Source organism: Crinia signifera, chromosome 4 (assembly GCF_055691185.1).
Source record: "Crinia signifera chromosome 4, ASM5569118v1, whole genome shotgun sequence".
Classification (NCBI taxonomy): Eukaryota; Metazoa; Chordata; class Amphibia; order Anura; family Myobatrachidae; genus Crinia; species Crinia signifera.
This window is the reverse complement of record NC_139220.1, coordinates 139,585,518-140,620,601: the sequence shown is the minus strand read 5'-3', so window position 1 is coordinate 140,620,601 and position 1,035,084 is coordinate 139,585,518. Positions and strand designations below refer to the sequence as shown.

The following is a 1,035,084-nucleotide window of genomic DNA, read 5'->3' as shown; positions in this document are numbered from 1 at the left end:
TACAATAATACAATACATGGGGGGGGGGGGGGGGACTTGTGGTTCTACAAATAAAGAAATAAATATACTCAATATTGAGTACTTGAGTACACCTGAAGATTAGGACTTCTTCACCATGGAGCAGCACACTGCCCGTCTGATCTGAACGGTTCAAACAGTTTGGTCCCTGGTATGAAAAACCTACAAATTTATACAATTTGCTAGTTTTAGGGATGTCTGGCACATGGCTCCCCTTAGGTTGGCACACCATAACACTTGTTTAGCTCTATTTTCTTCTAATATTATACTTTTTTGTAAATTATTTTTCACTTATGTAGCACTTTTTAACCCCTAGCTTTTGCTTCTTTCTTATTTACTCAATAATACTTTGTTTTCACTAGTGTGCTGTCCTGGTGTTACTGACTTTCACCGGCCTTTTTGGTGCCCTACGGCCCAGATACAAGCTTAGTATTAGGGACCCACCAGGTATACAAGGTCACCTAGATGCTGGTTGGTTGGCTAGTATTATTGAGCAATAAATATACCAACAACCTTGAATATTGCTCAATATTAGATAGCAGAGATTAACATTGTAGAATGTGCATTAGCACTCTAACAATAAAATACATGTCAATGGTCCTTTTCAATTTTATTGTACATAATTGTATATCATATTAACATAACTTTGCAATGCGTCGGTATACACTAAAGATGCTTTACTTTACATTTTCAAAAGTGAGAGGATTGTTTGAAGTCTGTAACCATGTGCTTCATTCATGGCTGCACAAACCTCAGAATACCGGAATGAAGGAAACAAGAAGGCACATTATTGCATCTTTCCAGTAGGTTGTATCATGAGGCTTTAGTAATGCATCCTTCACATGAGGCCATGGTAGTAGTCTTTGGAATGGTAATAGCAGTGGTGAAATAGTCTTTAATACATGATGAATTTGTAGAACTTGTTGTGACTGCATTAATCTGTCATTTTATTTACTTAAAACATTGGCTATACAGAAAAATTTTCCTTATACTGTACACATTTTAGAAGTTCCCTTAATGTACTGTGACTTATATAAAAAGTGATTTTTCTCCATTGGTATACATTTGTGTCCAGTTTTTATGCAGTGTAATAATGCATGTTTTTTTATATTTCTTTTTAATCCTTTTTAATGTGAGAGCTCACAGAGGTGATTGATCGGTACTTATGTAGTATCTGGACGCCCGATAAAAAAATCGGGTCCATCGCATCGATCGTATGCGATGCGATGGACCCAATTTTTTCATCGGATTTAATGTTAAAATGGAGTCCATTTTAACATAGGATTCTATGGGAAAATGGGCCCATTTCATTTCCCCACTATCCAAGTGGGCATGGAGTTGGATATAAACCTGTGGCGAGCGTAGCGAGCCACCGAGCCCGAAGCGTGGCGAGCAGACGCAGGATACTGTTTAAGAAATCTGCGTCCCCTCGCGGGGCTCACTTCGCTCACCACGCTTCGGGCTCAGTGGCTCGCTGCGCTCGCCACAGGTTTATATCCAACTCCATGCCCACTTGGATAGTGGGGAAATGAAATGGGCCCATTTTCCCATAGAATCCTATGTTAAAATGGACTCCATTTTAACATTGAATCCGATGAAAAAATCGGGTCCATCGCATCGCATACGATCGATGCGATGCGATGGACCCGATTTTTTGATCGGGCGTCCAGATACTACATAAGTACCGATTGATCAAATTGCGTATACATGGATCAGCTATTTTTATTAAAAATTGATTAAAAAAATATTAATAAACATATGTATCACATCAGGGATAGCCAACTCCAGCCTCGAGAGCTACCAACAGTTAACGGTTTTCAGGTCTCCTCACAGAATCATAAGTGAAGTAATTAGCTCCACATGTGGATAATTTATAATGTGTCAGTCAGTAATGAGTGCAACTTTGCTCCAGCTAGGTGATCTAGAAAACGTGAACGGTTGGTAGCTCTCGAGGACTGGAGTTGGCTACCACTGTATCACATCTACAGTACATCTAACATTTATTCTTCATTTTTTAAGGTGACCGATTACTCTGCAGTACAAAGATGCAGTTAGGAAATCTGAATATTGGGGATTTGCACATGCAGTGTCTTTGGATTTGCCCATTAGAGAAAGATTTTGCTATTGAGATCTTTATTGAGTAACCCCCATAAATAAGGGCATACAAGCAGACACTAAAAAGGGTGGTGAGGGTCCTGCTCATGAGACCTTACATTTTAACTTGAAGAGGGCACTGCCAATATATTAATTGTGGTTCAGAATTGGAGATTGAGACCGTTGTTAAGGATGTATTAGTATGTGGAGTAGTATAACTATAATATAACAAAGCATTTAAAAAAAATGCTTTCAAAATGTATGCTCAGACATGGTTAGGAAGTCTATAAGTGGGTGGCATAACCATAGAAGTAGGAGGGACTGAGAGGCGGCATCTGTCAGATTAGATCTAGTAGGCCAAGAGATGAGATTATTTTAAGATCATTGAAGTGGGTTTGTATAGGGCATTGTTTTGTGAATAATTTTGAAATTGTTTTTTGGGAACATAGGTATCCAAATACATAATTGTGAGGTTTACACTATGTAAAATTACAATCCAATTAGCAGAGATTCTGCTGCCTTTGAATTCTCCTTCAGTCTCTGAAGCTATGGGTAAAAACTCCATGTGAATTGGGATCATGTGAAGAAAATTCATTCATTTCACAGTTTATGCACTGTAATCCCCAGTTTTTTATTTAATAGCCTTTAACTGCTCTGCACGGTAGTTAGCCGGCAAATAGCTGCTAAATAAATATGTCCAATGGGAGCATCTAGAGATGGGCAGTCATATTAGATTGCTTAAAGCAGGCATACAAATTTGTTTGGAAAATGGGCAAAACCATGTGCACTGCAGGGGGGCAGATGTAACATGTGCAGAGAGTGTTAGATTTGTGTGAGTTATTTTGTTTCTGTGCAGGGTAAATACTTGCTGCATTATTTTTACCCTGCAATTTAGATTTCAGTTTCAACACACCCCACCCAAATTTAACTCTCTCTGCACATGTTACATCTGCCCCACCTGCAGTGCACATGGTTTTGCCCATTTTCCAAACAAATTTGTACTGCGATCAGATCTGAATAAAGGCCAATATGAGTAATTACAAAAGTGGGCCAAGTTAACCTGCAAATGCAGTGGGCTTGGAAAACTCAGGATATTTTTATGCTGTTGTGATTGAGATTGGAAAAGATTAGAGCTTGGTGACTTGTAAAGGTGCCCACACACTAGATTAATCGTCCGATTTCATTGTTTTTGATCATTTGGACGATTAATCGTTCGATTTTTGTGTGAACATCGTTAAGTATTTTTAATACTTACCATCCGATGCGCGTCCCTGTGTGTCTTCTGCGGCGTCGGCTCATCTTCCCTGCTGCAGGGAAGATATGCAAATATTCTGACCAATTTCTGGTCATGTGTTGGGGGCGTGGCTTTGACGCGGCATGTAAAGCAGGAAGCTGTGTTGCCCCGGCAGCTGACAGCCGGACACCTACCAGAGCCGGGGACCCAGCTGGAGAAGCGGCAGGAGAAGCGGCGTGTGCCCTGGCAAGAGAGGTAGCAGGGAAGTCAGTTGGGGGACCCGACAGGAGATGCAGCGGGGACTGAGTGCACGGAGCACAGGAGCACGGAGCACAGTGAGGAGGTGGAGGCTATCATTTGTAATAATTTGTATAATTATATACAGAGCAAAATGTGCACTGAGCTGCCACTACTTTTATACCTTCTACATAGCCCAGCCCATTACCTTCTACATAGCCCAGCCCATTATTATAATTTTTCTGAAATCTTAAGATAAATCTTTTGTCAAAATGTACTCTTTTGAACAAAATCTTTTGTGTTGGGCAGATGCGGAGTTCAATGGAAATCTTAAGATAAATCTTAAGATCACAGATCTTTCTAGTGTGTGGGCACCTTAAGAGTAAAGCTGGGTACACATATATACAATTGTCGGGCTGTTCTTTCGTTCTGGGTCGGACAGCCGTTCAATTGTATATGTGTGTACGCTGTCCCGTACGCGCAATAAATGGCAAAAAACTGTCTTAACCGTCCATACTCGGTCGGTCGACGGTTCTTTGCTGTTTAATTATCATCCGACAGGACGGCCTCATATCGGTACAAAAGTGCAGTGTGTACGCACGTTCGACCGATATGCTGCCGTCCTTGCGACTATACTGCCAAAGCTGGAACGCCCATGTGGGCGTTCCAGCTTTGACTAAAAAAAAAAAACGGTGTGGGGTCCCCCCCACAGCCGTAACCAGCACCAGGCTGAAAGAGCCGGGGCTGGTATTAAAAAAATCAGGAAACCCGACAAATAGGGCTTCGCTGATTTTTTAAAACCAGCTCCAGGTCCGGGGCTGGTTCCCAAAATACGGGGGACAAAATGACCAGGGGTCCCCCGTATTTTAAGAACCAGCCCCAGGCCAAACCAGCCAGCAGGGTAATTCCACAGCCGGGGGATACTTATTATATAAGGTCCCGCGGCCAAAGCATTCAGCCCTCTGACCGGTCAGCCTGGCCAGGGGTCCTGGGGGAGTGGGGACCCCCCAATAAAGGGGTCCCCCCCCCTCCAGGACTTACCTGACCAGGCTGAAGCCTGGTGCTGTCCTCGATGCCCCTGGGCAGTGGGCATCGAACTGATCTTTGTGTAAAAAAATAGATGAAAAAAACTATTGTTTTTTTCCTGTGGAACTATGAGTCCCAGCAAGCCTTCCCCGCAAGCTGGGACTTGGAGAACCACAAGTCCCAGCCTGCGGGGCATTAAAGGGCCCGCTGGGTCTTGTAGTTCCACAGTAAAAAAATAGTTAAATAAATACACACTGACACTTTAGAAAAATAAAAGTTTAATACATACATACATTACACAAACACACTGATACTTACCTATCTTGATCCCGTAGGTAGGTCCCAGGGTCCGGTCCGGTGGCTTGGTTCCGGGGCTCCAGGGCTGAAGAGTCCGGGGTCCTGGATCCGTAGTAATCCAAAGGGGTACCTGGGGAAGCAAATCCTACTCACCTGTCCTCTGGCGTCCACCCCGGCATCTTCACTTCAAGACACGCTGCTCCCGGCTGCTTGTACCCGCTCTGCTCCGCTGTATACTAGAGACGCAGAGATCCTTCTTCCTCTGCATCTCTGCTCAAAATGATTTCTGGCCAATCAGGAGCCGAGACTAACTATTTTTTTTTCTGTGGAACTGCAAGTGCCAGCGGGCCCTTTAATGCCCTGCATGCTGGGACTTGTGGTTCTCCAAGTCCCAGCATGCGGGGGAGGCTTGCTGGGACTCATAGTCTATTTTTTTTACACAATGATCAGCCCGGTGGCCACCGCACAGGGCCACCGGGGACAGCACCAGGCTTCAGCCTGGTCAGGTAAGTCCTGGAGGAGGGGGGGCCCCTTTATTGGGGGGGGTTCCCCACTCCCCCAGGACCCCTGGCCAGGCTGACCGGTCAGAGGGCTGAATGCTTTGGCCGCGGGACCTTATATAATAAGTGTCCCCCGCCTGTGGCATTACTCTGCTGGCTGGTTTGGCCTGGGGCTGGTTCTTAAAATACGGGGGACCCCATGTCATTTTGTCCCCCGTATTTTGGGAACCAGCCCCGGACCTGGAGCCTGGGGCTGGTTTTAAAAAATCAGTGAAGCCCTATTTGTCGGGTTTCCTGATTTTTTAATACCAGCCCCGGCTCTTTCAGCCTGGTGCTGGTTACGGCTGTGGTGGGGACCCCATGCCGATTTTTTTTTTAATTGGTAAAAGGGTGACAGCTATAATTATGCCCTAACCCAGCCCATTATGATAATTTTGGTCACATGTGACGTGTCAATAGCCCAAATCGAGACCGTGTGTACGGTGGTACAATCTTTTTCTTGTGACGTCTTTCTTCAGACGTCACAAGTAAAATTGTACAGGTGTGTACGCGGCTGTTGTTTGTGGACGGTCCGACGGGAGTACGGTCGGCCGAACGGTTGCCAGAAATAGGGATTGTATAGATGTGTACCCAGCTTAAGATGCTTGGTTTCATGGGATATTTAAGGGCAGGTGTCATCATTGACTCCTCCCTCTCTTTCACCCCCCACATTCGTGCTCTCTCACAGTCTTGCCGCTTTCACCTACGCAACATCTCACGCATCAGACCATTCCTCTCCACTGACGCGACCAAAATTCTCATTCACTTTCTTGTCATCTCCCGCCTTGACTACTGCAACATCCTTCTCTCTGGGCTACCTCTCACCCGCCTCGCACCTCTCCAATCCATTCTTAATGCTGCTGCTAGGCTCATCTTCCTCTCCCGCCGCTCTACCTCCGCCTCCCCCCTCTGTCTATCTCTTCACTGGCTCCCCATTCCTTTCCGAGTTCTCTTTAAACTCCTCACCACCACCTACAAGGCTCTCTCCTCCTCCACAGCTCCCTACCTCTCTTCACTGATCTCTATCCACACTCCCTCCCGTCCTCTTCGCTCCATCGCTGACCGCCGACTGACCTCTCACCTAATCACCTCCTCCCACTCCCGTGTCCAAGATTTCTCTCGCGCTGCCCCCCTGCACTGGAACAACCTCCCGCCACCCATCAGGCTATCTGATTCCCTTACCTCCTTCAAGCGCTCCCTCAAAACCCACTTTTTTCGACTAGCCTATCCCTCCTCCTAACCTCTTTTGATCCTCCTATCCTGCCTCCGTTCCCCTCCGTTCCTACTTATCCTATTGTATTTCGTTCGTCCACCCACCTATTTTTAGTATGTTAACTCTTATGAGCAGGGCCCTCCTTCCTCACGTACTCACCCTACCTCATTACCTCACCTGTGCTCCTGTCCTGTTCTTCCCTTCCTCTACTTCATCTTCAGTCTCCTTGACAATTTTGACACCTACTTCTGAACTTATGCTGATTTTAGTTCCACCAGCTATACCCCTATTTATACTGTATCTTTCAACACACCCTTTACGTTACCTTGTAATTTGTTTTTTTTGTTTGCTATGTACGGCGCTGCGGACACTTTGCGGGGCCTTATAAATAAACGTACTACTACTACTACTAGGTATGGAAGTGTAGAAGGGGATCTGTTTATCAGCATTTGTTGACACTGTAGGCTGACTGTACAAATCTTCTTTCAAAACTAGTTTGCATAATCAGAAGGCCGAAACGTCTGTAATCTCTAAAGATAGTGGTAGGGAGGGATGTTTTCTAGATAGAGACATTAGTGGAATGGTTGTTGGGTAGGAATAGATCCAGGGGTGGATTGTAACATGATATTTGGGATTGCACAGGACCCAGGGTTGGATATGATTTTGCCAAGTGACCGGAAAAGAAGCAGGATGAGAAATAGCTAGTATAGTATAACGCAAATGATAAAACTCAACAAAAATATAGGATTGTAAAAAAAATCCATTATTGCGCCAGTATTGGTATAATAAGCATACCTATACTAATAAAATAAATACTTTTTTTTGTGTCTTAAATAATATGAGCAACTTTTGTATAGTACTTGTGTGCCAAATTTTATGTAGTTTAATTCCTAGTCCTTTATTTTTTTTCTTTCTAAATTTGTCCCCGTGTATGAGACAAATTTACGACTGCATATTCTTTTTCCTGAAAGGCATATAAATTTCAGCACTAAAGCTTGTACTGGAGGACAAAGTTAGAGCCCTCATTACACAGACATTATGGCAACTGAAGTAATGGTGGTGGTATTTTAGTGGCAATGAGTATGCTGAAAACAGTAGTATTACAAAGCATCTTTGTCATGTGACATGCTGCCATGGTAGCACCTAAAAAAGCTGTAAATCATTAATAAGACTGAACAAAATGCAGCACAAAGTCCATTACAGTACACTAGAGTGATTTATTTAAAATAAATAAATGTGTGAGCAGGGTTGCTACTTCAATATCATCAATTAATGTATAGAATTATTATTTAGTAAATTTATACTTAACAGTACAAGATACTTTTTTGAAAAAAGGTTACCAAGAAAAGTGACCTTAAAAATATGTACAATCCACATCAAAACATCTAAAAAATAATAGGAATAGTATAAGTATGATAAAATATTAACTTGTATTATTGAATATATATATTTATATATATATATTGTGTGTGAACCAGGGTTCGCAATTACTCGCTATAGCGAGTATTTTACCCACTTTGGAGCACCAGGGACTCCTTTTTTATGAATGGCTGGGTCCCCTGGGACCCAGCCATTTCGGCGTGCACGCCGTGTTAATATGTGTGACAAGGGCGGAGGGATCTGTTTCGCCCTTAGTTGTGATGCGACTGTGGAGAAGACACAGCGTGACTTACGGCCGCTTCATACATCTGCTGGGCGCGAAAATGAAAGGGTCCCTGTTACCGCAGAGTCATAAGCAGCATTGCACCGAAGCCGCGTAAGCTGGCTCCTGCACTGTGCCTCAACAACAGACGGCTGGAGCCAACACCAGAAGCAGCTGCTCAGCAGGGGAACAGAGCTGCGGCTGGAGTGAGGACGGAGCACAACGAACTGAAACCAGCATTGGGGGCCAGAACCAGGGAGGTGTGACAGTGAGGACGGAGCAGACTCGGGCAGGAAGTAGAGGTAAGAGGGGTGCGTGGTCCATTTAGCAGGCTGCTTGGCTGTTTCATGTAAGGGGATTTATTGCTAGCAGGACTCGGGCTGCAGACTTCCCTCCTCCTCTCCTACCTCACGGTGCTGCTCTCTTGTGTGTCACTGTCACCTCCTCCAGGCTCTGAGTGCTTGCTGTTAATGGCCCACTTGTCCCCTCCTCCCCTCACTGCACGGCTGGCAGAGAGGCTGCAGCTCACCAATTAACTCTTATCAGGCAGAGCTGCCTGTAGGAGAGGAGCCTATAGACTCTGCTGGGAATCACTAACCCGACCCCTCCTGTTCCTGCTGCCATTACTTTTACAATCCTGATTGGTGCAGCACAGGTGTCTCTATTCCAACATTATGCCTTTTTCTAGTATATGTGTATCTTGCTTAATGTGAGTGGGCAAATTGCCAATTGATTACACCCCCCCCCCCCCAACCCACAATAGCCCAAATCTATGTTTGCTTACCAAAAAAAATAATAGGCTCAGGCTGGCCCTAGGATCAGGGTATATGCCATATGGATTTGGGTGGTTTTGAGATCACTGTGAACTGTCCGAGCTTGCCACAGGAGCAATTTTTAATTTACATGAACTACAACCTATACTTGCTTTGTGTCTCTGCATAACGATAATACAATAAATGCATTTTAATTTTAAAAAAACTCCTCAAAAAGAGTCATTTTGACGCTGCGTCAGAAGCATTTTTGTTAAAGTGCTTAAAGTGCAACAATTGAAACCCCTATGAATACAAACTTCTCCCACATACACAGTGGAGAAGAGAATAAGGGCATTAAGGAATACAAGGCTTTATACAGTGTCAAATGCTTATGGAATTATAAGTGAATTTGGAAGAAAAGTAGCATTTCTGTGTTCTATTCAGAGTCTTTTGCAAATGCAGGCCTGGAGCCAGGGTCTCCATCAGGAGGACTGTTGTCTAAGGCACAGGTAGAGAAGGGGGTCCACCTCTGAGGATGAGGGTGTGAGTTGGTTGGTATGTGTGTGAGTGAGGTGCAACTGGCATGAATGTATCATCTATATGTCTAGTGTCCATGCGTCCCCGAAACACTGACATTTGTTGGCAGCAAGTGAAACTACATGTAGCTTTCAAAGCATTTGCTTTGAGCGGGCTTACTAGTTTGTATATTATCCTGAAGTGGCAGGGCTATGGAATCCCATAGTCTATGACATATTGACATGCCATAACAACGTCCACCCGCACAACCCAAACTTTAATTGATGCCCCATACCCTCTGTAACTCCACATATATCAATAGCTCTGATCCCTCATGGTTTAATCCTACCTAATACCATGGGTCTGGCAATTTATCCCAGATCCCATGTGTTATCACCCAAAAATGGGAATTTTTCAGCTGATAAGACATTAGGAATTAACTAAATTAATAGGATACCAACCTTGATGTATGAGTCATTTCATTTAGTGTCCTGAAAAACATTAGGAAATGGTTTTGTGAGGTTGTAAGGAACTATGTGCTATATCAGCTAGTCACAACCTCGGTCCTCAAGGCACACAGTCCAGGTTGTAGAGATATCCATGCTTGAGCACAGGTGACTTAATTAGTACCACAGGTATTTTGATTTAACCATCTGTGCTAAAGCCTGGATATCACTAAAACCTGCACTGCTAGTGTGCCTTGAGGACTGAGGTTGGGAATGCCTACGGTTGACTTATAACGCAGTGAAGTGTGCCAGTGGAGAAGTTGGCCAGGACATTGAGGCAACGATATAAGCATTCTAGAAAATTATAAGTGGCAACTGATTGGTCGCCATGGGCAATTATTTCACTGGCTCACTTCTCCCCTTTTTAATTGCTTTATCCATCTCCCCCAGTGTGCGCTATTCCCTTCCCTGTTTACATGCTAAAAGTAACTTACTGATTTACTAGTTGTACTATATACATTTCATGCATGATATATGATGTCGATCTCTATTGATTAAAATGAAATGATCTGAGAGATATTTTGAGATGTTTCAGGAAAAAAGTGCAAGCCTCTAATTATCCAATGTAATTTCATCAATTATCACCACTGTATTGGTCATTGTCTAAATGACAGTAAAACTTTGTAGTAACTTAAATTAATTACAAAAGTTTCCACTTATGTAATATATGTGATTTCTTTTAACAATCTGGTGTGTTGAATACATTCATAAACAGAAAAAGTTCTTAAAGTAAGTATTGTAGAAATAGGATTTTCTGTGTGTGGCAGCCTCACCTCACACTGTATAGAAAATAAAACCGACATTATCTTATCTCCACTACTTAGCTAGTAAGGATGCTTGGTAACCTTGTAGTTATATAAGACAGTGAAGATTGTCACGCAGAAATAAACTATTATTTACACATCGTATCTAATGATTCATGTTGCTACAAGGCAGAATTGTCTTTCAATCTCTTTTCTGCCAACGCCCATAGAGTGCTAAGCCTGCACAAACAAGACCTACTCATTCTGCTTGTTGGCTATCGGAACTATAAATCTATAACAGTGTACAAAGTGAAAAAGTGCTGCATTAAGGATTGTATTCAATGTTCTTGTTAGAATGATTACAATCAAAACATGCATTGTGTGTTCTAAGGCATATCCTAATTACTGAGGAAATGTACAGCAGGTCAAGTAATGAGAGAATAGGAGACTGAAATGCTCCATAGGAGAATGAATATGCCAAATGACAGAACCCCCCCTCATTCTCACCACACCATACACACCGCACCATCACCACATCCCCCCCCCCCCACACCCACACTCTCTCACATTACGCACCTAAAAACCATAACATACATGTTTTCTATGCTTTGTTAGAACTTGAGTATAACATTGTACTTAAATTTGATCTGCTGTAGATTTAATGCGAACTCTTGTTCTATTTTACTGTATCAGTCATTTTTTATAAAATTAGGTTTTAAAAAGACTGACCCTGTCATTGATGATGATGACTAGATAGGTTTAAGAAAAACCTCTTAAATTTCTCTTAAAATTTAGTATTTTAAATGTCGTTTTGTTGTTGTGACCTTACTAAGCCCATGGACCAAATTCAGACAATTGACAATCCAATTCTGCTGCCCCATGCCGCTACTGAAATAGTGTACTTTCATCCTTGTGCCAACAAGAGGAACACTTTATGAGATTTATTGGGGGCAATGCCCCAATACCCGACAGCCAAGTCAAGGGAACTATCATTAAACATTCTTAAAAATACTCATTACACTTCTATGTGTGAGCATCTGAAATTACAGCTGCACAAACACAATCAGGATGCATGCAAAGTGCAACTTCTTTACATACGAAAGACCAAATCCCTGCACTGTGCTAGCGCACGTGACTCACAATCAGGACCTATTTGTATTGCTGTGGTTTTTTGTCTTTGTATTTTTTGCTAATTATGGCAACTATTCAGTGGTCCAATTAGAGTTTTGTTAAGAGTACTCTGTGCATGCTTGAAAAATGAATGTGTCCATACGTCATGGGGTATATCTGTGTCACACCTCGTTTTTCTCATTATGGCAGTATGCCCAGCACTCTGGGAGTTGCTGGGCTGCCCCTGTCACTCATGGGCAGCTCAAAGGTAGGAGTCCTGCCGCCTCTGGAGCTGCGTGGCCATCAGCTCGGCTCCCCTTTGCACCAGGGAGTATGATGTTAAGATGTTGGCATTGAGCTCCCAGGAACCTTGACATGCTGGTAATAGTGGTGATACGGTGGCAGTGCAGTATGGCCTTCTTAATAGTAAAAATAAATAGTTTAGGCCAGTGGTTCCAAAACTTTTTCCTCAAGGATCACTAACTGTCAATACAGTATTTTAAGTATATTCATACTTGAGCACAAGTTACTGAATTAGTGCCTCAGTCAATATGCTTTAACCATCTGTGCTGAGTCATGGGTAGCTCTAAATCCAGGCCTGTAAGTGCTCCATGGGGACTGAGTTTGGTCACCACTGGTTTAAGCAAATTTAGACAAATACAAATGCAACTATTATTGGGCTCAACAAATCTGCATATACCTGGGGAGGCCAAAATTCAGCTTGTGGGGCACCTGTAGCCTGACAGGAGTTCCGATCGGTCCCACCAGCTCCAACCCCACCACAACCAACATGTGACTCTCCAAGAGGACTTGATGAACCACCCAAAATGAATGAGACTGAGGGCTGCAATGGCTTGTACAGAATGTGTTAAACAGTTTGCGTTTCCAGATATACTAGGACAATTACTGGTGTGGCATCGGTGGGGGTTTTAGTAAAGAAGTGATTGTCCTATAACAATCGCTGGAAAGAAATATAAACACAGACAGTTTGCATAGCTCCTAACATGACCCTCTCCAGGAGGGACAGAATGCCCTGCTCCTGGACTTCCCTGGTAATGTATGATGTGTGGTGAAACACCTTCCTTATCAATTAACTAGCTCCCCACAGGTGATGGCAATCATACATTACCAGGGAAGTCCAGAAACAGAGCATTTTCTCCCTCCTTTAGAGGGTCATTTTGAGAGGTATGCAGTTTGGTCTTGATTTGAAGAGATTTGTGCTAATTACATGGTGCTTCAAATAGGTATGGCAAAATACCATTTGTGACCACATGCAACCACCAGACAATCAGGTGCTGCCCTTGACATTTCACCAAAACCTGCTTTTGTTGCTACATATTTGCTATCTAATATAATCTGTATATTTCCTACCTATCATTACATTAAACTATATAGCATCTATAAAAGACCCTACCTGGTTACTATGGGCCTTATTCTAGTTCACTCTTTCTGACAAAATCCTTCTTAGATGGACAAAACCATGTGCACTCCAGGGGGGCAGATGTAACATGTGCAGAGAGAATTAGATTTGGGTGAGTTATTTTGTTTCTGTGCAGGGTAAATACTGGCTGCTTTATTTTTACACTGCAATATAGATCTCACTTTGAAGTAAAACCCCACCCAAATCTAATTCTCTCTGCACAAGTAACATCTGCCCCACCTGCAGTGCACATGGTTTTCATCTAAGAAGGATTTTGTCAGAAAGAGTGAACTTTATTAAGGCCCTATGTGTATATAACACTGCTATTGTCCATGATATTGCTCTCCCAACCAGTGGTGTAACTATAGCCCCGCAGCCCCCAAGGTGTTGGCACCAGGGGTCTTCAGGGCTATGGTTAGCCGCTGCCGTCTGCCCCTGCCACCGGCGCTTCTGTCTGCTGGGCCATGCTGCTAATAAAAAACAATCCCCTGCCCGTAGGCTTAACAAATCCCCCAGGTACCGGCCGCACGGGGGTTTGTTAACCCTACGGGGGGGGGGGGGGGGTTATTAGCAGCTGGGTACCGGCTGCACGGGGGTTTGCTAACCCTATGGGGGATTGTTAACCTCTACGGGGGGGGGGGGGGGGGTGTGTGTTATTTCTCCTACAATCAGACTGCAGAGCGATCACTTGAGGGTGAGTGTAGTAAGTAAAGACAGTATGGAAGGTTATGTTTCCCCACAACTGGTATACTGGACATCTCTAATCATGAACACATTGCAATAAATCCACTTAAAAGCTTAATTGCTACAGAATAGTTAATATTACAAACATTTTCTTCCACATACAGTATTTGTGATCTGTTCTCACAGAACAATTATACTTTCCATTGGTTAGATCTGCATTCTCCTAATCCTAATCACACACATAAATTGGATACCTGCCCATGTTAATTGCTGTAATTCCTCCATGCCATCTTTTGTTGATAACAGGGTGGATACATTTGGTTTTGATACAGCGTTCCCAATTGGTAGATTTTTGTTTTTCAGAGATCTTGGAAATGTAACATCCTGTTATTGTCATATTGTTTAATATTCAGTTTAGAAAAAGTAAAATGTAAATTTATAGAACAGATTTGTGGAAATTATATTTCATAGTATTTACCATATTCACATGGGGTTTTGCTTTGGGCAACCAATCAGATCCTGTCTATTATCTTCTAGAGGGTGTTAAATAAGACGTAGATTCTGATTGGTTGTCCGTAGCAACAAACCATGTGAAACAGGACTCCCATCTTAGTAAATTGAGTCTTATCCAATGATTTGATTTACTGGAAATGGTGGCACAGAAAGCATACTATGCTATTAGCTGAGAAATTACTAGTTACCCTTTTTTATTAATTTATTTTTGCTATTGACTGTAGAAATATGACAATATGCAACACTTCAATCTATGATTAAAATAAGCATTTCGGATCACTATTTAAGTATTCTGGAAACTACAAAATGCATACTGTATTGTTAACACGTGATCTGAGAATAGAAATATAAAATGTAAGGCTGTACTGCAAATAATGTGGTGTCCATGATGTGTCTGGCAGCATGAATACAAACGTATTCGGTGTCTGTGACATGTTTGGGCATTACCTCTGTATTTGCTGGAGGGACATACTTTTTTTTTTTTTTACAAGATAGTGTGACTGCCAAGGAATGACAATGCAATTCTTCCATATAAGATTAATTTGTGGTCGACTTCTGCCACCTAATGGCAAAAAGATTTAGTGCACACCACGCTGTAAAACGGTACAGTCTCACACAATGGGCAGTACATACACATGAAAGAATGTTGTCTGGTTAAGCCTGCAATTCATAAAATTAGTTTTGATGGGTACTTTCAATGAATGAACAGGGCATTCAGTGATACATTTGTAGGAATATTTATTAAAATGCAATTGCAATGGGCTGTATTGTGAGAGTTACTAAGCCTGCCCCTAGTATCTAACACCATGTTTTAATGGATTTCGCTATTTTAGACTATAGGGTAGATATTTTAGAATAAGGATCAGAGGCGTAACTCTGGGAGTCAACGGAGTCATCTGCTGCCGGGTTCCTGCTCCCAAGAGGGCACCTCTCATCCCCTGCCAGTTTGAATCAGTTCATTGAAAGCTGTTGATATCGCTTCGGTGGCTGACTCCCCCTCCTAGCATCATTTTTGCAAGTGGCACACCAGTGGCGTAACTATCGTCCCGCAGCCCCCGCGGTGGCGGGGAGGCGCTGAGGGTATGTGGGCGCCGGGGGGGGGGGGGGGGGCTGCGGGACAATAGTTACTCACTGGTTGCCTTCTGCCGCCGGTGGTTTTATTTGCACCGGGTCCCAGCTCTCCCGAGTCCCGGCAGCCGCAGCGCTTCTAATACAAAAAGGTGACACTTGGAAAATGGCTGCCCCCCCCCCACGCCGGCCAGAGGTAACACACACACACACACAACACGTCACACATACATACAAAAACACACACACACAAACACAACCCCCCCTCCCCCCCCCCCCCCGCCGTACCCCGGCTCCCCTCCGCTCCGTATTTTTTTACCGGGGGGCGCCTCCTGCATTGTCAGCAGGGGGGCGCAGAAAATCTAGTTACGCCGCTGTGGCACACCCTGTATTAGAACCCATGACCTGTCTTACTGGAGACAGACACCTTACTAATATGTATCTTGCCTCCAGGCAACTGGGATGAACTTACACCACTGATAAGGCTGTCCATTGACACTTGTGCTGTCTGATGACCACACATAAGCAGTTGGGCGCTGATTATTTTACACATGGCAGGGTTGGGCTATGGAGCCCATGTCCCTGCATGTGTAACTTCATACATCCTGGCAGAAATCATTTCTTCTTGCTGCAAATAATGACAATGAGAAAATGAGTCTAAAATTGTTATTAAATAGACCCCAAAGTGAGAGTCATTTCACTAAAATGAGTATACAGTAAGACTCAGAAATTAAAAAAATACACAAATTCTTCTCTGTACAATGGACCAGGCACAAACATACCCAGAAGGGAACCTAGCTCTGAATAATCCTGTATGGTACAGAAATCTTCAGTATACACTCTGTATACAAACTCATGTCTAGGAAAATGAAATGATCAAACTGTAGTCTTTTTTATTTAACTTATCGACCATTTATAATAACATGCTGCTAACCCACTCGTCCTGGAAGATTATTACATTTACTGACGTAAATGCTATATGACATACAGTAACTGAATGGAAGCTGTAAAGCAAAGCGTTAGAGATCAGTAATTTATAGATTGAACTGAGCGGTCGATAATTTGAACATGTGAGACTGCACAAGCGCTATGGCAATGTTTTCTCGCTTAATGGGTGACCCACAGAGGAGGTCAGAGGGAAAAAAATGATGCAGCTCTCTGGTATGCAGGTCAGGTGCGAGTCTGGAATTGTTAGCAATCACTTTTCTATACAAGGTTACAGTAGTGCGCTCTGCTGATTCTTAGCGAATCTTATTCACTCTGGCTTTTTTATGTTTAGTTATTGAACATTTATATTTTCTAAATAAGGTTCAAACATGAGCCTTGTAACGTGATATTGGATAGGACCGAAGCTCGTTCCCCTTCCCTAATGACCGACAGTCACCATGTATATTAATTTTGGAGAAAGTTTAAAAACAGGGTGAAACTTCAAAGTGATTCTGATCATAAACCTGCCCTGTTATCTGAATGCATTAGCCTGATTCAATTAGGTGACCTAGGCTCTGTACATCTTCTATAGATCTTACAAATGAGAATGTGTATTTATTACTTAGTCTGTCTGATTGAGATAAACTCCAAAACTACTGAACCAAATGTAAGGTGGTTTTCACCACTTTTTTAGATATTTTTCCCAGGCAGGTTTTAGGCTAACATAAAAACAAAAGAAGCCTACCTCAACGCTGGACTCATGTAATATGTCAATCACAATAAAATCTGATTATGATTACATTTGAAAAGCTTGGTACTTTCACATAAAGCTATCTTTACATTCCTCCTCAGTTTTCTTGCATCATAAATCTAGCAACACATCCTGATTATCACATTCAATGATGGCCCTCCTATGTTGCTTTGAAAGGAGAACCAGTTGAAAATCCATCTGTTGTATTGGATGTCACGTGTCAAACATCAGAGTCTGTGTTACTTACAAGATCTGGCAGTCACACTTCTCTGTGCTCCATACATCAGTGAAACTTCCCATGTAAAAAAAAACCCAGCATGGGCGTGGTCATTTTGCACTTTGTCAGGTGATTAACCTGAGCATTCCAGTTATGATAACCTGATCATCTGCACCATTGAGCCTGAACTATTTAAACCTGCACCTGGATCCAGTATTTTGCCAGAACAACACATGCCTTCCAAGGATCTTTTTTTGGCTCCAGGCTTTACTATCTCCACTGGGCCTAATTACAACTGTGACCTCTGTGTTCTTCATGGATTCCTATACCTGTACCTGTGTGTTCCAACTGCTGTATCCAAGTGCTCTTTATACTTGTCATCTTCCACTGATATTCCATGTGGCCTCTTTTATACCAAAGTGCCTGCAAATACCATCTGTCTCTGGGAGCAACTTCAGCCACTGTTATCACTTAGGGCTTGGTTAAGAACGGTTAGCAAGGTTGCAATAAAAAAAAAAAAAACACTGTTGCCAATGGGCAACAGTTCCACCCTCCCTGTAAGCCCAAGGGATACAAGACATGTCTCCATAAAACCCACACTGTGACAATACAGTTCTTTTTATTCTTAGTATTTCCTCAACCTGTCACAGAATTGCGGAGTCTGCGGAACACACCAAAAGCTTATCAACAGGAACCTCTGCAAGGAAATTTGTGGAAGTGGAATTTTTTTTATGAGGAAAGCACGTTTGAACAGCTGTCTACACTCCCCATTAGTAGTCAGAAGATTGATGTACGATTACAGCCACACCCAGCCCTATAGGTTTTGGAGGAGAGTGTGCTACCTCTTCTTCCATAGTTGCTAGTACCTTGTAGTGCCACAACACAAAGGGACCACCGATCCAATATGTTAGTGTATGTATACACATCATGTCCGCTCACCTACTAGCTCTGTCCTCCATATACTGTAGGAAGAATGGGACCTGATTGTCTGAGACTCTGTGTGACCCTGAAAAATACCATTGTGTTACATTGCATATTCCACTGTTACCAGTATATACAGTATGCATGCTCAAAGGTGTGTGTCTCTCCTTACCTACATTAGCCCTCATATTTTCCTGACTGGATCTGCAGAATCTGTATTATGTATCTACTGCTTTAACCATGTGTTACTCTACAACCGATTCTAACTGGTTAATACATTGATCTTGGTTTAGTGTGTAGACCGACCTTAGATAAACACCTCTGACACCTATAGCAACACCTGTAAGATCTGCTATTAATAGTAAAGTGAAATGTTGGCCACAACAGTCAGCTTTGAGTATATCTTAGCCTCAGGTAGATCAGCTGTGGACAGATCTAGTAGGCACTTTTCATATACTGGGGGAAGTTTACTAAAATACGAATGGCAATGATTATGCCTAGATTTGTATTTCTAAATTTACCACGGCCAGTATACAGGTATTCTTATTCTTGGCGTATTCGTATTCTGGAATACGAATGCATATGCCACCGAAAGAATACGAATCACCATTCATTCAAATGGTGATTCCGAATTTACTAACTGGTCTTATGTAAAATACGGCCAGAATTTGACCTGGAAATACTCCTCATTTTCCATGTGTATTTGGCTGAAGCCTGGACGGGTGGAAAAATAGATTAAATAAATAAAAATTTGACCAGCCCCGGGCTTAAAGAGCTGGTCCTGGTTTTTTAAATTCAGGGGACAAAAAATAGGGTTCCCCTTTTATTTCTAAAACCAGCACCAAGCTGAAAGGTTTTGAGAACCAGCACTGGGCCCAAACAGCCAGCAGGGTAATGCCACATGAAACTATTTACACTAGTTCCCCCGGCCAAAACCTTGCACAGATGGAGCCCCTCTGATTGTTGTGCAGGCTGGTGATTGAATTGCCAGGCCCCGCCATCTGTCAGAAGAGTGCGTGTGTGCATGAGACGCTCACACACCCCATTCATACGGAGATCCGCTGCCTCCTGCCCCCACCACCTCCCTGCACCCCCCCCTAACCCTGCCCGTCTCCCTGAAGTGGAGACGGGCAGGGTTTTCACCGCCAAGCTGCCGAGTGACTGGAACGTGCATGCGTGTGAGACGCTCCCGCGTCCCAGTCTGATGGAGTCCCTCTCAGCCAGCGCTCACCATCGAGGACATATTGGAGGGCACTGGGGATGAATGAGAGGGGCTCCATCTGTACCCCCTATCTATTCAGCCCAGGATACCCCTGCCCGGGCTGCCCATAACGAACATCAGACTTTTTAATCGTCATATTTTACCTGGAATACAGTCGATGCCTGTCATATCCATTCGTATGAGGCTTCGGTTGATATTACTTACATTTCCTTTACATTGAAGTGGATTCTGTACATCTCAGAAAAAGCTTTTGGTGGAGATTCTCATGAAAAAAAATCATAGAAATCATATAACATGAATTTCAGACGCTTTCTGTATACTTGAAATTGTAGAGAACCCTTGAAGATCTTGGACTCTAACTGTTGTTTCATCTTCAACTTCTCATGCTGATCAATTGAATGTGGACTCACAGTGGAGGAAAAATGAATGACTTAACATGAATGTAACTTCTCAAAGAAATCCGTATGGTGACAAGTGACTTAACATGAATATAACTTCTCAAAGAAATCCATATGGGACACAATGGATCCACCTCCAATTGTAGTAGCATCAACCTTAATAAAGAACAGCAATGATCGATCTGATTGTCTCAAAAACATTGAGGTGATTAAATGCCTATTTCTCTTCTCGGGACCAAAATTTTGAGTTGGGAATATTTTCATGCCATGAAAGTGGCAGGAGCCACTACTATAGAGTACCTTTTGATGAACTGTTTGTAGTAGTAAGTAAATTTGAGAAATCATTGTGTGCCCTTAAGCCCATTTGGATGAGGCTGATTGCCAATAACTTAAAAAAAAAAAAAACAACAAAAAAAGGATCTCTAAAGGAATGTAATATAAAGCTCAGGAAGTGTTAATATTGCTGCTGATCTTTATTTACTACTCTTATCTTACTAGCTTGTTTTGTGACTTACTTCTTCCACCTGTCCTACAAGACAGGATATCCTGCTTTGCCAAATTTCTTGCCTGGGAAGTCTCAGTACATAAGCTGTGGCACCATCAGTATGAGCATGAGTCTGTGGTTAAAACTGCAACATCTCCCTCCAGGCTATTTACTTCAGTGAAGTCTGCAGTGTTTGCACTGATTGTGTCACAAAGTGGTCTTGTTGTGTTTCTGGTAATGACCTGGGTGAGCCAGTGGAGGGTGCAGGGAACCGGAAGCTTATGTGGTTTCAGGTATCGGTAACTCATGCGCAGGGATGGTATGGGAAACACCACAGGAGACACACTCGGCATGACCCAAGGCAGAGGCACCAAGTCTAATTCACCAGTGGTTTTCACCAGAGACAAGATGCAGAGTGATGATGATGATAACGGTATACTTAAATCATCTATGGTGGATTGATGGTATTAAATGCTGTATAGCAACACGGGATAACTAGGGAACATGTACGGAATACTGAAGTTGGAGGTACTGCTAGATGCCAGCAGTACCTGGTTTGAGAAGCGATTATGCAGCCTGGGAGCCGGTCACTAGTATTAAGTGATGCGGCCTGGGAACCGGTGACTAAGTGTGGGAACCGATAGTGCTACTTAGTAGCTGGGAGTAGCATTCGGTCTGGGAACTGAATAGTATCTGGAACTTGTGAGGTAACTCTGGACTGGACACAGAGGACTAGATCACACTGGAGATGATAAGTAGTGACAGAGTAGTCTCTGGCACCAGTGGAATAGCTAGGTAAGCAGGTAATGCAGGAAACAGGAATCCGGATCTCTGGAACCTTGGTAGCTGACACTGGAGAACTTGCAGGGGAACTGATAAGTTGTTCAAGGCAAGGAGGACTCTGGAAAGCTGGATTATATCCCCCCCCCCCCCGGTGGCTGCTGTTTGGATGCAGCTTGCTGCAGCAGCAGCACACACACAACCAGGAAATATATCCCGGAGGTTTACTGGAGACACTATGCTTGGTGGGATTATCTTTGTGGAAGGCTGCAATCAATCGAACATAAGTGGCATCGATCCAGCTTCTTTCTTCTGGGCCATAGCCCTTCCAATCGATAAGGTATTAGGAATGCCCATATATCTTTATTGTTATTATATTTTTATTTATAGGGCGCCACAAGTTTTTTGCAGCGCCGTACAAAGGAAAAGTACAAGGAGACAAAACTTAACATTACATTAAGTTTAAAACAAAAATAGAGTACAGGTAAAAAAAGTGCCACAATTCAATATACAGTACAGCTTAGATGTAAGTAGTGAGGATGTGGTCAACATAATACTAGGGGCTGGTGGCCAAAGACGGAGATGGGTATGTGGACGAAGATGGTCGCTGAGTGTTTGAGTATGGGAGAGCTGTAAGTGAATGTGGAGAGAAGAGGACCCTGCTCTGAGGAACTTACAATCTATTAGGAAGGGGAGACAGGCAGATTACATGATGTACAAGTAAGTGGAAGGTGGCTTGATAGCAAGATGTAAGCAGGCAGAGATGGTCAAGGAATGAGGCAGGCGGGGGGGGGTTATGCAGTGGAAGGGTACGCTTTAATGAATAGGTGAGTTTTCAGTGCTTGTTTGAAGCTTTGCAAGGTTGGGGAGAGGCTAATGAAGTGGGGGAGTGTGTTCCACTGAAGGGGTGCAGAACGGGCAGAGTCCTAAATGCTAGCATGGGAAGCAGTGATCAGGGTGGAGGAGAGGTGATGGTCATCGGTCGACCATAGAGGGCAGGAGGGAGTATGAATGAAGATGAGGTTGTAGATATATGGAGCAATGGCGTTAGAGGTGGCCCTGTAAGTGAGGGTGAGGAGTTTGAAGAGGATTCTGATAAAGGGTCCAGGTTGGTATTTTAAGAATAGGTGAGACCAGAGCATGTTTGATCGGTGAGGGAAAGATGCCAGTAGAAAGGGATAGGTTAAAGAGGTGAGCAAGGTTGGAGCAACCAGTGGGGGAGAGGGAACAGAGTAGATGGGAGGGAAGGACAGGCAGAGGTGGGAGAGGATGAGATAAGGGAATGGACTTCCTCATCTGTACTGTGGTAGGAGGAGGACAGAGTTGGGTAGTTGGAGGAGGATTGGGGTGGGTAAGCAGTGAAGGGGGATGGGAGGATATATGTTGGATTATCTCAATTTTAGAGAGAAAGAAGAAGGCAAAGTCAATGGCAGTGAGAGATGATGGGAGGAGGGGTGGAGGAGGGCGAAGGAGAAAAGTGAAAGTTTCAAAGAGACAGCAGGTATTGGAGGACTGAGAAGAGATCAGTGATTTGAAAAAAAGATTGTTTGGCAAGGGAGAGGGCAGCGCTGTAGGAGAGAATAAACTTGAAATGGAGGAAGTCTGCCAGAAAGTGAGATTTCCTCCACGGGCGTTCAGCAGAGCGTGACATTTTTGTGAAAATTGTGCAAGTTTGTTGTGCCAGGGTTGGGGTTCAGTGTGTCGGAGGGGGACAGTATAGAGGGGAGCCACAGTCTAGAGCAAAGGGAAGAGAAGAGTTATAGAAAGAGGCAGCCTTGTTAGGGCAGGTTATGGTGGAAAGAGGAGAGAGGAAAGTCTCCATGGAGGAGAGGATAGCAGGATCAAGAGACCCAAGATTACATCTGGTGATGGTGGGACTAGGCAATGAGGGGGGAGGGGAAGATGAGAGGGTGAAAGAAAGCAGATGGTGGTCAGAGAGTGGGAAAGAATAGAGAAATCAGAGAGATTACAATGGTGGGTGAAGACTAGGTCAGGGGAGTGTTCGCGATTATGAGTGGATGTGGAAAGTACAAGAAAATTAGAGGAGGCAGCATTATTGATATCAATAGGAATGTTAAAGACACCGAGGATGACAGAGGGGAGGTCAAAGGCAAGAAAGTGTGGAAGTCATGCAGCAAAGTTGTCAAGGAAAGGGGAGCAGTGGCCATGGATTGAGAGAATCCACAATTCTATCGACCTTAAACTCAAACCATCATTGGGATAGACTCTGGGGAGCTTGGGAGCAGATTTTTGAAAGCAGTTGAGGACAAGAGGCTGCAATAAGGTTACATGGAAGATATTGGGAATTTTCAAGTAAGCTTGTAGCTTTAAGTTGTAAGCTACTGGGTTGATCATCTGGTCCAATAAATCGAGGAGCAGATTTCATGGAGGGAACTTTTAAAGATTCAGAGTAAGAGCCAAACTTTGTCGCCAGGTTTTAACAGGGAACAGCTCTCAATTTCCGTCAGCGAAGAATTTGTACCTCTTCAAAGCCTTCTTGAGAGAGACATGGACATTTCTCCAAACCTGAGAAAAGTGTTTAAGTGTGGAGGATGTATCCGGCACTTCCAATGCAGGTAACACCTTACAATTAGGTGGACATGGATGTTGATCATAGACAATATATAACTGGGAAAAGCCATTAGCCGTGTGATATCAGAAATTAGGGGCAAACTCTGCCCAAGGTAACCGACTAACACAGTTGTCCTGTGAAGAATAAACATATTAGCGGAGGAATGCTTCTAGATCATGGATGATCCTCTCTGTTTGCCCATTGGACTGGGGATGGTATGCTGTACAGAAATTCAACTTCAGTTGTAGGGCAGAACACAGGGTTTTCCAACAGCAGGCTACGAATTGTACCCCATGGTCAGAGATAATTTCTGCAGGGAGTCAATGATTGCTGTATAAATATTTGGGAAAGCTTGGGAGCAGGGTGCAGACCAGTGAGCAGTATGAAGTGCGCCATCTTAGAGAACTGATCTATAACTCCCCAGATAGTATTACAATCCTGAGACTTTGGGAGCTCTGAGACCATGTTCATGGATATATGTTTCCATGGGACACATAGGAATAGATAATGGGAGGAGTGTACCCACAGGAGCTTAATGTTGGGCACAGGTAGGACAAGAGGCCACAATATCCTGGACACCTTTCTTCATCTGGGGCCACCAGTATGTCCGATGAATATGTTCAAGAGTCTGGAGTACCCCATGGGTGACCAGAGAAAGTTGAGGCATGAGACTAGGACAGTAATTTCAGCCGAAACTCAGGTGACACGAACATCTTTCCCAGTGGTGGCACAGGGGACACATGAGTGACAGCAAAGGCAGTGGTGCTGATAATGGGATGCTGTTCATGAGGCAAGGTGTGGACAAGGGCAATGCGTCTGCCTTTAAATTTTAGGAGCCAGGAAGGTAGATAATCTTGAAATCAATATGTAAAAAGAATAATGACCAATGAGCTTGGTGCAGATTTAAGCAGAGGTAGAGTAAGTTCTTATGATCTGTGAAGATGTTCACTGGGAATTTGGCCCCCTCTAACATATCTCTACTCTTTTAATCCTAGTTTGATTGCCAATTGCTCTTGATCAACAATTAAATAATTCTTCTCACCAGGGAGAATTTTTTATGAGAAGAAACAGCAAGAATGCTGTTTCCCATCATGGAGGTTTTGGACAGTACAGCACAGACACCCACATTAGAGGCATCAACCTCAAGAAGAAAGGGTCTATCATTGTCAGGCTTGCTTTAGCAGGTGGAATGAAGACAAGGCTTCTTCAGACTGAACTGTGGGGTTTGCACCCTTCTGGGTGAGGGCTGTAATCATTGACCAAGCCAATAAAATGCTGGACTGCTTTGAGAGTAGTTGGTGGGGTGGATTGATGGCACTGAATGCTGTATAGCAACACTGGGGATAACTGGGGAACACAGAGGGAATACTGAAGTGCGAGGTACGGCTAGGCGCAAGCAGTGAAGTTGGTTTGAGAACTGATGATGCAGCCTGGGAGCCGGTCAATGGTATTTGCTGATATGGCCTGGGAGCCGGTGACTATATTCAGTGTGCAATTTAGGAGCTGGGAGTAGCCGTTGGCAATTAAATCGAATATATCCAGAGCTTGTGGAGCTAACACTGGACTGGACCCAGAGGACTGGATCACACTGAAGATGATAAGTAGTGGAGTCTCTGGCAGAAGTGGAATAGCCAGGTAAGCAGGCACCGCAGGAAACAGAAATCTCTGGATTAAGTCTGGAGCCTTGGGAATGTATGCTGGAGAATTTGCAGGGGAACTGACAAGTTGTTCAAAGCGATGAGTACTCTGGGAGGCTTATTTATATCCCCAGGTGGCTACAGTTTGCAGCAGCACACATAAAACCAGGAAATATACCTGGAATTTACCTGGATCATATGACTTGCTGCAGCAGCACACACAGAACCATGGAATACCCCTGGAGTTTACCTGGATCATGTGACTAGGCTGGATACAGCGGAGAGGTGTTCAGAGGTCAGGTGATCCTGGGTGTCATGATGGAACTCATGTACCTTGGGCTTTTTCGAGGGGCACAGGGTGACAGACAGCCGAACAGGACTTGTGACACAAAGACATCGTGGGAGTAACCACAGAGCATGCCACTGACTGATCTGCTGCGCAGAATACACCAACGCTCTGGTAAGTGGCACTCGCGAGCAGAGTGAGAACTGGGGTTCCTGACAGACTGCAGCAGTGTTATCAGTCCAATAAATAGTGTTGGATGTGAAATGCAGAGATCTTGAAGGTATATTTACTTATAATAGAGTCTGCTGCTGCGCCAAATGCACCTTAGTTTCCTCCATGAGTAACTTATGAGTTTACCCTCTATCTCCAGTTACTGGGCGCTGCCATGTGGTTATTTATCAGCTAACTGCTATTCCTCCAACCATGGACTGTAGCTCCGGTTTTCAATTCCTGTGCTGTGGAACTTTTAATATCAGCTTGTGCAGGTCTGTAGCTAAAGTCAGTGTTGTGCTTAGGTTTCCTTGAGTTTATATGATCTGGTCCACTAGCACACTACTCCCACATTTTGCACCACAAGTGCATCCTGCTTGCTGGTTTTTGCCCAGCTCACCAATTTCAAAACTATCCTTCTTATTGAGTGTAGCCAAGTTTGCCAGTTCCAAGTGTATCCTACTCACTAGATTAGAGCAGTTCCAAGTGTTTCCTGTTAATGGGTTTACCCCAGCTCATCAGTTGCAAGTGGGTCCTGCTTGCTGGGTTTAGCCCAGCTTGCCAGTTCCAAGTGTATCCTACTCTCTAGATTTAGAGAAGTTCCAAGTGTATCCTGATCATTACGTTAAGACCAGTTCCAAGTGTATTCTGCTCATGGGTTTAGCCCATCTCAACAGTTCCAAGTGTGTCCTGCTTGCTGGGTTTAGCCCAGCTTGCCAGTTCCAAGCATATTCTGCTCACTGGGTTCAGCCAAGCTTGCCAATTCCAAGTCCATCTCTCCCAGAGACTCCTTTATAGCCTGTCACTCTTCTGTCCAGATCTCTAGTACCCAACGTGCAAGTCCCACAAAAAAACCCTCAACTTTCTAGAGCCACATGCTGTACCACCAACACAGTCCTTAAAAATTTCCTGATGTGACATTGATATTATCAGGCATCTCAGTATCAATTCCAATCACGGACATCATTTTAGGACCAACCAACAAGAACTTCTTAAGGAACAGATTACTATACGGCTTGTATCCTGGCCTTGCAGCTTCTCCTCTGCATCCTACCCAGAGATACTAAGAGATCCAAGTAACTTTTGTCAGAAGGGCAAACTGAAAGTAATACCAAATGTAACTAAATAGATAAAAACAGATCTTACGTTTTTGGGAGGTTCTATCTCTTTTTCTAGAACACTCGTTGAAAGCTTTTAAGCATACCGAATGGCTTACATTGTTGTTGTTATTATTATTATTATTATTATGTAAAATATATGCTAAATAAAGAGCATGGAAGGAAGCTGATGTGTAACTAAACAAGTCTGCAGAAATATGGATTGATACTACAGAATAGAATTTTAATTTCATACCATGCAAATTTCCCAAGGAGAAGGCGTCAGCATATGAAATAGTACTTTAGTAAAAGATAAAACAGTAAGTATGATTTAAGCTGTAAGAGAAACAATAAACATACTTAATTAACGCTTATGTAATGGAAATAAATAGCTATTATACATACTGGTGGAACAGATCTTTTATGTAGTATATTGACTAAAGCTATAAAAAGCAAAGTTGCACAACATGATAAGGCAAATATACTAGAACATTTCTACATAAAAGAAGAGTTAATGTGAAGAAAAGCCAAGTAACAATTCATTAGCAATCAATTAAACCACACTGAATGTTCCTGAGGTAGCAACTGTTAGAAAAATGTGTATACATGGCTTGTGAATAAAGCAGAGTTAGGGCCCCATTCAACTACTCTCGGAAGAGGCTGAATTTTTGCTTTCCCTTACAGTAAATGTGACTTATTTTTAGAACAATTGTAGATTTATTTTTTTCATTTTTCACTTTTTGCAAGTACTCTTAGCAGTCAACTCCCAGGGTATGCATTCTTGGAACTATATAAAAGGAAAGTTTGCTTTGTTCCAAAAATGCTTGATTTTAAAACAGTCCCAAAAGCAATGGCATCTATGTATGTACGAACATAAGGAGGTAGGATTGTACTGTAAGGTTTAGAGGTAAGATTCACCACAAGACCATACATTTTCTTTGTTTTATATGGGGAGCTTTTCCAACATTTTAAGACTTTTGCAAGGGGAGAGGAAAATATAGAAATATATGAGGCCAGTTGCAAGATGCTTACATGGTTGCGAGTTTAAAGATGCATGAAAAAGGGCATGATGTAACACATGAAAACTGCAGTAAAAACCACATACTCTGGGTTTTTTACTGCATTTTCATATGTATCAATCAGTGACCGGCGAGTTTACGATGGAGGGTAACGCATTACCCTATAGAAACCTATGGTCTTCTTACCGCATCACTTCACATAGAGCCGCCGCCCCCTCCCCTTTTGTGGGTGTGCTCTCTGGATGCAGTGATCTCCTTTGCAAAACTGACTTCACCTATCTGGTGCAGGGAGGAGGAGCCCGAGAGTCACTGCAGACAGCATCAGCAGGAGGCTCCCAGGCGTAGGACGTGAGAGAGACCCATGAGGACTTTCTCACCCAGTACCAGTGGCTTCACAAAGGGTAGTTCTTTTTGTAAGATAATACAAATGCAATTAGTTTCATTGCAAAGTCTTGTACAACAAACAGCTTGTATTAAGTATAGTATAGTATTAAGTATAGTATAAATACTAAGATACTTATATACTGATATACATATGTGTGTATGTTAAATTGTGTGTGTGTGTGGAATAGGTGTCACTCCAGGACTAGTGATGAAAAAATATTTGCAATGGTCTACAATGGTCTTCACAGCCTCCTCATCATTGTTCATTAGGTAATCTTACCCCTCTGCCACTCTCCATATCCCCCTGTCACTCTATGTCCCTCTTATTCCCTGTGTCTCTATGTTCGTGCTGTCACTCTCTCTGTCCCTTTGTCCATGCTGTCAACTCTCTGTTCCCATGTTCCTCTGTCACTCGCTCTGTCCCTGCTGTAACTCTCTATGTCCCTCTGTCACTCTTTCCCTATGTTCATGCTGTCACTCTCTGTTCCCATGTTTCTCTGTCACTCTCTCTGTCACCACTGTCACTCTCTTTAATTGCTTCCCATGCATTCACATGGGAGACAATGTTTTGCGTCTGCACATGCACATTTATGCCCATGTGCAGACGCTTGGTGTGAGCAGGTACGGGGAACTGCTTGTTCACCAACCCATTCACACATAGCAGTGCGGGGAAGGGGCGTGGGGTGGCGGCGATGGGCCCATGGTAACGTCCAGCGTTTCTGCCCAGTGTTTCCATGGAAATGAGCCAATGATGTGGGTTCGGGGGGGGGGGGCGGTAGCTGACGTCAGCGGATGTCATCTGCCCACCCGCTTTCCTGCACAGGGCACTTGTAAATGTGAGACACCAGAGAGGTATCTCACATCTGCATGCGCTGTAGAAATCATTCAATGGTCATCGAACGATTTCCTCCACCTGCATGCAAGTTGCAAATGGATGTTTGTGCAAAACATCCATTCGCAGGCGTGCGGGGGAAATTCGGGTGGGGGTTGTTTAGTGGACTCGTAAAGCTGCAAAATGTGCAACTTTGTGAGTCAACCAGAATAAGGTCTCTCTCTCTATTCTTATGTCCCTCTGTCACTCTCCCTGTCCCAATGCAGTGGCACTGAGAGGGGGTGGGGTGGGTACTTTTTACTGGGGTCTGTTGGAGGGGCTCAAGTCCTGCTCCCACTCCTCCCATTGCAGGTAGGGAATGAGGACTAACTGCCACTACATAGCCTCTCTCTCTCTCTCTCCATGCTTACATGCTTGTTGCCAAGGGGGGATTGCATGCTCGTTGTCATTGGAAGTTCCATGCTCATTACCAGGGAGATTACAGGTTTATTGCCAAGGGGGATTACATGCTCATTACCAGGGTTTTCATGCTTGTTGCCAGTGGGGAATACATGCTTGCTGCCATATGAGGCTAAATGCTCATTGCCAGAGGGAATACATGCTGGCTTCCATATGGGATTAAATGCTCATTGCAAGGGGGCAATACATGCTTGCTGCCATAGGGGGATAAATGCTCTTTGCCCAGGGGGAGAGAAATCTTAATTGTAAGTGGGGAAGCTGCAGCATCGGGGATCAGGGCCTCCATGGCATCGATGCTCACCAGTCAGTCGTAGCAGTGGGGAGCTATATCTTCCCACCAGTGGCAGCAGTGCTAGGCATTCAGCGTCAGCAGAAGGAACCAGTGCCTCGCCACTAGCGTGCATGGTGGGGAGGTTAATTAAAAATTAACACCAATGAACCCAAAGAAATACAATTTGGGAATGGTCAATGCAGCTTTCCTGTATGTATGTGTGTGTATGTATATATGTGTATATATATATATATATATATATATATATATATATATATATATATACACAACATAGATAAGATCAGCACTACCGTCATAAAAAAGAAACCTTTTCAAAGGGTGCCTTCCAGGGGTCAACAGCTGACCGCAATACAGTAGCAGTTTACGATGGCACTCCCAATAAATAAATAATGACACACTATGCAGTGTCATTATTTATTGGGAGTGCCACCGTATACTGCTACTTTATATATATATATATATATATATATATATATATATATATATATATAGAGAGAGAGAGAGAGAGAGAGAGTAAAGTGTGTCTACTGCAGACAAAGACCACCTCCCTTCTCTCATGAGAGTGTTGACTCCTCCAGGGCAGCAGACACCAACCAATAGACCTGCCAATGACGGGTACTATGACAGTCGGCCCAGTGTGGTGACAAACTGAAGCCGCAGGTATAGCTCCACCCTTAACTCCCTTTCTGCCTTTCGAAATTGTGGGTGGAACATGCGGCCAGCAACTATAGTATATTGGGCTCTAAGTGACCCTCCTTTTCACCCACTCCCTCCCACTCACATCTGTCCATCCGCCGGACAACCACAACTACATTGTGGCTAGATTAGTACAGGTTAGAAATGGGGATGGAGCGAGGTACAGGGTGAAAACTCAGGAGGGAATTAGGTGCCAAGTGAGAGGTTAAGTGTGGGAGTGAGTCAGGTGCAGGAGTGAGAGGTGGAGGGGTTGCAGTGAGGTGAGGTACTGGCGGGAGAGCACATGAACATACAGTACAGCAAAATCAGAGTAAATGATTCAGTTGCACATATCACTTATAAAGACTTACAACATACTGTAAGATGACGTAGAGTAAAAATTACTTCTGAGCAAAAAGTATTCTGACAGTTGTAGATGCAAAACTAGTAATATAATGGACATTGTAGTACTTGGGCAGATATTGCACATTCATTTATATCATTTTTTCTACTGGTAGATATTTTGTAAAATGTAATCTTCTGTACTAGGAAAAATGCAATTTTATTGTGAAGCAAATTTACCAAATATGTTTTGACAAATCTTTAGTATTGCAGCATCTAAGCTTTCCAGTTGCTTCTCTCATGGGATGATTAATCTAATCAGTCTGGGAACAGCAAATCCCAATTTCATTGATGGACATTTGCCAAACCCAGACTGTAAGTATTTTCAATTATTATTATTGTTCTATTTTCCATGACAAGAACCAGGAAATATGTTTTATTTTTATGCAGTTTTAAAAACAAATAAGAAATTAAAAAGTAAGTTCTCTACTTTTTATAAAAAAGAAAATGATAAGTATTTGCTATTTTTAAAGGCCCCCTTACACTTTTAAAAGTTGGACCTGATTGACTTGAGATTTGTCCTATGTGCAGGAGGATCAATCAATCTCTTGGCTAGACCCAATGCGCACGGTATTGTGCATTGGGTCCTACACATCAGGCACATCAGAAATCTCACAAGTGTAAGGGGCCCACTTGGAAAAGAATAAAGACTCATTGTGAGATGCACTCATGGATTTAACTCAGAAATCATAACCAAATTCGGACCAATATATAACAGGCACATATTGTAGATTTTTTGTCAACCAATGAATATCGCTAGTGGATCCTGTGTTGGAAGAATCCAGTAATGTTAATGTATCCACTGATTTAAAATCCACTGATTTTATCCACTGAATAAAAGTTGTTAGCCATCTCTTGTGGCCAGAGCATGGAACGTATTGGGCATTTCTGCACAGTGACTAGGAAGAGACCATACAGTTGAGACCTAACTGTTCTGTCTTATGGGCATCATGAGAGTGTTATGGGCACGTATTTAAGTGCGACTAAGAAACCATATGTAAAAGATGTTGCAGCATCAGCCCCCAGTGTTCACTAGGATTCAGATTTGACTGTCATTTTGATTTTGCCACCAATGCCCATTAGTTTTTAAGCACATATCCCATTGCAAACCTGCCAACAAATAATAAATCTGCATTAGTTTCCAAGCATTGCCCGCATCAATAGGATCTATGTAGTCCGGGATGCAGTTTAAATCCCGGCGTCGGGATCCCGGCATTCAAAATCCCGACGCCGGAATCCCGAACACCGAAATCCTGACACTTTCTCCACGACACCCTCGGAGGGAGAATAAATTAGCGTGCCGAGCGTAGTGAGGCACCGGGCCTGCTGCGTGGATCCACATCCCCCCCTTGTCGGGATTTCGGGATTCCGGCGTCGAGATTTTGAACGCCGGGATCCCGACCGTCGGCTTTTCATGCCGAATCCATGTAGTCCATTATGCCACAATGTACTAAAACATTGGTAAAATGTAAATAAAATCATTTTATGGCCCCTACATTGATAACCTGGTCTAGGCTAATAGTGAAAAGGAGAGAGGGGTGCCATGGGTTACCCCCTTTTTTCACTAAGGCCAGTATTCAATGCCTCTGATTTGCCATTTTTTCAGCGAATCTGGCAATTCGCCTGTTTTCTGGCGAATTTTCTCACAGAAAAAACAATTTGCCCTATTCAATGGACACAATTCGCTGCAAATGAAGAGCGAATGGCTGGCGATTCGCCGTTTGTGATTCACCGCGATTCGCCGGTGGTTTTCAATGGGGTTTTCAGTGGAATTCGCCAAGAGTGTATTCAATGCTGAAGTGGAGAACTGCTTTCTACAGTGATTTTCGCCAGGATTCTCCATTTTACATTCGTCACCTTTTTTAGGTGAACTGGAATGTGATCTTTGAAAATTCATGCAGCACATGAATATATATATATTTTTTTGGGCAATATTTTTTTATTTTTTTTTACACATTCACCAGCAGGGGGCCGAGCCGGGAGTCGCTCATTAATATTCATATATTCACTGCACACTAATCCCGATCATTACATATGCACGATCGGGACCAGTGTGTAGCGGCTCCCTAACACAGCCCCCTGCCAGCTCTGGGGGGCTCTCCCTGTGTCCACGACAGCCCTACTTCACCTCCACAGTGTCCGGCGCAGGCAGGGAGGCTTCCATCTCCCTGCCTGCAGCCATCCTCCGGCTCCCTGTGGCATTCGCCAGGGGGGTTAAAATTCGCCGCCAGGGGCAGCAAGCCCCTGAGGCGTTGAATAGGGGGTGAGGGAGGGCTGGCAGCGTATGCTGCAGCCCTCCAGAACCCGGCGATTGTGCAGCGAATCCAAAACAGGATTCGCTGCACAAGGGGAATTAAAGTATTGAATACCTGCCTAACTGGTACCCAATATTAGACTCAATCATTGAAGGCTTGGGACACTATTACATTGAGGTACTGAGCGTTCTTGTGCTAATGAGGCCATGACGTGGCTGCCGCGAGCGGCCAGCTGACATCACCGGATATCAGCTGCCCACCCACTTCCTTCTGAACATGCAAGCATATGTAAGAGTACCCTTACATATGTGTGCACGTTCCACATCATTCGGTGGTCACCAACCATCAAATGATGTGGGTGTTCCCCTGCATGCTGTGAATGGATGTTTATGTATGCAGCCAGTGCAAAGGGTATACACCTTGCAAATGGTGGGCCTGCGTACCACCATTTGCAAGACAGGGTTATGTTGACTCGCAAGGATGCGAATCAACCAGAATTACCCCATAGTATCAACCATCCCAAGACTGCTCAGCCCAGCATTTTTGGAGGTTTGACCTCATTTTAGTCATAGACGGATCCTGCGTAACACCTTTTTCATTACATTCGCTCCATAGAAAAGAAACGATACTTGTGTAAAAACATAGTGCTTTTTACAGGAGGTCTGTTTGTGTTTTGGGCTGAGACGGACTGGGCTGCCGAATCGGCTCTGGCATTTATACACGTGCGCAATGTGAAGTTGCGCGCACACCGAGCATGTGCACGCATGCGCTAGGCATGCGTGCGCTGTTGATCCTGGCTTGCAGGAGAGAGGGGAATAGCCTCATGTGATGCCCACCTCTCTCCTGAAACCGATAGGCGCACTGAGAGTGCCACCGGGACCTGCCGCGAGTCCAATGACTCTCTCTGTACGTCGATCGGGAGGAGGTGCTTCCACCTTATAGGGACAAATCTGCTCTCCTGGCCATCGGCCCCTCTGGCATTTGCCGGAAGTGCCAGATGGCCAGTCTGGCCTTGCTTTTGAGGAAGTGTTGTTTCTTGCAGACTTGTCCAACAATGCACTAGCCCTGCACTAGCCATTCTGTGGATGGTGTGCGCTATGACTGGGGGATTCTATTTTTAAGTAGAAAACAGTGGGACAGCTTGAGAAATTAACTTCATTTTAATACTGAAGCAATCATGGATAATATGCAGCACTGGTTTAGGGTTAGGGTTAGGGTTCCACTTAACTATGTTGCTGCATTTAGCCTGAAGACCTGAATACAGATGAAATACAAACTAAAATTCTCAATCAGGAATGCAGAGGGATGTTTTTTTTTATTATTATTATTACATAGCATTCTTATCCAGACTCTCGGAAGTTTAACTGAAAGCAGCTACTGGAATCCCAGATCAAGGCATGCGGGAACACAGAAAAGGTTAGCATTTAAACTTTACTTAAGGAAATTAAGATTATGAAATTTCACAGTCTTGTGTCGTGGGGCTCGTATGTCAAGAAGATGCTCGGAAGAGGCGAGGGAGCTATAGTGCTGCTTAATTTACCAAATAATTCCCTACCTTATCTTCAGATCATAACTCAGGCATGCAAATAATGACTAAAGTAGAAAATAGACTCTTATTTACAAATTGCATTTCTCCTCTATAAAATGATGTAGTTAATCTGAAGTGTTCAAGCAAAAGGAGAAATGCATAATATAAAGGGGATGCAGTCAAAATCCTGATGGTCAAAATCCCGACAGGGTCAAAATCCCAAATGGGTCATAATACCGACAAGGATAAAATCCCGACAAGGTCAAAATCCCGACATTTAAAGTCCCAACAAGGACAAAATCCCGACATATGGAATGTACAGATGAAACAGTCAATATGACTTTCGGTCAATAGGTCGCATGGTCTACATGGATTGTGCCGACAGGTGGTATTTCATGCCCTACCATCCACTAGGGTGTGGTGGGAGAATAAAATAGTGTGCCCGAAGCATTGCGAGCAAAGCGAGCGGCTGCGGTTCACTTCCAACTGTGTCCATGTCGACTGTGTCAACATTCGGGTCAAAAAACAGTGAAAAAACCCATGTCGACCACGCGACCTGCACATTCTATATGTCGGTATTTTGACCATGTCGGGATTTTAAATGTCGGGATTTTGTCCTTGTCGGGATTTTAAATGTCTGGATTTTGACCTTGTCGGTATTAGGACCCATTCGGGATTTTGACCCTGTTGGGATTTTCACCGTCGGGATTTCATACCGAATCCATATAAAGAACTTTATTCAAATATTGACAATAGAAGGAAATATCAAGATATAGTAGTTAGAAATATATATATATTTTAAAAGTCATTCATTCTAGAAAATTTTACTTTACCAAAAAAAGAAAGAACCATGTTGACTGTAACTGCTCAAAAAAAAGGTTTTCTTCTAATACCAATTTTGTACGCGTATTGAACTTTTTAAGACATGGTTTTCTTTTAGTTACAGAGCTAAACGCAGTACTGTTTGTTCATAGGAAAAAAATTACCAGCACTCAGAAATTGTATTGGCCCTCAGCTAAAAGAACAAGCCAATACAAAATGTATACTAGCTTCCATAAGTTTTCAGATGCTTATTTTATTATTTATAAATTATTTGAATTATTTCTCCCTTTTTATGAAATTAGGGCTGAATTTGGAGATGTAAACCTGATGTTTCCAGACATATCTGATGATTTTTGATCTGCACGCATGCAAGATTTGCACTGTGAATACGCAGATCTGTAAATGCCCTTTAGGATTTTGTTTGGGGGGTATATTGGAAAACAGAATACATACTTGCTGGCCTTGGCAGTAGAAATGAAGCAGCCATTCTCAGGAGCCTTGGGCTCACTTGGGGCTTTGTTGTGACCAATGGCTGCAATGTTACGCAGGGTTGCCGACCCTCCCGGAATTTGCGGGAGTCTCCCGAAAATCGGGTCCTTCCTCCCGGCCCCCGGAAGGGTGGGCAACCCTCCCGGAATCAGGGGGACCCCCACTGAGCCCCCCGATCGCGGCATTTATATGCCGAAATCCGCGGGTCTCACGGGAGGGGGCGGAGCTAAAACGGCACAATCGTGACGTTTTAGCCCCGCCCCCTCCACGGATAACAGTAAATTCGACTATTTGTTGTAATGGGGGCGGGGCTTAATGACGTCACAGTTAAGCCCCGCCCCCAAATCGCGTAATGCAAGATTCCTCTCCGGGCTTCTCCCGGAGAGGATTTTTTGAAAGTCGGCAACCCTGATGTTACGTGCACTATATACCACTGAGTACCATCACAAAAGAACATTGACCTAAAGATTCTTTCCGTGATAAAATACTATATAAAGACATGTATCATAAGAATAAATTAAAGCCAGTGCAGTTTTTAATAAGCAACAGTTTAGCATACAGTTTGAAAAGCTGCCATACTTCAGATTCCCTTGGGCCACGAGACTCCCCGGAGTGGAGTGCTCTGCCCGGTGTCACAGGTGTGTCACATCTGGATCATTTTTTCCATAATTTCACAATTTTATTTTTACCACCCATGGATCTCTTTTTGGGACTAAATAGCACCAGGACTCTCCAGACACTCTGCTGTCGTCAACCATCGGAAATAAAAGTCAGTCTGAACTGACTTTTATTTACTTCAGTTTTCGCCAAAGAGGGAGCAGGTGCTGATGTCATATGACTTCAGCTGCCTGCCCCCGGCAGGCATCGACCCTCCCACGTTCCCAGGGGTACGCCCAGCATTTTCATGGGGACGCCCCATTTCCACCCTGTCTGCTTCCTCCCCACCAAGAACGGCCTGGTGAGTGTGTAACTTGCCAAAGTCGTTCAGTGCTGGGGTTTGCACATGCAAGATTTAATTTGTGAAGGGGATGTTATCCGTTTGAGTGCCAAGTGAATTTGTCGAAATAGGTGTGAAAATTGTCCCAGCAAACATTTTTATTCATCATAATCACCTGTAATGTTTACCTTATACAGGTTGAGTATCCCCTATCCGAAATGCTCGGGACCACGAGCATTCCGGATAGGGGAATTTTGCGGTTTTTGGAATATTTTTTTTTAAAGCATACTTACCTGTCCCCTGATGGTGTCCGGTGGTCCCTCGGCGTCCACGCAGTCCCTGGGCGTCCACAGCAGGCCTCCGGCATCTTCTCCGGGTCTCCAGCGGTCCCAGGAATGCATTGCGCGAGTGTGCGTGCGCACCGGTGACGTCACCGGCGCGCGCGCACACTCGCGCAATGCATTCCTGGGACCGCTGGAGACCCTGGAGAAGATGCCGGAGGCCTGCTGTGAAAGCCCGGGGACTTGGTAAGTATGAAAAGAGGGTTAGGGGGGGTTAAAAACCCATGCAGTTCCTGTTCCCTGCCTGGGGTGTCGCTGTCTGCTGTTGTGTTTCTAGCACAGGTCTGGTTTGCATATCAGTGCTAATATACAGACCACACTGTGCTAGAAGCACTCCAGCAGACAGTGACACCCCAGGCAGGGAACTGTATGTGTTTTCAAAGATAGCGGGTACTAGAATGAACACTAATGGAGATTCTGGGATGCCCCTGCACTGTTAGTTCGTCTCCTATGACAGGAGTGCTACAGGAGAATGTCACGCTGCAGTACTCATCTCCCGGTTACTGTGGAGAATCTGGCATTTTGGTGTCTCCCCTTTTGGACAAGACACCTGAGTACAGCCCACACAACTGTCTGACACCACTGCTCAGTGATAATTAAAACTACCATGATCCATGTAGCACGCTGATACGCAATTTATTAATATGCCTTCCCAAACACTTACTGATATAAAAAGCCTTGTAATAGTGGTCTCAATAACCAGCAATAGCATTGCCCCAAATCTCAGAATTACTTATTCTGTTATCTGGGTAATACCTCTGCAAAAAGGTTTGAATGAGACTCCTATTCATTTTTGGCCATTGGCTACCCGATACTCTCCTGTGATACTACTCCTCTTTATCCTTACAAAGGGGGTTATTTTAGTTCACTCCTTCTGACAAATTCCTTCTTAGATGGACAAAACCATGTGCACTGCAGTAGGGCAGATGTAACTTGTGCAGATAATTAGATTTGGGTGGGGTTTTACAGTACTTCAAAGTGAGATCTATATTGCAGTGTAAAACTAAAGCAGTCAGTATTTTCCCTGCACAGAAAAAAATTAAGTTGCCCAAATCTAATTCTCTCTGCACATGTTACATCTGCCCCACCTGTAGTGCACACGGTTTTGTCCATCTTAGAAGGAATTTGTTAGGGGGAGTGAACCAAAATAACCCCCAAATAGAGGAAGGACAGCTACTGCCACCAACTGCCATTTCAAATTGACTCATTGGCAGTTGGTGCGGCTCCCCAATTTGAATTTTGGACTGTGCTGCAGCCGTATCTCTGGAGCAGCCACCGGTCAAAAATAGTTATAAAATATTGCCTCTATGGAGCTTATAATCAGATATGGACTGCCTGGATGAGATCAGTATGTACATTGTAAATTTTGGGGCCATCATGCCAGTTACTGAAAACAAACTTACATTTTTGATTCTGGACACCATGTTCCTGGAGACCTGTCCATGCATAGTGGTCTCTGGCACACTGCCAGGCAGAGACTACTGTACCGCTGGAGAGGAGCGGGACCAATCCGAGCCTGCACCCAAGCCCCCTACTTCCTTAAAGCACCTCTGCTCATTATGGCATGCAAATATTCCAAAATACGTAAAAATCTGAAATCCAAAATACTGCTGCTCCCAAACATTTTGGATATGGGAGACTCTACCTGTACAATTATATGTTACGCTTTCTTATTACAGGTGGACTTTTGTCCATAACATCTTTACAAATAAAACAACATACTTACCTTAATGGTGTAAGCCACACTTTCTGTAATGACACAACAAAGGGACAGGAATGTCTGGATCTTTGGGACCTACTTACTGTAATAGTGCTTTGTATTGTATTAAAGGGCTGTGTTTGAACTAGTGATGACAACTGCTGTCAGTGCTAATAAACTATAAAAAGCACCCTGGAACGTGAAGAAGATTATCTCCAACAGCTGCTTGCTTTCAGATCTGAATCTTCAAAGAGAAGAATGTTGTCTTTTTTTTTTTTTTTTTGGAGAAGGCAAAAGGAAAAAAAAACCTGTAGAGAAATTTTGAAACTGTAATGTAATCAGAACACATAATAGCTGCATACTTATTTTGCATAAATGATAAGCAATTAGTCTGCTTTCTTTGGATCACAATCTGCAAAAACTGGAATTCAGAAATACATTCACATCCCATTCCCTAACTGTCGCTGTCAGTGGCAACAGCCTCATTTTGACACTTGATTCAGGGTTAAATGTACTGAATAAAATAGCTAATTTCTTTTCTTCTCTGTACTAGAGGTAATCATGCATGAGTTTTAAATTAGCATGGAAGGATTTTCAGTTCTCCACAATAACTTCAAATGGCAATTTGAGCAAATATACAGTAGATCTTTTTCTACACACTTCCTTAAGAGCACAGTCTAGCACTGTAGCTCATATAAATTAGGCAAGAAAGATAGAAGGGCTGGCATCTTGTCTTGCATGAATTGATCAGAATTTTATGGATACTTTCAGTAACGAAATGTAACCAGCAAAAATACTTTTATATAGGACTTTGAAAAATCATACCTAATTATTTTTAAGCCTTCACCATTGCCTATTATATGCAGATTGTTAAGAATATGTGCTCCCACCTGAGAACAGTTCCTAAGCACCCCATACGCTACTGCAACTTCTCCCCTGGAGAAGTCGCAGCCAACCCCCCCCCCCCCCCCTCGCCTCCACCTGGAGCAGTCCAGTAGCTTCCAGGGTGGCCGGATCATTTTGTATGTAATATATATTGCATGCGATCCAATTCCCCTCTGCGAGGAGGCTGTCCAATTTGGAGGTCGGACATGCAAGCAGGACCAATCTGTGATCTGATCTGATGTGCACACGACCACACATTGGATTGGATCAGATGTCACACACCTACGATTTGGACACTTTTCACCTGATTTCTCAGCCTGATCTGTCGGAATGAAACTTTAGGGCATACCTTTAGTGGCCACATAACAGTACCAAATCCCATTACAATACACAGTAGTGTCCGTTATTCACACCACACAGTACTGCCACTTATACACATTGCGACAACTAGACCTCCTTATGCACACGGTGCAAGGTAGAGCCCCTAAGAGGCACACTGCACAAGGTAGAGCCAATTGGACACACTGCACCAGGGTTATGCACACTATTACACAATGTCACACATTACATATTATGCTGCACACTTTAATGCTTATTACACACTGTGCCCCACACCTTAATGCCTATTACACATTATAACACACATTGTAATACCCATTACACATTATACCGCACACCATAATACCCATTACACATTATGCCACACCTTAATGCCTATTACACATTATAACACACATTGTAATACCCATTACACCGCACACCATAATACCCATTACACATTATGCCACACCGTAATGCTTATTACACATTATACCACACACCCTAATGCCCATTACAAATTATGCCACACATCGTAAAGGCCCATCACACATCATATCACACTTTAATGCCCTTTACACATACCACACACCAAATTGTCCATTACATTTTATATCACTGTTAGCAAAGTAACCTGAGCGCAGCTGAGACTCTGGTTCGAGTTTTTGCTGTTGCAGTGGTGACAGTCAGTCTGTTCACAGCAGGGAATCCAGCACTGGTTTTGTGCTCACAGTCTGTGATGTCTTAGTGGGGCGTTGCAGCACCTGCTATATAAACCTTCCTCTCAGGCTAGACAGGTGCTGCAGAATCCTAGTCAGATAGCCAGTCAGCCTTGTACTGTGCCTAGTTAGTTTCTAGCAATTGTATTGTTTGTTGATTACAGTAATATAGGTCTTAGAGTTTGTGTCTTTGCGCCTTGATCCAGACCTAGCCGTAATCAGGAGTTGTGGCTGTAACTGTTGGGTCCCTGTACCACCTTGTGGATCCAGCTAGGTTCCTGTTACACTCCCTCATTTCCTGTGTTACCTCTCTCACTGTGCAGAGCCCACGGGTGTCATCTTGGTGGCAGCTAGCTGAACCCATGTACAGCAAGCGAGGGATACGGGTTTAGGATACTTTCCTATGGTATTCTTCATCTCTGACCTAGGAATCTATAGGCCTCCCTCTGTAGTACCCTGTTGGGACTGGGGTTGCCTGTAGCAACAAGTACATTCACGTGTCGAAGCATTACACCAAGCTCCACTATAGGTATCTCTCCTGTTACCGGAGAGATACTGATTCTCTGATACTGGGAGACGCTCTATCCGTTGTGCCTGTGAGTTGCCCCATTATCCTCTCTTGTGTGTATGCTCGCAGTCTGTTTTAGTGTTATTACTTGTTCACTACTGATGTTTGCACTGTTCCTATGTCTCTGTGAGTCTGTCTAGCACTGCCCCTGTGTCTCCGTCCGTGGTCCTCTCCATGGTATCTAGTTTGTGCGCTCCCAGGTGCATTCATACTGCCAAGTGGCATAACTGTAATGCCAATTATATATTATACCACATACCGTAATATCTATTACACATTATACCACATAAGTGCCGCTTACCTACTGTATATGCTTGATGCCAGGGGTTACATGCTCAATGCCAGGTGTTACATGATTGTTGCAAGGGTCTTCATGCTCATTGCCATGGGGCATTACATGCTATTTATCATGGGGATTACAATACATGCTCATTGCCTGGGGGGGGTTTACATGCTTGTTGCCATGGGGGATAGCATGCTATTTGCCAGGGGTAGTTACAGGCTCGATGTCGTGGAGAACTTTTCAAAAGGGTCATGGCATTGCAGAATCTGTTTGGCCTCATGGTGCTATGCTCCTGTTCCCCTATTGTGTTGTGCTCCCCATCCCAGACAGCCTTATCCCCCTTTGTGTCCCTTTAACCCACACATTTGTCTCTCCAGCCCTATTTCCAAAACATTGTTAAAATAGTGTACATTAATACATATAATATCTAAAAAAAACATGAAAGAATGCCGCAGTGTCTCCCCAGCCAGAACACATACCTGATTTGCTGTATTATGGTGGATGTAGCTCCTCTGCTTTGCCTTTCCAAGCAGCGCTGCGCAATATCATGACATCAAACATAAACAAAAAAGCTTTATTGAACTGGCTAATGCCGGTGCAGTAAAGTCACAGTGGCTACAGTGGATTCAATAAAGCTACAGCTCAAAAAGTGCTAATTAGAGTTTAGATGTCCAGGCAGGCTGCCCACATAACTTAAGGTGTTTTCAGTAGACTTTTTATTATACCACTTATGCATATGGCTGGATTTGCATTCAGGTGTGTGTACTGTGTAGTTCTTAGGATGCCCTTGTTGACACTAACATTAAACCATAATGTACTGGATCCCTAGGTACTAACTCCTTAATGTGGAAGATCTACAGTCCAAACTTCCACATGCATTACTCTGAGATTGTCTCTTGCCTCATTAGCAATATCTCAGCCTGATAGGATGGACCTGGATGCCACCTGACATTTTTGTATAGAGTAAGAAAACAATCAGTAACAGACTTAAACAATATATCAAATAGACATAATATGTTACATAATAGGTTACATATATTTGTGCAAATGTATTTAGATGCCCCCAAGCTGTGATCAAGGCTTATCTGTATAATGGGGGTCCATATTGCTACAATATATAAGCCAGAAAGTCTAGAGTACGACACCAGTGAAAAAAACTAAATTGTTAACAAATACTAGTGTTAGGTGTGCTGATATGGACTTTCTGGCTTTTCCCTTTTTTTGGGGGGTGCCACACCCTGCTCCTAAATATAGTAACAACGACCCCCAATATATAGAGAAGCCTTGAGGATGGCTTGGGGGCTTATTCATGCATTTGTGCAAATACAGTGGGGCAAAAAACAGCCACCGATTGTGTAAGTTGACCCACTTAATATGATGCGAGAGGTCTGTAATTTCAAACATAGTATGGAAGTCGAGTTACACACACGCCATTTTAGGATAGTATGGCCGCCATTTTGGTTCGCAGAGTTGCGCAAATAAAGTTTCCATACCCGAGTATGCGTGACAAAGTGGACCAGAAGAGTAGCCATACTATCACACATAAATTCATAAATACATACTGACACTAAGTAAAATATAGTTAAAGGTTTAGAACGCCACACATAGCTTAGTTAGCCCTGCATACATCTGTCTGTATCATGTTTAGTACCGTTCCGTTCCGTTCATTGTGCGAAGTATTCCGGTCATTGCGAATATTCCGCAATATACACGGCTCGACAGTTATGGACATAATCCATATTCCAGGGACAGTTTCTGTTGAAAGTATGTAACAAAGGAATCTAGATGAAACCGGTTCTTATCACTGCTGACGCCGAAACCACCAAACAAAGGACTCTTAAAGTTCACTCCCCTGGACCTAGCCAAACCAGGTGTATCATCTTACCTCCCAATCACAGCTGACCTGACATTCGACCTCTGACCAATGAGAACGGCCTTTGACCTCCCCTTTCTGACCCTATAAGATAGGCGACCCAGAGCAGCCAAAGTCTCTTCGGCACATCTACCTTTCCCTGACTGTCCACCGGGCTATAGTTCATTCCTGAACGATAGCGAGCTCTGACCGGACTACACTTCGCATATTTGATGAGAACGGTAACGGTTGCATTAACGGTATTTATTCTTATTGTATTGATTGGCTGATTGTGTCTTGTATCTGTTTTCTTTCCCCTTAGCAGAGTCTGTTTAGTATTCATTGTTAGTATATTGTATTACTTGTTATACCTGTTTATTCTTATTTCTGTAACCCCCTTTTGTCCATTAGGGACTTAAATACAACCTTTTTACGGAGTTCTTATCTCCTTATTTCTATACAGTGGTCGTGTCTGTTTATTCGCATAATAGCGACAAGGTATATTACGGACACTGTCCGATAAGGTATATTCGCAGATTGGAGACAAAGTACTGCGAAGGAATCTCTGATTAAGGTATTGGTTCTTGGTGTACATAATACAATAAAAGGTACGCTACGCTGCGCTACGCTTTGTTCGCACGTAGTTAGGTATAAAGGGTACGTTGGTTGCGGACTTATTACGTAACCAGCGCTTTTCACTTATTGTCTCTCTGGTCATATTTAATCGTCATTAACAATTGAGGGCTCGTCCGTCCGCTCCACAGTCCAGAACTCAGTACCAGGCGTGCGACTCGACCTATACCAGCAAAAGGGTGGAAGTATTTATTTGTTTCCATTGCTGGATAGGCCGAGTCCGCGGCGGTGCGGGGTTCGGGAAGTGCTAGCGCTGAACCCGGAGTACAATAAGTGAAAGCCACGTGTTTTAAAGCATATCATACCTAAGTGTTTAGTAAACTGTACTTCTGCCTGCCACAAGTAGTTTAACGGGGTATAGTGTCTTGGGCTGCTTGTTTATTATAGTATATGTACCACGTGCGATAAGGTTCGCATACGTGGAGTCTGTGTTTATTATAGTACATAGAGGATCCCCTCTGTGCAAAACTATAACTTTTATTGTTAGTTACTGCAAAACCAGAGACTCCGCCACGTGGCGACAAGCCCTGGGCCTTTTTGCAGTAACGTAAAGCGTCTATTGTGTATCACGCAAGGTGCGCGCGCACGTGCCCATATCGGGAAATTTTCGCATCTTTGTACGTGATTTACGGATTAAGTGCGGGATTTATTTCGCATCTTGATACGTAACTTTCGGACGGAGTTAAGGGATTTATTCCACATTTAGGCGCAATTACTGCGTATAGCGAAACCCGAGTGCAACCTTGCAAATACACTATAGAACACGTGGGTGGCCAATTCATCGGCGGCCTGTGAACAGCGCATGTACACACGTGGCTGTTCATTGGTACTGCACATGCAGCACACATAGGAACTCAAAGGTGAACAGTATTGAACCACTAGCTTTATTTAAACAGTATAGCAATATACTGTGGATAAGGTGGTGATTAAATAAAGAGAAAATAAGTTTTTTTTCTTTTTGTTCATTTTCTCATTAAGCAAGCAACTCAAGCATTATTTTAATAGATTCCTATAGCGTATTATAAGGGATTTATACCTGCATAAGTATCTAGTGAAAAGCTACCAGCCTGGGAAGATTTTCTGTACAGAAATATTTCAAATATATGCATAAGACCAAGGTGTAACCAGCGCCCAGTGTGAAAAATAACTGAGGCGAACGGGTGTGTGACGACACGACTCAAGCGCAGTGTAGTCCAGTGTAGGACAGTCCAGGTAGGACAGGGTTCACGTGACGACGTGCCCATAGGAACTGCCCCTTCAGTGGAATTGATTCCGCTAGGAGGGTACAAGAAGATACATCGGAACGCACTTGTTTCCGATTAGCTACTTTAGAAATCCAATTTTTGGGGGTATAGGAAAACAAGTTTGTTATACCCTGGAAAAATTGTGCTGCACCAAGCAAGTTGGCTAGAAGTTCGCTGCTAGTTGAAAGACTTGGTGATTGAGTATCGTACCTCGTATCCTTCGCACCTGCTTGACTGTGGGATGTTCTAGGAAGCTGTAGAAGTGAGTGTTTGGGGAGCTCTCAGATAAGTAATAACCCACCGATATCTATTAAGCTGTGAACGTTTATTCCTGTAATTATGGGTAATAACGGGTCACGCTGTGATAACGTGCATGTTAGGGAGGAAGCAAGCCGGCCAAAAGGATCGGCTGCTTTTATTATGTGCAGGAAGCACGGTGAACTCGCAGTAGTTTACCAAAATAAATGGAGAAAAATGACACAAGGCAGCAAGTTAGAATTTCCCAGTGTTGGTAGCTTCGATCCGGAAATCTTATCGGCAGTAAAAGATGAAATATGCCTACTCTCCAGTCGTAAGGAGAGAGTGAAGCATATAGATATTCTTAAATTGTGGCAGAAGGAAGGACAGGAACAATGGGGAAGCAGAGGTCTGGCAATACCTGACACAATCAGCCAAAATATAAATGCAACCGCTGCCACAATAGAATCAGCTCCCCCACCCCCATATGTGCCGAAGGGGATAATGACTCATAAGAAAGGTATAAGTAATAATGTATCCGTTGCTAACCTGTACCCTGTCTTATCCCCTTACAAGGAAACCCGAGAGGAAAACGAGCAGCTGTTGGCACTGGCCGTCTCTCATGCAATTAATATGATTGAGGGAAAAGCTCAACCCGCTGTTGAGGCCCCAGCACAGGAGGAGGAGACGGCTGATGCCAACAGCATAGTATTGGACTCAGGTAATGATGCACCACACAGCACAGACACAAATGACTCCCAAGCAGGTCCCAGTAATGCGAATGTGGTACAAACATATCCTATGCGCACACTGGAGGTTCCCTATGGTAAGGCAGACAGAGAGGGTGTGATACCTACCAGAAAGATGACCATGCTAAACCCATGGACACGGTTAGAGATGCGGTCCATCATTACAGATTTCCCTGACCCAAGGAAAGATCTGGCATTGTGCCGGAAATTTGTAAGGGATCTAGGAAACTCTGATGAGCCCACCAACAAGGATTGGAGAATCATGTTGAGGGCCTGTCTCCCCACTCACATTGACATCCCGAAATTCATTCAGGATAGTGGATTGAAAGTGGACAAGGAGATAAATGATGAGATCAACCAGGAGAATATACGCCTGATTAACTTACAGTTGGGAGTGTATTTTCCTGCAGCAGTAGAATATAGCAAGATTTTCACCATCAAACAGAAAGATGGCGAAACTGCTGCTGATTATTTTACAAAAGCCTTACTGGAGGTATCAAAGTACACTAGTGTCTCCAAACCTAAGGACGACCCCCACCTGAGGGAGATGATTGCCTCTGTGCTGGTGGAAGGGCTTAGGGAAAACCTGAGAGCCAGAGTCCAAACTTCTTTTCCAAATTGGCGTGGAATGACAGTGGATGCCCTACGGGAATCTGCTGTGGACCACGACCGCAACATTAAGAAGCACAGGGAACTGCAAACTGACAAACTGATGATGGTTAGCATCCAAGCCCTTACTAATGCCCCAAACAAAGCTGCATACCAACGAAACACCAGGGACACAGGTAGAAAGCCAATTATCTGTTACAACTGCAATAAGGAGGGACACATTGCAGCTCATTGTAGGTTAGGAAACCACAGGAGTTATCAGACACATAAGCGAGAATGGGAATCTCACAAAGGTGAGACACGGAGATACCCAGCCCCTAGACAATGGGAGGAGACAGACAGGTCACGCAACATGCCTCCTCCCCATCTGATGGCTGACACTGTGCTAAGGGCAACCCAGGTCAGACAATAGGAAACAGGTCATACCTGTATCCTACAGCCAGTTAGATTAACTCAACACCTTAGAGAGGAACCTCAGGTGAAGGTTGATATAGCTGGAGTAAGGCAAACCTTTTTGGTTGATACAGGGGCGGCCAGATCTGTTCTCAACACTCCTCTTCACTTGGGTTTCACTAACCAATCAGTAGCGGCAATTGGGGTAACAGGAAAAATACAACATTACCCACTGACGAAACCAGCGGAGGTTACAATCGGGCCTCTGCATACCAAACACTCTTTTCTGTTGGCTGCAGCGGCCCCGACTAACCTCCTAGGTAGAGACTACTATGTAAAATGGGATGTGTCATCTATTGCACTCCCGATGGGGTATTCCTAGACACTCCTAAAAATCTTACACAAGAAGTGCAAGATATGCTGGACAGTCCTCAGAGGCTAATGTTGTATTCCACTGTTGTAGAATCAAATCCATCTAGGGTAGCTGAAATTACAGCACAAATACCGGGTTCCCTTTGGACTAAAGATGGACAAGACGCTGGGCTAATGGCAAATGTAGCTCCAGTAGAAATCCGCTTAAAAGAAGGCAGGATAGCCCCAAAAATACCGCAGTACCCTTTAAAACCTGAAGTTGAGCTAGGAGTATTCCCAGTGATCCAACGATTGCTCCAACAGGAAATCCTAGTTAGAACTTCCAGCACGGCCAGTAGTCCCATCTTTCCTGTGAAAAAGAGCGGGGGGAGGGGCTACAGACTAGTGCAGGATTTAAGAGGGGTAAACAAAGTAGTTGAGAGCCAATTCCCCGTAGTGCCAAACCCAGCTGTCATCCTAATGCAAATCCCACCTCACTGTACTCATTTCACAGTCATTGATTTGTGTTCAGCGTTCTTCTCCGTCCCTTTGCACCCTGACAGCCAGTATCTGTTCGCCTTTACTTACAGAGGAGTACAGTATACCTGGACACGACTCCCCCAAGGATTCATAGACAGCCCCAGCATCTTCTCCCAGGCCTTGCATGATTGTTTACAATCCTTTCAACCCATGAGTGGTTCGATACTGATACAATATGTCGATGACTTATTGTTGTGTTCTGGGTCACTGGAGTCATCAGTGGATGACACTAGACAACTACTGATGCATCTCTCAGAGACAGGACATAAAGTATCGAAGGATAAGCTGCAATTATGCCAGACCAGGGTTAAGTATCTGGGCCACTGCCTTACCCAAGGGCTGAGACACCTCACCGACGACAGAATCCAAGCGATTCAGAACATGGTACTGCCACAGACCCAGCATCAGATCCGTACGTTCCTAGGCATGTGTGGATACTGTCGCAATTGGATCCCAGGATTCTCTATTCTGGCATTACCACTACAAGAGATGGTTTCCTCAACTAAGCCAGATCGGGTCTCTCATACTGAGGAATCTGAGCTGGCTTTCGAGGAACTAAGGGTGAGCCTAACAAAGGCCCCAGCACTGGGAATGCCAGATTATGGGAAACCCTTTGAACTGTACGGAACTGAATCAAGTGGGTGTGCGGCAGGAGTACTTGTACAAAAACATGGTGATGCCAACCGACCAATAGCGTACTACAGTGGCCAGCTGGACACAGTAGCACGCTCACTCCCAACTTGCTTACGAAGTGTGGCTGCAATAGCACAACTAGTAAGTAAGAGTGAGGACGTAGTGTTGGGACACGATTTAACTGTTCATGCTCCCCATGCTGTCTCTGCCCTCCTAAATTCTGCCCAAACACGTCATGTGTCCTCAGCACGGTTCACTAAGTGGGAACTGGCGCTGATGGCCCCAGTAAATATTACCATCAAAAGATGCAATACACTAAACCCAGCCACATTCCTTCCTCATGTGCCCTCCAAGGCACAAAGGGTGGAGGGTGATGGGAATGTTGCTGAATATGGTAAAGCAGAGTTTAGTGAGGGTGAGGACAAACATGATTGCATGACCTACCTGAATCAGACCTTCACAGCACGTCCTGACATAAGCGACAGCCCATTAAGTGAGGTAGACATAACCTTATTCACAGATGGTAGCTGTCATAGACAGACGGACACGGGAGAGCTGTGCACAGGCTACGCAGTAGTAGATGGAGAAGGTATTGTGGAAGCTGAACCCTTGGGACCACCTCACTCAGCACAAGTAGCGGAACTGGTGGCACTGACCAGAGCATGTGAACTGGCCCAAGGAAAATCAGTCAACATATATACCGACTCCAGATATGCTTTCGGAGTAGTCCATGATTTTGGAGCCCTATGGCGCCTCCGAAATTTCATGACGGCGGCTGGCACACCAGTGGCGCATGCGACATATATTAGGAGACTTCTGGGAGCTATTCAGCTTCCAGACAGAGTGGCTGTTATCAAGTGCAAAGCTCACACATCAGAGAAGGACCCGGTGTCACTTGGTAACAGCCGCGCTGATGAGGCAGCGAAAAGGGCCGCATGCCCTGTAAATATTTTCACCCATCCTACCAACCTTTGTACACTGAACATGGTATCCACATCCAAACTGATAGACATGCAGAATTTGTGTTCCCCACAGGAAAGAGCAGTATGGAAGTCGAAGGGATGTGGCCAAGAGTCTACCGGACTTTGGAGAGATGGACACGGGAAACCAGTGGCCCCCAGAGCATACCTTCCTAGTCTAGCCGAGGCGGCCCATGGGCTGACACATCTTGGGAAGGAAGGTATGTGCAAGCTGGTAAAAGCCTACTGGTGTGCACCAGGGTTCGCTTCTCAAGCAGGTAGAGTGGCAATGTCATGCCTCACCTGTTTGAGGAAGAACGTTGGAAAAGCCATCCCAACAGAGCCATCCCACATCCCTCCTACAGAAGGCCCTTTCCAGGTAATACAAATCGACTTCATACAGTTACCACCCTGTAGAAATTTGAAATATGTATTAGTTTGTGTTGACATGTTTTCCAGCTGGGTGGAGGCTTTCCCCGCTGCCTCCAACACTGCTACCTTTACAGCAAAGAAAATATGTCAGGAGTTTGTCTGTAGGTATGGTATCCCAAAGGTCATTGAGAGTGACAGAGGCACTCATTTCACAGGAGAGGTCTTCCAAATCATGTGTAAACTCCTGGGGATTAATAGTAAACTTCATACTCCATATCGTCCCCAGGCGAGCGCCAAAGTTGAGAGAATGAATGGTACTATTAAGAACAAATTGGGTAAAGTTATGGCTGAAACAGGGTTGTTATGGCCAGAGGCATTGCCTATTGTGCTGTATAGCATTAGGACCACTCCCAGGACTCCGCTCAACTTGTCCCCCTTCGAGATATTGTTTGGTCGGCAGCCACACATCATGATAGACCCACAGGATGATCTCAAATGTAACAATGAGCTAACTGTACAGTATATCCTAAAGCTAAACAAACAGCTAAGGGAGCAACAAAAGCAGCTGAATTTATTGAACCCTGATATGCCTACCGAGAATTGTCATAATCTTAAACCAGGAGACTTTGTTATGATCCGAAATTTTTTACGCTCAGGTTGTTTGATAGACCGTTGGGAAGGACCGTACCAAGTTTTGTTGACCAGCACTACATCAATTAAAGTCGCAGAGAGAGAGACTTGGATACATTCGTCCCACTGCAAGAAAGCCAGTAACCCAGAATCCCAGTGTGCAGAGAGCGAAAGAGAAGAAGTGTCGCTAGAAGCATTGTTTCGGGAACACTGAGAAGCAGCCAAGGTCGAGCAACCTGAGCGAACAAAGGTCCCAGAGCAGAGCAAAATAAAAGTCTCCTGGGTAGAGATGATGGAAGGACTCCAAGCAACAGGTTCACAGTTATGCATATATTTCTTTGTTTTCTTTCTGTGTTCTTTTCTTCATCCCAAGATACTCGGTGGCTGCCACAGTCTAGAGCGATCGGAGCGGAGTTCTGACAGTGTAATAATGGACCCAGATATGGGTGAGGTAGAATCCCTAAACCAGCTTGACACTTTGCCCATGACAGGAGAAGGTAAAAGGTATGAGGAAAACGTAGTTCAAGGGCTATGTGATGAGTTATTGTCTGGTGAGTACTGTGTCTGTAGATATTGTCAACCTAAAATGGAAGAAGAATGCATCCAGCGATGTCAGTCGACAAGTAAGGCAACTACAGGCCGACATCCTTTGAGTGATTACCACTCACTAGTGGGTAAGGTCTTAAACCAAACAGAATGCTGGGTGTGTTCACAAGTGTTACATAAAAGGAGTAGTGTAGGCCTAGTCCCATACCCGCTTAATATTTCAGAGATAAGCGTATTAAACAAGGGGAGGCCATTGGATAAGAGATACCTGTATACCAGGTCCCCTAGTCTTAGATTACACCCATACCAAGTGGATAAATCCCTGGTATGTATGAACTTCTCGAGTTCCAGAGCGATTGGTACTTGGGAAGTGACATGGCATAACCAGACAATAACTTACTCCCAGCGTCCAGATGGAGAGCCTATTGATAAAGAATTGTTGTTAAAAATCCGAACCAGTGGGAGACACTATAAATATGTCTACACGGTGAAGAGAAGTAAAATGATGGCCGGCAGAGTATCAGCCGGCTACTGTAATGTAACCCTACAACCAGAAATCTGTGAGGAACAAGTCAGGGAACAGGGGACGGGGATGTTCTTATGGATAATGTGTGACAAGATCATAAAATACTCTGTCCCTTATTTTCTCCCTGACGATGTTTATTATATTTGTGGTAGGAGGGCGTACAAATGGCTCTCCATGAACTACGTTGGTATTTGTTATCTAGGCAGAGTGTTACCTGAAGTGATGACCCTCACACATGATGAGATGGTGGGCATACACAGAGGTATCTCTCCTCCTTACACTCATACCCATTATGACCAAATCCATAAAAGGGATTTAACAATCAAGAAAGAACCCCTAGCTTCTGAAATGATACACGAGTCGTTCGGTATCCAACTCCTCATTGCTTTAGATATCACCCATACCGCCAGAGGAGTCATAAATTTTAAATATATACAAGCATTAGCTAGCTTGGTAGATAACATCACAGAGATTTATGATGACACCTTTAGATACACTGGGAAGGAGTTGCAAGCATATAAAAGAGAGCTAGTCCAACATCGGATGGTGCTGAACTATCTGACAGCTATGACAGGAGGATATTGTGTCACCCTCTCTACACAGTTTGGGGTGAAGTGTTGTACATATATCACCAACAATACTGAAGACCCAGAAGAAATCATCGATCATCGGATGGATGAGATTCTTCAGCTTAAATGGGAATTTAGAAGGGAACATAATATCAGCCTGGCAGAAATAGGTAACAAAGTTAGTGAATGGACCTCCTGGTTGAATCCAATGCACTGGTTCTCTGGTTTAGGAGAATGGGCGCAAGGGATCATAGCTAGCATAGGAAAACTCCTTCTCTGTATCGGTGGTGCCATCATAGTCTTTGTGCTATTGTTCAAATGTTTAAAGGTGGTGACCCGGGGAAAGAAAAAACGTACCGAAATCATGAGTGTAAGAACGAGAGATACAGAGGAAGACCAGGGTTTGGTATATGACCCTAGAATCGAAACCACCTCCCTTTAAAGGAAACCATATTTGTGAACGTGTATATGTTGTAACCACCCTTGTTTTTATTTTTATCCCAAAATTGTACATTATCCTTCGTGACCCTGAGTAGATTGTTCGATAAATGCGGCCCATCGTTTATCCGTGATCCCGGATCGGCCAAGAGCAGATGGTTTACTCCCCTTATATGTTTAATTCATGGATCCCAATTTCTTTGTTAGGATTATGAATTTCTGTATTATCGTGTGAAATGTTTTGTATTATAACAGTTTTATAATTACTGTTAAAGGGTGGACTATGGAAGTCGAGTTACACACACGCCATTTTAGGATAGTATGGCCGCCATTTTGGTTCGCAGAGTTGCGCAAATAAAGTTTCCATACCCGAGTATGCGTGACAAAGTGGACCAGAAGAGTAGCCATACTATCACACATAAATTCATAAATACATACTGACACTAAGTAAAATATAGTTAAAGGTTTAGAACGCCACACATAGCTTAGTTAGCCCTGCATACATCTGTCTGTATCATGTTTAGTACCGTTCCGTTCCGTTCATTGTGCGAAGTATTCCGGTCATTGCGAATATTCCGCAATATACACGGCTCGACAGTTATGGACATAATCCATATTCCAGGGACAGTTTCTGTTGAAAGTATGTAACAAAGGAATCTAGATGAAACCGGTTCTTATCACTGCTGATGCCGAAACCACCAAACAAAGGACTCTTAAAGTTCACTCCCCTGGACCTAGCCAAACCAGGTGTATCATCTTACCTCCCAATCACAGCTGACCTGACATTCGACCTCTGACCAATGAGAACGGCCTTTGACCTCCCCTTTCTGACCCTATAAGATAGGCGACCCAGAGCAGCCAAAGTCTCTTCGGCACATCTACCTTTCCCTGACTGTCCACCGGGCTATAGTTCATTCCTGAACGATAGCGAGCTCTGACCGGACTACACTTCGCATATTTGATGAGAACGGTAACGGTTGCATTAACGGTATTTATTCTTATTGTATTGATTGGCTGATTGTGTCTTGTATCTGTTTTCTTTCCCCTTAGCAGAGTCTGTTTAGTATTCATTGTTAGTATATTGTATTACTTGTTATACCTGTTTATTCTTATTTCTGTAACCCCCTTTTGTCCATTAGGGACTTAAATACAACCTTTTTACGGAGTTCTTATCTCCTTATTTCTATACAGTGGTCGTGTCTGTTTATTCGCATAATAGCGACAAGGTATATTACGGACACTGTCCGATAAGGTATATTCGCAGATTAGAGACAAAGTACTGCGAAGGAATCTCTGATTAAGGTATTGGTTCTTGGTGTACATAATACAATAAAAGGTACGCTACGCTGCGCTACGCTTTGTTCGCACGTAGTTAGGTATAAAGGGTACGTTGGTTGCGGACTTATTACGTAACCAGCGCTTTTCACTTATTGTCTCTCTGGTCATATTTAATCGTCATTAACAATAGGTACACTTGAACTTTCAGAGACAGAATGTGTGGGCAAAAAAACAGAAATCGCATTGTATGATTTTGAAACAATTTATTTGTATATTCTTGCAGAAAATAAATATTTGGACACCTACAACCAGTTAGGGACCTGCTCGACAAGAGGTGACCTGGACGATTGGTGGGCAGGCCAATATCACTGGCCAATGATATACCAACAACCTTTTATTATATATTATATTATAATGTAATGATTGCATAGTGCATTTGCACCCTCTCTCTCTGTGGACACCTGCAACCAGCAAGATTTCTGGCTCTCACAGACCTGTTATTTCTCTTTAAGAAGCTCTTCTATCCTCCACTCTTGAATGGCACCTGTTTGAACTGGTTATCTGTTTAAAAGAAACCTGTCCACACCCTCAAACACACCCTCAAACACTTAAGGTGCCCATACACTGCCTGCTACGTCTCGCAGCAGTGTACAGACACCCGATGGACTGCAAGCCGCCGGGACCTCCCGGTGGCAGGGACGCATGCGATCCGTTGTGATGGATCGCATGCGTCCCTGCTTAGCGCCCGTCCCAAAACGGGTGGTCGGACGGCCAGCCGGTCCGACCACCTAGTCGGGTCCGATGCGCATGGGACCGCGCATCGGACCCGACTACATGTCAGGGAGAGGCGATTAGGTCCGATTTAACGGGCCGATTGGTCGCAATTGGCCAAAATCGGACCAAATCGCCTTGTGTATGCCCAGCTTTAGACTCTCCACCATGGCCAAGACCAGAGAGCTGTCTAAGGACAAAATTGTAGAGCTGCACAAGGCTGGGATGAGCTACTCGACAATATACAAAAAATTCAATAATTAACCTAAGTTAATTGTAAGAGCACCTTTATATGAGTAATTTCCTAATGAACAGCTGCTTCCGGGGGTGGTCAGTTCCCCAATATTAAACAAACAGGAAAAAAACAGAAATGGAGCAGCGCTTAAAACACAATCACGAGTGTATGCCTCACTTAAAAAGATAACAATTTAATAACATATTAAAAATACATAGACAACATATGTTAAGATAGGGGGACCTGTTGGAGTGATAAAGAGTCACCAATGGGGGGTTGATATAACCTGCATCGATCAAAGTTTGCGTCCAAATATAGAGTGAGTCCGTTAGATGATATTCCTGAATGTCCTAGTGGTCTCCTGGTTCCAAACCCGTTGGCAGAAGAAGTTTTTAGCCAGCCCGGGGGACCTTTGTAATGGAAGTCCGATAGGCCAGGTTGTTGTAAACGGTACAGTAACTCTGATGACAGATTGAAGGACAAGATCCAGGGTAAGCAGGTGGTCAAACTCCTCTCCAATTGGTAATGGATATTTTTCTCCAATATCAGGTCCAGACAGCACCAACGCATTTCGCTGTGTTTACTCACAGCTTTAACAAGGTGTAATGGATGGTGGGAAGATCCGCTTTTTATACTTGACTTCCAGAGGAGGTACATTGACCCAGGGCTGTTCCTTTCTGCATTTGTCTTACTGTTCCAGAACAAGATCACCGGCCTGACCCCAATTACAGAATTTGGATACCGAGGCTTGCTTGATATATTTAAGACCTGTGAAGGTGCGGAGATTCAGGGTTGCAATGTGCATTATAGCTCGAAGGCCTTCGAGCTTTTTTTGTTTAAAAATCATACAATGTGATTTCCTGTTTTTTGTCTCTACATTCTGTCTCTCGCAGTTGAAGTGTACCTATGATGGAAATTACAGACTTCTCTTTTAGGTGGGGCAATTTGCACAATTAGTGACTGTCCAAATACTTTTTTGTCCCACTGTATATGTAACCAAGATTTCTGAATTAGAGCAGAGCAAGGCTCAGGTGTGGATATTGACCCTAAAAACATGAAAAACTAATGTTGACATGTTAATATAGTGACCTTTTCTGTGTTTTTAACTTTTACTTGTGTTGTCCTTTTTCCAGTGTTGACATTGTGCATATTGACCTAGACATTGTTGACCTGCTATAGCACGACCCACACCATTGGTGATATTCTATACCTAAATACAGTATCTAAATCTCTGTTCATTTAACTAAAGCGGAGTGCTCTAGCAGAATGACTGCAGACTTCAGCACATTCTTTATTGTTAACCAGACAGAAAATAACATCTCTTTGAGTCATGTGTATGCCTCATCCACCATCTGCTCGTGACCTCCAACTTGTGAAATGGTAATGTGTTCCTAATCTGAACTATATGTAACATGTTTCAGGCTGTACAGGATTCATTCTAGAAAGACCAAACTCTGCTTGTTAGCAGCAAAATGCTTTGCAGGTCATAGGCATTACAGTATATGCTGGGGAACAGTAAAGAATGTCTGGCAGCCATGAGGATAATGATTGTAAAGAACTAACTAGCCTTAACCATTATTATCATCCGTCCCCACTTAGTAATTAGGAAATACAATATTGTATTAGCGTATTAGTATTAGTCAGGGGTTAAAGTGGGCCAGAACGGGGCAGAACTGAATTCCGGCAGTTCAAATTGAAGCCGGAACTCAGTTCTGCCTCCTTCAGACTCACCATGCCTGACCACAGTTTAATTAAGATTATCCCCAGCAAGTCCAATGGACCAGCAGGAGGGCTGGCATTAAGCCATATTAAGGCGTAGCTTTCTTTGGGGCGCCCCCCCCTGCCGTTAATGGGGGGGCGCCCTCCCCGCACGTCTGGCCGGCCCCCCGTGCCCCCTCCCCCCATTGCCGCATGCTTACCTGTCCGCGCATCCCGGCTCCCCTCCTGGCTTCAATAAATTCTATGCTGACGAACCACAATAAAATGGCCGCCCCCATACCGCAGACAGTTTCAGAGAACAGTCTGCTTTATGGGGCGGCCATTTTATCGTGGTCCGTCTCCATAGCATTGATTGAAGCCAGGAGGGGTGTCAGGACGCGCGGACAGGTAAGCATGCGGGGGATGGGGGGGCGGGGGGATTACTATAGCACCGCAGCCCCCCCGGCGCCCCCATATGCACAGCGCCCCCCCGCGACCGCGGGGGCTGCGGTGCTATAGTTACGCCACTGCCCGCCCGCCCATGTCTCTACAATGATATCAGTGCAGCCGCAGTGCTGCCTGCTTGCCATTGAGAGTTGCCACATATGAGAAGAAGGAGGACGCTGAGAGGCAGACAGCGTGACTCACTGTCTGCCTCTCAGCATTGATTCATCCTCTCATCAGCGGCATAGCGGCGCCCAGCAGACCAGCATACTGTGTACAGCTACCCCCGCCAGCCATACACAGTGTAGTCAGTGAATCACCGCTGTCCAACACTGCCACACATGGAAGCTGCGCTGCCTGACACATAGGCTCTGCTCAGTCAGCATGCATCTGTGTGTGCTGATAACAGGTGAGGAGCTGCAGACAGCCAACCTTTTACCCACGTGAATGCTGAGGTAAAGGACAGGAAGGAGCTAGCATTACCAAGTAATCAATTTACCTGGTGCTTCTTCTGGTTATATATTGCAGAAGTTTTTTCAGTCAGGAAAGTGCATTATAAAAAGGTTTTCTGATAATGGCTACACACTCTCTCTCTCTGTCTCTAGCAGGGGTGAAAGTGAGCCAGAATGGGGCAGAACTGCGTTCCATCAGTTCCATTTTGGAGACAGAAATGTTCCACCTCCATCCACTCACCTTGCCCCCTTTGCCTGTCCCTGCCTGCATCGCTAAATGAGACAGCCGGGCACTGTGGTGGAAAACCCGGCTGTCTCAAAGCACGTAGATGCGGCTATTTGAAATGATGCGCCAGCTCGTGGCACGGCAGCCAATCAGGAGCCACCACTGTGTCATTTTAAATAGCCGCGCCGCCTGTGGACAGATGGACGACGTGTTTTGAGACAGCTAGGTTTTCCACCACAGTGCCCGGCTGTCTCGTTTACCCAGTGTTGCAGGCAAGGGCATTGGAATGACAGATGCGCACAAACAGAAGAGCCGCAAGCAACCCCCTGTACCATTTCCTTTTTTTGTTGTTATCAGCAGGATTCCCAGGCAGCAGGGGATGGCTGGTATGTGTCACCGGGACTGTGTGGCCTGGTAATGCACAGCTGGCTCACAGCTCTGCCCACAGTGTCCAGATCAGTGCAGGCCATAGCAGCGGAGAGAGCAGGAAAGATCAAGGTGAGGGGCTCTGTGCTGGCCATGACATCATTGGTTTTATAATTCCATCACTTTAACACATGTGCCAATGTTGTATATGGTGTTCTGATTCTGCAAATTATGTCATGTTGGGGTGTGATGCAAGGTATGTAACATGCGGCATGATGTGGGGTTGTGCAGTGTCATTTAGGGGATGGAGATGTATTGCGTGATGTATGGGGTTGGAGATATGTGGCGTGATGTACTGTAGTGGACAGGGACATGCAGTGTTATGTAGGCGGTGAGATGTAGAGTACATAGACGTGCAGCGTGATGTAGGGAATGGTGATGGGCAGTGTGATGTGGGAGACTGGGACGTGCGGTGTTATGTAGGCGGTGAAATGTAGATGTGCAGTATGTAATGGGCATTACGGTGTGCATAATCCCCATTTTCCACAAAGCCATGCCCTAAATTTTTTCAGCACGCCTACAGCACACATTGGCCTTTATTCTGATCGGTGCGGATATTCCTGAATTCTTACGTTGCGGTCCGCACGCCAGTCAGTGCGGCCGCGTGCGGCCATCGTCCGTAGAAACGCCCACGTGTCCTCCGCATACGGACGGTCTCACTCTTTAAGAACAGGGCGTGTTTACGGACGACATACAAACCATGCGTGTGCGGGGGAAACACTCAGATTCTGCACGGTATTACAGAGTATGCACGGTGATACCGCATCCGAATGGATGGCAAGCGGTGCATCCGCACGGAAGCGGTGTATTTACGCAAAAATACCCACTATTATGTCTATTCTGCAATACATCACATGACCCACTTATTCAATTACCTATCCTCATAAAAACATGTTTATTTGGAATTGGAATCAATTACATGCCAATATATCCTTACAACCATGCCTAACACATGCATTGCACACATTAACCCTTACAGCAATTTAAGTGCAATGGTTTGTATTTGTCCCTGTGTAAAATATTATAAACAATCTACACATATACTGTTTAATGTGCAAAGAAAACCAACAACTTCGAACTTGCATAAAATATTTATTTTTTTAACAATTAAACATTTAAATATAAAGGACCAAAAAAATAAAATTAAAGGAGCAAGTCCCGGAGGTCCTGCAGGTCAGCAATTAGGAGCCGCAAATGGTGGCCCATCCGCATGAGGGCCCCACGGACACCCTCATCTGCTGGTGTTGTGGCATCTGTGGGCATGTCAAAGGGGCAAAAATTAGTCATGATATTCATGCATACATTTCACATACTGCTACATAAATCGCAGAAATGCTAGGTGACATGTATATATATATATATATATCTCCTATATATTTGGCTACATCTGTCACTCAAAGTGGGTGTCTGTGTCTATAACGCTCTGTTCCTGGACTTTCCTCTTAATGGCCCTTATTCTGATTGACGCGGACTTTACCGCATACTTTCGGATCGCGTGTTTACGGCGTCTGCGCATGCGTGGAGAACGCAACGCGCATGTGCCACGCCTTGACTCGGTACCAGTTCGGCCAGATCCCGTCCAGAACTGTTCACCGCTATCATTCGGGAAATAGGGGCGTATTATGGGCGTCATGCGGAATGACACATGGGCGTAGTTTCAAAGTGGGCAAAACGGGGCGGAAACATGGGCGGACACGGGGGAGTACACTTATGTTGGGGGGCGTACATTCGGAAACCACTCCGAATGCACGCGATCAAAAAGGCCAGAAATGTGCGGTGTCCACAAGTGTACTATTGCTTTGCGGACACCACTCGTTCATGCGGTAGGCGAACGTACGCCTAATGACTACAACCATTAACACCTGAACCCAATAGAATCTACTCCTTTACTCATTACTCACTAATAGGACGCTTGTCAGTGCTTTAATTGAAACCATTGCTGCTTCAAGGAACCCGTACTAAACACCCACATATGCTGTACTTGTCAGACACTTTCAAACTGCTAACAATGGACATGACAGAATATTAATACTAGCAATACACATGTGTATTTGACATGTATAATAAGTGGGTCATGTGATGTATTGCAGAAGTTACTTCATAGTGGGTTGTTTGGCGTAAATACTCCGCTTACGTGCGGTAGCACTGCTTGGCTCCCGTTCGGATGCGGTATTCCCGAGCATACTCTGTAATACTCTGTAATACCGTGCCGAATCGGAGTGTTTCTCCCGCACACGCATGCTTTGTATGTCGTCCGTAAACACGCCCTGTTCTTAATGAGTGAGTCCGTCCGAATGCGGAGGACACGTGGGCGTTTCTACGGACGATGGCCGCACGCGGCAAAACACCGTGGCGTGCGGACCGCACCGTAAGAATGCGGGAATATCCGCACCGATCAGAATAAGGGCCAATGTGTGATTGCCTTCATCTGTGCTGAACACCTTTCTGAGAAATTAACCTGTTTAAAACAGGTGATGGCAATCATACATTAAGGGGAAGTCTAGAAACAGAGCATTGTGTCCCTCCTGGAGAGGGTCATGTTGGGAGGTATGTGACAGAGAACCAGCCCAGTGAGCCCACAGACAGTGCCAGACACCCACTGCCTTCCCATGTTGCCCAGCACTGCTACTCCACAGCCACCAGGTGAGCGCCCCCTCCCGCGATTTGCGGCAAAACCTCCCCCCCCGCGCGTCCCCCCCTCCCGCGATTCGCGGCAAAAACACCCGCTCCCCCGCGACCCCCCCTACCGCGATTCGCAGCAAAAACACCCCCGCGACCCCCCTCCCGCGATTCGCTGCAAAAAGAACCCCCCCACGACCCCTCCCGCAATTCGCGGCATAACCACCACCCCGCGACCCCCCCCTCCCGCGAATCGCGGCAAACCCTCCCCCGTGACCCCCCCCCCCCGATTCGCGGAACCCCCCCCCCCGCGACCTCCCTCCCGCGATTCGCGGCAAAAAGAACACCCCCGCGACCCCCCCATGGCTATGGTCGACAATGAAAAAGGTTGACATGAGTTTTTGAAGATTTATTTTTAATTTTTTTAATTTTTTCATATTCATTGTCATGTGTCGACATGGACACCAATGAAGTGGCACACTTATGTCAACATTTACTGTACATGTGTTGACCTTTCTGTGTTGATTTTTTTCTTGTGGCGATTCGCGTCACACCCCCGCAACCCCCCTCCGGCGATTCGCGGCACCCCCCCGCGACCCCCTTCCTCCCGCAATTCGCGGCAACCCCCCACCGGAACCCCCATGAACCCCGCTCTCCCGCGATTCGCGGCACCCACCCCCCGCAACCCCCCCCCCTCCCGCAAATCGCGGCACCCCCCGCGATTCGCGGCAGCCCCAGGATTAAATGGCACATGCAAAACACTGGCACGGCTATGGTCGACAATGAAAAAGGTTGACATGAGTTTTTGAAGATTTATTTCATTTTTTGAATGTTTTCATATTCATTGTCATGTGTCAACATGGACACCAATGAAGTGGCACACTTATGTCAACATTTACATGTGTTGACCTTTATGTGTTGATTTTTTCTTGTGGCGATTCGCGTCACACCCCCCCGCAACCCCCCCTCCCGCGATTCGCGGCACCACCCGTGACCCCCCACCTCCCGCAATTCGCGGCAACCCCCTACCGGAACCCCTGTGAACCCCGCCCTCCCGCGATTCGCGGCACCCAACCCCGCGACCCCCCCCTCCCGCAATTTGCGGCACCCCCCCGTGATTTGCGGCAGCTCCAGAATTAAATTGCACATGGAAAACACTGACATGGCTATGGTCGACAATGAAAAAGGTTGACATGAGTTTTTGAAGTTTTTTTTTTCATTTTTTGAATATTTTCATATTCATTCTCATGTTTCGACATGGACACCAATGAAGTGCCACACTTATTTCAACATTTACATGTGTTGACCTTTCTGTGTTGATTTTTTCTTGTGGCGATTTGCGTCACCCCCCCCCCACAACCCCCACTCCCGCGATTCACGGCACACACACACACACCTCCCCCGCGATTCTCGGCACCCCACCCCGTGACCCCCCCTCCCGTGATTCATGGCACACCCCCGCGACCCCCCCTCCCATGATTCGCAGCAACCCCCGCCCCGTAACCCCCCCTCCCGCGATTCGCGGCACCCACCCCCGCGACCCCCCCTCCTGCAATTCGCGGCACCCCCCCACGATTCGCGGCAGCTCCAGAATTGAATTGCACATGGAAAACACTGACATGGCTATGGTCGACAATGAAAAAGGTTGACATGAGTTTTTGAAGTTTTTTTTTTCATTTTTTGAATGTTTTCATATTCATTCTCATGTGTCGACATGGACACCAATGAAGTGCCACACTTATGTCAACATTTACATGTGTTGACCTTTCTGTGTTGATTTTTTCTTGTGGCGATTCGCGTCACACCCCCCCCACCCCCCCCCGCAACCCCCACTCCCGCGATTCACGGCACACACACACCCCCCCGCGATTCTCGGCACCCCACCCCGTGACCCCCCCTCCCGTGATTCACGGCACACCCCCCGCGACCCCCCCTACCATGATTCGCCGCAACCCCCGCCCCCGTAACCCCCCTCCCGCGATTTGCGGCATCCCACCCCGCGACCCCCCTCCCGCGATTCTCTGCAATCCCTCCCCTCCCGCGATTCGCAGCATCCACCCCCCCACAACCCCCCCTCCTGCAATTCGCGGCACCCCCCGCGACCCCCCCTCCTGCAATTCGCGGCACCCTCCGCGACCCCCCCTCCCGCGATTCGCGGACACCTAAGTTGCAATACAGGGCATCTTTCATACAATTCTAACCATATTTCTCATATACAAACGTTCACAAATTAAGGGGACGCAGCCCCTTACGACGGTGTGAAGAGCGCCCGTAGGGCGCGATGAATCACCTAGTATATATATATGTAGAGAGAGATAGAGACACACATAGATAAATAGATATGACACATACATATCTACATACATGCAAACTTATTTAATAAATACTGTGTTTTTGTCCCTCTACCCTTTACTCTGCACAAGACATAACAGTCATAGTGTTTCTTCTGATTCACAACCCACCCATGACTAACCAATGACAAGCATGTCATGTCCTCCGTCAATAACAACTTGTCACAATCTCCTCAGTATAAGTTCAGTGATGGTTCGTGGCATGGGAGTTATGCAAATGTCAGGAATGCACAGTACACATCCTCAAAATCATAATTCAGTCTAAACCAACCTACAATTCTGTGAGGGGAAAAAAACAATCTGAACTACAGTGGGTGTTTAGGTAGAGGAGGCTCCAGGGACACTGTCAACTTGTGACTCCATTCCAAGGTAGGCCGGCCCATACTCCATTTATAGCATACATCATATAGTTTATAAATAACATTCACCTAAAACATATATTCCGCTATATGATGGGACAGAATCTACGCTTGCAGCAGGTGAATTTAATCCACAAATGATACACTCATCCATTTACTCCAGGATCCTGTTTAACTACAACGGTTATGTGGCAGTCAAAATGGAGCTCCAAGCCATCCCACAAACCTGTGTAATTAAGAGTTGTCCTGGATGAAAGGGATGCCTTGGACACCCCATCTAACCCGTACCTGTATCTGTAGCTACCCACTTTGGGTTATGTATTAATAGTATTGTAACAAAATTTATCCTCACCAGTGCTACATAACAAATACCAGTACAAATAATTCATGAATGATGCATTTTGTATACATACCGATCTGTTCGGCCTCCACCGCCTCACACGCCTCCTCCCCCTCTGATTCGGCCGACTCTGGGACAATCCTGGGCTCCTCAGCCACCTCCTCCGCCACCAACACCTCCACATCCTCCTCCGCCACCAACACCTCCTCCACATCCTCCTCCGCCACCAACACCTCCTCCACATCCTCCACCACCACCTCCTCAGGCACCTCCTCCTCCTCCACCACCTCCTCCACCACATACTCCTCCTCCACCACTTGCTCCTCCTCCTCCACCATCTCCTCCACCACTTGCTCCTCCTCCACCATCTCCTCCACCACTTGCTCCTCCTCCTCCACCTCCTCCACCACTTGCTCCTCCTCCTCCACTTGCTGCTCCTCCTCCTCCACAAGCACATCCTCCTCCTCGACCACCGCCGTCACCTCCTCATCAGGCTGTTCCCTCTCCTCAGTCACCTCCTCCTCGTCCTGGGCTGCCTCGGCCTCTTCCCGTGCCTGTCGTGCTTGGGCTCGTGCTGTGTGGTAGAAAACAAACATCATTGTCAATGTAGGGTCATTGGGGCACATGTATTAATCCATAACAAGAGATACATGGAAGGGTGATAATGATCGAAAACGATGCTTGAAAGTTGCTCCTTACTGTTAATGGACTCCAAAATGTGACATATAAGTTATTATGTGATTGTTAGTAATTTGTTCAATCATGACAACCCTTGCATTTATCAATGTTTAACACATATTAGATTTGGCACATTGTATGCATCAGAATCAAGAATGCTATGTAATTACATATAAAAGCCACATGACTGCATGTTAACCAGGAAGAAGCACACATAACAGTCTATGGACTTGTAAAGCCATGGACACCCAGTTATCATTAGACAATTTTTATTGTTTATATATGCTATGATGTAAGTGCGAAATTTCATAGCTAAAATACTCACAAACAGCTATCTCCCTCCTAATCTCTTGGAGTAGCTGGGGCTGGCGCCTGCGGAGGTCTGACCAGCGCCTCTCTAACTGGCCGATGCTCCTCCGCACCCGGGTGCGGGCGTAAATACGGCGCCCTGCCGCAGCATAGGCCCGCCGCTTCTGGCCATTTGTAATAAAGGGCCCTGCACGGCCCAGCCTTGTCTCCATGACGGAGACCAGAGCCCTAAGTTCCGCAGGTGAAAATGGCTGTGCTCTGCGTGTCTCCGCCATGTTAGCACTGGCATCAATCAACCAATCATGTGCTGTCATTGGTTTATCACAGTTATTTGTGTTAATAACTTTATTGTTCATCTTTACATGAACAGCGTCTCTGCGCCAACACAACTGGCGAAAAATTCGCATGCCTTAAAAACGTGTATGTAAACATGTATGGCAATGAACAAATCTGATATATATAAAACACAGTGTGTATGCAGTTTGCAAATCGAATAACGCATCGCACCGCCAAGCAACGCGTGCTATAGCTTGGCAACGCATAGCTTGACTTCGCATTACTTACTCTATGCATCTATGTGTATGTGTACATTTATGTTTAAAAGACACATACACATACTTGCAGGTATCCTGAGTCCACCATTATACACCAGCGCTGCCTACCTGCCTGCCTGCCTGCCTGGCTGCTCCTTGAAATTGCTAAACATGTTAATAAATTCAAATATCATATATATATATATATATGCAAACAAATCATACATCAACACAGAAAAAAGTCACCACCACATTAGAGAATAAATCAATGTACTCACCAGACATCAGTGATAGTATCAACTACAATAATGAAGATATAACAAACACATAAGATCCCTTGCACAAGGTATAATAATGGCCACCTATATTGTACTTCCACCAAAACTAAGCACATATGATAAATATCTCCTATTTCTTTGCCATTAGGAGGGCAGGCTGGCTAATTGTCGTTTTGTAAGACTGACAACTAACACACTGTACTTATTTGAAGGGGTGATTTTTCAAACAATTGGTGTGTTCTGGTCAACTATATAAAATGTACCTGAAGAATCTTTGCACCACAGAGTCCCGCAGCTGGTATCCCCTCCGGCATTCAGGGGCGCGGGATGGGCGCATGGGCGGATCTTGCGGCTCAGATGGAAGCTCCCACTCATCAAAGGGTATCTCACGCCGCACAGCAATGTTATGGAAAAATACACACAGGCCCACGATCCTCGACACCATTTCAGGCGCATACTGTAAGTCACCACCAGTGCGGTGGAGCACTCTAAATCGACCCTTTAAAAGGCCAATTGAGCGCTCCACCACTTGCCTGGTGGCAACATGCGCCCGATTGAATGCCTCCTGTGGGCCCGGTGCTGGGTAGCTGTACGGCGTAAGTAGCCAGGGCGTACATGGGTAACCGGAGTCACCCAGAACCCACGCATCACGGCCTTCCAGCTCTTGTAGTCTTTGCCAAATCCCGGTTTGTCGGATAACATGAGAGTCATGGGCACTTCCGGGAAACTTCGAGTTGAAGGAGAGAATTTCCATGGATGGGCCACATACCACCATCACGTTCAGTGAGTGGAACAATTTGCGGTTCCTATATATCTTCTCACTTCGAGATGGAGGCACAAATGGTACATGGGTGCCATCCACAGCCCCTATCACATTAGGGAAGCCAGCAATTTGATGGAAGGCCTGCTGGCTTCTGCGCAGGGTCTCGGTGGCAAATGTCATGGCCATGAAGTGCCCCTTGCGCCTAAACATGGCCGACATCACACGCCTCAGGATTCGGCAGAAGGCCGGCTGAGATATTCCAGCAAGTACTGCCACTACTTGTTGGAATGATCCTGAGGCGCAGAAATGCAACACCGCCAGCAGCTGTGTGTGAGGCGGAATTGCTGTCGTGATCCCGTGAAGAGGTTCCAGATCACTCTCAATTAACGAGAGCAGATCCAGAATGACATGTGGCGGTAACCGGTACCTAGTAAGTACCTCATCATCGGGCATACCAAACAGAGTCACCCGTGTGCGATAGATTCTAGCACGTCCTGGCCTCCTTGGGCGACGAGTGGGGAGAGCCGCAAGTGCCCTTAGCCTCCTTGCCATGAATGCCATCATTGCTTCAGCAACCTATAAATAAATGAACATAAATAATGATGCACCTATGCACATAATGGCCATATCCGACAACAAATAGATTTGTAGGCTTCAATACGTACAATAGATGGCCGCCCCGTGAAATCACGAATATCCATTTGACTCTATAATGATGTAACAATAATATGAACTCAATACACACCGTCCTAAACACACAGATGCTTACAACATCTAACTACTAAACACTACTTGAGTATCAAAGGTGTCTGCATTTGTTGGCGACATCATGTACTATATGAGACATTTCACCTATTGATGGGACATGTTGTCCTGCAATAGAGGGACACACACAGGTTTAAGACCTGTGAGTGAAATAGTGAACATGTGACATGTTGCAATAATGCTACAAAGCCTTTGCTGGCCCAACAATCTGTAGTCAGTGAGGCAATGGTGCATACATTCATACACTTAAATTGTTAATGTATATCATATCTACAAGGACCATGGAAGAGCTTACCTTAGACCCTGACAACTACAGATCTGGAGACAAATGATTCTAGCAGCAATTCACTATTTATAGGCCTCTCACATGTGTTGTCTATAACAGTAGTGATGAGTATTGCATGACTTGTGGCCTGGATTTTCTAAGGGATTGGGCTACTTTTAGATTGCAATCAAACTCAACAATACCACAGTAGTCATGAACCAAATGTCATGTCATGCTACCAAATAGCATGTATATTGTGCGATAGTCACAGGTGTATCAGAAGATCCTATGCAATGTTAGAATTGGTGACCAATATTTCATGTAGAAGTTTCGCCAGGTTTTACACAATGGCATTTCCGCAACTATGGCCGTGGCGTATGTACGTAGGCGGCCGTTACGCTCGCGCACGGAACGCAGCTGCCGCTGATGGACGCCAAACAGGATACACAAACAGTATATAAAGGTGTATTAGAATGTGACAAAGTTGCTGCTAACATGTCTGGATCGCAATCAGAGGTGGACCAGGAGTTGCAGCTACTGTTTGACAGGATGGACTCCAGCACCTCCTATGTGCCACTGCACAGGCAGCCAGTGGGAAATGATGAGGCTGCTGCCCCTTCTACAGCAGGTCAACCTGCACCTGGCCCTTCTACAGCAGGTCAACCTGCACCTGGCCCTTCTACAGCAGGGCAACCTGCACCTGGCCCTTCTACAGCAGGGCAACCTGCAGCTGCCTCATATGCAGCCTCAGCAGAATCATTTGGAACACAACCGGGGACTTCACAAGATACTACCATGGCCAGCACTTCAAGTACAGCGACACGTGCCAGTGGGCGTGGGCATGGACGTGGCAAGGGGAAAAAGAGGACAACAGAGGAACCAAGTTCCAGAAATAAGGCATATGAAGCACAGGAGCTTGCCATCCTGGTTCCGCGAGCACGTGATTGGATTGAGTGTCCACCGGAGAGGCTGACACACACACGCAGATGGAAGATTTGGGAAGACATAACGGCAGAGATTAATGAAGTGGCGCCACAAGTTCGTGAGACGGAGCACGTCAAGAAGAGGCAAGTTGTTTTGTGATACATGTGCCCAGTAATAGACAAGTAATGTTTGAATTCATGCTTAGATGGATTTGGCAAATGTCCGGTGAGGTTGGTACGATACACAGACATTATTGCCATGTTATTTAGTTGAGAGTTAGAGTAGGGTGAGTGTGAATGTGTATTGTAACGGTTGATATCATAGTTGAATGTAATGTTATCTTTTTGACATTAAGCACATGTCGTAATATGTAGCACAGAGCAATGGCTGCAACAGCAAACATCTGGAGTGACTTGTATTAATATGTCAACTTACATTGCAGGTGGCACGACTTCAAAACCAACCTGAAGAGGAAGATGACCAAGCGGTGGGAACACAGCCAGAGATCTGGGGCCGGGCCCATGCCATCAGGGCTAGAGTTCACCCCCCTGGAGTTGATGGCCGAGTGCTGTGTAGCAGTTGAGGAGGTCAGGGGGGTGAGCACGATGGATAGCGAGGCCCCAGCTGAAGTGTTTGCGTCTTTTCTGGAAGGTAAATATTTGTCATGCCATAAGCTTGTGCAAGTAATTATCTTAGAATGTGTCCTAATTGTGTTTATCATTTTCAACAGACACCCCACTGCTTGGTGAAGAGTCTTCTCAGGAGGTGGAGGAGTCCGTGCCACCTGGCCCCAGTGGTAGGCGTGTGCAGCAGCAGGCATCGGTCCAAGCCGATTATGGCAACTTGGCCCAGATGCTTGGGGACATTAACCAGCAGGGAGAGTTGGCATCAGAACGGATGCGTAGGACCGAGGAGGTCATGGCGAGCTTGGTCAGCACCCAGCAGTCCATCGCTGGGAGCATGCAGGCCATGGCTGAGGCGCATCAGGCCATGGCTGCAAGTGTTCAGGTGCTGGCCGAGCAAGCCACGCGTCAAAATGATCTCCTCCTCCACCATAATGAGCTTATGGTGGAGCTAGTTAACAGCAATAGGGTCCTAATGTCATCCGTTTCTGGTGCATTACCACCAGCAACACTCCCTGCTGGCAGGAGGGGTAGACCATCCACCCCCTCACCAGCATCTGCTCCACCTGCCCCAGCATCTGGCCGTGGCCGAAGAGCTGCTGCACAGGCCAAGGAGCCTACCAAGGGCAAACGTGCTCGCAAATGAACTTGTGGCTGCATTAATCTCCACCGTTATGTGATCCCAACTCTTTCATTGTGCTGTGTGTGTCAGCTTCTTGTGTCCAATCACGTGCTGAGGGTAACCAGATGAGCCCTTGCTTCATATGTCATTTTTGGTTCCCCTGTTGCCCTCTTTTGCCTGCCATTACTGTCAGCTGTACTTGAAGTGATGTTGCTAAGTCCCTTTGTGTTCCAAATGATTCTGCTGTGGCTCTGAATGTGTGCAATAATATTTATTTTGTATTATAATTTATTTCGGTACATTCCTGCCATGGTTTTTGGTATTTTGTATTTTTTTTTTTTTTTTAGTGCTTCACAGTGTCATTGTCTGTGAAATGTATTTAAATAAATTTCTGTAGTTAACCAAAATTGTGTGGTTTAATTAGTACATGTAGAATACACATGTGTATTGATAGTATTAATATTCAGTGATGTCCATTCTTAGCAGTTTAAAAGTGTGTGACAAGTACAGCATATGTGTGTGTTTAGTAAAGGTTCCTTGAAGCAGCAATGGTTTCAATTAAAGCACTGACAAGCGTGCCATTAGTGAGTAATGAGTAAAGGAGTCGATTGTATTGGGTTCAGGTGTTAATGCTTGTAGTCATTAGGCGTTCCGTTCGCCTACCGCAGGACCGAGTGGTTTCCGCAAAGCAATACTAGCCTTTTGGACACCGCACATTTCTATCGGTTTTGTTCGCGTGCATTCGGAGTGCTATCCGAATGCACGCCCCCCAACATAAGTGTACTCCCCCGTGTCCGCCCATGTTTCCTCCCAGTTTTGCCCACTTTGAAACTACGCCCATGTGTCATTCCGCATGACGCCCATAATACGCCCATATTTCCAGACTGATTGCGGTGCACAGTTTTGTACGGGATTTGCACGAACAGGTACGGAGTCAATGCGTGGCACATGCGCGTTGCGTTCTCCACGCATGCGCAGACGACGTAAAGACGCTATCCGAAAGTATGCGGAAAAGTACGCATCAATCAGAATAAGGGCCCTTGTTATGATTTTTGCTTATTTTTTGGGTTGTTTCACACTTTTCGGCATAATTTCAATTAGGGATGATATTATGTGCCCCACATTATTCTATTCATGGGTGTGTGTGATAGACCAGAAATGTAAAGCTTGTAGGGAGGCGCTGAACACCCTAGCACCCACCCTGGCTGTGACATATATTGTTGGGGGGGGGGGGGGGGGGCGCAAATGGCAGTAAAAGTGAGTTCCACCACATCCCCAGGACCACTTTAAGCACTGGTATTAGTGTATTAGAGTATACAATAGTGTATGTTGCAAAGTGTGCTGTAACGTTCACATATCAAAATGTGAGGATATGGGTTCAATCATCAAAACACCAAGCAGATGACACTAATATAACAGTTTATTTTCTACAGCACACAACAATAAATATTATGCAGGAACAATAGGCCAATGTAGCGTTGAAATAATAACCCAGTAGCAGTCCAAACAGGCAGATCTTGTAAAAGTTAGGGCTATTTCACCCACTCCGGCTGCTGCCGGGCGGCGAAATTCTGCACGGCCAAAAGCCGTGCACAGTAGTTGTTAATGGACACTATTGTGTCCATTCACACGGGAAGGCCATGGCCCGGCCGCCCGGTTGCAGCCGGATCCCACCACTGGAAGGGACGGCTGCCAGGCTGTGGCCATCCCCTCCATTATAAACTGCTGTGTGCTGCACGGCTTCCTGGCTGTGCGGGTTTTAGCTGCCCGGCAGGAGCCAGAGTGTGTGAAATAGCCCTCACAGCAGCTCCACACTGCAAAACTATCACTTATTCACTTGGCGGTGATAGCAGATTAGTCCTCCCAATTCCACAGGGATCCCCACCGCAATCCTATCACGTATTCCACAAAGCCATGATAGTGCATCACAGATGGTCTAATGGTTAGCATTACTGCCTCACAGCACTGAGGTCATGGGTTTAAGTCTCACCATGGACCTAACTGTGTGGAGTTTGTATATTCTCAATGTGCTTGCGTGGGTTTCCTCCGGGTACTCCAGGTTTCCTCCCACAACCCAAAAATATACTGGTAGGTTAATTGGCTCCAACAAAATTAATCCTAGAATGAATATGTGTGCATGTGGTAGGGAATATAGATTGTAAGCTCCACTGGGGTAGGGACTGATGTGATATTTTCTGTACAGCGCTGCAGAAGGGATGCAGTTAAAATCCCGGCGGTCGGGATCCCGGGGGTTCAGAATCCCGACGCCGGAATCCCGACCACCGAAATCCCGACACTTTCTCCCTCCGTGGGTGTCCACGACACCCCTGGAGGGGGAATAAATTAGCGTGGCGAGCGCAGTGAGCCCGCAAGGGGGGGCGATCCACGTCCCCCCCTTGTCGGGATTTTGGCGGTCGGGATTCCGGCGTTGGGATTTTGAACGCCGGGATCCCGACCGCCGGGATTTCATACTGAATCCCTGTAGAATGTTTGCTCTATATAAGAAACTGTTAATAGTAATAATAATAATAATAATATGAGTAATGCATGATCAATTATAGTTACTGTACAGAAAAAGTGAAAGTATACCCATATTATAAATAAAGGTGTACCAAAATTTAAACTAACATTTAACACAGCACATATTTATTCATATAACGACACTGACTTTTTATAGACACAAATAGTGCCAAGCGTGTTTCCAACTGTATATTTATCAATATTATTTTTAGTAAAGTAATGTCAAAGTGGTATTTTCACACCCTTTTTACATTATTTTAGTTTCAAAGAAATGTAATAAAGGGCTTTTTGAGCAGTTTTTGTTAAAATCACTCCAAATACTTGCATTTTTGTAGTGAGCAGATCTAATTTCCTTTAGTTGTAATGGGAAATGTGATCTTCTCAGATTTACTAAAAATAGTGAACAAACACCAGATGGGACCCTGTGATAATAATGCTATCTTGAGACAGTGTTGCCCATAGTGAGCTCCTCCATGACTCTCTTCATCTGATCTACAGCATCTCAGTTTACAGCAGATGGCAGTGAATTCACAGCATGCTCTCAACAGTATTTTTGTAAAAAAAAACTATCACAAAGAAGTGTGTGGAGGGGATTCACAGGGACACAACTTTCTAACAAGGTCTGTCCCCTGCATGTCATAATACATATTTATGAAGTATTCCATTATTACAGTGTGAGTTTTGGCAATTTTATCACATCCCATATGCATCAGAGATGCGTATTTTGATAAATATTCCAGCAAAAATGTTCTATTTGTATATAGAACAACCTTATTAACAGATTGAAGAGAATCAATGATATATTCACAAAACATATATTTGTGGTACAGTAATTACAGTTATGATGAAAACAAGCTCAGATGATTCCATTGATGCTTATGAACAAGGCTGCCCACTTTTTAATGTGTCATTGAACATACAGTATCCAATTTTTCTTTTAGTTCAGAAGTACTCTATATTTTGTGAAATACAGTCATTCTTTCTGGAGTAATTGGTAGGCTGCTAACTGGTACTAGACAATGTTCATCATCATCCAGTTGAAATGATGCCACTTTGCAGCGTCCGAATATGATAATAAAAATTAGGTGACACAAATAAGGATAGGCAATGGGTCAGATACAATAGATTAGCAGACACATCTGGGAAATTGACAGGGGTAATTGTAGGTGGAACTAGTTCCATTTTCAGGCAGGCCCTGCAGTGTAATTCCAACAGAAAAGCATGCCACCCATGACAATAGATGATGCATGTGGCGCTAGTACCATTGACGAGCTGCAGCCTCCTACTCCCTCCTCAGGTCCTGGCTGCTCCACGGTTCTCCTTCACCTGCAGCCCACCTCTCCTAGTACACAGACGGCATTAGTTTCACTACCTCTCCAGGACCACTTTAAGCCCTGGAATTTGGTATGCAATTATATCAATTGGAAGCCCTGCCAGCATGCCATCTGCCTACCATGGCCGGAGTATTGCTGTTCGGGGCTGTGCGCATGCATGCATATATATATATATATATATATATATATATTATGGCTAGGCGACATGCAGAGAATGGCTCATGGCTGCTCTCATGAGACACACAATGTAGTCATTGGTGAGGGGGGGGGGCTTTCAGACATCTTGGTTATAGGCACAAGAAGTCTCTATCTGCAAAGAGCTGTCTTCCAGGATTATGACAGTCAGTATTTGTTAACCAGTTGTGTGCAGAGACTGACCCCCTCTCCTCCACCTCCACTATCTACGAGTTAGTGGATTTCCTACCGAGGCTGGCTCCAGAGACCAGAAACAGTAAGTTGGTTTAGGGGGTGTGGTAAGGGACTCCGACAGTCGGGATCCCGACAGTCATTATCCCGACGTCGGGATCCCGACTGGCCAGAGTCAGACAGCATGGCGAGTGCAAAAAAGCCCCTTGCGGGCTCGCTGCGCTCGCCACGCTGCGGGCACGGTGGCTCGCTACGCGAGCCACCTATTCTATTCTCCCTCTATGGGGGTCGTGGACCCCCACGAGGGAAAATAGCGGGTGGCCGTGGGGCACCCGGCTGTCAGCGTTTTGACAGTCGGGATCCCGACGTCGGGTAAATGATTGTCGGGATGTGAGATCAAAGTTGTATGAAAAAATGTATCTGTTAATGTCTAATGCAATTAGTGTGTACTTATATGTGCTTAAGTCAGTATACAATATTACAGTAGTAGTATATTGAACTTGATCTCCCCAGGCTCCCCCAACCCTGGGGAGCTTTGTCTAGATGTACTATTACTGAATGGCACTGGGGCAGTTTCTCTAGGGATAGCCTTGAGTGTCGGTCTATGCCTCATTGTGTGTATGTACATATATACACAGAGGTTAAAGTGCGAAAGCCTCTCTGAGTGTGATACTCACTGAAGGTATTTGCACAGGGGGTTTGAACATGCGCAAGCACAGAACCCCACCATCAAAAACAGGGGTCGGAATCAGTCCCTTTATGCATTTCCCACCATGTGAATAGTCGGTTGCATTTTGTACTTACTTTAGGGGTATGAGGGTCGATGCTATGTTTCAAGAATGGGACACAGATGTACAAGTAGATACCAGCCTTTTAGTCTTGACACCTAGTTATTAAATGATGATGATGACGGTAGTATACGCTACCCTGGAGGAGCTTGTCCACATCTTTTGATTCTGCAAACTCATCATTTCTTGGAGATTATGGGCCAGATGCACTAAGCTTGAAAAGTGATAAATGGAAAGTGATAAACAGCCAGCCAATCAGCTCCTGCCTGACATTTTTCGAACACAGTCTGTGACATGGCAGGTAGGAGCTGATTGGCTGGCTGTTTATCACTTTCCATTTGATCACTTTTGAAGCTTAGTGCATCTGGCCCTGTATCTTTTTATCAAAGATCCAGAGGTTAGCTTTTCAATCTTCTAAAGTCACTGATGTAAGTCAGGTTGTTCCACATAGCTGGTGAGGTTAATTTCAGCATGACTATTTTCTCATTTCTTCATTTACCTCATCATGGCTGGATGTATTTGTTATAAGAAGCAGCACAGCATTGGCATCATTTTGAGTTTAAATGCTTAAATATAATTGATGACTTTATTTAACAGCCCTTTTGTGGTTCTTTTTTAAACCAGATCAGGGGCGAAATGTAATAGGGTGCGTTTTTTTAGACTAAAAAAAAATCGCACCAAATCGCACCTTTAAAAATCGCGTTTTTTGCCGCGAATTCGCATATGTAATGAGATGCGAATTAGCTGCAAAAAATGCGATTTGCCGCGATTTGCCGCGATTTTTAGTCATGAAAATGTGCGCATTTTCAGTCATGAAAATGTGCGCATTTTCATAAATGCGATTTTGTGCTAAAAAAAAAAAGTAAAAAAAAAAATGGCGTGGGGTCCCCCCTCCTAAGCATAACCAGCCCCGGGCTCATTGAGCCGGACCTGGTTCCAAAAATACGGGGGAACAAAAAGCATAGGGGTCCCCCGTATTTCTGAAACCAGCCCCGGACTCTTGGACCGGTCCTGGTTCCAAAAATACGGGGGACAAAAAATCTGGGGGTCCCCCGTATTTTGAAACCAGCACCGGGCTCCAACAGCCCGCGGTGTCATGCCACAGCCGGGGGACACTTTTTATACAAGGTCCCCCGGCCAAAACATGAGCACCGTGGCTGGTCAGCCTTGGACGGGGTACCTGGAGGAGTGGGGACCCCCCCAATAAAGGGGTCCCCCCAGGCTTCACCCGTCCAGGGCTGAAGCCCGGGGCTGTCACCGGCGTCCGTGGCCAGTGGACGCCGGCCTGATAGGGTTAAATCCATCATACATATCATTACATTGCTTTTTACCGGCGAACTACAAGTGCCAGCAGACCTCCCCCGCATGCTGGGACTTGGAGAACCACAAGTCCCAGCATGCAGGGCATTAATGGGCCCGCTGGGACTTGTAGTCCACCTGTAAAAAGAATGTTTATAAAAAACACACACACAGAGAAGTACAAGTTTATTACACACACACACCTCAATTTTACACCAGCGTTACTTACCATTCCTGGATCCAGCGCTGGTCTGGCTGCTTTACAGCCGGCTCCCCCCGCACTGACAGGCAGCGGGGAGAACCGCTTTCTCCGTTGCCTGTCACCGGCTTTCTCCGTAGCTTCTGTAGCTCTGTCCCAGTGCTACAGAGGCTGAGAGCGTGATTGGCTGAGCTATGCGTCTCCATGGAGACGCATACTGTAGCTCAGCCAATCACGCTCTCAGCCTCTGTAGCACTGGGACAGAGCTACAGAAGCTACGGAGAAAGCCGGTGACAGGCAACGGAGAAAGCGGTTCTCCCCGCTGCCTGTCAGTGCGGGGGGAGCCGGCTGTAAAGCAGCCAGACCAGCGCTGGATCCAGGAATGGTAAGTAACGCTGGTGTAAAATTGAGGTGTGTGTGTGTAATAAACTTGTACTTCTCTGTGTGTGTGTTTTTTATAAACATTCTTTTTACAGGTGGACTACAAGTCCCAGCGGGCCCATTAATGCCCTGCATGCTGGGACTTGTGGTTCTCCAAGTCCCAGCATGCGGGGGAGGTCTGCTGGCACTTGTAGTTCGCCGGTAAAAAGCAATGTAATGATATGTATGATGGATTTAACCCTATCAGGCCGGCGTCCACTGGCCACGGACGCCGGTGACAGCCCCGGGCTTCAGCCCTGGACGGGTGAAGCCTGGGGGGGGGGACCCCTTTATTGGGGGGGTCCCCACTCCTCCAGGTACCCCGTCCAAGGCTGACCAGCCACGGGGCTCATGTTTTGGCCGGGGGACCTTGTATAAAAAGTGTCCCCCGGCTGTGGCATGACACCGCGGGCTGTTGGAGCCCGGTGCTGGTTTCAAAATACGGGGGACCCCCAGATTTTTTGTCCCCCGTATTTTTGGAACCAGGACCGGTCCAAGAGTCCGGGGCTGGTTTCAGAAATACGGGGGACCCCTATGCTTTTTGTTCCCCCGTATTTTTGGAACCAGGTCCGGCTCAATGAGCCCGGGGCTGGTTATGCTTAGGAGGGGGGACCCCACGCCGTTTTTTTTTTTATAAAAACACTTTTACACATTTTTATTAACAGAACCATGCACAGATCTCAATGATCTGTGCATGGTTCTGTCAAATTCGCCTGTCAGAACCTGGTCTATTTTTTTTGCGATTTTTGGTAACATTGACCAAAAATCGCACCCTATTACATTTGCGAGTTGTATACTTTATAATGGGAAAACATCTGGATGCGAATTGAAATGTGACTAAAAATCGCACTTCTAAAAGTGCGATTTCGCGGTAAAAAATGCGATTTTTTACCGCGATTTTCAACCTATTAAATGTGCGATTTTCGGAAAATGTGCGATTTCGGCCGTTTTTGACCAAAAATCGCACATGTCTAAAAAATCGCACTCTATTACATTTCGCCCTCTATCTCTGCATAGTTAAACAATATGATGCTGAAAGAGAGAGCAATTACTATCCAACAAGGCACAAATAATAATTACAAAAAAGTGATATGCTGGTGTGAAAAGCTGGCTATATAGTCGGTAGCATATCGTCGACTAGAGCAAGCAGGTCAGTGGGAGTGTACATCCAGTATGTCTGTGAACAATATTGTTTACATACATATCACATCTGCCAGCTGATGCCCGGTATATCTACAGGCCACAGGCCATACACTGACTGCAGAGACTGACCTCAAAATTGTGTGCACATCCAAATGTACCAGTTAGGAGTCCTCAGCTGGTCCCAGGGGTTCCAAGACACCACCACCTACTGCACCTTCAGTTGTCCAGTCCCACAATAGAGGACTAACTTTCCTGAACTTCTTTCTCTACCTGTTTCAATACCCAGATAGTGTAAACAAGGAACTGTCCAGCACTGTCATTGTACAAGTCATGGTAAGAGAGAGGAGTTGTATATAAGAGATCTGCAGTGGTCATGTGTTCCAAGCATCCTTCTATACTTCTTTGGGAACTGTAAACCTATAGAGACCACTGAAACGCTAGGCTTGAATTCTGGCAATTGGCTGACTTGATGATGATGACAATGGATAGACTGGTGTGGGCTTCTTTCTGGAGATCCGACAGTAACCCTCATGTTTAAAGATCTACTCTGCTTCTATTGAGAATTTTCTTCATTTATAAACATGACCGTACAACACACTACATAACATAACCCCGTATACACAGGACGAAGGCTGCCCCGTGCTGAGCGAGCTGGATAAGCACAGATCAATCAGCACACATCAGTGCACAATGCAGTGAACCAACGATGTGCTGAGTGATCTGTGCAAAGCAGTGTCTTTCCTATGCTTATATGCAAAGCACTGAGATCTAGGTAGGATAGACTGTGCATACACTGTCTATCTCTACAGGCGATGGTGGCGCGTTAGACTGGGCATTGCCATAACTTGGGGTTGTACTGTACATACAGAGCGATCCAATCACAATACTTAGAAATGGGGCTTAAATCGCCCTGTGTGTATGCCCCATTATTCACATCACCACAAGGTAAACTCTGTAAAATAAATTATATTTTATTCATAACAGTAGTTATTATAGCGCTTCCCTTTGATAACTACTATAGAGCATTGTTATACTTTATATAAAGTTTAATTAATGATTATTTGCATCACTATATTTTATTAAGGAGCGAGAATTTTTTTTGTGCAGCATATAGTAAAATCCCTTGGTTCGATTGTACATTATTATGGAGGCTCCCACACATTATTTTCTTAGTGCACCTGAAATCATCATAGCATTGTATATATAATAACAGAAAAGTAACACTGACTTAAATTACATCCATGTTCAATGTAGGATGTACCATGCGCATATCCAGCAGGTCAGCGCATCATTTTATAGCTTCCACCAAAGCAGACCTACCAAAGCGGTAACACTATCAATCCAGTGCCTCACCTGGGCTTGCAATGTTGCTAATTGGATCCTGGAGGACTGACAAATGTGTCATGGTCTGAAGGGTCTCTGTTTTAGATGTTTCGAGCTAATGGTATGGTTTCGGTGTGACACTGAGACCATGAATCTCAATTTTTAACAAGTCAATGTCTTTACTGGTGGGGTGGTTGTTTCATAATGGTGAGGATGGTTTCCACGTGGCATGGGTTGGGCCCGCTGGTCCACCTTAACACTTAAATGACTGGTAACCGCCACACTGCAGTACTTGGTAAACATTTGCAGCTCTTCATTTTTTCTTTTTTTTTCTTCACAATAATGTAATATTCCATCAGGAAAAGGAGCTGGGTCATCTGTCCCAAGGTTGTCACAATTTGTTTACAAGGAACATAGTAAAGAGTTTCTATGAATGGTATGGCCACCATGTTTGACCCAAATGAACCCAAACATTTATGGGATATGGTGGAGAGATCCATTAGCACCCAAGATTTTGCACCTACAAATATCAGGGAGCTGTGGGAAACTAGCTATGCAGACTAGCTATCCAGAGTAAACATCTCTCAGTAATGTAGGGTACACACCACGACGACCCGCTCACGATGCACATTGTGAGCGGGTCGTCAGTGTTTCTTCAGACCCGCTTACGATGATGCGGGGGGGCACGACCCGCTCACGATGTGCACCGTGAGCGGGTCCGATCCAATGGCGACCCGCACACGGCAGTATGGTCGTTATTCAGATCCTACCTGCAGCAGGTAGGATCTGAATAACGACCGACCGACCCGCGGGACCGCGCATCAGATCGGTATCGGTCCACACCAGGACAGAAAAGGGCCCAATCACCACACAATCTACATCCAATTGGTCGGAATTGGATCTAGATTGAGGGGATTGGGCCCTAGTCGTCCTGGTGTGTACCAAGCATAAGTCTTTTGTTCACTTGTGGTATCGAAGCCACATTGAATTGCCGCACTTTGCCGAGCTAGAGAGAGTCCCACATTATACTAGGCAACTCTCCCATTTCTATCCATCTATATATATAAACCCTACAGGATTTCTGACGAATTATAGAATAAATGAAATGTGTGAAGGTTTTTGGTCTGTGCAATATTGTGTTAATTTTGGGGGATTCTTTAAAATATTGCTCAGCATTTATTACTACAAATGGAATTATAAATTCTACACTTGTATCACCCTCAGTGGCTGTCATATCCTATAAATGTGAGAGAGGCCAATAAGCACATTATAATAATAATAATAATAATAATAATAATGATATTTATATAGCACTTTTCTCCCAATAGGACTCAAAGTGCTTTACACATTGGGCGGTATTCAATGAGCCAGAATCGTTGGTCACAGTGATCCAGATTTAACATTCGCCTGCCAATCGCCGGTTTTTAGCTGTGAATCGCCATGCATGGGGATTCATGGGGAGTCGCCAAGTCACCCTATTCAACGTGGCTGAGAATCGCCGGCCCTAACGACGATTCTCAGCCATACCGGCGTTTCCCTATACAGCCGCATTAATGTAGTCAGTTGTTTAAAAAAATGCAGAGAAATGCAAGAAAAAAGCAAATTACCCTGGACAAACGCTTCCCATACAGCATACGGCAAACGCTGGGTAATCTGCTCAAAGGGCAAACGAAGGAGTGAGGTGGGGAGGAGAATCATGGGTAAGTGAGGTGCACCATGGGTAAGAACAGTGCTTTGTGGGAGAAAAAAAAAATACCTGAAAAAATTAAATATATATTTGTATAGCACTTCTACGACCATGACATCACACAAGGGCAGCAAATAATAATACATTAGACTTGCATAGTTAAATAGAACACTTAAAACCAATTATTTCACATGTTCCTATAAAAGTTCACCAGAAAAAGATGACGAGGGACACTCGGTGAGGAACGGCGATATGAAAGAAGAAAAAGGAATCGCCAACTTCTCATTGAATACACTTTTGGCGATTCCCCTCAACTACCGTCGATTCCCCATGTAAAATCCTATAGACAAAAAACGGCGATTTGTAGAGAATAACATTTGGCGATTGCTGCTTCATTCACCGGTCGTCATCGGCGATTTCAGCTCATTGAATAGGGTGATTCGCATTTGGGGCTCCAAAAATCACCGTCAGACACGATAAAAACACAGAATCGCCATAAAACTTGGCGATTCCGGCTCATTGAATACCGCCCATTGTCTTTACAGCTCGAAATACAAAACAAGCTTAACAGTAGATGTCAGTGAAATGCTTGAGTAAATAAGTATGTCTTTAGTCTATTTTTAAAGGATTCTATAGTGGGCGCTTCTCGCACTGTGCGAGGAAGAGAGTTCCACAGAGTTGGAGCAGCAAAGTTGAAAGCTCGACCCCCAGATGAATTCAGGGAGATTCTGGGTACTGTTAGTAGTCCTTCTTCAGTGGATCGTAGTAATCGAGTAGGACAGTAAGGGATCAGCAGCTGTTGCAGGTACCTTGGGCCCTGGTCATGTAGGGCCTTGAAAGTGAGTAAGCCAATCTTGAAAACGATTCGCCATTTTACAGGTAGCCAGTGAAGGGCGTAGAGAATGGGAGTTATGTGGCAGGAGCGGGGCTGGTTAGTTAATAGTCTGGCGGCTGCATTTTGTACCAGCTGCAAGCGGTGCAATTCTTTTGCTGGAAGACCCAGGTAGAGAGCATTGCAGTAGTCTAGTCGTGATGATATAAATACATGTATGACTTTAGGCTGGTCTTCTGAGGGATTTAAGTGCTTGATTCTGGCTATGTTTCTCAAATGAAAGAATGAGGATTTGATTGTGGCTGACACCTGATGTTTAAGTGTCAGGCCATTATCCAGGACAACACCAAGATTCCGCACATGATCAGAGTTTTTAGTGCTGTGCCCCCCAGCTTAAGACCTGTCAGTTGGCTATGCTGCCGTCTTGTCCTGTGATTTATCATCAGGACTTCTGTTTTATCTGGGTTCAGTCTCAGCCAACTGGCACTCATCCACTCCTGGAGCTCAGCTAGGCAGCCATTTAAGGTTGTTATTGTGTTATCGGTGCCTGGAGCAAAGGACAGGTACAGTTGGGTATCATCTGCATAGCAGTGGTAGACCAGGCCGTGACGTCTGATTATGTCACCAAGTGGAAGCATGTATACTGCAAAAAGCATGGGAGATAGTATAGAGCCCTGTGGGACACCACAAGACAACGGCACTGGTGGTGAAGAGTATACTCCCGATGCAACTCTCTGTGACCTGCCAGCGAGAAATGATTTGAACCAGCTAAGGACTGTGCCACCCAGGCCACAGAAATTCTTCAGGCGCTCAATTAGAATCCCATGGTCAATGGTGTCAAATGCTGCAGAGAGGTCCAGAAGGATTAGGATTGAACAGTCTCCTCTATCCCTTGCATTTAGAAGATCATTGAGCACACATACCAGAGCTGTTTCTGTGCTATGTCTACATTACACATTGTCTGTGATTTACTGCACATTTCTGGTTACACTTTTCTGCACAGATGTAATGGGGGTGTAAGTTAGTCTTAGCCTTAGGACTCCTACATGTGAGTAATGTCAGTTGGGGCATAATCTATTTTCAGAATTCACCTAATTAACATCTTGTATTTTCCTGCAGAAAAAAAAAACAATGCATTTTGACCCTGAAGCTAACTTTAAAATATCAATGGGGGGAAGGGAATGCTGGAAACAAGTATCTTCATGTTGATTTTACTTCAAGAGAAATGTATTTCCTGATATTACTGCCAGTAAATAACATTATGTAAATACCCATCTTAATCTATTACCATTTCTGCAGCCTCCTGATATACAGTAACACTGACATAAGATGAATATGGTCACCACACAGGCTCCTCTGATATCACAGCTCATGAAATTAGAACTTCAAAGGAACATTACTTGAGCTTAATTTAGCTCTGTGAAGATATACTTATGTTTTATACACTATCCCTCTCCAGGCATCAAGCACTGATAACATATCAGATTTGTGGGATGTCTTTGATTAATGACCATCCTTCTGACAATAATGTTTACTACACAGTTGAGACATTTTAGGAATCGTATTGAAAAATGTCTAGCTGCTTCTATCCTGCCTTGACAAATGTATTGCAATAAAATAATCTTTTAGCTATATATACTCTGGGTAAGTTTCAATTAAGCAAGAAGTGCAGCTGCAGGTATTTATGAATAGAAAACCCCACACGTTTTTTGGTCACACTACTATGAGGTACAGGTACAAGCAGAGCAGTGTTTATCATTAAGTCAACAATGGCTAGGCTAACAGTCAATAGGTTTTGGTCCAGTTCCGATGGGTCAATAGGTTGATATACGAAAAATGTCGACACACACTAGGTCAACATGGATAAAAGGTTGACACATGAAAAGGTCAACATGAGTTTTTCACTTTTTTGTCTGTTTGTGTCAACATATGTTGATATGGATACTCAATTAGTGTAACACACTCGCTACACTATTATATTCTCCCCTTATGCCGACATGGATGGAGACAGTGGCGTAACTATGAATTGGGCGCCCCCCGCCATTAATGGGGGGGCGCCCCCCCCCCCGCCGCACCCCCTCCCCCGTTGCACCCCCCTCCCCCGTCCGCAGCCTTACCTGTCTTGCTGGTCCCGGCTCCCTTGCTGGCTTTATTCTTCTGCTATGGAGACGGAACAACACAAAATGTCCGCCCCCGTACAGCAGACAATTTCAGAGAACAGTCTGTTATATGGCACGGACATTTTATTGTGGTCCGTCTCACTAGCAGAAGAGTGACCGTCCACCACTGAAGACAGGTAAGGCGGCGGATGGGCGGGCGATGGACGAGCGGCGGGCAGGCAAGCGGTGGATGGGAGGGGGCTAACTATAGCACCGCAGCCCCCCCAGCGCCCCCACATGCACAGCGCCCCCCGCAACCGCTCAAAAAAAACTCAAGTGAACTTTTTCAAGTGTGGACCTTTTGACCAATGGTGATCGACCTAGACACTGTTGTCCTTTCAACCAGAACCACAAGCAGATATGAGAAATGTTTCCTTCCTGTATAATCTATAATATTTTAAGGTGCCCATACACGGTACAATTATTGTATACAATATAGCATCTCATCGCATCTCATCGCATCCCATAGGTTTTGCAATGCAATGAGATCTAGTACAAAAAGTATGTGCAGCACATACTTTTTGAGCTATGCACGGAAACTCGCATCTCATCGCACCCAGCAATTGTACCATGTATGGGCACCTTTAGTGTCCAAGGTGATATTCCTGGATGTCCCAGGAAGTACAAGACTGGCAATTTATTTAAGAAAAAAAACACAGACAACCAATCTTGCTGGGTGTTTCTACCAAATAATTCTGGTGCATATTGGGCCTTATTCTGGTTCATTCTCAGAGGCACATTCCTTCTCAAATGGACAAATCCATGTGCACTGCAGAGGGGGGCAGATGTAACATGTGCAGAGAGAATTAGATTTGGGTGAGTTATTTTGTTTCTGTGCAGGGCAAATACTGGCTGCTTTTTTTGTACACTGCAATATACTGTAGATCTCACTTTGAAGAAAACCCCACCCAAATCTAATTCTCTCTGCACATGTTATATCTGCCCCCCTGCAGTGCACACGGCTTTGTCCATTTGAGAAGGAATTTGCCTCTGAAAGTGAACCAGAATAAGGCCCATTGTGACTTGTGGGCTGAACTGTAGATGGGATGCAGTCATAAGGCAGCATCCCCAATGTCTTCAGTGATAATGTTAACAACACAAGTTATTATGTCGACATTGTTGAAATGCTGGCAGGCAACTTGTTGACAAACTCAAAATGTCTACATCTGTAAAGTCGATATGTGAAAATCTTGACATTAGAATTAGGCTCCAGAACAGGAAAGTTAGGGTCAGTGCCAGCAACAGACATATTGGGGCCAAGGACACTGACCTCTTTGTAGATATATTTTTAGGTACTTGTTTTGCGTCAATCACATTGCATGCAACCAAATTGCATGCGATGCAATCGACGCGGCTTTTACATTGGAACCAATGTAAAATGGTCCCTGAGACCCGATTTTACATTGGCCCCAATGTTAAATGCCCCCCAGACCCCAATTTTCATTGTATCCCCACCCTGATGGGTCAAATGCCCCCCATTGTTAACGCCACCCCACGATGAACGGCAACCCGAAGCGTGGCGAGTGCAGCAACCCCGCGAGGGGCGGCGGTACGCGTCCTCCGACCTTTTCATACCCCCACTATCCATGTCGGCGTGGAGTTGTTTTTATATAGTGTGGCGAGCCACCGAGCTCGAAGTGTGGCGAGCGGACGCACATTACTTCACAGGTATTACGCGTCCCCTCACGGGACTTTCTGCGCTTGCCACGCTTCGGGCTCGGTGGCTCGCTGCGCTCGCCACACTATAAAATCAACTCCACGCCGAAGTGGATAGTGGGGGTATGAAAAGGTTGGAGGATGCGTACCGCTGCCCCCCGCGGGCTCGCTACGCTCGCCACGGTTCGGGTTGGCGTTCATCGTGGGGTAGCGTTAACAATGGGGGGACATTTCACATACAAATTACCCATCAGGGTGGGTATACAGTCAATAATTGGGTCCATTGTGCCATTTAACATTGTTCCCTATGTAAAATCAGGTCCATCGCATCGGTCGCATTGTATGCCATTATAATGGCATACAATGCACCCGATTTTACATAGGAATTTAACATTGAATACAATGCATTCAATGTTAAATCGCGTCGGTCGCATCGCATACCTTAAGTTAAGGCATGCGATGGACGTAATTTTTTAATTGTCAGGAAAAAGGCTAAAAATAGCCCAAAAAACGCGTCGGTCACGTCCATCGTATACCTTAACTTAAGGTATGCGATGACCCACGACGGGCGCCGTGCTAGGAAACAAGTACCATATTTTATTATTTGGATATTACTGGAGAAACCGGTGCATAACAGGAAAGCAGATCCAATATTTTTATAAAAATCGTCATTAAATGAGTGAACTTAGATAAGATAAATAACACTTACTCTTAAGGAAAAAAGTAGCATTCGGAACAGTTATTTGTTTTATTTTTCAGATCACTGCTGGAGTATAATCATATTAAGTGACAGCATGCAAAGCATCCAATTGCTTCTTGTAATTATATTTAACATTCTTTACACACAGATCACAGCTCTTATAATAAAATGTTTGAACCCCTGAGCTATATACTAAAACAGCTGTGGATGATTTGTACATAACCTTCTGTGTAACACAAGCATTGCCTCATTCAGTGCTTTATCTGTTGCTTTTCTAAGAACATGTACATCTCTATTAGAACATCAATTTAAACTGATGCCAAATAAAAATGTGACATGTAATGTGTTTCTAGAAATATGTTTACTCAATGCATTTTCTACTACCGATTCAGCACATTCATTTGTCTTTGCATCAAAGCTACGGATTACTGTATATCTCAGTACTGAAGTACCAGCAAAAACACTGTATGAATATCGATTAGGCAAGAAGCAACATTAAAGTTATAATGTACCAAGAAAATAATTGTTTAAGTAATGTTGGTTCATACGCTTTTTGCAATAACTACTGTACTGTATGGAACCGATGCATAGCAAGTATTAAGCTCCGTACACACTTGGCGAACTCTGCCAATGACGATATTTTTTTAGGAGTGGCGGAGTGCAAGGATCGCCAATTGCATACACACTTGCGATGCTGACAGGGGGAGGGAGCGATGGCGGGGAGAGCAGGGGCCATGTTGCAGCTGCAGATTGTCATCAAAGAGGACCACCTTCATCAGAACATGCAGGACGAGAGAGGGGATTGTTAATGATGCATGGGAGCAAGAATCATTAACAAAATTCAGTCCTTTCTGAGCGATATCTTTTACTATGTCCTCTAGCGTGTAGAGGGCTTTACATACAGCTTGCATACAGATATTTGCATGATTTTTCTCTGTACATGACCAGAAAAGTGGGTGCAATTATATGCTTACACCAGACAGATACATGTAATTATCAGGCAGTTATGAACACATATACAGGACCAGCGGCGGCTGCAGAGCTGACTACATAGTGTAAAGGAAACCTCTTAGCACATATAAACATATTATGATGCATGTAATTTATGTGCTGGATGGTTCCACAGGGATCAGCAGCACCTGGGACTCAGCATAAGGCTTCACCTCTCCTCCTAAACTTGCCCCCCAGACTGCCATATTAGGCAATGCTGTGCAGGGCAAATTGATCAGTCCCATAAAGCTTATAAAATAATCCTGTCTTATATCGACAGTTTCCACATGTTTAAGGGTATTGTTAGGTTTCAGTGAATGTAAAGAAGAATTGCAGCCCTCGTACTAGTCCTTATAGTTTTCTAGCATAGCTTGTTGGAGCTTGCTTGTGTTGGCTAGCACAGTGGTTCCCAAACTTTTTTGAATCACGGCACCCTAGAGCATCAAAATATTTTCAAGGCGCCCCCAGGCCAAATGCTTCTTATCGATAAATTCAGAAAAAAATATTAAATTAAGTGCATTGTGTTTATATATCACAGTTATCTGGTGAGAGACAGGATTTACTTCTGTTTGTCCACATATATTATGATTGGCAGACACAAGCACTGGTTTTGCCTGTGACATTGACCATAAATAATCTGAATTGATCCTGGTCCACCAGCCCAAGGCACCCCTGCAAGTGTCCAGAGGCACCCCAGGGTGCCTAGGCACACAGTTTGGGAACCACTGGGCTAGCACAATAATCTTAGGATATTAGCCAATTCGCCTCAATGGAGCAGCCCTGCTGGAAAGAGGGATTGCAAAATGGGCTGGAACATGACACTCATTGCCAGTTTTTCAGAGTGGTCATGCACATCAGTTACGTCTTACTGGTTGCCGGTAGGGGTGTGCACCGGGCAATTTTTGTGTTTTGTGTTTTGGGTCTGCATTAAAAAAACATAAAAAAAAACTAAAATCGCTGAATTTTCTTTTGCTCCAACGCTATTATTAACCTCAATAACATTATTTCCACTCATTTCCAGTGTATCCTGAACACCTCATACACATTGTTTTTTTAGGCCAAAAGGTTGCACCGAGGTAGCTGGATGATTATGCTAAGCAACACAAGTGGGTAGCACAAACACGTGTCCCGTTAGGACTGGCACTGCATCGGCAGACAGGATGACAGTTTGAAAAACCGTGCCAAGGGAAAATGCTGGCTGCTTTATTTTTACACTGCAATATAGATCTCAATTTGAAGTAAAACCCCACCCAAATCTAATTATCTGCACAAGTAACATCTGCCCCAGTGGCGGAACTACCGTGGGTGCAGGGGGTGCAGTTGCTATGGGGCCCGGCGGCTGGGGGGGCCCGGCCGGGCCCCATAGACAGCAAGCAAGCACTCCCCTGCACACACCGTCTGTGACCGCCAATATGAATGCCGAGCTGTCCCGACATTAGAGCACCATTGTAAAGTGTGCTGCCGGGCTGGCCGGGGCAGGAGTCAGACGGGGAGTGGAGGACGCCGCCGATGCGCACTTTGACCCGCGAGATGTAGCGTCATCATCTCGCGGGTCTGCAGCAGCAGCAGCTGCTGCTGCTGTTGGTAATAGCCCCGGGCCCGGCCGGCTGCTTGTCCTGCTTGTGACTCGCGAGATGATGACGTAATCTCGCGAGTCCGTGCACGCTGTGATGCTGCTGCAGCATACTCTATTAGAGCAGAGACTCGCGAGATGATGATGTCATCATCTCGCGAGTCTCTGCTCTAATACCAGAGTATGCAGCAGTAGCAGCAGCACAGCGCCATCTGGGAAGGGGGACAGTGACGCTGCCTGCTGCTACCTGGAGTGGACGGACGCACGTGCGGGAAGGATGCTGCCTCAGGAATACAGATCCATCATCCAGTTCTGGCTGCCACTCAAAGTGAAAAAGCAGCATTTAATATTTCTGGTGAGCTGGGCCATAATTTCATTTACTTTACTGTATTTTTCTGCATACATGCGTTGCATAATGTATAATGCGGGCACAGAGGTGCGTCACGCACCTCTGTGCCCGCATTATACATTATGCGACGCACCGTGGGTCCCATAATGTATGCAGTCGCATTATGCGACTGCATACGTGGGTCGCATAATGTATAATGCGGGCACAGAGGTGCGTGACGCACCTCTGTGCCCGCATTATACATTATGCGACGCACTGTGCGTCGTATAATAAGGGCACAGAGGTACGTCGCATAATGCATAATGGGGGTGGGGGAGGACGACGACGACGACTTGGGCGGGACGGGGGGGGGGGGGGGCATTATAAATTTTGCTATGGGGCCCACAAAGTTCTAGTTACGCCTCTGATCTGCCCCACTTGCAGTGCACATGGTTTTGTCCATTTGGGAAGGAATTTGCCTTTGCAAGTGAACAAGAATAACCCCTATACTCATAACTGGTGGTTCAGTTTCTCATGGAGATGGAAGCCATCCTCCTGCTCTAAAAATGAAAAAATAAAAAATAAAGCACAGGAACTAACTTTGCATTCAGATATCACAAATCCCCAAGCAGAGTACAAGTGTGTCCACGTTTAGGCCTGACACCAATACTGTTTGTTAACTACACTTGGCTGGTGGGAAAATAATTCTGTTTTGGAATACTATTTAGGTTTACCAGGAACAAGTTGTATGAAGTATGACAGCAGTCACCCAGTCTCAAAGCAGATTACTGAGGCCATAGCAACTATACTGGTGTTAGACGTGCATGCAATATCCGCCATTAGTGCAGTGGGATTTACACAGTTGATTGACATACTGTGTGCCCACTCTGGATTCAACTTCACTACACTAGCAATTCCCAGACTGTACAAAGGACATTTTAAAATAGTGTTGTTAGTGTCCTCACTCAGAAATGCCTTTGTACCCACTGTCCACTTAACCACCTACATGTGGACAGGACAAAGTGGAGTTTATTATCCATATTCCCTTACCGCATGTATTATTGTGCTCAATCACATTCATTTTAGGGATAATTTATGTTGTGAGACAAACAACTGCAAATTCCAAAAACTCCCATGTTTTTCGGACACAAATTATTTGATAGCGGAGGCTAATTTTATTCCATAAAAGGACTAGGGCATGTAGGAGATGCTGTCCGTGGCCAAAAAGGGTGAGCAAGCTATTGAAATCAGATAACTGTATTTTGGCCACTGCACTTAATCACAGGTATTATAAACCTGTATCTTTGTTACTGATGAACACAAATCTGCAGAGGCACAAAGAGCTGTTGGTGAGAAAATTCTTACCTCAAGTTGAACGTGACATGGCAACATCTCCTTTCATTTCTCTGGCAACTGCCGTAGAAAACGACATTTTCAAAACACATCTGCTACAATGACGGACATGTCTACTATCACTGCATTATGGGCCTCATTCAGCATGAATCACAAAAGCAAAATCTCTCTCTAATGCATACCTCCTAACTTTGGAGAGAGGCAAGGAGGGACATTTAGGTGTGCCTTTGCTGCGTGCCTGAAATTTGGGGGCATGGCCCTGTGACCATGGGCAGAGGCATAACTTTCCTAGTGGAAAATCCTCCTCTGACCAAGGGGCATGGCCAAAGGTCTCTTCACTCCTGTTACACCATGCCCCATCAAATGGATGTTGTAAAGAGCCTAGGAAAGCTACCATCCATATTGACTAGTGTCATTTCTAGAAGAGACCTGCTATCCCATGGTAGCACTCCTTATTTAAACCTTATGAGATTTTGGGACATTTTTAGGGTAAAACGTTGTCATATTCAGGGGATTATGATCATGATTTGTTTGTCTGCTTGACAAAGGGGGAGTGAGGTATTAGGTGAAATGTAGAGGTTTAAGGCTTGTCACAGCAGCGTAACAGTCTGTTAGTCACTAGACTGTCAAGTTCATTGAAACTAATGGTTTCTACTCAGGTATAGTGTTTTATTAATGCCACCTATTTTGGTGTTGGCTACATTTGATTTGGTGCCGCTCATGTGAGTCCACTTCTAAAAAAAATTCCAGGGCCACTTTTATTTTCCAATCCGAAATTGAGGCTGGCAAAAGTGACATACAGAACCCTGTCTGTTTTGTCAATCCCAGGTATCACAACATCTGATTACAACCCTGCTGCTAGGGACATAGCTAATGTTAAGAAACACAGAGGGCTGATTAAGCCTGAAGGGGCATAAACCACTGAGGGTTCTTCACAGGTTACACAGTGCTGTTGGTCACATGTATGTTAATGAGGATGGGCACAAGGCCTATCAGAGCAGGGGGAGGGTTCTAGACAGGGTAGGAAGGGATCACGAGTTATAGTGATAGACTCTCTGTCTGATGAAGCCCCACCCACCCTGCCCTCTTTCTCTTCTTCTCCGGTGGCTGTAAAGAACGGTCATTCTTTAAGAACTCTGTGTGTGTGTAGGTAGTGGGGTGCACTCTCCCTCGACATCGATTGTCATGGGCCATGCTTTTGTCCAGGGGGTGGCCGTCACCACCAGGCCGGGTGGCTGACCAGGGAGAGTGATCACCAGCGATGTATGTATGCATAGTGATCTTTAACCCCACCTTTCCTATAGTGACCTTTCTTTAGTGCCGCCACCATTTTATAGTCATAGTTTTAGTTGTCAAAATAAATTTGACATTCTTTTGAAACGCCAGCACTTTGTGTCCGTGTCTTATTTTAGGTTAAGTTATTTAAGTTTAGAGTTAAGGTTGTGTTTAGGTTTGTCAACAGACAAGGTGTAAACCGGGAGGATACCCGATGGTGAGTTTATGATAACACTTGGAGAGTCATCATTAGTAATCTGGAAAATGAAGGATATGTGGATCATATCTGAACAAATGAAATAGGCTTTTAATAATGTCTAGGGAGAGCTTGAGAATTCCTGCATAAGAGAGGGATATGGCTAAAATTTAGCCACTTGTAAAGTTTGTACTGCCAATAAAATCTTAATGATTTCCTGTGGTTCAGATGAAGGAAAAACATCCCAGATATCGACTTTTAAACAGAAGCACTATGGTCTAATCTTTTTCATTTTACGAAGCTGTTTAATGCTTTGATGTTTAAAGGTTGTTTGTAAGAACTGTTTTTTTTTTTATTATTGGAACACTGACTGGTGTTGTCCTTTTAGCTTCTGTACTCCCCTGATCTCCACATGCACTGCTTGACAGAATGGATTGTGGTGAAAAAAAACAAATCCTACTTTCTCTTCCTGCCTCCATTAAAGCCACATAGACTTCCACTTATGACGATTAGGTGCGGTGGCAATCCTCCCAACAAAACAATCTTTAGCATTATAAGTGGCTGTCATCATTAGTTTAATATTACCTAAGTGACATTGGTTATATTGTTTCTTTTTTTAATAAAGTATATAAAAAGATACATACTGTAACATGGAAATGTTGAAACTGAAGATTGACTAAGATGTATGTTGCTGCACTGTAATAAGCATGTTGTCTTTATTGCTTTGTGTGTTTGCTTTTTGTGTGATACAATCCTGCCACATACATCACTGAGAATATGTCAAATGTTCTCCAGTAAGATTTTGTCTCTGACTAGTTCCACAATTATACCACTAATCTCCTCAGCACAACATGCAGCCATTTGTGTATTCTTGCATATATTGTGAGTCATTTAAGGGATTTGCAAAAGCAGTATCCCTGCTGTCAACTTTAAACCACAGCAGCTATCGAAAGCAATGTTCTGTGTGGGCTTCATTATATCCTTCATCTTAGTGCCCACACATAGGAATATTCTGTCTGCCAAGAAGCAGAATAAATTCTACCTCAGACTGTTCTCTTAGACCTGCTGTGACCAATGGAAACTAATCCTGTTCATAATGTTTCTCACTGCTGCAAAAAAAGGCATATAGAAAGTATTTATCTGCTTGTACAAAATCCCCTTGGTAGTACTGCAGTGAATGGATACATACAGCAGGTCGACATCTTTGCCTTAAACTTTGCAAAAACAGTCAAGGATTTCTAGGAAGGTTCTGCAACGGGACAAGAATGGGGGACAGCCATTCTTGTAACAAAGTGGTTCCAATATTTGCTGTAACAAATTGCCACTTAACTCCAAGGAATTGATTACTTGAGATTTAAAATTCTTCTTTTCCATTTCTTATGATGAGTTAAAAATGAAAGCCTGAATCCCGTGGTTATTATTAGCTTGTTTAAACATATCACTATAAAGAATGGAGTTAATACAATTTGCTATGAATTTCTCTGCATGCTGTTACTAAGGTGAACAACTCTACCAGCTTTATTTAATGGACAAACATTCCTCAGGAGTCTTCACACTAGGATGTTTCATCTCGCTGAAGTCTTCATCCTGTACCCTTTTATTATTTTTTTATGAACAAGCCAAGGTTGATTGACTGCATTTAATTTCTTTCCTCAACATCATATTCACAGTAGAGATACATTATTAAATTATTAGGACTGACTTGGGGACACAAACAAACTTATCTGTAAAGGCAGATGTGTCTGAAAAGACAGAAGCGTTTTGACGAATGCATCTCTGGGCGAGCGGATGGACTCACATCAAATACATGAAAGTTCATTTCTGAAATTTCTTCTTGTAATTCTAAAGAACTTCTTTTAGCTTGTGTTAGCCCTAGCCTGTAAATTCTGCAGATACAACTAAGCAGTGCACTCCGAGAATTGGAAGAAGTATGTGAATAATTTGTGTTTGTTAAGTGAGGATTAGATGCATCTGCACGCTTTCTTGTGCATTGGAGTACAAAAAGAACATTTCATTTGCAAGACATGATTATTTAAAGGACTGAAGAATGTGTGTTTACAGGGACCCTCTTTGTGAAACAATGCAATTGAGATTTGGTCCCTCTGTCAACCCACTCCGTATGCGTCACTGGTATCCGTATGATGTATTTAAACACACAGCTCCCGGACACAAAAGAGGGGGCTAGCAGGAGAACCAAAAAATTGTGTGCACGCCACACATATTATATTTTTAACTATATAGCATAAAAGTCTTTGTGCTGTCCTGGGAACAGGGACATGTAGGGTATGTAGCTTCTTAGCAGATACTACTGTCACATTAGCACAGAAGTTCCCAAATACGGTCCTCAAGGCACCCTAATTATCCAGATTTTAAGTATGTCCTTGCTTGGCCACAGAGAACATACGGGCAGATGTATTATACCTGGTAAAGTGATAAAATGGTGATAAATTGGATGGTGATAATGCACCAGTCAATCAGCTGTGTTTGAAAAACTACAATAGTTAATTTAGCTGGTGCGATATCAACTTCCACTTTATCACCACTTTATTACTTTACCAGGCTTAATACATCTGCCTCATAATTAGTGTTTCAGTCAAATTGAGATAACCATCTGTGCTGATCCATGGATAGCTTAAAACCCCTACTGCTAGGGTGCCTTGGGGACTGTGTTTGGAAACCTCTGCACTAGTACATAAATCCTTATGAATGCTTATCAACCCAGGATTTCTGCTTGTTTGAAAGAAAACAACCCAGGACTAAACTTTGGATCCACAACCCTGGTTCTGGCCAGTGTCATGAGGATGAGACTTGGGAATTTGGTAAAGTGTGCCGTGTGCAACCCAAAGTATGGTGGAGGAAGTGAGTAATGCAAGGGGACGTGGGACACTTCTTTGAGATAGTGATTTGCTTCAAATCATATAAAGTATAATACTGCACAGCGCATATACAATGCCAGATGAAGATAGATTTGGTAAGGTCATTTCATTCAGATCAAAGGGTTTCTTTTGGATGCATATTTTCACTGAGATTATTGATGTCAAATGCTATATATTATTGTTTGAAAAAGTAAAACTCTCTGTAAAATCATACATTAGATGTGACCAACATGTCTAGTACAGCTTGACCATGCATGTACTGTATATTTGGTTATACTGTACAAAATGACTAAACTAACAATCACGTTAAACATGGAAACCACAACAGGAAATAAAATATTTTTATTGAATATTTGCTGAAGATGTCAAGGTTTTTTAACAACAATCTGAAAACTGTACTGTGGGAATCACTACACAAAGTGAAACTAAATTGGAACCACTTCATCAAAAATGAAGGTATACACAGCAAACTTTGTTAGCCCGCGGGTAACGAGCAATATGGCAAGAGAAAACACCCGAACATTATTACAAGATACAGGAGAGAAACTCACACATAGAAACACTCAAGCAGGCAGTAAGTATAGACAAAGGCAACTAGGATTTCTACAGCATCAGATTCTAAGACTTTACACAGCTTTGTCCAAAAGGTAGATGTGGCTTTTTATGGGTTAAACCAGTGGTCGAAGTGGGGCGGTATACGGGGGTATGGCATACCCCCACTTTAATCTGAAGATAAAAAAAAAAAGTTTTTTTTCCCCCTCAGGATGCTCTCTGATCACTCAGCAGCACATATTGTGCTTTTGTAATACCCCTGTACAACGGGGCAGTCTGGCAGGGGACGTTGATGGACAGGGGGGTGTCCGAAGGTGCGCACTATATTCACTCTTTACTTTTCCATACCCCCACTTCAAAATGTCCATACCCCCACTTCAAAATTTCCACTTCGACCACTGGGTTAAACCATAATTTGATCAAATAGCAGGTTCAGTAATACCCCTTTCACATCGAACGGATAACTGGGGTTATTGCCAAGGCAAGCTGGTGGAGCCTGGATCTTGGCTCAGTGTGAAAGCCTCGGCTCGTGTTGTGTGTGCCTCGAGTCTGGTACCCAGGTCATGGCCAGGGTTAATCTGGTGTGTGTACCTTGGAGGCTTCAGTGTGAATGTTGCAAACCAAGTTATTTAACTGGGGGTCACGCTAAAAGAAGCTGATTGTCTGGTCAGTGGTGCTTGCAGATGGTCGAATCATTGCAGACCAGATATCATGTCAGACATTGGTTCAGTGTGAATGGGGTCTACCCAGAAATAATCCAAGGTGCAGTGTGAATGGAGGAAGAAGTGCTGTAACATGGTTCGAAGCCATGTTCAGTATTCAGGGATGGACCTGTGATTTTGATGTGAAAGGGGTAGTGCTGATCCAAATCGCTGTCTCACATTAAGTTTCTGCAGTACAGTAAAATGCATCAATATTTGTTAATGCAGTATTTTGAGCATATCCATTCAGGTTCCCATACACTAGTGTGATTTCACTGCAAGTTGATCACTTTTCACCCGATTGTGGCTGGGGAGAATTCGAATAAAAACTGACCAAATCTCAGGTGTTTGATATCAGGCTCGATTTGGATCGCATTGGAGCCTGAAGATTGCACCTGCTGCACAATAGATTTATTGTGTCAACAAGCCTTTCGGAAGGCTTGGCTGGGATTTCATATGATACACCATATGCATATAAGTGTATCGTATGCAGTCCATCTGCTACGGTTTAAGGAGGGGTGGTCACAGATGACCGCCCCTCAGAGAAGTCATCCTAGTGTATGAGTACCTTTATACGTATACACAAAGATTGGGGGGGGGGGGCAGCTGAAATAGTATGGTACATTTTGGTCAGCTTCATTATTTCATATATTTATTACTATTTCAGATTATGCAGCAAACTAGTCTAATCATCATTTTACTTTCCTTGTGCCTTTACATCCAAGGTAACTGTGCATCTGTTACTATTGTACTTGAGACGATTTCGGACTAGATAGATACAAGATTTCTGTCAGCTTGTACCGGTCAATAATATGACATTTAAAAAAAAATTACAATAAACTCCCAAGTCTGTTCAGTTTCAGACACCTCTTGTCCGTACAGCTTGTTTAAACTACACATAGGGTAGGCTATCTGAAGGGTGCAATGCCCTGTTTTTGTACGTTTCGAACTTCCTATCATTAAAAACATAGTAGAATGAAAAAAAAGGAGATATATATATATATATATATATATATATATATTGTATCCACTTTTTGTGCATTGAAAGTTAAATACATTTTTATATTGTTGCACAAAGTGTGTCCTCCAAATGATATGCTTATAGGATCAATAGTCTACATTGTTTATTTATATTTCTTTATAGATAATTCATGGACTATATTGCACAGTGCTCAATACATTGCTGTGTGATCTACCTATTGTATAACCAAAAACCAGCATAGCTCCCACCTTGAAATTGGTCCATAGTAACCTCTTTGTGCTATGCTCTTCTGCGGCAGTGCAGTAGAAAGAGATGGCAGTATCAGTACAATATCACTATAGAATTAATTGATTGCTATTCACTGAGAAAACTACGTTTCATCTAAGCACACACGGCAGTCACAGTGATACACAGAGCAGTCGTTTAAGACTCTTATGGAATGACTAATAGCTTCATAATAGTGCCATTTACTACATAATAACATTGAAAACATTTAAAAACGCCTCCTGAAATGAGCATCTAGTATACACAAGAGGGTGCTCCAGTTTGCTAGCACTTATTCCTTGTTTTATACCATTTTTAAAGGACAAATTAAAACTCATTATACAAATAGTATATATATATATAAAAAAGGTCACTAGCTGTTTTGGCTTACTTGAAGTGCATTCAGAATTATGGCTAAATTAGTTTAGTCTTTATATATATATATATATTGGGTCACAATACTGTTTATTAACTATGAAAACATAGGCGAGAGTGTACTCTTAGCACAATGCTATTCAGCAATGTTCAGTATGCCACACAATCTTTCAGTGTAACCAGATATGAGAGTACGACAAACACATATATATGAAGTATGTCATGTGACACAACACATATAAACCACAAGATGTACATTATATCGAAAGCTACAATTTACAAAAAATAGTGTCAGCTGAACAGTAGTTGCTTTGTGCAGAAACAAATCTTATGGGATATTAAAATATGTATGTATATATATGAGTATATGTGTGTGTGTGTGTGTACACTACTCAGATTGAAAACTGCAACATTTTTTAGCCTTGATAAATTTTAACACGAAAGTATATACAAGCCAATAGTTTGGCATCTAGTGGCCCGATATCTGAAGGACAATCACTTATCTCCTCTGATTGTACTGTACCTGTTGCCTCTGACCGAAATTTACACGAACTGGAATGTATGCTTATCTATTAATTGAATGTACCCGGTCAAGCTCAGATTTAAGTTGTCCTTTAAGATGTCCGTGCAACTCTACTAGTGCCTTATAAGTTGGAAATTCTCCTGGAATGCGGACGATACAATAGTTAACCTGTAATATATTATCAGTTCTTCTATATTTAGTAAATTTACATTTTTAAAATAGAACATCTTATTAAAAACATCAAAATATACACATAATAAGAAACGCTTACAACATACAAATACACATACTAGAAATAAATGTTGGCATACTGTTATATACAAGAGTGTGATAATAACAAATTGATTCATGCTCTATCTACACATCATATTGCTTAAAAGAAGAGTAAGAGGGCAGTTTTGTGTGCACAATATGTTTCCTTTTAGAGGGAAGTAAGGACATTTAAATTTGTGCATAAAATGGATAAGTAAGAATGCCCTGGCTTAGGAATGCATGGAAAACATGAAAGGACCCATACTACTGAGGTATTTACATATACTGGCTAAAGAGCACTATGTGGGCAACTGCAGATAGGGTTGTTTTTTATTTCTTGACTCCAAGCATTGCATCTACTTCTTCCTCAGGTGTTAAAGTGTGCCACTGTGCGATGGGTCGTCGTGGGTTGGCCAACATGTCTGACCAATGCCGAAGCTCCGCACCGGTGCAGTTGTAGCCCACAAACACCTTCCCAATAGCGTCATTTTTTCCAATCTTGTCATAGTCCAAAACAGTTACAACAACTTGCACTTTCTATAAAAGAAAGAAATATAACAGGAAGAACATTAGTTTATATATCTTAGGCCAGGAAACAAGAAGTTAAGAACATTGTATAATGGTATAATTATTTAGGTAGTATATTGTGCCTATTAAGCATGGATCTCTAAGTTGAGAAAATGCAATCTATTATTGAACTAATGCGCATGCACAGTTTTTGCATTGTGCATGCGTGGCCGCAAATTATTCTGCATACGCATTTTGCTTCAGTGCAATCAAATTTTGATTGACAGGAAGCTAAAGTTTAAGGGGCAGAAATATGGTGTATTGTGGGTGTATTTATCAAAATGCAGGCATGCCAAGGCATTTCTTGGGTGGGTCTCTGACATCATTGACATCATTGATGACCACTTCCAGCCTGTAACTTTAGCAGAACTGTGGAAGCCTTTGACTACTGAAAATGGAAAGTACTCTTCAATGCTACCTTGTTTTGCGAGTGGATCAGAGTACGCATTGCATTTTCCAATGCATTCGCAAATTTCTGAAATGGGAATTTTTAATTTTATATCCGTGGGTGGCAACTATTTGATAGCAGTAGCTGCTTTTTCTCAACTCCATTCTGAATTAGGTTATTTAAAATGTTATTTAGATCTACTGTTGTGGGTGACTTGCGCCAGAAGTGTATGAAATTCTTGAAGACCAGGGATATGCAGCCTGGATCATTAGAACTGTTCAACCCCAAAAGGTTGACATGAGCAAAAGGTAAACACAAGCAAAAGACCAATACAGACCTAGGGAGCCATGTGCACCATACACCCAACGCATATTAGTGAAACGCATTCCATTGTACTGTGCATGCAGTGTTGAACCGTGTTGAACTTCTATATAAGCCCCATAGCATGTAATTAAGCCAACACTTATATCTCTATCTGTGTTTGCACATGAAGGTGCTGTTTATTGAGTATAATATCATTTATATATAAAATGAAATATAAAATGAAACAATATCCTGACGTCTTGAGCCATGAAGAATAATTTAATGCCAGATTGGCATAAACATATAGCTGTATACTCTACCCATCTTTGAAGAGCCCCTGTGATACATATATACATGTATTTCCTTGAAACTAGTTCACTTAACCATAAAATATGAAAACTAGCACAATATCATTTGCTCCATATAACATTGACCAGGACACTTATTTCAATGAAAGTGGCAAAGAGCTGGTACACAATTCAAAAACACCTTTCATGGATGGTGATTAGTCTCTCGTCGTGGGTCACAATATAGAAGAAAAAAACCACACAAAACAATGCGTACTCTGTTTTTTACAGCAAAAAAACACAGGAAGGGAAATGGGAGTACCAAGATGCGTAACCAATGGTAAAACAGGTGAGAGATGCGTGTACTGCTCAGTACCATGGTGTTTATACACCACTGCAGTACTCCTGCTGTGGGTGACATGACCCGGCACCACAGTGGTTATACAAGGGTTGCTGCTAGAACCACTTCTGTATCCTTACATTTTCCATCATGCTCTGGGTTCATGTATACGTGGAGGGATAATATAATAGTGTGACGAGCGAAGCCAGCCACCGTGCACGAAGTGTAGCGAGTGTACAATCCAGCTGCTATAAAATAAAATAGCCTACACCTATGGAAGTTATAGCTAACATAAAAAACGCTGTGAGGGCATATACAACTTCCGCCCTCACATAACGCCACATCTTTGTCAAAGTATAGAAGTGGATCTAGACACAACGGAGGATGTGGAAAAAGGAGGATCCCGCTAATTACAGACCTGTTAGTTTAACAATTTAATCAATCAATAGTGGGTAAACTATTTGAAGGATTTTTAAGAGATGGGATCCAGGAATATTAAGACCTTCATAGTTTACTCAGTTATAACCAGCATGGGTTCGTGAAAAATCGTTCATGCCAAACTAATCTACTTGGTTTCTATGAAGAGGTTAGCAAAAACCTTGATAATGGAAATGCTGTAGATGTGATTTTCCTAGATTTTGCTAAAGCCTTTGACACCGTACCACACAAGAGGTTGATAAATAAAATGGAGGACCTGGGATTAGGGGCAAATATCTGCAGATGGGTAGGGAACTGGCTGTGTAATAGAGAACAAAGAGTGGTTGTGAACAGTGCAGTTTCAAATATGATACCAGTACTAAGTGGAGTGCCACAGGGTTCGGTTCTAGGGCCCAATTTGTTTAACATTTTTATTAACAATATTGGTATAGGGTTACTCAGCAATGTATCCATCTTTGCGGACGATACAAAACTGAGCAGAGTTATTAAATCATCAGAAGATGTCACCACGCTTCAAAATGATCTTGACAATCTAGACGAGTGAGCAAAAAAGTGGAAGATGAGGTTCAATGTGGACAAATACAAGGTCATGCACCTTGGGAGACATAACCAGTGTGCTAGTTAGAACCTAAACGGGGATGAATTGGGTAATTCAGTACTCAAAAAGGATCTAGGAGTCCAAATAGACAACAAATTAGGGTGTAGTGCTCAATGTAATATAGCAACTAAAAAGGCCAATAAAACTCTAGCATGTATTAAAAGGGGCATGGAAACTAGGGATTCAAAAGTAATTATGCCTCTGTACAAATCATTGGTTAGACCGCACCTCGAATATGGAGTACAATTCTGGGCCCCACACTTTAAAAAGGACATCATAGAATTAGAAAAAATCCAAAGAAGAGCAACTAAGCTTATTAGGGGAATGGAGACTTTAAGCTACGAGGAGAGATTAAGCAAGCTAGGACTATTTACACTAGAGAAGAGACGTTTAAGGGGGGACATGCTCAACATTTCTTTACAGTCAGAACAGTCAAACTTTGGAACTCTCTTCCTAAAGGAGTGGTGTCGGCAGACACTATAAATACGTTTAAAATAAGGTTGGATAAACATTTATTGGTTAAAAACATCCACAGGTATGAATAAGTAACAATCTGCCTTTAAAATATCAGAACATACTATACAACAAGGGATTAGGTACTATAAACATAGGTTGAACTAGATGGACGCAAGTCTTTATTCAGCCTCACCTACTATGTAACAACCGTTATACAAGTGGCTAGACTGTCTGACTCATACGGGGACGGGAATATATACCATTAACGGCAAGTGATAAACTTTGTTTTTCATGCTATTTAACTAGCCATTTATTTGGAAAATAACAAATATATTTCTACAAATATAAAGCTGGATAAAGGACTCACTATAACATTATATACTTTAGACTAACTAAAAGTTACTATTAGAGGCTCATAGCATAAACCATATTTGATACATGTTTTGTTTTATGTGAAGATTTTTATTATTTACAGGTGGTCACCTAAAGAAATTACATTTATTGTTTAATAAATGTACACTATATATATATATATGTATATATATATATATATATATATATATATATATATATATATATATATATATATATATAAACTTTTGTTTCTACGTGTGTTCAGCTCATGGGGCTTATAATATTAGTGCAGTGTTTTTCATATCCTTGATACTTAAAGATCCCACGTTCAAGCCCAAATACTGTATCCTTGATCATAGTGGTAGATAAAAAGGCAGCCTTATCTGTTGTATGTAATTGAAAAGCACAAAAAGGATAGCACCGTCTAACACACATATTTTATGTTCTTCAGTTTTCATGCACATTAAAGTACAGTTACAGGTTTAAGTAGGGAAATAAAAGACTCCGCTGAATCATTTATAAGGTGATACAGCCCTGAATAGCACTGTTCTGAACTGGAATAAGAAAAAACCCTGTTTGGATGCTCCAAGGTGATGTTCTGGATTACCTGAATTTGCTCAAATGGTACTTCAAAGCTGAAAGACTCATTGTAGTAGGGATTAAGTGTATTCTTCTTAATAGTTGTCTTCTTTTTCTTCAGTCTCTTGCCATTCTGCATCAGATGAATTTTCACGTAGGGGTCTGAAAAGATTAAAATTTAATTAGATTTAAGTACACAGAATGCAAAGGTCTATGAAAAGGTATTTAACATTTCTCTCCAGACATCTGGTGTAGTTTGCAGTTTGTAATAAAGCCGCTGATTACTCTTACTTTTTACCACTGGAAAAAAACCATTGTGCTGCTGCATGAAAATGCACTGTCCCTTTGCATCTATGGCAATTTTTAACCCCAGTTTTTTTAACTTTTTGGACTTCAATATCAGTATTTTTTCTATGCAGTATTCACACATTAGCCAAGAACTATAATGTAGAGTTGTTTCTTGACACTGGCAGAATAGTAGAATTTTTTTTCCACGTATTTACAAAAACTTTTTGCGAATTGGGATGAGGAATTGAGAATGGAATAATAGAACAAAAACAGTAAAACATAGAGTATTACAAATGGGGGTGGGGGATTCCAGGGGAACCTTCGGTACTTGTTTTCTAGAAAGGTGGCCACGATTTCCATCGTATGGGCTCCTAAAAATCTCATTGCATTGCATCCCCCTGGAATATTGCGGCATGCGATGCGATGCAATTTGATTTTTAATTGTACAAGCACCCATGCCATGAGATGTGATGGGTGCTTACAATGAGATGTAATCCCCAGTATCCACCCCATCCCAACGCGTGGCGAGCGGCGGCGGTGCGCGTCCTCCGACCTTTTCCTACCCCCACTATCCACGCCGGCATGGAGTTGATTTTAGATAGTGTTGCGGACGCAGCGAGCCACCGAGTCTGAAGCGTGGTGAGCGGACGCGGAATACGAGCCTGAAGCGTGGCGAGCGGCCACGGATTACTTTACATGTATTCCGCGTCCGCTCGCCGCGCTTCGGGCTCTTATTCCGCGGCCCCTCGTGGGGCTCGTTCCGCTTGCCACGCTTCGCTTCACACTGTCTAAAATCAACTCCACGCCGATGTGGATAGTGGGGGTATGAAAAGGTCGGCACGCTTTGGGATGGTGTGGATACTGGAGTTTACATCTCATTGTAAGCACCCATCACATCTCATGGCATGGGTGCTTGTACAATTAAAAATCGCATCGCATCCCATTTGCTGGCATGCGATGTTATGTGATATTTAATTGTACAAGCATCGCATCGCACACCACTAAATAAGGCACACGATGCCATGCGATGGGCGCCGTGCTAGAAAACAAGTACTGAACCTCCCATATCTGCAAATAGATATGAGTAAGCATGAAAATATTTAGCCTATGAAGAGAGTGCATTGATCAATAGCCTGCATGCTACAGGCAGGCAGACATAACAATGGAAAGGCAGATTAGTAGTTATGAAGGTCTTATTAAGGCTGCCAACAGGATAGAGGGGGACCGACTGATGGTGTTGGTGTGTTAGGTGGTAGAGTGTCATGTTGGTATGGGTGTGTTTAGGGGTAGAAGGCAGCAGGTGATGATGTGGGCATGAAAGGAGGCCACTTTTTGGAAATATTTCTAGTGCCACTTTAAATTCTCCTTCTGCCCATGACACCAAGAAAAAGCATTGTAGTGAAATTTAGATAAAGTCACAGTAAAAAAACACCAGGAATGCTGCATCTGTGTCCAAATCCAAATCAGGCCTTATGAGAAGGTATCCTGACCCTTCAGCGGACCCCACCCCTTCAACAGACCCTGCCTCCAGTAAGGGTGCTTCCAGAAATTTACAGGGCTTGTTTTCCGTCCCAATCTGCCCCTGTAATAATGATTTTTTTAATAGGTTTGTATTGATGACCGGAACCAAATGTGACCAAGAAGATAAGGTATTTTTGAAAATAAGAACATCAACATAGATAACCAATATACTGAGCAGCGGCGTAACTATAGCACCGCAGCCCCCGCCACCGCAGGGGGGCGCTGTGCATGTGGGGGCGCCGGGGGCTGCGGTGCTATAGTTAAACCCCCCCTCAATCCCCCGCAGACTTACCTATCGCGCTGGTCCCGGCGGCTCCGTTCTTCTGCTGAGGACCACCACAAAATGGCCGCCCCCATATAGCACACAGTTCTCTGAAACTGTCTGCTGTATGGGGGCGGCCATTTTGTGGTGGTCCTCAGCAGAAGAACTGAGCCGGCCGGGACTAGCGCGATAGGTAAGGCTGTGGGGGATTGAGGGGGGGTTTGCGTGGGTGGCGGGGTAGGGGTGCTCGGCGGGGCGGCGGGGTAGGGGTGCTCGGCGGGGCGGCGACGGGGGGGCTCCCCCCCCTAACGGCGGGGGGGGGCGCCCAAAACGTAGCTACGCCACTGATACTGAGGTTCCTTATTGTATTTTTTTTTATAAAGCAGCCACATTAATAACCTTCCCACTAGCATCTTTATGAGGCACTGTAGTGAATGCTATGCTACTTTTGAGGACACAATACCAGCAACAGAAAATATGATAAGTATCTGCTTTTGTTTTTATTCAAATAGTGCTCAGTACAAACAAAGATATTCAAATTAGGTCAGTAGTCTGCTGTGAGGAATAAACTTGGCTGCTCAATAAAAATGTGTTTGAGCTGAAAGACTTGACAAAAGTTTTTTTACTGACAAAATGTTTTTCTTTATTTTTGGCGCTTTGCAAATTGGGCAAATGCTGGACAAGTATATGTAATGTAAATATTAAGACCATGCCAGCCAAGGGCCAAAAAAATGAACTGGTGTAAGATTGGGGGCACTACAGAGTGGAATAATTGGCAATTGAAAAGGAGATAACGGAGGAACTCCAGGGAGTGTATTCCCAGACTGATAGACTAAACTAGATCCAAAACTTTGGTTTAACTAATGGAGGTTGGTGATTTCTTGCATCCCAAAAGAGAGAGAGAAGAGATAGGATTTTTTAAGTCTCTTCCTCTATAATTGTCCACCTAATTTTCCATGTCTGCGTAATAATAATAAAAAGTAAAGCTGTAATATATTAGGGTTACACATATATCATCAAAACATTTTTGTTTTAGGAATTATCAGCATAGGGGTTAAACTAAAAGAAGTAAAGTTGACAAAATAAAGGAAAAGTCGTACAACAGATATATTTTTTAGATGCTTTTTATATAGTACATTGTTTTATGACTGGTATACAGTACTTGTTCTTTAATTAGATAAAATATAGATGTAATGCTGTTGGATTAATGGCAACATTCCTCCTTCATGTTTCTTAACAGAAATAAAGGACAAATGTAATAGGGTCTAAAGACTTTGCCCATGTTTAAAGCGGCAATCATTTACACTAAAAAACAAAAACTCTCCCAAAATCTCTAACTTTTGGATTCTCACACCCTATTACATTTGACCCAATGAGTGATGTTGGTTAAAGTACAATGATGTTGTTTGGGGGAAACCATGTAATGCTAAATTCAGCCATAAAACCATTTTTTGTACTAAGTATCTGCAAGTCCAATGTCAACATTGTTGCATTAGATTAATTATAAAGCATTGGACATAAGTTGGGATTCTGGCTCTATACAGCAATATTTTGTATGGCGTGGGGGGTAAAGGATCTATTTCTGTTTTTTAATTGTGGACAAAAAATATAATCAAAGATAGTCTTTAAATAGTGTGTTGACTGTAGAGACACTTGGACGCGAACAGTTTAAGCTACAAAAACATATAGCTTGCTAGCTCTGTGGAATATGCTGCCCATCTTGATAACCAATGTAGCATGAGGTAGTCTATCAAATGCATGACATAAAACATCCCAGCAGACACTGCTCTCCTGAGACTATGCAAGCACAAATATGCAGAGGAACAGATGGCTTACAATCTTCACAGAAGCCAAGAGAAGGGAAAATGGATGGCTCAGTGGATTTTGAACCATGTGAAAAAGCTTTTCACAGCACAGTCTGATAGATTACTGTCCTATCTTCTCTAAGAAAAACCTGTCAGAAATGCATCAAATCATAATCTTATTACAAAAAAATTGGGAGTGTTACATACAGGTTAGCCAATTCTATATCACTAAATATAGTTGTGGACATTCCTATTCAAAGACATATGTTAATTAGCTTAAAGGATACCTGCCACTTTTAGGGAAAACTTACTTCCATGAAAGAATGATCAATTTGGCATTAATATTAAATTACACTACAGGGTAATACACAAGGGTCTAGTGTAGAATTTGGAAGCGTTTGCATCCAGTAAAATGTTTGCCAGATACAGTATGTCACACTTCCATGTACAGTAAGTGCACTGTGCCCTATGCTGACTACAAGAAAGACACATATGGACATGCCTGAAGTCAGATGATTTGTCAGTGCCTGGTGCAAAACATAAACTGATGATGATGATTGGCTGCCACTGCTGATTGGCTGAGAACATTTTGATCCCTCCCACTGACACTATTACTATTATTAGTGTCGCTGTTTGCATTATTATATTGATCTTTCCACTCAGTCCGCTGCAAAAGAGGTTCCCATTTGATGTTTGAAAGTGGAATACAATAGATGTTTATATTTATTTGTACTTATTTACTGCTTTAGTTTTGTATTATCCCCTGTTTTATTGTTTTAATTTGCATTTCATATGGTAAATGCAAATATATTATTCATTAATAACACTGTCCACACATAGACTATTGGGTATATTTAATTAGTCGGATCCATTCTGACATTTCTTTGTCGGAATGGGTCCGACAAGCCCTATTCAATTGAGTGGCCAAATCCAACTGTCGGATTTGGCCATTCCTGTGTCCTTTGTGCTGCGGCTATCAGCAACTCCCTGTGTGTAAAATCACAGGGAGCTGCTGGAGGGAGATGCACTGACAGCCTGCGGGCCGGGTGGAGGTGGCAGGAGGACGGTGCTGGGTGAGCTGCTGCTGCTCATCTGGCGCCATCCTCCCTGCCCCAATCTGACTTTTTTTAAAGTCAGATTGAGATTGTTGGAAAGGGGGCTAAAACCTGTCGATTTTGACCATGTATCCAACAAAAGCATGTGGATCCGCTAGACTCCAATTGAACATACCCCTATATTGCTTTAATGTGCTGTGTGCATCCTGTGATAGGCTCAGATCTAAAAGCAAAGCATTTTAGTGGAATAACAATGCATTATAATACCATTCATACCCTCATTCACTGTATAGCACTTTGTATGTGGTCTCTAAGAACAGATGTTTGGAAATATTTGGTATGAGATGGAGAAGTAACTTAAAGGAAGGACAAGAAAGAAAGGCAATTTCCAGGAGTTAATTCTAGCACCCTGCACCTTTTAAAACCTTTGCAGATCCTTTTTCCTGCCTGGGGTATCACTTGCTGCTTATAGCACACTCTGGTCTGTATTTTAGCGCTAAAATACAGACCAGTCTGTGCTTTAAGCACCACACCAGAGAGTGACACCCCAGGCATGAAAGAGGAACTGCAGAGGTTTTGAAAGGTGCATATTGGTAGAATGAATCAGTGCAATATCATTTCATTTTTAAGTACTCACATCTATCAGCGTTTACTTTACACATTTTAGTTTTTAAATAGTATTAAAATAATTTTCTCTAGTTTTCGAATATTTAGAACTTTTGAGATACACTAAAACTTACCTGAAACGTTCCTATTACACAGAGCTTTACAGAAAATATATTTTTTTTTTTTCACAGACTGTAAGTCACTCTCCCAGTAAAATGTATAATCTATATTCCGTACATGGACACATACACAAGTACAAATGAGCAGCAGCACTGCACATACCGCCCTCTTTATAGATGTGAAAAACAACATTATGTATTATTAAGCAAATCAGTTTCTTCTGGTAGAACATTAAGCTATGTTATGGGCTTTTAATAACTGAATAAGATGATTTGCTTGCTATCTAGTATCTAGCATGCATTGTTGCTAACTTCTCAAATGTCTTTATGGCCCTTATTCTGGTTGGTGCGGTAATATCCGCGTGCGTTCGGGCCGCCGATGTTTTGTGTCTGCGCATGTGCAGAGGCGTCTCTGCGCATGTGCGAGCGGGACGTACGGCCAAATCCCGCATGAAATGTGAACACTCCGAACAGGGGGTGGAGAGGGGCGTGAAAGGCTATTTGGGCTCATTACCATATGCATACGCCCCGCGTTTCATGGGCGTTCCCATGCAAACGCTGGGCGTACGCATGGTAATGCGGCCGTGACGCACGTGTAGGGGGCGGACATATGACATCGCCGGATGTCAGCTGCCCGCCCAGATCCCTGCTTTTGCACGGAAAAATGTCCGTGTGGTCTGAGGTTGCGGGAGCTGGTGGACCATTCGGTCCTGCAGTCGATGAACTGCGACCATCGAATGATGGGGGAGGTTCCCTTAGATGGAGGAGGCGTATTCCATGAAAAATACACGTGCGGTCCGTTCGGCTAGCTTCTTACCGCATTCGGACGGAGTGAGCGATCCGTACGGAAGGCGGGGTTTCGCACGCACGGTCCTGGCCGCATATTCGGATCCGGCCGCACAGACCAGAATAAGGGCCTATGTTATGTAGTCTTTCACTTGAACTCATCACTTGCTTATGGAAATGTCAAGCATGTCTGTAAAATAACAGGAGCTGATTGGCTGGTACTTGGGACCAGATGTATCAAGCTTCAAAAAGTGATAAAATGGAGAGTCAAAGGGGTTTTCCAGCACCAGCTGTATATAGTATGAAGTAAAGGTGAACGGTTTCTTCTATGATATAAAATATTTAATTGACTAAAAAAAATAATAATAATAAAACAATAGAAATGAATATGGAAATCCATAACTTATAATTAATTTATATAAATGAATTGATAAAGCACATAACCAATGGATATATATGAAGAATAAGGTTGTTTAGGACTTTCTCCAATACCAGATAAGCGACATGATCATTTACCAGGTAGCCGACATAGTCCCATTAGAGGTGGTGAAATATAGTTGTATGTCCCACAGCTTCACATTGGGTGGGTGGAAGATAAACCTAGATGAACCTGCAGTTCTGTGGTCACCTCGGCACAGCCTCCGGAAGGTGATGGTACAGATTTGGGAGATGGCAAAGTCCAAATAGGTCTGTTATGATGTAAATTTCTCTAGTGGTAGATGTGTGGATCTAAGCTCAATGCGTTTCCCTGGGGTCAGTCCCATAGCCTCATCAGGAGCAGAAAATGGAGAGTGATAAACAACCAGCCAATCAGCTCCAAACTGTCATGTTACAGGTTTGAAAAATGACAGGTAGGAGCTGGTTGGTTGGTTGTTTATCATTCTCTATTTGATCACTTTTTGAAGATTGATGCAATAATAAAATGAAAGGAATATACAGATCTGTCCACATACATCTATCGTTTGTGCCAAAGGCAGAACTACCATTGGTGCAGCAGGTACATTGCATCTGGGCCTCTGAGGACTAAGGGGCCCATTGCTGCCATCCACTGCTGTGTGGCATATTGTGAACTTGGGTATGGAGTGGAGGGGGGGGGGGGGATTTATATTTTTGCACTTGGGCCAACCACTCACAAGTTCTGCCATTGCTTTGTGCACTACAAGTTGTGTTACACATAAGTTTGAGCTCTGTGTGACTCGCTAGCACCGGGCATCATTGTTTGTGACTTTTTCATTATAGTGCATCTTATTCACAAGACGAATAGTACACATACGCAGCTTCTGCTGATTAAAATGACCTGGCTGGTTGGAACAAAAACCTGGTAATATCAGTTTGGCAGTTTTCCAACATTTGCTGTAGTTTGCTCTCATACATTATCAGGTTTTTGTTCCAAGCAGCCAGATCTGACAATAAATCTGTAGATGTATGGCCAGCTTAACTAAAGAAATGTCTTCATTTAAGAGTTTGTCTAACATTTTAGGTGACTCTGTTGAGTTGATGATGTTCCATATAAAATAATAAACAAAAATAATGCATAGGGGAAAACCATAAATATCAGAAGAAAATCATTTCATAAACAGAATCATTTCTATGCCAGGTAGCAGGCCAAATACTACACCCTGTTGGACTCTTTGGACTACAAATAAGTGTTGTACAACTTGGACCAACTCTCCACTCCCTCATTGTTTACTGCTGCTTCCACATCAACTGGACTCTAAAAGGGACACCACCACCTGCCAATCACTGGAGCCCTTCCATCTACTGAGGATTAAAACACCATATCCCTCACAACGGAAAAAAGACATCAGGCTGCCAGTCAGGTTTATGAACACCCGCCATTCCAGTCGTTACATTTCGATGTGGGAGACTGTGACTGCAATCAGGAGAGTAAACATTGGGAACAAGTGAGATACCATACATCAAATAGTTTTCTTTAGTCCATGTGTAAATCCATTTACAGGGTGTACACCATCTTTTATACAATACTGTAAGCAATTGCCTATTATTATATATTTTTAATGTACACTTGGTAGAATAAATATATCCTTTTATTTGTAATACCCAATTGGTCATATCTATATTTTACTTAGCGCTCCACCACCTTTTGCTTCTTTCTCTAAGTATAAAGCTGGCCATACATCTACAAATTTATTGTCAGATCTGACTGGTTGGAACAAAAACCTGGTAATATCTGAAGGACAGTTTGTCAGTTTTCCAACATTTGCTGTCGTTTGCTCTCATGCGTTATCAGGTTTTTGTTCCAAGCAGCCAGATCTGACAATAAATCTGTAGATGTATGGCCAGCTTAACTAAAGAAATGTCTTCATTTAAGAGTTTGTCTAAAATTTTAGGTTACTCTGTTGAGTTGATGATGTTCCATATAATATAATAATCAAAATGATTTGTGTGAGTGCACAAAAATAATGCATAGGGGAAAACCATGAATATCAGAAGAAAATCATTTCATAAACAGAATCATTTCTATGCCAGGTAGCAGCTTGCAAGTCATTACAGCGCATTGTGAACAAAGTCATATTATATGAAGTGTGCCATGTACTAATATGTGTTTGAGTGGATTTGGCTTATCATTTTGTCACATGTGCATAAGTAAGTATGGTGGAAAATATAATAAATTATATGGTATGCGGCTTAAAATGCTCCTCAGAATAATAAATACAGTATATCAATGTTGTCTATTAAAGCCATTGCCAGCACACAAAAGTGACACTTATTCTGCATACTGTATTTCTCCTAGCATTCTGCTATAGAAAGCATGGACCCTCGCCTGGAATTACACTTAGACAGTGGGTGACAAGAAAATAACTGACTTCTACAAATTATTCAGGTGGAATGAAGAAATCTCATACAAAGATAAACTGCAATATGAACAGCAGAGAGCTTAGAAATCTCTCAATACCTTAATGCACTAGTTAGCTTATCTGAATGGATTTCAGTATATTTTCTCATTGCTGTCAATTTGATATGTGAAATGTTTTATACATAATAAATAAATACTAAATAAAGCAATTTAAGTTTTGAACAAAACTTAAAGTTTGTTAATAGTCAACCATGTTTGTGTATATATATGGCAAGATTTTGAACCGGCACTCTGTATCAATGGACAAATGCCCCGGGTGCCTGCAGTGGAGTGGGCTCCCACAGCACCCGGACATTGGTGACATCAGGAGCCCTTATGAGTGAACCCCTTTAAAGTCGTGTCTCTGAGCATTTATAGCCTTATTGCATTTCCTATTTGTGGTTCCACATCGTGTATACCAGGCTCGCTCTGTTCGTCACTGCGGCCGGGGACGGCATCCCGCATAGTTGCTTGGCAACACAGGTGGGACGGACGTCAGCAGTAAGCGCCACCCCATCCCGGAGTGGACGCGTGCAGCACCTGGCTGTGGATGTGATCAGGAGCTGGTAAGTATCATATACATGTCTGTACGCCGCCGAGCGGGGTATTATGTGTTTGCATATGCTGTCTTGAAAAAAATTCCTAATGTGAAATGAAACGTCGACTTGTATGCATATGCCAGATTGACTTGATTAAAACAGCTATTCTCCTAACAAGACCCCAGGAGTGACTCAGATCATTTCTACAATATATATATATATATATATGTCAAAAAGAAGGACAAGAGGGGCGCTCCATAGTGCATAAATGACAATTTAATAACAACATATAAAAACACGGTCCAGGAAAAGCAACACTGTACTCGTACCGAACCATGCAGCGCTGTGGGCTGGGTACCACAAGATATTAAAATTTTGAATGCCAGGCAAAGCTCCTACCACCAAACACGGGGCACCGCTGGAAACCACGAACCACCACTGGGGATCACCATCAACAGGTGTCAGTGTATCGGGAACCACACGGGAACAGCTACGGAGGAGGGAGCCGGGCAGCAGTTGGAGCAGACGTCACAGGCCCCGCCCTAATGCGTTTCGTAGTACAACTTCGTCAGAGGGCGCCCTACGAATTTGAATTTGGATGCTGTTGCTGTTGTAATTTTTGGTCATATTAGTGTTTGTATGCCAGTATTAGATAGACTAATGCGGAGAGAAAGGGGGAAGTTTACTAAGATGGGAGATCTATTTCGCATGAGATGTTGCTATAGGCAACCAATCAGATACTATTTATTATCTTTTAGAAGGTGGTAAATAAATAAGTAGTAGATTCTGATTGGTTGCCCATAGCAACATCCCAGGTGAAATAGAACTCCCATCTTAGTAATTCTTGAAATGGCGTACTCTATGTAATAATTTTTTAAAATGTAACTTTTAATAGTCATCAATAAAACAATACTACATTACTAAATGTATTATATTATCTAGATAATATAATATTGTTATTGCTATCCGATCCAATTATCTGTGACTAGGTGAAAGGAAATAAAGTAAGGACACACACACATGAATCGTCAGTCTCACAGATTTTGTTTTAATCACATTTCAATCTTTTTTGCACATTCTACCATCACAGTTTTGTTTTATTGAAGACTATTAAAAGTTACCTTTTAAAAATTATTACATAGAGTGTAGAGCCATTTTAGGGGGTCAATCCTATTAGTCATTAGTCCCAAAGGGTGCATGTTGCCATTCAGGAGCCCTTTTTAATGCTGAAAACGCTAGCCGAATGAAGCCTAGCTTGCACCTTTCGCAGGGCGGAATTTGCTTAAAAATTCCTCACACCCCTATGAAGGTGTGAGCACTTTTAAGCTAATACGGCCTGCCATAAAGTGCGCCCGGTGTCGTGATCATTCGCACTTGCGGATCATCCGCAACCTTCGGGACTATTAGGATCGACCCCCAAGACTCTTTCTCTCCCCTATAGTCTATCTAGTATAACAGTCTGAGGCTACACCCCCTTAGAGTAATAGATTCATTACATGAACTATATATAGGTTTTTTTTCAAAAAACAATACAAATATGTCCTTCTGTGATAGTTCTTCTCTTTACTCACGTGTATCAGGCTTGCAAAGCAGGAGACCATATATGTTGTATTTTCTTTATAAAAGTTTATATATCATATATTTATCAGGTGATTCATTTATAATATGATAAGCTATTTATGATTCTTAATCTATAAACTTTTTTATACTTTTTGAGCTACTATATATAGCTTTGGTTATGAACTGGGTTTGTAGTTTATATTGTCCTTGCAGCAATCACAGGCTACAATATCTGCAGTCAACCTTTTAAGGTAATCACACAGGGATAGATATCAAGTACAATGTCTATCCAATTTCCCTTGAAATCCACATGAGTAAACGAGGGTTAGATGGTAATCTTTAATGACTGCAAACCATATACCACATCATTGGCACATTGTACATCATGCCTACACACTGAACGATGTTGCCAAATTGTGCGCGATGTGTCGTTCATCTTTCCGCCTGATGAAGGGATCAGCTGCCTCGATGAACGACCTGTGGGTATTGGATCGTAATCATGCCCACACACAGAAAGTTTTTAAGCGATTGGTCAGTCGGAAATGGCCATATCGTCTAACAAAAATCTTACTGTGTGTGGGCACCTTAAGACTCTCAATCCTCTAGGCAGCTGCCTGATGGCAGGACCGGCCCTGACAGCAAAATATATGTAGGTGATTCCCAATTGCACAAATACTATATCAAGCATCATATGAACATCTTAACTCAGTTAAATCTAACAATAAAATGCAATAACTGACTATTAAAAAATGTCTGTCTTGCGCAGGTAACAACTTACTGTAATTTTATTTTATTCATCCAATCTGATATGCATCTTTAAAATACTTATGAAGATTTGTCTTGTCATAAAAAGGTAAATGGTTAAAATTGAAAATACTGCGTGTACACTTTCCTCCATGGAGGCAGTTTAATGAACAGAAATTGTTTTAAGCGAAGTATTTTGAGCAATTAGTGCTAGTCTCTTTTTTGAGAATCGGTGTTGCTTTTTTCCTGAGCACTAACAGTAAGAACAACTAGCATTTTCCTGGATAAATACGACAGCAATTCAGACATTTGCAAAATATAAATTCTAATTAACATTCAAACCATGATCACTGAATAGGTCCATAATTATGTGAAGGTACTAATTTGAAAGCCTCTTTTACACTTAGAATTAGAGCAAGATATAAGCCAATTATCTGAAGCTGAGCAATTGTCCTGCTTATCATGAGAATAAAAATAGAAATAGTATTATATAAACAGCAAATTGTCTTATTTTAGTTGGCTTCTTCATTTGTAGACAAATAAAATAGCTCATAAGATGTACTTAGAATTCTATGAATGTAACTACTGGAACACAATTGTTGGGTATTTCAAACACTTCTATCACCATTTCTTCAAAGTTATTTCCACTGGGCTTTTATTGCAGCTACAGCGACCGAGAGAAAATTGCCCAGGGTATTTTGCCAAGTGAATAGAAAAGATTGGATATTTAGACGATTCAGTAAAAAAGAAGACAAAATATCTTTACATTTCCGATTTCAACTGGGATATTGCCATACTTGCTGACTCTCCCTGAGTGTCATGGCGATTCCCTGATGTAGTGCTAATCTCACTGACTCCCTGTAGAGTTTAGCAATCTCCCTGAGGCCAAGCTGCGTGGGTGATGACATTGTCACTGTTTTCCCATCATGGAGGAAACACTGTAGAGAAGAATAAGGAATATGTGTGCTGCAAGGAAACGAGAGCCGCTCTCCAGCACAATGGCAGCTACATGAGTGGCAGTGTGCCCAGGGATGTGTGATGAGTTACAATTGATTTATGCCTAAGGAAGTGTGCTAATTAACCAAAGCTTTGTGCTCCATTACATGGCATGCATGTTGCATTAAGGGATCTTGCCCAAGGATCTGTACCGCAATACAGCATGTGTGATAAATTGCATGACCTTGCTGAATGTTGGATAGGGTGATTTAGAAGCCTGTAGATTGTAGCATAGTTTTAATGCACAGTCATGTCCAGGGTACATGCTCTTAATCTACTGGGATAAAGGTATACAGGCCATGCCTTTGGCCATCTGTGCAGGCTTATGGTTTACCATCACAATGCTTGGTTAAAAGTATAGTCGCCTCCTATCACATTTGCACCATATCACCGCTGTCTTCATGGAATACTTTTTCAAAAGCAGAAAAGTATGGATGTCGGTAATAAATTAATATAATTTGAGAATATTTTAAAACTTGAACTGAATTCTTTCTACTATAACGGGGTTTATGCAGAGTTCTCAGTATATCTCATTAAAGTGGCAGTAACACTCCCATATATATATATATATATATATATATATATATATATATATATATATATATATATATGCATTCTGACAGTAATAATAGTTCAAGCTTATAGCAGTGTCCTTTATCCCTCTCCTCTGCTTGTCTCTCTTAACGCCCATTACTCTGTAGGCCACATGGATCATAAGCAGGTAGAGAAAGGAATACAATTGACAATTGTTTCTTGCTAAATAATTATAAAGTGACAATTGCTCACTTGCCAATGAAAGTGATGGCGTTTAAAGATCTACAGCTCAATAAGGCACCCAGTGTATAACAGCAGTACAATCAGTGTGCCATAACTCCAGAACAGCCCTGTTCCCTCTGAAGAACAGTAGGTATGATCCACTTAATGACATCCCACTGAATTAAGGGTGTCGCAGCAGATGTAAAATGCGCAGAGATTTAAATTTGAGAGGGGCATGTCCAAATATGTCCTCCATGGCCATCTGCCCCCGCTGCACCCAGTCGCGCAGCACTGTTTACAAGTCTGTCATACTCTGAAATAGATACTAGCTGTTCCTGTGCTGCCTGGCAATGTTGTGGGAGGATATGTGAATGTCGCAACAGGGAAGGCATCATTGCAACAGAGTCATTTTAAGGGGCAGTTCTGAGCTCCCCTCTACTAGTATACATGGCAGAGCAAGTGGAGACGGGTCAAGCTGGATGAGGAAAGGGGGAGGAAGATGAGTAGAGAGAGGGGGTGGGTCAGATGAGATGGGCAAGCTGCACAAGATGGGTAGGCCATTTGAGGTGAAAGAGAGGGTGGGGTCTGGTTACAGGAGAAGAGAGAGGGTTTGCTATGGAGTACTTAGTAAGGACAGCAACAGGAATTCAGGGGGCTTACAGGAGTACAGAAAAAGTTGGGGAGCAGAGATTTTTAACATTAAGACAGTTCATCCTGACAGTGCTGGGACCTGTGCAGCCAATGTTCTCAAGGTTAGTAATGGGGACTCATTAAAACGTAACTGTACGAAAAGCCCTTGTTCAAATCTATATAGCAGTTACAAAACAAAGATGTCCAGCAAAGGAGTTACTGTAGTATTTTCCCTCTATTCAAAAAAAAATGTTGCCCGTTTGCATTGTAACATAGTTTGTCTAGGTATAAAGATACTTGATTTTTTATTTCATCCAAATTCCAAATCAGTCCCACTGTCTGGAACAATTAAATCACATCAAAAAAGTGTATCCAATTTTATATTGTAGTACAAATGGAATTGTTCAGGTGCAGCTTACTTGACTTATTAACATCAATCTAATGTTTGGTGTCTACACCACAGGGAGACAAATTTAGCTTAACAATAGAGATACTTCTTAAAGTGTTTATCTACTGTGTTGCCAAGAAAACTTTCCTGGCTCCAAATATGTCATCACCATGTGGAGTGTACAGATTATTTTGCTCACTGAAGTGCAGTGAAGTGAAATGCAGATCTGCTACAAGGCATTCGTGCCTATTATACTAGTGATTGAAAATCCAATAAACACATTTGGACTGTACTGTTCGGAATGCTAATGATAGCTACTGTGAGGATGGCATTGCCTATAGATCACACTTGCATTGACTAATAGGCAAGCTCTTCTTTTTTCTATCTTCCTTCATTGTCACTGTCCAAATTTGTTACTATATATTATCTTTTATCATCTGAGTATGTGGACAGGCGGGGCAGAGATTTTAGCAACATAAAGACCACAGTGTTGAAAAACCATAACATTTTCCAAGACTGCTATGGGAAAAATGAAGACAATTCATACTTGCCTCCTCCCCTGGATCCAACTAGGTGGCTCCTGAAAACTGGATGACCCCCCCCCCCCCAGGCTCCCCGGTGGGGTAGGCAAGTCTACCAACATTCATGTATGCTCAATCAGTTTAGTGATATCACGCAGGTGCATGAAAGGGGTAGTGGTATTACTGCGTAAGAAAAAACACACATTGTTTTCCCCAGCACACTGAATGATACCGGTAACCAGATTTAATTCTTGGGGTCTTACCCATATACTTGCAAATATATGCAACCAAGATATCTGAATTCTGATAACATGTGGTCTTTAATTCTGGCTACTGGTATCATTCAGTGTGCTGGGGGAAACAAGGGGCCAAATGTAATAGGGTGAGAGTTTCAGAAAGTGAGAGATTTTGGGAGAGTTTTCCCATGTTTTTTAAAGCAGCAATCAATTACACTGCAAAACTAGGTTGATTTTGCCATGTAATTGATTGCTGCTTTAAAAAAACATGGGAAAACTCTCCCAAAATCTCTCACTTTCTGAAATTCTCACTCTATTACATTTGGCCCACTGTGTTTTTCTTAAGTCTCCAGATGTCCCTGCACATCCTGTCCTAACTGTACACTCAAGTAGGCAGTCCTGGCAGCTGATGAAGTGAGTCCTATTCACAACCCCGCTGTATAATGCCAGTAATCTTGGAATGATATAATGGAAGGGAAGGTTACCATGACGTATCTTGATCACCATGCCCCTGTAGTACCCCCCACTTCCACCACCCCCCTGTGACATGTTGCCTCCCGCATCGACCCCCATCAGCTGAGTTGACCTTGGAATAAGAAAAGTATGAGAAAAGGGGTTGGGGAATTTGAAATAAAGTTCATGTAACAATGCTGATAAATATAAAGAAATGGCATTATTATATTTCAGCACATTTTTTTTTAATGAAACTAAGCCAGAATTAAAATTCCCATTACATATGGATATAAATTCAGACACTCACGGCTTGAGTCTTCTCTATTCCTAAGATTTTAAATGAGTGCATGTACAGCTATTAAAGGCAAAATAAGAAATTAGCAATCAAAAAGTTATCAGAAGTGGTATACAGAAAGAATGAATAGCCGAGGAAGTTCTGATTTGATGAAATAATTTTTGCGCTAAGCACTTCAATCAAACAAGTCACATCTTACACAGTTAAAGAAGCAAGACTCAAACTAAAGCAATCTTTTCCTTTGATTACAGTGTCACCTGTGCAATCCTAAAGCTTGATCACCAAGTAAAGCAAGCAAGTAGAAAGGGATAGAAACATTTGCAGTGATATATATATATATATATATGCTATTTGGTAAAAAACAAATTGTCCCTGCAGTCCTACATGTTTATGTAGCATGGCATTAGGGACATCATATGTCATAACAGAAATGGCTAAGTATTGTCCAAGTTATCATCCGTTTGCACATTTATGTTATGATTCCCATGCTTGAATTACATGTTCAATTAAAATGATACAATTCACTAAGTAGAGCCATAAGCCTAAATTTTACTTCATCAGTTTATTATTAGCGTATATGATGTAGCTGCTGTCTGTTTCAATAAATGTTAATCAAGGCGCACAGAGTACTTTGGAGATTTGCCAGATGCTAGTATCATGATGTAAAAATCCCAGATGAACCTGTTATTCATTATAATCTCCATCAGATGGAAAGTGTAGGTTGCTACAGGGGAGGCATTTAGCCTCAGTATGTGCTAAACATCACAATATTGTGAAATTGATAAATAATAAAGTACATACTGTAGAAGCAAATACAATATCAACAGAATTTTAACAGTGACCTTCAAGATCAGTATAAAGTAAAACCCTAGCTATTATAAGGGTCTTCATTTAGCATATTAAAAAATAAATAAAACACGTACTGTAAAATTGAAGTGTTAAGTTAATTGGTCCTATAAATTGCAATTAAAAAGAGAAACTTTAGAGTATGACATTAAGGAAAGTACTTTTTTCAACTCTCATTCTAATTTGGTGTAATATTGTATTAAACCATGAATTAAAAAGTTATGCACCATCAAATTATTTAACATTTATAGGTACAATACTATAAATGGTTTGGCATCAAATTAAATCTCAAACACATTTTCTTTAAATTTAGAAATGATTTTACAGGACATTTTCGCAATTGCCTTCAGTGAATGTGATGGAAATTCTTTAAATGTTAGAATACATTTTATCTGCCAAAATTTGTATGAAACAATATTCTAAAGCACCAACTGAGTACTTTGTACTTGGTGCTCTGTGCATCATCCCATGAGAGAAACTGTTTATCTAAACATTGTGTCAATCAAACATTTATTTTCACGGAAAATAAAGATATGATATTTATAACTATAATAACCTAAATGACTACATTACTGATCCTTTTCAAGGCATTCCAGATACAGTCTTATACAAACAAGGAAAGCTACAGTCCTACACTAGCAGGCATTATTAATGAAGTCCCACTAGGGGTTGCATATTTACTGTAGCCCCAATCCCAGTGCTTTCCAGCATTAAAACTCATTATAAATTTATTTGGGCCAGACCCCATTTACAGCTGCTGTATTCTTATTTACATAGTAATGTTCAAATAAATGTTTTGTCTCCAACATGCTTGTGGAGTTTAAGCCAGGGCACTCGTAGCCTGCCCAATGGCGTCCACTGCAATGGTGACAGGAGAGATCTAGGAGAGGAGCACAATGTAATGGTACAGTATGTGGCAATGGTACAGTATGTGGCATGCCAGAATAGAGCTACAGAGGGTGCGGGGGAATGGTACACAGTGGGGGAGTGAAGCAGAGGAGCAAATTGTGGTTGCCTGGCACATGTTGGTTCCATTTACTAGTTCTTATGCTAAATAAATAGGTTTTTGCATGGTAACAACCCCGCCCCCCCCCCCAGAATTTACTGTCGTTCTCAATGAAATCAAGACTTATGCTATGCCAATATAATCTTTTCTCTAACTACCTTCACATGATCCATAGAATTTATGCTATACCGCCTCAGCCTCTAATTGGTATTCTCTCAGGAGGCAAGACTAGAGGCTTCACTCTGTTAAGGGCCACAGGCAGAGATGGATCTTATTACTGTAAATACCTAGACGAGTGATTCACAGGACTACACACAAGAGTGACATTAACCTTCCCTTCTTAGCTAAAATAAAGGAAAAGGCATTAGAAGCCAAGCTTTCAGGCAATTGCTTATTTGATTCATTCCCAGCAGGATTCAAAGGAAAACATACGGAAAAGGCACTAGTACTGTATATGAACTGAATTATTGTACCTGCTGGTAGCAGATAAGGGCAAGAAAACATTCTAATCCACCAGGACCTTTCGGCAACATTCTATATTTATTATGGTTAATGCCACAGTACTCCATAATGACTCACAGTGTGGAAAACAGAATATACAAAAAAGGACATGCAAGGCACATAGATAAAATAAATTGGTGTGGCATGATATGTTGACAGTAATAATGTTGATATTTCCCATGTTTGCATGAGAATGTCTACATAGTTATAATGTTGATATTGACCATGTCAAAAATTATCATGTAAACAGTGATGAAATTATAACATGTTAGATTGTTAACATATCCCTGGTGGCCCAGCGATTACTGACATTACAGTACCTGCTCTTGATATTTCCAGATTGGCTTTTGGGTCACGGCAACCATGTGACTGTGACTTCTGGATCCGTGCTACGATCCTTTGGCATACCAGTATTTCTTCCCTATGCCAAATCGTCCCTTTACTGCATAACCCTAAGCTCCCTTTGTATATAATAACCCTAAATCCCCCCTGCAGCCTATTCCTAACCCACCAGAAGTCTAACCCTAATGTTATTATTCTGGCATAGTCAACTTTTCACATTTTGACATTGTGAAAATGTTGACATGCTACCTGTTGATGTCTTAACAATGACAATATCATAACTATTGACATTGTAGTGCCAACATTGGTGAGGGGAAAGCAAAGATTAGGCTCTGCAGATAAGGGGGCGTCACATTAAGTGGAGAAAAAGGCAAAGTTATGAAAGTGGAGTGAAAGGGACTTGGGGCTGAAATAGATGATAGTAAGTATCATTATGGGTAATATTGATGGGAGTACGAAATATTCTAATAATAAAAAGTGGGTTTTCATGGAGCAGATACACATTTGAAGGCTTGACGGAAATCTAAGAAATAGTAGGGGTTTCATAGGGGTATAGAGGTACAAAGCATGCTTTGGGAGAAATTGTAAGAGGCTGTTGTTAGAGAGCATGAAAAGCAAAGTTCAGAGGCAGATATAGTATAAAAGGGGTTGAATATCTTCAAGATGCAGTTCGAGATGTATGAAGAGATTTGGGGCGGTACAGTTGGGGCAATAGTTAGCATTACTGCCTTAAAGCACTAAAGTCATGTTTACGATTTCCACTAAGTTCCAACTGATGAGGGGCTTGAGTATCCAGTGGGCACTCTGGTTTCCTTCTATCATCCAAATACGTACTGGTTGTTTACTTGGATTCTGCCAAATATATTAAATCTTATGTATACTGTATGTGCATAGGCGAATCTAGGGGGTGGTCCGGGGTGCACCGGACCACCCATTAGCCCATTTTGTAGCTGAGGGATGGGACTTTCCAACAAGCCCAGCCGTGTGTCTCTAGCCCCCTGGTAACCGGAAATACTGCCAGGCAAAGTTGGAACGTTTTCCCTATAGGATAACATGGGACCCACTAATTCCGACCCCCACCCAGTTCAAAGGCTGCCAGTTACCCCTTCGGCATCACTGTAGCTCAAGGTTGATCTCAGTCGAACCCAAATTGCTGGACCTTCAATCTGATACCAGGCTGGATCCATATGGGTTAATTGGTTCCAGGGATATTGAGGTTAAACTGTTTTTTTTTATTTCTTAAATGTAATTTCATGACTGTTTATGTTCTTTGAGGGCAGATTTCTCTGGAACCAAACAGCCACATTTCACGGGACCAAAATCATTCGAAGCCAACTCAAAAGTTCTTCAATATGATACTGGTCTCATGTAAATGGGTCAGTTGGTTCCGAAGATATAGCTGGTTGGTTAAAGGGGGGTAGGGAGAGGGGAGTGGTTGTCTCACCCCCTCACACCAGAAAATGCAGGGACTAGGCTGGTGTATAAGGGGTCAGCCTGGGAATATCCCTGCATGATCCTGGGACCATATTCCTGGGTAAATCCCTGCATTTTCTGTTGTGAAAGGGGTATTATTTCAAACAGCCGTGACCTGCAGTGCTCTGAATACAGCCGGGCAGCCCCCTGCTCTCTGCCCAGCTGTCAATGACTGTCAACCCTGCAGCTTCCGCTCCAAATTTTTCTCCCCGCTTTCACCTCAGCCCGCCACCCCTTTAATCATGTGGTGCCGGCGCCCGGCGTGCTCCCCTAACTTCACGCATATCAACAGCGCGCACAATATTTCAAATGTCCACTCGGCTAGAGGGGACACCAGGAGGGGAGTGGGAGCGTGCTCTGTGCTGCGCTCTGCTCCTCTCCCCATAGAAGCAGCTGCACCACTCTTCATCTCTCCCTGCAGCAGCAGCGAAGGCTCATATAAAAATTTACAGTAAGTGGCACTTTTGGGGGCATTGCTTAAGGGACGCTACAAGTGGTGGTATGTGGGGGCATTATTCATAATGTGTGGCTTAATGTGTAAGGGGTATTACGGTGTGCAGCATCATGTGTAAGGGGCATTATGTGTGCAGCATTATGTGTAAGGGGCATTATGTGTGCAGCATCATGTGTAAGGGACATTATGTGTGCAGCATCATGTGTAAACGGTACTATGGTGCGTGGCATCATGTGTAATGGTTAGCATTACTGCCTCACAATGTTGAGGTCGTGGGTTTGATTCCCACCATGGCCATAACTGTGCAGAGTTTGCATATTCTCTCCATGCATGGGTTTACTCCGGGTACTCCGGTTTCCTCCCACAATCCAAATAGATTTACTGGTAGGTCAATTGACTTCCAACAAAATAAACCCTAGAATGTCTGTGTGTGCACGTACATGTGGTAGGGAATATAGATTGTAAGCTCCACTGGGGCAGGGACTGAATGTTCAACTACAGTATACGCTGTAAAGTTCTGCGGAATATGTATGCACTATATAAAAAACTGTTAATAAATAAAGAAATAATACTCCGTTTTAATCATGTGACACAGTTGAAGATTTATAAATGCACTGAGAAAAATAAAGTAGCGCAAGATAAATTACTAACCAATCCACTTCTGTCATTTTACAGGCTGTGTTTGACAGGTAGGAGCTAAATGGTTAGTACAGTAATTCATCTCTCTCTTTCTCTACTTTATCCCTCCAATCTTTGATATATCTTCTGCTAAAAATGTTGTATTCTGTATGTACAATACTCTACCGATGCTAATCCGTCTTAAATGATTGGTCACCGAGAGTACCAAAGTAAATGCATACTTCTAACTTGGACTGTCTATGACCTGGAGCACAATGATCTGTTACAGATCAGAGGTGCAACATTGTATAATGATACCTGGATAAATAACAGCTCATTTAAAATAGAAGCACTTGTGGCGAAAATGTGATAACATATTTAGCCACATAGTCCTGTTTGTCAGTGGTGTTTTTGTGCACATGATAAACAATTTGAGTAATGGTGACAGTAGTTTTTCGCTTTACAGATCAATTGTCAGCTATTGTCAAAACTTCATTCTTCCACAAGAGAAAGATGCCAAGAATCCAACATCTTATTCTTCCAGAAGGTTTACCAACACTAATCCATACTTTGGCATCATCAGCTGGATTTCTGTAATGGCCTATATTCAGGTCTAAGGACGGAGCAGAAAGCTGCATTTATACTACTAGATGAACAGTATTTTCTTATGCTCATTACACACATCTTTGTTTCCTGCACTGGCTATAATAAAATGGTACATTTATTACAGGTTATCTTGCTGAATTTTGAAGCTTCGAATTGTTCCAACTGTACAAAAGAATTATTAAAGTTCCATACTTCCAAATGCTCCCTCTCTTTCTCACATACAATATGCTTACCTGTATCCTGATTATCGATGTGGGGAAAAAGCGATATCAGCCCACATGACGGCTCTGATACCCCTTCTTCCCCACATTAACGCTTCATACATTACTTCCTGATCCTCAAGGACCCCTTACAGTTTATGTATTCCAGGTCACCTGTGGTTTTTTAAAATGTGAGAGTTGCTTCAGCTGGGTGACCTGGAAACTGTGAACTGTAGGGGTCCTTGAAGACCGAGTTTGGAACCACTGCATTCGTTGATGAAAAGGCTTGAGTATAATAAGCCATACTTTTATTTTGACATAACATACAGTAACTACAGCCAATGTGATATGTAATTAAAATATCAACATAATTAATTTTTCAGGGCAATCGTTAATCATGCAGAGACTCACTGACCTGAATTCAAAACACTAGTACACAGCCAAGACTGCATGCATAACTAAGCTGTTATCAGAAAGCAGAAATAGTGCTTCTGTGCTCCATGCACATAAATTATATATACTGTAGCCAAATCTGATTCCTGACTATCACCAATATCTTTTAGAGCTCAGGCCTCCAGAACTGTAACAAAGTAATTAGGATGGGATCTTCACAGTGAAATAGAAAATAATAACATTAACCTTCCTTTCTCTGTAAATCATACTCCTTACCTCGCAACTGCCCACCCATGTGCAGCAGTGTCCCACGGAGTAGGGAAGGGCAGTTAGGAGGCCCCCTGTCACCCATCTCTCTGCTCAGGGCAGCAGTGAATAGATACTGTGTGCATGCGTACTGTGTCTATCCACGGGAGCCAGAGACTGGGCATGCCCCCATAATGATGAAAATGGGGCATGGCATTCCCACAAGGCATGCCCCCCCCCCCCCCGTTTTTGGGAGCATGCAGTTTTGCTAGGCTTTCTTTTTATTTTCTCTCTATACAACCTACAACCATATATTTACGTGTTCATCATACATCAGTAATGCGCTGCTTGCTTGCTTTCATATTATCTAAAACTGTAAAGCCAAGGTTTCTTTCCTCTCTTGTTGTTGACATTACATGAACATTACGCTTGTATTCTTATTGTGTCTGTGTCTCAGATGTATTACTTTACATTTGGTGTATTAATCTATTTTTTTTCCAAATTTAGTCTATTAAAAATATTTTTTTGCTATCTGCTTAAAGACATAAATTCACTTGCAGAAGTCCCAGCATACTCTGGGACTTGTAGATCCACAGAGAGGATTTATCCCTTTTATATATTTTATATATTTTTTGTCACCAGATTACCAGAAAAGTCTTATTTACATTATTCTAATTTTGTGGCTAGTTGCAAGAAGATGGAACCATTACCAATATTAGATTGGCTCCCAAGAATTGCAAAGAGTTTAGGTGAGCTACAGCATTTATTTCTATATGATTGTCAGCTGTCACCCCACTTGCTTGTTGGATTGTATAAGACCATATAATTATCTGTCTGTTGTATCATGTGCGAGATCTCACCTTTAGCCATTGACCTGCCATGCATGCACAACAGCTTAGAATGCAACCTAATTGGAGATTTAATCACAGAGACTTAAACAAGTGCCTCGGAAAAAAATGATTTGGTCTGGCCCTTGGAGGTTTTGGGTTCTCAGAAACCCACCCTACAGTACTTTGCCACTGATATGATTGGAAAGTCAGATTAAGGTGTTCATATACAAGTGCAGAATACTATTTCGGTGCATATGCAATTTACAGAGGCCTTTTTAAACTGTGTCTAATTTTAGGTGCATACAGTGTATGAGAAAAACATTCCAAGTGCATGTTGATGCCACATATTTGGTCAGGGCATATATTTGCAGGAGATTAAATTTTGAATGGATATTAATATGTATACAACTCAAATTACAGAAATGGAAACATGATTGTTTAGACTTATATTTGGGCATATATAAATTGGTACCTTTTGTATACAACTCTACATCACTCCCACTAAAATGAACATAGTGTTTCTTACAGTGTTGAAAATACCTACATGACACTTCATAACTACAGCCCCAGAACCTTATGCTATGTATTATTTTAATGCTTTAATAAATCCATATACATTCTGCAAATCTTTTTAAGCCTTGCTACTGTTTTTGCTTGAATGGGTGCAGATTGTTTCGTACATTGAGCAGCTTCTGCAAATCTCTTATCTCCTGGTGTGCCAGCAGTGGTTTAATTGTTTGCTCGTAAAAGGAACAAAACACAAGTTTCAAGCTTTCACTTTTTTGTAATAATACTAGAGAGTGTTGTATTCTTAAACTTGTGTCTAGAAATTAACTCCTAAACTACAATAGAAAAAATTATCTGCAATAGAAATTATTTTTAGAGATGAGGAAAGTCTAAAGGAGCCTACACATGTAGCAATTTACGGGAATTTTCTAAATGATTCCACTAGATCACTTAGAAAATGCCCCCACAGTACATTGCTAAGTGTGTAGGGGCCATACTGGCCCTGACAGATCATTCTGCGCACAGCGCTGACACATTGCTGTGTACTGAATGATCTTGCTGAGCGTTCTGAGTGATCTAGTGGCATTGCAGTCTGAATATATGCACAAAGTGGATGTCTCCTTACACAGTCAGATGAAGGCTTCTACATCAGGAAAACGGCTGATACTAGCATTAGCATAGAGTCACAGAAGCGACTATAGCAAAATAAAAACAAACCTAAATGCTAAAGTGTTTGCAGCAGCAGGTGACTCTTAGGGGGATATTCAATCTCCCGCAGCCATTCCCGACGGCGGAGATGGCTGCAGGGCCCTATTCAATGCTGTCTTCCCCGACAGCATTGAACAGGGGATCTCGGCAGAATGAGCCCAACTTCACAAGCAGTCAGGCTCGTTCTACCGGGAATTGACGAGCTCCCGGCCGCTTCTCACGGCCATGCCCTCTTCTCGACCCACGGCAGGCGGGACATTGAATCCCACCTGAAAATTCTCGCTGTCAGGCCAGCCAGACAGACATGACCAAACATTGAATACCCCCCTTAATCAGGCCATACATATGCTGTTTGAGGGTTTTTTTCCTTGGTGGGGGGTTGGGGTGGGGGTGCAGTCAGCATCCCAGTGTTTGGGATGCCTGTATTCAATATATTGATGCCGGGATCCAGACTTGTGGTCAGAAGACTGTCGCTGGAATACCAGTGCCGGAATCCTAATTGCTGGTGTGCCAATGATAAGTATGCCTGGGTGGGCTAGGATTAGGCTACATAGTGGAGGGTTAGGGTTAGTGTGCAGCGTAGGAAGATTAGGGTTAGTCACTTATGGGGAGAGTTAGGCTGTGGGGGGGGGAGGGGTTTCGTGTTAGAATTCAAGAAGGGAGGGTTAGATCCAGGAGCAGCATGTCCGCCGGTCATCTGTTTGTATTCCATCCTTTAATATGATTAGAGTTTCAAAGTGAAAAGAAAAATCTCCGCTTTTCATTTTCATAAACTGAATTATTTATTTTTGTTTAATAAATTGTTCCATTACACTTAAGGGGAGATGTATAAAAATGTCAGCCTTTTTTATCATTTATCTAGCACAGTTTATAAAAAAATACAATTTAAAGCCTATTGGTTGCTGTGGGCAATCTTTCATCTTTATCTCGCATGAAGATTTGATGTTTCTCCCCAATTTTTTATTTTCAAATGAAGAAAAATGTTAGGTGCATCTAATTAAAAGTCAAGTTGAATTCCCCATCCATCCAGGTAAGAAAGCAAATACTGAATATGTTAATGTAAAAAGAATAAAGATCTGTTCAATAAAAGCTAGACCTGACATCCGTGTATCCCACAGGTGGATCACTCAGTTAGGAGCCTATGATACAGAGCATTGGTATCTGGCTGCTGTAGTCCTTTAGAACCTAGACCAGCAATATGTAAAGTGTAATCATCAGTTTCAAATTAAATCACAAAATTACTTATTATGTTATACAACTATAATTGTCAACATTTCATACACGTGTTATACACATGCCCTAACTCATACTGTCAATAAGGCCCCGTCTGTTGGGAGCATTGGGCACATAAGAACATTCAGATTAAGTATTGTACTGTATCTACTTTACTCATTGGTTAATTTAGGGGTCAGCTTCCCCTCGACACAATGGGGGAAATTTACTAAAGGAAATTTGTAAAAAAAATAGGTGTATTTGTATCCAGAAATACACTTATTTTTTACATTTACTATCCCGAAAATACGGCAATTCATAGTCGTATTGATGTGCTGTCAATACAAATACGAATTGCCGTATTTTCGGGATAGTAAATGTCAAAAATAAGTGTATTTCTGGATACAAATACACCTATTTTTTACAAATTTCCTTTAGTAAATTTCCCCCAATATGTTCTGACCTCCCGACTGTTAAAACAGCACCAACCTCGCCCCCCTCTACCACTACATTTTACTGACCATTGTCTCCATGGTTAGACTGACCTAGAGGGTTACAGGAAAAACCCTGTTGGGCCCCACTTCCTGGGGCCCCTGCTTCTTTATGGAAATATGAAAATATGAAATATATTATACATACTGTATACAGATGAAGCCACTCTTATCTTTCCTGAAAGTGTCCCTTCTCGGCATGCCATTCACCAAGGCTCACAGAGAATGAGATGCGCGTGTGACGCTTGTGCACCTCAATCATGGCAATGGGACAGGCAAGTGTGTGAGATGATTGCGCGACCCTGTCTTTGTAAACAGCTCTGAGAGGGGTCGTTCTGGAGCACCGGCCAGCTAGATAGGCTCCATCTGTACTATATATATATATATATATATATCTTCTTCAAATCTGACTATGCACCCAACATCATACTGTATTTACGTTACATCGACGACGTGTTGCTGTTTTGGACGGTATCAGAAAACAACTTCATTGCAATGATCGATGATATCAAACGTAGAGACTGCCCCATTAAATTCACTTACACTCTGAGCCAATCCTCCATACACTACCTCAACGTAAATATCTCAATTGTGGACAACAAAATTACACCAGCGATCTTCTCAAAATCCACAGACCGCAACACTCTCCTAAGTGCCCAGAGCCATCACCCTCCTGCCCTCAAAAAAGGCTTGAGTTTCTCCCAGCTCATTCGAGTAAAACGAAAAACCAGTGAAGAGAACAAAAATTTGATGGTCTTGACAAAATGGTGGACCGCTTTATAGAGAGAAGTTACTCCCCAGAAACTCTGAATGTAGCTAGATCAAAAGTGAATGCGTTATTAAGGACAGAGCTCCTTCAGAAAAAATCTTCTAATAAGGATCAACCAGATCGAATTGGTTGGGTGAGGGATTACAACCACGCAGACTTAGTCATCTCTAAATTCTCCAAGTCCTTATGGCCTGTGATACAGAGAGACAAAAATTTGAAGAAACTCAAGAATTCTTCACTAATGGCCTGCTATAAAAGAGGTCGCAACTTGAGAGACTGGGTAGTCCGTATGGATATTTCCAAGATACTCCCTTCTAATACACAAAGAAAACCTGGAGGCTGCTACAGATGTATGGGTTGCACTACGTGCAGTGGAGTGGCATGTCGAATACCAAAACCTTTTCTCCTCCCCAATTGAGATATCCCATCCCTATCAGACACCCTGTCACTTTTACCAGCACTCATGTTGTCTATCTTATAAAATGCCCATGTGGGCTATGTTACGTTGGCAAGATAGTCAGAACATTTCGAGAACAAATTGCTTTACATAGGTCAGCCATCAAGGCGGCTCTCAACAAGAAAGACAATGACTAACCAGTGTCCAGACATTTTGTGTTGGCCAAACACTCCTTGGTCAACTTGAAATATACGATCATTGATTATGTGCCACTTGATCCAAGAGGAGGCGACCGTGCCAACAAGCTCCTCAAACTGGAGACTTATTGGATACATAAATTGGACACTGAGTCCCAAAGGACTCAATGAGCAACTGTCCATTAACTTATTCCTCTAATACACATGTTACAATGTTGCTTACATGCTTATTGCTTATTGTATATACATGGCTGTGTACTGCTGTCCCTCTGATACTCTCCACTCTTTTTATTGTTTGCACATTGGTTTGTCACTATTGTTATATCTATGTCTTTCCACCTCTGTAGCTCTCCAGCAACCTGATGTCACTTCAAGGATGCTTTGGACGTATGGCATCCGGCTACCTTTCCACACTCCACGCTACCCTGGCTAAGGAGCAACCCATGCCCCCTGTAAGGTAGGCAAAAGGCGGGACGGGACTGATCACTTTGCGGACCAGTTCCCTGTACCAGACAGCCGCCAGCAACATCGGAGCATCCTGGGTTGTCATGGATATGCCCCAGCTGGTGAGAAACGGGAGGATGATGTCAGCACGCCGGTGGGAGCCGCGCCAGGACCCGGAAGTGGCAGGGCGACTGCGAGACACCCGCTCTGAGCTTCACAGGAGGAGGCACATCATGCACGGTATATAGGTATGTGTTGTATTTCATGCACTTGTTGATTGTTTGGTCGTGAGGACGGAGTAAAATCCAAAACGTTACCTGTATACACTGTTGTAGTGTCTATTTGTTGGGAATCTGTGTGAGTGCTGCTCTTTCTCCCCCCTCTGCATTTGTCTGTATGGACATCACCCCAGTCGTGGATCTACATTTGATGTTGGAGTGCCAGGTTCTACCCCACTGTATATATATACTTGAAATATACAGTGTACAGATGGAGCTGCTCTCATCCAATTGACAGCTTGCGACGGCGAATGGGGCGTCCCATTCTTGTCAATGGACGCATGTGAGACGCTCAAGCATCCACGTTCGCTGGTGCACAAGCCACCAGATACCAGTGGCTGGTGAGTACAAAAGGAATGGCTCCATCTGTATACTGCATAAAACACTGCTGTTTGTTTTAAAGTGCATTGCAGTTAATCTGGTTCATTATCAAGCATGCACCAGCAGTATATATTATCAGTGGCCTCTTTATAATGGGTGCAGTGTGCACAGTGCACATGGGCCCCTGAGTGCACATGTGGTGTTTGATACTTATCCTCCAGAGTCCAGCGGCAATAACGCTGAAAAAATAGTGTGGTGGCAATTTTTCTGGCATTCCGAACATGCGCAGTGCAGTCTGAGTGCCCTAGACTCCAAACAAGGCCGGCAGCAGCAGCAATGCGAAAATTGCTGGAAAAATGCCCCTACAGTATATCGCTCAGTGTCACCGCATTATTTTGCCAGAGATTCGCACATGTACAGTAGGTTCTGAGTGCTCTAGTGCTACATACTGCGCTGCTCCTGGCAGAGTATAATCAATCACTTGGCCTTATCTGGCTATCAGCCTAGCAGTGCTCTCATGCAGTGCAAAATTCTGTGCCTCTCCCCAGCAAGTGTCACCCCTAGGCAAGCGCCTCATGTGCCTAGTGAGAAATCCAGAACTGACTGTAATGTTCTGTACTGATTTATTCTGAAGTGTAGACTCTCGGATCTCTCAAACCACTTTAAATTATGCATGATAGATTCTGTCTTAACAAGAACTTACTGGTTTTGGTAAGCATGTGCTCAGATAGTTTTCTTCACATACACCTGTTTGGTAAACTGCAAAGCGGATATGCATCACAATATTTCATTATTTTTAGTGTAGTCCTGTCATCTTCCTATCCCAGACGGTACTGTTTATTTAATATCATGCTGCAGTGTGCAGTAATCCACTGATACCAGAGATTATAGTCAAATCTTTCTTCTAGACAGGAAATGAAAACTAACATCAGATCGTTGCTATGGGCTCAGGAACATTTATACACATTGTTATTAAATAAGCCCTGTGTGGAATGGCAGCTTGTGGCAATTTCATTATACACTTTCTTGGTAATATTTCAGAAACTTCTGAAATCTATAACGTTCTGAATGTAGTAATACTTTAATCCAGGGGTGGGGAACCTTTTTTGTGCCAAGGCCCATTTGTAATGGGAAAAAAATCCTTCGGGGGCCATATATAAAACGGCCACTGACAAATTTCCCTGCTGCACCCGTCCCACGCTCCAGCGGCTGCCGCTAAATAAGACTCCCAGTCTCCCACACTCTGGCTTCTGCTACATAATAGGCAACTCACGAGAACCCCCCCTTACTTGACTCCCGACTAAGCCGTGGGGCAGGTGAACGGGCCAGTCAAACTGGCTACGGGGGTCTTTTATGGCTCGCGGGCCGGATGTTCCCCACTCCTGCTTTAATCCATTCAGAAATAATTATTTAGTAAATAACCCCCGGCCATTAACTAGAGGGTAGGGGGCGGGATAGGGTGGTATCACCACTATCAGTGCTCTTCTGATCCTATCCTGATCTTGAGAACAGGCAAAGAGACATACAGTAGTGTATAACATGGTATTCATTTATATGGCGCTTATGCCACTAAGCCGATGGCTTCCTCATTACATACAGCAGTGGTTCCCAAACTTTTTTGAATCATGGCGCAACAGAGTTTCAGAATCTTTTTTGAGGCACCCTAATCATCATCATCATCTCCAAAACTTGCACCCAGTTTATATGGGTGTGTGATAGGAGCTTAACAATGTCGAGATCATTACCACAAAGTTGACATGTACAAGGTCGATACTGATAAAAGGTCAACAACACAAGAAACAAATTATCAACATGCGTTTTTCACTTTCGTTGTGTCACGGTCGACACCTGAGCACATGGACCTTCAATCAGTGTACCCCGTCCCCCGCAGAGTCCATGCAGAGGGTGAAGTATGAAAAAGGTAAAAAAACTCACCTGAACCTTTTCCTGTGTCAGCCATAGCCATGTTGACCTTTTGCTTGTTTTAACCTTTGGACCATGTCAACCATATATATATCTATTGATTGTCGACATAAATATTGTCTGTCAGCCATCCGGATACTGTTTATATAGGTGCAAAATGTATCGCTTGTCAACCTTATTGCACTGCAGTTGCATAATTATGTCACTGATCTGCATACAGTGCATCCTGCTCTAATCACAGATCGCAGGGGTTTTGATTACTAAAGGCCGCTTTTCATTCAATTTTTTTTTTCAATTTAAAAACTAAGGAAATCGATCTCAATCAATGTTGAGTTTCCAGAGCTAAAATGCACATTTAATAACAGATTATTTTTATTATATAGTTTTAATGTTGTTAATAGTTAATGTTGTAGACCCGGAAATCCAACATCGATTTAGATCGATTTCCTTTGTTTTCAAATTGATAAATATTTAAGGAAATTGACCTTTGTAGGAAAAAACTGTTGTAGAAGCTCTGGCACCCCAGCAGCACCCCTCACACCATAAGACTAATTAAGCAATTGAAAGTTTTCATTTAGCTTAATTAGTCAGTAATTACTCGCCATCTAGAGAGGTGTGTTCTCCAGCATTTGGATCCGGACTCCTACAGCAGCAGTGAATATGTCTGCATGAGTGTTCAAGTGATGCTCCCCTATACCCCAAGTAGTGTCTCCCCCTAGAGGTAGCAGCTGGGAGAACTGAATCTCTCAGCAGCCTTTAACCATCATAGCAGCCCCCATGGCTACTAGTAGCCTCCTCTACAATGTAAAGATGGAGGGGAGGCCACCAAGAGCCATGGAGACTACCAGACGGAGACTATAATTTTTTTCTTTCATGCATGACATAACACGAATAACTGACAATGTTGTGTGATGTCATGTGGATATGTTTGCACTACTGTTTGGTATAATTGAATTGATGCTATTGGTGCGGCTACCTCCCTTTGTTTTTTGCTGTTCCTATTTACCATGTGGGGGTATGCTCTTTCTGACACAGGGCACCAACATGTCTGGTTACGGATCTGAGCTGGATTACTGGGGAAAGTATCACATACAGTATGCTGTCGGCGGTGATGTTATCAGTACTACAGTAGGTAGCTGCTAGTAATTGACGTCTCCTGCTGATAGAATTGATGACATTAGCATTGTGGCTATTTTATATCTATTCTCATTGCTTGTCATTTCCATAAGAACTGTAGATGTATTTAAAAAAATGTAATATAGTAAATGCAACTTTAAAGTTCATTTATGTTAGTCTGTTTTTTGTATCTAACCTTATTCTACTACATTTACACAAGATTGAGTAATAATAATAATAACAATAATAATTTATAGAACATGTTTTAATCCATTATTACGTTGTGTACAAAATGGGCAATGACACTTCTGCACTGTACTCCTATACATACAGTCAGTGGCGTAACTATTAATTGTCCGCCCCCCTGCCGCAAAATCGGGCAGCGCCCCCTTTTAAGTTAACAACCCCCCTTCCAACCCCTAGGGTTAACAACCCCCCTCCTCGTGCACAGTACCTCCTGCCCCGGCCGGCGCTTCTGTCAGGTCACGGCTCCTGCAGCATATAAAAAGTGACTCTCAGAAAATGGCTGCCCCCATAATGCAGGGGGCGGCGGCCTCCTCCAGCAACCTTAAAAACGGTCTGCTGTATGGGGGCAGCCATTTTCTGAGAGTCACTTTTTATATGCTGCAGGAGCCGGGACCTGACAGAAGCGCCGGCCGTGGCAGGAGGTTCTGTGCACTGGGAGGGCACGGGGTACCGGCCGGCGGCAGGGGCAGATGGCAGTGGGTAACTCTAGCCCCACAGACCCCTGACACCCACACCTTCTCAGCGCCTTCCCGGCCCCCGCGGGGACTGCGGGGCTATAGTTACGCCGCTGTATACAGTATTTCTTTCACTTGTATATCCTACACTTCAGGCACTGACATTGGTACCCCAGGAGTATGCCTGGTAGTGTTTGCATTACTCTTTTTTAGTTTTTCAAATCTCAAGATGCATCTGACTGCGCAAATGGATACAAGTACACTTTTTGGTGCACGTGTCGTATGACAAAGGCGCACATTAATTTTTAAAAGAGTCACTACAAGTATATAGTAGATAAATGTAGTACATAAATGAGTATGACTGTCTGGCTAGTTTTTGCTTTGTGTTTTATTGGTAACCTTAAAAGGTTTCTAACTTGCATTTATACTATGTCCAAAATTCATAAGAGACCTTGTTCCTTTGATACTACACTGCAGTGCCTGAGAATTATGATCGTTCCTTACAGTATAGTATCTCATGTCTAGTGAGTTTTGTCTTAAATAATATGATACAATGTTACCTGTACTAGTATGCAGTGTACGGAAATTATATTGCTATTTATGTAGCATAATAACAAATAAATGAACACATATTTACATTGATGTCATGGGAGAACATCACAATATTGTAACACTGCACAGAAAGCTACAAACTTGCAGTTACATAATAGAAAACATAATACAAATGAACCACAATCTAATCACTGTTGCCACAGTACAAAATGCTGTTCATTTACACCTTGCACATTATTTAGACAATACAATGGAACTAAATTAAAATTTACCCGAATCTGCCTCAAGTCTTATCGTTTTCAACAGCGTCTTTTAAATCCCCAGTGCTGAGTTGAAATCTATTGTCTTGATGACTTTGGAGGAAATAAAGACTGTGGTGATTTCTTTCTTTCATGCTGAATGCTAACCGTTGCTCTGAACAAAGGTTTCTAATAAGCTGAAGACTTTACATACATTATTCAAAGCTAGAAAATGAAGCATTCATATTGTAACTGCAGGATCCGGATTCATCTCTCCTATTATTCAACAACTATTTTTTTTTTAAAGTATTTTTGACTTTTTTGTTTTTATTTTAACCGTATACGTTCCAATAAAAAGGTATACTATATGCTATAATGATCAGATTAAACCTGGTTAATCATCCCCAAAATCATTTGATTGAAAGTAGCGTACTGGCTAAGGTTGGTCTTTAACTAAAATGTTATTTTACAGACAGTTAAAATTGCTATCAACTTGAAAAATTGCATGTGGCTCAGGTTCTATAGGCTCAGAGTTATGCAGAATTTTACCCAAGCTGGATTAACCCCTTCAGTGGTGTTTTTTCTTTTGAGGGAGCGTTCCCCACTGGGCGAGTTTTGGTACTTCTGTAGTTTCACGGCTTCGCTCGCCCACGCTGCGGGCTCGGTGGCTCGCTACGCTCGCCACGCTATTTAAAATCAACTCCATGCCAACATGGATAGTGGGGGTATGAACTATCCATGTTGGCATGGAGTTAAGTTACTTTTTTGACATATTTAGTGGCGAGCGTAGAACCCGAAAATAGCATGAAACTACAGAAGTACCTGAGTTTTTTATGGGGAGTGCTCCCTAAAAAAAAAACCCCACCACTGTCTCCCCGGGTCCGGGCAGGGCTGATGAACTGTCAATCAGCCGCTACCTGGCCTTGCGCCCCGTGCCTGCCCCGGCAACCGGCTTATAATAAGCTGGAGCCGTAGGCTGTAATAGAACAGACGGGGGGGGGGGAGAGGGAGCCGCGCTGAAGCTGCCTGATTTTAGAAATTCACTCAGCAGCGCTGCCCGGCTCTAAACAGTGGCAATCCCGATAATTTTCCGGGCTTGCCAGACTGGGCACTGAGGCACAGCCCGGAAAATTCTCAGGATTGCCACTGAAGGGGTTCAGGGCCTAATTCAGACATGATCGCAGGGCTTCTCTTGTTAGCAAATGGACTAAACCATGTGCACTGCAGGTGGGGCAGATTAACATGTGCACACAGAGTTAGATTTGTGTTGGTTATTTATTTGGGTAAATACTGGCTGCTTTATTTTTCAGCCCACTAGTATGTTTTTGATCTTACTTTTCATGGTATTAATTAATTTCCAACTTAAAGCTTCTGCTAGGAGAGAAACAGAATGGTTCTGGGAAATCCAGGGCACATGGGAACAATGTGAATACTTAATAGGCTTTAATAATCAAAATATTTTTTTTTGTCATATTCAACTTCAATCCTAATATCCAAATCTAACAACATTTTTCAATTTCAGCATTTTATTTTAGAATCCGGATTGAGATGCGAGGAAAAAGCATTCCAAGAATAAACACAATAAAAACGGCACAAACCCACAGCTCTTTCTGTGCAATAAAAGAAATGAGATGTTCCGTAGGGTGCCTGCATTCCTTATTGGACACTGAACTTCAATCTCTGTCTATATTAAAACCTGAAATACACTTCACAAAGCTCAACTCTAATTATAACGTAATCTTCAAACACTGATTGTTCATAAGACAGCGCATAGCTATAGACACCAAGCAACTGGTTGAATGACAAAACATGATTTTCAGATCCAATGGCCCACAGGGGCAGATTCAATTCAACACAAGCCGCTGTCAGCAACCCACATTGTGTTTTATCTGCCAGTTAGGGTGGGAAGATTCTGTTTCCAACTCCATAGGCCGTGAGCATAATTTGCCTTCTATTATAAACTTGAGGAAACCAATGGGACCTGTTCTGGCAGCTTATGCTTCTAATTGAACCTGCCCCAAAGTGTTTTCACCTCCCTCACAGAGTTAATTTGTGGAAGTAGAGCTTGTTATAATAAAGCAATAATCTTAAATTGTATCCACACTTGTTTTGTTATTATTTCCCCAATCCAACTACACTGTTACAGAGACATATGCTATTACAATAGAATATAGCCATAATTGTAACCAAAGCCCAGTGCTGACTGTTATTAGACAGTAGAACACAGTTAGCAAGCACAATCGCTGCTGAATGCTCTGCAGTTTTCCATGTATTATTCTTACAGAATCTGGGAATAAATTAAATGTAGCCTTTACCACAATTCCCTCCATGATACCTATTTGATTTTAATGTGCACTGTATCTATCAAACAAATGATATATTCTATACTGTATATTACACATCAGTAGCAGCCACTGATTGGCTGGTGGATGTACAAGTGATAGAAACCTTAAGGGTTCAGTCAATTGAAGAGAAAAGATACAGTTGTGTCCTTTTATGTCGTTGCCGCAAAGCATACACATCATGTTCACATCACGGAATACATCACCCAGCATATGGTATGCTTAATCTCCCGCTCTGCACCCCATTGATCCCTATGGGAGCCAGCAGCAGTGCAATGGCATTCTGTCTCACTACAGATATCTGATATACACAGCAAAGCTGTAGCAGGACACATGTGTAATACTGTATGTGTATACAGATAAAGCTTTTCTATGTCCAAATTGATCAGGAATATTATATATTTTTTAATGGCCTGGGGATGCTACATGGATAAGACTGCCCAAGAGGAGTATGCAAATTTATAAAAAAAATGTCTGTGTGTAGTCGGATTTTCCTGGAGAAGGGGGTCAACCTTGCGTATGTCAGCATCAATCCACCTGTCTATGTGGGGATGCAGTGTAAATCCCGGCGGTCAGGATCCCGGCATTCAAAATCCCGACGCCGGAATCCCGACCGCCGAAATCCCGACACTTTCTCCCTCCGGGGGTGTCGAGAATAAATTAGTGTGCCGAGCGTAGCGAGGCACCGAGCCCACTGCGTGGCGAGCGCAGCGAGCCCGCAAGGGGGGGGGGGGCATCCACGTCCCCCCCTTGTCGGGATTTCGGCGGTCGGGATTCCGGCGTCAGGATTTTGAACACCGGGATCCTGACCGCCGGGATTTAATACTGAATCCGTCTATGTGTCCAGCTTTAACCATCTGTCTGTGTGTCAGCCTCCTTGTATCTGTGCATCAGCATCTACCAGTGTGTCAGCATCCGTCTGTCTGTGTGTCAGCCTCCTAGTATCAATGTGTCAGCATCTGTCCATGTGGCGGTGTCTCAGTGTCAGCTTTTGTGTGCCAGAATCTGTCTGTCAGCATGTCAGTGTTTCTGTTCATCTGTCAGTATCTCCGTCCCAGTGTCCATGTGTCAGTGTACCAAAGTCTGTGCCATTATCTGTCTGCATGTCAGTATCTATATGTCAGCTTCCATGTGTCATTGTGTTATTGTGTCATCTGTGTAAGTGTATCACTGTCCCTGTCATCTTAAGGACAATTCCCCCTTTTAAGTGACCATGCCCCCTTTTACAGCGAGTGCTATGCTGTGTCCTAAAATGGACACTAAATCCCTTTCATATCTCCCATACTGTTATGCTCATCGTAAGGGAGACAAGGACCCTAGCAGAGTCCCACAAAGAGATGGTCAGCAGGAGGTTGAGGGAAGATCCGACAGATGCCCACGGATGACACGGGTTGTACAGAGTGCCAGGTGATGATCTACACAAAGTCTTCGGGGCAGTCACCCGGGAAACCCCAGCCTAAGCCTACAGAGCACACCAGCGAGCCTTCTTGCCTATAACAGTCCTGTTCCCATAAGACTCAACACGTCTACCAGAACTAGTATGCCGATAGGACTTACGTTGGCAGGAGGCAGTGCAGTCTTAACCATGAGAGACCCAGGCGAGCTACCGGTAAGAGTTAATAGTGGAGAGAGCTAAACTATGACTACAGTTCTATAGACAAGGATACTAGAAATGGTGCTAGGGAAACATGGTGGCTGATACACAAACAAGGATGGACTGGGACTAACACATGTAGTCTCACATTCTAAAGCAAAGAACACAAATTAACAGGTGCTGATCGAGTGATGAAGTAACACACACACAAGGACTGGGATGTAAAGTAAACACACAGTAAACAAGGTATTTACATGTAGGGACCCCGAGCTGGATTGCGGTCCCATCGTGGACAGCTGAGAGTAACTATTATATAAAGCTAAAAAATCTATCATGCAGAAATAATGGGTGATAGATAGAAAAAATGGTACTAGTGTTAGGAAGGTATAAGCCAGCAGGTGGTGGTAATAAAGGGCAACCTTCCAGAGCTTGACAGCAATGGGTTTAAACAGCAGGGCCAGGCACAATGACAGAGCAGCCAAGGAAAACTCCAGACAGGACTCTATATCCGGCATCTGTTTAGCCCAAATGCACAAACTATAAAGGAGCATGAACCAAACCCCACCAGGTCCAGCCCAAAAACTAATCAAGCAAGAGCTAAATACTGCAGGTAATTTGAAATCTCCCGCTACTCAGCAGCTGTCTGGCTTCCCCATCGCCTAGGCAGCCACTGCGGGAGAAGACGCCACAGAGGAACCATGTGCACTGCTGGTGGGGCAGATGTAACATGTGCAGAGAGAGTTACAGTACATTTGGGTGGGATGGGTTGGAACTGAAATCAATTGCAGTGTAAAAATAATGCAGGAACAAGAAAGGAAAAGGATTGTCTTTGTTGCTGGCGCACTGAAGAGGAGAGTTTAAAATGTAACTTTTAATAATATCGGTAAAAAAAGAACCGTTTAAGGTGAAATATATGCTACATACATGACTTACATAAACATTGAACAATTATTAAAAAGATGCACGCGCTGCGTGTGTGTCACTTCAAATGTGAATCGTATCATGAGGTTTCCGTTGTCCTGTTATTTTATTGTTACAGTGGGTAGTACAATAAACGAAGTCACCCTCAGTGTGTACCACTATTTCTATCTGAGTACTGTCAGGGAGGTCGTGTGGGTAGTCTGGCAATCAATGGATTAATCAGGTTCCTCTATTGTGTCATGACTGTCGTGACACAATAGAGGAACCTGACATACAGTAACACACTGTCAGACTACCCACACATTTTAAACTCTCCTCTTCAGTGCGCCAGCAACAAAGACAATCCTTTTTCTTTCTTGTTCCATTGATAACCATTATTGTCTTTGGCAGCACTAATTGTAGTGTCAACACGGCAATTAGAAACTGGGGACATCAGTGAAAACAATTGAGCAATACTATCTTGTGCAGAAGTACTTCCCTCATCCCCCTTTCCTTGTTCAAGTACTAAAAATAATGCAGCCAGTATTTACCCTGCACAGAAACAAAATAACACACAAATCTAACTCTCTCTATTTATGTTACATCTGCCCCACCTGCAGTGCACATGGTTTTGCCCATTTTGAGAACAAAATTGTACTGCAATCAAATCTGAATAAGGGCCATAGTATGATATCTACAAAACACTATTGTTGTGATGATACCTGTGAGGATACCTGGGATAATTATTGCTGTATATATAATGTGAGGATACCTGTGAGGATACCTGGGATAACTATCGTTGTATATATAATGTGAGGATACCTGGGATAACTATTGCTGTATATATAATGTGAGGATACCTGTGAGGATACCTGTAATAACTATTGTTGTATATATAATGTGAGGATACCTGGGATAACTATTGTTGTATATATAATGTGAGGATACCTGGGTAGTATTTAACTGTTTTCACCTGCCAAGCTGATGGATCTACTCATTTGCCAGGCCTATTGCATTTACAGTATATACCCTAGACAAATATGGGTGCAGGACACATTCTTTCCCTTTACACTACAGTACATGGCCAAACATATGAGGACCTAAAATGTGTGGTTATTATCTCATTGCAAAACTCTAGGCATTAATGAAGTTTACCCCTATTTGCTGTTATAGACTCTTCACGGAAGAATATGGCTGCAAAGATTTGTCTGATTCATCTGCCATGCTAACAGATAAAGAAATGTAATGAATTCCCATTGATCCTGACTCCTCTCCAGCCAAAGTTTGGCTTTGCATGTGGTGTTTTGAAGCTTGATGGGCCAATGTTTAACCATATAAACCAATCCATAAAGCTCCCAATGAACACTTCTTGTTCCAGAGGCAATGTGGAACTTGGTAGTGAGTATGCCAAATGGAGACAGGAGATGGTTATGCACTGTGGCAGTCCTGTTATGGTTCAAGCTTTGTGTCTGATCTGTTATTGATCATAGACATTTCCACACTTATAGATGAATGTGGCAGTTCTAGCATGACAGAAATTTGCCAAATTTACTTTTTGTTAAAGTCCTATCCTATGACAGTAGTCACCTAGCTCTTCAGTACAAATCAGTCTATTGCTATTGATCATCTATGAAAATGGCACGGCTTTATGCAAAGGGTGTTGCTAAACTGGCCAAACAGAAGGGGTGTGCGCCTACATATTTTCAGCCATGTACTGAATATAAGCACACACAGCACACAATAATAGCAGTAATGCTGTAGTGCTGTAACAGGGAGTTCACTATCTGAATCTTGTTTCAGTCCCATCTACAGTATACGCAATCCTGGAAGAGGAGACAGGTTCTTTATTCATCCACCCATGTGGTAGGGGCATAGCTGAATGTCTTTCCATTTTTATCAGCTATGCAAAGTGTAAAAGGTTGTGGAGGTTTCACAATCCATTTGTGACTCCAACTCTGCACCCACAACCACATGCCAGCATTGTATAGCAGAGAGAGAAAACTTCAGGACTGCACCAGCAGATGTTACCCCCAGTCACTCCACATATCCGGACAAGTTTATTCTAAAAGGAGGACTGCAACTCTCAGCGCTTTATACAGCCACAAAGCAAGGTACCAGCTTACCATCGGTGACTGCTCCAATTCATGCGTATCAGCTCTGAGTAAATCCATTACTCCACTGGGCAATTATGCGGGATATTCACCCAGCACGTTCAGATGGAGCTACGCTTATCTTTGCTCCCCTTTGCACTGTAGCGTCCTGCCTCGGCACGCCAATCGCCAAGAATAGGAAACGCATGCATGTGAGACGCTTGCTCCCCATTCACAGCAATGGAGCGCATGAGAGCCTCACTCAGGGGCATCCCATTCTCATCAATCGCTGTGCCGAGGCAAGAAGCTACAGGGCAAAGGGGAGCAAAGATAAGCGTAGCTCTATCTGTATTTACTATACCCTAAGGGGGATCACCTCTATCAGCATCTAGGAGGTGTCTAATATCTGATGGACATTATTTGCCAAATTGAGGTGTATCAAGCATCTACCTTACACCTACAGTTACTCTTGTGCTCCATAGTCACAAGGAACTTATTTTTGACATTTACTATCCCGAAAATATGGCAATTCGTAGTCGTATTGATGTGCTATCAATACGACTACGAATTGCCGTATTTTCGGGATAGTAAATGTCAAAAATAAGTGTATTTCTGGATACAAATACACCTATTTTTTACAAATTTCCTTTAGTAAATTTCCCCCTTAATCTCAAAACAGTAGTGAGAATTCTCATGTTTTTATTGTATCTTTGGTTATTATTTAATTCTTGATTGACATATGTTATTTTAATAAATATTGTACTTTTTTCAGACATACAGTTATCAATATTTATTTCTATTATTTGCGCCATTGGACTATATATTTCTGCTCTCATATTCTGTCTTACTAGGGGTTTTCAATAGATCTCCGCCATAAAGAGCTTGTTGGCATGTGTGCTAACACTGTATGCCACCCAGTGCTACTTCTGCATCTTCTCCTGGCAGCATATACAATTGTGCAATGGAATACATACATACATGGGATGCAGTTTAAATCCCGGCAGTCGGGATCCCGGCATTCAGAATCCCGACGCCGGAATCCCAACCGCCGAAATCCCAACCGCCGAAATCCCGACACTCTCTCCCTCCGTGGGTGTCCACGACACCCCTGGAGGGAGAATAAATTAGCGTGCCGAGCGTAGCGAGGCACCGGGCCTGCTGCGTGGCGAGCGCAGCGAGCCCGCAAGGGGGGGCGATCCACGTCTCCCCCTTGTCGGGATTTCGGCGGTCGGGATGTTGAACGCCGCCGGGATTTCATACTAAATCCACATACATATGTACCTAGATACATGGTTAACACAATACAATACAAGCATTATTAAACACAGTTTGGACAAGAATAGTTATCTATCAAGATAAACCCCTTCTTTTTTACACCCTGACAGCCAAATCACACCATAATCATAATATAGAAAGTGGATTTTTAAAAATTTTTAAATCGTTATTACATTGAAACAACCTAACAGATTTGCATATAATGAGGCCATTATGTTATTATTGTCAAAATAATAATTGAGTTCATTCTGCTGCTGTATAGGGAAGCCTACACACACTGCTACATACTTCCTAAATAACATTTATAGGTACTCTTTACTTAGTTGGGCGCCCGTCGCGGTCATCGCGGGTACATTTATGTGTGGCCGCGACGCGACCGACGCGATGCCCGCGATTTCCCATTGAAACCCATGTTAAACATGGAAATCGTGTCGGTCGCGTCGCGGCCGGCCATAAATGTACCCGCGATGCCCGCGACGCGATGCTCCCGATTTACCATAGGAATCAATGTTAAAAGGCGCGATGGACCAGATTTTAATGTTAAATGGCTCAATGGACCCGATTTGGCCATAGGAATCAATGTTAAATGGGCCACAGAGCCCATTAACCCTTAAATGTCCCCCCAAATTTTTAACGCCACCCCACGATCCACCCCAACCCGAAGCGTGGCGAGCGCAGCGAGCCCGCGAGGGGCGGCGGTACGCGTCCTCCGACCTTTTCATGCCCTACTATCCACTAGGGCGTGGAGTGAGAATATAATAGTGTGGCGAGCGCAGCGAGCCACCGAGCCCGAAGCGTGGCGAGCGCAGCGTGCCCCGCGAGGGGACGCGGATACCTTCACAGTTATACGCGTCCCCTCGCGGGCTTCACAGGTGTCCGTGGCAACGCCGACACCTGTGAAGCCCGCGAGGGGACGCGTCTACCTGTGAAGGTATCCGCGTCCCCTCGCGGGGCACGCTGCGCTCGCCACGCTTCGGGCTCGGTGGCTCGCTGCGCTCGCCACACTATTATATTCTCACTCCACGCCCTAGTGGATAGTAGGGCATGAAAAGGTCGGAGGACGCGTACCGCCGCCCCTCGCGGGCTCGCTGCGCTCGCCACGCTTCGGGTTGGCGTGGATCGTGGGGTGGCGTTAAAAATTTGGGGGGACATTTAAGGGTTAATTGTGGCTATTTGGGCTCTGTGGCCCATTTAACATTGATTCCTATGGCCAAATCGGGTCCATTGAGGCATTTAACAGTAAAATCGCGGTCAATCAGCCTTTTTAACATTGTTCCCTATGGAAAAATCGCGGGCATCGCGGGCATCCCGATTTACCCGCGATGCCCGCGATTTTTACCCCCGACGCCCGCGATTTCAATCGCTGGCGCCCATCTAGGTAAAGAGTACACATTTATATAATGGTAAAAAAGGAAATACCATTAGTGTTCTCTGTATTGACTGGTTAATAAATAAAACAGAAGCATACTAAGTGTTCTGATTTCTGGCAAAATTATCAGAGCAATTCTAATATAATCAAACCATAAGTAGTTGTTAGATACGCCAGCAGTGAATGTTATGCTTGAGTTCATCTAAAGCGTGGCACTACTAATTGTCAGAAATCATTAAAGTTGTAATCATTTATTAGGATTTTTTTCTGATCTGAAATAAATACATTAGAGTGTATTATTATGCCACACACACACACACACACACACACACACACACACTCACACACACACACACACACACGCACACACCATTGCATTGCTTGCGGGCAGTTTACTGCAAAGTAAAACTAGATAAACTATGGGGTCAAATCAGACCTGAACACATGGCCACAAATTTGCAGCGGCCAGTGTTCAGTTAAACCGCCACTTAGCTAGAGTGAAATTTCGCCTTAAGAATTAATGTGATCGCTGTGCGAATGGGTGTGTACGGCTGCAAAAATATTCGCAGCCGTGTGAATATGTCCAATACCCGTCATAGCAATCCAACCATCTAATGATTTCTACACTGGGACCAAGTCATCGCAGGCTCAGAGTAGCCAGAGGCATACTCGGCAATGCGATGGAAAAAGGCATATCCAGCCTAGAGCTGATGTCACATACACTCCCCTAAAACTCTCAGGTACGCGGTTTTCCCCGATTCTCAGCATTTTCCTAGGCACACCTGTGTTTTTCTTAGCACTCCCACTAAACGTCTAGTTTCTTTCACCAGACGCCTACTTCCTGTCAATCACCTTGCGAATGGCTGGAGAATGGAAAAAGTATCAGGATTTCATTGCAGAACGGTCTCTTGCAAGCATACTACAGGCAGTACACATACGCAGTGTATTGAGAATTGGCTGTGATCAGATCTGAATTACCCCCCCCCTCCCCTATGTGAGCAAACCACCCACTTTGTCCTCTTTGTGAGTACGTGATAATAGCACTCCATTAAAGCTGCTCAGGGAACGCTCCTGAAACATTCATCTGCTAAAAAGTATTCTTTAGATTACTAGCACTGCAATATGTAAAATCTATTACTATGCCAAAATGCTTCTATTCCAGGAAAATACAGAACATTCCATGTATAATAATATCTACAATACTTATCTTTTTATGTTATACATTTTAACAGTTAATTTATCAAGACTTCTTTTATGAGATATCTTTTATGTTAGGTCTTTGATCACTTAGCATTAATACGGGCTTCCTAGTCCAAACGTTTGTACATGTCAACGGCTAGAGACAGACGACACAGCATTACACATCCAGTCAGGGCTGGCAGCAAACATATCATGGTTATAAGAATTGGTCATAATATAGGAAACAGCAAAACAATATATGGAACTGGGTCAGCAATAAATAGATCTCAGCAGCATCCTGTAGTTCCCTTCACCAATGAAGGAACTATCAGTGGCATGGGTGAAGTATCAGGAAATCTAGCTAAATGTGGCTAAACGTTAGGTACTGTAGATCAGCCCATCACCACAGCCTGGATAACAGAACGATACTAATGATTTTTTCATGACAACTGGCACCTAGGCTGGAACAGAATTTATATCAGTGGACAATACTGTAGCATCTGCCAAGCTTCACCACTATAGGAGAGAGACCTGATGCATCTTCTAACACCAGGAGGGTATAAAACCAGCTTTTTATATGTATGTCATTAAAAGGAAAGTTAACACAGGTGATTTTATATGACGATTCCCAGGGCAGAGATTTTTAATTCCATGCATACATGGAAAAAAAATGCGTGTAGTCACCTAAACAGATTTATATGTAACTTTGTGGTTTGACCATCATTATTGTTATGCTTTGATTCACAGAAATCATTATAATCATCAGTGCACATTTGCATCAATTCTATTCATTGTACAGAGGATCCATCTGAGAACAGGCCGAATTGCACATACACAACTCTGCATGAACTGAAATATATACACACTCCTTGGACTTTGGAGCTTATTCTGGTTGACTCGCAAAGCTGCAAATTTTGCAGCTTTGTGAGTCTACCAAACACTGCTCGCCGCCCGCACGGGGAGGAAATGATTTGATGGTTGCCGACCATCGAATGATTTCTGCAGTGCTTCCATATGTGACACCTCTCTGGTGTCTCATACCTACGAGCGCCCTGTGGGGAAAGCGGGCGGGCAGCTGACATCTGCTGAAATCAGCTGCCCGCACTCGTGTCACGGGTGCATTTACATGGAAACGCCCAGCGTTTTCATGGAAACACCCATGACACACAGGGCTTCCCATGGGCGTGATCCCTCCCCACCATCCCCGCGCCCACACTGCTAGGTGCGAATGGGGCAGCAAACAAGCAGTTCGCCATGCCCACTCGCAACAAGCGTGTACACATGCGCATAAATGCGCATGCACAGATGCTCGCCATCGCTCCTCTGCGTGAACACGCAGGAGAGCGAGGCAATTAGAATAAGGGCCTTTGTCTACTACTTGGGTAGGTTCCTTTAACCATAGGGGAGATGCAAGTTGTGTATGACTCTGCATTGGCTGAACACTCAACTCTAACATATGCACAATGCAAAAACACACAAGATATAGCCACAAAGCTGATCAACATGTATTTTAGACATACATATGGTAGATGCTCAATTAGTTCAGTAATACCACTCAGGCGCATGTAAGGGAGGGGTTAATATGGAGTAAGTAAACCAAGACATTGTTTCCCCCAGCTCACTGAATGGTATTAGTAACCAATCTTGAACACTACATGATAATAGAATTCAGAGATATTGGTTACTAATACCATTCAGGGGCAGATTTATTAAGCTCGGTGAAGTGATAAACTGTCTATTTTTTATCACCGGCCAATCAGCTCCTACCTGTAAAGTTACAGGCCTGGTTTGAAAAATGACAGGTAGGAACTGATTGGCCAGTGATAAAAACCAGACACTTTATCACTTCACCTAGCTTAATCAGAGCCGGCCTTAGGCATAGGCAAACTAGGCAATTGCCTAGGGCATTTGGAATGCCTAGGGGCATCAGCAGCTTCTGCTGATTAAAATGATATGCAGCATGCCTATATTCTGTGTGTGAGTGAGGCTGTATCTACATATGAAATAGTGTATTCATGGAAATCACTGTAACATAGCATTCCGTATGCAGTTACAGCCACAGTCGCTCACAGAATATAGGCATGCCGCATATCATTTTAATCATTGGAAGCTCCTTGTGTGTGCTGGTCATAACAATGCAAATAAGACAAATTGATACAATGTGAATAATGTTGCACTACTGTGTGGCATAATTTGAATTGGGGGTACTATTGTGTGGCCATGCCCCTACCCAGCAAGAACACTTTCCTGTTTGGGCTGCTCACCGAATGTGTGCACTGTTTCTATTTAAAATATTGCGGGTAGGGGCACCAAAATGATGACTGCTATGATGAAGGTTGATGGTGCTGGGAAAGGGGAGCAGGATCAGAGGTGGAACTAGTGGCGGTGCTAGGGGGCATAAGCCAAAATCTTGCCTAGGGCGTCATTTAGGCTAGGGCCGGCTCTGAGCTTAATAAATCTACCCCTCAGTGAGCTGGGGGAAACAATGTCTTGGTTTACTTATCCATGTATTTTAACCTGTGTACAAAGCAAATAATAAAATATACACATGCAGTATCATATTGTACTGTAAGTCAATAACTATTTTTATATACTGTTCCTTGTCCAGTAAAATACTACTCCGTGACCACTAACATGCAATGCTCACTGTCTGTAATACATGCATAGCAATACATTATGCCCTAAGACTTTGATGGCGAACCTTGACACTCCAGATGTTTTTAAACTACATATTCCAGCATGCTCTGCTTCAGTTTTGCTACTTTGGCCATGCTAAATCTGATGCAGAGCATGCTGGGATGTGTAGTTCAACAACAGCTGGAGTGTCAAGGTTAGCCTTTAAGGCCCTAAGATTATAATAGACAGTTGTTACTGCTCAAAAATGCAGATGATCCTAATGGCCCAATTGCTTATTTATTTGTTTTGATAAAGTTTTATTTTTCATAGTGGCTGAAAATGAACAGGCAGATGGCAGTTTAAAACAGAACAACACATAGGAGTGTGTTCAATGCTTTTTGTGAGCTGGCAGTCGCTGTCACAGCTCGCAGGGTCAGTATTCAACTGAACCAATGTCCACACCATTTCCGCCTTGCTAGGTTTTTGGAGCGAGGGGAAATGGTGTATGCGGCCTCTAAAACAGCGAGGCTCATAGCTAAATGCAGCGGGCTCCCTGCATTTGCTGCGAGCCTCGCTGTTTGGGGGATTCCTTGCCGTCTTCTGACAGTGAGGATTTCCCCAGCGCATTGAATAGGGTGAGCGGCCGGCAAGGATTGCTTCTTTTCGGCGATCCCCTCCACTTAACCCCCTCACCGGACGCATTGAATAGGCCCATAGTTGAGGGCCCCACAAGATGGTTGTGACTGTCTTCAATTACTAGATCTTCAATCCAACCAACCAGATATGGAAGATGATCTGCCAGATATTTGTCTAGTATATGTCCAACTTGAAATGTATTTATAAACTTGATTATCCAATTTACGTAATCCGTGGAATAATAAATACTGTAGAACAGTTTGAATGTATTTTACAGTACCATATTCATTTGCTAAGACTTCAATATGTGCAGTAAAGGCTATTTCATATTAATACATACATTGTAATCTTGTTCAGTTTATAAACTGCATGGAAATGAACCATTCATGCTATGATTACTTCTGCAGTCAGTTTTTGCAGGCTTTTAGGATAATGACTATTGTCTGTGCTGTGCTTTGCAAAATTACTTTCCTTTATTGCAACAGAACATTTCAAACTGTGTCACTGTATTACAGAATCCGCAAGATCTATATATTCTGTTCTTGGCAAAGAACCTTAAATTATTTGTCCTCTCTCTATTTTCTGAGTCATTGGCTTCTATTCCTTGGTTTACAGTTGAAATGTTCTATACACTTGAGTTCCAATCTTAAGCCCTATCAATTTGGTTTTTATCTGTGATTTTCCTCAGATAACCTATTATTGTGCAAAGCAATATTTGCTTTTTTTTCAAAGCAGTTTTAAAATGACTTGCAAGTTTATGCAGGCACAAAATGATTCATGCACATGTTCTATTTGTAATTACTCAACAATTAAAAACAAAGCCAATTAAAGCTGTACCTACAGATGGTGCCATCCTCATCTAGCCCTTCAATAGGATTTGGGGCCAGATGACTAAGCTTCAAAAGTGATTATATGGAGACTGATGAACAACCAACCAATCAGCTCCTGTCTGACATTTTTCAAACACAGTCTGTAACATGGCAGGTAGGAGCTGATTGGCTGGGTGTTTATCACTCTCCATTTTATTAGTTTTGAAGCTTAGTGCATCTGGCCCTAAGTGAGTAATATGATTACTTTGCTAACCCCCTACTGTATTGTTCAATGTATTGTATTTCAGCCGAGAACAATAGGACTTGGATAGCCATGGCTCACCGTGGCTATCCAGAGATGGCTAGATGAGGATGGCTCCATCTGTATTCCTTAAACAGGTGGGACCTACAGTACATACAATGTTTACACAATAGTAAATAGAACTTCTCAACTAGGGTAATAACAATATGTCAAGCAACAGATGAAAACAATTTCTATTGATAAAGTCCTTTCTTTGGATCCTTTCATTGGTTCTCCAATACATTAAAGGTAAAGATAATGCAATTTACACAGTCCTCTCCCTCACCATTTCAATATGTACTTCAACTTTGTACCTCAAATGAAAGCACATTCAGAATGCTTCTCATTATATAAAACTATAACACATTTATATAAACAATTACTGTATAATACAGGAAGGTTCAAAGTTAAAGAGTGTTGGTGGACAATGAAGGTAATATTGCATCCCGGAATCTGAAGAGGAACTGCATTCTTTCATCTTGAAGCTGTTATTCCTGGGAGTAAACATCTTTACCCTGCATTTGTGAAAGGCTGCCTTCTGCTAGGCAAACTCTAATACGCAGTAACCTTTATTCTGTGGTAATATACACTGAATTGTGTTTTATTTGTTCACATAAATGATCTACAGTTTTGAACTGAAGTACATATTGGAATGATGAGTGAGAGGACTGTGTAAATTGGATTATCTCTACCTTTGATGTATTGGAAACCTGTGAAGGATCTGAATAATTTACTTTATCAACAGAAATTGTTTTCATCTGCTGCTTGGTATTTGTTACTCTAACCGAGAAGGATGGTTTACTATTGTGTACACATTTTGAAGCCATTGAGGAGGTGACCCCTGTATTGTGAACAAGCAGCATCTCACTAGTAGAGCGCAGGTAATAGTCATTTATAACTTGTGCTAGCTATCACCCTATTCTCTTTTATGAGTCAACATATTGACAAATGCTGGAGGAAATCCTGCTGCGATCTGTAAAATAAACCTTCGGACTAGGTACAAGATTTATATTGGGGAAATGTACAGGAAGATAATAAAGAAAGAAAATCAAAGTCCTGGAGTTGAAAACACTGTTTACCATTTACCAATGTGTCCAAACCAACCTCAGTGACACCGTTTCCAGGTGTGCATTGTTTTTTCCAGGTGTGCATTGTTTTTTCCAGGTGTGTATTGTTGCTAGAGACTTTTTAAATGGAATTACAGATCTAAATGTAGTTAGAGACAATTTTTACCAAGGACATGAATGCTTATCTCGTCAATGATCATATTTATTTTATTTATAATCCATGAAAATAAAATGAATTTTATTTCGCATATTATAGATATGTTGTTTGGTAAGAGGAATGCATGGCAATATCTTTCACACTAAAGCCATTTACATTACAAATTATAGCAATTGTAGTTTGGGGAAGAGAGATACTTTGTAATGCCCTCACATAAAAAAAAAAAAAAAAAACATTTCAATAATTCACAAACTAAATACATTTTAGTAACTACATGCTACATTCACAGACATAATTTTGAAGCGCCAAAACTATTTATTTTTATGTTTTCTAAATATTTTGTAAAAAAGATAAGCACATGGTATACAAACCCTACAGTCTTACAATATTTGAGCTTAGTTAAACTTTTAATTCCATGATTATGTAAAACTTTCAGATATTGCTATGTTAACCTTGGATCTTGAATTGTAATCCAGATAATAAGTACCAATGGGTGATTGCAGTGTACTATCTATGTTTTGCTCATAATTAACATCACACTATGTGGTTCAGATTTGGCTGACAATTTGTATAGGTCTTTCACAGAGTCTTATCAGCTACCTGGTAATTTGCATATCATTACCCTCTATAATCCTTCATTTGAGCTATGCTTGGATTAAAAACTCTAATTAACTTTTTTTTTATAATTGTTATAGTCTGGTTAAAACATATTTGATGGATCCTGAATTTTAATAAAATAAGTTTACACCTACACTTTGGGGAAATCATTTTCACAAACTTTTTGATTTGTAAACATTTACAACTAAATATATTATATACATGGTAATTTATCTTCTAGTAAAGCACATGTTATAAACAAATGTGAGGCAGTTCAATAATAACTGATCAGTTCTATCGAATTTTGTATTAATTGTCTAGTCCACAGAGAGCATATTACTATTATAGTACTTTAACAAAAGACTCATATGCTTTATGTGGCTGCAGCTAGAACGTAGAATCAAAACACGCTACGTAGAATCAAAACACACAAACTTTAGGTAAACCAAATGCATGGCCTTTTAAAGTTGTAATCCTTAGTTTGTTTTTGTGTAGGCATTTTTATTTAATTACATTTCATATTGAAATGTTGACCACACATCAGACCAAGGGGGTTATTCTGGTTGATTCGCAAGGCTGCAAAATTGCAGCCTTGCAAATCCACCAGACCCTGCCTGGCGAATGAACGCCCACCCGTCCCCCCCTCGCAGGCTGCGAATGGATGTTTAGCATAAACATCCATTCGTATGCCTGCGGGTAACCTCCCACATCGTTCAATGGTCGGCGACCATCGAAAGATGTGGAAGGTACACGCATATAAAAGTGACTTTTAAGTCACTTACATATGCGTGCGCGCTGGCACGGATATGGGAGGGCAGTTGACATCCGGTGATATCATCTGCCCGCCTCCCGCTCCTGCATCACGGCCTCGTTACCATGAGAAGGGCCAGCGTTCTCATGGGAATGCCCATGGAATGCTGTGGTAATGAGGCAGCCCGGCAACCCCAGCCCTTCTCCCCCCACATGCCGACATGAGTGTTTGCACCCGTGAACTGAAAGTTCGCTGTGGGTGCACACACCATACGTCTGCACGTGCACAGAAACCCACATGCGCAGATGCGCAACATCGGTACTGTGTGCGAGTGTACGCAGGACTGAACAAACTTGAATAACCCCACAACTTTCATCCAACTAGTTAGGTGGATGGAATAAAAATCTGGGACTGGATCGGAGCAAATGACAAAGAGCAATTTGCTCACAATTCCAGGAAAATGGACAATAACATACCGTGAAATTATTTAAATCAAACAAATACAACTACAGTATCGTGTCTGAGTGACAAGTTTTGTCCGTTTCCAGATTTTTCAGTGCAAATTACGGAATTACAAATTACATTTGCTCCCATCCAGTACCAGATTTTTATTCCATCCAACTAGTTGGATGGTTGGATGAATGTTGGTCTAGTGTATGGCCAGCATAACTCTGACTTTTTGTATAAATTAATAACTGAGAAGACAATATTATTCTTCGTGTATACACCACTTTTATAGGTTAATGCAATTTTACTATTTGCTACTAAAAGGATGTCAAATGACATTATACAGAGATCCACTTTTTCCTTGTTGATGTTTATTCCAAAGCTATGTAGTGCATGTAAAATCTGCTTAAAAACTAGTGGCCTTATGTGTGTAACCTTCCACACTTCTCTGTATATGACTTTGGTGTTGGCCTTATGAGGTTTTCATTTTTACCACACTGAGCTTCGCTTCAACAGCAACAGCAGTACACATCACAGTCATCAAAATTCTATTTGAATGTAAATGAAATAGAATCTACGCCAGGTATTGGCAGCACATGCATTCTGTGAAAAGCAGAATTAAACCACTCTAAACCATAAATTATTGAAAACATGTTTTGCTTCAATTCACAAAGGAAGGTCAGAGAAGGTGACTAATATTAAACTATAACTTACTCGGACTTTGGAGTATGAAAGCCTTTTATCATCTTTATCAAAAACAGACGTATTTGCCACAGTATCTCAGGTGTCCTAGAGCACAGTGCCAATCATCTGGCCTTCAGTATTTGCAACATTCCATTTACTTTGCTACCAAGCAGTACAGATAAGTAATAGTTGATGCCCACACAGGCTGTATCTTATTTGCATCAAATTCCTTCTGCATATGTCCGTTTAGACTTCCACAAAGCAAAATATGTATACTTGCTAATAGCACTTTGTATGTTAAGTCGGCAGTGAAAGCTAGTTTTGGAATTTTTCTTATATTAGCTATATTAAATATGGAGAAAACAAAATAGACTAAAATGGACCCAATGGTATTCTGGTAAAATGCTAGAAAAACCAATTTGTACCATGAAGCCAAGCACAGACGTTTCGAGTATTATATCCTTGCATAAACTATTGCCATTCGGATATGCCAGTACTGTAAATAAAGCAAACAGATGACTGCAAATAAAAAAAGCTTTACACGAATGCCCAAAGGGCAAGCAAACACTTTTGTAAATAGCAAGCATACTGGCATGCTGTTGGATGTACTATTTTCTCTTCAAAGCTAATATAATCTACTGAAACATTTTCTAAAAGCTTGGATAATTTGTAAGATACAGCCCATACAGTCTCTTATGTGTCTCTCTCCAGGATACCAGCATCACATTAAGAGACTTCTCAGTGTCTGCATTATGAATCTTGAAGACAGATTTAGTAGAACTTCGGAGAGTTCCTTTTATGAACTACAGACATACCTTATTACGTGTGCGCTCTCAGTCAGCATGGGAAAGCTTAGAAATACAACAGTGCACAGCAGTTCAAATTGCTATATTTTATTTGGGCTGGTGGAGTTTCCTCAGAAGACATCCCTTTGTGGGATTAGAAATGTAAAACACTTTTAGAAACCTAAGTTATACTCATTTATATATATTTTTTATACTATAATATATTATATTGTGCATTACTCATCAAGCTGATGGTAAATTAAATATTGTGCATTCAAACATTTTTGCTGGATAACGGGGACCAAAATGGAATTCTGGGAATCCTACACTTTATCCACATACTGTTTGAGACCTGATGTAGACAAATAGTTTATTGGATGATTCTGATCGTGTTTATGGATGACATTTAAAATTCAGAAGGGATGAGTTTTATAATCCGATGATTTCCTAATAAACCCCTTAGAGTGAGCAGCAACTTGAGATATTTGGGGATTTTATTAATTCTTTTTATCTAAACATCTAACAGTGCAGCCTGTTGTTAAGGGACCCCAAATCTATGCAAGTTCCTTCACTAGCATATACTCTTGACAGACAATTAGATTGCACTTAAGTGCACTCACCTCCCAAATACAGAACAATACACTGATTTGCCAAATACTATTACCACAAGGTTAATACTCTATAAGGACATCTTTTGCCATTAATACAACTTGAATCCTTCTAAGCTTGAATTCTACCAACAGAATATAGAATATTGGCCCAAATATGTTCATTATGTTGCCATCACCAGTGTGCAGAGTTGTGACTAAGCAACAACAAAAAACATGCATTTGCACTATTGTCCCCAAATCCTTACCTGACATCTGCATACTGTACATGAATATGTGATTAGTTAGACCACATGACCCATTGCCAGTCATATCATTTCCAATTCCTGTGTTCCTGGGCAAACTGGAGGCATTTCACAATTTGCAGCAGAGAGCAATGGCGTATGGGCAGGGCTTCCCACAGGTCTCCAACATTTCATTCTTAAGGTGAGTAAACACAATGTAATATGGTCGCTGATTTTCTCTGGCTTATTTTTGCTGGGCAATTTTAATTTATCTCCGCTCAGCGATATATTGCTCCGTGCACCATTTTTCCCTGCGACCGTCTAGTTTTAGCACACAAAACAACACAGAGAAGTCTCAATCTCAGGAGCCGGCTCCTACAACCAGTACAAGGCTGGTTGCTGGAGTGCTCTCCTAGCGCTATCACCCTGAAAACATAGAGGCTCAGCGACACATCCCTGTGCTCTCCATGGCTGGGAAGCAAAAGTCATGGGCGCCTCCTTCTCCCCCTGCAGTCGGAAGAACCTCTGGCTGTGTTGCTAGGGGGAGGAGTTTAATGGAGGTATGCCGGGGAGTGGGGTAGGCATCTGCGGCGGCTGTCGTTAAGAAGCCCATAGACATCTATAGGGTAAAACGCGGCGGTGGGTCTTAGTACATTTGAAAATGTGGTAGAACCCTTGAAAACGGGGGTTTTACCACATTTTTCCTTTAGTACATTCCGCCCAATGTATAGATTCCCAGTGCTTTTCTTTGTCTTTGCAAAGAAAACCAAATCAACTACTGTGCAAACCTACTTACTATTCCTACACTGGATGCGTCAATTTAATCTACAGTAATTTGTATTTGGATGTAGAACATAACTAGCAGCTCACATCTATCAACACACAAATGTGTTTTCTTTTTTTTTTTAACCGCCTTGACATTTTTTTAAACTGCATTGAGCAAGTTCATTAAAACATTCACAAAACCAAGGCTTTAGGATCAGAAAACTCATGCTGAACTCTAAACATAAAAACAATAACAACCAAATTGTAACCAACATATTCTTTTTAGCTCATTTGAAATGCAAATTATTTTATGATCTTCCATGAATGCTAGCCATTCATCTTTTGTTAAGGCATAATATAAAAGTGTATGAATACTAACTGATTAGATGTTGTTTGCTTGGCTACATTTCTTAAAGGCCAATAAAGGCAGAAGATATGTATGCCAATTTGCATGGTAATATTAAGCATTTTAAAGTATTCTCTGGAGCAGAAATTATTTTAACAGCAGATGGGAAAACATATTTCTGCAGTTGTTATTTCCAAAGTAGTTTGTTAAAATATTTAATTAAATGCATACAGATATGTTATTAATACAATATATGGGCTTATAAAGAATGAAAACATAGTTAACAAATGAACTCAAGTTCAAAGTTCAACCCAATGTTTAAAATGCTGTCTAATACAATTGATTATGGGGCACAGAGGCAGAACTCTGGGAGGTAATGGAGTCACCTGCCGCCAGGCTCCTGCTCCCAAGGGGGCACCTCTCCCCTCCCTGGAAGTTTAAACCAGATATTTAAAAGTCAACGATATTGCTTCTGTGGAGTTCTGAAATATATATGTGTTCTCTATCTATCTATCTATCTATCTATCTATCTATCTATCTATCTATCTATCTATCTCAACAGAAGTATATATTTTATATAAGGTTATATAGGGTTGTATGTGGGGGGGAAGGGGCACCAATATATATCTTGCCTCTGGGCAACTGGAACGAACTTACGCCACTGATGGGGCAGATGTATTAAGCTTTAACAAGAGATAAATCCAAGTGTGATAAGGAGAGATAATCGTACAGCCAATCACCTGCTAACTGCCATGTTACAGGCTTTGTTTGAAAAAAGTCAGTAAGGAGCTGATTGGCTGGACGTTTATCTCTCCTTATCACCCTTGCATTTATCTCTTGTTAAGGCTTAATACATCTGCCACTATGTTACATAAGATAAATTAAATTCTCAGGAGTAAATTTACTAATACCCCTTTCACATCGCACCTAATTACCGGGTTCATGCCAGTTTCTTGCAGGTTCGACCCAGTAAATGGTGCGATGTGAAAGGGGTTACCGGTTACAGTTAAGCTGTAGCCACACTGTAATACGAGCCGGGTTAAAAGAAGGTTTCTTACAGGTTTGTTGCTGTGTTGCTGTGCAGTGTGAATGGGATTAATTGGGTGGAGCGACCCGTTTCCCGTTCACACTATGGAGGAGGCAGTGCTTGGAGCAGTGCCAGCTCTAAGCGCTGCTTCCTCCCCCGTTGATGACGCCACATGACGTCAGTGAACTGGCAATATTGCTGGTTCGCTGCTGCAATCTGAACAGACCGCACATGAAGTATCGCACCGGGACTGAACCATTTCCTATAGGGGGACATTTACTAAGATGTGTATTCTACTTCACATGTGATGTTGCTATGGGCAACTAATTGGAATCTACTTCTTATTTATTTATCACACTCCATAAGATAGTAGCCAGATCTGATTGATTGCCCATAGCAACATCACACGTGAAGTAGAATACACATCTTAGTAAATTTCCCCCATAGTGTGTTAAAAAAAAAAAAAAATTTCAATTGTGAAAGTGAGCTTAAACTGCAAGGGTTCATTCAAGTAACTGGGGGAAATGTATGTACAGTATTAAGCTAAAATAGAAGTGATCAAATTTGGTCCTTAGGACCCAATACAGATCAGGTTTTCCAAATCTCTCACATGTACACCTGCTGGTTGACCAGGAAAGCATAATCCATATGTCATGAGGACTGACTGACAAAGATACATGGGCCCTGACTCAGATTTGCTCAGTAAGCTGCCAACATTGCAGCTTACCGAGCACCTGAGATGCCACTCGCCGGATACCGCCCACACAGCTGAATCCCCACGGAAACTTGCGAGGGGATGTGTAACAAGAATATTTTTACGGAGATGCCCATAAAATGCTGGGCATTCCAATGGCCCAGCACTGCCACCGCCCCATCTGCCCCCGGCCTCCTTCCCTGCTGCAAACTTCCCAGCGAGTATGTAACTTCGCTGGTGGGGTTTGTACATGTGCAGAAATGAGCATGTGCAAACCCTGACCATCAGGGCAGCGGACATATTTGGATCACCGCAAGTGATCCAGAATCATCCCCATAATGTGCTATAGTTAGGTTAGAATCCCATGCTGGAGAGAGAATACTTAATTGTGTGCTCGGTCAATGGTCATCCTGCACACAGGAGCTGTGAAACATTCTAATTACTGTCAAGTTAGTTATTGTTGCCTTTGGCATATTGTTCCGGTATCTGGACTTTATTTTACATTATCCAGTCTCTAAATCACAAATATACTTGTGTCATATGAGTCATGAAAATAAATACTTGTCCCCTGAAAAAATAGAAAGTGATAATTATCTGAAGTCATGTTCTGAGTATATATGCCTACAGCTCCTTTGCTACTGTGACTTTTCCAACACAATTGTTTCATATCTTAACATGATGTATATTTGACATTTGCAGAGGGTAAAACAAAGACTGAAGGACTTAACTACACCAATAAAGAATTCATTTTTTAGGTTTGTGCAATGGAGATTACATTTGTGTCATATTATCTATTATTTGTTGGAGTTAAAAGTACAGCATTAGCTAAGAATGGACTTTTTAGTTAAATATACTGCTTTAAAGAGTTTTACAAATACTGATGGCAGATGTGTGTAGGTGTCGATCATTTTTGTAATGTATACTTTACTAATAAAACTTTATCCACTTTTTATCATCCACATCTACTGCTTGGGTTTGTACTCCTCGATATTTCTTTACATGTGCATTTTAACTGCATATGGGATTCTTATTTCTGAACTGGATGCACTGAGGGTATGATAGCAATCAATTATGGATATTAACATAAATGAGCCCCACTTTGCTGGATTGTTGTTTTCTAAATAGATAATCTATCTTTTTATCTAGTGATACAAATTCCATAACATGAATTATGAAAAATAGGGTGAGATATTCAGAAAGTGAGAGATTTGGGAAGAAATGTCCAGGTTTTTTTAAAGCGGCAATCATGTACACTGCAAAAGCCGTTTGAATTTGCAGTGTAAATGATTGCCGCTTTAAAAAAACTGGAGATTTCTTCCCAAATCTCTCACTTTCTGAATCTCTCATCCTATTAAATCTCACCTATAATGTCAATTATTTAATGCTTGTATTATAGGAAACATGATAAATGTCGTATTCCAATATATTATGGTTGTTAATACAATTTTTGTTTTTAAATATATATATTATATACAGTAGTAGAATGAAGCAATTTACTAGAATATAATAGATTCAGCACCATAATAACTGACAATTCACCATTTGGTTAGTTTAAAAAAAAAATTCAAGAAGAAATCATAGCACATTAGACATAATGAGTTTTAATGGCATTAGTATTCACTTTAAAATGTAAGTGCAACTATGTTTCACCTACCTGATAAACCACCAACATCCATCTTCTTGAGGTTCTTTGCTTCAAGAATAACAACTGTAAGTTTGCCAGCCGTGGGTACATAGCGGAGGGAGAAACAGATGTCACCAAGTTTCTCTTGCTGTAAAAACAATTCAAAAAGTAAATCAGCCAAACATGTTTGTATGTATTCAGCTTCAATGATAATATATAATGTATAATTATATCAATAATACACATGATTTAGTAGTTAGAAAGCATTATCACTATTACTATTATCACTATTACATTGAATTATTTCAAAGAAGGGAAAGTCAATCCTGGGCAAGTTTTTCAGTCCCGGGATTGAAACACTTTAAATCCCGGGATTTCTAGGATAACAGGATTGAGCTCCAGAGGTCACACCATGCTGGGTACTGCTGTGCAGCAGTCCTTAAGCATGCAGGCTTGGAGGAAGGGGGGCATGCACTGCTTAAGGGGTGGGCACATCATGACCTGGTTGCAGGGCAGCGTCTGAGCCGAGTGCTGCTGGTGCCTAGTGATACTCAGCATAAATTAATCAAATGTGCATGTGCAAATTGACCCCAAAATCCAGGGATAGGATGCTCCAATCCTGGTATTGTAACCACAATTTTGGGCCTAAATCCTGGGATCCCGCCACTCCCGGGATTAGCCTCTCTATTTCAAAGGTATTAAATTGTAATATAGGTGTAGATTTATTAAGCTCGGTGAACTGATAAAGTGTCTGTTTTATCACCGGCCAATCAGCTCCTACCTGTCATTTTTCAAACCAAGCCTGTAACTTCACAGTTATGAGCTGATTGGCCGGTGATAAAAACCAGACACTTTATCACTTTACCAAGCTTAATAAATCTTGCCTCTTAGTTATCACCTCATTTTTTTGGAGCATTTGTTTAACATTTTCCTTCCTGTTACCAACTGTGCCATAACAAAATAGAACAAAATGTGGACAAGTGACTTATTTTACTGATGCTAATTTGTATAATGTCCAAAAGTCTAACAAAAAATGGCGATATCTTCAGCTTTTATATTGTTTTACATATTGAGAGAAGCAATCAGTGAGTGGTTTAATAGGTTCATCAATAACAAAACACTTTCCTATAGGTATATGACAACTAAACACTAGTTTATAACATTTACAGTACATACAAATTATGATATGTCCAGGGGTGAATTGGCCATAGGTCTATTCTGGAAGATTCCCAATGGGCTGCCTTGCATGTGGGCCATGTGTTGAGCAGGTGCTATTTTTATACCACATTTTATTTCCATAAAACATATAGGAAGACGCAGTATGTTAGGGACAAAGCATTATTTTTACACTGCAATTTAGATTTCAGTTTCAACACACCCCACCCATATTGAACTCTCTCTGCATGTTTTACATCTGCCCCACCTGCAGGGCACATGGTTTTGCAAATTCTGAGAAAGAATTTGTACTGCGAGATCAGATCTGAATAAGGGCCCATGTCCCAGTGGAGCTTACGATCTATATTTCCTACCACATGTACACGGACACACAGACATTCTATGGTACATTTTTTGGGAGCCAATTAACTTACCAGTATGTTTTTGGTTTGTGGGAGGACGCTGAAATACCTAGAGGAAACCCATGCAAGCATGGGGAAAATATACATACTCCGCACAGTTAGGGTCATGGTGGGATTAAAACCCATGACCTCAGTGCTGTGAGGCAGAAATGCTAACCATTACACCATCTGTACTGCCTACTCATAGGATACAGTGCAGATAACACACAGCATGGAGGGGGCAGTTAACACATACTCTATAAACATACCTGTATTGTTTTTAAAAGGTATGTGTTCCAGGGATCAGCAATGCTGTGTTTTGACTGCACTCTATATGCAGCACTTAGCTCAAAAAGTATGAGCTGAGTGTTGTGTCTTATGTGCAGCAGGAAGGTAAAAAGACATGGGACAGGATGCTGAAAAGACAGGAGCCAGGACTGACACAGCACGAAGCTGGAGTAACATGGGAAAGGAGGCTGCAGAGATATGGGGAAGGAAGCTAGAAAGATAGGGCAAGAGGCTGGAGGGGACTTAAGAGACAGGAGGTAACACAGAGAGAACAAGTCTAGCTGTATGATGATGACATTGGTTATATTTCTACACAAACAGGAATCTGATGGACCATGTTATATCTACATCAATAGTGAATACAGACTAAAGATACTGTCTGACCTGGGATTCAGAGATTCCCCATTGCACTGAAATCACTATATAGATAGGTGTGGTGTAGTTTCAATTAGTAGGCAGGGCGCCAAAGCGACTTTTCACTCAGGGCTCTACTTGATTTAGAACTTGCACTGCCAGTATTAATTCAGTTGCATGACGTACAGCCTTCTAGCACCTGTTGTAGCAAGCAGAGCAACCCCATGATGAATGCAGGAGAGGGGGGTTTAAATACCTAGAAACCCCACCTGTGAGCCAGATATGCCCCCACAGTGCCACACATATGCCCCCACAGTGCCACAAGCAGCACAACTCACTGTCTCTGGCCCTGGGTCTCCCCCTCCAGTCCCCCACCGCTGCCATATGCCCATACAGTGCCAGATATGCCCCCACAGTGCCACATATATGCCCCCACAGTGCCAAACATATGCCCCCACAGTGCCAGAAGCAGCACAACTCACTGTGGCCCTGGGTCTCCCCCTCCAGTCCCCCGCCGCTGCCATTGATGCTGGTGCTTTCCTGGGGAGGGGCGCGCATCATGTGTCTCTCCTTCCCCTTCACTGTGCACCTGACGCCATCAGCCATTCATACCTTGCGGGCTGGCTCCTGATTGGATGCCGGCCCACAAGCTCCTCTGATTGGCTGACAGCCCAGTGAGCGAGGGGAAGGAGAGATGCGCAATGCGCTCCCCTCCCCAGTGAAATCAACTGCGGCTGGGGAGAAAGGGAGGCAGCGGCATTGGGGGAAGCTGCCGGGCGGCTGTTAACAGAGGCGGACAAGCCGTGCGGTGCCCCGGGCTGCTGCACGGCTTGTCCGCCTCTAGAAATGGCCCTGTGCGAATGTGCACAGCACTGACAGGGTTGACTCCAGACTGACCCCTCCCACAAAATCAGGACAGTTGTGAGGTACAGTATGGCTTACTATTTGTTACTCATGTATCACTTCTAAAAGTACAGTATGAACAGATACAGATACTTTCAATGCAGTGTTATATTCCTTGGTCTCACCTCTGGTTAAGGGGAAGATTAACTAAAGCTTTTTTTATGCAGACGAACAGAGGCATTGCCCATAGCAACCAGATTATGCTTATTTTCTAGAATGCAATGGAGAAATAATAGGTAGAAACTGATCGGTTGCTATGGGAAACACTTCCACTTAGAATTTTGGGAAGCTTTAGTAAATCTACCACTTAGTGTAAATTTACATCATTTTCTCAAACTTTTACAAGGATCAGAATAGATTTCTTATAATTTGGCAGTATTTCTACATCTTTCATAACATCTACCAAGAACGTAGAGATGAGAGCTTCAGCCCCCCTGGACTATAATGTGTTATGATGTACAAAAAGGCTCTCATGTGGCCTAATTATCTCATACAGTAGGTACTGTGTGGATCCAGTAGTATGAACTTTTTCTCTGCCCTGAAAATAAATAATTTATGTAAGTAAATGACTTTGATCATTACATGAAATCTGTAAGGTACTGATAGAAGGTTCCCAGTGTAGTTTGCAGATACAGAATTAATCTTCTCCCTTAGAAGACTAAATTGACAGCAAGTTTTTCCCATAGAGCTGCTTGCCATGCATTTCTTATCACTCTTTCAAAGTTGAAGGCATTGTAACATATTAACATTTTCATGTAAAACTTTGTGTCAACTAAAAAGGTCCATTTCCAAATCAGTCAATGAAATAATCTAAATTGATAAATATAAGGCATTTATTAGATTATGTGCAAAGTATTACATACAGTATCATGCCATCAAATTATACTGTAACTGGAATATTTTCATCTTTCCACTTACTATATATTTAAGGATGCACAGGGCCTAGTTAACCAATAACTGATTTGGCTGCAGTCTGGGGGGTGCAGCAGTGGCACGATAGATTGCACTGGAATGGGAACGATTCCTGTTGCAGCTGGAGTTGGGGCCAAGCAAGGTATCATGAGATCTGACCTAGAAACTGTGGGAGAAGCTGTGAAATGAGATACGGTATCTCCTGGGAACTGTGGGAACAGCAGTGCCTGCTGGGATTGCCAGCTTCAATGAGGCAGGAATACTGGAAAGAGATCCTGCGAGAGCCGAGACTGGCTCAACGGCCAAGGCTTTGTTTGATGCCACTGCTGCCATTGCCAGCACTCCTACGATGGTAAGTGGCAATATGAATGGAGCTGAGGTCCAAGCAGATTTTCCAGACTTTTAGCTGAATATGAGTGGAAAATTTGGTGGCAGGGAAGAGTGTGTGTGTGTGTGGGGGGGACTTCTAAATTAGCCTAGGGTGTTTGGAACCCATAATCAGGCATGGCATGACATGATCCCTCTGTTAAACTTTCTTTGGGATTATACAATTATTGTTTTGAGGGAAAACTAAACAGCTAGGGTAAAGGCTACTTCTCAGTGACACTCATTATGAAATGTCAGTCCAGGATGCGATAGGCAGAGAGCTGGCTTCTTGTAGGAAGCCACTCAGTGCCTTAACATGCAGTCATAGCCAGCTTCTATGGGCTGCAATCAATGTAGGCCATAGAAGCCAGGCATTTGCACATGTGCAACACCACCACTGGTTGGGCTTGCACCATGCCTGGCACCTGACAACTGTAAAGAACAGGCACTGTGACCTTGGCAGCGGGGACTGACAGAGACACTGATGAGGGGTGTAGTGTGATTAGATTTCTGTGTCTAAAGGACACATCAACAACTCAAATTCATCACCAACTTTTCAAGGTGTACTGTGATAAACTCATGGCATGGAAGCAGGTTTGAGTTTGGTGCAGCCCTGCCATCCTACAAGCTTCACTATCTTACAGCTGATGCTGGGACAGCATTACTGATATTAGGTGCAGTCTAATGGCTGAGAGGAAGCAGCAGTCTATCTGTTCTGGCTTAACAGGAAATTAGAATGAAATAGAGAACAATACACATACAGTATGAGAGGTATTGTTATCTTATTTATTGAACAACTCGTGAACCTTTCATATCTGTACGAATAAGTTTAAATTAAACTAAATTCATTACAAACAGATCTAAATTGGTAATATGAGAGAGCTTTGTATTATTGAACCATGCAGGGCCATCTTAACAGCAGTGTGGGCCCCTGGGCAAAGCAATGCACTGGGGCCCTTACCAATTCTCCCCTCCTAGGGGTGGGGGGTGATATCAGCAGCAGCTTTGATGTCCCACGGGTGGCAGGGGGTGCTCTATCTTCCACTCAACATGTAGGACCTGGAGCAGTTGCTTCTGCTAATTACTCCTTTACTGCACAGGTGGTGGGATTGAGAACACTAACGTGTGGAAGCGGGCACTGACCTGAATGAAGGGTCCCTTGTAAATGACTTCCAGGGAGGTAGGGGGTGTTATATACGCAGGGGAGGGTTGGATAATGGAGTGGGCTCACTATTCATTATTTTCCGGTGGAAGTGCAGCTTGTTTGACTGCAGATATCTCCATTATCTGGAAATAGATTTCTTAGCCTTCAATAGTATAAAAACCTAGAGTCCCAACGTTCAGGAGGTGCTGGGAACTTGGGGATCAGAGATCAGGAGCCAGAACAATCCATTGACAAAAATATAAAATTGTACACCAGACGTTTGGAGCTGGAGCAGGGACCGGCTGCTGGAAGGCTGATATCTCTGATTCTGGGCATGATAGTGACACGGTGCTAGTGTCAACAGAAAGGGGAGAGTCACAGTTTTTTGGATATACTCTCAGAAAAACTCTAAGTCAGAGAGAACCTGAGAAATATGACTGGGAATTGCAATTAACAGGTCGAATGTGGACTGCTGCTTTGAAGTTGGATATCTCCAGTTCCCCAGGGCCGATTTTCTAAATTCTGGTATCCCTGGAAAAAGGAGATCCTCAGCTATCAGCATAGGGCCCTTTCACACCTGGGGCCCCTGGGCAAGTGCCTATTAAGCCCATACGAATAGACGGCCCTGGAACCATGTAAGGCTAAGCTACTGTATACAAATTTTCCAAACTTTACGCTAGTGAAAGGACTGTCCTGCTTTCCTTCAATTAGCAAATACGTGTAACAGATAACTGCTTTCCTATTTATCATGTAGGATGTTAATGATCTATTGCTGGCCCACTGTAGTTTGCTTGGGGATTTGTTTTCTTATCTAGATTAACTCCTCAGTTGCATGCACCTGTAATGCGCCATTATATTGATTGGGCAACTTCCATTCTGGGTTTCTCTCTTATAGTAAACAGATGTAACCCTGATCCTCATGGCTGCTGCTGCTAGGCACAGGTGTGGTTTGCTGTGATGCGCTTGCATGCCACCATGCACATGCATCTTATTTGCACCAGCAACCATTAAGATTGTATTTCATAGGAAATATTTACACTGTATGTATAATCAAACAAGAAGGCTCAGGAGACCACCTTGTCTATTGAGAGAATATAACTTGTGCACATCTCTCAGTTCATATTAACTTTGAAAATGATTCCAGCACTTTGTTCTTATTTTAACAAGAAGTTACTAGTAACTGGTTCTGTAATTATTGGGAATAGTATTACACTGCAGAATTCATTTTAATGCTTAAGTATTTGAAACAGATAATAATTCTTAAATGTATTTTACAGAACTCCTCAACAATTATGTATTAGGGCTAACCAAACGAAATACAGGGCTGCATGGATAGCGTTATTACACTTTGGAAAAATTGCTTAGGGAAACCTATGCACACCCTCAGAGAAAGGTTAAGCACCCAGTATACAGTATGTACTTAACCTTTATGATAGAAGGATAAATGCCCTAAGAAATGCTTGTGTTCTGTTTGTATTTATTGGTTTATTTATTTTCTCCTGGTTCCTATTTAACTTGTAAATGTGTGTGGAATAATAAGTATTTTGTCTGCACTTGTTCTTTGCTCCTGTTTGTTCTGATGTGACATTTTACACCTGCCTTCATGGTGTCAATGCCATTCTATAGATATTGCAGGATGTATATCATAATATACTACTGTATACTATATTACGATTTATTATTGTATATACTGTATAATGTTCTATTTTTCTATACTATATTTTACAGTATATGAACTCTTTGATGTTTTATATCGTATGAATCCTGTACTAAACATATTACTATGACAACTCAATGATATAGCAAAAGGTTTATACACGAAGAGTGATCAAGAAACCAACAAAGTTTAGACTTCTGAACAAACACATGATCTAAGTCAAAAATGGGGAGAGGGGGCTTACGAAATGGATATGTGAAAAGTTAAGATCAAACTTTATTTTGAATAATACATATACCCCATGTCCGATCCCAACAAATTTTAGTTGTTGAACTAATGATATTTCTTAGATCATTAGGTATGTTGCAGACGAAAAAAATAAAAGAGACAGACTAAGGGCCTTATTTTGGTTCACTCTTTCTGACAAAATACTTCTTAGATGGACAAAACCATGTGCACTGCAGGGGGGCAGATGTAACATGTGCAGAGAGAATTAGATTTGGGTGAGTAATTTTGTTTCTGTGCAGGGAAAATACTGGCTGCTTTATTTTTACACTTCAATACAGATCTCACTTTGAAATAAAACCCCACCCAAATCTAACTCTCTCTGCACATTTTGCATATGCTCCCCTGCAGTGCACATGGTTTTGTCCATCTAAGAAGGATTTTGTCAGAAAGAGTGAACCAAAATAAGGCCCTAAATGCTTTTTTTTCAGATGACGAAGATCAATCAGGTTTATTAGCAATGTGGTATGCATGCTGATATCATGTTCTAATAGAAGATGTTGACATGGATAAACCTAGGGTCTTAAATATACTTATCTTTCAAGATCTAACCAGGATTGAACGATTTTTTTTTTATTAATTTAGGCATTTAAATAAATGAGAAGAATCTGTTTAAGGTCTTAGACTATTAGTACAAACTTACAAGTAGTCCTTTTTGGTTATTGGAATATAAAAATCTTTTGATTGTTATATACTGTAGATTAATATGCAGGAAGAAAAAGACTCCTGAACAAACCATTTCCTACAGTATGACAGCTTTTTATTTTCCACAAAACACTAATCCTTCCTGCTAAGCGTACGATTATATTTGGTTTGGTGTCACTTATTTCTATAGTAATCTGCAGTATTATGTTAATTTTTTTCTTACACTACTGTGTACATTTAATGAAATCTAATTCTACATATTTATAACATTTATGTTTTTATTATAACGGAGATATGTATTTATTTTAATTCTAGATCTATTCTACACTATACCGTCACCCCTAACTGATTTGTTTGAGATAGGGATTTTTTTTAAGACAAGCACCTGTGAGTTATTTTTGATTTGACCTAGGGGCCCATATATAAGGCAGCTATTGTCGAAATTCCCTATTCTGCTGATTTCTGTGTCAAGTGATCAGCATGTTGGACAATCTTGACTCACTTATTCCATTCAATTCCACAATTTCTTGGAATCAGTGAGTCTTGTATTTTTAACATGCTACTGTAGGTTTTGAAATTACAGATCACTAGAATCCACCAATCAGTTGACATTGGGGAAGTGCCCCTTAGATGTATAAACTGCATTACTCCTACCCAAACTTATTTTTTATTTCATTGCATTTATTATTTACAAATGGTTGGTATGGACATGCGCACTGTTTGCTCTTAGTTATTCCCACCACTCTTGGGATGAGACTGTGTTGTTAATCCAGTGTTCTATGGCCATTTTAAAGTATTGATATATTTTGTTATTTGTATCAAAGATTATGACGTTTATAATTTCTTTCCTTATATGCGTTAATACTTGTATTTAAAATTCATTCCTTGTTACATTCTTCAATTACTTCACGAGAATATTGCTTCTTTACTTCTTTTGCGCATGTTTATCTATCTAAACATATATATATATATATATATGTATATGTATATATATATGTATATATATATATATATATATACATAATGGCTGATATTATAAATATTGATATTTACAGTTGACATAAATTCCATTATTTAAGGAATACATGATAATTATTGGTGTTTCAAATGGTCTCATTGGATACTGTGTTTAAAAAACTACATTTTTCTACAGCTTTTTTAATTGAATTATAATGATTTGATATGTAATGATTTATTGTAGAATTATGCTCTGCAGTAGATCCTAATTAAGTAATTATGTTCTATTAGAGATTTAATTCTGTTTCATACCATTAAAAATTATTATCAAGGTCGTAAGAGTGTTTTTGCCAGTCCACAAATGATATGTTTGATTATTACATCTCAACAAAGACTAGGTATTCATTCGGTTTCCTTATGAATGAATTAACAATAGCACTACAGTAGAACATACTGTTACATTGTATAATTAATCTCCTCATAAAATATGTATTTGTATATTAGTTATGAATGTATTGTACATCTGGTTTAATTTAGAGTTAAAATACATTTCTTATTGATATTAAACGTTTTCATAAGTGATTTGTATGGAGACTATATTGAATTAGTTTATATACAGATCTACATAAGATTATTAAGTATTCAACTATTGGTTCTAGAAACATCATACGTAAATTTCATTCTATGAGAAAAGATTATTCTGAAATGTTTCTATCCTGTTGACATGATGAAAACACTGCCAATTATATGCAGCTTATGAAATGAGAGTTGGTTATTTTTTGTTACTTATATATAATGATATTTTAAAACACTATATTGTGGTGATTAGTTATGTGAATCATTAGTGCCAGTGTTGTGCGAAGCCAAATTTGGCAGTAAGTTTGTATAGCTGGAGCCACTCTAACCTAAGCTGCTCCCATCGCGCTGTCTGCCAACCTGTGCTATCGCCACCCAGTGGAAGAGATGCATTCTTGGCAATGGACGCGTGAGCGTGTGAGACACCCATGCATCTATGTCGGCTGGCCTGCCCTCCGCCAGAAACCGCCAGATACTGGAATCTGGTGCGCTGGTGGCAATGGAGTTAACGGTCCCATCAGGTGCACTCATTATTCAGACACATTTTAAAAGATCCACAGATGGAGCTAATTGTCACTTGTGATTCTGTGTGGAGACCTGGAAAATGTGATCTTAAGGCACATCTGACCGTGTGTACACACCATTAATATTACACTATGGGTGACATTTAATAGAATGCGATTTTTAGAAACATTTTGAAATTGCACCTTATTGCACCATATTGCACTTTTTCAATTCGCATTTTTCCTCCAAAACCAATTATATAATGGGATGCAAGAATGTGCCCAAAAAAGTGGTGAAGTGCGAAGAGATGCGAAGTGCGAAGAGATGCAATTTTATGACACAGTAATGTGCGATTTCCGGTGCTGGTCATGTGCGATTATCTGACCAACCGGAATGCGAATTACAACACTGCCTCCGCATGCCCAAAAAACCCCTAACCTATTGGCCCACCTAAGTCCCCTACAATATGCATCACACCCCCTATATAAAGGAGCATAGGTGCCATTTTGACCTTTGAAAGGTAGTAAGGAGCATGGAGAGGAGAGGAGTGGCAGTGAGTGCAGGTGGCAGAGGCAGCAGTGGGCCAGTTACAGGCAGCAGCAGTGCCAGAGGAGCCATGGGGAGAGGCAGCAGAGGCACACTAAGAGCCAGCAGTGTGAGAGGGAGAGGCAGCAGTGTGTCAGGCAGCATAGCCACATCAAGGCCTGGTCCAGGCTGGACCCCGGAGGAGCCGGCACAGCAGGAGGAGGTGGAAGAACCTTTTGCCTCCCCATCTCATCTACTCACACAGGAGGACTTGTTCACCACACAGGCCGAGGAGGAGCTGCAGGAGGTCCACATGTCTGACGTCGACTGGCCTGAGGTGGAGGATGATGGAGGTGAGGAGGAGGGTGAGCCTGCCCTGGAGGAGGAGGGGGACATGGCCGCAGAGGAGGTGGAGGAGGAGGCAGAAAGTGGCCGCACCGAAAGTGAGGAAAATGCGGCCCTTGTCCACGCCATACTCCCTGTATTTGTACACCTGTACTAATGGATGGTAGGGCATGAAATTCCACCTGTCGGCACATGTCGGCTAAAAAAAAAGTGAAAAACCACGTCGACCTTTTGACTGTCGACTAATGCTGTGTACACACAGTCCGATTTCCTTTCCGATGTTGACGATATAGTCAACATTGGATCGGCATCGGATGCAGATCGCAAGGGTTTTAACCCTTGCAATCCCGATCCGATCCCGATACGCACGTATCGGAAGCCAGAAAGTCTTGGCTGCCTTGTCTATATAGTGCAGATCTGCACTATATAGTCAAGATAGGATGCAAATCGGATGTGCCTTAAGATCCTATCCACGATCCTATCTGATCAGATCGTGGATAGGATCTTAAGGTACATCTAACGTGTGTACACACCATTAGACATTGTCAAACTAATGACCTGTCGAACTAATGACCTGTCGAACTAATGAACTTTCAACCTAGAACCATGTCGACTTTTTCCTATGTCGACCTTTTCCCATGTTGACCTAATGGTGTCAACCTAATGACTGTCGACCATCATGCTGTAGACCAAATGACCGCATCCCAATTCGCCCTTCAGGACCTGGTCTGCATCATTGGCGATTTTTAGACACTTTTGAAATGCGAATTCCATTTACGCATTCCATTAAATAAGCGATTTGTATACTTTTCCATGTGAAAACATCTGGATGCGATAAAAATGCAAATTGAAAACTGCAAGTGAGAAAGCAAGTTATCACACAAAATGTGTGACTTAGCGCACCATATTAAGTAAACGATTTCGGAAAAAAGTGCGAAAAAGCGCATCCTATTAAATGTCACCCCTATGTGTTATGGCATCCTATTAGTGAATTACTGTAATAGCTCAGTGGGCACCCAACTAACATATAAGTACCTTAATTACTGTACGCTTAAAAACGGACCCGGGTGGAGTGTCACGCGCCACCGCGGCGGTACACGGCGGGTCCTGTACTCACCTGTCCGTGTCCGCAGTCGGCTGGCGTGTGTCGGCCTCCATGTCAGGTGAGGCGGCAGGCAGAGGTCCGGCAGTGTTGAAGGGCAGCATGGAAGTCTGCGGCGTGGTCTCGTTCTAGGCTATGGGTGCTGTGAGACCAGCGCCGCCATCTTGCTTAAGGGCAAACAGGGGATTGGGGCAGGTCAGAGCTGCACACCTGTTTCACTGTGATAGCCAATGGCAGCCGCCTTCTATGCATATAGAGGATCTGCCCAGGTAACTCAGTGTCAGTGCAAAGAGTCTTCTGTGCCGTGCACTTCCTGGAAGGCTCCTGACTCATTGTGTCCTTGTTATCCCAGCTGTGTCCGTCAGCTCGCTTTGGCTTCAGATCCAGTGCTCCTTTCCAGTCACGCTGGTCGCCAGCTTCTCTCTGGTACCCTTGGGTGCTTCCTCCTGGATTTCCCAAAGACCTCCTCTTCAGATACCTACAGCCGCAGTCACCTCCCATCTTCTTCCGGTTCCGGATCCTCTATTTGCCACCATCTTTTCATCTCTTCATCAGGATTTTCTTCATCATTGTTACCTGGATTAATCCTCATCGTTGTCTTCTGGACATTCATCCTCATTGTCTTCTGGACATTCATCCTCATTGTTTTCTGGACATTTATCCCCATTGTCTTCTGGACATTTATCCCCATTGTCTTCTGGACATTTATCGTTTGCCATTTACTTTGATTCCTCTTACAGTTGTTCTCAAAGAAGTATTTGAGTCCTGTATGACATCCTTTATTAAACCTGCTCGTTTTAACCCTACTACTGCCTCCTCCTCAGTCCCTGAGCACCACACAACCTCATCAGAATCTTCGGCCGTGACAGTTTGCACTGACCCGATGGAGTCGGGTGAAAATCAGGGATCTCTGGCAAACATATTGCAAGGCATTATGGGCCGCCTGGAAAAAGTGGAGTCTTCACAGCGGCAAGTGGCGCAATTTTTACAATCACTGACTTCCTCACAAACCGCCCCTCCAGCGGCTACAGCAACATCTTCAGTATCCTCGGGAGGAGTTTCCGCCACGCCACCAGTCGGGTCCATTATTCCCCCTCAGTTACATTTGCCGACCCCCAGCAAGTACGATGGGTCTCCTAAAGGATGTCGCGGGTTTTTGAATCAGTGCGATGTGCACTTCACTCTCCAAGCCTCCAACTTTCCAACTGACAAGGCGCGTGTAGCCTACATTGTCTCCCTCCTCTCGGGATCTGCCCTAGAGTGGGTTTCGCCTCTGTGGGAGAGAGCAGATCCTCTACTAAACAACTACGATGATTTCATTGCCTCCTTCCGACGAATCTTTGACGAACCAGGTCGAGTGTCATCAGCCGCTGCAGAGATTCTGAGAATTCGACAAGGTAGCAGATCGGTGGGCCAATATGTGGTGCAGTTCCAGACACTAGCATCGGAGTTGGAGTGGAATGAAGAGGCTCTCGTCGCCGCGTTCTGGAATGGTCTTTCCAGCCGTCTCAAGGACGAACTAGCAACCCGTGACACCCCTTCCACTCTGACAGCGCTAATCTCCTTGTGCAATAAAGTTGATCTGCGGCTTCACGAACGACAACTGGAAAGGACTCGTTCTGAAAGTTTTCGACCTTGTTCTTCTTCTGTGGTTACTTCTCCTGTAAAGATTGGATCATCTACTCCTTCTGCCACAGAAGAACCAATGCAAATAAATCGGTCCCGTCTCTCTCCCGAAGAAAAGAACCGACGTCGCAGAGATAATCTCTGTATGTACTCCGCTTCATCTTCTCATCTTCTGATCTCTTGTCCTCTTCGTCCGGGAAATGACCGCTCCTAATCTCCATGAGGGAGGCTAGATTAGGAGTGTTATCGCCTGCTCCCTCCACCATAGACTCTACCATCTCAGTCACCCTGAGTACTCCTCGGGGACAAACGTCCATGCAAGCTCTACTGGACTCAGGTGCGGCTGGGAACTTCATCTCGGCCGACATGGCCGCACAACTCTCCATACCTCTCCAACCACTGGAACAACCTCTGGTCCTGACAGCCGTCGATGGCAGCCACATCTCCAGTGGCCATGTCACCTCACAGACGGTACCGATCCATCTTCAAGTTGGAGCCCTGCACCAAGAGAAGTTAGAGTTTTTGGTCCTCCCTCAGTCCTCTCACCCTGTAGTCCTAGGGATGCCGTGGCTTACCAAGCATAACCCCCATGTCGACTGGCTAACTATGGAGATTAAGGCCTGGAGTAAGGACTGCTTTTCTTCTTGCTTATCTCCTGTTATTCCTATTCTTCTGAGCAAACCTCAAGCATTTTCTCCCCAGCTTCCTGCCTCCACCATACCCGCACCATACTCGTCTTTTTCAGATGTCTTTAGTAAAGGAGGTGCTGATACATTGCCGCCCCACCGGCCATGGGATTGTCCCATTGATCTCATTCCAGGCAAGACACCACCACGGGGAAGAACGTACCCTTTATCGTTGCCTGAGACAGAGGCCATGTCGGCATACATCCAGTAGAATCTGGAGAAGGGATTTATCCGGCCGTCCACCTCTCCGGCAGGAGCGGGCTTCTTCTTCGTCAAGAAGAAAGATGGCAGCCTGAGACCGTGTATCGATTATCGGGGGTTAATTGACATCACCGTTAAAAATCGCTATCCGCTGCCCCTCATCACTGAATTGTTTGACCGAGTTAAGGGGGCCACGGTCTTCACCAAACTAGACTTGAGGGGAGCATACAACCTGATCCGTATCCGCCAGGGGGACGAATGGAAAACGGCCTTCAATACCCGAGATGGACATTATGAATACCTCGTTATGCCGTTTGGTCTGTGTAATGCTCCAGCCGTTTTCCAGCAATTCGTGAATGACATCTTTCGGGACTTGTTATATATTTCCATTGTTGTCTATTTAGATGACATCCTCATCTTCTCGTCAAATCTCAGCACTCACCGGCACACCGTTCGGGAGGTGTTAAGCCGTCTTCGCAGAACCAGCTTTTCTGTAAGCTCGAAAAGTGTGTCTTCGAAGTCTCTTCAATTCCCTTCCTGGGTCATATTCTTTCAAGTACTGGGCTGGAGATGGATCCTGAAAAAGTCAGCGCTATTCAAGATTGGACACCCCCAACCACTCTCAAAGGATTGCAAAGATTCCTCGGCTTTTCCAACTACTACCGCCGCTTCATCCGCAATTTCTCCACCATAGCAGCACCTCTGACGGCTCTTACCCAAAAAGGGGCCAATCCTGCCCAATGGCCGTCCGCAGCTACCAAGGCTTTCCAACTACTGAAACAGGCGTTTATCACTGCTCCAAATCTTCTTCAACCTGATGTGAATCGACCCTTCATCCTGGAGGTTGATGCCTCTTCTGACGGAGTAGGAGCAGTTCTTTCGCAAAAAGGATAGGATGCAGAGCTTCACCCTTGCGCATACTTTTCCAAGAAATTTCTCCCGGCAGATCACAGTTTTTTCCGACCACAAAAATCTTTCTTTCTTAAGACAAGCACAATGTCTCACTTCACGCCAGGCTCGCTGGGCTATGTTCTTCGAACGCTTCAATTTCCAAATCAAGTATCGTCCAGGTGTTTTAAACAATAAAGCTGATGCCTTGTCTCGGTCCTTCAATCCCAGCTCGGATTCTGAACCACTTAAACAGTCCATCCTGAACCCTGTCGTCTTTGCTCATGTCTCTCCTCACCCTACACCACCTGCAGGCAAGTCCTTTGTGCCGCCCAATTTACGCAAGAAGCTGTTGACGTGGGGCCACGCCTCCCGCTTTGCTGGACATTCCGGGGTACAAAAAACTTTACAATTCCTCCTACGATCATATTGGTGGCCAACCATTCGACAGGATGTAAAACACTTTGTATCTTCATATGTCAAGTGCGCCCAACACAAGACGTCTCGGACTCCCCCAGCTGGGGCTTTGCTACCACTGTCCATCCCAACGGAACCATGGACTCATCTGTCGATGGACTTAATTTCTGAATTACCCTCTTCTAGCGGTTACACTGTTATCTGGGTGATAGTCGACCGATTTTCCAAGATGGCCCACTTCGTGCCCCTAAAATCATTACCTTCGGCTCCAGTACTAGCCCAACTCTTCATATCCACCATCTTCAGGCTTCATGGGTTGCCCAAAGAGATCATATCCGATAGGGGTGTGCAGTTCGTCGCCAAGTTCTGGAGAGCTCTGTGTACTGCCGTTCAGGTGAAATTAAAATTCTCCACCGCCTTCCATCCTCAGACTAACGGGCAAACCGAACGTGTCAACCAAGACCTAGAGACATTTATTCGACTTTTTGTGTCCTCCTCTCAAGATGAATGGAAGGATCTATTGCCCTGGGCGGAGTATGCACACAACAACTCTTACCACTCCTCTTCAGGTACTACACCCTTCTTCACAGTCTACGGCAAACATCCACGGTCCCCTGATTTCTCAAGTTTGCCTTCTCCGGAGGTTCCGGCAGCTTCCATGTCTCTTCATCGTTTCAAAAAGATATGGGCTGAAGTTCACAAAGCTCTTCTTCAAGCTTCTGCCAGATATAAGAAAGCAGCTGATAAGCGAAGAAAGGCGGTTCCACCATTTAAAGTAGGGGATCGAGTGTGGCTGTCTACCCGCAATCTTCGTCTTTGTGTACCCTCGATGAAGCTTGCCCCTCGTTTTATTGGTCCATTCCCCATCACCCAAGTCATCAACCTGGTGTCCTACAGATTGCAGCTTCCATCTTCTATGAAGGTATCTAATTCTTTTCATATATCTCTTCTCAAACCATTGAAATCAAGCATCTTCCAAAAGAAAGTACCCCGACCCTCAAAGGTCAATACCGAGAAGGATGCTGAGTTTGAGGTCAGACGAATCATAGACTCTCGTTATCGCAACTCTCGACATCAATTTCTGGTGGAGTGGGCTGGTTTTGGACTGGAGGAGAACTCCTGGGTGGATCAAGCTGATTTACATGCCCCAAGTCTCGTTAAGCGCTTCTTTCAGAAGAATCCTCACAAGAAGCGCAAATGTCCTGAGGTTACCCGAAAAGGGGGGGGTACTGTCACGCGCCACCGCGGCGGTACACGGCGGGTCCTGTACTCACCCGTCCGTGTCCGCAGTCGGCTGGCGTGTGTCGGCCTCCATGTCAGGTGAGGCGGCAGGCAGAGGTCCGGCAGTGTTGGAGGGCAGCATGGAAGTCTGCGGCGTGGTCTCGCTTTAGGCTATGGGTGCCGTGAGACCAGCGCCGCCATCTTGCTTAAGGGCAAACAGGGGATTGGGCCAGGTCAGAGCTGCACACCTGTTTCACTGTGATAGCCAATGGCAGCCGCCTTCTATGCATATAGAGGATCTGCCCAGGTAACTCAGTGTCAGTGCAAAGAGTCTTCTGTGCCGTGCACTTCCTGGAAGGCTCCTGACTCATTGTGTCCTTGTTATCCCAGCTGTGTCCGTCAGCTCGCTTTGGCTTCAGATCCAGTGCTCCTTTCCAGTCACGCTGGTCGCCAGCTTCTCTCTGGTACCCTTGGGTGCTTCCTCCTGGATTTCCCAAAGACCTCCTCTTCAGATACCTACAGCCGCAGTCACCTCCCATCTTCTTCCGGTTCCGGATCCTCTATTTGCCGCCATCTTTTCATCTCTTCATCAGGATTTTCTTCATCATTGTTACCTGGATAAATCCTCATCGTTGTCTTCTGGACATTCATCCTCATTGTCTTCTGGACATTCATCCTCATTGTCTTCTGGACATTTATCCCCATTGTCTTCTGGACATTTATCCCCATTGTCTTCTGGACATTTATCGTTTGCCATTTACTTTGATTCCTCTTACAGTTGTTCTCAAAGAAGTATTTGAGTCCTGTATGACATCCTTTATTAAACCTGCTCGTTTTAACCCTACTACTGCCTCCTCCTCAGTCCCTGAGCACCACACGACCTCATCAGAATCTTCGGCCGTGACATGGAGTTTTGATCATTATGTTTCTTATTAATAATAATAATAATAATAATAATGGCATTTATTTTTATGTTATCTTATGTTTAATATTAAGTAGAGATGTGCAGATTCAGATTCCAGAGATCCAAGCCCCCACGAATGTCATCATTCCGAGCCCGGTTCCGAGCAGCGCTCGGAGATTCCCGCCTGACTCGGGTCCGTCTGCGTGGTCAGAACGTCATCTCCCAGCGCCGGATTTCGCGAGGCTTTAAATAGCGGCTGCTGCACCCGCCATCTTCACTCGTCTAGTAGTGGGTTGGGAGAGGGTGTGTTGGTGCTGCTGCTGGGGCTTAAACTTGAGCTTGACTACCTCTGGTGTGCTGTACTGTCATTATTTTATTCGCTGGGGCTGTCTCCCTCAGTGCTGCTGTGTACTCTGTTCTCCTCTCTGCTTAGGGTGGGCTCTCCCTAGCAAGGAGGACAGTCTAACTGTGTACTTGCAGTACTACTGTCTCCTCTGTGCTGGGGCCTACCTCTGGTGCAGTGCTGTAATATATATTATATGAATAATTATTTATATTATATATATAGTCCACTGGTGCTGCCTGCACTGAATCTGACAGTACTATTTAGTTACTCAGTCCACTGTTGCCACTGGCAGTGCTACTGCCTACCTAGTGTACCTACCTAGTACATACTAGGCTGCTATATATAATAACTTAATTAAAAAATAATACTTGTGCTGCTTGGAACTTTAAAAAATAATTCCATGCTGCTGGTGCACTGACGTGTGCCACTGAGTGCCAAGCAGTACCTAATAATTATTATAAATTCAGCTGGTGCACATATACTAGTATTGCTGACGTATCTACCTGTCTTGTGCCTAGTATTGCCTTATCTACCTGTCTGGTACCTAGTACTGCCATATCTACCTGTCTGGTGCCTAGTACTGCCGTATCTACCACTGCAGTGCCACTCTTACATGAGCCACGTGTTTGTGCCGCACACTTGTGTGGTTTAGCATAGTTATCCAGCTACCTCGGTGCAAACTTTTGCCCTAAAAACAATATTGTGAGATGTGAGGTGTTCAGAATAGACTGGAAATGAGTGGAAATGAATGTTATTGAGGTTAATATAGCATAGGAGCAAAAAAAAAAAAAAAAAAAAAAATTCTGCGATTTTAGCAGTTTTTATGCTTTTTTAACAAAAAAATCAGAACCCGAAACCCAAAAAATCCAAACACAAAACACTTAGGAGGTGTTTTGCCAAAACCCATTAGAATTCAAAACCTCAAGGTAATCAGAACCCAAAACCCAAAAAGTGGCCGGTGCACATCCCTAATATTAAGTCAACATTTTTGTTTTAGGCCTTTGTAGTGATGTATTTAATAAGTTATGTTATCAGAAGCTTAAGTGATGTTCCATTTTATCCTATAGTTAACAGTTTATATTACCTTTAAAGATCTGTCTACTTGCCTAAATATCTGAATTCACATATTCAGATCACATACACATAAGCAGTTCACAATTTGTTTTCTAGGTATTTTGATTGCTGCACTATAATACACATGGAATATGCATAAAATGCAACTGGATATAATAATAGTAATACTATTTAGCAGGCCACAAATGAAATACTAATTGAGTTAATCATGCAAATGCTTTAATCATGCAAATTAAAATGAGAATTTAGCAATGTTACTATAAAAACTTTTCAGAAGTAAATGTCACTCATGTAGTGATAAATTTTACTGTATATATTTGTGGCACCCCTTTGCAGAGGTGCCCCCCTTTAAATTACAGCCAGCTTTGTCTAAGTAGACCCTTTTGCCTATTGACTGGGGCAGAAAGAATTAACCAAAGGAGCACGGCACTAGGACCCAGTAGCAGCACTCACCGGGGCTGTGCAGGAAGGGGTGAGAGGTCAGCCCAGCAGCAGCAGGGTGACAGGAAGCGTGCGGAGGAGGTGAGCTGAGCTTCAGGAAGAGGAGACGGAGTCTGAGAGCCTCATGTGCGCAGCAGAGTGCAGTGCCCGGCGCAGTGAGGGAGAGGAGAGCCTGCTCTATCTTGTGTAGAGCAGCGTTGAGCGGGGAGCCGCAACAGAAAGCCAGTGATTGACAGCCGGCACACAACGCTGGTAGGAGCCAGAGGAGAAGTCCCGTCCGGCGGTGATTGACAGCAGTGCCGGGGAAGGTGCTGCGGAGGCAGGAGGAGGCGGCATTGCTGTAGCTGCTGGACACACAGAGCGGCGGTAACCCCCGCCAACCTCGGAGACAAGAGTCTGCGCAGGAGAATGCCAGACACCCACAGCACAGAGCCAGGCGGAGGGGGATACCCAGCAGGCCAGAGGGCCGCTCAGCAGCCGAAGACAGAGCAATGGAGAACGGGGACCAGGATTCGTGACTGGCTGGAGTTGGTAACTGCAGCCGACACTAAGGTACTCCACAGCCCCAGGTACAGGATTTGTTTAGCCCCTTGCAGTATTTGTTTAGCGACTAAATAGGAAGGGATTTGTTTGCTGGAGGCAAATGAAAATGACAAATGTGTTTAACCCCTCACAGACCCCATCCCTGGGAATAAAGCGACCCTCCTGTAGTGCATCTTATACACAGTAACAGCTGACCCCATTGTATGGATATATAGGGTAAGACTGAGATACATTTATTAGATGCACCCTGTCAAGGCCTGTTCATTATTGCGGCTACCCCTGTAGCCTGTGTTACATTTACAACAGGAGGTTGCCCTAAGGATGGGGACCTGCCTGTCCCTCAGCTTGAGGACTGTTTGCTATTAACCTTTTTTCTATGGATCATAACTTAGTGTGCACACTATAATAGGACTTAACTTTTGTCCAGTTGAAGATCTTCCTTTGCGGAACCATTCCTTTGAGTCAGTGACTTTTTGCTTAAGGTAGAGACTACAGTTTAGCGTATATAGGATGCGTAGTGCCATCTGGCGGACCTTTCAAGTTACTGTCATTTTGCATTTACTAGTATAGTGTCTTAGTGACATAATATTCTTCTTCTTTGCAAATGTCTTTTCTCTTTCCTATTATTCTTCTGATGTCATTATATTTGCAACCATCCTCTCTTTTAGTGTCTTTTTAGTGAAGTTTGTTATGACTGCTGCAGCTTGACCGTAGACTCATACTGAAGTGGTTTTTAATTATTGAAAGTTTGACGGTAATCGTTTATATGTGGAGTTTTCTTGTTCTCTTTCACATGCGTGTTAAAGTATTGCAGTGACACGTCCGAGTGTTTTTCTTAAATAAATCTTTGTTGCTGCTAAAAGTTGTTACTCCTTTGTGGGCCTTTCCCGGGGTATCTCATTCCCTGCCATAGGCTCTCTCCAACTGAAAGGGCCATGAAGAAATCAGACGCTGCTGCCGTCATCTGATCCAGACCCAGGTACATATTATTTATTTTTAAAAGGGCAATTAGAAGCTGGTGGGTTTATATATATTTTTCAGTTATGCCCATTCTTTTCAGTTATGCCCATTCTTAAACCTGAAAACACACATTTATTATATACAGCTTGCTAGGACCTTCTTATTATTTAAGTACATAATGTATAGAAAATGAGTAATATTAGGTGATTATAATGATACTTATGTTGGTAAAACCCATGTAAATCAGTTTGTAATTAAATGCAGTCTTCACAAGGGGACTAAAATAAAATTATATAACTAATTTAGTTTTTTTCTGAAAAACATTTGCAAAGTACACCTATTTTACCATTTCATAAAAATAAAAAAAAATGTTTTTTAAGTATAAGTCATATCAAGTGTTCACATGGCATTAGCCTTGCAGTGAAATATGAAATGTTGTCTTTTTTTTTTCTTTTTACGGAAATGTTTGCCTTTTCTGTGACTGTAAACAACACAGAAACGTCAGTGAAGATTTACACAAGTCCTTTCCTAAGACCGTAGCACTTCAATTCATTTTCTTAACTATATACGAGAACTGTGTCGCTTTTTGACAGAAAGTTGACGTGCTTCACGAATAAACACTATAATTTGGGTTTTATGAACATGCTACTTCATCGTCATTACCAGCTGAAAAGCCTATGCAATCATCTGTTCTTCACACAACTCTAAAAGGCTATGGTTGAAAACACTTCAGAGCTTAGACACTGCAAAATGCTCTTTCATTTTAAAATGGAGGTCATGATGTCAAATATCACGTGACTTGGTTCAAGGGAAATGTTAGAACTAAAAAGGGAAACAAAACAAGAAAAAGGTAGGGAGAATTTCTTTGAAACGAAACCAAAAAGGAAACTCTCTCAGGAATGACATTTTAGTGCACTTTGCCTCTTACCACTAATGCCTACAGCTGGCTGCTATGCTCTAATGATTGCATCTCATTCCATTTCGAAATTTGGCTTCCTTTTAGCTTCTGCCTGATCATATTTCTAAATGTCACTCACGTTTATGTGGGCCATTGCACAAAACAAAATTAATTTAACTCGGAACAGAATCTTAATATTATTACTTTTGACAGCATGGAAAACTTATTAAGTATAGCTTGTCAAAAAGCTTTTCCGTGAATGAATTAAACATTTAGCGGAAGCATAATATATGCTGAAGCTGTTTTCCCTTTATAGATTACGAGATGTTGCAGGACGTTAAACTGCACAGCTCTTCTATAATTACAGTGACATAATGTGGCTATTGTGTGGAGTGGAGAGGTAATCTTTGTTCTATTATAATGAGAAAATCGGAATTCACAGTGAGATTGCCTGCATGGAAAATAAGCTGGCTTGAATAGAGTGGCAATAGCATTTATAAGAGAAATCAAGATCAGAATGTGTTTTCATTGTTCTACCATGTGTACGCTAGGAATCTAGAAGTCCTCATATCCCACACTGCATATTTCACTATTTTCAATCCATGTAAATAAATGCTATGTGCAAGTTACTTCCAGTAAATACAATGATATGGAAATCACCTGCCTAAGGGTCAGTTCTACTTCCTAGGGAAAATGCAATTACTTTGCCTTGCTGCAGAGCTGTTTAGAAATGCATGCAATTTTATTTTGTGGACAATCAAGTTTTAAACATGTATCAACAATTCCCTTGCTCTCACAATATTCACATGACTATTTCTATCACTGTGTAGGCATCAGTGATATATAAATAAATGTTAATAATTAAATGTCAATACAGAACAACCCCTTGCTATCCTGGATAAAACAATTATGAATTTTAAAATAAGTACATTTTGGGGGGAATGTAATAGGATGAGAGATTAAGAAAGTGAGAGATTTGGTAAGAAATCTCCAGTTTTTTTTTAAAGCGGCAATCATTTACACTGCAAAACCAGTTTGATTTTGCAGTGTAAATGAATGCCGCTTTAAAAAAACTAGAGATTTCTTACTAAATCTCTCACATTATGAATCTCTCATCCTATTAAATGTCACCCTTTGGGGTGATGAAGAAGTGAATAAAACTTCGAAAACGTTTGATCCAACCAGCGTCTGTTTTACCTGATTTACCAGTCTCCGGGTGCCGCTTACTTGGCAAGTATATATATATATATATATATATATATATATATATATATATATATATATATATATATATATATATACAAAAACAAATGACAGTGCGCAAATAGTTCAGATAGCCAGTGTCCAATTCAGACAGTGTACCCTTTAGAGGATCTCCTCCACAAGTGTCTTTTTAAATTGCACTCAGGTTTTGTCCCCGGCAGCACGAACTCTCTACCTCAACAGAGGCAATCCTGAATCCACAGTTCCAGCAGCGGATGGCGGTGATCAGTTCTCCAGAAGTTCAACTCCGGTCAGAGATGACGCTAGGCCAGCGTCATCTCTGACCGGAGTTGAACTTCTGGAGAACTGATCACCGCCATCAGCTGCTGGAACTGGCCGCTGTCTGCCGAATAGTGTGCGCCGCCCGTTGGTAATCCAATTGAGTGTAACCTCTCCAACTTATGTGCTGCGGTGTCAGCTACTCTATGTGCATTTACAGCGGTGTTTGTACCGCCAGATCTGGTACGTGATCTCTGCTCTCTGTATCACTAGCTTTTTACCCTGTCTATAATAAAACTTTTAAAACAGATTCATGCACTATGAGCGCTTGCTCTCATCATTTTTGTTATAGATATATATATTCTACTTGTTTATTTAAAATACAAAATGTTTGTACATGTAGCAATTATAACCATCTAATAGATTTATATTTTAACTTTTATGAAATGTTAACGTTTTAAAGATATGCCTTTTATTTACTATCTCTTGCCACATTACTAGAAAATAAAAAGATGGCCCCTGTGCAACATGTTTATGTGTCTCAATTTATAAGTGACATATAGTTGAACAAACTGTAGTAGGTGCATGATAAATGTATAGTCTCTAAAATTAAACATAACAGTTATAGTATGTACAGTAAAGTGTGAGGTGGAAACTGTGCTAAAATTCAGGTGTTGCAACAAAGTTTTGGTAAAATTAACCAACACAATTTTTAATTAATTATAAAAAGGTTAATAAAAAACACAGATATTAATAATATGATAACAATAATTATGATATTGGTGACATAAAAACTACAGTCCAGTAGATAGACTGGAGGGGACATGAGCATGTTTTTGTTGATGGAACCTGAGCATATCTTTGAGGTAGGATTGTGCAGGTTACAGAAAGTTGGGTTTTGCACAACCCAAGTTATGTTGGGGTCCTAAATGGTTATCTCAATCAATTTTTATTTTAAAACAACAGAAAACAAATATATTAAAAATATTGTAAGTTAGAATTCTGCCCAACCAAGTAGTAGTAGTAGTAGTATGTTTATTTATAAGGCGCCGCAAAGTGTCCGCAGTGCCGTACATAGCAAACAAAAAAAAAAGGTAGCATCTGGGACCAGTCACTTTAAGATGGCAATGAACTAATAAAATTGCACTGCAAATAATATCCTTCCTTGAGATTTAATGTTCTTCAAATTACAAAACCATTTTAAAATACAACAGTTCTTTTGATATGACCCCCAATTGTTTTTTGAAACTTTTTTAGTTGCAACAAATAAATCATTTTTTTATTGCAATAATGGAATTATGATCACAGAGTCTATGTATCTTTGTACAGTAGTTAAAGGCTCCAATGTTAGTCAAATTGGGTTACCATCATAATGAGCATATGAATTAGAATTGCAGATGGTCAGTGACCATCAAATGATTTCTCCAGGGTTTGCAAATATAAATCAGTGGAGACTGACATATTTGCGGGCTTCCAGACGAAGACAGGTTGGGTGGCTGAAGTCATGTGACGCTGCCACCTGCCCCCGGCACGTCACTTCTGCAATCCCATGGAAACGCCCTGCCTTTTCCCATGGGCGACATCTGACTCGCCTGCGGCCTGCATCGCTCTGTGTGAATGGCTTGGTGACTATGCAAGTCACCCAGTCCGTTCGCCCAGGGACCCTGCACATGCGCATAAATCATTATGCACATGCACAGTAGAAAAACATTGGTCCCCTTGCGAACGCGTGAGGGACCAAATGAATCGGATTGCTCCTTATAGATTTGCTTCCAAACAGGATTCCATCTGTATGCAGTTTCCAGATTTTTCTTTTGTGTGTCTGTGCTAGGGAACATAGATCCAAAAGTGCGGCATGTTCTGTGGATGTTACATGGAGAACAATTTATCAATGATAAATAAATAGCATAATCCATTAGACTTAGAAAGAAAGGGACTTAAGAAGGAATGTTCTTGGACCAAGATTTCTGATTGTTGCATCTCTGGCAATAAGTAAACCATGTTTAAGAAAATGGAGAAGTTGTGAGTTCCTGTATAACCCTTTTAAAGTAAAAGCTTGCTAAGTACTCTCTGTATGGCTTTCTGAAAGTACTGTATTAAATAAAATAAAAATATCTTCATGAGTTTATAGACTTTTGTTTTGCTCTCAAAGTAATTGTACTCCTGGTGACTAGACATAACATTAATGGTTTGCTTTTAGCTAGAAATGACAATCTCTTGGCTACATACAAATACAATTTTTATGGCTTTAAACATTTAGTTACTTTGCTCTTTTCGAAGGAAAACACACTGTACATTTTTAGATATACTGGAAAACAAACTGACCAAATCTGTGCAAAATACTGTAAAAGTTTTAATATATTCTTAAATCTCTTAAATATATATGCATAAAAGGTTTTGCTGATATGTAGACACAAAGGGCCAAGGGAGTAATTCTGGTAGCTTTGCATAGCCACCGGTCCATTCGCACGGAGCAGGGCGGTTGGGGGCAGGGGCGCCGATTAACGTTTTTTCCGGTGGGTGCTCCCACAGACCCCCCCCCACATACTAATACCCCCTAAATCCACCACCAGGCGTCCCCCTGGGACTCACCCGCTGCTCGCTGTCGGGGATCCTGGCAGCGGCAGCGCCGCAGCGGGGTCCCAGCAGTGGATATGCCGTCAGCAGCAGGGTCCCTGCGGAAGATGGGAACTAGCAGTGGTATTAATACCACTCCTAGTTGCCATCAGCCGCAGGGACCCCCGCTGCTGACGGCATATCTGCTGCTGGGACCCCGCTGCCATGGCCCTTGGGTGCTTCTCACTTTCTGTGGGTGCTCTGGCCCCAGAGCACCCACGGTTTCGGCGCCTATGGGTGGGGGGCGTGGGGCAGCAGCCACAGATGTCACCCATGGGAACGCCCAGTGTTTCATGGGCGTCCCCATGGAAATGCTAGGCATTCCCATGGGGATGCGGGAGGGTGGAGGTGTACCGGGGCAGACAGCTGACCTCACATGACGTCAGCCACCCGCCTTGTCTTCGGAGGAATGGCCACAGATATAAGTCAGTCTCCACATGGGACTTGTGAGGGGAAGTGTCTTTGTGACATATCCCCTCGCATGGTTGCAGGGGATATGACAGGGGGGGGGGGATTCGGCAGGATGAGCACTCTGGGCAGGGCCAGATTAGCAATGGGGCAGATGGAGCTACAGCTCCAGGCCTACACATAAAAATAGGCCCAACTTCATGACAGCATGATGATCACCAGCTGGCCACATATCGTAAGGATTAAAATTACATTTCTATTTTACACATTTATGTACTTTTTGTACTTTTATATATTTAGGAAGACATATTTGAAGCACCCCGGTCTGCTTCAAATGTGCGGGCTGCACAATGTGCAATTCATTGATACCGGGCACAGGCTTCCCCCACCCACACAGCGGTTGTTCCATCAAAAGAAAATTCAAACTTCATTGTCTGATGGACTTTATAATTTATTTGTTACACTGCCCATGTGGGCTGACTTACGTGGGCCTGACAACCTGCAGTTTTAGAGAAAGGATGGCCAACCATTGAAGTGCCATTAACAAAGCCCTCACCAAAGGGAGCTCAGACAAGCCAGTAGCACAACATTGTGCAGTACACAAACAGGTTGCCTCCATCAAATGTCGCATCATAGACTGGGTACCACCCCCACCCAGGGGAGGTGACAGAGCACTCATCCTCAGGAAACTGGAGGCCAAGTGGATCCACCAGCTCAATACGGAGGCACCCTTTGGCCTGAACAAGCACAATCCACTCAATATATTTCTGCAATGATACCGTTCAGAGAGGATTACAACATGACACCATAACCAATGCATGGATGGCTATTCCTTGATATATTCAGTCCTCTACAAATGCCCTTAGGTTTCCAGCATTTTGCCTAAAAAATTTATTTCTATTTTTCTTCTTTTTTCAGTGGTGGCTAGGGTTGCGCAACTCTGATCATGATTTAAAAGTTTTGTTCTTTTTCCTTTTCTTTCACATGTTCAGTACATGTTCATTCATGAACATGGTATTTTATAGGTACAATTATGTAGTGTATATTTAGTCTTTTCTATATGAATAGCTGTTGTTCTATTTATGTACCTTGGAATATTAGTCACAGGTGCCGTTTGTGCCAGTGCAGACACTCCTGAGCTTCTACCACCTTACAGCAGTAACTCACTTCCATATAGCAATCTGCTATCACTTCCAGCCGATTCCTACACTATAGATGCATTATGCCTGCACTACATAGTTTTGACCAGCGGGACACCTGGAGGGAATTATTATGTGCGAGTTATTGTTTCCGTACTTCCGTTTTACCAGCTGCACACACTGAGGTGTCACAGCTATAGCGGACACTTCCGCTTCCGGTTTTCGGAGCTGACGCAGATGTATACATTTCCACTGTAAGTACAGATCTCCACATTTATAGGTCCTGCATATTAACGAGTTACAGCTTCCTAACATTAATAACACTGGGCCGGAAGTGACGTCACGTGCGTGTCAGGGTGACACGCAGAAGTGTCTCTAGGTGTTTTGTTTGGCTCCCTTTGTGTCTTGCACTGAGCATAAATAGCACCAGACCCACAGTGGTTTCCTTGCTGTAGGAACCTGCTGTGTGGTCTGAGCTGTGCCCTCTGTTGGATTGCTGTATCTGTTGCTTACCTCCTGACGAAGGTCCCAAGTGGACGGAAACGTTGAGTACCCTGATATTTATCCTCTTTGTACATTTTTTCTTGAATACACAGCTATTTTAAATTGCATTTAAAATACTGGAGAGTGCGTCCTTTTTTCTATATACGTGGACTTTGGTTCTGGATGACACCCTAGGAGATGTTCTGTGTTGGATGGAGTGCGATCTTATCTCTACATATATATGTAGAAGACTGGTCGAAACGGCTGTTGGGTCAGCCACTGTACTTGTATGAACATGCTGTAACTTTTTCAATACACTTTTTTTTGCTTCTAACTATGAGTGCTGGTCTGTTCCTGTCCTACACACCTAGGCTGGGTAAGTGCTTTTTAAAAATACTGTCTGGACCCTGCTCCAACCGTTCTGTCTGCTTGCATTGAGTGCTGTTTTTCTAAAAGACTTTGTATATATATATATATATATATATATAAAGAAAAGATGTAGAGGGCGCTGTGGAAATTCCCACCACCTTGTTTTGTGCTCAGGTTTCAAGCAGATTAACAGAATAAAAATTCAATAGCATTTATTTAAAATACATGTATGACATTTACAAATTTGGATTCTTGTAAACCGCATGGAAACAACCCGACGCGTTTCGTCTCCGAAGAGACTTCCTCAGGGGTACACGGGAGTGTGCGGTATGTTGAGTTAAAAAAACAATCTTTAAAATTCTTTGTAAATATCAGAAACAATTCGGAAAGATTCCGATGTTGATAGGCCTTCAATAAGGGCCCTAGAGCAAGACAGGGCGCTGGAAAAAGGGAGGAATGTACCAGAATTTGGTGAACGCAAGTGAACTCTCCTGCACCTTTTCCAGAATCTAGGAGATGTTCTGTGTTGGATGGAGTGCGATCTTATCTCTACATATATATGTAGAAGACTGGTTGGAATCCGGTCGAAACGGCTGTTGGGTCAGCCACTGTACTTGTATGAACATGCTGTAACTTTTTCAATACACTTTTTTTTGCTTCTAACTATGAGTGCTGGTCTGTTCCTGTCCTACACACCTAGGCTGGGTAAGTGCTATTTAAAAATACTGTCTGGACCCTGCACCAACCGTTCTGTCTGCTTGCATTGAGTGCTGTTTTTCTAAAAGACTTTGTATATATATATATATATATATATATATATAAAGAAAAGATGTAGAGGGCGCTGTGGAAATTCCCACCACCTTGTTTTGTGCTCAGGTTTCAAGCAGATTAACAGAATAAAAATTCAATAGCATTTATTTAAAATACATGTATGACATTTACAAATTTGGATTCTTGTGAACCGCATGGAAACAACCCGACGCGTTTCGTCTCCGAAGAGACTTCCTCAGGGGTACACGGGAGTGTGCGGTATGTTGAGTTAAAAACCAATCTTTAAAATTCTTTGTAAATATCAGAAACAATTTGGAAAGATTCCGATGTTGATAGGCCTTCAATTAGGGCCCTAGAGCAAGACAGGGCGCTGGAAAAAGGGAGGAATGTACCAGAATTTGGTGAACGCAAGTGAACTCTCCTGCACCTTTTCCAGAATCTAGGAGATGTTCTATGTTGGATGGAGTGCGATCTTATCTCTACATATATATTTGTACCGGTTGGAATCCGGTCGAAACGGCTGTTGGGTCAGCCACTGTACTTGTATGAACATGCTGTAACTTTTTCAATACACTTTTTTTTGCTTCTAACTATGAGTGCTGGTCTGTTCCTGTCCTACACACCTAGGCTGGGTAAGTGCTATTTAAAAATACTGTCTGGACCCTGCACCAACCGTTCTGTCTGCTTGCATTGAGTGCTGTTTTTCTAAAAGACTTTGTATATATACAAATATATACATTGTTTATGTGTAAACATTACACCCTAAGAGGTGCTTTTTATGACAATTTTTACTGAGGTTGTAATAAATACCATTTTTATCAAAATTGTTGTGATATATTAGCGCCCTCTGAAACCCCACTTTCTTTTTCATATATATATATATATATATATATATATATATATATATATATATATATACATGTATGTCCTGTATATATGTACATATGTATGCATGCTCTGTTTGTATGTATGCCCTACAGATGGAGCGAGTGCCAGGGGCGCGTGTGCACGAGACGCTCGCGCGCCCCTTTGCAAATGGAGCCTGCCGTCGGTCCCTTCCATCCCAGTCTCTATCGCCGGCACCCGCCAGTGCAAGGGATCTGGCGAGCGCTGGCCAAGGATGATGCCAGCTCCATCTGTATGTGTGTGTGGTGTATGTATTTGGTGTGTGTGTATGCATCTGTGTATGTATGTGCGCATGCCGAGTCAGGGATAAGCTGCTGCGGTGGCCGCTCCTTTGAGAAGCGATAAGTATTTTTCAATTCTCACTGCTGCAATTTTTTTTAAGCAATTTTTTTTAAGCAATTGCTTGATGTAACTACGTGCTATATGTATGAAGCAGTGATAAAGGAGAAGTGATAAAGTATCTGGTACGTTATCATTAGCCAATCAGCTCCTAACTGTGCCTTTTTAAACCCACCCTGTAACTTAAACGTAAGGAGCTGAATGGCCGGTGATAAAGTACCAGACACTTTATCACTTCTCCTCCCTTATCACTGCTTCATACATCTACCCCTACAGTTTTACAATTACACTTATTGAAATCTACTGAAATGTTGACCACATAGGAGTAAAGAAATATGTGTATATAATTATTTTGGGGCCAAGCACCTAGGCTGCATGAATATCTAAAGAGTGCAGATCTTATTCTGGTTGGATATATATAATTTATATATATAACAGATATCTGGGGTCCAGCACAGCCTCTTTCCACAGACTTTCGCTGGGTGCCCAGAGACAGGGAATAAGATGCAGCAGACAGAATGGTGCAGCACTCCAGGGTAATTAATGAAACCTAATTTTTTTGCAACGTTTCAATGCTCATTCAGCATTGTCATCAGGCTAAAAGAACATACAACAAGACATACCTTATGTACAAGACAACGTGGACGCCCATCACCGGCCGCCAGCCGCTTCCGGGATTATTATTACATTTTTATGCATGAGGTGTGGCCAGTCTTCAGTTGAGTTGTGGCCAGTCTCCACAGTGGCTTGGCTAAACATTAAACAGTGCATGGTCTGGGCCCCTTGATAAATATAAACCCGCATAGTATATACTGCTAGTGCATGCATGATGATGTAGCAGATTAATAACAGCAATGCACTGTAGAAAATACACCATAATACTCCTGTGCAGTATAATGTAACTTATGTACATACAGTAGGATTATTACACAGTCTGGGATCCCTAGAGAAGGTGGTAAGTCCACATGCAGTAGGGCCCACCGGGTAGTTTCTCCTGTGCCCCTGTGAGCCAGTCCAACCCTTCCTGTGTTTGATAACAGTAGTATTAAAACAGCAAAACAAACTACTTTACAACTCTAAATATATTAAGGCAGAAAGTCGATCAACCAAGTTACTGTAGCAGCCAGTCTCTGTATTTTGCATATACAGAAGGGTTTTATGAATATTTTGCGAGGAATTTGCAAAGTTATTGTGCTGCCAACAGCCCTTATAATTGGTTATTTTAGTGTTAATGCCTGGAGAGGATACTGACTGAATATGAAAGATTGTATCTTTCAGGCATTCACAAAATAGCTTCCTACTGCTAGTTTCCAAGCTTTGAAGTAGAAACCTGGCAGTGAACACTGAACACCAGCTTAGAAGTATTTCTGTTTCATTTTCTTAAACTAGCCTCAACCCCCACCAAAAAGTGCACAGGCTGCAGCACATTATCTGTAGTGTCTGCTTTCCTTTTTAAACCTAATAAAAGCAATGTTAGTTGCAGGATGAAAATATGCAGTATTTTGTGAAAGCAATTCAAAGGGCCGAGAATCACTGTGCAAAATGTCAAGTGTGTAAATGTTATACATCAGAAAAGTAATTATTTCTCTGTTCCAATAACAATATGCAGTAGACATATTTATTCATACTGTAGAATATCACTCCTGGATTATTTAAGCATAAACCTTTTAAAAGAAAAATAACAGTTGCAGCACATAAATCCATTGCTTTAATTTGTAACAGTAACAACATTTCAAATTTAAAACTTCACTCCTGGTCACATGGTCAGGTTTAACCAAGCTGCTCCAACCCCTTTCACACCACATTTATAACCTGGGTGGTTGCTGGGACATCCCTGGTCCATATTTGGTGTGAAAGGGTCTAGCTGAGTTGTGGTACCCGGGAGTCAAACCTGTCACCTACCTGGATAGTGGACCTTCACATGAGGGTCCAATTTTTGCGACTGCGCATAGTTATTTATGTGCATATGCAGGGCTGGGGGTCTCCATGATAATTATCCGGTGACGTGGGTGCGGGGGCGGCAGCTGACATCACCGGATTTTCAATAGAACTCCCATCTTAGTAAATTTAAACCACAGTGTCACAGTATATAGTTGAAAATTACATCAATAACTGACAAGCTGCTGACAGTTATATATATATATATATATATATATATATATATATATATATATATATATATACAGGTTGAGTATCCCTTATCCAAAATGCTCGGGACCACGAAGTTTGGATAATGGATTATTCCGTATTTCGGAATATTTTAATATTTCAATGATGTATCTTGAGGTATCTTGCATTTATGTTGTACATATACATCAAACACTTGAAATAAACACAAATATATTTTATTTGTGCATAAAACAAGGTTTCAAAACATGAAACAAAGTTTGTGTACAATCTCAGGCATTGAATTAAAATGCCAAGCAATCATTGTCTTGTACATATATAGAGCCAGTTACATATCATGTCCTCAGTGATGCTGTTACAGATGTCCCCAGTAAGTTTTTAGCAAAAAAAAAAATTTTGTTCACTTTCTGGAATGTATGGTTTTCGGAATAATTCGGATAACGGATATTCGGATACGGGATACTCAACCTGTATGTATATATATATATATATATATATATATATATATATATATATATATATAGTCCTGCATGTGGACCACACTCACACTCAATTTTTGTATACTACGGGGTGCCAGACAAGGGATCCATGTGGTGTGCGTGTATCCAATAATAGTCCAGGGTGTATCCACACCTGTTGTGGTGTGGAATGTCAGGGACTCGCCTAATAACAAGTCCAGATTATTTAGTAAAATCCAAACATGGTGAAGTTTTATTCAATTATCCAATCATTCAGATAGGCAATAGATAGTGTCACAGGTTGTCATAGGATATGCCTGACGTTTCGGTCCTACATAAACGGACCTTTTTCAAGTAGCCTATAACATACAGTGTAAAGTAACTTTTTCAGCAAAGAGACTTTCTATCAACGGAGATGGGGATGGAAAACCCCGTGGTGCCTGGAGCCGCTGCAGCCTTGAAAAAGGTCCGTTTATGTAGGACCGAAACGTCAGGCATATCCTCTGACAACCTGTGACACTATCTATTGCCTATCTGAATGATTGGATAATTGAATAAAACTTCACCATGTTTGGATTTTACTAAATAATCTGGACTTGTTATTAGGCGAGTGCCTGACATTCCACACCAAACAGGTGTGGATAAACCCTGGACTAATATAAATATATATATATATATATATATATATATATATATATATATATATATATATATATATATAAGTCCCACAGTATCCGGCACTCTAAATACAGCTGCAACTGGCTCCAGTGCCCATCCGCATAAAACAATATATAAACCAACAATACAGTATCACTAGGTATTTGCGCTAGATAAGGGGCGGTCGATATTAACACTAGATCCCCTACTAGAGCGATCCACACAACCCAATAGTGCTATTAAGCCCCCATGTACAATTCAACAATACAATGTGTTCAGTCTTTCCACTCTATGTAGAATTATTATCAACCAAGACTTCTTTCAAATATAAAACATTTATTAAAAAATATATAAAAAAACTAATACACTTGGAATAGAAGTACTTTCTTGGAATAGGGATCATACCAAGTACCCGACGTGCTTTTGTCTCTTTATGAGACTTCATCAGGGGTTTGAAATTTAAGCAATTAGAGATGTTTTTAACTTGTAAGGAAGTTTGAATGATTTATTCACGCTGGATGTTCCAAATGTAACGAAAATTAATACTGTAATTATTATTCCTTAATTAGAGAATGTTTTATTAGTCTTTATTTCAATAGTAAAGCTGGACTGTTTGTGTGTAAAATGTGATCCCAATCACTAATTGACTTTAATAGGAGAATAACACTCCGGATAGGTAAATCATACTTCTATAGATCAGGGTGGCCAATTTTGGCAAGGTCTCTTATTTCCTAACCTCCAACAAAAGATCACTTACTGTAAGTTACTTTTGGGTTTGATACAATGATGTAAACTGGTATCGGGGCTTTAGTTTTCAAACCTCAAAATAAATGGTGTAGACACTTTTTAGTTTTTTTTTGGGGTGAAGTAAAAAAAATCCCCTCAGTATCGCCTGTGTATGTGTACTCTCCAATAACCAAAGGGCAATTTATATATATATATATAAACCTGTACTGAGCTCCTGTACAGCACGGGGGCATGGCTTAAATAAGGAGTTTGTATATTCTCTCTGTTTGCATGGGGTTACTCTGATTTCCTCCCACATTCCAAAAATATACTCGCAGGAAAACTGGCTCCTGACAGAAAAAGTGTGTGCATGTGTTTAGACTAAATAGGCCAAGTGGTTTTTATCAGCCATCAAATTATGTTTCACATCATCTAGAAATTAATATATATATATATATATATATATATATATATATATATAATTACAGGGCAGCAAAATGTCCCCCATGCACTCGACATGAGGGTGCTGTTAAGTTCAGGGAGGGGGGAACATGGGGGATGGGAGTCATCATATCTTGCTTAAACTGAGAAGCAGGTAATACTTCTTGACAGCGCCATCTTCCCAGTAATAGTCAGGAAGATAGCACATACATATGCCAGATAGCAAAGACTGGCACAGAATTTGCCACTGGGAACATGGTGCCTCAAAGGTAGAGGGACCCGCTTCTCAGATCAAGGTAAGTATACTCAGGAGAATGGGGGAAGCAGGTCAAGGTAATTAATTCCCACCCCATCCCCACTCAGCACCAATGCATACTGTACATGCAATATCGGAATAAAACTTAAAAATATCCAGCATTTATTCCAGCTGCAGTATGTAGCATTTAATACGAAAAGTAAGTGGTTAACCAGCAAAAACATGTACTTTCAATATTCAGTCTATTCTATGTAATGCTCTATCATATTTTACTTCTCTTCACAGTCTGTAAAACATAGACATTGTAGCTGTGTTAATAAAATAAAGTGACTTCACTTTGTGTAATATATAACCAATGCTAGTCTGTTGCAATGACTACACTTCTAGTTCAGTCAGAACACATAAATGTCTCAATTGTATATAAGTGTCAATGTCAGTTCTCTGGAATAGTCAAGATTTTTAGACTTGTTTGACCCATCAGTAGTGGCATCAGGGCCAAACATGCTATTTTTACAGTAGATTTTTTATTTCAAACGGAAATGTTTTATGTCCTTATTGATTGTGTCTAGACGATACAACTTTCTTTTTATTTGCCTCAGGAGACTCTTGATCATGTAGCTGGCTCCAGCACACCACTTCTTAAAATAACACTTCAAAATGGAGTATTTTAAATTCTTATAAAAATTACTCTTATAAAAATGATGACTAGTGCATAACTTTTATCACCTCTCTCCGTGTTGAAGTGTGGGGATAGGGAATTCTACTAGCAATGCACTTCTAGGTCAAGACAACGTTAAAGATTCTGTTTCATGCCAAAGTAGTTTCATGTCATTGTAGGTATGTAGTTTATTTTTATTATGGAACCTTAGCAGATAGCGCTGGTAGTATTTCAGAACTTACAAATAAAATGTAATAATTGTTAAAGCCTATCAAATGTGTATGTCCAATTAATAAAGTAAAGCGCAACGGAATCTGCTGCGCTATATAAGAAACTGCAAATAATAAATAAATAAATAAATAATAAAGAAAAATAATGTACATTTACTGTACATTATAATGCCAAAGGCAGTTTTTAAACACTCTGGGAATATACATTGATAGAAACTATTGTTCCAAAATGATTATTACAAATATAATTTTAAATGCTATGGGATAAATGTAATAGGGATCGATGTGCCGGACTCCGGACGAGAATGCTCATATTTTTAAATAATTGACAAGATGAAATACAGGTTTTTCCTTATAACTACTTGTGCTTTAAAAATATGGAGATTCTCACCAGAATTCCTGCACGTCCTTCAACTTCGACCCTATTACAGTAAACAAGGTGAGACACTTATGCACTGACTACATGTTTTACTATTATAATGTATCGGCCTACTGGAACAAGTTTATTCCATGTCTTTAAAGTTTATGAGAAGAATTTTATCCTGATTCATGCTTAATTTGTCTACCTGTACAGGAGACAAACCATAATGGTACGGGTCTTGTGATCATTATTTATAATTAGTTACCTGTGCCAAGAGAGTTGATGATATTACACTATTGTAGAATTTTTTTTCCTTCTGGGTTAGAGTGACCAGCATTTATGAGGAATGCCTTTGAAGTCCAAACGGTGACGTGACCGCTACCATCATACATGCCAGGAGTCTACCCATTAAGTAGACAAAATTATATGGTAGGGGACTAACTGGAGCTCTCAAAAGCATTCAATAGAATTACTTATATAAAAACAATATTACACTATTGTTTCTTTCACTTTCTTCATTTTTTCGATTCTATTACACTTAACCACATATATATATATATATATATGAAAACAGCACAATTATCTAAGCGAGTTTAAATTACTGCAGATATAAATCCTAGATGAGAAGAAATCTATATACTCTGTATACAATATATACACAAATGGGAACACAGATTTCGTAAGTCGATCCCTTTTTTTGTTAAAAGTCTCCACTGTAGTTTGCTCTACAATGGATAATTTTGCCATAGTTTTTAAGGTGTAGACTGGGAATTTAAAATAATCTGGGAAAAAAAGTGTTCTTATGTAGGTGGGACCAAATCAACTGCTGGCAGAAAAAACACAAATGCAGGTGGAATTACATTTGATATAGTAATGTAAAAGAAAGAAATTAATTATATTCCTTCTGCCTACCTATATATAAACACTATTGCATTCTAGAGACTGACTGATAAACAATACAGAGAGCATTCAAGTATAAAGTATACAGACTGAATCATAGTTCGTCACAAAATACAGGGAACATTCCAGAGATTGTCATACAAGATATACATAGGTGTGCGCAGCACATTTTATTAGGGGGTGCACCATCTATTGTTCATGTCTGACAACACCCATTGGGTGCGTCTAACACCACCAATCAGGCGTGTCTACCATCAGCAATTCGCACTCGCTACATTATAAAACGCCTCTCAGCCACACCATAATCTCCTGCCTATTTCAGTTTTAATCTTCTAATTACTCTGTGTAACAGTGCATGCAGATAAATTCAGAAGCATATGGATGACACAGATATGTAGTGATATGACAATGGTCTAGTACAGGGGTTCCCAATCTTTTTTGAATCATGGAATCCTACAGTATCAGAATTTTTTCACGGCACCCCTAGGCCATAAAAAACAACAACAATACATATAGATTGAGTTTATTTGCGATTCTTATGTTCAGTTATGTGGTAAAGGGCAGTATTTGCTTCTGTTTGTACACATTTTAAGATGGGAAGCCACCAGAACTGGTTTTGCCTATAAATAATTAACCATAAATAATTTGAATTGGTCCTGCACCACCAACCCGGGGCACCCCTGCAAGTGTCCTGAGGCACCCCAGGGAGCCACGGCACACAGTTTGGGAACCACTGGTCTAGTACAATTAACAATGCAAAACACACATAATTGAATGATGGGCTCTTCTTTTAAAAGAATATCGTTCTAAAAAGCAAAAGTCTTTGGTAAAAGGTATTGCTGGTTGCTAGCAGCAGGGAGGTGTTTATAAGGGTGGGCACAACATGAGGGGGTGCCTGTGCACCCCTAACACTCTATGTGCGCACGCCTATGAAGATATACAGAGACTATTTTTTACTCCATACTTCTTTCATTTATGTATTGTGATACTCCACTAACCTACTGTAGGCTACACATGTTGAATCCATAAACTGTGTATACGTGTATATTATATATATTTCACTGTAGGCTCATCGCATCACAGTAATCCACTAAGGGTGACATTTAATAGGATGCGAACATGTGATTTTTGCGATTTTTAGGCAAAAAACGTCCGAAATCGCTTGGTTTTCCGAAATCGCATAATTAATGCGATGCCGAAAACGGAAAAAAAGAAAAAATGTATTTTGCAGCGAAATCGCACATTCTGAAGGTGAGATTTTTAGTATCGCTGGAACTCGCATCCAGATGTTTTCACATTGTAAAGTATACAAATTGCATATTTAATGAGATGTGAAAATGGGAAAATGTTGCTAAAAATCAGCACACATGCAGGCCAGGTTCTGACAGGCGAATTTGCCAGAACCATGCACAAATCATTGAGACCTGTGCATGGTCCTGTCTTAAAAAATGTGTAAAATACATTTTTTTTTTAAACCAGCCCCGGACTCTTGGACTGGTCCTGCTTCCAAAAATAATGGGGACAAAATATTTTGAAACCAGCACTGGGCTCCAACAGCCCATGGTGTCATTCCACAGCCGGGGGACACTTTTTACATAAGGTCCCCCGGCCGTACCATAGGGTTAAAACTATCATACACCACATTGCTTTATACAGGTGAACTACAAGTACCAGCAGGCCTCCCTCGCATGCTGGGACTGGGACAGCCATGGTGCTCATGGTATGGCCGGGGGACCTTATGTAAAAAGTGGCCCCCAGCTGTGGCATGACACCGTGGGCTGTTGGAGCCCATTGCTGGTTCAAAATATGGGGGACCCCCAGATTTTTTGTCCCCCGTATTTTTGGAACCAGAGCCGGTCCAAGAGTCCGGGGCTGGTTTCCGAAATACAGGGGACCCCTTCGCTTTTTGTCCCCCATATTTTTGGAACCAGGTCCGGCTCAATGAGCCCAGGGCTGGTTATGCTCGGGAGGGGGGACCTCACAACATTTTTTTTTATTTTAACACAAATTCGCACATTTTTACACATTTTTTGCACATTTTCATGACTAAAAATAGCACATTTTCATGACTAAAAATCACCCATTATCGCACTTTATAGCAGTTTTTTGCCTGGAACATGCAGCTCATCAAATATGCGATTTCGCAGCAAAAAAAGCGATTTTAAAAAGTGCGATAAGGTGCGATTTTGGAAAGTGACTAAAACTCTCATCCTATTAAATGTCACCCAAAGTATATTGTATCACTCGAGCAAACTGATGCACATGAGGCAGCAAAAAAATTAATTCTGCTCAGCCTCATCTGTGCTTTCATTGGCCTACAGATAATAAAAAAGCTAAATATTGTTAACACTATAGCTTTAAAAAAAGAATTAGGGTTATCTTTACTAAAATAAGAGTTCTAATGAAGATAGGATGTTCGCCATAGCAACCAGTCAGATTATATCTAAATAAATAAAATGTAGAATCTGATTGATTTGCAACATCCCATCTTCAATAGAACTCCTATTTTATTAAATAAGTGTATTGTGCCTCCTCTTACAGTATTTCTAATTAATATTAGTATTATTACTACTACTATTATTATTATTAACAGTTTCTTATACCATACATGAACTTTTCAGTACCTGAGGGACATTACTATTTTCTTTCAGTTTGTTGTATTTGAGAAAAGCATTGATGGGATATGCATTTGGAAATCATTCTGTTCCTTGTAGTGCCACAAGGTGGATCTAGGGGTGACCCTGATAAGCTGGCTCTCAACTTAGAAATATGTTTATGTGCTATTATCATGTAGCCTTGTAGTAGACAATTGTATGGCCCAGAGTGGGTACTGTTACCGTGCAGTGTAGGGACCTCCAGTATCAGAGAAGCTGTGAAGTGGCCTGGAGGCTTACCATGTTTTTGTAAATACATATGGATAATTAAGATCTTTGAATTACCTACTACCCTGTGGTTTTTCAAATCTTATTGATAATGTCCCTTGGTGTGCTGGGGGATATAAATTGTGTGTGTCTTTCTAGTCTAGAACAACCCCTATTCGATTGGGCAGCTTTCCATTTTTTTCTTAGTGTTTCTAAATGACCATATAGAACAAGAACCATACACATTCAGCTATCTTATCTGCCATAATCATCTATTTTTATTGAAGTTTCTGTCAGTTTTATAATTTGTCAATAGATTGAAGACTACCATACACACCACTGGACAGTACAATCAAAATAGAATAACCTTCAAACTATTGGCAATATGTGGCAGTTTCAACCCACCATTTTAAATGATTCTTAGTGTATTAACCCCTAAAACATCATTCATGATCTTGAAGTTGATGAAGAGGAACGGAACATTAAAGATGCCACCACAAACCGGGAACTTAAGAAATATGTATTTGCATTTACAGAATGTGTTTATTTTGAGTTGCACATATCATAAGATATATACTGAACTGTACAACATAAAATAAACTCCTACATACAAAGGCATTTCAATTTACAGTATATTATTTTTGTATGGGTTGGGATTTAATTAATGCAGTGGCCATTACAGGTGCATAATGTTATACAAGATGCCTAGAGGATAAATAAACTGTGGTTATAGCCATTTTCATTCCCAGCCAGCCTTCTTCTGTCTCTTCAGCCACCCAGTTTCTGCCAAGCCAACCTTTCTTTCTCTCTAGCTACTCAGTGTTTCCACAGCCAGCCTTCTTGTCTTTCCAGCCACCCAATTTCTTCCCAACCAACCCCCCTTCTGTCTCTCTTGCCACCAAGTAACTCCTCAACCAGCCCCTTCAGCCTCCCCAGCCACATAATGCCACATCAGCCAGCTCATATGTCTCTCCAGTCATCCCCTTTGTCTCTCCAGCTCCACAGTGTCTATCCATGAAGCAACTAGATCCACTTTCAGCGGTGAAGCGTGTGTGATGTCATGCCATCACGTGCATCTTGTCTCTAAGTGAAAAAATCAGTAATTTTATTGTACCAGGTAGTGCTTGGCAAACAAAAGCAGCAGTCCAGAAGCCACAGGTAGATCCATCTATAGCCACATGCTTGCTCCATTGCAGTGATCAGCATTGGTTATAGATAAATCTGTGCCCCCCAGAGAGCTGGCTCCCAGAAGCTTATGTTTCCATTGCCTATGGAAGATCCACTATTGGGCCACTAGTAGCCAGGGGTTGGCTGAATTTTATTGTTAGCTAACATTTTTGTAAAATTACACATCAATGGAATCATTGGCCTAACAAATCAGTTTCAAATAAAGTCAACTTTTTGTTTAAACTATTATGTGAATTTTGGCTTCTGCATATGCAAAACAGTTATTTGCTGCTATAGCCATAAATGTCCATGGAGTGGTGCTGCCCAGTATGCAAGGGTAAGCAGGTGGCACTATTTCTGATCCAGTGCCATCTGCATTTGGCTTGCAGGGTGTATAGAATGACACAGCTCTTTCGTGAGAGCCACCCTGCACATCCTTCAGATGCATAGAGCACTCGGGGGTAGATTTATTAAGCTCGGTGTAGTGTTAAACTGTCTGGTTTTTATCACCCGGCAAATCAGCTCCTACCTGTCATTTTTCAAACCAAGCCTGTAACTTCACAGGTAGGAGTTGATTGGCCGGTGATAAAAACCAGACAGTTTATCACTTTACCGAGCTTAATAAATCTGCCCCTCAGTTACTGTACCTGGTCTCGGCCCTCTGTTTTGTGATGTCATGGCTTTACAAGTACAGAAGGGAACAGCCCCAAGCATATTCTGTGGCCGGCTATAGCACTGCACATTGTCCTTTTAATTATCTGAAAATGAAATATCACCTTATTATCATTTACAGACATCACAGCAACTGCACTGAGTTTAGGAAATGATTATGAAGCAAGTTTTAGAACTTACTCTACCTTTAATAATAAAAAAAAGTTTGCTTATCTAAAAGAAAATATTCCTGGTGTCAGTCATTGCTCAGATTTACAGACTTGATAAATGCATTCATACATTGCAGCTCCAATGTAATAAAAGGAATACGAAAAGCGATTTTTAAGATAATAGCATGTATGTGAGTGTAGAAAAAAATGACCTTTCCAAAGAATAATCAAACATATTCTAAAGCATGGTAAAGGCTTAACGGTATAATGAAAAAAGGTGTATTGGCATATAATAAAGCTTCATATAGTGAAGCACTATATGCATGAGGTCTGATAAAAATACAATGCATTTGTTAAAGATAAAACATAACTACAGTATATATTTAAAAAAATGGCTGTAATTTTGTCATCCAAATAGGTAAACAGAAACATAAAAGTGTGAATATGTTTCTTCTATTGCCCTAACTAAGCATTTAGCTTTCTTTCAGCATTCTCTTCTACATTTCATCCAGGGGTGTTATTAGGCTCACAGTCGGAGGAGACGTGTGAGATGGGTTTCATACATACAGTAGAAGCATCTGCAGGCACAATGTAGCAATTGTTGGACCTCTATGTTTGTGACTACCCACACATTCTGGCTTATTTAATAAGAAAACAATAAATACTGAGGAATTCAGCAACAGCAGGTGTATGAGATGTGCAAGGTCAACATTAGCACATACTGTACATACTGATGAAGAACGCCTACTACTCTTTTTTGAATTTACTATAATGCTAATCACATTTGAAACCTTTTGAGAACAATTCACAGTAATGACTACATTAAATGCAATATATTTAATTGCAATTTATTTAATTGAAATTTACGGTATTGTGTATTATAGAGGCGCCCCCGATGTACATCGCGCAATGTTTTATCGCATTGCATGCCATGCACCCGATGGCATGCAATGTGATGCGACTCGATTTTGTCCCCCTATGCAATGAAACATTGTATAAGCACCCTAAAGGGTGCTTTTAAGTACCCAAATGGGTGCTTACAATGTTAAATGCACCCCCACGCCACCCCCCCACACTATAAACGTGAACCCGAAGCGTGGCGACCTTTTCATACCCCCACTATCCACGTCGGCGTGGAGTTGAGAATAGAAAGTGTGGCGAGAGCAGAGAGCCACCTAGCCCGAAGCGTGGCGAGGGGACGCGGATACCTGTGAAGCCCGCGAGGGGACGCCGATACCTGTGAAGGTATCCGCGTCCGCTCGCCACGCTTCGGGCTCGCTGCGCTCGCCTCACTTTCTATTCTCAACTCCACGCCGACGTGGATAGTGGGGGTATGAAAAGGTCGGAGGACGCGTACCGCCGCCCCTCGCGGGCTCGCAGCGCTCGCCACAGTTCGGGCTCACGTTTATAGTGGGGGGGGTGGCATGGGGGTGCATTTAACATTGTAAGCACCCATTAGGGTGCTTATACAATTTTTAATCGCATTGTATGGCATTGTATGCCATACACAATGTCATACAATTTTAAAATTGTATGACATTGTACAATATCGTGCGATATCGCGTCGCATTGCATACCATCACATGCCTTATGGTATGCGATGCGATGGGCGCCGCTATAATACACAAGTACCAAATTTACTGAGATGGGAGTTCTATTTCACATGGGATGTTGCTATGGAGAACCAATCAGAATCTACTTATTTATTTAGCACATTCTAGAAGATAACAGATAGGATGTTGCTATGAGTAACCAATCAGATACTATCTGAAATAGTAAATTTCCACCCAAAGTGTCCAATTCAGTTGTGATCTAAATAATTTTATGTTTTGCATTTCAATATTTACATTAAATTTCCTTTATTTTTTATAATTAATATAGGACATACTAAATTTCTCTTTGTCACCATACCCCCTCTTCATCGCTCTCCTCAAAATCTCTCTCTCCATTTCTCTCACCCTAATCTCCACATTTCTCCCTCGCATACTGCCTCTCTCTATCACTGCCCCCTCACTCTCTCCGGTGCATCTATGAAGCAGGTGGGAGGGAGCAGGGGTCATGCCAACTGATATTTCAACAGAATACCTTAATTATTATCAGCAGTTGATTTCATTACGGTAAATAGATATGTTTACTTATAGTTTCTAATTGTAGTATATATTGGAATAGTAAATAGTAATGGGCTTTATCTAGAGAGTGCACTTGCTTTTGGAATGTATGTATTATTCATTCATAGTTTATTACATAGCTTAGCATATTCATTGTGCTTAACAATTGGAACACAGTAATAGAAAACAAAGCTGGGTAAAAACAGACGTACATAGAAGTAGGAAAGTCCTGCTCGCAAAATTACACTCTATGGGGAAATAGACAATGATATCCATGGTACAGATGCATAAAAGTTCTGAACGATTGCAAAGGTACTTTATGGGCTGTATGATATACTCACAAAGCAATGCTGACTTGGAGTCAGGAGGATGTGAAAGTAAGTAAAGACAAAATGTGTGAGGTTATGTCTAGACTGTATTGATGGGTTGTAAATGGGTAGAATAGTTTACGAAGGTTATGTGGGCAGTTCTGGACTGTGATAAGCTTGTCTAAGATGGTGAATTTTCAGGGAATGCTTAAATGTTTGTAGATAAGTGGAAAGTCTTATTGGTGGTGGGAGGGCATCCCTCAGAATGAATACAGCCCTGCAGCCAATAGGTAAAAAAAAGCAACTGCCTGTAATCATAAGGAGTGGGTGATATGTGTGGAGAGATGCAGATATTGTGCAGAGCAGAGAGGTCAGGTAAGGAGAAATTCTGAGATAAGGGAAGCAATGTATGTTGATGCAGTTTTTTTAAAAGCCTTATGTGTACATAAAAATATTTTATTTTGAATATGGTAGAATTCAGATAACCAATGGAGGGACCAATAGAGAGGATAAGCGGAAGATATATGTTTGACGAGGATGATTAGCCTCGTAGCTACATTCAAAATGGATTGTAGTGGTGAGCAGTGGCGGTTTTTACCTAAAAACCCCCAGGTAAAATCCGCCACTGTCTCTGTCTAAATTGAAGCCAGATGCAGTCTGTGAGACTGCACTGGCTTCAATGTGACTGGCAGTGACTTCCTATTGGAAGTCTGACCTGCCAGTCACTGAAGGAAGTGCCATTAGGAGGTGTTCTCTCCCTCCAGGATGCCTCGATGTGCGCAAATGCGCAGCAGCACCCAAAATGGGTTCTGCGCATGCGCAGTAACGCAGACCATACTGCGCATGCGCCGGACCAGGGAATCTAATTAAGTCTCTGGGGGCTGCTGCAAAGGCAGCCCATGGAGGCTTTGGCTAGTGCACGCGCAGTATGTATAAATTTACTGTGCATGCGCTGGCTCCGTGCAGGGGACCAGCGGCCTGGACCAGGACGGAACTCAGAGCATGGCAGTCTCAGCGGAGGGGGCGCATTGTGGCAGCCCCCCTCCTCGGGGTATGAACCGCCACTGGTGGTGAGAGTCTATTTTTGGGAACACCAGTAAGGAGATTTTTGCAAAAATCAATGCAAGAAATAATGAGTGTGTGGATTACAGTTTTTGCATTGTCGTGTGTAAGGTATAATCATATTTTGGACATGTTGTTTAGATGTATGTAACGTGATTTTGAGACAGACTGAATGTGTGAAACACAGGACAATTCAGTCAAAATGCATGTGTTCTTTGACATGGTTTATTTTTAATAGCCATTGTTAATGAAGATGAGACTAGGGCTGAGTTTATGGAGTAGACTATTATCTCTTAATTCTGAGTCAATCTAGGGTACTAAGCAATAATTATAATTCCACCCTGATTCTTCCTCTGCTTTTTGAAAGTTATTAAGATACAAATATCCTGAGGTCCACCCAGCATCTGTTTTAGTGCCGGAATCACCCCATTGGCCCTTGGGTATAAGTGCTAGATAGCCAGCCATAACCTTCTGTATCAATATATGAGTTTATGTTACACTTGTGCCCACTTTTGATTGAGAAAATTGGACAAGACTTAGGGGGAAATTTACTAAAGGAAATTTGTAAAAAATAGGTGTAAAAATAGGTGTATTTGTATCCAGAAATACACTTATTTTTGACATTTACTATCCCGAAAATACGGCAATTCGTATTCGTATTGATGTGCTATCAATACGAATATGAATTGCCATATTTTCGGGATAGAAAATGTCAAAAAAGTGTATTTCTGGATACAAATACACCTATTTTTAGACCTATTTTTTTTACAAATTTAGTAAATTCCCCCTTAGTGTCTACAGTAATCAGTATGCCCCATCCTCCAGATAAGTGACCAAATATGGTATGGAATAATATCCTGATACTTTATTTACACTTTTTTTTTCAATCTTTTACAGGTACTAGAGGTCTAGATCATACATGGTGATGATTATTATGATGATTTATAAGCATAGCAGTTAAAATTGGCCAAGTCGAAGCTTTCCATTCAATTTTCTATTCACGCTTCTTAAAATAATAATAATAATAATAATAATAATAATAATAATAATGATATTTATATAGCGTTTTCTCCCAATAGGACTCAAAGTGCTGTACCATCGTCTTTACAGCTCGAAATACAAAACAAGCTTAAGAGTGGATGTCAGTGAAATGCTTGAGTAAATAAGTATGTCTTTAGTCTCTTTTTAAAGGATTCTACAGTGGGGGCTTCTCGCACTGTGCGAGGAAGAGAGTTCCATAGAGTTGGAGCAACAAAGTTGAAAGCTTGACCCCCAGATGAATTCAGGGAAATTCTGGGTACTGTTAGTAGTCCTTCTTCAACGGATCATAGTAATCGAGTAGAACAGTAAGTAATCAGAAGCTGCTGCAGGTACCTTGGGCTCTGGTCATGTAGGGCCTTGAAAGTGAGTAAGCCAATCTTGAAAATGATTCGCCATTTTAGAGGTAGCCAATGAAGGGCGTAGAGAATGGGCGTTATGTGGCTGGAGCGGGGCTGGTTAGTTAATAGTCTGGCAGCTGCATTTTGTACCAGCTGCAAGCGGTTCAATTATTTTACTCGATGACCCAGGTAGAGAGCATTGCAGTAGTCTAGTCATGATTATATAAATGCATGTATGACTTTAGGCAGGTCTTCTGAGGGAATAAAGTGCTTGATTCTGGCTATGTTTCTCAGATGAAAGAATGAGGATTTGATTGTGGCTGACACCTGATGTTTAAGTGTCAGGCCATTATCCAGGACAACACCAAGATTCCGCATATGATCAGAGTTTTTTAGTGCTGTGCCCCCCAACTTAAGACCTGTCAGTTGGCTATGCTGCCGTCTTGTCCTTATTTTATCATCAGGACTTCTGTTTTATCTGGATTCAGTCTCCACGTTCTGGGTTCTTAACCACGTAATTATTAAATATGTTTTTCGAATGTTCCCAAAAGCTTATAGAAAATGTATTTCTGTTATAATACTTCCACATATCAGTTATCATTTCCAATATGGATAAACCAGAGTGTGGGCATATTTTTTTCTGTTTTAGTTCAAAATATTTTGACTTGTGTTGTTATGGCAGTATACAATTAAGGCTATAAAATGCCTGGTTATGTGTGGCTCATAAGCCAGACCTTTGTAAATGTCCCCCCTCTTTAGCTAAGAGGTAAGTACATTTTACTGCAATGTAATGATGTGCTGAGCATATATGCTATGTTAGTGATTTGCAGAATATTGACCACTTGACATTGGAGAGCAAGCTCAAAAGTTTTGTTCAAGATGGCCACTGTGAGCCAATCATGGCTCACCACATCATCACCCTTCTCCCACTGACTGGTTTATATGAGGCAGCGGCTGGCAGCCTGCCAGCAGGAAAGTATAGAGCATGCAAGACAGCCACAAGTCTTGGTGGGCAGTGGCCATTCAAAAGAGCCTAAAGGCCAATGCTCCCCCTAGATGAAGGCGTGATGGTACCTGTAGGCTGCCTGTAAACAACAATATTATTATACCATGAACCCTAAACCTACTGCCACTAGGGGAGTGGAAAATAGCACTGGGCTTTTAGAACTTTGCTGGTTGTTGCTTAGAAGGGAGGACCCCATTTTATTTAATGGGTTTCTTGCTTTCTGAGGAATTCAAGCTTTTGGATGACCAGTTTGGGGGTGGTTTTATGATGGCAGGGAGAAACTTCACTGAGTGTCCTCCTTGCATGGCATTATTCCTGTGACTGGCTGGGCTTGGTGCTAGTTATTGTTAGATTAGGGAACATTTTTTTTGGGGTGGGGGGGGGTGTTAATTAGCCAGTGCCTCCCCAGGCATTAACCACTTTGGTGGCATGTCTGGAAATTATACAGGCTGACTTGCACTAACGGTGCAAGCTCTCCTAAAAAATTTGTGGGCAAGCGACTGATATGTAGGAGTGCGCCAGTGGTGCAAACTTCTATGTCTAGCAACGGGGAGCAATTGGCAGCAGCAGCCCCAGGCGAGCAGGGGCTGCTGCAGAACCGCTGGCACTCCCTTGACTGGTGAGTATTTCTGAGGCAGAACAAAACTGCCCTGGTAGGTTTGTCCTAAACCAAGAAAACCCACAACTCAAGGGGTTAAGCTTACCACACGTCACTGGATTTAGAAGGTATCCAGATGATTAGTTCACTCTTATTATGTTTCATATAGAATGCTGAGCCCCGATGATATTGTAATACTGCTGTATTTTGAAATTAGATGTAATTTGAGGTTCGCACAATTCAACATACATTCACTTTGTATTTGACACAATTTATTATGTATTATGCAAAATCCAAAAAACTCTAAATGAGGGCCTAAGTAGATTATATTAGTAAACATAATGAGAATATTTGCTCTGACCTACAGCATGTATTTCTGTATTTATATATTTATCTACAGTATATTACCTCATATTAGCTAATGTTTCAGATCCAGAGACTCAATCTCTTGATTTGTATTTTTAAGTATCATTTCTTTGTGCAAAATGATATCTTGCGTGTATTGATCACCTCTGAAGATGTGAAGTAGGCCAAGACACGATGGGGATAATGAAACCAATGGGGACATTCTTTACAGGAGAAATATATAATCTAAAACATTATTCTAAGAGGCCACTTAGTCAAATGGTGGCATATCTGGACACTTTGATGAAGCAAATCCATAGAATAAAACAGCATGAAATCAGTATTTCAAACTGGAAAAATATCACCTTTTGATTAATTTGCAGCAAAGATCTTCTGTGTTGAAATAAAAATCAGAACAAAGCAAAAAGCTATTAGAGGATAAATACAGTAATAGTACTCAATGGAAAATCAGCCAAACTATGAAAATGTTTAGTTTAAGCCTCCGATGTATTTTTTTGTCCATCAATAAACACTAAAGACAGCAGCTAGAAGTATAAAACTACATTTCTACATTACCCATTTCTATAGTATATTGAACAAAAGTTTTTAATGATTTTTGGGATGGAATTCTCTTAAATCATCATGTAATTTTAATAAATGAAATAACTGAACATCCATTGTTCCTAGAATGTAACTTATGCCTGAATTGCTTTTTATCCCATTCACCAGTCTTCTGTCTCCCAGGACTGACAGGATTGGTTTTTCGCTGTTATGAATGTTATGAACTTTTCAGTAATTCGATATAATCTTAGCCGTAATGTGCACAGTTTTAATTAATTTTTTTTTTCTTACATAATGTACAGGTTTTTTTAGACCTAATAAAACTAGTTGAGAGCAATGAATAAAAAACTAGACAATAACAGCATGCATCTGTAAAAACACAGTGCAGTATTAGGACAATGGGTCTGAGCCATTGTTGAGCACTAGTGCTGCCGCAGATGCAGTTTTTGACAAAGATGCTGAAAAATAGGCCAACGTAATAGCTGATGGGATTTTTACAGAGATAAACAACAGAGCCTTTCCAGCTGCCCTCAATGTTAACGCAGTCACAACATAAAACTCCTGAGTGAGTCTATGATCAATCAGAATGGCAGCCACAACTGAGATACTGGAGGCCTGTTTCCAGTGATCAGCATCACAGTAAGCTGATGATACATGCTCCAAAAATGGTCCCAACATTCCAACATGTATCTCACATTGGCCCTTATTCTACTCGGCTCGGTACGGCCCGCGTGCGGCCGTACCGCCGATGTTTTTGTTCTGCACATGCGCAGAGGTCATTCTGCGCATGTGCAGCCCCCTTCGCCGCAGACGGATTTCGTCCGCCGCAAAGGGGGCGTATAGGGGCGTGAGGGGCTTCAGCCCCTCATTACCCTATGTGTACGCCCCGCGTTTCATGGGCGTTCCCATGCAAACGCGGGGCGTATGCATGGTAATGAGGGCATGACGCCCTCATTACCATGACATGGGGGCGGAAAGCTGACGTCGCCGGATGTCAGCTTTCAGCCCCCTTTCAAGCTCCCACACGGACGATTGTCCGTGTGGTCTGAGCTTGCGGGAGCTGCCGCGGCGTGCGGGCCTGCCTTCGATGGTCGTCGACCATCGAAGGCAGGGGGCAGCTCCCACCATGGTGGAGGCGTAGCCTCCACCATTTTTGTGCGGATCGCCAGCCGTCCGTGTACGGACGGCCGTGGCGATCCGTCGGGTGGGCGGCCCTTGGTTTGTGCGGTCGGAGCCCCGTGTGCGGCTCTGACCGCACCAACCAGAATAAGGGCCATTGTCTCTCTGCTAGACTCAGACTGTCTCCCTTTTTGGATGCACGACGCCTCTCCTGCCGACTGATTTCTTCCTTCCACTCCTGCCTCCTACATTTTTCATGTGCTGTTCCGTATCTCTGGAATTCTCTGCCTCTCACTATTCGACTCTCAACCTCTACATATAAAACTTTAAACAGACTCTCAAGACCCACTTCTTCAACAAACCCTGCAGGCTCTCAACCTAACCCACTGTTACATGCTCACTTCTACCACTCATGTCACCCCCGTCTGTCTGCCCCCCCACTTTAGAATGTAAGCTCTCATGAGCAGAACCCTCTTCTCTCATGTGCTCTTCCTTCTTTTACCTAAACCATATCCTTACCTTCCCTCAATTGCAACTAATCTCTCAGTTTTTATTCCACCCTAATACTTATTTAAGTATCATCTGCTAATGCAGAAAGGATAATATGCCCTGTATTTGTCCTATACTATTTTAATCTGTAAGTCACAGTGTCTTGCTTTGTTTATTTGTTTATGAACTTGTTTATGCGCTGTATAAATAAATTATAATAATAAGAACCTCCTATAGGTTTTTTCAAGACACAATAAAAGTAAACATATGTTGGCAAAAGAATGTGATATAGTAAAACTTGTTTTCTTACCTCTTCTTTTTCAGCGCTAAGTAGGTCACGCCATTCTTCCGTCACATGACCAAAATCTATTTTGTTCATAAAAACCTTTACCTCCCCAATGATGTCATGCTTAGAGAAGCGATCGAAATCATAAACAGTCATCACCAGCGTCTTCCCACCTAATTCTGCGTAGGGCACCTGTAATAACACGAAAAGTTCATTATATAAGGCCATTTTTTATTCAAATCCAAACACACTTTATCACATTTACTGTATTGTATTCACAGTACATACAAATATTTTAATTCATAGGATAGGGAATTCAATTTTTTTTTGGGTGGTATTAACATATGGGCACACACAAAACAAGGACAAGTTATTCAATTGTTCAACTGTTCTGGCATGGCATTTATGCTCATAGCCATCTGAGGTGGCTAGCAGAAATCAGTGAAAAAGTTGGCAGATTGGTAGCCTGCCAACTTGTATGAACACACTAAACAGGACTTTGCAAGGGTTTTGTGTATTTAGGTGCAACAAGCGTCATAATTTATGTATGCCCCCCAAAAAATTAAATTCTCCCCACAAAATGAAAAATACAGCCCCAATCAATAAAGACCATACCATCCTATCTACTTGGTGCAGTGTACCTAAGAGACTCTACCTGGCGCAGTGTGTCTAAGGAACTCTATCTGGCACAATGTGTATAAGTGGCACTACTGTGTGATGTAATTTGAATATAGGTGTAATGCAAATTGGTACTATTATGTGGCCTCGCCCCTTCCCCATGCTATGCACTATCCCTGTTTTTACGGTGTGTGTGTGTGTGTGGAGGGGGTGGGGCACCAAAATGTCTAACTACGGCACTATTGGCATTATACACCCTTTTTCAGCATGCATCAAAGCATGCCTTCCCGACCGCTGCTCTTGCTGGAGGCTGCACTGGCCACATTCCCAGATGCCGGCCTCCATTCCTGCCCCTTGCAGTGAGGCTGCTCCCCTTCCATTATGCATGAGCCTATGGTGCGCACAATTTGTTTCTTTAAAAATTATTACATTTGGAACTGGGTCCAACATTTCCAACTTTCCAGTTTCGCCTATACTGTTGTTCGAGAGTCTAGAATTTTTTAATTGGGTATCTAGAAGTGTGGAAAGTGGCTATATTAATAGAGTATTTTAGCCATGGAAAGTCACACCGACTTCAAAATTAAGCTACACAAACTCAGAGCTATTCAATGTACATACTTTGTATAAACAATTTTAATGTAAAATGTATCAGTTTGTGCAAATCCTTTTTACCTCTAATTTCTACTTATAACTTTTCAAAACTATGATGATTGGACAAGCTGTGCAGCTATCTAGTAAGCTGTGTTTAGAGCCGTATGGGGCCCGGTGCATACAGTGGCATCACAGGGGCTGGGTGAGCATGCAGAGGGCCATGCTCATCTGTAACTGCAATCCGTATTGCTGGGCACCTGGGAGTGATTTACGTTGTGTTGAAGAATAACACAATACAAGAACTAAGTATTATAAACAATATTAATTACCTGAGCTTATTCATTCTGGCATTAAAAGAAAACACATTTTATTTAGATAAAGCCTGCATAATGTTTTGAAACAAAATTTCACACATTTACCAGAAAATAGAATTGGCTACATTCATATGTGTGTCCAATACCTTATTATCTTGTCAATGTCAAACCCCATACAAGTCTAACATAATTTAAAAGGACCAATGCTTGCCAGTTTTTATTAATGCATGCAAGAAATTATTTACCCATGAAAATTACAATCTTATGCCTTTTATTTCAGTAACCATTGTATTTCTAGAATACTGGTACATAAATAATAGGCATAATTACCCTTTAAACAGCTGTCACATTAACATATACATAAAAGCAAACAATCATTGCCTTTTTATTAATCAATTGTAGAATTGTTAATATTTTCTTTTTGGTTGATAATAGCTTTTCATATTTGGGTTCAGTCAACCTTCTTAAACATTTGCAAAACATCAAGTGCTGCTAAACCACTCTATTAAAACACAATTAAATCTACATTTAAAAGGTAATCTAAAATATATCAAAAGTCATTTATTGCTAAGCCAAATAATTCACCTTTAAGTGTTTTTTACTTAACTATTTCTGTTCATTAATATGTTTTCTTATATATGACTTTTTCCAATGCCGCAATAACCTGAGTTACTGTTGGGTTCTCTGGAAAAGTGGGATTAGAGAAAGCAGACATTGCCTGCTATGTGCCTGAACAGAGTCAATTTAAGCGTTTGGTATTAGCTTGCCTGCCATGTTGGTAACAATAATTCCACTTTCTCGTCCACGGGGGTATTGTTATGTCAGAGGAATCATGGGCCTGATTCTAGTTTGATCAATCCCCCGGGTATTCGCACCGGGGACTGATGTTTTGCCTCTGTGCATATATTTGCATGTGTAGGACAGCTGTGCAGATGATGAGGTGTTCGTACAGGAAGGGGGCGGATGGAGGCGGGACGGGGTGCTGTCATGTGGGGCCAGTATTTCCTTGGTGTGCCCACAAAAATAGTGGGTGAGCCCAGGAAAGCACTGGGTGTCCCAATGTGAATGCAGGTGGGCAGCTGCCTGCCAGGGGCGGGTGGCTGATTTCACAGGACATTAGACGCCCACCCCATTCTCGGACCCAGACACCGCAAATATAGGTGATGTATGTGAACAGGGGAAACATTATTGTATGGTTGGTGACCATCCAATGATTTTTTCCCCATAGGCTCCCCTGTGAATGGATGTTTATGCTAAACATCTATTCACACGGCGGCGGTTAGCGGGCAGCATTTCATGGTTTGCTAAGTAGTGAATTTATGCTTTTTAGTGAGTCAAACAGAATCAGGCCCCATATGTGAAATAAAACCCTACATCTTAACCACATTTTGTTATATATACACCCTATTTTTGGTCTTACGAGAATCTAGTACTATATTAAAGATTTGTTACCAACATAGGTTAATAAATAATGCTGTTGATATTATTATTATTATTATTATACATTTTAAAGCAAAGTAGTAGTGCAAATTTAGGCAGGGACAGATTCACAATGGGGTGGAAGGGGTTTTAGTTTTGAGCATCCATATAAAAATAGGCCCACCATGATGACAGCATAATGATCACCAGCCACCAGCGGGCCACACAGTCGGCCATACAGTATGTTATAAGCACTAAAATTATATCTCTATTATTCTCACAAAATGATGCAATTTTTACTCATTTAGGGTTATTAGTGCTGGCAGTAAAAGGGGGTATATGGCCAAATGTTCTTGGTCAAACCTGCACAGTACTGGCCACACCTCCTCTGCCTTGATCATTTTCAGACCAAGCCTATTTGACTATTGAAAGTTCCTGCCCAGCATTTAGGGTATGAATAAACAGTGCATTTTATGGTCAAGCATTATATGATGTGACACTGATGCAATGTTACGTGATGGGACATCGCGACCCAATAATTCTACAAATTAAATTGCCTCTTTTGTGCATAGCTACTGTATCTCTTCAATTTGCCATGGCAATGCCTAATAATGGTACTCACTATAGGAAGCAATATCATAAGCCAGAAAATTGCACCTATTAGTCTAAAATGTTTCAATTAATCACTTACTTATACAGTTGCTAACCAGATCAGGGTACTGGGAGCTAGCGAGTCACAGACATAACGATCCAAATGTCAGTTGGAGGCACCAGTGTGATTTAGACAAATCTACCGCTAATTTTAACACGGCAACAATGTAAAACCAACCTATTTTTGCCTTGCAAATTATTGCCGCTTTAAATCTTGCAGATAAATCACTGTAATTTCACCTGTGCCTGCAACTTGTAGGCTATACCATTTTGACCACATTGTTCTTTATGTGTTCTAATAGCATATTTCCAATTATAGATATTCTGAAATTATGTGAATCCTCTTTATTTCATTAACACACACTTTATGCATTTGTTAAAAAGGGATTCTGTTCATCTCACACTGCTTTATGTTTTGAAGTATGCATTTAAGTTTGAAAATGTTGTTGTGCCATATGTTATGATATTATTGCAGCTAATGGAATGACTCATCTGGGATGACTCAACTCTGAGTTGTGCATCTAATAATAATCTAGTATTATTTGTATTTCTTATTTGTTGGCCATTATCTATACCTCTAGAATAACAATCTGTGTGTTTGAATGAACAATTAATGAATGAACAGTTCAACTATACATCAGATGTATAAACAAATACTTTTCAAGCAAGATGCAGCTACATCGTATTACTGTAATGGTTACCTGTTCATTCCAGTAAATTCAATCCTTTATATTAAAAAATGTTGTTGTACTAATAATAATCTTTAAAAAAATTTTTAATATATATATATATATATATATATATATATATATATATATATATATACAGTCACAGTATTGGCCAGCACACCTCAGCGATATTCAACTTGAGTGGTGCCTTCCCTGGTTTCCCAATCAGGATTCCAAATGTAAACGACTTCTATGGGCGGCACTCACTGCATCAAAAAGACTCGAACACAAGGAGTAGTTGAAGAATCTACGTTTCGGAGCTTTATTACCGCCCCGTCATCAGGATACCTGGATATCCTGATGACGGGGCGGTAATAAAGCTCCGAAACGTAGATTCTTCAACTACTCCTTGTGTTCGAGTCTTTTTGATGCAGTGAGTGCCGCCCATAGAAGTCGTTTATATATATATATATATATATATATATATATAGCCAAGGAAGAAATCCGGCACTCCACCAATGTATAAACTGTACTTGCTCCGGTGCCTTCCCAGGTTCAAAGACCCAATGTAGTAGAATGGCAATAAGGCGTCACTCGGAGACTGCGTGAAGGTTCAAAGCTTTATTGTGGTGACCGACACCAGTGTTTCAAGCCCTTAGCTCGTTCTCAGGGTATATATATATATAACTCGAGGACAGAGGCTGGAGATGATGTCACAGACCCTCCTTGAAACCATCTGGACACATCTGCGTTTTTCCTGACACCCCCAGAAAACAGCTGGATATACCCATATTTGCTTCCTGTCAATCACCTCGTGAATGGCCACCAATGAAAAAAATAAGGATTTTACTGTAGGATGGTCTTGTGCATGCGATCTATGAACCTTATTCATATCTTTGATAATAGCTTGTGCTGTGAATTCACTGCTGTGTAATCAGGTCTGAATAACCCCCTAAATCCAGTCCATAATGCTCTTTTTTTCTCTTTCATTTTATTGGTTCTGCTCCATGACTTATAAATTAAGCAAAATAATACGTCATCTCCTACTTCAGGCAAAATGACATGAATAAGTAACATGTTACTGAATGCCGAACATGCAAAGTAAACCATTACAAAAGGACTAGTACCAAATTACCGTTTGGTTGCTACAATACAATGTTCCTTAATAAGGTTATTGATATTCTGGTCTCTTGCTGACATTTTAAAAACTCTGTATTGCAGGTCATTCCATTCCAAGGGAGAAAGCTAAATGCCAGTGTCAATACTGTGTATGTTAAATAATGATCACCTACATTTCTAAAGCAGTTGGTGGAAAAAAGATTTTTCAAATCAGTAAATATTTGGCTAGGAAACACAGAATATGCACGCAGGATAATACTGACCAACAAGTATGTTGTCTTTCTTAATAACACAAGTCACTGTATGTTACATGAGATCTTATAATAGAAGTTTCCAAATTCCATCAATTCAGTCTAATATTCATATTGTTAGGTTGAATACACACCAGATAGAAATGTTGGCAGACAGAGCATCTTGTGTATACACTTACTGATCGGCCGCTCTATGTGTTGGTTGGACTTAACACACATAGGTGGCTAGGCATTTTAATTTGATAGCCCAACTGTGACATCATCCATTACAGCAAATCGACCATCCACTGACTGCCGTACACACAGCTATATCTTGCGATATCACAGGTTACTAGCTGTGCTGTACAGCTGACATAATACAGTATGTCTGTGAACAAAATCTTTTACAAATATATTGGATATACAGTACACACCTGCTGACCACCTCACCATATGCTGGGCGGGATGTTGTAACATCCGCAGCCCTGTTCGCCCCCCCTTCGCCGGCCACCGCAGTATTAATAACAGCATATGTTCTAACATATGCCGTTATTAATGCAAGGGACAGCTCTTGCTGTCCCCTGGGATGCGGCACCGGCACTAAACTTCCAGGTGTGTGACCCGGGAGTCCATCTGCGCACTCGCAGAGTGACGCGCCGGCCGCAGGGCATGCTTGGAGGGATCCGTGATGGATCCCTCAAACAGCGCTGCGGTAAGAAGCCCATTGGCTTCTGCAGGGAATTGCAAGCTTTTGCTGGCGATTCCCTCCGCAGCGCTGCGGAGGGGGGTTAGAGCATACAGAAATGCGGTAAAAACCCAGATAACGGGGTTTTTACCACATTTCTGTCTTAGAGAATCGCCCCCATTGGCTGCTTGAATGGCCAATATATCACCAAGTGTGTAGCCTGTTTTAGGGCAGTATTCAGTGCTCCCGATTCACCATTTTTTTTTCGTTGAATCGGGCTGTTTTCACTCCTTGCGGTGAATCTCTTTCACTGAAAATCTGATTCACCCAATTCAATGTTCACTGTTCACCAAAAGCGAACAGTGAATGCCGGCCAGTTCTCCGTTTCATGCTCGCTGCAATTCGCTGGTGTATTTCAATGGGGTTTTCACTGGGATTCACAGAGAGTGTATTCAGCATGATTTTTGCCGATTCACCGTTTTGCATTCAACATCTTTTTAAGGTGAACTGGAAAGTGATCTTTTAAAATAAAGGTTTTTTTTTTCTTTTGTTGTAAAAAAATATGAAATCCGTAAGCTGCTCATTAAATATTCACTTCACACTGGTTCCGCTCATTACATATGCATGAGTAGGACCAGTGCAGCGGCTCCCTACCACCGTCCCCTGCCAGCTCTCCCGGGGGGCAGCTTCTGCTGCCTGTGTCCCTGGGAACCCTCCCCCCCTCCACACATTCGGGAACAGGCAGGGAGGCTTCTATCTCCCTGCCTGTCGCCATCTCCCAGCTCCCTGTGGCTAATAAAAATTGCCGTCAGGGGCAGCGAGCACCTGCGGAATTAAATAGGGTGAGAGGGAGGGCTGGCAGCGAATGCTCCAGCCCTCCGGAACCCTGTGAATGTGCAGCGAATCCTAATCAGGATTCGCTGCACATAGCCTAATTTAGCATTGAATACTGGCCTTAGAGTTTTGCATGAACTTAGAGGGTTATTGAATCCTAATTGCTCCCCCCCGCCAGAGCAAAGGCTACGAAAGGCCTGCAAACATATTGCAGATCAGCTGCTAGCTGCAAATCCATTCGCAACTCACTCACCTTCTAATGATTTTTTCCAGCAAGTGTTGTCTCCGCAATATAAACAGGCTGATTGGGGCCAATGCTGACGTCACACGCACTCCCCGAAAATGCCTGCACACACCAGCATTTCCTGACACTCCCAGTAAACGGCCAGTTGCCACCCACAAACTCTGGTTTCCTGTCAATCAACTTGCGAATGGCTCGCGATTAAAAAAAGATGCTGGATTTTATCGCTGGATGCATCCGTATGCATGTGAAATCATTCTATAGTCGTCCGACTCGCAAATTCGCAGCCAAGAGATCAGGTCTGAATAACCTACTTAGCCACAATTATTGTACATATCTGAGTAACATGAAATTGTGTAGTCTATAAAAGCCATCTGAAAGTACATTTTGTACAATTGTAGAACAGTTAAGTAATTAGAATTAAATTTATTAATATGCATGTAGGAATAGTGTAGAATCTTAAAAAGTAAGTGATCTGCAACTTCCAATGTTGAAAAGTGGTATTGTATTAGGAACAAATGCCATCCATTATGCCACATTATTATTCATTACTTCTTGTGTTAAAAGGAAATATACTGGAGTAGGCAGCTCTGAACTTATTGAAACAACTACATAACCTAGTACTGTATGTATCTGTAGTAGTACTGCCCCTATAAAGATTTTGGGGTACTTGTTTCCTAGAACGGCGCCCATCACATACCGTACTTAGGCCCTTATTCTGATGTGTGCGGCCGGAGCCGCATACGTTGCTCCGGCCGCACAAACCAATCCCCGCCTACATGACGGATCGCCACGGCCGTCCGTACGCGGACGGCTGGCGATCCGCATGAAAATGGTGGGGCGTACGCCTCCACCATGGTGGGAGCTGCCCCCTGCATTCGATGGTCGACGACCATCGAAGGCAGGGCCGCACGCTCCCCCCGCTCACGCAAGCTTAGACCACACGGACAATCGTCCGTGTGAAAGCTTGTATTTGGGCGGAGAGCTGACATCCGGCGATGTCAGCTTTCCGCCCCCATCACTGGCGTCATAGCCTCATTACCATGCATACGCCCCGCGTTTGCATGGGAACGCCCATGAAACGCGGGGCGTATACATAGGTAAATGAGGCTATCAAGCCCCTCACGCCCCTATACGCCCCCTTTGCGGCGTATAATTTTTGTGTGCGGCGAATTCGCCTGCACATGCGCAGAGTGACCTCTGCGCATGTGCAGAGTGAAAACATCGGCGGTACGGCCGCACGCGGGCCGTACCGCACAGATTAGAATAAGGGCCTTAGTGGTGTGCGATGCGTGCGATGCGATATTCCCGTTAAATGAACAGGAGTGCTTGTACAATGAAATATCGCATAGATTGCATGCCAGCAAATGGCATGCGATGCGATTTTTAGTTGTACAAGCTCCCTGATGGGTGCTTACAATGTTAATGTACCCCCATTGTAAACGCCACCCCCACTATCAATGCCAACCCAAAGCATGGCGAGCGGCGGCGGTACGCGTCCTCCGACCTTTTCATAACCCCACTATCCATGTCGGCGTGGAGTTGATTGTAGATAGTGTGGCGAGCGCAGCGAGCCACCGAGCCCGAAGCATGGCGAGAGGACTCGGAATACTAGCCGGAAGCGTGGCATGCGCAACGAGCCCCACATGTAAAGTAATCCGTTTCCCATCGCCACGCTTCAGGCTCGGTGGTTCGCTGCGCTCGCCACACTATCTAAAATCAACTCCACGCTGACATGTATAGTGGGGTTATGAAAAGGTTGGAGGATGCGTACTGCCGCCCCTCGCGGGCGCATCGCATGCCGCTATATTGCATGCGATGCGATTGTATAAGATGTACTACGATCAAAATTGGGGGTGCCGTGCTAGGAAACAAGTACCGATTTTGGCATATAGTACATCTGCATAGAGACATACATACCGTATAAGTCTATGCATATAACTTTATACACAGTAAGACCGTTGTGTAAGGTACTGTACTTACACAACGCCATGCATTACAATACGGAGTGCCATGCATTAGAATACAGGCATGTCAGGGGCAGTACGGATGGTGTAATGGTTAGCATTACTGCTTCACAGCGCTGAGGTCATGGGTTCGATTCCCACCATGGCCCTAACTGTACGCTGTTTATATATTCTCCCTGTACTTGCGTGGGTTTCCTCCAGGTACTCTGGTTTCCTCCCACAATCCTAAAAAAAATCCTGGTAGGTTATTTGGTCCTAACAAATTAACCCTAGAATGTCTGTGTGTGCATGCGGTAGGGAATATAGATTGTAAGGTCCACTCGGGCAGGGACTGAGGAGGTGAATGTTCAAATATTCTCTGTAAAGTGCTGCGGAATATGCGTGCGCTATATAAGAAACTGTTAATAAGTAAATAAATAATAAATGACAGGCATTTGGGAAACACATCTGGTTTAGGTAGCAGTAAGGATGCCATTATTATAATGCTTACTTATAATTCCATAACCATTCTACAGTACACATTTAATTTAATAATAAATATTATTAAATCATCTTATTCTCACTTAATTATTAATAAAAACTATAGAGGGATGTACAGTACTAAGCCTTAAAAACTGATAAAGTGGAGAGAGATAAAGAAAGAACCAGCCAATCATCTCCTAAATGGCATGTTACAGGCTTAGTACATCTGGCCCATTGTGAGCAGAACATTTTGTTCTTTGAATAGGAATGTGATTTATTTAATTTTTAGATTTAGATTTCAGCAACTATATAATTCTAGAGTGAAAATGACCTACCTATCTGTATCTCTGCCTTTGTAACAGCTGGTGCCCAGTCCTCGTAGCGGCTGCCTCCTATTATCCTGTTGTGAATGTTTGGCAGCAACAAATGCAGACAGCACTGGGCAGTGTGAAGGCATCATATTGCTAATTGACAATCTCAGTCAGATAACAGCATTAGCACTCAGAATGTGAAGTGGTCTATAATGCTGAAGAATATGCATTCAGACTGCCAGAACTGTCTTTGGCCATTACTGGCGGCTGCCAACTGGAGTCAGCTCGAAGGAGAATTTAGCAACGGCTGTATCTATGGTATATAGTGTATCTCTTTAATATTTCGATTATGGTAAACTGAATGTATAAATTCTGTTACAAATTTTTAGGACTTTTTTCTCTGCTTTATTCAGAAAAAAATGTGTAAGCTAAAAATATAAAACTATAAATCATAAAACCATAAACCACAACCTGAATGTCTAACTCATTGTCCTGTGTCCGACAAACTTTCTTTGGTTGACAGTAACTTTCCTAAATTATTAGTTTATGGATGACAGGAGCAGAGATAGCTACATATAGAGTAGTAAGTACCAGTAAGTGCACTTTCTGCCTTTCAGTTCCACCTGCATAATGGGCAGGGGCGGGCTGGGCCGGGGGGCAGAGTGCCATATGCCCCCCGGGCCGCTTACCCACCCACTGGCCGAGGGCCGTGCTGCGGCTGGATCAGCTTCTCCAGCCCTCCTGCACTGGCCGCGGCTTACAGAACACGGCCGCGGCTACAGGAAAATGGCCGCCGGCCCCCTGCACTGAGGACATGTTCTCAGTGCAGGAGGCCGGCGGCCATTTTCCTGTAGCCGCGGCCGTGTTCTGGAAGCCGCGGCCAGCGCAGGAGGGCTGGAGAAGCTGATCCAGCCGCAGCACGGCCCGCAGCTAGCGAGTGGGTAAGCGCTCTCCCCCCCCCCCCTCCCTCACCCCAGCATATGTGTTTCTGTCACTGTGGGGGCATATCTGGCACTGTGTGGGGGCATATCTGGCACTGTGTGGGGGCATATCTGGCACTGTGTGGGGGCATATCTGGCACTGTGTGGGGGCATATCTGGCACTGTGTGGGGGCATATCTGGCACTGTGTGGGGGCATATCTGGCACTGTGTGGGGGCATATCTGGCACTGTGTGGGGGCATATGTGTATCTGGCACTGTGGGGGGCATATCTGGCACTGTGGGGGCATATATGTATTTGGCACTGTGGGGGCATATGTGTATCTGGCACAGTGGGGCATATGTGTATTTGGCACTGTGGGGGCATATGTGTATCTGACACTGTGGGGGCATATGTGTATTTGGCACTGTGGGGGCATATGTGTATCTGGCACTGTGGGGCATATGTGTATTTGGCACTGTGGGGGCATATCTGGCACTGTGGGGGCATATGTGTATCTGGCACTGTGGGGGCATATGTGTATCTGGCACTGTGGGGACATATGTGTATCTGGCACTGTGGGGGCATATGTGTCTGGCACTGTGGGGGCATATGTGTATTTGGCACTGTGGGGGCATATGTGTCTCTGGCACTGTGGGGGCATATGTGTCTCTGGCACTGTGGGGGCATATCTGGCACTGTGGGGGCATATGTGTCTTTGGCACTGTGGGGGAATATGTGTCTCTGGCACTGAGGGGGCATATGTGTCTCTGGCACTGTGGGGGCATATGTGTCTCTGGCACTGTGGGGGCATATCTGGCACTGTGGGGGCATATGTGTCTTTGGCACTGTGGGGGAATATGTGTCTCTGGCACTGTGGGGGCATATGTGTCTCTGGCACTGTGGGGGCATATGTGTCTCTGGCACTCTGGGGGCATATCTGGCACTGTGGAGGAATATGCGTATTTGGCACTGTGGCAGAATATCTGGCACTGTGGCGGCATTTGTGTCTGGCACTGTGGGGGCATATGTGTATTTGGTACTGTGGCGGAATATCTTGCACTGTGGGGGCATATCTGGCACTGTGGACATCACATTGTGCGGTGTAATGGGCATCATGGTATGGGGCGTAATGGACATTACGGTGTGGGGAGCATTGGGTAATTGCCATCACAGTATGGGGTGTAATGGGCATCAAGGTGTGCAGCATAATGTGTAATTAGCATCACAGTGTGCGGTGTATTGAGTAATTAGCATCGCAGTGTTGGGCGTAATGTGTAACTGGCATCATGGTGTTCAGCATAATGTGTAATTGGCATTACGGCATGTGGCTTTATGTGTAATGGGTATTACAAGGTTCGCTAAAATGTGCAATCTGCAGGTACACAATACAATCATGGTACAGGCAACGCCCCTTATGATAGGCCACGCCCCTAATTTTTCGGCGCGCCTACGGCGCGCAAAAGCATTCCTTCCGACGGTGACTTGGCTGATTATGGGCCAGTGCTCTGGACTTGCCCCCTAGGCTAAAAGTTGCCAGCCAGCCCCTGATAATGGGGACACTGAACATTCACTGCACTGTCATTTCATTACATTTCAGGCTTACTCTAGTGTGCAATTATGTAGCTAGTAAATGTCAACATGGCTACATCTGGTGTTCTGTGTCCGTAAGGCAGATAACTGCACTTATCTAAAAACTTATTTACTGCCTTGTTATCCTACTGTACCATAGGGTTTTTCATTATACCAAGAGATAAATGAAGATAAAGTATGGCCATGGGTTATTAAATTATCTCATAGTGTAAGTTTATTATCGGTTTAATCACAAATATATTGGAAGAAACACAGTAAAAATGTAGATGTGCTGCTATTGACAATCTACACAACGCCATTGGGCACAAAATCTGCTTCTATGGGACAACAACTGACATTGTAGATTGCAAGGAGGCATAAAATGTTTATAGCAGAAGAGAAAAGAAAGCTGCCAGGGCAAAGTTTTTACGGACAGCAAAAAGGTTATGAACACCATTGTTATGCCTATAGGCGGTAAGCACTGTATCCCCAATATGTCAGCAGAGAGGCTTTGTAGAAGCTTCTTTTTACTCTGTCTCCTATGAGAAACAATAGCTCAATCAAGAGAAGGAATCCCATGCAGCGAAGGCTGATCTACTATACAGTATGTTTACAATGCACAGGTCCAGGTTATCAACGTACAGCATGGACAGTGTTAACAGTTCCTATTCTTTAATCTGCTATGACATGTTGGTGACCAAAGTCTCCAAGTAGAGAGCAAGGGCCCTCCAAGCAGGTATAGTATATGCTACTGTGCTGTGCACTGGCCATAGGAAGGGAGGGAAGGTGAAGGTAGGCAGCCATAATTAAAGTAAAATAAATAAATAAAGTAATTCAGGCAACTTTTTGGGTTATGAAAAGATTACTATTTGGAGAACACATTTAGTTTTACTTTTGTTTATGAATAAACTGTAATGTGTATTCTGCTATAGGATTGGCTTCCTTTATAAAACTGAGAGGCTAAAGCAGTGATGGTAGAAGTATATTATAGGATAGCTTGTACCAGGTACTACTGGACGGTCGCTGGTACAAGAGTTATCGTTTGGCTTGCCAGAGAGGCCCAGGTTGACTGTCCCCCTCTCACTTCCCCCCTCCCCGGAGGAGGAAATATACCTTGACTCAGGAAGTGGGTTCCTTCTCCTCTGTAGTGCCATCTTCCCAGTAATAACTGCAAGGAGATGGAACCACACAGTGAAAGCAAAGAGTTTTTTTTCTCTCTAGTGCACCTAATATTATTGGAAGATGGCACCACCCAAGGAGGAGGGATCTGCTTCCTGGATGAAAATAAGATTCTGTTATATGATCTTCTGTCCCTCGCCCCAACCACCACCCCATCTGAATGGCACCCCCTTTTGGTTAGTACCTGTATGTATTTTTTTTTTAATTGGGGCTGTGGACATGCCCATTGTTGAGCCTCCCCCAATGCAATATCTGGGCCCGGAGCTACCTTGGCAATGAGTAATACTGTACATATGTATAAATAATATGGATTCGATGTCTGTCCTCTTATACTAGATTTAATACTGTAACATAGAAGTCACAATGATTTTGGCAGAACAAAACCTTTTAAAAGACTGTTTGCATGCTCTACATATTTATATATAATCTCAGTTTGTGTTCTATAGTGTAATGGGGAATGGGGATGAAAATGTATAAGACCTGAAGTACTGTAACATATAATTATACTCTGTACGAACATCTTGGTGATTCAATAGTAACATGTTTATTTGAAATGGTGTAATCTTTTTGGAAACTGCAATCCAGAGACACATCTGTTATTTTCCTTACAAAGCAGAACCAGAATAAAAGAACATTGCGCCCAAGAACTCAAGCCTTATTGATATGTTAAGAAAAACATATCCTTAAATGCGACTACTGGAATGAATGTTTATTTACAGTATGTCGAAGATATATATATTTACTTCTTGGATTAACCCCTTTTAGGTTTATGTAATTTAGATTGCTTTTTCTGCTGGGTTTTTTCTGCTGTTTGTTCTCACGCATGCAATGTTCGAAATCGCTGCCCAGCAATCAGATCTGAATTACCTCCATTGTCAGCTACTAGTTGTAAACTTCATTAGAACTTCGGATTGGTCGGCATATCAAAAAAACATCAAAATTGCATCTCAAAAGTTAAGAAATGGCATCTCTAGAGAATCAGTCCTAGAAACCTTTACTGAAGCTGAATAGGGACAACACAAGGAGCAAATAAAGCACTGCATTTTTGGTCAAAAAGTGATTCTTACAACTACCACTAGAATACTTTTAATTAAAATCATGGCTGCCGAATGCGATTGAGTGTTAGAGAGGCTGAATATCTTAAACAATATCATTGACGTCACCGGGTCCCTTCTCTGAGTGTGCAGTTTTTGATAACATGTCATATTGAGATACATACACAGATGGGCACAGGGACGGGAGGGGGACGGTAGTTGAGAATTTGACAACGTGAGGGTTCATAGCATACACACTGGATGATATTTTAAATCAGTGGTGTCAAACTCATGGCCCTCCAGCTGTTGTGGAACTACACGTCCCAGCATGCTCTGCCACAGATTTTATATAATGGATTGCTAAAACTGTAGCATGCTGGGATGTGTAGTTGCACAACAGCTGGAGGGCCATGGGTTTGACTCCACACTGCTTTAAACAATATACTGTAGCTCAGAAGGGCAAAAATTAGCTGTAAAAACTAGCAGTGTGTACACATCTTAACAGTACAGATAATTGTCCCCTCTCAATATTTCGAGATCGCATTGGTATCATGCAAATACTATGCTAAACAACAAAGCACTCAAATAACTAGGGAAGCTCCCTGCTTGCGCAGCCTAGGCATAATGGCAGGCGCCAGGCCTGGGTTGCAGCTGCTGTCAATGAAGCGGGGGTGTGCTGCTGTATTGAGGAAGTGATGTGCCACTATCAGTGAGACGGGCATGTGTTGGTGTCAGTGAGGTGGGGATGTTTCAGTGAGATGGGGATGTTTTAGTCAGGCAGGTATGTGCTGCTTTTCTGTGAGCAATGTCTTTGAGTGATGCATTTGTTTATACTTTAGTTACATTTGCTTACAGGTGGTGCTGTGACAGTTGGAAGTAGTGCAGGTGTATAGTCAGCAGGTGGTGCTGCGACAGTTGGAAGTAGTGAAGGTGTATGGTCTCTTTGCATGTGTTACATTTGCACCACCTGTGGTTTTGGCCTTTAGAGAAAGATTTTGTTTTTGTGATCCATGCTGAATCAGGCCCGTACACCACATTATAGGCCTGAGTCAGAAGCAGGGGTGATATTGGACACAGTAGAGTGGAGTTATATAGCAAGCACTACTATGGCATAATATACAACACTTTGAGCCTGATTCTGAGTTTTACCAGTGGCGAATATGGGCACAGCGGAGAGGTGTACAAGCACCACTGTAGGTCAGTATATAGCACTATGGGCCTGATTTGACCAGGGGCGATGTTGTATGCAGTTGAGTTGATACAGCAGAACCACTATAGCATAGTATACGCCTTATAAGCCTGATTCTGAGTCTGACCACTGTTGATGTTGGACGCAGTGGAGTGATGTTTTTCATCTGAGTTGTAGACACATCCTGACGGTGTTTGTACAGGTACAGGTATATATAATAAGATGCACGCACGCAGTAGTGTATTAGAAATTACTCAGCACATGCATATGGTGGGCTAATCTGATGTAGATGTAATGAAGTATGGGTGTGTTGCTTATAGAGCTGCTGAATCATTCACATTGGAGGCTATACTCATATGGATGATCTGCACCTACAGTAGCATAGAAATGGTGAAAGTTGCTAGGGTGCAACTGACGGTGGCATCTAAAGAGGAACAAAGAATGATTACAGCGTCTGTATACACTGACAGGGGAGAATCAGTCCTTGATGCACAGATATACACCAGCAGGGCCACTGACAGGGGGGTGCTGTGGGTACAGCTGTCCTGGGCCCCAGCCTCTGGAAGGGCCCGGGCAGCTCATTTTTCCCACAGCAAACCTGCTATGTAGCAGATTAGACTAAAGTTGCAGACACACAACTGCAGCAAATGAAGCAAGGAAGGCAACAACTGTATATAATCAGGCTCTATGAGGATGGCTCGTGCTCCCATTGATACCCCTCACAGACCCCACCCCCTTTAGTGCTGCTTCAACAAATTTCCCGGACTAGTTTTCAAACCCGATCCTTCCCTGCTTACAAGACATGGTTTTACTGCCTCTTTAAAAAATCTCATGGCTGCTGCACACCCACATTACATCCAGCCCCATATGGTTAAACTGGTACAGCCATGCAACTTGACTGGTACAGTAGCACAGCATAATTTTCCTCCTTTTATGCCCCCGCTCCCCCTAAACCCCTGCAGGCATGCAAATGGTGATTTGCATAATCAGCCATTGGCAAAGCCTTGGGTGTGGGGGAAAAATCATTTGATGGTCAGCGACCATCAAATGATTTCTTCAGCGCTCGCAGATCTTGGGTGTCTCAGACCTGAAGGTGCCCTGTGCGAGGACAGGGCAGACAGCCAACACCTGCCTCCCAAACCTGTGCCACTGGGCAATTTGCATGGGAACGCCCAGCGTTCTCAAGGGAATACCCAGCGTTCTCATGGGAATGCCGATGAAATGCTGGCCGTTTTCATATACATATTGCCTGCCCGCCGCTCTACACCCCCCGCCCGGACTTCTGTAGCTGCACATGCACATAAAACCTATGCATATGTGCAGTCGCAAACAATCGGTCCCCCGGTTTAAACACACGGGGGCCCGATTGAATCAGAATACACCCCCCCCCCCCAGTGCAAATCTCAGCATAATAAAAAAAATACTGTAAAAGATTTTCAACATTTGTTTTGTTATTAGAAAATGTGCCATAAAGGATTAAAAGGATAAAAATAAACCAGCTTCTACAATGGAAAGTAAGATAAAAGAATGATTGTGAGGGGAAGCACCTGAGGGTTTAAAAAGAGTTTAGAACACAGTAAAGACTAAAGCCAGTAGGAAAATCTATCTTACTGAGTGATTATGTAGCCTGGATCTTTTATTGTCTCTGTTTGGGAACTAGAGCTGTCACCGTATGACTAAGCATGCTCTTGAAATAAAAATGGCCTACAGAAAAACAAATGGAATGTGCGTTAAAAAGATATTTAGAGGATGACAAAACATAATGAAGAATTACTGGGTGAGAGATGACATTTTTGTGGCAGAAACAGACTTGGGAATGACAATTTGTGCTTCTAAAAGCTTATTACCTATGTGCAGGCAATCTGTGAGGTGTTCAAGCAGCAGAGGTGTGGTATCATTTCTAAGTGCTATCGGATGTAAGTGCAATCTAATACAAATTTAGTCATTCATAGCAAGGAGCCATGAAAGCAAACTATGCAGCTAGAGTATTTTCTGTTGATTGTAGTGTTTCCTAGGAGTCAAGCAGTTACACTTGTGATCTGATAGTAACATCATTTTCATTTATGTTTATATATTAAAGTGTATAAGTTATGTACTGGATCTCAAGACGAATGCAGTAACATCATCAATTTATGGCCACCGCCAGAGGCGTAACTAGTATTGTGGCGCCCCCCCGCCAAAAAATTACCTTACCCCTCCGCATGCCGCCGCCGGCCCCGCATTCAGTCCGGCACCGCAGATAGCCTCCGGGCTCCGTCTCCTGCAGTAATGAAAAATGACACGACAAAATGGCTGCCCCCGTACAGCAGACAGTTTTTTTTAGGGATGTTAGAGGAGGCGGCGGCCTCCTCTAGCATCCGTAAAAACTGTCTGCTATTAGGGGGCAGCCATTTTGTCGTGACATTTTTCATTACTGCAGGAGACGGAGCCCGGAGGCTATCTGCGGTGCCGGACTGAATGCGGTGGCGGCGGCATGCGGAGGAGTAAGGGGGGGTCTGACCAGAGTGCCCGGGCACCGGGGGCGCCCCGCTGGCGCTTGCTCCCCCAAGCAGCCGCGGTGGCTGCCTTATGGTAGCTACGCCTCTGGCCACCGCAGATATCGGCTGCATCCCCCCCCCTTTGCAATTACTCCTAGCTTCGCAAATGAAAGTCAGTGGACCCGGGACACATTGTACTACCTGCATTCCCATGGGAACGGGCAGTGTTTTCATGAGGATGCCCATAAAATGCTGATTGTTACCATGGGTGACCCCCGTCCCCACAGCCGACCACCTCCAGCCTGCCCTGATCCCTGCAAATGGCTCAGAATGGGAACTGCACATGTGCATAAAAGACCATGTGCATGTGCAGTCCCACAACCATCAGGATTGGGCCGATCTTGCTGTTTAGAGAGTAGATTACAATCTACACAATCTATGTGTATTTGGAAAACAACTACTACTGTGTCTATTGTGTATAAAGGGCACTATCGTATGATATTATGTGTATAAGAGGTACTACTGTGGTCATTGAGTAAAAAGAGGCACTATTGTGTAGCATAATGTGAATAAAAGGCACTACTATGTGCTGCAATATGAATCAGCAGCATTATAGGCAGTATCATGTAAAAAGGATAGTACTGATGTGTAGTGTAAATGAAAAATGGGGAACTATTGTATGGCCACCTCCATTTCTTATGAGACTCCACCCCTTTGTGTGGTTATATACTGTCCCTCTGTAAAGTATGAGAGGAAGGGTGCATGAATAGTTTGCAGGAGGTATGCCAAACACTCTAGCTCTGGCCTTTACTATACTATTCCTACACTGTTACTATACTATTCTTACACTATAACCAGTGCTATTTTTCAGCAGGAACCAGCAGGAACTCAGTTCCTGAACCTCTAATTAAATATGACGTCATCAGGAACTGAAAATCTAATTTCCATAAGATAAGTTTTATTTATGGAATTTATTTTAAAGTACCCTGTGAGTTCCTTCGTTTCTAAATACAATAAATACATCTATCTCTCTCTCCCCCTCTCTACTATATATCACCCTGACGAAAAATGTGAAAATAATACATTTGAAATGTTGGTAACCTGTGCGTCCAGCCTTGTCGTTTTTAATGGGAGTGCCGCCGTCTATCTATTGATCTATCTATGGGGAAGCAACTACTTGTCTCCTCTGGGAGGTCACCCAGATTCATGATTGTAAGTGGAGTGCCGACCATCACACACATATATATATATATATATATATATATATATATATACACATAGATTTCATTGATCCACCCCCAGACCTGGAGTTCCTGGACCTATTTTTCCAGAAAAATAGTACTGACTATAACTATGTTATCTTTATGTCTAGATAAAGGGGTTCACACCCCAACATATTGATATCTACAGTGTGACCTTGTTTATGAGCTGCTAAGTCCCCTTGTCCCAGACATTTTACCGTGACAGTCTATAATAGAGATTTGTGACATTGAATAAAAACACATCAGGAGAACACTGGAATACAGTAATTGTCAATAAATATGTGCTACCCACTATTTTCCCCAATAGCTAGATCTTTATTAAAAGACACGCAGGGCTCCTCCCTGTACAAATCATGTGCTTCTACCCAAAACCCAATTTGTTTGCACCCCTTCTTAATCTGTGTGTTCCCCCTCTTTGTCTGTATGTGTGCATCTATGCCTTTCTTTCTGTCTGTGTGTCTCTCTCTAGGTCTGTGCACACTCCTATATATCTGAATGTGTCTGTGTGGTCTGGTCCTCCTATGTTTCTATGAGTCTTTCAATGTGTGTGCCACTCTTTGTATGCATGAAATTATGCCTATGGACCTTATTCTGGATGACTCGCAAAGATGCAAATTTCACAGCCTTGCAAGTCCACCAAATGTGTGTGCCCCCCTTGCACGCCGTGATCCCCGCAGGCATATGAACGGATGTTTAGTTTAGCATATACATTAATTTGCAGCTTGTGTGCAGGGAGGAAATCATTCGATGGTCGCTGACAATTGAATTATTGCTACAGTACTCGCAGACCTAAGACACCTCTGTGGTGTCTTAGGTCAGCGAGTGCTTTGTGTGTAAAGTGGGAGGGCAGCTAATATCCGCTTATGTCAGATTCCCCCAACCCGCACCCAAATCATTGCTGAATGTCCATTGGAACACCCAGCGTTTCATGGGAAGGCCCATAAAACGCTGGGCGGTCTCATTGCTGCGACAGCTCGCCAATGCCCCATGCCCTCGCCCGCAGTGCTATGTGCAATCAGCCAAGTGGCTGCACATGTGTATAATGGGTTATGTGCCCATGTAGTTGCACACATCGCACCCCTGCGGGAACACACAGGGGAGAGAATAGACTAGAATAAGGTCCTATGTGTCCCCATCTATATGTTCAGCTTGTGCTTCTTCAGCAAACATATATTTTGTTATTTGCCCTCCCCAGTATGCTGTGCTCCACACACAGATACTACACATTTTTTAAAACAACCCCATTCCTGCAAGACACGCCCCCTGCAGTGATTCCATATTTTTGCAGTGAGGCCATGCCTCTTTTTTTAGGCATGTGTGCATTGTTTTACTGGTTCTCACTGGAAGCCAAATTGTCTAGAAATGGCTCACTATGGATTGATTGAGAAAGGAGGCCCAAAATCAATGTCTTGTTTAGATCTCCAATAAGCCTAATTCAGCCTTAGGTCCCGTCTCCAAAATGCACAGTGAGGGAGACGGGACATAGGACTGCTGAGCCTGCACTGGAGGTAAGTATAGTAGGGCCCAGCACATGCCAGGGCCATATTGCTAATAATCTTATATTAATTGGCTGAGACTCATGACTGGTTAGTGAATATCTAATTCTATAGCATGTTCACCATAGACAAAAAATGAGCAGAGGATTGTTTTATAATCTTTACCTTAGAGATCAGTACTAAAGCTGGTTCATATTTATTGCTTTATTAAAGACTTGCAATAGATTTACAGAATATAGTATATTGCTACAAAAGTACATGGCCCAAAGGACATGTCATTGAAATGGTAGATGAGGTTCAGTGTAAAAAGAACTGTAAGGTACAGGATCTAGTTCCTGATAATAATTGTGCCACCTCTACAGCAAATGAGTATAATTGGGGACATCGAGTGATGATGAATGATGTAGTCATAGTAGTAGGTAAGAACACCAAGAGTCAGGCAGCTGCTGAAAGAGCTAATAAATCCTGGAGCACATATTGTGATAAGTAAATGTCATTTTCCATTGTAGAAATTATATCCATGATTAATGTAGAGCATCTGTGTATAACAAAGACATATGTGTGGGCTCTTGAAAGTGTTTACTTTTTTAATAAATGCAAACATGGGGTTAAATTATAATGAAAGACTTTACAAACCGAGGTTGGAAAAAAGATACTTTAGGGATTATCTAATTAATATCTACAAGCACATTCAAGGAAAAAAGTATTTGCTGACAAGCGTTTTACACACAAGATTGTAAAGGTGCCCATATGCGGTGCTACAGTATGTACGGGTGTGATGAGATGCACACTCCAACGCACATCCCATCTTACAGCACATAAAGTATGTGCTGTATGGATTCTGCATCACATCTAGTTCAAAAAGCACAGTGCTTTAGCACATTGCATGCATTTTGAACTACAGCAGATGCAATGCAATCTATTTTAAAATGCATGGTGCGCATCGCACTGTGTATGGGCACCAAGAGTAATGAGAGGCATTCACTATGACTGGAAAAAGACTGTTAGGGGAAACAGTCATTGGACAGATTCAAAAACTGTTACAATAAACAATAAACAAATGAAGCAGCCTTAACAATGGATTCAGAGAATTAATTATATTTCCATGTATGGCAAAAGGAAGGTTTTTCTCCCTGTAGCGTTAAGCCTTTCTCAGGATCAAATCATTCAGAAGTTTAATGTAAAACTTGAATCAATAAATATAATTTAAAAAATTGAGTTTGTGAATAAAATCCAACCCTCAGTCTATTTTTCTAATTAACAAAATAAAAAAGTCGAAATAAAAATACAATTTTACAGCAAACTTCTCCTTACATTATCTATAGCAGATTTCATTGTATCGTGTGCATCTGCCTTAATATAGCCAGCATCCACTTACAAATTGGATAGAACGATAATTGGCATTCATTTGTGCAGAAACATAAGAGGACAGATTGAGATTAAAAGGCACTTGCACAACTTGCACTGGCAGATGGGATGTGATTTCATTGTACAGTATATTCTAAGATGCCGAACAGCTCATCCAATCAGATGGTGAGCTCTAGGGCATTGCTTGGTTAGGAAATTGCCATTTAATTAACTTAACTTTACAATGTATACACTATCTAATTTTATTTATAAACTACCTGTCAAACATACTGGAACTAATATCATTGCTTAGAATGTTTATTCAATTATTACCCAGCTGTAGGACACAATGTTTAACATATATAACTTAAATGGAGACTTGGGATCAATACATGTTCATATGATATGATGCTGTTTTACTGTATGTTTTCTAGTTCGGTATGATGTCTTCATTTGCTTTGTTTGGTGGGCACATGCAGATTTATCTATCTATCTATCTATCTATCTATCTATCTATCTATCTATCTATCTATCTATCTATCGAGAGAGCAGAATCTGTATGTACTATTCAAATTGTGCAGGAACATATTTTTTGTGAAACAAATATGTCTGACACTAGAAGCTAACCTTGTGTGAAATATGTCTATACAGCAAGAATGTGTGAATGAATTATTTGCATAGATAAAAAAATTAAACCGCACACATGGAAACGTTTCGCTGCTGCCCTGTGCAGTAGTAATGAATTGTGCATGTCCCTATACGGTTCTCTATATGAAATGAGTGTTTCATAGAAGTACTGCAGCAGTCCAAAAATAATAACAGTGAATAATAGTCAAAAGATGTTACTGTATATTCAATATGTACTGTACTTTTAAAATTATATTATATTCACAAATTCTTGAAAATTCTAATAAGGGCCTTTTACTAGACTATAGGTCAGGAACCCTCAATGGATTTTACATTTATTCGGGACTTAATTTAAGGATGTGCACCTTTTCCATACAGTACTGCATAACTAAATGTTTTCTAAGGTTTTTAATTTTATTTATACACTGCTCAGGAACAGAGCCGACCCTAGCCTAAATGATGCCCTAGGCAAGATTTTGTCTGGTCCCCTTTCCCAGCACCATCAACCCTCATCATAGAAGTCATCATTTTGGTGCTCCTACCCGCAATATTTTAAATAGAAACAGTGCACACATTCGGTGCGTGGCCCAAACAGGGGTGTGTTCTTGCTGGGAAGGGGCATGGCCACACAATAGTACCCCCAATTCAAATTATGCCACACATTAGTGCAACTTTATTCACATTATATCTTGCGATGGTGTCCCTTATTCACATTACATCACACAGTAGTTCCACTTTACCTTATCTACATTACTCCTCACATTATTCACATTATACCCTTAGAAAAAAATCCTGAGAAAATATTGTATTTTAAGCACCTCCATGGCCACACTGCAACCCAGCACAAAGCAGTGTGTGCTGCTGCTGTAACTTAAGGGGAGGGGGCCCAGGGCCCCACACTGGGCCCTTCCATCAGACTTTGGCCTGGGTAATTTGTACCCCCTACCCCTTTCTCTCTGTACCCCTGATAATACCACACAGTAATGCCCCTTACACATGACACACATTATTAATGTCCTTATAACCATAATGCCCCTTACACATTATACCAACCTTTATTCACATTATGACACACATAATGCCCCTTACACATATGTTGCACATTATTAATGCCCTTATACACATAATGCCTGTTACACATATGTCGCACATTATTATACATGACACACATAATTCCCCTTAACATATGCCGAACACTATTGCACAAGCAATCCACCCGCAGATAGCACTCGCACAGCCGCTAACACTGTGACCTATGCCTCTGCTTGGATACAGATGTTTCCTCATATATCTTGACTCAATAAGCCATGCAGCTCCTGGCCAGTTCTGCTAACGTTGGGTGCCTTTTTTGCTGAAAATTCATCTTATTTGCATTGTTATGACCAGCACACACATGGAGCTTCCAATGATTAAAATGATATGCGGCATGCCTATATTCTGTGTGCGACAGTGGCTGTACCTGCATACGGAATGCTATGTTACAGTGATTTCCATGAATGCACTATTTCATATGCAGATACAGCCTCACTCACACACAGAATATAGGCATGTTGCATATCATTTTAATCAGCAGAAGCTGCTGATGTCCCTAGGCATTCCAAATGCCCTAGGCAATTGCCTAGTTTGCCTATGCCTAAGGCCGGCTCTGCTCTGGAAGACTGTTCATTATGCACCTTTCCTAAGCTTTACATATATTCTAAATTGAGTATAAAGTTGCACTAATGGCATAGGGTTCATTAGGTCAACACTATTAAAGTCGGCATGCATTGGGTCGACCAGTGATGGTCGACAGGCCTTAGGTCAACACCTGAAATAGGTCAAAAGGGTGTGAAAGTCAACACAAGCAGTAGGTTGACAATGGGAAGGTCAACATGAGTTTTTCACCTGTATTTGAGCCGTCATGTTCCGACAGGCGGTATTTTATGCCCTACCATTCACTACAGTGTGGTGGTAGAATAAAATAGTGTGCTGATTTTAGCGAGGTACTGTGCCCAAAGCTTAGCGAGCGCAACAAGCCATGCGAGGGGATGCGGGACATTTAGGAGGTGTCCATATCAACTGTGTCGACCTACAGGGGAGAAAAAAATACGAGAAAAACTATTTTTGACCTTTTGACTGTAGACCTTCCCATTGTCGACTTAATGCTTGTGTTGACTCTCAGACCCTGTCGACCTATTTCAGGTGTTGACCTAAGGCCTGTCGACCTTTAGTGGTTGAACCTATGCATGTCAAAGTTGGTTGACCCAATGACCCATAAACACACTAATACCCATGTGGGTTTATGTGTATTATTTAGAAACAAAAACTGGGGACATATTATACAATTATTTCAACCTTTATTGTTTCACTAAATTAATTAATAAATGTATATGGTCATATATAGTATCATACCTCCCAACTGTCCCGATTAAAGGGATAAGGAATGCTGCACACTCAAAGGGTTAAGGAACGCTACACACACCCCCAAAATGACAATGATGAGGGCTGTGCAGCAAGATCCCACCCCTTCCCTCAAGACCCCGCCTCATCCACTGAAGGCCCCACTGCCTTTTGGGCCCAGTGCTCCATTTCCTGCAGTTATACTATACCTTCTAAAGTTGTTAGGTATATAGTATACAAATAACAACATTAATATGTACAGCCAAGGTAGTCAAATCAATGTTATTGAGCATAATATTTTATATTGTCCTGTGTAAATACTGTGTGATGAAATACTGAGTTTCATTATCTGGCCATGATGTTTATTGATCTACAGACTCAATCAAATATAAATTTCCCACTGGTTTAAAGTTAGCTGCCCATCTTAAAGTTTTTATGTGCCATATGATATAGAACAAACAAGTGAAAAAAAAAGCAACCAATCACTTAACATTTATGTATTTGTTTTTGCAGTATAGGAACAACTGTGGTTGTTTGAGACTCCAGTCTTGCACAAGGACCGATGCTTGGCAGTAGCGCACGCAGGGGGGGTTTCTGAGTACACAGGAGTCTAGCAGTAATCCCCATCCAAGCCTGTTAATTGCTCTTCCCAGTCAGATATTTCAGGTTCTGTCTGACTTAGAGTTTTTCTGGAGGTATATTCCAAAAGCTGGGACTCTCCCCCTTTGATGGACACTAGTAGCTTGTCACTACTGTTCCCAGAACCAGGGATATCAACCTTCCGTGTGGAGCTGGAGCAGCTGGTTACTGCTCCAGCTCCACACACCTGCTATGTAGTTTTATATACTCGTTGGCAGATTGCTCTGCCTCCTGAACTCTGATCCCCTAGTTCCCAGTACCATTTGGTAGGTGGGATTCTCTAGTTTTTAATTCCATTAAAATCTAAGAAATGTAATTCCGGGAACTGGAGATATCTGCAGTCAAGCAAGCTGTCCTCCCACCAGAAAATTATGAAATAATAAGCCCACTCCACTATACACCCCTCCTCTGCATATTAAACTTCCTCTACCACCCTCGAAGTTATGTATCAGGGCTCCTTCATTCAGGCAAATGCCCCCTTCTCCCACCATCTGTGCAGTAAAGGGGTAATTAATGGAAATTACTGATCCAGGCCCTACAAGCTGAGTGGTTGATATAATACCCCCTACCACCTGTGGGACATCAAAGCTTCCCCCACCCCTACTGCTGGAGGATCGGTAGGGCCCCCAATACATTGCTATGCCCAGGGGTCTACACTGCTGTTGGCGCCCATGTATGTATGTATGTACAGTATGTATGTATGTGCATATATATATATTTTTTATTATTATTTATATACATTTGGTCTATCTATAATACTTTAACTGACCCGGCATATACTGGGTCACCTAATTGTCCATCTCCGTGCTTTGCTCCCCACCTTTGGAAACCCCCTTCTGAAAATCCTGCGTTTCCCCCTGCTTGGCGCATGCGCAGCCGAATTTCAGCGGCAGATAGTTGCACCCATGGGGACACCCAGCATTTTATGGGTGTTCCCATGTAAATGCTGAGCGTTCCCATGGTAATCGGGCCGTGACTTCGGTGCTGGAGGCGGACAGCTGACATCACCAGATGTCAGCTGCCCACCCACTTTCTCCCGTCAGCGACCATGGAATGATGTGGGTATTCACCCACAGCCTGCGAATAGATGTTTATATTAAACATCCATTCGCAGGCCCTGCCTGCAAACATGCGCTGCGAGGGGGGTGGGCGTACCACCATTTGCAAAGCGTGTTCCTGTTGACTCGCAATGGTGCGAATTTGCATCTGAGCGAATCAACCAAAATAAACCCCAGAATTTATTAACTGTGCAGAAAAAATAAATGTGGCTTCACAGAAATATTTTATATATACACACACACATATATATATATATATATATATATATATATATATATATATATATATATATACACAGTACATACCTTACAGTTTTTTTGTATAATAACATGCTATTACAGTATATTTTGCCTGTTTCATAGAAGCAATGTCGATTTTGCATGCATTGGATCAATTATGTTGCCGCCACACATGCGTGTGAGTAGCACTATGCATGTGCCAGGATGATCTTGTGGCAGCAGTCTCAGGTGAGTGGCAGGGAGCGTTTGTGGGAGGTAAAGGGGGAGTTGTGACTCAAAAGCATTCACAATGTGATCATTTTGGAAACCTATGGCAGCCTGGACATACAGTATATTGGCTCTGGAGCCTTATTACTAGTGGCCTTGCTGTGCAATCATACTGTAACTCAGATGGTCAACCACGTGCATTCCATGGTTACGTCTCAATACAAATCATGGCAGCTGCAACATTTGCATGTTTGTGCAGAGCTCCTGTATTTGAATTAGCAACTGCAATGGCATTGCGCCTATGTCTGGATCAAGTCCATTGTTTGATGCTATTTTGTGCTAAAATCTAAACAGCTTAAAGTGCCATTACCACAGTTAACTAGAAACCACTGTAACATAATAAAAACTAAAAACAAAATATTGTTAAGTTTTAAGTACAAGATATTTGATTAATACCTTAAAAGTGAACTGCTCGTTGAATACAGGGTTAAGAGTTTTTCTGTGGACCTTCGTTTCAAATTTCTTCTTTTTATCAGGCAGCAAAAATAGCTTCACATACGGATCAGATGTACCTCCCATATCTAAAGCGGGAAGCTCAGCAGCTTGAATAATCCCTACCATCAGCTAAAAACAGAACAAAAGAAATATATGATTCAACTGTCAAATATAACAATACATGTCATATCTTTGTTACTCCCTTACAGATTTGAAATACCATGCCCAGATTATATATATGATATGCAGAAATTCTAAACACCAGTATAATTTTTCACTCTGCAATGAATATTTCATGGAAAAAAAATCTTAATTTAGAAGTTGAGCAATTATACAGTCACTGCACATTGTTATACCCACAAATAATAAAAATCTCACACTCGAGCATAAACATCACAGTAAAGAAGAGAATATTTGCAACAAATCCCCCCCCCCCTCCCAAAAAAAATCAAAACATAATAAACTGAATTTCTGGTGAGGGCTTGTAGTGTACTGTAGGTCAGACAGATCAACTTAATCTCTGTAGGATTGTGCTCTTCCGAAGGGGGTCATACCCCAAAAGCTTATCTTTTCAAATACACATCTTTTTTGTTGCATTGTTCCTGCCTCCTGAGTGCCATCATTTCCTTGGATTTGATATATATATGTATATGTATATATATATATATATATATATATATATATATATATATATATATATATATATATATATATATATACAAAGTTTATACTGCCTTTACTCTGTGTTTTGACTGTGTAATATTCTCCCCCGCAGTTTGCGGCCAGTAATGACAAGTGCAAGGGGGCCCCCCTGTCTAAAGTGCCCGAAGGCTTAATCTGGCACTGTGCAGTGCACATGGTTTTGTCCATTTGAGAAGGAATTTGCCTGTAAAACTATGTACACATGCTTCGATTTGCTTTTGATTCTATGTTAGATTCGATTTTCTATAAGATCTGGCATTAGATCTTCCCATTCAATTTGGCATTAGATCTGTACTTTTGAATTAGATAGCGAATTCAATATCAAATCCGATTTACATTCATGGTACATTGTACACATTCAATTTACTGGATCGATATTTCCTTGGCTGCACAGTAGATTTTTCTTTTTGATTTTGAGAAAACGGGAGCGAGCATCAAATTGAATGCAGATCGAAAGTGTTCTAAAAACCATTCGATGTGGATTCGATTTTGCTTCTATAAGCCAAATCAAATCGAAAATAGCCAAAAATGTGTACACAGCTTAAGAGTGAACTAGAATAAGGCCCAATGTTCTTTGATAACACAGAAAAGTGCAAATCCTCCTAAAAAGCATGGCATAAAAATAAAGCTACCATACAATTATAAAGCTAAACCTGCATTTAAAAAAAAAAAAGTTGCATTGTGAAATATTTTATTCAGATACTATTCAAGAGATGGACTCAAACAACACCTATAACTTTACATGAAAGACAGAGAATTGAGTCTATGATTTTTAGCCACTGGAGTGGAAAAATAATTCACATCCTCTTCTGAAATGTTTGCTTGAAATAAGCTATCATGCTCCTACAGAGTTCTTTGGTCGTGCCTCCCTTTGAAGCCAAGTGCAACACGTGGTGCGATGTGAATGACAATTAGGCTTTCAACAACCTGAATCACTGAATAACTGTAAATTCCAGCAGATTTGTATAATATTTAAGTTTTTTCTTTTATGGTTTGTAATGTAGTTTAATATTATCAGTCTGACCACAACAAAACATGGACTTGTGTACTTTATTACACTTCTGATATCAAAATAAGTTCCTTTTATAGGATTTTGCAAGGGGCCTACAGTATACCAACTGCTCTGTGTATTGTGTGCTAAAGCCCTAATAATAATAATAATAATAATAATATACTTTTCTTTTTATGTAGATACCACTGCAGTGTATTTCACTAAGGATATTGGTGCATTATACCTTATTTAAAACCCTCTATAATGGTTAATAGCTTCAGATCAGTCTTTTTGCAACTAATATTAGGATAACTCCCAACATAGGCCCTTATTCTGCTTGGAACGGCCGGAGCCGCATATGCGGCTCCGACCGTGCAGGCGAATCCCCGCCTTCCATACGGATCGCCACGGCCGTCCGTACGCGGACATGTGGCGGTCCGCATGAAAATGGCGGGGGATACGCCTCCACCATCTTGGAGCAGCCCCCTGCATTCGATGGTCACCGACCATCGAAGGCAGGGCCGCACGCTCCACCAGCTCCCGCACCCATAGACCTCACGGACACTTGTCCGTGTGAAAGCATGTATGGGGGCGTGCAGCTGACATCCGGCGATGTCAGATGCCCGCCCCCAACACATGCGTCACAGCCTCATTACCATGCGTACGCCCCGCGTTTGCATGGGAACGCCCATGAAACGTGGGGCGTATGCATAGGGAAATGAGGCTAAGTAGCCCCTCACGCCCCTATCCACCCCCTTTGCGGCGTTAAAAAAAATTGTGCGGCGATTTCGCCTGCACATGCGCAGAGTGCCCTCTGCACATGCGCAGAGCGAAAACATCGGCGGAACGGCCGCATGCGGCCGTTACCGCTTAGATCAGAATAAGGGCCATAATGTTGATTGTCCCATAACCACACACCTCACTTGAAATTAATGAGTTAAGTGAATTATCTTATTTTTATAAAAATCTGGTTAAAAATGTTATACCCCAGTCAGAAATTTGCTAATATCCTAATTACATTTTAGGAAATATCCCAAAAAACGTAGTAGGATATTCTGACAATATGCACATTGCTCTGATTCAACCTCCGCAAAAATCATGGAATGCTCATGTGTACTAAGATTTTTTTTGTGGTCATGAGATCACCTTCCAGCCAGGTCTCTAATTTCATATATTTAGAGCCTTGTTTTTCTAACACTAAAGATAAGATCATCTTGAGATGCAAAGTTTCCATGATCAACTGGCTCTAGTTATATATCTGTTTATGATTCCCAGCTCTGTCTTGGAACCTGCATGGAAGAGTTGACACTTTGGGCCTTATTTTGGTTCACTCTTAGAGGCAAATTCCTTCTTAGATGGGTAAAACCATGTGCGCTGCAGGGGGGCAAATGTAACATGTGCAGAGATAATTAGATTTGGGTGAGTATTTTGTTTCTGTGCAGGGAAAATACTGGCTGCTTTATTTCTACACTGCAATATATATCTCACTTTGAAGAAAAACCCCACCCAAATCTAATTCTATCTGCACATGTTATATCTGCCCCACCTGCAGTGCACATGGTTTTACCCATCTAAGAAGGATTTTGCCTCTAAGAGTGAACCAAAATAAGGCCCTTTGTCTCATGTCTGGTGGGAATTACCTAAAATTAGAGCTACAGCAGTCTATGGGCATAGTCAATCCCAACAATTCGACTCACCCTATTCAATCATCTCAGTGCTGATTTTTCGCCTGGGCGAAAAATCCAGCATTGTCCAAAAAACACATTTATTTTAGTGAATTAGCGTCCATTTTCACCCATTTTTGCGGCCGTTTTTGCCCATCCCGATTCGCACTCCCCCCCCCAAAAAAAGTGACATGGCATCAGAGATAGAAACAGGAACAGGAAAAATGTCCGTGATTGAATACTTATTGGTGAATTATTGCAGTGGTTCTCAAACTGTGGGTTCTGACCTGCTCAGCATGGGGTCGCGACTCCATGTTGCTGACTATCAGGCTGATGACTTTTCTGGAAAATCTGTTGAATTGTCTGTTATTTTAGACTCCTCCAATTGTTTTGAGCCTCTACAATGCTGGTGCACCATGCATGTCCTGTCTGCTGCCTACACATGTGATGTGATAACCTTCTGCAGTAACTTGCTGGGGTCCTGTAATTATTTTCATTGTCTGATGGGGTCCCAGAGAAAAATAGTTTGAGGTTCCCTGAATTATTGCCTATTTTTCACCTAGCCAGGAAATTCGGCCGAGATTGAATATACCTTTATCCCTTTGAGAAAGGGGCACAGGGCACTGAAACGGCCTGTCAGGGACCTGCTGACATACGGCTGTGGATATCTTCCCACAGTAATGTATACAATGTGTTATGCCTGAGGGTGGGGACCAATTAGTCCCGTAAAACTGCTACCTTTTGAACTGTGCTGGTAGCTGGATTGATGTTTTTGGAGCTTTCATTGCTACATTTATCTGCGATGCCACAATCCTGTATGGCTTTATAAAAAAGATGTTTCACTAAGTCTGTTGGTCCACGGACATTTATCAAATTGAAAGTGTTGTGCGAGCTATCATCTCGCTCTATATATATATATATATATATATATATATATATATATACAGTATATGAGATGCGCGCGCGTCCCCTTCCAACGGCGCTTCCCCCGGGTCCCCGCCAGCTTGTCGGCGGTCACCCGGGGTCGCCACCGCCTCCCCGCACCCCCCCAACCCTGTCCATCTCCCTGAAGCGGAGACGGACAGGTTCCCGTTGCCCCGCTGCACGGAAACTGAGACACGCGTGCGCGTGAGACGCACACGCGTCTCAGTCAGATGAAGAGCCAGGCTGCTGGTGGATCGCCAGTGGTGACAATCTGGCGATTCGCCAGCAAGAGGGAGCCTGGCTCCATCTGTATATATATATATATATTTATATATATATATATATATATATACACACACATACTGTATATGATAGCAGTTTTGTACATTTTCAGAAAGTGTGCTGTTTATTTACTTTTGCATGTGTATCCTTATCTGTCATATCGTTGCAACTTATTTTCTATCTTTAAAGTTTTAGGTCACTGAGAAAATGTTTCAATATATTATTGCCAGTGTATTTACAATAGAGCTCTTAAAAACAGTACAATTGTTCTGCACACACTTTACACAGTAGGGGAGTTCAATGACTTTTCATTTGACTTTGTTGCAACAAGAGCCTGAACAACTGCTTTCTTTCAATAAAGTTCACAAGTTTGTTTTCATCTGCAGTGAAAGTGAAATGCGTTTGTAAGGGCCAATTTCTTCCACTTATTATTCTTTGGCAGGATTTAGCTGTTAGAGGTTTATATGGTCCCCCATTGATTTAATGATATTCTCTGAGTATTGAGTGGTCAGCCACAATGGAAGGAAACAGAAGAATTGTGCTCCTGCATTGGTAGAAAACATTACGATGAGGTTTCTTTGATCTGCAGGTTTCTGGATTTACTCTATATGTAATGTACTCAGTTTAGACCTAAATTAGAGGTTGTTTCTTTCTCTATTTCAGATACTGTCCTAAATATATTGCAAAACAGACACACTAAAGCAGACAAAGGCCTATCAATGTTTTGCTAAATGTGCATATGTATATGTGTGTATATTTATATATATATATATATATATATATATATATATATATATATACAAATAAACTGTATTTTCCTCAGTTTATTTGTATTGAAATGTTGCTGAATAAATATTTTGCACATTGAAGGCTGGAGTGCTGCAGTTTCCGCTATATATAATGCCGATATGAGCCGTCTGCGGGCACCCGCCAAAGTTTCTTGTTTAAATGGCCATGCCGGACCAACCCGTTGTCTATATATATATATATATGTCCTAAAAAACTGAATTTTTATAATTAATGCTTAATAATCTACCTGAGTACCAAAGCCTGGGAGAACACATTACAACTGGGACACTATCCTTTTTTCCGCATAATCGTTGAGGTGGCTCCAAGTGGGGGTAACCCTTACCCTAATTTCCAAAAGGACTCTCAAACCTCCAGCGGTGTCCAAATAAGGAATCCCAACTCGTTCACCCAAGGACTTTACCCCAAAGGACTCACGCCAAATCCATAGCAGGTCATATATATATATATATATATATATATATATATACGTTGTTGATATTCCACCACACCTTGATCTTAACATAATTTTTTAATTGTCTTCCATTCCCAATTGGAGTGACTGTTTATTTTATTTTATATACTTTATATGTGTCATTAAATTTTGCTATATATTCCTAGCCAAATTGGATTCACTTGTTATTAACTGACATAATTGTACAGCGCTGCTTATCTGTTTTTTCTTGCTTAATAATCTAACCTTTTTGTAGCGGATTTTTTTTTCATATACTGTAGTAGTCATCATCTACATTTTTAACCCGTGGAGTGCCAAGGGAAGTTGTCAAAATAGGTGTGAAAATTGCCAAGCAAACATTTTTATTCATCATCATGACCTGTAATGCTTACCTTTTATATAAAATAATCTTTTTTTTTTACAAAACATTTTTTTTATTTGATTTAATATAACAAATGTGAGTGACGCTGGGATTTTCAGCAGATATTTTGCACATCTCTCATAGAGATGTTGGCACTCAAAGGGTTAATATTCACTTAAGATCTTTGCATATTTGGTTTGCAGAATATGCTGTACAATGTTAAATAGTTTAATGTATAGACTAACCTGATTATTTTGGAAATCATAGTCCAGTGAGTACTGAAGTTTTCCAAGCTTCTCTTCTTCTTTTGGTTGCTCCTTGTCTTCTCCATCAGTTAAGCCAGTCTCTGCATCATCATCATCATCATCGTCATCCTTTAAGGCCTGAGAAAACAATACATGGCATGCTTAAGTTTTACATTTGGCAGTGCTAGAAAAAATGGAGAGTGGATTATAGCGGAATGGCATGACAACTGCTGGTAATCTAAGAAATGTTATTTTAGACAAAATGGGCAGATGAATATCACGTTTTCTGCAAACTATATTAAGTGAATCATGTTTACACATTTAACTGTATTTTTTTTTATAAAGCAAACTCATATACATGCTCATAACAGTATACCAAAAAAAAGTATCAGATCAAAAAACAAGGCAAGTCAGTCCTGCATGCAATACATCAAGGCTCATTAGGAAAATATAGTTGCCCAGTCCTTGTGTCTCATACAAAATTGTGTATGCAAACATGTCAAAGGTGCTATTTACAGTTACATATGCAATTACAGAATTAAACATGCTACCATTGAATGGATGCTCATGAAATAAAGTTGTGTTTAGTCTGATTCATTCAGTTTTTTTGTTCATATAAAGCTAGGCTGATCTAAATGAATTTCAAAATGATCTTATTTTAGAAATAATTCAAACTTTGTTTGTTAGTAATTAAGTAGTAGCTTTGCATTTTCATTAACAGGAGATTTAGCTTTACATTTAAACCAGTATTGGAAAGCTTATGTGTTCTTGCTGCATTATAATAACATTTACACATTTTACATTCCTACATTATTGTAGGTCATTTTAGTTTTCCCTACTGTAATTTACCTACATAATATTTAGAATTTTTTGAAATACTGCAACTAATTCAAAAGACATAAAAAAATAAAGCAATGTTCCCATCCTTTCATCTGTACAACAGGCTCTCCTGCTTGGGGGATTCCTACTTGGAGATCTCTGCAAAGCTCTTCATTATCTGTGTCATGCCAACACTTGAGGGGTTATTGAGATTTGATTGAACGGCTTCGGGTTCACAGGCCGGATGATAATCAATAAGACTGTGCATGCATATGCACTTTGAGTCCTATTTGGAGTAAAGTGCTATATAACTATCATTATTATTCAGGTAAAATCCGCCACTATAGTGAAGCCAGATGCTGTCTGTGAGACTGCACTGGATTCACTGTGACCGGCAGTGCCTTCGCCAGTCACCAAGGCAGTCCCATTGGGAGGTGATCCCTCCCTCCGGGAAGCCTATATTGGTACTGCACATGCGCTGGTCCTTGTGCCTATCATTTGTATTGTACAGGTGCCGGGACCATGATTACTTCTATGGGCTGTTTCTGAAGCAGCCCATAGAAGCTGGCTGCATGCGCAGTACAGTGGATTGTATTGCGCATGCGCCAGTCCCGGTGCCTGTCATCAGAGCACAGGCGCCGGGCACTCTGTCAGCAGGGACCAGCGGCAGCAGGGACCAGCGGCAGCAGTGGCGGCGCAAGGGAGGGGTGCCTTCCTGTATCCCGGTCAGAGGCTTCCCCCCACCCCAGACAAGGTATGGGCCACCACTGTTGTTATTATTATTATTATTATATGGCTTATAGTATGCATGCATATGGCTTATATTATGTATATGTGAGCCCTTCCTGTGATGAAACCAAGGAATGATTTAATCACAGGCCTATGCAAGTTGACTTACAGAAATCCAGCGTTTGGGTGGGAACTGGCTGGCATGCCCAAGCATTTCAGGGGAAGATGTGTGACTTCAACTGTGGCCCTAAAAAGCTTGTTTCTCTCACAGCGGCTTAGTAAGTCCTGGGCTACGCACAGACTACACACACTGGAAAAATGATTCGCTGATGAGAGTCTTGCATATGGATTAATGGATTAATTTAAATTAATTTGCAGGATTACACAGGGTGGGTTTTCACTCTGGCTGGGCAGCAATTACCTGATTGCAAGGCTCTGCAAATTAGCAGAGAACCAATCAGGTCTGAAAACCCCCTTAATGTTAGCAATATATTTAGATTTTGAAGTCACCAGAGGCTTAGTATGTCATCCCAACATCATATGTTAGATGTTTCGGCACATGTTTATCTGGGTAAAAGTAAATAAACCAGAAGAAAAAATGTATGAGATTCTGCATTTTCTAGTTAGGAAGTGCAGAATTTCACACACTTTTTCTTCTGGTTTGTTTAAACCAGCTGGGGACCCCACGTCCTGCCCAGTTTGGATTTCATTTGTGTACAGATCTATCGGAGAACTGCAGCTGATATAACAGAGATAACAAATATCTGATTGTTTGTACAAAAATACCAGTTATCCAGTAGTAATATTGGCACCAGACCTTCGATTGTTCTCTTTTTTTGAAAAGTAAATAAAAAAGTTATGAGGGATGCCAGAGTTTATAACTGCAGCCTCAAAATAAAACAGATTTCCCCATGCCCTAAAGGATAGATACATATATTAAACAAAAGATTCTTAGGCACTGTAAAAGACACAACTGTTTTACTTTAGATGAATCGGTAAACTAACTTCAGTCTCATTCACTTCTGACTGCTTGAAGAAACATCAGGTGTTGGGAAAGCTATCCAGAAAATGTTATGCTTTATTTTGATTTATGCCTGATATTTTAATGATGTTGTATATAATATTAATTTCTTATATATTATCAATTTATAGTCTGTAAATATAAAAAAATGTTTTATATGCTACGTTTGTCCATAGTTTTGGACTTTTAATGCCATTTATATATGTAAACATATATATTATATTTTAACCTAAAGTAATATCCCCAATTATTAAATTAAATCATTTTTTAATGTTTCTTATGTGTTACCCAATGGTACAATAGCTGTGATGATGACCTATCCCATTTAGACATTCGCTCTCTCTCTATGGTTGAATAAGGGTGTATGTGTCTATTCACAGTATAGTGTTATAGGCACGATACTTCTAAAGTAAAATATTTGTGTCTTACCCACTTTCAGCACTGGAGAATCCTTCATTTTATATGGGGATACAGTCTTAATGTTTATGGAAATGATATGCTGAAGAATTACTAACACTTTGAAACCATTTCCACTTATTGCATTGGCCTGGAGTCGTAACCGTTATTGCTGTTTCCAAAAAACTGATTCCACCCGATCCCAAACATTATTAGTTGATCTGAATATAGGCCCAGGAACCTTCTGCCAGACTCTGATCTGAATATGGGGAAAAAAAATGATTGTACTTTCATAGGATCTTGTGTGTTTTGAATTGTTTAAAGTCCCTTTATTGTAAATCGGGAATTATTACACAAAAGACAATGGAGGGAGAGGGTGTGGGATTGTAGTCTCTGAGGCAGTAAAAAAAAGCAAATACAGGACATACACCAGTTGCAGTGACCATAGGGAGAGTGTGTGGAACTGTGTGCTCTGAGGCACTAAAAAAGAAAAACACACAAACAGGACACCTGAAAGCTAAAGAACAAACTGTTCACATTTTTCTTAGTAGAATCTAGGGGTTAGCTGTTTGTGATGTTATACTTGTACAGAAGCCTCTTTTAACCCCTCTGCAAATGTGGGGTTGAGCATTACAAGTACACATGGTGACAGAAATTAAGACTGCTACTGTGGACAGATTACATTTCAAATACTCTCTGAAGTGTTCAGTAAATGAAAAGCAAACTGGAAATCAAAGTCAAAACACTGAGACTGGTTTTGGCAAAGCCAAGACACAAGGGTCCGTGTACATCTCCAGTAAGAAGTGAAATGTCATGAGAATACCACACACCACTCTATGGCACACTCTGATCCTGCATAACATGAAAAGGGCCTCATTGCCAATTTTATAAAAGGTTGTAATTAAACCGTTGCTTGTGGACAATGGTGTTGTGAATATAATAAGTACTACTATATATACACCATTGTTGAAAACACAGCTTTTTATCTAGTCCATAGATTGACTTCTTTGGAAAGAACATTTCTGTATAATATTTTTGCAGGAATACAAAACATAAGTTGGCTCTGGAACTGGAGATATCTGCCAAAAAGCTATTCAGCAAATGAAACTACAATGAAAAAAGTTCATGATAAATGTTTATTTGGCAGAACATTATGTAGCTATTGCCAGTATGCTAAATGTTTGTTTTTTTATCATTGTATTTAGTCTGTGGCAAAGCAGTAGTTTGATGGTACAGAACATTTCCTCACACAGAAGGGACTTGGCCACCAGTGAAGCCAACATTGGGCAGTAAACTAACTTTGTTTTCTGTCTTCCTTGATTCTAAGGACAGATGACATTTTAAAGACCTCTCTGAAGTGTTAAAATAAATGTAAAGCCAACTAAAATATGTGAAACAACTGGATAAAGCCCCCCAGTCGGGCGAAACGCGTTAGAAAGTGGACCCAGCCAGCTCTATTGGAGTGCCGACACAGCCCGAATCAATCTGACACTCTGTGGACGCCATTTACCTACAGCGTGTCACACACGGACTGCACTACCTGTGCCCATACAGCCACAGCTCAGGAGAACGCCGGGAGGAGGAGGTACGGCAAAACGTGAGAGGTTATCTGCCGTCAGCGTCAGTCCACAAGCCAGCAGCAGCAGGAGTGAGAGACCCGCGAGCTGCCTCCAATGCTCGGACCGGTACGCTGACCCCCCTCCCAGCGGGACACTCTGTCACTGCCACCACTGGACTAAGGGTGAGATCCACGTGCTAAATGCACGCAATTACAGTTAAAACCCAGCTACTAACTGTCCTATGGTGAGAGATTACGTTCCCCCAAAAAATCTTTGCATGTGGCTAACTTGACTTTTTCACAATTTACGGGCCAAAGCCGGTGCCTCCAATCATATTCAGTGTGGAACATTTGTTTGAAAGTCTTGTGGCTTTCTCCACTTTACAAAGTATTATATTTCATCAAACCATTTATTTATATATATTTTTTATGTTTATCATTTTTCTGATACTTTTTCTTTTTTCTTTTTATGTATATAATGTACTAGTACATGAAATGTTATAGGTGGCCGCCTATGTTTTTTAACATTAATGTTTATATAAAATAAATTGCAAATTATTGCTTTTATATTGCAAACAGTCTTCATTGTTCTTGATCATTTGAACTCATCCATGGTAGAAAAAGGGAAACCCAGCATATAAACGCATTCTCCTGTTCCTATAGGAATTTAACAACTAAAATATGTACTGAATGCTTAAAAATAGGTGAATATGAAGCAATTATTGACTATTTTGAACTGGAAAATATATAAGCAATTTGTGTTTATACACACAGAGCTGTAAAGATCTGGCATAAATCCAGGTACTTTTTTGGGTATAGCTATTCATGAGGCATGCCCCTTAGATAAAAATAGAAATGGGGAATGCCATGAGCCTCTCAACAAGAGGCAATTCCAGCACATACAGAGGCAACTACTGCCGATGCCACAGTAGTCCCGCACACAGCAGTGTGTGCTAGAGAACAGGGAGAAAGGCTACTGCTGTTAAAATGTAAGAGGGGTATGGGACTGGATTGGTTCCCTTCAACAAGCCTGGACCTCGGTAATTAAAACCCACTTCCCCCATTCTAGGTAGTCTTGAATACATACATTATTCGTTGTTTAGTACATAAAAATAAGGTTTAAGAATACTTTTTTTAGCAATCTCTTCATATAAAACACTTATTCAAGTGAATTGTAACATATAAAAAGAAAAGATTTAATTAAGTTTTATTTAAATAATAAAATTCCCCTAAAAGAAACCAAATAATAAGAAGCTCCACATTTTAGGATAAGAAACTGGGAGTTTCTTCACCATTATAAAATAAGCCTTATATCAAATGCAGTTATAAACCCAGGGGTCGCTATGCTGACTGATGGAATCTGGAACGGATTCCGACTGCCATCAGAATACTAGTGCTGCAATTTTGACGTTGGATGGGTTAAAGGGTAGGGGGAGAGGGTTAGGTCACTTACAAGCCAGTGTCAGGATTCTACTTATCGGAATGCCTGGATTGGTCCTTTGACCACTGGCAAGCTGGTGGGATATCATATGGATCCCCTTGTAACTTTGAACCTATATACAGGGATTTTATTGTTTAAATGAAACCTTTGATCTGTAAAATACTACACTGTGGTATTTTTATATTATTTTTGAGGTAAAATGGAAGTTTTCTTCAAAGAAATATGCCCAGAGAAATGAATACTGGCTGCCCACTTTATGACTTCTTGAAGATTTCTAAACATGAATTGACCACTAAAGTGCTGTTAAATGAAGAGTATATGCATGCTAATTTTTAACCTATCATTTGTTTGTGACCTACTGAGATTATCATCTACATACATTCTACATTAACAAAGTGGAAGGGTTCTGCCACAATAAACACTATGAATATAGATAATATAAATAAGTACAGTAAGTAAGTTTTATTTATATAGCGCAATTTCTACAAATGAGTTATTATTGCAGTTACCTGGTTTTATATTATTAATAAAATAAGCATTGGAACATTGATCCTACTGGAAAGCTATTGTACTGTATATGAACAGAGGTCTTGATTAATATAATGTAGAGAAATACACATTTTTATTACAATGTTATACACTTAATAAAATTACTGAAGGCGCTATAATTGTTACAAACTTTTCTAATGATGTAAATACAGAAGAAACTCATTTTACTTGAAATATTAAATATTAATGAGAAATATCTAGATCAACAGTATATGATTGATCTAGAATTTTTGTTTAATAAATGTTGATGATTTTTTTGCAGCAATTACACAATTTCAGCCTTCGAATACAATTCTGTTTTTATCTTTGTGGATAACTTTATTCACGTTTGAATGAAATCAATTTAGTTCAGCCTCTTGATGTATTAAGCAGTGTTAAGCAGTGGATTAATCTCAATTGAGAAGCCCCAGCTGTCAAGATAACTAATCATAAAATGTTTTCACTGTCTATGGTTTATCCAAATAGGAAAAAAAAACCTACCGCAAGTGACAATCCAGAACAGTCATGAGATACAACACAGAGAGGGAGGACACAGAAGGAAGAAATCAAATTAAGACAGCCACACATAACCATTAGTAAAAACCATGGAAAAATGACCATTAGATATGCATTTTATAAACAGTTCATCTTATTTACAAGAAACATTGCAGTGTACTGTAGATCAATGCTGGTGTGCTGAAACACTTTATATGTCCTCTAAAACAGTTGGCGTGGTAACACCTGCACATTTAAAGCTATATAGCTTATTATACATTGGATATTTATTATATTTTATTGAATTTTGTTGATATTCATCTAAAATTAAAATTAAAAGGCTAAACCATGCAGTTATGTTTGCACAGATTTTGCACAAATTTGGCCACCACGCACATAGATAGGTGAGTGCCCCCATTCTGCTTTATAGAAAATGCAGTCCATCAATTGTCTGATTTGGGAGTACATTATATTGTAATACTTTTGCAGGCAGACTCAAACCAAACCAAGAAGTCGTCTTGTTTTCTATGTCACATTTTGTATTGTATTTTAAAAATACTTCCACATGTGCAAGGTCATTACAGTACAGTATATGTCACTAATTTGAAAGAAACTTAAATTTGTTAACGGCCCATACTATAAATCCTAGGCTCATTCGTGTTCCACCAATCCACCGATCAGAAACACAGATTGGCAGCCATTGATGATTGTCAATACATCAGGAAATCAGGGAATTTATGTATGTTAAAGACAGTATCACTAATTTGCCAATCTTGATCTTGATTTTAAGATTGGAGGCGGCAAATCTGGGAAATGTAAAATGTTTAATTATCCCAATTCCTGGTCCCAGGCCTCTGGGGATCAGTAATTGGGACACTCTGTTGCATATGCATAGGGGCCTTTACCCTAAGCTACTGTTAATACATAGATAATTTAATTACTTATCTTCACATGGGCACACAGACTAAACTGTGCTGCAGAACTGTAATTATCTGCACCCCTTATACTTCTGTACAGTCATGCATCCTCAGTTTTGTAGATTGAACGGCGTTTTTCAAATAAGGGCTACGCTAGATTGTACAGAGCAGCTTTTTTAATTTATAGACACTCTTTCTTTACTAATAACTTTGACCTGCTATGTATTAAATACAAATGACTACATCAAACATTAATAGCTCACTAAGGTTTTTCGGTGTAATCCTTCTGTATCACTGCAAAACTATTAGGAAACAACCAACAACCTTTAACCTGACAGTTTAAATCCCATTGCACAGCAGCAACAACACTGAAATGTGCCTGTAAATAAGATGATTTTCTAATTATATTGTCACTTGTAAGATAGAAGTTCATATTGTGCTAGTACATCAGCTCATTCCTTTATAAATATTTTAGTTGCCTTCAAAGCATTTTCTCTTGATTTGGGTCATTTTCCAGTTAGTAATAAATGTAATACATAATACATTATACAAAACTGAATAACAGAAAAATCCATAAAGGAAAATAAAAATAAAAACAGTAACAATTCATATTGTTAGTAACACAATGGGGATCATTTACGGTGAGAAATGTGGATCTCAATTTAGCACATAGAATTTGGAGCTATTTGCATAATTTTATTTTCCAGCACACAGATTCATGCCTTAATGTGCACATCTACTGTTCTAGGGCACTTTTGTTCATATACAACAATTTGGTCTACCACTCATAGCACCGCCACTGTAATTTTGGTAATGCTGCTATTAGGCGTTTTGTGTAAATAAATGCCTCCTAACAGCTTTCGTGATCCATTGTGGCATCCAAGGATGAATCATTGGATCATCTAAATGAACGGTGGTCATCTAAGTAATCGTTAGATAAGTTAGGATAATGTGTTATCACACAGGACACAGCCACTGGCCTTGGCACACCGAAATGCCCATGTTTTCTGGAATCCTAGTCATTGCTACGCCTTCTCCACCCCCAAATGACTATGGAATGTCAATCATGCTGCGGTTTAGGAGTCAACGCAATCACAGAGATCTGCACATGTACAGGTCCCCATCACCACAGTTGTATGCAAATTATCGGGTTTGTGTACACTTTTGTCTACATAGTATGCAGAATACAGTACACATTGTTACAGAATAAAGCTAGGAACAAACGCATATAGTACTTGCTCTCCCAGACTCACATATTTTGGGGGTGTACTACTGAATCCTGGACACCCCTCCTGTATGCTGCCACTTTTTCAATAAAGTGGGCTGGTGCAGTCATGATGTAATTTGCTATGAAATCCATCATTGCAGTCCAACCCTGTGACATAATCCCACATCTCTTGCCATTTTTTACATGCGTTAGGTCCAAAGTAAGACATTCATAATGATATAGAAGTGTGTATGAGTGGTGTGCAGGGTCCCGGGGGCAGCACCATCACTGCCCCATTGCACTTTCGTGTGTTTTTATTGGAAGCATCTTGTGGAGCTGCTCAAAGCATTCTAAGGACAGTCTGGTTCGGACCTTCACCTCCCATAGACGGTAGCACCGATCTCTAGTTGATGTCATTGGTTTAGGAGGCATAATTACACAATCAATGAAGAAAGCACTTAACAGCTTCAGAAGTGAATGTGCAATCAGTCAATCAAAACCAGCTACAGTAGCTAGTGTCTAAGACTAATACCACCAGCGTATTCTTGCATCAGCTCTAAGGCATCTGTGTTACCATGCAGGCTTGCCCCAGTTCGCTATTACACAAAAACGTCTTTACTGTACTGCATCTGCCTAGGTTTCTTTCCTCGTTCTACATACTGTATCTAATCATAGGGAAACACAATACTAAATGTGTATACAGACATAGGCAAACACCTTTTTGAGTGAGCAGGTACACATTTGTGTTGTTTAAATGAAACAAATAGGCATATGCCTTAGCCATACTGAGCAAAAGCACACCTGAGATAAAACAGCATTTTTAGTTTTTCATGCTGTGCTCTCCAGACGTAAATGAACCCCAATGTAAATACAAAACATGTTGTACAGTAAATTCATTTAATAAACAGAGAGTAGTATGGGAAATTTCAGAGAAATGGGAGACATAATCAGATACATTTATTATTAGTATAGCATCTGCTGAAAAAAAAAGTGTGCTTACTGTATATAAATCAACTCATTATTTGCTCTGAGAGTTAAGTGAAATTAGTTAAGGAAACATAAAAGTAAATGTAACAATGCATTCAAAAAATATAACACAAATGGGAGTATAAAAGAAAGAGACAGTTATCAGTGTAATATACCTTCTTCTACATAGAAGAACTGTGGAGAAAATTTACGTAAAGTAAGGCTAGACATATAAATTACGTTCTCAGACTTTTTACTGCGAAGCATGGAGACTTTCTACACCCCAAAACTTAACATTAACATTAGTAAAGTTTGATGAAAGGATAAAAAGTATTATTATATTTAAATATTTAACCACAAATTTGAATTGTAATATCAAACTATGTAGATTCACATTTTGAAATAACTTTAAATGTTTGGATTGTACATTGCCTTTTGCAATATCTACTGAATGCATTTTTTTTTATCAATTTTGGCTTCCTAATGTTTCCTTAGACCTTTATATCTGTAAATTTGTTGTTAGTTGCTCATGACTAGGGAATTGTCAATGTCTGCTCTATTGGATTGTGTAAGTTTTTAGATAAATCTACATTTAAATGAAGGAAGAATTACTTTTATTGTAAACAATTTATGGGGAACAGGGCCGGCGCCACCACTAGGCAGGATTAGGCATTTGCCTAGGGCGCCGGCCACTGGAGGGCGGTAGTCGGGAGCAGGGACCCCCCTTCCCCCCCAGTGGAATGACTTGACGGCATCCCGGCCGCCCACCCACCACCCCACCACCGCCGTTGTGCACAGGGGCCCCCACGGATTAAGGTGAGTGGCTGCTGTCACTCCCCCCCCAGCAACTTCGGCGGCCGCTACCGCATTGCCCCCCTCCCCCCGGTGTAATGACTTGGCGGCATCCTGCCCGCCCACCTGCCGCCTCAACCCTGCAGTGGAGCGATGCAGCAACAGCGGCCGCATCGCACCCGGCAACCCAAGCCACCACTCCCCCAGTGAAGTGACCGCATCACCCCCACCCCTGTAGCGGCGCGGCATCGCAAAGCCCCCCCCTCCGGTGGAGCGGGTGGGTCCCGGGGCGCCCCCGCCTGGGGCGCTCCGGTGCCTAGCACCGGCCCTGATGGGGAAACATATAGAATGATGCACGGAACTTAAAGGAATATATTTTACTAAAAACTGTTTTACGGTGGAGACGCATTTAACTTGTTTGAAAGTATTTGAAGTTCACATTTATAATAAGTGTTTAAGTAGGTTCTGTTCAGCTTTATTCATTGGGTTTATACAGTATAAAGGCAATAATCTATAGATTTTTTTAGGTAATTTTTATCACAAATTCCTATAACTTCTAAATTTATATTTGTACTTTATACTAATAGTTTTCTCATAACATATTTGACCTTCAATAGATTAATTAAGTTTAAAATAACAATTACCTTTTTTTCATACTTTCTTTCATATAGTGTACAGTATGTGCAGCTCAGTGTCTTCATATTGTAGAGTGAGATTCTTTACCCATAAATGATCATGAACTGTATGTCTCATGAATCTAACTGGCCAAATATAAATGTGGACACTGAGCGGTAATTTTACTAAGATGCAAGTTCTGTTGAAGATTCTACTGTATATATTATTTTCTACTGTATATATTTTTTTTCTATCACACCTTTAACCCCTTCAGTGATGTTTTTTTTTAGGGAGTGCTCCCCACTGGGCGAGTTTTTTCAGGATGAGCACTATGTCAGCCGCTGCGCGGGGGGGGGGGGGGGGAGAGAGAGGAGGAGGTGCGGCCGAGCAGAGTGACCCGGGCAGTGCTGAAGCTAGGTGATTTCAGTGATCAGCTCAGCAGCGCTGCCCGGTGCTAAGCAGTGGCAGCCCCAAGAATTTTCTCGGCTTGCCAGTCTGGGCACTGAGGCATAGCCCGGCAAATTCTTGGGATTACCACTGGAGGTTAATAGAACTCCCATTTTAGGAAATTTTGCCCCTGACTAGTTGTCAAATTATTTAAATGTACATAATTTGTCACTTGAGAGAACAAGAAACCATAATGGTACATTATTGGCAGTAAAACTACAAATCACATTGATTACTATTTTCGGTACTTATGAAATATTTGGGCTCCCGTTTTTCTTATGAGACCGCGTCCGCTCGCCACGCTTCGGGCACGGTGGCTCGCTGCGCTCGCCACACTATATAAAATCAACTCCATGCGTAGTTGGATAGTAGGGGTATGAAAAAATGGGGTGCATTTAACATGGGAGCCCAGATAATACATAAGTACCCTATTTTCAAACAAACTAATTAAAAGTTAGTGTGAATATTTGATCTACCGAGACTGCAGAAAATACTTCCATATCTGCATACGAATATTATTTTATGAAAAACAAAATATATGTATTATTTGTTTACATTATTTTTAGCCCTACTTTTATATAGTGAAGCAATAGTAAGACTTTGAAACGTTCAGTTATAATTTATAAACATAAAAATGCACTTAGAATGTGTCCCTGTACATTTTCTGTTTTTAATATATTTATTATAAAAAGAGATAATCAACACTAAGTGATTACAACTAGAATTAAATAAAAAAGAACATTGGGGGTTATTCTAGTCCATTCTTTCTGACAAAATCCTTCTTAGATGGACAAAACCATGTGCACTGCGGGTGGGGCAGATGTAACTTGTGCAGAGAGAATTAGATTTGGGTGGGGTTTTTCTTCAAAGTGAGATCTATATTGAAGTGTAAAATCATGCAGTCAGTATTTTCCCTGCACAGAAACAAAATAACTCACCCAAATCTAATTCTCTCTGCACATGTTACATCTGCCCCCCTGCAGTGCACATGGTTTTGTCCATCTAAGAAGGATTTTGTCAGAAAGAATGAACTAGAATAAACCCCATTGTTTCTGTGCAGTATTTTTACCAATAAAGTGAATATATTTGAAGACTTAGTAAATGGCCATCAGCACAGTGGATTAATGTTTTCAAAATCACACCACTCTAAAATCAATATGCAATTTGGTTTGGCTCAATTATATATGCATTAGATATTAAATGTTCAAGACTTGGTTTTGATTTAATTGCAAGATTTGTGTATCATCTGTTTATATAGGTTGAGTATCCGGTATCCGGACATCCCTTATCCGAATTATTCCAAAAACCGTGGTTTTTGGAATCATTCAAAATTTTATTTTTTTAACCCCCTAACCCTCTTTTCATACTTACCAAGTCCCCGGGCGTCCACAGCAGGCCTCCGGCATCTTCTCCAGGGTCTCCAGCGGTCCCAGGAATGCATTGCGCAAGTGACGTCACCGGTGCGCGCGCACACTCGCGCAATGCATTCCTGGGACCGCTGGAGACCAGGAGAAGATGCCGGAGGCCTGCTGTGGACGCCCAGGGGCTGCGCGGACGCCGAGGGACGCCCGGGGACCATCAGGGGACAGGTAAGTATGGCTGCAAAAAAATATTCCAAAAACCGGAAAATTCCCCTATCCGAAATGCTGGCGGTCCCGAGCATTTCGGATAGGGGATACTCAACCTGTATATATATATATGCACAACAAGTCGCGCCACAGAGATAGCTGCTACTCTAAAAGACCCCCATGTTAGCAGGAGACAAGTGGGTATGGATATAGAGATAGATAGAGAGTGCTAAAGGATTCCACCACCCTATGTGTAATAAACAAATAGTTCAAGTATAACAGAACATATACAAGTTTCTGAAGTTTAACAGTTTTTTATTAAAAAGTTATAATTTTAAAATTGTATGATATCTTAATTAATTTCTTTGAAGATGATGACAACCCAATTGTTAAACTTCAGAAACTTGTATATGTTCTGTTATACTTGAACTATTTGTTTATTACATATAGGGTGGTGGAATCCTTTAGCGCTCTCTCTCTCTCTCTCTCTCTCTCTCTCTCTCTATATATATATATGTATAATCAAGTGTAGAAAAATTCTGCACAGTAAACAAACTTTCAAAATCACAAGTGTTAATATTTTTAGCAACAAAATGCAAAGTGAATGAACAGCAGAGAAGTCTAAAAAAAAATCAATATTTGTCGTGACTACCCCTTGCTTCAAAAACAGCATCTATTTTTCTAGGTACTTTACACTTGAGCTCAGTTTTTGAAGGTAGTTGACAGGGAAGTTGTTCCAAACATCTTGGAGGACTAATCACAGATATTCTGTGGAGGTAGGCTTTCTTAAATCCTTCTAAGGCTGTGAACACACAGGGGCGATTTTGTCTAATATCGCGGGCAATATGGTAGCTGAGTGACCATATTGCCCGCAATGGGAGTGTGCACTGGCGATATATCGCTGGGTGCGTGCTCCCGTTTTCTCCCCCATAGTGATCACTGGTCGCAGGAACATGCTCCTGCGACCAGCTGATTTCCACTGCCGGGCTCTCCCGGCAATTTATTTTTCATCAGCGACCATCTCTGGTCACTGATGCAAACGGGACACTGAGCGATATATCGCTCGGGGATATATCCCCCTGTGTGTACGGGGCTTAAATCTCTTTATGTGATCCCAGACAAACTTGATGAACTTGAGATCAGTACTCCATGGGTGTCATTTTATCACTCACAGCACTCTTTGTTCATAATTACAATGTAGATTGTTCTTAATGACATTAGCTGTATTTTTAGGGTCCTTGTCCTGCTCCAAAATAAATTTGGAGCCAATAAGAAACCTCCCTGATGGTATTGCATGATGGTAAATCATTGGTCAACAAAATGCCTTCTATTAAAGCCAAACACAGCAAATTTTGACTCATCAGTCCTGAGCACCTGCAGCCATGATAATATGTTTTTGTTCATAGTTGAGTTGTTTGGCCTTGTCTCCATGTCAAAGGTATAGCTTTTTAGCTTCAATGCTTTAATGAAGACAACTTCTAGCACCAGAAGTAGATGGATGTTCCTGGCTCCCACTAGTTTCTACCAATCCTGAGATGATGGCACTGCTGGAAATCTTCTGATTTTAAAGGAAAGAAAGAATGATGAAGCCTCTTTGTACATTCCTCATTTGTATATAGCACCCAATTGTCAAGAATTATTTTACTCCTCAAGTCTTTTAAAAGGTCTGGTTGGACCTTTCCACTTGAATAAGAAATACAGGCAGCTCTCTCTGCGCAGATTGGCTTAGACCCCATTCTCCTTTTCTCTCTAATGTGATGATATAATGATTGTCACACTATTATGATCTAATACATGTCCACTTTGATGGTAAAGTATGAAAAAAACCTTTTTTGAAAAACTCAACTTTTCCATGTCAAACTATTGCTTGTGTCGACATTTTGACCATGTCAACCTAAGGCGTGTCAACATTTTACATGTGCCGATTTATGGCCTGTCCACCAACAGTGGTCGACCTATTGACTGTCGTACTTTTTCATCTACTGTCCTCAATGTTGCCTGTTTCTTTGGGCTTCTTCAAAAGAGCTTGAACAGAACATCTTGAAACCTCAGTATACTTTGAAATCTTTTCCTGGGAAACACCTTGCTGATGCAGTGTACCTACCTTGTATTACATGTGACATGAAATTTTTTTCTACAACCTCTCCTTTGTAGCAGCGTTTTGATCCTCCTTACCCAATTTTAAGCCTTCTACACAGCTTTTTCTGTTAATAACAGTGGTTTCAACCTACATACTATATTAAAATGATGCTCATCATTTCCTGTTTGGTATGATTGGGTAATTGTACACCTGACAGAAATCCAACAAAATCCATGACTTTGAGCACGTGTACCTAAAATAATTGATACTGTTTTGCAGGCAAAGGGTGGTCACACCAAATATTGGTTTGAATTTGATGTTTCTTTGTTCATTCACTTTGCATTTTATTAATTGATCAAAACAAATAAATTGAACATATTAATACAATGGCCTATTTTGTTTTAAATATGATATACTATCAAATAAAGAAATTAGAATCCTAAGTTACTGTACCTGATCTTTCATGGTATTGCCTAAATCTTTAACATCTTTCATGTTAATAGCATTCTTCCCACCCTTTTCCTTCCCCTTCTTCTTGTTCTTCTTTTTGAATAAACATTTCTTGCAGACACAGAAACAGCAGGTAAGTATCAACAGGACAGCAACTATGGCTATTGCAATTAAGGCCCAAGGTGGCACTGAAAATAGATAGAGCATCAGTGTAAAACAAGAGATCATACTAAAAGACATTAAAATACATTAATACCAATGTTTACACATAATATATGTACATAGAACAGAGAAAATATACATACAGTAACACTGAAATGGTACACGTCAATTTGGTACAGAGGAGATATTAATTAAAATACAAACTTGTGGTTGTTCCAGATATGTAAATAATGTTAACTTTATCCAAAACCACAGGAAGGTGGAGGGGATACTCAAATGTACTGAATGTGTTTTACGTGCAGTTATCTTTATGTATGAAGCAATATGAGAATGAATCCTGCAGGACTTAAGGCCCCCATACACTAGTCCAGGGATGGGGAACCTTTGGCCCTCCAGCTGTTGAACTAGACATCCCAGGATGCCCTGCTCCAGTTTTGCTATTTTGCCATGCTCACACTGTTGCAGGGCATGCTGGCATATGTAGTTCAACAACAGCTAGTTGGTCAAAGGCTCCCCATCTCTGCACTAGTCCAACTTGTCATAAGGACAAGTCGAACCAATTTGCCCTTGAGAGACCCCTGGCAGCTCCCCGGAAGGGCGCTTACGATTTGGCACTTGATGTGCCAAATTATACATGCAATAAATCACATGCAATTTATTGCATGTATATCCCTGGGGAGCTGACAGCGGTGGGCACCGGGCAGGGGGGTCTGTGTGGCTGGGGGCTGACAGAGGGGTCCGTGCGGGGTGGGTAGGGGGTCTGTGTGGCGTGTTGTGGGCACAAAGTCAGCGGGGTCCGTGTACGGCGGATGGGAACTGAGTAAAACTATTTGGCGGGCGGCAACATGGGAAACGTTGCTGAATTTGAAAACATTGGCCGGATGCCTCTTCCCAGCTGCTGCTGCCCAGACCCCACTGCTGCACATAGGTGTGTGACAGTGGTGCTTCACTGCTGTCACACACCTACAGATTGGACCAACACATCGTGGGTGCTAAAAAGCACCTGCAATGTGCCGCTGATGGGTCCGATCCGACAGATTAAACCTGCAGCAGGTTCACTCTTTAGGGTTCAATCCGATGCTCATGGGACCATGCATTTGGTCGGTGGGGATGTAAAACACATCTGACTTGGGCCAATTTCTCTTTCCAATCCGTCTGGATCGGGCTAAATCGGCCCAAATCGGACAAGTGTATGGGCACTTTTAGTAGGTATGGGGGATGTTTGAGACTTTCCAGGGGGTCGGGGAGGCCTCCCAATTGTTGGCAGCCTCCTAGCCATTCTAGGAGGATTGGCAAATACGCTGGAAGTGCATATACAATTGATAAGACTCAATTTAAAGGAAAGGTGCATGTGGAATTCAATATCTGAATATTATGACGTTAAATATACTATGAACTCTGGGGTAAAGTTACTGAGATAGGAGTTCTTTGCAGATGGGATGTTGCACATAGAAACCAATCCGAATATTTTTCTTATTTAGCTATGGTCAACATCCCATCTTCAATAAAACTCCTATCTTAGTAAATGAACCCTCTGTGTGCTTTTGTAGACACATTTAATCCATCTAGTTATGTGACTGATTGTGCCATTTACTTAAACAAAGAATACTACATCTGAATTGACAGTAAAAAATAATTTTATCTTAAATGTTATTGGTTTAAAAGATTCATTTAAAGTGTAGTCATTGTGACAAGTGCCCAAAACACACACACACACACACACACACACACACACACACACACACCGGCAATCCAACTCTAGTCTTCTTAATGAGTTCTAGTTTTATAGTATTTGGTAGTAGAAAGCCTCTCTGTATAACACAGTCATGCAAATAATATTATTAGATACATCTCTGCATGCATTGTTACTCAAGGTCATTTGTGTGCTCTACTGCATATAAACGGTTATGTATCTGTGTTTCATACTGTTAATAAGAGCCTATTGTGTGAGTGCACTCTATACAGAGTTTACTCTAGCAGTAACAAATACTTATTAGAACAATTATTCCAATTCATGACACTGGTTACCATGGTTACTGGAAATGTGCAGCTTGCCGTTAATGATGGAAGAAAATTAAGAACATTATGTAATTGAGAGATGAGGATAAAGATAAAGTCATACTGCAGAACTGTTATCTGCATGTAATACAAAAGCATGGAATTGTTGTACAGATGTATATGGTAAAGCAGATGAATTATTGTTAAGTTGCAGCAATGCTGTTTTTGCTACACACAAAGATTAGCTCAAGTTGTTATAACTCATGTTCTACAGACATCCACAAGAATGTCATAGCTGCACAATAATGTGAAGACAATCATAGACCTTTTGATATTTGATGAACAATAAAGCACTTTGAAACAGTTTCTTAAAAAAATAAAAACAAAACGTCTGCAAAAGAATATTTTGCCACATAAAGTCCTTTGTCGTGTGTCCCATTAATGCTAAGCAAACCGCTACGGCCTCCTACCTGTATGATTATATGCTGCAATAATGATGAAAGGCAGAATTTAAAAACAGCTTCTGACAGAGACATTAATAACAAGGTCTGTCATCACCTGACTAATCATTTTCAATGTCCATCACACCTTTTTGTATCAGTCGAGATACGTGTGTGAGGACAGTAGCAGTAATTCATACATACAAATAAATAAAACCCTAAAAATCTTAAAAGCTTGGGCAAAAGCAGCACGCTAAAGTGGGAATTATTGCTGCAAAAAGGGGAATATTTTCTGAAATGATAATGCCTGGTGGGATGATAATCACCTTCTATAGCTGTGTAACAATGGCTCTCCTTCCTAGAGCAGCATATTTCCTGCCATTAGGACAGAACAGGTTTCCTTTCAGCTATCCAACAGCTGTCTTTGCATACAGTAATTCTTATTATTCCAATATATTCATATAGTCATTTTCTTCAATCAAGACCACTTCAAGCTAACTATTGGCCTGCTAAACAATATAACTATGACATTTAAAAACATCTCACAGCATAAAAGAGGGATCATACGATATAATGTGGATATTTAAAAAAAAGACATATAATTCCATAGATTCATTTTACTGAATGTATCTAAAGCTGTGTACACACGGGGGCGGAATCGGTACATCTGTCAGAATGAACTTAGGTCTACAGTCATTAGGTCGACCCCACTAGGTCGACTGGCAGGAAGGTCGACCTGATTTAAGGTCGACATGGGCCAATGTCGACATGACTTAAGGTCGAATTTGCATAAAGGTCGACATGAGGAAGGTCGACTGGTCATAATGTCGACATGGGTTTTTCACTGTTTTTCGATCCGAATGTCGACACAGTTGACATGGATACAGTTGGCAATGAGAATCGGACCCTCGCATCGCTCGCGATGCTTCGGGCACGGTTGCTCGCTTCGCTCGCCACAGCTTCAATAACCTCCTCCATGCCCTAGTGGATGGTAGGGCATGAAATACCGCCTGTCGGCACATGTCGGCTCAAAGAACAGTGAAAAACCCATGTCAACATTATGACCAGTCGACCTTCCTCATGTCGACCTTTATGCAAATTCGACCTTAAGTCATGTCAACCTTGGCCCATGTCGACCTTAAGTCAGGTCGACCTTCCTGCCAGTCGACCTAGTGGGGTCGACCTAATGACTGTAGACCTAAGTTCATTCTAATAGATGACCGCTTCCCATGGGGGCGATAGGGGCTGAAATTGTTGGAAATATGGTCACAGGCAACCATATTGCCAGTGATTGGGAGTGTGCCCCCGACGATAAATCGGCGGGTGCGCGCTCCCGTTTTCAGCCCCATTCTAATCGCTGGTCGCAGGAGCTTGCTACTGCGACCAGCTAATTACCTCTGCGGCACCCCCGGCAGAGGTTCCTTTTCATCAGCGACCATCTCTGGTCGCTGATGAAAAGGAGACACTGGGCAATATATTGCTCAGCAATATATTGCTAGCAATATATTGCTGAGCAATATATCTCCCCCCTGTGTACGGGGCTTAAGAGATCAATAGACAATAAGCAGTGGCGGCTCTAGAGGTGTGGCTGAAGCGAAGTCCAAAATTCAAGTAGGGCAGTCACACCGAATGCCAATGAGTCTCAGGTGATAGTGTATGGGGTAGCAGTTGGTGTGTCTTCCATGTTTGAATTTTGGAATTCACTACAGCCCCAAATCTGGAGCCACCACTGAAAATAACTGTTAATATAACACACTTATATTCTATATAATTAAAGGCTAACGCTGCTCGTTACCTCTGTGGGGGGAATTCAAGTGCGGTGTGCTGGAAGCCACTAGATGGTGCCTAACAGAGCAATTCAAGTGTTACTACACTTAAGCCTGCACAGCTGCTGGCGAAGACAGTACTGCTATGTTGTTCCGTCATTTTGACAAGAGGGTAACTAGTATTTACATATTAGAGCATACTGTTCAAACTATACATATTTTATAGATCTAAAATCAGTGGAGGATTGGCCCATGGAACACCAGGCAAGTTTGCGAGTTTGCTAGTCTAATTGCCCCTTCGGCAGGGCGGTCAGATAGTCCTGTGGTCAGCTGTCAATCAGGGCTGCTGTTCTGCAGCCACACGCAGGAACCGGAAACTGTAAGCTGCTTTGGCTATCGGGCTATTCCTGGTGCTGCTACCCTGCTAGCTGGGAGCATCACTGCAGCAGCCACAGTTCAAAGACTCCAGCTGACGGGAATGAGCGGGTGGATGGAGGGACCAGTGGATGTGGTGGACCGACGGCCAGGCAAGAAGGGAGCCGCAATGTGTGTTCCTGGCCTATCCAGGGAGGAGGGAGCTGCTGTGTGTGTGTGTGGGGGAGGGGGGGGGGGGGGTGCTGTCTGCTGCAGGAAAACAGAACAAGGGAACATGCTGGTTATGGCTGGGAGTCTAAAGTCCAGCGGCTGCTGCATATTTGAGGGTATATATATATATATATATATATATATATATATGTTTGCATGTATCAGCATCTTAGTGCGGTATTCAATGCTGGTTTTTTAAATGTGCAGCGAATCCTGTTAAGGATTCGCCGCACATTTGCAGGGTTCCGGAGGGCTGGAGCTGCCAGCCCTCCGTGTCACCCTATTCAACGGGACAGGGGCAGCGAGCCCCTGGCGGCGTATTTTAAGGGAGCTGGGGGATGGTGGCAGACAGGGAGATGGAAGCCTCCCTGCCTGCGCCAGACACTGAGGGGGTTAAGGAGGGCTTGCAGGGACACAGGGAGAGCCCCCCAAGAGCTGGCAGGGGGCTGGGATAAGGAGCCGCTGCACTCACTGGTCCCGATCCTGCATATTTAACGATCGGGACCAGAGTGCAGTGAATATATGAATATTAATGAGCGCCTCCTGGCCCCCTGCTGGTGAAAGTGTAAAAAATAAAATAAAAAAATGTTAAAAAAATAAAATAAAAATTTTATATATATTAATGTGCTTCAAGCACATAAATAAAAATAGCATGCCCTGCACAGAAAAATAAAATCAGATATTTTGACACCAAAAAAAACCCTTTATTTTAAAAGATCACTTTCCAGTTCACCTTAAAAAGATGTTGAATGCAAAATCGTGAATCATGGCAAAAATCAGGGAGAAAGCAATTCGCCATCCTAGCATTGAATACACTCTCGGCGAATCCCAGTGAAAACCCCATTGAAATACACCAGCGAATTGCAGCGAGCATGAAACGGAGAACTGGCCGGCATTCACTGTTCGCTTTAGGCGAACAGTGAACATTGAATAGGGTGAATCATATTTTCAGTGAAAAAAAATTGGTACTTGTTTCCTAGCACGGCGCCACCGATTTATATTGTATGTCATTGGGTTTGAAAAATCTGTTCGATCGCATCGCATGCGATGCGATGCGATGTGACCAAATCGACCCGATTTTTAATTGTACAGCCACCCTGATGGCTGATTACAATGTTAAAATCCCCCCCCAGACCCGAATTTAATTGTATACCCACCCTGATGGGTAATTACTATGTCAAATGCCCTCCCCATTGTTAATGCTATGCCACGATCAACGACAACCCGAAGCGTGGCGAGCGGCGGCGGTATGCGTCCTCCGACCTTTTCATACCCCCACTTTCCACGTCGGCGTGGAGTTGAATGTATATAGTGTGGCGAGCGCAGCGAGCCACCGAGCCCAAAGCGTGGCGAGCTCCGCGAGGGGACGCGGAATACATGTGAACAGCCCGATTCGCCGAAAAAAAACGGTGACTCGTGAACATTGAATACTGGCCTTTGTGTTTGCATTTTTTTTATTTAGGCATCTTTTTGTCAGTGTCTGTGTGCCAGCATTTGTCTGCAAGTGATCTACACTGGCTGGCGAATGGCGAGTCTATCACCAGGAGCAGCTCCAATGGGAGCTGCTCCCTCTGTATAATATATCTAAATATAATTGAGGCTTTAGAGAACTTATTTAATCATATTGTTTATATTGTGGATTAGTTATAGTGGGGGATATCATTCATACTTGCCTCATCTGATTCAGTCCCATTGTCTATAAATCTATAGCTCTTTCAACAACCATTCACTGCCTTTGGTGGAAAGCAGTAACAAAGACTTATGTCCATATGGCCCTTGGAGCTGATTCAGCAAGGGTCCTCCGCTGCAGGAGGAGAGTGATTGCAAAGTAAAGATGCAATAACCTGTGCCTGATTTCCAGGCAGAGGCATTCACACCTCCTCCTGCATTTGCATTGCTAAGGATCACATATGCTAAGCTGCTGTGAGCATCTTATTATATGTAGTCCTTACTGAATAAGGCCCCTTTTTGGAACGTATTGAAACCATCATGTGAATTGAGATGACATTTCTTTAAGTAACCCTATCTTTAGTTTCAAAATATTCCCCAACACTACTAACTAATTTAGTTATTTTACCAAATTATAATTCTGAGAAGATTATGTGAGTGGTTTAGCACAAACAAGATCCAACGGTCAGCCATCACTGCTGCCATCCATATGAGAATGTAAAACAGGCTAGCAAAAGGCATATATTTATATATTTTTAAAACTTTCATGATAGGGATGCCATAATTGCTGGTAAATGGTAGAGAGAAGGTCAAATTGTATTTTACTAAATTAAGGAACTTCTTTGAAGCAAGTACTAATAGAATGCAGATATTAATGTCTGGTGGGGTCTACACTCACAGCGATAATAGCCATATTCTAAGCGATTTCACTTAATTTCTCTAGATCACCTAGAAATTCAGCATACATCGCTGCATGTGTAGAGCCCATTGCGTACGCAATGCGCGGCTCGGTGCATCACTATCGCATGTAGATGAAGAGTAAGCATGTAGACTGCGTATTGCCAGCGACAGAGATCAGCAATCTGCATTGACTTGCTTACAACTGAAATCTCCCATGCTAAGTTCCTAAACTGAATCGCGAGCGCACATCGCTGACACTTTCTGAGCGATCTACATGCCAGGAAGCTGAAGGGGAATCGCCCATGCAAATTGCTGGCACAAATCACTATGGGCCTTATTCTGGTCTGTGCGGCCGGAGCCGAATATGCGGCCAGGACCGTGCGTCCTAAACCCCGCCTTCCGTACGGATCGCTCACTCCGTCCGAATGAGGTAAGCCGCTGACCGCACGGAGCACGAGTGGATTTCTCATGTATACACCTCCTCCATCTCTGGGAACCTCCCCCATCATTCGATAGTCGCAGACCATCGAATGCAGGACCGAGTGGTCAGGCAGCTCCCGCGAGCTCAGACCACTCGGGCATTTCTCTGTGCAAAAGCAGGGATCTGGGCGGGCAGCTGACATCCGGCAATGTCACATGTCCACCCCCTACACGTGCGTCACGGCCGCATTACCATATGTACGCCCAGCGTTTTCATGGGAACACCCATGAAACGTGGGGCGTATGCATATGTTAATGAGGCCAAACAGCCCTTCACGCCCCTCTCCTCCCCCTGTTTGTAGTGTAAACAATTCATGCGGAATTTGGACGTATGTCCCTTTCGCACATGCGCAGATATGCCTCTGCACATGCGCAAACACAAAACATCGGCGGAACGAACGCACGCGGACATATCCGCACCAGCCAGAATAAGGGCCTATGTGTGTAGTCCCTATTATTGTACTGTGCATTTATGTCTATTACATTATGAAGAACAAGACAATAAAATAATGCAAAGTACACAGAAGTAAGCATCTAGTGAGCAGGCTTCACAATACCGTACCATACCGACTCATTTCCATTCTGAAGGGGTTCTTTCTATTTGGAGTTTGTGATTGAGTTAATGTACTGAATTTTATAATCACTAAAGACTTTGATTTAAAATTTTAAATTAAAAATGTCAGATGAAGCATGACTACCAATTCAAAGCTGTCAACGAAAGTGTGTAATCTGAAAAAGTACATAGTTATTTCATAGCGGGAACAATACATTAGAAGATTTAGTATTGCAATTTGGACATGTCAGATTTTGTGATTTCATTAAAATGAGTAACAAATTAAATTTGCTCTGGGCAAAAAAATCTTTAACCTCTCATGTGCCATATATATATATATATATATATATATATATATATATATATATATATATATATATATATATATATATATATATATATATATATATATATATATATATGGGGTATCTCCTAGGTAGAGAGTGGTCTGCACACCAGATTTTAGACAAAACATTTTATGTCACATAAAAAAAAGTAGCACATGGCAATGCATTGGAATCTTAAAGCAAAAAGGTGCAGGTTACTTATCCAAGCCTACACTGTTGTGATGGGCTTGGATAAGTAACCTGCACCTTTTTGCTTTATGATTCCAATGCATTGCCATGTGCTACTTTTTTTATGTGACATAAAATGTTTTGTCTAAAATCTGGTGTGCAGACCACTCTCTACCTAGGAGATAACCCATATATGCAATTCTATATGTGATCTGGCACCCTACTATTTTCCTGACGGTGTGCGGTTTCTCAACTGTACATATATATATATATATATATATATATATATATATCTCAAGAGAAAAAAATACCAGGCGCAATGTCCTCTGATTGTGTGTAATCAGGATCCCAATATTAGTCCCAAGATGCGTGCAGCTTTAGACTCCAAACCCTCACCACGGGTTACCGATAATTTTGCAAAAGAAGAAGGAGAGAGCGCACAGTGAGTATATCAAAGGTATCAAATTTACTCAAAATATAAGCTCACATACATCATAGTTTAAAATCATCAGCTTGCCAGCAATTCAGTATCACATCAGAAACAGCGTGGTAGATTTGTAGAACCTCACAGGAATGGACACCGCTGGAAACGGCGCCCTTGCCGGGAAATCCACTCCCCACACTGATGTCGGATGTTTGACGCTGGAGGATCAGCAGCAGCAATGGTGTGTTTGAACCTCTGGCACACCCAACTAGTTTCGTCACAGGTGGACTTCGTCCCCCTGACGAAGTCCACCTGTGACGAAACTAGTTGGGTGTGCCAGAGGTTCAAACACACCATTGCTGCTGCTGATCCTCCAGCGTCTAACATCTGACATCAGTGTGGGGAGTGGATTTCCCGGCAAGGGCGCCGTTTCCAGCGGTGTCCATTCCTGTGAGGTTCTACAAATCTACCACGCTGTTTCTGATGTGATACTGAATTGCTGGCAAGCTGATGATTTTAAACTATGATGTATGTGAGCTTATATTTTGAGTAAATTTGATACCTTTGATATACTCACTGTGCGCTCTCTCCTTCTTCTTTTGCATATATATATATATATATATATATATATGACATTTAAATAATAAGAGTATTGACTACATAAGCAACAATAAAATCCGTCATTGCAAATGTTTGTTCACATTTGCATTTGTAATGCATACTCCTATGAACAGAAAATAATACAAATACTTTTTTTCCCCGCGAGAACTGAATGCAGATTTTATCAAATCATTTTTTAAGCAGATCACATATGATTTGCATGTTTTTACACACAAGTGATGGCAGACCAGTTGAAATATTTGTTTTAGTCTTAATCAGTTATTTACTAGGTTTTAATGTAAGGAAAATGAACAGAGTGTAGGCTGCAGTATCCATATGAACATACTCTAAACAAAAGTTGTCTAAATTATTTAAATGAAGTAGGTGGTGCCTGCCAGTCTGTCTGCATAGTAATTTAAACCACACTCACTTATACTCACAAACCTGTGTAAACAGCGTGCAGCCACGCCGTCCATTACATCCGGGTGGACATCCATCAGCTGTCCAACCCGGCATGGGGTTCATAAAACCGAAAGAGCATCATTATGCGCTTCACCCAGGCCATTTCCGCTATTGCGACCTGTGTGTTCCACCTCGCGGCTGTCGGGGAACGCACGGCCATCTTGAAAAACACATCGCTTCTACTTATTTAGTGTGCTATGCAGGGCTGCCGAGTGGGGATAACAGGGGATACCTATGCATTTAAAAAAACACTTCATATCAACACAAATAATAAGACATATATAAAAAAAAAAAAAAAACATGGTGCATGCGCCACCACCGGTAAGTACCGATATAGGAGCAAACACCAAAAAAAACAATAACAAAACTTACAATAACAAAATATTATAATAATGATCACAATAGTAATGGGCCTCCGATAACCTAAGTGTATTTACAAAATCTTAAAAAATGCAAAAAATTCTAAATTGAAATTGTAATGTTGCTGTCACTCAAAAAGTAGTTCACAAAAATATGCTTAGATGGTTGTATTCATTAAGCCCCTTTGGGGCCACAGTCTCAAGGGTATGGATCCAGCTTAACTTTAACTCCTTCTTTAACAACTGTAAGTCTCTATCACCTCATCTTTGCAGTGGAGGGACACAATCAATAACCATGTATTTGAGCATGGTGACCTGATGTCCATTTGAGACAAAATGTACCACCACCGGTTTATCAGTTGAACCTCTTTCATAGGCTAACCGTATATCCAAACGGTGTTGAGCCATTCTTTCACAAAACAATCTCTTTGTCTTCCCCACATGGAGGAGCACTGTAAAATATAAACAACAAAGTCCAACTGACAATGCAGTTTAAACTGTAGTTGTATCCTCTTGCCTGTTTGTGGTTGTGGAAAAGAACTCCCAACCATCATCGACCTGCAAGTGGTGCAGCCGAGACACCGATAGCACCCATTTTTACGGGTTACCCAATCCTTGTTGGTATGCTCTTTGATGTAACCTGAATTAGCATTGGTACGGTAAAGCAGATCCTTAAGATTAGACCCTCTCCTTATTCCAAGGAGTGGCAGACCTTTCTTGGCCCTGGTGAGATCAGACTCGGTCTCAAGGATCTCCCACTTCCTTTTTATCGACCTTTGTACTGTATGTAGTCTGGTGTCACATTTGATGCTAAAGAGCATCCTGTCAGGATCCACTTTTTTGATTTTCATGTTTTCATTGCGAAAAAGAGTTTGTGCCCTGGTGAGGCATTTATCAATCGAACGCCCTTTATATCCTCGCTCGAGGAACCTCTGTTTTACTTTTCATCGATCTGATGGTCGCAAGTTCAGTCTCCGAGTTGTTCCTTACGATGCGCATAAATTGCGACACTGGCAAACTGCTTTTAGGAGCCTCAGGGTGATGGCTCGTGGTTGATAGCAACGTATTTCTATCAGTTGGCTTTTGATAGAGTGTATGTGCTAACCTGTTATCTTTCAAAAAATTAATTTCATAAAAATCGATGGATGGCGTGAATCTCCCTGAAAAGAGCCTCAACATTGACAAAAATTACTCTTTGCTGCTTTGCCATACAATAAAAACATCATCAATGAACCTGCGATAATATTAAATGTGGGTCCCAAAAGTAGGCAAAATGTAGCTCTGTTCATAGTCGTCCATATAAATAATGGCACGGGTAGCTTTTAATCCTGCTCACACACTCTTGCAGATAAAAGTCAACCAGCTGTGCAAGTGGCTCAGCACTGACCCAGGTTAATTGGTGGCTCAACAAGTAAAAAATTAACTCTCGGGTGCGGCCTGTTTTCTCTGTATCTAATTTTTGGGCTCTGGTCTCTACCCCTAAAAAAGCCCCAGAGGATGGTCTGGAGCCAGCTGCTTTGGAATCCAAAGCTGAGTTAGAGGTAGTGGTGTCAAAATTGAACTCACGTTGCGGCCTCCTCTGCTGGAATTTCTTTGATTACCGTCACCGGACAACCACTTGTAAATAGTGTGGTTTTTATAGTCCTGCTCGACATTGTCAACAAAATTAGTTCACCCTGATATTTTTCAATTTGAATCCAAAGCTTAGTCAGCTAGGGCTCAGTTTTATCTGAAGCAAGCACCGGTGTGCTCCAAATCAAAAATCTTAATATCCTCCCTTACTTAAGTGAACTCAGCGCCTCTGAATTGAAAAATTGAAAAAGCCGCCCTGAGCGCGGCGAAACACGTTTTTGAGGACTCTGTTATTCCCCAATACTGAGGACTGAGGACTGGAGAGACGTACCAACATCCAGCAATTGCTAACGTCCCATTCCCACCTTGGCCACATTGGCAGAGCGGCCATACAGCCCGGCCATCATCCCGGATACCGGAGAGGAGGCAGCCGCTGTGATCAGCGCAATCTACAATCTGCTTCCCTTCCGCAATACAGAAATTCGGCGTGCAGTGAGCGGGTGCCGTGAGGTGTCATCGGACCCCGCACAACACACAGGAGGCACCCCGCTGAACACTGCTACACAGCCACTGACCAAAATCAACTGCGGCAAGCAGTAAGTACCGCTTCTGTGACTGTCATTTTTTCCCCCAGATTCGGGACGCTATAAAACAGCTGAGCACTTCAGTTACCCCACTAGGGGTTTAAACGTGGAATACAAATTATCCCAACGTGATGCTATACCATCTGATTGCTCACTGATGGGACATTTTCCCTATACTAGGGATTAGCAGCAAGTTGCTGTGTCTGCTGCAAAACCAACTAATTTGTTGCATTTCTGGGATTTGGATCGGTAATTATGAAATCATAACAGAAAAGGAATAACCGATATATGTATCCCTTATTTTTAGGCTTAACTTGCATGCATGCAATTAATTGTTTTTATTGTGATTCATTGTGAATTATTAAATTGTTATTAAATGTTTTTTTGAGTGTACATAAGGCGCCTAGTGGTATCTTTTCCCTGTCTTGGTTGTATTGAGGGCGGCACCCCTCAACCACAGGGCAGCCTCTGTACACGGCACACCACAACGAGCCCCTAGCGCTCATACCCTGCTTTGATATCTGCATTTATATAAGTGAGTGCTAACCTGTTCCAGGATATTTACAAGGAGGATGTTGAGCCATCAATTTACCCCTGCTGAATTGTCCCCCTTCATTGGATAGACAGAGTGTTGGCTGTTTTTTTAACTGTTGAGCACCACGTTTGTCAAATATTGTATAAACTGCCCAAAGTCCATAAGAGCCTTGAGTAGGCTGATTATTTTGGCGCAAGGGTAGGTGCTGCAGCCACTTGCACAGCTGGTTGACTTATCTGCAGGAGCGTGTGAGCAGGATTAAAAGCTACCTGCAAGATACTGGACATTTCTTGGAGGGCCTAAAGAGTCTTGGTGAAATACCAGATAATTGTTTCTTGGCCACCATGGATGTCAGCTCCCTCTACACCGTCATGGCGGTGTAGAGGCGGTTAGAAAATGTCTGTGTAAGGGTCCTTATTCAGGGCCGCCAATAGAGTTTGTCCTGTCCTTTATTGAGGATTATATTAGAACGCAACCACTTTCTTTATGATAAAGAGTTTTTCTTTCAGCGCTCCGGCACAGCCATGGGCTCTAATTTAGCACATGGCTATGAAAATATTTATATGGATCACTACGAAGAGCCACATTTTGCCTACTTTTGGGACCCACAGATTACTGCACATTAACCTTGACAAAGGGGTGTTACATACCCCGAAACGTTGGAAGCTATTTTTTGCTGAAATATACCTGTTTCAAAAATTCCCAGAGTGCCGCTGTTGTCTCTTCACCTACCTATATATATATATATATATATATATATATATAGGTACTCTTTACCTAGAACGGCGCCCGCGATTAGCATCGCGGGCGTCGGGGGGAAAAAATCGCGGGCATCGCGGGTACATAAAAAAACAGGTGCGACGCGATGCCCGCGATGCCAGCGATTTTCCCATAGGGATCAATGTTAAATGGGCCACAGAGCCCTAATAGTCCCCCTGAAGTCTTAAATGGCCCCCACAATTTTTAACGCCACCCCACGATCAACGTGAACCCGAAGCGTGGCGAGCGCAGCGAGCCCGCGAGGGGCGGCGGTATGCGTCCTCCGACCTTTTCATTCCCCTACTATCCACGTCGGCGTGGAGCTGAGAATAGAATAGTGTGGTGAGCGCAGCGAGCCACCGAGCCCGAAGCGTGGCGAGCGCAGCGAGCCCCGCGAGGGGACGCGGATACCTTCACAGTTATACGCGTCCCCTCGCGGGCTTCACAGGTGTCCGTGGCGACGCGGACACCTGTGAAGCCCGCGAGGGGACGCGTTTACCTGTGAAGGTATCCGCGTTCGCTCGCCACGCTTCGGGCTCGGTGGCTCGCTGCGCTCGCCACACTATTCTATTCTCAACTCCACGCCGACGTGGATAGTGGGGGTATGAAAAGGTCGGAGGACGCGTACCGCCGCCCCTCGCGGGCTCGCTGCGCTCGCCACGCTTCGGGTTGACGTTGATCGTGGGGTGCCGTTAAAAATTGTGGGGGCCATTTCAGACTTCAGGGGGACTATTAGGGCTCTGTGGCCCATTTAACATTGTTTCCTATGGAAAAATCGCGGCCATTGAGGCATTGAACACTAAAATCGCGTCCAATCTCACTTTTAACATTGGTCCCTATGGGAAATCGCGGCCATCGCGGGCATCGCATCGCACCCATTTTTTAGTGCATTCGATGGTCGCGATGGGCGCGATGGGCGCCTTTCTAGGTAAAGAGTACCTATATATATACTCCCCAAATGGTGGTATAGCGCCTGACATTCTTTTCTCAATTCACCAATCCACATGTTCCATAAAAGTTCATGAAATAAATGAGGATAATTTTTCAAAAGTGTTCTTTATTCATTCCCTCAAAGGCAATATAAACAAAGTCCCAATGCGTTTTGTCTTACAAAGACTTCATCAGGGGAAACAGTTTATAATCTTTCTACAACTTCATGATTCTAGTGAAGTAGCTTCTGAAAGGCTATCATGAGTATATGAATTCCTAGAATTTTAGGAACACAGATAACTACTGCTTATGGTAGTTAGAGGTGGATACCTCATTCATAAAAGTATTTTTATATAAGTCAACCAGATTGGTTAAAAAATAGGAATAATTCAAGACTATCCTGTGTATCTGATATTGGACCAGTTCTTATAAATAAAAATCAAAGAACGTCCTGAATTGATGTCAGGGGGTGAAAGCTCATATTAGAGCTTCTATCTTCTGCAGGGTTAGCCACTGGAATGCGTGAAAGGCACAGTGAAAATGAGTCACTTGGGAAAGTTGAGGAGTTTTAGTTGGAGGTCATTTAAGATAAGTGAAGAGGCATATGTTGGTGCAATTTTGTTATTTAAATGCATGTTAGTAGATATCATGAATATTAGATTCTGCAAAGTAACCAATGTAGGGAATTTCAGAATGAAGAACATATTGGACCATATGCCCAAACAGTCATTTTACAGTCAAATCTCAAATAAATGCAATTTTCTGAGGTTTGACCACATTTCACATACATACCAAGCTCCAGAAGGTGATACAATCTGGAGCTTATACCCTCCAGTAAAACCATCTATAGATGGCAATAACTAACAGAAGCCTATGGGCAGTACAGACAGTGTAATGGTTACCATTACTTCCTCACAGCACTGAGGTCATGGGTTTGATTCCCTGTGTGAAGTTTGCATATTCTCCCCATGCTTACGTGGGTTTCTTCTGGGTACTCCGGTTTCCTCCCACAATCCAAAAATATACTTGTAAGTTAATTGGCTCCCAAAAAAATTAACCCAGTGAAGTGAATGTGTGTGCATGTACATGTGGTAGGGAATACAGATTGTAAGCTCCACTGGGGCAGGGACTGAAGTCAATGTTCAAATATTCTCTGTAAAGCGCCGTGGAATATGTGTTAATTGGACAGTTGGCAGAGCGGGAAATAAACAACAGAGTAGAGATTTTAGACATAAAGAAAAGGTATATATCCAAGTGCCAGAGAGCACAGGATAGGCACTGAGCAGATGTTTTTGCTCATGGAAGAGGATGCCATATCAAGTAATATCTTGCCAATTAGTAAAAGCTGAGGAGAAATAAACTAATCTATTTGTAGTGCAATTGTGTAAAATCTCTTATATTAACTGAAACATAGCTGGTTGACATCCATTAATACAGTGGTGTAACTATTGTCCCGCAGCCCCGCGGTAGTGGGGAGGCGCTGAGATGGTGTGGGCACCGGGGGGTCTGCAGGGCTATAGTTATCCGCTGCTGTCTGCCCCTGCCGCCGGCCAGTACCTCCTGCCAACGGCGCTTCTGTCGGGTCCCGGCTCCTGCAGCTAATAAAAAGTGACAATTAGAAAATGGCTGCCCCTATACAGCAGACCATTATTAAGCCTGCTAGAGGAGGCCACCGCCTACTCTAGCATCCTCAAAAACTGTCTGCATTATGGGGGCAGCCATTTTCTGAGTGTCACTTTTTATATGCTGCAGGAGCCGGGAGACTGAGAGCCAGGACCTGACAGAAGCACCGGCAGCAGGAGATACCGACTGCAAGGGAGGGGGGGTTGTTAACCCTAGGGGTTGGATGGGGTTTGGTAACCCTAAAGAGGAGGGGGGCGCTGCCTGAATTTGCGACAGTGGGGCACAAATTGAATAGTTACACACTGCATTAATATTGTACAATAGGAAAGGTTTTGGATTGACAGACACTGAAATACAATTCCACCATATCCTCAGCTAACCCCTAGAAAAGTTGAACTGACTGTTTTGTTTGCATGGTTAAATGGGATCATACTGTGTCAGTATGCATTAAAAAATCATATAAAAGACTGTGCACATACTGTATACTGTATGCAAAAGAGTGAAGACCTCAGACACTAAACTGTCAGGATAAAGAAAAGTAAAGCCATTTTTACCCACTGAGAGGTCTACCATTTGGAAGAGGCCCAGAGAAGAGGTTATTTCCATTAATTAAATATGTAGGTCAATAAACAATCATGTTATATGAGTTAAAAGTTAAAATAAAAGCTAGGCTACCCAGAGAGATTAAAACAAAAACATTACTGGTACTGTATACTGTAACTGCAATTGAATATTTCAAATGCTTTTTATGCAAATGAACAGTGCCCTTCCTTTCACAGACAATGTAGCATAGAGTCTTTCAATAAATTATTGTTCATCACTCATTCACATCATGCGTGCCAGTACATCACAAGCAAATTGTATAGCTATAATTATGTAATTCACACAATACGTGCATGATGATTAAATAGCATATATCTTTCTGCAGCTTTTATGGCATTTATAGATGCCAAGGACCAGAAATATAGAGACAAATCAAAGATATTTCAATGCCTACATTCCTGCTGAATAGAGATGACACTCTGTGTCAGCTCTTTATTAAAACTGTTACCTTGCATTTCATAGTCCTTGAAAAAGTTGTTTCAAACCCATGAAATAGGTGGAAAAAAAAAACAATAAATATGTGAAGCATAGAAAATAACTGACCCTGAGTTTATTTAAAAAGAAAGGTTCTAAAACATGACAAAAAAGTCTTATATGAGCCTGCTAACAAAAATCAGAATTTAATATATGCTTTCTTTCACGGAATGGCACTCCCAGCCACTTGGAGAAGTAGGCAAGTCTCCTAGAGCCAACTTACATGCGCCCCTTCCCTCACAGCCACATACACTGTCCCTTAGCAACTCATCCACACAAAATCTACGGTACTTGTTTCCTAGCACGGCCACACCGATTTGCATCGGGGTGGTCGTGTCGGAAAAATCGCGTCGGTCGCATCGCATGCGACCAAATCGTATGCGATGCGACCGACGCGATCGACCCGATTTTTACATTCAATGGATTTTTGGATTCAATGTAAAATATTCCCCAGACCCCCAATTTTACCCCCTCAACGCCGCCACCCCACGATTGATGCCAACCCGAAGCGTGGCGAGCGCAGCGAGCCCGCAAGGGGCGGCGGTGCGCGTCCTCCGACCTTTTCATACCCCTACTATCCACGTCGGCGTGGAGTTGAGAATATAAAGTGTGGCGAGCGCAGCGAGCCCCGCGAGGGGACGCGTATAACTTCACAGGTATACGCGTCCCCTCGCGGGGCTCGCTGCGCTCGCCACACTTTATATTCTCAACTCCACGCCGACGTGGATAGTAGTGGTATGAAAAGGTCGGAGGACGCGCACCGCCGCCCCTCGCCGGCTCGCCACGCTTCGGGTTGGCGTCAATCGTGGGTTGACGACGGGGCCATATACAATGTGAAATGGGTCATATTGGCCCATTTCACATTGTTTCCTATGTGAGATGGACTTAATCAAGTCCATCTCATGTTGTGCCAATATAATGGCACAAGACCGACGCGATGCTCCCAATTTCAATGTTAAAAAATAGTTTAACATTGAAGCCTATGGCAAAATCGCGGGCATCGCGTCGGTCGCGTCGGGGGGCCATGTTAATGGCCGTGACTGACGCGATGCCCCCGATTTTGCCTTTGACGGTAAAATGGACCTGATTTCAAAGGAAATCGGGTCCATCGCGGGCATCGTGTACCTTAACTTTAAGGTACACGATGCCCGCGATTGTGGCCGTTCTAGGAAACAAGTACCAAATCTACATATACAGGAAAATTGGTCAGGACAGCGAGATCTTTGTGTTATCATAGCCCCACCCCCACTTTACAATCCCGTTAATGTGGCCACTGTAAGTCGGCATGTATGGTTTATGAGCAAAATAGGCCTGATTCTGAGTTAGGAGTAAAGTAAAAAACAGAGCAAGTAAATGTGCTTCTGGATACAGCCATGCTGCACTGCAGGGGAGCAGATATAAATGGTGCAGAGAGGTTTAGATTCGGGATGGGTATGTCCAGACTTAAATCACATCTTAATTGTGGCTGGGAAATGGATGTTGATGCTTATGTGCCAGTATTCAGCTTAATAATCATCTGCAGTAGGCAACGGCACCAATACATTTGCCACCCGCACAGGGCTGCATTAAGAAAGGACCCATGTGAAGCCAATGTCTGAGCCTCTCCTCTCTAGTCACATCAGCTCAGTAGACTGAGCACTTGGGTCACTAGGAGACCCTAGTGCTGAACCAGAGTATATAGAGGATAAGCAGGTACTGTACCTAGGAAAATATTACAGCAGTAATTTTCCCACTGTGCATGCTGGATTATTTTTGCATTGAGTTGTGCAGTGATGTGGGACCCCCAGAGGACTAATTTTTCATGAGATGGGTGCAGGGGCTCATGAGCACCACACACTTGCACCCATTATATATACTGTACACCACTGCAACATCACTATAATTTGTACCAATTTTATTTCTGGTGCAGATGTACTTCTGAAACATACGTATAACTGTATACACGCAACTCAGCATAGCCCACATTTCTGGCTACACATACTTAGTAACTGCATGTGTATACTCTATTGCCACCCAATGAAGCCTATTGACTGCAAGTTGGTTTGCAGCTGAGATGCATATGATTCAGTAATACCCAAACATGCATATGCTTAGCTACAGAGTATGTAACATGCAAAATTCAAACCTTGCATGCAAATCTGCATCATTACCAATAATAGTAGGTTCACATGAGTCATGACGTCATCATGTATGCCATACAGTAACTTGCATTATTGAATGGGTTGTTGACTAACAATGGAGCAGATGTTAGGAGACTGGTGAAGTGATAAAGTGGCAGTGATAACACAGCAGCCAGTTAGCTCCTAACTATCAAGTTACATGATGGGTTTGAAAAATGTCAGGTGGGAGCTGGTCGGCTGGTGTGTTAGGACTGGCCACTTTATCACTTCATCAGGTTTAAAACATCTGCTTCACTGTGCCTTAGTATGTGGTGATACCTGGGTGGTATTTCCATGTCATGGCCCCTGTGAGCTATAGCTATAAAACAATATTTCACATGTGTTACCCTTTTCTCTGCTGGCCATCTCCATACTATTAGCCAGTTCAGAGCAGAAGTATAAGTTCCTCCCAGTCGCCCTGAGGCAAGTTGGAGTTTTGTGTCCCCCCCTTTAAAAAAAAGATAAACATATATGGTGTGTACACAAGCTTGTGAGTGTGTATAAAACACATGACTCGGCGTCTATTGCAGGCTTTATCAGGACTCCTGGGACTGAGTGTATGCCACAGAGCTCCATTGCAAGAGCAGCAGCCACACTTGATAACGCTGTGAATCACACAGGTTCTGCTGTACATGCATGTACCCCTCCAGTTCTTGGAGCCCAAAGACAGGCAACTTCATTGCCTCTGGGAGTTACGCCCCTGGTTCAGAGTAAGATAGTAGATATTCTGAGACTGACAAATACTGAGAATACAGAACGTCACCACTTTAACTTAAATTGGTCTTCATGAATTATAGCACTTCCTTAGAAAGTACCCTTTGTATTTATAGCAACAGTCACAAGATCCCCGAAAGACACAAAGTTAAGGTGCATGCACACTATACAATGTATGCACTGCGAGATATTGATGAACAATTTTCCTGGAGCTTCTTCAGTGTTCAGGACAAACGATACTGTGCATACACACTAAATGATATGATGAACAAAGAAGGATGAATGACGAATGATCTAGCTAGAGTCTAAAGCTTTTGTGAAAGACATCCTAAATTGACCTGCTGCACAACAACCTCAACGAGCAACCTTGATGAATGAGCCACAGGACCGGTCATCATCTTTTGTCGTTCATAGCATACACTCTAAACCAGGATTGGGTAACACCGACCCTCCAGATGTTGATGAACTACACATCCCAGGATGCTTTGCATTAGTTTTGCTATGTTGCCATGCTGAAACTGATGCAAGGCATGCTGGGATGTGTAGTTCATCAACATCTGGAGGGCCGGTGTTGCCCAGCCCTGCTCTAAACTATATTTTTGACCAATATCGTTCAGAAGGGCCAAAATGAACAATGTTGGTCAAAAAAAATCAACCAGTGAGTATGCACCTTAATCTGATGGTTATATACTAAAACTAAACAGAGTGATGAAAAACAACATCCAACATACATCTAAACAGTTCATCATCAGTTAAATAGTGCACAAACATATCACACATGCTGTAATGCTGTGTCATTTAAATATCTTAGAAAATGAGCTCTGTGCAATTAGTTTGGCTTTTGTTTAACACAACAAAATTTATCTCAACCTAATTAATTGTTAGGGGAGCTAATGAAACGGTAAACAGTAGACACCGACAGTTTGTTAACTTTAATGATCTAAAGTAGGCCGGTGAGAAATAAGAACGTAGATGGAAAAGTTCCACACAATAACTTTGTTTATATTCAAGTTTCAGTAGGCCAGCAGTATTCTGATATTATGGTAATAAAATGCCAGTGGTGTTTTGTTCTAACTGGTCGCTGCACACATCCACATTAATGACATGTGGCTATAGCTATCATAACACCTCTCTCACAGCAGAGGGGAATATTTTGTGACACTGAAAATCTGCTTGCTATCAATTTTGAAAACACGGCATCTGCCAGATTGCCAAGATCTATCTCAGGGATGAAAATCAATTAATATTCTAATTTATCTGTCGTTATTGGTCACAGTGCATTATTCATCCCAATTTATAGTGTCCTACATGATCATTCTTGAAAGACATATGCTATATTTTTCATCAGTCCTTATTCCCCAAGTGCTTGTTTAATTTAACATTTTGCAAAGCCCAAAAAAATCTAAAGTTTACTAGAAGCATTAAAATGGTAAAGATGTAAATTAGGCAATATTATGCAGAAAATAGCACCTGTCTATCCAGAGTACCTAATATCAGATTCAGCACTATACCTTCACATGTGATTAGATAATTTGACACATTTGCATTATATTTTTATTATTAGATGTAACATGTATAGAGAGAGTTAGATTTGGGGGAGTTATTTTGTTTCTGTGCAGGGTAAATACTGGAAGATCATAACTCTCAACTGTCCCAATCTTCACTAGACAGTCACAAAATTTTTCATGTTTCAGACACACACCTTTGCCCTATAAAGGGGACTAAAGAGACCTGCACAAACCGGGTTAACAAACTGTAAAAAAGTGAATGTAGGCACCCCCTGTATGTAAGGTGTCAGCTATCCCACAAATAAGTAATGGTAAGATACTTGAATTGGGTATGTGAAAGTGAATAGAGGTTCAGCGATCTCTGGTGTCAAGCATTTCACAGTATATAAATACTGAAGACAGACCAAAGTTTGTATACACCTGGAAATTATAGCTCTATGCTTAAGACTAAATGTAGAGATAATAAAGCAGTATTTTTTTATAAAAAAAAAAAAATTAACAAGTGTATTTCCTAAATATAAAATAAAAACATCTAATTGTCATTCCTTATTAACATGCCCTTACTGTACTAGACCTACAAATGTGGACTCTTACAGCCTTGCTGTGTTGCATAAGAATAATTGGGTCATCGACAAGGGTGTGACATGCAGATAATCTGCATGTGCTTTGTGGTGCCGCTACTATAAGCACAGTAACAACACAAATGGCCTCATCTGCATGCTAGGACACTACGACTCCTGGTGCAGGGGTGCATAGGTACCAGAATCGGATGTTTGCAGCATACAGCTGAACATCACTGTCACTAAATGAACCGAACTTTCCGATATATCAGACACCAATTTTTCAATATTAGTCTAACATTTGAATGACTTTTATGTCACTATGTAGAAATAGAATAAAACAAACTACCTACTTCCGCACAGCATATTAATAAAAAGCTACCTACTCTTTTTTGCTTTATTCTGCAAAAATTAAAACCTTTTGCCTTTGTATATTTATATGTGTGCTTCTAATAACTTTGTTTCACTGCATTTCAGAAGACTTTTATTGCACTAGGAGGCACTGTTTTGTCATTATTATTTCCAGATCCATGACCGATGGGAACCATTGGATTGAATACAAAGTTTGCCATTTTTTTATACATGGGGAGTGCACTTATACTTTATCATCTGAGAATGACAATAATGTTACTTACCAGCCTATACACAATCACTGGACCATTCTTACACATTTGCAATCGGTTCTGAATGAGATCTTATGGTTATTGTGTGCAGAATATCTGGCAGGAGTCCTTCCATCTCTTAGCATGGATAAGAGGGGTATGGGGGTTATTCAGACCTGATTGCTGCACTGCTAATTTGCAGAGCCATGCAATCAGGTATACACTGCCCAATCAAAAGGAAATCCCACATCATACAAGCCTGCAAATTGTTAAGCACGGCTTGCGAAAAGTAGCTGGAGCAGTGACTAGCTGCAAATCTATTTGCAAACCGCTCACCAGTGAATGATTTTCACATTGTGTGCAGTCTGTGCGTAGTCCAGGACTGTGGCTGCGATAGAAGCAGTCAGATTGGGCACGGAGCTGACATCACACATCCCCACCTCAAATGAACTGGCACACCTGCGGTTTCCATGATACTCCCAAAAAATGGCAGGGTGACTCCCACAAATGCCAGTTTTCTGTCAATCGATTTGTGTTCGGCCAGCAATAAAAAAAAATCAGCTACGATCCTTATGCATGTGCAGTCTATGTACAGTCTATTGATACTCACCCGGCCTGCGAATTCGCAGCCGTACAATCAGGTCTGAATAACAAAACCATTGTTACTACAATGAGCCAAAGACTGGTGGAGGAATTCCTACTTATTTTGATTAACATATTGTGGACTCTTTCAACTGTGCCTACAAGTGGATATAGGGGTATTTTCATGTAAAGGTGCCCATACATCTATGATATATTGGGGCAATCCCCCAATCCCCTGACAGTCACATCAGGGATCTAGGATCTTAAACATGTTTAAAAACCCTGATCCACCCATCCTGGTTGGAGATCAGGGAATTGGACATTTTTAACATGCTTCATTGCCCCAATTCTCTGAGGGATCGCTGATGATTGATACCTGGCTATCAACACATCCTGTCGGCAGATCGGCACTTCCAGTCTATCAGAAGCTTGCGGCCACTGTTGTATGGGAATCTTAACATAATATTTTTTAGCGCTGCTGATTGCAATTAGGAGAGACAGCCAGGAAGTTGGCCACAAAGGTTCCTGCAAGAAACTGGCAGCCAGCAAAGCTGGTAGGTACTTTAATTGTGTTGTGTGAGATGCAGGCAAATCAGGTGAAACTCGATTGCCTGCAGTTACGTCTCATGCAACCCAAATCAGGCAAGTAGTTTTCCTGAGGTTTATCATGGTTGCCTACCTGACCCTCTCCTTAAGGGAGAAAATGCTCTGCTTCTGGACTTCCCTGGTAATGTATGATTGCCATAACCTGTGGTGAGCTAGGTAATTGATAAGAAAGGTGTTTCACCACAGGTGATGGCAATCATACATTACCAGGGAAGTCCAGGAATAGAGCATTTTCTCCCTGAAGGGGGTTCACGTTTTACTAAAATGCTAATTGTTTCATTGATGCATCTACTGTATGTATATTTATTTTGCACTAATGAGTATAAACTAGTCTGGAGCTGTCTATAGAACGAAAAAGAAAAGTAGGAACAGTGCTGTACTGAATATATGAAGTATTTAATAAAATTTTCCACAATAAAATACAATATTACAGTTAATAAGACACACAAGACATACAGACATTAAACATGAAATCCCCCTTATACTGTATGTTAGAACTGGTTAGTATTGTTAAGCCTGCAATTGCATAAATTCTTTACTCCAATTCAGAGCCCATTAGTAGGTTTAGATAGGTGAGAGTTCAAGTCCCCACAAAATGTGCACATTCAATCTGTGGTAATACTTATTTGTAATCCAGGGGTATTGATGGCTTGTGGCTTCAGCGACAAATTTCTCCGACCGCCCACACTACGGTCATATCCGAGATGGATTCGATCTGCTGGGTATAATATCAGCCTGGTAGTCCCCTCAACGTGTTTCTCCGCCTAAATCCTTCAGCGGCTTCCTCAGGAGAAGTGTACACTTCTCCTGAGAAAGCCGCTGAAGGATTTAGGCGGAGAAACGCGTTGAGGGGACTACCAGGCTGATATTATACCCAGCAGATCGAATCCATCTCGGATATGACCGTAGTGTGGGCGGTCGGAGTAATTCGTCGCTGAAGCCACAAGCCATCAATACCCCTGGATTACAAATAAGTATTACCATAGATTGAATGTGCACATTTTGTGGGGACTTGAACTCTCACCTATCTAAACCTACTAATTGGCTCTGAATTGGAGTAAAGAATGTATGCAATTGCAGGCTTAACAATACTAACCAGTTCTAACATATAAGGGGGATTTCATGTTTAATGTCTGTATGTCTTGTGTGTCTTATTAACTGTAATATTGTATTTTATTGTGGAAAATTTTATTAAATACTTCATATATTCAGTACAGCGCTGTTCCTACTTTTCTTTTTGGTTCTCTACTTTATATAGGGATTTATGGTAATCCCCCTACTGGCGCAGCAGCAGCACTGAATATACAATCAGCGCTCAGTATCATTGTGTGGAGTCTATAGAACGAGACTAGCTCAAAACGCATAACAGGGAGAACTTTGAAAATGCTTATCCTATTTTGGGGATTTTAAACTAGAGATTTGCAGGCTCTGATTTACTCTGATTTACTCTGATTTCAAAGCAGGATCTCATTGGCTATCAACTGTCAAAAATTGTCATGTGATTTGGGATAGCCAATAAGATCCTGCTTTGAAATCAGAGTAAATCAGAGTAAATCAGAGCCTGCACATCTCTATTTTAAACACTTTGCTGAGTGCATTTTTTTTACACTATATTATATTTGCTTTCAGCCCTTGATCTCTGATGTGTTTCTTTCAGCAAACTGCCTGTTCACTCAAAGGAGATGGAAATTGATAATGTGCTCGAAACCTAATGAAACACACCTTAAAACAATTAACTTGGAAAGGTTCTGCAAAATTGACACCTCTATGGCTAGCTCACAGATCAGTTACTTGCTATACAGGACATCTGCGCTTACAGTTTTCTCCTTACTGACACTCAAAATAACTGCATGTGTCCTATATACCGTACACAGTATTCATCAATACCAACACTGCCAATTATACATTTCCCAGGCTAATACAAAAAGTTTGAAAACAATTGCAGTCACTGAATAGTTATCGTTAGTGCTGATTGCAAAAGTTATATTTCAGCAGTTGTGTTGACATCCTCTAGATGCTCTGAGCTTTCACGCTTCTCCTCCTTGTTAGTGTTGGGTGAAGTGTCAGCATAGCTGAACATCTGCCATGCAGTAGTTTTGCTAGTTAGGTTGTGGGGATTATTGGTGAAAATGATTTAGAGTGCATAATGTTATTGCATATCTAAGCCATTCTTTATACCATAAACAGTTTAATGTAGCAAATACATTATAAGACTTTTCTGTACTGTAAATAATTTCATATATCATCATAATTTAAACTGACAACAACAAAAGTAAAAGGTAGCCTCCAATAAACCAGAAAACAATATTTTATAAATGTTAGTGACAAAGAACATAAGAAGTGAAAAATAATACAGTACACGTAGTATAAGCCAGTCATAACCATTTTGAATCAGGATGGCCCTAAAGAATCAGCATTTTTTTTCACGGCACCCCTGGGACAACTGTTTTGTGAAATTATGGAAAAAAAGACTATATTTAACTAAATTGTGATATATGTCATCCTTGGGTTCAGTTATGGGGTAATGGACAGGATTTGCCTTACAGTCTTACAATTTTTCTTTAAACACTATTCAACAGTTTAGCGCCACTTTTTTCACATTCCTTTTTGTCTGGAGATTGATATACCCAATCTCCTATACTGCACACTCCCCTTATTTCCCTGGAGTACACTGGTGAACTTGCACTGTAGAGTCCCAAAGTGAGGAAAGGCAGAATGAAAAGCAGGGTCAGTGCTGACAAGATGTGGAGGACCAGAGGAGGATGTGGAGGACCAGAGGAGTGGGGGCAAAACCCTCTGTCTTATGTGTCCTGGGCCCACCCAGGGCTTAACACTAGCTATGAAGCAATGGCGATTGGTGGCACCGTGCATTGCAACCACCCAAGGATATACACATGGAGCGATCAGTGCTTCATTTTTAAGCAATCTAGTCAGATCGCGGAGAAATGGGGTGAAATTTGCCCCGTGTGTATGCCCCTTTAAACTACGGGTCTAGATTTACTAAAACTTAAAAATGTAAAAGTTGTTTCAGATTTGTTTTATCATTTCCTGGATCTGACTGGTTGCTATAATTGTATAATTGTAAGAAGTATTAATAAATATACCCCTGTGTCCTATCTACAGTATTACAGGTGCAATGTTCTTGTTTAAAACTCTCACATCTTAAAACAGCAAAATAAGACAGCACCTTTTGATGCAGTTGGGTACTGAACTCATATTAAAACCATTTGGCACTGAACTCATATTAAAACCATTTTTTTATTTTATTGATTTTGATCTCCATTTGGATCTGTAAAACAAATAGATAAATCTGAACTTCAATATATAAATAAACTTTTCAAAGTTCTGTGTCTCGGATGAACTGTCACAGAGATACAATAGCTTATATAAAGCAATTTAAGTATCTTTCTAAAGTCTATATTTTAGGATTTAGTGTTTGAAAGCAAAACATTACAAATGTTCAAAGATAAAATAAAGATAATATGTATTCCTAAAACCAATAAGAAAACTTTGAAGTATTCCCAGACTCAGAAAGATATGGGTTCAGACTGTAAAACAATAAGCCAGTCTTTCAAAGCAGTAGTTAATTCAATGTTCTGTCTTCTCAAAAAGATAAACAAATGCATAATGGAGCTGTGCAGATATGCTCACGTACATTGGGCATTATTTCCACTTGAGTTTGTTTTGTGTTCAAAGTAGAAATGGAAGTGAAACAGCATGCGTTAGGAAATTGTGTTTTTATTTACATTTGGGGATCATACAAGGCCATAAAGGCTGAATGGAGCAGGCAGTGTTCGGAAAATTGTGAGCACCCAGCGAGGCTGTGCGCGCCAGGACCGGTAGGTGCAGGCATCGGTAAATTCATACACAATTGCTGATGCCGGCCTCGACGAGTGACAGGGGGGGCATTATACATGCTAAATGCAGCATGGTTCTCGCTACCGAGAGTGGCTCTCGCTACCGAGTGAATTTTATACTAAAATGCACTGGCCAGCGATAGATTTACACAATGCTCAATAAAATATGGAGTTATTATGGACAGACGTTTTCTGATACAATAAAATCCACGTAGGATGGGTATGAGTACTCTATTTGTCACACTTGGGGGTGGGAGAGTTAATGTCCACCTACGTGAGAGATAAAGGTACTGTAAGTGCTCTCTAAAACTTGTCTGGCCAGGCACAGTAAAAAAAAAAAGGTAGTATTTTACCCCTTGTTTTTAAAAAGAAAAAAAGGGGGGAGAGGGAGAGACCTCCCTGTACCTGCAGTATAGATACCGGATTGTATATTTGTAGCTGTATTTCAGCAATAGTCCAGTATGGTGATTCCAAATACTGTATATGTAAAATATGGCCGGCATTTGACCCAAAAATACACCTGGAAAATACTACTAATTTTCCAGACATATTTGTTTATCGGTAAGATCCATGCAGGCATCACTGTGTAAAAAATAATAAATAATTTAAGAAAACTATGTGCCCCCCCCCCCGACTTTAGGCCGGGGTTCAAAGAGTTGGTCCTGGTTGTAGAAATACAGTACAAGGGGCAAACAAGTTGGGATCCCCCTCATATTTCTGTAACCAGCACCAGGCTCATGGGAAAATGAGTAGGGGTCCCCTGTATTTTGACAACCAGAACTGGGCCCAATCAGCCAGCAGGGTAATGCCACAGCCAGAGAAGACTTTTATATACAAGCTCCCCATGGCCAAACCATGAACCCCCTGACTGGTCGGCCTGGGACCCTGGGGGTCCCCCCCTCCAGGTTAACCCTAGCCTGGGATGAAGCCCGGGGCTTTCCCCAGTGCCCCTGCGCAGTGGGTGCTGGGCTGATTTTTTGTAAAATGAGTCATAAAATATTGGGTTAATCTGTGGAACTACACGTCCCATCAAGCCTCTCCCACATGCAGAGACTTGGAGAAGTACAAGTCTGAGTATGCAGGGCATTAAAGTGACCACTGGTACTTGTAGTTCCATAGCTTAACCTTCAGTGAAATAAATCACACAAATACATACTATCATACTATCTTCACTCGTCCATACTTACCTATGGCTTCCCCCATAGTCCTGTCCTCTTGTCCAATAGAATCCAATAGGGTGCCTGTGGAAGTATACTCACCATCCAATCCAGAGTAGATCGCATCCTCTTCTTTCTGTGTAGAATCCAAGGGGTTAAAATAACAAACAGCAAGCATCCCCTGAACTGGGGAATTGGCTGGTGATGTCACACACCAGGTCCTCCCCAAGCCAATCAGCAGTGGGCTCCAGGGCTGGGGGGGGGGGGGGTTGGTTCAGTGCCTTATTGGCTAGTCACGGCTCCAAGAATCCTATGTTAAAATTTAACATGGGTGTCTACGGGTGGTTCCCATCATTGACGCCCATGTTAAATACAACCACATCTAGAATACTGTGTCCAGTTCTGGAGGCCATACAGTATCTCCAGAAAGATAGAAAGAAAGACTAAAAAAATCTCCATATGTATTGTTTAGAGCAGAGAAGGGAAAGTGGGAACATGGTAGAAACCTTCAAATATATCAAGGGTTTTAACAAGGTACAGGTGGGAGACATTCTTCAAATGAAGGGAAGTATTGGAACACAAGGACATGCACTGGAGGGAGGTTCAGGGAAAGTCTGTGGAAAATCTATTTTACAGAAAGGGTAGTTGCCAAAAGGAATAGCCTCCAATCAGAGGTGGTAGAGGCTAATGGGCCCCATACATCAGCAATCACCATTAATGGTTTTCCAGATCCAGTGATTTTTTGGCCAGATAAATAGTTTCTACAATCTATTTGACTTGCCCACACATTACAGATTTATTTCAGTGATCGGCAGATTTTTCCCATCTAAAGATTGCATCTTCATATCTGGAAAGTGCCCATATATCACCTCAATCGATTGTCATTTAAGATGTTACTACTTTTCATAATGTAAATAGAAGAAGAAGACGAAACGGGAATGCCCACACATATAAAAAACAACCGCAGATAATACTAGATTATTAAACATGTTTAAAAATCTGATTCAGCAATCGATTGGCGATCCCTATTAATTGTTGATTGGGATTGCCATAAGGGGGAGCCCACACATTAAACATTAATTGTGACAATCCTCTCCAGATCTGAGGATTGTCACAATTAATTGCTGATGTATGGGGCCCATAAGACAGAAGAGCAATTTATACATGCATGGAATAGAAATAAGGATATCCTAACAAAGAAATACTGTAAGGATCAAATAGGGTTTGAGGTAACAATATGGTTAAAAAAGGGGCAGACGAGATTCGCCAAATGGTTCTTATCTGCTGTCAAATTGTTTCCATGCAATAATAAATGTGAGGCCCTGAGGAGAGGGCACTGTATTTTTAATTTAACATTATTCACATTCTATTAGTAAAAATAATGTTAATAAATGGTCCCCTCGGTGAGAACAGTAAAACTGTTACTTCAAGTCACTGGCGCGCGCGCACACTCGCGCAATGCATTCCTGGGACTGCTGGAGACCCTGGAGAAGATGCCGGAGGCCTGCTGTGGACGCCCTGGGACTTGGTAAGTATAAAAAGAGGGTTAGGGAGGGTAAAAAAAACAAAAAAAATTCGAATGATTCCAAAAACCACGGTTTTTGGAATAATTCGGATAATAGATATACGGATACGGGATACTCAACCTGTATATATACACGCTGAAGTCGTCTGAGCAGCGTGGTGACGTCATCGTCTTTGCGCCAACCCAGAAGTGAGCGGGACTCCGGGCGGGACGCCAGCACGGGTGAGGTATTTAAATTGTTTTGATTGTCATGTTTGTGTCATCGCCTGAGGACAAAGCGGAGGCTTTGAAACGTCGCGAATTAAAAGTAATTTTTGCATTGAAAGTGGAGTGCTGTGATTTTGAAAGTCTACATTCACCCTGTGACACGGGCACCCACGCAAGTATTTCTGCAAGCGGCTGTGCTGGACATTACGATATTTGTATATATATATATATATATATATATATATATATATATATATATATATATATATATGTAAGATAGCTTACAATGGTGTTGGTTCAGATTTTGACAGTAAGAACAGCAATGACGTTTACTTAGAAACAGCAATGATGATTAGATGTGGTAGTGCAGCAGGAGTCTGATTTAGACAGATGCAAGTGATCACCTGAGCCACCATTGGCCGGCTGAGTAACCTATAAGGTTATGCAGACAGACAGTCACAGAGGAACAGAGGTCATTGCCACCTCCTTCCTATACCCAAACAGCTGCAGACCATCAATTAACTGGCATCTGCAGCTGCACTACTTCCATCAATGCAGGGCCCGTAATGTACATGAGCAGTATGGGTGCTGATCCTGCACAATGTACCAAACATCAGTACTGGACCTGAATCACCTCCAATAATAGCATAAAATGACATCATAATCATACATTAATGATTTCTGTGAAAACAAAACATTGCGAACCCTGCAGCAAACAAGAAATGTCCCCTAAATAACCCTTTCCCAGGCTCTATCTTGTTGCAATAATCACGTCATGGAAAGCCAGATCTAATTTCTGTATATCATTGAAACGGTAGGAACATTAATGTTCCTAATTTAAACTCATTGCAGAATGCATTTTATCAGTCCAAATGCTTTTATCAGCCAGACAGCCATTGCACTTCTGAAGACATGTGAGGCAAATGAATGTACAAGCCTAGAGAAATGGGTACATGTACCACAAAGAAGCCTCTGCTGTTTTGTATGCATGTAAATGAGTATTTAAGAGCCCCAACATCTCCGGACATTTCTAATTAAAAGAGGGCAATCACAATCCAATTTTATATTTTTAATTTAGGAATAAATCACATTAAAGGAAACAAATCAGTTTGGCTGAGAACATTCTCTAGGGAAACCTATAGTTTATTAGTACGATAAGGAGTTCAGTCAATCTAGTGAGAGCTTTATCTTTATAACAAGATGCAATTAGGATTTCCCTTCAGTTTAGGTCTTTCTTGAATATGAAAGTTAAGCATTGCTTTTTTTTTTGCTTACTTTTCTAAAGAGTCAAAAGTAAGATTAGAGCATGTAATATACTTAGCTGGTTGCCTTCACTGGGGGAGAGGTAGCGAGGGAGAAGGTGAAGTAAACAAAGAAAGTACTACAATCCATGAAGCATCTCAGTGATCAATATACTGTAAAGAGTATATGTTATAATACCTTCTAGTGACCGCTATACAATACAAAGAACATTCACTTAACCACAGTACAATATTGGCCACTGGGGAGCATTCTAGTGGTCAATATAAAATACTGTATGGACAGCATCTAAGTGACTGTTATATAATAACTAGAACTATACCGTAAGTGTGCTGGGGGAGGTGGAACTGACAGGATATCTGCAACAATAGGTGCTGGAGTAATCAAACTGCATACCCCACATAGACCAGAGGTTTCATTTTCAGTGGATATTTTATTGGGATTTGACACAATTTTGGAGGCGGTCCTGTAAGATCTGGTGGTAGGGTAGGTAATTGAGGAAATAGGTGGAATTGTAAATGAGGGAGGAAGGAGGATTTGAGGTACTGTTTTTGGTTTGTTTATAATTGAAGAAGGATTGGAAGAGATTGACAGGTCTGGAGTATAATTGTAATTGTAATCAAGGGAGAAGGGGTGAGGTGGCATATTAGGATAGACGAGGGGGCAGTTCTGGAATCTAATTGTTAAAATAAAAAAACTTATAGTAATGACATTTTATAATACACTTTACCAGCAGGTGGTCAACATTTATTCAAAATGTTAGTGTACATGTCCGTTAGAAAATAGTTTCTATGTCAAGTCAGTACTACCTGTATTCTTTATTTTTATGTATGGAGTAGTCATGCCAAACTACATTTTACATTTTTTATAATAAAATATTTTATGATTTATCTTAGGTTGTGGTCAGTGCCAGTGCTTATGTTTGTATGTTGATTTTTTATTTGTAAGTGAGGTAGAGAATGATGTATGTTGGGCACATGTCCTCCAGCTTTGCCTGTTATGTGAAGATTGTTTAACATTGGGCGGTATTCAATGAGAATACCTGCGAGGTGCAGCGAATCCTTTTTTGGATTCGCTGCACATTCGCCACGTTCCGGAGCCTCGCCGGCTCCGGTATTCAACGAGTCAGGGGCAGCGAGCCCCTGACCAGCGAATATGAGCTCCTGCGGCGAATGCCGCAGGGAGCTTGAGGACGGTAGCAGGCAGAGAGATGGAAGTCTCTCTGCCTGCCCCAGAACGTTTGTGGGGGGGAGGTGGGCTCCCCGGGTGCCAGGCAGCACAGGCTGCCCCCCGGGGGTGCCAGCAGGGGACCTATATTCACTACACCCGATCGTAACGATCGGGTGCAGTGAATATATGAATATGTAATGCGCGGCTCGGCTCCGGCGCCCCCTGCTGGCTGCTGTGTAAAAAAAAAAATATATATATATATTTTTTTTTAAATTAAATATATATTCATGTGCTTACAGCACATGAATAAAAGTAGCATGCCCCTCCTCAGAATAAAATTCCTGATTTTTTGACACCAAATGTAAAAAACAAAACACTTTATTTTAAAAGTTCATATTCCACTTCTCCATCAAAAGATAGCGATTGCTACTCGGTGAATCATGGTGAAAAAAACCTTCAAATGTATTCGCCATGTGGTCATTGAATAGGGTGATTCACCGTTTTAGTCCAAAATTCGCCAAACAGCACAAATTCGCCATAAAAACATGGCGAATCAGGCTCATTGAATACCGCCCATTGTCTGTTAGGTACAGTAGAGCTGGAGACATCTTGAGGTGTGTCTGTCCTTTACCCACAGCACATCACAACATGGGAGAGCAGTGGCCATGCCACAACCTCCGCCAGGGCTTTGCACCCTGGGCAATGACACCATCCACACCATTTACCCCAGGGCTATTATACAGCTGTTTTGTCTCTAATTGTCTTACACACAAAGTACTGTAAGAGCAACCAGGAAACAACCTCTGACAGCCATCAGACATGTACATGCAATGCACACCTGTGGCCCACCTACAACAAAATTGTGATAGACCAAGGGGGAGATGGGCACTTGGTTCACACCCACATTTATGTGCAATGGTAGAAAACTCATGGCCATCTACTTTTAGGTTAACCTATATGTATATATGACAAAGAAAGACGGCGACACTCCCATGGAAGTAGAATCACGCTACAAGCTTCTGATTACCTTGGTAATTACCTTGGTAATCAGAAGCTTGTAGAGTGATTCTTTACTTCCATGGGAGTGTCGCAGTCTTTCTTTGTCATGTATCCGGAGGCCATCAGCGTTTCCTAGGAGGGCACCCTTTTTCGGTACTTGTGTAGTTTCACTTGCTACTTCCGGGTTCTACGCTCGCCACAAACTATGTTTAAAAAAGTAACTTAACTTCATGCTAACATGGATAGTTCATACCTCCACTATCCATGTTGGCATGGAGTTGATTTTAAATAGCGTGGCGAGCGTAGTGAGCCCCGCAAGGGGATTCAGACGCATGGCGCCATACTGGCGCCGTGAAACTACACAAGTACCCCTTTATATATATATATATATATATATATATATATATATATATATATACAGGACGGGTGGGGATCCGGCTCTCCCTGTGGATTTTCAGCTGCGCTGGGTGCCCGCTCCTTGTATTAACAATATAAACAGTGGTGGGTGGGAGTAGCACTCCATGCGACTTGAATAAATACACTCTTAAACGACTGCGTGCAGACAACGTTTCATCGATCTTTAATGATCAATTTCCTCAGGTCTCTGAGGAAATTGATCATTAAAGATCGATGAAACATTGTCTGCACGCAGTCGTTTAAGAGTGTATTTATTCAAGTCGCATGGAGTGCTACTCCCACCCACCACTGTTTATATATATATATGTATGTATATATATATATATATATATATATATATATATATATATACATATATAAAATATAGTGTCAGTCCGGTACTCCTCTGACTGGATTCAGTTGCTACGGTGCCCTCATCAAATTTTAAATTTGTAGTACCAAAAGAAGGAGGCAGCACTGATAGTCTGGTGACAGCAACAATCTGTATTCATAACATCACAGTTGACTGACGTTTTGGGGGTAAACATGCCCCTTTTTTAGAAGGTACACCTTAAAAAAGGGCTATGTTTTCCCCAAAACGTCGGACACCTGTGATGTTATGAATACAGATTGTTGCTGTCACCAGATGGCCGCCTCCTTCTTTTGTTAAAATGTATATTTTGGCAGAGTCAGCATTCCCCCACATAAAAGTAATGTTTTGGTAGCAGTAGTAGAATCTCAGGTGTGTAATCAGCAGCACTTAGGATTTCCTGATATAAGGGTTTCCAGGGAAGAGTCACCTTGCTCTTGATGATGGAATAGCTATCCAAGTGATAGGCTGATGGTGTTTTATGGTAGGGACCATTGGAGCCTTTCAAGAGTCTGCTATGCCGTTATACTACTGCCTGACACACTGATTGCAATTTTTTTGATGGATTTAACCTGCTTTTAAAATACTTGGGATTAAAATGCTTTCTATAATAGTCATGTCAAGCTCTAGTAGTATTGTAATTTTTTCCTCCTTCGTCATGCTATTTTCCAGTCTTTTTTCTATGTAATTTTTTGTATTTTTTTTCTATTCTATTTTTCAGGCTATATCAGACATGTAGGGTTTTGTAAAGCCTATGATGTCTGCAATGTTTTTTAATGTCTATTTTAATCATGTTTTATCTTTCACTAATAAAGTTGTTTATGTTTTGTGTTCCCGTAGTAACGGGTGCCGCCGTGACGCACACACATCCATGCATAGTGATGACATGCGTAGTGACATAGTACGGCGCACATGGATGACGTATGCGGAAGTCGCCGGTGGCGGATCCCACACCGGGAACGAGTGCACCAATTGGTATGTATGTATAAACAGTATACTCTGTTTGTTTGTATGTCAAATTGACCTGATGACTAGGCAATAAAGATCCTCGAAACTTTGTTGTTAACCTGTGCCTTGTAGCCAGTTATTTGGAGTGCCACCAGAACGTCCGTTTTTTATATATATATATATATATATGGGAAAGAAAGGGGGGTTTCAGGGTGCGCTTAACCTTTCCTGATTGAACAGAATCTTTCAGGTAAGTAAAACAATTTAATATAAAACTGCCCTAAGGGCATAGCAGTGTACAATAAAGGTTTGGTACAATTACAGTGAATCACAATAAAAATTATATCTTTTTATACAAATGATGTACAATCACAACAAGTGTTTCAATACGCCCATAAGCCCAACACGTTTCATCATTTGCATGACTTCATCAGGGGCACGATGCGATAGTTGAGCAAGATGATCACACAATTGTAAACTGAGACAAAATTCTCCCAGGCGGTAAAAAAGCGAAGGTGATTCTTAGGTAATGTTAATACAAACGACCATAAATCCACTGGTTGCTGTATATAATATATGGAATGATAGCACCTCAGGCTCTTTTAAGCGAAAGAAACGGCCTTCAAATATTATACGTATAGTTTTTTGCTTGACAAGTCCACAGTTGGTATTTGTGATCCAAAAGATGGGTGTACACTGCTCAGCTCCAAACATGAGAATGCATTCTCATGTTTGGAGCTGAGCAGTGTACACCCATCTTTTACGTCTATACGTCAAGCAAAAAACTATACGTATAATATTTGAAGGCCGTTTCTTTCGCTTAAAAGAGCCTGAGGTGCTATCATTCCATATATTATATACAGCAACCAGTGGATTTATGGTCGTTTGTATTAACATTACCTAAGAATCACCTTCGCTTTTTTACTGCCTGGGAGAATTTTGTCTCAGTTTACAATTGTGTGATCATCTTGCTCAACTATCGCATCGTGCCCCTGATGAAGTCATGCAAATGACGAAACGCGTTGGGCTTATGGGCGTATTGAAACACTTGTTGTGATTGTACATCATTTGTATAAAAAGATATCATTTTTATTGTGATTCACTGTAATTGTACCAAACCTTTATTGTACACTGCTATGCCCTTAGGGCAGTTTTATATTAAATTGTTTTACTTACCTGAAAGATTCTGTTCAATCAGGAAAGGTTAAGCGCACCCTGAAACCCCCCTTTCTTTCCCATTTCTGTACCGGGTCCCATCTAACAGGGGACCCTATCAGGGTAGCAGCTCCCTCAAGTATCATTGTGCGCATAGTGTGGTCCTTTTCGATATATATATATATATATATATATATATATATATATATATATATATAGCCAGAGGTCTGTACAATATATACAAATATATATATATATATATATTTTACAAAAAAGTGGAAAAAATATTTAAAAATATCTCAGGCAGCCCCACAATGTTGTACAGACTACCGGTCTAGCGGGGAAACTCAGAGTAAGATTTATGACCAATCTGATACTTGCCTAGATTCATTCCAGTTAATGATTAAATTATAACAAAGATCCTGGCAGTAAGAAATAAGGCCAATTAATTTCTCTATCTTTCAGACCCCAAAAACGGTACTCCTTTATATCACTTTTTCAAACAGAAACAATATTGATGATAATATGATAATGAAATGATAATACCATGCATACATGTGCCAACTTTTTGGCTGCTCTCTCCGGGAAAGAGCAGCCAGGATGGCACAGCAGGGATGAGCGGTGCTAGGGAGAGTGAAGCCCTCAAAGTGGAGACGATGGGATGGAAACTGTACATGGCAGCAGAGACATGTGAAAGTAGCCACACTAACCACTATATAATGCCAAGATAACCAGCATTATAAAGCCAGAGGCATGACTTGAGTGGCACAGTTCAGCAATATTTACGCAAAGTGTTGTACAGGTTCCAGGGGTGCACAAGTCTGGAGACCTGACTACCGTTCCGTGGAGCTAGGAGAGTCACCTGATTTTTGGGAGCCTTTCGTCCAATCCAGGACAGTGTGGACAGTTTAATTTTATACTATTGCTGATTATTCCTTCTGTGTATGGCAATATATGCAAGTAATAACATTTATATAAACATTAACATTATTTTACCTTCTAAAAGTGCCTCTTAAGTGCTACTACTGCTGGATTGCTTATAAACATAAACAGAAATAACAGCCCTTTTTTCAACAGATAGCTTTAACCTCTATGAAAAACGACTTAAAATTACATAAAATAGCCTTTAGTAAAGAAATGTTAAAAGCATTATAGTTTGCAGGGCGGTGCCAAAAGACCTTACCACTGGCCCTGGCTCTGCCTAATGGGGGGGGAGGGGGTGTAATGAGGTGGCAGAGAAATGAGTTCCACCACCGCTCCAAGACCACTTTAGGCTCTGGAGTATCTCATAGTATAGTAAGGTTCATTCTGATAGAAATATAATAAAAAGTGGAGGTCGCACAGGTATGCTAAACCCAGGACTGAACCATCAATTTGCTAAATAAACCTGTTAATCATAAAATGTACAGTATTACACATCATACAAGTCTCTGACTATGCATAAAGCTCTTTTTGAATATGTTATTATAATAAAAATGTCTGTTATAATGGTATAATATTTCCATAAGTAATAAAAGCAGAAATTTCCTATGTGCTTTATACTTACATGGAATCTTATTTAGCTCGTTCATGAACTTCTCTTTGATCTTTGAAAAATGATTATCTACTCCATCGCTTGGAGCTCCAGCTTCTGTGGCATTTTCTCGTAACGCAGGTGTGACAATTGTTGTTTGGGGTGCTGTCATCGCCTCACGACGGCTCTCGCTTAACTTCATTTTGGCCCCAAGGAACTGTTGCAGATGAAAGATAACGGGAGAAATATTATTTCAAATGATCCAAGATGAATTCTATCTCACAGCTCCAAAAAGCCATCAAAAGCTGCATCTGCAGTGCACCTGCTCACTAAATAAATATTACTGTACTTCATTTGTGCAGCTTCATACAATATTTAACAACAAGCAAAGAAAACATTTCTCCCATTTCACGTGTGTCACTACTGAGTATCTAGCACCTAAAATAAATAAAGTAAAAATCTTAGAGAACTATTTTTTTACTGTTTATAGTACACTTTCAATGAAAATAGTTGTATTATTTTTTTCTCACCAATTTTTTCTATTGAGTCATCAAATGATGATGTAAAAATGTAACAATTGCATAGAATTTACAGATAAATTAAAGAATTTTGCAATCATTGTGTATAAAAATAAAAAAAGATTACATACATCTCCATAGACAGTATGCCTCAACGTGCAATCTTTTAACACTAAACTCTTATAATAATTACTAAAGCAGAGCTCACAAAAAATATGTACCTGTATAAAGAAAAATATGATACAAATGAAACTGTAGAAGAACTTTCAAACATTATGGAGGGGGATGGGGAAAGTAGAGGTAGAATTTTTTTTTGTTTTAGTAAGCCAGGGTGTGTAGATCATATGTATACACAAACTAGTCTCATGAAAAACTTAATCATTTCAAGCCAGGAAGAGGGGTGCTGTGGTAAGGGTACCATGGGTGCCAAGTAGAGTGGAATTTTGTAACCATATTATTTTGGAAACTAGTAATATATTCCATTCTTGCTAGAAACCATATCCTATTTAAAAATTCTTGGTGACTTGGAGCAGAAGGGACTTTACATTCACAGTAATTTAAATCTTGGCTGAAAATGAGACGTGGAGAAGGAACTTGTTGGTGTTCTTAAAAGTGTGGTCTAAAGGGATGCAAAAGAGATTTGCAGGTGTAAAGGTGCGTACACACTGGGGGGAGATATATTGCTAGCAATATATTGCTTGCAATGTATTGCTGAGCAATATATTGCTCAGTGTCCCCTTTTCATCAAGCGACCAGAGATGGTCGCTGATGAAAAGGAACCTCTGCTGGGGGAGCCGCAGAGGTAATTAGCTGGTCGCAGGAGCAAGCTCCTGCGACCAGCGATTACAATGGGGCAGAAAACGGGAGCGCGCATCCGGCGACTTATCGCCGGGGCACACTCCCAATCAATGGCAATATGGTCGTCTGCGACCATATTCCCATCGATTATAGCCCCTATTGCCGACGTGTGTACACAGCATTAGGGGTTTAGGGAAGAGTGACGATTTGTGAAATCAGTGAGCACATCATGTCCCAAAAAGATTGAAGTCCACCATATATTGTAAAATGTAGCTCTCTGTATGCAGTGTAGGTATGAATATGGTGTAGGTGGTCTGGGACTAGGTACCCTCAGGTTTATATTTTGTATTAGTTTTCTCATATAGCTATGCGTATAGAGCATTTGCTATTGCAGATTGAAGGACATCCCATTCCTCATAATCAAAATGTAGAACCCATATCTTGCTCCCATGCTTGTTCATGTGGTTCAAGGTTTGGGGAAGTCTGTATCAGAGTTATATAATTGAGAAAAAGTGGCTGTGTTGGTGGGCCAGTACATGCAGTATCTATCTATTGGAGATGGAGAGGGAATTTGGGGTGAGCTAGGATTTCGAAGAGAGGAAGTGAAATGATACAGTGTAAAGAGTTAGGTATATCATATTTTCTTGGAAAGTCAGTGAATGATTTTGCTGCAAATCTACCCAAAATATGGTGGAGGATATCCAGGGGGATGCCATCATGGGGGAGAAACCTGGTGCAAATGCCTGGTTTTTCCAAAAACAGGTAAGCGGAGATTGGCATGTAGATAGCTTTAGTGTTCTTTCAAGAGTCTCTGAAAATCCAAGAGTTAAAGCAACAGTGGGTGAGGAATGAGAGAATTGGGGATGGGACTTAGGAGGAAGCCAGGGTAATTGGGAGACTGAGGGGATACCAATCAAGTGCGGTGATGATGTTTGGAGGGATTGATCTCAGAAGGGTTTGAAAGATATATAATAATTTGGGAAGGGTATTTATTTTCATGGCATAAACAACCAATCCAGGATATGTAGTAGGATCACCATTGCTGAATATCCCCATTGATGGACCTAAAGAGGTGGGGGAGGGGGGGGGGGGTAATTGGATTATTTGTATCATTTTTTTATTTAACAAAATAATTCTTATAATTTACATTTTCTCATCATAAAGGAATATGTGATTGGATCTCTCATTCTATTTGGAGGTCAGTTGTAAAAAAGAATGATTCTGTGTTAATTGATACTGCATATATTGGACCTCAGTATGAGCTGCACACTGTTCGGTATATGGATGAATTTATAGTTATTTATTAAACTGTGCATGTGATGTAGCGAATATCAGTGCTGTAGCAAGGCAGCACTGCACCTTGGGATGTCATAACATCATGTCCAGGAAGCGGAAAGACTGGCACTGCTGGCCGCTCTGGTAATTAGAGCTTTGTCCACATTGCCCTGAGGACAGTGCTGGTGACTCTGCAGAAATGCTTTTGTCCCTAATGCTCTGTGTGGAAGCACCGATCGCACACACTTAGTTACAGCCCTTACAAATACATGTATCTTTTCACATCTCCTGATGATTCGAAGTAGGACGATCTTGTCTATTTTACCCCATTCACATTGCACTTATAACCTGGGTTATTGCTGGGTTGTTGCCTGGTCGACCCAAGTCGAGGTGCACTGTGAAAGCATCAAACCTAGAAACCTGGGTCATCCAAACTAGCAATTTGACCCGGGTTATAAGACGGGTTAAACCCTGGTCACCCATTATACACAGGTTTAGTGTGAAAGTGCTGGACCTGGGTTAGAGCCGGGTAGGAGTTTTGTCTTTAAAATTATATTCTTAGTTGTGTTTAACTAATTTTATGAAACTGTACCTACAGTAGTAGTAGTACGTTTATTTATAAGGCGCCGCAAAGTGTCTGCAGCGCCGTACATAGCAAACAAAAAACAAATTACAAGGTAACGTACAGGGTGTGTTGAAAAATACAGTATAAATAGGGGTATAGCTGGTAGAACTGAAATCAGCATCAGTTCAGAAGTAGGTGTCAAAATTGTCGAGGAGACTGAAGATGAAGTAGAGGAAGGGAAGAACAGGACAGGAGCACAGGTGAGGTAAAGAGGTAGGGTGAGTACGTGAGGAAGGGGGACCCTACTCATAACAGTTAACATACTAAAAATAGGTGGGTGGACGAACGAAAAACAATAGGATAAGTAGGAACGGATAGGAGTGTGTGCTTTCTCCAAAACTGAAGCATACATATAAACAAAGAAATATAGAATTTAATGGCAGACAAGAACCCATCTAGTCTGCGTCTTTTTTAAACATGTTACCTCAAACCATATGTTGATCCTTATTTCTTTGTAAGGATATCAATATGCCTATCCCAAACATGTTTAAATTGCACTGCTGTATTTGACTCTAGATAGGCTGAACTTGATGGACTAACATCTTTTTTCCGCCTTAATTGCTATGTTATGTTACTATGTTAGTTACCACCTCTGATTGGAGGCTATTCCACTTATACACTACCCTTTCTGTCAAGTAATTTTTCCTCAATTTCCCCTTAATCTTCCTCCCTCCAGTTTCAGTGCATGTCCTCGTGTTCTGTTGCTCCTCTTCCTGTAAAGAATGTGTCCCATCTGTACCTTGTTAAAACCCTTGATATACAGTATTTAAAAGTTTATATCATGTCCCCTCTTTCCCTTCTCTGCTCTAAACTATACATATTAACATATTTTAGTCTTTCCTGGTAAGTTTTGTGATGTAGGCCACACACCATTTTAGTTGCCCTTCTTTGTACAGTCTCTAATGTATTTATATCCTTCTGGAGATATGGCCTCCAGAACTGAACACAGTACTCTAGATGAGGTCGTACCAATGACCTATACAGTGGCATTTACATAGTTACATAGGCCCTTATTCTGGTCGGTGCGGATATATCCGCGTGCGTTCGGCCCGCCGATGTTTTGTGTCTGCGCATGTGCAGAGGCGTCTCTGCGCATGTGCGAGCGGGGCGTACGGCCAAATCCCGCATGATATGTGAACACTCCGAACAGGGGGTGGAGAGGGGCGTGAAGGGCTATTTGGGCTCATTACCATATGCATACGCCCCGCGTTTCATGGGCGTTCCCATGCAAACGCTGGGCGTACGTATGGTAATGCGGCCGTGACGCACGTGTAGGGGGCGGACATATGACATCGCCGGATGTCAGCTGCCCGCCCAGATCCCTGCTTTTGCACGGAAAAATGTCCGTGTGGTCTGAGGTTGCGGGAGCTGGTGGAGCACTCGGTCCTGCATTCGAAGGTCTGCGACCATCGAATGATGGGGGAGGTTCCCTTAGATGGAGGAGGCGTATTCCGTGAAAAATACACGTGCGGTCTGTTCGGCCAGCTTCTTACCGCGTACGGACGGAGTTGGCGATCCGTATGGAAGGCGGGGTTTCGCACGCACGGTCCTGGCCGCATATTCGGATCCGGCCGCACCGATCAGAATAAGGGCCATAGTTACATAGTAGATGTGGCTGAATAAAGACTTGTGTCCATCTAGTTCAACCTACGTTTTAATAGCTTATCCCTTGTAAAAGACAGAATATGGTTCTTGTTAGTACCCCTGGATATTTTTATCCAATAAGTGCTTGTCCAACCTTATTTTGAACGTATTTATTGTATCTGCCAACACCACCTCTCCAGGAAGAGAGTTCCAAAGTTTGACTGCTCTGACCGTAAAGAAATTTTTTCTTTTGAGGGAAAGAAATTTTCTTTCCTCTAATCTAAATTTGTGCCCTTGTGTCCTAGATTCCTTTCTTGCAGTAAAAAGGGTGCTTGAGAGTTCCTTATATTTGCCCCTGATATATTTGTACATGTTGAGCATGTCCCCCCTTAAACGTCTCTTCTCTAGTGTAAATAGTCCTAGCTTGCTTAATCTCTCCTCATAGCTTAAATTCTCCATTCCCCTAATAAGCTTTGTTGCTCTTCTTTGGGTTTTTTCCAATTCCATGATGTCCTTTTTATAGTGTGGGGCCCAGAACTGTACTCCATATTCAAGGTGTGGTCTAACCAATGCCTTGTACAGTGGCATAATTACTTTTGAGTCCCTAGTTTCCATGCCCCTTTTAATACATGCTAGAATTCTGTTGGCCTTTTTTGTTGCAATGTGACATTGAACACTGCACCCCAGCTTATTATCTATATGGACTCCTAGATCCTTTTCAAGTGCTGAAGTACCTAATGCCTCCCCGCTTAGGTTGTAACTTGCACACTGGTTACGTCTCCCGAGATGCATAACCTTGCATTTATCCACATTGAACCTCATCTTCCACTTTTTAGCCCACTCATCTAGCTTGTTAAGATCATTACTTCTTTCTTTGTACCTGCCTTTAAGTCACCTGAAATAGTGAAACCTAGATTCCTCTCTTCCTCAGTAGTTTCCATTATAGTACCATTTATACAGTAGTATATTTAGTCATCAGATTTTTGAGACCCAGGTGCATGATTTTGCATTTTGGGGCATTAAACTGTAGTTGCCATGCTCTTGTCCAGTTCTCTAATCCACCGTCCTAGATCATCAATCATTTCTTTTAACCTCTCCTGGTGTGTTTAAACTGTTGCATACCTTTATGTCATCTGCAAAAAGGCACATTTTACCCTCAATTCCATTTGCAATATCATCAATAAAGATATTACAAATCACTGGTCCAAGTACAGATCCCTGAGGCACTCCACTGGTAACCTTTCCCTCCTGTGACTGCACTCTATTTTCTACAACTCTATGTTTTCTGTCCTGCAACCATGATCTTATCCATTCAATCATCTTAGAATCCAATTCCAAGCTTTCAAGTTTATTTAACAGTCTTTGATGTGGGACAGTGTCAAAAGCCTTACTAAAGTCTAGATAAGCTACATCTACAGCCCGACCTTGCTCTATTACTTTAGTCATCCAGTTATAAAAGGCAATAAGATTTGTTTGACATGATCTCCCTCAAAGAAACCCATGCTGATTAGGAACCTGTAAGTTGCTGTTTTTGAGAAATTCTACAACTCTTTGGCCCTTATTCTGGTTGGTGCGGCCAGAGCCGCACACGGGGCTCCAGCCGCACAAACCAATCCCCGCCCACCCTACGGATCGCCACGGCCGTCCGTACACGGACGGCTGGCGATCCGCATAAAAATGGTGGAGGCGTACGCCTCCACCATGGTGGGAGCTGCCCCCTGCATTCGATGGTCGTCGACCATCGAAGGCAGGTCCGCACGCCGCGGCAGCTCCCGCAAGCTGAGACCACACGGACAATCGTCCGTGTGGTAGCTTGTATGGGGGCTGAAAGCTGACATCCGGCGACGTCAGCTTTCCGCCCCCATGAGTTGCGTCATGGCCTCATTACCATGCATACGCCCCGCGTTTGCATGGGAACGCCCATGAAACGCGGGGCGTACACATAGGGAAATGAGGGCATGATGCCTCTCACGCCCCTATACGCCCCCTTTGCGGCGGACGAAATACGTCTGCGGCGAAGGGGGCTGCACATGCGCAGATTGACCTCTGCGCATGTGCAGTGTAAAAACATCGGCGGTACGGCCGCACGCGGGCCGTACCGCACGAACAAGAATAAGGGCCTTTGTTTTAAGAGCGTTTCCGTCAATTTCCCTACTACTGATGTAAGGTTCACTGGTCGGTAATTGCTTACCTCTTCCTTGATTCCAATTTTGTGCAGTGGGACTACATTTGCTATTTTCCAGTCCTCTGGGATTACTCCAGTAGCTAGTGACTGGTTGAATAACTGGTTACACACTTTGGGCCCAATTCAGACCTGATCGCTGCTGAGCGAATTTGCAGCAACCAGTAAACAGGTACATGTTGCCCCGCTATAATGAAATCTCACCTTGCGAATTAAGTTCAGGCAGTGCAAATTGATGTATATGGCTAGTGAATAATTTGCAGTTGAGTGAAAATGTCCAAAACCATTTGTAAGAGATTCACAATCAAATGATTTTTCCACTTGTTACCACTCATCGCAGGCTTACAGTAGCCATGAACTTACTCTGGGGCTGCAATGAAATCAGCCTGATTGAGGCCAGTGCTACAATTACACACACTCCCCTCAAATGCTTGGGCACAACTGTGTTTTCCATAGCTACGCATGTGTTTATTCAGTAACACCTGCATTTTTCTTTGCACTCCCATTAAACGGATGGTTCACAACCCCAAATGGCAGCTATTAGGATTTAATATCTGCTCCACATTGCACATGCACATTGTGGAATAAACACATGCTCAGCGTATCGATTATCGGCTGATGTGCATATCGGGCCCATAGTGCATGAATTAAAGAGGCATCCTGTAGCGAATCAGGGCATTAGAATGCTAGCCATCACAGAGGTGAAATTGTGAAATTAAATGTACCTTTTTCAAATGGGTATTTACTTGTTTCAATGTTTTCTGAACTTCTGATGCTTGCATCATACAGACATCTCAGCCATATGAAATCAATTATGGTCACCGATATACACTGCATACAGCATATTTCTGTTTTTATTGCACAGTTACAAAGGTTTTATTTGTATAAAGACTGTCATTCCTTTATGAGCTACATGTTTTGCTAAGGAAAACATGAGAATGACGAGATTCCTATTATAATCTTTCAGTATCTCAGAGAAAGGCAGATTTGATTCTGGCATGGACATATTGTGTGATGATTGCTAGAGGGATACAGTGTTATTGAAAGGTTGCAGATAAGGTCAGAGTGCACCGTACAATATAGACTTGCCTTGAGGAAGCAAAAAGAAAGGTAAACTAAAGAGAACATCGGGTTACATGAAATGATGTCAGACATGGGCTGTTCAAGTTCAGAACATGTTAAGAATAAAAATGTTAGCTGAAGGTTAACTAGTGTATGTTTGCAGCTTCCAGAAATTTCCCAATGCTACACTGTTAAAGCTCTGCAAATGGCAGACGAAACAACATTTTACACATGTTTTTCTTAATCAAAGTCATTATTATAGCATACTGTACATTTGACAGAAGGAAGTTTTTTTGTGCAGCATATCTTTGTAAAACCAAAAGAACTGACAATTCAACAAGAACCAGATAATAAGAAAAACTTTGAAAGGGATGTAGTCAGATTTCTTGGGGCTCACCATCCCAATGGTCACATATCGGCTTAGGGTTAGACTGTGGGACAGGTGTGATCGGGTTAGAATATCTACCAAAATGTTTCACTGTTTGGATTTTGTACCCAACTCCTTTGAAAATGTTATATTATTATCAGTGTGGACGCTGCCCCTGGGCTGCAGCACCAACCACATATTGGAGGGAAGGGTCTGAGACAGCACATATACATACTGTATACATGTAAAGTTGTATTTAATATTTGTGCCGGCTGTCTTACAACAGGATCAGCAGTTCTGCTGGGTTTCACTGACCTGCTGCTGCATGTGACACAGCACTCAGCCTGTCTATCTTCTATAGGCCTACCCACAGACTACCATCTCTAGATTCACAGAAGTCTAGACTTCTGGGTTCAGTCACGGATCTTACACCAAAGATAGGGCATGTGCAAATGAGGAGCTGCGTTTATCAGCAGATTTTATGGGAGAGGTGCAGCCACATACAATGGCGCCAAGAGGAGGGGAAGTGGTACTTTTTATCCGGGCCCAGGTCTGATGGAGGGGGTCAGGGTCCTGCTCCGCTCTCCGTTGTTGCAAGCAGCCGGGCAGTGGGAGAGAGAAGACAGGTTGCATTGCAGCACAGCCTCTCTCCCTAGCTCAGTGCTGAGAGAGAGAGAGAGAGAGGTGGCTGCAGCGGAAGACTGTCCTCTCTTCCTGTGGTGGTAATGCCTGCCCACCCAAACAAAGTTGTATTTTCCCAAATGGGTGTGGCCATGACTCCCTGGTGACCATGTCGCTTCATTTTCCCAGAGCCCGGAGTCTTGTCGGCGCCTGTGTCGCCGCATAGTACATAAGTTGTCAGCTCTAAATGCAAGTCAGAATTGTAACTTATTTTTGAATGTGTAAAATGTCTGGGATGACAATTTAAGAATAACTCTGAATCAGGACTAAAATGCACAGAAGACCTTGCATCCCATCAACAAATCCTTAGCCTCTTGTTACAAGGGGCCTGTTTGATATCCTGAAGTATATCCTGAAGTATCTGCGGCACATGTAAATAAGGACCGAATACTATACATGTCAGTGATTGACAGTATCCTGCTATTTAATAGTGAGGAGGGGGCAGTGATGGACTCGTTTTCTCAAAACAAATGCAAAATTGACGCCTTTGGAAAATGAGTATCCGGTTGATAGATCTAGTGTCTGATAGAAAGTCAATAGGTTGATACCAAAAGGATGACATGCACAAAGTAGACATTGACAAAAGGTTGAGATGCACAAGGTCAACACTGACAAAAGGTTGACAGAAGCAACACATCGACATGCAACTGGTTAACACTTGACAAGGTTGACAGGAGTTTTTCATAATTCTTTCTCATTTTTTGGGACTTTTTCATGCTTTACAATCCATGTAGATTCAGAATGAGAACAATAATGCCCAACGCAGGGTGAGTGAAGCGAGCTATGCGAGGGTACGTGTTACAGTAATTGGGGGTCAACATGCTCAGTTGTCGATATTTAACAAAAAAACTGAAAAACTCATATCCACTTTTTCCATGTGACACCATTTTGCTTCTGTCAAGGTGTTGTCAATGTTGTCATTTTGCATGTTGACATCAGGGCTTAAAGTGGACATGCAGAGATGGGGGAACTAATTTCTCTATGCCAACTACAGATGGAGCGCTTCTCTTCTTTGGCCGGGGATCGCCAGTATGTCAGAGGCACTAACTCTGACTGGGACGCGAGTGTGTCTGCCCCCAGCTGCGGGACACTGCCGGCCCCGGGAGGGACGCGGGACCGTCACATAAACCGGGATGGTCCCATGAAAATTGGGACTGTTGGAAGGTATGGAACATGCTTCTGTGAAATGTAGCATATCTGTGCTGTACTGTGAAAAGGATATTTAATTTTAAATGAATGTGCATAAATGTAAGTTTATATAATATATATAGATTGGATTTTGTTTAAAAATAACCTGATAAGAGTACAATATTTACATAGAGCAGACACTGTATTAATCCCAAAATGAACAGAAAATCTCTCAAATTCAATTAGTAAATGAATATATGGCACTGCTACTCTGTCAAAGACAAAGACACAAACAACAGCTGTAGAATGTCTCTGACTCGCAGCATCAAAGCCGAAATCCTCAAAGTCAGCTTCAAACTGAGAAAAACAGTCAAAGAACATAGGAAATGAACAGATGCGCTGTATACAGAGATTCACAACTTCTACACAATTGGCAATAGCAGGATATCTTTTCAATGTTTCTTACATTTTATATATAGCACAGCCAGGTTCAGACAGTACTGAAAGCCGAATGCTTCCACAAACACTAGTACGTACTGTCCATTGTAACAAATTAATTTAAAAATGAATAAAGGAACACTATAAGAAACAGATGTATTGGTACTATTACTTGACTAATTTTTCTGTGATGTATGGTGTGTTACAGTTTAAAAATGACCAAATAATCTAACCTGTTCTGTCTGTACATAATCAGCAATACATTTGGATTCATCTTGATAAGAAAAAGAAATGACGAATAAAAAAATAATTATTTCTGCTAAAGGAACTTCCGATTAAAAGAATGAGTCACAAAGTGTTCAGTTGGTGTTTTCTTGTGCAATTCTGTCCAATTAATAGCACCTCACTGACAACAAATAAAATAGGCCAGCATGGTGTGTTTGTTTGACTTTTCTATCTTCATTGTGCTTTTCTAATGTATAAAGGTTTTATTTCATACAATACATTTAGTATTTCCACGAGCTGCTTAATAACTAATACATTTATAGGTACTTGTGTATTATCACGGCGCCCAAGATTTCCATCGTACGACATCGTATTGGTCGCATCGCATCGCATGCGACCAAATCGCATGCGATCGCATGTGATCGCATGCGATGTGATTTGACCCGATTTTTAATTGTACAGGCATGCTGATGGGTTTTTGCTATGTTAAATGAACCCCCATTGTTAACGCCACCCTCACTATCAACACCAACCCGAAGCGTGGCAAACGCAGCGAGCCCGAGAGGGGTGGCGGTACGCATCCTCCAACCTTTTCACACCCCCACTATCCACGTCAGTGTGAAATTGATATTAGATAGTGTGGTGAGTGCAGCGAGCCACCGAGCCCGAAGCGTGGCGAGCGCAGCGCGCCCCGCGTTTCGACGCGGATTACTTCACATGTAATCCGCATCCGCTCACCACGCTTTGGCTCGGTGGCTCGCTGCGCTCCCCATACTATCTAAAATCAGCTCCACGCCGACGTGGATAATAGGGGTATTAAAAAAGGTCAGAGGACGCGTACCGCCGCCCCTCTCGGGCTCGCTGCGCTCGCCACACTTCGGGTTGGCATTGATAGTGGGGGTGGCGTTAACAATGGGGGTGCATTTAACATAGTAATCCCCCATCAGGGTGCTTGTACAATTTAAAATCGCATCGCATTGCATGCCATTTTAATGGCATGCGATGCAATATTTTATTGTACAGTGCGGGTCTTTGGACCCGAAAATCGGGTCCCATCGCATACCTTAATTAGTGGTATGTGATGCGATGTGATGGGCGCCGTGATATTACACAAGTACCCATTTATATATAAGAAGGAAAATGCAGTGAAATTATTAATATGTATTAATTACATTATCATTTATTAATTACGTTGCTCAATAAGTAACAAACAAATGGGCAACATCTCATCTTCAATAGAACTCCCATGTTATTACATGTACCCTTTAATGCCCTCCATTAAAATGAATACCATAGCATTAACAACATAGAAAACATTGATGTTATTTGGTGTGTGTCAAGATTTGCCATTCATGAAAAATGTATAGATACACAGAGCAGTTCAAAAAACACCTTTTGAAGCCTAGATATGCTTTCAGGATTGAAGTTAAATGAGCTTGTCACACCGCATTCAGCATTTTTCAATGCATGACAAAAAGCAGTGAAACTAATTAGTTAAGAAAATATTCTCTCCACAAGAAGACCATTTTTCATTCTGTTTAATTGTGTTTTGCAAGTATCATCCCTTACAAACTTAATGAACCTATCAATGGAACAAAAAAGATAAAGACATTTTATTCCAAACAAACCATGTGAAGGCATTACAATTGAATGCTTTAAATTGATACGTGCTACATTAATTTTGGTATGGGTATATAAATCATCATGTTGATCATATCTGGGCTCGGATATATTGACAATTGGGCTTATTTATTGTTTGTATGCAGTGCTGATGTTCATACAACTGAGAGATTATTTTTAGACTGCCAGGTGACCATGCGAAGGTACCTTTGAAATGCTGCACACATTGATATTCAAATAGCAGAGTGCTTGACAGAACATTTCAGAAAGGGGGGGGGGGGGGTAGTAATGGGGAGTGGTGGCAAAAATGTAGGTTTGGTGTTGTTCAGACTAAACATCATCAGACTGGGAAGTAAATGGGGATCCAAGGGGCTTTGTTTGTGGAATTTTTTATTGGTGACAGATATGGTGGTTTCAGAATCTCATAAACTGCTCATTTTCTGGCATTTTGCTACAGAAAAGTTTGTAAAGTTTATAGATAATTGTACACTACACAATAAAAATCTGATTTGGGATTTCTTTGGGTGAAAAAAGACAATTGTCTATCTAGTTAAACCTGTGTTGTCAGGCTGCAATGGTCACTGAATGGACATTAACAGTAGCTGAAATAAACATGCATTATAAAAGCGGTATGCAAAAGAGCAATGCTGAAAAAGGATGCATTTAGCACTCACAGTACAGTGCCAGAATTCCAATATCAATGTGGATACCGGCACTGGAATCCCAACTGCCGGGATGCCGAATGTAAGTATGCAGACAGGTTAGGGTTGCCCCCGGGGTAGCGGGGGTTAGGTTTAGTTACTACAGGAGGACTTAAAGATAGGCTGCGCAATGGGGGTTAGGCTGTGGGGAGGGGGGGATGGTGCTTAAGGGAGCCTGAACACTGTTGATTGATGTGATTGAAGTGGATCAGACAGCCTCCAAAAAACCGTTGAGACTATCGGAAGAATTCAGCTAAGGTCAAGGCCCAATCTGCGGCTGGTGCTGTAGACACATTGAAAAACATTTTGCTATCTTTTCTTAACATCATATTTTTATCATATTGTGACAGTAAGGAAAGTGAGTTGCCACATTGTACACACACTATAGGAAGAATGAGGATTTAACTGTATGTATGAGTTCTGTAATAATGTACCTGAACTTTCCTTTTCACAATGAACATTACCTATCTATATATTGAGAGGCTAGATTATTATTATTATTATTATTAATAATATTATTATTATTATTAATAATAATAATAATAATCTGCATGCTCTATTATAGTAAAAATAGGGTAAAAATATATAAAGTCTTCACTAAATATATCTTTCTAAAATGATTTAAAAAAAACCCTGTAAGGGTGAAATGTATCAAAGTTTCCAAAGAGTTGATAAATGGGCAAGTGGAGAAGTTGCCATGTAATCAGCTTCCAACTGGCATTTATCAAGTACATTGCACAAAATTAAAACAATTGACTGGTTGCTATAGGCAACTTCTCCTCTTGCCCACTTCGCCACTCTTTAGTAGGCTTGATACATTTTACCCTTATTTATTTTTCCATTTTAGAGAGATATATTTAATGAGATACAGTATATGGTGGGTGAAATTACATTATTATACTGCCTAAGATGTGTAGATGGTACAACAATAAATAAAAAGTCTGCAGCTCTATATTGGCAGATATAGAATGTTATATGAGCAGAGATGTGAATCTTATGTAACTGCTAGTATGAAATGTATGTAAAAATAGAACAATAAAATAATTAATTCATGTATATTTGTAGTCTATACAATACAGCATCATAGTAAGTCAATTAATATAGTCGCTACCATTTATTTGGGTCATATCTGTGGAATTAAATTCTTACTTTGAATAATATGCAGTCTTTATTTATTCTCATATACTCACTCATAACCAGGGGATTAGTAAAATTAATTAGAACATGCAAGATGGTTCATGCACTGATGTACGAAACATGAGGATCTGAGAAGCACAGATTAGTTTCAACTCACAATGTTGTTAATTGTCAAAAATATGTCTTGAGATTAGCATTTTAAATACAGTTCTTGAGATTTTAAAGTTGAACTAATCATTTTGGCAACTGGGATTTGAGCAGACATAATGCTGGCATCTAGTGCTACAGGAATATATTCTGCATCACTTGTGCTGACCTAATGCAAAAACAGCATTCCAAGACCCTCATGTCGTTCAGGGACCATCGTACTATTATACTCTATTAGGGTGATGTTCCAATAACTGTACACTACAATCCTCTTCTATTTGTGAAACATTATTGCCTTTTTAAAACCTAAATAGTTTATCATCTAACACAATAGTATTCTGCTTAATATAATATCATTATTATATTTTCATTTTACATGGATGTGATTAATTAGATGTTAGTAATGTGTTTCCCTGCAGGGCTATGAGGGACCTGTCACATTTGTGTATGTCGAGGTCTGGGATAGACTTCAAATTGTATAGGAAACCACAATCGAGATAAGTATTTTCCAAATGATAATCCCAATCTTGTGCTGTTGATAAAGAGTATAAACATCTTCAGCAAAGGACTACAATATGAATCACTTTTAAGATACTTTACTTTATCAGCAGGCAAGTTATAGAGTTCACATAGTAATAACGTTCGAGAAACTCAACTGGAACTGCAAGAGCAATGAACTCTGTTCAAGTTCTCTTCGGATTAAAACCACTCAAATCTGTATAACCTGAAGTTCCTTACCCATAGCATTCCCATAAACTGTTCAGTAAACAACCCCACATATTTCAATGGGAAACTGAATGTAGAAATAGAGATATATTTGTTAAGCCATAACTTTGCTTGGCACGTTGTACTGCTATTTAGTTTGCTGCTGCTGATGGAAAGTATACAGATCACTGATACAAACGGACAACTACATAAATATGTGGGATCATTTTTATTGCTTGGAAATGTTAAGTAGCCAAATTCCTCTTTTTGTCTAGTACAGTGTTTCTCAAACTTTTTAGAATCACGGAGTATCAGAATATTTTTTACGGCACCCATAGGCCAAAAGTTTCTTGTTGAAAAATGTATATTAAATTATTAAATGCTGTAAATTGTGTTTTTATGTCATCCTTAGGTTCAATTATGCAGTGCTCCTGCACCACTAATCCAAGGCATCTTTGCAAATGACAAGGCACCCCATGGTGCCACCGCACACAGTTTGGGAACCACTGGTCTAGTATATACTTTGCTTGTTGTAAAGAGGAAAAACCATATTTCCTCCTTATGTTGCTTGCACATGAAATACTATATCATCAAATTTAGACTTACTTTTGAGATTTCTTATTCCCTGAAGGAAAGGATTCTTTACAGCCAGGGCAGTTACAATTTGGAATTCTCTGCCAGAAGAAGTAGTCTTGGCAGACTCAATGAATGTAAGAGCGGAATAGACAAATTTCTAGTGGAGAAAAACATACAGGGTAATATACATTGAGGAGACCGGTCAGTGATATAGTGATATAGCCACTAAATAAGGGGTCATATAGCATACAAATTACTCAGCTAAATTACTTATATATTTAATATAGGTTGAACAATTGTCTTTTTTCAACCTCACAATTACAGTATGTAACCATTGTAATAGTGAACGATGGCAACACAGCTTTGGAAGGGCACAGTCCTGACAATGCAAGCATATCTGGACCATTTTTGAAGTGGTTAGACTGACTGCATGACTGAGAGCCAAAACATGGCAGCCTGTCTTTGCAGTCATGCTGTGGACGCAGGGGGCTACCCTAGAAATGCAGTTGCATTGCATTTCTTAGATGCAATCGCATTTCTGACTTGTGATTCCAATTACATTGTGATCACATCTCAGGAGGGAGTTTGCATGCTGCACGGCATTGCCCTGTGCTTGGGCACCAGTTGCAGTTTTGCCTTTTTTGTCTGTGAAAATAGTTTTTGTACATTTGGATGCATGCATGTATAACAGTGAAGGGCTTAGTAGCGTCATTAGCGTTAAAGTAACAAATGCAATTGTAGCAAAAGTGGGAAGGAAGGCTGCAACTGTGTCCCACTCAGAATCAGGCAATATGACGAGGAAGTATCCCAACCCTCTTGACAAACTCCACCCCTTCACCTACCCAACCTTCATTATGGCTGCTCCCAGAAATTTTCAGAGCAGGTTTTTTATCCCAATCTGACCCTGTGCTGCTGTCTGGCTGCTGCACCTGTCATACAGTCTACTACACCTTTGCCATTGCATGTGTAAGTGGTGACATTCCTGTGGACATTGTTTGCATAAGCAGCACTACTCCTGTGGGTATTGTGTGTGTATACAGCACTAGTAGTGTGGTAATTGTGTGCATAAGGGGCACTTCTCATGTAGGCATTACATGCATAAGGGGTGCTACTCCTGGTGTAGTGGATCTACCTATACCATGCGCCATGTGTCTAAGAGGCTCTACCTGGCACAGTGTATACAAGGGGCTGTACCTGGCGCAATGTGTACAAGTAGCACCACTATTAGGTGTAATGTGAATAACGGATACTACTGTTATGGTAGTTTCATGTGACCACTCCCCTTCCTCATGAAGCCACTTTTTTGTCAAGTGTCTGGAGTGTGCACTGTCCCTAATTTAAGTATGGTGGGGGGCTTAATTCCTTTTCTGAACCAGGGCACCAAAATGTCTAATTATGGCACTGCTCTGCACTATGGTATTTGTGTGTTTAGATTATCAATTGCATTAATAGTACGTAGAGGACAAGATGTTACAAATACAACAGATGAGAGAGCATGCAATGTATTGCCTGGATATTTTATCAGTTACTGTATGCTGCACAGAAATACAGTAGTACAGTTCTGAATTAGATATAAATAGAGCTAGTGGGTAAAGATACAGTATTTGCAGTTTGTGTAGATGAACCAAAAAAGCATACAAAAATCTATGGGACTTCAATAGATTGTGAGTCACTCCAGGGCTTCAAAAAAAGATTGAAATAGAAAATAGTCAATGAGGCAAGTCTGCTATGTGACAAGGGCATAAAAAAAGAAAGAAGTGACAAAGAAGATTACAATAATCAGAGGTCAGGCTACTAATACGTCAACGCTCACATGAAATGTGACAGTCAGAAATTATAGCATCAATAGACACTTTACCCAGAACAGTCCATGAAGAGGGGATGCTTTTTTTTAGGTTATAAACACATGATAGTATGTGTTTGTTGCTGTTTGGCTTCTGTATATTCAATTTGAATGGCCTGATTCCACAAAGTTGTAAATATGTTCGCACATATTGGAGAGTCTGGGTAACTCAGAGATGGTTGCAATTAGCATTATGATTCATGAAAATGCACAGCATCCTATCACTATCATGACCATCCATTGTGATGGTCACAGTTATTGGACCCCTTAATAAGCTTAAACTTATGCAGAATGACAGCAACTACTCTGGCAGGGAAAGGAAATCTGCACCGGAAGATGTAGCCTCAGCGTACCCACAAAATGGAGGCAACAACTCCCATCGAAACCTGTGGGTTTGCATACTACCTTGAATCAGGTCCTCTGTATTGATTTACTAACAATTTGTAAATAATTACTTAATCTACTCAATTCGATCATTTCTACATTGCTTTAAGGCCATGCAGACTAGGAATAAGAGCATTAGTTTGCATGCTCTATAATAGTGCTTCCACAATACTGGATTGAGCAAAAATATATCCACTCTCGAAATGGAGTATATTACTAATATACATCTCAGCAGCCAGTGCCCAGCTCCTGTGTGCATTGCACCATCCACCCCCTGGCTGAGCTGAGTCAGTGCCCTTGCTCCCATAGTCTAAAGCAGTGATTTTCAACCTTTTTACCTTGCGGCACACTAAATAAGACTTTAAAAATGCCAAGGCACACCCTAAGATCCCCACAGGGCAAAACACATTGGCCACCACAGGAAAAAAAAAACATATTGGCCCCCACATTAAAAACAATCACACTGGTCCCCACAGGTAAAAAAAATTAAATACATTGGCCCTTCACATGAAAAGAAGAGACCAGTAAATAACATTTGAACTGGTGGTGGCTGTAAATGGGTTTTGGCATCTCTAGATGTGAGGGCACACTTGAGAACAGCTCAAGGCACACTAGTGTGCCATGGCACAGTGGTTGAAAAACACTGGTCTAAAGGGAGAGATATCATGATGTGAAGATGTCTCTCCGGTGTGACTGCCACCAGGCTGAGTGTGACAATGTGTGGGATAGGGGAGAATGAATAATGAAGACAAGGTTGATGAATGATGAGTATATTAAAGAGGAGCAGAAGGTTGAGGAATGGGGGGGGAGTGATAAGAAGGAGGAATAATAATTAATTAGGAAGTAGTATAATGTGTATAAAACATTCTACTGTGGTATTACTTGTATAAGGGACCCTACTGTGTTGCATCATTTGTATAAGGTGTACTACTGTGCAGTATAATGTGACTAACAGACACTACTGTGCAGGTAATTATCATAATGGGAACAACTTTGCAGTTTAATGTAAATAAGGGACAGAACTGTGTGTGGTATTGGGATTTGGCACTATACAGTGGCCCACCCCGTCCCTTACAAATCTATGCCCCTTTGCACTATCCCGTTTTCAAATGTGAGGCAGCAATTCTCTAACTCGCACAATAGACCAAAAGTTCTAGTTTTGGTTTTATCTGTTTATATTAGATATTATTACTATAACTGTTATTTTTATTACTATTATTTATATTTTTAATTTAAGGAAATGTTCTGAAATGTTGCATTTTGGCAATTAATCATTAGATCCTGGGTGATTATGTAATTTTTTAAAGAGTCATACATTTTCTAGATGAGCTCAAACCATTAATACTTTCTTAATTATAAAGCACTGTGGCATATGCTGGTATCTTACGCACAAGTGTTAATATATTACTACTGCTGTTACTACTATGTAACATTACATTTCATTTGGCATCTAATAAGCTCTGTTAAAAGATTTCTATCCACTTTTCCAAGGAAGTGTAGGGGACTTTGGTCATTAAAATTGGTATCTGGATGGCTGATAAACAATGACCTTTTTCGAGTGTCGATTTTGTGCATGTCCACCTGTTGGTGTCAAGATAGACATTGTTGATCTAAAGACATTGTAGACCAAATGAACCACTCCCCTTTAAATTATGGGTAATGTACATAGAGGGATACAGTATGCATATATTTTTTTATTCATAATGTTTTCCTTCTTCATTCATAATGGAAAAACTTTATAGAACAGTTAAACCAGAATTGTGATAAAATCAGATACGTTTTTATGTGCATAACCCCCAATATTTGTAAATCATGACACAGAACTCCTATGAGATCTATCACAGCAAAATAGAAGTGTCCTAAGTGCTAGAGTGGGTGATGATCTAATAAGTATGTTTTATCAGCAGTCACTATGGGAAAGGTATGCCAGCTTCCAAACAAAAACAAATATACAACACAGATCATGTGGTGCTTAATAATATATGGAACACAAAATAATATATTAATAATATTTATTATCACAATATAAATTCTAAAAAAAAACTCCCGGGGGTAATACAATTAGCAATCAATGCATACATGTATATTCAGTAAATGTCACAATAAATGCAATCAGTACTCTTCCAAAAATGTAACTAGCTGATGGTTAATATGCAATTTATCATAAGCAATAATAATCAAAATAATCTAACGTTGCTATATCGATGGCCTGTTTTTTTGTTGGGCATGGCGATGCCACTTCAGTCACTCATTTCAGTTAATTATTTGAACATCAACACTTATGGTTTATTCTTCACGAGCGCTCACCATCCCTCACAGATACATTTTTCAGATACGGTGGAGGTGGTAGAGGGGATTGTTACAGTAGCAAGCTATAAAAAGCCTGTGGATGTTTGTAGCTTTATCCCATATTTCAGCAATCACAAAAAAAAAGCTGGCTGAAAAATGTCTCGACAAGCCAGCTGCATAGGATAAAGTGAAATTGTACTTTTGATCAGAAGTTCCAAGAACAAGCCCTGGCTCTTGTTAATTAATTTTGGGGATGGAATTACCCCCAAACTGTCCTAGATGAAGCATTTGATTACTCCAACAATCTAAAACGATCTGAGATGTTAACTAAGGAAATAAACAAGAGTAAGAAGAACCACAATAAAAACAACAATTATATGGTTTCTTTTACATTTAAAAACAATGAACAGTAGCAGCCAATAAAAATACCAGAATGAAAAGAACTATAAACTCATCAGTACTGATCCCATCCTCTTTTCAAGTGTAGATAAAGAACCTTCGGTAGTATTTAAATAGGCAAAGAATTTTTAAGAATATACTAGAACCAAGCTTTTTTTAAAGGGCCCCAGAATTACACTGGGTTCAGGGCCGGCGCTACCCACTCAGCAGCTCCTGCAAAGCAGGGAGGCGCTATTCTGAAAAGGCGCTGTCTCCCTCCCTGCTCTGCTAAAGCTGCCTCAGCCCTCACTGTCACTGCCTCCTGCATGCCGCTTGCATGCCGCCCGCAGTGCCTGTCTGACAGCGGGCGTCAGTATGGAGAAGCTGAGCAGCTCCCTGCACCGTGCACGTACTGTCCTCCTCCTGCGACCTGCCCCCTCTTCTTACGGACACTTGCGCTGAGGCATGTAGTGCTGTCTGTGAATGCGTGGATGACATGTCATGTCCGGATCCGCCTCCTACCCATTGCTCCCTACGCCTGTCAGCTGTCATTAAAATGACGAACAGGCAGCAGCGCCGTCTCCCCTTCCTTCCCTCTTCTCAGTGTGCTGTGTCAGTGCCACTGAAAGTCCTCAACACTCTGGCCCCTCTATCTCCTCCCCTCTTCTTCCATCTCCTCCTCCTCTCCCCTCCTTTCCCCCCAGTCACGAGAGGGGTGTAATGGCTTTCTCCTCAGTGTCCTGCCTACGCAGATAGAAGAGGAGGGACTACACAAGAGTTAAACAGCAAAAGAACAGTGAGTCTTTTATTACACATGTTTATAACAAATTTTTTAATAATTGTAGATTTTTTAATATTAATTTAGACACTTAAATAAATAATGGGCTGGGTTATGTGCCTAAAGGTGGCCATACACGCTACAATAGCAGCGTGCGATGTGATGTGCCCTCCCGCGGACCTCGCATCGCACAGTACAAAAAGTACTTTTTTTACTGCTTTCGGATCGCATCGCACACACATTGCTTGCATGCCGTGTGATCTAGCCCATAACGTATGCGATTCTTGCTGCGTGTATGGGCACCTTTAGTGCCTGCAACATTTTGTACCCGAGATCCTCCATAGGATCACATGTTGCATACGCTCCCACAATCGGGCTGCAGCTTGTTGCAAAGGCAATGTGAAAGGGTGCAAAATGTATGGTTTGCAGGAGGGCGCCGGACACCCTAGCACCGGCCCTGACTGGGTTATTGGACCAAAGAACACTACTGGGTCCTAAAGTAGTCGGTGTTATAAATGTACATTAATACACAATGTGCTACTTGTAATGATCTGAATAACAAAACAAAGACAGTTATATCAACTGTATTTAAGAAACAGTACAGAATCAAATAATTTATAAATTGCACCACAAATTATCTGGTATACCTGCTAACAGGTCCATCTGTTAATATTACTATGTAGGACGTACCTTGCGCTCCCACAAGGTGAGATTCATAGAACATAGGAGGAACATTATGAGCAAATGCACAAACCACAGTAACACTTTTTGGAGTTTCATGTAAGTGACCCTGGGGGTGGGGGGCTGATGCTAGTAGGTTTAGAACATGTTCTGATTAGCCATGGGTGGGACCATTTCAGAAACCTTTGCAGGGAAGAAGCTATTTCGATTCTAAAACTACAGTCCCTCAAATCCCAGGGCCTTAATTTGACCACTGATTTGGTGTTTATTTGATTTATCTGGTCTGGCCCATTATCCCCTTGCTTTCCTTTCTACAGTGTATTCCACAATCCCTCTAATGTGTTGCCTCCTTTTTGCCTCTTTCTTCTATAGTTAACTAGGCCCTTTTACCACCATTGGATATAAATTAAGTCAATGTCTTTGTAACATTCGTCTGACAACCATTGGTCATTTAGGATTGTAATAGTCGCTTCAATCCCATATCTATTAGATTGCAAACATGACCATGGACTAAGTATAGTTGTGAGTATATAGATAACAGAAAGTAAGTGTGCGCAGGTAGAGCAGCCAAATTGATTTACAACTCCTAGAGAAAGGCTCTCCTTGAGACCTACACCAAAGTATCAAACACAAACAGAATGGAGTTACATACTTATCGGGTGCTCTGTAGTATATCCCTTCTGCTGAAAACTTTCGTTCAGCAAGTAATCCACATGTGGGGAATATAAACAAAATATCTCATGGTGTAGTACAACATGCAATATTTAATAAACAACAAACATCAGATTAAAAACGATCCACAAAAAACGCGTTTCTTCCCCGTCCGGGGACTTTATGAAGACACCTTGATAAAGTCCCCGGACGGGGAAGGAACGCGTCGGTGGTGAAGCCCGCACCTGTGTCCGTTCCAACGAGGAGAGAAGGGGATCCCAGACATTCGGGAGAGCAGTACGATGTGCAAGAGGAGCAAGGAGTACCAGTATCCAAACTCCCCACAAACGATTAAACACGCTTGTTTGAACTGTTTGTCTGCAGTTCCCCCGCATCTGGTAATTACCCCACTTCTCATGCTGATATAGGAAGGATCACTTTTTTGTGGATCGTTTTTAATCTGATGTTTTGTTGTTTATTAAATATTGCATGTTGTACTACACCATGAGATATTTTGTTTATATTCCCCACATGTGGAGTATTTGCTGAACGAAAGTTTTCAGCAGAAGGGATATACTACAGAGCGCTGGATAAGTTTGTAACTCCATTCTGTGTAAGTATAGGTGTGGTATCACTTTAAGAAATGAATAGCATCCACAAATTGCGAAAAAATACATAATTTCAGCAGTGAATTTACAGTACCACAGCTTGTAGATAACATACTTAATGCATATGGGAATACTTTATTATAATATTTATGCATATTGGGAATTACTGAGATTGTGGATTCCTTTATATGCATAAAAATATATGAAGTATTTTATAAGGTTTGAAAGTCCACTGTGTATTATAACGGCATCTTTTAATCTGCTACTCATTTTTTGGGTTCATTGTATGTCCATCTGCCACAATTTACTGAAATACTGTACTGTATGTGTCTTACCTGCTGAGAGTAAAGGGACTGTAATTGGTCTAATTAACTAGCACCTGAACTGATTTAACAAGCAGGTATAAAACCCCTGCTCCAGGATTACCCAACATCCCTGCCTATTGAAAAGCCGCCCAGTTGTGCAGTGAAACGCGTTGAAGAGACTCATTTCTCTAACTCCACATGCTCACCAGTTGGATCGGCTATTACTGAGCAGCAACTGTACCAGACTACTGCAAGCAGCAACTGAGTGAACCTGCACACTACAGTACAGAATACCAGGCACAATTTACTACATCTAAATACCAGCAAGAATTGTCCTGTACGCTACCCATACACTGTTGCTTGCAAGCACAGGACTTGCTCAGTCTGTGCGGCCTTTTAGGAGGGTGTGTGTATTGAACTGTTATTACCATCGACCTCTATTGCCGCTAAAGACTGGAACAAAATGCACACTGCATCCTTACCCTTGTATCCAAAGGGATGTCAGGCTGATGCAGTATAGACAGTCAGCGACTAATACCTTCATCAATAAGTAGCATTCGTACCACTGGGACTCTGGATTCACCCCATCCAACACCTCTAGAACATATTGTCCTCTTTGCACTGAGTATCTAATGGAATATAGAGGACTCTCAACCATTCATATGATATTTGTGAGTCATATTACCCAAGCATTCGCTACCTACCTTTATATCTATGTGCAGGTGCTCTGAACTTTTTTTTTTACATCCTTGTTGTTAAATTATTATTATTGCTTATGATAAATTGCCTACTAACCATCAGCTAGTTAATATTTGGAAATGTATTGATTGCATTTATTATGGCATTTACTGAATATATGCATTGATTGCTAAATGTATTACTCCGGGAGGTTTTTTATCATTTATATTGTGATAATATATTATTTGGTGTCCCATGTATTATTAAGCACCACATGGTCTGTGTTATATAGTTGTACTACTTCCCGGAAAGGGACCTTAGCAAAAGGGACAATACAGTAAATGCGATCCATGCCTCCTTTGTTCATCCTTATGGGGTCATGGCCAGCGCTCTGGGAACTGACCATGCCCCTGTCCCTCTGTCTCAGTGAGTAGACTCTGTGCACATGCACATAGCATCTAATCACTGCAGTCAGTGACATAAGGGTCTCCCAACTGCCTCCCCCCACCCTTCACCATGGTACACTGCTGCCCATGGGTGGGATGTGGCACAGTCCCAAAGAAACGGGACTGTCAAGAAAAAAACCGGGACAGTTGGGTTTTATGTATGTGCTAATTGTAAAGACATGATCTGCAAAACTGTGTTGTTTGTTTTGGAAATACAAGTTAGTTACTCAATAATTGTAGAAGTGTGACACAATGCATAACAGACACTGCAGATGCTGCATGACTTTTCTGTGAGTTTGTCAGTAGCAACTGGAGTGCCAGCAATACAAACCCCAGTCACATTGTTTCTGAAATGATTTGTAAGCAATTCATACAGTAACACTGATGGGGCAGCACTAGAAGAAATAATTAGCTGTGATTACATTACCTTATGGTCATTCAAGTGCTTTAATCAATTCTAGTAATCCTAAAATGTTAATTTGGAGGTGTTTATGATTACTAGATCTTACTTGATAAGCAGAGGATTTAAGTTGTTGCTCTATCTGCAGACCAATTGCCACTTATTTCTACAGCATAATTATGTTTCCTCTTCACCTAAAGAGTAGCCTTTCCCCAATAAATTAACAAATTAAAGAGGTTGGTACGGCGGCCCCTAATTATTTTATGCCCATTCAGACTTGGGGACCCCTACGAACTGCAGCAGCAGGACAGGTGTATCCTTTGTACCCCCCCCCCCCCTTTGTTGCCTGGCCTGTGTATGCAGGCACCAAAACATACATAGACATATAATAGTAGTGGCAGATATTGAAATGCCACAGACAGTGTAACCATTTTAAATATCGCCATAAAACAAACATAACAATATTCAATAAAATGTTTTTGTGCGATGCGTATATAAATGTTCCAGGTAGCAACAAAAAAGAAATGTGCTCTAAAGGTCAGCTAAATATAAATAGTATTACACTAAAATAAAATAAATCAATGGTCTCCATCTCTAGGATGTCTACAATTCTTGAATAAAAAGCACTAAAAGCTTGCTGTGCAATTTAGTAAAACTAAAGCTAATTCATTTCATAGAGGCAAATGGACATATTTTGTAGGCATACAGTATGTTATAAACTTGTATAAAAAAGCAGGGATCCATTAACTTTTACAGAACAATATTAGAAAATTAATTACCTAACATTTATGTTTTAAAAAACTCCAATAAAGTTTCAGGCACAATAAAAAGGGATTTTCCCCATTTTTTTGGTTTGTGGAATTTAGTTAAAGCCCAATTTTTTGGTTCCAGTAAAATTATCTGTTTTGCAAAAATACAAAATAATCTGTTATACAAGGCTGGGTTGAAAAGTAATGCTCAGACGGCTTCCTGTTCAAGGAAGATATGACACTTTAGGTAGATTTTTTTCTTTGTGAGCATTTCAAATTATATTTATTTAAGCCTCTTAATGCCAACACCGTTGTGAGAGATGTGCAAAATATCCGCTAAATATACCGGCAATGCTCACATTTGTTACATACATTCAAAGAAATAAAATGTTGTGTAAAAAAGATAATATTTCCTATACAAGGTGCACATTACAGGTCATTTTGATGGAAAAAATATTTTGCTTGGCAATTTTCACACCTGTTTTGACAAATTCACTTGGCACTTAAAAGGTTCTACAAATTGTTGCATTACAGTACTTCTCAAATCAACCTGCACTACACCGTGAACAAATGCTATATTTGTAATGGCTTTATGTATTCATACACATACAGTACAGTAAATACAGTAGGTGAAAAATATTTAGCCAATGTCAGGTTCATAGGATAAATGCTTCCTGCAGAAGTAACAGTAACAAGTTCAGAAAGTGTAAACAAAAAATTCTGCCCCCCCCCCTCTTCCATCCTTCATCGTGAGACTATTATTCTGTGTTGAAATGGTTGAGGATTTTTGTGCTCTTTCCTTCACCAAACCTCCTGATTCCTAATTCTCAGATATGAAAACAAGCTAAGATTAAGCTGAGAGGTCTGGAAAGATTAGATAGCTATTACTGAATGGAATCTAAAGTCTATTTCCCAGCACAGGCACAATTGCAATAGATGTGTATAGGAATAGAAAACATTTGTATGAAATGTGAAAACTGTGAAAAAAATATATATATATATGCTTAGTTTTCTGCGTCCCCTCGCAGGGCTCGCCACGCTGACATGGGTGAGGAAAGTTTACTTACCCTCCCTTGCCCTCCTAACCCTCCCTTTCCACAGCCTAACCCTAACCCCCCACCCCGCAGCCTAAAGTTAAGCTCCCCTTCTAAGTGCCCAACAAAAATCATACCCCCCTGCAGCCTAACCCTAAGTACATCCCTTCCCTGGGCCTTACACTTGCAATCCCTGCTTACTTTCCTTTTGGCATCCATGCAGTTGGGATTCTACCGCTGGAATTCCCATTGAAGTCAGGATTTCTGGCACCAATCCCCTGGCGATAGTCATGCATAGTTATTATGGACACCACCATCCATTTACACACACACACACACACACACACACACACACACACACACACACACACACACACACACACACACAGTATATGCAGTGAGGACTCAATAGGAAAATTATGAAGGTGGGCATTTAGGGAGATATACAGTATTCAGGAAAGGCTTGGTGAGACAGTCAGAGAGTTATGAAGGGGGGATAGAATGGAATATCAGAAAGTATCAGAAAGTTCTGCAAGGGCAAATGACATTGCTTTTTGCCATATCCATTTTGCCATTGTCATGTGCTGGTAGAAAAGCTGGGGCCACCTGATTTCTTTTGCACTCCAGGCTAAATGTTGTCAACCATCCCCTGCTAATGCTACAGGATGAGTCTTGTGTAAAATAACACCTCATAGTGGCTCCTGTGATCCACAATTGCACCCAAAGATCCAGTATGAGATCCTCCGGATGAGCAGCAACACTGAGATTACTCAGGATAGATGGGATATTTGTGCAGCTGAAGCCAGTGAAGTTTCATTCAAGGAAACAGTCACTGACTTTAGCATGCCCAGAATACAGTGGCAACACATTCCTGTATTCTCTGAATTTACCTACCCCCAAATGGCAGCGACATGTGAATAACTCTATGAATTGGCATGCAATCTCAGAAAAGGAGATCTCCACATGAGCAATGCTGGCATCTGTGCATGCAAAGATCTCTCAAGTTGTATGAAAACACTTCTATAATTAGTGCTCTCACCTTGGAATAGTTTTCTACTGTACAGTTAAAGCTAATGAGGTCATGCTCCTTCCTCACCTGTAGAGTAAAATTTAACAGAAATATGGTTCATGGCCACAGTTCTAGTCACTTCATCTAAAGCTGCCTTGCTTTATTTCTTTATTAGTAAATATAGGGTAGAAAAATAAATGTGATTTCATAAAGGAGTGGAGTCATGATTGTAGGGTAGGAGTATTAAAGAGGCACGATAACACTTCCTTCTTCACCACATTAACGGCAAGAGAATTCCACCAGCCGGAACAGTTACTCAGGATGATGATATATACACAACCCCCATAGCACCCCTGTCATTTAACAAACAGGGACTCCTTTATACATGGAGGAGAAGCTGCATCAGTGCACATAATGTGCACTGATACCCCTTTTCCTCCATAACAAAATTTAATACATCTGCCCCTGTGTTCTTTAATGAAAGTGCTACCACAATGTAAAAAATATCTATTATACAGTACAAGTACAAACATGTTGGCCTTTTACCTAATAGCTACTGTACTTATTTCATTGTATGGACTGAGTGATGAATATCAATGACCTATACAGTATAAAGTAATGATTACATGGTATTCATGACACCACTGACTGTGACCCAAAGGTTATTGCCCCACTGCAGGGGAAAAGTAGGATTCACAACAGTGCCCCTTTCTGGCTAAGCCTATTGGGAAAATTTTTTTTTTATTGTCTCTTCTGGTAACTTGATTGACCCTACCCATATCCAACTATAGTTGGTACAGTATATCATCCTCATCTGTGAACCACAGTTCAAACATCTACTGTACAGATCTTTTCAAGGGCTCCACATTTGTTTCATGTTTAGATAATTGTATGCTTTTAAATATATCACTCTCCGTTACTTTATACCTGAAACACATCCCTTTCCAGCTGAAAAGCCTGGATTGTGAAATGCAAACTACAAATAATGAGCTCCTTGCATCTTCAGAAAACTCATTATTTTACCTAACAACTCTGTATATTTTGTATGCTATAACAGATAAGGTGCTATTAAAGCTGAGGCTAATGTACCAGTCTAGGTTGAAATAAAACAATTGTGACTAGCATATTTGTGTTTTCTGCTTCACCTTCTACATTGTAATCACATTAGCTTTACAGCAGAAATAACTAATATATTCTAAGCAATATAAAGTATTTTCAGAGCATTTACTATTTGATGAGGAAAACTGCACATCTTATGGACTGTATTTTAATGGGATATTTTTAACAATTTTTTTTTTACAAATCTCCATTTTCAGTTCAGAACTGGATTAGGCGGACTCAAGCTTAATGTCAAATTTAGCTTTTCTGCTGCTAAAAGTAGATCTTAAAATGTCAAGTGAATAAAATTTCCCATGTTCTTCCCTAACCATGAATTTTATTTGTCTCGCTTCACTTGGTAGCAAAATGCAGAATAGAAAATAAACACCCTATGATCATTGTTATTATGCATTATTATTGTGCTGTACCACAAATTTCTCTTCATGGAACATTTAAAAAATATGGGACATTAATTGTAGTGTTCCAATACATTCAGTTGAGCAATACAGTTAATAATAAACCTTAAATACCACATGGATATGATTATATTTAATGTCCCAGTGTTTTTGCGAAAATATTTGAGAAATTGTCAAGGTTTTTTAATGATGGAATTAAGAACATCTATTTAAAACGTAAACAACAAAATATTATATATATATAACAAAAATGAATAAACTCCTCAGCCACTGGGAGGGGGGTGCACAGGTGCTGCCTAATCACCCTGCACTGGGAAAGAGAACAGAAGCAGAGGGGCTGGGAGTTTCTGACTAGTCATGCCAATTCTTTTGTGGTTGATTCTGATCAGGGCCTTCTTAAGGTTTATACACAATAGTAAGTTGCACAGGGTTCCATGATTCTATGGGCATTCCAGAAGCAATGAGCTTTTGTCTCTGGAGCTTCTTGGGAGGCAGTTAAAAGAATGCTGCCTGGTTGCTCTGTTTGTGAATTACACACAATCACATTGGCCAGGCAGGATTCTATACCTGTCATACACCATGCAATCAGATTGTAGGGCAATGTACTAAGCCTCTCATGCAGCCCACACACGCACCGATTATAGAATGCGTTTTGTACTTTTAAAATACAAAACGCATCGTGCGTACAATTATCGGGGTGTTTTCGGGTGGCGTGTGCGACGCGATGCTTTGCTATGCGCGTTCCCGGGGACCGATTTTGGATGTCCAAAAAAGTATGTGCAGCAGGTACTTTTTTGGACATTATCGCATAGCATCGGGCTCAGCATTATACAGGCATACGAGCCGATGCTATATGATGGTTTTTTTTTTTGGGAAATAAAGTACCTCAGACTACTTTTTTTTAACATACAAATTGTTATCAACAACTTTATTGCAGGTTTCAAACATGTGAACTCGAACAAAATAAAGGTCAGAAAAAGCCAGTGAAAAAATGTGCTTAAATTGCACAGCATCGCATCGCAGACAGCAAAATAACCATCACATCGGGTCATGCTTAATTCTGGCAGAAAAATTGTAAAGAACCATTGTACAGCCAAAAACACATAGCACTGAAATCGGTGCGTGTGTGGGCACCATTAGAGCAGGGGTGGGCAATAAGTGATCATACAGCTATTGATGAACTACACATCGCATCATGCCTTGCATCAGTTGCAGCAGGGACAGTTAGCAAAACTAAGGCAAGGCATGCTGGGATTTGTAGGTCATCAAAAGCCGGATGACCTTAGATAGTGATAAATTGATGAGAGATAAACTACCAACCAATCAGGTCATAACAATCAGCATGTGCCACTGGCAAGAGCCTGCCACTGGTGGGGGCTGCTGCTGGAATCACCAGCCCCTGCAAGAACTAGGCCGGCTCCATCTGTATGTTTAAGGATGTATTATGACATGGTCATGGTTTCTTATCTTTCTGCACTGCTTTTGTTGTCAGTGCTATTATGCTGATTGTCAATAGCACAACTGCATACCATGTGTTCCTGTAACAATTATTAAGAACAATATTTGAATGTTCCAGATTCATTCTGTACTGTATATAAAATAATTCTGAAAAATGTTATTGTCAGATAATGTAATTGTACATGCTTGTGGTACATTTATGACAGGCCAAAACCTAATTTTCAGCTACAATCATATAAATGCCGAAATCTGACATTGATGTGCTACCAAAATTGCTATTGGGTGTTATGCAAATGTTCTTGTAAATATGAAAGTAAAATCTGAAGGTGTTTTTGACATGTCTTTAGCAGCTTATGCAATCTGGAGTTTGTGATTGTTGAATGTGGGATGTCAAGCTGTGTGAATCATCCACAGTGATTAGTTTTAAACTCATAATAGTTTCCCTTAAAAATAATTTTCTGCATTTTTTCTGACATGATAGCGAAATGTCAAAAACTATTCAGCCAATTGGACAGATAGCAGCTGCTTTCTGAAGTAAATTATTTAATTTGTTATTTGGCACACTTTTTAATTTTATTTTTGTGAAAAATCAAATCCAATAAATGTTTCTGGATCATTCAGACACATTTTGCAGTGCTAATTTCAAGATGAAAAATACCTTAAACATTGATAGTGATGATATTTATAGATAAGCAAAATAAATATTTTACCTCTCCCATGAATTAAAAATGACAAATTAACTAAATAGAAAACAAATTCAAAAAATCCTGGTGATAATAGACATTTCTCTTGATTTTCTGTGTAGATGAGTGCAAACTACTATATTGCTATTTCTTGTAGCCTCCAAATTCCAATTGAGAGAGGCCCATTGTTTGTGTCCTTCAGTAGACTTTAAAGTAATTATATCTAGGTAAGTGAGATTTAGCACTGATATCAATTCATGCTAATTAAATTGCATTGTGTTAAAAATATTCACAGCTGATAACAGTAAGGTATGCGTAAATTCACCAATCTATATTATCAAGGGACTGCAACAAATCTTTATGCACTGCAGCTGAATGTTCTCACATGGAAATAGCAGTCTTAATTATATAGACTTCCTGTACAATGTTTTATGGTTATCATATGGTGGGAAAATATATCATCTCTGTGGACCATAATCACATTTACTGTATTCATATTTGTTTATGACAACACTTCTATAAATGAATATAGTTGATACCAATGTGCCTAGAGCATGAGGACCTGCCATTGCAAGATGAATGGTAGATTAATCCCAACAAACTGTAAATGACCCAATGTCATGTCTGTACGGGTGTATAGGTATATATATAGACTACTTGCGCACTGAGCCTATGTGGTCCGACTAGCTGCAGTACTACCTCGAAGGGAGACCACCCCCAGATAATAGTATATGGTAAAGAGGATGAAGTACTGCGCTCTGTCTTGATTTGGCAACAATGTGTAAGTATATGCTAGAAATAAGGGAGTATGAGGTCAGTGATATGAAAACAAGGTGTCTTTATTAAACTATAAAAGTTACAATTTTGTAAGCAAACCCCAAAGTATCCATGTCTATTTAGAGCCGGGATTTCATCCCTGTTCTAAATATACAGTGAGCTCTGCTTCACTAACAGTGCAGTGGAGCATAGCCAATCAGGGGAGCACTGCTTAGTTGGTGCTCCCTGATTACCTTCTGGTTCCTGCAAGTCACCCAGGGACCCGGCATTTTGGGAAGGAGCACATGTGAGTTCATGGGTTCCCTTCTGTTCATTTGTATCAGGATTTTTTTTAACCCTTTGGATGCCTACAGGGAAAGAAGAGGACCAGTGTACTCTGGATTTAGGTAAGTTTTTCCCCCACAGGTACTAATTAAATTTGGCATCATGTTTAATAAAGTTCTACTTTTACGGTGGGTATGTCTTCTGCAATGTACTTTCACTTTGAGACAAAGGAGTAATTTGGTCTGAGTGGCCTCTACTGGTCATAAGCGGTACTTCACCTAAGAGTTAGGCTGTAGAATTACAAACGCCAGTGTACCCTTTAATACCCCGCATGCTGGTACTTCTGTATGCGGAGGAGGCTTGCTGAGACTTTTAGATCTACAGATGAACCCAATATTAATTCAAGGAATGCTCACATGCGAATGCCCTGGGTTTCCTGGGCGTACCCATAAAACCGCTGGGTGTGCCCAGGAAAACGGAAAATGCTGGGCATCCCCATGTGAGCAAAGGCGGGCACCTGCCTGACGGGCGTGGGCAGCTGATGTGACAGTATATCAGCTGCCCACCCAGTTCTCGACCCGGACACCGCAAGTCTAAGTGAGCCCAGACTGACTTACATTTGTGAGCAGGGTTGAAATTATGTGATGCATAATTTCGGACCCGTACCCTACCCTGCGGATGGATGTTTATGCAAAACATCCATTCGCAAAGCAGCAGGGATATTTGCACGGCAGCGGGAGGTGTACATTCACATGCCTGGTAGGCGGCGATAGAAGGCTCGCTAAGCAGTGAACTTTTGCTGCTTAGCAAGCCAACTAGTGTGACCCCCTCTTTCCACTCTTTTAAGGATAATAAAGCCCTTATCTGTGGAGCCATCAATAATGTTCTAGAATTAACATATGGATGTGCCCTCCAGTGGCACTAATAATATACCGGTAAATGACAAAAACGTCCCTTAGAAAGGAGGTACGTTCCTCTTCTCCGAGTATATAAATGGTAGATATATACAAGCACAATACCATACGTTCCTCTGATAGAGTGAACGGTCCTCTTCTCCTCTTGTCATAAGATGGCAATTCCGTCAATATAGATTTAAGAGAGATCCCCCACAGTCATGAGATAGATCATATCAAGGCGTGTGTCCCCAAAAACAGAATGAAATGGATATATATATATATATATATATATATATATATATATATATATATATATATATATATATATAGTGTAAAACCTTTTATTTTAAAAAGATAGTACAAGCAGACTGGAAGGTGAAATAAACCAATTGGCATATTACCGTAGATGGTGGAGAACTGTGACAATGTCTAAGTTCTCAAACAGGCATATATGTGCAGCGGTGGTGCCCGGGGTAGTAGCCGCTTCTTTATAGATGCACATAGTAAGTCCAAAAAGGTCTAGTACACCTCCAGAAAAGAATCCAAGACAGTAACTCCAAATGCGTTTTCAACTGCTACATGCAGTCTTTCTCAAGGAGAAAGACACACGTCTTGATATGATCTGTCTCATGACTGTGGAGGATCTCTCTTAAATCTATATTGAACGGAATTGCCATCTTATGAGGATTACATAGAGCTGACCACATGGAGAAGAGGACCATTCACTCTATCAGCGGAACGTTTGGTATTGTGATTGTATATATCTACCATTTATATACTCGGAGAAGAGGAACATACCTCCTTTCTAAGGGACGTTTTTGTCATTTATATTATTAGCGCCACTGGAGGGCACATCCATCTATTTTTGTTTCTATATGTATTTCTGAGTGGTTCAGGGTTACCACTTTTTTGGGATGCACCCTCCGCAGGGCAGCTTATAGCGCACAGGACCTCCTAGACTATTGTTCTGTTATACTAGAATTAACATATGTTTACTGGGAAAAAGGCGTTAAGAAATCCTGTGTGAATCACAACAAAATAATATATATCACAAAGTTTTTAAACAGACAAATTTAAAGAAATCCATTTTTGTTTTTTACTTTTTAGTGATTTTCTCTGTGAAAGGTCTGCTATCCATGGATGTTAAGTTTAATCCCTCCGTTAGTAGCTGTAAAGAAGATTTGTAGTTCTCAAGAAAGAAAAAACAATCAAATTACTTTTGTTGAACATGTGCTACATGACCTCGAGTTATTGGGGATTACAAAATTAAATAGCTTGTTTTCTCATTTTTAAAGCACTTATATGTCCAAAGTGTAACAACATTTAGACTGGCTCAATACCCACCGTGCTAAATTGCCATCAGCTGCTTTTCAGCGAAGAAAGCAATTCTACCTTGATTTCCAGATGGGAAGTTACATATTTCTCTGTAGAATACAGAGTACACTGAATACAATTTAGCCTAGTCATTGTATGACATAGTTAATATCAGAAACACCAATGTGCAGTATAAGTTGATTAAAACTAGCTAGGGTAGACATTCATCATTATAACTATTTATTTTGTTTGTGTTTTGATCTATTTAAATAGATTTATTTTATGTAATCATATAAATGTTTATTTCAAATTCCCTTTTATATATACTGTAAACTAATATTTACTTATAAGATATATGTGAAGTTATGTCCGTCTTAGGCCTACGGAACAAAGAGAATCAACATAGCGCTCAACGTAATATAGAAGTAAAGCGAACCATACTGTAGGTTGTATTTTTTTTTATTAAAGGATGTCTTGTACTGCAGAACACCATCAGCCAAATGTAATAGCCTCTAAGTTCGGCAGCAGTGCGGGATGCCGGCTGAACTCTGAGAGTTTTTCTTTAAAGGGGCAATCACTTACAAGGCATGATTTTGCCTTGTAAGTGATTACCCCTTTGAAAAAACATCTGAGATCGGCCGGCATTCCACACTGTTGACAAACTTGGCTATTAAATCGTCCATTGTTATCACAAATTGTAAATGCTAACAATGCAAGACTAACTAATCTTCCTTTAAATTATTAGTTTTGTAAACAATAAAGTTTCCAAAACAGTAACATAATATCAAGCAACATGAGATACATAAAATGATATCTAAATGGCACCAAGATTAATGAAATACAACCTAAATTTAAATTTTCGCTAATAAATAATTCTCCAATATTTCAGCTTGGCAGCAGTTAAAGTTACTGCTGGAGTTTAAAACAAGTGTTTACATTAACAAGTAAACATATGAGAAGGACATGTGGGGGTACTGAACTTTATCACAGATAATTCCAATGAAAATATCTAAATGAAAATATAATAGTGATTGTAAATAAAAGTCAGACACCTTATCCATTTGAACTAATAAAATGTTATGTTTTTAAGATGTTCTTCTAACTACAGATTACATTAATTACAAAATAATGTGAAGTTACAATATTACATTTATGTTTACATGGCATTTTAAACGTTGAACTGGTTTGATTGGCATGCAATCACAAGACATATGTGAGGGATACTGCAGCCATAATAACCTAATTTCATAAGTAAAAATGCAAAAATTATAGGAGGGGGAGGTGTTAGGTAATGGTGATATCGATCTGATTTTTTTAAATACTGTAGAAATGATTTAAAAGATACAGTAAAACCAGGTTGTGACTTGATAACATTATGCAGACTCTTCATCGTGAACTAAACCAATAAATATACCAATTGTAGACTAGAAATGATGTAATTTACTATAAAACTTTTGACGCATTTTTTCGACAAGAACGTATGTTTCTTGTCTCCACTTTCTGACAAAGGGTCTGTTTATTATAAACTCTGATTTACAAAGTATTTATTGTATGTAATTTACCCTTGCAGTCCAAATGTTTAAATTAATTGTAATTTTTATGAATGTTGAACGATATTAATGTTCTTGAATGTATAACAATGTTAATGTTTTTATTTTAAAGTGCTCACCATTGGATCTGCTACTAGTGCTAGGACTGTTGACCCTGACTAGACGTTAGATGTTGGACCTGAAAGCGTTAATAGCCTTAAGTTAATATCAATTTTATGGTGTCAGAACTAGTGTTCCTTTTTCTAAACAATACATTGAGAAAAGTAGAGAAAAGAGAAGGGCAAGAAAAAGACAGAAAAAAAGGAAAAACAAAGAATGACAGTGTCCTACTGAGCCTGCAGAGAACAGACCTACCTGGTCTGAAAGAGATCATATAATGCATCCATTGATTACTGTAGATCAACTATATGTTGTTAGTACTCATGAGTGACTTGATTTGTAAAGTAAAATATATCCTCTACTACATAGCTATGTGTATTTCATTGCAACATCCTTGGAAATAAAGCGAAGAGGAGCAGAAAAGTTTGAAAATTAGTTTGTATATATAAGTAAATATATGAAGAGGGTGTTTTCTGCCCCACCCCTGTGCAAATGTTGCCCCAATTTAGCCTCACCCCTCTGCATGTGTTGGTGTTGGGCATGTTAACATGCTAAAACACGTTAACGCAGCAGCACTATAACAGAGATTGATTTTTTTAATGCTGCTAACAAGGGGGGTGCGCGGCAATGTGGGGGAGTAACACAGTAGAGGTGCAGAGTCTCTGACAGCATAACAAAGACCCTTTGCCCCTCTAAAATGGCCACTGCCACAGAGACGACATGCTAGAAGTACTTCTGCACCTCTATCGACTGTCTCCTTTACGGTGGCCATCTTTGGAGGGGTGCAGTGTCTCTAATGCTGTCAGAGACTCTGCACCTATGTGGCACCGATCCCTCCCACAATTAAAAGATTTATCTCCCCCTGGGCAACATTTAACCCCCTAACACAACAAGCATGTAATCCCCCCTGGCAATGAGCATGGAACCCCGGGCAATGAGCATGTATTTCCCCTTGGCAACAAAATTTTTATCCCCCTGGCAATGAACATGGAACCCCTGGCAATGAGCATGGAACCCTTATGGCAATAAGCATGTAATTAACCTTGGCAACAAGCATGTAATCCCCTGGCAATGAGATTGTAGGTAACTGGCAAAATGTATATATATATATATACACCGCTCAATACCCCTCCTTCGCTATGGAATTTTAAGTATTCTTGTGTGTGTAACTTTAATTTTGAAGAACTTCCTGGTAAACAACATTTTTATTCTTTCCTTTAGGCTAAACCCCTAATGATCTAATCAAATAAAAAAAAATGCCAGATTGTGGGTAAAATAATTGTTAAAAAAAACGTTTTTAAAGGTTTTAAAGCTAGATTAACATGTTGCTTAAGAATATCCACAGCTATTTAAAAATAAAAAATATATCGCTTACCCCTTTTGCTTCAGTCTAGATAGGTGTAATAGTGAAAAAAGGGCTGATTAACTGTCGGTAAGTACAGAAAATAAGTATGTAAAACAAATGTTACCCCTTTGGGAGGCTATACACTTCTTCCAACAGCATGAACTCCTTCCGCTGATGCAGAATTGCGCGAATGGGGAGTGAAGGAGTGTATGTGGCGGTGCCATGTGAAAGCATGCCGGCTCAAGGTGAGCCTCAGAGCAGCCCACTGGTTTCCAGGGTGCCGCTTATCCTTTGTCATCTTGGTGCGCTTCATCTATTCCTGGGCCCAGGAGCTCACCTCCATTGAATATTGTGGGCAGCAGCTTGACATATCAAAGAAAACTGCGGTCTTGTATAACCGCTGTATGCATGAGGCTTGCGCCATGGACATAATGGCGCAGCCCCAGCGGCGGATCGGAGGACCTGGCCACATTGTGGAGGTGGATGAAACCTTGTTTGTGAAGCGCAAAAGTAAGGTTGGGTGGACTTTACCACAGCAGTGGATTTTTTTGGGAATTTGTCGGGAAACCGGACATTGTTTCCTTAAAATGGTGCCCAGACGTGATGCCCCCACTTTGATGGAATGTATAATTGAAAATATTGAGCCATGCACCACTATTTATACAGACTGCTGGAGGGCGTACAGCCCTGAACAGCTGGAACTGGCTGGTTATTAACATTTTCCATAGGTTCAATTTCATTGACCCGGCCACAGGGGTTCATACCCAGAATGTGGAGAGACTTTGGGGCGTATGTAAATGGCACAATAAGCACCAAAGAGACACAGCACAACACAAGCTGCAATCCTATTTAGAGGAATTTATGTGGAAAAAGACATTGGGAGCTGCACATTATAAAATCAACTCCACGCCGACGCGGCTAGTGGCTGTATGAAAAGGTCGGAGGACGCACTCTGCCGCCACTCGACACGCTTCGGGGTGGCATGGATAGTGGTGGTGACGCAAAAGAATGGAATGGCATAGCTGAGTAAAATAGTATGCACCCATGACATGTCATAGCATGGGTGCTTGTACAATGAAATATCGGATTGCATCCACTGTATGATGGCATGCGATGCGATATTTCATTGTATAAGTACTCCTGTGCACTAAATGTGCACATTTGATCATATCTCATAGCATGGGTGCTTATATAAGGAAATATCGCATCGGATCGCACCCTGTCTATTGTGCCGTCCTATCCCATGCAATATTTAATTGTATAAGCACTCCTGTGCACTTAATATGGACATCACATTGCATCGCATCGCAGGGCACAATACACGCTGTCCGTTCCGATGCGATCCGATTTAACTACGGAGAATAGCCCTGTACGCTTACAGCGCCGTGCTAGGAAACAAGTACCAAAAAATCCCTTCTTTCCAGGTGCCTATGTAGTACCCACATAGAGGTTGGTACTCCCTATGCTGATAAATTGTAATACTGTGTAAGTCTCTTATACTGAACTGTGGGCTTTCAGCAGGGACTCTCCCATCTCTGTTCTGTCTGCACTATGTGTAGAGAGGTGCAGCTGACATTACAGCAGCATGCAGTCATTGGGTCATGTGACTGAAGTCTATAAATAGAAGCCCCACACTGACAGTTGGGCTCAGAGGGAACCGTTGGAGCAGTGCTGTGGTGGCCATCTTGAGGGAACAGATCTGCATGGTGTGCCACCCTGTGGGTCTCCTGTACAATGGAGCAGATAAGCAACCATTGGTGATGAGAAGTGCTGAAAGTGTGTCCCGGCTGCCTGTCATCTTCAGGAGCCCTCCCCAGATTGCTGTAAGCAGTGTGTGACAGAAAGTGGGGTCGAAGCCAAGTCCGGTTCCCCCTTTGCTACCTAGTGATAGGTAGTCCTGTATTTCCATCTACACATGTCCCAAGAGACATCACAGACATTTTGCTGAGCAAAGTATAACCTAGACTAATTGCCAGGACAGTTCTGCAAATAGCAACATTTGGAGTGTCTTACTACAATGTAACATGCAGCGGTACTTGTTTCCTAGCACGGCCACAATCGCGGCCATCGGGTGTCATTTTTAGTGGTATACGACGCGACCGACGTGATGCCCCCGATTTTCCCATTGAAATGCATTGAAAAAAGTCAAAATCGCGTCGGTCGCGTCGTATGCGGCTAAAAAAGGCTTAAATGGTCCAGACGCGATGCCCACGATTTCCCCATAGGAAACAATGTTAAATGGCTCACTGTACCCGCGATGCCCCCGATTTCTCATAGGGAACAATGTTAAATACCTCAATTTCACCAAATCATCATAGGGAACAATGGTAAATGGGCCAGAAAGCCCCAAAAACACCCCAGAACAGTGAAATGTCCCCCCAAAAGTAGTTTACGCCACCCCACGATCAACGCTAACCCGAAGCGTGGCGAGCGCAGCGAGTCCGCGAGGGGCGGCGGTACGCGTCCTCGGACCTTTTCATACCCCCACTATCCACGTCGGTGTGGAGTTGAGAATAGAATAGTGTGGCGAGCGCAGCGAGCCACCGAGCCCGAAGCGTGGCGAGCGCACGCGGATACCTTCACAGGTAAACGCGTCCCTTCGCGGGCTTCACAGGTATCCGCGTCCCCTAGCGGGGCTCGCTGCGCTCGCCACGCTTCGGGCTCGGTGGCTCGCTGCGCTCGCCACACTATTCTATTCTCAACTCCACGCCGACGTGGATAGTGGGGGTATGAAAAGGTCGTAGGACGCGTACCGCCGCCCCTCGCGGGCTCGCTGCGCTCGCCACGCTTCGGGTTCGCGTTGATCGTGGGGTGGCGTAAAATACTTTTGGGGGGACATTTCACTGTTCAGGGGTGTTTTGGGGGGTTTATGGCCCATTTAACATTGTTCCCTATGATGATTTGGGTAAATTGACCCATTTAACATTGTTTCCTATGGGAAATCGGGGGCATCGCGGCTAAATTGAGCCATTTAACATTGTTCCCTATGGGGAAATGCCCACGATCATGATCGTTGTGGCCGTGCTAGGAAACAAGTACCCATGCAGCCCCTCTAAAGATGTTAGGAGAAGCCAGCACTGAGCAATATAACAGAGAAAGTGTTATATGTGACTTCCAGCAGTGAGACAGTGACAGGAACTTATTGAAAACTTGAGTCAGCAATCTCCAAGACTAATACTCAATTTAGAGATCTTCTGGAGTGCCATAATAATAAACTTTGCTGCTAGTTAATTGAGAAACAATAAAATGTCAACTGAGAGCAATTCGCAAGCTACAAGCTATACAAAATCGGAAACAGGAACCATGCCTTCAGTATTGAAAGTATAGGATCAATTTTCCAACTTTACTAACTAAAATAAATCCTTGATTCAGTAAATTTGTTTATAGTACAAGGATCCTGAAAGCTCCATATAAGTGCACCAACGAGGCCATTTCAATTGAACTGCTTTAAGACTTTACGGGGGCCCCAATGGATAAGGTTATTTATATATTGTATGGTTAGTCAAAATTGCCTGTGGTAACAAACCCGAAAGTTCTTTCAGTGGTAACGATAAACACAGATGAGTTCCAGCTTAATAAGTCCTAATTTATAGTACTGTTGTGTATATAATTGAGTACCTGTCGATCGGATAATTGGAAATATTACCTGAGATTATATACCAAATATTGCTAAGTGTTACACCTACGTCACATAACAAAGATACCTTCCATGATAAGTCAGTGGTATTTGGCTTTAGTTTCTGTAAATAAACCTTTATTTTCTGTTCCAATTTATAACCTATAGTGTAATGTACCTTTAGCTCCCCATTGAGCAGTATTGAAGAATATGATGTTATAACACAATTCTTAATTTTTGCAATTTCATCAATCAATATTAAGGATAAAAAATAAGTTTTATATACAAAACAATATTTGTTGAATTATTAGAAATATATACAATAATATGTACTATTTTTTTTAAAAATAATACTGAGAGGAAATTATGTTATTTATATTTTTCAAAAACATCTCCTTTACATAATAGTATAATTTATATGCAAAATGTATAATATGCTTGATTTAAAATGCTTGTCAATTCTTGTACTAATTAACGTGAAATTATCTTCCATGAGCAGTTCAACTTAATTATAGTCATTTTAAAAGAAATGAACTTTGTGTCAAACTAATCTCAAAGCCATCATCCCAGGAAAACAAACTTCTAAATACATTTTTAATTTCACATATTAACAGCAACATTTAGCACAGAGTATTTATACCAATGGTTTTCTTCTCCAGTTATTAGTCAATAAAAGATAGGACAAATTTAGATATGGGAGATGCTTTTTTAATTAACTGTTACTATTTATAAATTTATATACAACATTATGTCTATGTTATGCCAGTATTTTCCCCCACATTGCTTGTCTAGTTCACTAATTGGTAATCAATTGTAACAAATATATTTTACAATATGCATCAGTGTATTTTGGTTTCCTGGGAAATAGCTGACACTTTGCGTGTAAGGTAAAAGTTAATTTACTTGAATAATGTTCTGGCAAAACTTTAGTTAGAAACTTTTCCCTAGACCAATTAGAAAATCTGGATATGTGTCACATGCAGGTACTGTACTTTAGTTATGAGCCCAGACTCCAGCATGCTGGATGTTATTCATTGTCTGTGTGTCCCATATGTATGTTTGTCAGTGTGTCCCATATGTGTATCAGACATGGGAGAGGTTAGAGACATTGTCAAATACAGCTTTGATATAGCAATTAATGGATAAAGAAATATGATTGCTGTCTTTTATTTAGTAAGGTGATAAGGACTGAAGCAGGCAAGACTTATGTATAAGAGAGTCAAAAATGTGTAGGTAGCTAATGGCACTATCTAGGATTGGTGTACTGAGGTAAAAATGACATCTTTAATATGTGAAAGTCTTCTTTTCCAATACTAGGCAATGGTCTTATCTGAAATGGTAAAAAAAAAAAAACCTCTTGAAGAAGCTTTTGGACAATTAATGCTAAAATACTAATACTAAAATGTAAATATTGATAAACATCAGTACCTGAATTAATGTGAGCCCACTGAGGAGCTACTTGGTGTGGGTTAACTAAAGGTTATTGTGTACAAATGGAAAACTTGTTTAAATGAATTATAAAATATGGTAGAAAATATATAAATCTAAATCAAACCCTGAATGATTTCATCATACAGAAACCTTGTGAAGGGGAGACAGTCCCAACATTACCAAGTTTGAGATCCCTGGTCACCCACAGTGGAAGTAATACCTATACCACTTTGACTCAGGATTACCAGCCACAACTGGGACTACTCATATCCAATTAAGGAGCATCAGTTAATTAAAGACAGTCTGGACCCATATTCATTGATTGTATTATTCAAGGGAGCAAAGGTGCCCTTTTTCAGTATACAAATTATACCCCCTGGGAAGTGATTATATATGTGTCATATTGGTCTGTCTACTATATGTAATTTTATTCACTCATTTTATTATCTGTTAGTGTATGTGTTTATTTGTAATAGATTGTCTTTCTTAAAACAACTTAAAAAAAACATTGGTTTATTGTCATTGTTAAGTGTATCACCAAGCGCACCATGTCTTCCTTTCTACATATTGCACTTTGGAAGCTGACATTCCTCCCTCATGGTGGCAGCTGGGATACCTTACACACACCAGCATTCCCTAGCACCTAAGACTTTTTGGTACTTGTGTAGTTTCACGGCGCCACCGCGCGCACAGTGAAACTTTGAAACTTGGCAGCCTGCCAGACTCTGTGTTTACTGTGCGCGTGCCACTCTAGCAGTTCTCAGCGCAGCTCGTGGCTGCTTTCCTTATGTAAGCTACGTTATCAGCATAGTGCTGGGCAGCAGCAGTGCACCCAGCACTGACAGGTCACTGTGGTACTTGTAGTTCCACAGTGAAATAGGCAGTCCTGCGCACCGCTGACAACCCGGCAATTTAGACTCCTCCGGCAATTTAGAAGTCTAGATTTAGACGTCTAAATCCAGACTCCCTGCAGTCCTGCGCAATGCTGACAACCCGGCAATTTAGACTCCTCCGGCAATTTAGAAGTCTAGATTTAGACGTCTAAATCCAGACTCCCTGCAAACCGCTAAGATGGGGGCATCTAAATTTAGACGGTAAAGCATCTAAATTTAGTAGGGTCTAGGGTACACTATTAAACCTGTTCACAATGACACTAGTCGACGTAACAGCTGTGGACCTTGTTAATTCCACTATCCACGCCAACCCGAAGCGTGGCGAGCGCAGCGAGCCCGCGAGGGGCGGCGGTACGCGTCCTACGACCTTTTCATACCCCCGCTATCCACGTCGGCGTGGAGTTGATTTTATAAAGTGTGGCGAGGGGACGCGGATACCTTCACAGGTATCCGCGTCCCCTCGCGGGCTTCACGGGTATCCGCGTCCCCTCGCGGGCTTCACAGGTATCCGCATCCCCTCGCCACGCTTCGGGCTCGGTGGCTCGCTGCGCATCCATTAAAGCAGACAGTCTTCATTCCAGCATTCTAACTCCAGGTAAGCCACTTTCTGGTAGTCAGGAGACTAAGGCTGGGTTCACAGAATGGATTTTGATGCAAAATTGGCAGTGGAATTCTGCATCAAAATCTAATTGCATTCCACTTCCCATTAATTTTAAAGGGAAATCTTCAGCATAATGCACATAGTAATCACATTGATTATTAAACCAAGCTTTCTAAAAGTCCTTTTTTTTACATTCCAGCATGGTTTCTGAAATGTCAAAAAATAAAAACAAAAAAATAAAAATTATAGATGAAGGAAGAGTGTTCCAAGAAAAGTGGACAGGTGAATACTTTTTTGTTGAGTCCAATAGTAAGGCAATCTGCTTAATTTGCTAAGAATTAGTGCCAGTTTTCAAAGACTACAATTTGAAAAGGCATTACATGACAAGACATGCTGAGAAATTTTCTGTGTATGAAGGAATGTGTCGTAAAGACAAAATCGCAGAACTGAAAAAAAAAACTATCATCTCAACAAAATTATTTAAAAAAAGTGTTGATTCAATCAGATTCTATTGTCAAAGCCAGTTATGTGGTTGCAAACCTGATAGCCAAAAAATCAAAATCGTATAGCGATGGTGAGTTTCTTAAGGAATGCATGGAAACCGTGGCTGATATAATTTGCCCGGATAAAAAAGGGGACTTTTCAAAAATCAGTTTGTCTCACCAGACTTTAGCCAGGCGAATTGAAGATATAGGAAAATCCATCGAAAAAGTTGTGAAGAGTAGAGCTGCCCATTTTAAATGTTATGCTATGGCGATAGACGAAAGTACAGATGCTACAGATACAGCTCAATTGGCAATTTTTATTAGAGGCATTGATGACAAATATAATATAATTGAAGAAATGGCTGCTTTAGTTCCACTAAAAGACACAACTAAAGCAAGAGATTTATATGAAGCTGTGAAAAATACATTACAGCGATTTTCTTTGTCATTTGCTAACATATCAGGCATAGCTACTGATGGTGCCCCTGCAATGATAGGTAACAGAGATGGACTTGTAAAATTGATAGAAGATGATGCAATTGCCTCCCAAAATTTCAGTATGATGAAATATCACTGCATAGTACACCAAGAAAACTTATGGGCAAAAGCTTTAAAGATGGCTAACGTCATGCAGACTGTCATCAAGGCTGTAAATTTCATAAGGTCCAAGGGATTGAACCATCGCCAATTCCAGGAATTCCTTAAATTTATGGATGCTGAGTATGGGGACATCATTTACTTTTCTGAAGTAAGATGGTTAAGTCGAGGGAAAATGCTGGCAAGATTTTATGATCTGAGAAATAAAATCAAGTCATTTATGGAATCTAAAACAAAATTTGTGCCAGAACTTGACGATGAAAACTGGCTCACAGATTTGGCATTTTTAGTCGACTTGACAACTTATTTAAATGAGTTAAACATGCGTCTTCAAGGTGAAAACCAATTGATCAGCACAATGTTTCAAACTATAACAGCGTTCGAAGTGAAATTGAAACTTTGGCATTCTCAAATAAAGGAAAAAAATTTGATGCATTTTAGCACATTGGCTAAACACGCCTCTGTGAACACAGAAAAATATGCAGCCTTGCTTTTCAATTTGGTACAGGAATTTGAGAACAGGTTTCAAGATTTTAGAAAAAAACAGCCATCTTTTCTGATATTTGCAACTCCATTTTCAGTGGACATTAATATTTTACCTGCCAATTTGCAAATGGAATGCATAGAGCTCCAATCTGACATTCAGCTAAAAGAAAAAATTGAACATGTCTCTTTAATGGACTTCTATAAGTTATATGTTCCCAGAGAAAAATATCCTGCACTTCACAATCATGCCTTATTCATGTCATCGCTATTTGGAAGCACCTACATTTGTGAACAGCTATTTTCAAGGATGAAGCACACAAAGAATAAAACTAGAACCAAAATATCTGATGAGCACCTTGAGCACTCGCTGAGAATTGCAACAAGTTCCATCGAAGCAAATCTGGATGCATTGGTGGCGGAGAAACAATGTCAAACATCTCACTAACTTCATTCCAAGTAAGTTTAATATGTTAACTATGTTTTCTCTGTTTTTTTGGATGATCAGGTATCGTTACTGTTATTTTATTTTATGTGTGGCCCAAACCAAATTTTCAACTTCTAATGTGGCCCAGGGAAGATGAAAGGTTGGACACCCCTGCATTAAATGTATCTGGTGAGTTTGGTTGCTGGTGGGCTGGTGTTCTAGTTGGTATGGGGGTGCCCTTGGGACAATCTCATTACCCTTATCTTTCAGAAGAGTTGCTATAGCATCCAAACCTGGACTACTGCCTTTATCATGGACAGAAGCCTGCAGACCGAAGACACAAGCTGAAGCTAGACATTTTCACTGACATTCAGGGGGAGTAATGGTCCCTTCAGAATAATAATAATCGCTTTATGCTTTACCTCTCCCTAATCTATCACTCCTCTCCCCCGGTCTTCCATCCCAATATGTTAACATCTGTTAACCCCTTCGCTGGCACTCCTAAGTATTTTCCGGGCTATGCGCCAGTGCCCAGACTGGCAAATCTGGAAAATCCTTGGGAGTGCCACTGTCGGCGCTTTCTTCTTACGGGCAGCGTCGCTGAGCTGAGCGCTGCGCTCAGCTTCAGCCGCTGCCCGGCTCCGCCTCCTTCCCCCCGGCTGTGTGCGGCGTGACCTTGCTAAAGTCATGCCCCACACAGCCGGGTTGCCAGAGGCAGGGCCGGGCAGTGGCTGATCTAGTGTGTGGCATGGTGTGATAAGTGCTGTGCTTGGAAGAGAGGCTGCTGCAGCAGCCAGTTCCCTCTCTCCCTGCCCAAAGTACATATGCTATGGGGAGCAAGGGGGGTGGTGGGTGGGGGGCTGCTGGACCCAGGCCTTCCCCAGGCCAGGATGAAGAGTATCTTCCTTCCCTTTTGGCACCACTCCTTTCTACCCACTAATCTTTTCACTAATACTATTTCTTTAATTTAATGACATTCATTATTTTTGTATCACTTTTCAATATAGTTCTGGCTTCCTATCACTTCCACTTATTTACACTTTATTTTTTTTAACTAGTGTGCTGCTCTGCGCTTTCTGGCTTATGCTTATTTTTGGGGGTTGCGTCATCCAGCACCTAGAGATAGCAATAGGGACCTCCAATTCACAGAGAAGCCAATATCTGAATTCTACTATTATGTAGTGTTCAAGACTGGTTACTAACACCATTCAGTGTGCTGGAGGGAAATAATGTGTTTTTCTATTACCCAGTATTACCCCTCCCTTTCATGCACCTGATTGATATCACTTAACTAAATGAACATCTGGCACTATATATAGATCTGCTTTCTACTGTGCTTCAGCTGAAAAAACCCAACACATTTCATTATTTTGATTTCAGTGTTAGTTTAAGATGATGATTAGTGCATTAAACTGCTCTTCTGTTTCAAACATGGTCAAATCAACTGTATGGTGGCAGATGGTTTACTTAAAATTTGCCAAAGTTTTTAAGTCTACCTCCAAAAGACCTAGAGCAGATGTGCCCACCCTTCTGGGGCTACAGGGGACTACCTAAAATACTATGGGCAAGATTTAATGCCATCCGAGTTCAGTGTTAGTGTGAACTGTCTGCAGAACTCAGATTTTTTTTTAAAGGGGAATTAACTTACAAGGCAAAACCATGCCAAGTTCGGCGGACAGCTCGCACTGCAGCTGAACTCGGGCGGCATTAAATCTGTGTCTCCAGCAAGATCCAGGAGACCAGGCAAGCATGATCTAGAGCTATATAATTATTTCTGTATATGAAACAAAAATGATTGAGGTAAATAAAAAATATTTAGTTTGAACCAAAGATATGTATTACCATATAATTGTTAAAGACTGTTATAAAGATGGATTTATGAGTTATTGTTAACTCAAATGAGGAGTATTCTAATGTACAGTACTTGGTGAAAATCTCTGCAAGCTCATTAATGCCTGAATTATAACTGTGCTTGCTGTTTACATTTTATAATTAACAGGAGTTTATTAATAATTATGGATTTTATCTGAAATAAAGGCTCACTTTGCTTATAATTGTTTATTAAAAATCAGCATAATCATCTATTTTGCATTCATCAGACAAATTATGAAAATCATTATATGTATCCAGCATTCAAATAACAGTGTGTTGTATAATGCTCAGAATAATTCATTTCATTTTGTAATATTTTGTAATTTTGTGTACATGTTGTTGTTGCTACTGTACATGGAAAATTCATTAAATGTTTCATAAGGATTTGTTTCCTTACTTTTAGACTAGATTTTATTTGTTTTACTTAAATAAAAGAGTGTGAATCTATGATCTGATCACTTTTTCATTCTATTTTGGTGTATTAAGCATGTGAATACATACTGTCTATTATTGTTTTATTTTTTCAAAGCTTTTGATTTACACTTTTGCAGGATTAACTTGCTTTCTGCTTACTCATTCTAGGTTACATGTGTATTAGCCCTAGGCTATACGCGGAATAAAAGTAAAGTAATGCTTCGGGCTTGGCACTCGCCATACTATATAGAATCATGCTTCGGGCTCGGTGGCTCGTTGCGCTCGACCACACTATATAGAATCATCGTGGCGTTCGCCACTCTCCGGGGTGGCGTGGATAGCGGGGGGGGGGGGGTACGTTAAATCTATTCTTGGGACATACAATCATATTATTATATGCCTAATGTCATGTCATCGACCACCCTATAAAATCGCATTTGATTTTGTGGGACATGCGATGCAATGCGGTGCGATAAAGTGGTGTTAAAAAAAACCATGAAAAATAGCATCGCATGCCGCTATAATGGCCCATGCGATGCGATTTCAATACGGTGCCGTACGCAGAAAATCTGGGCGCCGTGCTAGGAAACAAGTACCAAAAAAACTTCATACATATGGTTATGCAAGCTTCCCAGATCCTGCTTTGTGACACTAACTTGCAGTTGCAATATGGGAAAGTATTAACTGTTAGGAAGGTAGGAGTTACAGTGAAATATATATTTCACTGTATATATAATAAACCATGTGATTATACTGTATAATAACATGGTGTTGTCACTACATTTCTTATATAGCTGATTTCCAGGAGACAGATATACAGAGGGCCAAGGGCATAGCTACCATAGGTACAGAAAGTGCAGCTGCTTTGGGGTCCAGAGCTTAAAGGGGCCCACCTTCCCTGTCATATTTACATTTGTCACCATTTAGTGGTACATAGGGGCCCATATAAAATTCTGCCTTGGAGTCCCTAAGTGTGATACAGTAATGCTGGCTGCATGAGTGACAGGTGGTATCACTATCTAGCCAGAGGGAGAGGAGAGGCCTCTCCGTCCCTTCTCCTCCACCCTCACGGAGAACTGTGTAAATACAGTATTATATACTGTTCTATATACTGTATATACAGTACAGTATACAGTATATAATACCAGCTCCCATACCATACAACAGCTTTTAGTTGCATCCTATACATTCTTTCTATTGATGATTTCCCTGTGTCCAGATCGCCCATGGAGACCAGATACACATGCAGTGATATGTGCTGAGCGATTTGCTAACCAATTTTGCTTAAGCAAAAAAAAAAAGCCGGGTTGTGGCTCAGAATAAGATATCTCAATCAGTATCTCTCATTCTGTACACACAGAGAGATTTGCAGTCACCTGCTAAGCAATTTGACTAGATTTTGACTGCATGCACTGACTTAGTTAGCAGGTGATAGCGATGTGCGGGATCGCGCATCGTAATCGCTCGGGGTATACACACTGAGAGATCTGTGCTTACTTTCTAAGCAATCTGACTAGAGTTCAAAATCACTCCGTGTGCATGCCCCTTAACATTTCCTGTTTGGATGATGATATTGTTATTAATAAAAATAATAATAATAATAGTAATAATGATAGTAAGAAGAAAAAGAAGATGAACCTTTGAGCACACCAGCATTGATAAAAGCGTAGCAGCCGTACTTCTCTTGTCTGCACATTAGAAGTACAACATTCAGTATGTTTATTAAACATTAATGTTGTTGCTTTAAATGAAGCTAATGTGAGTTTTAGCACTATAAAGCTTACTGTACCAATCACATTATTTATGTAAATAATTCCCATTTCCTGTCTATTCAAGCAATAAATGTACACATTTTCTTTATGTTTTATGAGGTATTATCAAGTGTAATGGGATGTAAATATGACCCCAAATGTCCATAATGGCTAATACGCTTCAGTAAGAGTTAGCTATTTAACCTGATGTTCAATTTGAGCTTTGTGGAATAAGCAGCCTGTGATGAGTGAGTCATGTACACAAGCCTTTTATGTTCCAGAGGCCATTCCAGCTAGAGCGTCAAATATATTTAGCATAAAAAAAATAAAAATGTTATTCTCTGCCTCTCTGTAACTGTATGAAAATATCGGCAAATGTAACAATGTTTTTTGCATTTTTGTTGAAATTCTTTTAGAAGGTACTGTAGCTTTAGCTATTACCTAACATAGTTTAACAATTTAGCTAGAACACAACTGAACATTAATAGTAAGGAAGTAAGTTCTGTAATTAATAATGCTATAAAATGCTTAATTATGATAGGAATTTATTTATTTATGTATTCCAAAATTTAACTGTATACCGAAAATGTTACTGTATGCTAAATGTTTACTGTTTACTATTAGAATAAATGTAACTAGATTTGGGGTAGAAAAAAATTAGCAATGGATTCACTGCAATTTACAAGCCAAAGGGAAAATGTATCCATCTCCCATATTGGAAAAAGCCATCATGAATGTAATGCATTATTCCTCTACACCCTGGCCCTTATTCAGATCTGATCGCAGTACAAATTTGTTCTCAAAATGAGCAAAACCTTGTGCACTGCAGGTGGGGCAGATGTAACATGTGCAGAGAGAGTTAGATTTGTGTGAGTTATTTTGTTTCTGTGCAGGGTAAATACTGGCGGCATTATTTTTACACCGCAATTTAGATTTCAGTTTCAACACACCCCACCCAAATCTAACTCTCTCTGCACATGTTACATCTGCCCCACCTGCAGTGCATATGTTTTTGCCCATTTTGGGAACAAATTTGTACTGTGATCAGATCTGAATAAGGGTCCATTATCAAAGTGACCACTGTCAAAAATCCTTATACAGTATCCCATCTACATTATACACGCTATCGAATGACACCCAAACCATCAAATCAGTGTTGTCACCGCAGAGTACTTGCTCTTATAAAACATATTGGTTAGCCGATTAAACATATAACTATATAAAAAAATATTTTATTTAAAGATATATCATTACATCATGCTTAATCATTTGAAATAATAATATATTGTGGTCATTTTTACTTTTTTATTCATTCATGTCTTCACACAATTAAATACATATACTGAATACTGAAACTATTCATGAGCACTACTGAATGTTATTTGAGGCAACTTGATCTAGAACCACACACTAAGGGGGTTATTCAGACCCGCTACCAGAAGGACATATTCGGTCCCCTTGCCGATGGTGGGAGTCTGCACATGTGCGAATATGCACATGTGCAAACCCTCAGAATGAACGCCCTCAGCGAGTTTCACACTTGCCGGGGTGTTCGATCCACAGTGAGCGGAATGGGGCTGGAAATGCCGGGAGTACACCTGTACACGTAGGAGTGTCGATGCCTGCTTGGGGAAGGCTGTTGAAGTCACGTGACATCAGCACCTGCTCCGAAGTCGGCCATCTGCGGCCATAATAAAAGTCAGTCTAGACTGACTTTATTAGCGAATGGTAAATAAATCATTCTATGGTGAGTGACCATTCAGATGATTTATCACCCATGCGTCCGCATACGAGTGGATGTGTAAGCAAATGTGGGGAATCACTCAGCGGTGGTGGTGGTGGGGGCATTAGCCATGGTGGCATTCATCTCAACTTTTTTGTGTTCTTTTTTAAACCTTTCAACTGGATATTTTACTCTACGTACTGTACACTTCAATGTGTCTGTCATTTTTCATTTGAATTAAAGTTAGAATGTACTGTATGCTATCATAGTGTGATGCCATAATATATTATATGATAAAAAAATAGGATAATACTATGAAGAAGAAGAAGACAAATAAAGTAGGATAAGCAATATATAATATGTATGGTAGATATGTAAGACTTGATAATAATAGGTAATTGCTCTAACTGGCGCTTATTTGATTCTGTTTGATTGCCTGTATACTCAATTTCAGAATTTTTATGCTAAAATCTGTCAATAAAATGATTTAAATATTGATCAAGAACTGTTATTGCCCTGCTCTTTCCATACAATTTCCTCCTCTATTTTTACTTCACATTTTAAATTACTGTGATCACAATCCTGTTACCCATAGAAATGTCAAAATGCCTTAGTTTACTATATGCTTTCCATTCGAGCAGTTCTGATTTTTATATCTTTAGAAATCCATTTCATTAACGTTTACCTCTCATTCTGCATTACAATTACTTTCAGTAATTACTACCTGTGGTGGATTACATTAGCCTGCATTGAGATGCAACTACAAAAATTCCAATTACACATTCACATAAGTGTGCAATTATCTTTTTTTATTATTTCTTTAAGTTTTACCATGTACATTGTGCTCAACAAAGTTCTTTATTTTTTGTTGCAAAGCAGAAAAGTTCAAGTCATTATAGGCAATGTTTTCTGCCATATAAAACAAATATAACCATACATAATATAGAATTGCTTGTGCTCTTCATTATTGATTTGTATGCTTTAAATCAGTGGTCAGGGAACTCGGTCCTCATTACCCCACACAGTGCATGTTTTTCTGGTAACCCAGCAGGTGCACAGGTGTACTAATTACTCACAGACACATATTATAAGGTCCGCAGGTGGAGTTAATTATTTCACTTGTGATTCTGTGAGGAGACCTGCAAAACATGCACTGCATGGGGTAATGAGGACCGAGTTCCCTGACCACTGCTTTAAATAGTAAAATTGCATTAGAAGTTTACTGTACAGTATGCATCACTTACATATCTATGTTTTCGGGCTATATGCATATGTACTAAGTATTTGGTATGGGCCCCTTTCTTTTGCATAAATTACTGACGCAAGACAGCGTGGCATGGATTATATTAGTCTGTGGCACTGCTGAGGTGTTATGGAAGACCAGGATGCTTCAAAAGTTGCCTTCAGCTCTTCTGCATTGTTTAGTCTCATGTCTCTCATCTTTCTCTTGGCAATGCCTCAGATTCTCTATGGAGTTCAGGTCAGGCAAGTTTGCTGGCCAATCCAGCACTGTAATCCCCCGTTCAATGAACCAGGCTTTGGTACTTTTGGCAGTGTGGGCAGGTGTGAGCAAGTGCTGCTGAAAAATAAACTCAGTATCTCCATAAATTAATTGGTACTTGTTTCCTAGCACGGCCACAATCGTGGCCATCGTGTGCCTTTAAGTTAAGGTACACGATGGACGCGATGGACCCAAATTCCTTTGAAATCAGGTCCATTTTGCCGGCAAAGGCAAAATCGGGGGCATCGCGTCGGTCGCGTGCGTTAACATGGCCCCCAGCGCGACCGACGCGATGCCCCCGATTTTGCCATAGGCTTCAATGTTAAAATATTTTTAACATTGAAATCGGGAGCATCGCGTTGGTCTTGTGCCATTATAATGGCACAAGATGAGATGGACTTGATTAAGTCCATTTTACATAGGAAAGAATGTGAAATGGGCCAATCTGACCCATTTCACATTGTATATGGCCCCGTCATGGGTTACGCAACCCCATTGTGAGCGTCACCCCACGATTGACGCCAACCCGAAGCGAGGCGAGCGTAGCGTGCCCGCGAGGGGCGGCGGTGCGCGTCCTCCGACCTTTTTATACCCTACTATCCACGTCGGCGTGGAGTTGAGAATATAAAGTGTGGCGAGCGCAGCGAGCCACCAAGCCCGAAGCGTGGCGAGCATACCTGTAAAGTTATATGCGTCCCCTCGCTGGGCGCGCTGCGCTCGCCACGCTTTGGGCTCGGTGGCTCGCTGCGCTCGCCACACTTTATATTCTCCACTCCACGCCAACATGGATAGTAGGGGTATGAAAAGGTCGGAGGACGCGCACCGCTGCCCCTCGCGGGCTCGCTGCGCTCGCCACGCTTCGGGTTCGCATCAATCGTGGGGTGGCTTTGAGGGGGTAAAATTGGGGGTCTGGGGAATACTTTACATTGAATCCAATGTAAAATAGGGTCCCAGGGGCCCTATTCACATTTGATTCAATGTAAAAATCGGGTCGGTCGCGTCGGTCGCATCGACGCGATTTTTCCGACACGATCACCCCGATGCAAATTGGTGTGGCCGTGCTAGGAAACAAGTACCAATTAATTTTCATCATTTTCAAGATTGGCTTACTCACTTTCAAGGCCCTACATGTCCAGGGCCCAAGGTACCTGCATCAGCTTCTGATTCCCTACTGTCCTACTCGATTACTACGATCCATTGAAGAAGAACTACTAACAGTACCCAGAATCTCCCTGAATTCATCTGGGGGTCAGGCTTTCAACTTCGTTGCTCCAACCTTATGGAACTCTCTTCCTGACACAGTGCGAGAAGCCCCCTCTGTAGAATCCTTTAGAAATAGACTAAAGACGTACTTATTTACTAAAGCATTTCACTTACAGATGGGGCCGGGCTCTTCTTTGCTGGTGAATCGCCAGAACGTGCCAGCAGCCCGGCTCGCCATCTGACTGAGACTCGCGCGCGTCTCAGTTTCCATCGGCAGGGCGACGGGAAGCCTGTCCATCTTTGCTTCAGTAAGACGAACAGGGTTAAGGGGGGGGTGCGGGGAGGCGGTGGGGACCCCGGGTGACCGCCGATAAGCCAGCGGTGACCCGGGGGAAGCGTTGTCGGAAGGGGACGCACGCGCATCTCGTGCGCGCGCGTCCCCTTTTGCTGTACAGATGGCGGGTGGCGGGGGATGGCGGCTGGCGTCGCCATCGCCATCCCCTGCAATGATGAGACCTGCCCCATCTGTACATCCACTGTTAAGCTTATTTTGTATTTCGAGCTGTGAAGACAATGGTAAAGCACTTTGAGTCCTATTGGGAGAAAAGTGCTATATAAATATCATTATTATTATTATTATTATAAAGGAAGCATGACATGCTCTTAAATGTCTTGGTAGATGGCTGCATTGACTCTGGACTTAATAAACCACTGGGGGACCAACACCAGCAGATGACATGCCTCCCCAAATCAACAGACTGTGGAAACTTCACACTGGACTTCAAGCATTTTGCATTGGGTGCCCCTCCATTCTTCTTCCAGACTTTGGGACCTTGGTTTCCAAATGAGTTGCCATGTTTCCATGTGGAGGGTGTCAACTGTGGTTTTATGCACAACTGTCAGATCTGCCCATGATTGTGAATTCTACTGAACCAGACCTATAGATCATTTAAAGGCTCATGAACCCTTTGCAGGTGTTTTGAATTAATTAGCTGATTAGAGTGTGACACTTTGAGCCTACAATATTGAACTTTTTTGCAATATTCTTATTTCATAAGATGTAAACCATAATCATCAACATTCTAACAAATAAATACTTGAAATATCTCACTTGGCATGTAATGAGTCTATATAATATATGTTTCACCTTTTAAATAGAATAACTAAAATAATTAAACTTTTGCAAGGTTGCCAGTAAGTCCTTGAAAGTGATATGTTGAAAGCTGGTAAAATGTCAAGAATAAAGATCTGGGCAACTTTAACAAAGACCTATATGTAATGGTAAGAGGTTGGTGCATGTTTTGTTGGGTGTTCCCAGTTTGTCCTTTCTTGTCCTTCCAAGGAAGGACAACAGGTGAACCAGAAACAGGGTCATGGGTGCCAAATGCTCTTTCTTCACACAGGGAGCAAGGTTAGACTGTCTGGACCAATTCTACAGGTGACCTGAAAATTGCTGAATAATTTAATTCAGATTATGATAGAAAGGTGTCAGAACTCACAGTGAATCACAACTTGATGAAGACTAGGCTGTCCAATTAGAGTGTCCATGCTAACCCCTGTTCACTTCTGAAAGCAAATAAAATGGGCATGTGAGCATCAAAACTGGATGATGGAGCAATGTAAGCAGAGGTGGGCTGGGGCAGGGTGCCATGTGCCCCCCGGGCCAATTGGGTTACCTAGTGCTTTGGGCCAATGCAAGAAGGGCCCTGGTGGTACAGTGTGTCCTGCGGCTACAGCCATGGCTGCGACCTGGCAGTCACGCGGCTGGGAGAGAGTTACCAAGAAACGGCATTGAGAGAGTGCCGAGGATCAAGGCACAAGCAGCGGCCGGGGAGTGGGTGCCGAACAGCTGCTGACTTGGGGAGTCAGCGTGGCAGTGTCTGCGGGGATCGCTGGGATTCTGCTGAGGGGTCAGGAGCAGCCTGGCTGCTTAAGCAGGCAGCACAGTCAGCCATCATCAGCTGGGTCTGCAGGAAGCGCCGACAATAAACACGGCGCTGCTGCAGGGAAGGAGACCTGTGCCGCTCTTCAATCTCCTGATCGTCCTGTGCCCACGATGTCAGTGTGACAGGGTGATATCATGAAGGTGCTTTGGGCTGTACCAATTCAGGAGGCTGGGGTCGAGCCCATCCCCTCTTCTCCCCCTCCTGTTGATGCTGCTGCCGGGTGCGACGTCACAAAATAGTGACTGCCCGGGCGCATAGAAGAGGACTTTGACGCTGCTTCCAATAGCCACCTGCCGCTTACCCGCTGCTCCAGAAGGTGATGAGGGGCCCTTCTCCTGCCAAAGCACTCAGCACGGGAATTGGCTCCTTCCAGGAGCTGAAAGGAAATGCTGCTTAGCTTAGAGGACCCACGGCTGCTTTAGGTACTTCACATAGCACAGCTATAATGTGAAAGGTGCAGGGGAGGAACAGTCATATCTGCTCTCCTTTTTTTCTCTCTTCTCCCTTGCACTGCTCTCCTTTTCTTTTATTCTCTCTCTCCCTCATCCCTCTCTTTATATCCCCATTTCTCTGTATGGGAGGAATTTATCAATACTCGCATTTCTGTAGTGAAGTGGAGTCCTTTTTTTCGTGGAGTTTTCGCTGGCTTTTTACGGAGTTTTCCGCGTTATGTATGAATTTTTCCCCCTGTTCCTAGGTCTGCGGTAATGCAGACCTCCGTCGGAAGGTTTTCGTTGTTTTTATTTTTGTGCGCATGCGCAATGACGTTTTTTGTTGTCATGCGCAGATGCGTCTTGCTGCTGGGCGGGTTTCCCGAGTGTCTTTCCCCGGCTCGCAGCGCTCAGCTTTTGTTTGACTTATCCCTTGTATTGCTGGCGAACTACAGTTGTGACAGTTCAATTATTAAAGTATAATGTAATTCCAGTGTTGTATTTGGGTAGTTTACCTTATGAAAACAGGTTGTGCTGTGGGATGTATTTTACTTGTTGTATGGGAGGCAAGATTGGTTCTTTTTGGAAGGCACAGATCATCAGGGCACAGATCATCAGGGCTAGGCAAGAGGCAGTGAGGTGGGAGGCACACTGCCTCTTGCCTAGCCCTGGTAATATATTTATAAAATAGGACCGGAGCATGCCCCCCCAACACTTAATCCGGCCCAGGGTACCTGTCCTGTCAGTGAGGATCCGACATTACCCATGTCAACTGTTCTGCTCTCTCTGTCATTGTGCCCCTCACCACCAGACACCCGGATGTGGGCGTGGGACCAGTGCCCAGTCCACAGACCACCCCTGGTCCCTAGAGGCCTCCTCAGCACCTTCCAATTGCAAATCCTTGGCAGAATTCATGGCTGCATTTCCATACATAAATATATTTGTGTATATACACCACACACACACACACACACACACACACACACACACACACACACACACACACACACACACACATATATATATATATGGGCATTATGGTGTGTGGCATAATGGGTAATGAGTGATAAGGTGTGTGGAATATTGCATAAGGGACATTACAGTGTGTTGGGTAATGTGTAAGTGGCATTACAATGTGTGACATATTGTGTAAATGGCATTACAGTGTGCGGCGTATTGTGTAAGGGGCATAAAGGTGTGGCATATTGTGCAAGGAACATGGATCAGGCATTTTTTTCCTGCGTTGGCCAATTTCTGGCAATGCAGGGGTACTGGGTTATAAGGTAGTCTTTTCTTGCAACACACCCTTTTTGAATGCCATGGGGTGGAGCAGAATTTTTTTGGGCAGAGCAAAATGAATAGTTACGACACTGGGCCAGGGAGCAGGTGCCCAACAGCGGCTGTGGAGCAAGAGCCGAGCAGCAGCTGCCACTGGGGCCATGGGGACCCGCTGATGCTGGTGAGAAGAATTGTCCCACCTCCCCACCCCTTCGATCCCCCCAGCACCTCACCCTCTAACCCTTAGTAACCTCACCCCTGGTCACCTAACCCCCTCTCACCTCTCTGTCACCTAACCCCCTAGTCAGCTTAAGGACACGCCCCCTTTTGAGAGACCACACCCATTTTTTGGGCCAGTGTGCTGTACTTGCCCCCTAGGCTAAAAGTTGCCAGCCAGCCCCTGAATGCAAGAAGGTGGAATTTTCTGATACTGTAACTCATGTTTTGTTTTACCTCATCTGTATGACTGGGTTACTTCATTTACCTGTGGAAGCATAAGAATGCACTGTGGGAACAAAGGCAGTCAGGATGAGGCAGCTTGATGTTGTGAGCAATGTTTTGCTGGAAAATTGCTGTGGATGTTTATATGTACAACTCACCTAAACATGTTGCAGACCAAGTACACCCTTTTATGACAATTGTGTTCCCTTATGGCAGGATAAATAATGCTCCCTGCCATGCTGCAAACATTGTTAATGAAAAGTTTGGGGAACATGACAAAGGGATCAAGGTGTTGACCTAGCCTCCAAATTCCCCAGATCTCAATAAAGAATCACTGGGAAACAAGTATGAGCCATGGAGGTACCATCTTGCAAATTACACGTTTTGATGCCAGAGACACAGGTCACCAACAGAGGTCTTGTGTAGTCCATACCTCGATGGGTCAGAGCTGTTTTGTGGGCCTGAGGGATACCTAAAAAGTGTTAGGTAGGGGGTTTAAATGTTATCGCTGATTGGGCAGATACATGCACATTGTATTAATGTTATTCCGTAGGAGTTTATATTTTAGCTGTCTTGTTCTTAAATGGAACACAAATATACTGTAGGAAAGGTTTTGCTATTAGCATGTAATTGCAGTTTCCTTTTGATGTGGATTACATTCTGACTGAAATACAGTCGCTGAATTTCAAATGAAGAAATACAATTGTGAAGTCATTGCTCCCAGGCATATTATCATGCTGACATGTGTATACGAACTGAATGCAGCACAGAATGTTGTACATACAGAAGAACATGCTGAAACCACTTACTGGTGGCAGTCTGACCTGCCAGACAAAAATTGAGACATTTAGCCATTGTAATTATGTGTCTTCTTTTCCTATTTATTGTATCATTAATATAAATTAGCTTGTAACCTTTATGAACACCTTTATGTTTTTGTGTTGGGATTCATGCATGTTCATGCAATATCCTTCTTTCCACACCTTATTCTCTTTTCTGTACCTTTAATGTACCTTTTACTTTTTCCATTCCCCTTTGTCATTATGCCTGTCCAAGGCATGCTGCTCCTCCTCCCTGCTGCTTAGTCAAGGTGGCCAGGCTGTTATTAGCGGTGGCGGCTTCCTTGGCGGTGTGGGGAGCTAGGCGTGGCCTCTCCCCTCACTGCCCATACCTCTGTCTTCACAAGCTCCCCCCTGGGCAGTGCAGTGGCTCCATCCCCCTCAAACCTCCAGCCTTGGTGGGGACAGGGGCCATCCCATGCTGCATCTTCTTTGGTGCTGGCAGCTGAAGCCGCAATTAGTGATAATGAAGTCCCCACAAGCCACCATCCCTCCTGGTTTGGCAGCTCATTATTCAGGTAGTTTAACCCCTCCAACACCTTTACTAAGCCCATTCAGGCAGGTTTTGGCAACCACCAGTGCTGGTTTGCCGATGCCTGCCCCAGCTACCCAAACACTGGTACCTGCGACCCCCATGCAGTCTGCAGTTAGCTGGTAGTTGGCATCTGCTCAGGCTGCTGATAATGTTTCTATTCCCAGTTTACAGGTTCAGGTTTCTAATGCAAGGGCAAGGCAAGAACCATTCAAAACATGGTCGATGCACCGTGCAGCATTGAACAGCCATCAACAGCAGACTTGCCAGTGATTCCTTCGACTTCAAGTGTTGGTAAGAATTTGTTAGATGTACCTTCAAATGTAATAAAATGTGATTCTGAGTCGTCTTCCAATTCTTCTAATTCGGCAAGAAGTGTGTGGGGATAATGAATATCACCACCAGGTGGCGCTGCTCCACTCAATAATTTATACCAATGAGGCAAAGTTTTATAGAAGGTAAAGATAAATCTTTCTTTTAATAAAAAGATCATGTATCACACAATAAAAATGTGCATTTACATAACAATATACACTCAAAATGGACATACAAGACACACAACATACAACATAAAAGGCATGGGCTGGCTATGAGGCTTTTATGGCTGCACTATTGTTAATATGAAACAATATCAGGCTTTAAATGAGCAATAATTACCAGTCCCGTATGGATCTATTGATCTTGCTGTGATGGAATATGGGTAACCAAGTTCTTTCTCTGAGCTCTGTAGTGTTGCTGTTATGCAGTACGTTGGTCACTCCCTAAGATAGGGAACAGGCTCCAGGTTATGGTTTCCACCCCCAAAAAATGTCCAAGTCCACAGTGGGGTATTTGTAATCCAATGTGGCGGTGACTGGCAACAGTAGGGCTAGAACGGGCTCCAAAACGCGTTTCTCTGCCTCCTTCTGATCGGCGGCTTCCTCAGCTGGATCCAGCAGCGCCACCTGGTGGTGATATTCATTATCCCCACACACTTCTTGCTTTTTGTTCACAGAGATCCACATTCTCTCTGTCTATGTGACAGCAGCTCTACCCAATTGTTTTATTTAATTAATTAAAGGGCCTGCTCTCCCCAACAAACAACCAGCGCTACTGAGTGATTTATTCACTCCCCTTTCTCTTCTAATTCTGGTGGCAAGCTACTCAAGTTAATGCATTATGTTGCATGGCAAGTTGAGGGTAAGAAAAGAAGCAAAAGGAGATCCAGCAGCACAGTTAGCTCTTTGCCGGATGTGTCGGGCGATTTGATGCATTGCACGAACACAGCTATTTTAAAAAGGGTTAGGTTAAGGATTAGAGAGAATTAGTAAAGGGCATTTTATGGATATTTTCACAATTACACATGAGGCGAAGAAGGCACTAGATGTGGTGAAAGCATCGGGGTCACTTGCTGAGGAAGCTAGGAGAAATGATCAGAATATGCTTTCAGGTATGTATGATTTCGTGGCTTGCTATTTGGAGACCCATCCAGCAGAGTATTATTTAAATATTTTAAGTGTTTCGTAAGAAGCAAGACAACAAAAAAGTTTTTAATTTTGGTTTCAAATCGATCAATCAAGACGTGGAAGTGTGGTGAAGGTTGCACATCAATCCAAGGCTTCCACAGAAATACAAACACATAGGAGGCAGTCAAGAGCATGTGATGGGGCAACAAGTAGAGGAAAGTGCTATGCTTTCAACAACAGACAGTGTTAGGCGAGGGATTAATTGCAAATACAGGCATGTCTGCATTGTGTTTGATGGGGGGCACCCAGGAAAGGACTAAAATATACCCAACGGTCAAACTGCGGGCAGAGGAGAATCTCGGACAAGTGTTAAGCCAGATGCAGTCCTTAGTTGGTTTGCTTATTTTTTGTTATAGGGTTATCCCAATGGGTAACATTTTTTGCCGTAAACTTGAAGTGCCCATGGCAGGTGTACAAAGGCACATCATATAGTTAGAATTACAGTGGAATCGAGGGAGGACTTGAAGATGTGGGTTGAATTTTTGCATGATTTTAATGGGGTTAGGATTTGGTTAGCCAAATCGGTTATTAATTCAGAGCTTCAGCTTTTTACAGATGCTTCAGGGGTTTATGGTTTTGGGGCACACTTTGGGGGTGAATGGTGTGCCGGATTATTGGAGATTGTCAGGATTGACAAAAAATATGCTGCTGTTGGAGCTTTTTCCAATAGTGGTATCGTTGAACTGTAGTCAGAGATGCTTCTTGAGTGTAGGATCATTTTTTGCTGTGATAATCTTGGTGTTGTACAGGCTATCATCATGTGCTAATTCAATGAAGCTTCTCTGTCATTTAGTTTTGTTGTGCTTGAAGAAAAACATATTTTTTTCTGCTAACCATGTTGCAGGGGGTTGAGAATAATTTAGCGGATGCCCTTTTTTTTGTTTTCAGTGGGACATGTTTAAGAGATTAGCGCCCTTGGGGATGAACAGGGTCTGAATTGTGTGGTTCAATTATGGCAGATTATAGAACCGGCATTGAATGACTTGCATTAAAGGCATTGGCACCAAGTACTTAGAAGTCTTACTCAGTGGCCTGGAATGAATGGTTGGTATTTAATTCGGTCATGGAGGATTTTAAGAAGTTGGGTCGCTGGAAATCAGAAGCTTATAGATCATACAATAGAGGGGATAAGAAGTAGCTAGTTGTGCTTCCTGCATGTTTGTTGTTTGGTAAACATAGAACACTAAGCTACAGTACTTACCTTTTATTGAGGGGTTTGGAGGTCTTTCCACCTTTATATATATATAACTTCGGCTTCCTATCACTAATTTTTATTAACACTATAGTATCTCACTGGTGTGCCGCACTGGGCTTCCTAGCTTATGATAGTTTCTGGGGTGCCACACCCTGCACCTAGATAAAGCGCTAGGGACCCCCAATATACAGAGAAGCCTTGATGTGGCTTGGGGGCATATCATACAATATCTCTGAATTCTATTATCATGTAGTGTTCAAGATTGGTTACTAATACCATTCAGTGTGCTGGGGGGAACCAATGTCTGTCTTTCCACCTTTGTCCACAAAAAATGAGGTTTGGTGGTTTTGAACTCCATATAGGTATACCAAACAACTATTGTTTCCTTCCTTGGCTAGGTTTTTTTTTTCTTTTCATGTTTTTAATATAAGTTAGTAATGTTCAATTATTATTTGATTCTACAGGTCTGCGCCATAATTGGGGCAGTACAGATGGTGTAATGGATAGCATTACTGCCTCAAAGCACTGTCATGGGTTTGATTCCCACCATGACCCTAACTGTGCAGAGTTTTTATATTCTCGTCGTGCTTACGTGGGTTTCCTCTGGGTACTCTGGTTTGCTCCCACGTTCTAAAAAATATACTGGTAGGTTATTTGGCTACTAACAAAATTTAGCCCTAGAGTGTGTGTGTACATGTGTTAGGGAATATAGATTTTAAGCTCCACTGGGGCAGGGACTGATGTGAATGTTCAAATATTCTCTGTAAAGCGCTGCAGAATATGTGTGCGCTATATAAGAAACTATTAATAAATACAAAAAATAATAATGTGGTTCGGGTGTAGATCATAGGTCATTTGTTTGTTTACTGGGCAAGTAGACAACGGAATAGTCTAATTGGCCAATTTGACATTAGGTATATAGGCATTAGAGGCCTCAATTCTTAGATGTTTTGTGGGAAAAGGAGAGTAATTGGGGTACACCAGATGTGTAAATTATTCATGCTGGTGGTAATGACCTGGGTACCTGTAAATGTGTAGAAAGCATTGGCCTGATACTCATCTTTACTAGTCTGAGATAATTCCTCTTTGTTTTTGTAAGGAATTGCAAGGTGGAGCTGCACTTGATAGGGTGAGGCCTAAGCTAAATGCAGCAGTTTTCAGTTCCTAGTTTAGGTGGTAAAGTTATAAAACACCCTAAATTCCGCTACAAGATGTCGGTGCTCAATAGGGAAGATGGTGTGCATCTTTTCCCCTTGGGTTTAGATTTATTCATCACAGCCCTTTTGGATGCACTAAAGTGAAGGAATATTGACATACTGTACATTTATTATTGTTTAGGTAAAAACTTTAAACTTAACAATAACATAGGTAGCTAGGTTAGGTGGCGTGCTGCGGTTGTCAATCTTGCTTTGGTGGAGAACAGAGCAACTTGGCAGCTCAATTTATGCAGAGCAAGTTTTGACTAGCATTTCCCCTTTGAGAAAGGTGAGTCATGCACTACCTTAGGGGAGGATGAGGTTGCCATCTTATGGATGGGCTTGCACTCTACCAGTTAAGGGGAAGTAGTTCTACCCAACACGGCTTATGTAGGGGGTGGTTACGCCACCCCCATTAATTAATTAATTATGGGCCATAGCCGAGGTGCCCTGCTCTTGATGCCACCTTAATGTAATTTAAAATTTTATAAACGATTTAATAACTTTGGGCTGTGACCTTTGTTTCCAAATCTACTCAGTTGTTCTAGTCTTTATTTATTACAGTCGTGTTAAGATATGGAGATAATTAAAACATATGGGTGACTTAATGTCCCAAATGTCTTTTGAAATTCCTACTTTTCCCCATATTATTTTTTGCATTTAATCTAAAAAACATGAGAAGCAAATGAGAAACTAAAAGGCCTAAATGAGCCCTTCACAAACCTGCTATTTTATAAAAGATAATATGACAAAAGTAATATAACCATAAGATGCATGGTTATAGATAATAGTAGCATAGATGCAGTACAAATGCACAATACACAAAATGAATAGGTAAATTAATACTTTTTTTAAATAGTTTTTAGCTACTATACTAAGGCATCATCTACTACATGCCATTCTTACAGTCAGTGGCGTAACTCCCAGAGGCAATGGAGACATTGGCCACCGGGCTTCAGCCATCATGAGGGCACAGAGTAGCCGGCACTGTGCCCACAAGGTTATAGATAAAATACATTTATACCACAGAGCCAGCCCTAGGCGGGTACTGACCCAAGCCCAGGGGCCGGCTCAGCTAACTGTGGTGGTTTGCGGTGCACCTGAAGTCTGGGCCGGTGGCTCTGTTCCTGTACATCTGAGCTCAGCCGACGGTGATCAGTAGAGCTGGATGGGTGCACTGAAAGCAGCGTGCCTGCAGTGCTGCCAGGTAGTGGGGTGGTCTCGCAACTGGCCCAAACAAATATGGCTGCTGCACCTGGAGGAGGGCTGCTGCACATGCCCAGCCACAGCAGCTTCCTCCTCCAACACTGACTCCAGGCAGCCAGCAAACCACCATGTTCTGCCGCCGCCACCAAAGTAACAGTACTTCAGGGGCGGACCTCAACATCTATGTCGCCTCTGGGCACCTGGTAGGAACTTACGCCCCTGCATACAATATATAGACTAAGCAGAGTGTAAAATCTCCTCTACTATCACACTTTCTTGCCTCCTAGCCTCTTCCAATAATTTGACGTTTAAATATGATGCTATCATCATAAGGTTAATAATGCTTCACACATTTTAAATCTGTATTGTCCAAAATAAATGAACATTGCAAACATATAATTATAAAAATATTATGGTGATATAACAATTTGAATTCATCATATTTATTTAAATAGTAAAATATATGTAAATTACTTCCAGATTGTTATGCTCCAGTTAGCTTTATTTAATTTATTTTCCCCATATACAGGTAATTAATTGTATTCTATTAGTTTGTTTATTTTCTGCCAGTCCTTGTGTAATTCTAGAGTACCACCTTTCTTTTCTTTAAAACACTCATACATTTGTGTACTGTACATTATCCAGTTATTTTTGTTCTATCACTAAACATGTTTTGGTCTGTTTTTCAGTAAAAAAAAATGTTGGGGTCAGATTGCTAAAATATAAAGTTGATTGCGTCTAAGTGTTTTACAAGCAAAGATGGAGAAATGACTTTTACTTATAGTAGGACACAAAATCTACCTGATAATTTGGGTCCTAATTTATACAAAATATGGAGCTTTGTTTCACTTCATACTTCTCCCAGAAGAAGACCTAGAAATTGGATACGCCCAGAAAGAAGACACTGCAAGCCACTCCATAGGGCTGGGTTGAACATCTCATTATTATGCCCTGTCCCCATGATTTGCCAGTCCAAGGTGCAGGGGTGGGCTAAATGACATAAACCAGTCTAACCCCTCCTTTCCCCATGGATCCTGCAATTGCCAGTGATTATTACACAGTCCTGCCTGCTTTACTAGAAAGCCTGCAGCATGTAGGAGAGCTGCCTACTCTTCAAGCACTGCAGAGGACTATTCCAAAACTCGTGAGCCTCCTACAGCTTCTGGGAGGATATCAAAGTATGTTTCACTTTAATTGCATTTTTAAAGTGCATTGATTACTGTGATTTGAGTAAACGAGAATTTTATTTAGAGTTTGGGTAGAAAACTGGGACATTTCTGTAATACTCGATGAAAGGTTACTGTGTTAAGATGGACAGGATGAATTATTAGCGAAGAGTAACAATTCACAATGAATTAGAAGTCAAAGGTAAAAGGTACATGTGATACTGGAAGAAGTTTTTCTAAATGGTTACAAATTAGTCCAAATGAAGAGATTATAGTGAAGACATGATTCAGAGGTCCTGAAGTGACCATAGGTGACCGTAAAGTGTTCACAATACTTGCGGAGTTGAGCAATTGTTGTACTGCGCTTGTATCTGAGTCACATTGTGCATGTGCTCTGAGGGTCTTGTGATGCAGGTCACAGTGCAAATATTGATGCAGTTTGTTTGACAGCCACTGAGCACTTATAGAAGGGAATGGGGAGATGGTGAGTCAAATGCAGGTATGTCATGACCATTTTAAAGGATGTGCGGGTATCACAGCCTGCAACTGCATCAGTGCAAAGACTCTGGTGGCTCAGCAGCAGTGGCTCAGTAGCACATGGTTCAACACCACATACCCTGTCCTCATTATTAATACTTCTACAGTACCTCCATATTCACACTCTTGGGGGCATTACCGTTGATGGCTGTTGCATCTGTCTGAACTTATAAAGAGAATCCCTAACTCAGGTGTGAACAGATCTTCTCACTTTGATAAATACGACCCATAAAGAAAATCACACTAGGTTTCATTTTTTGTTTCAAAACTTTAGAAACTATTTTAAGCTTCATTTACTAAGCATTCGGCATACATTTTTTAGATGGTAACTACATCCATGCTTTTTGTAATTTAATACTTTTCTTCCATAGTCAATGTTATAAGGGCAAGTGTATCATCATATTAGCATGCTGACACTTCCCCAGCCTTCTATGACTGACTCGATTACCATAAATAGATACACTAATGCAAATACATTGAAGAGATGCACACACAATCTCAGGCTTAAATCAAGAGATGTAAGAGGACAAGCATTTCCAAAAGCATCAGATTTATTTTACTGACTATTTAAAATGATCATTTTTATGCATAGGTCCTGTTTTATTGTTTTGCTTGCCATGCCTTAAGCCTTTACCTATGCAAAGTGCTTAAACCACTATATTTAAAATGTAAATATTTAAAAATGTTCTATAGTGTATACTGCTCTGTTTCCTGATCTAAGTGTCAATCAATTCAGTATGTAGTCAAACATACCCATAGTTTAATTCATATTTTATGATATAAAACACTGCGTTTTATTTTGCACTGTATAGTATTGAGAGCTAGCCTATATTCATGCAATTATAGATATGTAAATGCATATCTTAATCAGGAGAAATCAAACCAAAACAACAAAATATGTCTTCATACAATTACAATGTAAGATTAAGTCCTTACCTGTTGCTGTAGTCAAGAGCAGAGCTGTGTAAATATGTAGCAAAGTGAGCTAGTCTGATCCCAAGGTGCAAACCTCAGTCCACTACTTGATGTTCGTTAATCACTGAACAATGATCCTGACATTTCTTTAGAGCTTTTCTGAGCTTTAAAAGTAGACACATTCACCCACGATTTATGCACAGCGCCTGAAACACATTATCTTCCCAACTCCTTAACAATGCTGCTCACGTCTAGTACAAGACAGCTACTAAAGCACATTCAAGGGCATTCCCCGAGAAACAGTATGCTAATTTCACATCTCAAGCTGCTGCTAGCTAAACTGGGCCCAGATGTATATAGGGATCATCTTGCTACACCATTTAGTAGATAATGCAATTATATGTATTGGATGTACACATATATATATATATATATATATATATATATATATATATATACACAAATATATATATATATATATATATATATAATCTAAACTTCATTGATCACTATATACTGTATATATATATATATATATATGTGTGTGTGTGTCTTCTGTATATATATATATATATATATATATATATATATACTGCATATATATATAATGCACGTATATGTATTTTTTGATGTACAGTATGTGTACTGTATATCCTCTCTCTCTCTCCCTCTATGTATATATATATATATATATATATATATATATATATATATATATATATATATCAGGACCATTTTAAGACCCATAGAGGCCCAAGCACTTAAACAATTTTGGTGCCCAAATACAGTATATATGTAATTCATACTATAGAACACGATAAATCAGGAAATATTTATTTTCAAAAGGAAACAACTCTTAGCTTATGATGGAAGATACTGTGGTTTATTTATATTAGAAAAGTTTTCTTCTACTTTTTAAATTACAAAGTATTAAAACTGATGTTACATAACACATCAGTTTGTATACATATTATTAGTATTTTATTTTGTTGTATTAACAAGATTAATGTATATTATCAACCTCCATCATTACTATTTATTTATATTATTATTATTATTATTATTATTATATGTCTTTTTTATTTCATTTATTGAGGGAGCCCCTTTAAGCAAAATATGGTTTGTACCATAGGGTCCACTGTAAATGTAACAATGCTCTAAGCACATACTATGTATGTACAGTATATCCGCATAGGGGTGCCCCATATACAGGGCTAAATGTTAATAGGGTGCACGTTCTCAAGTAACTCACACTTTTTAAAACTTGTGCATGTAATAGGCTGCGAGAACATGAAAACTCATGTTACTTGCAAAAACACTACTCACATAGCTGAAACTTCCATCCAAATATTTCCCTGTGGAGCGCATACAACGCACTCAAGAGTTAATGAGTTGTAAACTTGTACAGAAATAGTAAAACAAACTCGTGCAAAATCTGCTTCAGTTAAGGCAGTTGTATGGAAGCATGCACAGATCAGCATGATCCATGCTTGCTTCTGTGAGTAAAAGTAAAAAAAAAAAAGATTTAAAAATCTGAAAAAAATAGATGTAGGATCCACCTACAAAAGCATAACCAACCCTGAGCTCCTTGATCTGGCTCTAGTACCAAAAATATATGGAAAAAATGTGTAGGGTTCCCCTATAATTTATGAAGCAGCATTGGGCTCTTGGAAATGACCTTGGTTATAAAAACAGGGGACCCCCATATTTTAAGAGACATTACATAACTACATGAGCAGACGGGTAATGCCACTGCCAGGGAACGCACTTGACAGGGTCCCATGGTTGAAGCATTCTAAAACCTTAATTAGTCAGCACAGGCCACGAATTCCTGAGGTTTGGAAGTCTCCCCAAAAAAGGAGTCCCTTTCCTCCAGGGTCCCCAAGGCCAGGGCTGACCACTGCAAAAACACCAGCAGAGAGTGACTCTGAGTTTCAGAGACAATATTGCTGGCCACACATCAGACCAACTTTCCTCCAACTACCCAACTAGTTGGTTGGATGGAATAAAAACATGGTACTGGATAGGAGCAAATGTAAGTTGTAATTAAGTCATTTGTTTCCCAAATCAGAAAATGGACAACAACTGTCACTCAGACAATGTACTGTAGTTGAACCTATTTGATTAAAAAAAATTCACCAAATGTTTTTGTCCATTCTCCTGAGTTTGTGAGCAAATTACTTATTGACATTTGCCCCCATACAGTGCCAGATGGTTGGAGGAAAGTTGGCCTGATGTGTGGCCAGCATTAGTCAGCACTGGCATCCACACCTGAAATCAATTAAGAGAGTAACAGAGCTATAAAGGGGAGACATTCCTGTGAAGCTATTGATATTTGTTTTAAAGCTACTGAGAGCTATTAAAGTAACTTTGAGAAAGTGCATATGAAAGATAATGAGAACTACTGATGGATCCTGAAAATTCTTGAGGGATACTGACAGCTGCTGGGAGATATTAAGACGTACTGTATATTAAGATTAGTTTGGACAGCCAGCGCTATAGCATCTATGAAGATAGATTGGACAAATTGGGATTATTTACGCTGGAAAAGAGACGTTTAAAGGGGAGACATGCTTAGCATGTACAAATATCTCAGGGGCCAATATAAAGAACTGTCAGGCACCCTTTTTTCTTTGAGGAAGGAGTCTAGGACATGTGGGCATGAGTTTAGACCAGAGGAGAGAAGATTTCATACCCTTAGAAGGAGAAACTTTTTTATGGTCAGGGCAGTTAAATTGTGGAACTCTCTTCCTCGGTGGTCGGCAGACATAATAAATACATTTAAAATAAGGTTGGCAAAATCTATTGGATAAAAACATCCATGGGTTCAACCATCAATTGTAAATTGTCCAAATTAAACCAGAATACTCAATTTATATATAGGGATTTAACAAATAGACCATACCCTATAACCAAAGGTTGAACTTGATGGATGCATGTCTTCATTCAGCCTTAACTACTATGCAACTATGCAACTATGTATGTAAAATTAAACAATGGAGACTTTCAGCTTTAAGTCAAGGTGTTGAACACAAATATAATATGAAACATTTAGGATTTGCAATAATTTTTGTATACAATCCCCTGTTTTCAGAGTCTCAAACGTAATTGAACAAATTAGCATACTTATAAATAAAATGTGCATTTTAATAGACACTTAAGAATCCTTTGCAGAAAAAGATTGCCTGAAGGCCTATCAGGTCTTCCTGCTGATTTCTTCAGTAGTTGTTTGTTCAAGGGACTTTCTCCATTCAGTATTGTTCTAAGCAATTTAAATGCATTCTCAATTGGTTTGAGATCTGGTGATTGACTCAGTTATTGCAGAATATTTTCCTTCTTTACCAAAAAATTAAATAAAATCCTGGGTTGCTCTTGCTGTGTGTTTTGGCTCATTGTCCATCTGTACTGTGAAGCCCCATGGAATCAACTTTGCAGGATTCTACTGAATCCATGCATTCAGTATAACTTTATACACTTTAGAATTCATAATCAATAATCACTAGTTACCCAGTGCTTATGAATGGTTTGCACCTTGCGATGAACTCTCTGTATTAGCTTTTGTGAAGGCTTTTCTTTCTTGTAGTCTTAATAATACTACATCGCGGATAATGGGTTTTTTTTTGACTGGATTTTGTGAAAATTTATTTTTACACCGTTGTCTTCCATTAATGTTTAGGCCTTTCTGTTGCCAAGCTAACCAGTATGCTCTTTTTTTCTCTCCAAATGTACCAAACTGTTGACTTTGGCAACTCTTAATGTTCCCACTATCTGTCTGATGTTTGTTGCAGCCTAAGCATAGCCAATTTCACTTGCATTAAAAGCTTCTTTGACCCCAAGTAGTGAGTTACCAGCAGCAGCTTCTGAATACAAACACCACACTTCAAATCAACTCCAGACCATTTGCCTACTTATGTTTATGAAGGAACAACAAAGGATATGCGAAGATCTGTCCATGAAACTGCTTCTGAGTCAATTATCCTATTACTTTTGGTCCCTTGACAAAGTGGAGGTCACAGCTGTCATTTCGAAACCCTTCTTTTAAAATAAAGTAGATTTTCTGCACTACAAAAGCAAATTCATTATATAACTGTATTTGGTAAACAGCTGACAAAAATTGTGTAAGTGTCCTAATATATTGACCTATACTGTGCTTTGCTAAGGGTATTATTGAATGTATGAATAAAAGTATAGTATACAGTACTTAGACAATTGAGAAACTGCATTTTCCCAGTTATACTTAAGCATCAGCTGTCTTTTTAACTATTAGCATTATCGCTCATTGTGTACCCACTATTGTACTGAAACTACTTTGTCAAATTTGCTTATTTTTTTTGTGCTGCAATTTCCTGTCATATGTACTGTATGGTGATCATTATTTTCATTATACCAATGTCTTCTAACCTTTTTTATTAAATTTACTTGATTATTTAATTTTTTAAAACTTTCCCATTATGGCATATTTTCTTGTTTACAGGATTAGCATTTCTGCTACAGTCTGAGGAAGATAAAGATTGTACAGGGAAGAAGGACTATGTACTGGAGCTGTCATTACAGCTGTAAGGTAACTTTTATACCTAACCCATTTGTGCCCACAGTGAAATCCCTGGTACCACATTAACATTGTTGTTTCTGTGTCTAGTCATATATTGGGTGGTAAAGTTAGTGGCGATAATTCAGAGTTGGGATCAGTAACTGATCCTGAGCCTACAGCATTGTATTTTCTCTTTCTCTGGACTGAATCTGCACAATTAATATGACCTACAACAAAGAGAGGTGTCACTTATCAGCAAGGCATCAGTGTGCCTGGGCAGATCAGGGTCACAAAACAGCCTGAGATCTAATTATCTCCTGGCAATGTTTTAAAGGACACATCCTGACATGATTTTAATGAAGTAATTACATATCCTGGTGCACGATGAGGCTTCTTCTACTGTACAGTACATAGCATTATCAGTAGGAAAGTAGAGAACCTAGCTTTTCATCTGGAGAAGCCACCATTTTTTAAAAATAAGGGCATATTTATTATACTATGAGCATATTTATGCATTGTGTCCTTGAAAATTAAGACTTCTGACCACTGCTTATTGTGTTTAAACATACCAGTTTAAATAGGAATCCATGTTCTGGCGATCAATAAGAAGTAATCTTATCACACACTATATGGACAAAAGTATTCAGACGGATGACTATTACACCAACCGGGACTGTAATGACATAGATAATGTACGTAATGACATATATTCAAATACATATAATTTAATATGGAGTTAGTCCCCTTTGAGCTGCAAAACCAGCTTCTACTCTTCTTGGAAGGTTTTCCATAAGATTTTGGAGTGTTTATTTTTAAATCTGTGCCCATTCATGCTGTAAAGCATTTATAAGGTCAAGCACTGTTGGACAAGAAGGCCTGGCTCGCAACCGCAATTCCCATTGATCCCAGAGGTGCCTTGATTGGGTTGAGGTTAGGACTGCAAGCCAGTAAGTTCACCAAACTCATCAAACCATGTCCTTAAAGTCTTTGCTTTGTGCAATGAGGCACAGTCATGTTGCAATAATAAATGATCTTCCACAAACAGTTTCCACAAATTTGTAAGCACAAATTTTTTCAAAATGTCTTTGTATGCTGAAGCATTAAAGTTATCCTTTACTAGAGTGAATGGGCCAAATAGCCTTACACCATTATCCCTCCTCCACCAAACTTTACTGTTGGCATAATGCAGTTTGGCAGATAACATTCTCCTGGCATGTGCCAAACCCAGACTTGTCCATCTGACTGCCAAACAGAGAGGCATTATTCATAACTCTACAGAACACAGTTCCACTGCTCCACACTCCATCCAACGTTTGGCATTAGACTTGGTGATGTGAGGCAGTGGTTTGGCCATGGAAACCCATTCCATTAAGTTCCCGGAACACCATGTTTGTGCTTACATTAATTCCAGTGGAATTTCAGAATACTTCAGCTATGGAATCAGCAGAGCGTTGGTGACTTTTATGTACCATGCGCCTTAGCAGTTGTTGACCCTGGTCAATGATTTTACATGGTCTGCTTTGTGGCTGTTCTACTTATACTCTTCCATTTTTTAATAATGTCACTTACAATTGATCACATGAGAAACAGGGAAATCCCCAAGAACGTGGAGCTGGAGCCATTTTCACAGAGACCTGGAATAATACTAGAGTCTACCGCACTGCTGGAGTGGAAGGGGCCTGATTAGAGCCCTCATCTCTTGAAGCGCTTCTGTCCTGAAGTCTATACAAGCATTTGAGATCATTTATTATCTGCATCTCAAATATCCTTGCCTTCCCTCCTGACCCGGATGTCACTGGAGGACTTTTTAGGATTTGATGAGTGACCACAGGACTGGTGATAAGTTTTTAATAGAAAATATTGGCTGGGATTGTGGTTTGATTTTCATCATCATCATATTATAATGATGGACAAATCCTTACTTTCTTTAAAATAATATATTCATTACCATAATCTGAGTGTGCTAGTTTTCATTACTTTCCCATAACATCCAGTTGGTAGAATTAGCATTCTGTCATTGCATTTGCATTTTTGTCTGCATTTGTTATTACAGTATGTCACTGATTATTTTTGCATTTTAGTTTAGTTAAACTATCAATCAAAAACACATCGATGCTGCACTACATTTCCAAGTAGAATTGCTACTGATTGCCAACACCTCATGATACAAAGTTTTTCTATGTAGGTCATATACTGTACCTGCTACCACTCAAAAAGCTACAGAGTTTATAGCCTATGAATCATGTAAAATATAAATGTAAAAATCCTGTGTACTGGCCAAACAATAGCGGAACTTGAAAATTTGAATGAAGAAACATCACACCCTTTCAAAACAGACTATTCCTCGGTATAAATGTGCTCATCTGAACAAATGATACCCCTTTCAGACATGCGACCCAGCAATTACTGGCATTTTGAGTACCGGGTCATTTTGTCAGGTGCAGTCTGACCCCCTTTCACACATAGCAGCAAATTACCTGGTTAAAAATTGTCAACTCAGTAATTTTCTGAATTACAGTACACAAGTTATTTGTGTAGTGCAAAAGGGTCAACCCGGGTCACAAGTCTCGAGTCGACGACCCTGGTAAAAAGCAGGTTTGGTGAACTGCTTCACCCAGTAATTTGTTGTTATGTCTGAAAGGGGTATGAGTAATAACATTTGTTTTTCTTAAGTGCATTTAGGACTTATAAGACTTTTTTTGTGACAACTACAGTATATTCTCACACATGTTGAGTATTTTTGTATATTTTTTTGTTAAAAAAATAGTATTTACCAAAATTATGTACATTTTTCAATGTTTTAATTATATTAAAATGAATCAAGGTGAAATAAATAATTATTCTACTCAACTGATCAGTCTTTTGAATTTGGTAGATGGAAAAACAAAGGGCATGAACTTATAGCCTTTGTCCACTTTGGCAATTACATGTCACTTGTGCACCACTTATTTCATCTTATGTAAATAATCTCTGAACTAGTGACCCAGGCTATGGTTGGAAACAGAATAAGCTTAATACCAGATTATTGGTGCTAAGAAATAAATGCAATTATTTCTGTGTAGTTACATGTAATAGTACCAGCTAAAGCACACTTGGTGCATTATGTCCTGAAAAGCTAAAGAAATAAAATGGCTAAATGTGGATTTAATGGGAAAGTAACATTACATATCACTGAGTGTCCAATGAAAATGCTTTAAACAAAACATTTTACTCTACTATCTATCTACTGTATCTAGTCGCTTTATTATAACTTCAATATTGACAGAGTTATTCTGAACACCTGCAATAATTAAAAAAATACACTTGTCTACTTCACATTCATTTACAAAATGTAAATATATATATAAGCTTTGAATACCTCTATTTGTTCACCTCGTTGTGTGTGTATACCTCTTTTTTGGCACTTTTTTGGAATATGTGTGCGCTATATGAGAAACTCTTCATAAATAAATAAATATGGTGAGGGATGCAGATAGAAACAATATAAGGTCTCTACTGTGATTGGTCAGTCATCATTTGACTGCCCTGCTCTACAGTAAACTTGAATATGTGCTATTAATGCCTATTAGCAGCTTCTTAAATGCAAGTAAATAATGCATACTCCAGAACTGCTTATGCAATAATAGCCAGCTAGAAGCAAAACTGAAGAAAGTCATAGGCTAGACAAATTTGCATGTGGATCTGCTGCTTTTGAAAACATCTTCAATATACCGGAATTCGGGATTGAAAATGGCTTTCCTAATGCAAAAACCTGCCCCGTCCGCCTGCATATTTACTTACAGGTGCGGTGCGGCCAGAAGCAGCCTGGGCATGTAGGCTGGAAGATGCAGCCTGGGCAGGTGGATGTCGGGTGATGGTACAGGGGTCCGAGAAGAGGCGAATCATGCAGGCAGCCTAGGTGGGTGGGCGGTCTCATGGAGGCGGCGGGAGGTCAGTACGGTGCGCACAGGACAAGGCGACTGTTGTGTGGCCTGTGCAGCGCGACCTCTGACATCAGCACGCTGCGCAGAGCCGCACTGCCCAGTACGGGAATAGCCAGGCAGCATCTGAGCACCAGCTCAGATGCTGCCCGGCATTAGACTGCGCACCCTGAGAACACTGAGAACTGTGGGGCCCCCCCAACACCAAATGCAGATTGTTATTACATTGTATATTGAATGTATTTTTATCATTATTAGAAATAAACAGATAATTAATATTTACAATGCAATATAATAGGGAAGGGCAGATGGGAGCGCACAGCACTGTGCGTTGTATGGTTTGGTGTGTTGCGTGATGTCACTAAACTCATTAGTACGGGTAGCCAGACAGGTGATTGGGCAGCCATGCTTACAGACCCTGAGTCCTTCAAAGCCTTGGGGCCCCTCAACTGGTCGGGACCTGGTACGAGTGTCCCCTTTGACCTCCCCTATCACCTGCCCTGGTGGCAAATAAAATTAACAAAAACTTCAGATAAGGATAAACCGTATTATTATCTTGTATTTTCTTACATATATGATTAGCTATCAGTGATCAGAAGTTACTTAGGGCCTTATTATGCTTGGTGTGGTCCGTTCGGAATTCTTTTGGAGGGCGCATTTTAGCCGTCTGTGCATGCGTAGGCAACACCATGCACATGTGCAACGTAGTGTCTTCGCACTCGTTCTCGCCAAGACCGTCCAGAAATGTGCATCAAATTGCCTCTGAAAATATGGGCGTAATATGGGCGTCATGTGGGCGTACACAAGGGCGCAGTTTCAAAGTGGGCAAAACTGGGCGTAAATCGGGGCGTACACATGGGAGTGCACGAACTGTGGTAGGAGTGCATTTGTACAGGACACCGACTGCAAGCGAACCAACACGCATGAAATATGCGGTGTCCATAAGCAAGTTTCAGTTTGCGGAGACCACTTGTTCATGCGCTAGGCATTCGGTTCTTCCAATTAGTATGCCCGCACCTGAAGCACTCTCCGCTGACCACAATACAATCCACTCCTCTACTCATTAGTGATTAATTACACTCTTTTCACAGGTTCAATTGGAACCACTAAGACAGGTAAAGGGGCAACAATGAAGTAATACCACTTAACATAGCAAACACAATGGGTGATCTTAGGCGCTGTATCTTCCTTTTCTTTTCTTTTTGCAGTATATTCAATCCCTGCGTCTTGATGTTCAAAATAGGACACTGTCAACTGACCTGTAATCAGTGCCCTATGTGCACATCAAGGTTTCTTTTGGACCCTATCCCTAAAAGAAACCTTTTGATGAACATAGGGCTCTGACCCTTGGTGAGTTCCATCCTATTAGTAATTAGAAGTGTGGGAGTGTGAATTGATGGCCAGCTGATACCGTGCGAAAGCAAAAGAAACCTTGATGTGCACATAGGGCACTGATTACAGGTCAGTTGACAGTGTCCTATTTTGAACATCAAGACGCAGGGATTGAATATACTGCAAAAAGAAAAGAAAAGGAAGATACAGCGCCTAAGATCACCCATTGTGTTTGCTATATTTGTTCAGGATTTTAGGAGTCTTGGGGTGTATCTAGGGCTGCAGTGTCTGGAGCGCGGTCATTGTTCTATAAATTTTGTTATTGTGCATCTCTTCCTGTGTATAGAATAGATCTGCTGCCCAATAATATGTTCGCCCATAGAGGACGAAGAAGTACCTATGCCAAAGATGTCTTTAATCAGACTGAAGACATCGAGGTTATTGATCATGATGTGGAAAGTGTCATGTTCAAACTAGAAAAATCCCTAATTCAGGAGGGAAAAATCTGGTGGGAAATGGTCTCTTTGGAGAAATATTGTAATGAAAAAATAGTTCCACGTGGTTTAAGATTAGATAAAGTACCATCATTTGAATGTGAATCCACTGGTTTTAAGAAAAAATGGTTTAGAATATTAGATGATTGCTCAATTAAATTAATGGAGCTAATTATCAACCAGAAAAAAGAGGAGTTGGTTAAAGTTGAAGAAGAAATTGCCACATATAAATCTCTGGTAGAACCATACGTAAAAACTAAAGAATATGAACAATTAGAGGACACCATTACCAATAGAATTGAAAAAAATGAGAAGGAGCTCATGAGTAAGAAAAATAAAAAAATCATGAGAGACACTAATGATTATAAAGAGGGTACTCAACACCTAATTACTAAAAAAGAAATAAGGTATAACAAACCCAGGAATGAAAATCATAGGCCCCAATTAGAGGTTAACAATTACAGGAGGTATAGAAAGGAATGGAGAGTTGACCCATTGGTCAATGATCGAGAACAACCCAATCCACAAATAGACAGATATAATCACAAAAAAGGACATTATGAGAATAATGGTGATACCCGAAAAGAACATTACAGACAGGGAATCCGTAATAAAAATAGGACCAATACGGGAGATAACTGGAGAAATAGAACCCATGAAACTAATAGAAACCCTTCAGTAAATAGAAATAGAGAAGAGGAAGAGCAGAATTTCAGGGAGTACTCTACCCCTAAAGTCGACCGCACAAGAGGTGTCGATCATTCAGATCGACATTTTTTAGGACGACGCATGGGACACAGGGTACCCCGGTAATATCCATAAATAGAAGGACACTTAGGGGCAAACGGGGTAAACGGAAAAGGAAGCCCTACAAAAAGCAACCCAGTATTATCCCCGACCCTAACTGTACTATGGGAACCAATCCCGTGGGAGATCCAGTAATTGGAACCATGGGAGCAGAGAGTCACAAAACTAAAATAGTTAACCTTAGTGGCTATGTATTAACGGAAGATGAAACACAGGTTTTGGAGAAGGGCCTAAAATTCGCCCCCTCGAATACAGTTGATAAGTTTGAAGTATTTCTTGATCTCCAGAAATTCATTCGTAAACTCACCCTAAAAAGGTTCTTTGAGGAAGGTGGCACGGGGTATAACGGAGTCAGTACAAACGAATACTCCGTCTTCAAAAAACAATCAACCTTCTACCCAGCCCACAAGAAGGGCTGCTTCATAGAATCTTTCGAGAAATTAGTCCGAGAGGATTTGGATAGGGTAAAATTAAAACCTGTCAGAAATGTTAATCTCAGTAAGGGTCAGCGGGCAGCTATAAAATCCCTGCAAAGTAATAAAGAGATAATTATAAAGCCCTCCGATAAGGGGGGCAGTATAGTTATCATGACCACAGAGGACTATAATACTGAAATTTTCAGACAGCTTGCCGGCAATCCTACGGATAAAATCCAAGAAAAATTGAGAGTTTTCTTGGCCCTGTATGTATCTAAAAATACTATTACTGAGACAGTGAAAGAGTACATTTATATTGAGAATCCGTCTATCCCGATGGTATATGTGTTGCCTAAAATACATAAATCAGCAACTAAGCCACCGGGTAGACCTATAGTGGCGGGAATAAATTCATCTCTGTCCAATTTGTCCCACTATATAGATTCATTATTACAGCCCATGGTAGTCCGAACGAGGTCATACCTTAAAGATACAGTACTATAAATACTATTGGTGTACTAAAGGAAGTGGGGTGGCAATCTGATTACTGTTTAGTTACAGCAGATGTCACCTCACTGTACACTATTATCGACCATGAGATGGGCCTGCAAGCTGTTGAATTCTTTCTCGACAGGGAAAATACCCCTCAGGAATTGAAAAGTTTTATCCTTGAGGGGATTGCCCTTATACTGAAAAATAATTATTTTTGGTTTGCTGATGATTTTTATCTGCAGCTGAGGGGTACGGCGATGGGGACCAGGCTGGCGCCAAGTTATGCCAATTTGTTTATGGCGTGGTGGTAGGAGAACAAGATCTGGAGCCAACCCCACCTTGACGCCAGCCTGGTCTCCTATCGTCGGTATATAGACGATATTTTGTTTATATGGAATGGAGACAGAGTCACTTGACAAATTTTGCACTTTTCTTTATGAGAATACTGCCAACATACATCTCACATTCCAGGTGAGTTGCACTGATGTTAATTTCCTGGACCTCCTCATTTATGTGGAGGAAGGAAGGTTAAAAACAAGGAACTATGAGAAACCTACGGACTGCAACTCATTTATTGATTTTAAAAGTAATCATCACTCTAATTGGCTGCGTAGCATACCAAATGGGCAGTTCAATTGAATCAGCCGCAATTGTACGGATTTGAATGTGTATGAAATGCATGCAGACAAACTAAGCCAACAGTTTATCCATAAAGGTTATGGGACAGAGATGGTCGCTAGGGCAAGAGAAAGAGGTTCCCAACTTATAGAGCAAAGGGAACAAGGGGTCAGTAGAACTCAGACAACACAGAAAGATCTTGGGGTGTGTTTTGTCACCAAATTTACAAGCCAGTCTAAAGAAATAGAAAGGATCTTTAAGAGACACTGGCCAGTATTGAGAAATGACCCAATAGTCAGTAAACACGTCAGAGAAAGACCTACATTCATATACCGCAAGGCACAGAACCTAAAAAACAAACTGGTGAAAAGTGCTATCAATACACCTAATCCCTCCAATTATATAAAATCCAAGGGATTCTTTCGTTGCGGCACATGTAGTATGTGCCGGGCATGTAAAAGCACAATAAAGGTGGTATTACAATATAAATCCACGCAGAATAATGTCATGTATGATATAGAAAACTTTATCACATGTAACACAAAGTTTTGTATTTATCTTCTGGAGTGTTCATGCGGTAAACAATATATTGGGAAAACCATTAGACAACTAAAGGTTAGACTAGCTGAACACTGCCGGAATATTGGTAAGGGAGTTGAATCCCATAATGTGTCAATGCACTTTAAAAAGAAACATGAATGTAATATAAAACATCTAGTCAGTTTTTGCGGAATTAAAACAGTGCCTGACAACTGGCGTGTAAATGACAGAGAAAAGCGTCTATCACAATTGGAGATGCGTACCATCTACACTATGAGAACAATTGAGCCACTGGGTCTTAATGTGAGCTTTGAGCTCAAATGTTTTTTGTGATATGCTGCTATTTTTGCCACCCTGTATGGAAGACTACAGGTCTGCATGATATGCTACTATGTCAAATGAAGTGCTGCTATTTTTATAAAAAAAATTTTATACAAATATTTTCTATAAGATTGTAGGAATAATGTTTTTATACAATATCTTTTTATATATATTTATGATAGTTGTAGTATGCAGCCGTTATTAATTTATCGTGAGCTGTCATACTGTCTTAAATTTATGGCACCTACTTATTTATAATTAGCATTATATATATGAGAATATATTCCTGTAGTCTTAATTATATTTTTCTCGTTTTATGGCAAAAACGTATTAACGGAGAAAAACTACACTGCATGCTAACAGCAGTTGAAGGCATGGAACCAAGATTCTATGAGCGTCTTTCCTATGAAGGGTGAAATAAAACGTAATACAAGTTGCGGGTCAAACATCAGGAAGTGTGCGTTCCAGCGGGCGAAAAGACGCACTTCTGCCTAGCGTCAAGCACCAGACCGGAAGTACATCCAAATACATCCGGGACGCAGCTACAGAAACGTAAACGATGCTGATGTAATCAAGTTTCACCTGGGGACGGACGGCTCTAATGAAAATAAGGAAAACGGAACTGCCTACCCGCATTGATTATAAATGTATAGTATGCATTTAGATAGGCTGAAACAGTATGTATTAGAATTAGCGGTGTACATATATGAAATGCGAATGTTCTATACTTAAACACTATGTATAATTATTTTAAATGTATTTGGAACCAGTGGACCTATTTGCCATGTTTTATGTATAGCCTGGTAGTGGACAGGTATAAAAACCTGTCACTGACCAGCTACCTCCACACCTTGAAAAAGGGCTAGTAATAGCCTGAAACGCGTTGGTGGGAGGAGGTGGATCACCTGGAGCACTCTTGCACAGTTTTTTGCTGTTTGTCATCTTCGGCTGTGGGAAAACTTTCTATCCGGATTGGAGAGCTACCCATCTAAACTTGCAAAGAGCCAGGTGTATCCCTCTGTGTGGACTTTTAATCGTATTTTATTTGGAGTGTTGGTGTATGGAATAAAGTGCATTACCTTACCAACTGGAGTGGATATCGGTGATTCCTGTGGTATATGGACCCTATCCCTAAAAGAAACCTTTTGATGAACATAGGGCTCTGACCCTTGGTGAGTTCCATCCTATTAGTAATTAGAAGTGTGGGAGTGTGAATTGATGCCCAGCTGATACCGTGCGAAAGCAAAAGAAACCTTGATGTGCACATAGGGCACTGATTACAGGTCAGTTGACAGTGTCCTATTTTGAACATCAAGATGCAGGGATTGAATATACTGCAAAAAGAAAAGAAAAGGAAGATACAGCGCCTAAGATCACCCATTGTGTTTGCTATATTTGTTCAGGATTTTAGGAGTCTTGGGGTGTATCTAGGGCTGCAGTGTCTGGAGCGCGGTCATTGTTCTATAAATTTTGTTATTATACCACTTAACATGATGTAAGGGTTAATCTAAAGTGCTAGTAATGTGTTTAAGTATCAATTAGGAATTAATTACTTAAATTTAAAAATAAACAATTTGTAATGAGGTTGGGTAATTGCATAAGTGTGTCATGTTGCAGATGCATGAGTTCCAAATAGAGTTGTGAGGTTTGCGGAAATACACCAAATCGGTGCGTACGGCCAGCTTCCCGTCCGTTCGGACGTGGTAAGACCGTGCAGAATCTTTGTGTTCCCACCGCACACGCACGTTTGGATGAAGTCCGAAGACACTCCCTCTTCTTAGTGAGTCCGTCCGAAGGGATTCGGACGAACTGTGGGCGTGTGTTCTTAGAATGTCCGCACGGCGTGGCGTTCGGTCAGTTCCGAAAGAATTCGGAAAGGACCGTACCAAGCAGAATAAGGCCCTTAGTGCTGACTGTTAAGCTGGCCACACATGGCTGATGCTACCATTATCACTGGTGTCCAGTTTTATAATACATGTAGTTGGCCAGATGTCAGGTCTGGTCAGGCATAGTAGGTACAACAGCTCAATCTTTAAGCATCTTTTAGAAGGTGACTGCATACACAGGCTAATAGTGGTCATTTTCTAGTCATTTAATTTGCCTGGTGATGCTGCAAGCTATTCTGTTTACATATTTATTTTTAACTGACACATGCTGTGACCTATACTGGTCCAAATGGGCAGTATTGGTTGGGATATAAAGGGTAACACAGACATGTTGGTAGGAGTGTATGCTTCCCCCTTCATACTAAATATTTATATTATTACAGTTTTGTGGTCAGCTGAAATGTTATAGGAGGGTCTAATATTAATTTTGGACTTGTATAATTCCTCGCTACATTGCATAAAGATACTTGCATGTAACATGAGGAAATAGATGCATGGGTTTTATTCTATTTAAAATATTCTATGAAACCGAAATCTGCTGATATTTGTTTGCAGTATCTAAGATTTAATGTATTCTGTCAAAAAGTGTGACTTCCTCAGCAGAAGCATTACACCCTCCTTCCTCAGCAGAAGCATTACACCCTCCTTGTGCGCACACACACACACACACACACACACACACACACACACACACACACACACACTGATAAGATGTCACCAAAGGTCCCCATACACTATGTTTTTTGTCCCGATTTCACCTGATTCTAGCAGATCGGACTGAGAAATCAGGTGAAATCGGACCAAATAGCATGTATGGATGTCCGATCTGATGCGGGGTCACATGCGCATCAGTTTGGATTCGGAAATCATACACGTAAGATCTCCGTGTTGGACTCCCTCCCGGCAGTAGGGAGCGGAGATCACATGCGATACATTGCATGCAGAAGGGCTGCATGCGATCCTGCTGCCCAGGAGACTCCTGGGTGGCTCAAGGAGAAGTTGCATAGTGTATGGGGGCCTTTACCCAAATAGGAATTGATTTCTAAATCATACTTTGTGTTGATAACCATAAATATATTGGGATGACAATTTTTAGCAATGCATTGTAGATATTTCGTTTTTTCCCTATTTTTATTTAGAATTTGTTAAACTGTATGCAGTATGCATTGATTGCAGCGTGGGACACTTTGGGCATTGCTAATACAATAGGCATTATTGGGATTCTGGCAAATTATACATGAGAGAAATGGAAAAAATACTGAAGGTGCCACACTTTTTCAAAATTCAGATATTTGCATAAAAACATAATTATTTACCCATTACATTAACATCCCAAACACACACACACACCAACACACACACACACACACACACACACACACACACACACACACACACACACACACACACACACACACACACATACCTCTGCAATTTTAATTTGTATTCCTATATTATTTTCATATGGAAAATAATTAAACTTTTTGACTGCTTTGATTCCATTTCACAATTTTTCTTGCAGAGGTCTGAAACAATATCTCGACTGACTGATTCACTTATCCATATGACAAACAGATCTGATCCTACTGATAACACAATAGCACTTGAGTGAAAGCTTACTTTTACAGACTGCTAGGCAAGGCTATTATTTTGAATTAAATGGTATTTATGTTTCAGTTGAAAGTATTTTATTTTCAATTCATGCAAATTATTTCATTTTGTCCTTTTGTCATTTATGACAGTTCTCCAGCTGTTTTCAAGGGTTCAAATGCAAGAGATCCTTCACTTTTTATAGATGTACTGTAGGAAACATGCTTTTTACATAGTACATTAAGAATTGACTATTACAACATTTGTTCATTTTGATGCAGATGTTCTAAAATCAATAATTTGTGACCGTCTCAGTATCATATATATTTTTTTTTATTACTCTTAAGAAAACAGTTTATAGGACTATAGTATAAGTGATTCCTAAATACCGTATATATCACATATATATCTACTTTTCTTAAGATAACCTCCATTATACAGTATCTGGGTTGGTGAAGGCCCAGGTAGGAGATGTGGGGGGTGTAGCATCATGAAAAAAGTCATCATAGTCCCGTGGCTGTCATCCCTACTACCGTATATGCCATTATTTTTGGCATTACAGGTGCCATAATGACCATTGTGAATAACGTAACCACAGTAGAGTCTCTTTTACTGCACAGGTGATGTCACCAGATTAAATCAGAGTTAAGTTTGCTTACATCCCCTGTGTCCTAAGTATTTTATTAACTTTTTTACATATTAACAGTTTCTTATATAGAACAGAAAAAAAAATACATTGCACTTTACAATTAGAAGCAACAGTGATAACTATCCTGACCTATAGAGAAATAGGTATTGATACACAATGATAGGTGCATTCTAATGCATACTGGTCCACCATATCACATACAGTAGCTACTAGTGGGCTGTATGTTGGCCTGGGGTCAGAAGGATATGAAAGTGAAGAGAGAAAATACTTAGAACCTTGATCCGTTCATTTTCTTTCCTGTTGGTACTAAGCAATTTAGTCGAGAATGTTGAGTTATTATTTTATTGTTTCCATCTTTCTGTCATATTGTTTCTAGCAGGTACACTGATTTATGGCTAACAATATCTTTGTGAAAGAAGAAAGCAGTAGTGCAAGTTATCCACCAGAGGTTACATCGACTGACTAAATGACTCTGCATTTAATGGTTTCTAAATGACAAAAATATTGACAGAACTTCTATAAAAATATATATTTATCACTTATTTATTTCTGTATTTATTTGTCACCATTCCGCAAACAGTATTTTAAATAGACCTCTTCAAACCCTCCATAATTGTCAGACCAGATTGTTATTTACAGAACTATAATGAGGAGGTAGCAAAGATTTTATAGTGAGGCGATGCAATGCTGAAGAGGTGCGACCAGCCTATTTAATGGTTGTGTTACAGTGACCACCATATAATACAAAAACAATACAGTGACCATCATATAACACACGTAGCACTGGAATGCCTACTATATAATGCAGGCAGCATCGCAGTGACCACCATATAATACATTGAACAATGCAGTTACCACCATATAATACAAAAACAATGCAGTGACCACGTAGCACTGGAATGCCTACTATATAATGCAGGGAGCATCGCAGTGACCACCATATAATACATTGAACAATGCAGTTACCACCGTATAATACAAAAACAATGCAGTGACCACGTAACACTGTAATGCCTACCATATAATGCATGGAGCATCGCAGTGACCACCATATAATACATTGAACAATGCAGCAACCACCGTATAATACAAAAACAATGCAAGTGACTACAAGATAATACAGGGAGAAACACAGTGACCAATACATAATACAGAAACAATGCAATGACCACAATATAATACAAAGAGCATTTTATTAAACACCATATTATACAGAGAGCATTGCCCTAACATGCAAAACACTGCCCCCATAGCCTCTCTCTCTCTCTCGCTCTCTCTCTCTCTCACTCACACACACACACACACACACACACACTACCCCCATACAGTGGTGTAACTATAAATTTTGCTCCCCCCTGCCAAAAAGTGTGTGGCGCCCACCCCCCTCCAAGCTCCTCTCCAGAGAGTTTACCCAGCGTGTGACGTGATGACGTCACATGCATAACGGAGAAACTGAAGCAGGAGAGAGGAAGAGAGACCAGCATACACTGCTGCATCCCTTGGCTCCGACGCATCCCAGGCTGCCCTAGCACGCCCATCCACCTGTCCATCCTGTACACAGTAGCCAATAGCCGGCTCTGTGTAAAGTCAATAGAATCAGTGGGGGAATTTGTCATCTCTGCCATGGCCTCACACGCGCTGCAGCTGACTCGCCTCCAGTGCTCAGTCAGTGGGCAGCGGCAGGCAGCAGCATGTCAGTGCGTCAAGCGGGTGCCGGTGCCCACACAGACCCTGCTGCTTGCTCCCCCAAGCGGCTGCTGGGGCTGCCTTACAGTAGTTACGCCACTGCCCCCATAGCATCTTTCTCTCACACATATACACACACACACAAAAAACCCATAACCACACACACAGAAACACTATCATAAACTCACACATACACACACTACCACCATAACCTGACATAACCTCACACATACTACTTGACAGCCTCACACACACCCTGTTCTTATAGCCTCACCAGTGGTGTAGCTTGGTTCCACGGTGCCCGGAGTAAGGGCATGTTTCGCGCCGCCACCACCCCCCAGCAGTTTTATGTACGATAAATAAATAATGTAGGGTACACTGCTACCAGCACCTACGCTCCTGTTGTGGGACCATAAGTCTCAGCATGCAGAGGGAGGGAGACGGTGTGTGTACAGTGTAAGACATACCATGATGTGACACAGGGAGCAACAGCAGTGTTACAGTGCCGCACATGGAGTGTCACAGAGCCATAGCAGAGGATGCCACTTACACCACTGCAGTAGACACAGAACCAGCAGCATGGGAAATCAAATGCGGGACACCACAGCACTGCATTGCTGGACTATAAGTACGGGTCCCCACACAGGACACACTTGTACTGCTGCTGCTGCGTTGGTATTCTGCTGTATTCCCAAGCACACAGCTAAAGCAGCGAGCAATCCTGCCTGCGTAGCACACTCGCAGCCCAAGGATTGAGGGGGGAGAAACAGTGGGAATGGATCCGTCAGCAGAGGGGTGTTGCGGGGGGCTGGCATCCTGACCCGCCCGCAGTGCACCTCCCGCCGAGAGTACCTGATCGGATGAGGGGCAGTCACTCCTGGCCGCGCAGCGTGGGGGGTCCTCTGTGTCCGGGTCAGTCCATTCGGTCACTTCCTCCGATGTTCTTCTGCCGGGACCTGCGTGCACCGCAGACTCTCTGGCTTCCCACGGAGCTTTTACGTTGCCTGGTGATGCTTCCTGGAAGGTGCTCTCGCGGTATTATACCTCCAGGGGTGTCAATGGCAGACGGAGCTTCGTGAGCTCAACTCTGCAATAGAGGAGACTTGGGTGCGGGGGAGTGGGTGAGCAGGGCGGTGGAGCCGGCGGCAGAGCTCCGGCGCCAGGCGACATGTCGGCGCCCGGAGCTGGTGCTCCGCCGGCTCCACCCTAGCTACGCCTCTGAGCCTCACACGCATACACTAACCCAAAAACCTCACACACATACACACTACTCCCTTAGCCTCACACACACACTACTGCCATAACATAACACACTACCCTTAAGTCTGACACACATGCCCTCATAGCTTCACACACACATGAAAAGACACACACACACACACACAAAACATCACACACATACACTACCCTCATAGCCACACACACACACACACACACACACACACACACACACACACACACACACCATAACCTCACACACAATACACCCATAGCTTTATACACATACATTACCCCAAAAACCTCTCTCTCACACACATACTCATTATCCCATAGTCTCACAAACACACACACACTAACCACATAACATCTCTCTTACACACACACACACACACACACACACACACACACACACACACAGCCATTAATCTTCATGATGCGCACTGTGGCAGGCTCCTGTTGCTGCTCTGTGCTCCATCCAGATACACAGAATTAGGAATAACATCTACTGAACTGTACATTTTCCTCACCATACATATGCTATGAAAGCAGGGACAAGATTATACTAGGGATTAACAGGGGTTCCAAAAACATGATGGCCTTAGAGCCATAGTTTCTGCAATGTCCACTGCCTTGAGTCAAGCAAGGATGCTGAAGATCTACTGTACTACTACTTAGATGGGTAACATATGCATCAGATGGTCACCTCCCACACTGGTACAGACAGTGTAGTCAAAGCATAGGTTACTTCCTTGGTTACTCAGCCAGCTGGTGGTTTTGCTGGTGATCCAATACAGCACTGAATCACACATACATGCAGGAGGTGTTTCCTTATACCAGATGCCTCCTGCTGTTTTTACATTTTAGAGCATCGCTGCTGTTTTCAAGTAAGCAGCAGCAATGAAGTTTCTATCCACATCTGAATAACCCCAGAGTTTGTTACTGCATCTTGATACAATGTATTTGCTAAATATTTGAAGTAAAGATTTTGCACACAATTCTTTTGTAGTGTACTGTATTTGTATTGCTATCCCATAAGCTAACAATACAATTGCATCCTGAAAAGTTGACTGTTTACTAATCCTTTACTGCTTTGATTGTAACTACTACACAACACTGAGCATTGTAAAGTTAATAACACAATGCACTCTTGCTTTAAAATGTTGGAAGATATACTGTTGTAAGTGTAAACTGTAATAAATTATAAAATTGTTAAAAATTTCATGCAAAATGATTAAATATTAAATTGTGAATACTATTTGGTGACTAGCAGTTACTACTCTATACCACTAATTTTCTGGATATTAAAAAAAATACATTCTATTACATGTTATGTTCTGTACAAGACCAATAAAACACATAATTATTACTGTATTATATCAGAAGCAAAATTTTAACATTTCTTAAAGATCACAATAGCCAACGTAAGCAAAACTGACTGGTGGACTGGTACAATAGGACAGGCAATAAGGTTACAGAAAAGTTCCACTTTGCTCATATGTTTTTAACTCACATTTCGTTGGACAACCTACATTGCAGGATAATTATGCCCTATATCCAGATACATTAATTCAATTTACTTTACAAACTTTGGTACTTGTGAGTTATCCGGGCGCCCGATGTGGTCATCGCATGCCATTATAATAATGCCATTATATTTGCCATCGCGTCGTATCTCGTCGCATCGTACGCTTATTATATGGTATACGATGGGATGCGATGCGACGCGATGTTAACACTTCCCGCCCATTTTTAAACCCGCCCTCTGGCACATCTGGCAGAAAATCAGTGTGAGGTAGTTTCCAGAGGAGAGAGCAAGTGATTTACAGAGAGAGCAAGTGATTTACAGTCTTGGTGTATTAGTGAGGTGAATTTTTGGACATTTGCCCCAATATTGCCCCATTTGGCCCCTTACACCTGCCCCATTTTGGCCCTTACACCATTATTCCCAAAATGGCTTTGGTTGATGGCATCTTCAGCCTCCCAAAAACTGAGGAAGAGACAGTCGTATTCCTGCAGGAGAAAGGGCTGCTCCCATTGACTGCCACATGCCCAAATGGCCACCCTATGCGCCTGTCCCTGAAAGAGCGCAAATGGCGCTGCTATATTAAAAGTTGCAGCAAAAAACAGAGTCTGCGGGCCTCCCTATTCTATCCTGGGTGCAGGCTCCCATTCATGACTATCCTGCGCTTCATCTGGTGCTGGTGCGATGAACTGACGTCAATAGAGTTCTGTGCTAAGAATTTAAAGCTATGCAACAAAAGCACCATTTTTTATAACGCCTTAATGCGGGAGGCATGCCAATGTGACTTGATGGCACAGCCTCAACGGCAGATTGGAGGCCCAGGGCAAATGGTGGAGGTTGACGAAACACTGTTTGTGAAGCGCAAAGCCAATGTTGGCAGAATACTCCCACAGCAGTGGGTGTTCGGAGGAGTGTGCCGGGAGACAGGGGACTGTTTCATGGTCGCAGTTGCCAAGCGAGATGCACCCACTCTCCTCGGTGCAATTGTGGAACACGTGGCACCTGGCAGCACCATCGTCAGTGATTGCTGGCGCGCCTACCAAACTACTGAACTGGAGCGGGCTGGTTACAGCCACTTGCGGGTCAATCATCGGTTTAATTTTGTAGACCCAGAGACTGGTGCACACACCCAGAACATTGAGAGACTGTGGGGTTGTGCAAAATGGCGCAACAAACGCCAGCGGGGCACAGCCCGCCATCATCTTGATTCCTACATGCAGGAGTTTGTGTGGCGAAAGTGCCTGGCGGGAGACAGCGCATTTGAGCGCATTCTGCATGCGCTCACGTTACTTGATAAATAATGATGTTAATTGATTATTGTGTGCTTTGTGATTGTTTGTTATTCTAATTTATTTCATTAATATGTTAATTACACAGTTATTCCCTTTAATTCAGTTGTCCTTAATGTGTCAGATATGCATGATATTGATGAATGATATTGGATGCTCACAGCCACTCCACTATCAACGTGAACCCGAAGCGTGGCGAGCGCAGCGAGCCCGCGAGGGGCGGCGGTACGCGTCCTCCGACCTTTTCATGCCCTACTATCCACTAGGGCGTGGAGTGAGAATATAATAGTGTGGCGAGCGCAGCGAGCCACCGAGCCCGAAGCGTGGCGAGCGCAGCGAGCCCCGCGAGGGGACACGGATACCTTCACAGGTAAGCGCGTCCCTTCGCGGGCTTCCCAGGTGTCCACGTCGCCATGGACACCTGGGAAGCCCGCGAAGGGACGCGCTTACCTGTGAAGGTATCCGTGTCCCCTCGCGGGGCTCGCTGCGCTCGCCACGCTTCGGGCTCGGTGGCTCGCTGCGCTCGCCACACTATTATATTCTCACTCCACGCCCTAGTGGATAGTAGGGCATGAAAAGGTCGGAGGACGCGTACCGCCGCCCCTCGCGGGCTCGCTGCGCTCGCCACGCTTCGGGTTCACGTTGATAGTGGAGTGGCGTTAACAATGGGGATGGGACTGACATTGTGTCACTTTTTGGGACACTTTCTTGGGGGTTTTACACTGCTAAAATCGGGTGGTATCGCATCCCATCGCATCGCATGCCATGTGGTTAACATGCGATGCGACGTGATCACTTTACATGGTACCCGATGTAAAATCGGGTTCGGGTGGTCATCTCGTCGCGTCGCATCGCATGCCATTTGGTTAACATACGATGCGACGCGATGCGAAATCGGGTTCGGGTGGTCATCTCGTCGCGTCGCATCGCATGCCATTTGGTTAACATACGATACCATGCGATGCGACGCGATGCGTATACGACCAAAAATCGGGCGCCCGGATAACTCACAAGTACCCAAACTTTTAATATAGAAAATTACTTTGCTAGGAAGCCGCAGGATCTAGAAAGCCCTAATGCTAGTATCACCCTACTCAGTAACTGTTACCAACATATGTTAGTTTTTCAGCAGTTGGTATATAAATTTCAGATTGAACACTGGACCCTAGAAAAAGTCAGGTAAACCTGGGTCATATTTTGTTTTGAAAGGGTTGTTCTGAGTTATGTGTATTGGGTGCAAAATCCTGGACATGAGTTATGTTTAAAAGGTCCTCCTTGAAGATAACCCCAGTACACCCTTTCAGATGCAAAGTTGTGGACCCAGGTCACATAACCTGGGACAACCCGTTAAAACCAACACATGTCCTTGGATTCCCGATTCCAGACCTCAGTATGAAATTGGTATCAACAAAAGTTAAAACCACATTAATTATCCTGAGTGGGACCTACAGTATTCTCACATCTGGTGCACTTCTGAATAACTCACATGATATAAGGGAACTTCTGTTTGCGTGTCATCAAACTAGATTCCGAATGTTTGAATTTCCCGACCAGGAAAAATATATATATTGTAGAAAAAGGACCAATGTGTAGTATTATCTTGAAGACAGAGGCCACAATAATAAGTGTCAGGCTTAAAAAAAAACCTGTATAATAAATGGGGTACATACTTCAAACTCAATTTAGACTAGGTGTTGGTAAAAATGTTCAAAGTATCATTAACATAGACTGTTTAAATAAAATAACAATTATTCATGCGACCCCAACTCACAAGGTGTCAGACATACATAACAATGGTATCTTTAAAACTCCTGATGTCTAAAAGTACTCACGTGGAAATGCAACAAATGATGTATATAAAGATATATTGGTACTTGTTTCCTAGCACGGCGCCCATCGCATCGTATACCATAAGCTTTACAATGGTATGCGATGCTATGCGATGTGACGCGATGGCACCCGATGTTATACAATTTAAAATTGTATACCATTGTATATGGCATACAATGGTATACGATTTTAAATTGTATAAGCACCCTAATGGGTGTTTTCAATGTTAAATGGCCCCCCTATAAGATTATTAATTGTATAAGCACCGTAATGGGTGCTTACAATGTTAAAAGCACCCCCACGCCACCCCCAGTATCAACGCCAACCCGAAGCATGGCGAGCGCAGCGAGCCCGCGAGGGGCGGCGGTACGCGTCCGCCGACCTTTTCATACCCCCACTATCCACGACGGCCTGGAGTTGATCTTAGATAGTGTGGCGCGGAATACATGTAAAGTAATACGCCTGCGCTCGCCATGCTTTGGGATCGTTGGCTCGCTGCGCTCACCACAGTATCTAAAATTGACTCCACGCCGATGTGGATAGTGGGGGTATGAAAAGGTCGGGGGACACGTACCACCGCCCCTCGCGGGCTGGCTGCGCTCGCCATGCTGCGGGTTGGCGGGGGGTGCATTTAACATTGTAAGCACCCATTAGGGTGCTTATACAATTAAAAATCGTACAGGGGGGCCATTTAACATTTAAAAAACACCCATTAGGGTGCTTATACAATTTAAAATCGCATCGCATGCGGCTATATGGCATGCGATGCGATACAATGCATAAGATGTCATACGATTGAAAATCGTGGGGGCTGTGCTAGGAAACAAGTACCAATATATTTTCCTCAAATGGAAAAATGGTGTTTACTCCACAATTAAAGATTTGGTATGACAAAACGCATATAAACCTAGATACAATATACAAGTAAAGATATATGAATCCAGGTGGCTTCATTACACTTTATAGAAGAAGAACCCAGATCTGGATAAATAAATGCAAAATAAAGTGCGTGGAAACTCATCTTTCTCCGACCTGTATGTAGTACTGTACAGTGTATCCAGATGCTCTGCTAACTTAGCCCAACATGTTTTGAGATACTTGTGTCTTTATTAAGGCTAACGTGCAGCATATATGGTGGGACTTTTAAAATGATAATTTCAGTGATTCAATTCAGGTTCTGAACCGGACCAGCAGTTAAAACCAAATAAGTCTGATTAGTTTACATAAAATATAAACTAAAGTCTCAATATAAGTCCATTTAATAACAAATGTTATAAATCAAATTATTAATCACTAGAGACAGGATTATATGCAACATAAAAAGCTTGAAATATGCATGAAAAATACTTAAAATATGCATGAAAATCGTTAAAATTAAATAATAATAAAAATTGTTTTGTTTTTTATTTAAATCAGCATAAAATTAGTAAGCAGTAGAATAACATATTGATAACAATTATTAATTAATTATTACCAATTATTTAACATTTTGTTACTCAATCAATGCCCCCAGTAGTGCCCTGATGCCAGCAGTAAAACACATATAATGCCTCCCAGCAGTAAAATACATATAACGCCCCCCAGCAGTAAAATACATATAACGCCCCCAGCAGTAAAATATATATAATGCCCCCCAGCAGTGACACAGATACTGTAGTTTGTCAGTAATACTCACTGCTGGCCTCTTCTGTTGCTTATTGAGAAGAGAAGCACTAACCCTAGCTTCCGGCACCTGTGCTCCGATTGTCCGCGTGTCAGCGGAGGTGAGCAGCCTGTCAGCACATCGGGTGGTGGGCTGTAGCTAGAAGAGCTTACAGTTACACGCTGCACTGAGTCTAGCAGCGTGTCAGCTCTTCCAGCCACATCCCGCCCTCCACCATGCTGACAGGCCGCTCAATCCTGACCTCTGTCAGCCTATCAGCGGCGGGCAGGCAGCACAAGGGCGATTTAGAATGCTTTGAAAAGGGGCAGGCCACTGCAAAAAAAGTAAAACAAAGGGCAGGAAGCTAGCGGGAATGCTAGGATACTGTACTGGCCACACTCAGCCGCCGACCTCTCTCCATCCACCAGTCAAAATTTGCACCATTACTAGATTTAGGTGAAATATGAAATAACCAGTGTAATGGGCCAAATATGCAAATGCATATTAATCACAGTCTCCTTGTGCATCCTATCCATATTAAATTTATGGCAAAAAACTAAAACCTGATGCGATCAGTCTCTTAGCAAAACTAATGTGCTAAAATGTGCTGGTTTTTTTGCAACTGCTAAAATAATGTATGAGGACAAGTCTCATAAACTACAGCGATCAATGATAATTTAGTACAATTACTTTCCTAAATTGTAATCATTGTAAAAATAATTTTTTAAATTACATTTCTACAACACATTTGTTGATGATATGTCATGAAATATGAGATGAGAAGCCAATTATTCATTCAGAGAGAGGTGGATAGATAGATAGATAGATAGATAGATAGATAGATAGATAGTAGAGACATATTTTAGACTTAGCATACAATATGCTTTCATGGACTTATTGGTTATGGACTTATCCTATATTATCCTATATTGGTTACACCATTTTGTATAGTTAGAATACTGTATATCATTTCTTCTGTACTTCTCATTCATTCTGCCTTTGAACATGGTTTCTTGCAGATAATACAAACTTAACAAACAAAAATGCAGACAAGATAAATCTATGCCCTGAAGAACTTACAATTTTACTTAGTGTCTGAAATTCAGGAAGATAAAGTGGTATGCCTTGGGTCAGCATAATGCAGCCAAACAAATCCCGCCAAGCTCTCTCCTGTGGTGACAATGAAGTCTGCTGCACTGGATAGAGAAAGAGCTCCAGGACCAGACAGAAATTCCCACTGGCTTCAACATTTTAAAAATGTCAGTATTCTAATATGCAGTGCACACTGATTATACATTGTGCCAAACAAATTAAGTAATATATATATATATATATATATATATATATATATATATATATATATATATATAGGTAGTGTATCTCTTATCCGAAATGCTCGGGACCGCGACCATTCTGGATAAGGGATTTTTACGGATTTTGGAATATTTTTTTTTAAACATACTTACCTGTCCCCTGGTGGTGCCCCGACGGTCCCTAGGCATTCATGGAGTCCTCCGGCATCCATGGCAGGTCTTCAGCTTTATCTCTGGCGTCTCCAGCGGCCCCAGGAGTGCATTGCGACGTCACCGGCGCGGGCACACACTCGTGCAATGCACTCCTGGGACTGCTGGAGATGACGGAGAGGATGCTGAAAGCCTGCCGTGGATGCCGGGGGATGTGGCAAGTATAAAAAAAAGAGTTATGGGGTAAAAAAAAATTGAATTATGCAAAAAAAACACGGTTTTTGGAATAATTCGGATACGGGATGCCTGGATACGGGATATTCAACCTGTATATATATATATATATATATATATATATATATATATATATATATATATATATATATATATATATATATATGTATATATATATATATATAGTGTTCCCAAATGCCCGGCACTCCTGCAGATGTCACTTTACAATGACCCGGTGCCCTCCTAGTGGACTTGGTAAGTCCTTGTAGAGTCTGGGATGGAGGTAGGCGTCACTCATGGAATTTCAGTGAAGTAAAGCAAATTTTATTGTGACTCCAACATGTTTGTTCCCTGAGGACGTGCTCTGCCCGAAACATGTTGGAGTCACAATAAAATTTGCTTTGCTTCACTGAAATTCCGTGAGTGCCGCCTACCTCCATCCCAGACTATATATATATATATATATATATATATATATATATATATATATATATATATATATATACATACATACACACACACACACACACTTAGTTGCTGAAATATTGAAATATGTTTTTCAAATCTTCATACAAAATACTGTATTCTATAAATGTAATAGAAGAAAAAAAACAAGAATACATATGTACAGTGGCCTCACTTACCCTCCCAACAATGGCCGCTAAAATGGGGCAGGGGTTACATGGGAAGGGAGTGACTAAGCATCCCAACCCCCAATTCCATCACTCCTGTGTGTAGTGGTTAGACTATAGAGACAGACCTAAGTCTGGCAGACAATGTGCAAACATTTTAAGCCAAATGTTGAAAGAGGCAAATTTTTCTCAGAATGGTTTCGAAAACTCTGCTTAAATTTAATAACATGATGTTGTACTGCAGTGGTAGTACTGATTCATTTAGCTGCTACATTATTCTAGTCATCATTCAAGAAAAAACATGTAAAATTTGATTAAAGAAGAGCTAATTTCATCTCTGCAGTTGGCATACTTTAATAGATTGGGCTTTACACTGACACATTTACAAACTGCTACCTCTTTGATCATCATTCTTTACTAAGAAGATTACAGACAGTTTCTGATGAACTGCTGATAATGGAGTGAAAGGGTTTAAACTTAGTTTAACCAGACTATTTTCCCAGCATTTATCAAATTACTGGTCAATCCTTCAAAACTCTATCTGTAATTAAATCTCATCATCATAAATTGAAAGCAATCTAATATCCAGTGTGATTTCCTACAAATATTTAACAATCTAAACATTAACATTGAGAGGTTTAATATTCCAGTATTATATAAAGGGCTGAAATTTATTTAACCAAAAAAGACCTGAAAAGGGCTTTTGCTATTTATCAAGTTCTACTACAGTGCTCTCCTTTGAGAACTTTCCCATAGCAAACATGCAGATGTTATATGTGGCCAAATTAATGAAGACCATGGCAGTATAAAATTATTACTAACATAAAGAATGTTTTTCTTCATTAGTAATAATTATTTTTATTATTTATTACCATCTATTTTTCTTAATCAGTGCAAATATGCAGCCTGCCAATTCTGGGTCATGCATGTGCAAAAAGGTTTCGATTGGTTAATGATGTTGTATGTCTATGCTTATTGCTGGCTGACATTTTTGGTGTGGAGCTGATTGTGTCAAATGGCCAACTATTGATATGGTATTTGAAATTCCAATCATGTCAAGTGAAGATCCTTTAAATCTCTGGTTAACATACTCAGTGCAACTTGCTCGCTGAACAGTATGCCCTTTAGAGATGTAAAATATTAATATCTAAAACATATATTTTATGAAGCGGTGAAAAAAACGGAAAGGAGATTTACAATGCTTTTGGGCCATTTATCAAAGGGCTAAGGGGCAGATTTATTAAGCTTGGAGAAGAGATAAACTGGAGATAAAGCGGAGAAAAGGTAAAAGGAGATAAAGCACCAGCCAATCAGCTCCCAACTGTCTTTTTCAAACACAGCTGATTGGCTGGTGCTTTATCTCCTTTTACCTTTTCTCCGCTTTATCTCCAGTTTATCTCTTCTCCAAGCTTAATAAATCTGCCCCTATAGCCACAGGTATCAAACATTTATCTGGCTTTACCACACTTCAGGGGAAATTACTAAGATGGGAGTTCTATTCCACATTGGATGTTGCTATGGGCAATTAATAAGAATCTACTTCTTATTTATTTAGTACCTTCTGATAATAGATAGTATTTGATTGGTTTCCCATAGCAACATCAAATGTGAAATAGAACTCCCATCTCAGTAAATGTACCCCTTACCATCAATAATAAAGGTGTTTGGTCTAGCTTTCTGGTGGTAGGTAACAACATCAATACTTATCATTACCCAGTATAGTCTTCTAATTTTAACAAAGCCATTTCAGCTTTGCTGAATTCCTGTCAATTTTATTTGTGAACAGTCAGCAAAGATTGTAACAGATCCAGATGAATATGCATATAAGTGCCTAGACACTAATAACTGATTTGGAGGTGCACCCCTGAGAGTAATTGCGGGTGAGATAGAGGAAAGAAAAGCACTCTCTTTGTTTTGGGGCACGCTTAATAAAACTTAACATTTAATAGGGGATTATATGGAGATAGTGATTTAGATACAAAATAATCACTATCTCAATATAATCCCCATAGATCCCCGCATACATAACAGGCCTAATTATCATTTTAAAGATTATTCATTAGAGATAGAGTCTCAAAAGGGAATTGGCCCAATATATTTCTGACATTTACCACACGTACACAAGTGTGGCTCACTACAGTGTGGAATTACTGTCAGATAGACAGTTCCCGTTCATTTGTAATTCGTGACTAGTTCATAAGAAACAGAACTTTCGAGTGATCAAACAGAAATACAAATCACTCACAGTTTATGTTTTGTATGTGTCTTTTGTGTCATGTATGTGTCTTTTGTGTCATGTATGTGTTTTTGATGATAAACAAATACCAAAAAAAATCTTTTTAATATATGAATTCTATTAAACATTAAGTTTTATTAAAGCGTGCCCCAAAACCAAGAGAGAGCTCTTCTTTCCTCTATCTCACAATTTATTTAGGGGGTAGCTTAATCACAGGAGGCATAGCCATGTCCCATTATACAATTTGTTTTATTAATTTATTTTCTGCTCCTCAAAGTTGAGCACAGTGCCATCATAGGACAATATAGCACCAACCATATGGGGGTGCTATCTTGCCCCTCAGCCAGTGGCAAATCCAGATGGAGGCAAGATCAGTGTGTGCTGTCTAAAACATAAATCTGCTTCTGCTGACAAGTAAGATACTGATAGAGATACTGATAGAGCGCTCATGAAAGATTTTATTAGCAATTCTTCCAATACGCTGCCTATGTGACAGGTTACAGCTTGTGATTCTCATAGAGGATTATTGTCGTGCAGTCTCACAAGGATAATATTTAAAAATAAACTCTCCAGATAAAGTCCAGCCTAATTTAAAGTCTTAGGAAATGAACTGCATTGGGACACTTTCCACTCCACAGCACCTTATATGCATATTAATGTAAGCTTCATTTAGCCCTTTTCTTTTTTTTTATGTCACTTAACAAACTCCTGATTTCATATGGGAGCACTTGCCTTTTTATACTACAGTACATGGCATATCAGCTCACTGAGTAAATGGTCACTGGTATCTGAAAGAAAACAGAAGGGCCCTGCTTGATGCATGTGGAGACAACCTGGTTACTATCCGACGACATAACTACCTTGAGTGATGTTCCTTAAAGACCACTATTGATGAGCAATGGATATGCACATTACAATTCCTAATTATCACATGTTTATCATGCCTTAACCCTTACAGGTGTGATCTCACAGACAGCAGCTTATGGATACAAACATCCAAAACTTTCTATGCATTTCAGTCCTTGTGGACTTCATTGGGGGTAACACTATCTTAAAAAATGAGTGATATGGTGAACAATTAAGTTGAGGATAAATACTATATGCAAAAGAAGAAGCAGTATTAATCTCTCTCTTAGGCCCTTATTCTGATCGGTGCGGCCGGATCCGAATATGCGGCCAGGACCGTGCGTCCGAAACCCCGCCTTCCATACGGATCGCCAACTCCGTCCGTATGCGGTAAGAAGCTGTCCGCACGGACTGCAAGTGTATTTCTCATGAATACACCTCCTCCATCTCAGGGAACCTCCCCCATCATTCGATGGTCGCAGACCATCGAATGCAGGACCGAGTGGTCCACCAGCTCCCGCAACCTCAGACCACACGGGCATTTCTCCGTGCAAAAGCAGGGATCTGGGCGGGCAGCTGACATCCGGCAATGTCATATGTCCGCCCCCTACACGTGCGTCACGACTGCATTACCATACGTACACCCAGCGTTTGCATGGGAACGCCCATGAAACGCGGGGCGTATGCATATGGTAATGAGCCCAAATAGCCCTTCACGCCCCTCTCCACCCCCTGTTAGTAGTGTACACATTTCATGCGGAATTTGGCCGTGCATTCCGCTCGCACATGCGCAGTGCCGCCTCTGCACATGCGCAGACACAAAACATCGGTGGCACGAACGCACGCGGATATTACCGCACCAACCAGAATAAGGGCCAAAATTGTTCACCATATCACTATTTACGCCTGGGTTCACACCCATAAGAATGAAGGGGGTATAACTCTGTCATCTACTTACCGGACAATGGTTATGCATACACTTTTTATGTAAGCAATTTTATGTATTATTATTATTGTTGTTAATGTATGTCATTACAGTATCTCAAAATAATGATATCATTTTTGGGAGATACATTCCTGGTGTGTGGGTATATTTGTAGGTCATCCATGGTGGGAATCAAACCTATAACCTCAGTACTGTGATGCAGTAATGCTAATTATTACACATTCTATGCTGCAGCGCTACCATTGTTTTATATATTTTGATCCAAAATATAGGAGCTTTGTTATTAATCCATCCAGGAAACACATTTCTCTGTCTTTTTTATGCAGAAGAACATATTAGGTGAATAGATGAAGCTATTTGTCAGCTATCCATGCATTATTACGGTTTATTTGCTCCACGCGTTTGTTGGTTCTTTTGAAACAGTCGAGAAACTCTTTCATTTGTCTAATTTATAAGCTTCCCTAGGCCTGCATTCCAGTAGTTTAGAAGTGTCACCAGCAATAACTATGAAAAATTGCAGCTTGCATCTTGCTCTACTTTTCTTTTTCCAGCTATATAGTGTATCCCGACTTCCAGAGGGACTTCAGTTTGAAGATGTAACAAATACAATTTAACCCTACTGAATTGCAATCTCTGTGACTAATGGTCATTTTGAAGAGCTTGAAGTCATTTGAACTTGCACTAAATCATTTATTGTATTAGATGCAGCCAAGCTAAATATTTCAATTAATGCTTTTAAAAGGTACAATTCAAAATACAGTCACAATGCAGTCACGATGGTAGTTTTTTATTATAATTATTACAAACACACCTAAGCCTTTTGTTATTACATACATACTGAACAACTCTGGGTGCGGCCAATATAGTTAACGATATAGGGCACAGGTGGCCGAATTGAGTGTACACATTGAATGATATGGTATCATTCAATAGCCAAAATCTACCCACATGTTCAGTAGACGGGAGGGGTCGTTAATGATGTGCGCGAGTATAACACTGTAGGACAAAGCAAAGAACTAAGAAGACAAATACAGTACTTGTAAAGCCCAATATACTGTAGGAGCTGGTAAGGATGAATGAAACAGACTTCCCCTCTTCACAGAGAACATAAATAATATATTGGTGATCACTACTATATGTCTACTATAGACATTGGCATATATTCAATGCCGTGGGCGAGCGGTGACTGCGAGCAGGACTTTTTGCTCGCAGTCACCGCTCACCCTGTCAGTATTCAACTGACCCCCCTCATTCGCAAATTCCCCCTCGCTCCGTTTTTTGAGCGAGGGGGAATTTGCGAATGTGCCTCCAAAAGCTGCGAGAGCCGAGGCTAATTACAGCGAGTTTGCTGCACTAGCCGCGGCTCTCGCAGTTTAGGGGAATCCTCGCCGTTCTGTGACTGCGAGGATTCCCCCGGAACGTTGCATAGTGCGAGCGGCCGGTGCGGGGGTTAAACTGCGAGGATCACTGGTTTTCTGTGATCCTCGCAGTTTAACCCCCTCGCCGGCCGCTCGCACCGGCATTGAATACTGCACATTGACTCTGTTTGATAACTTAACTTTGGTGGAGATGCTAAAGTATTATAAAAATAAATTTAGAAAAATCTAAAGCACATTCACTAAACAATGAAAGAAGAAACCTTAAGGTAATGTATTTATTTAGTATCCAAGGAACAAGCAGCCTACCAAAAGTGCAGTCAGAGCAGCTGTGTTGGGCCTTAGCTGCTGAGAGGACTCATTTCTAGACATGATTTTATTAATTATTCACACTCTGTCGGTTGTTAGGGCTAAGTGAATTCGCAGTAGTGTGTTTTCCACATAACAGCATTTTTTAGTGATTCAGCACTTGCCATGCATGGACTGCAATTAATGTCAATGGGGGGAATTTACTAAGAAAGAACATTAGAAATGTATACCTAGGACCATGGCTCATGCATGTTATTGTTTTCCCAGCAAATTATGATTTATTTTTCTAATAATCTTCAGTTTATTTCCCTAGAATTCAGACTATTAAATACCTGGATTATCGAGACTATGGAAATAGGAACATAAAAACTATTTACTTCATTTCACACATGAAAGGAAGCCAGAATGGATTTTTAAAACTCCATTGTACATTGGCGTCCCTGTCTTTTCTTTACCAATAAGATGAAGCCCATCAGTGACTATGGATGGTCTACTGTAGGTTATGACTTCTTGCACTAACACTGGCCTGCATGTTTTTTCATTCAATTTGACACATGTGTATGTATTGTTTGTAAAATGATCTATGTTCCAATATACCTGTATTCACTGGTCACAATGTTTGTAGTTGGCTGTGCCCTCAGAAAATGATAACAATGTAATATATTGTAAAGAGCTGCATTACACAGCCGTCACAGTACAACTATTGTGTATGGAGTTTCCATTAATTTAATGTTTTCACTCAATATGTAAAAATAAGGGTAACTTATTTATAAATAACTAGAGTGTTGATTCTCTGAGCAATGCCTTGATTGGCATATCTAACTCATGCGACGTGTGCCCATCTACTGAATAACCATCCTAGTGCCTTCTCTTGTTCTAGTTATTTGACAACAGAATGCCCTCTAGGGCTTCTATCCCCCCATTTCCTATGGTTTGCAGAATAAGACATGGGAGGTCTGACACTGGTTGTGAATCATAGGGTTGACAATTATTAGGTCAATATGCACAAGGTCAACATGGGATAAAGGTGCTCACAAGGAAAAGGTTGACATGAGTTTTTCAAGTTTTTTTTTGTAGATTTCAGCACATGGGCCCCCATTTAGAGCACCACATACACGCACATGACTCACCATGGTTCGGACCCAGTGTGTTGCTGCACATTTTTGCCATTCAGAATCATAGACCATAAGGAGGGTAAAGTATAGAAAAATTAAAATATTGTCCAAAATTTTGTCAGACCTTTACATGTCAACCTTATGCTTGTGTAAAAATGTTGTCTATGTTAACCGTGTCAATATGGTATCGACCTATTGATGGTCAATCTAGGCACTATCATCCGGATCCCCTGACGCTGGACAGGTTACTCTCGCTGGGACTACCCAAGGACATGGGGCAGTGAACGAAAATATACTTTAGTTGTATTTTACAGATTCTTAAGTCATCAAAAAATTGCGTAGACTGCCAAACCATATGTTTCTATACAACAATTAAATGTGTATTGTAATTATAACATAATACTAAAAATTTTAACATAATGTAATGTTATATAATATATAATTGTATTAAACACAAAAATAACTATTTACTTGCAGTATATAAACCCCCCCCCCCCCCAAAAAAAAGAAAAAGTTTCAATAGTCATTGATTAAGTAAGCTGTCAATTATACAAAGACAAAACCTAATATTTGTGTTTAAACTGATGTTCAGTGCGAAGTAGAATGCATCATTTTACATTCAGATATTGCCCTTTAATAAAGACAACATATTTTTTTTTGGGAATAACTAGAACTGTGCTTCATTAAACTACAAACACATTCCCCCATTTAAATGTGCTCTCTATAATTGCAATTACAAATAAACAGTTGTTGGGAATAGCTAATACAGTATGCTGTAGTTGCAAAAAATATTTACGTATGACATACCTATAAGTGATTAAAAACATTATATTTTGTGGCCACAGCTGGCAAGCATACAGATACCATCTGTCTTGTGCAACTGCTTCAAGCCACCAATATTTTGTTGTGCTGTAATATGTAACAATATGGGCAACATAAAATAGCCTTACAGTTTATATGCAACTGCAACATTAAAAAAACATGATGTAAACAGATGATAAAATATTACATTTGGGCGTCATTTAGTAAATAATAAACTGCTGTATACTAATGAAAAATAAAATTATCTGGCCACATTCAAATTAGCACCTAGACAAACTATGTTGCAAAGACACCTGCATACACGCTACTGGGTTTTTTTTCCATGAAAGAAAAATACTGTATCCATTTACACATATATCCTTGCCACATATATACTGCAATTCTGTTGACTTTGGATGCGCAATCCTTCCAAATATGTGCTTTAATTTCAAATGTGCTTCCCCTGCAGTGCATCATGTCTCTGCTAAACGGCAAATTGCCACCTTCTGGCTGGATTTACTCCTAACTATAAACGAGTGCTTGTAGCAATAGAAACATAGATAGGAAATGAATGATTAATTCTTGGCTAATCAATCAACTATTCATATTAAGATAAAATTATGTTTGCAGTTATAAAAATGCACTGTAATATAATTAGGGCAGGCACCAGTTAGAGCAGGCCAAGCTACTTTGTAATAGGATTACAGTCCATTATAAAGGCTATAAATAGTTCTAACATCAGGAGACATTCTGGCAAAAAACAATAATTTCCAATTAGCAAGAAATGCTGTTTAATTCTATATAATAAAATGTGTGTGTGTGTGTGTGTATATTACAGGTCAAATGAAGCGAAATAACCATTATGTTCATTAATTATTTTCTAATGTACCTTTGAAAAAGATTCTGTTGGAATTATTTTTGTTTTCCCGTCCTTCCGAGTCACAGCTCAAACTGCTCCCTGCACAAACAAAATTAAATGTATGTTAAATAATACATATAAAAATACATAAACTTCAAACCAACAGGATGAAACACTGTAAGCATATAATACAGTAGAATTACATTGAATGCACTCAAGATTGATATGTAAAATAATAAATCAGCAATTTTCATAAGGGTTTTAAATATTCTTTCATTTTTGCACTATGAGTTCCAGTAGTATATTTAGTAAATAACTATTAACATTTAAAGAATAGTTTTTGAGCAAAGATGTTGCTATAAATAAATGTCACCACATTTACTAAAGGATGAATAAGTCATAATGTGGAAGCTACGTCTAATGTAGTGAGACCCAAATTCCCAGATTCCAATGATCTGCGATTTCTTAGGGGATCAACAAAATACATCATGTTAAAAAATCTTATATTTACTGATTTTTTATAAATTTTGGGTTGAAATAAGGATACCAGGATTACCCAACATGCTGATCCTTCAACCCAGGTGCCAACAGAATGGGGAATTGGGAATTGCCCCAGTTACACTAGATGTTGATATACAGTATGGACCCCATAATGCTACTATTAATACTTGTTAGTATTTTAGACGATCATAGCTAAAGTCATTTATAAAACTCCACTGGATTGGGTTGCAATGAACAGCATATTACCAATGCAGTCATTTGTAATACAGTATAGATGCACATTCATATACTGTATAAGTGCTAGAGACTGTATAGATAGGTGTATACACTACAGCAGGCATGTCCAAACTGCGTGCCTCCAGCTGTTGTGAAACTATACATCCTAGCATGCCTTGCAATCGTTTTAGCATTCCCTAATAGCAAACTGTGGCAAGGCATGATGGGACTTGTAGTTTCACAACATCTGGAGTGCCATAGTTTAGACATGCCTGCACTACAGTATACCTTCTATCTTCTCTGAGGTTCTGCTACAGTGCGGTACAGTACTTTCAAACTAATTAGATCCTCTGCTCTTTCTTATTTCTTATACAATTTGGGGAGATTATTTAAAATGTTTAAAATGGAGATCAACTTGGTGAAAAGTGGCAAAAAGAAAAAAACTTAGTAAAAAAGTTAGTTCTTTATTCTTCCACACACAGAAATACTGCGGAAAATGTAATAGGGTGAGAGAATCAGAAAAGTGAACGATTTGGTAAGAAATCTCCAGGTTTCCCATTCATTTTGTTATTTCATGGTTAAAGATTTTATATAATAAAATGTCCTAAAAAGCCTATGTGACAAGAAATCTTTGGGGGCAAATAATTAGAATCTGTAAGAAGAGTAGAGTAGACAATATTATATTACAATATCAGAGATATCCCACTAACTACCTTTGTGTTCTATGTTATGTAATCTGAACATTCACAGTATTCCTTTAACGTATTGACAGTTGATATTTGGCCTGTCTGTTCATTTCTGCATGCAATGATGGCATGATTTTCTATTTGTGAGAAAGCCACTCCAATGTATATCCTCTTCCCACTGTTTTTCTGCTGTTCCTTTAGAGATAAGGCGTTTTAACTAGCATCTATAGCCCCTGAGCACTGAATAAGGAAAAGATACTTAGCATGAATTGGTAAAACGAACACGTATTTTAAGGGTTATCGTTTAAAGAGCTTAGATTTCTGTACTACATTTTCCCTTTTATACTGCTGTACTTGTGCTTTGGGCGATATACTTTATATTTTTTTATTTTTTTTATATGTGTGACAGCATATCCTTTGGTCCTTGCCTATTTGAGGTATTGCTTTATATAGTCTATAGTCTATAGTCTTGGCAATATCTGAACATAAAACAAAGTACTATATATAGATTTGATGAAATTATCCATTGACACCATCCAGTTTATTTCAATGTTGAAATTGATACTTTTGTAATTTTACGTGAGATTGTAAGCAGAGAAAATAATATACGTACTGTATATAATTTTATGTAAAAAACAAACTAGTAAGTAATGTAATTATTTCCATATCCAGTTTATTAAGGCTAAGGGCTAAATGTAATAGGGTGCAATTTTGGAAGAAGTAAACAAATGGCAAAATTCACACATTTTCCAAACATTGCACATGTAATATGGTACAATTCTTTAAATCAAACACCTCACATGACTAAAACATCGCCCAAAAATAGACCTGTTTCTGGCAGGCGAGTATGACACCACTCACACTGAGGGGAAGATGTATGAAGCAATGATAAGAGTGGAGAAGTGTGCCATGGCAACCAATCAGCTGCTTTATATCATTTTATAGACAGCACTTGATAAATGGTTTCTTCAAAGATGATTGGTTGCCATGGCACAGCTCTCCACTTATCACTGCTTCTTACATCTACACTGAGTACTTCACTATCTTGTAGCTGACATCACTCCAACTGATGGCTGCTACCTATCTAACAACACTCACACTGCGCACCGCTTCTTTTGTACCTGCCACCACAAGTATTGAGCAATGATTGCTCAATGGACACTATCAAAATGAGCACTATTTTCTCTTGCACCTAACATCATTCAAACTGATGCGTTGGTACCACTGAAACCTCTCCTTGTATGCACTGCTGATTACACAGTGGGCAGGGGGGCAGAGCAGAATAAACAGTGTGGCACAGCAAGTCATAGCTGCCAGTTAACACTGAGGTGACTAGCCATATGCCAGGACACTTTACTAGTCTATATAATAACCGTACATGGTCTGTCGTGTTCTGAGTAAGACTCACACAGTGGGAACAGTTGATGCAGCGAATTCTTTCCCCCTGCTAACCACAGTTGTGGCTAGGGTAAGTGTAGAAGAAAGAAGAGATCCCCTCAATCCAGTGAATGCCAATACAGTATGCTAGTATAATGCTTTACAATATTTTATAGTGCTGCTAAGTATTTAATAATATACAACCCAGTTCACCCAATGTTTCATAAACATGTTTCTGTAGTATATGAGTGTGTTATATTCTCCAGTACACCAATATCAAACAATTGATTTTGGTTCCTAAGTAAATTAGCCAGGCATTTAACCTAAATAATAAAATAATTATTATATTATTATATTTTATGTCTAGAGCTTTTTAAAGATTTCGTTATAATCCATTAATATAGTCAATATCTTGCCATCTCTATTTTGTCCATCATTTGTTTGTGTGTCTGTGATTCTGTCAGCACTGCACAATGATGCATTTTATTAGTGACACATCACAAATGTTATATTTCACTGCGAAAACTTTGTATCCAAAATCATAATGAGGTAAATGTTTCAGGGGGCTGTTTTGAAAACGTTGCTCATCTTTAAACCAAAATGACTATTTATTTTGAATCTATATGTATGCTTACAATATACAATAGTGCAGCTGGGCTTATCTTCTTATCTTCTTGCTAATATTTCCCATCTATCAAAACACAGTAATTATGAATCGCCAAAGGACAAAATCAATTCTCATATAGCGTTAAGACCTGTCTTCAAAGGCTGCTTTCTCTGTGAAGAGCCCTTAAACATTTTGCTAAAGCCTTGGCTTGGTGTAATAAAAGCCATGTATTTCTTGAAAAGGATTTGTCTCAGGAACTGACTGTCAGCACAAAAACATATATATCAACATATTCCAGCAGACAATCTGCAGATCTTTTTCAAGGCCGCCATTACTTAAGGTACAGAATTGCATATCTTGATCCTCAGCTTTGACAGAATGCAATAGTAAAAGATCTACAGCTAGTGTAAATAGAGCACATGCTGTGTTATAAATCATTGTCTATATTTATTATAAATGTATTTTACAGCACTTTTCATGCTTGAAGAACACGTTAACTTGCAAAACCATTGAAATGCCTCTCGTCAGAGATACCACACAAAACTAAATCAAGGGTCTCAAATCTATCTCATATAATCCATTGTGGTTGAAAATCACTGCTTTTGTCCCAAGTTGGCACTTTGAAGTCAGTTCATCTAAATACTGATTAAATTGGTCATATACCATGGATTATTGCACAGACATCTGAGCCTGAGATATCTAATATTGCTCTATGTTGATAATGTCTCCTAACAGTTTATTGCAAATGTTTACTTTTCTCGTTTGGTTCTCGTGAAAGTTTGCTTTCATTCATAAAAGCATCTAAGAAACCACTTGTTAGTTCTTAATATATCAGGTTTTGAAAAATCCAATTATAGTGTATACTTCACAGGTGTGTGTTTAGCCAGGTAAGCTCAGTTTCTTTACATCCATGAGGCCACGGGTCATACAGTGGAGCCCATTTGCATATCTGCAAGCCAAGTTTGATGTTGGATACTACAGGTGTTAATTATCAAAGGTGTAAGCTACACATTTCATATCACAGTGTTTCAAATAAATAGGTGTCAGGGGGTTCAGTATGAATTACCGGCAGCTGTGATCCTGGCATTCACAATCCCGACTGCGATATCCTGGCCGCCGGAATGCCAACAGGGGAGCGCAACCAGGCCCCTTGCTGGATCGCCGCGATCGCCATGCTGCAGGCATGTTGGCTCACAAGTTTCTACTTCCCCTCTACAGGAGAATAAACCCTGTGCTCTGGATATCCATCTGGCGGCAATGTCAGCAGTCAGGATTTCATTGCCGGGATTGTGACCGCCAGAATCCTGACTGTCTGTAAATTAACTACATACCATTTCAGACATCTTTTGATAAAAAAATAAAAATACTCTTAAAAAAAAAATAAAAACATTGCAGCCCATACTTAGTTGAGGGAAATACATTTGGGCTTTTGAATCTGAGTTGGGAGGAAAAAAAAATGCAAGTACTATAACTTTGTATCTGGAGCAAACCAGCTGCCACACAAGTTGTGCAAAAAATATTTTCTTTGTTTTGCAGGTAGGGTAAATACTGCTTGCTTTTAGATGTAGTCCGCAAAATACTTAGCAGCTTTTTTTTACATTTTAACTTTCATATACCTCTCAAATCCAAATTTTTCAAATACAAATCAAAATTGACTGTGATTTTGTGTGACTCTTTGTTCCAATTCTCTGAACTACTACTGTTGTGTTTATTTACTTGTAGTTGCAATAAAGCCCACCAGATGTCCTCTGAAATTATATAGAATGAATAGAATACATTCATATAACATAAGAGTACATGTTCTGCCATGACTAAATGTTCTGCTATATTTCTGTTGCAGATGTTGCATATTAGACATTGCCAAAGAATTTGAGAGTCACCTTTGTAACCTTTGCTTTGTCACAGTAAATCTCAAAATTCAGTTTTGGAATCGCTGTGTATTTTATGTAGCAAAAGAAAAAAAATCTAGCAAAGCCCTCACATGTAAACAAAATGTTCTCATACCAAGTTCCCAAGTCTTATACGCCACAGATATCTATTTATTTTAGTGCCAAATATTGTATGCTCTGGGCCTGTTCCAGATTCAAACTATGTTCATTACAACTCAATGAGGAAAAAGTAAAGGTTGTAACTGTGCATTACAAATGTCTCCAGAGAGCAGCCAGCGCTGTCTATTTTCAATGCTTAAAAATTGTGTTTCTGCCAATCTGAAATTGTCATTTACCACTGCATAATTCATGACAGTCATTCTAGCATGACTGAAAATAGGAGTCCAAAGCATTCTAATTCAACCTAAAAAACAGAGCACTTGTTGGAGAGCCAAGGAGTGTATTTATATGTATCTGTGTGATATATTTAGCCAAATGATGCAGATCAATGCTCATATTATTTTTGAGAGTCGGTGTTAGGGACTCACCAGAAAAGAAGACTGTTACATGGTTTGGGAGCTTCATTGATTATTGCAATATTTTGGAAACTAACATTCCTGATTTTAGATGAAATACAGGGTGACATTTAATAGGATGCAATTTTTTGTAAGGTTCTGAATTTGCACATAATCGCATTTTCCGAAACCGTGAAAAAATCCGCGAAAAAATCTATAATGGAATGCAAATTAGCGAATTTGCAAGTCATGAAATATGAGAATTTTAATCATGAAAATGTGCGAAAGTGTGGAAATGTGCAATTTTGGGCACATGGTCAAAAAAAAAAACACAGGGCAAAGCAAACAGGGTTCCCCTTGATATTTTACAACCAGCACCAGGCTCAAGGTCCGGTCCTGGTTCCCAAGATATGGGGAACAAAACGAGTAGGGGGTCCCCTTATTTCAAGAACCAGCACCAGGCCCAACCAGCCAGCAGGGAAAGGCCACAACCAGGGGGAGACTTTTTATACAAGTCACCCCCTGACCGGTCAGCCTGGGCAGGGATACTGAGGAAATGGGGACCCCCTAATGAAGGGGTCCCTCCTCCAGAATTTACCTGCCCAGGCTGAAAACCCAGGATGTCCCCTGGGCTCCTGTGTGGTGGGCACCAGGCTGATGATTGTGTAAAAAATACAACAAACTATTGTGTATTGTTGTGGAACTACAAGTCCCAGCAAGCGAGCACCGCATGCAGGGACTTGGAGAACCACAAGTCTTAGCATGCAGGGCATTAAAGGGCCCACTGAGATTTGTAGTTCCACAACAGTACAAATAGTTAAAAAAAACAGACACATATGCCCTTATTCAAATCTGATTACAGTACAAATTTGTTCTCAAAATGGCAAAACCATGTTCACTGTAGGTGGGGCAGATGTAACATGTGCAGAGAGAGTTCAATTTTGGTGGGGCGTGATGATACTGAAATCTAAATTGCAGTGTAAAAATAATGCAGCCAGTATTTACTACGCACAGAAACAAAATAACTCACACAAATCTAACTCTCTCTATACATGTTACATCTGCCCCACCTGCAGTGCACATGGTTTTGCCTATTTTGAGAACAAAGTTGTACTGCGATCAGATCTGAATAAGGGCCATACTGTAAGACCAGTAATACTTTATTACATACTAAAATAATCCACTCATACATTACCTATGAGTTCACTGATGGCATGTCCTCTTCTCCATGTGGAATCCATTTGGGGTTACAATGGAAAGAAATCATACTCACGTGCTATCTTATGTGCTTCCCCGGCTCCACAGAAATGCTGTACACACACTGCAATTTTCTGTTTACATCTGTGGCTCCACCCACAGACCAGGAGTTAGGCCCACCCATCAGTCAATCATGATCAGGCATTGAAATTTCTCCTATCATGATTGGCTGGTGGGCGGGCCTAACTCATGGTCTGTGGATGGAGCCACAGATGTAAACAGAAGATCGCAGTGCATGTACAGCGTGAGCATAATTTTTTTCCACAGGAACCCCAAATGGATTCCATCGGTGGACCCATAGTGGACCCATAGTATGAGTAGATGATTTTAGTATGGAATAAAGTTTTACTGGTCGTATGTGTCTGTGTTTTATTTCACTATTTGTACCCCCTTTAATGACCCGCATGCTTGGACTTGTGGTTCTCTAAGTTCCTGCATGTGGTGCAGGCTTGCTGGGACTTTTAGTTGGGAGGGAATCAAAAAGGAGGTGAATTAAACCAATCATAAACAAAAAGGGAAGTGAAAGTTTGTAACAGAAGAGTGAGGGTCAGAAGGGAGACAATCTGGGTAGCTAGAGGGAGCCTGGTATGGTAGAAAAGGCTTTAATTATTTAGAATATATATCAGTGAGCTAAAACTAAAAGGTGGCTGCCATACAGCACAGAGCCCCTTTAATGTCTCAGGAAATGAGGAAATCAATAATTTCCTAAACCTTGGCCATTACACTTGACCTCCATGAGAAACAATCAAAATAATGATACATTATTTGCATTGCTGAAGAACCATAATGAGGAAAATTATGTCAACAAATTGATACAGACTTATTTTATTTCTGGAACACTTATATAATGCATATTTTGTCACATGATCGGTTTGTGGTATTTAGCTGCATGGGTACAGATTGTTATTTGACTTAGTGCAGGAGTTGCAACACCAAAGTGCCATTAGGCCATGCCTCCCTTTTGGGCAGCCATGCGCCTGGTGCAGAAGGTGATGTGTGTGTCTATGCAGAGTGCATACTGGGTGATACCTCTGCTTCTAAGCCGATTATAATAATTATTTCAAAATGTATTGTAACTGAAAAATTGAGATTTAGACTTTTACAGTATTTGTATTAAGCCACAAATTGTACAATACCAGGAAATCAATACACTGTACAAATACTTGAGAACAAATTAGTCATAATAACAAGGTTTGTGATACATATAAAAGAGTTATACTGGTACAATGATAAGCAGCACAAAAGGTGTGTGTGATGTTTTATCCATATACACGTTCCATCCAGGTCCCTGATACTGTGGGAATTATGTGCACTGCTAACACCTGTCTGAAAAATCCTATTATTTTCCTTGATTTGTTTCTGACAGTGCTTCTTTCTCTAGCACTTGACACAATGCAATGCATGTCACATACTACTCAGCTATTGTTGTCTCCAACAGAAAAACAAGAATGCAAATGATTTGCCGGTAGCTAGGTATCCGGTAAATACAAAATATAAAAATATCTATACTAAAAAAGGACATTTAACATGATCACTTTTATAACTTATTGGAGGTTTTACCTTACTTGTCAATTATGAAATGATTTGAAGCTGTCACCAGCTACTACTATAACGCTCTATTTGCTTTACTTTATAGATAATTGCATAAGCATAGTACAATATGACAGCTCTGCTAGAAATCAAGCTATCTTCTTGGATGGCTTCAACTAGATGTCACTGTTATATAACTATTTGTCTCTGTTCTATTACTAAGTAGTAAAGAAAACACATAACACCAAAGGTAGCGACCATCTCTTCTTACCGTGCCTTCTATCTGGTCTATGGACCTAATTCTGGTCCACGCGTCAATTTTGCAGCGTTGCGTGTGGACTAAATGCCACCCAAAGGGATGGCTGCCCCCTATCGCATGCCGCCAATCCCTGCATGGCTGCGAATGGATGATTTGCATAATCATCCATTTGCAACCATCGAATGATTTCTCCAATGCTCGCAGATCTAAGACACCTCTGTGGTGTCTGAGATCTGCAAGCGCACTGTGCAGGAAGTGGGCGGGCAGCTGACATGCGCTTACATCAGCTACCCGTGCCCCGCACCCCTGTCAACGGCCAATTTGAATGGGAGTGCTGGGCATTTTAATGGGAACGCCCATGAAACGCTGGGCTTTTCCATGGGCTGTGCCCCCGCCGCAGCCCCATGCCCATCACCTGCACTGCCAGATGTGAGTGGAACGGCAAACATGTTGTACGCACCGGGGACCGATTAAACTAGAATAAGCTCCTACTGTATGTGTAGTTCAGCCTTGTGCTGTGTCCCTAGCTTTCTTAGGTAAATAAATATCTAGACATATAGTGAAAGATACTAAATAAATAAACACACAATAAAGACAGTAGAGATCAACAAAAATTGCAAATTACTATATTTCACCAGTGTCTCTGTCCCCGTAACGTTTATATACACTGACAGCTGCTAAATCACACCATTGACTCCACTACCCGCAAAGTAGGGACTTAGCTCAATGTCTTCATATTTTTGGCATGCTCACACAAAAAAAGTCTGTAGGGACTTGGTGTTCCACTTGCAGCCAAACACTCACTTACCTAACCCAGAATAAGCACTCTCTAGGAGAGAGACTTGAGGTCCATACACATACAACGATGTCAGGCAGACGACAATGAATGATTCCATTATAATTCACCACCCTGAACGACCCTGAACGAGTCGTTCAGGTTGTGAATAATTTGACATCATCTAATATTTATGTTTTCAACGAGGGACAACGACTGCTGCGCGTACCCACGGATCGTTAACAACCATAGCCATCGTCCATGCATGCAGGTCAATTTGGCTATGGTAGTTAACAATTGTACAGTGTGAAGTAAGTATCGTCCATTGTCCATAGTCCAGCATCGTTTGCCACCATTCTTCTAAATTAGAGTGGTCGTTCACTTCCCCTTGAAAGGAGAAAGTGAACGACGATCGTTAACGACGTTGTATGTGTATGGGCCTTTACCCTGCACCTTTGTTTTATAACAAATTATACATTTTCAGTTACTAGATCGGCCCATTGAACTCCCCCAGTCCTCAGCTCATTTGCAAGTACCCTAAAAGTGTAGCTCCAGCCTGTCTATAAAAGCAGGACCTGACACAATAGGAAAGCAACTGCCTGCACATGGATGCTACTGCCAGGAGGCATATTACAGCACAGAAACACAACAACAAAAATGTTTATATACTGTACTGGTAGTCGCTGTGTGTAGCCTTGCCTAGAAACATGTAAGAATTATATTACTCATAAAATGAATGGTTAACCCAAATAAATAAAAGCAATATTAAACTCAGTATGGATAAAAAGTGGTTTGCACTCCTATTTATTTTTCAGATTTTGACATTTCCATCTAATCCTGAACTTCAATATTGGAACGAAGAATTGTATCACATTCCAACAATTTGCATTTTTTTTTATGTTCAGTAAAATGTTATAGCTACTGTACATGTTGCTTGCAAAACTCTACTGATGTACAGAATGCAGCAAAAATACAAGATATGCTATGGGATATACCTAACAAATCTGTTAAAAACAAAACTATATAAGAACATATTCAAAATATGAATGATGTATATTTAAAAAAATGTATAAAAACATAATCTTTATAGATTTGATTTGCGTAAAATATTGCACTCAGTAAAATATAATGTCTGTGTGACCACATCCTAAGCTTATGAAAAGAAACATAGACCTGATCACACAGCTGCAAATTTGCAGGCAAATGTCTATATCGATTGGCTGAAAGCCGGCATTTGGGGGTGGTAACTGGCTGTTTTCAGAGAGTGTCAGGGAAAACACAGGCATCCCCTGGCATTTGAGGGGAAGTTGTGTGACAACGGCTCTGGCCCCAATCAGACTATTTCTATCGCAGCCGCCAAGTAAGTCCTGGACAAAGTGGAAAATGATTCGATGGTGAGCAGTTTGGGAATTGATTTGCAGGTCCTCTGTCCATATTGTACCTGATTGCAGGGCTCTGCAAATTAGCAGAGCAGAGATCAAGTCTGAATAAACCCCATAGTTATTAGCACCCACAAACCATTAAAAGCATAATTATTCTGATTGCTTGAAGTGTCTTTATTGGTGCTCATTGTTACTGATTGGTATACCAAACTGTTTAGGACATGAACTGCTTCTACCAGGGGTACTGCTCTCTTTGATGGAATCCGTTGCAGTACCGCTGTTTGCCAGGAGTGCTGCTTTCCTTGTTTCATTTCTGTCTTCAGTACCGCTGTTTGCCAGGAGTGCTGCTTTCCTTGTTTCATTTCTGTCTTCAGTACCGCTGTTTGCCAGGAGTGCTGCTTTCCTTGTTTAAATCCTGCCTGCAGTGTCAGCTATACCTACTGCACTAAACTTCACTAAAGGCCACTGATCCCTTTGTTTGTGCTATCATCTGGTATATTAATCTACTCCTCATTCCAACCTGTACCATATTGCTAAATTATCTTCTTATCTGAAGACCTGTGCTATCGTCCCATTACCCTGCTATTCTAACTGAGTAATGTATTTGGCCTTTTTCTTTATCTTAGATTCCCTTTGTTTCCTGCTTGGAATATGTGTATCTGACACAGGACCTTATTCTGATCCACATACAATGCTGCAAAGTTCGCAGTGTTTGCGTGTGGATTAAATGCCCCCCTCCTTCTCTGAATTCGCCTGCACAGCTGCAAATGGATGTTTTGCATAAATATTCATTCGCAGCCTTAGGTGCGGGTACCAATCATTTGATGGTGTCTTAATTTTTGTGTTTTCCCTGTGCGGGAATCACGTGGGCGTCTGATATCCAGTGTTTTCATCGGAACATTCATGAAACGCTGGGCGTTCCCATGGGTGCGTCCCCTTGCCAGTGCTCCATGCCCCCCACTCGCACTGGTGGGTGTGAACAGGACAGTGAACTAGCAGTTTGTCATGATGATTGAACTAGAATCAGGCCCACAGTTATGGGTTTTATGAATAAAGGATCACTTATCCTAATAGGAGTCTCCATCTTATTTGGAAAACGGATTAAAAAAACTTTTGAAATTTTGATAAGAATACCAGTGAAATGGACTAATTGTGAACTAGCTAGGTGGAACCCATTATAGCACACTCCGATAACCCCCTTCTGTATCTCTGTACACCCCTGGTTCTCACTAACAGGAGATATTGGAGGAGCTGCTGTCTCTTTAGAATTAGCGCACTACGAAGGTTAACCCATTGTCCACAGTTATGTGTACTAACTTTCTGGCAGGATTTATACCATTATCCCAATTTACCTGTTCTGTATACAAATACTGTTACTTTTTATCAAATATGACGTGGTGATCATCTACATTTCTCTGTCTTCTGCTGTAGGTTGCTTCAATACCTCTGTGCTATTACACAACTTTATAGCAGTTACAATTGTTTATAATATTACTTATCCATAGGGAAGTCACTCCCACCTAATTTTTTCAATTTCAGGATTCAGTATTGAAAAAAAATTATGTCAATCCTGGAATTCCCAGGATACTCAGGTTTGAGCCAAGCAATAGAAATACAGAAAATTGTAAGTATAGGTAAAAGTACCACTAAGGGTTCCCAGGGGTGATAAAGAGACATATACCCCTCTATGTCACTAGGAAAATGCAACATCAGCCACAATATCTATGTGTATTGTGTATGTGTGTAAACCCCTCCCTGCTTATTACAATGGGATGAAAATAGGGACCATGTACATTTAGAAAGAACAACACAGTTAGCAACTTGTAAGTAATGACCTGATGATGACAGCAGTCCCAAAAAAGAGATGTAGGACAGAACCTTGGTAGAGCAGCTATGCTTCTGCTCCCTGTGCAGTGAGGGGAATGCAGGGACTGCTGCCACATGTATTGTACTGCCATGCACACACGAAAAACTGACCTATGCAGGATGAGAGGGTTGGATGATTATATACTGCAAGGCAGAGACCTGACTGCTTTCTCATCTCAGGTCAGAGTGAACTGTGCACATCATGGGGAGCTGCACAACCAGCTCTCTCTCACTGCAGCCTAATTGAGCGGAAAGAGGCAGAAGCGTTGCTGGAGGAGCAGTGAGCAAATACCAGCCTCCGTGCTACCTGTGCAGCACAGAGACGACACAGGCATATGCTCTTGTGCACCCTTAATCCCAGAAATCTAAGTATTGATCGCACCAATCCTGGTATTCAGATGCTAGGGTTTTGGGGCCAAAATATTGGGATCTCTACAATCCCAGGATTGGCCTCGCTAATTATTAATTATTACAGTATTTACTATAGTGTATAGTGTTTGTGTGTCATCAGTCTGCGTTGTTACCTGTTTACCTGTCTCTGACTGCTAGATGGCCGCATTATTTCTCAGTGTGTAATAAAGCTGTTTGGGTTCCCCATTTACAACTGCTGTCATTATATCATAATAACAAGTATACACAGAGAAAGTATATAGGACTTATGATTGTTTCCAATTTTCTTTCCATACTTTATTTCCCTGTCTTTGGTACCTATGTATAACTAAAAATAATATAAAATCCAAAGTAGAGACACATTCACATTGTTGCAAACTATCTGTAATTTCCAATGATAACAGGGATTGTGATGATCTATTCTCAATGTTGAGGTGATGTATCAAACAGTGGAATGAATGGAGAAGTAGAGAAAATGCAAAAATACCCATAGCAACTAAGCAGCGTCTAGCTATCCTTTTATATAATATGCTTGATAAATGCAACCTGTACCGCATCATTATCATCATCGTCGTCACCAGGGCTTACTTTAACTTTCAGAGCCCCAAAGTCACTTCCTGCAATTCTATCCACACATCTTTCTGTACTTTGACTGAATCACATACAATTCTATATTACATGTAGTTGTATTTCTTGGCCCCGGAACCTGCATGCAGTGAAAACTTGCAAGATGCAATATGTAATTGGCAAACCCTGCATCAGCCCCAATGTGATCAGTTGGAACAGTTCAGAAGCAACAAATTGTCCCTGGAAATTATTTGGCACTGTCGGCAGCTCTATGTTAGGTAGACTGTCTCTATTTAAAGAGAATTACTAATAAACTTGAGTATAAATGCAAGGACTAATTACTATATGATTCATAACTACACATTTTATATATAATTAAAGATAATTGAAAAAAAATATTAATTATCTAATAAAGATCATTTAAATTGTGGTGATTGGTTTCATGTATAAATAATTAGCTCATTTATAAATGTATTTTTGGTTCTAGTAATTTAATAACATCCTTCTATCACCGTAAGGGTGTCTTTTTTTAAATAACTCAACTCAGGAAGATGAAAAGATACAGCTGCTTTTAGCAAAACATAATATATTGAACTTTTTTTATTTATATTTCCTCTCTCGTTCGGAATGGTAAACAGGCAATGTTTATTTGTATGCACAAAACGGTATGTGTGCTCAGCAACACTAAAGTGACAAAACACAATGCCTTGCAAATCAGCAGTGCAGCTGTAGACATTTGTCCTTCACACTGGGGAGTTATCTCATGCAAGAGTAGCCATGGAGATCATTTTACCCCAAAACTTGTTTCACAGTCAGTATTGGTATAATCCCTGCAGGCAGAAATCAATAAAACGCAAACCATTTGGTATGGATCATGGTTTTCATGATGTTTTTGGATATAAGAGCACTGAAATAAACCCAGACTCAGCTAGCACAAATCCCTTTGTTGCTCAGTAAGCACACTTTAACATTTCCTCTTTGGACATTTCTATGACAGATAAATGACCTGGAACCATTGTAGTGAGTAGTCTTTATTGAAAGATAACAAGAGCTGTATGTATTACTTTATCATTTCTGCTAATAGTTTTAAGGAGTCAAATTTTTAATTAGCTGCAGTTGTGTAATGAGGAATTCAATTCCAATGGCAATAGTTATAATTAAGGGGCAGATTTAACAATGAGTGATATTCTTTTTAGCACTCATTATGAATGTTACATAGTTCTCCAACCAATCAGCTCTTACAGTAAGTGTCATGAGTTTGAAAAATAACTGTTATCAGCTGAATGTGATAACAAATGTAAAATGTTAAAAGTGATAACAAGAATATTGTTAAATCTGGTTAAAACTGCCCATTAGTAATTATTGAATATGACTACAGAATTCCTGGAATACATTCTCTTACTAGTACCCCAGGTTGGGAACCACTGTCTTATACTAAATCCTGCCCTAAGAGAAATGTTCCTGTTTGTATCCAGCACAATAGTTACATTTCTTAACTATATTAAGGACCTTATTCTGGTCCGTTCGATACCCCAGTGCATTTGCACAAGGGAGGGATGTTTGGATTCTGCGCATGTGCAGACGCCGGGTGAGACAGGCACAGCAAACTCACTTTCCCATTCGCACCCAACAGTGTGGCCAGAGTGCGTGGGGTGGTGACGGATGAACGTACCCATGTAAACGGGCAGTGTTCCCATGAAAACGCTGGGCGTTCCCATGGAGATGAGGCAGTGACGCTGCCAGGGCAGGCAGGGCGCACAGGGCACACGTAAAGCTAAGACACCTGAGAGTGTCTTAATTTTGTGTACTCATTCCATATCATTCAATGGTCGGTAACCATCGAATGATGTGGTCCTCGTCCACAAGACTGCGTATGGATGTTTATGCAAAACGGCTATTTGCAGATATGCAGGCAAATTTGGCGAGTGGGGGGGGGGGGGGGGGAGCGCTGCGTGAGAACCAGAATAACCTCCTAAGTGGTGTAAAAAAAACCCATAGGGCCTGATTTACACCTGTTCACTAGGCTGGTTATCTTTGCAGCCTGGCGAACAAGTAAACACTGCCCGACCGAACGTCCACCAATCCCCCTGCCTGCATTTGCATGTGAGAGGATGTGTACACTCACACATTCCTTCGCATTCAGCAGCCGCATGAGTAAAAAATTATTCGATGGTCGCCGTCTATGGAATGACTTTCAGTCATTGACAGGGCCGGCGCTACCCACTCAGCAGAGGATGCAAAGCAGGTAGGCGCCGTGCAGGAGAGGCGCTGTCCCTGCTGTGCATCCTCTGCTGTCTTCCGTGCCTGCCGGCTGCTGCTGCGCCTGTCACACTTCATCACAGGCAGCAGCGCCGGAGGCACAGAGATCCCTCCCTCCATGATCAGCTGGTCATCGGCAGGGTCCGAAAGGGGGCGGAGCTACACTGGCGGAGGGAGCTTGGCTACACGGGGCAGAAGGGGCGGAGCTACAAGGGAGCAAGGCTGACTGAAGACACCAGGAAAAAGGAGAGAATGAGCTGCCAGTGCCACCATTGTAAAGTGTGAGTGTACTAATGTCAGTAAATGATGTGGGCACGTGTGTAGGCAGCACTACTAATGTCAGCAACTGGTGTGGGCACATGTGTAGGCAGCACTACTAATGTCAGCAACTGGTGTGGGCACATGTGTAGGCCGCGCTACTAATGTCGGCAACTGGTGTGGACACGTATATAGGCAGCTCTGCTAATGTCGGCAACTGGTGTGGGCACATGTGTATGCAGCACTACTAATTTCAGCAACTGGTGTGGGCACGTTTGTAGGCAGCACTACTAATGTCGGCAACTGGTGTGGGCACATGTGTAGGCAGCGCTACTAATGTCGGCGACTGGTGTGGGCACGTATATAGGCATATTAAGGAGTAGCGGACAGGAATCGTGCCCTTCTGTGTCTGGCCGATGGTTGTGTATTGTCTCCAGGGTTCCCACTTACACCTGTAGGATTAATGCCGCTGCCTCTTCCACCCGTGTCAGTGCAGGGCAGATGATCGCTGATGTCTGAGGGCAGTGCGGGTAGCTACCAGTGGATTGCTGGTCAGGCAAAAGCACAATGCGATGCTGATGATGCTGAAGACAGAACCATAAGTGACACATGGTTCTTCTCCATAGCAATTAATTTTTTCTTATGCCATCAAAATACTTTTCCGCCATTACCAATATTATTTTCAAGTACCCCCAACTGGTCTGCAGAGTACCCCCAGGGGTACTAGTACCCCAGGTTGGGAACCACTGCATTAGATGATTATAAAATATTAAATTAAAAAATGATAGTACAACATTTCTGGTACAGTAGTCTCATTGCATGTGGTAGCATTGCATCAGTCTTTTTCCTATTCTTGTTATATCATATAATATTGCCACGGAAGTTCTATATATTGTCACCATGCCTACATGTACTATACATATAGTATAATACAGTTGTTAGGTATTACAGGAAAACAGATAAAAAGGTGATTTAAAAATGATTGCATACTTTTAATCAATTTATTAAACATTATAACTGGCAATTATTTATCATTGCATTGAACCAAATGGTGTCTTCTACAGTCAAGAAGACCACTGAAAGTAAATCCTAGACCTTAATCAGATACGGCCACAAAAAGGATATTGTATGAAAATTGGTCATTGTTTTCTTATGTGTCCGAGCCGCAGTGCGCACCTGCAGCGATTGAATGTGATGGCAGTTGAACTAAGGAATTATTTGCAAAATGAGTCACAGATATATAGCATTTGGGGCTGGTAGCAGGGTGTGGTCAGATAAACATGGGTGTGTCAATACTGTTTAGATGAATTGGCAGTTATGATCTTATTTGCTACTGGAGAGCTCTTTGTGTCCCAGGAGAGCAGCTCAGCCTGTGCGTCTTCAGAGGCACTCAGATTTGCGACATGACCCAATTTGTGATGATGGTACCAATGTGTCAGCAGTGTACGCTGTCAGTGGATGTCCCTATGCTAAGGTAAGCTTCTGCCCATATTAGCAGATAATTGTGATTACGTACTGTACAACAAAATATAGCAACAACACTTGTAAGAACAATCAAATCTGATGTGAGCCCGCTATGGAATTTCTCTGCTTTGCACAGCAGTAGCGCATGCAGGGGGGTTTCTGAGTACCCAGAAACCCCTCCAGGAGTCTAAGGGCCCTAGACTGAAAGCTGAGGGCCCCCTCTTTCCATATGTACAAAAATTTAACAATTCGGCCCTTGGGAACCGGAGATATCTGACTTCAAAACAGTGGTCCCCATCCAAGCCTGTTAATTGCTCTTCCCAGTCAGATATTTCAGGTTTTGTCTGACTTAGAGGTTTTCTGAGGATAAATGCCAAAAGCTGGGACTCTCCCCCTTTGAGGGACACTAGTAGCTTGTCTCTACTGTTCCCAGATACAGAGATATCAGCCTTCCAGCAGCTGGTTACTGCTCCAGCTCCACACACCTGGTATGTAGTTTTATATACTCATTGGCAGATTGCTCTGCCTCCTGAACTCTGATCCCCTAGTCCCCAGTGGTATTCTCTAGTTTTTAATTCCATTAAAATCTAAAAATTATTTCCGGGAACTGGAAATATCTGCAGTCAAGCAAGCTGTCCTACCACCAGAAAATTATGAAAAATAATCCCACTCCACTATACACCCCTCCTCTACATCCTCTACCACCCTGGAAGTTATGTATCAGGACCCCTTCATTCAGCCCAATGTCCCCTTCTACCACCCCATCTCCCACCATCTGTGCAGTAAAGGGATAATTAGTGGAAATTACTGATCCAGGCCCTACATGCTGAGCGGTTGATATAATACCCCCTGCCACCCGCGTGACATCAAAGCAAAGAATCCGCTGAAGGATCGGTAGGGGCCCAATACATTGCTATGCCCAGGGGTCTACACTGCTGTTGACATCCCTGTATGTATATATATGTATATATATATATATATATATATATATATACACGTGTGCGGGCGGCACTCTCGGTCCTTGATACGGCGATGGCTATTAAAGAATTGAGCCAACTGCCAGGCGGTGATACAACGTTTCGATTTATTATCGTCTTCAGGTACCTCCTGGCAGTTGGCTCATTTCTTTAATAGCCATCGCCGTATCAAGGACCGAGAGTGCCGCCCGCACAGCCACACGTATCCAAATTGACATTGGAGAGGGCACCCGGCACACTATTGATCTACAACCCCAGTACCAAGAGTGGCGAGCACCCAAAAGCTATATATATATATATATATATATATATATATATATATATATATATATATATATATTTATTATTATTATTATTTATATACATTTGGTCTATCTATAATACGTTAACTGACCCGGCATATACTGAGTCACCTAAGTGTCCATCTCCGTGCTTTGCTCCGCCCCTCTGGAAACCCCCTTCTGAAAATCCTGTGTTTGCCCCTGCACAGTCATTAAAATCAATTGAGTACACACTCTGCAGTTCTTCCACTTTCTGGTAGAGACTCAGTCAATGAAATCACTTGAAGTGCACACCCTGCAGTGCTTCTGCTATATTGGCATATGCCACAGTAATGAAATCACTGGAAGTGCATACTATGCAGTGCCTCTACTATGCTGGTGTATACCACAGTGATGAAATCACTGGAAATGTACACTATGCAGTGCCTCTGCTATGCTGGAGTATAACACAGTAATGAAATCATTGGAAGTGGACACTCTGCAGCACCTCTGCTATGCTGGAGTATACCACAGTGATGAAATCATTGGAAGTGGACACTCTGTAGTGCCTCTGCTATGCTGGAGTATACCACAGTGATGAAATCATTGGAAGTGGACACTCTGTAGTGCCTCTGCTATGCTGGAGTATACCACAGTGATGAAATCATTGGAAGTGGACACTCTGCAGTGCCTCTGCTATGCTGGAGTATACCACAGTGATTAAATCATTGGAAGTGGACACTCTGCAGTGCCTCTGCTATGCTGGAGTATACCACAGTGATGAAATCATTGGAAGTGGACACTCTGCAGTGCCTCTGCTATGCTGGAGTATACCATAGTGATGAAATCATTGGAAGTGGACACTCTGTAGTCCCTCTGCTATGCTGGAGTATACCATAGTGATGAAATCATTGGAAGTGCACAATCTGCAGTGCCTCTGCTATGCTGGAGTATACCATAGTAATGAAATCATTGGAAGTGGACACACTGCAGTGCCTCTGCTATGCTGGAGTATACCATAGTAATGAAATCATTGGAAGTGGACACTCTGCAGTGCCTCTGCTATGCTGGGGAATACAACAGTAATGACAACCCCAGAGTTTCACATTTTAGTTCCTGTTCTATGCTGGTTTTAGAAAATGCATCTTTAGCTCAGATTTTCAATCCTTTCACGTAGTATCAGCAATCATTTTTGTTTAGTCGTTTAAAACAAAGAGCTATGCGTGTAAATAGAATATTATCTCACTGCAACATGTTTCAAACAATATCCTATGACAAAGAAGTCTCATGGTAGTTTATTAAATATTCTGTCCAGATTACTATGATTTTTAATAATAGATGAATGTCAACATCAATGGTAAAAGCCATTATATCCCAGAGACTCCTTGCGGCATTGCCTTTGTAGTGACATTGCTTTCACACCTACGTAAGTTTTGGAGAATTCAGATACTCTAAATAAACAGTATATTTAATAAGTACACCGTATATGCATTAACCTTCTGTAGATTGCTGAATTTCCAGTTCAGTTATCAGTTTAGTCCTTCAGTTTTAACTGATACAAACAGATTGTAATGTTGGTTATAAAAGAAAGTTATTTAAAATTTTACAAATGAGTCTGTCATATTCAAAATTAAAAAAAAATAGGAACATCACGAAATACTGATTTATTTTAGCGCGACCATTGAGCTTTCTGGTGTTTCAATGTAGAAAACTGTTTATTGCACAAAATTATTCAAATATTTGTAGAAAAATATCTTCAGGTATTTAATATATTGCGCTTAATTTGGTTTTTAGATTTAATGGGATGTAATACATTCAATGGTGGGTTTGCCATCGCCTAGAATAGAAAAGAGTCCTGGTAGGCAAGGCCGGATTTCCCACTAGGCCCGTGAGGCACAGGCCTATGGGCGGCAGCTGCTGGGGGCGGCAAACAGTGGCGTGATTTATTTTCTTTTAAAAATATAATTACCTTGCGGAAAGTGCCCCTAAAGCTGTACCTGCGGCACTTGAAAACTGGCACTGGGGATCGAGTGCTGCTGACTTGACAGATGAGCAGCGGTGGCAGGCGCAGGGGAGGAGAGAAAGGAGCAGTTTCAGGTGCTGGGGACCACAAGATGAGCAGCGGCGGCAGGGGACAAGGAGAGAGAGAGGTGCAGCAGCAGGCAGCCCTGTGACATGGGGATCAACTGCTGCGCTGCTGAAGACCTGGTGTAAGGGGGATGCCACCCTGCTATGCTGGGGAGAGGGAGCTTTGTGCTGCCAGGAATCTGGTGCTGAAGACCCAGGATAAGCATCCCTGCAGTACTGTTGAAGGTACATGCACTGCTTTCGAGTGGACAGAGCCCTCTCTCTCTCTCTCTCTCTTCCCCTCCTCTCTCTCTCTCTCCCACTCCCTCTATCTCTCCCCCTCTTGCTCTCCCCCCCTTCTCTCTCCCTTTCCCCCCTCTCTCTCTCCCTTTCATCTCCCTCCCTATATTGGGGGGTGGGGGGGGGGCAAAGAAAGCGGTGCCTAGGGGTGGTCTAACACTTAAATCCGGCCCTGCTGGCAGGGCCGTCTTAACATTAGGAAGGGCCCCTGGGCAACCTAGTTCACTGGACCCCCCCCCAATTAGTTTGCCCAGGAGCCCACAGTCACCTCCCCAACCCTCACCTCTCTGGCTCCGTGCGGCAGCCAGTCAGCTTCCGGCGGCCGGGGATCCGATCATCTTCGCTGGGGGATCCGGGCAGCGGGATCAGGGCAGCGGCGGTAGCTAGGAGCCTGCCCTGAAGTGGCAAAGCGCTATTAACTGGCGGGGCGGGAAGCGCTGTTGCATTTGAAAAGACTGGCCAGATGCTGATTGGCTGAATTCAGCCAATCAGCGTTCGGCCAGTCTTTTCAAATGCAACAGCGCTTCCCGCCCCACCGGCAAATAGCGCTAATGGGAAAGATGGTGGCCGGGTGGCGGGGATCCGACCATCCTCGCTGGGGAAGGGGATCAGGGCGGCGGTGGCGGTAGCTAGGAGCCCGAAGCGGCGAAGCACTATTTGTCGGCGGGGGCGGGAAGCGCTGTTGAATTTGAAAAGACTGGCCGGATGCTGATTGGCTGAATTCAGCCAATCAGCATTCAGCCAGTCATTTTAAATGCAGCAGCGCTTCTCGCCCCCCCCTGCCGGCAAATAGCGCTTCGCCGCTTCGGGCTCCTAGCTACCGCCACCGATGCCCTGATCCCCCTGCCGGATCACCCAGTGAGGGTGATCAGAACCCCGGCACACGGACCCCCGAAATTAAATTCACTGCTAGCTAGGAGGTGAAGCGCTATTTGCCGGCGGGGTGGGAAGCGCTGTTGCCTTTTCAAAGACTGGCCAGATGCTGATTTTCTGAATTCAGCCAATCAGCGTCCGGCCAGTCTATTCAAATGCAACAGCGCTTCCCGCCCCGCCGACAAATAGAGCTTCGCCGAATCAGGCTTCTAGCTACCGCCACCGCCCTGATCCCCCTGCCCGGATCCCCCAGCGAGGGTGAGCGGATTCCCGGACCCCGGCCACCATCTTTCCCATTGGGCTGGGCCGGGGGCCCCTAGGTCCTAGGGCCCCCGGGCAACTGCCCATCGTGCCCAATGGGAAAGACGGCCCTGCCTGCTGGTAGGCTGATGCAGCTGTCAGTCCACCTGTCAGGTAGTGAGTATTATGGCCTTACCCAAAGTAGTGGACTTGTCTCCCTCCTGTCTACCACACAAACAATATTTGCTGGTTCATAGAGCAGTGTACCTGACGCTGCAAATACTCATCTAAGGAGGGCTTCCATCTGCATCCATTGTGACATCTGCTAGAGGGACAGGAGTGGGTGCTATTTAGGGGTGCAAAATATGTGGGGTTTTCTTGGCTCCACTGGAGGAGGGGTGGAAATGTTTGTGATATTCATGGGGTAATGTAATGAGTTAATAGTCTGCATGTTGTATGTTTTGGTTCTGTGTTCAGTCTCAGTGTGTGTGTGTGTGTGTGTGTGTGTGGGGGGGGGTCACAGCATCTTAAGGGTATGGGGGCCACTAGACTTCCAAGCATACTGAAACCAACGTCTTCCATACAGCTGTAGTGATGTGTAAAGCATGCCTATTTTGGTGTTGGTTCTGCCTACATTTGATTTGTTACCGCCCACATGAGGCCACTTTTTTTCAGGGCTACTTTTAGGCGCAGATTTATTAAGCTCGGTAAAGTGATAAAATGTCTGGTTTTTATCACAGGCCAATCAGCTCCTAACTGTGAAGTTACAGGCTTGGTTTGAAAAATGACAATCAAATATTACATTTATAATACCGTACATACAAATTAATCTTCTACCCAAAATGCATTTTACAGTGAATTGTAAAGCATTATTATTGAAACAATTTGTAAATTAATACATTCTACACACACACACACACACACACAAACACACACACATATATACTGTATGCTAGTTATTCAAATATAATTGTATCTTCCAAGAAGTATATAGGTACTACAGTATATATATAACAATGTTAATTATAGTAATTATTATTATTATTACCCCTTACCTCACAGCAGTGAGGTAATGGGTAGCTGTGTGGAAACACATTGTTTGTATGTGCTTACATGTTGTAGGGAATATGGGCAAAACCATCTTTGTAAGTTGCTGAATAATATGTGCACATTATATAACTAGCTCAAAAAGCCAAGAAAACATTCAAACAAAAGTAGAAACCTGTCAGTGAAGAGGCTCTAAGCAAAACATATACATTGTTGACTGAATCCTCTTTTGCTCCATATAAATGGCTATTTGTAAGGATTACTATATGCTTCTCACTTTTACTACAGTCATAGCAAAGTTTGTCTAAGATAATTGAATTGGTACTTGTTTCCTAGAATGGTGCCCAGATTTTCTACGTACGCAAACGTAGGGAAATCGCATCGCATCCCATGGGCCATTTTAGTGCCGTGCGATGCGATTTTTTAATGTAATTTATTCACTGCTCTGTGTTCCCCAGGGGATCTCATCGCATCGCATCACACCTCCCGCAAAATCGCATGCGATCGCATGCGATTTAAAAGGGTGTGCAATGCCATTACATTAGCTATACAATGATATCATTGTATGACATACAATGATGTGTTACGCACCCCCCACTATCCACACCACCCCGAAGCGTGGGGAGCGGTGGCGGAACGCGTCCTCCGATGTTTTCATACCCCCTCTATCCACGTCGGCGTGGAGTTGATTATATATAGTGTGGGGAGCGCAGCGAGCCACCGAGCCCAAAGCGTGGCGAGCGCACACGGATAACTTTACATGTATTCCGCATCCCCCCGCGGGGCTTGATGCGCTCGCCACGCTTCGGGCTCAGTGGCTCGCTGCGCTTGCCACACTGTATAAAATCAACTGCATGCCGACGTGGATAGTGGGGGTATGAAAAAGTCGTAGGACGGGTACCGCTGCACTCGCCACGCTTCGGAGTGGCGTGGATAGTGGGGGGGATGTAAAGCCTCATTTTATGACATACAATCATATTATTGTATATCTAATATTACATGAAAAAATTGCATTGCATCACACGGCACTAAAATGGCCCATGCAATGCGATGCGATTTCCCTACGCAGAATACCCCACTGAGCAAATAGTTTTGTGGGCGCCGTTCTAAGAAACAAGTACCATTGAATTTGAGTGTTGTGTATTTTATTGCATATAATCAATTTATTCTTTAAATTTTCAGCCATATTTCAAAGGGTCATAGTGTTAGTACTGTAAATCTCTCCACCCTTAGTAAAAAAAAGTAGCTGCATATTTGAGATACCTGTATGCTTCTATAGGAACACCGATGGCTGATTAAGCTGGGGGTGACATAAATCACCGAAGGGGGATCAGGCTGAATCAAGTTAACAGTTTTTGTTAGATAGACAGTATGCTGCATCTGGCAGCCAATGGGTGCAAGGGGAGGAGTTTTGAAGGGGAGAAGGGTCTTGTGATAAGGAAGTGGCTTCCGCTCTGGAAGTTTTTCAGGACTGGTAAGACGTTTTTCCTTGCTGGCTCCTGTGTGCTCCTAGATTAGCTTTTTCTAACATTAATTTCTTCCTTTTTCTCTACCTACTCTGTCCCTCTTTCTCTCTAGTCTATCCCTGTCTCTCACCTGTGCGTTTAGAAGCAATCACTGAGGTCCCGGCAGCATGCCCCGTCCATCCCGCGCGACGCGTCCCCCCCGCCCGACTGGCTGATGCTGCGGCTCCTAATGCGGCCTCACCTGCCGCCGGAGCTTCTCCATGCTCCCGGCGTGGTGGCCGGAGGGGTCCGGTGAGCGCTGGAAGGGCGGCCGCGAGTGTGGCACGTGGGCGCGCATCCCCCGCTGATGACGCGGCCGGGGGTTCTGACGCGAGAAGCACTGTCGGACACCCGGCGGCGGCGGCGAGGCGGCAGGGGGGCTCGCAGCGGTGCTGGGCTGGGCAGAATAACAGCTACTAGAGCTGGAAGAGGCGCTGCTGTGGGCGCTAGGCCCGCGGCCGTGCAGGTGCAGCACAGTATACAGCCTATAGCTGGTGCTGCTGATGAGACGGTCAGCAGTAGGGGGCGGGCTCTCAGGGACAGCACATATGGTGGGGGCCCTGGGAGGTATGCAGGGCGCCCCTCTGGCATCCCCCTGCTTTCTTGCCGCTTAGCTGGGGACAGTTCAGGGACAGGGGGCACTGCTCCACCTTCTGGACCTCCTTCAAATATTCCCGGGCTGGCTGGCCGGTTGACTAGGGGCGGGCCTAGGATTAGGCAGGCCACGGGGGTTACTGGGGTTAGTGGGGAGGTGGTGAACCCCCCCACCCCCTACTATGTTGGGTATGTCCCCTTTGCAGGCAGCCAGAAGGCAGCGCTCTCCATCAAGGGGCCCGCCAGCGATTAGTTCCCCGGCGCTGCTCCCGGTGTGTCATTTCAACAAGGTGTGGTTCCTGCTCCGTCGACGGCTGTTCCAGTGGCTCCACCGGCCGAGGAGTCATCGACGTCCGGTCTACAGGTCGGTTCCAGGGGCACGTCCAGTCCGATGACCCAGACGATGGCGGTCGCTGTGGCAGGAACATCAGGTGGGTCTGCGCGTAAGGCTAAGCGTCGCAGGCGTAGGTCGCGCACATCCTCTTCATCTTCCGGGTCCAATTCAGTGACGTCGGGGGAAGAAGGGGGTTGTAGGTCGCGGCGTAGGCAAAGGCATTCTAGGCGGTGATGCCGCTACTCGCGATCTACCAGCGGGAGCTCTGGCTCGCCGCTTTTCCCGAAAGGTAATGTGGTGCGCTGTGATTATACAGCCGTGTGCAGGGGTTTGTGTCAGAGCGTGTGGGAGCGAATCAATGAGGGTAAATACGTGAGTTTCTTCACACTGACGGCTCAGGCGGAGAAGGATTATAGGGGAGGCGGCTTATTGTACTTATTAGCGTTGGCAGTCAGGGCTGTTCATGTTTGCCACCTGCTGCCTTGAAACCAGACCAGCACAGTCGGGTGAGGTGCAGGAGATAAATCATCAGGGCTCATCCTCTATCCCCGTGCTGCGGCTGCTGTCGCGCTTAGTTTTGCGTTGCTTGCTGCTAAACATCCAGTTTGTTGCTAAACATGTGCCGGGGTGGAAAATTCTATTGCTGATGCGCTCTCTATGGGGGATTGGGCCCAGTTTCGTACCTTGGCCCTTACTGCTAGTTTGGTTGGTGACCCCTGTCCCCCTTATGTTTGGCAGATGATCAGGCCGGCTTGGAGGGCTTAGCCATGGACTTTGTGATGCTACAAAGCGGGGTGGCATGAGTGGGAGCAATTCAGGCTATCCTCCGAGCAGGCAGGTAAGCCGCCAAGGGCTATGGTGGCCTTTGTTTGGCACCTGTATTCTTTGAATTTTTCTGTTGCCGCGGTTAGGCGGGTGTTGTCTGGGGTCTCTTTTTTCTCTTCTTTGTATGGTCGTGCTGACCCATCTAGGTCGTTTTTGGTTTCTAGGGCATTGAGGGGCTGGCAGCGGGCCACTCCAGCAGTCTCCGACCGAAGGCGTCCTATTGATATTGCACTGCTCCCACCGCTGCTGGGTGCCCTCCGGGACGTATGCTACCCTCGTTATGAGGTGCTGCTGTTCCGGTTGGCATACGCAATGGCATATCACGGGGCCTTTAGGATCGGGGAGCTGGTGGCACCGTCCAGGAATGCCCCGTCGCCTTTGGATGTGGCCGATGTGGTGGTCCAAAGGGATTCTGTGTTGTGTCACATGCGACGATCCAAGACTGATCAGGCTGGGAGGGGGCGGTGGCTGTCTCTGCTCCCATGTGCAGTGGGAGGGGTATGCCCGGTGGAGATGGCCTTGGCCTTTCAGCCGGTACGCCCTGACCGCCCGGGCGCATGGTTGATGCATGAAGACGAATCCCCGCTTACTAGATACCAGTTCTGTCATGTCCTGGGCCGGGCGCTGGGGGCCTTGGGCCTCGATCCAAAGGAGTTTGGGTCTCATTCCTTTAGGATCGGGGCTGCGGGGGGCGCTCCGACGCAGAGATTCAGTCTCTGGGCCGATTGCGCTCCGCAGTCTTTCACAAGTACATTCGGCCAACTCTCTCTGTCACTTTGCCGGATCATGGTTCACTGGATGCCTAAGCACTCGCCAACCTCCTGTGGGGGTCTTGAGGTGTGTTCACATTTCCCCCGGGGGCACAATTCGGCTAATCTCTAATTTGTCATGGCGTACCTGATAGATTACTCCGGGGGTTTTTGTGTTTTGTGCCTCAATATCTGGTGCCATGGTCCACAAAACTTTTTCTCTTTTCCCTTGTATGCTTGTTTGAGTTGTTTTGTTGGCATTGGGTTTAATTATTGTACCCTGTTGCAGGTCGGCAGGATGTCAGGAGCGTATGGGTCTTGGGGCATTCATTCCTACATTGGGCCTCAAAGTCCCCTTTGGCCTCTGATGTGTGCATGTATCCAGAAGCAAGCATGGTGCGGTGGCTAGGTGTGAGAGGCATGCGTTGGTGTGCCTTGCTGGATCAACTGTCGGGGGCAATGCAGAGATACGGCACCCCCAGAGTGCTGATAGTACATTTAGGAGGCAATGATGTCGGACAGTGTTCGACACTGGAGCTGCGGTCCCTTATCATCTGCGATTTGCATATTGTGGCGCAGGCTTGGCCATCTTGTAAACTGGTCTGGTCCGATATGATTCCCAGGCATGTATGGAAGTCGGCACGATCTTGCCCACGAGTAGATAGCTCCCGTAAAAAGGTGAATACAGCCGTGGAGCGATATATGTTGGCAAATGGAGGGGGTGTCATACGTCATGATGGCATCATTTTTCAAAGGGAAGAGCTGTATAGGGAGGAGGCGTTCATTTGAGCCCGGAAGGCGTGGCAATGTTTTTGGCTGATGTGTTTTTATGGTTAAGGTGCTGGTGCTGAGCTTTTCTTGTTGGTGGCGGTGCTGCGGTTTAGGGCCAGGCTTGGCGGTAAAGAACGGTCAATTGTGTAGATGGAATGTGTGTAGATTAGTGGGTGCACTCTCCAGGCATCGATTGTCACGAGCCATACTTCTGTGCACAGAAGATGGCTGCCACCACCGACCCGGGTGGTTGGCTGGGAGAGTTGGTCACCAGCGGTGTGTGAATGCTATGGTGATCCTACCCACCCCTTTTCTTTAATATGACCGTTCTTTAGTGCCGCCACCAATATTATAGTCATTAGTCTGTTGTCAAAATAAATTTGACATTCGTTATTTTGAAACGCCAGCACTTGTGTTCGTGACGTTATTTTTAGATAAGTTTGGTAAGTTAAGTGTTAAGGGTGTAAGCATGAGAGTACCGATGGTGAATTTAAGGAACACCGATGGCTGATTAAGCTGGAGGTGACATAAATCACCGAAGGGGGATCAGGCTGAATCAAGTTAACAGTTTTTGTTAGATAAACAGTATGCTGCGTCTGGTAGCCAATGGGTGCAAGGGGAGGAGTTTTGAAGGGGAGAAGGGTCTTGTGATAAGGAAGTGGCTTCCTCTCTGGAAATTTTTCCCCACCCTCCCATCCCTATTTTTCTGTCTCTATTTTCTTCATTTAGGCGGCGGTAAAGAACGGTCAATTGTGTAGATGGAATGTGTGTAGATTAGTGGGTGCGCTCTCCAGGCATCGATTGTCACGAGCCATACTTCTGTGCACGGAAGATGGCTGCCACCACCGACCCGGGTGGTTGGCTGGGAGAGTTGGTCACCAGCGGTGTGTGAATGCTATGGTGATCCTACCCACCACTTTTCTTTAATATGACCGTTCTTTAGTGCCGCCACCAATATTATAGTCATTAGTCTGTTGTCAAAATAAATTTGACATTCGTTATTTTGAAACCCCAGCACTTGTGTCCGTGTCGTTATTTTTAGATAAGTGTAGTAAGTTAAGTGTTAAGGGTGTAAGCATGAGAGTACCGATGGTGAATTTATTGTCAGCTATTACATGGAAAATAAAGTTCAATGTGTTACCATTTAGTTAGATTTTGGTCAATGGGGGCACTGCTCCCTCACAGTACATGTCTAATGTTTCATGTTATCTCTGATGCTGAAGTGATATAGCAGTGCCATTAATGTTAAGTAACATAAATATGTAGTTTTTTTTTTTTAAATTATGTTCTGCCTATAAATAAGCTAAGTGTATATGTCCAATGTGTTTATACATCCAAAATATGAAATTCTCAAAAATGCCCATACTTAATGATTAATTATAAACATAACTAATGATTAAAGACACAAAATAAAATTATTTATCGAATGTGACACTGCAGCATTCTGAGCTCCATAGAGAACACCTTTTGTTTGTATATACTCATTGCCTCACCTCGTGGAATGAACAGTTTTTAGCTAACAACTGTATGTGGCCTGAGGAAACAAACATGCCAAATGTCAACTGAGCTGTTCAGTCAAGCACGCCAAACAGCACAAGGCTGCAATGATATTTCACTGTCTGCTTTCCTGCTTATATAGCTATTGCTCGTCAGAATGCTGAGCTACAGTAACACATAACACCAGAACCCTGCACATGCATTTTTATAAACACAATTGTTATAATTTGTGATATATATATATATATATATATATATATATATATATATATATATATATATATATATATATATACAGTACATATATATATGTTTGCACACACATATATACATTGGGGGTTATTCTAGTTCACTCGGAAAGGCACAATCACTCTCTAATGGACAAAACCATGTGCACTGCAGGTGAGGTTGATGTCACATGTGCAGAGAGAGTTAGATTTGTGTAGGGGGTGTACTTGAAACTGATATCTATAGTGCAGTATAAAAATAAAGCAGCCAGTATTTACCCTGCACAGAAACAATAAAACACCCAAATCTAACTCTCTCTGCACATGTTACATCTGCCCCACCTGGAGTGTGCATGGTTTTGTCCATTAGAGTGTGATTGTGCCTTTCCGAGTGAACTAGAATAACCCCCTTTATACAGAGTAAGTAACATTTATGTAAGCAAATGCAAGGATATTTTACTTAAGTGTATTGTAACACAACACAATTAGTAGACATATGTAGGGGTGTAATTTGTGGTTAATGTTGTTTCTATTTGTTCAAATTAGTGAGTGAGATAGATGATGGGCGAGATGTGAATGATAGGATGACAGTGACAAGGACAACACTCTATAAGTTGACAATATACTGTATGAATGAAAAGGTTAACATGGTCAAAATAGTCGGCACAAGATTTTCTAATTTTTTCATACATTAACCCCTTCCCGACATTTGACGTACATTTACGTCATGGTCGGGAAGTACTTCCCGACACATGGCATAAATGTACGTCATGCCATTTAACTGCCACCGCGTCTATAGACGCGGTGACAGTTTAAACATGTCTGCTGTCCCTGACAGCAGACATGTCCCTGCATGCCATGGGGGGGCTGCGATGCCGCCCCCCCGTCGGCGATCGCTGTGATTGGCTGTTCAGTGTGAACAGCAATTCACAGCGTTTTCTGTGTCACCGGCGAATAACGTTCGCCGGTGACACAGGGATCGGAGGTGATTGGTGCTGTAAAGTACAGCACCAATCACCGCGGGGTGTAAGGGTGACACTGGTGTCACCCCACCTCACCCAACCCGCCCCCAAAGGCCGTGATTGGTTCGTCGGACCGACGGACCAATCACAGCCATGGAGGGGGGTTTAAACTAACGGTGACTGCACTGCAGACGCCATTCCGGTCTGGAATTGCGTGCAGTGCGGTCACCGTGCCTAGCTGCCGCAGTATACTGACCTGAACCTTGCAAAATACTTACCTGATCACTGCCTGGATCTTGCTACTTCTTGTGACTTCCTGTGCTGTGTTGTGCTGTGTTGTGCTGCTGCAGTGTCATCGAGTTATAGATAGATAGAGAGAGAGAGATAGAGAGAGATAGAGAGGGCTAGTGACAGAGAGTGCTATATTTTGTGCTGCTGCAGTGTGATAGAGTTATAGATAGAGAGATAGAGAGAGATAGAGAGAGATAGAGAGAGATAGGCCCTTATTCTGATTGACGCGTACTTTACCGCATACTTTCGGATCGCGTCTTTACGGCGTCTGCGCATGCGTGGAGAACGCAACGCGCATGTGCCACGCCTTGACTCCGTACCTGTTCGGCCAAATCCCGTACAAAACTGTTCCCCGCAATCAGTCGGGAAATATGGGCGTATTATGGGCGTCATGCGGAATGACACATGGGCGTAGTTTCAAAGTGGGCAAAACGGGGCGGAAACATGGGCGGACACGGGGGAGTACACTTATGTTGGGGGGCGTACATTCGGATACCACTCCGAATGCACGCGATCAAAAAGGGAAGAAATGTGCGGTGTCCACAAGTGTACTATTGCTTTGCGGACACCACTCGTTCATGCGGTAGGCGAACGTACGCCTAATGACTACAAGCATTAACACCTGAACCCAATAGAATCGACTCCTTTACTCATTACTCACTAATAGGACGCTTGTCAGTGCTTTAATTGAAACCATTGCTGCTTCAATTGCTGTAAGGGTTAATGTGTGCAATGCATGTGTTAGGCATGCTTGTAAGGATATATTGGCATCTAATTGATTCCAATTCCAAATAAGAAGTTTTTTATGAGGATAGGTAATTGAATAAGTGGGTCATGTGATGTATTGCAGAAGATACATAATAGTGGGTTGTTTGGCGTAAATACTCCGCTTACGTGTGGTAGCACCGCTTGGCTCCCGTTCGGATGCGGTATTCCCGAGCATACTCTGTAATACTCTGTAATACCGTGCAGAATCTGAGTGTTTCTCCCGCACACGCATGGTTTGTATGTCGTCCGTAAACACGCCCTGTTCTTAAAGAGTGAGTCCGTCCGAATGCGGAGGACCCGTGGGCGTTTCTACGGACGATGGCCGCACGCGGCAGAACACCGTGGCGTGCGGACCGCTCCGTAAGAATGCGGGAATATCCGCACCGATCAGAATAAGGGCCATAGAGAGATAGTGACAGATTGTGCTATATATTTTTTATATAACTGACTGCTGCCCCCCCTTTTGTGCTGATCAGTATAAATTAACTGATCAGCAACTTTTTGGGGGCGCAGGTTTTTTTTTTATATATATATATACCTGTCAGTGCTGCTGCTGCAGTGTCATAGAGTGATAGATAGTGAGAGATAGAGAGATAGAGAGATAGAGAGAGATAGTGACAGAGAGTGATAGAGACTGCTATATTTTGTGTCTGCTGCCCCCCTTTTGTGCACCCCCAGCAAATTTTTGGGGGTGCAGGGGTTATTTTTCATATATATAACTGTCAGTGCTGCTGCTGCAGTGTCATAGAGTGATAGATAGTGAGAGATAGAGAGATAGAGAGAGATAGTGACAGAGAGTGATAGAGAGTGCTCTATTTTGTGTCTGCTGCCCCCGCCTTTTGTGCTGATCACTATATCTGAGGTGATCAGCAACTTTTTGGGGGTGCAGAGGTTTTTTTTTTTATATATACCTGTTAGTTGCTGCCAGTTGCACTGTCAGTTGCACCAAAGGTTGTGCACCTGCTGCCCCTCACTGGTAATCAGTGTCGCATCACCTTTTTTTTTTTTGAGGGTGCTGTGGGGTCTTTTTTTAATTTTTTTTTTACACACACTGTGATTTTGTGGGTGTCCTGTGGCCACTGTGCGCTGATCAGTGACGTACATCACTGATCAGCTTTTTCGGCACAGGGTTGATCTATTTTTTATTTTTTTTTGGATCAAATTCCTGTTGCCTTTGAGCGACCAACATCTGTGCTCAATTTTTGGCGCAGGACCTTTTTTTTTTTTTTTTTTAACCACTTCAATTTTTTTTTTTTTTTAACCCCTTCAATTTTTTTTTTTTTTTATTGGGATCAAATTCCTGTATAAAGTATTTTTTTTTTTCTGCACTACATACACACTACACACTACATACCCCCCGTGTTGAAATAAAGTTTGTACCCCCCCTACACTATACACGTGTTGAAACATTACACTTACAGAAACACAAAAATAAAAATGGCATCCCAAATGTCATCCCAAATGTCATCCCAGTCATCCAGAAGAATGTATTCAGCGGAGGAGGCATATGCCATGCTTGCCTCTGACTCTGACACAGCCAGTGAGGCAAGCGGGGAATTTGAAGGATTCGTCTTAAGCTCCTCTTCCTCCTCTGGTGATGAGAGACCCCCTCAAAGACGCCCCCGTAGAGCAGCTGAGACCCCCCCCCCCAATAATTGATCTCGTATGGACCCCACCACCAGACAATTTTGAGCCCCAGGTTCCTGAGTTTTTGGCCATGCCAGGAATCCAATTTGATTCCACAGGTCTCAGAGAAATTGACTTTTTCAAATTATTTTTCTCTGATGATTTTATAAATTTAATGGTGGACCAAACTAATTTATATGCCCAGCAGTTTATTGCTCAAAACCCCACGTCATCATTTGCTAGGTGGACCCCTGTAGATGCAGTAGAGATGATGACGTTTTGGGGTCTGGTGTTTCATATGGGCATAGTAAAAAAGCCAGAAATTAGGCAATATTGGAGTACAGATGTTCTGTACAGCACCCCATTTTACCGTATGGCCATGACTCGGGCTCGTTTTGAGATGATCCTTAAATTTTTGCATTACAACGATAATGCACAGTGCCCACCCAGAGATGATCCCACCTTTGACCGGCTATTCAAAGTCAGGCCGGTCATTGATCATTTCAGTGCCAAATTTGCAGAGATGTACATCCCTGAAAAATTTATTTGTATTGACGAGTCCCTTATACATTTTAAAGGAAGGGTTAAATTCCGCCAGTACCTTCCCAGTAAGAGGGCAAGGTATGGCATAAAAATGTATAAGCTGTGTGAAAGCACCTCAGGGTACACCCACATGTTTAGGGTATATGAAGGGAAGGATTCAAAAATTGAACCGCCAGAATGCCCCCCCTCCCTCGTAGGTGTTAGTGGAAAAATTGTCTGGGATTTAGTGCACCCCTTCCTGGATAAAGGTTATCACCTCTATGTGGATAACTTTTACACTAGCATCCCCCTGTTTAAGGCCCTTGGTTCAAGAGGTACAGCAGCTTGCGGTACTGTGCGCAAGAACCAAAGAGGCCTTCCAAAAACGCACATTGCCCAAGTAATGAGAAGGGGTGAAAGCAGGGGAATATGCACCGAAAATATGTTGTTGGTCAAATATAAGGACAAGAGGGATGTCCTTATACTGACAACAATTCACGGAGACAGTACCACCTCCGTCCCTGTACGAGGTACCAGTACCCACACCTCAAAACCTAATTGTATCCTGGATTACAATAGGTACATGGGCGGAGTGGATCTTTCAGATCAGGTACTGAAGCCGTACAGTGCCCTGCGGAAAACAAAAATCTGGTACAAGAAACTGGCCGTGTAAATCATCCAGATGGCACTGTATAACGCTTACGTGCTATTCCGTTCTACCGGCCAGAGGGGGACATTTATGCACTTTCAAGAGGAAGTCATAAAGGGCCTAATATTTGGGAACCAGCAGGCAGAGGGCCCCAGTACTTCTAGTACTGGCCCCCGTATTGTACCAGGGCAGCATTTTCCTGATGAAATCCCCTCCACTGGAAAAAAGGGCAGGACACAAAAAAGGTGCAAAGTTTGCTATAAAAAGGGAATAAGAAAGCAAACTATTTTCCAGTGTGACACTTGCCCCGACAAACCCGGCCTATGTATAAAGGAGTGTTTTAAAATATACCACACATCTATGGATTATTAGGTTCATAATTTCACCGTGCTTCGGGGGTCTTGCTAATGCCACATAGCACCCACCATTCATTCCACCAGAATCTGAGCCGCAAAATCCAAAAATCACTCCTTCCCTTCTGAGTCCTGCCATGCACCCAACTGGTATTTTTTGGTCACATGTGAGGCATTGCCGTACTCGGGAGAAATTGGGGCACAGATTTTGGGGTGCTTTTTCTCCTTCATACCTTCTGAAAATGAAAAATTTTGAGCCAGAACTGCATTTTTGTGTAAAAAATGTAATTTTTCATTTTCACTGCCCAGTTGTATCAAAATTGGTGAAACCCCTGGGGGTATGAAATGTACACTATACCCCTAGATGAATTCCCTGAGGGGTGTAGTTTGCAAAATGGGGTCACTTGTGGGGGGGTTCCACTGTATTGGTGCTTGGGGGGTCTTGCTAATGCGACATAGCACCCACCAGCATTCCACCAGAATCTGAGCTGCAAAATCCAAAAATCACTCCTTCCTTTCTGAGTCCTGCCATGCACCCAAATGGTATTTTTTGGTCACATGTGAGGCATTGCCGTACTCGGGAGAAATTGGGGCACAGATTTTGAGGTGCTTTGTCTCCTTCATTCCTTGTGAAAATGAAAAATTTTGAGCCAGAACTGCATTTTTGTGTAAAAAATGTAATTTTTCATTTGCACAGCCCAGTTGTATCAAAATTGGTGAAACCCCTGGGGGTATGAAATGTACACTATACCCCTAGATGAATTCCCTGAGGGGTGTAGTTTGCAAAATGGGGTCACTTGTGGGGGGGTTCCACTGTATTGGTGCTTGGGGGGTCTTGCTAATGCGACATAGCACCCACCAACATTCCACCAGAATCTGAGCTGCAAAATCCCAAAATCACTCCTTCCCTTCTGAGTCCTGCCATGCACCCAAATGGTATTTTTTGGTCACATGTGAGGCATTGCCGTACTCGGGAGAAATTGGGGCACAGATTTTGAGGTGCTTTGTCTCCTTCATTCCTTGTGAAAATGGAAAATGTTGAGCCAGAACTGCATTTTTGTGTAAAAAATGTAATTTTTCATTTGCACAGCCCAGTTGTATCAAAATTGGTGAAACCCCTGGGGGTATGAAATGTACACTATACCCCTAGATGAATTCCCTGAGGGGTGTAGTTTGCAAAATGGGGTCACTTGTGGGGGGGTTCCACTGTATTGGTGCTTGGGGGGTCTTGCTAATGCGACATAGCACCCACCAACATTCCACCAGAATCTGAGCTGCAAAATCCCAAAATCACTCCTTCCCTTCTGAGTCCTGCCATGCACCCAAATGGTATTTTTTGGTCACATGTGAGGCATTGCCGTACTCGGGAGAAATTGGGGCACAGATTTTGCGGTGCTTTGTCTCCTTCATTCCTTGTGAAAATGAAAAATTTTGAGCCAGAACTGCATTTTTGTGTAAAAAATTTAATTTTTCATTTTCACTGCCCAGTTGTACCACAATTGGTGAAACCCCTGGGGGTTTGAAATGTACACTATACCCCTAGATGAATTCCCTGAGGGGTGTAGTTTGCAAAATGGGGTCACTTGTGGGGGGGTTCCTAAATTTTAGCATCTTATGGTGCCTAGAAACCTACATGGTGCCTAAAAAATAATCTCATAAAAAGGAGGCTCCAAAATCAAGTAGGTGCTCCTTCTATTATGAAGCCTGTAGTTTGGTCAACGTGCACACTAGGGCCACATATAGGATATTTATGAAAACAAAAGAATTGGGGGAATCAATTTTTAGTCACATTTCTCTAGTAAAATCTACGGTGTTCCTTAGAAAAATGTATTAAAATTGCAAATCTGCAAAAAAAAAAGAAATTTTGAAATTTCACCTACACTTTGTTTTAATTCCTGTGAAATACCTAAAGGGTTAACAAACTTCCAAAATGCTGTTTTGAATACTGTGAGGGGTGCAGTTTTTGAAATGGCATCATTTATGGGGGTGTCTCACATACAAGTCCCTCAAAGTCACATCAGAACTGAACTGGTCCCTAAAAAAATCAGTGTTTGAAATTTTCTTGAAAATTTGAGAATTTGCTATTCATATTGTAAGCCTCCTAGTGTCCAAAAAAATTAAAAGGAAGTTGAAATAATGATGGAAACATAAAGTAGACATATGGTCTATGTTAGTTATTAACTATTTTGAGTGGTATGATTATTTGTCTCACAAGCAGAAAATTTAACATTTTGCAAATTGCTAAATTTTCCATTTTTTTACGACATTTTGGTATTTTTCACAAAAAAACACAGACTGTATCGACCCAAATTTACCACTTATTTGAAGTACAATGTGTCACGAGAAAACAATCTCAAAATCACTGGGATAAGTAAAAGCAAAAAAAAGTTATCCCCACTTAAGTGATACATGTCAGATTTGAAAAAAAGGGCTCTGTCAGGAAGGCAAAAACATGCTGTGTCAGGAAGGGGTTAATGGTAAAGTGTGCCAAGTGCAGTTATAGTAGAGCAAGACCCCTTTCAAAAGAATAGCAAGCGAATGGAGTCATGTAAGGGGACACTGTACATTAATTTCAGATCCATGTGATGAAATTTGCAAATTGAGACAAAATTAAATGAAAACTCAAGTTGATCCTTTCAACCTAATATACCACACATTCACACATAATAATAATAATAATAATAATAATAATAATAATAATAATAATAATAATAATAATAATAACAAACTGGAGTGAAGAAATGGTCAGTATTCTGCAAGACAATGGAGAGAGAGAGATGAGGCTCCATTGCTTTCACCATGGCTGGAAATGTCAACATCAGTCTCTCATACACATGGGGCCTTATTTTGGTTCATTCTTTCTGACAAAATCCTTCTTAGATGGACAAAACCATGTGCACTGCAGGGGGGACAGATGTAACATGTGCAGAGAGAATTAGATTTGGGTGAGTAATTTTGTTTCTGTGCAGGGAAAATACTGACTGCTTTATTTTTACACTGCAATATAGATCTCACTTTGAAGTAAAACCCCACCCAAATCTAATTCTCTCTGCACAAGTAACACCTGCCCCACCTGCAGTGCACATGGTTTTGCCCATCTAAGAAGGATTTTGTCAGAAAGAATGAACCAAAATAAGGCCCATGGTGACAGGTGGTTTTAGTGGTCCAAAAATAAAACATTGATTTTAAAAGCAGTGACAGTTGAGTTCAGTGGATTCAGCAGTCGAATAGAAATGTGACAATTCTTAACAAGATTACTGGCATTTACTGCTATTATTCACACATTATAAATATTTTTAATTTCATAAGAGTATAATTATGTGGAAGTTAATATGAAAAGATAAATTAATATGTAGCTATCTGCAGCAACTGTCTACAGTCCACACAATTATATTACTAAAAATAACAATATAACATGTTGTATATTCCTGTAAAGTCAATGTTATGATGATAAAATGTGGTGATTTCAAAGTCGTTCCAAGAATGTAATTAACTTGACATATTTTTACATTCTGTTTATATTTCCTTTTTCAATTATGAAGTTAGGTATCAAAGTTGTCATTTCTGCTTTTTTTCTATATCAATATTTAGCTTTTAAGGTTTAAAACTTGCTGAAGTTCAGCACTAAGGCCCTTATTCAGATCTGATTGCAGTACAAATTTGTTTGGAAAATGGGCAAAACCATGTGCATTGCAGGTGGGGCAGATGTAACCTGTGCAGAGAGAGTTCAATTTGGGTGGGGTGTGTTGAAACTGAAATCTAAATAGCAGTGTAAAAATAATGCAGCCAGTATTTACCCTGCACAGAAACAAAATAACTCACCCAAATCTAACTCTCTCTGCACGTTACATGTGCCACACCTGCAGTGCACATGGTCTTGCCCATTTTCTGAACACATATGTACTGCGATCAGATCTAAATAAAGGCCTAAGGGTTCACTGAACATTTTTGGTTAGGGCACAACTAGTCTCCACAAGACATTATTATTATTATTATTATTATTATTATTATTATTATTATTATTATTATTATCATTTATATATGGCTCCACAAGAGTTCCTCAGTGCCTGACAAAACATAGATGAGCGAAAAACAAGAAAATTAATGCAGTACAATGCAATTTAGGAAAAGTACATGGTAAATAAAGATAGTTCCATCAGGGGACAGGACACTGATGCAATTATCTCGGTGGCAGATATATATTCTAAGAAAAGCACATGAGGAGAGAGGGCCCTGCTTGGGACTGCTTAAATTCTAAAGGGAAGAGGCAGCCGGAAGGGTATGGATAATTGGATAGACACCAACTTGGTTGACAAGCATTAGGTCAACACCACTAGGTGCATGAAGGTCAACTTGACTGAAGGTCAACATGCAGGAAGTCGACATGGGTTAGGTCGACAGGGTCATTAGGTCGGCACAAACATTAGGTGGATGTAGGGAAGGTCGACATGGGGTTTTTCACTTTTTTGACCAGAATGTCGACACAGTCAACATGGACACTGAAACTTAGCATCGCTGCGCTCGCCATGCTTCAGGCACAGTGCCACTCTATGCTCGACACACTATTTTATTTTAATCTCCCACCATGCCCTAGTGCAGGGCTGGGCAACACCGGCCCTCCATATTTTGATGAACTACACAACTCAGCATGCCTTGCATCAGTTTCAGCATGGCCACATAGCAAAACTAATGCAAAGCATCCTGGGATGTGTAGTTCATTAACATCTGGAGGGCCGGTGTTGCCCAGCCCTGCCCTAGTGGATTGTAGGGCATGAAATACCACCTGTCGGCACATGTGAAATAAGAAAAGTGAAAAACCCAATGTTGACCTTTTGACTATTGACCTTCCTCATTTTGAGAAGATACAGGTATATAGAAAGTTAGGATGAGAAATGGATAGTTATAATGAAGAGAGCCTGTTTAAAGCTTTGTAGGGAAGTGGAGAGTTTAATATGGAGGGGTAGAGAATTCCAGAGATACGGAGCACAATGGACAAAATCTTGGAGGTGCAAAGGGGAGGAAGTAACCCGTAGGCAGGACAGGCTTCATGCATTTGTGGAGTGAAGAGTGCGGGTGGAAGTGTAAAGAGAGATAATGTCAGATGTTTAGGTGGTAGAGCACTGGGTGATGGCTTTGTAAGTGAGTGTGAGGAACTTGTGAAAAAGAAAAAGAGAAGGATGAGACTTTGTGGTGCACTCTTTGAATACCTTAATTTGTATTCCAATAAAAAAGGGGTGGGGGGGGGGTTATTTGGTTAATTAAGATTGAACTTTTATTATTACTCCCTAAAAAGTAATTTCTTGAAGGATATATTACTTTTTATTTTTTAGATATTTTTATTTATTATTTACTCACTTTTATTAAAAAATCTAGAGTAAGATTAAATGTTATGTGAAAAGGTTTGAAAAAGAAAAAGAAATTAATTTATTTTTTCAAACCTTTTCACAAATCATTTAATATTACTCTAGTTTTTTTTATAAAAGTGAATAAATAATAAATAAAAAGATATAAAAAATAAAAAGTAATATATCCTTCAAGAAAGGACTTTTTAGGGAGTACTAATAAAAGTTAAATCTTAATTAACCAAATAACCCCCCCCCCTTTTTTTTTCATTGGAATCCAATTAAGGTATTCAAAGAGTGCACCACAAAGTCTCATCCTTCGTCTTTTTTTTCTTTTTCACGAGACAGGGAGCACCACCCCCAATATAGGAGGAAGAACCATATGAAACACCAATGTGGTAGGTGCATATACAGGAAAAGAAATGCAGATATTGGTGCGGATGTAAAATATTACACACGTCCCCCCTCCCCTTTTTCTCAGTGTGAGGAACTAGAATTGTATTCTGAAGGGAAGCCAGTGCAGGGTTTGTAAGAGATGGGAGGTGGACATAGTACATTTTGAGAGGAAGATGAGCCGGGCAGCAGCATTGAGGATAGATTGGAGTGGAGAGAGGTGTTTGACAGGGAGGCCAGAGAGTAGGGAATTACAGTATTTTTTGTAGCATCCTGGGTGAGATGGGGCCTGATCCAGGAAATCTTTTCCTTGTTTCCATTAATAGAACAAGAGAATTGGGTTTTGCACTTGTGCTGCCAAAACTGGGTTAATCACCTGCGAACCACACTGGACAGAAGGACACCTGGGTGTCCTTCTGTCCAGTGTGGTTCGCAGGTGATTAACCCAGTTTTGGCAGCGCAAGTGCAAAACCCAATTCTCTTGTTTAACCTCAGTGAGTTACTAGCAGACTCACTTGCCCCTGCTGCAGCCAAACCTAGAGAACTTTTTATAAATTTTTACTGAATATTTACTTGATTTACTCAAGCGCCGGGCTCTGTGGATTGTGGAGATCTCCTAGGAGCTCCCTCCACACCCACAGATCTTTTTTCCTTCCATTAATAGAATACCCTACACATACTGTACAGTATGTCTTTTTCCAAACTTTCTGTAGTGCACTGTTACAGCGCTCAGATTAGCTAAGATCATTAAGAATATCCTCGTTTAAAACTCTGTAAGAAGAAACAATTTAGGTAAAATATTGTGTGTTTTTTTTCTAGTCTTTAACCAAGATTTTTTTTTTGTAAATCTCTGGTGAATGTCACTGTCATCTGTTTAGCACTTATTTCTCAGGGCAAGCTCATTGACAACGCTTCAGAAAACAGGAAAGTCAGAGGTTAGAGAATAAATGCCCGTGAGAGCTAAAGCAATATGATGACAAGCCATTATCAAACATTCATTAACAAGCCATTATCAAATGATGCTTCCACATGATAGGGTACTAATTCATTGCTAAGAGCATGTTAATGGCCATACAAGTTGTGCACGAGTCTCAGAGTGCTATAGTTCAAAAGTCTGTTTCTGGGAATGCATGATTTTATGTTACCCTAGATGTGAAAGTTACAGTATATTTCTGTTCAACAGTTTGGTATAGGCACATTAAAGGGACAAGTACTTATTAATCTTCTTTATTAAAAATACTATCTTAGCTAAAACGACATTCGTGTTTTGCAACATTGGTCTATTTAAATAACATGAAAGAAAACAGCTGATGTAAATTATCTTTTGAAAATATATAAATATCTAACATCACAACAATGGCTGAAGCCATCTATGTTTAAATTAATTAAATGTTTGTTAAATTTGTTTTCAAGCAAACTTTCATCTTAGTTTATAAACTGTCAATGAACAGGATCCTCCTCACCTTACCCATTTTTGGTACCCCTGCTGAAGGTGCACCCCCTTTCGAGCCCCAAAGGGGCTAAACAATTGCAACCAATGCTGCCTCAACCGGTACCCTCCCTTTCTGACCAGGGCGGAGAGGTTAATCTGAACAATAGGGCGCTAGAACCCAGCGGCTGCCCCCTGCTCACCTTAGAGTGAGGAGAGCCCAGCACCCTGGGGATTGGCTGTTCCAGTGGTGCCAAAGGAGAGGTCAGAGGTGACCATACAGCAGAGCAGAAGAGTGGGTCAGGAAGCAGGTGGAGATGAGAAAGTGCCCCAGGTGTGAGGAAGGGGAAGCGTGAGCCGTGTGGTCAGAGAGCAGCACTGGAAATGGGTCGCAGGAGGAAGCTGCTGACCATGCATGGACCAAGGCTGCAGCAGCAGTGATTGACAGCGGGAGCAAGCGCTAGAGGATGGCACTGAAGAGACAGTCCTGCCCGGAAGAGTCGCCTGGCTCGGAAGAGAGGTAGCACATGGGCGGAGAAGCAAATGACGGCTCAAGAACAGCCCCGGGACCCCGGACAACACATCATTCCAGCATCCAGCGCAGCTGACAGGAGACGCCTGGCAGAGGTCCTGACCAGCCGGAGCCCGCAGCATTGCTCAACCTGCACCCTGCCACCCTGACTTAGGCTACCCGTGAGGCCTCAGTGGCAGAGACAATGCCTCGCTGGCTGCCCCGTACGCTGGCCGCCCCAGTCACCAATGCTCTTCAGCATACCTGATAGCTAAGAGGTACTCTCAACACTCCTGGCTACCCTGTATCCCGGGCACTCAGGCCAAAGCCACCCATCCAGTGGCAGCCTGTAGTCTTGTTGTCTAGCCACCTTAAGGGTAACCAATGCAGCGGACGGCTGCTTCCCCACTCCCAGTGCCAGCTGCTCACGCAGTCCACAGAAACCCTTCAAGGCTTAGAGAGAGGAAAGCCCCTGCGAGACCCCCTGCCAAGGCCGGCAGTATTTAAAGGCTACCCCCTGCAGCCTGTTTTGTAGTCCTAACAGGAGGTTGCCCATAAGTTGGGAACCTGCCTGTCCCTCTTATTTGAGGACGGTTAACTGTTAACCCTTTTATGGTTAATACAAATTAGTGTGCACACTAGAGTAGGGTTCTAATCTCATACTTGTTAGGATCTCCCTTCGCGGGACTGTTTCTTCAAGTTCAGTAACTGTTTGCTTGCACCAGGAACTATAGTTCAGGGTATACATGGTGCGTAGCGCCACCAGGCGGACATTTTGCGGTACAGCCGTGTTATATGTGCAGTATAGTGTTTTAGTTACGTAATATTATTCTTTGCCAGTGTCTTTCTCTTTCATAATGTTATTGCTATGATGTCATTCTATTGGCAATCGTTCTCTCTTTAATGTCTTTTGGTGAAGTCTGCGATGACCGCTGCAGCTTGACCATTGATCCATACTGAAGTGGTCATTGAGAATTTAATGCTTTAAAGTGAATGTTTACACGTTGCACCTTTTCTTGATGTTCGCATATGTGTGTGAATGTATTGCAGCGACAGGTCCAAGTTTTTTCTTTAAATAAATATTTGTTGCTGCTAACTGTGGTTACTCCTTTGTGGGCCTCTCCCGGGGTGTCGCATTCCCTGTCATAGGTTATCCTTAACTGAAAGGGCCGTAAAGAACTCAGCTGCTGCCGTCATCTGGTTCAGACTCAGGTACTCCCTTGCAGCTGTCCCTGGGGCATTGTCACACATTCATGTGCTTTAGTACAGTATATTTTGTCTCTATACCACTTACAAGTTACACATCATTTTATAAATTATTGGTTGGCTATTATTACTGAAAAATAACATTCGTAACAATAGCAATAATAACAATGACCAACAATGAAAATGTTTCTGATTCAAAATTAGCGTATTATGTATTTCCACCTGCTGAATTCAAAAATCACCATAAAAAGGACAGATTAGCTCTTGCATTGGTGATACAGTGACATTATTGGCTTGATGCAATGTTTGAATTTGAACCATGATCCAACTGAATGGAGGCTATTCATACACTCCTCTAAGCTTAGTTTGAAAGCTGCATTACAGCAACCATCTTCTTTTAATTCCTTTTGGTCATGCAGTTCGCATATAGAAGACTTATGCAAACATGACAGCCCTCCTTGACTCAATTAAATATGCTGAACACAAGTGGAAATTCTGTGGTGATCTAAAAGTCATTGCTGTACTCTTAGGAATGCAACTGGGGTACACTAAATACTGCTGATTTTTATGTAGGGATATGAAATCACATTCCATTCAAGCAGACTGGTCTGCAAGAAATCTTGGCCTAGGGAAAAAATTTAATTGCCGAGTTGTTCATGGACCCAAAAGATGTTCCCCTTCCACCCCTTCATATGCAACAAAAGAGATGATAACTAAACTCATTTGGTGACAGTACTTCTGGAAAAATGCCATCAACTCGGTTGCAACATTTCCCTTAAAATCCATTTTCTTCACTCCCACCTGGACTTTTTCCCTCCTAGTTGTGGACATGTCAGTGATGAACAGGGAGAAAGATTCCATCAGGATTATTTCTGTAATGAATAAAGATATACAGTAAGGGCCATTGGAATGAAGCAATTCTTGCAGATTGCTGCTGGTCTATGTGTGGGGATACTCCGGAATTCACCTGCAAGGTATTCTTCCATCAATTTCAAAACTCTTACAATTAAACTGTCATTATAAAAATTTAAACTGCAAATCGCACCTTATCACATTTTTTCAAATCGTACATCTTTAAAAAAAACAAAAAACAACTATTTAATGGGAAGCAAATTTGCGGCAATGTGGTGTGATTTTTAAGTCATGAAAATGTGCACATTTTTAGTCATGAAAATGTGCGAATTAATACACATGTACGATTTCTGTAAAAAAATAAAGAAAAATTGGTGTGGGGTCCCCCAGGCTCAAAGAACCGATCCTGGTTTTAGAAATTCAGGGGTGAAAAATCATGAGGGAACCCCAGTATTTCTAAAACCTGCACCAGTCTCAAGGGTCAGTCCTGGTTCCTAAAATACGGGGGACAAGATGAGTAGGGGTTCCCTGTATTTTGACAACCAGCACCGGGCCCGAACAGCCAATAGGGTAATGTCACAGCCAGGGGAAACTTTTTATGCAAGTAACCCCACCCAAAGCATTCACCACCCCAATTTTTTTTTACTTTTACACATTTTTGGGGACAGAACTATGCACAGATTGCATGGTTCTGTCAAACTTGGCAAGTTGAACTTGTTCTATTTGTTTTGCGATTTTTGGTAACGTTTTACAAAAATCTCATCCTATTAAATTTGCGAGTTACTTTATAATGGGAAAACATCTGGATGTGAATTGAAGTGTGAGAAAAAAAAATCGACAGGTCAGAATGTGCGATTTTCTTAGCAAAGTGTGATTTTTACTACAACCCTATTAAATCTCTCATCCTATTAGATGTCACCCCATATTTGCATTTTAGCTGCTCCCTTGTGCAGTTGTGTAATAAAGGTGATCACCTTTCTTTCATTTATGATAAAATATCTGTTTTATCTTTAATTTACTGGCGAGTCTTACATCTGTCATGTACAGTACCTTCTATATTAGAGTCTACTTTCCAAGCTATCATACAGCCTTTAACATACTGCACAGCATATTCTTAACTGATACTGCAAGATTGTTCCCATTTGTACTGTATTAGAGCACATGAGTATGCTAGGCCCAATTCCATCAGTGGTGATACTATTTCCATTTGAAAAACACAAAGCTCTTTACGCAATGAAATAATGTATGTTGTAATATGGGAATTGTGGTTTCCACATTTATGAACCAGAAATGTGACTGGTGACTTGCTGTCCTGTTAAAAATCTCCACTGCAATGACTTCTCCATGCTTCATTGAGTATGGCTTTAAGGACCCTTGGATCCTATTTGAAATGTTCTCTATAGATCTGCTTTCCATTTATTTATTATTTATTAACAGTTTTTTATATAGCGCATACATATCCCGCAGCGCTTTACAGAGTATAGTTGAACATTCACATCAGTCCCTGCCCCAATGGAGCTTACAATCTGTATTCCCTACCACATGTACGTGCACACACAGACATTCTAGGGTTAATTTTGTTGGAAGCCAATTGACCTACCAGTATATTTTTGGATTGTGGGAGGAAACCGGAGTACCCGGAGTAAACCCACGCAAACACGGGGAGAATATACAATCTCCGCTCAGTAAGGGCCATGTTGGGCATTGAACTCATGACCTCAGTGCTGCGAGGCAGTAATGCTAACCATTACACCATCTGTGATGCCCATTTAGAGCAATTATCTTTCTGAAAGTACTGTATCCTTGTTTAAGAACCATGCCAGTTTCATTTCCAAAGTTGTCGTGTACAGTATGAGTTCCTTTCTTAGCTACCGGTCATCTATAAGCCTGGGTTTACTAATGTTACTTCTGCTTATATGTATCTTGTTGTTAATCAGTGCAATGTGCATGTAAAGAACTGATGTGAATGTTCATATATTCTCTGTAAAGTGCTGCGGAATATGTATGCGTTATATAAGAATCTGTTAATAAATAAAAAACACAGCACAAAAGTATAGCTATCACATGGCCATGCTTTATGTCCTCCCACATTGACAAGAGATGCACTACTGTTTTTAGTGCTCCATTTACAAACTTTTTGCTTACATTCAATCCTTCATGCACTTCATAGCATTAAACTCACCATCGGGTATCCCCTTGATCCCACCTGCTGTTGATACCATTAATTATCTAACTTATATATAACCTTATCTTAACAACTTATCCTAAAATAAAGACACGACACAAGTGCTGGCGTTTCAAAAACAGAATGTCAAATTTATTTGACAAATTAAACTAAACTAAGACTATGAATGGTGGCGGCACCAAAGAACGGTCATTATAGGAAGGAGGGGGTTAAAGATCACTAAGTCATACATACAACGCTGGATGACCACTCTCCCTGGTCAACCACCAGGTCTGGTGGTGACGGCCATCCCCCGGGCAGAAGCGTGGCCCATGACAATCGTTGTCGAGGGAGAGTGTACCCCACTACCTACACACATACAGAGTTCTTAAAGCATGACCGTTCTTTACCGCCGCCGAAGAGGAAAAGAAAAACAGGGAAGGGTGGGTGGGGCTTCTTGGACAGGGGCAGATCACTCTAAAAGCGTGATCCTTCCTACCCTGCTTGGACCCTCCCCCCTGTCCTGATAGGCCTTGTGCCCATCCTCATCAACATAGTCATGTGACCAACAGCATAGTGTACCTTATGAGAACCCTTAGTGGTTTATGTCCCTTCAGGCTTAATCAGCCCTCTGTGTTTCTTAAACTCACCATCGGGTATCCCCTTGATCCCACCTGCTGTTGATACCATTAATTATCTAACTTATATATAACCTTATCTTAACAACTTATCCTAAAATAAAGACACGACACAAGTGCTGGCGTTTCAAAAACAGAATGTCAAATTTATTTGACAAATTAAACTAAACTAAGACTATGAATGGTGGCGGCACCAAAAAACGGTCATTATAGGAAGGAGGGGGTTAAAGATCACTAAGTCATACATACAACGCTGGATGACCACTCTCCCTGGTCAACCACCAGGCCTGGTGGTGACGGCCATCCCCCGGGCAGAAGCGTGGCCCATGACAATCGTTGTCGAGGGAGAGTGTACCCCACTACCTACACACATACAGAGTTCTTAAAGCATGACCGTTCTTTACCGCCACAGCCAGGCCCTAGGCCGCAGCCACCGCCACCACCAACAAAACGCTCAGCACCGTGTCGCTAACCAGGCAAAAATATTGCCTAAAAACAAAGCCATACCTTCTGGGCTCAAATGTACACCGTCGCTCCTGTAGAGCTCAGTGCGCTGGAAGCTGATGGCGTTGTGCCAAATGACACCCCCGCCATTAGCTAACAGGTATCTCGCCACCATAGAGTTCACCTTCTTGCGTGAACGCTCTATGCTGGTGCATGATCTCGCTGCCCTCCATACTATCCTGGATATCATGGAGGACCACACCAACTTGCATGACGGCAACACCTGGGCTATGATGTGGAGGTCCCGGACAATCATGGAGCGCAGCTCCAGGACGGATCCCCGTCCGAGGTCATTCCCGCCAAGGTGGAATATGATGACCTCCGGGACCCCAAACTGCTTAACGGCACTGATCATTTTGGCCTGCAGTGAACACCATTTCATGCCCCTCACACCCAACCACCTAACCTCCCCAGCTTGTGGAAACATACATACACCAGAGGCGTTTATCGCCTGCGAGGCCCAATACACAAATGAATGGCCCAACATCCACACGGACTTAACGTCCCGTCGATCTGAAATATGCACACAAAAGGTTAGTTAGTTGGATGAAAGTACTCGTCATCGCACTCACACGCTGCACAGGTTATGAAGAAGGGAGGAGGAAAAAACCGTGGCCGACCAGCTCTTGAGGCACAAAACACACCGCCCGGAGTAAACTACCAAGTACGCCATGCCAGATTGTAATTATAGCCAAATTGTGCCCCCGGGCGGATGCGAAAACACACCTCAAGGCCCCACTGGAAGTTGGCGAGCGCTTATGCGTCCAGTCGACCATGGTGATCAGTGATAGATAGAGACGGCCGAATGTACCTTCGAAATGCTGCAGAGCGCCATCGACCCAGAGATTGAATCTCTGCGTCGGAGCGGCCCTCCGCAGCCGCCGAGGTAGCAGCCCCGATCCGGAAGGAATGCGACCCAAATTCCTTCGGATCAAGGCCTATGGCCTCCAGCGCCCGTCCCAAGACGTGCCCAAATTGGTATTTGGTGAGAGGCGACCCGTCCTCATGCATCAACCAAGCACCAGGCAGATCCGGGCGTGCCTGTGTCAAGGCCGTGGCCAGCGCCACAGGGCACGCCCCCTCCGCCGTACATGGGAGCAGGGACAGCCATCTCCCCCTACCAGCCTGGTCTGTCTTGGATCGTCGCAGGTGACAAAGCACCGAATCCTCCTGGACCACTAAATCATCCACGGACAAAGGTGAAGGAGCCCGTTTCGACGGAGCCACCAGCTCTCCAACCCTGAAGGCCCCGTGATATGCCATTGCAAACGCCGTTCGGAACAAAAGGACCTCGTAGGCAGGCCAACAAATGTCCCCTAGGGCGTCCAGCAAAGCTGGTAGCAATGCCATATCAATCGGGCGTCTCCGGTCTGGGGATGCCGGCGAGGCTCTCCGCCAGCCACGTAATGCTCTCGACACCAAAAACGACCGGGACGGGTCCGCCCTACCCTGCAAGGCAGAAAAGAAAGACACCCCTGCCAGTATCCTGCGCACGGATGCGACAGAACGACCTAAGGAGTATAAACTCCATACGAAGGCCACCATGGCCGCATTAGGTGTCTTACCTGCTTGAGGGGCAGACAGTCGAAACTGTTCCCACTCCTGCCAACCTGCCCGATAGCATTGCAGCGTCGTGGGCGCAATAGCCCGCATGGCTAGCCCCTCCATTCCGGCCTGATCATCTGCCAAACATAAGAGGGACAACATTCACCAACGGTAGCAGCATGAGGTGCCAGGGCCCGGAACTTTGCCCAGTCAGCCCTGGACAAGGCGTCCGCCACGGAGTTATCCACCCCGGGAATATGTCTTGCCACGAAGTGAATGTTTAGCAGCAAACATTTTAGCACCAGCCGCGCTAAGAGGCGAACTACTGGAAGGGAGGAGGAACCCTGGCGGTTGATAGCGTGCACTACCCCCAGGTTATCGCACCAGAATACAATGCTAGCATTGCGCAGCCTGTCGCCCCATATCTCCAAAGCCACCACTATGGGGAGCAGCTCGAGGAGCAACAAGTTTTTTTGTGAGGCCCTCGGTGAACCACTCCGGAGGCCATGGTGCTGCGCACCATGACCCGTCCAGGAATGCTTCAAAACCCACCCCTCCCGCGGCATCAGTAAACAACTGCAGTTGGTGATTGTCGCAGGTGGGGGAAGGCCATATGAGGACCCCATTGAAATGCTCTAAGAAGGATAGCCACACTCGCAGGTCCCTCTTCAGCTCGGCTGAGAGCCGTATGAAGTGTAAGGGATGTCTGACCCCAGAGACGGATCTCTCGAGTTTTCTACAGAAAACCCGCCCCATGGGAATCACCCTGCACGCAAAATGTAGCAGACCCAACAAAGACTGCATTTGGCGCAGCTGTAGCTTACCTGTGGAGAGCGCGAGGGATATTGCCGCCCTCAGACGGGCCAGTTTGTCCAGGGGCAGCCTGCAGCATCCGGCAATGGTGTCGATCTCGATGCCCAAGAAGGAAAGGCAGGAAACCGGCCCCTCCGTCTTGTCAGCTGCCACCGGTACCCCTAGATACTGGAACAGGCCCTGCATGTATGCTAGCAAAGTTCCACAGCGCGATGATTCCGCGGGGCCCACACACAGGAAGTCATCCAGATAGTGGGCCACCCCGGACTCCCCCGATCCCGTGACGACGCACCAGTGCAAAAAGCTACTGAAACGTTCGAAGAAGGCACAGGAGATCGAACAGCCCATGGGCAAGCACCTGTCCACGTAAAAACCTGTGGGGAGGCGAAAGCCCATGAACCGAAAAGACTCCGGGTGCAGGGGGAGAAGGCGAAAGGCCGACTCGATGTCAATCTTTGCCAGCAGTGCCCCTAGGCCAAAACCCCGAACCATTGTTAAAGCCTGTTCGAAAGACTGGTATCGAACTCGGCACAACTCTTCGGGGATGGCGTCATTCACCGAACTGCCCACAGGATGCGACAGGTGTTGAATGAGCCGATACTTGCCCGGGGCCTTCTTGGGAACCACTCCCACTGGTGATAAGACTAAATTGGCCACTGGGGGGAACTGGAAGGGACCTATCATCCTACCCAGTGAAACCTCCTTAGCCACCTTATCCAAAACCACCCCGGGCATCTGTATGGCCGATTTTAAATTTCGGGGTGACGAGGTCGACACCTCCCCGTCAATGGGAAGGCGGAAACCTACGTCAAATCCTGACCGCAAGAAGGAAGCCTCCTCCTTATGGGGGTATGCCGCCAGCCAACTGGCCATGCGGTCGAGTCTAACTGGGGAATCGGCCTTAATGAGGGTGTCCACCTGCTGCTTGCGCAGCTGGCGGGCCTCCCTGCTTCCCTTTTTTGCATTCCTTGGCCGTGTGGGGGCCCCAACACTTAGTGCAACAGTGCTTGTATTTGCATCGCGCCCCCAGGGAACAGCCTGCCCCGTTGTACCCATAGCAGCGACCAACGGAAGGTCCCCCAGCCCCCCCTCCTGCACGAAAGGGCGTCGCGGCTTTCTTTGGGGGAGGGGTGGGGGCCGCGGTCGGTGGAGCCGCGGGTTTTGGGCCCATCCAGATCTCCACATCCTTGCAGCCTAGGTTCATGATTGCTAGCCCTGACTGTTTCCTTCTGAAACTCTCGTCATAGGATCGCCATGTCGAGTCCCCATCAGTAAGGAACATAGAGTGCATCATGTGCATGTAACGCACTACATTCATGTGTTCCTGGGGCCTAGTTTCCAGGTAACAGGCTGCAAACATGAAGAGGCCCGCTTGCCACCGGTGGTAGGTGCAAAAGGCCTCCTCCCCAATCCCCCCTTTTCGCATAGCTGCGCGATAATCTTTTTCATCCTGTGCAGTCATCTTAAAGAAATTCACGTATTTTCCGTCTCTAATACGCTCTTGCACACTGCGTCTCAGGCCTCTAAGCACAGCGGTATTTTCGCACTGCACCACCTGACCTCTAGGGTATAAAGGGGACCCTGAGCTACCACTGGAGCTGGAATGGCGGCGACGTCGCCCATGGCGACGCCGACGGCTCCTTGACTTTCGTCCTCCCTCCTCCCCGGACGTCTCTGAGCCTGAACGTCCCGAGGATGAGGAGGAGGTGCGGGAGTCCCTACGCCTGCGCCGTTTGCTCTTCCTTTTTGACCCACCTGAAGTGCCGTCCCGAGGCACGAGGCTCAATTCCGAAGGTCCACCGTGGGCAGGGGCATCCGTGGAGGCTGGCCGGACAGCTGCAGCCGTGGATGTGGAAGCTTCTGGAGCTTGAGTGACACCTGCTCCCAACGATGCTTGGGCCGACGTGGTGGGCAACACGGGAAGGGAAGGCGGGGATGCCACAGGAGAAGACGCCACATTTTGAGCTTGCCCCAAGAAAGATGACAGCAGCGCCAGGAACTGTCGCGCATCCTCCCCCTCCATAGGGGCACGGGGGCCCGGGGTTGCCTGAGCTACTGCTGGGGCCCCGCTAGCGGGAGCCATTGAGAGCCCTCCCTCTGTATGCTGTTGAGGGATTCTCCTAGCCGCCTGCAATAGGCGCCATTTGGCCAGACGCAAAGGGGCTAAAGCTGCCATCCTCCTGGTGGGGGTGGCAGTGGGGGCACTCAATGCATTAACTGCCCGCGTAGGACGCGTGACTGAGGGCTGTCTATATCCCCCCCCAGGCTGCGTTGGTCTAATCGCCCGCCTGGGGACGCTGGGAGCGTCCCTAGCCCTTATGCTGGGCCTACCCCTTGTCTGTTGTAGTGAGGGAACGCTGGAGGCAGCAGGCGCGACCAGGCCTGAATCAGGCCCCGCCTGGCGGGTGCCTGACCTGGTCGCCACCCGGCGAATTGATGTCCCACGCGGGCAGCGGGTCTCCTGCCCGCGCCCGCGACTACCAGCACCACGTGCGCTACCCCTGCCCGACCCCCCTGTAACTGGAGAGGCCGCGGCGCTGCGGCCGCGGCCTCTCCTCGCGTGTGACGCGGTCGGGTGCCCGGCCGCGTCATTCACCTGCGCCGCAGCCGCGTGCGCTACACTCCCCCGGGCATTAGCGCTGCCCGATCCCCTTGCTGCCGGAGAGGCAGCGGCGCCACGGCCGCGGCCTCCCCTCGCGTGTGACGCGGCCGGCCGCCCGGCCGCGTCATCCACTCGCGCCCCAGCCGGCTCATCGCGCCCACGTGCGCTAGTCAACGCCGGTCCCCGTCGTGACCCTCCCCGGGTTACCGGACCCGGAGAGACCTCAGAGCCGGACCCAGCGCGACCCCTGCACGTGAGCGCCGACTCAGCCAAACGGGCAGGCAGCCTGGAGACCCTGGAAGGACGGGGCATAGTAGCAGCGATCAAGGCCTATGGCAAGGTAGGAAATAGAGACAGAAGGGGGACAGAGTATGTCTATAAGGAGATAAAAGGAGAGGATTAAACAGCTAGTAATTTAGAGAAAACCTGACTCAGAGGGGAAGCTGCACTGGAGGTCTTGCCTGGTCAGCAGCTTCTTGGACAGGGGCAGATCACTCTAAAAGCGTGATCCTTCCTACCCTGCTTGGACCCTCCCCCCTGTCCTGATAGGCCTTGTGCCCATCCTCATCAACATAGTCATGTGACCAACAGCATAGTGTACCTTATGAGAACCCTTAGTGGTTTATGTCCCTTCAGGCTTAATCAGCCCTCTGTGTTTCTGTAAATTAGCTGGTCATCTTCAGATAATAAAATTATGGTAGTTCATTCTTGTTCATCTGCAATAATCTCCTACAAGTACTCTCTGGGTATTAGCATTTCAACTTTACTTTTGATTGTTTTTATCATTTATTTCATTTACTGTTTCGCTTTCAAGCAGCTGTCCATTTTTTGCTTCTTTTGAAATACTGCGCTTATTTGCTCATATGCTCTCTGTAGATTTCACTTTAAGACTGCCCTGTAAGATTGCTGTGATTGAGCACAGAACCGCTTATTGAATATGCCACTGTACTTTGTTTTATTATATACATATAGTGAAAAATTGCAAGATAAAGATATTGTGTACAGATAAAATTCATAACATGATTTAGAGGATTAACAAAAAGAAGGTAAGAGAGAGAACACTATCTCAATAAAGTGGAAACTAAAGACAGTGACATTTACTCTCTCCAGTAAAACTTTTAAGCAACATTAAGGAGTTTTTTTTTTTTTCAAAGCACCCTGGTTGCAAAAGAATTACCCTATTAAATATCAGGCATAAACGTAATGAGAAGCACCAGGTTTTACAACCCAACACTTTGTAAAAAAAAACTTAAGCTTTTAGCTGTTGCAATATTTCAACACAACAGGGTTGCTGTGTCTAGAGACTTTATAGTAAGCACATGCGACTAGGCAGGCAAACTCTTTTCCTTTATCTTCCCTTCCTCTTGAAACTAGAAATGCATGTCAGTACTCAGTTTCCCCTAGGCCTTTTAGAAAATATACAGATATTTACTAACATGAAGATTAGATTATACAGAACTAACAGTATAGTAAATAGAATCATAGACAAAAAGTAGGAACATGGCAAGAAATAATGTTATATGAAGTCAGATTGCAATCCCACTAATAGTAAAAATCAGGATCATAATCCAAAAGTGAAGTCAAAACCTATGGCATAGTTTAGAGCAGACATCAATCGGTTAAAGTTATGGATAATATAAGGAAAAACAAGGCTTCAAGGAAACAGAACAAAGGTGTTATAAAATAAAGAAATAACAAAAAATAATATACATAGATGGAGCCTGTCTCAATCATCCGGGGGCTGGCGATGGAATCCTCCAGCCTCTGCTGGAAGGGGACGCGCGTGCCCCATTTTGACGGAGCTCTCTGGCGCCTCTCCATCAATCCCCGTTGGTCCCCGCCACCCCCCCTAATCCTGCCCGTCTCCCTGAAGTGGAGACGGGCAGGGATTCCGCCGACCAGGGCAGGCGACAGGGGGGGTCAAGGGGGACAAGTGTGATGGGCCCCAGAGATCTGAAGGGCCCCAGAGTTTTCATACCCCGGCACGGCCACTGTCTGTACTAGCTGGCCTGTCAGTGACCTTTGGGGCCCGGCCGTCTACTGTACACCATCTGTGTGTGGCTGAGTCTGACTGACTCACTGTGTGCCACTGCCGTCTACTGTGTGTGCGCCCTGCCACTCGGCGCGCAGAGCCATCTACTCTGTGTGTGTGCACGGCCTGGGGCCACAGGCGTACAGCCGTACCCCCCGCAGGTGCTGTGGCCTCAGTCTCTGGCTCCTGTACTTTTACTGCGCATGCGCGGGTCATCTGTTCCGCACTCTGTGAAAGACCTGCACTGCCTGCTCGTAGTGCTCAGCGTTCTTTTGTGAAAGTGACAGGCCAGCAGCAGCAAGGAGCCAGCAGGAAGCAGCAGCCAGGAGCCAAGCCATCAGGACTGAGAATGAGAGAAGTCCGCACCTGAAAGCAGGATCTGGAGCAGCGAAAGGTTAAATGAGGCTCAGGCAGAAGAGCGTTGTGTGGATTTGGGATTAGGTGGGGCCCCAGAAATATCATTGTACAGGGCCCCGAGATTTCTGTTGCCAGCCCTGCCGCCGACCACTGCCAAGCGACGGGGATAAGCGTGCGTGTGAGACACTCGCACTGCCCTGTTAGATGGAGCGTCTCTCCACCAGCTCTCTCCCGCGAAGGGGATCTGGCGTGGGCTGGGGATGTATGAGAGGTGCTCCATCTCTAGTCATGAACAGTATTTTCATAAACAATATAAAGAAGTTGTATATCAGAATACTACTACTACTACTAATAATAATAATGATCAATCAAAAACAGAACATTTTAAGGTATGCACATAGTGCATAAACAGTGTTTTTTTTAAAGTTTGGAGACTGTATAAATAAACCAGAGAACATGGATATGTATGATAATAGCACATAATTGACTCACTGTGTTGAAAATGATGTTCGATCACTAAATATACTTGTCAATAGGAGACTAGATAGACCAGTTATCTCACCATGAATTCTGGGCTCCTGCTGCCAGAAGCTCAAAAGAATATTTTGCATTCAGTGGTTAGCATGCTGCAATGCTTGAGCTCTTTGAACCTTATGTCCTGCAGTAAGCATACAGCAGTGTCGTGGACATTCAAGTAATACTTTATGCAGTACAGATTAAAGAGAGCACACTGCCATACTGAAATATGATTGAAATATCAAAGTTATTCTATTCTCAAGAAAGCACACCATGGTGCTTCAAAACAATCTGCAAGCAAATACAGCGGATGCCGGTCTGTCTGTGTTTAAATAGAAATGCCTGTTGTTATTAATACAGTGTTTTCTGTTCATATACTACCCTAGTCTCAGAACCTTGTGGTTTTGGGACTAAGCCATTTTAAATGCCTCAATTCAAGTCTTTGGAAATCAGTCATATGGTTTCTATAATAAATTGTTAGCGGGATAAGTAGATCTCCATATGTTTTTAGATTAGTATTTTAAAATCTGTACGTTTCTAGGGATTGGTGTATATATTTGATTTCAATTTTTGAATATTCATTCCATGGAAGGGAGAAATAAATCATGAGGTTTAAGAATCTATGTGCTCAAATTAAAATAGATTCCAGTTATATCAATTGTTTAGAATTAGTTGGCTGTAACTAAATGTGCTGAATGAACTTCTGGACTTGTTTCCCTGCTTATTTGCCTCTCTTAATGACTCCCTTCTTTTTCATTGGCATCTGTTTTACATTTTTGTTCTTTAAAGTTTAGGGTTGGATATGTTGCCATGTATAGTATTCACTAGTTATTGACATTGTCATCATATGTTAGAAACTGATGTTAGTACTGTATGTATAAAAATAAAGAAATTGAATCTTAAAAAAAAAAAAAAAGAAAAGAAACTGTATATGCACAGTCGGAAAACAGTCCATTTTCTTGATTTGAATTTTGAAGCTATTGTGTCATTGCTGTTGCTTGCATCATTTATTTGTTATCAATGACATTTAGAATTCATTTGTATCTCTATTCAGTACATGGATATACATCTCCAGTGATAAAATTGCTCTTTTAGCTTGATTTAGAAGCAATACCACTTTGTAAACATTGTTGTTGCTTAATGTTGGTATGTAGCTCATTTTTAATGTGTACGTGAAGTCCTGAGAGTTCATTCGGTGTCTTCATTTTCATTATGCTCCAAGTATGTGTATATAATCACTGAACCGCTAACCCTATTGTATGATTGGTTAAATGGATAATTAATCATCATCATCCTACTACTTTAAATATCTAAAACCTGTTACTCCACAGCCAGTACAACTACTGTACATAAATAAGTGAATTGATAGCCATTATTGTTCTAATTGACAGGATTACAACTAGATATTGAACATCTAATATAGCAACTTCACTTGATAATTGGATACCTCTTACCCTACTCATAGCTTAAAAACTAGTTGTATAATGATGTTACAGCATTAACAGAATACACGCATAATAAGTACATTGATTTGCAACTATGTTATGACATGAATTGGACACATTGGTAAATATTACATTGCTAAGGAACAGAACTGATATGGAAATTCGTTTTATAGCCAAATGTCAAGACTTTAAAAAATAATAATAATTGAGAAATGGAATCCCAATCACCTTTCTGTAAAGTATTGTAATATCAGTTGTAAATAACTGAGCTATACTCTATTATTAGCATCAACAGGAGCTTCTTTTGAAACATGCAAACTAACTTGAGCTGTATTTGCATGCAGTGTGTATTGCAGCACTGCAGTGTACGGTCTTCAGAATGGACCCACTGCAATTTCCTATCATCGCTCCCCCCCAAATCTCTTGAACTGTAAACTCTTTAGAATGATCTATGTATTACTATTAATATCTGAACATTCTTTGGAAATGCTGCACAATACAACATATAAGATATCTAGAGCTCTAAAGCATCACTACTGGATACAAGTTATTCAATTAAGTTTCTACCAATGGATGTCCACACATAATGGGGTGATAGAAGGTACCATTGAGTTTGATTTTACCATTACAGCTATAACTCATTTCTATATTCATTATGGGGCAGATGTACTAACACTTGGAGTGTGATCAAGGAGGCTCCAAGGTTGCCACTTTATCTCTCTACACTTTTTATTTTAAAGTAGTTTATTGATTGCAATGCATAACACAATATGAACAGACAACATTTGTTTTTTACATGTCGGAATCATATACACAGAGTACATGACAAAAACTTATTGACATCAGACAACATTTATATAAAAAGGCATCGGCACGGTGAAAAAGGCATATTTGAAATCATTAAACATGTGGGGAATGAAATTGCAGTCAGTATCTCAAAAAGGTAGTGCGCCATTTGCAACATCCTCCAGGTCGTACCAGGTTGTTGCTTTAAGACTATTTCTTAATGCCTCTTTCATGGATTGACTTCACGTCAGGATATAAGGCAGCCACATATCTACAAGTGTACTAACTAACTTTTATATGTCCGTCGATGTTTCCATCCAGTTTACCACAAACATCTCTCTCCACTTTATCACTCCCCAAGTCTTAGTACATCTCTCAGTAGGACATCTAGTTTATAATTTGTGTCCCCTCTATGCTGTACCTGTATCATATTATCCATTTATCAGCATTATGGTATCTACATGAGGCTAGCTGCAGCACTTTATACAATTTTGCAAGTGAACATTCACATATTATATAGCACTATTGTTCTAAATATACCCCAAAATGTACACTCCTACACAAATATTTTATGTTGTGTAAGTCACCTAGCACGAGAAATACTTAACAAAAGAAGCACAAAGGACCTTGGTATGGAAAAAAATGCTTCATTTGCTGCATTGTAGCACTTTGAATATAGATTCGGACTCAATTGCACACAGATATACAAGAGTTGCAGATTAAATTAATTAGTTCAGTCTTGCAAAGCCATTTTTCTAACATCACATTGCAAAAATACATTTGGGGCAAGTCAGGTAACACAGATCTGTAGCCCCAAGAACAGATTGTTGGCACAACTGCAGCAATAGTGTTTGAGGACACATTTGTACATACAAAAATAAAAACTCATTATTGCATGTGAACGATATAAACTTTGTGTCTAATAACCATGCTGCCTGGAATCCCCCTGATCCAACCGGTTTCGGATATCTCCTTTCATCAGAAGATAGAACCATTTTACATCCTTAGATGATCCATTTTTAGATGATGCCATCTGCAAACACTTATAACTGTAAATAAAAATGGTCAAGAAATTATCAATAATAATTTACAGCTTCCTAAATGTCCTTTATTGTTATACATTATTATTCTTTATTGGCTTTTTACCTTTTGATCATAGAACAAAGCTGGGAACTGGCAAAGTACCACTAGCAAAAATGGGCTAAAAATAGAAAGTATCCAGGAATGTGTATAGCCAACACTGTGTCAGGTCTGGGTTTAGTGATGTTCCTGGTGTCGGTGCTTGTGGGCCAGTGGTGGAAGGAAGGATTAGTCGTGGAGGCGAGAGGACGTTTCTGCGCATGTGCGCTGGTATTTATTATTGAAGGTGCAGACAGGCAATATGGTAATTGAAACAATGCAATGAATATAGTAGGAGCAATGGGAATAATCAGCGTGGAAGCTGAAAGTCCGAGCAGTAAGGTGAGTAATATAAGTCCGGTAAACAACACAGGGAATGCAAGTAGTGCTGTAAAATATAAAGCAACCAGGTTTGCTTGACAGGAAACTTACACTGAATCTTCAGCACCAGATGGGTTAACAGGCTGGATTGCTCAGATGCTTGCTGGTGATTACACCTGCTGGAAGTCTCTGCTGCACTTGGAAGTGGTAGCTTGTACTGCATCTTGGAAACTGGAGTCTGGTCGCTGGGAGCAGTAGTTCCACAGAGGATAACTGGAGTAGAGACTCTGGGACTTGGAAAGCAACACTAGGAATAGCCAGCAGGAGATTACGGACTGGAGGAATCACACTGGGAGACGAGCAGGAACAGGTAACTGTGTCAGAACTAGAGAACTGAACTGAGACAGAGCCAGGATACTTGTAGCTGGTAGCGACTTGTAGTCCAAGGCAAGGCTAGCTGGGAATAGCTGATCCTTATACCAGAGGGTTTGCAGTCATTGGTGGAGCGTACCAAGGGAGGCGTGGCCATGCTCGGCACCTAAGCAGCAGGGACACTAGGAAGCCGGCGAACTGGAGTGCTCCAGCGTGAGAGAGGTAAGGCTGGTTTCACACACTCCGGTTTTGACCGGACGGAAAAAAGCCGGACACATTTTGTCCGGCTTTTTGCCTGACAGTTGTCTCTTTCACATGCACCAGCTCCGTGAGCCAGTGCTATGTAAATTTGAGGGTAAAAACGGAAGTGACGTCAGTTTGGGGGCGGTAGAGAGCTAAAACCGGACACCAAATGACCGGTGTGTGTGAAAGGCCCCCATCGCCCTCAGCACACACTGACCTGTGAGGACGGGACGGCCACGGCACGGCAGCCGGACACTGCAGTGGAAAGATCCGGCTGCTACCCAGTAACCGTGCCGTGGCCGTCCTGTGTGAATGGACACATAGCTGTCCATTACACACTGTAGGGGCGGCACGGCTTTTAAGCCGTGCGGTAATTTCCCGTCCAGGAGCCGGACAGTGTGAAACCAGCCTTCCAGTGCTGTATGCCGGTTCATGACACACTGGCTACAATTGTTTACCTCTTTCCGCATGTATCAGTTATAACCCCACACTGCTTAGGTTTTCACGCTCATTTGGCAGGTCAACATTTTCCTTTAGTATCATATCTTTTTTTTATAACCAATTTATATCATAATTTCTCAATGTACAAAGCTATGTAATATGTTGGCACTTTATAAATAAAAATTAAATACTACTGATTTCAATAAAATAAATTCTGAATTGGATGCAATAATCGCTGATTTATAAAATAAATATAATTGTACTATGTAGCACACAATTAAAGACAGCTTTTAACATAGACAGAGCATAGATATTTATTATAATTTTCTTTATAGTAAAAACATTTGTAAAACATGTTAATCCTTCTCTATAGGCCCCACTCTTGGCCAAGTAGAAAACAATCATAAGATAGCATTTAGTTTAAATGCTTGCTCACACTAGGATTTATTGTCCACTTTACAAGCAGTTAGAGATGAATGAAATTGTTGCTGACATTTTCACAAATCAAGTCAGTGGAACAGCGAAGGTGGAAGATAGAGTCTTTGAATGCATTCAGCACTGTGTTTGCAACTTTGCTGAATTGCTAGGAAAAAAATGTGGAATAGCGGCCATGTCAATTATTTTTTTTTCTATGGTGTGATTTGACAATAAAACTGTACATCAAGAACACTGGAGGCCACCTACTGTATTCAGCAAACTCCCCTCCAGTCCTCCTCTCTGGGTGTGCGGACCAACAGCAGATGGTTGAATTCTGGGGCCATTTAACTGTAAGGGACACACGGTGTGTGCAAATGAATGAATATGCTTTGCTCAGCTTGCGAAGGAACAGTGTGGAAAGTAACACTGGTTTAATTATACAGCTGTATAGAAGAACCAGTGACTAAAAAGTCCCACGACCTGTTATACAGGGAGCCGTTGATTCCTTTCCTGGGGTGGGGGTGGTGGTTGGGGGGGTCCCAACCATGGCACTATACAAGGGAGGATAATAATCATTGCAAGTGTGTCCTAGGAGAGCTTCCTGCACCTTTCCATACAGGCATCGATAGCTCACGGAACCCTCACACGGTTATCTCTAACCTGCTCCGCGGCACAGTGGTAATGTAGAGAGACTTTGGCTTACCACGTAATAAAGGAGTCTGCGTCTGCTGTGTCATACTGTCCTCTCAAAGGAGGAGTTCAATAAGGTTCTGCACCTCTTCTGCTTTTAGGGGGTAGACTACCGGTATACTGTTACCAACAGGAACCCCAGCGATAGTGGTCAGAGAGTCCTCAAGTACAGTAACAGGGGCTCACTCTCACGCCATTTTTCACACCAGAAGTCCTTTCGGCCATGCAGGCCACCCTCTTATGTGGCCGGACTCCAGTGGAAATACACTCTCCTGAGGTCTTTATGGTATCAATCAAATCCACAGTTAGTAATCTTTCCAATGGTGTTACTTGTAAGACCAAAATAAGTTTGGAAGATGCGGATGACTATAGATTCTTCAGGTCTCCTCAGGAGCTCAACTAAAAAGCAGCCATACTTGATGCCCCTCCCACCGGAAGTCAATTATTTGGAATTTTAATGTAGAAACTAAGCATGTACGCATCACATTTCCACAAAAAGATGCTGTGTTAATAAAACAGTTTAAATGTTTCATATTAGCTGCGTGCAGGTGGTTTAAGCTGAAGTACCAATATTTCTAATCTTAATGACTAGTCACATGGTACTAAAGCCTTGACATTTATACAGTTGTAAGCACTTAATAAGACAAGTATAAAGAAGCAATAGTAAGCTAGCATATGAGAATTTACACATTAGAGGCCACATTCTCGTCAACAATACTAATTTGTTTTAACTAATGTATTTTCAAACCTTTTCATTCTATTTCATTTTTCGAAAAATAAATAACAACAAAAAATGTTAAATTAACTTGCATAATGTTCTCAGGGTTAATGAATTTCATCATCAATGTTGTACAAAAGCATAAACTGTACTAGTACAACTTCTTAAGTATTAAAACAGCTTTTATTGCTCATGAAATTGATCACATCAAGCTACTGTATTACTGTAAAAGTTTGTATTACAAAATAAATCAATAATATAGATTATTATGTGAACTGCTTAATTAATGGCATATGTATCAATTACTGGGTTTTAAACAAAATGATTGTTATTTCTAATAGCCGCTATAACAGTATCTGCATTAAGAAAAGATCATTTTCCTAGATGTATTATTATACACAAAATTGTTGTAGAATGTAATTGTTGTAGAATGTAATCTAAACGCTACAGTTAACGAAAAAAAAACTGCTTCAGAGTCTATTAAACAGCTTCTGTAAAACTTCTTGAACACTACTGTATAAAGAACTTTTCAAGCACTCAGATAGCCAAAACAGTCTACCTTTATTCACTGCAATGACAAAAACATAAAAATTATGGCTTATCAGAAGCATGTATTGCATCCTAACCAGGAGCACTTATCACATCTCATTTTGAAACACTTAGCAAGTTTTACCCTTATGCTAAGCATCCATAGCGTCTCTCCATAAATATCCATCATGTCTCACTCAGATCTGTCAATCATATCTTACCTAAATGTATCTATCATGCCTCACCCAGAAACACCCATCACATCTCACCAACAATAACTCATTATGTCTCCCGTATGAGGACCCATCATCTCTCCCCCGGAAGCATTTCCCAAGTCTGACAAGTCCAAAAAATGCCCAACATGTTCAATCAAACAATGTCAAACCAGAAGAGTCAGATAAATATCATTCCTAAATCTGAGCTTTCCTCCAATATATGAACATATTAAAGACACTTAATATGTCCCTTGTTACTACCGTAAGATATTTTTCCATGAATTCTTTTCTCCTCCGTGCTGTCTTTTCTTTCTAGTGCTCTCTCTTTCATATGTCCACAATCTTTTCCTGCCTGAAGCACTCATTTTACTTCAATGTTTCTTTTCTCTCTCTTCTAATAGTTTTGATTCTATTCCCTCTGATTATATTTTCCCATCTTTATCTCTTTTCTTCCCTGTAGTAGATTCCTATTTTCTTCCCAAATTTCTTCTGGGGTACTGCCTAAATGTTTTCTCCACTCTCCCACAGAAGCAGACAGAATATTTGCCCTCTCCTATTGTGCCTTAATGGTTATATACATTAGAGAATACAGTAGCTAATATCCTCAACTTACCTCTGTAACGTCACAAATACAGCTCCTACAGATGTGGGCCTGACAAATTTGACCAGTTTGTATCTTCATGCTGCTAATGATTGGTCTTCTGTAACAGCAATACTCTGGTTCTATGACCTAAACAGCCATCTGAACACTACACATTTGAAAATTTCATATTGGAAGCTGTGTACTATTTCATGACAGCTCCTGTTAAGATTTTACCCATACAAAGAACAGTATGGACCTAAGAGGTGGTGCTCCTCTCTTCAACTGCTGAAATGCCTTGCATTTGTACTCCTTGCCACCCTAACTTTGTTAGTGTGTGTATATTAGGAGTGAGCCTAGCCATTAACAGCCCATGGTGGCTATTGAGGTGATGCTGATTACATTCATTTTGTTAATCTAACTACCTAAAATCCTGCTTCCTGACAAAGTGGCCTCCCTGTGTCTTTTTTACAGAGGGGTAGGAAATTTGAGCCATCCATGGAGTATTTAGGAGGATGAGCAGGACACTCTGAAAAAGAGGACCCTCTGAGCTGACCAAGGACTGTTCATGGTGCCCTCCAACAGGCCCAGGTCCAGGTAACTGTGCTACTTCAATAATGTAACCTGAAGCAAGGATCTTACATTGCTTTCGGAAAGGTTTCACTGTTTGATTGAGCTTTACCTTTTTGAAGCATTTTCAGAGATCTGACATGTGTGAAGAAGTTCAAGCAACTCCAGCTTAAGCAAAGTGAGGCCAAACACAGAGTATAAATGTAATGAAGGCAATTAGCATCTACAAAAGTTACATGTCTATAGTTTTATACAGTATAAGCAGCTTACAGATCCTCCGAAAATCATTGTTCCTGGATTGTATAATGTATAAGTTCATAAACAGATTTATTTTTTACATATAGGAAACTTTAACTACACACACCGCCATTGAAAACCTTTATTTTTTTATTTTTATTTTTTTATTAATTGTACTTATTGGCAGAAATACATAGACAATTAATGTGAAATGTATTCTTATTTATTAACAGTTTCTTATATAGCGCACCAATTTACAATTGTAAATGTGCTATCAACTAGTGTGTTTGTTAAATCATGTAGACCAGGAATGGGGAAACTTCAGCCCTCCAGCTGTTGTTGAACTACACATCCCAGCATGCCCTGCTACATTTTTGCTATTTGGCCATGCTAAAACTGTTGCAGGGCATGCTGGGATGTGTAGTTCAACAACAGCTGGAGGGTCGATGGTTCCCCATCCATGATGTAGACTTTAAAGAAACACAAAAACTGACTTGCCATTAGCTCTATTGACATACAAATGAAAAAAAATCTATTGGCAATCAATTGCGATATAATTTTGTGTACTTGCTTAGATTCTACAGGAGGAAAACAGAAAAATGTTTTACCAAAAACTATAGGGGAGTCAACACTTGCCCTTGCCAAGAACGCTTCCTCAGAACTGTTTAGTTGTTAGTATAGCAAGAAAAGAAAATTTGTGAAAATAAAATGTGCTAATATATTCACAACAAGCTCATGCCAGTGATAATGAATGTAATGAAATTCATCAAACTGTCACCAAAACTTCCTGCCAGGTAAACAGTGAATCTATTAACAATTTCAAAAATATATTTGGATGAGAAAGATGCAGATGTTTAAAAAAAAAGTGGAAAAAGACACCAAATTCTTAAATTTATGGTTGTAAACCAGTTTTTGTTAAACTGGACTGCAGCGTTGACCTTGTTGTGCAAAGGGGACCGCTTAGCCCATATAAACATACATGCCATCATGAATGTACGGTAATTTATGTACTGGATGGTTCCAACGGTAATTGGCAGCACTGAATACCCTGATTTCCATGCAGCACCTGGTAAACACCATGCTTCAAAGTCCCCAATACCTTACATTGCACATGGAAAGTTCTACCAACTGTTTCATCTCTCACATTTCTGCCTCTTTGAAGTATTGTGCGTACCATTTGGATATTAAAATGCTTCTTTCTGTGTTTTGCTGTGATCTATAGCTCTGTTGTACAGCCCCAAGAAGATCTTTAACATTCTCTGCCTGACTACCTCGTTTCATATCCACTGAATCGTCTTAGGTGATTTCAAAATCACAATTTATGACCTACATTCTCTTTATTCTTGCAAATTACTTTGTACCTCTTCTCCTCTCCCACAAGACCAACTCTTTTACTCAAAGTGATGCTGCATACATCTTTTTTTGGACAGACATTGTTCCATTTCTAATTTTTTATATATACCTTCCCTCTTTCAGCCATAACCCGATAATGGGGGTTATTCCGACCTGATCCATTCTCTGCAAAATTGCGAAACCCTGCTATCAGGTATAAGCCACCCACCCAGAGTGAAATTCCACCCTGCGAATTGCTTAGCACATCTTGATCAAATTAGCTAGATCGTCAATTCACATTCACTGATCACCATGGAAGGATTTGGGTGCAGTCTGTGTGTAGCCCTGGACTTACTCGCCAGTTGTGTTAGAAGCAGTTGGATCAGGGCCAGAGCTGACGTCACGTGACATCCCCTCAAACGGCTAGGCATGCCTGTGTTTTCCCCGACACTGACAGAAAATGGCCATTTACCACCTCCAAATACCGGTTTTCTATCAATCAACTTGCTTACAGCCAGCAATGAAAAAATGAGCATGATTTTATTGAAGGATGGCCTTGCGCATGCATACTATGAGCCACACGCATGTGCAGTCTAGTGATAATTACCTGGCCAGCAAATTTTCGGCCATGCGATCAGGTCTGTAATCCTATGTACTTTATTAAAAAAACTATACATAGATATCAGTAATAGAAATATATTCTGTCTGATCTAGCATGACCCCATCTCACTCATATACCAGTAATAAGTCTTGAAAAAAGTTGCTGGAACAACTACAGTATTTCTTCTCATCCATGATCAGAAATCAGATATAGATATAGCAAATGAATGTAATGTTGCTGGCATAAAGTCTCAATCAATAAGGACTGCATTGGCAAAAGTCTTGCACATGTCATTGCTATACTTGCTGTCCTCATAGTGCAATGGTCTAGATACTGTTAAACAGTTATATGTCCAATTTCACATGTCAGTTTCTCAATATGAGTGTTCCTCATAGCTTTCTCAGAGGTTATCTCACACAACTGATTGAAACCTTTTCTAGTTCTCGTCCCACTCATCAAATCACAACTCATGGTAATAAAGTGTTTGGATTTCCTTTTGACAAAAGGAGTGGCCTCACAGATCAATGTGTGCAATGGCACAATGCTATTGGAACTTGGCATACCGCTGCTAGAAAATATCAGACAAGGGGTCGCTTCTGAAAATGTTCATCCCAGTGCCTATGTCCACTGCACTTTGTCCCAGACTGGCCTCTATTCTAGTCTTAAGAAAGCAGAGTGTCTTCTTAAGCTGGCTAATAGAGGCCTTAGAGCACATGCCCACTGTCATATTAACAAAGGGGTGGATGGAGCTGCAGCGCCAGGACTACATATAAAAATAGGCCCAGCATCATAACAGCATGATGATCACTAGTCACCAGCTGGCCACATGGCTGGCCATAAATCATAAGTATCAAAATTACATTTCTATTTTACACATGTATGCAATTGTTGCACTGGGACTTACAGTGTATGGGTTCTACATGCCTACAAGGCATTGGCCTTACCTGCTCTACTTTTCATAATACGCCATTGAGCAGTTTCAGCTCCAGGCCCATTAGGCACTTAATCTGACCCTGCACAAGAAAAACCAACATTATCCCCCCATACTTTATATGGGTCACGTAGTGGCCTCAATTCCTCTACTTTACTTATATTGTATTTTCTACAATTATAGTATTAATTCCTTCAAATGTGTCTCAAATATAATTATATTGAAACTGTAATTTTAGAATATTTCTAACTCTATGAAGCCTTGTTAACTTCTATTTAAGGAATTCCAGTTGCGAGCCTAATGGTGCCCACACACGCACCGATCCCGGCGTGCGTTGTGGGCTTAACTAGCACACATAGCATCGCATCGTATGCCTTGTGCATACGATGTGCAGGCGATACGATGCTATGCTAGAAAAAGCTAGTACAAAAAGTATGTGCAGCACATACTTTTTGTACTGTACGATGAGGTGCCGCGGGAGCGCGCACCCCATCGTACAGCATCGCACCGCCGGGATCGGTGCGTGTGTGGGCACCATGAATGTTATACTATTCTACTTAAAGTATTCAACAGATTTTAACTGCCACAAGAAAAATGAGCTGTCTGAATCTTATAAAAACAAAAAAATCCTAACTGTCTCTTCCCTAAGAACAATGACAGAATGCAGAGTTTAACTACTGCACTAGGAAGCATGTCTGTTGAATGTGAATAAAATCCTCACTAATGCAAGAGAACTCGTGTTGAAATATTTATTACTGTATATATAATACTTTTCGAACAGCTGCTAAAAATAAAAAGCAAACCTGTCATTTCATGGAAGCTGTGAGATTATTTTACAATCAATACAGCAGGAAATAAGACCACAAATCCACATTCATTAAGATGGATGCGAACATCCCAGGTGCCCTTGTGTGACTAACATCAAAGCCTAGTAAATACTATAACCTCAAGGGAGAATACTATATTGAAGAAGGACTCAGAGCAACAGACTGCTAATTTATAGGTGAAATCGGTTTGCTTTGCCTACCCAAAAGTGATTATGCAGACTTTTGCCAATTTGGCCTCATTTGTGCTTAGATTCTGTAGAATATGCGTGGGATTTATTTGGAGGATCATACGTTTTCACTTGTCAGATGACTGCCATGGTTAGCATTGACACTTGGTTTAGGGATTCTTTTTTTTTTAACATCAATATTTTTATTGAAAATATATCAAAACAAATAGGTGGTGGTGGTGGTGGTGGTGGGGAGGGGGGGAATAGGGGGGGCATAACATAGATTGTATGGATATGCAAACAAACAGAAATGTCACATCATTAATATTATAGATATTGCAAGTGTAGGTTAAATATATCAAGAAAAATATAACAAGGAAAATATGGCAGGTACAGGTTTACACACACACCATGGTACTGAATCGTGTCCTATGGACCAGCAGACAACCAACAACCGAATATGGGTGATATGGTAAATATACGGAAGATCAAACTTGCCATAAAATGGTAAAATGGAGCATGTTATAAGATCCATCAATAAAATCTGATTATTTCTCATTCAAACTAAACTGGAGTGGGTCACATTGGAATGGGCTAGGGAAGTGTGCCGAACCCTCTCCATCAGTAACATATTTATGCCAGTACGACCAGCGTACTAGTAGCGAGGAAGCTGAATATACTGTAATTATTATGAGTGTTCTGTTTCCATACTAAAATGAAAATTTATTTTTTGGATAACTTTTGGGAGCAGAGGGGGAGTAGTTTGTTTCCGGTCCTGGGCCAAGGCCACCCGGACTGCAATGAAAATAGGGCCTAGAACATAGTGTTTATGAGATGGGAAGGAATCTGTGAACATATTGAATAGTGCCATATTGAATAGAGGGTAGTGAAATATCTAGGACCTGTTTGGCCAGACCAAATACTTCTATCCAATAAGCAGTAATAAAAGGACAAGACCAGAAGATATGTATATGTGACCAACATCTCCACATAGTCTTCAGCAATACTTAGAGCATGTGGGCCAAAATGAGCTTAATCTGTCTGGGGTTAGGTATAACCTATAGTGGATCAGGGATTCTGACCAGAGGCCTATCAGTGTCTACATTGCAAGGTATTCTCCCCATGTGTGTCTCATTTTCCTGAAGGTGTTTAATTTTCCTCTCAATGCGCAAAACAAAAAGGTAATGAATGTGAAACTGATCAAAAGCCATGAAGAGTATTTAAGGAGAACAAATGAAACATTTAGCCTAAACAAAACTATGGTACTAAAGTGTTAGGAGGTTAGACTTTAATGTAACTACAGTATATGATTGATATATCAGATACTTTACCTACACAGTACACAGAAATCAGCATATGAAGGATTTTTATATATTTTCTGACATGCTTGTGTAAAGTGGATGTGTAGCACATTGGTTACTGATTGTGGAATTGTAGGTTGACACTCACAATGTCAACATATCATCTCTGGTGACTCACCTGCCACAGGTGGCTTTTTGAGACGTCTTCCAGGTCCCGGTGGTCATTTGAGCATCAATTTCAGATCAGACATTTACTCTGGTGTTCCAGTAAGTATTTCTCTCCTATCCCTAACCTTAATACCTAATCCTAATTCTAACCCTTCTTCTTGTTTATATTCCTAATCCTCCCCCCCCACACACACACACACACCCTCCTGGCCTCAGCTTAAAAGCCCCCATCCACTATGCAGATTTATGCGAAGCTACAAATCTCTACAGATTTCCCTTGTACTCTCACAGGTATCTGATCTCACCCTGGGCTAATTTTCACTCTGTTCACCTTAGATAGATATTATCAGATCTATCTAATGCATACATATTGCATCAGATTGTATCTCATGCAATATTTAAATATAATAGTCTGGGCTACTATGGGTGATGTAAAGCAGGGGCCACTGTAAAAATGTCGGTAAAGAGTTAAGGTGGCCATACACTGCTCTCGGAGCAGTGTATGGGCATCTGTTCCCTCTTGAGCCCCCCCCCCCCCAGGAGCTTCCCAGGTGGCAGGATCATATGCGATACATTGCATGCACTCCTTTGTGATGTATCGCATATGATCCTGGGGTAATGCTACAGCCTGGAGACACATTTATAGTGGTCCCGAGGGGACACAGCATCACCCCGACAACTAGTCACCCCTAGTCAAGGACCCTGGGGGAGTGGGAACTTCCCAATAAAGGAGCCCCCCTTCAGGGCATCCAAGGGCTATGGGTGAATCCCTGGGTTTACACCAGTGCCCCTGGGCTGCGGGTACCGGGCTGAATTCATTGTTAAAAAATATTGTCATGAAGGTGGTAGGCAGTGGTTGGTCCCCTGATGTTGGCACCAGTGTGCTATGGAATGCGATGGCGGTCCCTTGAAGGAAGGGGAGGCGAGTCCCCTGATGTTGGCTAAGAACAACTTTCTTCAGATTGATCACACAGAATCTGAGGAAAACAGGCCAAATCGCAGTAGTGGATGGGGGCCTTAACCCTCATGAAAAAAATGGCAGCTTTTAATTGATCCCCATATACACCATTTGACATAAACTTAGAGCTTGATTCAGAGGTTGACACTATTGCAGTAACATCTGTGAATTTATACAAATTCTGCACCCAAGTGAATGTCCACATAGATGCCCACCTGCTTCAGCTCTAAACTGCTGCTATAAGCAAATAGTCGAGCCAACCATTATAAATTTGGTCAACTATTATGGTTGCTCAGAATGACCTCCAGTGCTAGGGGAACTGCATCTTCTAATGCAGTCTGTGACACCTGCACATCCCTGACATATCAAAATGCCTGCCAATGAAAGCCCTCTCCTAGTCTTCACCCAGGAATACCTTTTTGGATTGCATGATCTCCATAAAATTCCGATATTCTCCTGGTGCTGGGTATCAGCATGCAAATGAACGCATGTGCAGATACAGTATAAAACATAGGGCACATACACTCAATGTTATAAATACAGTCCACCTCTAAATGACGCCCAATACTTACAGTAGATAAACTAAGTGTATTTGTTGCATTTGTATAACATTACTGACAGAACACTTGGAAGACGTTGTTTGTGTGTGTGTTGTCTGAATATTAAAGTATTATAGAAAATGTCATGATTTTTAAATATTTGTTAGTATTACATTTCCCAGCATTAGTTCTTTATTGAATTCTAGTTTAAATATTTAACTCCCATGTCTGTATTACAGTAGCTAAGTGCTATTAGTTTGGGTTGTGGCTACAACCATAATATAATAGGTTTGAATCAAACGTCACCATCAGGTATAGATATTATTTTAAAAATGTGTTCAAGATTACAAAAAAATCGTATACTAAACACACCATAATATTGTCCTGCTATTGAGCACATATAACTTATGTTATGGCAAAATCAAATTGATTAATATTAAATGTGAGGCTGTTTAATTATTCAGTACAACTGTAAAGAACTATGGGGTAGATTTATGAAGTAGTGAACACAGATGCAACCAGCTGTAACATTTCATTTATAGAATGCACTTGATAAATGTTACCTCAAAGCTGACTGGTTGCCATGTGCAACTTCTTCACTGGCTCACTTTTCCACTTGTTTCACTGCTTCATACATCTTCCCCTATAATCTGACATTTAAATGTCTACAGTACAGTGTATTGCACTACATCAGATCTATATATATAAAATATATGCATTTTTCATTTACAATCCATGCATTTTCAATTTGCAAGAACTCTACTTAAGACACAACTAGCCACTCAGCTGCAAGAGTAAAGGTGGCCATACACACGCAGATTTATCTGCAGATCTGTCTGGTTGGAACAAAAACATGGTTATAGATGAGATCAAATGACAGTTGACCATTTGCTTGGAAATGCTGGAAAACTGACAAACTGTCACTCATCCATAACCATGTTTTTGTTCCAACCAGCCAGATCTGAAGATAAATCTTACTAGTGTATGGGCACCATAACTGTCACCACCAGTAATAATACTTACAGTTACAGTACCCCATGCTAGGTGCAGAAGATGTCATTGAAAACAAGGAACACAATCATGGTTGCCCCTTTGCCACACTGTAACATCTATTCTGCAGATGGTAAGGAATGACTGAGATGTGTACAATTCAGGATTACGCAATGCTGCTCTAGGATGTGTATTTTGGTTGCATACAGTATGTGCCGTTTTAGAAAAAATGCTAAATGTAACAGTATTTATATTTTGTGTGATTTAGAATAAGCAGTAATGCAGGGCTGTGAAAAAAGGAGGACTGTGGACTAAAAAAATATTTTGGTTCCCTCCTTACCCTTAAGCCCCATACAAAAAAGATGACCTGCAATATAGTTAATGATATCGGTGGTCCCTTGGGTGGGTGATATTGTGCATACACACTAAACAATATCATTAACGATTCAGTGATGCCACCGGGACCCCACTGAACTTGTAGGTTGCTGACTACATAGCCAAAATTGACCTGCATGTTTTGCGAACAGAGGAAGCATCCTTAATGGTGTTGAACAATCTACACTTTTTAAAAAAAAGATATCACGCAGAAGGGCCCTTCTGATTGATATGTTTTTTTAAAAAACTGGGTAGTGTGTATGGGGCTTTACACTCCTCATAGACTTGATTGGCACCATTTAATAGTTTTAGGAGGACCACAATTATATAGTTGTATAGTTGTACTCTAAAGACATAACTAGTCATATAGCTACTTATCATACTAAAATGTGTATGTAAATGTTCACTCACCCCCCTGCCTGTTCACGCAGGGGAGCGATGTTTTGCGACTGTGCATGTTTTGCGTCAGTTATGCTCATGTGCAACCGCTGTGATAAATCATTCCGCTACGATAAATGATTTTGGTGCCCACACGCAAGGCTGTAAATGGATGATTATGCAAATCATCCATTTACATGCCTGCGGGAAATTGCGCCATGCGAGGGGGGTGGCGGTGACAGGTGGACCAGCAAGGCTGTGAAATTTGCAGCCTTGCAAGTCAACCAGAATAAGGGCCTATATTCCTAACTTTTTTCTATATATTGCAAAACCGGCAAAACAAAGTAGAAAGAAATTATTCAATTCAAGGTCAAGGAGGTAAATACATTCAACAAATGCAATGTAAGTTTTTATCTCTGTGTGAACAGAATAGTCCCTTTTTCCAATGTCAAAACAGTGTCTTCCTACATTGCTATTTGTATATAGTTTTGCTGTGTGCTGTCACAGCGTGATTGATTGCAGCAGATTGTGTATGCTACCGTTAAACACTGATGCTAATGAGAGGTTACATCTCAAAGGGTTATTACCCTTCATAATACATAATAAAACTGACTGAAGTCTGAGGGGTTTTTTTTAAAACAAAAATCAGGAACATATTTATTTTCCGTCTAAAGAAGAACTAAACAAAAAAAGGAAAAAGCACTTGGAAAACAAAATTCCTGTTGTCAAATATCATAAAATGATAATTACTGTGAATCAATTGTATTATAAATGCCCCTCCCTCTGAACTTTAAACTCACATGAGAAGAGAACTCTTCTTATTACAATGCCTCATGTATTTATCCTTTCTTTGTACTCCTCATACTGTATGTTCCATTTTTTTCTAGGTTTTTTTTGTATATTTAACTTTGGGTTCTCTGAGCTTCAATGTCATGTTTAACTTGAAAATAGAGATTTTGTACTTGTATATATTAGATTTGAATATAGTTAGCGACAAAACTCAAGGGTAAAGGAGATCTATGCGCTCTAATTGCCAGATGTGGGGGAGAAGGGCAGAAGGGTCGTGGATGGGCCTGGTTCAGAATACAGGTCCCTGGTGTATGCCAGGAGACTTTAGTAGAGCCCAACATATGCTCCACTGCATGCATACTCATTATAGTAAGGGATCATTGTACATCTGCAGCACCCATTCATGTAAACAGTCAAACAGATCTTAAGCCAATTGTGTGCCTATCTTCTTGGTCCAACACCTAGCAATTACAGAGCCAACACCTATGGCCTGATCCTAGCAGGTCTTTTATTTTTTACCTGGGTCTCTTGTCCTAACCTTTTCTCCACCTGCCCCTGACATCCTTTACAGTATCTCCATACTACATCACCACGTGTTCCTCTGCGTGTCCTATGCATCTGTTGTTTTCTGTGCATTGCTCCAGATCATTAATATGGAGCAGGTGTGATACTAACTTCATTTTTTCACTCAAACTATTTTATTTTCACAACTATTTCATATAATTCTTTTATTTTAAGTGCAGTTGTGTTGTTATTAAATATGTATTACTATGTATTTTCTTATATCAACTGCTTTCACTATTTTGCACCACATTTCAATTAATGTTCTCTGTTTATTGATATAAGACAACATTTTTTGGTACTTGTTTCCTAGCACGGCGCCACGTGGCCACGCTTCAGGCTCGGTGGCTCGCTGCACTCGCCACACTATATAAAATCAACTCCATGCCGACGTGGATAGTGGGGGTATGAAAAGGTCGGAGGACGCGTTCATCGTGGGGTGGCATTAACAATGGTTCCCTATGTAAAATCGGGTCCATCGCATCGGTCTCATTGCATGCCTTAACTTAAGGCATGCGATGGACGCGATTTTTTCATTGTCGGGGAAAAGGTTAAAAATAGCCCTAAAAACGCGTCGGTCGCGTCCATCGCATACCTTAAGTTAAGGTATGCGATCACCTACGACGGGCGCCATGCTACGAAACAAGTACCCATTTTTTATATATATCTCACTATCCTCTGCCCCTTCACACTGGGTCTCATCTTCCTCATACTCTACTCCCATCCCACTTGGAATACACTTACTACTACTCATACCCAGAATGCTCTTATCCCTATCACTCTAATACTTCTTCCCCATCAAACCCTTCTACCTCACTATCTTCTCCACCTCTTTCGGCCAACCTGCCTCCTGTATCATGGCTATCTTAGAACACCAATACTCTCCTGTTTAGCCTCCTCATATTCAGTTTTGTATGTACGTGTACTGATAGGTTTAATTTTCCACTTGCCATATTTTACCTCCTTTTAGATTGTAATGCCCCTCATGGGCATGGTCATCTACAGTACCAACATTTTCATTTGTATGACCTCCAGACTTATGTGTCATAGATAGGGGTGGACATATAGTTATCTAGCAAATAGAAATTTGCAGAAAACTAAAACCCTGCCTATTGCTGACAGTGAGTACCAGCCAGCAATGGTTGGCAGCATTTGGGGGGGAAGGGGGGGGGGGGTTCAGATGGTGTGGCCTCTCATCTGCATTTTGAACAGTGCAGTCCCACAAATGAAACTGCCACTGACACTGATCCTGGTACAGCTTAATTTTTCAAGGAACAAGTGTAATTCTGCCACAAGACAAAAGCATAGGCACTTCTGTTATCCTTCCTCATGTGACTTTCTTTCTTCAGCACTTTATTTTTACGTATCTGTAGATACCATAACCCATTCCTATCCTTTGCATATTCTGTATATATTTCTATGAGATTGATAATGATTAGTCTTTCTTATTACAGTGCTACTTGTATTTGTATTGCAGTTTTGTTTATCTATGTAATTATTTTACATACTATTCCCCAAGCTTTGTAAATAGAATCAGTGAGGAGCCTAGACATTTAGGGGGCATGACTTCAGTTAATATGGGTGTTGCTTATGTGAATTTCTGCCAAATTCTGTCCTGTTGGAAAGTATGCTATCTAACAATTCATCTGCTCAACATAACAATAATCATATCAAAGAAACATTATATTTTTGTAGGGTTAATCACTTCCAGTACTTACAGGCTTTTGTGTCTTTCAGCTGGTTAATAGGTGATGAGGAATTTAATTCCATCACTGTGTTATAGTAATTTGTTATGTAATTATATAACGTTTAATTTATTATTTATTGGTGACAGTATTGCACAAATCATGTCAGTGTGGTTTGTACTCACCTCTACAAATTGTTTGGTATTAAGGGACTGATTCAGACCTGTAAGCAAAACTGCAATTTATGGAGATGGATAAAACCATGCTGCACTTCAGGGGGGCAGATGTAACATGTGCAGTGAGTTAGATTTGGGCGGAGGTCTGTTTAAACCGAAATCTAAATTGCAGAATAAAGCAGCCAGTATTTACATGGCACAGAAACAAAATAACTCCCCTAAATCTACCTCTCTCTACACGTTACAGCTGCCCCACCTGCAGTGCAGCATAGTTTTGTCTATCTTCAAAAATTGCAGCCTTGGTAACTGGTGTGAACCAGGCCCTAAATCTTAAACAAAGCTATTATTTTATAGTGTCACCCCTTTGTGGACCATATAATGCTATTTAAATTATCTGGTTTTCTGCACAACTTGCTAAGAGGTGAAAGGATATTTGATAGAATTCTCAGTCACTTCAGTTATTGAAGTTACACCTCCTCTGCTCTTATCGCTAGATAATGCCTGCCGACTGTCGTACAGTCCTTACATCAGTAATCAGTCATGTCTGTTAAAATTATTTAAGTTTTTACGACTGCGTCAGTATAAGTGGTTTAAACTCGATTGATTTTTTTTTTTTTTTAAAGAAAAGTGGTATATGAAGAGTCACATTGCTTCTGACAATAATGTGCAATTTTTTTCAATTGTTCTTGACTGGAACATATAATTTTGAAAAGCAATCTTGATTTGAAAGAAATGATTGCTTAGGCGGACCTTTCATTTTATGCAGCTATTTGCTTATACATTTTTTTTTCTGCAAAACTACTGTACATAACATAACAAAAATAGCAAATCCCAATAATTAACTTTTACTCTTTTATCATTTTTTAAAAGTTGTAATGCCTTGCTTTGTTAATGTAATCTGCATGTAATTAGTCTTTGTTATTTCTCCTTGTTTCCATATGCTTTGATTTTATAATTGGTTTGTTGGGAAACAAGTTATTGTAAAAGAAGAACAAAATGATAAAAGTTATTAAAAAAAAAAAAAAAAAACATATTTACTGCTGCCAGAGCACAAAATATATTTTGCTTGCTTAAAACAGGGCAGAACTTAATGGGATGCAAAATGAAAGGTAAATTGATAAAACCATAGTTATAGACTGTACACATAAGTATCGTCCGGGATTACGGCCGGGATACATAAAACAAATGGATTGAATCCTGTACCTTTTCAGCTACAGTAAAAGACCAGGGCAGATTTATCAAAGCTTGGAGAATAAAGCGGAGAGAGATAAAGTACTAATCAATCAGCTCATAACTGTCATGTTACATGCTGTGGGGCAGATGAAAAATGTGATTATGCACTATCCAATCAACTCCTAACTGTCATTTTTCAAACGATTGTTTGGCTGGAGCATTATCACTCTCCACTTTACTACTGCTTTATCACCACTTTATCACTTTAATAGGCTTAATACATCTGCCCCAATGTTTGAAAAATGGCAATTGGGAGCTGATTGGTTGTCCCTTTATCTCTCTGTATGCTTTGATGACTCTAATCACTACTGTGTTGAGTGCACCATTCTAGAGTTAATAAATGGTATCGTTTATCATATACATGAGGGGTCATTTTTGATTTGCATTCACAGGTCAATTAAACTATCTTGTAATTGTTTTCTATTATTTTTTTCAATTTACCATAAGTGCTACTCTTTACCTATATAGGACACGGTGCATGGTCACCTGGACTCACTTTTTCCTATGATGGATGCACACATTGCCAACTTTATAGTGATCAATGGCACTTTGTTCAGACTCACATGTAAGCTTTGTTTGTTCTGTTGTCCATGTCTGATTTCATCTTGCCTACAAGATTAGCCAAGGCAGAACCTGATATTATGCTACACTACGTGTTTTGTTGGTCTTTGTTCATCAACTGGCATTTATAAACATATTTGATTACAGTTCCCTAAGAGACAGAAAAAAACAAGCATTTAAATGTACACACCTTTTTCAGAATAGTCATTTGGGCTCTTGAACATGTAAAACACATGCAGAAATTGCCTGAAGCCTAGCACCCAGATAAAAATGTTATAGAAAAATGTCTAAGCACAGAAAGATAAAGAAAGGAAAGTGTTATCGTCCGTATAAGAAAAAAAAGCATATATATAAATATCCAGTTCAGAAAAAGATAATAGAAACTGAATTTGGCAGATGGAAAAGATAGTTAATACCATCTCTAACCATAATTTCTTAGAAAAAATGTCTGCTTATCTGAATCACCTCTTGCCCAAAATGTTACAAACTTTGGACACTATGGTGTAAATTTGTGTTTCAAAAGAGAAATTTCTTAATTACCTCACTTTAAAAATTATTTATTATTTATTAGAGATGTATGTGGACCCCAATGTTTTGGTTTTGGTTCTAATTTATAAGCATGTTTTAGTTTTGGCAAAACCACCCTTAAGTGTATTGCTTCAGATTTCAGTTTAAAATCACTTTAAAAAAATTGGTAGTCATTGGAGGAGTCGATAAAAAAAATAATAAAACAGCTAAATCCAAAACCCAAAATTAGCATTTTAAGGGGGGTATTCAATGTGGGGTCACAGCTGTCGAGCTGGCTCGACAGCTGTGACCCTGTCCCGTTCTCAGTCAGCTCGACCAAGAAATCGCAGGCGGGTTTCAGTGTCCCACCTGCCACGGGGCGAGAAAGGGACGTGGCTGCGAGAAGTGACTGGGAATCGGTGAGCTGCGGCCGGGAGCTGGGCAATTCCCGGCCATTCTTGGCAGAATGAACCCGACTGCTTGTAAAGTCGGGCTTGTTCTGCGAGATCCCCTGCTCAATGCTACCGAGGAAGACAGCATTGAATAGGGAACGGCGGCCATTTCACCCGTCGGGAGATGGTCGCCGGTGATTGAATATCCCCCTAAATCTGAATTACGAACCATGAGAGGATTCTAACTGGGGCTCATTTTGGATCATAATTCATCAGAGGATCTGGATCGGGCTTTGGTTTGGTTTTACGTTAGGATAAATTCAGATTTCTGGAGAACTAAACTGCACATTTCAAATTCAAATTGAGAGATACAGGTAATAGATTTATTACTTAATTTCTTCTGATCAATAAGCAGTTCCAAACTTTAGTTGCCAAAGTAATTTTATTTGTTTTGTATTGTTTGAGTGATGGTGTTTTTTTTTTATAAATTCTTGAACATTAGTCTCTTAAGACTGCAAATTCTTATACACTGTGACTCATTCCTTTGTTTTTACCTTACTTACAGAAGGTACAATCAACAATTATTGAACATAGACAGTTAAGAACAAGGTTTTAAGAGAGAGAGAGAGAGAGAGAGAGAGATTATTTAATACCTAAGAAGTAAAATGTGAAATTGTGGAATTATTTCCATCTCCGTCAGCTAACAAAAGTATTTGCACTGTACATGCAAGATTTATGATGCGTAAAGCTACACATTCCAGTAGCATCTAGAAAGTACAGTTGTTCTCTGTAAATATATTTCATTTATCTATAAATTACTTACTGGAGGGCCTAGTCAGCTTGGATTACTAAATAGGGAATTTTCAAATTGAGCGATTACATGCGCGAGGGGAATTAGCAACATAAAATGCATATGGATTGTAAATGTAATTTCCTTGCAGATTGACAGGAACCCGAGATCTAGGGGTGGTAACCTGCCATTTACAGGGTCATTTTTGAGGAGAGTCTGTGATGTCAGCGATGGACACTTCCATCCTGTCTCAGTCGCAGATTATTCGAAAGCTTAGACAGCAAACACCCTTTGATGGTTCCAAAATTGTGTATGGATTTATGAGTGGATAGCGACTAGCGATCCATATGCAATTCAGTCACAATTTAGCAAGGGGCATCTTCTCTTTTTGTCTGGAAGGAGGATTACTCCTTAAGGTGCATACACACTGTACAATTTTTTTGACCAATTTGGTTGAAAGACATTTCCATTGAACCCAGTGTCCTGGACGGAAGATGTTGACAAAAGATATTGTCAACAAACAAACGATGAATGATGATGCGCATACCCGCCAGTTGTTCATCAAGATTGTTCGTCAACTGTGCATGCAGCTCAATTTGAATATCTTTCAAAAAGAGACTATAAACTGTTTCTTCTTTCGTCTGTCGTCAATATCTTTCGTCAACATCTTTAGTCCAGGACACTGGGTTCAATGGAAATGTCTTTCAACCAAATTGGTCAAAAAAATTGTACAGTGTGTATGTACTCTTACAGTCCACTGCAAATTCTCACATTAGCAATCCATGCTGAATTAGCCCCTTAGTTTGTATAACCACTCATGACTGAATGTTCTCGTTATATAAAATTTTGCAATTCATTAGTCATTGGACCAAGTGTCTTATTGTAAGTGGGAATATTACTATACTGTATTTTATAATATATTGTATAACATTAACCTTGAATAAAGCTATGTCTACATTATTCATAGACACAGAACATTTGCTGCAAGAGTCCTGTTTTAATTCCACATGCTTCATGCAATTTTAACCTGTGCGATTAAACAAGCAAATGGTAAAATATCTTGCATTTTAGTGCTGTATATGCTACAGTTAGCATTTTACTGGATGGCAATGCTGCATCATGTGCAAAGAAGCTTACTCATCCTCTTTCAGACATGTTTGCCGTTACATATATGCATTGGACAAATATGACACGAAAAGATGTCTCCCTATTCCCAGGCATTGTGTAAGACCAGAAGTGAGGAATTGCACTGATGTAAATATATGTAAAATAGCTTGTTTATACAATAGCAAAAATATCATGCTTCATCATGACCATAAGCTCCTATCCATTGTAATAGTGTGCCCAGCACTGGAATGACGTCAAGCAGAAAATTAATGTAACAATGCATTTCAATGCAAGCATGCTGCATTAGTAGCGCATGTACAATGAAGTAAAAAACTTATGGAGATACTTATCCCTGAGGAGTGTATGGTGGGGTTCCCTGCCATCGTTGCCACCTTACTGCCACTGCCTGTAGCTGGTAAGGCATATAAAGAAAGAGAAAACATTAATATGATATATTTGATTTGCTACCAGTTCATGTAAAGCAGCTTGCCGCATCCAGTGAACGCTTGCAGCTCATGCATCAGACCACCTGAATAAAGGCTACCTGTCATCCAGACAATGGCGGTACTGGGAGACTACCTCTTTCTACCCACTGTGTAATCTACACACAATTGTACTGTAGGCATGAGATGCTGGTCACCATATTGTAACTGCTGCAAGGACTCTTGATTGAAAAAAAAAAAAACAAAAAAAAACAGCTAATCATCATCCAATGAAGTGAATTCCGGAAATATGTTTTTAGTTGTTTTGGGGAAAAACAAACATTGTTTTATAAAATAACAATCCTAGACAGCCTTCCAAATTATTTTTAAGCCACAGCACACTATTACTCCAGGACTTACACCAAGACCAGGAGAAAGGGCTTTCTAATTCTAATTCACACTTCTGCATCAGCTGGATATCCCCAAGAGGCTTGCTGCCAACACTTGACCTCTGCAAACTTTCTTCCTCCATGACATATGTGATTTTTTTCAGAAATTGAATGACCCCTATTTGGTCTGCGCTTCTCAAATATACTTTTACTTTCCAGTTTCCGTACTTTCTCTTGTTGACAGGTCCCTGATGCAGTGAGGAATTTTCCCAAGTATATATTTCTGAAACCACCACATAAATTGTATCCATGGATATGTTTTGAGTTTGAAGATGCCAAAATAATAACTGAGATAATGAAATAGCGGTTATCAGCTTCCAAAAATATAATTAAATCCCCTGTTTCTAAAAGATATAAATGAATTTATAGTAAATAATCATACGTTGTACCTGTCAATTATGAATTCATGCTGAGCATGTCCACAATGAAAGGCTACAGATATCCCGCTCCTTACTCCTGGAGACGTGGAACTGCTGTGAGTGATGGTGAGTACAAATGCAGTCCGAGTACTGTAAGGACATATTTGCCATATTACTACAAAAGCAGACCCAGATATGTCTGTCAGTTCTATTACCGGAGAGTGACTGAGTACTGGCAGAAATACACACTGGCGATGGTGCTGAGGATTATGATGTTCATCCGCACTAACTAGCCGCTTTTGATTGTGGCATTGCCTTGGAAGGTAATTGTGCTTTCTTTACTGCTTATTTCTGAAGTATATGGAGTATTATTTGTATATGAGGAGTAAGATGATACATTCTGTAGTATATAGTTGCACATGTCCAGGCACTTGGTGTGCCTGAAGATACAGTTTAAGTAGAGTGATTTAGAAAACATGCATAGGGCGTAATTCTGAGGAGGATGCAATGCTGCACATACTCAATATATCCTGAAAACCCCTATGATGCATGCATTCCCCTGAGTGTACATACAGATCTGCTGCAGGGTATGGAGTCACTGGCATTAGATCTGGATGTACCTTGGTGGTGACTGGGAGGTGACTTTAAATGAACACAAAGGAAGACTTCTTATGGGAATGTTATGGGACTGTCATAGTTGTGTCAGGGAAAGTGGCTATGTTCTCAGTGCACTGCCGCAGACACAAATGGCATGTTCAGAGGAATTCCAGAAGCAGACACTGCACCTGCTATAGGCTGGTACAAAGGTCTCTGTCACACATGATGGGGGAGTGTCCATAACCACTGTGTCTATGGGGCTAGAAAGTGGGAGTCTCATTGCTTTCACAGTGTAGCACATACAACTACACATAGGTAAATGGTGGCAATCCAAACATACACACCAGGGGGGTAATTGTAGTTCATTCAGTCCTCCGTGCTGCAAATCATCCATTCACAGCCGTGCGGGGTATCACGGGGGAATGCATAGAGCAAGAGGGGGCGGGTGGGCGGTCTTTGGTGGACTCACAAGACTTCAAAATTTACAGCCTTGCGAGTCAACCAGAATAAGGTCCCAGATGCTGTAACTGAATCCTTAACAATATAAACTGAAAAAAGAATACACACATTTTGTAACCGATATCATTGGACCATTTTGGAGAACTGGTGCACAAGAACCAGGAAACAGGTAAACATGTAACCTCAAAGCTCAATACAAAGAATTGGTTGCTTAAAACAAAATTACTTTTTTATTTTTCTTTATAAAGTGTTCTGTTTGCTTTGAATAAAACCTTCCTCTTCTACAATAATTCTGTCATTTTCCTAAAATATTTCTTAAAATACTGTAAGAATTGTTGGATTGAAAGTCCACTTTAAAACTTATAATAACTCTGTTACACAGATACTTACATAATGCATTAATGTGACGGGGGATTAGCTCTAATACTTTATTATTTATTAAAGAACATTTCCTTTTAAGTCCAAAATGATACAAGGGTCCTATCACACTCAGCCGCAGCGGAGCGCGGCGGGTCCATTACTCACCCGTCCGCGCCCGCCGCCGGCTAGCGTGTGTCAGTCTCCGGTCCGGGCGGCAGCGGGCGGCAGCGGGCTGGCGGTCAGCGAGCACAGCGAGCGGCAGGGAGTCTGGTGAGAGCGGCGCACTCTTTCATTATTGGTGACGCCGGGAGGCCGGCGCCGCCATCTTGTTTAAGGGCAGCACAGGGATTGGTGCCAGGTCTGAGGCTCCACCCATGTTCCCTGTCAGCCTATGGCAGCTAACCCCTGGGGATATAGGGGATCTGCCTAGGGCTGATCAGGGTCAGTACAAAGAGGTCTCTAGAGTCAGTCACAGCTCTTAGCTGTCTCCTGCCTCATGACTCATTCCTGACTCCTGGTGCTTGGTTCTATGTGTTGCTTGGTATACTGCTGCCACTGATTCCTTGCTGCTTCCTCCGCCAAGGTCCAAGTGCCTGTCTGCATCCCTGAGTCCTTCCGGGCACTTCCTCCACCATCTCGTCTTCCAGCTATCCGGTGTCCAGGTTCCCCCGTATTTAAAGGAACAGTACCACCAATCATCAGTGTGATCTTCTTCCGGATCTCCTCCTTCTTCAACCTCCCGATTCAGACTTTTGTTTATCACGGACGTGGTTTATCTTCTTTCTGGACTTACTTCTTTAATTTATTTGCTTACCACTAACTGCCACTTAAAGACGTATTTAAGTGCTATAAGTTGCCTGCCATTTATGAAATCATTTATTAAACCAGCACGGTTCAATCCTTCCCCTTCTGGTCCGTCTCCGGTTCCTGAGCACCACACGACTTCATCCTAACCCCCATCCGTGACAGTTTGTACTGACCCGATGGAGTCGGGTGAAGCACAGGCCTCCATGACGGAGGTACTACAAGGCATCGTGGCTCGTTTGGAACAAGTGGAGGCTACACAGCGTCAAGTAGCCCAATTCCTACAGACTCTGTCACCTCCTCCTGCGGCCTCCCCTGGTCCACCAGCCCCGGTGCAGGGAGTTCCGGCCCCAGCACCCATCCCAGGCCCAAGTATTCCCAATCACCTGCATTTGCCAACTCCTAACAAATACGATGGCTCACCCAAGGGATGTCGTGGGTTTTTGAACCAATGTGATGTTCATTTTACCCTTCAGTCTTCGAACTTTCCTTCACCCAAGACTCGAGTGGCATACATAGTGTCCCTTCTGACAGGGGCCGCCCTGGATTGGGTGTCACCTCTCTGGGAGCGCTCTGATCCCCTGCTCGACGACTATGACGCCTTCATTACCTCCTTCCGTCACATCTTCGACGAACCTGGCAGGGTCTCCTCAGCTGCCACCGAGATCCTAAGGGTTCGCCAGGGAAGCCGTCCGGTGGGACAATACGTCATACAATTCCAAACCCTGGCTTCCGAATTGAGATGGAATGAGGAGGCTCTCGTCTCAGCTTTCTGGAATGGGCTCTCCGGTCGAATCAAGGACGAATTAGCTACACGAGATACTCCTCTCACTCTGGCCGAACTTATTTCACTATGCAATAAGGTGGATCTACGACTACAGGAGCGTCAACTCGAGAGAAATCGTTCAGATCGCCTTCGCCCTCGTTTCCCCCCTAATCCTTTACCTGCACCCAAGTCGAGTTCTTCGATGGCTGCTCCCTCGGAAGAACCCATGCAGATCAACCGCTCCCGGCTCTCGTTGGAGGAAAAATCCCGTAGACGACGAGAGAACTATTGCATGTATTGTGGCTCCTCTGCTCATCTACTATCCTCCTGCCCACTGCGTCCGGGAAACGATCGTTCCTAATCACCCCGAGGGAGGTCCGATTAGGAGTCTTGCTTCCATCTCCCTCCTCTGCCGATTCCACCATCCCGGTTACCCTCGTATCCCCTCAAGGAAGAATCAAAGTTCAGGCCTTGCTAGATTCAGGAGCAGCGGGGAACTTCCTCTCCGCGCCTTTCATCACCCAACACTCCCTGTCCGTACGACCCTTGGAGCATCCATTGTTCCTTACTGCGGTAGATGGGAGTCGCATCTGTAGCGGGCAGATTACCCTTCAAACCTCTCCAACGACTGTCATTGTGGGGGCTCTTCATCAAGAGACGGTAGAGTTCATGGTTCTACCCCAGTCCTCGCATGAAATGGTTCTGGGATTGCCATGGCTCACCCAGCACAATCCTCATATCGACTGGTCCAACATGGAGATCAAGGCGTGGGGCACCAATTGTTCATCCACTTGTCTATCCCGGGTTATCCCACTCAACCAGGCAAATCAGCAAGTTGAACCCACCAGCCCTTCTTCGTCTTCTTTATCTCCAGCTTCGTCCATACCTACCCCATACCTTCCCTTCTCAGACGTCTTCAGCAAAGGAGGTGCCGACACCCTTCCTCCACACAGGCCTTGGGACTGCCCTATAGAGTTGATGCCCGGGAAGTACCCGCCTCGTGGACGTATCTACCCGTTGTCTCTTCCCGAGACTGAGGCTATGTCCACCTATATTCAAGAGAATTTAAATAAAGGGTTCATTCGACCATCCACCTCTCCAGCAGGGGCGGGGTTCTTTTTTGTAAAAAAGAAAGATGGATCCCTCCGGCCTTGCATCGACTACAGGGGGTTGAACGATATCACAATCAAGAATCGTTACCCCCTACCTCTCATCACAGAATTATTTGACAAGATCAAGGGGGCTTCTATCTTCACAAAATTAGATCTCAGAGGGGCCTACAACTTGATCCGGATCCGTCCCGGAGATGAATGGAAGACGGCCTTCAACACCCGTGACGGGCACTACGAATACCTAGTGATGCCGTTTGGTCTTTGTAACGCCCCTGCCGTCTTCCAGCAATTTGTGAATGATATATTCCGGGACTTGTTATATAATTCCATCGTGGTCTATCTGGATGACATCCTCATCTTCTCCCCTAACCTCCACCTTCATAGACAGACGGTGTCAGAAGTCCTGCGTCGTCTGCGCAAAAACCAGTTGTTCTGCAAATTGGAGAAATGCGTGTTCGAGGTCACCTCCATTCCGTTCCTTGGTCATATCCTCTCCTGCACCGGTATAGAGATGGACCCTGAAAAGGTGAAAGCCATTCAAGATTGGACGATCCCTACCACTCTCAAAGGGATTCAGAGGTTCCTGGGCTTTTCAAACTACTATCGCCGGTTTATCCGGAGTTTCTCCTCCATTGCTGCTCCTCTCACCGCCCTCACTCGCAAGGGAGCCGATCCTAGCCAATGGTCTCCCGAGGCCTTCCATGCCTTCCAACAACTGAAGGATGCTTTCATGACGGCCCCAATCCTGCTCCAACCAGATCTGGATAAACCTTTCATCCTGGAGGTGGACGCATCCTCTGAGGGGGTAGGAGCAATTCTATCTCAGAAAGGAGATGATCAAGAACTACATCCGTGTGCCTACTTCTCAAAAAAATTTCTGCCTGCGGAGAAGAACTACTCCATAGGAGAACAGGAGTTGTTGGCAGTCAAGTCAGCGTTTGAAGAGTGGCGCTATCTCTTGGAGGGAGCGCGACATAGGATCACTGTCTACTCCGACCACAAGAATCTTTCTTTCCTCAAACAGGTCCAATGTCTCACTGCCCGTCAAGCCCGTTGGGCTATGTTCTTCGAACGCTTCCACTTTCAGATCCAGTTTCGACCCGGGACCATGAATGCCAAGGCCGATGCCCTTTCTCGTTCTTTTCAGACGTCTACAGATCTCGAAGCAACTCCCCAGCCAATCTTGAGTCCAATCGTCTTCGCTCAAGTGACAACCCACCCTACACCCCCTCCTGGCAAGACCTTCGTTCCTCTCAACCTTCGCAAGAAAGTGTTATCCTGGGCCCACTCTTCCCGCTTCGTAGGGCACTCTGGGGGACAAAAGACTCTCAAGTTCCTACTCCGCTCATACTGGTGGCCCACCATTCGTAGCGATGTAGCCAGTTTTGTCGCATCCTGTGTGAAGTGTGCTCAGCATAAGTGTGCTCAGCATAAGATTCCCAGAACCTAAGGTGGATCTACGACTACAGGAGCGTCAACTCGAGAGAAATCGTTCAGATCGCCTTCGCCCTCGTTTCCCCCCTAATCCTTTACCTGCACCCAAGTCGAGTTCTTCGATGGCTGCTCCCTCGGAAGAACCCATGCAGATCAACCGCTCCCGGCTCTCGTTGGAGGAAAAATCCTGTAGACGACGAGAGAACTATTGCATGTATTGTGGCTCCTCTGCTCATCTACTATCCTCCTGCCCACTGCGTCCGGGAAACGATCGTTCCTAATCACCCCGAGGGAGGTCCGATTAGGAGTCTTGCTTCCATCTCCCTCCTCTGCTGATTCCACCATCCCGGTTACCCTCGTATCCCCTCAAGGAAGAATCAAAGTTCAGGCCTTGCTAGATTCAGGAGCAGCGGGGAACTTCCTCTCCGCGCCTTTCATCACCCAACACTCCCTGTCCGTACGACCCTTGGAGCATCCATTGTTCCTTACTGCGGTAGATGGGAGTCGCATCTGTAGCGGGCAGATTACCCTTCAAACCTCTCCAACGACTGTCATTGTGGGGGCTCTTCATCAAGAGACGGTAGAGTTCATGGTTCTACCCCAGTCCTCGCATGAAATGGTTCTGGGATTGCCATGGCTCACCCAGCACAATCCTCATATCGACTGGTCCAACATGGAGATCAAGGCGTGGGGCACCAATTGTTCATCCACTTGTCTATCCCGGGTTATCCCACTCAACCAGGCAAATCAGCAAGTTGAACCCACCAGCCCTTCTTCGTCTTCTTTATCTCCAGCTTCGTCCATACCTACCCCATACCTTCCCTTCTCAGACGTCTTCAGCAAAGGAGGTGCCGACACCCTTCCTCCACACAGGCCTTGGGACTGCCCTATAGAGTTGATGCCCGGGAAGTACCCGCCTCGTGGACGTATCTACCCGTTGTCTCTTCCCGAGACTGAGGCTATGTCCACCTATATTCAAGAGAATTTAAATAAAGGGTTCATTCGACCATCCACCTCTCCAGCAGGGGCGGGGTTCTTTTTTGTAAAAAAGAAAGATGGATCCCTCCGGCCTTGCATCGACTACAGGGGGTTGAACGATATCACAATCAAGAATCGTTACCCCCTACCTCTCATCACAGAATTATTTGACAAGATCAAGGGGGCTTCTATCTTCACAAAATTAGATCTCAGAGGGGCCTACAACTTGATCCGGATCCGTCCCGGAGATGAATGGAAGACGGCCTTCAACACCCGTGACGGGCACTACGAATACCTAGTGATGCCGTTTGGTCTTTGTAACGCCCCTGCCGTCTTCCAGCAATTTGTGAATGATATATTCCGGGACTTGTTATATAATTCCATCGTGGTCTATCTGGATGACATCCTCATCTTCTCCCCTAACCTCCACCTTCATAGACAGACGGTGTCAGAAGTCCTGCGTCGTCTGCGCAAAAACCAGTTGTTCTGCAAATTGGAGAAATGCGTGTTCGAGGTCACCTCCATTCCGTTCCTTGGTCATATCCTCTCCTGCACCGGTATAGAGATGGACCCTGAAAAGGTGAAAGCCATTCAAGATTGGACGATCCCTACCACTCTCAAAGGGATTCAGAGGTTCCTGGGCTTTTCAAACTACTATCGCCGGTTTATCCGGAGTTTCTCCTCCATTGCTGCTCCTCTCACCGCCCTCACTCGCAAGGGAGCCGATCCTAGCCAATGGTCTCCCGAGGCCTTCCATGCCTTCCAACAACTGAAGGATGCTTTCATGACGGCCCCAATCCTGCTCCAACCAGATCTGGATAAACCTTTCATCCTGGAGGTGGACGCATCCTCTGAGGGGGTAGGAGCAATTCTATCTCAGAAAGGAGATGATCAAGAACTACATCCGTGTGCCTACTTCTCAAAAAAATTTCTGCCTGCGGAGAAGAACTACTCCATAGGAGAACAGGAGTTGTTGGCAGTCAAGTCAGCGTTTGAAGAGTGGCGCTATCTCTTGGAGGGAGCGCGACATAGGATCACTGTCTACTCCGACCACAAGAATCTTTCTTTCCTCAAACAGGTCCAATGTCTCACTGCCCGTCAAGCCCGTTGGGCTATGTTCTTCGAACGCTTCCACTTTCAGATCCAGTTTCGACCCGGGACCATGAATGCCAAGGCCGATGCCCTTTCTCGTTCTTTTCAGACGTCTACAGATCTCGAAGCAACTCCCCAGCCAATCTTGAGTCCAATCGTCTTCGCTCAAGTGACAACCCACCCTACACCCCCTCCTGGCAAGACCTTCGTTCCTCTCAACCTTCGCAAGAAAGTGTTATCCTGGGCCCACTCTTCCCGCTTCGTAGGGCACTCTGGGGGACAAAAGACTCTCAAGTTCCTACTCCGCTCATACTGGTGGCCCACCATTCGTAGCGATGTAGCCAGTTTTGTCGCATCCTGTGTGAAGTGTGCTCAGCATAAGATTCCCAGAACCTCTCCTGCTGGTACTCTTCTCCCGCTCTCCATTCCAACTGAACCGTGGACCCATTTGTCGATGGACTTTATATCCGAGCTTCCCCCCTCAAAGGGGCATACAGTGATCTGGGTGGTGGTTGACCGCTTCTCCAAGATGGTTCATTTCTTCCCATTAAAGAGTCTTCCATCGGCCTCAGTATTAGCTCAACTTTTTATTTCCACCATCTTCAAATTGCATGGTCTACCCAAGGAAATTGTTTCCGACCGCGGAGCACAGTTTGTGGCAAGGTTCTGGAGAGCACTTTGCTCCGCCGTGCAAGTTAAACTCAAATTCTCCACCGCCTTTCACCCACAGACCAACGGCCAGACTGAGCGGGTCAACCAGGACCTAGAGGCATTCATCCGGCTTTTCGTCTCCTCTTCCCAAGATGACTGGGTAGACCTTCTGCCATGGGCAGAATACGCCCACAATAACTCCTATCATTCATCTTCAGAAACCACTCCTTTCTTTACCGTATATGGCAAGCACCCACGATCACCGGACTTCACCGAGTTACCTTCTTCCGAAGTACCCGCAGCAACCTCCTCGTTGCAACGATTCGGTAAAATCTGGTCGGACGTCCACAACGCCCTCCTCAAATCATCGGCTCGATACAAGAGGATGGCTGACAGAAAGAGAAAGGCAGTTCCTCGTTTGAAAGTCGGAGATCAGGTATGGCTGTCTACCCGCCATCTACGCCTTCGTTTACCATCTATGAAGCTAGCCCCTCGGTTTATTGGACAATTTCCGATTACTCAAGTTATTAATCCAGTCGCTTACAGGTTACAACTACCGTCATCTCTGAAGGTTTCCAACTCCTTCCACATCTCCCTTCTCAAACCACTGAGATTAAACATGTATCAAAGAAAGGTGCCCAAACCGCCCAAGATTTGCTCCGAGAGGGAGACAGAATTCGAAGTAAAACGGATCATAGACTCCCGTTGTCGTAATTCCCGTCTTCAGTTCCTGGTGGAATGGGCTGGATTTGGCCCCGAGGAGAATTCCTGGGTAAATTCTGCTGATCTACACGCTCCCAGTCTGGTGAGACAGTTCTTCCAAAGAAACCCACACAAGGTGCGTAGGTGCCCTGGGGTCACCCAGAAAAGGGGGGGTACTATCACACTCAGCCGCAGCGGAGCGCGGCGGGTCCATTACTCACCCGTCCGCGCCCGCCGCCGGCTAGCGTGTGTCAGTCTCCGGTCCGGGCGGCAGCGGGCGGCAGCGGGCTGGCGGTCAGCGAGCACAGCGAGCGGCAGGGAGTCTGGTGAGAGCGGCGCACTCTTTCATTATTGGTGACGCCGGGAGGCCGGCGCCGCCATCTTGTTTAAGGGCAGCACAGGGATTGGTGCCAGGTCTGAGGCTCCACCCATGTTCCCTGTCAGCCTATGGCAGCTAACCCCTGGGGATATAGGGGATCTGCCTAGGGCTGATCAGGGTCAGTACAAAGAGGTCTCTAGAGTCAGTCACAGCTCTTAGCTGTCTCCTGCCTCATGACTCATTCCTGACTCCTGGTGCTTGGTTCTATGTGTTGCTTGGTATACTGCTGCCACTGATTCCTTGCTGCTTCCTCCGCCAAGGTCCAAGTGCCTGTCCGCATCCCTGAGTCCTTCCGGGCACTTCCTCCACCATCTCGTCTTCCAGCTATCCGGTGTCCAGGTTCCCCCGTATTTAAAGGAACAGTACCACCAATCATCAGTGTGATCTTCTTCCGGATCTCCTCCTTCTTCAACCTCCCGATTCAGACTTTTGTTTATCACGGACGTGGTTTATCTTCTTTCTGGACTTACTTCTTTAATTTATTTGCTTACCACTAACTGCCACTTAAAGACGTATTTAAGTGCTATAAGTTGCCTGCCATTTATGAAATCATTTATTAAACCAGCACGGTTCAATCCTTCCCCTTCTGGTCCGTCTCCGGTTCCTGAGCACCACACGACTTCATCCAAACCCCCATCCGTGACAGGTCCATTTAAGCTAGCTCATATGTAGGACAAATATGAAAGTAAGCTTTTGTTTCTGTGGGGGTCTACGTTCTTACACTCCACTTATTGTGGAAATAAAGCCACTCCTGTTTCACCTAGTACTGCTGTGAATTAATAAAAATAGCCCTGCCATTAAGTTACCCCCTTGGCAGTAACAACTGAGACTCATTATGCCCTGACTAGGGGCATAATTATAATGGCTGCACATGGGCCCCCGAGTCCCTGGGTCAGCTACACCACACATGCTACACCCATTTTTTTTTTAATTATCCTCCGGAGTGCAGCGACAGTGGCAGCAGAGCTGAGCTGTGGAAATCACTGGAAAAATTGCCACTGTATCACTGATCTGCTTCTGTGCAGTAGGGTTTGAGCGCTCTAGTGCTCAGACTCTACTGTGATCTGCTACTTCTGGCAGAAAGGATGGGGCCCATATGGAGGAAACTGCATGGGCCTCCTACTCTCTTAAGCACACACCTGGCCCTGAAAGTACTGTGAGCTTGTTTGTGATGCTCAGCTCTCTCCCAGTGTGGAGCTGCAGTCATATTTTATTTATAAAAACTTTTTTCATAAGTGGGCATAAGGAAAGGCCGATAACACCAGCAAGTTGAAGGAATATGACTGCTGCAGAAGACCCCCAAATGTTAAGTGAACCTCTCCCCTTAGTAATAGCTGGGACACCTATGGGAGCACTAGTGACCCAGGTGCAGCAGTATATTGTAACCTGCTGTTAGTATTTGCAGACTGCAGATGTAGAAAATCCTCTTAATTCAGTACATTCTAAGAAGAGGTATGTAAAAGGATGTTCTCTTTTGTGTATTTCACCCTTTTCTCCACTTAGTACATAGGGCATCTTTGTTTTTTTAACGGAGTACGTATATAGGGGCTTTTGTAGAACTCAACATACACCTGTTTACAAACTGTACATGTGTCAAAACTTGGCCTATGCAAGAATGGGTGATGCAAGTCCAATGCATTTTGAGTGTGAGTGCTGTAACTGTGCTGAACTGTGCAATGTGCATGCCACACACCTAACTACACTGTGCACACTAAAGATGATAATGATGACTATGAATACAGATCTTTGACAGGGAAATTACAAACTTCATAATTCTGCAAACATACCCATTTTTTTACTGTGCATGTGGTTCTTAAGCAAAGAATTTATTCAAAGTTGTACACAAATCTGATGGTGAGAGATCTACATGCCCAAGTGTCCAAAAGCCGAGGAATGATTGACCTGCTGCAGTCAAGGATTCAGTATTGAATCCCGGCGGTCGGGATCCCGGCGTTCAGAATCCCGACCCGGAATCCCGACAGCCGAAATGCCGACAAGGGGGGGACGTGGATCGCCCCCCCTTGCGGGCTCGCTGCGCTCGACACGCAGCGGGCCCGGTGCCTCGCTACGCTCGTCACACTAATTTATTCTCCCTCCAGGGGTGTCGTGGACACCCACGGAGGGAGAAAGTGTTGGCATTTTGGCGGTCGGGATTCCGGCGTCGGGATTCTGAACGCCGGGATCCCGACCGCCGGGATGGTAACTGCATCCCGCAGTCAATTAGGGCACAGCAGGAGTGGCAACAAGCAGCAATAAAGAAAATGGGGGCCTGCTGAAGTTTTCTGGGCATACAATACTGAAGTCAAAGGGTGCATCAGTGGCATAGGCCATAACCATTTAGAATATTCAAACATTTGTGCTCTAACAAAAACAAGTAAAAGCAAAAATGTCCTGTCTGAAATGATTCATTTAATTTGCCCACATTATGGTCTGTATTCAATCCCAGACTAAGGGCCTTATTCTGGTCTGTGCGGCCGGAGCCGAATATGCGGCCAGGACCGTGCGTCCTAAACCCCGCCTTCCGTACGGATCGCTCACCCCGTCCGAATGCGGTAAGCCGCTGACCGCACAGAGCACGAGTGGATTTCTCATGTATACACCTCCTCCATCTCTGGGATCCTCCCCCATCTTGGATGGTCGCATACCATTTTGCAGATAAACACGGTATGCACCAATGCTGGATTTTTGGGCCAGGCAAAAAATAAGCAACGGGATTAAACAGGCGAAATTAATTCACCAAAAAAAGAAAAAACGGGTGAAAACTTCAGACGGGATTGAATGTGGATATGTGCATTACTTATTGTTAGTTTAAATGGTTTGATATTTAAAAGAGTAAAATCCTAAATTAAAAATGTCAAGCCGAAAGTAGACCAAATATAAAAAGTTTGCAATAAAACCCCCTAATTTATTCAGTCCTCAAAAACAGACTGCAAATAATAGTGTCCATGCAGCGAAAAACTGCCAGTTACTGTTATATAAAAGCAAGGAAGATAAATTCTTCATTTTGTGTGTCATTGTCTTTTTCAATAAACTGCCACACACCAAGCAGCCACAGCTGTTTTATTGTAACACTTGATTGCATTGGGCAAATAATATTATAAGATACAGTTCCTTATGTGTAGTACTTGCCTGTTAAAATTAATGTACCACATAGAGCTCTTCCCATTTTGCTATGGCATATTGAATTTGATAGTGTTCCATCTCACTGTACTCGAAAGAAAAGAACTGGAGTGTACTCGTTTCCATTATGGTGTCATTAATTCTATGCAAAATTATATCATTATTGCAATAGAATCTAACAAGACCTGAAAAATATTTTCCATGCTTTATGTCTTTATGTGTTTTATTGGAAATGTAATGTGAAAATAAAAGCAGGCTCTTGAGGAGCCGTAAAAGTATTTTTAGCAGAGCTCGTCTGTCAACAGTTTAGTGTGGTTGATATTTTATTTGATCCCACAAATCAATAGTTCAGCCTATCTTAGGACTTGGCAAATCAATTAAAGAAGGAAACAGACAACATAATATATCTTAATTAATTAAACTGTCAACATTATTTGGACAGGCACATCTGGGCTTGGCAGCATATTTAAAAGGAGTTCTGGTAGAAGAAATTAGTTTACCACTAACTTCCATTTGTTTTCATTCTCAAGTACTTTCACTTTGTTTATTCAAACAATTTCATATGAAGTAGCATAAAGACAATAAAGAAGAATGAGATTAATGGAGAAAAAATGTGCAGATCGAGCTTTTGTAATGGTACTAGTCATTTTACAGATGTAAAAAAATGACAGCCATATAATCTTTCAATTTCATTTGTAATGTATAAATAAATGTTTTCCATAAGGAGTAAAGAAGGGGCAGCCATGTTCACTTCATTCTGCTGCGTGGTTGCAGTAGGTTGGAGTGTTCTTCAGACCAAGGTAGGGATTTATCAAAGCTTTGTACAGAGATAATGCTTGTGTTGCTTTATCTCCCACCTATAGTTTAAGGACATGTCTCAAGCCATAGGAATCATTTAAATTGCAGCACCCTTGTCCCAGCCATGGGTGCAGCTATCTTGTCCAGAGTGAGCTGATCATGATCTCCTCCAATTCAGGCTCTTATCTTCAGGACATGACTCCTGTGTCCAATCTGCAGCCAGGGCATCCTATTTAAGTCTCTCGGTGCTCATTTCTTATTGCTAGTGCAACTTCTACTGATGCAATACAGTTCCTGCCTATTGTTCCTGACTACAGAGTCCAGAGTTTGGCTTTAACAGTGCAGCTTCCATCTGCTGCTATATTTACATTCAGGTTCTGACTTAGGAATGTTCTGCCTCTACAGATACCTAGATGCAGCTGTAGTTTGCAGAGGCGTATATCGAGATATGAAATGTGCTTTAAAAGACAAATTTTGATGCATTGATAAAAAATGTGAGTGATTTATGATATGCAGGCTGTGAGATGCAATGGTTAGGGTTAGGCTGCAGGAGGTGATGGTTTGGGTTAGGCTGCAAAAAGGTGACAGTTAGGGTTAGGCTGCAGGATGTGTTGGCTAGGGTTAGAATACTCACCAGGATCCATCAGCATTGTGACCATTGGGACCCTGACCACTTACATATTGTACCCAACCCCCCAAAACACATTCATAAATGTTTCCCTAAGAACTTTCTGTTGGCCCATTCAATGTCTACAATTGGTAGATCTTAAGCATATGATCAGAAAATTCCTATTTGGAAGCCAAAATGTAGCGTTCTTTACCCGTGACCAGTGGTCTATTTACTGCTAGGGCGGGATGTATTAAAACACATCGTCACCCCTTGCCGCCCCACTGCAGCGATGCTACTAACATATGCTACTAGCATTGCAATGCTGTGACGGAGGCCCCCCGCGAATACCTGTGATGTGGTGTGCAGAGGGTCTCCGTCTCATCCCTGGGTACCTCCTCCTCCACCCCCCGGCCGGAAGCCTAAACAGGCTGTCCCCAGTGCCTCCTCCTTCCCCCTGCAGCTGGAAGGACCTCTGGCTGTGTTGCTAGGGGGAGGAGGATTTTACCTTCCTGGTCCAGGGCCAGGCTTCCTGGAGCCTAGGAACGTAAGCTAGGGGTAGGGGGGGTCAGCATCTGCGGCGGGTTGCGGCGGGTGGAAATAGAAGCCCATATGCTTCTATAGGGTATCGCCACCCAAAATTTGCTATACCCTGCCCAGCGAAGACGCTGTGGTCGGGTCTTTCTACATTTGAAAATGCGGTAAAACCCCTGAAAACGGGGGTTTTACTGCATTTTTACCTTAGTACATCCCGCCCCTATTCTTTAAGAGAACAGACCAAAGTTACAGATGTAGCTGCACTCATCACTGCCGGATTGCCACCGTTTTGCCCGTTTGTTGAGCCAAGTTATAACCCACAGTGTGGAATCTGGAATGCTGCAATCCCCTGACTGAATGCATTTCTATGAGCCAAGGAAGCAAATTAGATGCATGCACATGGCGACAGGATCCCGCTCATCACAACAGGAGTCACATGTGTCAATCACCATGGCAATGATAAGCATGGCTACAGCTGTACAACTGTATTGGTGTGTACACACAGTCGATTAGGCTTGCTATTTGATCCCAATGCGATCGGATCGCATCGGTATCGAATCGCACGGCAAGCCACCCGACATGCATGCAATATTCTTATATCACTAAAATAGTGATATAAGAATACCCTAAAGATACCCAGATTTGAGGGTCATCAAACATGTTGAAGTAAGCAACAGTGTGAGCATTCTGTTCGATTGGCCCCTGAGAGGACTTTGTGAATATACAACATCCATCATCTCTAAACCAGATGTGAATTGGTTAGACAAACTGCACAAGTTAAACTGTACACCTATTTTCTGTCCACAATGGATTTCATATACAGTAATTCATTGCTTACATTTTACTTTCAATGTTCACTATACTACAGTAGTATTAGATTATTCTTATTTATGTAACAAGGGGGTAGCAAAGCAGCTTAAAACTTCACAAAACTGACAAAAATAAAGTATTGATTTTATAATTGAAATAATTATTTTGTTACATGTTTAGTTGTAATTAGATATTCTCAAAAATATGTACGGTAATTTCTCTTCTAAGGTGTACAATATATTACAGAGTCATATCAGATATATCAAGCATCTTTAAAAAAAAATGACATAGAGTACACAGTACATGTATCTATTACCAACAATTTATCAAATTAATAAAACTGAATGTAATTACAAATTAAAAATATGAGGTGCGTCATAAAATAACACAATAGTACAGGAGGTCATAATTAAATATTTATCTAGCCAACCATACTAATTAATCATTTTATAATTCTGAACACTATCTGGGGAATGCTGTAGGAATATCTGAAGAGCTTTACAATGCAATGTAGATATTACAGTATATCATACTCATTTCTTATCAAAATACAACAAATTTCTAATGTGCACACATATATTTAACTTACAGAGACAGAACACAGAGCATTTACAGTGTAAAATAGCAATACATACAACATTGTTTAAATGAGGTCTGCAACGAACTGCTTGAAGGCAGAATACAGGGAAAAAAAGAGGTCACAGCTTTGCTGAGCTGATTATGATGTAGATGCAGTGAATTGCATGATTAAGCAACTGAGGTAAGATTAGGATAATTTAAATCTGTTTTAATATTATAGCAATGTTTTTATTGGCAATAACTTGCAAAATAAGGAAAGATTTAATGGTACATCCAATTGATCTATCCAATGTTTAAGTATAATATTAAAACAGTATTAAACAAGATTCACGTCATTTCAATTGAGATGACAAAATCATCAATTTTATTAACATTTACATTAAGTTAAAATACAAATACAAAATAACAAATATGAAATATTAAATTAATGTCTGTGATTATGGAAATATTAATAAGTGTGCCAACAGACAGTATTTAAAGCCCTACCATCGTCTAAGGCATGGTAGGAGAATAAAATAGTGTGACAAGCACTGTGCCCAAAGCATGGTGACCGCATCGAGCCATGCGAGGGGACACGGTGCACTTTTTTAGTGTACATGTCGACTGTGTCGAAATTCGGGTAAAAAAGTGAAAAACCCCATGTTGACCTTTTAACTATCAACCTTCCCCATGTGGACCTAATGTTGTGTTGACTTAATGACCCTGTTGACCTAACCCCACGTCGACCTTCGGTCATGTCGACCTATTTGCTGTCTATCCAATGAGCCATACCCCTTACACTTACAGAGACAGAACAGACCATGCAGGAGGTGTGAATCCATTACAGTATGAGTATGTTCACTGAATAAAACCCAAATATTGCACAAGAAAAAAGCTTATGTGCCCTTCAGAAGGCACATCACATAGGTGCTCGATGTCTGCTGCAAAATAACATTGATATAATGTATACTCTTCCTGCAAGTTTCTGCACTGACACAGATGAGAGAAAGGGACATTGCCTAGTACAGGCTAGGTCATGCCCCCATTCCTCTTCATGCTAGGGGAAAGCCCAATACTCCAACAGCTGTTGGGCTGCCCCATCCTCTCAAAGCACTATGTGCACCCTGCATCCTTTCACCACTGCCTACTGAGATATAAAAAAGTAATAATCAATTTTTAATTCTCCTCTCCTTTGCACTCCACATCCAAGCCCTGAACCAATCTCTCTGGTTCCAGTTCCGCAACATTGCTTGCATCAGGCCTTTTCTCTCACAGAGTGCAACTAAGCTTATCATCCACTCACTGGTCATCTCACGGCTCGACTACTGCAATGCTTTCCTCACTGGCCACGCTCGATCCTAACTGGCTCCTCTTCAATCTGTCCTCAACACTGCAGCCAGGCTTATCTTCCTCTCCCGCCGCTCTAATTCTGTCACTTCTCTTCAACAATATCTGCACTGGCTCCCATTCCCCTACAGAATCCTCTTCAAACACCTCACAATCACATACAGGGCCATCTCTAATTCCATTGCTCCATATATATCTAACCTCCTCTCCATTCATACACCCTCCCGCCCTCTATGGTCGGCTAATGACTGTCATCTCTCCTCCACCCTGATCACTGCTTCCCATGCTAGAGTACAGGACTTTGCCCGTGCTGCACCCCTTCAGTGGAACGCACTCCCTCGCTCCATTAGACTCTCCCTGACCTTGCAATGCTTCAAACGGGCACTGAAAACTCACCTATTCATCAAAGCATACCCTTCCACTGCATAAACTAGTCCTGCATAAACTAGCTGGTTCTCCGACCCCTTGCCTGTTTACATCCTACTATCTAGCCACCACCCACTTGCTTGCACCTCTTGTAATCTGTCTGTCTCCCCTTCCTACTAGATTGTAAGATCCTCCGATCAGGGCCCTCTTCCCTCCTGTTGTCAAAGCCCTCTTCACATTTCACTCACAGCTCTCCTATACTCAAACACTCAGTGACCATCTTCGTCCGCATACTCATCTCCATCATTGGCCTCAAGCCTCTTATAGTATGTTGATTGAGTCCTCACTACTTATATTTAAGCTGAAATGTGTATTGAACTGTGGCGCTCTTTATTTGTACTCTATTTTTGTTATTTATTCAATGTTATGCCAAGTTTTGTCTCCCTGTACTGTCCCTTTGTATGGCGCTGCAAAATAATAATATATTATATTATTATTATAATATATTATATAATAATAATAATAATAATAATAATAATTTGGAGTGTAATGTAATATTCAGTTGGCGACTGGTACCTTTTTGCAGGAGGGGGGCTGTCGCTGGTCACGATGCCAGCACCCCCCTGCCCTGCCACCGCTCCTACTGGTGCTCTCGTGTTCCTGGCACCTGTTATATGATGACAGGAGCCGGGATTGGCGCATGCGCAGTACCAACCTCTGTACTGTGCATGCGGCCAGCTTCTACAGGCTGTTTCGGCAGATTTTATGGGATGCCACACGGCAGCCCATAGAGAGGTGTCCCTGAGGGAGGAAACACCTCCCAATAGGACTGCCTTGGTGACTTGCAGGTTGAACTTCCAATAGGAAGTCTCTGCCAGTCATAGTGAAGCCAGAGCAGTCTCAAAGGCTGCATCTGACTTCACTACAGTGGTGGATTTTACCTGGGGGAGGGCAGCAGCCCTGCAGCCCATAGGTAAAAACCGCCACTGGTAATGTTAAATAAAATGTTTAGAAACAATTATATTTTTACATTGCTGTGTGCTCTAAAGTTGCTTCTTTCTAGTATTTGATTAGACAGTTTTCTGCTTGTATAATACTAGTCACAGTTGCAGTCCCTCTAACATGATCATTCATGCACTTTAAAATGCACCACTCCTGAATATCCCTTTGCTTTCTCACTGCCGTAACAAGGGTATATTATATCATTTAAGAAATTGATATTTGTAAGAGTTCATTCATGGCTGTCCACCTGCCTTTCCATTTATTTGTTCTGACCTCCACAACCTACAGAGACTCAATGGTACATCAGTTTTATAACAGTATTTGACCTGGAAACATATACTTGTAACATATATGCTGTTCTCTTCAAGTGGGATAATTAATTTAGTGATGTACTAGTCTACTGCAGTAGAAATATAAGACCAGAGAAGTGCGGAGAACTTTTTGTTTTTGTCTTGTAAATATTGCAGCTTTAAAAATATGGGTACAATTGCATAAATTCCCGAACTGCCAGTACCTCACACTCTACTACAGTACAATATACGGGGTAATTCTGATTGATTCGCTAGGGTGCACAGTAGCATCCATTTGCAGACCAGGGGAATCCAGCCACATCTTTTGATGGTCGCCGACCATCGAAAGATGTGAAAGGTGTACGCACGCATATGTATGGTTGCTCTAAACAACCTTACATATGCGCACACTGGGAAGGAAATGGATGGGCAGCTGGCACACCCATGTCATGGCCTCATTAGCATGAGAACGCCCAGTGTTCTCATGGGAATGGCCATGAAATGCTGGGCTTTCCCATATGCTAAGGGGGCCACCTCACACCCCTCTCCGACCCCCTCCCCCCCCGCCCGCTGGCCTTGGTGCATGCACCGGCTATCAGTCTGTTTGCCTTGGGTTCACGCACACTACATATGCACATGCGCAGAAATGCGCAGTCCAAAAACATCTGTCTCCGTGAGAATGGACTAGAATAAGGGCCATTGGCCCTTGTCTATAATAACCGCAACTGTCATCTGTCCTGTTCTCACTAATATACAGAAACTACACAAGCTCAGAACACTAAACACATTCTGTGAAAATGACAATGATCTGATTGGCTACATGTTACACTACTTCTGCCTACTTAGGAACTGGGGACATACCGTGAAGTATAATTGCAATAAGGTTAGCTGACTATAGTAACAAAAATATTACAAGTTGTGGATAAAAGATTGTTACGTTCAGAAGAGTGAATACAACTCTTCCATTGTGGTATGTCCTTTTTCAGGACATTACATAAAATAACAAATAGCCAGTGTATTTTAGTTGATACATTGTTCCTACTAAAATGGAGCACAATGTCTTATATTTACTGTATAAAGCTTCTAATTAACTGAAGGATTCTGTAAACTGCTTCTGCAGATATATTGTGCCTGAGGGACAAATGCTGTTATATGATAAAGTGCCTGTGGATGCTGATTAACTCATGGCATATAAATAAGCTACGCATTTATTGGGAAATACTTACTGTCTGTATTATGTTATTATGGAAAACAGCAGATCCAGTTTTAACACTATTGCACAGTGATTAGTAACCCTGTAACTTAGTGGATCTCCCAAACCAATGTTTAAAAATTGTTTCAATATATGCAAAATGTCATAAAACTATAATAGAAAACCCACATGGAAAACATATTTCCATGCATGATAACTCTTACACATAATACATATAGTTCCCTAGAGAAATTGGATGTCAGCTAACCAAACTGTTTCCCTCGATATGAAACTAGGTCAAATGAAAGGTAGAAGAGGTGACTTATAAAAGGTTTAAGCACAATGTAGGTTGGAAATAGAATAAGAACACAGAACTATTGAATATATATTAATGATATTCAGGGAGGATTCAACCCCTGAGGCTATGAACAATTATAGTTGGAGACACACACACAAAGATTTAGGGAAAAGTTAGTCCTTTAGAATGTAAGCTTTCACGAGCAGGGTCCTCTTGCTTCATGTGCTTTTCCTCCTGTTACTTAAACCACCTTCAAATGAAACCTAATTTCATGGGATTTCTTCCACCATGATACTTATTTCAGCGCTGTTTGTTGATGCAGCTATGATTATGTACCTTGTACTTGCCCTTTATTGTCTTCAACTGTAAAGGGGCATACACACTTGGCGATTTCACCCAATTTCTAAGCAATCTGACTAGATATGGAATATGGAATAAAATTCAGAGGAGTGAGAAACAGCAAGACTGCCATCACCAGAACTACAGCTAGCTACCACTGGAGCAGCATGGGGAAGATACTACAGATAGTAGAACCCATTGTACAGGGACAGTCTATTAGTAAGAGTAGCAATCCCCACCACAGTGTCATTTTAATACTGATTCCCACAGTATGGATGATTGGTATCACTGCTGACTCATATTCATGAAAAGAAAAGGTAATACCTAAGTCCTTGCCAGATGAAGTAGATAGAAACAGGCAATAACAGCATATATTCAACTTGAACTTAAAACTTGCTACTAAGTTCCAGTTTCAAGATTCTTGAGATACAAAAAGTAATTCAATAAAAAACATTTTTTACAGTACACAAATTTTAGACTGAACCATGTGTTTGTCCGAATAGAAGTCTCACTGTGCTATATACACAGAGATAGTATACTGATAGTATACTGCTATTGGAATTGATTGCCTGTAATGGTCCCTACATTTATGGCATCAATATTCTTTTTCTTAACCTCAATAATAATATTTCTTACGAAGTTACCAATTATATTGGTCGTCTTGTGGTTGAGGGTCTCACCTCCTCATCTGTGTCATCTGGTCTTAAAAGACAGAAGCAGTAAACTCACATCTGACCACTAACCACCAAAAACTATGGTTAAGTTTAGAACTTGGTTTAGATCCGTTTAGTACATTTTTTCCATAACATTCATCCTTTGTCCATTATCAGCAGAAAATATATGTAAAATGTATGTCTATTGGAAAAAGCTGCAGAAGTGCAGGATTTGGCAGCCTCTCCTATAGCAGTAAGAGATGACATGCATTTTTAAATCCTGGCTTGAATTTTCTTTTCTCAGTCAGGTGGTGTGCTTCCAGCTGGGACTCTGCCATAATGCTGGTCAGGACAGATAACGCCATGAAAAAACCCAGTGTGTGTATCTATTACTGCACATAGATGTACTGAAGAGTTTAATGCAGTCATTATAGCACAGTTTATATCCTGCATTACAAATTTAGTAACTACTGCTTGTTGGACCAGATTAGCACATGGCAGCATATAGTAAACTTGACGTAGTGAGACGAATTTAAAGGGCAGTTGTTCATAATCTTTCACAGTGAAAACCCCCCCACTAATAACACATTAAAGTTCAAATTCAAATTGCAGATTTCTTTCTTTCAAAAAGAAATACTGTACATCTTAAAACCAGAGAGACCACTCAGCCATGCACACATGTGTTACTATCTAATCTACTGCTTACAAACCTATGCAGTTTATAGGGCAAGTCAAATGACCTTCATTTTGGGACAAGTGTCTTCCATTTTTGAACAATGCAATTAGTAAGAGGGTTTTAAAAGGGGGGGGGGGGGGCAGCGTGACTCTAACTCGTATTATAAATGACAGACTTATGTTGGTAAATACCCTAAATACATTTTTAAAATAGATGTTCAAATGATCTTCTAATTTAAAGATGAACCCATTGATACACAACAAAAATATAATTGTTACAAAGTTGTTATGAAGTAGTAGCTATGCAAATACCTGTGTATCTATTTAAATCTCAGGTTCAGAATTTTAAAGGCAAAACAAACCACAAAACCATAGGAGCTGTCATTATACTGTAATTAGCATCATCACAATACAGAGTCCAATGGTTAGAACACTAGTGCTGGAGTCCAGACACCAGTCAACATACTAACAGTCAGTATCCCACACATAAGTAGAGGGAGGGTTAGGGTAAGCAGGGCCGTAACTAGGGGGGGGGCTGGGGGGGCACGCGCACCGGGCGCTGGAGGCAGGGGGCGCTGGAGGCAGGGGGACGCTGGTGTGACCAGCGGCAGCAGCGGGGAGCTAGCGCCGCAGCCGCTGCCACATCAAAGATGGCCGCCCGCCGCCGCCCCCTAGTCTCCCCGCTCCCCCGCTGGCTGCCCTGCTCCCGTCCCCTCACGTCTCCCCCGCTGTGTATACGGGAGAGACGTGCTGCTGCGGTGCTGCATATGCTGCTGGACCGCTAGCCAATGGCCGCTCGCGGTCCAGCAGCCACCAGTTGATTGGCTGCTGGACCGCGAACGGCCATTGGCTAGCGGTCCAGCAGCGGGAGTTAGAAATGTTAAAATCATACAGCACAGCAGCAGCACGTCTCTCCCGCGAATACAGCGGGGGAGACGTGAGGGGACGGGCAGGCAGGCACAGGCACACTGACAAGCCTGCCTGCCTGTCTGCCTCCCGCAGGCGGGGGAGGGGGGGGGGTTCTATCCCCCTTGGCAACGAGCACACTGGCATTCTATCCCCCTTGGCAACGAGCACACTGGCACAGATCAATCCCCCTCGGCAACGAGCACACTGGCACAGATCAATCCCCCTCGGCAACGAGCACAGAGGCACAGATCTATCCCCCTCGGCAACGAGCACAGAGGCACAGATCAATCCCCCTCGGCAACGAGCACAGAGGCACAGATCAATCCCCCTCGGCAACGAGCACAGAGGCACAGATCAATCCCCCTCGGCAACGAGCACACTGGCACAGATCAATCCCCCTCGGCAACGAGCACACTGGCACATATCTATCCCCCTTGGCAACGAGCAGAGGCACAGATCTATCCCCCTTGGCAACGAGCAGAGGCACAGATCTATCCCCCTCGGCAACGAGCACAGAGGCACAGATCTATCCCCCTCGGCAACAAGCAAATTCAGTCCACCTTGGCATCGGCATGAAGCCCCTGGCATTGAGCATATAGGTAAGTGGCACTTATGTGTCAAATGTGTATGGTGTGTTATACAGTATGTCATGGGCATTGCGTCGTGTTATATAGTATTACATGGGCATTGCTTAGTGTTATAAAGTATGACATGGGCATTACGGAGTATTTATTTGTAATGGGCATTGCGGTGTTATATAGTATGTCATGGGCATTGCGTAGTGTTATATAGTATGTAATGGGCATTGCAGTGTTGTATAGTATGTAATGGGCATTACGGTGTGGCTGGGGGCATGGGGGCTGGGGGCATGGCTAGAGGCTCACAGAGCCTCTGGGTCATGCCCCCATAGCGGCAAAATGGGGGCGTGGCCTCGCGGGGGGAGCAGCGATTATAGGCCACGCCCCCAAATTAGGCCACGCCCCCCGAAAATTTCGGCGCGCCTCCGGCGCGCAGCATCACTAGGGTGGGGGGGGGGGGCGGGGGGGCACCAAAAGACTGCCTTGCCCCGGGCGCCGGAAACCCTAGTTTCGGCCCTGGGGTAAGGCTGGTACAATGGGAGATTAAGGTTAGACACTAAGGGAAGGGTTAGGATTAGGCTGTGGGACCTAAGGACTAGTGTTATGCTGCTGTTAGGGAAGGTTGTGTTAGGGGAAGAATAAGGACACGGATTAGTAGATTTACTAACATGTGTCAGGATTCTGACCAGCAGGATGCCATTGTTGGTATTTTGACTGCCAGCATCTTAAATGTATTGAAATGTTGTACTATATTATTAATCATCACTGATGTTCTTCCTAAATATCTTTGGGTTATTTGTGATTAGTAGTTACAAGATCAGGGAAAACCAATATATTACACCCTGTTGCTCACCTCTTATCTATCACAAAAAAAAAAAAAGCAATAGAGGCTCCTGCTTAGGGCTGGGTGAGTGGACAAGCAGTGGTAGGTGGCTCAGAGGGATATGAATTAACAAGAAGGGCCAGGAAGGTGGAAGTTAGGCTACTGCTGAGGAGGGGTGAGGAGTGAGGTTGGCTGCTGCCGGAGTGGGTGTGAAGAGAGTAGTGGTGCCGGGTGAGGGAGGGGGACTTGGAAAAGGAAGGCAGAAGGGCTAGGAGGCACAAGTTAGGAGGCTGCTGCTGAGGAGGTGTCTGGAGTGGGTGAGCTCTGGCAGAGAGGTAGAGCTGCAGGAAGGATAAGGAGAGACACTGATCAGGGATACATTGTATGAGGGGAAAAGCCATGTAACGGATAAGTTGTGGGGGGGGGGGGGACTGCAAAGCTGTAGACACTAGCAATGTAACACTTTAGTTGGTAATATTATTCCATAGCATATGATAATAAATTCTGCAACAAATTTTTGATTAGGGCTAAAACTTTTACCTGAAAGACAACTCATTTAAATTCCTCACAGTACATGATTAAAAATATGAGGCATTTTTCCAGTAAATACATATTGTTAAAAGAAACACCAGCACGCACTGCTGTGTTTTTATTTACATTCCCTGGGAATGTATAGGTTCAAGACAAGCGCTTGGAATTATTAAAGAGGATTATGGAGATAGCAAAAAAATCAAAAGCTCCCGGAATGAAATGAAAATATATAAAGCTGCTGAATTTTCACTACTTGTTTTACATTGGAACAGAAAAGAATAGAAAAAGAAAAATAATCTTCAATGGACGTAATATGTGATATGAAAGGGATTCAATTATTTCCTTTGGTGATAAAATATTGGTTTAGTATTGTGTTTTAGAACCAAAATGTACTTACTGTGTTCTGGATTTTTTTTTTACTTTTGCGAGATTCTAAATCTTTATGTCTGTGAAAATATAAAAAAAATGATCTTAAGTTATTAAAACAGACAATAAAATCTATGTAACCAATAATACAAGTCAGGTGTTTGAGAATAGGTCACAATTACAGTATAGCCATTTCATACCAATATCCTGGAACCAACCTGGGTCACTGAACATGGGTTTCTAGCAGTGTCACAGCAGCTTGGAACCCATTCATTCCACAGACTGGACCTGCAATTATTGCTGGCTCTTCTCCTCTGCTTGCACTTCGGAGAGTACATCAAAGCTCTCGACATAGTGTTAACGGGACCCAGGTTGGATGACCCTGGTTGCACATTCACACTGCCCCTTAACGTGGGTCCTTCTGAGGAACTACCCTGCTCATTGCCTCGTTGGAATCCTGGGTCACTGGACCTGGGTTATTTTTTTGGGACCCTTTCAAACTGAGCTGCGATCCAGGTTAACCGGGCAATAATCCAGGTTTTTTTTAGTTGGTATTAATGTTAACCAGAGCTGGCCCTAGCTTAAATGATGCCCTAGGCAAGATTTTGGCTGGTGCCCCCTAGCACCGCCACTAGTTCCGCTTCTGACCATGCTCCCCTTTCCCAGCACCATCAACCCTCATCATAGCAGTAATCATTTTGGTGCTCCTACCCACAATATTTTATATAGAAACAGTGCAGACATTCGGTGCGCAGCCCAAACAGTGGTGTGTTCTTGCTGGGAAGGGGCATGGCCACCAAATAGTACCCCCAATACAAATTATACCACACAGTAGTGCAACTTTATTCACATTATATCATGCAATGGTGTCCCTTATTCACGTTACATCACACAGTAGTACCACTTTACATTATGTACATTACTCCTCACATTATTCACATTGTACCCTTAGAAAAAAATCCGGTACTTGTGAGTTATCTGGGCGTCCGATTTGGGTACTTACGATTTGCATGCGATTTGCATGCGATATCGCATGCGATATCGCATGCGATATCGCATGCGATTTACGATTTGCATGCGATTTAGCATGCGATTTGCATAAGATTTGCTATTCATTTCATTACCCCACTATCCCCAAAGTGTGTCTATCAACGTGAACCCGAAGCGTGGCGAGCGGCGGCGGTACGCGTCCTCCGACCTTTTCATGCCCTACTATCCACTAGGGCGTGGAGTGAGAATAGAATAGTGTGGCGAGCGCAGCGAGCCACCGAGCCCGAAGCGTGGCGAGCGCAGCGAGCCCCGCGAGGGGACGCGGACACCTGTGAAGCCCGCAAGGGCACGCGGATACCTGTGAAGGTGTCCGCGTCCCCTCGCGGGGCTCGCTGCGCTCGCCACGCTTCGGGCTCGGTGGCTCGCTGCGCTCGCCACACTATTCTATTCTCACTCCACGCCCTAGTGGATAGTAGGGCATGAAAAGGTCGGAGGACACGTACCGCCGCCCCTCGCGGGCTCGCTGCGCTCGCCACGCTTCGGGTTCACGTTGATAGACACACTTTGGGGATAGTGGGGTAATGAAATGAATAGCAAATCTTATGCAAATCGCATGCTAAATCGCATGCAAATCGCAAATCGCATGCGATATCGCATGCGATATCGCATGCGATCTAGTACCAAAATCGGACGCCCAGATAACTCACAAGTACCAAAAATCCTAAAAAATACTGTATTTTAAGCACCTCCATGGCCACACTGCAACCCAGCACAAAGCAGTGTTTGCTGGGCAGAGGAGAAGAGCTGCAGCTGCTGCTGTCACTACTGGGCCCTTCCATCAGACTTTGGCCTGGGTAATTTGTACCCCCTACCCCTTTCTCTCAGCACCCCTGATAATACCACACAGTAATGCCCCTTACACATGACACACATTATTAATGTCCTTATAACCATAATGCCCCTTACACATTATGCCAACCTTTATTAATGCCCTTCATACAAATAATGACACACATAATGCCTCTTACACATATGTTGCACATTATTAATGCCCTTATACACATGACACAAAAAATGCCCATTACACATATGTTGCACATTATTAATGCACTTATACACATGACACACATAATGCCTGTTTCACATATGTCGCACATTATTAATGCTTTTTTATATGACACACATAATGCCCCTTACACATATGCCAAACTCTATTGCACAACCAACCCACTCGCACAGCCGCTAACACTGTGACTTCTGCCTCTGCTTGGATACAGCTGTTTCCTCATACATCTTGCCTCAATAGGCCATGCAGCTCCTGCCAGTTCTGCTAACGTTGGGTGCATTTTTTGCTGAAAATTCATCTTATTTACATTGTTATGTGACCAGGACAAACAAGGAGCTTCCGATGATTAAAATGATATGTGGCATGCCTATATTCTGTGTGTGACTGTGGCTGTACCTGCATACGGAATGCTACATTACAGTGATGTCCATGAATACACTATTTCATATGCAGATACAGCCTCACTCACACACAGAATATAGGCATGCTGCATATCATGTTAATCAGCAGAAGATGCTGATGCCCCTAGGCATTCCAAATGCCCTAGGCAATTGCCTAGTTTGCCTATGCCTAAGGCCGGCTCTGATGTTAACCCATTATAAATGAGTAAGACAACCCTTATATGTACATCGAGTACCCACATGCAAACAATCCTCCACTGTTACAGCATATTTTACAGGATTAGTTAGCTAGAATAAAAATATATAAACACCAGTATACCCATACAGCTTGCTCTGCAGCTATTTAGATCCTACAGCTTTTATTTATATACCACAATATCCATATATCCCCCTTGTTATAATTTGTATTCTCTGTAATCACTTCTTGTAGCATTATACACCTTTCAATAATTTATGCCCAACTGTTGTCCTTAAACAATTATACTATATGTATCCTTCCTGTAGCAATTTACCTCCTCCTAATCCCATTACAATATCCCTCTCTAGCCTTTGACCACCATATATAACTATTCCCTGTAGCCATTTGTCATTTATCTCCCTTGAAGCATTATCCCACCAATGCATGAGATACTGCTCACGGAAATCTGATCAGCCCCTCTGACCACAATATATTAATTACAGTGTACAGATGAACTCTGCACTCCTAGGAGAAGATAATCAAATGTACTAAAACATTAACCAAGTGTGTTGAAAATTACATTAAAACAACTTTATATTGTTTAATTTCTATGTAACAAGGGCCATCTGCCAAACTGAAAACCGCAAGAGATCAATTATTCTGAATTATTATTGCATACATTTTTCACATTCATATCCACAGAGTAGGAACCCTTTAAGGAAACAGTGGGTCCAGGACAAAGACACCATATTACTGTAGTTTACAAAATAAGAGGTGGCATGTCTTAAAAGAAAAGGGTACAGATGGAGAGCCTCTCAGACAGTACCGGGGCTCGCCAGATAGCCCCTGCTGGCGAGATGGCGCTCCTTCTGATTTGGACGCACGAGCGTCCCACGCGCATGTGCATCCCAGTTTCAGGGCGGTGGGGGACGCAAACCCTGCCGTCTCTGCTTCAGGGAGACATACAGGTGGTGCAGGGTGGTGGGATCGGGCAGCGGGGACCGGCAGGGAGCTCCGTAGTAAGGGGACAAACGTGTTTCCCCATCTGGCGGTTGGCGATCATGATAGATCTATCTTTCATGAAAACAGCAGTAGCCAATTTGTTCTTCAGCAGCCATATTGGTCTTCTGTAGTTAAAATCAAATGTACTAGAGTAGTAGAGTTTACAGAAAAGAGGTTCACGTGCTCAGTATCCTGTGTAGAGAAAATACTGAGACCTCGCTTTTTATTGGTTGACAACTGCCAATTTATTGGGGGGGGGGGGGGGGCTTGCGATGCCTGCTAGAAGGCTTTTAATGTGTGAATAACCGTAATAAAAGTAGAACAATTGTGAAGCTTTACCAGCACATTTATCTATCTTCTCCATGAATTGCACCAAATACAGAATGTATCATTTGCTGGTTTCCTTTTTCTGAAATTCATTAGGAGACATACATTGAATGAGTTTAATAAAGTTTCCAAACTGTATTGAGTGTTTTATAATGACCATTCCCTATACAAAGACCGTGAGAACATACCCCTTGCATGCTCTTTATTAATGAAAGAGCAAGCAGAGAGGCCTAAAGTATCTCTCTGTTATATCAGGAACAATCCTAGTTCTTGTGCTAAAATATCTACTCTCTTTGAAGCAATTAGTTTGCTGAATAACATAATATTGTATGTTGTATTCTTGATTGCTACTACTAGTTCTAATAGTTTAAGACACCCCATTGACATTGGAACACCATTGGTCCAGACATTTTCTATTATCATTATAGGCACCCACGCCATTATAATCAGTGTTTAACACAAGACATTAGTAATTACCCACAGCTGTTTCATTATAACAATGTTGTGAAATAAACATTATTGTTATAATCAAGGGGAGGTTTATTTGGGATTGCAGGAAAATAATAGAAAAAATACTGTACAGCTATACTAATTAAATAGAATTGCCCAAAAAACTAAAATTTCTTAAACAAAAAAGGCTTTTTTTACAGTTTGATTATTTAATAAGAGACGCAGCAAGTTACTCTAACACTTGTTCATACAGACAAATTATTTTGGCACAAATCTCCCTAATTTCTCAGTGTTTTTACCCTGTCTTGTAAAGTGAGAACGAAATTAAACCTCTGGCGATAGTGGCCTAGTAAAAAAAAAAAAAAAAAAAATATATATATATATATATATATAAAAAAAAAAAAAAGAAGATACAAAATGTTACCGGTGTTCACCATTATTGATAGTAAAATATATACTTGCATGTATATACTTTGCAGTTTTGAACTTATATACAACATACTGTAGAAATGATTCTAGTGTTGCTTTTAATGGCATTCATACTGTATATGTTCGGTCTTCAGCCAGCCAACTAGTTATACTGAGATGTTAATGTTACCAACCCAAAAAATGCAACTCACTAAAAAAGTTTACGCAAAATATAATATGAAAAGGTTTTCGATGTTTTCGGGAGAGTTCCTTTGGACAGATAGTCAATATTGGTCTTCAACAAGACAATTGTTTAAACCAGGGGTTTCCAATCTTTTTTGATTCACGGCACCCTAGAGAATCAGACTTTTTTTCACGGCACCCCAAGGTCAATTTTTTTTTAATTTAGATTGGGTTTATTTGCGATTCTTAGTGGCAGTTATGTGGTAAAGGGCAGGATTTGCTTCTGTTGGTACACATTCTATGATTGCCAGCTACCAGCACTGGTTTTGCTCATAAATAATTAACCATTAATAATTTGAGTTGGTCCTAGACCACCAAGCTGCGGCACCCCTGCATGTGTCCCTAGGCACCCCAGGGAGCCACGGCACCCAGTTTGGGAACCACTGGTTTAAACTAAGCTATGTACAGGACAGGGGCCCGTGGTAAAAGTTAAAAATATATTTTCAACTTTTAAGTGCTATGAAGTAGATTCATCATCTACATGAAATGCATTTAAGTGGTTAAAAAAAAAACATATAGTAGATTATTTTCCACCATGGTCTGTGGGTATCCTTTTAGGGAACCACTAGAGTATTATAGAAAAATGGGTATTTATCAAAAATTCTAAAGACACTATGGGCCTTAGTTCACTCTTTCTGACAAAATCCTTCTTAACACACGTGGGAGATATATTGCTCAGCAATATGTTACTCAGCTTCTCCTTTTCATCAGCGACCAGAGATGGTCGTTGATGAAAGGGAGCCTCTGCCGGCGGTGCCGCAGAGGTAATCAGCTGGTCGCAGAAGCAAGCTCCTGCGACCAGCGATTAGAATGGGGCTGAAAACGGGAGCGCGCACCCGGCAATTTATCGCCAGGGCACACTCCCTTCACTGGCAATATGGTAGCCAGCGACCATATTTCCAGCGATTATAGCCCATATCGCTGCCGTGTGTACACAGCTTTAGATGGACAAAACCATGTGCACTGCAGGTGGGGCAGATGTTACTTGTGCAGAGAGAATTATATTTGGGTGGGGTTTGACTTCAAAGTGAGATCTATATTACAGTGTAAAAATAAAGCAGCCAGATCAGATCTGAGGAAGCCGCTGATGCACCAGAGGCAGAGAAACGCATATGTAAGCCTCAAAAAGGTTACCAAATACCGCTGCTAATCGCAATCCATCTTGCATTGGGCTAACTGAAGAGAGACTATGTATATACTGTGGACCATAAAATACATCTATATGGCCACAGGAGACATCTATTCTCTAATGCGGGACTGGTAACTCTTTTCCATTGCCTCATATAAATTGAAAAGCCTTAATTACCAAAGCCTCATTATACTAAATATAGCCTCATAATGGTTTCTATATTGATTTTATGTTATATGTAGTCTGTCTTGTGTGTCTATTTTTATTGTGTTAGAAGTGCACTTCGATTTTATGACATTTATGGAAAATAAATAATATTGTGTTTTGAATATACAAAAATTGTGATTATTGTCCTGGGTGTAGCTGCGCCTCCTATAAACGGAAGTTGGTGATATTCACTGATTTCTACCCCCACAAACCTTATATAGTGCAGCAGATTCCATTACAGCACCTTATATAGCGCAGCAGATTCCGTTACAACGTCTTATATAGCGCAGCAGATTCCGTTACAGCACCTTATATAGTGCAAGAGAAAGGGGATGGTAGGATGCGCTAAATAGATGATATAACAATAATTATGTATAAAAAGAATTCTGGTCAGGTGTGAGAAAAGGGGATACACAATTTATTAAGCAACACAATAAAAGAAACACAATAAAAAAACCACAGTGTGGTATATAATATTAAAAATGGTTTAGGACAGAAGGTTAATAGTCACCCATTCGGATATCCTTGTGCCAGTCCTTGCGAGGAAAAACCCCAGAGGGTATCACTTGTATATTTATCTTCGGAAACGAAATTTGTAATCCAATTGATAGATACTCCTGGGAGTAAAGAGGATATTTGGGAGATTCCACACCAGGATGCCGGGCCTTTTAGGAGGTGGAGTGCCTCCAGAAGATTTTCGTATGCCTCGGATGGTGATGGTATGACAAGTGGGAATATTCCGGTGTCTTCCACAGCAAAGTTCCGGGTCTTAAGGAGGTGGCGTGCCTCCAGGAGATTCTATGTGCCACGGATAGAGGTGGTGTGACCAGTCCACTTTGTTATCCAAATAATTTAGTGATGAGCCACTTACAAGTGGGGTTCTATGGATTTTTGTAGATATAAACGCTGGCAAGGGTAGTAGCTGGCAAGGGTGAAGATAGCCAAGGGTCCTATTTAGGGTAATCACCAACGCGTTTCGCTGGCTACAGCAGCTTTTTCAAGAATCTCCTGGAGGCACGCCACCTCCTTAAGACCCGGAACTTTGCTGTGGAAGACACCGGAATATTCCCACTTGTCATACCATCACCATCCGAGGCATACGAAAATCTTCTGGAGGCACTCCACCTCCTAAAAGGCCCGGCATCCTGGTGTGGAATCTCCCAAATATCCTCTTTACTCCCAGGAGTATCTATCAATTGGATTACAAATTTCGTTTCCGAAGATAAATATACAAGTGATACCCTCTGGGGTTTTTCCTCGCAAGGACTGGCACAAGGATATCCGAATGGGTGACTATTAACCTTCTGTCCTAAACCATTTTTAATATTATATACCACACTGTGGTTTTTTTATTGTGTTTCTTTTATTGTGTTGCTTAATAAATTGTGTATCCCCTTTTCTCACACCTGACCAGAATTCTTTTTATACATAATTATTGTTATATCATCTATTTAGCGCATCCTACCATCCCCTTTCTCTTGTGCTACTGTATCGGAGGTGACTCCTCCTTTTTCTGGATTGCTGCTTCTGGCTAAGCACACCCATATCAAGCGCCTTTTTTAATATAGTCTATCTATATTTACTTTTTTTTGGTTTACCTTATATAGTGCAGCAGATTTCGTTAAAGCGTCTTATATAGTGTAGCAGATTCCATTACAGTGTCTTATATAGCGCAGCAGATTCCATTACAGTGTCTTATACAGCGCAGCAGATTCCGTTACAGCGTCTTATATAGCGCAGCAGATTCCATTACAGTGTCTTATATAGCGCAGCAGATTCCGTTACAGCACCTTATATAGAGCAGCAGATTTCATTACAGCACATTATATAGCGCAGCAGATTCCGTTACAGCGTCTTATATAGCGCAGCAGATTCCATTACAGTGTCTTATACAGCGCAGCAGATTCCGTTACAGCGTCTTATATAGCGCAGCAGATTCCATTACAGTGTCTTATATAGCGCAGCAGATTCCGTTACAGCACCTTATATAGAGCAGCAGATTTCATTACAGCACCTTATATAGCGCAGAAGGTTCCGTTACAGTGTCTTATATAGCGCAGCAGATTCCGTGGGGGGGCGCGCAAAATATGCCCTTGCTCCAGGCACCATGGCACCTAGCTACACCGCTGGCCCTAGGCCTCTTATGCTCTAGGATTCAGTGACTCAATATAGTTTGAGAATCACTGCTACTGTATATAATTTACTAAATATAATGCCTCTTCATTATATTTTGTTCCCCTTAAATAAAAGAACATAAAGTAGTGATTAGATCATTGTAGCACTGTCAAACCCTATGCTAATCCTCCATACAAATAGGGTAGAATTATGTTTGTGAAACTAGCTGCTATTGAGAAATATATGGCCCTGTATAGTGCATAACTAAAAATGACATTGAGATTGGTGTGCAGTCTAATCTTGTATAGCATGATAAATGACCCATCATTTGATGCAGTAGATAGTCTAGTTTTCCAATGTATGCATTTTTCGGATTATCATATTATCCCCTTACATTATATGAATTGTATTCAAAACTAACAAAACAGAAAAACAAAAACAACAAAAAAGGAGTGATTTTTCATGTTCTAATAATATTATGGAAGCCTGAAAACCTTCATGTGGAAAGGTGGATAGATATTCTAGATTTAATAAAACTTCTACAAATTTAAGTGAGGGTATTACCTATAACAACCAATTAGATTTCCGCGATATTTTACACAGTGTAGTAGACAAAAATATAGTTAAAATAGGATTCCATATTAAAGGCAGCATCTTTATTTTGGAATATTCCCTACACTTATTTCATTGTGTTTCATTATTTCAAAAAGACATAAAAATAAAATTTCTTGCAAGTTGATTTTTGGCAACTTCAATAAAAATATTGAATGTTTTTTCTGCCAAGTTGGGCAGATTTTCTTCTGCAGCCACTGATGTCAGCTGCCCGTCCACTTCCCGTACAGGGTGCCCGCAGATCTGAGACACCACATAAGTATCTCAGATCTGCGAGCGCTGGAGCAATCATTCGATGGTCGCCGACCATCAAATTATTTCTCCCCTGCACCCAAGGCTGAAAATAGATGTTTATGCTAAACATCCAGTCACAGCTGTGCAGGGGATCACGGCATACGAGGGGGAGCCTGCGGCTGTGCAGGCAGTGGGCGGAGTCTGAGGGACTCGCAAGGCTGTGAAATTCGCAGCCTTGCGAGTCAACCAGAATAATCTCCATGGTCTCCACCAGGGAATTCTATTGATCTATTTAAGTATATACAAGGTTTAACAGTATAACATCAACATGAATGAGTGAAAACAGAACATATTTGTGTAAAAAGACAAATATGTTATACAACCTTTTACATTTGTACTGCAGTGTTATTCTTTTATGTGCACATAAAATACTTGTGTAATTATAATTTACATACAGTATGTAAAACAAATTGCAATTGACAACTGCAGTACATGTAGATTACCTACATTATAATGTTTACGTTACAACAGTATATAATAGTTCATACATCCATGTCTGACATTCAAGAAAACAGCATACAGTATATAGAATATTCGGTACTTATATGTTAGTTGGGCGCACACTACGCTCGCCACGCTTCGGGCTCGATGGCTCGCTGCGCTCGCCACACTATATAAAATCAACTCCATGCCGACATGGATAATGGGGGTATGAGCGTACAAACTATAGTGGGCGCCCAACTAACATATAAGTAATGAATATTCTTTATAATTGTATCACACATTGATTACTGATCTGAGCTTCTGAAACACACCTGCTCTACTTTTAAAAATAATTTCACGTTCATGCATTGTTCAACTTTATTTCACAGGCCCGACATATGGCCTACATCATCCATTACATAACTGTAATTGTAGTTTGCTAAATATGCTCTTGTACAATCTACATAATGGCCCTTATTCTGATCTCGGCGGTACGGCCCGCGTGCGGCCGTACCGCCGATGTTTTCACTCTGCACATGCGCAGAGGTCACTCTGCGCATGTGCAGGCGAAATCGCCGCACAAAAATTTTATACGCCGCAAAGGGGGCGTATAGGGGCGTGAGGGGCTTAATACCCTCATTTCCCTATGCATACGCCCCGCGTTTCATGGGCGTTCCCATGCAAACGCGGGGCGTATGCATGGTAATGAGGCTATGACGCCAGTGATGGGGGCGGAAAGCTGACATCGCCGGATGTCAGCTCTCCACCCCCATACAAGCTTTCACACGGACGATTGTCCGTGTGGTCTAAGCTTGCGTGAGCGGGTGGAGCGTGCGGCCCTGCCTTCGATGGTCGTCGACCATCGAATGCAGGGGGCAGCTCCCACCATGGTGGAGGCGTACGCCCCACCATTTTCATGCGGATCGCCAGCCGTCCGCGTACGGACGGCCGTGGCGATCCGTCTTGTAGGCGGGGATTGGTTTGTGCGGCCGGAGCAACGTATGCGGCTCCGGCCGCATAGATCAGAATAAGGGCCAAAGTACTGTAACTCTAGGTATAGATATTTCTTCTTTTGAATAATGACACCATTATGAAGTGATTATGTCAACTGTAGCCATTTTATTTTATGTGTGGATTTTCAAGAACATCTCAAAAAAGTACTATTTGAGGTAACATAGGAATATAGTTTCGAAAATTATGGTTCATCTTTTTAGTAGACTAGCAGACACTGATGGCTAATGATAGAATATGTTATGACTCAAGCATTTGAAATGTGAATAATATTTGGCCTTGGCTAAGACTGCCACAACTGAATAACATGTTCTGCAAAAAACACCCAGTGCATTTAAATAATATGAATGACTGGTGTTTGTTACATATCTGCAAAGCCCTCACCACATGTAAAAAGAAAACCTATTTGTGTGTATATATACACTTATGCACATATACATATTTCCATGTGGGTGTGTTTGTGTTTATTTATCATGAGGAATGCTCAGCTTCAGCACTTTGAAACTATCGTACTACATGTTACCATGTTTGCATAGTAACACCAGTGTTGCAAATAGTCTATTATTCGCAATGGGGTGGAGCTCTTCATGTAGAAACCTTTTTAGCAGGATATTGACAAGAATGGTGCTTCATAGCAATATTTTCTATTTTCTCCTTCCCAGCAACAAATACTCACTTAGAACCTAATGATGTGTGATGAAAACTGGTGGTCCCAGTGACTTCCCTCAATGACAGCAGTGCGATCAATGCTTAAAGCTGTGTACACACGGGGCAATATGATCGCTGGCAATATATTTCTCAGCAATCATATTGCTCAGCGTCCCATTTACCATCTCTGGTCGCAGATGAAAATGTCACCCTGCCGGGAGAAGAGGCAGTGGAAGTCGCTGGTCGGAGGAGCATGCTCCTCTGACCAGCGACCATTCAGGGGCTGAAAACGGGAGCGCGCACTTGGCGATTTATCGCTGGTGCACACTCCATTCGCTGTCAATATGGTTGCTCAGCGACCATACTGCCAGCGAAAAGTGTACAGTGTGTACACAGCTTTAGACTGGCTAAGGGCCTTATTCTAGTTCACTCTTAGAGGCAAATTCCTTCTCAGATGGACAAAACCATGTGCACTGCAGGGGGGCAGATGTAACAGGTGCAGATAGAATTAGATTTGGGTGAGTTATTTTGTTTCAGTGCAGAGAAAATACTGACTGCTTTATTTTTACACTGCAATATAGATATCACTTTGAAGAAAAACCCCACCCAAATCTAATTCTATCTGCACATGTTATATCTGCCCCACCTGCAGTGCACATGGTTTTGTCCATTTGAGACACACGGGGGCGATAGGGGCTGAAATCGCTGGAAATATGGTCGCAGGTGACCATATTGCCAGTGATGGGAGTGTGCCCCGGTGATAAATCGCCGGGTGCGCGCTCCCGTTTTCCGCCCCGTTCTGGTCGCAGGAGCTTGCTCCTGCGACCAGCTGATCACCTCTGCGGCACTGCCGGCAGAGGTTCCTTTTCATCAGCGACCATCTCTGGTCGCTGATGAAAAGGAGAAACTGAGCAATATATTGCTCAGCCATATATTGTTAGCAATATATGGCTGAGCAATATATCACCCCTGTGTGTATGGGGCTTAAGAGTGAGCTAGAATAAGGCCCTAAGTGTCTAATAACACTACTGGCCAGACTACATTGGGCAAGTAGTTTCAGCCTCTTAGCATTTTATTTTTCAATTCACAATTCAGGAAGATTTTCCCTGAATTACAAATACAGAAGAGTTACTGAAAATTGCATTGCCAATGAATTATAATGTAAGATTTCTAGTTTTTATGTATGTGATTTCATGTGGAAAATAATATTGTGTGAATCCAAATGCAAATAAAGTTCCCACTGGATTCCACTTGAGTGCAGACTCTCTCATTGGCACCACAACCCATATCCTGATATATGGATTGATTTTCCTACCTTGCACATTCCAATTATATATATATATATATATATATATATATATATATATATATACTAGCTAAACCAGCTCGAAGCAAAAGCTTTGAAAGCTAATCTGCTATCTTGTGATTGCCACTGTGTTTCTGTATGTGCGAAACAGATAGAGATGTCTCACTCGCTGCCAGCAGATGGCAGTGTTTCGGTTGCACACAGACAGGTTTGGTTTAAATAAAAGTTAATATGAGAATCCTGTTAGTTTTAATGATTTTTTTGTAGTTTTTTTTTTGACAATGGAAGCTTTAGCACTATTGTAGGTATTCACAATGGTAGGAGTTATACATGCAGTTCGTCCTCCTGTTTAATAATTTGAGAACAAGCCCAGGTTGTTTAATGGAATGTAATAGTGGTAAAATACTTGATTTTTTCAATATTTTTTTTATATACTAAGCTCTTGACCTTAGTAGGTATTCTGTGTATAGTTATAATGTAAATACAATTGACATGAATAGCATATTAAAAGGAAGTTTAGCACCACTTGCGTTATTAAAGCATTTAAAATCACATGTCATCCACCGATGAGCTGCATAATGAATAAGCTGAATGCATGTGAAGAACATATGGGCTCAAGATTATTGTCAGCACAATTATGGGGGGGGGGGGGGGAGTGGGGATAAACTGTCACCAAGAAAACACAAATGTGTGCATTTAAAAAGTTCTGGTCTGCGTCAGTTGCATATGCACCAGGTTTGCATATCACAAGGACTACAATCCATTTTGTTGTGATAACAAAATACAGATTTGCTACATGTTTAAATAAAATGAAACAAACTCATCACAAATGCGACAGGAATAAAAGCATAAAACATAGTTGCCTACCCTCCTGCATTCTGCAGTAGACTCCCTAAAATAACATTAATCTCCCTCTCTCCCTCATTAGTCTAGCAATCTCCCTCATTTCACCTAGCCCACATTACACTGTTACATTTTGAGGTGAAACAAGGAATGACCGATAGATAGTTACATTGAATTATCAGCACCATTTCCCAGCACTTTACCAAGTACAGTAGCTCTTACTAACTGCTTTGGGGATCATCTACATTTGGATATAAGTCATTTTATAAGATTACTCTCAGATGTAGCAGTACACACCCACAATTCTAGATGCCTCTTTGACAATCTCTTTTCACAATCTCTCCATATATGAAACTAGACACTCCCTTTGGGTGGAGCATGACACACCCCTCAATGGGGTGCTGTGCAAAATTATATTACCAACTATAATCTCCCTGAAACTCATTTTTAAAAGTAGGCAAGTATGGCATAAAATCAACATCAGTGGTAAATCTTGATCAGACAATAAGAAGTGGTGAACTACAGTAGCAACCACAATAGTCCATGTGCAACTATCCTCAGACATGCTGTACATATACATATAAGCCATTGTTACAGTATTTGATGTGTGTGTGTATACAGTATACTGTACTGTACTGTATATCACAAAGCATATAGTGATACAGCAATCTTTATATACACCTACATAATTAAACATCGAAGTAGTTACTTTGTACAAGAGTAACCTATTGAAGATATGTAGACATATTGCAATAGAAAATTTGTAACACGCACACAATGTATGTTCATTTAATGTTTTTTTTTATATTTGTTTGTTTTGTTATTTCCCTTTTTGACAGTCTGACAGTCCAACTAGCTGAGGTGTCAGATGTTCTGTAATGTGTCCAATAGAGTGACAATGTAGACAATATCTCCATTCTGCTATACTCTATGTGCTCATAAAGTTCATAAAAAACCAAGCATATTACTTTCCCTTTAACACTGTAAATAAACATGTAAATAATGACATATGCATGTACCATTTAATAAAGATATATATCCCTTTGAATTAATTAGTATTCATTTTAGTTTAATTGTAGGACAATTTGTTTTGAATTGTTTTATGATCTTTAAAGAAAAATGATGAAGGGATCCGAATACCTTTGTGTATTTTACCTTCACTTGACCCCATTTATAAAAAAATATGTAACACAGAACAACTTCTTTTTTCACTGGCATGCCTGGATGAACTACCCACACATCAACTACAGTACATCAAGGTGACCTCTGCTCTCTCAGTATTCTTTTACTAAAACTAGAGTACTCCTTGGTATGTAGCGAGGCAGATAAATAGCATGTCATATACACTATGATGTCAATTCCACACTTTGATTAAATAACTTTTTTTTGGTTCTCTTAATGTAGTGGTTATACTGTGATAGTGACGTGAAATTGTACTTTTTTATATGGTCCTTTTGCATGTGAAGCTGTTTAATCACATTACTTTTGGAGTGTATCATTAAGTATGAAACTTACATTAGTATAAGAAGGTAAGATGCAGTAAGTAACTTAAACAGAGAAGCAGGTACAATCCAACTCCATTTGAGACTGACAAACTGGCATGAGTTACTGTAAAGTGCTGTATTTGAAACATTGTGCGTATCACACCATTTACACTGTTTCCTAGCGATGTGTCATTAAGAAAAAACAAAAACAAAAAAATAGTACTGAATATAATAATGGAGATGAATAAAGCTTAGACTGACATCTCTTTTTTATATAAAGTAATTATGTTTTTTTTTGTATTGAAATTATTCAGCAGAAAATACATTTTGAAAGCTATACAGTTTGTGCATGTATTTCCTTACCATTGTTGGTATTTATAATTGTTGATTAACATAACTTAAAGTTGCAGGAGAAAGACATTAATTAAACATGCACAGAATTTTGCTGTAGAATAGATCGGAGGGGTCCATACGCATTGCTGCTTTTGGCTATTGATGTTGGCACAATACAAATCCAAAAAGATGAATTATGTTTGAATAAGTAACATCATGTTCACATTCCTGGACAAAGTTACACACATTCCTTTCAAGTAGGAGTAGTCTAAAGAAGAATTACCACCATTGCAGCACTTGGTGGTCAGTAAGTCCTATGTCCACCACACCACTGTCAGGGTAGTTCTTTTAGGACTATCTGCACCCACTAGAATCTCCTGATCAGAGCGAACAGGCCAGGCACTGCAGGATGATGGACCTGTATCACCAGTTCCACCACTGACTTTATTATGGGGCATGGCTCTCAATCATGTAGGATGTGTGTCTCTTCTACTGGTCCTTTATGGTGTTATTCTAGTCTAGAATATCGTATCCTTTACATGATCTTGTGATGAACCACTAATATGATTTGAGCAACTGTCATCACTGAAAGGCATGGATGTGATCAGAAGTTGAAGGATTTTCTGATTCTTGTAGTGCCATATTGAAGAATCTTGGGTGCTTTCAGTTGGCTCATAATTTAGAAATACTGTACATAAATGTTTGACCCAAAATAGGTGCTATTATCATGCACTATAGCACAGAACATATTTGTATTATTATTATTATTATTATTACATAGGATGCATATCAATTTTGATGGTCCACTGCACTGTGCTAGGGAAATTTATATTATAAATATACTTTAACAATCTCAGATTATCCATGCCATAAAAATTAAGGAATCATCATGCAGAATTCTCCAATTTATGCTCTTTTTCTATATGGTGCCTATATATTACTAACATATTATAAGAGTAAACCCTTCCAGTCCTCTGCTGGACTATCCACTATTTGCAGAAGTTAGTTTTGCAGTGGTTTCATTACCAGTTGAATGGAAAAGCCGAAGTACAATTCCCAGTATAGGGACTGACTAGCACTGTACTGTACAAGTATGGGAGAACATCTCTAAATGCAGGTAAATTCACGTTTTAATTTCCGTATTTTTGCTTTCAATTAAATAAACCTTTTTGCTGTGCTAAAGTCATCGTTCAAAGTATGTTGATACAGTATAAGGATGAATATTTTGATACATATTTTTCAATATCAATATTATGAGTTCATTGTCGCATGTATAAGATGTAAGTAATTTTGATCAAGTTGGAAGTCAAGCAACACACAAGGCAGATCTAAGAATTAACTTAGCATAAGATTTACAACACACGCTGTGAATCACTCTACAACCACCACTTAAAATGTTTTCATTCACGCCCAGATGGTTTGCCATGGCAACTACATCCTAAACACCAGGTTCATAAGAAACAAAAGTGAAGTAATTGATGAACTACAAGGTGTTTTTTTGAAACACCATCCTGTTGACTGCGAACCTGACGGTATATTAAAATAATTGAAAAGTGCATATAAATTTCTTTCGTCACTGTCACTGCATAAGAAATGATATTTATTATTTTGGCTAAATTCTAGGTTAACTCCTCTACTGAAAAGATCATACTGTATGCAGTCAAAACTACATGAAACAATTATAATTTTAATTAGTGTAAATGAAGGTAAATAGACAAAATCCTTCAGCTACACAAAAGCTCTGATGCCAAATGTGCACAATTCCGGGTTTAAAATATATAACTGATTGGCAATGGGCAGTTTACACATTAGCTAAGTTTATTGAGGGTGTATCGATGGCATGCATGAAGAGTTGTGTGGGCACAGGGATCTATTTGTTTTTGCCAAGGGAATCCATTTACTATTAGATTTTCTTAGTGAAAAAGTTCTTAAAACCTAGCTTCTGCTACTCTAATTAAAACAAACAAACAAACAAACAAACAAACAAACAAGTGGACTGGACAGTACCTTCAAGTATATAATGTAAAGTCAGAAGTTTATGAATAATATTAGATTGAATAAGACATTTTGGATAACAGAATACATTCTAAAATAGTAAAACTTGCTGAAAGATATGTTGGATATGAGAAGCAATATTGCTTTGTAATTAACTGTACACCAGATAATGAGTCAGCTTCGTGGGTTGATCTGACAGACTACCAAGGTTTATTTGGTAGAAATTTGCAGGTAATACAGTATACCTGTTTTCTTGCAAACGCTCCTGATTGGGGGGACAACACTTTGTATCTTCTATTGGCAGGAGGTGCTGATTGGGCCTACCTTGTGGAGTGTGGGCTATAAATATTAATGCACCTATTTATACTTTAGGCATAACAAATATCATTGTGAGGGCACAGGATTATTTAAGAGTGAATTAAGACATAAAGAGAATACAATTTTACTATGGTAGGTGCAAGACGGCGAGTGGCAAGGGCCCCACAAATCTTCCCCCTTGTACTTGATCTCACCTCAGACTCACAAATTTTTGTATGTAACCCTATTGGGCTGTGAAAGAAACCATTGAGTCCAGAGGTAGCATAAGTGAGGTTACATTTAGCTGCACTTAATAGGAGTGACTTCTTAAAGTAGTGGTGCACAAGGGTACAGTGTAGGCAGAGCAGGTGAGGCTGAAACCAAACCTGCAGGGGTGCCAGCCAGGGTGAAGTAGTTTTATTTTAATAGCTCCCTGCTTTACACAGCAGAGTCTTTCCTTCAGCTGACAAGTCCTCGCTCCTGCTAATGTCTTCATGCCATGTGACTGGTACACTACACACTTAACAGGAGGATATGCTGGCCCTGTATGTGTGCTGAGGGAAGGGTTTTTATTGTTCTGCTTAGCTGTAGGCAAAAAGTATAACTAGTCAGGGGTGCAGGGGGACATGTTTGAGGAATGTATTGTAGATTTACAGGATTGAGAAATGTTGGGAACATGACTGAAACAAGTAGGTGTGCAAAAGGGCAATTGTATGATGAGCTGGGAGATTTATATGCTAAACTGGTCATAAGTGGGGGTGCATGTTTACTAAAAGCTGGTGAGGAGGAAGTCATGTGTGATAAAGCTTATTAACATATGGATGTTCTGAAACTAATTTACATGTCCAATATTTCTGAGCACCCTCACCATCATGCAGTTTCTGGGTTTTTTGTACCCCACTCAGTTATAAAATGTGTGGAAAATACCACACAGTATTACTTTTTACGAGGATGTACATTATAACATTTTTCGGTACTCTTTACCTAGAACGGCGCCAGCGATTGAAATCGCGGGCGTCGTGGGTAAAAATCGCGGTGATCGCGGTCATCGCGGGTAAATCGGGATGGCCGCGATGACCGCGATCACCGCGATTTTCCCATAGGGAACAATGTTAAAACGGCTGATTGACCGCGATTTTACTGTTAAATGCCTCAATGGACCCGATTTGGGTCCAAATAGGCCAAATTAACCCTTAAATGTCCCCCCAAATGTCCCCCCAAATGTTTAACGCCACCCCACGATCCACGCGAACCCGAAGCGTGGCGAGCGCAGCGAGCCCGCGAGGGGCGGCGGTACGCGTCCTCCGACCTTTTCATGCCCTACTATCCACTAGGGCGTGGTGTGAGAATATAATAGTATGGCGAGCGCAGCGAGCCACCGAGCCCGAAGCGTGGCGAGCGCAGCGAGCCCCGCGAGGGGACGCGGATACCTTCACAGGTAGACGCGTCCCCTCGCGGGCTTCACAGGTGTCCACCTCGCCACGGACACCTGTGAAGCCCGCGAGGGGACGCGTCTACCTGTGAAGGTATCCGCGTCCCCTCGCGGGGCTCGCTGCGCTCGCCACGCTTCGGGCTCGGTGGCTCGCTGCGCTCGCCACACTATTATATTCTCACACCACGCCCTAGTGGATAGTAGGGCATGAAAAGGTCGGAGGACGCGTACCGCCGCCCCTCGCGGGCTCGCTGCGCTCGCCACGCTTCGGGTTCGCGTGGATCGTGGGGTGGCGTTAAAAATTTGGGGGGACATTTAAGGGTTAATGGGCTCTGTGGCCCATTTAACATTGATTCCTATGGCCAAATCGGGTGGATTGAGGCATTTAACAGTAAAATCGGGTCCATCGCGCCTTTTAACATTGATTCCTATGGGAAATCGGGAGCATCGCGTCGCGGGCATCGCGGGTACATTTATGGACGGCCGCGACGCGACCGACACGATTTCAAAGTTTAACATTGGTTTCAATGGGAAATCGCGGGCATCGCGTCGGTCGCGTCGCGGCCATACATAAATGTACCCGCGATGCCCGCGACGGGCGCCCTTCTAGGTAAAGAGTACCCATTTTTCACCTCACAATAGGAATTTATTCTTCCACATGCTTGGAGATTGCAAAAGAAATTGGAACACGCAATATTTTTAAAATACTGAGTTTTACAGTTTTAGCATCTTCTTGATGCACTATATATGAAACATAAATAAAAATTACATATATTGGTTTCTGTAAACTATTTCTATCATGAGACTGTCCTTTATATTAATCAATGCTATCTTTGCAATATTGCACCTGTGGGACAAGAAATAAATAATCTGAGAAATGTGCTCGCACAAATATACAGAAGTCATTCTAATTCACATTTACTTGCAAGTAATGCATTTATCTACTATCCAGAGAACACATATTTATTAAATTTGGACTACAAGAATGAACATGGAAGGCTATTACAATGCAAATTGATGATGTTCTTTAAATTATGTGAGATAATTTAAGTGACTCGTTTTCTGTTTTCCACTATTATTAATAATATGGCAGGTCAATCACATTACATGCTGAACATTCACAAATAAAAACGAAACCAGCTATGGTTTTTAAAAATATGGATACTATAATAGTGCAGCAACATTTACATTGTATGTTATATAGAATCTCAAATGTGTTTTTCAATACCTGTAACTTGATTTCAGGTCTTGCTCATGTGTAACCTCTTATCTTATGAGAGCACTCAGGTCTAGAGAGAGTGACACACAGAGGGGTAAATGTGCTAAGATAGACGTTCTATTGAAGATGGGATGTTGCTATGGGCAACCAAACAGATTGCAGCTCTTCTTGAAGGTGCAAAATACATAAAAGTAGAATCTGACTGGTTTCTCAAAGCAACATCTCATCTTATTCAATTTTCCCCAGAGAGACCTCCAGGAGTCCTATTCCAGTGTGTATTCTGATATTCTTGTACGTGACAAGATATACAGATGGAGCCACATCCTGCTCAGCTCTCGCCAGAAGGTCCCCGCTGGTGAGAGCTGGCGGAGAGGGACTCCATCAGACTGGGATGCACGTGCGTCTCACTCGCACGCGTGTCCCAGTCTCTGCTTCAGGGAAACGGGCAGAGTTAGGGTGGGAGGGGTCGGGCAGCTTTGGGGACCATCGGTGTCGGCGGGGGAGGTGGTGGACGGTGGTGTGGAGCTCCATCGCCACTGGGCACGCGAACATCTCATGCGCACGCACCCCCTGCAAAAACGAGCGGTGCGACATCTGTATTATAGATTTTATTCTTGAACTTGTTTAAGCTGTATTTGTTCCAATACAAGAAAACTTTATAAATAGTTGTCTCTCAGTTAGGCAGACTTTCTTATCAATGAAATAGTCTAACACTGGTGATGCCAATCATATTTCAAGAGGGAAGTCAAGGTAGGTCTCTTGGAATGGGTCATGTTGGGAGGTATGTACAATTTAGTATAAGCACCCTTCACCCAGAGCCCCTGTTTTATGTACCCCCCTCCACCCAAGCTTAATCCAGCCCTATGTGGGCATTCAAGCAGCGGTGGGTGGTGGTCACACAATCAGAGCAGTGAGGCAGCATTCTCTGTTTCCCAGCATGCAGTCACACAGTGAATGGCTATCTGCATGCTGATTGGTGAATAGCTGGAGCTACTGGATCCACTACTCGGAGTGATGAAAGCAATTAACTGTATGTAAGCACGTGGAGAGAAGGGGCACAACTGTAAGAGGGACATGGTTTTTTTGCTTACCAAGAATGGATGTGTAGGCGCCCCATTGCATTGTTTTTGTCCAGGGCCTACAATGCTGCCTTGCCCTAGGTATTACCATTATGATCTATGACTCAGTTATAGCATTCTATTTGAGCTACATACTGTTCTGTTTGGGTCAAACAATATAATGTAGCTGAAGCAGAGAGACAAAGCAGGCTAAATGCTCAAATGCAAAACTGTTTTATCAGGAATATAAATACAGTTATCCAAATTAAAATGATATTTAAAAAGCACTAGTCTGAGTTTTTACATTACACACTCACTACATAAGAACTTGGGGGTTTATTCTGCTTGGTACGGTGGGACCGTATACGGGCGGATTGGGTTTTTTTTCATCTGTGCATGCGTAGCTTTTGCAATGCCGCACACCGCTCACGGACGGGTCTCTCCGTGCGAAAAAACCTGTACGCAAGAGTACGGTCATTGTGGGCAGCATGTGGGCGTTTTTATGGGAGCTGCCGGAATAATGAGGAAAACTGGGCGTAAACATGGGCGTACACGGGGGTGTGCATAAAAAATGTATGGTGCCACAACCGCCGAGATCGGCGAACGCACCGTGCATTTTGGATCAAAAACAGGCGGACACCAAAGATAGCTCCAGACCACCCCTAGAGTTACCATATGAGAGCGGACGCCTGGGTCTGCTAATTAACGCTGATTACTACACCTGAATGTAATAAGCAATGCTGCAGCCTATTAAGTGAAAACCATGATTTCACTACCTGCAAGCCACACACAGCCCTCAAACAGATTGGAAGCATAGATTTCTACACTACTCTACATGTAAAGGTTGGTTTAATTTTAGGTAAGATTAATTCTAAGACCTGCTTATATATGGCAAAGTAGTTATTTTATAACCATCTACACCCATTCAGAAAGTGTTTTTGTATACTTTAAAAAGCAGGACACTGAATTCACAGAAGTCGACATGTGTCAACTTTTTCACTGTACACAAACATAACAGTTTTTTATATGGAAAAAGACACATAAACCACATCTAAGAGCAACAAGGATGTTTTTGGACTCAATTTCTACTTGCACTGTGACGTACGCTCAGATATACGGAAGGTGTCGGTGTAAAAACGGACAACATCCGTCCGTACACGGTGGCGTACGCTCTGATGTACGCCAGGTATCGGTGGCTAAGAGGGAGATCCGTCCATACACGGTGGCGTACGCTCAAGTGCCACCGACCTAACCAGAATAAGGCCCTAGATCAGCAGCAAACTTATCTTTAAATTCATTTTCTAAAATAGTTACTTCTCAGTATTACTGATAATATTCAATGTTAGTTTTCCATCATGCATTATCAGAAACAATATTGAAAATTATGGTACTTGTGAGTTATCTGGGCTGCCGATTTTTTGATTGTATGCCTTAAGTTAAGGCATACAATCAGATGCGATGCGATGCGATATCGCATCGCATCGCATCGCATGCGATCATCGGATGCGATGACCCGATTTTTCCATAGGAATCAATGTTAAAATGGACTGAGTCCATTTTAACATGGAATTCAATGGGAAAAAGGGGTCCTTTTCATACCCCTACTATCCAAGTGGGTATGGAGTTGGATATAAACCTGTGGCGAGCGTAGCGAGCCACCGAGCCCGAAGCGTGGCGAGCGAAGCGAGCCCCGCGAGGGGCCGGTATTCTGTGTCCCCTCGCGGGGCTCGCTACGCTTCGGGCTCGGTGGCTCGCTACGCTCGCCACAGGTTTATATCCAACTCCATGCCCACTTGGATAGTAGGGGTATGAAAAGGACCCCTTTTTCCCATTGAATTCCATGTTAAAATGGACTCAGTCCATTTTAACATTGATTCCTATGGAAAAATCGGGTCATCGCATCGCATCCGATGGTCGCATGCGATGCGATGCGATGTGCCCGATCCGACCCGATTTAGAAATCGGCAGCCCGGATAACTCACAAGTACCAAAATTATTTTCAATTGATGTCATTGGGAGATCTGAGTAATTTAGCGAATAAAAATAGAGATGTGCAGGTTCTGATTTACTCTGATTTACTCTGATTTCAAAGCAGGATCTTATTGGCTATCCCAAATCACATGACCGTTGTTGACAGTTAATAGCCAATAAGATCCTGCTTTGACATCAGAATAAATAAGAGCCTGCACATCTCTCATAAAAATATTAAAAATAATTTAAAGGTGACACTTTTAATGGAGGATTGTGTCCAAGACATTTGCCAGCCTGCAAAGCTTTAAGGCCTATCCATCAGAGAGAAAGAAATAATGGACATTACAGTATGTATTTAGTTATAGATACCATAAGATCAGTTACTTTATTTCTCAGCTTTTTGCTGTGTATGAAAAACAACTGTTAACAAATCAGTGTTTTGTCACATACTGTATACAGACCTAAAAAATAAATAGCCGTTTGCAGGGATACAAAAAAATGGGGAAAAACATAAATGTTTCAAATAAAATAAAACATATTTCAGGTTACAGATGTAAATGCACAATTCCCCAGTTTGAGGACCAGCTGATGCCATACATTTGCAGAAGGTACAAAAAATGATGGTTATGTCTTCCTTTGTGTGCCTTATTTCCTATATATAGTAACTACAGTACTGTATAAAAAGCTGCAGTTCTAGAGATCAAACTAACCATTAACCTACTATTTACTGTAGATATAGAAAATTATGATGATCATATATACAATTTTGAGATTATCCATGACATAATATAAATATAAATTGTAATGCAAGTCATCATCATCCTGAAGATCTTCTTTTTTGTATATGGAAATATATTATCTCTACCACAGCAAGCTAGAGTAAATAATAGGCACCATTAATCTATGGATAGTATCAGCAATTCTTTGCAGACTCCTAATGCAAATAAGAAAACATATATCATTTATCTTTGATGACAATGATTTGTTGTTATATTATAGTCTGACACGAGTACTATATGTTCTGCATGTTAATCCAACACTTGTTAAAGGGAAAGCAATCTGTTATTTGCACATGATAATCGGTGACATAAGTAGTCTGAATAATAAAACACGCCAATAAAATTAGAAGCACACCTACCATTACCAAAAACTGGAAAATATTCAATGTAGCTATAGGTTTAGGCTTATTCTGAATATACAGCAAAATGAAGAGGCATATAAAATGATAACTTATGGATATGAATTCTAAAATTCCTGCTCAATCAATTTAGTATTATTATTTATGTGTATGAAATGCAGGGATAATTCTAAACAAGAAACAGAAAAGAGGTATCCTCCAGCAGGGATGCAGTTACAATCCCGGCGGTCAGGATCCCGGCATTCAGAATCCCGGCCGCCGAAATGCCGACACATTCTCCCTCCGTGGGTGTCCACGACACCCCTGGAGGGAGAATAAATTAGTGTGCCGAGCGTAGCGAGGCACCCGGGCCGCTGCGTGGCGAGCGCAGCGAGCCCGCAAGGGGGGGCGATCCACGTCCCCCCCCTGTCGGCATTTCGGCGGTCGGGATTCCGGCATCAGGATTCTGAACGCTGGGATCCCGACCGCCGGGATTCAATACTGAATCCCTCCAGCACACCAAATAATATCAGCAATAAGACCTGAACACTATTAGCAGCGGTAATTTAACCCTTTGAGTGCCAAAGAAATTTGTCAAAATAGGTGTGAAAATTGCCAAGCAAACATTTTATTCATCATAATGACCTGTAATGCCTACCTTATATAGGAAATATCTTTTTTTACACAACATGTATTATTTCAATTTATATAACACATTTGAGCGACACTGGCATTTTTAGTGGACATTTTGCACATCTCTCACAGAGATGTTGGCACTCATGCTTCTAGTAAGTATGTTGGGGGCCATCCAATCAATGCTGATAACCGGCACTCCAGATAATAACCATCGGTCTACGATTGGGCTAATTGTTTTCAGCCAAAAAATTATTGTATCTAATAGGATATCGGCCTATATGGTAATAAAATATTCTGAGATTTTAATTACATATATTTGCAAAAATATGGTTAAGCCATCAGGCCTTTGAACATCTGCTCTGATACTGGTGGTCCCTTATTCTAAAACCACACCCACTCTGGGGCATATATTTATCTACTTTTAGGCCACATGATAATAATAATAATAATAATAATACATACAAATATATCTAAATTGAGAGCCAATTCACCTGGAGTATCTGCTAGGTCCTCAACATAAACCTATAAAAAACAGCTAGCCCTCCAAATGCTGCTCCCAAATGCAGCAATATAATATGGTAGAGAAACAGAAAATAGGTATGATAGTCATCACCTAAGGTGATTACAAAAATGTGAAGACTTTTTGCCACACTGTATAACCTAAAATCTGGAGTACTATCAATGATACAATTAAATAATAAGGAAGGTCAATCTACTCCATGGGGTCTATATTCTAAGTCTTGTGTAAGATGAAGTGGATGGAGATAAAGTACCAGCCAATCAGCTCCAAACTGCCATGTTAAGGCATGTGTTTGAAAAATGGCAGTAACAGCTGAAGCTGGATAGTTGATAGTGGAGAAGATGTATTAAGGCTGGTGAAGAGATAAACTGGAGATAAAGTGGAGATAAGGTAAAAGGAGATAAAGCAACAGCCAATCAACTCCCAACTGCAATTTTCAAACACAGTTCATTGACTGGTGCTTTATCTCCTTTCACTTTATCTCCACTTTATCTCCAGTTTATCTCTTCTCCAGGCTTAATACATCTGCCCCAATGTATCTTAATCCACTATATCTTTTTCTAAGGTTTAGTACAAAGCTACTACCTAATGCAATTTCAATCCTGTTGTATCATTTGTAGTATAAGTAAACAATTTAGGATGTTCCTTCATGAGCAGTGTCACATTATCTAGAGGGAGAGACGATGGTTCTGGTCAGCTTTATTTTTTAGATTAAAGTACCATTTTGTGTTTTTTATTAGAGATGTGCAGGTCCGGATTTACCCAGATCTCAAAATGGGATCTTATTGGCTATCCAGCTGTCACATGTTTTGGAGCAAAAATATGTGACAGCATATAGCCAATAAGATCCCGTTTTCAGATCCGGGAAAATCTGGGTATATCCGGACCTGCACATCTCTAGTTTTTATATGGAATTACCTCCCACAAATTGGGAATAACATTCAGGTTGCAGAATTGGAGGACCGTCATCTGAAATGGGGAATGCCTTGCTAAAATCATTATGATGAGGAGGTATAATCTAGTATTGAATATGTCTTTTAATCAATTTTTCAGCTCTTGCAGGGTGTGATAAATTGTCCAACAGCACTGAGGACTAGTGCACAATAGAAAGGTGGCATTACTCATAGTGATCAATCACATGTTATTTCATATTTTTTTAGAATTAATTTACTTAATCTTAATATTTGGTCCAAAAAGGAATGTGTCATCCAACTTGTTGTGTAGTTAACCTCCAAACAAGCATTGTGTGGGTACCAGAGGGTAGATGTACTAAAATTTACAGACACGAAAACAGGAGGTACAGATGTAGCCACACTCAACATGGCTACATCGCGGGTGTGCGTTTAGCATGCCTAGTCGCACCCATAACTTAGGCCTCCAGGCTGAGACAGGCTGACGGCAAATGCATTTTCAATGAGTCACGGCCTGTGCACGTTGTGCCGCGCATGTCATACCCATGACAAAATGGAGCCACGAGGAGTGTGGCTATATCTGTATTGCCTATTGCAATCCATTATATTCTAGCTACTGGAACATGTATGTAACATCCTACTGTCATTTGTGAAAATATTAGTAGTGAGGGAGGTAACATAGGTATGCCTGAGGTGATTTGAAGGAGGTTTTCATGCAATATACTGTAGATGGCATTATAAATAGCTGTGAGGCCAACAGAAAGACAGTTAATCTGAAGTAACAGCTGGAAAAGGTAGGAGTTAGTGCTGAGAAGCCCACCCAGGAAAAGGTCAACCATCAGTTCCCCCTACAGTAATGGGAATGAGAGAAATAGAGAGAGAGATAAAGGAAGAAGTGTAATGTGTATGCAATGTTAGCTTTCTGTGAGTACAGGTAGGTCCTTTGTAGATGTCTTTACTGTATCTGGTGAGGGGGAGCCAGATAATGTATATGACAATTTTTCTAAGGTGATTGACATAGAAAGAAGCACACATTCATTATGGTGCTGAAAGACAGCAATGTAGAGGAATGTTTTAAAGATATATCATTGGTATACATAAATGAAACAGTACGGTCAGTGAGATTTAAGCTATGGCATGGTGCAAGGGAACTAAACCTGCAGCATAAAGAAGCAAATTGTCTGCCAGGACTGTAACAGAGAGGAGTGAGAACATGAACAGGGTGTTACATGAATCTAAGAAGACTGCTTTTATACAAAAGTGAGTGATTTTTCTACCTCAGTACTTAAACATGACTCACTTGCTTATTATTGGTTCACCAGGGCTGCTATAGTTTGTGTCTTCTCTTTTCTGGTACAGTGTATTCCTTGTAGGGACTGACTATCCCCACTCTTTAAAAGCTGCTTATTTTGGAATCCAGACCATATCATAGGCGCCTGAGTTTATTCTTAATTGAATATCTTTTTTCCTGCTTTTATACAAAGACCATCCACACAATACATGTCTGTTCATACATTTTGGAAATATTACTGTCCCATTACTAAGGGGGAGAGTAATTGATCTGAACAGCATAATGATTTAGAATTCCGCAAATAATACAGCGTAGCAAGATTATCCACTACCACTAGGTCAACATCTTTCATCATATTCTGTCATACCATTATCTTTAGACTCCATCCATATAACTCTGACTATCTATTACTCACCTAGACTGCTACAAAAGCAAAGAGGATGGTTCATAAGGTTGAAAGAAAACTTTATTAGAGCATCTGAATGATGAACCCGACCCAAAATCTTGGATCTGTTTCAATAAAGAATCTTAAATTACAAATATAGGAGATAACTGATGTCAAGTGAAGGAGAAAGAAACCCTGGTCTCCAGTGATCGTCCTAAGTGCAACAACATGCAGCTGGAAAGTAGTTACAATTACATGTACAGCACCAATTTTCCAGCATTGTTGGTTCCAATGCTGTGCTGGATTATCAATTTTGCTGGATTAAAAGGACGATCTGTTGATATGTACATTTTTTTACTAATTTTGCACGTTCAGTACATTTCTCAAGCAATAAATAGTACAATACATGCTACAATATAATATTACTTAATGAATAAACACAGAAGTGTATGCAAACTTTATTCCAGCTGTACACGGTGACACTTGTTTATGCTGTGTGTTCCGGCCATGTTCGGTACTTGCTGTGACCTTGGACAGGGCCGTAACTAGGGGTGGGGGCTGGGGGTCACGCGCACCGGGCGCTGGAGGGGGGGGGGCAAGTCACAGAGTTTTGTTTACAAACTGTGAGTGGCTGTCACTCACTTGTCATCGCCGCCGGGTTCCTTCCCCTTGTGCCACTGTGTGGGTGATGTCATGACGCAGGCGCTGCCCACGCGTCATAGCAGGGGGAGGAGCCGCGTGACTCGGTGCCGGAAAGACAGTCAGCGCACGGGATGTTCTGTTCTTTCCTGAGCGCGCAGGACAAGGCAGCACTGTCTACAGCAGCTGTCAGCGCACCATCAGGCCGCCCCATCGCCGCATTCAAGGAGCCGGGGGGCACAGGACTTCTGTAGCAGCGGCAGCAGGAGTGACAGCGGGCAACGCCGACAGCCGCGGCTGCCACATCACACGCCCTGCTCTGCTGGTCAGCAGTTTTGTCTTCTTAGTCTGACCTCTCATGACTCGCTGTAAGTTATTAACTACACCACCGTACATATTGGGGAGAAAGTGGGGGGTTAGCCAGCGACTGTAGTCTGAAATGAAATATATATTTATCCCTCAGTCATTGACTCTTTGAAGGTAAATTATTATTAACCAGCTGCTGCCTGAGTCACTCAGTCAGCAACTGGTTATTTACCTTCAGAGAGTCAGTGACTGAGGGATAAATATATATTTAATTAACAGAATACAGTGTGTGTGTGTATATATATATATATATAACACACACACGTGTATTTATTTATTTATTTGGGGGGGGGGGGCGCACTAAATGAATGCCTTGCCCCGGGCACCAGAAACCCTAGTTTCGGCCCTGCCTTGGATGCCATAACAGCCACATCGATACCTGCTGTGACCTGCAATGTCCTTGGAAACTGTACCCAGTGACACTTGTTTATGCTGTGTGTTCCGCCCATGTGCGGTAATTGCTGTGACCTTGGATGCCATAACAGCCCCACCGATGCTTCCTGTGTCACCTGCATTGTCCGCGGAAGCTGTACCCACTGACATGTGCACCTATTGCCTGTTACGCCCATGCACAGAAAATGTTCCGGATTAAAAGAGGTCCTGTTGGAGAAAGTGTGCTATATAAATTAAACTTACTTACTTACTTAACCTCTTTTAATCCGGACAAAGCTAAATTGCCCTGATTAAAAGAGGTTCTGGACCAACGGTCTATATACAACCAACCAGATGATTAGTGATGGTCTGAGTAGTGCCCTACTTTTATGTGCTGGCAGCTTGGCCACCCCATGATAGCACAAGCTCATGGAACATACTGTAGCTAACCCAGGACAGAATACATTTTTTATTTAATAAATCATAAATGAATCAAATGGATTACTATAAAAAACAACAACTTAATATCTCCTTTTTCAGAAACTCTATACTTGGGTAACTCCTTAAGAAAATCATTAACTACAAAACAACCATGTTTATGTACAGTATCTACTTTAATGTTCTATAAATGCCTGACAAATATGTAAAACTTGTTTATCTTCTGTATGTAAAGAGATGCAAGAAAATTAGCAATACATATTATAAAGAATAGACTTTCCAACTAATAAGGGCAAATAAACAAGCATGTACAAGGATTGCAATGCTAATGCACAAATGAATGGATAACAAAGCTCATCCAGCCATGTGAAATCCTTCTCCAGAAGCTTTAATTAGACTGTAACCTATGACTATAAATACCAAATGTGGAGAGTGACACAAGAAGACAAATATATAATGGTGAGTAAGATAAGTTGGCCGAGATGCACAACTCCTTAAATGGGATAAACTGTAGTTTAAAATACAATGTGAAAACACTCCATTAAATCAGTTTTTATGTCATTACTTGTTACGTCAAAACATGATTAGTACATGTAGATTTTGGAAGGTGCTATTAACTATAAACTAAAACTACAAAGCAGCGTTTTGCACAATAACAATATAACTGCACTAATATTAAGATGCACATCCTATTTATTCTATGTGCTACAGAGGGAGATCCACCTTCTCCCATCTATCCTCCACCTACACATCTCCTGATTTGTGTCTTTCCTCTATCCACAGAAATTACTATCTATTAAACATGCAGTACAGAATATTGTTTTATTTTGGGATAGTTTGAGGGGAATGTGACTGAAATACTAAAGGTAAGTGCTATTCATTTACTATTGTTATGCTTGGAGAAGGTTTAGAATATTTACTCATTGTTCACCTTTCAAGTAGGTGAATAGTATCTAAAGTGAGCAGCACCGAGCGCTGTAACATAGCAACTTTTACTTAGCATTTTTCATCAAAACACAACTCACAGTGTATAAAAGACACTGGGCTGCAAATTTAACGGCAATAAATGAAACATATACAAAGTTACAAATTCACTTCAGTCAAGCACAAATATACTGTACTGTTGCACATTACCCCAGTGTGTGTCTGGGTAGGCCCTGCTAGTGTTACCAGTGAAGGTGGAATGGAGTGTATATGGCTGCTGTTGGAGTGTTGGTAGTGAATGTGGGTTAAGGGAAATGGGGGTTATTCTGATTCACTCGGAAAGGCACAATCACTCTATAATGGGCAAAACCATATGCACAGCAGGTGGGGCTGATGTAACATGTGTAGAGTAGAGTTAGATTTGGATGGGGGTGTACTTCAAACTGATATCTATAATGCAGTGTAAAAATAAAGCCGCCAGCATTTACCCTGCACAGAAACAATAAAACACCCAAATCTAACTCTCTCTGCAGCCCCACCTGCAATGCACATGGTTTTGTCCACTAGAGAGTGATTGTGCCTTTCCGAGTGAATCGGAATAACCCCCTCATGTGTGAGTCTCAGTGATGTTCGGATTTGGTTTTTGGTAGTAAATGCAAGTGGGGCGCCAATAAGTATTTCAACTCTGGGAGCCTAGTATGAACTTACACCCCTGGCTAGCTATCTGAAAATAGATTATGTGAATATGTTTTGCAAACAAAGAAAATGCTATGAATAAAATCAACATTATTTGTCTTTTACTGAAAAGACTTGATAATAGAGTGTACCTGTTACATATAACTGACATATATGCCAAAGGTTGCAATAGTACAGGTGCAGAGAGTTGTGTCAGGCCTAATTAATCATGGAAGGGGTGGTCATGCCCCCTTATGCAAATTGATGTTTATTATATTCAGGGAATTACAGGGAAGTGACCAGAAATAATCAGAAAAATTGACATAAACAGGTATTGTGCCTTTATGTTATAATAGTATAGAAACATAGAAACATAGAATTTGACGGCAGATAAGAACCACTTGGCCCATCTAGTCTGCCCCTTTTTTTAAACATGTTACCTCAAACCATATTTGATCCTTATTTTTTTGTAAGGATATCAATATGCTTATCCCAAGCATGTTTAAATTGTACTACTGTATTTGCGTCTACCACCTCTGTTGGGAGGCTATTCCACTTATCTACTACTCTTTCTGTGAAGTAATTCTTCCTCACATTTCCCCTGAATCTTCCTCCCTCTAGTTTCAGTGCATGTCCTCGTGTTCTGTTGCTCCTCTTCCTGTGAAGAATGTCTCCCACCTGTACCTTGTTAAAGCCCTTGATATATTTGAAAGTTTCTATCATGTCCCCCCTTTCCCTTCTCTGCTCTAAAGTATACATATTAAGATCTTTTAGTCTTTCCTGGTACGTTTTGTGATGTAGGCCATGCACCATTTTAGTTGCTCTTCTTTGTACAGTCTCTAATGTATTTATATCCTTCTGGAGATATGGCCTCCAGAACTGAACACAATACTCTAGGTGAGGTCGTACCAATGACCTATACAGTGGCATTATTACTTCTTTCTTTCTACTGCTGATACCTCTCCCTATGCAACCAAGCATCTGACTTGCCTTCTTCATTTCTTTGTTACATTGCCTACCTGCTTTTAAGTCCCCTGAAATAGTGACACCTAGATCCCTCTCTTCCTCAGTAGTTTCCATTATAGTGCCATTTATACTATATTCAGTCTTTGGATTTCTGAGACCCAAGTGCATGATTTTGCATTTTTTGGCATTATACTGTAGTTGCCATTCTCTTGACCATTTCTCTAATCTGCCTAGATCCTCAATCATTTGTTTTACCCCTCCTGGTGTGTCTACCCTGTTGCATACCTTTGTGTCATCTGCAAAAAGGCACATTTTACCCTCAATTCCATTTGCAATATCACCAATAAAGATATTAAAAAGCACCGGTCCAAGTACAGATCCCTGGGGTACTCCACTTGTAACCTTTCCCTCCTTTGACTGTACTCCGTTTACTACAACTCTCTGTTTTCTGTCCGGCAACCACGCTCTTATCCATTCAACTATCTTAGAATCCAATCCCAAGCTTTCAAGTTTATTTAACAGTCTGCGATGTGGGACAGTGTCAAAAGCTTTACTAAAGTCTAGATAAGCTACATCTACAGCCCCACCTTGATCTATTACTTCAGTCTCCCAGTCAAAAAAGTCAATAAGATTCGTTTGACATGATCATGACTGCTACATTTATATGACTGCTACATTTATAGTTAAATAATTGTATTGCTGAATCACTTATGATGATAACTGTGACATGGAAGAAGAAGAAGACGACATAAGTAGATATATTATTGTAGCCAGTGCTATTTTTGTAGGAAAATAGGTTCAGGAACTGTGGGCGGGGACAGAAAGTGGGCGGTGACGTGGGAGGAGCTACACAAGGGGCGGGGCATCAATTGGTGCATTACTTTTTTTTCTTTAAACATACAATACCTCCAAACAGTGCCATTTACATAACAATGCCCAGAAGCAAAGTGGAGAATTCCCCAAAAACAGGGGTGCAGCCTCACTGCAAGGGGCGCAGGATTGCAGGAAAAGACTACCTTATTTTGCAACCTGCACGCCGAGAATTGGCCACCACAAAAAAAAACCTTGATTCATGCCCATTACATTATGTAATTTTTCCTCCTCATAGTAGTGCCCATTATACATGATGCCACACACCGTCATGTGCAGATACACAAATGCCCCCCACAGTGCAGATACACAAATGCCCCCCACAGTGCAGATACACAAATGCCCCCCACAGTGCGGATACACAAATGCCCCCCACAGTGTGGATACACAAATGCCCCCCACAGTGCGGATACACAAATGCCCCCCACAGTGCGGATACACAAATGCCCCCCACAGTGCGGATACACAAATGCCCCCCACAGTGCAGATACACAAATGCCCCCCACAGTGCAGATACACAAATTCCCCCCATAGTGCGGATACACAAATGCCCGCCACAGTGCAGATACACAAATTCCCCCCATAGTGCGGATACACAAATGCCCCCCACGGTGCGGATACACAAATGCCCCCCACGGTGCGGATACACAAATGCCCCCCACGGTGCAGAAACACAAATGACCCTTACTTACAAATTCAATCAGCCTGCCCTGCCCTGCCTCCGCCTCCTGAGTCCGTCCTGTGAGCCGCCGCCTCCCCTCCCAATACTTTCTCCTCAGCACGGCATCCTCATCCCCCTTCCCACCAGCGCCAACTCAGTGATGAGACTGAGCGCGCCAACGCGCCACGGTGATGAGCGTCATCGTGCATGCGCAGTGGATGCGCTCCGGTTTTTCTTATGGCGGTACGCCGTACCGCTGCGGAGGCTGCGAGGGCTAGGCCAGGAGGTTCCGGAACGCCGTTCCTGGTGACCTAATTTTTCAGGTCAGCTTCAGGAACGGTGTTCCGGACCGTTCCGGCACAAAAATAGCCCTGATTGTAGCAAACCCTACCTTCTCCAATAGACCCATGCTACTCAGCATCAGGTCCAATGCCCCTACCCTCCCCCATTTCCTAAAACCTAAACACACACATAGATAACACACATTTTGGCCAATTTATTAATAGTACATTGGTATTTGGGTAAGGCCAAAGCTTGACAGGAATAGTAATCCATTTTACCAATGATGCAAACATCTCTAACAAGACTGACATTCTAGAAAGTACACAAAACAGAAATAATGCTACACAGTGATGCCAACCAAGAAACAGTATGCTCAAAATAAAGTATCATAATAGGTGCAGTTGAGGACAAAAGTAACAACCAGATAAAATTGAAACAATGAAGGGCATGAAGAGAAGAGCCATTTAAACAATAATTTTAACTTTATAATTAGATCACAAAATAATAAGGTACGGGAGAAGGTCAGCAGTTACGCCTTTATGTCACAGTCTATGTTTCCATTAGGTTTGAAGTTGCCAAACGGATAAATGAAAAATGGCAGATTGGATGGGTTCATATCTGCAATCAAATTATATGTTCTAATGTTAGAAAATATTATTTGACCTATGACTTGGAAGTTTTGAAAAGATGTCCAGCCAATGTGAAAAAAATGAAGAAATAAAACACACACACACACACATATATATAGATTATTTTGACAAGCACAGTGTTCTTTATGCTGTCAGCATTCAATGTTTTTTAGTCTTTTTTAATCTATTAGTCAAAATAAATATAAATAATAGTGCGGTAGGCTGAGCTTTGTTGGGTATTTATAGGCCTACTGTCAGTGGCAATTTCTCAAACAAACAGACAGCATTCATTTTCTGCATGCATTGTATAGTATATGCCAATCACCATTAGGTGACTTGGAGAAGCTATCCTAGTGCAATTAAATGGATTTCTGTCAAATGTACATATAAAAGATTTGCAACAAATGTAACTGGACATATCGCATGGTCAAGATAGTCCATTCTGTTTCTAATTTAGCAAAAGATACATTTCTATGACAACAGTTGCCGTTAATACTTTGGTATGTTTGTAAGCCTCTGTATTTTTAGATGTTTCAGCTTTTAAAAACATAACATAGAAACATAGAATTTGACCGCAGATAATAACCACTTGGCCCATTTAGTTTGCCCTAAACACATGTACATGCACACACTAATGGTGTGTACACATGGTCGATAAGACTTGCTATTTGATCCTGATGCGATCGGATCAGCGGGCTGGGGACTAGCCCATGGGAATTCCCAGCGTTTCATGGGGGTTCCCATGAAAACGCTGGGCGTTCCCATAGAAATCACCTGGAGACGTGGGCGCCCGGTGCAGGCAGCTGAAATCACCAGATTTCAGCTGCCTGCCCACTTCCTTCAGAATGCCCACACACATCTAAGGTTACCTCAGAGCAACTTTTTATGTGCGTGTGCCTTCAACATAATTCAATGGTCGGCGACTATCGAATGATGTGGGTTTTCCCTCGCAGCCTGCAAATGGATGTTTATCGTGGCTCAGCATTCACCAGGTGGGGTTTGGTGGACTCGTAAGGCTGCAAATTTGCAGTTTTGCAAATCAACCAGAATAACCCCCAAAAAGTGTCTTGACATTTTTGGCCTATCCTAGTAATTCTGTTATTTAGTTAGTTCCATAGATTTTTAGTTGAATTCAAGTCATATGAGTCAGGCTGTGCCATTATAGCAGCTTTATTTTCTTTCTCTGAAACCAATTGAGAGTGTCATTGGCAGAAAGTTTGGGATCATGGACCTGCTGAAATATCCACCATTGTCTTATCTTTTGCATCCTGGTAGATATCAGCAAGAATGTCCAGGTACATTACTGTATACAAATAAACAGTCCCACACCACCTCCAAACTTCATTGTTGGTATGGGGTTTTTAGGGGGATATGTAGGGCCTGTTCTCTTCCAAATACGGTATGTATTATTGTATCCAAAGAGTTACATTTTGATCTCATCCGACTAGACTATATTCTCCCAGTATTTCACAGACTTGTCCACATGTTATGCAGCAAACTTTAAATGAGCTTCAAAATGCTGTTTCTTCAGCAATAGAGTCTTGCATAGTGAGTGTGCATACAAGCCATGGTAGTTGAGAGCATTGCTAATTGTTTTCTCTGAAATAATTGTACTTGCTAATGCCAGGTTTAGTGAAGCTCTCACCAAGGGGTCCTTGGCTCTTGGACAACTCTTCTGAAAATTATTTTCACTCCTCTGTGAGAAATCTTGCGAGTTGCACCTGGTTGTGGCTGGTTTAATGGTGAAAGTATGTTCTTTCCACTTCTGAATTATGGTTACAGCAGTGCTCACTGGAACATTCAGAAATGAAGACATTTTTTCTGTAACCAATGCCATCAGTTTGTTTTGCAACAATAAGGGAGCAATGGTCCTCAGAGCACTCTTTGCTTTGGTCCATCATGAGATGTTTCTTCTGACACTTTGGCAATTAGACTCCTTTTTATCAGCCATCGATTGGGAATGAACCAGCTTATATTAATTTGCAATGACAAGGGGCAAGATTGCTTTCAAATTACTGATGGATTCCAGATGGTGTCTTTGCTTTCCATCACTTTGTTCATCTCCCTTTCTTTATGTGATCCTGTGTCATTTCACATTATTACACATAAATTAATTAATGGATATCTATGGTTTGATTTAATTGCATTTGTGGATTGCATTGGTCGTTGTTGACATTTGGTGAAAAGTTAATTCCAATGTTAATGTGTTTAATACTTATTTTACCTGCTGTATGTGTGTATATGTATACGTTCTCACCACACTTAAATTCTTGGGAGGTCTGCTCAACAAAATTTCCCTACCACTTGTCACTTCAACGTGGCACTAACCATAACCTAGACAGACTTTAGTTTGGGTGGGGGCTAAATATTTTACTATGGGGTCTACAAAGTTATAGTTACACCTCTATTATTTTATTATTATGTATTATTTGTATTAGCAAAGTAGAGTTAAGCTGCATCGTGAGATTTATCGATCGATTATCATGATACAGTCAGTAAGTCATCTCTGCAAAAGCTAGCACTAATTAAATAGCCCTATCACTTTATCTTAATAGATCTTTTTATATTCTATATTCTCTTTTCCTGTCTTCTATTTCCTTTTCTCCATTTTCCACTTATTTCATCCAGTCCTTACTCTATTGCTTTGTTTTTCCACCCCATATTTTCTTACTACACCCTCTCTTTTTTCTGGATACAAATGCTGTGTCCATGGAGTGGGGATATAAGGGATGATTCTGTATTGATTGGATGGGACAGAATTTGGCCCCATTCCAATGGTGGAGGGTCTGCCCACGCATGTATTTGCGCATGTGCAAACCCTGGCACTGAACGGCACACTTGCTGGGCCGTTTGCTGTGGGGAGGGAGGGCTGCGGAACACCCAGCTATTTATGGGTGTCCCCATAAAAACACTGGGCGTTCCACTGGGTACGTAGGCATGGTGTACCCTGCTTGGGGTGGCCTGCTGATGTCACATGACGTCAGGGCCCGGCCAGTCTTCAGTGGATAGCTGACGTCATGTCAGTTCAGACATTGGTGACCATCGAATGATTTTTCTCCCCTTTGGCTGCATGTGAGGGGATGTGTTCGCATACATCACCTCGCATGGTACAGAGGGGATTCGGCGGTGCACAGAGGGTGGACATTAGGCTAGCGTTTATGGGCTTACTTAGTAGCGAACAACCACTGCTTAGCAAGCCTTGCTGAATCAGGCCCATAGTGCAAACAGCAGAAGAGTAAGGCAGAAGCATGAAATGTACTGTGTGTGTATTTGGGAGGGGGTCATCAGTCTGCAGTGTGTGTGTTTTGGGGGTGGGTATCCTTTGTTCTGACAAACTAGCCTGAGGAAACATTTTCTTCTCTTACATAAAATCTCAGGCATTATTCTTGCACAATATTTATTTTAACATTTTTACAATTCAAACTTGAGTCACAGACTTAAATATTACATTCAATAAAGAAGTCATGAATTTCATAAATATATTTTTACTAAAAATGCATTAATCTGCCAAAAGCTTCTGCTCTTCACATTTTTGCTTCTAGTTAATATTTAAATTCATTCTGATTGCACAAAGCCAGTTTATATTAACTTTAATATTTAGTCCTATATGTCAACAACTTGTTTATAAAAAGCAAAAGTTATTTTAGAGTCAAAGTAGATTTTATAGAGAAACTGACAAATAAATATTTGCTGCATTAGGCTTATCCCTTGCCTTATCCATTCATGTGAATTAGTAGCAGCATCTGAAAAATGAAACAATTTAGACTTGGTTTGTTCTACAGTAAATGGCTATTGTTTTACATATTTACAAAATAGTTACTTTTTACAACATTGCTGTAATTGGTTCTTTCACAAAAACCTTCAGGCCTAATGCAAATTTGGACGTAGGCCTGTTTGCTTGGCATACAATAAGCAATGTGTTTTGTGCATTATCATAAAAAGAGCCACATGTATGTGTGCAAATTTTCTTCTACTTTGCTTCTTGTTGAAACTTGTCCCATCTCATTATTAAAAAGTGGGATCAGATGTGAGAGGCAAGGGAATATATAATGTAGGCTGTCCGGGCCTCAACCTGACCAGGGTGATCCCAGACATCCGCTCATCACCCAGTCACGTCACCGCAATAGCATCTTAGGTTGTCCGGGTCACCATATGATCAGGCAGACCAATGATGGAATGCTGAACAACTGGTCACTTGGCCGTGCCCATGCTCACATGACTGAATTACTGGTGATATTCAGCATTTCCCACTTAGATTCTCTGAATTTGGTCACCTGACCATTGTTGTTTTTTTCTTTGCTGAGATCATGTGATATCTGGCTTGGACTAATGGGGCAGGATGCCGGAATCGAACAGGAGGGAGGGAGGACGGAGCACAGGGGGAGGGAGGGGAGATGCTGCATAGAGCAGCATGGAACTGCATTTGATATTGCAGATTGAATCAAAAAAAGTCTTGCCAGGCAAGTCTATTTCTGCTTTCGATCCCGGTCCCGTGGGGCCGCACATCGGGATTCCAATCTCTGCAATGTATTTACACGCCAATATGGAAACAAAGCAGAAAGTATGATAGTCCTCCTCTTTTTTCTGTGCGGCAACTTCACCATATAAATTGATTTTATGTTTGTTTGTTATGCAATAAATAAAATATTTTGCAGAGGCTAATTTAATTTTTTACATATAAAAAATTCTCAAAGACTTTTCTTTATCAAAATCATTTTAATGCATATCTAATAAACATTAAATAGTTTTATACGGCTATGTTATAGCCTCTATCTCCTGGTAAGTGTGCCCCCACACAAGAGTTTTTTTTTCTTCTTATGTACTAATATATGTCCACCTTTTTCTCTTGGGAACACCACTGACTGTTGCCGATATATGCACCAGTGATGCTTTGAGGGTTGCTAGGCGATATATTCCAGTATTGTATTAAGTAATTCATTTATACTTTTTGAGAGTCAGTAAATACCAGGATACTATAATTTCTATATTCTTTATATATATAAAGTACTGGTGTACTTGGTATCTGCTATTTGGACTACATAAGATTTGAACTACATAACATTGGTATATGGTTGTTATGTCAATATATATTAGGGCAACTAGTAAAATAGGTCCACATGGCTAAGGTCGACAGAGTTGGAAGGTTTAAACAAGCATTAGGTCGGCAATGGCTAGGTTGACAGTCAAAGGGCCAATGTGAGGTTTATTTATTGAAGGGACATTGTAAACAACTTTGTACGTTTCTAATACCAAGTCAGTGACTACCCAAAGCCATCTCTCTGTCTAAATGTTTGCATTTGATTTCTCATTGGTTGTTATAAGCATGTAAAATCAGTATTGGTGCACTGCATTCTAAAGTGTCACTGAACTACTGTAGAACCTTTGGTTGTTACTTGTTCAATTCTGCTAGGAATATTTTTAAGCAAAATATTGTAGGCTATTTTCACCCATCTGCTATGCAGAGAAGTGGTGAGAGAGCTTTCCCCCAACTTTTTTACCTGAAGGACACTAGAATGTGTGGGTGGGATGGTGGAACAGTCCCCGAAATGTTGGTGGTATGCTCATTACCCAGATGATTATATACTTCAGTGCTCTGTGTTACCAGAATGTTTAGTCTATGGTCATTACCATTACTTTTTTTACATCAATTAAGTACAGGTACAGTATGCATACCTCCCAACTGTCCCAATTCCAGAGGGACAGTCCCATATTTGAATTTGTATACACAGTGTCCAGTTAATGAATAGGGGTGGGGGATGTAGGGAACACAGTGACACCGCTGCTGTGCATGCAGGGTACCTGTGTCCATCTTTCACAGACGCTGCTGGCTCCAGTAGAGGCTGGGGGCTGTCCAGAAGCTCCGGGAGTACTAGATTTAGCCCCCAGCATAATGAAAAGGGGTGTGGTTCTCCTGCTCAGCATTGCAATGACATGTCACTTGCTACAAAGCCATGATCTAAAAAGTTTGGAGGTATAGGTATGTACATTACCATCTACAGTGGGTTGGAAAATCAAACCTAATGCTTTTTATTGGCAATTATCAGATTTATTTGTTGTTTACATAACTACTAGATTTTTTTGTTGCTTTGAACAATTTAAGAAACTTTATCATAATGGGTTTGAGTGCTGATGAGATTTGGCTGGTTTGGATCACGTAAAATGTGTTCAGATATTTCTTCTTTGGCTGCAAAGGGCATCTTGCAGTGACTGAATATAACTGTCAGAGCTGTGCTATTTTCCCTAGCGCTCAAGCTGGGGACCATTTTATCACAATGCACTAGTATGTCTGAAAGTGGTGTGAGCTATCTCACAGTTCAATGCACAAGTCATTAGGTGAAAACATATTTCATATCTTTATTTCATTTTCTGCCTGTCTATATAACATGGCTTGCAGGAAATCCTTGGGGTAACAGCAGAGGACTTATCTGTTATCTTATGCCTGACATCACGGTGTACCTTACAATAAACAGAGGAGGAAATAGGATATGCCATTGCAATATTAGAATTGGAAATTATACATTAGATACATATACGTTTGAAAACTCAGATTGTAATGATTGATGTACTGGCTTATTATATATGGTCTGCATTGCCATACTATAATGTCCCAAAAAAATAACAATTCAAAAAAGCAATGCCAGCTCCATAAATCCATCATCAATTTGTAATGTACATTTGCCTTTTGTTCATTTTCTTCTTAAAATATCAAAGGGGGTATGTATCAAAGATCGTAGAGAGATACAATTGTGAGAGATAAAGAACTACCTAATCTACTAGTTAGAAGCTGATTCTTTGAGGTAAAATGGGCGATCTATTGAAGATTAGATGTTGACAATAGCAACCAATCAAATGCTACTTCTTATTTATTAAGTATCTTTGCAAGATAACATACTGTATATAATCTTATTGGTTGCTATGGGCAACATCCCATCATCAATAGTAATTCCATCTTAGTAAATTTACCCCCTTATGTCTATATATCCAAACTGTGATAAATACTCCCATAAATATCTGTATACTCTTCCACTAATCCAGCTCTATGATGCATATTTTATTTGTACTGCATCAAAATATATTTTATCAAGTCTCAGCACATTACATATTAATATTGTTTATCATAACTTTGTATTCACAATGTTCTAATCTAGATGGTAAATATGTCCATAATAAAGAACTATAGAAAATCCTATATTATAATTATTTCTATCAGGTTACCACCACAAAGAGAATTAAGGGGGTGATTCTGGTTGGTTTGCAAAAGCAAACTCCTTCTTTAATAGCCAAAATCATGTGCAGATCAGGTGGGGCAGATGTCATATGTGCAAAGAGAGTTACATTTGGGTGCGGTGTGTTCAAACTGATATCTAAATTTCAGGTAAAAGCAGCCAGTATGAACTCTGCACAGAAACAAAATAACTCACCCAAATGTAACTCTCTCTGCACATGTTACATCTGCCCCACCTGCAGTGCAAATGGTTTTGTCCATTAAAGAAGGAGTTTGCTTTTGCAAACCAACCAGAATCACCCCCTAAATTATCGATTCAGAGATTAAGAAACCAGAATGTTTTGGCGAGACCTCGAATTAGTGTGTCAGTAATTAGCAATACAGTAAGGCTGGCTTTGCCTTAAAACTAATTGCCACATCAAAGTTACCTATTATATAACCCCCAATAGTCTGCTTTTAAATTGTCAGTCATCACAAAGCATCCACTGCATAAAGTATTTTTATTTTCCATCTAACATTTTTGTAAGTGATTTGTAACAACTTTCTCTACCTTTTTGCATATACACTCACTGTGTTCAAATGCCACCTTCATTTAAAGTTACTTGTTTAGCAAGAACCCAGTTAACCTATAAGTACTGACAATTATCTATGAAGTGCTGTATTGACTTGATTTGAGGATTGAGGTAAAAATGTCAAGTCAGTTGGCCAAATACTAGAAAATTGTGTGTTCTTTCTGTTAGAATATATTAACATTTAATAAAGGAACAAAAAGTTCACTTTTATAAATGTGCTGCTTATATAATTGGTAATTTTAAAATTAGACCATAGGTTTGCAAAGTTCATCTATCCAACCCAAAATGGTTAAAGTTTTCCTGATCTCATCACAGATTCCCAAGTAAAATAATTAGCTCCACCTGTGGAACTTTTAAATGTGCATTCAAATTGTAGGGGATGGATTAGCACTGATATTAATAGTCATAATTAAAATCAGTATGATAGACCAACATCAGTACTTTGCTATTATTGGTGTAGAGCATGGTTGGCGGTGCTCCTGAAATTAATTGTAAAGATAAATTTGCATAGAAGCAAAACAAATGGAGCCCATACACTAGGCGATATATATGCTATATGGACACTTTTTATGCGATTGCAGGTCTGATGGGATGTGTGGTACCGTGTGAATAGCACCAGAGCCTGCAAGTCACTCCGGATGCAGAAATCTTTTTCGAATCACAGCCAAGCCAGGCAGGCAATCACTTGCAATATATTGTATGCAAAAGGACTGTGTACTATACATAGCATGAATTTCTGACACTCAGAAGTTTCCTAAAGGGGGGATCACGGGCAACTTCTGCCCTTGGAATAAGTCACACTAAAATATGCCCAGATAAAGGGCACACTTTTTCAATATAGAAACAAAATCTATAGATAATTAAGACCAGGTGCAGAACTCTGGGAGGCAATGGAGTCATCTGCCACTGGGCTTCTGCTCCCAAGGGGGCACCTCTCCTCAACTGCTAGTTTAAATCAGTTAATTGAAAGCCATTGATATCCCTTTTGTAGCTGAGTTCTGCATTATACATGTGTTCTCTCTCTATCTCTCTCTTTATATATATATATATATATAATATATATAGTATACAGTATATATATATATATATATATATATATGTGTGTGTGTGTATAAAACTCATATATTTCAGAACAGACACATATTATATAAGGTTGTGTGTGTGTGTGTGTGTGTGGGGGGGGGGACCAATATATATCTTGCCTCCGGGCAACTGTGATGAACTTACGCCACTGAATAAGACATAACTTTTAAAAATAATCATTTAAAAAAATTGGCAACATAAAGACAATTTTTTTTAGTAATTGTAAATCCATTATTCCACGAAAAGTGCAATCAAATGGACCCTACAGGTAATCAGTACATCCTTATGGAGCAGTATTCAATGCCCTGACAGTGAATTATCGATGGTGAGAAGTGCCAATAATTTGCCGTCAGAGTATTCAACTCACTCCCCTGAGGTGAGGTTCACTCGCCGTTTACACCTCGTTGGTTCCCTGAGGCAAGGTGGAAATGGCATATGTGACCATTAAAATGGCAAGGCTCGCCACAAAATGTGGAGGACTCTTTGCACTTGCGGCGAACCTCAACATTTAATCCTCATGGCGAGGATTTTGACCAAACATTGAATATGGTGAGGGGGTTTGATGGCAAGGAGGGCTTATTTTTGGAGAGGAAAAGCCATCCTGGCTGTACAAACAGGGGCATAGGGAGGACGGTGCCGGCAGAGCACAAGCTCCAGACACCGAGAGATCAAAGGGCGCCGGAGTCGTGCACCTTTGGCTCCCCCAACCTGCTCTCCCACTCCCTGCTCTGCCCGGTTGAGCTGCCCTGTCCGCCACTATTTTCAATTAAGTCTCCCGCTGGACCACTACCCAATAGGCGCTTGCGGTCCAGCAGCCAATCAGAAGCATCATTAATGGCTACTGAACTGTGAGAGCCTATTGGCTAGCGGTCCAATTGAAAATAGTGTCGGACAAGGCAGCTCAGCTGGGCACAGTGGGGAGCGGGCAAGGGGAGTGGGCGGGGGGGCGGGCTGCAGTCTCCCTTGTCAACAAACTATTTAGTCCCCCTTGGCAACAAGCTATTTAGTCCCTCTTAACAACTAGCTATTTTAGTCCCCCTTGTAAATGAGAAATGTTAGTCCCCCATGGCAACGAGCAATTTTAGACCCCCTTGGCAATGAGCAATTTTAGTTGAATTCTGTAGATATATGCTGATATGTACACTTAACATCAGTAGACCTACAGTATGGCCACAAACACTATTAAAATAGACAGAGGGTCTGGCAATTTAGATGTAGAAACAGCAAGTGCACAAACTGAAGGTGTCTGTATTACAGTACATCTGCTGTTTATTAAAATAAATCTTAGAATTGACTGCACATGGAATCCTTGATATTCTCATGTCCAAATACTGAAATGGCCACTCAATATTTGACTTCCAAGATCAGGCGAGATTGGGCATTCCAATTAGGTATGGCAGTAATTGTGCAATCAATAGAAATGAGGGTGTATGGTTATCAGTTTAAAATGAGCAGAAACTGAGGTAAGCACTTCTATGTTCCAGTGCATTAGAGATAGAATCTCTAACGCATGGCAAGTATAGCAGTGATTCGCTCTGAATAGGCTGAATGAGAGTGTGCAGGAGAATAGTAAATAGGACAGATAGACCAGATTAGACAGTATGCCCTAACTTCTTATGTCAACCATTCAACAAATTGCATTGCATGGTGGATGAGAGAGCCATCGACATAAATCTTACTGGCAGAAACAATAGAGATAGGAAGTAATGAATACACCTGTGCACATGCTGGGTGACCTGGAAAAAAGTGAGCTGTCTGGGGTCCTGAGAACCAAGTTTTAGAACCAAGGAATTAAACCATAGAAACTGTCTTTGCAATGCAACCATTTTTGTATCAAGGCTGCACAAGTCTGCCTGGAATGAAAGGTCATAAATTATCAGAATACACAGACAAGCAATTTCATAGCATAAGACTTCCTGCTGAGAAGAGTCTGTAAATGAGAAAAAATAGACAACAAAATGCTTACTTTGTTAGTTTCCAGAAAAAGGACATTATGTATGAGTCAGTTACTTGGTTTATATATATTTTTAAATGTGCCTACATTAGATGTTTGCTGAGCAGTGAGCCATTTGTTATCCTCTTAACATTACTGCTTATCAAAGTAACTGGTGTTCGTTATAACTTATCTCCAGGTCTCTTTTGCATAACATCCTGACAATACCACTTTTAGTTCTAATTGCTGGGTCACACATGGGATTTTGTAGAAAGCTCCAATCTGGATGTAACCCAGCCAAGACACCTTGGCAGTAGAACCCGGCATAATGGTGGGTCATTGACAACGCAGCACATGTGCAGTGCCAACCAGAGATTGGATTATCTCCTAGCACTAGATATGTCAATGCTGTAAACCAGTCCAAAATCAGATTTTTTCAGTTTCCTATTGACACTGAACTTTATCCAAGGTCTCCGCAGAAAAAAACCCTGGTCACTAGCAGGGTTGAATTCCTGGGTCTCTGATTTTCTTGCCAATGGAAAAGGGGTATTATTAAACATACCCTGCTGGTAAATTAGTCAGCTAGTTTAAAATGGCAATCGTCTCACACGCAAGCGCGTTCAAGTTTTTCGGCGGTGGGGGATGGAATTCCCTTCAGGGAATCTCTGCTTCAGGGGCAGGGTTAGGGGGTGTGTGGGGGGCTTAGGTCACTAATGGGGAGCAACATGTAGGCGGCGGAGGGCGACGGTGGGCTCCGTCAGAAGGGGACACACGAGCGTCTCATATGCATGCGCCCCCCCTTCCGGCAGCCCCCAGCTAGATGTTGCCAGCTACATCTGTACATAACACCACACACAGAAAAACACACACCCACATACACTCAGAACATACAAAAAATAAATGCATCATACAGTAGGTACTAAATCTCCAGAGTGGATGTGGAATTCATAAACACACACAAGCTATCAAATCAGGAGCAGTGTGTTTCAATCAACAACACCACACCTGATTTCATTGCTGTCATTATCAATGCAAACACATTCTAATGCTGGGTACACACCAGGACGACTAGGGCCCGATCCCCACAATCTGGATCCAATTCCGATCAATTGGATGTAGATTGTGTGCTGATTGGGCCCTTTTCTGACCTGGTGTGGACCGATACCGATCCGATGCGCGGTCCCGCGGGTCGGTCGTTATTGAGATCCTACCTGCTGCAGGTAGGATCTCAATGACGACCATACAGCCGGGTGCGGGTCGCCATCGGATCGGACCCGCTCACGGTGCACATCGTGAGCGGTTCGTGCCCCCCCGCGTCACCGTGAGCGGGTCGGACGAGACACTGACAACCCGCTCACGATGTGCATCGTGAGCGGGTTGTCCTGGTGTGTACCCTACATAACATTATGATGGACGTTTTAACAAATTACAATCTTGTGCCTTTGGCACAGTACAAGATAAAATTTTACAGCAATCATGTGCGCGGGGATGACCAAATCAGACAAAACAGAATAAACAGAATAACCCCCCAAAACAGAATAACCCCCCATATGTACTTGAAAATGGGAGAAATGTAATCGGGTGAGAGATTCAGAAAGTGAGAGATTTAGTAAGAAATCTCCAGTCTTTTTAAAGCGGCAATCATTTACCCTGCAAAATCAAACTGGGTTTGCAGTGTAAATGATTGCCGCTTTAAAAAGACTGGAGATTTCTTACCAAATCTCTAACTTTCTGATTCTCTCATCCTATTAAATATCACCAGAATGTCTATTTGTCATAATTCATAAAAATAATAGTGATGTTACTGGAATATATCAATTTTCAGTGTCTTGGAGTTATTTATACTCCTCTTTGTAGAAACATAATTATTTTTAATCTACAGAATAATAGCAACAAATCACTTTACAGCATTTTGGCAATACATGCAGTACGGATGGTGTAATGGTTAGCATTACTGCCTCACAGCACTGAGGTCATGGGTTCAATTCCCACCATGGCCCTAACTGTGCGGAGTTTGTATATTCTCCCTGTACTTGCGTGGGTTTCCTCCGGGTACTCCGGTTTCCTCCCACAATCCAAAAATATACTGGTAGGCTAATTGGATCCCAACAAAATGAACCCTACAATGTCTGTGTGTGTGTGTGTGTGTGTGTGTGTAAAGAAGGATATCTAATAGTCTTTATATCATCTGTGCAAACAACAGAAAACATTCATCATTCAGTTTATATAGAGGTGATCAAGTGTGTATAACACCTGATTAAATAATTACAAATAATCTGTATGCAGGCTGTCGCTATACTGGGTATAATTAGTTGAAATAATGGATGAATAAATAGTCATGAAAATAAAACATGGGCATTGCACAATCCAGCAACACTGATGGTTTGTCCCTAGATAGTACCTATCATTGTATGAAGTTCTTAGACTTAGTATAATTATACTTCTGCGTGAAAATAAAATCCCTAAATGCAGCTTTACCTCGAGTCACAAATAAGGATCTACAGGAATAGAAGATACTAATTCAATTTGCAAGTAGCAATCAAAGCTGTGCCCTATTTCAGTGCAACCTCATTTATTTCACTTGAAAGCGCGCACTTCTTGGTTTCATAAGGAACTGTGGCAAAGGAGTAATGGTGATTTACTGTTCAATAAACCCATAAAACGAAGGTTTTACAACGTCTGGAAAAAGGAAATCTATAGAGGTACTGATTTAATATTTTCCTAAAAGAGAAAAGCAATTGAATTTGTCTGACCGTACATAATGCTAATTCATTGCTTGTCATAATCCTGGCTGTTTCTATTTGATGAAACCTGGAGATTCTACAAAATGTAGCAGAACGATGAAAGTTAAGATACACATTTCAAAGCTACACTTTCAATAATGATACAAACATCACTGTGCCTATGTCCAGTTATACCAGCATTTCCTGTCTCATATTGCAAACATTTGTTGATTTTATAATGAAGTCAGTTATATCCTGCGATTCCCATTTGTATATTATCTTATTGTAGATCAGTCGAAGATGTGGCACATGCATAAATTGCAACAAATCAATACACATGTATATAATACAGATTAAAAAAAATAGTCAGTACTCATTTAACAATACTGTATATACTGTAGACATACTAATTTAAAAAACAAGTATAGTATGACTTAAAGTATCATGTACTCAGGGATATAATTAGAATCTGCAATCCCCACTGCTAGGTTGTGATGTGGCCACAATATTTTTAGGAACAAACTCCCCCAGAGGTGTTTTAAGAGAAGAGAGGGCCTGTGACCCACCACGATCTGAGGAAGGCACTGATAATGGAGAGGAGGCGGGGAAACGCATCATCATATTTATCCTACCCTTTTTGGAATAGAAGGACTCTCACTGGTACCCCCATCTGCACAAAGGGCGGCAAAGGGAAAAATCCCCCCAGCCTGTACACTGTCACTCTCTGTGATATCTGCCCTAAATCCAAAATGTGGGGAACACCATCTAAATACAGTAGGTCAAAGTGAGCTAATTTATCTGTCTGGCCAGACAAGACAAAAAGTAAGAGACTGGTTTCCAATTCTTTGTATTTTTTCTCTTTTGTAGATTCTTAATTTTGTTTTGTTTTTTTAAAGCAAACTGACTGTCACAAACACTGCCTGCTTTTCCACCTAATTGGAATATAAATTTTCGGTACTTGTTTCCTAGAACGGCCACAATCGTGAGTGATCGTGGCTCTTAATTAAGGGACACGATCCTCACGATGTGGCCGATTTTTTACAATTTTTTCACTTTGATTGACAGAAATCGGGTCAATCGGTCGGTCGCGACCAATTAAAATCGGCCGCGATGCGACCGACCGATTGACCCGATTTTTCCATAGACTTCAATGTTAAAAAATCTTTTAACATTGAAATCGGTCGGTCTTGTGCCATTATAATGGCACAAGATGAGATGGACTTGATTAAGTCCATCTCACATAGGGAAAAATGATAAAAAAGGTGAAATGGGCCAATATGACCCATTTCACATTTTTTATGTGCCCACCATGACCCCACGATAGACGTGAACCCGAAGCGTGGCGAGCGCAGCGAGCCCGCGAGGGGCGGCGGTGCGCGTCCTCCGACCTTTTCATTCCCCTACTATCCACTAGGGCGTGGAGTGAGAATATAATAGTGTGGCGAGCGCAGCGAGCCACCGAGCCCGAAGCGTGGCGAGCGCAGCGAGCCCCGCGAGGGGACGCGTATACCTGTGAAGTTAGACGCGTCCCCTCGCGGGGCTCGCTGCGCTCGCCACGCTTCGGGCTCGGTGGCTCGCTGCGCTCGCCACACTATTATATTCTCACTCCACGCCCTAGTGGATAGTAGGGGAATGAAAAGGTCGGAGGACGCGCACCGCCGCCCCTCGCGGGCTCGCTGCGCTCGCCACGCTTCGGGTTCACGTCTATCGTGGGGTCTAGCACACTTATTAACATTTGGGGGGGCAATTTAAACAAATCTGGTGGAAAAAAAAAAAAAATCGGGTGAAAAATCGGTCGATCGGATCGGTCGCATCGTATGCGACCAAATCGCATGCGATGCGATCGATCCGATTTTTTATCTTACGACCACAACGATCTAAATCGTTGTGGCCGTTCTAGGAAACAAGTACCAAATTTTCTTTAAAAGAAGGAAAAAAGGATTACCTACTAACATCTTCCTACAGGCACTTTAAAAGTACTAAAGCTGCAAACCAAACTAACCATTATGGTTTTGTCTGTCAATATGTTTGTTATCTGATTTATTTATGTTTATTGTTGCTTTTTAATATCATTGGCCAGTGGTTTTAAACGTAATAATAAATACTAGTTATAATAAAGTTATACCCCTTTCACATTGCACTTGTAAGCCGGTATATTGCTGTTTTTTAGCATTTTGAAACGGTATCAGCTGCAATGTGAAAGGTCCCTAGTCATTTTACCGGTTACAGTATACCGGCATTTGAAAATGTTTTAAAAGCAGGATCCTACATGGTTCTGAGCCGTTTTCCCTGCAGTCTGAACGGCCCAGAACCGGTTTGAACTACACATGATAATCTGCACAAGGGTCATTGGTTGTCTCCCTGCATGTTGTCACTGCCCACAAGCAGGAATTGCACAATACAGTTTTATTGCAAAGAAGCCGTTTTTTTTTATGGGTGAAACGGGTTGAATGTAAAAGTTACAAAAACGGTATATAAACAGTAATATACTGGTAACAACATGCAATGTGAAGGGGTTAACTGGCTGTTGACCTGTTTTATGAAACATTTACAAAAATGGGTTGAAAGCAGGGTTGCAATGTGAAAGCAGTATTATTCTCCAGCTCAGTTTTTCTATGTCTGTTTATTTTTATAATTTAAGGACTGAGCAAATCTTTTTTTTTTAAATGGTGAAGGATTCTACAAGTAATTACTGTTTATAGGGTTCTGCATAGCGCAAGTATACTGTTTCTCCTTTGCATCAGCCCTGAGCAGCCATTCTCTCACCTCTGTCAACCTATGCACCCTGCTTTCTATGTGAACTGCAATCACGGAGACATTTATTATGAGATGGTTTAATTCATGTACAGTATATGGCCCTTATTCAGGTTGATTCGCTCCCCTGTATGTTTGCGCAGGGGAGCGCTGTTTTGCAACTGCACATGCGCATAGTCAGTTATGCGCATATGCAGCTGCTGTGAGCATAGATTATTCACAGGTGCTCGCACACATCAGTGCAGGTGGCGGTGAGGGTTTGTGGGTCAGGGGATTCGCTGATGGGAACGCCCAGCATTTCATGGGCATTCCCATGAAAATGTTGGGAATTCTCATGTTAATTCCCTGATGATGAAGGTGTGGGGGGCAGGCAGCTGACACCAGCAGATGTAAAACACCAAAGAGGTGTCTTAGCTTTGTGAACGCTTGAAAAATCATTTGATGCACACTCCCGCTGCATCACATCGCACAGTACAAAGAGTATGTGCTGCACATACTTATTGTTCTGCCCGCAGATCGCATCGCATGCAAAACGCATGCAAAACATATGCATTACGATGCAATGTGATGCGATCCAGCCCATAACGGGTGCGATCATCGCACTGTGTATGGGCACCTTAATACAAGTTATTTATGGTCAATTTCATAGGCAAATTTTACAGATCATGGTGGGCAAATCTTGGCCCTCATTACATAGCTGAGTGAAAGGTTGACATATGAATCAAAAAGTTTGAGTGATAACTAAAAGTTTTCTGATATTATCTACAAACTGATAGCCCGTCTAGTTTTCTATATATGTGTAACTAGGATTCAAATTAGCAAAACGGAGAGTGAATTTTTACTCAATACTAATTGACTAATAAATCAGAATTTAGTTTTCCTTGTATTGAGCTGGGGACTAATGTCTTGAAAGTTATTACTTGAACACTTTAAACATAAAACATAAACATAAAAGACAAATAAACTGCTATCAAATTGTAGACAATTAATCCCAAAACAAAAGCTATTATTGATACATGGGTGTAAATAGTTGTTTGCAAGTGATAACTTACAATTGCTATATTACTTTCATAATTCCTGAATATTATTCTTATGAGTCCAATATCCTGACTCCATTGGGCACATAAAGGTAACAAATTGCTGCTAATATATGATTGGTCCATGTCATTTGACACAAACATATACAATTTACTGCCATTTGTGATTGGAAAAACCTATATATCTGCCAACACTTTAAATTCAATTATCTACGTATTGCTGGGAATTTTCAAATAGTGTGGCACTTAATGATATACATGAGAAACAATTGATAATAATAAAAAAAATACAGTTTATTAAATTACACTTGCCCTTTTGAAAAAGCCACCCTGCGCGCGGCAAAAACAGGTTCGAGGATTACAAGGATCACAATGCTGCCCAGGACCACTCGCCCATCACGCTTTTGTGCCCTGACACTCCTGCACGGAGGCTGTCCATCAGCGGTACAGCTTGAAAAGCAGGACTCACAAGCAACACCAGCAGCGGGATCCTCTGCGGACATTAAAGCCCTCCTGAAGCACGGAGTGACATACTGTGGTCAGCAGCTCCCCGCCAGCTGTGCCAGCTTTCACTAGCATGGGGAACAGCAAACCACCGCCATAGACAGTTTGGACCGGGACCCAATCGGTAGTATCAGCACACTTGCAAATTTGTAGCCATACTCGGGTATAGACTATGATACACCAAAACTAGCATTTATGCATGCACTTTTAGATTCAACAAATGGCCTGCTAATCATCTCTCTGGACTCAATCCTCAGAACAATAATGATATGAGAACCTTTATAAGCTGCTACTATTTTTATAATATCCCATTAAAGTGGTATTGTGTATATGAGAATTTATATTTATTTTATTTTATTCTATACCCCCGGGAGGTTGTTTCATCATTTATTTTATTCACGGTATATAATTTACTGGGGGATATTTAATAAGATGAGAGTTCTATTTCACATGGGATGTTGCAATGGGCAACCAATCAGAATCTACTTCTTATTTATTTAGCGCCATCTAGAAGATGATAGATAGTATATAATTGGTTGCCCATAGCAACATCCCATGTGAAATACTGTAGAACTCCCATCTTAGTAAATTTCACCCAATTTGTTTAATAAATTGTATTTTTATTATTATTACCAATTGTTGAAAGGAACTACTTTCTTTGATTTGAATCTTCAGTCAGACACATACTGAATACTTAATAGGCCTTTGTGATTCAGTTTTTGCTACTTAATGCCATACCTATACAATCTGCTTCTTCAATGTGTCTTTTTGGGCACATTCTACTTTTTTTTGCCAGACTGAGCTGAACACTACAGTATATATCTACATTGTATATCATTTACCACATTTGACCATTTTCAGTCAATACCATACTGTAGTTATGCCAAAACTTTTAGTACTCCAAACATCTACTGTTAAGTTTTATACAATTGGGAGTAAAATATGTTTATCTATCTTCAAAATATGCAGAAAATATGTATACCATATAGTAGATTTAACAAGGTAATGGAGAAGGTGTTCTATAAAAATGACAAAAAAAGGCTACAATATTTCCTGAAAAAGATAGTAATTGATTTAATTTAAAGCAATATAAAACACCCACATAATATAATATCTCATTTAGAAATTTGCTAGAAGGGTGAAAGAACTATTACTATCTGAAAAACTGCACCAAGTCAACTGCATATAAATGCTGAGGGAAAAATAATTTACCAATGCCTTTAACACTACTGAAAATGACAGACCTAGTACATCTAAAATTCCTTTTACAGAAACAGCACTTAAAGAAACTAATGATCTACTTACTGATAAATCTAAAGGTCATTACTCCCTACTGATTCTACTGATCTATCAGACATTTGTGAGAGTGTTTATTACATTCTGCTGCTTCATAATCTCTCATCACCTAGAATCTAGGAGGAACTTGGATTTTGCAATCTGTCAGATCTGATGTGTATAACAAGATAAGATACAGTATTATCATTGCATGTACACTTCACATTTTTTGCATGCTGGTCCAGTCCAGAAGGAAGCACCAGGCCCTTTATTCCCTGGGCATAGGCAAAGGAATGGACATTACCATGACTATAGGTAAAGGAAAGGGTGAAGCCGGAGGGGGTTGCCCACAAACCCCAAGGCCAGTAGCACAAATCATAACAACTGCAGTAGTATATAATACACTTTTACTAAAGCTGCTGCCACAACATGCAATATAAGGGACTTGCGTGGATCTGAACACCCATCAATGCACCAGACTGAAGAGCAGCTGCTAGCAAGAGGAAACTGGAACTTTAAAATAGCTCAGGAGGGTTGGTCCAACTGCCCAATTTAACAGCTTATCACTGACCCTGTATATTGTATGTTCGTTATATAGTATTACTTATATTTTATTTTGAGTGAGACAAACACATTTATACCCTCAGCATGAGCATGTCACAAACACCTGAAATTCACCATTTGTATCCCCCCCCCCCCCTCAGAAATCCTGCATTTGCCCCTGACTATGGTAAACAATCTTGCAGGGTTATTTTTAAGGCAAACAGTTCATAGGTGTCGGGCCGGTTTAAGAGTAACATGGGACTGGGCTGAAAATGTTCAGAGAACCTAGACTGAGAAGCAGAGGAGCTGTGACAAGTGCTCTATAAAGTGGCCTCCCTAGCGGGCTGCATCCCACACCTAGCTTCAATGGAGTGACACCATGCCAGCACCCCCTGCAGCTACTGAGCTTCTATGCCCCTCAGTGGCCAACAGCAGAGTCCAGACCAGGGTGAATCCTACAGGGGCCATAACAAAATGGTACTACAGAAGATAATTTGAAGAAGCACCACGGGAGGCATTATGAAGCAGCATTACAGGGTGCATTATGTGTAAGTGGCAATAATTGGGGAATTATGTGTGTAAACTGCACTACAAGGGGCATTATGTGTAAGCGGCATTAGAAGGGACATTATGTGTAGGCAGCACTACAGGGTGCATTATGTGTAAGTGTCACTAATGGGGGCATTATGCACTTAAATGGCACTACAGGGGGGAATGATGAGTTTGAGTGGCACTACAGGAGGCATAATATATAGGCATTATTAGAGGAGACATTATGTATAAGCAGCATTACAGGGGGCACTATGTGTGTAAGCGGCATTAGTGGAGGCATTATGTGTGTAAGCAGCAGTAGTGGGGGCATTAGGTGTGTAATAAGCACTACAGGGAGCATTATGCATGTCAGCGGAACTGCAAGGGGTATTATGTGTGTAAGGGGCACTAGTGGGGGCATTATGTGTGTGACACTAGTGGGGGCATTAGGTGTGCAAGTGGCACTAGTGGGGGTATTAGTAATGTAAGCAGCAATACAGGGGGAATTGTGCATGTAAGTGGCACTAGTGGGGGTATCATGGATGTTAGCAGCACTAGTGGGGGCATTATGCATGTCAGCAGCTCTATATGGGGGAATTACAAGTGTTAGCGGCATGTCAGGCAGCAATATACGTGTAAGTGGCACTATATGGAGCATTATGTGTGTATGCAGGACTACAGGGATAATAGTCTTGCCCAGTGCTATCATAATGGCCCAGATAAGTCAGAATGAGTTGCACCTCATCAGGGATTTGCTCCACCTGCCCCAGAGAAAATGGGACTGCGGCTTTCCAAAATACACAGAGGTTTCACTGAATCTCTAGGTTTTCAGTCAAAGGGGGTCTTTTAAATCTGGTGATCCAATAGGATATCCTGATTTAAAAAAAAAAAAAAACAGAAAGATTGTGGAAAAAAGTGAAGAATGGACGTTTTCACTCCCAATGTTTTAAGTCCATGTTTAGCTCCATGGGGTGTGGATGTGACACCATGAGTTACCACACCGGTAACACCAACCCTAGTGATGCCTCTGGCTCTATACACCCAACACACTAGCAGCTCCAATGTCTTCCTTAAATACATACGAATAGAATCATTGCATAATGTGATAAAATTATAGACACACTATCATTACTTATGAGGGTAGGCCATACTTGCCTACTTTTGAAAACTAGTTTCAGAGAAATTACCCAAAGGGCGTGTCTAGTTTCAAATATGGAGACATTGTGAAAAGAGATTGTGAACTAGAAAAGTGGGTGTGTACTGCTACATCTGAGGAATCTTTTAACCCCTTCCTGACAGAGCCAGTTTTTGCGTTCCTGACAGAGCCCTTTTTTTCAAATCTGACATGTCTCACTTAAGTGGGTATAACTTTTTTTTGCTTTTACTTATCCCAGTGATTTTGAGATTGTTTTCTCGTGACACATTGTACTTCAAATTAGTGGTAAATTTGGGTCGATACAGTCTGTGTTTTTTTGTGAAAAATACCAAAATATCGTGAAAAAATGGAAAATTTAGCGATTTGAAAAATGTTAAATTTTCTGCTTGTGAGACAAATAATCTTACCACTCAAAATAGTGAATAACTAACATAGGCCATATGTCTACTTTATGTTGACATCATTATTTCAACTTCCTTTTAATTTTTTGGGACACTAGGAGGCTTACAATATGAATAGCAAATTCTCAAATTTTCAAGAAAATTTCAAACACTGATTTTTTTAGGGACCAGTTCAGTTCTGATGTGACTTTGAGGGACTTGTATGTGAGACACCCCCATAAATGATGCCATTTCAAAAACTGCACCCCTCACAGTATTCAAAACAGCATTTTGGAAGTTTGTTAACCCTTTAGGTGTTTCACAGGAATTAAAACAAAGTGCAGGTGAAATTTCAAAATTTCTTTTTTTTTGCAGATTTGCAATTTTAATACATTTTTATAAGGAACACAGTACATTTTACTAGAGAAATGTGACTAAAAATTGATTCCCCCAATTCTTTTGTTTTCATAAATATCCTATATGTGGCCCTAGTGTGCACGGTGACCAAACCACAGGCTTCATAATAGAAGGAGCACCTACTTGATTTTGGAGCCTCCTTTTTATGAGATTATTTTTTAGGCACCATGTAGGTTTCAAGGCACCATAAGATGCTAAAAGTTAGGAACCCCCCCACAAGTGACCCCATTTTGCAAACTACACCCCTCAGGGAATTCATCTAGGGGTATAGTGTACATTTCAAACCCCCAGGGGTTTCACCAATTGTGGTACAACTGGGCAGTGAAAATGAAAAATTATTTTTTTTACACAAAAATGCAGTTCTGGCTCCAAATTTGTCATTTTCAGAAGGTATGAAGGAGACAAAGCACCCCAAAATCTGTGCCCCAATTTCTCCCGAGTACGGCAATGCCTCACATGTGACCAAAAAATACCAGTTGGGTGCATGGCAGGACTCAGAAGGGAAGGAGTGATTTTTGGATTTTGCAGCTCAGATTCTGGTGGAATTTTGGTGGGTGCTATGTCGCATTAGCAAGACCCCCCAAGCACCAATACAGTGGAACCCCCCCACAAGTCACCCCATTTTGAAAACTACACCCCTCAGGGAATTCATCTAGGGGTATAGTGTACATTTCAAACCCCCAGGGGTTTCACCAATTTTGATACAATGGGCAGTGAAAATGAAAAATTACATTTTTTTACACAAAAATGCAGTTCTGGCTCAAAATTTTTCATTTTCAGAAGGTATGAAGGAGAAAAAGCACCCCAAAATCTGTGCCCCAATTTCTCCCGAGTACGGCAATGCCTCACATGTGACCAAAAAATACCAGTTGGGTGCATGGCAGGACTCAGAAGGGAAGGAGTGATTTTTGGATTTTGCAGCACAGATTCTGGTGGAATGAATGGTGGGTGCTATGTTGCACCAATACAGTGGAACCCCCCCACAAGTCACCCCATTTTGCAAAGTACACCCCTCAGGGAATTCATCTAGGGGTATAGTGTACATTTCAAACCCCCAGGGGTTTCACCAATTTTGATACAAGTGGGCAGTGAAAATGAAAAATTACATTTTTTTACACAAAAATGCAGTTCTGGCTCAAAATTTTTCATTTTCAGAAGGTATGAAGGAGAAAAAGCACCCCAAAATATGTGCCCCAATTTCTCCCGAGTACGGCAATGCCTCACATGTGACCAAAAAATACCAGTTGGGTGCATGGCAGGACTCAGAACGGAAGGAGTGATTTTTGGATTTTGCGGCTCAGATTCTGGTGGAATTTTGGTGGGTGCTATGTCGCATTAGCAAGACCCCCCAAGCACCAATACAGTGGAACCCCCCCACAAGTCACCCCATTTTGAAAACTACACCCCTCAGGGAATTCATCTAGGGGTATAGTGTACATTTCAAACCCCCAGGGGTTTCACCAATTTTGATACAAGTGGGCAGTGAACATGAAAAATTACATTTTTTACACAAAAATGCAGTTCTGGCTCAAAATTTTTCATTTTCAGAAGGTATGAAGGAGAAAAAGCACCCCAAAATCTGTGCCCCAATTTCTCCCGAGTACGGCAATGCCTCACATGTGACCAAAAAATACCAGTTGGGTGCATGGCAGGACTCAAAAGGGAAGGAGTGATTTTTGGATTTTGCAGCTCAGATTCTGGTGGAATTTTGGTGGGTGCTATGTCGCATTAGCAAGACCCCCCAAGCACCAATACAGTGGAACCCCCCCACAAGTCACCCCATTTTGAAAACTACACCCCTCAGGGAATTCATCTAGGGGTATAGTGTACATTTCAAACCCCCAGGGGTTTCACCAATTTTGATACAAGTGGGCAGTGAAAATGAAAAATTACATTTTTTTACACAAAAATGCAGTTCTGGCTCAAAATTTTTCATTTTCAGAAGGTATGAAGGAGAAAAAGCACCCCAAAATATGTGCCCCAATTTCTCCCGAGTACGGCAATGCCTCACATGTGACCAAAAAATACCAGTTGGGTGCATGGCAGGACTCAGAACGGAAGGAGTGATTTTTGGATTTTGCGGCTCAGATTCTGGTGGAATTTTGGTGGGTGCTATGTCGCATTAGCAAGACCCCCCAAGCACCAATACAGTGGAACCCCCCACAAGTCACCCCATTTTGAAAACTACACCCCTCAGGGAATTTATCTAGGGGTATAGTGTACATTTCAAACCCCCAGGGGTTTCACCAATTTTGATACAAGTGGGCAGTGAACATGAAAAATTACATTTTTTTACACAAAAATGCAGTTCTGGCTCAAAATTTTTCATTTTCAGAAGGTATGAAGGAGAAAAAGCACCCCAAAATATGTGCCCCAATTTCTCCCGAGTACGGCAATGCCTCACATGTGACCAAAAAATACCAGTTGGGTGCATGGCAGGACTCAAAAGGGAAGGAGTGATTTTTGGATTTTGCAGCTCAGATTCTGGTGGAATTTTGGTGGGTGCTATGTCGCATTAGCAAGACCCCCCAAGCACCAATACAGTGGAACCCCCCCACAAGTGACCCCATTTTGCAAACTACACCCCTCAGGGAATTCATCTAGGGGTATAGTGTACATTTCAAACCCCCAGGGGTTTCACCAATTTTGATACAAGTGGGCAGTGAAAATGAAAAATTACATTTTTTTACACAAAAATGCAGTTCTGGCTCAAAATTTTTCATTTTCAGAAGGTATGAAGGAGAAAAAGCACCCCAAAATCTGTGCCCCAATTTCTCCCAAGTACGGCAATGCCTCACATGTGACCAAAAAATACCAGTTGGGTGCATGGCAGGACTCAGAAGGGAAGGAGTGATTTTTGGATTTTGCAGCACATATTCTGGTGGAATGAATGGTGGGTGCTATGTTGCACCAATACAGTGGAACCCCCCCACAAGTCACCCCATTTTGCAAACTACACCCCTCAGGGAATTCATCTAGGGGTATAGTGTACATTTAAAACCCCCAGGGGTTTCACCAATTTTGATACAAGTGGGCAGTGAAAATGAAAAATTACATTTTTTTACACAAAAATGCAGTTCTGGCTCAAAATTTTTCATTTTCAGAAGGAATGAAGGAGACAAAGCACCCCAAAATCTGTGCCCCAATTTCTCCCGAGTACGGCAATGCCTCATGTGTGACCAAAAAGTGGCAGGACTCAGAAGGGAAGGAGTGATATTTGGATTTTGCAGCACAAATTCTGGTGGAATGATGGTGGGTGCTATGTCGCATTAGCAAGACCCCCAAAGCACCAATACAGTGGAACCCCCCCACAAGTGACCCCATTTTGCAAACTACACCCCTCAGGGAATTCATCTAGGGGTATAGTGTACATTTCAAACCCCCAGGGGTTTCACCAATTTTGATACAAGTGGGCAGTGAACATGAAAAATTACATTTTTTTACACAAAAATGCAGTTCTGGCTCAAAATTTTTCATTTTCACAAGGAATGAAGGAGACAAAGCACCCCAAAATATGTGCCCCAATTTCTCCCGAGTACGGCAATGCCTCACATGTGACCAAAAAATACCAGTTGGGTGCATGGCAGGACTCAGAAGGGAAGGAGTGATTTTTGGATTTTGCGGCTCAGATTCTGGTGGAATGAATGGTGGGTGCTATGTGGCATTAGCAAGACCCCCGAAGCACGGTGAAATTATGAACCTAATATTCCATAGATGTGTGGTATATTTTAAAACACTCCTTTATACATAGGCCGGGTTTGTCGGGGCAAGTGTCACACTGGAAAATAGTTTGCTTTCTTATTCCCTTTTTATAGCAAACTTTGCACCTTTTTTGTGTCCTGCCCTTTTTTCCAGTGGAGGGGATTTCATCAGGAAAATGCTGCCCTGGTACAATACGGGGGCCAGTACTAGAAGTACTGGGGCCCTCTGCCTGCTGGTTCCCAAATATTAGGCCCTTTATGACTTCCTCTTGAAAGTGCATAAATGTCCCCCTCTGGCCGGTAGAACGGAATAGCACGTAAGCGTTATACAGTGCCATCTGGATGATATACACGGCCACCTTCTTGTACCAGATTTTTGTTTTCCGCAGGGCACTGTACGGCTTCAGTACCTGATCTGAAAGATCCACTCCGCCCATGTACCTATTGTAATCCAGGATACAATTAGGTTTGGAGGTGTGGGTACTGGTACCTCGTACAGGGACGGAGGTGGTACTGTCTCCGTGAATTGTTGTCAGTATAAGGACATCCCTCTTGTCCTTATATTTGACCAACAACATATTTTCGGTGCATATTCCCCTGCTTTCACCCCTTCTCATTACTTGGGCAATGTGCGTTTTTGGGAGGCCTCTTTGGTTCTTGCGCACAGTACCGCAAGCTGCTGTACCTCTTGAACCAAGGGCCTTAAACAGGGGGATGCTGGTGTAAAAGTTATCCACATAGAGGTGATAACCTTTATCCAGGAAGGGGTGCACTAAATCCCAGACAATTTTCCCACTAACACCTATGAGGGAGGGGGGGCATTCTGGCGGTTCAATTCTTGAATCCTTCCCTTCATAAACCCTAAACCTGTGGGTGTACCCTGAGGTGCTTTCACACAGTTTGTACATTTTTATGCCATACCTTGCCCTCTTACTGGGAAGGTACTGGCGGAATTTAACCCTTCCTTTAAAATGTATAAGGGACTCGTCGATACAAATAAATTTTTCAGGGATGTACACCTCTTCAAATTTGGCACTGAAATGATCAATGACCGGCCTGACTTTGAATAGCCGGTCAAAGGTGGGATCATCTCTGGGTGGGCACTGTGCATTATCGGTGTAATGTATAAATTTAAGAATTGTCTCAAATCGAGTCCGGGGCATGGCCATACGGTAAAATGGAGTACTGTACAGAACATCTGTACTCCAATATTGCCTAATTTCTGGCTTTTTTACTATGCCCATATGAAACACCAGACCCCAAAACGTCATCATCTCTACTGCATCTACAGGGGTCCACCTAGCAAATGATGACGTGGGGTTTTGAGCAATAAACTGCTGGGCATATAAATAAGTTTGGTCCACCATTAAATTTATAAAATCATCAGAGAAAAATAATTTGAAAAAGTCAATTTCTCTGAGACCTGTGGAATCAAATTGGATTCCTGGCATGGCCAAAAACTCAGGAACCTGGGGCTCAAAATTGTCTGGTGGTGGGGTCCATACGAGATCAATTATTGGGGGGGGGGTCTCAGCTGCTCTACGGGGGCGTCTTTGAGGGGGTCCCTCATCACCAGAGGAGGAAGAGGAGCTTAAGGCGAATCCTTCAAATTCCCCGCTTGCATCACTGGCTGTGTCAGAGTCAGAAGCAAGCAGGGCATATGCCTCCTCCGCTGAATACATTCTCCTGGATGACTGGGAGGACATTTGGGAGGACATTTGGGAGGACATTTGGGATGCCATTTTTATTTTTGTGTTACTGGTAGTGAAATGTTTCAACACGTGTATAGTGTAGGGGGGGGTACAAACTTTATTTCAATCCGGGGGGTATGTAGTGTGTAGTGTGTATGTGGTGCAGAAAAAAAAAAATACTTTATACCAATAAAAAAAAAAAAATGAAGGGGTTAAAAATAAAAAATTTAAGGGGTTAAAAAAAAAAAAAGGTCCTGCGCCAAAAATTGAGCACAGATGTTGGTCAGTAACGTCTGTCACTGAACAGCGCTCAAAGGCAACAGGAATTTGATCAAAAAAAAAAAAATATAGATCAACCCTGTACCGAAAAAGATGATCAGTGATGTACGTCACTGATCAGCGCACAGCGGCCACAGGACACCCACAAAATCACAGTGTGTGTAAAAAAAAAATTAAAAAAAGACCCCACAGCACACACACAAAAAAAAAAAAGGTGATCAGTGATGCGACACTGATTACCAGTGAGGTGCAGCAGGTGCACAACCTTTGGTGCAACTGACAGGTATATATAAAAAAAAAAAAACCTCTGTACCCCCAAAAAAGTTGCTGATCACCTCAGATATAGTGATCAGCACAAAAGGCGGGGGCAGCAGACAAAAAATTTAGCACTCTCTATCACTCTCTGTCACTATCTCTCTCTATCTCTCTATCTCTCACTATCTATCACTCTATGACACTGCAGCAGCAGCACTGACAGGTATATCTATATATAAAAAAAAACCTGCGCCCCCAAAAAGTTGCTGATCAGTTAATTTATACTGATCAGCACAAAAGGAGGGGGCAGCAGTCAGTTATATCAAAAATATATAGCACAATCTGTCACTATCTCTCTCTATCTCTCTCTCTCTATCTCTCTATAACTATCACACTGCAGCAGCACAAAATATAGCACTCTGTCACTAGGCCTCTCTATCTATCTCTCTCTCTCTATCTCTCTCTATCTATAACTATATCACACTGCAGCAGCACAAAATATAGCACTCTCTGACACTATCTCTCTCTATCTCTCTCTATCTCTCTATAACTATCACACTGCAGCAGCACAAAATATAGCACTCTGTCACTAGGCCTCTCTATCTATCTCTCTCTCTCTATCTCTCTCTATCTCTCTATCTATCTCTCTATCTAGCTAGTACACTGCAGCAGCACAATTTCACAGGAAGGCACAAGTAGCAACAGGATCCAGGAAGCAGTGATGAAGCAGCGATCAGCACTCTCTGACACTATCTCTCTCTCTATCTCTCTCTATCTCTCTCTATCTCTCTCTATCTCTCTCTATCTCTCTATCTCTCTATCTCTCTATCTATCTCTCTATCTCTCTATCTATCTAGCTAGTACACTGCAGCAGCACAATTTCACAGGAAGGCACAAGTAGTAACAGGATCCAGGAAGCAGTGATGAAGCAGCGATCAGGTAAGTATGGAGCAAGCTATGGAGCAAGGTTCTGGTCAGTATGGCGGCAGGGAGGTACGGTGACCGCACTGCACGCTATTCCAGACCGGAATGGCGTCTGCAGTGCAGTCACCGTTAGTTTAAATCCCCCTCCTTGGCTGTGATTGGTCCGTCGGTCCGACGAACCAATCACGGCCTTTGGGGGCGGGCGGGGTGCGGTGGGGTGACACCAGTGTCACCCTCACACCCCGCGGTGATTGGTGCTGTACTTTACAGCACCAATCACCTCTGATCCCGTGTCACCGGCGAACGTTATTCGCCGGTGACGCAGGAAAACGCTGTAATTGGCTGTTCACACTGAACAGCCAATCACAGCGATCGCCGACGGGGGGGCGGCATCGCAGCCCCCCCTGGGCATGCACGGACATGTCTGCTGTCAGGGACAGCAGACATGTTGAAACTGTCACCGCGTCTATAGACGCGGTGACAGTTAAATGCCATGACGTACATTTACGCCATGTGTCGGGAAGTACTTCCCGACCATGACGTAAATGTACGTCAAATGTCGGGAAGGGGTTAAAATGACTTATATCCAAATGTAGATGAGCCCCAAAGCAGTTAGCAAGAGCTACTGTACTTGGTGAAGAAAAATCACTGATACATGTCAGGGATTGTTCATCTATTGTGTTTACCTGGGGTTCTATATACATGGCCACAAGACATGAATGTAGCCATAGGGATCTAGGGGCAAACGCAGGATTTTCAGAAGGGGGTTTCCAGAGAGGGGCGGAGCAAAGCACGGAGATGGACACTTAGGTGACCCAGTATATGCCAGGTCAGTTAAAGTATTATAGATAGACCAAATGTATATAAATAATAATATATAAATAATAATAATTATATATATATATACACACACACACACACACACACACACACACACACACACACACATAACAGCAGTGTAGACCCCTGGGCATAGCAATGTATTGGGGCCCCTACCGATCCTCCAGTGGTAGGGGTGGGGGGGGGGTGCTATGAGAGGAAGCTTTGATATCCCACGGGTGGTAGGGGGTATTATATCAACCGCTCAGCATGTAGGGCCTGGATCAGTAATTTCAACTAATTACCCCTTTACTACACAGATGGTGGGAGGTGAGGTGGGAGAAGGGGGCATTGGGCTGAATTAAGGGGTCCTGATACATAACTTCCAGGATGGTAGAGGATGTTTAATGCACGAGGGGTGTATAGTGGAGTGGGCTTATTATGCATAATTTTCTGGTGGGAGGACAGCTTGCTTGACTGCAGATATCTCCAGTTCCCGGAATTAGATTTCTTAGCTTTTAATGGAATTAAAAACTAGAGAATCCCACCTACTAAATGGTACTGGGGACTAGCAAGCTACTATTGTCCCTCAAAGGGGGAGAGTCCATGCTTTTGGAATATACCCTCAGAAAAACTCTAAGTCAAATAGAACCTGAAATATCTGACTGGGAAGAGCAATTAACAGGCTTGGATGGGGACCACTGCTTTGAAGTCAGATATCTCCGGTTCCCCTGGGCTGATTTTTAAAATTCTTATACCCATGGAAAAAAGGGGCCCTCAGCTTTCAGTCTAGGTCCCTTAGATTCCTGGGGGGGGGTTCTGGGTACTCAGAACCCCCCTGCGTGCGCCACTTGTTGTGTTTTATCCCCAATGCTGGGAAATAGCGCTGATGATTCAATGTAAATGTATCTCTGTACAGTATCATTATTTTTTTGGGCTAGGTGACATGAGGGAGATTGCTAGACTAATGAGGGAGAGAGGGAGATTGCAGTTATTTCAGGGAGTCTCCTGCAGAATGCAGGAGGGTAGGCAACTATGGGGTAGGCCTAATATGAGGTCAGGAGCACCCCATTGTTAATCTGGCTATGTATAGGTGCACAAATACCACTGTAATTAAAATATTGAAGTGTACAATTCAGTTGTGATATTACAGCAACAAAGAGACTTCAAACAAAGACTGTCCTGATGAGTTTTAGTATGGTTAAGAGACATAATATGATATATAAATGCTATAGCTGGACTTACCGTATAGCGCAATTTAGCACAAAAGTATATATTTGTTAATGTGTCTGCAATATGTACATAAGTTACTGAGATACAGTGACATCTTAACTTTTGTTCAATTTTCATCTACAAAACTACTTCTCTCTCTCTCATTTAAGAACTCCAGTGCTCTACACGCCAATTAATATTTTTGGTGCCTGGGGCCCGGGATGCTTTTTCCATGGTCACAACAGCCAGCACTTAATCAGCTTGTCCAGCTTTAGCTGGCTCTGTATGCTCACATTCATTTTGCTTGCTGAGTCATCTGGCAGGAGTCTTATATGGACAGACTTATTAGGCCAGAACTCATCAATCATGCAATGAAGCACATTGCATAGAGCGGGCAATTTATGTTAAATGTGGTCCTCTGCACTTCTTATACAATGTCACTATCTTGCTTTTAATGGATGCAGTGAATAAATGTGATATTTATTACCTTTTTTGCTCAACATATAAAATTATATTATGAATGTCATAAACTTTATATATGCTCCTCTGCTAACTGATCATGTCCTTGCTCTAGAGTTACATACAAACTACATTGCAGCCTCTTCACACAAACTACAGAACAAAGGGAAACTACTTCAAAGTCATTGCGATCTTTCTACAAGAGCAAAGTGAGCTCTCTGTTGGTTGATTTACAAACATTTTCTCTATATCTGCCAAAATACTTTTAAAGTGATGACAAAAATTAACTCTACTGGAATGTTAAAAAGGCTGGCCCAAGATGCATGCTCCTTTTATAAATAATGTTTATATTAAGGGTATTGTGCATCGTTAATGACGGTTGGAGGGGTGAAATATGTTAGATTAAACAAGACCTGGGGCCAAATGTAATAGGGTGAGAATTTCAGAAAGTGAGAGATTTTGGGAGAGTTTTCTCCTTTTTTTTAAAGCAGCAATTACATGGCAAAAATAGGTTGATTTTGCCATGTAATTGATTGCTGCTGAAATTGAAATTTTTTTTCCTTAAAAACCAAGTAATAATACTATTAACCCTTTCAAGTCCAATATCTAGTCAGGCTCAACAGCCCTAGCGCTAGTAGAAGATCCAATGGTGAGCCACTTTAAAATATGAACATTAACATTGTTCAACATTCAATGTAGACCATTTCTAATTAATATTAAATAAAATTACAATTCATTTAAACATTTAAATTAGACTGCACAAAAAAATGTGGACTGCAAAAGGTTAAAAACCAATATAAATCAAAGCTTGAATTAAAAAAATATATTTAAATAAATGATATTTTTAACTCATTCAAACATATTCAATTTTAACTAATTCAGAGAAATAATACATTGCTTACCAAGGTTGTAATCCTAAATGACATCACTTTAAAGCAGTTCAGAAGCTAAACCTAGTGACTCTTTCCCAGTCCAACTGGGGGTGATTGCATGTAGATATGGTTAAACTATTCTTAGTTCATATGAAAGTTTTTCAGCTTAGTATTATTTCTTCTACTAGTATTTAGTAATATTTCTTCTAATATTTAGCATTATTGCAATTCTGACAAACAGATAAGTAAATATACAGTTAAATATACATTAATATTCCTAATAGTCATTAGGTTTTATGGAATACTCAAATGAAACATGAGAAATATTTTGGTGCTGGGGGAATGAATTTTCTAATGGCAATTCATTGTCTTGAAAGAAAATAATAATGCATTTGTGATGGGCAAATGTTATAGCTATCAAACCATCTAGTGGTATTAATCATTAAATATGCTACAATTGTAATGATATATAAAAAGTTTTTTAATATTAATGTAATTCTTGAAAAGATGATTTATGTTTGTATTGGACAACTTAAAAACAAATACTGCTTGGGAGATTGTAATACCCTATTAAACACTTGACTGAGACTAAGTATAGGGTGTTGAAACTTAGTAGGATGTATTTACTTAAGAAACAAAATAAAAAAAAGCTGTGGTATAGTTCCATGGGTAGCCCGTTACAATGTGTCCTCTGTGATATTGGTAATATTGTTAGAATTAATTGGACAATTGTAGTTTCTGAAGATTCTTACAATTTTCCAATAGCCCCGTGATGCCCTGCTTCTCTAGAGGTAAGAAAACTACATGACTACTTAGTGAAGTCTGATATTACCTGTTCATCAAAGCAAACCTTTTCATAACCTAGTACCAAGGCCGCTCTCTCTACCTGCCCTATCCTTGTCCTGGCCATCCCTGCCATGTTCACTTCTTGCTTTCAGGTTTCCTTGCCTGCTCCTCATGTCACCTGTCTATCTCCCCCTCCCTCTAGACTGAGCAGGGCTTTCTTCCCTCCTGTTCTCACAGCCCTTTTCTCTCACACTTCAATTAAAGCACTCTTACTCAGCTACCATCTATCCCTGCATCTTTCTCATATGTTTATTCATCTTTACCAATGACAACCTGCCCCTGCATAGTTCTGCTTCTCTACATCTCATCTGTATTGTACATTAAGAATTGTGCTGCTAATTGTTGACTGTGATCTGTTTTGGTTTTCAACTACTGTTATGTTTAGTTTGTTGTAACCTATATTTTTCTAATGTGTGCCAAATATACAGCACTTCGAACCACTTGTGGCGCATTATAAAAAGAATGTAATAATAAGGCTGAAATTTATTCAGAAATTGGATTGTGTTAGACACACCTGTATGATATACCCCTTCGATGATCCCATTGGAGGAATTCTATCACCCTTGATCAATAGTTTCATTGATAGTAGTTACATTATATATCCGATTCTTTGTTCTTGTGGTCTATCTCATGTTGGGAAAACCCAGCAAAAATGTAAATAAAGAATGTCAGGTCACAGATCTTGCATTTCATGGAGGCAAAACATAATCTCGCTATCATTCGCTACCGCATGATAGATTATGTTCCGCGACTCATAAGAGGGGGAGACAGTTATCTCTTGCTACTCAAATGCAAAGCCAGATGGATACATAGATTGGGGGTGATTTCCCCCAATTGGCTGAGTTTATCTCTTATACTCTCCTATTTTTAATTCAGTACTGTAGTTTATATCTATTTTGATATTAGGCTTTATGTCCTTAGGCTTAATGATATGCCATTAGTACACATGAAAAATCACAGGATGATCTATGTAAAATCGGTACTTATGTATTATCTGGGCTCCCATGTTAAATGCACCCAATTTTTTCATAACCCTACTATCCAACTACGCATGGAGTTGATTTTATATAGTGTGGCGAGCGCAGCGAGCCACCGTGTCCGAAGCATGGCGAGCGCAGCGTGCCCCGCGAGGGGACGCGGTCTCATAAGAAAAACGGGAGCCCAGCTATTACATAAGTACCGTAAAATCTTTGGGCTTGTATATCGGTTTTTCTGTACAGAAATTGTATTGCTTCTCAGTAACCATGGTGATGGGTGCTTTGTGTCAGTTATACGATGATGAGTGTGATGATGTCATCAGCCTTGGACCCCGGGCAGACATGTGATTCTGTTTCCAGAGTGGTTGGACACAGGGTGATTTATGGCATGTAAGCTAAGACAACAATGGAGGGATGGTGCCCACTGAAACAGACTCTTAAATATTAAGCAAATTTAGGTACTTGTGTAGTTTCATGGCAACAGTTACGTCGTCAGCATAGCGTCCCTGTCAGAATCAGCGTAGTGTTCCCGCGGCCAGTGTAGTTAGCGTAGTCAGTCATAAGTAGCGTAGTGTTCCCGCAAGCGTCCCTGTCAGAATCAGCGTAGTGTTCCCACGGCTGCTTAGCGTAGTGGCCTGTACTTTGTTCTTCTTTATTATTAACTAAAATCCAGTTACCAGTTAACAAATGTCATTATTACTGTCTCAGATGTATGATATGGCAGGTGTGAATGTGTTCCTGAAACACCCCCACTATCCACGCCAGCCCGAAGTGTGGCGAGCGGACGCGTTACGCATCCTCCTGACCTTTTCATACCCCACCCAATATCCACGTCAGCGCGGAGTTGAGTTTATAAAGTGTGGCGAGCGCAGCGTCACCAAGCCCGAAGCGCGGCGAGCGCAGCAATCCCTGAGAGGGGACGCGGATTACATGTAAAGTAATCCTTGTCCCTTTGCGGGGCTCACTGCACTCGTCATGCTTCGGGCTCGGTGGCTCGCTCTGCTCACCACATTTTATAAAATTAACTCCACGCTGACATGGATAGTGGGGGTATGAAAAGGTCATGAGGACTGGCGTGGATAGTGGGGGTTTGAAAAGGAGGCATTTGCCAGTATGTAACATGGAGCACTGGCAAATGTGTCCTTTATTGTGCATGAGACACATTTGCGCACTGCACCCCCCCCCCTTTGTGCAGGAGACGCACACGCTACCGAACCCCTAACCCTGTAGCCAGGGTTGCCGTACCCTGCCACAATACTAACTGAGACGCACAAGAACTGATACGCACAGGTGGAGCACCTCTCCGCCGATGCCCGCATGATCCCCTCTCCCCTCTGGCGGTTACCGGTGCTGTGTGAGAGGCGCTCACTACGCTTGCCAGGGACGACAGGGACAGAGCTGCAGCTCCCGGGGACAGTATAGTGACTGCACTAACTATGCATGGTTGCCGTGGAGACAGTACGCTTACTGCGCTAGGCAGCCATTGGGCTACGCTGACAATGTAGCTTAGGCTGCTGCTGTGAAACTACACAAGTAAGGCAGCCGTTAGGCTACGCTGTTCTAAGCTGACAACGTAGATTCAAACGTAGCTCAGGCTGCCGCTGTGAAACTACACAAGTACCGGAATGTATTTTCATAAAAAAATTCATAAAATTCGGTAAAATTTCACTTTGTGATAGATGTTTTGTTAAAGTTCTTCAACATTCTCACAGTAGCAAGTATCTCAATGCGTTTCATCAACCGAATTTTATGAACATTTTATGAAAATACATTTCTTCAAGGACTTTGGGACTGTTCACTGTTGATGACCCTATAAGGGCTTAATATTTAAGGGTCTGTTTCAGTGGGCACCATCCCTCCATTGTTGTCTGTCCTTACAGTCTTGTATTTTTGGTGCATATATCATCATATATTTTTGCACATGTGCTAAATATATTCATCTGCTTGGCATGAGGCTCTATAAAGATGAATTTCCTCACTCTCACTCTTGGAGTGACAGAAAGGGATTAGGTGACACATTAAAAACAGAGAAACAAAAATGTGCCTAATGGGATCCATACACCTGTAATGGATTGACCCAATTGGCCATTCTGCCAACAAGGGGGTTGTGAAATTGGGGAAATCCAACATGTTGATTTACTGAATTTCCCAGATTTTGCAGTGGATCACCAATCATTGATGTTCAATGATCAGAGGTTTTGATTGTCAATCGGTGGACCAGATCTGCTTCAGGGAATCGGGGTATCACAGAACTACTGTATGACCACCATCTTGTAAAGTGTAATTAAATCCACACTCGAGTGAAAATTCACAACTCTGTGTCAATAAACAGCACTTGTATCATGTAACAAGATCAACTTATCTTAATACCACCCATACAAAAAATACATTGCAATAGCATTTATCCGCATACTTTCTAAAATGAATAAGTGTGAATACTTACAGAAATTGTTTGTATGGGCTATTCTTCTTTGTTTTGAATTCAGAGCGTGAGTCTGCACTTTTTCCTCAGTCCTAAAAAAAAACATTTATATTTTATTAATATAATTTTCTGCTGTAATTTAGCATCATTCAAATTGTTTTCACTACTGAAGTTAGCTTCAAACATCTTCACTAACAAATGATCTTGAAATGTATTTGTACTGTCCCTTGTCAATACACCACATAAATGTCAACATTATAAAGATTACACAGAGATCTCTAATGAATTTTAAGCTTCCGTTTTGAGACTTTGTGTTTAGAGAGGCAATCTCTGTGATGAATAAATTCAGCAAGAGATCAAGGACAACAGGACCTTACTTTGAAAGAAACGATTACGTGCCGACTGTCACAGACTACTTGTTACCTTGGCTGGCGACACTGATTAGTGTCTAATACAATATGTTAAAAATTGATAATAGATTCTCATTTTCATCTTTGACGTGTTTGGAGAGTAGCCTAGTCGTAAATTACATGGCTGAGAAAAGCATCAAACAGTGCCTGAGAGAGTAATGAAGAAAATCATGGATGGCACATTTTGGAACAGATCAAAAAGCTGCAATAAGGTTTCCCATTAGAGTATAGAGAACAAATTGGTTCTAAAGTGTGAATGAGCCTAATCCTACCATCTTGCGATACAGAAACAAAGCTATTTGCAGGCAGCTTTACGGAACATTACTAGCACAACTACTTACTGATTGCTTACACATCCTGCTCTATCTAACAGGAATCTAAAAGGATTAAAAAAAAAAGCTCTAATAAAAAAAAGGATATTGCCACATTTTCGGTGCTTGCTTGTCATTTAGCTTCTTTGCTGCTTGTGTTATTTTAACCTAAGCTCTAATAAAGACTTTTGTGTTACACAGAATTGTATCCTTTTCCCAACATGATACCATAACTATTACCAGTAATTGATTGATGCGCTAGACTTTTAGAAGATTGGAGATTAATTCCATATGACCTGGTTTAATTGATGGCGGATTGTACTCTTGTTTACCTCATAGTGCTAGGTTATGTGAATCTTACATATTCATTGACATATTTTTTTTAACTACCAGTGTTAAAGCATATTAAGCATGATACAAGTACTTTCCAATATTCCATGGTTTAGGGCAGGCATGTCCAAACTATGGCCCTCCAGCTGTTGTGAAACTACAAGTCCCATCATGGCTTGCCACAGTTTTGCTATTAGGGAATGCTAAAACTGTGGTAAGGCATGCTGGAACATGTAGTTTAACAACACCTGGAGGGCCACAGTTTGGACATGCCTGGTTTAGGGAAACACTAAGGGGGTACAGTATTTATCAAAGCTCAGAGAGAGAGAGAGAAAATTATGTGAGACAAAGGGGGGTATTCAATGCCGCAGCGAGCGGCCGGCGAGGGGGTTAAACAGCGAGGATTGCTGAAAACCAGCGATCCTCGCTGTTCAACCCCCGCGCCGGCCGCTCGCTCTATTCAACGTACTGGGGAAATCCTCGCCGTCACAGGACGGAGAGAATTCCCGAAAACAGCGAGACCCGCGGCTGCTGCAGAAAACTCGCAGTTTTTAGCCGCGGGTCTCGCTGCTTCTGGAGCCGCGTCCGCCAATTCCCCCTCGCTCAAAAAACGGAGCGAGGGGGAATTGGCGGATGCGGAGGCTGTGTTGAATGCTGTCAGGGTGAGTGGTGACAGCGAGCAGGAAGCCCTGCTCGCTGTCACCACTCGCAAACAGCATTGAATACCTGCCTTAGTAACAACCAATCAGATTCTGCCTTACATTTTACATTGTGTTTGAAAAATTAAAGCAGTGTGCTGATTGATTGGTACTTTATCTCTCACAATTTAACCTTTTTCCAAGCTTTGATAAATATCCCCTTAACACATGGTTTTAAGTATGGCTTCCTTGAACAGTTCAGCTTATTTCATACATAGAAATTGTCATTTTTATTTAAATGCTTTATCGCTTAAATTATACAAAGAAATATAATAATATAGAAAATCATAGGGATCTATACAGTACATTATTTACGATGCTGTAAATTATGTACTGTATAAATCCACTTGTCGCGTTCAGTCAATCAGATATTTTGGCTTACAGTAGTATGCTTTGCTATGACGGCTTTGACAGATGGTACTTTAACAGTTTCATTCCAGTGTGACACATAATTTGATGGCCATAAATAAATTCACTCCAGTCCTAAACCCTACATGAGACAATATGTATGTCGTTTTTTAATCATATTGCATGGACTAAAGCAAGAAATATTACATTTAGTATCCAACACCAACGGGACCCAGACTGGTACTGTACATGTACATTATCTTCTTGCTGAGGAGCATATTATTATTTACTGTTATTTTTCAAACCTAGCCTGTAACTTGACCACTGACTGGCCAGTGATAAAGTACAAGCCACTTTATTACTTCACGAAGCCCAATAAATCTGCCCCTAAGACCCCCAGACCCATATACAGTGTTAATTCTGATTCCAATTTAGATGCAGCATTCTTTCCTCTATCTGACCACCACAAGCAGACAGTATAACTGTTGTGCCAAATGTAAGCAGTTCAGCATGCTAGAGTATAATGATGCTCAGAAAGAACATGTGTATATTTTCAATGTCTATAATCATATGATCTGTGAATGAGCAGCAAAGGCAGGATGGGCTAGATTATTACTGGATCATGTTCTAAAACAGTAGACTGTTTATTTCTAAAACTTGAAAGAGACTGATCATATGCCCATAAAAGGCCACTATCAATCATTAGGGGGAATATAGGATCCAGGTATGATCCTATGATAAAGGGTTCCCTAAAGGATTTCCTTTCTCCTCTCCTAGGTCCCTCAAGAGTGACACTGTGGTGGTCCTCCTGTGGGACAAAAAGGCCCAGCCCCAGGAACCCATACTCCTATTCCAATTTGACACCCCCATATAATTTGCAATTAATAAATATTTTTAATTTAACCGCAACAATGCATACAGTGTCATAATTACACATACTGTATCAGGGTTTCACCCTATTCACACCTCTATTGCCTCCCCATTCCTCAACACTTTCCAATATCACCTGACCCCAAATAGAGTGCGCAACCCCCCTCCCCCCCAGGCATTGTATGACCAAGCAAGATGGGAAGTGAATTGTATGGGAATTTACATGGAGCTGGTCATAAAAAAAATCATTAATTGGTTACGGAGAAACACAAAGAGGCTGGCAATGAGAGTTTGACATGTTAATAGGACATGAGCACTTATGGGTGTAGATAGGAAGAGGGTATTGTGTATGTATTGTATGGGGAGCAAATGTTATTAGAATGATGGAATAAAAGGCATGTACTGTACTCAGTATTTCAAACATAAATGTAGGGGATTTGAGGCAGACAGAACTGATTATATAGTATGATTATATCCTCTCCAGGGGTCCTACACTATCTGCAAAGAGTATCATTAGAAGAGCACCTTAAAGTGACCAAGATGTGATAATGAGCTCATTTGAAGCCTGTTAGTAAGGGCATTCTGACAGCACCCTATTGTAAATGTCTCATAAAAGGAGCTACATACTGTATATCACATTTAATGTCATTGTTACAGAAGCTCTCTCCTTCAAATGTATATTCAGGGATTCCTGGCAGCCATCTAACTCCAAGTATCCAAGCAAAGCTTGTGACATTGTACTGGTTCCAGAACTTGATGTGCAGAGAAGAATTCTCTCACCATTCTATTTTTATTTTCCAAAATAAATACTTCTACATTTTGGATGCCCTAACACATCATGGGGTTACAAAGTATATATGGAACTTTGAATTCCTAATGTACACAATTCTCTCACTATTTGCCCGGTAGTTGTCCATTGGACATAATAACATTGGTGAAGTAATCATTATGAATCCATTTTGTCAACATTCATTGCCTTGCTGGCATGCAACAGAGTGGGTAAAATGCAATATAGCTGGGTACACACACAAAGATTTATCTGTCCAATCTGCCTGGTGGGAACACAAGTCTGTCAATGTATGGGAGCAAATTACAATTGGCCGTTTGCTCCCAAACACTACAAAACAGGCAATGGTCATTCAGACAAATACATTAAAACCATTACATTTAACAAATTTATCCAAACAATTATTTTTGTTGATTTTTCAGCATTTGGAAGCAAATATCTGCTTGTCATTTGCTCCCATTCCAGATTTTTGTTCCCACCAGACAGATTGGACAGGTACTTTTTTAAGTGTGTACTCAGCTTTAAAGTGTAAGGGCCAGATATATCGTGCTTCAAAAAGTGATAAAGTGGACAGTGACAAAAAAACTACCAGTAAATCAGTTCCTACCTGTCATTTTTCATGCCCAGCCTGTTACATGACAGTTAGGAGCTGGCCAGTTAGGACAGTATGTTATGCTCAGACTACAATTCTTAAAAGTTTGCATTAACAATAATAATCTTCCCAGTTAGAACTGACAATCTGGAGTTTGAGCTAAAGTGGGAAATTTACTAAGATGTGTATTCTACTTTACATGTGATGTTGCTATGGGCAACCAATCAGATCCTATATGCTATCTTCTAGAGCAGGCATTCCCAACCACGGTCCTCAAGGCACACCAACAGTGCAGGTTTTAGTGATATCCAGGCTTCAGCACAGATGGTTTAATCAGAATCACTGGTACTTGTTTCCTAGCATGGCCACAATGATCATGATCGTGGGCATCGCGATTTCCCATAAGGAACAATGTTAAATGCCTCAATTTACCCGCGATGCCCCCGATTTCCCATAGGAAACAATGTTAAAAGGCTCAATTTACCCAAATCATCATAGGGAACAATGGTAAATGGGCCAGAAACCCCCCAAAACACCCCTGAACAGTGAAATGTCCCCCCCAAAAGTAGTTTACGCCACCCCACGATCAATGCGAACCCGAAGCGTGGCGAGCGCAGCGAGCCCGCGAGGGGCGGCGGTACGCGTCCTCCGACCTTTTCATACCCCCACTATCCACGTCGGTGTGGAGTTGAGAATAGAATAGTGTGGCGAGCGCAGCGAGCCACCGAGCCCGAAGCGTGGCGAGCGCAGCGTGCCCCGCGAGGGGACGCGGATACCTGTGAAGCCCGCAAAGGGACGCGTTTACCTGTGAAGGTATCCGCGTCCCCTCGCGGGGCTCGCTGCGCTCGGCACGCTTCGGGCTCGGTGGCTCGCTGTGCTCGCCACACTATTCTATTCTCAACTCCACGCCGACGTGGATAGTGGGGGTATGAAAAGGTCGGAGGACGCGTACCACCGCCCCTCGCGGGCTCGCTGCGCTCGCCACGCTTCGGGTTCGCGTTGATCGTGGGGTGGCGTAAACTACTTTTGGGGGGACATTTCACTGTTCAGGGGTGTTTTGGGGGGTTTCTGGCCCATTTACCATTGTTCCCTATGATGATTTGGTGAAATTGAGGCATTTAACATTGTTTCCTATGGGAAATCGGGGGCATCGCGGGTAAATTGAGGCATTTAACATTGTTTCCTATGGGAAATCGGGGGCATCGCGTCTGGACCATTTAAGCCTTTTTTAGCCGCATACGACGCGACCGACGCGATTTTGACTTTTTTCAATGCATTTCAATGGGGAAATCGGGGGCATCGCGTCGGTCGCGTCGCAGACCACTAAAAATTACACCCGATGCCCGCGATTGTGGCCGTGCTAGGAAACAAGTACCGAATCACTCAGGTACTAATTAAGTCACCTGTGATCAAGCCTGGATATAACTAAAACCTGCACTGTTGGTGTGCCTTGAGGACCGTGATTGGGAATGCCTGTTCTAGAGGGTGCTAAATAAATAAGAAGTAGATACTGATTGGTTGCCCATAACAACATCACATGTGAAGTAGAATATACATCTTAGTTTCCCCCCAAAGTGTCTGCCAGGGACTTTCTTTAACCCCTTCAGTGGTGTTTTTTTTTTTTGGGAGCGCTCCCCACTGGGCGAGTTTTTTATGGGGAGCGCTCCCTTTAAAAAACCCACCACCGCCTACCTGGGTCCGGGCAGCGCCGCTGAACTGTCACTCAGCGGCTGCCCGAACCTGCGACCCCCCAGCACTGCGTCCCTTTCCCCGGCAGCCGGCTTGTCATAAGCCGGCGCCGGGGACTTCATACAAAACCCGGAGGGGAGGGGGGAGGAGGAGGGAGCCAGAGGCGCCGCAGAGGGGAGGGAGCCGGGAAGCACTGAAGCTGCCTGAGTTCAGTGAGTGAACTCAGCAGCGCTGCCCGGCTGTAAACAGTGGCAATCCCGAGAATTTTCCGGGCTTGCCAGACTGGGCACTGAGGCACAGCCCTGAAAATTCTCGGGATTGCCACTGAAGAGGTTAATGTACTGTAGTAGAAAAGTCAGAATCATGCAGAAAGATGTTTCTACTTTTTCCTTATTAAATTTTGCGAATTAAACTGATAAAAATTCTAACATAAGCCATAGTTATCAATATTAAAGAGACAGACACCTGCAAAGTGATATTTGAATTAAATGAAATGCTGTATCCATTGAAGACCTCAGTTACAAGGATAATTAAATATATGCAAATTAGTCAAAGACTGGTTCTAGCCTGGATAAGAAATATGTCAAATTGATCACTAACTGATAAGGTGTTGCAGTCATAAATATAATAATGAAGCAATATTCAGATGTTCTCTAATTAAGCTGTAAAATTGTGAATCCTGTAATTACTTATCATTAAACAAGTCACTGAATGTCTAAAAATGATAACCTCATCATTGTATTTGTAGTGCAGGCAAGCTTGCAAGACTTCTGCAAACTATTATTTCTGTCTGAACTAAATAAGACATAGCATACAGATGGATTAACAAGATAAGTGACTGAATCCACCACGTCTTCCATTAATAAATGCACCGGGTGTTCAGTATATTAGCCCCTATCAGTGGTACCGTGGTTCCAAAACATGGTCCTCAAGAAAGATGTTGCCCATTGCAACCAATCAGAATCTAGCTCTTATTCTCTAAAAAGGATAAATGCTTGATAAAGTATAAGTAGAATCTAATTGGCCTGTTTAGCAAAATCACTCAATACAAAAAACTCCTTAGAGTGCCTTGAGGACCAAGGTTAGGAATCCCTGTACTGACATACCGGTACATATATATGCATCACTGCTAATGTTAAGTAAGGCAAAACTTTTATTACTAATTAGATTTATTTAATGTTTGTTTAATGCTGGCTTTTTTTACTTTGCCGAATCACAAAATCTAGTATTTTATGCATTTTGTCTACAGCAGTGGTTCACAACTCCATTTCTCAAGTATTCCCAACAGGTCATGTTAGCTCATCTATTATTGGGTCAGTAATTATCCCAACTGATAGTTTTAGTTGTACATTTCTTTTTCCTAAAATGTTTTACATATAAATAGTATATCTGTTTACAGTAAAAAAGTATTACATGGCTTTAAATGGTTTTAATACCTATTTAGGCACTCAACAAAACAAAATAGCTTGCATTGTGGTGTACATATATTTGTAAATTAGGCATCTGTGTACTCTGTGCAATCTGGTCAGTATGCTACTTCAGCACATTCATGTCAACTTTATGTGGCCAGCAGGGAGAAGGATTGACTGGGAGCGTGCCGGCATGATCACCTTATTGGGGCTCCACCCAGGGCCGAATTTAGGGGTCAGGCTGCCCCTAGGCACAACAATCCCCCCTCCCCCCACCATCACAGCAGGTGGAAGTGCTGATGGGAAAAAAAAGATGGAGCAGACCTGCAATTTCTGCTGCACCTGTGGCTGCGTAATGGTGCTCCCTGCAGGGTCTATGTATAAGGACAGGCCAGGTCCTTCCTAAGTCATAAACTTTAAATCTGCTTTCCAAACATATACTGTACTGTGATGTTTCTTTCTGCTGATACAGAATGTAGCTGCTTGTACCTATGAGCTTGCTGCACTTTTGACTCGCAGCATCTACACCAATCCCAACATGTACAGTGCCTGCTCAGCTGACACACACCCATGCACTCAACCGGAAGGAAGGTGTCTGCTCTGGGCTCTTACAGGCACAGATACCCCCCTGATCACCAGTGCTGTAGGTGTAACACAGGCTGCCAGGTTTCTGCTGGCACAGCAGTGGCACACACAGTGCTGCTCACACTACCTGCTGCCCGGGAGGATCCCACCTTCTATTAGGGAGACAGCACCACATGCCTGATTGGCTCTGCTCATCACTCGCCACTACCCACTCGGCTATAGTCACAGGCAGCCTGCCGCCTGTTATAGGTGCTGCCCCTAGGCCCGGCCCCTGCTTCACCCCCGCTTTACAGTGCCATAAAAACAGGCCCAGTATAGTGGGGGCAGGGCTATGGTGGAGCAATTCAGGCCCCCTTGTTCTGCCTACTTGTATTTAATATAATATATATAATATTATTATTAAAGTGCTTAGCCAAGATACATATTTCTCTGTTCACTGCACTTGTACATATGAAATGTCTGAGTGGTCTTATTAACAACATTTCTCACAGCAAACTATTAAAGTTTACTTTGCTTACAAGTATTAACTCCAATTGTATCTGTGAGCTGTGTCAGATAGGATGTGCTTGCTGCTGTGCTCAGCAGAGACAGATATTTTTAGGACAAAATTTGGACTTCCTTGTGTTCTATTACTATGAGCTTATGCTTCATCAGCTCCAGACTTGTCATGGCTCATTATCTACAGATCATCATCACGAGCAGCTTTGCGTTTTAAAAATATGCTGTGGCATCTGCCTCTGTGCTTTCCTACACCGCAGCACATACCAAGCCTTATTTTCTTCAATTTTGAGCATTTACAATTTTTTTTATTTACTTAGGTGTATTAGCAAGCAGTAACTCTAAATATGGACTTACAGTGTACATAATAACATTTTCAAATGGGTGCAATTTGTTGTTTACCACAAGAACATGTTAACCTATAGTATAAGTCATTTATAATGGACCTCCATGACTATCACGCAGTCAGGAAACACCTGGAAATCACACACCGAAATATACTCATTTAATTACACTGTTTTAGTTAAAATTCACATTTATGATTTCAGATTTGTTACCAATTGGGCCTAGAGGTGTTTTTTTTTTTATAGCTGTTTAAAGCTACCGTGCCTGGTATATGTTTCCTGAGGCTTACACTATAATAAATGCAGGTTCTTTACCCTTTCAGTGCCAACATCTCTGTGAGAGATGTGCAAACTATCTGCTAAAAATGTCAGCGTCAAATAAAAAAATGTTGTGTAAAAAAAAATTTATATTTGCTATACAGGTAAATATGATGAACAAAATGTTTGATTGGCAAGTTTCACACCAATGTTGACAAATTCACTTGGCACTCAAAGTGATAATAATTACTGTGTCCCCAATGAGACTCATATGCATCACTCGACAGGGTTGTATATCACCTTTAGCCATTTTGCAGTAGAGATGGGTCAATAAAATAAAAAAATAGCACCCCACAAACAAACAAAAAGTGTTTTGAGTCCCGGCTCAGGTCTTTCCACCACACTTGGATTTCAGAAAAAGGCAAAATACTATTTTTCTAGAGTCAGCTCTTGCGTGTTTTGGGGAAAAGCAACAAGCCATTGAAGCATATACAGTATATACCAGATAGATGGACCCGTCTTAGCGTCAGTCCGTTGGACTAAGGGATACTGTGCTCCAGTGCCCACTTGTAGAGAGGATATTGCCGTCCTCCCAAATATATATGTGGAAGAAGTGGCACCCAGAGTCAAATAAAGTGGTAAAGGTGTGGACTCTTTAATCCTTAGAGACCCATATCGAGGTTTTGGGGTACGGGGACTCCTTCATCCTGATGAAGGGGTCCCCGTACCCTGAAACATTGATATGGATCTCTGAGGAGTCCACACCTTTACCACTTTATTTGACTCTGTTTGCCACTTCTTTCACACACACATTATATATATATATAAATATTTTTATATATATATAAATATATATATATATTTATATATATATATATATATATATATATATATATATATATATATATATATAAATTTATATAAATCCTGTGATGGCACTCCCTGTGGTTGTATATTATTGGAAGGATAAAATCGTTACCATCCGAGTATCACAGCACTGTGGTGCTGCTACTACATGCAGTAGAGGGGGCGGCGGCATTCGAACAAAAGACACAGCAGTCCGGTTTAGTACAGACGTTTCAAAGCCGGGTGGCTTTTTTATCAAGATGCACAAAAGACACAGCAATCCGGTTTAGTACCGACGTTTCAAAGCTGGGTGGCTTTTTTTTATCAAGGTGCTCTCAAGCACCTTGATAAAAAGCCACCTGGCTTTGAAACATCGGTACTAAACCGGACTGCTGTGTCTTTTGTTCGAGTGCGGCCGCCCCCACTACTGTATAAAGTAGTGGGGGCGGCGTGTTTTTGATTCAATATAAAAGTATGGAAATAGAGCACTGAAAAAACAAAAATGTGAAAAACTCTATAAGGAGTAGACAAAGGAAAAGTAACTTTATTTTTATAATACTTGGTTGGTGTATTTTTAGCAATTTATTAAGCAAAAATCTTGATATGATCATTATTAGCAAAACAGTAATTTTTTTGAAAAGAGCAGGCATAATGATCATGTACAATGTTACGCAAAGCAGCGTATATTGGCATAAAATGATAGAATACAATGTAGCAATAATGTTTTATTGCTTCTAAGTGAAGTTGAGAGACTCCTGCTAAGACGCATTCTTTACTGCCGTTTATCAACGCCCACAGACCCATTTGCTTCACCTTGGTTACCGTTTTCATGTTTTTTGTTATTTATATCACCTTGGTAACCATTCTTTTCCCGTCCACTGCTATGACGCAATCTGTTTGCGCCTGAGGGGCGGGCTCTTTTTTGCACGAGCGTCTCAGCTTCACTTCTCTTGGTGTCCTCGTCTATAAAGGTACTGTCTGCACTGTTATCTGTATAACCTGATGAAAATTTACATAAATTGAAACGTGGTTATCAACTGGCCTTCTTCGTGATTTATTGACCATTGGCTACGAGTGCCACACCACCGTGCTTCTATATATATATATATATATATATATATATATATATATATATATATATATATATATATATATAAAAATATATATTTATTTATTACTTCACATGTATTCCGCGTCCGCTCGCCACGCTTCGGGCTCGGTGGCTCGCTGCGCTTGCCACACTATGTAAAATCAACTCCACTCCGACGTGTATAGTGGAGTAAGGAAAAGGTCAGTTGGACGCGTACCGCTTCCCCTCTCGGTGCTCGCTGCGCTCGCCACGCTTCAGGGTGGAAAAGCATGAAACCGAGGTTCTCAGCATCCCGAGAGAAGAACTGCTGGTATTCCGCAAGAAGGAAGAGTCCTCCATCATACCCTGGGTCTCTAAATTTAACACCAGTAGTCCAGTGATTCCCCGAGCGACCAGAGCACTGGCCCATTGTGACCACTGACCGTGAGCTTCCTTGCTTTAAGAAAACTAGACCGATGGTGTGCTACAGTAGAGGCAAGAACCTTAAAGACCACTTGGTCCACTCTGACATTTCCAATTACAGCAAAACAGCCATGCCTAGGAGTTTCCTGTCCCGACAACTGGGCTGTTATCGGTGAGTAAAATGCACTACCTGTGAGCATTTAATTGTAGGACAAACCTTTCAAAACACAGAAGGCAATAAATCCTATGCAATCAGGCACGTACTACACTGTCGATCAACGTTCATTGTATATTACATCACATGCCCCTGTCACCTTCTCTACGTGGGCAAAACGGTGAGGACCTTTCATGAGAGAATGGCATTACACCGCTCTGCCATCAAAAATGCCTTACAGAGCAAGATCTCGGAACAACCTGTAGCACGCCACTTCCTCGAGCAGAGCCATACGCTACACGACCTCAAATATATGGCAATAGACCATATTCCTATTTCCAACAGAGGAGGTGACAGAGAAGGCAGATTGCTACAGAGAGAAGCAAAATGGATTTTTTTACTGGACACTTGCAAGCCCAAGGGGCTTAACGACAGACTATCCTTTGGAGTCTACCACTGAATCCATACCATCGGCCCCTAAAGTAACACTTGCACCCACGGGACTGCCATATTTACATCCCCCTATCCATGAGAGAGGAAGGGACTTTAATACCCCCAGGTCCAGTGGCGGATTCAGGGGGGGGGCACCCAGGCACGTGCCCCCCTGTCATTTATTTTGTAGCTGAGGACCAGGGTTTTCCAGCGAGCCCAGCCCCGTGTCTCTAGCCCCCCGGGAACCGGAGATATCGCCTGGCAAACCTGTAACGTTTTTTTTCCCATAGGATAATATGGGACCCGTCAATTCTGACACCCACCCGGTTCCGACGGCTGCCAGTTCCCGCCCTGGCATCACAGAAGCTTGTGGTTGATTTCATTCAATTCCAATCGCTGGGCCTTCAATATGATATCAGGCTGGTCCAAATCGGTTAATCGGTTCCAGAGATATTGCGTGTAAACCGATTTCTTTATTTTTGAAATGTAATTTCATGGCTGTTCATGTTTTTGAGGGCAGATTACTCTGGAACCAAACGTTCCAGTTTCACTGGACCAAAATTATTCAAAGCCCACTCAAAAGTTCTTCAATATAATACTTGTCTCATGTATATGTGTCAGTTGGTTCTGAAGATATAGCCGGTTAAATGAGATAACTGGTTAAAGGGGGGAGGGGTGGTTTTCTTTCCCCCTCACACCAGAAAATGCAGGGACTAGGCTGGTGTAAAAGGGGCCAACCTGGGAATACATTTTCTGGTGTGAAAGGGGTATTATTTCAAATAGCCGGGACCTGCAGTGCTCTGAATACAGCCAGGCTCTGACACTGTCAGTGGCTATCACTTCTGCGTGGCGGTGGCTGTCCCCCATTTACCATGAGCATGTATTCCCCCTTGGCAATGAGCATGTAATCCCACATGGCAACGAGCATGGAACCTCTGGCAATGATCATGGAACCCTTGGCAATGAGCATGTAGAGAAGCAGCACTTATGTAGCATCATTTTTAATAGGCATTATGGTGTTTGGCATAATACATAATGGACATAATGGCATGTAACTTAACGTGTAATGGACATTATGGTGTAAATGTTTAATGCGCGCCTTGGTGGACAATGTCCCTGTTTATGAAGTGTATTGTGAATTTTGGCTTAATCTGTGTGGCATTATGTGAATTCTGGCTCAATCCATGTGGCATTATGTGAATTTTGTCTCAATCCGTGTGGCATTATGTGAATTTTGGCTCAATCCATGTGGCATTATGGGAATTTTGGCTCAATCCGTGTGGCATTATGTGAATTTTTTCCCAATCCATGTGGCATTATGTGAATTTTGGCTCAATCCGTGTGGCATTATGTGAATTTTGGTTCAATCCGTGTGGCATTTTATGCATTTGTTTAAATCAGTGTGGCATTATGTGAATTTTGGCTCAATCAGTATGGCATTTTATGCATTTGTTTCAATCCGTGTGGCATTATGTGAATTTTGACACAATCCATTTGGCATTATGTGAATTTTGGCTCAATCCGTGTGTGTTATTATGTAAATTTTGGCTCATTTCATGTGGCATTATGTGAATTTTGACACAATCCATGTTTCATTATTTGAAGTTTGTCTCAATCCATGTGGCATTATGTCAATTTTGGCTCATTCCATTTGGCATCATGTGTAAGGAGCAAGTATAATGGGGTCTAGTATTTTGTTGCATAATGTGTAGAAGTTGTATATGGTGTTGACACGCCCCCTAGCGAGTGGCCACACACCCTTTTCCTGGAGCGCGCCTTTGGCGCGCGCAAAACTACATCCTTCACTTTTGTCGCCATGGTGGGACTGCATACTTTAAATGCCAGGGCCTATTTTTAATTCCATTCCCACCCTCTCCTGTCGCTCTCTTAGCATGTACACTGGCACCACTAACACCGCCCCCCCCCCCACCCAAACCCTTTTTATCATGGTGCCCCCCCTGTCATTTTATCCTGGATCCGCCCCTGCCCAGGTCCACCATGCCCTCCCCCCCTTGTGCCTTTACCTTGTATAGTTTAGTTAGGTAACTTAGCAACCGACCATGTCCGACTCAGCCCCTATACTTTATACTTTGTATGTAGCAGCATCCGGACAGGCTCCTGGTGGGTGACCCGGGGATACGTAATACAAATATCCAAAAGTTACCGCCACCTGGCTTTTTAACATGTCTAATCTAATTACTTTCACTATGTCATAGCCCCTGGGCTTCTTAAATATGCATTTTTCATAAATCACGTATTTATATTATACTGTGTTCACTTTACAGATTTTCCCCGTCCACGGGGGCGAATGGAACGCTGACAGCGCCATGGTATCTAAGCAACATGACGCTTAGACGTCTTCTGCACCTGGCGGCTTGAGTCTCCCAGCAACAGTGAAGCGGTGACGCATACACATACAGCACGCGCACCCGGAAGTTACGTCAGACGCTTCCACCTGCCCCGTATACGAGGTCCTTGCGCACCGTGTCGGGTATTTAAGGTAAGAGTTCACATGTTGTTTTTTGTACACCTTGAAAAAGGAGCTTAGTTGCTCCGAAACATTGGACACCCCACCATAAAGATTTTCTGCACCAAGACCGCTGAGTGCCGCTCTCTGTTTGTACTGATATATATATATATATATATATATATATATAACTTCACATGTATTCCGCGTCCGCTCGCCACGCTTCGGGCTCGGTGTCTCGCTGCTCTTGCCACACTATGTAAAATCAACTCCACTCTGATGTGTATAGTGGGGGTATGAAAAGGTCAGTTGGACGCGTACCGTGTCCCCTCTCGGTGCTCGCTGCGCTCGCCACGCTTCAGGTACGGCGTGGATAGTGGAATAAACAAGGTCGACAGCTGTTACGTCGACAGGTGTCATTATTAACAGATTGACACCCCCTTTGTTAATAGTACCACAATGAACTGTGAGTGCAGTTCATGCTGGAGCCATGAAACTACACAAGTAATGTAGCAACCTGTCAGCACTTACACTACACAACTCTGTTTCTGACTGAGGTCAACTAGATGCTATTTCTGACTACAGACGCTGTTTGTGACTGGGACGCAACTGCGACTGGGACGCAACTTCTGACTGTGGCCAACTAGACGCTGTTTGTGACTACAGACGCTGTTTGTGACTGGGACACTAGTCCAGCGCAAAAAAATAGACACAGAGTAAGCACAGGGTGAGCACACGCTAGCTTAGTACAGTAAAGGAGTCTGGAAAGCTGCCAAGTTTCAAACTAAAAGTAAACACAGACTGAGCCCGTGCAGTCTGGCAAGCTGCCAAGTTTCAAAGAAAGAGTAAAAACAGACTGTGCTCGCGGTGGCGCCGTGAAACTACAAAAGTACCAAAATTATTGTAATGTGGGTACCGTTCAGAAGTACATTTGTGCTCATCAAAAATAAGTGATGTTTGGGTATCCTATCCTTGTGGATTTACCAGGGTGATTACCTGGACGTATCAATTTGGCCCATCAGGGCAGGGTTCCCAAAGGTTTAGGTCAGGTCCCAATATTGGTGCCATGCAGTGATAAGGAAAGAAAACTCCAATTAAAAGTGGAGTTTAATAAAGTGCACAAAGTGAAAAAATAAAAGAAATATAGCTTACAAAAAAAAAACCTTTAGTAAGAAACAGGTAGCTCTCAACGTTTCGTCACTCATGACTTGTTGCATAGGCTGGACTTCATCAGGAGTATTTTTTTCTTTGCTGTAGACAATTCTGAGACAATTGTCCTATTATAAATTAAAATCTTGCTGATATATGTAGAAACTTGCCATTGTAACACATAGAAGTTGCTTAAGATATATTTTGTATTTTTATATCTATATAGACCCGATAGAGTGTCTAGTTAATTGATACAGGTGTGTGATGATCTCACCATCATGATTGGTCAATGGACTTTTAAAAATGACCTCCAAAGTAACAGAAGCCAAACCTCCTGAGGAAACTGTCATATACAAGGGCAGAGAAACGCGTCAAAGGTATCTTCTGTGACAGGTCCTGATACCTGCGGGACTCTGGATAAGTTTATCTACAAATTGGTGCCCCAGGTGTCTCTTCTAACAGACTACCTAAGGAAGCAAGCTACGCTATCCCATTCATCCTTATTACAGCCAATCAACACGGAGCCGGCACGAAGGGGAATAATTCCTAAACAACCAAACAGACGTAACCCCATCATCAGGAGGTGTCTGCCCCCGGCTGTGAGCGTGTGAGCAGCCGGAGGATAAGCGAAGCCGGCTAACATCTGAGAGCTGTCATCTGAACGGCTATCTCCATACGCCGCAGCTCCCAACTGAGGACTGGTAAGGAGTGTAGCAGCCGGTTTTCCACTTTATGTGAACTGTCTAACTGGGTGCATTCACCATATAAAATATTAACAGCGAGTGTCACTATTTTGCGGAGGGTAATTCTGGACTGTACTAACAAAGTGCTTGTGGACTTATAAAACTGGTCAATTAAGGCAAGCAGATATATGATCAACAGCCTCCACTAAAAATTACCGCTCCTGATTGACCCCTGAGAGGTCTGGGACAGACACCTTTGCATTATAATTCTTTACACCTGAGGCAAAAACACTTAACCAAATAATATTATTGAGCCGGGATACAATCATTATTCCATAGATGCAAATATATGAAAAGGCTCTCGTGATTTTGGTTAAAATACCATTGTCCCTGGAAGGGTATCATTGACCTCTCTATTAATTAGTTTTGTAAGGAAAATGTTTTAAATTGTTTATTATGATGACCATTATCTTGTGAATAAATTGATTATTAATTAATAGGTGCCATAGCATCACTAGTGCGCTCTCTTGTTATCTTTTTGGTAATTTGTACTTTAGCACAGAGAATGCTACATATATTGTATATATGAATATATATACTACTTCACATGTATTCCGCGTCCCCTCGCCACACTATATAAAATCAACTCCACGCCGACGTGGATAGTGGGGATATGAAAAGGTCGGAGGACGCGTACCGCCGCCGCTCACCACGCTTCGGGTTGGCGTCAATAGTGGGGTGGCGTTAACAATGGGGGGGCATTTCTCCCATGGGGGGGGGGGGGGGTTAGCAATTAAAATTGGGGTTTGGGGGGCTTTTTACATTGGAATCAATGTAAAATTGGGTCTCAGGGACCATTTCACATTGATTCCAATGTAAAAATCTCGTCGATCGCGTCGATCGCATCGCATGCATCTTATGCCGCACAAACACATAAGATGCATGCAATGCTTGTGATATCGGCCCGACACATACAATCTAGATCGTGGGCGCCGTGCTAGGAAACAAGTATCTTTTCAAGAAATTCTAAACTAAAACCAAATCTGAATCCAAACACTTGAGGGTAGTTTTGCAAAAAAAACTTACTAATACTTACCTAACCCCTGTTGGGATTCCCTCAATGGGGATGCTAACATCGGCATTCTGACTGCCATTCATCCTTATGTATCCCCTATTAATCAGGGCCTGATCAATATATAGACTGATTATGCTGGAGCTTCTGAGGGTACCAGGACTTGTTGGGGGTGGTAGGGGGGGGCAGTGGGTAGTGTGGCTTATGGGGTTCACTAGCACTGCCAGTTATGGTTCAATTTAAAGAACTAAAGTACTAATACTTTTTAACATTTATATTAGGGATCTACTGCTAAACAGAGATAGCCCTAGGCAATTATTGACAAGCACCTTATACTGATATACTGCAGTGCTCAGATTGCTCAGATGCTCTCATTTTCTAGCTTCCAAATTTTTGTAGCCTTGGCTCTCAGCCACTGATGAGTACTGTAATGTGCCTTGGTTTCGCCAAATGCAGACAAATGTATCAGGTTCCCGGTGCCCCATACAGGCTATTGGGTGGGCCATGCTTCATGCTATCTGCCACATAACTCCAAAATGAAGAAGCACCAGCTGCAGCAGTCTGTATCTTGGCATCCGATCAACATGTCTCATGCTGATCAGACTCATAAGCAGATACAAAAAGCTGACACATTCTTTTTCTCAATAAATAATATATGCTTTATAGGCAATTGCAGGGGGGTTTATATGAAAATAATTTCTGCAGAACAAAATACTTTTTTTGGCAGTTCTATTTCAAATATTAGTTTTACAAGGAGTTGTTTGTACATCTTACAAAAAAGTCAACTTGATAAGTACTTCAAGATGTAAATCAATATATAAATACTGTTCTAACTCCTTTGTAAATGTCAAACCAGAAGCCGTGTAGGCTGTCACAATTACTATGCTAATATTTCATATTTGCTATATTATTTCTCTATAGTTGCCAAAAAAATTAAACTCATCCTTAAAATTAGACTTGTTGACAATTGCTGCAGAATTACATTTCAAACATATTTTAATTAAAAAGCACTTCTTTTTATTAAGTTGTATTTATATTTGTCATGTTTTACTGTAAATGTATAAAATGATAAATCATATAGGCTATGGACCTATTGCTTATGTTTTCTGCAATTTTCTTTTAATAGTATACAGTCTAACTGCTGTTTTTCTAGTATATTGCTTGATAATATAGTAATATAATCTCTCTATGTAAACCTAGTTTTCATTGTTGTCATTTACTTCTAAATTCTGGCACACATATACAGATGAAGCCTTTTTCAACTAGCCTTCTCTGGTCAGCCATGGCTCACCAAGGATCATTATCATCCATTGTTCTAAGCTGCAATACGATACACAGAACAAAACAGCAGGGGATTTTCATGGGAGTAAGTCCAAAAGCCCTTACTTAACCCAAAGGGATAGATAAGCATGACTCTATCATTAGGTAAGTGGTTGTAGTTGCAAAGTGTTAGGAACAAAGCAATTGAAGACCAGTTTCAGTGGTCTGCTACAGCAATGCTATAAATAAAAAGTTAGGTAGAAGCAATTTCAATGGGCAATGCAGAGGTCTGGTACACATAGTAAGTAAATGTTATAGGAAACAACCAGAGACAGTCACCAGAAACACGAGCAAGGAATCAACACTCAAGAAGAATTTCCCAAAAACAAGACTAAGTAGTCACTCATGCACACTAGACAATCACATCTCAAAGTTTACTAGGTATGAACTCTCATAACAAGTGGCAGAGATAAGATTAGAAATCAATTCTGAGGGTGCCAAACATGTGTGGCTCATTACTAAGAGGACCCCGAGTAATACAGTCTATTATAATAGCTCCCCTTCTCCCTCACCAGGCAAGTCTCCCACCATGACTAGGATTATGCTTCAGTAGGAAGCCAAAGCACCTGACAGCTAGCCAGTCCTGGAAGCATGATGTGGCTTTGCTTGTTTACACATGCACTATGGAACTAGGAGCCATGATGGTAAATTCTTGCTCCATCTTCATAAACAGAAGTAAGATAGAAAATGTTTAGGTACTTGTTTCCTAGCACGGCCACAATCGTTACTACTTGTGTACCTTAAGTTAAGGTACACGAGTAACGCGATGGACCCGATTTCCTTTGAAATCTGGTCCATTTTGCCGGCAAAGGCAAAATCGCGTTAATCGCGTCGGTCGCGTGCATTAACATGGCACGCGACGCGACCGACGCGATTAACGCGATTTTGCCATAGGGTTCAATGTTAAAATATTTTTAACATTGCAATCGCGTTGATGGCGTCGGTCTTGTGATGGCACAAGATGCGATGGACGCGATTAACCACATTTTACATAGGAAACAATGGGAAATGGCCCAATATGGGCCATTTCTCATTTTGTATGCCCCCGTCATGGGTATTAATTAATGTCCCCCCATTGTGAACGTCACCCCACGATTGACGCCAACTCGAAGAGTGGCGAGCGTAGCGAGCCCGCGAGGGGCGGCGGTACGCGTCCTCCGACCTTTTCATACCCCTACTATCCACGTCGGCGTGGAGTTGAGAATATAAAGTGTGGCGAGCGCAGTGAGACACCGAGCCCGAAGCATGGCGAGCGAACGCGTATACCTGTGAAGTTATGCTCGCCACGCTTCGGGCTTGGTGTCTCACTGCGCTCGCCACACTTTATATTCTCAACTCCACGCCGACGTGGATAGTAGGGGTATGAAAAGGTCGGAGGACGCGTACCGCCGCCCCTCGCTGGCTCGCTACGCTCGCCACGCTTCGGGTTGGCATCAATGGTGGGGTGCCGTTCACAATGGGGGCATTTGAGCCATCAGGGGGGTTAAAATTGGGGTCTGGGGACAATTTTACATTGAATCCAATGTAAAATAGGGTCCCGGGACCCTATTCACATTTGAATCAATGTAAAAATCGGGTCCATCGCGTCGGTCGCATCGCATGCGATTTGGTCGCATGCGATGCGATCGACGCAATTTTTCCGACCCGATCAAAATCGGTGTGGCCGTGCTAGGAAACAAGTACCAATGTTTAATAGTAACCAAATATAATTAAGTTGTAACTATTCATAAAAATCTTTGTGTTGAGAGTTTCAGAAGAGGAAGTGGGTGATACTCTGGTTTGTAATGGAGCCAGTGTTCGAAGTGTAAATGTATAAGTGGGGGTATGGAAATCCACCCCCGCGCCTCCTGCCTCTTACTCCCCCCACCACCACCTGTCACCTCACACTGCTCTTTGTGCTGGGGTGGAGCAGTACAGATAAGAATTCCACAGGGGCTGCCAGCGAATCCCGACTTGCGCACCGACTGCCAGTGAATAGAAGGGTCCTCTCTTTGAAATTGGCACTGACTGTGCATCAATGTCAATCGCAGACCACCAACCAATGAGATGCTGGCAATATCTCATTGGCTGGTGATCTGTAAGATGTGATTGGCTCATGCCAGAGTTTGAATAAGACGCCTCTGATTTTGATTGCCAGCCGCTCCGCAAGCCACTGTGTACTCCACTCTGTACTGCAAGCCTGCAGGGGGACCAGATACAGCTGTCCCGCTCTCATCCCAGCTCCCATCCCAGCTTTGCTGCCACAAACAATACCGCTGCTGTTGCAGTGCTGGGATCCCCACTCGATCCCAACGATGGTGAATTCTATACACAAGCTAAAACTAAGTGGCGGCGGGAAGTGGCAGTATGGCATACCGCCTTATACCGCCCCACTTCGAGCACTGAATGGAGCAATAACTACACTTAAAGATGGTGCAGCCATTACACTCAGCGCCCACTGCTAATAAACAGAGGCACATAGTGATTTCAAAGGGAATCTGCACCTGTAAGTACCCTAAGTTTGAGTCAAGACAAATGAATACCTATGCCAGTGTAACATAGCTACAGTAAAGTGTGGAATAAACCATTTGTAGAAATGTATTGTACATCCACAATACAAAACCATTTAAATATTTTGACATATACAAAACATTTGTATAAAATATAAACATGCATGTCTATAGCATTTAAATTAAAAGTATCTTTGATGTAAATTGTTGCTAAATGAGGTCAACCTAGCACCAGATTCAAAGAAACCAGGAAAAGTTAAATTAAATGAAAGGAAAGGCCATATGGGAGATAGTATATTGTGATTTAATCTTTTTTTCTTATTTGTATCCTTATGCCCAGAAGCAATGCTGTAAACAAGGATCAATAAGAGTGAGACAGTAACTAAGCAGATTGATTTATTGCCCATCAGGGCATAAACAGAAACATGCACAAGCAGAAGCTACAACAATAAATGTTCTGGTTGTAAATTGTCAGGTTTGTATATGTTAACATTGGGTTGGATAAGTGGATCATGACATGCATTACAACAAGCATATGTTACTACAGATGAGCAGATATTTGTAACTTGATCCAGAAAATACTCACCGTTCAGATACAGTAAGTTGCATTTTTCATCAGAAGAATTTGGCCTTACGTATTACCAGCTTTACCCCAACTAACCCACACAGCAGAATTAATTCTCAGCTATTTTCATAGATTATACATTTGTGAATATGCAAATACAGTGGAAAGAGTAATTTTGCTACATACTGTAAGCAAAACAACTTGTTCTGCTCCAAAACTCAATTTATTCCAAAATCTACAGTATAAACACTTTCACTTATCTCTGCATTTTACTAATCTCCTGCTTATCACTGATAGAACAAATTATATATTTTGGGAAAATTTTTTAATTCATTTTTGGCTTAATTTAAATATGCATGTGGATAAATTAACATTTCTATAGGCTATAGCTATACCCACCAATCCACATATACATCTCTTTTAAAGTTTTAAAAATAGATTCATGATATCAAACCCATACAACCCATTTCTGTATTTCTCTATGTCAATGATAACAAGACAGCAGTATGCCACCCAGTGTGAACTATATCAGTGTTAAATCTCATTCCACAAATCCTAGTTTGCAAATGAATACAATCTTTAAATCTGTTTAAAAAATGTAAAAGATGCAGGCAACAGTTACTAAAGGTTCCATTTGTATTTGCTTAATTATCTAGATGTCATTGATTAATATGGTGATGCTTTGATGGTTCCATGTACTTAAAAAATGTTTTCCTGCTTTGATAGGGCTTGTTAGAAAACAAAAATCTTACCTGAAATTCATCAGATTAACCTATTTACAAATCACCAGAGAATTACATGCTTCCAGAGGATTCATTTGTAACCTGCTTGAAATGTAATAGATGCTATTTTTTGTCAATTGAACAAATACTCACTGCACCCTCTATATATATATATATATATATATATATATATATATATATATATATATATATATATATATATATATATATTTTTTTTTTTTTCTATTCTACAATATGTGAAATGGCCTGTTATGTTTCAAAACTCAATGTATTCAAATTCTGTAAACACTTTCACTTATCTCAGGATTTTACTAATCTCCTGCTTTTCACTGATAGAACAAATTATATATTTTGGGTTAATGTGTATACGGTTATTGATGTTTGGCTTAATTTATATATGCATGTGGATGATCATTTATTTAATAGACCATACCAGGAAACTACCTACCAATCCAGATATACTTCTCTTCTCATGGGGAGTTTTAAAAACGCATCCAAGGTGTCAAACCCGCACAACCCATTTCTGTATGTCAATGATAACAAGACAGCAGTATGCCACCCAGTGTGGACTAGATCAGTTTTAAATCTCATTCGATAAATCCAAGTTTGCAAATGAAAACAATCTTTAAATCTGCTTAAAAATGTAAAACATGGTGCAACTGTTGCTCAAGGTTCCATTTTGTATTTGCTTAAGTCCTTGGATGCTTATAATTTACTCCCTGGGATAAGCCATAATTGATTAAACAATTGATGTTTTGATGATTACATGCTTTAAAAAACATGTTTTCCTGCTTTGATCATGCTTGTTACAAAACTAAAATGTAACCTGAAATCCATCAGATCAACCTATTTAGAAATCACAAGAGAATGAAATGCATCCAGAGGATTAAGTTGTACCCTGCTGAAGATGTGACAGATCAGTTTCTCTATGTTCTTAGTGCCAAGTCAGAAACTCTTTAATGACTCATTTAATTTAACAGTTAGTTTACGTGATAGAAAACACTTAGTGTATGCCTTGCAGTGTGCTGCCACCAAACATTTTACACTGATTACAGATGATAAATTGGTTTAATCCAAAAATTCTTCACTGCACATGCTAATATAATAATTTCTCAAACTATCCAAATCCATATATTATTTTATATTCTTGGCAGTGTTCCCTAATGACACCAATGATCCTTATGCCAGTCTCTGTCAGTGCTACAGTATGTTTCCCATGTATTGAATGGAATTCAGAGTTACAGAACAAATCCAAAGCAAACACCTCGATGAGGTCAGTCTAGGCGACTCTTATTTTTATGGGCAATTCAGACTGGTTTACCCATAAAATGAATGTATTGTTGTATTGTATCATATTAGGTATTTGTAAGAGAAAAAGAGAGTTGCACTATTTGACGCACACCAATGGGTCATTAGAATATAAAGCATTTAGTGCTGAATTGTAGAGATGTGCAGGTTTTGATTTACTCTGATTTACTCTTATTTCAAAGCAGGATCTTATTGGCTATCCCTAATCACATGACCGTTGTTGACAGTTGATAGCCAATAAGATCCAGCTTTGAAATCAGAGTAAATCAGAGCCTGCACATCTCTACTGAATTGTACTACAAATTAAACATTACTAAAACAGAAGCGCTTTCAATTCATCTACCTAACTCTGGGCCTTATTTTGGTTCATTCTTTCTGACAAAATCCTTCTTAGATGGACAAAACCATGTGCACTGCAGGGGGGGGGGCAGATGTAACATGTGCAGAGAGAATTAGATTTGGGTGAGTAATTTTGTTTCTGTGCAGGGAAAATACTGACTCTTTATTTTTACACTGCAATATAGATCTCACTTTGAAGTAAAACCCCACCCAAATCTAATTCTCACATGTTACATCTGCCCCACCTGCAGTGCACATGGTTTTGCCCATCTAAGAAGGATTTTGTCAGAAAGAATGAACCAAAATAAGGCCCACTGTGCTATCTTCTTTACTCTCTAGTTACCCTTATAACTGGAAAACTGTATCTATCCAATACTTAGGCATTCAGATCCTCCCTAATATGGCTCCTGTTTGCGATGTGAATTTTACCCCTTCTCGGTCGACTTTCGACCTTATCTTAGCTCCCTGGCTCTCTTTTCAGAACTCCTGGTTATGATGCTTAGTGGACTTTAAGATTTCAAACTCATGTATATTTTTTGCATGATCCCATATATTTCTCCAAAAAGAATCCTAGATAAATGTATGTCTATTCTTCTTAAATATGTCTGGAAGAACTGCCCCCTTGTCTAACTCATGCCAGAATGGAAAAAGGGTGGTTTAACTCTCCCTGACTTGGCTATATACCAAAAGGCATTCCTTTTAGCCCAATTTAGATACTGGCCTGAGGAGTCATTTACCCCAGGATGGAGGTCTATTGAGGATTCTCAATAAATGTGCTACAGTGGCCCTCTTTTGGAATCCTCGTTCCATGTGTCCACCTGGTATTTTATTTTGGCTTCCACCTCCACATCTATCCAAATATGCGATAAATTAGTCTCTCTAATCCCTTGCTACTACCTACAATATAAGGGGTACTTGTTTAGTTTCACGGTGGCCGATATATTGGCCGATCCGATCTGATTTTTTTTACCTGTTCATAACCCCACTATCCACTATGCATGGAGTTGATTTTATATAGTGTGGCGCAGTAGTCCGTGTCCACTCGCCATGCTCGGTGGCTCGCTGCACTCGCCACACTGTATGAAATCAGCTCCATGCATAGTGTATAGTGGGGTTATGAACAGGTAAAAAAATCGGATCATATCGGATCACCCGATATATCGGCCGCCGTGAAACTAAACAAGTACCATATAAGGCCCTGTCATTGCAGGCTTTTACTAAAATTACTCAAAATCTGAATCTTTCCCGTTGGCTAGCATGTGGAATTCGCACTCTATGATACCTTTTAGATGGCCCGGTTTGCTTCCCTTTTCCTTGTCTCCAAGAAATTTTTCTGGTGATTTTCTTTGCTGTGAAGACCGACGAGTGCCAGTGATTCCCTCTTCCCCTATACCAGTGTACGAAAGTACCACGCATGGCACCGGGGCCCTTATCTTCTTGTTACACCACTTTGAGTGCCTGATTGACTTTGCAGTAATATATATATATATATATATATATATATATATATATATATATATATATATACATACATACATACATACATACATACAAAAATAATTTTTCAGGTATTTTGGATTTATAATTTTCCATCTATATTCTGCACCAAAAGAGTTTATTGATTAAATATACATGACGTTGTATACTAAGCTGTGGACTACAGTTGGTGGCCTTTCTACAACTCTGGTTATGTTGACACTATTAAATTCTGCAGTATGAAATGGTCTGATACATTGTCTCTTGCATTCACTGATACACACAATACATTTTAGCCCTTTAAGATTGCTTCAGAGCTGCATGTAATCCAAATGATTTTTATAGAAACACAAGTGAATTGTAGCAGCTTTCAAGCATTTCTGACCTACAGTAGACTCATTAAAAACTCTGCATGAATCTGGATGATCACTCCATATCAAAAATTTATTTTAAATCTTGAATTTTCTTTTGTTGAGTGAATGTGCACTGCAGTTCTAGAACCACAATGCATTGTGATAATATTACATATTGAGAAACATAATAACAACACAACCCCCTCCTCATACATGTTTCAAGCATCTAATGTAAGACTGATGCCTTGGGCTGATTCTAGCTATGCATTATTTATACGCTTGCTCAATAAAATAGCTTTCATTTAAGATTTGGTATTGTATAGTATAAACCTGATGCTGGGAACCTGCTTTCAGAAGAAAAATATACTTGAAAGTTTTAATGTATGGTTAAGATGTAAAATTCCATTCAATTTTTTACAAAGAAATACAAAAAGGTTTTTCATGAAAAAAAAAGATTGAAAATAATGACAAGAAGAAACACAAAAAAGGGAAATCATTGAACGGAAAATGGTCTGAAAAAGGCATTTGCCCTTCAAAATCAGGCAAATATAATCCTTCCTCATCACTGAGAATAATGCATAATATACTGCACAGCTACATGACTGTGTGTCTGTAATAGGGAAATTAGGGCTATTTGCTAATGTAATAAAGATATCTGATTGTACAGAACATGTTTATACTATTTTAAAAAATGAATAATAAGTATAATCATTAAATGCAAAACAAATAAACTGATTCTCAAATAAATGGGAAGAGCAGACATAATTGGTGTAGTTTAGAAGATCTACACTGTCTTTATATACAGCTATTACATCAACATCATATGTTCGACAGTGTCAGAATTAGAGGTGTGCACCGGGCATTTTTCGTGGTTTAGGTTTTGGTTCTGTATCTCCAGCCATGTTTTGTGTCTGGACCTGTTCCAAAACACTGCCCTTCCGTGTTTCATGTTTTGTATTTCATGTTTTGGATCTGTATATTTTTTTAAAAAAAACATAAAAACTGCTAAAAATCACAGAATTATATTTTTTTTGCTCCTACGCTATTATTAACCTCAATAACATTAATTTCCACTAATTTTCAGTCTATCCTGAACCCTACACTCCTCACAAAGTTGTTTTTATGCCAAGAGGTTGCACCAAGGTAGCTGGATGACCATGCTAAGCGACACAAGTGGGTGTATTAAACACGTGGCCCCTCAAGGAGTGGCACTGCAGCGGCAGACAGGATGACAATTTAAAAAACTAGGCTCCAGAGAGCACATAATGACAAAAAAAGAGGTGCAAGATGGAATTGTCCTTGGTATCTGCCACCAACCCTTATGTTGCGTAAATAGGACATGCACACTGTCTTTAACAAACCAATCATAGCAGCGACTGTGGCTGAAAGTATTGTTTCACAAAAAAGAAGCACTTCATCTCTCTTCTTGTACAAACTTGCTCTACAGAGGCAAGATGTTATCCTCATCCTCCGATTCCTCACCCTCTTCAGTGTGTACCTCCTCATCCTCACAGATTATCAATTTGTCCCCACTGGACTCCTCACACTCACAGGTCTCTCTGTAGTCTCTGGAGGCAATCGCTGGTCGTCAATGAAGAATTGATCATTTTGATGAACATCATCTTCTTCACATTTTGCGGAAGCAACCTTCTACACTGCTCACTGACTAGGTTCCTGGCTGCTCTAAACTCTCTCTCAGAGTACACACTGGAGGAGGAACAACTCAGGTAAAATAGAGCCAGTTTGTACAGAGGCTTCCAAATTGCCTCTTTTTACTGCCATTACAGGTATGGACTTTGATGGCAGTATCAATAGACTAGACTTATGCAGCAGTATAACTGGACTGGACTTATTCCGCAGTACCAATGGACTGGATTTATGCAGCAGTATCACTGGAATGGACTTATGCAGCAATACCACTGGACTTTTTTGGCAGTATCAATATAAATTTAACGGCTGTACCACTGGACTTTGATGGCAGTACCACTGGACTGGAGTTTCGCTGCAGCACTATCACTGGACTGCACTATACAGCATTTTCACTGGACTAGACTATACAGCAGTATCACTGGACTATACAGCAGTATCACTGGACAGGACCATACACTATTATCACTGGACAAGACTTTACAGCACTATCACTGGATTGGATGGTGGGAGGGCAGGACAGCGGGTGGGCAGGCATGTGGCCAGGATGCCCTGCCTCTTCACTCTCTGTGTCTGGAGTGAACATGGCATCCAGCTGCCTGTCCCTTTAAAGGTTCTGGATCTCGCAAGATCTGTTGGCGGGATCTCGAGAGGTCCAAAGACCCGTGCTCTGAGTCTGGGCGGGAATTCCAGATCAGGCTCGGAAAACAGTTTCCCAGATTCCCCCAATTCAAACTCGCACATCCCTAATCAAAGGTAAGGTGGACAGATACAAAATATCAACAGGTTCAAAAGGTGAACATGACAATAACCAACACTAAAAAGGTTGCCGCACTTTTTTTTACATCATGTTGAATGTTTAACTATATCTAAGCCCAATCAGTGGAAATGTTTATACTCGCCATCTTTAAACAAGGTTACTCTTCATGTATTGGAAATCCAGCAAAAGTTGGAAAAACACCTCCTCCCCCAATCTTAAGCACTGTTTACCTTTTACCTACAGTATCACCATGTCGACCTTGTGTGCCTATTTACCTAATGCATATCAATCATATGGGTTTGAACTGTTGATATAGACAATGTCAAACTATACAGTGGAACCGAGACATGAAATGATTGAACTAGTACAAATCAGTAAATAATTTAGCCCATGACTTCAGCCTAGTGATGGGCAATATGCCAGTATTAAAATAGTACTGTAACAATGATAAATACTGGTAAAATTAATCCGAAATATACATCACTTTTTTTTTTTTATTACTGTCGTGTTACTCTACTGTGCAGAGCAGCTGTTATATTTTCCGTTTGGTGTTACACTTTCCACAAGACTGTGTATGTGTGGACTTATCTACATTTCTTTCTTTTTCCCCACAAACACTGAATAAACGGGAATCATTTTCAAACCTTACAGCTTTTAAAAGTAAACAAAATGTAGTGTTCATTCTAGCACCCGCTATCTTTGAAAACCCATGCAGTTTCTCTTCCCTGCCTGAGGTGTCGCTGTCTGCTGTGGTGTTTCTAGCACAGGTCTGGTTTGCATATCAGTGCTAATAGACAGACCACACTGTGCTAGAAGCACTAAAGAAGACAGTGACACCCCAGGCAGGGAAGAGGAAGTGCATGTGTTTTCAAAGATAGCGGGTGCTAGAATGAACACATTAAAATGTATATTGTATTAAAATTCTAGAAAGATTAGAGAATTGGACATTTGATGCCAGTTGTCGCATCAATCTGGCCTATCAGAATATTTGGGAAACCCACAGACGGCTCTACTCTTTCAGACCCATTCTCAGCCAGAGTAACCCTACCACCGGCCACTGTTCTATGTACCTCAGGAGGAGATTATTGGTACCATTTTGGAAACTCACACCATTAAAGAATAACTATGGTTCAAAGTAGAGCTCCAGAATCACTATATCTGATGTTTTATGAGATCAAAAATTCTCTGGGCCTAATTCAGTGGTGTTTGCAAATGCTTCAACAATTGTATCTTTGTACACAGCAATACTGCAAATACAGACTATGCTAATAACACAGTCACTGGAATGTGTTCAGGGATGACCACCGGCTTCATCTCTATTTCACAAAGAAAGATACAACATCAGCATAGTTACATAGTTACATAGTAGTTTATGCTGAAAAGAGACATACTTTCATCAAGTTCAACCTTTGATTAGAGGATATGGTCTATTTGTTATATCCCTATATATGAATTGTGTATTTTGATTTGATTTTGGACAAATTCTGATTGTTGGTTGTACCACTGGTACAAAATTTGCAGCTTTGCAGGTAATCTAAATGCTGCCAAAAGTGCTTAAATCATAGTTGCCTACCCTCCTGCATTCTGCAGGAGACATCCTGAAATAGCAGCAATCTCCCTCTCTCCCTCATTAGTCTAGCAATCTCCCTCATTTCACCTAGCCCTCATTACACTGTTACATTTTTTGGGGAAAAAAGGAATGAGAGATAGATACATTTACATTGAATCATCAGCACCATTTCCCAGCACTTTAGCAAGTATACTAGCTCTTCCTAACTGCATTGGAGCTCAGCTACATTTGGATATAAGTCATTTTAAAACATTCCTCTCAGATGTAGTATTACACACCCATGCTTCTAGGTGTCACATTCACAATCTCTTTTCACAATCTCTCCATATATGGAACTAGACACGCCCTTTGGGTGGAGCATGACATGCCCCGTCAATGGGGTGCTGTGCAAAATTCATCGACCAACTATAATCTCCCTGAAACTAGTTTTCAAAAGTAGGCAAGTATGGCTTACATGCATAAATATTGGCACAGCTTACACTGAATCAGGCCAAGTTTGCCACAAAGTGGGTTTTACCTTTGTGGCTGACTTCCAACAACTTAATAGTTTTCAGCTGCGGCACAGAGGAACAATTTTTTATTGCGCTGAAGTGGCTACCTATTGTATATCAAGGTTATTAGGAGTATACCTGCTTGGTCATACTTCCTAAGGTCTCTACAGTATGTTTCAGTAAGAAAAGACATTCTGCCTCTAGTCCTATTTTTCCATTACCAGAATATATGTTTTGAAGTTTTATTTATCAAGTGTTTCTAGCAAGAAATGCTATTTGTAAAACTAAAGTTGTTATAACTCTGGAGATCTGAGTGATATGAAAAGTAAAGCTCTTTGTGGATAAAGCCCTTTTCAATTCCAATTTCTGTTTCATGTTACCATGTCCTGTCTCGTATATAGTGCAATAAGAAAAACAGATGATTCTGAAATGCACAATTGTTATTGCAGGCCAATATATAGATAGTCATACTGTGTGTAGTTATCCATAACCATTTGCTAAGCTGTCAATTAACTCTGCTATTTTTTTCAATCCTTTTTAAATTTGAACAAATCCATTAGCTTTATCGGCAGTGTTTTCCTATGAATTCCCAGCCAAACAATATAGTGCATAAAACTGAACGATATCGCTAATGATATCATTAAGTGATGTCATGCTGTCCAGCTCCGTACATGTAATCGATAAAGATATAGTCAAAATTCAGCTGCATGTACAGACAATGGAGGACATCATTAACGACCCACGGTAGCGCGCATTGTTAATAATGTTGAGCTTACACACGGGACGATATTACAAATGATATAATGGCCAATATGACCGATATTATTATTATTATTATTTGTAATATTGCTTTGTGTGTGCCCAGGTATAGAGTGATGCAATAATAGTATAGAATAGAATTATCATATAACTTTAAAGACAATTAAATACAATCCATACAATTAGGTCACATGCTTCTGCAGTAAATTTTCCCCATGGAATATTTTCAATGGGCAAAGTACATTTATGTCCTCATAACCCTAGCCTCTTGTGATATTCAGGCTCAGGGGTGCTCTCCAGACTGATGATGATGACTAGTAGTAACCAAGACATATATGATGCCCATGTACAGGCCACAACATCTCAAAATATATACAGTTCTAAATATGGGCAAAAATACACTATTTTCCATGCATGCTTCTTATGCATACACCCAATACAATATGATTACTGCATTAGCCCCTATACAAGGGCGTAACTACCATAGTTGCAGGGGGTGCGGCTGCTATCGGGCCCAGAGCTGAGAGGGGCCCACTTTGCCTGTCAAAGTATCATGTGCTGTATACATTTTTCAGCATTAGGTGATAAATAGGGGCCCTTACAAACTTTTGCTATCGGGCCCACATGTATATAGTTACGCCACTGCGCCCTATATGTTTTTGACAAATATCTTGCAGGTGTTCCTAAAGAAGTATGTTTTGGAAGCGGTACCCTGGTTAAAAAGGGGGGAGCAAGAAGGAAAGTTCTGGGTGTACTAGTCAAGGAAAATATAAATGCCACAATTACTGCAAAGTTGGAAACAGTACTTTTAAGTGGCTTATACAACCTGTAAAATAAAGCTCAGAGAATAAGGAACAGATCAGTTTACCCTTGTTCTGTTATATCAAGACATGTCCTTACTACAGACATATAGTATTTGACCTCTTCAGTAACCTGAGCCAAAGTGGTTCAGTCATTTATTTGATGCTAAACAACAAGCTGAAACCTAAACTATGACTGTGACCTTCAATTTATATGAGATAACAAAAACATGATCAATGCTGTGGAAGAGGACCAGAGTGCAGATGGAAGCAAAACTTGCTATTTCTACAGTTACATGGCAAAAATACTAACAAGCTGTCACACAAAGGCCAGATTTAGATGCTTTTTCATGCTTATTGCTTAAGGCAGACAGAAAATATGTATTCAACCCATGCATCAAGAGCAAGACTAAAAGAAAGAAATGCACACCAATTTATACATGCAGTTATTATTTGTGGGCATTTCAGGTAATATACAAGTAAGTGCATGACATTTTTTTTTATTGGAATGTGTAGTTTAAAGTACTGAGTGATTTGTATTCAGCCCTAGCTTACAGATATATTTATAGTAGAAACTGGTGTAAAGTATGAAAATACGTTTTTTATGTCGTTTAATCCTTGTGATGCATTAGGGGGTTATTTATCTTAGGCTTCATAGCCCCTGATTACGTATCCAACTTGTGAGGGGTTGCGGCAGGGGTAACTTTTTACCAGAGAAATACAGCATTGCTCTGGTTGCGGAGACAGCTGCTCCAAAATGCAATATGGTTGGCTACACCCTTTTTCTAACTGTCATGCACATTGTGGGATTATGCAACATGTGTGCAAGGTGCCCACCCCAGGTGCTGCACTTCAGGTTTAGTTAATACTTCAGACTGACGCAGTTTTGCTTTATCAGCATTACAATCAAGATATATTTTCTACAGAATACCAAAAAAAACAAAAAAACAAATGTCAAACAATCATTCCTTATACCCCTGTAGTCCCCACTTTAGACGCTAACCTGACTGGAAGACAACTCCATTCTGGGGTGCATAATCATAAAAATTGATAAAACGGAGAGTGATGACCAACCAACCAATCAGCTCCTACCTGTCATTTTTTAAACACAGCCTGTGACATGGAAGTAAAGAACTGATTAGCTGGTGGTTTATTGCTCTCCATTTTAATGCTTTTTAAGCTTAGTACATCTGGCCCGTTGTTACAACATATACATTTATATATTACTTAATTAGTCCTGATCTTAATAGTTTACGGTCTATAGGCACTAGAAACCAGCTACAGGTATAATTTCATTTTAACCATGAGGACCTATCACGTATCATACCTAGTTGGTGGAACCATTCAGCTTCTCTCTTTATTAAGATTGAACCTCTATCACCCCCACAAATTAGTGGTGGGATTTGGTCAATCATAGATATTTAATACTCAATAAGGTACTTGTGTATTATCACGGCGCCTACGAAATCGGCCGAAAATCGGCCGCAAATCGCATGGAAAAATCGGATGCGATTTTGCGGCCGATTTTTGGCCGATTTTCGGCCGATTTTCGACCGATTTTTCACTTTTTCCGGCCAATTTGCATGCTGTTCCAATATTGCACACCTTGCACACCCCCGATTTCCATCGTAGTGCATCGCATGCAATATAGTGGCATGTGATGCATGTCATGCGATGCATGTGAAGCGATTCAATTTGTAATTGTACAATCACCCTGATGGGTGCTTACAATGTTAAATGCACCGCCATTGTTAACGCCACCCCCACTATCGCCAACCCGAAGCGTGGCGAGCGTAGCGAGCCCGCGAGGGGCGGCGGTATGCGTCCTCCGACCTTTTCATACCCCCACTATCCACGTGGGCGTGGAGTTGATTTTAGATAGTGTGGCGAGCGCAGCGAGCCACCGAGCCCGAAGCGTGGCGAGCGGACGCGGAATACATGTAAAGTAATCCGCGTCCCCTCGCGGGGCTCGCTGCGCTCGCCACTCTTCGGGCTCGGTGGCTCGCTGCGCTCGCCACACTATCTAAAATCAACTCCACGCCGACGTGGATAGTGGGGGAATGAAAAAGTCAGAGGACGCGTACCGCCGCTCCTCGCGGGCTCGCTGCGCTTGCCACGCTTCGGGTTGGCATTGATAGTGGGGGTGGGGTTAACAATGGCGGTGCATTTAACATTGCAAATCACATCGCATCGCATGCCACTTGCTGGCATGCGTTGCTATTCGATATTTAATTGTACAATCAGGGGCATTTTCCCGAAAATCACATCGCATACCATCGCATAGTACCTGGGGGTGTGCAAGGATGGAATAAAATGCAAATCATCAGGAAATGGCCGAAAATCGGCAAAAAATCGGCCAAAAATCGGCCGCAAATCGGCCGATAAATCGGATGCGATATCGGATGCGATTTGGATGAAATCGGGCGCCGTTATAATACACAAGTACCCTCAATAAATGAGGTATTGCTTCGATGTAATGTTGAGCAATCGGTTGATTACAAACTGTTACCACTTATTAATGCAGCTCTTATTGCAGAACGGTGTGCTGACAACCTCTCCTTAAACTTTCTGTGGGTTTTAACAAAATAACTAAGCTCACATGGGCATATTATTTGGTAAACCACAAAGGAGCTTTTGCATGATAGGTGATATTTAATCACATATTTCTTTGAATGTGAATGAGAGAAAATATCGCCTGAAAAAAATAGATACAATTAATAAAAGGGCATTTGAAGAAACTAACATTTGTAATAGCTAAAAGGCTTTTTAGGGCGTGTTTCCCCTAATTCTGAGAGATCTGCTATCACTAAAATATCTCAATTTTTTTTTAGCTAGAATAATATGGCATAAGGGAAGGACTGTATTAGATACATCTAAATATTTATCAGATTGCAATAATGATCACATTTTTTATATTTGTTTAGAACATTTGTTGACCAAGGGGGAGAAGGTGTTATATGGCTTAATCCAAGATCATTTGGAAACATTTTATTGTACAGGATTTTTGCACAATAAATTCTTACAGTGCTAATACTTGTCCTGTGGATGACCACTTTGATAATGTACAGTAGCAATGTGTTCTGATTGGACTCCTTATTGAATACTTTAGTAGAAAAAAAAATCAACAAAACTAATTGTGTCATCCAAACAGTTTACTGTTTGTTGATGCATATGGTACATCAATTCAACTGGATAACTTGTATTAATATGAGTATCCATTAGACAACAACATTCCTCCTGGGTTCTGTTCTAAAACCGTAGCAAGTCCTCTATAAATCTCATACAAAACTATTAATTTAACCAAACAAAGGTGTACTTTATCAGTAGGGAAATTAATGAAATGCAAACTAGTTTTTAAAGCTGTAGCAAACATACTTTATAGTATGTCTTCTTGGTGACCACATTTTTCACCAGCTTTTGACATCAAGATATACTGTACAGTAAAACACAATTATGCATAGAGGTTTGGCATGTCACACATGTAGACTAGATGGGCCAAATTTTTCTTATCTGCCTTCAAATTCTATGTTTCTATGTTACAACAGACTGATGAATAAAAAGACCTGTCCAAATATTAATTACCTTGTTTTACCTTGTTTTAATAAGTAATATTGTATTCCATGGGTCTTTCCACACAGTAGGGAAGAGCCTGCATACCCCTGCTTCTGGTGTTAAATGCATACTTGCCTACCCTCCCTGAATGGCCAGGATGTTCCCGTAAATCGAGTCCCCCTCCTGCCCCCCCTGGAAAGGTGGGCGAGTCTCCTGTATCACCACCGCAGCCCTCGCTTCCCCGCTGTATAAAATCCAGAAATTTGCGGGTCTGCGGGAGGGGGCGTGCTAAAATGCAGTGAATTGCATCATTTTAGCCCCTCCCTCAATCCGAGGACCGACAAATTATTGTAAAGCACTAAATAGAACAATGGGTCTAAAAGCAGACAAAAGGACCATGGGTCATAAAGCAGGAAGGGTGTAGCCAGTCTTTTTATTTCCCATCACTGGCTTAAACAGTCACTATGATAGGTTATCACAATAACAACATATAGGGGCCAATTTATCAACAAGTTTTATCCAATACTTGTTGGATATGATAAATGGTGCTCCGGCCAATGAGCTTGTCAGTTACAGTTAGGCACGGATTGGCTGGATGCCATTTATCAAACGTAATGATTTTTAAGGGATGCAGTTAAAATCCCGGCGGTCGGGATCCCGGCGTTCAGAATCCCGACGCCGGAATCCCGACCGCGAAATCCCGACACTTTCTCCCTCCGTGGGTGTCCACAACACCCCTGGAGGGAGAATAAATTAGCGTGCCGAGCGTAGAGAGGCACCGGGCCCGCAAGGGGGGGCGATCCACGTCCCCCCCTTGTCGGGATTTCGGCGGTCGGGATTCCGGCGTCGGGATTTTGAACGCCGGGATCCCGACCGCCGGGATTTCATACTGAATCCGATTTTTAAATAGCTAAAATGAATTGATAAACCCCCATAGTACATTTGATTACAATTGGTACAGTAGCCACTGATAGGAGCATTAATGGTGGATTACTTTTCTGCCAGTACATGAAAGAAGACCTAGCTGGTATTACCCTTTATTAGAGTTCCGCGCTCTTACCATTAATCTCAAGACCTATGCAAATATTTACATAAAACAATCACCAAAAATCTAAATTGTCCATTTAACAGACTATGGCCCTTATTCTGATCGGTGCGGCCGGATCCGATTATGCGGCCAGGACCGTGCGTGCGAAACCCCGCCTTCCATACGGATCGCCAACTCCGTCCGTACGCGGTAAGAAGCTGGCCGAACGGACCGCACGTGTATTTTTCACGGAATACGCCTCCTCCATCTAAGGGAACCTCCCCCATCATTCGATGGTCACAGACCATCGAATGCAGGACCGAGTGCTCCACCAGCTCCCGCAACCTTAGACCACACGGACATTTTTCCGTGCAAAAGCCGGGATCTGGGCGGGCAGCTGACATCCGGCGATGTCATATGTCCGCCCCCTACACGTGCGTCACGGCCGCATTACCATACGTACGCCCAGAGTTTTCATGGGAACGCCCATGAAACGCGGGGCGTATGCATATGGTAATGAGCCCAAATAGCCCTTCACGCCCCTCTCCACCCCCTGTTCGGAGTGTTCACATATCATGCGGGATTTGGCCGTACGCCCCGCTCGCACATGCGCAGAGACGCCTCTGCACATGCGCAGACACAAAACATTGGCGGGCCGAACGCACGCGGATATATCCGCACCGACCAGAATAAGGGCCTATGTGCTATATGGCTACAGATTCCCCTAATCAAGAGTATAGATAGCTGGAAATACTACTGAAGTTATCCCCTAGGATCTAATGAACCTATTATATATAAGATACCCAGGACGAGATGTCATTATGTGTGATTTTTTTTTTAGACAGCTAAAAAACACACCTTCAGCCGAAAATCGCATGTGTAATAGGGTGCAAAATTTTTGAGAAAGTTGTAATCTCTGGATTTTTTTGTGTGGGGAATATGTGATTTTTTGTAAAGGTGCAATTTTCAGTAATGGGAATGTGCAATATTTTTTAGTAAAGTGAGTGTGCAATTTTTTTTATAAAATAAAAAAAAGGCATGGGGTCCCCCAATCCCCCCCAAGCATAAACAGTCCCAGACACATTGAGCTGGTCCGGTTTCTCAAATACAGGGGGGGGAAGTGTTGGGGTTCCGCCGTAATTAAGAAACCAGCACAGGGCTCTTAGACTGGTCCTGGCTCCATAAATATGGGGGAAAAAAAAATAACCTGTATTTTGGAACCAACACAGGGCAGGGTAATGCCACACCCGGGGACCCCTAAATACTTAGTAATGTTTAAGTTGTGATCTTAAAAAATCACACCCTATTTCATTTGTGATTTTGAGTTTTTCTATGAGAAAACATCTTGCCACAATTCGCACACTACTATATGTGCAATATTTGGAAAATGTGCGATTTTGGAAATTTTTTACCCAAAAATTGCATATCTTCAAAAATTGCACCTACAGTAATTACATCTTTTGCCCAGTTTCATTTGAAGCACTTAAGGACAGTAAGCAGTAGTTTTACAGTATGTTAGATAGTTCTACAAATGAGACCAAATATGGTTTGGGCTGGCTTGCAATGCTAATGAACATTTTCACAGCTAAGAGTAAGATTATACCTTGGTGTACGGATTGTTAGAAACATCATAACACATTTAAATTTCCGTAGTAAATAAGTGGGTCAATATATTTGTCTTTACAATGAACATGAATACGTTCAGTGTGATGAACCAAAAATAAATCCCTAGACTTACACTTCATGTGTGTGTAAGCTATATTTTCTCAAATCTATCATTCAAAATTAGATTTTAATTAACTCCCAAGAAAATTGTTGTTCACACCAAAAAGCAACTTCATCATCACTCCCCATCTACATCTCTTTTGTTGTAAGATGAAAACCTTGTAGCATAATTGGTGACTCATTTTCTATATGATGATGTTTTATAGAGACATAAAAAAATTCAGCTTTACACTAAGCCAATATGAATATTTGAAAAGAAGTAAGGGCCGCAAAGCGATAATAAGCAACATACTACTAACCGTGCTGATAGCTTTTTGATTGCCAGATTTTAATTAAAGTTATTGATTGTATTTCTACACTGTATGTGCCAATCAGCAGCCATCTCTGTGCAGCCACCACCCACTGCCCAGAGTGCATACTGTCATAAGACTGTCAGAATACAGGAATTTCTGACGGACTCAACAGCTGGGCTGCGCAAACAGAGCCTACAGGGTGCATGACAGGAATGTCCAAAGGACTCGATGGCTGGGAGGCGCAAACAGAGCATGACTCGACAGCCACGACTGCACAGGCAACCTTATGGCTCTGCCAATCAGAACTAATTTGATAAATGTTATAGGAAGTCTACCTCTTTCCATTTTGGTATTACCACCCTTGATCCCTTTTTTGTTTGTTGGCAGTCTTACAGATGTGGCACTAGTTGTTGCCATCAAGCCAAATGCTGAGGCCCACTAGTGAATCTGGCGCTTGTGTGTCTCTGATGCTTGTGCACCCAATTTCTGGCAATGGATGCGTGAGCATGTTAGATGCTCATGCGTCCACGTTTGCCACCAGATAAGAGTGTCTGGTGGCAAAAATGACAGCAGCTCCATCTGTATCATTCACATTTTCTTGTAGTGGAGTTACAGCTAAGTAGTAATTTGAGGATGCCAGGTAGAGGATTTTTCAAAGGTAACTACAATATTTTGGTTTCCATTTAAGAATAAGCCATTACTCCTAGCACTCACTAGGAGTTACAAGCTCAGTTCAGTATTTAGAACACATCTGGGAGTTTAGCTTTCCTGTAGCTACAGATGGCATTAGCAGTACAGTCCCCATTCCCGACAATGGTAATTCAAAAAAAGATTTTCCGGCTTCAATTATGCCTTCCAGGCTTTGATGCGTAGTTGGTCATCATTACACTTATAAGCCCATCAGTGGCAGCGTTATCACTGAGATACAAAATAAAACAAATATATTAAACTATTACATTGCCAATTAAGATCATTATTCAATGGCACAATATGGATTGTATAGTACATCATGTGATCTAGACTAACAATATTTTTGGGGACATAATCTGCTCTGTTTGCTAATACTAATGTTAATGCAAGAGATCAACTGAGTTCTATTTACCCCTCTTTCTACCCCTTTCTACCCCTCTTTCTTCAAGTAGAAGGTCTGGTTTGGACTGCACCTTAAATATGATTAACATTAAGTGTCACATGCATTATACTAATTTTAGGAAAAAATCAAAAGAGATTTTATGAGGCTTTTCCACAGCGCTGGACTTTTGGAATCAGTATCACCAGGATGATTATTTATTTCTATAAGTGAATGCAATCCACTCCTCCTTTAAAAATTAAAAAAACAATTTATTCAAAAAAACGTGAAAAACTCCACATCACGAAAATCCACAACAAATTCCACAAAAAATGGCTTCCATATACCATAAAACATGCATCAAACAAAGTCACGCAAAAAAGTATAAAAAATATATAAAATATATAAAATATCCAGAACAATTCCTTTTATAACATGGTTTCTGCCTCCCAGGGAAATTGATGATGTGTGGATGACACAGACCAGACCTTTTCGGGGAGACTTATGATTTTGTAGTAAAAAGTTAATATCCCATAGGGAAAAAGATGTAATTCCCGGGTGTCTCCTATGGGGCCCTTTTAAACAGTTTCATAGCCACCTCTCCAAGGCTTGGAACACACAAATGGGGAAATATATAAGGAGATCACTCTCACCACTCCGCTGTGCACACTGTCAGGGGACTTCTCCTTGGATAGGGAATGACACGGCCGACCACACTGCCACTGCGGGTGTCCGTGCGGACCCTTCTCCTCTGGATACCGTCTTAAGGAAAGTTGTACGCTCAGAGACTGCTCTGCCACTGCAGTCTCCGGATTCTACTACCTTCTAGTGTACACGACTCTTTTCACGGTGGATAAATGCAGGGGCTGGGGATGGTCCCAGAACCGTCTCTCACTACGGTGCGCTCAGCCGGCTGCAATCAGCTGTGCGCCTCCTGCTCCCTCCGTGAGCGATGGTCGGATGGCTTGCGGATAGGTGGTTTAAGCGGGACTGTCCTTGCACCTGTCCGACCTCAGCCAGACAGACGCCACTCAGCTGCCCGTTTATAAGCGGTCTCCTTCTCCTCTCCCCCTGTCACCTTTACTCCTTGTCTGGGATTATAGCAAAAAGCCAAACGGGGAAACTCCAAAGCTGCTGCCGCCAATGCGTTTCTACCCTCTCAGGGTCTTTATCAAGGCACCCCTTTCTACCCCTCTTTCTTCAAGTAGAAGGTCTGGTTTGGACTGCACCTTAAATATGATTAACATTAAGTGTCACATGCATTATACTAATGTCATTGGGTAACCAGCATTAAGGTCTATATACATCAGCAATCAAATGGTGTTTTAAAGATACTTGCGTAAAAATATTCAGCAATTTATGGGGTCCACAGATCGCAGATTAAAATAAAATTGCAGATTAAATAAAATTTAATCGCAGATTAAAATAAAATAAAATTTAAAAATTAAAATTGATAAGTAAACCAGATTTTTTAACATGTGAAATTTCACAGATCAGTTGGAACTGTAGATTGATAGTGTATGGTAACAATCACCAGATTTTCAGACCAATAAGCTAAATACACACTGACAGATATTTTTAGTCAGCCCAATAATTCACATAGAGGGGGTTCCAAATATTTGTGCAACACACTTTATTTTATCTGCTGAAAAAGTGCCTACAGTGCATCCAGTATGTCAGGCATTCCCAACCACGGTCCTCAAGGCACACCAACGGTGCAGGTTTTAGTTATATCCAGGTGACTTAATTAGTACCTGAATGATTCTGATTAAACCATCTGTGCTGAAGCCTGGATATCACTAAAACCTGCACTGTTGGTGTGCCTTGAGAACCGTGGTTGGGAATGCCTATAGTATGTATTCACAACGCTTCACTTTTTCCACATTTTGTTATGTTACAGCCTTTTACCAAAAAGGAATGAATTGATTTTTTTCCCTCAAAATTCTACACACAATACCCCAAAATGACAATATGAAAAAAGTGTTGTGGAGATTTTTGAAAATGTATTAAAAATAAAATAAATTAAGAAATCACATGGTACTTGTGTATTAACACGGCGCTCATGATGTTCATCTTAGTACATTGCATGCATCGCATGCGATATAACCGCATGCGATGCGATCCGATTTTTAATTGTACAAGCACCCTAATGGGTGTTTTCAATGTTAAAAGCACCCCCATTGTCAACACCACCCCCACTATCAATGCCAACCCGAAGTGTGGCGAGCGCAGCGAGCCCGTGAGGGGCAGCAGTACGCGTCCTCCGACCGTTTCATACCCCCACTATCAACGTCAGCGTGGAGTTGATTTTAAGATAGTGTAGCGAGCGCAGCGAGCCACCGAGCCTGAAGCGTGGCGAGCAGACGCGGATGACTTCACATGTATTCAACGTCCGCTCGCCACGCTTTGGGCTCGTATTCCGCTGCGCTCGCCACACTATCTAAAATCAACGCCACACTGACGTGGCTAGTGGGGGTATGAAATGGTCGGAGGACGCGTACCGCTGCCCCTCGCGGGCTCGCTGCGCTCGCCACGGTTCGGGTTGGCGTTCATAGTGGGGGTTGCGTTGACAATGGGGGGGGGGGGCATATAACATTGTATGCACCCATCAGGGTGCTTGTACAATTACAAATTGCATGCCATCGCATCGCATGCCATTTGCTGGCATGCGATGTGATATTTAATTGTACATTTTTCTGTTTTGACGGGAAAATCGCATGCCATCGCATACCTAATTTAGTGGTATGCGATGCAATGGGCGCCGTGATAATATACAAGTACCAATCACACATACTTAAGTATTTACAGACTTTGCCATGAAGCTCAAAATTGAGCTCAGGTGCATCCTGTTTCCACTTATCATCTTTGAGATGTTCCCACAGCTTAATTGGACTCCACCTGTGGTAAATTCAGTTAATTGGACATGATTTGGAAAGGCACACACTTGTCAATATAAGGTCCCACACTTGACAGAGCATGTCAGAGCACAAACCAAGCATTACATCAAAGAAATTGTCTGTAAACCTCCGAGACAGGATTGTCTTAAGGCACAAAGCTGGAGGAGGGTACAGCAAAATATCTGTTGCTTTGAAAGTCCCAATGAGCACAGTGGCCTCCATCATCTGTAAATGGAAGTTCAGAACCACCAGGATTCTTCCTAGAGCTGGTCTTCCATCTAAACTGCGTGATCAAGAGAGAAGGGCCCTAGTCAGGGAGGTGACCAAGAACCCCAAAATATTGAGAAATTGGTCCAATAATTTTATAGTATATACTTACCATTACTTGTAAAATTATAAGCTTTAATAATATTAATATTGACAAATCTATATTTTCTGAAAATGATCTGAAAATCATTGGAAAAATAAATGTTAAGCTGGGCATATACTATATCGGGCAAACCATCTGTCCAATCTGGCTGATTGGAATACAAATCTGGTTACAATTGAAAATTTGCTCCCAAACACTGAAAATTGTACAAAAAATGTATTCAGACAAATTGGTTAAATAACTGCTTTAAACGATTTCTCTTAACATCTGTTTTTATCTTCTAGTGCACGAGTGCCCGGACTTTTGTAGTGTTTAAAAGAAAATTATTATAATTTGTTCCTATATACTGCCACAGCAGTTCCCGCAAAGTTTTTGAATACCGGCGCCCTAGAGTATTAGGACCACAATCCAAAGCACCCTTGCAAGTGTCCTGAGGCACCGCTCAGGGTACAACGGCATACAGTTTGGGAACCACTGCATTACCAGATTTCCATTCCATCCAGCCAGATTAGACAGCTGTTCTGCCAGATAATTGTATAGTGTATATCCATCTTAATGTATGTGTGCCAATTTGGTAAAAAATAAATAAATAAGGAATCTGGGATTATTAATAATAATAATAATAATAATAATAATAATAATATTTTTAATTGCTGATGTATGGGACCCTTAACAGTTGAAACAAATAACAACAGTATAGATCATGTGATCATATGAAATAGTTGCAATATATTAATTAACTCATACTATGGAAGGCTGGTAAGTTCTCCACTAGAAAATTCTTTGTTGATCACATAAATAGAATCACAAATTCCTACTTTGCAGCCATGTATTGTACATCACACTTTCTTATTTGGAGCAAGACTATGAGATACCATAGAGTTCACATTTTCAGCAATTGTAGCAAATGTAAAAGTAATTAATTAAGCTGAACAAAATTGTCCATCTCTCCTTTCAGGATAATTGCACAACACATTCTAGAATAATACTAACAAAACTTTTCCCATGACAGCTGCATAGCTAAAAAGAAATTAATCTAAGCTAAAAAGATGAGCCATTGTTACACTGACAGTCAATGTGAGATCCAAAACAAATTGGAGATGCCATTTGCAGCACAAAAGAACTGAAGACATTGACATATGCAGGGCAGCTTTGAAAATTTCTGCAAATAATAGCTACAGGTACTAGTGACACAATTGACAGTAGAGAAGAAATGAATGATTTATAGCCAGGCCATTTAGGTAACATTTAGTTACTAAACACATTGTTTTTAATGCACAATCTGGATGGTGGTCTGGCACAGATCCCATTGTTAACATGGGATTAGAAATTATTTCATTATCATATGAATATAATGAGAAAATGAAATGTCTGATACCGTCTAATTTCAACTGTCTGCAATTGTATTATACCGAGTTTGAATATTCCAAAACTTGACTGAAATACTATAAAATATTTGAATTCATTTTGTCAGTAATAATGTGCACAATTTTTTTAAATATTAAAATATTCAAACCTCATTCTATATTCCAAATCATGAAGGACCATTATAACCATTTTCCATGTTGTGAATCAGTTATCATTTATACATATATTTTAAAAACCCATCAAACATCACAATTTGAAATAAATTGTTTACAGTATGACATTGGAAGAAGTAGTTATGCCTGATGCCCCACAAGGTCATCTTTTACCCCAGGGGTAAGACCAGAGAATGCATATGCTTTATATTTCATGCTCAACTCCACCCATTTCCATCCCATCAACATGCATGTAAGAGGGTCTATAAAGATGACATATAGTTGCAGGCAGCTTGATAATAGTGTTTTCCTGTGAATGATCTTGGCTACTACTGGCACCTTCCATGTTATAATGACTCTACTAATTGGATCTTGTGACGACTGCAAAGCATCATGGCTCTTCCTCTGCACATAGCTACAGTAGATTGTTATTTTCCCCACCAATGTCTCTGACACTCCTTTCCACAGAAATCTTGTATTTTAGACTAGCTCTTTCACTGTGCCTTAAGCCCCGTACACATTAAGCAAGATGGCGGCATGAGGAGATCGCGAGGCCCTGCGCCTTTGTATTTACGGCATATTATTAATTTACCTTATTGTCCAGGGGCTGGTAGGAGGGATGGATGCCGCCCGCCTGGTTTATCTGCCGGCAGAGATACTCGGCATCGGCTTGCGGTGGATGGATGGCAGCCGGAGCAGCATCGGTGGTCGCAGCAGCAGCGCTATGGAGGGGATGATGGCGGATGTTGTCGGGAGTGACCCGGCGGTTACTATGGAGCCGGAGGTCACCCATCCTGTCTGACCGGGCAGTGTACGGAGGAGGCGGCGGGACAGGAAGCAGAGGAGGGGGAAGAGGGGAAGCCTGCATGAGAGGCTGAGACAGGCACCCTCTCGGCTCTCACTCCCCACCATATTTCTGGCTAATTTAAGATCCCTGATGAATAAAATGGAGGAGCTGCAACTTAACATCAGGCACAGTAAGAGGTTTTCTGACTGTAACCTAACCATCTTTACAGAGTCATGGCAAAATGATGGCATACCGGACAGTGCTATTGTGTTACCTGACCGATGTGTTATTAGGGCTGATAGAATTTCTACTGAGGCTGGGAAATCTAGAGGAGGAGGGCTATGCATGTATATTAATAATGCATGGTGCAAGGACTTTGTGGTGATAGAGAGACATTGTTCGGCTGACCTCAAATTCCTCATGATTAAATGCAGGCCCTTTTATTTACCACGGGAGTTTACCTACATTTTCATTATAGCAGCTTATATTCCCCCAGATGCTACGGCAAATGTGGCTATGGAGGGCTTATATAAGTCCATCAATAAATATATGACTGCTAATCCGGAGGCGGTGTTTATAGCCACTGGCGACTTTAATCACACAAATTTAAAAACAGTTCTGCCAAAATTCAATCAGCATGTCTCCTGCAAAACGAGAGGCGACAGAACTCTGGACCATGTATACACTAATATCCGTGATGCATATAAGGTGGCCGCTCTTCCCCATCTGGGGCAATCCGATCACGTATCTTTATTTCTCTCCCCGAAGTATATTTCATTACGACAAAAGACGGAACCAACCGTTAAGGACATTAAAGTTTGGCCTGCGGGAGCTGATGTATTATTGCAGGAGAAGTTTGGACTTACTGACTGGAGTTCATTTAGACCGTATGAACCATGGGGGTCAGATGTAGTTGCTGATTTAAAACTGTATGCTTCCTCTGTGCTTGACTATATTAGCTTTACCACTGATAGTGTTACTACCTGGAAAAAGTATACCCGAGCGAGAAGCCGTGGATGAATAGGGAGGTTCGGCTACTGCTAAGGGCGCGTAATATTGCCTTTAGGAAAGTGGACGCTGTAGCCTATGGTAAAGCTAGGGCAGACTTGAAGAAAGGCATTATCAGGGCCAAACGTTGTTATAAATTAAAGCTGGAGGAAAATCTGGAAAGATCTGACACCCGCCGTCTATGGCAGGGCATCCGGGGTATCAGTAATTACAAAGCTGTTAAAGCTAGTTTATCCCTTCATCTAGAGGTCTCCTCATTAAATGAGCTGAACCAATTTTATGCATGGTTCGATAGAGACAATAGTGAAAGGGTAACTAGAATGCCTCTTTCTGGTCAACCTCTTGTTTTAACACCTGCAGAGGTCCTTGCTGGTCTCGGTCAAATTAAAGCAAATAAGTCGGCTGGACCGGATGGTATACCGGGACGAGTGCTGAGAGCATGTGCAGAACAACTGACGGGGGTATTTACGGACATTTTTAATATGTCCTTGTCTACATCGGTTGTCCCTACATGCTTTAAAAGTACTGCTATCATCCCAGTGCCTAAAAATTCCAGGCCGATGAGTTTGAATGATTACCGCCCAGTGGCTCTTACACCGATAGTCATGAAGTGCTTTGAGTGGTTGGTGTTAGTACATCTGAAGGCTGATCTCTCACCGACTTTAGATCCATTTCAGTTTGCATACCGTAGCAACAGAAGTATTGATGACGCAGTTTCTCTGTTAATTCATTCTGTGCTATTACATCTGGAGAAAGACAATACGTACGTCCGACTGTTGTTTGTCGACTTCAGTTCGGCATTCAATACGGTGTTACCAACTAGATTAGTCTCCAAACTTTTAGATCTAGGGATCAACGGTTCATTGTGCAACTGGATAGGGGATTTTTTAAGTGATAGGCCGCAAGTGGTCAGAATAGGAACAGTTAGTTCTGGATCGATTAGGCTGAATATTGGAGTGCCGCAAGGCTGTGTATTAAGCCCATTTCTCTATTCCATCTTTACATCCAACTGCAAGCCGGTCTACAATTCTAATACCATTATTAAATTCGCTGATGATACAACATTCTGAGGACCTAACATGGTCAGTTAATATTAAATGTTTGGTAAAAAAGTCTCATCAACGCCTTTTTTTCCTTCGGATGTTGAAAAAACATCAACTGTCACAACGCATATTGTAAATTTTTACCGATGTGCGGTGGAGAGTATCTTAACCAGTTGTATCTCTGTTTGGTATAGGAATTGTACCGCTGCAGAAAGGAAACTTATACAGAGGGTAATCAAACTGGCCCAACGGATAATGGGTACTACACTCCCGTCTGCTGAGGAGATTCAGAATAAGCGCTGTTTGCGCAGAGCTTATAACATTTTAAAAGATAACACCCACCTGGCAAATGGTTTATTTGTGTTACTACCGTCAGGCAGGCGTTTTAGTTGTTTACGGAGTAGGACGAGTAGGCTGAGGAATAGCTTTTTTCCGAGGGCTATTGTAGAATTAAATACGAAATTTGGTCAGGGGAGGGGGGTTAATGGGTTTTAAGTATTCATTGTAAATTGCTTATGGATTTCTGTTTTTTTATTGTATGTACGTATTCGAATGGATGCTAAATTGAATTTTGTCGCCCTAAATTAGGGTGATGACAATAAAGTGGTATCTATCTATCTTAAATGAGTTCCCGCTGACACTGATATTGGTGGCAGTGAGGTCCCGGCATCGGCAAGTGCATACACATGCTGGGGGGAAGAGAACAATGGCAGCGGGAGCAACATTAATGAGGACTCCAAAGGGGGGTGGTCATTAATGGTGTGCAGGAGCGCACATTGTTAATGACATTTAGTGGACACACTGGGAGATATTGTAAACAATATCACTCAGAAAGCCCTTTCTGTATGTCGCTTTAACTGTAATATATAATCTAAACATGTCTGTAAGTTTATTATGGGATTTGTAAATTTGGTTTTATATATTTATAAATTAAATCATACTTTCATGCAAGTTTTAAATTAGCTGCAATTCAATGATAATCCACTGATAATATATTTAATCGGTACTTGTTTCCTAGCACGGCACCCATCGCATCGTATACCATAGCACTAAATAAGATATACGATGGTATGCGATGCGATGTTGTACAATAAAATATTGCATCGTATGCCATACAATGGCGGCACAGCGAGCCCGCGGGGGGCGGTGGTACGCGTCCTCCGACCTTTTCATACCCCCACTATCCACGTTGGTGTGGAGTTGATTTTAGATAGTGTGGCGAGCGCAGTGAGCACAAAGCGCGGCGCAAAGCGCGATGAGCGCAGCGAGCCCCGCAAGTGGATGCGGAATACGAGCCCGAAGCGTGGCGAGCGAAGCTAGCCCCACGAGGGCATGCGCAATACATGTAAAGTTATCCGTGTCCCCTCGCGGGGCTCGGTGGCTCGCTGCACTCGCCACACTATCTAAAGTCATCTCCACGCCAATGTGGATATGAAAATGTCAGAGGACGCATACCGCCGCCGGGTTGGCGTTGATCGTGGGGGTGGCGTTAAGTATGGGGGGCCATTTAACATTGTAAGGACCCATCAGGGTGGTTGTACAATAAAAAATCGTATACCATCGCATTGCATGCATTGTATGCGGCTATATGGCATGCGATGCGATCGCATAAGATGCCATAAGATGAAAATATTGGGCGCCGTGGTAGGAAACAAGTACCTATTTATCTTCTTGAATATTACCATTAAAATCCAAATACATATGTATTGTGATAATGTAAATGGAATCAGTTTCCTAGCAGTTTCACGTTTCATGTGCAGCTGGGTGTAAATTCTATTTGACAATACTGTACATTGATGGCAAACTTAAACAGAACTGGCTAGTTGGAACTTAGGCAATTACAGTAGCACTTCAGACAAAGGTCAAGAGTCAATAACAGCTCTCTACAATCATTTGTCGACCTAAAACCATGTCGACCTTGTCCCATGTTGACCTAGACACCTGTCGACCTTCATCCATGTTGACCTAGAACCCTGTCGACCTTGTTGCCTGTCGACTCAACGGTGTCGAACTAATGACTGTCGACTTAAGTCGGGTCGACAATACGACCGTATCCTGTGCATTGTGCACCAGCGACCAGAATTTTTTTGTCATAATAAAAGAAGTGCGACCAGTGACCATTAAGGACTGGCTGCGGGAGCGCACTCCTAGTGTTTTAGCTGCCACAAAAAAACGTTGATATGGTCGCTATAGATATATCCAATTTCCACTGTAAACAGAAAACAATTTTTTATTTAATGTGAATAAAACTCAATTAACCATACTGTACACTAATAAAGTAACCAACATATCCTACTGGCCATGAAGGATTTTAGATGTTATTTAGTTAAATAAAAGAAAGATTTAGTAGATGATGAGAATGCGAAGATCTAATATAATTAATGTCATGTTTAATCTGAACTGGCGGACTAAACAAATGAATGGTTTAAGCTTGTAATTGAAGTCATATTAGTAATTTAATTGGATGGATAGGTCACAATATATCATAGTTATGTCAATGTACTCTTAAACACCTTTATTCCTCCAACAAGACAATGCCACTAGGCAACAAAATCAGCAGCACTTCCAGCCCAGCAAATAGCGCAGTGCTACAAGCTTCCAGTCACTGCTTCCCAGACCCCACTGCACATAGGTATGTGGGGGAGGGGGCCCGCTAATGTTCTGCCCAGGGGCCCCCGTCAATGTTAAGGCAGCCCTGCGGTATGTGGCCATTAGGTTTACAGTCAATAGGTTGACCACTATTAGTCTACACACAATAGGATAACACATGAAAAAGGTTAACATGCATTAGGGCGACATGGTCAACAAAAACAAAAGGGAGACATACAAATAGTTGACATGGAAAAGGTTGACTTGAGTTTTTCAGGACTGTTTTTTTTTTTAAACTGATTTGTTTTTACTTTACAAGATCAAAAAGAAGAGAAGAGATGTCCTATATCGGTGCACCGAACATGAATAAAATTTAACCTTTATTAGTTACTTTTAAGAACTGCGAGATAAAATAATTGACATAAATCAACAAACAAGGGTGGGGTTCACACAATTTAAAACTAAGGTGGCAGGCAGACGTTGCAAAAATATTAGTCAGTGCTGATATGACTTTAGACGGTGTGTACCTGGTCTGTGCAGAAAAAGATGGATGATCTGACAGGCCAGGTTACAAATATGAGAGCGAGTTTGAAAAACCTCTTTAATATTTAGCTCTCAGTGACGCATGCTCACATGTATATATGCGGGGTTAACACACCTATAGGGCAGTATTCAATGAGAAAGTTCTCCGTGCATGGAGAGCGTTTTATTTCGCTCTCCATGCACTCTCCGTGTTTTAGCAGAGATTCTCCCTGTTCCGGAGCCTCCTGCTCCCACTATTCAATGTATTTAAGACTCGCCGCCACTCGCGGCGAGTCTTAACCCCTGCAGCGGACGAGCGTCCGCGGCAGGGAGCTTTCAGGGAGCCGGGGGACGGAAGCAGCCAGAGAGATTAAAGTCTCCCTGGCTGCTCCAGAGGAATGTGGAGGGGAGGTGGGCTCCCCTGGACCCAGGCAGCACAGGCTGCCCCCCCCCTATAGCCAGCGGGGGACCCAGTATTCACTGCACCCGATCGTGCATATTAACGATCGGGTGCAGTGAATATATGAATATCTAATGAGCGTCTCGAGCGCTCCGGCCCCCTGCTGGCTGCACTGTGTAAAAAAAAAAAAATATATTTTTTTTTAAATTAAATATATATTCATGTGCTATAAGCACATGAATAAAAATAACATGCCCCTTCACAGAAAAAAAACCTGATTTTTTGACACCAAAATTAAAAAAAAAAAACTTTTAGTTTAAAAGTTCACATTCCAGATCTCCATCAAAAGATGGAGAATTTCTACACGGAGAGAGACGGAGAAAATCACTTAGAAAGACGGAGAATATTTCACATTGAATAGGGTTGCTCGCTTTTGGAGAGCAAAATGCTCCGTCCAAGGTGAACAAAGCACAAATTCTCCATAAAACACGGAGAATTTTTCTCATTGAATACTGCCCATAGAATGAAGGTGACATCAGATAGGGATCAACATACAATGGGATAATTTGGCAGTGTATGGGTGAGTAATCACTAATGACTCCTTTAGGAGGATCCCTCCGATGTTGTAACCCCCACTGTGTTGGCGTGAGTTGCTGATGCAGGTTGCCCTGTGTATGGGGGCACAGTACCCAGCGTGAAGACGCTCTATTAATGGATAGTGTGGGCTCCCAATAGCGGGTACCTTTCTGCAGGGGTCCAATGGAGTCGCCTCCAAGTGGACTAACGCACTTGACCGTGAGCACCCTTACAAGGGCTATCGCGGCATGTCACTGTCTAAACACATAATCAAAATGCAATGATATGAAAAATAACAAAGACTGCAAACATCTGCCCGTGCACCGCTAGCCGGCATGCGCTTCGCAGATTTAGCTTCCTCAGATCGCATATATATATATATATATATATATATATATACACACACATACAGTATATCTCTGGTAAAATGTATCTTAGAAGCAAGTGAAGTGGTACAAACCCATCTCAATGGCAGCATAATGATGACAACCCGCCAAATGGCCAAATAGACTGCCATATATCATATGTGTTACAATTGTATTTCTACTTTCCTCATAAATTGTTGCAATGTTTACACTTTTACATATTTACAATGGAGCTTTGTACATCTCTCTCACTCTCTCTCTCTCTCTCTCACTCAGGAGTAAATTTACTAAGATGTGAATGCTATTGAAGATGAGATGTTACCTAGAGCAACCAATCAGATTTTATTTATTTACTTAGCACGTTCCAAAAGATAATAAAGTATATAGAATCTGATTGATTGTAATGGACAACATCCCATCTTCAATAGAACTCACATTTTATTAAATTGACCGCACAGTCAGTCTCTCTCTCTCTCTCTCTCTCTCTCTCTCAGGAGTAAATTACTAAGATGGGAGATCTATTGAAGATGGGATGTTGCCCATAGCAACCAACCAGATTCTACTTATTTACACAGCATCTTCTGAAACATCTTGATACATTTACCCCACAGTCTCTCTCTCTCTCTCTCTCTCTCTGTGGGTATGGGTCACTGGGTTAACAAAATTAAGGTTGACAGGCATTGGGCTGACCACAAAAGGTCTACAGGGCTTAGCCACGTCAACCTTTTCCATGTGTGGACTTAGAGTTGACAGGGTCAAAAGGTCGACACAAGTTTTTCAGGTTTTTTTGGTCCCGAATATCGACATGGTTGACATCCGCACTGTATCGGTGCACCACATCCCCTCGCATGGCTCGCTGTGCTCGCCATGCTTCAGGCACGGTGCCTCCCTATGCTCAGCACAATATTCTACTCTCCCTCCATGCCCTAGTGGATGGTAGAGCATGAAATACCGCCTGTCAGCACGTCAGCTAAAAAAAGTGAAAAACTCATGTCAACCTTTTCACTGTTGACCTTCCCATTGTGGACCTAATGCTTGTGTCGACCTTTTGACCCTGTACACCTTAGCCATGTTGACATTAAGTCAGTGGTTCTCAACCACAGTCCTCAGGACCCTGCACTGCATTTTTTCCAGGTCTCCTCACAGAATCACAGGTGAAAAAATTAGCTCAGGGTGTCAGTGAGTAATGAGTGCACCTGCAGTGTGACCTGGAAAACGTGCACTGTTGGGGGGTCCTGAGGACCGAGGTTGAGAACCACTGCCATAAGTGGTCAATCCAGTGCATGCCAACCTTAATAGTGTCTACCTAACGACCTATATCCTCTCAGTGGATACTCTTTACACTATCTTTTCTTTCATTTGTCAGAAAGTACATACGGTAGCACACATAGACAGGGAATATAAAGAGTATGGTAGAAGGGTCTAGCACCTTCTTTGTTAAATACAGTAACCAGGTATTTGTCCTCTTACATAATGCTGTCAGTATGGGATAAACTGTTGCATTATTATCTGGTTCAAACTGAAGAAATAATAGCAAGAATTACTTGTTTTTCAATAGCAATGCCCATGTGATCTGCAATTGCTCTGTACCTGCACATATTATTTCTGTGGAAGTGGTGGCTATTTCAACATTACATGGTGTGTTTCATTATCCTCTGCAGGTTATTCATACAAGAATTAATGAAACCAGAAGAGTGAAAGGCTTACTAAAGCCTCTATTCCATTTGAATATTGTAATTAGCATAACTGGGAACCCTGGGACTGACAGAAAATTGGTGCCTTAAGCTTGTTTGTTGTGCTCAGAGGGTAGCTGTATTGAGTAGTTGTTTTTCCTACTGAGCATCTTTTTATGCGGAAAGAACACTCAGAAATGACTAAAGAATGGACTATAATTATTTTGATCCTCGGCTGGAATAAGAAACTGGCTGTGAGCAGATTTTAATACTGATATACACAGTCTAAATCATATTTATATTGCAGCTAGGACAAATACATATTTTGTACCAGTAGTTATCTACAACATGTGTTAAAGTGAAAGAAACATGTTGATTATTAAGACAATGAAATGTAGCAGGAAACAATGAAGGAGGAGCCGTCTTCACAGTAAGTAAAAACAATTACAGCAGTTAGAAAGAAGCTTTATTTAAGCTCCCTGCTCCTGGGCAGATACTGGCTGGGTCAATATATAATTGATAAGTAGAGGCGTCTGCATGACTGCCTCGTTTCCATGTAAACCTCATGGGCTAAATGAGATTCACTACTTCTATGTGTTCTTTTTTGACCTCTCATAGAAGAGCTGTATAAAATGATTTTAGATGACTGGCTACAAAGACACTAGCTAATCTATCCAGACATATACCATTAGGGATTCAGATTTGTTCTAGCTAATGATGAAGTGTGATTTAGAGACTTGCTGCCCTTTTATTTTATTCACCTTAACATTCTATAATGATCGAAAAAGGAAATGGATTATTTCTGCTGAGGTTATGTTACCATAAAAGTCCACCATTTAAATAAGTATGTAGTGTTATCAAAGTGCTCACAGTCCAAAAAATGTATTACAATTTGTTTATATTAAAAAGCAGGAGCTACTTTTTATAGATACTGTACTATTTTTAAACACATACCTCCCAACTGTCCCACTTTCTGCAGGAACGTCCCTTTTCTTGGTTGATGTTCCTGCATCCCGCCTGGGGCCAGCAGTGTCCCGCAGCGTGGGGGGGGGGGGGGGCAGTTGGGAGTCCCCGCAGCCACCCGCTGGGCAGCAGTGAATAGATGCTGTGCGCATGCACATAGCTTCTATTCCCACAGGAAGAGCGACTAAGCATTGCCCCACAGTGGCAAATTGGGGGCATGGCCTAGCAGCAAGGGGGTGTGACCTTCAAAGCGCATCACTGCTGCAAGGCCATGCCCCCAATTTGCCACTGTGGGGCCATGCTTAGCCCAAATTCGGACAATGTACCGATACCCATGTTCTGAAAGTTGGAAGCTACGTAAACATATTGTTATAGCTTCCAAATCACAAGCAGTAAGCTTATTTGTCTAAGCGTCACTAAACACAATAAAATATATCATTGTTTTGTATTTGTGTCGTTGCTGAGGTTTGATAAGTGATTCATTATTCAGTCTCTCTTTACAACTATCTGAAAGTAACATATTGGAGAAGGCCTTGACATCATAATAGTTTCTTGTGATATAATAATGTCTCAGAGTGACTGATTTGTACAGAAAATATAAATGTGCTGTAGAGATACATCAGTAATGTGTGTGCACAAAGGGGGTTTATTTACTAAGATGGGAGTTGTTTTTCAGATGGGATGTTGCTATGGCCAATGAATCATAATACACTTCTTATTTATTTATCACCTTCTAGATAATAGATAGAATCTGATTGGTTGCCCATAGCAACATCTTATCTGAAATAGAACTCCCATCTTAGTAAATAAACCCCAAGACATGCAAGATTGCCAACTTGTGAAATAAAATCTATTTTATTATATATATTATTAGGAAGCAAATTGGTTAGAGCCCTGCTAATTAATGATCTTCCTATGAAGAGTTAGAAGTCTGGGCCTAATTCAGATTTGTACGCACATGCCTGTGTACCTATAGTCTTTCAGGCCACAGACTTGCTGATCATCGTAAGTGAAGCAACCCAGAAATTAACATAAACACCCACCGAAGCATCACAAATTCATCAGCAACTGTGTACACATATGCAGCATTGACGCAGTAACAAGGAACTTGTGACCCCAAACAGAGGCAGATTTAGACCTCGTGGGGCCCTAGGCAAGATACCGGTATTAGGCCCTCCTCATACAATCCATAGCATTATATTTCTGCTGCTGACTGGTAGGTGCACAGTCTAATGATAAATGCTGAGCTGCATGAACATCAGCATTGTGTACAAATCTGAATTGGGCTGTAAGTATTTAGGAAGTAAGCTTAATACATGTGCCTCATTAACAGTAACCTGTCTGCCCACATTCATGGGATGTGACCATTTTGTGTGTGCAAACCTTTTTTATCCCATCATAGAACATCAAACAGACTTTTGGAAGCATGGGCAGGTGCATGTGATGTCATTACATTGTACTGTAGTCAAGCAATGCTCTGGGAATGATATGGACAGCCAGCATATCTTTACAGGGCCCCTTGGGACCTGCTGGACCCCAGACAGGTACCTAGGCTGCCTTGTGGAAAGTCCACCTCTGATCCTAAGTGAGTCTATGCAGGGCCACCGAGAGGGGGTGGGGGCCCTGGTCCCCCCCCTTCTCCATCCATCCCTCCCGGGTAGTAGCAGCAGCACACACCTACAGCATGTGCTGTGCTGTGCTGACAGCAGGCTCAGCATGTCTCACTGACAGCGTGAGAGCTCATGCTGGGCCTGCTGTCAGCACAACACATGCTGTAGGTGTGCTGCTGAGGGGGGGGGGGGTTTGGGGCAATAACACTCCCCCCTCGACTTTAGAGTGTTTTTTCACCCCTCTTAAACATTTTGGAGGCATGGCCTAATCATGTGAGGAGACCATGCCTTCCACAATTAGGCCACACTCCCAAAATTTTACCTGGGCCCGGCAAACCTCTCGGCGGCCCTGAGTCTATGGTCATACAGACTTACTGTGGCAGTAGTAATGCTGGGACCATGTTTCTATATTTACAGTTTTTGCTGCTTTTCCACATTACCTCCCTTAAATGGTCCCTTACTGTCACTATGCATTTAAATTCTCACTGTAAACGGCATGGCAAAGGTATCTTGATGCATCCGCAGTGTGCTCAGTTGCATGAACATCAGCAATTGTGTACAAACATGAATAAAGCCTTTTATAACTATATTATTATTTCACATTTTGTTATATAGTTTCAAACAGTGTAATCTAAAGCTGTGACACATTTCATATTCTAGCTTATGTAGGGATACAATTATCTCTGCAAATACTCTATTTCTAACTCCGTAAGAATTCTATAAAGTAGATAGTAGTACTTTCCAGATATAGAACTGCAAAAGAAAGGTTTTTTTTATTTAATGTCAATTATTTTGTAAAAATTCAAACAATATTCTACACATTCTACATACAATGAAGAATTGGTGCAAATATTTTTTTGTGCTACACTTCATGAGTTTTCTAAATAAGTTAACATTTTGAGGTGTAATTATTACTTTTGCAAACATTCTTAGACAAAGTCAAACGTGCCAAAATCTCCAGAGGTCTCACACCCTCTTAACACAGTCGCCTTCTCTGCTGCAAGGGAGAAAAGAGCACATTCAACAACAGAATGTGTCAACTTTTTGTGTTATATTTTGCTAAAGGACTGTCACATATAACATTTCAAGGGCATGTAATGCATTAACAAGTAGGCAACATACCTAAATACTGACATCTAACAGAACTAAGAGATACTTTGCTATACAGGTAGCAGGACAAACCGACAATAGCTGAACACTAATAGTAACAATGGTAAGAAAAGTAACATTTGTAACAATGGTAAGAAAATAAACATTTATAAGAATACCAATGGTAAGAAAAGGAACATTTGTAAGAATAGTAACAATGGTAAGAAAAGTAACATTTGTAAGAATAGCAATGGTTGGAAAATGAACATTTGTAAGAAGAGTAACACTGGTTTAAGTGCAAAAGGTGAAACTTTTTAAAAGAAAAAGAAAATCAAAAATGTAATCATCCCTCAATGTGCTCAAACACTGGGGGTGAGATTGAATAGGATGAGAGATTCAGAAAGTGAGAGATTTGGTAAGAAACTCCAGTTTTTTAAAGCGGCAATCATTTACACTGCAAAACTAGTTTGATTTTGCAGTGTAGATGGTTGCGCTTTAAAAAAAAACTGGAGATTTCTTACCAATTCTCTCACTTTCTGAATCTCTCATCCTATTCAATATCACCCTGGATTTGTACAGAGGGTTTCAAAATTGCTAGATTTAAAAAAATTGTGTGAGATTGGAAACATTGTTTAATTAGAATGACCAGAGTCAGTTTTGCACAGGTGCTCAGGACAAATGTCAAGCCCCCTTATGTTCTATAATGCTACTACCTTCCTTTCTTCGTGAGATTTGAAGACCATTCAGCACTCAACAATGCATCACTTCTGGCAGTGAAGATGTGTGAACCTGGTAAACCCAAGCAATGTAAAGTTCCACCACTAGTAATTAACAGCAGCATCATCATTAAATTGCAGGGACAGCAATTTTTAGGCAAAGCTATAATAAAATATTCTAAACTCTGCATTTCATGTGGAGACAGTTACCAAAGTTTAGGAAAGCACTGGGGAAATATTATGAATACAATTTGGGGTTCAGTGAGGTGTGACTGCACCTGCGTCCATCAATACAAGGTACAGATTTTCAGTACTTTGCGCATGCACAGGACATGTTCTGCATGTGAGAGAATAAGCATCAGACTATGATTGGAAGTCTAATACCATTTTGAGGATTGTGATGGGCTTCATTTGGAAAACTGCTGGTTTGTTACTGCCATTTGGGGAGCGGGAAGAGAACAGGGATCTCCACTGTAGGATTTTGTGGCCCCTGCAATGGGCAGCTTGTGTGGCACCATGAGTGCTTCAAGCAGTTTTTATGGTGGGTGTTTTGATTTGATGCTGTACCCTGGGAAGAAGGACAGGTCACTGCTGTGGCTGGAGGTGTCTGCTTGTAAAAGAGGTTTGGGGGGTTTGGTCGCACAAGACCTCTAATCCAGAGAAGGTGGACCCCCTTTATGCAGACATAGTTATCTTTTAATATCAATGAATTGCAGGAGGTGTGCTACCGTAGGACATGGAATTTGTATACAGAGCAAAGAAAGAGAAGATGTCCTGTGTTGGTGCACCAATTAGAGAGAAATCTAAAATTTAACTTTTATTCACTTATAGTTTAAGAACTGCGAGATAAAATGAAAACAAAATAACATATACAGGGGTGGGGTTCACACAATTTTAAAACCAAGGTGGCAGGCAGATGTTGCAAATGTATTTTGTATTTATAATGTTTTACTTATTGTACAGTGTGCGTTTAGGTCTGTCCAGAAATCGAATCTGGCAAATTAATTGGCGTGTCTGTGCGCAGGTCTGAGTGACCTTTAATCGTAATCGCTTCAGACGCTCAGTATATAGTGCATATGTGGGATTAATATCTTATACAGGTCCCAAGAATATTTGGTGGGGATCCATCAACACTGAAAGTTATGTTTTAGGCAGTCAGTGAGAGGATAATTCTCATGGAGGATCCCTCCAGTTTTACAAATGCACTAGATACGTTAGTAAATCACCCTGTCTGTACATAGACCCGGCGTTGAAAATGCTCCAAGGTCAGTGTGGGTGTCTGTGCACCCCAGGGTGTTTAAAGGGAGCTGCGATAAGTCAGGTGGAGCCGCCTCCTAGAGATTACACATATGCACCAGTCATCACCGTTGTGGAGGCTGTCATAGTGTCTCACTCTCTCCTGAAAATACTCCCTTTGCTGCTGTATAGTGCACCAGTCGTAAATCGCTCGGTGTGTACGGCCTCTAACGTGGAAAACGTTCCAGTATGGGACCCAGGTAAGTACACCACCGAGATAGCTGTGCCTAGTCACTTGGAGCCGCCTCCTAAGTGTTTGGCATGTACTGGGCAATCAGCGCAAGGTTAGGGATAATCGCAGCCAGAGACCAACACACAATCTAAATACATTAATATGAAAAATAACAAATAATTGCACACATCTGCCTGCGCACCGCTAGCCGGCACGCGCTTCGCAGATAGTAGCTTCCTCAGGGCCAATCAGATCAAAGTACCAGTGAGTTTAAATAGTAGTGGTAATATCGTGTGCTCCAATGAGCTAAGAAACAGCAAGACGCGCCTCCGGAAACGTGTCCGGGGTCCGTCATCCTATCATGGGTCGTCAGTGTGTGCGAGCCCTCAGCCGGGATCTCGCGTGAGTTTGGAGACGCACGTAGCGTACTTGTCGCTTTGGCAACCAGCGTTGCGCGTCATAGAGCGGGCGGTGCCGCCTCATGATTGTTATGGTAACCAAGATGCCATATCCTGATTGGAGTGGTCATCTATTGCTTACGTTCGCATTGCCATGGGGATCTCTATTTACATAACAAAAGTGATTACGGTGTGGGCGATCGCTGGTCTTCCAGCATCATATCTATATGCGCTAGTTCAGCCGGCAGCTTATATATTAGTCGGTAAGTCGTTATATATTCTCTTCTGCCCGCAGACACGGAGGGAAATTATTATAAGCCGTGGTGACATTATTTACATTACAGCAGGATTACCATGTTAATCTTACTAGGTGGGTCAAATGATGAGATGTACGATCTATTCATGCAGTGGAAACCACTGTAGTGGGTTTTCTGCGGAATCGTTAGGTTGATATCACTGTAGTGTTAACCTACATGTAGTTAGGACCTAAGGCATGGGTGCTTGATAATCAGGATCATCTTATGGGAACACTCGAGTGTATTAATAATAATATTTTCGGAATATGAGTAATGGAGAGAGCAGAAATCGTGAGATATATGTCGATTCTCATACAGATGAGTATATAACATATATTGTAGTATAATGAGTTAATGTGTGGTAAAAGTAGATCATAAAGATATATGGCAGTAATTAATTCTGCCATAGGTGATACATTTTTACAAGTGGTATAGTGGTATATAGTGATGTAATAATATAGTAAAGCGGGTGAAACATCCAAGACAACAACAAAGAAAAATGCAAAGACATGCTGTGGTGATGTGCCAATCATAAAAACATTCGTGTAAGTAACAAGAACTGTGCGTGAGCTGGAGGCCTCGGTGTATTGCCCTCCTACAGTATGAAGTGTTTCAAGTGAAGTAAATGAGGGAGTCGGGGACAAGTGGAGTAGTAGATGGTCCCATTTTATAGGGTGAGTGTGGACCATTCATAAAATCTGACATAGATGATGAGAGTAGGTAAATTAATAACGGTTTACCCAAAAGTGAGAAGGGGTAATATTGTTACCAACATGTTGGGTAGTGGGTGTCTTCCAGTGCACATAAAGTTGGGTTTGTAAGGTGAGTATAAACCAATCATGAGATCGGGCATAAAAAGTAAATGATAAGGATAGGTACATTTTATGATAGTATACCAGAGAGTGAAAAAAAGGGGATAATTCTGTTCCCATCGTGTTATGTAGTGGATGTCCACCACTGCATATAGTCCCTGGATTCTAAGGATGAAAGTACTAAGGAATTTATGTGGCAAAAATTACATAGGGAAAACCATCAGACCACTGAAGAAGAGGATACTAGAGCATATCTCCAGCATCAAAAATGCAGAAAGAGATAGAAAGGCCATGAAGGCACTAACCCCTGTTGCTCGCCACTTTTATAAGTACCATCAGAGTAAAACCATTGGTCTGAAAGCATACGGCATGCTAAGAGTCAACTTAGGGATTAGGAGAGGCGATATGGATGCCGAACTCCTGAGACAGGAAACTAGACTCATCTTTATGATGGGCACCATGTCACCATCAGGCCTCAATGAGGAAAACAGCTACTCTGCATTTCTCTGACAAACCAACAAGTGATGATAACTGCGTACCATTTTTATTCTATGGTTCATCACGTGTACTATACTCACCTTATGTCCTCATGGCCATCCTTGGATTACACATACATTCCTTAGTACTTTCATCATTAGAATCCAGGGACTATATGCAGTGGTGGACATCCACTACATAACTCGATGGGAACAGAATTATCCCCTTTTTTTCACTCTCTGGTATACTATCATAAAATTTACCTATCCTTATCATTTACTTTTTATGCCCGATCTCATGATTGGTTTATACTCACCTTACAAACCCAACTTTATGTGCACTGGAAGACACCCACTACCCAACATGTTGGTAACAATATTACCCCTTCTCACTTTTGGGTAAACCGTTATTAATTTACCTACTCTCATCATCTATGTCAGATTTTATGAATGGTCCACACTCACCCTATAAAATGGGACCATCTACTACTCCACTTGTCCCCGACTCCCTCATTTACTTCACTTGAAACACTTCATACTGTAGGAGGGCAATACACCGAGGCCTCCAGCTCACGCACAGTTCTTGTTACTTACACGAATGTTTTTATGATTGGCACATCACCACAGCATGTCTTTGCATTTTTCTTTGTTGTTGTCTTGGATGTTTCACCCGCTTTACTATATTATTACATCACTATATACCACTATACCACTTGTAAAAATGTATCACCTATGGCAGAATTAATTACTGCCATATATCTTTATGATCTACTTTTACCACACATTAACTCATTATACTACAATATATGTTATATACTCATCTGTATGAGAATCGACATATATCTCACGATTTCTGCTCTCTCCATTACTCATATTCCGAAAATATTATTATTAATACACTCGAGTGTTCCCATAAGATGATCCTGATTATCAAGCACCCATGCCTTAGGTCCTAACTACATGTAGGTTAACACTACAGTGATATCAACCTAACGATTCCGCAGAAAACCCACTACAGTGGTTTCCACTGCATGAATAGATCGTACATCTCATCATTTGACCCACCTAGTAAGATTAACATGGTAATCCTGCTGTAATGTAAATAATGTCACCACGGCTTATAATAATTTCCCTCCGTGTCTGCGGGCAGAAGAGAATATATAACGACTTACCGACTAATATATAAGCTGCCGGCTGAACTAGCGCATATAGATATGATGCTGGAAGACCAGCGATCGCCCACACCGTAATCACTTTTGTTATGTAAATAGAGATCCCCATGGCAATGCGAACGTAAGCAATAGATGACCACTCCAATCAGGATATGGCATCTTGGTTACCATAACAATCATGAGGCGGCACCGCCCGCTCTATGACGCGCAACGCTGGTTGCCAAAGCGACAAGTACGCTACGTGCGTCTCCAAACTCACGCGAGATCCCGGCTGAGGGCTCGCACACACTGACGACCCATGATAGGATGACGGACCCCGGACACGTTTCCGGAGGCGCGTCTTGCTGTTTCTTAGCTCATTGGAGCACACGATATTACCACTACTATTTAAACTCACTGGTACTTTGATCTGATTGGCCCTGAGGAAGCTACTATCTGCGAAGCGCGTGCCGGCTAGCGGTGCGCAGGCAGATGTGTGCAATTATTTGTTATTTTTCATATTAATGTATTTAGATTGTGTGTTGGTCTCTGGCTGCGATTATCCCTAACCTTGCGCTGATTGCCCAGTACATGCCAAACACTTAGGAGGCGGCTCCAAGTGACTAGGCACAGCTATCTCGGTGGTGTACTTACCTGGGTCCCATACTGGAACGTTTTCCACGTTAGAGGCCGTACACACCGAGCGATTTACGACTGGTGCACTATACAGCAGCAAAGGGAGTATTTTCAGGAGAGAGTGAGACACTATGACAGCCTCCACAACGGTGATGACTGGTGCATATGTGTAATCTCTAGGAGGCGGCTCCACCTGACTTATCGCAGCTCCCTTTAAACACCCTGGGGTGCACAGACACCCACACTGACCTTGGAGCATTTTCAACGCCGGGTCTATGTACAGACAGGGTGATTTACTAACGTATCTAGTGCATTTGTAAAACTGGAGGGATCCTCCATGAGAATTATCCTCTCACTGACTGCCTAAAACATAACTTTCAGTGTTGATGGATCCCCACCAAATATTCTTAGGACCTGTATAGGATATTAATCCCACATATGCACTATATACTGAGCGTCTGAAGCGATTACGATTAAAGGTCACTCAGACCTGCGCACAGACACGCCAATTAATTTGCCAGATTCGATTTCTGGACAGACCTAAACGCACACTGTACAATAAGTAAAACATTATAAATACAAAATAGATTTGCAACATCTGCCTGCCACCTTGGTTTTAAAATTGTGTGAACCCCACCCCTGTATATGTTATTTTGTTTTCATTTTATCTCGCAGTTCTTAAACTATAAGTGAATAAAAGTTAAATTTAAGATTTCTCTCTAATTGGTGCACCAACACAGGACATCTTCTCTTTCTTTGCTCTGCTTGTAAAATAGGCCTTCTCCTGCATTACCAGTGGTGGATTACACCTATTGGTAAAATCTGGGGAAGTCCAACCTACCATTTGGAAGTCCAACCTGCCAGTCATCCTTAGACAGACAGTCCCATTGGGAGGTGTTTCATCCCTCTTGGACTGCCAGTCTTGGCTGCAATTAGCAGACAGCTGGCTTCCTGTAGGAAAGTAATATCTGCATGTTTGTCATCCCTAGCCGGCTTCTACGGTCTGCAGTCGATGCAGTCTATAGGAGACAGTGGTTGTGCATGAACAGTTTTGTTGCCGCTACTGTATATACGCGGGTCCCATCTACTGTCAGTTACATTGTCTAGATGCCAGGACTCCACCAGCTTTGGGGACAAGGTAGCAGTAACCAGCCAGCGTCAGCCCCCTCCTCCATCCAGGTAGGAGACACTGTTGTACATCACCAGTATACAGTGCTATCACTTCTGCTTCCAAGGAACATAAATGCATCCAAATGACCCCTATGTCCCCTAGAATATACAGAACAAGTGCTGTAAAAAATCATAAAGGGAAGAGGTACTGTGCAGATACTCATACTGTTTGTACAGCATAGAAAAACTATTTACAGTATGATTACATGCAGCATATAAATGATAGGGAAACTAGAATTAAAAAGTAAATGTGCAAATAAAAAAAGATAAAACAGTGAAATATATTAGTGCAAAACCTTCTTATTAACTGTAACCTTCTTTTCATTAGTGTGACCATTTTACATTAATACTACTCTACAGATTTAATATTAATCTCCCCTCACACCCAATTAAAAATTGTATAATGACAATCATTGTTATCAGTGCTTCACTCCGTGGAATGGCAGATGAGCACAGGTCATTTACTTTACATATTTTATACTGAAAAAACACTAGAGCATAAGCTAAAATAATATATTCTAGCCAAAACTTCTGATCCTGGACACTACATTTCTAGAGGTCAGTGTATAATTAAATATAGGCATATGCCCATAAAGGTGACTATAAATAATTATTTTTATATTTATATGTAATGTATTATCTAAAGTGCCTTTTATAGTGGTATAATATGAGCAAAGAAACAACGTGGTGCAGACAAAAAACATAGGTTTACATATACTTTTATTAAATAATTGCAGTTCTCAGATTATATAATTAGGCCTGAGGGCACAAGAATTGAGAGAATAGGTGCATTGTGGTCCAAATCCGGAAGGTGGGAAGATGAATTCAGGAAAGAAGAGAGGTGGCGGCTGTTGGTTAATGATGTCAATGGGAAGGAGAATGAGTGGAAGGAGATTGGAAATGTATGGGGGAGCAGAATGGCTGAAGGTACTTTGAATGGGAGAGGATACAGTGGGGTACAGCAGAGATGCAGCAACACAAAGTAAAAAATAGTTAGGGATGGACTCAAAAAGGAATAAGGCAGGAGATGGGAAGGCCAGAAATGAGTAGGTTACAGTATTCAAGGTGCGACATGATAAGCATGAATAAGAGTTGTAATAACTTTCTGGGTAAGAAAGGAATGTACAGTGTGTTCTAGTTGATTTAATACTGATACTCAAAGAAAAGAGGAGTTGTGTATGGTGCGCAATTAACAGCAGCCGGTACTAGGGGTAGTCAGCCCCAAATATATGTAGGAAAAAAATATTGGTTTGTACTGGCGCTGGTTGTTTAGGAACAAGAAAAACAATAATGGACGGTATAAAATTGATAATAAATTTTACTAAAAAAAAATATATAATATAAACAATAAATAAACAATAATACAAATACAATTTAATTCACATTAATGCATTTTTTTAAAAAAGGACTAATGGTGAGTGGGCTCAGTCTCAACCACCAATAGGTGGTGTATAGAAAAAATATATATATATTAAAAAGATATATTTTAAAAGTCAAATAGCAGCTGTTGGGGTATAATATTGTAATTATATTACCATCCTTGATTCTCCTTGTGTTTTGAATGAGAATTTTTGTAATCCAAGGATTTGTGCTGGACCAGGATTTTTCAGTGCTCTGTGTTGCCACTAGCACAATTCCCCTTATGTGTGGCTCACCGTGATATCCAAATTCAGGGACCAGACTAAATCCCACAGCCTCAGCGTTGGAAGGATTTGGTGAAGAGAGGTGCCAATTTGTAGGGAAAGATGAATAGGTCCACTGGATGGATGGTACCCCGTCTGCTCAGTGTAAGCTCAACGCGTTTCTCCGGTATATTTGTGTGTCCGGCTTCCTCAGGAGCAAGTCCCTTGCTCCTGAGGAAGCCGGACACACAAATATACCGGAGAAACGCGTTGAGCTTACACTGAGCAGACGGGGTACCATCCATCCAGTGGACCTATTCATCTTTCCCTACAAATTGGCACCTCTCTTCACCAAATCCTTCCAACGCTGAGGCTGTGGGATTTAGTCTGGTCCCTGAATTTGGATATCACGGTGAGCCACACATAAGGGGAATTGTGCTAGTGGCAACACAGAGCACTGAAAAATCCTGGTCCAGCACAAATCCTTGGATTACAAAAATTCTCATTCAAAACACAAGGAGAATCAAGGATGGTAATATAATTACAATATTATACCCCAACAGCTGCTATTTGACTTTTAAAATATATCTTTTTAATATATATATATTTTTTCTATACACCACCTATTGGTGGTTGAGACTGAGCCCACTCACCATTAGTCCTTTTTTTAAAAAATGCATTAATGTGAATTAAATTGTATTTGTATTATTGTTTATTTATTGTTTATATTATATATTTTTTTTTAGTAAAATTTATTATCAATTTTATACCGTCCATTATTGTTTTTCTTGTTCCTAAACAACCAGCGCCAGTACAAACCAATATTTTTTTAATACTGATACTAACTGGTTGGTTCCTAGAAACTGGCAAATCACATATAAAGTAAGCGTCTGCTCATCACAAACCGTATAAATTCCATATTGTATATGTTATATTCATATTACACTGCTTGTCAATACTATATATTTGGTTAGTATTTCTATATGAACAAAAAGATAATCCATGCAATCCACATACTTTTGGACATACTTGGGCCACTACCATTAAGCAAGCATATAATACCTTTAAATAGGCTTCAAAAAGGATAAAATCAAGGGCGAAAAGGATAAAATCAGGGGCATATGATACCTCGCTTTCCTATCTGCCACTAAACACTGGGGGAAAATATACTAAGGCTTCTGAAAATGAAAAGAGGTGACGTGGCCCATAGCAACAAATCAGAATCGGTATTTCATTTTCTAGCATGCAACAGAGATCAGTTGCTATAGGTAACATCATCGCTTCATTTTGAGAAGCTTTAGTAAATTCCCCTCTAGGGAAATGACATAAGGTGTGTGGCGTGTCCCCTTTGGATCCAGAGGTTTGTGTGAACTGTGCACCCTGCAACTATTATAGATACACGACAGGATAAATGTAAGCCATAATAAGCTTTACAATATAAATGGATTGGCATTGTGTTTCCCAAAACATAAGCACACCAAATCACCAAACACAAAACATAAGCACACCAAATCACCAAACACAAAACATAAGAACGCCAAATCACCAAACACAAAACATAAGCACGCCAAATCACCGAACACAAAACATAAGCACGCCAAATCAACAAACACAAAACATAAGCACGCCAAATCACCAAACACAAAACATAAGCACGCCAAATCACCAAACACAAAACATAAGCACGCCAAATCACCAAACACAAAACATAAGCACACCAAATCACCAAACACAAAACATAAGCACGCCAAATCATCAAACACAAAACATAAGCACGCCAAATCATCAAACACAAAACATAAGCACACCAAATCACCAAAGCTGCATTTTTTACAACTAAACAACGGCAAAGCATATAATAGCCAGTGTAAATCTGCTCTCCATTGCTCTACAGCTTGTATATGGATAAAGCTAGGCATATAGCACTATAAGCCAACTATACCATTAGTGACTGCAAGATGCAATAGAGAATTTCTTCTCATTTTTCAATTCTGGCACTTATTATCATTCATTTTCTAAATTATGATAATTAGAAAGATTGTTAGAAAGCAAAAATATTGTAGCTTATAACAAGACTCGTTTCATGGATTTCTTACCTGTTCTTATCTTGCGTGATATCTTTGACCAGCTTATTGGGATTTTATTCTTCCTTATATAGTCTTTAAGTAATCAACCATCTTCATTTGTCTAGACAAAATTCAAATAAATAAATAAATAAATAAATAAATAGATAATCTAAATGCAGATAGTTTGTTTTCAGGGTAAATGTTTCTGATTTCAATCAAGATCAACATTAATGCAGCTAAAGAAAAAAAATCACATGGATCATGTCTGCTGAGTCCCAGGATGGCAGAGTTACAGCTTAGTATATGGATAAGGGGGTGCAGAGTATGTGGTATATGGGGTTAGCAATATATGGGTGAGGGGGTGCTCTGTGTATAGAGGGAACTATATGGAGGGGTATGGTGTGCAGTGTGAATATAGGGGCAGTATAGGGTGGTAGGTGCAGAAAATGGAATAGGGTGGGTGTGCAGTGTATATAGGGGCAGTATATGGGGAGGGGTGCAGTGTACATAGGTGTATGTGTGCCCCCCAAACGGAGCTCCATCAGGTGCGTTACAGTGGCCGCCGGCAGCACCACTGAGGTGGTATTCCCAATATTATCACTGTCTTTTTTTATTGTCTCATCACAGTTTTCATAGTGAAGGGTCACGTGACAGGCACAAGGGCCGTGTCATAACAGCCACGTCATGATTATGTCACTGGGTGTGCGCCATCAGCCGGAAATGGGTCCCACCTTGGTGCCAGTATTTTCCTGTATAAGGTACTGTGATGGAAATTTACTAATATGTGTATTCTACTTCACATGTGATGTTGCTATGGGCAACCAATCAGAATCTATTTCTTATTTAGCACCCTCTAGAAGATAGTAGACAGTATCTTATTGGTTGCCCATGGCAACATCACATGTAAAGTAGAATACACATCTTAGTAAATTTCCCCCTGTATGTCTGTTTTTGAAATGTAGCATTAAAGTTCTCTAAGCTAATCATTGGTGTGTATGTTGGAATGGCACACCTTTAACGCTGGGTATTATATATCGGCTGCACTTCACCTACTGATCATCTCCCAAAGGACCAGGAGATCTGCTCAGATTAAGATGTGGGGCTCCTATTTATGCACTGAAGTCACGTGACCAACTGACTGCATGTGCTGCTGTAACTGTCAGCTTCCACTCTCCACACACAGTGCAAGCAGATCCCTCTGCTCTATCAGAGATGGTAGAGACCCTGCTGCAAGCTCACAGTCCAGAATTAGAGTATTTGGCTGGACCACTTCACTACACCTTGTGGGAGGGTTATTACATTTTATCAGCATAGGTTTAATATATTTACATATGTTTACACATATATAGCTATAGTAAGGTAATACATACTTTGGGGGTACCACATACTGTAGGTTTCCCCAAAAATCTCTCCTTTACATTTGCAGTCACCCTCTCATAGCCAAAAACAGTGAGAGGATTCAGGTCTACAAAGTCCCTTTCAAGACTCAGGTTTGAAGAAATCAGATCCATGATGGGACTTGCATGAGAAGTAGATATTGAGGGGGAAATTTACTAAGAATATGAATACGATTTTTCGTATATGAATTCGTATTCCAAATATTTGTAATCCCCGATGTCGTATCCATTTGTATTAGCGGCAGTATATATACGGCCGCTAATATGAATTCGTATAGGCAGTCTGCACGGATCAGTCAGATCCGTGCAGGCTGCAGTGTGTAAAAAGAGGATAAAATAAATAAATACAAAAAACTGCGTGGGGTCCCCCTCCATGGGCATAACCAGCACTATCCTGAAAGAGCAGGGGCTGGTTTTAAAAAAATCAGAAAACTGGCCAAATAGGGGCTCCTTGTATTTTTTAAAACCAGCCCCAGGCCCAAGGGCCGGGCCTGGATCCCAAAATACAGGGGATAAATTGAATAGGGGTCCCCTGTATTTTAAGAATAAATTTGTAGAACTATGATTCCCAGCAAGCCTGGAAGCATACTGGGACTTGGAGAACCACAAGTCCCAGCATATGGCCCATTAATGTGTTTGCTGGGACTCTTAGTTCCACAACAAAACCAATAATTAAATAAAAGCACACTGACACATAATAAAAATATAACTTTAATACACACAGAGCCCATACATACTGATACTTACCTATCTTGAGCCCGTAGGTAGCCCTTGGTCCTGGTCCGGTGTCCTGGGGTCCTGGTCCAGTGTCCGAAGAAATCCATAGGGGACCTGTGGAAGGAAATTATACTCACGGGTTTCATCCGGCGTAGATCTGGCCCTCTTCTATCCTGAAGTAGTCCACTGGTACTTGTAATAAAAAAAAAAAATGAACATCCTGACCATTACTACGGTGACAAGCACTGAATGTTTACATTCAGCGCTTGTCACTCCGAATGCCGCTATTGGCCACTAGGCGGCCAATCAGGAGCCGGGTTTCCAAAAGCCAGCTCCTGATTGGCAACCTAGCGCCCAATAGCGGCATTCGGAGTGACAAGCTCTGAATGTAAATATTCAGTGCTTGTCACTGTACCGATGGTCCGGGTGTTCGTTTTTTTAATTTTTTTGCCAAGTACCGGTGGACTACTGATGGAGTTGGCCTCACTCTTGCACGGGCTGGCGATTGTAGTGCCAGCTCCCACCAGCGGACGTTTTATTAATAGTTTATTTAACTATTGGTTTTGTTGTGGAACTGAGTCCCAGCAAGCCCATTAATCAGCATGCTGGGACTTGTTGTTCTCCAAGTCCCAGTATGTGTTCCAGGCTTGCTGGGACTCATAGTTCCACAACAAAACACAATGGTTTCTTCTATTTTTTTTACACTTTATCAGCCCGGTGACCACAGCCCAAGATCACCGGGGACAGGACCCCTGGCCAGGCTGATTGGTCGGTAGGGTTAAGGCTTTGGCCAGGGGGACTTGTATAAAAAGTCTCCCCCCGGCTGTGGCATTACCCTGTTGGCTGGTTGGGCCCAGGGCTGGTTCTTAAAATACGGGGGACCCTTATTCATTTTGTCCCCTGTATTTTGGGAACCAGGCCCGGCCCTGAGGCTGTTTTAAAAAATACAGGGAACCCCTATTTGACCGGTTTTCTGATTTTTTAAAACCGGGGGGGGGGGGGGAGGGGGGGGGACCCCACGCCATTTATTCATTTATTTAATCCTTCTTTTTGTTTTACACTGAAGCCTGCACGGATCTGACTGAAAAATCCACCTGGAAAATTAAGTGTTTTTTTCAGGTTTATTTGGCCGGCAATTAGCAGCATATCCCGCTAATTGCCGATAATTACCGGCAGTATTGAATATACGGCCAGTTAGTAAATTAGGAATCACCATTCTTTTGAACAGTGATTCATATTCGTATTCTGTCAATGGCGTATGCCATATATACGAATGGACGTATTTGCGGTATAGTAAATCCCGAAAAGACGAATAAGTATAAAATAGGCGTATATAAGTATAAAATATAAATTTTTGGATACGAATATGCCTATTTTATACGAATCAGGTTTAGCAAATTTCCCCCTGAGTGTGCTTGCAAAAATGATGCTGTTTACTCCGTTACAGATGCAGAAGCTGTTCTCTGCTGTTTCAAATATTTATCAAGATCAGTCCCCAGATGGTAGTGATTGGTGATGACAGATTTAAGAAAAATAATCTAGATATAATCTGGCTGAATGATAAAATATCATATTCCAATATCACCTCTTTGCGGATGACACCCAAATCTACCTCTACTCTCCTGATCTGTCCCCCACTGTTTTCTCTCAAGTTTCCAACTGCCTCTCTGCCATCTCCACCTGGATGCTTGAGCGATTTCTGAAGCTGAATATGGACAAAACCAAATTTATTATCTTTCCCCCACCCAGAGCTATGCCCCCTACTAATTTCTCTATCACTGTTAACAACACCGTCATCTCCCCCGTTCCCCAAATCCGCTGCCTGGGTGTCACTCTTGACTCCTCCCTCTCCTTTGCACCCCACATCCAAGCCCTGGCCCATTCTTGCCGGTTCCAGTTACGCAACATTGCTCGCATCAGGCCCTTTCTCTCACAGAGTGCAACTAAGCTGATCATCCACTCATTGGTCATCTCACGGCTTGACTACTGTAATGCTCTTCTCACCGGCCTCGCTCAATCCCAACTAGCTCCTCTCCAATCTGTCCTCAGCACTGCAGCCATGCTTATCTTCCTCTCCCGCCGCTCTAATTCTGCCACTCCCCTTCTACAAAATCTGCACTGGCTCCCATTCCCCTACAGAATCCTCTTCAAACACCTCACAATCACATACAGGGCCATCTCTAATTCCTTTGCTCCATATATCTCTAACCTCATCTCCAAAATTTTGGCCTCTGTAAGTCACCGCAGCTGGGTTCTCCATGCTGCGGCACTTTAGGTTTGATACATCTCCCCTTGACTCGCGGTGTGAGCTTGGCGTGGCTATAGACTAGCAGCTGCCTCCTCCCTCACATCCCCAAGCATATGCCACATCTCCCTCACATCCCCAAGCACATTGCAGTAAGGCCATTTTAACAGACTTGTCAGCTGTAGGCAAAGCTAAGCCCCATTGCTCCTAACCACAAATTAATGGGAATACATTTTTTAAATGTAACATAACCCTCTGTTGTCCCTTGCCTTCTCTTCACGTGCTTCCATACTGTAAATGGCTGAAAGCACTCTGATTGGTGTAAAGCTCAGCCATCTAGCAATCAGCATGCTGCTAGCTATTCAATGCCTGGCCATGCAACATTCTCAGCCTGCCCTCTAAATATCTGAGGAAGCCCCCCCCCCTCCCCCTTGCCCAAGCCTGCCCCTGCCTGAAGGCCCCAAGAATCATGGGGCCCTAAGCAGCTACACAGCATGTCCATACATAAGGATGGCCCTGCAGGTTGGTGCTGTAATACTTGGTGGGTCTTCGTATTAATGCTAATGGAAAATAAGGCGACTTATGTAAAAAGCCACTGCTGGCATCTCAGATCTGCAGCTTGCATACAACACTGCAGCACTGCATCACCACTGTGACTATTGCATGCATCATTGTACATCTTAGCCCAGGCCTGTGCAAACTGTGGCCCTCGTAAAACTACACATTCCAGCATGCCTTGCCATAGTTTTAGCATTCCCTAATAGCAAAACTATGGCAAGGCATGCGGGGATGTGTAGTTTCACAACAGCTGGAGGGCCATAGTTTGGACAAGCCTGTCTTAGCTACTCTATGATTTCTCAGCATGTCCAGCAGTTGAGGTTAGTGAAACTGGGTACAACTTCCCAGTCACTGGCTTTGGTATACCTAAAAAATTTAGTTGACATGCCTCAGTTTTTAAGGCCACTCTAGGTCTCCACCCTCAAATGCCTGCAGCCTGTCAATCAGACTGAGGCTAAATCCATACTGCAACCAGAGCCACGGCACCAATGCAGCAGATGTGCACTGCAGGCTGCAGCGCACATGCTGTAATAAAAACATTTGCAATCAAACTGGGACTGTGGAAGGGGCTGAACCCAGAGATCCAGAAGATGGATTGCATGGATAACAGACAATGGCCCTTATTCTGATTGACGCGTACTTTACCGCATACTTTCGAATCGCGTCTTTACGGCGTCTGCGCATGCGTGGAGAACGCAACGCGCATGTGCCACGCCTTGACTCCGTACCTGTTCGGCCAAATCCCGTCCAAAACTGTTCCCCGCAATCAGTCGGGAAATATGGGCGTATTATGGGCGTCATGCGGAATGACACATGGGCGTAGTTTCAAAGTGGGCAAAACGGGGCGGAAACATGGGCGGACACGGGGGAGTACACTTATGTTGGGGGGCGTACATTCGGATACCACTCCGAATGCACGCGATCAAAAAAGGGAAGAAATGTGCGGTGTCCACAAGTGTACTATTGCTTTGCGGACACCACTCGTTCATGCGGTAGGCGAACGTACGCCTAATGACTACAAGCATTAACACCTGAACCCAATAGAATCGACTCCTTTACTCATTACTCACTAATAGGACGCTTGTTAGTGCTTTAATTGAAACCATTGCACTTCAATTGCTGTAAGGGTTAATGTGTGCAATGCATGTGTTAGGCATGCTTGTAAGGATATATTGGCATCTAATTGATTCCAATTCCAAATAAGAAGTTTTTTATGAGGATAGGTAATTGAATAAGTGGGTCATGTGATGTATTGCAGAAGATACATAATAGTGGGTTGTTTGGCGTAAATACTCCGCTTACGTGCGGTAGCACCGCTTGGCTCCCGTTCGGATGCGGTATTCCCGAGCATACTCTGTAATACTCTGTAATACCGTGCAGAATCGGAGTGTTTCTCCCGCACACGCATGGTTTGTATGTCGTCCGTAAACACGCCCTGTTCTTAAAGAGTGAGTCCGTCCGAATGCGGAGGACCCGTGGGCGTTTCTACGGACGATGGCCGCACGCGGCAGAACACCGTGGCGTGCGGACCGCTCCGTAAGAATGCGGGAATATCCGCACCAACCAGAATAAGGGCCACAGTGAAAGAGGAGAAACCTTGTCCTTAATTAACTATTCTTAGGATATGTGTTGGATGGGAAAAATCATCAGAGATCTTTCTGCTATATAGTAAGTATGTTGAGAACGGTTAACCTGTATTTCATCACAGATATTAAATTCCTCTATCCTTTATCTGATACACAATTATTTTACAGCAACTCGTTTCGGTTTTCTATTATATATCTTTCTAGGGTTCATCTTTTTCCTGTCTACATACTCAGTTGTTTTACAAAGAAAACCTTAAAAAAGAAACCTCGACTAAAGGGAGAGCAAGGAAAATAGAGAGATAACAGTTACACCTTTTTCGCCAGATAAGAATGAGCCGTGTCAATGTAACGCAGTCTGCAAAAGCCTGATAATGTATATCTAATATTTTTATAGTTCATCCAGCTCTTCCAACTTAATAGAGATAACGAAAAAAGTATTTACAAGGTCAAATACAAGGACATAAACATTTTCAAGTAGATTGCATTCTTGCAGACAAAGCCATCTTATGCAACTTCTGGGGGACTTATATTCTACGCATTGCTTTGATTCATTCTTCTTAAGCTGTATCTGTGACAATCTCAGGCTTCAAATTCAATCAAAATAACACATAGAATATAAAAATCACACAATTCTAAGGTTTGCTTTTATATTATTCTTAGAATTTCCCACAATTCAGCACTGCTGTATTGTAGCAGACTGTGCACCGTGTTAAAGCTGCAATGTGAAAGGGGTATCAGTGATGTCCCCCAATATTTACATAGAAGTGTAAAAATACATGCTAGCAGTTGTTGTACCATCATGCTAGCATGTATTTTTACACTTCTATGTAAATATTGGGGGACATCACTGATACCCCTTTCACATTGCAGCTTTAACACGGTTTTAAAACAGATACAGCTGCAGTGTGAAAGCTCCATTGTCAATTTACCGGTTACAGAATACCGGTATTTTGAAACGTGTTAAAAGCAGGATCCTACACGTTTCTGAGCCATTTTCCCTGCAGTCTGAACAGCTCAGAAACGGTATTTGCTACAAATGATAACCACACAAGGGTGATAGCTTATCACCCTGCATGATCCCCGTCCACAAGCAGGAAAGATTCATTGCAAAGTAGCACTGCATGAACTTGTTGCTTGAAACGGGTTGAATCTGAAAGGTACAAAAACGGTATTGAAACTGCGATATACCGTTTACAACATGCAATATGAAAGGGGTTTAACTGGCGTTTGACCCGTTTTAAGACACGTTCACAAAAACTGGTTGAAAGCAGGTTTGCAATGTGAAACCAGCATGACTTTAAAAGAGAATCTACAAATTAACAAAGAGAGCAGAGAGTAAATAAGCCAATCAGCAGCTTTGCTGACTGTTTCAAAACCTCCATCAATTTTCCTATAAAGCCAGCCAGATTTATTATCCAGTGATTTGTAGTGGCACCACCCCGCACTGCATACCGTTATGAATGCGCAGTCATTCAATTATCACTTGGGCTGCAAATACGCAACCTGGGCGTGCATATCTGAATCGGCTCTAATGCGCAAATCACCAGTCATGTGCAGTGGTTCTGCACGTGCTGTAACACCTGCATTTATTTTATGCAAAATCACCATTAAAAAATCACCTTTTCAATTTACTAATGGGCTGTGCAGACCATTGCACCTAGGAATGCATGCATCCAATGCCAAATAGCACTGCGACACTCCTTATACTTCTGCATTGTAGGTAGATAATAGGGCAATGTTTAGCATTACTGCCTCAAAGCACTGATGTCATGGGGTCAATTCCCACCATGAGCCCTAACTGTGCAGAGTTTGGTCCTGATTCTGGTTGGTTTGCAGAAGCAGACGCCTTTAATTTATTTTAATGGACAAAACCATGTGCACTGCAGGTTAAACAGATGTAACATATGCGGAGAGAGTTATATTTGTGTGAGTTATTTAGTGTTTTGTGCAGAGTAAATACTGGCTGCAATATTTTTACACTGCTATGTTTGAAGTACACACCCCTCCCAAATGTAACTCTCTATGCACATGTTACATCAGTAAAAAAAAAAGAGGTACAGTATAACTGCGCTATATAAATTCATGCAACAGGTAATTGCACAGATATATGCACCCAATTTGTCCAATAAGGGCTCCTGCTGTGTGTCCGTTCCAGAGTGATGCTTCCTGTTTGATCCCAAAAGATATGACAGCCAAATTTGTAGATGCAAATGGTTGGACTACAGAGAGTGACAGAGCTCTCCTACCATGGGGACACCTGGTTGTTTTAAAGGTTCCCTCTTGTGCAGGCTTGTGTTGGTCCAATAAAGTGTGGCTGTGGTGAGAAATTGAGTGGAGAGCTGGTCCCGTCACAGAGTTAATGCAGGTTGGTGTCCAAACGGGTGAGTGTCTTTACAAATGGTTACCGTCGCGTTTTTCAAGGTGGCAATACAGCTTACCTCAAAGTGCCTACATTCCTACATGCAAAACTTTATATCTGTCTCTCTTTCAAACTTCACATTAGCCCAACCTGCAGTGCAGCATGGTTTTGTCCATTAACCCCTTCCCGACATTGCCTTTTAAGGTAATTTTTTTTTTTTTTTTCCTCCTTGTGTTCAAATAAGCGTAACTTTTTTAATTTTCCGGCTATATAGACACATGAGGGCTTTTTTTTTGCGGGACAAGTTGTACTTTCTAATGGTACCATTTACTATACCGTATAATATTCTGGGGAATCAGGAAATAATTCAATGTGGGGTAAAAAAAAAAAAAAACGCAATTCCACAATTTTGCGCTGGTTACGGTTTTTTTGGAGTTCATAGTTCGTTTAAAATGATGGGTTATCTTTATTCTATGGGTCGTTACGATTCCGGTAATACCAAACTTATATAGTTTTCGTTACATTTTACCACTAAAAAAAAAAATAGAAAATGTTACGGTTTTTCGAATTTGCGTCGCGTCGCCATGTTCTGCGGCTTATAACTTTTTTATTTTTCCACCTACGGACCTGGGTGAGGGCTCATTTTTTGCGGGCTGAAGTGTACTTTTTAATTAATACCATTATGGGATATGGGCGACTTTCTGATCTCTTTTAGCTATTTTTTTTTGGGTACGCGATGCGACCAAAAAGCGTAGTTTTGGCGTTGGGGATTATTTTCCGTTTACGCCTTTAACCGTGCGGGATAACTAATGTTATATTTTAATAGATCGGACTTTTAGGAACGCGGCGATACCAAATATGTTTATTTTTTTTATTATTTATTTATTTTTATTTGGGAAATGGGGAAAGGGGGGTGATTTGAACTTTTAATATTTTATTATTTTTTTTTTATTTTTAAACTTTATTTTTTTTTTTTTTTTACTTTTACTACAAGGCCCCCTAGTGTACTTGACCACTAGGGGGCGCGATCGCCTGTACTAGGTTCAGCCATAGAGCTCTATGGCTGAACGTAGTGATTTTTTGCACTTCCTATTACATCCTGCCTGAGGCAGGATGTAATAGGTATGAATACACGGACAGCACAGGGGTCTACATTAGACCCCTGGCTACCATGGCAACCGATCGGCACCCTCCGATCGCGCTGCGGGGGGCCCCGATCGGCGCCGGAGGGGGGCGCCCCCCCTCCGATCAGCTATTTAAGCACTGCGGGCGCTTTGCCCGCGGCGCTTAAAGGGTTAAACGGCCGCGATCGGCGAACTCGCCGCTCGTGGCCGTGAGAGCAGGGACATGGCTGTAATATACAGCCATTACCTGCTCTCTATCAAGCCAGCTCACTCCGTGAGCTGGCTTGATTCACCCCCAACCGACATATGACGTAAATGTACGTCATATGTCGGGAAGGGGTTAAATAATGAGGTTTGCTTTTGCAAACCAACCAAAATCAGGCCCTTTGTATATTCTCCCCGAGCTTGCATGGGTTTCTTCTGGGTACTCCGGTTTTCTCCCACAATCCAAAAATATACTGGTAGGTTAATTGGCTCCCAACAAAATGAATCCTAGAATGTCTGTGCGTGTGGTAGGGAACATAGATTGTAAGATCCACTGGGGCAGGGACTGATGTGAATGTTCAGCTATACTCTGTAAAGTGCTGCGGAATATGTGTGTGCTATATAAATAACTGGTAATAAATAATAATAAATAAATAATATTTATTGGTTTTAAAAATTAATTGTACCATAAAACTTTATGCAATCATTTTTCTCATCCACAATTAAGCCTAGCACAACTTTACACAGTGTAGTGGTATCAGTATTTGCATGCATTATTCTTATTTTCTTTATCCAGTGTTATCCATTGGTTGAAAAATATATCCCAGTGCAGTGACACAGACTGCTCACACAGATCTATGCTAAATTAATTAATTAACATGGTGGGAGCCAAATAGTAACAGTCTCCCACATGCGAAAGCCACAAAGAGGCAGTGGCGTAAGATTATCCCATTTGCCCGGAGGCAAGATACATGTTAGCGCCGCTCTCCCCATGCCTGATTTAAAGCTGACTTACTGTTATGAATATATACACACACACATATATATATATATATATATATATATATATATGCACACACACACACTTACACACATACATACATATCACATATACACAGTGTTCGAAGTGGGGGTACGGAAAAGTTAAACCTGTTCTTCTGTGTGGGCCGAAGGCGCATGCGCTCCAAAAAAGAGGATGTGACCATTCAAAAGAGGGCATGTCCTTAAGTGTAATGTACCACAATAGTAGGATCCCTTATATTATCTAGTACTATTGCCCCATACACATTATGCAACATGGTGTGATCCAAAATTCACATTATGCCACACAGAATGAGTAAAAATTCACATTAAGCCACACAAAGTAAGTCAAATTTCAACATTATGCCACACGGAATGAACCAAAATTCACATTATGCCACATGGATTGACGCAAAATTTGCCTTATGCCACAAAAAATTATGCAGAATTCCAATTGAATGAGCCAAAGTTCACATTATGCCACTTAGTATGAAGCCAAAATTCAGGGATCAAGAGTGAAAGCAGGGACATAAGGACAGAGATAGGCACAGCAGGGTCATAGGGACAGCAGGAACATGAAAATAGAGAGACAGACAGGGACAGCAAAGGGAGAGGAACTGCAGGGACAGAGAGAGGAACAACAGGGACAGAGAGAGTGAGTGGCAGTAGGGACAGAGACACAGTGACAGAGAAACGGGGAGGCTGACAGTGAGATGGGGAGGGTGGGGGATGGTCAGGACAGTGAGCGTTAGAGACAACAGGGACAGTGAAAGCGAGGGATGGCAGGGACAGGGAGAGTGAGGGATGGCAGGGCCAGAGAGTGATAGCAGTGACAGAGAGACGGGGAGAGTGACAAATACACGGGGAGAGTGACAGTGAGATAGGCAGAGTAACAGAGAGATAGAGGGAGGGATGGTAAAGACAGAATGAGATCCTCAGCCACAGCCCAGGGGAGGAAGGACACGCTGATATCTGCACATGGCACACTACCTCCTCTGTCCCAAGTACATGCTGAGTCTGGGCTGGGGAAAAGTACGTTCAGTGGCCACATCACATAAACCCACTGCCATATTCCAGCAATGCCCAGTACACTACATTGCCACTGCTGGTATTACATGGTAGAGTGGTGGGCATGGGCGCCATTGTCAGGAAGGGCTGGGAGGCACCTACATAGTACATAGTACATAAACCACTCACAGGCAGCAGCATTTCCCACCCGGCTCCTGCTCTTTGCTGCCTGAGCAGGTTGCCGCTGTGCATATGCAACACTATGAGCCGCGTGGGTCCCCGGTCATTAGATATGCACAGACGGGGACCCGCTCATTAAATATGCACTGCACTGCATCCCCGCTCATTACATATGCACAGGCAGTGCATATTAAATGAGCAGGTCACCGCCCGCACATATCCAATGAACAGGCACTTGCGTGGCTGATACAATGTGCACTGTGCCGGGTCCCCCGCCTGTGCATACTAATGAGCGGGGACAGGCGAGCGGGGACTGGAAATGGAGTCAGTGCCCCCTTTAAGGCTGGCACCCGGCGGCAGATGACTCCATTGCCTCCGGGAGTTCCGCCACTGCATAAAGGACCTTGTTGAAATTTAAAAAATGATGTTCAGAGATTATTTTTTGCAAATCTTACACTACAATAATTCCCCCTTCAGCAATGTTATGTAGTGTCAGTAAATAGCAATGGGGTGCAGTTAGTCTTATGTGTCCTTAGAATTTTATATACAAGATGTAACAAAGTTCCCTCTTTTGGGCATGTTTTAGTCTTGGGATCATTGTGAAAAATAACAGAAATACCTGGAACCTAGAGACCAACAGTGCGGAGATGATGGGCTGCGCCCATGGGAATGCCCAGCGTTTCATGGATGTTCCCATGAAAACGCTGGGCATTCCGACACAAATGGCCCAGTGACGCGGGCAGCCAGCTGACATCAGCAGATGTCAGCAGCAGAGAGGTGCCTTACATCTGCGAGAAATCAATCATTGGCCGGTGACCATCAAAAGATTTCTCCCCCACACCCAAGATTGCGAATGGATGTTTATGCCCGCAGCTATGTGGAGAACTCGGCATGGGATGGGTGGGATGGTCAGCCATGCAGTGTTTGGTGGACTCGCAAAGCAGCTTTGCGAGTCAACCATAATAAGGACCATTATCCATTCACTCCTGTTTTTTTGCCATGTGTATGTCATGGGACTCTATGGAAACAGAAAAAAACAGCTCTACCCATACTCTGATTTGATCTAATCAAGACAAATAATTTTTCTAGGGGTTTTTACTGCACCAAAATCCGAATGTATAATTATGTCTAGCTAAAGTATGTCTAGCTTTTTTAGTATATACTGCTCTTATTCCCTTACTGAATGGTAAGCCCAGGTGCTAGCTAGCGGTGTTACACCTATCATGTCAGGGGTTCTCACAGAGGCCTAGGCCCAGGTAATTTTTTCCTGCTCTCTTCCCCTGCCACTGCTCCTAAAAAGTCCTATAACAGTGCTGTAATACAATGCATTATAGTGAATATTTAGCAGTACTTGACTATAGACTGCATACTATTCTTAAATCAAATAACTGCCATCAAAGATAGCACACAACAGAGGTGAATTTTGCACAAGGCAACCTAGGCGCTTGCCTAGGGCCTAGGAGATCCCAATGTGCCCCTTAAAGGTATCCTGGTCATGTAAAGTGCTCCTAAAGGAGCATTGCGGAATTACCGCATGATGTTACCTGATGTGACGTGGTTCTGCCCACACTCTAAAAGTCCTTTTGATGTTATTTGATAGGATAAAAACATGTGTGGACACACAATGCTTTCATCCACTGTATGCAGGTATTAAGTATACTTCCAAAAAGACCTAGAACCTGATTCAGATTTGTACACAATGCACTTATTATAGACTGTGCACGGGCCTCTATTGATGCCGACTGCAATCAGCAGCAAAAATAGAGTGCTATGGATTGTTTGGAGGGAGGAGAGCACCAAACCGTTATCTTGTCTAGGGCCCCATGAGGCCTAAATCCACCTCTGGTACCCAATACTCTTACAACACCAAGTAGAAAACCTCTATTACAGTATACATAGTTATTTATTCATCATGGGCCCTTGGATTAATTACTTGTTTTTTCATTTAGTCACTACATAGCTTTATCAGCAGGTTTCAAATTTTCACTGAACTATATAATATTTCTGAAAAATCAGTGTTGACACACAACAGTCCTGTAATTAGACTTTTATGTTTTTTCTATTAAATGTATAAAATATTATTGGTACTTGTGTATTATCACGGCGCCCACTAAGCAATTTGCTTAGTGGGCTATTCTGCGTAGGAAAATCGCATCGCATCGCATGGGCCAATTCAGTGCCATGCGATGTGATTCGATTTTACTATGTAACTTATTCACTGCTCTCTCAGCTCGGGGGATCGCATTGCACCTCCCACAAAATCTCATGCAATCGCATGCGATTTTATAGGGTGTGCGATGCCATGACATTACCTATACCATAAAATGATTGTATGACATACAATGATGTTTTAGGCCCCCCCCCCCCCAGTATCAACGCCACCCCGAAGCATTGCGAGCGCACCGGAACGCGTCCTCCAACGTTTTCATTACCCCACTATCCACGTCGGCGTGGAGTTGATTTTATATAGTGTGGTGAGTGCAGCAAGCCACCGAGCCCGACGCGTGGCGAGCCCAGTGAGCCCCGCGAGGGAACACGGAATACATGTTAAGTAATCTGCGTCCCCTCGCAACGCTTCACGCTCGCCGCACTATATAAAATCAACTCCACGCCATCATGGATAGTGGGGGAATGAAAAAGTCGGAGGACGCGTTCCGCCACCGCTCACCAAGCTTCGGGGTGGCATTGATAGTGGGGGGGGGGGGCTAAAACATAATTATATGTCATACAATGATATTATGGTACAGCTAATGTCATGGCATCACACACCCTATAAAATCACATGCTATTTTGCGGGACATGCAATGCGATGCCTCGAGGCTGATAGAGCAGTGAATAGATTACAGTACAAAAATCACATCGCATCACGATTTCCCTACGGTGCCGTACGTAGCAAAACTGGGCGCCGTGATAATACACAAGTACCATATTATTAACATATTTGTCCTCGTTTATATTACCAAAACCTTTGAACATTTTATATATTTTAAAAATGAAAAAAAGTCTATTTGCTATGCTTCAGAGAACAAGTCAATATTCCCGGGGCCAAGGCAATTGATCAGTCATCACTTCAACACAGAAAGTTGATCACTTTTTTTCTTCAAATAGAAGGGTGGTAGACTGCGCTTATTGATGACAGAGTGAGGAAAAAATTAAAAATGTTTTTAATTCTATAATAGCATGCTACAATGTAAACACATGAATTACAATATACACAATAAAAGAGGGGGGGAGGGGAGAGGGGAATGTAAAATGCTGCATCCACTGAAATTTTGATTTCACCTTTATCACCAGTTCAATGGGTGACCGGAGGATTTGGTGATCCTTTGGAGCTTAGCCACAGCGGTGCTCGGTGACTTCATCCAGATTTAGTAGGGGGTTGCAAGCCTCCCAACATGGAGTAAGAAGTAATGTTGAGACGTCCGCAGGATGACTCTGGGTGGGTATTAGATAGGCGGCTTGCCTTCAGAAGGTGAGTGCCTCACTCCAGGTCAAATGGGCTGATGGTGGTAGGCAGATAAGGATCTCCAGTGATCTTTGAGTGGAAGATGGTGATGGTGGAAAGCAGCGTATTTGGTGGGCAGTTAGGAGCCTGGCCCAACGCGTTTCGCAGCACAAAACACTTTTTTTCTTCAGCTGGGATTTTTAAAAATTATTTTTTAGTGAGGCTTAAAATCATTGGCAAAGCAGAGCACATTGGAAGATGTAAACCTTAATCAAAAGCAATAGATTTTCTGCCAAATTGTTAAAGGAATGCTTAATTGTTTCTGTAATAACAAAAATAATTGCCCTAATAACTAATACTATGACTTTATATTTTTCATAGTATCATTTTCAATTTTATTTTTTATACTGTGTATCCCTTTTAATTTTGTTAACAAATGTTACAAGCTTGTTAAACTTGTTGTTGCGGATCATTAGTTATGAAAATCATCCCTGGCAAAGAATCTTTGGCAACCATTGGGAAACAAGTAACAGATGCAGGCTTTTCTATTTCTCATTATACGATGGGCTACCATTAACTCTTTTCGTACCATCTGTATTATCCTGATAAATATGGTTATACTTACATTAGTGAAAAGTTCAACCTCCCCCACAACATGTTTTGTTGTTCTCAGGCAAGGTCTTACTCTTCCTACTGTACCATAATTGCAACACTAACTACTCAAGGTTAGTGTTGAAAAAGTTGAAAATCTACAGCAAAATTATATTTCATATATGTTCAAGGCCTGTATACTTTGTCATCCCTTTTCTTTCACAGTTATTTATATAACATTTTGTGCATATATGTTCAAGGCCTGTATACTTTGTCATCCCTTTTCTTTCACAGTTATTTATATTACATTTTGTGCAGTAGGGATTATGTGTTGATGCCACGTTTCATCTCTGATATTACAGTATTAAAAATGTAAAATCCAGGAGTTAGTTAAAAAAGGTCACATGTGAATTAGGGAACCCCTGTTGATCAGGTGAGACAGAGAGCTATTCACAGGGATTCAGGCTCATATATTTCCAATAATTGTACACATTCTAGAGCATATTTCGATCTTTGTTGAGATTTTTGTGATTCCCTATATCACATTTTTCCATTTCTCCTTGTATGGTGGGTGGTTAATTATCCTTTTGAATTATATTTCACTGTAATTCCACAAAGCATAACAGCTTAAATTTGCAGACCACAAATTTGGGAAATCATGTCCCTTCTTTTTGGACTCAGCCTGCAAGCATGGTGGTACCTTTTAAATACAATGTAGTAATAATAATAATAATAATAATAATAATAATAATAGAGAGGCATTGTAGACAGCTCATACAGTATAGAGCATTTGTTATATTCACCACTTTCAGGTGGGATGCGAGGTATCAGAACTAAGGAGAGGTGGACATACTTTACATCCGTCAATCAGACCAGCTGGGGAAAAGCTTAGATTTTATAAAGTTTTTCATTCCAGTGGGAAGATGATCAATGTTGAACAATCTGGGTAATTATATAAAGAGTTGAACTTGTGCTAAAGACCACCATGAAATAATTGGACTTTTGTTAAAATATTACTGGAATTCTTACAACTACAGACACTTAAATGTCACCAAATAGCCCCCATTAGCGTACCACAGACTGTGTTACTTAGCTGTGCAGAGACATTGTAAATGTAGGGTCTGCTGGGATACATATGCCTCAGGTGCCAGAAAGGGTGAGGGAGCCAGCAGAGGAGCACCAACTGTGACTGTTTGCAATGATGCTACTTCTTTGTCTCCAGGCAGCTAAAACAGCATAGGACAAAGGAGATGCATTGAGTAGACAGGAGAAAGAGTGCAAACAGCATGTTTTTTAGTCTTTATTTTAACCCTTTGAGCGCCCTCATTTCTGTGAGCAATCCTCAAAAACTCTGCTAAAAAGGCCAGCATTGCTCACAGCGACTGTCCTATTAGTATACATAAATGCAAGTACAGCCAAGTCAATTAATTGAAGTATAGATAAATATTGCACCCAAAAAAAGAACAGTTCCTAACACTGACATTTTTAATGGATGTTTTCAGGATTTCTCACAGCAACGTTGGCACTCAAAGGGTTAATAAAAGGGTTTGCTTGGCAATTTTCACACCTATTTTGACAAATTCCCTTGGCACTCAAAGGGCTTACAGCGGGCAATCTGTTTATTGTTTGTTCTAAAAAGCTGGAAAGTCAAGCTCTTACTCTAGATCACTGTAAAGACAATGTCAAAGGGACAGAAAAAAGATATACAGTACATGCTATACAAATCCATCAGCCATAACATTAAAACCACCTGCGTAATATTGTGTAAGTCCCCCTTGTGCTGCCAAAACAGACTTAATTATGTTAATGAAGCTAATTGTAAGAATATCCTGTACAGTATATTGGGTCTTCCGTGAACACTCTGCCCAGTGATGAAAACTTGCACAGGCGGTTCAAGTTAATGATTTGCCACATATATTTAGCAGAGTCTTCTCTCATATATGAAAGGCTCTAGTTCAGGGCTGGGCAACACCGGCCCTCCAGATGTAGATGAACTACACATCCCAGCATGCCTTGAATCAGTTTCAGCATTGGACACATAGCAAAACTAACGCAAAGCATCCTGGAATGTGTAGTTCACTAACATCTGGAGGGCCGGTGTTGCCCAGCCCTGCTCTAGTTTGTGGTTGTAGTGAGGTCTTGTAGAAAGTCCACATGTCCTAGTCTGTATCTTGTATAGGACTTGTGCTTTCTGTTGGGAGTGTGATCAAAACTGGACCAGATGGCATATGTAATAGAAAGCTGAATTACTGTGTGTTAGATTAGTGCTAAAAGTCACCAAGACAGAGTTGGGTTTTAATACTGTTGTCATTATGAAAGCAGAGCGTTATTTTAAAGTTCTCAATGGCACAGGTCCCTTTTTTCAGTATTCTGCTACAGTAGTTACCATAGGTAAATGGTGAGTTCAAGAGTATTCAGGAAGATGTCACTGAAAGATAGCTTTTATTGCTCTATAACCATGTCTACTTTCAGAGATTTCCTCCTATCATACATAAGTCCTATATCATTTGCAGCTTACAGTATGTAATGAAGATACAGTAGGTAGCGTTTATGCCAAAATAATGGGTACAGTACAAAGTCATATACCCTGTTATTTCACTCAAGCGTACTGTAAGTGGATGTTGTGCCAGATGTCCATGGACATTTATTGTGGGGGGGGGGGGGTCTTGCCATATGATTAACTTCCATCTTTCACTTCTGCTATCATTAAGTGTGATTGATGATTGAAGTCATGATTTCCTACATGAATTCCCCCTTTGCATGTCATAGAACAGGTTCACTGCCCAATAAATACAGATATGGGCTGCATTTACAGAATCTTTAAATAGAATATTCAGAATGTATTTTTAATGGATTCACCTATAAAGTGTAATTGTGATACATTAAAAAATAACTGACAGTGATGAGGAAATAGTAACACATGTGTAAGAGTGCCATTTACTAGTTTCAAATGCTATTTTGATGCAAAAGGTCAAATGAAAGCTTTTGAAGGACATGAATTATAAATTCATGACTGCATAGTTGAATAATGATGGCATGCAATCATGACTGAGGTTGATCTGAAGTGAAAGATAGACTTGGGATGCCCAACAGAATAATAACCTGGAAGAGAATCTTACACACAGAAACGGTAACATGTTATGGATCTGGCAGCATATTTTTTCACTTGAAGCCTTCGGGGTAGAAAAAAAAGAAAATCCTAAATATAATTCTAGAGTCAGCCTTTCCTACTTACTGTACAACAAACATCTGTATTCATTTCTACTGCATTTGGCTATTTTAAAACGCGATAATGAATGATTTATACTTCAGGTAAAAATGTATACAAAGTGGTAGCAAAGCATTTGTAGTCCTTTTTTTCACATTGAAAATAAGTTAAATAACAATGATTTATTAGAATTATTATTCGAAGGTCAATCTTTAATTGTTCCTGATTGATCATTCTGTGATACACATTCCATTGTTTAACATATAATTGAAGATTAATTAGGCCAGACCACACGCTTGACCTAATTAACCTTCATGGTTTTGGAAACCACAAAGCTCCCATGGCTATTTAGTGGGGATTCCCTCCACGTTCTAAATAGAAACAGAGCTCTGCTTGACTGACAGGTCCATTTGGATTTTGGGTTTTTTGAGATTTTTTTTCAACCCATGGATGCCTGTAGGGATTTACACGGGATGGATGGTGAGTAAAATGTTTTTTTTTTTTTCTTTTCACAGGTACTGTATTGTTTTGGATTCTACATGGGGAAGGGGACCAAACCTATTTGATCAAGGTAGGCGAGTATGGATGTATATGGTGTGTAATAAAATTTTATTTAAATTCGTTTGTATCAGTTATTGGGATATCGGTTCCCAGTGGGCACATTAATGCTCCAAATGCTGGGACTTGTGCTTCTCCAAGTCACAGCATGTGGGGTAGACTTGCTGGGTCCTGTAGTTCTACTACAGAACCCAATATCTAATTTTGACACTTATTTAAACATTTATTTGCTATCAGACTATTGTCGAAATCCCAGACACACCAGAGACAGTCCCAGGCTTCAGCCTTGGCCGGGGGAACTCTGGATGGGGGATACCTTTATTTGGAGGGTCCCCACTCCTCCAGGGACTCCGTCCGGGATAACAAGCCACGGTGGTCATGCTTTGGCCAGGGGACCTTATGTAAAAAGTCTCCCCCAGGTGTGGTATGACACCACTGGCTGTTTGTGTACGGTGCTGATTTCCAAAATACAGGGAACCCCTACTCTATTTGTCCCCTGTATTTTGGTAACCAGGACCGGGCCAAGAGCCTGGTGCTGGTTATAGAAATACAGGGGACCCCATTTGCTCAATGGTTAATGGTTAAACTGAGGAGAGGGGACCCCAGGCCATTTTTTTTTATTAATTAATGTCACAGTCATAGGCATGCGCACATAGAGTGTTAGGGGTGCACAGGCACCCCCTAATGCTGTGCCTGCCCTTATAAACACCTCCCTGCCGCTAGCAACCAGCAATACCTTTTACCAAAGACACGCCCAATGGGTGTTGTTAGACATGCACAATAGGTGGTGCACCCCCTAATAAAATGTGCTGCGCATGCTTATGGTCACAGTCCTGTATATCTGGCTTGTTATACTTGCTGTTTAGTTGCTATGGTCTCTGGTATTCCAGTCTTGCTGCATCCAGACTGCAATAATCCAGACATTCCTCCCCTGAGAGACTGTGCATTACTGCTGATTAGCACCTGTGGAATTCCTAGCTCTGTGAGATCTTTGTGCAGCCATTAACTAATTGGCTACCTGCTGCTTTGCACAAAATGTTCCAGTTATTGCAGTTCCCATATGACTAGCCACCCAATCATTGCAACACAGGGGGTTTAAATTCCCTGCTCAAACTTAAGGCCCCCATACACTAGCCGATTTTGGTCAGATTTCAGCCAGATCAGTCGGATCTGGCCGAAATCGGACCAAAATCGGCTAGTTTTGATGTCCCCTCAGATCCGATGGGCGGTCCCGTGCGCATCGGATCTGCGTCGGGTGGTCGGACCTGCTGCACGTCCGACCACCCGACTTGGGACCTAGTGGGGCGGCGAGGCGGTAGAGGGAGCAGGGGGGGCTGGGGATGCTGCGGGGGACACAGGCGGCATAGAGCCGGGCAGGGGGAGCCAGCGGGAGCTGTCAGTTGAATAAAAAAAAAAAAGCCCATACAATGCATGGGCGGCCTGTGATTGGCTGAGCGCTCTCTCAGCCAGTCAGCAATTGGCTGAAAGAGCGCTCAGCCAATCACAGGCTGCCCATTCATTGTATAGGCTTTTTTTTCTAGCACTGACAGCTCCCGCCGGCTCCCCCTGCCCGGCTCTATGCCGCCTGTGTCCCCCGCAGCGTCCCCAGCCCCCCCTGCTCCCTCTACCGCCTCGCCGCACAGACGCTGTCCCCCACAGCGTCCCCAGCAGCGGGGGACACAGACGTGTCCCCCGCAGCGTCCCCAGCCCCCCTGCTCCCTCTACCGCCTCGCCGCACAGACGCTGTCCCCCACAGCGGGGGACACAGACGTGTCCCCCGCAGCGTCCCCAGCCCCCCTGCTCCCACCTCTGTAGCCCCCCCCTGCTCCCCGGGTTTTTTACATGTGATAAATCGAGACGATTTATCACATGTAAAAAATGGCACATCAAGTGCCAATCTAATCAAGCTCCCCCGGGGAGCAGCCGGGGAAGCTCAGGGGGCCTTAACAGCCATTACCTTGAGCAACATTGCTTATCTGCTCTGTTGCTCATTTCTGGTACCTTCAAGATATCTTGTTGTTATTATCTCCACCTTGATTCCAGCATTCCTCTCTACCATGCTACAGCCTGCTGAGATCTTCCATGCTACAGCCTGCTGTCTTCAGTCCCACTACACCAGGTATTCCCAACCATGGTCCTCAAGGCACACCAACAGTACAGGTTTTAGTGATATCCTCTGTTCCACCTGGTCCAGTGAGTCTGCTAAAATATCTCTATTATTGTCACAGTCTGCATTCTCCTGTGTTACAAGTCTGCCTCTGTTAGTGCCACAGCCTGCATTCTCCTGTGGTACAAGCCTACCTTTACTATTGTCACAGCCTGCATTCTCCTGTGGTACAAACCAGCCTCTGTTAGTGCCACAGCCTGCATTCTCCTGTGGTACAAGCCTACCTTTACTATTGTCACAGCCTGCATTCTCCTGTGGTACAGCCTGCCTCTGCTATTCCCACAGCTAGCCTGAGTAGCTGCACCACTGCTTTATCAGTCCGTTCTATCTGGTTATGCTCCAGTTCCAGCCTGCAGTGAACCCTAACAGTTTTGGTCCATTCTACATGGTTATTCTCCAGTACTAGACTGCAGCCTTGAACAGTACTCAGAGTCTTAAAGACCTCGCCTTGTTCCAAGTGTTCAAAGGTCTCACCTGATTTTAAGTCTTCAAAGGCCTCAATTTGTTCCAAGTCTTCAAAGGTCTCACTTCATTTCAAGTCTTCCTACTAAGCCCACTGCTTCCTCAGTCCATTCCAGGTTTTATTGATTCCAGTACCAGAACTCTGTTATTACATTCCAAGAATCACTATTATTTGCCCTTATTCATTGCTGCAATTCATCTATATAATTATTGAACATTGTGTGTGATAAAAGTACATTCATCTTAGAAGATCGCAGCTAACCATGTCCCAGAGTGCCCACCCAGGCAGAAAAACATACCCCCCGCCACCATATCCTCACGCAGCCATGCAAGGGGAAGTGTTATGAAAACACATCCCCTCGCATGTGCCCACAGCAGGATAAATTATTCGATGTTTGGTGATTATCAAATGATTTCTCCTGGGCTCACAAATATAAGCCACAGCACACTTCGTCCTGCCTGGATTTGCATGGGAATGCCCAACATTTTCATAGGAACGCCCATGAAATTCTGGGCATTCCCATGTCCCAGTGCCGCCACTGCCACCGACCGCCCTTGTTCGCCCCCTATTCTCCCGGCTGTAAACGGTTCATCAACAATGTAAATCACCAACGCTGCTCGCAGTCGGGTTTGCAACTGTGCACAAATGCGCCTGCACAAACCCAGACCATCGGGGCAGGGGCCGATTTCTATTCACTGCAAGTGAACCAAAATCGACCCCTAGGCCCATTGTGAGAAGCAAAGTCATGTAAAATCTAAAAGAAGAGCCTGATTGGCAATGTGTCAATACAAATAAGTATTAAAAATGTACATAGACATACTGGATTATGATAGCTGTAGATGTGAATAGATTCGGACAGGCATTTTTGGTTCAGCAGAAGTGGATGTGTGTAGCATTTCACTGAGTACACAATTTGTAGCATGTCAATTTCCATCCTGCCAGCAGCGGGAATCCGCATTTTTAAACACTGACACTCATCATTAGAGTTATGTGTGGCCTGCCCTGTTAACGTAAAGACTATGACACTGACTGTCTTCATTTATAAAATACAACAGAACAGATTGGCTTCTACAGATGCAGATTATTATTTTTATTAATGACTTTATGGATTAGTTAAATTATATTTTTTTACTGCCTGGCAAATGTGTGGCAATTATTAGTATCATAAATGAAGCATAACTGAAGCTCACTTAACTGATGAGCTATTAATCCGGTGACAGCTTCTACATCCAAAATGATTTAAGTAATTGCTGAAAAACATCCCAATATTGTACGACATGTATTCACATCTACAGAGAGTACAAGATACAGGAAGCACTGAGACACTGGAAGTTCTGCTTCTGGGAAGAGAACATCGGTCTGCTTCAGACATGGACTAAATTATACAAAGCTGCATGAGGCATCTTAAGCAAATATACGCCTCCTGTATGCTTGTGTGATATGCTGCTATGTCTGCTGATGGGGTATGGATCATAAGATCATGTATCATCAAGACCGGTCAACATTCAAAAGGTCGATAACAACAGGTCAACATGCACAATATTGACATTGAGCAAAAGGTGGACATGGAAAATATCAACACATGAAATAAGCGTGTTTTCCCTTTTTTGAGTGTCAATGTGGACCCTGATTACGTGGACCTCCAATTACCGAAATAATTAGTTTGCCATCCTTTGTGCCTGGTGCTTTGCTCTGATACTGCTTTGCTCAGCAGACTTTTCCATTCCCAATCAGAGTCCTCGTATACATTAAGCTAAGAAAAGGAACAAAATGTGAATCATATCGAGAAAAACTCATGTCAAACTTTTCACGTGTTGACCATTGCTATATCAACCTTTTATCAATGCCTACCTAGTGTATGTTGACAGTTTGTCAATGTTGACCTTGTGCATATTGACCTTTTGCCAATGACAATATTGTGTCGTCCTTTTGACCTATAGATTGTTGTTTACATCCCCTGATGATGCAGCATCGGATCACTTATGTGAACATCATAACCCCCAGGTTACTGACCTATAGATTATTGCCTGGATCCCCTGATGATGCAGCCTCGGATGATTTACGTGAACATCATAACCAAAAGATTACTCAGGATGGCCGGGCTGTTCATTCGGTTGGGGTAAGTGATGCTGTTTCTAGGGATGCAGCCACTGGCCTAACCACTCCCAGAAAATGGGAGCAACATGGTCCCATTTTCATAATAGCAGCCCAGCTCTGCCCACAATGCACCTCCAAATGCCAGCACTAATTTATCAATCTACAGCTTGGGGGTACAACATGGGAGGAAGCAGGACCCATTCTGCACATGGCCAGATTTAGGTAAACTATTGCATATAATGTAATCAATTATTGCATAAAGGATTGGGACAATAAAATGCTCATGTGCAGGATCGCTGTGTGGACCCCTTTGATGACTTTCACAATTGCCGATGCATTCGCAAGGAGGGGGGGATGTAGGTGGGCAGGGGAACATTGCATGGGTACACCCAGGAAAATGCTGTGCGTCCCCATGCAAACGCAGGCAGGCAACTATGTGCCGGGGACAGGTGGCTGACAACACAGGACTTCAGCCGCCCGCCCTGTTTTCAGAGCCGGACACCGCAAATATAGGTCAGTCGAGACTTCTGTGAACAGGAGATAAATCATTGATTTCGCCCCATATGCTACCCTGCTAATGGATGTTTATGCTAAAAATGGCTTGCTAACCAGAAAATGTACACTGTTTAGCAGGCACTCTTTACCCTGGCCCCTAGCCTGTTGGAGGGCCCCATGAGCATCCAAGGTCTCGCTGTGCCCCCTCTTCCCCATTGCAGATAGCAAAAAGGACTTCCTGCTGCTGATTCAGCAGCCTCTCTCCCCGAGCACAACATATATTGCTGCTCCAAAGTGCAGTGGGGAGCTGACCACACCTGTTCTCCTGCCCACCAAGTTTTACATACTGTGGGTGCCTCTTCCCCACCACTGCGCCCCGGCTTCATGGCCGCTCGGATAGAGCATTATCTTTTAAGGCGGCCTGGCCACACCTCCCCTGTTGGCTCCTCCCATTTTTAGAACCCAGCAGTGCTGTGGGTGCCAATAATCTTATGATGTATGATAATAACATTCACTGCAACATCTTTAACTTCATGTTGGCTCATTGTATGCTGTTTTACAAAATGAGCTCACATACCCATGTATGAATTATTTTAAGTTCACAGTAATTGTACAAATGTGTTTCAAGAAATATATACATAGTTTGCTTTTTTTTCTAGTTGATCTAATGATTAGCACAGTGTCTATCTTCACTCCCAGAATGATATGATTGTAATAAAGATAATAACATATTTTAGAAATAGGCTACAGTATCTGTCATACCTATAAATTACCCTTACTGTATTTTCAAGCAAAATATTTAATTCACACAAAAGTTGGTCCCTATTGTTACCTGTGTCAATTAAGAGTATGGCTTATTAGGCATGTCAATTAATAGTTGGCCAATGAAAGTCTTGGGACAATATACAAATGTACAGTAAGTAAGCGTACATATATACAGTATTTAATGATTTAGAATTTTACTTTGGTTATAATGTCTTTAGTATGAGTTCCAGACGCCTGAATAATTTGCTAATACATATAAGAAAAGTGGAATTTGTTATATAAACTAGTAGATACAGATTCTATTCTGAGAGTCAAAAACTTGCAACAAATAAGTAGTCTAACTAACGCTAGTGGCAAATATCTTTTATGTTGTGTCTTGGAATAATCTAAATCTCACTAATGAATAGCACAAATAAATATGTACTATGTAGCATACAGTAAGTACTGTTAAAAAGCATTTGTTTCTTTATTTTGGATTAACAACTATAGAATTGCTTTCTATTTTTCTAATTCCTTAATGTTTGCTCTCTCTTTTTAATCGGGTGTCACCCCATACTGAAATACCTTGGTCTTTTAGGGGTAAATTTACTAACACACACATACACACACACACACACACACACACACGCACATACACATTTCAGACAGCACTTCCTCTCCAGGCTTCTTCCAGAAAGGAGACACAAGAAGTTGGTAAGTATGAATTCTTTGCATCAAATTATTATGAGGTTGTTTTGCGCTCACTGACATCTTTCTGAGACTTATTTTCTATTCTTCTATTTGTATAACTGATTGGATCATTTGTTTACATGTTTCCTGGCACTGACTCCTTTTCAGATGCAGCCAACATCTTCCCTATAATTCACTTGCAGCCTTTTAAAAAATATCCTGGTTGGTATTACAATTATAGTTATGCTGAGCAATCGTCCAGGCAATCCTACAGTACTGTTTACACAGTATTGAAGCAACTTTGCTGTGCTCCTATAACTATAGTAATCTGGCCTACTAATACCCACAGTCACAGAGTGCGTAACATCTTGAAACAAGATATTATCAAAAACTTGCCATGTATAATTCATGTATTACATGTGAAACAAACTTTACAAACAAGCATAAATGGTACTTGGAAAGTAATAAAAAATGTTTCAGATTCTGTGCTTATATGCAAGATAGGCTAATATGTGAAATACAAATGTGTTTAATTTATTGATAGTAGCGCAACATTTATTGTAGGTTTGCATCCATCGTTATATGATGTGTATGACTTGCATATCTGACGTAATTTCATAAGTGAAACTCATCAGTTAATCTACTATCTGAAATCTTAATTCAAAAGGACCAAATTCATCAAGCAGGTCATGTTAGATAGAGTAATTATTTGTGATAGGAAGATGTCTCTTGTTAAATTGATAGATAAACAATCCTTGTTTTATTCTGAATAATACATTTGTATGTATATATACTCTCCTTGAAAACGGGGCACACGGGACCCCAAAACGTCAGGCACAGGGACATGTGTTATCACACATTAAATTAACTTTTTTTGCACAGTTGTCTCGACTCTGTTTGTGTCGCAGCAAACCCCGTCACCTTGAAAAAGCCCTAAGAGCGAAACGCGTCGGTGTGGTGGAGCCCTGACACCCACTAGTGGAACCCAGACTCAGCAATCTCCTTGTGACCGGACCAGCTTCCCAGAACAAACATCCCAGCAGCCGTAGCACACCAGGACACTGTACCAACTAACCAGGTTGAGCCCTATACCAACAGGGGCTCCCTAGGCTGGAGAAATACAAACCAGGTTAAGCCCTATACCAACAGGGGCTCCCTAGGCTGGAGAATTACATCACTCCCACAGTCCAGTATCGGCAAACTCCATTGGGACAATACCAGGAAGCATCTATAGGAACGGACACTGAGACTCTAATCTCTGAGAAAATTGGGTGACTATCACGGCTCCACTTTCTATCATTCAGCATTCAGTACCAGTTTTTTCATATATTTATATATGTGGTATATTTTCTAAGTGTATTTTTAAGAAATGTATTTTTACCTTTACCTGTTGCACATTACTAGGTAAAAGTGCGGTTTCACACCCCCATTCTTCCCACACAGCCATTACCTAATACTGGCTGCTGGCACCGGAGCATATACCCTGCATTGAGCGGAGTGCCGGACCATCCCCTTCCAGATATATATATATATATAGAGAGAGAGAGAGAGAGAGAGAGCAGTTTTTGATTGAAGCAGGCACTCACCATAGACCATAGGTAGTAGTTGAGACCAGGTTTATTTCATAAATGTGGTCGACGTTTCGGTCCTCACAGGGACCTTTGTCAAGACAAGAACATGTCACATCAAGGACCAGGAACACCAGGCTTCACCACTGTAAAAAAGTGCATATGTGAGGGGCACTCTCAAGTTCTTAACAAAATAATGACACTTATGCAAGTGCTGAATTCTACGTTTCTGTTTATTTTTAAAACGTCATCAGGAATCATTCCTGATGACGGATTAAAAACAAACCGAAACATAGAATACAGCACTTGCATAAGTGTCATTATTTCGTTGAGAACTTGAGAGTGCCCCTCACATATGCACTATTATTTATTTTTATATATTTTATATAAATACTGTATATCAGGGCTGGGCAACACTGGCCCTCCAGATGTTAATGAACTACACATCCCAGGATGCTTTGCATTAGTTTTGCTATGTGGCCATGCTGAAACTGATGCAAGGCATGCTGGGATGTGTAGTTCATCAACATCTGGAGGGCCGGTGTTGCCCAGCCCTGCTGTATATAAACGATTCCCTGAGCTGGCTGGGAGGTGCTCCATCTGTAGGATTTAGTTTGATAACTGATTTACAGTATTTTAATCAATAATGATGAAACTCAGAACAAGTGTGGATTTCAAATGTCATGCCCTAACATTTTTCCAGAAAATCATTTTACTATTCTTTCCTTTACTTATTTTTATATTTAAAGCCTCCCTCATTTCATTTGGTATGATTATGTTACATTACTATTGTAAGACTTATTTTACATTTCAAAGTAGTCTACAGTATCAATTACAGTACCCTGAGCAAATCTAACAAACTATGTGTCACGCTGAATGTCCCTCGATCAATGTTTTGTACTTATGCATCCTACTTACAGTCCTGTTCTCTATCACATTGTCACTTTCCCCTGAACACAACCAGCTTGTACTATTTATCTGTGTCACTGGTTCATCTTCTCTCCTGTGTGAGATGCTCAAGTACATCAAAACACACTTGAGGGGAAATTGTTGCTCAAGTGCAAATTGTTCCAGTCTGATCAATACGGATCTTGTTTCTTTAGAGAGGCACCTCCTAAAACAATGAGTTTAAAGAATGATGTGATATTGATATAAATAAAGAAAAATATTTTTTTTTTGTGGTTGACTTGTGGATTTGATTGTATTTATTAAACAGAAATGAATATATATATATATATATATATATATATATATATATATATATATATATATATATATATCAGCAATAAGAGAGAGCTCTCCATTGTGCATGAAAAAGTTAGAAAAATTTATTAAGAAACACACATAAAAGTGACAATGCGGGCAAGAATCACATACCCAAGGTGGCGGTACTAGACACCGCAGGTAGTTCGCAGACAGTGCTACACGCACAATCGTTGGAGCGGTTACACTCAACGACAGCCGTCGGCAGTAAAGCTGGTTAGACTTGGGCGTGAGGATCGGCAGCAACGAGGTAGTCTATATGACGCTAGGCCATGCCCACTGATGAAGTCGATGACAAAACGTTTTGGGACGTGGCCTAGCATCGTCTCCGACCCTAAGAATTTTGTGTGACTACCTCGTTGCTCCCGATCCTCACGGCCGAGTGTAACCGGCTCTACCGCCGGCGGCTCTCGTTGAGTGTAACCGCTCCAACGATTGTGCATGTAGCTGTGTCTTCGAACTACCTGCGCTGTCTAGTTCCGCCACCTTGGGTACGTGATTCTTGCCCGCATTGTTGCTTTTATGTGTGTTTCTTAATAAATCTTTAAAACTTTTTCATGCACTATGGAGCTGTTGCTGTTCTAGAATTTTCCTGTGGGATTCAGGACAGAGTGGAGCTGTCGGGCAAAGTGGAAACCTGAGTGCTATTTATTAAACCATTGGAAATTGGACACTCTACTCCTTACACACTACCAATTGGGACATTGGTTTGAACAAAGTGTTCCAATTGTTGCGCACTGTTGTTTTCTCTCTCTCTCTCTCTCTCTCTCTCTCTCATACATATATATATATATATATATATATATAATATATATATACAGCAAGAAGAAGTGGCACTCGGAGACTTGGCAAATAATGAAAAAGATGGATGCTTTTAATCCAAGGAGATCTACGTTTGGTGTTCGGGGTGATGAAGGGGTGACCCCTTCATCAGGATACAATCCGAATGTTATTGTTGTAAATTATTCTTTATCTCCTGACAAAAGAGGCAATAAATAGCCTCAGAAATGTTAACCGCACTTAGGTGTCGACTCAAATTATTTTCTTAACAAGTCTCTATGAGTGCCGGCTGTAGCTCCGTGTGTGTGTGTGTGTGTGTGTGTGTGTGTGTGTGTGTGTGTGTATGTATGTATGTATGTATGTATGTGTATGTATGTGTATATAGCCGATGATGATGACTATGTAATTTTGTTACCACTAAAAACTTTATTTACTTTACCAAGCCCGTAGAGTGCCACTCTTTATTCCTGGAGTTTATCTCTGGGAGTTGTCTACCTGCTATGTATACACAACTGCAGTAGTTATATTTGTATACTTGACACTTGGGGGGAAATTTACTAAAGGAAATTTGTAAAAAAAATTGGTGTTTTTGTATCCAGAAATACACTTATTTTTTACATTTACTATCCCGAAAATACGTCAATTCGTATTGATGTGCTATCAATACGAATACGAATTGCCGTATTTTCGGGATAGTAAATGTCAAAAATAAGTGTATTTCTGGATACAAATACACCTATTTTTTACAAATTTCCTTTAGTAAATTTCCCCCTGTAAGTATGAAGGTCAGGGATACCTTTGGAGAAAACGGACATGCTTTAACAGTTCAAAGTGAAATATGTTATATAAGAGAGACCACAATATTGTAGTGGTACCAGGCAACATCAGTTTACTTAATACATTATAACATTAACATAACAATGTATTGGTGAAACTGGCACTAAAACCAGGGTTCTCTAAGGAAATCAATGTAAACACCATCCTTTTGTCCCCTCCTTCATGACAACAAACCTCAGAGTTGTCAAGATTATGCAAAACAGTCCTGATTGACTGCCCACTATAGTGACAGATTTCACCCAATGTGGGATTCTGGGCATATTGGGCAGAATCTGGGAGGAGTTTGGTGGAACGCAATGTGTCCTGATTTGGAATGTGTAAGTATTGCAAGGTCACAATATTAATGGCAAACCAGCTGGAGCTGAACGCACTTGTGTACCTCTCCACTCTCTTTGCCAAAAGGTGTTGGGGTTAATAAAGGATTTACAATAAGCATTTCCATGTATGGCATTACTGGTTCCATAAAGTGTTTTCAGTCATAAATATACATGGGTAAGGAGATTATTGCTGAAATACAAGTGTCAGCATTAATTTTTATATCACAACTCCTTCATATGCCACATAACATCAGTGACACTAATTATTGGTATATTGACAGACATCTGCTTACAAAGGGCCAGATGTATTAAGCTTCAAAAAGTGATAAATAACCACCCAATCAGCTCCTACCTGTTATTTTTCAAACTCAGCTTGTAACATGTCAGGTAGGAGCTGATTGGATGGCGGTTATTACTCTCCATTTTATCACTTTTTGAAGTTTTATACATCTGGCCCTCAGTGCAGATACCAAAATATTGTTGTCATGATGAAATTGTACTAGTAATAATGGAGCAGTTTAATGACTGCATTTCACTACAAAGAGCTCACCGAGTTCACCAAGTGCTAGAAACGGAAAAAGTAATTTGTGGAAAGATAAGATTAATATTTCGTCAGCAGTCTTGCTAAATATAAAAGCTTTTAGAAGAAGGAAATGAAGAATAGTTAATAAAGAATGGAAGGACAGAGAAAGTCAGTTAATTTTTGTTTTAACCTTATGGAAACTTCATTTCATATTTCTTGATACCTTAATAAGATGTCATTTCAGACATTTCTGGTCAAAGAGAGCAAGCTCTTTGCAATGACAGTCTTCCAGAGTCATCAGATGATATTAAAAAGCAATCTTAATTTCACCTCAGACTAATCGTACTGCAGCAGCAAATTTGTGTATTAAAATTAGGAATGGATTTTATTCCTAGAGACATGGAGTAGGGACAAAAATAAATTGTAATATTTACCAAAAACACAGAAGAGTTCATTGTAAAGTGTCCTGTAGTGGCAAACCACAAAATAATATAGTTGTGTAACTCAGTGGCCAGCTGCATGTACAGTAAGGTGCAAACTGTAATTGCATATTTTTTGTGCATAAATGCATTAGACTGTTTAGGAGGCTTAAGGGGCCTACACACAGTGCGACCTGATGGGGCGTATTCAATGATTTTTGCGAGCTGTGAGAGCCAGCAGTGTTGTCTGCTGGCTGTCACAGCTCAAAGGGTCAGTATTCAACTGACCCCCTGCACACGTCATTTCCCCCCTGCTAGTTTTTTGTAGTGAGGGGGAAAGAGCATATGCGGCAGCTAAAACTAGTATTCATTCTAGCACCCACCATATTTGAAAACCCATGCAGTTCCTCTTCCCTGCCTGGGGTGTCGCTGTCTGCTGTGGTGTTTCTATCACAGGTCTGGTTTGCATATCAGTGCTGATATAAAGACCACACTGTGCTAGAAGCACTACAGCAGACAGCGACACCCCAGGCAGGGAAGAGGAACTGCATGAGTTTTCAAATATGGCGGGTGCTAGAATGAACACTAGCTAAAACAGCAAGGCTAGCGGCTAAATGCAATGGGCAACCTGCAATAGCCGTGAGCCTTGCTGTTTGGGGGAATCCTCGCCATCCTCCGACAGCGAGGATTCCCCCGGAACGTAGAATAGGGTGAGCAGATGGCGCTGGGGTTAAACGGCGAGGATCATTTGTTTTTAGCGATCCCTGCCATTTAACCCACTCGCCAGTCACATTGAATAAGGCCCAATGTGTCACCACTGTGGGCTAAGCAATCTGTTAGGGCCTGTGTTCTCCAGTGAGAGCACTGGCCCTGACTGGTGATTAAGTAGATTTATCTATCATGCTGGCTAGTAATTGCCAGGTGATAGCAATGCACAGGGTAGCAAATTGCTATGGCCCCTACACATAGAGCGCTGTAGGGGCATTTCTAAGCAATCTAGTGAGATTGCTTAGAAGATGCCCTGAAAGTGTCCTGTGTGTAGGCTGCATAACAGTGCAGTATAGTGGAAGTGCAACATAAAAGTCCAACCTTCTATTCAGTAACATTTTCTATTAACGTGTTCATTTTATCCTGACACATTAGCATTTAGCTTTAGGTAGGTCTCTAAGATCACAACTGTGATTGTAGGTCAGGGATACTTCGATACATGTTACTTTAATATGTGTAAAGATTTTATACTATTGCTTGGAGAGCACCATACTCAGTGGCAAACACAAGGGGGGTTCTGAGTACCCAGAAACTCCCCCTTTTATTCAGGAGAAATGTTGTACAATGAACCGATTAGATCTAAAGAGGGTTAACGATGTATCTATGGGGGAGGGTGCCAGCAATCCGGAATGTACTATTGCTGGGCAAGTTATTGATTGTGACTTGATCCCAGGTGTTTGTTTTTTACTTTATATGAAAGGAGTATCCTAGTTAGAAGGTTAAAAATCATAGTAACCTCAATGTTCTATTTTAAGATATAAGATCATATGTTTTAATGTTGAACTCCTACATTGTCTGTTGTAGCCAGGTAATTATTGCCTTACAACCTTGTGATCCAATCACCACATGACTGGATGGAAGTAGCCAATTTCACATTTCATTAAGTTTCCAAAACTAAACATAACTAAGAATGTTGTAACAATTAAATTGATCTGTATAATAAATGTGTGTGCTTACAGTATGTTATAGACAAAGACAGTGAGGTATAAATTTCCTAAGATGGAAGTTCTTTTGTAGATGGGACATTGCCCATATCGACCAATCAGATTCTATTATCTTCTAAAATGTGCTAAATAAATAAGAAGTAGAATCTGATTGGTGATCGTAGGCAAAGTCCCATCTTCTATAGATTTCTAATCTTTGTAAATTTACCCCTTAGTCTTTCTATGTCCCAAAAAAATAAAAAATAAACACATCAGAGAACAATAGTTAATTAACTATGTACAAAAAAAATGCAATCCTATAAACAGTCATACTTCTTAGGGTAGGGGAGCAGTTACATACCATATGCATTTGTGAAAGCTACATGATTACATTTTTTTTGGGATATAGTTGGAGTTTTTGGTTTAGTGAGCTTTTAAGTCTCAGCGGTTGCTTACTTACTATGCTATAAAACAGCATGCATATTTTTTTCCTTAGCTGCAGCAGGTTAAACAAGCATATTGTGTATTTATGTACAAGAACAGGAAATGTTTCTTTACCAAACAACCTGTCACTACTTGACACTACAGATTTCTTTTTTCAGAGAATTATATTTTCCAAAATCCAATGAGTAACAAAGCAGGAACAGCTCCAGCGCTAGGGCAGAGGATGCGTAAACACTGGAGTGACACAGAACCAATCATCCAGTGTTTCTAATGCCCTGCAGCCATTAAAGGGTACAGGCTGACACATGACACTGTTACAAGTGACATTGCCAGCATGGGCCAGAGAAGCTGAATGGATGGTGAAAAGTGGCGGAGCAGGTAGATTATAGGCAGCACCAGCGGTATGGCCTTGAAATAGTAGATGTTCCAAGATATGAGATCACTGAGTGACATGGAGATTCATAATATGAACTGGGGGCACTGTGTCGCATGAAGGTGAATATATATATATATATATGATAATTTGTAATGTAACGTCTCTTTGTCAGTATAGATGAAACATCATTACCTGGAGGCGCCATCCGGGCGTACTAGAACAGGATAGTAGAGAGCACAGTCTTAAATCAATATCACCAAAAAGTATGTTGCAACCCCAATAGGAGAAGGTAATATTAACATGTCATCCATCAGGAGCTTTGATACTAGCCTACATATACTACCCCACTACCCCCCTCCCCACTAGACCCCATAGCCCAAAACCAAATCCCTCACAAAAAAACCCAAATCAAACCACCCCATAACCCCCCACCCTGTATAACCTAACCCCAACCTAGGCATACTTGGATCCCTGGAACAAGTCGCCCCCCCCCCCCCCTTCTACTAACACTAAACTAAACATCCCCCCCCCCCTTATAAAAAAAGAAATGAAAAGGATAATTGGTAGGGGCAAAGTTAACAGGATATTTTGAGCTAGGTTGGGACCATCCTTCTCACATTTAAATGACACAGTTAAGTAGACCCGTTTCATTCAGGATATAGTGGTAAATTGAGAAATAGGCATGAAAAAGCACTGTCAAAAGTAGTAAGCCCTCAGTAGTTCAAAATTAGAATATACTAGCACTATCTCTCCACGTCCAACTGGATATGTAGCATATGTTAGATAAGATACCATTTGACAGAGCCATATGTAGCAGATATAATATATATAAAGAATATAAATATAGAGAAAATGGCACCCATGACATTACGTCATACTGGAATGTCGGACACAAAACAATATAAAAAAAACATATAGAGTAAGTGAAATATTGAAGATATAGGCGAGCAGAATTATCACTCCAATTTAGTGCGAGTTGCTAATCTGGCCAACATTCAGTCTCATGGTGGAGCAAAGCTAATTTTCTGTAAGCAGTATTAGTCTCATAAGGACACACATAAGGACAGCTGGAACATGCAGAGTACAAGTGCCAGGAACAAAACATGATCGTCAATAATGGAAAGGAGGACTGGAGACAAGCTGTGTCACCATCAATATGCACAGGGGTATCATACCAATCAGTCACATGCTTGTACTTGTCGGCATAGGAGTATAAGACCAATGTAGTATTCAGGACCGTAGCAGGACGGATCAAGCAAACAGTAGATATATAAACATCTCTCACAACATCTATATCACATCTTCTAAGGGTAAAGAGAGAAGATGGGACTTCACTCCGGATATCCTCCATCAATGCCGTGTGTGTAATTGCAGCAGGAGAAGCCAGAGGATCCGTGGACATAAAGACATCCTCCATATCTGTTATATATCTTCTTCCAAAGTTGTAGTGATAAGATGGGACAACTCTCTGGAGATCATCCAACTGGTAGCACAGTCTAGCTGCAGAGGCATAGATTGCGCACAGGATCTGTGCAGTAGAGGATTCCATAGTCATCCAGAATGTAATTTAGTCAGGAGTTCCACACTGCAGGGGTGGCCAAATAGCCGCGTTAGAAAGCAATGTAAAGCAGATGGGCAATTGCAAATTGGTCCGCAGCCTCCAGATCCAAAGCAGCCTTTGCGCAACGGCACAGCCCAGCGATCGTGAGACTGAGACAAGATGGTGCCAGCTCCCTCCGTGCGGGCCGCGGCAGCACGTCACAAGGGAGACTGCTTCCCGCTCTCCCCGCCAAACACTCCGGAGAGATCACCAGCGCGTGCCTCCTCAGCCCACCAACCGACCTGGAACAGGGCGCCGCGCTCGACGCAGGGGAACCCAGCACGGATATCCACTGGACCTGGAGTAGCAGCAGGCCGCAGCCGGTATTTCAGTCGGAACGGCAGACACAGCCAGCCGGACTGCACCAATGGTGGCACAAAATGTTCAGGAGCGTGTCCTTTGGTCCACACAGGTAGTAAAGCCGCCAGCAGGAGTAAAACAGGGTATTTTGCAGGATATAAGATGGGAGCTCCGGCAAGCTGCTGCCTTCTCCTAGCTCGTCCAAGCCACGTCCCTACATATTATGCTTTTTAATAACATGGGCAACATATAATTTTGACAATTTTGCTGAAGGCTGGTGACACCACTCAATCAACAAACACAAACAGTGCATGGCTGTCAATTATTCTGCGTGAAAGTAACAGTATTCAGTATTCTTTGATTTTTACATTATGTTTTGCCTTTAGCATATCTCCAAGTTGCCAAATCAACTGAAAACCGAATACAAATATACAAAAATCAAACATTAGAAAATATACTCCTAAGACTCAGAAACATCATTGACTTAGGTAGAAATGATGATGAGATCTTCTTTAGAAGGAAGAAACTTCTGCCTTTTATGTTTTGATCTTGGGTTATGTACAATATGTGCTTTGTAATATTACTGTACTGTATTTTATGTTGGATTTGGTGTATATTTTAGAATTTGTTGCCTAGTGTAGTAACAAATTTTGGTACTCTTTACCTAGAAGGGCGCCCGTCGCGGGCATCGCGGGTACATTTATGTCTGGCCGCGACGCGACCGACGCGATGCCCGCGATTTCCCATTGAAACCCATGTTAAACATGGAAATCGTGTCGGTCGCGTCGCGGCCGGCCATAAATGTACCCGCGATGCCCGCGACGCGATGCTCCCGATTTCCCATAGGAATCAATGTTAAAAGGCGCGATGGACCCGATTTTACTGTTAAATGGCTCAATGGACCCGATTTGGCCATAGAAATCAATGTTAAATGGGCCACAGAGCCCATTAACCCTTAAATGTCCCCCCCAATTTTTAACGCCACCCCACGATCCACGCGAACCCGAAGCGTGGCGAGCGCAGCGAGCCCGCGAGGGGCGGCGGTACGCGTCCTCCGACCTTTTCATGCCCTACTATCCACTAGGGCGTGGAGTGAGAATATAATAGTGTGGCGAGCGCAGCGAGCCACCGAGCCCGAAGCGTGGCGAGCGGACGCGGATACCTTCACAGTTATACGCGTCCCCTCGCGGGCTTCACAGGTGTCCGTGGCGACGCCGACACCTGTGAAGCCCGCGAGGGGACGCGTCTACCTGTGAAGGTATCCGCGTCCCCTCGCGGGGCTCGCTTCGCTCGCCACGCTTCGGGCTCGGTGGCTCGCTGCGCTCGCCACACTATTATATTCTCACTCCACGCCCTAGTGGATGGTAGGGCATGAAAAGGTCGGAGGACGCGTACCGCCGCCGCTCGCCACACTTCGGGTTCGCGTGGATCGTGGGGTGGCGTTAAAAATTGGGGGGGACATTTAAGGGTTAATTGTGCTTATTTGGGCTCTGTGGCCCATTTAACATTGATTCCTAGGGCCAAATCGGGTCCATTGAGGCATTTAACAGTCAAATCGCGGTCAATCAGCCTTTTTAACATTGTTCCCTATGGGAAAATCGCGGTCATCGCGGCCATCCCGATTTACCCGCGATGCCCGCGATGACCGCGATTTTTACCCCCGACGACCGCGATTTCAATCGCTGGCGCCCTTCTAGGTAAAGAGTACCCAAATTTTTATCCAGGAGAAATGTTGTACAAGTCTAGTAATATTTTGCAAACATGCATGTACTGTACTGGGTATGGAAGACCAAAAGCAGCATGCCAATAGACAGGATCCCAACACCCCATAGGTACATATGCTAACCATCTCCCCCAATTTCCTAATCCTAACACTTCCTACCTGTTTTAGTGCCTAAGCCTACCCATACACCCTTAGTGCCTAACCCTAACCTTACCATTATTATTACCTAAGAATAACCATTTTTTCCTAGTGTACGCTACTTATTCCTAACCCTCCTCCTTCCACAGCCTAACCCTAAACCAGACCCTAGTGCGTAAACCTAGCCTCCAACCCCCATGCAACCTAATCCTAACTCTCCTCCATATACTTACCTTCGGGATGCTGACAGTCAGGATTCTGGTGTCTGCATTGTTAGCAGTATGAACTACATTCTACTGTATCAGTGCCTCATTTTTTTTGCTTTTATTTTGTATGTCATATTTCTAATCTTATAGATAACTATCATGGTTTTGCAAGTGCTACACTTTTCCTACAAAGTAAAGAAGCAAATGGAAGAACATACAGAAAACAATCCTTCTCCACTTGGTATGTTTTTTTGTATAGCACATATTCTGGTTTATCGGCTGATTTATCAGATGCGATATCGGCCGATATATGGATGCAATCCAAAGCGATATTTTATCTGTTCATAACCCCACTATCCACTATGCATGGAGTTGATTTTATATAGTGTGGCGAGCGCAGTAGTCCGCATCCCCTCACGGGGCTCGCCACGCTTCGGGCGCGGTGGCTCGCTGCGCTAGCCACACTATAAAAAAATTGACTCCTTGCGTAGTGGATAGTGGGGTTATGAACAGGTAAAAAAATCGCATAGGATCGCATCGCTATATCACCCGATATCACATCCGATATATCGGCCAATATCGCATCAGATATATCGGGCGCCGTGAAACTACACAAGTACCAAAAAATCTTATATTTATTATTCTAATAATTTTTGTAGTCAAAAATCTAGAGTAAAAATTCAATGGCAGGTGAGGCAGTGCCTCACCTGGCTACCTTTTCTGCACATCTCTTATCAAAACTCAGCGAATCTCCAGCTGTATATACTGCTGCACATGTGTAAAATGCCCAAATGTACCCCATGGCTCATAAATTGTGTACAAATCTGGCTCTTGTACTTACCAGGGACCCCTCAGCCATTTACCTCACCATCGTCCCTGGTGCACATGGTTTTGTCCATTAGAGTGAACCAGAATCAAGCCCTCTATTTCATGAACCTAGACTGTATTTTATATACAAGTAGATGAATACAAAAATACAAAAATACAAAAATACTCTGATATCTGTAAAATAACTAAGGTGTGAAGTACTCTTCCAATCTAGTTGTGTACAAAGTATGAGCTGTCTTTTTGTTTATGATTGTCCTGTCTACTACAGAGCAAAAGTTATATTTGACCTTTTAGTTATTCATATTTCTAAGAATATGTGACTGATGTTTTTTTTTTTAAAGGTAGGAATAACTGGCATTAAATAGCAGAGTGACTCACAGATTTAGAAAGTTAGAATACTGTGAAATTCTGGAAAAAGTTATAACTATTAACGTCTTTGCCAATATTTATTAGTTTACGAAATTGTATTATTTTAGGAAACCTTCTCTCACTCCCCTGGAGAATCAATCAAAGTAAAGTAATGGGAAGAGCAAATATGTTTAATGTATAATGGTTTTCTAATAAAATCAACCATGGTATGATCAAATCTGCAGCCCGAGACAGTCAGATGAATTACAATTACTCAGTTATAATGTTATACTGTTCTAAGTTTGGTTCCAAATGATTAAGGTGCTATGGGCGTGCTACACATTTTTACTGACTGAATTCAGCATGAATTCAATAATTCTCTATTATTCCCTTTACTTTTGTAATAAATGCATAAAACTTTTATACAATGTGCCACTTTAAAACTCTGGTTCCCATTTTGTACATATGACAAGAGTTTTAAAGTGGCACATTACATAAAAAATATATACAGTATATGACTTTTGATCAGGGCAACAGAGTTCATCCATTAAATCTATTTTTACAACAATGTTGAATCTGGAATAAAGACACAAAATTGAAAAAATGTTTCTTTCCAAAGCTGTTCATAAGTCAGCCCTAACTTGAAGGAGTTGTACTCTTTCCCCAGTGTGTGGATGACAGAATATAACTGATAGGGAGTTATTCATATGCACTGATCTGTGCAAGTGAATGTCCCAAACAATCCAAGACTATGACATAGATGCCTGTCAAAAGCAAACAGTGACACTTTCTGTACATCAACAGACATGATGTGTCACAAATCAGCATACCTCCCAACTGTCAGGCTTTCCATGGAAACGTCCCGTTTTTTGGGGACGTTCCCTCGTCTTGCCCAGGGCCCTCAGTGTTCCACAGCGAATGGGGGGCAGTTGAAAGTCCCTGCTGCTACCTGATGGGCATCGGTGAATAGACGCTGTTTTCCAAAACTAGTGCTTTCCCCTTTCCAGTGCATTATTCCATCCGGCTGCATTGTGGTATCTGGACACAGAAGACTTTAGAAAATACTTGCCTATTATTAAAATCTCCTCTGTGGGAGAAATCCAGAGAGAAGGCGCTACTCACTAGTGTGAGGGGCGAGGCTAGGCTGCAAAACACTAAGCCCCACCCCCAAAATGCTGTGATCATGGGTTTTCAAGCAGGGGTGGGACTAAATGATTTTGGAATGCTGCCCTGCACCCCCCAAACAGCATCCCAAAATCCATGTGTGATCTCCTCATCCTACACTGTTTACTAGGAAGCAGGTAGGATGCAGGAGATCTGGCCACTCTCACGTTGCTGCAGGGAACTGCACTTAATCATGAGTATCCTATTACTGGAGAGTAGGCTATCAGAGTGTTACTCATTAATACTGTCTATTCAGCTTATGCGTAGATTTACAGACTTGCTACTGCACAGTGCCTCCAGTAATATCCTGGTCAGGTACATTACAAAACTGCAGTATTCCAACATTTGCAAGAGACTGTGGGGTCTATTTACTAAATCTTGGATGAACGGAGTGATCAGAGAAAAAGTACAGGCCAGCAAGCTCCCAACTGTCATTTCTCACAGTCACAGTGTATAACATGGCAGCTATGAGCTGACTGGCTCTGTACTTTATGAGCTGACTGGCTCTATACTTTATCTCTTTCCATTTAATCTCTCTCTCCAAGACATAGTAAATAGCCCATGTCTCTGTATGCAGAATTTCCACACAGATTTATTAACCTGTGTTGCTCAGGTTGTGCTTTCCAAACAATTTCTGGAGTCCTAATCCTCTGCAATGCTGTTAATGGTAACTCCTGAACTCGCTGCTTTGATTTAGGGTATATATTTCCTCCGCTTGCTACCTAGGTTATCAGCACCCAGCAGCACAGTCTTAACCATATTCTAAAGTATAGGGATCACCGGGCGAAGTCACAGCTGCTGTTCAGGAGGGGTGTTTCAATGAATATGAACAATACAAAAATATTGTATTACCCCATTCTACCTGATTAACAACAAAACTCCAGCGAGTGTGTGGTACCCCCACCCAGTTATTCAGAGATTGAAGGGGTTAATGTTCACATCAGGGGTAAACTCTCTGGCAGCCTCTTACAGGTGGACAGCACAAGACTGCAATGTTCTGTGAAGGAGGGCTTTAGGACTCAGCATTGCCTGCAGGGGAAAAAGAGTGTGCCTGGGACAGGAAGTCTGTGTGAGGAGGAAGCATGCTGCTGCTCTGAGGAGCTGGGAAGAGAGAGTACCAGGCAGTGCTGAGAGCTGTATTTGGAGCAAGTATTTGGACCCTGAGCTGTGGAAAGCTGCAACAGAGGATGCAAGAGGTGTGAATCAAGTCCCAGGGTGGGATTCCCTAATAAATGCGGCTGCACATCGCCGGCATTCACATAGTTGATAATTGCATATGCACTAACAAATGCAATCATTAAGGCAAAGGACAGCTCTTGCGATAAGAGCTGTCCTTTGCGTTGTAGGTGGCGATATGCAGTGGGTCCCCCCTCCCTCCCTGCCTCCCTGGACCCGTACCCGGCTTCACTTCCTCCTCCCTGCACTCGGAAGAGGTGCAGGGAGGAGGAGAACACTGGTCCGGGCAGCACAGCAGGAGGCTTCCCGGACACAGGTGAGGGGGGGGGGGGTGGCGCAGATAGGCGCGGGGCGAAGGGAAGCCCATAGGCTTCCATGGAGTTACGCCTTCTAGAACTGGCGTAACCCCCCCCCGCAGTGAAGCCCCTGCGGTGGGGCTTTGCTGCATATGAAAATGCGGTACAAACCCTGAAAACTGGGTTTTTACTGCATTTTTTGTTTGCAGCGTCTCGCCCCAGAGACTGAAGTGCAACATCAGGTACAGAAACTGGGAGCAGCAGAAGCAGAGGCTTGTGTGGGGCACAAAAGGGGAGCTATGAGCAGAGGCGTAACTAGAAGATTGAGGGCCCCATAGCAAAATCTTGGAAGGGCCCCCCAACATGAGAAAACACATTGGCCTACACTTGAAAATAAAAACTATACTCAGCACTGCAGACTCAACCCACACTGTGGTGCACAGCAAGTTTTACTAGCTGAAATAGATAAGGCGGTGCGGGGCGGTACGGAGGGAGTAAAGATACACAGGGCAGTAGGGGGAGATGTAGGGAGGGGATAGTAAAGAATGATAGATGTAGGGAGGGGATGGGGAGATGCAGGAGGGGGATGGAGAGACACAGGGCAGCAATGAGGGGATGGAGAGATGCAGGGAGGGGATGGAGAGACCCAGGGCGTCAGGGAGGGGATTGAGAGACGCAGGGCTGCAAGGAGGGGATGGAGAGACGCAGGGCTGCAAGGAGGGGATAACAAGATGCAGGGTAGCAGGGAGGAGATCACGATACACAGGGAGGGGATAGTAAGATGCAGGGCAGCAGGGAGGGGATAGTGAAACGCTGGGAGGCAGGGAGGGGATAGTGAGAAGCAGGGCGGCAGGGAGGGGATAGTGAGACGCAGGGTGGCAGGGAGGGGATAGAGAGACGCAGGGAAGGAGGCAGGGGATGAAGAGACGCAGGGCAGGAGGCAGGGGATGGAGAGACACAGGGTGGCAGGAGGCAGGGGATGGAGAGGTGCAGGGTGGCAGGGAGGTGATGGAGAGACGCAGGGAGGCAGGGAGGTGATGCAGGGAGGCAGGGGATGGAGAGATGCAGGGTGGCAGGGAGGGGATAGTGAGACGCAGGGAGGGGATGGGGAGACACAGGGTGGTAGGGGGGAGATGGGGAGACGCAGGGTGGCAGGGAGGGGATGGAGAGACGAAGGGCAGGAGGCAGGGGATGGAGAGACACAGGGTGGCAGGGGATGGAGAGATGCAGGGTGGCAGGGAGGTGATGCAGGGAGGCAGGGGATGGAGAGATGCAAGGTGGCAGGGAGGGGATAGTGAGACGCAGGGAGGGGATGGGGAGACACAGGGTGGTAGGGGGGAGATGGGGAGACGCAGGGTGGCAGGGAGGGGATGGAGAGACGAAGGGCAGGAGGCAGGGGATGGAGAGAGGCAGGAGGCAGGGGATGGAGAGACGCAGGGCGGCAGGGAGGGAATGGTGAGACAGAGGGGGGTAGAGAGATACAATCATCTGAGCTCCCTGTACAGCCTGCAGTATTGTGCTGTGCCTGGTAAAAAAAAACACTATCATGAGGAAGCCCTGGGAGGAGGAAGAAGAATGAAAAATCAGGGGGAAAGGGAGATCAGCCTGCACCTGGCACTGCACAGCACTCTCACGTCTCACCTTCTGTATAGCAGTAATCACACTCCGTCTACTTGTGTCTGCCCCTTGTCCAACCACCATGAGCAGAGCCACAGCCATGTGATTGTGAAGGATCTAGCTGGCTGGAGGGAAGTGCTTTGCTAGGGCAGGGGCGGGGCTTCTGTGGACGGGTCACGGGTTATTGCTGACTCTTCCTGGTGTGCAGGAGCTTCTGTGCTGCACAGTGGACAACATAGTATGACAGGGGGACTGCAGGCAGAAATGATCCTAATTTCTGACAGATTCACAGAACCATCTCACAGTAAGTAAAATACAGGGCTCACATCCCGGCTGATACAAGCCAGCTGTGAGCCCATCATGTTACTTACTGGGAGATGAAGGAGGGGGGACGAAGGATAGAGGACGGAGCCAAAGCCACTTCATGTGCAGACTGCAGACTCCGGAGTCCGGAGTCCGTAAACTAGCAGGGGTGCCGACAGTGCCGCTGTTGGACGCATATTGATTATGCTTGTATAGTTTGTCATACTCGTACCGCTGTTGGGTCATCCAGGTTGAGATGGCCGTGAGGCAACTGCTGCTACAGTAGCTTCCGGACACTGGAGTCTGCACACAATGCATGGGCTTCGGCTCCGCCTCCTACCTCCGTGCAATAAGTAGCATGCCAGATGATGATCCCAACTATAGAGGGTGCAGTGGGTTCCCTTGGGGCCCCCCAAGCCGCCGGGCCCCATAGCAACTGCATCCCCTGCACCCTCTATAGTTACGCCACTGGCTATGAGACTTCTCTTACAACTGCAGCCGTGTATAAGACAGTCTATAGCTCCAGCGGAGAGAGTGCCTATCCAGGCAAGCACATAACCATCTTTATTTACAGCAGCTGCATACAGAGCCCCAGCAGTGAAAGGTCACCCTGCTACCACAGTTACTAACACAGATATAGTATTACTTAACAGAAGCCAGCAGGCCCTGCCCATTTTGAGAACAAATTTGCCCTGCAATCAAGTCTGAATTAAGCCAATATCCAACATTAAGCATGCAGCACAGATGATTACATATTAATATGCTTCAATGTATAGTAAATCATTTCTAGATAATTAATAACATTTACCATAAATTATACATAAAGCATAATTAGCAAAAAGGAAAATGAGAACAATTAAAAAACCATTAACACATTATACTATAAGTTTGCTATTTTTTGTTAAGAACTACATATGATATTTTTAGAACTGAGATTAGCATCGGTATATTAGGTATTAATTAAATAATCTTTTTTTTTGCCAAACATGGTTGTTCCCATTTCATCATTTACGTTCTTAATTTATATGAAAATATTATTTGGTCATTTACAAAGGAGACAGACAGACATTTTGTAGTTTTGTTGAATATTCACGTAACATTATCACTGAGGCAATTAAGGAACTTCTTCTTTGAATATTAACCTACATTCTTATACATTTGACTACTTCATTCAAGAAATTAGAACCTCTCCATTGGCCCATATAAATTACACCTATGATCCAAAATGAGCAAAATGCTGGCTTTGTAGAACAGTATCAGGGACTTGGGAGCTACTTGTCATAAAACAAAACATTTTTTGGATGTATTCCAAAATATTAAGTATCCCCTCTCCATTCGTATCCGCAAATGCTTCTAATAGATTTCTAGTGCTGCTAGTTTTACCATGCTACAGAAAGTGAAGCATTCCTGAGCTTGGCCCTAACATCTCCATATTCAACCTTATTCTGGGTGATTTGAATCCACCAGAAGCTGCCCTGTGAATGCCAGGTCACCCGCCCCTCCTTCGCACGCCGTGCTCATTCGCAAGGGATGCAAATTAATTTTTAACATAAACATTTATTCACAGGCAGGGGGAACACCCACATTATTCGATGGTCACGACCATCTAAATATTGGGTGTAAAACCCCATGATTTGTAAAAATGAGCCTTGAAGCTTTGTCAAAGTTGGGCTCTGGAATGCAATTTTTAAAATAGCAAGAACTAGGTCAGAGAAAATGACATCAGTTGGCAAAACAAATTACAACATCATATCAGTTATATTTAATACAAAACACAAATATTTATGATTAGCTGCCAAATCATATACTCATTGTATGTCTATATTTACAATAGGCAGACATAATCTAGATGCACTAATCTATATATGTATAGGTTCGGACTAGCCCCCAGGTGCACAGTTAAAATCCCTGGTGGGCTCCATCCCTTCCTCTAGGAGTCATCAACTTGGTGTTGCAGGATTATGGAGGAACTTGGACGCTTGGTTTGTTTCTATAGAAACTACACCAAGATTAACCCACCTGCTAGGGTGTGCTAACAGACCACTGCTCCTCCTGAATAAAGGCACCCATTTTGCCCATAACAACCAATCAGATGATGTTTATCCTTTCTTTACTGCATCCTAGAAAATGATAGACAGCATCTGATTGGTTGCTATGGGCAACTGTAGTACCCCTGTAAAGCTGGTGCATTGCAGGTGCCAGCATGCCTGCAGTTACAGGCACTAAACATATACAGGCAGGGCCGGATTAAGAATGGGCCTGATGGAGCTACAGCTCCAGGCCCACTCTCCAAATAGGCCCATGTTGTAGCTGAGGGCCAGGGCTTTCTAACGAGCCCGGCCCGCGTCGCTAGCCCCCCGGGAGAGATACCACCAGGCAAAGCTGGAACGTTTTCCCCATAGGATAACATGGGCCCCGTTAATTCCGACCTCCACCTGATTCCAACGGCTGCCAGTTCCTCCGCCGGCATCACAGAAGCTCGAGGTTGATCTCAGTCTAACCCATATCGCTGGGCCTTTAATCTAATACCAGGCTGGTCCATATGGGTTCATTGGTTCTAGAGATATTGCGGGTAAACCAATACCCATTCATAAATCAGGCAGGAGGCAGCGGCGCAGCACGAAATATCGTAGCTGCGCTATGCCTCCTGCCCCACACCGCCGCCGATAAAGTACCCGGCCAGCAGGTGTGATGGATCAGGGCAAGCGCTATCCCCGTGCCTTATTCCCCGGATCGCCAGATAATAAATCTACCCCAGAGTGAGGGGAAGGAGAGACACGCAATGTCCTGTGCCCTCCTCCCCTCAGGGAAGCAGCGGCGGACTCTGACTCCAGCAGGGACACTGGACTCTCCTCTCCCTGGCAGCAGCAACTACGGTGAGTTGTGCTGCTGCTGGGAAATGATGGCACATTTGGGGCATATGTGTTTCAGGCACTGGGGAGGGGCATACATGACACTGTGGGGGCATACCTGACAATGTGGGGGAATACCTGATACTGGGAGCATACCTGACACTGTGGGGGCAAACCTGGAGATGTGGAGGCATATTTGGTACTGTGGGGGCATACTTGGCACCGTGGGAACATACTTGGTGCTGTGGGGGCACTATTGGGGGCATATGTGTATCACACACCCACTTACTTTGGCCGTATGCCATGTGGCTACAGCTCTTAGAGCACTGACCATGCCCTCATAGCAGAAAAAATGGGGGATGTGGCCTCGCAGGAGTAGGTGATCTCCCTAATACCTCCCAGTGTTGGGAGGTATGTATGTGACATATTGGACATTGCAGTGTGTTGCATATTGTGTCTGGGCCATTGCGGTGTGTGGGATAATCTGTCGGGGGCATTACAGTGTGTGGCATAATGCGTAAAGGACATTTTTTGGTTATTATGCAGATTTTTTTTTAAGTAGCTCTATAGGGCGGTTTATTTTGTTTTGCGAGTAGCTCACGGCCCAAAAAGGTTGGAGACCACTGTCCTAGAAAATGAATGAGGCATGTGGTTATGCAGTTGAAAGGAGAGTGTGGAAAGAGAGCATAGGAGCTCTGTGGTGAATACAAAAAGGACTGTGGCTGCTGCAGGAAACAGCCAAGAGAGAGAGAGAGAGAGAGAGCGAGAGCGAGAGAACCCCTGTGTGAGCATTGACAGGGCAATAGCAGTCAAGAGACTCAGCATGAACAGTACCCAGGAGGGAGACATAGTCCATTCAGCATTGAAGTGTAGCTGCTTTTGAACTGCTAGGAAGACCTGGCATTCACCAGCAAGGAGTAGCAGGTCCAGAGCCTACAGGAGGGGACACCCTGCAAGGGAAGAGGGGACCTCCCTTCCAGCAGTCAGACTCCCGCACACCCCACCATGATAATAGGCTTGTGAGTACTTATCTGACCCCCCTTTGTTACACTTAACTGTCCCTTGCTATCCCAACCTAGGGAGGCTGGTGAAGTAACACCTATACTTGTGTATACATATTCCTACTGAACACTTCCAAATAGTGGCAAGCCTTATAAATCCCACAGCAAGTCTGCCGACCTCCAGTAATGAAGCCTTATCCGCAGTGATTAGCCTTATTATCAGTGATTATTGCACCGTGCTGCAACAGTGATATTTATCTATAGAACTGTCAGAGACATTATATACGTTCTGCTATGTACATGTTTGATTTGCTTATTGAAAAGTACAGTGATTAATGTTAATGTTCTATAATATACATATAGTTTTGGTTTAGCCATTTATGCTAGTGAGTAAAGGCATTGATAGTGCATACTGATTTGCACATTACTCGAGAGTAATTGGTATCTGTCTACTAATGAGGGGTAAATGCTTAGTTGTTTATTGATTGATAGTAATTGATTATCTGTATACTAATCAAAGTGCATGTTAGATGTTTTGTGATTATTCGCATAACTGTACTACAGTGTATTTTATTGCCACAGTCCTGCCCTATGGGTAGTGTCCCTCCATTGTCCCTCCATTGTTCATTCCCCTAGTTTATTCAAATAAAGCGACCTCTACGGTCTGGCCAAGTGCCTCATTCCTCTGAAGCTTCTAACTAACCTAGCAAGAGATCAGGCCTGACCGTTGGGCCGAAGGTGAAAGTGTCCAAGCAGGTCATTGAACTGTTCTGCACCACACACCGTACCTGTCAGGGTATCACACAGCATCAGCTCTTTTCATTTTTAGAAACTTGAGCCAAGTTACCCCATTAAGGCAAAGGTGTTTACATTAAATGGAACTCTTTATTTTACCAATAATATAAAAAATAAAGCTGTTTTAATGGTTACAATTAGTTTTGCATATGTGGAGTTAATAAAATGCAGGTTTTAAATCACAAAAGAATGAAATGCTGAAATGACTTTGCCTACGCACAGTGTACTCAGACATTCCCGCAGTGCCAGAAGAGTAATAATCATTGCCTTATTATTACAGAGAACTACAGAAAATGCAGTGTAATTAGCAGAGGAAAACTTTAGGATGCACAAAAACATTTCACCACTGCAGGAACTGTGTCTTTTTTGGTGATTGTAACGTAAGACATAGCTCCCAACATGACCCAATCCAGGAGGGACAGAATGCTCTGTTACTGGACTTCCCTCTTAATGTGTGATTGCCTTGTTTTAAGAGGGAAGTCCAGAAACAGAGAATTGTGTCCCTCCTGGAGGGGGTCATGTTGGAAGGTCTACGTAAGCAGCTAAGATCACATTCATATTTACAGAAAGGTCAAGTTACAGAAACTTTTGGATGATAAATGCATACCCTTCAACTGTTCTTTTTTGGCCGATACAGTAGTGTTTTGTTTTTTGGCCTGTACTGGACAAAAAGGGCTTACAGTAGTACCGTTTTTCTAGATCTCAAATGATCCATTGAAAGCATAGGAAAGGAAGTGTGACCATGCCCCCTTTTACCCATGGTCATGCCCCCTTTCAGAATTTGAATCGGTTTCTGTCCTTCAGGTGTTGAAAGGTATGCAAATGTTTTCTCTTAAAGTTTTGATGGAAGCAAAATAATAAATAAGACCAATGTATAATTCTTACCTGAAGAGCTCTTTAAAATTGTATTTATTCTTTTCTATCCATACAAGCATTGCAGAACATCAATTTGTTCTATGAATCATTGTACAACTCTGTTCTTTTCCATCTACAATCCCCATGAATGACCTCATTCTATCACACGGAGACTTTTTAATTCTTCCCCTTTTTGCCAAATGCTAGGTCAGCTTCTTTTGTAGTAAAATGTCTAATAATGCCCACTTTATTTATATCAACCTTCATAGCATTTAATCATGCATTGTATTTTTTAAGTATAGAGGGCTCTATTCTAAATTAAACCAAAATGTGGTATAGAAACAAAGCTTTTCACAGCATATTGCTCGTCTCTTTCCACCATATTTCTATATTAGTCATGCTGCAAGAGACCCAGCAGTAAAGGTCAGTCCTGGCAAGGAGAACAGGAGCCTGAAGTGGCATCAGTTTGCCGCTTTTTTCATAAGCCCAAGGGGGCATTATATATTTCCCTGGTTGTGGCACTTGTGCTAAGTCAGCGCATACACATAATGTGTGTCAGAGGAGCTGGTGGCGTGAAGCACCAGCACAGCTGGCAGAATTAATGCCTTCTAGAGAAGGCATTATGTTTTTGAGAGGAGCTTCACTCATCTTTATAGATATGGTTTGTGTGTAGCCCCTATTGAAACCTGCAGTAACGTGCAGAGATAAATATAGAGAAATGCTATTTTGTGTGTCCTCCAGCTAAAGTGCTGAAGAAGTGCCTTTTTAAATGTATTAATTAGACCTCATAATCTTGTTTAGTTTTAAGCAATTTATTCAGTCACATATATTTAAACACTAGTAAGCCCGCTCAAAGCAAATGCTTCGAAAGCTACTTTGTGATTGCCTCTGTGCTTGTGCATGTGTGAGAGAAAAATAGATGTAGTTTCACTCACTGCCAACAGATGGCAGTGTTTCAGAGATGCACAAACAGACACTAGACATATATATATATATATATATATATATATATATATATATATATATATATATATATATATATATATATATACAATATTTCTCCAAGGCAAATAGCCCTGGAAAGGAAGAAGCGGCACTCTCCGGGTTTGTAAATCAAGCGATATTTAGTGCATTGCAAAAAAAGTTTTACAACATCATCGTCATAGTCGTCAACGTTTCAAGGCTGGTGTGCCTTTTCATCAGGACGAAACAAAGTGCTAGTGCTGTGCACTTTGTTTCGTCCTGATGAAAAGGCACACCAGCCTTGAAACGTTGACGACTATGACGATGATGTTGTAAAACTTTTTTTGCAATGCACTAAATATCGCTTGATTTACAAACCCGGAGAGTGCCGCTTCTTCCTTTCCAGGGCTATTTGCCTTGGAGAAATATTGTCTATACCAATTGTCTAGGAAGGCACCCCGGTGGATGCTCGTGTTTTAGCCGAGAGTGCCGAACAAACCTCCTGTTTTATATATATATATATATATAGTACTTGTCTCCTAGCAGGGCGCCCACTAAGCTACTTGCTTAGTGGGCTATTCTCAGTGGCGTAACTATAGCTCCACAGCCCCCGCGGAGGCGGGGGGGCGCAGAGAAATTGGGGGCGCCGCCGGGGGGGGGCTACAGGGCTATAGTTACCCGCGGTCTGCGTCTCGCCTGGCTCTCTGTCGGGACCTTCCTGACGTCACGGTCCCGGCCGGCTCCTGCTGCAATGAAAACTGACAATTAAAAAATGGCTGCCCCCATACTGCAGACAGTTTTCTGTCTGCAGTATGGGGGCAGCCATTTTCTAAGAGTCCGTTTTCATTGTAGCAACAGGAGCCGGCCGGGACCGTGACGTCAGGAAGGTCCCGACAGAGAGCCGGGCGAGACGCAGACCGCAGGTAAGAAGGGGGGGGCAGGTTAGGTGGGGGGCGCCGAATAAACGTGCGGCGGGGGGCGATAAATAGTTAGTTACGCCCCTGGCTATTCTGCGAAGTGAAATCGCATCGCACATCGCATCGCATGGCTTTTTGTGCCTTGTGATGTGTGCGATGCGATCTCAGTAGTTAGTTTAGTTAATTTATTCACTGCACCCTGAGTGACACCGCATCGCATAAGATGTGAGATGTGAGATGCAATCTCAGTAATTCATATGGTAAAACACCTAAAACAGCACGACTCTCCACGTTACCCCGAAGTGTGGCGAGCGGCGGTGGAACGGGTCCTCCGACCTTTTCATACCCCCACTATCCACGTCGGCGTGGAGTTGATTTTATATAGTGTGGCGAGCGCAGCGAGCCACTGAGCCCGAAGCATGGCGAGTGTACGCGGATTACTTCATATGTATTCCGCCACGCTTCGGGCTCGGTGGCTCGCTGTGTTCTCCACACTATATAAAATCAACTCCACGCTGGCGTTGATAGTGGGGGTATGAAAAGATCGGAGGACGCGTTCCGCCACCGCTCGCCATGCTTCGGGGTGACGTAGAGAGTGGTGGTGTTTTACCATATGAACTACTGAGATCGCATATCTCACATATCACATCTCACGCCACAAAAAAGGGCCATGCGATGCGATTTCACTCAGGGTGCAGTGAATAAATTAACTAAATTAACTACTGAGCGTACGTAGGAAATCTGGGCGCCCTGCTAGGAAACAAGTACCATAAGAAACTGTTAATAAATATATATATATATATATATATATATATATATATATAACCAAGTAAAGATGCACGTCACTCCGGGTCTGGTGTCAATCACAAAAAAGTTTACTGTGCAATGTCTACGCCGTTTGGGGCTGGGCCCGTCTTGAACGTTCTGAAGACGGGCCCATTGTGCAGTAAAAATTTTTGTGATTGACATCAGACCCGGAGTGACGTGCATCTTTACTTGGCTGTACTTGTCGGTGAGTTTTCGCCCTCAGCACGGGCACCTGGGCAAGTAACACAGCTGCACCTGTCAGCAGAGGAGTTGCCGGACACTACCCATTGTATATATATACATACAAGCAGGATATCCCGGCACTCGAGCAGAATAGCTGCAAAGTCTAAGGTGCTCTCCAATCCAAAGGAGGAAATGTATAGCTAAAATCGCTCGAAACGTTGATTTTGCACTTTACCAGTGTTATCTCATTTATTGCACAGACTGCCGCCGTGCAGTTTTAAAAAACTTAGAGTGACTTCTTGCTTTTTTGGATATATATATATATATATATATATATATATATATATATATATATATATATATATGTTATTTCTCCTGGATGAGTGTGCGGATTCCTGGACAATTATATATATATATATATATATATATATATATATATATATATCTGCAAGTATTACAGTTATTTAATGTATCAGTATATACGCCTTTCAAACAGGCTGTATCTTTATATGCAGGTTTTATACAGTAATTTCCATGGCAACCGGCAGGGCTTGATGATGTCATCTGTGGGCACGTCGGCTCCGGCACGGCAACCCATGGGCATTCATGTGAGGTGTTGGTGGGGTTATAAGGTATGTTGTATTTCTTCTGTTGTTCCTGATGAAGATGTGACACAATACATCGAAAACGTTTGGACATTGCACTGCGTCCTTTACCTTTATTTCTCCCGAGTGCCGCCGTGCGCTAATATATATATATATATATATATATATATATATGAAAAATAAGTGAGAGCGCTCCATAGTGCAATAACATAAAGATGCTTTTATCTTCAAAAAATAATTTTTACAGTAAAAGGCAGGTATAAAATGACGTACCACAGCAGGCGGTTATAACCACCGCAAGACAATCGCATGTACACTGGTGTCTTCAGACACAGTAGATATTAGAGCGGTTACACTCACGCTTCCCCGCTTCTAGACACATCAGATGGGCAGACTGCAACGCCAGGCCACGCCCCAACGCGTTTCGTAATCACGTACTTCGTCAGACTCTGACGAATATATATATATGTTATTTTTTTATTTTACTCATCATAAATATGTCTCCTTAACACTTTGGGGGTTATTCTAGTTCACTCTTTCTGACAAAATCCTTCTTAGATGGACAAAACCATGTGCACTGCAGGGGGGCAGATGTAAAATGTGCAGAGAGAATTAGATTTGGGTGAGTTATTTTGTTTCTGTGCAGGGTAAATACTGGCTGCTTTATTTTTACACTGCAATATAGATTTCACTTTGAAGTAAAACCCCACCCAAAACTAATTCTCTCTGCACAAGTAACATCTGCCCCCCTGCAGTGCACATGGTTTTGTCTATCTAAGAAGGATTTTGTCAGAAAGAGTGAACTAGAATAAGGCCCTTTGTTTCCTCTCCCTCATGCTATCTTCACATTTACTGTATTTCAATAGTATGGAATTCTACCATTCTAGATCTATGGAATTCTACCATTCTGGACCTACACAAACTCTCTCCTTAATACTAAACTTAAATTCTGTATACAGTATATATTTACTTGATGTAATCTTCTTATAGTGTTCAGGGGGATAATTATCACAATTTTCATTTTTAATGCGAATGCAATCAAATAAATTGCCTATATTTGCCAAATGAAAATGGTACTTGTGTATTATCACGGCGCCCCCGATATTAAGTTGTACGAGTTTTAATCGCATTGCATGGCATGCCATACACCGGATGCTCACTGATGCGATTTAAAATTGTATTAGCCCCCTATACGATTTTAAATTGTATAAGCACCCTAATGGGTGCTTACAATGTTAAATGCACCCCCACGCCACCCCCAGTATGAACGGTACGCGTCCTCCGACGTGGATAGTGGGGGTATGAAAAGGCCGGAGGACCGTACCGTACGTTCATAGTGGCGGTGGCGTGGGGGTGCATTTAACATTGTAAGCCCCCATTAGGTTGCTTATACAATTTAAAATCGCATCGCATTGTATGGCATTGTATGCCATATACAATGCTATACAATTTTAACATTTTATGACATAGGGGGAAATCTCGTCACATCGCATCGCATACCATCGCATGCCTTATGGTCTGTGATGCGATGGGCGCCGTGATAATAGTACACAAGTACCTGAAAATCAATATTTTTATGAGAATTTACTGGCTCTGATAAAAGTGTAATAGCATAATACTATCACTATTCTTTTGGATTTGGGTCCCCTGTGGCCAATGTGCATGTCGGCAGGCCTTTCTCCATTGTCATTATCAGGGAGCTGATGGAGAGGGATCAGGAGCTTGATAAATCCATCTGCTTTAGAGTTCCCATAGAAACCATAAATGTAGAGACCACAGCAGATCCATCCATAGCACCTTTCAGGAGAATCTTAATATTTGCAGGTCTCCCTTGAAAACGGCTGTTTTCAGCGAATATTCCACAAAAAGGGGCGTAAAAAAACCTTAATTGGTCCAATAGCAAGTTTTTGAAAGGGCATCTTGGTGAGCCAATAGATCAACAGGGTGCTGGTGAGAGGTTTGCTATTGAGCTGATAGGGGTCAAAACAGCATGAGGGGGGGGGGGGGGGGGTGCAGCTTGACAGTGAATGGTGATTTAAATAGTAATAGGAATAAAGTCAGCACTCAAAGAGTCTAGTAATTATGTGAAACGCATACAGTACATTACACAATTTGTTCACAGAATTACAAGACCACATTACGGCCACATTACACCTACACAGTAATGCCTATTGAGACACATTACTCCCCAAGCAGTAATGCCCATTGCTCCATATTTACGCCCCAGATAGTAATGCCCATTGCGCTACATTAATATCCTTATAGCAATGCCCCTTGCACCACATTACAATACACCAGCTGCTGACATTAATGCACCACATTAAGACCCACATAGCAATGCCCATTGGGCCACATTACGACCCACTGTTGCCTCACACAGTAATGTCCACTGTGCCACATTATGCCCCACACTGTAATGCCCAATGTGTTACATTACTTCCTGCACATTGCTCCACATTAAACACCTCACAATAATGCCCATTGTGCCACATTATACCTTGGACAGTAATGTCCTCTGTGCCACATTATGGCCCTTATTCTGGTTGGTGCGGTAATATCCGCGTGCGTTCGGGCCGCCGATGTTTTGTGTCTGCGCATGTGCAGTGGCGTCTCTGCGCATGTGCGAGCGGGGCGTACGGCCAAATCCCGCATGAAATGTGAACACTCCGAACAGGGGGTGGAGAGGGGCGTGAAAGGCTATTTGGGCTCATTACCATATGCATACGCCCCGCGTTTCATGGGCGTTCCCATGCAAACGCTGGTCGTACGCATGGTAATGCGGCCGTGACGCACGTGTAGGGGGCGGACATATGACATCACCGGATGTCAGCTGCCCGCCCAGATCCCTGGTTTTGCACGGAAAAATGTCCGTGTGGTCTGAGGTTGCGGGAGCTGGTGGACCATTCGGTCCTGCAGTCGATGGTCTGCGACCATCGAATGATGGGGGAGGTTCCCTGAGATGGAGGAGGCGTATTCCATGAAAAATACACGTGCGGTCCGTGCGGCCAGCTTCTTACCGCATTCGGACGGAGTGAGCGATCCGTACGGAAGGCGGGGTTTCGCACGCACGGTCCTGGCCGCATATTCGGATCCGGCCGCACCGATCAGAATAAGGGCCTATGTCTCTCACAGAAATGCCTATTGCACCACATTACACAACACACAGCAATGCCAATTGCACCACATTACTCCCAGCACAGCAATAACCATTGTGCCAAACTACGCCCTTAACAGTAATCCCCATTGTGGCACATTACTCCCCACACAGTAATGCTTACTGCACCACATTATGTCCCACACAGTAATGCCCCTTGCACTACATAAAGCCCCACATAGTTATGCATATTGGGACCACATTATGCCCCACACAGTAATACCCATTGCACTGCACTATGCCCCTCACAAGAATGCTCATTGCACCACATTACACCCCAAACAATAATGCCCCTTGTGGCAGATACCTCTGTAGATGTAGGAGCCTAGACCAGAGCAGCCAATCACAGAAGCTGCAGAATACTTTCATTGTGAGATTTTTGGGAGATCTTGTGCCAATAAGCAGGAGTGTGTGGGAAGGAAACTGGGCTTTAGATGATGCCGCTGTAGACAATTCAGGGACTGTGCTTAGATGGCCCAGGGCAGAACTTCTGGTGACCTCAGAGAACCTCATCTGTGGATAGGTCAGATAAGAATATGGGTGGGGGCTTCAGGGTCACATCTGTGGCCAGACCGCTTATAGAAATCTGGAGGTGGGGTTAGCATGTGGGCAGAGCTTGGGGAAACAGCAGGAGGGGGGGGGGGTACTGGGATTTGTGTCTGCTCACCTCCAGCAGATCTCAGAGTGTGATAGGGTGCAGGATGAGCAATGGCTCAAGAAACAGCTCATGCCCCACAAATATTTTTTACCACTAAGGTATACCATTTAAATTTGGTGTCCCTCAAATTGTATTAATATCACATTTCCATTCATTATTAGTATGAGGTGGCTATATTGAATTCTAAGGGGGTTATTTTGGTTCAATCACAAAGGAAAATTCACTCTCTAATGGACAAAACCATGTGCACTGCAGGTGGGGCTGATGTAACGTTTGCAGAGAGAGTTAGATTTGGGTGGGGTGTGTACTACAAACTGATATCTATATTGCAGTGTAAAAATAAATCAGTCAGTATTTACGCTGCACAGAAACAAAATAACTCACCCAAATCTAACACTCTTTGCACATATTACATCTGCTCCACCTGCAGTGCACATGGTTTTGACCATTAGAGAATTAATTTGCCTTTGCGAGTGAACCAGAATAACCCCCACAATGTATATTGATGAAACAGCATTAAAAGGATATATACTGTATGCTAGCAAGAGCAATGCACCCTGTTGTTCAGTTTCATTCAACTTCACTTCTATTAATTTACTTTTAAAAATGGTAGTACAGGTTTATAAGCAATTTGTAAAACGGAAAGTTAAATGTTAGCATATTCACAGCATAGCACCTTTTATTTTTATGCACAATAACAAAATGCTTGGTCTGGTTTTGGAACGTGTGCTGTCACAGCCTGAAGCTCAAGCATCACAGTCTGTTCCAATTAAGACTGCTGTGTTGCTTGGATGCTATGGATGCAGTTTTACTCCATCAAGCTAAGACACAGTGTGTACATAGAACATCATTTATTATAGTTGTATCTCATACACTGTGGCTCGAATCTAAAATGTTACTATTTGATATTATAATTTTTTTTTAGCAGAATCTATATTCCTATCTTTCACCATTATTTCACATATATTAAATGGATATATTGTGAATGCACTAGTAAGCTGCATACATGTAAAGTTGTATATATTAAAGCAATATACTTTTATTAACATATTATTATTATTATTAATATTATTATTATTATTATTATTATTATTATTATTATTATTATTATTATTATTAATACTTGTCTTTTAATTAAAAGGAATTCACATGCCATGTCATCATCTCGGATTCTTTCTCTGCAGGGGCAGCGGCAGCGTGGCAGATAGGATATGGGCCCTTATTCTGATTGACGCGTACTTTTCCGCATACTTTTCGGATCGCGTCTTTACGGCGTCTGCGCATGCGTGGAGAACGCAACGCGCATGTGCCACGCCTTGACTCCGTACCTGTTCGGGCAAATCCCGTACAAAACTGTTCACCGCAATCAGTCGGGAAATATGGGCGTATTATGGGCGTCATGCGGAATGACACATGGGCGTAGTTTCAAAGTGGGAAAAACTGGGAGGAAACATGGGCGGACACGGGGGAGTACACTTATGTTGGGGGGCGTACATTCGGATAGCACTCCGAATGCACGCGACCAAAACCGATAGAAATGTGCGGTGTCCAAAAGGCTACTATTGCTTTGCGGACACCACTCGTTCCTGCGGTAGGCGAACGGACCGCCTAATGACTACAAGCATTAACACCTGAACCCAATAGAATCGACTCCTTTACTCATTACTCACTAATAGGACGCTTGTCAGTGCTTTAATTGAAACCATTGCAGCTTCAATTGCTGTAAGGGTTAATGTGTGCAATGCATGTGTTAGGCATGCTTGTAAGGATATATTGGCATCTAATTGATTCCAATTCCAAATAAGAAGTTTTTTATGAGGATAGGTAATTGAATAAGTGGGTCATGTGATGTATTGCAGAAGATACATAATAGTGGGTTGTTTGGCGTAAATACTCCGCTTACGTGCGGTAGCACCGCTTGGCTCCCGGTCGGATGCGGTATTCCCGAGCATACTCTGTAATACTCTGTAATACCGTGCAGAATCGGAGTGTTTCTCCCGCACACGCATGGTTTGTATGTCGTCCGTAAACACGCCCTGTTCTTAAATAGTGAGTCCGTCCGAATGCGGAGGACACGTGGGCGTTTCTACGGACGATGGCCGCACGCGGCAGAACACCGTGGCGTGCGGGCCGCACCGTAAGAATTCGGGAATATCCGCACCGATCAGAATAAGGGCCATGGTGTGGCCTGGTGGTGTGTGGTTAGCTGCATGCTGCCTATTCCGGCCTCACCTTCACTGCTGGAGAGTCCTCAGGCTCATCCTCAAGCTGACTGATCAGCCGGGACTCACTCGGCAGAGTTGCACCAGCCAGAAGATGGTGAGTGGTGTGTTACCCGCACAGGGACTGGAGGGCAGGTAGCTCTGACTGACTGTGTGTACAGTACAAGTGGTCCCAGTGCAGTTGTGCTTGTGTCAGGTGTGTATAGATGTCACACAGTGTGTGTGTGACAGCTACTGTACACACACCTGACACAACTATACTGGGAGCACTTGTACTGTACATACATTTACTGCAGGCTAAGACTTGGCTGCCAGCCAGCCCCCTGTAGGAGAGGCCACACCCACTTTTTAAGAGATCACTCCCATTTTATGAGGCTGCACCCACTTTTCTGTGAGCGCGCGCGCCGAAAGTGGGGGGATCTCCTGAAATCAATTATGTGTGAGGTGGCAACCCTAGTTGTTTGCATTGTAATAACTGATCAATGTAAACATTTGTCTTCTCCCTGTAACTGTCAGAATGCTGAAAAACTCCCATGTGCCCACTTCCTTCTGGAAGGTCAGTACTAAAGTACTACTAGACACCCCAGGCAAAGCCCATGTTAAATTAGCATATTGTCAAAAGAGCTGTTTGTACCATAACTGAGACCTAATTCACTAGATCTGTTACCTCTCATATTACCTGCTTATTTGTTTATAATGTTTATTATGTACAAATTTGAATAAACATTAATTGGGGAAAAAAAAGAGCTGTTGTCACAGTATGAAATAGTAGTTTGCCATCCAAAACTCCCACCCATTTAAAAACACAACATTATTTACCATATATCCAGAGAGTCCGCAATCACAACATCATGTCCCATTGGCAGGGTGCTCCAGTAAGGAATTTAGGGGCAGATTTATTAAGCTCAGTGAAGTGATAAAGTCTCTGATTTTTTATCACCGGCCAATCAGCTCCTACCTGTCACTTTTCAAACCAAGCCTGTAACTTCACAGTTAGGAACGGATTGGCCAGTGATAAAAACCAAAGACTTTATCACTTCACCGAGCTTAATAAATCTGCCCCAATAATATCACTTAACAAGCCATTATCAAAACCAATCCAAGTTTTATTTACTCACAAACACCACGTTAGTGTAGCGTATTCAGCAACAAATATAATAAATAACTATAAAAAATATATACACACACTCACACACAGTATGTATAATAGTAGTTTTGATACTGTATGTTTTGGTGAAATCTCTATTAAAATTAATCATTGATAGCTATATGGAAGGGGAGTGACTCTGTGTGTCTTTACAGAGGACTGAGGGGTAGATGTATGCGGTGATAAGGGAGGAGAAGTGATAAAGTGCCTGGTACTTTATCATCAGCCAATCAGCTCCTGACTGTTAAGTTACAGGCTGGGTTTAAAAAGCGACAGTTAGAAGCTGATTGGTGGATGATAAAGTACCAGGCACTTTATCATTTCTCCTCCCTTATTACTGTATCATTTCTCCTCCCTTATTACTGCTTCATACATCTACCCCCAGAGAGCTTGAAGTACTGTTAGTCCCACAACACTAATAATAGATCTGCATCACCTACTGATTGAGGGCACCCCAGCATACCACTTAGTATTGACATTGCATGCCAGCCACTTTTTCACATATAAAATACAGCAAAATACAAGCCCCTGGTATCATATTTAAAATACATATCTAGTTGAAAAGGGGCCTACTGTATTCCACTTTGTGGTACTTGTGTATTTTGGCGGCGCCCATCGCATCGCATACCATAACGCATACGATGGTATGCGATGCGACGCGATATCGTACGATAGTGCACGATGGCATACGACCTTTTCATACCCCCACTATCCACGTCGGCGTGGAGTTGAGAATAGAATAGTGTGGCGAGCGCAGCGAGCCACCGAGCCCGAAGCGTGGCGAGCGGACGCGGATACCTGTGAAGCCCGCGAAGGGACGCGTTTACCTGTGAAAGTATCCGCGTCCCCTCGCCACGCTTCGGGCTCGGTGGCTCGTTGCGCTCGCCACACTATTCTATTCTCAACTCCACGCCGACGTGGATAGTGGGGTTATGAAAAGGTCAGAGGACGCGTACCGCCTCCCCTCGCGGGCTCGCTGCGCTCGCCACGCTTCGGGTTCACGTTTATAGTGGGGGGGTGGCGTGGGGGTGCATTTAACATTGTAAGCACCCATTTGGGTGCTCAAAAGCACCCTTTAGGGTGCTTATACGATTTTTCAAAATCACGTTGCATCGCATCGCATGCCATCGGGTGCATGGCATGCGATGCGATGCGATCTGTTCGTCGTACGACGGACATCGGGGGCGCCGCCAAAATACACAAGTACCCACTTTGTTTATTAGAGATTAGATACGGTCGCTCTGATTGGATGTTCGTTTTGAAATGTTTTTCTAACAAATTATTTACATGGGTACTTGTTTCCTAGCACGGCGCCCATCGCATGGCATTGCGCACTGTTGTTAATCAACAACCATCGAATGATGTAGACATGCACGCAAAACTAAGACACTCTCAGGTGTCTTACCTTTGGTGCACCCTGTACGAGGACAGGGCGGGCAGCTGACATCTGGTGATGTCAGTTGCTCACCCCTGGCAGCCATGTCACTGCCTAATTTCCATGGGAATGCCCAGTGTTTTCATAAGAACACCCATGAAGCGATGGGCGCATCTATCGGCCTCCGCCGGGGGATGCGATCATATATTTGGTTGGATTGAAAAGCCATATAAGAAAGATTATTTTAAAAATGAAAAGTTGCAGTAACAAGCCGAAGAATTTAGAGTTTGTACATGTTTGCCAATGTGAGTGTTTTTTTTTTTTTAAATCACATTGTAGAATCTGATTTCCGGTGGGGGCCGGGGATGGTCGCACGCACGTTAAGCTCCCGGCTCCCACCCCCGGAGCTCCCATCCCCGCCCCATCCCCTCTCTGGCCTAGGTCAGGCGGCACAACAGGTAGCCCAGAGGACACCCCCTGCTGCTGCAGTGGGACAGTAAGATCCCCTGGCCGCACAAGCACCTGGTGTGCCCTGTTGTTGCAGGCTCCAACAACTCCTATGGACCCCAACTACTGGCCCACGGCCTCACTGAATGACTCTCTGTCCTTCCTCCATGCTGGTCACCCCCCCATACCACCACCACCACCACAAATGGCTGCCTAGGATCTGTGCACTCAGCCATATGTACCCCAGGTCCCCTGTGTGATAACTGTACTATCTCTGCAATATCATTGCTCATACTGTTACCTACCTGGCTGCTGCAGCGACCAGTGGCACCGCTGATGACTGCCTAGGCGCTGTGCAGCTTGGCATGCATATGCTCTCTGTGTGCTGTCCCTGCTTGTATTGTCACCTTCCCGGCTGGTAAAGTGACCAGTGGCGCCACAGATGGCTGCCTAGGCGCTGTGCAGCTTGGCATGTATGTGTTCCCTATGTGATACTGTACTGTCCCTACTTATACTGTTACCTACCTGGCTGCTGCAGCGACCAGTGTCGCCGCTGATGGCTGTCTTGGAGCTGTGCTGCTCGGCGGGCATGTGTACCCCGCATGTAATGTTTCAATGTAATGTATGGAATGCCTCCCCCCCCTTTATCCCTGCTTGATGCTGCACTGTATATCTACAAAATATTCCTATAAAAGTTAATTCTATTCTATTCTATAAGTATGCAAAACAAAAATACATTTGCTGTTGTGTTAACAATAATATACTGCAAATCTCTGCATATCTAGCAAATGAAATCATGGGGATGTTGTCCATATTTAGATCTAAACATGTTGAGGGATCCTTAATCTCTTTCCAGTCTGTATAGGGTACACAGGGGATATCTGTACATGGGCTGGCTTTGAGCCACACACAACTGCCATCATTGAAAGTTGTCATAATAGCACTAGGCAAAAGTTAGAGGCCAAAACTGCAGTTTAATTGTGTATGGTGTGTTGGGCATATATTCTAGTGTGGGGACTGGCAGGGAATTTGGGTATCTTAATGACAGGCTGCAAACTTCAAGATTTTGATCAAAATATAAACAAAATCCGGTACTTGTGAGTTATCCGGGCGTCCGATTTTTAAATCGGGTCGGATCGGGACATCGCATCGCATCGCATGCGACCATCGGATGCGATGCGATGCGATGCGATGCGATGACCCGATTTTTCCTTAGGAATCAATGTTAAAATGGACTGAGTCCATTTTAACATGGAATTCAATGGGAAAAAGGGTCCTTTTCATACCCCTACTATCCAAGTGGGCATGGAGTTGGATATAAACCTGTGGCGAGCGTAGCGAGCCACCGAGCCCGAAGCGTGGCGAGCGTAGCGAGCCCCGCGAGGGGACACAGAATACCGTCCCCTCGCGGGGCTCGCTTCGCTCGCCACGCTTCGGGCTCGGTTGCTCGCTACGCTCGCCACAGGTTTATATCCAACTCCATGCCCACTTGGATAGTAGGGGTATGAAAAGGACCCCTTTTTCCATAGGAATCATTTTAACATTGATTCCTATGGAAAAATCGGGTCATCGCATCCGATGGTCGCATGCGATGCGATGCGATGCGATATCGCATCGCATCGTATCTGATTGTATGCCTTAACTTAAGGCATACAATCAAAAAATCGGACGCCCGGATAACTCACAAGTACCCAAAATCCTGATGTTTTTAATTGCTAATACACACATTTGCAGTATATTATTGCTAGCGCCAATAGCGAAAGCTTTTCTCTTCTGTATACTGTACATCTACAATGTGATGTAACACTGACAACCAAGGGTGTATCATCTTATCTATAACTGTTATTTCCACACCACCATTTTGAACAAATGTATTATAGTATTTGTTCTGCAAACAGCAATATGTTCCACTGAAATCTCTGATCTTAATCTATAAAGGTTCCTCATGTGAATGTTTAATCATCAGTAGTACCTTAAACAGCTCTTTATGTAGTCTGAATGTAATCCAAGAAGTCAGATAAGATGTGGAGCCACTGAAACAAATCACTACCACAAATCACAGGAATCCTTTCTCAATAAAATAGGGACACGCTATCTAAAGCCCAAGGTCTTTCTCCCAGATCCCACCAATTACTGTGAGTGATGTGGCAAGATAGCAATGTGCACCTTACACTCCTCTATCTGCCTGTATATTAGGACCTGTTACTCTTCTAGGGATCATATACTATAGATTTTTCTACTGTACCTTGATAAAAAAAAGGAACAGCTCAGATAAGTATTAACATTAACTTTTTTTTTTTTAATAAGGGTACTTACTGTACAGTACTTTTTATCTAAAAAGGCTAAGAAAAGAGGGCTAATTTCAGTAAGTTGAGATGCACAAAACTTCACATTTGTGAATCTGAAGCAATTGCAATTAGCCTGACCCAGTTATTTGCATTCAAATGTTTTTTGAAACAGAGATAACTTCCACAAATGCCCACAAATTGCAATTTTGTAGTTACAGGTGTTTTACAAAATCAAACACATTTAAGTGCATAGTCAATACTGACCCTCCTAATTTCTTTAATTGACTGGAGTACATACTTTCACTCTCAGTCTGTCTGACCCCAAAGGGGGGCTCAGTCTGTCTGGCCCCAGAGGAAAACTCAGTCTGTACGGCCCCAGAGGGGGCTCTGTCAGTTCGGCCCCAAGAGAGGTCTTAGAAGCTGTGTTCCCAGAAGGGGTGGGCACAGTCTCAGCTGAGGTCCCGAAGGCCCCAGCCTCAACAAGGGTCTCGAAAGCCATAACCATAGGAGGGGTCTCTGTCTGTCCGGCCACGGGAGGGGGCTCTGTCTGACCCCTAAGGGGGTCCCAAAAGTTACAGCCTCAGGAGAAGTCTCTGATTACTTTATTTCGGCAAAGGATTCAAGTCTTGATGTCCCAGGTGACTCAGATGACTCACGTCAATAAACTTTGATGGAGATCTAGCCCAATTTTTTGCTCTGATCAATCACTATGCCACCTTTTTAAAGTTAGGACCAGCTAACATACACTACAGGGGTCACTTTTTCTAATATTGTTGACCTCCTCATTTATGCCTTTAAAGATAAACCTCTTGAATTTGCTCACAGGCTGATCATTGCTGGTGACACTTGCCTTCAAGATATCCCATCATTCTGTAAGGTTGTCGTAGAGAAATTTGGTTCCAAAGGGAAGGGTTCTGATTCTAAGTCACCAGCTGAGATTCCACAGCAACCCATTGTTTTAACAATGGGATGTGCTTTCCTGTCTACCTCATACGGTCAGTCTCCTGAAATTTCAGCTTCTAGTGGAGTGAGACCAATTTTTGAATTGAATTCTAGTTCCATGGATGATGCTGAAGATAATGAAATAGCATTCAATCTTGTCCCTTTTTTCTCTAAGCAGGAGACTATTACAAGCTGTAGTCATATTTTGTGTCTGTTTAGCCTGTTTTTGCTACGGTTTCCTTTCAACCAATATTTGGGGTTCTCATATATTCTTCTTTGCGATAATCTGGATATTGGGGTCTGTTGAGGTCATCCGGCACCCATTTCCACCAACTTATCTCTATCATTGTTGAGAACACAGCAATCAATCCTACCCTGCAAGGTTGCTGCCTAGTTGTCATCCTTGACACTGATCTGTCCTTTGTTTCCCACATTAACTTTGTCTCAAAATCATGCAACATGTATCAAAAACATATCCAAAATATGACCATACCTTGCACTAGACACTGCAAAAACTCTAATCCATGCTCTCATTATCTTCTGCATTGATAGTTTTTTCTGATCTTAAAACTACAATCCACCCTGAATGCTGTTGCAAGGGTAATCTTCTTTGCTAAACACAGCTGTGGGGTAACACCCAAAAACCATAACACATACCTCTCTTCCGTTATCTCAGAACAGCTCCATTCCTTGACTTTTTTCAGTATTCACAAGATCTACAGTGCATCTTTCATACACATTAATTTTTCATTCCCTTTTTATGATTGCAAGACTTTCTTCAGGCCGCACCATCCCTGGGCAATGCTCTTCCAGCACAATAAAACTCTCCTTTTGTCTCCAAACCTTCAGGCATTCCTTAAAACTTATGTCTGGAACCACCCACATAACCTTTATACATTTTTCTAACCAATTACATATTCACTGTGCAGTCAAAACATATAATCACATATTTTCTCCTTCTTCATCCTCCTAACCACAGGTTAACATTGCTGGGTCACCATATCATACAGCCCACCAAGAACCTTAGAAATTTAGTAGGTCATTATGCAATAGATAACACCTATCCTTACTTATTAATGCTTATTCCATATCAATTGTACATTTGCAAACAGGGCCTTATAGAGCTATATAATAAATATAATAAATAAGAAATAAGAAATAAATAATTGTACTAGAACACAAGCAGAGCAGATATTGATTTAGACATGGTAGTCATTTTATTTAGAACACCAATTAAAAAATAAGGGAGACATTTAAAAGAAGTGCAAAAAATGTAGTTACAGTCGTAATACTTTAATGAGCCAAACTGCATTAAGGAAGTTTAATAAACAGAGCCAATGTAGCTAATGTATGCCAACTGGTAAGGAAAAAGCAACCCTATAGGGATGTGGTCACTAAAATTGCAGTAATGGGATATTGTGGACATTATGGGGGAAATTTACCAATATGAAAAACCTAGTTTTTCGTATTGGTATTTCCCCTACGGCTGCATACGACTGTCTTAGTCGTATGCAAAGTCGTGTTCCGGAGGGGAAATTACAAAGCAGTCAGATACGACTGCTTTGTAACCCTCCGATGGTGTAACCATTCATATTAGCGGCCGTATATACGGCTGCTAATACGAATTATTTGTAGCAGTCTGCACGGATCAGTCAGATCCGTGCAGGCTGCAAGGTGTAAAAAAAAAATTAAAAAAAAAAATAAATGGAAAAAAAAAACGGCGTGGGGTCCCCCCCACAGCCGAAACCAGCACCAGGCTGACGGAGCCTGGAGCCGGTAATTAAAAATCAGGGAACCCGACAAATAGGGGTTCCCTGATTTTTAACAACCAGCCCCAGGCTCCTGCTCTGGGGCTGGTTCCCAAAATACGGGGGACAAAATGACTGGGGGTCCCCCGTATTTTAAGAACCAGCCCCAGGCAAAACCAGCCAGCAGGGTAATGCCACAGCCGGGGGGAGACTTTTTATGCAAGTCCCCCCGGCCAAAGCATTCATCCCTACCGACCAGTCAGCCTGGCCAGGGGCCCTGGGGGAGTGGGGACCCCCCCAATGAAGGGGTCCCCCCCCTCCAGGACTTACCTGACCAGGCTGAAGCCTGGTACTGTCCCCGATGCCCCTGGGCGGTGGGCATCGGGCTGATTATGGTGTAAAAAAAAAAAGATAAAACTATTGTTTTTTACTGTGGCACTACAAGTGCCAGCAAGCCTCCCCAGCAAGCTGGGACATGGAGAACCACAAGTCCCAGCCTGCTGGGCATTAAAGGGCCCGCTGGCACTTGCAGTTCCACAGTTAAAAAAATAGTACACAAAACACACTGACACACATTTTAAATAAAAGTTTAATACACACATCACAAACACACTGATACTTACCTATCTTGATCCCATCGGTAGGTCGCTGGCTCCGGTGTCGGCGGCTCCGGTGTCGGCGGCTCCAGTGTCGGCGGCTCCGGGTCGGCGGCTCTGAGGTCGGCGTCCTGTCTGAAGAAAATCCATGTTGGACCTGTGGAAGTAAATCCTACTCACCAGGTCCTCCATGGATGGTCTTCTGTCTTCTCTCTTCTTTTCCAGGACTTATCTTCTGTCTTCTTCTTTCTTCACGCTGCCGCCGGGACTTTCAGAGCAGGAGCCTGGGGCTGGTTGTTAAAAATCAGGGAACCCCTATTTGTCGGGTTCCCTGATTTTTAATTACCGGCTCCAGGCTCCGTCAGCCTGGTGCTGGTTTCGGCTGTGGGGGGACCCCACGCCGGTTTTTTATTTATTTTTTTATTTTTATTTATTTTTACACCGCAGCCTGCACGTATCTGACTGATCCGTGCAGGCTAAAACGAGAATACGACAGGAAAGTGATGTTCTATTTTTCTGCCGTATTTTCGTGGACAAAAGCAGCCGTATTTTCTATACGGCTGCTTAGTAAATCAGGAACCACCATTCTTTTGAATGGTGATTCCTGTCGTATCCTATCGATGGTGTAGACATTCGTATTTGTAAATACAAATACGAATGTTCCATCTTTAGGAATACGAATTGTTGTATTTTCGGGATAGTAAATCCCGAAAATACAAATTCGTAAAAAAAAGGTGTATTTCTCCCTACGAATACACCTTTTTTCTACGAATCCATTTTGGTAAATGTCCCCCTATATGCCCAGGCCTGTACTGGTGCATGAGGGTGCCATCATGGAAATGCAATGGAGGGGGCCCGCTGAAGGGGCGGGAGCAGCTATTAGGTAGGTTTGGTCAGCAGCTCAGGGGGTGTGGCCAGACAACTTTAGTAAATAAAATAATAAAAAGTTATGAATGACTGACTGGGTACAGTGATGTAGATTGCAAGCTTAAATGCATTAATCAATTCATTAACTAAAATCCCACTGATTATTAGTGTAAGTTTATTATGCGCTGAGCTCTGTGATTTTTATTGTACAATGTGGTCACACACACACCCAAAAGTCTTCTAATGGTAAATGTAGTGGATTAGTTTGGGGTGTCTGTGTGTGTGTGTATATATGTATATATATATATATATATATATATATATATATATGTATGTGTGTGTATATATATATATATATATATAATATAGTGTGCAGTGGGAGGATCGGCACTCACCCCCAGTGGGGTAGCCCCGTGGGGGCTGCGGGGCTATTGTTACGCCACTGCTCACCCCAACGGTACATTAAACTGCTCCGGTGCCTTCTAATAAATTCTGTAGGTATCCATAATGATAGCAGCATTCAGAGACTCTTTAAGTGTGAAAAACGTTGGTTACCATGAACCATTTTATTGGATAAAATCGTTTTTCACACTTAGAGTCTCTTAGTGCCACTATAAATACGGTTACATGTATCATAAAAAACATTGCTTAAATCTCTCTTTTCAGACAATATTTTTTGCCAAAAATAAAATTATGGGGTCAACGGCTGTAAATTAAAGAGTAAAATAGTATCTTTTGACAGTGCAGTGATTAGCGTGCAGCAATATATCTATGTTAGCACAGGCTTTGTATATTTGCCAAATAAGCTGTACTATTTACTGTGATCAGCTAACAAGGTCAAAAATCAATGCAGCATTCCTGGCAGGAAAGGTCCACAAATGAGCAGATGCTCACACTCACTCATGTGATGCCCTCGGCACAATATGTCTCCCTGTGCCTACAGGCTAGATGATTAATGTTTTTGTCCATTAGCTTATATAATGAAAACTGTGCAGTAGTGTATTTGTTGATGTATTTGCTCCTAGTTTACCACACAGTGGAAGTCATATGCATATGTAAGTACACAAATCTATTTTTAAGAGTACGTATAATCAGTTCCTCTATTTCCCCAGGGTTACTGAAAAGTTTAACAAGGTGAAAAGTTTGTACAGGTTGAGGGTATGAGCTAAATAGAGGGGCTCTTTACTCACAAAGTACTGTAGGTGCATTAGTGCACCTACAGTACTGTACTGTACTGTAGGTTTAAAGAGTAGTGTTGAAATAAGATTTTAGCTTGATAATAAAGATACATTGTATAAAATATATAAAAATCATAGTAAAGACTCCCTGAGGTTGACATTTGTGACATACAGTACAGTACTGTACAAAGTGTAATTTTCAAACATTATCACCACCACTTGTTGCTTTCGACCCTTATACTTCTAATCCAGATTTGATTTGAAGTCTCTGACCTAAAAATAAACCCAGTCACGTGGTCTGACCACCACTCAATTTGGTTCTTAGTTGCAACCCTTCAAAATAAAACCTTACCTATGGAGTTGACCAGATATCGCACGAGGTGGGATATTACTCCCCAGGCTCTTGCAGCAAACTTTGATATCTCTGCAGTAATGGGGGCCTGTGAAGATCCTTGTTCCCTAGTCTGTTACTATAACAGGGATGTGACAACTGCAATGTATATTATAGCCCCTGTGCCTATACGACCCGGTACACCATGCCGTCAAGCCCCTTGGTTTGACAACAGTGTTAGTGAATGCAGGAAAAGGGCTCGTAGACTTGAAAGACAGTGTAGGAAGTCGAACATGGTAGAGAATGAGTTAAAACTAATGAAACATACTGGAGAATATCAATCAACAATCACTTGTAAGAAATCAGAGTTCCTATCAAATGAGATCAGAGCAGCAAACAATAGGCCTGCTCAGCTTTTCTGTACAGTGGAGAAGCTTTGCAAACCAGCATGACTGCAGCCTGATGAAGCCCTCTCCCAGACAAGTTGCAATGAGTTTGCAAAATTCTTTGCAGATAAAGTATCTTTCATCCGGGCTGGAATCCCTACAGTGTCATCAAAGGAGTGCCAAACTATCAAGCCTGCGAATTTAAGCCACATATCTTCTTGGAACAGCTTTGACCCAATAGATGTAAAAGACATTGCAGAAATTACACGAAGGCTGCGTCCCACCACCTGTGACCTGGACCCTGCCCCAACTAAGCTGCTAATAGGTTGTATGGACATAATTGGCCCTGTATTTGCAAAAATAGTTCAAAGCTCTCTGCAAACAGGCATTTTTCCTGAGTCACTAAAGGACAAATTTAGAGCCTGACTGCATGAGCAAGTACAGACCGGTATCAAACCTTTCTTTTCTAGGAAAGGTTATTGAGAAAGTGGTAGCAACTCAACTAGAAACCCGCCTGTCAACTCATGATATTCATGATACATTCCAGTCAGGATTCACAAGAAGACACAGCACTGAAACAGCCCTGGTACAGTATGTGTGCTTAATGATCTTCTGATGGCAAGACAGAAATGACTGGATATGTGCTTGGTAGGTATACCACCTTCCTTCAGGACTAGTCCGGACAGTCCGGTAATTAAGACTGGAGTCTGGAGGGGTGGCGTTCTGGGTATTTGCCTATTCCCAGACATTATATAGTCCAGGAACGCCACCTCTCTGGACCCTGGGTTTAATTATCGGACTGTCCGGAGTAATCCCGGATGGGTGGTAACCCTACTGCTTGGAGTCCTATGATTGTTGACACAAAGTTTGTGTATATAGGTGACCATTATTCACTACAACACAAGCAAATCACTGATAATTGCAGAGAAGTTCCAAAATAGCATAAAAGGTGAGGTAGAAATGTTGAAACATCTTTGTGTGTTCATTTAATAGAAATTGGTCGGGGTAATTGTGTAATAAGGAAATCACACTGTAGAGTTCGAAAGATCTTAGGGAGGTTTTAGTTAGATTAGACACATTATGGAAGCTGCGCTAACTAGATGAGCATGCCCTTGAAAAGGAAGGTGTGACAGGAACAGCGAGTTCCACGGTTAAAAAAGGGATAAACACAGGGATCATGTCAGTCCTTAACATTCAATTCCCTTTCTCTCTGAAACTGCAAACAACCCGTCTTTGTTACTGCAAGCGTTCTCATTATTTACCTCAAACACTGAGGTTTATTGAAATATCATGAGTGTTTGTTCTGCTCATTGTTTGTTTGTGCTATGGATTCAGCAAATCTTGCATTATAATGTTGTAACTTGCCAGTGACATGATACTTCAGTCACCGTGACTCTGTACCTGCCTAACAACATATTATAACAACAGCGCTTTGCAGATTTATTTGACACTTTCATTTCTTTTAACAATTTCTATCTCTTGAAGTTGTTTTGGCAAACAAACTACCAACCAGAAGAGAGATTCCCTTGTGTATATTTAGTAATAGCTTCTCTTAGATACAAACCAAATTTAAAACAAGCATGTACCATGGAGACTTACTATCTACTGTAGCTACAAAGTAACATCTGTAAAACACAAGGTCCTAGACAATGTTTTTCAACCGTATGAACATATGCTGTACCTACTTAAAGCAGTAACATTTTTATTATTTAAAGAAATAATTCAGGGAGCTCTGATGTAAACATAGTACAAGGTAAAGCAGAAAAAGGTATTCTAGAATGATGATATATTGTAAGTATTGTTATTGTGTGAAGAAGGTTGTGTATAATCACATCAGAAAAGTCATGATGATCGGCATTAAATCAAAAAATTTTCATTTAGATTTGTTCTTAAATGCAATGTACCACTCCTCATGATTTGTAGTGTTTAAGGTAAAAGTTCAGCCAGATACTGGCCCATATTCTGGTTCACTCGTAAAGGCAAATTCCTTCTCAAATGGACAAAACCATGCTGCACTGCAGCTGGGGCAGATATAACAGAGTGCAGAGAGCTGAGCGAAGCATGGCGAGAGCAGTGAGTGGAAGCGATACATTTAGACGTGTCCATATCCACTATGTCGACATTCGGGACAAAAAAACCCTGAAAAACCCTTTGACTGTCTCCCTTCGCATTGTCAACCTAATGCTTGTGTCAACCTTTTGACCCTGTCCACCTTAGCCATGTTGACCTATTTTAGATGCTGACCTAAGCCCTATAAACCATTAGTGGTCGACCCAATGCATGTTGACCTAAACAGGGTCGACCCAATGTCCCATACCATTGGACTATCGGGAGTAGGTATGAGAGCAAGGCATAAATCCTGGAGGACACCTCTGGTGGAGATGTAGTGAGCTGGACAAAGGGCTTCATGGGCTTGGGGTTTAAAATGTTAAAATATCTATATGGAGTAAGGGAAGTGACAAGTGTGGGTGTGGCCAGAACCAAGTGATTGTGTACAGTGCTATCAGATCCACCCTCTACAAAAATGCATGCATATAAAAAATGCAGAGTTTTGATAAAAAAAAAAAACTAAAAATAAAAGTGGACAGCTAGGCAATAAGTCATCATCGTGATTATGGGACTATTTATAAGTGGAGGCCTGGGGCTGTAGCTCCATCTAATCCAATTTTAAATTGTCCCTGGCTATAGTAGCAGCTATATTTCAAGACTATTATCTATCTGTGCCTCTTTTATTTTATAGATAAATGGTGGGAACACTTGCGTAACTATGCCTCCGTAGCCCCCACCATGGCGGGGAGGCGCAGAGTAACTATGGGCGCCGGGGGGGGGGGGCTGCGTTGCTATAGTTACCCGCTGCGCTGCTGCCCGGCCGCATCTGCGGTCACTGTCCCGTCACTCGCTCCCGGTGCCGGCTCCTGCTCATAATGAAAACTGACACTTAGAAAATGGCTGCCCCCGTATTGCAGACAGTTAAGGCAGCCATTTTCTAAGAGTCACTTTTCATTATCAGCAGGAGCCGGCGCCGGGAGCGATTGACGGGACAGTGACCGCGGCGCAGATGCGGCCGGGCAGCAGCGGAGACTGGAGCAGCACAGCGGAGACTGGACGGGACAGTGACCGCAGATGCGGCTCTGTCAAGTATGGGTATGGGGAGGGGAGGGAGAGAGAGAGGGGGAGGGGGGCCCCAAAAAAGTTTGGCGGGGGGGCGCAAAATATATAGTTACGCCACTGGGTGGGAAAGCAATGCATTGGTACCGAAGGACTTCTCTAATGGAGACACAGTAATATGCTAACATGCACGTTTAAGGTTAACTGTGCAGCTTTATCAGTATACAAGCCATGGGAGAGCAGGTGGACAAGCAGACTTTGGAGCAAGGCATTAATGTTGCAGGACTTCTATGATAGAGATGCAGCGATATATAATACTGGCATTTCTATCATCTCAAAACTGAACTTGTGCAGCTAGCTATGTACATATAAACAATGCTCAGTTTGCATTAAGAAGTCTAGCTATTCCAGGAAACATTCCCTACATCATTTATACCAACAGTCTGAACTGCTGAAAAGGTATTCATGGATTATTGTTCTTTATTGCAAGTTATTTTTATAAGATCTACAAGGTGTGTCTATTAAATTCCAGGGCTGTACGTGTAGTTAATGAATGAAAATGTGTAGGAACGCGTCATCATAGATGTGATAGCTTAACCAATGAGGCGCGAAGGTGGAACAAATGCGCAGTGATTGAGTCAGCATTTCCGGTTTGGAGAAGGTAAACGCAGGTGGTTCATTAGGGCGCGTGTCAAGGTCAGTGATGGAGCAAAGAGTGAATATCAAGTTTTGTTTCAAAATTGGGTAAACGCCGAGTGACACCTACGAGTTACTGAAAATTGTTGTGTGCGACCGATTATGGATAAAGGCAGCTGGCTCCTACTGCACGACAACGCAAGGCCCCACTGTGCTCTCAATATGAAGCGCTTTTTGGCAAAACATGACATCGTAGAGGTTAATCATCCTCCGTATTCTCCTGATTTGTCACCTCCTGACTTTTACTTGTTTCCAAAACTTAAGACTGCTCTGAAAGGGCATTGATTTCAGAACGTAGAGGACATAAAGAAAAACCTAACCACTCAACTTCGAAGCATATCTTCAGAGGACTACGAAGCGTGTTTCCAGAATTTGTACCGCCGTGCACAAAAGTGTGTGAGTGCCGGAGGTGATTATTTTGAGGACTATTAAACGTATGTTTGTTTTTTATTATTCATTCTGTTGTATTAGCCCCAGTCCTGGAATTTAATAGACACACCTTGTACATACAGTAGTTGCAAAAGAGATTGAGCTTTCACAGGCTAGGTTACGTTTTTGGACTGTGCAGCTTTGATAAACCAGGCCACTGTAGTTGCGGTTTCCTGACCATCACGGATAGGACTAAAACATAGTGTAATCTTCTGAAGCTGTAGCCCATTTGCAGTTTCAACAGAAAGCAAAATAACAGATTCCCTGCTACATACGTTTTGCAAAGGTAAATAGTTGACTGCTAGAGGTTAAAAAAAGGTTTAGCTTAGCCAAAACTGAAAACTTATAAAATTCAAACTAATTAAAAAAAGTTGAACAACTGTTCTGCAGCAAAATAAAATAGGTTTGTCTGGGTCATGACTACTGAAAGAAAGTCTTATGGACAGATAAATCAAAATGTTAAATCTTTGATTTGTCGCACAGGGTTATTATATGCCATTGAGCGGGCAAAAGGATGGTTCCTCACTGTCTATGTGGTTTTGTCCCCATTAAAACCCCACGTTTTGCTATTTAAAGCTTTGCAATTTTAAACTGTGGACTTAAACACAAGGAAGCTGCAGCTTGTAATTAGTGCATAAAACCATGTGACACCAACGTGAAAACATGAAGGAAAAAGCATGATGATCTCAGGCTATTTTGCTGGATCCTGAGTCGGCAACTTGCAGAGAGTACCTGGCAACCTTTTTACTGTAAGCAAGGACTCAAGAACACGAGGACATGAGTTTAGATTAGACTAAAGAAGATTTTGTTCCCTTAGAAGAAAACATTTTTTTACAGTCAGGGCAGCCAAATTATGGAACTCTCTTCCTGGAGATGTGGTGTCAGCAGACACAATAAATACATTTAAAATAAGGTTGGTTAAACATCTGTTGGTTAAAAACATACGTACAAGAATAGGTGCCGATTATGTGGGAAATTGATGAAATTGATGAGCAACCACAGGCCCGAGTCCCGCTGCTGGGCCGCCATATTAGCTTGCTAATTTGCGGCTGCAGCACCCACATCGCCGGACCCACCACCTGGAAAACAGTATGGCGGGAAGAGTGTATTCTGTCCGCAGAGTTTCTGCACTGTGGGGACATTTATGTACCTGCACTGTGGGGGCATTTATGTATGTGGAACTCTGTTGCCGTAATTTTAATATTGGAGACAACTGTGCTCCGTAATATAAATTGGTATCATTTTGTGGCCACACCCCTTCCACATGAAGCCACTCCTCTATACTTTTGGATTGAGCACCCACCAGCAAAAAACATAAATCGGCACCTATAGGTACAAGTAATAATCATGGTCTGTCCTTGAATATATCAGCACTACATATAGCAAGGGAGGAAGCTAATACACCAACTGGATGGACATGAGTCTTTACTTAGCCTTAAATACTATGTAACTATGTAACTATGTAACCTGAACCAAAGGGGCTACAACAGCATTGTGTGGTGGAATGTAATGCCCTTCAGTCTATGCCTAGTTGGGCAATGGTTCATCTAACAGCAAGATAGTTGAAACCATACCTCAAGGCTATGTGAGAACTATCTTTGAGTAAAAGGCCAGCAAAATCTTCAGTCTCAAACACCATCAAGGTGTTTGGGATTAAATGGGTGAAAGCAAAAAACAACAACAACACATTGGGTGAAATGTAACAGGGTGAAAGAAACAGTTTTTTTAAAGCGCAATTATTTACAATGAAAAACCAGTGTGAATTTGCCGTGATTTCTTACCAAATCTCTCACTTTCTGATTCTCTCACCCCATTACATTTCACCCATTTTTGAAAACTTCTGCAACAATGTTGGGAAGAAATTCATAACCAATTTCCATAACAGAAATAAGGAATCCTGAATTTTTAGTTTGTTGAAGTCTCTAGAAAAGTGTATCCAAAAGGTACCTAAGGGTGTAAAAATTGATACGTACCATATATACTCGAGTATAAGCCTACTTTTGCAGAACATTTTTAATGCTGAAAAAGCCCCCCTCGGATTATACTCGAGTGAGGGTCCCACTTTAGTCAATAAGTTTTCCCAGTTTTTTTGTTGTAAAATTAGGTGCCTCGGCTTATATTTGGTTCGACTTATACTCAAGTATATACGGTATTTTTTTCAGACGTGACATTTTTAAAATTGTGAAAATTGTTCTGCTGAATATGGTGGTGTTAAAGAACAATACTCAGCTAAGCAGTAACTAAGGCTTAGACACTCATTGCTAGCACTGGTATTAACAGTAATGTAAATACCCAGTGCATATAGAGCCTTATTCTGATTACTTCGCTCGGATGCGAATTCGCACAGGGACCAATGTTTTGCGTATGCGCATGCACAGCAGCATTTCTGCACATGTGTATATGCTGGGTGCACACTCCCAGCCTTGTGAGCGGGGGGTGGAGAGGGGCGTGGGGTGCTGGGCTGGGACTTTAGCATATGTGTATGCCCTGCGTTTCACGGGCGTTCCCATTAAAATGGGAATGGGTGTACATATGCTAATGCATTCATGACACATGTGCGGGGGGCAGACAGCTGACATAACCGGATGTCAGCTGCCCGCCAAATGCCCTGGAAATCTACACGCATATATACGAGTGGTCTGGGCCACCCTTACATATGTGGGTGCCTTCGCCATCATTCAATGGTTGGCAACCATCGAAGGATGGGGGAGGTTCCCACTGGCATGCAAATGGATGTTCATGTAAAGCAGACGTTCGCAAGCCTTGCGAATGAATTCTGTGTGTGAATGACTGGTGCGGGCTAACCATTTGCCAGTGTGCTTGCACGTGTCCAAGCAAAAGAACCCATAAAGCAAGCATGACTTCCCAATTAATCCTGTCAATCTGTATACTAACTATGGAAAGAAAAATGAATGGTTTTCCTTGATGGACTGTGCAGTCACTAGTAATGTTATAGAATAACGTTATACCAAAGAATAACACCAAGTACCCAAAGAATGAATCAAACTCTATGGGCCAGATTCACACCTGTAATCGCAGCCTAGTGACCAGGTGAACACAACGGAACTGCAGACCACCCCCCCACCCCCATGCATGAATCCCCTCTCTAACATGCAAGGGGATGTGCATGCGGCCGAACGAATGGGAAAGAAATCATTCAATGGTCGCTTAGGTAATAACCAGTCTATACTGGTTATCTTTCTGGCCGATATCAGTCGGCACTGACGTTATGTGACATCAGCCGTCTGTAATGTTACATCAGCCACCCGTTATGTGACGTCAGCCGCCCGTTATGTGATGTCAGCCATCCACCCCGAGCAGGCATGGTAAGGGAACACCTAGCATTTTTACGGGGACATCCCTAAAACTCTGGGCGTTCCCCAGCTGCCTCCCCCTGCCCACCCCGTGTGAAACTTGCTGAAGCCATTAGCTCCCGGAATTTTCACATGCGTATAATCACGCAGGCGCAAACCCCAAACTCCAGGGACGAATTCAGACCCAAATGAACGGATCTGAATGGGCCTCTATAGGTTTGCACTGTGCTCCAACGGTTCATTGTATGAAAAATATTAGTATCAGTGGCCTATAAAAAATTTTTTTATTGTAATTGTGGTAGATGCTCCAAAATATTCACATCCCAGCTGTTCATAAACACATCATGCTAGTATTTCTATCTATAGGTGTAGCAAAAATCAAATATTGATTGTTTTAAATATATGATTTATTGTTTCTGAATTAAGGTAACATACATGTTTCACATCAGCGAAGATTTAAAAAATATATTGATTCAAAACAATGAAGTCTTTTACAATAAGTATCAGATCATTTTCTGTATTACACTGAGGGAGTTATTCTGCTTCATTCTATCCTCCGTGTGCAGAGGACCGATGTTTCCTTTGTGCACATGCGCATTTCTGCACATGCGTATGTGCCAGGTGCGTGCGGCCACGGCGACAATGTGTGTTCGCTGGGAGCACGCCCTCAAGTCTTTGGGCAGTGGGCTGGGGGACTCGTCCATGGGAATGCCCTGTATTTCATGGGCGTTTCCATGAAAATGCTGGGCGTTCCCATGCAAATCGCCCGGTGACGTGGGTGTGGGTAGCTGACATCTCCAGATGTCAGCTTCCCACCCAGTTCCTGTGAAGTGTATGGCCAGCATAAGTGACCTGAGAGTCACTTATGCTGGCCATACATCAGAAAGATTGATCTTTAGATGGATTGCGCTCATGATTTCCCTTCAATTCCCCGGCAGTCCTTGGTGGTTTTTGGACACACAATGTGCACACAATCTGCATACAATCCATCTTACAATCAATTGAGATTGTATGATTGGGTACAATACTGTATCTTTCTGATGTATGGCCACCTTTAGATATGCGTGCACCTTCCACATCATTGGCGACCATCGGAAGATGTGGGTGTTTCCCCATAGGCTGAGAATGGATGTTTATGTTAAACATCCATTCGCAGCAATGCGAGCAAACCCGGTGTGTGAGGGGGGAGGGGGCGGATGAACCATGCGAGCGGCGGGTGGCGTCTGGGGGACTCGCAAGGCTGCTACATTCACAACCTTGCGAGTCAAACAGAATAAGGGCCTGAAAGTACAATACTGTAGTTGAGATAGCAAGTGCAATTTTGCTATAATTGCCCATGTCAAAATGATGTCCTGTAAAAACCTATAAAACAATCACACATCCATCACTGAATAAAAAACTGAAGAAAAAACTGAATTTGATTGGTAGCTGACAATAGTACGTGTGAGTGTGTGTATGTGGATGGGGGGGGGGGGTGTATGTATATACTGTATAATGTGTTCTTTAGAGCAAATAGTATTTACAAAAGCATATTGACAGATACATTTGAATTTTCATTTCAGTGTTTAAAGACATATAAAATCCTAAAACAATAGTTAGTTGTAAACAGCCACACTCAGTCTGTCTCTGTTGTGCCTATTACAGCTTTACAAATGACCGCTAACTGTAATTTACAGTATACATGTCACTCATACATATAAAGCAACTGAATCATTGTCCTTTTGTCCTTGTAGTCTGGAGGTTGTATCCAGAAAAAGATTTATAGAGATTATGGCATACTTTGAGATGACAGCCCTAAAGCCATGGGCAATAAAGTGAGTTTTTTTATTTTGTGGAAATACGCTGTTATAGCTTATGTACAATATGAAGACAATACAGTATATTATTTGGTTTCCTTTTTCCAAAATGCCAGGATATATGATACAGTATGCCAGAGTTTATATAATTATTCAACAAGCAGTGGTAAAAATAGGACATCATTTTATAAATGAAGACAGTTCATTTCCTTTGAAATTAAATTTTAAATAGGGAAGTAAGACATGACATACAATCATAGGAAAGATTTATTAATGTGCTAACATCTGCGATCCGACTGCAGCCAACTGTGTGTGTGTGTGTGTTCATTTAATACTACACTTGGAAAGCCTTCCAGATACATTTACCTAGAGAATTTGCACAAGCACTTCCCATCTGACAGAAATCATACAGCTGGGTCTGATGAAGATTGGTTGATGACAGTTTATATCAGAGGTGATTGAATTACAGATTGCTGAATTACTAAACAACTTTCCAATAATGACATTTTAATTTATATACATAAAATTCCTAAACTAAGTTAAATAAAGCACTGGGGTCCCCTTACTGTACAGTACATTCAATTCCAGTATTCTAAGGGTCACCTATCCACAGTAATTTCCTTCCATCTGCATTTCTCCTGTTATGGAATACATGTTCCTAATACCGATTGCAGATATCCTGGAAAACTTGAGTGATGTGTGTGACCCCATTATTGCATTTCCTACTGTTTCTAGCACTGTGTGGAAAGGATTGTGTGTATATATTACTCCTGTGGAGTTATCAATAAGAGGCTTCATTTGGGGTAAACTGTCCCAGTTCAGCACTGAAGAGGTCACACTACACCCCGGTTCTGTGTTGATAAATATAGGGGTTCTACATTTCTGTCTACACTTCTAAACATTACTGGAGACTGGATAGTTAATGATGTTAGACAACAACAAAGATATACTTTCCTGATACAAAGCAGCACATAAAGTTACCTCAGAAGACCAAAACCAATAATCAATGAAGATGAACTGTCACACCCAACATCTCATTAACACTTCACTGTTTTGGGGTGTTACCAGCTCAGCATTTGAAGCTGTGAAGTGCAGGGAGCTGAAGAGGTAGCAGATGTCAGATAGGTGACACTTGCAATCAGCAGCAATTAAGCAATCACCGGGCTTTTTAGCCAAGCATGTCAAGCAAGAAGGGAAACTCGGTGCAAGAGTGATACAAGCCAAGTTGCTGGAGGATTGTGTGGCTCTGCCCAACCGTGGCAGCTTAGATGATGTGGTCCTCTGGTCTCTCCAGCAATGAATATTTCAAATATACAAGGTAAGGTGACAGTAATACAACACAAGACTCTCACCAATAGCTATATGTATATATACATCTATATATAGACCTCTCTCTCTCTCTCTCTCTCTCTCTCTCTCTCTCTCTCTCTCTCTCTCTCTCTCTCTCTCTCTCTCTCTCTCTCTCTCTCTCTCTCTCTCTCTCTCTCTCTATAAACATTGCCTTATCTATGGACATATAAAGTGAGCAAGGTTGCATGTACTCCATTTATTATCTACTGCCTTTAGAAGTCCCAGTATAACAGGGGATAGGTATCATAAACACGATCAGCAATATTATCTGGCAGTGCAGGACTTACCTGCAGGATGTGGGTGTCCTTCAGCTCTGCCTGGTCGGTAGCACAGTACACAAGGGAACCCTCTCTCCCCTGCTCATAGACTACAGGAGCAACACACAGGTATTGTATGTGTGGTGCGAGCTGGGGATCTGCCAGCTGCTGTGTCTTACAGGCAGCAGCCTTGTGCCTGGAGCATCATGCACATACAGCAGCAGCACAATAGCTTTCCCCACCTAAGTTTCCGCTGACGGTAAGAGAGCAGACTGATCGGAGCTGGCACTAGGCTGCTAGGAGTGGGGCATCAGCACTCAGCATCCTCCCCGGCATCCCTCCTGCGGGAAGGCAGGACACAGCGAAGCGCTCGCAGCCCATTGGCTCCCAGCTTAGGATGCTGCCCTGAATATCCAATCTAGCAGCACAAATACATCCTGCATCGCCCATCCCATGTATTACTATCCCCCTGATGGGCAGGGGCATGGGAGGAAGGAGATCCCGGCGAATGACAATCAAGGACACCGTATGAGTCCTTTGGACCAGCAAAGTGACCCTGGCTTACTTTGCAACCTGTATGCACAGAGCGGGGAAGCAGCACATCTGGCTGTGACCTGGATATGCCCCAGCACACCTCAGCCTCCTGGGACTGCTTGTGATTTATCATCCATAACAAAGCATTACACAGGCATGGAGCACACATGTGGGGGATGGTGAGGAGTACAGAACATTACCCCCTGCCTTTCGTTGCTCCTCTCGTTTGTACTGATTTGCTGGCTCTTGTCTCTTCTCAGTCGGTCACCCACCAGATGCAGCTATAGCAGGCTTCTATACACCTGTACCCTGCCTCTGCTGTCACTAGCGACCACATTGGATGGCATCAAAAGTGCAACATCTGTTATTGAGAACAATGATTTCTGGGGGGATCGGAACTTTGAGGCTTGTTGGGAAGCCCCATTTGTGGTCTGACCCCCAGCAGTGGAGTGCAGCTGTGTTAGAAGTGATAGATTGCAGTCAGCACTCTTGCTGGCGCTGACACAGAAGCTGATGTGGGAGTGGGGAGGGGCTGTGGGGGAAATGAACAGAAGCTTTAACCCTGTCGGTGCCAGCCAGTGCTGATGCTGGGGGGGTTATTACACAGACTGCTACATAGGCTTCTCACTGCATCCCTGTCATTGTTACCTAACATTCCGCTTACATAAACCCCTGCTGACCCTCATCATCCAATTATCCTCTAGCAAACGAGGATCGAGGAACTGATTGTACTGTACTTTTCCAGAGTTCATGCTAAATATACATGCTGAGGTGTGGCTGCTCTGATGGAGACCTTCATACACTTGCAATTGCATGGTCATGGCTTCGTTCATTTCAGTGACAATAAACAGTCAACATAAAACAAATGCCCCTTAGTGCAACCACCTTTTTTTTTGCAGTAATCAAATAGTATTAATGTTGTTGTTAATAATAATATTATTATCATTATTATTATTATTATTATTATTATTATTATTATTATTATAATGACGCTGTAAAAGATCAGGGGCTGGCTGGCAACTTTCAGCCTGGGGGGCAAGTACAGAGCACTGGCCCATAAGTAACAGCGTTAAATGGAGGTTTTTCTTATTAATAAAAAAGATTAGGCCTGGAGTTGATTATACCAACTGGAGTATAATAATACCAGGACACCACAGGCTGCTCCCCCTGTATAAAAAAAAAAACAGGACACCACAGGTTGCTCCCCTGTATAATATCAGGATACCACCGGCCTGCTCTTCTTGCATAATAATAACAACAGGAGGACACCACAGGCTGCTTCTCCTGCATAATGATACAAGGACACCACAGTCCTGTTCCCCCTGCATAATAATAACAGAAGGACACCACATGATGCCCCCCCTGCATAATAACAGGAGTACTCCCACAGCCTGCTATGTATAGTAATAATAATAATGATGCTGATACCAGGACATCAGAGGCCTGCTCCCCCTGCATAATAATGCATAATAATAATAACAGGAGGGCACCACAGGCTGCTCCACCTGTATAATAATAATAATAATAATATTACCACAACACCCCCACACTGTGACCGCAGGCTGCTCCTAACTACATAATAACAATAACAAGATACGACCGGCTTCTCTCTCTGTTTAAATATAATATTACCAAGACACCACAGGCCCCCTGTCTGGCTCAACCTCAGTCCTCTGTCCATAGCAGTCCGCCCTCCGCTTTCCGCCTGCTGGCTCTTCCTCCAACAGATGCATAGGTGGGTGGCGTCGGCGTCATGATGTCACCCCCGCTGCGTCTGTTACTGCCAGGAGGAACTTAACACACTACCCTCCCCCTGGACATGTCATCATGCAGGCGGCCATGTTACTGAAAGCCCCGACTACAGCAGAATGAGCTGAGGTGAACAAGCAGGTGGCCCGCAGCAGTACCTGGTAGAGCGGCCTGGGGGGCCCAGGACGCCACTGCCCCTAGTCAAAGAACAAAGTAATTATATGACATGTTGTGCATTTCTCAGGAAAGTTACTTAGCTAAATGATGGTACTGGGCAGGTGATGGAAAGTAAGGAGGCACTAAGTAAAAACTGGACCCAGACAAGACCCCAGTTCTGGGGTCTTGTCCAGGGGGATTCCCGAGATAGCTTTCAACAGAGACATGGAGGCTGTATTCTCTCCCTCCTCCTCTCCCTAGTGACAGCTGTCATAGGACATGTCCGGACTGGACACTACAAGCTCCGGAATGCAGAGTTTGATGTCCAGTCCGGCATTCCGGGGTCTTGTCCGGGTCCGATTTTTGCCCATACTCAAGTAAAGATACATCCGGAGCAAATCCTCTTACACCTGCCTGTCGTCTAATACCCAGATACGGCTTTTATAACTGTGTTCCAATTGTAAAGCGCAACTGAATATTATGTCACTATTTAAATAATTGTTAATACTAGTGCATTTATAGCAATTTCATTTGTTCTAACAATATTAAACCAAACCCAACAAAATAAGCAGACCATAGCAACTGATTCAGACCCTTGCGCATGTCACACTGCACGGAGCCCCCTTGTGAACGATGCCAGTGATGGCTAGTCATTGCTGGCTGTTCACAAGGTGATTGACAGCCGGGGGGCATTTGTAGGCGGCACCCCAGTGTTTTCTGGGAGTGCCGCCTAAAGAGGCAGATGGGCCCGGCTGTGCGGAGGACGTCAGCAGCCTCGATCTCCCCACGGTTATAGCAGCACTGAGTTACTCTACACTTATGCAAAAGTCCATTCATTCCAAATATAATTAATTCTTGCTGTGTTGCTCCATATTATTGTAAAACACTTATCATGACAGCTGCCAAGTTAGCCTCACAGGAGAAGAGCTCAGTCTAAGTGCATAATATCACCCCCATTATATCCTCTACTAATTGTAGCTACAAACACAATTTTAGAAAGATGTCAATCCGATTTTTAAATACTGTTGGTAAATTATTGTTGCTTCAGTTTTCAAGATCTGCATGGCCCCCATGGTGACAGTATAGGGGAAACTGCCTTTACTGGCTGTATTTCCAGCAGTGAGCATGTTACTAAAGAAAAATAACTGAAAAACAGCTACTGCAAACTGATGGATAACTAAAATAATACAAGTGTGGTAAAACATTTAAAAAAAGCCTTATCTAGAGGGGTTGGCAGTTAGCCAGGTCCACATAATCTAGATGGTCTGATTGCTGACAGCAAAATTCTTCATTCAAAATCCTGATACCTTTTGGTATTTTAACCCTAACCCACCCCTACACCAAGGCATAAACCTAACCATCCACCCCCACCCCCACAGCATACCACTTGCCCTCCCCCTTGGGCCTAACCTTACACCTAACCCTTCCCTAATGTACTGCATAATTGGGATTAATTATGATTCTGGTTTTCGGCATCCTGAGTGCCAGGATATTATGTACATCCCTTTTAAAGCAAGAGGAGGATGGAGGTTTAGTTGAACTAAATAAGGATGTATAGTCATAGTCAGCAAACATATTTTCCAGTGTCTGATTCATGTTTCGCATCTCCACCTTCCACTATCTTTCCTCATACAAGATAGTACAGTATAAGGGGGTTACTATTGTGGCAAGTACAGTATAAGGGGATTACTATTGTGTTGCCTGATTTGTATAAGGGGTATATGGTGTGGTAAACTTAGGTGACAACATAAAAGGTGCTGCAATGTTGTCTATCAAGTTTTGGCTTGGAATACTGCCTCACCCCGCAAGTATTTTAGGACAAAGGCATCCTGCGGGTGCACTTTTGGAGGGCATCCGGCAATCTCCCTGCATCCTGTGAGTGTCGGAATTTGTAATATATAATTAGTTGAAAGTATTTACACAAATAGAGACACACCCATGAGCAGACCACCCAACCAGAACACTGGTCACGCCCCCCACATTATTAGGTGCTGGCCACAACTCCTATTATTGTGCATAAAAGGCCCTTGATCATTTTCAGCCAGGCCCATTTAGACCTTAATCTGGCACTGGTTGTCCTACGTAAGAGCTGGTGGCATTGGAGGCGGAGCCAGTATAACAAGCTCTGCCAAATGCGGCTGTTATAGGTGAAGCCTAGCACCGCACGCATCCGTCGATCACGACTAGAGGCAACAGAGTTTGGGATCTGGTTCGGTGGTATTCCCCAGAATTGTAAAAGCTGCAAACCTTAAAGTAGCCACTTTTAACAACAGCAACAATTGTTTCTTTCTACCCAATGTATCAAGTATTCCCTCAACCTTTAGATGTTGAGCCTATCAAGTGTTGATCATCTCAATCTACAGATCTGTATAAAATGGCAGTGCTTTATCAAGAAAATATAATACAACTACTAATTATTATTTTTGAATTGGCGCCACAATGCTCATCAGCACTGATCATCAGAAAAACATAGCATCAAATATACATGGATATAACATATACAACATGATTATATAAAGGATGTTTGGATGATTGAGTTATATAAAGGTCTGTAATACTGTTCTATTTTTCAGGACCCTGGACAGTTCAAACCCTATTTAAGGCTCCTGTGGAAGAATTACATGTATTAAGGACTAATGCAAACAGGGATATTAAATATATTAAATATTATATATTAAATATATGAATATGTATGTTATATAGGCAAGAAAAATTAACATGCTTATAGATTTGTGTATAGAGTTCTTCCCCTGTAGAAAAAATCTTCATGCACGATTGTGCTGTTCATCAGTTTTAGGTTTTCTTTGCCAATTTGCTCATGGGAAAACATGCAAGCATATGGCATGGAACTAATTGATGCCAATGCATGCTAAGTATTCTTGGACATGGTCTGCTGTAATGAAACATAAACATGCTAAATACAATCATCTGAATCATCTTTAACTGATCTAAAGATAACAGGAAAACTTGTGTCTAGGTGTCATTCTTTGCAAGGGAAGGATAGCTCATTGATAACTGTAGGGTGCAAAATAAAAAAAAGAAGTAATGTTGCTCTTTGGCAAAACCATGTTGCACTGAAAGTGGGGCAGTTGTAAAATGTGCAGAATATTAGCTTTGGAAGTGCACCCTACAGTATGTCAAAGCTAAAATTCAGTGTAAAAAAACTGTCCAGCTTTGCAGGTTACATGCAGAGTATCCAGTATTTGCCCTTGATGAAAGAAATGTATTTGAAGTCTTTGTATTGCAACATGCTTTTTCCATATGCAATGTTATGCACTGTACACACAAGATGACAGGAGAACTGAGCTGAGCGGTCTAGATAAGCACAGATCGCTCAGATCAGATCGCTCAGCACACAGCACTGCACCAGCCATGGGACTGAGCGATCTGTCACTGACAGTTTTCTCAACTGAGAGTACACTGGCGATGACAAGCTTTATACTGCATTCAGTATAAATCTAGTCAGGCGATACACGTGGAGCGATTAGTGCTTCATTTCTAGACAGATCACTTAGAAATTGGGCTGTAATCGCCCTGTGGGTATGACCTATTACTTCTTTATTTATTTATTGCATTGCTCCCAGCTAATAATCAGCCATAGCTTATCATATAATGAAGCACTAGGGCAGATCTAAGAGTTTCTTATGAAGCAGTTCAGAAAAAAAAACTTAAATTAAGAAAATGGTGTTTATAAAGTACAGTGGGAGAGATTCAGAAAGTGAGAGATTTGGTAAGAAATCTCCAGGTTTTTTTTTAAAACGGCAACCATCTACACTGCAAAACCTGTTTGATTTGGAAGTGTAAATGATTGCGCTTTAAAAAACTGGCGATTTTTTTTACCAAATCTCTCACTTTCTGAATCTCTCATCCTATTAAATTTTACCCTGTAGGTCATCCTTAAGCTGGGCATACACTTGAGCAACTTACCCCCTAGAAAAAGTCGCATGCAATCCCCCCTTGAGAAGTTCCCGGGCGGCAGGATTGCATGCAATATAACGTATGTGGTCCTTTCGCATACGGTATATGCGATCCCTGCCCAGCCTGCCTGGCTTGGATGCGATCCAACAGATGGCTTCTGCAGCTGGTACAACTCACAGGCTTCGGAGCAATGAAGTGTAGATCACATGCAATTTGGAGGCTTTTCATGCAATCGATCTCTGCAATTGATCATCACAATTGCATGAAAAGAGCCCGAATCGCATGTAAATCGCCCTGCTGTATGGGCACCTTTAGGGTCAGTTATGTGGCAAGGGACAGGATTAACTTATGTTTGTTCATAATTAGTTTTTTTTTGCTGGGAAGCCACTGGTTACAAGTGATAGATCTACAGTGTCTTCATAGACAGTTAATAGGTCGACACCAAGAGGTTGACATGGTCAAAAGATCAATTTGCAAAGGTCAAAATGCAATAGGTCCACATCGTCAAAAGGTCAACATGGTCAAAGGTCAACATTAGATATTTTTGCAATAATTTTTATTTTTTGGGACTTTTTCATACTTTTTCCATCCATGTGGACTACAATTGACAATGGCAAAGAGTGCCGAGCAAAGCGCCAGCAGAGCAAAATGTCAGGCCTGAAGCATTGTGATCGAAGCGAGCCATGCAAGGTTACACGTTACGCTAATTGGGGGTTCATGTCAACAGGTGTCGACATTGATACAAAAGTGTGAAAACTGCATGGGGCGTTTTCATGTGTCAACCTTTTTCACTACGTGCAGGGCACCCGAGAGGTATGCCGGGCCCTTGTAAAATTTTGAGGAGGTATGGGCACCTCCTGCACTTAGGCCACACCCCCCCAATGTTTAGAGGAGGGTGAAAGAAAGCTCTAAAAACTGTAATCTCAGCAGCAGCACACACCTACAGCATGTGCTGTGCTGACAGCATGCTCAGCATGACCTCTCACACTGTCAGTGAGACACTCATGCTGAGCTTGCTGTCAGCACAGCACATGCTGTAGGAGTGTGTACTGCTGCTGCTACCGGGGTGGGACGGAGGGGGAAGGGAGGGGTCAGACCAGGGCCCCTACGGGGCCCCTCCAGCGAGCCTGGGGCCGGGTAATTAGTACCTCCCCCTCGGCTGCCCTGACTAGGTTCACACAGAGCATGTCAACCTTTTTCATGTCTAACTTTTGACCATATTGACCTATTGCATGCTAAACTTCTGTTGCTGAGCTATTGAGTGTCTATCTAATAAACCCCACCCAAATAAACACTAGCACTGTTTTTTTACCTATTATATTGACGCTATAAATTGCGAATTGTTCTTCGATCACCAGCCAAGGGCACTAAACCTAAGCAAGTTTGTGGTAGGAGAGGCTGAGGTATGCCTTTCTTTACCTTCAACATCAAAACATTTGGTTTTAGTCCTAGAAAAATGTACAGTATTGGGAATAAATCAACTGCATTGCATTAATAATATACCACATCATGTTTTTACATTACATAAAGTATTTTACCTGGGTTATTTATATGTAAATGGTACAATATTACTGTTATGTTGAAATGTTGGTAAAGATCTTCCACAAGAGTTCATCATAATAGTTTCCAGTGACAAAATACTGAGCTTCTTAAAAGGGATTTAAAATGGAACTGCTGACATGTGTGTAATGCATGTCCCTTGTCTGATGACAAAGTGCTTTGCAGTATATTTATATTTAACTTTTATGCTGCTTAATGGTTCTTATGTGTATGTTGTGCTAGTTATCTATAGGCATTAAATAAATCATTTTGAGACCACATATCAAGAGTGACATTGTTTGATGTGCTAAGTAACCAGTGCGTAATCTTCTTATCATAAAGTGTCAATGGAGAATGTTGACCTCCTTCTTTTCATCTCAGTGCAAAGACGCACTTATAAGCGTAAATAAATTGCTGTTGCAGCCACTGTGACCAAACACAGACACTAGCTGTAAAGGGTAATCAAACCAACAGGCGCCAATCCTATGCCTGCTTGCATGTTTACAGTATTCTGGTGCTTAAAGGCTGGTAGTAGAAATTTTAAAAATAATAATTATTGTTGTTATTATTATTATTATTATTATTATTATTAATGTGCTCTTTCTGGAACAATGGTCTTTTTGCCGACACAATCAGTGTGAAATCAGGATGAATAGTGCTCACAATTGATTAGTTTCTCTTCCAGACTTAAAACACCATGAGGACTTAATCCAAGCAGTTTCATAGAGAAATGTCGGTACTTGTGGAGAAGGACTGAATGCTGCCACCGGGGAGTGACCGTGGATTACAGTAGGATTCAGGGGGGATGTGGTGCCCATGGATTACAGCCTGGAGTCAACGGGGATCGACGAAGGAGGGTAAGTATAGACCTGCCATTTCACCCCCACTACCCTTACTATCCACATCATATCCCCACTATCCACGTCATACCCCCAGTAACCACGTCAGTGTGGAGTTGATTTTATAAAGTGTGGCGAGCAAAGCGAGCCACCGAGCCCGAACCGTGGCGAGCGCAGAAAGCCCTGCGAGTATACTTACTATGGCATGTTGTCACCTGCATGGATCACACAACTGAAAAACATTAGTTCTAAGACTCAAGGAGTAAGGTGCTCTTTGGCTCTTACCTAGCCTTGTAGACATGTCAAGGTCAGGAGACTGAAATTAGTTGAAATTTAGGATGTGCATCGGACACTTTTTGGGTTTTGTGTTTTGGTTTGGGATCTGGATCTACATTTGTTTTTTGGATCTGGATTGGTATTGTCCATCTGGGTTTTTGTTTTCGATCTGTTTTTTTTTTTTTGGAAAAAAATCATAAAAAGGGTTAAAATGACAGAATTTTTTTTGTTCCTACAATATTATTAACCTCAGTACTAATAATTTCTACTCATTTCCAGTCTATTCTGAACAACTCACAGCTTACAATAATGTTTTTAGGCCAAATGGTTGCAACGAGGTAGCTGGATGACTAAACTGAGCGTCACAATTGGCGGCACAAACACGTGGCCCAGCTAAGGGTGGCACTGCAGTGACAGACAGGATGGCAGTTCAAAAGCTAGGGCCCAAAGAGCACATAATACAAAGAAAAGAGGTGCAAGATGAAATTGTCCTTGGGCACTCCAAGGACAATTCCAACCTCCAAGGATGTTGTATAAAAAGGACATTATTTATTTATTATTTATTTATTTACAGTTTCTTATATAGCGCAGCAGATTCCGTTGCGCTTTACAATAGTAGACAGTGATAAAACAAACTGGGTAACAACAGACAGACTTGGGGGTTAGAGGGCCCTGCTGCAAGCTTACAATCTATAGGGATATAGGAGGGAAACACAAGGACAGGCACCAGTAATAGCATAGCAGTCCCACCAAGTTACAAGTCCAGAAGGGAAGCTATATAGTACATAAGTGCCTCAGAGGGTTATGCGTGTAGAACTTAAATATGATAGGCTTGCCTGAAGAGGTGAGTTTTCAGGGAACGCTTGAACGTTTGGAGGCTAGCGGAGAGTCTTACTGTGCGTGGAAGGGCATTCCATAGGATGGGAGCAGCCCAATGAAAGTCCTGTAATAGTGAATGGGAGCTAGTGATCCGTTCAGAAGAGAGACGCAAATCTTGTGCAGAGCGGAGTGGTCGAGATGGGAGATATTTTTTGATAAGTAGAGAGATAGAAGCTGGTGCAGTATGGTTAATACCTTTATATACATAGTTACATAGTTACATAGTAGGTAAGGCTGAAAAAAGACTTGCATCCATCTAGTTCAACCTGGTATAGATATCCATTGCTGATTTGGTAGGTTCTGGTATTTTACAGACAAATTATATTTCTTATTTGTACCCATGGATGTTTTTCTCCAGTAAATGTTTGTCCAACTTTGCCTTGAACGCATTTAATGAGCCAGCCGTTACCACCTCTCTGGGAAGAGAGTTCCAGAGTTTGACTGTTCTGACCATAAAGAAATTCTTTCTACTAGCTGAATGAAATCTTTTTTCTTCTAATCTATACTCATGCCCTTGCGTCCTAGATTCCTTTCTAGTAGAAAAGAGGGTGCGTGACAGTTCCTTATATTGGCCCTTGATATACTTGTACATGTTGAGCATGTCCCCCCTTAAACGTCTCTTTTCTAATGTAAATAGTCCCAAATTGCTTAATCTCTCCCCGTAGCTTAAATTCTCCATTCCCCTAATAAGCTTTGTTGCTCGCCTTTGGACTTTTTCTAATTCTATGATGTCCTTTTTATAGTGTGGGGCCCAGAACTGTACTCCGTACTCTAGGTGAGGTCTCACCAATGCTTTATATAGTGGCATAATTACCCTCGAGTCCCTAGTTTCCATTCCCCTCTTAATACATGCCAGAATTTTGTTGGCCTTTTTTGTAGCTACATTACAATGGGCACCACATCCTAGTTTGCTGTCTATTTGGACTCCTAGATCCTTTTCAAGTATGGAATTACCCAGTTCCTCTCCGCTAAGGTTGTAACTTGCACACTGGTTGTGTCTCCCAAGGTGCATAACCTTACATTTATCTACATTGAACCTCATCTTCCATTTTTTTGCCCACTCATCTAGAATTGCAAGATCATTTTGAAGCATGGTGACATCTTCTGATGATTTGATGACTTTGCTAAGTTTTGTATCGTCCGCAAAGATAAATACATTGCTGAGTAACCCTATCCCAATATCGTTAATAAAAATGTTAAACAAAATGGGCCCCAAAACCGAACCCTGGGGCACTCCACTTAGTACCGGTATCATATCTGATACAGCACCATTCACAACCACTCTTTGTTCTCTATTACATAGCCAATTCCCTACCCATCTGCAGATATTTTCACCCAATCCTAGGTTCTCCATTTTATTAATCAATCTCTTGTGTGGGACAGTATCAAATGCTTTAGCGAAATCTAGGAAAATCACATCTACAGCATTTCCATTATTGAGGTTTTTGCTAACCTCTTCATAGAACCCTAGTAGATTAGTTTGGCATGAACGATTTTTCACGAACCCATGTTGGTTAGCACTGAGTAGATGGTGATGATCTAAATATTTCTGGATACCATCCCTTAAAAATCCTTCAAATAGTTTACCCACAATTGATGTTAAACTAACGGGTCTGTAATTAGCGGGATCTTCCCTTTTTCCTTTTTTGAATATTGGCACTACCTCTGCTATTCTCCAATCTTTTGGTACTATACCTGAGGATAGTGACTTGCTAAAGATATAATGTAGGGGGGTAGCTAGTTCATCCCTTAATTCCATTAATACCCTCGGATGAATCCCATCTGGCCCTGGTGATTTATTTGTTTTGAGTTTGCTTAGCCTCAGTATTATTTCCTTCGGCGTGAAATCCACAATGAGATCTGGGCTTATTTGTCCCGTTTGTGGTAAATGTTCGTTCCACAGTCTGCTCTCCCTTAGTAAATACTGATGAGAAGAACTCATTTAACAGTTTTGCTTTTCCCTTGTCCTCAGTAACACTTTTTCCACTAGTATCAGTTAGTGGGCCTATGTTTTCCTTAATTAAACGTTTACTATTTATGTATTTAAAAAACTTCTTTGGGTTGGTTTTGCTTTCAGTGGCTATGCACTCTTCATATAATATTTTAGCTGCTTTGATTACCCCTTTACAAGTTTTGTTTGATTCTTTGTATTTTGCGAACGCCTCCTCATTCAAGTTATTTTTATAGAATTTAAAGGCTCTGGTTTTATTGTTGATAGCTGACCTTACTTCTTTGTCCAACCATGGTGGCTTTTTTTTGTTGAATTTACCTTTAGTTACTTTAGGAATGTATTCAATAGTTAGTGAATCAAGCACCTTTTTTAGAGTATCCTACATTTCCTCTGCATTTTTTCCCTCCATAACCGTTTCCCACCCAATTCCTGTTAGGGCTTCCCTGAATAATTCAAAGTTCGCTTTTCTGAAGTTTAGTATTTTTGCAGATCCTTTTTTATGTAATTTACTGAAGTTGATTTCCAGTGAAACCATATTGTGATCACTGTTCCCTAATTGTTCAATTACTTTTGTGTTTGAAACTAAGTCTGTGTTATTTGTTAAAACTAAGTCCAAGAGTGCCTCATCACGAGTTGGAGTTTCCACCGTTTGTGTAATAAACTGGTCTTTAAGTAAGCTTAAGAACCCATTGCTTCTTGCTGATTTACCTGTTTCGTTTTCCTAATCAATGTCGGGTAAATTAAAATCCCCCATAATTAATACCTGCCCCTGATTTGATGCTTGTTTGATTTGGTTTAAAAGAAGAGACTCTTCCCTTTCGTTTATATTTGGTGGTCTATAGCATACCCCTATTATAAATTTGTTTTTTGTTTTTTTATTATTGTCGGTTATCTCTACTATGCTAGTAGAATTGTTTTATATTGAATACGATAAGATACAGGTAACCAATGGAGGGACTGGCAGAGCGGATCAGCAGACGATGAGCATCTTGCAAGGAAGATCAGCCTAGCAGCAGCATTTAAAATGATTGTAGTGGCGAGAGTCTGTTCTTGGGAAGACCAGTTAGGAGACTATTGCAATAATCAATTTGGGATATGAGTGCATGGATAAGAGATTTAGTAGTGTCTTGTGTGAGATACGGTCGTATATTGGATATGTTTTTTATATGCATGTAACATGATTTGGAGACAGATTTAATGTGGGGAACAAAGGACAGGTCAGAGTCGAGGGTGACCCCTAAGCAACGAGTTTGTGGGGTAGGGTAGATTGTCGAGTTGTCAACAGCGATGGAGATATCATTTTTTGGAAATATTGAGTTTGAGTTGGCGCGAAGACATCCAAAATGAGATGGCAGAGAGACATTCAGAGACTCAGCCCAAAACCACTGGTGACAACTCTGGGGTTGATAGATAGATTTGAGTATCATCCGCATATAAGTGATACTGAAATCCGAAAGAGCTGATTAGTTTGCCAAGCGAGGAGGTATAGATTGAGAAAAGCAGAGGACCTAAAACTGAGCCTTGCGGAACTCCGACTGACAGAGGTAGTGAAGAGGAAGTAGAGTCAGAGAAGAGAACAGTGAAAGAGCGATCAGATAGGTAAGATGTGAACCAGGAGATGGCTGTATCATTAAGACCTAGAGAGTGTAGTGTTTTCAAAAGGAGAGTGTGATCCACAGTGTCAAATGCAGCAGAAAGATCTAGAAGAATAAGCAGTGGGTAATGGCCTTTAGACTTAGCAGTTACCAGATCATTCACCACTTTAGTCAGTGCTGTCTCAGTGGTTGAGAGCGAAAGCCTGATTGAAGCGGGTCTAATAGGGTGTTAGAGTTAAGAAAGTTTGTGAGGCGAGAGTAGACAAGTCTCTTGAGTAGCTTGGAGAGGCATGGGAGCTGAGAGATAGGGCGATAGTTAGAGAGAGAGTTAGGGTCAGAATTGTGTTTTTTCAGAATGGGAGTAATCACTGCATGTTTGAGCAGAGACTGCAGATTTTAGTTAAGGTTGGAATAAGCACAGGAGATAGATTTTTAATGACTTGTGCAGGTATAGGATCAAGAGGAGAGGTAGTAGAGTAGGAGGATAAGAAGAGTGCGGATACTTCCTTTTCATTTGTGGGCTCAAACGAAGAGAAAGTGCCAGAGGGTTCAGGTGGGGAAGAAAGAGGGTTAGAGGTTGTGGAGCATACCATTTCATCTTAGATGTTATCAATCTTGTCCTTAAAGTAGGAGGCAAGTTCTTGTGCACTGATGGTAGCCGGTGGGGGAGGAGGGGGAGGATACAGAAGAGACTTAAAGGTGTTAAAAAGTCACTTAGGGTTGGTGGCATGGGAAGAGATGAGAGATTGGTAGAATGTTTGTTTGGCCGTGTCCAAAGCATTGCAGTAGGAGTGGTAGCTAGTCTTATATGTGAGGAAATCAGTCATATTACGAGATTTACACCATTGGCGTTTTACTTTACGTGACTGATTTCGTAGTTGTCTTGTTGTTTTGGAGTGCCACGGTTGGCATCTAAGCCTGCGTGGGGTATAATGGGTAGCTGGAGCGACTTCATCAAGGGCTGTTTTAAGAGTCTGGTAGAGGTGGGAAACAGCAGAGTCAGAAGAGGTAAATGTAGAAATTAGTTAGAGCTGTTGTTCGAGGGAGGTGGAAAGTTGTGGAAAATTAATAGCATTAGTATTTATGCGGGTTAGAGTAGGCTTGCATGATTTCTCTGTCAGTGAGCTTGGGGTAATGGAGGAGAGTGAGAGGGTAATGAGATTGTGATCAGAGAGAGGGAAGGGAGTATTAGTAAAATCAGAAACTGAGCACAGCCTGGTGAAAACAAGGTCAAGGCAGTGGCCTTCCTCATGAGTAGAGGCGTCGGACCACTGGGAGAGGCCAAGAGAGGAGGTTAAAGTGAGGAGTTTAGAGGCATGCAGAGATGGTGGACTGTCAATAGCAATGTTGAAGTCACCCAGGATGATAGTGGAGATGTCAGAGGATAAGAAATGGGGGAGCCAGGCAGAGAAATCTTCCAGAAATTTAGATTTGGGAAGCCCAGGTGGACGATAGATAGCAGCAACACGCAGAGAGAAAGGGGAAAAACCCTAATGGAGTGTACTTCAAATGATGTAAATGTGAGTGAAGGGACTGGTGGGAGAACTGAGTATGTGAAGGCATGTGACAGTAATATACCAACTCCACCTCCTTTACAGTTACCATGCCTGGAGGTGTGAGTGAAGTGGAAACCACCATGTGACAGTGCTGCAGGCGAGACCGTGTCTTATTGTGTGAGCCAGGTTTCTGTAATGGCCATCAGATTGAATTTGTGAGAGATGAAGAGGTCATGGATGGATGAGACATGGATATGCACACTTTAACAAACCAATCATTTCAGTGACAGAGTCTGCCACTTGACTGTGGCTAAAATTATTGGTTTGTTTGGGCCCCCACAAAACAAGCTGCCAATGATCCAAAGAGCACATAATGCAAAGAAAAGATGTTCAAGAAGTTGATCCAAGATAAAGCTGCCCCTTCAGTGACAGCGAAATGCGTTGGTGACCAAGCTGGACCCATTGTGGACATTGCTCATCACCTGCATAATTCCCTGGGACCCCACATATCTACCATCATCACTTGGAGTACCTCATTTTGGCACAGTGCACTTTACAAAAGGAGCCCCCCCATACAAGCCCTGGACTGGGGATTCTACAGCGGCTCACTTGGAACTCAATTGGAGCACCTCCTCCCACTTATACCAAACGCACTTTAGAGAGGATCCCCACAAGCAAACTAGTCCATTTTGGACCAGGAACATGTCCAGCGACTCATTGGGATTACAATTGGACTCCAGTGCCATATTCTACTCCCCACTTGTTGTGGTCTACCAGAGCAGGTTATATCAATTGGTCCACTTGTTGTTTTTATAAGTATCTTCATTCAGTTTTATTGTACGTTATGTGTCGTATTAAATATTTATTTTATTGCTTAGATTGGTTGACTCATTAAAATATATGAGCGCTGTAACAACCTCCTTTTTCCTCCATACAAACCACTCAGGGACCTGACTAGTCCCAAGTTGCAGCTGCTCACCCTGAGCAAACCACCTTGACCAGAGCTCTATACAGTTTTCTGTACCCTTTCCTCCCTTGTTTTGTATTTTGAGCTCTAAAGACAATGGTAAAGCACTTTGAGTCATGTTGGGAGAAAAGTGCTATATAAATATTATTATTATTATTATTATTATTATTATTATTATTATTATTATTATTATTATTATTATTATACATAAAAACCTGCTGGGTCTGTGAGGACCATACACACTGGGCGATTTTGCCTAACGTGTATGGACAATGATGGTGGGGAAAATCACTGCATAGGACCCTCTATATTCCAAGGGACAAACTTAATATGATTCTGTAGCCTTGGCATGGGGCATGGGGTAATGCGTATATCAATTTATACCAACCATATGCCACAAAATAAAATTATAAAATGGGATTAGAAACCCCCTTATCCCAGCAAGAAAGTTAGTAGGCTACAACCTTAACCATAGGTGAGTCTTCACACACTATAATCTTCCTTTTCTCAGATGACTGTAATACCCCTTTGACACCGCAATAATATTCTGGGTGGACCCAGTCCACCTGGGTCAGCGTGCGGTGTGAAAGGGTCATTTTCAATACCCCGGGTTCAGCAACCCAGCACTTCAACCCTTGGTAAAAGCAGTGTTTTATGCAGGTCAGAACCAGGTTGCTGGGCAGTCTGAACAGGAAGCCCGGGTCGAGCAACCCAGATACTTTTCACTGCTATGGAGAAGGCAGCAGTGTCAGTGCTGCCTGTTCCTCCTCCTCCCCTGCCCAGCACAACGCGCCACTGCTCCGCTTCGCCCCTGCCTGACATCCGAGCCTGGCAATATGACAGGGCATGATTTATTGCAAATGCCGGGTTGCTCCCAGGCCAGAACCGTGTCCAAATCCAGGGATGACCTGGTATTTGGGATGTGAAAGAGGAAAGAGTTAGAACATTACAATATTACAACACTCTAAACATTTATATATATGTGTAACTCTAAACATTCTGTAGACTTCTTGTAAATTAAGAAATATGTTACTGTAACTATCTTGTAATTTCTATCTCCCTGATTTCCAACCAGCAAGATGTGTGCTTCATGCAAAAAAACTTTTAGCGTGTCCTCCATGACTCTGATGTGCTATGTGTTCTCAAAAAATCCAATGTCTGGCACTTTAATGTTCTATACAGGATTAAATACTGGTATAATAACATTGCCAGTGCTCAGGATGCCAGGTTTCATTTCATAGCTGTAATCTCTTACTTGCACATGGGAACAAATGCCTTATGTAAGCCTGCCAGGTGCCCTCCACAACCAAGAGCCCTCTTACATACAATGGCAATTTAGCAGCGGCACTCCGGTCCTAATGAAAACTTTACACCAGCATCATATACTTTAAAGTTTCGGCGCTATTTAACACTCTTCAACTCTGTCCAGAGTAGTTCTGATAATCTTGTACACAGCACTGCAACAGGTGTGAATTCTCTTTCTTCCTTAAGGAGGTGAGGGTAACCCAAGTCCAAATACAATAAAAACAGAAGACTTTTTTTTTTTATTTAATTTACATTATACTGTAGGTATAACTTAATTTCCTGATACAAAGTAATTTAAAGCAATTTCACAGCAATAGTGAGCATGTATATTCAAAACTAACCAACACTGAAATCTTACTACTGATTAAGTCTATTTTTCTACAGCGTTAACCATCCATACATAAGAATGCAAAAATGTAGCAACTTTTTATATGCAAAAGACCAATTACCTAGGACAAGTAGACAAAGAACATGTTACAATTATCAGTAATTGTTGACACAGTTAATGTATGAGTGTTATACATACAGTAACATTCACATCAAAAACCGACCCTTATAATACTCCCTAGTACATCAGGTAGCCATAAATATTACATAGTTTCCCACCTATGGCCACTTGTTCATTGGTGCACATAATTTTATTTCCCTAAGTGGCTGCAAGTATTCAGTTTAATAGTATACAGTTTGCCTAATTCAGTTCTAAACACTTAGTTATGATCAACTTCAGCAAATTAGGATTTTATAATCAGAAGCAATTCTTATGGGGCATACACATGTTGCGATTATTGGCTATTTTCTAAGTGATCTGTGTACACCCCATAATGAAAGCGATGTGCGCTCCGGAACAGATCTTGTGTGCATGCTGGCAAAATCTAGTTAGATCGCCTAGCAGGTGCATGCAAAAACTGAGCACAGATCGCTTAGCGAAAATTGCAATGTTTGTAATGGGGTGATGTAGGCACTGGGAAGTTCGAGAGAAATCGCATGCCCTAGATCACTTAGAACAGAAGGTTAACATACATCTCAACATGTTTACTGTAACTAAATATCTGTTCCCTTTGTTTAGTTGCTAGAGCTGTTCCCCTGGATGTTTAATGCTTTACTTGGACTTGTAGTCCATCTACGCATTTGCTGCTGTCATTTGTTGCTGTCATTCAATTTCATCAAGGTGCATGATACTGATGGATAGTAAACAGACCTGTTTTAGTTTCTATGTCTAAGGCACAGGGGTTTAGTCTTCCAAAATTGTGAGGACCTGGTAGGTTTCTGTTTGCATACCTCCCAGCTGTCCCAGTTTTTTGCGACTATCCGGCATCTCCCCCATGGGCAGCTAGGAGTCCTAGCAGAGCAGCAAGGAATAGATGCTGTGTGCAATTTTGGGGCCAAATCCCACGATCTCGATAATCCCGATCCCAGGATTGGCCACCCTATTCACATTATGGGGCAAGAGTATCCTTTAGTAGGATATAATTTTCAAAGTGTATCTTTAAATATTAAGTATCATATGGATATATGCACAGAGATATATCCTGAAATTCCCTGTTTTCAAACGCAAAAGCAGTCCTTATAGGTATATAAGGGGGCTGCTTTATTTGCAGAATTTACCAAGCTCAGGAATGAGAGATCGACTTCAGTGCCCAATGCCATCTTCACATTGCATCCACCATTTGCACCTCCCACCAAATACCTCACTCACTGAAATAGTCCTCAACCATCAACACATAATTTATTCAGTGAAATTCCCCTCACCACCCACCAATCCCTGAAACTTTTCTCATATTTGGGGGCAGATGTACTAAGCTTTGCAGGTCAAAATAGTGGAAGAGATAAACTACCAAATAATCCAGGCATTTCCAACCACTGTCCTCAAGGCACACCAACAGTGCAGGTTTTATTAATATCCAGGCTTCAGCACAGATGGATTAATCAAAATCACTCAGGTACTAATTAAGTCATCTGTGCTCAAGCCTGGATATCACTAAAACCTGCACTGTTGGTGTGCCTTGAGGACCATGGTTGGGAATGCCATATATATATATATATATACTGTATATAGGGGCAAATGCTCAATTACTTTAGTAATACCATTCAGCTGCATGATAAGGAGGGGTAATACTGAGTAAGTAGAAACGACATGGTTTCCCTCCAGCACATTGAATGGTATTAGTAATTATCTTGAACACTACATGATAAAAGGATTCAGAGATATTGGGCCATATGCAAGTTGATTGATAGAAAGCTGGTGTTTGGGGGTAGTAACCAGCCTTTTTCTGGGAGTGTCAAGCAAAACGCATGCATGCCAAGGCATTTGAGAGATGTCTTGTAATGTTTAGGCCTGTTTTTATTACAACCACTGTGCTACGCACAGACTGCACACAGTACATAAATTATGTGAGAGTGAGCAGGTGTGAATGGATTTGCAGCTATTCGCATGGCTGCAAAATTTGCAGACTTACACAGGGCTCTAAAATTTAGCACCGGTCCAATCAGGTCTGAATTAGACCCCATAATTAATAGGATAGTGACCTCCAAATAATATAGACAGCTTTACAGAGATCATTGCAAATGGATGATTTGCATAATCATCCATTTGCAGCCTTGGGTGCAGGGGAGAAATCATTGAATGATGACCATCAAATGATTTCTCCAGCACTTGCAGATCTGAGACACCTCTGTGGGAAGCGGGCAGGCAGCTGACATCCACTGACACCAAAGGTGCCGATTCTGTGGGTGCTTGAGGGCCCGAGCACCCACGGAAATTGATGAGCACCCACCCGCTCAGCAGTGGCCCACTCGCCCGTATCCCACTGCACTCTCCCTCCCTTGTCACTGGCACAGGTACTGTGTGGGCATTTATGTACCTGCACTTTGTGGGCATTTATGTATTTGGCACTGTTGCCATAATTTGAATATTGGAGGCAACTCTGCTGCGTAATATGAATCAGTATTATTTTGTGGCCACGCCCCTTTCCCATGATCCCTATATTTTTGGCTTGAGCACCCACCAGCAAAAACATAAATCGGCACCTATGACTGACACCAACTGCCTGCCACCCGCACCTGCACCACCAGGCCATTATCATGGGAGAGCCCAACATTTTCATGGGAACGCCAATGAAACGCTAGGCTTGTGCCTCCACTGCCGCCCCCCGCCCACACTGCTAGGTGCGAGTGGGTCAGTGAACATGTAGTTCACGTGCCCACTTGCACCCAGTGTCTGCAAATGCACAGAAATGCTCATGGGCCAACGCTAAACATCGTCCCCTGTGAAAACACAGGGGACCGATGCAATTTGAATAACCCAATATGCCAATATAAACCAATATGCTTGTGCATGAAAATACTGGAGGTATGACATACAGTATGCATGTTTTCTGATTCTCAAATTAACCAGTTTTAGGTAGGTGTCCATTGCTAGAGTAGTTTTCAAACCAGGATCATACATAATTGGAGCTCTCTGCTATATAGCATTCAATATCCAATTTGGGTGTGCAACTTTTGTGATTTTTATTTATTTCTTTAATATTTTAACATCAGTACCTAATCACTTATGTGCTATTTTAAACATCTACCTACCTTTCTGAACATTTCGACATATAGATTTTATTGCTATTAGTATATGCAGAACCATAAACAATCATGCACAAGGCATGTGAGCAGCGCTTAATGATTTAAACCAATGAAATGAATATTAAATGATTTTACTATAATAAAACAAGTAAATAGACAATATAATAAATGCACATAACAATACACAATGAAAATAAGTATAAAATTCACGCCACAGGAAATGGGGAATATGAAGTGGCCCAGGGGGACACAAATATGAACAATGGGGTACAGTGGGTCACTGGTAAGTGCACTTTACCGGTATTTGGGTGACCTTTTAGTTCCAGGAGAGTCCACTTTTGTGACAATCAGGTGTTAATCCTCACTATTGATCACAGTATTTTGTAAGCCGTTTGGAGGTAGAGGTAAAACGTAGGCTTCCGCTGTTCTACTGGTAATCTAACCCGGTGGGCTATGTTGGGGTATAGCCACCATAGCCCACCGGGGTATCCGAATAGGTCCACACTGGGCAATGAAGTATGCTTTTGGATCCTGGGCGTGAAATAATGGGGGTGTCCACTCAGCGCGTTTCACTGCCAACTGCAGCTTTATCAAGAGTCTCTGGCAGTGAAACGTGTTGAGTGGACACCCCCATTATTTCACGCCCAGGATCCAAAAGCATACTTCATTGCCCAGTGTGGACCTATTCGGATACAAAGTACCACTTTTGCCATCCTACTTCCTCCATGTGGCGGACACTGCTCTACAAGTCCCTCTTTGGCAAACACCATCCAGCCAACCAAGTGCGAAGGACCTTGTGAGCAGAAGCTTCTTCCAGTGACATTCCATCTCCTGGCGGACACCGCATCCTGGACCACCCTGGTGGCTATACCCCAACATAGCCCACCGGGTTAGATTACCAGTAGAACAGCGGAAGCCTAAGTTTTACCTCTACCTCCAAACGGCTTACAAAATACCGTGATCAATAGTGAGGATTAAAACCTGATTGTCACAAAAGTGGACTCTCCTGGAACTAAAAGGTCACCCAAATACCGGTAAAGTGCACTTACCAGTGACCCACTGTACCCCATTGTTCATATTTGTGTCCCCCTGGGCCACTTCATATTCATCATTTCCTGTGGCGTGAATTTTATACTTATTTTCATTGTGTATTGTTATGTGCATTTATTATATTGTCTATTTACTTATTTATTATAGTAAAATCATTTAATATTCATTTCATTGGTTTAAATTAATTAAGCGCTGCTCACATGCCTTGTGCATGATTGTTTATGTATCTCTTTCTCTAGGTGGGGATTGACTACCCCCCCCATTCCTGAGCAGCTGCTTACCTTGGAATCACAGCTACTGCCATAGCGCCTGATTTCTTTCCCTTGTGGAAAAAATCTCCTGTTATATGCAGAACCATACTGTATAAAAACATAGAGCTGCATCTACTTTAAACCAATGGTTAGTTACACTGCAGTTCTTGACACTGGAAAACAATTCATGTGACTTTGCAGTATCTCTTCCCAGTTCCTAGATGTCCTCCACATACAGACATATAATCTTCCTGCTATTATTACCTTTTCTGATTTATACAGCAAGAAGAGAGTAGTTTGTGCTTATGAATTAGACCATAGGTGTACGATTAGACTAAAATCTAAAAAATATTTTTTTTAAGTCCACAAAGGTGAAATACTCTCTAAGCTGCCCTTATTTTTTTCATATTATCAAATCATATCTGTTACAGAAACAGACCATAGGTCTGCAAAGGTCCATTAGATTTCCACTTACATCAATCTAATTATACTCTTGCCGTGACTTTGATCTATTGTAGAAAGATTCAAGCTGGGTTTAGAAGCAGAAGGCCACATCCTGTGGAGTTTTCCTCTTTCACATTTAAATTAAGTTGATTGTTGTTATAGCCACATTCACAAACAAGAAAATAACATTAATAGGTGGCCTGATTAGTGTTATAGAAAAACTTGTTGACTCTTTCAGGTACACTTAGCATTGTTACGTTTTTCAAACTCCATGGAGTATGGCACACATTCAATTTCATCCCATTCTCATTGCCTATTGTCTGCTAGATAAGTGCCAGGGCCACCATCAAGGGGTACTATGGGTACAATTTTACCAGACTGGGGAGTGGGGGCCCGGGCTGATCTACCTCAAACACCACCTGCAAGAGCAGCATTTTGTAATCTGTGGTGGGCCATGGGATTCCCGCGGCACACTGCATCCTCCTTCACTTGCCTGCTTCCCACAGCAGGCCACTCAAACAGCCATAGGACACAGAGGCAGAAACAGATGCTAGCATCTAAGAAGATCACTTTTCTGTCATTCATTAGCATGCATGTTGTTGCTAGCGAAATCATTAGGATTAATGTGCAGCACATCAGTCGCACAGATATTTATATGGAGAAAACACAATGCCAATCAATTTATGATGGCTAGTTTTAATATGTGTTAAGTAAAAAGTAAAAATACTGTGGTTCTGTACTTTTAACAATTACATTTGCAAATAATGTGGTTGTAATGGCAAAATGTATATATAAAGCACACTACTGTGTGGTGTAATGTTAATAAGGAGCAATATAGTGTGGTGACATGTTATTGTTGTTTTTAATTATTATTGTGTGCTTTCCTTTGTTACAAGTTGCAGTCGCAGCTTGTTTCTGTTTTTCGTGTTATTGTTGCTAGTACCCGCAGGCTTTTGGATGTATCCATGTTGTGGAGAACCCTGTTCAAGAGGGGGGTACTGTTACGATCTGCCTTCAGAAGATTGCTGTAAATCTGCAGTTTATATATTCTGTTTGTAGCTTGTATGTTTTTGCCGGATCTGTACTCCGGGTTTTGTGGACCCACCTTGCCTGGGTTTGTGCACACCTTGGTCTTGGGTGTGGCTGCCTGCTAGACCTCTGGGTATTTAGGTATCCTCCTAGCATTCAGACCCTGCTGGTTATAGTTCTGCTTTAGTCTTGTCAGAGTCCTGTCATAGTCCTGAGTATTCCAGAAAGCACTCCTGCCGTCTGTCCTGTAAAGTCCTGTCTGTGCCAGTGTACCTTTGTTGTAGTCTGAGGGATCCTGCCGGGTGTCCGTAAAGTCCTGCCTGTGCCTGTGATCCATTGCTGCAGTGCAGTCTGAGAAACCTGTATGGACACAGACAGAGATAAGTGCGGTTTTTTTCACCTTCAGTATTTAAGCTTATCCCTGTTAGAGTTTAGCTGTGTGGAGTATATGTCCCCTCTTATTAGGGGTTTTGCCATCCAGCTTCACACAGGTTATATGTTGTCTATTATTACCATCTTCATGCACTGTAGCATTTATGCCATTAGCCAGGACATACTATGTTTGCATCCTGCTGTGTCTCTGTAGTGACTAGTTTGGGTTTTTGGGAATTTCCAGGTTCCAGCTATGCATTGTTGCACCCGTGGGTTCATTTTCCCACATATTGGTAGACTGGGTGTGAACGCCATCTCACTCCACCTTGCTGTGTTTTCTACTTCCTGCGGGCCACCTCGTCCCACTCAAGACCAGGCGGCACCATTTCTGGGACTGGACATAATTCTGTCCCACAAACGTTGCTGCTATTGGTGAAGCCTTTGCCCGCAGGAGGCCAGCAGGACCATAGAATCACAGCAACTGGGCACACACCCAGTTCTCCCTAACATCCTTGTTTCAAGGCAACCACCAAAGCACCTTCCTTAGCCAGTAGTGAGAGGTGAAGCCAGTCACATGCTCCCAATCACTTCGGCAGGCGGAAGGCAATACTGTTCCTAGGAACCAACGTGATGAGGCTGTGTTCCAGGGGAGAGGTTTCTGAGCGTCCAGCTGGCGGGTGGAAGGATGGATGTTGCCTGTCTTCTCATCTGCGGTGACTGGAGGTACAGGTGTGTGCCTGGGCAGGGTGGGGCGAGGGCGGGATATGGAGTAGTATGTATATGTGTATAGTTTCTTTGCAGTTTTGTCTGTCCTTGATAAAGGAGCGCACAGCTCCGAAACGCTGTTGGAATAAAGGCAATTTTAATATCTACTTTGAAGTCTGTGTGAGTGCTACTATGGAAAAAACAACAGTGCGCTGTAAATATAGAGATGAAATACACAACTAAAGGGAACTTATCGTTCCAACGTGTCCGTGCCAACACAGGTCAGTCCTGTTCGTAATAAAAAAATCCACACTCAGGTATATAACCTGGTTGACTTAACAAAATTGGCTCCCAACCTAAACAAAAAGTCCTGCGCAATACTTCCACAAATTCAAAAAAACAGCTGCTAGTATGAAGTCCGAAACCCACGTCTGCCTTTCCCTATGGCGGTAATTCAGGACAACGACAGGTGGGTATCCAAAGATACCAGTTGGGGTCGATCCTCAACACCAGCGCTCAAGACCAACTTATCTACCACACCTCCCTTAGTAATGCATGGTGTATCCTCTTCTCCAAACGTATATCGCATTGGTTAATCAACAGACCCTGGATGAAACATTCATATCTCCGGTCCCGTGAACAGTTTCCCTCATAGAAAGAGATAAAAAGGCATATACTGCAAAACCTCTTTTTTATTTTTAATACAATTAAAATACAATTGACATCAATCCAGGGGATAAGAAAAGGATGGATTTTACCGAAGCAGGTGGAGAACCAGGTGGAATTGGTTCTCAATTGGGCATGAGTAGTGGTGATCTTAACCCGGGTAAACCACAGCAACAGTCCCAAAAGGCAAACGTCCCCCTCTCCTTCTCTCCTGGTCCAATGGAAACACAGCAGCTCCAACGCGTTTCAGACACCGAATGTGTCCTTTTTCAAGTAGTATGGCTCTGTTAGTGCAGTTACCCTCTTTATAGTAGAAGTCATCAGTGACACGCCGATCACCTATCCCGCTCTGTCCTCTATGCGGACTTCCGGTGTTGGACGTTCACTTTCGGTTGCGGACGCACGTGGACGCATCTTGCGTCAGGCTTCCTGATTCCCCCGACGAATGCCCCACTTCCGGTCTAGGCAGTCGGGTGCGGAGGGATTAAATATATTGTCCGGCTAGCCCTACTTCCGGTCCCACTTAAGAAATGGAATTTTTCACCGTCCTTACGTTCAATGTGGTATATAGGAGTTTGGTCCATCTCCCAGAGGGGGATATTTTTAAGTTTCTGAACTCCTCTCTTATAATCCGTCATAGGAATGGGGGAGACATGCCAGATACATTTCATCACTATAAATATACAAAAGTGTGCAAATAAGCAAAACGAACCATAATCAGTTGATATGTCACATCAATAAATGAAAAACAGTGGGAAATACATCAATTAAAAAAGACATAATACAACACAGTGTGGAATACATCAATTAAAAAAGACCTCAATTAAAAAATGGCCTCAATTAAAAAATGGCATAAAACCTAAAACCTATAAGAACCATTTCACCTCAAAATCCGCATTAAGACCCTTTGGTTTGAGGGTGTCAAATTTATAAATAAACTTAATTTCTTCTCTTGCCAAACAGGTCCCCAGGTTCTTATTTCTGGGAACAGTATGTGCAATTTTGATACCAAAGAACCGGATGATGGCTGATGGAGAAGACTTGTGAACAGATTTAAAATGTTGTGATAGGGAATGGGACACCAGGCCCTTCTTAATATTATTAAGATGTTCACTGAGTCGTATTTTAAAAGGACGTGAAGTCCAACCAATGTAAAATTTATGGCAAGAACATTCTATGCCATAAACAATATTACTGGTGTTACATGTTATAAAATCATTAAGAACATATTTTACACCATTAATCAAAAACTCTGATATTTTGCTAGTTCCCTTACTACTTATCTCTCTACAAGCTTTGCACAATCCACATCTGTGGAATCCATTCGTCAATATCCTTCCAGGGCGTTTAGGTATCGGAAGGGCACTGCTGACCACTTTAGTTTTGATATTAGGGGCCCTCCTGTAAATAAAACTGGGGTGAGTCGGTAGATGTTCCCCCAGAACAGGTTTATGTTTCAAAATGTCTCAATTTTTTCTGAATGAATGTTCAATGTTTTTGTATTGGGCATTATATCCTGTTATGAATGTCAGTTTAAAATCTTTCTTCGGTCCTTCTTTGGGCATATTGGTGCTCAGTAAGGAATCTCTTTCTAGGACTTCTATCCCCTGAACCAGTGAATTAATTTTGTCTGTATCATAACCACTCGAAATGAACTTTTTCGCCATATTTTCCGCCTGTTCCTCATATGTATTTACATTAGTGCAATTGCGTCTAACTTTGATGGTGGCAACTTGTGCGGTGGATATATGAATGCGCATGAGTGGGCTTGGAGAAGGTTTTTGTCTCCCATTGATTATCTCCTTTATTGATGGTGATATCAAGGAAATCGATGGACACCAGGCTCTTATTAAAAGTCAGTTCGATATTACAATCATTACTGTTTAAAAATGTACAAAAATTGTTAAGATCTTCCTCCTCCCCTCTCCAAAAGAATAAAATATCATCTATATATCTGACCCATGACACCAGATTCGCCCCAAGTCCAGCCCAACACCATACATGGGATTGCTCCCACTTGCCCATGAAGATGTTGGCATAACTCAGGGCGAATCTGGTGCCCATCGCTGTCCCAACTTTTTGGATATAGAATCCGGACTCGAACATGAAATAATTTATTAGTCAAAATGAACTCTACTCCGTCCAATAGAAACTCCTGAAGATCCAATTCTAAAGTGCTGTTGGTTAGGTACTCTCGTACTGATTGTATCCCTATTCGGTGGTTAATAATAGTGTAAAGCGACTTGACGTCCACAGTCACTATCCACATCTTTTCTTCACATGGTATATTCTTTAGGGCATTCAGCAAATTTTTAGTATCTCTGAGGTGGGATTTATTGGATAACACAAATGGCTGTAGGTAAAAGTCTATGAACTCCGATAGGTTTGAGGTGATGGAGTTGGTTCCGGAGACTATAGGTCTTCCTGGGGGATGGGTAAGATTTTTATGGATCTTTGGCAGAAGATATATGACTGGGACAGTGGGTTCCTCATTAAGCAGAAATTTTACTTCCGACTCTTTTAGGGTTCCTTTTTGTTTGTATTTCATCAGAAGAGTGGTCAGTTCTTTGGAAATGCGGTCGGTGGGGTCTGTGCGGATCTTTTGGTATGTGTCAGTGTCTCCAATCTGTAAGAGGACTTCATTAATATACCATTCTCTTTCCATGATGACAATTCCCCCCCCCCCCCCCCCCCTTTGTCCGCGGGTTTCACGACAATTTCCTTATTGTCCCGCAAGGATTTCAGGGCCTTTCTCTCGTTCAGGGTCAAGTTATAATTGATTCCCCGGGGATTCATTTTCTTAATGTCATCTTGGACTAATTGAGCAAAAGTCTCTATATACAGTAGTTCATTTAATTTCAATTAAATTTAAATTTTAAATTAGATTTAAATAAGTAATGTGGGCGGGGTAAAATACCGACTTGGGTTTAAATTTATTAGTTTCTGGGACATCATTGGTCGTCGTCTCCTCTGATTCTTTTTGGAGAAAAAAATTTCTTATGCATAATTTACGTATAAATTTATGGAAATCTACAAATGTATCAAACTTATTGATATTGGAAGTGGGGGCAGGGCCGTTTCTAGAGGCGGACAAGCCGTGCAGCTGCCCCGGGCGCCGCACGGCTTGTCCGCCTCTGTTAAATAGCATGGGCGCCTGGCAGCTCCTCCTCTTGCCGTGCCCCGCCCCCGCCACAGCAGCTATCGTTCAGAGGGGAGCGCATCACGCGTCTCACTCTCTCCTTCCCCTGACTATTTCACTCACTGACACTCACTGACAGAACTCGCGGGCCGGCAGCCAATCAGGAGCCAGCCCGCGAGATATGATTGTCTGTCGGCACAATCACAGAGTGAAGTGAAGGGGAAGGAGAGACGCGCTGCGTGATGCGCTCCCCTCCCCTTTCCTCCCCTGGGAAGCAGCAGCGGCGATGGAGGCGGCGGGGGACCCGTAGACCTGAACTCTGCTCTCCCCGGCAGCAGCAGCAACAACAACAACAACGGTGAGTTGTGCTGCTGCTGGGATAATATGTTCTGGCACTGGGGGCGCATATATGTCTGGCACTGTGGGGGCATGTCTGTCACTGGGCATATAAGTGGCACTGTGGGGGCATATATGTGGCACTGTGGGGGCATATATGTGGCACTGTGGGCATATGTGGCACTGTTGGGGTATATATGTGTGGCACTGTGGGGGCATATCTGGCACTGGGGGGCATATATGTCTGACACTGTTGGGGTATATATGTCTGGCACTGTGGGGGCATGTTTGTCACTTGGCATATATGTGGCACTGTGGGGGCATATGTAGCACTGTTGGGGTATATATGTGTGGCACTGGGGGGGCATATATCTCTGGCACTGTTGGGGCATATATATCTGGCACTGTGGCGGCATGATTGTCACTGCACATATATGTGGCACTGTGGGGGCATATGTGTGGCACTGTGGGGGCATATATGTGGCACTGTGGGGGCATATATGTGGCACTGTGGGGGCATATATGTGTGGCACTGTGGCGGCATGTTTGTCACTGCGCATATGTGTGGCACTGTGGGGGCATATGTGTGGCACTGTGGGGGCATATATGTGGCACTGTGGGGGCATATATGTGGCACTGTTGGGGCATATATGTCTGGCACTGTGGTGGCATGTTTGTCACTGCACATATCTGTGGCACTGTGGGGGCATATGTGTGGCACTGTGGGGGCATATATGTGGCACTGTGGGGGCATATATGTGGCACTGTGGGGGCATATATGTGTGGCATTGTGGGGGCATATATGTGGCACTGTGGGGGTATATATGTGTGGCACTGTGGGGGCATATATGTGGCACTGTGGGGGTATATATGTGTGGCACTGTGGGAGCATATCTGGCGCTGGGGGGCATACCTCGCACTATGGAGGCATATATGTGTGGCATATCTGACACTGTGGGGGCATATCTGGCACTAGTAATCGGCATCAGTTGTGTGGCAGCGGCGTGTGGGGCATAATGTGTAATGGGCATTACGGTGTGTGGGGAGTATTGTGTAATTGCCATCACGGTGTGGGGTCTAATGGGCATCATGGTGTGCGGTATAATGCGTAATTGTCATCACGGTGTGCAGCGTAATATGTAATTGTCATCACGGTGTGCAGCGTAATATGTAATTGTCATCACGGTGTGCAGCGTAATATGTAATTGTCATCACGGTGTGCGGCCTAATATGTATTTGTCATCACGCTGTGCGGCGTAATATGTAATTGTCATCATGGTGTGCGGCGTAATATGTAATTGTCATCATGGTGTGCGGCGTAATATGTAATTGTCATCATGGTGTGTGGCGTAATGTGTAATTGGCATCATGGATAAACAGTGTATAATGATTTAAGTAGTCTGTCATTGTTTGGCCTTGATCTGTGAGGTGTACTAGGTCACTGTGTGGGCCTTTATATTTTCAGCCCGCCAACTTAAGTGCGGAAGGACAATGACAATTCCTGCAGTAACCAATGTCTGGTCATGCAGGTTGCAAATGTGAGATGTAAGGTGATTGTTTTCCTGCTAGACCACACCCCTTTTTAACATTAAGCCACGCCCGTTTTGTTAAGCCCCACCCCTATTTCGCTGCGCGCGCCTTTGGCGCGCGCAATTTATTCGCTGCCATTTTCTGGGGAGGGGGGGGGGGGGGCGCATTTTTTCTTCTTCGCCCTGGAAGCAAAATTGTCTAGAAACGGCCCTGAGTGGGGGCATACTTTAATCGTTTATTTAGGACTGATAATTCAAACGGGTTCAAAGTGTGGGAGCTCAAGTTAAAAATTTTAGTCAGACCTATCTCTGGACTGTTTCTAGTTTCTGTGACATATCAACTGATTATGGTTTGTTTTGCTTATTTGCACACTTTTGTATATTTATAGTGATGAAATGTATCGGCTTGTCTCCCCATTCCTATGACGGATTATAAGAGAGGAGTTCAGAAACTTAAAAATATCCCCCTCTGGGAGATGGACCAAACTCCCATATACCACATTGAACGTAAGGACGGTGAAAAATTCCATTTCTTAAGTAGGACCGGAAGTGGGGCTATCCGGACAATATATTTAAACCCTCCGCACCCGACTGCCTAGACCGGAAGTGGGGCATTCGACGGGGGAATCAGGAAGCCTGACACAAGATGCGTCCACGTGCGTCCGCAGCCGGAAGTGAATGTCCGACACCGGAAGTCCGCATAGATGACAGAGCGGGATCCGGTGATCGGCGTGTCACTGATGACTCCTACTATAAAGAGGGTAACTGCACTAACACAGCCATACTACTTGAAAAAGGACACATTCGGTGTCCGAAACGCATTGGTGCTGCTGTGTTTCCATTGGACCAGGAGAGAAGGAGAGGGGGACGTTTGCCTTTTGGGACTGTTGCTGTGGTTTACCCAGGTTAAGATCACCACTCCTCATGCCCAATTGAGAGCCAATTCCACCTGGTTCTCCACCTGCTTTGGTAAAATCCACCCTTTTCTTATCCCCTGGATTGATGTCAATTGTATTTTAATTGTATTAAAAATAAAAAAGAGGTTTTGCACTATATGCCTTTTTATCTCTTTCTATGAGGGAAACTGTTCACAGGACCGGAGATATGAATGTTTGATCCAGGGTCTGTTGATTAACCCATGCGATATACGTTTGGAGAAGAGGATACGCCATGCATTACTAAGGGAGGTGTGGTAGATAAGTTGGTCTTGAGCGCTGGTGTTAAGGATCGACCCCAACTGGTATCTTTGGATACCCACCTGTCGATATAACCTGGCTGCTCTGTTTTCCACCCAATAGGGTTTTCCTGTGTCCTGCATGTGATTTCTAGAAAATTAATGAAAACAGGCGCTTCATAGTGCATGTATCCGTTTAAAAAAAGCTTTTAATATTGCACAATATCAGACATAAAGGGTAGGATCACGTACCACAGAGGGCGGTAAGGGATACCGCAATTAATACAGCCTAGAGAATGTGATAAAACACCTAAATGTAGGAGCCGGTTACACTCACTCCTTCCTTCAGGTGGGATCAAAGGGATTTTCCATCAAACGTCTATTAAAAGATGACCAAAACCAAAGTTTTGGGCCTGGAACGCCCATTTGTCAAGGTGTGGGTGACAAAGGGACGTTTCAGCCCCCAAACATTGGTTTTGGTTATCTTTTAATACACGTTTGTTCCTTTGCTTGTTTCTGCTTTGTGTGAGAAAAAATTCACTGTTACCTTGTTTACACGGCAGGAATGTTAGAGAAGGGCGCTTGCAGTAGAGTGCATGTGTAACAAGTGGTGATAGATGATTCTCCTTACTTTGTTGGAATAATTAACCAATGAATGGATGGGGATGCCACGGCTCCTGTGAACTTGTAAGGGCTCTTTGTGTACCGTGTTGTGTGGCCTGGCACTCTCCTGGTGTCAACAGCAGGCCCTGTAAATCTACCTTCATTGTACATGGAATACAGTGTCCTTGCAACAAAATCTATGTGGGGGAAAACGGTCAGAACCATGAGAGAGAGAGGATGGCCATGCACCGGCCATCCATAAAAGCAGCGTTGGAAGGAAACCAAACGATTAACCAGTCGCAAAAATTTTGCAGAGTTGAAGCACAAACTAAAGGACCTCAAACATATGGCTATTGATCAAGTCCAAGCATCAATCAGAAGAGGAGATAGAGATGGCAAACTTCTAGCCATGGAAATGAGATGGATACACCGTCTGAAGGCCACCAAACCAGACGGTCTCAATGAAAGCTTGCCATTGGGGACACTCCTCTGATAAACAATAGATAAAGGAGATTCACCTTCTAATGACTACACTAGGGAACAAAGGACCTCTATCCAATAAGTAATTTATTCTGAGGGACTCCTATTTCCCCAGATAGTCATATATTTCTATACGTAGTCTTCCATTTGAGTTAGTATAGGTATTCTCCAGCTATATAGGCATATTCAATAAGTCTAATTATCACAGGTATACAGGTGATTAACAGTTCTTAATTATGTATTTATTCACTGTAAATAATTTCCTCAGATTATCACTTATATATAACACATTGTTGCACTTTCTTGTGATTTTAGAATTTTTTCACCATGTTTAACTGAGAATATTATACACATAGTATATTCTTTATATTGTTAAACACTAGCATACTATTGTTCAAAGAATGCACCTTTTAACAGTCTTGAAATCTGAGCTGTCTCCCTGTTATCCTGTACAGCCAGTCTGAGCGTCGATTGACAGTATTCAGCGTTATACAGGAAGTGTTGTTATGCACCTAGATACAGCTTGCATTCCATTGAGAACCAGCAGTGACTCTCCTACACTAGGGATGTGCACTGGCCACTTTTCGTGTTTTGTGTTTTGGGTTCTGATTACCTTCAGGTTTTGGGTTCTAATGGGTTTTGCAAAAACACCCCCTAAACGTTTTGTGTTTGGATTTTTTGGGGTTTTGGGTTCTGTTTTTTTTTTTTTTTTAAAGCATAAAACAGCTAAAATCGCAGAATGTTTTTTTTTTTGCTCCTATACTACTATTAACCTCAATAGCATTCATCTCCACTCATTTCCAGTCTATTCTGAACACCTCACAATGGCCCTTATTCTGATTGATGCGGACTTTACCGCGTTCTTACGGATAGCGTCTTTACGGCGTCTGCGCATGCGTGGAGAACGCTACGCGCATGTGCCACGCCTTGACTCGGTACCAGTTCGGACAAAGCCCGTCCAAAACTGGTCCCCGCAATCAGTCGGGAAATAGGGGCGTATTATGGGCGTCATGCGGAATGACACATGGGCGTAGTTTCAAAGTGGGCAAAACGGGGCGGAAACATGGGCGGACACGGGGGAGTACACTTATGTTGGGGGGCGTACATTCGGAAACCACTCCGAATGCACGCGAGCAAAAAGGGCTGAAATGTGCGGTGTCCACAAGTGTACTATTGCTTTGCGGACACCACTCGTTCATGCGGTAGGCGAACGTACGCCTAATGACTACAACCATTAACACCTGAACCCAATACAATCTACTCCTTTACTCATTACTCACTAATAGGACGCTTGTCAGTGCTTTAATTGAAACCATTGCTGCTTCAATTGCTGTAAGGGTTAATGTGTGCAATGCATGTGTTAGGCATGCTTGTAAGGATATATTGGAATCTAATTGATTCCAATTCCAAATAAGCAGTTTTTTATGAGGATAGGTAATTGAATAAGTGGGTCATGTGATGTCTTGCAGAAGATACTTCATAGTGGGTTGTTTGGCGTAAATACTCCGCTTACGTGCGGTAGCACCGCTTGGCTCCCGGTCGGATGCGGTATTCCCGAGCATACTCTGTAATACTCTGTAATACCGTGCCGAATCGGAGTGTTTCTCCCGCACACGCATGGTTTGTATGTCGTCCGTAAACACGCCCTGTTCTTAAAGAGTGAGTCCGTCCGAATGCGGAGGACACGTGGGCGTTTCTACGGACGATGGCCGCATGCGGCAAAACACCGTGGCGTGCGGACCGCTCCGTAAGAATGCGGGAATTTCCGCACAGATCAGAATAAGGGCCAATATTGTTTTTAGGCCAAAAGGTTGCACGGAATTAGTTGGATAACTATGATAAGCGACACAAGTGGGCAGCACAAACACTAGACTGATACGGCACACTTAATAGCACCCCTGGACTGATATGGCACACTTAGCATCACCCCTGGACTAATAGAGCACACTTGGCAGCACCCCATGAATTATACGGCAAACTTGGCTGACCCCAGGAATTATTTGGCAGACTTGGCTCACCCCTGGACTGATATGGCACACTTAGCATCACACCTGGACTGATACGACACACTTAGCATCACCCCTAGACTAATACAGCACACTTGGCAGCGCCCTATGAATTATACGGCAGACTTGGCTTACCCCAGGAATTATACAGCACAGATGGTGGCACCCCTGAGCTGATACAGCACACATGGAATTATACGGCACAGATGGCGGCACCCCTGGGCTGATACGGCACACATGGCGGCAGGCATGGAATTATACGGCAGACAAATTCCTGCAGTAAAAATAAAAATTTGTATTATTTTAATTATAAAAAAGAGCAGCACACCTGGAATTATAAGGCAGACTTAGCAACACCCCATGAATGATACAGCACTCTTGGCTCACCCTTGGACTACAGCGCATTTAACAGCCCTTGCAGTAAAAAAAAAACCTTATTTTTATTTTCATTAAAAAAAGGGCAGCTCCCCTGGTCTGATACGGGACACATGGGGGCACCCCTGGAATTATACGGCACACATACGGGCACCCCAGGACTGATACAGGACACATGGGGGCACCCATGGTATTATAAGGCACACATGCGGGCACCCCTGGACTGATACAGCACACATGCAGGCACCCCTGGGCAAATACAGCACACATGTGGGCACCCCTGGATGGATACAGTACACATATGGGCACCCCTGGACTGATACAGCACACATGTGGGCACCCCTGGATGGATACAGTACACATGCGGGCACCTCTGGACTGATACAGCACAAATGTGGGCACCCCTGGACAAATACAGTACACATGTGGGCACCCATGGACTGATACAGCACACATGTGGGCACCCTGGACTGATGCAGCACACATGCGGGCACCCTGGACTTATACTGGGCACTGGCAGCAGTAATTAAAAACTGATATTTGCTTTGAATTTTTTTTTAACTTAATTAAAATAATGTAGCCCCCTCTGTAGCACTAGCAGCAGCCTCCTATGCATAAATCATCCCCCCCAGCATGTCATCCCCCCCAGCATGCTCCGCTCAGCAGACAGCACAGACACATCCGTGCTGTCTGAAATCACCAGCCTGTTTGAAAATGGCGCAGAAGGAACAATTTATCCCCAGGTCTCGCAAGAATCCAACGCGGGATGATGACATTTTAGCCTCGATTTGGACTCGGAAAGATGGCGGGAACCCGCAAACTCCTCGGATCCGGCCTTGGATCAGGTAAGTTTGTGGGGGTTCGGATCTCTAGGATCCGAACCCGCTCATTTCTATCCTACACGTCACTTCCAACCAGAGTCAGCATCTGGCTTCCGGCCAGCTGCGTCCCACCGTGCAGTGACTGGGGAGCCAGCAAGAACAGATGGACACCTTATTTAAATGGTAAGTTAACATTTTTTTCACTATGCTTCACCTTCACCTTTGAAAAAGGAGCGTAATAGCTCTGAATCGTCAGGATCATATGCATTTTGTTATGCTTTAAAATACATCATCTTTTAAACGTCCTCTGAGTGCTGCTGCTTGATTGAAATACTTCTATGACCTACACCTCCGGAAGGTACCGCGGCCCTCTGTTGACGCCAGGAGAGTTCTAGGCCGCACAACACGGTATACATATATATACTGTATACATAATTATATGTAGGTAAAGCAGCGGCACTGCACAGACTATTTAGCAGGTAAAAGTTCCATTATTACGCCCTACAACGTTTCGGTGAAAGACCCCCATCTTCATGGACTTAAGGATAAAATACAATGACATATATAAACATTAAATAGCCTAGGCAGTGAAATACAAATTAAAACCGAGTGATCTCACCTGTCCAATGCCGCTGATGAGGCCGGAAGTCCCCTGCTAGAATCCTCTGTCTTTCCTCACTAGTGTGGGACGGCGGCGCCGGGCTGTGATGTTACTAGTGTGGGACGGCGGCTCTGGGCTGTGATGTCACTCGGTGATGTCATTTGCTATGCAACCTGTACACGCTGTGAGACAACAAATAACAATGCACGTATGAATAATCATAAATGAGCAGATGGATACATAACAAAATTTAATGTAAAAACATAATTATAGATATTTTATATAAATAGTACATTTCTTATGTAAAATGATATCCATTATATGGGCTGCAGAGATGCAGAAATTTGATATGTTTTCCCTGGTGTAAATATTACAGCATTTAATTTGTTGATTTGTGAAGCATACAACTGAATGTCATATTGAATACTTAAGAAATGGGAGGATGGAATGCAGACGCAGCTGTATAGGGGATAATATATTGAAAATACTGCTAGTAAACATACTTAATTTAACGCACAGCAAAATTCCCATCAGCAACGAGAAGGCAATGATTAAATTAATTTTGTTTTCGGCAAAGCCCTTACATATGAGCAGATTAGCAGTATGGTAGATGTATGATTCATGCAAGGAAGACTGAGCACATGTTTTATGGCACATTTCTCTAGCTATAGAACCCTAAATTATATTTATTTTGGGTTAAGAATTAAATTGCAGATAAAACGTTCTAGCATATGTAAAGCAGTCCTCTTGACTAACCTCGTTACTGCTATATAAATAATATACATTGGGTCATGTGCATTCCGTAAAAATAATCATTTATGAAAACATTAAGCACAGCTATTGTAGAAAAAGAAATGTCTTCTATTTTATGAACATGAATTGTAACATAACCCATTATAATAGTAAAGCTAATGTTCTGCTCTAGATTCCCATGCCTTAAGGACTGTGCAGATCTCCAGCATTTATTCAGCATTTAGCTAAATACATTTTTCAAAACTCTACACTAAAAACTGGATTATACACAAATTAAAGACATGCTTCAGAACAATCCAAGGATCCATTTTTAGGATAATGTCAGAGTGTAATGGTCTATGTACTGATCCATTTTTAGGATAATGTCAGAGTGTAATGGTCTATGTACTGATCCATTTTTAGGATAATGTCAGAGTGTAATGGTCTATGCCTTGGAGAGAAATAAAGTACCAGCTTACCAGCCAACCGGCGACTTACATTTTTCAAACATAGCCTGTAACATGACAGTTAGGAGCTAATCTGTTGATTCTTTATCTATGTCCACCTCTACAAGGCTTAGTACCTTAGTGCCTTATTCAGACATGGGGACAGATGCACTTAGCTTCAAAAGTGATAAAATGTAGAGTGATAAACAAGCAACCAATCAGCTCCTGGCTGACATTATTCAAACACAGCCTGTAACATGACAGGTAGGAGCTGATTGGCTGGCTGATTATAACTATCTATTATATCATTATTGAAGCTTAATGCATCTGTCCCATAATCGCATGGCTGCAAAATTGCATGGTCAGTGATCAGTTTAGCCTCTGCCCGGCTCCCTTGAAAACCCACCTTGCAAATCAATATGTACACTGCAAATGCATTTGCACCCGGGCAAAAATGTTCAAAACCCATCGACCAGGGTCACCATCAAATTATTCTTACACTGGCCATAACTCATGGCAACCGCCGCATAGCTCGGGACTTACTTGGCGGCTGCAATGAATACAGGCTTATCCGGCCTGCTACTGATGTCACAAACTGCCCCCCTAACAGGCTTTGGCACGCCTGCGTTTTTCCTGACATTCAAAACGGGTTTCTTTTTCGCACGCCAAGAGTTTTTTATGCCACTCCCAAAAAACGGTCAGTTGCCACCCCACATGCCTACACCTTTTGAACGGTTAGTGAAACAAATATAGTTGTAGGAGTTAATCACAGCACGGCCTCGCTAATGCAGTATGCAATCCATACACTTGCGCAGTGTATCGATAACCACCCGCTGTGCGAATTTGAAGCCGTGCGATCAGTATGAATCAAGCCAATAAACCCAATAGACAAACCTGTCAGAAATGTACTACTTCTTTCAACTGACTACACCCCATTGGGATCCTAATTCTTTCTAATGGAATATATTCTTGGAGTACTGAAAATATTAGGTGGAGAGTAAATAATTATACAGTATATGACATTGCACAAAATATATTTTATTGGTACTGTTTAAATATATAAAGGGATGGTTGAAGGGTAAACATAAGGGATTATTCTGGTTCACTCCTTCTGGCATATTCCCTCTTAAATGGACAAAACCATGTGCACTGCAGGGGGGCAGATGTAAAATTTTCAGAGATAATTAGATTTGGGTGAGTTATATTGTTTCTGTGCAGGGAAAATACTGACTGCTTTATTTTTACACTGCAATATAGATCTCAATTTGAAGTAAAACCCCACCCAAATCTAATTCTATCTGCACAAGTAACACCTGCCTCACCTGCAGTGCACATGGTTTTGTCCATTTGAGAAGGAATTTGGCAGAAGGAGTAAACCAGAATAACCCTCAGTGAAACATAGAATCTGAGAGCAGACACGAACCACTTGGCCTATATAGTTTGGCCATTTTTATCCTTTAGGTAACCTCAACCCTATTTGATACATAGGGGTAAATTAGGGGACATCTTTAAATTGATCTACTGTATTTTTCTCTACCACCTCTGACAGGCAGGGCCGGCGCCACCACTAGGCAGCTCTAGGCGGCAGTTCGCCCCTCACCCCCAGCGAGCTGTGGAAAAAACTTGCTGGAGCGGTCAGGGGTGTCCGTGCGGCAGTGGTACCTGCGGTCAGGGGTGTCCGTGCGGCAGTGGTACCTGCGGTCAGGGGTGTCCGTGCGGCAGTGGTACCTGCGGCGCCGTCATGTGTACAAAGCTGGCTGCGGCCGGCGGGGTCCCTGCAGTGAATAGAAAATAACTAGCGCTATGCGCGCGGTGGCGCAGGAAGCGCTAGTTATTTTCTATTCACTGCAGGGACCCCGCTGGCCGCAGCCAGCTTTATATACATGACGGCGCCGCAGGTACCACTGCCGCACGGACACCCCTGACCGCAGGTACCACTGCCGCACGAACACCCCTGACCGCTCCTGCACTGCAGGGACACCCCTGGCAAGGATGCCGCCCACCGCCCGCCCCCCCCCCCCCCCCCGGCACCGGGGCGCCCCGACCCCGACTTGCCTGGGGCGCTCCGGTGCCTTTCACCGGCCCTGCTGACAGGAGGATATTCCATGTATCCACTATCCTTTTTGTAAAGTCATTTTCCTTAAATGTAAAAGTTTTAGTGCATGTCCTCCAGTTATGATTCTTATCTTCCTTTGAAGAATGTTTTTACTCCTGGGCCTTTTTATATTACTAATCTCTTGGTTCTCTTCTCCAAACTTAACATATCCATTTAATATTTGTAATCTACTCTAGGCCATGCACCATTGTTGTTGCCCTTCTTTGTATGCTCTGTAATGTATTTATACCTTTTTGTATAAATGGGGGCAGATATTCCAAATTGCTCATAGCCATCTGAATTCAGCCCTAGCTCCGATAGTCGGGATTTGCGCATGCGTATTTCTGTGTATGTGCAAACCCTGGCATCAAATGGCTATAATTTTCTAGGATGAATATTGTTTTATTTGGGTGTTCTTTTTTAAGCCCATTATGCCTTAGAGCAACTGCTTTAGTAAATATCAAGCAAGAACTAGTATCATCATGAATTGTGGCAGCAGAGGTTGTAGTTGGTTATTGCTCCTGCTCAGAGCCGGCCCTAGGCATAGGCAAACTAGGCAAATGCCTAGGGCATTTGGAATGCTTAGGGACACCAGCAGCTTCTGCTGATTAAAATGTTTTGCAGCATGCCTATATTCTGTGTGTGAGTGAGGCTGTATCTGCATATGAAATAGTGTATTCATGGAAATCACTGTAACATAGCATGGGAGAATAAAATAGTGTGCCTAGTGTAGCGAGGCAATGTGCCCGAAGCATGGTGAGAGCAGTGAGCCATGCGAGGGGATGCGGTACACTCTATTAATGTCCATGTCTATTCATGGATTCATGATTTTTAATAAATTTCCACGATCTGTAAAACAAAACTATGTTAAGTTCCTGCGATGTCCTGCGTGATTGATATCAACCAAATTACTATCAATCACAATTTAAATTTACCCCTTACACTCCTACCTTTCACATCTTGAACTGGACCATTCTAGATCAAAATCCATCATCAGTAGGTACTGTATATCTATTTACTTGCACTTCTGAGCAGACAAAAATAAACAATTTAATGTGAAATAGAATTCCCATCTTATTAAATTCTATACTATTGCCACTTATTCTGATTGAGTCGGACGGCTTCGTGTGCGGTCGGACAGTCGATTTTATTGGTATTTGCGCATGTGCAGCAGCATATCTGCGCATGTGCGAACACCTCGCACTTCCGAACACGGAGTGAGGTTCGTGCAGAAAACAATCATACGGAACCATCCGAGCAGGGGGTGGAGAGGGGCGTGAAGGGCTGTTTGGACTCATTACCATATGCGTACGCCTCGCGTTTCATGGGCGTTCCCATGAAACCGCTGGGCTTACGTATGGTAATGCGGCCATGATGCACGTGTGTGGGGCGGACAACTGATGTAGCCGGATGTCAGCTGCCCGCCTATATCCCTGCTTTCATACATAAAAATGTCTGAGTGGTCTGGAGCACTCGGTGCTGTCTGACCGCTCGGTCCATAATTCAATGGTCGGCGACCATCAGAGGATGGGGGAGGTTCCCACAGACGGAGGAGGTGTTCACATGAAACATCCACTCGCGGTCCATAAGCTTGGCGTCTTACTGCATTCGGACGGTGTGAGTGATCCGTATGGTAGGCAGGGCTAAGAACACTCGGTTCCTGTCCGAAATACACATCCGTCCGAATCAACTAGAATAAGGGCCTATGTGTTTAGTTATAGACACTGTTATAGAGAATATACGGGTGACATTTAATGGAATGCGATTTTTAGAAAGGTTCTGAAACCGACTATTTCATGGGAAGCGAATTTCCGGGTGAAAAATGTGTGATTTTGTAGACATATTAATGTGCAAGAAAAAAACAGCGTGGGGTCCCCCCTACTGAGCATAACCAGCCCTGGGCTCAAAGAACCGGTGCTGGTTTTAGAAATTCAGAATGTTTGTTTACATTTGTGGCTCCTCCCACATGCCGGGAGTTAGTCCTGCCCACCAGCCAAAGTCCGCTCCTTATTGGCTGGAAGTCGGGTCTAACCCCTGGCATGTGGGAGGAGCCATGAATGTAAAAACAAACATTAAGACTTCTCTTACAGGGGTACTGGCAGATGGAGAAGACAGCTTTTGATCCGGGAGGCATCTGGGGAGAATGATTTCCCTCAACAGGTACTCGTTGGGATTCTACATTGAGAAGAGGACCTGCCTACGAGGGAATCCATATTTAATGTATGTGTGAATGTATGTAGTATGTAATATAGCTTTACTGTGATTTGTGTGTGTGTGTGTGTTTGTTTCACTATTTGTAATGTTGTGGAACTACAAGACCCAGGGGGCCCTTTAATGGGCCACATGATGGGACTTGTGGTTCTCCAAGTCCCAGCATGCAGGGCAGGCTTGCTGGGACTTGCAGTTCCACAACATTACACAATAGTTTCATCTTTTTTTTTTACCATTTATTAGCCCACCGTCCAAGGGGCATCAGGGACAGCCCCAGGCTTCAGCCTAGGCAGGGTCACTCTGGAGGGGGGTAGCACCTTTATTGGGGGGTTCTCACTCCTCCAGGGTTCCTGCCCAGGCTGACCAGCCACAATGATTTGGCAGGGGGAACTTAAAAAGTTTCCCCTGAACCTGTTGGCTGTTTAGGCCCACTACTGGTTGCCAAAATATGGGGGAGCCTTAATAATTTCTCCCCCATATTTTGGGAATCAAGATCAGTCCTTGAGCCTGGTGCTGGTTTTACAAATCCTGGGGATCCCCTATGTTTATGCTCCCCTGAATTTGTAAAACCAGGACCAATTCTCTGAGCCTAGGGCTGGTTATGCTCAGGAGGGGGGACCCCACATCATTTATTTTTTTATTTTTAACTTTTACACATTTTTTGGGGATAGAACCATGCACAGATTGCACTGGTCTGTGCATGGTTCTGTCAAATTAATCTGCCAGAACGGGTCTATTTGTGTTGTGATTTTTGGTAACATTTTTCAAAAATCGCATTCTATTAAATTTGCGAGTTGTACACATTTTAATGGGGAAACATCTGGATGCAAATTGAAATGTGGCAAAAAATCTACAGGTCAGAATGTGCTATTTTCGTGGAAAAACTGAGTTTTTACCAGCATTTCGCATCTCATTAAGTTGGCCATTTTAGGGAAACGTGCAAATTTTGGAATTTTTTTTTAGTCGAGATATCTCATCCCATTAAGGGGGAAATTTACTAAGAATACGAATACAAAAAATTGTATTCGTATTCTTACTATGAAGGAATACGACTGCATACGGCTGTTTCTGCCGTATGCAAAGTCGTGTTCTGGAGGGGAATTTACAAAGCAGTCAGATACGACTGCTTTGTAACCCTCCGATGCCGTATTAATTCGTATTAGCGGCCGTATATACGGCCGCTAATACGAATTAGTACAGGCAGTCTGCACGGATCAGTCAAATCCGTGCAGGCTGCAGTGCATAAAATAAAGAAAAGAAAAAGAAATAAATAAAAAACCAGCGTGGGGTCCCCCCCACAGCCGTAACCAGCACCAGGCTGAAAGAGCCGGGGCCGGTAATAAAAAAATCAGGAAACCCCACAAATAGGGGTTCCTCGATTTTTTTTTTTAAACCAGCACCAGGCTCCAGGTCCGGGCTGGTTCCCAAAATATGGGGGACAAAATGACTAGGGGTCCCCTGTATTTTAAGAATCAGCCCCAGGCCAAACCAGCCAGCAGGGTAATGTCACAGCCGGGGGACACTTATTATATAAGGTCCCACGGCCAAAACATCACCCTACTGACCAGTCAGCCTGACATGGAGGCGGACCAGGACACTGGACCAAGACCCAGGGACCTACCTACGGGCTCAAGATAGGTAAGTATCAGTAAGTATGGGCTTTGGATGTATTAAAGTTTTATTGGTACTCTTTACCTAGCAGGGCACCCACGATTTTGATCGTGGTCATCGCAGGTAAAAAAATCGCGGGCATCGCATGCACTAAAAAATCGGGTGCGATGCGACCGACGCGATTTCCGATAGGGAACAATGTTAAATGTCTCAATTGACCCGTTTTTCCTGTTCAATGCCTCAATTGTCCAGATTTTTCCATAGGAAACAATGTTAAATGGCCCACAGAGGCCAAATAGGCACCCTGAAGTGTGAAATGGCCCCCACAATTGTTAACGCCACCCCACGATCAACGTGAACCCGAAGCGTGGCGAGCGGCGGCGGTACGCGTCCTACGACCTTTTCATACCCCCACTATCCACGTCGGCGTTGAGCTGAGAATAGAAAGTGTGGCGAGCGCAGCGAGCGGACAGCTGTGAAGCCCGCGAGGGGATGCGGATACCTGTGAAGGTATCCGCGTCCCCTGGCGGGGCTCGCTGAGCTCGCCACGCTTCGGGCTCGCCACACTTTCTATTCTCAACTCCACGCCGATGTGGATAGTGGGGGTATGAAAAGGTCGTAGGACGCGTACCGCCGCCCCTCGCGGGCTCGCTGCGGGGGGGCCTTTATTGGGGGGATCCCCACTCCCCCAGGGCCCCTGGCAAGGCTGACTGGTCAGTAGGGTGATGTGTTGGCCGCGGGACCTTATATAATAAGTGTCCCCCGGCTGTGACATTACCCTGCTGGCTGGTTTGGCCTGGGGCTGGTTCTTAAAATACGGGTGACTACTAGTCATTTTGTCCCCCGTATTTTGGGAACCAGCCCCGTACCTGGAGCCTGGGGCTGGTTTTAAAAAATCAGGGAACCCCTATTTGTCGGGTTTCCTGATTTTTTTTTTATTACTGGCCCCGGCTCTTTCAGCCTGGTGCTGGTTACAGCCGTGGGGGGGGGGGGGACCCACACTGTTTTTTATTTATTTATTTCTCTCTCTATTTTTTACACTGAAGCCTGCACGGATCTGACTGATCCGTGCAGGCTTCTGCCAAATACAACAGGAAAATAAAGTGTATTTTCCTGACGTATATTCGCAGCCGTTTTACACTAATTAGCGGCCGTATTTTCAATACGGCCACTTAGTAAATCAGGAACCACCATTCTTTTGAATGGTGATTCCTGGTGTATTCTATCGATGGTGTATGCATTCGTATTTGTAAATACAAATACGAATGTCCCATCAATATGAATACGAAAATTCGTATTTTTGGCATAGTAAATGCCAAAAATACGTATACGCCCCAAAAAAATCGTATTTACGTATGAAAATACAATTTTTTTCACACATTTTTGTTAGTAAATTTCCCCCTAAATGTCACCCTACATTTTATTTACAATATCACCTATAATTGCCATGCTTTATGTGTTTCAAATTTAAGTTGCTTTCATCAATATTTTCTATGGATTTTGCATCAATTTTAAATGTTATTTCAGTATGCTGGAGTTTCTCTTTTCTCTCTCCATTCTTAAGTGCACAATTGTATGATTAGTGTAAAGGAAAATCCATTATTATATGATCTATACTTGCCATTTTTGAATAATTACTAGTGTACTGTAAGTAAAATTACAATGATGCTACTTCATGTACAAGTGGAAGTCATTTATAGCATATATCTTCACTTGCCCATGGCTATTATTAATTTTACTTTTGTGAGTGAAATTGGTTAGCCCATTTATAATGCTAGATCTGTGTCTGTGTCTTTACTGTTTATCAAAACAATGAGGAAATTAATCAAGACATAAAATATCTGGGTTTTGTCACATACTTCATGGTACATCATTACTTGTAAAGTATTTTTGATGTGTGTGCAATCACAACAGGTTGTGGGACAAAATATTGTGAAAGTACTGTAGGTGTGGGTTTGATCCCACAAATAAACTTGCATTTAGCACCTTATCTTAGAAGTTCCCCTTGTCAAAAGTCCAGTATGGAATAGGCAAGATGTGTTGAAACTCAAACTCATACTTTGTCAAGTGCTGCTAAACACATACAGGTATCTTTGTAGTCCAAAAAATACAATATAAAAAACATGTGAAAATGTAAAAATATTCACCTGAGGGCTCTTCACACTCATGTACTCTTGGTTATGTCAACAGCCATTTTTCCTTTTTTACCCTAAGGTATGTGCTTTGTCCTAATACCAATGGGTGATTGTTTCATGGACTGAATCATTGTTAATTTTTTATTTTTACTTATATATTTTTACTTATATGGCCACCTGCTGAATTGCATGGTTGCATATTTTTACATGTTCATATATTTGTTGTGTGTGTATATATATATATATATATATATATATATATATATTTAGAATGATGGCAATAAGGCGTCACTCGGAGACTGCATGAAGTTTTCAAAGCTTTATTGTGGTGACCGACACCAGTGTTTCGAGCCTTAAAGCTCGAAACACTGGTGTCGGTCACCACAATAAAGCTTTGAAAACTTCATGCAGTCTCCGAGTGACGCCTTATTGCCATCATTCTACATTGGGTCACAGTACCTGGGAAGGCACCGGAGCAAGTACAGCTTTAACTATTGGTAGAGTGCCGGATTCTTCTTCTTCTATATATATATTTATATATATATTTTGGACTGAAATCTTTCCGGGATGTGGTAACATTCCCAGACGGGGGACTCGCATTGGGCAGCTCTTTTGCGCCACCTGCTAGAGATCTTTCACAAAATTGACGAAAGAACTTTACCTGTCTGACTCCATTAGGCAAACTTCAAAGTTTGCTTGAGGAGATCTGATGGTATTGGCTTGTTTGTATGATGTGGAAGAACTTCACTGGCCCACACACATCCCTGACCTCAACCTTATAGAACACCTTTGGGATGAACTGGAATAGAGCGTGTGAGCCAGGCCTTCTCGTTCACCATCAGTGCCTAACCTCATAAATGCTCTACAGAATGAATGGGCACAAATTCATACACCAAAATATTATGAAAAGTCTTAAAAGACCAACTTCATATAAAAGTATAAAGGTAATTCTGGTTGGCTCACCAAGCAGCGTTATTTCACTTTTCGCCCGAACGCCCACCCCCGCATATTTTCACCGTGGCGCTGGGTATGGATGATTTGCAGATACATACATTCACAGACTTGTGGGGGGGGGGCAAAATCATTCGATGGTTGGCTGACCATCGAATGATTTCTGAAGTGCTCACTAATCTAAGCCACTTTCTGTGACTTAGATTAGCAGTTCCCTGCTCCATGAACAGATCGGGCAGCTGACATCCAGCGACATCAGCTGCCCACCCCCAGAAGACAGGTAGCCGCCCCCGTTCGCATGGGCTTGCCCAGCATTTTTCTGGGTGCACCCAGCATTTTCCTGGAGGCCCAGGAACCTGCCTGCCTCCTGTAAGCCCACGGCGCTGCGAGCACCTCAGAGACTATGCACACCACCATTTTTAAATGCACAACAACTTTTAGTGAAATAGATTCATAAATAAAGCCAATGATGTACATGTGGGGAATTGCCATGCTGGATTGAATGCCTTGTGATCCGGATAAGTAGATGCCTATTCATTGTTATGGATGTTCATCATTGGCTTTACTTCTGAATCGATTTCACTAAAAGTTGTTGTGCATTGTATCCAAACCGGGAGGAGAGGATCTATAGATGTATAACTTTTATGGGACAGCACCTGCAGCTTGAAGTTTAATGAGTGCGTTTTTTTTTTCATCCTAAGTATATATATATATATATATATATATATATATATATATATAACTAGGAGTGACTCTAGTCGCGCCACACAGAAGGCTGCTGCTCTAAAAAGACTCCCCTATTAGTGGGAGACAAATGGGTATAGATAGTAGAAAGAATAGAGAGCGCCAGAGGTTTCCACCACCTTAAGTGCAGTGAATGTATCAGATATACAAATGATCAAAACATTTTTTGAAAAATTGACATATTTTATTAAAACGTTTATAGGAAAACGTGTGGTGTCTCAGTTCTTTTGAAGATGGTAACAACCCAACGCGTTTCGTCTTTAGAAAGACTTCATCAGGGGTTTTAAAAATAGACACTGCAAGTGGTAAAAACATATCAAGTGTAAATACAACTGTGTCCAATAAAAATGGTGGTACAAATAATTGACATAAAGTATCCATAGATATGGTTACAAATATTGTGTACATACCAAAAAAGAATACATGGAGATGACTCAAATATTTTCAAATTATATGATGAAACTCAATAATATGATAGAGGTCGCAATCTAGAGGATCAAACAACAATAGTGGTGTAAGATGGATGGAGAAGGAGGGGAGTACGTATGAATAATAAAGAAAATTTGATGATAGATATAGGAAATGTTTTCCTGAGGGAACATATACCCAAGGAAATATATACCTTAAGTTGGTGTTACAACTGAATAAAAAATTTTTTTTTATAGATCCATGTAGGATGAGACGGTTGTTGGTCCCATATTCTTCTAGATGTGGAGAATCTGTTAGATGGAGGGTGAATTTTAATACATTTAAATAACTAAATGGTTAGTGATCTCAAATTCATTCGTTGAGGCGAGGAGAAATTACCTTCACAGGATTATCAAATCAGCACTTGCCGTATAGGTGACTGAATAGGACTGGACTGAATTGAACAGGACTGAATGAACGTTCTACAGGGTCAAACGAGGACCTTAATTTCTAAATAATAAGAGGAAGTAAGAGAATAAATGCTCATCCATATTCTAATGTTACTGTGTCGGTCAAAATTTTTTAAAAGAGATAGACATTACCTTCCAGATGTTATCTAGGGTAGACAAGGTGGTGCAGGTGGAACTAAGTCCGCACAAAAAGGCGTTGCTGTAAAGACACTTGTACGGTGGCTTTATGCAACAGTGGTTCTATAAAGGAGAGATATCAAAAATCATAATTATAGGGTCCATATAAAAATGCTGAATGTCCCTAACTGGCCTCCATATAGATTTTATATAGATTATAAATCGTCTAATGTATATGGTAGGTGGTCGTCTAATTGATATTAAATGTGGATGGACATCTAATTAATATTAAGTGTGAGTAGATTTACATATAACACAGCGTGGCCAACTGAGCAGTAAATGCAATATATACACAGGATATCAATAGTGATGGTTACAGCCACAGATATACGCTGTATATGCACACAGTATAGTTAGTTTAGATACATTGTATAAGCACACAGTGTAATCAGCTCAGCTTATAATGCACAGCCTAAGTAGATACATTGTATATGCACATAGTATAGTTAGTTTAGATACATTGTATAAGCACACAGTGTAATCAGCTCAGCTTAAAATACACAGCCTAAGCAGATTGTCAGTTGCAACAAATAAAGTTGTACAGATACATGCTGAGGCAAATATAGAGCACAAACTATGTAACAGATATAAATAGACTTAATCTGGTGTATCATAATGTATCCTACCTGCACAAATGTAACAGTGAGGGCATCAGCAACGTCCAATATGTTGCAGAGTGAAATGTGCCTGTTTTTATGCTGTGGCGCCTGTGACATCACTTCCGGAAGTGAATGTGCAGAAAAATTTGCAAAAACGGGGATAGTGGCTTTATTAAAATGCCAAACACAGAGGGGGAGAGTAAGGGTATAAGGCGCCCTTGTGTCTCTCACGGCGGATTATAACTAGTGTGAAGGAAACTAAATAAGCAGTACCCTGAACGCCGTTTGCGTTCCAATTATGCGTTCCACTAAGATGCCGGCGGCTTCCGTTTCCTGCCTGGAGGACAGGATGATGTAACGTGGGTCACGTGATGCTGTTTATGACAGCATGCGGTTCATCGGCTCTGTGGCAGTCCTGGAGGCGGGCTATGCGTTCCAGTGTAATGTGTGGTGATGGGCGTATCACATAATGATAATATAGTAGCAATACACTGAACGCCGTTTGCGTTCCAATAATGCATTCCACTGAGACTTCCGTTTCCTGCGTGGAAGACAGGATGATGTGACGTGGGTCACGTAGTGCTGTTTATGACAGCATGCGGTTCATCAGCTCTGTGGAAGCTCTAAAGGCGGGCTATGCGTTCCAGTGTAATGTATTCAGTGATGATGGGCGCATCACGTGATGATTTCATGCGTTCCATCTCTTAGGGTGCTGATTCCGCATTCCTGGATGGCATAAGGCATTCTAATAGTTAGAATAATTTGGGAGATATGATAAACTATCATGACAAATACGTGTGATGGTCTATGGGTATGCGGGACATGAGGCATGGAAATAGATGCCATAATGAGTTACTAACGAGTGAATACAAGTGTGTATGTGCAAATGGAGAAAAAAATACACTATATATTATGTTGCATGCGTTCTATTTATAAGGTGCAGACTCCGCATTCTTGAATGATATTCTGTCGTTCCAATAACTGTAAATGAATGGAGCGAATAATTCGATTATATGGTAGTATTAGAAGAATATTGGGTATAGGGGGTATACAGGCAAAAAAGTAAATGCCAAAATATAAAAATAATCACTATAATGGTGCATAACCTGTGCACTATAGGGATGGGAAAGTACATAGTGGAAAATGGGGGATATTATAATGCCACTCCTAATCTATAAAAAAGACTCTCACACATGAATATATAAGTGTGTAGAGGGTGGTGACATTGGGGAAAGAACATGCACTAAAAAAGTGTATAGCGGGTCCACTCCAAAGATGAGTATGTGCATGACGAAAATAAGGGGGTTTTCTATATAACATAATGAATCTATAAAAAAGACTCTCATTGTACTCAAAAAAATGGGGACAATTGAGAGATAAACTAAAGGATTACTATATATGATACACCGGATTTTACAATGATTAGCATAAACAGTAATATCAATACACATATATAAATTTAAATTACACCGTGAAAATTAAGAGGAAAATCTCAGCGTGATAGTGAAGAGGAAAGTAGAGTTAAACGCTGCAATATGTAGCATATTCAATACAGGTGTGCTAGTGTATACGGTGAAGTATTCATAATAAAGATTAAAAGAGAGGTACTAGCAAATTTCATGCCCCTAATATAGGGAAAGTGATACATAATGAGGTAGCCACAAGTATGAAAATACGAAGGTGATGAGAAAGAGGAAATATATGGAATAGGCCCCAATGGCTACAAGGTGGGATGGAGTGGTTGGTATCGTATATGTGGGATATCTTTTAGTGGTTCAAAAAGGACACGATGTCAACATTTTCGTTGAGACCACTTGGGGACAAGGCATTCAATGTATAAATCCAAAATGTTTCTCGTTTGGAAAGTTTTAGGTCTCTATCGCCTCCTCTAGGATTTGGTTCCACAACTTCCAGTATGGTGAAGCTGAAAGTGTTGACTTTCGAGTCATGTGTTTCTTGGAAGTGCCTCGGTAGGCTGTGGGAGATGATCTTATTCTTAATATTTCGGATATGTTCCTGTATCCTGATTTTCGCTTGTCTTTTGGTTTTCCCAATGTAGATGTATCCGCAACCACAGGTGACCCTATATATAACATATGTCGAGTTGCATGTAGCTTGGTGGTTTAAAGAATGTTCTTTTTTGTCAATCACGCATTTAAAGGGGGCTTTTTCAATGAACTTGCAGCAGATGCATTTTTTGCACGGAATGCATCTGTTGCTGTTTGATTGAAACAGGCCGGTGTTGGTAGTTGTTTTCTTTTTTAACTTCAGTTGGCTAGGAGCCATGATGCTTTTTAAGTTCGTCGCACGTCTGAAGATGATGTCAGGTTTGGAAGGAAGATGTGGACCTAGAATGTGATCTTTGAGCAAGATGTCCCAATGTCTGGATAGGATTTTTTTGATCTGATGGTTTTCTTTATTGTACTGAGTGGCAAAGCATCTTCCATGGTTCTTGAGTTCTTTTTTCTTGCTGCTGGATGGGAGTAAGGTGTCTTCTCTGGTGGTGTTCAGTGCCTTTACTCTGGCTACCTCAATTCTTTCTACATCATACCCTTTATCTATAAATCTCTGAGCGAGAGATGAGGACTGTGTACGGAAGTCTTCTTCTTTACTGCAATTCCTCCTCAGCCGGATGAACTGGGAGTATGGTATACTGTTTTTCCAGTTAGGCAGGTGGCAGCTGTCATACGGAATGAAGCTATTGCAATCAACTTCCTTGAAGTATGTTTTTGTTGATATTAGTTCGCCCGGGTGTCCAGTTAGTACTAGATCAAGATATTCGATGCTTTGTCGGTCATATTTATGGGTAAATTTTAGATTGAAGTCATTCACCTGTATGTAGTGTGTGAACCTCTCAATGCTGGCATCATCTCCATCCCACACAAATATCAAGTCGTCGATATATCTTTTGTAAAACAAAATGTGTGGGGTGAAGTCAGATGGGTAGATGTGCAGCTCCTCCCACATTCCCATTAGCAAGTTTGCATATGACGGAGCAAATTTAGTCCCCATTGCTGTGCCTTTTTTTGGAGAAAAAATGTATTGTTAAATTCAAAGTAGTTGTGGGACAGGATGAAATTAATGCTAGCCAATATGAAGGTAATTTCTTCTTCCGTTTTGTCTGGAACTTTGGAGAGCATATATTTAACTGCTTCGACGCCTTTGTTGTGTGGTATTGAGGAATATAGAGCTTGGACGTCTATGGTGATCCAACAGTAGTTTTCTTCACATCCCTATAGTGCACAGGTTATGCACCATTATAGTGATTATTTTTATATTTTGGCATTTACTTTTTTGCCTGTATACCCCCTATACCCAATATTCTTCTAATACTATCATATAATCGAATTATTCGCTCCATTCATTTACAGTTATTGGAACGCCAGAATATCATTCAAGAATGCGGAGTCTGCACCTTATAAATAGAACGCATGCAACATAATATATAGTGTATTTTTTCGCCATTTGCACATACACACTTGTATTCACTCGTTAGTAACTCATTATGGCATCTATTTCCATGCCTCATGTCCAGCATACCCATACACCATCACACGTATTTGTCATGATAGTTTATCATATCTCACAAATTATTGTAACTATTAGAATGTCTTATGTCATCCAGGAATGCGGAATCAGCACCCTAAGAGATGGAACGCATGAAATCATCACGTGATGCGCCCATCATCACTGAATACATTACACTGGAACGCATAGCCCGCCTTTAGAGCTTCCACAGAGCTGATAAACTGCATGCTGTCATAAACAGCACTACGTGACCCACGTCACATCATCCTGTCTTCCAGGCAGGAAACGGAAGTCTCAGTGGAATGCATTATTGGAACGCAAACGGCGTTTAGTGTATTGCTACTATATTATCATTATGTGATACGCCCATCACCACACATTACACTGGAACGCATAGCCCGCCTCCAGGACGGCCACAGAGTGTGCTTATACAATGTATCTAAACTAACTATACTGTGTGCATATACAGCGTATATCTGTGGCTGTAACCATCACTATTGATATCCTGTGTATATATTGCATTTACTGCTCAGTTGGCCACGCTGTGTTATATGTAAATCTACTCACACTTAATATTAATTAGATGTCCATCCACATTTAATATCAATTAGACGACCACCTACCATATACATTAGACGATTTATAATCTATATAAAATCTATATGGAGGCCAGTTAGGGACATTCAGCATTTTTATATGGACCCTATAATTATGATTTTTGATATCTCTCCTTTATAGAACCACTGTTGCATAAAGCCACCGTACAAGTGTCTTTACAGCAATGCCTTTTTGTGCGGACTTAGTTCCACCTGCACCACCTTGTTTACCCTAGATAACATCTGGAAGGTAATGTCTATCTCTTTTAAAACATTTTGACCGACACAGTAACATTAGAATATGGATGAGCATTTATTCTCTTACTTCCTCTTATTATTTAGAAATTACGGTCCTCGTTTGACCCTGTAGAACGTTCATTCAGTCCTGTTCAATTCAGTCCAGTCCTATTCAGTCACCTATACGGCAAGTGCTGATTTGATAATCCTGTGAAGGTAATTTCTCCTCGCCTCAACGAATGAATTTGAGATCACTAACCATTTAGTTATTTAAATGTATTAAAATTCACCCTCCATCTAACAGATTCTCCACATCTAGAAGAATATGGGACCAACAACCGTCTCATCCTACATGGATCTATAAAAAAAAAATTTTTATTCAGTTGTAACACCAACTTAAGGTATATATTTCCTTGGGTATATGTTCCCTCAGGAAAACATTTCCTATATCTATCATCAAATTTTCTTTATTATTCATACATACTCCCCTCCTTCTCCATCCATCTTACACCACTATTGTTGTTTGATCCTCTAGATTGCGACCTCTATCATATTATTGAGTTTCATCATATAATTTGAAAATATTTGAGTCATCTCCATGTATTCTTTTTTGGTATGTACACAATATTTGTAACCATATCTATGGATACTTTATGTCAATTATTTGTACCACCATTTTTATTGGACACAGTTGTATTTACACTTGATATGTTTTTACCACTTGCAGTGTCTATTTTTAAAACCCCTGATGAAGTCTTTCTAAAGACGAAACGTGTTGGGTTGTTACCGTCTTCAAAAGAACTGAGACACCACACGTTTTCCTATAAACGTTTTAATAAAATATGTCAATTTTTCAAAAAATGTTTTGATCATTTGTATATCTGATACATTCACTGCACTTAAGGTGGTGGAAACCTCTGGCGCTCTCTATTCTTTCTAATATATATATATATATATATATATATATATATATATATATATATATATATATATAGGATGCAGAAAAGAAGCGGCACTCTCGGATTCTTTTCTGCATCCGCCGCTTCTTTTCTGCATCCTGTACCTGGACCTGCGGGCCCACTGTAGAAGGCACCGGGTCAGTACCGTGTTGGACCTCACGTTTGGGAGTGCCGGCTACACACGCTGCATATATATATATATATATATATATATATATATATATCGTGTAGCGGACCGGCACTCTCCACAATCGAATCAGCGATGCTGCGTGCCTTTGCCAAAATTGAATATGAAGCAAGGGTCCTCAGGAGGATCAAACACGTCACTGCAGCAATTTCTTTGAAGATAAGATGTTTATTTAGCCTCGACGGGCCGTTTCGTGGCACAACCCCTTCCTCAAGAGACTTTAAGTCTCTTGAGGAAGGGGTTGTGCCCGGAAACGGCCTGTCGAGGCTAAATAAACATCTTATCTTCAAAGAAATTGCTGCAGTGACGTGCTTCATCCTCCTGAGGACCCTTGCTTCATATATATATATATATATATATATATATATATATATATATATATATATATATATAGTCATTGTAGGGGCTCTGCACACACTAAATTAATTGATAATAAATAGTGGAGATTTGGTTCATGAATTGATCAATGCATTTAAGCCTGCAGCCCCCTTCACGGGACCCCACTTTTCTGCAGGTCCTAACACTATCTCTGAAAATGGCTACAATACACATAGCTATCACATCAATGTTTAATTCCAGGCATGCTATCTGGTCTAAGCCTCACAGCACACTATGCTTTTATATGTGAGCAGTTACCAACACACCTGTCACTAATCATCTAGGGAATCTTATGGTGTTTACACACAGGGGGGCGATAGGGGCTATAATCGCTGGGAATATGGTCGCTGGCGACCATATTGCCATTGATTGGGAGTATGCCCCGGCGATAAATCGCCGGGTGCGTGCTCCAGTTTTCAGCCCCTTTCTAATCGCTGGTCGCAGGAGCTTGCTCCTGCGACCAGCTAATTACCTCTGCGGCACTGCCAGCAGAGGTTCCCTTTCATCAGCGACCATCTCTGGTCGCTGATGCAAAGGAGACACTGGGCAATATATTGCTCAGCAATATATTGCTAGCAATATATTGCTGAGCAATATATCTCCCCCCGTGTGTACGGGGCTTTAGTTAAAACAGGGTGCTTGAGAGAATGTGACCACAATAAGACTAATTTAAAAACCAACAGCCGGGAGTACACACGGAGAGCGACAGGAAACTTAATCTCTCAAAAGGAGAGCACTATAAAGCAGTGGTTCTCAACCTCTATCTTCAATTACCCCCAACAGTGCATGTCTTCCAGGTCTCCACACAGAATCACAAGTGAAATAATTAGCTGCACCTGTGGATCTTTTAAAATGTGTCAGTGAGTAATGAGTGCACCTGTGCCCCTGTCGGGTGACCTGGAAAACATGAACTGTTGGAGGTACTTGAGGACTGAGGTTGAGAACCACTGCTATAAAGGACACTTAAGTATCAATCTCCAATATATTTATTTTATTGTAGAAATGGAAAAGTCTTTGCTCAATTGATAAACATTGCGCATTTGCCTTGGTACTTTGTTACAAGAGATAGACACTGTGGCAAGGAAAGAACTATTATTTGCCTGACTAATATTGCACACTGCATTGGATACGAGCCACTAATTATCGGCAGCTTACATTGTGTTTGAAATCACAGCTTGCAGAGAAACATGTTTGGCAGCAATTAATATATATTGTCTCTCTCTTGGAAGGAGAATTGTGCTTATTAAGTAATACTAACAGCATTGGTTTCAGCAATTAACCCAGCTTGTGCCGGATTTAATGAAAGTTGGATTGCTAACAGTATTTTAATATTTTTATAATTATGGTTATTTTAATTGTTTGATTTTTATTATGACACCGGCCAGTGATTACTGTGGAATGTTTATGTTTATTTAAAGTGTGTAAAATAGTATAATAGAGAGAGATGAACAAATCAGCACTCCTCCAGACATGAGCTTATGCCCTGGGTGCCAGGAGTAGAGACCAAAAAAACCCAACCTCTTGTATGTGGAATTAGTGTACTTATGTAGTATCTGGGCGCCCGATTTTTTGATTGTATGCCTTAACTTAAAGGTGCCCACAGACACATCAATTATCAAATGCGTTTTGTACTTTTTAAGCACAAATTGCATCTTATGTACAATTATTGGATGGTGTTTATGGGCTTGTGCGATGCGATGCGCGTTCCCGGGAGCCCGATATTGTATGTCTAAAAAAGTACGTGCTGCACGTACTTTTTAGACTACATCTGAAATTTAACATTACAAACATGGGTTCATCACATCGCATGCATCCAAGTGCACATCTCATAGCAAGCTGGAAGAAAAATTGTATAGAACCATTGTACAGACAAAAACGCATAGCACAGTACAATTGTAGCGTCTGTGGGCACCTTAAGGCATACAATCAGATGCGATGCGATAATCGCATCGCATGCAACCAAATCGCATGCGATGCGATGCGATCGACCCGATTTTCCATAAGATTTATTGTAAAAATGGTCTTGTTAATTTCCCTACTATCCAAGTGGGCATGGAGATGGATATAAACCTGTGGCGAGCGAAGCGAGCCCCCGAGCCCGAAGCATTGCGAGCGCAGCGAGCCCCGCGAGGGGACGCAGATTATTTAAAATGTATTCCATGTCACCAAAATAATCTGCGTCCCCTCGTGGGGCTCGCTGCGCTCGCCACGCTTCGGGCTCGGTGGCTCGCTTCGCTCGCCACAGGTTTATATCCAGCTCCATGCCCACTTGGCTAGTAGGGAAATTAACCATTTTTACAATGAATCCTATGTAAAATCAGGTCGATCGCATCGCATGCGATTTGGTCGGATGCGATGCGATCGACCCGATTTCAAAATCGGGCGCCCAGATACTACATAAGTACCGGAATTATCTTTGTTTGTCTGGCTGCCTTCACCAGAGTTCATTCAATCTGCACTCCAGCTGGACAATTGTCCACTGGCACTTCAGCCTGTGCACCACACACTAGGCCATCATTTGTATGTAGTTGTTCACATAAGGTACCACCAGACCATACAACAGTCCATCACTTCATACAACACCCGCATCTCACATCAGTGGAAACTGACACATGATGGACCCATGTTGGTTGTCATTGTGGAGGAAATGTAAAAAATAGATGATGTAAAATAGAGATGAGTGTTGATCCTGTACTTTGGTATTGAATCTGCATTTTTTTTAATGATAAAAACTGCTAAATCAAATAAACGTAATTTCCAGACAATTTTGACCTCTTCACAGTAATGAAGCCAGTAAGTAATTTTATGCCCTCGACAACATTTTGCAAAGTATCCCCTAGTACCGCCCTTGGTTTTGCCTCTGACCCATTCCCCAAAACTACCAGTTGACCCAGCCAAACTGCATACCTTACCAACACCCCATTCTGTGCCCCCAACTAACTTACAAGCCACAATTTATCTCCTGGCCACCCTTTCTCCCTCTTTCATCACCATCTCCAGCATACACCTTATCCTACTCCCCCAAATCATCTCCTGTCCAGATACTGAGCTTTGCAGTTTTCCTTACCGCCTTTTCTATCAAAAATGTGAAAATCTTCCAGCAGGGCTACAAGATGAGGCTGGAGCTGTGCTGGAAGGAGGTGGTAAAGAACATGTGTAATTAATTGTTGATGTTTGTATTGTTTTATAAATTGTGACATCTACAGAATTTAACATATTGATATTTTTGATTGCTTGTGTTTTCATACATTTTATTTTTAACAGCTGTTTCTAATTTTGAAATCCCTTGGGTAGGAAGACTGCAACATCTGTTTACGTTGATTACAAAAAGCAATAAGCAATAAGATGAACTTTACAATTGAATGTATGCTATGTGATGCTCAGCACTACATAGATGTGTTTAATGTGACATAGCAGTTAACATTTGTTGCTTAGACATGTGAAAGGTTAAATATATTGAAATTGTCACACCAAAGCATACATGTTGCTGTAGTCATTTTTTTCTTTTATTTCTTATCTTGTGCTTTTTATTTTTTTATAGATGTTGAAGTTCAGAGTCCACAGTTCTGGCAGGCTGTCAGGACACAACTGTGAATTATTCAATCAAGCCTGACATCCATTGAATTTCTTTTTTAAATTAGTAATTTAATTCATAACTCTGTTTTTGTTTTGATTGTTTTTTTCTTGGAGACATTTGTTAATATTTGTATCTACTGGAGTTTTTGTATAAAAACTGAAGTTAAAAAAAGTAAAAATGTGTGTGTATACATACATGTGTGTGTTTGTGCAGCACACCACCGCCACTTTCATTTCTTTAAATATCTGACATCTGTTTACATAACTAAAAGTAAACAAACTATGCATACAAAATTTTAATTATGCACATTTGAAATATATAAACTTTTCTATCTAGCAGACACCGTGACTGACTACATACAGGGTGCTCTCTCAATGTTTCTACTCTATGGAGGATGAAGGTGTCCTGCGCGGCTGATGCCCAGGGCTCTTTAGGCTGAGCCTGTAAGCAGATGTCATTGCTATGCTACCAGTACCTTCTTGTGATGGCACTATATATACTGAAGCCCTGGGAGAAGATTGTCTTTGGCATGGCTAGGGTTAATAGTGAACCCAGACTAGGACGAGAGCTGCCAGTGGGCTTGGGTAGCAAGGACAGAAGTTTGCGGGTATAATATAAGACTTGCTCATATGACATGAAGGTGAAAAAGTCTATGGCTTGGATGATGAAGCAGATGCTGGAGATACCACCAATGCAGGGTTAGCTGGATAGCTGATAGCTGGATAACTGATAGCTGGAGAGCTGGATGCTGGGAATACCAGCAATGCTGGATGCTATGAAGCTGGGGATTCCAGCAGTGCAAATAAAATGGATAACTTGAAGCTGGGGATACCAGCAGATCAGGATAGCTGGATGGCTTCAAGTTGGGGATACCAGCAGAGCAGGATAGCCGGATAGCTTGAAGCTGGGAATACAGTACCAGCAGAGCAGGATAGCTGGATAGCTTGAAGCTAGGGACACCAGCATGGCAGGATAGCTGGATGGCTTGAAGCCAGGTAGTGCTGGGGCTGGAAACTGCACAGTGCCTTAAGAAGCCGAGTAAGACTGGAGCTCTCTACATGTTGACAGACAACAAAGCACTGACAACTACCAGTGCCTGGAGCTGGGCTTTATATCCTGCTCAGTGCTGATTGGCTGGAGTGGAACTTTGACTGGGATCTGTCTCCTGACTGATTCCTGCGCTGGAGCAGACCAGGAAGTCTCATGGTGCTGCTCATAGAGAGAACTGGTGGGAAATGGTGGGGTGGTGTGGCCCACAGGGTAGGTAGCTGAGACAGAATGCCGCAATGGCAGCAGCGTGACACCAGCTGGGACAGCGGATGACGGTCAGTGGTTAGGATAGCACCACAGGTATGATAGTCTTCATCTCCATGTTAGTCTCCATTATTGGAATGACTCTTTACACCGGATATAAATTTATGCCTCAGAACATCCTGGCAATTTTGCACTACTTTGAGATTGTTCAATTACACAGAAGTCCTTTGCCTGACAATGCCTTAGAGGACATAGCATTAGTCTTGGCCATTTCTGGCATCAAACAAGTATCCAGAAGTTGACATCACTGTGTCAACCTGTGCCAATGCGAAACGTGACCAGCTGGACCTCCAGTGAAGCTGGCACAGCCATTCCCCTGTTGATAAGGGCATTTGCATCTCTGTTTTAAACTTTGCCAACTCTAATCCTATCACCAGCTTCAGTAACTCAAAGACTATGCAACACAAGGTTCCTTTGACAGGGGTGACAGCAGTATTTTTCGTTGTAAATGTTTGTTTGTGTAATCATTGTTTTCAATATTGTGGGTAGCATCTAAGGCGCTAATAGAGTGTGCTAGGATTAATCCATCACCTTTAGGACTTGATTGAGTCCTGATAAAATTATAGACAATCACGTCATACACTGAATAATTTCTCAATATTAATACAATTTTTTTTTCATGTATGCATATGCCAATATTACTGTGAATGTTTTATTGAATGTGCACAGTTCTCCTTGCATTGGAATAATATTAACTATTACATAGAATTTGACGGCAGATAAGAACCACTTGGCCCATCTAGTCTGCCTATTTTTTAAACTTGTTACCTCAAACCATATTTGATTCTTACTTCTTTGTAAGGATATCAATATGCCTATCCCAAGCATGTTTAAATTGTTCTACTGTATTTGCCTCTAAAACCTCTAATGGGACGCTATTCCACGTATCCACTACCCTTTCTGTGAAGTAATTCTTCCTCAAATTTCCCCTGAATCTTCCTCCCTCTAGTTTCAGTGCATGTCTTCATGTTCTGTTGCTCCTCTTCCTGTGAAGAATATCTCCCACATGTACCTCCTTCCTCACGTACTCACCCTACCTCTTTACCTCACCTGTGCTCCTGTCCTGTTCTTCCCTTCCTCTACTTCATCTTCAGTCTCCTCGACAATTTTGACACCTACATCTGAACTGATGCTGATTTTAGTTCTACCAGCTATACCCCTATTTATACTGTATTTTTCAACACACCCTGTACGTTACCTTGTAATTTGTTTTTTGTTTGCTATGTACGGCGCTGCGGACACTTTGCGGCGCCTTATAAATAAACGTACTACTACTACCTTGTTAAAAACCCTTGATGTATTTAAAAGTTTCTATAATGTCCCCCTTTTCCCTTCTTTGCACTAAAGTATACTTATTAAGATGTTTTATTCTTTCCTGGTACGTTTTGTGATGTAGGCCATGCACCATTTTAGATGCCCTTCTTTGTACAGTCTCTAATGTAATTATATCCTTCTGGAGATATGGCCTCCAGAACTGAACACAGTACTCTAGATGAGGTCGTACCAATGACCTATACTGTACATTATTATTTCTACTGCTGATACCTCTCCCTATGCAACCAAGCATCTGACTTGCCTTCTTCATTGCTTTGTTACGTTGCCTACATACCTTTCCCCCTGAAATAGTGACACCTAGATCCCTCTCTTCCTCTGTAGTTTCCATTATAGTGCCATTTATACTATATTTAGTCTTTGGGTTTTTGAGACCCTAGTGCATGATTTTGCATTTTTGGGCATTAAACTGTAGTTGCCATGCTCTTGACCCTTCCTCTTATTTACCTAGATCATCAATCATTTGATTTACCCCTTCTGGTGTGTCTACCCTGTTGCATACCTTTGTGTCATCTGCAAAAAGGCACATTTTACCCTCAATTCCATTTGCAATATCACCAATAAAGATATCAAAAAGCGCTTGTCCAAGTACAGATCCCTGGGGTACTCCACATGTAACTTTTCCCTCCTTTGACTGTACATAGTTTGCTACAATTATCTGCTTACTTTCCTGCAACCAAGTTCTTATCCATTCAAACATTTTAGAATCCAATACCAAGTTTTCAAGTTTATTTAACAGTCTGTGATGCGGGACAGTGTCAAAAGCCTTACTAAAGTCTAGATAAGCTACATCTACAGCCCCACCTTGATCTATTACTTTAGTCACCCAGTCAAAAAGTCAATAAGATTTATTTGACATGATCTTCCCCCAGTAAACCCATGTTTCGGATCCTGTATTATAATAAATAAATACAAATTATTAACATAATAATTTTCAATGAGTGGTTTACAATTGTTTTAATTGTTATTTCAAAATACATATTTTGAATTTCTTAGATGTAGAAAAAAAAAAACTTTGAACAAAGTCACAAATTTATGTATGATATTTGGGTGGGAAAGGATCATCAAAACAAAATCACGTGTTCAGTCTAAAGCCTGGAGAAATCCAACATTTAGTTCCATGGGCAAATATAGAATGGTACTGTAGCCCCTTGGGCTGACACCGTTGCATCCCATCTGCTGCATCGCCTGGTAGTGAATGAGGACATCTGTTCTGTACATATGGACAAAAGCTCTGAAGTGTGGCCCCCCACCATTAATGTAGTAGTCTGAAGCCACCAACATCACTCCAAGTACACAATACAAATAGCACTCGGTTGGACACTAGGGGTGCAAGGAAAATAACTTAGTACCCCTAGGAGCACTATTCGATTAATCTCTGTAAGGACAGAGTAAAACCAGTTTGCTCTCAACCAGTCTCCACTGCACTTTGCATTTGGGAAGGACAATTCTATGAAGGGATAATGAAATGGGGTCCAAAATGTTGTCACTGGTGATGGGTTAGAAAAGCGGTTGATGCCCCCCCCCCCAAAAAAAAAACTATTATTGACGTAGGAGGGGAACAGGTTATTATACACATATATAATGACACATGGTGCATGTTACTAACACAGTACGACCTATAGACAATGGTGAGTGGGGGATTATGAAGATGAGATACTGGGGATCTACTGGAGGGTAATGACACTGGGGATCTGTTGTTACTGGGGTACAGTATGTAAAAGATAATTTTACAATGGATGCCTATGTGTTCTTTTTAAAATTATATTTTCTAAGCTTTATTAAATACAAATATCTGAATGCTTTTTATCTAAAAATTTGAAATTTAAGTATTTAAAAATAAATATTGCTTCCACTAATATTTAGCTCAAGATTAATAATCAGCTGCTTCCTGCTTGATCAGAACTCAATTTAGCAAAGTTTGTAGAACCAAACAATTCTGTAACACAAATACTGTACAGAAATGTATTAAGTGTGATTTAACATAACAAGAACATATTCACAATATAGGTATAAGACACAGAGAAACATTTTTTTATTCCTAAGAATGAAATAGAAACACAGCATCTCCAGAGTTTAATCAATTGTTGGCATAATCTGTGACCTAGGGAATAGCTAAAGGGACCATACAATTTTTTTAGGAGCATTTTACTCTCTAAAAACTGAAATCTGCAATATCATTTCATTACTTTCTAATCCATTTTCTTTGTCCATATGACCTTCATCTATGACATATGAGAAGATTGGCCCTCAGTCTGATCAATCAGGCTTTGACAGCTTTATGGCCTGGGTTTAAAACTTCTATCTATTTATGAATTTAAAATATACTACAGTTTTTTTCTGAATATAGCAGAAAAATGTAAATGGGATCTATGTGTTTGGTGACTACTATCTGATTACATTTTATTAAAAAATAGTTATTTTGATGGACAATGAAGGTTTGAGGCCTCCCTGCTGCTAAAAGTAGCTGCATTTGACATATTTCTTCAAGCAAGGTTACCAGACCATGAATCTACTAAAGTGTCTTCGCTGTCATGTATGCATATGATTATTATTTTGATCAGCAGAGATTTTTATTTTTCATATATACCAAACTTGGATTGAACAGAGGTCTTGAATACTAATTTGTTTCTTTTTATCAAAATATTGGCCATTCTAGAACAGCCCATAGACTATGCTTGAATGTACTTCCATGACAAGATGAAAAACAGACTTTCAGACCTCAATTGCAATTCTTGTTATGCTACATAGCATAACAGGATTTTATTAAGCATGAAAATAATAGTTTTTTATATTAATCAAGGTAAAGAAGAAGATTAAACAAAGCTTGGAGGATTATAAAGAGGAACCAATCAGTTTCCAAAAGCATTGAAGGCGGATTTCGACAAAACAGATCCAACTTTAAAACAAGTCGTATCTCTTTTGTCGGAAACGGCCATGGATTTTTGATTTTACGTTCATTTCTTAACAATCCGGGGCCGGTTTCACCTACACTCCCCCCCCCCCCCCCCTTTGACACTCAACAGGTGGAACATTAAATTCTACTTGTCAAAAATCTGTGGAGCTGGGTGAAAAGGGCCTGGATTCCAACTGTTAGGATGTTCCAACAGTCGGAATCCCGGATTGAATACCGCTCTTTATCTCTCTCCTATTTAAGTCTCTCCAATGCTTGATACATCTCCCAGAATGTGTAAAAAAAAAAAGCCATTTTATGGTCTGAAACTATTTTCATAAGAATAAATACTATCGATTTATGAGGAAATAGTAATGTGTTGCCTTTAGTTTGTGGTTAGAAAAGTTAGAACCAAATTTGGTTTAGGTCACAAAAAAGCTATCTCCTGTGGTATTTCCTAATAGCATTGAACATTCGTTTCATAGTTATTTACTTTATTGCAGGCTGTATACAGTATGTATTGCATATAAATATGTACAGGGAATAATAAATTAGATAATGTATCCTATATTTGTTCAGTTTAGTTTCAAGAGAAAATTATCAGCATGGGGCAAAGCTATAATGGATTGCATAATAAATGGTTGTCTAATTAATTCCAAAACTAATAAAGGGCAAACTGTAAAATAAATTAAGGAACGCAGGAAAGAGTTCACATTTTCAATAATATGATAAGAACGCACAAAACCCCTTGTGTAGAAAGTGATTATTTTCAGTAAGTCTGGAGGGGCCTTTTGAAAGTATCGGCGCAAAGGTTATCTGACAGTATAACAATAATCCCACAGAACCTTCTAGAGCCTCTGTCTGAATTTTAGAGTTGTGACCTTAATAAGTCACTTTATCTTTTTATGTATGAAGTGCAACACAATTAATTATAAACTCTATGGAAATGATACTATAGCTGTGTCTGAGGTCTCAGCATTGTGCTGTGGATATTTAGCATGCTAGAGCATGCAAAAATAAAGATGATGTTTGAAAAATGAACAACACTTCTCAGTTTGCTAAATTGCAAAAAAAGTTGCAACAGCAAACAAAACATGCCATATCACCATTCACCGATTATATATTCTATTTGAACACCTCTTGCCTACCCGCCTCATCATGTCTAGCATTGGAAAACCATTCAGGATTGAATATGCGGCTTAAAGAATTCCTAGTGAATGATTCTTCTCTTATTGCATTGAGTTCGGTTGTTATTTATTGTATGTTAGCAATCCATTCTTTTAATTATTAAAATATTTATGACAATTACTCTTGAGCCTGTGTGTCAATAAGAAGTGGATACATTATTTATAGAAATTAATTTATTTTCATTAATTTATTTTCTTGTTTTTATTTGCCAAAAATAAACCATTATGCAATCTGGGATCACGGCTGTCGATCCCCGCTGACAGCCGTGATCCTGGCACGTTTGCGGTCAGATTGACCACATAACGACAGACGGGATTCAATGTCCCGCCTGCCAATGGTCGCAAAGGGGCGTGGCTGGGAAAACGGCCGTGGATTGTCGATCTGTGGCCCGGATAACAACAATCCGCGGCCGTTATCGGCAGAACGGGCCCGACAGCTTCTGAAGTCTGGCCCATTCTGCCGTGATCCAGAATCAATGCTGTCGTTAATGACAGCATTGAATAGGGAGCTGCCTCTATTTCCCACGTCGGAAATAGATGCGGCACATTGCATACCCCCCTAACACTTCTATTTTTGAACTCGTTAACACTTTAGCATCGTACTGTACACTATGCTCAAATAAATTAAAGAAATTGAGTGGGAAGTGTTATTTGAGGAAAAAATGCAGAGGAAATGTGGGAAAAGCTAAAAAATTTGCTAGAAACACTAACTATTAAATATATCCCAAAAGGCAATAAAGGTAAAATCGATAGGAAAAATCATGGTTAGACAAAAAAGTAAGGACAGCAATAAATAATAAGACAAGACACGTTAAAGTAACTAAAAGGGAAAATGATAAGCACATAGCCACAGAGAACAAAACCAATCCACAAAACCAATAAGAAGTTTTTTCAAATACATAAATAGCAATAGAAGAACATAATAGGCTCATTAACCAATATAAACGGAAATAGCTTTACAGAGGATCAGGAAAAAGCAGAACTGTTAAACACATTTTTCTCATCAGTATTTACTAGGGAGGAGCAGACAGTGGAACCTACAGGTACCATAAATGGGACAAGCCAGCTAGAACTTAATATTGAATTTACGACAGATCAAAATCAAACCAAAAAAATCCCCAGGACCGAACAGGATTCATCCTATGGTTCTAATGGAATTAAAAGAGGAATTATCAAACCCTCTGTATTACATTTTTGAGAACTCATTTTCATCTGGTAAGGTGCCTGAGAACTGGAGAAAGCAGAGGTAGTACCAATATTCAAAAAAGGGAAGATCCAGAAAATTATAGGAAGAATGGTATCTGCGCTAAGAAGGTATCACGCATGTAACAATTTCAATATATAATACATTTAATGAAATATATATAAGCACAATTAAAGTAAGATAAAATGACAATAATAAATAACATTTTCATGAAAAATCTCCCCAGTACTGGTGGACATAAATGGTGACTATCGCTTCCATTATTAATAGTGCACAACTGCAATTCAATTTTTTTATTATTGTAATTTTATCTTATTTTAATTGTGCTTATATTTAGAGGAAGAAGATTTTGTTCCCTAACAAGAAAAAAAAAATTACGGTCAGGGCAGCCAAATTGAGGAACTCTTTTCCGGGAGAGGAGGTGGCAGCAGACACAATAAATACAGTTAAAGGTTGGACAAACATCTATTGGGCAAAAACATCCAGGGGTACAAATAACTATCATAATCTGTCTTTAAATAAATCAGAATACACAATGCATAATAAGGGAGGTAGCAAATGGTTCTTACACACTAAACAAGGTTGAACTCGATAGACGCACATCTTAACTACTATGTAACTATGTAACCATGTATATAGTACTGTGGAAAAGTTTTAGGTAGGCGAAAAGGGGGCATGACCGGGTAAACAGCGGTGGATTCATGGCCAGGTAAACGGCTGTGGATTGTTGAGATACAGCCGTGATCTCGACAATCCATGGCTGTTCTCAGCAAAATGGGGCGACAGATTTTAAAGTTGGGTCTGTTTTGCCAAGATGCCTCTTCAGTGTTGTCGGGCAAGACCGCATTGAATAGGCATCTGCCACTATTACCCCCATTGGAAATAGTGGCATGGATTGAATACCCTCCTAAATCTCATCTGTGATTTAATTTCCTAATTTCAAATCTTGCTTAAATGTTTATGAATAATGTTATATACTCATATGTTTATTAAAAAGAATGGGTCATTAGGTCAACACTAATGTCTAGGTTGACAGTCATGAAAAAGGTAGACATGCTTTAGGCGGATATGGTCAAAAGGTTGACACAAGCAAAAGGTCTACATGAAAAAGGTCGATATGAGTTTTTCTTAGTTTTTTGTGTCTATGTCAACATAGGTCGTCATGGACACTGTGTAAGTCTACTGCATCACCTCAACCTATTGATCATGTTGACCTAATGCATGTCAACCCTTTTCATCTGTCAACCGATAGTGGTAGACCTAATGACCTGTTGACTGAGACAGTGTCAACCTATTGACCGCATACCCCCAATAAATTACAGAAAAGGATATAGGGTGCTTGACCTGGATGGCGCACTGCTGACTGTGTAAATATATCTATTTATAAAATGTCACAATATATTGAAACATATTCCAACACATCATAAATTGAAACAAACCACAAACATCATGGCGCAAAGAGATCCGATTTTTCTAAAATACGTCCCTTAATCCAGATAAGGGGATTTTCATGCTGGCCACAAGATGTATAAATGATGGAATAACCAAGTATAGATCATGTAATGAGTCCAATTTATTTAATGGATATTTAATTTGAATGTAAAGATGTTTTTAATTAAGTAGAACTAATTGTCTCAATATGAGTTCACAGTATTAGTACTCTAGTGATAGAATATCACTTAGCATCTTACAATGAATACCTACCTCATTACAGAAACGTACCACAAAGAAACAAATCTAAGCTGTACGTTGTTTTTGTGTGTTTGGCAAAGATTCGCTTTTTAAAATATTGCCAGTAAAATAAAGATCCTTCTTGCACATGTGAAAACCACGGCTTGATTTTGTTCTAAAGATGCAGTCTCAGTTAAGCTGGGTACACACCTACAGATTTATCTGTCCAATCTCTGGTGGGACCAAAAACCTGGCAATGTATGGGAACATATGACAATCAACATTTGCTCCCAAATGCTGGACATTAGACAAAAACAATTGCTCAGAAAAATCTGTTTTGTCAGATTGATTTAAACAGATTGTCTTACTGACAATTGTCTGTTTTCCAGCATTTGGGCACACATTTTTGAATGTCCTTTACTTCCCTATATTTCCAGGTTTTTGTTCCCACCTGAAATTGTAGATAATAAATCTGTAGGTGGGCATTCAGCTTTAGACATTCACAAAGAAAAATATATTATAAATGTATACAAATTATTTAAATGTAATTGACTTCAATTTGGCATTTTTTGTGATAAAATTGTTTTTCAGAAATTACATTTTAAGAGAAATTACATTCTGAAACCTTTTATTCTGCAACAGGCAGGGCTATTTTTCTGGCGGAACGGTCCGGAACGCCGTTCCTGAAGTTCATATAAAAAATGACATCAACAGGAACGGCGTTTGAAACCTGTAGTAGCCATCATCACCCCGCGGCAGTCGGGTGCAGTGTCCTGGGACTCCCGGCAGATCGGCAGCGCTGTCTCCCCCCAAACCACTGCCCAGTCCATAGACGCGTCACTGCTCAGCGCGCATCCATGGTGCAATGCGGTGGTTACACAGCGCGCCGCACACTCCCGCCCACCTGCACGCCTCAGGACTCCTCACTGATGGACAACTGGAACTATTGCCGGTGTAAGCTAATGGGCCCGCAGCACTTGCCGCCTGCACCACAGTTTCTGTCAGCTAGGCATGCAGGACCTCCTCCCTTCAGCACCTGTGAGTACCGCTCAGAAGCCTGACTAAACACCACAACACCTCCCACACAGCCTAGCTATCTTTACACCCCCCCCAACCCCCGCAGCCTAATTATACACACCCCCACTCCCACCGCCTATGCTATACACTCCCCACCCCTGCAGCATAACTATACACCCCCCAACCCCTGGAGCCTTACTATACACACCCCCCCAACCTAATTATACACTCCCCGCCCCTGCAACCTATGCTATACACCCCCCACCCCTGCAGCCTAACTATACACCCCCCTGCAGCCTAACTATACACCCCCCTGCAGCCTAACTATACACCCCCCAACCCCTGCAGCCTAATTATACACTCCCCACCCTGCAGCCTAACTATACATCCCCCTACAGCCTAATTATACCCCCCAACCCCCACAGCCTATGCTATACACCCCCTCCCCTGCAGCCTAATTATACACCCCGCAGCATAACTATACACCCCCTCCCCTGTAGCCTAACTCTAACCATACACCCCCTTAGCCTCACCTTAATTATAAACCCCCCTGTAGCCTAACCCTAACTATACACCCCACAGCCTAATTCTATCTATACACCCCCTCCCCTGAAGCTTAACTGTAACTATACACCTCCTTCCAAGCAGCCTAACTCTAACCCTACCCCCGTAGCCTAACCTGAATTATATACCCCCCTATAGCCTAACCCTAACTAGTCAAGGTCACAGGTGAATAGGAGGCTGTTGCCATAATTGTACAGTGGATATTAGCAGAATTATGCATTTATAGCTCTTCAAGCCATTGTCCAGTGTTCCTGTTTATTACAGTGAGCTCCAAATGAAATGTACTATAATAAATATAATTAAAATAAATAATTATCTATACACACTGTTTGAAGCCCCACCCCTGCAATAGCTCCGCCCATACCCCCGCCCACTCTGCTCTGTCCTGGAGAGTTCCTGAACCTATTTTTCTACAAAAATAGCACTGGCAACAGGGGAACATTAGTTTTCAAAGAAACACACATTTTCTAAATTGTATCTCTCATCCACAAATCTTGAGTCATTATGTAACAGCATTACTCATATAGTAAAAGCAATCATATAGCACTACCACTTTCCGTACTAAAGTTGCATAGTAATACAGTATACTGTATATTCATTATTTTTTAATCTATGAAGACTAAAAAAAGTTCTAAATTGTTATATAGACTTAAAGGGGTTTATTTACTTTACGCATGTTATTCTCCCTAATATACCTTCCTCTTTTTCTCGCAGCATGTATGACTCTAGCGGTGTATATGTTTAGGTGCTTAGAGAGGTTACAGTGTTGTATTAGTGAGGTATTTAGGTGAATACCGGAGAGGGGAATTACAACCCCAGGCCGGGTTTTCTAGATGTCTTGATTGCTTAAATGGTTTAGAGCAGGGGTCTTCAACCTTTAAGACAGTGTGGGCCACATTAAAAAATTCAACGAAGCCCGAGGGCCACTAAGCTCTACTGTGGTATTTAGCACAGCTCTTAATAGATAGACAGCACAGCCCCCGCATAGATAGTTGGCACAGCTGCCCATACACATAAACCCTGCCTCCAATATATAGTCTGCACCAGGGCTATTTCTAAACAATTAGGGTCCCAGTGCGAACAGAATAAAAATGCAGCCCCACATACATAACTTGGCATTTAAGAAATTGCGCGCGCCCCAAAAAGGGGTGTGGGCTAATTATAAGGGGCATGGTCTAATTATAAGAGTGTGAACTAGTAGGAAAAAAATTACCTGACACCTCACTTTTGCAACCTGCATGACCAGACATTGATTACCGCAGGAATGGTTGTTGTCCTTCCACGCTTAAGTTGGCTGTCTAAAGGCCGCACAGTGACATATAAACATGAAGGCCCATTACACCATGATGCCCATTGCACATTATGCCTCACACCATGATGCCCATTGCACCTTGCACTATAAGGCCCCCAATACTCCTGCTTATGCATATGATGCCCCCAGTAGTGTCCCTCATAAAATGCCACCAATAGTTTCGCTCATAAAATGCCACCAGTAGTGTCCCTCATAAAATGCCACCAGTAGTGTCCCTCACAAAATGCCCTAGTATTACCCTCCATAGTCAGCACTGCATTGCACAGCATGCCAGCCCTCCCTTAGTCAGAACCACATTGCACTGCCAGCCCCCCCTCCCCCATAGTCAGCACCCTCCCCATACACAGGGCCACATTGCACTGCCAGCCCCTCCTCCCCCATAGTCAGCACCGCGGTAGCTAGCCGGCATCACCCTCTCCTGAGACACTTGCCTTAGTGTCCCTTGCAGAGGTCTCCTTCAGAGGGCTGCTGCTGCTGGCGGCGTCGGCTGTCTTAACAGCCAAGGAGCATGCAGGGACAGGTGTGCGACTGCCGGCGGTTGGCACACTCACTCCAGTCTCCCGGCTGTGGGCACGGGCGGGACGGGTGCGCGGCGTCAGGAAGTACACAATGCGCATGTCTGCGCACAGTCCTGCTGCCCCAGCCAGCATATCCACCTCCGCCGCGTCCCACTGCTAAGGGGACAGCGCGCGGAAGGATTTTAAGGGGACAGCGCGCGGAAGGATTTTTTTTTTAAATCAGCACGGCATTTAATAAAAAAAACGCAATTCACTGGCGGGCCACCTAATACAACTCGGCGGGCCACTTGTGGCCCGCGGGCCATGGGTTGAAGACCCCTGGTTTAGAGGGTATAAATATCCTTCTACCCCCACATCCCTCACACCTTGAAAAAGGGCTGACTTTAAGCCTGAAACGTGTTGGTGAGAGGACTGAATCCACAGCACAGGTAGTATTTGAGTGTCATTGCACGGGGAGGATCAGATGTAGACATATAAAAGATACCTTTCCATGAACATAGGGCCTCATTGTGAGGTGAGTGTGGCACCTGGTGTTTATTCTTGTCGTACTTGAAGGGAAGCTGGCACAGACCTTTTGTGGGACCAGTGGGACAGAGATACCTTTATGTGAATATAGGGCCTTTATATAAGGTCAGTAATCAATCTGTTTGTTACAAGTTGGGAGTACCACTTACCTGGCAGAGATAAAGAAACCTCTACGGGCACATACGGTAGGGACCTATTTTAAGGTCAGTAGGTGCCCTCTAGATGTCACATAGAAATACAGAGAATACCAAGAAAATCTGGAAGTGAACCTACATATATGGTTAACATCTATGGAGTAGCGCCGAAGTGTATATTTACTGTTTTGTTTAGCGTGTCCATCCAAGGGGAGCTAGTGCCCCACTAATATACACACAGCTGCAGCTCCTGGCGCTGCCATCCTCTCTATACTCTTTTCTATCTTGGGTTTATTTACTAAGATGGGAGTTCTATTTCAGATAGGATGTTGCTCTGGGCAACCAATCAGATTCTATGATCTTCTAGAAGTTGCTAAATATAAGATGTACAGTAGATGATGATCGGTTGCCCATAGCAACATACCATCTGATATAGAACTCCTATCTTAATAAATAAACCCCATTGGGTCCTTTTTAGAACTGCAGCTGCAATATATTTCTGCCTGCATCCAGTGTCATACACATGATTATGCCTATGCTCCAGTAAAACCCTGGCTCAGGACATCTGCTTAAAGACAAACAGACACACCCACAGCAAAAATATCCTATAAGATTACAACCTGATGTCACCTAGTTATACTCAAAAGTGAAGATAGGGCTGAGGGCAGTGGTGCACGCAGGGGGGGGGGGGGGTAGTTTCCAAGTACCCGGAGCCCCTAGCCCCAAACAACCCCCCCCAACACACCAGGTTTTTTTTAGACGTAGACGTCTGTGATGTCTGGTGCTGGGCATCTCTCTGTGCGTAGCACGGGAGAATGAGTTGGCTGCGGAGGAGGTGCAGGCAGGGTAGCAGTATGCGGCATGGTGGCCAAGGAGTTCTGCAGCAGGATGCCAAATTTAGCAGCGGCAGCATCGCCGCAACACAGCTGAGTCTGAGCTGAGTGTTTGTGTGTCCCAGCACTGCTCCCCACTGACAGGCCAGCTACACATCTGAGTCTGACCCCGGTTAATGCCCTCCATTGGACCCGGCAAACTGTACCTGCTCCCCCCACCCCACCCCTCCCGGAGATGGCCAGCAGGTGAGAGCTCCAGAGCTGCACTACAATAAAGCAGCACAGAGAGCATCCAGCTTCAGATGATACTGGGTATGTATTTATGTTATTTTCTCTCTGTGTGTATATACTTGTATATATATATATATATATATATATATATATACACACACATATATATATATATACATATAATTATATATGCATAAATACATTATATATGCAGGTAGTTGTGGGTGTTCCAGATATGTACACTATATATATATATATATATATATATATATATATATATATATATATATATACACTAAACATCGGCACTCACCTTTTCTAGTTTTGGGGTGCCCTATGGCTTGTGACCCCATTGTTTAAACAGACATTGTAGGGGCTCTGCACACACTAAATTAACTGATAATAAATAGTGGAGATTTGGTTCATGAATTGATCAATGACTATATAGTCTTCATTCTAGCACTCGCCACCTTTGAAAACCCATGCAGTTGCTCTTCCCTGCCTGGGTTGTTGCTGTCTGCTGTAGTGCTTCACTGGTATATCGGTTGACCCATGGAACCCAGGAGCTGATTCAATGTCCCTGTCAACCTCATTAATTTTTAAATAGCTGTTGATGTGGAATAGATAACACTATTACCTTAAGGATATTCTATTCAGCTTGAGGGCAGCCCCTTACCCCAAATTGTTCTACTATAGCCTGGAGTTCCCCAAGGACTTGATCAGGATCAGATGTTATCCTTTTGGCCCAAAGCATTTGCGAATAAGGTAAAACTTTTGTAAGGGAGCTGGGTGGAAACTATTATTCCTGAGGATAGTGTTTCTGTCTGATTACAGCATTGGCGTAAGATAATACAATGTATTATCTAATTGGCGTTAGATAATACAAGATAAATAGCTACACATGATTAATACATGGTAATAATCATCCTTCAGCTATATTTATTGTGATAACTTATTATACTTTATACCTACTGTATAGGTTCTTGTGCAAGACATTAAAACTTTACTTACAGGTGACAACAAGCATTTGAGTAATTAACAAAGGTGACAATTTATCTCAATACATGCATCCAGTTGTTGGTGTAATAGCAGCAGTAATAGCTGGAGATCAAGCTAATTATGGAAGTGCTTTGAAACTGCTGTGGGTGTAAACTCCTCAAAATAATATATTGTTTTAATTTGCTTTTTTTTTTAAAGCATACTTATTCATATTATATTCATTGTGCATGTACCGTTTGGTGGTGAAGCTTAATCAGAGAAATAATAACAAAATTAAAGAACCTCATTCAAAGATGATTTCTGCAAATTGAATTTCACTATAACATGTCATGCAAATATTGAATTCTAAGTGAAAAATTTTCAACTTTTTATTCGAAATGAACCGCTTGGATTGAATACAACAGTTCTGAGTTTTACCAACTCAAGTTAAAACTCTGATTTAACTGGAATTCCCCACTCATTTCAGATATGAAATTGAAGCAAACAATCAAGGGAAGGGATTTTTTTTCTCAGTTTAGAAGGTTTTATCTTGCCTATTTATATGTTTAATGTAGTCTGTGTCTAGGTATATGGTACAGAAAAAAGAGGAAATGCTAGTGGTTAGGTAAAAAGGTAAGGTGTCCAGATTACATTTACTTTATAGATTGGTAATAGAGATGTACTATAATGAGGATGACTCATCTGTTTATAGATGCTGTAGTGTTAAAATAGCTTATGATAGTAATAGTGGATTATGATGTGTTTAATAGACATGATTGAGTTTTAATAGAGGTACTGTACCGTGGCTGATTTAGGGGGGGGGGTGGCATCAATGCATGTGGCCCCTATTGTTTAGGTGATTGTTTTACAATTAAAAAGTCAGTTGACCACAGAGCACATTTCAAGGGAGTCGGAACCTTCCCTCTGTCGCTCTCTCTCTCTCTCTGCAGCCACCTTTGTCTATCTATCTCTCCCTATCACCCACTGCATCAACATCTATCTCTCCCCTGTGGCACTATCTCCCCATTTCCCGATCTCTCTCTCTCTCTCTCTCATGTCACTCTGGCTATTCAAGACATCACCCTCTGCCTGTTCACTGTTACCCACTCCTCATCATTTCCTTTGAGGTCATGCCCCTGTTGTAAGGCAACACTGACTGTTTTGAGAACATGCAAAAATAATGCCACTCCCCCCTTCCCTGTTATGGTGCCCCCCCCCCCCTTTCATTTTGTTTTGGATCCACCCCTGGTACTGTATACAGCAGTTGTGTTTGGTGAATATTTTAGATACTAAACTTTTGTATAATACAGTAAATTTGTTTTGTATTAGTATATGCAAAACAGTTTATGCATGGACAGCACAAAAATAGAAATAAAAAAAAATTAATGTATTCCCTGCATTATAATACAAAAAGAAGTCTCTATACTTGTGTTTATAATGGTGCCCACAGACAGCACGATTATGGCATGCAATTTGATCTCTTTAGTTTAAATCAAATCGCACAGTGTTTATTTTCCTTTACGATGCGATGCATGCTCTTGCATCGTCAATATTGCAAGTCTAAATAGTATGTTCCTGCTTGTATTTTTGAACTGCACACTGTAATTGACTATTGTAGTGTAGTTAAAATCGGGTATACTGATCTTCAAATTGCATGTGGTTCAAATCGCAACGGGTGTACAGTCCAAACTGCATTGCACACATTGTATAGGCTCACCGTGTGTGGTCATCATAAGGTAAAAGATTATGTGCCTGATTCAGAGTTGAGAGCAAAAGCAAAATCTTTCTAAAATGGGCAAAACCATGTGACTGCAGATGTGGCAAATGTAACATGTGCAGGGAGAGTTAGATTTTGATTAGTTATTTTGTTTCTGTGCAGGGTAAATATTAAATATTGTCTGCTTTATTTGCACACTGCAATTTAGATTTCAGTTTGAACACACCCTCCCAAAGCTAACTCTGCACATGTTACACTGCAGCATGGTTTTGCCCACTTGAGAAAGATTTGCAATCAACTCTGAATCAGACCCTAAGTTTTGGGGGTCTATTTACAATAGGTTCATTTTGGTACATATTGGTCGATTTTGACTATTATTATTATTATTATTATTATTAATAATAATAATAAAATTGGCTGCCAACAAAAATTAATCCAAGAGTAAATGTGCGTGCGTGTACATGTGGTAGGGAATATAGATTGTAAGCTCCATTGGGGCAGGGCCTGAGGTGAATGTTCAAACATTCTCCGTAAAATGCTGCGGAATATGTGTGCACTATATAAGAAACTGTAAATTAAAAAAATATATTATTATTATTTTTATCATTTTTATTTAAAAACTATTTATTTTTTGTGATTTAATTTAATTTAAAGTGCGTTTAAGCCCTGGAAGCCAAACATTGATTAAAATAGATTTTAAATCAACCACACAAAGGAAAAAAAAAACATTTGACCAACAACGACCAAAATCAACCTTTGTAAGTATACTCCATGGATTTAATATACACTATACTAATGAAAGGATTCAAATATGGCTGTGGTTCTATATGTGAATTGGATATGTGCACTGACCCCCACTTTTTGGTTTTGGATCTGGCTTCATCTTTGTGTTTTAATTTTGAAACTTACAGCATTTGTTTTGATTTTGGATTTGTATTTTTTCATAAAAGTAATAAAAACCACTACATTCATATAATATGGGCCTGTTTGTGTTCCTACAATATTAATAACCTCAATAAAATTCATGATTTCCAGTCAATATTGATCACAGTTTATAATATTGTTCACCAATATTGTCCAAAGGCTGGCAGGATAATTAAAGCAACAAAGGAGGAGGTGGCATTACATACCTACTGGTAGAAGAACAGAGAAGATACACTGCTGGCCACTTCAGGGAGCAAGGACAAACTTTGTCATTGTTAAGCCCCATCCCTATTGCATGGAAACACTTCCATGTGGGGGCAGAGCTAAATGATACAATCCAGATGTTAAGCTCTTCACCCTTCCTGTGGTCCCCATGATTGTCGGCAGGGACATAAGTTCATCCCAGTCACCCGGAGGCAAGTTTGAGTTTGGTGCCCCTCTCACTGCTAAAGAAAAAAGGGAAAACAAATATGGTAAATTTGTGTGTCTCAGCTTTCACCAATGCGTCACATCTCAAAGTACAGCAGCAGTGGCTTGTGCACCATTGCTTGCTGCAGTGCAATGTAAGTGGTACAGGTGCTGCTGCACATGCAGGTGCCCCTTCAGGGCTAGGAGCCCGAAGGCTGGTGTCTCCATGGCCTGATTGTTGGAGATCATTACATGAGCCTGCTGCTTCACTAGAAAGCAGGCAGGATGGAGGAGAGTTACCTTCTTTTGCAGGGAACGAGGTGGACTAACCACAAAATGTGTGAGTCTCCTGCAGCTTACAAGAGGTTAAAGACACTTTAATAATTTTGTAACTAAACAAGCACAACAAAAATATAGAATTGTTAGTTTAGTAGAAAAGTCATCATATAGAACATTTACAAACTGTGCTTTGCTAATCAAAGCTCTACAAGTTGAGCCTCCCATATTCAAAAACCTCTAAACCAAGAGGTTTTAGATATTTTCCATATTTTCAAAACGTTTCATTCCATAATGAGATATCATTGGGGTGGGACCCAAGTCTCAACACAGAATGCATACATTGCCTGAAGGTCATTGTATAAAACATTTTTTATAATTTTGTACATTTCAAGTTTGTGTACATTGAGTTATCAGAAATAAAAGATTTCACTATCTCAGACACGCTGAAAACATTTCATATGTCAAAATATTCTGTATGCCAGAATTTTCTGTATTCTAGAATTTGAATATGGGAGACTCAACCAATATTAGTGTAAGTGCAATTTACTATGTCTATATTCAATATGTTGCTGTATTAAATAAAATATGATGTCCAGTATTTATTATTTATTAAATATGATTGTTTTGTGGATTCAGTGGAGGCCAGGCTTTTTCACCGGACATGGTTCATTTTAAAATGATAATTCGATAAGTACGGGACAAAAGTACGATTACATTTATGGCATTACTGTAGTTGCTTTTGCTGCAAACCATATACACTGTGATTTTAAAATGACTTGCAAAAGCCACAGAAAGATAGAGATTTACATATGTCTGATTATGTTATAATGAAATAAACTACAACCATTGCATAAATGGCACAGTAAAAGCATGGAATTTGATTGAGCTCCATTATCTCTAATTGTAGTTAAGAACTAAGCCAAACTCAATCATTTGTGATACTGAACTGTATGCACTAATGGCACAAATGGTATTTGGTACAGTTCCCTGTATTAAATGTATACTTAGGCTAGTCTGTTCAGGAATACAGTAAGTCTCTTTCCCATGCTTTACAAGATGATTACGCATTCATTATTGGTACTTCAAATGTATTCATTGTACTGGTCCAAAAAAGCTACCGTTTCTGAATAAATTATTTTCAATAAAGTAGTTAAATTATGAACTTAAAACTGGAACTTTTGACTTGATTTTTTTCTCTACTAGGTATTTCCAACTATGAATGATATAAGCTACAAAAGTGTGGCTCATTGCTTAGGTATAAACCATATTACATCGGTGTGTATTTGGGGCCTGTTCCAGGTTGGTTCGGTCCCTAGCGTATTGGGGACCAATGGTGGGGCTCCACGCATGCATATAGGTGAATGTACGCACGTTGTACAGGTGCTTGGCGACTATCACATTCCCAGAGGCATTCGCACTGAGGGGGGCTGGTAGTGGGCAGACTGGCGCATGGGGACATCCAGCATTTCCTGGGCTAGCCCACAAAAAGGGTGGGTGCCCCCAGAGAAACGCAAGGCATCCCCCTGCAAACTCAGGTGTGGTGAAGCCTGCATGGGAAGGGTGGCTGACATCACATGACGTGAGCTCCCGCCCCCTGTTCGGCCATCTACGGCCCAGATAAAAGACACTTATTTGCAAGCGGGCAAAAAACCCTTCGATGCCACTGAGGGAAATCGCTTGGCACAGGGGGGGTACTGGTGTTCGGTTGCCCAGCGGGCAGCATTTAAGCCCTCTGTAAGCAGCGAATTTATGCTCCTTACCGAGCCAACCTGAATCACTCCCTTGATCTGTAGTCTCTGCACTTATCTCCCCATCTCACCCTGCCCCTTATTATATCCCAACCTCTTCACCACCTTTTTAACTTATCTCTTTCTACTGGCATATTTCCATTCTTCAACACATGTAAATGACTCGTGTACAACTATGTATTTCCCATTCTTACTCCACTTTTCAATCAGGCTCTCATGCAAAATGCTCTTTTGTAACCACATTCCCAAACATGATCAATTATCAACGTACTGTACAGTAAAGTCTATGGGTCTCTTCTCCATACCCATGGACCACCCTGCTACTGTTGACACTGTTGATCTCCCTCTTCTCATACACACCCTTCACTTTATTAGCTTTGATTAGACAATTATTTATTGGTTCAGTTCTTACCTATTTAACTGCTCATTTGGTGGTTAACTAGGTACTATTATCACCTTCCTTCTTCCATTAAAATTGAACACTCTCCACATGGAGATCCAATCTCTTGTGGCTCACAGTGCCACCTTTATATTGGCAATACTCAAATCTACAACCTTGACCTCTGACCTAATGTGCTGTTCTTTAAAATCAACAGCCTCTGTATTATCTCCATAAGGATGTCAAATAGAGCTCAATATGTACAAAATAGGGCTTATATTCTTCTATGCTCCCAGAGTCACCGCATCATTGCTGGATTTAGGTTACATGAGGTTAATGGCCTACTAACTTTTAGTGGTCCCTTTTAATACAATTGTCAATATGGTTTGCTGGCAAAGTTGTTAAAAAGTACCATGTGTAAATATTCCCTGAACCACAAATGTATTAACAATATTAACAATACTGTAGTGACCAAGAAACTCTCCTTTACTGTATGTCATATTGCCTTCCACACTGGTGGGCCCCTTAATCCTTCATGTCAACCTTTTGGTTTCAACATATTGATTGTTGACCTTTACATAGTCTGTCAGCCATGCGGACACCCAATAACACTGACATCAAATACTTCAGAGTCTAAAAAAATAAGTTATGTGCAATGAAATTTCCATACCTCAAGTAAGTCAAAATGAACCTCATAGCAGAAGTAGGGAAAGGTAATAGTAGACTTTTGTGAGTGGATAGACATAAGGTGGATTATTCAGATGTGGACAGAGCTACACCCTGAGATGCAATGTAATTGGTAGTTTGGGCATGCACAAGACCTGTTCTGTGCATTTGAACTAGTCCTGCTACACAGTTTGCAGATTGACAGCAGACTTTCAGTGATTGACAGTTTGCTGTGGTTTGGAAAATGAGAAGGGCGCAGTGACACCCTACAGTTTCCAAAACTGAGATGTGTCACTGCTGTTTAGGGGGAGGGAAGAGGCCAGGAATCCCTGTAGTTGCACAGAGATTTACCGGCCTCTGCCGCGTTCAGCTTTCTTCCCGATGTTAGGATTCTAGGATACAGGTTGGATCTCTACTGCAGCAGGGGGCATCCACTTGTAATAGATGCCTCTTGCTGCATTACCATAAAATGCTACATACCTTCCAACTGTCCCGATTACAACAGGTTGCAGTGTTCTGATGGTGGGGGGGGGGGGGGGCAGTTGAGAGCACAGGTGATTACACATCATCTATAGGGTGCAGGGAGGGAAGCTGGGGGCTGCCCAGCTGCTTGGGGAGCACTTGGCACATCCCCAGAAATGACAAAAGTGAGGTTCTCAGCATTACAACCAGTCCCTCCAAGATCACACCCACCCTACTTTGGCTCCAGCCCTTTTCGACCATGACAGGTTCCAATGTCAACATGAAGAAACATGGTAGGTATGGTGCTATCACTATTTCCACGGAAGCAGCAGAAGGGATAGCAATTCCAACCACATCTGAATTAGCCCCACTATGTATTCAGTAGTAGAATAATCAACTGTGTCCCAAAGACATATATATATATATATATTTATTAGTTTCTTTCTAACTTTGTCCTTCCATTTCTGCTTTCATCATTATTCATAGAATACAGTATGTGAAGAAACATTTCATGTAAAAACATTTATTTTTCTTCTTCATTTCTAATTCATTTTTAATGTTTTCTTTATACGTTGAGATGTCTGCTTATCACAGTATTGCAGTAACCCCACAAGCAAAGCAAGAGAACCATTGTAAACCGGTTTGTGGACAAGGTTTACAAAGATTAATCACAGAAGTTTCTGCCACAGCAATTTACTGTCTCACTCAGCACAAACGGTTCACAGAGAAAGTGCTGCGTAGAAGATTCCTGGAGAATAGCAGGAAATTGGCATCCTTAAAATACAGTGCAATACTAGGCTTAGTAAGTGGTGTGAAAACAGGTACAAAAATTACTAAATAATACAGTATCAGCAGATTAAAATATACTGTTGTATGTGACTGCATTCATGTGTACATTTAGGCCATTTTTACCATTAGGAGCATATTTAACTAAGCATAATTTTACAGCTTGTCAAAACCAGTGAGCGCAAATACAAATTTGTTCATATAGAAATGACAGGGGGACAAATCCTAGCATCTGTTTAAATTGCAGTGAAAAATGAAATCTGCCCAGCTTTGCTACTAACGAAAGCAGGAAAAAGGAATGTGTGTTTGCACAATTTGCAGCGCAACAACATTTGTACATGTGCAAATATCCAACACTATTCTTCATCTTCTTCTAGCACTAATGCCCCGTACACACTAGATGACCAGAGGCATCGTTGATATTGTTAACAATATGCATATCTACTGAAACAGCATGGCCAACTACAGTATACTGTGCATGCAGATGCAAAAGGCCAGTGGAGTAGCTACATATGTGGCAGACCCCATGGCGGCTTGTGTGGGCAGCACCAGCGGGGTCTGTGGTGGGTGCCGCTGGCTGAACTGACAGGCGACCCAGGCAGCAGTGAGCGCTGAGCTGGTCCCACTCCGTGCATATATAATGAACAGGGACCCAGTGCAGTGCACATTGAATGAGCGGGTCCCTGCCCCGTACGTATGCAATGAGTGGGCCCCGCTCATTACATATGCACAGTGCTGGGTCCCCGCTCATTATTAAATTTGCAGACGATACAACATTGATAGGCCTTATTGATAATAATGACGAAACGGCATATAGAGAGGAGATCCAGCGTCTGGCTGACTGGTGTTGTGTAAATAATCTTTTTCTCAATGCCAGTAAGACGAAGGAGATTGTGGTCGATTTCCGTAGAAAAAAATCTATCCCGATTATGCCGATACAGATTAATGGGACCAATGTGGAGCGTGTCTCTAGTTTTAAATTTTTAGGCACTCATATTTCTGAGGACCTGACATGGTCAAGTAATATTAAATGCCTGGTAAAAAAGGCTCATCAACGCCTATTTTTCCTTCAGATGTTGAAAAAACAACAATTGTCACTGCGCATATTGTTAAATTTTTATCAATGTGCAGTGGAAAGCATTTTGACCAGTTGTATTTCTGTTTGGTATGGGAATTGCACCGCTGCAGAAAGGAACCTTATACAGAGGGTAATCAAACTGGCCCCACGGATAATGGGTACTACACTCCCGTCTGCTGAGGAGATTCAGAGTAAGCGCTGTCTGCACAGAGCTCATAATATTTTAAAAGACAGTACCTACCCGGCAAACGGTTTATTTGTGTTACTGCCGTCAGCCAGGCGTTTTAGTTGTATGCGGTGTAGGACTAGTAGGATGAGGAATAGCTTTTTCCCTAGGGCTATTTTAGAATTAAATGCAAATTCAGGACAGGGGAGGAGGGTTGATAGGTTTTAAGTATTCACTGTTTTTGTATATGGATATTCAGTTTTTTATTGTATGTATGTATTCGGATGGATGCTAAATTGAATTTTGTCGCCCTAAATTAGGGTGATGACAATAAAGTGGTATCTAATCTAATCTAATCTAATTAGATATGCATGGAGTGGGACCAGCTCAGCGCTCACAGCTGCCTGTGTGGCTTCTCAGCTCAGCTAGTGGCACCCCATAGTCCATCACCCCATCCCTTCTTGAGGGGGTGCCAGAATTTTTTTTGGCAGGGGGGGGAGAATTTTTTTTAGCTATGCCACTGAAGAGGCCAGTAACAGAGGTGAAGCCAGAGGAAATTGCTAAATTGTATCCTATATGCTACAATAGCTGATCCCATCCAAAGTTGGAGTTGGCTGTATTGGAGGCACACACTATAAATCTAGGCTTTTAGGAGCATGATACATTTGCCAAGATTACAGTCCCCATAGAATTCTCTGTGGAGTAGAGTTGCAATGAAAAACAGATGGGCCACAGCAGATATCCCTGCTTTAAATTAATTTGGGGGGCTCCTAAGAAGCAGAGTCAATTAAACTGAGATCCAATAGCAGCCCTTGCACACAGCTCTTTCAATATTTAGTACAGGTAATATTGCATTGAGAAACACTGAGTGAGACTTTGTTCAGACATCTGGTTGATTAAATTTTATCCTTAGAGTATTTTGTTCAGTTCTAAGAGGTAAATGTAGTAACATGGGAGTTTTATTAAAGATGTTGCACATCCCATCTTCAATAGAACTACCATCTTTGTAAATTTACCCATAAGTGTTTACCTACAGGAGAACATTAAAGGTTCAACTGTATACATCCATTATTTATTTATTAACAGATTCTTATATATCGCACACATATTCCGCAGTGCTTTACAGAGAATATTTGAACATTCACATCAGTCCCTGCCCCAGTGGAGCTTCCAATCTATATACCCAGTGGCGTAGCTGTAGCGGGGAGGCGCTGAGGGACTGTGGGCACCGATCTGCGGGGCTAAAGTTACAACTTACGGTACTTATGTAGTATCTGGGCTGCCGATTTTGTGATTGTATGCCTTACCTTAAGGCATACAATCAGATGCGATGCGATGCGATGCGATTTTGCATAGGATTCAATGTTAAGAAGGTCCTGTTCATTTCCCCACTATCCAAGTGGGCATAGAGTTGATTTTATATAGCGTGGCGAGCGCAGCGAGCCACCGTGCCCGAAGCGTGGCGAGCGAAGCGAGCCCCGCGAGGGGACGCATATTTCTTAAAAAGTATTCTGTGTCCCCTCGCGGGGCTCGCTACGCTCGCCACGCTTCGGGCTCGGTGGCTCACTACGCTCGCCACAGGTTTATATCCAACTCCATGCCCACTTGGATAGTGGGGAAAGGAAAAGGACCCCTTTTTCCCATTGAATTCTATGTTAAAATGGACTCAGACCATTTTAACATTGAATCCTATGGAAAAATCTTGACCATCGCATCGCATACGATTTGGTCGCATGCGATGCGATACGATGCGATCTGATCCGATTTCTAAATTGGACGCCCAGATACTACATAAGTACCCAACTTACTACTACCATAGTATGCGTCTGTAACCGCTAGCGGGGCATATCGGCAGCGCCACCCCCCACTCCCCCTAGCCCTCCCACCCAAGTAAACTTACACACACCCCTTACCCCTCCGCATGCCACTGCCGCAATCAGGGTCCCGGCCGCAGCGCAGATCTTGTCCTGGCTCCGTCTCCTCCTGCAGTTCTAATGAAAAAAAACTATCAGAAAATGGCTGCCCCCATACAGCAGACAGTTTTTTGGGATGCTAGAGGAGGCGCGGGCCTCCTCTAGCATCCTTAAAAACTGTCTGCTGTTAGGGGGCAGCCATTTTGTGATGGTCATTATAGAACTGCAGGAGGAGGCGGAGCTGGGAGAAGATCTGCGCTGCGGGACCCTGAATTCGGCGGCGGCATGCAGAGGGGTAAGGGGGGGTGTTTAACTTCACTTGAGAAGGTGGGGGGAGGGGGGCGGCGCTGCCGATATCTGCGGGGGGGGGCGCAAAAATTCTAGTTACGCCACTGTATATACCCTACCACATGTACACGCACACACATTCATTCTAGGGTTAATTTTGTTAGGATGAACACTGGACACACTATAAAAATGATAAACTTTATATAAAAAACATGTAATTATTATCACACAACAAAATACAGGTACATACAAAAAAAAGAAATAAAATATTGTAATAATTAAAATAGGCCAAATGGCATTGATAAGACACTTGGGATTAGTGGTTAGTAATATCCTGACCCGTACGGACATTTATGCCTAAAACAACTATTTCTGCGTTTACCACCTACTTGCTAATTGGCTTCTGTGTATTAACAACTTACTTGCTCTTTCCTAATTACCTGCTTCACTTCCAAAAACATTGCTTTACTAAGTGACTGGAATTAACCCTTTACTAACTAATATCCTGACCTGCACGGAGATTACCAGCAGCGCATTTGACTTGTCCACAGCATCGGTGCCTGCGAGGTTCAGCAGCGTGTATGCATGGACTTTTTTTTATTTGTCTGAAAGACCTGCTATGCAGTACATGTGCCATTCCCTTTTAAACCTCAGTCAGTTGTCAGCAACGTTTTCATCAAATATCAGCGGATCTATTATTCTCAGACCGTGTGCCATGTCAATCCCTCTTCTGACACCATGTAGATGTGTATAGTAGCAGAATCACTAGCACACCTGCAGCATAGATGTAACACAGGTCTTTATTCACCATGGGGCATATAAGTCCCCTCAGCATGACATCATGTCCCAGAATGCACAGCATGCATTTACAGATTCTATTGATCCAGTGGCAAATGTTGCAGATTAACATCCCCCTGTAATATAGCAACTAATTAGAATGGAGAAATTCATTATATACAGGTTGAGTGTCCCAGGTTGAATGCTCGGGACCAGAAGAATTTTCGATAACTGATTATTCCGTGTTTTGGAATATTTTTATATTTGAATAGGTATCTTGAGATATCTTGCATTTATGTTGCATGAGCACATCAAACACATGGAATACACACAAATATATTTTATTTGTGCATGAAACAAGATTTTAAAACATGAAACAAAGTCTGTGTACAATCTCAGGCACCGAATTTGAATACCAAGCAATCATGTCCTTGCACATACTTAGTGCCAGTTACATGTTATTTCCCTAGTAGTGCCAGTTACAGATGTAGCCAGTAGGTTTTTAGCAAAAAATAAAAGTACATTTTGGAGAGTATGCTTTTTGGAATAATTTGGATAACAGATATTTGGATAAGGAATAAGGAATTTGGATAAGGGATGTCTGTATATATAGACAAATGAGTCCTATATCTATTATCTTTTATAGATTTATAACATGATTCTAAGTATTCTGGGCTTAAGTACTATACAACAAAAGGCAGTGTTAGGGAACAGAGGGAAATATCTTCTACAAAATCCAGAATCACTTCATTCCAGATATATTTTTCTCTGATACAGCAGGATCAATAACACTGAAGTGCTGCTGTCTAAGAGGAATATAATATATTATACTATTTGCATCAAATTAGTGTTTAAATGTTTTAAGAAATGTATAATGAGCAGCGCTGGGTTACACTGAAATAATTAAAATATACATAATAAAATAAAATTATTTAATAAAAAGTAATACAATAAACGCAAAAATATTTGAGCTCAAAGAAATAATAATAAAATGGCATAGGCCTGCTTATACAGATTAGTATTACTTCATTGATCTGTCAATTGATGATGCGAGGCAGTCTTGGTTGGGACTTGAAGGTATTTGATCTCAGATGTAGCAGGTTATACTGGTTGACGTGCTCACATGCAAATTCGCACGCAAGGCGCAATTTAGCTAATTACACATGCGCAACTGCCGCAGTGCGCATGTGCAGGTTTCATAGTTCGTGCACGCTCGCACCCATGTGCACAAATATACACTTACGAATGAGCACACCAAATGTAGGCATGATGTGGGAGTTTCCTTGGGCGCAGCCTCGCAAGAGGGCAGAAATGGGTGGAAACTAGGGCGTATACAAGGAAGTGGACCGCAAGTGCTGGGTAGGGGCTTCACAACCATGCGTATACACTTGCAGTGCTCGGGCTAAAAAACCTTCACAAGAAAAAAGTGACTCTCAGGTCTCGCAGGGCAGCAGCTTAGCCGATCAACTTAGCCGATCACCAACACCAATCAGCATGCACAATAGCTAAAATACATGCACCTGCGCACAATACTCACCCATGCACCATACAAGTTTCTCTCAATAACCAATTAAGTAACCACATCTACTCAATGCAGGCACATGGTAAGCACACTATTGCTCTTTAAACATTTGTACCTTTCATGCTTCATATGTTTATAAAATAAATATCTTCTACAAAATACAATGCCACCCTACCGCTCGATCATGCTATTGAGTCCTGTTATCTAGTGATTTTGACTTTACTCTGTGTACTGTTCTGGCTTTTATTCTCAGAATCAGCTTTATTATTTTTAAAAGTATTCCTGGTATCATTCTTATTAAATACAAAGACACATGCAATCCACTGTAGCACTGGCTCCCTACTGTACAGTATCTCCTTCACAGCAATGTAGACCGTGTGAAAGTCATATCTATGTACAGTATCGAGCGAGTGCTACAGTGGATTACATGTGTCTTACCATTTAATAAGAATGAAACCAGGAATACTGTACCTTTAAAAATAATAAACCTGATTCTGAGAATTAAAGCCAGAACTTAGTACACAGAGTAAAGACAAAATGACAGAAGGGTCTGTTAGCTAATAAAGGCATGCACCAGAGGCAGAACTCTGGGAGGCAATGGAGTCATCTGCTGCCGGGCTCCTGCTCCCAAGGGGGCACCTCTCCTCCCCTGGAAGTTTAAAACAGTTATTTAAAAGCCAATGATATTACTTCTGTGGCTGAGTTCTGAAATATTTATGTGTTATCTATCTATCTATCTAAACAAAAAATATATATTTTATATAAGGTTATATAGGGTTGTATGTGTGTGTGTGTGTGTGTGTGTGTGTGTGTGTGAGGGGGGGGCGCACCAATATATATCTTGCCTCCGGGCAACTGGAACGAACTTACGCCACTGGCATGCACTATACAGTACACAGTAGCAATGAATATGGACACATCTGTATGTGAATAATATTAACCCCATATCCACTTTTTAAATAGTAGATGCAAACAAGACACATTGCCTTAATCCACACACACAATTACACCGTGCCCAACATAATATTTATATAAAAGCTGATAAAACATTGCTCAGTACAATATTTTAGGAACAAAAACTAAAATTTTATTCTATGGTGTTGAGTGATCTCAAAATGACACATTTTTTACTTTAGTTTGGGAAGTCACACATAAAAAAAAAAAACATGCTTCTATGTAATAATGCTTCTTTTGTAAGGGGCAGCCAATTAGTAAATTTGTTCCAATAAACACAATGAAATGAGGAACATCATGTCATTAAATAAATGGTTGAGAATGGTTTGGCTGCGTGCATATGGATGTTGCAAATCAATTCACCCACAGAGGAAGTTCGCACGCACACACAGTGCCTGATCTTGCAAACAGGGCAATGTGCTTGTGAGCACGCAAGTGTGAGTAGTTTGCGGCCACTCCCATTTGAATAGCATTGCGAACAACTCATGTTTGCATGTGGTGTGGGTGTTGCTTCGCAGATTGCGTGCGTGCGATTGCCGTGCGTGCGATTGCGAATGTGCATGTGAACAAATCAACCAGAATAAGGTCTGTAGTGTAGCAGATAAATAGCACCATGTGCTTATAGAAGGAAAATAAGTTCTGGTATAATACCCAGTTTTGGTCTGCAGTGATTACCCTGGAATTGGATGGAAAGAGCAGTCCATTCATGATGATCCATTTGTTAGCAAATGGCACTTTGCAGGCGATTAACGGAGATGGCAGGGTCCAAAACTTAGTTGGTATCGGTGCTGGTCCAGAACAGGTACAGTTGGTATTAATAGGCTTATATCTGAGATCACATGCCTTCAATTCCCAACCAAGACTGCCCCATATTATCAATTGACAGAATAATGCAGTAATACTATCTGTCTAAACAGGCCTATATCATTTTGATATTATTTATTTGAGCTTACATTTTTTTATGTTTATTGTATAATTTTTTATTAAATAATATTCTTTTATTATGTATATTGTAATTATTTCAGTGTAACCAGGGCTAATACAGCATTCCTTCAAGACTCTGGTTGCCACTGTCTCTTTTGCTGACATTTGTTTACAATTATAGAGAGTGTTCCAAATATCGATTGTGGCATGATAAACTACACCTATCATTATTTGAGATAAGCGCTATGTTTTATATCTTTTGCATTCTAAAAATAGTGCATTAATACACCAAAACATTGATAGCAGTTATTGTCTGGTCTGGATTATTGTTAGTTGAGTGCAGCACCTGGGACTTTCTGTATAAATAAGTAAAATATATATATCAGTAGTGGGCGGCGGGACTTAAACAGGCTTGCAATAATAGAGTAGAAGTCCTTTATTCGATCCAACGGTGTTACGGGATTAGAACCCCATCATCAGGGACACAAAATGTGTGTCCCTGATGAAGGGGTTCTAATTCCGTAATGCCACACCCCCCCCAACATAACCAGTCCTGGGCTATTTAAGTCGATTCTGGTTTCCCAAATATGTTGGGGAATTGTTGGGGTTCCCCTCTATTTTAGAAACCAGCACCAGGCTCTTGCACTGGTCCTGGTTCAAAAAGTACGGGGGACAAAAAGACTAGGGCTCCCCCGTATTTTGGAACCAGCACCTGGTTCCAACAGCCAGCAGTGTAATGCCAAAGCCAGGGGACACTTTTTATGCAAGGTTCACGAGCCGAAACATTAACACCATGGCTGCTGGCACAGCAGCTTAATTGTGACTGCAAACAAACATTAATTGATCATTAAATACTGTAACTACATTGGTTGTTTGTTGCAGATAATATGGTGGTTTGGAAGAACATCCTGTCTTTTACAGAATTTCTTTTCTCTAGTGTTTGTTTTTACCAGCCCTATATTTCCCATTTTAGGACTACTGGTACTTGCGGAAGATACTCCTGCAAGCTGATAGCCAAAGTCATTCCAAAGAGCCCAGACTGCTGAACGGCTGAACTACTGTATGCTAGCATGTTCTAAATGTTACACCTAAATAAGGCAACAAAAATATCACTGGTTTGCAAAATGAGTAGTGTATATGAAATTAATCAAATCAGTGGCATCACATTGGGGGTGCAGGGAATGCTGCCCACACCTGGGTGTTATACGCAGAGGGGATGGCACCAAAGTACTGACTCCTCTTCAGTGACAGGAGCTGTGTGCATTACATGCAGCCCCTGGCTACTGTCACTCTGTATGAGCCCACAATGCATACCAGACAATCTCTGTTGGCCCTGGACTGATGAAACAGGGCTTCGGGCTGTGAGGTCTTGACCGCTTCCACCTGCAATGACACACCCATCCTCCACAAAGCCCCAGCATTTTCCCCCAACAGACATTAGGTCCACCGCATTGGGTGACACCAGCATTAGTGATGCCCACGATACAAATAGCTATGAATTTATGCAAACATATTAAGTTTTTGCGGTTTAAAATTAAAACTCTGTAAATGCTACTAAAATGAAAAATATCAAAAAATAAATCTGTAAAAAAAAAAGATCGAAGTGAAGTCATCAATAATAGACAGGTGAAACTATGTTATTATATGAGCTTTTCATTTATCATTCTTTTGCTGGGACTTTTCTGACTCACTATTTTATAACTGTCTGATTTCTGATGGAACAATCCTAGGAAATACAGTATAGATACATAACAGAATTAAGGTATTTTTCCCCAGGTTAACTTCACGCCTATCTACAGATGGGGCAGGTCCCATCTTGGCAGGGGATGGCGATGGCGACGCCAGCTGCCATCCCCCACCAGCGCCATCTGCATAGCAAGAAGGGGACGCGCGCGCACAAGAGGCGCGCACGTCCCCTTCCGACGGCATTTCCGGCCGCTCCCCCGGGTCACCGCCGGCTTGTCGGCGGTAACCCGGGGTCCCAGCCGCCTGCCCGCACCCCCCCTAACCCTGTCCGTCTCCCTGAGGCAGAGACGGACAGGGTTCCCGTCGCCCCGCTGACGGAGATTGAGACACGCGTGCGCGTGAGACGCACGCGCGTCTCAGTCAGATGGTTAGGCAGGCCGCTGGCGGATCGCCAGCGCTGACGTTCTGGCGATTCGCCAGCAAGGAAGAGGCCTGCCCCATCTGTACTTGTTTGTTTCACCAAACAAACAAGAAGTAATGTGTATCACACAGCAAATAAAGTATCTCTCCCTGCTGCAGCATCTGAAATCTATCATGTTAGTCTGCAGGCAGTTTGAAGAGCATGGGTGACATTCTATGGGATGAGATTTGTGTTTTTTTGCGTTAATTAGTAAACAAAATGGCGCTATCGCATTTTTCCGTCAAATCGCCTATTTTATAGGATGCGCTAAGGGACTGAAATCGCATATTATGTGCGTTAACGCATGCGGACCAAAAGTGCGAGATTAATTCGCATTTATATCGCATCCAGATGTTTTCGTACAGAAAAGTATACAATTCGCTTATTTAATGCAATGCGCTTTCTCAAATCGCACTTTTTAGGTGTCTAATAATCGCACTTATTTCAGATCAGGTTCTGTTTGGCGATTTGGCCCAGAACTCATTTTGGTCAAGTGCACACATGGTTAATTTCACCACAGGTGCCCTCATTTTCACTCACAAACACCCCTACATAAACCCCAACATGATTAAGGACACCTGTGAGGGTTTGAGACATGGAGATTTTGCAGAGTGGTTTGGAGTTGCTTATCTGTGATGTGGCCCATTTGGAGGAGCTGCGTAGGAGGGAGGAAGCTGCACGCCAGATCCAGGTAGCCCCCCGACTACTGCGTACCCCACGTATGTATCGTGCTCGGCTGTACCTGGACTCCCTCTCGGATCAACAGGTTGTGGGGATGTTTAGGCTGAACCGCATTAACCTGTTGGACTTATATGAGCAGGTGAGAGATGATTTGGACCCTTTGGGGGGAGGCAACTATGCAGTGTCTGGGCTGCACAAATTAATGTGTGCCCTCTACTATTTGGCCACAGGCTCCACTCAGTCTGTGACCTCATGGGCCTTGGGGGTATCACAGGCCACTTTCTCTAAGCATTTTACTCAAGTGTTACTTGCTTTAAAGAAGTTGTGGCGCACATACATCAGATTCCCCAGTTCTGAGCTGGAGTGGCAGGACCACAAGTTGGCTTTCTATAGACTCTCAGCATTCCCTCACGTGCTGGAAGCTATAGATTGCACACACATTGGGATTAGGGCGCCGCACGTGCGGGGCCACGTCTACGTCAATAGGCGTGGGCGGCACTCCCTGAACGTGCAGGTTGTATCCAATGCTCACTTGAAAATCCTGAGTGTTGTCGCAGGCTTTCCTGGGAACTGCCATGACGCCTATATTCTGAGACACTCAGCCCTCTGGAACAGATTTACCGACCACCAAATGCCAGAGGGCTGGCTACTAGGTAAGTACCTTTTTCATATTACCCTGTCTGTCCTTATTTGTATCTGCTCTAATGTGTGTGTTTTCTGTTTCACAAGCATATTGCTCTTCTAACAGTGTGTCCTGTTTTTAAAGAAACACATACCTTACCATATAAGGCAATCACTTCCTATCTGTGTTTTAGGTGACTCAGGATATGGGTGTGTTTCCTGGCTCATGACACCTTTGCGCTCCCCAGAGGGCCCTGCACAGCACCGGTATAATGAATCCCACATTGCAACCCGCAATGTGGTGGAGCGCACATTTGGCGTTTTGAAGAGTCGATTCCGGTGTTTGGACAGGTCATCGGGTACACTGCTTTACCACCCTGCCAAAGTAGTGATGATCATCCAGGCTTGCTGCATGCTGCACAACATAGCCCTGTCCCAACCTGCCTATGTGGAGGAGGAACATGCAGCAGTCGTGCAGGAAGGCCAACCTACCACACCTCGGGTAGTGAGGGGTACGCAGAGGGGGAATCTGGTGCGCACACACATCATCAGCCGTTACTTTTCTGGTAAGCACATGTGCCCTGTACTCCAAAATGTAACTTTGCTGTAAGTGTACTCATAAACAAATTTGTGACCTATGCCATCTGTTTCCATCCACATTTAGCCTAATACACAGAGGCCAACGGATGCAGCTGGTGGTGCTGACCTATCCCTTGCTGTTATCAAGCTTGTAAGTAGATTTGATACATGTATGAATGAAGTTTGCAGTAAAACATGGCTCACTGGTGTTGTGGAACTACACCTGCCAGCATGCCCTGACACACTATAACCATTACAGTCCAAACCATGAGTGTCAGAGCTTGCTGGAATATGTAGTTCCACAACCTTTCACGGGCCAGGAGTTACCCCACACTACTTTAGTGCAATCCCATAGTCATATACCATTACAATATGTTATAATTCACACAATAATTGGTTTAAAAGTAATACACAAACACAATGGTATGCGGTTAGACATTTTACTTCAGGCTACTTTGTCACACGCAATCTGCATTTTTGCAGGTGAAACATAAAAACTGTGGGGGCATGTTACAAGATGTTTTGGATATTACAAAAATAACAAACATATGAGCTACCTTCTCCCAGCATCAGGCAACCCTACACCACTTCTAGAACCTGCACCAAGCCCACCACGGGTCTTAATACTCCGACGGGGTGTGGAAGTGGGGGAGCCACTTATTGGGGTGCTGGATACACTGCTGAGGGTTGATGCTGCGCCACCTCCGACATTGGCTTCCAGCTGCTGTAGTTGGGCCTGCATACCTATTAAGGCATTGGTCTGCGCTGTGCATGATTGGCTTAGTGCAGCTATACTTTGCGCAAGGCTGCCAATATGGCTATTCTGTTCCCTTACAGCAGAAGTTAAATCTGCAAAACGGGTGTCAATGCTGTTAGCAATGCGCACATGAGTGCCTACACCTACACGTACACTACGTGCAATTTTGCGTAATTGAAGAAACGTGTCACGCATGTACCCCTGGATGTTACCTATTTGCAGGCTTTGGGAGGCCATGAATTCTATCTGTTTGTCCTTGAAATTAACCAAGGAGTTAGCTACTTGGGAAGCAGAAGCTGCTGTATGGGGTGTGTTGGTGGGTGGGGGTGGGTTGGGAGACACCCCACTTGGGGGAAGATCACTCTGTGATGAGGTCTGTATTTCTTCCTCTGCCGCAAAGGTCTCCACGGGTTCAAGAATGATGTCCATTTCGTCTAACACCATTATTGAAGAATCTGTTTGGTCTGTCCCTAGTTGTATAGTACCTGTGGATACAGATGAAGAGGTAAGTACTGATGCATATATAGGCCAGACTGTCGTCTATACTGTTTAAGAAAGGGCTTGAGATGCTGGACGCACATACCTAGGGGTGTTATGTACTTACACATGTACCCCGATACAGCATGTAACATTGACATTAATAATAAGTCACATGCCTAGCTCAGATTACATTCCTTTCCGTTGCAATGTAGCAGCAGGAGATGAATGTAGTGTGAGATATTGTTGATGTGACATGGGTGTGTGTACTGTATGTGTCATGGCGTGTTTTTTGTTCATTTACCTGCTTCCACAGATTCTGCAGCAACGGGCCTTCTTTTCTTGGATGCCGCAGCACTTCAGGATGGACAATCTGTGCAAGGAAAGATGGGCAGCCATTATGGACCTTACAATGGTTAAGCATTTTCATAAACCATGCATTCAAATGACAATAATGGACAATACTTCCTTTGGATAAGGACTACATTATTTATTCCCCCCAATTTTTTATATTTTTCACAATATTATTTTTTAAATTTATTATTAAATTAGTGGACACATGACAACTAGTGGATAATCTGTGGTATGTAGTCATGGCAGGTAAACCACCAGTACACCTCTGTGTTTTTTGCCACATACATGTTAGGCTGCAAGAAAGAATGTTACAGTGTTGATCAATATGAGCAGTTGTGGAACTACAAGGCCCAGCATTATGAGCAATTTGAAAGTAGGAGCAGGCAATTTTTTGTGCATGACCTTGCTGGGCTATGTAGTTCCACAGCAGCACTTTACTTAGCATAACAATTCTAGTGAACATTACAGTTAGAAAGCATTGGCATGTATGTTTAAGTTTGCATGTGGTCACACTTACCAGCTCTGGATGGCGTTTGCGGCCTATCGGTATCCGCCACGTGCATGCCAGGCAGGACCTCAGGGGGTATGATGCGCTTCAACTTCACCTCACAGGACGTGTAGCAGACAGGGGTGGGGCTTCCTCCGACAGTCTTGGTGGCCTCCTCCAACTCCATGGCCATTTTACTTTTCAACTGCCTTTTGATGTCGTTGAATCTCTTTTTTACATTGCGGACCAGGCGCTTGTGCTGACTCACAGCGTTCACCGCCTGGGTGATGTCCTTCCACATAGCCCTTTTGCGCTGTGCAGTGGTCTTGTGGTGACTTTTCCCCAGTAACCGGTCAAACACTGGCATGATAGCCCGGACAAGTGCAGCATTTTCCTCATAGGAGAATCGGACCTTTCGGCCACTTTTGGTGCGGCCAGCTTCCACCTCCTCCTCCTCATTTTCTACTCCAGCCATGTACCCCTCCTCCTCCATGCCAGTGTCTTCCTCCTCCTCACCTCCATCTTCCTCCACCTCTGACATGTGGCCCTCCTGCAGCTGCTGTGGGGTATGGTCAAGGTCTTGGCTATAGGATGGGGATGCCAGCGGATCCTCCACCTCCTCCTGCTGGGGCTGGACGCCCAGGGCCTGGTCTGGGGCTGGCCATGCTGCCTGCCACACTGCTGGCTCTCCCACTTGGCTGGCTGCTGCCACTGCTCCCTCTGCCACTGCTCCCTCTGCCACTGCTCCCTCTGCCACTGCTCCCTCTGCCACTCCTCACTCTGCCACTGCTCCCTCTGCCACTCCTCACTCTGCCACCAACACCTCTTCCTCTACTCACACTGCCACTGCTCTTCTCCATGCTCCTTACTTCCTATCAAAGAGTGAAATGGCGCCAATGCCCCTTTATATAGGGGGTGTGATGCATAATATAGGGGACAGAGGTGGGCCAATAGGTTGGGGGGTTCTTAGTCATGCGGAGACAGTTTTGTAAATCGCACTCCGGTTGGTCAAAAACTCGCACATGACCGGCGGAAGAATTCGCACTTTTTTGTTACTTAAAATCGCACCACTTCGCCGCAACTCGCACCTCTTCGCACTTTTCAGCCTCCAAAGCGCATCCCATTAAATATGCGAATTATTACTAAAAAATGCGATTTGAAAAATGGCGAATAGCGTCGATGTGGTGCGCTAAAATAACATGCGCATTTATCACATCCCATAGAATGTCACCCTAAGTGTGTTAGCCTTAGAACTATTGGTACTTGTTTCCTAGCACGGCCACACCGATTAAGATCGGGGTGGTCGGGCTGAAAAAAATCGGGTCGGTCGCATCGCATGCGATTTGGTCGCATGCGATGCGATCGACGCGACCGACCGATTTTTGACCCGATTTTTTTCATTGAATCCAATGTAAATTGGGTCCCTGGGACCCAATTTTACATTGGATTCAATGAAAAAAATTCCCAACCCCCCCAAATTCAAGCGCGTAAACAGCAGCCCACGATAGACGGCAACCCGAAGCGTGGCGAGCGCAGCGAGCCCGCGAGGGGCGGCGGTACGCGTCCTCCGACCTTTTCATGCCCTACTATCCACTAGGGCGTGGAGTGAGAATAGAATAGTGTGGCGAGCGCAGCGAGCCACCGAGCCCGAAGCGTGGCGAGCGCAGCGAGCCCCGCGAGGGGACGCGGATACCTTCACAGGTAAACGCGTCCCTTCGCGGGCTTCACAGGTGTCCGCGTCGCCACGGACACCTGTGAAGCCCGCAAGGGGACGCGTATAACTGTGAAGGTATCCGCGTCCCCTCGCGGGGCTCGCTGCGCTCGCCACGCTTCGGGCTCGGTGGCTCGCTGCGCTCGCCACACTATTCTATTCTCACTCCACGCCCTAGTGGATAGTAGGGCATGAAAAGGTCGGAGGACGCGTACCGCCGCCCCTCGCGGGCTCGCTGCGCTCGCCACGCTTCGGGTTGCCGTCTATCGTGGGGCGACGACGGGGACATTTATAATGTGAAATGGGTCATATTGACCCATTTCACATTTTTTGACATTTTTACACCATTTCAATGTTAAAAATTTTTTTAACATTGAATCCTATGCAAAAATCGGGGGCATCGCGTCGGTCGCGTCGGGACCAATGTTAATGGTCCCGACCGACGCGATGCCCCCGATATTTTACCGTTCCCGACAACATTTCAATGTTAAAAAAATTTTTAACATTGAAGTCAATGTAAATATCGGGGGCATCGCGTCGGTCGCGTCGGGACCAATGTTAATGGTCCCGACCGACGCGATGCCCCCGATTTTTGTTTCCTAGCCGGCAAAATGGACCTGATTTCAAAAGAAATCGGGTCCATCGGGGTAATCGTGTCCCTTAATTAAGGGACACGATTACTTAAGATTGTGGCCGTGCTAGGAAACAAGTACCGAACTATTTATTTTGGTACATTAGGTGCATAAATAGAAAAAGCAGCTTTCAAATGTAGTATTAGCTGTTTTATGACACTTTTCGCTTTCATGTATATGACGCACTTCATTACAGTATATTATTTACAAATAGGGTAATGCAACTATCTACTAGTACGCACTATTGCACAATATAAGTAAGGGTAATTGTAATCATGATGTAGACAAAAATACTGCTGTTATTGATTCAAATATATATATATATAAAACTGCATAAAACGCTACATACTGTACACATGTTAGTAAGCTTTTTTCTGACAGAATTTCAGTGTTTGTTCAGAGAACCAAATATATCCAACGGTCAATGAGGGCAGATGAATTGAATAACAGAAATGTAACTTCCAAAACAATAGAATTGACAAGCCTACCTAATTTGAAAGGCAGTGTTGTTCTGATGCTAAACTGTTTCCATGGTAGCAGAAGTATTACAATGTTATAAAAATCAAACATTTTATATTCAATGGTACAGTATAAACAAAGTTATTAACAAAAGGTTTTCGAAATATATTTAAATAGTACAAGTTAGAGATAAACTAATCTCAAGAAATTGTTTCTTGAAGCCTTCAGCCCATATCCATGGCCGGATCCAAGGAGGGGCAACAGGGGCAGTCGTTCTGGGGATCCCACACATCAGGGGCCCCCACACTCTCCCCCTGAATCACACATTCCACTGGTACTGAAATACAAGCACAGCATGATTCAGCTGTGTCCAGTGGCATACCTAGATATACCTAGGCCCCATAGTAAAGGTTTGTAAGGGCCCCCTATTTAGCAACTGATGGTGATAAATGTATGTAAAACATATTACTTAGACAGCAAAGATGGGCCCCCTTCAGCTCTGGGGCCCCATAGCAGCTGCACCCCTTGCACCTATGGTAGTTACGCCCTTGGCTGTGTCTCAGATTTCCTCATTAAACAGCCGCTGCCAGCACCGCCAGCTGAAGTCACTGTCAGCCTCTCACAGGATTTCACAGTCAACGCAATGGCCGCTGGGATTTCTGTGATGTCTAGGAGATAAGAGTGAGGTGGCTCTATTTCACTCAACCTTTCTCAGCAGCGCAGACAGATTGTGATTGGCTGTCAGCAGGCTAAGCTGTGTAGTGCCAGACATATCTGTTATTGTGAATTATTCATAATAATTCCGAGGGTCACTTGTGATTAGGTGCTAGGTAAGTGCCAACTGTGAAAAGTTTGGTGCTAGGCCCATCCCGTCTGTGACAGGTCATGTGTTGGTTCAATGACCCCTGTGGTGGGAGTGGTACAACCAAAAATCTTGAAAAGGGCACAAAATTGGTTAGGGTCAGCCCTTCTTACCTGTATGTGTTCGGAAACTCTAAAAGTTGGTATGAAGAATGGGATGAAACCCCAGAATAAACAGGGTTCAACCACAGAATAACATTAAGCCAAGCATCATAAGCAAAGCTGAAGCCTGAATAATGTGAGGATATGGGGTCAAGTAGTAACATTTACAGGTTATATTTAGATGTGAATTTTTTAGAACCATAGTGCAGGAACAGTAAAGCAATAGTTAGAATGGGCAGGTACTGTTAGCAGAATTGCCTGACAAACAATTGATAAAGAGCAAGTACCATATGCAAAGCATACTCCTTAATCCAGGACTATGATAGTGACACATCATAATAATAATAATAATAATAATAATAATAAAAACTGAGTATTGTAATATAGCATAATATAAACTGGTGGCATAATGTTACATATTGTGCACTGTGGATACTGTAATACATCACACTAAGAACTGACATAGTATGAACTAGGGGCACTTCATTGAGCCATCAAATTAAATGGGTGCCATGTAATGTGGCATGATATGAATTGGGGGCATTTATTGGCATAATAGGTAGACAGCTGAAGCAGGAGGATAACCATTGGCTTGAATTTAGCTGCCTCAATTTCTTAGACACTTTACATAGTGTTTTGATATATATCTTTAGATTTATACAAATATTTGATGTTTGCTAATAAAGCATGGGTAAGGGTATTACAATGTGCTAGTGTTGATGAAATTACTTATCCATTGCTTTATAATCTACAGTATGATAGGATTTAAAATTTGAATGGGCATTTGTGACCACATTTAGTAGTCATTACAGGGCCCTAGAAAGATCTCTTCAAAAGCATTGGGGAATACTCCAAAAGGATCCGATTATTGGGAATCTAATACCACCCAAGCCCAAATGCATTTACAAAAGGGCCCCCACTCTCAGAACCAGCCTTGTCAAGAGTGCAGCCCCTCCTGCTAAAGCAATGACCACTATAAAATCCAAAGGTTTTTTTAGATGCGGCCTGTGCCTGGGATGCAGGGGGATCCCAGGGGAAACGTCCAAAATAAATGAAATCTCCATCAACAAGAAAATATATAAAAGCAAAGACTTTGTGACATGCAATAGCAGTAATGTTATTTATGCCATAGGTTGCAAATGCAACCTCTGGTATATTGGCCGCACATCTAGACCACTCAAGGTGCGCATAAGCGAACACCTCAGGAATATTAAAAAGGGGTTTACAGTTCATGCACTTTCTGAACATTTCAGAGTGCACCACAATTGTAACACTAAAGATATTATTAGTTTCTGTGGTTTAAGACAAGTAAGAGAGAACTGGAGACAAAAAGGCTTAGCTAGACAGCTGGCCCGTGCAGAGATGCAAACTATTTATGATCTCAATACCCTGGCGCCCGGAGGTCTGAACTCAGACTTTGAGATTAAGTGGTTCTTGTGATCTTTTTAATTATACTCCTCTTTTAAATCCATTGGTATTTTAAAATGTGTTTTATAGATGTCTTTTAATCCTATTTGATGTATAACTGATGTTCTGTTCATATCTATAGATATATATGAGCACACAAAGTGAAGGGATAAGACAAGGCGTCCCTGTTGCTGGGTTACCAAACACATTGCCCGAAGTCACAGCATTTCCGAGAGGAATCCTGGGAGCTGTAGTCACTTCAGATGAAACCGGAAGTGACGTTACGACACCTATAAACGTCCATAAACAGCTCATCATACAATAAGGATCCGTAAGTGTGCCGGACCGGGAGCAATAGGAGAATGCACCCGGCGCTCTGCTGCGTCAGAGCGTCAGGGTTGCCAAGGTTACCCTGTAAGCCGGCAGCGGCGAACAGGAAGTCCCGCTGACCCTCGCAAAGGACTATGGGACACGTAGTTCTAGAAGATTAATTAGAGTCCGGCCAGGAAGCGGGATCAGACTGAGTATTTAAAGGGCTCATACGCAGTGATGCAGGACACCTTGAAAAAGTCCTCTACGGAGGAAGAAACGCATTGGTGGACTGTGTATGAGACGGACAAAGTGATTGTTGGACCAGAACCTTTGGCAGCACAAGCGCCCAGCTGATATGCTCTGGAGAGACTATATCTAAAACGCATATGGGACTGGTGAGAACTCAGTTCCCATAAGATTTGGTAATTTTCCAACTTTTGCCTTGCTTTGGATGCACATGCACTTTACCTTCTAGTGCTTATTTTTTATGAAGTTTTTTAATCTGTTTATTGTACCTATGAATTTACTGTGCTTTTTAAATAGTGTTATTAAATGATATACTGGTGTTTGACATACTTCACTATCCAGATTTATTCATTTACTAGCTGACCCACCCGGCGTTGCCCGGGAAAACCTTGGGGTTTCTTTATTTCCAAAATTGCTGAAAAATGTCATTTTACAGTATGCTGTGCCAAAGACCTCAGATTGTAATTTGTTATAGATTTTACCATAATGTTAGAATGTGTTTGCATTGATACTCAATGACGGCAATGAAATCAGGTGTGGTGTTGTTGTTTGAAACACAACGCTCCTGAGTTGATAACTTGCATGTGTTGATGAATTCCACATCCACTTCTGAGATTTAGCACCTACTGTATGACATATCCTCCAACATCTGAGGGTCAGAAATCGGTACAAAATCAGAAAGGGACGTGGCCTCAACTCCATTTCTATGCTATCAATGGTACAGATTCTATGGTGTGTAATTACAGGCGCTGAGTGCGTGGGGACCGGGCTGAGCGTTACTTACCGCGCCATAATTAATTAAAAATTCACTGCTCCCTGCCACTGCCACTCCCCTCACCGAACCTGCCTGCAGCAGTCTCTGAGGTCTGGGGATCTGTAAAGCACATGCACCGAGCATCTCTACCAAACAGTGTGGAAGCAGGTCCGAGGGCCTGGCCACATGATGTCATGACACGACGCACGCTACCCGCACCACTGTAATGTACCACTGGGAATGGGTGCAATGGGCCAAATTCTTCCCTACACCCGCCGGGCCAATCCACTGATCCAGCCATCACAATCATCAATGGATGCATTGATAAGGTTTGGAGTGTAAGAAGTTGAAGAATAAGACTGAGAAAAAGAATTGCCATGTTACAAAGTGTACAATTTACTCAATAAATCGTGAAAAAAATATGTAAGTGTACATAGACGTACAGTCAAGAAATGAAAGAAGGATTAAAAAATAAGTTCTGATTAAAACTGATAATTGTTTGAATGGGGAGGGTTGTGAAACAAATCTATAGGTGGGGGTATGGATATTGTGGGCATAATTGGTGTTTGTTACACCATCAGGGGGCCCTCAATTGATGGGATTTTCACTACAGTGTCATGGTCACAGTGTTACCATAGGGGGATTCCCAATTGGGGTCCAGGTGGTCTTTTAGGGACCCTTTACAATCTTGTAAGTCTCTTCTCCTTCAGCTTACGGTCTCCCTTAATGATAGTCAATCACTAAGGGAAACCGTAGGCTCCAGGAGAAGAGACCAATGGGATTGTAAAGGGGTCCCTAAAAGTCCACCTGAACCCCAATTGGAAATCCCCCTACGGTGACACTGTAGTGAAAATTTCTCATCAACTGGGGACCCCCTCCACCTATAGATTTGTTTCGCAACCCACCGCCATCCAAACAATTATCAGTTTGAATCTGAATTTATTCTTTAATCCTACTTTCATTTCTTGATTGTACTGCTATGTACACATATATTTTTTTCACGATTTATTGAGTAAATTGTACACTATAATGTGACAAATCTTCATCTCAGTCTTATTCTTCAACTTCTTACACTCATAACATTCAAACAAATGCATCGCTCATGCCCATCAACCAAACATTATCTATGAACCAAAAGAGTCTGGGAAACCCTTAAGGCAGAGCAGTGCATGATATCAGGGTGAGTGCAGTGTACCCACTTTGTATTGATCAATTGGCCAGGACAAAGATTTCTCAGTGCAACTGGCCGGGGAGCGCAGTGACAGGCTGGAGGACTGGAGAGACGGATATGGGGAACAAAGTAAAAACGGTACATTAGGTACAGTTTTTATTTGCCGGTACAGACTGTTAAATAAACGGCAAATTATTTTTTATGTGTTCTGTGTGTTTGTGTGTGTTGTACTTTTTTTTTGTGTGTGTTGTAGTGTATGTGGTTGTGTGTGTTGTATTGTATGTATATGTCCAATGCGTAAGTGTGTGAGGTGTGCTACGTATATACAGTATGTGTGTGTTGTGTCTTTGTGTATCTGTGCAATGTTTAAGTGTGTGTTTTGTGTGTGTTGTACTGTTTTTTGGGTGTGTTTGGTGAATGTGGATGTGTGTTGTGCTGTTAAGGGTATGTTATGTGTGTGTATGTGTTGTGTGTATCTGCCCTATGTGTAAGTGCGTAAGGTGTGCTATGTATAAATCTGTGTGTGTGTAGTGTGCTGTGTGTATCTGTGCAATGTTTAAGTGTGTGTGTGTTCTGTGTATTGTACTGTTTTTGGGTGTGTGTTGTAGTGAATGTGGGTGTGTGTTGTACTGTGAGTTTTGTGTTGTGTGTATCTGCTGAATTGTAAGTTTGTGAGGTGTGCTACATATATATGTGTGTGTAGTGTGCTTTGCGTATCCTGGCAATGTTTAAGTGTGTGTGTTCTGTGTGTTTGTTGTACTGTTTTTGGGTGTGTGTTGTAGTGTGTATGGATTTGTATTGTACTGCATGTGGTGTGTTGTGTGTGTGTGTGTATCTGTCCAATGTGTAAGGGTGTGAGGTGCTCTACGTATAAATGTGTGTGTTGTGTGCTATGTGTGCGTCTGTGGTGTACTGTGTGTGTGTGTGCGTGTACAATTTGTATGTGTGTGTGTTATGTGTGGTCTATGTATATCCTCAATGATTTCCTAATTGTTTAAAGCCTTCACCATAAAGTTAGAATGTGTCATTCATACTCAATGACAGCAATGAAATCAGGTGTGGAGTTGTTCCTTCGCAAACGGTTTCCCAGATCATCGATATTTTCCCCTGAACATCAATGAAGGAAAATTACAACTTGGGGCGAAATGTAATAGGGTGCGATTTTTAGACTAAAAAAAAATCGCACCAAATCGCACTTTTAAAAATCGCATTTTTTGCCGCGAATTCGCATATGTAATGAGATGCGAATTAGCGGCAAAAAATGCGATTTGCCGCGATTTGCCGCGATTTGCCGCGATTTTTAGTCATGAAAATGTGCGCATTTTCAGTCATGAAAATGTGCGCATTTTCATAAATGCGATTTTGTTCCAAAAAAAAAAAGTTAAAAAAAAAACGGCGTGGGGTCCCCCCTCCTAAGCATAACCAGCCCCGGGCTCATTGAGCCGGACCTGGTTCCAAAAATACGGGGGGACAAAAAGCATAGGGGTCCCCCGTATTTCTGAAACCAGCACCGGGCTCCAACAGCCCGCGGTGTCATGCCACAGCCGGGGGACACTTTTTATACAAGGTCCCCCGGCCAAAACATGAGCACCGTGGCTGGTCAGCCTTGGACGGGGTACCTGGAGGAGTGGGGACCCCCCCAATAAAGGGGTCCCCCCCCCCAGGCTTCACCCGTCCAGGGCTGAAGCCCGGGGCTGTCACCGGCGTCCGTGGCCAGTGGACGCCGGCCTGATAGGGTTAAATCCATCATACATATCATTACATTGCTTTTTACCGGCGAACTACAAGTGCCAGCAGACCTCCCCCGCATGCTGGGACTTGGAGAACCACAAGTCCCAGCATGCGGGGCATTAATGGGCCCGCTGGGACTTGTAGTCCACCTGTAAAAAGAATGTTTATAAAAAACACACACACAGAGAAGTACAAGTTTATTACACACACACACCTCAATTTTACACCAGCATACTTACCATTCCTGGATCCAGCGCTGGTCTGGCTGCTTCACAGCCGGCTCCCCCCGCACTGACAGGCAGCGGGGAGAACCGGCTGTCTCCGTTGCTTCTAACAGCCTCTGTAGCGCTGTCCGAGTGCTACAGAGGCTGAGAGCGTGATTGGCTGAGCTACAGTATGCGTCTCCATGGAGACGCATAGCTCAGTCCTGATTGGCTGAGCTATGCGTCTCCATGGAGACGCATACTGTAGCTCAGCCAATCACGCTCTCAGCCTCTGTAGCACTCGGACAGCGCTACAGAGGCTGTTAGAAGCAACGGAGACAGCCGGTTCTCCCCGCTGCCTGTCAGTGCGGGGGGAGCCGGCTGTGAAGCAGCCAGACCAGCGCTGGATCCAGGAATGGTAAGTATGCTGGTGTAAAATTGAGGTGTGTGTGTGTAATAAACTTGTACTTCTCTGTGTGTGTGTTTTTTATAAACATTCTTTTTACAGGTGGACTACAAGTCCCAGCGGGCCCATTAATGCCCCGCATGCTGGGACTTGTGGTTCTCCAAGTCCCAGCATGCGGGGGAGGTCTGCTGGCACTTGTAGTTCGCCGGTAAAAAGCAATGTAATGATATGTATGATGGATTTAACCCTATCAGGCCGGCGTCCACTGGCCACGGACGCCGGTGACAGCCCCGGGCTTCAGCCCTGGACGGGTGAAGCCTGGGGGGGGGGACCCCTTTATTGGGGGGGTCCCCACTCCTCCAGGTACCCCGTCCAAGGCTGACCAGCCACGGTGCTCATGTTTTGGCCGGGGGACCTTGTATAAAAAGTGTCCCCCGGCTGTGGCATGACACCGCGGGCTGTTGGAGCCCGGTGCTGGTTTCAAAATACGGGGGACCCCCAGATTTTTTGTCCCCCGTATTTTTGGAACCAGGACCGGTCCAAGAGTCCGGGGCTGGTTTCAGAAATACGGGGGACCCCTATGCTTTTTGTCCCCCCGTATTTTTGGAACCAGGTCCGGCTCAATGAGCCCGGGGCTGGTTATGCTTAGGAGGGGGGACCCCACGCCGTTTTTTTTTTATAAAAACACTTTTACACATTTTTATTAACAGAACCATGCACAGATCTCAATGATCTGTGCATGGTTCTGTCAAATTCGCCTGTCAGAACCTGGTCTATTTTTTTTGCGATTTTTGGTAACATTGACCAAAAATCGCACCCTATTACATTTGCGAGTTGTATACTTTATAATGGGAAAACATCTGGATGCGAATTGAAATGTGACTAAAAATCGCACTTCGAAAAGTGCGATTTCGTGGTAAAAAGTGCGATTTTTTACCGCGATTTTCAACCTATTAAATGTGCGATTTTCGGAAAATGTGCGATTTCGGCCGTTTTTGACCAAAAATCGCACATGTCTAAAAAATCACACCCTATTACATTTCGCCCTTGGTGTTTTTTAAATTTCTAAGTGAAATTTCCCAAAAACGGCTTCGAGGTGCACACCACCGGGCCCAGAGGTATCTTGTTGCTGAATTTGGTGTCTCTGAGTGCCACGGTGTGTCCGCAATGCGACGGACACACACACACACACGCACACAGACTCTTCAACTTATTATATAGATTTCCATGTGTTGAATGATTTGGAGACAACAGCGCAGAACAAATACCCTCAAGCGCCTGATAAGTGACCTTTCCCATTTTTTCTGTTGTATGGTGATTTGGTGAAGGTTTGTTGAGGAACCTTAGTGGAAAGGACACCAACTAGGCAGCTATATGCGCAATAGAACCGCTCTCTAAACCCCTGTTCACATAGCTATTTTTTCTCAAACTATTGAACGGTTCAGTTGCAGCAATATGTTCTCCTTAAGGGAGGGAAGGAAAACCAAATTTGATTTTGTCTTTCAAGAAGAGGGTGACTCAATTACACTTATCGATGAAAATCTAGATAGTGTAATGAAGAAACTGGAGACAGCACTCCTGAAGGAGAATCGGATCTGGTGGGAGGTGGTTACTCTGGAGAAGTACCTCTCCCACCAGATCATACCGAAAGGCTTACTAATCACTAAAGAAGTATCCTTCTCCTCATCAGACGAAAATTTTGGTTTAGAATGGCAACACATCCTTAAAACATGTTCGTTGTCTCTGATTAGACTGATTGTGCTAGACAGAAGAAGGGATCTAGAAACTCTAGACAAAGAGATTAATAATTTAAGAGAACTAACTCAGCCTTTCGTCAAACTACCAGACTATAAAGAGTTAGAAAAAAGAATAGAAGGTAACCTACGGAAAAATGAAAATATCCTAGTGGAGAGTAAAGTACGCAAATTTAATAGGGACAAAAAAAGAGGAGAAATAGGAACAGCAGACGAGGAGACTACTAAAAATCTAACCAGTAAAGAGATTGACCTCATTGAATCTAACCCCACACCACAAAGAGGGAGAAAAAAATCCAAAAAAAAACCATGAGAGAGGAACAAGGAAACAATAAAATATATAAAAATAGGAAATGGATCCCCCCACATAGAAGAAATCGTTCAAACTACAGAGGAGAAGAAAGATCGAGAGAGAGAAAGGAAGGATCCCCACCCATCAATAGGCACTTTCGCCCCAGGTGGCAACACCAAAACCCAAATTGGGATAACAGAGGGGAAAGGGATGGAAGAGTGGAAGAACAACAACCCCAATACAGGAGAAATGGGAGAAATAAAAATTGGGAGAATAAAGACCCAGGGTGGGAACATCCCAATAGGTTTGGACCCCTTAGAAATGAACATCAACCCCCACCCACTTTTTTATCCAGGCGGAGGGATACCTTCAGACTGAGATAATATATGCGAAAACCAAAAGGGGAAGAAGGGGGGGCAAAGTTAAAAAGACATACAAGAAATCCAAAAAGAAGAAGAAACATCATGATGAGATTGAGAAAAAACAAAAGAACGACGGGGATAAAGGTAAAATAAAGATTTTCAACCTTAGTGATCATCAACTGCAACTGACTGAGATATCAGTCTTGGAGAAGGGTCTCAAGTATGCCCCTTCCCTCCCTCTCAACAAATTTGACACATTTGTTGATCTAAACAAATTTGTGCGAAAGCTAAGTCTGAAGAAGTTCTTCATTAACCAAGAAAGAAAAGGTGAACAGGAGGAGCAAAAAACCCCCTCCAAACCGAAATCGGTGTTCAACCCCACACATACAAGGGGAAACTTCGTGGAGACCTTTCTGAAGCTTGTATCGGATGACATTAAGGATATGGATCAAAAGATCAACAGATGCAACCTCACCTTCAAAGAACGTGCCGCTTTGAAAGGTTTAAAGGAAAAAGAAGATCTCATCATAAAGCCTGCGGACAAAGGCGGGGGAGTGGTGATCATGACGAAAGAGAACTACGATAAAGAGGTGTATAGACAACTTACTGATGGAGAAACTTACACCAAATTAAGAACTGACCCCCCGAAGAGAACACTGGAGAAGATAAAAGATCTTCTGGCCATCTATAAGGAAAAGGACGTCATCTCCGAAAAGGAGTATCTATTCCTTTTTAATGAAGAACCCTCCATCCCTGTCCTCTATGTGCTACCGAAGGTCCACAAGGACCCGGTCCGTCCCCCAGGCAGACCTATAATTGCAGGGATAGGATCAGCAATGGCCAACCTATCTGAGTATATAGACTTTTTCTTGCAGCCACTTGTAGCACTCAACAAGTCTCATCTAAAAGATACAAGAGATGCACTTAACGTTCTTAAAACAGTGGAATGGCAAGACGGCAATATATTGGTGACGGCTGACGTAAAGTCACTTTACACCATAATTGCTCACCAGAAAGGTTTGGAAGCACTTAAGAAAGCACTATATCCCAGTAGTTTGGATGTTCCTTTACAAGAGTTTTTATTGGAGGGGGTACGTTTTATTCTGGAGATTAATTATTTCTCGTTTAATGGCAGTTTTTATCTTCAGAATGTGGGCACCGCGATGGGCACCAGGTTCGCCCCCAGTTATGCTAATTTATTTTCGGGTCAGTGGGAGGAAGAGAAGATCTGGAACCATTGCCCTCAGGGGGCGAACCTGGTGCTATGGAGACGTTACATCGACGATGTCATTTTTATATGGAAAGGAGGGGAAGAACTTTTAAGGACATTTTTTAATTACTTGAATACCAATGATCTCAACATCGAATTCACGTTCAATTTTAGCACTAAAGAGATCAATTTTCTAGATATCTCCATATACATAGAGGAAAATCAAATTAAAACCAAAAATCACAGTAAACCTACCGACTCAAGTGCCTACATCCAGGCCAAGAGTTGCCATCATCCCGATTGGCTTAAATCAATCCCTGAAGGTCAATTCAGACGTCTACGATGAAATTGTACAGAAGTTGACACATACAAAACGCAAGCAATTGCCATGGAGAATAAGTTTACGTCATCGGGATATGAAGAAGAAAATATCGGTAGGATAAAGAATAAAGTTATAGAGATAGATAGAAACAGTCTGCTGGAACCTACTATAAAATAAAGAGAGAATTCTTCATCAAAATTTGAATGGGCATTTGTGACCACATTTAGTAGTCATTACAGGGCCCTAGAAAGATCTCTTCAAAAGCATTGGGGAATACTCCAAAAGGATCCGATTATTGGGAATCTAATACCACCCAAGCCCAAATGCATTTACAAAAGGGCCCCCACTCTCAGAACCAGCCTTGTCAAGAGTGCAGCCCCTCCTGCTAAAGCAATGACCACTATAAAATCCAAAGGTTTTTTTAGATGCGGCCTATGCCTGGGATGCAGGGGGATCCCAGGGGAAACGTCCAAAATAAATGAAATCTCCATCAACAAGAAAATATATAAAATCAAAGACTTTGTGACATGCAATAGCAGAAATGTTATTTATGCCATAGGTTGCAAATGCAACCTCTGGTATATTGGCCGCACATCTAGACCACTCAAGGTGTGCATAAGCGAACACCTCAGGAATATTAAAAAGGGGTTAACAGTTCATGCACTTTCTGAACATTTCAGAGTGCACCACAATTGTAACACTAAAGATATTATTAGTTTCTGTGGTTTAAGACAAGTAAGAGAGAACTGGAGACAAAAAGGCTTAGCTAGACAGCTGGCCCGTGCAGAGATGCAAACTATTTATGATCTCAATACCCTGGCACCCGGAGGTCTGAACTCAGACTTTGAGATTAAGTGGTTCTTGTGATCTTTTTAATTATACTCCTCTTTTAAATCCATTGGTATTTTAAAATGTGTTTTATAGATGTATTTTAATCCTATTTGATGTATAACTGATGTTCTGTTCATATCTATAGATATATATGAGCACACAAAGTGAAGGGATAAGACAAGGCGTCCCTGTTGCTGGGTTACCAAACACATTGCCCGAAGTCACGGCATTTCCGAGAGGAATCCTGGGAGCTGTAGTCACTTCAGATGAAACCGGAAGTGACGTTACGACACCTATAAACGTCCATAAACAGCTCATCATACAATAAGGATCCGTAAGTGTGCCGGACCGGGAGCAATAGGAGAATGCACCCGGCGCTCTGCTGCGTCAGAGCGTCAGGGTTGCCAAGGTTACCCTGTAAGCCGGCAGCGGCGAACAGGAAGTCCCGCTGTCCCTCGCAAAGGACTATGGGACACGTAGTTCTAGAAGATTAATTAGAGTCCGGACAGGAAGCGGGAATAGACTGAGTATTTAAAGGGCTCATACGCAGTGATGCAGGACACCTTGAAAAAGTCCTCTACGGAGGAAGAAACGCGTTGGTGGACTGTGTATGAGACGGACAAAGTGATTGTTGGACCAGAACCTTTGGCAGCACAAGTGCCCAGCTGATATGCCCTGGAGAGACTATATCTAAAACGCATATGGGACTGGTGAGAACTCAGTTCCCATAAGATTTGGTAATTTTCCAACTTTTGCCTTGCTTTGGATGCACATGCACTTTACCTTCTAGTGCTTATTTTTTATGAAGTTTTTTAATCTGTTTATTGTACCTATGAATTTACTGTGCTTTTTAAATAGTGTTATTAAATGATATACTGGTGTTTGACATACTTCACTATCCAGATTTATTCATTTATTTCCATGTGCTGAATGATTTGGAGACAACAGCGCAGAACAAATACCCTCAAGCGCCTGATAAGTGACCTTTCCCATTTTTTCTGTTGTATAGTAACATTTACAGGTTATATTCAGATGTGATTTTTTTAGAACCATAGTGCAGGAACAGTAAAGCAATAGTTAGAATGGGCAGGTACTGTTAGCAGAATTGCCTGACAAACAAGTACCATATGCAAAGCATACTCCTTAATCCAGGACTATGATAGTGACACATAATAATAATAATAATAATAATAATAATAATAATAATAATAATAATAATAAAAACTGAGTATTGTAATATAGCATAATATAAACTGGTGGCATAATGTTACATATTGTGCACTGTGGATGCTGTAATATATCACACTAAGAACTGGCATAGTATGAACTAGGGGCACTTCATTGAGCCATCAAATTAAATGGGTGCCATGTAATGTGGCATGATATGAATTGGGGGCATTTATTGGCATAATGGGTAGACAGCTGAAGCAGGAGGATAACCATTGGCTTGAATTTAGCTGCCTTAATTTCTTAGACACTTTACATAGTGTTTTGATATATATCTTTAGATTTATACAAATATTTGATGTTTGCTAATAAAGCATGGGCAAGGGTTTTACAATGTCCTAGTGTTGATGAAATTACTTATCCATTGCTTTATAATCTACAGTATGATAGGATTTAAAGTTAAGCTGAGCTTTTACTATAGTTACCCATATTTGCATGGCCAATGAATCAAAAAATGTTGCCTTCCTTTAGCAATATTTCTATGGAAACTGATATTTGTATGCTAGTAATATTTTTACCCTCCTATTGACTGTCCCTCTTAAATGCAGAGCAACTAGAAAGCAGAAATAAACCTACAGTATTGCCAACATCTGTATAAAAGGTCTAAAGGGCCAGTGTCAAATCAGCGAGTGTAGACCCAAAAACAAAATCCTTATGTCAATGATTAGATTGATTGGCAATTAGTGTAGCTGTAAAGCTATTTTCAAGTTGCTCACAATTGAGTGATGTTTCCAGTGCCCAGGACTTTCTCAGAGGCTTTGATAGAAGCAGTCAGAATAGGCCAGAGCTGATGTCACATGACTTCCATCAAATGCCTGGGCATGGCTGTGTTTTCCCTGACACTTACCACCCCAAAATGCCAGCTTCCTGTCAATCAAATTGTGTACGGCCAGCCATAAAATAATTAGGTGGACTTTATCGCAGGATGGCCTCGCACATGCGTGCTAAACTCTGTACGCATGCCCAGTCTATTGATAATCACCTCACATGCAAATTCATAGCTGTATGATCAGGTCGGAATGACCCCTTCAGTGGGCAGATGACTAAACTATCACCTGGAAAGACAGTTAGGGGGAATACTGGCCTTAACTGGTAGAAAAATCCCCAGATTCCTATTTACACCAGTGTATTGTGCTTCTTGGCCAAAGTTGTTTGACACAACCTACTGTATCCTATTCATTGCTTAGCTATAATTCCAAAACGTTGCCTATTTTGGTCTCTTAGTAAAAAGAAGTCTCAGTCAATAATAATTATAACAATTATATAAATAACAAGTAAATTTGGTAGTGTTGTGACCACATTCGGAGAGTATACAGATGTATCGGGTCTCATCTTTGCCGCCAGTCCGCCATGGCGGAGGTTCTGGCGCATCGATATTCTCCTGGCACTGGCGTCCGCCAAGGTACATGGGAGCACGCCATGTAATACAATCCGCCACCACTGGGTGGCTAATGATCCATCAAGCTACAGTCGGAGTGATGTGCCAGTGGTATCCCGCTATTCGCTGTAAAGAGCGCGCTTACAGTATGAGACGCTCGTGCACAATGAGCCGCTCGTAGGAAATGAGCCGCTCGTAGGAAATGAGACGCTCGTGGCCGTAGGAGTTAGCAAAAGGGCTTCAATACCTTCACGTTCACGTAGCCGATGCTGAATATTTTGAACTGTTGGTACTGTGCATACAGTAATGTGTATGCAGCTGAAGGCAACCGCCTCCTCCTCTTCCAGACTTGACCTACAGTACACAAAAGTACAATACATTATATTACAGCGCTAATCCATGTAAGGACCGTCTCAGACGCTGCAGGGATTCAGGTTTCACTGCTAGGGCTGCGGATGCCACTGATTGTATCAGCACTCCACAGCCTGTACATATCGATGTGCTGCGTAGGTTAGTGGTTAGCCGCGCGGTTCTTCATGCTTGGAGACCTGGGTTTGATTACAGTGACATCCTTTTTTTTTTTTTATATTCCAATATTTTGTAGAGTGATATTTAATAAAACCAGACCATTAAATGTAAAAGTGTTAACAAAACTAGACAAATAAAACAGTTAATGTTTTAGTACTGCAATTACAGTAGCTCCACCTGTGGATCATTTATAATGTGTCAGTCAGTAACGAGTACACCAGTGTCCCAGCTACTGTGGGTGTTCATGAAGTGTTGGTACTGTACAGCAGGAGGACTTGATTTGGCTACAGTACTATTGCACTAGTGTTGTGTCTTGCAAGGAGTGATGTCTATGCAACTGAAGTCAAGCGCCTCCTCCCCTCCCCCCCAGGGGTGGAGGAGGTCGGCTAATACAGGACATTACACCACAACATCTCCTGCAGAGCTAATCCACGAAGGGGCGGGCCGTCTCAGACGCTGCCGCGTCTCGGGCCTCGCAAAGGGGCGGGCCGTCTCAGACGCTGCTGGGACTCAGGTTGCGCCAAGGGGCGGCCCGTCTCAGACGCTGCCGGGACTCGTGTTTCGCCGCTAGGGCTGCGGATGCCACTGATTGTATCAGCACTCCACAGCCTGTACATATCAATGTGCTGCGTAGGTTAGTGGTTAGCTGCGCGGTTCTTCATGCTTGGAGACCCGGGTTCGATTACAGTGACATCCTTTTTTTTTTTTCCTTCTACAGTATTCCAATATTTTGTAGAGTGATATTTAATAAAGTATTATATATTGTAAAAGCATTATATTTTATATAATATTTTATATAATACTTATACAATATACTGAAAACTGTAATACTATAATATAAAAAGTTTGACGCCGTAATCGAAAACGGGTCTCCATCATGAAGAGCCGTGCAGGTACAGTATCAACTACACTACACAACAGTGTTGCGTCCTTCAAAGTAAAATGATCGCTATACGAATCAGTAACTTACAGTACTGTGAATGTCATACTGCAACACCATACTGTATTGTGGGTAACTTTAGAACAATATACTGTACTGAGACGCACTAGCGTCCGTGCCGCTCAAGTATACACCACAAGCGTCCATGTACAGTATATTTAGGACTAGGGTTGGCGGTACACTATCTACAGAATACTGTAGTACAGCTTGCTGGACGCAGCACTATTGCATAAAAGTCTTATACTGAATATTGTAATAGAATTACAGTATACTGTTTATTAGTGAACTCAGTGGCTGTTTATTAGGAGCGTCAGAGACGCTCCTGCGAGGCAAATAAATATCATCTCCTCTCCGTCTCCGCCAAAGAGACGCGATCACGCTCGTGCAGGCGGCGTAAGAGAGGTGCTGACTAGGCTTGCAAGGGATAATAAAGTTCCTGTGCCTCATGCACGCGCTGCAGCACAAATTTTACGCATGCGCAAATGAGGTTTTCAAAAGTGACATCTGGTGGTTAATCTGTGGTATTGCACGCCGCGGCGAATCGCCAAGCTTGTAAAAGATATTGCGAATGCCGAGCGCCACAGCCGCCATGGCGGCCATGGCGGAAAAATCGCCATAAGCTGCAAAGATGAGACCCGATACATCTGTATTTGGGAAATGGCAATCATGTGGCTAGGTAGTCCAGAAGATAAGTAGGAGGAAGGAGGTACATGGTTGAATGGTGGATAAATAAAAGTGATCATAAAGCAATACAAGTTTTTTAGTACTGTGCTTAATTATAAATGGCACCCACACTCCAGATAATTCAAACTGACTAGGCATATAGAGCCAAAGTTTCAAGGGGTGTGGATTATTAGTTTGACAGTGTCTAGGTTGATAGGCAATAGGATGACACATGAAAAAGTACGATGTTTCTGACCCCACTGGGCCCTTAATCATGGCGTCTGAATCCCACAAAAAGTTGTACTTTTTGTGGGATTCAGACGCCATGATTAAGGACCCAGTGCGGTCTGAAACATCGGCTTATTCATGCTTTGTGATATGGAGCAATAAAAAAGGAAATTATTTACTGCTGATTTGTGAGTGCCCTATTCTTACTGGACTGTAAAAAAAAAAAAAACATATATATATATGAGACCCCTGTGGTCGGCGTCATTTATTTCCTGAGAAAAAGACTGGTGCGTGCAGTCCCTATCGCAACATATATATATATATATATATATATATATATATATATATATATATATATATATATATATATACACACACACACACACACACACACACACACACACATAACTATGTACACATACCTATATACATAGATAGATAGAGAGATATATAGATAGCAGTATGACCCGCTCTCCACTAAACTAAAAGTAAAAATGATACCTGGTCGCTCTCCTGTGAAAGCGCAGTAAATTCACTTATGCTATCAGGCGATACTCCCATCGCACGAGAGACATCAGACCCTAAATGTACTACCTTATGGAACCCGACGGGACACTGGGTGAAACTAAAAGAGAAATAAGCAAAAAGGAGAAAAGGAAATGTCTTTCTGTGTGGTGCACCTCATGAGAAAAATAGCATAAAATTTAGCTTTTATTAACTTATATTAAAAGACAAAGAGGCGAAATATAGACAAAACAGTGAAACATAAAACACGGGCAGTGTATTAAAAAGGATAAGTGAATTTATCCTCACTCAGTGTGGCCCAATTCCCCTGTGGTCCCCTTTAAGAGTTTGCAAACGTTGTTTCTTTTTTAATTAGAACCGTGCTGACAGGCAGTGAGTACTAGTATTGTGGGAGTACAACATGCTTTACTATATGTGCCCTGTCAGATTGGAGTTGTGTCCAGAGATCTGGAAATGCCTATCACCTTAAGCACTATGGCTTGGAAACTGTGTAACCAATATAACAATTAATCCCAGATAGTGTGGTATTAATTAGGGAGTTACAGAGGCACCTCCAAAAAGCACACCAGTGTCTGAGCAATCACCATACAATTGGGACTGCAGATCTCCCCAGCCTGCGGTAGCCAATGAGGACTGCCACTCCTCTGGCACCCCGTGTTAGCCGGGGGTATAGAGATGATACACTGGTGGTTAACCCTTCAAGAGCTAAGGCATGCGGTGGCGTGTCAATTACAGCGCCGTCCGAGTTATTGCCCGCTCTAGAAGGTAAGGAGGGAGCTCATACACAGCGAGCAAGGCAGGCGGCAGCGTGTCAAGTACAACGCTGTCCGTCTTATAGCCTGCTCCTAATAAATACAAGGTAGCGGCAAAAGTAAACAGAGACTATGGTGAGTGGCGGCGTGCCAAATACAACGCCGTCCGACTTAACACCAGCTCTGTAAAACAGCAAGCTGCAGCGCAGACGTCTCACGCTGCAGCCTGAGACAATTAGTGAGCCCAGTGGAGACTGGCGTTCACTCAGTCTAAAAATAAAACTGGACACAATCAAAATGCAGTATAAGTGGGGAGGGGAAGAGGGAATAACACACTGAGGGTTAGGTCAGTGCACACTTCGCAAACAGAGCTTCATCAGGACCAACCTGGCAGGTTCCCGGAAGCCCATTATATACCTGCTGCCTTAATGATTGATTCACATGAGGTGTTGCAGGTGGGTGTGTGCAATACGCCCATTCATTGGTCATTCGTCCCGTGGGTGTGTGTATGGTAATCCACATTCTAATGCTGGATTGAATCTTCTCCTGCACGGCATACACACCACATATCTGCAGGTGTGTAGCCTCCATGAAATTTTTGTACATAAAATAATTTTAAACCTGAATTTTATGGTGAACATAACGTGCATTGGTGGAATACCGTGCACATAAGGATATATACAGGCATGTGCCTGACTTTTTCAACATATGTGTCACACAATGGTAATAATAAACAAGTGAAAAAAAGTTTATTAGAAAGATGAAGATGACCAAAGCACTAAGATTTTGTTAGGTGTTAACTGTTGCGGTTAATCTCCCCACAGGGACATCATTCTCGCATCTAAATTCCACTCAGGATATTCATTCATTCTATGCTGGAAACACCACAAATCTGCAGGTGTGTAGCCTCAATGCAATCTTTATACATAGCATGGTTTCAGACCTGAATCTTATGGTGAAAATAACGTGCATTGGGAGAATACCATACACATAGGGATATGCTAACATAACAGCATTCTAATGCTGGATTGAATCTTCTCTTGCACGGCATACACACCACATATCTGCAGGTGTGTAGCCTCCATGCAATTTTTGGACATAAAATAATTTCAGACCTGAATTTTTTATGGTGGACATAACATGCATTGGTGTTCACCATAAAAACAGGATGCTGTTATGTTAGCATATCCCTATGTGTATGGTATTCTCCCAATGCACATTTTCACCATAAGATTCAGGTCTGAAACCATGCTATGTATAAAGATTGCATGGAGGCTACACACCTGCAGATATGTGGTGTTTCCAGCACAGAATGAATGAATATCCTGAGTGGAATTTAGATGCGAGAATGATGTCCCTGTGGGGAGATTAACCGCAACAGTTAACACCTAACAAAATCTTAGTGCTTTGGTCATCTTCATCTTTCTAATAAACATTTTTTCACTTGTTTATTATTACCATTGTGTGACACATATGTTGAAAAAGTCAGGCACATGCCTGTATATATCCTTATGTGCACGGTATTTCACCAATGCACGTTATGTTTACCATAAAAATCAGGTTTAAAATTATTTTATGTACAAAAATTGCATGGAGGCTACACACCTGCAGATATGTGGTGTGTATGCCGTGCAGGAGAAGATTCAATCCAGCATTAGAATGCTGTTATGTTAGTATATCCCTATGTGTATGTTATTCTCCCAATGCACGTTATGTTCACCATAAGATTCAGGTCTGAAACCATGCTATGTATAAAGATTGCATGGAGGCTACACACCTGCACAGTGGCGTAGCTACATTTTGGGCGCCCCCCCGCCGTTAGGGGGGGCGCCCCCCCGCCCCGCTAGGCACCCCTACCCCCCCGCCCCGCTAAGCACCCCTACCCCCCCTGCCCCGCCGCCGCCCATGCATACCCCCCTCAATCCCCCACAGCCTTACCTATCGCGCTGGTCCCGGCGGCTCCATTCTTCTGCTGAGGACCACCAGAAAATGGCCGCCCCCATACAGCAGACAGTTTCAGAGAACTGTGTGCTATATGGGGGCGGCCATTTTCTGGTGGTCCTCAGCAGAAGAACGGAGCCGCCGGGACCAGCGCGATAGGTAAGTCTGCGGGGGATTGGGGGGTTAACTATAGCACCGCAGCCCCCGGCGCCCCCACATGCACAGCGCCCCCCCGCGGTGGCGGGGGCTGCGGTGCTATAGTTACGCCCCTGCACCTGCAGATATGTGGTGTTTCCAGCATAGAATGAATGAATATCCTGAGTGGAATTTAGATGCGAGAATGATGTCCCTGTGGGGAGATTAACCGCAACAGTTAACACCTAACAAAATCTTAGTACTTTGGTCATCTTCATCTTTCTAATAAACATTTTTTCACTTGTTTATTATTACTATTGTGTGATACATATGTTGAAAAAGTCAGGCACATGCCTGTATATATCCTTATGTGCACGGTATTCCACCAATGCACGTTATGTTCACCATAAAATTCAGGTTTAAAATTATTTTATGTACAAATATTGCATGGAGGCTACACACCTGCAGATATGTGTTGTGTATGCCGTGCAGGAGAAGATTCAATCCAGCATTAGAATGTGGATTACCATACACACACCCACGGGACGAATGACCAATGAATGGGCGTATTGCACACACCCACCTGCAACACCTCATGTGAATCAATCATTAAGGCAGCAGGTATATAATGGGCTTCCGGGAACCTGCCAGGTTGGTCCTGATGAAGCTTTGTTTGCGAAGTGTACACTGACCTAACCCTCAGTGTGTTATTCCCTCTTCCCCTCCCCACTTATACTGCATTTTGATTGTGTCCAGGCTGCAGCGTGAGACGTCTGCGCTGCAGCTTGCTGTTTTACAGAGCTGGTGTTAAGTCGGACGGCGTTGTATTTGGCACGCCGCCGCTCACCATAGTCTCTGTTTACTTTTGCCGCTACCTTGTATTTATTAGGAGCAGGCTATAAAACGGACAGCGTTGTACTTGACACGCTGCCGCCTGCCTTGCTCGCTGTGTATGAGCTCCCTCCTTACCTTCTAGAGCGGGCAATAACTCGGACGGTGCTGTAATTGACACGCCACCGCATGCCTTAGCTCTTGAAGGGTTAACCAACAGTGTATCATCTCTATACCCCCGGCTAACACGGGGTGCCAGAGGAGTGGCAGTCCTCATTGACTACCGCAGGCTCGGGAGATCTGCAGTCCCAATTGTATGGTGATTGCTCAGATACTGGTGTGCTTTTTGGAGGGGCCTCTGTAACTCCCTAATTAATACCACACTATCTGGGATTAATTGTTATATTGGTTACACAGTTTCCAAGCCATAGTGCTTAAGGTGATAGGCATTTCCAGATCTCTGGACACAACTCCAATCTGACAGGGCACATATAGTAAAGCATGTTGTACTCCCACAATACTAGTACTCACTGCCTGTCAGCACGGTTCTAATTAAAAAAGAAACACAGTTTGCAAACTCTTAAAGGGGACCACAGGGGAATTGGGCCACACTGAGTGAGGATAAATTTGCTTATCCTTTTTAATACACTGTCCGTGTTTTATGTTTCACTGTTTTGTCTATATTTCGCCTCTTTGTCTTTTAATATAAGTTAATAAAAGCTAAGTTTTATGCTATTTTTCTCATGAGGTGCACCACACAGAAAGACATTTCCTTTTCTCCTTTTTGCTTGAAACTCGATCCATGTCCAGTGGTAGCACATCCTCTTCCTAAATATAAAGGAATAATTCTACTTCCATGATGGTCCTGTCTGAAATACATTTGTAAATAAACCTGTGCGACTGACCATCCTTTCCCCCTGTCCCCCAAAAAACTAAAAGAGAAATAAATCTGTAAACCTCAACCGACCCACACAACAGAACGGGGAGTGCCGTGGGCACCCACAGGTGGCTGCATTCTTCCCCGGTTAGGTGAAAGTCATCATTGGCATGAGGCCTCAGCCACCCAAACTTCACCTATTCGCACTTACGCACGTAGGTGTTATGTGTGGCTCTCACATGGGAGAGCCACGGACCGGCACTCAGGGGCAGGACACACACACACACAGGGGAAGATTTATGAAGCAGTGATAAAGGAGGAGAAGTGATAAAGTGCCTGGTACTTTATCACCAACCAATTATCTCCTAATTGTCCCTTTTTAAACCCAGCCTGTAAATTAACAATCATGAGCTTATTGGCCGGTGATAAAGTACCAGGCACTTTATCACTTCTCCTCCCTTATCACTGCTTCATAAATCTACCCTACAGTGAGAAAACTTACTTGAACGATTCTTGTCACCTTGCTAGGATATCCCTGCACCTGGGGAAAAGGAAGAAAACACAACAGCCTCTCTACACACCTACACCAGCGTAACTAGGACTAACCTGTCCCTGCTAGAACACAATAACGAACTAGGCTGACATCATAATAATAACAATCAATACTTCCAGTACTCTAACTGTGGCTTAGTAGGGGGATGCAGTTTGAACGTCGGGATCCCGGCGTTCAAAATCCCGACGCCGGAATCCCAAATGCCGAAATCCCGACACTTTCTCCCCCCGTGGGTGTCCACGACACCCTCGGAGGGAGAATAAATTAGTGTGCCGAGCGTAGCGAGGCACCGGGCCCACTGCGTGGCGAGCCCGCAAGGGGGGGCGATCCACGTCCCCCCCTTGTCGGGATTTCGGCGTTCGGGATTTTGAACGCCAGGATCCCGACCGCCGGCTTTTCATGCCGAATCCTTAGTAGGTATATGCTGCCCTATGTTATTGCTTCAATAATGTTGCATCACTTATTGTAGATTTAGGGCTTGATTCGGCATGGATTGCAAAAACACAATCTTCCTCAGTCTAATGGGTGGGTTATATATTTTCTGTACAGGGTAAATACTGGCTGTTTTATTTTTAGTTTGAACACACCTCATCCAAATCTAAAGACCCCCATACACTAGTGAGAATTGGTCCCATTTGACCTGATTCTGATAGATCGGGCCGATAAATTCAGACCAAATCTCTTGTATTTGATCCCATCTGACCCGATGCACGGTAGCCTACACATCGGATCAAGTCGGGGAGATTTATTGCAGTGGCTCCTGGCTCCCCCGCTGCCTATTTGCATTTCCTCTGCACAGCTCCTGGCTTGACCCCGCCGCCTGTTTTGCTGCCCGGTTCCTGGCTCTTACTGCACCACCCCCCATTCCCTCCGCCTGCAACTCCCCGGGAATTTACATGTGATACATCACAAACGATTTATCACATGCAAAAAAATGGCACATCAACTGCCTAATCTTATCTGACCTGTCCCGGGGAGCTGCCGGGGAAATTAGGTCTGACATGTCGGCCTAATGTATGGTGGCCTTTATTCTCTTGCATATGCTACATTTGCCCCACCTGCAGTGCACATGGTTGTACTCATTAGAGAAAGGTTTTGCTTTTGAGCTTCATGGTGAATCAGGCCCTTAAATTGCTAGACAAATTTAATTTGGAATAAATTTACTGTTTCATTGTAAACAACATTGCCCACTGAAAATAATAAATCACTTCTACAAAACTGTTTTTATCCATATATCCTATTTCCTTTCTATCAACACAGTACTTGAGCTACTACTTCAAGCAGGACAGGGTGTGCAAACTGCCAACTCTTATGTGGTTGCCTAGCAACTAATTACCAGCAGTTTGTGCAGCTCTGCAGTTACTTTCCGTAGCTCAGTAAAGACATACACTCATACAGCTTCTTTTTTTCTCCCCCTGTATTTACAGCAGCATTTAATAAACTAGGGAAGTATGCTAAACTTCTTCTCTGTAACATACTGTAAATCAGCAACATATTTTTGTTTAGATTGTTGCATTTATATCTTATGTTTTATTTGATTTCACCATGTTCCTTTTGATGGTTTTCAGTGTTGCATCTATATCTACACAATTGAGTATAGCATTCAATTTAGGAGATTCAAAGTAGAGCTAAAGAAATGTATTTTCAAGGAACTGACAATTGAGTCATATTTGTTCATCAAGCTCATAAAAGTTAATTTGGTCAAAAAGTGTGAAGGTAGAGAGCAATGCAAAAGGTGCTGGAAGAGTGCCTGACACCATCTGTCAAGCATGGTGGAAGTAATGTGATGGTCTGGGGCAGCTTTTGTGCTGTTAAAGTGAGAGATTTATGCAAGGTAAAAGGGATTTTGTATAAGGAAGACTATCACTCCATTTTGCAACACCATGCCATACCCTGTGGACAGTGTTCGACTGGAGCCCATATCCTCCTCCAACAGGACACTGACCAATAGCTCACCTCCAAATTTTATATATACTGATTTGCGAGCCGGCACTCCCAGGTTGAAATATTCAAATGCTGACCTGGTGCCTTCCTACATGAACATTGCGGCCCCTTGTATACAGTAGAGAAACGGGCGGCACTCCAGGATTTCTTGAAAAATGTGAAAAACCTTTAACTGAATCCGACATGTTTCGGGCAGTGTAGCCTGTCCTCAGGATCCTATATAGGGGATATATAGGGACTGTTTCAATCAGTCAACCGACTATATATATATAGAGTCCAAACGGTCAGGCACAACCCCACGATCTGTAGCAAAGTCCCGGTGCCAGCAGTAACCCCACAGTGAGGGCCAATATAAAATACTCACGCTGCTTGACAAGCAGCCACTGCAGCACACAGATATAAGTGAAGGATCACAGGAGCAGGATGCTGTGAAGTGGCTACTTGTCGAGCAGCGTGAGTATTTTATATATATATATATATATATATATATATATATATATATATATATATGTGCAGGATAACTGGCACTCAGGTGAGGACGGGTTTTCAGAAGCCTTGGTGCACTGGACACCTGGTCACCCAGGTAATGTAGAGGGTGGAAGGGAGCAGGCACTCGTCGGACTTGGCAACAGCAGAAAAAACTGGACACAGGGGTCTAACAGTATGCAGCAACGTTTCAAGCTTTACTCGCTTTTCATCAGGCTTAATACACAATGACATACATAACGTTTAAATACACCTTACCTCCACCGTGCTCCCCAGTCACCGTGCACGCCGCCCGTCCAGTTCCGGGTCCGTCCCCGATGACGTCACCACGCCTGTGGCGCACAAAGGCTCCGTAACCCGGCTGGGCGGGTGGTTGCCCGGCAACCTGAAATAAACAAACATGTTTAAAAACAAACCATAGTGAGCGCACAGAGATAAAGAAATCGTGATGCACCAGTTGCACATCGCGAGAAGACATATATCAAAACAGGCTGAATGACATGATGTAAAACAGATGGCATGTAATATGACATCTCTAAAGGAACATAATAGAAAGGAACGACATAAATCCTATGTCCATAGGGGGTGTCGGGATCTACCTACATGCAGGGAGATAAAAGAGGCTGAATATGATAAAGGCAAAAACATGTCTAAAAGAACAAGTGACATGCATAGTCGACCTAAAATGTCGACAAGATCAATCAATATGTGATCACAAAAAGCAGTGGAAGCTGCAATATTCGTTCAGGCCCGCTGGGAACACCGTATTTAACCGGTGAATCCAGCGGGTCTCGCACTGTAACAGGAGTCTATCACGGTCACCCCCTCTTTGGCTAGCAGGGATTTGGTCAATTATCTTGTACCTCAGGGTTGACAAGTTGTGTCCCATTTCCCTAAAATGTCTGGGAACAGGCTGTTCATTAGATGCAGGTTTGCCTTCAAGGGATTGTCTGATCGTGGACCTGTGTGTACCCATGCGTTCTTTAAAAGACCTTGTGGTCTTCCCCACATAGAGGAGACCACAAGGGCATCTGATAATATAAACCACATGGGTACTGGCACATGACAGGACCTGGCGAATAGGAATTTTCGCCCCTGTATGGGGGTGTTGAAAAGAATTGCCCGTTTCCAGGTAGCCACAGGTGGTACAACCCACACACCTGTAGCATCCTGGTTTTTTGGTAAGGAAATTGGTATTACACTGCTTGTCAAACCCCGTGATATCATTCCTCACTAGCCAATCCTTTAAATTCCGCTGTCTTTGGAAGCTGGGTAACAGAGAACTATTTTTAAAGGTTTTTAGGCCCGGGTCCCTCTGCACCAGGGGCCACAGGTCACGTGCTGTTTTGACGACATTAGGACTAATGTTGGAAAATCTTTGTACAAATGGAATTTTCATATCCCTTGATTGGGGCACTGCAGCTTTGGGTGCTAAAGTGGCACTCCGGGGGATGGACAATGCTTTGTTTTTAGCACTAATCAAATCACCAAATTTGTAACCCCTAACCAAAAATTTTTTAATCATGAGGTCCATCTCACCCTCAGCCTCCACCGGGTTTTCGCAAATGCGTCTTGCCCGGAGGAACTGTGAGTAAGGAAGTCCCCTGATGGTACTAATGGGGTGCTGACTGGAACAATGGAGCAGCGTGTTCCTGTCGGTGGGTTTTTTGAAAAGGCCTGTCCGAATCCTACCATCATCGAGTGTCAAAATGACGTCGAGATAGTGAACTGAGACTAAGCTGATTTCAAAGGTGAATTTAATGCTGCAGTCCAATCCATTGATGCGCCCAATAAGGTTTTCAAATTCTTGTTTACTTCCTGTCCAGATACACAGCAAATCATCTATGTACCTGGTCAGGAAGAAGATGTGTCTCGAAACCTCAACATCAGAAAAAAAGAGATCTTTTTCAATTTCAAACATGAAACAATTAGCGAACGCCGGAGCTACGCAAGAACCCATTGCGCAGCCCCGGCGTTGGACATACCATTTGCCGTCAAACAGAAAATAGTTGTTAGATAACGTAAGAGACAGTAATTCGAGGAAAAAGGATAACTCTGGGCCCTGGTATAAAGGGCTGGTAGAGAGTAACCTTCTAGCAGCCTCGACACCAGCACCTTGGGGGATGCTGGTGTAGAGGCTGACTACATCAAGGGTGCATAAAAAGCTACCCTGCGGAATAGGTGGAAGGCTATTGAGCTTGTTAAGTAAAGAGGTGGTGTCCTTAAGGTAAGTATTTTGGATCTGAATGGTGGGCTGAAAATGCAAATCAAGAAATTTCGATACATTGTAATAAATGGAGTCCCGGGCGGCAATGATGGGCCTACCCGGAGGGTTGGAGGAATCTTTGTGGAGTTTGGGTAATGAATAAAGGACCGGTGCTGTGGGGTATTGCTGGAAGAGTTGCTTTGCTGTATCGTTGGTGATCACTTGTTCTTTCACCGCCATCTCCAAGAGCAACAAGAGTTCTTTATTAAAGCGGGTGGTAGGGTCAGACTGTAGGACAGTATATACTTCTGTGTCACTTAACTGCCGAAGGATTTCTTGACGATATTTGTCAGTGTCTTGTATTACGACCCCGCCCCCCTTATCGGCGGGGCGGATGACGATGCTTTTATCCATACTTAGGTCCTTCAAAGCAGCGAATTCTTCCTTGGATAAATTGCTGGGTTGTTGTTGTGAATCTTTGCCCATTTTTAAAGTCTGATAGTCCAATACTTTATTAAAGCTTTTTAGTGCTTGATTGTTGGTGATGGGGTCAAATTTTGATATTTTTTTGCAAATGTTGGGTTTGGCTGCAAGTTCCTCCGTTCTGTATGGTTCCTTGGAGGGCTTGTCAAAGTGCTCTTTCAGTCTTAGTTTACGATTAAATCTGAACGAGTCAATTTGCCATTGAAACTCGTCAAACCCCTTAGTCGGCACAAAATTGAGGCCCTTACTCAGGACCGTCATCTCCGTGTTTGAGAGCGGTCGACTTGATAGGTTGAAAATTATTTCGCTTTTGTTTTCGCACCTCTCTTCCCTTTTGAGGGTGCGGAGCCACTGGCCTCCTCTTCTGATTGTGCGGTGGTTTTCCCGGCGCGACGCGCTCGGGTCTTTACCCCTAAAGGGGGCTTCTTCGTTTTGGAGGTATCTTCAGACTCGCTTTGGGTGGAAAAACCTCCACTCGATGTCTCCGTCTCCCACCCTTTACGGTTTCTCCAATTTCTGCGTTCTCTTTTGGCAGGGCCTGCAGGTGTATTGTATACCCAGGAATATACGTTGTTATCTGCGTAGTCCCGTTGGACAATTTCCAACTTATTCCTTTTAAACTTTACCAGGTCCCTGCGATATGTATCGATTTGAGTTGAAAGCTTATCCAGCCACTTGGTTTGGGGATCCTCCCTCAGTGTCTCGATATGTGCAGCCTCAAACTGGGCAATCTTCTCTTTGATAGAGGATAATTCAACTGTTGCCTCAGATATAACCAACAGAATGAGGTCCAAACTACACTTGTTAAGAATCGCCACCCACCTACGGCAGAACTCCGGATTGTTCTTACCGATGGTGGGGGCGTTTCTTATGCGGAAGCCTCTGGGGATATGGCCCACCCTGTGATAATCAGACAGGGTGACCCCGTGGAGGTAAAAGTCCGTTTCTTTTTTTCTTAAACGGAGGTACTTCAGAAAAAGTTGCTCATTAGATTCCTTGCCCCCTGTTTGGGATAGGTTGTCTTTCCAGCGGATAGAATCCGCGTCAGCGTCTGAAAATGTCAGTAGCTCACGTACTGGGAGAGTCACACTTTTGTATCCAGTGTGCTCTTGCATGCTTCTCCACACAGGAGAAGTGCTGGTGCGTCTCTGTGCAGCAATAAGGAACCACACTTGAGGAAAAGGGAGGATAAATAGAGACTCAGTGGTGCTTCAGTTAGAACCAATACCCAGGTGGTGTCGATCAAGCGATATCCACTTCCAGTAATGGTCCACAATATGTGCAGGATAACTGGCACTCAGGTGAGGACGGGTTTTCAGAAGCCTTGGTGCACTGGACACCTGGTCACCCAGGTAATGTAGAGGGTGGAAGGGAGCAGGCACTCGTCGGACTTGGCAACAGCAGAAAAAACTGGACACAGGGGTCTAACAGTATGCAGCAACGTTTCAAGCTTTACTCGCTTTTCATCAGGCTTAATACACAATGACATACATAACGTTTAAATACACCTTACCTCCACCGTGCTCCCCAGTCACCGTGCACGCCGCCCGTCCAGTTCCGGGTCCGTCCCCGATGACGTCACCACGCCTGTGGCGCACAAAGGCTCCGTAACCCGGCTGGGCGGGTGGTTGCCCGGCAACCTGAAATAAACAAACATGTTTAAAAACAAACCATAGTGAGCGCACAGAGATAAAGAAATCGTGATGCACCAGTTGCACATCGCGAGAAGACATATATCAAAACAGGCTGAATGACATGATGTAAAACAGATGGCATGTAATATGACATCTCTAAAGGAACATAATAGAAAGGAACGACATAAATCCTATGTCCATAGGGGGTGTCGGGATCTACCTACATGCAGGGAGATAAAAGAGGCTGAATATGATAAAGGCAAAAACATGTCTAAAAGAACAAGTGACATGCATAGTCGACCTAAAATGTCGACAAGATCAATCAATATGTGATCACAAAAAGCAGTGGAAGCTGCAATATTCGTTCAGGCCCGCTGGGAACACCGTATTTAACCGGTGAATCCAGCGGGTCTCGCACTGTAACAGGAGTCTATCACGGTCACCCCCTCTTTGGCTAGCAGGGATTTGGTCAATTATCTTGTACCTCAGGGTTGACAAGTTGTGTCCCATTTCCCTAAAATGTCTGGGAACAGGCTGTTCATTAGATGCAGGTTTGCCTTCAAGGGATTGTCTGATCGTGGACCTGTGTGTACCCATGCGTTCTTTAAAAGACCTTGTGGTCTTCCCCACATAGAGGAGACCACAAGGGCATCTGATAATATAAACCACATGGGTACTGGCACATGACAGGACCTGGCGAATAGGAATTTTCGCCCCTGTATGGGGGTGTTGAAAAGAATTGCCCGTTTCCAGGTAGCCACAGGTGGTACAACCCACACACCTGTAGCATCCTGGTTTTTTGGTAAGGAAATTGGTATTACACTGCTTGTCAAACCCCGTGATATCATTCCTCACTAGCCAATCCTTTAAATTCCGCTGTCTTTGGAAGCTGGGTAACAGAGAACTATTTTTAAAGGTTTTTAGGCCCGGGTCCTTACCAAAAAACCAGGATGCTACAGGTGTGTGGGTTGTACCACCTGTGGCTACCTGGAAACGGGCAATTCTTTTCAACACCCCCATACAGGGGCGAAAATTCCTATTCGCCAGGTCCTGTCATGTGCCAGTACCCATGTGGTTTATATTATCAGATGCCCTTGTGGTCTCCTCTATGTGGGGAAGACCACAAGGTCTTTTAAAGAACGCATGGGTACACACAGGTCCACGATCAGACAATCCCTTGAAGGCAAACCTGCATCTAATGAACAGCCTGTTCCCAGACATTTTAGGGAAATGGGACACAACTTGTCAACCCTGAGGTACAAGATAATTGACCAAATCCCTGCTAGCCAAAGAGGGGGTGACCGTGATAGACTCCTGTTACAGTGCGAGACCCGCTGGATTCACCGGTTAAATACGGTGTTCCCAGCGGGCCTGAACGAATATTGCAGCTTCCACTGCTTTTTGTGATCACATATTGATTGATCTTGTCGACATTTTAGGTCGACTATGCATGTCACTTGTTCTTTTAGACATGTTTTTGCCTTTATCATATTCAGCCTCTTTTATCTCCCTGCATGTAGGTAGATCCCGACACCCCCTATGGACATAGGATTTATGTCGTTCCTTTCTATTATGTTCCTTTAGAGATGTCATATTACATGCCATCTGTTTTACATCATGTCATTCAGCCTGTTTTGATATATGTCTTCTCGCGATGTGCAACTGGTGCATCACGATTTCTTTATCTCTGTGCGCTCACTATGGTTTGTTTTTAAACATGTTTGTTTATTTCAGGTTGCCGGGCAACCACCCGCCCAGCCGGGTTACGGAGCCTTTGTGCGCCACAGGCGTGGTGACGTCATCGGGGACGGACCCGGAACTGGACGGGCGGCGTGCACGGTGACTGGGGAGCACGGTGGAGGTAAGGTGTATTTAAACGTTATGTATGTCATTGTGTATTAAGCCTGATGAAAAGCGAGTAAAGCTTGAAACGTTGCTGCATACTGTTAGACCCCTGTGTCCAGTTTTTTCTGCTGTTGCCAAGTCCGACGAGTGCCTGCTCCCTTCCACCCTCTACATTACCTGGGTGACCAGGTGTCCAGTGCACCAAGGCTTCTGAAAACCCGTCCTCACCTGAGTGCCAGTTATCCTGCACATATTGTGGACCATTACTGGAAGTGGATATCGCTTGATCGACACCACCTGGGTATTGGTTCTAACTGAAGCACCACTGAGTCTCTATTTATCCTCCCTTTTCCTCAAGTGTGGTTCCTTATTGCTGCACAGAGACGCACCAGCACTTCTCCTGTGTGGAGAAGCATGCAAGAGCACACTGGATACAAAAGTGTGACTCTCCCAGTACGTGAGCTACTGACATTTTCAGACGCTGACGCGGATTCTATCCGCTGGAAAGACAACCTATCCCAAACAGGGGGCAAGGAATCTAATGAGCAACTTTTTCTGAAGTACCTCCGTTTAAGAAAAAAAGAAACGGACTTTTACCTCCACGGGGTCACCCTGTCTGATTATCACAGGGTGGGCCATATCCCCAGAGGCTTCCGCATAAGAAACGCCCCCACCATCGGTAAGAACAATCCGGAGTTCTGCCGTAGGTGGGTGGCGATTCTTAACAAGTGTAGTTTGGACCTCATTCTGTTGGTTATATCTGAGGCAACAGTTGAATTATCCTCTATCAAAGAGAAGATTGCCCAGTTTGAGGCTGCACATATCGAGACACTGAGGGAGGATCCCCAAACCAAGTGGCTGGATAAGCTTTCAACTCAAATCGATACATATCGCAGGGACCTGGTAAAGTTTAAAAGGAATAAGTTGGAAATTGTCCAACGGGACTACGCAGATAACAACGTATATTCCTGGGTATACAATACACCTGCAGGCCCTGCCAAAAGAGAACGCAGAAATTGGAGAAACCGTAAAGGGTGGGAGACGGAGACATCGAGTGGAGGTTTTTCCACCCAAAGCGAGTCTGAAGATACCTCCAAAACGAAGAAGCCCCCTTTAGGGGTAAAGACCCGAGCGCGTCGCGCCGGGAAAACCACCGCACAATCAGAAGAGGAGGCCAGTGGCTCCGCACCCTCAAAAGGGAAGAGAGGTGCGAAAACAAAAGCGAAATAATTTTCAACCTATCAAGTCGACCGCTCTCAAACACGGAGATGACGGTCCTGAGTAAGGGCCTCAATTTTGTGCCGACTAAGGGGTTTGACGAGTTTCAATGGCAAATTGACTCGTTCAGATTTAATCGTAAACTAAGACTGAAAGAGCACTTTGACAAGCCCTCCAAGGAACCATACAGAACGGAGGAACTTGCAGCCAAACCCAACATTTGCAAAAAAATATCAAAATTTGACCCCATCACCAACAATCAAGCACTAAAAAGCTTTAATAAAGTATTGGACTATCAGACTTTAAAAATGGGCAAAGATTCACAACAACAACCCAGCAATTTATCCAAGGAAGAATTCGCTGCTTTGAAGGACCTAAGTATGGATAAAAGCATCGTCATCCGCCCCGCCGATAAGGGGGGCGGGGTCGTAATACAAGACACTGACAAATATCGTCAAGAAATCCTTCGGCAGTTAAGTGACACAGAAGTATATACTGTCCTACAGTCTGACCCTACCACCCGCTTTAATAAAGAACTCTTGTTGCTCTTGGAGATGGCGGTGAAAGAACAAGTGATCACCAACGATACAGCAAAGCAACTCTTCCAGCAATACCCCACAGCACCGGTCCTTTATTCATTACCCAAACTCCACAAAGATTCCTCCAACCCTCCGGGTAGGCCCATCATTGCCGCCCGGGACTCCATTTATTACAATGTATCGAAATTTCTTGATTTGCATTTTCAGCCCACCATTCAGATCCAAAATACTTACCTTAAGGACACCACCTCTTTACTTAACAAGCTCAATAGCCTTCCACCTATTCCGCAGGGTAGCTTTTTATGCACCCTTGATGTAGTCAGCCTCTACACCAGCATCCCCCAAGGTGCTGGTGTCGAGGCTGCTAGAAGGTTACTCTCTACCAGCCCTTTATACCAGGGCCCAGAGTTATCCTTTTTCCTCGAATTACTGTCTCTTACGTTATCTAACAACTATTTTCTGTTTGACGGCAAATGGTATGTCCAACGCCGGGGCTGCGCAATGGGTTCTTGCGTAGCTCCGGCGTTCGCTAATTGTTTCATGTTTGAAATTGAAAAAGATCTCTTTTTTTCTGATGTTGAGGTTTCGAGACACATCTTCTTCCTGACCAGGTACATAGATGATTTGCTGTGTATCTGGACAGGAAGTAAACAAGAATTTGAAAACCTTATTGGGCGCATCAATGGATTGGACTGCAGCATTAAATTCACCTTTGAAATCAGCTTAGTCTCAGTTCACTATCTCGACGTCATTTTGACACTCGATGATGGTAGGATTCGGACAGGCCTTTTCAAAAAACCCACCGACAGGAACACGCTGCTCCATTGTTCCAGTCAGCACCCCATTAGTACCATCAGGGGACTTCCTTACTCACAGTTCCTCCGGGCAAGACGCATTTGCGAAAACCCGGTGGAGGCTGAGGGTGAGATGGACCTCATGATTAAAAAATTTTTGGTTAGGGGTTACAAATTTGGTGATTTGATTAGTGCTAAAAACAAAGCATTGTCCATCCCCCGGAGTGCCACTTTAGCACCCAAAGCTGCAGTGCCCCAATCAAGGGATATGAAAATTCCATTTGTACAAAGATTTTCCAACATTAGTCCTAATGTCGTCAAAACAGCACGTGACCTGTGGCCCCTGGTGCAGAGGGACCCGGGCCTAAAAACCTTTAAAAATAGTTCTCTGTTACCCAGCTTCCAAAGACAGCGGAATTTAAAGGATTGGCTAGTGAGGAATGATATCACGGGGTTTGACAAGCAGTGTAATACCAATTTCCTTACCAAAAAACCAGGATGCTACAGGTGTGTGGGTTGTACCACCTGTGGCTACCTGGAAACGGGCAATTCTTTTCAACACCCCCATACAGGGGCGAAAATTCCTATTCGCCAGGTCCTGTCATGTGCCAGTACCCATGTGGTTTATATTATCAGATGCCCTTGTGGTCTCCTCTATGTGGGGAAGACCACAAGGTCTTTTAAAGAACGCATGGGTACACACAGGTCCACGATCAGACAATCCCTTGAAGGCAAACCTGCATCTAATGAACAGCCTGTTCCCAGACATTTTAGGGAAATGGGACACAACTTGTCAACCCTGAGGTACAAGATAATTGACCAAATCCCTGCTAGCCAAAGAGGGGGTGACCGTGATAGACTCCTGTTACAGTGCGAGACCCGCTGGATTCACCGGTTAAATACGGTGTTCCCAGCGGGCCTGAACGAATATTGCAGCTTCCACTGCTTTTTGTGATCACATATTGATTGATCTTGTCGACATTTTAGGTCGACTATGCATGTCACTTGTTCTTTTAGACATGTTTTTGCCTTTATCATATTCAGCCTCTTTTATCTCCCTGCATGTAGGTAGATCCCGACACCCCCTATGGACATAGGATTTATGTCGTTCCTTTCTATTATGTTCCTTTAGAGATGTCATATTACATGCCATCTGTTTTACATCATGTCATTCAGCCTGTTTTGATATATGTCTTCTCGCGATGTGCAACTGGTGCATCACGATTTCTTTATCTCTGTGCGCTCACTATGGTTTGTTTTTAAACATGTTTGTTTATTTCAGGTTGCCGGGCAACCACCCGCCCAGCCGGGTTACGGAGCCTTTGTGCGCCACAGGCGTGGTGACGTCATCGGGGACGGACCCGGAACTGGACGGGCGGCGTGCACGGTGACTGGGGAGCACGGTGGAGGTAAGGTGTATTTAAACGTTATGTATGTCATTGTGTATTAAGCCTGATGAAAAGCGAGTAAAGCTTGAAACGTTGCTGCATACTGTTAGACCCCTGTGTCCAGTTTTTTCTGCTGTTGCCAAGTCCGACGAGTGCCTGCTCCCTTCCACCCTCTATATATATATATATACAGTGGTCGAAGTGGAAATTTTGAAGTGGGGGTATGGAAATTTTGAAGTGGGGGTATGGAAAAGTAAAGAGTGAATATAGTGCGCACCTTCGGACACCCCCCTGTCCATCAACGTCCCCTGCCAGACTGCCCCGTTGTACAGGGGTATTACAAAAGCACAATATGTGCTGCTGAGTGATCAGAGAGCATCCTGAGGGGGAAAAAAAACTTTTTTTTTTTATCTTCAGATTAAAGTGGGGGTATGCCATACCCCCGTATACCGCCCCACTTCGACCACTGTATATATATATATATACGTCGACTTAGGAATCAGACAGCGGCACTCCACAGAGAAATTAAAGGTGCTTTTATAGGTGTCCCAACATTTCGGGGAGTGGATAAGTGCACTTGTACACCTTGATAAAGGGGTATCCACTCCCCGAAACGTTGGGACACCTATAAAAGCACCTTTAATTTCTCTATGGAGTGCCGCTGTCTGATTCCTAAGCCGACGCATATACTACTGTGCCAGGAGGCACCCGCAGCAGCTGATCCGTGTATTGGGAGTGCCAGGCTGAACGTGCATATATATATATATATATATATATATATATATTAACCAGACTCCTTCTTTTTCGCGCTAGACCCTGGAAGATTATTAGTCTACTGCCGGTTACCACAGTACTCCTGTTGGCTAAGGGGAGTTAGGAAAGATGTAAATCTTGTTGTTAATCATACAAATTGCTGATCTTTAAAAAAAGTCTAATATAGTTGTATATTTATTTTCTGCATAGGGGCCAATTTGGCCCAGATATCAGTCGGTTCACTGATTGACACAGTAGAGTAGGCTGGGTTCCCTTTACTTTCAGCTTTGAGGAAAGAATCGCGAACTTTCCACCTTGTTTGTATTTTTGCTACAACATTCTAAAAGGTATGTGTTTACAAACTTGCAGTGAGATACATTATATATATATATATATATATATATATATATATACATATGTCTGCAAACCCCAGCACGAGTTTATTATCTGTTCCACAAAATTATACTCCTCTTATAAAGTCTTCATTTATCGTTCATGAGCCTCTAATGGCTCTAAATTATCCACTTGAATATTTTTATGATGGTATAACCTTTAAGAATTTTTATAATTATGACAGTGTATAATCAAACTTTAATCTATAAAGATTGAGATTAAATATTTACAATCTGCTCCTGTATTGTTTCGCCTCCTCCGATGCATGAATACCTCATATAGAGGTAATCTCTAATGTCCATTTTTTTTATGTAAAATTATTTTTTCATAATTTTATGTATTAATTATGTGTATGACATTTGTTTATACTTTATAGCTGATACCCCTGAGGAAGCCCTTTGTTGGGCAAAATGCGTTAGATGAAAATAGCATGTTTGTCTTAAAAGAGTTTTAATAAAGAGAACAATACCAAGTAATGGACTTTGCTTATTACATTATGGACTTATGTTGAGAAGTGCGCCGTTCCACATTTGTTCTTATATCTATATATATATTTTGCAGAGGGGGTATGGAGGTGCGCTAGCTTAACTGCCTGGGTTCTTTTTTTAAAAAGTCCAATGATGGATACTCATACAAATGCAGTTCATCAGACACTGTTGTCCTTCGTTTTCCAATTAGCACTAGATCACTGATTTAGCTGACCGCTGCTTCCAACCTGGAAAGGGTCCTGGGATCCAAACAGAACCAATTGTATCTGGAGAAAAAGGGGATGGAAGGAAGCGCTCGATAGTGCAATATTATTTTGATAAAAAAAAAATATTTTAAGCACATAAAAACGGACTATCGGTACACTGCTCGTACCATTAGGTTCCTCAGTGTGGGCTATTAATACCACATGATGTACAAGATAATAAAACCCGGTCACCCGGTCACCGTCTGACCTTGTTGCTGCCTCCTGGCAGGGACCGCTCTGTCACCTTTAGTGCTCACAGCACTTCCCGGCAAAGAATCAGCGCATACCCTTTGGCTTCCTTGCAGCAGGACTTTAGACACGGTATGTTGGTTTGCGTCAGGTAGGACACACCCAGACGCGTTTCGCCTGTGATTTTACTACACAGAATAGCCCACTAAGCAAATAGCTTAGTGGGCGCCCTGCTAATACACAAGTACTATATATATATATATATATATATATATATCCATCTAAAATAAATAGAGGGGGCGCTTCATAGTGTAATACCGTTTATTTAAAACAGGTGGACAATGCTAACAGCAAATCTCCTATTAGGAAGGTAGAACCCGTACCGAGGTGTTCCTCCGGTGTGGGCTGGCTACCACAAGATATATATCAAATAACCACTGGCACAAACTGCAGGCACTTGTAGCTCACTCACGGGACCTCTCACTGCTCCAGGAGCACGATGTCAATTCCGGAACCCAGCGCCTCAGCGTCTTTGAGCAAAAGCAGCCACACAGCACGATCTCCAGCGGCACTCAATGCGTCACACAGGCCACGCCCCTACACGTTTCATCATAGGACTTCGTCAGTGGGGACCGCTGGAGATCGTGCTGTGTGGCTGCTTTTGCTCAAAGGCGCTGAGGCGCTGGGTTCCGGAATTGACATCGTGCTCCTGGAGCAGTGAGAGGTCCCGTGAGTGAGCTACAGCCCACACCAGAGGAACACCTCGGTACGGGTTCTACCTTCCCAATAGGAGATTTGCTGTTAGCATTGTCCACCTGTTTTAAATAAACGGTATTACACTATGAAGCGCCCCCTCTATTTGTTTTAGATGGAAATGTTCTGAAGTTCCCATGGGAATCGGGTTCACCAGAGGGGAGCTGCTGACCTAAACAAGTTAACCCATTGGACTGAGTGTGGATAAGGATCACTTTTAAAGTGTTTCTATAAGGACAGAAAAAGTGTCAGCGCACCTATAATTTTATTGTTTTATATATATATATATATATATATATATATATATATATATATATATATATATATACAGTCTACACGTGCATTCCCCGCAAGGAAAGCTAAGGATCAAGGCACACAATCTCTTTGTATCCAGTAATACTTCCAGCCTGCATTCCACAGTAACTTCCACCGGCACTATGGACCCAGCTGGTTTACAGCCAGGAGCCAGAGGCATTATCACAGTTCCACCTGGAGAAACTTTATCCTTCTCAGAGGATGAGGCAGCTTGCATTCTTTTTGCAGAGGAAATAAACCCTAATGTTGATGTAGAAGATGTGTACAATACGCTCTTAAAGCTCAAACAGCGAGAAAAAAATTATCAGCTGCACGGACAGTCCTTGTCGGACTATTATCGGAAGAAATTCATTCCTAGAGGATTCCGAGTCTGGAATATCCCCACCATTGGCAGGTCAAGTCTGGATTTCTGCAGGCATTGGGTGGCCATCCTCAACAAATGTAGTCTGGACTTGATGCAGCTAGTGGTGGAGGAGGCCGGCAAGGAATTGAAAAACACTAGGGAGAAGATGGACAACATCAAATCCGAACATAGTGATCTATTAGCGTCTTCTGATTTCGGTAACTGGTCCAACAGATTAAAACAACAATGTTAGACGTAATGGAGGGAGCTAGTATGCTTCAAAAAAACTAAACTCACTACTATCGAAGCCGACTATGAGACCAACCAAGTTTATCTCTGGTGAATAGGCACAGAGCCACAATCTAGAAACAGAGAACCCCAACTTGGTGTTCTAAGAAAGCGGATCCATCACGGTCAATAGCCTCATCACAATCTGACAGTAATTTTATCCCCAATGAGTCTGATGACAATGCTTCCAGCAAGTGACCCCCTTTAGGAGTTAAAAGCAATTGGTGCAAAAAAAACTGACGCGGTGGCCAGAGGGAGAGGCTCTACAAAGCCAGCAAGTCGCCAGTAAAAGCAGTGTTCAATCTATCGGGCAGGACTCTTACACCAGACGGGGAAAAAGTGTTAAATAGAGGCCTTTCCTTTGTGCCCACAAATCATCATGATTCATTTAACTGGCAGATTGATATGCACAGAATGGGCAGAAAGCTCAGACTACGGGAACACTTCCAACACATGGATCCTCAGATTGGCACTCATCCCGCAGCAAGTTTCTTGAAAAGCTGCAGTCGCTCAACGTTTGATCCCATTTCTCATAATTCCTCCATTAAAACATATACCCACTTATTGAATGCTTCAATGGACAGGTTTAAAGTTGCGTCTACTATATTCCATCCCAACCTGTCAGCCGGGAAAAAGAAAACCTTTAAAACCCTCAGTGTGGAAAAAAGCATCACTATACACCCCGATGATAAAGGCAGGGCTATAGTGATACAAGATCTCAGTGCCTACAAAGCTGAGATGCTGAGGAAGCTGTCTGATGCAAAAGTCTACAAAAATCTCCATTCTGCCCCAACGGATAAGTACAAAAAGGAATTGACTCTCCTTCTTAAGGAAGCTGTCAAAGAAAACAAGATCAACAATAAAATGCTGGAAGCTCTGACCACTATGCACCCCATATTACCTATACTATATAGTGACCCCAAATTTCATAAAGATCCCACTTCTCCAACTGGCCGCCCCATAATATCAGCGTGCGGTAGCCTGTATCAATCTCTCAGCTACTAGATATTCTTATACAACCTCATGTTGTGGTTCAAGAAACACACCTCAAGGACACTACCGGCTTTCTTAATAGTCTCAGAAGACTTCCCACACTGCCCCCCACAGCTATCATGTGCACAATGGATGTCACGTCGCTTTATACCTCCATTCCTTATGACCAGGGGTTACTGGCCATGAAACAATTTCTGGATGACCTTGGCGACAATTTCAAATTCGATAAACTTCTTTATCTACAGATATTGGAATTAGTATTGACCAGAAACTATTTCTGATTTCACGGCCAGATTTATTTACAATTGGAGGGCTGTGCCATGGGGTCGGCAGTGGCACCGTTGTATGCCAACACCTTCATGGTGCAGCAAGAGTGCGTATTTTTTTCAGAACATATAAGAAACAATAACATAATCCTTTTGTGTCGATACATAGATGACCTGTTTATGCTGTGGAAGGGAGCTCAGGATGACTTTATAAATTTGATGACAGAAATCAACAACTTGCCGGGCCCTATTAAATTCACGTTCATCTGGAGTCGAGATCGCATAGATTCCTTGACGTGTCAGTCCTCTTGAAGGAAGGCACCATAAATACAACCATCTGATATAAGAGTACTGATCGAAACACCTTGCTTCTGTCCAGCAGCCACCACCCTTCGCTATTAAAGAAAGGACTGGCATATTCTCAGATGCTAAGGGCAGCCCGCATCTGTAATGATCGTATTAATCTGCCAATACAGTTAGACACCAATTCTTGGAATTGTAAATTCCAAGAATGTGGCTATAAACTTGCTTAGACAGAGAGCAACTCTTACAATCTGATGACTCAAGAACAACAAAAAAACCTGGTGTTTCCTTGGACCACCACATCTGACACAGTAGCATTATTCCAACAGCCAGCAAGGCACTTTGGCCGATTCTTGCCACCGATAAAAATCTCCTGTGTTTTTCCAAGTACGCCCCATGACCTGCTATAGAAGAGGCCGCAATGTACGAAATGTTTTGGTACACACGGATATAACAGGCTTTGACGACAGTCAACAGCCCAGTCGTCGATGCAAAGCAAGTGGCTGTTACAGGTGCATTAAATGCACCACTTGTCAATACCTTGTGCAATGCACTACGTTCAAACATCCCCACAACGAGATTATCTTTCATATTTGCCATGTGCTTACGTGCAGTACCAGATACATAGTCTATGTCATCGTTTGTCCGTGTGGACTATACTATGTCGGTATGTCCACACGTGAATTCAAAGAAAGCTGCATTGGAAGATAAACCGATGGAACAACCGGTGGCGGTACTTTTTAAACAGAAGGGACACCCTTTATCTTCTTTGAAATATTTTATTATCGACCATGTCCTTCCGAGGCCAAGAGGAGGTAATAGCCAAAAAGCCTCACTACGTTTGGAGGCAAGATGGATTTTCTGTCTGGACACTGTATCACCAAGGGGGCTCAATGAAAGAATCATGTGGAATACTCTTATGTAGCATTGAAGATCGTATATGTACTGTTTGGGTCTATTAACATCGGTCAGCCGATATATTTGACGGCCGATGTTTAAACATGTTATAAATATATTGATATATATATTTTTGGCAGCAGGGCATTAGCACAGCTCTTATCCTTTAGTACTAACTCTTACCGCAAGGTTCTTCTGGCTCCTACTTGAGTACTGAGGTAGCCGGTTTGTAATGAAAAGTGTCTCTAATTATTCTATATTTCTTGTATAGCGCAAATGCAGTTACTGCTTGCTATTTTTGTTAACACCTAATTTTTCTTACTAATCACTGCGCAATGTTTTTAATAGTGTATGTTTAATGTACTAATCACTTAATTCAGCACCTGTCACTTTATGTAGATTTACATGCCTGCCCAGCCGCTAGATCCACGGCATTGTTAGCCCAGCTTGAGCCAGAAGACGCTAACTTGGCTGCTTAGCAATGGTCATTCACGTCATCGGCGTCATTGAAGGATCCCGGAGACCGGAAGTGAGTCATTAGTGTATTTCCGGTCCGGACTGCAAGGCCATTCGTAATCCCAGCTGGAGGAGGGCTCATCATGCACTATAAGGTAGGAGTAATCGGACCCTAAAACTTTGTATGCTGTTCGCCTGATGAAGGGGACGAGAGCCCCGAAACTGTTGCACCAATAAATGGTTCTTTTTTTTCACAAAATCCTTTTAGTGCTGTGCGGTGTTTCACCCCCAGGGGGATCCATCATCAAAGCTATATATATAAATATACCCTACTGCTATCAGTCCCTCGATGTTTGCAGCCTTTTGAACTCTGATTGGTGGATAGATCCAGCATTTTGTCCAACATAGATAGATGCTGCAGGTTAGGTATGCAATAGTTGACTGACAAACAAGTGGAATATTCTGTCTGGCCATTCTGATTGTAGTTATATAACAATTGGAGTAGCGACTGTCTGCCAGCCTCCAGGAAAGTAATGCCGCCTGCAGCTGCATCCGTGAGCTGTTAAATTGTTGTGGTTATGGGGCAGATGCCACCCAGTCAGCAAGTCAGCATACCCTTTATACTGTTGCTCTTGAGGAGAGCTCTATGGAAAAGCTGATGCAGAGTTATGGACAAGAAGAGTCATCCGCAGCCAAGAAATGTTTCAGTTTTAAAAGCCACAATCTTTTCAAAATATACTGTACTGTATGTGACATTTGCTACAGGTCTATTTGTGCATGACTTATTGATCACTATCCTATCTCTGCAAAACACCCTATACATTCTTTAATCCATTACTGTCTGTTTAAATTACTTTTCTCAATGTTAATTTTTTGACTAAGTGGATTTGCATTCTGGAAACATGTTAAATATCTTTACAATATATCTTTCCTGCAGGATACACCTGATTTTTTGCGATAATCCCTGGCACCCATGGAAGATTAAGCAACCCTCCCACATTCTGAACACATCATAATGCAATGGGTAGAAATGGGAAAAAAATTACCTTAATGCTGCTGTATGTCAGGAGAGGGTGGGGCCTAATACACTCATACCACTTCTCCCAATAACTCTGTTTCATACATCTACCAATGTTCCATAAAATAGTAATTAATGAGTGAGAGATAAGTGCCAACAACTATTCCATGAAATAAACAGAACTATAGTAGTCTTTTTGGTTCAGCTTTCTAGAAGAGTTTATTTTTCTCATGTGGTTCAAGTCCACTACCAGCATGTAAAGCTTTCAGCTTATGGGGGTTATTCAACCTCAGATGCTATTTCTGCCGGGAAATAGCGGCGGCCGCCTATTCAAAGATCCGACTTTAAAACTAGTTGGATCTGTTTTGTCGGAAACTGCCACAGATTGTCCAATTCATGGAGGTTATTTGTCAACTCGCATCTGTTTTTGTCAACACGCCCACTTTCTAACACACGACAGCCTGGCTGTCAAGTTTCTGTCGAGTGGAACGAAAAAGGCTCTGGATTCCGACTCAGAATCAGGGAGTCAGCAGATCCCTTTATCTGGGATCTGCTGACTCCCTGATTCCCCGAGGGGCTCTCTGTGACTGCACGCTACGGGCCCGCACTGTTACTTACTACCCACTCACTATTCATTGATTTATATTTCTATCTGCACCAATCTGTTATTTTTCAATAAAGCTTTTTATGCACGCATTACTGACTTAAGTTTCATTTAACTTAGACACAGGCAGCGCTTCAGCCTTACCTTTCTTTGTAACTTGCTTTTGCATGTAGCCTACAGATGTTAGACAGCTTTTTTTACACTGCAATTTAGATTTCAGTTTGAACACACCCAACAAAAATCTAAATATCTCTGCAGATGTTTTAGTTCAGTTGAAAACATCAACCAATTGTGTGAATACCAACATTCCCGGCAACTTATAATCAGCCCCAACGTGTCCACTTCTTTTTAAATATTTGAATATTTGATGCCCTTAACTTGTAGACACGGCGCAGTGGGGACCATCTAATCTTTCTAGCAGTACTCAGTAATTCTGCTTTTCATTTACAACATGTAAAGCCAACATGTTATATGCTACATGGGCATCCAATTAAATGAATCACATTAAAAACATCACACATTATAAAGTTGTTAATCTTATCAGTGTACAAATGTGTGATTTAACCTCATCAATCATAGAACATTTCACTTACAAGCATTACAATTATTGCAGAGAAAGAAATGACATTCAAAATTATAGGATGTCCTCCTACATATCTCTTATGTAGCTCCTTGTCAATTTATCTTTTAGACATGAAGCTTTTCTAAAGATAAAACATGGTCGATGTGAGATGGCAATGTTAGATGCAAACATTAGCACTAATGAACAAAATCATATATTTCAGAATTTACCCAGCCCTCTCTCTCACGTTGTAGAAAGGTATAGGTCACAAGTGCGACCTAGGAGTGCGCCTGGGAGGAGTTGTTGAGCCTGAGCAGCGGTCTCCAAATTGGGGTGTCAATCCCAAACAGTAAACAAGAAAAAAGGAAGAGGTGGAGACCGCGCTAAAACTAAAACATGCAACAGGTATATGTAATGATAAGTAAAAATTTATTAATACACATTAAAATACTATTAAAAAATTAAGGATAGCATATATTAAAAAAACATATAGATACCACAAGCGTGATGTAGAGGAGGTATAGTCACCCACAATATATTGCACAGTCCCGAGTCCGTTCCTAGAATGCCTTTAACTTTTCCCGATCTGTAAGCCTTTAGGAGAATATTTATCCCCAGTCCAGGGAGCTCCTTGCTGGTGTATAGGTGCTCTACCTGGAGTATGTGGAAAGCCGGGGAGCGTCCGTTGTTTCTGAGGTGCTTTACCTGGAATGAGGTCACTGAAAGCCAGGGAGCATCAGATGTTTGAAGGTGCTCTACCTGGGGTGGAATAGTTGGGAACCAGGGAGCATCAGATGTTTTGAAGGTGCTCTACCTGGTATATGCTGGTAAGGTCCCAAAGGTAGGCTGGTGGGAAGGATTTGAAAAGGCTGGTCCGGTCACAGGGATAAATGGTGGTTTGTAGTTTCAATAGTGGGTGTCTTGAACCCCTTTCACCGACGCGTTTCGCTAAAAGAAGCTTTATCAAGGTGATGCTGCTGGTATCATGAGATGGTGTTTTTATACCTTCTCTAATGAGGGCAATAATTGCCACCTGTTGCATGGTTAATTGGTTAGAGTCATTCTCATGTGAAAATATGGTTTAAATAATACTTATAATGAATAGGAGACAAAACTATTACACACAATAACTTAAAAATTGCAAAACGAGCATTTTAAACAGTAAAAAATGCAGTTTATTTGTTTATGCATACTGGACCCGTTTCCGGATGTCCGGATACGTGACGTATCCGGACATCCGGAAACGGGTCCAGTATGCATAAACAAATAAACTGCATTTTTTACTGTTTAAAATGCTCGTTTTGCAATTTTTAAGTTATTGTGTGTAATAGTTTTGTCTCCTATTCATTATAAGTATTATTTAAACCATATTTTCACATGAGAATGACTCTAACCAATTAACCATGCAACAGGTGGCAATTATTGCCCTCATTAGAGAAGGTATAAAAACACCATCTCATGATACCAGCAGCATCACCTTGATAAAGCTTCTTTTAGCGAAACGCGTCGGTGAAAGGGGTTCAAGACACCCACTATTGAAACTACAAACCACCATTTATCCCTGTGACCGGACCAGCCTTTTCAAATCCTTCCCACCAGCCTACCTTTGGGACCTTACCAGCATATACCAGGTAGAGCACCTTCAAAACATCTGATGCTCCCTGGTTCCCAACTATTCCACCCCAGGTAGAGCACCTTCAAACATCTGATGCTCCCTGGCTTTCAGTGACCTCATTCCAGGTAGAGCACCTCAGAAACAACGGACGCTCCCCGGCTTTCCACATACTCCAGGTAGAGCACCTATACACCAGCAAGGAGCTCCCTGGACTGGGGATAAATATTCTCCTAAAGGCTTACAGATCGGGAAAAGTTAAAGGCATTCTAGGAACGGACTCGGGACTGTGCAATATATTGTGGGTGACTATACCTCCTCTACATCACGCTTGTGGTATCTATATGTTTTTTTAGGATATGCTATCCTTAATTTTTTAATAGTATTTTAATGTGTATTAATAAATTTTTACTTATCATTACATATACCTGTTGCATGTTTTAGTTTTAGCGCGGTCTCCACCTCTTCCTTTTTTCTCTCTCTCACGTTACATTAGTAGTCTATCTCTACCCTGTTATTCTTAAAAGGTTTCCTATACATTATTGGTCTCATAAACCTTTTTTTTTTAAATTCCCTTTAAAATCATATTTTTTTTATTTTTTTTATTTATTTATTTATTAACAGTTTCTTATATAGCGAATACACATTCTGCAGCGCTTTACAGAGAATAGTTGAACATTTACACCAGTCCCTACCCCAGTGGAGCTTACAATCTATATTCCCTGCCACATGTACACCCACACACATTCATTCTAGGGTTAATTATGTTGGAAACCAATTAACCTACCAGTTAATTTTGGGATTGTGGGAGGAAACCGGAGAACCCGGAATGAATCCATGCAAGCAAGGGGAGAATATACAAACTCCGCACAGTTAGGGCCATGGTGGCAATCAAACCTATGACCTCGACTCTGTGAGGCAATAATGCAGGGCTGCCACTAGGAATTTGGGGGCAGAAGCAGCCATGCCATGCACCATGGAGTGGAGACAGAAGCATCCATGCCGGGCACTGTGGAGTTGCCCGTGGTAGATGAGCTGTCATTGTGCTCCCATCTCCCCCACCCCTCACCTCCCCCTTCCCTTAACTTACTGCCCTACTCAGCAGGTCCCGAAGCACAGCCTGGCTTCTTCAATGCAGGACGTTGGCGGCCAATTAAAATGCAGCACCGACTGGTGAGCCAATCAGAGCTCGTGTAGCGGCAGCCTCTCTGATTGGCTAACAGTACACGAGCTCTGAAAAGCTCAAAAGCCGGTGCAGCATTTTAATTGGCCGCCGGCTTCCTGCATTGAAGAAGCCTGTGCTTCGGGATCTGCTGAGGACTGAGCACAGCACAGGCAGCACACAGCGGAGGGTTGCTGTGGGCTAAATGAGCTGACCGGGCCCTTCTAGAGGAGGGGATCCAGGACAGCTGCACCCACAGCGCCCCAATGTTGGCGGCCCCGCAATAATGGTAACCATTACACCATCCATGATGCCCCAATCATTTATTATACCATTCTTAGCTGCAAATTTATTTTTTTCAATAACAACAGTGATACAGTATATAACAAATGATCAAATCCCAGTGGAAAAATGAGAGTCTAATCATTTTGATTTACATTGGGAAGGAATTGTTTTAAGAAAACAGCATCTTATTGCCAGATAAACATGCAATTATTAATATATATCTGCAACCATGCCAATCACTCATCCAGGCAGCACTAGATGTTTTTTTTTTTTAATTGGTGGCAATACAAAAATTGTCGGTCCGGCATGAATACATTACCACAGCGGCATACTGTATGTGCAAATGTTTCCAGCCATCATTGTTTCATGCAGGTATAGATGGCTACCATGCTCAGATCACGTTACATACAGTAAAACTCTTGCATTACTGGGTTGTGCCTAATATAATGTGGTTTGTGTCTTCTATTTTGACTAAGGGGCCGATTCAGATCCATTTGTTTTGGGCCGAATTCATCCCCGTCCCTGATGTTTCTGGGTTTTTTGCATGTGCACATGCAAACACCTTGAGCTAACAGCTGTGTTGAGTTTCACACTCGCTGGGACATTTGTTCCAGGAAGGGAGGACCAAGGAACTCCCATCATTTTATGGGCATCCCGCCCCCAATTCAGCAGATAGCGGGCATCTGAGTGGGGCGGATTGATCACAGTGGGGCAGATGTCTGGCAAAAGTTTTGTAAAGAGATAAAGTGGAAGGGGATAACGCACTAGCTAATCAACTCATAACTGTCATTTTTCAAATATAGCTGATTGGCGGGTGCATTATCACCTTCTTCCTTATATCCACTTACTCTCTTCACCAGGCTTATTACATCTGCCCCAGTATACTTTTCCTGTACCCAAATCCATCAGAAGTATATATGGAGTACCAGAAGTGTTAATAATTTGTGACCAACTAATAGAAATAATTAAAATAATAACATTTGTGTCATTGGTGCACCCTAATGTAAGATACAGTATCCTACAGTTAGACAGAAAAGAAAACTATTTTTTATGAGCACTCCCGAAAAATGAAATTATGTTTAAATGTAAAACTTTTTTTATATGGATGGAGGTTTTATACAATATACATTTCATTCATAGCTAATGACCTATGTCTTTTATTGCATAAAAATCAATAGTATTTTGTCATTAGACACAAATGTTTAAATATTAAACTATATTTTGAGAAAGAATGGGGCAAATGTATTAACCCTGGTAATGTGATAAAGTAGTGATAAAACGTTGATAAAGTGGACGGATATAATGAACCAACTAATCAGCTGTGTTTGAAAAATGACAGTTAGGAGTTGATTGGCTGGTGCCAATCAACCCTTGGGATTCTACTAGAACCGGCTGGCAAAATACTTTAAAAACACAGCAAGTGAAGTTTAACAAGCTGAGGCTGATAGAGGAAAATAACGGACCAAGAATAACCAGGCACATCTGATATTCACTGGTTTAATATAGGAACAGACCGGTGCCACTACAGCTTGTTACAGTGTACACCATGTTTACTTTTTATGTACTACGGACCAAGACCCCAAGATTCATCTTTTTGAAGTGAGAAGAGATAGGAGACAGATAACTTTCAATTTAATTTCAGGTACTTGTGTATTATCACGGCGCCCGCAAAATCAGCCGCAAATTGGCCGCAAATCGCATGCAAAAATCAGATGCGATTTGCATGCTATTCCATCCTTGCACACCCTCACTATCCAAGTTAGCACAAAGGTATGCGTCCTCCCGACCTGTTCATACCTCAACTATCCACGTCGGCTTTGAGTTGATTTTATAAAGTGTGTCGAGAGCAGCGAGCCACCGTGCCTGAAGCGTGGCGAGCACACGCGGAAAACTATCCTTAAGCATGGCGAGCGCACATGGATTACATGATGTGTATTCCGCTTCCGATCGCCACACTTCGGGATAGTCCCCTCGCGGGGCTCGCTGCACTCGCCACGCTATATAAAATCAACTCTGCGCCGACATGGATAGTGGGGGTATGAACAGGTCGCCACACTTCGGGCTGACTTGGATAGTGGGGGTGTGCAAAGATGGAATAGCATGCTAATCGGCAGGAAATATTGAAAAATTGGCTGAAAATTGGCCGCAAATCGGCCGCTAAATCGTATGTGATATCGTATGCATTTTAGATGAAATCGGGCGCCGTGATAATACACAAGTACCTAATTTCATTTCATTTTATCATGATTCCTAGAGGTAGCGCCGTGGGAAGTGCCCCACACCCACATAAATCTGTGTTGTGCATGAAGCTTTTCTGAGGACTGCTACAAAATTGTTTGATTATATACCATTAGATTTAGGAATTAATTTACCTTGAGCCACTGTTGCTAAGTGAAAACACTCCCTGCAGGTTATTTATAAATTGTATAAGGCAAAGAAAATGCGATAACAGCATTGATAGTCAGCTGACTGCACATTTCAATCTCAATTACAATTGGCATCTGTAGGAGTTGGTACAGATAAAACGTCTAGATTTTCTAATTCACTCTTTTTGTCTGTCTTCATTTGTACCGGCAGCTCATTTTTTGTATTTACTTTTATTTGCCATTGTGTTGCAACAATAGCAGCATAACAATGCTTCCTTCTAATTAAGGTACACTAAAATATGAAGTCGGAAGTTGCTCTTGTATTTTAAGAGCATGTGATAAATCCATGCATTCATTTCTGGGGTCAATCCCATTAACAGCAATGATATAGCGTGGGGGGGGCACTTTACGGCAACCTGAATTTGCACAGCGATGGCTCCCTGTCCTATAGGGGTTTCAGCCCATGAAGGGTGCGAGACCGGGTGCTGAAGACGGCATTAACACATCGCTTTAACAAGATATCACACTTTTGCACCTAATAGGATTGATGTGGTTTTTTTGTTTTATTACCGCAATATTCAGAGAATGTGTTGTATGCTGAAACTCTTTACTCACCTCTTATCACCATTTTTAAAAATAAGCCCTGACAGTAATTATAAAATATCTCATCTCATCCAAGGCGTCTCTTTTATAATAAACAAATCTATGCTCAACAGCATTTTATCTTAACTAATGTGTTACATCTGCCTTTTTCCATTTGCTTCCCTTCTCTAGACTTGTTTTATTTCCAAGATGCACCATTGTACAACAAATTCTGCGCTAACAAATATAGTATTTAAAGGTATTACACATCATTAATTTAATAAAATTGAAAGAAAAATCTTTAAATGCCATCAGATATGTTGAAATAAATTAAAAGATGGCATTTACTCAACAAATCCATTTTTTCCCCATTAGCTGTTTAAATAGTAGGAAAACTCTGCAACGTTCAAGGTACATTATTACATAAAACTATCTTAATAAAATGCAGGGTTATATTTACGAAGCTTATAGAGAGATAAAGTACCAGCCAATCAGCTCCTAACTGCAGTGTTACCGGTTGTGTTTGAAATATGACAGTAAAGCCCGTAAACACTGGGCGATAGTTTATTAAATAGCCAGTTTGTATGCTCTGCCTGATGGCTGATGCATGCTCCTGCAGGTCGTTAAAGACCACCTCTTTCATCTGTGCATGTAAAGAGGAAGTAGCTAATCTTTAACAAGGGCCATGCTGAGTCATATGCACTTGCCGATGCCGACAGCACACTGGGTCCCTGCTGCCACCAGGTCCATGCTGCCACCATGGCCGCCGAGAGGGGAGGGGGGCGGGTACATTTTACCTGGGCCCGGGCCTATCAGGGGGCCCGGGTCCGAGGACACACACAAAAAACCCCACTTTTTTTACGTTTTTTTTTTTAGCAATGGCTGCCGCTGCGCAGCGCGGTTCTGTGTAGTGGGAGCGTGGGCGGCGGTAGAACGAAGCAGGAGAGGCTCGGCGAGCGGGTGCTAGCTACTGTGGCTGACTGTCACTTCACTAGTGTGTGCAGTCAGCGTGCAGACGCGGCGCTCCACCACTGCGGAGCTTCCGGGTGACTCTGGCGAGATGATGATGACATCATCTTGCAGGTCTCCTGTGTGTGAGTTACCGGATGCTGCAGCCTGCTTGTTGTGGTCACGGTGGGACTCCATGTCGGACACTAGGAAGCGGGGAAGCTGCAGTGGAGCCGTCCCGGAGGAGCTCAGAGCTGAGCTCACTATAAACTGCTAATTGTAAGTGCATTTGTCTCCTCTGCCTGGGCTGTCTTAATACCTATGATTTATCTGCATAAATAAATGAATATATTATATTAATATTTTATGTACACACATATATTATATATATTATAAATAATATATATATATATATAAATAATATATATATATATATATATATATATAGGTAAATCATCCGAGGTCACTCACAAGATTGGTATAGCTGCACGGCGGCAGACTTATAATAAATCAAACGATGGACACAAGGCTGTGTGGGTCAACGTTTCGGGCTGGTGGCCCTTTATCAAGACATAGCAAACAGTGTGTAACATACTTACATTTATAGTAGTTCAAATAAAGAGACATACAGTGCTCCCACCACCTGTGCTGCACTCCCAGTCCAGGAAATGATGACATCACCGGCGCACCGGTGCGTGTGTGTTGTCACATGGGAGTGAGTGTCAATCACCGTGTACCAGTTACCAAGGTAACCAGATAAACAACGTGTGTGCCTGAAAGAAAAAAACCTCAGTGTAAAAGACAAGATAAAATAGATGCGCTAATGACCATGGACACCCATATAAGACATGCAAGGACGGTGCAGGAGATACAGAGTGGCCGCGCTGGACAGCGCCGTGTGGACTGAGCCCGATCAGTGAAGACTAGCGTGAAAAGTGCCGGGTGCTGAACGCGGTGTTTGACCTAAGTGTGTGTGGTGCGCAGGAGCAAACCACTGCAAAACTAGCGTGCGGGAAAGCCAACGGGGAGTGAACAACGTGCGGTGTCAGTGTGCGCATGACGGGTTAACAAAGTACACCCGGTGTGTGTGGACACAGATCATGTCGATACTGTGTCAATGTGGTATATGGAAAATGTGAAGTATGTGGGAAGTGTACGTGAGCATAGGCAGTGTAGTGGGGAGATAAAGAGGGTGAATGAGCTCAAGAAACATATGAATATCACAATAATTACAATAATTATAAACAACGGAAAAACAAGTATACAATATCCACAAGGCAAGGTGGATCACACTAGGGGGCCCGTCTCTGCTGTGTTAGGAGAGTAAACGGGGCAAAAAGCAGTATGAATGCAGGGGGAAATAATATAACTCAGATATGGTACTGAGAAGTGAGCAACCATGGTTGCAACGATAAGCCCTGGTCAGCAAAGGTATCTAAAGGGACAATGGCAAAGAAAGGGGACAAAGAGGTCCAATGGGGATGCTTCCTAGGTAATCAGACATGAGAGCTGTCTATAGGAAGCAGTTCATGGGTAGCAGTTCATTCAGACCATGGGGTTGCACCGTTCCCAAGGTGTGGATCCATTTGGATTCTCGTCTGAGCAAGGCTTGTCCTCTGTCCCCACCACGAAGGTCAATCGGTATGCAGTCAAAATGATTGACTGCATACCGATTGACCTTCGTGGTGGGGACAGAGGACAAGCCTTGCTCAGACGAGAATCCAAATGGATCCACACCTTGGGAACGGTGCAACCCCATGGTCTGAATGAACTGCTACCCATGAACTGCTTCCTATAGACAGCTCTCATGTCTGATTACCTAGGAAGCATCCCCATTGGACCTCTTTGTCCCCTTTCTTTGCCATTGTCCCTTTAGATACCTTTGCTGACCAGGGCTTATCGTTGCAACCATGGTTGCTCACTTCTCAGTACCATATCTGAGTTATATTATTTCCCCCTGCATTCATACTGCTTTTTGCCCCGTTTACTCTCCTAACACAGCAGAGACGGGCCCCCTAGTGTGATCCACCTTGCCTTGTGGATATTGTATACTTGTTTTTCCGTTGTTTATAATTATTGTAATTATTGTGATATTCATATGTTTCTTGAGCTCATTCACCCTCTTTATCTCCCCACTACACTGCCTATGCTCACGTACACTTCCCACATACTTCACATTTTCCATATACCACATTGACACAGTATCGACATGATCTGTGTCCACACACACCGGGTGTACTTTGTTAACCCGTCATGCGCACACTGACACCGCACGTTGTTCACTCCCCGTTGGCTTTCCCGCACGCTAGTTTTGCAGTGGTTTGCTCCTGCGCACCACACACACTTAGGTCAAACACCGCGTTCAGCACCCGGCACTTTTCACGCTAGTCTTCACTGATCGGGCTCAGTCCACACGGCGCTGTCCAGCGCGGCCACTCTGTATCTCCTGCACCGTCCTTGCATGTCTTATATGGGTGTCCATGGTCATTAGCGCATCTATTTTATCTTGTCTTTTACACTGAGGTTTTTTTCTTTCAGGCACACACGTTGTTTATCTGGTTACCTTGGTAACTGGTACACGGTGATTGACACTCACTCCCATGTGACAACACACACGCACCGGTGCGCCGGTGATGTCATCATTTCCTGGACTGGGAGTGCAGCACAGGTGGTGGGAGCACTGTATGTCTCTTTATTTGAACTACTATAAATGTAAGTATGTTACACACTGTTTGCTATGTCTTGATAAAGGGCCACCAGCCCGAAACGTTGACCCACACAGCCTTGTGTCCATCGTTTGATTTATTATAAGTCTGCCGCCGTGCAGCTATACCAATCTTGTGAGTGACCTCGGATGATTTACCTATACCTATCCCTTTGGGATTGAGGTGCACCCAAGTTGTTGCTTTATCTGCCTGAGTGCCTGGACTTCAGAAGTATATATATATATATATATATATATATATATATATATATATATATATATAATATATATATATATATATAATAAATATATATATAATAAATATATTATATATATATATATAATATATTATATATATATATATATTATATATATATATATATATATATATATATATATATATATATATATATATATATATATATAGGGACACTTACCAATCCATGCCGGGTGCGCCACGGTCCCATCTGCGCCATCCGCCTCCATCTCCGTCCAGCGCCTGTCATGCAGTCTGCATGACAGGCTATGGACGGAGGCAGACAGCGCAGACAGGACCGCGGCGCGCCCAGCATGGATTGGTAAGTGTCCCTATTTATTATTGTTTTTATCACTCTGTCAGCAATCTGATGAAGGGGACTAGCTCTCCGAAACGTTATCATTAAATGCTCTCCGAAACGTTATCATTAAATGCACGCTTCCCCGTGCGCATCGGATCGGAGATGGGAGGTCGGAAGGGCTGCACATAAGATTTGCTAAATCTTATGTGCTGCCCGGAGCGGTGCTCCCCCACAACAGGCGACCTACCAGAGTCAGGCGCAGGGAGCCGGGCAGCATCAGCGGGAGCAGGGGGGGCGGCGCAGAGTACCAGGGAGCCGGGCAGGAGAAGACGCTGCAGCAGCAGCACTTCAAAAAAAAAAAGGGCCATACAAACGCATAGGAAGCCATTCATTGGCTGAGACCTCTCTCAGCCAATCAGCGATTGGCTGAGACCTCTCTCAGCCAATCGCTGATTGGCTGAGAGAGGTCTCAGCCAATCAATGGCTTCCTATTCGTTTGTATGGGATTTTTCTTTTTTTTTGGAAGTGCTGCTGCTGCATCGTGTTCTCCTGCCCGGCTCCCTGGTACTCTGCGCCGCCGCCCCCCCTGCTCCCTGCCCAGCGGCTTCCTGCCCGGCTCCCTGCACCCCGACCCCCCCTGCCCACTCTCTGTTTGCGGGCATATTCCTGCTGCTGTCCCCCGCTCCCATTGTCCCTGCAGCTCCCCGGGAGTGGCATGTGATAAATCGCATGCGATTTATCACATGCAAAACTTGGCACATGAAGTGCCATCGCATGTGATCCCTCCCGGGGAGCTGCTGGGACAATCGGGTCCGACTTGTCGTTATGACAAGTCGGACAAATGTAAGGGGGCCTTAACTCTGACACTCCCATTTTTTTTTTTCATGGTTAGAGCTTTACTTAACACTCCCAATTAATGGTCGGCTACCAGCCCTACCAGCACAAGCTTCTTATTAATCACCTTGTGAAGGACTGCTAATAGAAAAAGTACTGTAGCTGGACTTCATTGCTGGATGGAATCACACACGCATTGAAGCCCATAGGCATGCACAGTACATTGATAATTGTCAGTAGTGTGAATTTGCAGCCGTTCGATTAGGCCTGAATTGGGCCCTATGTGAGTGTATTCGTGTGTACAGATGTGTCCCTTTATGTCTTCTGCATCTTATTGTAGCGATATTGGCAGGGGTCCCGAGAGGTGGGTGGGCAGGTACAATTTACCCAGGCCTGTCAGGGGGACCCTGGTCTGGACACAAAGGTTTTCTTTTATTTGGTGGCAAGTCCACCTGGTTTCAGTGCACCAGAGTCAGCTGTTCAGCGGCGGCATTGGGAGTGCGGATGTGGGCTGGCGTGGGATGGCAGCAGCATCACAGAGGTTCTTCTGAGCGTTGTTCCGCTCTCCGACTCCAGGGCCTGCTGAGAGCTAGCCACGTGACTTTGGAGTTTACCGTGGCTTGATGACAGAGGGATACTCAGGGTAGGTAGTCCCTGGGTGCCGGGAGGAGCTGGGTTAGAGAGAGGCCACCTCCCGCGGGAGTACCACCCACTCCGCAGAATCCAGCCCGCCCCACTCCCCATCCCAGCCGCCATTAGCAGCAGCAGGTGCCGGTGCCATGTCTCCAGCCCAGCAGTCCCAGACCTGGTTCCCCAGCCATGCCCAGGTCACTGTGTTCCAAGGTGGAAGGTGGGTGGCTGGTTGCTCTGTGTCTGCTGCCTCCCTGCATGTTGCTAGGGCTGAGATCTAACTCTGGAAGTCAGCATGTAACCCCTGGTAGAGCATGTACTTTAACTCCATGGAAACGAGCGCGTTAACCCCTGGCAAAGCACGTAACCCCTGGCAGAGCATGTAACTCCATGGCAAGGAGCATGTTAACACCTGGCAAAGCATGTAACCCATGGCAGAGCATGTATACCTACCCTCCAACATGACCAATTCCATTAGGTACACAATGCTCTGTTCCTGGACTTCCCTGCCAGTGGCAGTTACAGAAGTGGGATTCCAGCACAGTCCAAAATTCAAAGAGAGGGAGTCACATCAACTGCCAGTGAGTCCAGGACAGTGATGTTTGGGGTGGCGGTATATGTGGCTCCCTTTTTTGAATTTTGGACTGTGCTGAAGCCCCACTATGCAACTGCCACTGGCAGGGAAGTCCAGAAACAGAGCATTTTGTACCTAATGGAATGGGCCATGTTGGAGGGTATGTTTAAATCATTTGCAAAGAGCATGTACAGTAACCCCTGGCAGAGCAGGTTAATCCCTTGGCAGAGCAGGTTAATCCCTTGGCAGAGCAGGTTAATCCCTTGGCAGAGCATGTTACCCCTTGCAGAGCAGGTTAATCCCTTGGCAGAGCATGTTAAACCCTTGGCAGAGCATGTAACCCCTGGCAGAGCATGTTAACTCCGGGCAGAGCATGTAACCCCTGGCAGAGCATGTAACCCCTGGCAGAGCATGTAACCCCTGGCAGAGCAGGTTAATCCCATGGCAAAGGGCATGTTATCCCCTGGCAGAGCATGTAACTCCAGGCAGAGCATGTAACCCCTGGCAGAGCAGGTTAATCCCATGGCAAAGAGCATGTTATCCCCTGGCAGAGCATGTAACCCCTGGCAGAGCATGTAACTCTGGGCAGAGCATGTAACCCTTTGCAAAGAGCATGTAACCCCTGGCAGAGCATGTAACCCCTGGCAGAGCAGGTTAATCCCATGGCAAAGAGCATGTTATCCCCTGGCAGAGAATGTTAACCCCTGGCAGAGCAGGTTAATCCCATGGCAAAGAGCATGTTAACCCCCTAATATGCAATGAGCATTACGGTGTGTGGCATAACGCGTAATGAGCATTATGGCATGTGGTATAATATGTAATGGGTGTGTGACATGTGTAATAGGCATTACAGTGTAAATTTTTGTACGTGTATCCACCTTGGAAGCAGTGGCGTAACAACGGGTCCGCAGAGTGTGTGGGGAGCTCCGTCCATGGGGGCCCCAGGAAGTTCTTGTACCGGGGCCCAGGATTTCTCTTGGCGGCCCTGGCTGCCACCAGGTCCATGCTGTCACCGATTTTATTTGTGAAGGCAGGAGCTCTTCAAGAATGTTCCAAACAGTTGATTTGGCCACACCTAATGTTTTTGCTACAGTATCTCTTTGATGGGATTCTTTTGGTTTTTCAGCCTAATGATGGCTTGCTTCACCGACAGCTCTTTAGATCTCATATTGAGAGTCGACAGAAACAGATTCCAAATGCAAATGTCACAACTGGAATCAACTCCAGACCTTTTACCTGCTTAACTGATGATGAAATAATGAGAGAATAGCCCACACCTGTCCATTAAATAGTTTTTGAGTCGATTGTCTCATTACTTTTTGGTCCCTTAAAAAGTGGGAGGCACATATAGAAACCGTTGTAATTTCTTCACCAATCAACCGATTTTGGATGTTAATATCCTCAAATGAATGCAGTTGAAGCAAATCTTGTTTGGTTAGATAGTTACTTAGTAGGTAAGGTTGAAAAAAGACTTGCATCCATCCAGTTCAACCTGGTTCATTTCAAATTTTTATGGTGGTGTGTAGAGCTCAAAATTTGAGAATTGTCTCAATGTCCCAATATTTATGGACCTGACTGTAGATTAGTTCAAGTATTTTTCCAATTTAATTTTAAAAACATTGAAAAGAAAAATATTGTGAGAAACTCCAGTGAGAACACCACAATAAAAGTCATAACAATAAAAGTCATAACAGATCACATATGCTCTCCTTAAAGACAAAAGCATTTTGGGATGTCACATGTTTTGCAAGTTCACCTGTTTCAATGGGAAGCACATCAATTTGTATAAGAAAAGGTGGCATCTGTGGAGGCCCCATAGTCTGCATCTCTTGACAGGTGTTGTAGTCGGGGTTGGAGTGTTGCTATCAAGATGAATTCTGCACATAATCTTATGCCTCTTTATGACCAAATACAAATCGTTACATTATGTAACACATGGTATATAAAAGTTAAAATTAGCACATTTACTTAAGTTGTGTGTTGTTTACTGTGTGGTCACAGAACCTTTTTCTCCCTACTGTATAATTATCTTTTCTTTTAGCTGGGCAGCTTTTGTACCATACTATAATCCATTCCAGATTTCTCCTTGTTCTCAGGATTAATTTAAAATACAAATGGTGCTAGGCTGAGCAGTATTGGCATTTTATTTTGTAATATCGCATTAAATTTGTGTTACAGATGAAATATGCTTCAAATCTGCATAGTTTGTGGCTATTAAAAGAGCCTTATAATTTTATTCTTAAAAAGCCATATTTTTAGATAGATTTACTTGAAACTTTTCAATATTTACACTGGTGTACTAATGAAATAAGGCAGCCAGTATTTTTAATATGCACAGCGATTTTGAGGCATATTTATCACCAACTGGTGGGACATTATACTTTTAAACCAACTCACAATGTGATAATGAAGATGACTATATATATTCATAATTGCCTACCCTCCCAGAGTGGCCAGGAGGCTCCAAAAATTGGGTGCCCCTCCAGCCCCCTGGCACCCCTTCCTTGGCCACCCGCTTAGAATACAAAAGGGAAGTCTGAGGGTACCAGATGTTGTGATTCATGCGCCATTGTGGCCCAGTTAACCCCTTCTTTACAATGCCTGTAATATCACCATAGGGGGTGTGAACCTGATAACAAAATTGTAAGTGTACTGCCTTCTATAGTTATCAGTACTACACCCCTCCCCTATCCACATCATGCCCTCACCATCCCGTCCCATGCTGCACCAGTCCCGTCCCATGCTGCACAAGTAGCTATGTGCAAACACCACCTGAAGTTTGTATATAGCTACTGGGACCAACAATCCCCATTTCCGTGGGGCAGTGCCATTTTTTGGGGACTGCCCCGCATCCCACCCGGGTCTGACCGTATCCTCTGGAGGGGGGGGGGGGGCAGTTGGGAGTTCCCCTTGCAACTCGTCACTCTGCTTAGCTATTAGAGATGGGCTGGGGACATGGCCAGAGCTCTCAGAGCTCTGGCCATGCCCCCACAGTGGCAAAATGGGGACATGGCCTTGTGATTGCGGACATCCCCATGTGGCCAATCCCCTGTTCTTTAGGCCACACTCCCTTTGCGGGAACACCAGCAGCGGAGAAAACCTAAATGTATGGAAGAATATTAACTCTGCCATTCATTTGGTAAATCCCCATAGAAACTTATGAGAGCTGCTTTTGCAGTCAGTAATGGAGGTGCAACAACACATAGTTCTTGTTATATCCATGGAAGGCACTGTGTGGCATGTCAGCTGCTTTGGAACTATATGGGGGTCATTCAGGTTGGTTTGCAAAAGCAAACTCCTTCTTTAATGGACAAAATTATGGGGATTGTGCAGATGCAGAGTGCGTGTGGCCATGGCGAACAGGGTGTTCACTGGGTGCACACCTTCAAGTGTGCGGGCGGGGGTGTGGAGGAGCGTGGGGCGATGGGCCAGGCCATTTACATATGGCAATGCCCAGCATTTAATGGGCATTCCCATGCGAACGCTGGGCAATGACGTGGGTGTCACCTGCCCACCCACTTCCTCCCGAGTGTCCACACATATGTAGGCGACTTTTATATGCGTGCCGACCATCGAATGATGTGGGTGGATCACACTGTGTCACTGTGTAAAATCCATTCTCAAGTCCTGTGAGGGAATCACCCTTGTGAATGGGTGGTGGCTAGGCCACCATTCACAAGGCGAGGTTTGGTGGACTCGCAAGGCTGCGAATTCACAGCCTTGCGAATCAACCCCTATGTGAACTCTACATGCGCATGAGATAAATTTGGGTGAGTTATTTTGTTTCTGTGCAAGGTAAATACTGGCTGCATTATTTTTACACTGCAATTTAGATTTAAGTTTGAACACACCTCACCCAAATCTAACTCTCTCTGCACAGGTTACATCAGCCCCGACCGGCAGTGCACATGGGTTTTTCCATTAAAGAAGGAGTTTGCTTTTGCCACCCAACCTGAATCACCCCCAATTGAACCACACAATAGGAGACTATGGAAAGTGGGTCACAGGGCAAAAGATGGCACTGCTCACTGCTCATTGACCACCCATACCAGTAGCGCACGCAGGGGGGTTTCTGAGTAACCAGTAACCCCCCCCCCAGGAGTCTAAGGGTCCTAGGCTGAAAGCTGAGGGTCCCCTATTTCTATGGGTACAAGAATTTTAAAAATCGGAACTTGGGAACCGGAGATATCTGACTTCAAAGCAGTGGTCCCCATCCAAGCCTGTTAATTGCTCTTCCCAGTCGGATATTTCAGGTTCCGTCTGACTTAGAGTTTTTATGAGGGTATATTCCAAAAGCTGGGACTCTCCCCCTTTGATGGACCCTAGTAGCTTGTCTTTACTGTTCCCAAAATCAGAGATATCAGCCTTCCAGCAGCTGGTTACTGCTCCAGCTTCACACATCTGGTATGTAGTTTTATATTCTCGTTGGCAGATTGCTCTGCCTCCTGATCTCTGATCCCCTAGTACCCAATACCATTTGGTAGGGGGGATTCTCTTGTTTTTAATTCCATTAAAATGTAAGAAATCTATTTCCGGGAACTGGAGATATCTGCAGTCAAGCAAGCTGTCCTCCCACCAGAAAATGATGAATAATAAGCTCACTCCACTATACACCCCTCCTCTGCATATTAAAAATCCTCTACCACCCTGGAAGTTATGTATCAGGGCCCCTTCATTCAGCCCAATGCTCCCTTCTCCCACCTCATCTCCCACCATCTGTGCAGTAAAGGGGTAATTAGTGGAAATTACTGATCCAAGCCCTACATGCTGAGCGGTTGATATAATACCCCCTACCACCCGCAGGACAGCAAAGCTTTCCCTACACTTACCGCTGGAGGATTGGTAGGGGCCCCAATACCTTGTTATGCCCAGGGGCCTACACTGCTGTTGACGCCCCTGTATGTGTGTGTGTATATATATATATATATATATATATATATATATATATATATATATATATATATATATATATATACAAAGTGGTATGTCCTCTGCGCCTTCAGTGTTTTTTTCCAATTATCAACAGTTAGTGCTGTGACAATCCTTAAGAAAAAATTTTTTGGTTCTGCGTACCAGAAAGTAGTAAGAAATTTGCGTGTAGCAATTTCTCTCTTGGAGGGGCCTCTCTCGTTCCTCTCTGTCCGTCTCAGAAATATGTTTCAAACATGAGGGAAGTGATACGGAGAGTAGGTTATCATTTACCCCGAGAGAGATAAATAAGGTGACTTTGTGGATCAAATAAAATATTATAAGTGCTTGTGCATAGAAGATTGGTGGGTGAACAACGCCACCTTGTGGTTAGTTTAAAATGCACACAGTGTTCACCTTGTGAGAAAAAAATGTAATTAGGAAGGAATAAATATCGGTAAACTCACACTGGGATTATATGTGACCAGGTGATGATTCCAGCAGATATCCTCCAAAAGCCCTTAAAACCAAAAAGATTCTCCCAAGATGGGAAAGAATCATAGCGTAATATTGTTTTATATGTAAAAAATTATTTATTCAGAACAATATAGGTCATAAAAAACTTATATAAAAAAATATATAGCATAAAAAACAGTGTGGGTGGACCCGTACATTGACAATAATGTTCAATTGCTTATCTGGTTTGTGATGCCAGCGGGGATGGAGAGGTGTTGGCCAACATCTTTTTGGTTTTAAGGGCTTTTGGAGGATATCTGCTGGAATCATCACCTGGTCACATATAATCCCAGTGTGAGTTTACCGATATTTATTCCTTCCTAATTACATTTTTTTCTCACAAGGTGAACACTGTGTGCATTTTAAACTAACCACAAGGTGGCGTTGTTCACCCACCAATCTTCTATGCACAAGCACTTATAATATTTTATTTGATCCACAAAGTCACCTTATTTATCTCTCTCGGGGTAAATGATAACCTACTCTCCGTATCACTTCCCTCATGTTTGAAACATATTTCTGAGACGGACAGAGAGGAACGAGAGAGGCCCCTCCAAGAGAGAAATTGCTACACGCAAATTTCTTACTACTTTCTGGTACGCAGAACCAAAAAATTTTTTCTTAAGGATTGTCACAGCACTAACTGTTGATAATTGGAAAAAAACACTGAAGGCGCAGAGGACATACCACTTTGTATATGTACTTTTCTGTCCTACGGAAATTAGGACAACTTTGATGACTTCTGCTGACACAGCACAATTTCTGGAGTGTTTTTGTTATAACATTATTGATATATTGTTATTGTCACGTATGTATATACTGCACTATTGTTAACTACATTACCACGCACTGGTACAACACTAAGTGAGTGTAAGCGCTAACTGTGCACCATAGACCACATATATATATATATGTAGTCCTGTGGCGGCACTCCAAGGTTGAGATTGAATAGAAGTAAAATTCAATAAGCTGGTGCCCTCCGTGAAGACAGTCGCAACCGTCTGATATAGAGTCCTGGGTGGGCGGCGGCACTCAGAATAAAAGTAAGACGCGTAGGCAGAGTTACCAACAGTTTCGAAGCCTGAGCTCCTTTATCAAGGTGTCATAGAGAGTTCTCTATGACACCTTGATAAAGGAGCTCAGGCTTCGAAACTGTTGGTAACTCTGCCTACGTGTCTTACTTTTATTCTGAGTGCCGCCGCCCCCCAGGACTCTATATATATATATATATATATATATATATATATATATATGTATATGTATATGTATGTATATATATATATATATATATATATATATATACAGTATATATATATATATTTTTAGTATTATTATTATTATTATTATGTATAATACATTTGGTCTATCTATAATACTTTAACTGACCCGGCATATACTGGGTCATCTAAGTGTCAATCTCTGTGCTTTGCTCCGTCCCTCTGGAAATCCTGCGTTTGCCCCTGCATACACACTTGGAGATTTTGATCTCAAAGTAGCTCAAAATGGGAAAAGTGAGCTACATTTATCTTAAAATCACCTAGTGTGTATGAGCCTTTAATTACTACATGATGTGACTAGAATGCAAGGGGAGACTGATTCATTTGATGTTGTGATACTAGTGTATATGTGTCGCATGTTGACATTATGAACATGTTGACATACTGTAGTAACTACATATCTATGTCTGTAAAGACCTACAGTCTGAGCATTAGTCATGGTTGTTATGCACCTGGTTACAGGGTGAGGTTATTGATCATGTTTCCATCCCTTTGTATGTAACATCACAGTTGTTATGCACTCCAGATGCTAAGTGTTATCCCATATCTGCTTAAATAAAATATGTTTTGTCTTCCTTGCTGTTGCTTCCATTTACATTATGATGTTGTAGCAGTGGTAGAAGTTGAGTCACACCAACCTGAATAGGAACAGTACATTGTGCTTATAAATGTTCTGTCACAGCCTGAGGATAAGCAAGTTAATGACTTATCTTCAGTATCATTCAGATTTTTACAGGTGGCATCTGCTCCATCTCTGGATATGACAGCTGCTTTTCAGTCTTTGATAACCTGCAATATCAGTATAAAAGCTGTGTACACACGGGGGCGATAGGGGCTGAAATCGCTGGAAATATGGTCGCAGGCAACCATATTGCCAGTGATGGGAGTGTGCCCCGGCGATAAATCGCCGGGTGCGCGCTCCCGTTTCCAGCCCCATTCTAATCGCTGGTCGCAGGAGCTTGCTCCTGCGACCAGCTGATTACCTCTGCGGCACCGCCAGCAGAGGTTCCCTTTTATCAGAGACCATCTCTGGACACCGATGAAAAGGAGAAACTGAGCAATATATTGCTCAGCCATATATTGCTAGCAATATATGGCTGAGCAATATATCTCCCCCGTGTGTACGGGGCTTAACCAGTCCTATCCTATATATTAATCCTTTGCCAATCATGGTCCAAACCATATCAATTTATTCATATTGTATTTATCTTTAAGGACAATAGCCCAATGCTTCAGCCACAGTGTAACACTAATTACAAACCAGACTTTTAATTGGTATTATTGGTATTATAGAAATATATACATTTATATAGATCTGAAGCTGTGTACACACGGGGGCGATAGGGGCTATAATCGCTGGGAATATGGTCGCAGGCGACCATATTGCCAGTGATGGAAGTGTGCCCCGGCGATAAATCGGCGGGTGCGCGCTCCCGTTTTCAGCCCCATTGTAATCGCTGGTCGCAGGAGCTTGCTCCTGCGACCAGCTAATTACCTCTGCGGCACCCCCGGCAGAGGTTCCCTTTCATCAGCGACCATCTCTGGTCGCTGATGAAAAGGAGACACTGGGCAATATATTGCTCAGCAATGTATTGCTGGCAATATATTGCTGAGCAATATATCTCCCCCGTGTGTACAGGGCTTTACCTTCAAATAGAGTCCATATTAACATGTAGTCAGCAATGCAGGAATCTAAGCTAATTTAAACACCTGATTGTAGACGGGAGGGGTGCCAATACCAGAATGAAGGAGCCTTTCCTTCAAATGTACAATAGATACACAAATATTGGGGAAAGAAGGGTACTGAACTGTACACCATATACAGTATTTAAAAATGATGAGAGGTGCTACCAAGTTAAGGCTTCTAGTACCATACAGGAAAAAAATTAAAATGCTCACAATCAGTGCTAAAAACACTGATAGTAAAAATAATGTTGATAAACTCTTACAATTAACATGGAGTGTAATAAGTTATTAGCACACATTTGTGCAAATATGTGTGGGAAAGTGGGGAATTAATTGAAATGTTTGGGTTTGTGGTTTGTAGCAGCATCTAAGGTCTGGGGGCTACCAGACTGCCAAGCATGTTGAAACCAATGGCTTCCACACAGGTGTACTATTAATGTATTAATCCTGTATATATTGGTGTTGGTTCAGCCTACAAGTGTTTTGGTATCGCTCATGTGAGGCCACTTCTAGATATTTCCAGGGCCCCTATTAGTTCCCAGTCCACCCCTGACTGCATGAGATTTGATGTGTGATGCACGCCACATAAATCTGCTCAGTTGCAATGCTGATTTTTACTTTTACAAAGTACACGTAGCTTACAATGAAAAGAGAATGTGTGGTGCGCAAATATCAGCAGCTGGCAGGGGGTGGTCAGTCCCCAAAAGACAATGGAACAATGATAGATATGCCAGTGCTGGCTGTGAACAATACATTTAGATGGTTCTCATAGATAAATAATATTTATTGCCTCTAATAATATAAAATGTAAAAAACAATATAATATAACTAAGACAACGCAAAACACAATATAAAATGTAGTTTTTTTTTATTTTTATATATTGTGTTTTGCATTGTCTTAGTTTTATTACGGTATATTGTTTTTTACACGTAACTTACAGTTTGAAATCTCATGGCTCTTATGCAGGATCAAATATCTCAATAAGTAAGGTGTTTAACTGAAATGCAACAGGTTATGACTTCAATACTGGCCATAGCAGTATATTGAAATGTGTTATTTAATAAAGATATAAAAGAGGATTAGTGTCCAAATACATTTTCTTGCAGTGCTTTATAATAAATGTGTGTATAATATATCAATTATTGAAATAATTAGCATGGGGAATATTTAAATATTTGCAGTAAATTCGGTAAAAAATATCATTTTAATGCAAATATTTAGTATTCCCCAGACGAACACAGCAAATATTTCTGAGAGAGAGAGAGAGAGAGCGAGGGAGAGAGAGAGGTTGGTATATTTTAAGTTTATTCAATTGAAACATGTTTCTATTTATCTACAGTATCTATCTAAATCTGCCAAAAACTACCTTTTAGTATTTTAGCTTTCTCTAATACATACAAGGAAAAGAGGGAAGGTACTTTCTTTCTTATCACATCACACAGCACAGAAAGTCTGTGCAGCCCCTGTTTTACTAGATTGCATCTTATCTAGTACAAAAAGCACGCTGCTGTAGCACATTGTATGCTTTTGTACTAGATACAAAGCAATCTAGTACTAAAAGCATGGAGTTCTTCGCATTGTGTATGGGCCACTTTTTAGACTATCTTGCAATTTGCCCTTGGCCAAAGTGGGACAGGAAATACAACCAGTACAAACATTCTAATGACACAATGGTCATCTGTTAATATACAGTGTCTGGGGGTATTCAATTAGCAGTGGTTAATTATCGCCGCTAATTATCACACTGGTGGTATGCTATTATGCCTGATTTCTGGCACATGGGGTTGGGTTCACCTGCCTCAGACAAGCGCATTCAAATCTGTGTTTAGTGCTTATTTTCCCTACGATAATAGCTGTAAAGGTGCCAATACACGTTACAATTATTGTATACAATATCGCATCTCATCGCATATCGGTTTTGCAATGAGATCAGATGAGATACAAAACAAACAATTGGAATAGAAGATCCCAAGGCGCAATCTTAGAGTCCCTGCTGCCTCAGTGTAGATGGAGGGTCACTGGAAGGTCCTCCTTGGAAAGGAACTGTAGTCTAGAAACGACACTGATGGCGCTTGACTCCAATTTTTCGTTTTTCGTTTATGCGTAGGTTCAAATTTGTACGGTTGTGGGGAAAAGAAGATATAATATATATCAGATTATATCCAAAAACAACTGAGACAATTTTTGTTCTGGGGGATATCTCAAAGCGTACCGAACTCACACAATTAATCGTGAGTTCCCGTGCATAAAGGTATCTTTTATAGGATCACCACCTATGTTGGGGTCTGATGAATAACTGGTGTGCGTACCGTACTCACTAGTATAACAACTACTGTATGTACCTCTCATCAAGGTTTCTTTGTCGACTTTAGTTGTGGTGCCACAGTGCATCACTCCCCAATCGTTTGTTACGTTATATGCGAAAGAAGTACATAATGATGTTTAAATAAAAGATCAAAGATGTATATATTACATATGAACACCTTTCACCAATTGCGTACCCAACTCACAGGTAAACTAGTGTCACCGTGTTCTTAAAGGTATCTTTTATTTTTAACACCAAGTGTCATGGATCCAGAATAGAACATATGGCGTACCGTACTTACTGCACGGTTGTCATAGATATATTCGTAGCAGTTTCTTTGATGAGGTACTGGCCGATTTGGACCAATTCAGCTCACACATTGATGGTATGTCAAATAGAAAAAATATCTGGTCTTAGTGCCACTCGAAAAAATTTATTTAACATCGCACAACAATGAATAAAAACTGGATAAAATACAAAGTTAAAAGATTACCTGAGAGGTGGCCTGAGGTGGACACAGCCACAACTCAGGTCTAAAAATTCAGTCACTCCTCAGGCCAACGCGTTTCCACAGCTACTGCTGTCTTTGTCAAGGCTGCAGAGTGACTGAATCTGCAGCTTTATATACTCAGAATGTATTATTTTTATAGCTGTGCAATATTGTAAATATACCCCGCCGGATATAATCTGATTAATACCCATAGAAAATCCCTCTTACCTAGAGGAGTTAGCATGTTAAACTACTGGTATTTCTGTGCATGCAATATTTACATAGTTTTATGTGACATACGAATACACTGAACGATAGGAAGCACATGCGTGTCAAAGCAGGACACTTCCGTGCGTTCCATACAGAGGAAGGGAGAACCTCCCCGCCAGGCCTCTTCCGCCGCATTAGAATCCTATAGCCGTGTATATACACGGAATTGCGGTGCACCATACGTCACTTCCGTGCGTTCCATACGCCGGAAGTGAACGCTCGAACTGAGAGGTTTTAACCTCTTTCTAAATAAACTACCTCCCGTAAAATCTAAGGAAAGGATCCCTTAGATAACTAGTAGGCACCTGACCCTAGAATCATATAGATATATTGATTTATAAGGGTACCCCAGGGTGCTAGAATAAATTCCGGAAATGAAAGTACAAATACCGGAAGTGAACATCCGGCAGGGTATATAAAGCTGCAGATTCAGTCACTCTGCAGCCTTGACAAAGACAGCAGTAGCTGTGGAAACGCGTTGGCCTAAGGAGTGACTGAATTTTTAGACCTGAGTTGTGGCTGTGTCCACCTCAGGCCACCTCTCAGGTGATCTTTTAACTTTGTATTTTATCCAGTTTTTATTCATTGTTGTGCGATGTTAAATAAATTCTTTGGAGTGGCACTAAGACCAGATATTTTTTCTATTTGACATACCATCAATGTGTGAGCTGAATTGGTCCAAATCGGCCAGTACCTCATCAAAGAAACTGCTACGAATATATCTATAAGGTGTGGGATGAGCGCTAAAAGAATAGGTAAAAGAATAGTGCAGATAAAAGTTGGAAAAAACACCTGGAAAAAAATTGGGTTAAATGAATGTAAACAGCTCTTTTGAAAAGTTGCTGAAAGGTCCGTGTAGGCTGCTATGCTAACCCTACCTCTAAGCCCGGGGAGCGGGTGGGAGATTGGAATCAGTGCGGCTGGATGTTAAGAAGCCGTCTTCTCCGTCTCCGTCTGCCGGGTGATGTCACTTAACACCGTAACGAGCGGCGGGTGCCGTGACAGCTTGGAAATCCTTATAGAGGAGGAGGCATGCAGGGAGGAACCACGGTGTAGTCTTCAACGCGTTTCGTGCTCTTGCAGCACTTTTTCAAGAATGATTTGTAAGCGTTTGTTCTACCTTTTTTATTTGAAAAAAACTTTATTTTTTTTTTTTTTTTTTTTTCAAAAAACTTTATTAAAAAACGGAAATGGTCATAAAAGGAGTGGGAACCGCATGTTTAGCTGGTTTCAATGTCTGTTTGGGATTCCCATATATTTTAATATATTAAAAATATATTTTTTTTAAAAAAATATTTTACAAAAGGTGTTTTATTAAAAAAGAGAGAATAAAAGGAGGAAGAAAAAGAAAAAGAAAAAGGGGGTACTGACATTTGATGAAGATATATAATAATGGATATATGTGAAAGGAAAATATATATAAAAATAATATATAAAAACTATAGTTTGGTTTATAAAAAGGCATTGAATTCAAAATCAATATTAAGACCTTTTGGCATCAGGGTTTTAATTGTATATATCCACTTGGTTTCCGTCTGTTTGAGGAGTTTGATAAAGTCGCCACCTCTCCAATTTTGGCTGACCTTTTTAATTCCAATACAACAAAGACCTGATGGGTTTTTATTATGTGCTTGTAGAAAATGATTTGATACGCTGTGAGTGGTGAGTCCTTTTTGAATATTGTAAATATGTTCAGATAATCTGATCTTTAACTGTCTCTTTGTTTGTCCGATGTATTGCTGACCACATGGGCAGCATAAAAGATATATGACACCTTCCGAGTCACAGGAGATATGTTCTTTGATATGGTATACTTTTTTGGTAACATTTGATTGGAAAGTGGTGATGGGTTTGGTAGACATAATGTTCTGATTTTTGCAAGCTTTACAGCTGAGACAGTAGTGGAATCCTTGTGTTAATCTTACGTTGTTTTGTTGTGCGGTTGGTCTGATAAAGCTGGAGACGAGTTCTTGACGTAGATTTTTTGCTTTTTTGTAAATGATTTTAGGTTTTTCAGACAGTAGTGGTTTTAGGTCCTCATCTAGTTGTAGAATGGACCAGTTTTTTTTAAGAATATTTTCAAAAAGGTGGTGGTGACTGTTAAATTGAGTGATGAAGGTGATGTGTTCGTTTGTGCTTGGTTTTTTCGGTTGGTATTGGATGGTATCTTTACGGTTCAAGTTTGTGACGGTGGTCAATTGGTTGTGTAAGGTCTCTTGATTATAGCCTTTCTGTAGGAAGTTTTGTGTCATTTTCTCACTTTGTTCAAAAAAGGTATTGTTGGTGGTACAGTTTCTCCGTAATCTTTTGTATTGACCAAGTGGGATGTTCTTTACCCAGTTACGATGGTGATTGCTCTGAATAGGGAGAATGTTGTTGCCGTCCACTGGTTTGGTGTATGTTTTGGTGACAATGTTTCCTTCTTCTACGGTGATTTCAAGGTCTAAAAAGACTATTTTTTCTTTACTGGTTACTGTAGTGAATTGAAGATTAAGTTGATTAGTATTCAGATAGTGGCAAAAGTTTTCTAGTTCAGTTTCGGTGCCTCCCCAGACGAAAATGATGTCGTCAATGTATCGTTTTCATATTTTGATGTTTTCATGGTAGATGTTTTCACTCCATATTCAATCTTCCTCCCATTTGGAAACGAATAAGTTCGCATAAGAAGGGGCGAAGGGCGTGCCCATAGCAGTGCCACAGGTCTGGAGGTAAAAGGTGTCCTTATTCCAAAAATAATTATGTTGTAAGATGAATTCAATGCTTTCTAAAATGAAATTAATTTTATTGTTGGGAAGCGTGGTTTTTGTAAGGTAATGAAAGGTATGGGCACAGCCTTCCGTATGGCGGATCAAGGTGTATAACGAGGTAACGTCACTGGTGCAGAGGATATAGTTGTCTTGCCATTCCAGGTTCTCCAGGATCTGTAAAATGTGGATAGTGTCTTTGAGGTAACTAGGTTGAGTACAGACTATAGTTTGAAGAAATGAATCAATGAAAACAGATAAATTTGATGAGATGGAGTTAATGCCGGAAACAATTGGACGACCAGGTGGATTGGTGGTATTTTTGTGTATTTTGGGTAAACAGTAAAAGGTTGGAATTTTGGGATGATCAATTTTTATGTATTTGTATTCGTTTTGATTGATGATTCCTAACAGTAAGGCTTCATCAAGTATATTGGTTAATTTCTTTTGGAATTTCATGGTTGGGTCGTTGGGGAGGGTCTGGTATGTTGTGGTATCTGAAAGTAATCTGTTGATTTCTTCTTCATATTGGATTTTATTCAATATTACCACTCCACCGCCTTTATCCGCTGGTTTAATTATAATTGTGTTATCTTCTTTGAGAGTTCTTAGGGCTTCTCGTTCACCTGTGGATAAATTGATTTTCCTTTTTGCTTGATCGGGAATGTTATCAATGTCTCTTTCAATCATTTTTTGAAAAGTCTCAATTTGAGATCCTTTGCAAAACGTAGGGTTGAATGTTGATTGTGGTTTAAACTTCCTTTAAACCACAATCAACATTCAACCCTACGTTCTGCAAAGGATCTCACATTGAGACTTTTCAAAAAATGATTGAAAGAGACATTGATAACATTCCCGATCAAGCAAAAAGGAAAATCAATTTATCCACAGGTGAACGAGAAGCCCTAAGAACTCTCAAAGAAGATAACACAATTATAATTAAACCAGCGGATAAAGGCGGTGGAGTGGTAATATTGAATAAAATCCAATATGAAGAAGAAATCAACAGATTACTTTCAGATACCACAACATACCAGACCCTCCCCAACGACCCAACCATGAAATTCCAAAAGAAATTAACCAATATACTTGATGAAGCCTTACTGTTAGGAATCATCAATCAAAACGAATACAAATACATAAAAATTGATCATCCCAAAATTCCAACCTTTTACTGTTTACCCAAAATACACAAAAATACCACCAATCCACCTGGACGTCCAATTGTTTTCGGCATTAACTCCATCTCATCAAATTTATCTGTTTTCATTGATTCATTTCTTCAAACTATAGTCTGTCATATACCTACTTACCTCAAAGACACTATCCACATTTTACAGATCCTGGAGAACCTGGAATGGCAAGACAACTATATCCTCTGCACCAGTGACGTTACCTCGTTATACACCTCGATCCGCCATACGGAAGGCTGTGCCCATACCTTTCATTACCTTACAAAAACCACGCTTCCCAACAATAAAATTAATTTCATTTTAGAAAGCATTGAATTCATCTTAAAACATAATTATTTTTGGAATAAGGACACCTTTTACCTCCAGACCTGTGGCACTGCTATGGGCACGCCCTTCGCCCCTTCTTATGCGAACTTATTCGTTTCCAAATGGGAGGAAGATTGGATATGGAGTGAAAACATCTACCGTGAAAACATCAAAATATGGAAACGATACATTGACGACATCATTTTCGTCTGGGGAAGCACCGAAACTGAACTAGAAAACTTTTGCCACTATCTGAATACTAATCAACTTAATCTTCAATTCACTACAGTAACCAGTAAAGAAAAAATAGTCTTTTTAGACCTTGAAATCACCGTAGAAGAAGGAAACATTGTCACCAAAACATACACCAAACCAGTGGACGGCAACAACATTCTCCCTATTCAGAGCAATCACCATCGTAACTGGGTTAAGAACATCCCACTTGGTCAATACAAAAGATTACGGAGAAACTGTACCACCAACAATACCTTTTTTGAACAAAGTGAGAAAATGACACAAAACTTCCTACAGAAAGGCTATAATCAAGAGACCTTACACAACCAATTGACCACCGTCACAAACTTGAACCGTAAAGATACCATCCAATACCAACCGAAAAAACCAAGCACAAACGAACACATCACCTTCATCACTCAATTTAACAGTCACCACCACCTTTTTGAAAATATTCTTAAAAAAAAACTGGTCCATTCTACAACTAGATGAGGACCTAAAACCACTACTGTCTGAAAAACCTAAAATCATTTACAAAAAAGCAAAAAATCTACGTCAAGAACTCGTCTCCAGCTTTATCAGACCAACCGCACAACAAAACAACGTAAGATTAACACAAGGATTCCACTACTGTCTCAGCTGTAAAGCTTGCAAAAATCAGAACATTATGTCTACCAAACCCATCACCACTTTCCAATCAAATGTTACCAAAAAAGTATACCATATCAAAGAACATATCTCCTGTGACTCGGAAGGTGTCATATATCTTTTATGCTGCCCATGTGGTCAGCAATACATCGGACAAACAAAGAGACAGTTAAAGATCAGATTATCTGAACATATTTACAATATTCAAAAAGGATTCACCACTCACAGCGTATCAAATCATTTTCTACAAGCACATAATAAAAACCCATCAGGTCTTTGTTGTATTGGAATTAAAAAGGTCAGCCAAAATTGGAGAGGTGGCGACTTTATCAAACTCCTCAAACAGACGGAAACCAAGTGGATATATACAATTAAAACCCTGATGCCAAAAGGTCTTAATATTGATTTTGAATTCAATGCCTTTTTATAAACCAAAATATAGTTTTTATATATTATTTTTATATATATTTTCCTTTCACATATATCCATTATTATATATCTTCATCAAATGTCAGTACCCCCTTTTTCTTTTTCTTTTTCTTCCTCCTTTTATTCTCTCTTTTTTAATAAAACACCTTTTGTAAAATATTTTTTTAAAAAATATATATTTTTAATATATTAAAATATATGGGAATCCCAAACAGACATTGAAACCAGCTAAACATGCGGTTCCCACTCCTTTTATGACCATTTCCGTTTTTTAATAAAGTTTAAAAAAAAAAAAAATAAATAAACCAATAAAGTTTTTTTCAAATAAAAAAGGCAGAACAAACGCTTACAAATCATTCTTGAAAAAGTGCTGCAAGAGCACGAAACGCGTTGAAGACTACACCGTGGTTCCTCCCTGCATGCCTCCTCCTCTATAAGGATTTCCAAGCTGTCACGGCACCCGCCGCTCGTTACGGCGTTAAGTGACATCACCCGGCAGACGGAGACGGAGAAGACGGCTTCTTAACATCCAGCCGCACTGATTCCAATCTCCCACCCGCTCCCCGGGCTTAGAGGTAGGGTTAGCATAGCAGCCTCCACGGACCTTTCAGCAACTTTTCAAAAGAGCTGTTTACATTCATTTAACACAATTTTTTTCCAGGTGTTTTTTCCAACTTTTATCTGCACTATTCTTTTACCTATTCTTTTAGCGCTCATCCCACACCTTATTGTTCTGTAAATTTCATTGAGCTGCTTTCCTCTGTTTTAGCGCAGTGCCCACTTCCATACGAATATATCTATGACAACCGTGCAGTAAGTACGGTACGCCATATGTTCTATTCTGGATCCATGACACTTGGTGTTAAAAATAAAAGATACCTTTAAGAACACGGTGACACTAGTTTACCTGTGAGTTGGGTACGCAATTGGTGGAAGGTGTTCATATGTAATATATACATCTTTGATCTTTTATTTATACATCATTATGTACTTCTTTCGCATATAACGTAACAAACGATTGTGGAGTGATGCACTGTGGCACCACAACTAAAGTCGACAAAGAAACCTTGATGAGAGGTACATAGTTGTTATACTAGTGAGTACGGTACACACACCAGTTATTCATCAGACCCCAACACAGGTGGTGATCCTATAAAAGATACCTTTATGCACGGGACTCACGATCAATTGTGTGAGTTCGGTACGCTTTGAGATATCCCCCAGAACAAAAATTGTCTCAGTTGTTTTTGGATATAATCTGATATATATTATATCTTCTTTTCCCCACAACCGTACAAATTTGAACTTACGCATAAACGAAAAAACGAAATATTGGAGTCAAGCGCCATCAGTGTCGTTTCTAGACTACAGATCAGATGAGATGAGATCTAGTACAAAAAGTATGTGCAGCACATACTTTTTGTACTAGATCTCATCTCATCTGATCGCAAAACCGATATGCGATACTGTATACAATATTATATACAATAATTGTAATGTGTATGGGCACCTTAAGAATACATAGGTGTCACAATCCTGCCAGAACTCAGTGTGTTTGTCCTGTCTTACCTGCCTGTCAGTCTTGTTTCTCAGCCTGCTGCAGCAAGATCTGAGTATTTGCTTGTAACGAGCACCTGGGTGATTCTGATTCAGCCATTAACTCTGTGGTTACCACTTGAAAGATACAAGTTCCCTGTTGGCCTCATCCAGAGACTGTTCCAGGTGTGGCCATTCCCAATCACCCAGATGGCCAATCAGTGCTGCTCTGAGGGGTTATCCTCCCAGCCCTGTATAGACACTTTGCTTTTGCATTGTTGTCAATAACTTGGAAGGAAGCTTCAGCTTGTGTTCCTGCTTAAGCTCTGTGGTATTCCAGTTACCCAGCATTTGTATCCTGCTTCCAAGCATTCCTACACCTGTGAGCTTCCAAGACCCTGCACCAGCATTCCTACACCTGTGTGCTTCCAAGACCCTGCTCAAGCATTCCTACACCTGTGAGCTTCCAAGACCCTGCACCAGCATTCCTACACCTGTGTGCTTCCAAGACCCTGCACCAGCATTCCTACACCTGTGTGCTTCCAAGACCCTGCTCAAGCATTCCTACACCTGTGAGCTTCCAAGACCCTGCACCAGCATTCCTACACCTGTGTGCTTCCAAGACCCTGCTCCAGCATTCCTACACCTGTGTGCTTCCAAGACCCTGCACCAGTGTTCCTACACCTGTGTGCCTTCAAGACCCTGCACCAGTGTTCACCTGTTCCTGCATTACAAGTACCTGCACCAGTGTTACCCTGTACCTATATCCAGTACCTGCTTCCTGTCCCAGCACCTGTGTTCCCGAGTCGCCTGCACCTGTGTTCCCGAGTCGCCTGCACCTGTGCTTCCAGTTACCTGCACCTGTGTTCATCTGTGCCAGTGTTCATCCGTACCTGTGCTTCCGAGTTACCTGCACCTGTGCTTCCGAGTTACCTGCACCTGTGCTTCCGAGTTACCTGCACCTGTGCTTCCGAGTTACCTGCACCTGTGCTTCCGAGTTACCTGCACCTGTGCTTCCGAGTTACCTGCACCTGTGTTCATCTGCACCAGTGTTCATCCGGTCCTGCATTTCGAGTTACCTGCACCTGTGCTTCCGAGTTACCTGCACCTGTGCTTCCGAGTTACCTGCACCTGTGCTTCCGAGTTACCTGCACCTGTGCTTCCGAGTTACCTGCACCTGTGACCACTTGCACCCGCACGCTCCAGCATCTGCACCTGTGTCCACCTGTCTCTGCGTGCCTCAGTACCTGCACCCGCAACCACCTTCACCACTGCCTACAGTGCTTCCGGCACCTGCTCTCCAGTGGTCCAACTCCGTGCTTCCGGCACCTGCTCTCCAGTGGTCCAACTCCGTGCTTCCGGCACCTGCACTCTAGTGGCCCTACTCTGTGCTTTCCAGCTCCTGTGCTCCCGTGCCTCTACTACGTGCCTCCAAGTAACTTATCAGTTCCCAGCTTTCCAAAGACTTTTACAGACTTTCAAATGTCCCCTGTACCAGTTCATTATATGCAATAAACATTACCCATTTGTATCCACTTGCCTCCGTCCTGTTTCCATTGGGTTGTCAGCTAGCCACCAAGGTCACTCCCGGGTCCCAAATCCCCAGTCGTGACACATAGGTCTCCAGCTTATCAAGAGGCATATGTATTTTCATAGGAACAGGTAATTGCCATCACCTGTGTTGAAGCACCTTTCTTAGCATTTTACCTGTTCAACACAGAGGAGGGTACTCATACATTATGAGGAAAGTGCAGGAGCAGAGCATTGTGTCCCTCCTGGAGAGGGTCATGTTTGGAGGTATGACATGTACACACACACATTCATTCTAGGGTTAATTTTGTTAGGAGCCAATTAACCTACTAGTATATATTTTTTGGATTGTGGGAGGAAACCAGAGTACCCGGAGGAAACCCACGCAAGTACGAGGAGAATATACGGTACTTGTTTCCTAGCACGGCCACAAATCTTATGGATCGTGTACCTTTAGTTAAGGTACACGATCCATAAGATGGACCCGATTTCCTTTGAAATCAGGTCCATTTGGCCGGCTAGGATAAAATATCGGGGGCATCGCGTCGGTCGGGACCGTTAACAATGGTCCCGACGCGACCGATGCGATGCCCGCGATTTCCCCATAGGCTCATAATCGTGTCGGGAAAGGTAAAATATCGGGGGCATCGCGTCGGTCGGGACCATTAACATAGGTCCCGACGCGATGCCCCCGATTTTTACATAGGCTTCAATGTTAAAAGATTTTTTAACATTGAAATCCTGAAAAAATGTGAAAAATGTGAAATGGGCCAATATGACCCATTTCACATTTTAGATGTCCCCGTCGTCACCCCACGATAGACGCCAACCCGAAGCGTGGCGAGCGCAGCGAGCCCGCGAGGGGCGGCGGTGCGCGTCCTCCGACCTTTTCATTCCCCTACTATCCACGTCGGCGTGGAGTTGAGAATATAATAGTGTGGCGAGCGCAGCGAGCCACCGAGCCCGAAGCGTGGCGAGCGCAGCGAGCCCCGCGAGGGGACGCGGATACCTTCACAGTTATACGCGTCCCCTCGCGGGCTTCACAGGTGTCCGTGGCGACGCGGACACCTGTGAAGTCCGCGAAGGGACGCGTTTACCTGTGAAGGTATCCGCGTCCCCTCGCGGGGCTCGCTGCGCTCGCCACGCTTCGGGCTCGGTGGCTCGCTGCGCTCGCCACACTATTCTATTCTCAACTCCACGCCGACGTGGATAGTAGGGGAATGAAAAGGTCGGAGGACGCGCACCGCCGCCCCTCGCGGGCTCGCTGCGCTCGCCACGCTTCGGGTTGGCGTCTATCGTGGGGTGGGGTGTACGCCGTGACATTTTGGGGGGTTGGGAATATTTTACATTGAATCCAATGTAAAATCGGGTCCCAGGGACCCGATTTACATTTAATAAAAAAAATCGGGTCCAAAATCGGTCGGTCGCGACGATCGCATCGCATGCGACCAAATCGCATGCGATGCGATCGACCCGATTTTTCCGACACGACCACCCCGATGTAAATCGGGGTGGCCGTGCTAGGAAACAAGTACCGAATATACAAACTCTGCACAGTTAGGGCCATGGTGGGAATCGAACCCATGACCTCAGTGCTGTGAGGCAGTAATGCTAACCATTACACCGTCTGTGCTGCCCCAAATAAAAACATGTTATAAAAAGTGGTGGCCCATACACACTTGTCGACTTTAAGCTGAAACTCGCTCAAAATGGCTGTTTTGAGCGAGTTTCAGCTTAAAGTCGGCAAGTGTGTATGGACCTTAAGGTGACACATGAATGCATGGTTTGCAAAGCCCCATCTGTCTCACCCTTATATCCCTGCTGACTGCCTGCATTCCTCATCGGTCATCGGGACCAATAGGGGAAATGTCATTTAAATTAACCTATTACTGTGGATAATGAACCCAACTCATTTTCAACAGCAAAGGGTTAAAAAGAGAACATCTAAAATGAAAAAGACAAAATTTAAATCTATTTTTTTTATAAATATTGTTGGTTAGGAAATTAAAAAGAAAAAAAGTTTTTCCTAGACAAACAATTCTCACATCTTGAATCAGGCTCATAGTTTATATAACATCACCAAATATATGACAAACTTGCGAATTGATATTTTCAACGTCTGTCGGTTATTTACCTATTGCGAATTATATTGCCATAAAGTTGTGTATTTTTGAAAAACATATTTTATTGGCTCCTACATAAATTCTCCCACAGGTCCCTATGTATGTATATGTAAACACTGACTAAAGTAGTATTTAGTTTACTTTGTATAACATTAAAATTTGGAATCAACAGAGAGGGGGAAATTTATTAAGAATACGAATACAAAAAATTGTATTCGTATTATTAATACGAAAGACTACGACTGCATACGGCTGTTTCAGCCGTATGCAAAGTCATGTTCCGGAGGGGAATTTACAAAGCAGTCAAATACGACCCGTCGTATTAATTCGTATTAGCTGGCCGTATATACGGCCGCTAATATGAATTTGTGCAGGTAGTCTGCACGGATCAGACAAAAATAGCCGTTACCAGCACCAGGCTGAAAGAGCCGGGCCGGTAATAAAAAATCAGGAAACCCGACAAATAGGGGTTCCCCCAGGCTCAAGGACCGGGGCTGGTTCCCGAAATACAGGGGACAAAATGAATAGGGGTCCCCGTATTTTAAAAAGCAGCCCCAGGCCAAACCAGCCAGCAGGGTAATGTCACAGCCGGGGGGACACTTATTATATAAGGTCCCGCGGCCAAAACATTTATCCCTACTGACCAGTCAGCCTGGCCAGGGGCCCTGGGGGAGTGGGGACCCCCCAATAAAGGGGGCCCCCCTCCAGTACTTACCTGACCAGGCTGAAGCCTGGTGCTGTCCTCGATGCCCCTGGACGGTGGGCATCGAGCTGATTCAGTGTCAAATAATAGAATAAACTATTGTTTTATACTGTGGAACTATGAGTCCCAACAAGCCTCTCCCGCAAGCTGGGACTTGAAGAACCACAAGTCACAGCATGCGGGGCATTAAAGGGCCCGCTGCACTTGTAGTTCCACAGTAATAAAATAGTCAAATAAACACACTGACACACAATAAAAATAAAACTATAATACATCCAAAGCCCATACATACTGATACTTACCTATCTTGAGCCCGTAGGTTGGTCCCTGGGTCTTGGTCCGGTGTCCTGGTCCATGTCGGCATTCGGGTCCGGGTCTGAAGTGATCCATGGGGGACCTGTAGAAGGAAATCCAACTCACCCAGGTCCTCCTGCGAAGATCTGTTCTCTTGATCCGACGTAGTCCTGGTCTTCTGCCACATGCCGGCGATTCCGGCAGCTCCCCGCATTGGACTGAGGAGAGGCACAGAGATCTTTCATCTTCTGCGCCTCTGCTCTGAATGATTCTATTGGCCGCCTAGCGGCCAATCAGGAGCCGAGAAAGTCAGGCTGACTGGTCAGTAGGATTAATGTTTTGGCCGCGGGACCTTATCTAATAAGTGTCCCCTGGCTGTGACATTACCCTGCTGGCTGGTTTGGCCTGGGTCTGGTTCTTTAAAAAAGTCATTTTGTCCCTCGTATTTTGGGAACCAGCCCCGGACCTGGAGCCTGGGGCTGGTTTTAAATAATCTGGGAACCCCTATTTGTCGGGTTTCCTGATTTTTTATACCAGCCCTGGCTCTTTCAGACAGGTGCTGGTTACGGCCGTGGGGGGGACCCCCACGCTGTTTTTTATTTATTTATTTATTTCTCTATTTCTCTATTTTTTTACACTGCAGCCTGCACGGGTCTGACTGATCCATGCAGGCTAAAGCAAAATACGACAGGAACATAAAGTGTATTTTCCTGCCGTATATTCGCTGGCATTTTATGACAATGCCTATACGGCCGCTTAGTAAATCAGGAACCACCATTCTTTTGAATGGTGATTTCTGTCGTATTCTTTCGATGGTGTATTCATTCGTATTTGTAAATACAAATACAAATGTCCCATCAATAAGGATACGAAAATTCGTATTTTTGGCATAATAAATGCCAAAAATACGTATACGCCAAAAAAAAATTTTTTGTTAGTAAATTTCCCCCAGAATGTCAGAGGTATTTCAAGGTCCATTGAAAACAGTGGTGTTTTACACTGCACTGAGCCAGGAATCGACACCACAGGAGGAAATTGGTTGCTGAAAATTCCAATGACATTTCGCGCTGTAATTAACATACTTAATTGGTTATAAATGGAAACCTGAAAATACTTTTTAACTATTACACAGCTTGGCTGCATTAATTTAAATAAGATTACAGACTTCCTGAAAATTATTATTTTTTCTTTTCTAAACATTCAATTAGTTGTAGTAAACTCTACTTATAATGAGGTTTTCCTTTTGTTTCTTTATTAATAAATGGATAATGAATGTTTTACAGTGATCACTGCACCTTGGCTCATGGTTAAGTGGAGAATATTTCTATTTTCTAAAAGAATTCTGATTAGTTGAACTGCTTACAGCTGAGAATACTTCAACAAACTTAAAAAAAACCCCACTAAATATTCTGAGCACATCTACAGGTTGAGTATCCCTTATCCGAAATGCTCAGGACCACAAGCATTCCGAATAAGGGATTTTTACGGTTTTTGGAATATTTTTTTTTACATACTTACATGTCTCCTGTTGGGTCCCCGATGGTCCCTCGGCGTCCATGGAGTTCTCCGGCATCCATAGCAGGCCTTCAGCTTATCTCCAGCGTCACCAGCGGTCCCAGAAGTGCATTGCGCGAGTTCCCAGGGAACTCGCGCAATGCACTTCTGGGACCGCTGGTGATGCCGGAGATAAGCTGAAGGCCTGCCATGGATGCCGGGGGACTAGGTAAGTATAAAAAAGGGTCGGGGGGGGGGGGGAATTTGAACTATTCAAAAAAACCACGTTTTTTTAAATAATACGGATAACAGATATATGGATACGGGATACTCAACCTGTACTTCAATAACTGATGCTCATCTGTATATCCAGCAAAAAAAAATATGTCATGCAACTAGGGTTACCACCTCGTGCATCATCAAGTCCTGGAGAATTGTGGGCGGATCCTAATTCAGTAAGAGGGCGGAGCTACATTCGCAACAAAAAAACTTAAAACATGTGCACCATCAGAGGTGAGGTGTGGGGGGGGGGGGGGCTGAGGATTGGGAACCCCCCCTGCTCCCCCTGTATAATAATAACAAAAACAGGACACCACAGGCTGCTCCCTCTGTATAATAATAACAGGACACTAAAGCCTGCTCCCCCTGTAAATTAATGACAACAGGACACCACAGGCTTCTCCCCCTGTATTATTATTTATTAACAGTTTCTTATATAGCGCATACATATTCCGCAGTGCTTTACCGATAATATTTGAGCATTCACATCAGTCCCTGCCACAGTGGAGCTTACAATCTATATTCCCTACCACATGTACACGCACACACAGACATTCTAGGGTTAATTTGTTGGGAGCCAATTAGCCTACCAGTATATTTTTGGATTGTGGGAGGAAACCAGAGTACCCGGAGGAAACCTACGCAAGTACAGGGAGAATATTCAAACTCCGCACAGTTGGGTGGGAATCGAAACCATGACCTCAGTGCTGTGAGGCAGTAATGCTCACCATTACACCATCCGTACTGCATTCCAGTCTACCTAAAAGCTCTGGCATCGGTCTTCTGATAACGATTGGGATGTGGCCATCTTTATACTGAACACCAGCATCCTGACCTGAGCACAATAACACTCCTAGATCCCAAGCTGTATGCCCATTTTCCACCAGCAGGAGGCACTGTGGACCTCATTTTAACTTGCACCTTGACACAGAAGCCATCAGACTATGGAGCCATGCAGGGACCAGCGTGGGTCACAGCTGGAGCAGAATTGCCACAACACACATGAAGGGATAGCTGCCAGCACCAGGCATGGCCATATCTTTCCTCAGGCAGTAATAGATTATAGACTGCTGAAGCCTTCATATCTGCACCAGATGCCCACGGCCCAGGCATCTATTACAAGAACAGAATAGGTTAAGCTCTTTTAGAGAGAAAGCTGCAGAGTGCCAGCAGGGAGGATCAGTAGCGCACGCAGGGGGGGTTTCTGAGTACCCAGAAACCCCCCAGGAGTCTAAGGGTCCTAGGCTAAAAGCTAAAGGGTCCCCTCTTTCCATGGGTACAAGAATTTTAAAAATCGGCCCAGGGGAACCGGAGATATCTGACTTCAAAGCAGTGGTCCCCATCCAAGCCTATTAATTGCTCTTCCCAGTCAGATATTTAAGGTTCTGTCTGACTTAGAGTTTTTCAAAGGGTATATTACAAAAGCTGGGACTCCCCCCCTTTGAATGACACTAGTAGCTTGTCTCTACTGTTCCCAGAACCAGAGATATCAGCCTTCCAGCAGCTGGTTACTGCTCCAGCTCCACACACCTGGTATGTAGTTTTATATACTCGTTGGCAGATTGCTCTGCCTCCTGAGCTCTGATCCCCTAGTCCCCAGTACCATTTGGTAGGTGGGACTTTCTAGTTTTTAATTCTATTAAAATCTAAGAAATCTATTTCCCGAAACTGGAGATATCTGCAGTCAAGCAAGCTGTACTCCCACCAGAAAATTATGAATAATAAGCCCACTCCACTATACACCCCTCCTCTGCGTATTAAACATCCTCTACCACTCTATCAGGGCCCCTTCATTCAGCCCAATGCCCTCTTCTCCCAACCCATCTCCCACCATCAGTGCAGTAAAGGGATAATTAGTGGAAATTACTGATCCAGGCCCTACATGCTGAGCGGTTGATATAATACCCCCTACCACCCGCGGGACATCAAAGCTTCCACCACCCGTACCACTGGAGGATCAGTAGGGGCCCCAATACATTGCTTTACCCAGGGGTCTACACTGCTGTTGATGCCCATGTATATATATATATATATATATATATATATATATATATTTAATATACATTTGGTCTATCTATAATACTTTAACTGATACGGCATATACTGGGTCACCTAAGTGTCCATCTCCGTGCTTTGCTCCGCCCCTCTGGAAACCCCCTTCTGAAAATCCTGCGTTTGCCCCTGAGGATCGTCCATCAGAACACTGCGGAGATGGCATCACAGTATCGGTCAGTGATGGGTGAGATCATCACTTGCAGACCACATTGAGATCACACTGCAGCGGCTGCAGCCACGATGGCGTCAATATCCCAAAGAGCCCTACTTCGGCTGCGCCTACACCAACCAGTGACAGATGAGATAATAACAAGAGGACACCACAGGATGTTCCCCCTGTATAATAATAACAGCAACAGAACACCACCAGCTGCTCCCCCTTTATAATAATAACAACAGGACACCACAGACTGCTCCCCCCTTATAATAATAACAACAGGACACAACAGGCTACTCCCCCTGTATAATAATAACAACAACAGGACACCACAGGCTGCTCCCCCTTTATAATAAAAACAACAGGACAGCACAGGCTGCTCTCCCTGTATAACAATAACAACAGGACACCACAGGCTGATCCTCTTATATAATAATAATAATAATAATAATAATAATAATAATAATAATAATAATAATAATAACAACATGACACCACAGGCTGCCCCCCGTATAATAATAATAATAATAAGAAGAAGAAGATGTAGAACAACAACAACTCTCCCTTTATAATGAGACACCAAAGGCTGCTCTCGCTTTATAGATGCCAATACCTGATCTCGACACCGAGGCTGCAGCAATTGCTGAAAATGCCTTTCATGTGAGTGGAACGCACATGCCGGAAGTAAGGTGGAATGCACGGGCCAGAAGTAGAGTGCGATTGGCACATGTTGCTTCAAGTTGTCTGGCCCTTCCCCTCCTACACCCCAGCCACAGCCCGCCTTCTGTAATGATGTCACCAGACATGTCCTGTCCTCAGCGGTGGCCATGTTCCGGTAGACCAGTCCGGCAGCGGGAGACTGTATGGGCTTTTCCAGTGACCAGAATTCCGGGAGAAACCTGGAATCCGTGTAACTGAAAAAGACTCCTGTAGGGTTGCCAACAAATCTGGGAGAATCCCGGAAATCTGGGAGAGGTGCCCTCCCTACATGCAACCCAGTGTTAACTCATTACAGCTAGTTTTTTATAAAATTATGAAAGAGAAAGTACTAGCCAATAATTTTGCCCCCCACCCTCGACAGCAGCTGCGTTCTTCCCACCCTGCAGCCATGGCTAACCTGTGTGGGAATGAAAAATGATAAGTGCCCATGTCAGCATGTGTCTGTGTGCTACAGTAGCTTTGTACACCCCAAACTCTGATTCCTCCCAGCTCAGGCATGTTAAGGCTGTGTCCCCCTTCCCTCTTCTCAGGCATCTGGTAGCTGACCACCTCTCGGCTCTCTCACCTTTTAGCTAACTAGCAACTGTGTTCTCTTCCCCCATGGCTATGTTCTTCCCTAACACCCCTTCCTGCTTAGCTTAGGCACCTGGCAGCGGCTCTCCCCCTGCCCATCTCCCCCCGGTCAGAAACACAATGGCTGTGGCTGTGTTCCCCCCCCTTAAGCACATGGCAGCTACGTATTTTCCCCCCCCAAATCAGGCACTCAGTGGTAGGAATGAGGGGGTTCCGATTTTGGGAATCTAAACACACCCGAACACCCCCAGTCAGAGTACAGACCTGACCACTGTCCGGGGATTCCCACCAGACACAGAGCTCAGACTGCACCAAGACGTCATCATCTGCCGTCGGATCTCACGCTATCCAGACTCTATATAAATCCCATGCTGGCACCACCATCTACAGTACACTCCGGCATTGGAGAGAGTAGTGGGTGGACATGCTCTGGGGCTGTGGTGGTCTGTGGTGATCTGTGGTGGTCTGTAGGGGTGACTGCAATTAAGTCCAGTGATATGGCTGCTGAAGTCCAGTCCAGTGATACTGCTGCAGAGGTCCAGGCTAGTGGTACTGCTGCAGAGATCCAGTCCAATGGTACTGCTGTTAAAGTCCAGGCCAGTGATAACTGCTGCAGAGGTCCAGTCCAGTGGTACTTCTGCAGAGGTTCAGTCCAGTGGTACTGTCATTAAAGTCCAGTGGTACTGCCAAAAAAGTCAGGGGGCACTGCCATTAAAGTTCAGTGGTACTGCCATTAAAGTCCAGTTCAGTGATACTGTTGCATAAGTCCAGTCCAGTGAGACTGCAAATTAAGTCCAGTACAGTAATACTGCTGCATAAGATCAGTCTAGTGGTACTGCAGTTAAAGTCCAGTCCTGTGATACTAATGCATAAGTACAGTCCAGTGGTACTGCCATTAAAGTCCATTGGTTCTTCCGTTAAAGTCCAGTGGTATTGCCATTAAAGTCCAGTGGTACTGTCATTAAAGTCCAGTGGAAATGCATTTAAAGTCCAGTTATACTGCCATTAAAGTCCAGTCCAGTGATACTGCTGCATAAGTTCAGTCCAGTGGTACTGCAGTTAAAGTCCAGTACAGTGATATTGCTGCATAAATTCAGTCTAGTGGTAATGTAGTTAAAGTTCAGTCCTGTGATACTGATGCATAAGTCTAGTCCATTGGTTCTGCCGTTAAAGACCATACGTTCTGCCTTTAAAGTCCAGTGATACTGCCATTAAAGTCAAGTGGTACTGCCATTAAAGTCCAGTGGTACTGCTGGTAAAGTACATTGGTTCTGCCGTTAAAGTCCAGTGATACTGCCATTAAAGTCCGTTTGGTTCTGCCATTAAAGTCCAGTCCAGCGACCCTACTGTGCATAACTCCAGTCCATTTATACTACTGCTGCACAATTCCAGTCCAGTAATACAGCTGTAATTCCAGTCCAGTGATACAGTTGCATAATTCCAGTGCAGTGATACTACTGGTGCACAATTCCAGTTCAGTAATACAGCTGTAATTTCAGTCCAGTGATACAGTTGCATAATTCCAGTGCAGTGATACTACTCGTGCATAATTCCAGTCCAGTGATTCAGCTGCATAATTCCAATCCATTTATACTACTGGTGCATAATTCCAGTCCAGTAATACTACTGGTGCATTATTTCACTCCAGTGATACAGCTGTGTTATTCCAGTCCAGTAATACTACTGGTTCATAATTCCAATCCAATAATACTACTGGTGCATAATTCCAGTCTAGTAATACTACTGGTGCATAATTCCAGTCCAGTGATACAGCTGTGTAATTCCAGTCCAGTGATACTTTTAGTGCATCATTTCAGTCCAGTTATACTACTGGTGCCTAATTCCAGTCCAGTGATACTTTTGACGCATAATTCCAGTATAATTATACAACTGGTGTATAATTCCAGTCCAGTAAAATTTCTGGTTCATAATTCCAGTCCATTAAAAATTCTTGTGCATAATTCCAATCCAGTGATGCATCTGCATAATTCCAGTCCAATGATACAGTTTTGTAATTCCAGTCCAGTGATACTGATGCATAATTCCACTCTAGAAAGATAATGGAGATCCAAATTTGGCGGATAAAATAGTGAAAGAAGAACAAGAACCACTTCCTCCTCGTGCTGAAGCTGCTGCCACTAGTCATGACATAGAAGATGAAATGCCATCAACATCATCTGCCAAGGTCGATGCCCAATGTCATCGTAGAGGGCATGTAAACACCAGGTAAAAAATTAAATGTAAATCATTTGAGGAGAAACGTAACCTTGCCAATATTCCATTTATGACAAAGAGTGGCAAGGAAAGTCTTAGGCCTATGTTCATGACTAGTGGTTCAACTTCACAAGATGATCTAAGCCCTCCTCCTCTTCCCGCTAGAAACTTTAAGAGAGTTAAGCTGTCATCAAAAATGTTTGAATTCTAGAAACATGGTATCACAAATCCCCAAGGAGAGTCCAAGTGCCTTGGTGCCTGATATTCCCATCACTGTAAGTGAAGAGGTGGCTTCTTCCCACATTTGCAAGCCCTCTGCATAAGATGGAAGGAGTACCTACTGTGCAGTTCCTGATATTGATATTGAAGGTTGAAGTACACCAGGAGGAGGATATTGATATAGCTGGCGCTGAAGAGGAAGTTGACGAGCAGGATGCTGCTGATGGTGATGTGGCTTGATTAAATGAGGCACCAGGCAAGACAGTTGTCCATGGGATGCAAAAGGCCATTGCCATGCCTGGTCAGAAGACAAAAAAATCCACCTCTTCGATCTGGAATTATTTTTATCTACATCCAGGCAACAATTGTCTTGCCATATATAGCTTATGTAAAGCTGCAATAAGCAGGGGTAAGAATGTAGGCCACCTAGGGACATCCTCCCATGGAGCACCTGAAGCTTGTTCATAAGTCACTGTTTAGTTCAGAAACTGTGGCTATGACCGTTAGCAGTCCAGGGATACCTAAATCCCTTGGTCCCGTTGTATCAAACCCCACCAGCAAGTTACTCCTCGTCAATTTCCTCCTTGACCCAGATCAAAGGTAGTCCTGCAGGCCATGTCATCTGCATGACTGATTCTATCCGGGATTCCTACGGAGGATCCTACAGTGTTATGCCTACTGCTGCCGCTGCTGCTGTGAGTCGTTCATCATCCCAGATGGGAAGTTTCAAAACCACTACTTCTTTCACTAAGCTAATTGACCACCTAACAGTCATTTGCGGTGAGGATGAAGTACAACAGCAGTCATCCTAAGGCAAAGCGGATAACTCAGACCTTGACAGTTGGTGTTAGACGTGCGTCTGGTGTCCACCATTGGTGGAGGGGGATTTAGACGATTGGTGGAGGTATTGTGTCCCTGGTTTCAAAACCCATCTAGATTTCACTTCATTAGGCAGGCGATACCCACGATGTACAGAGACATCTGAAAAAATTATCGTCAATGTCCTGAAAATGCGGTTGCACACACTGTCCACTTAACCACAGATATGTGGACAAGTGGTACAAAGCAAACTAAGGACTACATGACTGTGACAGCCCACTGGGTAGATGCATCAAGGCGATGCATCTGCATTTCCAAAACGCCAGCTCCATCTAAGGCAGGCTATGCTGTGTATCATTGGTTTCAGTAAGAGGCACAACGCCGACAACCTCTTAAAGAAACTGAAGGAATTATCACGCAATGGCTTACCGCACTCAGCTCTTCAGGGGATTTGTGGTATCAGACAATGCCAGTAATATTTTGCGCGCATTACATATGGGCAAATTCCAACATGTGCCATGTTTTGCCCACACAATAAATTTGGTCCTTAAATGTGACAGGAGTGTGCAGGAGATGCTTGCGGTGGACTGCAAAATTGCGGGACACTTTCATCATTCTACCACTGCCTGCCAAAGACTGGAGCAGTGGTGTAGCTAGGTGCCACGGTGCCTGGAGCAAGGGCATGATTCGGGCCCTCCCTCTCCCCTCCGATTTGTAGTAGGCGGGACTCTTGCGCTGCGAAAAGGGGGCGTAATACCCATTACACGTAAAGCCACATGCCGTAATGCCAATTACACATAAGGCCACACCTGATGCCCATTACATACTATATAACAAACCATAATGCCCCTTACACATTTGACACATAAGTGCCATTTACCTACATGCTCATTGCTTGGAACTTCATGCTCGATGCCAATGGGCTTCATGCTCGATGCCAAGGGGGACTGGAATAACTCTTTGCCAAGGGGGACTAAAATAGCTTGTTGCCAAGGGGAACTTAAATAGCTTGTTGCTAAGGGGGACTAATATTGCTCATTGCCAAGGGGAATTAAAATTGCTCATTGCTAAGGGGAATTAAACAGGCACTGTACACACTGAGAGATAAAGAGAGATTAGGGGCTGAGAGATGGAGGGGAGTGAGAGAGGTTTCAAAGAAATGGGGTAAGAGGAAAAAGAGAGCAGGAGAGAGAAAAGAGAAGAGAGAGGGGGAGAAAGGAGGGGAGAGAGAGAAAGGGGGGAAAAGAGAGAGAGAGCAGGGGTTTGAAATGGATGTGAAAGCGTGACAGGCATCACTGACAGGAGGGAAAGGGACAGAGGAAGGTGGGGTAGAGAGGGAGAAAGGGGTTAAATAGAGCTGTGACATCCTAACAGGCATGCCTCTCCTACACATGCAGAGCCAGGTCTCGAGGAGGGACAGCGCTGGGTCTCTCTTGTAGATAAACAGCCTGGTCTGCACAGTCTCAGTGCTTGGTCTCTTGACACACAGCACAGGGTCTCCTGTGTTAGATTAATTTGTTTTTTGCGCTGGGGCTGGTCACTAGAACGTGACGTCAAGCCCCAGCGACTGTAACCTGTGAAGAGTCGCAGCATTTACTCTGCCTTTCAGACAACTTCTGACCACAACAGCCGCTGTAGTCTGTACAGTGACTCGGCTGCCTGTGCAGGGGGGTGGCTGGACTCTGGAGCAGAGTGACAACATAGTAAGAAGCATCACCACTCTGCGCCCACATGGTGCCGGCTCCCCACTGCCACCACTGGCTCAGCCGAGCAGAGCAGGGAGCAGGCAGGGGGAGGGAGGGGGCTGCATGGCACCGGCACCCTTTGATGTCCCGGCGCCCGGAGCTTGTGCTCCGCCAGCTCCACCCTCCCTATGCCCCTGGACTGGAGTGCCATAAAACCCTCCTGAACCTGCCCTGCCATCACCTCAAACAAGAGATTGTGACAGACTGGAACTCCACCCTCTATATGCTGCAGAGGATGGAGAAGCAGCAAAAAGCCATTTAAGCCAACACAGCCACCTAAGACCTAGGCAAAGGAGCAGAGATGCACCTGACTCAAATGGAGTGGAGAATGATTTCCGTGTTGTGCAAGGTTCTCCAGCCATTTGAACTTGAACTTGAAGTTCCGACACTGCCAGCTTCAGTCAGGTCATTCCCCTGATCAGTCTTTTGCAGAAGCAGCGGGAGAAAGTGAAGGAGGAGCTGAAGTGTTGCGATTTTATAAAGCATGTAGGTCTTGTGAATGAAGCCCTTCATATGCTTTGCCAGGATACGAGGGGGGTCAGTCTATTAGTCAGTGGAAAACATTCTGGCCACTGTGCTCGATCCTCAGTTTAAAGTGTATGTTGTGATTTTGTTTCCGGCAGACATAAGTCTACAGCGGACCTGCTGGTCAGGAGATTGTCATCTGAAGTGGACTGTGACATGGCAACAGCTCCTCCTTAAATTTCTCCCTCACCTGTGGCTGCGAGGTAACAACTCAAATTTCCTACCCAACCCATTGGCGGGACAGGTAGGAGAGAGTTTGGACCAGGGCCGCCACTGGAAATGTTGGGGCCCGGGACTGACCTTCAGTCCAGGCCCCCAGGCCCCCAGCGGTACACCCACACGCACGCACCCACCTTCCCCTACCCCCCCCCTTAATTACCATAACTTACCAGCAGCAACCAGCAGCGGCGGCACAGCATCTCCCTCCTACACGGATGTCCGGGAGCACACAGTGCAGCCTGCAGAGCACTGAGCCCATCTGTATCCTAGGCACAGCACTCTGCAGGCTGCACTAAAGTATGTATTGTGTGTGCCTGGCTGGAGGGCCGCTGGGTGGGGAAGGTGTTGTGCGGGTACTGGGGGTGGCGCCATGCCACTGTAGGCAGCTGCCCCGGCTCCTCCAGAGGCCGGGGCCTGGGACAGCTGTACCCACAGCACTCCCCTGTCGGCGGCCCTGGTTTGGACATCTGGTCTGGAGTAAAGGACCTGCCAACTATTGGGTTCATGTCTACTGTCGCTGCATACGATGCTGTCACCATTGAGAAAATGGTAGAAGATTACATTGGTGACAGCCATTATGTGCTCTTTGGGGCCTAGTTTTTCAAACTGCCATTCTGTCTGCCGCTGCAGTGCCACGTGTTTGTACCACCCACTTGTGTTGCTTAGCATAGTGATCCAGTTACCTTGGTGCAACCTTTTGGGCTAAAAACAACATTGTGAGGTGTGAGGTGTTCAGGATAGACTGGAAATGAGTGGAAATTATTGTTATTGAGGTTAATAATAGCATAGGAGCAAAAAAAAAATATTCTGCAATTTTAGTCGGTTTTATGTTTGCTTGTTTTTTAAATACAGATCCAAAACATGAAACACAAAACAGGAAACATGAAAGGGTAGTGTTTTGGAACATATCCAGACCCAAAACATGGCCGGAGATACAGACCCAAAACACAAAAAGTGTCCGGTGCACACCCCTATTCAGCATCTGTATTCCCCCCCCCCCCTGCTCAGGCGCCCAGTGGCTGCCACCCCCCCCCCCCCAAGCTCAGGCATTCACTGTCCCCAGTAGGCCCCCCGCTCTCTTCTCACTGGCCAGGTGGAATTCTGACACTTGGCCAGCTGTGGCGAACCTGTATAGAGAGGAAATATGGAGTCTGTGTCAACTTCCATTTGTCCGTGTGTGTACTGTGTATTTGTCAGTATCTGTCCATGTGTCAATATCTGTGTATTGGTGTCTGCATGCTGACACACAGGTGCTAACACTATGAAAGACAACACACAGACAATGACATATGCTGATCTGTCAGTGTCTGTGTGTCAGCATCTATCGTTGTGTTAGTGTCTGTGTGTCAGCTTGTCAGTATCTGTGTATCAGCATATCTCTGTGTGTCAGAATCCATCTCTCTGTATATCTGTCTATGTTTCAGTATCTGTGTGTCAGCATCTGTCTGTGTGTTAGTGTTCATCTGACAGTTTCTAAGTTTCCAGCATCGGTCTACTTGTTGGCGTCTAAATGTCAGCATTTGTGTATAAGCTTTCATTTTCCAGTGTGTCTGTGTGTCAGCATTATTCTGTGTGTCAGCATCCATGTTGGAGTATCGATGTATCAGCCTCTGCCAGTGTGTCAGTGTCCATTTGTCTGTGTGTCAGCCGCCTTGTATCCATGTGTCAGCATCTGTTCATGGGGCAGTTTCCAAGAGTCAGCACCTGTCGTTGTGATAGCATCTGTGTGTCAACATATCTCCGTGTGTCAGAGTCCATCACTCAGTGTTCATCTGTCCATGTATCAGTATCTGTGTGTCAGTGTCTACTTATCAACACGTGTGTCAGTGTCAGCATCTACTTTTTTATGTCTGTGTGTCATTGTCCATCTGTCAATGTGTCAATGTCAGTGTCTACCTGTATGTCAGTGTGTCAGTATCAGCATCTGTATGTGTACCAGCATTTGTGTGGCAACCTCCATGTGTCAATGTGTCAGCATTATTTTTTGGGTCAGAATCCATGAGTCAGAGAATGGGTGACATTCTATGTGTTGCGGTAAAATCTGCATGTTTTTTATCGCACCTAATCGCACTTTTGAAAATCGCAAGATTGGGCCGTTTTTCGCATATTTAATGAGATGCGAAAAATGGCCCAAATAGTGCGAATAGGTGCGATTTGATGCCATTTCTTTAGTCCTGAAAATGTGCGATTTTCAGGTCTGAAAATCGCACATTTGCAGGGAATCGCAATTTAAAATAAAAAAAAACTGCGCGGGTTCCCCCGCCAGAGCCGGTGCTGGTGACATAAAATCACGGTCCCCGACAAATAGGGGTCCCCTTGATTTAATGAAACCAGCACCAGGCTCAAGGTCCGGCGCTGGTTCCCAAAATACGGGGGACAAAATGACTAGGGGTCCCCCGCATTTCAAGAACCAGCACCAGACCCAACCAGCCAGCAGGGTAATGCCACAGCCGGGGGACACTTATTATATAAGGTCCCGCGGCCAAAGCATTATCCCCCTGGCTGGTCAGCATGGGCAGGGGTCCTGGGGAAGTGGGGACCCCCCCAAAGAAGGGGTCCCCCCCCTCCAGGACTTACCAGCCCATGCTGAAAGTCTGGGGCTGTCCCCGATGCCCCTGGGCGGTGGGCATCGGGCTGATGAAAAGTGTAAAAAAAGAATAAAAACTATTGTCTTATACTGTAGAACTATGAGTCCCAGCAAGCCTACCCCGCATGCTGGGACTTGGAGAACCACAAGTCCCAGCATGCGGGGCATTAAAGGGCCCGCTGGCACTTGTAGTTCCACAGTACAAGAAATAGTTAAATAAAACACACATTGACACCCTGAAAAATAAACGTTTAATACATCCACAGCCCACACATACTGATACTTACCTACCTTGAGCCCGTGGGTCAGTCCCTGGATCTGGGGTCCGGGGTCCGGGGCTCCAGGGCTGAAGAGTCCGGTTCCGGGGCCTTGGTCCTGGTTCCGGGGCTGGTCCGGGGCTCCAGGGCTGAAGAGTCCGGTTCCGGGGCCTTGGTCCTGGTTCCGGGGCTGGTCCGGGGCTCCTGGGCTGAAGATTCCGGGGTCCTGGATCCGTAGTAATCCTAAGGGGTACCTGAGGAAGGAAATCCTACTCACCTGGTCCCTGGCGACGACCCCTGCATCTTCAGCTCCAGACGCACTGCTCCCGGCTGGTACCCGCTCACGGACTGGAGAGACGCATAGATTTTCATCTTCCGCGCCTCTCCTCAGACTGATTCTATTGGCCGCCTAGCGGCCAATCAGGAGCCGACTTTCTCGGCTCCTGATTAGTTCTACAGTATAAGACAATAGTTTTTATTCTTTTTTTACACTTTTCATCAGCCTGATGCCCACCGCCTAGGGGCATCAGGGACAGCCCCAGACTTTTAGCATGGGCTGGTAAGTCCTGGAGGGGGGGGACCCCTTCTTTGGGGGGGTCCCCACTTCCCCAGGACCCCTGCCCATGCTGACCAGCCAGGGGGATAATGCTTTGGCCGCGGGACCTTATATAATAAGTGTCCCCCGGCTGTGGCATTACCCTGCTGGCTGGTTGGGTCTGGTGCTGGTTCTTGAAATGCGGGGGACCCTAGTCATTTTGTCCCCCAATGAGCCCGGGGCTGGTTATGCTCTGACAGGGGACCCCGCGCAGTTTTTTTTTTTTTAACTGTTTAACCCTTTTTTTCCAACAGAACCATGCACAGATCTCAATGATCTGTGCAGGGTTCTGGCTTATTCACCCATCAGAACCTGGGCGAATTTTAGACACATTTATACTAATCGCATACCATTAAATATGCGATTTATATACTTTTCAATGTGAAAACATCTGGATGCGATGTGCTGCGAAAAACAGCCATCGCATTTCCAGAATGTCAAATTTGTTGGCCAAAATCGCACTTTTTTCACATTTTCGCAGCTCATTAAATATGCAAAAATGGAAAAACATGTGATTTCGGCCGTAGACATAGAATGTCACCCTACTGTATGTGTCTGTGTGCTGTCTGTCTGTGTATCAGCCTCCTTGCATCCATGTGTCAGCGTCTGCCAATGTGTCAGCATCTGTCCGTGTGGCAGTATCCGAGTGTTAGCTCTTGTGTCAGCATTTGTCAGTATCTGTGTGTCAGCATGTCAGCATCTGTCTGTGTGTCAGTTTGCAAATGTTGGAAAACTGACAAACTGTCTTTCAGAAATTACCAGATTTTTGTTCCAACCAGCAAGATCTGACAATAAATCTGTAGGTGTATAGGACACAGCTCAGATCACTAGTTACATTTTTAACTAGCATATAATGATTTTAGGCAAACTTTGTTTAGATCATGACTTTATGTGAGTCACTTTAATTAAAAAGTCAATGGCTTTTTGCAATATTTGTGGTAGCTGAGCAAATACAATTTTCAAAGTGAAGATGTCTCAATTTAAAATGTTAATTACGCATGAAAGCATGGAATAAATTGCATAATTTCCCCCTACACTCTGTATTACTAGAGTCCTGATGCCAGCTTCTGAGCCAAGATTTAAAAAGTGCCTTCAGAGCGGCACTGTGGGCCTAATTAAGGATAGCACGCATGACCATTTTGCGGATGGATTTCTTATATTTGTGAACTTCACATGCATCTTGGATGAGCAATTATGGCCAAATGCGTATACATTCTAGTCACTTCTCTACTGTATTCCCTACTGTATACAATGGGTACAACATATACGTGCATATGCGAACAGTCATGTGATCCATAAACACTGCATTGTGTGATTTCCATCATTATGCAAAGTCAGACCTAAATAGAGATTGATCTGATTTTTTACATAGTAGATAAGGCTGAATAAAGACTTGCGTCCATCGAGTTTAACCATTTTGGATGGCTCTTTTGCATGAGGTACTGTATTAGACAGTTACAAATGCGATCTGATTGTGATGATGCCTACTTCATACCTCCCAACTTTCAGGTTCATTGAAAAGGGAAACAGGCGCCTGTCGAAGGCGTGTGCTTAAAATTAGGGGGCATGGCTTGCCCAAAAGATGCATGGCCTATAATTGCATCATCCCACCCCTGTTTTGATGCTGTGGGGGCATGGCCCAGAGGCTCTGTGAGCCTCTAGCCATGCCCCCAGCCCCGGGTACTCTGCTGGCTTCCGGTGGGTAACGGGAACATCCCCGAAAACCGGGACCTTCCCGAGCGAAACAGGACTGTTGGGAGGTATGCTACTTGCATAAGGGAATAAATAGGTGCAGTTTGACTGCACGATATCTGCAACATTGCATATTGATACAGAAGACTTGCATACAAATGCGCCAGTCGGGAATGTAATATGTAATAAAAAAAGGCTTGAGACGTAAATATGTTGCATATACGTGTATGTGATCTTGGCATAAAAGTAAATCATGTGACAGCTACAGTAATACACTCTTTAATTACATTTTCTATACACTTTTAATGCATTGCCCTTTATCCAATATAAGCTATTATACTGGTAGTGGGGATTAATGCATACAAAATAGGTTATGCCACATTATAAAAGTGGCCATGCTCCATTACATTTTAGAACACTACAGCAAATATAAACCCAGTAAGAAATCATTTAAACTTTTTGAATGCAGTTTTCAGGCATTAGTTATTGCAGAAAGGTAGAATGAGCCCTAAAAGCCTGCTAGACAGCGCAGTCCCGTGGTGATCAGAATTTACTCTGGAATACTGATAATGAATAGTGGTACTCTTCCTCCAGCAGCAATGCTTCCGAAGTCCCCTGTGTCAGTTTGAAAAATGACTAAAAGTATAAACCTTAATAAAAATTTCCTGAAGCATGGTGTTCCTGGCACTTTGAAATTATAAGCATGCCAAGGAATACAAATAGACTGGAATTGCATAGCTTACACGCATTACATTTTTCTTATTAAATCTTAGTGCTTTGGATTTTTAATATGTGGCTCATCTAGAGGGAATCTATCATGAAAGGAATGCATGAACTTCATGTATCTGTGTAAGCATGACAATGTCTTATTGTCAATGTCATAAGTCATAACCAGTAACAAAAATAGATGATACCGTCTTATTTTGATTATATTTTTTCATATAAAGTTAAGTTTGTCAAATAGATTTGTCTGACAACAGAACAACAAGTACATGTCATCATCTATCTCTTAAAAATTGTTATACAATATAACACAAAGCAGATATAGTTTTAGATTTTATTTCAATGTTATATTTTTATAATTTTTAAGGAAAGTAGTATGGGAACTAAACATCTTATAGGCAGAAATAACAATACCTTTTATTTTGTTATTTTATATTATTGATTATTATTATTATTATTATTATTATTATTATTATTATTTTTATGTGTTTATGGTATGAATATAAAAATTAATGAACATGTTAGAGCATTATTGTTTCATTAGAAATCCACAATCTGACAATATAGCACATATTAAAGTGGATTCAGAATCATAGGCAATATAAATTTGTACATTTTGGAAAATTTCAATTTAAATTCTAAATCCATATCTTATATGTTTTAAAATATAAAAATAAAATTTTTTTTTTTCATCAGCAAGTAACTTGTCCTTGATAAATTGATTCATTGGGTCCTTAAGAAATGTATAATATGTAAAGATTGGTCAAATTTAGGTAATTGAAATGATTTGTAAAAATATAATATTCGTAGCAAAAATGGGGAGTGTTTGTACCTTTAACTGCGCTGATGTATTTGAGGTGCTGCCTAGGGTATACGAATATGGAGGTTCACCAACCTTCAGAGACAAATGGAAAGGCAAAAAGAAAAACGATACCCCTGGCGCACTTCAATCATATATAACTTACACTAAGATATTGAGTCCACAAATTCCAATATAATGGAATAAGAGAAAAAGAGTCCCTCTGTGTTTCCCACACTGACAATCAGGGTTCCAATAGGATAATATCCTCCAAAATATCCAATGCTTTCTGGCCCTCTTCAGGATTTTTCTAAAGAAGAGAAAAACTGATTGTGCAGACACCTTTTTATAGATGGTAGATTATTTTTAATGTTGCACTCACAATTTTTGCAGAATAAGAAGGCAAATAATCACCATCCGGTGATAATCGTTGTGGGGGGTTGCACCCAATAAATTCCACGATTGTGCCCAATGTTTAAACCTCTCTCCTCTTAAGATTTTATCTATGGGAGAAGAAAAACTGATCGTGCAGACACCTTTTTAAAGGATGCAAGCAAAGAAAGGGAAGACTCTCTCTGTTTTGGGGCACTCTTAGTTAGAAGATTACGAACTGTAATCTATTATGATTCAAATGAGGTATGAAATATCACCAGTAGGTAGTACATGGGGACACAAGTTTATAGGAGTGACAAAAAATGGTTACACCGCTCTTTGGAGAGGACTACAACCGGGGGCTGGTGTCAGTAAGTGGGATAGAGTATTAAACGTGCTAGTTACACATGGCAGAGTGGGATGGATGATTCCATCCTAAAGTATAGTAGAATTATTAAAATATAGCTTTTATTAATCTTCAATAAAAATGAACACTAGACAGGAACGTTTTTTAGGCGTCCACACACACAAACATAAAACATATATATTAGTATCACACTTGATAGCTAGTGCCCTGTGGGCAACTCTTGCCCCGTGGGCATGCACTCCTCAAATTCGGGAGCGTAGGCTCTCTGTCACAACACAGTGGGTATAGTTTACGGGATAGTATATGTTTTTACTGGTTCAGTTCTACGAATATCTAAACTCTAGAGTCTACTGAAACAAGTATTTAAAACAATGTATCCATAAACAAACATTCTCTTGTAGGATTTATCGCCTGTGGGTGAAATCCTGAGTCTGTAGTGACAGGTAATTTTAGCCAAGTAAAGATTCTATAAAGAAACAATGTGTGAGCAAGACAATTGCCTTGCTATTATGTTGCCAAAGAGGATGATATGTATGAAATATTTGTGCCGCAAGGGCCAACAGTCAAATAAATATTCACAAAAAGATTGTTTCTAGTAACAGTTGCAATATGCATCGATTGACATGAGCTGCCACAGGATTATTTCAAGTAACAGTTGAGATGTGCATGGATTGAACTGAGCTGCCACCACTTATTCAATGCAATCAGTGATGCCTGTGTCGTCAAACCAAGCCAGCTGTTAGATGAACACTCTCAGTGCGTTGTAGAGTGCTAGGTCTGTCAACGGGTATGTCAACTGTTGCATTGTCGACATCTAGAATGATAATCACTACATGCGAATGACCCTGTTGTACTTGACCCAAGAATGCATCTATACAGTGATATGGTTTATTTACACGTACACCTTTGTCATTTGACCAGAATGGATACCGGTATGCACAGGCATTGAGATGCCCCCCATCAGATATAATGTCACAATACTCGTTAGTGCTGTTTAGGTCAACAGTTAATGGGTTTACATCTATAAACTATGCTGTTCAAGAAATGTGGTTACGTGCATGCAGTATAGACTATTAACATTCGGACTTGACTGCCGCTGATATACGCAATTCTAAACACCGGTGAGGATAGTAAATACTATTGGTGTCAGCGGCTAGTGTGTCGACAAATTAGGCTGTACTGTTCAGGACAGCTTTCTGGTTTGGTACATACAACAAGCTCATAGGTATTCAATTACGATAGGTGATTATATGCACAGACATCTTGTTTTGCTCTACAAATGAGTGAAGTTTTAGTGTAGCAGGTACTCCCGCGGTGTAATTGGATGGGTATCGGGAATGCGGGAGTGGAAAAGGGGAAAGGGAAGGGGGAGGGGAAAAAAGAGAAGGGAATGGGGAGGAAGAAAAAGAGAGGATATAGAATTGGGGTCAGGGGTCTGACTGTACCCAAAGAGTGTGGGTAATCCCACCGACTTTATATACCCGTAACAATGGTGGGATTGTCTGGTTAGAGGCTAGAAAGTCCCCTTTCACCTCTGGCAGGCTGCCCCTTTCTCAATTGCCAGCTGCCACCTGGTAAGGGTGGGCTTTTGAGGGTATTGTGGGGGAGGGACCCTGCTCAATGTGGGGTCAGTAAGAGTGGAAGAAGATCTGTGTTAACCCTTCAGTGAAAAAGCGGCTGCTGCCCAGCTTAGTATACCTGTAACTCGAGGTGGAATACTGTATTGAACTAGGAGAGGTCACCCTTCTCCTATAATACCTTCGTACGCCCCAAGCAAGTTTCCATCAATTTAGCTGGTGGACTTTTAAAGGTATAGCGGGTGAGCGGGCTTTATAATACACTGGAAGGGATTTACTTCACAGACCATGCAGTGGGATGCTGCTGTCAGGTTAGTGTGCCAGGTTCCCCTGACTGGACACAGTCCAGTGCAGGGTGAGTTACTGGTTAAGCCAAACCTGTTGAGTGATCCCTGAGAGGAAAGGGTTAATATGAGAGAAAGAAAGGGGAGTTAGAGAGGCCTTCCAAAGTGCACTGCTGTCTTCCCCATGTATCAGAGTGTGCAATGGTGGAAGGTGAGCGGCACCTGTCAGGCTGAGTAGGTATAAGCGGGGAGAGTTGGATGTAGTATGGGAGCAGCGGAGAGTGGGGGAATGGGGGTACGGGGAAGAACCTGGCAGGAAGGGAGGGTTGGGGGATGCGGGAGATCTGATACATGTACGTGCACTCCGTGCACTAAGTGGGACCGTCTCTGTCCCGCTGTGAGCGCTCAGTTACTGTATGTCCCGGACAGTGTTGCGTGTCAGAGCCGTCCTGTGGAGGTGATACGGCTACTGCTGTGGACGATGCGGCTAGAGCGGGGAGGTGCACAGCATCTGCGTCTCTCCCCGGAGCTGTTTAGTCCATTGCCGGAGCCGTCCTGTGTGGGAGATAGAGTCAGCTCCGACTGCTGCTGCGGCTGATGTGGCTGAGGATGGGAGGCGCACGGTACAAGCGTCGCTCCCTCAGAACCAACGATCGTTTCACCGTCTGGCTTCTTCAGGGTTCAGGTGTGACACACCTGAACCCTGAAGAAGCCAGACGGTGAAACGATCGTTGGTTCTGAGGGAGTGACGCTTGTACCGTGCGCCTCCCATCCTCAGCCGCATCAGCCGCAGCAGCAGTCGGAGCTGACTCTATCTCCCACACAGGACGGCTCCGGCAATGGACTAAACAGCTCCGGGGAGAGACGCAGATGCTGTGCACCTCCCCGCTCTAGCCGCATCGTCCACAGCAGTAGCCGTATCACCTCCACAGGACGGCTCTGACACGCAACACTGTCCGGGACATACAGTACTGAGCGCTCACAGCGGGACAGAGACGGTCCCACTTAGTGCACGGAGTGCACGTACAGGTATCAGATCTCCCGCATCCCCCAACCCTCCCTTCCTGCCAGGTTCTTCCCCGTTCCCCCATTCCCCCACTCTCCGCTGCTCCCATACTACATCCAACTCTCCCCGCTTATACCTACTCAGCCTGACAGGTGCCGCTCACCTTCCACCATTGCACACTCTGATACATGGGGAAGACAGCAGTGCACTTTGGAAGGCCTCTCTAACTCCCCTTTCTTTCTCTCATATTAACCCTTTCCTCTCAGGGATCACTCAACAGGTTTGGCTTAACCAGTAACTCACCCTGCGCTGGACTGTGTCCATTCAGGGGAACCTGGCACACTAACCTGACAGCAGCATCCCACTGCATGGTCTGTGAAGTAAATACCTTCCAGTGTATTATAAAGCCCGCTCACCCGCTATACCTTTAAAAGTCCACCAGCTAAATTGATGGAAACTTGCTTGGGGCGTACGAAGGTATTATAGGAGAAGGGTGACCTCTCCTAGTTCAATACAGTATTCCACCTCGAGTTACAGGTATACTAAGCTGGGCAGCAGCCGCTTTTTCACTGAAGGGTTAACACAGATCTTCTTCCACTCTTACTGACCCCACATTGAGCAGGGTCCCTCCCCCACAATACCCTCAAAAGCCCACCCTTACCAGGTGGCAGCTGGCAATTGAGAAAGGGGCAGCCTGCCAGAGGTGAAAGGGGACTTTCTAGCCTCTAACCAGACAATCCCGCCATTGTTACGGGTATATAAAGTCGGTGGGATTACCCACACTCTTTGGGTACAGTCAGACCCCTGACCCCAATTCTATATCCTCTCTTTTTCTTCCTCCCCATTCCCTTCTCTTTTTTCCCCTCCCCCTTCCCTTTCCCCTTTTCCACTCCCGCATTCCCGATACCCATCCAATTACACCGCGGGAGTACCTGCTACACTAAAACTTCACTCATTTGTAGAGCAAAACAAGATGTCTGTGCATATAATCACCTATCGTAATTGAATACCTATGAGCTTGTTGTATGTACCAAACCAGAAAGCTGTCCTGAACAGTACAGCCTAATTTGTCGACACACTAGCCGCTGACACCAATAGTATTTACTATCCTCACCGGTGTTTAGAATTGCGTATATCAGCGGCAGTCAAGTCCGAATGTTAATAGTCTATACTGCATGCACGTAACCACATTTCTTGAACAGCATAGTTTATAGATGTAAACCCATTAACTGTTGACCTAAACAGCACTAACGAGTATTGTGACATTATATCTGATGGGGGGCATCTCAATGCCTGTGCATACCGGTATCCATTCTGGTCAAATGACAAAGGTGTACGTGTAAATAAACCATATTACTGTATAGATGCATTCTTGGGTCAAGTACAACAGGGTCATTCGCATGTAGTGATTATCATTCTAGATGTCGACAATGCAACAGTTGACATACCCGTTGACAGACCTAGCACTCTACAACGCACTGAGAGTGTTCATCTAACAGCTGGCTTGGTTTGACGACACAGGCATCACTGATTGCATTGAATAAGTGGTGGCAGCTCAGTTCAATCCATGCACATCTCAACTGTTACTTGAAATAATCCTGTGGCAGCTCATGTCAATCGATGCATATTGCAACTGTTACTAGAAACAATCTTTTTGTGAATATTTATTTGACTGTTGGCCCTTGCGGCACAAATATTTCATACATATCATCCTCTTTGGCAACATAATAGCAAGGCAATTGTCTTGCTCACACATTGTTTCTTTATAGAATCTTCACTTGGCTAAAATTACCTGTCACTACAGACTCAGGATTTCACCCACAGGCGATAAATCCTACAAGAGAATGTTTGTTTATGGATACATTGTTTTAAATACTTGTTTCAGTAGACTCTAGAGTTTAGATATTCGTAGAACTGAACCAGTAAAAACATATACTATCCCGTAAACTATACCCACTGTGTTGTGACAGAGAGCCTACGCTCCCGAATTTGAGGAGTGCATGCCCACGGGGCAAGAGTTGCCCACAGGGCACTAGCTATCAAGTGTGATACTAATATATATGTTTTATGTTTGTGTGTGTGGACGCCTAAAAAACGTTCCTGTCTAGTGTTCATTTTTATTGAAGATTAATAAAAGCTATATTTTAATAATTCTATTATACTTTAGGATGGAATCATCCATCCCACTCTGCCATGTGTAACTAGCACGTTTAATACTCTATCCCACTTACTGACACCAGCCCCCGGTTGTAGTCCTCTCCAAAGAGCGGTGTAACCATTTTTTGTCACTCCTATAAACTTGTGTCCCCATGTACTACCTACTGGTGATATTTCATACCTCATTTGAATCATAATAGATTACAGTTCGTAATCTTCTAACTAAGAGTGCCCCAAAACAGAGAGAGTCTTCCCTTTCTTTGCTTGCATCTATATTTACTCTCTAGGGTGCATCTCCACGCAACTTATCTTCTGAGACCCTGTTGACACAGGACTCCCAGACCATTCTTTGAATTGTGGATCGCTCATACTAAAACTTATTTATATTTCTACAGCCTGTGCACTGATCTGCCTCCCATCCCCCCTTCCCTCCATAACTCACCTTTTTAAAGGATAACAGATATTTTATTCGTTGCACTCACAATTTTTGCAGGGAAAAAGGCATATAGTCACCAGCCGGTGACAAACGTTGTGGGAGGTGACACCCAAAGAACTTCCACGGTGATAGGCTTCGGAACCTCTCAAACGTTGAAGTATGGTCCACAGCGTACAGCATATAGAGAATAAACAGGTATTTCTTCCAGCCACGGGAACACCAGCTTAATGCATTTCAGACCTAATTGGTCCTTCATCAGAAGCTTTCTTATTCTGCAAAAATTGTGAGTGCAACATTAAAAATAATCTACCATCTATAAAAAGGTGTCTGCACAATCAGTTTTTCTCTTCTTTAGAAAAATCCAGAGGAGGGCCAGAAAGCATTGGATATTTTGGAGGATATTATCCTATTGGAACCCTGATTGTCAGTGTGGGAAACACAGAGGGATTCTTTTTCTCTTATTCCATTATATTGGAATTTGTGGACTCAATATCTTAGTGTAAGTTATATATGATTGAAGTGCGCCAGGGGTATCGTTTTTCTTTTTGCCTTTCAAAATATAATATTCACTTTAAACTTTTTTTAAACATCGGGTTTTCTAGATTATGTTTTTAAATCATCAGTTGAACATGTGTCCATGTTTTAAGAGGAGTAAGGCACTGACTGAATATATTCCATGGTCTGGAACAAAATCTAAATGTATAAAAACTTTGGGGTAAATGTACTAAAGAGGTGATGATGCGTTTATGTCTATTATCTTTTAGGATACAATAGAGAAATAATAGACAGAAGCTGGTTGGTTGCTATGGGCAACATCAGCTCTTTCATTTTTTGAAGCTTTAGTGAATTTACCACTTGTGTTTCAATAGACTAGGGGAATGGGTGGGGAATGTTTTTATTGTTGAGTTTTTAAATTATAGGAACATGGTGTCCATGATCTATTTTGAGGTAAGACTTATATCATTATGATCATGATAATATCAAAAAACAAGTTTAACTTTTTTTTTTTGAAAAATCTTTTTATTGAGATGCATTTGCAACATGTCGACATGCTGAAGCAATTAACATTGTGTGAAGCAGATTGAAATTGGCATAGTCGACATATAAAGTATACTAAACAGTGGTATGACACATAACTTTGTCGTTTGCGCGGCGAAATTCTCCGCATAGTGGTACACATATCAATAAAGTAGATATCAATATAATTTTTCGAACTGGATAATTAATAATTTTGAACGAGAAAAGTCAAAAGACGTTGATATTTCGAAAACATAAAATTTGTAGGTACTTGTGTATTATCACGGCGCCCACGATGTACATCTTAGTACATTGCATACATCGCATGCGATATAACCGCATGCAATGCAATCTGATTTTAAATTGTACAAGCACCCTGATGTATGCTTTCAATGTTAAATGCACCCCCATTGTCAAAGCCACCCCCACTATCAACGCCAACCTGAAGCGTGGCGAGTGCAGCGAGCCCCCGAGGGGCGGCGGTACGTGTCCTCTGGCCTTTTCATACACCCACTATCCACGTCGGCGTGGAGTTGATTCTAGATAATGTGGCGAGTGCAGCGAGCCACCGAGCCCGAAGCATGGCGAGGGGACGCGAATGACTTCACATGTATTCCGCGACCCCTCGCGGGGCTCGCTGCACGCTCCACGCTTCGGGCTCGGTGGCTCGTCACGCTCGCCACACTATCTAAAATCAAATCCACGCTGACGTGGATAGTGGGGGTATGAAAAGGTTGGAGGATGCATACCGCCGCCCCTCGCGGGTTTGCTGCGCTCGCCACGCTTCTAGTTGGCATTCATAGTCGGGGTCGCATTGACAATGGGGGGGCATTTAACATTCTGGGGGCATTTAACATTGTATGCACCCATCAGGGTGCTTGTACAATTAAAAATTGCATGCGATCGCATCGCATGCCATTTGCTGGCATTTGCGTACATTTTTCCGTTTTAACGCGAAAATCGCATGCCATTGCATACCATCGCATACCTTATTTAGTGGTATGCGATGCGATGGGCGCCGTGATAATAAACAAGTACCAATTTGTATACACCTGTTTCTGCTGAGATCATGGCAGACTTTCTGTCAAAGTACATTATTTGAAGTGTTTTGACCTGTACCTCAGCTAGTGTGGGAGAATACCTCAGCCAGTGGGACAATATCGCCTTTTTTGCTATAGTAACTATGATGGTGATTATCAAAATTAGTGTATAAGCATGCTACAGGATCTGAAGAAACTCGTAAATTAAGGTGAGACGAGATATAGTTCATTATTTTGTTCCAAAAGCGCCTGATCTTCCCGCATTCCCAGAAGCAATGATAAAAATTGGCCTAGAAAATGTTGCATTTGATACATTCACCAGTGACCGATGGAACAAAATGGGATAGACACGCTCGGGATATGTATACTCTATGAATAGTCTTAAAATGCACTTCTTGCAGGTACGAAGAATTGAGAATATTCAATGTCGCATTTAATTTAGCACTAAGAGGGAGAGGAGAAGTCAGTGTGGCGATGTCAGAGGACCAGGAGGCCTGAAGCTTGTCCTATTGAATTTTGGTTGTTTGTTCAGTGAGTAAATAATAAAGAGGTCTGGTTCTATATGGGAAGGTTTTGGAGCTTGTGATAATTCTCTGGATTGGTTCCATTCTAAGCCATTGAGCTGTAGACGGTCTATCAGGTTTAAGTCCAAATACGTAGTGCAGAGTCTGGAGGTACATAAAAGAATGTGTTGTCGTGAGCTGGTATTGAGGGACCCCAATACCTCCAAACTGTCTAGGTTTCATAAACTTGGACAGGGCTAGCCTAGGTTTGGTATTTTTCCATAAGAATTTGTTTAGGTGCTTATTAAATGTGAGTAGGTCAGTGCTAGTTATTCTCAGGAGAAGCTTTTGCATAATATAGAAAGTTTGGGGAAGATTATACTTTGAATAACCTCAGTGCGGCCTAATAATGAAATTGGTAATAATTGCCATCCTTCCATCACGGTAGATATCTTGGCATTGGCAGGTTTAAAGTTGATGGAGTAGAGGGTGTCAAGGTCAGAGGGTATAAGGACACCGAGGTATTTAATAGATGATTTAGCTATGGTAAATGGGAGTGAGGAGAGGAAGACCAGGGCTTGATCGTCTGATTTACTGAGATGGAGAAGGATATTAATGGGAAAAGAGAGGAGAGGGAAAAAAGAGGGGGGAGACATACTGAAGTAACACAGGACATTGGCCCTTATTTTGATTGAGTTGGATGGCTCCGTGTGTGGTCAGACAGCCAATGTTTGGTATTTGCGCATGTGCAGATGCGTATCTGCGCATGTGTGAACGCCTCGCACGTCCGAACACGGAGTGAGGTCCGTGCAGAAAACGATCGTATGGAACCATCCAAGCAGGGGGTGAAGAGGGGCGTGAAGGGCTGTTTGGGCTCATTACCATATGCTTACGCCCCACGTTTCACATGAAAACACTGGGCACAATATGGTAATTCGGCCATGACACACGTGTGGAGGGCGGACAACTGACATAGCTGGATGTCAGCTGCCCGCCTATATCCCTGCTTTCATATGGAAAAATGTCAGAGTGACCTGGAGCACTCGGTGCTGCCTGACCGTTCGGTCCATCATTCCATGGTCGGCGACCATCGGAAAATGGGGGAGGTTCCCACAGATGGAGAAGGTGTTCACATGAAACATCCACTCGTGGTCCATACGCTTGGCGTCTTACCGCATTCAATAGGTGTGAGCGATCCATACGGTAGGCGGAGCTAAGAACACTAGGTTCCTGTCCGAAATACGCATCCATCTGAATCAACTAGAATAAGGGCCAATGTGTGCAAAGAAGTTGCTTGTATTGAAAGTCACCTAAATGAAGTCAAATATTAAACCTTAATAGAATGGAGCCAAAATTAGGAACTTGCTTCCGGATTGAAAAAACAGCCTTAAGCAATCATAACTATCAGAAAATTGACATAACCTAGGAAACAGTCCAAGCAATGGTAGAAGACTCTCAGAAAAGGGATTCAAGGGGTTTCCAAACCCTCTGGGATGGAGAGTAGCTGATGAGGACAGTTAGGTCAGGTGTTAGCAGTTGGTAGCATTGGTTGATCACTGATATTTTGGTGTTGGTCAGAACACATGTTGCGGACATAAGCGCCTCAGCATCTTTGGGGGATAAGAAATCTTTGTGGGCAGTACCCTTGTAAATGCGTAATCTGGCAGGGTAAAGTAGCCCAAACTTGTCATCCTCCGCAATGAGTTTAGTGCAAACAGGTGAAAACACCTTGCAGGCCTTATTCAGCTCCACTGAATAGTCCTGGAAGATTAATAGCTTATTACCCTCCCACTGTATGTCCTTGATTCGTCTAGATACTGACCATATCAGTTGTTTGTGTAAATAGTTTGCATTTGAAAAGCATCACACGTGGCTGTGGCTTGTTGGGAAATGGTACTGGACCCACCCTATGTGCCCGTTGTATGACCAGATCAGTGCATTCAGAAGTGATTCCCAGTAAAGAAGGAAGAGTGTTCCTCACAAAGTTGGAGAGGGCTGGGCCCTTAACCGATTCTGGGAGACCAACAAGCCTAATGTTATTCCTCCTGGATCTGTTTTCTATCTCATCCAACTTATTCCAAATGTGATAGTTATCTGTAGTGAGAGCTTTTACTGATTGTGATAAGTCTGAGACTTCATGTGACAATGCACCCAAATGGTTCTCAGACTTAGTGACCCTCTGTGTTAGCGATTTAAGCTGGGAGGTAATGTGTTGTACTGCCTGTAATAACAGTGGGGCCATTGTGCTCTTAATGGCGTCCACAATGTCCCCATATGTCACCTGTGTATCTGGGGAGTGATGATCATTGCTCAGGGGGTCCTGCATCTCCACTGCAGACTTTTTGCAAGCTGGGGTAAGAGCCTGGGAGCCGCCATCCACTGCCGTCTGCACGTAGTTTTTCCTGGCGTGGTGGGAGCGCGGTGCCTGTACCTGCGGGGGTCATAAAGCAGTCCATGTATGTCTAAGGTCAGTGGGGGGCTGGAGCAGGCTGTCTTGGAGGCTGTAGTGGCCTTTAGAAGGTGCATGCTGTTCGGATTCGGCTCTGGCTCAGGCTGCCTCACTCCATAAACCCAGAACCAGAAGGCGAACAAGTTGAACTTTTATGTAAAATGTTAAACTAGAAAAATGTTTTTTATAGATTGGTGGCACATGGAAGATACCCAGTAGATATAGTCATGTTGGGGCTGATTCTGAATTGGTAAAACCATGCATTTAAAATATGTCAAGACATTGAGATTTGAGAAAGGTGTGTGCAAACACAAATGTGATATTAAGTATAAAAATCAAGCTGTCCAGTATTTGTGGGCACTGTAGAATCTACAATGTCAGCTGCCCGCCCATTTCCTCGCGAGTGTGCACGCATATTTAAGGATGGTCGACCATCGAATGATGTTGGTATTCCCCCACAGCATGTGAATGGATGTTTATGTAAAACATTTTAATGTAGAATTTGGAGAAATCTTGGCTCAACATGACCCGGCAATTAACCTGCATTTAGAGTTTCGGGTAATTTTACCAGAAGCAGCCTGACCCCCTTTCACTTCTGAACAACAAATTATGGGGTTAAATATTTCAATCTAGTAATTTGCTGAATAACATGGGTATTTCTCCTGTGTGAAAGGGTCAGCCCGGGTTATAAATCCCGGGTCCTCAACCCTGGTAAACTACAGTTTTACCCTTTCACATAGAAAAAGGACCCGTGTTAAACAACAAATTACTGTGTAGAGCTGCTTCACCCGGTATATTAGTTTTCTATGTGAAAGGGGTATATGGAGTTTCTTGCGGAATTAGAATAACATAGCAGCCGTCTCATTCATTGTGTAAAGTCAATCTGCTGGCTCGCACCATGCATTGTAATAAATGAAAGAGATGTCCCTCCATTCTTCATTACATTGTTCTAATGTGTACGCAGGGTAAAAAAAAAAGTTAAATCAGAGAGGAACATGGGCTAGTGTTATATAGGAGAAATTAAGGAAAGTAATGCCCCTTTCCCACTGCAGCCTTAAAACGGTATATTGCCGATTTTTGAGGGCAAAATACCGTTTAAGGCTGCAGTGGGAAAGCGCCAGAGTTGAAATACCGTTTAAAGTTAAACGGTATTTCAACCCGTTTTCAAAGCAGAGTCCTACACGGCTAAATAACGTTTAAGAGGCAGTGGGAATGCCTCTTAAACGTTATTTAGCCTCCAGGCAGTCCCAGTGCCTGATGAAACCTAGTAGTTCGCACTTTGTGCATGTGTAATGTGTGCACGTGCATACTAATGAGCCGCTAATTACATATGCGCATATGTAATGAGCGGCTCATTAGTATGCACGTGCACTCATTACATATGCGCAAAGTGAGAACTACTAGGTCTCATCAGGCACTGGGACTGCCTGTATCCTGCATGGACCCTGCAATGACCCCCGCTGCCTCCCCACTGCACACAGGTAAGTACAAGGGGAGTGGAGGTGGGGGCACAGGTCAGGTACGGGGGTTAGCCACTATTTACACTGGGGGAGGGGGATTAGGCACTCTTTACACTGGGGGAAGGGGGGGTTAGGCACTCTACATTATACACGGTTCACTGCAATGGGAATGGTACTTAAATGGTATTTAAAACGGTAATCTGCTGCAGTGGGAATGCTAATACCGTTTTAAATACCATTTAAGATTACCAGTACTTTAAACTGGTCTGCAGTGGGAAAGCAGCATAAGTAAGTGAATCAGGGAGAAGAGAACCGACAAAGGAGCGGCCAGGATACAAAACAACAATAGTAACATAGAAGTGACTCATCAAAATTATGTGGATAATCATTTTTAAATCCAAGGACCAATATAATATTTTTGCAATGATCTCTTTTGGCTTGTATTAGGGACATATTACATCTATCATTAAGTGAATCATCATTCTTTAAATAAGCAGAAAAGATATTGCTACATAAAAGAAAACCCTGCAAGGAGCAGTCTGTTTTGCCAATTGTAAGCAGTAGCTCTAAAGAAAAAGAAAACATCACAATACGAGCATGTGTTTACATCAGTACAACAACTTAACCTCATACTATTCTTTTTATATAAGTACTGAGCCTTAAATACACACTGAAAAAGTTTTAAAGGTAAAATGATTGAGCAGAATTGATTGCTCGGAAATAATTAAGCTGGGTACACACTACATGATAATATGAATGATTTGCAGATTCTGACAGATTGTAATGATAAAATCTTCATGAAAAGGTCGACATGAGTTGTTTATATTTTAGGGTGTCATTGTAGGCAACTGTTGACATGGAACCCCAATTATTGTAATAATTGGTACAAGCTGTAAAATAAAAAATCACGAAAAACTAATTTTGACATTTTTGATGTTGGCCTTTGATGCTGTCGAACTTTTGACCCCGCTGACCTATTGCATGTCGACCTTTATCATGTCAACTTTTTGACCCTGTCAACCTATTGCATATTGACCTTTGATTGTCTATCTAGACAATCTATTGCATGTTGACATATCAATTGTCTAGTAGACACTATAGATCTATCAACCGGAACCAGATGTTGCTAGGTACACAAATCACTTTTACCCTTTCAGATGGCACCTAATTACCGGGTTCATGCCGGTTTGTTGCTGGTCCAACCGGTAATAGGTTCAATCTGAAAGGGCTTACCAGGTCCAGTAATCCGGCATTACGAACCAGTAAAAAAAAGTTTATTACCGGTTCATTGCCAGGCTGCAGTGCAGCATAAACGGGTTAACCCGGTTCCCGTTCAAACTGATGGAGGAGGCAGTGTTTGGAGCAGAGCCAGCTTTGAATGCTGCCTCCTCCCCTGCCCCCGATGATGCTCTGCCCCGCTCCCGTGTGACGTCAGCCTGTGATACGTCAGCAAACCTGCAATACTGCCAGGTCGCTGAATGGGAAGAAGTGAGAAAAATGCAGGGTCGCAACGGGACAGAACCATATCAAAGTCCTGTTGCAACCCTGCATTTTGCGATCTGAAAGCAATATTTGTGTACCGAGTATTACTCTTTGATTAGTCCTTTAACAATAAACAATGTGTCCTGAAATAGAAAATAGTTTTTTGTTCATAGCTAGTTAAGCATTGATTAAGAAATTAATTTAAAGTTACTATCAACACACATTTTGGCATAAAAAACACTGTGTATTTATATTATTTATACTTTTTTGTATATATCTTTTCAAATATATAGTATTGTCTCCTTGTTTGTCTATAAAAGAACAAACATTTAAGAGTATGGCACATTTGTATACACTTCTCATGTTGTAGCAAGAGTGTTCATGTCTCAGTGCCATCAATTAAAATAAATTAAAGGAAAGAAAGTGTAAGCAGATTGATACAATATTTTTTTTCCAACTAAAAATAGCCAATAACAAATTATTTTTGTGTCTTAATTTCTTGCAAGAACGCTGTTCAAACTTTTTACATTTAATTGGGCCACTGATGATGTAAATATTGTTCAGAATACTGTAATTTATTTTTTACAGCTGATTTTGTACATCTGAGTTTTAAATGTGACAGCCACCAGGAGGATATATATGCAAATGAGCAAAATGACTTTGAGAATGCATTTCTGTCACTGATAAGACAATTTTGTGTTTTACTGTATGTATGATTAGTAAGGTAGCCATATTTTTGCAAGATATGCTGAAGAATATTTTCAGAATGGGGCAATAAAACAGTTATTTGGGCAAACCTCAAAGTGTACCCTTAAATGCAAGGTTCTGCAAATTTTATTACAATACAAAAAATTGGCAGGATTTAGTCCCATGTTGAAGAACAGATTAATGAGCAGCCTGCTACTACTGCTGCCAAGAGACGAAGGTCCAGATAAGTGAGGTCATGGTGAGTCACTGGGGCGGAGGGGTGGTTGGGGGGGCTGAGGCTGCATTATACCCCTTTCACATTGCAAATGCCGGGTCACACCGGGCATTTGGATCCGGATCCGTCATAGGAGCGACACAGCATTTGCGATGATTAGCCCTCACAGTGACCCGGCATCTTGCTGACATCACAAACGGTGTGGAGTGGCAGTACATCACCAGGGGCGGGGGAGGATGCATCACTTGGAGCTGATGCTGCATCCTCCCTATAGTGTGAACAGACCCAGGTTGCTGGACACAGGTTACCCATTTACAGTGCCCACCAGCCTGGGTCTGACCCGGGTTTAACCCTTCTTTTAACCCAGGTCAGAAAGCCAGGTTGCTGGACCTCTTTTTTTTTCAAATGGCCTTTTCACACCGCACAGTAACCTGGGTTGACCAGGCAACAATCCAGGTCGGACCCGGGTTATTTGTGCTTCGGAAAGGGGTATTAAAGGCACAGGGGATTGGGAACTACAGCTATGGCGAGACACAGGGGAGGTGGGCTGATGCTATGGAGAGACACAGGGGGAGAATAGGCTACTGCAGAGACACAGGGATCTGCTTTATGGATACACAGTAGGGTATGACCTGCAAAGTCATGGTACATTATGAATATACAGTGTAGTACAGAAAAAAACACATTGAACGGGTGTGTTAGCAGCAATGGAATGGATGGGCACTGGACACGTGCACAGCCACTTGTATGGAGTTTGGACACAGCACAGCTACTTAAACTAACATTGAACTGTACAGAGCAGCATACAGCAGCGTGCCTTGTATACAGAACAGTCACTTTTAGTCAGCAATCTGGACACAGCCACCTAAATCAGCAGAGCACAGCGTATACAGATGAGGCTAGCCCCATCGTTGCTGACGTATTGCCAGCCACCCAGATCTGGCGGCTTGCACGCTAGTAATCATGAATGTGTAAGCATCTTGTATGCTCGCTCGTCCATTGCCGGGAATGAGGCGCGCAAGTGTCTCTGACGCATGTGCACTTTATTCAGTGACACGGGGTGGCTCTTACCGCACCAGGAGCCACTCTCATGAGAATGTACTGAGACAAAGTGAAATGATGCAGAGTCGCCACCATGCACCCCTTTAACCCCTTCCTGACAGAGCCAGTTTTTGCGTTCCTGACAGAGCCCTTTTTTTCAAATCTGACATGTCTCACTTAAGTGGGGATAACTTTTTTTTGCTTTTACTTATCCCAGTGATTTTGAGATTGTTTTTTCGTGACACATTGTACTTCAAATTAGTGGTAAATTTGGGTCAATACAGTCTGTGTTTTTTTGTGAAAAATACCAAAATGTCGTGAAAAAATGGAAAATTTAGCAATTTGCAAAATGTTAAATTTTCTGCTTGTGAGACAAATAATCATACCACTCAAAATAGTTAATAACTAACATAGACCATATGTCTACTTTATGTTGACATCATTATTTCAACTTCCTTTTCATTTTTTTGGACACTAGGAGGCTTACAATATGAATAGCAAATTCTCAAATTTTCAAGAAAATTTCAAACACTGATTTTTTTAGGGACCAGTTCAGTTCTGATGTGACTTTGAGGGACTTGTATGTGAGACACCCCCATAAATGATACCATTTCAAAAACTGCACCCCTCACAGTATTCAAAACAGCATTTTGGAAGTTTGTTAACCCTTTAGGTGTTTCACAGGAATTAAAACAAAGTGTAGGTGAAATTTCAAAATTTCATTTTTTTTGCAGATTTGCAATTTTAATACATTTTTCTAAGGAACACAGTACATTTTACTAGAGAAATGTGACTAAAAATTGATTCCCCCAATTCTTTTGTTTTCATAAATATCCTATATGTGATCCTAGTGTGCACGTTGACCAAACCACAGGCTTCATAATAGAAGGAGCACCTACTTGATTTTGGAGCCTCCTTTTTATGAGATTATTTTTTAGGCACCATGTAGGTTTCTAGGCACCATAAGATGCTAAAAGTTAGGAACCCCCCCACAAGTGACCCCATTTTGCAAACTACACCCCTCAGGGAATTCATCTAGGGGTATAGTGTACATTTCAAACCCCCAGGGGTTTCACCAATTGTGGTACAACTGGGCAGTGAAAATGAAAAATTAAATTTTTTACACAAAAATGCAGTTCTGGCTCAAAATTTTTCATTTTCAGAAGGTATGAAGGAGAAAAAGCACCCCAAAATCTGTGCCCCAATTTCTCCCGAGTACGGCAATGCCTCACATGTGACCAAAAAATACCATTTGGGTGCATGGCAGGACTCAGAAAGGAAGGAGTGATTTTTGGATTTTGCAGCTCAGATTCTGGTGGAATGTTGGTGGGTGCTATGTTGCATTAGCAAGACCCCCCAAGCACCAATACAGTGGAACCCCCCACAAGTGACCCCATTTTGCAAACAACACCCCTCAGGGAATTCATCTAGGGGTATAGTGTACATTTCAAACCCCCAGGGGTTTCACCAATTTTGATACAACTGGGCAGTGAAAATGAAAAATTACATTTTTTTACACAAAAATGCAGTTCTGGCTCAAAATTTTTCATTTTCACAAGGAATGAAGGAGACAAAGCACCCCAAAATCTGTGCCCCAATTTCTCCCGAGTATGGCAATGCCTCATATGTGACCAAAAAATACCAGTTGGGTGCATGGCAGGACTCAGAAGGGAAGGAGTGATTTTTGGTGGTGGAATGTTGGTGGGTGCTATGTCGCATTAGCAAGACCCCCAAAGCACCAATACAGTGGAACCCCCCCACAAGTGACCCCATTTTGCAAACTACACCCCTCAGGGAATTCATCTAGGGGTATAGTGTACATTTCAAACCCCCAGGGGTTTCACCAATTTTGATACAACTGGGCAGTGAAAATGAAAAATTACATTTTTTTACACATAAATGCAGTTCTGGCTCAAAATTTTTCATTTTCAGAAGGTATGAAGGAGAAAAAGCACCCCAAAATCTGTGCCCCAATTTCTCCCGAGTACGGCAATGCCTCACATGTGACCAAAAAATACCATTTGGGCGCATGGCAGGACTCAGAAGGGAAGGAGTGATTTTTGGATTTTGCAGCTCAGATTCTGGTGGAATTTTGGTGGGTGCTATGTCGCATTAGCAAGACCCCCCAAGCACCAATACAGTGGAACCCCCCCACAAGTGACCCCATTTTGCAAACTACACCCCTCAGGGAATTCATCTAGGGGTATAGTGTACATTTCAAACCCCCAGGGGTTTCACCAATTTTGATACAACTGGGCTGTACAAATGCAAAATTACATTTTTTACACAAAAATGCAGTTCTGGCTCAAAATTTTTCATTTTCACAAGGAATGAAGGAGACAAAGCACCCCAAAATCTGTGCCCCAATTTCTCCCGAGTACGGCAATGCCTCACATGTGACCAAAAAATACCATTTGGGTGCATGGCAGGACTCAGAAAGGAAGGAGTGATTTTTGGATTTTGCAGCTCAGATTCTGGTGGAATGTTGGTGGGTGCTATGTTGCATTAGCAAGACCCCCCAAGCACCAATACAGTGGAACCCCCCCACAAGTGACCCCATTTTGCAAACTACACCCCTCAGGGAATTCATCTAGGGGTATAGTGTACATTTCAAACCCCCAGGGGTTTCACCAATTTTGATACAACTGGGCAGTGAAAATGAAAAATTACATTTTTTTACACAAAAATGCAGTTCTGGCTCAAAATTTTTCATTTTCACAAGGAATGAAGGAGACAAAGCACCCCAAAATCTGTGCCCCAATTTCTCCCGAGTATGGCAATGCCTCATATGTGACCAAAAAATACCAGTTGGGTGCATGGCAGGACTCAGAAGGGAAGGAGTGATTTTTGGTGGTGGAATGTTGGTGGGTGCTATGTCGCATTAGCAAGACCCCCAAAGCACCAATACAGTGGAACCCCCCCACAAGTGACCCCATTTTGCAAACTACACCCCTCAGGGAATTCATCTATGGGTATAGTGTACATTTCAAACCCCCAGGGGTTTCACCAATTTTGATACAACTGGGCAGTGAAAATGAAAAATTAAATTTTTTTACACAAAAATGCAGTTCTGGCTCAAAATTTTTCATTTTCAGAAGGTATGAAGGAGAAAAAGCACCCCAAAATCTGTGCCCCAATTTCTCCCGAGTACGGCAATGCCTCACATGTGACCAAAAAATACCAGTTGGGTGCATGGCAGGACTCAGAAGGGAAGGAGTGATTTTTGGATTTTGCAGCTCAGATTCTGGTGGAATTTTGGTGGGTGCTATGTCGCATTAGCAAGACCCCCCAAGCACCAATACAGTGGAACCCCCCCACAAGTGACCCCATTTTGCAAACTACACCCCTCAGGGAATTCATCTAGGGGTATAGTGTACATTTCAAACCCCCAGGGGTTTCACCAATTTTGATACAACTGGTGAGTGAAAATGAAAAATTACATTTTTTACACAAAAATGCAGTTCTGGCTCAAAATTTTTCATTTTCACAAGGAATGAAGGAGACAAAGCACCCTAAAATCTGTGCCCCAATTTCTCCCGAGTACGACAATGCCTCACATGTGACCAAAAAATACCATTTGGGTGCATGGCAGGACTCAGAAAGGAAGGAGTGATTTTTGGATTTTGCAGCTCAGATTCTGGTGGAATGTTGGTGGGTGCTATGTTGCATTAGCAAGACCCCCCAAGCACCAATACAGTGGAACCCCCCCACAAAATACCCCATTTTGCAAACTACACCCCTCAGGGAATTCATCTAGGGGTATAGTGTACATTTCAAACCCCCAGGGGTTTCACCAATTTTGATACAACTGGGCAGTGAAAATGAAAAATTACATTTTTTACACAAAAATGCAGTTCTGGCTCAAAATTTTTCATTTTCACAAGGAATGAAGGAGACAAAGCACCCCAAAATCTGTGCCCCAATTTCTCCCGAGTATGGCAATGCCTCATATGTGACCAAAAAATACCAGTTGGGTGCATGGCAGGACTCAGAAGGGAAGGAGTGATTTTTGGTGGTGGAATGTTGGTGGGTGCTATGTCGCATTAGCAAGACCCCCAAAGCACCAATACAGTGGAACCCCCCCACAAGTGACCCCATTTTGCAAACTACACCCCTCAGGGAATTCATCTAGGGGTATAGTGTACATTTCAAACCCCCAGGGGTTTCACCAATTCTGATACAACTGGGCAGTGAAAATGAAAAATTAAATTATTTTACACAAAAATGCAGTTCTGGCTCAAAATTTTTCATTTTCAGAAGGTATGAAGGAGAAAAAGCACCCCAAAATCTGTGCCCCAATTTCTCCCGAGTACGGCAATGCCTCATGTGTGACCAAAAAGTGTCAGGACTCAGAAGGGAAGGAGTGATATTTGGATTTTGCAGCACAAATTCTGGTGGAATGTTGGTGGGTGCTATGTCGCATTAGCAAGACCCCCAAAGCACCAATACAGTGGAACCCCCCCACAAGTGACCCCATTTTGCAAACTACACCCCTCAGGGAATTCATTTAGGGGTATAGTGTACATTTCAAACCCCCAGGGGTTTCACCAATTTTGATACAACTGGTGAGTGAAAATGAAAAATTACATTTTTTTACACAAAAATGCAGTTCTGGCTCAAAATTTTTCATTTTCAGAAGGTGTGAAGGAGAAAAAGCACCCCAAAATCTGTGCCCCAATTTCTCCCGAGTACGGCAATGCCTCATGTGTGACCAAAAAGTGGCAGGACTCAGAAGGGAAGGAGTGATATTTGGATTTTGCAGCACAAATTCTGGTGGAATGTTGGTGGGTGCTATGTCGCATTAGCAAGACCCCCAAAGCACCAATACAGTGGAACCCCCCCACAAGTGACCCCATTTTGCAAACTACACCCCTCAGGGAATTCATCTAGGGGTATAGTGTACATTTCAAACCCCCAGGGGTTTCACCAATTTTGATACAACTGGGCAGTGAAAATGAAAAATTACATTTTTTTTTACACAAAAATGCAGTTCTGGCTCAAAATTTCAGAAGGTATGAAGGAGAAAAAGCACCCCTTAAAATCTGTGCCCCAATTTCTCCCGAGTACGGCAATGCCTCACATGTGACCAAAAAATACCAGTTGGGTGCATGGCAGGACTCAGAAGGGAAGGAGTGATTTTTGGATTTTGCGGCTCAGATTCTGGTGGAATGAATGGTGGGTGCTATGTGGCATTAGCAAGACCCCCGAAGCACGGTGAAATGATGAACCTAAAAATCCATAGATGTGTGGTATATTTTAAAACACTCCTTTATACATAGGCCGGGTTTGTCGGGGCAAGTGTCACACTGGAAAATAGTTTGCTTTCTTATTCCCTTTTTTTTTTTTTTTTTAAATCGTAAATTTTATTGAGTGAATGTGATCACATAACATACTCAGCAAAACAGACATATAGTTGTGCAAACAGTTGTAGTATTAAGTATAACAAGTCACTGCGAAGAGCAGAGAAAATCAGACATAATAAGACATGACTGTAGTGATGATTCAAAAGTGAAGTGAGATCTTTGGTGTTGTTGGGTGGTGATCTCTGACATCCCCTTAGATAGGGTAGTGGTTGGGGGGTTATATAACTTAGCTCGATACGGTTTTATATTGTTAGATCATCACTATCACTTGGCTTCTGGATATATGTGGTGGAGTAAGCTGTGAGGTTTAAAGGGGTGTATGGGGGGGGAGGGGGGGAACCCAACGACGGGGAGAAAGAGGTTATAGGAAGGGACTAGGACAGTAAGAAATAAGTTAAATCTGAGGAGGTAGGTTTTGTGCATGTGAAGGGGAGTGTTACGATTGACCCGGGAGGGGGGTGTTGTGATATGTATACCATGGGAGCCAGACAGAGTGGAATTTTCGAATAGTGTTATTTTGTAAACTTGTGATATATTCCATTTTAGCTACGAACCATATTCTATTAACTAGTTCTTGTCGGCTAGGGGCAATTGGGTTTTTCCAATTGCTGGCTATTTGATGCTTACCTGCGCAGGCCGTGTGTAGGATTAGCTTATTTGATTCCTTTGGGAGGTGGTCAATTGGGGCGCATAATAGTAAGTTAATGGGTTCGATGGGGGTGGGAGGGACCACCATCTGAGATAGGAGGGCGAGAACCATCTTCCAGTAATGTGCTATAATTGGGCAGGACCACCAAATGTGGTAGAATGTCCCCCTCTGTCCGCAGTTCCTCCAGCATTGGTCTGATGTATTGGGATAGATGCGGTAAAGGCGAGTTGGGACTAGGTACCACCTTGAATATACCTTGTAGGAATTTTCTTTTATTGATGCGCTAATTGAACATTTTGAAATAGCGATTCGAATTGATTCCCACTCCTCCTCCTCAAGATGTCGGCCCAGATCTTTTTCCCATTCACATTCATGATTATCTAAAGTAGGGGTGTCTGTTATTAGGACAGAGTGATAAAGTTGTGAGATAGATCCCCTGTCGGTTGGTCTATATATGCAGATTCTTTCCAATTGGGAGGGAGCCTGTCTTGGTTGTGTGGGTTGATATGAAGCGGTGAAGTGTCGGAGTTGCAGATATTGGTAGTTTAAGGTGTTTGAGATATTATATTTTTGTTGTAGTTCGTCAAACGTTTTGGGGGCAAAGTCTCCCTGTATGTGGTGGATTCTAGTGATGCCCGCTCGTATCCAGGGGGAGGCCATCGAGGGGTTGAGTCCCGGAGGGAACGATGGGTTATTCCATAGAGCGGTTAGAGGTGAAAGGGATGATTTGAGTTTGAATTTTTTGCTGAGTTTCTCCCAGGACTTTAGCGTCAAATCTACTGTAGGAGATGTAAAGGAGGATTGTGGGTGGCTCTTACGCGGCAGCCAGGGGAGATATGAGATGGAAGGGATCCCCGCTAAGTCGCTTTCCAGGTCTACCCACCTTTTACTCTTAGGGGGAGAGTGCCATGCTATAAGCTGGCTTAGCCGAGTGGCATCTAGATAACGCTGAAGAATGGGGAGGCCAAGGCCGCCATTTAGGGATCGTTTAGATAAGATGTCTCGGCGAATTCTGGGTTTCTTATTGTTCCATACAAATTTACAGAGAGCGGATTGTAGTGCAGTAAGTGTGGACTATGGGATTGGAATTGGGAGGGTTTGGAAAAGGTAAAGTAGTTTGGGGAGTGTATTCATTTTCACAGCAGCAATGCGGCCAGTCCATGAAAGGAAATGTGTTTGCCAGTTTTGTAAGTCTTTATGGATTGATCTTATAAGTGGGGGATAGTTGGCTTGATAAAGGGAGCTGTAGGATTTAGTTAGTTGGATCCCTAGATATTTGATGGAGCGTTTTCTCCAATTAAAATTGAAGTTGGTCTGAAGAAGTTTTTTAGAGTGTTCTGTGATATGTAGTGGGAGGGCTTCTGATTTTGAATTATTAATTTTATACCCTGAGAGGTTTCCAAATGTTGTGAGTTCTCGGAAAAGGTTCGGGAGTGAGATTAGAGGGTTGGTAAGTGTGAGGAGAATGTCGTCCGCAAATAAGGAGAGGGAGTATTGAGTGTCTTTGATGCGGATTCCTGCGATGTCTGGATTGGATCTGATGCGGCAAGCTAGAGGTTCAATAGTTAACGCAAATATGAGGGGCGAGAGGGGACATCCTTGCCTAGTTCCGTTTGTGATCTGAAAGGGAGAGGAAAGTAGTCCCCCTGCGAGAACCGAAGCTGAGGGGCAGTGGTATAGTGCTTGTATGGCTGTGAGGAATTTGCCTTGGAGTCCGAATTGTTGAAGAGTTTGGGTCATAAAAGGCCAGGAGATTCTATCGAAAGCCTTTTCGGCGTCTAAGGCCAGGACTAATGAGGGAGTCTTAGTGGTATTAATATAGTGGATGACATCAATGGTTCTTCTAGTATTGTCTAAGGCTTGTCTTGATGGAACAAAGCCAACTTGGTCGGGGTGTACTAATGATGGGAGAAGTGGGTTTAGACGGTTGGCTAAGACTTTGGCAAATATCTTTAGGTCCGCATTGAGCAGTGAGATGGGGCGGTAGTTAGTGACAAGCTGGGGGTCTTTGTTTGGTTTGGGGATGACCGTGATCGTGGCAGTTGTAGTAGCTGGATGAAACTGGGCTCCTTCCATTATTTGATTAAACATCGAGGTTAAATGAGGAATTAGTGGGGTCTGAAATATTTTATAATATGAGATTGGGTAGCCATCTGGACCAGGGGCCTTTGATGGTTTTTGTGTTTTGAGCGCAGATAAAATTTCCTCGTCAGTGATGGCTCTACTTAGGTTCGCCAAGGTATCTGCATCTATGCTCGGGAGGTTGCACGAGGATAGATAATCTGGGACTGAGTCAGGGTGCAGTTGGGTGGTATCTGAGTGGTTTTTGAGATTGTATAGTTGCTCGTAGTATGTTTTAAAGAGAGAGTTAATCCTAGCAGGGTTATATTGTGGCGTGTTTGTTGAGTCTTTTATAGCGGATATAGCCGTTAGGGCCTTCCGAGCCTTTAGTCTATTAGCTAACATAGAGTCTGCTTTATTGCTTTTCTCATAAAATTTTTGCTGAAGCCTACGTAGGGCCCTCTCTGTCTTCTCGGCTAGTAAGGCATTGAGAGACGCCTTGGCTGCAGTGAGTTGTTTGTAGACTATGTCCGAGGGGTGCCTTTTGTGTTGAGCTTCTAGATTGCTAACCTCGGCAGTAAGAGAGTTTAATTTAGCTTTTTGTTCCTTATTTCTGAAAGATGCATAGCTTATGATTTGGCCTCTGATAACAGCTTTGTGCGCTTCCCATACCAAGGGAGTACAGGGGGAGCCGCTGGTATTAAGGGAGAAGTAATCTGTGATGGCTGTGAGTATTTTTTCTTGGAATTGAGGGATTTTGAGTAGGGTCTCGTTTAGTCGCCAAGGTGGGCGGGAGGTGGGAGTATCTAGAAAATCAAATGAAGTGGTAAGGAATGAGTGGTCGGGCCATGAGTTGGGGGTTATTGAGGACTTTAGGATATGAGGGGCTGCCGAGGGGCAGCAGAAGAGCATGTCTATACGGGAGTAAGACTGGTGTGGTATCGAGAAAAATGTATAATCTCTAGAAGTGGGGTTGTGTGCTCTCCAGACATCAAATAATCCAGCTTCTTTTATGTGTTTGTTCAGAGAGCGAGAGGTAGAATTAGTTTGTGAACTTGTTGAAGGGCGAGATTTGTCTAGCGAGATGTCTAAAATAGCGTTGAAGTCCCCACCTATAATTAGACATCCTTTTCGTTTCTTCTCTAGTTCTGAGAAGAAAGCTTTAAAAAAAGAGGATTGACCTGTGTTTGGGGCATATACATTTGCAATCGTACATTCAAGGTGGGCTATCATTCCCGTAAGGATGATAAAGCGCCCATCTGAGTCAGTGTGGGTTGAATGAAGCGTGAAGGGGACTTTACTGTTTATCATAATTGCCACGCCATTATGTTTAGTTAGGCTGGATGAGTAGAAGACCATGGGGTAGCGTTTGGAGCTGAGAGAGGGGTGAGAGTTATTTTTAAAGTGGGTCTCTTGTATAAGTAGAATGTCGGCTCTGGCATCGTGAGCTGTGCGGAATAGAGTGTTGCGTTTTTGAGGAGTGTTTAATCCCTTGACATTCATGGAGGACAATGTAAGAGGCATGTTTAGTTAGATAAGAAGGACAGATGCAGAAAGATGAAAGAAAAGATTTCGACCCGTCGTTGGGGGGGATAGGAGAAATGAATCTCCAGATGGTTTTGTGGGAGGGAGGATCTGGGAGAGTGGGCCTCACGACCAGCGGAGGTTAACACGCCCAGAGTTTGGGACCCGTGGGTCCAAATTGAGGCAGCCTGGGGAAATTACCAAGCTACCTCAAAGAGGGGTTAGGTGTTACAAATAACAATAATTTTGCTGAAATGAAGACAGTGTTTGATTATTGAATACAACTGAAAATCTAGTAAACACAGAAATGGAGGGTAACATCCCTCCAGTGGGGTATGAACTTATAGAGATACAACTTGGCCTCTAAAATTGGGTCACCAACCGGTGCATTGCCCTAAGAGGGCTAAACCAGATAACTTGTACATATAGAGATATCATTTGAACATCTTGTTAAAAGCAACTGAACCAGTTCTATAGTAAGGGCGTGCCTTGAGGAGGGTAGAAAATATATAAAAATAAAATGCATAAATAAAGATAAAAAAAAAGGGGGGGGGGATGGGAGAGGGTGAGGGAAGAAAGGAAGAGGGGACATTTAAAATAAAAATAAAACATATAAATGTGGTGGTGGGGGTAAGGAGGGGGGCACGATATTAAGAGTCTTGAGCTAATGTTCGCTGGTATAACATTTTCCGGAAACTTATTAGTAACATGTAAGAAGACGTTAATATAGTAAGGCTATCAGAGGGGGGTGTTTGACAATTCTTATCAGGATGAGCGTTAGTATGGCACTTAATCAGGTATTTCAGAGGGTATATATGTGTAATGAATTAACTATCAATATAGTTACGAGATTAGGCGTTTGCAGGAGGAGCAGCGGAAGGACTTGATTCTTCTAGGTGTGTGAGAAAGTCTTTCCCTTCTTTGGGGTCACGAATGATGATGGTCTTTCCGTTGAAGTCAATCAGGAGCTTGAATGGAAAGCCCCAGCGGTAGCGGATCCCTCTTGTGCGTAAGACACTGGTTAAGTCCTTGAGTTCTCTTCTTTTAATTATGGTGACAGGAGCCAGGTCTTGAAAGAACATTAGTTTAGAGCCGTCATACAATATATGGGGCTTGTTCCGCGTCGGAGCCAACACTTTTTCTTTGTCTTTGAAGCTGGAAAAGCGCATAATAACGTCTCTGGGGGGGTCGCCGTCTCGTGGTTTGGGTCGGAGGGCTCTGTGAGCTCTTTCCAGGGGCAATTGTCGAGGCCCAAGATCTGGTAATATGTGCGAGAACAGTTTGTGTAGATAAGGTTCCAGTTCCATTGGAGGGACTGTTTCAGGGATGTTCCGAACCCTAAGATTGTTCCTCCTTTCCCTGTTCTCCAGATCTTCATTTTTGGAGCGTAGGTCTGCCACATCCTGGAAAACATGGTCGAGATCTCTCAGCGTCTCATTTTGGGTTTTTTGTAGGGAGTCCTGCTTGGTTTCAAGTCTGGTTGTTCTGGCGGAGAGGGTTGATAGGTCGGATTTAATGGTGGAGATAGCCTTGTCTAGTTTAGTTTCGAGTGATTCCTTCAGGTCCTCTATGAGAGAACGCAGGGCTAAGATGTCGTCTTTAGTTGAGGGGGTTGATGAGAGCGAATCTTCTTTATCTGTAAGTGGGCTGCCAGGTGAGGGGAGGCCAGAGTTCGTCGAGGATTTATCATTTTTAGCAAAATGTTGAGATATGTCGGCTCCTCCTCTTTTTCTACTGGAAGTATTTCCTCTGTTCATGTTGAATGGTGAACTTGAAAGGAATGTAATAACGAAGCGGGTTGTTGGAGGGCTTAATTAAGCTATATAGAAGGCCTGGCGAGTTACCACTGGAGGGATGTGGGGGCGCCTCCTCAGGGGGTCATCAGTATAGGGGTCCTGGATCTAATATAGAAATGAGCCGGGGGCACAAGCGTCAGGGGCCCCTTCAGGGAGAAGTTTCCGTGATGTTTACTTGTGATAGGAATAGGGAGGGTGTCACAGGTATGGATTTCCCCTGATGATCTCTTGGTCTGGTTCTCCGCCCTCGGGCTCCCCCAGGTCGCGGGGTTCAAGGTGAGGCGTTTGATATAGTGGGGGTACACTGCCCGAGTTCGGATGACTCTGTATGACGGAGTAGGTCTCGGCCAGCTGTGTGACAGCGTAGCGTCTTGGAATGTAGAGCGGCTCTGTTAGGACCCCTTTAGGAAAGGGGGCAGGGGTGCCAGAGGGTACGGGGATAGGATCTGAGCACCGGGAAATGGACCTGAGCCCCCCTCTGTCTCTTTCCGCTTTTATCTCTCAGTGATGGGGCTTGAGAGGGTTACAGGTTTCATGTAGTGGCTCCCTATTCCGGGCAGGTGCTATGGGAGTAGACTGCACAGTGGGGGTAAGAGTTTAGGTGGGTGCGCGTTGGTGCAGCAGTAGTCTGAGCGAGCTGTGGGGTCGGGTGGTGAGGATGGAGGCTGGTAGTTGCCTCACCAAGATGGCCTCCTGCTCGATTTAGATGGCAAAATGGGTTGCAGGGCTCTGGGGCTGGTGACAGTGTGCCCTGTCCTTAATTTTGCTTAGCCACGCCTCCCTCAAAGTGCATGGTTTTATGGGGAGGTCTGCCCCACTCACCTGTCCCCTTTTCTGGAGTTAGCCCGACAGCCGGGGGGGGTGATGTAGCCCTCTGTGTCCGACTGCCCCAGCTCCGTTTCAAAGATGGCCGCCGCAGCTGCTTATGGGGAGCCCAGAGGCAGAGAGCGGACCTCCGACGGCGCAGTGCTCAGCCGCCGGATCCCGGGCACACAGCGGGAGCAGCCGCTGCCCTCCGATTTCGTCCAGCTGCGGGAGAGGACGTCGGTGGACGAGCCGCGGCCGGCCGTGTAACTCAAGGCCCCGGCTTCAGGATCGTGAGTAGGCCGCAACCCGCGGGGACTCCAGGAGTGTCCCCCGGCTCCGCCGCTCTACTCCTCTGTTAGGGGGGGGCCCGATCTAGCAGTGCAGGTCTTTTTAGGGTGGGAGAAAGGGCTAGAAGCACTTAATTTTAGTGCATATGCAGGGAGCCTTAGTGCGGCACGTCTCCTCAGTACTGCGTCCAGGCCACGCCCCTTCTTATTCCCTTTTTATAGCAAACTTTGCACCTTTTTTGTGTCCTGCCCTTTTTTCCAGTGGAGGGGATTTCATCAGGAAAATGCTGCCCTGGTACAATACGGGGGCCAGTACTAGAAGTACTGGGGCCCTCTGCCTGCTGGTTCCCAAATACTAGGCCCTTTATGACTTCCTCTTGAAAGTGCATAAATGTCCCCCTCTGGCCGGTAGAACGGAATAGCACGTAAGCGTTATACAGTGCCATCTGGATGATATACACGGCCAGCTTCTTGTATCAGATTTTTGTTTTCCGCAGGGCACTGTACGGCTTCAGTACCTGATCTGAAAGATCCACTCCGCCCATGTACCTATTGTAATCCAGGATACAATTAGGTTTGGAGGTGTGGGTACTGGTACCTCGTACAGGGACGGAGGTGGTACTGTCTCCGTGAATTGTTGTCAGTATAAGGACATCCCTCTTGTCCTTATATTTGACCAACAACATATTTTCAGTGCATATTCCCCTGCTTTCACCCCTTCTCATTACTTGGGCAATGTGCGTTTTTGGGAGGCCTCTTTGGTTCTTGCGCACAGTACCGCAAGCTGCTGTACCTCTTGAACCAAGGGCCTTAAACAGGGGGATGCTGGTGTAAAAGTTATCCACATAGAGGTGATAACCTTTATCCAGGAAGGGGTGCACTAAATCCCAGACAATTTTTCCACTAACACCTACGAGGGAGGGGGGGCATTCTGGCGGTTCAATTCTTGAATCCTTCCCTTCATATACCCTAAACCTGTGGGTGTACCCTGAGGTGCTTTCACACAGCTTATACATTTTTATGCCATACCTTGCCCTCTTACTGGGAAGGTACTGGCGGAATTTAACCCTTCCTTTAAAATGTATAAGGGACTCGTCTATGCAAATGAATTTATCTGGGATGTACATCTCTTCAAATTTGGCACTGAAATGATCAATGACCGGCCTGACTTTGAATAGCCGGTCAAAGGTGGGATCATCTCTGGGTGGGCACTGTGCATTATCGTTGTAATGCAAAAATTTAAGGATCGTCTCAAATCGAGCCCGGGGCATGGCCATACGGTAAAATGGGGTGCTGTACAGAACATCTGTACTCCAATATTGCCTAATTTCTGGCTTTTTTACTATGCCCATATGAAACACCAGACCCCAAAACGTCATCATCTCTACTGCATCTACAGGGGTCCACCTAGCAAATGATGACGTGGGGTTTTGAGCAATAAACTGCTGGGCATATAAATTAGTTTGGTCCACAATTAAATTTATAAAATCATCAGAGAAAAATAATTTGAAAAAGTCAATTTCTCTGAGACCTGTGGAATCAAATTGGATTCCTGGCATGGCCAAAAACTCAGGAACCTGGGGCTCAAAATTGTCTGGTGGTGGGGTCCATACGAGATCAATTATTGGGGGGGGGTCTCAGCTGCTCTACGGGGGCGTCTTTGAGGGGGTCCCTCATCACTAGAGGAGGAAGATGAGGTTAAGATGAATCCTTCAAATTCCCCGCTTGCCTCACTGGCTGTGTCAGAATCAGAGGCAAGCATGGCATATGCCTCCTCCGCTGAATACATTCTTCTGGATGACTGGGATGACATTTGGGATGACATTTGGGATGCCATTTTTATTTTTGTGTTACTGGTAGTGAAATGTTTCAACACGTGTATAGTGTAGGGGGGGGTACAAACTTTATTTCAACCCGGGGGGTATGTAGTGTGTAGTGTGTATGTAGTGCAGAAAAAAAAAAATACTTTATACAGGAATTTGAACCCAATAAAAAAAAATTGAGCACAGATGTTGGTCAGTAACGTCCGTCACTGAACAGCGCTCAAAGGCAACAGGAATTTGATAAAAAAAAAAAAAAAATAGATCAACCCTGTGCCGAAAAAGCTGATCAGTGATGTACGTCACTGATCAGCGCACAGTGGCCACAGGACACCCACAAAATCACAGTGTGTGTAAAAAAAAAATTAAAAAAAGACCCACAGCAGCCTCAAAAAAAAAAAAAGGTGATCAGTGATGCAACACTGATTACCAGTGAGGGGCAGCAGGTGCACAACCTTTGGTGCAACTGACAGTGCAACTGGCAGCAACTGACAGGTATATATAAAAAAAAAAAACCTCTGCGCCCCCAAAAAGTTGCTGATCACCTCAGATATAGTGATCAGCACAAAAGGCGGGGGTAGCAGACACAAAATATACACTCTCTATCACTCTCTGTCACTATCTCTCACTATCTCTCACTATCTATCACTATCTATCACTCTAGGACACTGCAGCAGCAGCACTGACAGTTATATGTATAAAAAAAAACCTGCACCCCCAAAAAGGGGGGGTAGCAGACACAAAATATACACTCTCTATCACTCTCTGTCACTATCTCTCTCTATCTCTCTATCTCTCACTATCTATCACTATCTATCACTCTATGACACTGCAGCAGCAGCACTGACAGTTATATATATAAAAAAAAAACCTGCACCCCCAAAAAGGGGGGGTAGCAGACACAAATCTCTCTATCTCTCACTATCTATCACTATCTATCACTATCTATCACTCTATGACACTGCAGCAGCAGCACTGACAGTTATTTATATATAAAAAAACCCTGCACCCCCAAAAAGGGGGGGTAGCAGACACAAAATATAGCTCTCTCTGTCACTATCTCTCTATCTCTCTCTATGGCCCTTATTCAGATTCGAGCGGTACGGCCCGCGTGCGGCCGTACCGCCGATGTTTTAATTCTGCACATGCGCAGAGGTCAATCTGCGCATGTGCAGCCCCCTTCGCCGCAGACGTATTTCGTCCGCCGCAAAGGGGGCGTATAGGGGCGTGAGAGGCTTCATGCCCTCATTTCCCTATGTGTACGCCCCGCGTTTCATGGGCGTTCCCATGCAAACGCGGGGCGTATGCATGGTAATGAGGGCATGACGCAACTCATGGGGGCGGAAAGCTGACGTCGCCGGATGTCAGCTTTCAGCCCCCATACAAGCTACCACACGGACGATTGTCCGTGTGGTCTCAGCTTGCGGGAGCTGCCGGGGCGTGCGGACCTGCCTTCGATGGTCGACGACCATCGAATGCAGGGGGCAGCTCCCACCATGGTGGAGGCGTACGCCTCCACCATTTTTATGCGGATCGCCAGCCGTCCGTGTACGGACGGCCGTGGCGATCCGTAGGGTGGGCGGGGATTGGTTTGTGCGGCCGGAGCCCCGTGTGCGGCTCTGGCCGCACCAACCAGAATAAGGGCCCAGCTCTCTCTCTATCTCTCTATCTCTCTATCACACTGCAGCAGCAGCAGGAAGTCCCAAAAAGTCAGATCCAGGAAGCGTCCAGCACGCTACAAGCAGTGATCAAGTGATCAGGTAAGGTATTTGCAAGGATCAGGTAAGTATTAGCAAGGATCAGGTCAGTATCACGGCAGATAGGCACGGTGACCGCTCTGCACGCTATTCCAGACCGGAATGGCGTCTGCAGCGCAGTCACCGTTAGTTTAAATGTCGCGCCTTGGCTGTGATTGGTCCGTGGGTCCCACGGACCAATCACAGCCTTGGAGGCAGGTGGGGTGAGGGTGGGGTGAGGTGTCATCGTCACCGATGACCCCCTCATGCCCCCTGACGCCCGGCGGTGATTGACACCTGTGTTACCGAGCGTCTGATTCGCTGGTAACACAGGAAAACGCTGTGAATGGCTGTTCACACTGAACAGCCAATCACAGCGATCGCCGACGGGGGGGCGACATCGCAGCCCCCCCTGGGCATGCAGGGACATGTCTGCTGTCAGGGACAGCAGACATCGTCCCTCTGTCACTGCGTCTCGAGACGCAGTGACAGTTTAAAGTCATGACGTACATTTATGCCATGTGTCGGGAAGTACATCCCGGCCATGACGTAAATGTACGTCAAATGTCGGGAAGGGGTTAATAGAATTCAAAGCCTACACTGGGAGTATGATGTTTTGCCTCTATCTGGAATCTGAGTCTGATGGGACTATACAAGCTGTGGCTCCATAAGACTCAGATTTTGGATATTTAGAGCGGCTCAGAGTCCATGTTTTCTATATTTTACAATGACATTGGTTATATTCCTACATAAACAGATGTCTTCATGTGATTGCCTACATGCATATTGAATAATGTGTGAATTTACCATATGCCCATGGTGGACCCATTTTGCCACTGAAGAGAAGCCACCATATACAATAGGTAAGAGAAGATTTAAGTTGATTGACCTTCAGGAATTATATGAGTTTACTTTACAAAAGTTATCATACAATAGTGAAGGAGACACCATTTTATATTATTGTTCTGGGAGGCATGGATGGGGCAGCATTTGTAGAGCTTGTAGTGCCATTTGGAGTAACTTGTGGCACTTCTAATTGACTTACAGTACATCTCAGTTTAGACATATTTATGTAAGTGGTATTATGATGTAGCATAACAATATGCAATGAAATAACCCAGAGTCGGTGCTATTATTAAGTAGTGTTAGGGACCACCAGAAAAAGAGATGCTTTGACACAGCATGGTGTCTTAACCATATATTTGCAAATATATACAAATTGAGATCTCTGTACTTCTATTATCGTGTATTATCCACATGTCATTTCTCATCCTTTTTAGTGTGCCTGGGAGAATATTTTTCCTTCTTTCCTTTATTAGAATAACCCTTCCCTTTAATGCACCTGTGAGGGAGCACTAAATGCAGCCACCATTTGAAACCACTATATACTGTAGGTAAGAGAAGATTTACGCTGATTGGCCTGTAGCTAGTGGCCAATCAGCGTGAATTGATTGTAAATGTATGCTGATTTACGTAAATTTATGTAAATTTTCTAAGAAAAAAAAAAATTCTATGGTGCAGCTAGTGGTCCCTGTGCTGTTCAAGTAGAGTCTTCCCCAACTGTGCTGATCCTTGGCCCTCCATTCGATGTCACTATACACTTGTTTTCATCTCTAAGTTTAATAATCTTAGGGTACTTTAGTATATAACAGTATTAATGGGAAATTGTAGGGTCATTTTTTAGAACAACATTGAATACAGTTGTAGGATTATTTTATACTGTAATTATTGTGTGTTAAAAGGTAGTCATTGCCTTGAATGTGTAATGCACCAAATCAATCCAACATCTAAGGGATTTCATTTGTGATTGTGACATCTTGTTATTTGAATCTGCTAAATTTTGCACATTAAAACTGCTAATCATATAAGCAATGCGCCCAATTTTAACATCTTTGATGGAGTCCTTAGTATTCAATGACATTTTTTTGCACATTTTGGCCCACACTGCGCATGCTGCACCCAATGTCTAATATTTACCACTCCGGAGTCTCACGATGAAAGCAGAAGTGCTGCTGGAATTGACCTATAGAGCTCAGACTCTACTATGCTGAACACTAGAGCAGTGGTGGCCAGGAGAGAGGAGAGGGCCAAGCACAGGAGGCTGCAAATGGGCCTCTTCCTCTCTTAAAGCGCCTCTGATATCCAGATACCTGACTTTGCTCAGTTTTTAACAGAGCATATATCATTCTTGCTACCATGATGTACACAAAGAGAAACATCATCAAGCCCTCAAGCTACATACATTCTCCCCCTAGTATAGCTGGGGGGAGAATGTATAGCTGAACCACAAAAAAAACCAGTGCTGTGAAATAGACCTTATGTAAGCCATCACACTTTTTTCTTTTTAAACTTTTATGTTTTATTATGTGTTGTATTACTTGTATTACTTTTGTACTTTTCATACTTTTATAGTTTATATTGACTTTTGGACAGTCACTCATTGCTTTATTTTTTTCCCTAGCCACAAGTAAGACATTTAACTTATGAACTTACTGCCTATAACAATTGTGGTACTGAGCATTTAATTATTTTCTTTCATTTTGAATCTATTGTCATGATATAATTCAATGCTTGTGTGTTATTCATATTTCTAGTAAACTGCTCCTAAGTTTTATGTTAATGAATACTATTCTGGAGTTTATACTCCAAGTAAATGAAAAATATTATGTAAAAAATGTACCACTCCAATTCCATCTCTTATTCTGATTGCTATTATCATAAATACAACCTTAAAAGCACAATCATTAGACAATCAAATCAAAGACCATTACAAAAGGTCATGAATTTGCAAGTAGTCAGAGAAGTAAAAAAATGTTCTGTGCATACCAAGAATGTAAAATACAATGCTGAACAGTAATAATCAGTTTGTAGAAATAAGTATATAAAGTGTTATACTAAAACTGACTTGTTTTTTTAAAATTTTCTTCTTTTAAAACTTTCCTTAATTCCGTCCTGATGGTGGAAAGAAAATTTATATACAATCAGATTTCCAGTTTGAATGTAAAGGTTCCCTGATTGTGTCTGAGCAAAGATATGTTGCACTCTTGCGTCGCTCATTCAATCCCGGCACCCACCAGATCCCTTTCACTGGCGAGCGCCGGCGATAGGGACTGGGATGCGCGTGCGTCTCATGCGCATGTGCGTCCCAGTATCATGGCGGCATCTCCCTGCCCGTCTCCACTTCAGGGAGATGCTGCCCTGTTCTGGGTGGTGAGGAGGTGGCGAGGGGGACCGGTGGCGACCGCGGGTGTGGTGGCAGGCTCCGTTGCCGAGGGGCGTGCGAGTGTCTCGTGCGCGCCCCTGGCGGGAGCCGGCCGCTGGTGGGGCTGGCGATAGAATCCCCAGCCCCTATAAAGATGACCCCCGCTACATCTGTATATGTGAGTTGCAGGTGTCTTAAAATATGTTCATCCTTAAATATTATATAGCATAATTATGCATCTGGAGCAAAGATTACATGTTCATCTTCAATTAACCCAACATACACTTTGTTGTGTACATAATTCTATGCACTCAAAGTAACATACATAAACATAAATGTTTAACTTGAATCTATACACCATTGCACTTGAACACTTAGGCCTTGGCTAGCTTATATATGCATAAAAGGACTGATTCAGTAATGGAGGCAATTTTGATGTTGTACACAGTAGAGCAAGTTTGTGCTGATGTGAATGCGTAATAGTTGCAACACTCGTGCCGTGATGGGAGCGGCAGTAGTGAGGATTTATACATAAAGGGCCTGATTCAGACCTGCTAGCAATACTGCAATTATTGCAGACTGTTAGGAGGGATGCAGAGGCAAGCCAGTTGCAGATGCCTTGCAGTCCTTTCTGCCTCCTGCAAACTAATGCTTCACCTATAACAGCCATGTTTGTGGGGGCATATTAGGTCCGCCCCCACTCCAGTTCTGCCAGGTCTTAATGAGGGACAAGGCTGCTGCAGGAGGCTTGGCACGGCAAAAGGAGGGTCTGGAGAGACTTACCACACACCGCCCCCTATTCGTGGATAAGTGCGGGTCCATGGGTATAACAATACACAGGGATGATATATAATAATAACCACTATATAATAATAACCACACTAATGCAACAATGCAGAAGGATGATATATAATAATAACCATACAGATCAGGTGAGCAGCTATGCACAAATATGATATATAGCAAGGACTACACTGACTCAGAGTGCAAAAACTGTACAGAATACTAGGCTATGAATGAGTAATTACATTTATCCCCAAAATAGCCAGACATGGAGTTTAGAAATGCACACAAATAGACAGAACTTAGCTTGAGGCTGAAAAGCTGTAGCAGAAATGTGCAGAGCAATATCTTCAGCCATAAACACCTGGTGTCCAACAGACTAAGACACAAGGGAATAGCAGCCAACACCAGAATGGAACATTCAACAGATAGAGCACCGCAGCACAAGGTATCACCAGCGGCTTCCCCCTGGGTTTCCCGGGCAGTATTCAAATAGCTGGCCAATCAGGAGGCCACAGATCAGGTGACATCAGCAGCCTCCCTCCTCTGGTTGCGCCCTGAGAATTGGAGCATACCTGGGAAGCAGGGTGCCATCACAAGGCAATGGGCCAAACACTTCTACTCAGACGCCGCTGTCCAGCAACAGACCTGAGGCCTCAGCCTGGCCAGCATGCACACTCCTACCTGCTGCCAAAGGCCACAACATCCAGACCCCACTGGAGTCTAGCCTTGCTGACTTCATAACACAGATGGACAAAACCATGTTGCATGGCAGGTGGGGAAGATGTAATATGTGCAGAGAGAGTTTGAACCAAGACACACTACATAATGTAAAACTAATGAGATACTGTATTGCATAGTAATCTTGACCTTCTAGGTTTCATTATACAGTACATACAGTAACTCAAAACCTAGTCATGTCAATTATTGTCTACAGTGTGTTGTGTCTTCTACATGGTGGTCTTCACATGCAATTATAAGCTCTCGGATCCACCCCAAGATACTTACCTAAAGAGCCTCCAAAAATATTATCAATTAATAAATATTTATCTATAAGAGGAAATAAATAGGTATGATGACTGACAGCAGGATGGAGCCATCCTTGTTTAAAAGGGTACTGTTGTTACATCTATACTGTATTTTACATTTCTAAGAGGAAAAAAGAATCTTCGTGTTGACAAATCTACTAGTGACTCTCATCAAAATGAGATGTCAGCTCAATAATTGCTTTGAATAACATTTGAGTGGATTTATCACTGTGTCTGCCAAACTCACTTGTTCACCATTGACTGAGCTATATTTATTATGCAACTCTTTGAAAAATCCACAATGTCTTCTTCGGTTTTGGATGTTGGATGTAAATGGGAGTTGTATGATATTACAAAACATACCTGATTGAAATTGCCCCTTTAAATTAATCAGCTGAAACTTCTGAAGATGAGACAGCTTTGAAGAGTGCTGCATAGTAAATTAAGTTCATCACATCTATGGGATGGGATTCCACTGATCTGTACCACTTATTATAGTATTTGCTGTAGGAGTGCTTGCATTTATGTGACAGGTGTTCCAGTACTATCTTACAAATCCAAAAACAATGCCCTGGAGGTAAGTTACACTTCCCAAAAGGACTTAAAGTTTAAAAAATTCCTGTCCATAAAGGCACTCTGGCATTTGTATTTCCAAACACCAGACAATCATAAGCCACTGAATTAGAGCCCTAAATTATTATTTGCAGATTGCATTACTGTCACTGCCTCTAATATGGAGGGGTAATGAGGTATCCAGCATAATATTAAAATTATTTTTTATTCTTTTACATACTGCCTCCAGAATAATTGGTAGTTGTTCCTGGAATATTATTTCTCACTACTTTTACAGAGTTCTAGTTCCCCAGTGCTAGCATCTGGCTATGTCCACCATCCACTACAAACTTCCAGGAGTGACAATTAGGGCATTCAGCACTGTATGAAACATACAAAACCAGTAGAAGCCTAAAATAACCCATCCAAAGTCATGGAATGTTGTTTTACTCTTCAAAGCAGGTGTGGCTTAGAGGAGCCCAAACCAAGGCCGGCAACAGAAATTGTATTGCTCCATATCTCTGTGCGCTCCCCACCCACTCAAGCACTATCAAACCTCTGCACTCCTAATATGGAATATAAACTGGAAGCATCCTATGCTCATTACTGGATGGGTGCAGAGAAAGGAGGGAGTGTGGGAGTATTGGTATGGAGTGGGGATACAGTATTGGTGCTGAGCAATAAGGGAGCAATGGGGGGATATCTGCGGGTGAGTGCGGGACTGAGCAGCCGGTTGGCTGAGCAGGGAGGTTAGGTAGAGGCTGAGTCAGAAAAAAATGACCATATTTAGGTGGAGCCTGGTTGCATTTAGATGAAGGAGTGTGGGATGTGGCCCTACATGTCCATTGTTTATATACGTAGTGTTCATCTAAACTTAGGCCAGGTGTCACTTATATTTGCAGCAAGTCTGCAACTAATGTTAACAAGTAGCAGGTCTGGTTTATAAATTTAAAGTAGATGGCTGGTGGCTTAGGAGCTGCCATGGCCTCCAGACACTTAATGGATTTTAAAAATGAGAAATAGATTTAGATGCATCTTCTGCACGTCTGCCATCAACTAAAACTCAAATGTTAGGCCAATAAAAAGAAATATAGTTAAATCGTTTTTTCAGTCTCACAGTTGAAGGAACTTGTTCTTTAGTTCATTACATTGGCTACTGTATACTGGCAATCTTGCATGGTCCTAGGAGAAAGTAAAATCGCCCAACATTAGGCTTTGGGAGTGGAGGTTAGGTTTAGGGGGAAGATTATGGCTAGGTTGTGGGACAGGAGGTTCGGTTTAGGGAGAAGGTTAATTTAGTATGCAGGAGAGGAGTTTAGGTTTAGGAGGGTAGTTAGGGTTAGGCTGTGAGAGAGGAGGTTAGGTTTAGGGGGAAGGTTAGGATTAAGCTGTAGAAGAGGAGGCTAGGTTTATCAGGAAGGTTAGGGCTAGGCTACAGGAGTGGAGGGTAGGTTTAGGGGGAAGGTTAGGGTTAGGCTGCAGGAGAGGAGGCTATTCCCCAGAAGCATCAGGTGGAGAGTTAGGGTTACAGGGTTAGCAGATTTGGATTTAGATGTAACCCTAAGGAATCCATGCTGAGGGCTCTTAGTATTGAGAAAGACACAAGAGCTGTTGTTTGAAAATGTATTCTGTACATAGACAGTGTGCAGCAGCATCATACCAAGATCCTCCTCCCATACCCAGCACAGGCACAGTACATGTGGTGTGGCACTACTGCTATAGTAATACAGATCCTCAGCCTCCAAGATTTCTGTCTATCAGCTTCTCCTCAAAATGACATGGCACATGCCTCCCATGAATCCACGTAAGTGGCTGGGCATCTGAGTGGAAAACTGAGCATCCCACACAGCTGAGTGGGGGTCTGGCATTGGGGCCACAAAGAACATCAGGGCCTGGGATGACTGTTGCCATTGACCACCCCCCCTGTCACCAAGCCTGGCCCCAACAATAACATATGGGTTAGTTTATTCTTTTGCATCATCTCAAATGTACAGATAATATAAAAGTATAACTTGGTTCCTTAACCCCTTACAAGAGAAATGCCATGCCTGAGGCTTGGACTTGCTTAGCAACTGGAACTTAGTGGAAGCTTGGGGGTTTGATAACCTGTGCCTACATATGTGGGTAGACCTCAGGCAATGAGGTAGTGCTTAGGGCCAGTAAGGAGTGGCTGAGAAGACAGAACAGGCAAGTATAAATGCATAATAATTTATTGAAGATAAGTACAGCAACTGGGAATCAGCAAACACTGAAATATTGTGACCAGAATGGAATCGGTGGAGTTCTTGGAATCGGCCAGAGACCAAAGAGTAACTGAACTGGATTTGGTTGGAACCTACTAGGAATGGAAATGGTACTGGTAGCAATTGATGAGATATGATTATAGGAGATCCAATGGTGACCATCGATAATGAAATGGAAATGAGGATGAGATGCAATGCAGTTAAATAACGTTGACCCACTGTTGCGTGCGAGCTCCCGGCGAATAATCTATTCCCCATGGCCACTCACACACAGCGGCTGCACATGCATATAAATAATTATGCGCATGCGTAGTCACAAAAAATCAGGGGAGCGTGTAAAGTAAAATCACCCCCAAATATGAACAGTTAACGAAATTCAAATGTAAACAATAATAATAAAAAAACAGGAAAGGAAAAACAACATCAGGAATACAGAACTGTGCTTCCCTACCAAATTTGCAACTAATACTTCCACTATGTATTAAAATACAAATCTTGGGAAGAAACTCTCTCTAAAATGACTAGTCTTACAGAAAATGGAGTGATATCTCCAATTTGATGGTAATAAGGAGAAGAGCTCACCACTAGTATGCAAGGGATCCCTCAAAATTCCCTTTACATTTGAGAGGAGCCATTTTTCATATACGTACAGTAGTTGATGCTTGGTAGAGCAACCTCAACTAATTTACTGGCAGTCGTTACAACTCTCTGAAGAGACTTACACTCAGCAGCCAAGCAAGAGCCAAACCAAACTAAAACACAGAAAGTGAGATCTCTTTCCATAATGGCGGAGTAGAACTTTACTGGTGTTTCCTTACACATACCAGATAAACGTAGTTTCCTTAGGAAAAACATACACTGGTGAGACTTCTTTACGGCAGTGTTTATATGCATACTCCATGAAAGATATTTTAACATATTTATGCCCAGAATTTTAAAAGACTCAACTGCTTCACCTTCTTGGCCATTCAAAACTGATGGACAATATGACATAGGCACTTGAGGAATATTCCAAAATGATGATGGTTTCTAGTGTTGGTTCACCGATGGTGATGGATATTGATGAATAACTTCTGAATGGTGACTCGTAGAATAAGATGGTACTTTAGAGTTGAGCAGGTATGCAATTGAAGTAAGCAGTGGGTGATGAAGAGCAATAGGGTTCGATGGCGTCAATACTATTGATGGTAACTGGATAGGTAATGATAACCAGGAGATGTAGTAGTACAGTTGAGAATCATCTGGGACTGAAGGATGTGATGAGGACCGCTAAGAGGAGTCATTGCACGATGCTGCAGAAAGCAGGATATTCACAGGAGCAGATCTAGAGATGCAGCTACTCTGGAGACATCATTGCACTGATGGATTGGGGAAGGTCTTCCATCATCCTTGTAGTGGCAGGTGACAGCTGATTGGCTGAGTCCCAGACTGTGTGTCAGTGAGGTTATAGTCAAGTGACAGGCTGTGAGAAGTCATGTTACCTGATCCAAGATGGCCAGGGAACGGAGGGAACTCTGGTGTGTAGAAGGCATGGCTGCAGCCTGCCAACATGGTGGTGAGGATAAGCATGGTGGAGCAGATACCTTTTGTGGAACAGACAGTATCAAGGTGTTTGGATGTGCACAGCTGGACAGACGTGAGCCACGTTGGCCTGAGGCCAGTTCACCCACAGACAGCACTCCAGTTCACCCACAGACAGCACTCAAGCTTATAGAGACACTTGAAGGGTAAGAAAGTGTTTCTAAGTTTCTGGATTGAGCCAAGAAGCTTCAGATAAAAGAATGTTGTTTTAATCCACACCAGCCAGAGTATTCCACAAACATTACCTAAAACAAGAACAAGTGTGGTGTGCTAAAGCTGTTAATTAGTTTCCATAATTTAACGTGGATGTGAATTTCCTCCCATTGGTCAAACTGGTTCCTAGAGATAAGTTCTGGACTACATTCCCCCTCCCCTTGGTGATATGCAATAATCACCCTTCCACAGAAACCCTACACTCACACACTCTCTCTCTCACGCACACATGCACACACACACACACACACACACACACTAGTGTCTCGCCACCACCTGGCATGTAGAGGCAAACTCTTCCTTTTCATCTGGGATTTGTGCCAAAGTTTACTCCCATTCTTCAATGGCACAAATTTTGTATACTAATTTCTCAAAGAAAACAGACATAAAATGAGCAGTCATATACTGACCATACTCAAACAGTGGCAAAACATTGAGAGGAATTTGAATGTTATAAAAGATGGAAAAAACCTTGCCAAATATCTTGTCTCATAATGTCAGAAAAGTGTCATATTTTTGAGATCCGAATATTGGTTATTATGTTCTTCTGGCACTTAAACAGTCCAAGAAACTTGTGTACAACTTTAACAATGTCCTGAAAATCACTATCTTTGCAACTGATAATGATTTCAATTCCAATTACATTTCCTCAGACTGGAAAAGCTATTTAACACAGAAAGGTACTAAAGGGAATGTTTGCTTTCTTCCAATCTGTTATCCTACAAAGGTTCAAATTGGTGAGAAAACAGCATATGAAGCGACTTGTACACATGAAACAAATTCAGCAGAAAACACGACAAAACTATTTTTACATAAACTGTATTGAAAGAAATATGAACTTGTAATAATCCTACATTTAGATTTTCCATACATGAGATTTAAACGTTTTCACTGAAGATTACTGTATTTCTGTAATGCCCCTAAATATACTATTGTGTTTGAGATTAAACATTGCCATTGAAAATGAAAGGGGAAATGAGTTAATCATAAATGTAGAATTTAATTTATAGACTATGTGGTCTCTTTTTAACTATGTACAGTAAGTGCAATTTTTTTTTATACAAAAACATTGTCATTTCTATATGTATATTCTGTAACTATATTTAACATTCCCCCTGTTTCTGGACAATACATCTACTTTGTATATCATTATACCATTTGACTTTCTTTGTTCATTTCAGGAGATGTTGGTAGAAATTTACTAAGATGGGAGTTCTATTTCATATGTGATGTTGCTATGGGCAACCAACCCGAATCTACTTCGTATTAATGTAGCACCTTCTAGAACAGGGCTGGGCAGTAAGGGTCCCTCCAGCTGTTGAAGAACTATTATCTGATTAATATGTAGTTATTTTCTCACTCAGTGTGCAATTGGGATACAATATGTTTTTTTTTTCCTAGACAGAATTACCCCTCCCTTTTGGCACCTGAATGACACACCTCTGATTGAGCAGCTTACCAACAAAAGTGTTGTGAAGAACTACACATCCCAGCATGCCTTGTTTTGCTATTTGGCCATGCTGATACTGATGCAATGCATGCTGGGATGTGTAGTTCATCAACAGCTGGAGGGACGCTTATTGCTCTCCCCTGTTCTAGAAGATAATACAAAGTATCTAATTGGTTGCCCATAGAACATCCCATATTGATAGACAGAGCTTTAAAAAGCTTGATGCATTTCAGAATTAGCATAATCTATTTAGAAACAAATAAAAGTGACCGCAACCCAACAACAGAAAAAAAAAATCATTAAAACTATAAACAATTAAATGAAATGTGTTTTTGAAACTTCAGTTTCCCCAACTACATTTTATATTGATAATGAGTGCATTGATTGCTTGGAAATTATGGGAAGCACCTATACAGTATGTACATTTGGTATTCGGTCCATTTGCTCAAGAGTCTATAGAGCTGTTATATAAGGGTTGATTGAAAAGTAACGAGACTGACTATTTTTTCCATTTCATAGGTAGACAAGGCAATGCTACTGTATGCAGGTTGTTATGAAACTCATTCACTGATGTGTCGGAATCTGCTGTTGGCAAAGTGAAATAGAAAATTAATGTAAAGTTGACCTTCTGCCATTTTGCAACATGCATCCCAAAATGCGCTTTTTAGTCACTCGCGTGTTACCCTCTCTTAATTGCTTCCACCACTGAAATACTACAGCACAACTAATTATTTCTCTACCGTATGCTTGCTATAACATATCATGAGTTTCATTTCTGCTTTTCCAAGTTTAACACAAACTCAATTACACATCTTACTTCATCGTGGTAAAAAGACTCCACCCCATTATTCTATGAGAATTGCATAGTATAGGGGGTATGGGTCATAGGGTCGACTCAATGGTATGTTTTGAACACTGGCCACACGCAAATTGATTGACATAAAGTTGGCCTTTGTGGGTGGTAACTGCCTATATTCTGGGAGTGTAAGGGAAAATGCAGACATGCCCAGTCATTTGAAGGGAAGTTGTAGGACTTTAGCTTCAGTGCAGAACAGCCTGTTTCTATCTCAGCCACTGAGTAAGCCCTGGTCTACGCACAGACTGCACACTACCATGAAATGATTCAATGATAAATCTGATTGCAAAGGGATTTGCAGCTAATCACAGGGCTGCACAATATTTGCAGGCTTGCTTGGGGCAGGATTTCACTCTGGCTGGGTGGCGTAGACCTGACCGCAGGGTTCTGCAAAGTCTGTATAACCCCCATTGTTTCTAAGTCCATTAAAAATGGTAAAAGGTTTATTATTAGCAAATGTGCACTCTTGACGCTTAATGCTCAACACAGCTCAATCAGAGTGAAAACCAGCAAGAGTCCACATATTTGTTAATAATAACATAATCTCTACACACAATGTGTCACCCAAGTGCATCTTTTATGTGGGATGACATAAAGAGAGCATGATTTATTTTCCCTGTGATTTGGCATTAGATGAACACAGCATGAGCTCACAGGTGGTGTTGATTGAACTTCATAATCTTAACCGGAAAAATTTGAGAATAATTACAAACAACTGGTAAAATAGGTGTTAATTCTGAAATCCGAATAAAAACGTACATAAGAATGTTAACTCACAGCAATGCTGCATATTAATTTACTTGAACAGCATATGTCTTAATCCATGAATTTTCTTTATTTTACAATTTTTAATATCATAATATATTTCTATCATATTCAGAACTTTCTTGATGAAGAAATTTAAAAATCAAATAACTTAATATGACATTTCGATTAAGGTTTGAAATATAGTCGAGGATATAAAGGGAGACGATTTTAGCGGCGGGGAAAAATTTGCATCTCTAAAGGAGCCCACACACACACCGTTGCTGGCGGTGCGATGCTGTACGATGGGGTGCACGCTCCCGCGGCACCTCATCGTACAGTACAAAAAGTATGTGCTGCACATACTTTTTGTACTAGCTTTTTCTAGCATAGCATCGCATCGCATGCACATCGTATGCACAAGGCATACGATGCGATGCTATGTGTGCTAGTTAAGCCCACAACGCACGCCGGGATCGGTGCGTTTGTGGGTTCCATTAGTGTAACTTGCAAAGTGTGAGAGACACCCAAAAGGAACATGGTTGAAGCTTCACAGTCCCTATATAAACCCCAGTCTTCAATGTTGTCCTTTTAAAAGTAGTAGGTATTTTTATGTGTTAAGGTGGCCAATACATATTTCATTTTTAAATAAAAAATTAGATGTGGGATTTGTCATGAGCCAATCAGATTATGGAACCAAATGTTTAACTGCATCAATCTATGTTATTTGCTATGTGTGGGTTTGAAGACACCAACCACTTATTTATTTGGTAACAGTTTCTTGTATATCAGAGGTAATTGTTTTCTCACTGGTTACAATTGGAAACAGTGATACTTATTTCCTAGCATGGCACCCAATATTTTGGTCATAGTATATCTTATACAATCGCATCGCTTCGCATGCAATATAGCGGCATGCAATGCGATTTTTAATTGTACAAGCACCCTGATGGGTGCTTTCAATGTTAAATGCACCCCCATTGGCAACACCACCCCCACTATCAACGCCAACCTGAAGCGTGGCGAGCACAGCAAGCCAGCAAGGGGCGGCGGTATGCGTCCTCCGACCTTTTCACACCCCCACTATCCACGTCGGCGTGGAGTTGATTTTAGATAGTGTGGTGAGCGCAGCGTGCCACCGAGCCCGAAGCGTGGCGAGTGGACACGGATAACTTTACATGTATTCCACGTCCCCTCACAGGGCTCTTTGCGCTTGCCATGCTTCGGGCTTGTATTCCGCATCCCCTCACGGGGCTCGCTGCGCTCACCATGCTTCGGGCTCGGTGGCACACTGCGCTCGCCACACTATCTATATTGAACTCCACACCGACGTGGATAGTGGGGGTATGAAAAGGTCAGAGGATGCGTACCACCGCCCCTCGCCACGCTTCGGGTTGGCGTTGACATTGTAACCACCCATCAGGGTGCTTGACAATTAAAAATTGCATCGCATTGCATGCCATTTGCTGGCATGCAATGCTATGCGATATTTCATTGTACAAGCACTCATGTTAATTTAACATGAATATCGCATCGCACACCACTAACTATGGTATGCGATGGGCGCCATGCTAGGAAACAAGTACCCAAACTGGGTAGTTACAGACAGTCAAAAAATTAGGTGGGCCCTGCTTGTAAGTTTACAATCTATAGGAATTGTTTTGCGTTGGGAAGGCCATTTGTACATTTTGTAAAGATTAGATTTTACTGTATAATCCATCTTGAAATATATGTTTTGAAATAATAATACCTTTCCCACATAATTAATGTATTTTTTTATGATCACCACTTGCGACTGTGTCTGCATACCAAATTATTTTACAGCGTTTGGCAGGAAAACACTGTAGCATAACATTTCATATGCAGATACAGTTGCAAGTATACACAGAATATAGGCATTTTGCATATCATTGTAATCAGTAGAAGCTACATGAGTATTATACATTTTATTGTAAGGTTAAAAATCATTTTCAAATTAACTATTTATTGAAAATGTGCTGAAATTGTGTGTTTGAATGGGTGTTCCCATAAAAACTCTGGGCATTTCCCTGCACACACAGACTGGGCCAGATTCTCTAAGCTTCAAAAGTGATAAAAGGGAGTGTGATAAACAGCCAGCCAATCAACTCCTACCTGATATTTATCAAACACAGTCTGTGACATGGCAGGAAGGAGCTCATTGGCTGGCTGCTTATCACTCTCCCTTTTATCACTTTTGAAGGTTAAAGAATCTGGCCCATAGTGATGCCTTCTCGGGAAGGGTGTATGACATCAAGACACCAACGCCAGCCTTTTTTACGGCAATCTGTGGCTGGATTATAAATCAGTTTACACTGACTTTTATTAATGAAGGGGAGAGAAATCATTTGATGGTGTGCAATCGATTCGGCCGCATGCTAGCGAAAGGATTCAGGCGCCGGGGGAGCCTGAATCAGCTGGGCAGAGTCTTACCTGTTTGCTAGGCTGTGAACATACACAGGGTAGCGACCAGGTCTGAGTAGGCCCTAGAAGTAATAAATTAGTGGCAAAATAGTGATAATAGTACATAACATTTGAGTTCCAATTTACCATCAATAAAATGACTTTTTAAGAATATACCACTGTGTACCCCATCACACATTATTGAAACGGAACACTTTAATTAAATGTATGATGGTACTGTATGCTAAATAATTAACATGTGTAACTGTGGCTGCAGTTGGTGTCTCATTTATATTTATCATTTTGTATGAAGTATCAGACCTGTGGGATCTAATTATTTCCAGGAATCACTTTCATGCTGCATGCAACTGAATTAACAAATGTATTGCCATCATTTAACATCTCAGCAATTTTTTTGAATGTTTTTATAAAACTGAAGAGGATTTAGAAACATAACAAAATGTGATTCTGTTGCACATTTAATGATATATTAATGCACCAACTTGTCCACTAACTCATACATAGCAAAGGTGTCCCTGCCTTAAAGGCCTTATGTATGGAGACATACAGGGGCAAATTTACTAAAGGTTCTAAAAAAAAAGATGTAATATTACCCATTGCAACCAATCAGATTCTCTTTTCATCCTAGAAAATTATAGACAGAATCGGATTGGTTGCTATGGGCAACATAAGTAACATCAGTAAACTTTAGTAAATGTTCCTCATATTGTGCACGGTAAAGCTGTATGCATGCAAATGGAAGGCATGACCTTGTGGAATAGGGGTGTGGCCTTACAGGATACCCCCTATTTTGACACTATGGGGGTCTGGAGATGCAAGCTGCACCCGGGGACCTGCAGTGCAGGCTCCTTCAGGTAATGTTACAGTGCAGCACCCAGCTCCTGTTACTTAGAAAGAGTCAGCACTTTGATGTCACCCCACAGAGAGTGATACCCAGGTGCAACCTGCACCCCCCATACTACAACCTAGTGATGCCACTGTATAGGCGTTCAACCAGTGGTCGAAGTGGGGCGGTATACGGGGGTATGCCATACCGCCACTTTAATCTGAAGATAAAAAAAAAAACTTTTTTCCCCCCTCAGGATGCTCTCTGATCACTCAGCAGCGCATATTGTGCTTTTGTAATACCCCTGTACAACGGGGCAGTCTGGCAGGGGACGTTGATGGACAGGGGGGTGTCCGAAGGTGCGCACTATATTCACTCTTTACTTTTCCATACCCCCACTTCAAAATTTCCACTTTGACCACTGCGTTCAACAATGTTAATTTTAGAAGCATAACAATAGAAGAATTCTACATCACCATTTGCTGGAGGTCACCTGGAAATGGACCTAAAGCTTAATGGGCTTATTTATCAATAATCACATTTGCATTAAAATCTGGGCATGATATTTTCACCCAAAATCAGTGGTATCTTCACTTCTTTAACAAGACTCCTGCGTATGCAGGAACTGGAGGCTTTTTGCCAAGAAGAATGGGCAGCTTTACCATCTGAAAAAATAAAGAGCCTCATCCACAACTACCACAAAAGACTTCAAGCTGTCATTGATGTTAAAGGGGGCAATACACAGTATTAAGAACTGGGGTAAACTTTTGATCAGGGTAATTTAGGTTGTTTGTTGTCATTATTATTTAAAAAGAGTAAACACAGTTGTTTGACAATAAATGGCTTCACCCAACCACTAACCATGAAAGACAAGTTTGTGAGTTATCATTGGTAGAGAGAGCAGTTGGTGTATTGTATGGAGATGTGTTGCAGAGTTGGAGCAGGCATGGCATCCAGGAGAGTGGGCAGAGAGATTAATAGGCTAGTGGATGAACAGAAGGAAGCCATGTCCCAGCAGCAGCCTGTGTCTAACACATAGGAAGAAGAGTGTGAGCAGGAGTAGGTTCTGGGGAGTGGTACGTAGGACAGTAATGAGGAGTAGAAGCAGATTGGGAAATAAAAGTGGCCCTGGCAAAATTTCTAGAAGTGGCCTCATGTGGGTTGACCAAATGAAATGTAGTCTGGAACAACACCAAAAAAAGTGGAATTATTACATCAATATACTGTACCTGTGTTAAAGCTGTTGGCAGTCTAGTGGCATCCACATCTTTAAGATGCTGTGATTTCCAGACTGTACAAGGGACATTAGTGTGTCATTAGTGTCCTCACTCAGCTCAGAAATGCAGTTGTATCCACTGTCCACTTAACCACCCACATGGGGGGACAAAATGGAGCTTTTTATCCGTATTCCCTTACCACATGTAATATTGTACGCAAACATATTAATTGTACTGTAGGGATAATTTATGTTGTGAGACAAATAACTGCAAATTCCAAAAATGCCCATGTTTTTATGACACAATTTATGTGATAGTGGAGGATAATTTTATTCCATAAAATGACTGGGGCATGTAGGAGATGCTGTCGGTCGGCCTGAAAAGGGTGGTCAATCTGTTGAAATCAGATCACTGTATTTTGGCCACTGTACTTAATCCCAGGTATTGTGAACCTGTATCTTTGTTTCTGATTGAAACAAATCAGTAGAGGCGCAAAGAGATGTTGATGAGAAAATGGTCAGCTCAAGAAGAACGTGACATGGCAACATCTCCTTCTTTCATAAAAGATTATTTATAATATACAGTAGTATTTTTAAAACACTCCCACTACTGTCACTGCATATGATGCTGTTTCCATTGAAAGAATGGTGGAGGATTATATTTATTTCTTCAGTGACAGTATCCAAGTAGGCATGTCAGACTTTTTTATTTACAGTTTTAAAATAGCGCACATTGCACATTACAATTGGAACAACAGTGATAAAAAAAACTGGGTAGTACTAGTAACAGACCGATATAGATCTAAGAGGGCCCTGATTGCTAGCTTACAATCATGTAATATATTGGCTAGAAAAAGGTGCAATATTTCAGTTGGGCCTATCACAAACTACCTTTGTTTTACATATATATATATACCACATAAGCCTGTGTTTGTCCCTCTATACCTTACTCTGTAGGAGCCCTGACATGCTCAGTGCTACCTCTGATTAAAAACCCTCCCATGACGAGGCCGCTGCTGCTTACCTCCATGGGCCTGATAAGCTTCACTGGAGCTCAGCACCAAGCAGAGCTCAGCACAAGCCGCTCAGCTTCTGACCTCTTGTGCAAAAATTCATGGGACACCAGTAGGACACCAGTAATGCACTGCACATGTGCAGTCGGTGCACATGTGCCTTGGCTCCCGATGCTCATCACCATTAATCATTGTTACAATGGCAGATAGTTGAAGCAGCAGCACTACCCCACTCCCATGCACAAAACCTTTAGCTCCACTGAAGAGGCTGCAGCAAGAAAAAGAACCAGAGAAGGCTGGTAAATGTTGTTTAAAAAACACACACATTAGATACATATTAAGGCTAGCAACCATCACATTAATCAATTTGGGGCCAACCCCATACAGTAAGTGATTTTTTGGCTGAGACCTACTTTAAACTAATATGTGAAGTATTTTTGTAAAAAAATAATAGAGGCCCAGAAAATATATTTAATTAATCATGGTGACATTGGGTTTGTCTATCAGTTAGTATGATATCTTAAAAGCATATTCATTGGTAGGTGTTCCAAATTAGTGTATGTTTTCTTTATTACAAGTAAGAAGGATGTGATGACTGCGCGCTAGTGGGCCACAGATATTTACAATGAAAATAAAAAATATTATATTGTAGAGTGAGCGTATTTAGAGCACAGTAAAAATAGCAAAAACAGATATACAGTATGGCAGCATTCAATCCCGGTCATGACTGTCGGGCCAGTTCAACAGTCGGAACCCAGTTCCGTTCTCGGCCCACTCGACTGCATCTCGGCAGGCGGGATTCAATGTCCTGCCTGCTGAGTGCTGAAAAGGAGACATGGCCACGAGATATGGCCGTGGATCATGCATTGAACAGGCATCTCAGCAAAACAAGCCCGACTTTCAAAGCAGTCAGTGGATTGTTGAGCTCACGGCTGGATCTCAATGATCCACGGTGGCCAATTAATTTTTTTAATTGTAAATTATTATTATATTTTTATTTGTGTATTTTATTGTTTTATATATGAAAGTGCAGTCTCATCTCTGTTCCTATGTGCTTTATTACAAGTGTTTGTAATTTTATTTTTCTTTCTGTTGCAGGTCCTTCTCATGTGCTGTCAGCACCGCAACTCCCCAAGTCACCAGTGCCTCTGGGCCAACAACTTTCAGGTCTGGTGGCATATTCAATGGGAGAAGAGGAGGAGAAGACTGACAGCACCATCATCCTCACTCCTGTGGCGCCTATGCCCCATGTGCCACCACCATAAGTCCTTTAATAAAGCTGATGAGGAGTGTAATGCACCCAGAAATGTAAATTATGCCTGCCACGCAATTGCAGGGATAATGTCAGAAATTGCCTGCTAATTGATGCAAATCTTCAGAAATGGACAACAAATTTGTATTATGAATAAAGGCCACCATCTGGATAACATCATGTTTAAAATAAATTCGAATTCACTGTATTCTATGCACTTTTTATGTTCTAAATTTTTTAATAGCATTAACTATGCCTATTTTGGCATGGTTAATGCTATTAAAATTGTAATTATCCCTCACCTGGTATAATTTCATAAATATGCACAATAAAAGATTTCAGTGCCTCCTTATCAAGATATGCCTGTCAGAAATGCCTGAAATTCTTACCTCTGGCCCCCAGAGGCCACTGTATTTTGAGAACTTTTCCTTGAATTTGCATTTATACAAAAGGGCCAGTATTGCATCTAGAGATTCCATATTTAATCCTGTTTACTGTTTGGGTCTACAAAAGACAATTTCTGGCTTGAACCTTTGTTTGAGTATTCTGCCTGATCAGCTCTTGCTACTGTTTGCTGTTACCATGAACTTCTGATTAACTTACAGTACTTGTGTACGGAATAGGCAATATCAGACTACCCACTTGTACACTATACTATATTTAGCACCAGTATCATAACATTGTGAATCTAACATTTGACCTAATTTACTTTTATATGGCTAATCATAAATTCCTAACTACACTATACTACAACCATCTAACACCTCACTCCACTTTATCAATGATTTTAGTACTGTTGGGCATTTTATAGGGGATTAATAAGGAATTTATGATCTCAAAATAGCATGTAGTATGTTGCATCCAATCCAAAAGCACCAGGAAGTGTTTGTAATTTGATAAATTCTCACTAGTTTTTGGTCAGTTTCCATTGGTTTTGCACACACATTTGCTGGCATTTTCTACTAAAAATGAGTAAACTGATGTGATTTTTAGAAGCCAAAAATCGGTGGATATTGGCTATATTTTTGAATTGATGCAGAAAACAAGTGCTTAGTAATTACTGTTTCCTTAAACACTAAACTGCCATCAATGTCCACCTACCCTGAAGGGCATTACTATAAGGTAGACTTGAGTTGGATAAGGTAAAATCTTTAGTATAGCGTTATCCTGTGACGGTTATGGTTCCTGTTTGGTATAATGATGCATTGTTAAAAACAGTTATCATTCATCAATTATTTATACACTTCAACTTCACGTCCAATAATCCACTAGCATTGTTTCAAGCACATCACTAAGCTAACCATGTTGTTAAAGATGTATCCACAAATGACTTTTCTAATCCTTTGGACTCAATCCTTCATCTTCCAAGTCATCCCCCTAAGATACTATCTCATTTCTACTCAGTTATAAACTCCTCAAAATTCTCACACAAACCAGTATCACAGTCTGGAAATCACTACAACATAAAGACTTGTTAGAGTCACTAAAGTTATCTCTCAAAACTATGCCAGCTACATTATTCAGAGAAATGACTTACAAAATATTTTACAGAGGGTACATCTCTCCTTCGAGAGCCCATGCTATTGGGATAAAAGATTCAGCCACATACTATAAATGTAACTCAACCCAAGCTTTGTTTACTCATTGTCTATGGGGCTGTCCAAACATTCAATATTTTTGGTCCCAAGTGGCTAATTATATAAAAACTTTTGTAGATTTTTTTTTTTTAGCTGACTCCAGAATGGGCTACGCTGGGAATTGTCAAACACTTCACTTACTTAAACACAGATGAAAAAGAGCTACTGTCCATCATTGCCGAAGTAACACGTAAATGCATCTTGCAGCATTGGTTTTCACCACTACCCCTTCCATAAATCTATTTAAAGAAAACCTTTTTCTACTTCTTTAAAATGGAGTGGATAGAAGCATCTTTACTAAAAGGAAAAAGGTTACCAGCCGTTTATTACATAAATATACAACCTCCAGACATTTTAAGTCAGAAAAGGTCGGTCTTACCTATATTTAAAAAAAAGTCTTGAGCAGGTGAGGACGATATCCATTGGAAATTACATTCTGGTTATTTAAGATTCCTGTTATACTGTAACTAAACATAAAAAAATATTTAAATCTGATCCTACACCCCGGGTGTGAACTTCCCATCTCCCCTCTCATTCCCCTTTACCCATCTTCTCTATCTTCATACTCACTTTCTTTCTATATCTCTATACCTATTCCTTTTCTATTCTCGTCTCCTCTTTTTTCTTTTAACTTCAATTTTGTTCTCTGCTTATTTATATTGTGTTCATATTTTTCACATTTACAATATAATATACATTTACAATATTATACAAAATGTCTTTCTTTGCAAATTTTAAGATATACCTCTCAGTTCATTTCTCTTAGAGTTCACAACACTTTCAACTCTAAAACATTTTTTTTGAATAACACGATTTGATATTATATATTATATATTATAGTCAAAACGCATATATGTATATTCACACAAAGTTAGTTAGCCTAACATTTTCTCTATGTTAATTCTGATTTATAATTTCTACCAAATTTACTTTATCTTAATGTAATGATTTTCCATGTGATTCGAGTTGTCCAAAATAAAATTTGTGATTAAAAAAAGTTATCTTAAATCAGCTTTTTTGAGAATATCAGAGCTACGTTTGCTATTCTTTTTATTTACTTAAGAAAGAAAAAAAGGGAATTATATAATTTTTAATTGCTAATTGGTTGATATATGTGTAATATCAGAATAGCGTGTCACTAACCCTGCCAAATATTTTTGTACAGAGTAACATAAATATTTCTAATGAGAAAGTCAAAATGAAAAGAAAAAAAGAGAGACTCAAAAGCATTACACTGCAAATACTATGAATAGTACGGGTGCTAATCATAACATAGGAGAAAACAACAAATATAGACATGCTGCAACAAGTCACAACAGACACAGATGGGAATGTGATTAATGTACTTTAGACTGATCACACAAAGAATAATGTTGGCAGACACAAAGAAAGATGATCATGGTGGAACATGGAAGTTAATCTCAATGACATTCCAGCTGTGCTGCAGAATCTGTTTGCTAAAAAACAAAAACTCAGAGTCTGGTGTTAATAAATAATCATAATCATTGTAAAATGGCGTTTCAAAATTTCACGTCCTGATTTTGTGTTATAATTATATTAAAATTAATCTTAGAGGGTTGTGGATTTGATATATTTCAGTAGGCATTCAGTAGGCATAACAAATTAATATTGTGAGAATAGTACCGGCATTGCCTCCAGAAAGACAGAATTAAGCCATAACAATATAGACAAAGGACCTGACTCAGAGATGTACACACTCTTGTACTTCTCAAGGGTGCAGGGGGTGCTATGGGGCCTGATCTATTCTCATGGCCTGCAGCTCCCCCTGCACCCAGTACTAGCTGCCCCCAAAGTCCACCAGCCACCTTCCTGCCATAATGACCCCCCCCTCCCCTCCGCATAGGGCTGGCTGGCTTACAGTGCCAAACCTTAAAGGGCACAGTCTCCAGAGTCCTGCCACCGGCCAGATGTCATGCAGTCAGTGTTGAACTGGGGAATGAAGGGAATGCAATGTAGGAGCCAGTGAATATATAAATTAATTACAGAAATGCACTGTAGACAATACACCATTGTCCTCTGCAGTATAATGTACATGTGTAAAATACGTAATTCAAGTGCAGAGAGCCAGAGATCAATACTGCTCTGTCCCGCCCCTTCACTGATTGCAATATGCAAAAGTTGGGAGGTATGAATGTATGTGTGTGGGTGTGTGTCAGTGTGCCTCTGGTCCCTGTGCAATATATGTGTGTCTGTGTGTATGTCAGTGTGCCCCTGGTTCCTGTGGGGAAGTGGGTTCCTTCAAGATTTGCTATTGGGTCCACAAGGTTATAGGTACATCACTGTATTTACACTTTTCCATTCACAGCTGTTACATTTTACTTGTTACATTTGCCTCACCTGCATTGTACATTTTTTTAAAACTTTTTTGGTTACTGCATGTATAAAAAGTACGTATGTTTGACTATTCATGCAGACATTGTCAGTATTCAGGTGCGGATAATGTAAGGTTAAAAATGAAGGTAGCTATGGTTGTTGTTCATTTAGACTCTTTCCAGACTTGGGGGTCGATTCAGGATAGCTCGTAGTGATCCAAAATCGGCCCCAGCCGCAATGGTCCAGGTTTGCCAATGGGTTTCAGTGGCAGGGGAGGGGTGTGCGTTCAGACTGGTGCCAGGTGGTGTTAGCCTGCTTGTTAAGCAACGAAGGACCATTGCTTAACGAGCGGTACTGAATTACCCCCTTTGTTTCCCTCCAAATTAAGAGTTCCTGTTTGGTTATACTATCTTCAACTCCTATGGAATTGACACTATCACCATGCCTCTCATCATGTTTCTCACCATTTTGCTTAGATTAAGCTGTGAACATAATGCTTATCTTGGTTTTTTAGCCTCTGGTTTAGAGAATGTTTAACATACTGTAGGTACTGAAAGTAAAGGGGAGTATGGGGAGCGTTTGTGACGTCAGCTCCGGCCTCTCTCAGGCTGATTTCATCACAGCTGCCGAGTAAGTCCAGGGTTACTCCGATCCTGCAATCAGTAGTGACCAGTGGGGAAATCATCTGATGTTGAGCAGCTTACAAATGGATATTGGCATATTGGCACGCCATACACATCAATTTGCACAGCAAGCACATTCATTTACCAGGCAGGGCGACATTTACTTGACGCTGCAAATTAGCAGTTGTGCGATCATCATGGCATTAGCAATAGGTACCCTGCTTTTGGAACTGGATAAATTACAGAAGATTGACCCACTCAAGAAAAGGAACTGTGGAGCCCATTGTTACTTGAACGCAGGAGATATCTGTGATATTCCTTGAATTCAGTCTTCAGCAAATTGCAGTGATAAAGTAACTACTAAAAAGCCACAAGGTATGACAATGGGTTATTTCCTCTTTGAACTAAGAGTGTCCTCAACTAATTGGTGCCATGACGGGGTGAAAGCATGCTCTTATTTACTGCGCTCCAATCCGTAGAGCTTTATTATCATGAATTTATCAAGAAATCAGTCCGTCCCCAGCTTCCAACAATAGAAATACCTATTTAGCATTTTTACCCATTTGTATTGCACCTTCATTGTCCTTTAACATTTTTGCATTTAGGTGATCTCTGGTTCTTTCTATGCCTCAGCAGGTACTGTACTTATTGGAAGAGCAAGCCATCCTCTCTCTAAGGAGTTGTTATATACTAAGGCAGTGGTTCCCAACCTGGGGTACTAGTACCCCCTGGGTGTACTCTGCAGACCGGTTGGGGGTACTTGAAAATAATATTGGTAATGGCGGAAGAAGAGGAAGAGGTCTCCCAATGGCGGAAGAATTGAAGATGAACCACGTCAAGACACTTTCAGTTCCATCTGCAATGTCATCAGTGTCTCCTCGTACTTTTGCCCAACCAATCCACTGGGAGCTACCCATGCTTCCCTCACACATCAGTGATCAGCTGCCTCACACTGACATGGGTGGAGGAAGCAGCAGCCTTAATCCGAAAGTCATTAGTAGAAACTCTGGAGACAGTACACGGCCAGCAGCCAGATACAGAGGAACCTGATTCCCGACTGTACATTACTCCTTAATATAAGGACCCGCATAAGGATACGCATACTACTCCTTCAACTCCACTCATAAGAACTGTGGATATTTCAAACTGAGAGGAGGTAGTACTCATAACTGAATGCAAAATCAAGGGGTACAGGAGTGAAAAAAGGTTGGGAACCACTGTACTAAGAGCTTCCATCAATAGGTTTGTTGTATAATTTGTTATTGTTGTTATTATTATTATTATCTTAATGTGCAAATTATGACATTGTTGTACAAGCAGAAATTAAAAACTCAACTTAGTGTGAAACATTGATCGTATAAAACTACCCATCACTGGCCAAATTGTCTTCAGTATGTTTAGTTTATGTTCTATAAAGTGATGGTCACAATGTACAGCTTTCATTTAATGACAAGCATACAGGTAACAAAATTAAATAACCTGGTTTCAGTAGATATATCTCCAAATGAAAGACATAAGGGAGGGGTATGATGGCTGAAGCTTTTCTTTTTATGCACATTAGTACAAACATGTTGCAGATCAAATGTATATATGCTTTGTCAGCACTCTAAGATAAGCATTCTGAAGATCAAATACAGACAATCTTTTTTACAAGCTTAATTCGAGCATCAGGAGGATCAAATGTAAAATCTATTTGATGCTTTATTTCAGATACGGCATTTTGAAGCTTTTATTCTGTCTGATAACTCTTAAGAGGTTATTCTTTGTACTAATTTGCTTTTCCTTGTCCTTTGAGTCTATGGATCTTTTTATTGAACCAATTTAACTTGAAGTTTTATACTCGAGTACATAAAGTTTTACTTTATATTCATTATTTACCATATATAAGATGATCTCAAACCCCTCCCTCAAGTTTTCCCAACAGGTCATGTTTTAAGGACATCTGTCTGTAGAAGCAGGTGGCATAAGGAAATCCATTAAACATGACCTACAGTATTGGTGGTTCTTGAGGACTGGAGTTGAGAATTCCTGATCTACATGGACAGAAAGGATCATTTATGAACTGAGAAAATATGCAACGCCTTCCCTAAATGACTCTATACTATCATCTAAATAAAATAAATAATGCTGGCAAAATACATTCTAATTTCCGCACTCGCACTTGTGTGTAAATGTTGATTCATTCCAGCACCTATGGCCTGATGCTGTGTAATACAGTAAGCAGTAGCAGTGCCGTCACTAGGAAGGTATAGGCCAGGCTGTCATCCTACAGTTATTTTTCTTTTTTTTCTTGTGCTTGGGAGCAATTTGCTGATTGTTTTTTTTGCTCACATACATTTTCCAAATTATCATTCCACCCAAATAGCTGGATGGTTGAATTCAAATTGGTCTAGGATAGGAGACAAGACGAGACGAGCTATGGCTGTCCAGAAAGTGGAACATTTTTGTTGTGGCTGTCCTTGTTGGTAACGATGTCTAATCTGAGATGGCTATTGGAAGTAACATCTGTCAATTAGAGACACTAAGGGTGAAATTTGATAGGATGAGAGATTCAGAATGTGAGAGATTTGGTAAGAAATCTCCAGGTTTTTTAAAGTGGCAATCATTTACACTGCAAAATCAAACTGGTTTTGCAGTGTAAATGATTGCCGCTTTAAAAAAAACCCCTGGAGATTTCCTACCAAATCTCTCACTTTCTGAATCTCTCATCCTATTAAATTTGCCCCAATATGCAGTCCCTTTGGGAGTGTTTCCTCTCTCCGGGACTTCCAGACTGACCTGTGATAGGCAGTCATGTGCTCCCTCTGCTGGGCCAGCTCACATGGTGCAGCAGAATTTCAGGTGGCATGGTGACTGGGATACATCATTGTTGCCACACCCCCTCTATATATATATATATATATATATATATATATATATATATATATATATATATATAGCAGAAATTACCATCATTATACAGTCAGAGGCATTGGTAGGATGACAACATCGGCTACGCAGACTGCTCTGTGCTTGCAGAGTAGCGAGGGGATCTGGCCATGGGGGAGGGGGTCCATTCGGCGGGGCAGCATTAACCTGTTCATTATGCGATGAATATACGTAGCCTAGCAAACAGGTCCGAATCAGGTACTGTGTGTATTTGTGTGTACATGTGTGTTTGTTTGTGTGTGATCCAAGACTTTTTTGGATTAGATTAGATAGACAGACAGACAGACACAGACCAGGCCTCCCAAAGCCTTAATATAGTTGAAATTATAGTAGTGTCTATTAAAATTACACAATTAACACAATATATGAGCAGAAGATATGTTTTAATTAAAAACTTGTGGCATTCTAATTCTAGGGGGAGATTTCAGTTGAAAGCAAGATTTAGGGCGGGATGTACTAAAGGGAGCTGCGGGTAATTACAAGTGCTGCTGGGAGATGTTGCTGTCCAGCTGGAGTGCCAAAGCAAGTCCTGGTGACTTTTCCTAAAATGAAGGATTTTAGGAAAAAACATATTTGCTCTGGAGGTGTGAGAAAAAGACATAGTGATTTCTATGGAAATAACTGCATCCAATTCTCTGTCCCCTAAATGAATAGCAAGACTTCACAACTGCATGGGAAAAACCACGCTTCAGGGTTATTATAATTTCCCTAGGGCAAATATAAAAAAAAAAAAGTAGGTGTAACAGTACAGATTTACCATTTTACCTGATTTATCTGCTGTTTAAGTAAAAAGGATAGTCTACTTTTTATTAACTTGCATTTTAGTTCATTAATGAGTAAATCAATCATCATCTGGAAATGCTGCTATGACTCTAAATTGTAATTAACCCATACCTACACCTTCTAGTGCAGGCTTTTCCAACCCCGGTCCTCAAGGCACACCAATAGTGCAGGTTTTAGTGATATCCAGGCTTCAGCACAGATGGTTTAATCAGAATCACTCAGGTACTAATTAAGTCACCTGTGCTGAAGCCTGGATATCACTAAAACCTGCACTGTTGGTGTGCCTTGAGGACCGTGGTTGGAAAATGCCTGATCTTGGGTATAAAAAGGCCTCATTGGTTTCATGCCGGTTGGCATTATGGGGGTTATTTTGGTTTACTCTTTCTGACAAGTTCCTTCTTAGACCGAAAAAAACATGTGCACTGCAGGGGGGCAGATGTAACTTGTGCAGAGAGAATTAGATTTGGGTGGGGTTTTACTTCAAAGTGAGATCTATATTGCAGTGTGAAAATAAAGCAGTCAGTATTTTTCCTGCACAGAAACAAAATAACCCACCCAAATCAAATTCTCTGTGCACATTTTACATCTGCCCCCCTGCAGTGCACATGGTTTTGTCCATTTAAGAAGGAATTTGTCAGAAAGAGTGAACCAAAACAACCCCCTATGAGAGAGGAACCCTGAGCCACCAGTTCTGCTTCTAAATTGAGAAAGGAGACAGTAGGTGCTTAGAGCACGGATATACCAGTAACATCTAACTGATTTACATTATCCCATTAGCAATGGTTAAAAGGGTTTCTGCTGATCCCAAAATCTAAAACAATACAAAAAAAAGACAGTATTTATAGATTAATAACTGGAAAATGGTGTCAAAAGTAGACCGATTTAACACTAATCAAATGCTTAAACAGGAAAAATCAGAGTATGATTCACAGTAAAACAATAAAAACTCCAGCTTCCAATAAGCTGTAATCAATAAAAGTTTATTAGCTCATAAATAAAGTGCAACTCTCCTTCATATTATTTGCTACATTGCTACAATTTATTCTCTTCAGATAAATCAATACCTAATGTAACAAACTCCAATAGCCTCACTGCTCATTGTAAACATAGGAGTTTTCTGTTGCCTCAGGTAAATAGACACAGCTCCAACGTGGCAGCTATGGAATTATACGCTTGCCGGCTGATTATAAAATAAAATAAAAATTGTGCAGGAAAGGGCTAAATACTTTGCTGCAGGACTGCACAGTATGTTAGTCTGTTTGTCCTGACATAGCAAGCTCCATAATAGGAACCTATCACTCTGAATAACTGGGATCTAAGCATGCACCTGCTGATCACCAACTGAACAGTATTTATACTGTACTAAGCTTGTTTAGTGCAATAATAAAGTTCCATATCACAGCCAGATTCAAACTTTTTCAGTGGGAGTGAGAAGTATAATAGTATAATAAATAGAGAGAGATTTCAGACATGAATAAATAGAGAGAGATTTCAGACATGATTAATTAATCAGGAACAAACCAACACATACTGGACTCCCTACAGCAAAACATAGGAATCATACAATATTTGTATGTTCCTCCTTTAACCCCTAATATGTCATAAAGAGGGAAAACAAGTTCCACCCACTGTATATAATAGATATTTTTTAGTCTACATATGGTACAGTACTGTACATACATTCATCACACTTGCCTACTCTCCCAGAAAGGCCGGGAGGCTCCCAAAAATTGGGTCCTCCTCCTGGTCCCCAAAGCCACCGTACCCCCTGGAGCCACTGAAACAAATTACAGAATTTTTGGGTCTGTGGGGAGGGGGCAGGACTATAATTATGCGAATTGCATCATTTTAGCCTTGCCCCCCCCCCCCCCCCACAGAGTTTGTGTGGATTGGGGGAAGGACTTTGTGACATCGGCCTTGTCCCCGCCCCCCAATGCAGGCTTTTCTTAGAGAGGTAACGTTAAAAGTTGGTAAGTATGACATACATACATACATACAGTACAAACATTAAGTACTTTGTAGTAAAAAGTTAATTTTGCCCCTTAAATATGACATACATCTAACTATAAATGAGCCCCAAACAGTATTAATAGGGCCAATAGGAGGCTGTTTGACAAATACATTAAATTCCAGACTAGTACAGTATTTACAGTAATTGTAACACTTTCCACATGAAAATGATCTTGCTCTAAAATGTAATCTACTGTATTGGTCTATTTGCAGTGACACATTTGGTAAAAGTGTTGCAGATTCATAATGGTGGGAGGGGGTGACCAAATCCTGAAAAAAAGATAAAGTGTAGAGAGATAACATACTAATTCGGGATGCAGTTAAAATCCCGGCGGTCGGGATCCCGGCGTTCAGAATCCCGACGCCGGAATCCCGACCGCCGAAATGCCGACACATTCTCCCTCCTGGGGTGTCCATGACACCCCTGGAGGGAGAATAAATTAGTGTGCCGAGCGTAGCGAGGCACCGGGCCCGCTGAGTGGCGAGCGCAGCGAGCCCGCAAGGGGGGGCGATCCACGTCCCCCCCTTGTCGGCATTTCGGCTGTCGGGATTCCGGCGTCGGGATTCTGAACGCCGGGATCCCGACCGCCGGGATTCAATACTGAATCCACTAATTCATCAGCTTCTGCTCATTTTACAGGTTATTTTACTTTTTCTCTCACTGTGTGTTGTCCCATCTCCTAAATATAACCAACCCTGGGCTTTTTAAGATGGTCCTGGTTCTAACAAATACACAGGAAAAAAAGTGTTAGGTCCACCCTTATTTAAACAACCAGCTTCGGGCTCTTGGTCAAGTCCTGGTTCCAAAAATATGAGGGAAAAATATGAAGGGTTTCCCTGTATTTTGAAACAAGCCTAGGTTCCAAGAGTCCTATGCTGATTCTTTAAATACAGAGAGAACCCCCACTTTTTACCCCCTGCATTTTTAGAACCAGTATTTAATTGATCCCATTAATGCTTGATATCAATCGGACATGGGTGAGATGAAATTCTGAAATCACATTTGGCCTTTCATGTTATTATTTTTGCTTTTTCTTTCTTTTCTGTCAAAAAAAATAAAACAGAAAAGATGCTTTCTGGTGTAAAACTTTCAAGAATCAAGCTCAAATTCACAGTCTGTATAACAAACTACATGGATGCTTATCACTAACAACACAATATTTATGACAGAATACAGATAGTGGATATATAAATGCTACACTCTCCGCTCAATAAATAGGACTCCTTCAGCTAGAGTTATAGAGCAGAAAGATCCATACTACAATTATAGATTATAATGATAATAATAATCATCTTGTACTACAGATGATCAATAAAACACTTAAAAGAATGTATGTAAGAACTGTAGTATTCGCCTAGTCTGACAGAATTGCTTTACTGAGACTTCATCATCCGCTCAGGATCAATAATAAGACAATGATACTGTACAATTGTACACTAGGTTGCCTTTTGTGTAGAATACAGTACGTGAGTTAAAAATTATATTTATCTTAAAGCAAATTCTTGAACTCAATGAAAATGGTTGCAGTACATATGTATACGATTCTATCAATACCACATTTTACTTTTGAAAAGTAAAAGTATACATAAATTCTGCTGCTACTGCATTATTATTATTATTATTATTATTATTATTATTATTATTATTATTTTCTTCTTTGCTTGAACTTTATTGATTTTAAAAGAAGAGGGTGTAGAAACAAACAAAGGGAATGGATAGGGTGGTGAGGGGGTAACATGACAATGGTAACATCTAATAGAGAGTGAGGGCCAATTAGGTGTAAGTGCTTTTAAGCTCCTAGTGAATACAGTAGAAGGAGTTTGTGGTCATAACTGGTCATAACTGATGTAAGTTGAGCCAACAGGGACTTTTGACGAATGGCTTAATTTTCCTTAGTGCGTTCACATAGAAAGGGCTGCCTCTATTGCTCTTGGACAGCTGAGTATTTTTTCCACCCATTTGTTTAACCATGATTCTCATCTTTCCTTTCTACTCTTTTCTACTCTCCATTTGAAAAAAATTGAAATGTGTACCTGGGTGCCCTCCTCTGAAAGACAGCAGCTGCTGTGATCCAAGAAATGTAGCATGATGAGGCAGCACTCCCCAGACTTCAGAAAAAAAACACCAGGAGACAGGGTTTTGCTAGTTTGGCTATATACCATATATACTCGAGTATAAGCCTACTTTTTCAGAACATTTTTTATGCTGAAAAAGCCCCCCTCGGCTTATACTCGAGTGAGGGTCCCACTTGAGTCAATAAGTTTTCCCAGTTTTTGTTGTATAATTAGGTGCCTCGGCTTATATTCGGGTCGACTTACAGTAAGCGCCTTGAGTCCTGTTGGAGAAAGTGCGCTATATAAATAAAACTTACTTACTTACTATACTCGAGTATATACAGTATGTATATATATATATATATATATAAATATATAGTCATGCTGCATTCTTTGGACTCTCACCAGGTTCTGGTTCTCAAACCCCAATCTTCAAGACCCCACACAGTTCACGTTTTCAGGTGACCCAGTGGAAACACTGTGTATGACCAACTATCACATTTTAAAAATACACAGGTGACCTGTAAATTATGAACTGTGTGGGATCCTGAGGACCAAGTTTGAGCACCGGAGACATAGATAATTTGAACCGTGGGAATTTTGTTCTGACTTGTTCCATATCGGGCTGATACATGTGGTATGTAGACAGATACATCCCTCGGTGTGATTGTTATCATGAGGACTATGTTTAGCCTGTTCACTTTTTTAGTGGGATGGCCCCACATTAAAACTTGGTGTGGTCAACTATTATTTCCAGGAGCGTTTGATGAGGTCCCAAAGAAGGGCAGTTTTAGATGGTATGTGAAAGAAAGTTAATAAGGCAGTCTTCTATCATGTCTTGTCCCTTGCAGGTGAGGGGGCACTCTAAATACAGTATGAATATCTCTGAATTGTGATAATTGGCATTATTGAGTGGTTCTAATATGAATTTGTTTATTATGCAGCTTTTTGCTTACTATCCACTGACTTGGGCTCAGCTGGTGGTGGGCCATGGTGCTAGTCTACAGTTGTGCGAAAACACTAGTTATTGGTAGCCAAAGTAGATATGTTGCATTCCCCTTTGCTCCACGTCAGGTCTTTTGCCTCCTACTGAGGTGCAAGATGAATACTTTAAAAAAAAAAAGATCTAGGAGATTTCCAAGAAATTAATTGGCATTCGTTCGTACTTACCCGCCACCCCCATTTCTCAGGGATGCCTCGTCAACCGCCCGACGACTTCCGGGCAAGGAACGACTCAGTGATGACATGCACTACGTGACGCAAGGGCAGTTTAAGCCTGGAAGTCACCGGGTGGTCTACGAGGCATCCCTGACACATGGGGGTGACGGGTAAGTGATCCCTATATATATATCTGTCATTTTATTGCATGTTTGTTGTGCATTTTATCCTGAAGACGGGGCTGCCGGGCCCCGAAACGTCGAGCTAAGCACATAGATTAAAAATAGTCCAATCGTATTCACCTAATACAGAGTCTCAGAGTGCCGTTTTATTTCTCTACATTTGTATATATATATAGCAAGACACTTAGATTGAAAGGGGCTTTGACAGAGATTTTGATGGAACACACACAGAAAAGAACAGCTATTTTAACAAGCAATTAGAGTAACACTGCAGATTGTTGAGGGATGAGACAGATTTAGGGCAGCAAATTGTGAAAGTGTTTGGATTTCAAATGCTTTGCAACTTGGAGAGGTGCTGTGTTGAAATAAGCTTAAGCAACATTCATAGCAATTCAGATACATCAAATTAGGATTGGTTATATATAACGTTCAGTTTCAACTATTGTTATTACTTAAATCACATGATGATGATGATGATAACCAAATAAGTATCCACAGTTCCTTGACTCCTTATTTTGACCCACCCCCTTTACCCCCCTACCCCCCATACTTAAAATAGGGGCAGTGTTCGCCGAAGTCAGGCACCAAAATTGGAGTGGTTTCATGTGGAAGGGGTGTGGTCACATAAAAGTACCAATTTACATTACACCACACAGTAGTGTCCATTATTCACACAGTGCCACTTATATACATTGTACCAGGTAGAGTACTTATGCACTTTGTGCTAGGCAGAGCCTCTTAGGTATTTACAGAAGGGGATGATATACTGCGCTCACTTAGATTTTCATATGTAGGAAAGGTGCTGCTTAGACCATTAAGGGTTTCCCAATTCTTTTTTTTCTATTGTACGTTACTAGAGCCTCTTAGGTACACTGCACCAGGTATACTGTAGGTAGACAAACTACACTCTGGAAAATGTGTTACTATCACACTGACACGCTCTCTCACATAGCGATGTACATCCATCATACTGTCATGCTCTCTCACCCGCAGCTGTTTCACAATGATGCGTTCCCTCACTCTGTGCTCTATCACACTGATGAAGTTCCTCAACCTGCACTCTATCACACTAAGACACTCCTTCCCCCATGCATCCTGTGCTCCCTTACCCCACAGCGTGCATCTATCACACTGTCGTGCTCCCTCACCTGCACTGTATCACACTGATGAACTCCCTCACTCTATCAGACTGATGTACTTTGTACTTCCTCCCCCTGTGGTCTGCACTGTATCATAATCATGCCCTCGCTCACATTGCATCTGCACTCTATCACACTGATTAAGGGTTACCCACTTTAGGGCTGCCCCCTCCAAAAAAGTTTGTTGCGCCCCCCCCCCCCCCCCCCCAATGGCATTATAAGACAAAAACATGAAAAAAATATTTTTTTTTCTAGTAAAAAAACAGTGAAAAACCACATGTCGACCTTTTGACTGTCGACCTAGACCCTGACGACCTAATGCTTGTGTCGACCTAATGACCTGTTGACCTAAACCTATGTCAACCTTTCCCCATGTCAACCTAATGGTGTCAACCTAATGACTGTTGACCAACTTGTTGTAGACCAAAGGATCCCAAACCCCAAACACAGATATATATATACACACAAATGACTGCTAGATGTACAGATGGAGCGCCTCTCAGCCAGTGCTGGGACTTGCCAGAACGCCCCCCCCCCCCCCCCCACTGGCGAGCTGGCGCTACATCTGACTGGGACGCATGTGTCGGTTTCCTGGCGGCGGGGGACGGGAAGGGGTAGGGGGGAGCGGGGAGGTGGGATCAGGCGGCGGGGAGCACTGTAGTAAGGGGAAGCACGTGCAGCGGGGGGCTGGCGAATCTACCGCCAGCCCCTGCAAGAATGACGGCGCTCCATCTGTGTGTGTGTGTGTATATATATATATATATATATATATATATATATATATATATATAGTCCACACGGCCAAGCACACTGATAACCTCCAAAGCTGTCCCGGTGCTCACCACAGACCAGCAGCGGTCATATTCAGACTCTCTATCTCTCAGCGGAGAAGGCGGCACACGGTGAATAAATCATAGTGGAGTCAGGAACGTCATGCATGACGTTCCTGACTCCACTATGATTTATTCACCGTGTGCCGCCTTCTCCGCTGAGAGATAGAGAGTCTATATATATATATATATATACACTATGATATACATATATATATATATATATATATATATGTGTGAGTATACACACAAATACAGTATATATACATATGCTTATTTTAAATATGTTTCTTATACTAACTTCTACAGACTGGGTGGTACACTGTTTGTTTCTGCTGCTGCTGCACTCAGCGCTGCCTCCCTGCTGGCTTCCCGGCTCCTCTCTGCCACTCCAGTGTGTGACGTAACAACATCACACGCATAGGAGAAGCTGAAGCTGAGGGAGAGAGACCAGCAGACACTGCTGCTTCCCCTCTCTCACACTCCATCCCAGGCCGTGCCTCCACCTGCCCTCCCATTGGACAGCCCGCCCGTCCATCCGCCCATTGGACAGGCCACCCGCCCTCCAAGTAAGATTTTTTTTTTGTGCGTGACTGACAGACAGTGTGACACTGACTGTCATCGCCGGGCCCGCGCCGACTCACCTGTGCTCAGCGAGCGCGCAAGCAGCGGCACAGGATTCGTTATGAAATCCCGACGGTAAAAATCCCGACAGGGTCAAAATCCCGAGTGGGTCAAAATCCCGACATGGACAAAATCCCGACATGGTCAAAATCCCGACAATTAAAATCCCGACAGGGTCAAAATCCCGACATATAGAATGTACAGGTGAAACAGTCTACATGCCTTTCGGTCGACAGGTGCGAGGTCGACATGGGTTTTTTCACTATTTTTTGACCCGAATGTTGACACAGTCGACATGGACACAATTGCAAGTGAACTCGCTTCGCTCGCAATGCTTCGGGCATGGTGACTAGCTGCGCTCGGCACACTATTTTATTCTCCCACCATGTCGTAGTGGATGGCAGGGCATGAAATACCGCCTGTCGGCACATGTCGGTTCAAAAAACAGTGAAAAAACCGATGTCGACCTCGCACCTGTCGACGAAAGGCATGTAGACTGTTTCACTTGTACATTCTATATGTCGGGATTTTGACCCTGTCGGGATTTTAAATGTCGGGATTTTGACCCTGTCGGGATTTTAAATGTCGGGATTTTGTTCATGTCGGGATTTTGTACTTGTCGATATTTTGACCCTGTTGGGATTTTGACCGTCGGGATTTTGACTGCATCCCGCGGCACAACAGCATCTCATCTGTATTGTGACAGACTCATATATGATGGTCTGTCACACTCACTTACACCCGGCGCCCACGCAGCCCCCGCTCCCCCAAGCAGCAGCGGGGGCTGCCTTACGCTATCTATGCCACTGCGATAATGTCCTCATGGCCACACCCCCCACCATGCAATGCTGGTATTTCAGACATTGCAAAGTGGGGGACAGGGCAACAAAGACACGATTCGCCTAATTCGCTCCCACAAACTCACAAGAGACTGGCCTCATTCCGGGAGGCTTGCCCCCCATTCCAGGGGGCCGGAAGGGGGACTTGATTTCTGGGACCCTCCCGGCCATTCTGGGAGGGTAGGCTACCCTGCACTGATGCATTACCTCCCCCTTCAACCTGGGCTCTATCTATGTCCTCCTTTACAATGCACCTGTGCTCTATCACACTACATGCTCCCTCACCCTGTGGCCTAAGCTCTATCACACTGATGCACTCCCTCACCATCTGGCCTGGGCTCTATCACACTGATGCACTCCCTCACCATCTGGCCTGGGCTCTATCACACTGGTGAGCTCCCTCACCTTATAATAAAAAAATCTAATGGAAAATGTCTATATCCAAATGCTAACGCATATCCATTCAAGGTGTCTGCAGGTAAGCACCAATAGCATATGTGCAGAGCTGGCCCTAACTAATTTGATGTAGCAGGCAAGATATTGGCTGGTCCCCTCTAGAACCAGCGCTAGTTCCACCTATGACCCAGCACAGATTACAGCAGCAACCAGCAACATCCATCATCACTCACCAATAGCAATCCTCATTTACAGAGCTGAAATTAGACATTTTGGTTCACTGTGCATTGATACCCCCTATTTGAAACAGGGACAGCAACACACCTTAAATATGGGAGTGCTCTTGCTGGTAAAAAGCATGACCACACAATAGTACCCCAAATTTGAATTACACGCAGTAGTCTCCCTTATTCATGTTACTACAAACATTACTGTTTCTTATTCATGTTACATCACACATTAGTGCCCCTTATTCATGTTAAACCACACAGTATTAGTGACCCTTACAACACATTAAGCCAAGCAGCAGGAACTGTCTTTACATTACATCCCATTGCACCGCACACAATACTGGCAATTGTGCCACCTTATGCCCTACACAGAAATTCCCATTGCACAACATTATGCCTCCACAGTAATGCCCATTTTACCACATTACACTTCACACAGGATTGCCCATTGTACCATATATTCCAAAGCAGTAATGCCCACTGCACGTTATGTGGTAATGGTAAATGGTAATGGTTAGGTGGTAATGCCTAGACAACAAGAACCTGTCCATGTACAAGGTGGCTAAAGTTGGCATCCACCCATAGTTTTCATGCTGCCACTGCAGCTGGCATCTGTCCACGTTCCCAACTCCTCATCATCTGCATCCCTCTGCTTGCTCACATTTGATAGAATATGCGGTTGTGTCATGATGTCATGCCTCATATCTTGGGGATGATGAGACTGGCCCTTGTCATCCTGGAATTTGGGTGAATACTCCTAGTCAGGCTGCCTGTCATGCATGAAGTGGATGCAGGGCCCATCAGCAAATACATTTAAAAATGTTACCAGATGCAGCAGCATTGCTTGTTTTCTGCAGCGTGAATATTATGTGAAACCATATTTTGTATAAGGAAATATTTTTGAAGATCCAATCCTGAGGAAGGAGTTCTAACACCAAAATGCGTTGATTTGGATGAACTGGACTTTGCACTCTGCACTTTTACAGGGCCGTAACTAGGGGGGGGCTGGGGGGTCATGCGCACCGGGCGCTGCATGTGGGGGGCGCTGTCGAGCCGGGCAGCGGGGGTCCGGGGACAGGCAGCAGAAGTCCGAGAACAGGCAGCGGGCATCCGGGTGACGGGTGTAGCGGCAGCTGGAAGCAAGCTATGCTATTTGCCCGGCGGGAAGTAGATTTAGAAAAGTCTTGCCGGACGCTGATTGGCTGAATTCTCTCAGCCAATTAGCGTCCGGCAAGTCAAAATCAGCAGCGCTTCCCGCCGCCAGGCAAGTAGCGTAGCTCACTACAAGGATTAAAGCCGCCGCGGCGCTGCCCGTCCCTGGACCCCGCTGCCCATCCCCCTGCTGCCTGGACTGGAACCCCTGCTGCCTGGTCCGGAACCCCCGCTGCCTGTCCCTGGACCCCGCTGCCCATCCCGGGACCCCGCTGCACAACGGTATGTGGGCACAGGGTCTGCTCAGCCTCCGGTGCCAGGGGCAAGGCAGTCATTTGCCCCCCCCCCCCAGTCAGTGGGGGGGGGGGCCACCAAATGACTGCCTTGCCCCGGGCGCCGGAAACCCTAGTCTCGGCCCTGCCTTTGACTCCATCAGCACCTAACAAGTACCAGCACTGTCAAGCCCAGAGCCCTGCATTATAAGCCCCCTGCGGTGGTGCCAAGCTATACAGATATGAACCGATCTTGCTATCACAGGCAAAGCCCACTGCAGCACCATTCCAGGGTGAGATACATGCACTCTTCTGTTTACAACAGGGACTTGGCAGGGAATTTCTGATCTGGTTGTTAGTGTCAGCATTTATTTGCATTTTGCTTGTCATTTGCCAATTTTTGATGTATTAATTAATATATTCTGCTATTTTCACTTGAATTTGTCAAAAATGTCAAACATCTTTCTTTGGACACTGCGCCCATATGTTTTAACTAGTAAGCCCACTTGAAAAGCTTTATAGTCTGGGACCTTCTGTGTTTGAGCATGTGTTAAGGTGTGTACACATGTATTGATTTACTTTCGATTCGATTTGCTTTTGATTTCGCCTATTCCACCCCCTTTTCGATTTGGCCTTTGCTTTTACATTTGATTTCACATTCGATGTGCACTTTTGCATTCGAGATCGATTTCGATATCGAACTCGATTTACACTCAAGGCACTCAAGGCACAGTGTACACATTCGATTTACTGGATCAAAATTGATATTTCCTTGCCTGCACAGTCTATTTTTCTTTTCGATATAGTGAAAACGGGAGCGCGCATCGAATCGAATGCAGATGGAAAGCATCTTAAAATCCATTCAATTTCGATTCAATTTTGCTTCTATAAGCAAAATCGAATCGAAAACCTGTCAAAATTGAAGCGTGTGTACACCCCTTTAGAAAGAGATGTAGTTTCACTCTCTGCCAGCAGATGGCAGTGTTTCGGAGACACATGGACACTAGACATATATATATATATATATATATATATATATATATATATATATATATATATATATATATATATATAGGTGCAGACTTAGACCGGCACTTGGTACATCTGATCAACAGGGGGGTGCCTTCCACAAATAGGTATAGAAACAGTATTCGATCAATGGCATGAAAGAAGACTGGAGGCGGCACTCTCAGTAAAAAAGGTAACGGTGTATTAAAACATCAAAACGTCAAAATCACAGTGGAAAAGATCACAGTGGAAAACGTGTCAGCATATTGTGTCGACCGTTTCGGAGCATTCGCTCCTTCTTCAAGACTGCTGGCTGTGCAGTAACTTTCAAACAAATGTGATGTGCAGAAAACAACAGACTTAGAGAACAACTTGGTTTAAATAGGGAAACACACTTACGTGATGTAGGACCCGTTCTGCAGGGAGGATGCAGCTTCCGGCTGCGTGTACACGTGACAGCTGACGTTGAGCCGCCCGTTGCCTAGGTGACCGGCCGGCGTCTGTTTCCCCCGGCAGACGGGAAGAGTGAAGGGACAATGTCTGTGTGCTTAGTGACCTGTAGCGCGTACAGGGATACACAGAGTTAGTGATGCCGTGTATGGAGAAAGGCAATAATTAATACAGTGGCAGAGTGCGTAACTATAAAAGATTAAAATTAAAATTAAGGAACCCACTAAATCTGGGTACAGCCTGTATGTGGTTCAAGTATGTTAATCACGTTAGTGTGTTTACACAAAGGTATACATAAATATAAGGCAGCCATGCTATGCATTATCATCCAGTGGCTGTCAATTCTATTTTACAAATACGTTTTACACATACATTTCAACAGCATTGTGGATTGCAAAAATACATCTTTTGTTTAGTGCGTATAGATGTGTACACGGTATGCATATATTAGCATATATTAGCATGATCCGTTTTTAAAGGGTTCTTACGTCTACACCAGTCGACACACGTGTCGATTGTGACAGGAAACAATTATTTATTTATTGTTTTAGGGAAATTGACCTACTAGACACGATTGAAAGGGTGTAAGGTCTATAAAAAGCTTTTTAAGGACATTTTAGAAAGATGCGTTAAAGAAATATATTTAAGGAAGTTTTCTCATTCAGGCCATGCGGGGCTACTGAATTTAAAACATGAATCCAGTAAGTTTCACGTTGGAGAAGGGTTTTGAGCCTATTGCCACCTCGAACAGGTGGGGGGACATATTCAACTATTTGGTGTCTTAAATCGGCCAGTGAGTGTTGGTGGGCCTTAAAGTGGCGAGCCACCGGCTGGTCAATATCTTTGCCAGCCAAACAATTTTTGATGGCTGACCAGTGGGCCGTTGCTCGCTCTCGGAAGGGTCGGCTAGTTTGGCCAACATATATAAGTGCACAAAGGCACTTAATAATGTATACCACGTAGGCCGTAGTGCAGGTGACAACCTGTTTGATTTTTAGTAAGGATAAACTCCAATAGTTCAAGGAACAGTGGGATGTCCAAGCCGTCGAATCCATTGGAGACGAGAAAAGATCTCATGATGGCAAGTCCTTCTGTGTGAGGGATAACTGTATAAAGATTGGAAACGTCCATTGTGCATAATAATGAATGAACCGGAATATTTTGTAGTTGTTGAAGTTTGATGAGAAGTTGGGTGGTGTCCTTCAGGAAGTGGGGTTGTGACATGACAAGTGGTTGGATAAGTGTATCCAAAAATTGAGATATGGGTTGACAGAGGGAATTGCGGGCGGAAATGATGGGGCGGACCGGAGGGTTATTGCTGTCTTTGTGAATCTTAGGAATGGAGTAGATGACAGGGGTGATAGGAAACTCGGAGGACAAGGTTTTGTGGTTTTTTTTGCTTATATGACCTTCTTCCAAGGCATGTTTGAGAATAGCATCCAGTTGTTTCTTAAAGGTAGATGTTGGGTCACCCGGTAGCTTCCTGTAGGTGGTGGCATCGGCCAGATGGGTATCCAAGTTTTGGATGTAGATGGCACGATCCTGGACAACTATGCCACCACCTTTGTCCGCAGGTCGTACGATTATATTGTCTCTTTTAGACAATGATTGCAACGCCAGTTGTTCACCCTTTGATAGATTATGGTGATGTCGTGGCTGGACTTTGTCCAGTTGAGAAATGGATGAGTCCAGTAACCGGGATAATGTACGTAAAGATGAATTCTGAGATGGCGGATCAAAGGTGGATTTGCTGTGTTGTCGCAGGAATTCTTGATGTTTATCAGGCATCATGGGCACCGTCTGGTGTTGGAAAAATTCTTTGATACGCAAATTTCTATTAAAACGATGGAGGACTATTTTCCATTCTAAATCTTTATGGCGATTGGTGGGGACGAAAGATAGGCCCCGGGAGAGGACACTGTGTTCGAGGTCTGATAAGGGAGTGGACGACAGATTAAATATCAATTCTTCCGTTTGTTGATGGGCGGTTTGGTGGAGCCTTTGCGTTTGGCCTCCGCGGCGGGTGGGTCTGGCACGGAACCCCCCGTACGGGCCCTGGTGGCGCGGCCTAAAGGGATCCTTGCGGATGATGTCGATGGCTCATCAGAGTCAACAAACGCGAAGTCACTGTCGCTATTGGAACCGGCTGGGTCACGTCTCGGCTTCCACTGTTGTTTGGGGCGGCCTTTGTATCTGGTGTTGTTAGATTGTGTGCCGCTGAGCCAACGGTACACACGCGCTTCTTCATAGTCGCTTTGTACGGTGACTATTTTTTTCTTTTTAAAGCGCTCCAGATCTACTTTATAAGTGGCGACTTGGTTCTCCAGTTTGGCCCACAGGGCAGAGTGTTTTTTATCTTCCAGCGTACTTTTATGCAGCGTTTTGAAGGAGGCTATCTTAGATCTGGTGGAGTGGAGGGATTTACCGGCTTCCTCTATTACAAGGATCATAAGATCCATGCTACATTTGTTTAACACCGAGATCCATTTATAGCAAAATTCTGCGCTGTTGCGCCCTATAGTGGGCGTGTTGGAAATTCGGAAGCCCCGAGGTATTTGAGCCTGTCGGTAATATTGAGACAGTGAAGTCCCGTGCAGAAGACAGTCAATCTCCTTTTTTTGCATTTTTAGGAGAGCATGATAGATGTCATCAGGGGTGTCTGTCGTTAGCTCCGTAGCATCAGGTTCGTCAAACAGAATGGCCTGAACTTGGTCTGTTGAAAGGGACAACATATCATTGAGATGTTGCTGCAACTCCACAAAGCTGAGGGGGTCTGTCCGGGCTGTAGTAGGTTCCATGATTGGACGGACAATAAGTTGTTAGTAAGGTCCGTTGATAATTCTGCAACTGAATCAACTTAATAAGAGGACAAACGTTTTAAGACCAGTGCCTTGTCACTTTAGGGTTCCTGGCAGGGAATCCAAAATACATAGGTGCAGACTTAGACCGGCACTTGGTACATCTGATCAACAGGGGGGTGCCTTCCACAAATAGGTATAGAAACGGTATTCGATCAATGGCATGAAAGAAGACTGGAGGCGGCACTCTCAGTAAAAAAGGTAACGGTGTATTAAAACATCAAAACGTCAAAATCACAGTGGAAAAGATCACAGTGGAAAACGTGTCAGCATATTGTGTCGACCGTTTCGGAGCATTCGCTCCTTCTTCAAGACTGCTGGCTGTGCAGTAACTTTCAAACAAATGTGATGTGCAGAAAACAACAGACTTAGAGAACAACTTGGTTTAAATAGGGAAACACACTTACGTGATGTAGGACCCGTTCTGCAGGGAGGATGCAGCTTCCGGCTGCGTGTACACGTGACAGCTGACGTTGAGCCGCCCGTTGCCTAGGTGACCGGCCGGCGTCTGTTTCCCCCGGCAGACGGGAAGAGTGAAGGGACAATGTCTGCGTGCTTAGTGACCTGTAGCGCGTACAGGGATACACAGAGTTAGTGATGCCGTGTATGGAGAAAGGCAATAATTAATACAGTGGCAGAGTGCGTAACTATAAAAGATTAAAATTAAAATTAAGGAACCCACTAAATCTGGGTACAGCCTGTATGTGGTTCAAGTATGTTAATCACGTTAGTGTGTTTACACAAGGTATACATAAATATAAGGCAGCCATGCTATGCATTATCATCCAGTGGCTGTCAATTCTATTTTACAAATACGTTTTACACATACATTTCAACAGCAGTTGAAATGTATGTGTAAAACGTATTTGTAAAATAGAATTGACAGCCACTGGATGATAATGCATAGCATGGCTGCCTTATATTTATGTATACCTTTGTGTAAACACACTAACGTGATTAACATACTTGAACCACATACAGGCTGTACCCAGATTTAGTGGGTTCCTTAATTTTAATTTTAATCTTTTATAGTTACGCACTCTGCCACTGTATTAATTATTGCCTTTCTCCATACACGGCATCACTAACTCTGTGTATCCCTGTACGCACTACAGGTCACTAAGCACGCAGACATTGTCCCTTCACTCTTCCCGTCTGCCGGGGGAAACAGACGCCGGCCGGTCACCTAGGCAACGGGCGGCTCAACGTCAGCTGTCACGTGTACACGCAGCCGGAAGCTGCATCCTCCCTGCAGAACGGGTCCTACATCACGTAAGTGTGTTTCCCTATTTAAACCAAGTTGTTCTCTAAGTCTGTTGTTTTCTGCACATCACATTTGTTTGAAAGTTACTGCACAGCCAGCAGTCTTGAAGAAGGAGCGAATGCTCCGAAACGGTCGACACAATATGCTGACACGTTTTCCACTGTGATCTTTTCCACTGTGATTTTGACGTTTTGATGTTTTAATACACCGTTACCTTTTTTACTGAGAGTGCCGCCTCCAGTCTTCTTTCATGCCATTGATCGAATACCGTTTCTATATATATATATATATATATATATATATATAGATGAGTTGCATAGTACATAGCAGCTAGCTAATGCTATTAGTCATGACTTGAATCTGCACACCAATATTGGACCTTGTAATGAGGCAAAACAATATTTTCTTACATATCGCAACTCTTATATTTTTGATCACATAATTCAGTCCTGAGATGAAGAAGGTTATATGTAATTGTCCCATAATTTCCTTTGCTCATGTTTTATTTATAACATACATACGGTCACAGTGAGGAGACACATCTGCCATTTTACACTTGTGCATGTCTGCAAAGGATCACTGTCAGTTAAACTTTAAGTTACTAGAGACTGAGATATTTACTAAAGATTCTACAATAAATAGCAACCTATCACATATTAGATATCATTTCTCTATTACATTCTAGAAAATGATAGCTAGAATCGGATCGGTTGATATGGGAAACCGCTTCACTTGTTTTAGAAGCTTTTGTAAATCTATTATTGAGAGTGTCAGACTTTGAGATTTTGATTTTATATATATTGTATACAGTGTATATATATATATAATATATATATATATATATATATATATATATATATATATATATACATATAAGTGGGTACAGAAGGAGGTCACTCGCCAGACAGGAGATAAAGTTTCAAAAAGTGCTTTTTATTTATTTACGCTGCCATGTCACTGGTCAAAGTTTCGGCTCTAATTTGAGCCTTTGTCAAGACTTGATGACAGCAATCAATATTTACAACAAGTGTGAGGACACCTTACGGTGTCTTACTCCGCACTCCGCCATGTTGCACGTGCAGGTGCTGTGCTACATGGCGGAGTGCGGAGTAAGACACCGGAAGGTGTCCTCACACTTGTTGTAAATATTGATTGCTGACATCAAGTCTTGACAAAGGCTCAAATTAGAGCCGAAACGTTCACCAGTGACATGACAGCGTAAATAAATAAAAAGCACTTTTTGAAACTTTATCTCCAGTCTGGTGAGTGACCTCCTTCTGTACCCAATTGTATTGGATATCCCTTCTAAACAAAAGGATATTTTGAGTGTGCACCCCAGCAATAATGGATATGATTTGTGAGTGTTGTCCCATTCCCTGGATATATATATATATATATATATATATATATATATATATATATATGTATACACACACAAGACATTTCTCCTCAAGCGCACCTGTAAAAAATTGTATATTGTATGTTCAAAGGGGCAGCCTATCACACATGGTTTCCTGTTTGCATGGAAACTACAAGAATACAACAACAATGGTAAGATGGCACTTAAATGTGTGAATCCTTATTTAATATAATCTTATAGGGTCAACAACACTAAAAATCCTTGAGGATGTTTATCTTCATAAAAAGTCTTTAGTTCATAAAAGTTGATAAAATTTCACTTATGACAGATTCTCTGTTATGATATGCTCAACACTTGTAAGAATAGATGGCAAAGTAGCAAAGAACCCAACACGTTTCATCAATATAAGACTTCATCAGGGGTTGTTCAGTTCTGAGTTTGGTGTGTACATTAACATAGAGTTTGTTTCACAGGCAATACAAGGAGCTTCAATGTTTAATTTTCAACAATTCCTGAAGCTTATGCTCTCATTACGCCATCAGAGAAAGATTTTCCCTCAGGGGGTGATATGTACAATTGATCGTCTTTAATATTATTCACCAATAATAATGTTGGTATGGGATCACTTCAAAAAATCTTTATACTTATATAGAACAATGGTAACTTAAAATGTTAATAATGGCCTAAATCAAAGTTACTATTGTTGGATCATGTAGAAAGAGCTTTAAATCAATGACATAGCCGCAATTTTAATAGAACTGTAAACTTTTGATCAGGGTCATTTGGGTAGTTTCTGTTGTCATTATGATTTAAAAAGTAAACACATATGTTTGACAATAAATGGCTTCACCCAACCACTAACCATGAGTGAAAGAAAAGTTAGTGAGTTATCATTCATATTTTCTGACAAATAGCCAGAAAATCACAAATTCTGCTAGGGTATGTAAACTTATGAGCACAACTGTATATATATATATGTATGTATGTAAATATATATATATATATCTGTTTCAAAATAGAGAGAGGGGCGCTTCATGGTGCAAGGCACAATCCAGGCACGATCAGCTATAACATCTGGGGCACTGCTGGAGACTCACTTGACCCACGCTGACCCCGCAAGGTGTACAGTGTGCCAGGACCCACACAGGAACAGATTCAGCACGAGAGGACCTGGACAGGCAGCAGTGAGCGTCACCGAAGCCACGCCCTAACGCGTTTCTTGGAACACTTTGTCAGAGGGCGTGTATATATTGTTTATTAGATTAATTTTTTGAATTAGTCTTATTGTGATCACATTCTCATGCACCTTGTTTTAACCTATATTTCATAGCTTATGTTAACCACTTCCCTAGATTATTAGTGACAGGTGTGTTGGTAACTGATCACCTATAAAAGCATAGTCTGCTGTGAGCTTTAGACCAGATAGCATGCCTAGAATCAAACATTAATGTGATAGCTATGTTTATTGTAGCCATTTTGAGCGATAGTGTTAGGACCTGCAGAAAAGTGGGGTCCGGTGAAGGGGGCTGCAGGCTTAAATGCATTGATCAATTCATGAACTAAATCTCCACAATTTATTAATATCAGTTAATTTAGTGTGTGCAGAGCCCCTACAATGTCTGTTTAAACAATGTGGTCACAAGCCATAGGGCACCCCAAAACTAGGAAAGGTGAGTGCCGATGTTTAGTGTGTGTATATATATATATATATATATATATATATATAATTCTTTAGCCAGGATGCAGACAGCGGCACTCTTCTGGGGTTTTGAAGTGCTTTATTGGTGCTCCAACGTTTCGGGGTTCAAGCCCCCGTTTTCAAGGAGAAAAACAACAGTGATACAACATTTGGTTAAGTCCTACCTTAAATACCAGGGGCAGGAGGCGTGCAAGTGCGATCCGTCCGTGGCTCGCGTCTCAGCAGGCTTCTGGGTGTCGGGACTTCCGGGTTGCGCGTGACGTAGTTGGCGTCAGCGTTGCTAGGCTGCACGCTGCTGCGGCTTCACTACTCAGTGTGTTTATGATCACCCTGGATTACCACTGTGCTGCGGCCATGGAGGGAGCTGTGGAAATGAACATACGTGAATTAGGAAAACGTAATATAAGACATAAATTTATAAAACATACATTTACAGTGCTAAGAGGTTTCTGACCAGGGGGTACGACAAAAAACAACTGGAGGAACAAAAAACGGAGGTGTTGGCTATGAAAAGAGAAGATCTTCTAAGACACCAGAAAAAACAAACAGACACTACTATCCCATGGGTATCCAAATATAATACCACAAGCGCGATTGTATCAAGAGCATCCAGGGCACTATGGCCCATTGTAAAAACGGACATAGAACTACCCATAATGAGAAATAAAAGACCAATGGTGTGTCATACACGGGGAAGAAACCTGAAGGACCATCTAGTGCACACAGATATATCTAATTTCACAGCCTCAGCCCAGAGAACAGGATTCTTGACACGTACCCCAGGATGTTACAAGTGCCTAAAATGCACGACATGCAACAATATGACCACGGGCAAATCCTTCACCAACTCAGCAGGTACCACAGAATACAGAATCCGCCATGTACTCAACTGTCTTTCCACGCATGTCGTATATATAATAACATGCCCCTGTAAACTCATGTATGTGGGAAAAACCATCTGCACAGTCCGAGAATTAATGGCTCAACATCGGTCGGCGATAAAAGCAGCAATCACAAAGAAAAAATCAGATCAACCTGTTGCACGCCATTTCCTAGAAAAAGGACATTCAATCTTGGACATGAAACATATTATTATAGATCACATCCCACCCAAACAGAGAGGCGGAGACCGAGCGGGCACCCTACTCCAAAGGGAAATGAAATGGATATACCTGTTGGACACTTGCAATCCTAAGGGGCTAAACGAAAGACTCTCATGGAACATATTCATTTAAACAAATTTTTCCCAATGTATTCATTCTTGTCATGTAGAGTGGATTGGCTTATTATTTCCATATTTCAGGAAATAGCCACCACAGTAGGTACTAGTGGCATATATAAAAGACTTAAAACAAGCATCTAGCTAGCGTTATCTGCAAAGTGCAATATAGATAAACACACTGTGCACTAGAAACCTCTTAGCACTGTAAATGTATGTTTTATAAATGTATGTCTTATATTACGTTTTCCTAATTCACGTATGTTCATTTCCACAGCTCCCTCCGTGGCCGCAGCACAGTGGTAATCCAGGGTGATCATAAACACACTGAGTAGTGAAGCCGCAGCAGCGTGCAGCCTAGCAACGCTGACGCCAACTACGTTACGCGCAACCCGGAAGTCCCGACACCCGGAAGCCTGCTGAGACGCGAGCCACGGACGGATCGCACTTGCACGCCTCCTGCCTCTGGTATTTAAGGTAGGACTTAACCAAATGTTGTATCACTGTTGTTTTTCTCCTTGAAAACGGGGGCTTGAACCCCGAAACGTTGGAGCACCAATAAAGCACTTTAAAACCCCAGAAGAATGCCGCTGTCTGCATCCTGGCTAAAGAATTACATCAATCTATCCGGAGGGCACCCTGGACTTATACAGATAGATATATATATATATATATATATATATACATAATGATATATTTTATGTGACTATCCTGTTTCACACACACACATATAAATATAAATCCATGGATATGTTCATTTGATTTGGTAACTTTCAATTAACTGCTGGACAACCAAGAGACCCAAGAGGCCATCAGTCTGCTATTGGAGCAGTAAAAGAGTATTTTTTTTAAAATATATATAAATAAGGTATGACGAGGCAGGTGTATATCAAATGTTTTAATGTCTTAAATCGGTGGCATGCCTTCATAATTCTACTTTATTTAGTCAAAGCAGTGAGTGCCTCACTTGTGGAAGTTCTACATGAATTGAGAACCAATGTCTCCAATACTTACTGCAATTGCAGGGGGAGTGTTGCCATATGCATATACAGTACCCACATTTCCTATGAATTATATTGTTACAGTATTTACTACCACAGTATTTGTACCTTGTCATGTATGTGAAGACTAATAATCCGTTATTGCCATTGTTTTATAAACTGTGTTATATAAAGAAATTATTTTTCAAAATCATATTTTTACTCTCTGACTCTTAAAAGTTGACACCATACTATGTTCGGTTGGTGGGTCTGTACAGTAGCTAAGCAAAAGAAAAACCAACTCCAATATGCTAGTTGCACACCCCTAACATAATTGTTAATATGATTATGCAGGTAATCTCAACAGTTTACAGTTAATATGAAAAGATGTTAAGTCTGAAATAACCATAAATTACACTGTAGGTCTGCAGTCCTAAATAAAGATAAGAGCACATTTTTTTTTTTGTTATTATATATTCTATCATAGAACAATATAAATTACAGTACAACATAACATGTGGGTATACTGTAGATTCACTTTAATTGAGTGCCTTTTTTAAATACGGTGTTTAACAATGCAGTCAAAATATTTCATTAATTTTCACTTTTGTGCTGTCGGAGTTCCAATTCATGCAACCATTCTTCTACTAATTGACTGTTTTAAACTGCGGCTTGGAAGATGTCCAGCTCTGGCCAGGGGCACCAGCGATTAGTCTGAAATTATGCCACATGAATAATTCATCTTTGACCTAACCTTTTACTAATCTATACAATGTTTAGAAAATCTTTTGTCTATGGCACAGCTCAGTAACCCGGAATTTAATACTAAAATATGGTTGATAATATCTGCCTAAAGTATAAAATAATAAATATATACATAATTTCTGTTCTTTATTTTTTGTATCGCTACATGGCTGTCAGAAATATTGCTGCAATGTCTGCAATTAAACCTGGAGGGGTGATATCTTATCATAAAAGAGAGAGAGAGAGAGAGAGAGAGAGAGAGAGAGAGAGAGAGAGCACTCTGGAACAGTTGAACAGACCAAGATGTATTCAATGTACAAGTCAGCAATGTTTCAGGTGCATATGGTCCTTTCTCAAGCTGTTTGATTTCTATACATACTGTAGTACTAGATTTGGCATCAGGTCCTTAATTTTGTCATATTTTGTTCAACAATATAAGCTCAAGTTGGCTAATATAAAAGCAAAAAATGGGGTGAAAAATGATGGTCTAAAGAGGTATGATTAATTGAATTCCTGGGATATTGGTATACGTGTAGCAATGGAACACATCCATTCATGGTTGGAAATTAGAAACTGAGTTCACTTGGAAATGCATTGGAAGCTCCTTTGTTATTGGGGGAGCAGGGCACATATATGAGTGCCAATGGTGGTAAAAGTTGCGGAATATCTCAACGCATTTTAGTGTATTCAGCTTACACCTTCTGCTCTTGAGGAAGGGGTAAGCTGAATACATCGAAACGCGTTGAGCTATTCCACTATTGTTCTGAACCAGCATCAAAGTCTAGTGGTTGTGATCCCAGCCCTGCAAGTATGACTTGCCTAATAAATGTGGACAAACTCAGATGGACTTGATTCATCTGACCGGGAAACTAACCCACCCCTAGCTGGTGAATATTCTGGAACTTTTACCACCATTGTCACTCATATATGTCACCTGCTACCCAAATAACAAAGGAGCTTCCACTGCATTTCCAACTGAAATCTGTTTCTAATTTGCAACCCCATGAATGGGTGTGTTCCATTGCTACACATACAGTATACCAATATCCCAGGAATTCGATTCATCATACCTCTTTAGACCATCATGTTTCACCCCATTTCTTTGCTTTTATATTGGCCAACTTGAGCTCATATTGTTGATCATGAATGTTATGTATATCCATGTTTTTTCATTATTAAATATTATTAAAAATGCACAATTGTATGTTTTATTAATCTCAGTAATACCCAGCATTGCTCACCTCTTTTATTTGTCATGGTCCAGCAGGACCCTGCATTAGTCCTTTGGCTGGGGAAGACACATGTTGAAAAATAGGTACATTGGCTTGTGAAGACACATATTTATACTTGAGTTTATCTTTTTTTTTTCTTCATTTGTCATTATGATAGAAGATATGCTGTAATTTACTAAGCATAGTTCACTGGGTCAGCTTAGTGGGGTATGATTTAACCCTCGGACAATCGGGATTCCAATGGTCGTTTCTTCGACATTGGAAACCCGACTCTCAGGAGCCCAACAGGGGGGCTTGTGCATACAAGCCTCTTTTAGGCTTGCTACGCTCGCTGCACTGGGGGCTTGGTGGCTTGCCACCTATTCTATTCTCCATCTATGGGGGTTGTGGACCCCCACCAGAGAAAATTGCCCGTGTAATATCGGATCCCGACTGTTGGGATTCCGATGTTGGAGAAACGATGTCTGGAATCCCAACTGTCATGAGTAATCCTACACCCAGGACAGTGATATTGGTTAGCATTGGTATGCAGAGTCTTATGGCTTTGCCATTCACTCCTTCTTGCATCTGTAGCTGCATGGCCTGGTTTTTAAAGTTCAAACACATGCAACAGAACTGGAGGCCTGGACATTGGCTTCATGTTTACCTTTCAATAAAAGGTTAAAATAATAGAAAAATATTTCATAAAATAAATAAATATAATTGTAATATATTTGTATCATTCAAATTAACTTAATCTCAGTAATCATGCCAAAGAGCCCAAGCTAAAAATATGGTCAGCAATAGCCATCACCGGGCAGGTGGAAAACGACACTTTTCATAAAAATAAGCAATGAACTGAAAAGTAGGAGATGAAAATGTTACTGTACTTCCTGCTCTTTTTACAACAGTTCAGTCTCCAGATAGAATAATATGTTAGAAGCTGTTTAGTAATGTCACAAATTCATTCAGAGGACTAATGCAGCCACAAATCTTTAATTCAAATGTATTACATTATATCGTTGGATTTTTGCACACTAAAATATAAGAAAAGGTAAATAAAACAAATAAATAAACAAGCTGCTACAGTACAGCATCTTCATTTTGAGAAACTTGGCAATAGATTACTGTACATACAAAGAGATATATGTAAGTTTTTACAGAAGCACAGTATTTAAGTAACATATAGTACAATACAGTATTTAATTCTACTTCAGTATCAAAAATTCAGATTTTTTTTTTCTAGATGTTTCATGTCCTCTCTGAATAATTGTGTTTGTCCAATTTTCTGGTGAGTTATTCTAGCGTTAGATGTAAAATGTATGATGAATAGATAAACTAAATAAATGCAAACCAATTCACTGAAGGATAAAAGGTAATTTCAGAAATAATTTCACGATAACATAGACCTTTTATAGACTACTTTGTAATATTAATTTAGATTATAATCAGAACATTCTCCTATAACATTTTAAAGTTTTTAGGACATGGAACAGTTTGCCAACTCATTACAGATTTGCAGACTTTGAAAAGCCCTCAAAAATGGAAAACAAAATTGAATCAAATTAAAAATGAAATGAAAAACAAACAGTTGAGTCTAGGAGCTTTTAGACTGGTTTGTGTGTGAATATGGAAATTCATCTTATATTTACCATAATTACATACACATTTTGAGTACACTGTCAGGTATTATACCAGGTATATCAAAGGTGCAGAAATAGTCTATATTAGCAAAGATTTTAGTGTTGTTGTAGACTATAGGGTATTGAACAATATAGCAAATATGGGGTTAAAACTATCCAAGAGGCTGGCACATTTGCCGGCATCAGCAATTTATAAGGGATGTAGGAAGAGTGTAGTTTAACTCAATCCAAAGGTTTGGCTCATATACAGCATATAATACTAACACAAGGATGTAGCACACACATACAGTAGGGGGTCATTCAGGTTTGCTCGCAGTACTGAGGGTTTGGCCCAGTCCCAATGATACATTGGTGCTTTGCGAACGGCCATTAGTATACATCGGGGGTGGAAGGGGGCGGGGATGGGGTTCGCCAATGGGAACAACCAATGTTTTATGGGCGTCCCCATGGAAACGCTGGGATGTCCCATAGGTATGTGTGCCAGGGCAGCCCTGTCTTCGCCCCGGTGCTCACAAATAAATGTCAGTTCCCACTGTCTTTTATTTGAGAAGCTAGGAGAAATCATTTGATGTTTGGTGACCATGGAATGATTTTTTAGAGACATGTAAGGGGATCTTTGTTACTTACACATCCCCTCGCATGTAAATGAGGGGATATGGCGGCTGCGGGGGAATGGCTGTTCGTACAGGTGGAGGGTGGCATCTCTGGTGCTCGATAAGCAGTGATCTTCGCAGCCAAGGAGCCAATGAAAATCACCCCCATAGTCTGAATGGTCGGGTTCACTGGCACATACATAGGAGTTTAACTGAGAGTAGCAGGTAAACAGCAAGGAAAACAATAACAAGTACTGTAGGTGCACATTTAGAGCCAGATGTACTTAGCTTGTGCTAAATGATAGAGGAGAGGAGAGTGGAGAGGGATACATGACCAACCAATTTTCTCCTAACTGACATTTTTCAAACTTGTGCAGATTTAATAAGCTCGGTGACTGGTTTTTGTCTGTTTTTTTTATCACTGGCCAATCAGCTCCTAACTGTGAAGTTAGAGATTTGGTGTGAAAATGATAGGTAGGAGCTGATTGGCCGGTGATAACAACCAAACAGTTTATCACTTCACTGAGCTTAATAAATCTGCCCTCAGTCTGTTAACACAATTAGCTATATACAGTATTGAATATTAACTTTAGTACATATAGCAAAGTGACAGGTCTCTTTAAGTACATTTTATTAAAACATCCAATATATGGCAAAGTTTATTAAAAATATTATGAGATCACACTCATCACAGATACGAGAATACAATAATTTCTAGCAATGTGACTGCTATTAACGTGTCCTGGAGAATAAAATCAGTATTAAATAACAAGAATGAAACAATGTTGGTAATTTAACAGTATGTGCTCAGCTTTCTCATTACAAATTAATTTTAAGTAATAATTGTAATCCAGCATGTTTAACAATATTTACAGAACAGAAATCCATTTAAAATTATTTTTAGTTTCATTATTGATATGACAATATATTTTGTATGTGTTTTATATTTAGAATCATGGACACAACCATTTCTTAAAATTCAATTATAGGATAAATAGAGCTAAATTTCCATTACAAGCATTCTAATATAATCAGTGGCAACAGATATTGTTAATTAGCAGTCATCTCTGCAAAGATCAATAATGAAAGCTTGTGATGTGGCGGTAGCATTTAAAATAGAAAAATATATCAAGGAAACATATATTTTGAAGAAGCAACCTATTATTGAGGATTAACAATAACTCAATGTCACTAGAACAGTGATGGCTAACCTTGACACGCCAGCTGTTGTTGAACTACATAACCCAGCATGCCCTGCTACTGTTTTACTATTTGGCCATGCTTGCAGGGCATGCTGGGATGTGTAGTTCAACAACAGCTGGAGTGTCAAGGTTAGCCATCACTGCACTAGAACCTGATTTTTTTTTTTTTACATTCGGGTACAGGGCCGGCGCCACCACTAGGCAGGTCTAGGCATTTGCCTAGGGCGCTGGCCACTGGAGGGCGGCGGTTCGCCCCTCGCCCCCCGTGCAAAGGGAGTACCTGCTGCGCCGTCTGGGGAGAGGGCAGGGGGGGTCCATGCCGGCTTCTGACAGAAGCCTGCAGTGGTGTCCTTGCCGCGCGGGTACCTGCAGCGCTGTGTATAAAGCTGGCGGCGGTGGGGGTCCCTGCAGTTAATAAGAAATAACTAGCGCTATCCGCCGGGCTATGCGGCTGTGCAGGAAGCGTTGCCGGGTTTGAAAACACAGTGTTTTCAAAACAGAAGCGCTAGTTATTTCTTATTCACTGCAGGAAGCCGCCGCCAGCTTTATACACAGCGCCGCAGGTACACGCGTGGCAAGGACACCACTGCAGGCTCCTGTCAGACGCCAGCATGGACACCCCTGTCCACTCCCCAGACATCGCAACAGGTACCCCCCCCGGCACTGGGGCACCCCCACCCCGACTCGCCTGGGGCGCTCCAGTGCCTTGCACTGGCCCTGTTCGGGTATGAGTTGTTGGGTCAATACTATTAAAGTCAACATACATTGGGTCGACCACTGAAGGTCGACTGGACTTAGGCCGACACCTGTGTAATCCCCATCTAGTATAAATAGGCATATAAAGCCACGCTGGTTTGTCCTCATAGAGGATACTGACATGTCCATGTCAGAACATGTTATGTTGTGTTTTTTTAGAATGTTGTCCCCATGGGGGATATTACAGAACTGTGGAATTCATATGGATATATAGATGCCTTCATAGAAGGCAACTGAAACTTTCATAGGAAGCAGAATAATCATTTGTTAGTTAATAAACTGTACTCCCTCACCAGAGGAGATTGGGCTGTGCCACCCAGAGAGAGACAATCGCAGGGAAAATTCAAATGCCCCGCTCAGAGGGGGTGAAGACTTATGTCAATAAGCCCTGTGAAAATAAAGTTATTAAGCTCGTGCAGAGAGCGGGCCAAAAAAGGAGCTCGTGCTGCTAACTATAAAGAAGGCACAACCGTTGGTGTGGCGCAGTTCCCTGGAGAGTGCAGAACTGAAAGCAGAGCTGCGCAGCGGGACGGAGAGCGGAGAGCGGTGCTGAAGGACGAAATCCTCTTACCTGGAGCTCCGGTGCTGACAGCCGATATCCTCCTCAGGTCGGTGATCGGTGTATTGGCAGGCGGAGAAGCGGAGTCCCGGCGGGTGAGAGTCGCATCATCCGGAGAAGAGGCGGCGCCATTTCTGAACGTCATCGGGGCGGAGAAGAGGCGGTGTCGGAGGGAGTGACCGGCCAGGCCCTGCCAGATAGACGGAGAGAGAGGTGTGGTGAGTGGCGTCATAGCCCTGTATCTATCGCACACGGCTCCTCCCATGCTAGTTACTGACACTAGCCCAGCGCCCGCCTACTATAGTACATTGAGCACAAAGTATCCCCAGCTAAGTGACAGCTCTCCCCGCAGGCAGTAATTAACCAGGGAAAACTGACACAACATCAGCGCAGCTAGAGAGAAGCCTTTCCCAGCACTAATAGACAGAGTGATGGACAGAGATTGATCCGTGCTTAATTTGACTAGGATTGCCAGGAGCCTTCGTATCATTATCTCAGCATCTAACGATACTTAGAGAGGCTGCTCTGTTATTATACTTTACCCCGCTGCTGCAGGGGTTAACTCTCCATTACTCTACAGGAGCAGGCGCAACCAGGGAGTTGCAGTGTTAATTGTTGGCATAATTGAGTTAAACCTGTGAACATGGAATAGCGAAACCCGGCCCTTCTGGCCTGGGGAGGCTAAAAAGAGACAGGATACCCAGTAAAATTGTGCCGAATACGCCTAAGCATTGGGGCAGCAGGGAGTCAACTGCTAGGAGTGGTAGCCATAGCAACCACAGCTGTACTATCTTGTATGGAGAATACCTTCACCGATCTTAGGGCGGCATCTTTCTAGTCAAATTGTAGTTATATTGGCTCAAGGTCAGCAGTGAACCGCAGCCACTCTAACAGTGGAGCATCAAGGAAGCGAGGCTTTCAATACATTGTAACTAGTTAGAGGCGCACTATTGGGCTAAACCCGGCTTAGGAGCCAGGGGACGCCCCGCCGGATCTACATAACTATCCAGCCGTGTCACCTCCAGTAACCTTGTCGCATGCGGATTATAGACATTCGGTTCCCCGTACTAGACTATTGATACAGGTGGAGTGGAGTAGTTGCTTATGATCATACCCGCGCCCCAGGACAGTGAGAGACTCTTCTGTTGTATGTGAACTGGTGGAACTCTGGGCCGGTGATAACCTTAAAAATAAAAGGGAAAAGCGCTTAGTTATTGTATAGTGTAAGTTAGGTTAGAGATGATGGGTGACATTCTATGCTATGCGCTAAATGCGCATGTTTTATTTGCGCACCACATCGCCGCAAATCGCCGATTTTAAAATCGCATTTTTCAGCCTAAATGCGCATATTTAATGTGATGCGCATTGGAGGCTGAAAAGTGCGAATAGGGGCGATTTGCAGCGAAGTGGTGCGCTGTTTTTAGTCCTGAAAATGTGCGATTTTCATGTCTGAAAATCGCACATTTGCAGGACAGCGCAAAGTTGTAAAAAAAAGAACCGAGCGCGGGGTCCCCCGCCCGAGTCTAACCAGCCCCGGGCTCACTGAGCCGGTGCTGGTGACATAAAATCAGGGTCCCCGACAAATAGGGGTCCCCTTGATTTTATGAAACCAGCACCGGGCTCAAGGTCCGGCGCTGGTTCCCAAAATACGGGGGACAAAGTGACTAGGGGTCCCCCGTATTTTAAGAACCAGCACCGGACACAACCAGCCAGCAGGGTAATGCCACAGCCGGGGGGAGACTTTTTATACAAGTCCCCCCGGCCAAAGCATTAACCCCCTGGCTGGTCAGCATGGGCAGGGGTCCTGGGGAAGTGGGGACCCCCCCAATGAAGGGGTCCCCCCCCTCCAGGACTTACCAGCCCATGCTGATAGTCCGGGGCTGTCCCCGATGCCCCTGGGCGGTGGGCATCGGGCTGATGCTTTGTGTAAAAAAAGAATGAAAACTATTGTTTTACACTGGCGAACTATGAGTCCCAGCAAGCCTACTACCACAAGTCCCAGCATGCGGGGCATTAAAGGGCCCGCTGGCACTTGTAGTTCTGCAGTGTAAAAAATAGTGCACAAAATCACACTGACACCCTGTAAAATAAAACTTTAATACACACAAAACACACACACACTGATACTTACCTACCTTGAGCCCGTAGGTCGGTCCCTGGATCCTGGGTCCGTCCTCCGGGGCTCCAGGGCAGAAGAGTCCGGTTCCGGGGCCTTGGTCCTGGTTCCGGGGCTGGTCCTGGGGTTCCGGGGCTCCTGGCGTGAAGAATCCGGGGTCCGGGATCCGTGGTAGTCCCCAGGGGTACCTAAGGAGGAAAATCCAACTCACCTGCTCCCCGGCGGCGACCTCCGGTGACAGCGCTGCTCCAGACTGGTACCCGGCTTGCAGGAGTTTGTCCGGCGCTGAGATGTTTCCTCCTCGCCGTCTCTGCACAGAATGATTTCTCGGCCAATCAGGAGCCGAGAAAGTCAGCTCCTGATTGGCCAGAAATCATTCTGAATAGAGACGCCGAGGAAGTAACATCTCTGCTCTGGATGCGCTGGATGCCCTGGGAACTACCACGGATCCCGGACCCCGGATTCTTCACGCCAGGAGCCCCGGAACCCCAGGACCAGCCCCGGAACCAGGACCAAACCCCCGGAACCGGACTCTTCTGCCCTGGAGCCCCGGAGGACGGACCCAGGATCCAGGGACCGACCTACGGGCTCAAGGTAGGTATCAGTGTGTGTGTGTTTTGTGTGTATTAAAGTTTTATTTTACAGGGTGTCAGTGTGATTTTGTGCACTATTTTTTACACTGCAGAACTACAAGTGCCAGCGGGCCCTTTAATGCCCCGCATGCTGGGACTTGTGGTTCCCCAAGTCCCAGCATGCGGGGTAGGCTTGCTGGGACTCATAGTTCGCCAGTGTAAAACAATAGTTTTCATTCTTTTTTTTACACAAAGCATCAGCCCGATGCCCACCGCCCAGAGGCATCGGGGACAGCCCCGGACTATCAGCATGGGCTGGTAAGTCCTGGAGGGGGGGGACCCCTTCATTGGGGGGTCCCCACTTCCCCAGGACCCCTGCCCATGCTGACCAGCCAGGGGGTTAATGCTTTGGCCGGGGGGACTTGTATAAAAAGTCTCCATCCGGCTGTGGCATTACCCTGCTGGCTGGTTGTGTCCGGTGCTGGTTCTTAAAATACGGGGGACCCCTAGTCACTTTGTCCCCCGTATTTTGGGAACCAGCGCCGGACCTTGAGCCCGGTGCTGGTTTCATAAAATCAAGGGGATCCCTATTTGTCGGGGACCCTGATTTTATGTCACCAGCACCGGCTCAGTGAGCCGCGGGGCTGGTTAGACTCGGGCGGGGGACCCCGCGCTCGTTTTTTTTTGTATTTAACCATTTCTTTTATTTTTTACAGCAGAACCCTGCACGGAACATTGCGATCTGTGCAGGGTTCTGGCTAATTCGCCTAACAGACCCTGGTCTGAAATAAGTGCGATAATTAGTCACTTAAAAAATGCGATGTGCAAATGCGCATAGCATTAAATAAGCGACTTGTATACTTTTCTGTGCGAAAACATCTGGATGCGATAAAAATGCGAATTAATCTCGCATTTTTATTCACCAGACCTTACAGCACATAATATGCGATTTCAGCCCCTGTGCGCATCCCATTAAATCAACGATTTAATGGGAAAATGCGATATCGCCATTTTGTGGTCTAATTACCGCAAAATAACGATACTCGCATAGCATAGAATGTCACCCATAGAGTAAGTGGTTATTGCGCAATAACAAATAGATCCTAATCACATGTAATTGCACTAAGAGGTGTTTTGGTAAAACCGCAAGTTTGATTGACATTAAGTCGAGTAACTGTTGGCATAGGTATTGTTCATTGTCAAATATTGTAATACTGGTAATAACCTGTTTTCAGCCTATACGGTAAGGTAATATGTTTGTTGCACTGAGGAGAACCTGAGCCGTAGGAGAACCTCGGATAATCCAGCACATGTTCCGGTATAATAAATAAAACAATCTCTTGTGTATTGTATCCGTTATCTGCTGTAAAAGCCTGATATGTATTTCTTGTTTTGAGATGTTGTAATAAACTATTTTAAACCTTCTCGTGATCCTCTGTGGAGAAAATATCACCTGCAAATAAAAAGAAATACTTACCTCTGGAGACATCTGAGTCGACATCAAGTAAGAAACTAAACCTGCTAGTACCTGAAGTTTACACCTGAAAAGATCAACATATCTAAGTTTGTCAAAAGGTCGACATTGGGAAGGTCATCAGTCAAAATGTCGACATGGGTTTTCAAATTTTTTGCCCTAAATGACGACACAGTAGACATGGACATAGAAAAAGCGCACAGCATCCCCTCCCATGGTTTGCTGCACTTGTCATGCTTCAGGCACATTATTCATTGTCCCTCCATACCCTAGTGCAGGGCTGGGCAACACCGGCCCTCCAGATGTTGATGAACTACACATCCCAGCATGCCTTGCATCAGTTTCAGCATGGCCACATAGCAAAACTAATGCAAAGCATCCTGGGATGTGTAGTTCATTAACATCTGGAGGTCCGGTGTTGCCCAGCCCTGCCCTAGTGGATGGTAGGGCATGAAATACCACCTGTCGGCACATGTTGGTTAAAAAAAGTGAAAAACCCATGACCATGACCCAAAGACCTTTTGACTGACGACCTAATGCTTGTGCCTGCTTATTTTGACCCTGTCAACTTTAGGCTTGTTGGCCTTTTTCAGATGTCGACCTAAAGGTCCCCATACATGCAATTTATCACATGCAGTTCCCTGGGGAGCTGCAGGCGGTGGATGCTGGTGAGGGGAATAGCAGTGTGGGGGGGGGGGTGCTGGCTCTCAGAGAGCCGGGCAGAGGGAGTGGCGCAGGGAGCTGGGCAGGGGAGAAAGCCGCTACCTGATGCGCACCAGTGAGAGCAGGGGGCGGCACAGGGAACCTTGCAGGAGAAGAGAAGATGCTGCCGGGCAGCGGTGCTGCCCCATTGGCGGAAGCACATGACTCCAAAAAAAGACCACACAAATGAATGGGCAGCCACTGATTGTCTGAGGTCCCTGCGCTGCCCCCCCCCTGCTCCCGCTGGCGCGCATCAGGTAGCGGCTTCCTCTCCTGCCCGGCTCCCTGTGCTGCCCCTCCCCCCCATCCTCCGCTCCCTCCATCCAGCTCTCTGTAGCCAGCATCCCCCACACGGCTCTGGGCTGCACATAAGATTTAGGCATTTCTATATGTGCAATTTGGTCCGATTTCACGGCCTGATTTAACCGAATCGGGTGAGATCGTGCCCAAATCCTATAGTGTATGGGGGCCTTAAGGCCTGTTTAACTTCAGTGTTCGACCCAATGTATGTCAACATCAGTAGTGTTGAACTAATGACCATATACCGACCAGTCTCCCTTCCTTTTTAGCTGGAAGTATTTATTGCATAGTTACCTACTTTTGAAGTCTCCCCACTGGGAGAAGCACAGATAAAAGATGCAGCTTATAATTTTGGGGGATGGGACTTTTCTATCAGTCTTGTGACCCCCACCTCACAAAATGTCGGCATTTGCTGGTCCAAACTTCCAGTATAAAGCCCCCCTTCCATATGGCAATGCAATTTCATGTATCACTAGGGAGTCTGCTCACTAGGGACTCCAGCACGGGACTGTTCAAAAATTTGGGAGTCTCACAACACTTGCAGGAGCGTAGGACAATTATGATTCACCAGTCAAAGGCGCATAGGTGCAAAGGGTGCAGCTGTTATGGGGCCCAGAGCTGAAGGGGGCCCATCTTTACATTCTAAGCAATATGTTTTACATACATTTATCCCCATCAGTTGCTAATTAGGGGGCCCTTACAAACTTTTGCTATGGGGCCTACAAATATCTAGTTATGCCACTGTCATCAGCAGTGGCGTAACTATTAATTCTGAGCCCCCCCCCCCCCCCCCCCCCGCCGAAAATGCACAGGGGGGTGCCCCCCCCCCTTCCGGGCCCAGCTGCTATAGAAGCAGTAATAAGGGGAGCGTGTTCTCACAGACTCACAGTGCTGCTGCAGTGCATCCAGTCCCAGCTTCTGCTCCCCCAGGACTGTATTAATTTCTTAGCTCTTTGTTCGTGTATGTTCCGAGCCAGATGACACACAGCCCGGGGGTGGTCTCCAGCTCCCCGCATGCCAGCAGCAGGCTCCTCACACTCCCCTGCAGCAAGGAGAAGTCAGAGCCCGGTCCCCGCGCTGTAATTGTACTCCCTAGCAGCACAGGGCAAGCCCTCAGCAGGCGTCACGCAGCCCCCTGCTACTGCTGCAGCGCTGTTAATACAAAAAAGTAACACTCGGAAAATGTCTGCAATACGGGGGCAGCCGTTTTTCAAGTGTCACTTTTTTGTATTAGCAGCGCTGCATCATTAGCCGGGAGAGCCGGGACCTGGTGAAGACAGAAGCGCTGGCGGCAGAAGGCAGTGAGCAACAATAGCCCCTCAGCCCCTAGCGCCCACACCCTCTCAGCGCCTCCCCGCCACCGTGGGGGCTGTGGGACTATAGTTACGCCACTGGTCATCAGTACTCAGATTTCCTAAAGTCTTCTACACCTTGTATGCTTATTGAGATAGACCCCAACACTGAGAATATTGTAGACACAAATGTGTAAGTTAAAAGGAAAAAACATACTGTATGTAGATGGCTATACATGAAAAATAAATGCAAATAATCATAATGGTAAGGAATAGGAAGAACCAAGGGCCTGTTGAGAGTAAATTTGAAAGAACAACTAACTTTTAGTGCACAGTCTGGGTCCTTAACCCCTATTGTGGAAGGTGGGACCTCAGACAGTGGAGCCCACCCAGGAATTCCCCTATAACCCTGTGGGCCAGTCTGACATGGGCAGACAAGATGGCTTAGTGGTTCTTATCTGCCATCAAATTCTAGGTTTCTATGACCCTGGATGTGTACAAACTCAAATCTAATTTTCAGTATAAAAATAAATCTGTACAGCATTGTGTACTACATAAATAATATAGATAAATGCATAAAAGTAAATATATTTGTACAGGTGCCCTTACTTGCCATTTTTACTTTACTTCCAAATCAGAAACACAGGTCCTATGTGTAACACCCCAATAAGGGTTAATGTTTATACATAAACTAAAATGGTATACAGTATGGTTGGGATACAGTAAATGTAGAGGATATCAAATGAAATATTAATAGTTAATAAATTATTTAGGAAAAGTATTAATGGGTTAATGCCCCTTATCAAAGGAATAAAGGAGTATTGTGGACTGAACACTGTTTTCCCCTTTCCTGAAATGGCAATGGACTTGTGCTCAAAGCCCATTAGGGTGGAATATACCACAGACTGGGTGACCCTGTTTCAAAGGGGAGAACTGTAAGGAACATTCCAGAAAGGAAAATAAACTCTGACTGTTGGCAGAGCCCAGCTCATCAGGAAACCCCAGAGCAGAGACTATAAATAGAACTGCTGAGTAGAAAGAGCGGTTGGTGCGCTGTGGAGAGGGGCTGAGGAAAGCTGAAGTGCGGCAGAAGAGTGCTGTGTGGCAGAACCTGTGGAGAGTAATGCAGCAGTTTCCCCTGAAGGCAGGCAGTGAGGTGGAGAATAGGCAGAGGCCTGTAATATGAGAAGAGTGGAGTGGTGAGTGTGGCCAAAGTGACTGTAACAGGCAACTGGATTTACAACCTCACACATAAAATACCCTAGCCTTCCAGCGGAGAAACAGATAGTAGGGCAGTTCTGACACAGAGCTCCAGTTATTAGTAAATATGCACAACTCAGTAGAAAACAGTACATATTGAGCGCAGACAGCTAACTAGAGACTATACAGCCAAGAGACACATTAAATGTACTGCAGCTACTGAGAATCTGCGACTACCTTAAAGCCTTCATATATCTCAGAGACTACAAATATTATACTTGAACATCATTGAAAAAAATTGTATTACTACAGTCTACGAGGGAGATAGGAAGCAAAGGAGAGACTTTATAATTATTAGCTAGTTCTTCTAATATTAGCCTCTGTATACTACTCACTGGGAGAGCGCTCCCAAAGTTTTACATAATGACTTACTTCGGAATCTACTGTATACGAGGAAGTGAAATTAAAGTGGTAACAAAGTTACATTCACAGGAGTATTATTATATTGTTACGAAGTATTAGTACAATGTTGTTTGTGGTTAATAATCCATGTAATTGTTTAAAAATGTTGATATGTGCATTGTAGTGCTATTATAACTTTTTACTTTTAGGAGAGAAAGAAAAGAAGTGTTACAGTAAAATAAAAATACTGTTATTGTTTTGCCGTGACACTTGTTCTTCAGTTATTAATTTCTTTACAGTTTCTTATATAGCGCAGCAGATTCCGTTGCGCTTTACAATAGTAGACAGTGATAAAACAAACTGGGTAACAACAGACAGACTTGGAGGTATAGGAGGGCCCTGCTGAAAGATTACAATCTATAGGGAAATAGGAGGGAAACACAAGGACAGGCACAAGTAATAGCATAGCAGTCCCACCAAGTTGCAAGTCCAGAAGGAAAGCTATATAATACATGAGTGCCTCAGAGGGTTATGTGGGGTTGTACCTAAATTTGATTGGCTTGCCTCAAGAGGTGACTTTTCAGGGAACACTTGGAAGTTTGGAGGCTAGTAGAGTGTCTTATTGTGCGTGGAAGGGCATTCCATAGAGTGGGTGCAGCACTATGAAAGTCCTGTAACAGTGAGTGGGAGCTAGTGATCTGTGCAGAAGATTTATTTTTCTTATTTAGAGTGGAGAGAGCGAGTTGGGAGATATTTTGTGATAAGTGAAGAGATATAGGTTGGTGTGGTTTGGTTAATAGCTTTATATGTAAGTAGAATACAGGCAACCAATGGAGGGACTGGGAGAGCGGATCAGCAAAGGATGAACGTCTGGTTAGGAAGATCAGCCTCTCAGCAGCGATCAAAATAGATTTCAGTGGTAAGAGTCTGTTCTTGGAAAGACCAATGAGGAGACTATTGCAATAATCAATGCAAGAGGTAATGTATACATGGATTAGTGTTTTAGTAGTGTCGTGTGGGAGATAGGGTCCTATCTTGAATATGTTTTTTAGATGCATGCAACATGATTTTGAGACAGAATGAATGTGGGGAACAAAGGACAGTTCAGAGTCAAGAGTGACCCCTAGGCAGCGAGCTTGAGGAGTAGGGTAGATTGTCAGGTTGTCGACAGTTATGGAGAAATCAGGATCGTAACTGCTCCAGGCTGGTGGGAATAGAATTCATTCAGTTTTGGAAAGTTACGTTTGAGGTAGCGAGAAGACATCCTAGATGAGATGGCAGAGAGACAATCAGAGATACGGGCCAAAACCACTGGTGACAACTCTGGGGTTGATAGATAGATTTGCGTGTCATCCACATACAAGTGATACTGAAATCCGAAAGAGCTGATTCATTTGCCAAGAGATGAGGTATAGATTGAGAAGAGCAGAGGACCTAAAACTGAGCCTTGTGGTACTCCAACTGGCAGAGTTCTGACATTGTTGTAATTATATAAATGTTATTTATTGTCTGATTATATACAACAATTCTAACAGAACCTATAACAAGAAGATAATGAGAAATACTAATTCACACACAGGACAAATACTTAACCTGACACCATAATATCTAATTACTTACTTGAAGGTTACATATGTAGAGAAGTAAATACAAACAGGTCTATGGCACTGGAGTGAATGGTGTTCTAGCTACTGTAAAGTATATCAGCAGCCACTAGGGCCTCCTAAAATAGATCAAGACAACATAAACCAAGTGGTGCTTAATAACACATAATACAAATGTTCAAATAATGATACATTTAGTAAAACAATACAAATATAATACAAATAACCTCCTGGGGGTTAATCAGAATAACATCTATCTATTCACTATCTATCTATCTTTCTCTATCTTCCTACTATTTGGGCCTTATTCTGATTGACTAACAAGGCTGTGAAATTCCATGCGAATGGATGATATACAAATTCATCCACTCACAGGTGGGGACCATCGAATGATTTCTCCCGTGCACGCAGTTCAGAGTGACCTATATAGTGACTCTAAACTGCGGGCGCCCTGTGCAAGGACAGGGCGGGTAGCTGACATCCGGTGATGTCAGTTGCCCGCCCCCTGTATGTCTGTCACAGCCTCATTAGCCTGGGAACGCCCAGCAATCTCATGGGAACGCCCATGGAACGCTGGACGTTCCCATATGCTAATAGGGCTGCCCCATGCCCCCCGCCCTCCTCCGTCCCCTGCTCGGCATAAAGGGTGCATGCACCCGGCGAACCGAAAGTTTGCCGTGGGTGCACGCACCCTGTGTCCGCACATGCGCACAAACTCGCATGCGCAGACACTAAACATCGGTCCTCCGTGCGAACGTACGGAGGACTGAATGAATCAAAATAAGGCCCCTTATCTATCTACCAACACTTCAACTATGAGTGTGGGCCCTTACGCTTTCTTCTCCACATTGGGGAGGGGGGGGGGGTGGGGGGGGTACTGTATGCATGTGAGTAATGTATGTACATATTTATATACATATTGCCAGCACTCACCCTCCAAAGTTTCATGCCAGGGTGCGTATGCAAAATATTCATATATGAATTCATATATGTATACCCTAGACTGAGGGATTCCAAGGTGATGTTACTCACGTGGTCCTTCCTCAGCCAATCGAAAGCAGGCTGTCTATGGAGCCGCAAAGTCAATCAGGCGCGGAGTACCCTTGGAGCCAGCTCCTGATTGGCTCAGGGAAGACCCGGTGAATGATGTCACCAGAGAATCCCTCAGTCTCGGGGGAGTCCCTCAGTCTCATGTTCATATGGTGTATGGCTACTCACTTTGTTTTTATTACCTCCCTGGATGCCAATTTTTACTCTGCCAGAGTCAAGACAGAGGTCAGGGAAGGTGCAGTTTCAAACATTCAGACCAGAACCAGTCAAACTGGCACATACAGACCCTCATATATTCATACCAAGCATGCTGCCTCTCCTACGCTGAGCATACAGATGGGTCAGGTCCCATCTTTGCAGGGGATGGCGCTGGCGTCGCCAGCCGCCATCCCCCGCCAGCGCCATGGCGATGGTGAGAAGGGGACGCACGCGCACGAGAGGGCACGCGCGTCCCCTTCCGACGGCGCTTCCATCAGTTCCCCGGGTCCCCGCCGGCTTGCCGGCGGTAACCCGGGGTCCCCGCCACCTGCCCGCACCCCCCCCTAACCCCCCCTAACCCTGTCCGTCTCCCTGAGGTGGAGACGGACAGGGTTTCCGTCGCGCTAGCGACGGAGACTAAGACGCGCGTGCGCGTGAGACGCACGCGCGTCTCAGTCTCCTCGCTGGCGAGGCTGCTGGCGGGTCGCCAGCGCGTACGTTCTGGCGACCCGCCAGCAAGGATGTACATAGTAACATACTGTAGATGTGGGCAGGATTGTCACTAATTGATTGTTTATCTTCCTTTCTTGCATACTTTGCCTACTTTTGATTTTCACTTCTCCAGGAGAAGCCCGGAGAGGCAATGTGTCAGGGTGTGGGGATAAAGCTGTCAGCTTAAATTACGCGAAAGGCCGCTACTGCATCATGTTTGCCCTATCCAGCAAGCAAGAGACTTGCCCACCTTCCCGGAGGGTAGGCAAGCCTGCTTTCTTGTCTTTCCATTTATTTATTTTCCTTTCTTCCCTTCAAATATAGAGATGGCCATCGGCCATCGATGATTTGAAATCATGAATGGTTTATGGCCGATGTTGAATACTTTTGTCATCAATATGGGAGAACCAGATGGTTTCCCTACATTGATGGCAAAGGATAACTGATGTTTCCTTTTTTTTCAAGGTGCTGGGACATGGAGCATAGCTCCGCCATCGACAACCGGAAGTCCCACCCCTGAGTTCTGAGTGGCCCGTGGGCCATTCAGTCATATATAATGGATGACCATAGATAGCTAAAACTATCAATGGTTATCCATCAAATAGTTTACTACTATCGATGGCTGGATGCAGAACCACCATTGATGACAACTATCGATGGTGTCTGCACCGATGGCCATCCCTATTCAAATTTTAGCCAAAACCTGCAGAAAATAAGAAAACTAAAATACTTAGGTAGACTAGAAATAAAAATGTATTGCCAGCAACACACCACATCAAAATTGTAGCAATGTACAGTAGGTGCTAGGGACGGCAGCTTAACCTTAAGAAAAACATTTTCTGTGACTAGATGTCACACCAAACAGATTATCTATATTTTCCATGCATTCTGTCACAAAATGTTGATTTATTTTCAAAATCTGTACATTCTAATGCAGGAAGTATATTTTGTCCACAAACTCAATTTAAAAATAGTTGCCATCCGTATTTCTGATTACTTTCCTTTTATCTAGATCCTGAATTGTAGGCAATCATTATTACTTTACGTCATAGACATACTCTCTTGCACTTGTCTCTATACTCTCATTGCAAGATATTAACTGAATATATACTATCAGGAAATTGCCACAGATAGAGGGATCTGGATAACAAGATCACTAATGGGAGTTCTGATCAGACATGTCAAGCCAACCTTCTTGCTTTATGTGAGAAAAACAGTGAAATGTAGTGAATGCGGTATTGGGGGATGTGCTTACTGGGGGTGGATGCATTGGCAATTCCCTTTATAAGTGATTCACTTATAAAGTAATGGAAATTCACAGTTAAACAAGCACTGAATAACATCTGAGTACTGCGTTCAGCAATCTTCATCTGCTACCGTACATCCAGAAATGGCATGTACTTTCTCTCCAACTACACAATGTAACTGATTATTTCTCATTACTTCTACATAGTTATTGCCTAGTTCCCTTGCCACCCATTCTGAAACTCCACAATGTTTTTAACAAATTGTTCTTTACTATTCCTCTATGACCATAGGCGTGCACAGACCATTTTATTAGGGGGTTCACCATTGGACGGGCATGTCTATCACCGCCTACTGGGCATCAATGCAAACTAAATGGAAGGTGATAATTAAAAAATCATTTTGATAAACTCCTACAATTAACATAGAGTGTAATTGAAGTTCTTAGCACACATGTGGCCAAATATGGGGGTCCATCTACAAAGTCCAGGTGAACTTCATAAGATGGGTCCCTAACATTTGTAATACTAACACATTATATACAGATGTAGCTGCCCTCAGCCTTGCTGAGCACTTGCCAGATCCCCCTAGCTGACGGGTCCTGGAAGGAGCGAGGAGACATGCGGATGGCTGCTACATCTTCTGGGAGAAAGGGGCGTGCGAGCGTCTCGTGCGCGCATGCCCCGTTCTGTCTGAGGATGGCAGCTGGCGGGGGATGACGGATGGTGATAGAATCACCAGGAGCAGCTCTAACGAGAGTGGCTCCATTTGTAAATGTATCCAGGCCTTCAAATAGAGCCCATATTATCATGTTGTCAGCAATGCATGAACCTAAGCTAATTAAAACACCTGAGGGTAGATGGGAGGAGTGCTAGTACTAGAATGAAGGAGCTTTACCTTCAAGTGTACAATATGTACATAAATATTGGGGAAAAGGGGGTACTGGACTGCACATCATATTTGGCTTCTAGTACCATACAGGAGA

At 42.3% G+C, this 1,035,084-nt stretch overlaps 1 protein-coding gene and 1 pseudogene across 6 annotated transcripts; one reads left to right on the top strand and one right to left on the bottom strand.

Annotated features, from left to right (window-relative positions):
* Window positions 1-95,601: 95,601 nt before the first annotated feature.
* Window positions 95,602-738,457, bottom strand: SYT1 (synaptotagmin 1). 6 transcript variants are annotated; one of them, XM_083182614.1, is made up of 13 exons: window positions 738,120-738,457; window positions 656,299-656,389; window positions 588,357-588,427; window positions 516,653-516,701; window positions 409,121-409,189; window positions 303,435-303,618; window positions 264,344-264,528; window positions 248,312-248,449; window positions 241,864-242,031; window positions 213,697-213,864; window positions 161,942-162,059; window positions 103,266-103,399; window positions 95,602-99,464 (listed from the first exon to the last, which is right to left on the bottom strand). In XM_083182614.1, the coding sequence occupies exons 6-13, from the start codon at window positions 303,601-303,603 to the stop codon at window positions 99,258-99,260; spliced, it is 1,287 nt and encodes a 428-aa protein (XP_083038740.1). In that variant the 5' UTR covers window positions 303,604-303,618; window positions 409,121-409,189; window positions 516,653-516,701; window positions 588,357-588,427; window positions 656,299-656,389; window positions 738,120-738,457; the 3' UTR covers window positions 95,602-99,257. The 6 variants fall into 6 exon arrangements, with proteins under 6 accessions (XP_083038740.1, XP_083038745.1, XP_083038741.1 ...); XM_083182619.1 differs by having other exon boundaries at window positions 248,312-248,440; window positions 738,120-738,450; XM_083182615.1 differs by lacking the exon at window positions 656,299-656,389.
* LOC146072981 (general transcription factor II-I repeat domain-containing protein 2A pseudogene) lies at window positions 348,595-349,857 on the top strand (annotated as a pseudogene).
* Window positions 738,458-1,035,084: the final 296,627 nt, after the last annotated feature.

Bases quoted from the DNA above. Each gene is read 5' to 3' on its own strand.
- SYT1 (XM_083182614.1), bottom strand. From the start codon at position 303,603: ATGAAGTTAAGCGAGAGCCGTCGTGAGGCGATGACAGCACCCCAAACA. The intron at 242,032-248,311 runs GTTAGTCTATAC...TTCTGTTTTTAG, and splicing joins ATGATTTCCAAAATAATCAG to CTGATGGTAGGGATTATTCA. The intron at 103,400-161,941 runs GTAGGTGAAACA...TAATCTTTTCAG, and splicing joins GGATGTTGGTGGTTTATCAG to ACCCCTACGTGAAAATTCAT.